We start from the raw sequence: 1,153,433 nt of genomic DNA on the forward strand, positions 1-1,153,433 counted from the left end.
GTCTTGGGCACAAACAGCCCGATCGATGTGGTCCCGCAGATCTTCGATCTGGTTTGGAGTTTGGTGGCCAGTGGCCTACGCTAAACTAATCCTAGTGCTCTTCGAAACACGGAGAGGTGCGCCACGTTGCATTGACGTGCTGGTGGATGCCATAGTGCCGAGGAAAACCAAACTGGATGTGTTGTGGACATGGTCTCCTAGGACAGATGCATATTTCTGTTGATCCACTGTGCCTGTGACAAGATCACCTAGGGGATGCCACGTAAACTTTCCCCAGGTCATAAAGCACCCTTCTTCTCTGCTTTCAGACATTTTACGCAGTTTACAAACTTAGCCATTTCGGAAATGCTTCTAGTCTTGGTCTGGAAGCCAATGATCATGCTCTTTTGGACGTCTGGTGAATCGTTCCTTTCCTGCGTTACGACACCGACTGCACTGTTTATCCGCTTCCCTCTGACACACTTTATATATTCCCCACTGCCACCTGTCGTCTGTGAATGGTTATTGCACGTTGACATCGAATATAGGCTGTGATCACATTGATATAACTGGATCGAGTAATCTACGGCCGCCACCTCGTCTACACTCCGCCGCCAGCAATGGGGAGTGAAGCTTTCACAACACTATTCACTCGTGCTAGCGAAACGTCAGAAACGTCGTGAGACAAACGTCTTCCAAGGAAACTGAGACTGAAGTCAACAAGCAGCAGTTTGTCAAGAAGTGGCCACGAAAGTCTTAACAGTTTTACGTTTGACAGTATTGGTTTCAATGACTGAAAGTACATATGAGAACCCATCACACAAGTGTCTGCAGTAGTGTTTTAGCTCCAAACTCAATACGGTAGTAATGTTGCTTACAACAACTGCCAGTATCCGCATTTCTTGCAAAGCGGGCAGGCCTCGTTGCCCAAGGATTTGCTGTAGCAATCCTTTAGCGTAACCACCATGCATGCTCTATAGAGTGTGGAGGTAAAACAATAAACAGACGGAACATTCGTACTTCTCTGGCGTGCTTTGATTCACAGCTACACTGACAAAGCTCCTTTATTTCCATCTTCAAGTGTCTATACCTCCATTGGGACACAGTGACAGCCATATTTCCGTATGATCTTGTTTTGCTCCTTAACTTCTCAGGTCTCGTTCCCTGCAGTTAGTCCCCATTTAGCAAAATCGACCTTTTAGAATGACTTCCAAATACCATGGGCACACATCAGCATCTATCAATATAGTTTAAGTCAACGAACGCCTTAGTAGCCGCTGTGTACCCGTTGGTGAGCAGTACTCCAATAACTACGAGACAAGGCCAGCTGTTTAATAGATAGCGGCAGGTGTAGTCGTGTGGTGGGGAGGTGCGGACGACTGCAATCAGATCAAGCACACGCACATCAGTCAGCTGCCATGGCTACGAAGGAACACCAGCCTGACCCAGAGAAACACCGTAAGTACTGCAGCATCCATCAGAGCACGCTTATAACCGTATGAGGCGTCTAAATAAAATTAGAAAACACTACTGATGAATGGCTTGCAGTTTGACGCTGAATCAAAGAAAACCAGTTCAAAAGACACTGATTTCTTTGACAAGCGCCAACCGATCATGAGTAGTCGTCTAATATAGTGGAAATCTACCTCCAGCACGGCAAACAGATCTACATCTACACTCTGTGAATCACTGTGAATTGCATTGTGATTGTATTTTTTATTCGATCATATAATAAGTATCTTCTCGTTCCATTCAAGGATGGAGTGTGGGAACAAGGACTGCCGTTACACACTTGATTTATTTTGCACAAACTGTAGGAGATTAATGCAATTTTGTCATATGATGACACGATGGAGGCCGTGGCTGTTGTTTGAAGACAAATGTTGATGGTGTTAGGACAGCAACCAGCCACAAATTTACTTTCATTTCCTTTATTCAAAGGGCACTGTTACCGGTTTCGAATCGTTGTGATTCATCCTCAGACGGTTTACAAGCTTTCTTTATGACATGTTGTGTGTTTTTCACAGACTAATTTTCGTGAAACGTCGGTTTGGAGTGTTTGTTTCGATAACATTCGTCCAACAGATGTAAATGTATTCCCACTGCATTCTTATTGTTGCACACGTAAATTCTTCTCGCTAAACACTCCAAACCGACGTCTCACGAAAATTAATCTGTAAAAAACACACAACATATCATAAAGAAAGCGTGTAAACCGTCTAAAGATGAATCACAACGATTCGAAACCGGTGACGGTGCCCTTTGAATAAAGGAACTGAAAGTAAATTTGTGGCTGGTTGCTGTCATAACACCATCAACATTTGTAGGAGATTAGTTTGTGCATGTGCATAGGGAGGGGGTATTTTCGTAGTTTCTGCCCTGAAGGCGAATACTGAAGTTTTCTCAGCACTTCTTATGGCTTCTTTCCCCGCATGTCCGAAAGATTATGTGACATTATTTTACCCCCTCTTGCCACTCACTGCCACTCAGATAATTCACACCACAAATCTTTGTATACACTCTATGTTCACTGTTCGATGATCTGGTATGGGTCCCATACAAATCAGTAATATTGTATTTCTTGGTGACGCGTGTCTGACTTTATTATATTTGCATAAACTTTGAACAGACGTGCCTTACCACATTTTTAAACGCACGTATTCTGTACGTATGAAAATAATACCATTATGTCATATTCAGTGGTTAGAAGATACCGACTGTCCAGTTGTTGTTTTGTTTTTCTCTTTTTCTGCAGATCTGAAGATGGTCACTACTGACCGTAATTGAAGGTCTGCGGACACAAGTTTTGTGATCATAGACTGGAATAAAAGAAACTAATTCTACACTTTCTGGATCATTGTTTTTATTCGCGATTATGTTGCTGCTTGAATATCAAGCTGTCGGTTGTACAAGTTATTTGTATGCAATCTCTTTTGTCTACAGTTTCCATTTTCCCGGTATCCTTACAATGAATGGCGGTCTACCATTTTCTTTAGCTACAACTGAGCCTACAGTATGTTGTCCGTCCTCTCCGCTTCTCTGGAAATCGTTACTCCTAAACATCTGTACGGTATAACTAAACCTAATTGATTCACTAACCTTGTAATCAAGGGATATCCAGCATTTATGTTTTGTGAAGTGCACATCTTTTTAATTTCTCCAAATTAAGAGCTATGTGGCAGTCTTGACTAACAGGATATTATTGTCATTTTTCTGGGAAAGATTTTTCTATTACATAGCCCCATCATTTGCGAAACGTCTGACATTACTACTCACACTGAATGCGGTTCAGTGTTAGGTGAATTATACAATTACTTGCTACAAGATCAGAGGCAGATGACAACAGATACGCGGTGATTTTTTTGGGTCAACATAGAGACTGACATTCTTAACTCTTGTTGTTGTGGTCTGCAGTCCGAAGACAAATCTAATGCAGCTCTCCATGCTACTCTTCCCTGTGCAAGCATCTTCGTCTTCGTATAACTATTGCAGCGTACATCTTCTTAAACTGCTTACTGTATTCATCTGATCTGCCTTGACGAATTTTTACCCCCCGCCTCCACCGTCTTGTCTACAATACTAAAATGGTGATCCCTCGGTGTCTCTGAATGTGTCCCACCAACAACCGATCCCTTTCTCTAGTCAGGTCTTGTCACAAATTTCTTTCCTCCCCAATTCTGTTCAGTACCTGCTCATTAGTAACGTGATCTGCCAATCTAATCTTTAGCATTCTTCCATAGTAGCACATTTTTAAATCTTCAATTCTTTTTGTCTAAATACATTCCTGGAAATGGAAAAAAGAACACATTGACACCGGTGTGTCAGACCCACCATACTTGCTCCGGACACTGCGAGAGGGCTGTACAAGCAATGATCACACGCACGGCACAGCGGACACACCAGGGATCGCGGTGTTGGCCGTCGAATGGCGCTAGCTGCGCAGCATTTGTGCACCGCCGCCGTCAGTGTCAGCCAGTTTGCCGTGGCATACGGAGCTCCATCGCAGTCTTTAACACTGGTAGCATGCCGCGACAGCGTGGACGTGAACCGTATGTGCAGTTGACGGACTTTGAGCGAGGGCGTATAGTGGGCATGCGGGAGGCCGGGTGGACGTACCGCCGAATTGCTCAACACGTGGGGCGTGAGGTCTCCACAGTACATCGATGTTGTCGCCAGTGGTCGTCGGAAGGTGCACGTGCCCGTCGACCTGGGACCGGACCGCAGCGACGCACGGATGCACGCCAAGACCGTAGGATCCTACGCAGTGCCGTAGGGGACCGCACCGCCACTTCCCAGCAAATTAGGGACACTGTTGCTCCTGGGGTATCGGCGAGGACCATTCGCAACCGTCTCCATGAACCTGGGCTACGGTCCCGCACACCGTTAGGCCGTCTTCCGCTCACGCACCAACATCGTGCAGCCCGCCTCCAGTGGTGTCGCGACAGGCGTGAATGGAGGGACGAATGGAGACGTGTCGTCTTCAGCGATGAGAGTCGCTTCTGCCTTGGTGCCAATGATGGTCGTATGCGTGTTTGGCGCCGAGCAGGTGAGCGCCACAATCAGGACTGGATACGACCGAGGCACACAGGGCCAACACCCGGCATCATGGTGTGGGGAGCGATCTCCTACACTGGCCGTACACCACTGGTGATCGTCGAGGGGACACTGAATAGTGCACGGTACATCCCAACCGTCATCGAACCCATCGTTCTACCATTCCTAGACCGGCAAGGGAACTTGCTGTTCCAACAGGACAATGCACGTCCGCATGTATCCCGTGCCACCCAACGTGCTCTAGAAGGTGTAAGTCAACTACCCTGGCCAGCAAGATCTCCGGATCTGTCCCCCATTGAGCATGTTTGGGACTGGATGAAGCGTCGTCTCACGCGGTCTGCACGTCCAGCACGAACGCTGGTCCAACTGAGGCGCCAGGTGGAAATGGCATGGCAAGCCGTTCCACAGGACTACATCCAGCATCTCTACGATCGTCTCCATGGGAGAATAGCAGCCTGCATTGCTGCGAAAGGTGGATATACACTGTACTAGTGCCGAAATTGTGCATGCTCTGTTGCCTGTGTCTATGTGCCTGTGGTTCTGTCAGTGTGATCATGTGATGTATCTGACCCCAGGAATGTGTCAATAAAGTTTCCCCTTCCTGGGACAATGAATTCACGGTGTTCTTATATCAATTTCCAGGAGTGTATTTTATCATCCATGTTCCACTTCCATACATGACTGCACTCCATACAAATACTTTCAGAAAAGACTTCATAACAATTAAATCTATATTCGATATTAACAATTGTCTCTTCTTCAGAAACTCTCTTCTAGCCATTGTCAGTCCATGTTTTATAATCTCTCTACTTCAGCCATCGTCAGTTATTTTGCTGCCTAAGTAACAAAATCTTCTACTTTAAGTGTCTCGTCTCCTAATCTAATCTCTTCAGCATTATCTAATTCAATTCGAAAACATTCCATTATCCTTGTTTTGCCTGTGTCGATGTTCATCTTACACCACCCTTTCAAGACAATGTCCAGTCCGTTCAGGTGCTGTTCCAAGTCCTTTGCTCTCTCTGACAGAATTACAATGTCATCGGCAAATCTCAAAATTTTTATTTTTTCTACCTGAATTTTAATTCCTACATCAAATTTTTCGTTTTTTTCCTTTACTGATTGCTGAATGCATGGATTGAGTATCCTATGTGATAGGCTACAATTCTGTCACACTTTCTTCTCAATCACTGCTTGCCTATCTTGTGCGTCGACTCTTGTAACTGCTGTCTAGTTTCAGTACAAGTTTTAAATAGCCTTTTACGCCGTGCGTTTTAGCCCTGCCACGTTCAGGATTTCAAAGAAAGTAATCTAGTCAACATTGTCAAAAGCTTTCTCCTGGTCTACAAATGCTAAAAACGTAGGTTTGCCTTTTGTTAATCTATTTTCTAAGACAAGTTGTGGGGTCAGTATTACCTCGCGAGTTCCTACATTTCTCTCGAATTCAAACTGATCTTTCCCGCATAACTACGTTTCTTAAGTAAATATAGCATTATTTTTTCTCGTTGGACACAAAGTTATCGTTCTGGATAATGCTACGTTCTATGGTGGATGACAAAGAGCATCATGGAGTTCAAATGGTCAGTAAGATAATTGTAATGAAACAGGATCTCCCATTGGGATTTTATTATTACCCGTGACTGGTTTCCACCATCATCTTGTCATCGTTGCAGCGTGCTTGTTATGCCAAAAAGAAACGTTCTCTCAAATCAAAGACATGTCATCTGCATACTTGGATTTTCTTAGTTAGTAACTAGCATGTGATGGAGATACAAATTAAACAGAATGAGAGCAAGGGCTCATCTTTAAGAGAGGCCATTCTTGCTTAGGATTCATCGTCTTCTAGCTTCTCCATCCAGAAAAACTGGAAACCATAGAACAGAGAGCAAGTTGATGAGTAAATTAACTAGATTCTAATATGAGATTACACCAACAAACTCGAACATCAGATGTTCTCTCCATACTATCACGGAAGCTGTAGTTGAACGTTCACCATTCGGGATAAGGTACTGAATTCTCTGCGTCAAAGTTACTTTGAGCCAACTGCATGACTGTTAAGATACTCCACATGATTATGTCATAGTTATCTCAGCAATGTTATACAATTTTATCTGCATTTTGGAAATCTAGGAAGATGAAATCTACCCGCTCAGTTTTATTTAATGTTTGCAGGATTTTGCGTTTGAATATAACTTGTTGTTTTCCACAGGCAAACCTTTTTTTCATAATTTTTTTAGAATTTTGTGTAAATTTTCTTTCGCTCAATAAATATGTTCTTGGTTTCAACCATCAATGGACTTAATTGGCACTCACTCCACTGTAATTCCGTGTATCAGTTCTTCTGCCGGCCGCGGTGGTCTCGCGGTTCTAGGCGCGCAGTCCGGAACCGCGCGACTGCTACGGTCGCAGGTTCGAATCCTGCCTCGGGCATGGATGTGTGTGATGTCCTTAGGTTAGTTAGGTTTAAGTAGTTCTAAGTTCTAGGGGACTGATGACCTCAGAGGTTAAGTCCCATAGTGCTCAGAGCCATTTGAACCATTTTTTCTTCTACTCCTATAGGCTGGAGTGACCTTCCCACTGCAGAAAAATTTGAGTGATTGTTAGGAATCGAACTCCGGACTTGGTGTTAGTTGTTAACTGGTAGAATATGGGGGAGACCTCTTGCTTCAGATGTGGAAGTAGGAGGAAGTAAGTGGTGGGACGGCGTAGATGCTCCAGTAAGAATACGTTTACTCATGTTAACATATGGATCACATCATGAGCATACAGGAAGGTTTCGAAGCCAAAAACAACCTTTACATACAACATAAAAGTGAATGACATGTAACAGTAAATTATTTTTTCAGTTTTATATTTTCTAACAAAAGCAGTTATTTTTAACATCTTCAACTTTTATAGTCCTGTCTTCCTCAGTTGCGTGTAATATTACGGTATATTAATAATTTTTACTTATGGACCGTCTGACAGCAACTGAATAAAATACAATTTTAGTGCCATACGCGTTTCGCCTTTATTTTCTGCAAGGCAGCACACACCAATCAGATAATTGTAAACAGAGATTCCAAACAAAGAGGACTGGCATTTTGTGAAGAGCATTATTTAAAGTAACACTCCGCTTGGGTATATCGAAATCTGGTATGCGGTCAGCAACATGTGAAGCCTGATTTCTCTGAGAAATGTAGGGAAAGTAGCATGAATGAAAATTAACAATCGTGAAGTGAATTTTCGAAACGGATATGGAACAAATCACTATAAGGCCACGTCAATCGTTGTCATAATAAGGCCACGACCGTCTTTGTCATACTACACCCGTAAGTCTGTAAATATCTATGTATGTGAAGAGCTTTATTTTTGTTGTACTTAGATAGTATTAACAAGACATGTTCAATGTCCTTGTAAAAGAAATCGACAGATGAATGAAACTACTACTACTACTACCACCACTACTATTGCTACTACTACTATTGCTAACTACTAATACTTGTATTAAAACTACTATCAAGTGTTTAATTATTAATTCATGTAAATCGAGAGATCAATTTCGTAATAGCTGAAAGGATTAAAGCTGGCAAGCCAAATCAATATGCTATTGAGGAATTAGAGAGCTACTTAAAGAGTTTCTGTGCAGTTATTATCTAACTCCAATTATTTAATAGATTAACTCATGGCGAACAGTTCCTTTCAAAGGATTTATCTTTCTTTGGCAGGCCATAAGGACCGTTTCGCTGTGGGATGTCGTTGCAGATTCCGTTAAAAAGAAGTGACGTGGCGCCTCCTAACATGACCATGACCATACGGTCTATTTTTTATGCTGTGTACCAACTGCAAAGAGCAAATACATCTCGCTGACCGTACAGACAACACAAGAGTGTCATCTCCTGCTGTTTGGCAGTTATGTTGGTAGTTAGACACTGTGCAGCACAGAGATAATAAAAGGACGAATTTGATTTGATTCCGCCGGCCGGAGTGGCTGAGCGGTTCTAGGCGCTACAGTCTGGAGCCGAGCGACCGCTACGGTCGCAGATTCGAATCCTGCCTCGGGCATGGATGTGTGTGATGTCCTTAGCTTAGTTAGGTTTAATTAGTTCTACGTTCTAGGGGAATGATGACCTCAGAAGTTAAGTCACATAGTGCTCAGAGCCATTTGAACCATTTTTGATTTGATTCTCTGCTATTTTTAACCTGTTCAGCTCACATTAGCTCAGTCTCAATCATGTACGTTCTCCGGTCTTGATTTCATGTTGGCACGGTATTTAACACCAATCCTTGGTGTTCCGAAATGAGAGCAGTGTCTAGAAGCGATCATAGGCATTAAGTCTAATGACTTCCGAATTATCATGCACGTGATTGTCTGGGTGGTGCTTCAGAGAGTGCATGCCAGACTCTGGTCAGCTCTTTGGATACCCTACCAAGCGAATCTCTGTGATGACCACAGTTTACTAGCGTCCCTCTTCATCGTAACCCTGTCTGTGGAAGCCTCAGGCAAAGTTAATTTCGTTACCCTTGTGGCTAGTCGATGTTTTTTCCAACACTTTCAGTTGCCCACCGTATGTACCTAACCTATCTCACTTAATCACTATTCAGTATCATATCTGCTGTAATATGTGCAACTCTTAAATGATCGTCTCAATTCCTAAATAACCTATCGTATCAAAATTAGAGGTGGTAGTTTAATTGTCTTCTTCCAACCTTTTGTAAACTAGACTGCAATAAAAACTGCATGCAAAGCAACAAAGAGTTACTGGTCATTATTTGACTGTAGAGGTGTTGTTTCTCCCCTTTATCCACATGTAATATCGTTTATGCAGAAGCACTTAACTGATTAGGTGCTGTCAGAACGATTACTTGCTTGTCAGATGCAGCCGGCCGCTGGTGGCCGAGCGGTTCTGGCGCTACAGTCTGGAACCGCGCGACTGCTACGGTCGCAGGTTCGAATCCTGCCTCGGGCATGGATGTGTGTGTTGTCCTTAGGTTAGTTAGGTTTAAGTAGTTCTAAGTTCTAGGGGACTTATGACCTCAGCAGTTGAGTCCCATAGTGCTCAGAGCCATTTGAACCATTTTGTCAGATGCGAAGTTCATTGTTGCCATTGTATCAATTTCCCCGTTGACTGAGAGGATTAATCTTGTATCGTCCCCTTTCTGTAGCATTAAAATTAATCCAAGGAGGATCAAGAAAATTTTCTCTCTCGCGGGACGCAAGAAGAGACCATGAAGAAAATACCCCTGAAAAAGATGTTACTCAGTTTGTCTACAGACACATTCTCGTTCGAGTAGACAGGACTGTCTTTAAACAGAACCTTTGTAGTTGCTGAACGCTCATACGAACAAGATGTGTTGTGCTCATCGCAATCTGCTAGAAAAAGTTTCTTAACAAACAAAGATTTGGAAAATATTACCCACGTAGGCTTCTGCTTCTGCTTGACGTTTGTTAAGAAATGACAAGTTCTGCATATCAAGAGATTCTATACCACTGATAAACATAAAAAATAGTGAGGAAATAATAACTAGCGTGGAAACTTTAAAACTTTTAGATGTCAATACTGATGCGAATTTAATGTGAAAAACAAACCACATTCTGGAAGTCCTACAACAACTTCGTTCGGCCACATTTCCACTTCGAATCACTGCAAATCTCGGAGAGAACAAATCAGTCAGTTGACATATTTTGCGTGTTTTGATTCAATAATCTCGTATGGAATAATGTTCTGGTGTTAGCTTTAGGAAAGAGAATTTTCGTTGTTGAAAAAGTGCTGTAAGAATAATATGTGATGATCACCCACAATCATCTTGCAGATATTTCTTTAAGTAGGTGTGCATTTTGATTCACAGCTTAATTATTCTCTGAAGGAGTGCGTGGTAAATAATCTAATGCAACTCAAAACGAACAATCACGTTCATAATTACAATACCAGAAGAAGAAAATGACATTCATTACTGCCATTAAGGCTTACTTTGGCACAAAGCTGGGGCACATTGCTGACACCAAAATTTTTACTCGCTTATCCATTGATATAAAAAAGTTTGCTTGAAACAAACTCATGAAGTTTCTCCTTGGCAACTCTTTCTATTTCGTAGAATAATTTGTACTTTTCTAAGGTGTAAAGGTTGGTGAGTAGGAAATAGAAACAACTTATGCATGGTCAGCTAGTAGCCAAATTTGCATATGAATGTTTGATATGAATGTAAAGTGACTCATTCCACATCATTACGATTAGTAGTACTAAAGATCCATAGATCATTAAACTAACAAGCAAGAAGTTGATAGCGTTTCTATGAATCGTAATTAACAACCAACTAACTGGTAATTCTCACACATCGATCCCGTGGACTTTCAACCATTGATTATCCATTCCAATACAAGATAAATATTTTGAATAATGTACAGATGATGAGACCAATACTTGTGGCATATGATGTCATATTTCGATATGAACGATTGTCAAAAAGATTAAGTGATAGTTGTTTATCAGCTACATGCTCCCCACAGTGGACACAGATAATTATCTGTAGAAATACATAACAAAGTATAACTGCAGCTGAAAGTTAACTATCTAAAAGTGGCCACAGTTTTCCGCAACTTACTGCAGTGATAACTGCGCGATGGAATGTTTTTAAATGATCGCGACTTTAAAAATTTATTTCAGAGAATAACACTGATTTTTCCTAATTTTGTTTACGTGGTAGAGGCACGTACGCTTTCTGTATCTCTTTACCTAAGTATGACAGAGAGAAGTGGGGCAGTGCCTCAAACGATTACACATTTAAATGCGTTCAAGCTTGAAGATACCAAGGACTGAACTTCGGAAGAAACTTAACAATAGTTTGCTACTGAAAACCGATTAAGATTACATAATGTGAACAAAGGATCACGTTCTGACGGAATTCCAATTCCAATTTATCTTAAGTACTCTGCAAACCATTACCTTCTTTTTTAGTCGATTGTATCGAGAATCTGTCGCATCCTGAAAAGTTGCGTGAGACTAGAAAAGATCAGTGATCACAGTATTTTATCGTTCGTTTGTTATAGGATCACAGTGAATAATCTGAGCTCAAAGATTATGACATTCCAGGATGGAAGCAAATTCATCTTAACGTATGAGCTCGCAATTCAGAAAAAGCACCAGTGCGAAACACAGCTTGCCCTATTCAAACATATCTTGCGTGAACAGGTTTATTCAGTCTTCCTTGATTTGCAAATGTAGGGATATGTAAGTTACTGCAGTGTGTAGGACAAATAAGTCTGTAATATCATATACAGTACTGGTGGTGTGCTGCTTTACATAGTCACGTCGATTAAATACCTAGGCGTAACGTCGGAGGTATGTAAGGCGAGTGGTCGAATTCGCTTTATTGGGAGAATCGTAGCTCATCTATAAAGGAGGCAGCACTAGTGCGACCCATTCTTGACTGCTTGAGATTCTCAGCAGATCGGATTGAAGGAAGATGTCGTCAAAGGCCTGCTGCTAGATCTGTTACTGATAGGTTCGGTCAGTAGGCGAGTATTATTTGAGATGTTTCGTGAACTTAAATGGGAATCCTTGGAGGGAATACGACATTCTTTTTGCAAAACTCTATTGAGAAAGCTTAGAGAACCGCCGTTTGCGGCTGACTGGCAAACGATTCCATTGTCGCCATCGTACATTTCGCGTAAGAATCGAGAAGCGAAGAGAGGAGAAATTAGTGATCGTACGAAGACGCGAAGAACGTCATTCTGTCCACGCTAATTTTGCGAGTGGATCAGGAAAGGGACTGGGTAGTAGTGGTACAAGTACACCTTCGCCATGCACCATATGGTGGCCTTGGACAGATGTACACTCTCGACTAATAGCAAAGATACAGTCATACAGAGTATCTTTGTTAATGTGTGTCTGTGGCTCCATGAACACTTGGCTAACTGTACCGAGTATATTATATTAGGCGGCGAATGTTTCCCAGAAGCGGAAATACAAGGTGCGACCGTAAATTTTGCGTTTGCTGCAGCACAGATGTAACGTAGCGCGACTCCGATGTAGGTATGTAACCACTGACAGGGAGGCATGGGATTAGTGTGACATTTGTACCTTTCCATCGCGCGTGCTGTGAATGCTGAAACGTTAATTGTGGCGACGTTATTACCATATGGTTCCAAGGAGGATCAACGTGCTGTTATTGTTTTCCTGGCTGCCGAAGGACAAACACCAGTAGACATTCATCGGAGAATGAAGAACCATGTCTGTCGAAACCACCGTTGTGTGATAGTGCGCAAAGTTTCGTGGTGCTGGTTCATGATAACGCAAGTCCACACATCGCAAATATTGTAGCGCATGAGTTATACCAAGTCAAGAGGGAGACTCTCGAGCACCTGCCCGACAGTCCTGGTCTATGCGATACAACGCCTTCGGTATCTTAAAAAAGACCCAGAATGCTCGACGATTGCCGGCAGTGGTGGCCGAGCGGTTCTAGGCGCAACAGTCTGGAACCGCGCGACCGCTACGGTCGCAGGCTCGAATCCTGCCTCGGGCATGGATGTGTGTGATGTCCTTGGGTTTGTTAAGTTTAAGTAGTTCTAAGTTCTAGGGGACTGATAACCTCAGAAGTTCAGTCCCATAGTGCTCAGAGCCATTTGAACCATTTGCTCGACGATTCCTGTCCGAAGTATATGTGCAACGCGCAGTTACGGACTTATTCAGGTAGCCGGACACTGTGTTTTACCAACCAGGTATCTTCAATTTGCTGTGTCGGTGGGACATTTGCTTCAATGCTTATTGAAATTTTTTGCCATACGGCTTCAGAATGGGATCTCTTTGAACACCTCTTATAACATCATCTGTGCCCCAAGAAAGTGTAATAAAAAAAGCAAGAGCTTCGCGTTCTTGCCCAGACGGCCCAGTCGGGACCGACCGACCGCCGTGTCAACCTCTGCCAGTGGCGTCATGTGGATACGATATGGACGGACATGGGAGTAGCGCACCGCTGTCCCGGCTGTTGTCGGCCTTCCGGACTTTCGCGTTGCTACTTCTCACACAAATAGATCCTCAGCAGGCCTTTTGAGGCTGAGTGCACCGCCTTCCAGTCCTCCAACCAAGGAAAAATCTCTGACAGTACTGGAGTTCGAGTTCGGGTGCTCCGCATAGCTGATTACTGAAGTACGGAAGTGGACGACAAAGCGTAATACGATCTCTAATGTTTTCAATATACATAACATCAGCAACCCTGTAAGATTACGGAAATATACATCGAAGTATCAGCGCTATGTAATCTCCCCACGGAAAATTACCCTCTACCACGCAATAATTAATAATGGTCAATCAAATCATCCACAATTATTTACGTTTGAAAAGTATCTGATCAGATTTTCTAGTAATATATGCGCCGACAGCTCGTCGACGCCAAGGTATTTTTCTAGTACGTTTATTCTTTGGAATAACAGAGATACAGAGAGATGTATGCTCCATGGTTATTATAGAGGGATAAAGGAACAGCTTCGGAAGTATCGGTTGGAAGATTGTCGGGTTGCTAAAAGCGACATATTTACTCTTCTTCTCGCTAAAACGAGCTATTAACGTTTGTGCCGCTAGCGTGATAGGTAAAGAGAAAGAAAAAACTGTAAAAGCAAATTACATGAGACTTGGAATCAACAGAAAACGGAACATGTAATGGAAATGGATTCAATATACTATTTTCCTCAGAAATAAGGTTTGTGAACATTTTATTCTAGAGTGAATGACGAATGAGTTCTCTGTCTGAATCATTGATGATTGTCTTGGCCCTGTAATTAGTGGGGAAGTTTCAACTGTGACGAAGAGAGCCTGCAATCTCCGAGGTTTTATAAGTCGTCCAAAAAGGCTTCGTCCACATCTGAAATTCTAAATCTGTCGTAAACTGAACGAATTGTTCAAACGATCGATTTTCCCAACTGAATACAGCGCTTAATAAAAATAACAAATGTAAAGATCTTTTCCAGCAAGCCAGCCGCTGAATATTAAGACGAAGGGCTCCACCAGAGATTCCACTAGGCTGATTTCACGTAAGTAATATATTTAAACTGTACACAGATAAAGGACAGAGAGAGAGAGAGAGAGAGAGCGAATGAAATTCGAGAAAATACTCAGAATCCTCCATTAGCATAATTGTTTGTCTGTCTTATCACGGATCAGCCTAAACATAAAATACGAAGCCCTAACTTTATTGTACCGATTTATGTGTGAGAGTGAAGGAGTAATATAGGCGACAGATACACCTCTGTACAGACAAAACATTACACCAAGTTAGCGGCAAGCTGCATTCACAGACTTTCATCATTTACAGTAGAGAATTCATTATAGCTGGACGATCGATAGTTATTGCAGAAATACTTGGACAATATTTTCATGTGTTGTAATGAATGACACTTTTATTTAAAGTTGGATAAAGGTATCAAAGACAAAGAAGTCGATAATAACTGGTTATAAAATTAGTGGTGAACGTCTTGAGAACGTCACGTCTTGTATTAGATCGGTGCATAAGTTCATAGTGTTTATGGTTGCATGTTGGTATTTCGGTTGCTATGGCTTTATTTATAGATTGTCATTTTTATTTGTAGTTTACCTTTGCTATTTCAGTTGGCCTATTGTCGTTTTGTCATTTGGAGACAGTGAGTGGAACTGTGAACGCTACAAAATGAAGTGCCAAGTGAAAAAATCGGACGATATCTGACGTATTCTGCAGTCTTTCTTTGTTATTGCTCGCGTAACAACTAATATATTGATAAATGGATGCCGGTCGGAGTGGCCGTGCGGTTCTGGGCGCTACAGTCTGGAACCGAGCGACCGCTACGGTCGCAGGTTCGAATCCTGCCTCGGGCATGGATGTGTGTGATGTCCTTAGGTTAGTTAGGTTTAGTTAGTTCTAAGTTCTAGGCGACTGATGACCTCAGAAGTTAAGTCGCATAGTGCTCAGAGCCGTTTGAGCCATTTGATAAATGGATGAGGTAAAATACGTTGCTATGAAAGGAGCCCTTAAATACTTTTTAGGGATGCTGTGCTGTGACTTTCTTTGGATCATTAATTTTCAACAAAACAAAATATATTATCTTCTTATTATTCTGGATGTCGCTTTCTATAAAAGGAACATTGTTCTGTTATTGTAACTCGCTGTAAAGTTCAGCATACCTTTCTTACTTTACAGTTATTGAAAAGGTTACTGAAAATTATTTCGTTATCAATATTGATGTTGCAGTACGCAAAGTTTGTACAACATCAAAATTTTACAGTGGATTTTTGTTAACATTAAAACACTACTAAGTACTAAGTACCACGACTAACACGAGAACATGAGACTATTATCAGAGAAAAAAATGTTTTTACTATAATGTTTGCCAGACCAGAACTACGCACAGCAAGATTTCTTTTATGTCATGAAGGTAAATTATCTTTCTGCGCTGTTAATAATATAACATCACCTGCAGCCCGTGTCCACCTTTAAAACACATTATAAAATCTGCTGCTCTGCCATGCAATCCCGAAAGCTCAAAGAAATAATATTAGTTCACTATTACCTGTCAACTTCTTTGCAGTATGATTGGTTTCATTTAATGCAGTTTGAATGCGTCGCTGCAGCGGATCTTTCATTCGGAGCGCAGCTCTGCAACACGAATAATATTTAAATAGCTGAAAATCTCTTAAATGGATGGGATAAATTACCAGGCAAGCTTATTACAAATCATAATGCGAGTTTTCACTAAGTAACTCTATTCAAAACATTTAGACAGATTAAATTCTTACACACGTTTACAAATCAGTGCCTAATGGCGTCCTTCTCTCAGTCTTGACAAAAGAATGCTACACAAGCATACAACATAGCGTCACAGGCTCTTCCTACTCACGTAACTCCAAAAAGACGACAGAGAATTTAATAATCGTTCACTACTATTTATACTCGATTTAAAATATTTACATCTTTGTTTGATATTTAATAAGTATCGTCTGTGGCGGTTCCAGTACTTACCGACACAGATATTATAAGAATCGATACATAATTCATACAAGTATAAAACATGACACATAATGGTTTCTCTTTATTACACAAAGTTCGCACAGTCATTGCGCATGCAGAAATAAAATTACAATCATCCAGTTCAATTAATTTTCCTTTTTTTTACCACATATAATACGTATTTTGCCAGGAGACGTTACAGGTGGTCCGCACAGCTGATTTCTGAACTGCGGAAGTGGACAAGAAAGCGTAATATGGTCTCTAATATTTTCAATATAAATAGCATCAGCAGCCCTTAAGATTACGGAAACATACATCAAATTATCAGCACTGGACGATCGTTAGTGATTGCAGAAAGACTTGGACAAAATTTTCATATGTTGTAATGAATGACAGTTTTATTTAAAGTTGGATAAAGGTATCAAAATACAAAGAAGCCGATAATAACTGGTTATAAAATTAGTGGTGAAGTCTTGATAGCGTCACGTCTTGTATTAGGTCGGTGCATAAGTTCGTAGTGTTTATGGTTGCATCTTGGTATTCCGGTTGCTATGGCTTTATTTATAGATTGTCATTTTCATTTGCAGTTTACCTTTGCTATTTGAGTTTACATATTGTCGTTTCGTCATTTGGGGATAGTGAGTGGAGCTGTGGACGCTACAAAATGAAGTGCCATGTGAAAAAATTGGATCATTTCCGACGTATTCTGCAGTCTGAGTTCAGCAAAACGGCGACAGCATCGGAGGCAGCAAGAAACATTAAAGTCGAGTGTGGGGATAATGCACCGGATAGAGCACGGCAGCAAAATGGCTTTCTCGTTTTACGGAGGATCGTTTCAAAATTATTGATACTACAGTCAGGAAGACCTTCGAGGTTTGACGAAGGTCGTTTAAACGCATTAATGCACATCAGTCTACTCGAGAACTGGCAGATATGATGAACTGTGGTCATTCTATCATCGCGTTCATTTGCATGCAATAGGGAAGGGTATAAAATCAGTTGAATGCGTACCGTATGCATTAATCCAAAATAACAAATATCAGCGGGTGGCGATATGTCCACCTCTACTTGCTCATCATTTGGCTAGTGAACAACGCTGACCATTCCTATCCTGTATCGTTAATAGTGACGAGAAATGGTGTCTTAATGCTAACTTAAGGAAAAGAAAGTAACGGTTGAGCGCGATCAAAGCAGCAATTCCCGGAACATGGACCTGCGCGCATCCACCAAAGATAATGTTATGCCTCTGGTAGAAAAGCGACGGTGTGTTGTACTACGAATTTCCTCCCCGAGGTGTAACCATTGCTGACATTTATTGTCAACAAATGAGGCGTCTTGCACATGCTGTCCAAGAACGACTACGGAAAGACTGCGTGAAGTGATATACTCCACTATAGCGCCCGTCCGCACTGTGTTAGATTGCTCAAAAACACTATGCTTGAGAAGTCATTCCGCACCCACCTTATTCACCTGATTTAGCTGCGCCCTCCGATTTTCACCTTTCCCGCTCTCTATCGAACAACCTTCAAAACTTCTTGCCCACGGGAAAATGCGCTGTGAACATGACTCTCTTCGTCTTAAGACCACGTGATTTCTAAAGATATTTCGAATTTCCGCGAGCTATAAAGTATTGTTTCAGTATTTGGATTCCTTAGCAGGTATGGATTACAACATCCAACACCTTCAGAGAGACGGTGCTAAGATCATAATACTTCGATATAGCAGTGGGATTCCGGAACATATGCTGTGTTCGAACATTACGAACAACCTGGAAGAGAAACGATCTATTGACACATAGTCAGCAGGCACTCAGGAAATTTCAGTCTCGTGAAACACAACCAGCTCTTTATTCACACATTCCTAGGTTCCTAGATTCACACATTTCTAGATTTTGGCCTTTGGCACCGTTCCTCATAAGCTGCTTCTAATAAAATTGCGTGCCTATGGAGTATCAGTTGTGCGGCTGGTTCAGATGGTTCAAATGGCTCTGAGCACTATGGGACTTAACATCTGAGGTCATCAGTCCCCTAGAACTTAGAACTACTTAAACCTAACTAACCTAAGGACAGCACACACATCCATGCCCGAGGCAGGATTAGGACCTGCGACCGTAGCGGTCGCGCGGTTCCAGACTGAAGCGCCTAGAACCGCTCGGCCACTCCGGCCGGCATGTGCGCCTGCGTTCGTGATTTCGTGACAGTAACAAACTAGAAGTACGGTAAATTAGAATATCAGTGGTGTTTGTCGCAGGATTCTAGTGCCAATCGTGTACGAGATACCTTATTTTGAAATGTTTCCACACCGACACTTGTTGTACTATTCAACCTGCGTTATTGCTAGGTACAATGTTCTTATGTTTGCTTAGAATGTGCTTGTGTGTTCCTTGACTGCAATGCAACCTGCTACTCAGTTAGTGTGTGACAGCACACGCATTAGGCCATGCTTGAACGATGGGATTTACAAGGGCAGAAAAAGCCAACATGCTTATGGTGCATGGAGAGTGAATGAAGGATGCAGTTTCTTTCTTGTACGTTGTATGTGGCAAGATACCCCAACAGATGTCAATCACCTCGGCAGTTATTTATCAACCTATTTAACCTATTACGTGAAATTGGTAGTGTAACACCTGGACAACGCAACACAACGAAACAAGTGATGACAGAAGAGGATGAAATTAATGTTCTTGCTGCTGTTGTTTTGATCCGCATGTTACCTCCCGCGGAATTGTATGAGGGAGTGTCATGAATCAGAAAATTCTCTTACACATTCTCCGTCGACATTGGTTCGATCCCTACCATATCTCTCTCCATCGAGAGCTGCGTGGAAACAATTGTGAGAGTCGTGTTAACTTCTATACATGGGCATTAGGACAGGATACACTAGATCCATCATGTATCTTGTTTAATGGTGAAATCACATTTAGCTGTCATGACCAGGCAGATCACAGAAACATACACTATTGGCCTGTTGACAATCCCCGTTGGCTTCGTCAGGTGCAAGGCCTCGTTCATGGAGCATAAAAGTGTGGTGTGGTATAGTGAACCATGAGCTCATAGCCCTGTTTTCCATAGACGGAACACTGAACGCACACAAGTATCGTAGCCTCCTAAAAAACCATCTACCACGCATGCTAGAAGACGTTCCTCTGCAGATTAGGAGGTACTCGTGGTACCAACATGATAGCTGTCCAGCCCATAGTGCACGAAGTACTACAGCATGTCTTCAGGAATTCTTTCCAAATCGTTGGATTGGATGCAGAGGACCTGTACATTTACCGTCCCGTTCCCTGGATTTGTAACCTTTTTTCGGTGGGGAAAGCAGAAAGAGTGTGTCTACAAGGACACTCCAAATACACCAGGTGCTACAAGAGCCTGTTCGGACATCTCCGCTGAAAGGCTAGCATGTACGCAGCATCCGTTCCGTACCAGACCGGAAGCGTTTACGTCAGGCTGCTACCGGTTGTCATTTTGAACACAACTATAATGGCCAGTTGTCTCGTCACTGGTCAGAATCCACATAAATAGCGCACGTACTTATACTGTTATGTAGTGTGCGCTACCACAGGTATTGTACAAGTGATGCTGTGGCAGCTTTTGAAAATACGATGTCTCGCAAACGACTCCACTATGTTCTCATTTACCATACATTTTGTGTTGATGTCTACAAGCATTGTTTCATTTAAAAAGTATGTATTTGCACATGAAATACACTTTCTAAGTATTATTTGTGGAGTGGCTAACAATAAGAAATTCTGACTACCAATCCACGCTGTGAAAACCGCGCATCAATAGCTCTTTTCATTTCCACAATATTTGCGGTGAAAGCTTTACTGATTCACCCAGTATAAACGATTTAGGAGACAATATGAGCAGACTTCTTAGATTTTTTTTGAAGGTGATCCTGTCGCTTCTAGTCTAATAAAGTCTTCAGAAAATCAAAATTAATTGGAAAATGGTTTAGAGAAGTTATCTGAATGACGTGCAAAGTGGCAAATGACTCTAAATAATGAAAAAGTTTGAGGTCTTCTACATGAGTACTAAAAGGGATCCATTAAATTTTTATTAGACGATAAATCACACATATCTGAAGGATATAGCCAATATATTCGCACCGACAGAATCAGCAACTCTATGTATATATTCTTCAGTCCAGTTTGCACATGTTTAGTTACGTGAAATGTTTCGGTCTCCCTCGATCATCTTCAGATCTAAGTAGTTTCGTCAATAACCTGTCTTGCCTGTGTCAGAACCACATATTAGAACAATTAAAAATGTGCAACTGAGACTGAAGAATAAACGAGAATTGTTTGGAAAATAAAGGTGTCAATTCTACTCAATGCCTGGGGATTACCCTGAGGTGACAAAAGTCATGGGATACCTCCTAATATCGTGTTCGTCCTCCTCTTGCAATGCAAATCGACGCGGCATGGACTCAACAGTTTGGAAGCCCCCTACAGAAATACTGAGCCATGCTGCCTCAATCGCCGTCCATAATTGCGAAAATGTTTTCTGTGCAGGATTTTGTGCACGAACTGACGTCTCGATTAAGCCCCATAAATGTTTGCTCAGATTTATGTCGCACGATCTGGGTGGCCAACATTCTTTCGAATTGCCCAGAATGTTCTTCAAATCAATCACGAACAATTGTGGCCCGGTGACATGACATATTTGTTTAGGAACGTGAAGTCCATAAACGGTTGCAAATGGTCTCCAACTGGCCGAACATAACTGTTCCCAGGCAATTATCGATTCCATGTAAACATAGCCAACACCATTTTGGAGACAACACCAGATTGCACAGTGTCTCATTGTCAACTAGGATCCATGGGTTCGTGGCTTCTGCTCACCCTAACTCTACCACCAGCTCTTGTCGATTAAAATTGGGACTCATCTGACCAGACCACGGTTTTACAGTTGTTCAGGATCCAGCCGATATGATCACAAGCCCTTTAGAGGAGCTGCAGGCGATGTCGTACTTTTAGCAGAAGCACACACGTCGGTCGTCTGCTTCCATAGACCATTAACGTCAATAGTTCGATTAATCCATTGCTCTGTCTATGGGCTTAGATATTTACAAGGCGACCGCGCCTGCTCGTCATTAGCGATTTCGTCCAGTTTTGTGGTATCCGCAGCGCGTGGCCAGAAATGATACTGACGGAAGGGGGAGCTCTAGATGGCAAAGCGTTTAGAAAACATAACATTTTTGGCGCAGGTCGGACGAGGCAGGAGACACTTACCTTAGCGCGGTTCCCAGGCAGCAGTAGGCACAGACGTATGAGTACAGAATTGTAATTAGAATTTTGTGGGCAAGTCTTTACGTGGAAACATTTCTTTCAATTTTGTGTTGCTTATACTGCAAACAAACGGAAATAGTGCTCAATTTATTGCATTTATTAATGCTTTCCTCAAAAGCGTGAATAGGAAAGAAAAAAGCTAAATTTGCAATTGGAAATAAATTTCCGAAACAGGATTGTACTTACAGCGCCCACAATCACTCTGCAAAAAACTTTCCAAGAATGGATTGTAATTAACGCGTACAGCACGTCGTACTCTGTGAGTTTCATTTCGACGTTCGAGCAGCCACTATAATGATCATGTCCGAGTAATTAGTTTTTCTTTTTCTTGAGATCTGCGAATGTTTTTTACAGCCAGTGAAGTTATACAGTATTTATAACTGACCTACCTTTGTAGCTTCACGCGCAACGATCTACCTTTCAGAGCAGGGAGGCGAACCAGATCAGGATCCAGTCTGCACAGAGGGTTGGCGACTGTTGGTGCGGAACCGCGCTGCAGCTACCGTTGAAGGTTCGAATCCTGCCTCGGGCATGGATGTGTGTGATGTCCTTAGGTTAGTTAGGTTTAAGTAGTTCTAAGTCTAGCGGACTAGTGACCTCAGATGTTAAGTCCCATACTGCTTAGAGCCATTAGAACCATTTTTTAAACAATGTGCTGCTTGAATACTGCAAGCGCCTGACTGAAATTGTTGTGGAAAATATTCATTGTTTTCTGTTGGTGGCAAACAATGTCCGAAAAATGAAGACGTGTTGTATGAACGATACAGAAGAAACTTGAAATAATACACAAGCTCGAAGAAGGTGGTACAGGAACGCCAAATCTGACACATTTAAATTGTGGGTGAAACTACGATCCGCGATAGTCGAAAAATAAAATAATTCAGGTTGATAGCACTTCTGACTCATCTAAAGGGCCAAAGCTCCATTTAGACCCCTACTGGCAACCACAACATGAACTGGTGCCAAGTTAAACTTTTAAGTTTTGATTCGTAAATTGCAATCTCCCGCAAGACACTGTTTTCTTTCGAGTAGAAGAATCAGTCTTGTGAAATGAATCTTTCTGCGGCATCTTCATCTACATCTACATGGATACTTTCCAAATCACATTTAAGTGCCTGGCAGAGGGTTCATCAAACCACCTTCACAATTCTCTATTATTCCAATCTCGTATAGCGCGCGGGAAGAATGAACACCTGTATCTTTCCGTACGAGGTCTGATTACCCTTATTTTATCGTGGTGATCGTTCCGCCCTGTGTAGGTCGGTGACAACAAAATATTTTCGCATTCGGAGGAGAAAGTTGGTGATTGGAATTTCGTGAGAAGGTTCTGTCGCAACGAAAAACGCCTTTCTTTTAATGAGTTCCAGCCCAAATCCTTTATCATTTCTGTGACACTCTCTCCCTTATTTAGCGATAATACAAAACGTGCTGCCTTTCTTTGAACTTTTTCGATGTACTCCGTCAGTCCTAGATTAGATTAGATTAATACTAGTTCCATGGATCATGAATACGATATTTCGTAATGATGTGGAACGAGTCGAATTTTCCAATACATGACATAATTAGGTTAATTTAACAACATACTTAAGTTAATATAACAACTTTATTTTATTGTGTTTTTTGTTTTTCTTTATTTTTTATTTTTTTATTTTTTATTTTTTTTTATTTTTTTTTTCTTAATTTATATCTAAAAATTCCTCTATGGAGTAGAAGGAGTTGTCATTCAGAAATTCTTTTAATTTCTTCTTAAATACTTGTTGGTTATCTGTCAGACTTTTGATACTATTTGGTAAGTGACCAAAGACTTTAGTGCCAGTATAATTCACCCCTTTCTGTGCCAAAGTTAGATTTAATCTTGAATAGTGAAGATCATCCTTTCTCCTAGTATTGTAGTTATGCACACTGCTATTACTTTTGAATTGGGTTTGGTTGTTAATAACAAATTTCATAAGAGAGTATATATACTGAGAAGCTACTGTGAATATCCCTAGATCCTTAAATAAATGTCTGCAGGATGATCTTGGGCGGACTCCCGCTATTATTCTGATTATACGCTTTTGTGCAATAAATACTTTGTTCCTCAGTGATGAATTACCCCAAAATATGATGCCATATGAAAGCAATGAGTGAAAATAGGCGTAGTAAGCTAATTTACTAAGATGCTTATCACCAAAATTTGCAATGACCCTTATTGCATAAGTAGCTGAACTCAAACGTTTCAGCAGATAATCAATGTGTTTCTTCCAATTTAATCTCTCATCAATGGACACACCTAAAAATTTGCAATATTCTACCTTAGCTATATGCATCTGATTAAGGTCTATATTTATTAATGGCGTCATACCGTTCACTGTACGGAACTGTATGTACTGTGTCTTATCAAAATTCAGTGAGAGTCCGTTTACAAGGAACCACTTAGTAATTTTCTGAAAGACAGTATTGACAATTTCATCAGTTAATTCTTGTTTGTCAGGTGTGATTACTATACTTGTATCATCAGCAAAGAGAACTAACTTTGCCTCTTCATGAATATAGAATGGCAAGTCATTAATATATAATAAGAACAACAAAGGACCCAAGACTGACCCTTGTGGAACCCCATTCTTGATAGTTCCCCAGTTTGAGGAATTTGCTGATCTTTGCATGTTACAAGAACTACTTATTTCTACTTTCTGCACTCTTACAGTTAGGTACGAATTAAACCATTTGTGCACTGTCCCACTCATACCACAATACTTGAGCTTGTCTAGCAGAATTTCATGATTTACACAATCAAAAGCCTTTGAGAGATCACAGAAAATCCCAATGGGTGGTGTTCGGTTATTCAGATCATTCAAAATTTGACTGGTGAAAGCATATATGGCATTTTCTGTTGAAAAACCTTTCTGGAAACCAAACTGACATTTTGTTAGTACTTCATTTTTACAGATATGTGAAGCTACTCTTGAATACATTACTTTCTCAAAATTTTTGGATAAAGCTGTTAGAAGGGAGATTGGACGGTAATTGTTGACATCAGATCTATCCCCCTTTTTATGCAAAGGTATAACAATAGCATATTTCAGTCTATCAGGGAAAATGCCCTGTTCCAGAGAGCTATTACACAGGTGGCTGAGAATCTTACTTATCTGTTGAGAACAAGCTATTAGTATTTTGCTGGAAATGCCATCAATTCCATGTGAGTTTTTGCTTTTAAGCAAGTTTATTATTTTCCTAATTTCAAAGGGAGAAGTGGGTGAGATTTCAATTGTATCAAATTGCATAGGTATGGCCTCTTCCATTAACAGCCTAGCATCTTCTAATGAACACCTGGATCCTACTATATCCACAACATTTAGAAAATGATTATTAAAAATATTTTCAACTTCTGACTTTTTGTTCGTAAAGTTTTCATTCAATTTGATGGTAATACTGTCTTCCTCTGCTCTTGGTTGACCTGTTTCTCTTTTAATAATATTCCAAATTGTTTTAATTTTATTATCAGAGTTGCTGATTTCAGACATGATACACATACTCCTGGATTTTTTAATAACTTTTCTTAATATAACACAGTAGTTTTTATAATTTTTGGTAGTTTCTGGGTCACTACTCTTTCTTGCTGTCAGATACATTTCCCTTTTCCGGTTACAAGATATTTTTATACCCTTAGTAAGCCATGGTTTGTTACAAGGTTTCTTACGAGTATATTTAACTATTTTCTTGGGGAAGCAGTTTTCAAATGCATTTACAAAAATGTCATGAAATTAATTATATTTTAAATTGGCATCAGGTTCACGGTACACCTCATCCCAGTCTAACTGCTGTAGGCTTTCCCTGAAATTTGCAATTGTTAAATCGTTGACTGAACGTACTACTTTGGAGGACTGTTTAGTATTGCTGAATGGAGCTATGTCATATATTGTAACTAGCTGTGCACCATGATCAGAAAGACCATTCTCAACAGGCTGAGCATTTATCTGGTTAAACTTATCTTGGTCTATAAAGAAGTTATCAATCAGTGAGCTGCTATCCTTTACCACCCTAGTAGGAAAATCAATAACGGGTGTCAAATTGAAAGAACCGAGTAATACTTCAAGGTCATTTTTCCTATTACCCTCTTTCAGAGGTAAGGATCCCACACCGCGCAGCAGTATCCTAAAAGAGGAAGGACTAGCGTAGTGTAGGCAGTCTCCTTAGTAGGTCTGTTACATTTTCTAAGTGTCCTGCCAATAAAACGAAGCCTTTGGTTAGCCTTCCCCACAACATTTTCTATGTGTTCTTTCGAATTTAAGGTGTTGGTAATTGTAATACCTAGGTATTTAGTTGAATTTACGGCTTTTAGATTAGACTGATTTATCGTGTAACCGAAGTTTAACGAGTTCCTTTTAGCACTCATGTGGATGACCTGACACTTTTCGTTATTTACGGTCAACTGCCACTTTTCGCACCATTCCGATATTTCTTCTAAATCCTGAACTTGAATACCACAGCAGATTGCTCTTGAAAGAAAAATATAAAAGAAACGATGGATAATAATGCTCTTCGTTTCGACAGCCTTTTATAGGGACTGATAATAATGATCAAGATAGTATTGTAAGCAGCAGCAGTAAGTCGACAGAGCTTCCTCTCCAAATAAGTCGCTGTAAAGGACGATCGTTATCGGGACCATTATCAATTGTGGTCACTGGCCTTCTAACCTACCACACACTTGAGCAAATATTATCATGTAGTTCCAATTCGGATATGAGTCTTCGAAAACATATAAGCTGGATATGGTTTCGCTGCATCGTACAATGGTGTGAGGTAGACTTTTATCTGACTGCTCTGCAAGCAGAGGAGAATAAAAGAAGTAACGGAAAACGTCAAAATACGAACATAAGCAGAAGACAGTCATTATCAATGCTAAGGCACCATAGCTAATGGACGGTTACTGATCGACAGATTATAGCTGACAACTTTTAACGACGCTGTAAAATGCGCCACGACTTCTTTGTCGATCTAAGATAAATCACAGACAATAAGTCAAATACAGGCGTGTAATATTATTATTGTCAATTTGTCACTTGCAGTGAACAGAAACTATTTCGTTCACATGGTTTCCTGACATATTTATAACTTGCAGAATTCTTGTGTGTCCTCACAGACCACGTCGCACGTTCTCCAATATATGTCGGCAAACAGACTCGTTGCCATCGGTAGGTGGTTCGTGGAGACTGCTGCTCTGCTCTCGTCGGCGTCCAATACATGTTAGTCGTTAACCGTCCACCGCTCCGCTTCTGTCGCTATCCGATAGCGTTTGTACTATAGTGGCCAGAGAGTGTATCTACACTCGTCCCATACGGCGTATGTAACCGCAACATTCGGGCGTTATGCACGCCAGATGTTCAAATGGCATAACCTTCGCTGTGATTTTTGTCTCGCTGACAAGCTAACAATTTTTTAAACTCGTAACTCACTCAGTTATTTGGAAGGAGATCGACTGCAGCGTTTTCCACGTTTTGGGGAATTATGTTCCTCTGAAAGCATTCCGCAAACAAAACTGCAAATTTTTTGTAGTCACGCGAGTAGACAGCGTCTCCCTATCCTTCACAGTACTCAGGTCCCGTATGTCCCCTACTAGGCCTCGTAAGAGCACTAAACACGAACTACACGCATTCTGGCGCCATTCTAACTGTCACAGAGAACTGTAATTCTAATACTTTACCTACTCGCCGATGATGTGCACGTGTGCTAAGTTACATTGACATCCGACCATGTCTTCTGGGTGCTTCACTTTTTTTAACAGGCACTGTAGTACTTTAATGAAATGAATTAAATTTCGTTAAAGAATAATTTAAAAAGTTGTTTTTCAGTTAATTTTGGTTTTAGTTAATTTTCTTTACCTTTCTGTCTGTACGAACGAACGAACTTTGTTGTTGAACCACTAACTCTTATTTACGTGTGGTAATACAAAAATGCATTTTCAAAAGAATTACGTATCATTTAAAATTACGTTAGCCACTTATATTAACTGATTATTAATATTTAGTTGTGAATTAAATCCTTTACATAACTCGGCCTTGGCACACATTTTCTAAATGCAGTGGGTTTTTTTTTAAATAATTACTGAATTCTTTCCCGGCGTTAGCTATGGAACACAAGACTGTCTCTATTAGCAGAAAATGGTAAAATATTGCCAAGCCGACGTTTAATTATCACTGATAAAACACACATCGCTAAACATTTAAGTTATTTGAAAGAACCAAAATTGTTAAATTTCAACATTAACTATCCGTCTAAGAATGCACAAATGTGTAACTATTTTTAAAATCCGTCAGTCTCAGGATCGCTGTAAAAGAAGAACATTCTCTTAATTCACTGTTAATTTTTTATCTATCTGTTCCCGTTTTACGGGTTTGGTTAATTTTTCTTTAGCGGAACAATTTTTTTTAAATGTGCCGCCGCTGCAAATCGATCGGTCGCGGCACAGCCCAGCAACACCGCTAAAAATGCTGAAAATTCTTTAAAGAAATATTATAGATGACATGGGCAAGCTAATTTACATTAATGATACACACTTTTGATAAATTTCAATATATTTAGACCACAACAAATATTCAACTCACATTAGTTCGTAATTTCTCCTTCAATGGCGGCTAAATCTAGATACAGACAAATGACGTCTACCCGTTCATCAAAATACTTCGACACAGCTTCCTATCGCTTTCAGCTCTACAGGAGGAAGACCAAAGAATACATAGTGCATTGTGCTTTTATACTGCTGCTGACTATTAACATTTCTTTGTAATTTCACGACATTATTTTCCACTGGCTGAATTTCACATCTCTGTTATCGCAGATATAGACACATTTCGTAATTACATTATTAATATAGAAATATTACCATCCTAAATACAGAGAGAATATTACTACAAAAACATTACAATAATAACAAATGTTTTTACACAAAATTCAATAATATTTTTTGTTAAATAATTACAGTATATACAAATTGCTCAGAGCGGCGTATATGGTACAATTAAATTTTAGTTTATTAATGTGTGAGTTTGCCAGGGAACGTTACAGTACGCTTGTCAACCTTCTCTTACTAATGTACTACAAATTTGCTAAAGTTATCACTAACCATTAATCAAGCAGATGAATAAGTTGACTACAGAAAAAAACAAATATTACATTAAATTACGGAATAGAACAATGAATGTGATTTGTCTCAGCCTGGGATTCGTAGATTTTGAGTAAAACTTACGAGTCGACTGCAACATAATCTGCACAGATATCCCTTACGAAACAGGCATTGCTTCAACCTCTGTTAGTAAACAACAGTGAGAAATTTAGGCTTGAACGAGAGGTCAGGCTAGAAAATGGTATATCAGAACTGTTCCCAGGAGGGTCTAGAAGATGTTTTTAGATCTTAAATCGGGAAAGAAAAGGTGGAATATGTCTGAACTTCCTTTGTTTTGCTAACGACAGGTGCTGCTTGTCTGTAATGCAGAAAAACTACAACAAAGAATGGAGGTAAGTACTTGTATTAACAAAGTCTGGAAATAGGGCGAAAAGCTAATTGCAGTAAGAGTAACATACAAACAACAAGTTGAAAATAAAACAGTACAACTGAACGAAGAATTCATACAACTAGTTGCAGAGTTTTCGTATTTATGCTGTTGAAGATAAGAAATTGTTGTTCAAGAAAGGAAATAAACAGAGCAATAAAAGTGCCTGAAGGGCATTCGGTAAACTAAGTACAGTTTTCAAAACTATGCTTCCAGTTTGTCTGAAAAAGAATGTTTATAATCAGCATGTGATACCGGTTTTGATTCATGTATGCCAGACACAGTTTTTCATTGCTAAAGCCTTTCAACACTTGCAAGCTGCTTGTCGAGCAATGGATAGGTCAAACTCAAGAATTAGTGGAAGGAGTAGGGAAACAAAACAGTGTATCGGGAACAGGCTGACGACGAAGTACAGGGTGTTTCACTGTTCATGCTACACACTTCTAGAGGTTGCAGAGGGGACTTCATAGATCAAAAGTTGTACATAGAAACCCATGCTAGGCGCGCAGTCCAGAACTGTGGGACTGCTACGGTAGCAGGTTCGAATGCTGCCTCGGGCATGGATGTGTGTGATGTCCTTAGGTTAGTTAGGTTTAAGTAGTTCTAAGTTCTAGGGGACTGATGACCTCAGAAATTAAGTCCCATAAGGCTCAGAGCCATTTGAACCTTTTAGAAACCCATGTCCGGAAACGTCATCCGACGAAACTACAGGGCGTCAAAGTGATAGCAGTCGACTGAATGTGTGTATGTAGAGGGTGACTCCGGTATGATGTTACAAAGTATCGGACGAGTCGAAAGTTATAGGCGAAAACCGTTCTGATACATCTGACGGTAGAGCACATGTACCAGTACTGTCGTTACTAACATTGTAGGATAGGCAACTTTCAGAGGTGGTGGTATGGACTAAGATAAGAAGAAATGCCTAGTAACATGGGCTCTAAAACCCATACCTAAGGATTACGAGCACTTGTTCATATTTGCTATTGTGAGCCCCATCTCCTCTATTGAACAAGTGCTGGTATCTCTTAAGGTGTGCATTTTCGAGCCCTTACTTACTAGAGATTTTTTCATGTTTTGGTCCATACCTCTGAAAGTTGCCTATTCTACAAACTTAGCAACAACACTACCGAAACATGCATTATACAATTTCAGGGGTGTCAGAATGGTTTTCGCTTATAACTTTCGACTCATTCGTTTCCCAACCAGGGACCCTTATCTCAAACTGATACATTGATCCTCCTCCATGATCCTTGACAGTCTGTAACATTATCATAGAATCACCCTGTAAATACGTATCTCTACAGGTGCCGGAGTCTATATTGTAACTTTGATTCCCTGTAACGTCGTTGCATGACGTCTGGACATGGCTACCTGACTAAGACTTGACCTACTGTGTCCTCTCTACAACCTAAACAGCTGTGTGAAATGAATTGTGAAACACCTGAAATTTAGATGGACAGTTCATGCAGCTGGGCAAGTGGATGTAATATGCAAACGGTGAAGCTATGATCGTCCCCAAAATTAACACCACAGCGCTTTACAGAGCTATTGGTAGCGGGAGGCTGTTGCCTTCCTCTGATCTGTGAGCTGATTTACATATCTAGTTATAGGGGAACCTATTGTTTAATGCGGACTTGGCACGATGCTGCAGCTTGGCGTTTCTCACATAAACTATCATTGCCAGACGTAAAGGAAGTAACGAGTGAAAGATAAAAAGTGTAGGAGTGGACAGGGATCGAACCCAAGGTCTTTGGATTTCTAGTCAAGCACTTAACTACTGGGCCACCAAATAATGGATATTGACCAAAACAGTTGCGTACTGCATTTCAGTAGATAAAAAATGCAAGAGACTACTACCTGTTACAAGATGGGTAGATGACATCATAAAATATGCAGGAACTATATGGATGTTGATAGCCGATGACAGCAATATACGGAGAAGTCTGGAAAAGCTTCCATCCAAACGATGATGTCAAATGACCGACAGTAGTAGTGACGATCTGTAGTAGTGACGATCTGTGGTGCAATGCAAAAAACTGGCCAAGTTAATTCGTCAAATGGGAATGGCTAGACGTTTGTCGTTTTGCCCAAGGTTAAACCTGATAGAACACGGCCCTGAGTTGTTGTTATCCTAACATTTACATGAAGTTGCTTAAGAATACCACGGGAAACCATTTTGGAGTTGCTAATGTTGAATATGTATTCTTATTCTCAAGCATTGTGAATTGTTGAACAAAAATAACCAAATTTCAGGCTGCATTGTTTGTCATGTGTTCTATGGACTCCCTGATAGGCATTCTCTAACGACTGTGAGGATTATCGCCCACAGTATGAATCAACATACCTGTCACAGTTTACTAAAGCTTTATTAATCTTCTCTGAATCCCTCTCGACACTGAACAGTGACTTTCGCTATCTCACAAGCAAATTAAAGGGACTTGACTGTGGCGAAATTAATGCAGGCAGAAATCTGGACATGCTTTTACCCTCTAAACAAGGGCCCACATACATATAACAATAGTCTATACGCTTTTTTTTTAGGAGTCCCCGTGTTGGGCGTGAGGCACCTTCAGGCATTGCTGCTATGCATCGCACACGTGCTGGTCTTCAGCTTGCGCACCAACATGTCGGTGGCGGTCGTTGTCATGGCCAACAACACGGCTGGCAACCCTAACATCAAGGTGGGTACCTGCTGGCCGAGCTGCTGGGTCATCACAACACTATCCTAGTGCTAACAACTTGTAATTCCTATAAATAAGGCTGATATGTAGTTTTCGTATTAGTTATGCCCTTTGTAATAATCTTATGTAAGCTGAGTTCAGCATTTGTGCTCAATGGTTCAACGTGGTGACGGTACAGTAAGGGCCTCTTTCTGTATATGGCTTGGTTCTAGTGGATTTGGTTTATCATTCCTTTACCATGATCTCCACACAACTGAACGATCTTTTTCAAAGTAGTGGTGTATTTCTTTAATTATGATTGGCTATTGAGACTGGTCTCTGGTATAAATTGAGACGTTATCTATATGTAGTAGCAGTAGCAGGAGCTTTATTCATCCATAGATATCTTTTTACAAGGATATACAACATGTCAAGGTATTAACAAGTTTAGACCAATTCAAAATAAGCTAATTCGTATACACATATATTTACAGGCTTCTAGTTAGACATAATCATCAGAATTACACCCGGCATACAATACTTTTTTTAAAAATAACTTACTAAAGAATGTAATGCCACACCGTTCACTCATGTCTCACTATCAGTCGCTGTACACACTATACACACATTGTTTCATAACACTTCATTCACTACACGCACACACACACACACACACACACACACACACACACACTGGTGATTCCCATTTGCTACCCTGAAAAACTGAGTCAGCATCCCTCCTTAATGAGTGAGATGTTGAGCTCAGGAAGAGGAAGAGGTGTTAGTAGTGTGCTATGCATAGCTTGAGGGTAAGCATTTCTAGAAAGGAAAAAAGAAGGAAGAAACATAAAGTGAAGATGTTATGTGGAATGTTGGATGTTTTATAATCTTTATTATTGTTATTTATTTGTACAAGATTTTTTTATCAAACCCCTACTCTGTTTTATCTAAGTAATCCTTCAATGTATAAAATGTGTTGCATAACAAGTACTTTTTAGCTGCCTTTTTAAATAAGTGCATTTTAGCAATTTCTTTAATCTCTTTTGGTAATTTATTGTACAGTTTTATTCCTTTGTAGAAAATGCTGTTTTGAGTTTTATGTTTATTTTTTCTTGGTACATGTGAGTTGAGTCTGTCTCTTGTTGCATGGTCATGGACAGAGCTGTTTCTGCCGTAATTACCAATGTTATTTTTGATGTGTATAATGTATTTTTGATGTGGGTTCAGTAAAACCAAATTCTGGCTCCCATTAAATGTGGCGCAAATTCATCTTATGGATTTCATTAGTAACATATGATTAAATAAACTCCTTTCCAGGAGTCTGGCCTCAGAGTTCAATTGTGCAACGTGCTATGAGACATGTAACTGCTAATAAATCATAACATGTCTCCATATCACAATATTTATCACATAAACACAACTCACAATAGAATTTCACAATAACAACAGACATATCCAACGTTTTCCCATTGTAGCACACGTATTATTGGATAGTATACACAGAAAGAAAAGTATTGTAGGCCTACATGATTTACCACAGCGTTATTTCACGATGAACTCCCTTTTGCCATCTCTCTAAAATCTATCTATAGAAATGCTTATCCCCACCAGTTTAGGAGATAAGAGTTAAAATAAACGAAGTATAAATATATACTTCACAGTAGAATGAAGCTGCTGAAGGTCAGTGATATTTCATTTCATACTAGTCTTAATTCAAAGGAAATTTTCCTTTATGTACTAATGCGGTAGCAACCTTGTGTGAGTCAGCTGTTCATTACACATCCCGTTCTGTCATATTAGCAAAAGTAAATAAATGTAATACTTATGAAATTTGAAACGACTGAGAATTGATGTATGATATGTACCAACTTAAACAAATTTTTTTGTGCTGATTCCAAAACTAGCCTAAAACTTTGCGAGTCAATATTACTTCTGAAATTATGGAGAATTTAATACTATACATAATATTTTAATAATATTAACCACTCGATGATAAGCTGAACGGTGCAGCAACTGTTTGTAAAGAAACAGTAACACTTTGAAAGCTATTTTTGTTACAAATAATGTGTTTCACATATTTAAGACTTTATCAGGTTTTACGCAAAGCTATCAAGAGCATTTGAAATCACCGATTGGAAAGACAGATGGTCAGAACTGATAGCGAATGAACAATCTGAAAGGCATTTGTACTGGACTACACCCACTTGTAAATAGTGAACACCATCTAACGAAGTGCAGCATAGAGCCACATGTACATCATATAAATCTGAAAATTTGGTAAAATAAACTTTATACTACGCGGCCACATCGGAACTAGCTAGTTCCAACGTTGTCACCTTGAGTTTCGGGTTATGTGAAGTATGTGTGGCACTTCATTGCACTTTGTTCGATGGTGTTCATGACTTACAAGTGGATCTAGTCCGACAGATATATCTTTTTGGTGGTTTATTCATCATCAGTTCTGACCAAGCACCTTACCACTTGCTGATATGAAATGCTCCTGATAAATTTTCATAAAATCTGATGAAGCCTTAATCAGGTGAAAGGCGTTATTTGTAATAAAAATAACTTTGCAACTAAGGCTGTTTATTTATAGATATTCTGTTTTGCACAGAACAACAAAGTCACATTTGAACAGCCTAGAAGGCTGAAACTAGTTGAGAATAAGTAAAATTAATGCAGCAAAAGTGGAGAACTACAACGTATTTTAGTACATTCATTGCTGTAAAATCTGCTGTGAAGAAAGTGTATGTCATGCTGCCATACAAATACACGGGTAAAATTCAACGTTATCAGCACATAACAATTAAAGTGTTGAAGACCATTAAAAGCATCAGATATAATGTACAGTTAAAAGTACTCCTAAACTCTGTAAATGTTATTATTAAACTTTTAACATAAGCCGCTAAGAAAGTGAAAAATTGCAGTGATATTATGTGACTCAAATACGAAATCCATACTAAATTTAAACAGAAGATCTGGTTCAACCATCTCTTATATCTAGCACATCTATGACTAGGAAAAATGTTCACTTCAGTGCAATTTAATTTGATATTCACATTAGTTAACGAGCATTCACATCTTGTGAGCAAAAAAATTAGAGACATACATAACCAAATGAACAATGAAATAGTTCATGCTGAAATGAAAGGGACTTACAAATGTGAACAAGTAGACTAACATAACTTAAAATTTTTCAAATATATTGAGAATTTGACAAATATTTAATTTATAGGAACAGAGCTGGATCTCCTGAATAAAGAATTAAAATTTAATCTGTCTTCCAATCTACCAAGAAGTATGATCAAAAATCTCAAGTCAGTACAAAAATAGACTTAGATGTGGCACAGCTCCCCATTGTAAGTAAAAACAAAATTGTTTCTATAATCTCTGAAATGATTTCAGAGCAAATAAAACACAGTCACAAAGAGAATTACCTGATGAGGGCTAACCAAAATATAATGTGATATATTTACAAGAAATCAAGTGAACATACTGCATTAAGCATAAAGGCAAAGCATTAGTAATACGATGGTTGACTGAAAAGTAATGCCTCCACCTTCGTAACTCTTCAACAGTTGCCAGCATTGGTATGCGGCAGGTACTGGCTTGTTCCACAGTCCCTGCTCTGCAGCTCCAATTGGGGGGAAGCCTTAGCATTGAACGGTTGTGTTGTTACAGCGTAAAGTATGGAAACCTGCGCAGAGGGTCATTCAATGCGATTTAAGCAACGTGCGGTCATTGAATTCTTGACAGCAGAAGGTGTCACCCCAAAGGAGATTCATCAGTTTGTGATGGTTGTGTTAATGTGGGTACTGTGCATCGTTGGGCGAGTGAGTTTAAAGATGTTGAGCGGGGAACATCTGACCTGCGTGACAAACAAAGAGTTGGACGTCCTGTGACAGCAACCATCGAGTTTCACAAGTAAAATGTTGACAGATTGACTCACGACGATCGTCGTATCACTCAGAGAGAAACTGCAAACGCAATCGGCATTTCACAAGTACGTGTGGGTCACTTTATAGCTTTGCTTGGCTATAGGAAGATCTGTGCATGATGGGTACTCCGGATGTGGACTCCTTAAATGAAAGCACACAGACTTGAAATTTGCCAGGAACTCCTCTTGTGTTACAAGAATGAAGGTCACGCCTTTCTCCATTCAGTTGTGACAGGAGATGAAACGTGGGTACACCATTACGAGCCGGAGACGAAATGTCCATCTATGGAATATCGACACAAGACTCGCTCCAGAAAAATAAATTCAAGACGCAGACCTCAGCTGGAAAAATCATGGCCACATTGTTCTGGGACGCAGATGGTGTTATCCATGTTGATTTCCTTGATCGTAGAACAATAAAATATTCAGAGCATTACATCACAATGCTGTGAACTCTGTAATGATCGCTAACAAGGGCCCGAAAGGAGAAGGGAAATGTTTTCCTGCAGCATGACAATGCCAAACCACACACTTCACATGCCATCACAGCAAAACTTCAGAGACTGAATCTCACCATCATATGGCATTCTCCAGACAGTCCAGATTTAGCACGATCTGACTTCCATCTGTTCCCGATAATGAAAGATGATTTGTGTGGACATCATTGTGCTTCTGATAAAGACATTGAAACAACTGTAAGACTGTGGTTGCGCAAAGAGAGTGTCGACTTCTTCCATGAGGGCCTCAGAAAACTTGTTCGTCATTGGCAGAAATGTATCAGATTGGCTGCTGATTATGTGGAAGAGTGAATAATGGTAATTAAAGATCACATTCTAAGGATTATTTCTGCATTTGATTTATTAAAACATTACCATCCAAACCCAATTAACGATGGTGGAGGAATCACTTTTCATTCAACCATCATAATATTAAAAAATGACTATCTCAATAAAAATTCATGAGTTTTTTGTAAAGCATGATGTAACAAAGTTAAAACATGATCCTGTAAACAAATTCAATGCACATATCAAGGAAGTCCTTAAAATTTCAATTTTATCTTCACTGACAAAAAGGTAAAGGAATGCATAGTTCTCAACCACAAAATTTCCAGCATTACGAGTGGAACAAAAAATCCATAAAAAGTACATACCTACGTATTAACCCTATTGTCAGTGGTATTGACAGTCCCTCCTATTTATAAGCAAAAAAGTCAGTTATTTACACAACAAGCTCCACACATATGAAAATAAATACACAACAAAAATACACATTAATTAATTAATCAAATCAAAAATACATATGTTCCTGATAACAATATACTGGTTTCTTCTGACATCATTAATCTTTACACAGATATTCCTATTAAGGAAACCATTAATATAGTTGAAAATAATGTAATTAAATACAAGTAAATGATTACAGCTGAAACCCTAAAGTTCATTCAATTATTATGACTCAGTCTTTCATATAACTATTTTTGCTTTTAAGATGATTCATACCGTCAACCAAACAATTTAGAGCCATGGGTAATTGCATGACAGGAACCTTAGCCAACATTCATTAAACATATTAAAGTAAGAAGTTTTGAGAAATTTGAACATACAACAGACAAAATCTTATAGTACAAAGGTTATGTTGATGACACATTAATTCTACTTACGGTAAAGAAGAAGACATTGACACCATGCAATTGAAATAAATAACTGTATTAACTTCTTATATTTGACATAAAAAAGGAAATTCACAGAACAAATTTGAATTTTTTAAAAACCAATTGCAGGCACACTAATCAATTAATCATACAGAAATGCATAGAACACAAATTTTCACTCGATGATATGAAAATAAATTCAACTTGAAGAAGATGAGATAAAACAAGAATTAGCAATACCAGAAAATTTATCTGAAGTACGTTATTTCAAACCGCAGACAAATAAAAATATACATGGAAAAAGAAAATCAAGCAAAAATCAGAAGGAAATAAAATTACTGTAGAAAGAGAGGGAGCTGAACAAAAAACTAAATTTGTTGTATTGCCCTTTAAAAGAATCATTTCAAATGAAACAGCCTAAACCTTTAAAAATACAAATATCAAAATTAGGTCCCATACTGAAAACAATATTAGTAATATAAACATACCACGAGTACAACAGACCCATTTAATGTCATAGATCCACAAAATTTGATGTGATGATTGTGACAGAGTATACATTGAAGAAATTCGTAGAAACTTCCCGGTATATTTCAAAGAGCACAAAAATGTAATGATGTCAGTACAAGTGCCTTTTCACTACATCTCCTAAGCGACTTACATTCAAAAACATTAATGGAAAGGTCCAAATTTTACATTATGCTAAGAAATGGAAGCAAATGAATATCTCAGAAGAAAACGAAATATCCAGTCATTTAAAAAGGCACTTCTTAATGAGTATATAGATCTTCAGAATACAAAATTCCTGGATAACTTCAGTTACATTTCTCTAATCACCAATCAGAGATCATCTAGACAATAAAATGAAATTTTGAAATATGATCTCACATCACCATACACTTTAATATTTACTTCTATTTTATTTTATGTCACTTCCCATACTATTATTTTTCTTATTACTTTTTAAAATTTGTTTTCTACACAAATAAATATACAACTTCTTATTTGAAATTATTGTCCAGGACTTAGATCAGTGTAACACCTGTGCAAATGTCGTGCTGTCAAAAAAGAAGGCAACATTTGTGAACCAAAATGAATAGAAAAAAACTCAAAGACGCTCTCATTTCAGTTTTCTGTTCCAGTCACACCATTATATTTCTATTCGTGGAGGTAATATAACATATCGTATTTTATACAGAACCACAAAATCACTAAAGACTGGCCTGGAAGCCTGAAACTAGTTGTGAATAAATAAAATTAATACAGCAAAAGTGGTAAATGCCACATTCTGTCAATAATATCGTTGCTTTAGTATCAGCTATGAAGGAAATGGAGGAAAAAAGTTTTGGTAGGAGCCAGATGTGTAGATCCCTCATGAAACCTATTGCACTACTGTGAACTCTAATTCTTATAGATTCTCAATTCATGTTAACAAAATATTTTGTTTACAAAACTAGGAAAACTGATATCTCATAGGAATCCTAAAATACAATTTCTGAAGGATTGTATGGTATCTACGGAATCAGCAAGCACGCAGAAATATTTTTCTGCTGCTATATACCTATCTCATATATAAAAAATGAAATTTACGTTGTGTTACTCTACATAAGTGCCAAATAGTAAGTTGCTATGCTTCACGAACGGCTTTGCTTCAGTAACCGACAATCGTTTATGGAACTTTTTCTGAAAGAGTAGAATTTAGTTCTCTAAAAGATGTGTGGAATACAGTAGTTGGCAGATGGAATGTGTAGCATCTATTTGCGGCTTGTCGAAACCCCTACTGCCACATGCAACTCACTAGTGGTATTCCAGCCTGTCTGAAAGAACAATGGGAATACAGCTCCGAGGGAACTCGGTTATTTCAGGACATGAAGCTTGTCAAGTTACTTGTTCATCAACACACTGCTATACGAGATTTGGCTAAACAGACGACAACTTTGTCACTGGAGCTGGAAAAGGAGACGAACTAAAGTTAAAGAAATAAAAGCCTTAGGGTTTGTAAATTGAATTGTAGCTCTGCAGGAACTCCAATAGACTTAGACGATCAGTTGAACTGAATGGATACTTTCTTGAAAAGATGTTAAATAAAACGTCGGGAATGGAGTATAATCGAATTACGTTTGGGATGCTGAGAAAACTGGGTTAGGAAATAATGTCTATAGACTACCTTAGTTCTTAAACAAGGACTTGGTTGTGTCAACTGTCCAGATGTGCTTTTCTCAATATTACGGTAAATATCTGCTTCTTTACTTCCTGATACTTGACCATATTCTGGGTTCCTTTCACACATTCATCTAAATTGAGCTACAGGCATCTTAATGGCTCCATAGTAGTTTCGTCACTAGTGTTGAGTCTTGAATAGTGTCTGGCTCGCCTTGTTTGCCCCTTCAGCCTGAAGGTATGCTGACGATTATCCTGCAGCATCTATTAAGTCAACACCATAAGAGCACTTCTCACATGTAGACAAAATACAAGAATTTTTTTTTATTTTGTCCAAAGGACTACGGCTGGAGCCAATCTGAGACGAGCACCATTCTGAGTTCATTCTTCTGGGGCTATGTGGTGATGCAGGCGCCTGCTGGGTGGGCAGCAGACAGGTTCAATTCGAAGAACTTGTTTTCGGCCTCGCTCATCCTCTCCGGTGTCCTGACCGTGCTCACAGAGGTGGCTGCAGACACTGGCGGTGTGGTGCTCGTCTGTGCGTTCAGAGTAGTCATGGGTCTCGCTCAGGTATGTAGTTGTCACATCCTTACCAGGGAGATACTATTCGTGTAGTACTTGTTCTGCTTTTAGCACACAGAGTAACTACAGTAACACACTTCACAGCCTCACGTTTTGCAGATAAAATGACTCTCACACTTGCCAACATGTTAAGAGATTCATGAAACAATATGAATCACAACGCTAAGTTGTGGACTAGGACGTGTCTTAGCATCGCTGTGACACACGATACATATGTACAGACAGATATTATGCTGTAAGACATGACATGGAGCATGTGTGGGACTTACAGTATGCCTCCGGCATACGCAATATCAATATAGTCAATGGATATGCATGATGCAAAACAGGTTTCCATACAACACACGAAGCTAACCAGCATAGCTTGAGATTGTTGCAGGGGCATCCTGTGGACGTCAGTAAGGCGTAGGTGTGCCAGCAATACTAGGGTATAGAGGAACACAAAAAGGTACATCACGTAAGAAGTCTAGGGAGCAGGCTGACTGCACAACGCAATAACCAAGTTGATATGTAGAAGAATTGCGCTTTGTGAGTAGATCTGAAATTTGGGCACTACTATAAGTTTGATCTTCGTGATGTTTCTACTTCTACTCCTAAAAATTACATCTTTCTTACGAATATCTAGAAATATTTACAACAGTATCGTACCAATGCATAAAACCTGAAAATCCTTAATTAAAAAGTATGAGGCGTGTCCAATAAGCAAGTTTCTCTACTTTTATAAAAAAAATTACAAACAATTTATCATGTTGAAATAATTTTATTGACTTTGTATAATGCTTCTGTTAATTTTCTTCATAGTCGACACGTTTCTCCAAGCGTTTTTGGTAACGAGACCGAAGTTTTTTCAAGCTAGTGTTGTACCATGTTGGGTCCTGCGCTCGTAACCAGTTCTTCACTGTTAATGTGGCTTCATCACCGGTGTCGAAGTGCTGACCTTCGAGACGACCTTTGAATTGAGGGTGGATATGAAAACGATTACTGGCAAAATCTGGTGAATATGGAGGATGCGGGAACACTTCCCAGTTGACGTTTCCGAGCTCTGCCTATGTCATTCGAACTGCGTGACGCCGACCACTGAAATGAAGGGAGAGACAAAAATTCACGACGTTTTCGTTCGATGGCACCTCGCAGATTCTTCAAGACATTGCAGTACTTCCCTGCATTAACTGTCGTGTTGTGAGGTAGGTAGTGAACAAGTAACGACCTCTGACAACACCAAAAGAGGACTGACATTACATGATCTGTGGAATGTGTGACCTTTCTCCACGTTTCTTCCAAACCAGGCTCTGACGATTCGTCTCAGGTGCCGAATGATGGACTCACGTCTCATTGCCATGCGAATGCTCACACAGCCTTTCCCATGGACAGAGGTTAAGTCCCGATATATATCGACAGTAGACCGTGGGTTTGTTGAAGAAAACCGAATAACAGAGCGTGGCTCTCAAGTCGACTAACTTTCTAATGGTATCTCCGTGCTACCTGGCGGCATCTGACTGGCAGCATCTGCCAAGATAATGCGGTACTCGTGGTAAGCCAGTGCGATCGTTGTCAATACATACCAGTCGAAGTCACCAGTCGTCGTATGTCATGGTTGACTGTTGGTTTGCTGAAGAAAACCGAATAACAAAGCGCAGTTCTCAAGTCGACTAACTTTCCAGTGGTAGCTCCGTGCTAACTGGCAGCATATTACCAAGATAATGCAGTTCTCGTGGTAAGCCAGTGTGATCGTTGTCAATACATACCAGTCGAAGTCACCAAGTCGTCGTATGTCATGGTTGACTGTTGGTTTGCTGAAGAAAACCGAATAACAGAGCGCAGTTCTCAAGTCGACTAACTTTCTAGTGGTATCTCCGTGCTACCTGGCGGCATCTCACTGGCAGCATCTGCCAAGATAATGCGGTACTCGTGGTAAGCCAGTGCGATCGTTGTCAATACATACCAGTCGAAGTCACCAGTCGTCGTATGTCATGGTTGACTGTTGGTTTGCTGAAGAAAACCGAATAACAGAGCGCAGTTCTCAAGTCGACTAACTTTCTAGTGGTAGCTCCGTGCTAACTGGCAGCATATTACCAAGATAATGCGGTACTCATGGTAAGCCAGTGTGATCGTTGTCAATACATACCAGTTGAAGTCACCAGACGTCGTATGTCATGGTTGACTTTTGGTTTGCTGAAGAAAACCGAATAACAGAGCGCAGTTCTCAAGTCGACTAACTTTCTAGTGGTAGCTCCGTGCTAACTGGCAGCATATTACCAAAATAATGCGGTACTCATGGTAAGCCAGTGTGATCGTTGTCAATACATACCGGTCGAAGTCACCAGTCGTCGTATGTCATGGTTGACTGTTGGTTTGCTGAAGAAAACCAAATAACAGAGCGCAGTTCTCAAGTCGACTAACTTTCTAGTGGTAGCTCCGTGCTAACTGGCAGCATATTACCAAGATAATGCGGTACTCGTGGTAAGCCAGTGTGACCGTTGTCAATACATACCAGTCGAAGTCACCAGTCGTCGTATGTCATGGTTGACTGTTGGTTTGCTGAAGAAAACCGAATAACAGAGCGCAGTTCTCAAGTCGACCAACTTTCTAGTGGTAGCTCCGTGCTAACTGGCAGCATATTACCAAGATAATGCGGTACTCATGGTAAGCCAGTGTGATCGTTGTCAATACATACCAGTCGAAGTCACCAGTCGTCGTATGTCATGGTTGACTGTTGGTTTGCTGAAGAAAACCGAATAACAGAGCGCAGTTCTCATGTCGACCAACTTTCTAGTGGTAGCTCCGTGCTAACTGGCAGCATATTACCAAGATAATGCGGTACTCATGGTAAGCCAGTGTGATCGTTGTCAATACATACCAGTCGAAGTCACCAGACGTCGTATGTCATGGTTGACTTTTGGTTTGCTGAAGAAAACCGAATAACAGAGCGCAGTTCTCAAGTCGACTAACTTTCTAGTGGTAGCTCCGTGCTAACTGGCAGCATATTACCAAAATAATGCGGTACTCATGGTAAGCCAGTGTGATCGTTGTCAATACATACCAGTCGAAGACACCAGTCGTCGTATGTCATGGTTGACTGTTGGTTTGCTGAAGAAAACCGAATAACAGAGCGCAGTTCTCAAGTCGACTAACTTTCTAGTGGTAGCTCCGTGCTAACTGGCAGCATATTACCAAGATAATGCGGTACTCGTGGTAAGCCAGTGTGATCGTTGTCAATACATACCAGTTGAAGTCACCAGTCGTCGTATGTCATGGTTGACTGTTGGTTTGCTGAAGAAATCCGAATAACAGAGCGCAGTTCTCAAGTCGACTAACTTTCTAGTGGTAGCTCCGTGCTAACTGGCAGCATATTACCAAGATAATGTGGTACTCATGGTAAGCCAGTGTGATCGTTGTCAATACATACCAGTCGAAGTCACCAGTCGTCGTATGTCATGGTTGACTGTTGGTTTGCTGAAGAAAACCGAATAACAGAGCGCAGTTCTCAAGTCGACTAACTTTCTAGTGGTAGCTCCGTGCTAACTGGCAGCATATTACCAAGATAATGCGGTACTCATGGTAAGCCAGTGTGATCGTTGTCAATACATACCAGTCGAAGTCACCAGACGTCGTATGTCATGGTTGACTTTTGGTTTGCTGAAGAAAACCGAATAACAGAGCGCAGTTCTCAAGTCGACTAACTTTCTAGTGGTAGCTCCGTGCTAACTGGCAGCATATTACCAAAATAATGCGGTACTCATGGTAAGCCAGTGTGATCGTTGTCAATACATACCGGTCGAAGTCACCAGTCGTCGTATGTCATGGTTGACTGTTGGTTTGCTGAAGAAAACCGAATAACAGAGCGCAGTTCTCAAGTCGACTAACTTTCTAGTGGTAGCTCCGTGCTAACTGGCAGCATATTACCAAGATAATGCGGTACTCATGGTAAGCCAGTGTGATCGTTGTCAATACATACCAGTCGAAGTCACCAGACGTCGTATGTCATGGTTGACTTTTGGTTTGCTGAAGAAAACCGAATAACAGAGCGCAGTTCTCAAGTCGACTAACTTTCTAGTGGTAGCTCCGTGCTAACTGACAGCATATTACCAAAATAATGCGGTACTCATGGTAAGCCAGTGTGATCGTTGTCAATACATACCAGTCGAAGACACCAGTCGTCGTATGTCATGGTTGACTGTTGGTTTGCTGAAGAAAACCGAATAACAGAGCGCAGTTCTCAAGTCGACTAACTTTCTAGTGGTAGCTCCGTGCTAACTGGCAGCATATTACCAAGATAATGCGGTACTCGTGGTAAGCCAGTGTGATCGTTGTCAATACATACCAGTTGAAGTCACCAGTCGTCGTATGTCATGGTTGACTGTTGGTTTGCTGAAGAAATCCGAATAACAGAGCGCAGTTCTCAAGTCGACTAACTTTCTAGTGGTAGCTCCGTGCTAACTGGCAGCATATTACCAAGATAATGCGGTACTCATGGTAAGCCAGTGTGATCGTTGTCAATACATACCAGTCGAAGTCACCAGTCGTCGTATGTCATGGTTGACTGTTGGTTTGCTGAAGAAAACCGAATAACAGAGCGCAGTTCTCAAGTCGACTAACTTTCTAGTGGTAGCTCCGTGCTAACTGGCAGCATATTACCAAGATAATGCGGTACTCATGGTAAGCCAGTGTGATCGTTGTCAATACATACCAGTCGAAGTCACCAGACGTCGTATGTCATGGTTGACTTTTGGTTTGCTGAAGAAAACCGAATAACAGAGCGCAGTTCTCAAGTCGACTAACTTTCTAGTGGTAGCTCCGTGCTAACTGGCAGCATATTACCAAAATAATGCGGTACACATGGTAAGCCAGTGTGATCGTTGTCAATACATACCGGTCGAAGTCACCAGTCGTCGTATGTCATGGTTGACTGTTGGTTTGCTGAAGAAAACCGAATAACAGAGCGCAGTTCTCAAGTCGACTAACTTTCTAGTGGTAGCTCCGTGCTAACTGGCAGCACATTACCAAGATAATGCGGTACTCATGGTAAGCCAGTGTGACCGTTGTCAATACATACCAGTCGAAGTCACCAGTCGTCGTATGTCATGGTTGACTGTTGGTTTGCTGAAGAAAACCGAATAACAGAGCGCAGTTCTCAAGTCGACTAACTTTTCAGTGGTAGCTCCGTGCTAACTGGCAGCATATTACCAAGATAATGCGGTACTCATGGTAAGCCAGTGTGATCGTTGTCAACACATACCAGTCGAAGTCTCCAGTCGTCGTAGGTCACGGTTTCTTTACTTTGCACGGAATTAAAATAGGGAAACTTACTACTGGATGATCCACATAAAACCTTCCAGAATCTTTCCAGTTTCACCAATGATGAACTTTCATTTCTTTTATTTCAAGATGTACGCTCATAGCTTCTTCTATGAGAGCACCCAAGTTTTTATATGGTGTTACAGCCATATAAATTATCTCAGTTGAAAGTACAACTATTTTGAAGTTGTCCATACCCTTCTTGCCAGTTAATTAGCATTTTTACTCTCCAATATGAGAATGAATAAGCACACATTAACTGTACCATTCTCAAAATACAGATTTGTACTCTTCCTTACGTTTTATAAATTTTTGTGCCATATTTTCCAACTCCTGATTTACATGTGAAACCATTTATGACGAATCCAAAATTGTAAAGCGAACGCCTAGTACATATGAGAGCAAGAAAAATGTAGTTCACTTTTGTGCCTTCCATGATCAAATATTTAGATTCTTAATTTTTGTCTTAAAGTTGTTTCAGAGCCGTGACTAATGGTTTGAACGAAGACTTTTTTTCATTCTGCGCTGCAAGTTTTTTTATTTAATAAAGAAATTTATTTATTTTAATAATGAAGTCTAGCGAAACCGGCAATTCTTACCAGCTGGTAAATATACGTCCTAATACGTCCTAATCTCCTTCTCTCCTCCTCTCTCTACATCCCTCTCCTCCTGCCCCTCCCTTTGTCCATCTCCTCCTCCCACCGCCATCTTCGTCCATCACCTTCCCACTGCTCCCTGTACTTCTCTTATCCCACACTCTGTCTTTCGATCACCTCCTCCCTCATCTTTCTGCCTATATCATCCTTTCCCTTTTGTATAACCATTTTTTATCCTCTTCTCCGTCCACCTCTTCCCCCCCCCCCCCCGCTCTCTGACGTTATTTATTGTTGAATCGGAACCTTGATTGGGAACAGAAGTCACAATGAATGGGTAAATCGGTTGGAGTCCGTAGCACACTTTATATGAGAGAGATCTATTGAACTCCTGGATATGTGGGGATAGTATCTCTATGACAGCGTTTCGCATGGATTTAATCTGCGAACAGGTAGGATTATAAAGTTAGCCATAAACACTACTTCCTTGTTTTCTGTTAAGAAGACTGCATAAAGGAAAGCAAAACCACACATTTTCACAGCACAGCTTAGAATGTTCTTTCTCGGAGCCAGTGCAACAGGAAGTGTTTATTGTTTATATTGTCTATAAATCGCCAGTGGTTGAGGCTGTGAACTGTCTGTCGGTCTGTGCGTCTGTCTGTCGAGGAGGGATTCATACAATCAAATCTTTCCTTGAATTTGTGAAAAATGCAACAAACCAATTTCAGTAAGATAATGAATTTACTGAAATGACATGTCTCGGAATTCATTGTGTTGACAAAGATTTTTCGTTGTTTTTATTGCGTTGAATGCAACGTGCGGTGATCAACTATATTTTTGGTCTTTCCGTGCGGAGAGAAAACGCGTAGCGCCGATGGTGTACCGACTCTGAGCACCCCACGTACAGCTGCCCAAGGGAAAAACACGCCAATTCAAGACCTATTCCACACACTTCCGACGACTGTCGTTATTTATTAATCGTCATGGCGAATGTAAGGCGAACCGGAAACAGGACACTGCAAGTCTGTTGGAATCAGAGGTGTTCCTGGAATCAGAACAGCGTTGCCATTGAACTTTCCTACGAATATCGTTGCTCCAGTCACGCTGTTCATCTGCTTCACAGCTAATATTGTTCCACTGCACAGTTTCGGTTGGTTTAGACTGCACAACATGAATATCACCGAGCCGACCTTGAGCTGCAAATTGACTGGTGGCATTCCAAACACATCTATTGAATTCAGGAATTCAATTGCATAACTACAGACTTCATCTGGATCCGTAATGAAATCGATACAATTAAGCGATTTGACTGAGTTTTTTTGTTCATGCTGCCTAAGTCCTTATCTTTCGCTGCCAAAACGGCTTGTTCCCTCAACTAAACAATTTTTGTGATTTTCAGCAATATTACGGAACAGTTTCGTAATCAATCTTCTTTTGATGTTGTGAATAAAAAAGAAATAGCTGTAAATAAAATCAGGCCAGTGGAAGCGTCAACCGGAATTTTTCTATTGCCAGTGTCTAGTTATTGCTTGGAAAACACTTCTGCCGATCCTCCATTTTGTAACACAAATCGCATATTCGTTATTAACTTTAGAGTAATCACGTATCTCCACGAAGTCGATGACTTCAAGCAAACGTTTATTTCATCAGCAAGTGTTGATCTTGGAATGACCGGCAGCATTCGGCGAAAATCGTAGGCGAACAGAACCATCGTGCCCTAAAATGGGTCCAGATTATTGTGCAAATCTTTCAATGTACCGTTCGATCGAGTGTCAGAGACAGAGAACCTCGTGTTCCTGCTGCTAATGAGGCTAGTGTACCGTGCATTTGTTATATATTTTTACGAGCTTCCAAAAGGAGTCACTTATTTTCAGATACCTGTGTAGTTATTAGATTATTTTTGTGATTTCTTGAGTGGTCGAGTGGTTACTGAGCACAAACTTTTATTTTAATTTTAATAACAGCCTAGCGTACAGTACCGCCGTTGTTATCGACCCTCGTATCGTATAGGCTTTGTTTGTTTTTGTTAGTGTAGCTCAGTGTCGGTTAGATCGTCAGTGAGAGAGTACTTCGAAGTCCTGTTGCTAATAAGCTGAGTACACTGTTCGTTTGTTACGTATTTTTAAGGGTTTCAAACAAGAGCGACTGCAGTAATGGGAAGAACTGTGATTGCTGTGTACAGAGGCGAGCTGAGTTGGCGACCCTTCGCTCACAGCTCCAGGCTGCATTGGCTTCCATCACACAGCTTGAGACTACTGCCAAGGGGCATCGTTGTGGGGGGGTCGGACGCAGGGATGCGATGGATGTCGATGCCGTCCCACGTGTGCCCCGATAAGTCCACTGCTGTGGCCACCCCAGGTACTGCCTGCACTGAGGTTGACCCCTCACCTGCGGTCGAGTGGGAGATCATTCTAAAATCTGGCAGGCAGCGAAAAACTTTCCAAGGGGCCAATCACAGCGCCTCCCTGGTTCGCTTGACGAATAGGTTTCGGGCGTTATCTGTGGCTCACGATGTCACTAAGCCGGATGCAGTCGTCCACCCTGTTCCAGAGGAAGCTTCTCGGTCTGCAAGGTCTGGGCATTCACAGAGAGTGTATTTGCTGGTAGTTGGGAGCTCCAACGTTAGGCGCGTAATGAGGCCCCTTAGGAACGTGGCTGCCAAGGTGGGGAAGGAAGCAAATGTGCTCTCAATGTGCATACCGGGGGGAGTCATTCCGGATGTGAAAATGGTGCTTCCGGATGTCATGAATAGTACAGGGTGCAGCCAGCTGCAGTTGGTGACTCATGTCGGTACCAATGACGTGTGTCGCTTTGGATTAGAGGAGATTCTTTCTGAAATGGTTAAGACTGCCAGTCTTGCTTGCGAGATTAAGGCAGCTCACCATTTGCAGCGTCGTCGATAGAACCGACTGTGGTCCTTTGGTGCAGAGTCTCAGGCAGTTCTGTGGCCGTGTAGGCTGCAGATTCCTTGACTTACGCCTTCGGATGGTGGGTTTCTGGGTTCTACTTAATAGGTCAGGAGTCCACTACACACAGGAGGCGGCTATACGGGTAGTGGGGACTATGTGGAAGGGACTGGGCGGTTTTTTAGGTTAGAGGCTCTCAGGGAAACACAGCAAGGGCGTCCGTCTAAAACAGAGCAGATAAAACACAGTAAGGTAGTTGTAGAAACGATCGGTATTGTAGTCGTAAATTGTAGTAGCTGTGTTGGGAAAGAACCAGAGCTCCAAGCCCCAATAGAAAACACTGAAGCTAAAATAGTTATAGGTAAAGGAAGCTGACTAAAGCCAGAAATAAGTTCAGCCGATTTTTTTTTCAAACGATCTAACACTGTGCAAAAAGGTGGTGGAGTATTTATTGCTGCCAGAAGTAGTTTGCCTTGTAGCGAAATTGAAGTACATAGTTCCTGCGAAACTAGAGGTTATACCTGAGAATCAGACTATACTATTAATTGGATCGTTTTACCGACCCCCGACACAAAAGATATAGTTGCTCAACAGTTCAAGGAAAACGTGAGTCTCATTTCATATAGGTACCCACTCATACAATTATAGTCGGTGGAGTCTTCAATCTACCCTCGATGTGCTGGAAAAATTACACGTTTAAAGCCGGCGGCAAGCATAAAACGTCAACCGAAATTGCATTGAATGCTTTATCAGAAAATTATTTTTAACAATTAGTTCATGAGCCCACTCGAAGCGTAAATGGTTGCGAAAGCATACTTGACCTCATAGCAACAAATAATCCTGGACAAATAGTGAGTATCGTGACGAATACAGGGATTAGCGACCACAAAGCAGTTGCTGCTAGGCTGAATACCGTAACTCCTACAACCATCAAAAAGAAGCGCAAAGTATATCTATTTAAAAAAGCTGATAAAAATGCTCTTAACGCCTTTTTTAAGAGCCAGTATTCACTCCTTCCGATCTGATACTGTAAGTGTAGAAAAGATGTGGAATGATTTCAAAGAGATAGTATCGATAGCAATTGACAGATATATACCGCAAAAATTAATAAGTGGTGGTACTGATTCCCCATGGCACACAAAAAGGGTCAGATCGCTGTTGCAGAAGCAGCGAAAAAATCATGCCAAATTTAAAAGAACGCAAAATCCCCAAAACTGGCAAAGTTTTGCAGAAGTTCGAAATATAGCACGTACTTCAATGCGAGACGCTTTTAATAATTTCGATAACGATATTCTGTCTCGAAATCTGATAGCAAATCCAAAGAGATTCTGGTCATACATAAAGCACACCAGTGGTAAGGCGTAATCAATACCTTCGCTGCGCGATGACAACGGTGAAGTCACTGATGACAGTGCTACTAAAGCTTAGTTATTAAACATGGTGTTCCGAAACTCCTTCACCGAAGAAGACGAAGTAAATATTCCTGAATTCCAATCAAGAACAACTGCCAAGATGAGAAACATAGAAGTAGATATCCTTGGTGTAACAAAGCAGCTTAAATCACTTAATAAAGCCAAGGCCTCCGGTTCAAATTGTATACCAGTCAGGTTCCTCTCAGAGTATGCTGATACAATAGCTCCATATTTCGCAGTTATATGCAACGGATCGTTCACAGAAAGATCCGTAGCTAAAGACTTAAAACTGTTCAAGTCACACCAATACCCAAAAAGGGAAGTAGGAGTAATCCGCTGAATTACAGGCCTATATCACTAACTTCTATTTGCAGTAGGGTTTTGGAACATATACTGTGTTCGAAGAAAACTATTTATTGACACATAGTCAGCACGGATCCAGAAAATATCGTTCCTGCGAAATACAACTAGCTCTTTATACTCATGAAGTAATGAGTGCTATCGACAGGGGATGTCAAATGGATTCCATATTTTTAGTTTTCCAGAAGGTTTTCGACACCGTTCCTCAAAAGAGTCTTCTAACCAAACAGCGTGCCGACGGAATATCGCTTCAGTTGTGCTACTGGATTCGTGATTTCCTGTCAGAAAGGTTACAGTTCGTAGTAATAGACAGAAAGTCATCCAGTAAAACAAAAGTAATATCCGGCGTTTCCCAAGGAAGTGTTATGGGCCCTCTATTGTTCCTGATCCATATTAACGACATTGGAGATAATCTGAGTAGCCGTCTTAGATTGTTTGCAGATGATGCTGTCATTTACCGTCTTGTAAAGTCATCAGATGACCAAAACGAATTGCAAAATGATTTAGATAAGATATCTGTATGGTGCGAAAAGTGGCCATTGACCCTGAATAAAGAAAAGTGTGACTTATAAAGAAGAGTACTAAACGAAATCAGCTAAATTTCGATTAAGCGATAAGTCACACAAATATGAGGGCTGTAAATTTAACTAACTACTTTGGGATCACAATTACAAATAACCTAAACTGGAACGATCACGTAGATAATGTTGATGGTAGAGCAAGCCAAAGATTGTGATTCATTGACAGAACACTTAGAAGGTGCAACAGGTCTATTAAAGGGACTGCTTACACAACGCTTGTCCGCCCTATTCTGGAGTATTGATGTGCGGTGTGGGATGCGCATCAGGTGGGACAGACGGATGACATCGAAAAAGTACACAGAAGGGCAACTCGTTTTGTATTATCGAGAAATAGGGGAGATACAAGACATGATACGTGAATTGGAGTGGCAGTCATTAAAACAAAGGCGTTTTTCTAATGAATTCCTCTCGGGTTATCAGCCGAGTAGTGGCGTCGTCTTGATGAGTTTCGTACCCATCATCTTCTGGCGAAGATAATGGGCACGAAAATCATTGGAACGTTGCGACGAGACGACGCCACCACTCGGCTGATAACCTGAGAAGAATTCATCAGTGGAATACGCCGAGAAAGACTGCAATCGCGTAAAGGCGTTTTTCGTTGCGACGGGATCATCTCATGAAATTTCAATCGCCAGTTTTTTCCTCCTATTGCGAAAACATTCTGTTGGCACACACCTACATAGGGCTCACGATAAAATCACGATAAAATGATCATCACGATAAAATAAGATAAATCATTGCTCGCACAGAAAAATTTAAGTGCTCGCTTTTCCCGCACGCCGTTTGAGAGTTGAACGGTAAACAGACAGCTTGAAGGTGGTCCATTGAACCCTGTGCCAGGCACTTTACTGTGAATTGCAGAGTAATCACGTAGATGTAGATGCAGAGTACCCCCAATGCTTGTTTGGGCGCTGCTCTACACTCATCCCAAATGATTATTTCGTAATTCTGTGGTAGTTTTGCCGATGCTGAATTTTTGCGAGTGTTGCACGTCGACTCATCTATCGCTTGCAAATTCAGTGGTAGTTTGAGAGCAGAATGAACTGTTCGTGCTCCTTTTAACAATTTGGCAGCGATCCCAGATGTTGCTACGGCCAGCACTATTTGACTTTGTGCGCGAATCTAAGCTAAACTCAATGAAATTATTAACGTTTTGACAGTTCCTCCAGGTGCATCGAGGCAGAAGATTTCTCCATATCTGTCGTTGACTACTGTCATCAATTCATCAATGTTTCGTACGCGGTTTTATGCTGCTGATTAAAAAAATGGACCTGTGTTCGCTCTGACTGACTTAAAGCATTTGGATCGTACTGCCGTTTTCGTTCAGTTTCTCGATTGTATGGAGAGCGCATGGGGCGATTCGGTGCTGGTATTCCTAATTCGTGCAACATCTTTTCGAACCTCGTCTGGCGCAAATCCTCTATAGAAGTCAATGCCTCGTTGTAGCTCTTTGGGTAAAATTCAAGTTCGTAATACGCTATTGTCATACGCACTCGATGCAGGATGTCTTCAGCCATATTATATTGTCTTTGTGTTTGACCCACAAATGAGCATGTTCTACGTGATGGCAAAAAGTGATCGCATTTGATGCGCAGTACACGAAATAACAGCATCAGCGAGTGTGTGATCTCAATGAATCTCATCCTTGAGCAAGTATAAACATTGACAGACTTGTCGATATATAGCACACAATACGCCATTGACAGTTCTTAAAAATTCAAATGAATTCGGTCCACGAACATTAAACAATAACAAACGCAGATTAAAACATTTTTCATTGCTCGAATGGCCAATCCATTGGTTGAGTAAACATTCACGTATCCGGGAACAGGTTTTCGGTGTTTCTGACATCGGAATTTTTTTGATGACACGTTCTACGTGAAATAACTCGGCGTCTCCGAGTAAAGTAGTGTTCTTGCAAATGGATGACTTGCGCATTTCGTGAAGAAGCTTGTCAGCCTTGTCGCCGGTGGTCCTTTAGCTCTCTGCGCTGCGTTTGCTGCCATGAAATAAACTTGTTGTCCACTCTCGAGGTGAACAGGTTAATGGTCCACAGTGGGATGACGGTCACGTATGGAGAATGAAAAGATTCTCCAAACCGCCTCATTGCTGCTGCCATATGTTCTCATCTGATATTCCGAAACTTCATCGTTGGCACCAGGAGCTGCAATATCAAATAGAGCCATGTCGCTTCATTTCGTGACATACTTATTTGATGGATTTGACAGAATTTCGCAATGCAATTTGAATCTTTTGAAAATTAGAGGCTTTTATGGAAGAATCCAGCTATTGCCAACTACAACGTCCTTATTTTTGATTTCCAGCGTTATTGCTATGTCGTTATCCTGTGCAGAGAGACCACAATACAGGGGGTAACCGTCACTGCCTATGAATGTGTCAGCCAATAAAGACGCGGATAACGATTGGAGCATTTGTTTTCGATCAAGCACAGTGATTCCCGGTTGTCATCGCCATGCTGTCCATGAATCGTATTCGTAGTCAGTACCTCAGACAACTCTGGATCTTTTTCGGGATCTGGAATCAACGCGCAAATGAAAGCGTCATATTCATTCGTTCTTGTTTTCTCGATCATCCACAGGAGAATATGTGCATGGCTCAGTCCTATTCCCTGCCAGTCCCCAGAGTACATGGAATATCGCACGTCCCCAAAGACATGATATCTGGTAATGAAGTCTAAAGGCACCTTGTGAATACTCGTGCTGCAATATCATGGTGATCTCTGGACTGCTGACTGTGTAGTACCAGCTGCGTGATTTCGATCCATTTTGCGTTGCAAGTCAAAGTGATGAATTAGTCTAGTCGACCGTATTGGCACTTGTAACATACGTCACTGAAAAAATGGTAGTCGGCTGTCATTGTTTGCATTTCCAGCTACATTCACGATATCAAGCAGATGAATGTATTCTGCTGTATGCAATGTTTTCTGATTGAAACTTTATATGTCACACGATCCATTTCGATTTTGATGTACACTTGACAGCAAAAAAAGTGGGCCACTGCCGAATACAACCAACATAACGTAGCTGTGTTGCAGGTCCTCTAATCACCTAAACCCCATGGGGTACAGTCGTTTGACTACACACAATGGGTACCGCAAGAGACTACTAGAGAACAAAGGTCTTTATGGCAGCCAGTCTAAGCGTCAACTAATATCGTCATAAAAAACATATTAGAAAACACGTTCTTAGCGATGAGACACCCCATAACACTCATAAACTAACCTTAATTACAACAAGTGACATTCCAAAAGATCTGAGAAAATGGATTATTTTACATATATCGTACAGTAATCCTTAATCAAAATTAAATACTTGAGACGATATATGGAGTTACAAAGCTGTATGGCAATTGGAAAAATGTTTTTCGCTCTCGAAAAGGTTTTCCATCCACGTGCTGAACGTCACTCAACGGCGAGCGGCTATGGAAACTGGATATTGGACGACCCAGTAAAAAAACGTGATTAACGGCAACAAGCACTCTACGGAAATCTCAACAAAAAAATGGTTCAAATGGCTCTGAGCACTATGGGACTCAACTGCTGAGGTCATTAGTCCCCTAGAACTTAGAACTAGTTAAACCTAACTAACCTAAGGACATCACACACATCCATGCCCGAGGCAGGATTCGAACCTGCGACCGTAGCGGTCTCGCGGTTCCAGACTGCAGCGCCAGAACCGCGCGGCCACTTCGGCCGGCGAAATCTCAACATTAACAGCGAATCGCCAGTAATATCATTGTCCTCGTAACACATCAACAGCTACGTGTACACAAATTTGAACTTTAAATGACATGACCAACGTCTTCGTTCTGGACCTGGATTCAAACCCAACAGCTATTGCCATTGCTTACCAAGCTAAGCTTTGTTTGTGCCTAATTGAGACCCGATCACTAGGCATAAAGAGACGTGAAATATAGACGTTTGCACCAGTATTAGTTAGCAATTCAGATCCTGATAATAAATGACGAAAATGTTTGTACTGAACCGGGAATCCTGTCACAACAGTTACCTTCCTTGGGGCTACCCCCAACGACGTTTAATATGGTGTCATTCACAAGGAACAAGGTATGCTCATGTTTAAAACTGAAATGCCATCATTTTAAAGATTGTGACAGGGATGCGAACCCAGCACCTAATCGGATTGTTAACGAAGTACGTAAAATCAGAAATCAAATGTTTTCACCAATAGCGAGATGCTGGAACCTTAAATGACGATAGAATTGTTTTTGCCTGACTGGGATTCGAACCCAGCATCTAGCGCCGTCGTTTTCTAGCCAGGAACAGACGATAAATAGCTATTGTTGGTTCACCAGTAGCGAGATGTGCGCATGTTTAGTTAGACATCAAGCGACGAAAAGTTCTGTGCTGAATGGAATTCAAACCCCGCACACGTGGTCATGAAGACACTTTAACTATCAAATTATTTTCCAATAATAGTTAGGAGTGGCATATTTGTACTTTCAATGATGTGATGGAAAATACTCTGCTGGCTAGAAGTTGAATCCACAACATATCGTTGTTGGTGATCACAACGAACACAACGTCAAATCCAAATCCGTTTCCGCCAGTGGGATGGAGAGGAATGTTTGAACTTGAAAAGATGTAAGGAAACGTTTGATCTTGTAATGTTGTGATAAAAAGCTCATCATGTGGCTGTGAGTTGAAACGAACACGTTACAGCTGACACCGCACGAAGAGACGTTGAAAATGCAAGTATTTTTTACTAGTAGTTCGGAGTGCACATGCTAGGGCTTGAAACGAAATAATGAATATTTTGTGCTGATCAGGATTCGAAACCAGATAAGTGCTTTTCGAGGAGGCCCAGAAGAGTTTGCAATCTTGGGGAACACAGTGAAATCGAATTCGACTCCCAGTCCAGCACCACAGTTTTCAACGTCTCAGTTTCAAATAAAGTAAGAGCTTTGTGAACTTACATGGCCATTGGTTCATTAAATGAAATACGTTTTCTAGTTTACGGCGGCTTGCCGGTGACAGAGTATGTGCCTTCCAGTGTTTCTCCATCTGTCACAGCTCAAACGAATGCCGCTCTGCCCCAGTCGGCAGCGAAGGGATGTTATCTTTACTGAGGATATTGAACGACGGAGCTTACTGGCGTTCTGCACTTGGGGTTACTAGGGGTGAAGGAGAGTTACTTGTGTGTGTTAAAAATCTACGCCAGACGTGAGATGTGAACCTACACGTTTTACACATCAATACAAGATTAATCCACCAGGTCACAGAAGCCACTGCCAAGCACATAATTATGACTTGCAGAGTATTCATTTGAATGTAGATGCAGATGTCAAGGGACGGGTAACAGGAAGGAGGGCGGGATCTGGGAAAGAATAGAAGTGCAGAAGTGCAAAATATAAGCGTGAAAGGCTTGCAAAGTATTGCTTACTTAGATGTGTGCCACAGTTCGTTTTATCTTAGGACCGAGAGATAAGGAAGGACTGTTTTCAGAACGAAGAATGGGTTATAGGGAAGGGGAGATCAAAGAATACGGTTTATACACTCCTGGAAATGGAAAAAAGAACACATTGTCACCGGTGTGTCAGACCCACCATACTTGCTCCGGACACTGCGAGAGGGCTGTACAAGCAATGATCACACGCACGGCACAGCGGACACACCAGGAACCGCGGTGTTGGCCGTCGAATGGCGCTAGCTGCGCAGCATTTGTGCACCGCCGCCGTCAGTGTCAGCCAGTTTGCCGTGGCATACGGAGCTCCATCGCAGTCTTTAACACTGGTAGCATGCCGCGACAGCGTGGACGTGAACCGTATGTGCAGTTGACGGACTTTGAGCGAGTGCGTATAGTGGGCATGCGGGAGGCCGGGTGGACGTACCGCCGAATTGCTCAACACGTGGGGCGTGAGGTCTCCACAGTACATCGATGTTGTCGCCAGTGGTCGGCGGAAGGTGCACATGCCCGTCGACCTGGGACCGGACCGCAGCGACGCACGGATGCACGCCAAGACCGTAGAATCCTATGCAGTGCCGTAGAATCCTACGCAGTGCCGTAGGGGACTGCACCGCCACTTCCCAGCAAATTTGGGACACTGTTGCTCCTGGGGTATCGGCGAGGACCATTCGCAACCGCCTCCATGAAGCTGGGCTACGGTCCCGCACACCGTTAGGCCGTCTTCCGCTCACGCCCCAACATCGTGCAGCCCGCCTCCAGTGGTGTCGCGACAGGCGTGAATGGAGGGACGAATGGAGACGTGTCGTCTTCAGCGATGAGAGTCGCTTCTGCCTTGGTGCCAATGATGGTCGTATGCGTGTTTGGCGCCGTGCAGGTGAGCGCCACAATCAGGACTGCATACGACCGAGGCACACAGGGCCAACACCCGGCATCATGGTGTGGGGAGCGATCTCCTACCCTGGCCGTACACCACTGGTGATCGTCGAGGGGACACTGAATAGTGCACGGTACATCCAAACCGTCATCGAACCCATCGTTCTACCATTCCTAGACCGGCAAGGGAACTTGCTGTTCCAACAGGACAATGCACGTCCGCATGTATCCCGTGCCACCCAACGTGCTCTAGAAGGTGTAAGTCAACTACCCTGGCCAGCAAGATCTCCGGATCTGTCCCCCATTGAGCATGTTTGGGACTGGATGAAGCGTCGTCTCACGCGGTCTGCACGTCCAGCACGAACGCTGGTCCAACTGAGGCGCCAGGTGGAAATGGCATGGCAAGCCGTTCCACAGGACTACATCCAGCATCTCTACGATCGTCTCCATGGGAGAATAGCAGCCTGCATTGCTGCGAAAGGTGGATATACACTGTACTAGTGCCGACATTGTGCATGCTCTGTTGCCTGTGTCTATGTGCCTGTGGTTCTGTCAGTGTGATCATGTGATGTATCTGACCCCAGGAACGTGTCAATAAAGTTTCCCCTTCCTGGGACAATGAATTCACGGTGTTCTTATTTCAATTTCCAGGAGTGTAGTTGTTCAGAGGAATGATAGAGAGTAAAGACAGCAGCAATTAAAAGAGAAAATTATTTTATCGTGATGATCATTTCTTCCTATGTAGGTGGGTGCCAACAGAATGTTTTCGCAGTCGGAGGAGAAAACTGGCGATTGAAATTTCATGAGAAGATCCCGTCGCAACGAAAAACACCTTTGTTTTAATGATTGCCACTCCAATTCACGTATCATGTCTGTGACACTATCTCCCCTATTTCTCGATAATACAAAACGAGCTGCCCTTCTTTGTACTTTTTCGATATCATCCGTCAGTCCCCACTTGATGCGGATCCCACACCGCACAGCAGTACTCCAGAATAGGGCGGACAAGCGTAGTGTAAGCAGTCTCTTTGGTAGACCTGTTGCACCCTATAAGTGTTCTGCCAATGAATCGCAGTCTTTGGTTTGCTCTACCCACAATATTATCTATGTGACCGTTCCAGTTTAGGTTATTTGAAATTGTAATCCCTAAGTATTTAGTTGAATTTACAGCCCTCAGATTTGTGTGACTTATAGCGAACTCGATTGTATCTGATGTTACGGAGTCATAATGGATCTCGCTCGAAAAATTCTTATTCGATTTGCCTCCAAGCGCTGTCTACGCTCTTTGTCAATCTCATTGAGTCGACGACCATGTAGTTGATTTGCGCTGCGTATAAGCCAATCGATATTTCAACACCACATTGATGGCATTGTTTCCAAAGAAATTAATCAAAAACTGAAGTCAAGTGTTTGTAACACACCAAATTACCACGAACTGACGTGAATCCAGTCTTTGCAACACACCAAAGATTTTATCAGCACCAGTAACATACCGAATTATCGCTTTCAGTAGTATTTTTTTTTTTTTTTGCTACGCATCAATATTCAATGCGAACATTGTCGTTGTTATCAAAACATGCAACAGTAGAACTGTAAATTTGAACGTCATACTTATTTTTTATCAATTAATGTGCAGCGTAACTATCAAATCGACCGTCACGTTTCTTTCATCAAGATTTTCATACAAAAATATCATCCAAATTTCCGACTTTTCAGGTGGATTTTCTTTCATACAAACCTTGTACCAGCAGTTACGGACAAAACAAAAAAAGCAGCTAAACCGCTAGAGTCGTTCTGAAGTGACGATCTTTCATACACACCGCAGTTGATTTTTATTTACATAGATGTCTTTAACCCAAAATGGAAAACGTCTTCATTCAAATGTTCTGGAGGAGTATTCCAAAAACGCAATAAGCGAATCACCTACACTCTTCTCTAAACATAGAAACACATTATCTTCATTCAGAACAACTTGATTAATTTTATCATTCATTTGTCAAACTTTCTGCACTTCTTATAGACATCTTTCTAAAAGTATCAGAATTAACAGAACTTACCATTGTCAATTTGTTTCCAAAGATATCTTCAGTTCCAAATCATATTCCTTCTTTTAGTTACATAAGAAATTAGAAATTTATTGCAACTAACTAGAAAGGATGGAAGTGACAAAAAGTGATTACTAAGAAAGTGAGACCACAGATATCTGATAATTTGGACTTTATTCAGTAACTTACCACAAATGTGCAGAACAGTCATACTTACTGTTTTGCTGTTGTGTTGTACAATCACATGTGAGAAAAAAGCAGAAAAATATCATACATCACCATTTTTAAAATTATTCATCTACATTTCAATTTGTTTGTGCATCTGCAAGAATTCTGAAACTTGTATAGTTAGAAAAAGTTAAAAAACAGTCGAAATTCAATGTCTTGACCTTAATTTCTTTGTACAATATTTAATGAAAATTAAAAACATATATTATTCTTTGATATTTGTATTATATTATATTACATAATTCTTTAGCAAATATATCTCTATTAAAGGTACTTCCATTCATTTAATTCTTATGTAGTCCTACTGCTAAGAGGAAACGCCTATTTTTACTGATAATCTAATTCAGTGACGTAGAAATTAGAGTTTGTTTGATACACTGTAAGCGTTTCACAGTAAATCATTGTCTGTGACACATAAAATGTCATTTTATGATATTAATACAACAAGAAGTAGAAATCGTTATTTTAAGGGTAAATGATAGTGACTGGAGATGAAACGGATATGCAACAGCTATCCAGTATCAGTCCTGTCTGGCGCAGTTTACTCTCTGGCTGGATACCAGATTGTACGCCAAAATCTGAAGGATACTGGGTTTTCCATAAATTATGAAAATGTAATAAAATCGACTTTATTTAGTTCACATACAAGATACTCTTAAGAGAGTAGACGTGGAATATCTTCACATCAAAATACCGATAAAAATTTTATTTTAACAAAAGGATAAATTAGTATTCATACTATTGACACAGTTGCAAGCCACTCAAAGATAAATTCTGGCAACTTTATCAAATTCTGGCATTGCGCGGCATTAGCTGACCACCAAATACCAGGGTCATGATCGTGAATGATTCGAACTATCTTCAAATAACAGTTAATCTCAGTTGCACTCGTGTTTGCTTCTTGACCATCAAACTGACTATTATTATTTTCATTTACCAACAAATTAAAGAAATCCCAAAAAGTGTCGTGAGCTTTACGAGTCATAGTTGATTCAACCTTGTCTGCTCTACTTCTGTCAACTGGCATTGCTAATGGTGGAAAATTCTTCGCAGAATTCGTATAAGACCGTCTGTTGAGCTCTTTCAGTTTAAACAATCCCCAAGCAATATGTGTTGAATTTTACATGTAGGAAGCTTGCTGTCAAGTAATCTGGATATTCATTTAAGCTGAAACGACTTTCTAATCCAGCTCTCGTCTGCCGTGAGTGAGAGGTCCTTTGTGCTGTTTCAACCTTACATAAATACTGATTTAATGTCATAAAATGTACTTTTACTGGGGATAGGCAGGAGAGACGAGAACTTATTTTTGTTATTTCTTCGAGTTCTTCAAAAGCTTAACTCACTTCTCCATCAAAAACTACTCATGAGACATCAAATTAATAAGCGTATCACGAATAGCCACATGCAGTGACACAGCCTGTTTTTGTTTCAATAGGCGCTCTACCACATAAAAGATGGAATTCCCTCCCCTGCTGACATCTTCTCCTTCTACTTCAGATTGGACCTTCAATGACTTAGTTATAATCCTCTGAAGCGAATTGATGGAACATCTAGAAGAATTATACTCAGCTTCCAGAGCAACTTTGTCTTTATCATTAATGAGTAAATGCATTTTTCTTTGGAAAATATCCCTGCGATCTGTGACAGAATAAAGCTTCTTTATGACACAAGAAGAGGCAGCCAGAGCTATAATTAAAATGGATGTTTATTTAGTCCGTGACCGGTTTCGGGCTGCAATCAATCTCAAACCAACCAAGTTTGCAGAGTAAAAGATTCAGCACAATACGTTTCTACAGTGTTCTTGGACACTAGATAGAACAGCCAATGGAAGTCGCTCTTTCATTTCTAGTTGTCGTGGCTACCCCATCAGCAAATGGCTTAATAACTACAGCGTCTTTTAAGTGGCTGGCTTTCAAGTGAACATCCATGTCTGTTACCCCCGTTATTAACACTCCATCATCCACAAGAGTGGTAAGTTACATCCTCATGCGCCGCTGAAGTGATGTAGTGTTCTTCCTCCAGTTCTCTGTCGTGTCCACCACTTGAGCATGACCTTGACTAGGCTGCGGTTTTGCAGGCCATGGTGTTACAGTGTGACCAACTAAAACTGGCCTCCCATCAAGTGATGCTTCCATCCTGTTTCTACATAACTTACGGATGCAAATTTACGTAAGGGAGGAATTCTTGTCACTCTCGATGCCACATGTATTAAATCTCAACAAGTGAAATATACACACAAAAGCCCGTCCCATGTGCAAATCCAGAGCCTTGGAACACTATAAATGACACGTACAACTGAGGCACCCGACATGTAAGGTGTCCAAAATCACGAAGCCTTACAACATCCATTTTAGTTGCAACTCTGGCTCTCTCTTGTTACATCACAATCTAAAAATGAGTTGCTGTCCCACTATACCCAACACGCTAGAGTTATGTAAGCTTCTTTGCTGTATTTTCTCCATCTCGAGAATCTTGATAAGGCTTCACACCAAGAACTCCATGTTTCAGCTCCGATATGAAGCTTGTTCTAGGTTTCTTGTAAATCCGGTCCTTTCTATGGTAGATAATGGTTCATTGCATAGTGCAATCATATCTGTGTTAAATAATAATATTTTTTTGCCTTTTACGTTGTGTACGACCCAAATCAATTTGCTTTCAAAATATTCTAGCATAGTTATTTTTGTTGAAGACGAATTTGTGTTGAGGGTGGCTGAAAACGGTGAAGCGCCGATGGAGGCTGTAACTTTATTAACTGCTTGAAATTTATCTGGATGTTTTGTTGTCAAGTGATTTTTCATGGCTGAAGTAGCTATTGGAGAAACACAATATGTCATTAGGCTTAAGGTATATTAGATATTTTCTATTACTTTAAGTGGTTTCTTATAACTACATTTTGCAAAAACATGTACGTATCCAAAACAATTTTAAATAAACTGAATATTCGATAAACAGAAACCCACTCAACTATATCGGCAGTCACATATATGGGCAAACATCTTGTTCATCAGTGTAATAAAACAATTCAAAATAAAAGAAGAGAAACTAGTTCGTTGTTACTTATCTGCTTTTTTTACTTCCCCACTACGAAAAATTTCAATTGCCATACGGCCGATCTCTCCTTTACCGATGAGAATTTTTATGATTCAACTTCCAATGAACGAATCATTTTCAGATATAACATCAAATTACAGAAAGTTAAAAGAAATCACGTTTTTTTAAGAAATCAAATAGCTGAGTCACTCAAACCGATATGTCATTCGTTCGCTTCATTGATGAACGACGATGCCCGAATTCACCCGAATCTGCCGGATTGTCTGCGCCTGACCTCTGTGGGCTCACTCACTCTACACGTTACGACATGCTCCTTGAAAATGTTCCACCGAATATCGGCGGAACATCCAGCTAACAGGACGGCCGGACAACTGGTATCCCGCCAAAGAGCTATCCGTTTCATCTCTGGTAATGACAGTACTGTTGCGATGTTCCTTTTTCCCTAACTTTTGTCTTACCATACGTTTCCTTGGTATTTTAGGGTTTCGTATTCCCATGCACACATTCCTTGCTGGCAAAATGGATCCCACCCAAAGAAAGTGATGTTTTGGGAACAGCTGTTTACACAGGTGACATATGTTCAGTATGCCTATTTAATTTGATTGTTACGGTTTTATGTGTATATAGTTTCAACGCAAGTGAAAGATGTATGGACAGTGTTGAGAAATCTTTTACTAGCTCAGTGAAAAGTATGAGAAACATTCTACTATTCAAACCTAGTATAGTAAGACAATGGTAACCCTGATCTACGCTAGGTGGTGTAACGAGTTCATCTTATTGAGAATATTTCTTTTTGTAAACATCCCATGATTTATTGAGGACAATGTAGTTGCATTGAAAGACGTTTTGACTCTATCTTCGTTCAAGATCTTGTAAAAATGTTGAATATGGAAATAAAATACGTTGCCTAACTAGCTAGCACAAAGAAAATGGTAACCAGCAAATAACAACATGATGTGGAAAACAAAACTTACTTGACTTACAGTAGAATTAATATAAGCAGAATCATCCGTCTCCTCGTTTGAATTGAAATCTAGAGTGTTAATGTCATCATCAAAACAGTCAGAATCACTGGAATCACCACACAATTCACTTAAAATTACAAAAATATTAGAAGTTCCCTCACTGTATTGGTAGCACAATCTTGATTTGTTTCTGTGGGAATCCACATACGCCGGTGAGAAACAATGGTAACTCACAAATTCAAAATGGAGGCAGCAGCGGATTGCAGTGATGGAAGTTGTGATATTTTTGTAATTTTAAGTGAATTATGTGGTGATTCCAGTGATTCTGACTGTTTCGATGATGACATTAATGATCCAGATTTCAATTTAAATGAGAGATGGAAGATTCTGCGTTTATTAATTCTACTGCAAGTCAAGTAAGTTTTGTTTTCCACATCGTCTTGCTATTTGCTGGTTACCATTATCTTTGTGATAGCTAGTTAGGCTACGTATTTTATTTCCATATTCAACATTTTTACAAGATCTTGATACGAATATAGAGTCAACACGTCTTTCAATGCAACTACATTGTCCACAGTAAATCATGGGATGTTTACAAAAAGAAATATTCTCGTATTTGTGGGTTAATATTTTATTCATCTTATTATTTATGGGGTTACCATTTTATTGGTTAACAGCACTTTTTTAATATTACACTATCCATACAAAAATTTGTTCTTAATAGAATGAAGACGATCGCAACAGAACCGACCCTGGGATTAAAGACGTCGCAATGGAAACATCGGGAAAAAGAAAAAAGCTAGTGAAGAAACAGCAACAGAAGAAACTTGCAGGAATAGTGTACTTGAGTATACTACAAAAGAAGGTATAGTGGTCCAGGCGAGAAATTTACTTGGGGCTTCCTGTAAATGTTCTAAAACGTGTTTGAACGGATTGGGGAGAAGCTTATACAGAGTATAAACAAGTCATTCTGGAACAGTGGGGCTTCAATAGACAAAATGATTAGTTGTTTGGTTCAATGCGGCTAGAACCCATAAAAAGAAGAAATACAGGCAATGAAATTAGCAAGCGTAACAATACTGTACGGAACAATGTTATAAAAGATGGCAGAAGCACTGGTGGCTGCATCCATGGTTTGCAGCACAACAGAGGTAGAGTAGAAAAAAATTCAAAATGCGAACAGGGGCTACTACTCTACCGAGGCAAACACAGGAATAGACCACGTGCGTACTCACAGGAAGACGTGCAGTTTGTCGAAAAACATATAAAAGGTATTCCAAAATACAAAAGTCAATACATTAGAAAAAATAATGGTGAAAAATTCTATGTGTCGATGGAATATTCGATACAAAGTTGCTACAACCATTATTAAGATGAATACTGTCCTGATACCAAAGCGAAGCCTGTGTCTTTTGATAAGTACCATCGCATTTTCATTCAATATTTCATTCAAATTGCCAAAATCAGATACTTGCCCAACATGCGATTCAAATTAAATTCAACGACCCGGAAAAATTAAGAGAAATAAATATACAGAAGGAATTACATCTCATAAGAGCCCATCCAGGTCAAGATAATATAAAAGTGCAAACAGAGACGGCAGTTTCTGCTAAAGACATTCATTTAATAACCTTCGATCTACAACAGGCATTGCCCACTCTTATACTCTCTACAGGTCCAATATTCTATAAGAGGAAACTGTAGACATATAACTTCAGCATTCCTCCCTGTAATTCGTCACCAGGTCATTTCTTTCTTTGGGGTGAAACGGTAGCATCAAGGGGTTCAGAGGAAATAGGCAGCTGCTTACGGAAGTGTTTTGAAGAGCACAATACATGAGGGATTAAGTTGATTGCAATTTCAGACAACCGCTCAAGTCAAAACAAAAAGTGCAACATTGCGTTTGTTTGAATGTTGCTTATAGCAAAAGGAAGATTCTCCACCACTGAGCACCACTTCCCATTTCCTGGACATCTCATGGTGCCAAGCGATTGCTGTTGTGGCCCAGTATGTTCCCCTACATGTGCAGTTTGTATATGCCTCTCAAGATTGGGTGGACACCTTGAAGAAGTGTGACCAAAAGCGACCATTTTGTGTCCATGTTATGTCATCAGAAGATTTTGTATGCATCAGTGACATGAGATCTACATTTATTCAAAAGAATATCTCAGTAGAAGGGCACAACGCGTTATTATGAGACGCTGTATGGCTCCTCCTCGATGCAGATGAGCCAGGAATCTTGTTCGTATCAAATAAATTGCATGGGGAAAACTGACATAAAGTCAGTTTACACAAACGAGGTTGTCCTACAATCTTAGAAGGAACCAGTCTTCAAAAGAAGTGTTCTGGGTCAGTTCCAGTTGGCTCGAAGAAGGAACAGAACCTCATATCTGAACGGAACTGGATACCACCTATTTATAACAAATTCTACAAAGCAATAAAAATTAAGAAGACATCTACAAATGAGGGTGAGTAAGTAGTTGCATCTGCAGACGAAATGTAAGAATTTTCAGCTGTGATGTGTTTGTTGCAGGAAAACAATGGCATGCCACATAATATGTTTGCCACAGCTAGGGGAAGATAGAATTCAGGACATTATTAACTCAAAGCTGGTACTTTTTCCCTTGATATGTGTGCTTAAGATGTTGTACAGTGCCCGCATCTCGTGGTCGTGCGGTAGCTTTCTCGCTTCCCACGCCCAGGTTCCCGGGTTCGATTCCCGGCGGGGTCAGGGATTTTCTCTGCCTCGTGATGGCTGGGTGTTGTGTGCTGTCCTTAGGTTAGTTAGGTTTAAGTAGTTCTAAGTTCTAGGGGACTGATGACCATAGATGTTAAGTCCCATAGTGCTCAGAGCCATTTGAACCATTTTTGTTGTACAGTGACTACCAGTTGCACTAATAATAAAATGTTAATAATTTATGCATGAAATATTTTTTTAAACTTTTTCAATTGCATATCTCAATTCATAGCTAATGTAGGTTACCATTATATTTTCCCATACCCATCAATTATAGAGTTCTATTTTCTTGAGTGTCTCAGGCATTGTACTTTTAATTTGGGAAGTACGGTATGCTTTGCGAATAAGAAACTATTGAGAAACAACGTGGTTGAATATATATAGCTTTGCAAGCAGTTCGTTTCGACGGCATCGTGATTTGAATAAACATTAATCTGTTTAATGCATTTACTTTTGACCGAGGAACGATCAGCTATTCCCTTTCAAAATGAAGCTATAATGATATTGTTTTCTCAACGTTTCTGTAGGTGATCAACTGGGCACAGTAGTAGCAATGATGATATCAGGAGCATTAGCTCAGAGTGCTCTTGGGTGGCCATCTATATTCTACTTCTTTGGTGGACTTTCCATCCTTTGGGGAGTGATATTATTCTGGTTTGGAGGGAATACCCCTTCTGGACATAAGCATATTTCTAGTGCAGAACTTATTTATATTGAAGAATCTTGGAAGGACGTCTCTCGTGAACGAAAGGTAGGATACAACTTATTTCTTACGATGTACGTACTTTTATTGAATATGTTATTACTGAAGCTGTTTTACGTATGTTGTTTACAGAAGTTTCCAACGCCGTGGATATCAATTTTCACATCACTGCCCGTATTTGCTTGTATAGTAGCCACTTTGTCGCTGTGCTGGGGATACTACACACTCCTGACAGAGATACCAACGTATTTGAGTAATGTTCTTGGATTTGACATTGCATCTGTAAGTAAAATAGGTTACATCATCAACTGTACTTGGGTGTAAAATATGTGACGGAAGTTGTTAACTAGGGAACTGATTATAGAGAGTTTTCTCCACCCTTTGATCCATTTCACATATCAGTACTCTGAGGTGCTTTAGACTTTGCTCGTAACTTTATAAATGAGTCTGGAAAAATTATGGATGCTGTGTAAATTATCTAAACTGTTACCGATAATCAAAGACTGAATCATTATGAAATCAATCCGGCCCACCAACGTTTGCAGCTCCAGATCTCCAGCTTACGTTCGTCTAACGATGCAGTGAAATAAACATGTCCTAGATATAAACAAAGTTGCACGCCTTTTTGAGAGAGAAAGCCAGTTTAAGAAATTTCAAAAAGTTATAATTTCTAATTCTAGGGTCGTATATTTGTTTGTGGATGTAGCGCACGGTAATTATGCGAAGTCCTCAGCATTCCAGTCGGACAGCAGAATTTCCCAGTTTCATACTCCAAGTACCAAGAGATGATGAATATGACATACTGTTTCGTCACAATTGTATCGGTTGTGTTGACTGGCTCCAAATGAGATGTACACTGAGATGACAAGAGTCATCGGATAGCCTTTGCTAACGTAAAAGGTACGAAAAGGTCCTAACAATGGGCAAGTCTTGCTTTTGGATCAAGCTCCCAGAGTTAAAGACTAGTAGATTCTCTTGTAACATATGATGATGAAACGTATTCAGAAGTCTACTGGCAATAGCGATTTAGTATCTTGTAGGAGTAGTCATAGCTGGATGCTGTGGTAATAGTGCATACTTTGCAGAATTTAATTTACGAACCTACAGGAACGAATAGTAATTTGTCCCTAGCGCTTCCTCAGTTGAAATATGATTTCCCTTTACAGTGCAACGAGCTGTGAGAGCTTCAAACAAGTTAACGAAGTAGGGTTGAGGTTGGTATGCTAAGCTGGATGCCTCCATTTGCATATAGCCATTTACGATATGGGATCACTTTCATCAGCTGCTTTGGGCTTGATGTGTGTGTTTCATGTGACATCATGAGAATTTTTTTGACATTTACTGTGAGAGAGTTACTTGAGCTATAATCAGAACGCAGAACGATTTATGATCGTGCTTTTAGGAACATAAGAGGCCACACTAGCGCAATAACCCGTGGGTGCGGCAAGATGAGGAATAGATTGTAGCTACAGCACCGATCGGAGGAAATGCGTAAATCTGAAAATATGTCAGCTACTGCTGAGAACTCACTGACTCGACGAGTCGGTTGCTGTCCCTCCTCGAGCATAGAAATGAGGTCCTATGGGCCAGATGGACACAGGAAACGGTGTTCAAGTTCGGCAGTATATCACTTTCTCAAAACAGACAAATGAAATCTGTAGGTATTGGCCAAGCTCTTTTCGGGCACGGAAATACTTTGTGTGGGTGCTGAGTTTTATCACCAGTATCCGGCATCTGAAGATGACTTCAGGTTCAGCACGAAACGCTTTACTTGGCCGTGGCAGCTACCAGTGTTGATGGTTGATAGGCAGTCTGGTTCCTCACAGTACAGTGCACGACGACAGAGGACGATGATGTTATTAATCGAAGCCTTATAGACCAAATAACAAGTGATGATAATTAATGGTCATTATGAGGCTCATTGAACTGAGCATAAACCATATTATTTGGTCAGAGCTGCGTTTTTGTTCTGCTGATATTTCTAATTGCCAACGGTGTTACCATAGTGCTAACACCAGTTCCTGGCAGATCACAGGAGTTAAACACTGTCGGGCTTGGCTAGCACATGGCATGGTCACGTCTTGGTCTGCCGAGTGCTGTTGGCAAGCGGGGTGCACTCACCCCTTGTGATTCCAGTTGAGGAGCTACTTGATTGACAAGTAGCGTCACTGGTCATGAAAACTGGCAACGGCCTGGAAATAGACCGCATGCACCTCCGTATCCGGTGATGCCTAAAGGCTGAGGATGACACGGCGGCCTATTCGGTCGGTGTTTCTTTGTTTTTGAAATTTCTGATGACAAATTGGCTCTGAGCACTATGGGACTTAACATCTGAGGTCATCAGTCCTCTAGAACTTAGAACTACTTAAACCTAACTAACCTAAAGACATCACACACATCCATGCCCGAGGCAGGACTCGAACCTGCGACCGTAGCAGTCGCGCGGGTCCGGACTGAAGCGCCTAGAACAGCTCGTCCACTGCGGCCGGCTTCTGATGACATTGCAGGGCGGTACGTGTGTGTGTGGGGGGGGGGGGGGAATTAATCGATGTGTGTTTCTGTTTCAGTAGTATGAATTTGTTAGTTTGCAAAAGGCAATCAAATTGGACTAAAGCTGTTAGTAATACATCTCACGAAAGGCAAGGTGAGACTGGTAAACCTTATCTATACAATTTCGTTGTTACAGAAGTTTTGCGATTTGATCTCAGTGCGTCGATAACTTATCACATAATGGCATAATTGTGTCGTGTAGTAAAGCCGTATCCCGTATCAAACTGCGACTGTGTTGACATTTGCATTTGTCCCTCTACTATAGCATCCAAATAAGTGCTTCAACGTATTTCGATATCTTAACGACTTTTTCATGTTTGTTCATGGTGTTGTCACTTGGGACATCACTGTTCTCCGGGTCTATACCTCATTAGGGTTCCGCACTTCCAGTAAAAAGGATGGCGAGGGGTAATACCTGCAGGTAAGTAAATGAGTTTAAGAGCTATCTTGAAGGCATTACGAAAGGTGTCCACTATTTTGCGGGTTTTATGACGGTTTGGGGCATGTTGAATGCTTCAAGTGTTGCTATCATGGCAATACCCTATATAAGCTGGGTAAACATTCTTGAACCGTGCATTTACTTTCAAAACCTTTTCTTAAGAATTTACTTCATTTACGAACGATTCATCAAGAACATTAACACATTTAATCACACTATGTGAGCGTGGAAGTAGTTGCGAGTGGGTAACTGATGAAAACATATTAAATTTCCTTCAACAAATGGAAATTTTATTTCTAAAAGCCCTCTTTTTTAAACAGATTTAAAATTATAATCAGAAAGCACCCTCAAAACATCAAGTTACAATTTTTTTCAGAGGCAGAAAGAACAGATATTGACAGTATGAGCTTTCGGGCTGAGAACCTTGCCGCTGCCTTTTGACACGGCCATAGTCACGACTGCTCACAACAACCTCTGAAAGACTACACTGGTGCAAATCTGCAATACACCAGATTACTTTAAATTAAAAATTTTAACAACTCACACAAGCACATAAACTATGCACCCCGTAGGAGGGATAGAAATGGTAAAAAACATTAACATTAAAAAAATTAACTTGCCACCGAAGGTGCAACTTGGATAAAAAAAAGCTCTTATTGTGGGAGGGTGGCAACTTTATATACTAAAATGACCATTTAAATAAAAAGCCATGAAATGCAGTCTTACATAAAATATACAACATGCTCTACATTACACATATACCGCCTCTCAAGATGGTAGGTAAGATAAAAACATATTTCAGGAATTCGGCCGTTACGCTTCAAGCAATAAATTCGTTAATACAGAATCCGACAAACATGACAGTGGCAGCTATTAACGTACGGCAGACCTACAGACAGACAGACAGACACCAACTGCCCAACAAATGCGGACGGGAGACAGACGAGCAAGCTGGGGACGAGAGACTGACGAAGAAAACAAGTAGAATTTAACAAGTAAATGAAGCAACATATGACGAATCACTTAACTTATAATAATCTGCGATGTCTGGCGAAGACCTGGCGCAGCACCTCCAAAACGCTCACCCGAACCGTCCGCTGCCAGCCGCTTCAACGGACGCAGGAAGGCGCGCCGATCTCCCGTCTCACGGCGTCGCAGCTCGCGTCGGCCAGACCGATGTCGTGGGTTGACTCCTGTTGCTGTCGTGTCGGCCGCGAAGCCACTACCACTCGCTATACGGCGCGGGCCACTGGACTGGCGTGGCGACCTCACATGCGCCGACGCTCAAGACGGACAAGTCATCTTGTGTCCCAGTGCGCGACCGACCAACCGATCGATCCAACCGCCAATGACCATTGCCCGAACAAACTCGAGCAGACTGGCGGCCGAACACGTACTAGCACTCCGGACGACAGACAGACACTGACTGCCCCACGCTGACCCGGCTGACCAACTGACCAGACACTCACTCCGACTGACCAACCGCCGAGCTGATAGCGCCCCTTAAATGCATGTGAACAGGCAACCTTTCCCCTTTCCCACCAGAGGGAGACACCAAAGCTGCGACTGCCACAGCGGCGCCACCGCCAGAAACGGAGGGCGACTGCTTCACACAACGCGCTGCGGCGCGATCTTCAAAACAGCAATTTTTTACCACGCCTTATTTCTCCTAAATTTCGTTGTCGGTTTCTTTTTAGTGAATTTATTTGTTGAAACAATAAAAAACTATGAATTTGATGATCATCACTCTACTCTTGATACCATTACGTCATGTGAAAATGAATGCGAGAGAGTGTTCTCCATGATGAAAACAGTCGATAGACTACTGATAGATAATTTTTTGGCATTAATCTGCATACCAAAAGTTTTTCACTCCTGGTTACCTGCAGTTACACAGTTAAGCGTCACTCTTTCAGGGGTGGAACTACGAGTGACCAACTGTGCGACACTGCCAAGGGTTGAGCACAGCTGGGCCGCTTCTGCGTCGAAGTGGCGTTACCAACTGTGCTATACGGTCTCTGCAAATGTAGACCGATAGCTGGCCTGTTTATTTGTCGATTACAGGAGAGTCTCCTTCCGGAATCAGGGGCGCGTCCGGGACTGAAGGGAATTTGGGACTTGTGCTGTTTGAGGCTTTCCCGGGCTGCATCTGCTTGATAGGTTCCCGGGAATTACGCCGGATAATATTGTAGAAACCGCACAATATTTCAGCGAGACAACTGCCCGGCATCTTCAGGTGCCACTGTCGCCTCGCTGAGAAGCTCGCCAATTTATATGCTGGCTTTCTAGAACAGCGCAGGCGCCAGCGGGGCATAACGTCATCGAAGACCAATCGTAGACAGCGTCGAATACCAGAGCCCTCTGCTGGAGAAATGGGTCGCGGTCTGCGGAAGCGCGCCGCGGCCGGGAGCGACGGACCCCGTTCGCGCGCGCGAGGTGTTGGCCCGCGATTTAAGCATCTGCGCTAAGGCTTCCCATCCGCTTTGATTCGGTGCGGTTGCTAATCTGCGGCTGACGATTCCTTAGTGCCGCCAAGGCTGGCTCGCAGGCTTTGCTCAGGTGAAGCCCCGGGTCTCTGTTTATTAGATCACTGCTTATACGTATTTCGACCGCCTCTTTGATGATGGAGTCCCAGTATGTGGAAGCATGCGAGAGGATCTCGGTTTCTTCATCATTCATGCCGTGACCCGTAACAAGGCAGTGTTCAGCAACCGCAGATTTCTCTGGCTGACCCAACCTCGTGTGACGTTGATGTTCGTCGCATCTGTCTTTGACCGTACGACACGTCTGGCCAATATAAGGCTTCCCACATTGGCACGGGATTTTATATATTCCTGGTCTCCTCAGGCCGAGGTTGTCTTTAACAGAGCCCAGCATTGATTGCACTCGTGTTGGAGGCCGGAAAACACATGTAATCCGGTATTTCTAGAAAATTCTGCCCATCTTAAACGACACGCCATTTATCGCCGTGCTCGAGTGAACAAATATCCGGAAGGTTCGGACATTTCAATTGGAACTACGTTGTGGTAGGTGGATGGAGGTGGCGGCTGAGCAGGTGCTGAACTGGGTGTCGCTGGCAGAGGTTCCTCTGAGTGTCCGTCGGAAATAAAGCGTGGTTATTATCAAACTTACGCTGCTTGAGAGGGCTCCCTTCAAAAACGAGTAATTGAAGGACAATGAAAGTCTGTGAAAACATTTGTAAGGCCATGCGGGAGAGAAATAATGAAAAACCAATTTAAAAAAAACACATATTAATTTCTTCATGACAGGGTGGCATCTGTTAAATGCGTATCAGTCTTACATCCCGTTTGCAAACATTGCACAGTGCGACGACCATCTGCATTCACGATAGTTTGGAACCTCCCTAGAGACCGCTCTACTGCTGCCCGAAAAATCTGATGTGGAATGCTGACTACCTTCCTCGCTATGCTCGTCTTCAACTTCCAGCGCGGGTTAGTGACCCTTTGATAAACCCTGTCTTTCAGGAAACCACACAACCAGAAATCAAACGGTTTCTGATCTAGTCATCTTGATAGCCATGCAGTCTGGAACGATCGACTTATGATGAGGCTTTCCCCAGATGTGTGGTGAACAAACGACCTCACGAGCAATGTGTCAACACCCTTGAAGAACAGCACCACTATTACTGTTATTTTGATAGTGTTACGAGTAAAATTGTTGTTCACCTGTCCAGGCCCATATGGACTGCCTGCAACTGGAATGCACACTGGTGCTTGTGTTTCAACCCTACGTCGCCGAACCAGCACCGGCGCCTGACTGCAAGTCGTGAAACTGACACTGCCGACAGCGCAGAACCTTCAGCTCATAGTCTGAAAATCATTCCTACAAAACTGGGTGCCCATATGGTAACTACTTTTCTGCCTACAGTGGTTCAAGTAGCAGAAGTTTTGATTATAACCACCCTGTATGGCCGTACTGGGTGAGAGAGCACTGTTTGGTTCTCCGACTTGCTCACGTAATGAAATCTGACGGAGGCGGAACTGTTCGATGAAGTTGTGGGGCTGTTGTCGTCTGAAAGCTGCTCACTTGGTGTAATTAAATTGGCGGAGAGGGAGGAGAGGGGGGAGAGGGGGGAGAGGTGGTGGGGTGGGGGGGACTGCATGTGGCATCTCTTAAAGCCCTTCGTCTACAACGTACGCAGTGTTGTAGCACTACAGCCTTGAAGAATTAAAAAGTGTGAGAGCTGCGGTGTAATACTCGATATGGTTGTGCAACAACTCTAGAGATGTAAAAATGTCTACTTGATGGCGTGATGGGCTGGTGCTGCTGGAATGAGTCGTTGTTTTGAGTACCCCAGTGTTTATGCGAACTCTTGCAGTGTGTGGGAGGAGGGTGTCGTCGCTTCTTGGTTCTTTGTAAGGTCGGCGGGAACGCGAATTTGTTGTTCATACACTAAATGACTCGGTGCCAGGTTAATATCTGTTTCTGTAGCCCTCCTTAAACCCAGTAATACGAGACAAAATGTGTCGATGCAGCTACTTTCGTGGCTCATGAGCGCTGCTTAGAGTGTTCGATGCAGTCATACCATGATCCTTTTACTCACAGGAGATGTCGCATGAGTTTTATGATCTCGATAAATAGCGAGCAGTCAAATTGTCGAATATGATCACTGTGGCCGGAACTCCGAATTTGCCGACACACGTGTGGACAAATTCTTTACATCCCGGGGCCCTCACTGTTCTTTTGTGTCTTCGTGTGCGGTGCATACGAGGCCACGATTTACTGCGGCCCATTCTTCTCCTCTGGGCTGCATTAACAACTCCCTTTCCTGTGCACCTCCCACCCTGCCCTCAATCCTTCAGCTCTGCCCCTCCTCCTCTCTCGGGGTCCTTGCTTACATTGGCCCACCTAATCTGCTTATGGTTTAGTTCTTCATGTTTTCTTCTCTTTTTCATCTTCCCTTTTCGGCGTTTTTGGTCCCCCTCTGGATTCGTATCTCCACATCTACATTTTGTCTCCATAACATGGGCTAATTGGCTAAATTTTGTCTTAGCAGTGTTGGCCAACTGGGAAGAATATCTTACAGTGTGTCTTCGGCGCATGAACTTACTACCTGGTCCATCTTTTCCTCGCCTCTGTTCCCCTTCGACGGTATATAGCCAGTATGGTAGCCAATCCGTGTGGTGGGGTCGTTATGTGCCGTTTTGGTTGGGCCCATAGACAACACAGGGATCACATTTCTGATACCTGAGCTGCTACCTCCCCGTGTATGCCTAGGAGTGGATGCTTGTCATTGTGGAACATTGGAATTCCTTGCAACAACTGCTGTCCCAGTCACCTCTTACTATGGTTGGGTGCTATCCATGTGGAGAACCCCTGATTGGAGTCGCTGGAACATGTTGGACTGTTTGCTTACTAAATGCATTAAGCTCCAAAAATCAGGCCGTCCTCCTAACACCATCTATTTAGTTTGGAATGGATCCTGCAGCCCTGTGGTCTTCCCTTCCCTGGCTACCTCGTGGAAGGACGACTAGGCTTGCTGGCTGGGGTGAAACCCTTTCCCCATTACCTGAGCTGCACCAGAACTGGCAGGCTAACGTCCACCGCCACTAGGACGTTATTTTTCTTGGAAACTATCGAAGACAAGTTGGTGAAGTGGACTGAGTTAGATTCGGTCGAATTTGCTGTTGATCAGAACTTCCTCTCCAACCAAATCTGCCGCCAGAATGAGATTTTCACTCTGCAGCAGAGTGTGCGCTGATATGAAACTTCCTGGCAGATTAAAACTGTGTGCCGGACCAAGACTCGAACTCGGGACCTTTGCCTTTCGCGGGCAAGTGCTCTACCATCTGAGCTACCCAAGCACGACTCACGGCCCGTCCTCACAGCTTTACTGGCGGAAGATTTAACTAAGACATTTGATTGTGTTGATCACAAAGTATTGCTCCAGAAGTTGGACCATTACGGAATATGGGGAGTAGCTCACAATTGGTTCACCTCTTCCTTTAGCAACAGACAGCAAAAGGTCATTATTCTCAATGTTGAGAATGGCTGTGATGTGGGGTACGGTCAAGTGGGGGGGGGGGGGGGGTGCCCCAGGGATCAGTGTTGGGGCCACTCCTGTTCCTTATTTATATAAATGATATGCCCTCTGGTATTATGGGTAACTCTAAAATTTTTCTGTTTGCTGATGACACTAGCTTCGTAGTAAAGGATGCTGTGTGCAACATTGTATATAAATGATATGCCCTCTGGTATTACGGGTAACTCTAAAATATTTCTGTTTGCTGATGACACTAGCTTGGGAGTAAAGGATGTTGTGTGCAACATTGGCTCGGTTTCAAATAGAGCAGTACATGACCTAAGTTCATGGCTTGTAGAGAATAAACTAAGGCTAAATCACAGTAAGACACAGTTTTTACAGTTTCTAACACACAATTCAACAAAACCTGACGTTTTAATAGCACACACCTGGCATATGATTAGTGAATCTGGACAGTTCAAATTTCTAAGGGTTCCGATAGTAAGCTGTTGTGGAAAGCTCACGTTTAGGATCTTGTTCAAAGACTTGCTACTGCTATTTTTACTATTCGAACGGTATCTGAAGTGAGTGATCGTTCGACTTGAAAATAGGTCTACTTTGCTTATTTTCATTCGCTTATGTCATATGGTATTATATTTTGGGGTAACTCTTCCCATTCTAAAGGGATATTTTTGGCTCAGAAACGGGCGGTTCGAACAATAAGGTGAGTAAGTTCACGAATCTCCTGTCGATCCCTGTTCACGAGTCTGGGTATTTTGACATTGGCCTCTCAATATATTTATTCCTTATTGTCATTTCTTGTTAACAGTATTGTCTTATTCCCAAGAATAAGCAGCTTTCACTCAGTTAATACTCGGCTGAAATCAAACCTGCATTTGGATCGGGCTTCCTTAACCCTTGTGCAGAAACGTGTCCAGTATACTGCTGTATCCACTTTCAATAATCTACCACCCAAATTCAAAAATCTTTGCAGTAATCTACTCGCTTTCAAATCGAAACTGAAGAATTTCCTCAAGAGTGACTCCTTCTAGTCTGTCGAAGAGTTCCTTGAAATATTAAGCTGATTCTTGTTGTGTTGTTGACTACGTTTACTTAAACTTATGGATTGACTTTTTCTTGTTCCTAAGTATTTATTTTTATCTGTTATTACTTTTATTTTGTAATTTCATGTACTGACACGTTACATGACCTTGGATTTTTGCTCCTCAATTTGGTCCTTGGGAACTTGACGTGTGAATAAATAAATAAATGCACCTGTAAAGTCCAGAATATTTGACATGGTGTAACGATACGGGACAGTCCCAACATTTAAGGTCCTAAAAAACCATTTTAACTTGGATAATATATTATTTATTGTAATTCTGTCACTGTTTCGTTTTATTAAACTGGCGACTAGTTTCGAACTGCAAAGTTCATTTTCAAGGCAATTTTATTAAAACTGCATTAATATTGCTTGGTTAGGCGACAGCCAATTTGCGCATGGGTAATGCACACATGATACACAGTAACATGGAAGCCAGACCAGTTTTACTACGTAGACGTCATGAAGACGTCGACATTACGAAACTCGTCTGTCGTCTGTCTTCCGTGTCACTGTGTATCATGTGTGTAATACCTTTGTGTGTAGTGATTGTCGCTTAACCATGCACTATTAGTGCAGCTTTAATATACTTGACTTTAAAATGAACTTGATGGTTGGAAACTAGATCCCGTTTTTAGTGAAACGGAACTGTGACGGAATTACAGTAAAGAACTATGTAATATTTGCGATTAATTTGTAGGCCAGTGACGACCTATTCGTCTCCCTAGAAAGTAGATTTTGACCTAGCTATGAGTGACAAAGGCGAAGACTGGGAGTACTTAAGTATGTGGTCTAAAATATTAGCCTACTGAAAGATTACAGATAAGACAATTGCCTGAGACATGATTACCATTGTTTGTGGTCTTTACAAGATCTTATTCGGCATAGTTACGGCACAGTGAAATGTAATTTTTGGACGCGACTCAATTATTTAAAACAAAAGTTTTTCAATAATAATGCAGTTTCGCTCGTTAACAATACTTCACCTTCGCCTACCAAAGGAGCACTCCCTCATGAGAGTATAACATACTATCCACAAATCAAGATTGTATTCTGTCCATCGTAACAGTATCTGAGATTCCATACAGTGATCGCAAACATTGGAGGGAAGTTCCTAGGCTTCCAGGGGCGGTATCCAGCTTAGACTAAACGACCAGCAGATGGATATTTTAGAACTTCTTTCAAAAATTTCGCAAATATAATGTGTTGATCAAGATGCCGAAAGTATGTAGCTCCATCATAAACACAGGATTAGTCATATGCGATGCAGACCCATTTACATTATACACTCCTGGAAATTGAAATAAGAACACCGTGAATTCATTGTCCCAGGAAGGGGAAACTTTATTGACACATTCCTGGGGTCAGATACATCACATGATCACACTGACAGAACCACAGGCACATAGACACAGGCAACAGAGCATGCACAATGTCGGCACTAGTACAGTGTATATCCACCTTTCGCAGCAATGCAGGCTGCTATTCTCCCATGGAGACGATCGTAGAGATGCTGGATGTAGTCCTGTGGAACAGCTTGCCATGCCATTTCCACCTGGCGCCTCAGTTGGACCAGCGTTCGTGCTGGACGTGCAGACCGCATGAGACGACGCTTCATCCAGTCCCAAACATGCTCAATGGGGGACAGATCCGGAGATCTTGCTGGCCAGGGTAGTTGACTTACACCTTCTAGAGCACGTTGGGTGGCACGGGATACATGCGGACGTGCATTGTCCTGTTGGAACAGCAAGTTCCCTTGCCGGTCTAGGAATGGTAGAACGATGGGTTCGATGACGGTTTGGATGTACCGTGCACTATTCAGTGTCCCCTCGACGATCACCAGTGGTGTACGGCCAGTGTAGGAGATCGCTCCCCACACCATGATGCCGGGTGTTGGCCCTGTGTGCCTCGGTCGTATGCAGTCCTGATTGTGGCGCTCACCTGCACGGCGCCAAACACGCATACGACCATCATTGGCACCAAGGCAGAAGCGAATCTCATCGCTGAAGACGACACGTCTCCATTCGTCCCTCCATTCACGCCTGTCGCGACACCACTGGAGGCGGGCTGCACGATGTTGGGGCGTGAGCGGAAGACGGCCTAACGGTGTGCGGGACCGTAGCCCAGCTTCATGGAGACGGTTGCGAATGGTCCTCGCCGATACCCCAGGAGCAACAGTGTCCCTAATTTGCTGGGAAGTGGCGGTGCGGTCCCCTACGGCACTGCGTAGGATCGTACGGTCTTGGCGTGCATCCGTGCGTCGCTGCGGTCCGGTCCCAGGTCGACGGGCACGTGCACCTTCCGCCGACCACTGGCGACAACATCGATGTACTGTGGAGACCTCACGCACCACGTGTTGAGCAATTCGGCGGTACGTCCACCCGGCCTCCCGCATGTCCACTATACGCCCTCGCTCAAAGTCCGTCAACTGCACATACGGTTCACGTCCAGGCTGTCGCGGCATGCTACCAGTGTTAAAGACTGCGATGGAGCTCCGTATGCCACGGCAAACTGGCTGACACTGACGGCGGCGGTGCACAAATGCTGCGCAGCTAGCGCCATTCGACGGCCAACACCGCGGTTCCTGGTGTGTCCGCTGTGCCGTGCGTGTGATCATTGCTTGTACAGCCCTCTCGCAGTGTCCGGAGGAAGTATGGTGGGTCTGACACACCGGTGTCAATGTGTTCTTTTTTCCATTTCCAGGAGTGTAGATTTATCCAGTATGCAAGCGCTGTTCGGGGCAAAGACTAGGCCATCAGTGAGGCTGGTGACTACCTCATCCCACACGTATGAGCAACAGGAAAGCATAGAAGAGGTTACGTGTAGCTTGTCTAACGTGGAGAGATAAATCTCTCCACAATGAATACCATGAATTCCTTAGAGACTGATTGAGAAACTGACGTAACTTCAGTTCACAAGTGAATAATTCGGCCAGTAGGGATCACACATTGTACAAATCCGTCAGCAACACGGCCTCCATGTGGTTGCCCTTGGCAACTGGTCAGAGATTTTGTTACTACTGTCACTTGCCTAAAGAAATTCCTTTTGAGAGAATCGACCCGCAAATAGAGTAATTATTCTTGACTAATTTCTGGGACGGTGCTTGGACCTAGTGGTGGGTACTCCTATATTTGGCTACGGTAGACTGGTTCAGGGTCGACAGATGAAGTGCCTTTCGCTATGAGTTGTTTAGTCTCTAGACACTGCTCGGACCAGTGTGAATAAAAAATGAAATAGTGTCGAATGTAAAGCAGAGCTTCACAAACGCAGTACAGAGGTGATCCCCATTCATTTATAGAGATCAATTAAGATGACTGAGTTCAGCGTGCTATTGATATCTCTTTGAGGCTCCATCAACGTTAAACTTGAACAATTGACTGCATTATTTTGTGCCTTGCGGCAATTTTCCCGCGTTCGTCAACATTTATCAGTGATGAAAATTTGGAGTATCTACTACAATGGTATTAACGATAACAGTAATAAAATGACAATAATAATAAAGAACCTGCTTTGGTTCAGTGTGATATATCGTGTAAGCATACGGTTTCTTTAGGTTTGAGTATCCTGTTATCAATACGTTTTGACTTATGAGGTAGTCTGTGGAATGCAAGAAGAAGCTCCCATTCTGCAGCTGAATATTTCTGTATGTTCTCACAGAACGGGCTACTTTCTGCACTGCCGTACGTCGTTAACTGTGCCCTGAGTCTTTCCTTCAGCTGGATCATCAACAGTGTAGAGAAGAAGGAAATATTTAGCAAGGGGACCTTGAGGAAGGTGGCCAATTCCATTGGTAAGAAAGTATGTGCAGATAAGTATGTACTGCTTTTCGTACAATACATCATGAAAATACAGGAAAAGAAAATTACCATGAAGTCGAAAAGTTTATTTATTTATTAAGCTGATATGATTAGGGCTATCAGGCCATGTCTTAAGTCGGAGCAGGGTTTCACATATAAAGTACATTTTTTACGTCATAGGTACTAAGAAATAACAATTGCAATTACGATAAACTAGTATGAAAATCGTCCGCCCCTCGTGGTCTCGCGGTAGCGTTCTCGCTTCGCGAGCACAGGGTCCCGGGTTCGATTCCCGGTGGGGTCAGGGATTTTTCCTGCCTCGAGATGACTGGGTGTTGTTGTGTCGTATTCATCATCATCACTCATCCCCATTACGGTCGGAGGAAGGCAACGGCAAACCACCTCCATTAGGACCTTGCCTAGTAAGGCGGTGCGGGTCTCTCGCATCGTTCCCCTACGCTCTGTAAAGAAGCATGGGACTTCATTTCCATTTTTTCAGTATGAAAATCAGAATGAGATTTTCACTCTGCAGCGGAGTGTTAGCTGATATGAAACTTCCTGCCAGATTAAAACTGTGTGCCCGACCGAGACTCGAACTCGGGACCTTTGCCTTTCGCGGGCAAGTGCTCTACCATCTGAGCTACCGAAGCACGACTCTCGCCCGGTCCTCACAGCTTTTAGTATGAAAATATTCCAAAAACTTAGATGTATGCGTCTGGGTGGTCGTCGACAACCACCGATATTTCGACTGGAGCACACCCTTCCATTTTCAAAGCACAAATCCACCAAGCAAACGATGAGTAAGGAAATTTAAAGAAAGTTTTTGCCAGATTGTTAGTAATGTTGGTGCTTCGACATATCATGTAGCAAAGCATTTTCTACTCTGTTGAGCTCTGTAGCAGGTTGGTGTGAGCATCACTTTAAGAACTCGACGGATTTCTTACGTCCAGTAGATGGAATGCGTTTGAATGAATCTGTTATTCAAGTAAGTTTTGATGAGCCCGCCCGGTGAGCCGTGTGGTCTGACGCACTGCTTTCCGGGAGGGAAGGCGCGACGGTCCCCGGCACGAATGCGACCGGCGGATTAGCGCCGAGGTCCGGTGTACCGACCAGCCTGTGGATGGTTTTTAAGGCGGTTTTCCATCTGCCTCGGCGAATGCGGGCTGGTTCCCCGTATTCCGCCTCAGTTACACTATGTCGGTGATTGCTGCGCAAACACTTTGTCGACGTACGCGTACAACATAATTACTCTGCCACGCAAGCATTGGGGTTACACTCGTCTGGTGTTAGACGGTCCCAGGGGGTCCACTGGGGACCGAATCGCACGATAACCCTGTGTTCGGTGTGGGGCGGCGGTAGGGTGAGTGGACTGCTGTAGCCTGTTGTAGGGTTGTGAACCACTGAGGGCTACGGCGGGGACGAAGCCTCTACGTCGTTTCTACGTACCCAGTTCGATACAAGTTTTGAAGTGGTCTCTCTCTTCATTCGTGCTCCTGTGTCGATTAGGTTTGGTGTTGAATTGACGAATCTATTTCGACAAATGTTGACTCTCACTTACGTTTTATTGAATGACCAGCAATGAGAGCAGACAGATGGCTTTGCGCTGGAAAGCCTGTTGTCACCTATTATTACCAATTTGTTTATGCAGGACTTCGAGGAACATTCCTTGGAATCGGCAGCTTTGAAACCTGCACCTTTTTTTCCGGATAATAGACGATACTTCCTTTGTTTGACCTCATGAGAGTGAAAATGAGTTTTTAGCATAACTGAATTCCATCCACCGGAATATTTGTTTGACGATGAAGGTGGAATAGGACGGATGACTTCCCTTCTTTGGCGTGTTGGTCAGGAGGAAGGCTGATTGTACGTTAGTACACGCAGTTTACAGGAGGCCTATTCACACTGACTTCTATCTACATGCTAATAGCTGACACTATCCGGCTAAGCGTGAAAGGGTGCTTCGTACCTTGGTTCATAGGGACCATTCCATCTCGGACACTGAGAGTCTGTGGGCTGAGTTAGCCCATGTTGAAGTCACTTTTCTGTGCGGCTGGTCCCGGCGGAGGTTCGAGTTCTCCCTCGGGCATGGGTGTGTGTGTTTATCCTTAGGATAATTTAGGTTAAGTAGTGTGAAAGCTTAGGGACTGATGACCTTAGCAGTCAAGTCCCATACGATTTCACACACATTTGAACGTTTTTTTGAAGTCACTTTTCGTCGGAATGCTTACAGTGAAAGACAGATCAGACGTGCGTTGCGCTGTCGACCAGCTGTTCACCGGATGAGTGATGTTAATACCGATGTGGCACAGAAGTCTACAACCTTTGTGCCTTACGCAGGAGCATTTCGAACGGGACTGGTCGTATTTTGCTAAAATATGATGTGAAATGTCTTTTCCGACTAGGATCTAAGACCAGGGTCCTTTTAGGTTCCGTAAACGATAAGGGAGGCGTCTACCGTATTCCTTGCATTTGTGACATATCATATATTGATCAGACTATTATGACTGTGGAGGACCGATGCACTGAACACAAGCGGCACACACACTTACAGCAGTCAATAAAATCTCCCTTGCAGAACACTGTCGTGACACCGGTCATCATATGGAACATAACAAAACGGAGATTCTGGCTTGCACTTCCGGCTCTTGATAAAGTATTATTAAGGAAGCAACTGAAATCAAATTAGCATGTTATCTTATAAATAGAGATGGTAGTTTTCCTTTCAATTCTGTTGGGTACCTGTCCTCTCTCTTGCCAAAAAAGAGAGGGAGGGAGTTAATGCTACCTCACCTGCTGCTGATTAATTTCACTATTGGTAACTCATGACGTCGGTCATCTGTGGACTGTGTGATGCCACTAGTGTTTACAGCGTGCGGTTCTGTGTTATCTGTCCGGTGTTTCTCTGCAGATCGCACTTCTAAATTCCTTTGCACAGCGCTTACTTGCTGCGGTTATGTCTTGAAAATGGCAGGGTGCACTCCTGTCACCAGGCTGTATTCCCGTAAGTTGTAAGAACATTGTGTACCACGGGAGAAACTTAGGTCTTACAGTATTAAAATTGTTTTAATGTCTGTAGTGACAATCTCAGTAAAAGATGCTTCTACCAAACGTATATGCACATGATGACTTAAGGAAAGATGTAAAAAATAAGTGAAATTTCAGTTAAGGAAATATTTCAAAATACGTTAGCAGTTGAAACACAAGAAAGTATAGCAAATAATGATTTTTTTTTTTTTACTTTGGGCATGTATTGCAGTACATGATTCAATTTGTAGGTGATTTTTAGGATGGAAAGTGTGTGGAATTCAATACTCAGAACTACCATAACAGCGACATCGTTCTCACTCGCCTGGGCATCGAGTTGAAGTGAGCCGGGATGATAGAGACTGGTAAGTCACTGCATGATGCTTCAGTCATCATAGTGGCTGACGAGCGGTGGTGAGCCTGCCTCTCACAAAACCAGGACCGGATGTTTTAAATGGGCGAAAGATCTGGAGCTGTCCTTGGCTCGAGAAGCAGTCGAAAAAACTTTATGGATCTGACCTTAAAACTTTTTGCAATTCAGCTGCAACCAGGAGTGATAGTGAAGTATACCCAAAGGTATTCCCATGCCATCGCGCCAGATGCTAGGCTGTATGACGATGGCGAAGGCAGTCTAGGAACCACAAACCGATACGTCCATCGTGTTGCCGTGAACAGAACTGAGGCCCTTCTTGAAGGACGACTTGGTGCCACCACTGCCGGCGCACAGTCCACACTGCTGTCGAATCAAGGGAAGCTACAACAATGGTGACCTTGCTACCGAAGGTCGTCAGGCGGTTCGTGTATTGGTCATTTTTGCCGTGTTGGTTGCTGGAGGGCTAGGGCGGATGAGCTGGGTTTTCTCCCTGGCGTGGTGACTGACAAGGCTGCAATTAAGGCCCACATGGCACCTTGGGTGGTGCTACCTTGCGCCACCAGTCGGGTCTGTAGCCAACGGATGAAGGTACGCCCTCATAGAGCACACCTGATGCCCCCTCCGCAATGAGGAACTAGGACAACCAGCCAGAGCCATCGTTTGAGATGTCGGCCATGTTACACAATGTGGGAGTCGTTAGTAACGGAGTGCCAGTTCGCAGTGGCCAGATTGTCACCCTGTCAACTGGGCGGCGACTACCCCTAAAACTGCCTCTTATCTACGAAATTCCTAGCTTGTTAGGATAAAGGGTGATCTCGACAGAAACTTCAGTGCAGTAGAGGCTCATGTCGAAGACCTCATATGTTACTCATCATTCACAGTGAGAGGAGTCTCACATACGTAGTTAGTACATACAAGTGGTAAACGTTGGGACAGCGATTAGAGGTTCATGAGATGGTACGAACTAGACTCCAAACTCTGTGTGTTTTGTGCAGCATTTGTAATTATTACAAACTATAATTTAACTGCTGTATAATATATTGAAGCTCTTTGGACTATATTGTTAGTTCTTCTGGTGCAGAATCTGCTCTGGCACGGAAGTCATGGGTTAACTGGTGGGCTACTCTTCTAAGGTGTTGGTCTACATGTGTTGTACTAATATCTGAGTTCTCATTGAGAGATGCAATGAGCACCTTCGCAGCCTACACGACTGCTTGAGACCTGCTCTATCCCTGGTTTCAGGGTAATGTGCATTCTCAGTGCCTAGAGATGTGCAATAGAGGACCTGAATCAAAATGTTACTTGTCAAACGTGGTGTGGCCAATCACTGACACTAGTTGTAATAGACTCAATTCCAAGTCCCGTCCATCAGGCACCTGACATCATGGTTTAGAATCTGTGGTTAAACTGGGCATAGCTGGATAAAACTGGTGAGCCCAAGAGTGCCTGGGCTCGAAGTGAGTAGGTGTGACCACCAATGGACTCGACCTTCTAAAAGTTACAGATTCGATCACGATGCCCATCGTACAGATACCGAATATGAGTGGTGTGCTACATGGTGCCCTATCCACATCGGCCTCTCTAGGTGCTGCTCTAGCAGCCTCTGCCCCTGGCAGTGGCAATACGCGCTCCTCATTTGAGGATCCGAACCCCAAGGAATGGGATTAATTTGGGTCCTGACCTTTCTGTGGTGGTGGAACTAGATAACTCGAATCCTTCCACACTGATGTTATCAGAGCAACAAATATGGGCACTCTACTGTATCACAGTCAGTTACAACAGTGCTGCTTTGTTATTGATGCAGCGCCATTCCGTAAGATGATACAACCGAATGTAAGTAAAGGTACTTTCTTACTGCAAGCAAACCTATTTCCTATCTTACGTGAGATGGCTGTATGACCCTCAGGGTCAAGAGAACAAGATGTCTATCTTCTCAGGTGCTGGTTGCTTGGAGGCGCTGGGATCCTGCATGGCTTTGAATATTGTCCTCCTGGAATCCATCAATTACGTTTTCGCATGACAGTTGTGGGGTTCCAACAACGCGAACAGCAATATCGCAGAACGATAAACGTCTGTCTAATTCCGACTCGAACCGTGTTCTCGCAAACGAGAGGATGATCTTATTCCTACCTGCTTTAGATTGATGTCCTGAAACATTACCATTTGCATATCCAGGGATGCAGTACCCTTCATGTACATTTCAAATATGCCGTGCGCCTTCTTCATAATGCTGCAGTTTTAATGACCAGTAGGGTATACGCAGATCAGCAGATGAGAGTGTTATACTGTGACGACGGTGTACCTTAGAAAAGCCGGCCAGTGTGGCCGAGCGGCTCTAGGCCCTTCAGTCTGGAGCCGCGCGACTGCTATGGTCGCAGGTTCGAATCCTGCCTCGGGCATGGGTGTGTGTGATGTCCTTAGGTTAGTTAGGTTTAAGTAGTTCTAAGTTCTAGGGGACTGATGGCCTCAGATGTTAAGTTCCATAGTGCAAGAGCCATTTGAACCATTTGAGCCTAAGAAAACACGATGTTTTTTGTTCTGTACTTCAGTCTTATGATGGATTTTAAAATCACATAAAGAAAATGGTGCCACAGGCCGCCATAATCAGTTTTTGCCATTTTCTACAGCTTTTGTTGTTTTTAGGTATGGGACTGTGTTTTGCACAGCATTTGTAAATATTTCTCCTTACATTCGTTAAGTGCTGCACAATATATTAAAGCTCTTTGGAATATATTGTTAATTCTGCAGGTACAGAATTTTATGGTGAGTAAATGGATCAAATGGCTCTGAGCACTATGGGACTTAACTTCTAAGGTCATCAGTCCCCTAGAACGTAGAACTACTTAAACCTCACTAACCTAAGGACATCACACACATCCATGCCCGAGGCAGGATTGGAACCTGCGACCGTAGCGGTCGCGCGGTTCCAGACTGTAGCGCCTAGAACCGCTCGGCCACCCAGGCCGGTATGGTGAGTAAAATGCTGTATATTTTTAGAGTTATTAATGTACCATATTGACAGTTAAGCCATACCTCGGCCATCGTGCATCGTCTTCCACCTCGAAACAGAAGGTCTTTTAACATGGTACATGCCATACTTGCAAATTAACTAATTTCTTTTTAGAAATCTTAAGAATTTTACCTGTCTTGAAAATGGAAGTTGGTTGCAGTTTCCCATAGCTTCTATTTCAAAATGTATTTCCTTTAACTTGTAACTCGTTTTGAGAATAATTCTGCTTAATCTGATTATTGGTGTGTGTCGGAGTAATAATGGAACAGGTAGACTGTTAAATACAACACTGAAAAGATTTTCTCGTTTGCAGCGCTTTTAAATTTCCAGCAAATATTTGTTCTTAGGTACTTAGTCCTGTTGTACCTTGCAACGTATTTTCACATTTGGACAAACCTTAATTTTCCGAAGTAATTTTTATAATTTCAGAAAAAAATGGAGCACGTACACACTGAATGTCATCTGTTAAAATGGAATAAGAAAATATATTAAAGTTCTATTATAGGGTTGGCTAGAGGCAAACGTCTGAAATGTGTTTCCAAGGTAGAACACTCTCTCCTATGTATTTAATTTTATGTGAGATGGCCGCGCGGGGTAGCCACGCGGTCTATGGCGTCTTGTCACGGTCCGTGCGGCTCCCCCCGTCGGAGGTTCGAGTCCTCCCTCGGGCATGGGCGTGTGTGTTGTCCTTAGCGTAAGTTAGGTTAAGTTAGATTAAGAAGTGGGTAGGCTCGGGGCCCGATGACCTCAGCAGTTTGGTCCCATAAGACCTTAGCACAAATTTCCAAATTTTATTTGATTTTATGCAATTTCTGTAAGCAAAAGGATGTAATAAAGTTAAAAATACTGACACCACCGAACGTAGAAGTAGATGACATCAGAAAAACAATAAAAAATGAAATAACACTTAATGAAGTATTTAAAAACATCAATAGGTGATTAGAGATAAGGCTCAGTACATATAAGACTCGGATCTCAAACTGAAACATTTCCGATCATCCAATATCCGTGAAAATGTATTGCATTATTTGCTGGAGAAGGAAGTCAGCTCGATTGTAAGTGAAGAACTCTACTTCGAGAAGTTACATCTGAGACAAATCACTTAATGCACTGCGTAATAGGCACCATTAATTTCTTTAATAAAGTCACATTTATCTTTTCTGAATTGGGAAAGTAATATTCAGTGTGTGTTCCAGGTTACTGGATCCCAGCCGCGGCTTTAGTTGCCCTCAGCTTCATCCCAGTAGAGGACCCAACGGCAGCTGTGATCTTGCTGACTGTCTCCGTTGGTTTTAATAGTATCAGCATCATGGGCTACCAGATGAACCTTATCGACATCGCACCAAACTTCTCTGGCCTGATGATGGGTGTTACTGGTAGTATCGGGACACTGATGTCCGTCGCTGCACCACTTTATGTGGGGGCTGTAGTCAAGGAGAACGTAAGTACAGAGGGATTCACGGTGTAAAATTCAGTTTCAGCTCCAATCAGTTTCTCCATTCACATATTTTTTAATCCTTTAATAGACAATATAGTTCACATCATCCTCTAGCTAGGCTCATTTGACATCTGCTTTCTTCTTCGTAGTGTGGTATCTTGTCACCAGATGGCAGTTATAAAGCAGGTTTCACGAGAACTGAAATTGGTGGATGCCACGTGCTTTTTTTCTGTTTTCTTTGTTTGATCGCGAACGAGGGATATCTTTCATGCTGTCTTTGTCAATTAACTTTTAAAAAACGTGTGATTTGTATGTAAGTAAAGAAATACACACATCGAAAAAAGTTTTGCATTACCCCAGTTCCGAGAATTAGTGAAGATAGACATTGACTCACGGGCACAGTCCCTTTGTGTGTTCAGAGATGTCACTAAACCCGCTCAAAGGTGCATGAGCAGCGCGTGTTGGACGGAGGAGGTCCGACAGCCGATCAGTTCCAGTCTTTCCACCAGGAAGGAGGTACACGGTTTGTGTTATCTGTAGTTCAACCATGCCTAGACTGTCAATACCGCGGTTCATTGCGTTCGGATTGTTACTTTGTGCCAGGAAGGGATCTCAACAAGTGAAGTGTCCAGGTGTGTCGGAGCAAACCAAAACGATGTCGTTCGAACATGGAGAGACGGGAACTGTCGATGACATGCCTCGCTCAAGCCGCCCAAGGGCTGCTACTGCAGTGGATGACCGCTACCTACAGTTTATGGCTCGGAGGAACCCTGACAGCAACGCCACCATGTTGAATAATGCTTTTCATGCAGCCACAGGACGTCGTGTTGCGACTCAAACTGTGCGCAATAGGCTGCATGATGCGCAACTTCACTCCTGACGTCCATGGCAAGATCCATCTTCGCAACCACGACACCATGCAGCGCGCTACAAATGGGCCCAACAACATGACGTATGGACCGCTCAGGATTGGCATCACGTTCTCTTCACCGATGAGTGTCACATATGCCTTGATCTAGACAATCGTCATAGACGAGTTTGGAGGCAACCCGGTCAGGCTGAACGCCTAGGCCACACTGTCCAGCGAGTGCAGCAAGGTGGAGGTTCCCTGCTGTTTTCGGGTGGAATTATTTGGGGCCGACGTGGCTGATGGTCATGGAAGGCGCCGTAAGGGCTGTACGATACGTGAATGCCATCCTCCAACCGATAGTGCAACCATTTTGGCAGCAGATTGGCGAGGCATTCGTCTTCATGGACGAAAATTTGCACCCATATCGTGCACATCATGTGAATGACTTCCTTCAGGGTAACGGTATCGTTCGAATAGAGTGGCCAGCATGTTCTCCAGACATGAACCCTATCGAATATGCCTGTGATAGATTGAAAAGGGCTGTTTATGGACGAAGTGACCCACCAACCACTCTGAGGGATCTACGTCGAATCGCCTTTGAGGAGTGGGACAATCTGGACCAAAAGTGCCTTGACGAACTTGTGGATAGTATGCCACGACGAATACAGGCATGCATCAATGCAAGATGACGTGCTGCTGGGTATTAGAGGTACCGGTGTGTATAGCAATCTGGACCACCACCTCTGAAAGTCTCGGTTTATGGTGGTAAGACATGCAATGTGTGGTTTTCATGAGCAATAAAAAGGGCAAAAATTATGTTTATGTTGATCTCTAATCCAATGTTCTGTACAGGTTCCGGAACTCTCGGAACCGAAGTGATGCAAAACCTTTTTTGATGTGCGTATTTTATGGAATGGTCGCACTCAACTGCTTACAGGCGACATCGTGCATTTTTCTATAAAAATAAAGAGAAACTTATACGACGTGTTAAAAAGGTGTCACATATTCCTACAGGTCAAAACTAGAAGAAAAGTTACCGTAAGGATATGCCTAGAAACCAATATCTGGTGAGAAATGTGCCATTTTACTCGTGACGAGTAATATTGTAGTATGAGGCAGGATTCATAGGAGAGGGCATAGGAAATCACCATAACTCGAGCAACTCGAGCAATCATGCAGGTGATCGCTTTAATATCAATTGATGTGCGCGAGTTGTTCGTGAGGGCACTGAGAGTTAATGCACTTTTCAGCTAACAGGCAATGGCGGCTCGTGAATATACACTCCTGGAAATTGAAATAAGAACACCGTGAATTCATTGTCCCAGGAAGGGGAAACTTTATTGACACATTCCTGGGGTCAGATACATCACATGATCACACTGACAGAACCACAGGCACATAGACACAGGCAACAGAGCATGCACAATGTCGGCACTAGTACAGTGTATATCCACCTTTCGCAGCAATGCAGGCTGCTATTCTCCCATGGAGACGATCGTAGAGATGCTGGATGTAGTCCTGTGGAACGGCTTGCCATGCCATTTCCACCTGGCGCCTCAGTTGGACCAGCGTTCGTGCTGGACGTGCAGACCGCGTGAGACGACGCTTCATCCAGTCCCAAACGTGCTCAATGGGGGACAGATCCGGAGATCTTGCTGGCCAGGGTAGTTGACTTACACCTTCTAGAGCACGTTGGGTGGCACGGGATACATGCGGACGTGCATTGTCCTGTTGTAACAGCAAGTTCCCTTGCCGGTCTAGGAATGGTAGAACGATGGGTTCGATGACGGTTTGGATGTACCGTGCACTATTCAGTGTCCCCTCGACGATCACCAGTGGTGTACGGCCAGTGTAGGAGATCGCTCCCCACACCATGATGCCGGGTGTTGGCCCTGTGTGCCTCGGTCGTATGCAGTCCTGATTGTGGCGCTCACCTGCACGGCGCCAAACACGCATACGACCATCATTGGCACCAAGGCAGAAGCGACTCTCATCGCTGAAGACGACACGTCTCCATTCGTCCCTCCATTCACGCCTGTCGCGACACCACTGGAGGCGGGCTGCACGATGTTGGGGCGTGAGCGGAAGACGGCCTAACGGTGTGCGGGACCGTAGCCCAGCTTCATGGAGACGGTTGCGAATGGTCCTCGCCGATACCCCAGGAGCAACAGTGTCCCTAATTTGCTGGGAAGTGGCGGTGCGGTCCCCTACGGCACTGCGTAGGATCCTACGGTCTTGGCGTGCATCCGTGCGTCGCTGCGGTCCGGTCCCAGGTCGACGGGCACGTGCACCTTCCGCCGACCACTGGCGACAACATCGATGTACTGTGGAGACCTCACGCCCCACGTGTTGAGCAATTCGGCGGTACGTCCACCCGGCCTCCCGCATGCCCACTATACGCCCTCGCTCAAAGTCCGTCAACTGCACATACGGTTCACGTCCACGCTGTCGCGGCATGCTACCAGTGTTAAAGACTGCGATGGAGCTCCGTATGCCACGGCAAACTGGCTGACACTGACGGCGGCGGTGCACAAATGCTGCGCAGCTAGCGCCATTCGACGGCCAACACCGCGGTTCCTGGTGTGTCCGCTGTGCCGTGCGTGTGATCATTGCTTGTACAGCCCTCTCGCAGTGTCCGGAGCAAGTATGGTGGGTCTGACACACCGGTGTCAATGTGTTCTTTTTTCCATTTCCAGGAGTGTACATTCCGTGTGTCCACAATTTCAGATAAATTTGAGAGTGTTAAATTAATAGCACCAGGTGTATAACAGTTATGCATATCAATACGCTTATGTAACTACAGCGACAGCCAATAATAATAATAATAATAATAATAACTGTAATAATAATAACAATAATAATAATATGCATAACTAATCTGCCAAAAGAAAGAATTTTTTGCGTATTGTCGTTGTGTTGTACGTACGTAAATACAGTTTAGGGCAAGATCTAAATAATGTGTAAGTTTCACAACTCTCCTTTTCGCATTTTTGCGTAAATGAGAGTCCCATGCTTTTCCATTTTTTGAACAAATGTACAAGATCCCTAAAAGGAGCATTAGTCCACGAATTTACTTTGCATGGGGGTTTAATTTAAATGAATATGATGCAATAATTTTAGTAACTGTGTGACCGGTTACGAAGTCTCGTAACCGGTTGGGCCTGACTAGTATTAGCACGCAATCTGACTGCATAAAATAAAAATAAAGAATGACAAGGAATTTCCATTAACACAATTGATTAATTAAGTTCCCTGCAACTATAAAAGCTACGAAACAACAAAGCACAAGTGTAACTGTTCTGTGTGTGGTAGTGTGACTCAACATACATGTATCTAGCTCGGTTCTTCCTCAATACGACGGGATATTTTAAACGCCATTTACAATGAACTAATTGAAAAACCAGAAATACTATAATTGCACATAGAAACCAGAATTACAAGTCTAATACATGAACACGAGCCAGATGCCTTGTTGACTGTACCTGTGACCAAGAGGCATTGTCATGAAATAAATCTGTAATACTTTTTTTTACCTCAAAATATATTGACGAAAAATACACTGTGATAATTGCAACATCTTCCATCTATACATTACATCAACGGAACAGCATCTACTCTCTCCCCCAACAGAACAACAACTGCACCCGACATCCTCTGAAGTACTACTGCACCAGTGGAGGTGGCGGAATAATAATCTTTGGCACAATCTCTGGCGCTGTGACTCAGTGTAGCCACCTTTCAACTTCCGAGCTGAAAAGCAGGTGTTCTTACATTACATTACATCCACACAACAACTTATGCCAATTGTACAGTTCTTTGTTAACTCTTCGCTTGTAGTCACGCTTATTTGATTTCGTCGCTCTTTCAATCAACGGATCTGGTCTCGGAGGCCGTGGTTCCTTTGCGGCTAACTTTTCATGGTAATTTACTTTTCTGTTCCCAGAGTAAACGTTTTACTCTGCAGCGGAGAGCGTGCTGATATGAAACTTCCTGGCAGATTAAAACTGTATGCCAGACCTAGACTCGAACGCGGGGCCTTTGTCTTTCGCGGGCAAGTGCTCCACCGAGTGAGCTACCAAAGCACGATTCGGGACCTCACAGTTTTACTTTTCTGTTAGTATTTAAGACTGATTCAACATAGTTTATGTTTACGCTGCGCACAAGCCGATCCCCACATAGAAAACAACCAGTTCCAAACACAAACTGCCGTTAATGGAAATGATTAAATTCGAGTAGTACCGCTTACCAACATGGTCACTTCCCTAGAATACAAATGAGGCGCTGAGATCCATAAGGACCTAAAGGACACAAAAACAGTTGTCGATCCCACATTTAAGAGAATATCAGAGACCTGTCTCACTAGAAAGCTTTTCGTAAATTTTCATATATACAGTGTGGGCCCACAACACAGATAAACCTGATTCACAAGATCAACAGATTCAAGAAGCATGCATAAATTCTACAATCTCAATATCGATTGTCATCTGCTTTTGACCCTTATGATTCTCGACGCCTCAAATCGGTTACTGCATGATAAAATTCAAAACATAATATACTATAACTCATTCAGACGCCCACAAAATAGGTTTTCTGTCAATATAACTAGAAAGTGTACAGACGTTCGATCTCATTTTACTGTACAGTGAGTGAACGGCGTATCTGAGGAATGTGCTGTCATCCAGCGGGATTTGTGCTGAGTCAGTGGCGATAAAAGTCTGCCACAGCGCGCTACCACCTGATGGCACTGATGTAAGCTTGCATCTGTGCACATCGTGAACCGGCACGTTGTTTATCGAATCCATATGTATGAGCCCCGTAAGGCAATTGCGTTACAGCAATTGCGCATGCAGGAAGCTCCTTAAAAAATGCGCAACTGAAGATGTGCTCTCGACCTGATGCCAAGTTTCAACTTTCATGGTGTCTAGAGGAGCAGTAGCAGCGTATATTTAAGTGCCATATCTTTCACATTTCAGCATATCAGCGTACTCTACACCTCCAGCCGCCTTGATCCGCCTCACCCCCTGGTTGCTCCTCTCCTCTCCCATCCCCACCCCTTGCCATGCCTTCACTGTTGTGTCCCCCCTACCCTCCATCTCTACACCCTTCATCTCCTTTCCCAAGGTGGCTTCCATCAACTCCCCCTCCTGGATGATGCCCTCTCTACCTCCATTTATCCCTCCTATCAACTCTGATCCTCATCCCCCCCCTTTCCTCCGTCCTTTTCGTGGGCTCCCTCTCCCCCCCCCCTTCCATCCACTTTTTTCCCCACCAACCCTCTCTCTGCCCCCCTTCTCTCCCCTGAGTCCTTTTGCATTTCCCTCCTCTGCCTTTTTCCATTCCCTCTCGCATCTGCCCTGCCCCCCCCCCCCCCCTTACGAGTCCTCTCCCTCCTTTGGTTCCCCCCTTTCGTTTTTCCTCTCCTCCCTCCTTTTTTCCCCCCCATCTGTCCAGGTCCCCCCCCCCCCCATCTGCTCTTGGCTATGGTGTGTCATCTTTGTGCTGACATTATAGTGCAATGTTTACAGTGAGTGTTCAGTGTTGTGTGTCTTTTCTGAAGTGTTGCGAACGGACATCATACTGTCGCTGGGTGTGATTTTTATATCTGTTGCAAACAGACACCAGACTGTCGCCATGCTTTTTAATTGTCTGTCTACTATGTTACCTGTCTGCTTCCTGTGTATTTTATTAGCATTGCCAACCCTTTGCTTTATGTTTTAACTTTCCACAATTTTCCGCCGTTTTACAATTTAAGTCACCGTTTTATCGCCTGATTTTATTGTTTCTTATCTTCTTCTTACGTTTTCAAAAGTCTGTAGGCTGCAGAGCAACGTAATAAGTTGCTGCAGCCCGCCCCCTTCGGGGGGGAATCGAAATTCAATAAAAGAAAAAAAAACATTTCAGCGTCTATGTTAAGTTTAACTGCATTTAAAAAATAACCAAAAAAACCGTGAGGTGTCGTAAGTTACGGTGTTCACGTGGTCTTGTGATCTTACACAGCAGCCGACACTGCTAACAGGTGCCGCACGTCAGCAATTTATGCGCGATATGGATTCCTCGAGTTACTGGAGTACGTTACGCTTGCACAAAGACGGGGCAACGCCACATTTGCTACAGATCGCGCGACAGTACCTCAGCGCAACGCTTTACGGGCGATGGATTGTCGAGGAGTTGCGGTAGCGTGGCCTCCCCGTTCACCCGGACCTGAATACGTAGGATATCTGGCTAAGGGGACATTCACAGTCATTAGTGTATGCCCAACGCATTAACAATATGCAGGCGTCACAGGAAACTGACCAGTGCGTGTGATGCAATTCAGTTGGAGCCAGTGTATTTAAAAGAGCATATGATCCACTGCGAAGAAGGGATGAAGGATGTGTCAGGTTGCGTGGTAACCACATGCAGTGCTGACTATGCTGTTTACTCGTACTTCTGTGTACCAGACATATGGGAATAAGAAGACAGATTGGTCCATATATGAACAGGTATTGGTTTCCGGACATGGCTGACAGGTATTTTTCTTCTGCTTTTGACCAATTCTAACTCCTGTCGTAATATGTGACATCTTAGAAAATTGCCCTTTGCAGGTACTTCATAAAATACAGGGCGGTTGTAAACAGTCTGAAAAGCTTGTCAGAGTGTTCCAGGGTAGACTGTGCTAAGAAATAAATAATAAAAAAATTCGATCCCTTCTGCCGTTTCCGATTTACTTAGCATTGAAGTTAGCCAATTCAGTCGTCGTGAGCGCAGATTCAAGCAGCCTGCCAGGGACAGTGTCGCCAAATGTCTTCTCCGTTTGGTTTCACCAAGCTTAAATTTATCACTTCCGAAAAAGGCACATTTTTGTTACTAACATCGTTTGAACTAGTGGCAACTAGTGGAATTTAATGACTTTTTTAAATCATTGAAGTCCGTGAGCTGCTACTTGTTCAAACGCTCATTACCAAAAAAAATTTGCCTTTTTCGGATCGAGTGTGTAAGCAAGTAACAACTCATGGAGCCATAGATGTCTATGCTTTTCTGCATTCTACAAACACGAACAAAAGAGAAGAGAATCGTAGAAACTTAACCTGTATGCTGTGTTAGTCATAAAATATCACTACAGTGTTTAACGCTACTTATAACTGTGCCGGCTAAATTTGATCGAGTAACTTAGAAAGAGGGCAGCTACTTCGAGGAAAGCTGCTGACTCCTCTGTTATACTAAGCAGCTGTTGTTTATCTGCTATTGGCACCTTCACATATACTTGATTACAGTGGTATTTGTCGTACACTATGAATAAGTATGGGCGGAGCATTACAATGCGCACTAGAGAATTTTTGTCGCTAGTATTCATGCCTCCAAATTCAGATGACTATGGCATGGTATAATGTTTTGCCCATAAGCGCTTTGGATATTTTGGATGCCATTACAACTCTAGTGCACAGAGATTCCTTTCAAATATACAGGTGTCATAGGTATCTTAATTAATTGGATTCGACTTCTGAAATGAACGTGAATTAAAACTTTTAAGAGATAAATGCAAGAGCATTTCGCCTTTTGATTTTTTATAGGGAAATGAAGGATAGCTATCGCTATTCATTTTGTTTTTTACTGCACTTAATAGAACTGTTATCTCTATTTAAATAAACTGTAACTCAGTGGCATTGCTAGTCCACTTCCTATGACGCCAGAGTGAAAGTGCCCCGAAAAATATCGAATGTGGAGCTATAACAAGCAGCAAAACTGTGATAAATCACGAACTGAAATATTTTTAGGGGTGAAATATTTCAGTTTTTATTTTTTGGTACCACGTGTTTATCTTCGTTCATCCTAAGGACGATTGAAATATTAATGGCTCATACTCAGTCTCCACGTCAGGTACTGTAATACATTAGTTTTCTGTTGTGAGTACTTAATAAATAAGCACAGTGGGTTAGACACCTTACAAAATTAGCAAATAGTGACTCAGATTGGGAGATATATGGGGGGGGGGGGGTTGGAAAACAAGTTTCAAATATTTTGAGTGGTGGTAGTACTCATCGGAACAAGAAAAATATGTCCAATAAACGTGGGCCCTGAGATACATACTTTCTGAGTTAAGTCCAATAAACATGGGTCCAGAAAGGCATACCTCCTGCGATAGACACCTGTTTACAGGAGGTGTTCAACGTGGCTTAAGGGACGACACAGCCTTTGAAGTATACCCTGATGTTGCTGAACCTGCTGGTCACGCACAGAAGATGCGACCCTGTAGTGTCGACAGATAGTTGATTGGCGGGGAGTAGACCAATTCTTTCAAGTGTCCCCATAACCAAACGTCTAGGTGATTGAGGTTTGAGAATAGAGCAAGACCAAGATGGGGGCCGCCCTCTCCCCCCCTTCCCCTCCCCCCCCCCCCCCCCCCCCGAACTATCCGCCACCAGTGGCCCTCAACTGATTGCATCCAATGTTGGCGCACATTGCGACGAAAGTACGTTTGTGTGCCATCATGCATGAACCATATTTGTATTAGTTTCTGCAGTGGTACAACCTCTGGTGTGGTAGGAAATACAGTAATGAGAAAGTTCAGATAATGCTACCTAGTTAAATTTTGTGGTTGCACATATGGCCCCATTAATCTATCGCCAAGTACACCTGTCCATACGTTGATTGAGAATCGGTGTTGATACCTTCTTCCCTGAAGGATTTGGGAGTTACATCTACCAATACATGCTGGCTATGGGAGTTGACAACACCATCTACTGTGAACCCTGCCTCACCAGTAAATAAAATCTTGGATGTGAGCAGCGGATCTGTGGCACACTGCTGTAATAGCATTCGACAGAACCGCCATCAGCCATAATGATCCTGTGGCCTTAGGGCCTGAATGCCCTGAAGATGATACGGATACAACAGTTGTTCACGATGTATCCCCCAGATAAGGGAGTGAGAAACACATCTTCTGCTGTTGCTGCTAATCGTCGCACACTGGTCCCAGGGGTTTCTTCCACCCAGGGTAGCACACACTCCACCGTGTCCGGCGTGCGGACTGTACACGGCCTTTCACTGTCCGTCTTCCGAAGTGGAAGGGTACCCAAGTTCCTCAGGTGCCGGAAAATCACCTTATCAGATGGCACTCAGCACTGTGGATATTTTTCAGCAGAGAGTGCATGGGCTCGCTGGCTACATCCATTGGTAAATGGTAGCAGAATATCATATCCATCATTTCACTTGTCGATTAGTAGGCTTCCATTGCTAACAAACGGTGGAAGAGAGAACATGTAAGAGTACTACACTTGCCGCACAGCTTTACAACAAACACTGCTACTTACCATGTAGCATAACTTTTCAGTCCCTGAATCTAGATACTCAAATATTGTAGAAACACTGGCTAGTGAGATATGTTTATAAATTTCTTTTGAACTGATGCACATTCCCAGTTTCGTGCTTCATGATAGCTGGGAGTGTGTTGAATATATATCACCAGTACATATATCTCGTTTCTCATTGCTAGACAAGGTGGTCATCACTCTAATTAAATACCTCGATTCAACAGTTCGTAGGAGTGGAATGATCACAGAAGTCAGGTGGCATACTTAGTAAGATACTGGGAAAGTGTAGTCAGCCTAGAAAGCATGTTGTTCAGAAAACACTCGTGTCAGCTATTCTAGAATATTATTCAAGCGTGTGTGACCCATACCAAATAGATCTAACAGCAGATGTTACAAACGTAATAGAGCAAGACTCAGAAGCAGATACTATTGTGTACACAACGACATGGACATAGGATCAGCAATAAGAGAGGATGTACAGAAGGCACTAAAAGGACTAGAAACTTGAAGAAAAAACTTCAGATGTCATTCAGAAATGGAGGAAAAATATTATCCAAAGGCAGTGTAACTTTACAGAATGAATCACTGCAAATTGTAGTGAAATATACGTTTAAATGCCTGGGAAATGTATTACAGACAACAGCAACATCTTTGGGTATGCACATTGATGAAAGAGCTATCAAAGCTTCAAACAATATTCCAAACATAACAAAACTTTCGACAACCACAGCGATGACACTATTCATAGTGACAGCCGCGCCAGTCATAATGTACGCAATAAAGATCACATGGGAAATACTTAAGATCGGCTATATGAAAACAATAGAAAAAGTGAAGTGGAAGTTCATGAAGAGGCTACTATGAGTGAGAAAAACAGCGCCATCCCAACTCAATATATGACATTATGAAAGGGACTTATTTCATAGAAGACATCAGATGACAAAATTGGCTGTCTCCCACAAGACAGTATCAGGACCTGTTTAACATAATGGACTGGAAGAAGAAAGAGGTAGAATTAGAGTTCTACAATACAATAGCCGTGGTATACGACAGCAGGACCAGAGACTGTAGGAATCAGGATTCGCAATACATGGAATTCATCATAAAATAAGTACCAACAACTATCTCCACAAACCAACTGAAGAGTGGTAAATTTGTGCCACAAGGACAAGGATATGTAAAGTACCAGATTGTAACATATGCAAAGGGGCCAAAAACTATAACAGAGCCTACAACCTATATACTAATGCTCAGCCTTATAGGAGCACGCAAGTTCATTGGGTACCTCATGTGATGGAAATAGTCCTGAGACAATGTATGTTTGGGCCAGAAGCATCACCAAAGACAGATAATCAAAGACACACTAAGGTAATAAGTAAATGCACACAAAAAGGTCAAGCAAATTTAATCAGCACAACAAGCTGTACAATTCAGCACACTGCATAAGTAGCGAAGTAATAAGAGTTCTTGCACACTGTTGATATAAAATTGATATGCTAATTAATTAAATTGAACAATTAATTACCCCTTCCCCTTAACCTATTGTTATGCCAGTTGATTTATGATCCCCTGGGGATACCTACTGTTATGCTAATTGATTTATGATCTCCTAGGGATAACCTGTCCAACTTAAAAACTCCTCCCCGTCCCCTGCCCTCTGGGAAAAGAGACAATTGTTTTGTCACCCGTGCCCAGTTCTATTCTGAGGGGAGATAAGACTGGCTCTAAGATGCTTAGTCTCTGTCGACACATCAACGTGATCACACATGCATTGTTCCGGTGGAAGTTTTTTGCTGATAGTTATATGATGTTATTAGTGTCCCATCTTCCTGTAGAACCATAGAGGGGATGCACTTGTAGCATAACATAAACATTTCTATTCTATGGTTTTAGTAGTTGCTCACTTATAAGCGGATTACTGCTGTCTGCTCCTAAGACAAACTGATACCTCCCCCAAGAAAAACACGTCTATCCACCCTGATGATCAGGTTGTTATTTGGTCCTACCAGCATTGCATTATTAGTGAAGTCTTCTACTTGCTATAGTGTGTGGAATGTGCTAGCTGAATTTATGTTTAAGGACTTTTGGATGATGTGAAGCGCTTGTTTTTTAGTATATCCACAGCAAAATTCAGTGTTATTGATTCAGTAATCATACAATCTTTGTATCAAGCAGAAGCTCATATCATAACTGTGAGATTACATTTATTAAGCTGGAGATTTAATTGGTTTTATTACTATATGCGCTATCTGTACTGTTGGGTCACAGTATTTTTTGTAAAAATGTAAGACTACACCCCTTGCATGTCTGTTGGTACAATATTTCGTTGAAGTAAGGATAAGCATCACACCTGGAGAATACACTATGGTAATACTTCATGCAGCGGACAACTGTTCATGTTTATTCAGTCACATTTTTTAAATAAATTAGTTGACAGTGCAGCAGTTGAGCTGCTTAGAAAAGCAACGCTGTAGGCAGACTGCGAAAATTACAGCCTGATACGAAAATATTTACCGAGAGACAACGAGCGGCAGAAGTTCTGTCTTTTGTTTTTTCGATAAATAATGGCCAAAATTTTTCCGTCAGTTTTGTGTACCTTTAAATGCATGGAGTGATGTCTTCGAATGTAGACTAAATCTACATTTACATCTATATGCTTACTTCCCAACCATCGTATGATGTGTGGCGGAAGGCACTGTGTACCACTACTAGTCATTTCCTTGCCTGTTACATCCTCAAACAGAGTGAGGGAAAAAGACTACCTATATGACTCCGTACTGACGCTAATTTCTAATATCATCTCTTCGTGGTCCTTATGCGAAATATACGTAAGGGCAGTTGAAACTGCTTGCAGTCAGCTTCAAATGTCGGTTCCCTAAATTTTCTCAAGACAATTCCTTGAGAAGAACATCGCCCTCCTTCCCAGGATTCCCATTTGAGCTATCCAGCGAGTGTAATCCGGCTGTAGGAAAAAAATACTTACCATGCAAAGGCACTCTCACGTTCAGTTTCATTAATTAGTCAGTCATTCTAGTGGAAGTGAGGGCAAGACTACCACAGACACGTTTCGCAAGCTGGAGTAGTAATCCGGCGTTTTCTCGTTGTGGCAATATCTTTTAATGAAATTATAATCTCGCATCAACTCAGGGAGAGAAGACCATCATAATAAAACGAGCTATATTTCCGAATTTATGAAGTGATACGTAGTATAAACCTGATATTTACAACTCGTCTGAGCTTCTGCCGAAAGACACTTCATAGGTGACGAGGCATCTGGCTACTTTAAGGGGGGTAGGACGTTAAACGGGCCGTCTTGGAGCAGGAGAGACACCACAGGACTTTTTAATTCCCACTGTCTATACTTTCACGAATACATTCATGAAACTTTGTCAGCATGACCAGGAAGGATTCAGGATTCACACTCATAGCAGTGGAAGTTGAAAAACATAACAAAATTAATTTTGTTTTACATGTGGAAGTTCATCATTTTTTCACTTACTATTTTCTGCGTTTATTGCTGTAGGTACACGTTTCTTCATAAGTAAGGGAGATTCTTCGATGAATTTTGCACAGCATACAAACCATACTTACAGATGTATGAAACTCTAGAAATTATTTAATTTATGAAAAAATGAAGGTGCTGTTACATTTTAAACTTCATGTTTAGAAAAAACTCAAATTTTATAGTTAATTATCTCAATTTTTACCACAGTTTTCAATAAATTTGGAAAATTCTAGAGTTTCATACACCTGTAAGTATGGTTTGTATGCTGTGCAAAATTCATCGAAGAATCTCCCTTACTTATGAAGAAAAGTGTACCCATAGCAACAAATGCAGCCCATGGTAAGTGAAAAAAGTTCACATTTCAAACGTAAAAAAATAATATTTTCTTATATTTTTGAACTTCCACTGCTATGAGTGTAAATCCTGAATCCTTTCTGGTCATTTTGACAAAGTTTTATGAATTTATTCTTAGAAGTTACACAGTGGAAATTAAAATGTCCTCTGGTGCCTCTCCTGCTCCAAGTCGTCCCGTTTGACGTCCTACCCCCCTTAAGAGAATTTGAAAGTGAGGAGGCATCCTGTGGCAGATGTAGAGCATGCTCCTAGCATTCAATCATGAGCCAAAAATGAGTTTAATATTCTTGTGCTATGGTGCAGTACGTATGAGACATTAAACTGACAAGAACAGATTTCTTTTATCTGATGAGAGAATACTTAGATGAAATATAGCCTATGCTATATTGTTCTGCAGGATTTTCACAACAAGCAACCATACTTTAGCGATGTGGAAATTCATGTATTTCTATGTCTTCGAAAATAACTCCCATGAAAGGAAGGAATCTACATTTTGCGCGAGAAATTCCAGACTTATGGACAATAACATCCGTGTCTCAGGTAAAGTACGAGTAAAAGGAATTTTTTAACTATGGTGTGTGTTGTCAGGACGGAATTGCAGTTAGTACATACAAGCCGCACCTGTTTGTCCTTTTACTGTGCTGCTGTTAGCGGCAGCGGCAGTTAATGAGCCTTGGCTGACAGGAACCCACAGTTTAGCCTGTGACGACCCGTTAGTTACAAAAATAACCCGAGCTGTCGCCAGTTGCCTGCAGCTGCGGGAACTTCCGGCAGCAGCGTCCTCTGGATAGGTAATAGCGTAGTAACCAGTATGCTGGTTGAGCGGCGAAAAAATGGATATATGTGTTGTGTGAGAAGGTTCAATATGACGGGTGCTTGCGCTGGACGATTATTCCCCCCTCCGTGTAAATTGATCGGTTCAATCTTTGGCGGTCAAGAGGACAGTCTGTACAGACTCTGAGCGTCTGGTACGTCTCGAGATGTACACGCAACAGCTGGTGTACCCACTGTGTGCGGGCATCTCCTCACCAGCGCTTCAGGAGCTATCTAGTAGTCAGCGGATGGCGCATTTCTTAGTGTAGTAAGCAATCTATTTGACTCCTGTAAATTGTTAAATAATTAATTTGGTCGTGTAGTGCAATGGGACTATTTAGCACCATTTTTAATATCACAATTGTGCCAGTTGTCCCTTTGACCCCACATTCGCAATAGGAGCACAGTATTCTGATGAGGGATGAAGACCTCTGTCTGCATTTTTGGACATGTTGGTTCATGCATGTTTTCACACAAACAGGAATTAACCACTTAAGAGAGACAGACAAAGAAAGAGAATCTGGAATTTCTTGACCAAAGGAATGCTGCCACCTGATGCTTCGTTTGGGAACCGCAAGAACAAATTGGGGTCCCTTGGGCAGTTAGGCACGTCTTTTGGTCTGCAGAGTTGAGGTGCAGACGTTACAACTGGAAGTAGCTACAGGAGAGAGCAGAGGTGGCTCTCCGGGTATCGAATATCAAAGAACGCTGACTTCTGGTCCACAGTTGGTGGTGTTTAGTATCGAAAACAGCATCCGTCGGCGATTACAATTATTAAATTAGAGGGTAAGCGCGAGTGGGTGGTGCAGACGTGAGCCATGTCTTTAAAAAACTGATTAAGGAGAGACGGACAGCTATTTTATCCCCAATTCTGCCAATGCAATTTCACCCTTTGAATAGGTAAACTTTTCAGTAGGACTAAGTGTTAAAACAGTTGAATTTTTACTGAATGTGTGTAACATATATGCTTGTATTTACAAGTAAAATTAACAAAATAGTTCTTATGGATTTGAAGACTTTTTTTCTCTCACTAACAAAATTTCACTTTTCATAATACATTAACTATTACAGAACAGTTTCTGGTGGATTGGTGATTCTCAATTTACTTGCAACACGTTACTACCACGCTGAGTACAAATTGACCACATTTCATTTTTCTAGCCCACTTAGTTGAGAAAATGATGGGACCCGAAAGTGGAAAAAAGTAGTTTTGAGAAAAATCAATTTAAAGTTTAGTATTGCAATTTTAGTTTAGTTATTGAGAAGACTTACACTACCGGCCATTAAAATTGCTACACCAAGAAGAAATGCAGATGATAAACGGATATTCATTGGACGAATATTTCATGCTAACACTGACATGTGATTACATTTTCACGCAGTTTGGATGCATAGATCCTGAGAAATCAGTATCCAGAACAACCACATCTGGCCGTAATAACGGCCTTGATACGCCTGGGCACGTCAGCACGTTGTAGATGTCGCCAACGGCGCCAACCTTGTGTGAATGCTCTGAAAAGCTAATCATTTGCATATCACAGCATCTTCTTCCTGTCGGTTAAATTTCGCGTCTATAGCACGTCATCTTCGTGGTGTAGAAATTTTAATGGCCAGTAGTTATAGAATTTTGGAACACGCATTATGTTCGAGTATAATGACTTTGCTGGAAACTAGAAATCTACTCTGTAGGAATCAGCATGGGTTTCGAAAAAGACGATCGTGTGAAACCCAGCTCGCGCTAATCGTCCGCGAGACTCAGAGGGCCATAGACACGGGTTCCCAGGTAGTTGCCGTGTTTCTTTACTTCCGCAAGGCGTTTGATACAGTTCCCCACAGTCGTTTAATAAACAAAGTTAGAGTATATGCACTATCAGACCAATTGTGTGATTTGATTGAAGAGTTCCTATAAAAGAACGCAGCATGTCATTCTCAATGGAGAGAAGTCTTCCGAAGTAAGAGTGATTTCAGGTGTGCCGCAGGGGAGTGTCGTAGGACCATTGCTATTCACAATACACATAAATGACCTTGTGGATGACATCGGAAGTTCACTGAGGCTTTTTGCAGATGATGCTGTGGTATATTGAGAGGTTGTAACAATGGAAAATTGTACTGAAATGCAGGAGGATCTGCAGCGAATTGACGCAAGGTGCAGGGAATGGCAATTGAATCTCAATGTAGACAAGTGTAATGTGCTGCGAATACATGGAAAGAAAGATCCCATATCATTTAGCTACAATATAACAGATCAGCAACTGGAAGCAATTAATTCCATAAATTATCTGGGAGTACGCATTAGGAGTGATTTAAAATGGAATGATCATATAAAGTTGATCGTCGGTAAAGCAGATGCCAGACTGAGATTCATTGGAAGAATCCTAAGGAAATGCAATCGGAAAACAAAGGAAGTAGGTTACAGTACGCTTGTTCGTCCACTGCTTGAATACTGCTCAGCAGTGTAGGATCCGTACCAGATAGGGTTGACAGAAGAGATAGAGAAGATCGAACGGAGAGCAGCGCTCTTTGTTACAGGATCATTTAGTAATCGCGAAAGCGTTACGGAGATGATAGATAAACTCCAGTGGGAGACTCTGTAGGAGAGACGCTCAGTAGCTCGGTACGGGCTTTTGTTGAAGTTTCGAGAACATACCTTCACCGAGGAGTCAAGCAGTATATTGCTCCCTCCTACGTATATCTCGCGAAGAGACCATGAGGATAAAATCAGAGAGATTAGAGCCCACACAGAGGCATACCGACAATCCTTCTTTCCACGAACAATACGAGACCAGAAGAGAAGGGAGAACCCATAGAGGTGCTCAAGGTGCCCTCCGCCACACACCGTCAGGTGGCTTGCGGAGTATGGATGTAGATGTAGATGTAGTGTACTTACTATTAATATTTTCCTGCACCTAACTGAGCATCATCTGAAGCCAAGGATTTTGCAATATTTCCACTATATTTTATGCCCAGTACTTCCAAAAGATCCAGTTTCCTTGTTGCACAATCACTGAAGTGTAAAATAGCATCATAAACACCAAATTTGAGAGTCGTAATCTGAATAAGTACAGTTTTCGGTAACTGGCTCGAAATGGCAGAATTCACACATTTGTCTAAATTTTGCGTTTGACCATGAAGACATTTCGTCAACATAGTATCTTTATAAAGATCTCTAAATGTAGGATTTATTTCATTCATTACTGCTGCAGGTAAAAAAGGTTTGTGGTCATATTTTGTAGTTCTCCTGTACTTGGACCAAGTATCAGGATCGTTCAGGCAAAGACAGTGCTGAGGATTTTCATTCGTGAAAAGCTTACGGAAGAGACAGTCCATAAAGCCTTTTTCATGTTTTCTAAACTCCCAACAATTCTAATGGCCAAGCCATAATTGTTCTGTAATCTATCTATTTCAACATTTGTTGGGCAGCCTTTATCACCTATCTTCTTACCATCTTCCAGTACTATTTTTGAGTTTTCTTTTAATAATTTTCTCAATCTGGATCCCATACTCTTCTGGTCATGCCCAATGTATTATAATTCAGAAAGTGTAACGTTTGGACCATGGGTTTTTCTCTACCTATGCGGTCATAAGCTGTGCTATTGCATTCCTGTAAATACTGTGTGTATCTGACACCACTGTTTGCCATTGAACGATTAAAAATCCTGAGAATTACTGCTACATCTATCCCACCAATTGAACTAGTATAGTTTATCTGACAGTTATGTTCATCTTCTTTCTCATTTTCACTGCCACACGTCTTACAGTACTCGCTTAAAACCTCTGCACCAATTACTGTGCTTGTATCAAATAACGTAAGTGTCATGTCACACTTTAGTGAAGTGAGGCCACGTTTGTGCCAGCTGCCATCAAAACATGCACAAATATCACCACTTTCACTGTCATTACTTTCCTTAAGTGCTTCTTCATCTGTTTCCATCACTGAAATGTTAGAAACTTCAGCAACAACAGTTCCAGTAACTTTATTGTAAGTCATAAATTTTGCATTTGAATTTGAAATGTCAAGTGATGTACACACAAGTTTACCAGCCTCCGTCCCTTTACCAACAGATCTGAGACCATAAACTAACCTTACAACTTATTACTTGTCATTTCTGATGTCATTGCTGTAGAAACTGCACCATATTTTGTATAATTTTGGGTCAGGTTTGATGCAATTCCTTTGTGAAGACACTGATTCTCTCCCGAGGATACGTCACCACGAGATATTCTGCACACAAATTTTTGAAAATGAGATCACACAGCGTGCTAAGGTTCCCACAATATTTCGAAAAGAGCGTTCATCTCCACAAGTTGACTGGGAGGAAACTCCTTGAAGAGACTGCAGTTTCTTTCTTGACGTACTAATAGTCTTTATGTCTAACATTCTTGTGTTGCCGGCCATTGTGGTCGAGCGGCTATAGGCGCTTCAGTCCGGAACCGCGCTGCTGCTACGATCGCAGGTTCGAATCCTGCCTCGGATATGGGTGGCTGTGATGTCCTCAGGTCAGTTAGGTTTTACTAGTTCTCAGTCTAGGGGACTGATGACCTCAGATGTTAAGTTCCAAAGCCAATTGAACCATTCTTGTGTGCTTTGACCCACTAACCTCATTTACCTTTACGTATTTATTTCCTCTCAATTTTAATTTAGGTCATTTCTGATGTCATTGCTGTAGAAACTGCACCATATTTTGTATAATTTTAGGTCAGGTTTGATGCAATTCCTTTGTGAAGACACTGATTCTCTCCCGAGGATACGTCACCACGAGATATTCTGCACACAAATTTTTGAAAATGAGATCACACAGCGTGCTAAGGTTCCCACAATATTTCGAAAAGAGCGTTCATCTCCACAAGTTGACTGGGAGGAAACTCCTTGAAGAGACTGCAGTTTCTTTCTTGACGTACTAATAGTCTTTATGTCTAACATTCTTGTGTTGCCGGCCATTGTGGTCGAGCGGCTATAGGCGCTTCAGTCCGGAACCGCGCTGCTGCTACGATCGCAGGTTCGAATCCTGCCTCGGATATGGGTGGCTGTGATGTCCTCAGGTCAGTTAGGTTTTACTAGTTCTCAGTCTAGGGGACTGATGACCTCAGATGTTAAGTTCCAAAGCCAATTGAACCATTCTTGTGTGCTTTGACCCACTAACCTCATTTACCTTTACGTATTTATTTCCTCTCAATTTTAATTTAGGTGAGAATTTCTGTATTTGCGGCATTTTTATGAAAACATGCGTAACCAGAGACAATATGCATCAGCACTTACTTCACGCACAACAAACTTCACTAAGTACAACCAATAGCGCTCGAAAACAATAAAAATCACGGTGGCAACGATGATATAGTGGATACTGGGTATGATAACATGACACTATAAAACAATAGAAGCAGGAAATAATCTACAAAGAATAAAATAAACCTGTGCATTATCTCTGCATGGGGCAAAAAAGAAGGTGTGGCATTTACATTCCAGATGGCACAGAGCATCAGGAAAACCGTCATAGTTCACGAAAAAGTCGTCGTAATTACATGAAACAAAACTATTTTATGCAGGAAACAGCGGACATTTTAAGTATGCAAAAATCTAAAAATCTATTTTTTGACCCCATTTGGCTTAGTCTCCCCTTAAATAAAGAACATGCAAATTGAATGAAACAATATTTTATTGACAGTGATTTGAATTTCGTGTCATGAGATATTTCCTCTCAGCACAGACTGAGTCTTTTTGCTGCCATTTTCCAGATGAGGGGTGGGGAGAGGGAACTTGAGGAGGGAGGGGAGGGGATGGGGGATTTTCCAATAGCATGAAATGGGAATCAGAACTAAACTGTGGAGGGATAACAAAAAAGTGTCTCTTTCCCAGAGGAGTGGGGGAGTAGGAGGGGGAGATATGGGGGGGTTTCTCAGAGGGACATATTTTCCCCAGGAGGTCATAAATAAAGGTATATATAGGGAATCATCAATCAGTTTACATAACAATAGGGTAAGGTGAGAGGGTTGGGGTAATTAATTGCTCGATTAAATTAATTATCATCTCAATTTGATATCAAAAGTGTGCCAGAACTCTCTGTAACTCACTACTTGCATAACTACTACAGCTGCATTTCTGCATAAATCAGTGAGAAGCCAGTTTCATTTACTTTGGCTGTGACTTCTGAGGTGGTTAGTCAAAGTATAACATGTAAACTACTGACTAGAGACCTTTATCGTCAACTTGTGAGAACGTTTGTTCCATTATCTTTGAGCTTTTTTCAATTTTTTCAAACAGACCATTCAAGAGTGGAGAATTGTATTCCTCACAGCAGCTGCGGTCTTCTTTGTGGGCAATCTGATTTTCGTTATTTTCGGTGATGGCGAAGTTCAACCTTGGAACGACCCTAACTATTCGAGAGGAAAGAAAACAGGTGAGTTCCTTGAATACTTTAGATCTACTATTAGTGCTACTAGAAGTTCTCTCGAAGTTATTAGTATATTGTCATACGCACTTAATATTTATCATCAGTTAGCCAAATAATTATGTTAGGTAAAATGTACCTGTAAAGTGAGTTTACTCGGGCATGTTTACGTGCGCCTATTCCCTTCAACTTGCGCCAGTAACCGTTCACATAGGTGTGAAAAATTTGATTCCAATCACGTCTACTTTACTTTTGCAACATGGCGCCAACGGAATTAATACTCTCAGAGCATTTGAGTCGTGGCTTTCGTTTCAGTTCAGAAGATTACAGAACGCTTGAATAGGGAAATGAGAACACGAAATCGTCCGTTTCTTTTGGCAATTCTCGAGGTTTAGCGTGCCGGTTGGAACATATTTCGAATCTGTATATCAGAGTACCCTACTGCACAAACACAGAGCGAAGATGGATAAACTCTGCTGATATGCTCTCTGGATCTGAGATGTCTAGCCCTATGACTGAGAGTCCGTAATACACCACTGCGTTGGGATGGGTGATGGCAGATCCTATCTTGCAGATGTAGATCAGTGTGGTTTGGTTTACGGAACACACTGTGACTCACGAAACCGTCACTTTTTCTGCGAACCAAGATGTCTAAAAACGGCAGGTCTCCATTTTTCTACAAAGCCACGTTGAAGCAAATGCTTGGATGGACCACTTGCGAATGGTGAGATCTCTGCGTTTAAATTTGTGTTGTCGGGAAATACATGACATGCAATTTTAAACTGTTAGACCATATTGTTAACTCGCAAGTAACAAATTAAATATCTTTCTTCTTTTCCAGAAACTATAGAAAAGGTTGCAGTTTGAGCCACTGTGACGCCAGTAGCCACATGGAATATAGTGAGAGAAACAAAGGTTTCTTCACGATAAAACTTTGCACATAAAGAAGACACAGGGAAGGAAAACTCTGCAAAACATTCACTTTTTCTGCAGCTTGAGTAACATACCAACGTCGCTTGGAAGAAACATTTTATTTTATTCGATACCAAATGTATACATGCAAATTAAAAATGCAGTATCCACATCGTAACATACAAGAACTGCTACTCCTACAACAGAAGGCTGAGAGTTATGATACTAGAGAAGTGGCAGTGAAACTGTAACTTAATCTAACTTAACATGAAGTATTATCTGACATTCTTGAGAATTACCTGTAGAATTTTGGTGAATAAGGATGTGATTCCATCGAGACCAAGAAATCTGAGAAATCCATAATTATATCAGTGTAAGTGTGAGACGCGGGTATTGTTTTCGTATGGCTTGTTTCTGCTTCAGTTTTGAGAAGCGCATCTCCAGAATCTGTGATAAGAGTTTACTGCCTAATAGACCAACCTAAGTTTTTCTGTGATTTAAAAATTAATAAACCTCTCCTCAGCAGAAACGCCTTTATATTCAATGCCTCTTTCGTACACAATTTTGTTCTTAAGAGGTTCCACAATAATATTAAGTAAAAACATTTGAATATGACCGTAGACACTTAAATATATTTGATTCTACATCTTAAACAGCATTATGGTAGCGTGTCCGTAATGCACATCTCTTTCTTTTGCATTCGTTCAGACACGGATTCATTCGTTCATTCATTCGTTGTATTCCATAGGTCGCATCATCAAGGAGAGTCATTATGAATGTGGAAAGTGTGTACATAACAGAGTAATTGTCTCCAAATCCAATTTTGTGGATTGTATTAAAAATTAACTATCATTTAACTCCTGTGTTTCGTAGACCTTTACATGGACTGTAAATACAGATTATAAACTCAACAGAAAATGAATTACTCTGAAAGAAACAGAGTTGCTTTCCAATTACGCTAAGGACATGCTTTTTTAATATTTACTTAAGATTTGCATTGATCGTAATAGTCTTTCGCAGTCCATACGAGCTGATATCTATTTGCGATGATGAATGATATTTAAATATTTACGGCTCAAGTTCTAAGACGTAACTGAGCCAACAGTTTCACTAACGATGCTTTTCGTGATAAATTTAACGTTGATTATTTTTTAACTGTGGCCTTTTACTGTCGCTTTTTACTGTCGCCTTCTAATAGTCTCTTGATGCTGTGGACCTGCTAGGCAGTGGCACTAATTGTACTGTGTGACTGTAACAGAGCTCTCATCAACGCCAAGTAGCTATGAAATCACATAACCACTATTAATAAACTCTTCTGAAGTTTGCTTCTCTCAGAAAACAATTAAAATAGCGAGGGCGGAGATCGTTATTCGACAACGTTTACGTAGACAAGCTCGTGACAGAAGCTGTTACAATGTTATCACAGAAGGAAGTGACAGATTACAAAACATTCTTCGTTTGTTTCGGGATGTAACTATAGCCGCCAGACCCTTTTGTTCTGTGAATTCCGCGACACCTCCAAGCCACGACGCCGAAGTATAAACGACCCTTCCCTCCAAAGTGAAGACAATTCATCGCTCCATCCTTGTTGGATGTTCTGCGCTCACATTTCCCTCCGCACATCTGTGTACAGATAAAAAAGAAGACGCGCACAGTAGGAAGTTCTATACATGCGGTACTTATCTAAATAAGTTTTTTCATAGACTTTCTTTCATTACTTTGACGGGAAAAAGTGTAACATGTGGTTACATGATGTCAACCTGTTCCACTATGGATCCCGTTACTAAGATGAAACATGTATAAAATAACATAATATTCTCATTACATTCATAGTATTACCTAGAATGTTTGGTAAATTATTATCATTACTCCGATTAATGTCTCTTGACAGTGAATTCAGTTTAATTTGCCGACACAACAGGTCATGTACGATCATACCTATTTAGATGGTCATTTTCAATTAATAATCGCATTATTGCCAAGAGCAAGTATCATAGTTGACATTCCCAGTTTTGAACAAGTGTTTATCATATTCAGCTTAAATGTAAAAGGATATCACATCCTTTTAATACCTTGGTTCTTTCTTAATATAAGATGTTCAATTTAATAGCGAACATGTATTTAAACACGAAATTAGAGTGTAATGAACGACTTTTTCATTGTGTATTTTACTGTATTACCAGCTGGCTACATTGCTCGTACATCATTATACTGTTACCTGTTGTGCGAAGCACTTGCAATGATTCCTCAGCCTCAACGACTACCTTTTTCCTAGTCAATGTCTATCTCTTGGGATTAGCTTGTAACAACGTAACTTTCTCAACTTTATTGAGATGTGAAAGTTTCTATCTTTATTTGGCATAAGGAGTTACATAGTAACATTTTAGTCTACTCTCCTTTGGACTGTTTCAAATTTCAGATCTGTATTCTATCCAACGTGTACAGAAACGAAGATTCAAAGAATGAATGTCATACCGCTAAGTCTATTTACTCGTAACTATTTCGGAGATAACTTCATTACTGTGACTCCTAGTCATTTGACAGCTTTGTACCTATGTACTAGTCGCACTTATAACTTATTTTTTATGCATACACTGTGTACATACATTGTTGTATTTTCGATGTAAATGTTCCTTCATTTTCCCTTCCAAACAAAGATAGTTCCGCTTATTCCTTCCATGGATCAGCTGGCCACTGAATACACAATCCCTTCTGTGAGTTTGCCTTTCTTTCAACTCTCCTGTAGCTACATCAAATACCGACACACCTCATTTAATAATATTAAACTTATGCAAAGTCTCTGACCTTCCCTCTGATACCTGTCAACGCACTCTAATGAATTTACCCGGGAAAATAAAACCAGTTTCCTGCTTCCTACTTTTATATTCGTTTTTTTTTATAATTTTCGTAAGGCCATTGCTCACACATTTGTATAGATTATCGAAGTATTTAATACCAAGCCCTATTTTACAGGCGCTGATCTTTGAAGGCAGTTCGCCAAGAACCTATTCAATATTACAAAGTCTTTTTTTTTAATGAACGCGTTTATCTACAACTTACTTTAAAAACTATGGACAAGTGCAGAGTGTTTACGTAATTTTCGTTACTTTTTCTTTCATTTATATTTACAAATACTCACTACATATATTAAAACACAGAATCCTAAATTCTAGGGGACTGATGCCCTCCAATGTTAAAAGTCTTATAGTGCACAGAGCCATTTGAACCATTTTCTCTAATGCTTGATTCATTACAGGATGTTTGGAAACTTCAGCGGATAACGACTATTTTCACTGTTTTCTTTATGTCGATTCTGTCCCTGAGTGAAATCTCCCCTTTCTTTATTTATTGTATCTAGGTATTCTATAAAAGTTAAGAGATCTTTTACATTAGACCATCCTCTCTACCAAATTTCTCTCTCTGCAGGGTAAGGTAATACCTGGGCCTGTACTTAATGTTTCCTGTAATGGGTTGTTCAAATATTTAGATCTTGTCAAATGCCACTATAGCTACCCCATGAACTGTCATAGTCCTTAGAAACTACTAAATCAAAACTTACTTTTTCTTGTGCCTCGATGACCAATATTTTCATTTAAATTTCTACTGGAAATCATCGCAATTTTTTCTGAATGAGTGGTTCTCCATTGTGCTTGCTTGAAGATCGAGAGAATACTTTTAAGAAACATATCTAATGTACCTCAGCATATGGTTAAAATTTCGAAAGCTGTTTTGGCCAGTTCTTTCCATTTTTCATCTGCGATTGTTCTATCAGATGAGTTGATAACCCATCTGATAATACTGTGGTATTATTTCTAAATTCCGGCGGTATATTTTGTAGTGCTTCCAATAATTTATGAAATTTATTACGATGTTCAACAGCGTCGTCCACACAATTAGGTGTAGCGCTGACGGAATCTACTTTTTTCATCTTTTGTTCTACTAATGCCTGCAAACGCATCTCCAAATTTGTCACACTTTTCGGATCACTAGTTATTTCAACAAGTTCCCTATTTTGTTCTAAGGCTTCTACTCGATTTCACGTCTCTGAGATTTGAGTTTAGGTTAGTAACTCCGGCGTGCTTCGTTCCTCTACGATCGTTTTGTTTTACCGTTTCTGCAACCTCCTTCCTGATTACTAAACCGCATTGTTTTCACATTTCAGTCTGCAAATCTTCAGGTAATCTAATTGAGGTCTCTTCTATATTTACACTAACTATTTGAAGAACCTATTTTCGTAGCTATCGTGTCTAATTGTTTTAATTCCTGCCACTGAGCTCCTGTGCCATTTTGTAATTCCTCCATTTGCGCTTATAAGCTCTTTTGTAATTCGTCTATTTGGGCTTCAAAGACATTACTTATGTCATTTTACAGACATACAATGTGGACAAACTAGACATAAACCTAAAAATCCCTTCGATGATAAGATTATGTTCTAACGCAGCCATACAACAAGTGACACACGCTTCTATCAACTTCCGCATGGGGAACTACTAACAGTAGAATTTTGGAGTTTCGGTAGCTGCTCCGGGCTGCTGATACGTCGTATGGGTGCAGCGATGTCTCGATGAGCCGCTATGTAGACGTTGCCGTAATAAGTTGAACAGTCGCTGTCCGAGGCGAAGCTGCGCTGCCCTCGCTTTAGTCGACTGCCGCTGTCATCGGAAGTTTCAGCTGCACTAGTAGGCTCGGAATCAGCACGCCGAAATCTTCCGTCTCGTCAACGAAATATGTCTTCACTCACGTGTCAACACGTAAATATTGCTTGTTGTTGACTTGATGGTTGTCAACTAATCTCGTTTATCTCTTATGACGCTGCAATTCACGTTTATTTCGTTCGCACGAAATCAAAAACATTACTTCTTCTTAAGTATTGTAAGTAAATTGGGTGGTGCCTATGAACTCGATATTTGGCACCCTCCATCAAATCAGCCAACCTACATTGGGCGACACTACAGTGTCTGCTCGCTTCTACATTGTTTTTTAAAAATTCTGTTTATTAACGCTAAAGCTCTCTTACTTCACTGCCTCTTATTAACGTCCTGAACCTTGGGCGCCAAAATAAAGGGTTTTCGTCTCAAGTTACGGGCTGTAACTGAGCCAAAAACTTCATTAACGATTTGTACTGTGATGCTTTTGTGATCACTTCTACCTTCATTATTTACTTACAGTCGCCTTCAAGTAGTTTCTTGATGCTGTTGACATGATATTTAGTGCCAATAATTGTATTTTGTTTCTTCTTCTACATCTGCAGAAGTTCAAGGGCTGTAAGAGTTCTCACATCTACGCCAACTAGCTGCAAAATCACGTAACCACTCTTAATCAAACTCTTCTACAATTTGCTTCTCTCACAAAACAATTGCAACGTCGAGGGAACAGATCGTTATTCGACTACATTTACGTTGCCAAGCTCGTGACAGAAGCTGCCAGAATGTTGTCACAGAAGTAAGTGACAGATTACGGAACATTCTTCGTTGGTTTAAGGACGTGGCCATTACCGCCACCCCTCTTATTCTGTGGGTTTCCTGGACACCTCCAAGCCGCGAGGCCAAAGTACGGTTAAGCGATCCTGGACCAATAAATGTAGGGGCACTGCAACGAACATGTGACTTCACTCTAGTCGGCTTCCCCGACACACTTCGCGAACGCTCTGCTCCATGCAGGGCTCATGGGAAATCAATATGCAACTGAAAAAGTACCCACTCGTCTGCTACCGAGAGCTTTTATGCAGAGTCAAGAATTATTAAACTCGTCTGAAATAGTTACGGGCACCCAGCAGAATACGGCTGCTGGCATTTGCAAAACTCATAGTGTCACGTGCTGTGACGTACGCGCCATTCTCAAGTGGAGATATTGTATCCTTCCTTGTTGGATACTCTGCGTTCAGGTTTCCCTCCACTCATCGGTATATAGATTTTAGATTTTAAAAGAAAAAGTGTGCACAAACCTAAGTTCTTCCCATACAATACTTATCTAAATAACCTTTCTTCAAGAACATCTTTCATCGGTTTAGTAGGAACAAGTGAAATAAGTGGTCAGGTAATACCATGTTCCACTACAATAGCTAATATGATGTGCACAGGGTTTTCAATGTTCAAATACATTTAATACAAATAAATTATCATTTTCTTTTTAGTATGAAGGAATTCTCTAATTGCTGGTTTCAATTTCTGTGTGTTAAAAAGAAGCACTGTCACAACACGTTGCAACAGAGAGCTGTGCTTAATCTCACAATTCATTGTTTTGAATGTGTTTGTTTCTGTCTGTCTCTCTCTTTCTCTTTATTTCTCTCTTTCTCTTTATTTCTCCCTCATACCCCCCCTTCTCTCTCCCTCTATCTCTCTCTCTCTCTCTCTCTCTCTCTCTCTCTCTCTCTCTCTCTCACACACACACACACACACACACACAGAGAGAGAGAGAGAGAGAGAGAGACATAGATAGAGAGGGAGATAGAGGAGCTATGATTGTATAACAAGACTGAAAGTGTGTATGTTATTTCATTTATTATCTTTTCCTCTCTCTGTTTCTATCAGACTGATTATTAAGGTACGCATCAGAATACGTTGATGGAATTTCTTAACATTTCAATGAAATTTAAGCTACTCAATGGTAATTATTACATGTATGGAAAACGTCATTTAAATACTTCAGGTTTTAAAATGTTTTGGGGAATAATTCAGTATTCTTTGGTATATGATTTTCAAAATAGCCCACACAACTACTAATATCTCTATATTAATTTTAAACAAAAATTCGGTTTCACGACTTCACAGTTTGACTGATTGAACACTTACTAACCAGTTTAAGATTGAGTGTGCCTACTGTAACATTAGTTACATTGAAGTTTTGCCTTGTGTTGTACTGGAGTTGTATTGAAGGCTGTAGTGCAACTGGAGGTGATTCATTTTAAGTCATGTAATTTTGCTATAAGATTATCGAGAACTAGTAATATATACCATTCCATTACAAAATGTGTTTGCAGAGAAAGTAGTAAGAAGAACAAATGTCACTCTCAACATCAGCAGACTTTAAAGAGTTACAGGGTAGAAGGTAGATGCATGGTTACACATTGGAAGAAACTTTGTTAGTAGTTGATATAATTCAATAATGCATTTCAAGAGACAGTGCTCTCATCATCAGCATGCTGACTCTCAGTTTGCAGTGTGCAAGTACAGACTGAGCCTGGTCAGGACATTTGTTGTGTTGACATTTTTAGGGGACTTCAGATCATAAGAAACAGGTTCCTAACAGAAAAAGGAAATTTATTCTTTATCCAGAGGACAGATGGGCGTGAGTAGCGTACTTATGACGATTCTGGCTCAAAGACCATTTCGATTAAAAATTGCACGATGGAAACCAAGGTTCTAATTTCTCTGTATTTTCCAACCAAAAAATTTCTCTATACACACAAACCTAAATTTTCATTTAAAAATTATCAACAATAATTAGCTACTTAAAAAAACTTAGAAAAAAATAGTAAAGGAAGTTTTTAATTTAATTAAAAAAATTAAAAGATTCAATTATTGAAATTCAATCGCATGAGTGGGAAGACCTTTACTTGTTGTATTACCTCAGTAAATAAGAAGTAATGGAACAATTTTATCTAGTTCATAATTGTCATTTGTAAAGATTTTAGTATAAAATTCTGGAAGACTAATTTTATACTTATCATTTAAAAGTAAAAGAATGTTATCACCAAAATTGTTGCTACAAATTTGGCTTCTGGAATGACATAAGACTTGTTTTTAAAATTCTGATAATTTAGTGAACAGTTCTGCACAACCATTACTACAGTTGTTAAGTTCAGTTAACAGATTTTCAGTGGTACCATTCATACTCATTTTCGTTTTAAATTTTTTATATACAAAAAAATAAGGAATCAAATTTCAAAAAGTTTTCCAAACATTTGGAATACATTTTAATTTTTGAAGTACTAAACATTTTGGTTTTGAACTTCTCTATTCTTCTCAAAATATTTCAAAAGGAAATGAAAACACGAAGTAAAAAATTCTTTAATTGTTTCTAATTTTTCATTCATTTATGTAATTAAAGTTTTTCAGTAAGATATCTGTGTTGTGAATCATAAGTTACATTCGTTTTACCATACATAATAACATTCAGTTGTATCATTAGGTACATTTTCATTAAAAGATATACATAATTTTACTGTAGTGTCTGAGTAGTTACATTTATTTCTTTAGACATATTAATTATGTAGATAGGATAATTTTGAACAAATTGAAAAGACTTACATTTACATTATTAGTTAACTGAGCTATTCTTTTAAAATCTCTAAAGGAATTGTAAGCTTTTAAGAAGATAGGTCTACTTGGTGGTTCAATAGTTCATAATTCTTGAGGAAAAACTTCATTACTTCCATTTTTCAAATAGATATTTTGTAATTTAACTAGATCTAACAAAGAATATTTGTTTAACTCATGATTTTTTCGATTACTTTGGAAAACAACGAAAATAACGTAAGGCATACCATATTCGGTAGAATTAAAATAATTAGTAATATCTAGGTCAAAATTTCGTTATCTCTGTTATCTCTCTCACCCAATTCAGTTTATTGGAGTTCAAAGAAAGAAATAGGACTTTTTGAGTTTTCAGGCCTTTTTTGCTCTACTTCAAGTTAATATACTGGTTCATATTTAACAAGAGGAACATTCCATACATTTTACAACAGCTTTCCTTCTGTTGTAAGTGTAAAATTACCATTTCCAGTAGACAAATGAACAACAGACTCTTCTTGATCTTTTCTAGAACACCAAGTAAAAACTACAATTACATGAAATACAACATAATTTATTTATAATCTTTAAAAGTCTACCACATAATTCTAATGGATGAAGAACTTAACTTTGTTCAATATAAATTTTTTTATTGTTAAGTATAAGTCACCGAATGTGTAATTCATTTGATAGAGATGAAGTCAATTAAATAATATTTAAAGAAGAAACAAATGGATATTCAGTTCTAGATAAAATAACATAAAATAGTTTTAAAAAATAATTATTAATTAGTTTAATACTCGACTTACTGTATGTAACCAAATAATTTCTATATATATGAATAACATAAAAAATCATAAAAAGTTGAGAACAATTAGCATGAATTAAAACTATCAGCAATATTCATATTAATTTCTGTTTCCTTGTTAGGAAGATTTAAATTATACTTTTTTCACTCATTAGCAATGAAATTATTAAAATTGATAACATTCGATTTGGTTCATGATTTAATATGGGATTTATTCCTAAAATAATTGTTACATAAGCATCAAAAAAGGCAATCAAAGTATCATTTTCATCAGTTATTGTTATTTCTAAGTTCTGAGTACTAACAAAAATTGGAGTATTCATACATTAATTTGCTTCAAAAATTCAAATTCATCATTTGGTTTAAATAAAGCAATACCATTACTTTCTCAATCGAAATGATCATTAAGTTTAAGAAACATTCCATCAGCCAAATTAAAATTTATATTAATTATTTTAAATAGAATGATTTTAGGAACATAGTGTAAATAATGCCATACCATTTGTTTCTCAGTGAAAATGACCATTAAGTTTAATAAACATGTCATCAGCCAAATTAAAATTTATATCAGTTATTTGAAGTAGAATGATTTTAGGAACATAGTTTTTTTCAATTGTCTTAATAATTTGACTGTTAAACGCAAAAACTTTACCAACACAAACTCCTTTATCTATAAATAATCAAATTTCACTTTCAATAAAAAATCCATTTAAAATTCTTCTTCTGTATGTGAACATTAATTTTTTAAGATGAAATAACTTTGTCTAAATTTCATAACTTTATACTGATGAACAGGAATTTCTATCTTTTCTATATAAGTATTTACTTCATTATTATCTGATAAACCTGATATTTCTGCATCACAGTAACATTTATTATTTTTAGATAATAATTGGCATTAAAAAGTTTAATAAAAATCCAAATGATGTATTCCTGTTATTAGAACAGTTAATCTCTTTTTCACAACAGATGAATTGCCACTCAGTTGAAATAATCTACACATTTATATTAATAAAATTTATGTAAGTGAATGTAAGATTGGGAACAAGAAATAAGAATTCCAGAAAAGAAATTGAAAAATAAACAATATAAACATTTACAATATTCAATTAGTCATGCAATGATAGGATCAACCAGTTGTGGATAAACAATTTTGATCACTGATAATTATATTTTAGCAAAAAAATGGATAAACTGGAAAAATTAATCATTGGTATATTCATTCTTCAAGTTTAGATAAACCATAATGTCAATAATTTATAAAATTAATAAAAAACGGTCACTTTTATTAAAAATAATGATGAAAGTAATCTGTTAGGTATGTATGAAGATAATTCAATTGTAGTTTTTTTGAGTTCATTCTGGAAAATCAAAATATAGTTAGAGACTATATTACTACATGAAGACATAATGGAACACATTTTATTTAAGCCAAACGTATTCAAAAATACCAAAACCATTAAGTTAGTGACAATTTAAATTTTTTAAATATTTTTACACAAGATGATACAAATTTAAATAATATTCATCATGAATTAGTTGTTGGAGATTTAAAGTTAATGAATGTAGAGGAACATTAGAAAATGTTAATATAAAGGTAGATGTGGTTTTATAACAATTGATATGACAAGAAACATCAATGAGGGGGAATACAGAAAAAATATAACAATCTTTTAAATGTTGAGCATAAACATAGAATATAAAAATGTTACAAGTGAAACATTGAACTTTAACTATGAACATAAAATAAAAAAATTAATTTCACATTTTTAACCTCAATAAATGTTAGCTGAATATGATCTAGAAGGCTTTAAAATACTCAGACAAACTAGAAAATTTAAGGAACAAAGGATGAAGAGTTTAAGAAATGGAAGAACAAATACAAAAATTTAAATAAGAGGATCAACGTGTTATTGATACAGTTGAAAAACTTAACCAAGGAATTGAAAGAATGAGAGAAAATTATGAAAAGCAATTGAAGAAGATAGAGAAGATGAAAAAGGAATCATTCCTTATAATCAAGTATATTTATTAGAAGTTAATGATTTTCCATCGATTAAAAACAATATAATAGTGATAAAAGAGATTATACATTAAGTTAATCAGAAATAAATAATTTGTTCGAGGAATATGAAAAAGAAAATACAAAATTAAATGACACAGACATTAAAAATAAATAAGAGTGAAAAAATAGAATTTGTTGTTGTTTTTGGGGGAGGAAACCAGTCAGTGAGTTCATCGGTCTCATCGGATTAGGGAACAAAGAGGAAGGAAGTCGGCCATGCCCTTTCAAAGGAACCATCACGGCATTTGTCTGGAGAGATTTAGGGAAATCACGGGACTGAACCATCGTCATCCCAAATGCGAGTCAAGTGTGCTAGCCAATGCACCACATCGCTCGGTCAGAATTTGTCTATCACTGAATTTTATTCTACTCAAATGCTATATATAACGAAAGTAATACAAATAAAATGTAATCACGTAAAGGAAATAAATATAGTAATATGACAAAAAGGATTGTTGAAAAACATTTCCTAATCTTTCAGAAAGAAATCTTAGTGATGCATTTGAATTAGCTGTTGAAGGCTTAGAAAAAAAATATTCGGACAAACCAATTAAATATGTTTGTAGGGATGATTTTCGACAATTAATTGATAGATTTGCAGAAGTTCGTAGGGAAGACATAGCTCGAAAAAAATATCATAATGAAAAAGTTGGAGTAAATCAAATCTTAACTTATAAATTAAGCGATTTTTATTATTGATGATCCAAAACTAATTTCTTATTTCATTATAATTTTTAATAATGTACCACACAAATTTTTGAAACATTAATATATGGAAAAGGATTAGTTAATACTTGAAGTAACTAATTACCAATTGAAGTGCAATTTCACAGTTATAAATTTTGTGACCCAGGAACAAAATTAGAAGAAAAGGGAGCTAGAGGTAAAGAAGGAATTAATCTACTAGATGAATAATGTAAAGAACATGATATTGCTTTTAGAGAGAGTACAGATTTAGAAAAAAAAGACGTGAAGTAGATAAAAAACTTCGTTATGTACAAAAGATGGAATACATGCAGTGATGATTCATTAGGAGAAAAAATTGCCGCATCTGCAGTTAGGGGAATAATTTATGGAAAACGTAATCATAAATGGGTTTAAATGTTGATAAAAGTGGATGGGGATTATAAAAAGTTATTTACTAATTATTAATTTAAATAAATAAATACCTTTTGAATTGATTATGCATTGCTTTCAGCTTGTTAAACTAAACCAAAATAACTTACAATAAAATAAAATAATGAATAACTAAATAGCATTGAATAATTTTTAATGATTTTCAAAAAAGGAAAAAAGAGAAAGAAGTTGGTGGAAGGTTGGTTGCCTCATTAGCTGTTTGTCTTGTGAAAAGTTTAGTGAACATTTACCAACAAAAAAAGGAAACACCAAGGTGGTTTTTCACCTTTATTACTAGCTGCATTACCATCTTTAGCAACTATGGGTTCACTCTCTGATGGTTCTGCAGCAACTGCAAATGAAGTTATAAATAGAAAAATAGATTATGATGAATTAGAAGAACAAAATAGGCACAAACTAACAATGGAAAAGAAAGGAAGTTGAAAACAATTCAAAGAAATAATAAAAAAATTTAATAATCCTTTATCTAATTCTGACACAGAACAATTAGTAAAAACAATACAACAGCAAATATTTTTGTGGCATTTTTTATGAATTACCAAATTAAACAAAATATTTAGAATACCGAACAGTAAATTTACATACTTCTGACCATCTTGATACTCATTTGATTTTTTGTAACAAAAATACAGATACAAAATCTTAACTACAATATCGAGAGTATACAAAATTTTGTTCAACTATTTTGTGGGCATTTGTGTCAGTTTGTTGGAAAACAATACGAAGGAATTATAAGGTCAGAGATATTTTAAATCGATGAAATGGACAATTTAGGAAACAAGCTAACTACTTAGAAAAAATAAAACCTTTTTAATCATTAGAACCAAAAACTACTAAGAATTTAATATCAATAATCAAAAATATTCAGATATCAGTAGATTCAAAAGGTTCAAATATTATTTTCGAAGTAACTAGAGGTTTTAAAGGTAGATAAATTGTAAATGTAAATCGTCCAATAGATGTAAAAGTATTAGTTATAAAACATTATTTAGGGAATGAGCTGCCAAATCTTTACAAAAACGGAATACACAAGTATTTTAATGCCACTCAATAATTATATTACTAAACAAGTAAATACTTGACAAAAAAGGAAGTTATTTCAAGAAGTTAGATTAAATTAATATAGATTGTACAGTAAAGAAATTATTGAATTTAGTTTTATGATTGGTATCGAGCAAAAAATGTATGATTTCAATAAAAAATGTATGATTTCAATGAGTCTGATTTCATTCTTAAAAAAGTTATTACTGGTGATGATATAAACAGAGATTTAACATTTATTGTTCTTGATATTTAAATGAGTCTAGTTGACAAATTTTATAATTTATCCAAAAAAACAATGAAAATAGTTCATAGATCTCTGAGGTTAAAAGGTTGTGTTAAAACTATTCCAGTTGGTAACAAGATAACTGTATTTGGTGGAATAATTTAATTATTTTTTATTCTACATAAATGTAGAAAGGTAATTACGTTCACTGTTGCAATAGTAAAATGTTTACTGAATCAAGTATTCCTCATAGATTAACATCTAAAACTGTAAGACAGCGAATTGAAGGGCTTTGTGCAATATGTAAAACTAGAAGGAATAAATCCGTTAAAAAAGTTGTAGCTAATGGATGAAATATTTGTTAACTATTTATTAATGATTTAAGAACACAAATTGGAAAAATTTTGAAAATGAATGTAATTTCTTTTAGATTATATGATTCTTGGTAAACTTATTTAGATGAATTGGGTTTAGGTAATCTGAAAGTAATTTCGAAAATAAATAACATATAAGTAATTATTAACTGTTATTGATGTTTTTCCAAATTTGAATGGTCTATTCTAGTTAAAGGAAAGACAGGTGAAAACATAGTAGATTCTTTTTAAGAAAGATACATCACTAGAAAACAAAAATATTTCAACCACATGATGGTAAAGAATTAACTAATGAAGAATTTCGAGAGAGAGCAGACAAATGTAACATTAATCCTCATTAAATTTTTAGTGAATTTGAAACAACTGTTGTTAAATGGCATAATAGATTATTGAAAGAAAATATGTCTTCAAGGACATCACAAATGGGTCAGCTTAATTTCTAAAATAATTGACGAATATAATAACACAAAATATTCAACACTAAGAAAAGACGACAAGAAGATTTAATAAAGAAACTTAAAAAATATTTTTGAAAACTTTTCACGTTAGAAGTTTGTTAGTTACTGAACCTTAATATAAAACAGGTGATAAAGAAGGAATAAGTATATTGAAAAAAATTTTCAAAATAAAGCACTGCTAATTGATAAATTACAATTTTTGAAATTGAAGATGTTATGCATTCCAATCCAGTCACATATAAACTTAAATATTTATATGGTGAAAAAATAAAAGGAAATTACTGTGAACAAGAACTACTGTAAACGAATCTTCCAAATGTTAGTCTTGTTAAAATATTTATAAATGATTAAGTTAGTAAAGTTAATGTTAAATAATTAGATTTAGATAATTCACACAATAATTGAGTAAACAAAACTAATGCAAATATTTTTCATTGTTAATGAAAATTTTTATTTTTGCAAATGGAGCTAGTAATTACATTTTGAAAAATATTTGTTACTGAATATAATTTTCATTATGCTTATCATCTCATGAAAGAAGATAGAGTAAATTTTGATATTCAACTAAAGAATAACAAAATCTGTATACCCTTCGACGATTTTAAATTTGAGTTAATGGAATCAAATGCTGGATTCAATGAGTATTGTTTGTTAGATTTATATAAAAATTTTGTGAATGTTACTTAAAATTTGATTTTTGAAAAAATACTTGAATATTTAGTTTTATGTTCTAAGAACTGTTTGCTAGGATATTCGTATTCTTATACATTTGCCCTGATGAATCATTATCCAAAGTATTGTAATAATTTTGTTCATAAAGAATTCTTAAAATTTCTTTCATTTGTTGATATAAATTTACTGTTACTGGTACAAGATTAAATTATTAAAAGTTCTTCACCATTTTGATGTCAATTTCGAAATTATCTGTTTGATTATGTACATTTTGAAATTGTGCTTAAATTACTTAATATTCATAATCACAATCACATACTCATAAAATAACAACATTTCGCCATATATTACTAACACTTAATCGAGAAAGAATATGTGTTTATAATCTATTTATTATTAATTTCTTCCATTTATTATCCCAACTGCATGATGAGTTACTTCTCTGAATCCTTGTATATATTCCTCTTAGATTTTATTTAAATTTTCCACATTAGTTATTTTCTCTTTCATTTTACATTCGTCAAGTTTTCTATAGGATGGTAAAAATTCTTCATAAACCCATCTCGAAAATTTTCTTCATATTTCTGACCTCATAAATAAAAAATATTAACCAGCTCCAGTTATGTATTTTGATTGTACATGAATAGATTTAGAGAGATCGTTTTGAAATGTTCATTTATTTTACAATACTTTTCTTTAATTTTCTGTTTCACAACAGCAGAAGTATATTTATATCCTAAAATATCACCTACTTAATTTGCATAAAGTTAAATATCATCTTTTCCATCAATGATTACTGAAACTTCACTGTTAATTTTTTTTAAATCCTCAAGTGGCAACAGAGTTTTGCTTTATAAATGGAAAGAGAAAATGCATCGATTTGTTGTTTGAGAATTCATAGAGAAAGTAATACAACAAAACCACATATGCCTTCAAAATCAGGTTGTAATGATTGTAAAGACCAGAAACAATAGAAAGCCTTCATAATTGAGGTATTAAACCATTACTTTTGGAAAAATGTGGTAAGGAAATTAAGAATTCTACTAAATATATTCAAGACTGATCAATCAACAGATAAGAAAATGCTTTTAAATCATGAAAAAAATAAGGAAAGACATTAACAAAAATTGAATGCTTTTGTGGAAAAGATGTTTCTAGAATTTTATGGAAAGACAACCAAAATTACCAGATCATGAAAGAATATTAAAAACTAATTAATTTTTATTTAATTCAATATTCTGTGTAATTTTTTAATTGTTGGAAGAAATCATTCTTATCATTTGTTGTTTTGTTTGGGTTTAATTTATAATGACCATATGGTAATGTATTAATTCCATCTTGTAGTACATGTTTACTAATATCGGAACTTAAGGCATTTTTGTTACATTCAGGTGTATACAATTCGCATTTAAATGATCTAACAAATTCTGTATTGTTTTATGTCAGTTAATGATTTTTTACTGTTGAAAGTAATTTTATTTTCCACAACAGATTTCTGAACTCCTCTAGATTTTTTCTCTTCTTTATCACCAACTTCGATCTTAAACTAACAAGTCCTAACATATTTTTTCCACAAATTTCAACTCTCGATTTTCCTAAAACATTTTAATTACATCCACAAGTCCAAAAATCCTATCTGTTGGATAATCATTTGTACAAAAATAATTAATCACTGATTCATATCCTTAGACCTTATATCACACATGAAATAATCTGTATCCATATAACATAAATTAATATTTTCGCTTTAATTTTGTATCATAAAGTTACAATGAAAATTGTACATTTTTATTTTTGAGCTGGCTAGAATACTCATTCCAATATAAATTATTTTACTGAAGTTCTTTTATTTTTCTCACTAGAATGTTCAGAATCTGGTTTTGAAAAATAATTCGTTAATTTCTTGAATCTGTTATTATTTTAATGCTCTGAATATATCTAATATTTACATTGTTTTTTTCCAAAAACTGAATTATTAATTAATTTATAGAAATGTTTTTCAAGATCCTTAGATGCTTTTTTTCTCATTTCTGAATCGAAAAAAATGTACTTCTTCAACCAATCTGATAGATCAAATGATAATAACCTACGATTTTTCTTTCATGTTTATCCAAGATTTAAACATTGTTTAAATTTCTTCAATATAAACATGTTTTTCTTCATTATTTAAAATCGGTAATCATTTATTTGCTCCTTCTGGTGCTAATGGTAAATCTTCATGTAAAATATGTAATTTCTTTGGATATTCTAAATCGACTTTCACATTGTAACCAAATTTGTTATCACCTGACATATTAAGTAATGTTTCAACATTAGAATATTTTAGTTCTAACCAATTGGACTCTGAACCATATACATTACTTACATCTGATTATGCAATATAACTTTTTGTTTTCTTTGCTTATAATTAACATATATTTCCTATTAGATTTAGTACATCTTTTAATACCTTGGGAAATTACACCTTGATTACCTTTCTCAAGAAATAAAATCATATCAAAATCATGTAATAAATCTAATTCGGCTAATGTCATTTTTAACATTAAATGTCAAGATAATTATGGTGCAGTAAAATATATATATGGGAAAAGTTCGTAAGACTTAATAAAGGTATCTCTAAATTTTTCAGAAATATCAGATAAAATTAAAATATCAAATTTATTATATAATTTTGTATGTTCATCCAAATATTCAATATTGAATTATTTCCAAACTGTTTCACTCGATTGTAAACTTCATAAGAAATACTATCTTCATTAAGTCTTGATGAAAAACATTCTTTTTAGGTAATTTAGTTTCTTGCGGTTTTTCTTCAGCATCCAAATATTCATAAAAATAACCTCGATTTTTTATTATTAAATCTTATTGTTTCTCTTTAAAATATTTTCCTCTTTTTCTAATTTGTTGTTTTGTAATATTAGATGGTAATTTAACAGTATTTGAATAATAAATTTAGATGTATCGAAATATCGTAATTTTAATCCTTCTTTAACAAATTTACTAAAAGAAATATATTTGTGTTCATTATTTGGAACAGCATCAATATCTTTAACATCTGTTGTTAGTTTTTTGATTAACAACTGATTACACAATTTGTTAAATTATGGATATCAAATGTAATATATTTAGGATTCTGGTAATATGGATTGGTATCTTCATGTGAAACTACACGATACTTTCCTGTTCAATGACAATGATCTCTTGCTTTTTTGCAACAAAAGTTCACAATTAAAAAAATTTAGTCATTATTATTGTTTTGTAGCAATTCCTCTTGATTCCTCTTTTAACTCTTCAGTGAATGTTTTGCTGCATCTTTAAAAGTATTTGTAACAGAATTTTTATAATAACCATTACAGTATTTAACATAATAACTGAATGAGACCAGTAAATGTTTTTTATATTTATTAATTTAAGATTTTTTGGACTTGCTTATTAATTGTTAACATCTTTTAATAAATATTCTGAACTTCCATAAATTGTCCTTCATGAATTAGTATGATTTTTAAATTCTATTTATGTATCCTTTACAGGCTTATCTTCTTTTATTTCTTTATGTTCTTTACAATCGATTTCATGACTGTCTAATTTTTTGTGAAAAAAATATCTTAAAGATTACATATGCACAAACATTATTTGAAATATTTGTTTGCTTCTAAAATTTTAGAATACCTGTTAACTTAATAGGAAAATTAATTTTGGCTTTTCCAAAAATTTCATGTAATTCTAATGGAATACTGAAAGATTTTTAACTCTTTCAGAATTTTATTTGTAGGTTATAACGCGTTTTTTCTCAACCCACATAAGACATCTTTGATCTGTGTTTCTTATGTTAACTACAGCTTTCTTATCTTTAACTTTTCATCTTTAATTCGTTTGGTAAATCGATATAAGAAGAACCAAAAATTGGATTGCGTCTATTAACACTTAGTTCTAAACTATCTATATAAAATAAAGACCCACCAGATGTTTTCCTTTGCATTTCTTCTACCTCAGTTAACAGTTTATCGAGTGATTTTTTATAATTATCTTCTAAATCATTTGTTCTTAAGAAAATTTGATTAGTGATTTTAAAATTAAATTCCTGTATTCCATCTTGTCTTTTAAAATTACAATAAAATTTCATGTTAACTTTAATTACTCTTCTATGTATTAAAATATTGTTTAATTTGGAGATTATTTCTTCTTTAATTTGATAAAAAAATCTTAGACTTAACCACGTTATCATACCTACTAATTCTGTAAGTTATTATTCTTGAATTGGAAACAAAAACTTTTCTAAAATTTCGTTCTGGTGATTTAAAAGTTCTTCACCGAGGTAATGTAAACCTGGTAAATTTTTCTAGTAATTTTTTGTTAACTTCTTTGTATATATGTACTAGAAGCTTTGAAAACAATTCTCATTATGGTTATTATTAATTTTACCTTCAGATCTATTAGTAAGGCCGATTAATTGTTGTTTATTAAAATTACAATAATGTTTTAAATTTTTTTATCCAGATTTTACAAATATCACTTAAGGACTTTTTTAATCAGTGGTTATCATTAATAATTTTGTGTATAGGTTTTTGGAAAATTCGATTAATTGTCTTTCTCTAAGTTAAGAATAGTTTTTACTTTTTTGGTTTACAGATTTGATGAAGTTCTTTTGAAGAATTTTTATTCAGTTCATTATCATTATCACTGTTATTAATATTGTCATTCAGATTTACAATAATATCGACTGATTTTTATTTATTAAGTTTGGAATAATTCTTCAAATTTTCTATTTTACAATAGATCGAAATTTTTTTATAGTTTTATATTTTAGTTCCCTCTTCTTTGTTTCTTTCATCACTTCTTTCTTCTTAAGATAATCAATAAATTTCATCACATGTCTGGTTACAGTTGAATAACCAATTTGTTTCAATTATTTCAAAATCTCTGTTACTTAATTTATACTTTCCTTTACTTAACAATTTTAATATAAATTTCAAGCGATGATGTAGATACGCAAGGTTTGTTGGTTCTAATTTCGAAGGAATAAAATTTATTAGATATGTACAATTTTAAATGAGAAAAAGGGAATTGGATTTTCAGTATAGACAAATGAGGTTTGATGGTTCTTATGTGTAAAGAATAATATTTATTACATTTAAATTTTTAAATCATAAAGTGAGAATTTGTTTTTTTGTATAGGAAAATGAAATTATGTTGGGGATAAACTGCAAAATTAGAAACTAATAATATATCCCCAAATTTTTAGTCAAAATATTGTATGAGTCAGAATCAGCATAAATATACTTTTGGCATGCCAGGGTTGGTTTGCAAGGAGCCAGTTAGTTATGGGTGGGTTAAGAGATAGATTAGAAAAGAACTAGTGTCTGCAAAGAAGTTATGAGGGCTAGCTGGATGCCAGAGCCAGGGAGAACTTTTGGCTTGTAGCCAACACTGTTCAATATTGGCCAGTAATCAACATGTTATTGCTCTCCCACAGTCCCTATTGGCTGCTCACACTGAATGCATAGGAGGAAAACTGTCAGAGGTTCATATTTTATGAATATATAACCTCTGCTTAAATGCCGATCTTATTAGCTTCGTAGATCTCAATGAATTAAGGTTGAACATTCTAAGAAAATATTTCAATGAATAATTCGCAATAATATCAGAGTGGCAGAGCACCTTTATAAAGGTGTTCATGAGATAAAATAAAAAACACATTAGCCTATGAGTCCTATTTTTAGATGAGTTTTTTTTTACTCTGAACTGTGCAATTGTGGAGCAAGCTGCATCATTCCCTTTGTCTGTCGATACCATGAGTGTCCACTTGATGCTTGCCCTTGTGTTTGGAGGTAGTTTTGGGAGCTGCTGTGGCTGACTACTACTGTGCACGAGCACCTTGTGTTTATATTTCTAAGGATTAAATTGTACCAGTAGTTGGAAATGGTGTGAAGAGGTTTGTAGCCATTCCCAGGCATTATTCACACTGGACACTGAGCAAGCTTTGAATGAAAGCAAGGAGAAATTTGGAAAGAGAGTTAATGTTCATGGATATATTAGCATAAAAATTTCTGCTGACGAAATTACAGTCTGCTAGAGGTTTAATAACTCTTTGTGACACATAACATAAGAATAAAGTTTTTTGTCAACAATAAAATACAAAATAAAATCATCCACAGTACCCAACCCACTAAGCAACAATACTAAATGTCAGTTGTGTACATACTCATTTGTACCCCATGACCAATCCTCCACATTGGATAGAATGATAGAAGCTTCACAACAAGATTCAAAGAGCATAAGGATGCATTTCATCTTAGCTTCCTGAACAAATGCATCTGTTTCACATATCTTGTCATTCAGAACCGTTCTGAAATCAGTGCTGTACAGAAACCTAAGATAATATCCCGTACTAACAGATGGAATGTAGCTCAAATTTCTTGAACAAACTGAAATTTTATCAATACATATGTAGCACCATATCATTTTCTCTATGGTGAGATTGAAATGAAAAGCAAATTTTTCCTACAGATTTGCTAACTCAGAACAGCTAATCAGCCAATTCCATCCACCCCTCTCTCTCTTCCTCCCTGCTCTTCTCACTTGCACTTGATATATGTTATCATTAGTAACTTACTAAAGAATAAGTAATGTGCTATGTATTTAAGAAACTCAGTCTACTGTAGTTAAAATGATTTTAATAAACTGATGACATAATGGGCAGCTGTGCTCACAATGAAAAAATTTGAACTGTAGAACAGTTCATTACATAAATGGTGACCATGCATATAATACTCATGCATATATAATCATAATATCTTAAATAAACTGAACTGGTGTGTAACATCAGCCAGTAAATTGAAGTAGTGTTAATGTAAAAGTAGAAAAAAAACAGCTGTTCAAGTTGAAGTTTACTCCAGGAAATTTAAAATTATATATATATATATATATATATATATATATATATATATATATATATATATATATATATATATATATACACATATATATAGCTGCAGTTTCTGAACCTGTTATTACTGTAAGACTACTTTTCTACATCCATGTTAACATTAGTTTAGAATAATGTAATTGCCAATGTGATGATTATATGGTGTTGACCAAAGAAAATAACTGCTCCCCCCCCAAGAAAATGGTATATCTCTGAGTGAAAATCTATGTAATATGTCAGTTATACAGCACAAGGGCGAAAAAGCAGTTACAATGGAAGGTGCCACATGGATACTAACTGCAATGCAGCCCATAGTGCCACAATAGGTGAAGGAATTCCTTTTTCGAAAAAACTTGACAAATAACTCTCATATATTTCTGTTATAGCGAAAGGAACCAGAATCATGCTACAAAAATAAAGTATTCCAGTGCCCCATTTGAAGATGAGCCTGAAAAGACTCGGAAACTAGTTATTGGGAATAAATTAATATTTAAATACAGAAGTGTCAGAGTTTTTTTGTATTTACATATAGTTAATACATACACATGTGTTCTACAAGCAGAATAGGAATGGATGAGCTTATTCAAGTGAGGTTAAATGTAGTACTATTTTCGCAACTTTTGCGTTCTTCTCCTTCTTCTGCCTCATAACCTGTTCTGGCGTCACCATCTCTTCATATTTTTCATTCATCTGCAAAATTTTGAAATATCCAATATCTTGGTAAAATAACTGAATGGTGAGCACAACAATAATAAGAAAAATGCTCATAACTTCATACAGCCATATTTTGATGTAAATTCGTATTTTTCTGACCTTAGCTACGTCTCGTTTAATGATATTAGAAAACTATTGCAAAGTGAAGCACATCAATATGACCCTTGTTCAAGGTTTCAGTGAAATTTTACAGGAAAAGGAATGTTAACATTGGGTAACAGGACAGAATCCGTATTACGTAGCTGTTAATGCCACCGAATTTAGTCCATTAGAAACATTTTTCTTTTTTTTATTGTCATTCAATCCCAAAACAAAGGTCATATCTCTATGGCTAATACATCTCTTTAGACTGATCGAATATACATTTTTATATTACAGAAATATATTTCTTCAATATGCCAATGTTGACAGAAAAAGTGTACGACACAGGTCATATAGCAAGATACTCACGCAACTGTGTAATCGCAGCTGTCTCAGACCCTGTTACAACGTCTCCCATGATGTTAGCCTGATGAGTATATACAAAGGTGTGTTTTGTTCTATCCAGTACTAAGTCGCAGCAGTGTTATAAGAAATAGTAAAAGTGATTATTTCTTTTGAATAGTTTCATTGAACCAATTTCTTTATATTTCTTTTTTTAACATTTTTCTGGGTGTCAAGTTTAATATCACTGCTAGTCAGTAGCGTCTGCCATTCCACTTGCACATGGAGCAATGGGAGGAGGAATATGTACCTCTGTCAAGTAACTTTATGTATTCAAGTGTGGTGCATTGTGTGACTTATAATTTGCAGTATTGTGAGCTTCAATCTATAGTGGACATATCTTAAAACACTGTTCAGTTACGTTGTCAAATATTTGTTGGAAGATTAAGTTAGCGTTCCTGACTTCTGTTTGGTAAGGTGAGGTGATCTCAACACACAGTGTTTGTTTGGATAAATAAAAGTTGTTGCCTTCTTCAATCTTACAACATACTGACCACGGGCATTAGATATTGCAGCTAATCTTAGTACAGTCGGTGTCTAACACTTTTGTCTCATTAAGCTTTGCATAAAGACATATAAAACTACTGGCATCAGATGAGGCACACAGAGGGAGATGTGCCGTTGGTGACATGAGTCAGCACTGTGAATGCAGCTGGCTTTAGGTGCGGTACAGATGTTGCAGTGTTTAAGATGCAGGTTAATGCCGCTGCTGCCCCTTTCGCCCAACTGAATACGACAGTGACGAATGTTTGACAACCATACTGATTGCATTAGCGAGCTAAGCAGTTTTAAAATTAGAGCAAGGAGAAGCAGGGACGATGCACCTCTGAGTGAATAGTTGGTTACTGTAGGAATTAGCCAGCATCTCAAGTCTGGGACAGTATTCCGGAATTCTACACCGTTGTATATAGGATGATTTTTTCCACCGTGTACAAACTCTAGGGACTGATCTGTGAAAGGTTAAGGAACAAAATAGGTGTAATGAATTTCTGTAAGGAAATGCATTGTTTCCGTGATAGAGACCATTTATTGTCATACATTGTTACAGAGGCTGCGGTCTAATACGATCTGTACCGTGCAGCCACAGTTATGGTATGTGCTGAAAATGGTTTTCATATGCCTCAACGAATGCGTGTATGTGCCACAGCAACTTCTGTCTCACACGTTCACATTGGCCAGCATCGGAACAGTGTCAAAGGCAGCATGAATACGCAGGTCCAATGTCTCCACATCTGGAATGGGCTCCTGTATACACGATACTTTTGGGATGGCCCCACAACCAGAAATCGCATGGCTTGAGATTCAGTGAACCGGCAGGCCATGCAGCTGATCCACCAATCACTAATGGCCCTCCCTTGCCACTAGAAAAATCATTAAGTATTCCTGATAAGAGCAAGAAGAACAAACAAACAAGGAGGCTCGAAACATTCCGATGCAAAATTAATTATTATTATTGTTCCCTACTCTTACCAGATCCTCTTTCCTTCCCAATATTAAATGATTTAGATAAATCTGTCCTTTGGCGTTACTTTTTAATGTGAAATTTGAAACTGACGTTTTCATCAAAAATAAAATATTTAATGCCGTGGATCTAACTACTGTCTTCTTGGCTGAAAAGGAATAAATTATCAGTTTTCCAGTAATGCGTGGCGTCTCTGGAGTGCAGTAGAGCGCACTTAAGGTTAAAGTTATTCTTAGCAGCCAGCGTAAGAAACTGCTTTTCAAGATCAGCGTCGTAATGTAGCTCTGAAAATTTCTGGATACTGTTAATAAAGCGCAAGTCAGATCGATACGATTCTGAACAACTATGATAGTCTGTGCTGTAGGGCAGGTTCCACAAATTTCTGATTTCCACAAAAGCAAAATCTGTTTATTCCTAAAGACCATGATATTAAACAGGAATTGCACAGCACAACATAGCATTCAAAATCCTAAGTCTTCTGCTTGCTTGCACTTTGTATCGTAATTACTAGGAGAGGAAGGGTGAACATAATATTCACTCCAAAAATGAGAAAAATTTTACCTTTCAAGATAACAGTTATTATTTCAGAAAACGTTCTTCTCAGCATATGTCTATCTTCTTACAAGAGTGTATACTGACAGAAATTAATATTTTCTTAAATCTTACAGCAATGGCTGCTGTCGTTTCCTTTGAACAATAAAAGTACACCTTTTAAAATACGTCCTTCTGTAGTCAAGTCTACTAGCAGAGAAAACAGCATTAGTAAGGTCACGGAATACACAAGTGTGTTAAAAATCACGGAACGCTAACTAGCCAATGATATTACTTACAAAGCTGCGCTCTCGCAGGCGAAAGGATAATTCAGGTTATGAAGTAATACTATAAATCAGAAAAATTAGAGTGAAAAGCGTCCGTGTGAAGCTAGCATCCTTCTTTCATAGTTCTTGATAGATGCGCCATAGTAGTAGAGTTCCTTGTACAAAATTTTAATAGTTCGGCAGAATTTAACGAAGAAAACAACAATACTCGAAAATTTATCTTATGGAAAACATTCTTTGTCAATTTCCGCAAAATGTAAATTCGTACAACACTTCTGAGGACAGTTCTGAACAGAACTCCAAGAGCTCTATCGAAAATCCTAATAACATATTCTTGTGCAGCTAGTAGTTTACGATACAGTGTGAAAAGCGTCCGTGTGAAGCTAGCATCCTTCTTTCATAGTGCTTGATAGATGCGCCATAGTAGTAGAGTTCCATGTACAAAATTTTAATAGTTCGGCAGAATTTAACGAAGAAAACAACAATACTCGAAAATTTATCTTATGGAAAACATTCTTTGTCAATTTCCGCAAAATGTAAATTCGTACAACACTTCTGAGGACAGTTCTGAACAGAACTCCAAGAGCTCTATCGAAAATCGTAATAACATATTCTTGTGCAGCTAGTAGTTTACGATACAGTTGCAATTTAAGGAGAAAATCCTTTCACTTATTGTGAAGTTGGCACCCTTTTCTCAGAAATGTATAGATATGCCATAGTTGTAGAGTTCTTTGTACAAAATTTCAATAGTTACGCAGAATTTAGCGTAGCAAACAACAATACTAGAAAAAATTATGGTATGGAAGCCATTCTTTGTCAATTTTCGCAAAAAGTAAATTCGTTCAACAGTTCTGAGGACAGTTCTACCGAAAATCTTTATGACATATTTTTGTGCAGCTAATAGTTTACGAGATAATTGCAATTTAAGGAGGAAACCTTTTCACTTACTGTGAAGTTAGCACCCTTTTTGTCAGAAATATGGTTGTCACAATAAATCACTTGTGCGTAGATTCCAACCACATTGATCGTTACAAATATATAACCATGGACCAACGGCGCACATTTCTTGCAGCGTTGTACAAAGCATTCAGCTTATCCGTTGTGAAAATACCACACTTCACGCTATTGTAAAATTTACACTGGATGGCTTCCGTTTATCTCCAGTGTCAGCATCTATCGAATTATCTTCATGCTAGCTTGATACCATGATTACACACTTCCCCTTTTTAGGTACGGAGGAAACTAGGGTTCAGTCTTGTGGAAGCCAAAACAGGAACTGTGGGCAGCCATTCCTTTACTGAAAGCAAACTCTAGAGAAATCTCATGCTTGTTTTTCTTCATCGTGCCAACAAAAGAAAAATTCTCCCTTCATAGCTCTATTATCAATCCAATACTAGTAAACCGGTTGTCCACTTTCACATTTCGACCTGACCGATATACATGTTTACACAGTCACAGAACAACATCGAAATGTTTATTGCTCAATTGGTACAAGTGTCAACAAGAGGGCTGTGTCAATTTGTTATAATGTAGACCAAGTGGGTCTCTCGTAAATGATATTATCTCATTAACTGTTATCCCCACAAAAAAATGTTATTACAGTTTTCCGTAGAACTCTTAGGGTCCTATTAAGAAATGCGATCAGATCCTTTGTACTAATTTATTACTTTTACATAACAAAAGTCAGTCCCACAATAATTATCTCATATAATGTTATCGTCACAAAAAAATGTTATTATAGTTTTCGGTAGAACTCTGTAGGTGCTACTCACAACGGTCATCAGAACTGTTCTACGAATTTTGTTTTTGTAGAGAATGTATCAGGTTAAAACAATTATCGCATAAAGTATTATTGCCACAAAAATGTTCTTAACATTTTCAGTACAACTCTTTGGCCGCTATCCAGAACTGCCAACAGAACTGTTATAGAAATTTATCTTTTTCCAAACTGACAATTATTTACTATACCAAAATTTTGCCGAGTTATTGTTTTCTTCCTCAAATTCTGCAGAACGATTCGTGTTTTGAGCAGGGAACTCTAGAACTATTACATACATATCAAGAACTATGAAAAAAGTGTATATTTCTCGTAAAAGGGGTGCTAACTTCACACGATTTCAATGGCACCCCCTGCAGTAGGGGAGGCAAAGTTACCCGCAGGAAACGCCGATTGCTCCGCGCTGACACGCGACTTGGAGGGAAGACTGGTCCAAAAATACGGTAGCCAGTTATCCCAGCCCACACACTCCAGCTGCGCCGATGCTGATGACTCGCTGTCACCATACCACGGCGGCCCTGCTTACAATCCCACAGACTCCATGTAAAGGTGGCCTCATCTGTTCATAGGACGATGACACAAATCCCAAAATCGTGGTTGCCTGGTAAAGAAACCGGTGAGAAAATAGCTCCCGATGTGGAAAGTCTGTCGCTAGTTTGACCCACACACGCTATAAGTGGTAAGGGTAGTAACACTTGTCATGGAGAATATTCCACACGGTCGTCTGGTTTACCCTGTATTGTTGGGCTCAGTGGCTGGTACTCACACGACGGTCACCTTCCATTGTGTTAATCACATTCTCCTGTAAGTCTGGTGAACGAATGTACGTCCTTCATGCTTTCCTGCTTCCTTAAACGACCCTGTCTCAGAAAACGGTGAAACACTGTTGCAGATATTGAATGCTATGGTTGTTGTTAGTGGGGATAGGTTTTCTGAAACAACATTGCTGCCCGCCACCCTTTGCCATTCGCCTTTCTATAAATAAATACCATACCAATAAGCTCTCGATTGAAGCGCGGAGCCATTGGGTACAGCGCTGTAGCGCATCCAGTACAAGGTGTGTCAGCAAGAGAAGTGAATCTTACACAACTTACCAGTTACTATGGCAGCGGAGGGCGCTAGGGCCTGATGCATCCTACATTTCCATCCTCAGTGTTGTTTACCGATGAAGCAACGTTCGGACGTGATGGAACCTTCAACATTCACAATTCGTATGTTTGGAATGAGGATAACCCACATGCCACAGTTACTAACGCTCATCAAGTGCGGCTCTTCGTTAATGTGTGGGTCGGTGTTGGTGGGGACTGTTTAATTGGACCGTATCTGCTACCTAGGCCATTAAATGGCAGGCACTATCACAATTTTATCGCCAGAGCATTGCCAGAATTCATGGAAGACGTCCCGCTCCCTACAAGACAAGGCATGTGGTTCCAACATGACGTGGCGCCGGCTCATTTCAGTCGTCGTGTGCGTCGATTCCTGGACCGACGGTTCCTAGAAACGTGGATTGGCAAAGGTGGTCCCGTACCATGGCCTGCTCGATCCCCAGATATGTCCCCTATGGACTTTTTCGTGTGGGGAGAGATGTGGAACCTTGTTTACGCAACTCCTGTTGCGTAAGAAGAGGATCTGGTTGCCCGGATAGTAGCAGCAGCAGGAACAATTCAGGATATTGCTGGGGTTTTTGCCGGTATCACACAGAATATCATCCGACGGTCTAACCTTTGTTTACGTGTCAATGGAGGCGTTTTCGAAAATCTACTGTAATTGAAGTTGGGTTGTGTTAATGTGTTGTCTGTTGGTAAAAAAAATGGAAAAGTGTTTGTTGGTTTCATCTTCCACTATCGGTTTAAATACTCCTCATAGGAAAAAATGACATTAGGGAAAAATATTTGTTTTCATGTCCCCCACAACCTCCCAGAGTTTGTCGGTTTAAATACTTTTCACCCTGTATGTATATGTTTTTTTTTTTCCTTGCTCCTTGACTCCTCAGGCATCGTTTCCTGGAGTTAGTCGCCATTTAGCGAAACATCCCTTTTAGAATGACTTCCGAATATCATGGACACATCATTACAGCTCAAATCAGCGAACACTCTAGTAGCCACGGTATACCCGTTGATTACCAATACTCCAGTACGCGCGAAACAAGTCGAGTCGTGTAGCAGATAGCGGCAGGAATAGTTGTGTGGTGGGGAGGTGCGGACGTTTGCTATCAGAACAACCACACCCGCAGCAGTCAGCTGCCATGGCTACGACGGAACACAAGCCTGACCCAGCCAAACACCGTGAGTACTGCAGCATTCATCAGAGCTCGCCTCTAATCGTACGAGAAGTCTTAAGAAAATTAGAAAACACTGCTGTTGTGTAGATTGCAATTTGACTCTGAACTCATACCATATGAAATAAAAATACTCTGATCTTTCTGAGACAGGCCAACCGAACATGAGAACTCGCCTAACATCGTGAAGATCTACCTTCAGCATGCAAGACAGATTTACATCTACGCTCATTGAATCACTGTGAATTGCATGTCAGATGGCACTTTTTATGTGACCATATATTATGGTCTCTCCTTGTTCCATTCACGGATGGAGTGCCGGAAAAAGGAATCCCGTTACATTCTTGATTTAATCTACACTATCCTTTGGGAACTAGTTTGTGTGTGTGCAGAGAAGGTTTGAAAGATTGTGTGACATTTCTTTACACTCTGTCGCCACTCACACAATTTGCGCCACAACTCTTTGCAACTGCTCGATGTCCCCTTTTCGGATGATCTGATATTGGTCTTATACACTACAGTAATATTTTATTTCTTGGCGACGCCACGCTGACGTATTATATTCGGATATACTTTAAACAGATGTTCCTTACCACGTTTTAAACGCATTTATTCTGTACGTATGAAACTAATATTCACCATTATGTCATATTAATTCGTTACAAGATATAGGCTGTCCAGTAGTCGTATTTGGTTTCCTATTTTTCTGCAGATATTAAGATGGCCACTACTGACCGAAATCGAAGGCCTGAGAACACAAGTTTTGCGATCATAGATGTCTACACTTCCTGGATCACTGTTTTTACTCGCGACTGTATTGTAGCTTGAATATTAAGCTATCGGTTACACAAGTGATTCGTATGCAAACTCTTTTATATACAGTTTCCATTTTCGCAGTACCCATCCAGTGAATGGCGGACTGCCGTCTCCTTTAGTTATAACTGAGCCTACAGTATCATGTCCTTCTTCGCCTCCCTGCACTTCGTTACTCCTAAATATTTGTATGGCGTGACTAAATCTAGTTGCGACTTACTTATCTTGAAGGCAAAAGATATCCAGCATTTGCATTTTGTGATATGCACGCCTTTTAATTTATGAAAATTAAGAGCTAGTTGATAGTCTTTGCATCGTTACTGATATTTTATGGACACCTGACTGGAATGGTACTGTAATTATTTCGGGAAAGATTTTTCTCTTACATTACACCATCATCTGCGAAAAATCTGACATTACAAGTAAGATTGGATACGGTTCAGTGTTAGGTGAACTCTACAAGCACTTACTACAAGGTCAGAGGCAGACGACAACAGATATCCGGCGATTTTCTGCGTCAAGATAGAGATTGGCATTCATAATTGTTGTTGTTGTGGTCTTCAGACCGAAGACCGGTTTGACGTAGCTCTCAATGCTCCTCTACCCTGTACAAGCCCCTTCACCTTCGAATAACTAATGCAACCTATATCCTACTAAATCTTCTTACTATGCTCATCTCTTGGTCTCCCTCTACAACTTTTAACCCCTCGCTTCCCCACCCACCACCACCCCCGACCAACAGTTCTCTCCAGTACTCGACTGGTAATGTATGCCGTCAAACGATCCCTTCTTCTGGTTAAGTTGGGCCACAAATTTCTTGTCACTCCAATTCTGTTCAGTACCTCCTCATCAGTTATGTGCTCGTTCCATCTAACATTCAGCATTCTTCTGCAGTACCTTATTTCGAAATCTTCAATTCTCTTTTTGTGTAAACTGTTTATCGTCACTGGTTTACTTCCAGACATTGCTGCGTTCCCGAGAGATGCCTTCAGAAACGACTTCCTAACACTTAAATCGCCGGCCGCGGTGGTCTAGCGGTTCTAGGCGCTCAGTCCGGAGCCGCGTGACTGCTACGGTCGCAGGTTCGAATCCTGCCTCGGGCATGGATGTGTGTGATGTCCTTAGGTTAGTTAGGTTTAAGTAGTTCTAAGTTCTAGGGGACCGATGACCATAGATGTTAAGTCCCATAGTGCTCAGAGCTATTTGAACCATTAACACTTAAATCTTTATTCGACGTTAACAAATTTATCTTTTTCAGAAATTCTTTCTTTCCCATTGCCAGTCTAGATTTTATATCCTCTCTACTTCGGCCATCGTCAGTTATTTTTCTGCCAAATACAAAACACATATGCTACTTTAAGTGTCTCGTTTATTAATCTAATTCCTTTAGCAACACCTGATTTCACTCGACTACATTCCATTATCCTTGTATTGCATTTGCTGGTGTTTATCTTATACCTTCCATTCAAGATACTGTCCATTCCCTTGAACTGCTCTTCCAAGTGTTTGCTGTCTCTGACAGACTCACAACGTCATTGGCAAATCTCACAGTATTTTATTTCTTCTCCCTGAATTATAATTCCTGTTCAGAATTTTTCTTTGGTTTCCTTTACTGATTGCTCAGTGTACAGATTGAATAACGTAGAGGATAGGCGACAACCCTCTCTCACTGCCTTCTCAATCACTGATTCCGTTTTATGCCCCTCGACTCGTATAACTGCTGTCTTGTTTCTGTACCAGTTATAAATAGCCTTTTCACCTGTGTCTTGCCCCTGATTCCTTCACACTTTCAACGAGACTACTCCAGTCAACACTGTTAAAAGCTTTCTCTAAGTCTACATATGCTATGAAGGTAGGTCTGCCTTTCGTTAACCTATCCACTACAGTAAGTTGTGGTGTCTGTATTGCCCCGCCTGTTTCTACATTTCTCCGGAATACAAACTGATCTTCCCTCATAACTATATTTTTTAAGCAATTATAGCATTATTTTTGTTTTGCTGCACGGATAGTTATCGTGCTGGATAATGTGATGTCCTGTGGCGGAAGACATACAACATCATGAGATTTAAATAGTCAGTAAGATTATTGTGACTGGTTTTGACCACGAATTTGTCATCATTAGATCGTTCTTGTTATACCAAAAAGCAAACTTCTCACAAATCAATGACATGCGACCTTCACACTTGGATTTTCTTGGAGTTAGTGGCTGGCATGTCATGGAGATACAAATTCACAGAATGACAGCAAAGTTTGATCTTTGAGGAAGGCCACTCTTGCTCAAAAGTTGATGAATAAATCTGCTAGCTTCTAACATGAAATTACATCAACGAACTTCAACATGAGGTATTCTCTGAATACTGTATTGCAAACTGCCACGAAAGGTGTAGTCGACTTGAGGCCTCTCTGAAATACAGTCTGAACCAATGCTGTAAGCTATCGGTTGATCATTCAACATTGGGGATAAGGTACTGAAATCTCTCAATCAAAAGTGCATTGAGATAACAGCATAACTGTTAAGATACTATCGTGTGATAGTTATGTCAGTTATTTTAAACGGCTTTTGTAAATCTATGGAGATGAAATCTGCCGGCCAGGGTGGCCGAGCCGTTCTAGGTGCTACAGTCTGGAACCGCGCCACCACTACGGTCGCAGGTTCGAATCCTGCCTCGGGCATGGATGTGTGTGAGTCCTTAGGTTAGTTAGGTTTACGTAGTTCTAAGTTCTAGGGGACTGATGACCTTGGCTGGTTCAAATGGCTCTGAGCACTATGGGACTCAACTGCTGAGGTCATTAGTTCCCTAGAACTTAGAACTAGTTAAACCTAACTAACCTAAGGACACCACAAACATCGATGCCCGAGGCAGGATTCGAACCTGCGACCGTAGCGGTCTCGCGGTTCCAGACTGCAGCGCCTTTAACCGCACGGCCACTTCGGCCGGCTGATGACCTTAGAAGTTAAGTCCCATAGTGCTCAGAGCCATTTTGAACCATTTGAGATGAAATCTACCTGCTCAGCTGTATTTAATATTCAAGATGTTGCGTGGGAATATAACTTGCTGTTTTCCACAGGCTAACTTTTCTTCCAGAATTCTAGTAAATCTACTTTTTCTGAACAAATACGTTCTTGGATCCAAGCATTGATTGCCTTAATGGACACGGCCTATAATTCTGTGTATCCATTCTTTTACTCCTATAGCCGGGAGTGACCTTTCCACTACAAAAAAATTTGGGTGATTGCTAGGAATCGAACCCAGGACTTCGCATCAGTAGTTAACTGATCGAACATGGATTAGGCCTGTTACTTTCGATGTTGAAGTAGGAGGGAGTAAGTGCTGGGACAGTAGGATGCTTCAGTAAGAATACATTTACTTATGTCAACATACTGATCACACATGAACATACAGGAAGATTTCGAAGCCAGAAGCAATCTTTGCATAGAACTTACAAGTGCATGACAGTATCAGTAAATAATTTTTTCGGTTTTATATTTTCGGGGAAAAGCTGTTATTTTTATTTTTAAATGTCATCCATAGTCTTCGTCTGTCAAAAATAAATAAATCAGACATTGTAAACAGTAACTAGTCTAGTCTAGTGTGGCTAGACGATGCTTTTTCCGACAACTGTTTCAGTTACTCAGCGCATATACCTAAGCTACCAAACTTAACCACTATTCCAGTATTCACATCTGCTGTAATATGTGTAACTCTTAAATATTCTTCTGAGTTCCTAAACAACCTATCGTATCAAAATTAGAGGTAGTAGTTTCCCTGTCTTCTTCCAACCTTTTGTAAACTAGACAGCAATTAAAGCTGCATCCGAAGTAACAAAGAGTTAGTGGCGATTGCTTGACTTTAGAGGTGTAGTTTCCCCCCTTTCTCCATAAATAATGTAATTTCTACAGAATAAGTTAATTTTATTAGGCCCTAGCAGAACGGTAACCTGCTGGTCAGCCGCCGTGTATTTTTGCTGTTGTATTAATTTCCTCATTGACTGACAGGATTAATAAGATTTCCCCTCCTTTCTGTAACATTAAAATCGATCCAAGAAGGATAATGTTTTCTTGTTCTCGGGACACGGGAAGGAACCACGCAGAGAAAATGCCCCCATAAATAATATTTTTGAAATTGTCTATTGCTCACTCTTATTGATGAATGTATCACCGTCTTTAAACAGAAACTCTTCATCCGGAACTTTCAGTAGCTCCTGAGCTCTCTTACGACAAAATGTGTTTGTGCAAGCGCAGTCTGTTAGAAAATTTTTCAATACAAATGTAGATTGGAAACTGATGCAAGTGTAACGTTCGTTTAGAAACAAACAGGTTTTACATGTCAAGAGGAACTAGAGGAAAACATGGTAAGGAAATAATAACTTGCCTTGTAATTTCAAAACTTTTAGGTGTCCATACTGGTGAGAATTAAAAGTGAAAATAAGACACAGTTTGGAACTCCTAAAACAACGTAATTCAAAAAATGGCTCTGAGCACTATGGGACTTAACATCTATGGTCATCAGTCAAAACAACGTAATTCAGCCACATTTTCACTTCGAATTATTGCAAATCAGTTATTTCACTTATTTTGCTCATTTTCATTCGTAATGTCGTATTGGATAATGTTCTGTGGTAACTCACCCTTAAGAAACAAAGTTCATGCTCGAAAACTATATAAGAATAATATGTGGTGCTCGGTCCACGTTCGTCTTGTAGACATCTGTTGAAGGACCCAAAGGAATTACAGCCACTACTGCAAGTGGGAACTGATTTAAATCAATGGGGAACAAACAGACACCACATACATATCTGTTAACAGAGTTTGGAATTTTAACTACTGCTTCATAACAACACCAGAAGGAGAAGTTACATTCATTACTTGAATTAAGGTTGTCTTTCGCACAAAAAGGGGTGCTCAACGCTGCCACAAAAATTTTTGATCACCTACCCAATGACACAAAATTTTAAAGCAAACTCATAGAGTTTCTCCTGGACAACCCGTTCTATTAGATAGCTGAATTTCTGTTTTTGTAATATATAGAAGTTGTTGAGTAGGAGCTACTAACAATTTATACATGGACACCTAGTAGTTATGTTTACATTTGGATTTATAATGTGAATGTGAAATGACTCATAGCACATCATCACCATTAATCGTATGTCGACAGTGTTTTTATGAAGCGTAATTAACATCCAACTAACATCTAATTCTCAAACAGCGAACCTGTGGACTTTGAACCACTGATTACACTAACGAATAAGAGAGAAGTGTTTTGAATAACATGCTGGTGGAGATTCCAGCACTTGTGGCAGGTAACAGGCATATTTCCACATAAAATCTTGTCGAAAAGATTAAATGATAATTGTTTATCGGAAACGTGATGCTGTAATGTACACAGATAATTATCTGTTCATGTGCACCACGAAGCCTAACAGTAGCGGCAAGTTAACTATCTAAAAGTGGCCACAGTTTTATAAAGCTCACAGTAGCAATAAATGCATGATGGAAAGTTTTAAAATGATCGCGACTTTCAGAATTCACTTCAGTGAATAACACTGATTTTTTCCGAATTTTGTTTACGTAATAGAGGCACGTAAGTTTTCAATAACCTCTCCACCTTTTTATGACAGAGAGGAGTGGAGCAGTGCCTCAGACAATTCCACATTTAAGTGGTGTGCACGCTTGGAGATACAGTCATACCAGGGTTTGAACTTCAGAAGAAACTTAACAATAGTGCGGTATTGAAAAACAATTAAGACTACATAAAACGGAGAAAGGATCACGCTCTAACGGAATTCAAGTTCCAAATGATATGAAATAAGCTGCGAAATTATCTTCTTTTTTTGTTCCCATGTATCGAGAATCTCTCGCCTACCGAAAAGTTGCATGAGACTGGAAAAGGACAATGGTCATTATTTTCTACAAAAAAAGAAGGTTAACGGATCGTATTTACAGAACTCCACAACAGTATCCCTGACGTCCGTCTGTTATAGGAGCCTAGAGGATATTATGAGCTCAAAAATATGACATTTCAGGATGGAAACAAGCTTCCCTTAAAATATGAGCTCGCAGTTCAGAAAAAAACGCTAGTGTGAAACACAGCTTGCTTTATTCATACACTCTTGCAAATAATAGATGCAAATGAACAAGTAGATTCAGTCTTCCTAGATTTGCGAATCGGTTTCGGCTCTAATTGTAGGGAAATGTAAGTTGATGAAATATGTGGGAAAAATAAATCTGTAATAATCAAATGCAGTTCTAGTGGTGTGTTTCTTGACATAGCCATGTCGATGAAATATCTAGGTGGTAGCGTGACAAAGCTGTGTGAGGTTGGTTGTGTTGATTTGGGGGAAAGAGACCAAACAGTGAGGTCATCGGTCTCATCGGATTAGGTAAGGAAATCGGCCGTTTTCTGGCAGAGGAACCATCCCGGCTTTAGCCTGAAGCGATTTACGGAAATCACGGGAAACCTAAATCAGGATGGCCGGACGAGGGATTGAACGGTCGTCCTCCCGAATGCAGTCCAGTGTGTTAACCTCTGCGCCACACCGCTCGGTAAAATGGTGTGGGGTGCAAGGAGCCTCTAAGGTCAGTGTTATGTAATTGTTACTTCTAACTTATTAATCATATTTTTAGCTCATTTATTGACGTAGGGACTCTTTGCAGCTTTCTTTGTCGGCGACATTCCCGCAATGCAGTACTGCTATTGCTGATGTTCTGATACAACAACTTGCCAACAGTAGGAGTCCTCTCTTGTCAATAACTGTTGTTTCGTATGGAAAACTTCAACCTTTACACCAACTGTCACTTCACAAAAGAAATCAACACATGTCGCCAAGCAACAAACAGCATACTGACAAACTGGAATTACTATCTTTTCAGTATAGTCTGCAAGCGCACCGATTAATGAACATAACTATGATGCTTCAGCGTTCTGTGATGTATACAGCCCGCATTGGAGCTCTCGGTACATCGTATAACCACCAGGTACCTTGAGGTTGTTGTCAGGTATTTTGATCTCTATAGTTTACTTTATTACGCTATCCCACAACGCGTTAGACCACCTGGCGATGGCGATTTCGTCAAACGCAATTTTATGTTCATTTTTCACAAAATGTTCAGTTATTGCCGATTTCTCCGGGTAGTGTAGGAACAGACACCTGTCGCCTTATACCCACCGCGTAGTGTAGAAACAGACACTTCTCACCTTATATCCACTGTGTTGTCTCGTGTGCAAGCTCTGCACGACGTGACATTACCCACACTCAGACGATATTTTGCTAACGCTGAGACCTCCGAGGTCGACCTTATCTGTCACAGGCCTCCCGGTATACGTTACTTGGGAGACCGAAGACAACTTGATGTTTTTTCTTCAGGAGCACAGGACCACAGAAAGGATAGAAAGCACTTTCCACCTCGACCATGTTCTGCTTACACGTGGGATATTTTTTGGTTGTTGTGACGGAAGTCTTTGGTAGGTGGCTTAGTTCTCCTGGCAAATCTTCTGTATCAGAGGCAGCTTCCATTCGATGAACCCGACTCAAAAGCACACTTTTCTAAGGAAGTCTTATAAACGGAACGATATAGTATATGTTGCTTAAAAGCATTGAACCTCTTTGGCAAGAGTATATCTTCTACATGAATAAAGGTACAAACGAAGGGTAAATTTTAGTTTACGCGTAAAGTTTTTATTTATCAAAACAATCACACAATTTTACAAGGTTATTTCTTTTACACGTTTGCATATACAACCTTGGGGTGCATTTTTACAATTACGTTTAGGATCAAGGATCTCATTTACTTTTCACAAACGTTCGATATTCCCTCCATTGGACGCACGACAAATATTCTGGCTAGTTACATACTTGTGTGTGGTTGTCTGGAGTTAATACTATCGCTGCAGCTATTGTCTGTCGTCGAACTTCATCCAAATTTGTTGGAAGGCGAGGTCCACAGACGGAATCTTTCAAAAATGTGCAGGAAAAACTAACCCGCACACCGTGAGATCAAGCGACCTTGGAGGTCAATGGTGCAACTCGATTTTCGTGCGCCCCTTACGGCCGGTACACCATAAAGGAAGCTCATTGTTAGGAAATGCTCCTCCACACACGTGCCTGTGTGAGTGTGCTCCGTTGCACTGAAAGATGAAATTTAGCTACATGTTCTCGCAGTCGTGGAGAAGAGAAAATGAGCGAGCTAGCTGCTCCATTTAGACCCCTACCGACAACCGCAATAAGAACTGGTGCCAATTTAAACTATTAAGTTCTCATGCGTAAATTACGATCCGTCCAAAGACACCGTCTGCTTTCAAGTAGAAGGATTAGTCTTGTCAAATGAAACTTTCTGAGGCATCCTGAAGCTGAATTCCGAAGCAATTTGCTCTTGAAAGGTAAATACGAGGGCGGTTCAGAAAGTAACCTCCGATTGGTCACAGTGCGGGTTGTGGGGGGAGTAGCGACGCCATCTGTGCGTTCACGCACTCAACAGGTCAGTCGACATCAAGCCGTGGTCGAGTGAACGTCGTACCTGCTTTAGTTTAGTTTTTGTGGCAGTTTGAAATGTGTGCTGCAATAGAAAACCCCGCCAAATGTGAAGTGCATGCTGTCATAAGGTTTTTTACAGCCAAAGGATATTCTGCAGCAGCTATTCATCGTGAGCTTTGTGCCGTGTACGGACCAAGAGTTACGACTGAAGGAGTTGTCCGTGAATGGGTACGTTTATTTAAAAGTGGACGAGAAAACGTTCATGATGAAGAGAGGAGTGGTAGACCATCATTGGTGACTGACGAACTCGTTCAGACAGTTGATGCAAAAGTTCGTGAAAATCGACGTTTCTCAATGTCGGAGTTGTCTACTGGTTTTCCACAGATTTCTAAGACTCTCTTGTACGAGATAGTGACAGCAAGATTGGGTTACCGTAAGTTCTGTGCACGATGGGTGCCCAAAATTCTTACCGACCACCACAAAACTCAAAGAATGGCCTCTGCATTAGACTTTCTGTCACGTTATGAGGACGAAGGAGAACCATTGTTAAACAGAATCGTGACCGGTGACGAAACCTGGATTAAGTACGTGAACCCGGAGACAAAAGAACAATCAAAGATGTGGGCACATTCAAATTCGCCTACCAAACCAAGAAAAGCCTCACAAGATTTTTCTGACAGAAAACTGATGGCAACGGTGTTTTGGGATGCCAAAGGGGTGTTGTTGGTTGAATTCATGGAACGTGGTACGACCATTAATCAAGACGTGTACTGTGAAACAATAAAAAAGTTACGACGGGCTATACAGAACAAACGCCGTGGTATGCCGACTTCCGGTATCGTTTTTTTGCACGATAACGCCCGTCCTCACTCTGCTCGCAGAACAACGGCCCTTCTTGAGTCCTTCAAGTGGGACGTTATCAACCATCCACCTTACAGCCCAGACCTGGCGCCAAGTGATTATCACCTCTTCATGCATTTGAAGAAATGGCTCGGGTCACAGCGGTTTGATGACGACGAAGAGCTCAAAGATGCGGTCACAGGCTGGCTCCAGGCACAAGCGGGTGATTTTTATGCAGAAGGAATTTCAAAGCTTGTGAAGAGATACGATAAGTGCCTCAATCGCTATGGAGACTATGTAGAAAAATAGTGCAAAGATGTAGTTGTAAGATGTATATATTAAAATATTTTTATTTAACTTGGTGTATTTTTTTAAATCAACCGGAGGTTACTTTCTGAACGGCCCTCGTATAAAAGAAAAAAACAGCGGATGTGATACGCATAATACTCTTCATTTCGATAGCCGATCACGAGGGCCCATAATAATTATCAAGATAGCATTGTAAGTAGCAGCGGTTAGACGACAGACTCCCTCCCCAAATGAAAGTACGCTCGTTATCGAGCTCATTATCAGTAGTGGTCACTGGCCTTCTGATCTGCCACATACTTGAGCAAATATTATCATATGCTTGAAATGCAGTTATCAGACTTCGAAACTGCATGAGCTGGATATTGCGAAAGCTGCCTTGCTGGCGTCGTTGTATCGGAAGATGGCGTGGCGTAGGCTCTTATCTGGTTGCCATTTAAGAAAGTAAGTGAAAGATGTAAAAGAATATGTACAAAAGCAGAAGAAAGTATTACGAACACCAAGATACCATAGTTAAAGAGCAGCTACTGATCAACAGCTGATAGCTTTGGACGACACCGTAAAATCCGCCACGACTTCTTTGTCGGATCTAAGATAGATTACATACAATAAATGAAATACCGGCTTGTAATATTATTACTGTTAATTTATTTCAATCTGTCAATTGTAGTAAATAGAAGTTATTGCGATCAGATGTCTTCCTGCCATATTTTGTATGTAAGCACAGGTAACGTCGCACGTTCCCCACGATATTTCAGAAAACGAAGTCGTTGCCATCTGTAGGTGGTTCGTGCTAACTCCTACTGTGCTCTTGTCGGCGTCGTATACAGGGTGGTCCATTGATTATGACCGGTCCAAATATATCACGAAATAAGCATCAAACGAAAAAACTACAAAGAACGAAACTCGTCTAGCTTGAAGCGGAAAACCAGATGGCGCCATGGTTTGCCCGCTATGTGGCGGTGCCATAGGTCAAACGGATATCAACTGCTTTTTTTTAAATAGGTACCCCCATTTTTTATTACATATTCGTGTAGTACGTAAAGGAATATGAATGTTTTAGTTGGGCCCATTTTTTCGCTTTGTGATAAATGGCGCTGTAATAGTCACCAACGCATAAGTACGTGGTATCACGTAACATTCCGCCAGTGCGGACGGTATTTTCTTCGTGATACATTACCCGTGTTAAAATGGACCGTTCACCATTTGCGAAAAAGGTCGATATCGTGTTCATGTTTGGCTATTGTGATCAAAATGCCCAACGGGCGTGTGCTATGTATGCCGCTCGGTATCCTGGACGACATCATCCAAGTGCCCGGACCGTTCGCCGGATAGTTACGTTATTTAAGGAAACGGGAAGTGTTAAGCCACATGTGAAACGTGAACCAAAACCTGCAACAAATGATGATGCCCAAGTAGGTGTTTCAGCTGCTGTCGCGGCTAATCCGCGCATCAGTGGCAGACAAATTGCGCGAGAATCGGGAATCTCAAAAACGTCGGTGTTGAGAATGCTACATCAACATCGATTGCACCCGTACCATATTTCTATGCACCAGGAATTGCATGGCGACGACTTTGAAAGTCGAGTACAGTGCTGCCACTGGGCACAAGAGAAATTACGGGACGATGACAGATTTTCTGCACCCGTTCTATTTAGCGACGAAGCGTCATTCACCAACAGCGGTAACGTAAACCGGCATAAAATGCACTATTGGGCAACGGAAAATCCATGATGCGTCAAGTGGAACATCAGCGATCTTGGCGGGTTAATGTATGATGCGGCATTATGGGAGGAGGGATAATTGGCCCCCATTTTATCGATGGCAATCTAAATGGTGCAATGTATGCTGATTTCCTGCGTAATGTTCTACCGATGTTACTCCAAGATGTTTCAGTGCGTGACAGAATGGCGATGTACTTCCAACATGATGGATGTCCGGCACATAGCTCGCGTGCGGTTGAAGCGGTATTGAATAGCACATTTCGTGACAGGTGGATTGGTCGTCGAAGAACATACCATGGCCCGCACGTTCACCGGATCTGAGGTCCCAGAATTTCTTTCTGTGGGGAAAGTTGAAGGATATTTGCTACCGTGATCCACCGACAACGCCTGACAACATGCGTCAGCGCATTGTCAATGCATGTGCGAACATTACGGAAGGCGAACTAGTCGCTGTTGAGAGGAATGTCGTTACACGTATTGCCAAATGCATTCAGGTTGACGGACATTATTTTGAGCATTTATTGCATTAATGTGGTATTTACAGGTAATCACGCTGTAACAGCATGCGTTCTCAGAAATGATAAGATCGCAACGTTACATAATCACATTGTAACAACCGAAATAAAATGTTCAAACGTACCTACATTCTGTATTTTAATTTAAAAACCTACCTGTTACCAACTGTTCGTCTGAAATTGTGAGCCATATGTTTGTGACTATTACAGCGCCATCTATCACAAAGCGAAAAAAGTGGTCTAACTAAAACATTCATATTTCTTTACGTACTACAAGAATATGTAATAAAAATGGGGGTTCCTATTTATAAAAAACGCAGTTGATATCCATTTCACCTATGGCAGCAACATCTAGCGGGTCAACCATAGCACCATCTGGTTTTCCCCTTCAAGCTAGACAAGTTTCATTCTTTGTAGTTTTTTCGTTTGACGCTTATTTAGTGAGATATTTGGCCCGGTCACGATCAATGGACCGTATACGACCGTAATAAAAATGAAATTAAGATGGACAGTTCACGCAGCCGAACAGGCGGATGTAATATGGAAATGGAAAAGCTGTGGTCGACCTTAAGGTGGATTTAAACATCACAGCACTTTTCTGAGCATCGTGCTATTGAAAGCAACAGGCATTTTCATTTCTCCGGCCTGTGAACAGACTTACATAGTTATAGGGGAGGACGTACTGTTTAATGCGAACTCAGAAGCATGCCGCAGCTTGTTTTTTTTTCACATTGAATACATTAAATATCATTGCCAGAAGCCAAATAAGTAATGAGTGACGGATAAAAGCTATACGACTGGACAGGGATCGAATCCAAATTATTGCATTTCTAGTCTGCCAATTAACTATTGAGCCAGCAAATCATGGATATAGACCAAAAAAGTTGTTCACTGCATTCCAGTAGATAACAAAAGCACGAGACTACGATCTGTTAGAAGACAAGTAGATGGCATTAGAAAGTTACGCAAGAACTACATGGATGTTGATAGCTGAAGAACACAATATTGGCAGAAGTCTGGAATAGCTTCCATTCAACTAATGATGTCAAATGAAATAAAGTAGAGATGACGATCTATGCTCCAAAGCAGAAAGCTGGCCAAGTTAATTCGTAAACTGTGAATGGCTAGACGTTTGTCATTGTGTCCAGAGTTGACCCAGATCGAACATAGCACTGAATTGTAATCATACTAATATAAACATGAAATGCTTTAAGAATATCATGGGACACCTCGTCGGAGTGCCTACTGCAGAATATGTATTCGTATTCTCAAGCACGGCCACTTGTGAATTGTTGGCCCAAGTTAAGCAAGTTTCACAATACATGACTACGATATGGGCTCCCTGTCGAGCATACTCCTACAACTGTGAGGATATTTGCACGCATTATAACTAATTTTTATTTTATTTATTTATTTATGGTTCCGTGGGACGAAATTAAGGAGTAGTCTCCATGGTCATGGAACGAGTCAATACATGAAATTATAACACGATAACAGAAACAGATAAAATGAAATATAAAAAACATATTCAGGCTACAAGTCGTAAGTTTAAATAAAGAATATCAATAATGTTACACTGGAATTTGCTTAATTTTTTTAGCTCTTCCAGGAGCTCCTCGACAGAATAGAAGGATTGAGCCATGAGGAAACTCTTCAGTTTAGACTTAAAAGCGTTTGGGCTACTGCTAAGATTTTTGAGTTCTTGTGGTAGCTTATTGAAAATGGATGCAGCAGAATACTGCACTCCTTTCTGCACAAGAATCAAGGAAGTGCATTCCACATGCAGATTTGATTTCTGCCTAGTATTAACTGAGTGAAAGCTAATCATACCTGCCACAGCGTACTAAGACCTTACTGATCTTCTATAAATCTCTCTCGACACACAACAGTGACTTTGGCTACCTCACAAACAAGTTAAAGGGACCTGACTGGGGAGAAACTAATGCAGGCAGACATCTGGACATACCTCGACCTTCTAAACAAGCGCGCACATAGAGATAACAATAGTCCAAACGCTTTTGTTTTAGCACTCCCCGTGTTGGGTGTGAGGCACCTTCAAGCACTGCTTCTATGCGTCACCCATGTCCTGGTCTTGAGCTTGCGCACAGACATGTCGATGGCGGTGGTTGTCATGGCCAACAACACCGCTGGGAACCCTAACATCAAGGTGGGTACCTGACGGCCGAACTACTGGGCCCTCACAACAATCAACTAGTGTATGTAACTTATAATTACTATAAATAGCACTAATATGTAGTTTTCGTATTACTCATAAGCTTACGTAAGTTGAGTTTAGCATTTTTGTTCAATGGTTCAAAATACTGACGGTACAGTAAGGCCCTCTTTCTGTATGTGGCAGGGTTCTAGTACAATTGGTTTATCATTCCTTTACCATGACCCCAAACAACTGTATGATTTTTCTGAAAAGTAGCAGTGTATGTTTTTAGTAACAAATGAATACTGAGACCTTTCTCTGGCAAAAGTTCTTACGTTTTCTATACGTTGGTTCAGCGGAAACAAATTCTGGCTTCCCGTTCAACGTTGCCACATATTCACCTTACGGATTTCATTAATAATGTATGATTAAATAAACTGTTTGCAGTCCTTCCCGGAGTCTGGCCTCAGAGTTCACTTGTGCTATGTGCCATGTAACTACTAATCAGTCATAAAATGTCTCCATATCATAACATTTATTACATAAACACAACTCACAAAAGATTTCCACAAAAACAACAGGCACTGGCCATGTTTTCTCATTGTTGCAAACCTATTATTGGATGGCCTACACTGAAACAAGGGTATTGTAGGTCTACATGACCTACCACAACGTCGTTTCCCTCTGAACTCCCTTTTGCCATCTCACTAAAATTTATTTATAGATGTGCCTCTCCCCACCAGTTTAGGAAATGCGAGATCACAAAAACGAAATATAAATATATACTTTATAGCAGAATGAAATTGATGTGTGAAATCTATCATCTTAAAACATTTTTTTGTGCTGATTCCAAAACTAGTCTTATATTTTGAGAGTCCATAATATTTCTGAAGTTTTGGAGACTTTAATATTGTGAATAATATTGTAGTAATATTAATTCAGCCGATGTCTTTCTGAAAAACACTATCTTTTGTCCTCTAGCATTAACTGATTGAATATTATTTTTGAAAACAGTCGAATTTTAATATTGCACTGCAGCTTCCATTGTTAATATGTTGAGAAATTATATTTTTTTTGTAAAGTTACTCCACTCCATGATAGGCAAAACAGTACAGCAATCGTTTTTCTTGATTGTCTAAAGAAACAGTCTCAGTTAGAAAGTTATTTTTCTTACAAGAAATATGTTTCACCTTGTTGAGATTTCATCAAATTTTATGAAAACCTGTCAAGAGCACTTCAAATCTCTGGCTGGGAAGATGCGTGGTCAGAAATGATAGTGAATAAACTAAAAGATATTTCTACTTCAGTTTGACTATATCTACTTACGGATCGTGAACACCACCAAACGAGCCAAACATACATCATATAAACCTGAAAATTGGGTAAACAAACCTCGTACAAGGAGACCACATTGCAACTATCTAGTTCCAATGTTGTCCCCTTGATTTTTGGGATTATGCGATGTATGTGTGGCTCTACATTGCGCTTTATTTGGGGGTGCTCATGATTTACTAGTGTATCTTGTCCGACAGAAATATCTTTCAATGGTTTCTTCATCGTCAGCTCTGTCCAAGTGTCTTTCCAGCTGATGACATGAAATTCTCTTGATAACTTTTATAAAATCTGATAGGGCCTTAACAAGGTGAAATGAGTTATTTGTAACAAAAATAACTTGCAACTGAGACTGATTCTCTATAGATATTCTATTTTATACATAAACATAAAGACACTTGAAAACAGCCTAGAAGGCTGTTGAGAACAAGCAGCAAAAGCAGAAAACCGAAACTTATTATAAGAAATACATTGCTGTGATAGCTGCTGTGAAGAAATTGTACCTCATACTATCATACAAAGATAAGGGTAAAATACAATGTTATCAGCACATCAAAATTAAACTGTTGAAGATTATTGAAAGCATCAGATTTAATGAACAGTTAAAAGCATTTACAAACTTGGTGAATGTTATTATTAAACTTATAACAAAAGTCGCTAAGAAAGTGAAAAAGTGCAGTGATATTATCCTGATGAAATATGAAATTCACACTAAATTTAAATGGAAGCTCGAGTTCAATCGTAAATTATATCTAGCACACCTACAACTAGGAAAAACGTTCACTCTAATGCAATGTAATTTAATAATCAGATTAATTAACGAGTATGTACATCTTATGACTAAAAGAATTAGGGAAACACATATAAATAAAGTCACAGTGTTATAATTCATGCTCAAATGAAGGGAACTTATAAATGTGAACAAGCAACATCAATAAATTAACATTTTTCCAACACATCGAGAGGTTCAATTTACAGAAGCAGAGCTGGATCTCCTGAATAAAGCACTAAAATTCCATCTACTTTCGAAACTACAAAGTAGCATGATTAAAAATTTCATAGTTAATACAAAAATACCGCTAGATATGGCACAGCTCCCCACTGTATGCAAAAACAAAATTATTTCTACAATCTCGTTTCAAAGCAAATAAAACACAGTGACATATTAACAAGAAATTAAATAAACATGGTGCATTAGACATAAAGGCAACACATTGGTAATAATATAAAAAGATGAACATCTCAATAAAATTCATGAGTTATTCATAAAGAATGATATAAATTAAAACATGACCCTACAAAATTAATGCACAAATGAAGAAAGTCCTTAAACTTACAATAATCTCTTCACAGATAAAGAGATAAAGGAATGCAAATAACTGTATTGGCTTCCTACATGTCACAGTAAAAAAAAAAGAAAATTCATTATGCAAATTTGGAACTTTTTGAAAATCAGCGATTACATACACACTAATCAATAACTGATCATGCCACACAGAAACCCATAGAAAACATATTTCCCCTCAGTGACATGGAGATAAATTTTCAACTTGAAAAAGGTAGGCTGAACAAAGAATTAGCAATACTAGAAAATTTGTATAAAGTACATTACTTCAGAGCGCAGACAAAAAAAAGTATAGACAGAAAAATTTAAGCAAAAATCAAAAGGAAATGAAATTACTGTAGAAATGGAGGAAGCTAAACAAAAAAAAAAAAACAAATTTGTTGTTCTGCCATTTTAAAGAATCACTTCAAATGAAATAACCAAAACTTTTAGAACTACAAATATCAAAGTTAGCTCCCATACTGAAAACAACATTAGTGATGTAAGACATACAACCAGTACTACAGACCCATTTAGACGCACAAAATTTGATGTGATGATTGTGACAAGGTATGCTTTGGACAAATTGGTAGAAACTTTTGAATAAGTTTCAAAGAGCACCTAAAATGTAATGATGACAGTACATGTGCCTTTAAACTACATCTCTGAAGCAACAAACATATACTTAAAATATTAGTGAGAAGCTCCAGATTTAACATTATGATAGGAATGGGAAGCAAATGAATATCTTCGAAGAAATGTAAATTTGCAGTCATTTAAATGTCAACCTGATACACTTCTTAATGAGTAAACAGAACTTCAGAACAAAAAATTCTTGGATAACTTTAGCCTCATTCTGCAAATCAACAAACACAGATCGCCTATACAATAAAATGAAATTTAAAGTATGATCTCATCTCACCATACACTTTAATATTTGTTTTTATTTTATTTTTGTCATTTTTCATACCTCTTAATTTCTTACCATTTTTTTAACTTTTATCACATACACCCATAGATATATAGTCTTCGTATTTGAATTCATTGTTCCAGATGTTCCATGCTTAACGTTACTATTTGATCAGTATAATACCTCTGTAAATGTCAAGTTGTCAAGCCAGAAAGACAGAATTTGAAGACCAAAACAAACAGAAAAAAAACTCAAAGACGCTCTCATTTCATTTGTAAGGCATAGTTTTCTACTGCAGGTAAATATATTTAAATTACGTTAACAGTTACATCATTATATTTCTATGCATGGAGGTAATATAATACACACATCAAAAAAAGTTTTGCGTCACCTTGGTTCCGAGAGTTCCGGAAACTGTGCGGGAAACTGGAATAGAGATCAACATAAACATTCCAGAATGAGATTTTCACTCTGCAGCGGAGTGTGCGCTGATATGAAACTTCCTGGCAGATTAAAACTGTGTGCCCGACCGAGACTCGAACTCGGGACCTTTGCCTTTCACGGGCAAGTGCTCTACCCTCTGAGCTACCGAAGCACGACTCACGCCCGGTACTCACAGCTTTACTTCTGCCAGTACCTCGTCTCCTGCAACAGAGCTTCTGTAAAGTTTGGAAGGCAGGAGACGAGGTACTGGCAGAAGTCAAGCTGTGAGTACCGGGCGTGAGTCGTGCTTCAGTAGCTCAGATGGTAGAGCACTTGCCCGTGAAAGGCAAAGGTCCCGAGTTCGAGTCTCGTTAGGGCACACAGTTTTAATCTGCCAGGAAGTAACATAAACACTATTTCCACACACTTTATTGTTCATAAAAACTATACATTGCATGTTGTACCACTATACAACGAGACATTCAGAGGTGGTGGTCCAGACCGCTGTACACAGCAGATCCTCTAATACCCAGTAGCACGTCCTCTTGCATTAATGCATGCCTGTATTCGTCGTTGCATACTATCCAAAAGTTCATCAAGGCACCGTTGGTCCAGATTATCCCACTCCTCATCGGCGATTCGGCGTAGATCCCTTAGAGTGGTTGGTGGGTCACGTTATACGTAAATAGCCCTTTTCAATGTATCCCACGCACGTTCGATTATTTTCATGTCTGGAGAACACGCTGGTCACTCTAGTCGAGCGTTGTCGTTATCCTGAAGGAAGTCATTCACAAGATGTGCACGATGGGGGTACGATGGGGCGGATGTGCACGTCCACGAAGACGAATGCCTCGCCAATATGCTGCCGATATGGTGACACTATCGGTCGGAGGATGGCATTCAATTATCGTATAGCCGTTACGACACCTTCCATGACCACCAGCGGCGTACGTCGGCCCCATATAATGCCACCATGACCAAGCAGGGAACCGTCACATTGCTGCATTCGCTGGACAGTGTCTCTAAGGCGTTAAGCCTGACCGGGTTGCCTCCAAATACGTCTTCGATGACTGTCTGGTTGAGGGTATATGCGACACTCATCGGTGAAGAGAACGTGATGCCAATCCTGAGCGGTGGATTCGGCGTGCTGTTGGGCCCATCTGTATCGCGCTGCATGGTGTCGTGGTGGCAAAGATGGACCACGCCATGGACGTCAGGAGTGAAGTTGTGCATCATGCAGCTTGTTGCGCACAGTTTGAATCGTAACACGACGACCTGTGGCTTCACGAAAAGCATTATTCAACATGGTGGCATTGCTGCCAGGGTTCCTCTGACCCATAATCCGTAGGTAGCGGTTATCCACTGTGGTAGTAGCTCTTTGGCGGCCGCAGCAACATCGACAGATCCTGTCTCTCTGTATCTCCTCCATGTCCGAACAACATCGCTTATGTTCACTCAGGGATGCCTGGGCATTTCCCTTGTTGAGAGCCCTTCCAGGCTCAAAGTAACTATGCCGACGCGATAGAACCGCAGTATTGACCGTCTAGGCATGGCTGAAGTACAGACAACACGAGCCGTGTACCTTCATCCTGGTGGAATGACTGGAACTGATCGGCTATAGGACCCCTCCGTCTAATAGGCACTGCTCACGCATGGTTGTTTACATCTTTTGGCGGGTTTAGTGCCATCTCTGAACAGTCAAAGGGACTGTGTCTGTGATACAATATCCACTGTCAACGTCTATCTTCAAGACAGAAATTTTTTTTATGTGTGTATACTCCGTTTTATACAGAACCATAAAATCACTGTAGACTGGACTAGGAGAATGAAACTAGTTGTGAACATATAATATTAGTACAGCGCAAATGGAAACCCCAATTCTTCCAGTAAATTTATTGCTGTGGTACAGACTATGTAAAAACGTAAGGAAAAAAGCTTTGCAAGTAGCCAAATGAGTAACTTCCTATTATGCTGTTATCCTGTTTTGATCTGTAGTTGTTACAGATTCTCAATTCATGCTAAACAGAACATGGTGTGATGAGTTTAACTGATTACAACATTATGAATATGTTTTTTTTTTACAGATATCCTGAAAAACAATTTCTGAGAGATTGTATGGTATCTACGGAATCAGAAAGCACTCAACAATATTTTGCTGCTGTTATATACCTGTGTTACGTATAAAAAATAAGAGTCGAAGAATCTGTTGGTACATGTCGAAGTCGACCTTGATTCAGTTTTCGATAATCGATTATGAAATTCTATCTGAAAGTGGAATGTAGTTCGTCGATAAATGTGTGAAATAAAATAGTTGACAGATGGAACGTGTAGCGTCTAGTTGCAGTTTGTCCAAACACCTGCTACCAAATGCAGCTCACTGGAAGGTTTCCCGACCTCTCTGAAAGAACAGTGGGAATACTGCTCTGAGGGAACTTAGACAGTTGTTTCAGGTCAAGATGCATGTCAAGTTACTCTTGCATCAACGCACTGCTACTTGGACAACCACTTGAAACAAATGGAGAATTTTTTTAAAATATGTTAAATAGAACGTGGATAATAGAGTACAGTCGAATTAAATCAGGCGATGCTGAGAAAAGTATGTTAGGAAAAGATGCTTGTAGACTACCTTAGTTCTTAAACAAGGGCTTGGTTGTATCAGCTGTCCAGAAGTGCTTCTCTCAATATTACAATAAGTACCTGCTTCTGTACCTCCTGATATTTGATCACAGATTGGGTCCCTTTTACACATTCAACTAAAATAAATTAAAGAGATCTTAATGGTTCCATAGCTGTTTCGGCATTGGTGTATAGTCTTTAATACTGTCTGGCTCGTCTTGTTTACCCTCTCAGCCTGAAGGTATGCTGACGATAATCCCGTAACATCTAGTAAGTCAACACCATAAAACAATTCATCTTCCATTTATCACATGTAGGGAGAATACTCAACGATCAAAGATTTGTGAATGGCTTTGATTATTTTACCCAAAGGACTACGGCTGGAGCCAATCTGAGACGAGCACCATCCTGAGCGCCTTCTTCTGGGGCTATGTGGTGACGCTGGCGCCAGCCGGGTGGGCGGCGGACAGGTTCAATTCGAAGAACTTGTTGTCGGCCTCGCTCATCCTCTCCGGTATGTTCACCTTGCTCACAGAGGTGGCTGCAGACACTGGCGGTGTGGTGCTCGTCTGTGCATTCAGAGTAGCTACGGGTCTCTCTCAGGTACGTAGCTGTGACATCCCTACCGCCAAGACATTATTCGTGTAGTACTTGTCCCACTTTCAGCGCACAGAGTAACTACATTAACACACTTCACAGCTTCACTTTTTGGAGCCAAACTGACTCTCACACATGTCAACATGTTAAGAGATCCGTGAAACAATATGAGGCACAACGCTAAGTTGTGGACCAAGACGTGTCTTAGCATCGTTATGACACATAATGTACATGTACAGACACATTCCATGCTGTAAGACTGGACATGGGGCGCGTGTGGCACTTATAGTATGCCTGCACCATACACAGTATCAATATAGGCAATAAATATACACGATGGAGAACCTTTTTTCATACTGCATCCCTATATATATATATATTCCTTAATAAAATTTATCATTAAAAATATATCACTTTTTCAAACTAACAGCTCAATTCATGAAATCAATACTAGAAATAAGATTTAAAGGATTTGAAGTCACTTAGTATTGTACAAAAAAGTGTGCATTATTCAGGAACACACATTTTCAATAATTTGCCAGGAGCCATAAAAAGCTTACTAACCAATGAAATTCAGTTTAAGAGAAGCCTAAAGATTTATTGGTGGCCAACTCTTTCTACTCCATTGTTGAATTTCTCAGTAGAACCAATTGATTTGTATATATATATATATATATATATATATATATATATATATATATATATATATATAAAAGTACAATATAACTTCTCCACAATTTCAGTACAGTAATGTGTTCATTGTAAATAAATGTGTGTGTGTGTGTGTGTGTGTGTGTGTGTGTGTGTGTAAGTACAATCTAACTTCTGCACCAGATCAGTGCAGGAATGTGTTCATTGTAAATAAGTATTTAGTAGTTGTATTACACGTTTATTACCTTATAAATAAATAAAAAACTGTTTATTTTAAATTCAGTGCATTAGTATTTCTAATATGATTCTTTCATATAGCATTCATTAAAAAATGACGACCATGCCACTTGGGACCTGTGGAATGGTACATTAGCTTATTTCTTTGAGTTGTAAATATTTGTCATGTATTGTTGTTTTTCTGACATGTTCTACATCCTGGAGGACCTCCTCACTACGGGTTGATTGGAATGAAAGTAAATCTAATTTAATCTAATCTAATACAACACATAGAGCTAACCAGCACTGCCTGAGATTGTTGAATAAGCACAGCTTAGACGCCAGCAACACATAGGTATGGTAGTAATCCTGGGGCATAGAGAAACACAGTACCTCACGTCAGAAGTGCAGGGAGCACGCTGAGTGCTCAGCACTCCAGCACTCAAGTGATTTACAAAAAATTGTCCTTCGTGAATAGACCTGAAATGTGGGTACTACCATAAATTTGATCTTCGTGATGCACCGACTTTTACATGGAAAATTATTCTCTTTCTCATGATTTCTAGAAATACTTACAGCAGAAAAATTCCAACGAATAAAACCTGAAATCTTTAATTAAAAAGTACGAGGCGGGTCCAATAAGCACGTTTCCCTATTTTATAAAAGAAACTACACACAATTTATCATGTTGAAATAGTTTTATTGACATTATACAATGCTTCTGTTATTTTCTAGATAGTGAGATGTTTTTCCAAGCATTTTTGTTAACGTGACTGAAGGTTTTAAAAGCCAGTCTTGTACCAGGTTGGGTCCTGTGCTCGTAACCAGCTCTTCACTGTTAATGTGGCTTCATCACCGGTATTGAAGCGCTTATCTTCAAGACGGCCTTTGAGTTGAGGGTGTATATGAAAATCACTTGAGGCAAAATCTGGTGAATACGGAGGATGCGGGAACATTTCCCAGTTGCTTCATCCGAGCTCCGCCTGGGTCATTCGAACTGCGTGATGCAGATCATTGACATGATGGAGACAACTTTGTGACACAAAGATCCATGACGTTTTCTTTTGATGACGGCTCATAATTCCTCAAGACATTACAATACTTCTCAGCATTAACTGTCGTGTTGCGAGGCAGCTAGTGAACGAGTAACAATGTCTGGCAGCACCAAAAGGGGAATGACATTACTTACCCTGTGGAATGTACGACTTTCGCCATTTTTGGGAGCTTCGCCAGGTCTCTTCCACACCGTGCTGTGACGTTTCGCCTCAGTTGCCGAATGATGGACTCAGGTCTCACTGCCATGCGAATGCTCATACAGCCTTCTCCACAAGCAGATGTTAAGCCACGATGTGTGTCGACAGTGGGTTGTTGTTTTGCTGCGGAAAACTGAGCGCAGCTCACAAGTGGGCAAACTTTGTAGTGGTAACACCATGCATGCCATGTGTTTTTTATTTCGCAGTGATGTAAAATAGGGAAACTTGCTATTGGGTGACCCTCTAAAACCTCTCAGAAACACATCTGAAACGCATACATTATGTCCAGCATGTTTTTGAGGAATACCTGTCTTAACTTCTATCTCCAAATTATTAAACTTCTTTCCAGGTTCAGCAGTGATGAATTTTCATTTCTTTTCTTTCAAGATCTACACTCATAGCTTCATATATGAGAATACTCAAGTTTTTAGATACTATTACAGCTATGTAAATTATCTAAGGTAAAATTATAACTAATTTCAAATTGTCCGAACCCTTCTTGCTAGCTAATTATCTTTTTTATACTCCAAAACTAGAATATGTAAGCACACATGAATTGTAGCAGTCTAAAATAAAGATTCTTCGCATCAGGAAAGCCTCGCCTTGGAACTTTCCTATGATTATTGTTGTTGAGCCCAGTTGTTCATCAGATTGACAGCGAGTCTTGTTCCACTGCACAGCTTCAGTTGAATCAGATTGCATAACATGATTATCACCGAGCCGACCTTGAGCTGCAAATTGAGTGGTGGCATTCCTGGCGCATCCATGTAATTCAGGAATTCAATTTAATAACTGTCATTTTCATCTGGATCTGTAATGGAATCGATCGAATTACATGAAAGCAATTTAGCAGGGATCTGCCACTGAATTTTTATGTTCATATTGTCTAAGTCCTTATTTCTCGCTCCCCAAATGGCTTGTTCGCTCATGCATAGCTTTTCTAATTTGCAGAAATATTCGGGAACACTTTCGTTATCAATCTTCGTTCAGTGTTGCGAATTCACAAAAATTAGGTGGAAACGCAATGAGGCCAGCTGAAGCGTCAACCGGAATTGTTCCACTACCAGTCTCTAATAATTGCCTGGAAAACACTTCCTGGGCACCATCATTTCCTAACGGAACTCGCGTATTCGTTGTTAACTTGAGACTTATAACTTGTCTCTTGAAAGACGTCCAAATTATTGTGCAAATCTTTCAACGTTCGATCGAGTGCCCACAGTGCTCGCTTGTGCGCCATCGTTTACTAATCCCAAATGATTAGTTTTTCGGTACTTTAGCCGCTGCTTAATTTTTGGCGATATTGCATGTCGGTTCATTTATAGTTTGCAAATTCAGTGGCCTTTTGAGCGCAGGATGAGCTGTTCGTCCTCCCTCAAATAATTTGACAACGATCCTAGATGATGCCACAACCAGAGCTATGTGACTTTATGTGCGAATAGAAGCTAAAATTAATGAAATTAGGAACGTTTTACCAGTTCCACCAAGTGCATCTATGGATAAGATTTCTCCGTACGCGGTTTTCTGCTGTTGATTCAAAAGTTGGATCTGTGTTTGCGCTGACTGACTCAAAGCATCTCGATCGTATTTCCGTTGTCGTTGAATTTCTCGACTGAATACATCGTGCATGAGGCGATTCGGTGCTGTTATTCCTACTTCGTTCAACATCTTGCCGACGCAAATCGTCTACAGAAGTTAACACCTCGTTGTGGATCTCCCTGTAAAGTTCAAGTTCGTAATTCGCTATTATCGTACGGACTAGATGGAGAATATCTTCAGCTCTATCGTCTTTGAATTTGTTCCTCAAATGAAGTGGGATTGTTGATGTTGTAACTGCGACTGGGACGGTCGCGCGGCAGGACCCGGGGAGAGGCCCGCGAACAACAACACAACGGGCGAGGACGACCAACGAAGGACAGAACGAACAACAACAAGATCGAACAACGGAGCCACAAGGAAACCTAACAAACACGTTCACTCGTACACAGAACAAGAAACTAAGTAAGCTGCCTAACGCGAGGCGATGTGCCCACAGACGTCCGCGAGATTACACTGGCTGGCTGAGTTTTTTTTTTCTTTATTGTGATTTTAAAACCCGTAGAACAGGTAGACTGGCAGCAGCACAATACGCCGTTCTTCAGCCAAAGATAGTACAATGACAAAAACAGAGAAGATACATGACTTGGAACAAAACGGCGAGAAAAAACAGTAGACACATGAACATAAAAAACATGAAGCCGTTCACACTCGATGACAATCCACACTACAAACTGTTGACACGAAGCACAAACACTGAAGATGACGATGGCACTGGTGAACGATGGAGTGTGACGGTGAACACTGAACACTAAACACGACGGCACACACGAGACACTGATGGCGATGACCTCCGGCGCGCGAATGTCCACTTAGCGTGTGCGAGTCCGGGGACCTGCCAAGAGGTGAATAAGGGTGAGGTGGGGGAGAGGGGAGAACAAGCATGCCAATGGGTGAGGAGATGGGGGGAGGAGAGGGACAGGGGAGGGAAGCCCGGGGGAGGAGAGGGGAGAAATGGAGGAGGGAGGGAAGAGGGAGAGAAGGGAGAGAGGGTGCCCAGAGCAGCAAACACAGGAGGAGGTTGGGAGGATCAAAGTTGGTAGGAGGGGTAGATGGAGGGGAGGAGGGCACCATCAGGGAGAGGGAGCTGGCGGAAGCCACCTTGGGAGAGAGTAAGTTGGGTGGAGAGATGGAGACCGGGTAGGACGTGGCAATACAGGCGCGGCAGCGGGCGGGGGTGGGAGAGGATTGGGGAGACTAGCGGGTGAGGAGGATCGAGTTTGCAGGAGGTGTACAGGATCCGTATCCTTTCAAGGAAAAGGAGGAAGTGGGGGAAGGGGATGAGATCCTACAGGATCCACGTGGGGGAGGGGAGACGGATGCGATAGGCGAGGCGGACAGCATGGCGTTCAAGGATTTGGAGGGATTTATAAAAGGTAGGGGGGGGGCGGAGATCCAAGCCGGATGGGCGTAACAAAGGATAGGGCGGATGAGGGATTTATAGGTGTGGAGGATGGTGGAGGGGTCCACTCCCCACGTATGGCCAGAAAGGAGCTTGAGGAAACAGTCGGGAGCATGCCTTGGCTTGGATTGTCCGGAGATGTGGAGTCCAGGAGAGGCGACGGTCGAGGGTGACGCCAAGGTACTTAAGGGTGGGAGTGAGGGCGATAGGATGGCCATAGATGGTGAGATAGATATCAAGGAGGCTGAAGGAAGGCGTGGTTTTGTCTACAATGATCGGCTGGGTTTTGGAGGGATTGACCTTGAGCAACCACTGGTTGCACCAAGCGGTGAACCGGTCAAGATGGGATTGGAGAAGGTGTTGGGAGCGCTGCAGGGTGGCGGCAAGGGCAAGGAAGGCGGTGTCATCGGCAAACTGGAGAAGGTGGACGGGGGGTGACGGCGGCGGCATGTCCGCCGTGTACAAAAGGTACAGAAGGGGGGAGAGGACGGAGCCTTAGGGCACACCGGCGGAGGGGAAAAAGGTGTAGAAATCTGTATTATGGATGGTGACATAGGAAGGATGGCGGGAGAGATGGGAGCCGATCAGACGGACGTAGTTAATGGGAAGGGCGAAGGTTTGGAGCTTGAAGAGGAGACCAGAATGCCATACGCGGTCATAAGTATGTTCGAGGTCCAGGGAGAGGAAGATTGCAGAGCGACGGGAATTAAGCTGGTCGGAAAGGAGATGAGTGAGGTGAAGGAGAAGGTCGTTGGAAGAGAAGGACGGGGCGAAAGCCACACTGGGTAACGGGAAGGAGGCGGTGCTGGCGGAGGTGCTGGTGGATGCGTCGGGTGAGGATTGATTCCAGGACCTTGCTGAAGACCGAGGTAAGGCTGATGGGATGGTAGGAGGAGACAGCGGACGGCGGTTTGCCAGGTTTAAGGAACATTAGGATATGGGAGGTTTTCCACAGGTCGGGGTAGTAACTGGTGGACTGGACTACATTGTAGAGCCTGGCCAGGGTGGAGAGGAAAGAGACTGGAGCTTCACGAAGGTGACGGTAGGTGACACGATCGTGACCAGGAGCGGTGTTGCGTTTTGTGCGGAGTGTAGCAATGAGATCCTGTATAGTGATAGGGGCATTGAGATCCGTGTGTACAATGTTGTCCAAGTACTGGAAACCAGGAGCGAGGGGAGGGACAGAGGTGTCAGTTCGATCGTGGACATCCAGGCAGAGGGAGTAATCGAACTGGGGATCATCGGGGATGGAAAATACATCGGAGAGGGAGGAGGCAAAGTGATTGGCCTTACTAAGGGTGTCAGGGAAGGGGTGATCATCATGGAGAAGAGGATAGTAGGGGGAGGGTTTAGTTCCGGTAAGGCGACGGAAGGCTAACCAGAACTTGGATGACTTGATAGGTAGGGTAGCATTTAAACGGGTGCATGTCTGTCGCCAGTTCTGGCAGTTCTTAGCCGTGAGCAAATTACGAATGTGTCGCTGGAGTTGCCGGTGGCGTCGTAGTGTGTCTGGGTCACGCGTGCGGAGGAAGGCACGGTAGAGACGGCGGGATTCACAGAGGAGGAGGACAGCCTGTGGGGGTAAGGTAGGACGGTGGGGGTGCATGGCGACAGTAAGGACGTGGGCCTCCACGGCCTCAGACAAGGTCTGCTGGAGAAAGGAGGTGGCATGGGTGACATCGTCGGGGTGGTGGTAGGTGAAGGGGTGGCTATCGACCTGGGTGGAGAGTGTATCCCAGTAGGCATTGCAGTTGGCACGGGAATAGTCATGGACGTACTTAGGGGGAGGGTCATTATGAGGGTTGGGGCGGGGGCGTCGACCGTCTGAAACGTTGAGGAGGACAGGGAGATGGTCGCTACCAATAGGCTTCAGGACATCCACAGTTATGCGGCCAAGGAGGTTGGGGGAGGAGAGGATAACATCGGGAGTGGAATTGGATTCGGGATGGGGATGAGGTCGCCTTGAAGGGAGGAGAGGAACCGATGCCACTGCCATAACTGGGCAGCGGAATGACTATGGATGTTGAGGTCGGCGGCGATCACGTAGGAGGAGAAGGTACGGTCGATGTGGGAGAGGAAGTCGAAGGGAATAGGGGCGTTGGGGCGGACATAGATGGTGGCGCAGGTAACGGTAAGGCCGGGGAAGAAGAGACTAAGGATCAGGTGTTCGGTGGGGTCGGGAAGGAGAGGTTGGAGCCGAACGGGGATCTGGCGGTGGTGACCAATGACAACTCCGCCACGCGCAATTGGGAGGGGATTATCAGAGTGGTGGAGAAGATAGGGCGAAGTGTAGACGGTGTGGTGGGGCTGGAGGAAGGTTTCATTGAGGAGGAAGGCATCCACGCGGTGGGTGGCAAGGGTGTGCATGAAGAGGTTCTTGTTGGCGGGAAGGGAGCGGATATTGTTGAAAAGGATACGTTGCTGTCGCGCCATGACAGGGATTTAGATGAGGGTGTCAAGACGGGAGAAGGTGAAATGGGCCTGGTTGTTGGAGTAGGTGGCGTACATTTTGAGTTGGAAAATGGAACGGGCGGCGAGGGATATCTGTTGTAGTGTGTGGGGGCGCTGAAAGGGATGAACATTCTGAAGGACAATGGTGAGGAACCTGGTGATGTCCTCAGCGGGGGGGGGGGGGACGAAGGGAATTGCCAGGAGGGGTGGGGGCGTCCAGAGGATGGACAGGGACGGTGAGTTCAGGAGTGGTCAGAGGGGGTCGGGCTTTACACTTTTGGGAGTAGGTGGGATGGGGGAGATTGCAGGTATTGCAGGAGGGAGGGGATTGAAGGTTAGGGCACTGACGGAGGAAGTGCGCTTGCCTACAATGCGGGCAGGTGGGGGCCTCGCGGCACTCGGCTGTTGGGTGTGCGTTATAGTGCAGACACCTCTGGCAGTGTAGGGATTGAGGAGGGGAACGGGAGGGGTCGACCTTATAGCGCTGGTTGAAGAGGAGGGCACCCTCCTTCAGGAGACAGTCAATGGAGGGGGTGTCCTCAGAGAAAACCCGCATAAGGTGGGTGGGGCCGGCCGAGTTGAAAATGTGGCGGATCGCCTGCACCTCCAGTGTGGGATGCACCTTGAGCTCCGCCAACACCTCCTCCTCCGTGATCGACAGACTGGAGTGATCACGGTGGTGAGGGTCGGCGGGCGATACGGGGGTTGGGGTTGGCGGGTAGGAGATGGAGAAGGAGCAGGGGTGAGGGAGGCGTTGGGGCCAAAATGGGTGATGGGGAGGCGGGAGAGGATGTCAGTATGGAGGGTTGGGCTGGGGGAGGAGATGAGAACGGAATCCTGTCTGGGAGTGAGGAGAGAGATGGGGGCACCAGGGAAGTGTTGGCGGAGGAGGAGGGAGAGATTCTTGGCCTCGAGAAGGGAAGGATCAGGACGGGAGAGGAGGTATTTGTATAAAGAGGGGGGGAGGAAGAGGAGGAGGAGGCAGAGGGAGCAGGCCCAGGTGGGGAGACATCCATGGCACCCTGGGGGGGGGGGGGGGAAGGAGGACGGGCGGGGCCTTTTTGGGAGCGGAGGAGGTGGTGGTGCCACTAGGGCGTTTAATGGCGGCAGAAGGGCGGGTGGTGATATCAGGGACGGGAGCTATAGGGAGGTGATGGGAAGGGATAGGTCCCGGCGTGGATGCAGTAGTCGGCGCCGGAGATGGTGACGGCGACGGGGACGGGGACGGTGGCGGTGGTGGCACTGATGGCGAAGGCGATGGGGAGAGTTGGGCATGGGCAGTGGCCCGACGGGCCACCACCGTAGCTGGAGCTGCAGTAACAGGCTGGGGGAGTGGGGGGAAAGGATCAGAGGGAGAGGAGTGGGAGGAAGAAGCTGGAGAGGGGGCGACAAAGAGTGAGGGCGAAGGGAGAGTGAGAAGAGGCGGGATGGAAAGAGGGAGGTGTGACTGGGCACACCATGTTATGGTGGTGGTGGCGGCGGAGGGGGAAGTATAAACTATGGCTGTGGTGGTAGTGGTGGTGGGGGCTGACATGACGACAGGGAGAAATAAAAACGCATGGAACGAAAAAGAAAGGACAAAAACTGGGGACAGACGAAGACGGATGAAGACGAAGACGGAGGAAGACGAAGACGGACGAAGACCAGAGTTCCACGCTGCTGGCGCTGGCGCTGACTCGACAACGAGTGGCAGGAATGCCGCATCTGCTGCTGCTGCCGCTGCTGCTGCTGCGGACGGGGCTGGGGCCGCTGCTGGTGCTGCTGCTGCTGCTACTACTGCGACTGATGCTGCTGCTGGAGGGCTGGCTGGTTGCTGCTGCTGCTGCTGGCTGGACAGCTGCTACTGCTGGAGGGTTGGCTGGCTGCTGCCAGCTGGACCACTGCTACTGGCTGGGACCGCTGCCGGGACCGCAGCTGCTGGCCGGGACTGCTCCTGCTGCTGCTGCTGTTGCTGCTGCTGCTGCTCGGCTGGACCGCTGGCTGGCTGGCTGGCTGGCACCTGAAACCTAGCGCTTCGATTAGTGCTGGAATGGCACAATCGAAGGGCGGTATCCTTGCAGAGCACCGCCGGAGATGCTGGCTGAGTGAGAGGCAGGCGCTTAAGTACTCTACTGGGAGCGCCGCTATTGGCCGCTGGAACCACGTGTTCCACTGTGGCGCCCTCACACTAAAAGCGGGCCAGGAGGCGCGCGCCGCCAGAGCTTACAGCGCCATGGTGCAGAGACATCTAGGGGTCTTCAACGTCCATGGCGTTTGGTGGGGATTCAAATTCCGCGGCGCGCGGTACCAGAGTTGAAACACGCGTTGAATGATGATGGCAAAAAGTGATCGAGTCTGTTGCGCAGTAGACGAAATAACAGCATCAGCGAGGGTGTTACCCAAATGCATCTCGTTGTCGAGTAGATGTAAACATTGACAGACTCCTCGATATACTGCACACAACTTGCTTTTGACAGTGCTTAAGAATTTAAATGAAGTCGGTCCAGGAACATTAACCAATAACAAATGCAGACAGGAACATTCGTCATTGCTCGAATGAACTGTGTAAATGCGTCCCAATGCGTCGGATGAATATACATTCAAGTATCCAGGAACAGACTTTCGCTGTTTCCGACGTCGGAGTTTTTTTGATGATGCGTTTCACGTGAAATATCTCGGCGTCTCCGAGTAAAGTAGTGTTCTTGCAAATGGATCACTTGCGCATGTGCTTGTCGGCGTTGTCGCCGGTGGTTGTTTACCTCTCTGCACTACGTTTGCTGCTGTGAAATAAACATGTTGTCCATTCTCCAGGTGAATAGCTACATAGCACACAGTAGGATGAAGATCACGTATAGTTAATGAAAAGATTGTCCAAATGGGTGCATAAAAAAATCTTAACATTTTCCCTTTTCGTTTGTTTCTTGACCTGTAAGTGAATAAAGAATTTTTGTTAGGTATCGCATTGAAACGCGAATAGTAACATTGCTACATACTGGTTAATGGGTGAATCATGCTATTGGCTAATGGATTAATCATCTTAATCAACCGTACGACTGATGGCACAACGCTGATTGATTTCATCATAAGGATTTCAGAGGGAATAAATCTGAAGAAAACTGGATCAGCACTCACTGGCAGCAATAATGCTCCTGCACAACGGTGAATTTGTTCTTGGATCTGTTAATATGAAGAGATATTATTAATTTATGAACCTTGGTGAAACTTTGTGAATAATTAGTGTTTCTGTGATGTGTCTGTATACTTGATCTGGGATTCAGTGGAAAAAGAATCTCTCTCAAAGTTGGGTTAAAACTTTGTTCATCGATAATATTCGCCCGAAATGATGTCATTTGGAATGAACTGTTGTACTTCTGTACTCTGATCAGCCAGAACATTATGACCAGCGACCCTTTCTGGCGATAGCAGCATCACCTGGCGAGGAATGACTGCTAGTCAGACACACGCATGGTTTAGTATTTTTTCCTTCTTTAGCGACTATAGTCGCATATAAAGAAATAGCAAGCAACCAGTTGCATATAAGAAATTTAATTTCTCGACCGGTTTCGCGCACTTAGTGCCCTTCTTCAGAAGACATAACTTTCTGAAGAAGAGCACTAAGTGCCCGAAAGCAGACAAGAAATTAAATTTTTATATGCAACTGGTTGCTTATTATTTCATTGTTTACACACGTCCAGTGTATGTAGTATCAGTGAGCGTGCTGCCAATGTGTGGAACGGGCAGTTTGACCAATGGCAGATTGTGTTAGCCCAGAGGCTTGACACGAACATTCCGGAAAAAGCACGACTTTCCGGGTGTTCGAGGAGAGCTGTGGTAAGTGTATTCAGCAAATGGCGAAACCACATCCATATGTCGTGGGGTTGGGCGATCACCCCTCATTACTCATGTCGGACGTCGTAGGCTGGGCAGACTGGTAAAATAACTGTTGCAGAACTAACATCAGACGTCAATACTGGACAGAGTACAAGTGTGTCTGAACACACACTGCACCGAACACTCCTAACGATGCGCCTCCGTAGCGGATGAGCCATCCTTGTGCCAATGATAACACATCGGCAACTACGACTGAAATGAGGGCGTGACCATCGGCACTGGACTTTGGCACAGCGGCAGCGCGTTACATGTATTGACGTATCCCGATACCTTCTTCATCATGGCGATGGGAGTACGCACATACGTCGTCTTCCAGGGGAACACCTCCTTGACATCTGTACTGTGGGACGGAGAAAAGCGGGCGGCGGCTCAATTATCGTCTACAGAACATTCACGGGGCCACCTTCGCGTCCAGTGGAGCTCATGCAAGGCACCATGAGGGCCAAGGAGTATCACACACTTGTTGAAGACCACGTACAACCCTTCATGACGATCATGTTTCCCGCAGCAGTGGAATTTTTCAGCAAGATAATGCGCCATGTCACAAGACCATGAGTGTGATGGCTTTGTTCCTGGAATACAGTGGCGAGTTTCAGTTGATGTGGTAGCTCCTAAACTCTCCATATCTGCACCCGATCGAATACATCGGCGATGTGACTGAACATGACGTCAGAGCTCATCCCTCGCTTCCCGGAATTCACGAAAATTAGGTGACTTTTTTGTACAAATGTGGTGTCAGTTTCCTCCAGCGACCTACCACGGCTTCACTGCTTTCAAGCCCTTATGCTGCATCGCTGTTATCCGTGACAAAAATGTACGTACTGGCTATTGGTTAGCTGGTCGAAATGTTTCGGCTGATCAGTTTATATTCTGCAAGAGATTCTTCGATGGAGGTTCTTGGCCAGAAAGCAATGATGCCAGTGGCTCTGGTGGTGGTATCAATTCCGGTAATTTGACCTTTCCGATCGCACGACATAATCCTGGTGGTTCGTTTCGAAATCTCAAAGCATTGCAATGTTGACAGACATTGTTCCGAAGTTGGCCAATACATCATCGACGTAATCAATTGTTGGATCGTACCTGAACGCCAAACTTTCAACTCCAATTATTACGGTTTGCCGTCCGGTTGGGTGACCTGCGTGAGATCTAATTGAGCGGATCGAACTCGACTGTATCCGTAGTTCTGGAGTCATAATGGATCGCGTTCGAGAAATTCTTATCCGGTTTGCTTCCAAGCGCTGGCTACGTTCTCCGTCAGTCTCATTGAGTCGACAGCCATGCAGTTGATTCGCCTTGCGTGTACGACAATCGATATTTCAACGCCTCACTGGTGGCATTTCTTTTTTTTTTTTTTCAAAGAAATAAACCACGAACTGAAATCAAATGTTTGCAGCACACCATATTACCACAACTGATATCCATCTATATTTTATTTTATTTTATGAAATCAATTGACAGCAGTGCACTTAAATCGACCCGCACATTTCTTTCATAAGGACTTTCATACAAAAGTACCATCCAAATTTCCGACTTTTCCGTTGGATTTTCCACAAATTTTCTTTCATACAAACCTTGTCCCAACAATTGTGAACACAACAACAAAAATCAGCCACATCGCTCGAGTTGTTCTCAACTGATGATCTTTCATACACCCGGCAGCTGGTTTTTATTTACATAGATACGTTTAACCAAAAATGCAAAAGTCTTCATTCAAATGTTCACAACAGTTCTAGTATTCCCAAATGCAATAAGAAAATCCTCTACACACCTACGTAAAGATAAAGAAACATTATAATTATTTAGAATAAATTGATTAATTTTATCTTTCATGTGTCAAACTTCTTGCACTTCTTATAAACCTCCTTCTAAAAGTAACAGAATTAATAGAACTTACCATTGCAAATTTGTTTCCTAAGTTATCTTTAGTTACAAACCAACTTCCTTCTTTTAGTTACATAAGAAATTAGAAATTTATTGCAATTGAGTAGAAAGGGTGGAAGTGACAAAAAGTGATTATTAAGAAAATGAGATGAAAGATATCTGATCATATGGACTTCATTCAGTGACTTACCAAAAACTTGTAGATCATTCACACATTTTTGCCGGTCTATTGTACAATCACATATGAGAAAAAATTAGAAAAATCCCGTACATTATACTTTATAAAATTATTCTTGTAAATTTCAATTTGTTTGTGCATCTGCAAGAATTCTGAAAGTTGTGTCGTAAGAAAATGTTAAATGTCAGTTGAAATTCAATGTCTTTGCTTCAACTTTTTTGTCCAATACTTAATAAAAATTAAAAACTATTGTATATTATTCCTTAATAATTATATTACATTATATGATTCTTTAGCAACAATATCTGTGTTAAATCAAAGCTACCTCGATTCATTTAAACATTAAATTCTTATGTAGGCCAAGTACCAAAACAAAATGGCAACTTTTGTTGATGACCTAATTCAAAGACGTAAGAGCTTAAAGTTTGTTTGATAAGTGAGAATTTCACAGTAAACCATTTTACGTGACGCCCAAAGTATCATTTTTTGATGTCAATACAACATGAAGGAGAAATCATTATCTTAAGGGCGAATGATAATGACTAGAGGTGAAACGGATATGCAACAGCTATCCAGTATCGGGCCTGTCTGGCACAGTTTACTGTCTGGCTGGATACCAACCAGTAGGCCAAGATCTGAGGGCTAGTGGATTTTCAATAAATTATGAAAATGTCATAAAATCGACTTTATTTAATTCACATATAACTCTAAACACAAACAAAATTTTGATATCTTCACATAAAAACATTGAGAAAAAATTTATTTTAAGAAAAGAATGAATTAGTATTCATACTATTACTGACGCTGATACTGTTGAAAGGTACTCAGAGATAACTTCTGGCAGCTTTATAAAATACTGGCACTGCGTCGCATTAGCTGACCACCAAATTAGAGTCGCGATTGCGAATGATTCGAACTGTCTTCAAATAATAGTTAATCTCACTTGCAATCGTGTTTGTTTCTTGTGCATCTCAGTGACTATTATTATCTTCATTTACCAAGTCGTTAAAGCAATCCCCAAATGGGTCGTAAGTTTTGCGAGACATAGTTGATTCAGTCTTGTCTCCTCTACTTCTTTCAACTGGCATTCTTCGCAAAATTCCTATGAGATCTTCTTCCGAGCTCTTTTAGTTTCAACAATCCCCAAACAATCTGTGTCGAATCTTGGGTCTAAAAACTTGCAGTCAAGTAATTTGGATCTTCATTTAAGAAGCTGAAACGACTTTCTAATGCAGCTTCCAATAAGGCTTTCGTCTGTTGTAAGTCAGAGGTCCTTTCTGCTTTTTCTGCCTTATCTTAATACTCATTTAATACCACAACATGTAGTTTTACTTTGGATATGCAGGAGAGACGAGAACTTATTTTCGCAATTTCTTCAAGGACTTCAAAAGCTTAACTCACTTCTCCATCACACATTACCGATGAGACATAAAATTGCTAAGCGCATCATAAACAGTCCCATGCAGACGTAGCTGGTTTTTGTTTCCATAAGCGCTCTATCATATAAAAGGTGGAATTCCGTCTCATGCTGATATCTTGCACCAAATGATGCTCTGATAAATTTAGCTCTTCTGGATGTGCTTTTTTTATTTTTTTTTTATTTTTACCTAAGCTTAATGATTGAACTGCGTACGAGATGTATACCAGTAGCGATTATTCCTTCTACTACAGACTGGATCTTCAATGGTTCACTTATAATCCTCTGAAGCGAATGGATGGAACATATAGAAGAATTATACTCACTTTCTTGAACAACTTCCTTGGAAAATGTCCCTGCGATCTGCGACGGAATTAAGCCTCTTTACGACGCAAGAGGAGACAGCCAAAGTTGCAACTAAGACGGATGTTTATTTAGTCGGTGACCGGTTTTGGGACACGGCATTCTCAAACCAACCAATGTTTTCAAAGTAAAATGTTCGTCAAAGTATCAGTAAACAAAGTGAGTTCAGATGCGTATGGTCGCAACTAACGTTCGTTAACCAACGGTAACTTTAGTTGGTATTGTAAGATGAGGTACACATCTTGGTCACTGCTATTTAAGAGGACATTTTGTTTGAAAAACCGTGGTTGGTTTCAGAACCGGTCACCGACTAAATAGACACCCATTTTAGTTGCTGCTCTGGTGTCTCTTTTTGCATCACAATCTAAAAATGAGTTGCTTCCCACTATACCCAGCACACTGGAATTATGTAACTTCTTTGCTGTATTTTCTCCATCATGACAACTTTGATAAGACTTGACAGCAAGAGCTCCGTGTTCCAACCGAGTTGTAAAGTTTGTTCTAGGACTGTTGCAAGTCCGGCCCATTCTATTACAGATAATGGCTCATTGTCTAGTGTAATCATATGGCCGGCCAGAGTGGCCGAGCGATTCTGGGCGCTACAGTCTGGAACTTCGCGACGGCTACGGTCGCAGGTTCGAATCCTGCCTCGAGCATGGATGTGTGTGATGTCCTTAGGTTAGTTAGGTTTGAGTAGTTCTACGTTATAGGGGACTGATGACCTCAAAAGTTAAGTCCCATAGTGGTCAGAGCCATTTGAACCATTTTTTTGCAATCATATCTGCTATTAAATAATAAATATTTTTGCCTCTTACTTCGTGTACCTCCCAAAGCAATTTGCTTTTCAAATGTTCTTTTTTTCTATGTTGAAGACGAATTTGTATTGTGGGATGGCTCAAGACGATGAAGCGCCGAGGGAGGCGGTAACTTTATTAATTGCTTGAAATTTATCGGGTTTTTCCGTTGTCAAATGCGTTTTCATAGCTGAAGTACTAATTAGAAAATAAAATATGTCATTAGGTTTAAGGTAGCTCCTGACCTCTGTGAGCTCGCTCACACTACTCATTACGACATGCTCCACGGAAATGTTCAGCCGTCAGCCGAATATCGGACCGATGAGTAGCCGGCCGGTCATCTGGTATCCAGCCAAACAACTATCCGTTTCATCTCTGGTAGTGGCAGTAGTGCTACGATGATTTTTTTCCTAAATTTTGGTTTACCATAAGTTTCCTTACTATTTTAGGGTTTGGTATTCCCATGCACACATTCCTTGCTGGCAAAATGGATCCCACCCAAAGAAAATGCTGTTTTGGGAACTGCTGTTTACTCAGGTGACTCATGTTCAGTATAGCATTCTAATTTGCTTGTAATGGTTTTATGTGCGTATAGTTGCAATGCAAGTGAATGATGTATGGATAGTTTTGAGAAACCTCTTATTAGTTCAGCGAAAAGTTTGAGAAACATTCTACTATTGTGCAGTTGCAGAATTATAGAGTTCTATTTTCTTCAATGTCTCAAGCATAGTACTCTTTAATCTCGAGAAGTGTGGTATGCTTTGCGAATATGATACTGTTGACAATGAAAACTGGTTGAAGATGATATAACTTTGCAACCAGTTGGTTACAACTGCATCATGATTTCAATAAATATTAATCTGTAATTCATTTAGTTTTGGGAGTGGACTTCGAGAAACGATCAGCTTTTCTCTTTAAAAATGAAGCTATAATGACATTGTTTTCTCGACATTACTGTAGGCGATCAGCTGGGCACAGTAATAGCAATGATGACATCAGGAGCAATAGCTCAGAGCGCCGTTGGGTGGCCATTTATCTTCTACTTCTTTGGTGGACTTTCCATCATTTGTGGAGCGATCTTATTCTGGTTTGGAGAGAATACCCCATCTCAACACAAGCATATTTCTAGAGCAGAACTTACTTTTATTGAAGAATCTTGCAAGGATGTCTCACGTGAACAAGAGGTAAGATACAAGCTATTTATTATGAAATAGATATTTTTGTTGTGTATTTTATTACTGAGACGGTTTTATGTACGTGGTTTACAGAAATTTCCAACGCCGTGGGTATCGATTTTCACATCACTGCCCGTATTTTCTCTCGCAGTAGTCACTATGACTCAGAACTGGGGATACTTCACGCTCCTGACAGAGACACCAACGTATTTAAGTAATGTTCTTGGATTTGACATTGAATCTGTAAGTAAAACGGCTTACATCATTAATTCTACTTTTGTGTAAGAAGTGTGACAGTAGTTGTTAGCTGAGAAAATAATTGTAGAGTGCTTTTCTCCACTCTTTGATCCAATGCACATATCAGTATTCTGGCGTGCTTTCGACTTTGCTGGTAACTTTATAAATGAGTCTGGAAAAATTACAGATATTGTGTGGATTACCGAAACTGTTGCTGATAATCAAAGAATGAATCATCGTGAAACCAATCCGGCCCACCAACGTTTGGCAGCCCATATCACAGATCTTGAGCGTATATTCTTCTGACGATGCAGTGAAATAAACATGTCCTGGATATAAAAAAAAGTGCACTCTGTTTTCAGAGAGAAAACCAGTTTCAGTAATTTCTAAATATTATACTTTCTAATTCTAGGATCATCCATTTGTTTGTGAATGTAGCGCATTCCAGTCGAACAGCAGAATTTCCCGGTGTCGTACTCCAAGTGATACTAAAATGTATTACTGATCTACTGGATCCGCAAGCATATAGGAAGCTGAGTAATGACCCCACTAACAACGTTCTTAGAACTGTGACGCGGTTAACAAAAAAGTCCTCCATTGAAGAGAGTGTACAGAAAGGTCTCTGCAATTCGGTTGTGCTACCACCGAGGCTTTATGGATTGCTCAAAATTCATAAAGAAAATGTGCCGTTAAGACCGATACTAAGTGCCTTTGGTTCGCCCACCTACTCGTTAGCCAAGTTTTTGACTACGCTGTTATAACCACATGTGGGCCCTTCGGGCTCTTATATAAAGAATTCGACACGTTTCATCAGCAGATTGAATGGCATAGTGGTCCAGTCGGAGGACATATTGGTCAGCTTCGATGTGGTGTCGCTGTTTACCATGGTTCCACTCAATGATGTATTGGAACAGATGGATAGAATTTTTCCTGCCGATATTTCAGAACTGTTTAAGTGTTGTTTGACGACCACATACTTCAAGTGGAATGAACAGTTTTATGAACAAACGGATGCCGTGGCTATGGGGAGCCCCCTAAGTCCCGTAATTGCAAACTTCTTTATGGAGAAATTCGAAGAACAGGCCTTAGGTACTGCCAGCAAAAAACCAAATGTATGGTTCCGATACGTGGATGACACGTTTGTGCTGTAGAGACATGGCAGGGAGGAACTAAGCCGGTTCCACGAACATCTGAATAGTGTAAACTCTAGAATTCAGTTTACAATGGAGGAGGACGTAGACGGCAAATTACATTTCCTCGATATGCTTGTTTTTAGAAACGAAAATGGTAGTTTGGGCCACTGAGTATACCGCATACTCACGCACACGGACCATTATTTGCACCGGGATTCGAACCACCACCCACAACAGAAGCGAGGTGTTACCAAGACGTTAGCGGACAGAGCTAGAAACATTTGTGAACCTGAGTTGCTCGACGCTGAGATGGAACGTCTCCACAATGCACTAATGAAGAACGGATATTCGTCCGCCGAAATAAACGTGCGTTGAGACAGCCTCGCAGAAATCATAGAGACGTACAGGCTACTGCAAAATCTAAGGTTTTCCTGCAGTTTGTTAAAAATATATGGGAAGAATAGGGAGAAGCTTGACGAATCGGAATATTACCGTAATTTACAAGCCCACCAGGAAGATACAGGAACACCTTAAGCCTGCCAAGGACGCTCGCAAACCATTGGAAAAAGCTGTAGTGTATAGGATCCCACGCAGCTGTGCAGATGTTTATGTGGGTACCAATAAAAGAACTGTTTAAAAACGTTTGGAAGAGCACAAGGGAAATTGTAGAAGAGGAGAAACGGAACGATCAGCTGTTGCGGAGCATGCTTTCCAGCCAGGTAACCACCATATTCGTTTCGAGGAGACGCAAGTACTAGCGGCCACAAGCAGATATTACGAAAGGCTCTACAGGGAGGCAATCGAAATCGCCAAACACTCTAATAATTTCATTCGAAAGGAGGAGGGCGTGAAATAAAACGGTATATGGATGCCGGTGTTGAAGAAGATGTGTACCACCCGTCCACTACTGGGTGATAGCAACGACGATCGACGGCAGCGGACAGCGGCCAATTGCACTGACGTTTTCAAAACACGTGAAGTCGCGCCTAGGCGCGGGAGCGCGCGGACACGGAATTTGGCGGCAGTCAGTAGCGAGCCAGTAGGAGTGTTGGACCTTCCATCGAGCTACAGACCCCCTTGAAGATGTCCTCCGCAGACGGGGACGAAACGCTGGGAATTCATGCAGAATTCATCAACCGATCACGGCATAACAGCCCGAATAATTATAATGGACATGTCATAATCCAAGTACCAAGAGATGATGAATATGACGTACTGTTTCGTCACAATTGTATCAGCTGTGTTGACTGGCTCGAAAGGAGATGTAAGCTGAGCTGACAAAAGTCATCGGATAGCGATGTGCACGTACACTAATGCCGATAGTATCGCGGACACAACGAATAGAAGGGCAATGCATTGGAGGAGCTATCATTTGTGCTCACATGATTCATGTGAAAAGGTCTCCGTCGTGATTATGGCCGCATGAAGGGATTGTTATATGGAGCTAGACGCATGAAATATTCCATTTCGGAAATCGTTAAGGAATTTAATCTCCCGAGATCCGTATTACATCCCAGGGTTTACCTGTCACCACAGACAACGCAGTGGGGGCTTGCCTTCACTTAAGGACCGAGAGTAGCGGTGTTTGCGAAGATTTGTTAGTGCTAACAAACAAGCAATTCTGCTTGAAATAACGGCAGATACCAATATGAGACGTACGACGATTTTGTCCGTTAGGACAGTGAGGCGAAATTGGGCGTTATGGGGTATGGGAGCAGACAACCGACGCGTGTGCCCTTGCTAACAGTAGGACGTCGCCTGCAGCGACTCTCCTGGACTGGTGACCCTGTCGGATCCTTGACGACTGGAAAACAGTGGCCTAGTCATATGAGTCTCGATTTCAGTTGGTCAGAAACTATGGTAGGGTTCGAGTGCGGCGCAGACCCGCATAAAGCCATGACCCAAGTTGTCCTCCAGCACTGTGCAAGCTGATGGTGGTTCCAGAATGGTATGGGCAGTGTTTATTTGGAATGGACTGGATCTTCTGATCCAACTGAGACGATCATTTACTGGAAGCGGTTATGTTCGGCCACTTGGAGACCATTTGCCGTCGTTCAGGACTTCATTTTCTCAAAACCCGATGCCACGTCACTGGGCCACAATTATTCGCGATCGGTTTGAAGAACATTCTGGGCAATTCGAGCGAATGATTTGGACACCCATATCGCCTGAAATGAACCCCATCAATCATTTATGGGACGTAGTCGAGGGGTCAGTTCATCCAAATCCTGCACCGGCAAGACTTTCGCATTTATGGACGGGCAGCATGGCTCAATATTTGTGCACAGGAGAGCCAACGACTTGTTAATTCCATGCGACGTCCAGTTTCTGCACTACGCCGGGGAAAACGAATCCTTCACTATATTGGGAGGTATATCAAGACTATTGTCGCGTCAGTGTAGTCTTCGTACACTTTTGTAAAACATTTTGTTGTAATAATTAACGCTCACGTCGACAGCTAGCTCTACAGAAATAAAATATCAAATGAAAAGGTCGTGTAAATAATTTTTTAAGTTACTTTGGGCTAGCTAGTCAATATCTTGTACACTCGACAGAAAAAGAAATAAAAAAAAAAAAAACAAAAGGACAGAGGCCACTGCAGAAAAAAAACTGCAGAAAATTCAGACCATTTGGCAACAGCAGCAGAGAAACTGGTTCACACAGAGAAAGTGAGACATTGATTAAGGAAATGTGAGATATTCTAGGCTCACTCTGTAGCTGCATAAGCCCCATGTGTAAAATTGTTTACGTAACTGAGTGGAAGATGGCGCTCCACAAAATCTACTGAATACGAATGTTCGAAAAACAACGAGATCAACTGGGTGCCAACATATGTGAGGCACAGAGGGTATAAAACTTCTAATAATGCATTTACAATGACTCACTACCTATCGTTCAGGCTTAACTTTTAAGGGAAAGTACCGGTGAAATTTCAGCTCGATCGCAAAAAAATCACAGGGGGCTGAAAATTTGTTTCATAACATAGCTTCACATGCTGAATTAAGAGTGGTAAGCCAATTTGGTAAAAAAAAATTTGTTTCATACGTCTAGATTTTTGAGTTTTTAAAAATCATCAATTTTCTCGAACTCATAGTAGAGTAGTTGGTTATCACGGAATGTATTCACAAAAAAAGGTTAAGCCTAAATGTGTTTAAAATTCATGAAGGAATAGCATTTTTTATTTCGGCCACTTTTATTTTTTCCTACGAAATTGAAGTTTCGTGACCTTCCTAACGCTATATACATACGAAAAGTGTAGAAAAATTACAAAAATTCTCTGCTTATAATACGTGACAAGTATTACTACAACATTATACAGTGTGTGATCCGGTACGAAAATAAAATAAATAAAATACGACGTGATACGTTTCAAAATTGTAATCTTTATTTTCAATTTATGTATTACATAACATGTGCACCGTATATGTGTAACTAATACACAATTAAATCAAAACACCTTTGATGTTTAGCTAAATCAATTTCTCGACGATCTTCTTTGTATTTTTTGAAATTTTTCATTTCAACTTGCTACGATGCTACTTTGTTCTTTTTTTATTGATGCTTGTGCTGTTCGACAAGCATATTTGAGTCTTAATTTTTTCTTTATTTCTGAAATAACTATGAGAGAGCCAACATTATATTTACAAGCACTGATGGAGGCTGCTTCTTTAACTCTGTTTGCAGAAACATTCGTCTCTTTGGAACACCTATTCCATATAATGCTGTGTAAACTCTCATCAGCGTTTTGTGGCAGGCATTGAGCACATCGTGTTAGTAGTGATTCATCAGTCACGAGTGTAAAGAGGCAGTCTTTTTACGGAAAAAGGTCATTTAATTATCTTTTTATACTAGAAGCACGAGATGTAGGTTAAATTTCTTTTGCTGATGCGGACGACAGATAAAAACTACATATTGACTCTCCTTTCGGGTGAGTAGAATGTCGAGAATCAGTAGAAGCGCACTTATATACAGGGTGGCGCAGGGAAACGGGAAATTTCGAAATAACGTCATTTCCATGAATGAATTCATAAAACAAGTAATTTATTAACGAAAGTGAATATATTCAGTATGCCATTATTCAGTATGTCTTCACAATCAAAATGTCCAAAAGAGTCTCTTTACTTTTTAAAGATGACATCGGAAAGATGTGCTCCCATTCGGCGTTCACACTCTAACAGCCTGTTATGAAAACTCTGGAATGCGCAGCGTAGCGAATCTTGGGGAATGGCAGTGATTTCGTTTTCAATGTTCTCCTTCAGTTCGTGGATTGTTGCAGGACGTGTACGGTACACCGTCCCTTTAAGATATCCCCACAGGAAGAAGTCGCACGCACTAACATCACGGGATCTCGCAGGCCATTCAGTGTCACCGTTACGTGAAATAATGCGTCTTCCAAACTGTGGTGTCACCGCCAGACACCACACTTGCTAGGTGGTAGCCTTTAAATCGGCCGCGGTCCATTAGTATACGTCGGACCCGCGTGTCGCCACTGTCAGTGATAGCAGACTGAGCGCCACCACACGGCAGGTCTAGAGAGACATACTGGCACTCGCCCCAGTTGTACAGCCGACTTTGCAAGGAAAGGTTCACTAACAAATACGCTCTCATTTGCCGAGACGATAGTTAGCATAGCCTTCAGCTACATTTGCTACGACCTAGCAGGGCGCCGTATTCAATTGATATTGAGATTCTATTAATGTATCATCAAGAGCGATGTTCTACAAATGTGGATTAAAGTATTCCAGAAGCTACGTACTTTTCTTTATAGCATTCATTACGTATCCTGTTTCAGACCTCCCGCCAGCCTGCGTGAGTTTAAGCGCGTGCCTTTCGGCTTCCTCTCATTGTGTCTAGGCTGTCTTGTCTAGACACAACACAAACAATTGACGAACTGCTGCCATCGATTGTCGAGCAGTGTGTGACGTGGCTCCGTCCTGCTGAAACCACATGTTTTCGACGTTAAGATTAAGCTCGTACAGTCTCAGTGTAAAGAATGTTTGAAGCATTTCAACATATCGAGCGGATGTTACTGTCACTGCACTACCATCCTCATGTTCAAAAAAATAAGGGCCGATAACACCATGACATGATACAGCACACCATATTGTGACCTTGGCGCTATGTAGTGGTCGCTGGTGAAACTCACAAGGATTGTCCTGTGCCCAATAACGAAAATTCTGTTTGTTCACGAATCCGTTCAGGTGGAAATGGACTTCGTCTGATATCCATAAGTTACCAAGGAAATTCGCGTCCTCGTTGATTTTAGCCAATATCTGGCTACTAAACTCCATACGTGACGCTGGGTCTCGTTCATGTAAGTGTTGCACAATCTGCAACTTATAGAGATGGAAGTCTAATTCGTGCAGTATTCTTTGTAAGCTTCGTCGCTTAATCCCTAGCGAAGATGCATGCTGTCGAACGGAGCGGCGAGGACTTCTCTCGATTGCAACTCTAGCAGCTGCAATGTTCTCTGGGGTACGTACCGTTGGAATGCCACCTGGAGGTTTCTTTTTCAAGGCTGATCCTGTTTCTTCAAAATTACGCATCCACTTTGTAATCGCATGCGCAGATTGGACACGTCCATGACGTCCAAGCTGGTAATGCTGTCGAAATGTTCTCTGCGCGGCAGTCGCACTATCACCATTTTTGTAAAACGCTCTCACAGCTACTGCACGTTCCGCACGAGTACAATTCTCCATGATTACTAAATGGCAATGCGTTCACATCAATTGTGCGAAGTTTCGAACATGTGCCGCGCTACAGTGCTGCCAACTGTAACGTTCAAAATTTCCCGTTCCCCTGCGCCACCCTGTATATTGACGCATAAATTACACATTTCATATCCTGTAAACAATAAATTATTTCCCAGAATGAATTAATATATAAGTTGAACTCTTGTAGCTGTAAAATGTCAATTGTGTCGGAAAGTATGTTTTTATGTATCTTCATGTCACGTTTATTTCAAATGTATTACTTTTTTGTAAGATTCTGCAAGGTTTTTTTTATAGTAGTGCCCTTTCGTTCTTCGTGGCTCTTGCCGCCCTATGTACCTTTTCTGCTTCTTTCTTCTTTCGCAATTAGTGTTATACCTGCATAGACCCTGCAAAAAGCATGAATTGTAAATGTGTCGTATGCCAATTTTGAGATATAAATACCAAAATAAAATGGCCTTGAAATGGATATGTGTACGCATATATGTATATACAAAAGATTTTGTGTAGACATACTGACATACAATACCTGTTTGCAACATGATTCATACATTCTTCCTTTTGTATTTCATAATTAACTCCATAAATATTCAGTGAAGCGACATGATTGAAAGCTTTTAATCATCATCTGAAAACATATTGGCATATCGAAATCCATAGCTTCCGGATCGTTTCCACATATTTTCAGCAATCGTTCTTTCCATCGCACCAGACGAGCCCGAATGATTCATGGAACATTAATTGGCGTGCCCTTCCAACCAAAAACTAATTCCGGTGAGTCTTCATCTAATTGACTTGCTGTATCCACGCAGGTTTGACAAAACGGTGTTGCAATATCAAAGTCGACAATGCACCCTGTGATCAAATTTACAACGCTGCCAAAACCAACTTTTCGGAAAGCTCTAGTTGGCAATGAACCATCGTAGCTCACATCTAAATATATTTTGCCATCGGGACTTCGCAGTATTAAATCACTGTTGGCAATATTATCATCACTAAGCTCACAATCGGAAACCACGTACAAATTGTCCTCACAATCATATCAATAACCTCATTATTGGAATCCAATTTTGCATTTTCCTCAAGATCATTGTGAATAAACTCGTTCTCAGAATCCAATTTCGAATCTTCACCAGAGTCTCTTTCATTAAGCTCGCGATCACTATTCAGTTCTGATCTCTTATACATTTTTTTAATATTACCGAAATTCACCAAAAATGACTTTCGTAGATTCATCATCAGCAGTCTTCACACGTTGCACATGTTCTTTAGAAGTAGCACAGGAAAAAAAGAGCATATTCATAATCATTGCGAAATGCTGAATGCTCGAATGTCCTAAACATCTTCTCAACGTATTGCTATGTGATCTGGAAGATTCATTTCCACTCAGTTCGCAATAGGAACATTTTAGCGTGATTCTACGCAAAAATGATGTTTCAATTAATTTCCGCACTGTAAATACCTATCTAGCGATAGAAAACTAACTATACTTCAACTTCTTTGGAAAAAAAATCAAAATAGTCACAATAAAAAAAACTATTCCTCTGTCAATTTTAAACTTTTTTGGCTCAAACTTCCTTTGCGAATACATTCCATGATAACCAACAACTCCAATGACGGGTTTGAAAAAATAATGATTTTCCAAAACTCAAAAATTGAAACGTAAGGAAAATATTTTTGTTTGGCAGACTGGATTTACCCACTTAATTCACCATGCCAAGATATGTTATGAAACGGAATTTCAGCTCCCTTTACTACTGGGTGGAAATTTCACCGGTACCACCCTTTAACTGCAGGAAACCAAAAGTGAAAGACATGGAATGCAGCTTAACGCCCAAAAATTACATGCCACGAATGTATCGTCTCTTGTGACGTAATGTTTTGGGAAACTGAGCGGTGATCTGCTAATTCACAGTTTTTTTTTTTTCGTTTCAACGCAGAAATTCACTAGAAAGAAAAGGAACGCGAAATTTAGGAGAATGTTTACGTAAAATATGTAATCGAGCACGATAGTAACGAAATAGCTGGCCTTACTGCACGTAAGTTGCACTGTAATTCAAATATTTTTCTTCTTTTGGTGTCTGATGTGGAGACCACCAAAATAAATATTCGGGAAGAATCTTTATCTCTGACACGCTCCTTCTTTATTACCCTTCTACTCCATTCTCCCAAAAATAAAAAAAATATTTAGCAGTTTCTGTTTATACAGACACACCGCTTTTACTTTCCTCTTGTGCCATTACTGCCAATATATATAAAATAATTTAGTTTCAAATCATCTGTTTCATTATCAAAACTTCACACTCAAACCATATGTGCCTCGTAACCTCTTCTGACTACCGTAACATAAATGGAATTTACGCCTTCTTTGGTTATTTTTAAAACATTTATTTTGCATTTACTCCATTCTCCCTATTCCTTGTATCTCCCTCCTTTCTTCTTTCCCATCTCTCTTTCTCTCTCTCTCTCTCTTTCTCTCTCTCTTTCTCTCTGTCTGTCTGTCTCTCTCTCTCTCTCTCTCTCTCTCTCTCTCTCTCTCTCTCAGTCTTTTTGCGATCTCACATGCACGCAGAAACGAAGATTACCTACTTACTCCTACACACACACACACACACACACACACAGGAGTCGAGGGTGTAAGAGAGATCGTAAGCGCACAGAGAGACACAAGACACAGTGGTTAATTTCGAAAGCATACAGATTTCTCAAGGCACATTTCTGATTCATGGCAACAGAACAAACTACGCTTTGGATATAGTCAGAGTATGTTAGGTTCCTGTGCACGGGGGTGGAGGTCAACAACTGTTTCCGACTTTTTAAGGCGAGTGTTGTTACTTCGTGGTGACGTGTGAGACTTTACGCAGGCAGCTTTCGGTGGTGATGGCTTTCGGTACTTTTGTATTCCAAGCATAGTCTCCAGGAGACTTACAAGAGACTAATGTAATTAATAGAAGGCAGACTTAGGGTATGTAAATAGCTAGCGGTCAGAGGCTTCGTAAAAAGAAAGTGATCAATATTTTTTCCGTGTTGACAGATTGTTTTATTGTGACTGTTGGATTTTCTTGTTTTGAACCTGAAAATTTTGTTGTTGCGATTTTTGATGACGTTGCAGTGTTCTGTTTGGGAGCTAAGCCGATCGTGGTAGCAATGTACACTGAGGCGACAAAAGTCACTGGGAAACTCCTAATATCGTGTTGGACTTTTTTTCCGGTGTAGTACAGCAACTCGTCGTGGCATGGACTCGAGTCGCTGAAAGTCCCCTGCAGAAATATTAAGCCATGCTGCCTCCACAGCAGTTCAGAATTACCCAAGTATTGCCGGTGCAGGATTTTGTGCACGAACTGACCTCTCGGTTATGTCTCATAACTGTACGAAGTGAAACATGGAACACGGACTATGGGAAAATCGGAACAGAACAGAAACCAAGCATCTGAGATGTGGAGCTACAGATGAATGTTAAAAATTAGGTGGAGTGATAAGGTAAGGAATGAGGAGGTTCTGCGCAGAATTCCAGAGGAAAGGAAAACACTGACAAGGAGAAGGGACGGGATGCTAGGACATCAGGGAATGACTTCCATGGTACTAGAGGGAGCTGTAGAGGGAAAAAACTGTAGAGGAAGAGAAAGATTAGAATGCACACAACAAATAACTGAGAACGTAGGTTGCAAGTTAGGTTAAAGCTTGGCACAGGAGAGGAATTTGTGGCAGGCTACATGAAACCAGTCAGAAGACTGATGACTCAGAAAGAAAAAAAAAAAAAGTTCAATAGGATCCATGTCGGGCGACCTGTGCGGCCAAATCGTACTCTAATTGTCCAGAATGTTCTTCAAACTGAACGCGAACAGTTACGGCCCCATGACAGGGAGCATTGGTTCCCATAAAAAGTACATCATTTTTTGGGAACATGAAGGCCATTAATAGCTGCAAAGTGTCTCCACGTAGCCGAACAATTCAGAGGAACCAGACCATTCCATTATGAAGCTTCCCACCAGCTTGCACAGTACCCTGTTTACAACCTGAGTCCATGGCTTCGTCGAATCTGCTTCACACTCGAAAGTTTTTCTAGTAATCTAGGATCCAACCGATACGGTCACGATTCCTGAAGGGTCGCTGTAGGCGATGTGGTGCTGTTAGCAAAGGTACTCGCGTCGATCGTCTGCTCCAAAACCTATTAACGCCAGATTTCGCCGCACGTGTCCAACACTGATTTCTGCGGTTATTTCACACAGGATTGCTTGTTGGTTACCATGGACAAATCTGCGCAAACGCCGCTGCTCTCGGTCGTTGAGTGAAAGCCTGTACCCTCTGCGTTGCCGTAGTGACAGGTGATGCCTGAAATTTGGTGTTCGTGGCACGGTATTGATCTCGGGTTATTAAATTCCCTAAGGATTTCCAAAGTGGAATATCCCATGCCTGTAGATCTAGCTAGTATTCCGCGTTCAAAGTCTGTTAATTCCTGTCGCGCGGCCATAATCAGAGGGAAACCTTTGCATATGAGTCATCTCAGTACAAGTGAAAGGGCCTCCAATACCCTGCCCTTTTATTTCACGTGTAAGCCATATTACCATCATCTGTATTGTGCATATTAAGACTTTTGCCACTCAGTGTATTTCTCCATTTCAGTGATAGGATTATCGAATTTAACAAAGTGCAAACTGTTTGTTACTGGGCTGATATTACACTACTGACCATTAAAATTGCTACACCAAGATGACGTGCTACAGACGCGAAATTTAGCCGACAGGAAGAAGATGCTGTGATATGCAAATGATTAGCTTTTCAGAGCATTCACACAAGGCTGGCGCCGGTGGCGACTCCTACAACGTGCTGACATGAGGAACGTTTCCAACCGATTTCTCATACACAAACAGTAGTCGACCGGCGTTGCCTGGTGAAACGTTGTTGTGATGCCTCGTGTAAGGAGGAGAAATGCGTACCATCACGTTTCCGACTCTGATAAAGGTCGGATTGTAGCCTATCGCGATTGGGGTTTATACACTCCTGGAAATTGAAATAAGAACACCGTGAATTCATTGTCCCAGGAAGGGGAAACTTTATTGACACATTCCTGGGGTCAGATACATCACATGATCACACTGACAGAACCACAGGCACATAGACACAGGCAACAGAGCATGCACAATGTCGGCACCAGTACAGTGTATATCCACCTTTCGCAGCAATGCAGGCTGCTATTCTCCCATGGAGACGATCGTAGAGATGCTGGATGTAGTCCTGTGGAACGGCTTGCCATGCCCTTTCCACCTGGCACCTCAGTGGGACCAGCGTTCGTGCTGGACGTGCAGACCGCGTGAGACGACGCTTCATCCAGTCCCAAACATGCTCAATGGGGGACAGATCCGGAGATCTTGCTGGCCAGGGTAGTTGACTTACACCTTCTAGAGCACGTTGGGTGGCACGGGATACATGCGGACGTGCATTGTCCTGTTGGAACAGCAAGTTCCCTTGCCGGTCTAGGAATGGTAGAACGATGGGTTCGATGACGGTTTGGATGTACCGTGCACTATTCAGTGTCCCCTCGACGATCACCAGTGGTGTACGGCCAGTGTAGGAGATCGCTCCCCACACCATGATGCCGGGTGTTGGCCCTGTGTGCCTCGGTCGTATGCAGTCCTGATTGTGGCGCTCACCTGCACGGCGCCAAACACGCATACGACCATCATTGGCACCAAGGCAGAAGCGACTCTCATCGCTGAAGACGACACGTCTCCATTCGTCCCTCCATTCACGCCTGTCGCGACACCACTGGAGGCGGGCTGCACGATGTTGGGGCGTGAGCGGAAGACGGCCTAACGGTGTGCGGGACCGTAGCCCAGCTTCATGGAGACGGTTGCGAATGGTCCTCGCCGATACCCCAGGAGCAACAGTGTCCCTAATTTGCTGGGAAGTGGCGGTGCGGTCCCCTACGGCACTGCGTAGGATCCTACGGTCTTGGCGTGCATCCGTGCGTCGCTGCGGTCCGGTACCAGGTCGACGGGCACGTGCACCTTCCGCCGACCACTGGCGACAACATCGATGTACTGTGGAGACCTCACGCCCCACGTGTTGAGCAATTCGGCGGTACGTCCACCCGGCCTCCCGCATGCCCACTATACGCCCTCGCTCAAAGTCCGTCAACTGCACATACGGTTCACGTCCACGCTGTCGCGGCATGCTACCAGTGTTAAAGACCGCGATGGAGCTCCGTATGCCACGGCAAACTGGCTGACACTGACGGCGGCGGTGCACAAATGCTGCGCAGCTAGCGCCATTCGACGGCCAACACCGCGGGTCCTGGTGTGTCCGCTGTGCCGTGCGTGTGATCATTGCTTGTACAGCCCTCTCGCAGTGTCCGGAGCAAGTATGGTGGGTCTGACACACTGGTGTCAATGTGTTCTTTTTTCCATTTCCAGGAGTGTAGTATCGCGACATTGCTGCTCGCGTTGGTAGAGATCCAATGACTGTTAGCAGAATATGGAATCGGTGAGTTCAGGGGGGTAATACGGAACGCCGTGCTGGATCCCAACGGCCTCGTGTCACTAGCAATCGAAATGACAGGCATCTTATCCGCATGGCTGTAACGGATCGTTCAGTTACGTCTCGATTCCTGAGTCAACAGATGGGGACGTTTGCAAAACAACAACCATCTGCACGATCAGTTCGACGACGTTTGGAAAAAAAATGGCTCTGAGCACTATGGGACTCAACTGCTGTGGTCATAAGTCCCCTAGAACTTAGAACTACTTAAACCTAACTAACCTAAGGACAGCACACAACACCCAGCCATCACGAGGCAGAGAAAATCCCTGACCCCGCCGGGAATCGAACCCGGGAACCCGGGCGTGGGAAGCGAGAACGCTACCGCACGACCACGAGATGCGGGCGACGACGTTTGCAGCAGCATGGACTATCAGTTCGGAGACCGTGGCTACGGTTACCCTTGACGCTGCATCTCAGACTGCGATGGTGTACTCAACGACGAACCTGGGTTCACGGATGACAAAACGTCATTTCTTCGGATGAATCCACGTTCTGTTTACAGCATCATGATGGTTGCATCCGTGTTTGGCGACAACGCGGTGAACGCACATTGGAAGCGTGTATTCGTCATCGCCATACTGAAGTTGAAACGTTCCCTTTTGAACAATTATACATAAGACTGTGCTTAAACTGACACACAATATTTTTTTTTTAGCGCAACGCAATCTGACTTTCAGTAATCGCTACAAAGAATGGCCTAACATTAACTATACCTTTCACAAATCACTTACCTCACGAAAATCTTCGCTACTCAAGCTACTGCAATACAGCAAGCGCCACTACTGCCAGCTACATAAAAGATTCAAACTATGGAAGGCACTAACTACTGATAGGGATAGTTAGCCAATGAAAGATATTAATAGAGAACAAACACTGTATTTACCTTAATAGTCATAATATGTATATAGCAGTTCATGACAAATTACAAAACTCCGCCATCTCTCTCCCCACATCCACCACTGCTGGCGGCTCACCTCCAACTGTGCAACGCTACGCGCTGTTCACAGCCAGCTGCCTAACACTACAATGGCGAGTATTACAACAATGCAAAGCAGCCACAGACTGCACACAGCACAGCCAGTGATTTTCATACAGAGGTGGCGTTACCAATAAAAAAACCTAAACAGCCTACTTACATAGCCCCCATGCTCCCCATAAAAAATTTTACAAATTGTTTTGGGCACTGGGCAATACATATTTGTTAAAATGTTTCATAATCGTAATTACAATAACAAAGAAATCAAATGCACACACTTATTGATACAATGTTGGTCAAAAGCTAAAATTTTCTCACAGTCCATAAAGATAGTCCTGATCATTCATCATAATAGTAATTACAGTTTTTTTTTCACAAAGTCTCATTAGTAAAAGAAATTGCACACAGAAGTAGTGGATTTCCATGCAGTCTTGAAGAAGTAGTGTTGTCCTTCCAACGGAAAGACAGTGCTGACTCTTGACATGCTGACAGGTAATGGGCCACAACAGAGCAAACCCACAGCGGAGTCAATCGAAGTTTTGAAGAATATCGTTTGGTAGGTCATCACAGAGCAGACCCACTGTAGTCCTGGTAGAGATTACGGTATTGGTGGGCCACCAGAGGCGCAGACCCACTGTAGTCCTGGTAGAGATTGTGGCATTGGTGGGCCACCAGATGTGCAGACTCACTGCAGTCGTTGTAGAAATAATGGTATTGGTGGATCATCAAAGATGCAGACCCACTGTAGTCCATGTAGAGACGGCCAGCAGCCATCTGTTGCGACTGTGCAGGTGCACAATCACCATCGAAGAGTCTTGCAGACAATATAGCAAGTCCATAACCACCACTTGTGCACTCACAAAGTTTTTGGAATTGTCCTTAGAACCAGCAGTGCTGTTATCCAGTCCCTTGCTGAATTATTAACACACGTGCAAACACTAACAGTCCCTACTTCTCACATATTGTCCATATACTATGACCAACAGAAACGTGTGCAGTGAAATGTAACTTACAAGTTACTTAATTTGATGAACTGGTGTCAATTACAATTTTATAACATAAGAATACAATTACAAAGGTACAAAATACATCATTAAAGAACATAACAATACAGGTAACATTTGTAACATTTGTAGTACAAGCTTTACAAAAGAATCGAAATAACATATACATCAGTGTTACAGGAATTATGACATGAGTACATACATAAAAGATCAGAGTAACTTTCAGAACATCAACTTCACCCATGAGCATTAAAACAGAACAGAATAAATAATGTCTAAACATCTTTACAAAGAAAATAACCTATTATCAGAAAAATTCTACAATGTAACTCTCATCAGATAAACATATAAAGACAGGAAAAACATAAATACCCAAGGGTACACAAACATATAGCGGAATAATACAAGGAAAGGACAGGGTTTGTTTTACTGCAGTATTTTGCGAACAAAACCTTTTTTTGTTCTTGGAGATCTCCCTTCATTCATCATTATTCCCAAAAAGTCCTATCTATACCTCCTTTTTGTATTCCAACCATATTTCTTTCAAAATAATTATGGCTCATTGTACAATACTCATTTTGGCCCAAAACGTTTTCATATAACTTCTCAATGCATTTCTTCCAATTCATCGCAACGCAGTCTCTTATATAGTCTACCCCCTCTTAAGCTAACTTAAATCTACTGAGCTCAGATGCTAAACTAAGGGACGAGGCAATGCAGCAGCACAGAACAGTTAACACAAACAGCAATAAAAAAAATGGAAATTTGCAAAGCAAGCTACAGTAAAACTAAATTACCAAGCAATTCAACATTACAACTAATATGAGGCAATGCGCAGCAAACAAGAAAAATAAATCTGGCTTAGCATAGTAATGCAAATTAAAATTCAGTGGCACTATGCCTGGCAAACAGCAGAAGCAAAGGTAATAAATTGTATCTAAACATGACAAAGTTCAAGCAGAAAAATCTTACACTAAATATGGCCATGTCTAATACCTATGTCACATCTTAACACTAGCGTGATGCATCACGAGAACTTACACTAGCAGATAAGTTACCAAATCGTAAAGAAATTATTATTCAATTCCTGTGAAGGGAAATGTCTTTTTGTGCTCCCTCATTTTTTTGAAAAAAATTATTATTTACTCGATCTGTAGACAGAAAATATTTATATTAGTACATCTATAAAATTTTATTTTAACCAGTGCTGCAGTGCAGCTAGAAACTAGATATTAAACAAAATAGGCAAAGCGAGGCGTGAAACATCATTCACTAGCCATATGGCATTTCATAGTGCAGTAAACAATCTTTCAACTAGAAAGACAGCAGATGTGAAATGTTTCTCATCATTTCATTTCAGTAAACATCATAAATTAAGAGCTCCACAGTGTAATCATATGTTTTCAAGTGCGACGGTGTCGTTTTTGCGATGCTTTCTACAAAGGAACATCAATAGCGAGGATAATGGCCTCCCTTTTTTTTCTACCTGTGCCTCTGGCACACACTAATGGCTTTTTCTCCAGGCGTCAGACACAGCTGGGTGCCCGCGACGCATTACGTGCAGGTGGTCACTTAACTTTCGTACAGAAATATTTATGACAGCAGTTTCCGCTACAGTGGCAGTCTCATATAAAAATATTTCACAGGTCAAGAATTTGGGTTACAAATCTGTAGAAACAAAATCCTATAAATATAACAGTGTCCAAAAATTTTTTCGCCGGCATTGTGATACATTCACGCATTTACACACATTTCATAACTCTTAAAGTACGATTCTTGGTTTCCAACATCCTTTTTCACAAGTCAGTGTCCCTAACCACTACTCATTATTCCTTACCTTATTGCTCATATACATATTCGTCAACACTTCTACAATACTTTATCATAATAAATACATAGCATAATTAAATTCCTCATATAGCATCAGCTTATTGATCATAAACATACGTCAACAGCATAATAGACATCGTCATCGTAAAAATAACATCATAACACCTCAGTCAAATCTCAAAATCGTCGTAGCTTTCTAATTTCAAAACCTAAAAAAAATTCTCTGGTCATTTCAATAGTGTCATCTACCTCAAACGTACTTTAAAAATCATGATCCCATACCAAATACATCATTCAAAGCTCTCATAGTATCACAATGGTTCTGAAAAAATATGAACAGTTCACAAAGTACAAACAACATACAATTTCGTAAGTGTGAAGTTATCCAACGGTGTAATTACGTAAATGTCTGTCACTGATGTAGTAAAATAAATGTTTGCCTCTCTCAGGTAAATAATCAGATAGCTGTGTAATTCTGTGTTAGAGAAATATGGTACCGATGTGTAAAGTTGTATAAGCAAATACCATATTAGCTAGGGCTCCTTGTGCTTGCCAAACACATGGTACACAAAGTAGGCGTGTACCCCCCTGAGGATTAATGTAATTATACCCTCAGGTGTTACAGATTACAGCAACGGAATGAAATGTATCACGGAAAACCTTTGTATCATTGTACTTCAAATATCTTTAAAAAATAAATGTTTTAAGTACAAAATTAATCACTCAAATACGTGTACTGTAGCGCTAAACTGTGCGTCATATTGTAAGATAATCTCTGTGGAAGTCTCGTATTTATCGTCCTCCGAAAGCTAAGTTCTGCAGAAGTCAATGTACTTACCTCATGATAAACGAAAGTGAAATGCTTTGCGTATAGATATCGTAGTTATAACGCTTATTGGCGTGATGAAGAAAGTACTGTACAGTAACATATTGTTGTGCCACGAAAAAGGCTGTCTCATTGCTGCTATACCACAGAAGCTACTACTAAAACATGTTTTACTTTCCAGAATAAAACAGAAAACTGTGCAGATATAAAACAGAAACATTGCAAAAGCAACATTGTAAATTGTCACTCATTAGTAGCGTCGTGATAAAATCGTGTAGCTGTCACATAAACTAACCACTGTGTCATCTGGTATCTCACAGAAAGTACTTTAAATCCAGAATGTATTTTCAAGTAAACCAAAATGTTGCATTAAAATCTCATTAGCAGTACTGGTAAATGTTCTAAGTATGTGAGCCTTATAGTCGTTACGTAATCGTGCAACTAACAAGCAAGAATGTACAAATATAACACTGTGTCGTCTGTTCACAATAACAATGCATTCGTAATTTCTGTTTAAATAAGTTCTCTTGGTTCTTGACTGGATATTTAACTTCAAACATTGTTGTATGTTAACAGTTTCTTAAGTCTGACAAAGCATACTAGAAATGTTAAGTGAAAAATTTTGTGGCAAAGACTAAGTTAAAAAGCAGATTATCTCTCAATAAATGGTTTTACATGTGAAATGTGGTGTAAACCTTTACTCTTCCTAGTGCACAGAGTTTCAACTTCAAAGCAATTATCATGTTGTATACATCGGTAAAGAATGCTAAAATTTTTCTCAAGGCTAGCGTCTTATGTTATTTTTCTCGGAGCCAGCAGGCGCACGCGGCTGCCTGCTGTGCGAGTCATTGTCTGTCTCTTTGTTGGCGCGCGTCGTTACTGGGATTAGGAGACCTAACTTCTACAAATTCACTCTGACGAGAAGGCCCTGCCCTGTTTAAATCCCGCCAGTTCTGATGCAATTCAGGTCTGTCGTTACGAATACATCGTCTGTCGTCATGTCGGTAGGTTCCGTAGTTTCTTCCTTGTCCGTCACGTGGTGGAGAATTTCTCCCTGAATCGTAACTGTGCACCGAACTGTTGCGTCTGAAGTTATTCTGTCTCCCTTGATAATAATTGTTTTGGTTCCCATATTGTCTGTTTCTCTGATTGTCTCTGTGATAGTCATTACTACGGAAATGCGGTCTTTCTCTGTAACTATTATTACTCTGCCAGTGGTTGTCATATGGGTGGTGTCTGTTTTGGTCACGATTTACGTTCAAAGAATAGCCTTGTCGTGTCCAGTTATTGTTTCTGTCATCACGGAATTGTGACGGATGTGACCTGTAGTGATTGTTTTGCTCCTGTTTCCGCGTTCCCCGATTGTCAGTGTCAATTTCCAGTTCTTGTAACAGTCCCTGAAAAGCCTCAATGTCTTCTTTGCAACGTCCTGCTAAAATAAAATGTCGTAAATGTTCAGGTAATTTGATTAAGCAAATGCGGATGAGCTCTGAGGGGCTGTATGGGTTTGACAGGTACTGATTCTTGTGCAACATGTCTTCAAAATATTTCACAAGACTGGAGAATTTAGATTGTTCGAAATGTTTCATCATTGTGATGCCATGTTTTACTCGGTCTTGTGTGGCTTGAGACCAATATGCTGAGAGGAAGGCATGGTAACATTCTCCTTCACTGTGGCAATCGTGAATGACCGATCGCATTCTTACGGCTGGTTCATTCTCTAAGTAGCCACACATAAATTCTAATCTGTGTTCTAACGACCAGTTGGGAGGAAAACAATGAGAGAATTGATGGAGCCATGCTTGTGGATGAATGTCGTTGCCAGAATTCTTAAATGTTTTGAATTTACGTGTAGTAATGAACAGCTTATAGTCAAAATCATCATGTCGGCGAGTCGCATATCGGTCATTGTTACGTCGTTTCGGCGGTTCCATTTCAAAATTCGGTGCACCTTGCCAATTTCTTTCATAGTTTCCGAAATGCCTTGTGTTATTATTTTGTGGCTTTTCCGTATTTCTATGTCCCTCTTCCCGTATTGGGGCGCGAGTGTCCTCTGAAATATGTAATTCTTGTATTACCTGTGTCAGCTGATCTTGTACTTCGCGGATTTCTCTTTTGTACTGTGTATTGATTTGATTTTGATTTTGTTTGAATTTTCTAATTTCTTCATACTCTTCAGTGTCAGTGAAGGCTACAGGTGTTGTGTCATTCAGATCATCATCTACCTTTGTAGATAAGTTAGTGAACTGATCTGAAAGTTCTGCTACTTTATCCGATAGTGTACTTATTTCCTCAGTGTGTTTTTCTGAACCAAGTTTCAGAGTATCTACTGTGTCCTTTAAGTTTTCCTGAGTTTTTGCAAGTTGCGTAACCAAATCGGTAGATGCAACTGAGTCAAATTTAGCTTGCAAGGTCTCATGATTTTCATGAACAGTAGTTTGCAGTTCTTTTATGGCTGCTTCGTGATTCTGTAGTGCATTTTCATGACGCGAAAAAATAGGTTGGAAATGCTCACAAATTTGTGTTTTTACGTCATTACAGACTTTTTGACATTTCGATTCAATGTGATGTAACTCAGTAGTTAAATCCTCACGTGTTTGTTCAAGAGTTTGCTCCAATGAGTCTAACTTTTTAAGATTTTGTTCCACTGTGTCTAACTTTCGAAGATTTTGTTCCATTGTGTCTAACTTTTGAAGCTTTTGTTGTGTTTGTCCCATTTGTTGTATTAATTGTAATAACAATGCGCTGGTGTCTGGAACATGTTCCTCAGTGCTTTTCGGCAGTGAATTTGCACCGGAAACGTTCACATTTTGACAAGCAGAAAATGTGTCTTGACTTATTTGAGAAAACGGTGAGGATCCAAAACCTGAATCTACAGTATTTGCGAGATCGTGTCGTGTCATTTCGGATTCCTGAGGCGAGCTATTGCCGACCGATCGATCGATAATGCTTCCCTGTTCACTACTTGTTTCATTGTCTACGCCATTATTTGACGCCCGCTCCATTTCCCTATGCACAGTTACCAAATTACTACTTTGAATGTCTGTTAATTCATTACACAGTGGTGCTGGCAAGCTACGCTCGTCGTCACTATTATTTCTCAGTTTACTTTGGAGCCTAGTGTTACGTTTTTCACACGCCATTATTGTCACAATATTTCACACGATAACACAGAAAAGCACAATTTGAAGAGCAAAAATAAGAGAACACATTAACATAGCACTGAAAATAATATCTAGTTAACTGCAAGCGCTGCTGCGAAATACTTTGTGCAAATCTACATGCATGCCACAACTGTTTTACTGTACAACAATGAAAGACTGCAACTACAAAGGAGATTTTCTCTACAATTACGCGCTAGCAATAAACAAAAGCTACACTAATTACACAAACTACAAGAAAAAATCAGAAGATTCCAGTGAGGTATCCTAGGCTAAGGGTCGACATATGAAACGTCCCCTTTTGACTAATTATACATAAGACTGTGCTTAAACTGACACACAATATTTTTTTTTTTAGCGCAACGCAATCTGACTTTCAGTAATCGCTACAAAGAATGGCCTAACATTAACTATACCTTTCACAAATCACTTACCTCACGAAAATCTTCGCTACTCAAGCTACTGCAATACAGCAAGCGCCACTACTGCCAGCTACATAAAAGATTCAAACTATGGAAGGCACTAACTACTGATAGGGATAGTTAGCCAATGAAAGATATTAATAGAGAACAAACACTGTATTTACCTTAATAGTCATAATATGTATATAGCAGTTCATGACAAATTACAAAACTCCGCCATCTCTCTCCCCACATCCACCACTGCTGGCGGCTCACCTCCAACTGCGCAACGCTACGCGCTGTTCACAGCCAGCTGCCTAACACTACAATGGCGAGTATTACAACAATGCAAAGCAGCCACAGACTGCACACAGCACAGCCAGTGATTTGCATACAGAGGTGGCGTTACCAATAAAAAAACCTAAACAGCCTACTTACAAAGTATCATGTGGCGTGATGGTATGGGGTGCCATTGATTACACGTCTCGGTCGCCTCTTGTTCGCATTGACGGCACTTTGAACAGTGGACGCTACATTTGAGATGTGTTACGACCTGTGGCTCTACCCTTCATTCGATCCCTGCAAAACCGTACATTTCAGCAGGATAATGCACGACCGCATGTTGCAGCTCCTGTGCGGGCCTTTCTGGATACAGAAAATGTTCGACTGCTGCCCTAGCCAGCACATTCTCCAGATCTCTCTCCAACTGAAAACGTCTGGTCAATGGTGGCCGAGCAACTGGCTCGTCACAATACGCTAGTCACTACTCTTGATGAACTGTGGTATCGTGTTGAAGCTGCATGGTCAGCTGTACCTGTACACGCCATCCAAGCTCTGTATGACTCAATGCCCAGGCGTATCAAGGCCATTATTACGGCCAGAGGTGGTTGTTCTGGGTACTGATTTCTCAGGATCTATGCACCTAAATTGCGTGAAAATGTAATCACATGTCCCTTTTAGTATAATATATTTGTAGAATGAATACCCGTTTATCAAGTGTCCCGTGGACATTACAAAGGGTGGGACGAGGTGGTTAATTGGGTGTGTGATCGACGCGGATGGCAGTGCCTGCTGTGCAAGGTGCTCCCAACTGACCACAAGTTTGACAAGGAGCTGTCGTTGTAGAGCGTTCTTGCAAGACGCGGGTGGAGGGTATCGTCGCTTCTTGGTTCTTTATAAGGTCCGCGGAAACGCAAATTTGTTGTTCATACATTAAATGGCTCTGGGCCAGGTCAATATATGTTTTCACGAACTTCCAGCATGCTGGAATAGCTGTGAGTCTGCAACTTTTGTTAAACAGTACAACGAAAAACCAGTCCAAAGTTGTAAATCTCATTTCTTTCTTTTGTTGTTGACTCAATGACTAGTTTCCGACTGGGACCCATTTGCAGTTTGCATACAGGTACCTGTTATCTGTATGCGGTGAAACTGTTCGTTTGCACATTATTTGATGTCGTTTTTGCATTTTCGGAAATACTATGTTGCGATGAGTCGAAAATGGGTCCCGGCTCGAAACTAGTCACTGAGTGGATAAAAAAAGTGAAATTTGCAACTTCTTACTGGTTTTTCGTTGTACCACTATTTGTTTTTACCTCCGTAATACAACAGGCAACGTGTCGGCCCAGGTACTTTCTTGGCTCATGAACACTGCTTAGAGTGTTCGACGCAGTCGTTCCACCATCATATTACTCGCTGTATGGTAGCGAGTACTTCTTTAGATAGAAGATGCCGCGTAATTTTATGAGCTGAGTAAACAGCGAGAAGTCAAATCATCGACTGTGATCCGTGGTCAGTGTGGCCGGAATTCCTAATCTTTCGACACGCTTGCGGACGAATTCCTTATCCCCCAGGGGGCTCGCAGCTCTGTTGTGTCGTCGTATGTGGTACATACGAGGCCCCGAGCTATTACTACCTTTTCTTCCCTCGCGCGCTGCATTCCCAACTCCATTTCCCATGCCCTTCCCTCCCTGCCCTCGCTCCTTCCCCTTTGCTCCCTCATTCCCCTATCTCAGGGTCCTTGCTTATGTCAGCCCAGGTATCCTCCTTATTGTTTTGTTCTTCTTGCTTTTTTATTTTCTTTTTTACCTTTTCTTTTCGACGCTTTTGGTTCCCATTTGGGGTTCGATGTCCTGTTCTAAGTTTTGTCTCTGTTGTGTGAGCCAACATACCGCCTCATCCATCTTCCGTCCTTTAACGCTATATAGCCAGTATGGTAGGCAGTCCATGTGGTGCGGTTGTTTTGTACCCTTTTGGTTGAGCCCACAGACAACACAAGATCGCACTTCTGATAAGTGTGCTCCTACCTCCTGCTGCATGCCTAGGGGTGGCTGCTTCTCATTCTGGGACATCGTAACTCCTGGCAACAGCTGCCATGCCAGGAGCCATTGTTGTGGTTGGGTGGTACCCATGGGGAGAGTGGGTGGTACAGGATGGTCACTTTCCGTATTAAATGTATTGAGCTCGAAAAAACTGGCTGTTCTTCTACCGTCATCTCTTTATTTCGGAATGCTTCATATGACCCTGTAGCCTTCATTTCCATGGCTACCCACTGGAAAGAAGAGGAGGAAGACCATGCACACCCACTTGGGGTAAAATACTTTCCCTCATTACCTGGTCTGCACCAGGATTGACAGGGACCTTTCACGACCACCAGGCGGTTATTTTTCTTGGAAACCTTCGAACACAAGTTGGTGAAGTGGACTGAGTAATTTTCGATTGGAATCGCTGGTGACCAAACTTTTTTTTGTCATCAAATCTGCAGCCTTTCATGTCTGTGTCCATCTTGGTGACATCCTGTTGTTAGCTACTCCTCGCCCGTCTTTAAATATGGTTGAGGATGTCGTTCTTCATAGGGACTTCATCCTTAAAACTGATGATGAACTCCAGGCCAGCCTGGAACAACAGGTTGTTTATTTGGTTCTGCATGTTCAGAGAGGCTATAAAGTTGTATCAATACTGTCTTCCTTATTCTGGCATTTTAGGGGTATACCCTGCCAGAGAAGGCCAAGCTAATCGTTTACCAGTGTGATGCGAAGCCATATGTGCCGCTACCCAAAAGGTACTTTCGGAACTTGCGTTTTGGGCCCTTGTCTTCCCATCGGGCAGCAGGCCCTCTAAGAGGTGAATGTGGGTGCCATCTGTATTCGTTACTTGACATGATCATCACTCCCCATATTCGATGGATTGCCCAGTCAGAAGAAGGAAAAGAAGATACAGAAGTCACTTGATTGTTAATCCTACACTGAGGCTCATCATAAATATGACAGTCTTCACTCTTTGCCTATGTCACATTGTCTCTGTCATGTCCTTTCCCCTCCTCCCTCCTCCTTATAATAGCTTTGACCCCTTTTTTCTTACCCTCCTCTGTGGTTGCCACCCCATCCCCTGCCGGCACCTCTCCCTCTAACTGGCTGCTCCCCTTTTTCAGTGTCTGCAGGTGATGGACCCCCTCTCCCAGTGTCCCCCAGACCAGAGGTCTGATGCCATATGTCAGCCATGGGACCCATTGTTCATGTTCCCCAGTGTCACCTGCTCTCAGTTCAACATCTCACTTAAATCTGCTCTCTCTCTCTCTCTCTCTCTGTGCCCTGCCCTTCTCAATCCATGGAAGAGAATAAGAAGAAACGTAAGTCGTAGGACAAGGACACTAATTTTTCCCTGGAGGTGTCATCTCCATCTGAATATAGGCTCTTGTTTATGGCTATCACCCTGTTCTTTCTGGTGATGGGTGATCTGGCAGCGTGACCAGTTGTGGTCCATTTCCCTCCCATCTGGATCCACGTTCCATGCCTGTTGAATGGAGTTGCAATCCCTTAGTTCCTTTTACTCCATAGCTTAAGTAATTCTACAGGAATCTTATTTTACAGACTCTCACTCACCAACTCTTCAGGGGTCAGAACTTGATCAGCTCTCTAAGTGCGTCCAGTGGCATTTTCAAGGTCGGTCCATACAGATGTTGTTAGAATGTGGACCCTCTTTCATATCATATTGGAGTCTGTGGTCACAGTTTGCGACCTCTATCTCTCTCCTGACAGGCCACCTACACCTACTGCCCTAACTGACATCCTTCAGCAACTACCACCTCCCCGCCTCCTCCTACTTTTGGATTTTAATGCCCATTCCTACATATGGAGCAGTGCTTTTTCGTTTAGTTGGGATATCCTATAAGACCAGTTGCTTGTGGACCACGAGCGGTGCCTTCTTAATGATGGTTCCCATAACCATTTTAGTGCCACTTGTGGCACTTTCTGTGCCATTGATTTTTCTTCCTTCACTGCACTGGATGCCACACAATTACCTCTTTAACTCTGACCACTTCATGTTGATTCTCTCATTCCCTTCCCATCTTCCAATGTCCAGATTAACCAATGGGATTTCCATCGCACTGACCGGCCTATAAACACCTCTCAATTCGTGTTTGCCTTCTCTTTGTCAGGTTCTATTGATGAAGTCGTCCATCACGTATCCAATAAGATTATTCGTGCTGCCAGCATTGCCGTCCCCCACTCGATGGGCCACTTTCGCCGCCGGCCAGTCACGTGGTGGAGCACAGCCATTGCCAGCACCATCCAGGATCGCTGTCGAGCCTAGGAATGCCATAAACAGCACCCGTCCTCCATTGGTCTCACTAGCTTTAAACGACGTCACGCTAAAGCCAGTTACTGATTCAAAGAGAACAAGCAGGTGTATTAGGAAGGCTTCATCTCCTCCCTAAGTTCTTATGTCTGTTCGTCATGGGCGTGGGCTATGTCAAACACCCTCCAAATTTGCTAATGGCCGTTTTCCTTGCACTCCCAGGAGGCCTTTGTATGCATCGATTGGTTCTCGTGGAACACCTTGTGACTCATCTTGTGAGAGCATGGTTGTAAGACTCCTATAGCCAGCTTCCTCCTCTGGAAACAGAGGGCTGAAGCTTCCCACATATATTTTACTCCTTGTCAGGCGTAATCCTGCGATGAAACTTTCTCTGAGTGAGAACTTCTTCTAGCATTCTCCTCCTCCCGTGATTCAGTCCCTGACTCTGATTCCACACATAACCAACTGCTTCAACATCTCAATCCCACAAAATGACAATATCTCCTCTGGCGTTTTAACCATATTTGGCTCTAAGATATCCCCCCCCCCCTCCCCTCAATGGAGGGACAGTATTATCGCTCCTGTCCTCGAGCCTGGTAAGGATAATTCGTCCCTCGATAGTTACCAGCCAGTCAGTCTTACCAACATCCCCTGCAAGGTTCATGAAAGGACGGTGGCTTGTTGGCTCTATTGGGTTCTTGAATCTTGGGACCTTTTGCTTCCATACCAGCGCAACTTTCAGGAGGGACAGTCTTCAATCGATCATTTCTTTTGATCGGAAACTGCAGTTTCGCAGGCTTTTTCTCAGCACTGCTATCTTGTCGCAATTTTCTTCGATCTTCGTAAGAACTTTGCACTATCACATCTGACTTACACTCCATGAGTTGGGGCTTCAGGGTCCCATTCGCTAGTTCCTGTCCCTTAGGTCATTCCAAGTTTGGGTTGGCACTGTTCTCAGTTTCCTGTGGACCCTGGACAATGGGATTTCACAGGGTGCCATATTAAGTGTCTTCCTTTTCCTCATCATATTAATGGACTCGTGGACTCCATCGGACAGTGGGTCACCCCTGACCTGTGTGTGGGTTATTTCTGTGTCTGAACTAGTTCCTACTCGGTGGCCTCTGTGGAGCCATCCATTTCACTTCTGCATTGATGTTTCCACAGAATTTTCGGTTCTCTCCCATTAAATCGTGGCTGCTGAATTTCTGTCACTGTACTATGGTCCATTCTGATTCAGTGCTCTAACCTTGACGCCCAGTGCCTGTCCACAGTCCCACAATTCTGTTTCTTGGGTCTTTTTGTTTGGCAATAAGCTTGCTTGATTGCCCCATATCTGTCTTCCGAAGTTCGGCTGTTTCCATAACCGCAATGTCCTTCACTTCTTTGCCAACATCTCTTGGGACACAGATCGTTTGACTCTTCTCCACTTTTACTAGTCACATCTGGACTACAGCTGTCAAGCTTATGGCTCAGCTGCACTTCCACACTGCTCCTCTTTGACCTGTTTCACCAACAATGCCCTTCACACTAGCTCTGTCAATAGTCTTCTGGTTGATGCTGAGATCCTCCCCCCCCCCCTCCCATACCTTTCCATTTGGCGGTTCCAGCTTCTGGTTTCCTATGCTATTGCAGTGTGTTCTTTCCGGGCCATCCTTACTCTCTTCTTTTCGTGGCTTCAGGACATCGCCCTCACGCTTCAGGTAGGTTTACTGGCTGGGCTCTGGGTTGCTTCCCTCTTTATCCTCTTCCCCACATTCACTCCTGAACATCCCCCATTGGTTAGTTCTTGGCCCTAGATTCAGATGGATCTCTCCCAGTATTCAAAGTTCTCTATTGTTCTAATGGTATTCCACTGTTTGTTCTGCCCACTCTTATGACAATTTCGGTATGTTACTGCTTTAGTCCCTCTGCTTTATTAAACGGTCCTCCCTCACCCGAGTTTTATTATGGATAGACTTGACGAGTGGCCTCCAGACTAATGTTTTTCCTGGCATTCACTGATTCTGCCACCCGCAACCTTCTCACTGATCTTGACTCTGCTGGTTGTTCAGCTGATTTCCTTTGAGTTCCCAGCGACGTAGGTACCCTAAGTAATGAGCTTGCCAGTTGTCCAGCAGGTGATCAGATCCCTCTGGGGGCGGATTTGCGTCTTTTTCGCTCAGTCATAGGACATATCTCGGGGAAACCCAACCATCTGTCTCCTTTCCACCTCTCTTGGAGGAAATGTACCACTCTTTTTCGCTTTTGTATTGGCCATAGAAGGATGATAGATGGTTTTTTACTCTGTAATGAGCTGCCCCTCACTCCTTTGTAGTTGCGAGGCCCCCCTCGCTATGATCCATATTTTGCTGGACAGTCCCCACCTCTTCGCCCTTCGCACTAGTCTGGCCTGTGTGTGCGTGCTGCTCTAGGCGCTTCAGCCTGGAACCGCGTGACCGAGGTTCGAATCCTGCCTCGGGCATGGATGTGTGTGATGTCCTTAGGTCAGTTAGGTTTAAGTAGTTTTAAGTTCTAAGGGGACTGATGACCACAGATGTTAAATCCCATAGTGGTCAGAGCCAATGGAACCTTCGCACTAAATATGCTCTCCTACTCAGCTTGCTAGTTAGCTACCCTTGCATGGTTATGTACACCCTCGATTTTCTTCGCCAAAGAGGTCTGTCCTCCCAGACTTAGGTACCTGAATTTTCTTCAAGAACTGGAGCCTCTCAGTTAGCAATGCCTCCACGGCAGCCAAATTTTAACCTCCTTTTCCCTGCATTTTCTCTGACTTTTTGCGGCATTTGGTTCGTTTTGCTTGTGTCTTCTTCCCTTGGTGTTGTCCCTATAGTGTGCTGATCGTGGTGTGGTATCTGGATCTAGATGGATTTGCGGTAGCGCCAGCATCCTGTCTTGGTTAGCGCCTATGAGAAGCCCCAAGCTCTTGCCGCTCCACGCCTTTCCTCCTCCTGTTCTTTATGCTTCCTGCCGTCCCAACGCTCCTTCCATCTGTTTGCTTGCCCGTTTCCCTTTCCCATTAATTTGACTGTGATGTTGAGGTTGTTCCTCCCTTAGCTTCTATCACCTTGGATCGTGGGACCTATGACCTCGCCGTTTGGTGGCCTCTTCCCTCCAACGAGTTCTTTAGCCACCATCTTGGCTAATATCGGAAGGTGACATCGCTTCGCACAACAGGTCAAATTATCCATTATTTTTAACAAGTATTTGTACCTGTTGGGGTAGGAAGTGGTCCTATTATGTCTAGGTGCACATGAATATATCTAGTTGAGGGGGTAACTATACTCCAGTAGGTGAGAAAGTGTGATGACCAACTATGTTTTGTTGACAGCGTAAATAAGCTCTTGCCAGCTGGTGGCATTCTTTGTCGGCTCGAGGCCAGGCACAGCGTTGAATCACAGCGCATATGGAAGCGCGAAAGCTAGGGTCTATCAGACCCTGAAGAGCTGGGAATATATTTTCGCGATGTGCTGCGAAGCTGTATAGTTGTTGTTGACCTTTAGCAGTGTCACAGAATCACAACTGGACCTACCATAGCGTAACAACATTTGTAACTGAGTGTGCACAATGTCTGGCCATGGCAATCCACTGATGTGCAGCACGCACCCCCGCCCCCCCCCCCCCCTCCCCCAAGGGGCAGTCTCGAGAATATTTTTAATGCTCAAATAACTTACAACAATGCAGCCGGATGACGTCATCGACTACCAGCTATATTTCGACAGGTGCACACCTTCTAATTTGAAGCCTAAAATGCAGCAAGTAACTGCTGTGCAAGCAAATTTAAAATTCCAGTTTTCTCTAGAAAGGATAAAGCTGCGTCGTCAAAAAGTTTTCTTCGTGAGATTTATCACAGATCTCCGGGTTATAGTGTTACGGAGCCACGTAAAAGTTCAGACTTCGCGCAAATGCCTGGCAGTTACAGAGTGAATCTCCCAGTCAGACTGCGATCGTGAAATACCGTCAAGCCAATCCCAATAAAAAGCCGAAATTTTTTAAGAAATCGTTAAATGAAGAAGAAACAATTCCTTGGAAGCAAATTCCAACTGTCAGTGAGTGTAATGGATTCTTTCATGAGCAAGGACTAGGCTAGTGTGACGGCAGGAGAATTACACTACTGGCCATTAAAATTGCTACACCAAGAAGAAATGCAGATGATTAACGGGTATTCATTAGACAAATATATTATACTAGAACTGACATGCTGGGTGCATAGATCCTGAGAAATCAGTACCCAGTACAACCAAATCTGGCCATAATAACGGCCATGATACGCCTGGGCATTGAGTCAAACAGAGCTTGGATGGCATGTACAGGTACAGCTCCCCATGCAGCTTCAACACGATACCACAGTTCATCAAGAGTAGTGACTGGCGTATTGTGACGAGTCAGTTGCTCGGCCACCATTGACCAGACGTTTTCAGTTGGAGAGAGATCTGGAGAATGTGCTGGCCAGGGCAGCAGTCGAACATTTTCTGTATCCAGAAAGACCCGTACAGGAGCTGCAACATGCGGACGTGCATTATCCTGCTGAAATGTACGGTTTTGCAGGGATCGAATGAAGGGTAGAGCCACAGGTCGTAACACATCTCAAATGTAGCGTCCACTGTTCAAAGTGCCGTCAATGCGAACAAGAGGCGACCGAGACGTGTAATCAATGGCACCCCATACCATCACGCCGCATGATACTTCAGTATGGCGATGACGAATACATGCTTCCAATGTGCGTTGACCGCGAAGTCGCCAAACATCATGATGCTATAAACAGAGCCTGGATTCATCCAAAAAATGACGTTTTGCCATTCGTGCACCCAGGTTCGTCGTTGAGTACAACATCGCAGGCGTTCCTGTCTGTGATGCAGCGTCAAGGGTAACCGCAGCCATGGTCTCCGAGCTCATAGTCCATGCTGCTGCAAACGTCGTCGAACTGTTCATGCACATGGTTGTTGTCTTGCGAACGTCCCCATCTGTTGACTCAGGGATCGATCCGTGACAGCCACGCGGATAAGATGCCTGTCATCTCGACTGCTAGTGATACGAGGCCGTTGGGATCCAGCACGGCGTTCCATATTACCCTCCTGAACCCACCGATTCCATATTCTGCTAACGGTCACTAGACCTCGACCAACGCGAGCAGCAATGTCGCGATACGATAAACCGCAATCGCGATAGGCTACAATCCGACCTTGATCAAAGTAGGAAACGTGATGGTACGTATTTCTCTTCCTTACACGAGGCATCACAACAACGTTTCACTAGGCAACGCCGGCCAACTGCTGTTTGTGTATCAGAAATCGGTTGGAAATTTTCCTCATATCAGAACGTTGTAGGTGTCGCCACCGGCGCCAACCTTGTGTGAATGCTGTGAAAAGCTAATCATTTGCATATCACAGCTTCTTCTTACTGTCGGTTAAATTTCGCGTCTGTATCATGTCATCTCCGTGGTGTACTTATTTTAATGTCCAGTAGTGTAATACGATGCACAACTTTGGCAAACTTTGGAACAATATTTTTGTCACGACATTTGAGCACAAACGGCTACGCAGATTGCAATCTTTCTCTACTGCTGCAGAGTTTATCCAATCTCCGCAAGCAAAGATTCACTTTCTGCCCATAGAAGTGAACGACGTATCACACACACACACACACACACACACACACATACACACACACACTGTAAACTCTAGCGCCATCACACACGGTAGATGACCGACGTTAGAATTTATCAATACTGAAATTAATAATAAAAACAGAGAGCATTTCGAAAAGGATTGGTCATATTTTGCTGAAATATGATGTGAAGTGCGGTTTTCGACCACGATCTGATATCAGGGTCTATTTAGCTTCCATAAAGTATGATCTTGATTTTGCATAAGGCAAGTGTCTACCGTATTCTTTACTGTTGAAGCAGGCCATATATTGGTCAGAGTATCAGGACTGTGGAGGACCGGTGTACTGAGCTTAGGCGGCACACACGCTTACATCAGCCGAACATTCACTGACGCTGACTTCTGACGTCCGTCGTCCTCCAGCTGCATTTCCGTAAGTTATTTGAACATTGTTTATGTCGGGGCAAACTAAATTCTCACATTTAAAAGTTACTTAGATGCCGGATGTCCATGGTAAATTGCCGTGTACATTTTTGGTGTCTTGTACGGCGAGATTTCATTGGCCATTAATTTTTTGGAAGGCTGGTGGAAAACTTTGCCTGAAATTCGCTGCAGAGTTATGTTACTGCTTCGTATACTGCAATGAGCACTCGGTCGACTGTTCATTGTCGGGTATGAGTCAGTAAAAGTTTGCAGGAAAAATGCGCTGATGACTGTCAGTTTCCCGTTCCCACTGTTGCAGCGCCGCACCAGTAGTTGTCTGGCTGGCATCTACTGTCAAGGCTAACTTTGCGGTGTGGCTTGGATCAGAGAGTGAAGTAACCTTTGCCAGTGCGTTTTTAAGTTTTTAAAGCCTTCCGCCATCATTTGTGCCCATGTTACCATGGATTTACCAGTGGGGATTGTTTCCGTTAGGATGGCATTGAGTTTCGCGCTACTCTCAGTAAGTGTGTCGATAAAAGTTTATCATGCCCAAGAAGGATATTAGATTCTGATAAGTTTTGGGCTGACGTATGTTGCGAATTGCCGGCACACGTTCGGGAAAGGGGTTTGATACCCTCTGCTAACACTTTTTATCCTACAAAACAAATAGTCGACATCTCTAATGGCCACTTGTTTGCATTTAGAAGAACACCACTCTTCTGAATGCATTGAAATAACAGCTGTAAGCGTCTTATGTGCTCTTGTTCATTATGAGAAAGAACCAGGACGTCAAAACAAAAATTTAGACCTCCTAAAAACTACATCGTGACATAAAGCACTGCTATCTGCTCTGTATACAACTCCTGCGTTCAATCACTTTAGCTGCTGAATGAAGCTCTAGAACTATGTAGCAGGTGCAAGTGGAGATAGGCGGTCCAGTTATACGTTGTCGCTTACGTACTGACTGGCTCTTCATTACTATGTCTCTAAAGTTTTGGTATGCCTGCTCCGAGATGCGCTGCAATACTATATCTTGAACCACTTTAACCAATTAGTCATCCATGTTGCAGAAGATTGGGTTAAATTTGTCTTTGTTGTTACATACACCACTTTGCTTGAAGATGTACGAACCATTCTGTCGGATAATCTGTTCAGAAAGTCGGTAGCCGTACTGAAGCTGTTGCAGTTGGTGACGTTGCAGTTGGACTGTTCATTTGCGACGAGATCGTTAGTAAAACCGTTGAAGTGTGATTACGTGGATGTTGGTTGTCTTCTTGTTTACGGGTAAGCTGGTATGGTTGTGAGTGTTGCTTCTCTATTCTCGAGGCGGCGTGGTAATTACACACTGTGGAAGAACAAATTTTTGGAAAAGAGGGTCACCACTGTAGTATTACTCACTTTTACGCTAGCATAAGTAACAGAGAAACAGTAACAAGTAAATAACTTTATTGAAACTTGCAGGACACATCATAGATACATTGAATCACAAAATTCTTGTTCTTGCAACTCTCTTTTACGGGTAACACACACTCTAAATCATTCTAGTCACCTGTCGCACTGTCGATGTGTACGTTCGTCAAGTCGCCACTCTTACACACGGGGCCTACGCAGTTGCAGAATGAGTGTCGGGTACTTCACATTTCCTAAATCAAGATGCATTTCCGCTCTCTCTCTGACATAACGCCCCAGACCTGTTTTTCTGCTGCTGTTGCCAAATGCTCCGAATTTTCTGTCATTTTGTCTACATCTAACCCAATTTCTTTGCTGTCGAGTGGGTGTGTTTCTCAATAGTTTTGCGACTGTTTATAAATTATTTATTAACTGGCGGATGAAGGGAAATAGATCTTCTTGTGGAGCACCCGCAACCGCACAAGTCCATTTTGAAAAATGAAGAACCCGCAGAAGATGGTGGATTTAGCAACTGATATACACTTTCTTCATTTTTCAAAAAATAAAAGGGAAATAGGAAGTTACGTTTCAGAACAAGTCCATCATATATAAAATTAACTACAGATGAACACATTCTGGTGGATTATGTAACACTGGTACGAGTTTGAGATCCCTAACTGTGGTAGTAGTCATTCTACGGTCTCTTAAAAATTAGAATGTTAGTAGACGTTGTAACTTGATGTTGTTGCTTTGGGAAAAAGGTGAAACTTTTATTTGGTGACTCGTCATTGGTAGACAACATTAGTGTTTGTATTGGAATGTGCTACATGAATACATTCTCAAGAACAAGTATACAGGGTAAACATTTGATAGGCTTACAGTTATTATCGCTACAAGCCAAACTCGACATATTCATCAAAATTGTTTTAAACGTATTGTAACTTTTCGACCCGACTCAGTTTTTCAAAAGAGAAGTACTTCAATAATAATAATGCAGTTATGCTCGTTAACAGTACTTCACTTCCGTCTACCAATGGAGCACCTTCACAAGAGAGCATAACACATTATTCACAGATTAGGATTGCATTCTTTCCATCGTAACAGTGTCTGAGAGTTCATACATTGATCACAAACCTTGGAGGAAAGTTCCGAGGCAGAACAGGGCTTCCAGAGGCGACATCCAGCTTAAACTAAATGACCACCCGATGGTAATTTTAGAACTTTTTTCAAGATTTTGATGAATATAACCTGCTGATCAAGATGTCGAAGGAATATAGATCCATGATAAACACAGAATTGTGTGAGATGGAGACCCACTTACATTAGGGATTTATACAGTATCCAAGAGCCATTCAGGGTCAAGACTAAGCCATTGATGAGGATGAGTACCACCTCATCCCACATACGTGCAACAGAAATATATTAGAAAGGTACCTTTTAAGAGCTCTCAATGATAACTCGTCTAACACGGCGAGATAAATCTCTGCCACAATGAGTACAAAAGGTACGGACGTGTGAATTTCCTTAGATATAAGTTGAGAAACTGATGTAACCTTCGCTCAGAAGTGAATAGTTCGGCCAACAGGGTTCACACGTGCGTACTCATTGTACAGATACGTCAGCAGTACTGCCCTATGTGGGTGCTCTTGGCAACTGGTCAACGATGTTGCTACTGCTGGCTCTTGCCCCAACATGCTCCACTCGAGAGGCTCAAACAGCAAACAGAGTAATTATTCTTGAATAATTTCTGGGTCGGTGCTTGGAACTAGTGCTGGGTGCTATATATTTGGCTACGGTAGGCTGGTTCACAGTTGACACATGAGATTTGCCTTTCACTGCGAGTTGTTTAGTCTCTAGACGGATGAACTAAGGACCACTGGTAATGAAAAAAATGAAAGGGTGTCCAGTCTAAACCAGGGCTTCATATACGCAAGACAGAGTTGATCCCCATCCATTTATGGAGATCGTTCAAGATGACTCAGTTGAGTGTGCTATTGACATCTCTTTGAGGCTCCATAAACGTTAAACACGAACAAGGGACAGCATTACTTTGTGCCTCGCGACTATTTTTCTGCATTCTTCAACACTCATGAGTGTTGAAAATTTGGGTTACCTGCTACAGTGATAATAATGGTAATAATAACAATAAAGTGTCTCCGTTCTTTAAGTGTGATATGTTACGTCAGTATACAGTTCCTTAAGGTTTTGTAACACGTTATCAACAGGTTTTGATTTATGAGGTACTCTGGAATGCAAAATGAATTTTCCCATTCTGCAGCTGAAATTTTATGATGTATGTTCTCGCAGAACGGGTTACTTTCTGCACTGCCGTACGTCGCTAATATTGTCCTGAGTCTTGCGTCCAGCTGGATTGTCAAGAGCGTAGAGAAGAAGCAAATACTCAGCACGGGGGCCTTAAGAAAGGTGATCAACTCCATTGGTAAGAAAGTATGTGCAGATAACTATGTATTGGTTTTCGCACAAGAAGTCATTAAATTACAGGAAATAAAGTCGAAAAGTTTATTTATTTATTTAACCTGCTCTGATTAGGGCCATCAGCCTCTGTCTTACGTCGGAGCAGGGTTTCACATATGCAGTGTCATTTTTTACATCATAGTTACCTAAGAAATAACAATTACAGTTACGCCAATAGTATGAAAATGTTCCAATAAATTAGATGTATGCAGCCGGGTGGTCGTCGACAACCGCCGATGTTTCGACTGAAGCATACCCTGACATTTTCAACGCATAACTCCACAAAGCAAACGATACCTAAGGGAATCTACACACTTTTTGTCGGGTTGTGAGTAATGTTGGTGCTTCGACATGTTGTGTAGGGAAGCACCTTGCTACTCTATTGATCTATCTCTATAATAGGTCGGTATGAGCATCCCATTAAGAACTCTATTGATTTCTTACGTCTATTAGAGGGAATGCGATTAAATGAACGTGAATTCAAGTAAGTTTTGATGTGATCTCTCTCTTCATTCACGTTCCTGTGTCGATTCGTTACGGTTGATTGGGGATAGCTTTAGTGTTGAAGTAACGAACCTATTTCGACAGTTTGTTGAATTATCAGTAATGTGAGGCGACAGATGAAGTTGCGATGGGAGGCCCGTTGTTCACCATTATTGCCGATTTGTTTATGGAGGCCATCGAGGAACGTGCCTTGGAGTCGGCAGCTTCGAAACCTGCGTGTTTTTTTTCGGATACTAGACGATTCTTTGCCCTCATAACAGCGAGAATTTGAAAGACTTTTAAGCACACCTGAATTCTATCCGCCCGAATATTTCTTCGACGATGGAGGTGGAATTAAACGACTGCCTTCCCTTCTTTGACGTATCGCTTAGGAGTAATGCTGATTGTACGTTAGTACATCCCCTAAATAGGAAGCCTTCTCACACTGACTTGTATGTGCATGCTGATAGTTGACACTATTCGGCTCAGCATGAAGGGGTTCAAAATGGTTCAAATGGCTGTAAGCACTATGGGACTTAACATCTGAGGTCATCAGTCCCCTAGACTTAGAACTACTTAAACCTAATTAACCTAAGGACAGCATACACATCCATGCCCGAGGCAGGATTCGCACCTGCGACCGTAGCAGCAGCGCGGTTCCGGACTAAAGCGCCTAGAACCGCTCGGCCACCAGCGGCCGGCGCATGAAGGGGTGCTCCGGAGCTTGGTTCACAGGGACCATGCCATCTCGGACCCCCAGCGTTTGTCAGCTGAGTTAGCCCATCTTGAGGTCACTTTTTTCCAGAATGGTTTGAGTGAAAGACAGATCAGACGTATGCTGCGCTATGGACCAACTGTTCACCGGGTGAGTGATGATAATACCGAGGTGGCACTGAAGTCTACAGATTTTTTGCCTTAAGCAGGGGCATTTCAAACAGAACTGGCCGTATTTTCGGAAATTATGACGTGAAATGTGTTATTCGGCTCCCATCTAAGACCAGAGTCCTTTTAGCTTCTGTAAAGAATGTTCTTGGGTTGCGTAAAGCTGGTGTCTACCGTATTCCGTGGAGTTGTGACATGTCATGTATTGGTCAGAGTATCACAACTACGGAGGACCGGTATATTGAACATAGCGGCACACACTCTTACAACAGCCAACAAAATCCGCTATAGCAGAGTACTGTCGTGGCACCTTTCATCCCATGGAACAACACGGAGATTCTGGCACGCACTTGCAGCTGTTGGGAAAGTGTTATTAAGGAAGCAGTTGAAATCAAATTAGCATGTAACCTTATAAATAGAGGTGGTAGTTTTTCTTTGAATTCTGTTGGAAACCTGTGCTCTCCCTTGCCAAAAACCAGAGGGACTAAGTTAATGGTATCTCACCCGCTGTTGATTAATTTCACGTCGGTCATCTTTGGATTATCCATGGTGCTAATGTTTACAGCATCTGCGTGTGTGTCATTTATATGGAATCTCTCTGCAGTCCGAGCTATTAAATTCCCTTGCACAACTCTTATTTGCTGCAGTTTTGCCTTGAAAATCGTAGCATGCGCTCCTGTCGAAATACCGGCGGTTGTCGACGACGTCACCCGGCTGCATTCCCGTGGGTTATTTGACCACTGTATGCGCCGGGGGAAATTCAGAAACATATTAAAATGATTTGTGTGTCTGAAGTATCAGTATGAGTAAAATGTGGTTCTACCAAACGCTTACGCTGATGATGTAAGGAAAGGTGTAAAAATATAAATGAAATTGTAGCTAAGGAACATTTCAAAATACACTGCTGGCCACCGTAAATGCAACACCAATAAATACAAGAGGTAGCACAACAAAATTTATTTTGTAGATAACATGTTGACCAAGTATCAAATGATTACGTTTACAGACGTCTGTGACATGTGGTTCCTGCCAGAATCAGTAGCCAGAGTAGCCGCCATTGTTGGAGATCACCGCTGCCACACGTCTCGGCATTGAGTCAAAGAGACGTTGGATGTGTTCCTGGGGTACAGCAGCTCAAGCAGCTTCCACACATTGCCAAAGATCATCTGGTGTGGCAGCTGGGGATATAATCTGGGTCACTCGTTGAGCAACCATGAACCACATGTTTTCTATCGGCGAAAGATCCGGAGAGCGAGCCGGCCAGGGAAGCAATTCAATCTGGTTATTGACGAAGAACCTTTGGACAATGCGTGCCACGTGTGGTCGCGCATTATCCTGTTGAAATATGGCTGTGGCCGAGCCCTGAAGGTAAGGAAGGACAACTGGCTCCAGCACCTCGGATATGTAGCGCGGGCTATTTAAAGTACCGGCAATGCGTACTAGAGGCGTGCGAGAGTAATATCCAATACCGCCCCATACCATAATACCCGGTGCAAGACCAGTGTGGCGGTGCATAATGCAGCTGTCCAGCATCCTCTCTCCACGGTGTCTCCACACTCGAATCCGACCATCGTGGTGCTGCAGACAGAAGCGTGCCTCGTCAGTAAAGACAACGTCATTCCATTCTGCCGTCCACATCCGTCTGTCATCACACCATTGGCGACGGAGACGTCTGTGGTTCTGCGTCAATGGTAGACGAAGCAATGGACGTCTTGCGGACAGACCACTCTGCTGTAAACGGCGTCGAATGGTACGTGCAGACACTGGATGATGCGTTACAGACGCAATGTGCTGTGCTGTGGTTCGGGATGTCACTGAGCGATCCGTCACTGCCATGCGCACAATTTGCCTATCAGCACGTGCAGTGGTGCACCGAGGTGAATGCGATCGACCACGTCGGTCCGTCGTACCCTCCTGCATCCAACGGTCACATATCCGCATTACAGTTGTTTGGTTTCGTCCAACACGACTAGCGATTTCTCTGTATGATAATCCACAATCTCGGTAAGCCACTATCCTTCCTCTGTCGAACTCGGATACTTGATCAAAAGATGTTGGCTGTTGTCTACGAGGCATAACTGATCGTCTTGTGAAACAACCACAAGGTAAACACACGTGCCGAACGTACACTCGTCGAAATCGCCAAGCCTTAAATGGCGCTATGAGGTGGCGCCACAGGCGCGCGTGATGTGCGTCTGCGCTGAAATTCTAATCAGTTGCATATCTCATCGCTGCAAACTCATGGTGTAAATTTCACTTGATTCGGATGCTTCCTTCAGGGTGTTGCATTTACGGTGGCCAGCAGTGTACTTTAGTAATAGCAACACCAGAAAGCATAGCAAATAATGAAAATTTTTCTTGCTTTGTGTATGCAGTACAGTAAGAAGAATACATGATCCAATTTGTAGGTGATATTTACGGAAGAAAGGGTGCGCAACTTAATACTCGGAACTGCCACAACAGCCGGCCGCGGTGGTCTCGCGGTTCTAGGCGCGCAGTCCGGAACCGTGCGACTGCTACGGTCGCAGGTTCGAATCCTGCCTCGGGCATGGATGTGTGTGATGTCCTTAGGTTAGTTAGGTTTAAGTAGTTCTAAGTTCTAGGGGACTTATGACCACAGCAGTTGAGTCCCATAGTGCTCAGAGCCATTTGAACCATTTGAACTGCCACAACAGCTACGTCTCCAACCCGGCTGGACATCACGTCGAAGTGAGCTTTGGTGACAGATACAGATAAGGCACTGCTTGCCACTTCAATAAGTGGTGGTGGTGATCCTGTATCTCGCAAACCCACGACCAAATATTTTCAATGGGCGGGAAATCTGGAACAGTTCTTAGCTCGGGAAACAGTTGAATAAGCTCTGCAGTTCTGGCCTTAACATTTTTTGGATTTTACCTGCAACCAGGGGTTATCGCGAAGTGTGGAAGGGGTTTCTTTCAACAAAATGACGATTAGGGACCCTAGGCGGGTCAGCCAAATGTCGGGGGTTTTTAACAAGAATGCTTTTACTTGTTCACTTTGCCTACTGGATCGGGTCGTTGGCTCTGGCTGAAGGCCTGTTATGAGACCCAACCTGTTAATTAAAACTGCCCCTTCACTAATTTTTATTAATATTTAATAACTAAATAGTGTTCAATGGACTTATCACTACTAAACAAACAAGGATAGCGTTGAACACATTTATTGAACAATAATCTTCCGCCGGCCGGAGTGGCCGAGCGGTTCTAGGCGCTACAGTCTGGAACCGCGCGACCGCTACGGTCGCAGGTTCGAATCCTTCCTCGGGTATGGATGTGTGTGATGTCCATAGGTTAGTTACGTTTAAGTAGTTCTAAGTTCTAGGGGACTGATGACCTCAGAAGTTAAGTCCCATAGTGCTCAGAGCCATTTGAACCCATTTTTTGAATAATCTTCCTAACATCAAACTGAACAATGACATAAATGTATAGGTGACAAAATCAAGCTAGTAATGGCAATGGCCCTTAAATTCCAAAACTAACTCTTAAGGTCGGATAACGCATCTGTACTTGTTGTTTTCCACTCCCTCCCCTTGTCAGACAGCATAAAATACGTCAGACAAACCTACTGCAATTAACAAATTCTCAATAAGAGCGTGGCTGGAAAATTGAGCTCTGGTAATCACAGGCGTGCGTAATATCGGATTAAATGCCGAAACTGAGCATCGCGTTACCAAATGCAGCATCGTGGACAGGTCAGCAAGCCGCCGATGGTGTCTGCGTCGTCGAGGAGCCTCAATTGCAACAAAATGAATTTATTTTCGCGAACAGGCTTCCTGTTCGTAAACTCCTACTCAAAAGCTAATTCTGCTTTCTTCCCAATCGTCTCGCACTCGTTAAGACGGGACTCACCAGCCCAAAGGCGGAATCCAGAAACGTCTTTAATAAAGTGTGGCTCAAGGAAATTGCTCTGGTCCTGTCTGCTTCCTGTGAGACAGTAATCCCAACCGTAATTAGCGGAATCAGCCTGTCTCTAACAGTAAAACATGAAAGTACCCCTAACTGAATACTAGTTTCAGTTGCATCTGGCAGACTTATTCAAAGTTCTGCACAGCACACTGAAAAGAATTTACTCTCCTACAGCAGAGCCGAAAGCACGACGTCCGCTCGCTACAGGAGCTAAGGCGCTTCTCCTCGATAACAGCTCCAAAAGCTTCCCTCTGCAAAAATCAGCACCCCCACGCTATTTTTCGAGCTGGCCAATCCCGTGGCTCTAGACTAGCACAGTTCGCTCCCACTATCATTTCCTGGCTTCTTCCAGCCAATTAAAACATTCTGCGCCTTACTGCGCCTAGAATGTTCTGGAACAAACTGAAACTCCGTTCAAAATTGAACCCCCCAATCGTGTCTCTCTGTTCGCCCTCGCGCGGGAAAAGGTCATTGCACTAGCTTAACCGCGTTTCTTAGAAAGCCCAGAAAACGTTAAGATTCGTGGGAAGGCTCCCTTAGCCGCCAGCTCATCTCGACATAGTGGCGTCGGCGTAACGTCCAGCGCCAACGATGCGCTGTCCCTCGAAGGCCTGCCTCTGTTGTCCGCGCAATGGGTGCCTACCTGCTCCGGCGGTGCGTCTCCCACAGTGGGACGCTTTGCATGCCGACTCGTAATGGTCAGTTGTAAACTTCCTCACCCCTCTGCCCTGCCTTTGAGCAGTGCCACTCGTCCGCTCCAGCCAAACTCCGTGAAAATATCACATGAACCCGACTTTATGCAACATGCGAATTTCTTAAAGTTAATACGCGTCTTATGCCGTCTAATACGCCCTATATTAATTTCAATTGGCTGATTGACTGATAAATAACATAACAACCGATATCAAACTTGTCTTTGCAGCAATTATTATATTACAGTAAGGTGCTAAATACTGCTACTTTACAAGTGTACCCAGTGGTATTCAGACACCATTGCGTCAGGTGCTAGACTTGTATGACGATGATGCGCGCAGTCTAAGAAACTTAGTTCTCCTTAAAACTTCCAGAAACTGATACGTCCATCGTGATGCTGTGCACAGAAGTGAGGTTCTTTTTAATACATGGCGCCATCACTGCCAGCGCACTTTTCACTGCTGTCTAATCAAGGTAAACTGCAACAGTGGTGAGCTTGTTGCCAGTCTGTGGCGTTCCAAAGGTCGTCGCGCTGTCAGTGAGGATATTCGCCATGAGCGCCCTGTTGCTTACTGGAGTGGGTGTAGCTGATGGCTGGGTTTTTGGCCCTGGCCTGGTGACTGACAAGGCGTGCAAGTGGGAAGGTGCTACGTCGCGCCAGCAATTGGGCCTCTAGGTGGCAGATAATGGGGCTTCCTCTCAGAGTGTACCTTAGCGACTGGGTGAAGAAGGGTGCTCAGATGTTTGAATAAGCTTCCGCTGGACAAGGCTGGCATCAACCTTTCATCATCCGTGCAGTCTCCCCAGGAACCTGGTTTTATTGCACCGCCAGGTGACTGACTTCAGATCATTAGCATGGCTCTGCCTAGCGAGGTGCAACTGGGTGAGGATCAGAGGACATCATCAGGTGCGCTCCCTGAGGTTATGGATGAATTTGTTTCTTACCCAATAAAGCCTCCCCCCCCCCTTCTTTGAGGGACAAATGTAAGCGGCCAGGGCCATCGTTTGAGATGTTGGGCAACATTACTCAATTTGGGAGTCACTAGTAATGAAATGCCATTGCTCAATGGCCACATTGTCACCTCGTCAACTGGGCGGCAATTGCCCTTAAAACTGTCTCTTATCTACTCAGTCGCCTTATTGCTAGGAAAAAAATGTGGTCTCGACAGAAATATCAGTGCAGTAGAGGCTCATGTCGTAGACCTCGGCGGTTACTCATCACATGAAGTGGAAACTTGTGTAGTGTGGTTGGTAAATACCATACGAGCAAGTGGTAAACGCTGGATATAATGGCTGTACAATATATATTACCAATTCTTCAGGTACAGAATTTGTCTCTGACAAGGGAGGCATGGGGTAACTCCTGGGGTAGTTGTCTGAGATATTGGTCTACATGTGGTGTACTACACTCATATCCAGGAAAAACAGAACACATTCAACAACTCTAGATAGGACTTTCATATTCGCAAGACATGTACGTCAGTACATCCGCAGAAATGATTATCATTTCAGTCACCTCGGTCAGCATGTGTCCTGTTGCATAGTAGGGTCAGCGTCCGCCATGGGCCCTGATAACTTGTTCCATGTATCATGGCACCGACGCCTATAAGGTGCGTATAGCATCCAATGCTATAGCCATCCATGCTGTATTCACCAAGTTTCAAAGTTGATCTGTGGTGGTTCGCATTTGGGTCACAGCACTGCACCTGTCATTTCACCATATCCCACACATTTTCCACTGGCGTCAATTGTGGTGAGCTGACGGTCCAGGGCAGAAGGCTGACATCCTGTGACACCAGGAAGGCACATGTTCGTGCAGCAGCATGTTGTAATACATTGTGTTACTGAAAACTGGCGTCTGGGTTGTTGTGCAGAAAAGGTATGGCTATCGGTCGCAGGATGTCTTTCAAGTACGTCACACTGGTCATAGTGCCCTCGACATGCAGTGCCTGTGATTTGTGGTTGTACCAATAGCACCGCACACCATAAGATCTTGATTTGGCACTGTATGTCTTGGGGGGAATGCAGTCACTGTGATACCTCTCCCTCTGTCTGCGACGAACCGAAATGCGGTCATCATTTTCAAATAACCAGAACCTGTGTTCGTCCAAAAAACCTATTTGATGCCATTTCTGTCTTCAGTGACGTCGTTCCATACACCATTGTCGTCTAGCATGTTCCTGCACATCCGTCAAAGGTAGGCGGAGAAATGAACGAATCACACTAACCCAAGCAGTAATAAACGGCGACGGACTGTCCCCCTGATAGTGTACGATGTGTTCCACTGTTGCACCAGAGCCGAGGAGGACGCAGAACTGTCCTGCAATGCCGTTAGCATGAGGTGCCGATCATCTCAGGGGTTGGTCTGGGTGGTATGACCTGACCCATCTCAACGTGTTCTACAGCCTTCCGTGAATCATTCTGCACACACCCGTTGCACTGCCGAAACACTTCGTCCCACACGAGCAGCAATTTCCCAGATGGATGTACCACATTCTTTCACGCCAACAATGCACCCTATTTCAAATTCACTGATTTGACGGTACGGTTAGCGCATTCCTCTGCAGCGCAGCGCATCCTGCACGTCTGTTCAAGATACACTGATCCATTACCTTCGTTTAATGGCGGAAACGAAAGCCGTAGCTACACTTTACCGATAGCTCCCGGTCGGGACCCACATTTTCATTTGTCCCAATCGATCTATATCAGCAACACCTGTCGGCAGCTGAGGGTGTCAATTAATTATCATTTATTCTAGAGAAGCTGCAAGGTCATCAGTGGTCTCTGTTCTTTCGAGAACAGTTACTATCCTCATATATATACTTAAAGGCTACCCAGCCATTGACCTTCTCCACCTACTTTTGACGAATGTGCAGAAACATGCGCACAGGTTGCCCTAACTCTTACGGGAATCATCACCTCAGTGTGCGCGAGTAATGAGTGGATGGGCAAATACATATTAGGTACATTACGTATGTAGATTGTGAACATTTGGGAATGTGGGTCTCACGGGAAGCGTGCAAGGGATAAGTCCCTGCAGTCGCGCTATTCATCTGTGTCCTCGGTGGCTTCGATGGATAGAGCGTCTGGCATGTAAGCAGGAGATCCGGGTTTCGAGTCCCGGTCGGGCCACACATTTTCAGCTGTCACCATCGAGGTATATCTACAACACCTGTCGGAAGCTGAGGGTTTCAATTAATTATCATTTATTACCGATAGATGGCGATGCGCCGCGATGTCGATGTTGACCCTGAACCCACGGGCCGGCATTGTTCAAATGCTAGTCATTTCTGCAGAGCATACTAATGTACATGTCTTGTGAATATGTAAGTCCTGTCCATAGGCGTTCAAGGTGTTCCGTTTTTTCTGAACGTGTGCGTAGTGTCTGCGTTTCCTCTGAGAGATACAATGAGCACCTTTGCAGTCTACATGGCAGTTACCATAATACTGCCTGAAACTGCCCCATCACTGGTTTACGGGTAACGAGCATTCTCAGTCACTATGAGATGTGCAGTGGAGGATCTGAATCAGAATGCGCTTGGCGGCTACTTTTCAAATGTAGAGGGACTGAACAATGACATGAGAAGAAATTGATCCAAGTCATGTCCGTCAGGGGCTTCGCGTCATGGCTAGAACCTGTGGTTAATTCAGGCGTAGCTAGGTAAAACTAGTGAGCCTGAGGGTACCTGCGCTCGACAGTGAGCAGGTCTGACCAAATGATCAGCCTTCGACAGGCTACAGATTCAATCACGTTGGCCACAGTACAGACACCGAAGCTGAGTGATCACCTCCATGACGCCCCGTCCACATCGGCACCCACTGGTGTTGTTCTAATAATCTCTGCATGGCAACACGCACTCATCGATTCACGGTCTGAACCCCAAGCGATGGGATTAGTTTTTCTGGGCCCTGACCTACCGGTCGTGGTGTTACTAGATAAGTGGAGTCCTTTTATACTGATAGTATCAGAAGTAACAAATACCGGCAATCTACTGTATGACAGTCAGCTAACACATAGCTGACTTTTTGATGATGCAGAGGCCATTTCCTAAGGGGATACAATTGAATGTCTGAAAGGATACTTGTCTTGCTTGCAAAATAAAGTACGAGAACCTGAAGTGTCTGTACGTCCTCCAGGGCCAAGTGTACAAGATGTCTATCTTCACGGGCGCTGGTTGCGTGGCGTCGCTGGGATCCTGCATGAAGCTGAGCGTGGTCCTTCTGAATCCATCAAGTCTATTTTATGCATGACAGTCGTAGGATCCCAACAATGCGAGAAGAAGATCGCAGAACGATAAACCGACTGTACGACAATTCCGACACGAGCCATGTTTTCGCAAGCCAACATGCAAATGGAGTTAGAAACCTCCCATGTAATCTTGACTTATTGGTAGGGTGTAGATGATGTTATTCCTACCTACTTCACGCAGTTGCGCTGAGTCGTTGTCATTTGCACAGCCAAGCATAGAGTATGCTTCCTGTACATTTTAAATATGTTGTGCGCCTTCTCCATGATGCTTCAGTTGTAATGCCCAGTGGGTACACGCAAATCAGTGGTTGGGAGCATTGCACTGGAAGGATAGTGTAAATAGGGTAACACGATGTTTTTTATTCGATTCTTCAGTTTTGGGACGGATTTTAGAATCAGATAAAGGAATGGATGCTATAGATCGCCATGAGCAGTTTTTGCCATTTTCTGCAGTTTCTTTTGTTGTCGGACACGAGGTTGTCTTTTGCATAACTTTTGTAAATATTTCTTATTATAATCATTTAAGTGCTGTACAATATACCTAAGGTCTTTGGAATATAATATTAATTCTTTAGTTACAGAATTTTATTGTGAGTAAAATGATATATATTTTTAGAGTTAATAATTAAGCTACTGACAGTTAAACCATTCTTTGTCGATCATGTACCATCTTGCACCTTGAAACAGATGGCCTTATACCATGGAATATGCAGTACTTGCAAATGATCAGGATGTTTCTAATATCTTAAATTTCCAACGGAATATTTTTTCAGAGCCATGTTTTACCTTGCAACATATTTTTACATTTCGAAAAACCTTAATTTTCCGAAGCAATTTTTGTAATTTCAGAAAAAGACTGGAGCGAATACAAAGTGAACGCTTTCTTTTGAAATGGAATAAGAAAATGTAATAAACTTCTGTTCTAGGGTTGGCTAGAAGCAAATGTATGAAATGTGATCCAAGGCAGAGCACTCTCCCCTATTTATGAAATTTTATGTGAGATGTTATGAATTTGCTGTAAACAAAAATGTGAAATAAAGTTAAAAAAATTGACACCGTGACACGTAGAGGTAGATGACACAAGTAAAACAATAAAAATAACAAGTGAATTATTTAAAAACATCAACAGGTGATTCAAGATAATGCTCAATAAATATAGTGTTCCAATCTCAAATAGAAGAGTTTTGCAATTTTCCAATATCCCTGAAACGTTGTATTATCTGACCGACAAGGAAGTCAGCACTAATGTAAATGTAGAACTCTACTTCGAGAAGTTACATCTCAGAGAAATCACTTATTACTGACCTTAATAGCCGTCACTTATATCTTTAATAAAGTCACATTTATCTTTTCTGAATTGGGAAAATAGTATTTAGCGTGTGTTCCAGCTTCCTGGCTCCCAGCCGCGGCTTTAGTAGCCCTCAGCTTCATCCCCTTGGAGGACCCAACGGCAGCTGTGATCTTGCTGACTGTCGCCATCGGTTTCAATGGTCTCACCATCATGGGTATGATGATGAACCTTATCGACATCGCACCGAACTTCTCTGGCCTGTTGATGGGTGTTACTGATTGTATCGGGACACTGACGTCCATCGCTGCACCACTTTATGTGGGGGCTGTAGTCAAGGAGAACGTAAGTACAATGGGCTTCATAGAGTAAAATTCAATTTCGACTCCATTTCGGAATCAGTTTCGCAGTTCAAATATTTTTAACCCTATAATCGACAATATAGTTCACGAGCAACACCGCTTTCCATCAGTTATTGTAGGAGCGCTAAGAGTCCCAACGTATTTAAAATGACATTGTACTATCAGTCATCCATTAGCTTGGCACAGTTTGCAGCTGCTCTCTTCTTCGTGGTACGGCATACCGTCAAAAGATGGCAATTATACGGCAGGTTGCACGAGAACTGAGAGCTGCGGGATGCCACGTGCCTTTTTTCTGGTTTTATCGCGAGCGAGCGATAACTTTCATGCTATCTTTGTCAGTTAACTTTTATAGAACATACATAGGTACTTTTACTGTGATTTGTATGTAGGTAAAGTAATATTTTACGTAATGGTAGCATTTAACTGCAAACAGGCAACATCATCCATATTTTTGAAACAAATAAGAAGGAAACTTGAAACTTCCTGGCAGATTAAAATTGTGTACCCGACCGTGACTCGAACTCGGGACCTTTGTCTTTCGCGGGCAAGTGCTCTACCAACTGACCTACCCAAGCACGACTCACGCACCGTCCTCACAGCTTTACTTCTGCCAGTATCTCGTCTCCTACCTTCCAAACTTTACAGAAGCTCTCCTGCGAACCTGGAGAGCTTCTGTAAAGTTTGGAAGGTGGGAGACAAGTTACTGGCAGAAGTAAAGCTGTGAGGACGGGGCGTTAGTCGTGATTGGGTAGCTCAGATGGTAGAGCACTTGCCCGCGAAAGGCAAAGGTCCCGAGTTCGAGTCTCGGTCGGGCACACAGTTTTAATCTGCCAGGAAGTTTCATATCAGCGCAAACTCCGCTGCAGAGTGAAAACCTCATTCCGGAAATAAGGATGAACTTATACGTGGTCTTAAAAAGGTGTCACATATTCCAACATCTACGTAGATACTCTGCAAGCCACCATATGATGCGTGGCAGAGGGTACCCTGTACCACTACTTGTCATTTCCTTTCCTGCATTACTCGCAAACAGCGAGAGAAAAAGGACTATCTATATGCCTCCGTATGAGCCCTAATTTCTCCTATCTTATCTTCGTGGTCCTTATGCGCAATGTGTGTTGGCAGCAGTAGAATTGTTCGGCTGTCAACTTCAAATGCTGGTTCTCTAAAATTTCTCAATTGTGTTTCTCGAAAAGAACGTCGCCTTCCATCGAGGGATTCCCATTTCAGTTCCCGAACATCTAGGTAACACTTATGTTTTGTCAAACCTACCGGTAATAAATCTAGCAGCCGACCTCTGAATCGCTTCGACGTCTTCCTTCAATCCGGCCTGGTACGGATCCCAAATACTGGAGCAATACTCCAGAATAGGTCGCACCAGCGTCCTATATGTGGTCTCCTTTATCGGTGAAGCACTGTTTCCTAAAAATCTTTCAATAAACCGCAGTCGACCATTCACCTTCCCTAGCACAGGTTTCACATGCCCGTTCCATCACAAAGCGTTTTGCATCGTTATGTCCAGATATTTAAACGACTGGACTGTGTCAAACCGGACACTAGTTATACCGCATCCGATAATTAAAGGTTTGATCTTCCTAATGAACCGCATTAACTTAAAATTTTCCACCTTTAGGTCTAGCTACCGTTCATCACACCAACTGATCTTATAATTTACCGGGAGTGGTCTCCTATTTCTGTTTATACCATCCAACTCTGACACACGCTCCCAGCCCAGCCATTGTATTACAATCTGTCGATAAAATACATGTACAATCGCTGTTATTCTGTTGTAAACACAACTCAGTTATGCTGTTTCACCTGCTGGTTTGATACGCAGGAGCCCCACGCACTCTTTCTCACATCCCGAAGGTGTTCTGTAGGATTCAGACCAGTCCATTACAGGGATGTTATTGTCTTGTAAAGACTTTGCTACAGGCCGTGTATTACGCACAGGTGCTCGATCATGTTGAAAGATGCAATCGCCATCCCCGAAATGCTCTTCAACAATGGGAAGCAAAGATGATGTTCACCGGGCATTCGCCATACCTACACCTTTCCATCGGATCGCCACGTTGTGCACCGTGATACATCACTCCACATAACGTTTTCCACTGTTAAATTGTGCAATGTTTACGCTCCTTACACCAAGCGAGGCGTCGTTTGGCATTTACCAGCGTGATGTGTGGCTTATGAGCAGCCGCTCGATCATTAAATACAGTTTTCTCACTTCCCGCCTAACTGTCATTGTACTTGCAGTGGATCCTGATGCAGTTTGGAATTCCTGTGTGGTGGTTTGGATAGATGTCTACCTATTACACATTACGACGCTCTTCAATTGTCAACAGACGAGGTCGGCCTGTACGCTTTTGTGCTGTACGTGTCCCTTTACGTTTACACTTCACTGTCGTATCGGAAAAAATGGACCTTGGGATGTATAGGAGTGTGGAAATCTCGCATATGACACAAGTGACACGCAGTCACCTGACCACGTTCGAAGTCCGTGAGTTCTGCGGAACGCCCCATTCTGCTCCCTCACGATGTCTAATGACTGCTGAAGTCGCTGATATGGAGTGCCTGGCAGTAGGTGGGAGCACAATGCACCTAATACGAAAAACGTAAGTTTTTGGGGCTGTCCTAATACTTTTGATCAGACAGCATAGATGCAACTGCTGGTGTTGTTGATGCGTTTGCAGGCGTCTCCCAGTCGGCGCGTCCATGGCTCTCTGACAGTCGGCAAATGGCGTGCACTTCGCAACTGCGAGTTGGTGCAATCGGAAGGTTTTTTTCGCTGGATGTGTTTAGTGGAAACATTGTGATGGGGGAAGGTTCTTGTGTTCTCAAATGTTGGTGCATATAAGACCTCAGACGTATTTAGCTCCATGATCTACTTGTGGCAGATATTTAATTACTTGGTTTGTAAAATGTTTGTGTGTGATTCTCAAACATTGAAGATATGTTTTATTGTGAAGAAGAATCATCGTAAGGTGGTGAGTGTTTTAAACAATCTGTTTGATTCTTGTAAACTGTTAAATAATTAGTGTGATATGGTAGTGCAAATGGACTATTTCCCACCATTTTTGGTCTCACAAATGTGTCAGGTCTCCCGTTCCCCCCAGATATAGTCAATATGAACACAGTATTCTGAGGACAGACGAAAACCTCTGTCTGCTTGTTTAGACACTGTGTTCACACAAGCAGGAAGTAACCACTTGAGAGTGACAGAGGCAAGTAGTGAGTATGCGCTTTCTTGATAAAAGGAATGCCGCTACCTGGTGTTTGGTTCAGAGGCCACGAGAACAAATGTAGGTCCCTCGTCACCTCGGTCTACAGACTTGAGATTCAGGTGTTACAACACGAAGTAGCCAAGTGAGGGAAAGCAGAAGCAAGTTTACTGGGTATTTCATATCAAAGGACAACAACTTCTGGTCCACAGCCAGTGGTATTTAGTATCTAAAACGGCATATAATATACCAGACTTCATTCCATTCCTTGGTGCTTACAATTATTAGATGATTAGAAGCAGGGCCAGGGTGTGCAGATGAGAGCTCTGCCCAGGAGGGGGAGCAATGTCTTCCATAAACCGATTAAATTAAAAATATGCAAATTGAACTGAACAATATATTATTGACACTAATTTGAATTTCGTGTTGTGATATCCTCTCTCTCAGCACAGACTTTTATTTCCTGCCAAAGTGCAGATGGGTGTGAGGAGAGGGAAAGTGAGGGTGGAGAGAGGGGGGAGGGGGTGGGGGATTTCATCATGAGAGGGAAAAGTGGCTCACAACTGAACTGAATAGGGGTGAGAAAAAAATTTCTCTTTTCCTACGAGGATAGGGGAGTAGGAGCATGAGGGGGAGAGATGGTGGGTTTTTCGGAAGGATGGATTATCCATAAGAGGTCATAAATAATTATCATAACAATAGGTTTCTGTATGGAGTCATAAATCAATTTGCACAACAATATGTTAAGGGGAGGGGGGAATAAATTGTCCAATTTAATTAATCAGCATATCAATTTGATTTCAAAAGTGCTCCAGAACTCTCTATATCCCACTACTTGCGTATGTACTTCAACTATGTCTCTGGATAAATTAGTGGGAAGCCAATTTTATTTATTTTGGCTGTGACTTCAGAGCGGTTAGTTAAGGTATAGTATGTAAACTGGGACTAAAGATATTTATCATCAACTTGTGAGATGTTCTCTTCCACTAACTTTGAGCTTTTCTTAATTCTATCAAACAGACCATTCAAGAGTGGAGAATTGTGTTCCTCACGGCAGCAGGAATGTTGTTTGTGGGCAATCTGATTTTCGTTATTTTCGCTAAAGGCGAAGTTCAACCTTGGAACGACCCTAACTATTCGAGAGGAAAGAAAACAGGTGAGTACCTTCAACAGTTTCTAGTACTAGTAGTCCTACTCGAAGCTCTGTCAGATTTGTAAATGTATTCTCCGTACAGAGTCAATATCTATCATCAGCTGCCGAATCGTGATGTTTAGTAACATGTATCTGTATAGTGGGTTTTACGCGGACGTGTTTACGAGCGCCAGGTACGTTTAACTTGCGCTAATGGAAATTCACACGGGCATGAAAATTTTCAGTCCATTCACGTCCGGTTTACCTTTTCAACATAGCGCTATCTGGATTAATACATGCAAATGTTCGAGTCGTCTCTTTAATTGCAGTTCAGAGAGTTACAGAACGCTTGAATAGCGAAATGAGAAGACGCAGTTGTATGGTTCGTAAGTGTACCGCGAAGAGAACTGAGTTGAGAGCCACTAGAATTCTAAATAGAGAGCTGGAAAACGAGGACGAAGTTTCCTTCGAAAAGCATTTTCGACGAACAGATTTAGTTCTAAACATTTATTGAGACTCGTAATTGTTCGTATACAAAGAAAAGATCCTCTAATGCGGAATGTTTACTGAAATGTTTTTGCTGCTACAACGCTCACCAAAAACGACTAGCAATAGAAAATCACGGCGTTGTTAGCTAATAAACTACGCTTGCTGCGGAACCACTCCACACTGAACTCCTAACCTTGTTGTTCTCTCTCACATATGCATTTCGAAAACTTCGGATTTTTACTTTTACTCCATTTTCATTAGTATGTGGTAATTTTCCCTCATTCCGCTTACAGTGTCTCTTAAGTTTACTTGTACCTTTACTTATTCATTCTTCAGTCTTAATATTTCTGCTCCTGAAAGAAAACTAGCTTCCTATCCGGCGAATGCACTCCATCTTCAGGTCACAAGTGACGCATCGGGACCATCCGACCGCCGTGTCATCCTCAGTTGAGGATGCATATAGGAGGGGCATGTGGTCAGCACACCACTCCCCCAGTCGTTATGATGGTTTCCTTTAACCGGAGCCGCTACTATTCGGTCGGGTAGATCCTCATTTGGTGTCACGAGACTGAGTGCACCCCGAAAAATGGCAACAGTGCATGGCGGCCCAGATGGTCACCCATCCAAGTGCCGGCCACGCCCGGCAGCGCTGCACTTTGGTGATCTGACGTGTGCGGCAACGCCGGTACGTACTCGACGAATAGCCCGTATTTATAACGCTACTTATCGAAGGTTCTCTGTACAAGAAAACAGTTGAATATTCGCGGCTTTTCTCGAAAAATGTCAGACAGTATAATGTATCGAGATCACTAGAATGGCCCCGACTTATCTCGTAGACATGTGTTAAGCTACCCATGTGCTACACAGAAACGTGTAAAATATGATGACGTGGGCTCGTATGCTACATAGGAAAGTACAACTTCTCGATGTCTCGACTCAATGGAGTCGACTGACGAAAGAAACGAATGAATAGCGTGCTGGATGACTAGTGAGTTGTGTCAATATATATGGAAATGTACGAATTGTAAATGTATGTGTGTTCAAAATCTTAAATCTCCGATTTGTTTGAAATTTTCGCATTAGCAAACAGGATACGTGTACTTATAGCTTATCAGCTTATGATTAGAATACTACTACAGAATCTGAATATGCAATAACAATAAATATGGCTCAAGGTCTGAGAGATGGGGAAGGAGATGATGGACAGAGGGAGTGGGGTGGACAGCGAGAGGGGAAGGAGGAGGACAGAGACATGGGAGAAAAGGAGATTAGGACGTACATGCAATTCGCATTCATACCAGAAACGCGTGCTTCCTCTTCTCTTCCTTTACCATTTAACCAGACTGAGCCACAGCAATGCGTTGTTGGAGAGAGCTTGTCAGTAATACAGTGTGTGTCAAAAAGATCCATCCTACTTCACAAGACTACCTGAATGGGGGTAGAAACAGTGGATTAATTATAACTTATGAGGTTCATTCAAATGAAACCTGATCCGTGCGTCTGCCTGTACCTTAAACGTAAGGTGGCAAACACGTAACTGCTGGTATGGTGGCGCCATCTTTTAGTAGAGAGACTGACGCGTACGCACTGTTTTATGTTGCATAGCGCCAGTGTGGTTTCACGCCGAAGAGAAGGTGGTCACACGAGTTATCGTCCACTACCGAAGATGGAGACGATTAAGCAGGAACAACAAGGAGTGACTCGATTTTTGGCAGCGGAGGGAGTTGGAGGCCGTGAAATGTATCGACGGTGGAAGGCTGTCTACGGTGACTACTCTCTGAGTCGTTCAAGTGTTGTGGGATGGCGCAAATGATCCCTTGAGGAGCGCGAGTCACTGGAAGACGATGCTCTTCCTGGATAGGCTCATCCACCGTACAGTCCCGACCTGTCACCGTGTGACCTTCATGTGTTTGGACCTCTAAAACAAGCTGTTCACGGACGTGGATTCGCAACGGACGACGAAGTGTATGACTGGGTCTATCCCCGGATCCGACAGCAGATAAATTGTACAACAACATTTTTGATTGAATAAAATCGTTTCATTTGAATGTCGCTCACACATATAGGACTGCCAAGTTACTTCGAAAAGAACCATTCCATTTGACAATGATTCACATATATGCCCATATAACATTTGGCTGTTTTTTATATTTAAGTTTAGGCCTTAAGTTTTCATTTATCTTTTGCAAATGCACTTAAGACAAACATCCGGATGATAAGTCAAACTCGCCCATATATTTTCCAATCATGTCTGCAGTTACTGCATTCACTAATGCAGCCAAAGTTGTTTGATTGTTGGAAACATAGATGAAGTGGTTTACAAACACCTCCTTCTCTCCAAAAAAAAAAAAAAAATTAGGCGACTTTGCGTGCCAATGATGCAGGGCGAGATCCGTACGTCTGTTACGGGCGCTATATAGTTGTTAGACAACACTCTTACAAGCAGATGCTAGTAGGATGGTCTTCCGTCCCGTTAAAAAGTGAAATTTCCTCTATGTTCTCGCAAATGAGTGGAAAAGGCAGATCTCTAACATATCCAGGAACGTGATTCCTGTAATTGTATTTTTCTATTTTCTCTATTCTATGAGAGGGGTCTTTATGGAATATATGGTTCAGCAAATGCCTGGTTTAGTTCTTATTAAGAAACAAAATGCAGAATGTTACGCTAGGCTGCTAGAGTAATAAGGACGGACGGCACATCATCCGCATGGGGAGAAATTACAATGGGGCTCCGACATGCTTCGATCATTGGCCCACTATTGGTCTTATTTTATGTTACGATCTGTCATTTTATTTAAATCAGGAGGGAGAATTAGTTCTATCTGAGTGGTTCACGGGCGTTGTACAATATTTCAAAGAGACAGCTGCTCATCACCTTCAGGTGCTTACTGACATGTTGCTCCGACGACATCCAGGGCCCCCGCAGGAGAAACAGGCCACCGTCTTCGCATGCGCGACGCGGAAAAAGCATGGCCCAGAGCGCTCGCAGGCATTGTGTTGGCGTCCAGGTTAAGAGTCCGGTCTCCGATTCCCCGTCTGTGGTGATTCGTTTGTGTGCGGCCCACGATGCCTTAGTACCACTAGTGCCGGCCGCTGGTGGCCGAGCGGTTCTACGCGCTTCAGTCTGGAACCGCGCGACCGCTACGGTCGCAGGTTCGAATCCTGCCTCGGGCATGGATGTGTGTGTTGTCCTTAGGTTAGTTAGGTTTAAGTAGTTCTAAGTTCAAGGGGACTTATGACCTCAGCAGTTGAGTCCCATAGTGCTCAGAGCCATTTGAACCATTTGAACTTAGTACCACTAGTGTTGGTTACCGTGTCCTGCTAAATTCAAATCCCGTGTCTCTCTTAATCATACGCATTTTGTCAGCTTCCTTAATGATAGAGTCCCAGTAAGTGGAGGCGGAAGGAAAGATCTTTGTCACTCCATATCTCATGCTATGCCTCGTTTCAAGACAGTGCTGAACGACAGCAGACTTTCCTGGCTGACCCACTCTAGTGTGACTTCTGTGTTCAGCGCATCTATCATTAATAGTGCGACACTTCTGGCCAATGTATGATTTCCTACACTGGCAAAACCTACCTGGAAGGCGGCAGGCACATTTTATTTCCTGTCTCTTGAACAGCCCGCATATCTTAAGTGATCCACACCAACATCGTATAAAAAACCATCCTCGTGGAATTCTCCGTTCCTTCAGGCAGTTACTGAGGTTCAATGCGTGCCGGTTGAAACGCATTTCGAATCTGTTTATCAGAGTGCCCGTACTGTACAAATACAAAGCGAAGAGTGATAAGCTCTCTGGAACTGATATAACTCTAGTTCTGTGAACGAGAGTCCGTAATATACCTCTGCGTTGGGATGGGTGATGGATGTTCGTATCTTGCAGGTATAGCTCAGTGTGAGTTGGTTTACGGAACACACTGTGACCCACGAAACGGCCATCTTTTTTGCTGACCAACACATCTAAACACGGCAGGTCTCCATTTTTCTCCACTTCCTTGCTGAAGCAAATGCTTGGATGTAGCACTTGTGAGTGCTGAGAGCTCTGCGTTTAAATTTGTGTTGTCTGGAAATACATGACAAGCACTTTTAAACTCGTGGACCGTATTGTTATTTCGCAACTAACAAATGAAATTTCTTTTTTTCTTTTCCAGAAACTACAGAAAAGGTTGCTGTGTGAGCCAGTTCAAATGATGCCAGTAGTCGCACGAAGTATAGTGAGAGATACAGATCACTTCGTCACATATGTCTAAAACACAAGATTCTTCGCAATAAAACTTTGTACATAAAGAAGAAACGGGAAAGCAAAACTCTGCTAAACATCCACCATTTCCGCAGCTTGAGTGACTTGCCAACATTGGCTAGAGGAAAGATATTTTATTTTATTCGATACGAAATATATACATGCTAACTAAAAATGTAGTATCCACATCATAACATACATGAACTAATACTCCTACAACAGAAGGTTGACAGTTATAATGCAAGACAAGTGACTCTGAAACTATAACTTAATCTAACGTAACACGAAGTATTATCAGACATTCATTTGATTTATCTAAAGAATTTTGATGAATAAGGATGTGATTCCATCGAGACAAAGAGATCTGAGGCATCCATAATTATATATGTGTATAAATGTGAGATGAGGGTATTAGTTTTGTATGGCTTGTTTCTGCTTCTGTTTTGAGAAGCGTCTCTCCGGAAGCTGTGATAAAAGTCTGTTGCCTATTAGACCAATGTAAGTTTTTTTTTATATAAAAAATTAATAAACCTCTCTTCAACAGAAATGCCTTTATATTTAATGCCTGTGTCATATACAATATTGTTCCGAAAAGGTTCCGCATTGATACTAAATAAAAACGTTTGTTTATGACCGTATACACTTGAATATTTTTGATTCTACATAGAAAAATGCTTTATAATGCCATATTCGTAATGCGCATCACTTGCTTTTGCTTTCATTCAGACATGGGTTCATTGGTTCATTCATTCATTGTATTCCGTAGATCACGTCATGAAGGAGAGTCGTTAGGAATGCGGAGCGACTGTGCATGAACCGAGAAACTCTAAATCCAATTTTATGGATTGTATCGAATATTAACTATCATTAAACACCTCTCTTTTGGATATGGTTACATGGACTGTATGATACAGATTGTAAACTCAACACAAAATGAGCTAGACTGAAAGAAACAGAGTAGTACATTCCAATTACGCTAAGAACTCGCTGTTTTAATATTTACTTAATATTTGCACAGCTAATAACAGTTACATACAGCCCATAGGAACGGTGATTTATCTCCAATGACCAATAATACTGATATGTTTGCGGCTCAAGTTCTGGGACGTAACTGAATCAACAGCTCACTAACGATCTGTCAGTCCCATGCTTTTCATGATATTTGATTATTATTTTACTGTCGCTTTCTAGTAGTTTCTTGATGCAGTGGACCTGCTATGCAGTGGTACTAATTGTACCATGTGAATGTAAGAGAGCTCTCACCTGTGCCAACTAGCTACTAAGTCACGTAAGCACTCTTAATAAACTCTTCTGTAATTTGCTTCTCTCATGAAACAATTACAGTGTCGGGTATATAGATTTCTTTCGACTACATTTACGTAGCAAAGCTGGGGACAGAAGCTGCCAGAATGTTATCACAGAAGTGACAGATTACAGAACATTCTTACTTTGTTTCGGTATGTGGCTATTGTTGCCAGCCCGTTTTGTTCTGTAAATTTCCACAACACTTCCAAGCCGTGAAGCCGAGGTATAAAGGACCCTTCCCTCCTAAGTGGAGACATTCCATCGCTCCATACTTGTCGGGTACTTTGCTGTCACATGTCCCTCTGCATAGCTCCACACAGATAAGGTGCACACAGTAGGAAGTCCTATCTTTACACTACTTACCTAAACAAGTTTTCTCCTCGTCCATCTTTCATCGTTTTAATAGGAAGAAGTGAAACATGTGGTTACATAATACCAACATGTACCACTACGGATCCTGTTACTAAGATGAAAGATGTGTAAAATAACTTAATATGCTCATTCCAATCATAGTACTGCCTGAAATTTTTCGTAAATTATTATCATCGCTCCAAATAATGTCTCGTCTGAATGAATTCAATTTTATTTCCCAGCACAACAGGTCATGTACGATCAGACATATTAAGACAGCCATTTTTAAATTAACAGGGAATATTGATTTAATCATGGAATTCTTTCCTTTGTTACAATATAATAAATAAATTTTTCATTGTCTATTTTACTGCATTATTTATCTGCTCATACATCATTACATTGTCACGAGAACTCATGCGAACCATTTGCCATAATAATCAGCCTCTATCATGATCACGTTATTCCTAGTCAGTGGTAACCGTATGTGGTTAGCTTATAACAACATACTGCCTCAATTTTATTGAGCTATAAAGTTTCAACCTTTATTTACCATAAAAAGTTAAATGCTGACATTTTAATTTATTCTTCTTTCCTCTGTTTCAAATCTCAGATTTATATTTTATCCAGCGTTTACAGAAACAAAGATTCAGTGAATGAATGTCATACAGGTAAGTCTATTCGCTCATAATTGTTTTGGAGAATACTAAATTAGTGTGACTCAAAGCCAGTTTACAGCTTCGTACCTATGTCCTAGCCGCGCATATAACTTATTCTTTTTGCAGACATTGTGTACATACACTGTCTTAGTTTATATGTAAGTGTTCCTTCATTTTCTCTTCCTAACAAAAAGGGTTCAGGTTGCCCTTTCCATGGAATCACCCCACTACTAATTAGACTATCCCTTCTGTGAGCTCGCCCATCTATCACCTCTCCCGTATCTAAAACACATCCGGATACACTTCATCTTATAATTTTTCACTTATGTAAAGTCTCTGATTTTTCCTCTTATACCTGTCACAGATGTCGATAGTGACTTTACACAGGTAATTAAAACACAAATTTCCCGCCTCCCACTTTTATACTCTTTTTCTTATAATTTTCGTAAGGCCGTTACTCACATATATGTATATACTATTGAAATATTTAATCATAAGGCCGTTAATCACATATATGTATATACTATCGAAATATTTAATACCAAGTCTTGTCTTTCACACAGTTATCTTTAAGGGCTCTTTGCGTAGAACATACTCATTATTACTAGATTTAAAAAAAAATATTACGAACGCGGTTATCTACCGCTCACTTTTCATCAATTAACAGGTACCAAACCCTTACTTAGCAGCTCTTTAATTCTTCTACCTCTGATTAAGAGACATAATACAGGGTGATTCAAAAAGAATACCACAACTTTAAAAATGTGTATTTAATGAAAGAAACATAATATAACCTTCTGTTATACATCATTACAAAGAGTATTTAAAAAGGTTTTTTTTTCACTCAAAAACAAGTTCAGAGATGTTCAATATGGCCCCCTCCAGACACTCGAGCAATATCAACCCGATACTCCAACTCGTTCCACACTCTCTGTAGCATATCAGGCGTAACAGTTTGGATAGCTGCTGTTATTTCTCGTTTCAAATCATCAATGGTGGCTGGGAGAGGTGGCCGAAACACCATATCCTTAACATACCCCCATAAGAAAAAATCGCAGGGGGTAAGATCAGGGCTTCTTGGAGGCCAGTGATGAAGTGCTCTGTCACAGGCTGCCTGGCGGCCGATCCATCACCTTGGGTAGTTGACGTTCAGGTAGTTACGGCCACATAAGTGCCAATGTGGTGGCGCTCCATCCTGCTGAAATATGAATTGTTGTGCTTCTTGTTCGAGCTGAGGGAACAGCCAATTCTCTAACATCTCCAGATACTGTAGTCCAGTTACAGTAGCACCTTCGAAGAAAAAGGGACCAAAAACTTTATTGGCTGAAATGGCACAGAAAACGTTCACCTTAGGCGAGTCACGTTCATACTGAGTTGTTTCCCGCGGATTCTCAGTGCCCCATTGTGACGGTTGACTTTCCCGTTAGTGTGGAAAGTTGCTTCATCACCAAACACAATGTTTGAAACGAAAGATTCATCTGTTTCCATTTGAGCAAGGATAAAATCACAGAAATCGATTCTTTTAATCTTATCAGCTGCAGACAGTGCTTGAACCAATTCCAGACGATAAGGTTTCATAACTAACCTTTTTCGTAGGACTCTCCATACAGTTGATTGTGGAATTTGCAGCTCTCTGCTAGTTCTGGGCTGCGAACAAATGCTTGCTGGATGCGTGCTACATTTTCATCACTCGTTCTCGGCCGTCCAGAACTTTCCCTTTGCACAAACACCCATCCTCTGTAAACTGTTTATACCAACGTTTAGTACACCACCTATCAGGAGGTTTAACACCATACTTCGTTCGAAATGCACGCTGAACAACTGTCGTCGATTCACTTCTGCCGTACTCAATAACACAAAAAGCTTTCTGTTGAGCGGTCGCCATCTTAGCATCAACTGACGCTGACGGCTAGTCAACAGCGCTTCAAGCGAACAAATGTACAACTAAATGAAACTTTATAGCTCCCTTAATTCGCCGACAGATAGTGCTTAGCTCTGCCTTTTGTCGTTGCAGAGTTTTAAATTCCTAAAGTTGTGGTATTCTTTTTGAATCATCCTGTATATTAATGACATCGCATTTTTCTTATATTTACATAAATTTTTTATGCACTAGCGCACTCTTATAGGAGATAACGTGAGTTTTTTTTAAAAATAGTTTCGCTCCTCATTTGTTAAAACATTTACTAGCGCTTTCTTATCGGGGATAACGCTAATGCCATCTATCATAGCATCGCCCAAACAGTTTGCGTGCCATACCATCCCAGTTTCGCGTATATACTGCATTATACTGCATTAGTATGTCACCTTCTGCTTTAGGGGCTAGTGTTAGCACACTTCCTTTACACCCTCCCCCCTCGGTACAATAGATGTCGATAAAATGTGCGTCTTATCATAGTATAAACAATCTTCTCGATTACCATGCATCAAAAAATTGTTTTTCGTCTGTCCATAAGTCATATGTGCGGTAGCCTCCATCTTATGAATAATCTCTCACAACTTCCAAAATAAAGCTCCTTCGCCTATCGTCCACATAAGACTTTTCTTCTGGTAGTAGTAGTGCATGGTAACATTGTAGTCGCTTTTCTTTAAAATATTCATCTACCTTTACATCATGTTTTCGTCGTAAGGCTAACCTTCTTTCTTCATCGTTGGTAGGACTTAAACCAAGAAACTGATGGAAAAAATAACTCCTGGTACTCCAGTTCTCGTGATTTTATTCATGTCTGAGGGCAATCGTGATAATGTATCTGGTACTTTATTTTCTGAACAACCTTTTCTATAGTTAATTTCTATTTGATGAAGGAATAACACCGATCACATTAATCGGCTACGTAGCAACCGACATTCCGTAAGGAAATCCAAAGCCTGATGTTCTCTACATGTGATGATCATAGACCTCCCATTAGCCTTTGAACATTTTATGCTCAATACAGTGGCTAACAACTCTGGGTCTGTAGCTGTATAGTTGAGTTCATGTTTATGTAGACGCCTACTAGTCAAGGCTGTGATGTTATGTTCTCCTGTCTCGGGATTCCATTCACCTTGGAACAGTTCACAGGCTACAACCTGTCTGGAAGCGTCTGTTGCTAATGTAAATAATTCGTTACAGTGGATTTAAATATGTTTGCATCTACTAATGCATGCTTAAGGTTCAGAACAGCCTTCGATTCCCTTTATTCCATACCCATTTGGCTTTTTGTTTCAATAACAATAATAATCTGTGCTCGTTCATTGGCTGGCCCTGTATGTAGTGACAGTAAAATCCGGCTAACCCTAGGAAAGAGCGTATTTCGGTTCAGGACAGTCTTAAACCGCCCTTATTCTTGCTCCTGGGATTCCCACTACATGTCGTAAAACTTTAGTTCTTCTCTTCCAAAAGATGATTTTGGTAACTTAACTGCAAGGCCTCTTTCATAATACTTGTCTAAAATTTTAGTTAACAAAATACAATGTTCTTCCCATGTCATGGACATGAGTAAGTTGTCTTCTACATAGATAATTAACTCTTGTAACAACTCCTTACCTAAATCTTCACCTCGTGCTCGCATGAATACTGAGAATGAAGTATTCAAGCCGAAGGGTAATGCCCTAAACTGATTTGACTTGCCAGCAAAACAAAAATGCTGTATACTTTCGTAAATTCTCATGTAATTTTACCTGCCAGTATTTATTTATTTATTATTAATTCCTTAATCATAGCTAACTCTTGGTTCAAGAACCATAAAAGAAGGTTGTATACATGGAAGAAGGCTGGAGATACTAGAAGGTATCAGAGAGATTATATAATGGTAAGACAGAGATTTAGGAACCAGGTTTTAAATTGTAAGACATTTCCAGGAGCAGATGTAGACTCTGACCACAATCTGTTGGTTATGAACTGTAGATTGAAACTGAAGAAACTGCAAAAACGTGAGAATATAAGGAGATGGGACCTCGATAAACTGACTAAACCAGAGTTTGTACAGAGTTTCAGGGAGAGCATAAGGGAACAATTGAAAGGAATGGGGGAAAGAAATACAGTAGAAGAAGAATGGGTAGCTTTGAGGGATGAAATAGTGAAGGCAGCGGAGGATCAAGTAGGTAAAAAGACGAGGGCTAGTAGAAATCCTTGGGTAACAGAATAGATACTGAATTTAATTGATGAAAGGAGAAAATATAAAAATGCAGGAAATGAAGCATGCAAAAAGGAACACAAATGTCTCAAAAATGAGATCGACAGGAAGTGCAAAATGGCTAAGCAGGGATGGCTAGAGGACAAATGTAAGGATGTAGAGGCTTATCTCACTAGGAGTAAGATAGATACTGCCTACAGGAAAATCAAATACCCTTTGGAGAGAAGAGAACCACTTGTATGAATATCAAGAGCTCAGATGGAAACCCAGTTCTAAGCAAAGAAGGGAAAGTAGAAAGGTGGAAGGAGTATATAGGAGGTCTATACAAGGGCGATGTACTTGAAGACAATATTATAGAAATGGAAGAGGATGTAGATGAAGATGAAATGGGAGATACGATACTGCGTGAAGAGTTTGACAGAGCACTGAAAGATCTAAGTCGAAACAAGGCCCCGGGAGTAGACAATATTCCATTAGAACTACTGACAGCCTTGGGAGAGCCAGTCCTGGCAAAACTCTACCTTGGGAGAGCCACTCCTGGCAAAACTCTATCATCTGGTGAGCAAGATGTTTGAGACAGGCGTAATACCCTCAGACTTCAAGAAGAATATAATAATTCCAATCCCAAAGAAAGCAGGTGTTGACAGATGAGAAAATTACCGAACTATCAGTTTAATTAGTCACAGCTGCAAAATACTAACGCGAATTCTTTACAGACGAATGGAAAAACTGGTAGAAGTCGACCTCGGGGAAGATCAGTTTGGATTCAGTAGAAATATTGGAACACTTGAAGCAATACTAACCCTACGACTTATCTTAGAAGATAGATTAAGAAAAGGCAAACCTACGTTTCTAGCATTTGTAAACTTAGAGAAAGCTTCTGACAATGTTGACTGTAATACTCTCTTTCAAATTCTGAAGGTGACAGGGTAAAATACAGGGAGCGAAACGCTATGTACAGAAACCAGACGGCAGTTATAAGAGTCGAGGGAAGTAGTGGTTGGGAATTGAGTGAGAGAGGGTTGTAGCCTCCCCCCGACGTTATTCAATCTGTGAGCAAGCAGTAAAGGAAACATGTAAGAGGTTAATGACTAAGGAATTTATTGCTAACGCACTCGAGCAGATGTAATTTCGATGGATTGCTCACGTGCTGCCTGCGATGTGTAAGCTATAAGAAAATCTCAGACCAGAGAGCAGTGTTGGCTGCAGTAAGAGCAGTGTCAGTAGGAATAAGTAGTAGCTAGCAATCGGGTGTATGGGGTTGGCGGGACCAGTCGTGGGGAGCGATGGCGGTGCCTGAGCGATGTAGTAGAAGGTAAAAGCAGCCGCGTGCATATGTAATTTGTTACAACTAAATTTGTACTACTGTCATATCAAGTCCCATGTAAATTTTTCAAAAAGAAAATCTTTTAATAATAATCTTTTTTATAAAATTTCCTTTTTGACAATCATTCATCTGAATTTAAAGAATTTACTAATTTTTGCAATCCATGGTCATCCCGATTATCGTAAAGGTAAATCAGTTGTTTCTTTTTATACACGACAAATCTAGTGGCCAGCATTGCACTGGGTTGTGCCACAAAAATTTCTTATAGGAGCAGATATATACGCGTTATCCGGCAACTTCATTGAGGTAAGAATTTTCAATTTATTCAGAATGGTCTTTCAGGGCCATGACGCAGCACTGCTGACGTCCAAATTTACCAGTTTAGATTCACAGTCAGTTAATTATTAAAATGTTATATGAGTCACATTTTTATTGGGAGGTTAGTCACGTTATTACTGCGAGGTACGGAATAATAAACTGCTGGGAGGTTACACTGAATGTGAATGTTATGATAATTTTATCTGTGGGAAGGGTACACTTGTCGACAACCGGCCAGGGTCGTATTTTTTTGTGAATTTCTGAGAAGTAGTCAGTTATAATGGTTCAAACGGCTCTGAGCACTATGGGACTCAACATCTTAGGTCATAAGTCCCCTAGAACTTAGAACTACTTAAACCTAACTAACCTAAGAACATTACACACACCCTTGCCCGAGGCAGGATTCGAACCTGCGACCGTAGCAGTCCCGCGGTTCCGGACTGCAGCGCCAGTCAGTTATATATCTGCTCTTATTTACTTAATGTTAAATGTAGTTAGCATCTGACGCAACGCATTTACTAATTTGTCACTCCTTCTTTCACAGATCATCAGCAATTTATTGCTCTTTGTTATTATCGTATTTGTTCCATTTTAATTTCTTTGATTTTGTGCCTACCTTTGAGTTGTGAAAAATGCCTCGAAAAACTGCTAACAGTACATCGCGATGCGTAAAGAGTGAAAAAGCCGACTTGAATAATTTGACTGATAATACTAGTGACACTCAGTGTCTTAATGATAATCCTCCAATTACAGACAATCAGTGCCTGCCGACCACCAGTAATGATTTTATTTCAAATGATGAACAAACAAATTCAATTATGTCCACATTAAATTCAACGACAATTGATGACGCGGCACGTTCCGCTCTAATGAACGTTGCCCAATTTCGTACACCTGATTTCCAAAATTTACACAGCAAACAGACAAATGTTTCTAGCGAAGATGAACAATGTACTCAAAATACGTCAGATTTGTTTGATTCCGATGTAGTGACGAACAGTGCTCATCCAATTAGGAAACCTTTTCATGAATCAGACAATGACCAAATGATTACACAAAACGTGACAAATGCAGATACACCATCACACAGTACAGAGAATAGAGTCGCCAATATTGGCATGGATCAAGTTGTGGCATTATTGCTAAAACTCAATGAAGAACACGACAACAATTTCAAACAACTTAATGAGTCGAACAAACAACTTAATGAAACTCTCAAACGGTCGAATGAAAAACAAGACAACAATTATAGACAACTTAATGAGTCGAACAAACAACTTAAAACTTCGAACAGATTAATGAACAGATTACAGCCATTTCCGCGCAATGTAATGAGACTAACGAACAATTACATGAAGAAATTAAGGCTTGTGCTAGGAATAGTAGCGAAGAGTTACGTAATAATCATGCAGCCACAACAAAATTACTTAGAGATGAAATTAGTGCAGTTGCTAAACAATGTTCAGAAAACGCAACACAGTTACGCGGCGAGTTTAAATTAATGTCAGCAGAACTTTCACGCACTCTGAATGCGAAAGTCGACAAGAAATTTGAACAACAGAACAGCCAAATTGACAAACATTTTAATCACCACCTACAGAACAGTGAAATGCGTTACCGCAAATTCATAAAGAAACAGAACAAAGTAAAGAAACAAGTCATGGAAACAATTACTACACAGAGACAGGAAGATGAGCGTAAGTTGTTTACGAAAACAAAAACATACGTAGACAACGACATTGCTACAGTATCAGACGAAATCAATACTATCAAACAGTTGAACACCGAATTGCATGATGAAATCTCCGATCTTAAAACAAAAAAAAACACACACAGTAGACTTTCAGGCAGTGACCTGCAGACTTGAACAATTGGAATTATTGCAGGATCCCGATGCCATTAAAGCAAACGTTAAGAAATTAAACGTAAAATGCAAAAACAAATTAATGCTTGTGTCACTAAAAATGACGATCAAGTAAAAGCACTGACTGACAAATTTGATGAATTGGTCAGTCGTATTGACGTTATCGAAAATAATAATGACAACAAATCAGACGATACGTCACCAGTTTTGTGCAAACACCCGAATTCCAAAACGTACAGCAGACAATCAGTGAGACAGGTTCGTCCAATGAAAAATGTTTCAGCCTCCAACACGTCACAGCATACGCCATATTCTGAAGATTTGTCACACTCACACAGCCAGTATAATTTAGGTAATTTACAGAGAGTACGTGACTTAGATTCCGAACAGACACCGACAAATAGATTCTCATACAATTCTGAACCTGCACAGATATTCAGAAACGACAATTTTGATTATAACCACTTTCTGTCCGTGAGAAAATTTACGGTTTTTAAAAATGACAGAACACAGATTCACCCTTTGGATTGGATACAACAATTTAGCTTTGCTTTTCCACCAACTTGGCCCGTAACACACAAACTTGAATTTTTTTGCATTTTTTTGGAAGGCGAACCGGCAGCTCGTATGAGACCGATTGCGAGACAATGTTATTCGGTAGAAGAATTTCAGAATGCTTTTCTGTCAGCTTATTGGTCGAAGACGACACAGCGCGGAATCAGGGATCAGTTAATTAGCTTACCGAATTATGAGAACTCAAATTTTCCCACTGTCACGCAATGTTTTGAACACGTGGTACAACATAACCAATATTTATGTGAGCCATACAGTGAGTCAGCACTTATCCAATTGTGTACTTCAAAATTACCACGATCGTTACGAGTATCACTTTTAACAGGACAGCAGAAAGAAAATATTTGAGGATTTAGAGATCTGTTACAGCTTTTGGAGGTTCAGCAGTCAGACTATTCCTTCATAAACAAAAATTTTTCACATCATTACCAAGCCCAACAAGCATACAGTAATTACTATCAGCCACGCTATTTTAACAGCAAAGGTGATAGACGCTCCAGGAATGACAACCACCAGAACTTTAATACCAGACAAAATTTTAATTATCAGTATCGTCAAAATTATCAGCAACAGCAAACACATTTTGGCAACAATCCAGGCTACTCTCCACAACAGCAACAAAACCAGCCGGTTAGCACACCTAACCAACAATATAATGTGCAACGTCAACCAAGCTTTAATGTTTCGCAGCCTACACGTATAGCGTCGGCTCCACCAAATAGTAACGCACAGCAACAAGGAAATTACTACGTACAGAAGACACATCATTTCAACTCCTATTGCAACGCGCCGTATAGTAATGACTATCATGACAGACGTAAAAGTAATGAGCACAGTTTTCAGCGTACATTTAATAACAGTCGGTCTTATCAGCAGCAGAATCAACCACAACAACAGATTATCATAAACGAACCGGACAGTCAGTATCATTGCGAACCTAAAACGTCAGGACGAAGTAACAGAACAATACAATTAGTCGAAATGCCACAGCATCCTCCTGCAAATAACAGCACGTCAGAAAGAATTTTCACTAGATACAGTACAGTAACATAAGCAACACTTTTGACACACAGAATCTTGTTCACGAAAATGTTATTACTTTTGACGACATCCGAGACACACTTTTGCATGAAAAACCAGTTATTCAAAAAACCATTTCCCATCCTGTTATTGGAGTAAAGATTGGATCATCCACATTTTCAGCAGTAATCGATTCCGGATCACCTATGTCAGTTATAAATGAAGAAACTTTCAACGAATGTAACAAAGAGAACAACTATCCTACGTTACCATTAGGCAAAACTAAAGTAAAAGGAGCAGTATCTGGCAAAGGAATAGACGTACAATTACAGGCACACTTATCATTTCGTATTGCAGGTCATACGTTCCACACAAATTTTTGGATTGTTCCCTTATTGACAACAGACGTTATTTTAGGTACGAATTTTTTGGTACAACTTGACGCAATTATTGACTTTCAAAATTCCTATTTAATGTTAAGGGATGAAAAGGTACAACTGGCATTAGAATTTCAGCACGCTTTATCTGCAGAAGAACAAGTAATTAATCGAACAGAGGTCATTTCCAAATCGCGTAACACAGACTGTCATTCCACATTGTTCACAGATACTTAAGCACACAATAACAATACACCAGACGAAGCCGACTATGACGTTATGCGAATGATTTCTGATAAAGTAAAACAGAGCAGTGCAAATACGGATGACGAACGTACTCAGCTACACAAAATTCTTTTGCAGCAAGCTCCAGTTTTTGACAACATCCCTGATAGTATGTCCGGTTTTATGTATGAATTTCAAGTTAAACAGCACGACACATTTAAAGCCAAACATTATCCCATTCCATATATTCACAGAGAACAAGTTAAGAAAGAATTACAAGCTATGCTAGACCAAGGTATTATTGAACCGGCAGTTAGTCCGTACATAAACCCGTTCCATATTGTTAAGAAAAAGGATGGATCACTTCGCCTCATACTTGATTCGCGTCATGTCAACGACATTATTATTAATGAAACAGATCGCCCACAGAGACTAGAAGAACTTTTACAGGAATTTCATGGTACTGCTATTTATTCCACATTAGATCTGAAATCGGGCTTTGGCAAATTCAGCTCCATCCGAACTGCAGAAAGTACACAGCATTTCTCTGTTTTGGTGATTGTTATCAATTTTAACAATTTCTTCAGCAGCATTTATTCGCGGTTTGAATACTATACTTCCGAAGAACTTAAAGACAGAATCACAGTGTATGTAGACGACATTCTTATCGCAGAAGCTAACTGATCTGAACCAATCTGATTCTGGAACAACTGTTGCAAACTTTTCGTGCACAAGGGCTCACAGTTAATCTTAGCAAATCGCACTTTGGCAAAACTTCCATAAAATTTCTTGGACATGTAATTTCAGCAGAAGGCATTGCGCCTGACCCGGAAAACTTCAAGCTTTACATGCTATTACTGTTCCAACGACGAAGAAACAACTACGCAGCTTTATGGGATTAATTAAATTTTTCCGTAAATTTATTCATTACTCTGCTTTAGACACCCCTAGATTATGCCATTTATGGGTAAAAACGCTATTTGGTCCTGGGTTAGCCAAGCACAGTCTGAATTTGTTAATCTGAAACACACCTTGTTGAACGCACCACTTTTATCACACCCAGATCCTACCAGAAATTTTTCCATTGCCACCGACAGTTCTAACAGCGCTTTAGGCGTACACATTTTTCAGGAAATTGAAGAAGACGGTACTACAGTAATTAAAAACGTCGCTTTTGCAAGTCACATTTTGTCACCTGCTGAACGCAATTATTCTGTTACAGAACTTGAAACATTATGTGTTGTATGGGCATTTACCAGATTTAGGCATTTTCTTCATGGAAGACATACTACCGTTTACACAGATCATAGAGCTATACAGTTTTTACTTTCCGCTAAATTTACACATGTCAGGTTAAGCAGATGAAAACTTCATTTACAGGAATTTAATTTTACAATTGTTTACATTCCCGGTACACAAAATATTGTAGCAGACGCATTATCCCGTTCTCTCAGCAACAATCAGCAAGACATCGCAACCAACTTTGCCAAGAAAATTTCAGCGTCATGTATACTCAACAAGTTGCATTTGAAAATTTCATTTCGTCATCATTACGAGATATAGCACAAGAGCAGAGCAGAGACTACGTATGGAAAGAAATTAAACACCTTTGGCAAGATAGGAATAACGTTACCATTATAAACCATTATACTGTACGCAATAACGTTCTGTTTCGCCGCTCTCACCCTGACAGCAACAACTGGTTATTATGTATTCCTGACGAGCTTATAACAAATTAAGTTGGTATACTCGTTTATGTTGCGCACATTATGGAGCCAGAAAATGTTTTCTTATACTGAGACAGAACTGTATTTTGCCAACAAGGAGAAACGTATTAGACGAGTTTTAGCGTCATGTAAAATCTGCCAGAAAGCTAAATCAGACACTTCACATATTCCTCCGTTACATCACATTGTACCCGTTAAATTGAGACATGGCCGCTGTAGACATTTTTGGACCGATTCCCAAATCTAATAAAGATTTTTGTTACATCTTTGTTGCTGTTGAGCTCACTTCGAAATTTGTTGCCTTCACTCCGTTACGCAAAGCTACAGCTAAATCTATTTCGAATGCATTTGTAAAACATTTTTTATTTCATGTAGGGCATGTATTGAAAGTAATTTCCGACAATGGACCACAATTTCGATCTGCGATATGGACATGTATGTTACGAGCTAGAAACATTTCTCCGATCTATATACACTCCTGGAAATGGAAAAAAGAACACATTGACACCGGTGTGTCAGACCCACCATACTTGCTCCGGACACTGCGAGAGGGCTGTACAAGCAATGATCACACGCACGGCACAGCGGACACACCAGAAACCGCGGTGTTGGCCGTCGAATGGCGCTAGCTGCGCAGCATTTGTGCACCGCCGCCGTCAGTGTCAGCCAGTTTGCCGTGGCATACGGAGCTCCATCGCAGTCTTTAACACTGGTAGCATGCCGCGACAGCGTGGACGTGAACCGTATGTGCAGTTGACGGACTTTGAGCGAGGGCGTATAGTGGGCATGCGGGAGGCCGGGTGGACGTACCGCCGAATTGCTCAACACGTGGGGCGTGAGGTCTCCACAGTACATCGATGTTGTCGCCAGTGGTCGGCGGAAGGTGCACGTGCCCGTCGACCTGGCACCGGACCGCAGCGACGCACGGATGCACGCCAAGACCGTAGGATCCTACGCAGTGCCGTAGGGGACCGCACCGCCACTTCCCAGCAAATTAGGGACACTGTTGCTCCTGGGGTATCGGCGAGGCCCATTCGCAACCGTCTCCATGAAGCTGGGCTACGGTCCCGCACACCGTTAGGCCGTCTTCCGCTCACGCCCCAACATCGTGCAGCCCGCCTCCAGTGGTGTCGCGACAGGCGTGAATGGAGGGACGAATGGAGACGTGTCGTCTTCAGCGATGAGAGTCGCTTCTGCCTTGGTGCCAATGATGGTCGTATGCGTGTTTGCCGCCGTGCAGGTGAGCGCCACAATCAGGACTGCATACGACCGAGGCACACAGGGCCAACACCCGGCATCATCGTGTGGGGAGCGATCTCCTACACTGGCCGTACACCAGTCGTCTTCAGCGATGAGAGTCGCTTCTACCTTGGTGCCAATGATGGTCGTATGCGTGTTTGGCGCCGTGCAGGTGAGCGCCACAATCAGGACTGCATACGACCGAGGCACACAGGGCCAACACCCGGCATCATGGTGTGGGGAGCGATCTCCTACACTGGCCGTACACCACTGGTGATCGTCGAGGGGACACTGAATAGTGCACGGTACATCCAAACCGTCATCGAACCCATCGTTCTACCATTCCTAGACCGGCAAGGGAACTTGCTGTTCCAACAGGACAATGCACGTCCGCACGTATCCCGTGCCACCCAACGTGCTCTAGAAGGTGTAAGTCAACTACCCTGGCCAGCAAGATCTCCGGATCTGTCCCCCATTGAGCATGTTTGGGACTGGATGAAGCGTCGTCTCACGCGGTCTGCACGTCCAGCACGAACGCTGGTCCAACTGAGGCGCCAGGTGGAAATGGCATGTCAAGCCGTTCCACAGGACTACATCCAGCATCTCTACGATCGTCTCCACGGGAGAATAGCAGCCTGCATTGCTGCGAAAGGTGGATATACACTGTACTAGTGCCGACATTGTGCATGCTCTGTTGCCTGTGTCTATGTGCCTGTGGTTCTGTCAGTGTGATCATGTGATTTATCTGACCCCAGGAATGTGTCAATAAAGTTTCCCCTTCCTGGGACAATGAATTCACGGTGTTCTTATTTCAATTTCCAGGAGTGTATCTAAGTATCACTCTTCTTCGAATCCTTCTGAACGACTCATGAAAGCCGGCCGGGGTGGCCGAGCGGTTCTAGTAGGCGCTATAGTCTGGAACCGCGCGACCACTAAGGTCGCAGGTTCGAATCCTGCCCCGAGCATGGATGTTTGTGACGTCCTTAGGTTAGTTAGGTTTAAGTAGTTCTAAGTTCTAGGGGACTGATGACCTCAGAAGTTAAGTCCAATAGTGCTCAGAGCCATTTGAACCATTTGACTGATGAAAGAGATTGGTAAACTGTGTAGAATATACTGCCATAAAAGACATATTGATTGGGATACACACATACTCTCATTCCAGGATGTTATTAACTCCATACCAAATGAATCTACTATGCTATCTCCGACTGTAATATTGAATAATGTTAAACCACCCAACAAAATTAAAGAATTACTATTTTCTCCTACATCTCGTTGACTACGCCACCATGAAATAATTGACATTGCACTCAGCAACATCAAACGTGCCGCAGAGCGCCGGAGAAGACAGCAAAAACAGGTTTGTACTCGCCGTGACTTCCACATAGGACAGAAGATACTACTACGCACACACTATTTATCCAACAGAGGAAACAGTAGATGCCGTAAATTTGAGCTTCTATACGCAGGTCCATATAGAATTCGCAGCATTCCTCACCCCAATGTAGTACACGTCGAAACTTTGAGAACCAGAAAAACCAAGTGCAATCACCATATTTCCAATATTAAACCCTTTATTAAACAAACATACTTTATGACTTGTCACACTATAATGCCATTTGCAGATATTTATATGACTACTTACTGATGATGATCATATTTTTTCTTGGCAAGTGCCCGGCAAGGTAAGGTTAGCAGGTAGCTTTTCTTGTCGTTATGTATCAGACCGTGCACATTTTCCATTTTTTGTGTATGTATGATTGTTTTCCTCTCGAAAGTAGAATTTTTGTCTGTATGCACTATGAAATCCTTAAGATATAACAAACACCAGTTGACTTTGACATTTTGCATTATGATATGTCAATATCTTGACCATTCTAGATTTTTTTGATACTGCATTATGATACTGTGTGTACATTTTTGCACTACAAAACTGTCAATGGTTTTGGCCTAATACGTTTTCTGTTTAAACAATGTTCAAATGTGTGTGAAATCCTATGGGACTTAACTGCTAAGGTTATCAGTCCCTAAGCTTACACACTATTTAACCGAAATTATCCTAAGGACAAACACACACACCCGTGCCCGAGGGAGGACTCGATCCTCCGCCGGGACCAGCCGCACAGTCCATAACCGCAGCGCCTAAGACCGCTCGGCTAATCGCGCGCGGCACGTTTTCTGTCTTGCTATGCTGTATGCTTAGTTATATCACTAGAAACAAGTTTTCATATTATGGGTATATGAATTAAATGCAAGATATTAATCCATATTCATCATTATTAGAAAGCAATAACGTGTAAAAGGAATAAATTAAACAAACCACAGTGGTTTACTATGAAATGGAAATTTCACCATCGGAATGAAGGAAAGAAAATGTAATACCTTGTCATGAAGAGTAAAAAGATCGTTGTTGTTGTTGTGGTCTTCAGTCCTGAGACTGGTTTGATGCAGCTCTCCACGCCACTCTATCCTGTGCAAGCTTCTTCATCTCCCAGTACCTACTGCACGTACATCCTTCTGAATCTGCTTAGTGTATTCATCTCTTGGTCTCATCCTACGATTTTTACCCTCCACGCTGCCCTCCAGTACTAAATTGATGATCCCTTGATGCCTCTTGTCAAGTTGTGCCACAAACTTCTCTTCTCCCCAATCCTATTCAATACTTCCTCATTAGTTATGTGATCTACCCATCTAAACTTCAGCATTCTTCTGTAGCACCACATTTCGAAACCTTCTATTCTCTTCTTGTCCAAACTATTTATCGTCCATGTTTCACTTCCATACATGGCTACACTCCATACAAATACTTTCAGAAATGATAGCCGGCCGGAGTGGCCGTGCGGTTCTAGGCGCTACAGTCTGGAACCGAGCGACCACTACGGCCGCAGGTTCGAATCCTGCCTCGGGCATGGACGTGTGTGCTGTCCTTAGGTTACTTAGGTTTAATTAGTTCTAAGTTCTAGGCGACTGATGACCTCAGAAGTTAAGTCGCATAGTGCTCAGAGCCATTTGAACCATTTTTCAGAAATGATTTCCTGACACTTAAATCTATACTCGATGATAACAAATTTCTCTTCTTCAGAAACGCTTTCCTTGCCATTGCCAGTCTACATTTGATATCTTCTCTACTTCGACCATGATCAGTTATTTTGCTCCCCAAATAGCAAAACTCCTTTACTACTTTAAGTGTCTCATTTCCTAATCTAATTCCCTCAGCATCACCCGACTTAATTCGACTACATTCCATTACCCTTGTTTTGGTTTTGTTGATGTTCTTCTTATATCCTCCTTTCAAGACACTATCCATTCCATTCAACTGCTCTTCCAAGTCCTTTTCTGTCTCTGACAGAATTACAATCCCATCAGCGAACCACAAAGTTTTTATTTCTTCTCCATGGATTTTAATACCTACTCCGAACTTTTCCTTCGTTTCCTTTACTGCTTGCTCAATATACAGATTGAATAACATCGGGGAGAGGCTACAACTCTGTCTCACTCCCTTCTCAACCACTGCCTCCCTTTCATGTCCCTCTACTCTTATAACTGCCATCTGATTTCTGTACAAATTGCAAACAGTTACAGCTTGCCGGAAATCGCTCTCCTCCCTATATGCAATTCAGAAATTTAGAAAAATATTTCCAACCCATGTTAAACAAAAATTAGTCCAAACACTAGTCTTGCCTAATCTTTACTACTGTGATGTAGTTCAACACGGCACAAATAGTGAAAATTCGAGACGCCTCGAGCTAGTGATGAACGCTTGCGTTAGATACGTATGCAATATACGGTTGTATGATCATATCAGTCCTTCATACTCCCAGCTAGGTTGGATACGCCCACATACGGCACGCGATCTCCACACGATGTGCTTACTTCATCGATTTCTTAGCCACTGGTGCCCCCAATACTTATCTTCTCACATTAAGCACCTATCATCATTCCACAACCGCAATACCAGATCGGATACGTCTAGCATCTTGGCTGTACCTTTACATAACACAAAATCTTTCTCCATGTCATTCTCCATCTCAGCCATACGACTATGGAACGCGCTCCCCTGTGATCTGCGTCTTATCCAGAACCACTCAACATTCAAGAGTGAACTGAAGACTTACATATTAGGGACGGTATAGCCACCATTGTTGGGCCCCTCTCATCTCTTTCTTTCTCCTCTCCATCATAGCTTCGAATTTTACCATTCTATTTCTCTTCCTCTAACCTATCTACCCCTTCTATATCTCTTTCACCCCATTCTATCGTCTTATGTCTCTGCTTGATGAGAATAACTCACAAGCTGCAAGAATATAACGAGAAAATTCCCAAGTAGCAATAGGACTGACATTCATAAAAGAAAAATATGTTTACTTTCATATACATAGTCATTATTATTATTATTATTACTATTATTATTATTCTTGATTGTTATAATTAATTTTTGATTGTTATAATTATCATTGTACTATGTTTATAATCTCTATTTTTTTCTTAACATTAATACTGTATAACATGTAATATGTCCTTAATGTTCTGTAGAAACTGAAATTCGTTGAACCTGAGTATGCCTGGTTAGGTGTAAGAGAGGGCCTGAAGGCCCTAATCTTGCCAGGTAAAATAAATGCATAAATAAATAAATAAATAAATAAATAGCCTTTCGCTCCCTGTATTTTACCCCTGCCACCTTCAGAATTTTAAAGAGAGTATTCCAGTCAACATTGTCAAAAGCTTTCTCTAAGTCTAGCTTCTAAGATAAGGCGTAGGGTCAGTATTGCCTCACGTGTTCCAACATTTCTACGGAATCCAAACTGATCTTCCCCGAGGTCGGCTTCTACTAGTTTTTCCATTCGTCTGTAAAGAATTCGCTTTAGTATTTTGCAGCTGTGACTTATTAAACTGATAGTTCGGTAATTTTCACATCTGTCAACACCTTCTTTCTTTGGGATTGGAATTATTATATTCTTCTTGAAGTCTGAGGGTATTTCGCCTGTTTCATACATCTTGCTCACCAGATGGTAGAGTTTTGACAGGACTGGCCCTCCCAAGGCCGTCAGTAGTTCTAATAGAATGTTGTCTACTCCGGGGGCCTTGTTTCGACTCAGGTCTTTCAGTGCTCTGTCAGACTCTTCACGCAGTATTGTATCTCCCATTTCATCTTCATCTACATCGTCTTCCATTTCTGTAATATTGTCCTTCTTTGCGTAGAACTGGGTTTCCATCTAAGCTCTTGATATTCATACAACTGGTTCTCTTATCTCCAAAGGTCTCTTTAATTTTCCTGTAGGCAGTATCTATCTTACCCCTAGTGAGATAAGCCTCTACATCCTTACATTTGTCCTCTAGCCATCCCTACTTAGCCATTTTGCACTTCCTGTCGATCTCATTTTTGAGACGTTTGTGTTCCTTTTTGCCTGCTTCATTTACTGCATTTTTATATTTTCTCCTTTCATCAATTAAATTCAATATTTCTTCTGTTACACAAGGATTTCTAATAGCCCTCGTCTTTTTACCTACTTGATCTTCTGCTGCCTTCACTACTTCATCCCTCAAAGCTACCCATTCTTCTTCTACTGTATTTATTTCCCCCATTCCTGCCATTTGTTCCCTTACGCTCTCCCAGAAACTCTGTACAACCTCTGGTTTAGTCAGTTTATACAGGTCCCATCTCCTTAAATTCCCACCTTTTTGCAGTTTCTTCAGTTTTAATCTACAGTCCATAACCAATAGAATGTGGTCAGAGTCCACATCTGCCCCTGGAAATGTCTTACAATTTAAAACCTGGTTCCTAAACCTCTGTCTTGCCATTATATAATCTATCTCAAACGTTTTAGTATCTTCAGGGTTCTTCCATGTATACAACCTTCTTTCATAATTCTTGAACCAAGTGTTAGCTATGATTAAGTTATGCTCTGTGCAAAATTCTACCAGGCGGCTTCCTCTTTCATTTCTTAGCCCCAATCCATATTCACCTACTACGTTTCCTTCTCTCCCTTTTCCTCCTACCGAATTCCAGTCACCCAGGACTGTTAAATTTTCGTCACCCTTCACTATCTGAATAATTTCTTTTATTTCATCATACATTTCTTCAATTTCTTCGTCATCTGCAGAGCTAGTTGGCATATAAACTTATACTACTGTAGTAGGTGTGGGCTTCGTATCTATCTTTGCCATAATAATGCGTTCAGTATGCTGTTTGTAATAGTTTACTCGCATTCCTATTTTCCTATTCATTATTAAACCTACTCCTGCATTACCCCTATTTGATTTTCTGTTTATAACCCTGTAGTCACCTGAACAGAAGTCTTGTTCCTCCTGCCACCGAACTTCACTAATTCCCACTATATCTAACTTTAACCTAACCATTTCCCTTTTTAAATTTTCTAACCTACCTGCCCGATTAAGTGATCTGACATTCCACCCTCCGATCCGTAGAACGCCACTTTTCTTTCTCGTAAAAAGATCAGAATTAACAAAAATATGCTATACACGCTGTATGATAGCAGTCTTGACTAATTATTTTTCTTTCAGAATACGAGGCGATTGTTGCATGCTGTCATATAGAACTACACATGTTAATTTTGGTGATGGAATATGCTAGAAGTAAGAAACTATATAATACATGAAACAATGTATGAATAATGAATAGCTGCATGAGGAAAATGGTAATATGAATATGAATAATGAATAATCAAGTGTCTATTTTTTGCAGATGATAATAAATGATAATGAATAGTTGAATGAATGATATGGTAATATGAATAATGAAGTTTTTCTTTACAGATGATGATAATGACGAAGTTTATATATTTTCTATTAGTTAATAAATGCTATGTAGTTATTTAAGTATTTGTAGCAGTTCCTTTTGACACTATGTCATATGTCACATAGTATAATGATTGATTGTTTTGGAAAGTGACAGCTAGAGTACATGCATATTAAGCAGATATGCCATTACCTGTTAATTAGAAGTTTACCACTTTTCAGCATAATATACATTTGTTCTTTCAGGTCAATAATCCACTTTGTATTTTTTCCAGGAGAAGCTTTTCATGACATTAATATGCTACAAGCACTTAATTATTAAACCTGTTCTAACACTTGCATTTTTTACCCAGTTGTGTCTATCATTCATGAATGTGATCACATATACTCTACTTGTTTCATAACCCTGCTACAGCTGACTCATGACAAATGACGTTATTAATCCTTATTTACAGCAATAAGTCAAATATCTTCATGCCCCAGCAATTGGCTATCGATCCCAATGCAGTGCATTGCCAGCACAAAAAAAATATTATTACCAGTTCCAACTATTACAAGTATACAACAAAATAATGCTACCAGTTTAATATATATTTCTAGTCCTAAATAGAATGCAATTTTTTTTTTGATGTATTGATTCCATTATGTCTGTATATTTAAAACTGTCTTATGTCACTTGCATGATATCATATATAAACGCCAGCAGCTAGATGTTACACGCAATAACTCCTGTTTTGAATGATGACTTCTGAATAATGCATAATAAATGCTTTGTAAATAGCCAATGAGTGCCAATAATTACTGTAATGAGATGACTTATGAATGATGTTTCGTAGTACTGCATAAATGCTAAGCCAATAATTACTGTAATGAGATGACTTATGAATGATGTTTTGTTATACTCTATAAATACTATGCCAATGATTACTGCAATGGGATGACTTATGAATAATGGTTTGTAATATTCCATACTTACTACATAAATGCTTTGTAACTAGCCAGCGAGTGCCAATAATTACTGTAATGAGATGACATGAATAATGTTTTGTAATACTCCATACTTACTACATGAATGCTCTGTAAATAGCCAATGAGTGCCAATAATTACTGCAATGACATGACTTCTTAATAATGGTTTGTTATACTCTATAAATGCTATGCCAATGATTACTGCAATGAGATGACTTATGAATGATGTTATGTAATACTCCATACATACTACATAAATGCTATCTAACTTGCCAATGTGTGCCAATAATTATTCACATCGGATGGTACACTAGTGTAGCTCTGAACGATGACTAGCATAAGACAATGTATCCTTCACCTTCTGACCTAATTACCAGCAATTACTGCGATATCCGTATTTCCTGTCCATCCTCATGATCATGGAGCACTATCTTTGGTTTTTGCATTAATTCTCCGTTGATGTAAGAGTATGGATTCTACAAGAATGTGGTGTTGACATCAAGCTGCCCACCACTCTGACCGAAGGAGCTATCATTATGGTCCTACTGTTTGGTGCACCTAATGTACTACCAAAATGATAGCATACAATATTAATACAACATTTCAGTGTCTTGGCTACACTGATAAATACTTCAGGGAAGAGAACTTCAGATTGTGTCACTTGGTGTTGTGCTTCTGTAGAAAGATATGGACTTTGAGTGCCGCTATGTGCAACCCACTGTGCCACAACCATGATGCTATCCTTCCCATTTCTTTCCTAGTTCTTATAAAATGCTAAAGACTTCTACAGTGTGTATGCACTTTATTTCATCTCTTAATGTGATCAGTTAATGTAATGATGCTAAAGACTTCTAAAGGGTGTGTGCACTTTATTTCATTTCTCAGTATGTTTAAATTCTTGTAAAGTGGTAAAGACTTATACAGTGCGTGTACACTTTATTTCATTTCTGAATATGTTCAAATTCTTGTAAAATGGTAAAGACTTATACTTGCGAGTGCACTTTATTTCATTTCTCAATATGTCTAAATTCTTGTAAAGTGATAAAGACTTATACAGTGCGTGTGCACTTTATTTTATTTCCCAATATCTTCAAATTCTTGTAAAATGTTAAAATTTGCACAGTGCATGTGCACTTTATTTCATTTCTCAATATGTTTAAATTCTTGTAAAATGGTAAAGACTTATACAGTGCTTGTGCACTCTATTTCATTTCTTAATATGTTCTGTACTCAGTGCGTATCCATTCTATTTCATTTCTTAATACGTTCGTACTTATATTACTTATCAATAATGTCATATATATGTATATACTCTGTGACTGTAGACTTAGTAAACTAAATACATTATAGAAAAATTTGTTGCTCATGGCAAGTCCAATTGACCCACCATCGATGCCAAATTTTATCCCTCACCTCCCACCCACAGTGGAGGGATATGTAAGAGGTCCATGACTAATTAATTTATTGCTAGCGCACTCGAGCAGATGTAATTTCGATGGACTGCTCACGCGCTGCCTGCGATTTGTAAGCTATAAGAGAGTCTCAAACCGGAGAGCAGTGTTGGCTGCAGTAAGAGCAGTCCCAGTAGGAGTAAATAACAGCTAGCAGTCTGGTGTATGGAGGTGATGGGACTGGTCGTGGGGAGCGATGGCGGTGCCTGAGCGATTTAGTATAAGGTAAAAGCAGCTGTGCACTTATGTAGTTTGTTACAACTAAATTTGTGCTATTGTTATATCAAGTCCCACGTAAATTTTTCAAAAAAATTCTTTTAATAATAACCTTTTTTATAAAATTTGATTTTTGACAATCATTTATCCGAATTTAAAGAATTTACTAATATTTGCAATCCATGGTCATCCCGATTATCGTAAAGAAAAATCAGTTGTTTCTTTTTATACACGACAAATCTAGTGGCCAGCATTGCACTGCACTGATCCAGAAAAATTTCGTATAGAAGCAGATATATACACGTTATCCGGCAAACTTCATTGAGGTAGGAATTTTCAATTTATTAAGAACGGTCTTTCAGGGCCATGACGCAGCACTGCTGAAGTCCAAATTTACCAGTTTAGATTCACAGTCAGTTAATTATTGAAAGGTTATATATGAGTCACATTTTTTATTGGAAGGTAGGTCACATTATTGCGAGGTTACGTAATAATAAACTGCTGGGAGGTTACACTGAATGTGAATGTTATAGTAATTTTATCTGTAGGGAGGTTACAAACAAAAGAAAAATTCGGAGTAGAAATAAAAACTTTGAGGTTTGCCGACGACATTGTAATTCTGTCAGAGACAGCAAAGGACTTGGAAGAGCAGTTGAACGGAATGGACAGTGTCTTGAAATGAGGATATAAGATGAACATCAACAAAACTAAAACGAGGATAATGGAATGTAGTCGAATTAAATTGGATGATGATGAGGAATTAGATTAGGAAATGAGACACTTAAAGTAGTAAAGGAGTTTTGCTATTTGGGCAGCAAAATAACTGATGATGGCCGAAGTAGAGAGGATATCAAATGTAGACTGGCAATGGCAAGGAAAGCGTTTCTCAAGAAGAGAAATTTGTTAACATCGAGTATAGATTTAAGTGTCAGGAAGTCGTTTCTGAAAGTATTCGTATGGAGTGTAGCCATGTATGGAAGTGAAACATGGACGATAAATAGTTTGGACAAAAAGAGAATAGAAGCTTTCGAAATGTGGTGCTGCAGAAGAATGCTGAAGATTAGGTGGGTAGATCACATAACTAATGAGGAGGTATTGAATAGAATTGGTGAAAAGAGGAGTTTGTGGTACAACTTGACTAAAAGAAGGGGTCGGTTGGTAGGACATATTCTGAGGCATCAACGGATCACCAATTTAGTATTTGAGAGCTGCGTGAATAGACTAAGCAGATTCAGAAGGATGTAGATTGCAGTAGGTACTGGACGACGAAAAAGCTTGCACAGGATAGAGTAGCATGGAGAGCTGCATCAAACCAGTTTCAGGACAGAAGACCACAACAACAACAATATAATTCCTTTAATTCCCTATGTGGAGCGTAGGGCTGCCACAAAAGGATCGACGTCTTGATCTGTCTTTGCTAGTATTTTCACTTCTTCCTATCGTATTCCACACTGTTGACCTTCTGCTTTAACTGATCGTCGTTTTACATTATATGCCAATAAACATACGTTATACGCCAATAACCAATCAACGCCTAGTACTTGTAGTATTTGTCAATTGGTATTTGGGACTTTTAACAGACTTAGGATGAACTTAAGGTTGTTTGTATCTATGGATAGTTGTGTTTCTTCTCTAGTTATCTTCCCTTTATTTTCAGTTATTCACGCAATATACACTCCAGTCACAGTTAATATGGAACAAGTATTCTTACTTCTAATTATTTCCAGAAACTCCTGGGATGCTAAGGGATAAATCTCACTTCCAGAATCTACGTAAATGTCTCAGCATTTTCCCCGCACATTTCTCATCCATATACGTTTGCATGTGCGTAATCTACCATGTTATGTTTTCCAATGTCCATTCCCTTGTAGGAATAGTCGGTGTGAAAGTAATTAACCTCTCGGTATATAGGCCTAAGATTGTGGTGTTACATCATGGATTCTGGCCCATGTTGTAGGACGTTGCCCATTTTCCGTAACTTTAGCACGATAATTATCCTTTTCATTGCTTTGTTTAGGAAAAAATTTGTTAATTTGTGGTAAGTTCCTATGTGACCAAATTGCTAAGGTCATCGGTTCCTAGGCTTACACACTACTTACTCCAACTTAAACTAACTTACACTAAAGCTAACACACACACCCATGCCCCAGGGAAGACTCGAACCTCCGACGGGGGGAGCCGCGCGAACCGTGACAAGGCGCCATAGACCGCACGGCTACCCCGCGCGGTTTATTTAGGAAAGATTATGTTTTACTGTAGTACTATCGGTATTTTTATTACAGGGTACAAATACCTGTGGACCTTGCATTATTATTTATTTTCTCATTTGTCGATTTGTTGCCTGGATAGCTGTGTCTTTCATCGACAGGGTGTTACAAAAAGGTACGGCCAAACTTTCAGGAAACATTCCTCACACACAAATAAAGAAAAGATGTAATGTGGACATGTGTCCGGAAACGCTTAATTTCCATGTTAGAGCTCATTTTAGTTTCGTCAGTATTTACTGTACTTCCTCGATTCACCGCCAGTTGGCCCAATTGAAGGAAGGTAATGTTGACTTCGGTGCTTGTGTTGACATGCGACTCATTGCCCTACAGTACTAGCATCAAGCGCGTCAGTACGTAGCATCAACAGGTTAGTGTTCATCACGAACATGGTTTTGCAGTCAGTGCAATGTTTACAAATGCAGAGTTGGCAGATGCCCATTTGATGTATGGACTAGCACGGGGCAATAGCCGCGGCGCGGTACGTTTGTATCGAGACAGATTTCCAGAACGAAGGTGTCCCGACAGGAAGACATTCGAAGCAATTGATCGGCGTCTTAGGGAGCACGGAACATTCCAACCTATGACTCGCGACTGGGGAAGACCTAGAACGACGAGGACACCTGCAATGGACGAGGCAATTCTTCGTGCAGTTGACCATAACCCTAATGTCAGCGTCAGAGAAGTTGCTGCTGTACAAGGTAACGTTGACCACGTCACTGTATGGAGAGTGCTACGGGAGAACCAGTTGTTTCCGTACCATGTACAGCGTGTGCAGACACTATCAGCAGCTGATTGACCTCCACGGGTACACTTCTGCGAATGGTTCATCCAACAATGTGTCAATCCTCATTTCAGAGCAAATGTTCTCTCTACGGATGAGGCTTCATTCCAACGTGATCAAATTGTAAATTTTCACAATCAGCATGTGTGGGCTGACGAGAATCCGCACTCAATTGTGCAATCACGTCATCAACACAGATTTTCTGTGAACGTTTGGGCAGGCATTGTTGGTGATGTCTTGATTGGGCCCCATGTTCTTCCACCTACGCTCAATGGAGCACGTTGTCATGATTTCATACGGTGCTGCTAGAACATGTGCCTTTACAAGTACGACACAATATGTGATTCATGCACGATGGAGCTCCTGCACATTTCAGTCGAAGTGTTCGTACGCTTCTCAACAACAGATTCGGTGACCGATGGATTGGTAGAGGCGGACCAATTCCATGGCCTCCACGCTCTCCTGACCTCAACCCTCTTGACTTTCATTTATGGGGGCATTTGAAAGCTCTTGTCTACGCAACCCCGGTACCAAATGTAGAGACTCTTCGTGCTCGTATTGTGGACGGCTGTGATACAATACGCCATTCTCCAGGGCTGCATCAGCGCATCAGGGATTCCATGCGACGGAGGATGGATGCATGTATCCTCGCTAACGGAGGACATTTTGAACATTTCCTGCAACAAAGTGTTTGAAGTCACGCTGGTACGTTCTGTTGCTGTGTGTTTCCATTCCATGATTAATGTGATTTGAAGAGAAGAAATAAAATGAGCTCTAACATGGAAAGTAGGCGTTTCCGGACACTTGTCCACGTAACATATTTTCTTTCTTTGTGTGTGAGGAATGTTTCCTGAAAGTTTGGCCGTACCTTTTTGTAACACCCTGTATATGACAAAAGCTACTTGCCGTTTTCTTTTGAAACTTCGGCGAGTAACGACTATGTTCGCTGCGTTCTTTATCTCTGTTCTCTCCCTGAGTGAAATCTCTCCTTTCTTTAATTACCTTATCTAGGCATCCTGTAAAAGTTAGCAGATTAACTACATTAGTTCATCTACTCTACTTAATTTCTTTCAGTACAAGGAAAGGTAATCTGGTACCAGGACCTGCACAATTTTTTTTCTCTGATTGCTTGTTCGAATACTTAGATCTAGTCAAATGTTACTATAGCTAACCCATGTACTATTATAGTCGTTAGAATCCATTAATTCCTGTGTTAATGTTTCTTCTGTCTCGGTGACCTATACTTTTTCTTTAAATTTCTGCTGGAAATCGTCCCAGTTCGTCAGAATGAGCGTTTCTCCATTCCGCTCTATTTCACGTCTCTGAGATTTGACTGTTTATGAAAGTAGCTCCAGAGTGGATCGTTTCTCTATGATCATTTTGTTTTACAGTCAACCTTTCTAAACTGTTCTACAACCTCCTTCCTGATCACTAATTCGCATTGTTTTCGTATTTCATTCCGCAAATCCTTAGGTAATCTAACTGAGGTCTCGTTTATATTGGAAATTAACTATTTGAAGAGTGTATTTTTGTAGCTACCCTGTGTAAACTGTTTTAATTCCTCCCATTGAGCTTTAGTGGCAATTTGTAATTCATCCATTTGCGCCTTAGTAACTTTTTTGTAATTCGTCTATTTGTGCCTAACAGAAATTAGTTCTGCCATTTTACATGTAGTAACAGACATACAATGTAGACCAACTATATATAAACCCAAAAATCCCTAACACAACCGCGTACAACTAGTGACACACGCTTCTATCAACTTCCGCACGAGAAACTACTAACAATAGAATTTCAGGGTTTTGGGCTGATTACAGCTCACTTAATCAGTATCACTGGTAGCTGCACCGGGTTGCTGATACGTGGTATGGGTGCAGCGATGTCTCTATGAGCCGCTATGTAGACGTTGGCGTAATCAGCTGAGCAGCCGCTGTCCTGTGAGGCCAAGCTAAGCTGCCGTCGTGTACTCGACTGCCGCCAATGCCGTCTGAAGTTGCAGCCGCACACGTACGCACGGAATCAGCACGCCGAAATCTTCCGTTACGTCGATGAAATATGCCTTCACTCATGTGTCGACGGCTATTTCAACACGTAAATGTTTCTTGTTGTTCACTTGATCGCCGTGGTCAACTAATCTTGTTTATACCTTCTGATGTGATAATTCACATTTACTAGTATTTTGTTTGCACCAAATAAAAAAAATTATTTCTTCTTAAATACTGTAATTACAATGAGTGGGGACCGATGAACTCGATATTTGATCCCCTCCACCAAATCAACCAACCTACACTGGCGACACTACAGTGCGCGCTCGCTTCTACATTGTTTCTTAAACATTCTTTTTACTGTCGCGAAAGCTCTCTTACTTCAATGCCTCTTATTCGCGTCCTTCATCCTGGGCACCACAATAAGGTGTTTTCGCCTCAAGTTATGGGTTGTAACTGAGTCAACAACTTCATTAACGATTTGTCTCCGTGATGCCTTTGTGAGCGTTTCTACTTTGATTATTTTCTTGCTGTAGCCTTCAAGTAGTTTCTTGATGCTGTGGACCTGCTATTCAGTGCCTCTAATTGTTATCTTGTGACTTCTTCTCCAACTGCAGGGGTTCACGGGCTATAAGAGATATCACAGCTACGCAACTAGCTACAGAATCACGCAACCACTCTTAACAAACTTTTCTGCTATTTGCTTATCTCACAAAACAGTTACAACGTCGAGCGCACAGATTGTTACTCGATTATATTCACGTAGCCAAGTTTGTGACAGAAGCTGTCAGAATGTTATCACAGACGTACACTACTGGCCATTAAAATTGCTACACAAAGAAGAAATGCAGATGATAAACGGGCATTCATTGGACAAATATATTATACTAGAACTGACTTTTGACTACATTTTGACGCAATTTGGGTGCATAGATCCTGAGAAATCAGTACCCACAACAACCACCTCTGGCCGTAATAACGGCCTTAATACGCCTGGGCATTGAGTCAAACAGAGCTTGGATGGCGTGTACAGGTAAAGCTGCCCAACCGGCTTCAACACGATACCACAGTTCATCAAGAGTAGTGACTGGCGTATTGCGACGAGCCAGTTCCTCGGCCGCCATTGACCAGACGCTTTCAATTGGTGAGAGATCTGGAGAATGAGCTGGCCAGGGCAGCAGTCGAACATGTTCTGTATCCAGAAAGGCCCGCACAGGACCTGCAACATGCGGCAGTGCATTATTCTGCTGAAATGTAGGGTTTCGCAGGGATCGAATGAAGGGTAGAGCCACGGGTCGTAACACATCTAAAATGTAACGTCCACTGTTCAAAGAGCCGTCAATGCGAACAAGAGGTGACCGAGACGTGTAACCACTGGCACCCCATACCATCACGTCGGGTGATACGCCAGAATGGCGATGACGAATACATGCTTCCAATGGGCATTCACCGCGATGTCGCCAAGCACGGATGCGAGCATCATGATGCTGTAAACAGAACCTGGATTCATCCGAAAAAATGACGTTTTGCCATTCGTGCACCCAGGTTCGTCGTTGAGTACACCATCGCAGGCGCTCCTGTCTGTGATGCAGAGTCAAGGGTAACAGCAGCCATGCTCTCCAAGCTGATAGTCCATGCTGCTGCAAACGTCGTCGAACTGTTCGTGCAGATGGTTGTTGCCTTGCAAACGTCCCTAACTGTTGACTCAGGGATCGAGACGTGGCTGCACGAACCGTTATAGCCATGCGGATAAGATGCCTGTAATCTCGACTGCTAGCTATACGAGGCCGTTGGGATCCAGCACGGTGTTCCGCATTACCCTCCTGAACCCACCGATTCCATATTCCGCTAATAGTCATTGGATCTCGACCAACGTGAGCAGCAATCTCGCGATACGGTAAACCGCAATCGCGATAGGCTACAATTCGACTACAATTCGACCTTTATCAAAGTCGGAAACGTGATGGCACGTATTTGTCCTCCTTACACGAGGCATCACAACAACGTTTCACCAGGCAACGCCGACCAAATGCTGTTTGTGTACGAGAAATCCGCTGGAATCTTTCCTCATGTCAGCACGTTGTAGGTGTCGCGACCGGCGCCAACCTTGTGTGAATGCTCTGGAAAGCTAATCATTTGCATATCACAGCATCTTCTTCCTGTCGGTTAAATTTCGCGTCTTTAGCACGTCATCTTCGTGGTGTAGCAATTTTAATGGCCAGTAGTGTAAGGGACAGATTGCAGAACATTCCTCGTTTGTTTAAGGATGTGGCCGTTGCCGCCAGCCCCTCTTATTTTGTGAATTTCCAGGACAACTCCAAGCCTCGGCGCCGAATACAATCTTTGCATGGGCAAATACATCAATTTAAATTGTTGTTGGCATAGATGCTGAAAAATAGGCTTACAGCAGTAACAGGTTCAGGAAACTGCAGCTATTTATGTATATTATTTTAAATTTACTGGAGGAAACTTCAACTTGAACAGCTGTTTTTTTTTCTATTTTTACATTAGCACTACTTCGAGTTACTGGCTGAGGATACACACCAGTTTATTTAAGGTATAATGATTATATGTGTACAAGTATTATATGAGTGGGTACTATTTATGTAATAAACTTATCCACAGTTTAATTTTTTCTTTGTGATCACAGCTGCCTATTATGTCATCAGTATATTAAAAGCATTTTAACTACCGGAGACTAAGTTACTTAAATACAGAGCACAACAATTATTCTTCGGTAAGTTACTAATGATAACACAGATGTAAGTGGAAGTGAGAAGAAGAGGGAACGAGAGAGAGAGGGGTGGGTGGGTTTGGCTGATTAGCTGCTCTGAGATAGTAAATCTTGAGGGTTCTGTAGGAACAATTCGCTTACCACTTCAATCTGGCTATTGAGAAGATGGTATGTTGCTATGTGTGTGTTGATAAAATTACAATTAGTTCAAGAAGGTCGAGTTTTATGCCTTTTGTTAGCAAGAGAGCCTATGTTAAGTTTCTACTCGACGCTGTGATGTGCAATATATGAGGTACAAATGCATTTGTTCAGTTTGTTAAGACGAAGTACATTCTTGTGCTCTTTGAATCTTGAATCCGGGACCAACGAAATTTAGGGGCCATCCAAAGAAATTGTTACCTCACACTAGTCGGCTTGTCTGCCACACTTCGCGAACGTTCTGCTCATGGGAAATCAATATGCAACTGAAAAAGTACCCACTCATCTGCTACCGAGAGCTTTCAAGCATTTAATCGCACAGTCAAGAGTTATTAAACACGTCTGAAATAGTTACAGGCTCCCGACCGGATACGGCTGCTGCTATTCGCAAGACTAGCAGTGTCACGTGCTGTGACTTACGCGCCACTCTCGGGTGCAGATATTGTATCCATCCTTGTTGGATGCTCTGCGCTCATTTCCCTCCGCGGATCTGTATATAGATTTTAAAAGAAAATGCGTGCACAGTGGGTATCTTAAGTAACCTTTCTCCACGGCCATCTTTCAGCGGTTTAGTAGGAAGAAGTGAAATATGTGGTCACACATGACAGCTATCACGATGCGAACAGGGTTGTCAGTCTTTAAATACATTTAATGCGAAGATGGAAAGAAGGAATTCTCTAATTGCTGGTTTCGATTTCCGTATGTTAAAAGCCACTACTCTCACAACTCGTAACAGAGAGCTGTGTTTATCCTCCCAATATGTTGTTTTGTGTGTATTTGTTTGTCTCTCCCTGTCTCTGTTTCTCCTTCCCTCCCTCCCCTCCCTCCCTCCCTCCCTCCCTCCCTCCCCCCCTTTCTCTCTCTCTCTCTCTCTCTCTCTCTCTCCCTCCCTGTCGCTCTCTCTCGCACACAAACACACACACATACGTACCATACACCGCACACAGGCGCGCGCGCACACACACACACACACACACACACACACACACACACACACACAGAGGGGGGGGGGGGAGAGAGAGAGAGTGAGAAGCTATGATTGTTTAACAAGACTGAGAGTGTGCAGCTGTTATTTCATTTCTCAGCTTTTTCCCCTCTCTGTTCTTATCAGAATGATTACTTAGATACGTGTTGGAATAAACAGATGAGATTTCCTATCGTTTCAGTGGAAGTTATGCAACTCAATGGTAATTATTACACGTGGGGAGAATTTGATTTAAATCATTCGGTTTGCAAATTGTTTCAGGGAATAATTCAGTGTTCTTGGGTTCATGACTTTCAAAATAGCTCACACAGCTACTGATATCACTATATTAATTTGGAGGCAAAAATTCGGTTCTCATGACTCCAATAAACCAGTTTAAGATAGTGTGTCTGCTGCAACAATAGTTACATTGAAGTTTTACGTAGTGTTGTATTGGAGTTGTACAGATCCATTTTAGGTCATATAATTTAGCTATGAGATTATTGACGATTAGAACCATTCCATTGCAAACTTTGCTCATAAAGAAAATATTTTGAAGAATAAATGCCTCTATCAACAGCAGAAGATCTTGAAGGGATACAGGGTGGAAGGTAGCTGCGTACGTACATGTTGGAACAAACATTATTCTCAATCAGATATGTTATTTGCATTCATCCACTTTGTTAGTACTTGGTACAACTGAATAATGCGTTTCAAGAGACAGTGCTCTCATCAACAGGATGCTTACTCTCAGTTTGTGGCGCGTGTGCAGGTACAGACTGAGCCTGGTCAAGACATTCATCGTGTTGGCATTTTTTAGAGTACGTTCTGTCGTTGGAAGTAGGTTTTTAAGACAAAAAGGAAATTTATTACTTATTCAGAGTACAGATGGACTTTCCAAGGTTGATTTGCATGGAGGCAATCATTCGTAGCCGGGTCGAGAGATAAATTAGGATAGAACTAAAGTCTGCGAACAAGTTAGGCGGCAAAGAAGTCGTGGCTAGCTGGATGCCGGTGCCAGGGAGAGCTTTTGGTTTGCAGCCGACACTCTTCAGTATCGGCGGGCAGTCAACACGTGATTGCTCTCCCACAATCCCTATCGGCTGCACACAGGGAGTGTGTAGGAGGAAAACTATCGGCAGTTCATGTTTCAGGAACAAATAGCCTCTGCTCAAATGCCGATCTTACTAGGCTCGTAGGCCTCAACGAATTATGTTGTACATTCTAAGAAAATATTTTAATGACTATTTCCAAATAATATCTGACTGGCTGGGAGACCTGTATAGAGGCAGGCTACGAGTCCTAGACTGACATGAGATTTTCCACTTCGAACTCTGCGACTGTGCAGAAGGCGGCGTCATTTTCTTCGGCTGTGGGTACCATGAGTGTCCACCTGACGCTTGTCCTGGTGTTCGGAGGTAATTTCGTGAGCTGCTGTGACCGACTAGTACTGTCCATGAGCAACTCGTGTTTATATTACTAAAGATATTACACACATCAAAAAAAGTTTTGCATCACCCCTGTTCCCACAACTCCTGAAGACAGATGTTGACTGTGGGTATTGTATCACAGACACAGTCCCTTTGACTGTTCAGAGATGTCATTAACCCCCCCCCCCCCAAAGATGTAACCAACCATGCATGAGCAGCGCCTATTAGACGGACGGGGTCCGACAGCCGATCAGTTCCAGTCATTCCACCAGCAAGGAGGTACACGGCTCGTGTTGTCTGTGGTTCAGCCATGCCTAGACGGTCAATACCCCGGTTCGATCGCGTCCGCACTGTTACTGTGTGCCAGGAAGGTCTCCCAACAAGTGAAGTGTCCAGGCGTCTCAGAGTGAACCAAAGCGATGTTGTTCGGACATGGAGGAGATACAGGGAACAGGAACTGTCCATGGCATGCCTCGCATCAGGCCGCCCAAGGACTACTATTACAATGGATGACCGCTACCTACGGATTATGGCTCGGAGGAACCCTGACAGCAATGCCACCATTTTTAATAATGCTCTTCTTGCAGCCACAGGAGGTCGTGTTATGACTCAAACTGTGCAAAATAAGATGCAAGATGCGCAACTTCACTCCCGACGTCCATGGCAAGATCCATCTTTGCAACCACGATACCATGTAGCGCGATACAGATGGGCTCAACAATATGCCGAATGGACCGCTCAGTATCGGGATCACGTTCTCTTTGCCAATGAGTGTCGCATATGCCTTTAACCAGACAACTGTCAGAGACGTGTTTGGAGGCAACCCGGTTAGGCTCAACGCCTTAGACACAGTGTCCAGCGAGTGCAGCAAGGTGGAGGTTTCCTGATGTTTTGGGGTGACATTATGTGGAGCCAACGTACGCCGCTGGTGGCCATGGAAGGCTCCGTAACGGCTGTACGATACGTGAATGTCATCCTCCGACCGATAGTGCAACCATATCGGCAGCATGTCGGTCGTCTTCATTGACGATAATTCGCGCCCTCATCGCGCACATCTTGTGAATGACTTTTTTCCGGATAACGACATCGCTCGACTTGAGTGGCTAGCGTGTTCTCCAGACATGAACCCTATCGAAATAAGCCTGGCATAGATTCAAAGGGCTGTCTTTCGATGAAGTGACCCACCGACCACTCTGAGGGATCCACGCCGAAATCGCCGTTGAGGAGTGGGACGATCTGGACCCACAGTGCCTTGATGAACTTGTGGATAGTATGCCACGACGAATACAGGCATGAATCAATGCTAGTGGGTATTAGAGGTGCCAGTGTGTACAGCAGTCTGGAACACCACCTCTGAAGGTCTCTTTGTGTGGCGGCACAACATGCAATGTGTGGTTTTCATGAGCAACATAAAGGGCGGAAACGATGTTTATGCTGATCTCTATTCCAATATTCTGTACAGATTCCGGAACTCTCGGAACCGAAGTGCTGCAAAACCTTTAAACTGTTTTGTGTGTGTATTACGTAATTGTAGCTGCTCATTATGAATGAGGCCATCATTTCGAGAAAGATGTTTAAAAACTTTCTAATTCTTCGAGAACATCTAATTTACGCCCTTCCTTCTCAGTGTGCAAAATGTTGATATCGTGAACAGCTTTAGGCCAAAGACGAATTTTGGGTGCTTGTACCATTTTTTCTTAAAAGGTGTTCTTTGTATCTGACTGTAAAGGCTCGTCCTGTTTGTCCTATGCAGTAAGAAGTGCAAGTGTCGCAAAAAACCTTATAGACAGCAGAGTTTTTCAGACGGGAACAGGTCGATTTGAAATTATGAATAACTTTTTATTTTTCTCTTTCTCTCTATGGGAAATCCGTTAGCTGGTATCCTTGCTGATATTTTCATTAAATCTCTAGAAGAAAAGTTCTTCAACTGTTTCTCAGCTACAGCACTGTTCATTCTGTCCTACTTCAGATATTAGATATTAGAGGTACTGGTATGCACAGCAATCTGGACGACTACCTCTGAAGGTCTTGCAGTATGGTGGTACAACATGCAATGTGCGGTTTTCATGAGCATTAAAAAGGGCGGAAATGATGTTTATGTTGATCTCTATTCCAATTTTCTGTACAGAGGTGATGCAAAACCTTTTTTGGTGTGTGTATTTGGCCAACGTCTAGCTATTACTTCCACGGAATACTAGAAATTTATAACTTTTCCAGTTACCTGAGTCTGTTTGTAAGAGTAGTTGAAAATGGTGTGAAGAGGTTTGTATCCAATATCAGACATTATTCACACTGGACTTTGAGCAAACTCTGAAAGAAACCAAGGAGATATTTGGAAAGTAAGTAATGTTCACGGAGATGAGATAAAAATTTTTGCTGACGAAATTACATTCTGCCAGAGGCTTATTAACTCTTTATGACATATGACACAAGAATAAACTTTTTTTCTACAATAAAACACAAAATAAAATCATTCACAGTACGCAACCTACAAAGCAACAATATCAAAAGTCAAGTGTGTGCAAACTCAATTGTTCCTCACGTCGAAGCCCCTTCATTGGATAGACAGGTAGAAGCTTCACAACAAGATTCAAAGAGCACAAGAATGCACTTCGTCTTAACAAACTGAACAAATGCATTTGTACCTCATATATTGCACATCACAGCGTCGAGTAGAAACTTAACATAAGCTCTCTTGCTAACAAAAGGCATAAAACTCGACCTTCTTGAACTAATTGTAATTTTATCAACACACACATAGCAACATACCATCTTCTCAGTAGCCAGATTGAAGTGGTAAGCGAATTGTTCCTACAGAACCCTCAAGATTTACTATCTCAGAGCAGCTAATCAGCCAAACCCACCCACCCCTCTCTCTCTCGTTCCCTCTTCTTCTCACTTCCACTTACATCTGTGTTATCATTAGTAACTTACCGAAGAATAATTTTTGTGCTATGTATTTAAGTAACTTAGTCTCCGGTAGTTAAAATGCTTTTAATATACTGATGACATAATAGGCAGCTGTGATCACAAAGAAAAAATTAAACTGTAGATAAGTTTATTACATAAATGGTACCCACTCATATAATACTTGTACACATATAATCATTATACCTTAAATAAACTGATGTGTATCCTCAGCCAGTAACTCGAAGTAGTGCTAATGTAAAAATAGAAAAAAAACAGCTGTTCAAGTTGAAGTTTCCTCCAGTAAATTTAAAATAATATACATAAATATCTGCAGTTTTCTGAACCTGTTACTGCTGTAAGCCTATTTTTCAGCATCTATGTCAACAACAATTTAAATTGATGTATTTGCCCATGCAAAGATTGTATGACGTAGACCAAAATCAAATAACTGCTTCCTAAAGAAAAGTGGTTTATCTCTCAGTGAAATTCTTTGTAATATACGTGACTTGTACAGTGCATGGGCCAAAAAGCAATTACAATTGAAGCTGGCAGGTGGATACTAACTACAATGCAGCCTACACTGACGCAGTAGGTAAAGGAATTCGTTTTTCTACAAAACTTGACGTATAACTCTCACATGTTCTTGGTATAGAGAAAGGAACTAGCATCACGCTCCAAAAATAAAGTCATAACTTCTGGGTGTCCCATATGAAGATGAGCCTGAAAAGGCTCGAAAACTCGTTTTTGGGAATAAACTATTATTTAAAAACAGAATCGACACAGTTTTTTGTACTTACATACAGTTAATACACAGGCATGTGTTGTACAAGTAGACTAGGAATGGATGAGCTTATACAAGTGAGCTTGTAGATAGTACTATTTTCGCGTATTTTGCGTTCTTCTTTTCCTTCTTCTGCCTTATAACCTGTTTCGGCTTCACCATCACTTTATATTTTCCGTTCATCTATGTAATTTTGAAATAACTAATATCATGGTAAAATAACTCAAAGGCAAGCAAAACAATAACGAGAAAAATGTTCATAACTTTATGCATCCAGATTCTGATGTACGAGTAAGTACGTATTTCTCTAAGCTTAGCTGTGACTCGTTTAAGGATATTAGAAAATTACTACAAAGGGGAGCACGCTAATATGACCCTTGCTGAAGGTTTCAATGAAATTTTACGGAAAAAAGGAATGTGAACATTGGGTAACGTGACAGAATCTGTATTGCACCGGCTGTTAAAGCCACCGAATTTAGTCCATTACAAACCTTTTCTATTTATTGTCATTCAATTCCAAGACAAAAATCATATCACTACGGCTAATACATCTTTCAAGAGTGCTCGAATGTACGTTTTTCTATTACAGAAATATAGTTCTTCATGTCAGTTGATAGAAGGAGTGTACAACACAAGTTAGCATACCAAGATACTCTCAGTGATCTGAGACCCTGTTATAACGTCTCTCGCGACGTTAGTCTGACGAGTTCAAAGTTGGGTTTTGTACTGTTCAGTACTATGTCGCACGAATATTATAAGAAAAAGTATAAATGATTATTAATTTTCAATATTTCCTTTGAACCAAGTTGGTTATTATTTCTTTTTTTAACATTTTTCTGGGCGTCTAGTTTAGTATCACTACTAGTCGCTAGCTTCTGCCATTATTCTTGCACGTGGAGCAATGGGAGGACAAATATGTAACTCTGTAACTTTAAGCATTCAAGTGTAGCGAATCTGTGTGTCTGATACTCCGCAATATGGCGAGAGTCAATCTGTAGTGGACATATCTTAGACTACCGTTCGATTATGTTGTCAAGTATTTGTTGGAAGATTAAGTTAGCTTTCCTGACTTCTTGTTGATGTTAAATAGGGATAAGTTGTGAGGTGATCTCAACACACAGTGTTTGTTTGGATAAATAAGGTGCATGCCCTATTGTATCTTACAACATACTAACCAACGGTCTTAGATGTCGTGGCTCCTCTAAGTACAGTCGGTGTCTAATCTTTTTGTGCCATTAAGCTTTGCTTAAAGACATATCATATTACTGGCACAGAGAAGGAGATGTGGCGTAGGTGACGTGAGCCAGCACTGTGACTACAACTGGCTTTTGGTACGGTACGGATGAAGCGGTGTTTAAATTAAGTTGCTGGTTAATGCCGCTCCTATTCGTTTCCCCCAACTGCATATCACAGTGATAAGTGTTTGAGAACCATACAGACTGCATTAGTGGGCTATTCAGTTTTAAAGTTTGAACAAGGAAAAGGAGGAATCATACACCTCTGAGAGAATGATTGGTCATTGCAGGATCGAGCCAGTATCTCATGTCCGGGCCAGTATGCCAGAATTCTACACTGTTATATACAGGGTGATTTCTTCCACCGTGTACAAACTCTAGGGATTGATGGATGAGAGGATGCGGAACAAAAAAGGTTTAGTGAATTTATGTGTGGAAATGCTGACGACCATTTATTCAATCATACATCGTTACAGAGACTGTGGTCTAATACGCACTACACTTTGCAGTCACAGTTACAGCATGTGTTGAAAAGAGTTTCCATGTGCCTCAACGAATGCTTGTTTGCGCCGTAGCCTGTTCTGTCTCCCACGTTCACATCGGCCAGGCTGTAATCGAACAGTGTCAACGGTAGCATGAATACGCTGCTCCAGTGTGTCCAAATTTGGAATGGGCTCTGCATACACGATGCTTTTCAGATGGCCCCATAACCAGAAATCGCACAGACTGATAACCGGTGAACGAGCAGGCCATGCAACTGGACCCCCTCGTCCAATTCATCAGTAATGGAAGATACGATTGAGGTGCGTCCGAACGTTTACGGCGAAGTGTGCTGGAGCAGCATCACAGCATAATGTAGCAGACACATAACCCTTCGAGTCATCAGTGAGACTTCTTACAGCAGGGGAGGCAAAGTCACCCATAAGAAACGCCGATAGTTCCGGCCTGTTAGGCGAGATGGAAGGAAGACTGTTCCCAAAATACGGTTGCCAATTATCCCGGCCCACACATTCCGGCTGCACCTATGCTGGTAAATCGCTGTCACCATTCCATGGGGGGTCTGCATACTATCCTACAAACATTGCTGCCCGCCGCACTTACCGAGCGAGTTGGCGCAGTGGTTAGACGCTGGACTCGCATTCGGGAGGACGACGGTTCAATCCCGCGTCCGGCCATCCTGATTTAGGTTTTCCGTGATTTCCCTAAATCGCTCCAGGCAAATGCCGGGATGGTTCCTTTGAAAGGGCACGGCCGACTTCCTTCCCCATCCTTCCCTAATCCGATGAGACCGATGACCTCGCTGTCTGGTCTCCTTCCCCAAACAACCCATCCCCAACCCCGCCGCACTTCGTCATTTGCCTTTCTGTAAAGAAACACCATATCGACAAGCTCTCAATTCGAATACAAAACCAGTGTGTACAACGCTGTATTACATCCACTACAAGATAAGTCAGCAAGAGAAGTGCATCGTACGCAACATTACTAATTATTGTGGAAGGAGAGGGTGCAAGGGCATGACGTATGAGGAACAGTGCCACCCTCTAGGAGGAAACCAGGAATACTGTATTTGTGGCAGCATAGTACAAAGCATAATAGACCGCATTCTCGGTAACAAAGTATAACTGAATAAATGATCTCTAGCATGGAAACCATGCATTTCCAGACATAAGTTCATTAGACTTTTATGTTCCGTATCCTATCGTCGATCAGTCCCCAGAGTTTGTACACGGTGGAAAAACTCATTTAGTATAGCCCAGGTGGTCATAGCTGGATTGTGACCTCACACAGCCATGGCCAGTACCTCAGTCTCGGATCATATGTCGGAAATTTGCACTATTATAAATATCGCTACAGGTATATGTGCTGCATTGAGACATAGAGATGCAGGAGTATGAATCGGTCACCATGTTCGATCGCCATCTTGTATTCCAGGTCGGCCATCTTGGATTCTGACGTCATCGTCTGGTGCTTGCATTCCAAGTGTGGGAATGTGACATCATAGACCTTTCCGAATACTCCTTCCATAGGAAACGCACTAACACAATTGGGGTTTCTAATTTTTAATTTCCTGCCAGAAGTTGAATTTACTGGCTGTTTATCATAGGGCAATTAATATGAGGGGAGGGAGGGCGAGAGTGGGTGGGGAAATCCCAAGACTCATTGTTAACATCATCAATGAAATCATCAGTTATACACATACTGCTTGAATGCTCAAAACATGTCTAGTGGCAGTAAGTGTAGATTGTGATGAACTCCGTTTTCCTTAAGACAGTGAGATGGGTATGTTAATTTACTCGTATGTATCACGTGTTGGCTTTGGTTACTTAAAAGTTGAATATTAACAGAGAGCAAGGCACGACGTAATTAGGTCGGAGAATTGTTGAATTTCACAGTGTTCTGGAGCTGCATGACTCGGTGGGTTCTTGTCAGTCACAAGACGAACAGGCAGTTTATCCTGCGGAGCAATCAAGCCCGATAGGTGACTCACTAGACGATAACGTAGCGAATAACAGCCAGTTTGCGAATAAACTCAGTTCAGCGAGCAGCAGTACTAGAGAGATATGGCAGACGTCAGACCACAACAAATCGAGTCGGTAGGAATCACCCATAATTCGGAGGAGAGACGAGGATCGAACCAAAGTGCATGAGAGATTGACCCAATACGTTCCAGAGCAGCGCCGCGAGATATAGTTAGTGAGTCAGGAAATAATGAATTGGACATAATTGTATTTTAAAAGCAATGAGGAAAGAGAATACAGACGTACGGGAGATGATCGGACAGAACATTAGAAATGAGAAAAGAACATACTACGGAATTTATAAAATTGACAGAGATTTCACAGAAAAGACTAATAAAGCGATAGACAAAGCCGAGGAGGGAAAAAGGTTGGCAATGAGGCGATAACAGTAAGTAAAAGAACCGACAAGAATAGTAGTAAGGCCGTATCTGAAAGACACCAAACAGTCGAGAACACTGAGCAGCATAACAATGTAAGGTTAGAAGAAAGTGCGAACTTCCTTGAGAACGAAATGTGGGGCAGAATGAACAGCACGGTCCAGGTACTAAGAGCGGGATTACACACCACAAATCCGACACTACAAGCAGAAACAGAGGAAATACGTGTACTACTAACGTTTAAAAAACAACAAGAGAAAATCGATTCGAAAATGAAGAAGACGACAGAAGAAGCGTTCAAGAAGTAGATTCAACAGCATGGAAAAATAGGATAGTTGCTCCTGGCGTAGTATCCCACTGTGTACCACTGAGTAGGAGCCGTGATTAGACTATCAGTGATATTAGGCAGTGTTGTTGTTGTGGTCTTCAATAATGAGACTGGTTTGATGCAGCTGTCCATGCTACTCTATCCTGTGCAAGCTTCTTCATCTCCCAGTACCTGCTGAAACCTACATCCTTCTGAATCTGCTTAGTTTATTCATCTCTTGGCCTCCCTCAACGATGTTTACCTTCCACGCTGCCCTCCAATACTAAATTGGTGATCCTTTGATGCCTCAGAACATGTCCTACCAACCGATCCCTTCCTCTAGTCAAGCTGTGCCACAAACTTCTCTTCTCCCCAATCCTATTCAATACCTCCTCATTAGTTATGTGATCTATCCATCTAATCTTCAGCATTCTTCTGTAGCACCACATTTCAAAAGCTTCTATTCTCTTCTTGCCCAAACTATTTATCGTCCATGTTTCACTTCCATACATGGCTACACTCCATACAAATACTTTCAGAAACGACTTCCTGACACTTAAAGCTGTACTCAATGCTAACAAATTTCTCTTCTTCAGAAACGATTTCCTTGCCATTGCCAGTCTACATTTTATATCCTCTCTACTTCGACCATCATCAGTTATTTCGCTCCCCAAATAGCAAAACTCCTTTACTACTTTAGTGTCTCATTTCCTAATCTAATTCCGTCAGCATCACCCGACTTAATTCGACTACATTCCGTTATCCTCGTTTTGCTTTTGTTGATGTTCATCTAATATCCTCCTTTCAAGACACTATCCATTCCGTTCAACTGCTCTTCCAAGTCCTTTGCTGTCTCTGACAGAATTACAATGTCATCGGCAAACCTCAAACTTTATATTTCTTCTCCATGGATTTTAATACCTACTCCAAATTTTTCTTTTGTTTCGTTCACTGCTCGCTCATTATACAGATTGAATAACATCGGGGATAGGCTACAACCCTGTCTCACCCCCTTCCCATCCACTGCTTCCTTTTCGTGTCCCACGACTCTTATAACTCCCATCTGGTTTCTGTACAAATTGTAAATAACCTTTCGCTTCCTGTATTTTACCCCTTCCACCTTCAGAATTTGAAAGAGGGTATTCCAGTCAACATTGTCAAAAGCTTTCTCTAAGTCTACAAATGCTAGAAACGTAGGTTTGCCTTTCCCTAATCTAGCTTCTAAGGTAAGTGGTAGGGTCAGTATTGCCTCACGTGTTCCAATATTTCTACGGAATCCAAACTGATCTTCCCCGAGTTCGGTTTCTACTAGTTTTTCCATTCGTCTGTAAAGAATTCGCGTTAATATTTTCGCATCTGTCAACACCTGCTATCTTCGGGATTGGAATTATTATATCCTTCTTGAAGTCTGAGGGTATTTCGCCTGTCTCATACATCTTGCTCACCAGATGGTAGAATTTTGTCAGGACTGGCTCTCCTAAGTCTGTCAGTAGTTCTACTGGAATGTTGTCTACTCCGGGGGCCTTGTTTCGACTTAGGTCTTTCAGTGCCCTGTCAAACTCTTCACGCACTATCATATCTACCATCTTCATCTACATTCTCTCCCATTTTTGTTATATTGTCCTCAAGTACATCGCCCTTGTATAGACCCTCCATATACTCGTTTCACCTTTCTGCTTTCCCTTCTTTGCTTAGAACTGGGTTTCCATCTGAGCTCTTGATATTCATACAAGTGGTTCTCTTTTCTCCAAAGGGTCTTTGATTTTCCTGTAGGCAGTATCTATCTTACCCCTAGTGAGATAAGCCTCTACATCCTTACATTTGTCCTCTAGCCATCCCTGCTTAGCCATTATGCACTTACTGTCGATCTCATTTTTGAGACGCTTGTATTCCTTTTTGCCTGCTTCATTTACTGCATTTTTGTACTTTCTCCTTTCATCAATTAAGTTCAATATTTCCTTTGTGACTCAAGGATTTCTAGTAGCCCTCATCTTTTTACCTACTTTATCCTCTGCTGCCTTCACTACTTCATCCCCCAAAGCTACCCATTCTTCTTCTGCTGTATTTCTTTCCCCCATTCCCGTCAATTGTTCCCTTATGCTCTCCCTGAAACCCTGTACAACCTCTGGTTTAGTCAGTTTATCCAGGTCCCATCTCCTTAAATTCCCACCTTTTTGCAGTTTCTTCAGTTTTAATCTACGGTTGATAACGAATAGATTGTGGTCAGAGTCCACATCTGCCTCTAGAAATGTCTTACAATTTAAAACCTGGTTCCTAAATCTCTTATATAATCTACCTGAAACCTGTCAGTATCTCCAGGCTTCTTCCATGTATACAACCTTCTTTTATGAATCTTGAACCAAGTGTTATCTATGATTAAGCTGTGCTCTGTGCAAAATTCTACCAGGTGGCTTCCTCTTTCATTTCTTAGCCCCAATCCATATTCACCTACTAGGTTTCCTGCTCTCCCTTTTCCTACTCTCGAATTCCAGTCACCCATGACTATTAAATTTTCGTTTCCCTTCACTATCTCAATAATTTCTTTTATTTCATCATACATTTCTTCAATTTCTTCGTCATCTGCGGAGCTAGTTGGCATAAAAACTTGTACTACTGTAGTAGGCATGGGCTTCGTGTCTATCTTGGCCACAATAGTGCGTTCACTATTCTGTTCGTAGTAGCTTACCCGCACTCCTATTTTTTTTATTCAGTTTTAAACCTACTCCTGCATTACCCCTATTTGATTTTGTATTTATAACCCTGTATTCACCTGACCAAAAGTCTTGTTCCTCCTGCCTCCGAACTTCACTAATTCCCACTATATCTAACATCAACCTGTCCATTTCCCTTTCTAAATTTTCTAACCTACCTGCCCAATTAAGGGATCTGATATTCCACTCGCCGATCCGTGGAACGCCAGTTTTCTTTCTCCTGATGACATCCTCCTGAGTAGTCCCCGCCCGGAGATCCGAATGGGGGACTATTTTACCTCTGGAATATTTTACTCAAGAGGACGCCATCATCATTCAACCATTCAGTAAAGCTGCATGCCCTCGGGAAAAATTATGGCTGTAGTTTCCCCTTGCTTTCAGCCGTTCGCAGTACCAGCACAGGAAGGCCGTTTTGGTTAGTGTTAGAAGGCCAGATCAGTCAATCATCCAGACTGTTGCCCCTCTTCAGGAACCACACATTTGTCTGGCCTCTCAACAGATACCCCTCCGTTGTGGTTGCATCTACGGTACGGCTATCTGTATCGCTGAGGCACGCAAGCCTCCCCATCTGAGGCAAGGTCCATTGTTTCAAAGAAATTAGGCAGTAAGACCTACAAAAGGTAGGGGCGAGCGTCTGTCCAAATGTAACAGCAGAAACACCGTTCGATTTCAAACATTTTCTGCGGATCAGAAATTTCCAGAAGTGCAAGGACGAGGGGAATTCACTTCACGCGAAAACGTGGATATCTCTGTTTAATTTAGTGTTTGGCCGCTACGGTATAAACTTTATTGTTATCTTTACAAAACTTGATCAAGAAAAATCAGTTTCTGGACGATCCAAGCAGGCCAGGGGAGATACGCGAAAATTCCGTCTCACTACCTCCAAGTATTAGCAGGGACATGCGACATGGATATTAGTATTTTCCAGTACACGCTGCACAAACTGCGTTTAATATCAGGCATCGCTGCATGCATGAACACCAAGGAGATTTTAGCGGACTGCTACGTCATCATAAGCACTATACTTGCGACAGAAACGGACGTTTAAGTAAGGGGCACCATTCGTCGAATACATAGGCTTTGGAACCAAAAGGCCAAATAATGGACACTGGAACGAAGAAAGGAGAAATACTGACAGATTTCGAATCAGAGGATGGAACGTGAAAAGAAATTGCGACAAACTACCACAAAGTGACGGAAGTCACAATTTGGAAAATATTAATCATGGAAAACGTGTCGGAGCTAGCGAGTGGGGGTGGTGAAGTCCCATCTCTGTGGCCACAGCGCTCCTCGACATCGTCGTTCAGAAAGTGAGGTGGAGACATATATGAGACCCCCGTCATCAATCAGACCTAGCCTCATAGATGTTGTTCAGTATTACGACATTTCAGAAGCCTTACTTAACGGGAGGAAATTAGAACGACAGTGGACATCCATCTGGTACTAAACGTGACCGTAGGTGACGTGGAAACATTCTGAATTTTGTATAGTGGAAGCAAGATTTCGGCAGTAGGAGAAATTACGTTGGTCAGATGTAAGAAGAATAATAGTTGGCTAGAGCTATCAACAAGCAAAATCAAAAGTAAGGTTGCAGTCGTAGGGAAAATCGTTGATGTGCATAGACAAGTGAGGCATAAATTAAGGGGACCTGGACGTGAAATGATTTAAATTTTGTCACCATCTGAAAGACAATTTTATCCCGTTTCAAAAATGTATTTTTATCGACTTTTCAGTTGTTGATTTGGTCTTAAACCCTCTTTGAACAAATGTTTGCAAACCAGCCACGCTCATGTGACAGACAAGGAATATCACCATAAACATTTCTTGCCTGCCACAGTCATGGAAACAATAAAACCAATATACAGGGATCTTGCAGATACAAAATTACTTAGCAAATGTCTACATGGCCATACACAAAACCCTAATGAGAGTTTGAACAGCTACGTGTGGCAACGAGTGCCAAAAACAGTGTTTGTTGGATGGACAGTACTCAAAATGGGTGTGATAGATGCTGTCATCTGTTTCAATGATGGTGTAATCAGCAGGCCAAAGTAATGGACAAGTTAGGCATCCAGTCAGGAAATAATATGATGGCTGCCCTGGCTGCCATAGATCGTCAGCGACTAGTTGAAGCTGAAAGGGCTGTGGAAGCCACCACTAAGGAATCCATAATAAGGAAAAGGCTCCTGAAGAAGTCTACAGACGATAAAGAAGCAGCTGGCCAGCAAGATTATGCTGCTGGAATGTTCTGAAACAGGCATACGGTGAGTCAAAAACACTGTGAACATTCTTTTCTCATTTTCTCGAAACTACATTTTCAGAACATTAGATACATATAACTTCACAATTGTTTTATCCGTGTTCACCAAATTTCTCTCAAGTAAAAAATGGGATAGTATCTTTGTATTATGCGTAATACATCTCAGAAATGATCTATGTTTGTCACTCTGTACATAATTTTAGAGGTATTTTTAGACAAAATAGTGATGTGGCATAATTGTTCTGTTTCCTCAGATATACACCAAACTACAAAACGAGAGGTATAATGAGTTCCTGTGAATGTTGACAGCAGCCTGCCACAGTTTGTATGCTGTTAGACTGATGATGGACCCGAAAATGGTACCAGAATGGGAACGTGTATTACAAAAACATCTATTAGGCAAAATACTGTAATTCTTAAATTATAACAGATATTTCAATAACTTTACTTTTACAGTTTGATTTAATGTCATTCATTGTTGGTAAAAAAAACCACAACTTCCTCCGCATTGTAGATCAAGAGTAATGTGCACTGAGAGCGAGGTATAAAAATGCAGCCCGTTCTCGTCCAGGTCCCCTTAACGTCTCATGGGTATTTGTTGACAGTAAACTTTTTGGTACTTATTAGACCTGGAAAAAGGTTAAGTCATCGTGCAAAAAAACGAAAGATCCAGGACCAAGCCTTTCAGATCCAGATACTGGGGAACTGTTTGTGACCATATGCGTATGATGGACATAGGCAGAACGAGAATATCTATGGGGAGGAAGAAGATAATGATGAGTCAAGGGACAAATAAGTGGAAAGGGGGAGGGAAATCGATGTAGCCTTCCAAGAATGAAGGAGCAGAAGAGCTTTTCTTTTAGGATTCAATGCAATTCTTCTCTTGCGTAGAATCCATAAAGAAAAGCGTGATATGTTCGGGCTGAAAACAAGTGGAGTCGATAACTTAAAATGCACTTTCAGAGTGAAGAAACACCACATATTCTTTGTACCTTCATAAGCTATCCCACTAAACCTCCAGGTAGGCCGAGAGCGCTAATGCGCTGCTTCCTGGACTCGGGTAGCCGCCCCGGTGTGCCAGCCAACCTGGATGTGGTTTTTAGGCGGTTTTCCACATCCCGCTAGGTGAATACCGGGCTGGTCCCCACGTTCTGCCTCAGTTACACGACTCGCAGACATCTGAACACACTCGCACTATTCCATTAATTACACTCGACGCAGACAGCAGGGGTACACTAATTCCGTCCCAGGGTACGGGGTGGCTGCAGGAACGGCATCCGGCCACCCCTTTCCACTAACTTTGCCAAATCCGTTCCTAACAATGCCGACCCTGCGTCAGCGCAGGACATGGCACCAGTGAAAGCAAGAAAGAAAGAAAGCTATCCCACTGATCTATTGGTAATGAATGGAACCGGAAATTGGGTGCATGTTACCAGAGCACATAATAAAACATGTATTATCGATGTCTGTCAGGCTTGTTGGGAAGAAAGGCGGATCTGTACACCTGGTGTTGGACTCTAGACAAATCAGTTAGATCAGGGCTTCCCAACGTGTGGTCCGCAGACCCCTTAGGGGTCCGCCAGCTCTTTCTAGAGGGTTCGCGGCTACCTTTCGCCAAATCGTGTAAAATAATGAGTAAAATTATTGAATAGAAGTGTGAAAATCAAATTCATCACTATTTTTTTTTCGTGTGAAAAACATGTGTTCTTTTACTTCAGGTCATATTCCCAAACAGCCCTTGCGGTTCCCAATTGAGAATGCATACACGGATTAGTGCCGGAGAATGCGGCTTCTCTGATCGACTGTTCCGCAACAATACGGGGGTCGTTTGTGTGCCGGCTGACGGCGCTAGAGGCGCTGAAACGTTTTACGCATGCGCGGAGCGAGCTTTGTCGACCAACCACAGCGCTCGCTGGCACGTATGCGGCCCCGGGCATCGTTAAATGTTAAACTTGCTTTGTCAGTGCACTGCCTATTTCATAAGTCGATTTTTGACCAGTTTAATACTTCCAACATGGATCGGTGGCTGAAGTCAGGATCATTGAAGAAGGGTGCAGTTTCTCCATCACCTTCACAACAAGGGAAGTTTCTAGTTGAAATGAATGAGGAGGAAGGACGACCAAAGGAAGACTTTACATACATTTGAACATTTTTCTTCGGATTTCACAAAAAACCACACACACATGCACACACACACACACACACACACACACACACACACACACACACACACTCACACATACACACACACACACACTCACACACACACACACACACACACACACACAACTGTTACGAAATATGCATGCTCCTTACACAACAGTAACCAAACAGTGGAAGTGAACAGAACATAAGCGGCAGCTTGTCAATAGCGAACAGTTTGGACGCGACGTTTATTGCTCTTTGAGGAAGACGGCTCCATCGAGTGAAATTTCAATTACTAAGTAATTTTAATCAGGCTATAGTGTGTTGAACAAAGGGAGTAAATCCACTAGCAAGTGTCTGGATACAGTGGGAATTCAAATTGGATCGTTAATTTCAAGTTGTTTTCATTTTTCATTCATCTCTAAAGCAAAGACTATTGATACTTCGGGGGGGGGGGGGGGGGGGGGGTCATTGGGAACATGGCACTTGCATTAAGAAGCTTTCAGTTCCCATGGGTTTCGCTCAGAAATTTAAAAGTTACTTTGCTCTTGACTGACTAAGGGTCCGCCATGGATTTTCGATTGAAGAAGGGGTCCGCCAGCTGAAAAGGTTGGGAAGCCCTGAGTTAGGTAATAAAATCGGAAATGGACAGGATCCGTGAGGAGAGGGCAGACAAAAGGCCTGAGTGAGGGAGTACCATGTAGCACAGAAGATTCTGGTCCGGTCTTTCCGTCCGCCAGATAAACAAAAGAAATTGTGCCACAACTTATTTTCTGTCTATAACGGAGCTATGCATATTCACAGCATCACACCTGAACAGGAGACCACAAAATCTGAGAAGTCAGGCTGTGGTGTAGCGCCGTATAACGATCCTGCCTTGGAGGCGGTTAAGTGGGAGACGTGTCTCAGAGCTGGACAGTGACAGATGGTGACGCGAGACAGGACGCGCACATAGTTTATGTATCAGCCGATAGAGGACAATATCGGATAGGGGACTGATTTAGTTTCGATTGTGCCCCCTAGAGTGCACCAAAGTAAAAGAATGTTTTTCATAAACTGTTCTAATATTTTCATAAAGTGTTATTATGTCTTTTTTGTGTAGGTAAAATGTTATAAATGTGTTTTAGGAGTATGAATGATGCGTGAATGTTGTTTAAGGTTAATATGATGATAATTGTTTAACGAGTTATGCAGTGGGATTCAGTGTGGGAACATTTCGAAGAAGTATGGATATGGACAAAGGGAATTTTTGTAGAATAGATTTGTAAAGTAAGTTTATGGTAAACTAAAAGTTAATTCAGGTGTAAATAACAATAGTAAATAACTTTATGCATAAGCAAAACTTCAGCATATTAGATAATTACGTCGGTAAAAAGTGAAGTCGTTAGGTTTACTATTTTGCGATTGGTTATTGATGAAAAGCGCGGATTGACACGGGAGAATGATGTTTTGCTATTGGCTGTTGAGTAAACTGACCAATGGTAAAGCAGTATTCTTCGCGCGCCTTTCTCTGCTGGTAGAGAAGACATAGAGTATTCTAGAGAAAGGTGGGAGCCTAGCCATGAAACAGTTGGGACGTGTGTAATAGTAGTTCCGACGGAAACGATAACTTGCCCGATCTAGCAGTGTTTCATACATAAAAAGTGTTGGAAAGTGACGGCATAATTATTCCGATGTGTGTGCAGAAAATTCGGAATTTTTAAGTGAATTTTGTGACGAGAAAAGACATATATTCCGCGTGGCTAAAAATTGTGACTGCAATTGGTACCGACAGACTTAATATTTGGAGAGCATTATCAATCAAAAACAATCAGTATTTCTGTAGCTGTTACGTTTTCGGGAAATGCAACACCAAAAATTTGCTAACGTGAGTGAAAGGGATTGTGAGTGACTGTGTTAAGACTAGCAAGGGCTTGGCAGTGATACTTGTTCACCTAAGTTTCAGAATATATTAATTGAGGACCAAATTTCCAACCTTTCATTTGTGTGAAAACTTTCTCCCGAAACATAGATTAGTGACTTAAATTGCAGCCTGGTTCACGTCGAAGTACAGTAGGTTTCAAAAATGGTTCAAATGCTTATGAGCACTATGGGACTTAACTTCTGAGGTCATCAGTCCCCTAGAACTTAGAACTACTTAAACCTAAGTAACCTAAGGACATCACACACATCCATGCCCGAGGCAGGATTCGAACCTGCGACCGTACCGGTCCCGCGGTTCCAGACTGTAGCGCCTAGAACCGCACGGCCACCCCGTCCGGCACAGTAGGTTTCACTCGGTTTTCCTGCTGATGATCCGCTGAGACAATGTTCACAGGTAGGTGCAGGTCCGTCGTAAAGGGACGAAAAGAATCGCGCCGCCGCACGTGGTGCATCGGTGCCGGGAAACACTAAAGCCGTAGTATTTTGAATCCGCGGTCGAGAGAAAGATTTTGATGGACCGAACAGAGAACGTTAGTGAAAGAATTTAGTAAACCGGTACTAGCAGAAGTTTCAACGGAACTCATTTCGAGATGCTGGAGTTGCAAGAAAGATGATCTGCAACGGTTGCAGTAGCGACGGAAGCGCAGCGAAGTAGCAGATGGCAACTTAGCGATGGCATCTTAGGGGCAGAGCGGCCAGCCTACACGGCGAGCGAGGACCCGGAAACTGTTACGGCAGCCGTAGGGGATTGGACTCGCAGTTTCAACACGCCGAGGTGGCAGCATTCGACAAAAGATAAGTCAACTTTGTTACATCTGTTGTGTGTGTGTGTGTTTGCTTAAAGACTGAGAAACACGGCAAGGGATAAAGGTTTTGTGAATACGGTGAAGGAGGAAGAACTTTTATTCAGAGTGAGTTTGTAACATGCGCGTGGGGCACACAATACTCGTTAAAGCCTGTGCTATGGTAATTGAGCGGGGTTCACCTTATGAGAAAGGATTTTCTTACAGATATCGACCGCGTGTACCTGAATGGTGGCAAATCAGACTTACACCCACTCTGTAATAACAATGATCCGTCAAGTAAGTCCGAAATGCAACTACACGTCAGGATGGACAAAAAGCAACACAGAAGATGCCACCAATTTGTTAATAATACGGTCGCCAGCATAATTAGGCATTAACTGAGTTTCTTCCCTGTACAAGTTGGTAGATATTCATGCAAAACAACAAGTAGTAACACTGCATAATATAGTACAATTTTAGAACCAGAAAATCTATTGAACTGATAGGTTCACGTTCTCTACTGATATGGAAAAACCATGAATACATAACACTACACTATAATGTATACTACAAAACTTCGTACTGTCTATTGATCTGATTAAAATCGGGCATAGGTTACCCTAGAAATAGCACTTTCGAGCCACACACAAAATGTCAATTTTGATAAAGATAAAACACTGAAAAATTTTGGCTTTTATATTGACTTTAACTTTTGCTGGTCTAATCAATTTAGAACACTTCAGAATTCAAATGAATAAAAAGAGGGGGGGGGGGGGGGGTGGGACCCTGAAACTGTTATGATCACTATACTAAAAAAAAATTGATTACTGAAATTATCATGCGTTCAAGATTTCCAGTATATGAGTTACTACTCTTTTTATCTTCTTTACTTCTCATTTAAATACCTTTATATTTGTCTCGAAATAATTAAACTTCACTACTATATCAGTATTAAAGTTATCTTTCAACTTCGTTAGACCTTCGTTATTCATTTACTGGTTCATTAATAAAACAGTTCTTTAAATACCATTCTAACATAGCTAGGTCTGCAAGTAATTATTATTAACACAAAATTTAATTTTTCATTTTGGGACACTTGGATTGCACAACATTTGGAAAGGACCCTGTCTAGGTTAGTTGTGAGGATAATTAAATGAGGGGAAAGTTCTGGTAAAATGTAGGTTATTATTGAACAGTTCACTCTGTGGTCCATACGAATACAGTACTAAAAGTTTCATCCTGCTTGTATCGATGCGGCGGTTGGCAAGTGGCTAGATGGCGAGGCACAGAGCACACATACAACCACAGCTATGGCTCTTGACGTATCGGCACTTTAATTCTTCTTAACGTCGCAATACTTTTCCATTTAGTGCCTATGGAATTTTACCATGCTGTGTGGGATTTGGAACGGCATGCCCGAGGCTCAGTGTAACTACATCTTCCAGGAGAGCCTCCTCGCTCCAGTGCTGAGCCCATTGTGTTGTGCAGTGCCCGTGCGCATTTTCCCGCGCTCGCCTGCCATCCACCTTTTACCGCTCCCTTACAGACAGGGTATTCACCCGAGGTTTTGCATTCTACATATCCTAACACATTGCCTACGTATGGACCAGACGCACAGTTACAATTTTAAATATCTTACAACAGTCTCAACATTTGTTACATTTCAATTCTATTACAATATTGCTTGACATTTGACATAAACATTAATCTTCACAGTGAAACTTGTTTACAGATTTCTTAACACAATGGCATGAAACAAAAAAAGAAATGAAATCAGCTGTCTGTGTGTCCACTGTTCCGTCCTCTATTTCCTTCGCCACTGAATTACCACTCGTAATGTATTCACCAGCTCTTACGGCAATGTTTGTACCTAATTCTGCCGCCTTGATAGCGGCTTCTCTCTGAGCAGCTGTTCTGCTAGGCTGGGCCGTTGCCCTCTGATGCTCCACTCGCCTGTTAACATGTATCGCTCTGCGCGGCGAAGATGACTCATCTGCGCACGCACCTGACGCTTGTTTCGCAACAACACGCTGCGTCGTTCCATGCCTGTCTCTACTCATAACTTTACTGTCAGTCCGGTAATGTTTCTTAAATCGGGGCCGGTATGTTTTGTCCGCTTCCGTTTGGCCCGCAACGTTCGCGGAAATCAGTTTCCCACATCGTTATTATCTTGCGTGGTGTATCCTGTACCGCGACCTGGATAACTCCCTCTTCCTCTTCCTCTGCCTCTACCTCTCTGTATCATGTTGATGCGAAAACCATCGCCGTCATTCCTCTCGTGATTATTACGATTATTCCTGTTACTAAAATTCCGATAATTGGCACGACTTTCGCGCCAGTGGTCTTAGTCTTCGACCCTTTCGAGAAACGCTTGGAAGGTGCGATGATTATTTCCCACATACCTCTTCGAATCTTCTAAAAGCTTTTTATGAAGCTCCCATACGATTTCAGAATCGGATCTTCTCCCTCTTAAATGTGTCAACTTTCGGTACCAACATTTGCAGAAATCTTTCAAAGAATTCCTGCCTCTGTTATCATGAAGTTTGTCCATGATAAACTCGCGCCACAAACGATCCTGCCTTGAATTTTCGATGTATTTTGTTCACACTTTTGCACACATCTGATAACTTTTTCACCTAAATTTCTTTCAGTATCTGAAACTGCCATTTTCAATTGTGAGATACCATGTTGGCATTCGTTTACGATCTCAGTTTTAAGACCGAAAACTTTTCCTTCTATTTTTGTTTCAACTAGAGACTCTACTTTCTCTTGGATGTTGAGAATTTCAACATCAAACCTACTGTTAATGTCATCAATTTCCCCCTGCATAGTATTCATATTTTTATTAATTGCATCAATTTCAGACTTCATAGTATTTACTGCAGAACTTAAATTACCCACTTTTTGTTCTACCTGTTCTATTTGTTTACTAATTTTAATTCCTTGTTCTTCGACCTGTGCTTTAAGCTGACCAACTTGTGTTTTAAGCTACTCGTCAACGTGTGTTTTAAGCTGATCATTCTGTCCTGCAATTTGTTTGGTTAATCGTTCAAATAAGTAGTTCATGCTTAAAATTTTCACACTTTCTTGTTCTACGGAATCGGTGTGTTCCGATCCTACTTCAAAATTTTCTTTCGGTTCTTTCTTTATCTGTGGTGAATCAAACATGTCAGTGGATTCATTCACGTACCCACTATCATCTACAAAGTCATCCTCTACATGCAGTTTTATTCCTCGGTGTGTTCGAGGCAATCTCGACATTTCAATCTGTTCGTTAACATGTTCGTGGTATTGTATGTACGCCAATTGTCTACCGCTAACGCCATCTGTTATCTGGCCGCGTAAACTCCTATCATTGCCATCCGTATCCTCCATTACGCTCGGCACATCTACTGTTTTTACATTCTTGTCCATACCGAACGCAAGTTACACCTCACTACCTTACTTGACGTTCACTGCTATTTCCTTCACTGAATATTATTGCAATTCGTGCCACTGAACATCCACTGTTCGGTATTCACGTTAATTTGTGTCCGACAACAACTGCATGTCCTGTCACCGTGCGCGTGGGGCGCACAATACTCGTTAAAGCCTGTGCTATGGTAATTGAGCGGGGTTCACCTTATGAGAAAGGATTTTCTTACAGATATCGACCGCGTGTACCTGAATGGTGGCAAATCAGGCTTACACCCACTCTGTAATAACAATGATCCGTCAAGTAAGTCCGAAATGCAACTACACGTCAGGATGGACAAAAAGCAACACAGAAGATGCTACCAACTTGTTAATAATACGGTCGCCAGCATAATTAGGCATTAACTGAGTTTCTTCCCTGTACAAGTTGGTAGATATTCATGCAAAACAACAAGTAGTAACACTGCATAATATAGTACAATTTTAGAACCAGAAAATCTATTGAAGTGATAGGTTCACGTTCTCTACTGATATGGAAAAACCATGAATACATAACACTACACTATAATGTATACTACAAAACTTCGTACCGTCTATTGATCTGATTAAAATCGGGCATAGATTACCCTAGAAATAGCACCTTCGAACCACACACAAAATGTCAATTTTGGTAAAGATAAAACACTGATAAATTTTGGCTTTTATATTGACTTTAACTTTTGCTGGTCTAATCAATTTAGAACACTTCAGAATTCAAATGAATAAAAAGAGGGGGGGGGGGTGGGACCCTGAAACTGTTATGATCACTACATTAAAAAAAATTTGATTACTGAAATTATCATGCGTTCAAGATTTCCAGTATATGAGTTACTACTCTTTTTATCTTCTTTACTTCTCATTTAAATACCTTTATATTTGTCTCGAAATAATTAAACTTCACTACTATATCAGTATTAAAGTTATCTTTCAACTTCGTTAGACCTTCGTTATTCATTTACTGGTTCATTAATAAAACAGTTCTTTAAACACCATTCTAACATAGCTAGGTCTGCAAGTAATTATTATTAACACAAAATTTAATTTTTCATTTTGGGACACTTGGATTGCACAACATTTGGAATGGACCCTGTCTAGGTTAGTTGTGAGGATAATTAAATGAGGGGAAAGTTCTGGTAAAATGTAGGTTATTATTGAACAGTTCACTCTGTGGTTCATACGAATACAGTACTAAAAGTTTCAACCTGCTTGTATCGATGCGGCGGTTGGCAAGCGGCGAGATGGCGAGGCACAGAGCACACATACAACCACAGCTATGACTCTTGACGTATCAGCACTTTAATTCTTCTTAACGTCGCAATACTTTTCCATTTAGTGCCTATGGAATTTTACCATGCTGTGTGGGATTTGGAACGGCATGCCCGAGGCTCAGTGAAACTACGTCTTCCAGGAGAGCCTCCTCGCTCCAGAAGGTGTTGCTCAAACCAGTGCCAGACTCTAACTACTACTGCTGAGCCCGTTGTGCCATGCAGTGCCCGTGCGCATTTTCCCACGATCGCCTGCCATCCACCTTTTACCGCTCCCTGACATGCCGGGTATTCACCCGAGGTTTTGCATTCTACATATCCTAACACATTGCCTACGTATGGATCAGACACATAGTTACAATTTTAAACATCTTACAACAGTCTCAACATTTGTTACATTTCAATTCTATTACAATATTGCTTGACATTTGACATAAACATTAATCTTCACATTGAAAATTGTTTACAGTTTTTTTGACACAATGGCCTGAAACAAAAAAAGAAATCAAATCAGGACATCAATTACACAAGTTTAACAGCCGGCCGAAGTGGCTGTACGGTTCTAGGCGCTGCAGTCTGGAACCGTGAGGCCGCTACGGTCGCAGGTTCGAATCCTGCCTCGGGCATGGATGTGTGTGATGTCCTTAGGTTGGTTAGGTTTAACTAGTTCTAAGTTCTAAGGGACTAATGACCTTAGAAGTTGAGCCCCATAGTGCTCAGAGCCATTTGAACCATTTTTTGAACACAAGTTTAACGAAAAATCAGAAGAAAAAAAATTACTTATATGTACAATAGTACAGCGTCGTTGTTGTTACAAGTTCTTCACACACTAGCACACCTGAACAGAGTGAAGGAGTAGATGTTAAAATAAAAGGGGATGTTTTTGATGATATTTCTATGTTATTTACGGACAGTGGAATTGAGTCTGCTTCAAGTATGTCTGTTAATGCAACTTGTGGGGATAATACTAATCCCAAAAGTGACATTAAGCATGAACTCAGTAACGATCAGTTGTGTGATGATATTGTTAGTAATGTTACTGAATCAAACGTGGCACACGTGGCAAATGTGGATACCATATTTGGTATAGTTCCGATGGAACAAGGTTAACAAGAAACAGTGATGCCAAAAATGCAGGAAATATGCAGGAAATGTTTGCCGCTTTAATGGGCTCTATACAAGGACAATCTAATTTGGCTGAAAAAATTAATAGTAAACTCGAAAAACTTGACAGTGGTTTTACTGAAAAAATTAGTAAACTTGACAGTGGTTTTGATGAAAAAACTAGTTTTGATCCAAAAGGAAATGTGCATCCAACAGAATTTTGGAATGATATTGAAGGTGTGTTACCTAGTTTGTGGTCAGACAAACAAAAAATAGGTTTTATTACGTCAAAATCCTTAGGAGAGGCCAGAACTTGGGGGGTTATTGCTACTGAACAGTACCATACTTTGGATAAATTTAAAGAGGCATTTTTGAAAGAATCCCAGAAGGGAAAGTGTAAAAAAGTTCGCTTTAAAGTGGATGACAAATTTGTCATACTTAAACAACAAAATCTAGCCAGAGCAAATTGTTATGCGTTTGGAAGGTAAACTGCCTATGCACTGGCGGAACAAACTTATTTCAGCGACGAGGGATAATGTGCGTAAGTTCATTAGTCATTTGGAGAGGGTTGAGAAGTTATTGCATGATGAGGAATATGCAAATCGTAATGACAGACCACCAAACGATGCAGGACCGCGACATAATGTAAATATTAACAGGGGCAGAGGTGCCAGGAGGTGGCGCTATCCTGCAAATGATAGGCGAAGTAATGGAGAGCAGGTGCACGATTATCGATCGTACTCTCCAGTGCGAGAGAGTGATGTTGCACAAAGGCAACAGCAGAGAGGGGTAAACGTAAGTAAGGATACTGAATTACAGAATCCGTCATACTAAATGCCGTCTGTGAAAGGGCTAGCATTTACCAGACGGAAGTAGTAGTTTGCGCCCATTAGCGAAACCTTTTGTATGTGTTAATAGTAACCAGACAGGGACTGTAAGAGAGGAAGAGGAGAAGGTAGTAGCAACAGACGAAACGAGGTACGTAAAAATCTGTATTTTTAATGGAGGCTTAGAGGATTTTTTGGATAGACATAAACAAGATAAGCACTGTATTGCAGACGAGAGGGATGGTGTATTAGTGGAAGATGTGACAAAATCCGATTGCAAGAAAGTGGTTAGCAGCCAAGCTGACGTCGAGTCATGTTCTGAGGAAGTAGAAAGTACAGAGGCTGCAGAATTACGGGAAATTAGTGATGCCAGTGTGGAGGAAATATTAGCGTCTATAAATGACGACATTTGTGAGGCTATTAGGGAGAAGCAGGAGGATGGTGACCAAAGTGGGGGTCGACTAATTAATAGTAAAGAAAGGGAAGAGAGAGAGAGGCTATAATGGAGAATAGCGAAGCGCCAGAAGGGAGTTTTGAGTTGTCACTCGTGAATAGAATAGTATGGGGGAAAAATGGTGAAGGGGATTCTGAAAAAAAATCTGTGTAATTTCCGGAAACAGGCAAGGTTTCGATAGAACAGAGGTTCTGAACGACTTGTTGGAGGACGGTGCTGATACTAGCAAGGAAAGGAAAGTATTGAGTCAACCAATAATTAGTCTGCAGGTGTGTGTTGAAGAGGTACAGTGTTTAGCAGATACAGGTAGTGATTTATGTGCGGTGAGTAAAGGTTGGTTAGAATCATTGCAAAAAGGGAATGATCTTGTAATTATGCCAGTAATGGGGGTACAGATTATTGTAGCAACTGGAAAAGTGAAAGAACCTGTTAGACATGAAGTTCTGTTGCCAGTCAAAATAAATGGGGTGGAAGTATTCCATAACTTCCTTGTAATTCCTGATCTGTGTATAAAAATGCTGATTGGTGTAGATTTCTTTAACCATTACAAAGGGAGATTAAATTAAAAAAAAGTGTGATAATTTTTTAAATAAATGGGAAAGATGAGGTTGTGCCATTTTTTAGAAAAGACTATGTGATCGATGAAGAAGTAGCCAGTATACCAGTTAGGTATTGTAGAAGGACAGAGGATTTGGGGGACTACAATGAGTATGAAGATGATGTGGGGGTGGACCCTGAGGAAATGTGGGTGATACAAGAAAAAATAGAGCAAAAAGTGAAAGAGGTGCCAGATTTAGATGAGGATCAAAGGGACCGGTTAAGAGTACTGTTACTAGATCATAAAAATGTTTTTTCTGATAAACCTGGCTTAGTCAAGCGGTATGAATGCTACTTAAATGTGAAAGATGACACCCCTTTTTTCAAAAAAAACTGTACCTATCGCTGAAAGACGCAGGGAAGCTGTTAGGGACCGTATACAGAATATGATTAAATGGGGGATTGTTGAAAAGGCTGTGAGTGTATATAATAATCCGGTCATCGTGGTTACAAAGAAGGATGGATCTGTAAGACTAGTGCTGGATGCTAGAGCTTTGAATAAAATTGTGTTACCAGAAAGTGACTGGCCAAAAAACACTGATTAGTTACTGCAAAAATTTGAGGAATTTAATTATTTTACATCTATGGACGTGACCTCTGGTTACTGGAATCTGCCGCTAGCCAGGGAATCCAGAAAATATACTGCTTTTTTGTTTGATGGCAGATGTTATCAATATAAGGTGGTACCCTTTGGTTTAAATATAAGTGTGTGTGCTTTTGTCAGAGCCATGTCACAAGTGTTGGGGGACGAACTACTTAAGAAAATAACAGTCTATGTAGATGATATATTAATTTCAACTGCCACATGGGAAGAACATTGTGTTTCGTTAAATAAAGTTTTGGATACTATTGAAAAAGGTGGATTGAAATTGAAATTGGAAAAAACTGATTTTGCTAAGAAAGAATTAAAATTTTTAGGTCACATCATTAGTGGGAAAGGAATAATACCGGATCCAGAAAAATTGAAGGCTATTATGGAATACAAAGCTCCGAATAGTAGAAAGAGTTTAAAAGGGATGTTTGGATTATTTGGATTTTACAGGCATTTTGTACCAGGGCAGTTGCTTAACGCAACCTGTTGAGAAAAGATATACCACACAAATGGACCAATAAACGTCAAATTGCATTTGAGGAACTAATGAAAGCCTTATGTGAAAGCCAAGTACTTCATCGTCTTGATTTTTCCAAACTTTTTGCTTAATGGCAGATGTGTGTGGATATGGGATTACAGTAGAGCTGTTTCAAATGTGTAAAGAACGAGATAACGAGGTTCATTAAACCATAGCATTTGCGAGCAGATCATTGCAACAGTCTGAGAAAATTTATTGCATTTCAGAACAAGAGGCATTAGCGATTATCTTTGGATTAGAAAAATTTAAACAATACCTGTTGGGACATAAAGTATTTGTATACAGTGACCATAGGGCGTTGATATATCTGCAGACGTGCAAATTAAAACACCCCGGGCTAACTAGGTGGTTGCTATACTTGCAACAATACGATCTGGAAATTAAGTACATAAAAGGATCTGAGAATGTGGTGGCTGATGCATTATCCATGGGGGTAGAAGATAATGAGGATAATAGATTGTGGAGGAGGGACAGTTGAAAAAAGTGTGTAAAGAATTAAGAAGGGAACAGAACCAAGATGACAATTTGAAAATAGTAAAAAGTTATTTAGATAATCCAGCTTATCCTAAAATTGCCGAATATTATAAGATGCATCAAGGGGTTTCATTCTGTCGGAGAAAAAATACTGATAGTCAATGGAAGGTTTGTTTTCCTGATCAACATGTGAATTTATTAATTGATTATGTTCATAACAATTTTGGGCATTATGGGACCAGAAAATGTGTAATTAAACTCAGTGAAACTGTAATTTTAATACTATGTGGAGACGGGTAAAACCAAGGGTTGAAAGGTGTGACAGATGTCAAAAAGTGAGAGTTAATAACAAAATAGTTCAAGGAGACATGTATAGTGTTGAGCCACAGAATAAATTAGACCTGGTAGCCTGTGATTTGTTCGGTCCTTTGCCTGTGTCTTGACGGGGTTGTAAATACGTTTTTCTGTTGGTGGATGGGTCCACAAAATTTGTGAAACTATACCCAATTAAGAAGGCTAATGCGAAAGTGCTAGTAAATAGTTTGCAGAAAGAGTATTTTGTGGTGGTAGGAGTTCCAAAAGCTATCTTGTCAGACAATGGTCCGCAGTTTGTCTCCAACAAATTTAGGGAATGTTTAGAAAGCAGGAACATTGTGCACATAAAGATTTCAGCGTATTTTCCACAAGGAAACATGTGTGAAAGAATTAGGAAGGAATTGAAAAGGTTATGTCGTAATTATTGTCATAGAAAACACACGGCATGGGCACAGTATATAGAATATTTTGAGAATGTCATCAATAATATAAAGCATGAGGCTACAAGTTTCGCTCCATGTGAATTGATGTAGGGGGGGGGGGGTAAGACCAGACTATTTTCTGTTTGACTTGGTAGAGTTTCCAGTTATTGTAGACGTGGCACTGAGTGTAAAAGAAAAAATTGCTAGAGAAAACATTAAGAAAAAAGCATTGGAACGTAAAAGACGCCATGATGCTAAGACTTCACCGACAAGTTTCCATATCCGAGAATTAGTATTAGTTAAAACAAGGGAGAAATCAAAAAAGATTACAGCAGAAACGAAAAAGTTCACTGATGAATATATGGGTCCATTTAGAATTTCTGAAAAACCACACCCAAATGCATATAGATTAGTGTACTGGAAGTCGGTGAAACCTTTGGGTTTATGAAATATTATTGATTTAAAAAGATAAATTAGTCTTGAGGTAGATGTGAGTTAAGCTTGGAGGCCTCAGAGAGCATTGCAACCTATGCAATGCTAGGTGTTTGGCGAACACCAGGTGTTCAAGTTATTGGCAGTGCTATTTCATTTTCTTTTCGTATTGCCAGTCTTCCTCTTCTAACCATTCTGAGATGAATCTATCTTCTGTAATATTCTTCTCTATCAGGGAAGGTGGCCTTGTAAGAATAAGATGGAATCGTGGGATTAAGATGAAGTAGGTTTGGTGGTGAGAGAGATGGGGGTCAGTTTGTGATTGAAGGCTGAGTGACATGTACAAATATGAGAATAACTAGACGTGACAAGGGCAGTTAGTAAAAGAGATTTAGGTGAAGAATATTTTTTACGAGTGGAGTATGAATGAATGTCGAGAATATATGTATATTTTGTAAATACAATTGTTGATTTCTGTTACATAGTGGTGAAACTATGAGGAAGAAGTGCTGAAAAGAGACACTATACAAAAAGTGGTAACTATGTACTATAAAAATGTTTGTAAGTAATTGCTTTATAGGAAATGTGTTTTTTACCATTAAATATTTTCAAGTTGAGAGAAAGTTAAACAGTAAAAATTAATATAACCTTTGCCTGCAATAGCAACTAGTTATTTTAAATTCATTAAGTTTTTGGAAAAGAAGTAAATTTTAGAAAATATTTTCGAATAGATTTGGTCTTGCTGATTTGAGTAAGCAATTCTCTGTTAATTTACTTCCATTTGAATGCAAGTTAAACTAAATAGTAAAAAATGTAAGTAATCTCCTATACTATAAGTAATTGTATATTAGGATGTGTGTAAAGGAAGTAGGCTTAGATGGAAGTATGGTTTCAGGGACAGCAATGCATGTAAACCATGGAGGGAACAATAAGTGGAGAACGGAGGTATGTTATGAACGTTACAATGCAAGGTGCCCTACTCAAGACTCACAGAAAAGTGTATGATAAAGAGGCGATAGTTATGTCCAGTTTTTTTAAGGTAGGACATAACACTATTATTAAATAGTAGCAAAAGTGAGAAAAGATAGATTGAGTTAATAGGACTGGGAACAGAAGACCATGTAGTATAAGCAGTGCACGCCATACAAGTAGAAGGACTACTTATAAAACATCAACAAACAGCATGAAAAGTGAGTCCGTAAGAATTGGTACATGTTGGAAATAGCGGACAATAACACACATGATCAGTATACATTACAAAAAGAGTGACCAGTCACGAAATAATTATAAATGTTGACATGACATCATCGGGTGGCTTTTAGTAAGGGTTGAAAATACGGGGACTGTTCGTCTTGTGATGCAAAAATTTCTCTGTTGTTGTTAACACTGGGTAGTTATCAATTTTTTGTTGGGGTATTTGTGATTGGTATTTGTGCTCGTGTTTATTCTTTCTACACAGACCCGCCTCGCAGACGGTGATTATTTGATTTATCGTTACCCTTACTAGTGATGCAAATGGACATATTTGAGGAGGTTAGTGTGTTATATTGATCTGACGTCAGAGAACGTTCAATGTTTTTGTATTTTGTAAAAGCAGGTAGCGCCATGTTGAAATGACAGACAACGTTGACTGAAGGATAAGTTGGATAAAAATGACGACAAGAAGACGCTGTACAATGCAGACCTCCCGAATGATGAGCGATCAGCAGCTATCCCATAGCCAATAACAGTACTTGATGATCTGTAAGTTGTGCTGTTCTTAATTCATATATCTGTTAATAGCATTCAGCATTCAGGAGAAAGGAGATTCCATGTACCAAAGGATAACCAGGGAGGGAGTGATGCATTGAATAATAAAGCGGATAATCGACAATGATGGGTACGATGGTACGAAAGAGTGGTGGACAGAAGGTAATTATAGCTTCTGTATTCAACTTTGCAAATTACTCACTGTAAATAAAGTAAATGTGTGGATACTAAAATACGATACACAGTTGTGCGTGAATGCTTTTTGCCCATAGGAGATGCGAGAAATTCGTAATAAAGAAAGAGCCTCAGTCAGGCTTATAGGTACTGGAGATTTCATAAAATACTTCTGCATTCTGTTTAGTGTTGTTGAATGTTAAGATTTATTAAGTATATTTGCATGTTAGGGTTAAGTAGGATAATTCGTATGATCTGATTAGTTAGGAATATCTGCATAATGGGACAGTGCATGTAAATCGCCCTAGATAATTTATATCTATCGCCTAAGTTGTATGGCGTGATAACTAAGCATGACACTATGGGGAGAACTAAAATGAGACTATCGGTTCTTAAGCGGGAACGTGAGCATTGAGAAAATGATAAATTTTGATAGCATCGGCGCTATGTTCACTATGGTGTAACTCTCTGTCCCGCTGTGATGTTGCATGATTTTGAAATCATATGATGAAGTTTCTTACCTGTTGGAAACCTTGAACGTCAGACGTTTGACAAACCAGGATACATTTCGGTGGTACCACTTCCACGGTGCAAGTCGGTTGAGCAACATCATCTACGAAATTCCTATCTAGCGTGTAATGTATTATGCTGAAAATAACTTACCTGTAATTATTTGATTATTAGTTGTATCTTCCAATATTTTATTTCAAAAAGGAAAGAAAGGTATACCCAGTATCAAAATTTATAAGATACACTGAAAAGATATCGAATAAAAAATGCCACCACCAAGAATAGAACACGGACTAGCAGTTTGGAAACCTAATGACGGGACCATTTTATTCTTCCTCCATCTGCGCTGATCACGTTTTTTTATTCGTGACCAGTACTAGTTTCTCTACATACTTTTCACAAGAAACCAAATAAAGAACATAAAAGTACAATAAAAGGCAGAAAATTATAAGACATATTTTTTTTGTTACTTTTTTACAGAACATGTCTGACGCTTATTCGACATTTTTCACAAGGAACCACACAAAAACATTAAAAATAAAAAATAATATAAAGGCACAACTTGGTAAACAAATATGATTGTTCTATGTTTTACAAACAGAAAGCAGATAATATCTGAATCTTATCCACACTCCTTACATGGAACCACAAAAAAATTGCAAAATACCATAATGACAGAAAATCCTAAGAAAATAATCAGCTACACACTACCACAATAAACGAAAATAACTGTCTTGCAACATTAAGCCAAACAGAAGAACATCTGAATCTCCAGCTCTCGAACACAGGAGAGCCAGTCGGTTTCTCAGAGTGCAGGGCCCATAAGGGTTCGTTTCGGTATTATAAAGGCACATTTGCATGCCGTGCGTGAGTTTCCTCGGAAACGCGAAATCTTAATTAAATAAAGCCTATGGCACAGAACTGCAGCGCTATGTCGCTGATAAAACAAAAAAGGAATTACGATACTCTTATGTTTGATTTAGAAGAGAGAGCTCAGGTAGAAGTGGTGCGAGAAGCACGTATTTTATTTTATTGACTGGCACACCGCCATATTTGATGTTATGTAAGAACACTGCGAGTTGCAATCTCACTAGGCACTCGTTTCTGTAAAGAATTTATATTTATGAAAGTAAGTAGAATTATTTAACTGAAGGCTTATTCGTTGAATATATCTGATTTAACTAACTGTGTAAACTTTTTATGTTTAGTAGACAGTCACCTCTGTACGACGTATTGACATGGCTGGCAAATTATTCTAATATTGAGATTTAGATTTGAGTCCGCACCTACCGCAGCAGTCTTTGGAAACGATTTAGATACGAAGTCCGATTATTTGAGTTTTATTTCACGGTCAACTACGAATAACATTACATTTACGAAAAAGCCATTGTCAAGCGTCTGATACCGAATAATTAAAAGTCCACACTCCAGATAAGGCAACGTTTATTACAACCAATCACTATCATTAATATACATACATAATATTTTATTTTATTTTATTTTATTTTATTTTATTTTATTTATATTGGCGACCGTGACAGGACGTTGTTCAGTTTTGTCATTTGTTACATTGTTCTCTTTGTTTCATGTGAAAAATCAACTTTCTGGACCTGGACTTGACTATATGAGAAATAACAAAAATCTGAAGATATTTGCCAATTATAAAATTTTGCGGGAAGACGCAATGAAGCTTCCAGCAAAATAAGGTAAGACGCAGCATCTTTGCATTGGCAGGCTTGACCAGACGCATAATTCAATGTATTAGCTCTTCAGTAGATTCTGTAGTATTTCTTTCGCGCGTAGCAGTTTTCAGTGATAAATTTCATTCTCAGTACTTTTCCTTAAACAATAACTCCTGCAACAATACCAATACACGAGTGTACAATATGGCCGACTTCTGTACGATACGTTGTAACATGGCCAGCAGCCATTAAGAATAATCCGATATACAGTCTACATTTTTAAATTTAACAAACAGCCATTGTTGCTACGAGCGATTCATGCTCAACTGCATTTTATTTTAAAACCAGTGTCAAACATTATTTTCTTGAAACATATATCACGTGTGGCATGGTCATAACTAGAAAACAATACGCAAAGATGGAACAGCAAAGACATACTATTCAGACGCAATCCGACTCGGACGAGAGACAAGTGTTAGAAAATGACTTTACGACAGCAACCGGTAGTGACGATTCATCAAATATTGACGCAAGTGTTAACGGAAATTTTGACAATAGGCCGTCCACCACAAAAATTTCAAAGTCTCAGTCAGAGCCCATGCTAATACATGACGTCACGTCTAATGACGCGGCAGGGGCAGAGACCTTGCAAACAGTAAACATTGCCAACATGTTACAAATGCTAATGAAACAGAACGCGGAAAACATGGCAACCTTAAGGGTGCAGAACGCGGAAAACATGGCAACCTTAAGGATGCAGAACGCGGAAAACATGGCAACCTTAAAGACACAAAATGAACAGTTAAAGACACAAAATGACGAAATTAAATCTGACCTCATAGCACTCAAGACAGGTAGTGACACTTTGTGTAAACGTGTGGAACTTATAGACGCCACACTGACCAAACAGATGACTGAACTCAGTACGAAATTTTCCAAGCTTAATACGAGACAAGAAAAGACTACAAATGACGTAGCACTTTTACAGACACAAGTAAAAAACCTTAATGTCACGTGTGAAGCTCTTACTGAACAAATTCAAACATATCCATCAGTACACGACAACCTTGAAAAACGAATTACTGACGTGCAGAATAAATTTGACGATGTTGAACAACACCTGACTGACATCTTACAATCTGATGCCACAGCTCATTTTCAAAATATTAATAAAGAATTTCATGATTGGGTAGAGAACAAAGACAAACATTTTGATAGATGCATACGTGAAAATTTACCAACAATTGTGCACGACTCCGTAGCGCAATACATTACTAATAACAAACAGCTGATCAGTGACGCAGTACAATCCGTCACTGGACCAATGACACAATTCACCGATCGACCACAGTCTGAATGTAACGAAAATATCAGTCAAAATGTACAGTTCAGGAACCAATATACATTCGAGTATGACACACACATGCCGCACACGACAAACACACAAGAACAAAACACACCACGACTACAACACATACCACGAGGTGCAAACACAAACACAAGCTATTATCATTGTAAACCACAGCAACATTATCGTAATTACTCGCCAGCTGAACATTGCAGTAATTACAGTGGAACAAATCCATATTACAATGCGAAGGAAGAAGAAAGCTTAATAAAACACAGGCAATTTCAGGCTTTTATCCCAGAAAAACGAACCATTCATCCGGTGATTTTTCTTAAATCTTTTAGTAACGCATTTCCACGCACTTGGAGTGACCGGAAAAAGATTTCATATATTGTCGGTTACATCCAAGGCGATGCAGCTGTCTGGGCATACAGTCAAGCTGACGTATATACCACGTACAGTGAGTTTGAGCGTGCCTTTCTGAACAAATTCTGGTCGCAATCCGTCCAGGAGCGACTCAGAAGACAAATTTTAGAACCTGAAACTTTTAACAGTAAAAATGGTAACTTACGCAGATATTTTGAAAAATATTTGAACATGGGACATTTTTTAGACGAACCAGTCGCAACACGTGATATACTCCGTGCGTTGAAGGCCAAATTGCCTTTCAACATTAAAGAAAAACTCTTACATATTCCGGATGACGATCCAGATTATTTTTTAACAGCTTTAGATTCTGTCGACATGTTACTAGAAGATCAGCGCTTCGCGCGGCAAAACAGCAGCCACAATGTTTATACTAGTGGTATGCAAAACATGCAGGCTTGCCAACTCAATTCTGGCGCGCCCACAGTTGGATACGCGGTACAGCAAAAACAGCAAACTCACATGCCGTCTCAATATGGAAATCAAAATCAACACGCGTATTCCAATACAAACAACAGTTACAACAGTAATAACACTCCATGCGGCAATCCATACAAAAGGCACCGCGGTAATAACAACAACGGTAACAGCGGATACAAATGTAACAACAAAAACACAAACAGAAATAGAAATAATAATAACTACGAGCCAAGACAGCATCAAGGCTGGACTCGTAGCGATCAATACTTTCATTCAAACACTGCTTTACCACAGCAGCCACCAGGACAAAATTGGAGCATACCTTACGACCGACAGGTAAGTTATAATGCGCAACAGCAACAACAACCGCAAAAGTTTGGAGATCACAATAGGCAATATCCGAATGTGAATATAATAGAAATGACACCTGATACACAACCTCAATCTGTGTCAGTACCTAGTACAAATGCTAATCCAACAAACTAGAAACAGTCACTTCTATGCCCCGGGTCGTGGCTGAAGAATTCTTGGGGGGCGACTTCAATGTTAATCAGTTATTTGACACCACAATTGAACAACAAAATAATGATATGCCTAATAATTCTAAACAAAAACTACCTGTTTTATTTATAAGATACAACCATAATGACAATATATCAGATGAACTTTTGCAAGACAGTACACAATGTCGTTCAAACACAAATGAAATTGTTTTAGCATCTACCACTGGTGTAGTAGGTGGGATTCCAACTACTATTATCTTAGATACAGGTGCAGCTGTGAGCGTTTTGTATTTTAATTTCTATAAAAAGATGTGTGAATTGGAGCCTGTGCCTGAGTTTCCTGCCCAAAACTGTAAAATAACTACTGCTCTAGGTAATAAGTCATGTAGGGTTACGAAGCAAGTTTTTGTAAACATTAAAATAGGGAATGGAACCGTACAATGGCCATTCCTGGTTGTACAAAACCTTGTGACAAATTGCATATTAGGAATAGATATTATGAGCGAGAAGGACTGCATTATAGACTTCTCCAAAGGTAAATGCATTTTAAATGATAAAGGCAGTGTAATTATTATTGATTTGGACAGGAGAACTCTAAAGCATGACAAACACTGTACAGGGTACAAGGTTCAGTTAGTACTTGACAATGACATTCAAGACACGCAAACACACTCATCTCACACAGAGCTAATGGACTTGAAAACATTGCTTGATCATAAGATAAATGAAGCTACAGCTCTCAGTGCACATGAACGTATAAAACTACAGGAAGTGTTATCCAAATATTTACAAGTTTTTACCAAACGATTAGGTGTTATCAACACATATGTGTACACGATTGAAGTTAAGCCTCACAAGATCTTCTACCACAAGACATATAACGTACCGTTATCTCAACGACCTGCTGTGTGGCAAGAACTAAAACAAATCACAACATAGATAATAAGTAGTATAGAAATTTTCATTTCAGCGGTTCCAGTGACGCAGTTGAAGACAGAAGAACTTTTCTTTCAACGCCGCGGCACCACCGAGAAGACTGAATATTATAGTAAAATTTATGATTACGTAGCAGTGAATGATACATAAATTTTTCACGGAACATTTGTGACTGTAGGTACCACTGACTTGGTATGACACCTGACGAACCGACAGACGTCATCTGTGAAGCGATCTTTTACCTTGAGAAATAGATTAGACGCACATCTCTCAGCAAGAAAAGCATCTACCAGTAGCCAAGGCCACACAGACACTATACACACACGCACAAAACGCGAGGAATCGAACAGTTTTCCGTCTCTTATTATTTTGAATATTTATTGAGTAGTAAAAATGCCTGGTCTTGCCTACTGATGTAATGAATGTTGTGTCTAACCTATCTTAATTTCAGATGACATCACAAAATAAACATCGATAAAATCCCAGCAAAACCCTTAAAGAGGACGTAATTATCTGCAATTCATGTAATCAAATGTGACACAATGTAATAACCCATAGCTATGTAATAATGATGTAAACATGTTTATGTGCAACTGTATTATGTTTATGCTATGAAAATATGTGACGTGTGTATGTATGATTACTTATATTTTTTTTCTCTTTCAATGATGTATAATGTAACTGTTACTATGTAAAAGAAATTTGAACAAAACGAGTGCCAAAAGGACATTGCATAGTGAACCATTGTTCACGGACATTAATGAACATTACTAACTCTGCAACTACACAGAAACCTATGTGAAAGAAACTGTTAATAACGTTCATTATGCATCGTACCTATGTAAACGCGATGAACCATTTCTTTGATTAATAACTACGAACATTTAGGTGAGCTATATTCAGCAAAAAACTGAAAATGTGAAGTGCATAATTCGTGCATCGTCTAGTGACAACACTACAATACCTAACTTCAAGATGTTAACTGGATTAAACGGACACAAAGTGCCTCTCCGGAAAACAACACGACGGGTGGAAGAATTTTGGTTGGAACTTCAGGGAATGAAATGTTCTCGAAATGTGACGGACACTCTTACCTGGACTGTCCAAGGATCCACGCCAGCTATGTGCCGTCCGAGGTTCTGCAGCCAAGCTTCCACGGAATGTAAAAAAAAACGAACTGCACGTGGACCAATTACTAACGGGTCACGTCAGATCTGTAATAAACAATGTTTTTTAGTCACAACGAACTGCATCACAACGACTATAATGGAAATGGAAATGGACACGCTTATGTTTTAATCACGTTGTTATACAACGATGATACTAACCTGTGAAAAAATTATTGTGCAGCAGATGAATTTGAACTGTAATAACGACACGATGCGAATAGGTCGACGCACCTGAAACATACGGACATTTTTCTTTGAAGTATTTCAAAACAATACTATGTAACTAAGAACATTCAACAATCTGAGTTGTATTGTGATATAACAAATATTGTAAATTTAAAACTAAGTTACCTGTTATAGAATGTAGTCTTCATATGTAATCTTGGTGGAATATTTTTTTGTGCAACGACTAAGAAATGCGCGCGCACACGAACAATATGAACTGCAATACTGTGCCGCGTGATCTAAATTTACGATATAACGGCAGTGCCAGAGTCACACTGACGCTTCTGCGCATGCGTGCCCTCTATTTTGCCAACATAAGAACTTTCACGGCGCACGCGCGTCATTCAAATTTTGTATATAATATACAGTATAATGTAAGTCATGTAAATAGTTGTAGATAACTTAGATTTTCTTGTGCCTTTAGGTGAATTGCTCGCCTGCAGGTGTGTCCTTTCGCCTCGCAATTCAGGGGGCAATATAAAGGCACATTTGCATGCCGTGCGTGAGTTTCCTCGGAAACGCGAAATCTTAATTAAATAGAGCCTATGGCACAGAACTGCAGCGCTATGTCGCTGATAAAACAAAAAAGGAATTACGATACTCTTATGTTTGATTTAGAAGAGAGAGCTCAGGTAGAAGTGGTGCGAGAAGCACGTATTTTATTTTATTGACTGGCACACCGCCATATTTGATGTTATGTAAGAACACTGCGAGTTGCAATCTCACTAGGCACTCGTTTCTGTAAAGAATTTATATTTATGAAAGTAAGTAGAATTATTTAACTGAAGGCTTATTCGTTGAATATATCTGATTTAACTAACTGTGTAAACTTTTTATGTTTAGTAGACAGTCACCTCTGTACGACGTATTGACATGGCTGGCAAATTATTCTAATATTGAGATTTAGATTTGAGTCCGCACCTACCGCAGCAGTCTTTGGAAACGATTTAGATACGAAGTCCGATTATTTGAGTTTTATTTCACGGTCAACTACGAATAACATTACATTTACGAAAAAGCCATTGTCAAGCGTCTGATACCGAATAATTAAAAGTCCACGCTCCAGATAAGGCAACGTTTATTACAACCAATCACTATCATTAATATACATACATAATATTTTATTTTATTTTATTTTATTTTATTTATAGTATCTAATCAGAAGTAACTACTCAGTGAAACTTTTCAGATATGGTACTTCCCTACTGTTGGGAAAATCCATGAATATGTTGCATATCTCGTACGGCGATTCATCTTTTCGTGTTGTTCGAGTACCAAAAGTGCAGCACAGCAATTCCATTGTCTGTCATAGACAGAACTCACCGCCATCCATGCGAACCAGTTGATCGCACTGGTATTTTGTAGGATGAAGTATACCATATCCAGGTAAAGAATTACCGCCGGTGTGATGTCTGTGTAAGTGGTACGGCTAGGAAAGGCCATGATATGACGTGTCAGAGTCCATCGACGTTCCACACACTAAACAGTGTTCATCCCTGTCCATCAGGTCGCAACATATGCAATCAAGTATGTTTACTACCTGCAGTCTGCCCCACGTCATACACTAGTGATTAACTAGAACATACCATGAGGATTGAACTGTCGGTTTCAAATGTGTGTGTGTGTGGGGGTGGGGGGTGGGGGTGGGGGTGCACGGAACACCAGAGGATGGGCCAGACTCGCATCGGATATCGCCATTTCACCACGTTCCTACCATGATACCACATTAAGAGACGATAAATATCTCGCACCGTCGGTTCCTTGGACGACAGCAGCTCATCACGGACGTCGCTAAAGTCTACGAGAAACGTTGCAATGGGAGCAAGTATTGGCGAAATGTTGCCGACTAGAACAGGCAGCGCATAAGAGCATGGCATTAGTTCGTCAGTCAATGCCGATGTTACTCTATGCGTCCGATGGTGAGCATCGCCCGCAAGAATAAGGCAAAAGATTTAAGAGGGACATTCGTACGGCCAACGCCACCGTCCCACGTGCCGAGGGTTAGTGTGGCGTAACGAATCTTGAGTAGCATCCCGTGGCTGACAAAATATTCGAAATCCGCCAGCAGGCTATCCACGGTTCTCGTCGGCAGCGGAAACATCTGTACAGTACGTGGTAATCGTTTCGTAATATATACGTTGACATATTACACACAATGCTCCATGTCCAGGACTCGTAATGAATTATCACGCAAGCAACTTAACGTGAATCATCAGGAGCTGGCGAATAAAACTCATTGTCGCTGTCCTCGGTAGATCAGGGTGAATGGAATCCCCAAACATCTCAACATTTCTACTACTCGTAATGGGCCGAGGTCCCCATCCAGTGCTCGTCCAGTGAGTATTACCCCGATTTTGCCTTATTCAGCTCTGCCCACCGCGTCTCCATACTGTGTGAAGCAGTCGAGGGACCTTCACACCACTTCTACCGTTCGCACGAGGAATAGCAGGTCATCCGCATGCACTCAACAGATGAAGGTATCGCCCCTCAACTCCAAGCCACTGACCGTCCGATCCAGCCCGCTCATGAGTGGTTCAAGTGCTACCACAGAGAGGACCATCGAAGCGGAGAGCTTTCTCCTACTGAGCTTATAATCGGTATAGGACCTGCATGTCGGCCATTCACGGTCAATCCGGAGATCACAGCCCTTAGCAGTCGTATGATAATCTGAATAAAAACTGGGGGAAACGCCATGCAGCGTATTACCGATGTTAGGAAGTCATGATTAATTAAAAAAAGAGAGAGAAAAACTAAACTGCGTGCGAACAGGTCATGAAGGAGCAATGGAACCGACCGGCCGCCGTGACATCCTCAGCCCACAGGCGTCACTGGATGCGGATATGGGGGGCATGTAGTCAGTACACCGCTCTCGCCGCCCTTGATCAAAATCGACAGAGACCTGAGCCGCTCTAAGTCCACATGCAGTAGCCAGAGTGATCACGTCTCTACAGACGCTGAGCGCTAATTGTATGTTGCTAGGAAGTGCAGCGAAGCTACGACGAAATGGCTGCATGAAAAATGTGAAGAAATTGAAAAAGGAATTACTGTCTGAAGGACTGATTCGGCATACAGGAGTCAAAACAACCTACCTTGACATTAAAATCAAGGGTCATAGCACTAAGAGTGTAATGGGAATTCCACTGTTAAGTGGAGGGAGCGGGTAGGTGGAAAGAGAAGGGCTCTATGAGAGGGAAAATTTATCAGATGTAGTAGATGAAGAAACAGGAGTCGATTTAGAAGAGATAGGGTATCCAGTATTAGAACCAGAAGAAAGCTATAGAAGACTTACGATCAAATAAGGCACAAGGGATAGATAACATTCCATCAGAATTTCTAAAATCACTGGGGAAAATGACAACAAAACGACTATTGACGCTGGTATGTAAAATGTATGAGTGTGGTTACATACCACCTGACTTTCGGAAAAATAGCATCCACACAATTCCGAACACTGCAATTGCTGACAACTACGAGAATTATCGCACAATCAGCTTAACAGCTCATGCATCCAAGTTGCTGAAAAGAATAATATACACAAGAATTGAAAAGAAAATTGAGGATGTGTTATATGACGATCAGTTTGGCTTTAGGAGAGGTAAAGGCACCAGAGATGCAATTCTGACGTTGCGGCTGGTAATGGAAGCAAGACAAAAGAAAAAGCAAGATACGTTCATTGGATTTTTCGACCTGGAAAAAGTGTTCGACAATGTAAAATGGTGCAAGATGTTCGAAATTCTTAGAAAAATAGGGGTAAGCTACAGGGAGACACGGGTAATGCACAATATGGGTAAGAGCCAAGAAGCAATAAGAAGAGCTGACCAAGAACGAAGTGCTCGGATTAAAATGGGTGTAACACAGGGATGTAGTCTTTCCCCCTTCTGTACATCGAAGAAGAATAATGGAAATAAAACGGTCCAGGAGTAGAATTAAAATTCAAGTAGAAAGGATATCAAAGATTCGCTCATGACATTTCTATCCTGAGGGAAAGTGAAGAAGAATTACAGGGTGTGCTGAATGGAATGAACAGTCTAATGAGCACAGAATAAGGATTGAGAATAAATCGGAGAAAGACAAAAGTAATGAGAAGTACCAGAAATGAGAACAGCGAAAAACTTAGCATCAGGATTGATGGTCACGAAGTAGATGAAGTTAAGGAATTCTGCTACCTGGGCAGCAAAATAACCAATGACGGACGGAGCAAGTGTACCTATACGCGGTACAAAATATCAAATCGTGCAACAAGTCTGACACAAAACAAAGTAAAATGAACATTGTAAAGCTTTTAATATTTGAAAATGCACATGTAATTAACTGTCAGAACGGTAATTTGTAATTAAACGAAATGATAACGAAGCAAAATACTCTATAACTGTATAGAATCTATGTAGCAATGTAATTGTTCTTTTACTCACTGGTGCAAGAAACCAAAAAGATCAGCGTTATTACAGACACTCTGTGTTCTAGCCTTGAGGAAAACGCACGCTACCACGGACATCTGTCATTATGAGTTTTGAATTTTAAATAATATATGGTAATTTATACTAATCATACAATTTTCTTTCATGTGTATAGTGACCTTCATGCAGAAGTAAAAATATTCTTTTCAAGGTTTTCAGTACACTGGATAAACACCAAGAACGTCCGAACAATCAACCATTCTTGGCAGACATCTTCCGTAGGAATAATTTCATTGTAATTTCATTCCGTTCCGTCATCAACCGGCGCTTTAAAATACTCGCATCATAATTAGTAAAGCAAAGAAATTGCATAAATTAATTTATTTCGTATTAAAGTAAAAATTAAGAATATTCAGTCCAATAAAGACAATGGTCGCTTCTCGGCAAAACAAAGATTATTCCGTTTAAAAAGAAAATACTCTCTTTAATTCAAAGTTTTCTTTTAATTAAATTTCGCTACAGTAAATATATCCTGCAGCAATATTTTAATTTGATAAAAAGAAATATAATCCCTGAGATCACGTTTACCTTTTTATCTACATGAACGCGCCACGTAGACTTCAATTTTAACAGATTCTAAAAGCGCCTCACTCGATCCTATATTAACAAGGCAGTGAGTCACTTGCTGTTAAATAATCAGAGCTCAGAGAACTATTTTACGAAAGTATAGATTCCGGTTCCCGATATTATCATAATTCTTTCTTGTGTCCGCTCCGCCAAATAAGTGCCCCATTCCAGCTCTTGCAGGGTTAAATATCAATAAAGTTAGGCGTTGTTTTTCTTACACCCTTTTCGTCACATTCGTTGAGGACACCGTAAGTATACCTGAGACGGTGTCCGGTCCTGGGCGGTAGCGGTACACAAGGAGGACATCAAAAACCCACTAGGCCTGTCAAAAAGGGCATTTCTGGCCAACAGAAGTCTACTAGTATCAAACATAGGCCTTAATTTGAGGCAATTTCTGAGCAGTCGCCATTTACCGAAATAGCCCTTTTAGAATGACTTGCGAATATCATGGACACATCATTACAGCTCATATCAGAAAGCGCTTTAGTAGCCACGCTGTACCCGTTGATGTAAGCACGGAACAAGTGGAGCTGTGTAGCAGATAGTGGCAGGAGTAGTCGTGTGGTGGGGAGGTGCGGACGATTGCAGTCAGATCAACCACACGCGCATCAGTCAGCTGCCATGGCTACGACGGAACACCAGCCTGACCCAGCCGAACACCGTGAGTACTGCAGCATCCATCAGAGCCCGCTCCTATCATACGAGGCGTCTTAATGAAATTAGAAAACACTGCTGAAGAGTGGATTGCAATTTGACTCTGAAATCTCGTAGTCCATTTGTTTAGATGTCTGAATTACTTTTTTTAAAATATTTTACAGTATTCCTTGTATTTACCTAAATCCAGCATTGGAGCTATTCTTGGTCGACAGATACATGTTCCTTTTTGTGTTACAGGAAATCTTTATTCCTTGTGTAATCCATGGTTTTATTATAGACTTATGTTTAATTTGAATAACTTTTAGAGGAAAACAGTTTTCAAACATGCTACTGACATTGTTCATGAATGTGTTATATTTTTCATTCATGTCATGAGCACTATAAACACCTTTCCAGTTCATATCTTTGAGCAGTTTTCTAAAACACTCAATTTTTGATTGATTGACTGCTCTCCTGTACTCAGATTTAGCAGTCTTGATAATCTGCTTAGAATCTACATCTAAAACAAGGAGCTGCATGTCATGATCTGATAGTCCATTTATTACAGGTTTTATGATATGATTTTGTTCCTTTGATTTGTCAATAAAAATGTTATCAATGGCTGTCCTTGAGGATTTAGTGATCCTAGTAGGAAAGTTTACAGTGTGAATTAGATTGAAAGCCAACTAACTGCATTAAATGTGTACTGGAAGATTGCATTAGAAAATCTGTATTAAAGTCACCAGCAATCAAAATTTCTTCGTTTCTTCCTGTTAAATAACCCGAAAGAGCTTTTAGATGATTTATGAATAGATTATAATTTCCTACAGGTGCTCGGTAAATAGTTACTATTATATAAGATCTGTTATGGAACTCTACTTCTGTTGCACATGCTTCTAGATGTTGCTCTAAACAGAATTTATTAATGTCAATGTTCTTGAATTTTTGGCAGTTTTTAATAAATGTGGCAACTCCTCCTCCATTCATATCTACTCTGCAGAAGTAGGAAGCTAGCTTAAATCTTGAAATGACTAACATATCTAATCCAGTGGTCACTTGATGTTCAGAGAGGCAGAGTATGTCAATTTGATTAGATGAATTCATTTCATCGATACAAATGAGTAGTTCATCAACTTTATTTCTGAGTCCAAGAATGTTCTGGTGTAATAAAGATAACTGATACTGTATACTCATGGGATTATAATTGCTTTGGCGAAGATGAACTGGCAGTTTCTGATTACTTTCTGTTAAACATTGTTTAAATGGAGCCTGTATGCTAAAATCTGACTCCTGTTCATCTGTTTTCTCAAACTGAGTGTGTCTGTCAATCTCTCTTAACACTCGTTTTCTTTCCCCCTTCCCTATCTTAAAAAAGGCATCCCTCTGACACATGTGACCACTGTTATTTTACCACTTGTGACAGTGTCCCCCCTTAAGTTTTCTGCAATCAACCCAGACAGTTTTCCCTTCCCTTTCGTACTGAGGTGAAGGCCAGGCCTAGTGTAGTCCCACCTATCAATAGCATCCACAGGAATCAAACCACTATGGGACCCTATATCCGTCCTAAGCAGCCACTCCAAGTTCAACCTCTCTACAGAAGAGTTTAAATGAGAACGATCATGGCGTCTCAACACAGACACAAATCCCACACTCGTTCGCTTCGTTGCTGATCCTATCTTCACCAGGTCACTCTCTATGGAATATTCAGAGTTTCTGTCAATGCTATTTCCCAGACCACCCACTGAGGCAACAGGTCAAATCTATTTTCAAGATTTATGACAAAGCTGTTTGATGCTCTCCTTTGCATGTTCCCCCTATTACCTGTTGCCACTTCCCACCTCTGTTCACCCTTCTCCCTCTTTAACCTGTCCAGATCCTCCCTTGCCTTGTCTAGGCCAGCTTGAAGAGCTGCAATTTTCCCTTCCTGTTCCAGTATTCTCCTATCTCTACTGCAGATCCTACAATACCACTGGTGAGCCTCATTTATGTCCCCATTTCCAACGCCACTACATTCACCCCAATGAAAGAAACTACAGCACCCATCACACCGTACCCTGGAACTAACGATCCTATGGCATGTCACACACTTCTCACTCATGGTAAAAACAGAAATCGTATAAATTGATTTAAGTACTGACTAAAACGTAAACAATGATTCAAGTACTGACTAAAACGTAAACAAAGGACCTTAGAAACTACACTCCTGGAAATTGAAATAAGAACACCGTGAATTCATTGTCCCAGGAAGGGGAAACTTTATTGACACATTCCTGGGGTCAGATACATCACATAATCACACTGACAGAACCACAGGCACATAGACACAGGCAACAGAGCATGCACAATGTCGCCACTAGTACAGTGTATATCCACCTTTCGCAGCAATGCAGGCTGCTATTCTCCCATGGAGACGATCGTAGAGATGCTGGATGTAGTCCTGTGGAACGGCTTGCCATGCCATTTCCACCTGGCGCCTCAGTTGGACCAGCGTTCGTGCTGGACGTGCAGACCGCGTGAGACGACGCTTCATCCAGTCCCAAACATGCTCAATGGGGGACAGATCCGGAGATCTTGCTGGCCAGGGTAGTTGACTTACACCTTCTAGAGCACGTTGGGTGGCACGGGATACATGCGGACGTGCATTGTCCTGTTGGAACAGCAAGTTCCCTTGCCGGTCTAGGAATGGTAGAACGATGGGTTCGATGACGGTTTGGATGTACCGTGCACTATTCAGTGTCCCCTCGACGATCACCAGTGGTGTACGGCCAGTGTAGGAGATCGCTCCCCACACCATGATGCCGGGTGTTGGCCCTGTGTGCCTCGGTCGTATGCAGTCCTGATTGTGGCGCTCACCTGCACGGCGCCAAACACGCATACGACCATCATTGGCACCAAGGCAGAAGCGACTCTCATCGCTGAAGACGACACGTCTCCATTCGTCCCTCCATTCACGCCTGTCGCGACACCACTGGAGGCGGGCTGCACGATGTTGGGGCGTGAGCGGAAGACGGCCTAACGGTGTGCGGGACCGTAGCCCAACTTCATGGAGACGGTTGCGAATGGTCCTCGCCGATACCCCAGGAGCAACAGTGTCCCTAATTTGCTGGGAAGTGGCGGTGCGGTCCCCTACGGCACTGCGTAGGATCCTACGGTCTTGGCGTGCATCCGTGCGTCGCTGCGGTCCGGTCCCAGGTCGACGGGCACGTGCACCTTCCGCCGACCACTGGCGACAACATCGATGTACTGTGGAGACCTCACGCCCCACGTGTTGAGCAATTCGGCGGTACGTCCACCCGGCCTCCCGCATGCCCACTATACGCCCTCGCTCAAAGTCCGTCAACTGCACATACGGTTCACGTCCACGCTGTCGCGGCATGCTACCAGTGTTAAAGACTGCGATGGAGCTCCGTATGCCACGGCAAACTGGCTGACACTGACGGCGGCGGTGCACAAATGCTGCGCAGCTAGCGCCATTCGACGGCCAACACCGCGGTTCCTGGTGTGTCCGCTGTGCCGTGCGTGTGATCATTGCTTGTACAGCCCTCTCGCAGTGTCCGGAGCAAGTATGGTGGGTCTGACACACCGGTGTCAATGTGTTCTTTTTTCCATTTCCAGGAGTGTATTAAGGCAGATATAAATGAATTGAGAGAGTACTGAATAAAAAAACTGGTGATTACATATAAGTTTAAGTCACTGTTTACTTACGATACGCACGCGTGAAATTAAGCCTAAAATCCGTGCTATAGGCGCGAGAAGGAAAATAAACTTCTTACCCCGTTTAATCTTCTTTAACACTTCCACTAATGTAACAACACTTATATTATATTTATACCAACTGGAAACCTTTACCTATATGTTTAATTCACTGCTTACTTATCGGAATGCGACAAACAGTACATGACACAGTACAATAATTCGTTTTCATCTGAGAGTGACATAAACGCCTATAACAAAGAGAACGGCACTTATCAGATAAAAGCAAAATAAGCAATCGATTCAAACGAGACGAAGCACGTTCAGATTCAGGTTGGGGAATCTGGAAGGCCACAAATCTTTAAATTACCTAGATGTGATGTGGTCACTACTAAAGGTTTCTTGAAGCAAATCTTTCATCTGGCAAGCGACATGTGGTGTCGCACCATCTAGCAAGAAAATAGTGCTGAGGACATAGTTTCTTTCTTGCAAACGTGTCTCACAGGGAGCGTCTTATAAAGTGCAATACAGCAAACAAGGTCATGAGGTGACATCCCCTGGAAGAAAAATGCACCAAGAATGAAGGAGCGTGTGAAACCACACCACGCAGTCGTGCCTTTTATGTCCAGAGAATATTCCCTGGTCACATATCATAGATTTCCATGCGTGCAAAAAAAAAAAAGAAAAAAAGAAGAAAACACGAAGGGTAAATCCACAGCAATATAGCTTATTTTGGGACTTCATTTGATGCACATTGTGAATGTTGCAGGGATGCAACAATAAAATGCTCCGAAAAATGTTTCGAATTGTTGACTAGGGGAGACATAACTTGCACTGGGTGCATAATCTGAGGCTTGTGCTGTACAGTGGATGTAGTTACAGCAACTCCAACAATTGCCATGGGAAAGGGCCGCCTCCCCTTCCCTGCTGCACCCCTTAGTTCACTTGTTTCTTCAAATATATCAATCATATTTTAGCTAATTTATTGAGTAGGGCCTCTTTGCAGATGTTTCTGTCGGCGACATTCCCGCGATGCAGTACCATTATTGCAGCCATTCTGAAAAACAACGTACTAACAGTGCGAGGGCTCTCTTCTCAATAAATGTTGATTCCTATGGCAAATGTCAAATTTTTCACCAACAATCACTTCACAAAAGAAATCAACATACGTCGCCGAGCAATTAACAGCATACTGACGTCAAATCATGGATCACTTGACGTTTTGACTGGTTGCAGTGCCATATTTTCACCTAGTGACAAAACTGGCATATTGTTTTTCTGCATACTCTGCGAGCGCACAGATTAATGAACATAACTATGATATTACAATAAAATGAATAGCTGCATACAGGAGTTGATATGAGTCAACGTGGACAGGTGAAAATGTGTGCTCCGATCGGGATTCGAACCCGTGATCTGCTTAGATGGCAGACGCTCTATCCATACTTTTTTTTAATCTCATTTTGATCGTTCTTGTTCGTTGTATCTGCTCGGGACGGACCTCGCAAGACACCCGTTTCAGTTCGTCGCTGATCCATTAACTCAGTTATTTACTACAGAGGGCAGCTAACCCTCTGACCGAACACGCTGAGTTATCGTGCCCGCGATCCATCTGCAGGAACTTATCTCTGGAACGCCTCCCGTGAGACCCACATTCGCAACTTACTGTCCCGCACTATATATATATATATATATATATATATATATATATATATATATATATATATATATATACTTCAGCGTCCTGTGATGCATACAGCCCGCATTGCAGCTTTCGGTACACCGTACAGCCACCTGGTACATTGAGGTTGTTGTCAGGTATTTTGATCTTTACAGTTAACTTTATTACCCTATCTCAGATCGTCTTACACCTCCTTGCAATGGCGATTTCGTCAAATGCAATTTTATGTCCATTTTTCACAGAAGGTTCAGCTATCGCTGATTTCTACGGGTAGTGTAGTAACAGACACCTCTCACCTTATACCAACCGTGTAATGTAGTAAGTGACACATCTTCTGTTATACCCACCGTGTAGTGTAGTAACTGACACCTCTCACCTTATACCCACGGTGGTGTCTCGTGTACAAGCCTTGCACGACGTAAGAGCGTCCACACTCAGACGATATTTTGCTGACGCTGAGAGCTCCGAGGTCGACCTCATCGGTCACAGGCCTCTCGGTGTACTTTACTTGGGAGACCGAAGACGACTTGATGTTTTTTCTTCAGGAGCGCTGGACCATAGAACGGAAAGATGGTACTTTCCTCCTCGGTGATGTACTGCTTGCAGATACACGTGGGATATTTGTTGGTGGTTGTGACGGAAGTCTTCTGGTAGGTGGCTCAGTTCTCGTGCCAAATCTTCTGTATCAAAGGCAGCTTCCATTCGATGAACGCGACTCAAAAGCACACTTTTCTAAGGAAGTCTTATAAACGAAACGATATAGTACAGGCTGATTAAAAAAACGTTCAACCTCTTTGAGAAGACTATACCTTCTACATGAATGACGGTACAAACAAACGGTAAATTTTAGTTTACGCGTAGAGTTTTTGTTTATCAAAACAATCATACAATTTTACAAGGGTATTTCTTTTACATGCTTGCATAGACAACCTTGGGGTTCATTTTTACAGTTACATTTAGGATCAAGGATCTCATTTACCTTCCACAAGTGTTCAATATTCCCTCCACTGGACGCACGACAATCATCCAGACTATTTACATAATTAAGCGTGCTTGTCTGGTGTTACTGCTATCACTGCTGTTAGTGCGTGTCGTCGAACTACACCGAAATTTGTTGGAATGCGTGGCCCACAAACGGAATCTTTCACAAACGTGCAGGAAAAAATAACCCACATGCCGTGAGATCAAGCGACCTTGGAGGTCAATGGTGCAACTCGAGTTTCGTAGGTCCCTTACGACCGGTACATCATAAAGGCAGCTCATTGTTAGGAAATGATTTCAAGTAGAAGAATTAGTCTTGTGAAATTAATCTTTCTGAGGTTTTCTGAAGCTGAATACCGAAGCAAATTGCTCTTGAAAGATATATATGAAAGTAATGACAGAGGCAATGATACGAATAATACTCTTCGTTTCGATAACCGATGGTGAGGGGTGATATTAACTATCAAGACAGTACTGTAAGTAGCAGCGGTTAGACGACAGAGCTTCCTCTCCAAATAAGTCGCTCTAAAGGACGATCGTTATCGAGACCATTATCAGTAGTGGTCACCGGCCTTCTGATCTGCCACATGCTTGAGCAAATATTATCATGTTGGCGCAATTCAGATATCAGACTTCGAAACTGCATGAGCTGGATATTCCGAAAGCTGCCTTGATGGCGTCGTTGTATCGTAAGATGGCGTGACGTAGGCTTTAATCTGGTTGCCCTTTAAGAAAAGTAAATGAAAGAGGTGAAATAATATGAATAAAAGCAGAAGAAAGTATTACGAAACCAAGATACCATAGTTAATGCACAGTTACTGGTCAACTTATTGTAGCTGACAGCTTTGAACGACACTGTAAAATACGCCACTACTTTTTTGTCGGGTCTTAGATGACATACAATAAGTGAAGTACAGGCTTGCAAATTAATTCGGTCAGACGTTTTCCTGCTATATTTAGAACTTGTAGAATTTTGTATGTACGCACGTGTGACGTCGCACGTTCTCCACGACATATCAGCAAACGAACTAGTTGCCATCTGTAGGTGGTTCGTGGTAACTGCTGCTCTGCTCTTGTCGGCGTCCTATTTACGTTGGCCGTTAACCCTCCATAACTCCGCTCCTGTCGCTATCTGATAGCGTCTGTACTAGACTGGCCAGATAATGTCTCTCCCGTCGCCCCATGCGGCGCATCTAAACGCAACATTCGGGCATCTTGCACGGCCGATATTCAAATGGTGTTACCTTTCCCGTGACTTTTGGCCATGCTGGAAAGCTAGTAACTGACTCAGTTCTTTGGTAGGAGATCGACTGCAGCATTTTCCACGTTTTGGCGAATTATGTTCCTCTGGAAACATTCCGCAAATACAGCGCCTCCTATCCTTCACAGTGATCCCTCAATATCTGACATTGTTCAGGTCCCTTATATACCCTAACAGATCTGATAACAACATTAAACACGAACAACGCTAATCCTCTCTAGTGGCCATTCTACTTGTAGCTCTAATCATTTACGTACTCGCGGATGATGTGCATATGTACGAAGTTACATTGAGATCCGATCATGTCTTCTGAATGCTTCACTTTGTGTTGTCAGGCAATGTAGTAAGCTTGTCAACCTTCTCTTAGTAATGTACTACAAATTCACAAAATTTAATCAAGCAAGTGAATAAGTTGGCTCCAGAAGACAATATATCTTACACTTAATTACAGATTAGAACACTGAATGTGAATTATCTCAGCCTGGAATTCGTATATTTTGAGTGAAACTTATGATTCAACTGCAACATAATCTACACAGACAGACCTTACGAAACAGGTACAGACTCAGCCTCTGTTAGTACACACGTACGTTAATGCTAGATCTTTCCGTAGACTTTATCACGACAGCGAGAAATTTACACTTGAAAGGGAAATCAGGCAAGAAAACTGTAAATTAAAACTAATCTCAGCAGGATCTACTCGTAGAAGACTTTTTAGATCCTTAAATCAAAGAAATAAAAATAATGAAATATATCTGCACCTTCTTTGTTTTGTTGATGACAAGTGCTGTTTGTATCTAATGCAGAAAAACTTCAACAAAGAATGGAGATAAGTTCTTGTATGAGAAAAGTTTGGAAACAGGCCCAAAAACTAATTGCAATAAGAGTAACATACAAAAAATACGTTGATAATAAAACACTACATCTTAACGATGAGTTCCTAAAACTGGTTGCAGAGTTTTCGTATTCATGCAGTTGAAGACAAGAAATGAATGTTCAGGAAAAGAAATGAACAGAACAATAAAATGCCTGAAGAGCGCTGAGTAAACTAAGTAGACTTTTCAAAACTAAGCTTCCAGATTGTCTGAAAAGGAAAGTATATAATCAGTGTGAAATACAAGTTTGATTCATGGCAGTCAGTCACAGTTTTTCATTGCTAAAACCATTAAAACTTGCAAGTTGCTCGTCAAGCAAGAGTTGCACAACTTGGGAGGGGCAGGAAAACAAAACAGTGTGTATGGGAACAGACTGAGGACGAAGACATAGCGGGTGTTTCACAGTTCATGTTACACACTTCTAGGGGTTTGCAGAAGGGACTTCGTAGATCAAGTTTTACACAGAAACCCATGTCCGGAAACGCCATCCAACGACGCTACAGAGCTTCAAAGTTATAGGAGTCGACGCCTGTTAGTGTACGTATGTACAGGGCGATTCCGTGATGATGTTGCAAACTTTCATGGATGATGGAGAAGGATAAATGTATCAATCTAGGTAAGGGTACCTGGTTCGGAAACGAACGTGTCGAAAGTTACAAGCGAACACCATTCTGATACCTTTGAAATAGCATCGGCACTGTTGTTGCTAAGATTGTAGGGTAGGAAACTTTCAGAGGTGGTAGTATAGACAAAAACATGAAAAAATCTCTAGTGAGCACGGTCTCTAAAATGCATACCTGAGGATTATGAGCACTTGTTCATCTTCGTTAGTGTGAGACACAATTGTTGATATGTCTTAAGGTATGCATTTAGGATCCCGTTTCCTCGACTTTCTTCATGTTTTGGTTCATACTACCAGCTCTGAAAGTTGCCTACCCTACAATCGTAGCAACAACAGTAACGGCAAATTTATTACACTGTCAGACGTATCAAAATGATTTTGGCTTGTAACTTGCGACTAGTTCTTTCCTAATCAGGACCTCTTAAATGAAATTGATACGTTTATCCGTCTGCATGATCCTTCAAAGTCTTTAACGTTATCGCGGAATCATCCTTTGTATACACGGGGTCCAAAATTAAAGCAGCAAACCAAAATTTTGCAACGTTGTGTTTACTTTGCCACAAAACGGTATAATCAGGTGATAGTTAAATAGGAATATAAAGAATGCAGTATAAAAGATACAGATGTACACTGTAGAGAAGAATGTTCTTCGTTTTTTTTTTCCAACTTAACGGATTTGTATACACATTACGACAAATGGTTAGTGCGCTCAGTACGGTCTGCGACAAACTCTGGGAGCAATACAGGCCTGAAAAACGACGGGCCGTTCCGTAAATGATGTACCAGTCTCATGTTGAGGCAATAACGCCCATTTTTCCTGCAACGCTGCTCGCAAGTCTTAGAGAGTGGTTGGCGGATACTGACGTGATGTAACCCGAGTCCCTAGTGCATGCCAGACGAGCTCTGTAGGATTCAAATAGACAGAGCAAGCAGGGAACGCCATACCTGCAATATCTTCCGTTTCCTGGAAACCATCAACCACCCGCGCTCGATGTTCTTGTGGTCACCATAATTCCAGAACACACCATTAGGGATCATCCTCGATACCAGTCTCTTTCCCCGATGGTTGGGTCCCGAAATAGTGTTCAACGTTCCCTCCAGATAAGAATCCGTAGAGGATCACTGTGTCGACCAAATCGGGACTCACCTGTGAGAAGATCATTGGTCCACCGTACGAGCGTCCAGGTGGCATGTTGACGGCTCCAGTCTAGACGTTCCCTTCTGTGAAGACGCGTCAGAGGTACACATACGGTGGGTCTCCGACAATAAAGGTCACTCTTCAAATGGTTCAAATGGCTCTGAGCACTATGGGACTTAACTTCTGAGGTCATCAGTCCTCTAGAACTTAGAACTACTTAAACCTAACTTACCTAAGGACGTCACACACATCCATGGCCGAGGCATGGCAGACTGTAGCGCCTAGAACCGCTCGGCCACTCCGGCCGGCAAAGGTCACTCTTCCGAAACCTTTTGCACACCGTTTACCTCGTTACAACATGTTCAATGGATGCTGCGAGGTCAGATACTTGTTGCCACCTGTATAAAAGCGGTACCGCCTTGCCCTTACAGCCAAATAAAGGTTCTTTTTTTCTGATGCTACACGTGGTCATCCCCGCCCTGGTCTTCGGGATGCAGTTTCGGTCTCTACAAACTGTCACCATATCCGAAAAACAACAAAACGATTTACATTAAGCCATCGGACCACATCAATTTGCGACTGCCCTGCTTCCATTCTTCCCATGGCTCTTCACCACAGAGAGCCTGGTAGGCGTCTTCTCTGAGCCATACCGCACCGTCTGTGACTGTGTACACAGCGATTGTGGATGCGGGACCACCCGGCAAATACTATCCGTTTGACAGGTGCGCTGACGTCTTCGCTGGCGTGGTTGTCCGTTGACCAGAATGGCATCTTCCATGCAGGACACGATCTTAAGGACATCTGTTGACAGTTTGTATGATTATATCGTGATATCGTGAATTACGCACAAGACGCATAGTGATTTGCTGTTTTAATTTAGGACACCAGTGTACATACCTTTACAAGCGCCGGCGCTTATAGCTTTCAAGACCCGTAGCGTCGTTGGATGACGTTTCTGAACTTGGGTTCGTACGTAAAACTTGATCTACTGAGTCCCCGCTACAACCTCTCGAAGTGCGTAATATGAGTTGTGAAACACCCTTTATATACGACCGTAATTAAAATGAAATTGAGATAGACAGTTCACGCAGCAGGGCAAGTGGATGTGATGTGGAAATGGAAACCTGTGATCGACCCTAAAGTGGGTTTCAACGTCACAGCAATTTTTCTGAGCATGGCGCTACTGAAAGCGATAGGTAATTTCATTCCTCCGGTCTGTGAACTGACTTATACATCTAGTTATAGGGGAGGACGTACTGTTTAATGCGGACTCAGCAGCGTGCCGCAGCTTGGCGTTTCTCACATCAAATACATTAAATATCAATGCCAGAGGTAAAAGAAGTGGCGACTGACAGATAAAAGCTATGGGACTGGACCGGGATCGAACCCAAACTATTGTATTTCTAGTCTATCGCTTAACGACTGAGCCGCCAAATCATCGATATGGACCAAAACAGGTGTTAACTGCATTCCAATAGATAACAAAAGCACGAGACTACGACCTGTTAGATGACAAGTATTTGACATTAGGAAGGAACTACATGGGTGAAGAGTTCATAGAGGAGATAGAGAAGATCCCACGGAGAGCAGCGCGCTTCGTTACAGGATCATTTAGCAATCGTGAAAGCGTTACGGAGGTGATAAACTCCAGTGGAAGACTCTGCAAGAGAGACCTTCAGTACCTCGGTGCGGGCTTTTGATGAAGTTTCGAGAACATACCTTCACCTAGGAGTCAAGCAGTATATTGCTCCCCCCTACGTATATCTCGCGAAGAGACCATGAGGATAAAATCAGAGAGATTAGAGCCCACACAGACGCATACCGACAATCTTTCTTTCCACAAACAGTACGAGACTGGAATAAGGGAGAACCGATAGAGGTACTCAAGGTACCCTCCGCCACGCACCGACAGGTGGCTTGCGGAGTATGGATGTAGATGTACATGTAGATGTTGATAGCTGAAGACACAATATCGGCGGAAGTCCGGAATAGCTTCCATCCAACCAACGATGTCAAATGACCGAAAGTAAAGGTGACGATCTATGGTCCAATGCAGAAAGCTGGCCAAATTAATTCGTCAACTGTGAGTGGCTAGACGTTTGTCATTTTGTCCAGAGTTGACACAGATCGTACATAGCACTGAGTTGTAATCATCCTAATATAAACATGAATTGCTTTAAGAATATCATGGGAAACCTTCTCGGAGTTCCTACTGCTGAATATGCATTCGTGTTCTCAAGCATGGCCACAGTGTAGTTTGTTGAACCAAGCTAAACAAGTTTCACGCTACACTGATTGTCATCTTTGCGCTATTGGCTCCCTGACAAGCACACTCCTACAACTATGAGGATATTTGCACACATTATAATTAAATATACCTGCCATAGCGTACTAAGGATTTACTGATCTTCTCTAAATGCCTCTCGACACTGAACAGTGACTTTGGCTATCTCATAAACCAATTAAAGGAACTTGGCTGGGGAGAAACTAATGAAGACAGAAATCTGGACATACCTTGACCTTCTAATCAAGGGCGCACGTAGACACAACAATAGTCCATACGCTTTTGTTTTAGGACTCCCCGTGTTGGGTGTGAGGCACCTTCAAGCCCTGCTGCTATGCGTCACCCACGTGCTGATCTTCAGCTTGCGCACAGACATGTCGATGGGGGTCGTTGTTATGGCCAACAACACTGGTGGAAACCCTAACATCAAGGTGGGTACCTGCTGGCCGAACTGCTGGGCCATCACAACACTCACCTAGTGCACACAATTGGTAATTCCTATAAATAGGACTGATACGTAGGTTTCGTATTACTCATGCCCTTTGTAATAAGCTTACGTAAGTTTAGTTTAGCGTTTGTGCTCAATGGTTCAACATCTTGACGGTACAGTAATGCCCTCTTTCTGTATGTGGTAGGATTCTAGTCCAATTGGTTTATCATTCCTCATACAACTGTATGATCTCTCTGAAAAGTAGTAGTGTATGTTTTTAATTATATGTGACTACTGAGACTTGTCTCTGGTAAAAGTTGTGACGCTTTCTGTATGTAGTTTCAGTGAAACCAAATTCTGGCTCCCGACTAAACGCTGCCACATATTTACCTTATGGACCTCATTTAAAACATATGCCTTAATAAACAGGCTGCAGGCCTTTCCAAGAGTCTGGCCTCAGAGTTCACTTGTGATAAGAGCTATGTGCCATGTGACTACTAATAAGTCATAACATATCTCTATATCACAATGTTTATTACATAAAGACAACTCATAATAGTATTTCACAATAATAGCAGACACTGGTCATACTTTCCCATTGTTGCCAACCTATTATTGGATGGACTACACAGCAACAAGAGTGTTGTAGGTCTATATGACCTACCACAACGTCGCTCTGAACCCACTTTTGTCGTCTCTCTAACATCTATTTATAGACTTACCCCTCCCTACCAGTCTACGAGAGGTGAGATCACAAAAACGAAATATAAATACATACTTTGTAGCAGAACGAAGCTGCTTGAAGGTCAGTGATATTTCAACTCATATTAGTCTTAATTCAAAGGAAATGTTATTCTTATATTAAATTAATTGGAATGTATATTAATGTGGTGTTTGAGCCAGCTATTCTTTAATCAACCCATTCTGTCATATTAGCAAAAGTAAATGTTACATTTACGAAATTTAAAACGACTGAGAACTGATGTGTGAAATCCATCATCTTAAAGAAATTTTTTGTGCTCATTCCAAAATTAGTTTTAGATTTTGCGAGTCCACAATATTTCAGAAGTTATGGAGAATTTAATATTATGAATAATATTTTATTGAAACTAATCCAGCTGATGTCTTTCTGTAAAACATGATGTTTTGTCCTCCAGCATGAATGAACATTATTTTTGAAACAGTCGTTTAACTGAATTTTGTTATTGCACCACAACTTCCTTTGTTAATGTGTGGAGAAATTATTTTTTGTTTTGTAAAGTTGTTCACTCCACTATACGCTGAACGGCACAGCAATCGTTTCCCTGGATTGTATAAAGAAATAGTCTCAGTTGGGAAGTTATTTTTATTACAAACAGCATGTTTCATCTCATTAAGACTTCATCAGATTTTATGAAAACCAGTCAGGAGCATTTCAAATGACCAGCTTGGAAGATAGCGGAGATCAGAACTGATAGTGAATAAACACTCTAAAAGATATTTCTGTTGCACTAGACCCACTTACAAATCGTGAATACCACCGAATGAGCCAAACGTATGTCTTATAGACCTGAAAACTGGGTAAATAAATCTCGTGCAAGGCGACCACATTGGAACTATCCAGTTCCAACGTTTTTATCTCGATTTTTGGGTTTATACAACGTATCTGTAGCTCTACATTGCGCTTTGTTTCAGGGTGTCCATGATTTACAACTGTATCTAGTCTGACAGAAATATCCTTTAATGGTTTCTGCATCATCATTTGATGACCATGTGTCTTTCCATCCGCTGACATGACATTCTCTTGATAACTTTTCATAAAATCTGATGAAGACTTAACCAGGTGAAATGCGTTATTTGTAATAAAAATAACTTTGCAACTGAAACTGTTTCTTTATAGATATTCTATTTCATACAGCACCACCAAGTCACTTGAGAACAGCCTAGAAGGCTAAAACTAGCTGAGACCAAAAAAAATTAATGCAGCAAAAGTGGAAAACTCCAACATATTTTAATAAATACATTGTTTTGGTATCTGATGTGAAGAAAATGTGTCTCATACGAGCACATAAAGATAAGGGTAAAATCCAATGTTATCAGCACATCAAAATTAAACTGTTGAAGACTATTGAAGCATCAGATTTAGTGAACAGTTAAAAGCAATTACAAACTTCTAACACAAGTCGCTAAGAAAGTGAAAAAGTGCAGTGATATCATCCAGATGAAATATGAAATTCATGCTAAATTTAAACAGAAGATCTGGTTCAATAGTCAATTATGTCTAGCACACCTACAACTAGGAAAAACGTTCACTCTATTGCAGTGTAAATTAATAATCAGATTAGCTAACGAGTATGAACATCTTGTGACTAAATAAATTAGGGAAACACATATAAACAAATTAACGATGTCATAGTTCATGCTCAGATGAAGGGAACTTGTGAATGTGAACGAGCAGCCTACAATAACTTAACATTTTTCCTACACATTGAGAGTTTGACAAATATTCAGTTTACAGAAACAGAGTTGGATCTCCTGAATAAAGCACTAAAATCTGACTTACTTTCCAAACTACAAAGTAGTATGACAAAAAGTCTCATAGTTCATACAAAAATACCGTTAGATATGGCACGTCTCCCCACTGTAGGCGAAAACAAAATTACTTATAAAATCTCTGAAATGGTTTCAAAGCAAATAAAACACAGTGATGAAGACAGTTACCAGATTTGGGCCAACCAAAATACAGTGTGACATATTAACAAGAATTTAAATAAACATGGTGCATTAGGCATAAAGGCAACACAATGGTAATATTATCAAAAGATGAAATTCTCAATAGGGTTCATGGGTTTTTCGTAAAGAATGATGTAAGTTAAAACATGAATCTACAAATTTAATGCACAAATGAAGAAAATCCTTAAACTTGCAATTATCTCTTCACAGATAAAGAGATAAAGAAATGCATAGTTCTGAACCATTAAAACCCAACATTATGAGCACAAACAAAAATCCATAAAAAGGACATACCTATCGACGCTATTGTCAATAGTGTTGCCAGCCGCTCCCATTTTTGTGAAAAAAATTAAGTTATTTAAACAACAAGTTATTTAAACAACATGATTAACCCTTGGTTCAAGAATCATAAAAGGAGGTTGTATACATGCAAGAATCCTGGAGATACTGAAAGGTCTCAGATAGATTATATAATGGTAAGGCAGAGACTCAGATTAAAACTGAAGAAACTGAAAAAAAGGTGGGAATTTGAGGAGATGCGACCTGGATAAACTGAAAGAACCAGAGGTTGTAGAGAGCTTCAGGGAGAGCATTAAGGAACGACTGACGGGAATGGGGGAAAGAAATATAGTAGCAGAAGAATGGGTAGCTTTGAGAGATGAAATAGTGAAGGTAGCAGACGATCAAGTAGGGCTAATAGAAACCCTTGAGTAACAGACGAGGGCTAGTAGAAAACCTTGGGTACCAGAAGAAATATTGAATTTAATTGATGAAAGTAGGAAATATAAAAATGCAGTAAATGAACCAGGCAAGGAGGAATACAAACGTCTCAAAAATGAGATCGACAGGAAGTGCAAAATGGCTAAGCAGGGATGGCTAGAGGACAAATGTAAGGATGTAGAGGCTTATCTCACTAGGGGTAAGATAGATACTACATACAGGAAAATTAAAGAGACCTTTGGAGAAAAGAGGACCACTTGCATGAATATCAAGAGCTCAGATGGAAACCCAGTTCTCAGCAAAGAAGACAAAGCAGAAAGATGGAAGGAGTATATAGAGGGTCTATACAAGGGCTACGTACTTGAGGACAATATTATGGAAATGGAAGAGGATGTAGATGAAGATGAAATGGGAGATACGATAATGCGTGAAGAGTTTGACAGAGCACTGAAAACCTAACTCGAAACAAGGATCTGGGAGTAGACAACCTTCCCTTAGAACTATTGACAGCCTTGGGAGAGCCAGGCCTAACAAAACTCTACCATCTGGTGCGCAAGATGTATGAGACAGGCGAAAACCCCCCAGACTTCAAGAATAATATAATAATTCCAATCCCAAAGAAAGCAGGTGTTGACAGATGTGAAAATTACCGAACTATCAGTTTAATAAGCCACGGCTGCAAAATACTATCTCGAATTCTTTACAGACGAATGGAAAATCTGGTAGAAGCCGACCTCGGGGAAGATCGTATGGATTCCATAGAAATGTTGGAACACGTGAGGCAATACTGACCCTACGACCTATCTTCGAAGTTAGATAGATGAAGGAATGGCAAACCTACGTTTCTAGCATTTGTGGACTTAGAGAAAGCTTTTGACAATGTTGAGTGGAATACTCTCTTTCAAATTCTGATGGTGGCAGGGGTAAAATACAGGGAGCGAAAGGTTATTTCAATTTGTACAGAAACCAGACGGCAGTTATAAGAGTCAAGGGACATGAAAGGAAGCAGTGGTTGGGAAGGGAGTGAGACAGGGTTGTAGCCTATCCCTGATGTTATTCAATCTGTATATTGAGCAAGCAGTAAAGGAAACAAAAGAAAAATTCGGAGTAGGTATTAAAATCCATGGAGAAGAAATAAAAACTTCAAGGTTCACCGATGACATTGTAATTGTCAGAGACAGCAAAGGACCTGGAAGAACAGCTGAACGGAATTGACGGTGTCTTGAAAGGAGGATATAAGATGAACATAAACAAAAGCAAAACAGGGATAATGGACTGTAATCGACTTAAATCGGGTGATGCTGCGGCAATTAGATTAGGAAATGAGACGCTTAAAGTAGTAAATGGGTTTTGCTATTTGGGCAGCAAAATAACTGATGATGGTCAAACTAGAGAGGATATAAAATGTAAACTGGCAATGGCAAGGAAAGCATTTCTGAAGAAGAGTAATCTGTTAACATCGAGCATAGATTTAAGTGTCAGGAAGTCGTTTCTGAAAGTATTTGTATAGAGTGTAGCAATGTATGGAAGTGAAACATGGACGATAAATAGTTTAGACAAGAAGAGAATAGAAGCTTTCGAAAGGTGATGCTACAGAAGAATGCTGAAGATTAGATGGGTAGCTCACGTAACTAATGAGGAGGTATCGAATAGAATTGGAGAGAAGAGAAATTTGTGGTGCAACTTGACTAGAAGAAGGGCTCGGTTGGTAGGACATGTTCTGAGGCATGAAGGGATCACCAATTTAGTATTGGAGGGCAACGTGGAGGGTAAAAATCGTAGAGGCAGACCAAGAGATGAATACACTAAACAGATTTAGAAGGATGTAGGCTGCAGTAGGTACTGGGAGCGTATAAGCCTAGGGACTGATGACCTCAGCAGTTTGGTACTGTAGTCCTTACCACAACTTTCCAATTCATCAACTTCAAAAATACGCAGAAATTAATTAACCAAATAATAAGTTTGTTCCTGATAACAATAAACTTCTTTCTTCTTTAGTCAAATATTCCTATTAAAGAAAAATTAATATAATTAAAAACAATGTAATTGTGTACAAGTAACTAATTCCAGGTGAAATCCACAATTCATTTAACTGTTATGAATCACTCTTTTATGTAACTATTTTTGGTTTCAAGATAATATATATTCTCAACCAGACAGTTCAGCCCTGGGTAGCTGGATGGCAGGAATCCTAGTTAACATTCATTAAACATGTTAAAGCAAAAGATTTTGAGAAATTTAAACACACAGCGGACAAAATCTTTTAGTAAAAACATTATGTCGAAGGAACATAAATCCTACTACATGGTAAAGAAGAAGACATTGGGACCATCCATTCACAACTAAATAGTCTGCATGACAAAGTGAAATTCACTCATGAAATTGAAATAAATAACTGTATTGACTTTCTACATGTCACAGTGGAAAAAGAAAATTCATTGTACAGATTTTGAACTCTTTGAAAATCTGCAGTTACATATCTACTAATCAATAATTAATCATTCCACACAGGACCCCATAGAAGACATATTTTCACTCAATGAGACTAAGATAAATTTTCAACTTGAAGAAGATAAGTTGAACAGAGAATTAGCACTACGAGAAAATTTATATGAAGTACATTATTTCAAACTGCAGATAATAAAAGTATAGGCAGAAAAAAATAAAACAAAGCCCAAAACAAAATGAAATTAAAAATGGAGGAAGCTAAACAAAAAGCTAAGTTTGTTGTTCTGCAATTTTAAAAAATCGTTTCAAATGAAAAACCAAAACTTTTAAAAATAAAAATATCAAAGTTAGGTCCCTTACTGCAAAAATATTTGTAATGTAACATATTCTACCAGTACAACAGACCCATTTAGATCCACGTAATTTGATGTGATGGTTGCAACAGGGTGTACATTGGACATTTTAGTAGTAACTTTTAGATATATTTCAGAGAGCACATAAAATGTAATGATGACAGTACAAGTGCCTTTGCACTACATCTCTGAAGCATCAAACATATATTTAATATATTAGTGAGAAGCTCCAGATTTTACATTATGATAAGAACCAGAAGCAAATGAATATCTTAAGAAATCAAAATTTCCAGTCATTCATATGTCAACCTGATAACTTCTTAATCAGTAAACAGAACTACAGAACAAAAATTCCTGGATAATTTCCGTCTCATTCTGCTAGTTAACATTCAGAGATCGTCTGTAAAAAAAATGAAATTTAAAATAAAATCTCACTTCACCATACTCTTTAATATTTATTTTTATTTCATTTTTGCCATTTTTCATATTAGTTAATTCCTTAATATATTTTAACTTTTACCATATACACACATAAATGTTCAGTCTTCGTATTAGAAATCATTGTTACAGTTATTCCACACACACAAACGTACAGTCTTTGTATTTGAAATCATTTTTCCAGTTATTCCATGCTTAATATTACCATCTGATCAGTATAATACTTTTGTAGGTGACAAGTTGTCTAACCAAGAAGACAGCATTTTTGGACCAAAATGAATAGAAAAAATTCAAAGATACTCTCATTTCAGTTATGAGGCATAGTTTTCTGCTACAGGTAAATGTATTTAAAATACATTCAAAGTCACATTATTAGATTTCTGTGCATGAAGGTAATATAATATATTGCGTTTTATACAGAGCCACAATATCACTTGAGAATGAACTAGGAGGATGAAACTGGTTGCGAACATATAAAGTTAGTGCTGCACAGGCTATGTAAAAACGCAAGGAAAAAAGTTTTCGAAGTAGCCAAATGAGTAGATACCTCATGAAACCTATTATCCTATTATGATCTCTAGTTGTTACAGTTTCTCAGTTCATGTTAACATAACATGGCGTGATGAATTTAACTGATTACAACAATAGAAATATGTTTTTTTACAGGTACCCTAAAACGCAATTTCGAAAGGATTGTATGGTATCGGCAGAATCAGCAAGAGCTCAACAATATTTTGCTGCTGCTATATACCTGTCTTACGTATAAAAAATTGAATTTACATTATGACAATTTAGATTACTGTCAAAGAGTCTGTCTCTACTTGTCGCAATCGACCTCTGCTTCAGTTTTCAAAAATCGATTATAAAATTCTATCTGAAAATGGAATGTAGTTCTCCGATAAATGTTTGGAATGTAACAGTTGGCAGCTGGAATATGTAGTGACTAGATGCGCTTTGTCCAAATCCCTACTGCCAAATGCAACTTACTGGGGTAAAGGTTTTCCGGAATGTCCGGAAGAACTCAGACATTTGTTTCAGGTCACGACGGATGTCAAGTTGCTCTTGCATCAACGCACTGCTGCTTGGACCACCAGATGAACCAAGTGGACCCTTTTTTGAAAAGATGTTAAATAAAATGTGGGTAATAGAGTACAGTCTAATTAAATTAAGCGTTGCTGAGAAAACTGGGTTAGGAAATGATGTCTATAGATTACCTTAGTTCTCAAACAAGGGCTTGGTCGTATCAAATGTCCAGATGTGCTTCTCTCAATACTACAGTTAAGTACCTCCTTCTGTCCCTCCTGATACTTGATCACAGCTTGGGTCCCTTTTACACATTCAACTGAAATAAACTGCAGAGACCTTAATGGCTCCATAGCTGTTTCGTCATTGGTGTATAGACTTTAATACTGTCTGGCTCGTCTTGTTTACCCTCTCAGCTAGAAGGTATGCTGACGATTATCCCGTAACATCTAATAAGTCAACACCATAAAACCATTCATCTTCCACTTATCACATGTAGGGATAATACCCAACGCTCAAAGACTTGTGAATGGCTTTTCTTATTTTACCCAAAGGACTACGGCTGGAGCCAATCTGAGACGAGCACCATCCTCAGCTCCTTCTTCTGGGGCTATGTGGTGACGCTGGCGCCAGCCGGATGGGCGGCGGACAGGTTCAATTCGAAGAACTTGTTGTCGGCCTCTCTCATCCTCTCCGGTATCCTCACCATGCTCACAGAGGTGGCTGCAGACACTGGCGGTGTGGTGCTCGTCTGTGCGTTCAGAGTAGTCATGGGTATCTCTCAGGTACGTGACTGTGACATCCTTACCAGGAAGACATTATTCGTGTAGTACTTGTCCCGCTTTCAGCACACAGAGTAACTACATTAACACACTTCACATTTTGGAGCCAATCTGACTCTCACTCATGCCAACATGATAAGAGATCCATGTAACAATATGAGGCACAATGCTAAGGTGTGGACTAAGACGTCCCTTAGCATCGTTATGACACATGATATACAGGGTGTTACAAAAAGGTACGGCCAAACTTTCAGGAAACATTCCTCACACACTAATAAAGAAAATATCTTATGTGGACATGTGTCCGGATACGCTTAATTTCCAAGTTAGAGCTCATTTTAGTTTCGTCAGTATGTACTGTACTTCCTCGATTCACCGCCAGTTGGCCCAATTGAGGGAAGGTAATGTTGACTTCTGTGCTTGTGTTGACATGCGACTCATTGCTCAACAGATTTTCTGTGAACGTTTGGGCAGGCATCGTTGGTGATGTCTTGATTGGGCCCCATGTTCTTCCACCTACGCTCAATGGAACACGTTATCATGATTTCATACAGGATACTCTACCTGTGCTCCTAGAACATGTACCTTTACAAGTAGGACACAACATGTGGTTCATGCACGATGGAGCTCCTGCACATTTCAGTCGAAGTGTTCGTACGCTTCTCAACAACAGATTCGGTGACCGATGGATTGGTAGAGCCAGACCAATTCCATGGCCTCCACGCTCTCCTGACCTCAGCCCTCTTGACTTTAATTTATGGGGGCATTTGAAAGCTCTTGTCTACGCAACCCCGGTACCAAATGTAGAGACTCTTCGTGCTGGTATTTTTGGACAGCTGTGATACAATACGCCATTCTCCAGAGCTGCATCAGCGCATCAGGGATTCCATGCGATGGAGGGTGGATGCATGTATCCTCGCTATCGGAGGACATTTTGAATATTTCCTGTAACAAAGTGTCTGAAGTCACGCTGATACGTTCTGTTGCTGTGTGTTTCCATTCCATGATTAATGCGATTTGAAGAGAAGTAACAAAATGAGCTCTAACATGGAAAGTAAGCGTTTCCGGACACATGTCCACATAACATCTTTATTTGTGTGTGAGGAATGTTTCCTGAAAGTTTGGCCGTACCTTTTTGTAACAGCCTGTATATGTATAGACACATTTCATGTTGTAAATCTGGACATGGGGCGTGTGCGGCAGTTACAGTATGCCAGTAGCATACACAAAATCAATATAGGCAATAGATATACACGATGCAGAACTATTTTTCATACAACAGATCAAGCTAACCAGCGCTACGTGAGATTGTTGCAGAAGCACGCTGTAGACGTCAATAACACATTAGTGTGGTAGGAATCCTTGGGCATAGAGAAACACAAGTACCTCACGTCAGAAGTCTAGGGAGCACGCTGAGTGCTCAGCACTCTACCCAAGTTGGTTTGCAGAAAAATTGTTCTTTGTGAATAGAGGTGAAATGTGGGTACCGCCATAAATTTGATCTTCGTGATGCATCCATTGTTACATGGAAAATTACATCTTTCTCATGATTTCTAGAAATATTTACAACAGAAAAATTCCAATGAATAAACCTGGAATCCTTAATTAAAAAGTACGAAGTGGGTCAAATAAGCAAGTTTCCCTACTTTATAAAAAAATACGCACAATTTATCATGTTGGAATAGTTTTATTGACATTATACAATACTTCTCTTATTTTCTAGATAGTGATATGTTTTGCGAAGCATTTTTGGTAACGTGACGGAAATTTTTCAAAGCCGGTGTTGTAACCAGATTGGGTCCTGTGCTCCTGACCTACTGTTCACTGCCAATGTCACTTCATCATGGGTGTTGAAGAGCTTATCTTCAAGACGACCTTTGAGTTGAGACTGCATATGAAACTCACTTGAGGCAAAATCTGGCGAATATGGAGGATGTGGGAACACTTCCCATTTGAATCTTCCGAGCTCTGCGTAGGTCATTCGAGCTGCATGATGCAGACCATTGTAAAGAAGGGAGAGAACTTTGTGAGACAAAAATCCACGACGTTTTCTTTTGATGACAGCTCATAACTTCTCAAGACATTACAATACTTCTCAGTATAAATTGTGGTGTTGCGAAGCAGGTAGTAACAACCTCTGATAGCACCAAAAGAGGGCTGACATTACTCTTCCTGTGGAATGTACGACCTTCGCCATTTTGGGAACTTCGCCACCTTACATCCACATCGTGCTCTGACATTTTGCCTCAGTTATCGAAAGATGGACTCAGGTCTCACTGCCATGCGAATGCTCACACAGCCTTGTCCACAAATAAAGCTTAAGCCACGATGTGTGTCGACAGTGGGTTGTTGTTTTGCTGGGGAAAACCGAATAACAGAGCGCAGATAACAAGTGGACAGACTTTGTGGTGGTAACTCCTGGCTAACTGTCGGCATACTGGCAAGATACTGCTATAATCGTGGTAAGCCAATGTGAGCGGTGGCAACACATTTCAGTCAAACTCGCCAGTTCCCGCATGTCTTGGGGTTTTTTATTTCGCAGAGAAGTAAATTAAGGAAACTTGCTATTGGATGACGCTGTAAAACCTTTCAGAAACACATCTGAAACAGATGCATACATTATGTCTAGCATGTTTTTGAGGAATACCTGTCTTAACTTCTATGTATAAATTATTAAACTACTTTACAGGTTCAGCAATGATGAATTTTCATTTCTTTTCTTTCGAGATCTAGACTCATAGTTTCATCTATGAGAATACTCAAGTTTTTAGATGCTATTACAGCTATGCAAATTATCTCAGGTAAGATTATAACTATTTTCAAATTGTTCGAACCCTTCTGGCCAGCTAATTATTCATTTTATATGCCAATACTAGAATATGTAAGCACACATTAATTGTACCAGTCTAAAATAAAGATTGGTGCTTTTCCTTAGGTGTTAAAGATTTTTGTGGCATATCTTCCAAGTCCTAATTTGCATGTGGAATCATTTACGATGAATCAAACATTGTAAACCAAACGCATACTACAAGTACATTTGGAAACAAGAACAAAAATAGTATTTGCTTTTGTGTCTTCCACGATTCAAAATTTTTTCTTAAAGTTGTTTCAGAGCCGTAATTGAGGGTTTGAACGAAGACTTTTTCATTCTGGGCTCGAAGTTTTTTTTTATTTAATAAAGAAATTTCTTGACAAATGTTGATGCTGTTGAGACAGATACCAACCACAAATTTATTTTCAGTTCCTTTATTCAAAGGGTACTGCTACCGTTTTCGAATCGTTGTGATTCATCTTCAGATGGTTTTCATGTTTTCATTACAACGTTTTTTACAGATTAATTGTTCTAAAATATAAATAATACATAATTATAAGCACGCCACACAGATGGTCGCGTTACAGATTTTCATTGGATGTGACTTATGTGAAATGTCGGTTTGGAGTGGTTTCCGTCACATTCGTCCAACAGATGTGAATACATTCCCACTGCATTCTTATCGTCGCATACGTACATACGTAAATTTTTCTCGCTGAACACTTTAGATTTGTCACAGGAAAGGTTTCTAGCACACACCACGTGTTTTGATACAACACAGAGTGCTTACAAACATACGAATGACAAAGATGCTATGATATATCGTAACATCATGAAGATGTCCCATGTTTGGAAAAAGATCATAAATTCACTTACGGAACTGAAACGCCTTTTACACTAGTACAGAGAGACATTGATTCTGTGAGCTTTAGAGCGAATGCTGTTACATTAATTATAAAGATGATCTTTTTTTAGTACTGTATAGGTAAGACAGTACATTATTTATTTACATTTAGCATCATGGGAATTACCTGTCCGTAATTCTTCCCAAAATACTTGGTGTGCAATCTTAATGTGTCACAGAGTAGTTGGGTCACGTATTATTTCTAAGTCGTCATCCAGCCACTCTTATTTGTCCCTTTGTTGACAGCATCTTTACAGGTATTTTATCCGTGATTTCATTTAGTTATCCCGCTATGTCTCGCTGAGGTCTTGTTACTGCTTTTCTGAACCTCACGTTCCTGGTGTTGCTTTACGTTTCCTGTGCTGGGATCAAACGTAGTTTTCCAGTTTATTGAGCTCCTGCCATAGATTATGATAAGCTTCTTCAGTACAACATTAATGCAAGGGCGCTCATGACCTAGCTGTTTAGCGCCCTCCACCATAAATCATCATCTTCACACTGACTGACTCAAAGCATCTCCATAGTATTGCCGTTTCGTTAATATTTTCAGTTGAATGCATCGTGCTTGGGTCAATTCAATGCTGGTATTCCTAATTCGTTCAACATCTTGCCGGCACAACTGGTTCAAATGGCTCTGAGCACTATGGGACTTAACATCTCTGGCCATCAGTCCCCTAGAACTTAGAAGTACTTAAACCTAACTAACCTAAGGACATCACATACATCCGTGCCCGAGGGCAGGATTCGAACGTGCGACCGTAACGGACGCGCGGTTCCAGACTGAAGTGGCTACAACCGCTCGGCCACAACGGCGTCTATAGAAGTCAACGCTTCGTTGTGCATCTCCGCTTACAATTCAACTTCGTGATCCGGTATTGTCGTACGCACTCGACGCAGTATGTCTTCGGCCATATTCTCTTTGTATTTGTTCCACAAATGAAGTGAGTTCGATGAAAAAGACGTTGAATGATGACGGCAAAAAGTGATCGAATTTGATGCGCAGAAGACGAAATAACAGCATCAGCGGGTGTGTTACCCAAATGAATCTCATTCTCGAGCAAATGTAAACACTGACAGACTTGTCGATATATTGCGCACAACTCACCATTGACAGTTCTTAAAATTCCAAATGGACTCGGTTCGCGAATATTAACCAATAATAAACGCAAATAAAAACATTCGACATTGCTCGAATGAATCGAGTAAATGCGCCCCAAGGCATCGGTTGAATATACATTCACGTATCCAGTAAAATGTTTCATGTTTCCGACGTCGGAATTTTCTTGGTGATGCGTTCTATGTGAAATATCGCGGCGTCTCCGAGTACAGCAATGTTCTTGCAAATGGATCACTTGCGCATGTCGGGTAGAAGCTTATCAGCGCTGTCGCTAATGGTCGTTCAGCTCTCTTTGCTGACGTGAAATAAACTCGTTGTCCATTCTCCAGGTGCACACCTAAATGGCCCATAGCAGGATGAAGATCACGTATGGAGAATGAAAAGATTTTCCAAGCCTCATTGCTGTGCCATATGTACCCATCTGAAATTGCGAAACTTCATCATTGGCATCAGGAGCTCCAATACCAAATACAGCCATGTCGCTTCCTTATTTGACTTGGTTTCAAAGGTATTTGGTAAACTTAGAACTGCAGTACTCAACATAGCAATGTGCTTTGAATGTTTCGTAAAGCAGCGGCGAGTACGGAACAATCCAGCTACTGCCAACTACAACGTCCTTATTTCTGACTTTCAGCGTTGTCGTTATGTCGTTATCCTACGCATAGAGACCACGATACAGGGGGTAACCGCCACTGCCTGGGACTGTGTCAGCCAATAAGGCATGAGGATAACGTTTGGGGCATTTGTTTTCGATCAAGTACGGTGAATCCCGACAGTCATCGACACACGGTGCCTGAATTGTATTCGTAGTCACTACCTCGTACAACTCTGGATCCGTTTTGGGGATCAGAGATTTCTGCTCAAATGATGGCGACAAGTTCATCCGTTCTTATTTCCTCGACCAACCACAGGAGAATATGTGCAGTCCTATTCTCTGTCACACCGTAAATTACGTCCAATATCACACGTCTCCGAAGACATAATAGTATTTCGTAATGAAATCCAATGGCCGTTGGATTTCTGTTTGAATACTGGTGGTGTAATATCGTGGCGATCGCTAGATGAGTGACTGGGTAGTAGCAGTTACGTGATTTCGATCCGTTTTGCGTCGCAAGTGAAAATGATGAATATGTGTGGTCGACTGTATTGGCGCTTCTAACATACGTCGCTTACAATATGGCAAGTCAGCCAGCATTATTTGCGTTTACAAATCCATTCATGATATTAAGGGGGTGAATGTATTCTTCCGTACGCAATTTTTGCTTATCTAAACTTTATATGTCAGACGTCCCCTTTCGATTTTGACACACACTAACGGTGAACTGATGAAACAATCTGCGGCATTTCAATATATGAAAGTCTTCTTTCAATACTGGTACAAGTCGATTACCTCCACTTCTCTGCCTATAATTCTTCTGAAATTAATGATCCAAACAAACAGAAAGAAAGGTTCATCTCTAGCAAGAAGCCATATGCTTGAATCTTTCTGGTATTTCAACTGCAGATTTTTCAGCATTCATTTAACTTTGTCTTCATTTCCACGAATCATCAAACGTGGGCGTAAAAAATCATACAGATGACCTTTTTGTTTCTTTTTGGAACTTTAAGTGAATAATGAATTTTTGTTGGGTATCGAATTGAAACATGAGTAATATCATTGCTAGTACTATTTAATGGATGAATCATGAATTCATCATCTTAATAAAAAATAATATCCATCCTCTCCTCGGCAAAATATCGGTGGGTACTGTAATGCATCATACGAACAATGGATTTTGCAGATACGCTGAAGGTTATCACCATCATGTCGTTGAACCAATATGTCGTGAGACACCAAATTCCCCTCAACAACCACAATAGCAACTTCATTCAATTTCAGTGTATTGAAGCATCTTTCAAGTTCGCCTACAGATCTTTTGTCTGGTCTGATCACTATTTTGTGATCATCCGAAGGAATCCTTTCTAGTCCAGCACTGAACAATTTGACCAATTTATTGTGTTCATGTAAGAGTTGTAATTGCGTAATAATGTTTCGCTTTACCGTAAGGCTGATGGAACAATGCTGATTGATTTCATCATCAGGATTTCCGAGGAAATACATCTGAGGAAAATTGGGTCGGCATTCACTGTCTGCAATAATGCTCCTGCACGATGGTGAATTTGTTCTTGCATCTGTTAATATGAAGAGAAATTATTAATTTATGAGCCTTGGTGAAACTTTGTGAATCATTGATGTTTCTGTGATGTGTCTGTGTACTTGATCTGTAATTCAGCCAAAAAAGAATTTCCCTTAAAGTTGGGTTAAATCGTCATTCTTCGATAATATTCGCCCGAAATGATGTCATTAGGAATGAACTGTTGTACTTTTGTACTCTGATCAGTCAGAACATTATGAAAACCGTCGTACTACCGATATAAACCCTTCCAGGCGATAGCAGCATCACCTGAAGAGGAATGACTGCTAGTCACGCACGGTTTAGTATTTTTCCGTCTTCAGCAACTATAGCCGTATATAAAGAAATAATAAGCAACCAGTTGCGTATAAGAAATTTAATTTCTTGACTGGTTTCGGGCACTTAGTGCCCTTCTTCAGAAGCCATAACCTTCTGAAAAACAGTCAATAAATTAAATTTTTTATGTGTAACTGGTTGCTTATTATTTGATTGTTTACACACGCCCAATGCATGTAGTATCAGTGATCGTGCTGTGCATGTGCGGAATGGGAAGTTTGACCGAGGGCAGATTGTGTTCGCCCAGAGTCTCGGCACAAGCATTTCGGAAACTGCAGGACTTGCCGGGTGTTCGAGGAGTGCTGTGGTGAGTGTATTCAACAAGTGGAAAACCACATCCAATTGTCGTGGGGTTGGGCGTCCACTCCTCATTACTTATGACGGACGTCGTAGGTTGGGCAGACTGGTAAAACAACACAGTTGGCTAACTGTTGCAGAACTAACAACAGACGTCAAGGCTTGTGCCAATGATAACACCACGACATCGGCAACTACGACTGAAATGAGGACGTGTCTATCAGCACTGGGCGTTGCCACAGTGGCAGTGCGTTACATGAACTGATGTATCCCGATACCTTCTTCATCGTGGTGATGGGAATGCGCAAATACGTTATCTTCCAGGGGAACAGCTCCATGACATCTGTATTGTGGGACGGAGAAAAGCAGGTGGAGACTCCATTATGCTCTGGGGAACAATCATGTGGTCATGTAAGGGTCCAGTGGAGCTCATGGAAGCCACCATGTCGGCCAAGGAGTATCGCACATTGTTAAAGACCACGTACACCCCTTCATGACGATCATATTTCCCGCAGCAGTAGAATTTTTCAACAGAATAATGCGTCATGTCACAAGACGCAAACCAAAATGCAAAATGTCTTCATTCAAATGTTCACAACAATTCTGGTATCACCAAATGCAATAAAGGTGTCATCTACAAATCCAACTAAAGATAAAGAAACATCATCATTATTTAGAGTAATGTGATTAATTTTATCTTTCACGTGTCCAACTTTTTGCAGTTCTTATGAACCTCTTTCTAAAAGTAACACAATTAATAGAACATACCATTGCTAATCTGTGTCCTAAGTTACCTTCAGTTACAAAACAGCCTTCTTCTTTTAGTTACATAAGAAATTAGAAATTTATTGCAATTGAGTAGAAAGAGCGGAAGTGACAGAAAGTGATTGTTAGGAAAATGAGATCTAAGATATCTGATCATTTGGATTTCATTCAGTTACTTACCAAAAATTTGTAGAACATTCATACAGTTTTACCAGTCCACAGTAAAATCAAATGTGAGAAAAAATTAGAAAAATCCCATACATTATACTTTTTAAAATTATTCATGTAAATTTCAATTTGTTGGTGCATCTGCAAGAATTCTGAAACTTGTGTCATTAGAAAAAATTAAATGTCAGTTGAAATTCAATGTCATTACCTCAACATCTTTGTCCAATAATTAATAAAAAATAAAAACATTCATACATTATTCCTTAATAATTATATTATATTGTATGATTCTTTACATAATATTATTTATATTAAATCATAGCTACCTCCATTCATTTAAACATTTAATTCGTATGTAGGCCTACTACCAAAACAAAATGCAACATTTGTTGATGACCTAATTCAAAGATGTAGAACTTAAAGTTTGTGTGATTCAATGTGAGCATTTCACAGTAAATCATTTTATGTGATATATAATTATTTATATTAATACTACAAGAAGGAGGAATCATTATCTTTAGGGTCAATGACAATGACTAGAGATGAAACGGATATGCTACAACTATCCATTATCAGCCCTATCCGTCATAGTTTACTATCTGACTGGGTCCAGATAGTAGGCCAAAATCTGGAGGATACTAGATTTTCAATAAATTATGGAAAATTTACAAAATCGACTCTATTTAATTCACATATAAGATACTTACTTGGAATTACTTGACATAAAACACTGAGAAACAAATTAATTTAACAAAAGATTAAAATAGAATTCATACTATTACTGATACTGATAGTGTTTCTAGATACTCAAAGATAAATTATGGAAGCTCCATGAGATTTTGGCATTGAGTTGAGCTGCGAATGATTCGGCTGTTTTCAAATAATACCTAATCTCACTTGTAATCATGCTTGTTTCTTCTCCATCACACTGACTATTATTATTTTCATTTACCACCTCGTTAAAGCAATCCCAAAAGCATAGCGTGAGCTTTGCGAGAGATAGTTGATTCAGTCTTGTCTCCTCTGGTGGAAAATTCTTCGCAAAATTCCTATGAGATCTTCTGTTGAGTTCTTTCAGTCTCAACAATCTCCAAACAATCTGTGTCGAATCTTGGGTTTAAAAAGTTGACAGTCGAGTAATTTGGATCTTCATTTAAGAAGCTGAAACGACTTTCTAATACAGCTTCCAATAAGGCCCTGTTGTAACTCAGAGGCCCTTTCTGCTGTTTCTACCTTATCTTAATACTTATTTAATACCACAACATGTAATTTTACTTTGGATATGCAGGAGAGACGAGAACTTATTTTCTCAATTTCTTGAAGGACTTCACAAGCTTAACCCACTTCTCCATCAAACACCACTGATGTGACATCAAACTGATAAGCTTATCATGAACAGCCACATTCAGACATTGCCGGTTTTTGTTTCCAGAAGCGTTGTACCATATAAAAGGTGGAAATCCGTCTCATGCTGATAAGTTGCACCAAATGATGCTTTGGTAAATTTAGTTTTTGTGAGCTAAGCTCGAATCATTGAAGTGCGTACGAGACATATACCAGAAGCGATTATTCCTTCTACTTCAACCTGGACCTTGAATGGCTCACTTATAATCATCTGAAACAAATGGGACATCTAGATGAATTATACTCAATCTCTTGAACAGCTTTCTCCATGTTAGCGCCTGTGTCATTAATGTGTTTGCTTTGGAAAATATCCCTACGATCTGCGACGGAATTAAGTCTCTTCGTGATGCAAAAGGAGACAGCCAGAGTTGCAACCAGAGGGATGTTTATTTAGTTGGTGACCGGTTTCGGGATGCAGCGTTCTCAAATGAACCAGTGTTTTCCTAGTAAAACGTCCATCAAAGAGGAAGTAAAGAAAGTGAGTAGATATGCTTATGGTCGCAAATAACGTTCGTTAACCAATGTTAACTTTAACTAACGTTAGTTGGTATTATAAGCTTATGTACACACCTTGGTCACTGCTATTTAGAGATTTTACTTGGCAAACCTTGGTTGGTTTGAGAACCAATCACCGACAAAATAAACACCCATTTAAGTTGCAACTCTGTTGTCTTTTTTTGCATCACAATTTAAAAATGAGTTGCTTCCCACTATACCCGGCACGCTGGCGTTATGTAAGCTTCTTTGCTGTATTTTCTTCATCATGACAACTATGATAAGATCTCACTGGAAGAGCTCCGTGTTCCAGCTGAGTTGTAAAGCTTGTTCTAGGACTGTTGTAAGTCCAGTCGTTTCTGGTAGATAATGGCTCATTGTCTAGTGCAGTCAAATCTGCTATTAAATAATAAAATTTTTCCCTCATACGTCGTGTATGTCCCAAAGCAATTCGCTATTCAACTTTATTTTTTCTATGTTGAAGACAGATTTGTCTTGGGGGCAGCTGAAGATGATGGAGCGCCATGGGCGCCTATAACTTTATTAATAGCCTGAGATTTATTTTGATGTTTCGTTGTCAAATGTGTTTTCATAGTTGAAGTACTAATTAGAGAAGAACTATGTCATTAGGCTTAAGGTACACTAGATTTTTCTATTAGTTTAAATGGCTTATTATAACTACATTTTGCAGAAACATCAAGGTATCTCAAACAAGTTTAAATAAATATTCGATAAATGGGTAGCTACTCAATGGTATCAGTAATCATATTTATGTACAAACACCTTGTTGATCAGTGTAATAAAACAAATCAAAACAAAAGAATAGAAAAAAACTAGGGTATTGGTACATATCAGCTTTTTTTAGTTCCACACTATGAAAAATTTCAATTTCACCCAACAACAAACAAACAAATTTTTATTGCCACTGTTTATATAAAAAACTACAGAGATCTCTTCTTTACTGACGATATTTTTTGTAATTTCATTTGCAAATGAACAAATTATTTTCAGATATAACATCAAATAACGAGAAGTTAAATAGGTAACATTTCGCAAGAAATCGAATAGTTAAGTCACACAATCTTTCGCTTCACTCATGAATGATGATGCCCAGATTCAGCGGAATCTGCCCGATCGTCCGCTCCTGACCTCTGTGAGCTCGCTCACACTACTCTTTACGACATGCTCTGTGGAAATGTTCAGCCGAATATCGGACCGATGAGTAGCCAGCCATTCAGCTGTCTGGACATCTGGTATCCAGTCAAACAGCTATCCGTTTCATCTCTGGTAATGACAGTACTGCTGAATTGTTTTCTTTCCTAAATTTTGGATTACCATAAGTTTCCTTGCTATTTTAGGGTTTCGTATACCCATGCACACATTCCTTGCTGGCAAAATGGATCCCACCCAAAGAAAATGCTGTTTTGGGAACTGCTGTTTACTCAGGTGACTTATGTTCAGTACAGCCTTCTAATTTGCTTGTAATGGCTTTATGTGTATATAGTTTCAATGCAACTGAAAGTTGTATGGATAGTTCTGAGAAACCTATTATTAGTTCAGAGAAAAGTTTGAGAAACGTTCCACTATTGTGCAGTTGCAAAATTGTAGAGTTCTATTTTCTTGAATGTCTCAAGCATTGTATTCTTAATCTCGGGAAGCATGGTATGCTTTGCGAATAAGAAACTGTTGAGAATCAAAACTGGATGAAGATAGCAGAGGTTGAAAATACCAATTACTTTATTTTCACACGACCGGTTTCGGACTGTTATAAGCCCATCCTCAAGAATCGTACCGTAAGTGGTAAAAAACGGGAGATAATTTTCGCACGCCGCAACACACATAAAAAAGAAAAATCAATTTTTTTCTAAAAAGTTTTCTAAACTTTTAAAAAACATTTCGAAACCGCCATCAGGTTAGGTGCTATGAAACCTATGTCAATGTTCAAGTGGCACCAGACACTTCTACGGACGACTGCCTGGGTAGGGAATATATGAGGGCATTTCGAAAAGTAAAGTTACAATGGCTCGCAGTCCTTAAATAGAACATTTATTTAGAAAATGTCAGTAACATCTTATTAACTGGATTATTTGTTATTTTTCGACATAATCACCCCCGTTATCCAAACATTTGTTAAGTCGGTGCACAAGCTTTTGTATCCCACAGTCATAGAAGGTTGCCGCCTGTTGTCGGAACCACATTTCAACTTCATCTTTGATCTCTTCATCATCGTGGAATGATTTTCCACCAAGATGTGGCTTCAGGTAACGGAAGACATGGAAGTCAGTGGGCGCTAGTTCTGGGCTGTATGGCGGATGGTCCAATACGTTCCATTTGAATTGTTTGAGTTGTGCTTTGGTTACGAGTGCTGTGTGAGGCCGAGCGTTGTCATGAAGCAAGGGGACTCCACTTGTCAGCATTCCCCTGCGTTTGTTTTGAATTGCCCTTCGAAGACGTTTCAAAGTCTGGCAATATGGAGCAGCATTAATTGTCGTTCCAGGAGGCATAAATTCCAACAGAAGAATGCTTGTCTGCCCCAAAAAACAGAAGCCATGATTTTCTTTGCTTTTGGTGAATTCGAATGGCGCCACTGCATTGATTGTTGCTTGAATTCAGGTGTATGGTGATAAACCCACGTCTCGTCACCTGTCACAATGTGATCAAGGGACTCATCACCTGCTTCAGCATAGCGTGTGAGGAAGTCGAGTGCAAAGCCCATCTTTTTCTTTTTGTGTTCTTCCGTTAACAGTTTTGGAACCCAGGGCGCACACAATTTCCTGTACCCTAACTTGACAGTCACAACTTCATAAAGAGTTGTCATTGACACGTCCGGTGTTCAAATGGTTCAAATGGCTCTGAGCACTATGCGACTCAACTTCTGAGGTCATCAGTCGCCTAGAACTTAGAACTAATTAAACCTAACTAACCTAAGGACATCACACACATCCATGCCCGAGGCAGGATTCGAACCTGCGACCGTAGCGGTCAAGCGGTTCCAGACTGAAGCGCCTTTAACCGCACGGCCACACAGGCCGGCGACGTCCGGTGTGATCTGATGCAATTCTTTCAATGTGAAACGTCTATTCGCACGAATTGCTTCCTATGTTCACCGAAGAAGGGCATCAGAGATCACAGATGGCCAACCTGTTCTTTGTTCGTGATAAACATCGGTCCTACCTTCAGAGAAATGACGACACCATTTCGTTACATTTTGTCGATTCATAATGTTCCCATAAACAGAAACAATTTCTTAGCGAATATCCGCTGGTCGCTAACTGTTTGCATGAAGAAAACGTATGACGGAGCGCACTTCGCATTTGGCGGGTTTCTGAATCGGCGCAGCCATTTTAAACACGACCTACTCCAACCAGAAGCAACGTTCAACTGCCGAACGACCGTGAGGAGATAGCTAACGGTTCAAGGTTAACACCAGTATTGCTAACTTGCTCGGCAAAACTCTTCTGTTCCTCTGGCGTACGGTGTATCTTTACTTTCCGAAATACCCTCGTATACAAATGACATCACGATACTTACGCTGTGTACCAGGCGTGGTGTGCTGTCTATGAGCGCAGAACAGGGAGTAGCGGATGCGAACGAGGAGGCAAATTGGTAAACCAGAGTGGCAAAAGTGCTGCCATCTATTGACAGAGAGAAGAACATGGGGCCACTAGCTCGGCTGTTCACAATTGAATTGCTGTTTCCAGTACGACACCTGAGGATGGACTTATACGGGTAACAGTCCGAAACCGGTCATGTGAAAATAAAGTAATCTGCATTTGAAGTGGTATTTTCAACCTCTGCTATGACGCTCAGTTGCGGATGTTCTGCCAACAGGATTGTTTGTGGTTGAAAATAATATAACTTTGCAACCACTTGGTTACAACGGCATCATGATTTGATTAAATATTAATCTGTTTAATTTATTTGGTTTTGTTCATGGAACTTTGAGAAACGATCAGCTTTTCTCTTTAAAAATGAAGTTATAACCACATTGTTTTCTCGACGTTACTGTAGGCGATCAGCTGGGCACAGTAATAGGAATGATGACATCAGGAGCATTAGCTCAGAGCGCCGTTGGGTGGCCATTTATCTTCTACTTCTTTGGTGGACTTTCCATCCTTTGGGGAGTGATCTTATTCTGGTTTGGAGGGAATACCCCATCTGAACACAAGCACATTTCTAGATCGGAACTTACTTATATTGAAGAATCTTGCAAGGATGTCTCACGTGAACAAAAGGTAAGATACAAGTTGTTTCTTAAGAAAAACGTATTTTGGTTGTAGATGTTCTTACTGAGACGGTTTTACGTGTGTTGTTTACAGAAGTTTCCAACGCCGTGGGTATCGATGTTCACATCACTACCCGTATTTGCTCTCATAGTAGTCACTATGACACAGAACTGGGGAATGGACACGCTCTTCACAGAATTACCAACGTATTTCAGTAATGTTCTTGGATTTGACATTGCATCTGTAAGTAAAGCGGCTTACGTCATTAACTGTATTTGGGTGTAAAATGTGTGGCAGAGGTTATTAACTGAGAAAATAATTGTAGAGTGCTTTCCTCCACTCTGATCCATTGCAGATATCAATATTCTGACGTGCTTTCGACTTTGCTGGTTACTTTATAAATGAGTCTGGAAAAGTTATAGATGTTGTCTCGATTATCGAAACTGTTACAGATAATCAAAGAATGAATCATTGTGAAGCCAATCCGGCCCATCAGCGTTTGGCTGCCCATATCACAGATGTTCGTCTAACGATGAAGTGAAATAAACATGTCCTAGATATAAACAAATTTGCACGCGTTTTTGAGAGATTTCAAAAGGTTATAATTTCTAATTCTAGGGCCGTTTATATGTTTGTGGATGTATCGCACGGTAGTTACGTAAAGTCCTCAGCATTCCAGTTGAATATCAGAGTTTCCCAGAGTCATACTCCAAGTACCAAGAGATGATAAATATGTTATACTATTTCTACGTCTACAACTACATATATACACCGCTGGACACCAAGCGGTGTGTGGTGGAGGGCACTATTCACGCCAGCCAAAGTCATATTCCCCCCCCCCCCCCCCCTGTTCCACTCGCGTGTCGCTCGAAGAAACAACGACTGTCTGAACGCCTCAGTACGAGCTCCAATTTCTCTTATCTTTAAGTGGTGATCATTGCACGATTTGAAAGTTGGTGGTAATAATATATGCTCTACATCCTCGGCGAAGATCGGATTCCGGAATTTAGTGAGCAGCCCCTTCCGTTTAGTGCGCCGGCTATCTGCAAATGTATCCCACTTCAAACTTCCTATGAGATTTGTGACGCTCTCGCGATGGCTAAATGTACCAGTCACTAATCTTGCTGCTCTTCTTTGGACCTTCTCAATCTCTTGAATGAGACCCAAATGGTAAGGGTCCCATCGCTTCAGGATTCTACCAATAAACCGCAATCTAGAGTTCGCCTTGACCGTTACTTGTGTTATCTGATCATTCCATTTGAGATCATTTCGAACAGTCACACCCAGATACTTGACGGATGTCACCGCTTCCAAAGACTAGGCATTTATTTTGTACTCGTATATTAATGGGAATTTTCGCCTTGTTATACGCAGTAGCTTACAGTTACTAATATGGAGAGTCATTACACCACTCATTTATTTTCTGCAAATCCTCATTGGTTTGTTCACAACTTCCTTGTGATACTTCTTTCCTGTAGACTAAAGCATCATCGGTAATCAGTCTAATGCCGCTGTCAATAACATCAACCAAATCGTAAAAAGCAGCGGATCCATTACGCTGCCCTGGGGCACACCTGAAGTTACAGTTGTTTCTGTTGAAGTCACCCCATTCAGGACGACATACTGCTCTCTGTCTGTTAGAAAACTTCCTATCCAACGGCAAATGTCATCGGATAGACCGTAAGCGTGCACTTTTTGGAGCAAGTTACAGTGCGGAACGCCTTTCGAAAGTCGAGAAATATGGCATCAACCTGTGAGCCGGTATCTAGAGTCTGTTGCATATCATACACAAAGAGGGCCATCTGTGCCTCGCATGACGGCTGTTTCCTAAAACCGTGCAGACTCTAGAGAGGTCATCATGTCTGAACACAAAATATGTTCCATGATTCTACAACAAATCGATGTCAGTGAAATTGGGCGGTAATTACGTGCATCCGATTTTCTACACCTTTTATAGATTGCTATGACCTCGGTCTTCTTCCAGCCCGTGGAACTTTGCGCTGTTCCAATGATCTCTGACAGATGATGGATAAGAATGGTGCTATATTTGTAGCATAGTCAACATATAATCATACGGGGATACGGTCTGGGCCAGGTGCCTTCCTGGCGTCTAAGGATCTTAACTGTTTTACAATCCCAGATACTCTAACCACTATGTCAGCCATCCTTGTGTTTGTTCGAAAATACTTCTCTAGCACTTGGAGGACAATACCTTTAAATTCCAACCAAAGATGCTCAATATCTGTGTGTCCCGCGGTGAATGCTTGGAGCTGACTATGAAGTTATTCATTAATGACACATATATTTGCTTTCCCAAACAAGAAAACTCTACGCATGTTTCTATGATTTTTTTTAACTTCCACTGACATAGAAGCCATAACGACATTATGGTCGCTAATACCTTCTTCTAGATTAACCTCGTCAAAAAGATCAGGTCTGTTTGTCGTCAAGATATCTAATACGTTCCCTCTCGAGTTGGTTTTCCAACCAACTGCTCAAGGTTGTATGTTGAGAACGCTCCTAGAATAACTTTACACGAGTTTTTGCTTCTGTTCCCTGGGATAAACGTGTAATTTTCCCAGTCAATGGATGCCAGATTAAAGTCTCCACCTATAACTAATGGATAATTCGGATATTTACTTCCTATGTACTCAAGACTTACCCTGAAACGTTCTGCGACGTTTGTTGCGGATTCTGGTGGTCTATAAAATCATCCTAATTCACAGTGCGACCCAGTATCGATCTCAACTGCGTTTAAACAGCTTTTAACTGCAATGAACACACCTCCTCCCATAGCATCAGTCCTATCCTTCCTAAACATTATCCAATCCGAGTTCAAAATTTCACTGCTATTTATGTCTGCTTTCAACCAGCTTTCGGTACCTAATACAATGTTGGCATTGCTACTGTTTATTTCGGAGAGTAGCTACAGACACTTCGACAAGTTACTAACATGAGATTTAGCGTATTTAAATTCTTTGGAATGACCTGTTTAGGTGAACTAACAATTTTTACAGTTGGCACAACCACATCGGTGTAATGAATTGGTAATTTTTCAGGCCAAGGGGTTGTTTCGTGTGGGGAGGAATCTAAACTAAAAACCCTCCATGTGCATGCCACAAGTACCGTGCTACCCATGTAGTTGCTTCCGGTGTGTAGTGCACCCCTGAACTATCGAGGGGCGTCCTACAACCTCCCACTTTATAGCGTAGGTCGAGGAATGTACAACCATTTTCGTCACAGAGTCGACGTAGCCTCTGGTTTAGATTCTCCACTCGACTCCAAACCAGATGACACCAGTCCACCCTGGGTATGATGCTGCAGATCGTCAGCTGGGCTTCCACTCCTCGAGAGCTGGAGGGCGCCTTCGCCAATTTAGACATCCGTCGAAAGGACCCAAGGATCTCCTCGGAACCCCAACGACAGGCATCGCTGGTGCCGACATGTGCAACAATCTGCAACAGGCTACTCCCCACACTCTCCATATCCGCTGGAAGAGCCTCTTCCACATCCCAGACAAGGCGCCCCAGCAAGCACACCGAGTGAACGTTGGACTTCTTCCCCGTCCTAGCCGTTATGTTCCTTAGGGGCTCCATGACCCGCCTGACATTGGAGCTCCCATTAACTAACAAACCCCTACCCCTCGTGCCTGTCCGGACCTTGCTGAAGGAGCAGCCACTATCCTGGCAGAAGGTGCATTCTGAGCCAGCGCAGCCTCTCCCCTCCCCCACCCCCCAGCATCAGATAGCACACTGAATCTATTAGCAAAGTGTTTGGGATTTGGCAGGCGCCTGCGTCCCCCATGTAACCTTTGCCTGGAAGCTCGAGACCTCGACACAGTCCGCACCTGATGTCGGCTCAGTGACAGAGAGCTGTGACATCCCCCCCCCCCCCCTGCACACCTAGTACAGCAGAGGCTGCCCCAGGCACCCCATCCCCACTGCACCTTAAGGTGGCACTCTGGAGCTTGTTGACTGTGGCCAACAAAGCTTCCAGCTGCGTTTGGACTGTGGCCAACTCCTTCTGCATCCTCATACAAAAGACACAGTCCCTATCCATCTAGCTAATAACTTATTTACTATAAGAAACTTAAGTTAACTAACTGCCACACAAGGTTAACAGCTACACTCTAGCTAGCAGAAAGGACACTCAACAATGAAAAACAATAAAAATGTATGGTAGAAGCTAGATCTGGTGCTTATTTTCCTGCTAGGAGCTATATAGTGTATACTAAAGAATAAGAGAGTGTCCTACAGTAAAATGCTATGGGCTATGTAGTGAATATTATTAACGAATTAAACAGTAACCTACAGTAAGCTACAGCTATTGATTATCCCACGTATTTATAAATTAAACAAGCGTTTACGTACACGTGAATATGAACTAATAAAACTATAAAAACTGCTACCTGAAATGTACCGAGTCTAAATGACACTGACACTGACAGACGCAGGTACAAAACAAAACTTTTAGCTAGCAGTAAGAGTTCAGAATGTAAAGGACAAATACGAACTCTACTTTATATAAATCGATGGGCTTACAGTACTTACGATCACTAATGCCCACAGCAAGTGGCGAGGTGAGTTTTAGCTTACTGCTAACTAAACCGTATGTACGAAGGGCTCAGAAGTTGTATTGTAACACTGATTTGCTCAGATATTGTAGTTTTATTTTTTAACACTAATTTACGAAGTAATTTTACGTTTGTTTAACTGTTAACGGTCGCAGGTTGCGCTGGTCAAACGTATACAAGTGAGGTTAAAATTCACTGTCAGTGTCACTTTTCCTAACAAAACATATAAAAATTTCTACCTTCGATGTATCGAGTCTAAATGACACTAATAAACGTGAATAGTGAGTATAGTACACTAACTTAAATTGATTAACCCTCGTATTTGTAATGTAAACAAACAAACGTTTACGTACCCGAGAAAAATGACCTAATAAAACGTATAAAAACAGCTACCTTCAATGTATCGAGTCTAAATGACACTAATGAACGTAGATACAGAGTATTGTGCACTGACGTAATTGATAATCCCACTTATTTAACGTCAGTTAAGAATGTAAACAACCGTTTGCATACACGCGAACTAAACAGAAACATCGCTTATCTTATTCGGACGCAAAGAAAAACTGAAACCTTCAATTTATCACGTCTATCTGACACTAATGCACGTAAATACTATAGAATATACAGCAAAAAACGATTACTAGCTAAATTTTGCCACAATTGAGTCAGTTGTGTTAAATGGCTCGAAAGGAGATGTATACTGAGACGGATAGCGATACGCACCCACACTAATGGCGGCAGTATCGCGGACACAAGGTATAGAAGGGCAATGTGTTGGCGGAGGTGAAAAGGTCTTCGTGGTGATTACGGCCACAAGAAGGGATTGTTATTTATAGCTAGACGCATGGCATATTCCATTTCGGAAAACGTTAAGGAACTTAATTTTCTGAGATCCGCAATGCATTCCAGGCATTACCTGTCACCACAGACAACGCGGTGTGTGTTTGCCTTCACTTAAGGACCGAGAGCAGCGGTGTTTGCGTAGATTTGTTAGTGCTAACAAACAGGCAATTCTGCTGGAAATAACGGTAGATATCAATATGGGACTTACGACGAATGTATCCTTTAGGACAGTGCAGCGAAATTTGGCGGTAATGGGCCATGGAGAAGACGACCGACGCCTGTGCCTTTCAAACGGTTCAAATGGCTCTGAGCACTATGGGGCTTAACATCTGAGGTCATCAGTCCCCTAGACTTAAAACTACTTAAGGGGGGGTAGAACGTCAAACGGGCCGACTTGGAGCAGGAGAGGCACCACAGGACGTTTTAATTTCCACTGTCCATACTTCTACAAATAAATTCATAAAGCTTTGTCAGCATGACCAGCAAGGATTCAGAATTCACACTCATAGCAGTGGAAGTTCGAAAACATAACGAAGTAATTTTTTATTTACGTGTGAAATTTCATCATTTTTTTCACTTACTGATGGCAGCATTTGTTGCTATAGGTACACTGTTCTTCATAAGTAACAGAGATAGTTCGATGAATTTTCCACATCATACAAACCATACTTAAAGGTGTATGAAACTCTAGAACTTTCCAAATCTATTAAAACTGTGGTAAAAATTGAGGTAATTAATTACAAAATTTGTGTTTTTTCTAAACATGAAGGTTAAAACACAACAGCTCATTCGTCTTTACATAAATCAAATAAATTGTAGAGTTTCATACACCTGTAAGTATGGTATGTATGCTGTGCAAAATTCATCGAAGAATCTAATGTATGAAGAAAAGTGTTCCTATAGCAACAAATGCAGCCATTAGTAAGTGAAAAAATGATGAAATTTTACACGAAAAAATTATTTTGTTATGTTTCCGAACTTCCACTGCAATGAGTGTGAATCCTGAATCCTTCCTGGTGATGATGACAAAGTTTTATGAATTTATTTGTGAAAGTATAGACACTGGAAATTAAAATGCCCTGTGGTTCCTCTCCTGCTCCAAGTCGGCCCGTTTGGCGTCCTACTCCACTTAAACGTAACTAATCTAAGGACATCACACACATCAATTCCCGAGGCAGGATTCGAACCTGCGACCGCAGCAGAAGCGCGGTTCCGGACTGAAGCGCCTAGAAGCCCTCGGCCACAATGGGCGGCTGTGTGTGCCTTTGTTAATAGCATGACGTCACCCGCAGCGACTCTCCTGTACCGGTGAGACGGTTCAATCCCGTCTCCAGCCATCCTGATTTCGGTTTTCCGTGATTTCCCTAAATCGTTTCAGGCAAATGCCGGGATGGTTCCTTTGAAAGGGCACGGCCGATTTCCTTCCCAATCCTTCCCTAACACGAGCTTGCGCTCCGTCTCTAATGACCTCGTTGTCGACGGGACGTTAAACACTACCCACCACCACCACCATGTACCGGTGACCCTGTCGGTTCCTTGGCGACTGCAAAACAGTGCCTAGGTACATGAGTCTCGATTTCACTTGGTCAGAAATTATGGTAGGGTTCGAGTGTGGCGCAGACCCCATGAAGCCATGGACTCAAGTTGTCCTCCAGCACTGTGTAAGCTGGTGGTGGTTCCATAATAGTGTGGGCTGTGTTTATTTGGAATGGACTGGATCTTCTGGCCCAACTGATACGATCTTTGACTGGAAATGTTTATGTTCGGCTACTTGGAGACCAATTGCAGCCGTTCATGGACATCATATTCGCAAAAACCGATGCCACGGCACTGGGCACAATTATTCGAGATCGATTTGTAGAACATTCTGGACACTTCCAGCGAATGGTATGGCCATGCTCATGTAATAAAACCTGATGGAGGCGACACTGCAGGTTTCAGTAAATTGTTTCTAGCAGGTGTTGCTGATGTAACTGTATCGCCCACATCTTGATTCCATGAAGTTGTGGTGGTGGTGTTCTCTGAAAGCTGCTCACCCGGTGGGATTTAAATTGGGGGAGCTGTGTGTGCTGTCTCTGAAGGCTCTCCGTCTGTAACGTATGCGGGCTTCACTCTCTCTACAGTGTTGTAGTTTTACTGTCTTGAAGTTTTAAAAGTGAGCGAACTGCGGTGTAATACGCGATATGGCCCAGTGTAGGGTGGAACAGCGTCAACACGTAAGCAATTGTGCAACAATTGTAGAGGTCCTTGTGTAAAACTGTTTACTTGATGGCGTGATGGGCTGCTGCTGCTGGAATGAGTCGCTGCATTGAGCACTCAGTGTTTGTGCGAACTCTTGCAAGACGCGGGCGGAGAGTATCGTCGCTTCTTGGTTCTTTATTAGGTCGGCGGGAACGCGAATTTGTTGTTCATGCACTAAATGACTCGGTACTAAATCAATATCTATTTTCACTAACTTCTAGCAAGCTGGAGTAGCTGTGAGGCAGCAATTTCTGTCAATGGGTACAACGAAAAACCAGTCCAAAGTTGCAATTTCATTTTTTTATTCACTCAATGACTAATTTGTGACTGGGACCCATTTTCAAATCGCATACAGGTAGCTCTTATCTGTATGCGCTGTACTGTTCGTTTGCACATTCTTAACATAGTTCTTACATTTTTGGAAATACCGTTTTTGACTATGTTGCGATGGATCGAAAATGGGTCATGGCTCGAAACTAGTCATTGAGTGAATAAAAAAAAGTGAAATTTGCAACTTTGGACAGGTTTTTCGTTGTACCAATATCTATTTTTACAGTTATCCTTAACTCCAGTAATACACAGGCAATGTGTCGGTCCAGGTACTTTCTTGGCCAATGAGTGCTGCTTACAAGGGAACCTCCCCATCGCATCTCCCTCAGATTTAGTTATAAGTTGGCTACATCAAGGATACTATGAGCTCAGGAGTGCCGTGGTCCCGTGGTTAGCGTGAGCAGCTGTGGAATTGGAGGTCTCTGGTTCAAGTCTTCCCTCGAGTGGAAAGTTTAAATTTTTATTTTCAGACAATTATTAACTGACTAACTCTTATGTTTTCATCACTTTTTTGGGAGTGATTATCACATCCACAAGAAAACCTAAATCGGGAAATGTAGAAGAATCTTTTTGCCTATTCGCCAAGTGTACAAGTTAGATGGATCGACAACATATTCCTGTCATGTGACACACATGCCGTCACCAGTGTCGTATAGAATATATCAGACGTGTTTTCCTGCGGAGGAATCGGTTGACCTATGACCTTGCGATTAAATATTTTCGGTTCCCATTGGCGAGGCACGTCCTTTCGCCTACTAATCGCACGGTTTTGCGGTGCGGTCTCAAAACACAGACACTAAACTTGTTACAGTGAACAGAGACGTCAATGAACGAACTGACAGATCATAACTTTGCGAAAATAAAAAAAGTGAACTTTCACTCGAGGGAAGACTTGAACCAAGGACCTCTCGTTCCGCAGCTGCTCACGCTACCACGGGACCAGGGTGCTCTTGAGCTCAGATTGTCCTTGATGTTGCCTATCTTTTGCATAGACTACTCAGTTTGGATATTTTGCTTATTTTTTTCATAGTTCCACACAACTTCTTCCTGTTTTCTCGATTGATCTGTGTTCAGTTTTACAAGGCCTATCCACTGTGCCAACTTATAACTAAATCTGAGGGGGGTGCGATGGGGAGGTTCCCTTGTCAGAGAGTTCGATACAGTCGTTTCACGATGCTGTTACCCGCTGGATGGTAGCTAGTACTTTTTCGTTAGGAGATGTCAGATAACTTTATGAGCTCGGTAAATAATGAGCAATCAAACTAACAAACCTGATCTGTAGTTACTGTTACCAGAACACCGAATCTGCCGATACATGTGCAGACGAAGACGAATTCTTTCGTGTGTCCTTGAGTGATGCATACCTTTCGTCCTTCCCCTCTGACCCCCCGCCCCCCGCCTCTTCCACACTGTTTTCCCTTTCTCAATTTTCTTTCACTCTTTTAGCACCAGTAGCGTCAATGAGAAATTGCGGTTTGTTGCTTTATGTAACACCGCCACAAACTGGAGGGTCCGGCACTATTCCTGTTGTAGCGCACATATATTGATTAAGTGCCGCAGGGAAAGAGTGGAAAATTGCGTCCGCCTCCTCTATTAATGTGGATAATGGTAAATTATCATGTGCTGTCAACCACACTTTGTGTTGATGTCATATCGTGCGTAATGGTTCTCAGAGCAGCTTCGGACACACCAGTTTACGCATGTGCCTCAACAATTCCGTCAGGCTTCTGTTTTCGATGGCCTCTTCATTCAGGATTAGTTGCATACGTTGTCACTTAGGTACTGACTGGCGCTTCATTATTATGTCTCTAAAGTTTTGGTACGGCTGTTCCGAGGTGCGCTGCAATACTGTGTCTCGTACCACTTTAACCAATTAGTCATCCATGTTGGCGAAGATTGGGTTCAATTTGTCTTTGCTGTTACATACGCCACTTTGCTGGAAGATGACGAACCATTATGTCGGATGAGCTGTTTAGAAAGTCGGTAGCCGTACTGAAGCTGTTGTAGTTGGTGACGTTGCACCTGGACTGTCAGGTAGCGACGAAATCGTTGGAAAAACCGTGAAAGTGTGATTACGTGGATGTTGGTTTTCTTCTTGTTATCAGGTGGCCTGGTATGGTTATGAGTGTTGTTTCTCCATTGTCGTGACGGCGTGGTAAGTTACGCGATGCGGAAGAACTAGGTTTTGTAAAACAGGGTCACCACTGTAGTATTACTCACTTTTACCCTACTATAAGTGATAGATAAACAATAACAACTAATGACTTTTATTGAAACTTACAGGACACATGAGAGATACATTGACTCACAAAATGCTTGTTTTTGCAATGCTCTTCTACATCCACATCTACGTGGATACTCTGCAAATCACGTTCAACTGCCTGGCAGAGGGTTCATCGAACCACCTTCACAATTCTCTATTATTCCAATCTCGTATAGCGCGCGGAAAGAATGAACACCTATATCTGCCGCCTTGTGTGGCCGTGCGGTTCTAGGCGCTTCAGTATGGAACCGCGTGACCGCTACGGTCACAGGTTCGAATCCTGCCTCGGGCATGGATGTGTGTGATGTACTTAGGTTAGTTAGGTTTAAGTAGTTCTAACTTCTAGGGGACTGATGACCATAGATGTTAAGTCCCATAGTGCTCTGAGCCATTTGGACCATTTTTTGAACACCTATATCTTTCCGTACGAGCTCTGATTTCCCTTATTTTATCTTTGTGATAATTCCTCCCTATGTAAGTCCGTGTCAACAAAATATTTTCGCATTCGGAGGAGAAAGTTAGTGATTGGAATTTCTTGAGAAGATTCCGTTCAATGGTTCAAATGGCTCTGAGTACTATGGGACTCAACATCTGAGGTCGTCAGTCCCCTAGAACTTAGAACTACTTAAACCTAACTAACCTAAGGACATCACACACATCCATGCCAGAGGCAGGATTCGAACCTGCGACCGTAGCGGTCGTACGGTTCCAGACTGAAGTGCCTAGAACCTCTCGGCGACACCGGCTGGCGAAGATTCCGTCGCAACGAAAAACGCCTTTCATTTAATGATGTCCATCTCAAATCCTGTATCATTTTTGTGACACTCTATCCCATATTTCGCGATAATACAAAACGTGCTGCCTTTCTTTGAACTTTTTCTTTTGCAGGTAACACACACTCTAAATCATTCTAGTCGACCTGTCGCACTGTCAATGTGTATGAACGGCAATTCGCCACACTTACACATGGGGCCTAGGCAGTTACAGAGTGAGTGTCGGGTGCCTCACATTTCCTAAATCAAGACGCATTTCCCCTCTCTCTCTGACGTCACGCCCCAGACTGGTTCTTCTGCTGCTGTTGCCAAATGGTCCGATTTTCTGTCATTTTGTCCACATCTAACCGAATTTCTTTGCTGTCGACTGTACCTGTTTCTCAGTACTTTTGCGACTGTTTATAAATTATTTATGAACTGGCGGATGAAGGGAAACATTTCTCCTTGTGGGACAGCCACAACGGTACAAGTCCATTTTGAAAAATGAAGAAACCACAGAAGATGGTGGATTTAGCAACAGATCTATGGTTTCTTCATTTATCAAAAAAAAAAAACAAAAAAAAAAAAAAAAAAAAGGGAAATACGAAATTATGTTTCTGAACAAGTCCGTCCGATATAAAATTAACTACAAATGAGCACTTTCTGGTGAATAATGTAATACTGTTACGAGTTTGAGGTCCCTAACCCTGGTAGTAGTCACTCTAAGGTCTGATCTCTTAAAAGTTAAGATGTTTGTAGACGTTGTAACTTGATGTTGTCGCTTTGGGAAGAAGATGAAACTTTTCTTTGGTGACTTGCCATTGGTACACAATATTGGTGTTTGTACTGGGATGTGCCAAATGAATACATCCTCAAAAAAAGACATATGGGGTAAACTTTTGATAGGCATACAATTATTATCGTTTCAAGCTAAACTCATCATATGCAACAGAATTGTTGTAACTTATTGTAGCTTTTGGACGCGACTCCATTTTTTAAAAGAGAAGTACTTCAATAATAATGTAGTTACGCTCGTTAACAGTACTTCACCGCCGTCTACCAATGAAGCACTATCTCGTGAGAGTAAAACGCATTATTCACGGATCAGGATTGTATTCTTTCCATCCTAACAGTGTCTGAGAGTTCATACACTGATCACAAACCTTGAAGGAAAGCTCAGAGGAAGAACAAGGTTTCCAGGGACGGCATCCAGCATAGTCTAAATGACCAACGGATGGTAATTTTAGAACTTCTTTCAATATTTTCACGGATATAACCTGCAGATCAAGATGTCGAAGATATGTAGATCCATGATAAACACAGGATTAGTTATGTGGGGTGTCACTTACATTATGGATTTATCCAGTGTGCAAGAGGCGTTCGGGGTCAAGTCTAAAACATTGATGAGGATGAGGACTACCTCATCCCTCACAGGTGAGCAACAGGAATGCATAGCAGAGGTAACGTGTAAGCGCCCTCTAAGATAAGTTGTCTACCGTGGTGAGATAGATCTCGCCACAATGAGTACATTAAGTACTGACGTGTGAATTTCCTTAGACATTCGTTGAGAAACTATTGTAACCTAAACTCAGAAGTGAATAGTTCGGCCAACAGGGATCACACGTGCGCACTCATTGTACAGATGCGTCAGCAGTTCTGTCCCTATGTGGTTCCCCTTGCTAACAGGTCAGCGATGTTGCTACTGCTTGCTCTTGCCTCAAGGTACTCCTCTTGCGAGTAACGAGCCACAAGTAGAGTAATTATTCTTGACTAATTTCTCGGACCCTGCTTGGAACTATTGGTGGGTACTCCTACATTTGGGTACAGTAGACTGGTTCACGGTCGACAGATGAAATATGCCTTTCACTGCGAGTTGTTTAGTCTCTAGACACTGCTTGGACGAACTAAGGACCAATGCGAATAAAAAAAACAGTGAAAGAGTGTCGAATGTAAACCAGAGTTTTATAAACGCAAGACAGAGCTGATTCCCATTCATTTATAGAGATCGTACGGGATGATTGAGTGGCTTGACATCTCTTTGAGGCTCCATAAACGTTAAACACGAACAATGGAGTGCATTACTTTGTGCTTTGCGACAATTTTTCCGCGTTCTTCAGCACCCATCAGTGTTAAAAATGTGGATTATCTGCTACAGTAATAATAATAATAATAATAATAATAATAATAATAACAATAATAATAAAGTATCTCCGTTCTTTCAGTGTGATATGTTACGTAAGTACACAGTTTCTTATGGTTTTGTATCGCGCTATCAACAGGTTTTGACTTATGATGTACTCTGTGGAATGCAAAAAGAATTTTCCCATTCTACAGCTGAAATTTTCTGATGTGTGTTCTCGCAGAACGGGTTACTTTCTGCACTGCCGTACATCGCTAACATTGTGCTGAGTGTTGCCTGCAGCTGGATCGTCAACAGCGTAGAGAAGAAGCAAGTACTCAGCAGGGGGGCCTTAAGAAAGGTGATCAACTCCATTGGTAAGAATGTATGTGCACATAAGTATGTACTGTTTTTAGCACAAGCATACATTAAATTACAGGAAAGTCGAAAAGTTTATTTACTTATCTAACCTCCTCTGATTAGAGCCATCAGGCCCTCTCTTATATCGGAGCACAGTTTCACATATATAGTACCTTTTATACATCATAGTTACCTTAGAAACAACAATTACAGTTACAACAAATAGTATGAAAATATTCCAATATCTTAGATGTTTGCAGCCTGGTGGTCTTCGACAACCACCGATATTTCAACTGGAGCACACCCTGCCATTTTCGAGGCATGACTCTACCAAGCAAGTGATACGTAAAAGAATCTACATACTTTTTCTCGGGTTGTGAGTAATGTTCGTGCTTCGACATGTTGTGAAGGAAAGCACCTTGCTACTCTCTTGAGCACTGTAGTAGGTCGGTGTGAGCATCACATTAAGAACTCGATTGATTTCTTAAGTCGATTAGAGGAAGTGCGATTAAATGAATATGATATTATAGTAAGTGTGGATGAGGTCTCTCTCTCTCTTCACTCGCATTCCTCTGTCTGATTCGCTACGGTCGATTGAGGCTAGCTTTGGTGTTGAAGTAACGAACCCATTTCGACATGTTTTGACTTCCACCCACTTTTTGTTGAATGACCATAACGTGAGCCGACAGATGAAGTTGCGATGGGAAGCCTATTGCCTCCTATCATTGGCAATTTGTTTATGGAGGAACGTACCTCGGAGTCGCAGCTTTGAAACCTGTGCCTTTTCTTCGGATATTAGGTTATACTTTCGTTGTTAGGCCTCATAACAGTCAGAATGTCAAAGACTTCTTAGCGCACCTGAATTACATTCGCCAGAATATTTGTTTGAGGATGGAGGTGGAATAGAATGAATGCATTCCCTTCTTTGACGTGTTGATCAGGAGTAAGGCTGATTGTATGTTAGTACATGCCATAATAGGAAGCCTGCTCACACTGACTTCCATCTTCAGGCTCACAGGTGACACTATCCGGCTCAGCGTGAAGGGTTGCTTCGTACCTTGGTTCACTGGGACCATGTGATGTCGGACCCCGAGAGTTTGTCAGCTGGCTTAGCCCATCTTGAGGCCACCTTCCGCCAGAATGGTTTGAGTGAAAGACAGATCAGACGTATGTTGCGATGTCGACCAACTCTTCACCGAGTGAGTTATGATAATACCCAGGTGCCACTGAAGTCTACAGCCTTTTTGCCTTGATGATGGTGATGAGGTCCCATACTCCGAGGTGCGTAGGGGGAACGATGCGGGAGACCCGCGCCGCCGACTAAGCAAGGTCCTAGCGGAGGTGGTTTGCCATTGCATTCCTCCGACCGTAATGGGAATGAATGAAGACGATGAAGGCAACGCAAAAAAACCCCGTCATCTCGAGGCAGCGAAAATCCCTGACCCCGCCGCGAATCGAACCCGGGACCCCGTGCGAGGGGATCGAGAACGCTACCGCAAGACCACGAGCTGTATTTAGAACAAGGCTGGTCGTATTTTCGGAAATTATGATGTGAAATGTGTTATTCGACCACCATCTAAGACAAGAATCCTTTTAGCTTCCATAAAGAATGTTCTTGGTTTGCGTAATACTGGTGTCTACCGTATTCCATGGTGTTTTGGCATGTCATGTATTGGTCAGAGTATCAGAACTATGGAGAACCGGTATACTGAACATAAGCGGCACAAACGCTCACAACAGACAAAAAAAATCCGATGTTGCAGAATACTGTCATGGCACCTTTCATCCCAAGGAACAACACGAAGATTCTGGCACGCACTTCCAGCTGTTGAGAAAGTGTTATTGAGAAAGCAGCTGAAATAGAATTAGCATGTAACCTTATAAACAGAGGTGGTAGTTTTTCTTTAAATTTTGTTGGAATCCTGTCTTCTCCCTTGCCAAAATCAGAGGGACTGAGTTAATGCTATCTACTCGTTGCTGATTAATTTCACTATTGGTAACTTCTGACGTCGGTCATCTTTGGATAGTGTAATGGCGCTAGTGTTTACAGCATGTGTGTGTTTGTTACCTATATGGAGTTTCTCTGCAGACCGAGCTTTTAAATTCCCTTGCACAAACATCTTTTGCTGCAGTTTTGCCTTGAAAATCGTAGCATGCGCTCCTGTCGAAATACTGGCGGTTGACGACGACGTCACCCGGCTGCATTCCCCTAAGTTATTTGAACACTGCATGCGCCGAGGGAAATTCAGAAACATATTAAAATGATTTGTGTGTCTGCAGTGATAGTATGAGTAAAATGTGGTTCTACCAAACACATACGCTGATGATGTTATAAGGAAAGGTGTAAAAAATAAATGAAGTGGTAGTTAAGGAAACATTTGAAAATACATTAGCAACTGCAAGACCAGAAAGCGTAGTAAATAATGAATATTTTTGTTACTGTATGTATGCAGTACAGTAAGAAGAATACATGATTCAATTTGTAGGTGAAATTTAGGGTAGAAATTGTGCGCAACTTAATACTTGGAACTACACAACAGCTACGTCTCCAACCCGGCTGGCCATCCTGTCGAAGTGAGCTTGGGTGACAGATATGGGTACGTCACTGCTTGCTGCCGCAATCAGTGGCTGGCGAGCGATGGTGAGCCTGTCTCTGGCAAACCCACGACCAAATGATTTCAATGGGCGGGAGATCTGGAACAATTCCTAGCTAGCCGGCCGGTGTGGCCGTGCGGTTAAAGGCGCTTCAGTCTGGAACCGCGCGACCGCTACGGTCGCAGGTTGGAATCCTGCCTCGGGCATGGATGTGTGTGTTGTCCTTAGGTTAGTTAGGTTGAAGTAGTTCTAAGTTCTAGGGGACTGATGACCTCAGCAGTTAAGTCCCATAGTGCTCAGAGCCATTTGAACCATTCGATACGTCCATCGTGATGCTGTGCACGTAAGTGGGGTTCTTCTTAAACATGGCGCCATCGCTGCCACCGCACTTTTCACTGCTGTCTAATCAAGGGAAACTGCCACAGTGGTGACATTGTTGTCAGTCTGTGGTGTTCCATAGGTCGTCGCGCTGTCATTGAGGACATTCGCCATCGGTGCCGTGTCACTTAATTGAGTGGCTGTAGCTGATGGCTGGGTTTTTAGCCTTGCCTGATGACTGACAAGGCGTGCAAGTGGGAAGGTGCTACGTCGGGCCAGCAGTTGGGTCTGTAGGCGGCAGACAATAAGGCGTCCTCTCAGAGTGTACCTTAGGGACTGGGTGAAGAAGGGTGCTCAGATGTTTGAATAAGCTCCTGCAGGACATCATCCGTGCAGTCTCCTCAGGAACCTGGTTTTATTGTGCCGCCAGGTGACTGACTTCAGATCATCAGCACGGCTCTGCCTAGCGAGGTGCAACTGGGTGAGGATCAGAGGACATCATCAGGTGCGCTGCCTGAGGTTATGGATGAATATGTTTTTTACCCAATAACTCCCCCCCACCCCCACCCCCACTCATGATGGACCAGGGTAAGCGGCCAGGGTCATCGTTTGGGATGTTGGGCCACATTACTCAACGTGGGAGTCACTAGTAATGAAATGCCATTGTGCAGTGGCCACATGGTCACTCTTTCAACTGGGCTGAGATTACCCTTAAAACTGTCTCTTATCTACTCAATCGTCAGATTGCTAGAATAAAAGGTGATCTCGACAGAAATACCAGTGTAGTAGAGGCTCATGTTGAAGATCTCGGAGGTTACTCACCACACGCAGAGGTGTCGGTTCATGAGGTGGCATGAACCAAAATCCACATCCCGTGTCTCCGCAGCTCGTGGTTGTGCGGTAGCGTTCTCGCTTTCCGCGGCCGGGTTTCCGGATTCGATTCCCGGCGGGGTCAGGGATTTTCTCTGCCTCGTGAGGACTGGGTGTTGTGTGATGTCCTTAGGTTAGTTAGGTTTAAGTAGTTCTAAGTTCTCGGGGACTGATGACCATAGAAGTTAAGTCCCATAGTGCTCAGGGCCATTTTGAGCCACATCCTGTGCTTTTTTGCAGTATTTGTAAATAATTTGCGTTATTCATATTTAATGGCTGTATAATATATCTGATTAATTCTTCAGTTGCAGTATTTGTCTATGGAAAGGGAGTCATGTGGTAACTGCTGGGGTAGTTGTCTGAGTTATTGGTCTACATGTGGTGTACTACACTCATACACAGAACACCTTGAATAACTGTAGATTGGACGTTCATACAGGATTACCGTTTCAGCCACCTCTGTGAGCATGTGTCCTATTGCCCAGTAGGGTTAGCATCCGCCATAGGCTCTGATAACTTGTTCTGTGCATCATGGCACCGACCCCTATAAGGTGCATATACATCCAGTGCTATAGCCATCCATGTTGCATTTGGGTCACAGCACTGCACCTACAATTTCACCATATTCCACAGATTTTCGATTGAGCTGGCGGTCCAGGGCAAAAGGCTGACATCCTGTGACACCAAGAGGGCGCGAGTTCGTGCAGCAGCATGCTGTAACACATCGTGTTACTGAAAAATGGCATCTCGGGTGTTGTGCAGAAAGGGTATGGCTATGGGTCGCAGGATGTCTTTCAAGTATGTCTCACTGGTCACAGTATGCACTACGTGTGATTTGTGGTTGTACAAATAGCACCGCACACCGTAAGGGCTTGAGTTGATGCTGTGTGTCTTGGGGGAATGCAGTCACTATCAAACCTTTCCCCTGTCTGCGGCGAACAAAAATACGGCCATCGTATTCAAACAAACATAACCTGTATTCGTCCAAAAACACTATCTGATGCCATTCCTGTCTTCAGTGCCGTCGTTACATACACCAATGTCGTCTAGCATGTTTCTGCACATTCGTCAGAGGTAGGCGGAGAAATGAACGAATCACACGTACCCGAAGCCGTAATAAACGGCGACGGACTGTCCCCCTGATAGTGTACGATGTGTTCCACTGTTGCACCAGAGCCGAGGAGGACGCAGATCTGTCCCACAATGCCATTCGCATGAGGTGTCGATCATCTCAGAGGTTGGTGTGGGTGGTATGTCCTGACCCATCTCATCATGTTCTGCAGCCTTCCGTGAATCATTCTGCACACACCCGTTGCACTGCCGAAACACTTCGTACCACACGATCAGCAACTTCCCAGATGGGTATGCCACATTCTCTCACGCCAATAATGCATCCTCTTTCAAATTCACTGATTTGACGGTACGGTTCGCGCATTCGTCTGCAGCGCATCCTACATGTCTCTTCAAGGCACATTGATCCATTACCTTCGTTTTATAGCGACAACTAGAGCCGTAGGCACAATTTACCGATAGGTGCTGATGGCCGCGATCTTGATGTTGAACCTAAACCCGCGGGACGACACTGTTCAAATACTATTCATTTCTGCAGAGCGTACTAATGTACATGTCTAGTGAATATGTAAGTCCTGTCTCTAGGCGTTCAAGGTGTTTCGTTTTTTCTGAACGAGTGTGTAGTGTCTGAGTTTTCTATGAGAAATGCAGTGAGCACCTTTGCAGTCTTCATGACACTTACCATAAAACTGCCTGAGACTTCCCTATCACTGGTTTCCGCGTAACGAGAATTCTCAGTCACTATGAGATGTGCAGTGGAGGCTCTGAATCAAAATGTGCTTGGCGGCTACTTGTCAAATGTGGTGGGTCCAAACACTGACACGAGTAGTAATAGACTCAGTTCCAAGTCGGGCCCGTCCGGGGCATCGCGCCATGACTAGAACCTGTGGTTAAGTTAGGCATAGGTCGGTAAAACTAGTGACCCTGAGGGTGCCTGCGCTCGACAGTGAGTAGGCCTGACCAACTGTGGACTCAGCCTTCCACAGGCTACGGATTCAGTCACGTTGGCCACAGTACAGATACCGAAGCTGAGTGATCACCTCCATGACGCCCGTCATCATCGGCACTCGTGCGTGTTGTTCTAAAAGCACAATCAACAGTCTGAGCCCCAAGGAATGAGATTAGTTTTTCTGAGCCCTGACCTACCGTTCGTGGTGGGACTAGATAAGTGGAGTCATTTCATACTGATACTATCAGAAGCAACAAATACGGGCTATCTATTGTATGACAGTCAGATGACTCATAGCTGACTTTTTGATGATTAAGTGAGACTCCCTAAGGGGATGCAGTTGAATGTCAGAAAGGATACTTGTCTTGCTTGCAAAACAAAGTACGAGTACCTGAAGTGTCTGTATGTCCTTCAGGGCCAAGTGTACAAGATGTCTATCTTCACGGTCGCTGGAGTCCTTTCATACTGATACTATCAGAAGCAACAAATACGGGCTATCTACTGTATGGCAGTCAGCTGACTCATAGCTGACTTTTTGATGATTAAGTGAGACTCCCTAAGGGGATGCAGTTGAATGTCAGAAAGGATACTTGTCTTGCTTGCAAAACAAAGTACGAGTACCTGAAGTGTCTGTATGTCCTTCAGGGCCAAGTGTACAAGATGTCTATCTTCACGGTCGCTGGAGTCCTTTCATACTGATACTATCAGAAGCAACAAATACGGGCTATCTACTGTATGGCAGTCAACTGACTCATAGCTGACTTTTTGATGATTAAGTGAGACTCCCTAAGGGGATGCAGTTGAATGTCAGAAAGGATACTTGTCTTGCTTGCAAAACAAAGTACGAGTACCTGAAGTGTCTGTATGTCCTTCAGGGCCAAGTGTACAAGATGTCTATCTTCACGGTCACTGGAGTCCTTTCATACTGATACTATCAGAAGCAACAAATACGGGCTATCTACTGTATGGCAGTCAGCTGACTCATAGCTGACTTTTTGATGATGAAGTGCCATTCCCTAAGGGGATGCAGTTGAATGTCTGAAAGGATACTTGTCTTGCTTGCAAAACAAAGTACGAGTACCTGAAGTGTCTGTATGTCCTTCAGGGCCAAGTGTACAAGATGTCTATCTTCACGGTCACTGGAGTCCTTTCATACTGATACTATCAGAAGCAACAAATACGGGCTATCTACTGTATGGCAGTCAGCTGACTCATAGCTGACTTTTTGATGATGAAGTGCCATTCCCTAAGGGGATGCAGTTGAATGTCTGAAAGGATACTTGTCTTGCTTGCAAAACGAAGTACGAGTACCTGATGTGTCTGTATGTCCTTCAGGGCCAAGTGTACAAGATGTCTGTCTTCACGGTCGCTGGTTGCGTGGGGTCGCTGAGATCCTGCATGACACTGAGCATGGTCCACCTGAATCCATCACATCCACTTTTGCATGACAATCGCAGCATCGCAACAACACGACAAGCAATATCGCAGAACGATAAACCGATTTTACGCTAATTCCGACATGAGCCATGTTCTCGTAAACGACCAACATGTAAATGGAGTTAGAAACCTGCTACGTAATCGCTCCTTATTTGCAGGGTGTAGATGATGTTATTCCTACCTACTTCACGCAGTTGCGCTGAAACGTTATCATTTGCACATCCAAGCACGCAGTATGCTTTCTGTACATTTTAAATATGATGTGCGCCTTCTCCATGATGCTGCAGTTGTAATTCCCAGTGGGTACACGCAAATCAGTGGTTCACAGCATTGTACTGGAAGGATAGTGTAAATAGGGTAACTCGATGTTTTTATTCGATACTTCAGATTTGGAACGGATTATAGAACCACATAAAGCAACGGATGCTTTAGACTGCCATAAGCAATTTTTTACAGTTTTCTGCAGTTTCTATTGTTGTTGGACATGAGGTTGTCTTTTGCGCAGCTTTTGTAAATATGTATTGTTATACTCATTTAAGTGCTGTACAATATATTAAAGCTCTTTGGAATATATTGTTAATTCTTTAGGTACAGAATTTTATTGTGAGTAAAATGATACATAATTTTAGAGTTATTAATGTAACATTCTGACAGCTAACCCATACTTCGTCGATCATGCACCATCTTGCACCTTGAAACAGATTTCCTTTTACCATGGAATATGCAGTACTTGCAAATGAACTGAACATTTTTAATACCTTAAGAATTTTACCTGTCTTGAAAATGGAAATTGGTTATGGTTTCCAATAGCTTCTATTTCAAAATTTACCTACTTTTAAGCTATATCTCGTATTTGGTAATACTCAAACTTGATTTGATTTAATTGAGTGATTATTGGTGTGTAGCGGAGTAATAATGCAACAGATAGAGTATTAAATGCAGAACTGAATAAATTTTCTCGAGTGTTGTGCTTTTAAAATTCCACCGAATATTTGTTCATAGCCATGTAGTACCTTGGAACATATTTTCACATTTGGAAAAACCTTAATTTTCCGAGGTAATTTTTGTAATTTCAGAAAAAAGACTGGAGAAGGTACAAAGTGAATGCTTTCTTTTGAAATTGAATAAGAAAACATAATAAACTTCTATTATAGGGTTGACTAGAAGCAAAGGTCAGAAATGTGACCCACAGTAGAACATACTCCCCTTTGAATTCGTTTTATGTGAGATGTTATGAATTTGCTGTAAACAAAAATGTGAAATAAAGTTTAAAACATTGACACCTCCAAATGTAGAGGTTGATGACACAAGTAAAACAATAAAAATAATAAGTGAATTATTTAAAAACATCAACAGGTGATTCAAGATAATGCTCAATAAATATAGTGTTCGAATCTCAAATAGAGCCGGCCGCGGTGGTCGAGCGGTTCTAGGCGCTCAGTCCGGAACCGCGCCGCTGCTACAGGTTCGAATCCTGCCTCGGGCATGGATGTGTGTGATGTCCTTAGCTTAGTTAGTTTTAAGTTGTTCTAAGTCTAGGGGACTGATGACCTCAGATGTAAAGTCCCATAGTGCTCAGAGCCGTTTGAGCCATTTTTTTTTAATCTCAAATAGAAACAGCTCCAATTTTCCAATATCCGTGAAATATTGTATTGTATTATTTCACCGACAAGGAAGTCAGCACTAACGTAAATCAAGAACTCTACTTCGAGAAGTTACATCTCATATAAATCACTTATTGCTTTCCGTAAGAGCCATCGCTTATTTCTTTAGTAAGGTCACATTTATCTTTTCTGAAATTGGAAAATAGTATTCGGTCTATGTTCCAGGTCACTGGTTTCCAGCCGCGGCTTTGGTAGCCCTCAGCTTCATCCCAGTGGAAGACCCAACGGCAGCTGTGATCTTGCTGATTGTCGCCATCGGTTTCAATGGCCTCACCGTCATGGGTCAGATGATGAACCTTATCGACATCGCACCGAACTTCTCTGGCCTGCTGATGGGTATTACTGACTGTATCGGGACACTGACGTCCATCGCTGCACCACTTTATGTGGGGGCTATAGTCAAGGAGAACGTAAGTACAATGGGCTTCATAGAGTAAAATTCAATTTCGACTCCATTTCGGAATCAGTTTCTCAGTTCAAATATTTTTAACCCTATAATCGACAATATAGTTCACGAGCAACACCTCTTTCCATCAGTTATTGTAGGAGCGCTAAGAGTCCCAACGTATTTAAAATGACATTGTACTATCAGTCATCCATTAGCTTGGCACAGTTGGCAGCAGCTCTCTTCTTCGTAGTGCGGCATATCATCACAAGATGGCAATTATACGGCAGGTTGCAAGAGAACTGAGAGGTTTGTAGGTAAAGTATGTAGGTAAAGTATTATTTTACGCAATGCTAGCATTTAACTGCATACAGACAACATCATACATATTTTTAAAACAAATAAGAAGAAACTTATATGAGGTCTTAAAAAGGTGTCACATATTCCAACATCTACGTAGATACTCTGCAAGCCACCATATGATGCGTGGCAGAGGGTACCCTGTACCACTACTTGTCATTTCCTTTCCTGCATTACTCGCAAACAGCGAGAGAAAGAGGACTATCTATATGCCTCCGTATGAGCCCTAATTTCTCCTATCTTATCTTCGTGGTCCTTATGCGCAATGTGTGTTGGCAGCAGTAGAATTGTTCGGCTGTCAACTTCAAATGCTGGTTCTCTAAATTTTCTCAATTGTGTTTCTCGAAAAGAACGTCGCCTTCCATCGAGGGATTCCCATTTGAGTTCCCGAACATCTAGGTAACACTTATGTTTTGTCAAACCTATCGGTAAAAAATCTAGCAGCCGACCTCTGAATCGCTTCGACGTCTTCCTTCAATCCGGCCTGATACGGATCCCAAATACTGGAGCAATACTCCAGAATAGGTCGCACCAGCGTCCTATATGTGGTCTCCTTTATCGGTGAAGCACTGTTTCCTAAAAATCTTTCAATAAACCGCAGTCGACCATTCACCTTCCCTAGCACAGGTTTCACATGCCCGTTCCATCACAAAGCGTTTTGCATCGTTATGTCCACATATTTAAACGACTTGACTGTGTCAAACCGGACACTAGTTATACCGCATCCGATAATTAAAGGTTTTATCTTCCTAATGAACCGCATTAACTTAAAATTTTCCACCTTTTGGTCTAGCTACCGTTCATCACACCAACTGATCTTATAATTTACCAGGAGTGGTCTCCTATTTCTGTTTATACCATCCAACTCGGACACACGCTCCCAGCCCAGCCATTGTATTACAATGTGTCGATAAAATACATGTACAATCGCTGTTATTCTGTTGTAAACACAACTCAGTTATGCTATTTCACGTGCTGGTTTAATATACAGGAGCCCCACGCCCTCTCTATCACATCCCGAAGGTGTTCTGTAGGATTCAGACCAGTCCATTACGCCGGCGGAAGTGGCCGTGCGGTTAAAGGCGCTGCAGTCTGGAACCGCAAGACCGCTACTGTCGCAGGTTCGAATCCTGCCTCGGGCATGGATGTTTGTGATGTCCTTAGGTTAGTTAGGTTTAACTAGTTCTAAGTTCTGGGGGACTAATGACCTCAGCAGATGAGTCCCATAGTGCTCAGAGCCATTTGAACCATTTTTTTGAATCAGTCCATTACAGGGATGTTATTGTCGTGTAAACACTCTGCCATAGGCCGTGTATTACGCACAGGTGCTCGATCATGTTGAAAGATGCAATCGCCATCCCCGAATTGCTCTTCAGCAGTGGGAAGCAAGAAGGTGCTTAAAACATCAATGTGGGCCTGTACTGTGATAGTGCCACGCAAAACAACAAGAGGTGCTAGCCCCCTCCATGAAAAATTCGACCACACCATAACACCACCGGCTCTGAATTTTACTGTTGGCACTACACACGCTGGCAAATGAAGTTCACTGGGCATTCGCCATACCTACACCCTGCAATCGGATCGCCACGTTGTGCACCGTGATTCGTCACTCCACACAACGTTTTCCACTGTTCAATCGTCCAATGTTTACACTCCTTACACCAAGCGAGGCGTCGTTTGGCATTTACCAGCGTGACGTGTGGCTTATGAGCAGCCGCTCGACCATGAAATACAAGTTTTCTCACCTCCCGCCTAACTGTCATAGTACTTGCAGTGGATCCTGATGCAGTTTGGAATTCCTGTGTGGTGGTCTGGATAGATGTCCACCTATTACACATTACGACGCTCTTCAATTGTCGGCAGTCTCTGTCAGTCAACAGACGAGGTCGGCCTGTACGCTTTTGTGCTGTACGTGTCCCTTTACGTTTACACTTCACTATCACATCGGAAACACTGGACGTAGAGATGTATAGGAGTGTGGAAATCTCGCATACGGACGTATGACACAAGGGACACCCAGTCACCTGACCACGTTCGAAGTCCATGAGTTCCGCGGAGCGCCCCATTCTGCTCCCTCACGATGTCTAATGACTGCTGAGGTCGCTGATACGGAGTGCCTGGCAGTAGGTGGGAGCACAATGCACCTAATACGAAAAACGTAAGTTTTTGGGGTGTCCGAATACTTTTGATCAGACAGCGTAGATGCAACTGCTGGTGTGGGCGATGCGTTTGCAGGCGTCTCCCAGTCGGCGCGTCCATGACTCTCTGGCAGTCGGCAACTGCAACTGCAACTGCGAGTTGGTGCCATCGGAAGGTTTTTTTCGCTGGATATGTTTAGTGAAAACATTGTGATGGCGGAAGGTTCTTGTGTACTCAAATGTTGATGCATATAAGACCTCAGACATATTTAGCTCTATGATCTACTTGTGGCAGATATTTAATTACTTGATTTGTAAAACGTTTGTGTGTGATTCTCAAACATTGAAGATATGTTTTATTGTGAAGAAGAACCATAGTAAGGTGGTGAGTGTTTTAAACAATCTGTTTGACTCTTGTAAACTGTTAAATAATTAGTGTGATATGGTGGTGCAAATGGACTATTTCCCACCATTTTTGGTCTCACAATTGTGTCAGGTCTCCTGTGCTGCCCAGATATAGTCAATATGAACACAGTATTCTGAGGACAGACGAAAACATCTGTCTGCTTGTTTAGTCACGTGTTCACACAAGCAGGAAGCAACCACTTGAGAACGACAGAGGCAAGTAGTGAGTATGGACTTTCTTGATCAAAGTAATGCCGCTGCCTGGTGTTTGGTTCAGATGCCACGAGAACTAATGTAGGTCCCTCGTCTACAGACTTGAGATTCAGGTGTTACAACAGGAAGTAGCCAAGTGAGAGAAAGCAGAAGTAAGTTTACTGGGTATTTCATATGAAAGGACACCAACTTCTGGTCCACAGCCAGTGGTATTTAGTATCGAAAACGGCATATAATATACCACACTTCATCCCATTCCTTGGTGCTTACAATTATTAGATGCTTACAAGCAGGGCCAGGGGGTGCAGATGAGAGCTCTGCCCAGGAGTTGGAGCAATGTCTGCCATAAACCAATTAAACAAAGAATATGCAAATTGAATTGAACAATATATTATTGACACTGATTTGAATTTCGTGTTGTGAAATCCTCTCTCTCAGCACAGACTTCTATTTCCTGCCAAAGTGCAGATGGGAGTGAGGAGAGGGAAAGTGAGGGAGGAGAGAGGGGGGAGGGGGTGGGGGATATCCTCATGAGAGGGAAAAGTGACTCACAACTGAACTGAATGGGGGTGAGAAAAAAATTTTCTCTTTTCCTACAAGGATAGGGGGGTAGGAGCATGAGGGGGAGAGATAGTGGGTTTTTCGGAAGGATGGATTATCCATAAGAGGTCATAAGTAATTATCATAACAATAGGTTTCTGTATGGAGTCATAAATCAATTTGCACAACAATGGGTTAAGGGGAGGGGGGAATTAATTGTCCAATTTAATTAATTGCCATATCAATTTGATTTCAAAAGTGCTCCAGAACTCTCTATATCCCACTACTTGCGTATGTACTACAACTATGTCTCTGGATAAATTAGTGGGAAGCCAATTTTATTTATTTTGGCTATGACTTCAGAGCGGTTAGTTAAGGTATAGTATGTAAACTAGTGACTAGAGATATTTATCATCAACTTGTGAGATGTTCTCTTCCATTAACTTTGAGCATTTCTTATCAAACAGACCATTCAAGAGTGGAGAATTGTGTTCCTCACGGCAGCAGGAATGTTGTTTGTGGGCAATCTGATTTTCGTTATTTTCGCTAAAGGCGAAGTTCAACCTTGGAACGACCCTAACTATTCGAGAGGAAAGAAAACAGGTGAGTACCTTGAACAGTTTCTAGTACTAGTTGTCCTACTTGAAGCTCTCTCAGATTTGTAAATGTATTCTCCGTACACAGTCAGTATCTATCATCAGCTGCCGAATCATGATGTTTAGTAACATGTATGTGTATAGCGGGTTTTACGCAGACGTGTTTACGTGCGCCAGGTACGTTTAACTTGCGCTAATGGAAGTTCACACGGGCATGAAAATTTTCAGCCCAATCACGTCCGAGTTGTCTCTTTAACTGCAGTTCAGAGAGTTACAGAACGCTTGAATAGCGAAATGAGAAGACATAATTGTATTGTTCGTAAGTGGACCGCGAAGAGAAATGAGTTGAGAGCGACTAGAATTCTAAGTAGGGAGCTGGAAAACGAAGACGAAGTTTCCTTCGAAATGCATTTTCGACGAACAGATTTAGTTCCAAACATTTATTGAGACTCGTAATTACTCCTATACAGAGAAAAGATTCTCTAATACGGGATGCTTACTAAACAGTTTTTTGCTACTACAATGTTCATAAAAAACGACTAGCAATAGAAAAGCACGGCGTTGTTGGTTTATAAACTCCTCTTGCAGGGGATCCACTCCTCACTGAATTCTTAACCTTGTTTTTCTGTCTCACGTATGCATTTCGAAAACTTCGTATTTTTACTTTTACTCCATTTTCATTAATATGTGGTAATTTTCCCTAATTCCGCTTACAGTATCTCTTAAGGCTACCTTTACTTTTACTTATTCATTCTTCAGTCTTAATATTTCTGCTTCTGAATGTAAACTAGCTTCCTATTCGGCGAACGCACTCCATCTTCTGGCCACAAGTGGCCCATCGGGACCATCCGACCGTCGTGTCATCCTCAGCTGAGGATGCGAATAGGAGGGGCATATGGTCAGCACACCACTCTCCCGGTCGTTATGATGGTTTTCTTTGACCGGAGCAGCTACTATTCGGTCGAGTAGCTCCTCAATTGGCATCACCAGGCTGAGTGCACCCCGAAAAATGGCAACAGTGCATGGCGGCTGTGTCGTTCGCTGTGTTATTCAGTGGTTTAGTATTTAACTAATTTGTAAATGAAACTGATAATCTTACTCATTACAGTGAGTAATTACTAAATAATTTTTTCTCCCAGCTAAAGATTTGGTCAAGTTGCTAAAAAACTCCAAGTTAACGTTGTGTTAAAGTGTTGTCTGTAAGTTGTGTGTCACTAAATCACAGTTCATATACCAGATTCTATACAACTATTGATTAGGATGGAAACAGTTATCTTCAGCAAAATGATCATTAAAACCACCGAATATCAGCCGGGAACAAGACTGACGTGTTTTACCTGAAACAATATTCTTCGCAACTCGTGCGTAATTAATTTCGGCTCCATACATCAGCAAGAAAAGTTTGTTATATGGATCGTACTATGAGCACTGTTTTTTAAGAACCAATCCGATTCTAATTATTTTCATTTAAATGAGTTCGGGACCATTGGTGCACATTTATTTTCACACGTTTTTATTACCTTCGGCATGTATGTTGCAGAGTTGCGTAATTTGATTTGCCGCTGAGATAATTGTTAAGATGGCGGCAGACAATCGATAGAGACTTTCTATTGTTACAGCAAATTTCCTTTTAACAGGAAAAGTATTTGAAATGCTTATTAAACTTTACTTTCATATTGTGCACTATTTAGACTAATTTTCATCAAGCAAACCTTTGACACTTTCGTAAGAAACACAGATAAAACGTGATACAAATCGCTATCATCAATGGCTGCGCTCCTTGCAGGGGGAATGAAATAATTAACACAGAGAATGCTTATTGAGAGAGGAATTAATGTTACAAATAATTATTCACTCATATTTATAATAATAATGAACTCTATTCTCAAGTAATAATTAACAAATAATTACAACCGGCCGACTGGCCGAGGGTTCTAGGCGCTACAGTCTGGAGCCGCGCGACCGCTACAGTCGCAGGTTCGAATCCTGCCTCGGGCATGGATGTGTGTGATGTCCGTAGGTTAGTTAGGTTTAACTAGATCTAAGTTCTGGGGGACTGATGACCAAAGAAGTTAAGTCCCATAGTGCTCAGAGCCATTTGAACCAACCAACTAATTACAATTTCTTAACAGACCTGAGTTTGATATGCGTCTTGCGTCGCAACCTATAAAAGCCAACCAACAAAAGGTAAAAACAAAGGAAGACAAAAATGGTTCAAATGGCTCTGAGCACTATGGGACTCAACTGCTGTGGTCTTAAGTCCCCTAGAACTTAGAACTACTTAAACCTAACTAACCTAAGGACAGCACACAGCACCCAGCCATCACGAGGCAGAGAAAATTCCTGACCCCGCCGGGAATCGAACCCGGGAACCCGGGCGTGGGAAGCGAGAACGCTACCGCACGACCACGAGATGCGGGCAAAGGAAGACAAACGCAGATCATAAAAGAAATTTACAATTATCATTGTCTTTGTATGATACACATCGATATGTCCAATTACATCATAAAATATTATATAAATAATTAATATTTATCATCGTTTTCTTTCACTGTTTTTCCATAAGTTGGATAGATAAAGTTTATAACTGTTAGAGGCATAATTTCCTCTCGTCGCAGTGTAGCTAAAATTTGCCTCTTGGATGTTACATTCGTTGTCATCACTCCATACTGTCAGATTTTCAAAGTTTTGATTTTCAGAGTTCAGCACCCTGGCCACTTCTGTTCGGACTTGCTTTCGGATTTCCGAGGTAATGTCCGCCTGCATTGTTTCCACAGCGGTAGCCAAAACTTTGAATTGGTTCTCTAGTCTATCTACTTCAGTTTGAAGGCTATTAACCTGAACTGGAATGTTTGTTAACGGTTCAATAGTGCTTTTAACTGCAAACGATCTCCTTCATTAATATGTGGTAATTTTCCCTAATTCCGCTTACAGTGTCTCCTAAGGCTAGCTTTACCTTTACTTATTCATTCTTCAGTCTTAATATTTCTGCTTTTGAAAGTAAACTAGCTTCCTATTCTGCGAATGCACCCCATCTTCAGGCCACAACTGGCCCATCGGGACCATCCGACCGCCGTGTCATCCTCAGGTGAGGATGCGAATAGGAAGGGCATGTGGTCAGCACACCACTCTCCCAGTCGTTATGAGGGTTTTCTTTGACCGGAGCAGCTACTATTCGGTCGGGTAGATCCTCATTTGGTGTCACGAGACTGAGTGCACCCCGAAAAATGGCAACAGTGCATGGCGGCCCAGATGTTCACCCATCCAAGTGCCGGCCACGCCCGACAGCGCTGCACTTTGGTGATCTGACGTGAACCTGTGTAGCCATTGCGGCAAGGCCGTTACCTACTCGACGAATGGCCCGTATTTATAACGCTACTTATCGAAGGTTCTCTGTACAAGAAAACAGTAGAATATTCGCGGCTTTTCTCGAAAAAATGCCAGACAGAATAATGTATCGAGATCACTAGAATGGCCCCGACTTATCTCGTAGACATGTGTTAAGCTACCCATGTGCTACACAGAAAAGTTTAAAATACGATGACGTGGGCTCGTGTGCTACATAGGAAAGTACAACTTCTCGATGTCTCGATTCAATGGAGTCGACTGACGAAAGAAACGAACGAATAGCGTGCTGGATGACTGGCGAGTTGTGTCTATGGAAATCTAAGAATTTATACAGACGAACATTTACGTAAATGCAATTAAGAATGCAAATGTTTGTGTGTTCAAAATCTTAAATCTCCAATTTCTTTGAAATTTTCGCATTAGCAAACAGGATACGTGAACTTATGACTTATCAGCTTATGATTAGAATACTATTACAGAATGTGAATATGCAATAACAATAAATAAAGCTCAAGGTCAGAGAGATGGGGAAGGAGATGATGGACAGAAGAGGGAGAGGGGTGGACAGAGACATGGGACAAAAGGAGATTCGGACGTACATGCAATTCTCATCCATACCAGAAACGCGTGCTTCCTATTCTCTTGCCGTTCGGTGTGGCCGTGCGGTTCTAGGCGCTTCAGTCTGGAACCGCGTGACCGCTACGGTCGCAGGTTCGAATCCTGCCTCGGGTATGGATGTGTGTGATGTCCTTAGGTTAGTTAGGTTTAAGTAGTTCTAAGTTCTAGGGGACTGCTGACCACAGATGTTAAGTCCCATAGTGCTCAGGGCCATTTGAACCATTTGAACCTCTTCTCTTCCTTTTCCATTTAACAAGACTGAGCCACAGCAATGCGTTGTTGGGGATAGCTAGTCAGTAAACAGTATGTTTCAAAAAGATCCATCCTACTTCACAAGACTACAGTTATACCTGAATGGAGGTAGTGGATTAATTTTAACTTACGAGGTTCATTCAAATGAAACCTGATCAGTGCGTCTGCCTTTACCTTAGACGTAAGGTGTCAACACGTACCTGCGGGTATGGTGGAGCCATCTTTTGGTAGAGAGACTGACGCGTACGCAACGTTTGATGTTACATAGCGCCAGTGTGGTTTCACGCCGAAGAGAAGGTGGTCACACGAGTTGTCGTCCACTACCGAAGATGGAGGCGAGTAAGCAGGAACAACGAGGAGTGACTCGATTTTTGGTAGCGGAGGAAGTTGGAGGCCGTGAAATGTATCGACGGATGAAGGCTGTCTACGGTGACTACTCTCTGAGTCGTTCAAGTGTTGTGGGATGGCGCAAATGATCCCTTGAGGAGCGCGAGTCACTGGAAGACGATGCTCTTCCTGGATAGGCTCATCCACCGTACAGTCCCGACCGGTCACCGTGTGACCTTCATGTGTTTGGACCTCTAAAACAAGCTGTTCGCGGACATCGATTCACAACGGACGACGAAGTGTGTGACTGGATCTAGCCCCGGATCCGACAGCAGCCTATTTGTACAACTACATTTTTGATTCAATAAAATCGTTTCACTTGAATGCCCCTCACACATATAGGACTGCCAAGTTATTTCGAAAAGAACCATTCCATTTGACAAGGACGCACATATATGCCCATATATGCCCATAAAACATTTGCTATTTTTTAAATTTAAGTTTAGGCCTAAAGTTATCATTTACCTTTCGCAAATGCAGAGTGTCCTCTTCACTAGACTTAAAACAACTTAAGACAAACATCCGAATAATAAGCCAAACTCGCCCATACATTTTCTAAGCATGTCTGCAGTTACTGCATTCACTAATGCAGCCAAAGTTGTTTTTTGATTGTTGGAAACATAGACGAAGTGGTTCACAAACACCCCCTTCCCTCCAAAAAAAAAAAATCGCATATTGTGAATTTAGGCGACTGTGGGTGCCAATGATACAGGGCGAGATCTGTATGTCCGTTACAGGTGGTATACAGGGTGGTCCATTGATCGTGACCGGGCCAAATATCTCACGAAATAAGAGTCAAACGAAAAAGTACAAAGAACGAAACTTGTCTAGCTTTAAGGGGGAAACCAGATGGCGCTATGGTTGGCCCGCTAGATGGCGCTGCCATAGGTCAAACGGATATCAACAGCGTTTTTTTTAAATAGGAACCCCCATTTTATATTACATATTAGTGTAGTACGTAAAGAAATATGAATGTTTTAGTTGGACCACTTTTTTCGCTTTGTGATAAATGGCGCTGTAATAGTCACAAACATATGACTTACAATTTTAGACGAACAGTTGGTAACAGGTAGCTTTATTAAATTAAAATACAGATCGTAGGTACGTTTGAACATTTTATTTCGGTTGTTACAATGTGATACATGTACCTTTGTGTACTTATCGTTTCTGAGAACGCATGCTGTTACAGCGTGATTACCTGTAAATACCACATTAATGCAATAAATGCTCAAAATCATGTCTGTCAACCTCAGTGCATTTGGCAAAACGTGTAACGACATTCCTCTCAACAGCGAGTAGTTCGCCTTCGGTAATATTCGCACATGCATTGACAATGCGCTGACGCATGTTGTCAGGCGTTGTTGGTGGATCACGACAGCAAATATCCTTCAACTTTCCCCACAGAAAGAAATCCGGGGACGTCAGATCCGGTGAACGTGCGGGCCATGTACGTGCTTGCTTCGACGACCAATCCACCTGTCATGAAATATGCTATTCAATACCGCTTCAACCGCACGCAAGCTATATGCCGGACATCCATCATGTTGGAAGTATATCGCCATTCTGTCACGCAGTGAAACATCTTGTAGTAGTATCGGTAGAACATTACGTAGGAAATCAGCATACATTTCACCATTTAGATTTCCATCGATAAAATGGGGGCCAATTATCCTTCCTCTCATAATGCCGCAACATAAATTAACCCCCCAATGTCGCTAATGTTCCACTTGTCGCAGCCATCGTGGATTTTCCGTTGCCCAATAGTGCATATTACGCCGGTTTACGTTACCGCTGTCGGTGAATGACGCTTCGTCGCTAAATAGAACGCGTGCAACAAATCTGTCAGCGTCCCCTAATTTCTCTTGTGCCCAGTGGCAGAACTGTACACGACGTTCAAAGACGTTGCCATGCAATTACTGGTGCATAGAAATAAGGTACGGGTGCAATCGATGTTGATGTAACATTCTCAACACCGACGTTTTTGAGATTCCCGATCTCGCGCAATTTGTCTGCTCCTGATGTCCGGATTATCCGCGACAGCAGCTAAAACACCTACTTGGGCATCATCATTTGTTGCAGGTCGTGGTTGACGTTTCACGTGTGGCTGAACACTTCCTGTTTCCTTAAATAACGTAACTATCCGGCGAAGGGTCCGGACACTTGGATGACGTCCGCGGCTCGTGGTCTTGCGGTAGCGTTCTCGCTTCCCTCGCACGGGGACCCTGGTTCGATTCCCGGCGTGCTCAGGGATTTTTTGTGCCTCGAGATGACTCAGTGTTGTGTGTCTTTCATCATCATTTCATCCTCATTCATTATTTAAGAAACAAAACGCAGAATGTTACGCTAGGCTGCTAGAGTAATACGGAGGGACGGGATATCATCCACATGGGGAGAAATTACAATCGGGCTCCGATTATTGGCCCACTATTGGTCTTACTTTTGTGTCTGAGTGGTTCACGGGCGCTGCGTCGCATAATGTGAAAGTTGCATAATATTTTAACGAGACAGGTGTTCAACATTTTCAGGTGCTTTCTGATATGTTGCCCCGACGACATCCAGGGCCCCAGCCAGAGAAACAGGCTACCGTCTTCACACGCGCGACGCGGGAAAAGCGCGGTCGCAAATTGTGGCCAAGCGCGCTCGGAGGCATTGTGTTGGCGTCCAGGTTAAGTGTCCGGTCTCCGATCACCCGTCTGTGTTGATTCGTTTGACTGCTACCGACGATACCTTAGTACCGCCATTGTTGGTTAACATGCCCTGCTAAATCCAAATCCCGTGTCTCTCTTAATCATACGCATTTCGACAGCTTCCCTAATTATAGAGTCCCAGTATGTGGAGGCGGACGAAAGGATCTTTGTCACTCCGTATTTCATGCTATGCCTCGTTTCAAGACAGTGTTGAGCAACAGCAGACTTTCCTGCCTGACTCAGTCTGGTGTGACGTCACGTCTGTGTTCAGCGCATCTATCCTAAATAGTGCAACACTTCTGGCCAATGTAAGATTTCCTGCACTGGCACGGGATATTATGCATCCCTGGTCTCCTCCGATTTAGGTTATCTTTAACAGAACCTAGCTGGAGGGGGGCAGGCACATTTTATTTGCTGTTTCTTGAACAGCCCGCATATCTTAAGTGACCCACACCAACATCGTATAAAAAACCATCCTCGTGGAATTCTCCGTTCCTTCTGGTAGTTACTGAGGTTCAATGCGTGCCGGTTGAAACGCATTTCGAATCTGTTTATCAGAGTGCCCGTACTGTACAAATACAAAGCGAAGAGTGATAAGCTCTCTGCAACTGATATAACTCTAGTTCTGTGAACGAGAGTCCGTAATATACCTCTGCGTTGGGATGGCTGATGGAAGTTCGTATCTTGCAGGTATAGCTCGGTGTGAGTTGGTTTACGGAACACACTGTGACCCACGAAACGGCCATCTTTTTTGCGGACCCACACATCTGAAAACGACTTCCTTGCACTTCCTTGCTGAAGCAAATGATTGGATGTAGCACTTGTGAGTGCTGAGAACTCTGCGTTTAAATTTGTGTTGTCTGGAAATACATGAGAAGCACTTTTTAACTCGTGGACCATATTGTTGTTTCGCAACTAACAAATGAAATTTCTTTTTTTCTTTTCCAGAAACTACAGAAAAGGTTGCTGTGTGAGCCAGTTCAAATGACGCCAGCAGTCGCACGAAGTATAGTGAGAGATATAGATCACTTCGTCACATATGTCTAAAACACAAGATTCTTCACAATAAAACTTTGTGCATAAAGAAGAAACGGGAAAGCAAAACTCTGCTAAACATCCACCATTTCCGCAGCTTGAGTGACTTGCCAACATTGGCTAGAGGAAAGATATTTTATTTTATTCGATACGAAATATATGCATGCTAACTAAAAATGTAGTATCCACATCATAACATACATGAACTAATAGTCCTACAACAGAAGGTTCACAGTTATGATGCAAGAGAAGTGGCTGTGAAACTATAACTTAATCTAACTTAACATGAAGTATTATCAGACATTCATGTGAATTATCTAAAGAATTTTGATGGATGTGATTCCATCGAGACCAAGAGATCTGAGGCATTCATAATTATATCTGTGTAAGTGTGAGACGAGGGTATTGTTTTCGTATGGCTTGTTTCTGCTTCTGTTTTGAGAAACGTCTCTCCAGAATCTGTAATAAGAGTCTGTAGCCTATTAGACCCATGTAAGTTTTTTTGTGATAAATTAATAAACCTCTCTTCAACAGAAATACCTTTATATTTAATGCCTCTGTCATATACAATATTGTTCCGAAAAGGTTCCGCATTGATATTAAATAGAAACGTTTGCATATGACCATAGACACTTCAATATTTTTGATTCTACATAGAAAAATGCCTTATAATACCATATTCACAATGCGCATCACTTGCTTTCGCTTTCATTCAGATATGGATTCCATGTTTCATTCATTCATTGTGTACCGTAGATGGCATCATGAAGGAGAGTAGTTAGGAATGCGGAAGCACTGTGCATGAACCGAGAAACTCTAAATCCAATTTTGTGGATTGTATTGAATATTAACTATCATTAAACACCTCTGTTTCGGATATGCTTACATGCACTGTATGATACAGATTGTAAACTCAACACAAAATGAGTTAGACTGAAAGAAACAGTGTACTACTTTCCAGTTAGGCTAAGAACTTGCTGTTTTAATATTTGCACTGCTAATAACAGTTACGTACAGTCCTTACGAACGGTGATCTATCTGCAATGAACAATAATGTTTGCGGCTCAAGTTCTGGGACGTAACTGAATCAACAGCTTCACTAACGATCTGTCAATCTCATGTTTTTCATGATAAATTTAACTTTGATTATTATTTTACTGTCGCTTTCTAGTAGTTTCTTGATGCTGTGGACCTGCTATGCAGTGGCACTAATTGTACCGTGTGAATGTAAGAGAGCTCTCACCTGTGCCAACTAGCTACTAATTTAGGTAACCACTCTTAAAAAACTCTCCTGTAATTTGCTTCTCTCATAAAACAATTACAATGTCAGGTATACAGATTTCTATTAGACGGCATTTACGTAGCAAAGCTGGTGACAAACGCTGTCAGAATGTTATCACAGAAGAAAGATCACAGAACATTCTTCGTTTGTTTCGGTATGTGGCTATTGTCGCCAGCCCCTCTTGTTCTGTGAATTTCCAGAACACCTCAAAGCCGTGAAGCCGAGGTGTAAAGGACCCTTCCCTCCTATGTGGAGTCATTCCATCGCTCCATCCTTGTTGTATGCTTTGCCCTCACATCTCCCTCTGCATAGCTCCACACAGATAAGGTGCACACAGTAGGAAGTCCTAACTACACACTACTTATCTAAACAAGTTTTCTCCTCGTCCATATTTCTTCGTTTTAATAGGAAGAAGTGAAACATGTGGTTACATAATAACAACATGTACCACTAAGGACCCCGTTACTAAGATGAAAGATGTGTAAAATAACTTAATATGTTCTTTACAATCATAGCACTGCCTGGAATGTTTAGTAAATTATTATCATTGCACAAAATAATGTGTCGTCTGAATGAATTCAATTTCATTTCATGACACAACAGGATATGTCCGATCAGTCATATTAAGACAGCCATTTTTAAACTAATAGGGAATATTGATTTAAACATGGAACTGTTTCCTTTGTTACAATATAATAAATGACTTTTTCATTGATTATTTTACTGCATTATTTATTTTCTCATAGATCATTACATTGCCACAAGATCTCATGCGAACCATTTACCATGAGTATTCAGCCTCTATCATGATTACGTTATTCCTAGTCAGTGGTAAATCCATGTGATTAGCTTGTAATAACATACTACCTCAACTTTATTGAGCTATAAAAGTTTCAACCTTTATTTACCATAATAAGTTAAATGTTTACATTTTAATTTACTCGTCTTTCCTCTGTTTCAAATATCAGTTTTATATTTTATCCAACGTGTACAGAAACGAAGATTCAGAGAATGAATGTCAGACAGGTAAGTCTATTTGCTCATAATTGTTTTGGAGAATACTTCATTAGCATGACTCAAAGCCAGTTTACAGCTTCGTACATCTTGTTGATTCTAGGGTGATTGCACTTTGACTGCTAGAAGGTACAGATCTGTATTTTAGCAATATTTGAAGACGTAACAAATGCGTTTTTCAGGAAATTCTTAATGATCAAACAATCCCAGATCAGAACAATGGTATGGTAGAAATAATTTTTGACTTGGTGTTCACGATCCACATTTTTATTAAACTTCTTGTAAATTCACATATACTTCTTCTCAATTGTCACATCATCAAGAAAACCGTTTTGTATCAATCTTCATATATTTAATTTCCATTTTAACCAAACACAAGACTTGACTGTTCTTTTACAAAGCGAAATAACAACTTAACTTCTGCAATGTGAAACAAAGACTGCTTTGTGCGCATTCGTGCCAAAACGGTTGCAAGTAAGTAAAAGATTATGACAGTTTCACAGAAATGAATACACACAAGAACCATATCACTGTAATATATCGATACATCGGAGTACCTATACATTAATAAAACCAATTGTGAATATTGTCACAAAAATATGTCTGTTACTTAGCAGAAAAGTAGTACGATATTACTGGTATCGAAAACTGGGGTTGGAGTGCCGTAATGGTCAAGTAAATAAAGAACCATTACAACATACACTGTCATATTTTCGATGTAAGTGTTCCTTCATTTTCTTTTCCTAACAAAAAGGGTTCAGGTCGTCCCTTCCATGGAATCACCTCACTACGAATTAGACTATCCCTTCTGTGAGTTCGCCCATCTATCACCTCTCCCCTATCTAAATCATATCCGGATACACCTCATCTTATAATTTTTCACTTATGTAAAGTCCCTGACTTTTCCTCTTATACCTGTCATAGACGTCGATAGTGACTTTACACAGGTAATTAAAAGACAAATTTCCTGCCTCCGACTTTTACACCATTTTTCTTATAATTTTCGTAAGACCATTACTCACATATATGTATATACTATCGAAATATTTAATATCGAGTCTTGTCTTTCAGACATTTATCTTTAAGGGCTCTTTGCGTAGAACATATTCATTATCACTAGATTTAAAAAAATTATTACGAACACGGTTATCTACCGCTCACTTTTCATCAATTAACAGGTACAAAACCCATACTTAGCAGCTCTTCAATTCTTCTACCTTTGATTAAGAGACATAATATATTAATGACATCGCATTTTTCTTATATTTACATAAATTTTTTATGCACTAGCGCACTCTTATAGGAGATAACGTTTTTTTTAGAATAGTTTCGCTCCTCATTTGTTAAAACATTTACTAGTGCTTTCTTATCGGAGATAACGCTAATGCTATCTATCATAGCATCGCCCAAACAGTTTGCGTGCCATACCATCCCAGTTTCGCGTATTTACTGCATTAGTATGTCACCTTCTGCTTTAGGGGCTAGTGTTAGCACACTTCCTTTACCTCCCCCCCCCCCCCCCCTTCGGTACAATAGAGGTCGATAAAGTGTGCCTCTTATCATAGTATAAACGATCTTCTCGATTCCCATGCATCAAAAAATTGTTTTTCGTCCGTCCATAAGTCATATGTGCGGTAGCCTCCATCTTATGAATAATCTCTCACAACTTCCAAAATCGTCCACATATAGTTTTCTTCTGGTAGTAGTACTGCATGGTAACATTGTTGTCGCTTTTCTTTAAAATATTCATCTGCCCTTACATCATGATTTAGCCGTAAGGTTAACCTTCTATCTTCATCGTTGGTAGAACTTAAACCAAGAAACTGATGGGAAAAATAGCTCCTGGTACTCCAGTTCTCGTCATTTTACTCATGTCTGAGGGCAATCGTGACAATGTATCTGGTAGAGGTTTCCAGAATGAGATTTTCACTCTGCAGCGGAGTGTGCGCTGATATGAAACTTCCTGGCAGATTAAAACTGTGTGCCGGACCGAGACTCGAACTCGGGACCTTTGCCTTTCGCGGGCAAGTGCTCTACCTCTGCCAGTATCTCGTCTCCTACCTTCCAAACTTTACAGAAGCTCTCCTGCGAACCTTGCAGAACTAGCACTCCTGAAAGAAAGGATATTGCGAAGTCATGGCTTAGCCACAGCCTGGGGGATGTTTCCAGAATGAGATTTTCACTCTGCAGCGGAGTGTGCGCTGAAATGAAACTTACTGGCAGATTACCGAGACTCGAAATCGGGACCTTTGCCTTTCACAGGCAAGTGCTCTACCAACTGAGCTACCCAAGCACGACTCACGCCCCGTCCTCACAGCTTTACTTCTGCCAGTATCTCGTCTTCTACCTTCCAAACTTGGTAGAGCACTTGCCCGTGAAAGGAAAAGGTCCCGAGTTCGATTCTTGGTCCGGCACACAGTTTTAATCTGCCAGGCAGTTTCAGTGTATCTGGTACTTTATTTTCTGAACAACCTTTTCTATAGTTAATTTCTATTTGATGAAGGAATAACACCCATCACATTAATTGGCTACGTAGCAACCGACATTCCGTAAGGAAAGCCAAAGCCTGATGATCTCTACATGTGATGGTGTTAGAACCCCACATTAGCGTTTGAATATTTTTATGGTCATTACAGTGGCTAACAACTCTGGCTCTGTGGCTGTATAGTTGAGTTCATGTTTTTGTAGACTTCTACTAGTGAAGGCTGTGATGTTATGTTCTCCTGTCTTGGGATCCCATTCACCTTGGAACAGTTCACGAGCTACAACGTGTCTCGAAGCGTTTGTTGCTAATATAAATAATTCATTACAGGGATTTTAATATGGTTGCATCTACTAAGGCATGCTTAAGGTTCTGAACAGCCTCCGATGTCCCTTTATTCCATACCCATTTGGCTTTTTGTTTTAATAACAATAATAATCTGTGCTCGTTCATTGGCTGGCCCTATATGTAGCGACAGTAAAATCCGGCTAACCCTAGGAAAGAGGGTATTACGGTTCAGGATAGTCTTAAATCGCCTTTATTCTTTCTGGATTTGCTCTTGCTCCTGCGATTACTACTACATGTCCTAAAACTTTAGTTCTTCTCTTCTAAAAGGTGATTTTGGTAACTTAACTGTAAGGCCTTTTTCATAATACTACTCCATTTCACGTCTCCGAGATTTGACTGTTTTGCAAGTATCTCCAGAGTGGATCGTTCCTCTACGATCATTTTGTTTTACCGTCTACCATTTTAAACTGTTCTACAACCTCCTTCCTGATCACTAAATCGCATTGTTTTCGTATTTCATTCCGCAAATCCTTAGGTAACCTAACTAAGGTCTCATTTATGATGGAAATGAACTATTTGAAGACTGTATTTTTGTAGCTACCGTGTGTAAACTGTTTTAATTCCTCCCATTGAGCTTTAGTGCCATATTGTAATTCTTCCATTTGCGCCTTATTAACTTTGTAGTAATTCGTCTATTTGTGCCTAGCAGACATTAGTTCAGCCATTTTACACGTAGTAACAGACATATAATGTAGACAAACTATACATAAACCTAAAAATCCCTTCGCCGATAAGATTACATTCTAACACAGCTGCACAATTTGTGTCACACGCTTCTATCGGCTTCCGCACGAGGAACTGCTAAGAATAGAGTTTCAGGGTTTTGGGCTGTTTACAGCTCGCTTAATCAGTATCACCGGTAGCTGCACCTGGCTGCTGATACGCCGTATGGGTGCAGCGATGTCTCCATGAGCCGCTATGTAGCCGTTGCCGTAATCTGGTGACCAACCGCTGTCCTGCGAGGCCAAGCTGCACTGCCGTCGTGTTACTCGACTGCCGCCAATGCCGTCGGAAGTTTCAGCTGCACTCGTGGGCTCGGAATCAGCATGCTGTAATCTTCCGTTACGTCGACGAAGTATGTCTTCACTCATGTGTGGACGGTTATTTCAACATGTATATATTTTTTGTTGTTGAATTGATTTCTGTGGTCAACTAATATTGTTTACACTTTCTGATGTGATAATTCACATTTATTTTATTTGCACCAAATAAAAAAATCACTTCTTCTTAAATGCTGTAATTACATTGCGTTGGAACCGCTGAACTCGATATTCGGTCCCCTCCACCAAATCAGCCACCCTTCATTGGGCGACACTACAGTGTGTGTTCTACATTGTTTCTTAAAAATTCTTTTTACTGTCGCTAAAGCTCTCTGATACGTCGTGGTAACGGAAAATTTAACCAAAACGTAAGGTAAGCAGAGCTCAAAGGCTGCAGGGAGTGAAAGCGTAGACCCAAATGAGGGTACAGTTTCAAACACAATTTAATTTTATTAAACATTAAAAAACACTTGTTCACTGGTACAAATATATATATATTGTGTTTTGTGATATATATATATATATCACAAAACACAATTACATTTTTTAAACTCCAGGCCTGAAGGGCCGCTGGACAATCACAACTGTAATTTCAGAATGACAATCTTAAGTTTCAAGATAATCACGGTGTGAAGGACCCAACACTTTTGAATAATTATTGACCAATTCAATAAGTTACTGAAAGGAATGACTTTAATCATTCGGCCAGAAAGGCCAATCAAATATAACCACAAATGATGTTTTGATAATGCTACAAGAATGCAAAACCAACACTTAATTTACTTCGTCCAAAGGAGCAGTAAAGACCAAAAGACAAATTCATATACCAAAGATGTTTTTTATAATGAAACAAGCTAACAAGATAAAATTAATAACCAAAAAGGGGTAGTGACGTCGCCACTCGGCCTGAAGGGCCCGAATATCAGTAGTAATAAATATTTGAGAATGGTAAAGTTAGTGAGTTAGCACTTAAAACCAGCCTGTGCTCCTCACCACTAGGAAAAATTTACAGTCAGCTGTGCTAGGACTACCTGCTTTAGCAATATGGCACAGACCAGCAGAACAACTAGAAACTTCACCAACGTGGCGAATAGTCAACATAGGTCATGACGGCAGCTCTCTATAACACATAAAATAAAAATTACTAAACATTGAAACACATGGTTCAAAATATAACGCCTATCTACGCAGGAACTGTTAATGACGCCCACTGGCCTTCGTAAATCTTCGACTCAGTAAATGTGACGGCCAGTACTAAATAATAATTTCACTCAAATTGTAAAATACAAGATCGTTATTGCACTTGGGTTAGAATAAAATTTCAACCACAGATAATATTTTAGGTTCAGTTATTAAGGCACAGAGAGTTAACACTCTTTTCTAGTGATAGTTACACTTGGCAATATAACAGCAGATCACTGAACCGGGATTTCGGGCACGCCTGAGCCTACTAAAATTGCGAAACACCATGGTACACGACCTTAGAGCAAAACACAACCGACGACACGGGCAGAAATTGAGTGAGACACATCAAGTCAAGAAATTCTCACCGTTAGTCCAGTAGGCAGACAAGCATTCGACGACAGGTTGCAACCAGCACCAACTCGAGTTACGTCAATCGCCCCAGTTCCGCCATTGCAACGCGGACACGCCGCGTCAACAGTTGCCACGCCGAGCTTGCTTATCACACAGACCGTCCAGAACGACTGCCGCCGTCCCGAGTACACACGCTCGTAGCAATCACGTGCGTTCACAGGAAGTTATACCACCTTTCCCGCAACACTGCTCTGCCACACAACCGGAAACTAAACTCCCCGTCTCACTCCGGCAGCAGCACTCGATACTCTCGTCGTCAGCTGGTCTCTCCCCAGAACGTAGCGCCCTCCGAAATTTAAAAACAAACGGACCAATCGCGGCAGATCAAAGCCAAGGCTCCGGAAGACGACACACCACACCTAGGCAAAGATGAAGATGATACGGTTCATTTTCTTACTTCAGTGCCTTCTATTCGCGTCCCTAACCATGGGCGCCACATTGAAGTGTTTTCGTCCCAAGTTATGGGTTGTAACTGAGTGAACAACTTCATTAACGATACGTCACCGTGATGCTTTTGGGCTCACTTCTACCTTGATTATTTTCTTGCGGTTTTCTTGATGCTGTGGACCTGCTATGCAGTGACACTAATTGTTATCTTGTGACTCCTTCTACAACTTCAGAGGTTTAAGGGCTGTAAGAGGTATCACATCTACTCCAACTAGCTACAGAATAACGTAACCACTCTTAACAAACTCTTCTGCAATTTGCTTATCTCACAAAACTATTACGTCCAGTGCACAGATCGTTATTCGATTATATTTACGTAGCCAGGCTTCTGACAGAAGCTGTCAGAATGTTATCACAGAAGTAAGTGACAGATTACAGAACATTCCTCGTTTGTTTAAGGATGTGGCCATTGCCGCCAGACCCTTTTATTCTGTGAGTTTCCAGGACACCCCAAGCCGCGACGCCGAAGTACGGTTAAGCGATCCGGGATTTCGCGTATAGTCGTTAATTTGTAAATACTCTTTTATTCATTTATTTTGGTTTTATTTTTGCTTTTATTGTTCGTTGATAACGCGTATACGAAAAGAGCCGCGAAATACCTTTTAGTAATGCTGTGCCAAGAATTTCTTTATAATAATTAATTTTCAACAAAACAGAATATATTGGGTTCTTATGGTTCTGTATCTGGCTTTCTATTAAAAGAACATTTTTGGCTACTGTAACCCAGTATAAAAATCAACATATCTTCCCTACTTTATAGTTATTGAAAATGAAAATTAGTTTGCTATGAAATACTGATGTTACAGTTCGCAAAGATTGTTCAACATTTTGCAGTGGATTTTTGTTAAGCGTAAAACACCAATAATTACCACGACTAGCACAAGAACATGAGACTATTGTCGGAGAAAAATACGTTTTCACTATAAGGTTTGCCAGACCAGAACTAAGCACAGCAAAATTCCTATTATGTTACGAAGGTAAATTATCTCTTTTGTACTGTTAGCAATATATTATCAGCAGCCCGCGTCAACCTGCAAAACACATCATAAAATCTGCTGCTCTGCTCTGCAAGTCCGGAAGCTGAAAGAAATGATTTTATTTCACTATAACCTTCCCGCTTCTTTGCGGTATGATCAATTTCTTTTAATGCAGTTTGAATGCGCCGCGGCAGCGGCTTGTTCGTTCGTAGCGCAGCTCTGCACCACGGATAATATTTAAATAACTGAAAAATGTCTCAACAGGATGGGATAATAGTCAAGCAAGTTGTAACAATTAATAATGCAAGTTTTCATTTGAATAACTCTATTTAAACCTTCAAATATGTTAACTTATCTACAATACACACCTTTTTTTAAATATGAGTACGTAATGGCGTACATCGATTAACCATGACAAAAGAAGACTACGGTAGCATGTACAACTGCGACACAGGCTATCTTACTCCCGTAACGCCAAGAAGAAGACAGAGAAATTAATGTTCATGCTGTATTATTTATACTAACGACATTGTTTATCTTTGTATGATATTTATCGTCTGTGCGGATTCAGTACTCGCCGACACAGATATTATCTAAAATAAATAATAATAAAAAAATACATAACTCCATACAATAACAGAATACGATGCACAATATTTTCTCTTTACTGCAAAATATGTCTTTTTCTAAGGGACGTTACAGGGACCAACGAAATGTAGGGGCCCTGCCGAGAATATGTAACGTCACTCTAGTCGGCTTGTCCGTCACACTTCGCGAGCGTTCTGCTCATGAGAAATCAGTATGTAGCTGAAAAAGTACCCATTCGTCTGCTACCGAGAGTTTTCATGCATCTAATCGCGCAGTCAAGAGTTATTAAACTCGTCTGAAATAGTTACAGGTTCCTGGCCTGATACGGCTGCTGGCCTACGCAAGACTCACCAGTGTCACGTGCTATAACATTCGCTCCGCTCTCGGGAGGAGATATTGTATCCATCCTTGTGGGATGCTCTGCGCTCACATTTCCCTCCGCGCATCTGTATATAGATTTTAACAGAAAAAGCGCACACAGTGGAAAGTTCTTGCTATACACTGCTTACAGACGTATCTAAATAACCTTTCTCCATGACCATCTTAATTCTGAAGATACCCCTTAACTGTAAAGATGCCTTTCAAGATGTCCTATCATCCTGGCCTTTCTCCTTATCAGTGTTTTCAAAATATTCCTTTCCTCTCCGAATCAGCGCAGAACCTAATCATTCCTTACTCTATCGGTCCACCTAATTTTTAACATTCGACTGTAGTACCACGGCCGGCCTGAGTGGCCGAGCGGTTTTAGGCGCTACAGTTTGGAACCGCGCGACCGCTACGGTCGCAGGTTCGAATCCTGCCTCGGGCATGGATGTGTGATGTCCTTAGGTTAGTTAGGTTTAAGTAGTTCTAAGTTCTAGGGGACTGATGACCACAGCAGTTAAGTCCCATAGTGCTCAGAGCCATTTGAACCATTTGTAGCACCACACCTCAAATGTTACGATTCTCTTCTGTTCCGGTTTTCCAACAGTTCATGCTTTACTACCATATAGTGCTGTACTCCAGATGTCCATCTTCTTGTCACTGTTTTCCAAATATTTCTTTCCTTGGTTCAAATGGCTCTGAGCACTATGGGACTTAACTTCTGTGGTCATCAGTTCCCTGGAACTTAGAACTACTTAAACCTAACTAACCTAAGGACATCACACACATCCATGCCCGAGGCAGAATTCGAACCTGAGACCGTAGCGGTCGCGCGGTTCCAGACTGTAGCGCCTAGAACCGCTCGGCCACTCTGGCCGGCATTTCTTTCGTCTCCGATTCTCCAGATAATCTCTTCACTCCAAACCTCGTCAGTCCACATGGTTTTCAACAGTCTTAGGTAGCACCACATCTCAAATGCTTCGATTCTCTTCTGTTCTGGGTTTCCCATTGTCCATGTTTCACTACCATGCAATGCTGTACTCCAGACGTAAATTCTCAGAAATTTCTTCCTCAACTTAAGACCCATGTTTGATAGTAGTAGACTTTTGTTGGCCAGGAATGACCTTTTTGCCATTGCCAGTCGGCTTTTGATGTCCTCCTTGCTCCGTCCGTCATTTGTTGTTTTACTGCCTAGGTAGCAGAATTCCTTAATTCGTCTACTTTGTGACCACAAATCCGATGTTACGTTCCTCGCTATTCTCATTTCTACTTCTTCTCATTACTTTCGTCTATCTTAGATTGACTCTCAATCCATATTCTATACCCATCAGATTGTTCATTCCATTCAGCAGATTCTGTAATTCTTCTTCACTTTCACTGAGGAATTTCCTGCCTGGAAGGCAAAGATTGAAAATACACTCAAAGTATGCCAGCAAGGTTTAGTTAATAACAGAGCCGCACCTGTTACCTGCAGTTTATCAAAAGCAGACATAATTCCTGACGAAACCAGTGAAACCGAATCCATACAACAATATCCATGTATTGGTGCGTATTCACGTAATCAATCGGAACCAAATTATCAGGAATATCATCCATCACGAAATAGTCACCAGAATACACCTGTGACTATGAATGAAGAGAAAATGCTTAAATATCGTCAATTTCGGATATTTAACCCCAAAAGGAAGTCGATCAATCTCGTGGTCTTTATCAAGGAATTTAGAGGGATACTGCCACGAATGTGGACTGAGCAACAAAGAACTATGTACGTTGCAGGATTTATACATGGGGATGGATCGATTTGGCGTCAGAAGCATCCGAATGGTCTCAAGAACATGAGCAATTTGAAAGCGCTTTCTTGCACAAATACTGGAGAAAAGGCAGTGCAAGAAAGACTACACAAGGAAGTTTTTGACACACAACCACTTTCTTTCAAAAATGGATCTTTAAGGAAGTATTTCGAGAAGTACATAAACAAGAGTAAATACTGGACTGATCCAATCGCGACACAGGATATCATTCGAATATTAAAGGCCAAACTTCCACTTGAAGTAAAGGAAAAGCTTCTACATGTGCCTGAACAACATGTGGAAGATTTTTTTAGCAACATTGGATTCAAAAGACATCCTGTTCGAAGAATCACGTGTTCGTTATACCCAACCAAGTTACCAACCTAACAAATATAATAGCAACAACAAACCGTATGATAAACAAACCAAAGAGAATAGAGGGTATGGAAACAGATCTTTTGCACACAATTCACCAAACGCAGAGGTGAATTATTTCCAGAAAAACGTGAAATCTTGTAATGAAAATCATGAACAGAGTAATCATGACCAACAAGGTGAACAAAAATATAAGCGGAAATTGAGGAAAAATAATAAGAAGAGGAAAGGATTTTATCACGAGGGGAATTACCAGCCAAAATGCCGATATCAGCAACAAACACAAGAGTATCACAATCAGCCACAAACTTCAGGTTGGGAGCCAAACGTCAATGCAAATGAATGGCGAAACCAACCACCAGTAATAACTGACGTAACGGAGCAAACATCTATCAATAATGGACCATCGTCAAACTAGACTCGACTTTCAGAGTTTCCGTCTACGTAGTCGAGGAAGTTTTGAGGGGCGAAAATTCAAGCGTCAATTTTTTTCCGGTATAATGATGGCACATTACTAATAGAAGAACTTCAGCTGGATATGACGCCTTATCAAGAGAAGCATACCACTGAACCTGTTGTAAAAATTCAGGTGGAAATTGAAGGCATTACTGTGCAAGTTGCTTTAAACACGGGAGTAGCAGTAAATGTCGTTTCTGAAGTTATTTCAAAGAATACTTCCGAAAGTAAATCCACCGATTTTCCCTGTTCAGTGTTGTAGGATTGTAGGCCCTACTGGTCATAGGTCTTCTCAAGCTAAAGTGCAGAATCAACTACAGTTAGGTATAGGAAATGTAGCTGTAAATTTCACATTCCTTGTAATAAAAAACAAGGATGTTTCAGTGCAACTACTGCACTCGTTTTGTGTGAGGTTTATAATACACAGTAGAACTTCTGGTAACTTTGACTTTCATTACGTGCATACAATATTTGGTCACAAAATTAAATTACAGTGGTACTATTAGACCACAATTTTGGAGTCTGTAAGGTCATAATTTAGCGTTAATTAAAAAAAATCCTTGTGTAACAAATGATAGTTTACAGTCTTCATTCGTTATTGCCCACTGATACAGGTTAATTATCTAAAGTCGTAGGCAGTGGGGTAGCACATTTTTGGCGTACCTCTGCCAGGATCATGACAGTGATTGGAGACTTTTTTCATGTAGTCAGGAATAAAAACTTGCATTTTTAAATTTCCAGAAATATTTTTAAAACATTTTTCTTAACAGAATGCTCATAAAGCAACGAGAGAAGTAAAACTTTTGATAATTAAAATTAGATTCGACTATAATCACATTTGTACAGCCATAGACCCGCGTTAGTCATAATCAACGCATGGGATATTTCAGTTTTCTCTGGCTTTTGTGGATTTTGATCCACATCCTGTAGATCTATCAGCGATGGTACAGCATCGAAATTATTTTGTATGAGTTTAACAATATTTTATGTGTATGTATGTGAGGTGTATTGAATACGTGTTTGAATGAGGACTAGGAGTCAGATGTCGGCAGCTAGAGAGTTGCTTAAGTTAACGGAAATTTCTCATATGGAGCTAGATCAAGATAGGCAGTTATCAAGTATGGGAAGGAGCAGGTAACGTTTCCCACAGAACGGGCAATTCAGAGACCATTCATGCTTCAGACAGAACAGACGGAGATTTTCGAGGCAGAAGGTGCGATCAGAATGACAGGGAGAACGAGAAAGAGAACGCCACGGTCGCTTCACGACGTGAGGGCGCAGTTAAAAGGATTAGAAATTAAAGGGTAGAAGGGGGCTGCAGTTCAGTTTCACCGCTGCAGACGCATTCTCAGTTGAGAAGAGAGCCCCAAACAGTAGAGATGAGCAAAGTAGCTTAGAACTTGCTTTACTTCAATGTTTCCAAAAAATGGAACAGAAGAATAGGCAGCGAGAAAGAAAATATTACATGAAATGAAGAAAACTACGAAAGAGATAAAGGAAATATAGGATATTTTGAGCGAAAAGTTGAAACATCTAAAAGGATTAGCGACGGAAGCAAGAAGGAGAGACGCCAAGAAGGTAGTGCGATCGGCTAAACAAAGGAACAATATTTAGAGAAAGCACAGGGAGAAAAAAATACGCAATTACAACAGATTCCTGTTGTGGAAAAGGAATTGGACACAGTAAGCAGGACGCAGAAAGAATAAGAAGCACGCATGTTGGAAATCGGAAGACTGGACAATATTGCTGATATTATCGCGAAATTAGTAGTTATAATCGCGCAGGGTCGTAGCATATACCGATGTTATTAAATCTGTATACTGAACAGGCTGTAAAGCAAACAAAAGAAAAATTTGGAGTAGAATTAAAGTCCAGGAAGAAGAAATGAAAACTTTGACGTTTGCCGATGACATCGCAATTTTGGCAGAGACAACAAAGGACTAGGAAGAGCAATTGAACGGAACGGACAGTATCTTGAAAGGCGGATGTAAGATGAACGTCAACAAAAGCAAAACAAGTTTAATGGAATTTAGTCGAATTACATCAGGTGATGCTGAGGGAATTAGATTAGGAAATGAGACACTTAAAGTAGTAAATGAGTTTTGCTATTTGGGAAGAAAAATAACTTGTGGTGGTCGAAGTAGGGAGGATATAAAATGCAGACAGGCAGCGACAAGAAAAGCGTTTCTAAAGAAGGGAAATTTGTTAACGTCGATTATAGAATTAAGTGTCAGGAAGGCATTTCTGAAAGAATTTGTATGGATGTGAAAAATTGACGATAAACGGTTTAGACAAGAAAAGAATAGAAGCTATTGAAGTGTGGTGCTACAGAATAATGCTGAGGATTAGATGGTTAGATCATGTAAATGATGAGGAGGCTCTAAATAGAATTGGGGAGAAGATAAATTTGTAGTACAACCTGACCAAAAAAAAAAAGGGATCAGTTGGTAGCATACATTCTGAAACATCATGGGATCACCAATTTAGTACTGGAGGAAAGCTTGTGGGGTAGAAATCGTAGAGAGAGACCAAGAGATGAATATAGTAAGCAGATTCAGAGGGATATAGGTTACAGTAGTTACTTGGAGATGAAGAAGCTTGTCCAGGATAGAGTAGCATGGAGAGTTGCATCAAATCAGTCCTCGGACTGAAGACCACAACAACAACAAATTTTATGTTGCTGAAAGAATTTAATTCTTGATTTTTCAGTTCCGTAACACGAATATAGGCGTAATAAGATTGAGAACCATAGACGGTAGTACTAAAATCCTGATGGTTAACTGTCGAAATATTCGCAAAGATATGACCGAGTTTGAAGAGATCGTAAATAACAATTTATCTCACATAATAATAGATACAGGAGGACAGGGAGATGAGAGATGTAGATGATGTAATTGTACCAGTAGACAAGAAAGTCAACTCCGCCGAGACAGAAATTTGCAGCTGCATATGGCATCGGTTGGACAAGACTCAGTACCCGGAATGGCCATTAACTTAACACGGATTCTTCTGTCTAAGACAAGACTCACCATCTTAATCATTGGAGCAGACTTCTATCATCCAATTATAAACTGGGCTAATTACAGTTCTCTTAGTGGTACTCGCAACAAAACATCCTGCAAAACGTTGCTGGAAACTACCTAGAACAGACAATTCGAAACCCCTTTCTTGACGGGAAAATCCTGGATTTAATGGCGACGAATAGACGTCGACTCTCTGAGGTTGCCCAAACTGAAATTGGTATCAATGACTGTCAGGCAGTTGCAGCAAAAATAATCGCGAAAGCACAAAGGGGAAGTAGAGTAAATAGAAATTCTTATACGTTCAGTAAACTAGATTAAGAGTCAGTATCGTCATATTCCAGTGGAGAACTCGAAAAATTTAGTTAATGACAGGAGCATGTAGGGATAGGCGCACTATGGCTCATGTTCAAAAGAATTGTTGACCATGCACTCGTTAGGTATGTACCTTCTAGAAGAGTTGATGACAGGATGGACACTAATGGTATACGGTCACTACACAGAAGCTTCTAAAGGAACGGACACTACTCAGTCATACATGTACAAGAAAGCACAGGGCTGTAGACAGACTATGAATGGAACGGGTCTGGCAGTCAAAGGCACAGAAATTGTAAAATGCAGACGGGGTGTATACACGGACAAGGAAAAATATACCCGAATTTTTCCCGGAATTCTCGGTTAAAAATAAACTTTCTCCCGGATGAAAACACACTTTTTCCGTGTTATTAAGTGACAGTATATTTTCCCTCGAACTGTAAAACTCATCAATCCTTTTAAATGACTATGTTTTTATACACGGGCGTAGAATTTCCCGGCACTTTAGAAAACGAAACTAAGGGAAGAAAACCCCTTTTGGAAAGATTTTTGATGTGCAGCAACATGTACGCTGCATATTTTCGTATTACGGAGGTATAAATTCGTATTCCACCGAACACTGTATGCTGCTTTCCGAACCATTGTAACCGAGATTGCGATGCGCTTTTGTAAGCCAGTCATAGCCCATGTCACGTGATCTCTCCAGCCGATGACAGCGGATATTCAGACTCCAGAACATGTGATGTAGTCAGCTAATAGCAACATCACTGTTAAGTAGCACGGATACACAAACAGGAAAAGTTAATGTTTTAAATTAATATACATAGTGTTGCTACAAGAAATGCAAAGCTTTCACATATACGAGTAATATTGGTCTCTAAGGTCAACAAGCTGCAAGAGAAGCTAAACTTTCACATATAATGTTGATCTTTTTTGCGCGTGTTACACTTTAAGATATATCACACAAATGTGCCAGTAAAATTTTTAGCCGAGTCCAGTGACTTGTCCTCAGTTTTTTCCACAAATAAATTAGCTATAGAAGAGGAGAGAGAGCTTCCCGTAGCGCCTCATCAATTTGCTCATAATAACGACATGAATGTCTGATCTGGTCTCGAAATACTTCTAAATGGCTCTTCATCAAACGCCCTGTGATTTAAGAAATTCATCGTGCATTCTCGCACATAGTTCAACTTGGGTAAAAGGAAATTTACTTTGAAAGTAACGCTTTTCAAACCACCATTCGCAATATTTTCTCTCGACCTGTTAGAAATAGGTTGGTTTCTGTAGTCGTCAGAGAGCGCCAGATAACAGGTACCACCGCGCTTTGGCAGCTACTATGACGCAGGAAGTCCGTATGTTCGTACGTGTAAAACATTAAAAGATCTTACATTATGTCATAAAAGAAAAAAATACATCAGAGGATACTCCCGAGAGCATCGGAATTTCGTGAACCATACGAAAATGGCACATTTAAAGTGCATACTTAAAGAGCACATTCGCATATCCAGATTCCCAATGAAGTAGGCTTCGACCTGATTTTAAGCTTTTCAGTGTGGGCTTTGGGATGGAAATATTCTTGGAGTACCAGAATTGCATTAACTCATTTTTGATTCTTTATTATGGCATAATGCCATAAGTGCTAGAAGATGAAAAGGAGCACTTGAAATGCAGCGAGCAGTTGAAGTTAGCCAGTAGTATGGAACTGAACACTTCGTTTCAAACACATTGACTGCATCACCGTAAAAGGTTAATAAAAACCAAATTTCTTCAGCAAACCGACAAAAATAACTTCATTGTTTAATGCATGACTGTCAGAAAAGTGGAAATAAAATAAAATCTGAAACTAATAACATGTATTAGCCTTCCGTAATTATGTGAATGTATTTTAATTCACTTGATAGCTCCCGGCCACAGAAATCCGTTTTTTTTATTATTATTATTTGACGTAAGAGCAGTAAACGAAGAGGAAACAGCAAAATCACTAAATGTAAACACAGGTCACGTGGAGACTACACACTTCCCCACTATAACTCTGCGCATCAGCCCCGGATGTACGATATTTCCGAACCGGGGCAATACTAAGAGAGTGCCCCACCCCCCTCCCCCCCTCCGCCCTCGAACGTTTGAGATACGACGTCAAAAATTTGAAAAAATCGAATTTTCAAAAATATGTTCATTTTGTAGCGCACATCTTTTTGAAGAGTCTTATACGTAGATCATAAATGTTCGAGGAAATGTATGACACGTTATTTGGGCTTAAGTGTGCCAGAGTGCAGTGCCACCCCTCTTCACACAGCATTCTTCTATCACACGTCACTTTATTTCGCTCCTTGGAATTGAAACGTGTATATTTTGTAATGGATGCCATCAAACTATAATCAGGACAGTGGAAATTAGAATGTCCTGTGGTGCCTCTCCTGCTCCCAGTCCCCCGGTATGATATCCTGCCCCTCTTAAAAAAAAATAAAATAAAAAAAACTCGCAATTAATACTGGAGGGGATTATTTGTAATCGGGAGAACAAGAACTCTTCAGAAAATCTGCACCCTTTATTGCCCATTAGCTAAAAACTTTCTGCTTTGGGTGACATAAAATTAAATATAGAATACATAAACCAGTAAAGACAAGAGACAAATGAGACAGTACACATTTCTTCAATCCTTAGCTCCTAGCATTGTTTCCTCTCTAATCTTGCTACAACTTTACATGGCGTGCTTTCCTGTCTGCGAAAGATTCTATTACCTCATCAAAGTTCGTCAAACGTTTTGCTACATGAAAAATTGAAATATCATGTCTAATACTGCGTAAGCTGTTAATACAAATACTACCCAATACTGGTGTGGTTTCTCGATCTGATTACGTCTATTTTGTCACTATCTGCTTCATAAAACAAAATAGGCCTTTATAACACTGCAGAAATTGTAACACACCAAATAAACGAGACTGTTTTGGTAAAAATGGTCATTTTTATAATACGACAGAATATAATTCACGAAGACCAACATAAAATGCCTATTAGGCCTACTACAAGCAAAAAGCTTTATGTTAGAAAATAGTTTCACATTTCATTCATACTCTCCAGTATCTCCAGCATGAGATCAAAAAATAGGAGTACGAGATTCTTATTTAAATTTGGAATCGTCATATTCTCCACTAACTTGTGTGATGTCGCCGTTTCTTCTCCTTCCTCGTCTTAACAAACAATTTTGTCATGACTAATTCTGGAACTATTCCTGCCTTTGTCAAAACTTATACGCCGATTATCCCTGATTATTCTTTGGTTAGGCGTTGTTATTTTCGTACAAACCATTTTCCGCGCTACTTCCGGAATAGAACTTAAGCGGCTGTTAGACAGGGACTGTACAACTGGACTTTACTAGTGTAGCGATCTGGCCAAAAATTTTCTGCCAAAATTTCATCTTCTTGGATACACCGAGAAGATAATACGTAACCTTGCTTACCTGTTATTTCTGTTATTCGTTTATTTCCACTATGGTAGTCTGACGCTATGGATTTCCCTAGTAATTATAACAACGCTGATCATTCGCAAACCCAATCAACTACATAATCATTCGTTCGGCTTTACTCCGCTCAGCTCGTATATCCCGGTGCCCTTTTGCCCGCAGGGAAGTTTATTTCTAGCTGCGACAAGGATTCCCCTTACACACATCACTTACACTATGCACGCATTCAAAAATGAACTTATGATTCATTCAGAAATCAACTTACAGTGTGTGTTCAAAAACCAACAGGAATGCGATTCAAAATCATATGAGTAATCGATAGACAACGTGCGCTAGACGCTAGGCGATTTGTGAAACAAGGTTTTTTCTCCTGAAGAATATGAATTTGGTGCGCCGTTCCCCCCCCCCCCACGAATTGTCGCCCGGATCAGATACTTCGGTTTGCCCTCTTGGCCCCCACCCTCATAGATACGGGCCTGTTGCGCATGTGTGCAATTTATGTTTTATTTTCATATTTATTTCTCGTTCTCGTTTTCTTGTTGCAGTATTATTCTGCAGTAGCAGGAGACAGTAATATTCTTTGCTAGAGAATCGATTCTTACCAGTCAAAATTACAAAAATTTAACTGAAAACTGAAACAACGAAAAATTCACGGAAATCTTAAAAATTGCCGGGTTTTTCCTGGTTTTCTCCCGGATGAAAAATTTTCTGGGTTTTTCGCGGATCTCCCGGTTGTCCCGGGTCGTATACACCCTGAAACTTTCACGGACGGAATTGTCACAGTTAATAAAATATTCCCGGCTATTATGCCGTCGTCTAAGGCATTTCACTTCAAAAACCGACGTTACATTCTCATCTGCGGAAGACATTTTCAAGGGAGTTCGTAGCTTTGATGAACGTCCGATTCACAACCTGGCTCGCTATTGACTACAGCAAAATTCCGCTTCCGCGAAATTCTGCACAGAGCCGTGACGTCACATGCTTTGACTTGCCATGGTCGTCTGCAGTCGTCCGCTGTTACTATAATCCCATAGTGGAAGACCGGTACACATCTTCTTCAGCACCGGAATCCAAATTTCATTCAATTTAATCCCCTCCTCCTTCCTATTAAAATTCCTGGGGTGTTTCACAATCTTTATGGCCGGGAATTTGAGGAGATTGGACCTGGATAAACTGAAAGAACCAGAGGTTGTAGAGAGCTTCAGAGAGAGCATTAGGGAACGATTGACAAGAATGGGGGAAAGAATTACAGTAGAAGAAGAATGGGTAGCTTTGAGAGATGAAATAGTGAAGGCAGCAGAGGATCAAGTAGGTAAAAAGACGAGGGCTAATAGAAATCCTTGGGTCACAGAAGCGATACTGAATTTAATTGATGAAAGGAGAAACTACAAAAATGCAGTATATGAAGGAGGCAAAAAGGAATACAAATGTCTCAAAAATGAGATCGACAGAAAGTGCAAAATGGCTAAGCAGGGATGGCTAGAGGACAAATGTAAGGATGTAGAGGAGCATCACTAGAGGTAAGATAGATACTGCCTATAGGAAAATTAATGACACCTTTGGAGAAAAGAGAACCACTTCCATGAATATCAAAAGCACAGATAGAAACCCAGTTCTAAGCAAAGAAGGGAAAGCACAAAGGTGGAAGGAGTATATAGAGGGTCGCCGGCCGCGGTGGTCTCGTGGTTCTAGGCGCGCAGTCCGGAACCGTGCAACTGCTACGGTCGCAGGTTCGAATCCTGCCTCGGGCATGGATGTGTGTTATGTCCTTAGTTAGGTTTAACTAGTTCTAAGTTCTAGGGGACTGATCACCACAGCAGTTGAGTCCCATAGTACTCAGAGCCATATATAGAGGGTCTATACAAGGGCGATGTTCTTGAGGACAATATTATGGAAATGGAAGAGGATGTAGATGAAGACGAAATAGGAAATATGATACCGCGTGAAGAGTCTGACAGAGCACTGAAAGAGCTAGGTCGAAACAAGGCCCCGGGAGTAGACAACACTCCATTAGAACTACGTAAGCCTTAGGAGAGCCAGTCCTGACAAAACGCTACCATCTGGTGAGCAAGATGTATGAGACAGGCGAAATTCCCTCAGACTTCAAGAAGAATAAAATAATTCCAATCCCAAAGAAAGCAGGTGTTGATAGACGTGAAAATTACCGGACTATCAGTTTAATAAGTCACAGTTGTAAAATACTAACGCGAATTCCTTACAGACGAATAGAAAAACTGGTAGAAGCCAACCTCAGGGAAGATCAGTTTGGATTCCGTAGAAATGTTGGAACACGTGAGGCAATACTGACCCTACGACTTATCTTAGAAGAAAGATTAAGGAAAAGCAAACCTACGTTTCTAGAATTGTAGACTTAGAGAAAGCTTTTGACAATGTTGACTGGAATACTCTCTTTCAAATTCTTAAAGTGGCAGGGGTAAAATACAGGGAGCGAAAGGCTATTTATAATTTGTATAGAAAGCAAATGGCAGTTATAAGAGTCGAGGGACATGAAAGGGAAGCAGTTGTTGGGAAGGGAGTGAGATAGGGTTGTAGCCTCTCCCCGATGCTATTCAATCTGTATATTGAGCAAGCAGTAAAGGAAACCAAAGAAAAGTTCGGAGTTGGCATTAATATCCATGGAGAAGAAATAAAAGCTTTGAGGCTCGCCGATGACATTGTAATTCTGTCAGAGACAGCAAAGGACTTGGAAGAGCAGTTGAACGGAATGGACAGTGTCTTGAAAGGAGGGTATAAGATGAACATCAACAAAAGCAAAACGAGGATAATAGAATGTAGTCGAATTTATTCGGGTGATGCTGAGGGAATTAGATTAGGAAATGAGACACTTAAAGTAGTAAAGGTGTTTTGTAATTGGGGAGAATAATAACTGATGATGGTCGAAGTATAGAGGATATAAAATGTAGACTGGCAATGACAAGGAAAGCGTTTCTGAAGAAGAGAAATTTGTTAACATGAAGTATAGATTTAAGTGTCGGGAAATCGTTTCTGAAAGTATTTGTATGGAGTGTAGCCATGTATGGAAGTGAAACGTGGACGATAAATAGTTTATACAAGAAGAGAATAGAAGCCTTCGAAGTGTTGTACTACGGAATAATCCTGAAGATTAGATGGGTAGATCACATAACTAATGAGGAGGTATTGAATAGATTTGAAGAGAAGAGAAATTTGTGGCACAACTTAACTAGAAGAAGGGATCGGTTGGTAGGGCATATTCTGAGGCATCAAGGGATCACCAGTTTAGTATTGGAGGGCAGCGTGGAGGGTAAACATCGTAGAGGGAGACCAAGAGATGAATACACTAAACAGATTCAGAAGGATGTAGGTTGCAGTAGGTACTGGGAGATGAAGAAGCTTGCACAGGACAGAGTGGCATGGAGAGCTGCATCAAACCAGTTTCTGGACTGAAGACCACAACAACACAACATGGCTTCTTTGTATAGCTTTCGTGGTATCCGTTTGTGGATCCCAGTACTTGAGTCAGGTCAAATTGAATGTAGTGGGCCGTCCGCGGTGATCGAGCGGTTCTTGGCGCTTCAGTCCGGAACCGCGCTGCTGCTACAGTCGCAGGTTCGAATCCTGCCTCGGGCATGGATGTATGTGATGTCCTTAGGTTAGTTAGGTTTAAGTAGTTCTAAGTCTTTGGGACTGATGACCTCAGATGTTAAGTCCCATAGTGCTTAGAGCCATTTGAACCACTTTTTTTAAATGTGGTGGACTCCTTGCTATAAAGCATGTTCCGCAACACCTGATCTGTCAGTCGGCCCTCTTCTGCAATTGCCCATGTGCTCTTGGGGTCGTGTTTTGACAGTTCTTTTTGTAGTACTCACGTACATCTCCCCACAACCATACGGAATGCTATAAATTTCTTCTTTTTGCAGCGGTAGGCGAGAGTCCTTGGCCGATTTTAGATGATCTACCTTCCGTGTGCGTTTGTAAATTACTGCGATTTTCCACTTTCTAAAGATTTTTCCTATGCGGTCAGCCACGTCCTTAATTAATGGCACGAGACTTTCGATTTCACCGGTGTTTGATCATCACTATGATTTCTACGCGGTGGTCTTAAATCTCTTTTCACCCCAGCGAACGAATAACCATTCTTGAGCAATTCAGTGCTGAGATGTTTTAATTCTGCGTCAAGCAGCTCTGGTTCACAGATTTTCCTTGCTCTATCCGCCAACGCTTTTGTGACGCCTCGCTTTTGTTGCAGGTGGTAGTTCGAATCCCGGTGTAGGTAACGGTGAGTGTACGTGAGTTTTCGGTAACCTGTGTGGCCCAAGCTACCATTTTCTTTCTTGAACGCTAGTGCAACAAGAAAAATTAATGTTCCGCCTGCTTCGTCCTCATTCGTAAATTGTATCTTCGGATTGATCCCGTTCAGATGTTTGTGAAAACGATCCAGTTCCTCCCTGCCACGCCGCCACAAAACAAACGTATTATCCACGTAAAGGAACCAAATATTCGGTTTCTTGTTTGCATTTTCCAATGCCTGCTACTCGAAATTTTCCATAAACAATTTCGCTACAACCGGGCTCCAGGGACTCACCACAGCAACACCATTCATCTGTTCATAGAACTCTTCATTCCTTTTGAAATATGTGGTTGTGAGGAAATATTTAAACAGTCCCGCAACATCGGGAGGGAAAATCCGATTCAGCTGTTGAAACACTTCATTGAGTGGAACCATAGTGAATAACGACACCACGTCAAAACTAACTAATATGTCCTGAGGCTGTGTCATTTAATTTACTGATATAATGTGCCGAATTCTTGATATACGAATCCGATCGGCCCACATGCGGTCGTAAAAATGTTGTCAAGAACTTGGCAATGGAATATGTGGGCGAACCGACAGCATTCACTATAGGCCTTAGAAGAACATGTCCTTTGTGTACCTTTGGCAGTCCAAAAGGTCTCCGTGCGAGCGCAACTGAATTGAAAAGACTTTTCTGAACGCTCTGTTCGATAGAGGACTTCGTTATCAACCGCGTAGCAGTTCTATGAACTTTGTCAGTGGGGTCTTTACTTAGTTACCTATTTGTTTGCGGATCTAATAAGTCGTTAATCTTACTATGATAGTCTGTCACATTCAAAACAACCTTTGTACTTCACTCGTCAGGGGAGAGAATGATAATATTATCGTCCTCATTCAGGCGTTTTAAGGCTTTCCTCTCACCCACAGTTAAATTACTTCTTGAAGGCTTTGCGCGAGACAATACTCTTATAGATTGAGATTTTCACTCTGCAGCGGAGTTTGTGCTGATATGAAACTTCCTGGCAGATTAAAACTGTGTGCTGGACCGAAAATCGAACTCGAGACCTTTGCCTTATGCGGGCAAGTACTCTACCATCTGAGCTACCCAATCACGACTGACGCCTCGTCCTCACAGCTTTACTTCCGGCAGTACCTCGTCTCCTGCTTTCCAAACTTCACAGAAACTCTCCTGCGAACCTTGCAGAATTAGCACTCCTGCCAGGAAGTTTCATATCAGCGCACACTCCGCTGCAGAGTGAAAATCTCATTCTGAAAACATCCCCCAGGCCGTGGCTAAGCCATGTGTCCGCAATATCCTTTCTTCCAGGAGTGTTAGTTCTACAAGCTTCGCAGGAGAGCTTCTGTGACGTTTGGAAAGTAGGAGACGAGGTACTGGCGGAGGTAAAGCTGTGAGGACGGGGCGTGAGTCACGCTTCGGTAGCTCAGATGGTAGAGCACTTGCCCGCGTAATCAAAGGTCCCGAGTTCGAGTCTCGGTCCGGCACACAGTTTTAATCTGCCAGGTAGTTTCAATACTCTTACAGTTTCTATACAGATTTCTTCAGCCGTGACCTTGTCCACACTACGAATGACTGCTTCTACACTGGCTATTATTTCTTCAGTGGGCACAACTCGCGGGCTGATGGCAAAATTTCCACCCTTGGGAAGCACAGATCTCTCGTCGTCAGATAACGAGCATCCGGATAAATTGATAATGCTGCGGGAAGGGCTTAAACGGTGAATCCTCTTATTAGGTAGCAAGTTATCAAATTTCTTTTTCTGTCTATTAGACGTTGTCAAAATACGCTTCCTAATAGCACCGTGCAACAGGCTCTCAATTCTATCCCAGTCACCACTACACAATTTATTGCTGATAGTAATATGGAGAGACATTAACTTACAGGTCCCGGCGGGTCCGCTCTCGTAGTAAAACCTGTTCCGGCCGTTTGAAAATCCGCTGCGCCTTGGCCGAGCCGCATAGTCGCTTAATCCTCAAAAACTTCGGAATAACACTGACCGCTCTGCAACGAGACGGAAATGTGGCGGAACACGGAAGATGCACTCTGTCCTTCTGTAGACCTTTCATGCGTCACACATTTCTTGACATCTCCTCCCCATAGAGGTGTCTCATTGTAAAATGTAAATTTTCTCTACCTGAATTGTCACAATTAATAAAATATTCCGGGCTATTAAGCCGTAATCTAAGGTATTTCACTTCACAACCTGCCATTCATTAAGGACGTGACTGACCGCAGAGAAAAAATCTTGAGAAAGCGGAACATCGCGGTAATTTATACACCCACCCGGAAGATAGAATATCATCTAAACTCGGCCAGGATGTTCGCCAATCGTTGGAAAAAGCAGTTGTGGGGAGGTGTATGTGGGTACTACAAAATGAACTGTCAAAAAACGGCTCCAAGAGCACAACGGCAACTGCAGAAGAGGGGAGACTGACAGATCAGCTGTTGCGGAACATGCTTTATAGCCAGGACACCATCACATTCATTTTGACCGGACTCAGGTACTGGCAGCCAGAAACGGATACCAAGAAAGGTTATACAGAGAGGCCATAGAGATTGTGAAACACCCCAGGAATTTTAATAGGAATGAAATTTGGATTCCGGTGCTGAATAAGATGTGTACCAGTCTTCCACCATCGGATGATCAGTAACAGCGGACGACGGCAGTCGACAACGGCCAGTTGCGCTCGCGTATTCAAAACATGTGACGTCACGCCGCTGTGCCGAAGCGGAATTTTGCTCTAGTCAGTAGCGAGCCAAAGTGTAACTCGGACGTTCAACAAAGCTACGATCCCCCTTGAAAATGTCCTCCGCAGATGGTGAGAAGACGTCGGGTTTTGAAGTGAAATGCCTTAGACCACGGCATAATAACCCGGAACGTTTTGTTGTTGTTGTTGTTGTGGTCTTCAGTCCTCAGACTGGTTTGATGCAGCTCTCCATGCTACTATATCCTGTGCAAGCTTCTTGATCTCCCAGTAACTACTGCAACCTACATCCTTCTGAATCTGCCTGCTGTATTCATCTCTTGGTCTCCCTCTACGATTTTTAGCCTCCACGCTGCCCTCCAATACTAAATTGGTGATCCCTTGATGCCTCAAAACATGTCCTACCAACAGATCCCTTCTTCTAGTCAAGTTGTGCCACAAACTTCTCCCCAATCCTATTCAACACCTCCCCATTAGTTATGTGATCTACCCATCTAATCTTCAGCATTCTTCTGTAGCACCACATTTCGAAAGCTTCGATTCTCTTCTTGTCTAAACTATTTATCGTCCATGTTTCACTTCCATACATGGCTACACTCCATACAAATACTTACAGAAACGACTTCCTAACACTTAAATCAATACTCGATGTTAACAAATTTCTCTTCTTCAGAAACGCTTTCCTTGCCATTGCCAGTCTACATTTTATATCCTCTCTACTTCGACCAACATCAGTTATTTTGCTCCACAAATAGCAAAACTGATTTATCACTTTAAGCGTATCATTTCCTAATCTAATTCCCGAAGCATCACCCGATTTAATTCGACTATTTTCCATTATTCTCGTTTTGCTTTTGTTGATGTTCATCTTATATCCTCCTTCAAGACACCATCCATTCCGTCCAACTGCTCTTCCAGATCCTTTGTTGTCTCTGACAGAATTACAATGTCGTCGGCGAACCTCAAAGTTTTCATTTCTTCTCCATGGATTTTAATACCTACACCGAATTTTTCTTTTGTTTCCTTCACTCCTTGCTCAATATAGAGATTGAATAACATCGGGGAGAGGCTACAACCCTGCCTCACTCCCTTCCCAATCACTGCTTCCCTTTCATGCCCCTCAACTCTTATAAGTGCAATTTGGTTTCTATATAAATTGTAAATAGCCTTTCGCTCCCTATATTTTATCCCTGCCACCTTCAGAATTTGAAAGAGAGTATTCCAGTCAACATTGTCAAAAGCTTTCTCTAAGTCTACAAATGCTAGAAACGTAGGTTTGCCTTTCCTTTATCTAGCTTCTAAGATAAGCCGTAGGGTCAGTATTGCCTCACATGTTCCAATATTTCTACGGAATCCAAACTGATCTTCCCCAAGGTCGGCTTCTACTAGTTTTTCCATTCGTCTGTAAAGAATTCGCGTTAGTATTTTGCAGCCGTGACTTATTAAACTGATAGTTCGGTAATTTTCGCATCTGTCAACACCCGCTTTCTTTGGGATTGGGATTATTATATTCTTCTTGAAGTCTGAGGGTATTTCGCCTGTCTCATACATCTTGCTCACCAGATGGTAGAGTTTTGTCAGGACTGGCTCTCCCAAGGCCGTCAGTAGTTCTAATGGAATATTGTCTACTCCAGGGGCCTTGTTTCGACTCAGGTCTTTCAGTGCTCTGTCGAACTCTTCACGCAGTATGATATCTCCCATTTCATCTTCATCTACATCCTCTTCCATTTCCATAATATTTTCCTCAAGTACATCGCCCTTGTATAGGCCCTCTATATACTCCTTCCACCTTTCTGCTTTCTCTTCTTTGCTTGGAACTGGGTTTCCATCTGAGCTCTTGATATTCATACAAGTGGTTCTCTTTTCTCCCAAGGTCTCCTTAATTTTCCTGTAGGCAGTATCTATCTTACACCTTGTGAGATAAGCCTCTAGATCCTTACATTTATCCTCTAGCCATCCCTACTTAGCCATTTTGCACCTCCTTTCGATCTCATTTTTGAGGCGTTTGTATTCCTTTTTGCCTGCTTCATTTACTGCATTTTTATATTTTCTCCTTTCATCAATTAAATCCAATATTTCTTCTGTTACCCGAGGATTTCTACTAGTCCTTGTCTTTTTACCTACTTGATCCTCTGCTGCCTTCACTACTCCATCCCTCAAAGCTACCCATTCTTCTTCTACTGTATTTCTTTCCCCCATTCCTGCCATTTGTTCCCTTACGGTCTCCCTCAAACTCTGTACAACCTCTGGTTTAGTTAGTTTATCCAGGTCCCATCTCCTTAAATTCCCACCTTTTTGCAGTTTCTTCAGTTTTAATCTACAGTTCATAACCAATAGATTGTGGTCAGAGTCCACATCTGTCCCTGGAAATGTCTTACAATTTAAAACCTGGTTCCTAAATCTCTGTCTTACCATTATATAATCTATCTGATACCTTTTAGTATCTCCAGGGTTCTTCCATGTATACAACCTTCTTTCATGATTCTCGAACCAAGTGTTAGCTATGATTAAGTTATGTTCTGCACAAAATTCTACCGGGCGGCTTCCTCTTTCATTTCTTACCCCCAATCCATATTCACCTACTACGTTTCCTTCTCTCCCTTTTCCTACTACCGAATTCCAGTCACCCATGACTGTTAAATTTTCGTCTCCCTTGACTATCTGAATAATTTCTTTTATTTCATCATACATTTCTTCAATTTCTTCGTCATCTGCAGAGCTAGTTGGCATATAAACTTGTACTACTGTAGTAGGCGTGGGCTTCGTGTCTATCTTGGCCACAATAATGCGTTCACTATGCTGTTTGTAGTAGCTTACCCGCATTCCTATTTTTTATTCATTATTAAACCTACTCCTGCATTACCCCTATTTGACTTTGCATTTATAACCCTGTATTCGCCTGACCAAAAGTCTTGTTCATCCTGCCACCGAACTTCACTAATTCCCACTATATCTAACTTTAACCTATGCATTTCCTTTTTTAATTTTTCTAACCTGCCTGCCCGATTAGGGGACCTGACATTCCACGCTCCGATCCGTAGAACGCCAGTTTTCTTTCTCCTGATAACGACGTCCTCTTGAGTAGTCCCCGCCCGGAGATCCGAATGGGGGACTATTTTACCTCCGGAATATTTTACCCAAGAGGACGCCATCATCATTAACCATACAGTAAAGCTGCATGCCCTCGGGAGAAATTACGGCTGTAGTTTCCCCTTGCTTTCAACCGTTCGCAGTACCTGCACAGCAAGGCCGTTTTGGTTAGTGTTACAAGGCCAGATCAGGCAATCATCCAGACTGTTGCCCCTGCAACTACTGAAAAGGCTGCTGTCCCTCTTCAGGAACCACGCGTTTGTCTGGCCCCTCAACAGATACCCCTCCGTTGTGGTTGCACCTACGGTACGGCTATCTGTATCGCTGAGGCACACAAGCTTCCCCACCAACGGCAAGGTCCATGGTTCATGGGGGGAAGCGGAACATTTTATTAATTGCGAAAGACACAAAGAAGCCTTCAGTGAGTACCGTAGAAGAATAATATCGAAATATCTCTCACAAAACGTGATAAAATTTCGGTCGTATAGAAAGGCTGGTAGTGACACGAAAGTTAGTGTGTAGGCACAGATGGAAGAGGCAGGGACTCATTTGAAGTTTAGCAGAGTAAAAACAGAAATGCTTACCTTCGTTTCCAGATAGCCGGTTAAAAAGCAAAGGTGAGCAGTTTCATTCATGTACAACCGCGAATATGAGTCAGTGGCGGTGAGGAACAACAGAGATCGTTAGTCAGACAAAGGTCCAGTGCCTGATGGAATCCCTTTCAAATTCCATATCGAATAGCCGGCTGAGTTAACACCTCTTTTAACCATAACATATTGTAGATTCCACGAGCAAGAATCCGTGCTAAATGATAGGACTCAAGCACAGATCAGCCTCGACCACAAGGAGGACAGCACAAGTGAACCAAAAAACCACTGTCCATTGACCTTGACAGCCTCTAACTGTCATACAATCATAGAAAACGTTCTCACCAAGCACTGAATAGGGTATCTCGAACAGATTGACGTCCTTCATGAAAACCTGAATTGACTCGGTAAAAGGTGATCACGTGTAACTCAAATCGCCTTCATAAGAGGCACTGAATGCCATGGAACTATGCATTCAGCTAGATGAAGTATTTCTTGACTTGCGACAGCCATTTGGCTCGGTATAACACACACGTTTCGACCTCGTAGGGATTGCGAAGATACAGATAAATAAAATTCATTGCGCAGAGAGACTTTTAATCAATCATTCTTGCGTCCCATAAATAAATAGGACGGTAAAAAGCCCCAATACTTGGTCCTTCGATGCACTTGAAAGTGGTTTGCAAAGTATGGAGATGTCCAGCTAGCGTGCGTTGTTCATAAATTTCAGTCCGTTGACGATCTACACTACTGGCCATTAAAATTGCTACACCAAGAATAAGTGCAGATGCTAAACGGGTATTCATTGGACAAATATATTATACTAGAACTGACATGTGATTACATTTTCAAGCAATTTGGGTGCATAGATCCTGAGAAATCAGTACCCAGAACAACCACCTCTGGCCGTAATAACGGCCTTCATACGCCTGGGCATTGAGTCAAACAGAGCTTGGATGGCGTGTACAGGTACAGCTGCCCAGGCAGCTTCAACACGATACTACGGTTCATCAAGAGTAGTGACTGGCGTGTTGTGACGAGCCAGTTGCTCGGCCACCATTGACCAGAAGTTTTCAATTGGTGAGAGATCTGGAGAATGTGCTGGCCAGGGCAGCAGTCGAACATTTTCTGTATCCAGAAAGGACCGTACAGGACCTGCAACATGCGGTCGTGCATTATCTTGCTGAAATGTAGGGCTTCGCAGCGATCGAATGAAGGGTAGAGCCACGGGTCCTAACACATCTGAAATGTAACGTCCACTGTTCAAAGTGCCGTCAATGCGAACAAGAGGTGACCGAGACGTGTAACCAATGGCACCCCATACCATCACGCCGGGTGATACGCCAATATGGCGATGACGAATACACGCTTCCAATGTGCGTTCACCGCGACGTCGCCAAACACGGATTCATCCGAAAAATTACGTTTTGCCATTCGTGCACCCAGTTTCGTCGTTGAGTACACCATCGCAGGCGCTCCTGTCTGTGATGCAGCGTCAAGGGTAACCGCAGCCATCGTCTCCGAGCTTATAGTGCATGCTGCTGCAAACGTCGTCGAACTGTTATTGCTGATGGTTGTCGTCTTGCAAACTTCTCCATCTGTTGACTCAGGGATTGAGACGTGGCTGCAAAGCCATGCGGATAAGATGCCTGTCATGTCGACTGCTAGTGATACGAGGCCGTTGGGATCCAGCACGGCGTTCCGTATTACCCTCCTGAACCCACCGATTCCATATTCTGCTTACAGTCATTGGATCTCGACCAACGCGAGCAGGTATGTCACGATGCGATAAACTGCAATCGCGATAGGCTACAATCCAACGTTTATCAAAATCGGAAACGTGATGGTACGCATTTCTCCTCCTTACACGAGGCATCACAACAACGTTTCAGCAGGCAACGCCGGTCAACTACTGTTTGTGTCTCATAAATCGGTCGGAAACTTTCCTCGTGTCAGCACGTTGTAGGTGTCGCTACCGGCGCCAACCTTGTGTGAATGCTCTGAAAAGCTAATCATTTGCATATCACAGCATCTCCTTCCTGTCGGTTAAATTTCGCATCTGTAGCACGTCATCTTCGTGGTGTAGCAATTTTAATGGACAGTAGTGTTTTTCTATCTGGATTTGTTAACTACGAGTATATTGCTTTTTTGTTCAATAAACTCGTAGCAAGAATGTATTTCTAGATGGTAAACCTATCGGAAAAGCAAATAAAGAGAATACACGTTTGAAACAAGGACATAAATAGTTGCATTCAGTCGTTGTTCCCCAAATCCAAAATGATTATCTCCTTAAGGTTGCGAAACGAATCGAGTACACGCGACTGTATCGAGACATCATGAACCCTGGCAGTCCCTCCCTTTAGATAGCGTCGAGTGTTTCCCTTACAGACTGCCTCTTGATCACCATCGCTCTCTTCGTTTCACTTTACACAGACTTCGATTGTCAACGATTGTAACAAATACGTGCCTTCATGACGTCAGTGTCAACAATGAGTTCAGGGACAAATCCAAACGAACCGTTGCGTAGCATCAGTCTCATTGACAAACCTTCCGAAGAAAGAGTCGATTTCGAAGTGCGCTTTCTAGGAAGTCTGTTTCGCATCCTTCGGGCTGTGAGAGGAAGTTGAGAAGAACTGAGGAGGTAGGTGATCACCGGAATCTAAATTAGTCTGCAGCTGCAAACACCGGACCAGAAACTGGAAGACAAATATTTTGTCTTTTGTCTACGTTCGCGGAGTACTATAATGCGGCTAGTCGAGAGGAGTAGAAATTCATTTGCTTTTTTTTGAAGCGCTTGCTACGTAACAATAGTTTCAATTTGTTTTCTTCTGGCTCATAGCAGCATTCGTCTCATTCGAAGTTAGGAACCATTTACAAAGCCATACATTTTCTTTTCGTTTATCTTATGATGCCAGGAAAAAACGTACTGATCGTTTTTTGGGGTCAACAGAAAGGTCCGATCTTACTCGTCGGCTTTGACCCGTGACGTAAGCGTGTTGTGGTGTGTGACGTCATTACGGCGCGGAAAACCTAATACATGGTTTGATGTACTCTTGTTTAAAGAACATGTATACGTAATATGAAGCAATTTGATGAACATATTGATCTGTAGCGTAGCCCCCTTGAGGTTAGGTTGGGAGTTTTTTTTTTGGAATGCGGCCGCGGCAGCGGCCGCCTATGATTCGAAAATATTGATTTGACACTAATGAAGCCTGTGGGGGGATGGGGGGGCACTGCAGACTCCCCCCACCGCATAACGACATATTTAGTTTCTCCCCACCCAAAAACCCCCAATTTCCCACGCTTGTCCCGTTACAGTCATTAGGCTTTTTGTGAAACTTGTGTATTTCAGTGTTTACAATACGTATTCGATGTTTTTATATCCGCCATATTGGAATTGTTGTTTATGGTCGTTTCCGCGGTATTTGTGACGTCATGGGTCAAAGCCGACGGGTAAGATCGGACGCTTCTGTATTTCCGTTTTTTGGAAGAACTTGCGAGAAATATGTGGTTTATCTATTGAATTTTTCTCCAAAACGTACTTTCTATAGCAAATACAAAACAGTTGTCTCGACATTTCGTAAATTAGCCTGCGCTTTATAAAATATACTTCACAGAAAAATCTGATTTTGAACTTGACATACAATACATTCTCATAACCGTAACTACTACAAATGGTTCAAATGGCTCTGAGCACTATGGGACTTAACTTCTGAGGTCATCAGTCCCCTAGAACTTAGAACTACTTAAACCTAACTAACCTAAGGACATCACACACATCCATGCCCGAGGCAGGATTCGAACCTGCGACCGTAGCGGTCGCGCGGTCATAACTACTACAAATATGGATGACTCGTCATCTGAAGTAACATACTATTAGCTTTCAGTAGTCGGAGTGTGAATGAAGACATCACGTAGCATTCCCTACTACTAATTAATTGGTTTCAGAAAATTTGTAACGTTTTACGTAATTACGTAAAACTAATTTATCGGTTTAAAAATATGTGCTTACCAAAAAAGGAATATAAGGTGATTAACTTTCCTTCCTCGTCGTTTAGCAGTAGTAGCCTTTATGTAATTAGTTATAAATAAATATTTCATTTTAAGATAGTGTGTCAATACTTCCAGTTCCATGGCAGCCCAAAACAGTATAGAAGAATCTATAAAATTGTCAGATCGTAACGTTGCTCGGTGAACAATACAAAACTGGAAAACAGTTTTGTTAATTTTTTTTTATAAAATTCTTCTGTGGTTGATCAGTAAATAGGGTTTCACATTAAATTTACGTCTATGATTCGTGTTTTTGCTAGTAACACGGGCTATACAGGCACGACAAAATAATTTTTTGGTATCTGCGAACTCCAATTGGCAGAAACCGAAAGTGCATATTAAATTTGGTACCAGTAGAAAAAACAGAGCCGATATTAATGCACTAAAAATATTCGTTACCATAAGGGAGGCGAAATACGACAAAGCATGTTATGATGTGTAGGCAGGTCGATATTTCGATAGGGGCTTTGCACCTGTACATGTCCTGCTCGCCTAGAAACTGGATCTGTAGTTGCGAAATAATGTTATATGTATCTTCAGTTCGTAGATTTATGGAAGGATTTGGCGAATGTGGAATAGAGTGAAATTTCTTTTTTTTTTCCTTTTTTGACAGTTCGGTAACGAGTGCTTAAACGGATAGAAAATAATGCATTATGTTTATGTGATGCAGATTGGTGTAGTCATCACTGAGAAAATGATGGATCGTTCATAAGCAGCAGAGGTGTAAAGTAGAGTTCCTCATTGCCACTACCGATGCTGAATTTGCGCATTGTGCGTGCACTGTGGGAAGTAATGGATCATATCGACGTGCTATTGAACAGGAATCAGATGCTTAACAAAACGGAACCTGTACTAGACTATAGTTGTAATATCCCCACAAAGAAAAGTAAGTAGCAGCTAGGCACGTTAGACTGCTAAATGTTAAACTTGAATTGGAGACTCTTATAAAAGTGGACGAATTTTGCTATCTTCTAAGTAAAGCCGATAAAATAGGTACATCTACATCTACATTCATACTCCGCAAGCCACCCAACGGTGTGTGGCGGAGATGTGAGAAATACATAATGCCAAAGATCGCACAAAACAAAAATGCTTCTTATAAAAAAAAAAAAAAAAAAAAAAAGCAGATGATAACACTGCAAACTATAAACCACCAAGTCTGAGTAAGATTTGTGAAAAGCTATGTCTGTGAAGTATAATCTAAAGTGTATTTCTCTAATACTGTGGAAGGAAAAAACAGGAAGCAAGATAGAAATTAAACAATTAGAGCTTTTGAATCAAAATCGTACCTGTGGTCTAATGTGGGGAACAAGGACAAGGCGCTGAGATTGGGGTCGGATTGGGGGGGGAGGGGGGGGGCGGTGCCGGAGGGGCACAGTTGGTGCAGCTCATATTAATTTCATTGACTATGCAGAAGAAACTTTAGATCTACAACAAAAATATGTACGCCGTGTTAATTTGGGACGCAATGATGCCATTAATGAACAAAAAATCTGGCTCTTATTTTACTAATGGTTGTACATGAACACTTGATCTGATGACTGTAACTACAATATTAATTTTGCTTCAGGTTTTCGCATGCGTGATATACCTGAACACTAAATATTAATACACTAAATACGAAAGACTTCCCACGTATGGCACGAAAGCGATGGATTTAAAACTTTCCGTGTCTTCTTCCGCTTTTCTAGTGGCCACTGTTGATTTTATTTCGTCAACAATAGGACGGATTCTCAGTAAACACAAAGTAAAAGTGATTTTTCGCCCTCCAACAAAGACTGCAGCACTCCTGGGCTCCGTTAAAGATGATTTGGTGCTTCGGAAGCCTGGGGTTTATCAGATACCCTGTGAGTGCGGCCGTTCATACGTCTGACAGACGACACGTACAGTCCAGGAGAGATGCACTGAGCAGCGCAGGTACACCCGTCTCTTACAACCTAATAAATCTCCGGTGACAGAGCACTGTATTGGCACTGGACACCCTATGCCTCTATGGTGTACGATAAAGTCGAAATTTTAGCCTCGTCTTCATCTTTCTTGAACTCAGTAGTGAAAGAAGCAATTGAACCTCGGGTCGCGACGAATTTAATTAATAGAGATAGCGTCTTCAGCTTGGATAAATCATGGAATCCGGCAATTTCTGTAATTAAATCACAAAGACGGTGCAGCTCTTCGTGACACATCGATATCACCGTGTGGATCGACTGCGCAGCCATAGATTTAATGTCCATGCATATGTTACACCTCTTTGCCGCCTATCAACGTCTCTGGCGCCTTGTGTGTCTTCGGCCGCATACACTGTGGTTTAAAAGAACGGAGCGAGTGCTGGAGCGTTAGTCACCTCGGCTTACTCTGAAGATGACTGGACGGTATTCAGCCGAAAAGTTAGAAGAAGAAGCTGCATTTATGAGGTTACACGCCCGAAATTTTATGGAATAGTCTTTGAGCTGCGAAAACATGAAGACGCACAGCAATGGAATGGTTTTGTTTGATGTGCTGGATGAGTAGATGAGGTTAGGGAAACAGTTGCTAAGACTGGCCACTTTCGAACATTACGTTACTATTATTTTCAACGTTCGCAAGTCAAATTTCAACCGTTAAATAACTAAAACAAGTGTACTGCTGACGTCAGTTCTGAGAGATAGACGTTACTGAGCAACAATGGGCAACAAAAGTTATTACCTTTGTCTCTCTTTCACTATCAGTTGGTGAAATTGGTCCTCAATTGGCATCATCTGCCCTCCATCTACGTTTTTGATTAACTTCTCTATTTGCTGAGCGGCTGCATTGCAACAGCCTATACTCCAGAAAATTAGTCTGGAAGAAGGAGTACAACTCACTGAACGCGTGGAAAGCGATTTGTTCTCATAACGTCAGAAAGCTTCATAAATACGATAGTTTTCATATACAAAACGAAATAACGTGGCTTAAGCATTTCAGTTAACCGAAAAGGTGATCATCTCCATTACAACACATATCAGTTCTCCAACATTCTTCAAAAAATTTGCAGATTAATTTGATTTGACTTGGCAGCAAGCTTTTACGAAAAATAGCTAAATGTACAGTGCCCACTTTGTGTCATTAACTTTTTAGTGCACCGTTAACTTTTTCATTAACACTGTTATTCTTAACAATTGTTTGATTCGTTAACTTTTTCATTAACTCCGTTATTCTTAATAATTGTTTGATTCCTACAAATATTTGTTGTCTTTTAATGATCAGTTTTTGTTGGTTCAGTTTAAATGGTGTTTCAATCTAAAACACAACATCTCTTAATGTTAATTCTTTATGAATGTAATAAGCGGTGGCGTGTGTTACATATTGTGCCAAGTAATGTACGAGAGTGAATTGTTTGTTTAGGACAATCCTCCTTGTCAACAAGCCAGATTTCGAAAGACTACACGACTGGACATTAAAATTGCTGCACCAAGAAGAAATGCAGATGATAATCGGGTATTAATTGGACAAATATATTATACTAGAACTGACATGTGATTACATTTTAACGCAATTGGGGTGCATAGATCCTGAGAAGTCAGTACCCAGAACAACCACCCCTGGCCATAATAACGGCCTTGATACGCCTGGGCATTGAGTCAAATAGAGCTTGGATGGCATGTACAGGTACAGCTGCCCATGCAGCTTCAACACGGTACCACAGTTCAAGAGAAGTGACGCGTATTGTGACGAGCCAGTTGCTCAGCCACCATTGACCAGACGTTTTCAATTGGTGAGAGATCTGTAGAATGTGCTCGCCAGGGCAGCAGTCGAACATTTTCTGTATCCAGAAAGACCTGTACAGGACCTAAAACATGCGGTCGTGCATTATCCTGCTGAAATATAGGGTTTCGCGGGGATCGAATGAAGGGTAGAGCTGATATGTAACGTCCACTGTTCAAAGTGCCGTCAATGCGAACAAGAGGTGACCGAGACGTGTAACCAATGGCACCCCATACCATCACGCCGGGTGATACGCCAGTATGGCGATGACGAATACACGCTTCCAATGTGCGTTCACCGCGATGTCGCCAAGCACGGATGCGACCATCATGATGCTGTATACAGAACCTGGATTCATCCGAAAAAATTACGTTTTGCCATTCGTGCACCCAGGTTCGTCATTGAGACTACCATCGCAGGCGCTCCTGTCTGTGATGCAGCGTCAAATGTAACCTCAGCTATGGTCTCCGAGCTGATAGCCCATGCTGCTGCAAACGTCGTCGAACTGTTCATGCAGACGGTTGTTGTCTTGCAAACGTCCCATCTGTTGACTCGGGGGAGACGTTGCTGCACGATCCGTTACAGCCATGCGGATAAGATGCCTATCATCTCGACTGCTAACGAGGCCGTTGGGATCCAGCACGGCGTTCCGTATTACCCTCCTGAACCCACCGATTCCATATTCTGCTAACATTCATTGGATCTCGACCAACGCGAGCAGCAATGTCGCGATACGATAAACCGCAATCGCGATAGGTTACAATCCGATCTTTATCAAAGTCGGAAACGTGATGGTACGCATTTCTCCTCCTTACACGAGGCATCACAACAACGTTTACCAGGCAACGCCGGTCAATTGCTGTTTGTGTATGAGAAATCGGTTGGAAACTTTCCTCTTCGTCCGCCGGCCAAAGTGGCCGTGCGGTTCTAGGCGCTTCAGTCTGGAACCGCGAGACCACTACGGTCGCAGGTTCGAATCCAGCTTCGGGCAAGGATGTGTGTGATGTCCTTAGGTTAGTTAGATTTAACTAGTTCTACGTTCTAGGGGACTAATGACCTCAGAAGTTGAGTCCCATAGTGCTCAGAGCCATTTGAACCATCTTCGTCCTGTCGGTTAAATTTCGCGTCTGTAGCATCTCATCTTCGTGGTGTAGCAATTTTAATGGCCAGTAGTGTATTTTCGTCTGGGCAAACACTGTAGCTACTAAAGACTGCTTGTTTTACGGTTCCAGATGTCTTCGCGAGTGAAGTCGCTGTTCAGCTCGCCAGCTACCAGCCAGGGGCATCCCAGGCTGGTCGATGAGCCGCCGACGCCTGCGCCTCTGCGTCGCCTTCGGCCACCTCGACCAAAGCCGAACGAGAAGAAGGTGGAGTCCACCACCACTGACTGCGAAGAGGTCGCTGCTGATAAACCAGATCTTCGGCCAATTCATGTAAGCAGAAAAGCTCCCTTTGTACAGCATCAGACAATAATTACTGTCAGAGTGTTGCAAGAGCAAAGGCAGAAATGAAATCCAATAATGCTATGCAGGCACCTTTATTGACATGAGTTTTTCTTTTTACAGTTTGGTCCAAGGCCAAGAATTGTGCATTTTGACTTGTCTGACATTGAAGATGAAGAGGAGGAAGTCTCTGGCTCTTACTATCCTCCTGGAGTTCCAGTTCCACCCAGTCGACTGCAAATCTTTGCCAGTAGACCACGCAGACGGAGTATTTTTCGAGAGCCCCCATCGCAGGAAGTGCAGACTGCGATGGCACGTCTAAGAGCTGAGATACAGGCAATGGTACGTTACCCATGTAGCAGTTAAAACGCAGCATTACATTGGAAATAGAAACGTAGATTTCTTATTAATTTTTCTTATGTAAAACACATGTAATAAATGTAAATTTAGGATTCAGTGAAATCCACGAATATATCCAACCTCTGTAAAACACTATGGTATGATGTTGAGGGGTGACACGGTCATTTTGAAGCCAAACGCGATACATCATTAAAGAATAGGTGGAAAGGAAGAACGATCATCATCAATTTGGTCTAAAAAAGAATATGCATTTATATCAATAAGAGCGTTACTTGTTTTGATTTATTTGGATTGAATGGTTATGGAGTAGTGACATTGTCAGTATGAAGATTCAGTTAAATCAGTTCGCGTGTTATATCTCTATTTTTTTCATTGCTTGCAAGAGTCTATTGTTACAAAATGTTTCTAGGATGTAATACTTTAATTGCTAGATATAGAGTTTCTCAGGCAAGCAGCGTAATAAAAATAATTCTTTTTGTCATTCGCAGGAGAACCCGCCACCTACCACCTGGATCGGGCTTCTAGTGGAGAGTCTAGTCGACCTGTATCGGAACAATAGAGATTACAGGCGGAACCATGGATTGGCAGAGAGACCAGGGTTCGTCAATCGAATGAAGGGAAGACTCACACCTGTTCCTGAGGCAGTGAGAAGATTTCTGCATCTGAAGAAGAATGCGGACAAGAGACAGCTGCCGACGGGCATAGATTCAACTCTGAGTGATTACTTTCTTCATTGTAAACACCCTGACCCTAATTACCCGCCAATTATTCCATTAACACCACAGCTACTTGAAACCGCGCTGTGACGGGACTGTAGGTAGACAGTCTGCTTTGGCTTGAAATAAAACACCTTAAATCTTGTTTAATTGTGTTTTTTATTGTATAGTTAATTTTTAAAACCTTTCTACAAAGTGTACTAGTGTGAAAGTAAAAAATGATCGATAGTGTGAAGACTGCGTACGTATTCTTCCGTAGGAACCTCTGAAGTAATCTGCGTGGATGAACATACATCAGAGTTAAACTGGCAGTAGCATAAGCTGAATTGGAGCAGTTGGCGCTGCACTTAACGTCTCTCAGGCTATGAAAGGGGCAGATCTGTTTACTGGGATCAAAACTGACAAATGAGGCAAAAGCGTCCAAAGACACTACAAGTCAGCCAGATTTAATCTAAAAGTTTCCAACCGATTTAGAGCTTTACAGACTGTGAGCAACCCCCTCCAGACAACCCGAAGAGTTCATATAGTAAAATCGGACAAGTAAAGAAAAGAACAAGTAATGGCAAGTAATTGTAGAGTCAAAGAAAGGCTGAGAGGTTATTTCTGAAAGGCAGTTTTCATGACACAAAACGTTTTAATTAATTCAGAACTCCCTGGGTGGTCGAAACTTTACAACAACTGCTTTTACGTGAAACGTAGCGCTCAGCATTGTAACTTGTGATATGATGTATGTGACGAAGGATATTCATAAAGAAGAATATGACTATTGTGAGTGCAGGTAATTTTTTAGAGCGTAACACTATCTCTCCAACTGAGGATGATATCAGGAACACCTCTGCAAATGCTTCTTTCACTAAGGTGAAGATTGTATCATTCTTTGAATAACACAACACGCCTTGGAGCCTAGGGATTCGTTCAACCAACTGCGCCAGTGATGTATGTGAGTGACTGATGTTTCGCACCACACGCAGGCGCATATCATGCTACATGGTATTGCACTGTCTCCTGTAAAAAATAGTAGAAATAAATTGCAGAAACGTAATGGTGAAGAGTTATCTGTGCTATCAGAATTAAAAATAGTATTATCTGTGTGCGTGTTTTTTTTTTTTTATTTTATTTTATTTTATTTTTTTTTTTTTGAGAAGGATGAATGGTTTTTCTTTCATTGTCTTGTCGATTCTGCTGTCTTCACTGACAGACATTAAATTTTCACGGTGTAACGGTACGTCACATAAATATTGACATTTTTATTGATTGTAAACCGTAATTAACGTATTTTATGAGTATAATTAGTATAAAAGCTACAGTTAATGTTCTTGAAACAACTGATATGCAGCGATGATTTAAGAGTAACATCTTTATTTAAAAGATGTCTATGAAAATAAAAAAGGATCGTAAAGAGAAGCGATTGTACGGCCGAGGAGGAAGGACGTACTTTATGGTACACACACTGTTTTGTTTCGCGATACGGAAGGCAGCCATTGAGAGGCTACACATATTTTATGTAAGTTATTCGGTATTCTGCTAAAATAAAGTAATTATTGCTATCACAAAATTTCTTTGCAGTAGTTGCCACCTCAAATGCTCGCAGTGGCTAATTATTTTTAATAAGCATTTTTTCAGTAATTTGCGCTGCGGGATGCTCATCTTTCGATGCAGCCTCTGGTCGGTCATTACGTGCCTAAGTATTAATTTATTTTTCAGTGTTAACAATAACTGTAAATGCGAGAGATTTCGATTTAAGAACCTTTTTAAATGGCAACAGATAATTAATTTACGTTAAAGCTCATTATTTTTTTAAAATTATACAGATTCCATGAGCTCAGTAAGTTTCATCTTGGCCGCTCCACGGCAACAATCGAAATTCTCTCGAGCCTTACTTTGCAATCAATAAATAGAAATTAACAAAATTACATTCAATTCAGCAAAATCTAAAGTTGGTACATGAATAACAGCGGCCTGTGACATTACAGCCTTTATCACTGCGATTTTTAACATGTAAAAGTTTTTTTTCTGTATTCGCGGCAGTATGTGCGAGCTTTTAACATATACCAATGAATGTTGTAACCAGATATCTTTGCCACGCTCCTGAAAAGCGCAGAATATCACGATAGCTATAAACTGTTATACGTTGCTATCGATCAGTAAAAAAACGATGCACCTATGTTTCAAAACAACAATTGCCAATTTTTACTTCTGTAGGGAGCCGCGACGCTCTCTAGCTGTTCTTCTGTGAATGTGTTGCGAGTCGGACGCAAAAGTATTGTGCTCCATACTGATATAATCATTTTATTGTAAATTTAAGAGTTTAAGTGATTAAAAATATATGTAGCCACAAACAAGCGAGAATGTGTATCATGAAAACTCGCTCCACCGCCACATTGGGTGGCCATGTTAATGTAAATTTCCGTTTCATAATCTAATACTTGAAGCCTTGAAGTTTATTTAATTTCAAAGAAAATCTCTCAACCTTATTTTCATTAATTATACCTGTGATAATCTTTTCTGTTTAAAAGATTTATGCAGCTTATGATCCAGCGTGTGTTCTGTCGGAACAGGAGGCTGTCGTGACGACATCGTTATAGTATTTATTCCAAGTTCTTTCAGTTCCATTTATATGTTCGTACAAATCCAATTAGTTGGTCCCTTAGGTTTCTTTCATGTAACTTCCGTCTGTTTTCTCCGCGCGATCTTCCTCCGAAAAAAATTTCTGTTCATTTTTTTTAGTAATTTTCGATATCGCGAATGAGAAAAGACAGCCGCCTCCTGCTCCGAACGGAACACCACGACTTTTCTAACGTCGGAGAGTACCACACGAATTTTCCGCTAAAAGGTAATAGAATTTCTTAAAGCTGGATCAATTACACATGTTGCTGCTGTTCTCCGACAAATCTGGTGTGATTAATAGTAATTTATTCTGTCACGACAAAAAGAACCAATTTTATTTTTACCAAAGCAACAAAGCTTTCAATTAAATTACTAAAAACATACCAGGGGCCCTTCAAGAACCCGTTTCATATTTACTTATGGACGTAAGTAAAAGTGATAAGAAAAGATTATACCCCTGAGACAAAGAATCATTTTCTAACAAAAGAAAAATTCATGCTGATAAATTAAAAATAAAAATATAATTTTTTTATTTATTTATGTAACGTAACAAATGGCGCCAACGTAACAACGGTCTGCAACGTATACAATTATTTATAGTAGGAATATAATTTTTTAAATACGTATGAGATAATACATAATTTTAGTGCGTATTTTTTTGAGTAGCTAGTACCTATCCTGTATATGATTCAGTACATAATAATTAAACGTTGCCCTGGCCATTTCCGTGTAGGCTCATTGTGGTAGCGACGTCATTAGTGACAAAAATTATATAAGTTCTTCTAAAAGTCATATAATACTAAAAGTATAAAAAGAATAATTTTAATAATCTGGAAATGACGTCCTGCAATATTTTTCAGTTCATATTAGGCCAGAAGTACAGTTTTTATTAATAACAATATCAATAAATGCTTACGCTGCCATTGCACATAGGCAGCGATACTGGAACATCCAGTCCCTCAGAAAAAATAAGACTTGTTTAAATGTATTATCGCGTACAAGTTAAAAAGGGTTTTTAATCCATCGTGAGTAGGACAGATGTCTTCACGGTGGGATATGTAAGCTATTGTCAGTGATAGCATCATGGGAAAAATCTGCCGTGGCTTTTAACGTACATAAAAGAGAAAAGATTCATTATTTCCATTTTTTAAAACTATTTCATACAATAAGAATAACGGCACGGTTATCGTTGCATGAATTATTCAGTCAGTCATTGATTATCATTTAAAATTACGCGATAACTGGCGCCCACCGTGAGGCTCGAAGTTCTAGAAAATTTATGCATGTGGAAAAAATATATTATTAATATAAGAAAATTAATGCTTGTTTATGTAATCTGCTTCATGTGGACGAGGATTATTATCTTCGATGTTAAGAGGAACGGAAGTCTTGGAACCTACCACAAATTTGAATACGAATAAAGCCGACAGTAAAAACGAAGGTAAGGGCTTCTGAAAATATCTCTTGCTTTCGTGTGTCGTGCTGTTTGCCAATATTCATGGGTCGTACCGTTGTGATAAACCTTTTGCATTTCCTTTGTGTTTTCGTCTTCTTTAAAGGCAAAGAGAGAAGATGAAGCGGTAGCCCATCATAGAGCCTATGCCTACCGTCATGTATTTTTTGACTTTCAGTTGTTAGAAAACAGAGGATTTTTTCTGGTACCAGTAGGAGGAAGGAAGGATTCGCGCTCAGCTTGTGAACGAGTGAGAAGCACGCCATTTTTAGCGAGTAATTGTAGACCGCCATTTTGGGGTCGCTATGAATAAGTGAGGAGTATGTATTTCATATGTGCACCATTTAGCAAAATACAGTATTGTTTTATTAACAGAAAGGTCGTGTGAGTTGTTATTTCAAATAGTACATTAATTACAAGAACTGAAGCCCACCTGTGTACTTTGGAAAATTATGAAGATCCGATAAACTTAATGGGAACACGGTCAAGACTTCAAGGGTGAACACGGCGACCAAACGTAGCATTATAAAGAATGGTAAGCACAAATCTACAGCGGAGAAAGAAACTACTTCGCCCTGCAAAATAATATGAACTAATTCGAAGTTATTTCCAGGCATAGCTCAACTTATTGTGCTTGTCATTCATGCCGAAAAATTAATCTCATTAATTCAATACATTTGAAAAAGCCACGCATTTCAACATTTTATTATCATCTATTCCATTATTTTATTATATTATAGTGTGTGGTAGTGTCTTGCAAACAGTAACTCAAGTAGGCAAGGAAATTTATATTTGCTGTAAATTTTTGTAGAAATAGAAATTTTATATTGTGTTATTATTATTTTTTGTGGTGTTTGCCGTGTGAAAATAATAGTGATAGAACAATGTCTTGTACAGAGTCAATGAGATTACGTAGTAAGACTAGAAGAGAAGTTGATATGGAAGCAGATTCACGAGACGTTAGTGACAACGAATTGGAGGAAATCCCCATGGGACTTACATCCAATAGAAATATGCAGAAAATATTACGGGTCACGAAGTAGAAACTGTACATCAGCGCGCAGAAATTGAGCGTAGCCTTGATAGCAGCGTGTTGCCAACTGTTGCGGGTGAAACAGCCGCGCCCGCAACTAAACAAACAGGTACGTGCGCCGCGCCAGGTTAAGGCACCATAACTGCAAATCTAATGAAGTTAGATCAATTCCAGAAGCAACAGGATGAGAGAGATAGATAGAGGGAAAGAATACATTTAGAAAGGGAGAGGCAGCAGGAGGAGAGAGAAAGAGAGAGGGAAGAACGGGAAAAAGAGAGGGAAAACAATATATGAACAGCTTAAAAGTTTTAGAAGTCATGAAAGCAGACATAGCCAGTCTGAAACAAGCGAACCAGGAATTGCTAAATTTAGTAGGTAGTGTAACAACAGAAGTACAAAATCAGAAACTAGAGCAGAATAGCATGAAGGAAGACATTCAGAACATAACCGAGAGGATAGAAAATGTAGAGATAGGAAATGAGGAAAGAATACAGAATTGCCTCACGGAACATAAAGTCGAAGAAGAAGTAGAAAAATGGATGAATAATAAAGAGAAGCAGATGGACGATAAAATACAAACAGAAGTGACACGCGCAATTCGCGCAGTTCACTCGACTAGTCAGATCAGTCAGACAGAACAGGTAAGAGTAAATAACATGAGAATGGAGGACAATTATGTACCTGCTTCGCACTTTTCACACGGAAATCCGTCGTTCTCTGCCACCTATAATACAATTTGTGGGGTACAGGCAGGAACGTGTAGTTCTGACAATGAACCGTTGAATGGTGCGGGGGCTGTGCCCTCTGTATCTTCAATAATGGTGGAAGAGAGTTTAATTAAACACCAACAGTTCCAAACCCTCTCAACCGACAAGAAAAATGTCCTCCGGGTTGTATTTATAAAGGGTTTTCGAAACGTACTGCCCAGAGCATGGACAGAGAAACAAAAGATACAGTTTATTGTTTCGCACATAGTAGGAGATGCTGCTCTATGGGCCACAGATGCAGCTGAAACCAGCTACACCTGTGAACAATTTGAGAAGGCATTTCTAAATAAATACTGCTCGCCTTATATTCAGGAAAGACTTAGAAAAAAGTATATAGGCCAAAGGCATACAGTCCTAAACAAGGAAGCCTAAGAAAGTGTTTTGAAAAGTACATCAACAAAACACGGTATTGGGACGAACCGATCTGAAATCGTGATGTGATCAGGCTATTAAAAGCCAGACTTCCGCCAAATATTAGAGAGAAATTAATCCATGTTCCAGACAATTATCTGGATAACTTCTCGTCTGTCTTGGATTCAATAGATTTAATTCAGGAAGACTTAAGGTTGCAAAGTGGCAATAGAAATAGTTACGATTATAATGAAAAGAACAACAATAGAAAAATGGTTGGAATAATTGTGGGAATTGTTCTATTGGGCGAAACCACAGTGGTAAACAAGAATAGCAGCTGCTTTCTATAGCACGAAACTATTTACATCATCTATAAATCTGTCCAGTTCTGTGAAAGGCATCTTCATTCTGAAAGGATGATGATGATACCATTCAATCTTTTAATGCTGTTCAGTATACAATGAAGCATCAAATAATTTATTAAAATTAAAAAATAAATATACAAAAAACTTTTACTGCCTAGACCACACTTTAAATTAGACAATTAAAACATGATGACTTATGAAAATTGCGGTCTATGCACTAAAAGGCTTTTGTATAACCTTTTTTTTAAATTTTTATAAGTTACGTTGAGGCAGCCGTCTCCTTTCCGGATGTTTGCTACAGTGTTTCCTCTTACCTACAAAGCCTTTGCGGAGCACTTCTTCTCAATGCTACCCAGAAAAGGAAAGGTTATTAATAAAATGCTAACTGTCCAAGCTAAGCCTTATATACACGCAAAGGTATGTGTTGTGGATGCGATGGGAGGCATTTCAACCTTCCACCCACCTTCAGTAGGTCCTCTGACGACCAAAATATTAGGGCCTGCTTGCGTCTGCGTGCAGCAAAGTGGAGTGGGACTCTTAATACTGCTGGCAGGCACGGTCAAGGTCCGTTAATAACATATCGTTACTGAAAATATTCTCGATATTTAGAGAGACGTGTCATATAAAGTTTTTTTAGATAGCCTACATACCGTATTCTCTACTGGTTGCCCTGACAAGAAGAAACCTCGTAACATTGTCTCAGCTACTTCCTGCTGGGTAGTACCTCTAAGTAGAAGACGTTTCTAGTGTGATGTATGTGTCTTGGGCGCTGTCAATTGCTGATATCTTTGTTCTCTGCGGTCAGAAACTGCTGGACATAACGCATACGCGAGACAGCGGTGGCTGGTGTCTATCTAGGGAGACACCTCGCAACAACAGGTGACTGTGGTGGAGTTTTCCCAGGCAACTATCAGGCAATTTGAGAGTGGTAGGTTATGTATAGGTCACCATCATCTCCCCTTTTTTAATCTTTTTCAAATGAAGTGCTTGTCTATCCTATTCCCATCATACGCCAGTAGGCATAATTATTTTTACAGAATAAATTTAGCAATGTGCAGTGATTAAATTTTTTTCTCCATTGCCTGTTTACTGGTATACTAGGAGTAGTCATATAGCAGTTCATGAACTGCTAATGTAACGGTAATGTATACATGGTTCATATTTGTTGCAGTGTGTTATTTGTTTACGATGGGATAGGTGTATATTTGTTACCTCCATTTTGCAGAATATACCATGCCATCATTAATTTATAGTAGTAAACAACACATTGAAATATAAAGTGTCCTACCTCGTAAATTACGGTAATATTTTCTGACATTTTCTGGAATTACACATCCACGCTCTCCAAGAATATTAAAGACTGCAAGAGAGTATTGCAGTATAAACATGCTTTACTGCAGATGACAGCAACTACATCTCGAGCCTTACAAATTGCAATGTATGTACTTCACATTGATTACGTGATCCTGATGTCACTCCCGCTTATGAGTATTAAAGTTAGAATACATAGTGATGCTATTAACAGAAATCACTTTTTGTGATTGAAGGATATTATGCTGTCACGCGCAGTTTGCCAAGAGGCCTAACATTTTCCAACATTTAGTGCAATAAACCACGACATCGTATTTACTACATACCTTAGAACGGAGTGCGAATATCTGGGTGAAAATCATTTTAAAAATGTAAATAGCAATGGAAGGTGGAGTGCTTATGCCGTTATTTTTAACATACTATGAAATGGTCACATCACCATTTCAGGCACTGAGCTAAAGTTGCTGTTTATGTGCAGTGTTTGTTCCCCATAGGTCTTGTGGTTGCATACAAATATTGCGTACCTGAATTGAAGGTACAGTTCAGACTGCACGTGGTCTTAGATCCGTCTGTGGAAAATATATCGTGTTAGTTGAATTGCGCCACGTTGAAAGGAAACTGCCTGTGTGTTTCCTTTAGGCTGACCTTTCCAAGGTGATGGATACAGAAGGATTGACAGACGCAGTGCTAAACAACTCTGAAGACTTCTGGGAATGTTTTCACTCATAGCAATAATTTTTATGCTGCCCAGTCTTCTAATTAGAAGCACTGGGTGCTTACAGAAAACAGTCCAATACTTTGCTACTAACTGTGTTAATTAAGACATGAAACTTGAAGGTGGCCATTTTAAAGCATTAATTATGATAATACCGACTACCATTTTTAAGTAGGGTAGCCGCCAGTCACACGCAGTTTGCCTAGAGGAGGGTATGGAGTAACATTTGCTACCATTTTGTAGAACTTGACATTCAAAGCGTCTAATAACTTGCAAGACCCAAATTTTTGTAATATACGTGTACATGCATTTTCTGACAAAAATGTGTGGTCAATGTAGTTCAGTCTGTCATTGGGATAATGCTAACAGGACTATTTTACTTCATGCAAGTATAAGCCTGCATTTACGAATCAGCTGCTTCACTCATTGAGCCGCAATGACCACACATCTTTACAAACTCTTATCCCCCATTAAACGACAAGATGTGATGTAATAAGGCTAAGCACCAATGTTCAACCAATTTTGATGTATTTGGATGAATTTAATGTGATCGATTTGGTGTTGTCTGCTCTCCAGTAATTTATTTAAGTAATACAGACAATTTAGGTAAGGAAATATTTAATTTGATGCATCATGTGCTAGCAAAATGCTCAAAAGTTTACATATAATACAACTTTTATTTTGCTTGAATTTTCGTCTTCCATATTACAATAAAAATTTAAATTGTATGTATTTTAATAAGTTACTTTAAAAGTGGAAATATTAAGGCAAAAGCTGCAGAAGGCTTGCAAGTGTGGTACCATTTATGTAATACAATAAATGACAAATAATTTTATCTGTTTTCGAGATATCGACTCTGACATCATCTTTAGCGATGTCACATCTCTCTCTGTGACCGTTTTGGGATGTCTCATGAGTGTGTCTAGTCACAGATGTCTCTCTGCAGTTTAAGTGACTTACTGTAATAAATCACCTCCTTCCTTCATAAAATCGAAGACCATGTCTTTTGGCTAAGTGTTGTATGTCACGTATTTTTAGGTGATATTGTTATTCAAAAGTTGATTACAAAAAAATCTGTGAACCTTTTAGACAGCCTTGACACCATAGTTGTGAATTTAAACTTCGTCGAAAGTTTTTATTCTCCATAAGCTCCAGTAGGCTTGTGTCATTTGTAATAATAACAATAATTGTCAGTTGGTATTATAGATTATATTTCTCTAACGTGTAACATGATTCAACATCTTTATCCCTCCTAAAATGGTGCATGAGAACAATTTCAATATGGAAATATTTAATGTGAGGGTGTTTGTGACTTATGTCAAGAATGTACCTAATTAATAACATTCAGATTGTCGAACTGTTTGCGTGGTTGCCTGCTTAACATAGTACTTTAGCTAACAGTATTTTCTTCAACTGTAAGCCTGAGCAGGTTAGTTTTACGACATTGATCCCTTAGATATAACTTCTCAAATGTCAACTGTTATTTGTAACTTTTTAGGCATGGAAATAGCATTGGAGTGTTTACCACAGAGATTTAGACACTAATTTGATGACTGTGGGTATGTGGAAATTAACATTATAATACTCGACAGAGACAGCACATTTTCTTTACATTACAGATGTATTTTGCAAACATTTTAGAACATTGTGAGAGTTGACAATCATCATAGTGAAACTAGACAACTGTTATTAGGCATTGAAATAGGTGTATTTACTTTAGAGGTTTAGACACTAATTTCACGATTATGTGTGTAAGTGGAAATTATAATTACATTAATCAATATAAAACTGCACTTCCTTGCATTTCAAATGTATTTATACAGACATTTTATACTTGGAAAGAATAGTGTGACATTTGATAAGCATCACAGATGTGGAAAATAATTTGAGTCTCTGCTGTGTCTTAAACCAAGAGTTCTACATAAAATGAACAGTTATGGTTTTTACCAGAGCAGACATTTGTTGGTGATAGTATAAAACGCGTGGTAGAAAGATCGAACAATGCATATTTCCAACACTACAGGTATCTCTTAGTGATAGTGAGCAGCTGGGACATAAAACAGCAGATCATTTTATTTCACAATTTTTGGGGTTTGCGGAATGCAGTGGGCACTTATTTAACTGAATTTCAAGGTACCGAAAAAAAACCAATTCAGTTTAACAAAGTTAGAATTAACAAATAAAAATATGAGAGTGTTGAGTTAACTTTTCCTCTTGTTATTGGTACCAAAGAATGAGAGTGCTCTATTTTCATGACCTTTAATAAAAATTAAAAGTAATTACACTGCATATGTACAATAGTATTTCTGACATTTGTTTAGTTGAGAAAATATAGGTAGTATTTAAAGCGGGACCCATCTTCGACAACTACATGTTACTAATTTTTTACTTACATTTTACAAGCAAATGTTGGTTTTTATTTACTTGCGGGAAGTATATGACATATTCGTTTCAATTATCCTTATTGAAACTTATATAGCTTTGAATGAAATTTATCAACGTGACTGTTGGGCCAATACATAAACGATTTTTGGAATTGAGTAATGCAAACATAGTTCGTCTTTTTCATACAATTCAGGTATTATGACGTATGTTTTTGATAAATATTTTGTATATTTTTAGCGCAGCCCAGATGGAGCTACACTGCACTAATAGTACTAGGCTGTGATTGGTGGAGAAAGAAAGAGGTGTGTCATGTATTTATTTGCTAAATTATTTGGTCATTGGGACACTTTTGAGCAAAGACCAAAATTTGACAGTGTTCCTCTGCTTTTATTCTGGCCAGACTCAGTGGCTGGTCATTAGTGATGGCTCTTTTTTTATATCCTTTAACCATGACGTCCAGACCTCAAATTAGAGGCAACTGGACTTTTATGATAAAAAGGGAAGGGTAGGGGAAGGAAGGTGAGGGGAGGGGGAAATTGATTGTAATTGATCGAGAGCAAATTTGCTGAGAGCAGCGGAGCGCAGTAGCGACTGGCAGAGAGCAACAGCAAATATGGCGTTGACATTTTTATATAACACAATTGACTTGTAGCAAAGATGGGTGCAGAGGGTGATGAGGCCACTGGAGGGGTGAAAAGGGAGGGAGCCGTGACCTTGAATTTGGCAACGATAGTTGCCTCAGCTGTAACCTGTGACCTTGCCCTATTTGAGTTGGAACTCTCAGTGCTACATTACTATTGGCCATATGACTGCGGAGGCGTCTTGACGGCCATTTGTCAAACACTCGTGGTGGTCCTTTGTGGCGTTTTAGACGTGTGGCAACATGATCTTTAGGATACTGCAGATCCGTCTTAGACTCTGTTGATCTCATTGATCTCAAATTCTTGTGTAGTCTTCCATATGACATGAGCCCTGTGTCATCCATCGATTTATATCCCACGTTCAAAACCGGCTAAGTCGCGAGGTGGTGCCATGGTCTTTATATACCTGTAACAAATTTTTCTGATACCATGTTTACACTCGCGCCATAATCAGCAAATGTCCGCAACATCCGGACGTTATAGACAGAACATCTTCAAGTGGGACAACCCTTCCTATCACTTTTGGGCCGTAAGTTTATGGTAATAAACTTTTTTATATTGGGTGTCACAGCGATAAATGTATTAAAAGATAATTTCATTGGCTGTTATATAACCACTGTCATTTATACCACACGATCAGCTAATTTCGGCGCTGTGCCTTTTCCGACTACTAAACGGTAGGAGCACCACTTGAAAACGGCACAATGCCGAAAACAGCTGATAGTGTGACTTTGTAACAGGCAAGGCGGCAAAGGAAATGGTCTTTTAATGGTTTATGACAGTGTCTTTAAAGGACACCACTAAGTGGGATAAGCCATTCACGTCGAGGTAGTATTTTTTGATATTGCCGCAGAACATTTTTTCCGCCGCGCGGTCTCAGGCGCTTTGTCTTGGCCCACGCGGCTCCCCCCGCCCCCCCCCCCCCCTTCCCCACCACCACGGGGGTTCGAGTCCTCCATCGGGCATTGGTGTGTGTGTCGTTCTGAGTGTAAGTTAGTTTAAGTTAGATTAAGTGGTGTGTAATCTTAGGGACCTATGATCTCAGCAGTTTGGTCCCATAAGACCTTACCAAAAATTTAAAAACATTTTTCCTTAAATCAACCCAAAATGAAGAAATAGCTTAGTATCTCTAAGAATATTTTGCTTTAATATTTTTCAGAAAAATAATACATGTTGAGATGCTTACATCTGAGTTTACACAAATAATACTTTTTCGCCGCCATATGCTGATTAGGTGAGTTGCGTCACTCAGTCCATACAGTCTTGATACGGTTTGCGCGAGTGTTTTGTAGCGATTCATGCTTAAATTAAACTGAGTTGAAAGAATCACAGCAATACTTTTTGTCATATAAACGTTAACGTTCCTTCGCACTGCGATACGACTTAACTAACATACAACTAGTCAGTGTAACGAACCAAACGCTTCAGAACGACGGCAGCCCTTCTCTTGGAAGGTAACCATACACTACGTCGGGGCTTCTTCGTTCTTGAGATCAGTGGTTCGCTTCCTGTGACAGGTTGGTCACTGAACTTCCTGCAGTTTCTTGAGCTGGTTCACGCTGCCTCCTTCACAGAAGTCGCTCCGTAGTCTGTAAAAAGTAATATTTTCTTTCTCAGTTGTCTATGAATACATTATATAAGATGTGGTTATGTCAGAAATTAAGTTGAACTGAAGTTATGGAGGAGCAGCCAGTGGCGAAGGGAGTGGGGCAGAAAGGACTCTGCCCCTCGGGCTTATGAATTATTCCCAGACATGCGCGAAGGATAGAAATTACGGTATACGAACCCAAGGAGAGGTATGCCCTCAAACATGTAGAAGTGAACCTACGATTTGCATTAAGAAACCCAGATTCCAGAGAAACGATAAATAACCTTTCTTTTGAAACCACGTATACCACAAGAAACAGCTGAAGTTCAAGGCACAAAGGAATGCTAATACCTGAAGCATCGAGCGCTTCTCAAGTCGTTTCAGTCATTTTCAAACAAAATGCGTCTGAAAAGTTCGGTGAATAGGCTCAGAAAATAAAGGGACAAGAGTTACAAACAAAATACTTTTACTGGTCTTCAAAGTAATCGTAAAACACTTCTGTCATCGGTTGTCAAGCTGTTGGAAACAGTCAGCAAACGCTTCCTGTGGAATCGCTCGAAGCACTGTGGTCATACTTTGTTGACCATATGCAACGTCTGCGAATATTCGTGAACAATACTGCTTACACTGTCTTTGCTTCTTTTCCGCTCTCATTCTCGAAGACAGCCGCTGGTCATCCGCAAGCATCTGTCGTACACATTCGACGTTATCAGGGTTTGTGGGTGTAGACCCGAACGCAGCTACACAACGTCCTTTCCGTTTCTAAAGCGTTTAAGTCACTCATACACGTTTTACTCACTAATTCAACACCGTATACGTCAATTAATATTCCACGGGTCTCCGTCGCCGTTTCCCCTAATCTGAGGCAAAACTTCACATTAACAAGTTGCTTAATTTTCCGCTTAATTTTGCAATGACACGAATGCGACGGTTGCTCTCGGATGATCGGCGGCTGTCTTAGAGAATGAGAACAGAAAAGCTGAAAATAAGCAAAGACAGTGCAATGTTGTTCACGAAAATTCGCAGTCGTTGTGAGTATACAGCAACGCCTGACCACGATGCTTCGGGCGATTCCACAAGAAGCGTTTACGTGTATACGGAACTCCGACAACTTCAGTGCGTTACACTTCATTCATGAAACAATTCGAACAACTGAACCTTGCATCACTGTGATTCAACAGTGTCCCTTGGAAACCATGAAACATGAAAAGGGATTAGAAATTAGGCCACAATGAACTTTTACTTTTATCTGACCATTAAAGTCTTATACTTCCCCACGTGTAAAAAAGAAATTCCCCTTACAGTTTTGCAGCTCAATCTTCGTTATTGTAAATACAGTTTTACACTTTGGAACGAGGGGACACTCTCTTTGGTATAACTATATATATCACAGTTCAGAAATGAATGAAATCGTAAGAGCGGAAACAAACATACGCTCCAAAGTCTTTTGGTCTGTGCAACGATAGTATCACATTTAGCTTTGAGACTCACCTGTTTTCTTTTTTCTAGAGTAATTTGGATCGTTCCAGGGTTGAACTTCTCCGCTAGCAAAGAGGATAAAAATCAGATTGCCTACGAAGAAGAACCCAGCTGCGGTGAGGAACACGATTCTCCACTCTCCAAGTGTCTGCGTAAGGGAAACAAACATAAAGTTATTGCAGAAAGTCGTAGTAAGAAAACACAAGTCATATTACAGAAAACAAATATATATTTCTTGGATACGTTATGTATGACAAAAGATTTTGTACATATTATAAACTGGTAACCATCGACACATCTGTGTATGAAGCCGAGCCTAATGGTCACGGTATCTCGTGTTGTGTCGATGGAGGCCGTTCTCTGTGTCTTCATCGCGCGTTCTTTGAGCCTATCGTTCCTGCTGTTCGGCATTCTTTTCATAATTTATTCATATATTGTATTACGGTAATCCCATCATGAGTTATGCAGAATGAAGACAAACGTATATTACTACAGAGACAAAGCACGGACTAACTGCTTCTGTACTACAGATTAAGAAAATGTGTCGTTAAAATATGTGACATTATTTGTCAGAGTCACTTGCCCATGTTCTACTCCAGACATATAAATGCTTCGAATTGACATCGTAACTAATTATCAGAAAAGCTTATATATCAAAAACCTTTCGATTTTTCTAATAAGCCTATTCATATACTATATACTTAACACATGCCGAGTAATGTTGAAGAATAGCATCTTCTGTGTTGTATGAAGGTGGTCTAGTTACAATGAGCATTATTTTCTGTAGTGATAACTTAATTCAGAAACCTAGATTCCAAAAATTCCGATAATTTGTAGGAAGAGTAAATAAAAGATTCTTATGAAGTGATTATTCTCAACTTTTTATGAGTTAAGAAACCCTTGCCACTGGCAATGCACTGGATGCAGAAGGCAATGGAAACCTCTTCATTAAAACACGTATCGTGCATCCACAGGACATGTGGCCTGTAACTGAAGAAGTGTCATGATGATCTCTCCATTGGCAAAGGGGGGGGGGGGGGATAGTCCCCCATTCGGATCTCCGGGAGGGGACTGCCAAGGGGGAGGTTACCATGAGAAAAAGATTGCAGAATCAACGGAAGGATAACTTTCTACAAGTCGTGGCGTGGAAGGTCAGAAGCTTGAACGCGGTAGGGAAACTAGAAAATCCGAAAAGGGAAATGGCTCAAGTTAGATATAGTAGGGGTCAGTGAAATGAAGTCAAAAAAAGTCAAGCATTTCTGGTCAGATGTGTTCAAAAAATGTTCAAATGTGTGTGAAATATTATGGGACTTAACTGCTAACGTCATCAGTCCCTAAGCTTACACGCTACTTAACCTAAATTATCCTAAGGACAAACACACACACCCATGCCCGACGGAGGACTCGAACCTCCGCCGGGACCAGCCGCACAGTCCATCACTGCAGCGCCTTAAACCGCTCGGCTAATCACGCGCGGCGTCAGATGTGTACAGGGTAAGATCAATAGCAGCAGAAAATTGTATAACTGGAGTAGGATTTGTTATGAATAGGAACGTTAAGTTAGAGAGTGTGTTACTGTTAACAGTTCAGTGATAGGGTTGTTCTTATCAGAATCGACAGCAAACCAACACCGATAACGATAGTTCAGGTATACATGCCGACGTCGCAAGCTGAAGATGAAGAGATAGAGAAAGTGTATGAGGATATTGAAAGGGTAATACAGTATGTAAAGGGATATGAAAATCTAATAGTCATGGGAGACGGGAATGCAGTTGTAGGGGAAGGAGTAGAAGAAAAGGTTACAGGAGAATATGGGCTTGGGACAATGAATGAGAGAGGAGAAAGACTGATTGAGTTCTGTAACAAGTTTCAGTTAGTAATAGCGAATACTCTCTTCAAGAATCACAAGAGGAGGAGGTATACATGGAAAAGGCCGGATGATACGGGAAGATTTCAGTTAGATTACATCATGGTCAGACAGAGATTCCGAAATCAGATACTGGATTGTAAGGCGTACCCAGGAGCAGACATAGATTCATATCACAAAATAGTAGTGATGAAGAGTAGGCTGAAGTTTAAGACATTGGTCAGGAACAATCAGTACGCAAAGAAGTGGGATACGGAAGTATTAAGGAATGGTAAGATACGCCTGAAGTTCTCTTAGGCTACAGATACCGCAATAAGGAATAGCTCAGTACACAGTACAGTTGAAGAGGAATGCACATTTCTAAAAAGGGCCACCGCAGAAGTAGGGAAGGAAGTCATAGGCACAGAGAAGGTAACTGCGAAGAAACCATGGTTAATCCATGGTTGATCCATGAAAGGAGGAAGTACAAAAATGTTCCGGGAAACTCAGGAGTAAAGAAATAAAAGTAACTGAGGAATGAAATACACAGGAAGTGCAGGGAAGGAAAGACGAAATGGCTGCAGGAAAAATGTGAAGATATCGAAAAAGAAATGATTGTCGGAAGGACAGGTTCAGCATACAGGAAAGTTAAAACAACCTTCAATGACATTAAAAGCAAGGGTGATAACATTAAGAGTGCAACTGTAATTCCACTGTTAAATGCAGAGGAGAGAGCGGATAGGTGGAAAGAATACATTGAAAGCCTCTATCAGGAGGAAGATTTGTCTGATGTGGTAGAAGAAGAAACAGTAGTCGATTTAGAAGAGATAGGGGATCCAGTATTAGAATCGGAATTTAAAAGAGCTTTGGAGGACTTACGGCAAATCTGACGTTGCGGTTAATAGTGGGAGCAAGACTAAAGAAAAATGAAGACACGTTCGTAGGATTTGTCGACCTGGAAAAAGCGTTCGACAACGTAAAATGGTGCAAGATGTTCGAAATTCTGAGAAAAGTAGGGGTACGTTATAGGGAGAGACGGGTCATATACAATACGTACAACAGCCAAGAGGGAATAATAAGAGTGGACGACCAAGAACGAAACACTTTTATTAAAAAGGGTGTAAGACAAAGATGTAGCCTTTCTCCCCTACTGTTCAATCTGCACATCGAGGAAGCGATGATGGAAATAAAAGAAAGGTTCAGGAGTGGAATTAAAATTCAAGGTGAAAGGATATAAATGATACGATTAGCTGATGACATTGCTATCCTGAGTGAAAGTGAAGAAGAATTACATGATCTGCTGAACGGAATGAACAGTCTAATGAGTACAGAGTATGGATTGAGGGTAAATCGAAGGAAGACGAAGGTAATGAGAAGTAGTTGAAATGAGAACAGCGAGAAACTTAACATCAGGATTGGCGGTCACGAAGTAGATGAAGTTAAGGAATTCTGCTTCCTAGGCAGTAAAATAACCAATAACGGACGGAACAAGGAGGACATCAAAAGCAGACTAGCAATGACAAAAAAGGGAATTCCTGGCCAAGAGAAGTCTACTAATATCAAATATTGGCCTTAATTTGAGGAAGAAATTTCTGAGAATGTACGTCTGTAGTACAGCATTGTATGGTAGTGAAACATGGACTGTGGGAAAACCGAAACCGAAGAGAACTGAAGCATTTGAGATGTGGTGATACAGGCGAATGTTGAAAATTCGGTAGATTGATAAGGTAAGTAATGAGGAAGTTCTGCGCAGAATCGGAGAGGAAAGAAATATGAGAAAACACTGATAAGGATAAGGGACAGGATGATAGGACATATTTTAAGACATGAGGGAATGACTTCTATGGTACTTCAGGGAGCTATAGAGAGAAAAAACTGTACAGGAAGGCAGAGATTGGAATACATCCAGCAAATAATTGAGGACGTAAGTTGCAAGTGCTACTCTGAAATGAAGAGGTTAACACAGGAGAAAAAAAAACACTGGCATTAATTTGTGTAAAGAGTGTTTTCATAAATAGTCTTTATAAAGACTATGGTTTCCTTAGCATTACATTTACTGCAGTAGCAGTTCTCACAGTATTTAATGTATGAGAATTACTGGGTGGTTATAATTAAAGTGCAGATACTCACAGAGGTCCAGTGTGGGCGGTAATGCGGAACCGATGTTGGCCACCAGGTGCGAATATGGAGCTTTGAATACAAGAAAAACGTAAGGACTCTTTCCGTATGGAATGAATCAGGAGCGGGTCGTAGGCAGGAAAGGTCAAACAAGAAAGGAAGGCAAAATGTTTGTTTTATTATTAACCGCCGCTTGCACAGTTTATTGAGTATGAGCAACGGAGACGTCAACTACATGCTGCATTCGTGAAATATCGTGACCAACAGTTGCTCACAGCAGTTGCGACAGAATCTGAACAACGCTCACCTGTACATTGTTCTTCAGTTCAGGTAGAGACCAAACGTGTCCCTGGCAAGTGCGTTCCTTTAGATATCCCCACAGACAAATGTCACATGCATTCACACCATATGACCTAGTATGCCATGCATCTGTCAAACCTCTGGAGATGCCGTTCATGGAAGACTCCATTAAGCAGATCTTTCTCTGGGCGAGCGACATGATGTGTTACCCCATGTAGCATGGAAATAGTGGTTTCTACAGAGTTGCTTTCTTCGAAAACACGTATCACATGCTGCACAAGAAGGTCCCGATAACGAGAAAACTTCACGACACTCTTGACTGGCCCTTTGGTAGTATTCTCTCCAAAGGATAACGGACCGAGTATACAGGGTGGAAAGTATTTAAACCGACAAACTCTGGGAGGTTGTAGAGGACATCAAAACAAATATTTTTCCCTAATGTCATTTTTTCCTATGCGGAGTATTTAAACCGGTAGAGGAAGATTTCTCTGGCGACAAATTAATTAAACCAACAAAAACTCCAGAGGAGACATATCTGGGGATCGAGCAGGCCATGGTACAGGACCACCTCTGCCAATCCACGTTTCTGGGAACCGTCGGTCCAGGAATCGACGCACACGACGACTGAAATGTGCCGGCGCCCCGTCATGTAGGAACCACATGCATTGTCTTGTAGAGAGCGGGACGTTTTCCAGCAATTCCGGCAATGGTCTGGCGAGAAAATTGTAATAGTGCCTGCCATTTAATGGCCTAGGTAGCAGATACGGCCCAATTAAACAGTCCCAACAACACCGACCCACACATTAATGAAGAACCGCACTTGATGAGCGCTAGTAACTGTGGCATGTGGGTTATCCTCACTTCAAACATGCGAATTGTGAATGTTCAAGACTCCATCACGCCCGAACGTTGCTTCATCGGTAAACAACACAGAGGATGGAAATGTAGGATGCATTTCATAGTATCCCAGGTACCACTGCGAAAACTGTGCTCTGGGTGGATAATCAACTGGTTCCAGATTGTGGACACGCTGTAAGTGAAATGGACGTAACACTTGCTCTCGAAGGACTGTTCTTTGCACGAGTGCTGATTGAAGGATTCCGCTCCACGTGCTGCATTACAGCTTTCTCAAATTGCAGCGTTCTAACTGTGCGACGACGTCCCTGTCAAGGTAATCTGCTAAATGACCCGGTCTCACGCAGACGTTGGTACACAGCAGCAAAGGTCGCATGATGCGGGATACGGCGATTAGGATATTGTTGTTGATAAACCCGCTGTGCAGCTCGTCCGTTGTGGTGCGCTACGTAGTACGCACCAAGCATGTCAGTGTACTCACTCCAGGTGTATCGCTCCATTAGTAAACAGAGACAATGCACTACTACACTGGTGGACAGCAGTTGCTTACAACTGAAGATCGTAATACAGCCGGGACCGATGACCGTAGCAGTCTGGTTCCTTTAATCCCACGAACCAACCGTAATACAGCCTCTAACAAGTGAAGAGCGTAATACGGCCTTCACCGGTTTAAATAATCCTCATAGGAAAAAATGACATTAGGGAAAAATATTTGTTTTGATGTCCCCTACAACCTCCCAGAGTTTGTCGGTTTAAATACTTTTCACGCTGTAAAGGTGCTCCTCAATCCACGTCACACACAGTCACATGCGGCCAGTGCAGTAACTCTTCCTGCACAACACGTGGTTTAACAGTGTATTCAATGCACCCTGTAATGTAGAAGTTGCCTCGGACCCCCATAGAATATTTCCCGGCCACATCACGTCAACTTCGATCCGTGCCAGAAACAGAGGAGCAAATTCAGAACGTTGCCTCGGATCATGGGGTTTCAGTTGCTGTACCGTCTGCATCTTGTACGGGTAACAGTGTAAAATATACCGCAAAACTTTCCGTGCTGTGACCATAGTATGGACAATTCTCGTATATTGGACGAGCACTAGCACTATCCTAGGGACGTGTTGCATGGTCAATTACAGCAACGGCAACTTCGTCAGTAACTTCCACGGGGATTGGACGTCATCCCCTTCTACGTGGCCGAGCGGTTCTAGGCGCTACAGTCTGGAACCGCGCGACCGCTACGGTCGCAGGTTCGAATCCTGCCTCGGGCATGGATGTGTGTGATGTCCTTAGGTTAGTTAGGTTTAAGTAGTTCTAGGTTCTAGGGGACTGATGACCTCAGAAGTTAAGTCCCATAGTGCTCAGAGCCATTTGAACCTTCTAGGTGCCACATCCAGCTCACAAGTGTTTTCGAATTTCAGTATCATCCTCTTTCAAACATTTAATGACAATGGGCTTCTCCACAGACCTTTCAGTCGGCGATACTCTTTCAATGCAGCACTGTAATTGCTGCTGTTCGTATAAAACTGTTCCGCTAACACTGCACGGTGTCTCTTCTCGGCGGCCATACTACTCACCCACGTTATGGCTTGTCAAATGAAAGCGTGAATCACATGCAGTGTACAGTGCCAGGTTTTCACCTGGTAGTCACAAATGGAACTAATTTTTTCCAGCCTAAATCGGTTCCGCATTAACGCAATAGCATATCTACCAATTTTCGCTTCAATACGATAATTACAGCCTTCACTGGACCTACGTGAATAACTGCACTTCAATTATAACCACCCTGTGTTTAACAGCTATTTTAGATAACATATCGAACTTTCGTGTAAATTTAAAACTCAAGCCTTACCAAAATGCGGTGCATCCCAAAGCCTCATTATTTTCCATTGTCTACATTCGCATATATGTGTACACTACACGAGACCTGGGGCGATGCATGGTGGAGGGGATTTCATATAATCATTAATTCTCCGTCCCTTTCTCAAAAATATCCTATTACTCTTTTAAGAATTTGGCGTGCAGGTGGCATCCGTTCATCCAGCATTTACGAGTATCAACTGCATCTGATTTTCTTGGTAGCTTTCCTTTTAATCCATAAACAAACTGTCTTTTTTATTTTTTTATTTTTTTTTTACAAGCTGCTGAGGTCATTGGTCCCTAGGCTTACATACTACTTAATCTAACTTAAACTAACATGTTGTTGTTGTTGTTGTTGTTGTTGTGGTCTTCAGTCCTGAGACTGGTTTCATGCAGCTCTCCATGCTACTCTATCCTGTGCAAGCTTCTTCATCTCCCAGTACTTACTGCAACCTACATCCTTCTGAATCTGCGTAGTGTATTCATCTCTTGGTCTCCCTCTACGATTGTTACCCTCCACGCTGCCCTCCAATGTTAATTTGTGATCCCTTGATGCCTGAAAACATGTCCTACCAGACGGTCCCTTCTTTTTGTCAAGTAGTACCACAAACTCCTCTTCTCCCCAATTCTATTTAATACCTCCTCATTAGTAATGAGATCTACTCATCTAATCTTCAGCATACTTCTGTAGTACCACATTTCGAAAGCTTCTATTCTCTTCTTGTCCAAACTATTTATCGTCCATGTTTCACTTCCATGCATGGCTACACTCAATACAAATACTTTCAGAAACGACTTCCTAACACTTAAGTCTATACTCGATGTTAACAAATTTATCTTCTTCAGAAACGCTTTCCTTGCCATTGCCAGTCTACATTTTATATCCTCTCTACTTCGACCATCATCAGTTATTATGCTCCTCAATTACAGAACACCTTTACTACTTTAAGTGTCTCATTTCCTAATCTAATTCCCGCAGCATCACCCGATTTAATTTGACTACATTCCATTATCCTCGTTTTGCTTTTGTTGATGTTCATCTTATATCCTCCTTTCAAGACACTGTCCATTCCGTTCAACTGCTCTTCCAAGTCCTTTGCTGTCTCTGACAGAATTACAATGTCATCGGCGAACCTCAAAGTTTTTATTTCTTCTCCATGAATTTTAATACCTACTCCGAATTTTTCTTTTGTTTCCTTTACTCAATATACAGACTGAATAACATCGGGGAGAGGCTACAACCCTGTCTCACTCCCTTCCCAAGCACTGCTTCCCTTTCATGCCCCTCGACTCTTATAACTGGCATCTGGTTTCTGTGCAAATTGTAAATAGCCTTTCGCTCCCTGTATTTTACCCCTGCCACCTTCAGAATTTGAAAGAGAGTATTCCAGTTAACATTGTCAAAAGCTTTCTCTAAGTCTACAAATGCTAGAAACGTAGGTTTGACTTTTCTTACTCTTTCTTCTAACAGATAAGTCGTAAGATTAGTATTGCCTCACGTGTTCCAACATTTCTACGAAATCCAAACTGATCTTCCCCGAGGTCCGCTGTAAAGAATTCGCGTTAGTATTTTGCAGCTGTGACTTATTAAACTGATGGTTCGGTAATTTTCACATCTGTCAACACCTGCTTTCTTTGGGATTGGAATTATTATATTCTTCTTGAAGTCTGAGGGTATTTCGTCTGTTTCATACATCTTGCTCACCAGATGGCACAGTTTTGTCAGGACTGGCTCTCCCAAGGCCGTCAGTAGTTCCGATGGAATGTTGTCTACTCCGGGGGCCTTGTTTCGACTCAGGTCGTTCAGTGCTCTGTCAAACTCTTCACGCAGTATCGTATCTCTCATTTCATCTTCATCTACATCCTCTTCCATTTCCATAATATTGTCCTCAAGTACATCGCCCTTGTATAGACCCTCTATATACTCCTTCCACCTTTCTGCTTTCCCTTCCTTGCTTAGAACTGAGTTTCCATCTGAGCTCTTGATATTCATACAAGTCGTTCTCTTATCTCCAAAGGTCTCTTTAATTTTCCTGTAGGCAGTATCTATCTTACCCCTAGTGACATAAGCCTCTACATCCTTACATTTGTCCTCTAGTCATCCCTGCTTAGCCATTTTGCACTTCCTGTCGATCTCATTTTTGAGATGCTTTTTGCCTGCTTCATTTACTGCGTTTTTATATTTTCTCCTTTCATCAATTAAATTCAATATTTCTTCTGTTACCCAAGGATTTCTATTAGCCCTCATCTTTTTACCTACTTGATCCTCTGCTGCCTTCACAACTTCATCCCTCAGAGCTACCCATTCTTCTTCTACTGTATTTCTTTCCCCCATTCCTGTCAATTGTTCCCTTATGCTCTCCCTTAAACTCTCTACAACCTCTGGTTTAGTCAGTTTATCCAGGTCCCATCTCCTTAAATTAGCACCTTTTTGTAGTTTCTTCAGTTTTAATCTACAGTTCGTAACCAACAGATTGTGGTCAGAGTCCACATCTGCCCCTGGAAATGTCTTACAATTTAAGACCTGGTTCCTAAATCTCTGTCTTACCATTATGTAATCTATCTGATACCTTTTAGTATGTCCAGGATTCTTCCTAACTTACGTTAAGGAAAACACGCACACACTCAGGCCCGAGGGAGGACTCGAACCTCCGAGGCAAGAGGCAAGGGGGGCTGCCGCGCGAACTGTGACAAAGCGCCTAATACAGCGCGGCTACCCAGCGCGGGGCCAAACTGTCTTTTCACGGAGTTTCACGAAAAGATTCTTGAAACTTAAGTTGTTCTTGAAAACAAAAACATCTTCTACACTGGACTCGCATTCGGGGGACAGTGGTTCAAACCGGCGTCCGGCCATCCTGATTCGAGTTTTCCGTGCTTTCCCTAAATCACTTCAGGCAAATGCCGGGATGGTTCCTTTGAAAGGGCACGGCGGATTTCCTTCGCCATCCTTCCCTAATCCGACCCTGTGCTCCGTCTTTAATGACCTCTTGAAGGGACATTAAACACTAATCTTCTCCTCCTCGATCAGTAACCAAGAACCAGTTCCACCAGAGTCCTATATGCAATCCCCTTTACAGGTGCACCACTATTTCTAACATTCTTCCAATAAACCGAAGTCGACCATTCGCCTTCCCTACCAGAGTTCTCATATGCTCGTTCCATTTCATATTGCTTTGCAGAGTTACGCTCAGATATTTAAACGATTTGACTGTATCAAGCAGGATGCTAGTAATACTGTAACAGAACATTACAGGTTTGTTCTTCCTACTTATCCACATTATCTTACATTTTTCCACAGCAAGAACTGTTGTGTAATACCACAACTTATCCAATACTTCTATTCCTAATATCACTACTACTACTACTACGAATACACATTCCAGCAGTACTCACATTCTCCTTGACCACGGCTCCCACGTACAGCGGCGCAGCAATAGACATGAGTGTGGCGATGCCAGTGGTGATGCCCATCATGACGCCAGAGAAGTTCCGCGCCAGGTCGATGTGGTTGAGCTGGAAGCCCATGATGGTGACGCCATTGCAGCCCACAGCGACGGTCAGCAGCGCCACCGAGGCCGCCGGGTTCTCCACCTTGATGACGCTGAGCGCCAGCAGTGCCGCCGCTGGACACCAGTGACCTGAAACGACACACCGTGTAACGCCGGAAATGCATATCCTCCTATTTCCATCTATTGTACTATACATTTTTTCCTTATTTTGTAACCTGAAGATATGACATATCTGTGTCTTTATATATTGTAATTGTTTTATATATATGTAAATATTATTTGTATTTTGACGCTGAGTCTGGCCTAGGGAAAACTATGCTATCAAACGATTACATCGATAGGTCGTGTGGAGAACCAAAGTGTTTAGGATCTTTGGTAGTGTTAATTCTGCTGCGTGGAGCGTGGGCAGGGAGAGAGTGGCTGGAGTAGGGCGGTGGAGCAGGTGTGTGGTGTGACGCTCCCGCGAGTAGCCGTGCTTTCGGGGTTTGGCAGCATGAAATAGCGCTCGACTTGCTATGATAGTTTCTCACACGGTGTCGCGGACGGGAAGCTTTAGCTGGCGCACATCAAGAGCCCGTTTCGCCTGGTGACCGTGTCGAGAAGAAGGCGCGCCAACATCCAGCTTCTGCAACAGCGATGGCAGGCCTGAGCTTTTCAAACTGTTGCATCACAAAAATACAGAAACGTAGCATGAACCTTTGTTTCTCATTGTCCCAATTGCATTACCAAGCAGGGTCCCTTCTCTTCTGGAATGAACCCGAGTGTCGTTGAAATTCATACGCCAGCATTAAAGTAATATCATTTCATTTCACTGCTCTAATTTCAAAGTTCATTTAAAGTATTCATAGCTGGCTACAATATTTAGACTACAAAAGCAGAAATTACGAGTGCGAGTTTTGTTACCATATTTTAGCTTACCTGTGACTGCAGCTCAGCTTGGTACGTATAACTTTTACTATTGTTAATTGTTGAGAATCATTTAATTCAAGTTCAAAGTTAAATCTCTTATTTCTAAATTGCGTAGATTCAAGTAGCTTTTGAAATGATTGTTGAAGTAGCCCAAGATTAACCTTGTTTTATTGAATTTTGTAGTGCTTCAGAAACAAAGTTCACTATTAATTACAGTCACTAAATTAACTTTTAATTTTCCGGTTTTATTGATTCTTTTGCTAAATTAAGTCAGAGTGTAGCGAAATTTATTACTTCTGATATACATTCAGTTTTCACACAGCACGTGTCAACCTCCAGCTGCCACGCTTTTAGTGCTAATTATATTTGTATTAATCTTTCATTTTCAGTTATTATAGTAGTTGTCCATAGGACTGGCGACCGTAATTTTCCCCAAATGTCAAATATCTAATTAACCCCAATTAATTGTTAACGTAACGACCGCACATTTACTTTCTTTATTAATTTTACCCTTTTCTCAAAATTAATTTTCACCAATTTCATTTGCATTTTTCTTTTCATTTAGATGTAACCCTTTCCTCCCTCTTTACCGACAAATTAACTTCGGTGACGATTGCTTTTCTCAGATTTCCATTAGGTGCACGCGGTTTAATTTTTCACTGTCGTTAAGGTCGATAAGTGAGGAGCAGGTTACAACCCTACACTGCCCACGTGCTCTGTGCCTGTTCACCCTATAACGTGACTGCCGTTGAGGTAAGCGTTTGTGTGTTGTTGGCGGCTAGAACAGATAGCGCGTCCGACAATTGTGGTTGTTGCTCAGGTAAGGGGAGTTAAGTTATAGGCAGTGGCTGAGATACATTATGTGATTAAGAGTATCCGGACACCCCCAAAAACATACGTTTTTCATATTAGGTGCATTGTGCTCCCACCTATTGCCAGGTACTCCGTATCAGCGACCTCAGTAGGCATTAGACATCGTCAGAGAGCAGGGTGGGGCGCTCCGCGGAACCAACGGACTTCGAACGTGGTCTGGTGATTGGGTGTCACTTGTGTCACACGTCTGTACGCGAGATTTCCACTCCTAAACATCCCTAGGTCCACTGTTTCCGATGTGATAGTGAAGTGGAAACGTGAAGAGAGGCGAACAGCACAAAAGCGTACAGGCCGACCTCGTCTGTTGACTGACAGAGACCGCCGACAGTTGAAGAGGGTCGTAATGTGTAATAGGCAGACATCTATCCAGCCATCATACAGGAATTCCAAACTGCATTAGAATCCACTGCAAGTACTATGACAGGCCGTAGGTGAGAAAACTTAGATTCCATGGTCGAGCTGCTGCTCATAAGCCACACATCATGCAGGTAAATGCCAAACGACGCCTCGATTGCTGTAACCAACTTAAACATTGGATGAATAACAGTGGAAAAACGTTGTGTCGAGTGACGAATCACGGTAGACAATGTGGCGATCCTATGGCAGGGTGTGGGGATGGCGTATGCCCGGTGAACATCATCTGCAGTGTGTGTAGTGCCAACTGTAAAATTCGGAGGCGGTGGTGTTATGGTGTGGTCGCGTTTTTCATGGAGGGGGCTTGCATCCCTTCTTGTTTTCCTTGGCTCTATCACAGGACAGGCCTACATTGATGTTTAAGGCACCTTCTTGCTTCTCCCTGTTGAAGAGCAATTCGGGGATGGCGATTGCGTCCTTCAACACGATCGAGCACCTCTTCATAACGCACGGCCTGTGGCGGAGTGGTTACAACGCAATATCATACCTGTAATGGACTGGTCTGCACAGAGTCCTGACCTGAGTCCTATACAACACATTTGGGATGTTTTGGAACGCCGACTTCGTGCCAGGCCTCACCGACTGACATCGATACCTCTCCTCAGTGCAGCACTCCATGAAGAATTGGCTGCCATTCCCAAAGAGACCTTCCAGCACCTGATTGAACGTATGTCTGCGAGGGCGGAAGCAGTTATCAGGGCTAAGGGTGGGCCAACACCATATTGAATTCCAGCATTACCGATGGAGGGCGCCACGAACTTGGAAGTCAATTTCAGCCAGTTGTCGGACACTTTTGATTACATATTGTAGGAGCGCAGATGAGTATACTGTTATTCGATTCGGTATTAGTGAATGTGTTATTCATATTGTTAATCGGACTTCAGTATTTGTTTTTACACAATGGCTGCACCAGTCTGAGCACTTAGACTGAAGCTCCAAACGCCGCTGTGTTGAAACAGATTTTGGAGGAAGCAACAAACGGTTGTTTCAACCCGCAAATTTGCACATGCCTGTGTCGTTTGGCGGCTGTGCCTGCTTGAAAGTAATTTACCTACATTATATTATAGACAGTGGAAATAGCAGACTATATCGTTGGATATTATGCCAGAATACGTGCTAACCCCTAACACACACATAGATTTTGCTATCAAACCACAGCTCAGCATTTTACGTCCAGTCACATTTTTTCCTGCTCCTTCTTAAGCCCCATTCCTTTCTTAGAAACAGACCAATCAGAGAGCTTGTAAGCCAAGACATACGTATTTATATCCTCAAATCCCGATTCAACATTTTATCGTCCAATCGAATTTTTCAATTTCTTCTTAAACAACGCCACTTTCGTGGAAATTGGCCAGTCACAGAGCTTCTAATCCAGTGTACAGATATTTAAATCTCTCAATCTCAGCCCAGTATTTTTCTATCAAATGATATTTTTCAACTCCTTTTACTGAAGTGGATGTGTTTGAACTTTTATAACAGAGTATTTGATGACTTAGAAGCGCTCTGATTGATCTGTTTTCAAGAAACAGGTGTGGCTTAAGTAGGACCCGAAAAATTTTCTTGCGAGAGAGAGAGATGTGTGTATGTTTGTGTGTATGTATGTGTGTGCTGATTATGATGATGAAGCCGTGTGTAGGTTCTGCGAATTCTGACAAAGCTGTGTGGGTTCTGCAAGTGCCGACAAGATGGCGGTTCTGGGATACATACAGAGTGGCTGTTTCGTTTTAATGGTCTGTGAATGGGAGATCCAAATATATGTGTGTTGGTTTGGATTCTCTCTGATTGGGCAGTATCCAAGAAAGGGGAAGGGTTAAACAAGTACCCGAAAAAAAGTGACTGGGCAGTAAAATAGTGAGTGGTGCTTGGAAGAGCAAAATATGTGTGTGTGTTTTGGCTTATAAGCTCACTGATTCAATTACTTCCAAGAACGTGTTCGCCTCAGGGGCGGTGTGGGAACGGGATTGGGAAGGGAAGCAGAGAGAGTCCTCTCAGGTGCTGCTCCTCTCTGGCGTTAGTCGCATGAATTTCGTCCCGTAAGCCCACTGCATTCTTACTGACATAGGTGAAGCTCAAATGGGCAATGATCTACTGTGAGAAGAATTTGAAAGCTTACAAAAAGATATAAGTAGAAGCAAGGTTCCTGCAGTATACGATTTTTGCCCAGAATTATCAAGATCCGTGGGAGAACACGCCTTTATAGAACTGTCCCACCTCGGGTAGAGCATATTTCAGACAGGTGAAATACGCCAGACCTCTATAAAAATTTAATAATTCGTGTTACAAAAAAGTTAGCTGCTGCCTGAAGTGAGTGTCTCTGAAACACACATTTAATAACTGACGGTCATAAAATATTAACACTGAATACCTACAGAAGAATGAAACGACTGGTAGAAGTCGATTTGCAGGAGAACAGTTTAGGTTTAGGAGAAATGCGGACACATGCGAGACCATGCTGATCCTGCGACCTACCTTAGAAGACAGGTTGATGAAAGACAACCCTAGTTTACTGTCATTCCTTAAAACTGAAATTGAATTTCTGTAAGTACTAGAAGGGATAAAATACAGAGAGTAAACGATTATCTACAACTGGACTACAGTTGTAAGAGACGAAGGTAACTAAAGGAGAGTAAGCTGAAAAGGACTCCAAGAGGAAATTAGAAGAATTAGAAACCTTACGGTTTGAAAGGAGTTTATAAGAAGTCGATAAAAAACTAAAACTAAACGCCGTCCGAACAGGACTTGGAAGGCCGAACGTTACCGACCGGCCGCCGTGTCATCCTCAGCCCACAGGCGTCACTGGATGCGGATATGGAGAGGTACGTGGTCAGCACACAATTCTCGCAGCCGTATGTCAGTTTACGAGACCGGAGCCGCCTACTTCTCAATCAAGTAAGGCCTCAGTTTGCCTCATAAGGGCTGAGTGCACCCCCCTTGCTTACAGCGCTCGGGAGACTGAATGGTCACTCATCCAAGTGCTAGCCCAGCCCGACAGCACTTAACTTGCGTGATCCGACGGGAACCGGTGTTACCACTGCGGCAAGGCCGTTGGCATAAAAAGAGTATAAACAAAAACAAAACAGGGATAATGGAATTAAGTCAGGTTATGCTGAGAGAACTGGATTAAGTATCGAACCGCAATAAGTAAAGAGAATGTAATATCCAGACCGATAATACCTTCAACAAAAAAGCGTTATTTGGAAGTGAAACGTGCACCATAAATGTTACATTCAAGCAGAGGATAGAAGCCTTTCAAATTTGGTTCCACGGAAGATTGCTGAAGATCTGATAGGTATTCGGGAAAACCAATCGAGAAGGCCGGTTAATGACATAATTGCTGAGGCATCAAGGAATAGGTATTTTACTAACAGAGAAGATAACTGGAGGGACGGGGGATTCCCGAGGGAGACTAGGTCAATGCATCAATGCAGTAAGCAGGTTCAAGTGAAAGTAAGTTCTACATACACATGATGTAGGTTCCAGGCGCTGTGCAAGGATGAAGCTGCCTGAGACTGACGTGGAGACCTGTATAAACCAGTTATCGTACTGAAGACGACTGCGACAGCAGCAAGTCTTAATTAGAATATATTCAAGAATTATTTCAACCGACGTGACAAGTTACATCGTGTCGTTGTTGTGATCTTCAGTCCTGAGACTGGTTTGATGCAGCTCTCCATGCTACTCTATTCTGTGCAAGCTTCTTCATCTCCCAGTACATACTGCAACCTACATCCATCTGAATCTGCTTAATGTATTCATCTTCTCCTACCAACCGATCCCTTCTTCTAGTCAAGTTGTGCCACAAACTCCTCTTCTCCCAAATTCTGTTCAATACCTCCTCATTAGTTAAGTGATCTACCCATCAAATCTTCAGCATTCTTCTGTAGCAACACATTTGGAAAGCTTCTATTCTCTTCTTGTCCAAACTATTTATCGTCCACGTTTCACTTCCATACATGGCTACACTCTATACAAATACTTTAAGAAACGATTTCCTGACATTTAAATCTATACTCGATGTTAACAAATTTCTCTTCTTCAGAAACGCTTTCCTTGCCATTGCCAGTCTACATTTTATATCCTCTCTACTTCGACCGTCAACAGTTATTTTGCTCCCCAAATAGCAAAACTCCTTTACTACTTTAAGTGTCTCATTTCCTAATCTCATTCCCTCAGCATCACCTGACTTAATTCGACTACATTTCATTATCCTCGTTTTGCTTTTGTTGGTGTTCATCTCATATCCTCCTTTCAAGACACTGTCCATTCCGTTCAGCTGCTGTTCCAGGTCCTTTGCTGTCTCTGACAGAATTACAATGTCATCGGCGAACCTTAAAGTTTTTATTTCTTCTCCATGGATTTTAATACCTACACCGAATTTTTTTTTTGTTTCCTTTACTGCTTGCTCAATATACAGATTGAAAACATAGGGGAGAGGCTAAAACCCTTTCTCACTCCCTTCCCAACCACTGCTTCCCTTTCATGCCCCTCGACTCTTATAACTGCCATCTGGTTTCAAAATGTCGTGTTTGGCTATGTAGTGTGTGGTATCGGTTTACGACGGTAGAGGAGAGAGCCATGTGGTTAGATGATGAACACCATAGGCGACACCATTTTAGAGTTTTTTATATTCTGACGACTATGTGGAGATGCACCTTGGAAGACACGGCTGCAACAAGGGAAGAAGCCACGATGTTTGAATTTTATTATCATTTTTATTGTGCCTGGTGCATGTTCCATTTTAGCAAGTTTTATCAGGTTCTTTTACTTTTTATTATTCTGATGATGGAAGCTTGACTTCCGAAACGCGTCAATCTTAGGGTTTTACACTATAAACAAGTGGTTGAGCCGATATATTTTTTAACATTGACATTCACAACCACGACCTCTCATCCAGTATGGATAAAATCAAAGTTGCCCTTGTATTCTTCTAGTCGTTTTTTCGACCGTTCTTTTAATATTAACTACGTAGCTGTCTACACAACTACACGGAATCCTCCAAATTTCTGATTTTTTGCGATCATTCTTGGCCGACGTTAGGTGTTCACGTTCCTTCCGGATTGGTTTGTATATTACAGCGAGATTTTGTTTCGTCAAGATTTTTCTTATGTGGCCAGAAATGCCCTTAATGAACGCTAGGAAAACCCTGGATTCCACAGACGCCTGTACATCGCAATGATCTTATCGTAGCTGTCTTAACTTCTTTTTATTCCAGCTGACGAATATCCGTTCTTGAGCAACGCATCTATGGGATATTTCCGCGACAAGCAGCTCCGGTTCGCAGATGCTCCTTACTCTGTGCTCTAAGGATTATATAACTCCTGGAATTTGTCGTGAGTGTTGATTTGAATCCTGGTGTAGGTATCGGACAGTGTGCGTGGGTTTTCGGTATATATAAAAACATAAAACAAACTAAAACATAATCAAAAACCCAGAGCATAATGATCATCTTGGAAACACAACTTACACCGTTCGCATATGGTATTTTAAGTGCCATGAATACAGTTAAGGTACAGCTTACCTGATCATATTGGTTTGAAAACCACAGTGATGTACTAGGTATGATCCTATTTTGTGTAGTACAGCTTGCCTTCGACCGATCGCCAGAGGTAACACATGCAATAAGAGACAGAAAGAATATCATAATAGACTGATGGCTGACCCCCAGGTCTTTAGATTTGTTGTCTGGATCTTACCCACTTACGTAAAGAGTTAGATGACGTGCATACAACTGGCAGGATTCAGTGTTTTTAAACTGAAATTCAGCTGAGAAACACTGACCATATAAAATCCGTTACAACCGGGTATCAAGACTTGCTATCGGACAAGGCAGAATGGATAGATAACATTACTTCGAAATTTTTAAAATCACCAAAAGATTACTCAAGTTAGTTGTTAGAATGTACGGGACTGCAGACAAATTATAGGAATTTCATCCGCGCAGGCACGGAAGTAGTCTGTTCAATCGAAGAACCAATGATGTAAATAAAAGAATTGTTCAGGAGTGAATGGATATCAGTGATATTGGTTTGTGACATTACTGTCCTCAGTGAAAGTCAGAAAGAATTGCTGGACCTGTTGGACAGAATGAACAACCTACTTGAGCGCAGGACATGGACTGAAAGTTTATGAAAGAAAGACGAAAGTAGTAATGAAGAGTGTAAATGGGATTAACGATAAACTTAACATAAAAATTGGAGACCATTTAGCAGACTAAGGGAAGAGAAAAAAACCCATGACGGAGTAAGCAAGGAAAATGTGAAAAGCAAACTAGCATATGCAAAAAGAGCATTCCTCTATAAAAGTAGTTTATCTGTATCAAAGATAGGCCCTAATTAGAGAAATTTCTGAGATTTTTTTTTGGAACGCAGCTTTGTATGTAGCGAACCATGGACTATGAGAGAAACGGAAAAAAAGAAAATCTGTACGATTCATATACAATGTTACAAAAGGACGCTCAAAATTACATAGGCTAATAAGATAAGAAATGAGTGCGCCGTCTGTAGAATCTGTGTAAAACACTGACAAGAGCAAGGGACAGGATGGCAGGATCTCTGTAAAGACATCGGGTAACATGTTCCGTGGAAATGGGGAGAAACATAGAGGGCAAGTACTGTGGCGGAAGAAAGAGAATGCAATATGTACTACAAATAATTATAATCGATATGGTTGGGTATGAGTGCTACTCTGAGATGAAGAGGTTGGCACAGAAGTCCTGACGGGTCGGATCAAGCCAATCAGAAGACTGATGAAAAAAGAAATCTAGGCACACGCAGGATTGGACTGAAATTTTTTTGATAAGCGAAACACAACGTATTGTCGGATGGTGAGCCGTCAACAGAAAGGAAATACGAATCATGTTTTAAATAATCAAAATATCCACGGGTGTACTGCCGGTCTACAGTGTCCAACGGGCACAATATTTCGGCGATCATACATGTCGCCATCATCAGGTGAACTGACGGACTGAGCTCCTGTGAACGTGCCGGCACGGAGATCCGTACACTATGGCTGATCAGGTGGAACTGGGTTCGGTCGCGGCGGTGGCGGATTTAAATACCCTCCGCCCGCGGCGCGCTCACTCCGCCGTCCGCGCCCCGCGCCACGGTCGCGCGGTGGAACAGATTGCGACGGCGTCTGAGATGACGTCGGTGTGATGGCTCCGTCCGCCGTGGTCGTCACAACTATACGTTTGCTCGATGTACTCTTGATTAACACAATCGCTGGTTCCCAAGCCTTGCTAAGATTATAGCCACAGTCACGATTTATGAGGTCGTCATTGGTGCGAATTTCGATGGCCTCTCTAACAACGCTGTCCCAGTATCTCGACGTCTGTACCAGAATCCTCGTGCGTTCATACTCCATAGCGTGATTTTCCGACAAACAATGTTCAGCGACCGCCGACTTGCTCGGATACATCAGTCGAGTGTGCCTCTGGTGTTCACGGCATCGATCCTCGACGGTACGCATCGTCTGACCAATATACGACTTGCCACATTGACACGGAATCTGGTACACGCCGGCCTTCCTCAAACCGAGGTCATCTTTGGCGCTCCCCACCAGTGCACGAGTTTTATTCGGAGGACAAAACACCGTTCCGACCCGGTGTTTCTTCAAAATGCGGGCGATCTTTCCCGAGAGTGCGCCTGTATATGGGATAAACGCAGTGCCTACCTCCTCCCTCGTGATTTCATCCATATCCACAGGTTGTGCTGTAGTGGTTGGGCGGAGAGCACGTTGAATCTGCCACTCTGAGTACCCATTTTTTCGAAATACAGTTCTCAGATGTTCCAATTCCTGGGGTAGACTCTCTGCGTCAGAGATAGTGCGCGCCCTATGTACTAGAGTTTTAAGTACCCCATTCCTCTGTGAAGGGTGGTGGCAGCTGTCTGCGTGCAAATACAGATCAGTGTGCGTTGACTTCCGATACACCCCACGACCTAGGGTGCCGTCAGGCCTTCTCTTGACCAAGACGTCAAGGAAAGGTAGTTTACCCTCCGTTTCAGTCTCCATAGTGAATTCGATGTTGGGGTGTATGGAGTTTAGATGTGTAAGGAAGTCAAGGAGTTTATCCATACCATGTGGCCAGATGACGAAAGTGTCGTCCACGTAACGGAAAAAGCAAGTAGGTTTCCATTCGGATGACGACAGGGCTTCCTCCTCGAAGTTCTCCATATACAAATTCGCTACCACCGGTGAGAGTGGGCTACCCATGGCGACTCCCTTCGTCTGTTCGTAGTATTCTCCATTAAAAAGAAAATACGTGGAAGTCAAGACATGCCTAAAAAGTTCATATTATAGCTTGAAATAAGTAGAATAAATGAAGAATCACCCAAAAAACCAAAGCCTTCACAGAAAAGAAAGCGAAATATTGATCAGTGGAAGAAAAATAAAGTAAAACGTCGACAAAATGCTGGACAGCAGTATAAGTCTTTAAAATCCACAAGATTGTTCAGGCAGCTACTATAGGGAGTCCCTGTACTTTTTAAATAAATGCTTCACAAAACTGCTTGGAGAGGAAGAAAACATTTTTCATTCATTTTGGGACATAGGAAACTTTAATGCCCAGGATAGTTACCTGATGAGCTGTATGAAAATGGAACCAAAAAAGGGGAGGTTTGTTCACTATTTAAATACAAATGGCTTAATATTTTGTATATTTATTTCATTTTGTTATATTTGTCATAATTTCTTTCAAAGCTATCCAAAAAAGACTTCCAAGAAACTATCATCCAGGGATGTTACATTTTCTTATAATCTGAGGCTATGCGGAATAGAAGTCATGTTCTCCAAGGAAGCTTTCCTAAGGGTCGTGGCTTACAGATACAAGCACGAAGAGTGAGGAATTTGCAACATCAAATGAAGCAGGGATTTACAGTGCCAAAAGAAGATGGAAGAGGTTTGTATGTTACTCTGTGCTATAAGTTAGGGATGTACTCAAATGGTTCAAATGGCTCTGAGCACTATGGGACTCAACTGCTGAGGTCATTAGTCCCCTAGAACTTAGAACTAGTTAAACCTAACTAACCTAAGGACATCACAACCATCCATGCCCGAGGCAGGATTCGAACCTGCGACCGTAGCGGTCTCGCGGTTCCAGACTGCAGCGCCAGAACCGCGCGGCCGCTTCGGCCGGCTGGATGTACTCAAACTGAGTGCTATACAAATATTTCTATTAGGAAGAGGATATTAAGTTCATCTTTTTTTCTTTCAGGAAAACGTGGAAACTACCCACATAAATTTCAAGACGAAGCTGTACAAAGTGTTAGAGAATTTCTCAATGCCATACCGAAATATAACAGTCATTACAGTAGGCAACAGAACCACAACAAAATGTATTTGGATTGTGATGTCCTTCCTTATTTCGAGATAAATACTCAGAATACTTCAAGGAAAAGCAGGTTCCTGCAGTATCTGAAAGTAAATTCAGAGAAATTTCGTATCTCAATTTAACATAGGCTTCAAACTACCAAAAAGTGACACCTGTTCAAAATGTGATGGATTTCTAATTGCAATGAATAACCAAGAATTATGTGCAGAAGAAGTCATAGAAAAGAAACAACAATATGAACTGCATCTCAAAAAGGCTGATTGAGGACAAAATATGATTACACCTTTAACTGCTCTGGCTAAATAAAATTCGAAAGAGCATCGTGTGATAGCAATGGACATGCAGCAAACGTTCCCCACACCTAAACTAACTGTTGGTCCAGCATTTTCAAGAGGAAAATATGGACAAAAACTGTGGTATCCACAACTGTGGTATCTACAACTGTGGAACAAATAAGAGTTATATGTTCCTGTGAAGCGAGAAAGATGAAGGACGGGGTTCAGATGAGGTTGGGAGCTGCTTATTGAAGTACTTGAAGATAACTAATCTTCAGACAAAACATCTCCACATAATCAGAGACAACTGCAAGGGTCAGCCAAAGAATTGGACTATTATTGCTTTGGAAAGGTCCCTTGTTGCTACCAGAAGATATGATTCTGTCCAGCATTACTGCCCTGTGGTAGGTCACACCATGCTACCTTGCAATCGTGATTTTGGTCGCATTGAACGGTATGGAAGAAACAGACGTCCAATAGTGTACACTCCAGATGAATGGGCAGAAGTAATAAAATCTGCGAGTCCAAAACATTTCATTGTAACTAAAATGGAAAGAGAAGACTTCGGAAGTTTGGAAAGCCTGAAGACATTGATCTCAAAATGTACAGAATCCACGTCTGGAGATCCCCACCATTTCAGTGAAGCTACTCAATTTGAGTCTGAAGATCCCTTCAAGCTAAGTGTAAAGCACTCTTATTCAGACATCAGAGCTTTCATGTCAGTGGATATTCATGTCAAAAAGAAAGGAAGGCTAGTTGAACCAAACCCATATCAGCTGCCAATAAAGTACAGAAAGCCACTACCAATTACCCAGAAAAAAATTGATGATGTACTGTCTCTTATGCAATACATAAATACAGAAAATCAAGATTTCTTTCAGTCATGTACTGGAAATAACGTGTACAATGATGAGGTAGAGGAACTTCCTAGATGTAACTGTATCAATGAAAAAGTAATTTATACATCTCAGATACCTGATATGTATATATTAATGTGTAAAAATTATATATTCTGCTAGCTGTATAAGATTATTTAAAATAAATCCTTACAAATCCATACTTCATGCTTTAAACAATTTTTTGAGAGATATAGTCATAAGCCACCGTTGACTACACCTTAATTGGAATCATTCTAAAATTAATATTTTATAGCATGCAGAGAGTTGACTATGTAACAACATGCTTCGCAAGTATTAAGCAAGTGTTTGCAGTAGAAATAAGGTTTCTATTTCGTATTAAATATTTTCAGACCTCTGTGGAGCTTTAAACTCGCTGTATCTCAAAACTTGTTCGATGTGGCTTATGACTATATCTCTCCGACCCCTTCATTTGTTTTATCCCCGTAAATTCCCACAAGAAATGGAATTGTCAGATGCTCGTAAAAATACTCCTTTTACCACTTTAAAGAATTCTGGAAATGGAATAGTCAGAGAATTTAGCATTTATTACAAGAAAATGTGCGTCATGTAATCCACCTTATGGCTGTGTTTCAAAAATGTATATGCTGTTGATAAGCATGTACTTTAGGTGATTCTTAATTATTATACAAAGACTTTATCACGCCTACTTAGTTTACAGGGATACTAATCAAAAGTGACAGAGTATGATTAACGTCAATTTTCTTACCAAATGTGTTGATCACTTTCCTCAAAGCTCCAGTGCTGAGCATTTGTCTCCTCTGCACAAAGTTTACAATCCAGCTAGCCACAAGGCTAACGGCCCAGGCTACAATGTACGGTAGCGCAGAAAGTATTCCATTCTGTAAGAGAATATTAAACAGATTGTAAGCATCATGAGTATTTACATTACATAAACATTAATATTATCAACAGCAAGTTACTTCCAAAACCAGAGTTAAGTTATATTATTATCAAACGCCAATAAATCTCTTTTGCTTAAGAAATTTGAGAACAAGGAATGTGAAATTGATTGGTGCACTTATGTTCCTTTATACTGCCTGTATATAATACTCCTGCCTGCGTCCACAAATAACTTTTCTGTCAGGAAAAGTGCCCAAGAAGAATCTTAGACCCCCACAGATAATCAAACAATTTGTCAAATTTTGCGAGTTTGTCAAATTATTTGACTTTGCTTACGTTTTTGTCGAACAGAGTAGGGGGTGAAAGAAATTTCGATGGACAAACAGTTTCGATTTGATAGATAAGTTTGACGGTTTGGTTGGTTGGTTGTTTTAGGGGAAGGAGACCAGACAGCGAGGTCATCGGTCTCATCGGATTAGGGAAGGACGGGGAAGGAAGTTGGCCGTGCCCTTTGAAAGGAACCATCCCAGCAATTTGACGGTTTACTCTTGGCTTTGTTAAAGAAAAGCCCATTCCCTGTTAGAATTCTGATGTAGCTCATTTTGAGCGAGAAATAATCAGTGCTGTAGCTCGTCTTGTATCAGTCAAAGATCACATGCCATTATGAAAATGGCAAAGACGTTAAATGTTACGACTTCCCATCATAGTGTAAAATATTAAAATTTTACGCACGTCGTTATAATAATGTGCTCAGTGTGCAAATTTTTAAACTTAGTAATTTACTACATTAGCGAGATATCGCAAAGCTGTAGGTAAACGTTGAACAACTGGAAGAGACTTGTCTTCTTTTGCAGTAGAGGAGCAAAGATATTCTAACAAGTTATTAAAAGTTGGCTCTCCCTACCCTACAGCCACCACGCCCGTGCACACACGTTCCCACAAGCAGCAGCACATCTTCCCCCATCCCTTCGCTGTTATCCCTCCCCCTCAACACCACAGCCTCCATCTTACCCCCACCACCCACAGATTCCTTACACTGTCAGACACAGATGCCGTACACAGTGTGGCCTCAGCGGACAGAGACAGTGGTCTTGTGTATGTGAAATGTGCTTGTGTGAATGTGTGCATGCTTTCCACTTTATAAGAAGGCCTTTTGGTCTAAAACTCAAGTGTATAGCAAGTCTTTTTGTTGTGCTTACCTGTGACTCAAGGTCTCTTCTGCATGATGAGTAGTAATTCACCCTTTTCATAATACTGTCATTAATCCATCCCAGATTTCCCAGTGTTATATTTAATTTGAAGTCCCTCCCCACTCCTGCGTTTTTCTATCTGCCTGTATGTGAAAGCTAGTCTCAGGTATAACTGCAGATACTCTGATTCAGGTTTTTATCAATAGATAGACTGCTTTACAACGAAAGTTTGTGTATATAATTTACTACCCCTAAGCTTGACATGTCGTCTAGCCATAGATACTTAGTGCTACCCATGCAAAGCCGAGGTGGGTCACTAGTTTAGGTATAACTACTCCTTCGCACCATACTAAACGGTAATTGCTGTAACCACAATTCATCTCAGAAAACTTTTTCCTACTAAACTAACTACTGTTACTTGGAAACAAGATTTCAACACTGAATCTAGAACTATGTAAATCAAAATAGTTTTCAATTGGTCAGAATTAAGAAATGCAAAAGCGAAACAGACAGTAAATTTAAAAAATTTTGAACAACCCCTATAAGCCTATACACTGGCCAAATCTCAGCCTTCAGTATTGCAACCCCAGACTTCGTGACGATGCAGTATGTTCCACATGGCCTACCTATAAATATATAAATATATATTTTACTTTCCCCAAATTTTAGTAGATTTGCTTCTGAACACAGTGCACGTTATTGTATATAAAGCCAGGCAGAGCCATCTATGGGTTGCGACAGTGGCTACATAATAGGCTATATGCAGGCCTAATATCAAAAACTATCTCAGTGCCCATATTTCGACCAAAATTTTTCTTGTTGCTGCTAGTGTACACAGGAATCGCCGCTGTTTACTGTTTTTTGAGAAAAAAATAAAGCTATCATAAACCATTTGAAGTTAGTTAAATCCAAATTGAATAGTGAGTGAGCAAGCAGACAACACCCTTGACTACAAAGAGAAGTGGAGGCAGGGAACTAAATTTGCCTCGAACACGGCGGACGTGTAGTCGCCCAACGAAATTTTAACTTGGGCGCTGCATACATCTTACGGATGTCCAATTGCACACTTTCTCTCATCTATTGCCTCGGTCATCCATATATAATTATCATCATCTTAACAAGTTTACTTACATGTCGAAATAGGCATTCCAACCGAACTCTTTCTGCTCATTCAGAATTAGATCTGGACCCGCTTTTTGTCAGTATAAATTGTAGGCTCCTCCAAAAAGTTAAGCTATCGTTCCTTTTGAAAGAGATTAGGATGTTCTAATTTTGCTCAATGTTCGTGATTGATCCTCAAGAATACTACGACAACGTTCGCTTTTTTTCTCTTTTGATCATTTCTTTCGCTGTCCGTTCAGTCGTAGTTAACAACTGCGGTAAATACAACTCATCAACAGGCTCTAGACTTTGTAACGTACTTGATTCCAATTGTTACTATAAGGATCTAAAAAATCAGTGGGTTTAAGCCCACAGCCGATTTTAATGCTACTTGCCAACGTTGGTGTCTAGGGGACAGTCGCAAAAAATGATGAATAACCCGATATACAGTTCTTAATAATAGTGAACTGCAGGTATGAGCGTGGTCAGTGGCGTCAAATACACTAATGGCCATTAAAATTGCTACACCACGAAAATGACGTGCTACAGACGCGAAATTTAACCGACAGGAAGAAGATGCTGCAATATGCAAATGATTAGCTTTTCAGAGCATTCACACAAGGTAGGCGCCGGTGGCGACAGCTACAGCGTGCTGACATGAGGAAAGTTTCCAACCGATATCTCATACACAAACAGCAGTTGACCGGCGTTGCCTAGTGAAACGTTGTTGTGATGCCTAGTGTAAGGAGGAGAAATGCGTACCATCACGTTTCCGACTTTGATAAAGGTCGGATTGTAGCCTATCGCGATTGCGGTTTATCGTATCGTGACATTGCTGCTCGCGTTGGCCGGGATCCAATGACTGTTAGCAGGATATGGAATCGGTGGGTTCAGAAGGGTATTACGGAACGCCGTGCTGGATCCCAACGGCCTCGTATCACTAGCAGTCGAGATGACAGGCATCTTATCCGCATGGCTGTAACGTATCGTGCACCCACGTCTCGATCCCTGAGTCAACAGATGGAGACGTTTGCAAGACAACAACCATCTGCACGAACAGTTCGACGACATTTGCAGCAGCATGGACTGTCAGCTCGGAGACCATGGCTGCGGTTGCCCTTGACGCTGCTTCACAGACAGAAACGCCTGCAATGGTGTACTCAACGACGAAACCGGGTGCACGAATGGCAAAACGTCATTTTTTCGGATGAATCCAGGTTCTGTTTACCGCATCATGATGGTCGCATCCGTGTTTGGCGACATCGCGGTGAACGCACATTGGAAGCGTATATTCGTCATCGCCATACTGACGTATCACCTGGCGTGATGGTATGGGATGCCATTGGTTGCACGTCTCGGTCACCTCTTGTTCGCACTGACGGCACTTGGAACAGTGGACGTTACATTTCAGATGTGTTACAACCCGTGGCTCTACCCTTCATTCGATCTCTGCGAAAGCCTACATTTCAGCAGAATAATGCACGACCGCATGTTGCAGGTCCTGTACGGGCCTTTCTGGATACAGAAAATGTTCGACTGCTGCCCTGGCCAGCACATTCTCCAGATCTCTCTGGTCAATGGTGGCCGAGCAACTGGCTCGTCACAATACGCCAGTCACTACTCTTGATGAACTGTGGTATCCTGTTGAAGCTGCATGGGTAGCTGTACCTGTACACGCCATCCAAGCCCTGTTTCACTCAATGCCCAAGCGTATCAAGGCCGTTATTACGGCCAGAGGTGGTTGTTATGGGTACTGATTTCTCAGGATCTATGCACCCGAATTGCGTGAAAATGTAATCACATGTCAGTTCTAGTATAATATATTTGTCCAATGAATACCCGTTTATCATCCGCATTTCTTCTTGGTGTAGCAGTTTTAATGGCCAGTAGTGTAATAATATTTCAAACACTAGCTAGTTGACGTTTACAATTAAAAATGTTTATTAAAGAGCGTGAAAGCAACATAAGAAGCGAATCTTTCGCAACAGCTAAATGCTAAGCGTAACTGACCACGTTACTGTTCAATACCAAAATTATCGTGGATAACTGTGGAAAAATGCATAATGCTATATACAGTTATTGTTCACCACGTTGTCGTAAAATTTTACAAGTTCAAGAGCTTTTGCTGAAAATTTAAAGTTCACCAGACCAGCAAGCGATATATATGCAACTCCAGATGCAATTCTGCAAAAAGTTACAGTTCCTGTAATAAATGTCGAAACTGTTCTAACTTATCAGAACTCTTGTGTGAAATTTTAAAAATCCATAAAACTGTAGCCCGAAACATATCTGCCGCTTACAAACAGAGACAGACACGGCGTTCGTGAAAACATTTGTCCATTCTCGTTCAACTCTCGGAATGGACTGTAGCGTGCCAGTCTGTCCAACGCCCTTAAATAACCGTGATCTACATTTGTGAACTGTTACTAAAATATTACATATTGGTTAGAACTAGAATTTCACCAGCTTCAAATTAGATTTTTGCTGGAATTCATCGGTTTTTGGTTATTTACATTTTAATTGGTGAGATAGTTAACTTGCCCAAGTTGCTATCAGTTATCATTAAACACAATGAAACTCACATGCTTATGGATAGCTCTATAGCTATAATTATGATTAAATACGTTGATAATTATTGGAATGAACATTCCTGCTTATAATTTAAAATTTATTACATTGAAAAAACTATTTCGATAGAGCTGTTCAAACGTTGTCTTTGGAAACTTTGCCCTTTCAAATCCCTTAAGGTATTAAGAACTTATTAATTTCTTAAGTCAATTGGTGTTTCTGAATCTTACATCTTCCATATCTGAAATACCATTTTGTCTGTCCAGAGGGCATTTAGACGCACATTGTCATCTCTCAGGAGGGTCTGCAGCGAATTGACACATGGTGCAGGCAATTGAATCTCAATGTAGACAAGTGTAATGTGCTGCGAATACATAGAAAGAAAGATCCCTTATCATTTAGCTACAATATAGCAGGTCAGCAACTGGAAGCAGTTAATTCCATAAATTATCTGGGAGTACGCATTAGGAGTGATTTAAAATGGAATGATCACATAAAGTTGATCGTCGGTAAAGCAGATGCCAGACTGAGATTCATTGGAAGAATCCTAAGGAAATGCAATCCGAAAACAAAGGAAGTAGGTTACAGTACCCTTGTTCGCCCACTGTTTGAATACTGCTCAGCAGTGTGGGATCCGTACCAGATAGGGTTTGGTGGAAGAGATAGAGAAGATCCAACGGAGAGCAGCGCGCTTCGTTACAGGATCATTTAGTAATCGCGAAAGGGTTACGGAGATGATAGATAAACTCCAGCGGAAGACTCGGCGGGAGAGACGCTCAGTAGCTCGGTACGGGCTTTTGTTGAAGTTTCGAGAACATACCTTCACCGAGGAGTCAAGCAGTATATCGCTCCTTGCTACGTATATCTCACGAAGAGACCATGAGGATAAAATCAGAGAGATTAGAGCCCACTCAGAGGCATACCGACAATCCTTCTTTCCACGAACAATACGAGACTGGAATAGAAGGGAGAACCGATAGAGGTACTCAAGGTACCCTCCGCCACACATCGTCAGGTGACTTGCGGAGTATGGATGTAGATGTAGATGTAGATGTGTTTAATTTGCTGTTTTTTCCCTAACTTGTAGCCATGATGGTAGGTATTATATGTATTTTGTAGCCGTGAAATTAATTTCCGGCCCCTGACTGCCACCGTGTCTGCATCTGAACTTCACTTGTGATGTTCAGGCTGTGTTTGGAGGTAGCACGTGGCTGACACTTGCAGTTGTATGGGGCAACCAAGCAGATTATGGTGGCCTTGAAGCCTTCCCTGATGCAAATATCTTGGCCTGGAAGACATGGAGTATAGCAGAGACTACAGGACTCTTGGCTAAACAACTATATGGAACGCTTGTTCCAAGTATGCCATTTGTTTTGACAACTCACACCCCCGGCGTCCTGCAACAGCCAAGCGCCCGTGTCCTTCTCTCTGATAGTGTAAACACTCCAGACTACCTGCTGCCTTCCTGTCAGCCGGTTTACTTTGTGGCCTCTCGTTTCTGCCAAAGCAGGGACGGAAAGTGTCGTCTGCTGGGCGAAACAAACGACTCCAGTGGTCATCTCCTCACGAGCGATGCTCGCCTGTGCCAACACTTGCACACACCACGCCCTTTCGCCTGTCGAGCTGCATCTACACTGAAGACCCAAAGAAACTGGTACACCTGCATAATTTCGTGTAGAGACTCCCACCCACTCTCCCCCTCCCCCGAGCACGCAGAAGTGCCGCAACACGAAGTGGCATGAACTCGACTAATGTCTGAAGTAGCGCTGGAGGGAATTGACACCATGAATCCTGCCGGGCTGTCCAAAAATCCAGAAGAGTACCCGAAGGTGAAGATCTCTTCTGAACAGCACGTTGTAAGGCATCCCAGATATGCTCAATAATGTTCATGTCTGAGGAGTGTGGTGGCCAGCGGAAGTGTTTAAACTTAGAAGAATGTCCCTGGAGCCACTCTGTAGCAATTCTGGACGTGCGGGGTGTTACATTCTCCTTATGATATTGCCCAAGACCGTCGGAATTCACAATGGATACGAATGGATGCAGGTCATCAGACAGGATGCTTACGTACGTGTCACCTGTCAGAGTCGTATCTAGACTTATCAGGGGTCCCATATCACTCCAACTGCACACGCCCCACTCAGTTACAGAGCCTCCACCAGCTTGAACACTCCCCTGCTGACATTCAGCGTCCATGGGTTCATGAGATTGTCTCCATACCCGTACACGTAAATCCGCTCGATACAACTCGAAACGAGACTCGCCCGACCAGGCAACACGTTTCCAGTCATCAACAGTCCAATGTCGATGTTGACGAGCCCAGGCGAGGCGTAAAGCTTTGCGTCGTGCAGTCATCAAGGGTATATGAGTGGGCCTTCGGCTCCTAAACTCCGTATCGATTATGTTTCGTGGAATGGTTCGTACGCTGACACTTGTTGATGGCCCAGCTTTGAAATCTGCAGCAATTTCCGGTAAGGTTGCCCTTCTGTCACGTTGAACGATTCCCTTCAGTCATCGTTGGTTCCGTTCTTGCAGGATATTTTTCCAGCCGCAGCGATGTCGGAGATTTGATGTTTTAGTGTATTCCTGATATTCACGGTACACTCGTGAAATGGTCAGACGGGAAAATTCTCAATTCATCGCCAACTCGGCGATGCTGTGTCCCATCTCTCGTGCACCGATTATAACACCACGGGGTAACCGCGTGGTCTAGACGTCTTGTCTCGGTCCGCATGGCTTCCCCCCTCGGTGGTTCGAGTCCTCCGCCGGGCATGGGTGTGTGTGTCGTCCTTAGCGTAAGTTACTATAAGTTAGATTAAATACGTCCGCAGCTCGTGGTCTCGCAGTAGCTTTCTCGCTTCCTGAGCACGGGGTCCCAGGTTCGATTCCCGGAGAGGTCAGGGATTTTCACCTCCCTCGTGATGACTGGGTGTTGGGGTGTCGTCTTCATCATCATCATTCATCCCCATTAGGGTCGGAGGAAGACAATGGAAACCACCTCCGCTAGGACCTTACCTAGTACGGCGGTGCGGGTCTCCCGCATCGTTCCCCTACGCTCTGTCAAGGAGTATGGGACTTCATCATCATCAGATTAAATAGTGTGTAAACTTAGGGACCGGTGACCTCAGCAGTTTGGTCCCACAAGTCCTTACCACAAATTTCCAAATTTCGATGTAACAACTGCGCCACACACTTGTCTTACATAGGCGTTACTGAACGCAGCGCCGTATTCTGCTTACTCACTATCTCTGTATTTGAATACGCATGCCTATACCAATTTCTTTGGCGCTTCAGTATATATATATATATATATATATATATATATATATATATATATATATATATATATATATATATATATATATACTCCTGGAAATGGAAAAAAGAACACATTGACACCGGTGTGTCAGACCCACCATACTTGCTCCGGACACTGCGAGAGGGCTGTACAAGCAATGATCACACGCACGGCACAGCGGACACACCAGGAACCGCGGTGTTGGCCGTCGAATGGCGCTAGCTGCGCAGCATTTGTGCACCGCCGCCGTCAGTGTCAGCCAGTTTGCCGTGGCATACGGAGCTCCATCGCAGTCTTTAACACTGGTAGCATGCCGCGACAGCGTGGACGTGAACCGTATGTGCAGTTGACGGACTTTGAGCGAGGGCGTATAGTGGGCATGCGGGAGGCCGGGTGGACGTACCGCCGAATTGCTCAACACGTGGGGCGTGAGGTCTCCACAGTACACCGATGTTGTCGCCAGTGGTCGGCGGAAGGTGCACGTGCCCGTCGACCTGGGACCGGACCGCAGCGACGCACGGATGCACGCCAAGACCGTAGGATCCTACGCAGTGCCGTAGGGGACCGCACCGCCACTTCCCAGCAAATTAGGGACACTGTTGCTCCTGGGGTATCGGCGAGGACCATTCGCAACCGTCTCCATGAAGCTGGGCTACGGTCCCGCACACCGTTAGGCCGTCTTCCGCTCACGCCCCAACATTGTGCAGCCCGCCTCCAGTGGTGTCGCGACAGGCGTGAATGGAGGGACGAATGGAGACGTGTCGTCTTCAGCGATGAGAGTCGCTTCTGCCTTGGTGCCAATGATGGTCGTATGCGTGTTTGGCGCCGTGCAGTTGAGCGCCACAATCAGGACTGCATACGACCGAGGCACACAGGGCGAACACCCGGCATCATGGTGTGGGGAGCGATCTCCTACACTGGCCGTACACCATTGGTGATCGTCGAGGGGACACTGAATAGTGCACGGTACATCCAAACCGTCATCGAACCCATCTTTCTACCATTCCTAGACCGGCAAGGGAACTTGCTGTTCCAACAGGACAATGCACGTCCGCATGTATCCCGTGCCACCCAACGTGCTCTAGAAGGTGTAAGTCAACTACCCTGGCCAGCAAGATCTCCGGATCTGTCCCCCATTGAGCATGTTTGGGACTGGATGAAGCGTCGTCTCACGCGGTCTGCACGTCCAGCACGAACGCTGGTCCAACTGAGGCGCCAGGTGGAAATGGCATGGCAAGCCGTTCCACAGGACGACATCCAGCATCTCTACGATCGTCTCCATGGGAGAATAGCAGCCTGCATTGCTGCGAAAGGTGGATATACACTGTACTAGTGCCGACATTGTGCATGTTCTGTTGCCTGTGTCTATGTGCCTGTGGTTCTGTCAGTGTGATCATGTGATGTATCTGACCCCAGGAATGTGTCAATAAAGTTTCCCCTTCCTGGGACAATGAATTCACGGTGTTCTTATTTCAATTTCCAGGAGTGTATATCAGCTTGTACTACTTTCTTTTAATTTCTTAATAGGTAACACGTTAGTAAACGTACCGATAGGAAGGAAAACAGATTCGAGTTTCATGTTGTGTCGACAGGGGCGTCATTTGAGTTGAAGCACAAGCCCGGATTGAGGAAGTAAATCAGCCGTGTTATTTTCATAGGATTCAGAGTAACCTTCCCGACTGAGAAGGTCTACGGAACATTTAAATCAGGATGGTCGCCCGGGGATTCGAACCGCCGTCCACCCCAGAGCGAGTCTATTGTTGTAAACAAAGCGTCGGCGCGATTCTCGCTGTCAGAATACAGATCTGAATTACAAACATACGCGACTGTACCGGAAATGCGCACTCGCAGGTTCTTTAAGACTGCGTCCGATATATCTGTGACGTTCGACTTTTTGATCACATTTCACCAGCATATGCAAAATTGTCGTAGCTGCGTGCAGACAAACGCAGAGTTTTCCATACACTCTGTCTCATGTACTGCCTTATAAATGTATACTGTCCTTCATATCTCTCCTCATCCTTAACGCTTATGTCAGAACAACGTGACAGAAACACACGTCCCCATCACAATAAAATCCACTCTGATCCACTGCATCGCTCAGTCACCTTCTCCAAGTCCTTTACGGTAGCGGAAACCCGACTCTGGAGTAACCTCCCTCGTTATGTTAGAGAACTTAAAAACATGTCCGGCTTCAAAAAACAGTTAATGACGTATCTACTTAAGCAACAGTAATGCCTTCCTCTTTACATGAATGCACTTTACCCCATTGCTTCCCTCTTTCCCCCTTCTTTCCCCAAAACTCGCTATACTAGTAAACATCTACTTTACACACCAAGATATTAATGTACATCTGCACAAATCTTCATTACTACTGCCAATTTTTCTCATGTCTATCATTATTATTAGATTTTTTACTGTTATTATTACTGCTTTTATCATAATTTGTATGTATAGCACCTGATGTAAAAATACTGCGAGCATTTACTTTATTAGGTCTTAGTCATTACTCTTTATTCATATTGTCACTAGAGTAATCTAATTTTCTTATTTAAACTATTGTCATGATGTAACTCTAATGTGTGAAATGCTGCATGTGTGAAACACTGGGCCAGCCGGAGTGGCCGAGCGGTCCTAGGCGCTACAGTCTGGAACCGCGCGACCGCTGCGGTCGCAGGTTCGAATCCTGCCTCGGGCATGAAGGTGTGTGATGTCCTCAGGTTAGTTAGGTTTAACTAGTTCCAAGTTCTAGGGGACTGATGACCTCAGAAGGTAAGTCCCATAGTGCTCAGAGCCATTTGAACCATTTTTTTGGAACAATGGTCCGATGTAAGAGAGGGCCTGATGGACCTAATCTGATCAGGTAAAATAACTAAAATAAATATTTCCTGTAGCAGCTATCTTTAAGTGTATTAAATAGTTTTACTTACTGCAGTGATGTTAAATTTCAGAACATTACTGAAGTACGTAGGTATCTCAGTTAGCAGTGTGTAGGATCCCCAGTTCTGCGCCATGTGGGTTAATCCGAGGGCGATGAAAGGGATGGAAGTGAAAAGAGAGACCCACGGCGTCGGTAATTTCTGAAAACATAGTCCAAAGCTGTACCCAGCTAATGAAGAAAACATATTATACACGATCACTTGAGTAGGATATGTTCTACGCTACCTTCTCGTCCTGTGAGACACACTTGACTGATTCTTCAATGTAGGACAGTTCCTGCGGGGACATGTATCTGTGTTTGGCGGGAGAGTCTGCTCCGAAGAAGAAGACGAGCACCCCCCAGACGATGGACAGCCCTCCAAACATGTAGAAGATGGAGGGCCAGCCAGCAGCGCTCTGGGCCAGGACTCCGGACACCACAGTCGCTATCACTGTGCCCATCTGGCCACCTGGGGGACAGAAACAAACACAGCTAGTCAGCGCACAGTCCTGCGGGGACATGTATCTGTGTTTGGCGGGAGAGTCTGCTCTGAAGAAGAAGACGAGCACCCCCTAGACGATGGACAGCCCTCCAAACATGTAGAAGATGGAGGGCCAGCCAGCAGCGCTCTGGGCCAGGACTCCGGACACCACAGTCGCTATCACTGTGCCCATCTGGCCACCTGGGGGACAGAAACAAACACAGCTAGTCAGCGCACAGTCCTGCGGGGACATGTATCTGTGTTTGGCGGGAGAGTCTGCTCCGAAGAAGAAGACGAGCACCCCCTAGACGATGGACAGCCCTCCAAACATGTAGAAGATGGAGGGCCAGCCAGCAGTGCTCTGGGCCAGGACTCCGGACACCACAGTCGCTATCACTGTGCCCATCTGGCCACCTGGGGGACAGAAACAAACACAGCTAGTCAGCGCACAGTCCTGCGGGGACATGTATCTGTGTTTGGCGGGAGAGTCTGCTCTGAAGAAGAAGACGAGCACCCCCTAGACGATGGACAGCCCTCCAAACATGTAGAAGATGGAGGGCCAGCCAGCAGCGCTCTGGGCCAGGACTCCGGACACCACAGTCGCTATCACTGTGCCCATCTGGCCACCTGGGGGACAGAAACAAACACAGCTAGTCAGCGCACAGTCCTGCGGGGACATGTATCTGTGTTTGGCGGGAGAGTCTGCTCCGAAGAAGAAGACGAGCACCCCCCAGACGATGGACAGCCCTCCAAACATGTAGAAGATGGAGGGCCAGCCAGCAGCGCTCTGGGCCAGGACTCCGGACACCACAGTCGCTATCACTGTGCCCATCTGGCCACCTGGGGGACAGAAACAAACACAGCTAGTCAGCGCACAGTCCTGCGGGGACGTGTATCTGTGTTTGGCGGGAGAGTCTGCTCTGAAGAAGAAGACGAGCACCCCCTAGACGATGGACAGCCCTCCAAACTTGTAGAAGATGGAGGGCCAGCCAGCAGCGCTCTGGGCCAGGACTCCGGACACCACAGTCGCTATCACTGTGCCCATCTGGCCACCTGGGGGACAGAAACAAACACAGCTAGTCAGCGCACAGTCCTGCGGGGACATGTATCTGTGTTTGGCGGGAGAGTCTGCTCCGAAGAAGAAGACGAGCACCCCCCAGACGATGGACAGCCCTCCAAACATGTAGAAGATGGAGGGCCAGCCAGCAGCGCTCTGGGCCAGGACTCCGGACACCACAGTCGCTATCACTGTGCCCATATGGCCACCTGGGGGACAGAAACAAACACAGCTAGTCAGCGCACAGTCCTGCGGGGACGTGTATCTGTGTTTGGCGGGAGAGTCTGCTCTGAAGAAGAAGACGAGCACCCCCTAGACGATGGACAGCCCTCCAAACATGTAGAAGATGGAGGGCCAGCCAGCAGCGCTCTGGGCCAGGACTCCGGACACCACAGTCGCTATCACTGTGCCCATCTGGCCACCTGGGGGACAGAAACAAACACAGCTAGTCAGCGCACAGTCCTGCGGGGACATGTATCTGTGTTTGGCGGGAGAGTCTGCTCCGAAGAAGAAGACGAGCACCCCCCAGACGATGGACAGCCCTCCAAACATGTAGAAGATGGAGGGCCAGCCAGCAGCGCTCTGGGCCAGGACTCCGGACACCACAGTCGCTATCACTGTGCCCATCTGGCCACCTGGGGGACAGAAACAAACACAGCTAGTCAGCGCACAGTCCTGCGGGGACGTGTATCTGTGTTTGGCGGGAGAGTCTGCTCTGAAGAAGAAGACGAGCACCCCCTAGACGATGGACAGCCCTCCAAACATGTAGAAGATGGAGGGCCAGCCAGCAGCGCTCTGGGCCAGGACTCCGGACACCACAGTCGCTATCACTGTGCCCATCTGGCCACCTGGGGGACAGAAACAAACACAGCTAGTCAGCGCACAGTCCTGCGGGGACATGTATCTGTGTTTGGCGGGAGAGTCTGCTCCGAAGAAGAAGACGAGCACCCCCCAGACGATGGACAGCCCTCCAAACATGTAGAAGATGGAGGGCCAGCCAGCAGCGCTCTGGGCCAGGACTCCGGACACCACAGTCGCTATCACTGTGCCCATCTGGCCACCTGGGGGACAGAAACAAACACAGCTAGTCAGCGCACAGTCCTGCGGAGACATGTATCTGTGTTTGGCGGGAGAGTCTGCTCCAAAGAAGAAGACGAGCACCCCCCAGACGATGGACAGCCCTCCAAACATGTAGAAGATGGAGGGCCAGCCCACAGCGCTCTGGGCCAGGACTCCGGACACCACAGTCGCTATCACTGTGCCCATCTGGCCACCTGGGGGACAGAAACAAACACAGCTAGTCAACGCACAGTTGTTACCTGACAAAGTGAACTGAAGACCTCACACGGTGACAGCACCATCGTGGTTACCACTGAGAAACTCGTATGGCAGTAGAAAAGCGTTAACACCCCGGAATTCTTACAAGTGGACGACTGTCACAGTATACACATTTGTACAACAGTGCCCTTAAATGTACAGCAATTAAACATAGATTTGCACTTTCGTTTCACAAAGCTTCTCGGACATGTTAGTACATGAACCCACCTTTCGTCTCAATAAATCACTGGCTGCTCTAAATGCCATGCTTCATTTTTCTTAAAAGTCAAATGTAGGAAGCTTTTTGTGAAATTATGTCGCTTAGTTCGCCCTTGAGGATTCGTTTATCCTGCTATCTTTTAAAAATAATGCCATAGACAGGACAGCTTTCCCCTGAGTTTTCTTACAGTCCAGGAAGTCCAATACTGAGTGCCAAAAGCTGTGAAATTTAGATAAAATTGCTATTTCTACATCTATATCTACATCCATACTCCGCAAACCACCTGACGGAGTGTGGCGGGGGGTACCGTGAGTACTTCTATCGGTTCTCCCTTCTATTCCAGTCTCGTATTGTTCGTGGGAAGAAGGATTGTCGGTATGCCTCTGTGTGGGCTCTAATCTCTCTGATTTTATCCTCATGGTCTCTTCGTGAGATATACGTAGGAGAGAGCAATATACTGCTTGACTCCTTGGTGAAGGTATGTTCTCGAAACTTCAACAAAAGCCCGTACCGAGCTACTGAGCGGCTCTCCTGCAGAGTCTTCCACTGGAGTTTATCATCTCCGTAACGCTTTCGCGATTTCTAAATGATCCTGTAACGAAACGCGCTGCTCTCCGTTGGATCTTCTCTATCTCTTCTATCAACCCTATCTGGTACGGATCCCACACTGGTGAGCAGTATTCAAGCAGTGGGCGAACAAGCGTACTGTAGCCTACTTCCTTTGTTTTCTGATTGCATTTCCTTAGGATTCTTCCAATGAATCTCAGTCTGGCATCTGCTTTACCGACGATCAACTTTATGTGATCATTCCATTTTAAATCACTCCTAATGCGTACTCCCAGATAATTTATGGAATTAACTGCTTCCAGTTGCTGACCTGCTATATTGTAGCTAAATGATAAGGGATCTTTCTTTCTATGTATTCGCAGCACATTACACTTGTCTACATTGAGATTCAATTGCTATTCTCTGCACCATGCGTCAATTCGCTGCAGATCTCCTGCGTTTAGTACAATTTTCCATTGTTACAACCTCTCGATATACCACAGCATCACCCCCAAAAAGCCTCAGTGAACTTCCGATGTCATCCACAAGGTCATTTATGTGTACTGTGAATAGCAACGGTCCTACGACAATTACCTTTTCTTTGTGTTGATTTGCGTGTGGACTCATACTGAAGTTTTTCTAGAATGTTATCACGTGGCTGGGGTGCTGTAACCCACGAACCATTGTGGTGTGCACCATCACCACCACGTTTGTAATGTTATTTTGGACTGAACATTAACATTGTAACCCAATGATCTTTCATAATGTTAAGTTAGTTAAAGGTATCATACTTTAATAAAATTACGACGTTGACTTCTTTCCACATACATGTAACTGGGATTCATTAAATATGGCTAATGCAGAGAATGATTGATTATGAAGTTTTAGTTGAAGTACGGAGAGAGAAAAATAGTTTCTATGTACGTTTCCTCTTTGTCTATGATTCAAAGTAGTTTTCAGTATTCAGATGCGATATCATACGTATGTTTCCATTTGGCATAAAGTATTAAATAGAGCACACCTATAAGTTCAAAATAAGAATAAAACCGTACCTTATAAGATATCTGTTGCACAAATATCTGATTGTCTAATTGTAAAGATTAAAGACTCGTGTCGGATACATGAAAAGTAACAGAGGTTATTGTGAGCAATCCACCGTTCTTAAAGCGTAGAGGTAATTGTTGACCTATGATAAATTTCGAAGTGGACCTAGTAGATAGTAAGCTAGCGAAAAAGAGTTAAACAAAAACTAAGTAATGTGTGTCAGCAGCACTTTTTCTCCAATGTAGCAGTTTATGTATTAATTATGCTATCTGCAACTCAGCCCTGATTAAACACAAACTGTTTATACGACTTTAACCAATGTTAATAATGAATGTAGTTTCTAATAGCTGCTGCTCTTTACTAATTTACATCCTGATTCGTCTACAGGTTCTCCTTCATGGTGGGATCCAAAAAATGCTATGAGTAAATTAAGGAAAGCTGCGGATAAGTCACAAACAAAATACCTAGCAAACAACTAAATGTATTACTTTTCAAAGAAGAAGAATTTATGGTATGGAAGGTATTAATTTCTCTGAGACTTGCGTGGTACATTAAATAAACGAATTTTGCTAATATCAAAATCACTCCATTCCATAATTGCGACGGTGGCACTGATACTGCAACCGTAATACGTCTTCAAGTGCAGAAAAAAGTCTTCGTTGCACAACCTGGGTTTATTTAATTTTCATACATGATGCGTTTCGCGTGTTCTAGGCATTATCAGACAGTCTGGCGAAATTACAAACTGATATAAGTATAAATTACTATTAAAGACATTAATAAATGAGTGTGAGTTTTTTCTGCTCACTGAATTTGTTTGTTTGCCTAAGTTAGGTACCCCTTGCACACCTTAGTAGCTTTCGTTTGCCTACTGTCATTACCTTTTATCGTGTTGCTTCTAGGCGATTTAATGAAGCATTAACAGTGGCTATCTGGCTGTTTCTTCCTAGTTCTTTGGGGTTCTTAATCATGTTTGATGCTTCGTTTGCGAGTAGGAAGAATTTTATCATTGTTGTAATGAAGGATTGACAGTGGCTATCTGGCTGTTTCATTTCAGTTCTATTGGGCTTTTATTCACGTTCGACGCCTCGGTCACGATTATCAAGGGTTTCTATCGGTGAGCTCAGTTATGATGTAATATTTCATGCGTTGAAATTTATACCCCCCACCACCCCCAGAAACACAAATGTGGCCCTGTACTCTATAGTCCAGTCGATGTATGTCTTTCTTTTGTTATGTCCGCCTGCTCAGCTGGGTGGTAACGTGATTGCCTCCCATGCACTGGGTCCGGGTTCGATTCCCGGTCGGGTCGGAGATTTTCTCGGCTCGTCGACTAGGTGTTGTGTTATCTTCGTCATCGGCCGCAAGTCGCCCAATGTGGCGCCGACTGAAACAAGAGCCTGTTGCGACCTCCTGGCTAACAATGCCATACAATCATTTCATTTTTTCCTTTTGTTATTTTTAATTTACTCTTTTATTAATGTCTTTATTAGCAAATTCATTTATACTTAAGCCAGTTCGTAATTTCTCCAGATTGTCTGATGATGCCTAAAACAGGCGAAACGCATCACATGTGAAGACTAAACAAACCTAGCTTTTGCAGCCAAGACTGTTTTTTCTGTATTTATATTTGCTAGTATCTGTCAAAGACATTATTGTCACCAAACTGAGACGATTCAGGTAACACTAGATACTGAAATAACACCGAGCTGTTCGAGAAAGGAACAGATGCTTTTCTTATTTACCAATAAATGAGTTAGAAGCAAAAATTACCGTGCAGAACACACTTCACCTGAATAAACGATGGTCCCCAGCACAGCATTTTCCTTGGGTGGTATCCACTTCGCCAGCAGCGAGTGTGTACAGGGAAATATGAAGCCCTGAAAGAGCAGAAAGGGTTACCCTAGTGACATATTTTTATCAAGTTCAACTCTCAAAAGCAACATTAGTGATATGTTATGCAGCATAGTCAATATACACCAGTCAAAAAGAGTCACACATTACTGAAAGGTAAGCTGTCAGTTTACTTTGATACAGTACATAGGAAAATATATACATAAGAAAATATACTTTCAGACGCAGTATAATATTTTTAAATGCACTAACGTAGATTAACTATGATTCCCATTTACGTGAATGAAGAACTAGACAGAAGTTTTCAAATGGATCGGAAATAGGCTAAACGATATTTACTGTCACAACACAGTTTGTGTTTAGATCGAGAGTACAATGCTGCCTGGTACTTGCATAGCATGAGTTCGTTGAGGAATCTCGAAAAATAATGACCGCCTCCGTGCCAACGCTACGTCGTATACTATGAGAGTTCTGCCAGAATAATCCTCAGCACACGATTAGTGAGAACCACTGAGCAGCCAATGGTGTTTCATTGTAGTGAACAGTCTGTGTGAATGATAAAAACGTAGTGAACGTCTCAAATATTAAAAACACAAAGCTCTAAAAATAATATTTGATGTGCTTTCCCGCTAAAATTCGTCAAATTTAGAACAACTGTGGCGTTACCTGTATTACCAAACCGCTGTCGTGAAACACAATCCCGGTTCGGGTTACCTATGTACCGGCTTTCAGCGGTAACAAAAATTTTATTTCAATATTTCGCGTAATTGTTGGCCGCAGTTAAAAATTTAAATTTCTGCCATAATCTGCTCAGTAAGAAGTATAATCCTGTGTTATATACGAGAAGTATTACAGATAGAAAATGTGTTTGTCTCGAAGCAGTGTAACTTGACGGCGCGCAATTCCCGGATGTATTCATCCAGTGCAGTATTTGAGAATGAGTGCACAGTGCGACTCCCAACAAACTTCACACGTAATTTCAAGCCTTTTCTAGACTATTTCTCCCACAAAATGATGAAAGCAAAAACGTTAACCTCTTACTACGTTTTCGCTGTTCTTGCAGTCAAACGTCAGCATCAGGCATGATGTTTTAATAGATTACTTCTTTTTTGCCTACTCTATTCGCAACATTGTTTGCAGGCAGTATCTACGTATACCGCTGAATGTACAGCAAAATTATATGATTGTACACGTGATTCAGGAGGTATTAGGTCATAAACCCTAAAATGCGTGAAAAATTAGATTTTACTGAAAATAAAGGGCAAATCACCCAGACTATATTCATCCTTTATTCCATAATGGTAACACTTAGTGACTTTCAACAAACTTTCATCTCAAACATTCTTTAAACTCTTCTCTCTTGCTTGCTTAAAGTCAAATATTTCACACATTAACTCATTTGTTCTTGATACTAGAAGGTATCAGATAGATTATATAATGGTAAGACTGAGATTTAGGAACCCGGTTTTAAATTGTAAGACATTTCCAGGGGCAGATGTGGACTCTGACCACAGTCTATTGGTTATGAACTGTAGATTAAAACTGAAGAAACTACAAAAAGGTGCGAATTTAAGGAGATGGGATCTGGATAAACTGACTAAACCAGAGGTTGTACAGAGTTTCAGGGAGAGCATAAGGGAATAATTGACAGGAATGCGGGAAAGAAATCCAGTAGAAGAAGAATGGGTGGCTTTGAGGGATGAAGTAGTGAAGCCAGCAGAAGATCAACTAGGTAAAAAGACGAGGGCTAGTAGAAATCCTTGGGTACCAGAAGAAATATTGAATTTAATTGATGAAAGGAGAAAATATAAAAATGCAGTAAATGAAACAGGCAAAAAGGACTACAAACGTCTCAAAAATGAGATCGACAGGAAGTGCAAAATGGCTAAGCAGGGATGGCTAGAGGACAAATGTAAGGTTGTAGAGGCTTATCAAAAATGGTTCAAATGGCTCTCAGCACTATGGGACTTAACATCTGAGGTCATCAGTCCCCAGAACTTAGAACTACGTAAATCTAACTAACCTAAGGACATCACAGACAGCCATGCCCGAGGCAGGATTCGAACCTGCGACCGTAACGGTCGCGCGGTTCCAGACTGAAGCGCGTAGAACCACTCGACCACCCCGGCCGGCAGAGGCTTACCTCACTAGGGGTAAGACAGATAACTTAAATGGGAATCCTTGGAAGAAAGACGACGTAGTTATCTCGAAACCTTGTTGGTTAGTTTTGGTATAACACGAGACGTCTTAAGTCGCCAGTGAATAACTCACGATACCAGAGGCAGCTGTAGGGGAAGACGGATTGTATCCTACAAATAGTTGAGGTTGTATGGCGAAGTGCTTCTCTGAGTCAAGAACTTGGGGCAGGAGAGGAAATCGTGGCGGGGCAGATCAAACCAGTCAGAAGGCTGATGTCCGAAAGAAAACTCATATCTCGCCCGTAGGGTTCTTGAGAATACGATAGGGCACTTACAGAGGCGTATACAGTGAGTTTAAAAGAATTCTCCGTACTCTGAGAGGTGTTAGTGTCGACCAAAACAAGGACAAAATGCCGTGCAAACATGGGCTCTAAAATGCATGCTTTAAGAGTTATGAGAACTTTTTCATCTTTGCTACTGTGCAACACATCTTTTCACCTGAACAAGTGCTCATAGCTCTTAAAGTGTGCATTTCCTAGTCCATATTTACAGGAAATTTTTGTCTTGTTGTGGCCCGTACTTCCAGCTCTCTAAATAAGTAATTTTCCCTCGCTCAGTACGTGAATGGAATAGAACAGAAAATCAAGAAATTGGTACGATGTCTTTCCGCCATGCACTATACAGTGGCTTGCGGTGTCTGTTATGTAGACGTAGATGAAAATGCACAGTTGTGAGTAAAGAACTCACAGGAACAAGGAAGTTGACTTAACAGCCAAAGCAGTTATCTCCCAATGAGGTATTAGCTCGTATTTGAGCCAAAAAGTCATGCACCAAGGGCAGTGAAGTGGCGGAATTGATGGACATTAAGCTGTAAAATTACTGTCCAGCCGTAACATTCGTCTTTGCCGTCACATATCCTGGACGAAGAGAAAAAAATGTTCAAATGCGTGTGAAATCTTATAGGACTCAGCTGCTAAGGTCATCAGTCCCTAAGCTTACACACTACTTAAGCTAAATTATCCTAAGGACAAACACACACACCCATGCCCGCCGGGACCAGCCGCACAGTCCATGACTGCAGCGCCTTACATCGCTCAGCTAACCCCGCGCGGCCTGGACGAAGAGACTCTGAAAGCGACGACACGAAATGCTTCTGACCCGTCTAAAAATATGAAATTACTCTCTGAACGACAGCTGTCTGCTTCCATGAGAGTCTCACCAGTTCGTCGTGTGTGTGTTGGGTATGCATTCGGTAAGCCACATCTGCATTTTATGTTTCCGTTATAGTACTGTCGTACATTTAAACGGGGATTGCTAACCTTTTCATGTGATGCTAATACCTCAATGATACTATCTTTTGCCGATAAAAAAATATCTTGGGCACAACGAGATCTAAATTTTTGTTTATCATGTACTCGCAAAACAGCAGAAGTGTAAAACTGCAAGAGGGGAACAACCTGGGATTGATGACGTATAGGGAAGGAAATCCACCAAAACAATCCTGGAAATTACATTAAGCTATTAAGAAAACCCTGGATGCGCTAAAACTGTATAAATGATCAGATACTGGAGCCGCCGTCCCGCAGAACAGGAGTCAAAAAATGGCTCTGAGCACTATGGGACTTAAATTCTGTGGTAATCAGTCCCCTAGAACTTAGAACTACTTAAACCTAACTAACCTAAGGACATCACACACATCCATGCCCGAAGCAGGATTCGAACATGCGTCCGTAGCCGTCGCGCGGTTCCAGACTGTAGCGCCTAGAACCGCTCGGCCACTACGGCCGGCAGAACAGGAGTCCAACGCATACAGGAATGTTTGTGTGTATATGTGCGTAGCCTATAGCTCTGAAAAAAAGCGTCACTTTATTTAGCATGTGTACTATTCCTGAAGCAACTTGCAACTTTACGAATCGAATTGAGGAGAAAAGAAATGTATGGCACAACTGACTAAAAGAAGAGGTCAATTGATAGGGCGCATCCTTGGGCATCAATCAATCGTCAATTCGGCAATGGTGTGCGTTGTGAGAGAGAGAGGTGGCGGAGGGGGGGGGGGGGGGGAGGTGGAAGGCTATAGATGTACGGGCAGACCAATGCTTCAAATGGATGTAGGTTATGCAAAAGTGAAGATGTTAGTACTGGATAGACTAGCGTGGATGGGTGCAGCACACCACGGACGAACTGAAGACCGCAACATCTACATCATACTCCGCCGGCCACCTAATGGTGTGTAGCGGAGGGTACTTTCGGTACCACTAACTGATCCCCCTTGTGTTGGCTCTCATTTCTCGAATTTTCTCGTCGTGATCATTATGTGAGATGTATATGGGAGAAAGTAATATGTTGTCAGACTCTTCCGGTAAAGTGCTCTCCCGAAATTTCAATAGAAAAACCTCTCCGTGATGCACAACGCCTGTCCCGTAACGTCTACCAATGGACTTTGTTGAACATCTCGGTAGCGCTTTCGCGTCGACTAAACGATACCGTGACGAAACGCGCCACTCTTCGTTGGATCTCCTATATCTCCTCTATCAGGCCTGCCTGATAAGGATCCCATATTGACCAACATTACGAAAGGATCGGTCGAACAAGGGCCTTATAAGCCATAAGATGTAATGATTAATTTCCTCGCTTCACATAGACGCTCTTGCTTTGTTTTCAAAAAATGCACACTATTTGGTCAAAAGTATCGGGACACATGACAGCGGACATTAATATGGGTTGTGTCCACTGTTTGCCTTTATGACGGCTTGAACTGAGTTGGGAAAACTGCCAGTGAGACGTCTGGATGTCTATGTTGGAATGGCAGCCTGTTATTGCTCAAAAGCCAAAACTATAGAGGGTAGTGACGTCGAACCGTAGTGTCCAGAGCCAAGTCCATGTTTGAAAACAATGAGCTCACCTGACCCATCTGTTCAGATGCTACTTCTTCGCTACTGACAACACTATGCCCCCCGCCTGCTTTTATACTGATGGATCCGCCTCTCTTCACATCAGGTGGTCAATTCTGCATTACCTAGGGGTGTCTGCATACTTTTGATAGGATAGTGTACATCCAGTTAGGTTGGTTGCAGCAAGCCAAGTTACATGACTGTCACATGTCATTACTAATTCGTCATCTCCTCACTGTGAATACTCCACAGTAACTCACATCAGAGACTTGAACACCTGTCATACCAGATACCACTTACACTATGTAATCAACAGTATCTGGACAATCCCAAAAACATTCGTTTTTCATATTAGATACATTGTGCTGCCACATACTGCCAGGTACTCCATATCAGCGACATCGTGAGAGAGCAGAATGTGGCGCTCCGAGGAACTCAAGGACTTCGAACGTGGTCAGGTGATCCAGTGTCACTTGTGTCATATGTCTGTACGCGAGATCTCCACACTTCCAGCGGCCGGTATGGCCGAGCGGTTCTAGGCGCTCCAGTCTGGAACCGCGCGACCGCTACGGTCGCAGGTTCGAATCCTGCCTCGGGCATGGATGTGTTGTGTTGTCCTTAGGTTAGTTTGGTTTAAGTAGTTCTAAGTTCTAGGGCACTGATGACCTCAGATGTTAAGTCCCATGGTGCTAAGAGCCATTTGAACCAAATCCACACTTCCGAAAACCCCTAGGTCCACTGTTTCCGAGTGATACTGAAGTGGAAACGTGAAGGGACACGTACAGCACAAAAGCGTACAGGCCGTCATCGTCTCTTGACTGACAGAGAACGCCGACAGTTGAAGAGGGTCGTAATTTGTAATAGGCAGACATGTATTCAGACCATTGCACAGGAATTCTAAACAGCATCAGGATCCACTGCAAGTACTGTGACAGTTAGGCGGGAGGTGAGAAAACTTGGATTTCATGTTCGAGCGGCTGCTCATAAGCCACACATCACGCCGGTAAGTGCCACACGATGCCTCGCTTGATGTAAGGAGCATAAACATTGGACGACTAAACAGTGGAGAAACACTGTGTGGAGTGACGAATCACGGTACAAAATGTGGCGATGCGTTGGCAGGGTGTGGCGAATGCCCGGTGAACGTCGTCTGCCAGCGTGTGTAGTGCCAACAGTAAAATTCGGAGGCGGTGGTGTTTGGTGTAGTCGTGTTTTTCATGGAGGGGGCTTGCACCCCTTTATGTTTTGCGTGCCACTATCACAGCACAAGCCTACATTGATGTTTAAGGCACTTTCTTGCTTCCCAATGTTGAAGAGCAATTCGGGGATGGTGATTGCCTCTTTCAACACGACCGAGCACCTGCTCACAATGCACGGCCTGTGGTTGCACGAAAATAACATCTCTGTAATGGACTGGCCTGCTCAGAGTCCTGAGCTGAATCCTATAGAAAACCTCTGGGGTGTTTTGCTTTTGGAACGCCGACTTCTTGACCGACATCGATATTTCTCCTCAGCGCAGCTCTCCGTGAAATATGATATGTCATTTCCCAAGAAACCATCCAGCACCTGATTGAACGTAAGCCTGCGAGAGTGGAAGCTGTCATCAAGGCTAAGGGTGGGCCGCCACCATACTGAATTCCAGCATTACCGACGGAGGGTGTCACAAAGTTGTGAGTCATTTTCAACCAAGTGTCCGGATACTTTTCAGCACATAGTGTATCTAGAAGCCTAGCTGTGGCCATCCACAAAACAAAAACGTTCGCAAATTTCTTGTCTGTTTCTTCTGTCCGCCTCTAGAACAAGTTACCCTGCACTTCCATTGCTGTGTTGCATTTATGTAAAGGCTGAAGTACTTTCTTCTGTAACTTTTGCCCATAAAAAGTAAAGCGCATGCCCAGTTTTCCCTCTTTCAAACAGGAAAGCAAATAAGGTTCTCATCTTGTAGCGGTTAAGATTTTTTAAATTTGCGTTTCTCAGTCACACAGCTTTCGTTTCCCTAATCTTTACTGCACATGACTTATCACTTTGCTCTTTGTCTCCCTTTTCTTTTACCTCGTGTCCGTTGCTAATAGCGCCCGTAGTGCCTTTAATTTGTCTTTATTGGTTTACTTTTCGTGGACGAATGGAAAGAGTGTTATTGTGTCACAGTAACTTCTAATTGTTGGTTTCTAAATTAGTTGTAATTCATAACATACTTGTAGAATTGGCTGTAGTGTAAAATACCGAGTATTTCAAAATGAATATCGTCATTTTAAGGCTTTGTAACATTTATTGCGTTCAACCTGCAATTATAAATAATACATCAACTCAGAGAGCAACTCACACAGCTTTTCTTACAAGTTTTCAATATGAGCGGTATTCGTCACGCGGCACACGCCGAATCGAAAGCTGATTTCTTCCCAAACCTTGATAGGGGGCGTGGAGCAATACACTACAGGCCATTAAAACTGATACACCAAGAAGAAATGCGGATGATAAACGAGTATTCGTTGGACAAATATATTATACTAGAACTGTCATGTGATTACATCTTCACGCAATTTGGGTGCATAGATCCTGAGAAATCAGTACCCAGAACAACCACCTCTGGCCGTAATAACGGCCTTGATACGCCTTGGCATTGAGTCAAGCAGAGTGTGGATGGCGTGTACAGGTACAGCTGCCCATGCAGCTTCAACACGATACCACAGTTCATCAAGAGTAGTGACTGGCGTATTGTGACGAGCCAGTTGCTCGGCCACCATTGACCAGACGTTTTCAATTGGTGAGAGATCTGGAGAATGTGCTGGCCAGGGCAGCAGTCGAAAATTTTCTATATCCAGAAAGGCCCGTACAGGACCTGCAACAAGCAGTCGTGCATTATTCTGTTGAAATGTAAGGTTTCGCAGGGATCGAATGAAGGGTAGAGCCACTGGTCGTAACACGTCTGAAATGTAACGTCCACTGTTCAAAGCGCCGTCAATGCGAACAAGAGATGACCGAGACGTGTAACCACTGGCACCCCATACCATCACGCCGGGTGATACGCGAGTATGGCGATGACGAATACACACTTCCAATGTGCGTTCACCGCGATGTCGCCAAACACGGATGCGACCATCATGATGCTGTAAACAGAACCTGGATTCATCCGAAAAAATGACGTTTTGCCATTCGTGCACCCAGGTTCGTCGTCGAGTACACCATCGCAGGCGCTCCTGTCTGTGATGCAGCGTCAAGGGTAACCGCAGCCACGGTCTCCGAGCTGATAGTCCATGCTGCTGCAAACGTCGTCGAACTGTTCGTGCAGATGGTTGTTGTCTTGCAAACGTCGCCATCTGTTGACTCAGGGATCGAGACGTGGCTGCACGATACGTTACAGCCATGCGGATAAGATGCCTGTCATCTCGACTGCTAGTGATACGAGGCCGTCGGGATCCAGCACGGCGTTCCGTATTACCCTCCTGAATCCACCGATTCCATATTCTGCTAACAGTCATTGGATCTCGACCAACGCGAGTAGCAATGTCGCGATACGATAAACCGCAATCGCGATACGCTACAATCCGACCTTTATCAAAGTCGGAAACGTGATCGTACGCATTTCTCCTCCTTACACGAGGCATCACAACAACGTTTCACCAGGCAACGCCGGTCAGCTGCTGTTTGTGTATGAGATATCGGTTGGAAACTTTCCTCATGTCAGCACGTTGTAGGTGTCACCACCGGCGCCAACCTTGTGTGAATGCTCTGAAAAGCTAATCATTTGCGTATCACAGCGTCCCTTCCTGTCGGTTAAATTTCGCGTCTGCAGCACGTCATTTTCGTGGTGTAGCAATTTTAATGGCCAGTAGTGTAGTTGCAACAACTGTTTCAGTCCTGTTTCTTAAGTCGGGTGGATCAAGTTGCTAGCGGAGGCACATACTCACGATCCTTTGTCAACATCCAAAGGTACAAATCGCATGGTTCCATATCGGATAACACGGTGGCCATAGGAAACAAGCTCTATCATTTGACTCCTCGCAGCCAATCCAGCGGTCGGGTACAACATCATTTAACCAATCGCGTACTGATTTCTACCAGTGGGGCGGCACTCCATCTTGCCCCCATAAAAAGTTCTGCGGTACAGCTTCTTCCAATTGCGCAAAGACGAATAGTTCTAGCGCATCAAGATAAGAAATACTAGTTGCCGTCGCTTCACAGAAAAAGAAAGGCCGATAAACTTTCCGTCAGGATATGGCACAAAAACATTCAATTTAGGAGCGTCTCATTTCAATTGCATCATCTCGTTGGGATTTTCTGACTCCCAGATGTACATATTACGTATGTCCACATTCCCACTTAAGTGAAATGTCGATTCATCACTGATGACAACACGATCCAGATCATCTTCATTGTCACGCAGCAACATTTCGTTTGCAAATTTAGCATGTAAACTGTAGTCTGTAGTCTTTAGAGCCTGTAACAGCTGCAGACGATAAGGCCGTAGTTGTAAGCGTCTCCTTAAAAGTCTCCGCACAGACGTCGAAGGAGCTGCTAATTCACGACTAGCCCTCAGAGTTGGCTTGTTTCAGTCACTCTTGGTCGTCCCGTACCCACCTGTTTGCAAAGACGGCCGGTACACAGAAGCTGGGGATACCATTTTACAGGTTATATTATCAGTTGGAAAACTGCAATGGAATTTAGTACAGAACGCGCGTTGCACTATAACCACAGAGTCAATCCTTGCAAACCGCAAAACACTAAAATCTTTCTATTCACTAGTCGCCATCCTTGCTAGTAGCTCTTTCCAACGGAATACATAAAAACAGCGCATGCGGATGTGCACAGGTATAGGAACAAAACTAAGTTGCTCTTTCTTTTGACGTATTATTTATACTTTAAGTTGAATTTAGTAAACGCTACAAAATCTTAAAAGCGTGATGTCCATTTTGATACACCCTGTATGCCAAATGTCTGAGTACTTGTGAGACCTGATGACTGTAATACCAACAAGGTAAATGAATAAAAGTATTTAAAAAGCACGAGAGGCAGTGACGTGAGATCTCAAATGTGTAAAACGAAATGGCACCACCCTCATTGAAATGTCGGAATCCCAAAGGCAGTGTCTTCTTAAATGCCAGAAGCTAGCACTGTCGTCGTAAAAAAGCATAACCGACTTAACTATATCGATGTGTGCTGTGATGTTATGTCAATTAACGTAAGTTATTTGAAAAATGGATGTTTCAAAGACCTTGTTCCGGAGTGGAAGATGTCACGAGATGGGTCCATGAGAAAGGAGAAATTAGCCTCCATTACAATAATATTACCGGAATATGTCAATGGAGTGTTTCTTCGTTTTGAAGAGCGATCATAAATATACAATGGAATGTGCTCTTACAAATGCCAACGTCATACCTACACTGCAGCGGAGTGTAAATCCAAGCAACGTTTATGTTGCATGCTGACAGATTGCCCATGAGCGTGGACTGTATATTATCGCCTTGTTGGGTCAACGGATAACAAAAATCACAAACGTCTTGTGTTCGCTGATGAGGTAAAGATCAGAAAGCAGAAGTTGATATGCAGACACAAAATACTCTTACCAATTCTAAACACTACCTCTGTTTGCGTCATCTTCGACATCAGTATCTGCAAGTTAATACGAAAAGTTAATATCTCCACTAAACAACAGGCAAACAACAATAGCACAAGGGACTTTTAAGTCCACTAGTAAATTTTCTCTTGCTGAAAAACCCACTAAAAATTAAGTACAGAACGTTATAACACTTCTAACCTGATCACCAAAGAATGCGGAAAATGGTACACACCAAACACCATCAATATTGCTATAAAAACACAAATGTTGAATAAGACATCAGAACAGAAAGAATACAGCTCCAGACCATCGAATTTTGCTAGAGTCTGGCGAGTCTGATGAGCGGACAATCGCCAAAGCCATTGAACTGGAAGTCTTTCTGAGAGAACCCACTACTCGGCCCTCATAATTAAAAATTCTTCAAATAAGAGGAGAAAACGTTAGGAGACATAGACAGACGTCATCAGAAAAAATTGTTCTCACGCTAAATTAACCAGTTCATAACGCCTGTGGAGATAATTGCACTCTTTAGAGTTATGTAGATTCTTACACCTGTGTATCCAAGGCCACCACCAAGAGAATTATGGTTGGCATACTGGACTCACATTCGGAAGGACGACTGTTCAGATCCGTGTCCGGCCATCAGATATAGGTTTTTCGTGATTTCCGTAAATTGCTCCAGCCTGTGAATAGGTCACAGACTGCGTACTTCCCCATAACTTTTAATCCGAGCTTGTGCTGCGTCTGGAATGACTGCGCTGACAACGGGATGTTAAACTCTTATTCTGTATTCGTTCTTTCTTTCTTTCTTTCCTTAATTTTCAAGAACATCATGTTAAAGAGTGTGACACGTCTGTGATAAATGGCTCCAGCGTCCACAGAAAGCACGACCTTGGTAGGTAGGAAGCTTAAATGTGTCGTGGAAATATCCATGTTCTTGTAGTCGTTGACGTCAGTCTGTTGTAGAACTAGGGAACATGTTTTACGCTCAAGAATTATGACGTCTTTGAAGGACGTAAATCTGCTCTCTAAATATGCAAATGGACTCCGCAAACAGATCTTGAGAAACTTAGTTCGCTCTGCTCCTTCATTAGATCCACAGCAATTTAGACAATTGCGCTTTGGTTGATACCGTGTTCCTCGACTTCAGGAAAACATTAGACTCCATCCTGCACTGCCATTTGGTGGAAATAAACGAGCTTATGCCGTATCGGACAAGATTTGCGACTGTATTCAAGACTTCCTTGTAGATAGAATTCATCACGACGCTCTTAACGGAACCAAATCGATGGACGTAAATGTAATTTCCGGAGAACCTCAAGGAAGTGTGATAGGAGTCTTACTGTTTACAATGTATATAAATGATCTAGTAGAAAGCGTCGGGTGCTTTTTAAGACTGTTCGTAGATTGTGCGATTGTCTATAAGTCAGTTGTAGAATTCTGGAACACGTATTATGTTCGAGTATAATGACTTTTCTGGAAACTAGAAATCTACTCTGTAGGAATCAGCATGGGTTTCGAAAAAGACGGTCGTGTGAAACCCAGCTCGCGCTATTCGTCCACGAGACACGAGTTCCCAGGTAGATGCCGTGTTTCTTGACTTCCGCAAGGCGTTCGATACAGTTCCCCACAGTCGTTTAATGAACAAAGTAAGAGTATATGGACTATCAGACCAATTGTGTGATTGGATTTAAGAGTTCCTAGATATCAGAACGCAGCATGTCATTCTCAATGGAGAAAAGTCTTCCGAAGTATGAGTGATTTCAGGTGTGCCGCAGGGGAGTGTCGTAGGACCGTTGCTATTCACAATACACATAAATGACCTTGTGGATGACATCGGAAGTTCACCGAGGCTTTTTGCGGATGATGCTGTGGTATATCGAGAGGTTGTAACAATGGAAAATTGTACTGTAATGCAGGAGGACCTGCAGCGAATTGACGCATGGTGCAGGAAATGGCAATTGAATCTCAATGTAGAAAAGTGCAATGTGCTGCGAATACATAGAAAGAAAGATCCCATATCATTTAGCTACAATATATCAGGTCAGCAACTGGAAGCAGTTAATTCCATAAATTATCTGGGAGTACGCATTAGAAGTGATTTAAAATGGAATGATCATATAAAGTTGATCGTCGGTAAAGCAGATGCCCGACTGAGATTCACTGGAAGAATCCTAAGGAAATGCAATCCGAAAACAAAGGAAGTAGGTTACAGTACGCTTGTTCGCCCCCTGCTTGAATACTGCTCAGCAGTGTGGGATCTGTACCAGATAGGGTTGATAGAAGAGATAGAGAAGATCCAACGGAGAGCAGCGCGCTTCGTTACAGGATCATTTGGTAATCGCGAAAGCGGTACGGAGATGATAGATAAACTCCAGCGGAAGACTCTGCGGGAGAGACGCTCAGTAGCTCGGTACGGGCTTTTGTTGAAGTTTCGAGAACATACCTTCACCGAGGAGTCAAGCAGTATATTGCTCCTTGCTACGTATATCTCACGAATAGACCATGAGGATAAAATCAGAGAGATTAGAGCCCACACAGAGGCATACCGACAATCCTTCTTTCCACGAACAATACGAGACTGGAATAAAAGAGAGAACCGATAGAGGTACTCAAGGTACCCTCCGCCACACACCGTCAGGTGGTTTGCGGAGTATGGATGTAGATGTAGATGTAGAAGTACAACGCTAGAAGACAGTATCGATCTGTAGAATTACGTGCAGAGTATTGATGAATGTACAGACTCTGGCAGTTGACTCTGAAAGTAAATAAATGTAAGATATTGCGCATACGTTGAAAAAAAGAGAGCTGCTACTGTACAGCTACACCACTGATGACAAACTCCTGCAAACAGTATCTAGGAGTAACTAGGAGTGACTATCCAGAGCGATCTTAGATGGAATGACCACACAAAACAAATCGTAGGAGAAGCAGGTGCCAAACTGAGATTCGTAGGGAGAATCTTAACTTGTGCAGCAGCTAAACAGGTCGGTCAGGAAAGCTCAGTGACTTCTAACATGGACTTGGCTCTAGACCGCAGGGTCCAACATCACTACCCTCTCTGCCATTCCAACAAAGACATCCAGACATCTCACTGGCAGTCTTCCCAACTGAGTTCACGCCGTCATAAAGGCAAACAATGGATACAACCCATATTAATGCCCGCTATCATGTGTCCCGATACGTTTGATCAGACAGCGTGCATTTTTTGAAAACGAATCAAGAGCTTCTATGTGAAGCAAAGAAATTAATCATTTCATCTTGACAGGAAATGTAAAACCTCTTGGCCTATACTGTTGCTGCGCAAGGCGATAATTCATGCTACCGGCATTAGGTGATAATTTTCAAAACTAAATTGACAAAGAAGCAACCGAAATCAATACCTAGGCGTTCTGTTTATTTGTAACTTAAGACCCACTGCATGGAAATAAATTTATACATCCCAGCAGCAACTGCTAATGCGATTCGTTTTTGTTACTGCGTTTGCAATACCTCAAATGTGTTTGGATCTCTCTGTCAAACGTACAGTAACAGCCTCCAGTATAAAGACAGAGTGTACTTCTTAGCAAATTTTCTCTTCTCAACGTTCAGAAGGAATGGAGTTTCAGGCCTATATCTCATCACAATGATGTAGATTCTCCTTCTCCTGGGTAGCTTGAATGTAGTCACTACAGATCACTAAACTAATGGGGTAATATAAAATTGCCTAATTTTTTTCAGTCTACAGATCGTTGCTCATTAATTTCCAAATTACCGGGTTCAGGCAATGTCGCTCTCCTCGGATTATATGCTGCAGTTACCTGTCATAAAGAAACTGCCAATTCACTGCCGTATACTCTGAGTCAATTTTCCATCTGTAATTAAGTCAACATTTACAATAAATGCTTTGCCTCTTCTACCGCACCACTGCTTCTTCATTCCTCCTTTTCTTTCTGTTCCCCCTGCTCCCTCAACCACCAACTTTGCCCAAATCATACCTTTCTCCATGTCTTGTACATCCATCTCTTCTCCAACTGTCTACATACCTCGTCCCCCGAACTGTCAGTTCCTCCTCCACCACTTCTTCCTCCTCATTTCCTGTTCCCCTCAACCTCTAATTTCTTCCACCCGTATTCTTCCTTCCCCAATATCTCTCAAAATCATCTCCACTTTTCCTCCTTCACAACATTTTTCTTCCGCATCCTCAATCGTCAGGTCCTACCCATCGTCTTTTAATGCTGTCAGGCCCTCTCGCGCCCTACCTCTACTTCTAAAAACCCCACCTTTCATTTCTCGTATTCACCTTGTTCCTTCTTCTCCACAGTCCTATTCTCGCTCTACCCTTCCCAGTACTATTTCCCTGCATCATCTCTTTTCCCAGCACTTCTCACTCATCCGCTTCCTATTACTCCTTCACCTGCTCATCCTTCTCCCATCAGTCAAAACAACCAACATATGTACAACGGGAATTACTCAGATTACAGTCACGCACATAACTCTATCAGTAGTGAACATAGCTGCACACAAGACCGTTAAACCTTTAACTGTTAAGTAACGAAATTAACTATTGATTAAAAGATTAACTTTTAAATTATTATTAAAACATATTAATGGACTCTTTAACTTCTGTTTCCTTAAAACCTCCTCGTAGACTAAACTTGCGCCAGATAAAAACTCGAACTCGGAACTCTTACCTTTCGGAAGCAAGTGCTTTACCGACTAAGCCATTCACACAGGACTCCACAGCCCTCCTCAAATATTTACTTCCGCCAGTATTTCGTCTCCAGCCTTCCTAACTACAAGTGAAAAACTCATTCTAGGAACATCCCTCAGGCTGTGGCTAAGCCATTTGTCCGCAATATTCTGTCTTCCTGGAGTGCTAGCGTTGCAAGCTTCGCACAACTTCCGTGAACTGTGGAAGGTAGCAGACGAGGTACTGGCGGAAGTAAAGCTGTGAGGGGGCGATCGTGCGATTGATGTAAACAGGTGTTTACTGTTGTTGGTTTAGTGAGTTCCCGTTAAGTACTACTTTTTGTTAGTGGATTGCCTGTGTAAACTGAATCATGGAATCGGATTCTCGGTCTGCAACCGATTAAAACCAGTGGGCGCATTTAAGTGATTACGTAAATTTTGTATCCATATCTAGGGAACAAATACTTTTCGATTGTTAACTGTGCTTGCCAAAAAGATCAACAATTATGGCTCATAGTTCGTGCCTTAACAACTTGAACCAATACATAAGGAGAGCACATGAATCGCAGTATGTATAGTTTGAAGAAACAGTGAAGGCAGGGTCCGGCTGAGAGGAAAACAAATCAAGCTCGGGCATTCAGGTACTGACAGCGGAGCCGGGTACAGTAATCCGGTTAAAAGAATACGACAGAGAAGATTTGGAGAGTCTTTTGGCATTGCAGCCATTGCCAGCGATGCGTCTCATGCTATTGTGGATCAATGTATAGTAAACTTTGTTATTAAGAACATGATTACTTTACACGTTTGCGAAACGAAGTCATTTGGTAAGCTAATGAAAACTTTAAAACCTACCAAAAGTTCAATTTCGAATAGAATATTGTGCAGACGCATCGTTGATGAGCATATTTTATGCACCGAGAATCAGATACTATCTTATTCTCCTGCATTTTGATTCTCCCATTGTTTAATATTGGTAACTAAATAATTATAAAACTAAATTATTAAATGGTCAAACAGTTTGCGTTACTTATGTTCGATGCTCTATCTAAACTTCCCCAGCCAAAAAATTTTTACTTAAGCAACAGTAATGCGTTTGATCCATTTGCTCATTTCACTACACCCACAACAAAGTTTACTATTACGAGTTAAAACAATTAAATTTACCTTATGATAAATCTACTGTAAAGCAGTACTTTAAAGTTTAACGAGATTAACCATTTTAATAACAGATTAACGACCCCCAAATTTAACCCATTAAGTACCAGTGTCCTATTTTGAGGGCAGAGCACATATTTATTTATAAATACACAATAAATTATTAGTTTGCAACTATTACTGTCCTACGTCATTTTTGATGCTTTCTGTAACAAATGTATGCTTACAGGAAATTAAAAGCGATTAATCCTACCATTAATTGATTATTGAATACTAAGGCACACTTTTCGTTATTACAGGTATTTACTTTATCGACAATTTAGTAATATTTGAAATATGAGGCAAAGATCGTTTTGCGATTATTTATAGTCAACAACGTGTCTTTTAAACTACTTGCATTGTTAGCTCAATTGGAGCTATATTCATTGTTTTCCATTGTTATAAAATTTAGTGTACTCGAAATAGGACACTGGGACTTGGTGTTAGCATTTCAGTTATTTGTATTGCTGCACGTTCGAATATGAAACTCTACTACTGCTGATGTATCTTCTTTTTAGAATGTGGTAATTTTACCAGATTTTGTTGCTGATGAATATGTTACCCATTAGTAAATAATACAGTTCCAGATGGACAGTTTATCCGAAGCAAGCCTATTAAATTTGGCTATAAGTTGTGGTCTCTTTGTAGAGCAAGTGGCTACTGTTTCAAATTTGACTTATACTGTGGAAAGGATCCAGAAGATAGTGCAAGGGATGACCTACTATTGGGATCAAGAGTTGTCCTAAACATGTTGGACTGCATTGACAAACCCAAGAAACATTGTGTGTACTTTGACAATTTCTTCACTAGTAGAGATCTTCTGATTCATCTGAGAAATTTGGGTTATCTTTTAACTGGGACCGTCAGAGAGAATCGAGTTGGTGACTGTCCACTACTGAGCAGCAACGAACTGAAAGAGACAGTTCGAGAAAACTATGACTACCAGTACGACAGGAATGGAGAAGTCTTATTTGTTCGATGGCACGACAACAGATGCGTTACAATTGGTACAAATTTTGACCAAGTTGAACCTTTGGGAGCAGCTACGCGGTACAGTAGACAAGCAAGTAAGAAGGCACAAGTGCAACACCCTGCCGTTTTGAAGTCGTATAACGCGTACATGGGAGGTGTTGACCACCATGACTGGTTAGTTGGAAAATATGCGACGGTAATTAGAGGGAAAAAATGGTACTGGGTCCTATTACACGTTTGCTGGAAATAGCTCTCGTAAATGCCTGACTCTTCTACAGACTAGTACATGGGAAAAATGCGCAGGATTTACTGGATTTCAGACGTGCTGTTACAGTTACATACCTAAAATTGGACACTGGAAGACCGAATATTGGACGTCCAACGGAATACCCATCAAGTCAGTTGACAGTGATACCAGACATCAGGTTTGATGGAACTGGTCAAATGATTGACAAAAGAAGCACGCAAAGAAGATGTGTAAGAGCTAAATGCAACGGGAAACCAAAAACATATTGTGGTAAATGCCGTGCAACACTGTGTGAAGTGTTTTGTACCATTTCACAAGAAATAAACAGTTAAGACTTGAATACAGTTTAGTATGGTATACGATACTGTTAGATCCCAGTGTCCTATTTTGAGGATGGCCATTATATCAGCATGTATAAATATTCTTTGGCTATTTTTGTACTTATTGTGGTTCATAAACTATGTACATTATAATTAAGGAATAAAGAATTCAATTTAAAAAAAAATTAATTTGGGACTTGATGGGTTATCTGTTTCATTGACATTGAGCAGCTATAGCAGTGACGACAGAAGCGCGTTGTTCGCTTCAAGTGTTTCACGGTGGCGACCACATGTTGCTCTCTGTGACGTACCTGGCACAAACCCAGCACGACTCTGGAGGCGCAGACGAACACGATGCCGCCCGCGTCGGCCACCACCTCAGTCAGGGTGGTCACGATTCCAGAGAAGAACAGCGAGCCCGACAGGAAGTTCTTGGCGCCAAACCTGTCTGCCAGCCATCCAGCGGGCGACAGCATCACCACGTAGCCCCAGAAGAACGAGCTCAGTATGGTGCTCGTCTGTGATGGCGTCCATCCGTAGTCCTGTTAACACGGTAAGTCGTTCTCTCTTACTACTGGAAGATGGCTGCTTACTGCAGTGGCGTAGACCTAACAGAGGAGATGACTACCTTCCTCATCTACTTGACGACATTTGCATATCGAGCAGGAATACTCAAAAGTAATACATCCTACACTGAGGTGACAAAAGTTGTGGGACAGCGATTGTTGGCCGGCCGGAGTGGCCGAGCGGGTCTAGGCGCTACAGTCTGGAACCTAGCGACCGCTACGGTCGCAGGTTCGAATCCTGCCTCGGGCATGGATGTGTGTGATGTCCTTAGGTAAGTTAGGTTTAAGTAGTTCTAAGTTCTAGAGGACTGATGACCTCAGAAGTTAAGTCCCATAGTGCTCAGAGCCATTTCGAACAGCGATTGTTAACTACGTTATATTGTTGATTGCGTTTAATTAAACTTATGGGTTGTCTTTTTTGGGTTCACAAACATTTTATTTTATCTGTTACTACAAATGGTTCAAATGGCTCTGAGCGCTATGCGACTTAACTTCTGAGGTCATCAGTAGCTAGAACTTAGAACTAATTAAACCTAACTAACCTAAGGACATCACACACATCCATGCCCGAGGCAGGATTCGAACCTGCGACCGTAGCGGTCACGCGGTTCCAGACTGAAGCGCCTTTAACCGCACGGCCACACCGGCCGGCTATCTGTTACTACATTTAAGTCGTAATTTCATGTACTGACACGTTCTTTGACCTTGGAGATATGCTCCTCACATTGTTACTACAGAATTAGACGTGAAAAATAAAAAATAAAAATAAGCGTATATATATATATATATATATATATATATGACAGTAGTATTGCGTGCACAAGGTATAAAAGTGCATTTCTTTGACGCCACTGTTATTTTTACTTAGGCGACTCATGTGAAAAGGTCAGGAATTAAGAGAATTTGAACGCGGAACGTAGTTGGAGCTATATGAATGGGACATTCCGTTTCGGAAGTCGTTGTGGAACGCAATATTCCGCAAGTCAGTTTCTAGAGTGTGCCATGAATACCAAATTTCAGTCATTTGCTCTCACCACGGACGAAGCAGTCGCCGAGGGTCTTTACTTAACGACAGAGAGTTCAAAAATGGTTCAAATGGCTCTGAGCACTATGGGACTCAACTACTGTGGTCATAAGTCCCCTAGAACTTAGAACTACTTAAACCTAACGAACCTAAGGACAGCACACAACACCCAGCCATCACGAGGCAGAGAAAATCCCTGACCCCGCCGGGAATCGAACCCGGGTACCCGGGCGTGGGAAGCGAGAACGCTACCGCACGACCACGAGATGCGGGCCGACAGAGAGTGGCGGTGTTTGCGTAGAGCTGTCAGTGTAACAGATAAGCAACATTGCGTGAAATAACCGCAGAAATCAATAAGGCACGTACGACAAACGTATCCGTTAGGACAGTGCGTCGAAATCTGGCGTTTGTAAGCTATGGCTAAATGGTTCAAATGGCTCTGAGCACTATGGGACTTAACTTCTGAGGTCATCAGTCCCCTAGAACTTAGAACTACTTAAACCTAACTAACCTAAGGACATCACACAACACCCAGTCATCACGAGGCAGAGAAAATCCCTGACCCCGCCGGGAATCGAACCCGGGTACCTGGGCGCGGGAAGCGAGAACGCTACCGCACGACCACGAGCTGCGGACTTGTAAGCTATGGCAGCAGACGATCGACACGAGTGCCTTTGCTAACATTATGAACATTATGAATTACCTCTGAGTGAACGGTCTATCGAAGCACAGTCAACACAGAATTAGAAAGCTTCTATCTTGTGAAACAAAGTTGGGTCTTTACTCACACGAAGTGTTGGTTGTTATTGACAAGGTGTTTCAAATCAATTCCGTATTTCTAGATACCCGGAAGACTTTTGGCATCGTACTTCACATGTGGCTTGTAATCAAATTACGTGCTTATGGGATGTAGTCTCAGATATGCGACTCTGGATTCGTGATAGGTCACAGTTCGTTGTAACAGACGAAAGTCATTCAGTAAAACAGAAGTTGTTTCTGACGTTCTCCAAGGCAGTCTTATTGCCTTCTGCTCTATACAGGGTGTTACAAAAAGGTACGGCCAAACTTTCAGGAAACATTCCTCACACACAAATAAAGAAAAGATGTTATGTGGACATGTGTTCGGAAACGCTTGATTTCCATGGTAGAGCTCACTTTAGTTTCGTCAGTATGTACTGCACTTCCTCGATTCACCGCCAGTTGGCCCAATTGAAGGAAGGTCATGTTGACTTCGGTGCTTGTGTTGACATGTGATTCAGTGCTCTACAGTACTAGCATCAAGCACATCAGTACGTAGCATCAACAGGTTAGTGTTCATCACGAACGTAGTTTTGCAGTCAGTGCAATGTTTACAAATGCGGAGTTGGCAGATGCCCATTTGATGTATGGATTAGCACGGGGCAATAGCCGTGGCGCGGTACGTTTGTATCGAGACAGATTTCCAGAACGAAGGTGTCCCGACAGGAAGACGTTCGAAGCAATTGATCGGCGTCTTAGGGAGCATGGAACATTCCAGCCTATGACTCGCGACTGGGGAAGACCTAGAACGACGAGGACACCTGCAATGGACGAGGCAATTCTTCGTGCAGTTAACGAGAACCTTAATGTCAGCGTCAGAGAAGTTGCTGCTGTACAAGGTAACGTTGACCACATCACTGTGTGGAGAGTGCTACGGGAGAACCAGTTGTTTCCGTACCATGTACAGCGTGTGCAGGCACTATCAGCAGCTGATTGGCCTCCACGCGTACACTTCTGCGAAAGGTTCATGCAACAATGTGCCAATCCTCATTTCAGTGCAAATGTTGTCTTTACGGATGAGGCTTCATTCCAACGTGATCAAATTGTAAATTTTCACAATCAACATGTGTTGGCTGACGACAATCCGCACGCAGTTGTGCAATCACGTCATCAATACAGATTTTCTGTGAACGTTTGGGCAGGCTTTGTTGGTGATGTCTTGACTGGGCCCCATGTTCTTCCACCTACGCTCAATGGAGCACGTTATCATGATTTCATACGGGATACTCTACCTGTGCTGCTAGAACATGTGCCTTTACAAGTACGACACAACATGTGGTTCATGAAAGATGGAGCTCCTGCACATTTCAGTCGAAGTGTTCGTACTCTTGTCAATAACAGATTCGGTGACCGATGGATTGGTAGAGGCGGACCAATTCCATGGCCTCCACGCTCTCCTGACCTCAACCCTCTTGACTTTCATTTATGGGGGCATTAGAAAGCTCTTGTCTACGCAACCCCGGTACCAAATGTAGACACTCTTCGTGCTCGTATTGTGGACGGCTGTGATACAATACGCCATTCTCCAGGGCTGCATCAGCGCATAAGGGATTCCATGCGACGGAGGGTGGATGTATGTATCCTCGCTAACGGAGGGCATTTTGAACATTTCCTGTAACAAAGTGTTTGAAGTCACGCTGGTACGTTCTGTTGCTGTGTGTTTCCATTCCATGATTAATGTGATTTGAAGAGAAGTAATAAAATTAGCTCTAACATGGAAAGTAAGAGTTTCCGGACACATGTCCACATAACATATTTTCTTTCTTTGTGTGTGAGGAATGTTTCCTGAAAGTTTGGCCATACCTTTTTGTAACACCCTGTATAAGCGATTTAGAAGACAATCCAAGCAGGCATCTGAGGTTGTTTGCAGATGATGCTGTCGTTTATCGTCAAGATAAGTCATTAGAAGATCAGAAACTAATTGCTAAACGATTTACATAAGATATATGTATGGTGCGGAAAATTGGAGATTAACGTAAAATAATGAAAAGTGTGAGATCATCCACATGAATACTAAAAGGAATACGGTAAACTTCGGTTACACGATAAATTAGTGAAACCTAAGGCCCGTAAATTCGTCTAAATACCTAGGAATTACAATTATGAACAGCTTAAATTGGAAAGAACACACAGAAAATATTTACCCTGGTAAGTATATTTAACATTTTAAATAGTAGGCTATCTAATCCTAGTTTATTATTTAAATTTCACAGATTCATAAAAAGCTATAAATAAATTTTAACATTTCACCTTACAAATTTGTAAAGACTGCGTTTTATTGGCAGAAAACATAGAAGGTGCAACAGATCTATAAAGAGACTGACTACACTACGCTTGTCCGCCCTCTTTGAGAGTAACGGTACTGCTGCGCGGTGCGCCATTCTTGCCAGCAAGAGTTACTGTGAGAACTTAGAGAAAGTTCAAAAAAAGCGGAGCACGATTTGTATTATAGAGAAATAGGGGAGACAGTGTCACGGACATGACACAGGATTTGGCGTGAACAGTATTAAAACAAAGACGTTTCTTGTTGCTGCGGCTTTTTTTGGCCACGGTAGCCGAGCGGTTCTAGGCGCTTCAGTCCGGAACCGCGCGACTGCTACGGTCGCAGGTTCGAATCCTGCCCCGGGCATGGCTGTGTGTGATGTCCTTAGGATAGCTAGGTTTAAGTAGTTCTAAGTTCTAGGGGAGTGATGACCACAGCTGTTAAGTCCCATAGGGCTCAGAGCCATTTGTTGCTGCGGGATTTTCTCACGAAATTTCGATCACTAGTGTTCCCCTTCGAATACGAAAACATTTTGTTGACGCCAAACTCTGTTCGAGAATGCAGTAATGGAGAATTAGTGCAAGGTGCTTCGATGAACCCTCTGCCAGGCACTTAAGTGTGATCTGAAGAGTAGCCATGAAGATGTAGATGCACAGACACACACACACACACACACACACACACACACACACACACACACACATACATACATACAAACGTGTTCACACACAGAACTTACGTCAACAAACAGCCAAACAAAAAAACAATTGAAAGCAAGAACCAGGAATGGTGGTAATAATCGCGAAAACAAATTGCACTCTATGCACGGAAAACGGCAGTTAAAGTGCTGTGGTTGAAAAACAATATGATAAGAAAAACCAGAAGCATTCGACTAGCTTTCCACATGAAAGAAAGCTATTTAATATAGAAATAATGAATTAGACGTTGATCTGTAAGTGCCTTCCCATTTTATTACAAAAAGTTTCAAGAACTGTTTTAAATCTGTTCTGTAGGTGACAATGTAAAATTTATGTAACATTTCAGAACTCCTACTGAACATGCCTTATTACAAAGGCGAAAGGCATGTGGCTGCTTTAATAAAATAATTAAAAAAATAATGTGCTGCATGCGAAAGGCGTTTTTATTATAAACTACCACAAATTAAAATAAGAAGATCTTCGATCTTTTGAATGACGTTGCCTACAGACAGACAGAAGTGGATCCTACAAGTGAGACTTGGTAGATGGTGTCTCTTCTTAGTGAGTGACATGTAAAATCATTAGGGACCTTAGAACACCAGCAGCGGTGCTACCACGACTCCCTCACCACGAGAGTTATACTTTGTGATTTCTTGGACTAATCGCAGAAAATTTCGACAATTCTTTCACAGAACTTTTTAGTCACCTTGTAACATCAACTTATTTCCTTTTCGGTGGCAAATATTACTAACAAACCGGTGACGTGGTGACAGGTAGTCCTTATCGCCTGTTGTGGCGAAGCTATTCATTGAACACTCTCAAACACAGACACTACAATCCGCCAAATTGAAACAAATGTGTTTTTATCGGTACGTGGATGACACTTTTCTAGTGTTACCACAACGACAGGAAAAACTTGAAGAGTTTCTATAACATTGAAACTCTGTCCATAGTAATACAAAATTCACGATGGAACGAGTCCAGGTACGTTTCCTCGATGTGTTAGTCAAGAGAAGAACGAAGGGACTCCTGGATCACAGTGTATATAGAAATCCTACGCTCGTTGAATATCTGTACGCCTCGAGCAACCACCATAAAGAAATTCGGTGCTAAAGACTCTTCTGCATAATGCTCGAACATCTTTAGACCAAGAGAGCCTCGCTGAATTACGAAACCTACGGATAGTGTTCCGAGGAAATGGGTACTCAGACCATCAGATTGAACCAACAGTAAAGCGGTAAAAATCTAGAACACCTGAGAAAGAGGTTCCGGAAGTGAAGCCAAAAATAGTATATACCTACCTCACGGTGGCCCAGTATCCGGAAAGATCGGAAGAGCCCTACTGAACATGGCATTCAGTGTATTTCGATCCCTTCAACTAAGATAGAAAAAAGTATTCTTGGTACTGTTAAAGAAGATATAGATCTCAGAAAGCTGCATGTGTATCGCATGCATGTCATACGTGGGGCAGACATTCAAAGCAATCGAGGAGAGATGCAGCAAACATCAGTGGCCCATCTGCTAAAACAACGAAGCATATCGGCTGTCACCCAGCAGCATATCAGCTGTCGCACAGCACTGCCTCGAATATAACAATGACACTAGATACGATGAGACCAGTATCGTGGTTCAAACGTCAGATTTCTGGAACAGCACAATTGAGGAGTCAATCGAAATAATGGTATCAGTAAACCTAATAAACATGGATGAAGATTTTGTAGGGAGCACATTGTGCTCATGTGGGAGCAATCTAGACGCTTGTAAGGCACTAAACTGGTAGCCAACTACGTAACCTCTGACTCAGAGTTGAAATATTAAAAGTTTTGGCTGGTTTCGTTGTCTAGGGGCTGGGATACGTAGTTGCCGCACTACAAGCCAAATACTGCTGAGTCTACAGTCTACAACATGTTCCATATCTAGCTTGCGCTTCTATGTGATGGAGACACTTAACATTTATAATGCCATCTCTCTTGGACGCCTATGTGCTACTTACGACAATTTTGTAAGGCCTGCGTGTTACAGGCAACTATTAATATCACCATTGTTTGCCTTGATGTTGTAACCTTGTCCTAACATCCGATGATGGCGACTTTAGTTTCGACGAAACCGGTAATCGTGGAATGAAAAGAATTCCTGACATCTTGGCTACCAGTTTATTGTCTTATATGGATGAAGATTTCAACTTAAAAAAGGCTTGGGGTCCGGAACTCAATCTGTTGATATCCAGCCAGCCATCACATCAACCAGAACTGGAAGCCGCTAAGAGAGTTTGTGTTTCTTGGAGTGTCAGTGAGAACTCTGAAAACAGAAAGGCATCAAAGAGCTTACTGGGCATAGGAAGTCGAATAAGTCCGTAAATAAGGGCGAGACCAACAATAGTTGATAGTCTGGTTGGAGTCCCGGTAGAAAGTGTACGTAACACCAAAACTCGCAGCTCCTGGAGAAGACGACTGGGTCAGTCGTCGAAATATATATACATATTATAAAAATGTACGTATGTATGTGTGTGTGTGTGTGTGTGTGTGTGTGTGTTCCATAACTCCTCCCAAAACCACTAGACCGATTTCAACCAAAGTTGGTACGTATATACCTTGCTGTCAGGAAAAAGTCGCTGTGGAGGTAAGAGCTTATCAAAGGAGTGGGGCGAAGCCCGCGATTCTAGAATTCCTAGACTTCATTTATTCAGTATTTGAGAATGACAGCAGTTAGCGACTTGCAGCAAACTTCACGCACAATTTCAAACCGTTACGAAATTTTGTCTGGCTGACAACCCCTGCAAAATGATGAAAGGAAAAATGTTTATCGTGTACTGCTTTCCCACTGTCCATGCAGCAAAAGTACACCATGAGGCAAGACGTTGTAGTTTGTTTACCGAGCGAGATGGATCAGTGGTTATCACACTTGCGGACTTTCTAAATAAAAAATGAAATGATGACCCTCGACTACGCACCCTCAGTATCAGAGTTGAAATATTAAAAGCTTCGGCTGGTTTCGTTGTCTAGGGGCTGGGATACATAGTGGCCGCACTGCAAGCCAAATACTGCTGAGTCTACAGTATACAGTATGAAAACACACATGAGTCGAATGGTCGAAGGTTCCTATCACTCAGCAATTGCGAATTATGAATGTAACATACAAATTTATAAATGAAAGATTGCAATTAAATAAAATCTGCAGGTACTATTTTAACGACTTTAAATGATGAGTACGATAGTAGAAGTACTTTTGAGAATGTGGTATATTTCTGCAAAACACTTATTGGTGTCGATGGTCCAGCAATTAAATAAAATATAAGTTGAATAACATGGAAATAATCGATTCCTACTTCACGTAATCTGTTATGAGCAACAACATAGCTCGCTAGATATTCACTTCTAAACGCATACTACATCTTCACTGTAGAAACCACCGAAATCTCAAATGTTCACAAGTCGGCACTCCGAAGTATTTCAATCACCCCCGATCACGCGCAAACCACTCCACACTCTCCAAGTCTTTTCCGCGACCGCCCGTCTCGCTTCCTCATCCAGCACTCTAACGTGTCCTCGCCCATACTGTCCCTCACGCCGCACTGTTCCGAACTCCCCGTGTCCTCTCCCGGAACGATCCTCCACCCCCACTTCCATACAGTCTTTCCACGTGTCCTTTTTGGAACGATCGCTGAGAGCGCTCCCGCCCTGTCTCCAAGCCAACTCACACTCACAAACATAATGAAACACATTCGAAATACTGAATTTACATATATAGAACTTGAAATTCAATAAATATTCCTATGGCTGGACCATAAGTATGCTCTAAAACACATTATTAAATACATAAATAAATTAAATAAAAATGTATCAAAGGAATGGCAAGCAAAAGTAGGCCAGTACCCCAATGTCTCTCTGCTTTCTAAAACACAGTAAATAATTGGCCAATTTCTTCATGAATAGACATAGATGAATAAATATGTTTATAAGCATGCTGCTACCGTTTTCTCCTGTAACTGTGGAGTACTTAGCCGGCCGTAGTGGCCGAGCGGTTCTAGGCGCTACAGTCTGGAACCGCGCGACCGCTACGGTCGCAGGTTCGAATCCTGCCTCGGGCATGGATGTGTGTTGTCCTTAGGTTAGTTAGGTTTAAGTAGCTCTAAGTTCTAGGGGACCGATGACCTCAGAAGTTAAGTCCCATAGTGCTCAGAGCCATTTTGTTGTGGAGTACTTATGGCCTGACACGATCGATAGTAACTGGCCACTTTGACCTCCAATAACTCATGTATTAACCAAGTTACATGTCTGTAATTTATACCAATTTAGGTTTACACTAACAGATTTCTAAAGACATGTTGATCGACGAAATCGGATGAACCGTTTAGATTTTGGAAATTCGTTGCTGGCTGTTACTTGTATAATTTACAGGCAGACACTAAACTTTAAACTAATAAAGATATTGAAAATCTGATTACACCATCATAATCGTCGTGCAGATAACGGTAATGTACATGTTTCTTTTTTAGGTATCATGATTCATCTAGCTACTATTAATTTCTGTACGAACTGTGAAATGTCTGACATGGTGGTTTCACAAAGTCCGCCATCTTCGACACTCTCGGCACACAAGTCTCTTTCATCGACACAGCATCACCAAGGAATTCCCAGCCACATGCTCGGCCTGGAGCATGCGCTGGGGCAACCCCTCCACGTGTTTGGTGTCGGGCCCCGGATTGCCGAGCGGACCGTGCAGAAATGCTAACTCCGAACTTAGAATATTTCTAGGGCGCCACAACTCGTCTGGCCATCCAGATTTGGATTTTCCATGATTTCCCTAAATCGCTCTAGGCAAATGCCGGGATAGTTCATTATGAAAGAGCACCGCCTATTTCCTTCCCCATCCTTGACACAATCGGAGCTTGTGCACCATCTCCAATGACCTCGATGTCAACGGGACGTTAAACCGAATCTTCCTTCCATCCTTGCTTGCTAATTATTACTTCTTCATTACCAACTGTATTTCGACAAATTTTTCAGACAGCATGCACATATACCAATAAATCTAACTGTAAAATTATATCATTGTACAACACATAGTTCAGGAAATACACTATGTGATCAAAAGTATCCAGAAACCCCCAAAAACATACGTTTTTCTTATTAGGTGCATGGTGCTGCCAACTACTGCCAGGTACTCCACAGCAGCGATCTCAGTAGTCATTAGACATCGTGAAAGAGCAGAATGAGGCGCTCTGGGGAACTCACAGACTTCGAAAGTGATCAGGTGATTGGGTGTCATTTGTGTCATACGCCCACACGCGAGATTTTCACACTCCTAAACATCCATAGGTCCACTGTCTCCGATGTGACAGTGAAGTGGAAACGTGAAGGGACATGTACAGCACAAAAGCTTACCGGCCGACCTCATCTGTTGACTGACAGAGACCACCGACAGTTGAAGAGGGTCGTAGTGTGTAATAGGTACACATCTATCCAGACCATCACACAGGAATTCCAAACTGCATCCGGATCGTCTGCAAGTGCTACGACAGTTAAGAGGGAGATGAGGAAACTTGGATTTCATGGTCGAGCGGCTGCTCATAAGCCACACATCATGCCGGTAAATGCCAAACGACGCCTCACTTGGTATTAGGAGCGTAAACATTGGACGATTAAACAGTGGCAAACACTGTGTGGAGGTACGAATCACGGTAAACAATGTGGCGACCCAATGGCAGAGTGTGGGTACGGTGAATGCCCGGTGAACGTCATCTGCCAGCGTGTGTAGTGCCAACATTAAATTCGGAGGCGATGGTGTTATGGTGTTGTCGTGTTTTTCATGGAAGGGGTTTGCATCCCTTGTTGTTTTTCGTAGCTCTATCACATCACAGGCCTACATTGATGTTTTAAGCACCTTCTTGCTTCCCACTGTTTAAGAGCAATTTGGGGGTGGCGACTGGATCTTTCAACACGATCGAGCACCTTTTCATAATGCACGGCTTGTGGAGGAGTGGTTACACGACAATAACATCCCCGTACTGGACTGACCTGCACAAATTCTTGACCTGAATCTTATAGAACACCTTTGGGATGTTTTGGAATGCCGACTTCGTGCCAGGCTTCACCGACCGACAACGATGCCTCTTGTAAGTGCAGCACTCCGTAAAGACTGAGCTGTCTTTCCCCAAGAAAGCTTCCAGCAACTGATTGAACGTATGCCTGCGATAGTGGAAGCTGTCATCAAGGCTAAGGGTGGGCCAACACAATATTGAATTCCAGCATTACCGATGGAGGGCGCCACGAACTTGTAAGTCATTTTCAGCCAGGTGTTCGGTTACTTTTGATCACATAGTGTATCTTACTGAACTGACTCCACACAACATATTTTCACATGTACCCCTTACGTCAACGATGAATGGCTGTAGACAGTGTAGAATCGTGACCGCCTGAGACTGGTCTCTAATGCAGTCAATGTGCTCTTTTAAGCAATCTACTAATGTTTTGCCCGGCAAGATAACGGTGATGTGACAAAAGTCGTGGGATACCCCCAAATAGTAAGAAATGCTGCCTCTACAGCCGTCCATAATAGCATATTGACGTTAATGATATGGGCCTTTAATTTAGTGGATTACTCCTATTGCCTTTCTTGAATATTGGTGTCACCTGCGCAACTTTCCGGTCTTTGGGTACGGATCTGCCGTCGAAGGAGCGGTTGTACATATTTGTTAAGTATGGTGCTATTGCAACAGCATACTCTAAAGGAGCCTAATTATTATACAATCGGGACCGGAAGATTTGCTTTTATTAAGTGATTTAAGTTGCTTCACTACTCCGAGGACATCTACTTCTAAGCTACTCATGTTGGCAGTTGTTCTTGATTCGAATTCCTGAATATTCACTTCGTCTTTGTGGAAGGAATTTCGGAAGACTGTGTTTAGTAACTCGTCTTTACCAGCATCGTCATCGATAGCATTTCTATTTCTGTCACGCAGAGAAGGCATAGATTGTGTCTTCATGCTGGCATTCTTTACATACGACCAGAATCTGTTTGTATTTTCTGCTAGGTTTCGAGACAAAGTTTCGTTGTAGAAACTATCATAAGCATGTCACATTGAAGTTGGTGCTAAATTTCGAGCTCCTGCAAAAGATTGCCAGTCTTGGAGATTTTGTGTTCTTTTAAATGTGGCTAGTTTTTTCCCCTGTTTCTGCAACAGAGTTCTGAACTGTTTTGCGTTCCGTGAGGGATCATCTCCACCTTTTGGTAATTTATTTGATATAAATCACTCAGTTGCTGTTGATACTGTTTCTTTGAATTCAGGCCATACCTGGTCTACTCTTACGTCGTTAATATGGGAAGAGTGGAGATAGTCTTTCAGAAGGCGTCCAGCAAATTGTCATCTGCTTTTCCGAGTAGATATATTTCTCGTTTACTTTTCGTGGATTTAAGACTTACTGTATTCAGTCTTTCTACGACAACGCTTCGTTTACTAATTTCAGCATCCAGTTTGATGCTCATTATTATCTCAGGATTCTTTGTCGCTGAGGATCAAGCATGTTTTCACAACCGTTTACTATTATAGTGGGCTCATGAACTAATTCCTGGAAAGAATTTTCAGAGAATACGTTTATCACAATTTCGGATGATGTATGCTTACCTCCGGACTTAAACTTGCATTTACGCCAACATATTGCGGATAAATTGAAGTCACTACCAACTATAATTGTACGAGTCGGGTACACGTTTGAAATTAGACTCAAGTTTTCTTTGACCTTTCAGCAATTGTGTCATCTGAGTTGGGATGTCGATAAAAGGATTCCATTATTATTTTATTCCGGGTACCAAGAATGACCTCTACCCGTACTGACTCAGGGAAACTATTTACTTCACTTTCGCTACAAGATAAACCACTGTACTTCTAACAGCAGCAAACACGCCACTGCCAACTGTATTTCGCCTATCCTATCTGAACACTCTTAGTTCCTTCGCAAATTTTCGCCTGAACTGATTTTCAGCTTCAGCCAGCTTTCAGTCCCTATAATTATTTGTGTTTCCTATCAGCGCTTGAAGCTCAGGTACTTTCCCAACACAGCTATGAAGATTTCCAGTAGTTTTACCGATGGTTCCTAGATCTACGTTCTTCTTGTATTCGACCTGCCATCTTTGAGACCGAAGCCCCTTTCCTGTTACCCCGAGACCCTCTAATCTAAGAGTCGCCTAGTCCATGTCACGCAAACCCCGTTACCCTTGTAGCCGCCTCTCGCATCTAATGGAATCCTGACCTATTTATTGGAACCCGAAACCCCACCAAACTATGGAGCAAGTCCAGGAATCTGCCACCTATACAGTCGCAGAACCGTCTGAGCCCCTGATTCAGACCTCTATTTGGCTCTGTATCAAGATCAGAAATCAGTCTGTCGACTATGCTGCAAATGGTGAGCTATGCTTTCATCTAGCAATCGCAACTGGCAGCCTTTACCATTTCAGATAGCCACTCGAAACCAGAGATCCAAAGTGACAGACATCATTGGTACCAATGTGAGCCACCATCTGCAGTTGGCTGCACCCTGTGTTCTCCATGGCATCTGTTCCACATATGGAATGAATCCACCTGGTATGCACGTGACGTGTACATGGGATTTCTTCCCCTACTGGACAGCTAAGTCCCTAAGGCGCGCCAGAATGTGCCTAACATTGGAGCTCCCAGCTACCAATAATCCTACCCTCTGTAACTGCCTGGATCCTGCAGACTGAGTGATTTCCTCTGAAACAGGACAAGTAATTGCATGTGGCTGTGGGACACTGTCAGACACATGAAACTTCCTGCCAGATTAAAACTGTGTGCCGGACCGAGACTCGAACTCGGGACCTTTGCCTTTCGCGGGCAAGTGCTCTACCAACTGAGCTACCGAAGCACGACTCACGCCCGGTCCTCACAGCTTTACTTCTGCCAGTATCTCGTCTCCTACCTTCCAAACTTAGTTGGTAGAGCACTTGCCCGCGAAAGGCAAAGGTCCCGAGTTCGAGTCTCGGTCGGGCACACAGTTTTAATCTGCCAGGAAGTTTCATATCAGCGCACACTCCGCTGCAGAGTGAAATTCTCATTGTTAGACACAGATAGCACCTGGAATCTATTTGTCAGACTAACTGGGGAGGCCGCACCCCAAGGTAACTCAACTACAGGTGAGGGATCAACCTCAGTGTGGGCAATAACTGGGCTGTCCACTGGTATGGACCGATAGGAAGACTCGTAGGTCGATCTGGACGTCCGTTAGATCCCCACGGCCAGTCGATGAATAGTGATGTCCATCCACTGCAGCCTCAAGATGTGTAACCGAAGCCAACAAAGTCTGAAGTTGAGAATGAAGTTCACAAACTCAATTCGCATCCACACCCAACTATCACAGTGCCTATCTGTACTAAAGATTGTGGATAACTGCAGTATATAGACAAACAAACTATATCGACACACACTGTGGTACTATACTGTAGAGACTGAATCTAGTAAATTAGATTAACACACAGAGATTCGAAAACTAAACTACCAAAACACACAGGTGGTTTCTGATTAGGAACTTGTAAAATGCCACAAAATCAGTTACCTCGCCACACAAACGAAAGCTCGAGGACTGTGTCTAGTAAATATTAAATTAGCAGGCGTAAATTAAAAAACTGAACTACAAAAGCACACAGATGAAATTAAACAATTCGCTCCTGGTTAGGAACTCGAAAAATCTCACGAAATTGGTTCCTTCCCTGTTGTTGCTGGTGCTCGGCCGGCGTCTGCTACCTGACTGACTAGACTACTGTCACAGACGACGACTAGCTTTCAAAACAAACGAACAAACGAATATCGACACGTCCTAGGAAACTCTTCTGTAGACACTAATGAAAACGCAAGAACAGGATAGGCACCAGAGAGGCAATTCTCATTCTGGAAACATCCCCCAGGCTGTGGCTAAGCCATGTGTCCGCAATATCCTTTCTTCCAGGAGTGTTAGTTCTACAAGCTTCACAGGAGAGCTTCTGTGACGTTTGGAAAGTAGGAGACGAGGTACTGGCGGAGGTAAAGCTGTGAGGACGGGGCGTGAGTCGTGCTTGGGTAGCTCAGTTGATGAGCACTTTCCCGCGAAAGGCGAAGGTCCCGAGTTCGAGTCTCGGTCCGGCACACAGTTTTATTCTGCCAGGATGTTTCACAGTGTCTAGTAAATTAGATTAACACACAGAGATTCAAAAGCTAAACTACCACAGCACATACGGCAACAATTATTGACTTCCAGTTATATACTCAGGAAAGGAATTTGATTTGTTATCATGTGTTGAGATGTTTGTGTATTATATGTGAGCGGTCAGTTATATTCACTTGATCATGTAATAGTAGCTAATTTCCGCCTTTGTTTATTTTATATGATAATTTTCTTATGAAGTTAGAATTAGTAAAGTATTTTCTTAATTTTCTCTCCTGTAATAGGCTTTTGGTTCATTTTTCTTAAATGTTCTGCAAAATTTGTGTGGCTTGCCCATATTTCTGTGCTCTGATATGTTCTTTGTATTGGGTGTCGAATGTTCTGCTGCTTTGTCCTATATAGCTTCCCTCAACAATGTTGCATTGCAGTTGGTATATTTTTGCCTTCTAGTAGATGTCTATATTTTTTGTTATTTTTGGAAGATACTTTTGGATCGAACTTTCCATTTTGAATTATATGTTTATGCTCTGACTTTTGAAAATGTTTTGTTATTTTATTTGTGAGTTTGTGTTTGTATGTCATTGTGTACTACCTTGAATTTTGTTTCATGTATTCATGTATTCTTTGTCTCGTTGTTGTTCTGTCTCAGTGTGTGTTCGGTTTTGTTGTTGTGTGTGGCTGTATGAGTATTGTATTTATTGACTGTATTCGTTTTTAATGTTTTTGTTTAATTTTGTGACTAGATTATTACTGTAGCTATTGTTTATTGCTATTTGTGTCATGAGATCTAAGTGTTTCTGGTAGTTTTCTGTGCTGGGTGGTACTGGTAATGAGTTGTATTAACTGTGATGTGCTCATTATAATTATGTCATCTTCTACTATATTTTCAGCTAGTACTTTTAACATGTGTCCTGAAAGTTTGTAAGTGGGAGCTTTCTTGAAACAACACTTTGACAAAACGCAAGAGCTCATTTCACACCCACCCACCCACCCACCCACCCACACACACACACACACACACACACACATACTTTCTCTCTCTCTCTCTCTCTCTCTCTTTCTCTGTATGTCTCCTCCCCCCCTTCTCTCTCTCTCTCTCTCTCTCTCTCTCTCTCTCCCACTCCCTCTCCCTCTCCTTCCCCCACCCTCGCGAGAGTCACACATTGCCTCACACACACACACACACACACACACATACACACACACGTACACACATGTTCAGACACAAAATGATCTCAACATGTGTATGTCAAACAATGAAACAATTCAAAGCAACAACCAGGAAAGTTGGCAACACTTCCAAAGACAATAAAAGCTTCAGTGAAATGTCTTAAGCCCTTAACATGGATATGACAGGACGCCCACACTCTATGTTTCGTCAAAAAGGCGAAACGTGTTTGGATGCATAAGTATAATAAAAAAATTAATCTGGAGCATGCAAAAGACGTTTTTCTTGCAAACAACGGAAATTTACAATGAGAAGACTTTCGATTCATCACATTCAACTGAGATGGACACCGCTAAGAGAATTTGCGTTTCACAGAATTATCAGTACAAGCTCCGGAAAACAAATGAGCATCATAAGGAATAGAGGGTGCCGGGAGTCGAACTTGGCTGTAAATAACGGGGGCGAGACCAACAATAGTTCACAGTCTTATTGGAGTCCAGCCAGCGAGTACTCACAAGAGCGAATTCTCCAGCACCTGAAGTAGGCAGCTGGGTCGGTCGTCGAAATATCGTGCATAAAATGTAAATAACGACGTGCAGAACACACCAGAAGCACAACATTAATTTAGCGAGAGTATTATATGTTGGCTAAGTTTGAAAAGAAACTTCTTGTCTGTTTTGTACAGCAAGGTAGTTTCTCCAAAATGTCTTTAATGATTCTCTGTAGTCACATGCACTTAAAAAGATACGATTTTGTAGGCCCATGCTGTCAGTAGCAAATGACTGCTCAGTTGTTTCCAAGCCTTGTTAATGGATGTCTTTACTGTTATGTATTCGAGCGGACAAGATCATTTTTACGTGCAAATCTTGAACAATTAAGCTAGTCGTCTTTGTCAGATGCAGCGAACGCTGGTCTCAGCTTTGGTCATTGGTTCGACTTCAGCCGAATGAGACGCATTAATTATCACTTATTACCTGAAAACGAACTCTGTTGCATCTATTACATATCCCTTCGATTTTGAAGAAACCTGATTGTATGGTGTGGAGAGTGAGGTGAATCTGACTGGATCAGTTGGGTTTCTGGAGAGTGGTATAGTAGGCATGAGATGTAGAGTCATCAGGATAATGAAGGAGTTGAATGGCAACTGATGATTTGTACTCTGTTGTGGGGAGTATGAAGTCCTGTGCAATATTTCAAGTTGTACGTTGTGATGATACTAGAACCCTGTGGTTGATGTGCAATATTCTACAGATACAGCATGTAAATTTGATGTTTTGCAAGTTGTCAGCATAGGGAAGGCGTCTCCAAGGATAAAAGACTTCATCCCAGCAACGATGCTGACTGTGATGACACCTATCTTCGTCTGTATAGAGATGCTATGTCTACAGGACGACCCTTATAGCCTCTTTGGAGTTAGGATTGGAGAGAGAAGTGTCTTCAGAACGTGGTTTTAATTCCACCATTAGTGGCATATGTATAGTACAACGATTAGTTTAGTCTGAAAAAGGGAGATCTCTGAATTCGCTTCAGCACCTGGTACAGACTTTTAAATGGCCATAGAGATTAAATCCAATGATAATTCGAAGTAATAAATCGTCCAAAAATTGCTTCACATTTTTAAGCCGGATGTTTCATCCTTTCCATCTCAGAATCAAACGGAGCAGTCTAATGACATCTATCCTGTTGTCATCTGTTTTTATCAAGGCACAGTGCATCTGTTACTTGACCTACACATGATGCTTATGCTGTGTCAGAGTGCAGTTACGTATCAATGAAACAGAAACTTTTTTCTTAATTTTTATGCAAATCTTGCTAGTTAGTGTGGAAATGTAATCAAGCGGGAGTGGAGCAGGGCATATTGGCATTTGGATTAAAATGCTTTGTACCTGACTTATGGTTGACTGCAAACCAATGCTCCTACATTTTCAAGGTCACTGTAGATGTGACACAGGAAGCGTTTACTGCATGAGACAAAGCGACTATGAGATTATGATTCTCCCCACCGCTCAACTGTCGGGCCCCGTGTTATGTTAAATGGAAAGTAGACCGCTCACCTTGATGTTGGGGTTGGCCCCAGTGTTGTTGGCCATGACGACGACTCCCACAGACATGTCGCCTCGCATGCTGAAGGCGAGCACGTGCGTCACACACAGCAGCGCCGACATCAAGTGTCGCACGCCAAGCGCCGGGGCATCTGGAACAAGTGCACACAGGCGTGGAATACTCTTGATTCTTCAGTCCTAAGTAGAAATAATGAAAGGATGTATGTGTGAGTTATATCCTTTTTCGTTAATACTCAGTCGTCAGAAGATCATGCACGATCTCTATCTACAACTGAAGGGGACATCAAGTTGTAAACCTTTCATCGATTAGAAGCAGGTTTATATTACGTAACTGTGTATCTGTAATTAGAAATTGTGTATTCTTTGTTGAATACGGTCATTGTTTTGTGACAGGAAATTCAAAGTATTGCAGTGTATATATGGAAAAAGCTTTATGATGTTTAAAATAATGAAATTTTACAATATGTTTATATTTAGAAGAAAAAACATTGTATATTGGAAGCTGGTTCATGCTTCTGGCACTTGTATTGTAAAATGTAAAAGAAGTAGGGAAGTCCCTCCGCAACAGAAGTGGCTTGGCGCGATGTAAAAGGTGGTTTTTGTGGTCGAACTGGGCGGCTCCTTGGTGTAAACGGTACGCAGTCAGTGGCTAGCCGTTGCACGGTACACATCAATGGTGCCAAAGGAGGCAATTGGAAGCCACTTCGTAAGGAATTTTGTCTCGGATGTGGATTTTGCTGTTTCATGGTACTTTCGGCAATAAGAAATGGCTCTAACGCATTAAAAATCCTTCGCCAAGAAGAAATTGTACAGAGCATTCAAACATCAAGGGCCGTGAGTACAGTTAGCCGCCACGTCGCTTGCCACCATTACTTCCCCACTACTCCACCAACTTCATGCATACAGATATGTATCAGAGCATGGACAAGTGAATTTGTGTGAGTGATTTTAATAATAATCCAAGTGCTATAAACCTGTGTTTACAACCATAACTTTTATCCTGATCATGAAACTATGCAGGATCCGCTCCTAAGTGTTTATGAAACCGAGTATCCTGTTTCAAATGAACTAGTGGTCTATTTATGTTTGTCAAAGGTGGAAGGATTAGCAAAAGCTGAAGTTAGCTAGAATTTTGCTAAAATACTCTCAACTTATTGCAAAGTATCGTTTCGCAGAAATTTGGTGCCAGAATGTGTAAATGTTACTGTCTAAAACACACGCTTCAGAGGTGATCAAAAAGGGCAAATAAGTTGTACTGATTGGAAACTTAATTTAGCTTTGATTACTATCATGAACGAATTTTTGAAGTTAATTTAGTTCAGTGTTGAATAATTTACCTTGAAAAGTAAAAACATATACTATTCCCAGTGAAGCTAAGAATTAACTTTAGTTTAATTAAATTTTGCTACTGAAATAATCATAGAGTTTGACTAGTGTTACAATATCAGTTTATGGGTCCCCACTATATTCTTCCCATATTAGAAAGATAATTGGAATATTATTGCTACTAAGGAAATCTGATGCATTTCTATGAATTGGAGTATAAACAGTGTAATTGTCGTATTATTTATTTTTATTTGTGGTATTTACATGTCAGTTACGTCAGAACCCCTCCTGACCAATTTCAGTTCTGCACTTCTTGCAGTAACATGCCAGTACTGATCCAAGTAACAATCTTCAGTGTAGCTCTTATTAGTGTGCGTTTGGTACAAATTTTGCTTTCTGTGATTACTAGTACGTGTAGGATTGGTGACTGCTGCTACACACAGCTCAGAGTGCCCTGTGGCTGTTTGTATCCTGTGTACTATTCAAAGGGAAATATTAGTGAAAGTAACTTCAAAAGCTAATATTTAATTCTCTTAAACATATATTTCCAAATTCATGTGCCTAATTGGGCTGGCGACCGTTCATTTTTTCATTCGTATACGAAATTTATTACTTTCATTAAACCCCCATTGTTTAAAGCCTGTTTAGTTTTTCTGTTAAATTAACCATATTCAAAATTACTGTCCGATACCTTTATCCGTTAGACAAACACGCGGTCAAAATTCCAAAATCCTCTCAGAGGGAAACATTCGCTTATGTCACGGTAGACTAGTGCCATGAAGTATGGCACGGTCAACAATTACTAAATGTCTCAATAATGTTCTAAAAGTGTCCAGGTGCAACTAGGGTTCGCGCTCTGTGGGTTCCATACAAACTTTATTATGTGTACGGCCCGTTTATCCGTCCCGGGGTTCGAGGACCTCAACGACTTTTGCCTTTTATCGACACTGATATTGGCATTATATCGATCCTAGGAATTCCAAGACATTCAGAGTCTTTTAATTTTAAGTGTGAAGTCGGATAAAAAATGACAAACGAAATATTTTTAATGTAATATAATTACAAATTGATAACGTTCGGATTTTTTTCTTTTACTTGTACTGTGAAATCTTACTTCTTGCCAAATTTCATGATTCTAGGTCAATAGGAAGCATCCTATAGCTACTGAAGAGTGAGTTAGAGAGTATCGAAGCGTGTGATATAAATGGCTGTATCTTTTGCTTGTACTGATTTAGAAGCGTACATTTATTACACAGATATGGGACCGTAGACCTCAGCACGTGACGTAAATTTCAACTTGATACATCTACCAGTTCCTGAGAAACAGCGGACTTAACGGATGGATGAACAGACACTTGAATAACAAATGACAAAAAAATGTTTTCTTGTGTGATATAATTACAAATTAAGAATTTTCGGTTTTTTTATTTATTTTATATTTATTTAAAGTGTGGAACCTTGGATCTTGCCAAATTTCATAAGTCTAAGTCAAGAGAAAGTTCGATTTTCTACGGTGCTAAGGGTTCACTAACGTTAGTATATGACACAGATTTCAGCTTGATACGGCCACCGGTTCTGAGGTAGTAACAGTCGGACAACAGACGGATGGGCAAAAACTGATCCTATAAGAGTTCTCTTTTTACCTGTTGAGACCCAGAACTCCAAGTTGGTGGCTCTAATGTTTGTTTTGGACTGACACAATTGTTTTGCGTTTCTTCATAACCTATTGCATTATCACTATCTCCTCATATCTATTATTGCATTGCCGTTGGATTTGAAAGACGGCACACCAACCAAATATTGAAAAATAAGTTGTAGCCAGAGTCTTGTCATCAATAAATCAAGTGACGGCCGCAGTAGCACCGCGCCTTGTGACGCATGAACATGCTAGAGTGCTTGAAACAAAGGTATCCTGCAACAGAACATGACCCCATGTTGTCAAGTCACCAGAGGTATGCTACAGTCTTAGCGCAGGTATGTTCCACTGCATTTATCCATTGTGAAACACTTGCATGTTTCCATCCCCATTATGCTTACGTACAGTTGCTACGTTCATTATGTGTCTGGCAAACACGAATGGCTCTAAGCACTATGCTACTTAACATCTGAGGTCATCAGTCCCAAAGACTTAGAACTACTTAAATCTAACTAACCTAAGGACATCACACACATACATGCCCGAGGCAGGATTCGAACCTGCGACACTAGCAGCAGCACGGTTCCAGACTGAAGCGCCTAGAATCGCTCGGCCACAGCGGCCGGCGGCAAATACGACGTAGTACACTGTGCAAACTGGCTGAAATGACACTGAGACTTCCAGACACTTGACCCGTACTCCATTTGCAGCCCACCTAGTGCAACACACTCAACATACAAGGGCTTAGCATGCCGAGACGTAAGTACACGCCAGTAGGTGAGGTGTGTCCCTGTGTCAAAAGCGTTAGTATCTGCCAATGACTGTGCTGCTAGGCTTCATCAGCTACAACAGTAATACTCCCACTTCATTACAGAGTGAGACACGCCTCAACAACATGAGACATCGTCAGTAAGAGGCACATCTGCACCTTTCCATTTTGGCCTATCATTATTTATCTCATGAGACATATGCAGAATTACCAATAGTTTGTGTGAGTAAAATGTCAGCGTTATGTGCACATTACACAACCACTGCTGAACCACCTGCCATGTGTTGTAGGAATGTCCAGGTTAAACCGCCACACTCCAGTCCACCACCAACCAAATTACATGCAATGACACAAAGGGACGCACCGCTGATGAGACATTTCTTGTGGCATATACGAGAATATAAGGCAATGTTCCAGATGACGTAGTTTGGTGCAACAGCACCATGTGCACACACTGTCATGCTGTGTATTATTAGTATCGACCTCAATTATCGACCTTATTTGCAGGGCAAGTCGCATGTCAATGCAAGAAACACTTTTTCAGCCTCTAAATTATAGGCTGCCTAGCACATCAGATGTACACTGTTGGATTAGTATTAGCCGTTTTTATTGGCCGGCTTCCAATGGAAGCTTACATGTGATGGGGAAAAATGGGTCACCAAGCACTTGACACAGTGACTGCTGCGAGAGGGGCTTGTTGTGGGAGGAGTACCAGCCTCCTTTATCAACCTCTTTTGCAGTGTTTGCTCATACGGATGGGCTTGCTTGGGGAAGGTTGATATGAATAGAGGCAACGGTGAGAGAGAGGGGATGGGAGGGGCAGGAGGGTATGGATCGATCTCCATTATCGACCTACATTATAGTGTAGCCTACACAACAAGGGAAAAAGGGTCTTACATACCATTGTCATGTAGGCTACGCTGCATAAGAGTGGGAGTAGTACCAGCCTGTTTCATCGATCTCTTTTGCAGATGTCACATGTGCGGAAAAGCATGCCTGGGGGAAAAGTGCTGAGGTGGAAATAGGACGAGATGGAGAGAGAGAGGGATGTCAGGAGTTTGTGGATAGGGAGAGAGTGGGACAGGAGAGGATGGTAGGGATAGAGAGCTTCAAGGACCTGATGCATAGCCTGCCTAGCATGATAGGCGTGTTATGGAACTAGAAGGCTTTATTGAACAATATTGCAGGTACTGTATGTCCCAATGGGAGTGACTGAAGACAGATCGAGATGAATGAAGGAAAGGATGGACAAAATGAGTGGGAGGAGGAAATGGATTGAGAGAAGGGAAGGACAGGAAGATGTATGAAGCAGACAGAGAGGTAGTGGGCTGGTGGGAAAGGAAGAGTGAGAGGTAGACATGGAAAGAGAGAGAGAGGGGGAGAATATGACCAGAGGGAGGGAAGGGGAAGATGTGTCCAGAGACATTGTGGGGAGGGGGGGAAATGGATAAGGAGAGGGGAAGGAGGAGGTGAAGAGAGAGTGGGGAGGAGGAAATAGACAGAGGTGGATGAAATGGACAGACAGAGAGCGGTAGAGATGGACACAAGGTGTTAAGAGGGTGAGGTGTGTTAGCGTATGTGTCACATGTATATGAATAAGAAGCCATGGGGGAAAAGACTAGCCTTCTCTACATACTTATATAAAGTAGAGTGTACATGTGTGTATGTCTGGGATCTCCTCCCAAACTCTTGGACTAGCTCCAACCAAATTTGTCTCAGAAACAGTAGCACTGTAGGATTTATAACTTCCTAACTCCAACAGGAGGGAGGATACTTGAAAAAAAATTTTTTTTTTTTTTTTTGTCGTCCAATGGCGTACAGGTTGCCCTGAATGGCAGGCACATTTCCGAGGAAGAGTCAGTTATCTGATCACTTGCTTTGTAGGGCAGGCTACATGTCAGAGGTAAGAAATGGTTTTCCATCACACAACAGGTATGCTGCCCTGTACGAAGGCATGTTGTGTTGGAGTAGTATCAGCCTGCCTTACCATTCTGCTTTGTATGGTAGCCTACACATCAGGAGCAGAAAAGATTACCAGCTCCTGACATATTGGGTATCATACCTACTGTGTTGGAGCGGTATCAGCATGGATGGAGCAATGGATAGTGAAGAATGTAGGGAAGAGGACATAAATAGAGAAAAAGAGAAGCAGTATCGGAACAGGGACAAGGAAATAGGAGATGGTCAGAGAGTAGTGGATTAGGAAGCAAATGGAGCTTTGGAAGAGAAGAATGTGGACAGCACAGAAGGGGGGGGGAGGGTTAATGGAGATGGACAGAGAGAGGATGAGAAGGGAGAGATGTATAGAGAGAGGAGAGGAGGGCACAGAGAGCGTTGAAAGAGGAGATACACAGAGAGATGAGAAGGGAATGGGCAGAGAGGGTGAGGAGGAAATCAGAGAGAGGGGAGGAGAAGATAGAGGAAAGAAGAGGAGACGAAGAGACAGGGTGAGGAAGAGGAGGTAGGTGTGGAAGGATTAAGTGGGCATGGTGACAGAGGAAGATGTGGAAATAGAGAGGGACTGTGGAGGTCTGGGAAATATGGTGTTGCATACATCTATGGGCAAAGTGAGGAAAAGAGTACTATATGTATGTATGTTGTTCTGACACTCCACTACTTTTCACATTCGTCATACATCATCAAAAACATCCTGTGAGTGCGTTAGTGTAACTATAATAAATGACAGGCGTTAGGAGAGGACCGTTATTGTATGACAGAGCACATCACTGTTTAGCTGTAAAAGTGGTTTAATTTCACTGTTATTGTCAAAGAAGCACACGAGTTCACATAGATTGTGACATGACACTTTCAGGACAGTTGTCAATATAACACATTACATTAGCAGAAATAACACTGAACAAACAATCTCAGATTTAAATAGAAGTTTCTTTACAAGATTTTCCTTACTTCTGGACAGTGAAGTTGGCCAATATTACGACAAATCATCTGATTACGGTTCTAAGTTCGGTACTATTTAGGATGACAATCAAGTCTATGGAGGATGGTTAGTTTTTGTGACAAGATGAGCAAAAGATTACTCAAGGTTGCTCGAGTTCACAGTGGACGCAAGCTGGTAATCGAAGAATTTTCCGCCTCTGCCAGCGGCCTTTACCTTTAGCTGCGACGTGCTGTCAGCTGCATTGCTTCTCCTACCCTCTGAAAATCCTATAAAATGCTAATCAAAATCTTTACTGATTTTATCAGCTGAAACTGTCCTATGTTTCTCGTTAGGTGAGAAAATATGCACTCATCCCTAGTCTGGAAAATACTGCGATATACACTTGCATAAATGGAGCAGCGTGTATACTTCAATGCCCTCTCAGTTCTTGCAAGATCAATTAACTACGTAGCTGTTTTGTTTCTCCACTATCAGAGGTCAACGACTATAGCTGAATGTCAGCCAAAGTGAACGCAGTGTTCACACAAAAATTCCTCTTTTGACATCGTACAGGGCGTGATTCGCCCTGTTCTACACTTGACACTGGTTCAGAGGAGAATCCCCGAAGTTTTCGGTATTGTGTCTTTCGTAGAAAACTGTCCCCCACCTGCGTCATTTCGTGCTTCACGTCCCGGCTTTTTCAGACCAATGGGAGGGTTCCTTTCATCTTGTGGAAACTACCCCAGACAATCGCAAAGGACCTACCCTTAAACTGCGTCACAGCGTTGACCCTTTTTCTCATTCTGAGTTTATTTCAACCAATAGGACATTTTCTGCCCTCTCCTGATGCCTAAAAGTTATATACACGTACAGGCCCTTCACATGATCAATAGCATTGCTGATCTGTTTCTATCCATCTGGAAATTCCCCTATGCAGTTTTCTAGAGAATATCTCCATCGCTAGCAGCACTGGGCCGCTACCTGCTCCCCTTGATGTATCGCCCAGCACGGGTCACCAACCTCTTTTAGAAGCCTGTAACAGCGCAACTCGCGTCTGCCCCCAAACTAAAACGTTTCTTTCAGTACCTTTTTTCACATTTTGCTCATTGACATGGAGGATTTGGGTTCGGTGTGTTAATACATTACATACTGTACAGTTTGATGTGCAAATCTGCTCACTGTTGCCAAAGTATGTCAAATGACATAACCATCTACTTGTTATGACATATAAAATCTCATGTAAGGTGCGAAATTGACATTCATTCAAGCTGCCACCTTACGTAGTGTATGTATGTATGCATAAGAACTCCTTCCAAACTCCTGAACCGATGTGGGCCAAATCTGACATACAAATTCTTCACCCCAAGAGTGCGAACAAAGGGAGATTTATAACATTCTAACTTTATTACTTAAGAGATACAGTCATTCATGTTTTTTAAGCCCCAGCCATATAGGCTGCCCTGGATGCCAGGCATGTTGTAAGGGGAGTAGTATTGACATGCCTTATCCACTTACATTGCAGGGCAGCCTACTTATTAAGGGGAAGGAACGGTTTGCCAGCCCCCGACATGTAGTCTGTCTGGAACAAGAGGTGTGTTGTGCTGCTTTTCATGGCAAACTACACATCATGGGAATAAAAGGGTTTCAAAGCCCTTGATATAGAGGCTCTGCATGAGAGGCATGTGTGAAAGTAGTACCGACTTGCCTTACTGAGGTCTTTTGCTGCGGCTACTTGTGCAAATGGATGTACCAGGGAGGAAGATTGGGGTGGATACTGGTGGCAAAGGAGAGAGCTGGGGTGGGAGTGGGTGGATACGGCAGATAGGAAGAAATGGTGCAGGAGGAGAAGGGTTGGATGGAAAATGCAGAAATGGAGGGGAAGGAGGAGATGGAGGGAGAGAGAAAGGGTGGAAGAGATAGACAAAGGAAGAGGGATGAGGGGATGGACAGATATGGATGTAAGGAGGTGGTGGGCAGACAGAGGGGAGGCAGAGATATGGGCCAAGAGATATGCATATTCTATATGACACTGTGACATACATGTACACATGCAAAGAGGTGGGGAAGAGGCTAGTACATACTGCACATTAAGCAGTCTATGTACATGGGTATATACCTTGAATCTCCTTCCAAATTCCTGGATCAATTCCAATAAAATCTGGTACACAAACAGCGAACTTCATGAGTATCATCACTATGGCCTTCGAGCTCCAGTAGCAGCAAAGACAGAGGCGAAAACATGGTATTTCAGCCCCTGTCATATAGGCTGCCATGCACAAAGGAAACGTTGTGTGGGTGTGTAGTGGCCGGCCTTATCGACTTGCTTATTAGGGCAGCCTACACGTCAGGGACAAGACAGGATTTTTCAGTCCCCAATGTGTAGGCTGTCCAGCATGAAATTTTGTCATGCTTGAGTGGTATCAGCCTGTTCTGTAGAGGTCATTAGTCGCCTAGAACTTGGAACTAATTAAACCTAACTAACCTAAGGACAGCACACACATTCATGTCCGAGGCAGGATTCGAACCTGCGACCGTAGCGGTCGCTTGGCTCCAGACTGTGGCGCCTAGAACCGCACGGCCACTTCGGCCGGCGGAAGATGTACAGACAGGAGATCGACTCTCTTATGTTCACGTCCAGACAGCTAACAGGAAGAAGTCTAAACGACAACACGCGTGGACACTAGGACGACATCAGACCCACTGTCACAGAATGAAGAAGTTTTGGGAAGTTAGGAGAAACACAAACTAATGATGTTCTTTACACGACCAAATGAAATAAAATAATAGTAGTTCTATCACACTTCGTTAAAGCGCACCCTGAGTCCTTTTCGACGAGAAATAAAATTTTGATTTAACGTCCCATCGATGACGGAGGAATTACAACGAGGGAGCACAAGGTCATAAGGATGGCACAAGAAATCAGCCGTGTACGTGTTACGTCGTGGCAGGATCCATCCCCACAATCGTCTTAAGTGGTTTAGAGGAATCATGATAAACCTAAATCTTGATGACCAGGTGGAGACGTGAACCGTAGCTCTCTCGAAAGAGAGTCTAGTATGTTCTCAATTCGCAGTACTCCATTATCCTTGAATAAAATCTTCTCGAGGTTCCAGCCGCGAGAATTGGTCATACATCCACCAGCTTTCAGGCGAGCGCACCTCGGCCATTGTCAGGTGGTGCCATACTGCCGTTCAGTGGCTGGTCTCGTCTATCTATAGCTCAGTATTGGATGTGACCTCAGTGGTGCTCAGTCCAGCGCCACATAAAGCAATGTTTCCGCCCTGAAACTGCCGTACCCGCTTTAATCTCGCAACGATGGGACGGTTGTTTTCAGGTACAAGAAGCAGTCTTTATTGAGGACTGTATTACGTATATTGATGTTCTATAGTTATAGCTTCTTTTAATAAGCTAGCAGAGAAACCGTCAAGCTTCGTGATTACAGAGGTGTGGGTGAACGCAGTTTTACGTCTGTTTTCCAAAGCGCGTTCAGCTACAGCAAATTTCTTTGGTTGTAAACGTCGGAAGTTCTTAGACCTGCGGTATCTGTCACAGAGTTGACGTATTTTAGCTTCAGACATGAAGGTTTTCTTCATGTTACGCCGCTTCAGGAACACTTTAATCTTCTCTGTCAGTGCGCTACAGAAAGGCAAAAACGCCAGCTTTTTACTCTATTCCTCGGCTGTCTCTCTTTACTGCAATTGCAAACATCGCTTTGATATTCAGCGACTATTGACTGCTGGGTAGTTTCTGCACAAATTTTAGACAGCCTTGTTTTATTCCTCATAATCTCATAATTGTCCGCCCCTGGTAGCTGAGTGATCAGCACGACGGAATGCCATACTTCACGGCCCGGGTTCGATTCCCGGCTGAGTCGGAGATTTTCTCCGCTCAGGGACTGGCTATTGTGTTGTCCTTATCACAATCATTTCATCCCCATCGACAAGCAAGACGCCGAAGTGGCGTCAAATCGAAAGACTTGCACCCCGCGAACGGTCTACCCGACAGGAGGCCCTAGCCACACGACATTTATATATTTATCTCAGAATTGCAAATAGTGTATTCTGGTTAGTTTTGCTAATAGCCATTCTTCTTCAGATGCTGTAAACCAATATTTGTTGTTCTTCAATCGGTTTTCAAAGTAGGTCTTTGGGTTAGTACTGCCTTGCATGTTCCAACATTCCGCCGGAACCCAAATTGATCGTCCCTTGGGACGACTTCTATCAGTCGTTCCATTTTTCTGTAGGTAACACCGATTATTGTTTTGTAACCATGACCTATTGAACTCCTGGTCCGATAACACTGACACCTGTTGGCGCCTGCTTTCTTTGGTACTGGAGTACCAGGCTACCAGATAATATGCTGCAAATCCAAGATAATATGCTGCAATCTCCTGTCACGATGTTTGCAATTTATTTGTCATTAATTCGTCTCTGTAAACGGGTTCTTCAAAATTGTACGACGCTTTCTTATTTATCAAACTACGTACTCTCACATATTCAATTACATAACAAATTATCTGACGTTCTAATGGGATAACCAGACAAATACATTGCTTTAGTCTCGTTATATCAAATAATTGTACATGATATCTAGGTAGGAATTCAGATCAGTCTCAGCATATAATCATACACTGTACCATTCAAGTGGACTGTGTTGCAATGAATAAACATTAAATTAAAAGAACACAAAGAATATGAATATCGTGGCAAGTTCTATTGTAGTAGTAGTAGTAGTAATAGCAGTAAACGAAGAAGAAGAAGAAAACAAACAGAGGAAAGCGGAAAGTGTAAGACTAATCAAATTTGAATAATTATTGGAAATATTGATTACGCAGGATATTGGCTGCTTCGAAAAGGGTGCTGCATTTTGTTTATTGATGCACTCTCTTCCCTTTCCAACGCACTGGCGCCATCTAAAGTACCGAACTGAACCCCGTAATCAGAGCCATAAAGCTACTGGCTGTCCGCATTCGCAATGCGTAGAGTGATACGTATCTTACGAAACACTCTTTCGAGGAGTAACAGTTGTCGTGTAGCCGGCGCCACGCACGTAAACTTCTTGATAACATTATCATGCCTCATCAAATTTCCCACGGTTATCTGACCGAAAAGTGCCACAGATTTCACCCCTTCAACTAAACAGCCTGTTAGGTATTGAGATGTATTATGTTTCCTTTTTCCAATTAGAAGTAAATTCTGCGTTACGTAATGTTCTCCTAGACTTACAAAACTTTATCAATGTTAGTTGTTAATTGGTTACTTACGACAAGCTAAAACAGTATATCCGAACGGAACTCGAACAGAGGATGTGTGTGATGTTCTTAGGTTAGTTAGGTTTAACTAGTTCTAAGTTCTAGGGGACTGATGACCTCAGATGTTAAGTCCCATAGTGCTCAGAGCCATTTGAATTTTTTTTTTTTTTTTTACCGATTATGTTACCGAATATGGACAGCGTCTATCCAGTCAGTACACGGAGACTCAAAGTTGCATCCAGTTGATGAGATTTCATTTTATCCCAGTCTCCATTACTCTCTATTCGCGCGCCGCCAAACAGTTTCAGTTTGCCACAATGATAAAAAGCAGCGTGTCGTTGCCTGGAAGAAAAGAATATCTTATCCTTTTTGCAGGGTTTCACATGAAAAGATTTTCATTCCAGATTTTGACGGAAATGCTTGCACATACTTTTAGTGTAAATTTAGGGCCTATTGAAGATTAAAAACTTTACGTGACTGGTGTTTGAACACAGTCTTTCTTTTTTTTAATACTATAGTATATTGTGTTACGTATTTTCTGTTCAGCAGAGTAAATATTGTCTGCATGGTAGCGGTCTTTTGTGCACTATGCGTACTCTTTGCTCCCTGTCATTTGTTCGGAATCCATTATCTGTTTTAACGTATGAATGATGTTTGACTCTCTCTGTTATGGTTGATCAAGAAGCAAGGTGTGTAAGAATTACGGCACTGAGATCGCCATTCTTTCTGTTCAGAATATTGTAGTGATATTTATGGCTCCAGGAACATACTAATAAACATACCTCTCCACCATTAAAGAGTGAGATTTAAAACGCTACTTTTCGATCACATATTCTTTTTCGGATGATTACTTTTTTTTAACTTGAAATATTAAATCTTGTGGTGTGATTCATATTGGTAGATAATTATGCAGCGGTATTCAGAACATGAAGTCGGTGGCGAGTTTAATCGTACTATTCCTACCAACTATCTCAAATTTTTATCCACGCCACCTGCCCAATCGAGTTAGCATTGCGCCACGTTCCCCTATACCCCCAGCCTCTCAAAGGAGGCTCCATTTAACCTAAAGGATAGAATAATATTATTTATTGACGACTAAGGTCACAGATGTTCAAAGAGTTAGTTATTAGGATAATTATTGTAAAAATACTATTTGTATTCTCATGTAAAATGTATTAAAACTCTTGTGTGTTTTTCTGTTTCATAGCCTGTACAATGAGTGAAGGACCAGGGAAGCAGCAAACCAGGAGTGGACTGAAGCTGAATTATATGCGAGTAGTTTATACACTCCTGGAAATTGAAATAAGAACACCGTGAATTCATTGTCCCAGGAAGGGGAAACTTTATTGACACATTCCTGGGGTCAGATACATCACATGATCACACTGACAGAACCACAGGAACATAGACACAGGCAACACAGCATGCACAGTGTCGGCACTAGTACAGTGTTCAAATGGTTCAAATGGCTCTGAGCACTATGGGACTCAACTGCTGTGGTCATACGTCCCCTAGAACTTAGAACTACTTAAACCTAACTAACCTAAGGACATCACACACATCCATGCCCGAGGCAGGATTCGAACCTGCGACCGTAGCGCTAGTACAGTGTATATCCACCTTTCGCAGCAATGCAGGCTGCTATTCTCCCATGGAGACGATCGTAGAGATGCTGGATGTAGTCCTGTGGAACGGCTTGCCATGCCATTTCCACCTGGCGCCTCAGTTGGACCAGCGTTCGTGCTGGACGTGCAGACCGCGTGAGACGACGCTTCATCCAGTCCCAAACATGCTCAATGGGGGACAGATCCGGAGATCTTGCTGGCCAGGGTAGTTGACTTACACCTTCTAGAGCACTTTGGGTGGCACGGGATACATGCGGACGTGCATTGTCCTGTTGGAACAGCAAGTTCCCTTGCCGGTCTAGGAATGGTAGAACGATGGGTTCGATGACGGTTTGGATGTACCGTGCACTATTCAGTGTCCCCTCGACGATCACCAGTGGTGTACGGCCAGTGTAGGAGATCGCTCCCCACACCATGATGTCGGGTGTTGGCCCTGTGTGCCTCGGTCGTATGCAGTCCTGATTGTGGCGCTCACCTGCACGGCGCCAAACACGCATACGACCATCATTGGCACCAAGGCAGAAGCGACTGTCATCGCTGAAGACGACACGTCTCCATTCGTCCCTCCATTCACGCCTGTCGCGACACCACTGGAGGCGGGCTGCACGATGTTGGGGCGTGAGCGGAAGACGGCCTAACGGTGTGCGGGACCGTAGCCCAGCTTCATGGAGACGGTTGCGAATGGTCCTCGCCGATACCCCAGGAGCAACAGTGTCCCTAATTTGCTGGGAAGTGGCGGTGCGGTCCCCTACGGCACTGCGTAGGATCCTACGGTCTTGGCGTGCATCCGTGCGTCGCTGCGGTCCGGTCCCAGGTCGACGGGCACGTGCACCTTCTGCCGACCACTGGCGACAACATCGATGTACTGTGGAGACCTCACGCCCCACGTGTTGAGCAATTCGGCGGTACGTCCACCCGGCCTCCCGCATGCCCACTATACGCCCTCGCTCAAAGTCCGTCAACTGCACATACGGTTCACGTCCACGCTGTCGCGGCATGCTACCTGTGTTAAAGACTGCGATGGAGCTCCGTATGCCACGGCAAACTGGCTGACACTGACGGCGGCGGTGCACAAATGCTGCGCAGCTAGCGCCATTCGACGGCCAACACCGCGGTTCCTGGTGTGTCCGCTGTGCCGTGCGTGTGATCATTGCTTGTACAGCCCTCTCGCAGTGTCCGGAGCAAGTATGGTGGGTCTGACACACCGGTGTCAATGTGTCCTTTTTTCCATTTCCAGGAGTGTATTTTTGCTTGTCCCCTTTCCCACTTTGCTTGTACCAGGGATGTTTAACACAGTCAGAATTATAGAATCGGCGGTTTCCATTCTTTAGAAGTTTAGAGGAATTTAGAATTTTTTCCAGCAAAGATCTGTGCTCGTAACGCAGCATATGTAGTCGCATTGCTAAATTGTTTTTCTGTAACCATGACATTTCAACTTAATTGTTATAACTTTTGACTAACGTAAGTGTGTTTGGGATAGTTGTTATTGCCTGAATTGTTTTTGGAGGAAGTTTCATTTTTTCACTATCTTTTGAGTTATGGAAAAGACGCGACACCAAGTCGGAATGTAGAATAAAGACGAAAATGACGTTGAGGAGAATGTGGAAAATATTGAGTCTTCAGCTGAAGACAAACTAAGTATTGATCCTTTAGCAGAATTATTCCGTGGGATCGATAAAATTGGCGGGTTTCAATCAGGTGGGTGTACTTGTTGAGAAGCAGGGAGTAATATCGAACAAACAAGAAGCAATGTCGAGAAAGCAAGATTTAATCGGCTAACATACAACTTCAGCGAATGAGGTATCTGATTGGAAGGAAGCTCATCAGGGTTTACCCGAAACAATCACGTATTTAACCAACGAGGTAGCTGAGGTAAGACAGAATCAGGAAACACTTTGTGAACCCACAAACGTTTTCCGTACGTGTTACCAGCCTACGTCTGGGATAAGAAAATAAAAGATTATCGAGCAGTTTGCTTTACAAAGAAGTCAATTTGCTGCCGAATTACATTTGTGGACATCTGAAAAGGGTGTGAAAATACACTCCTGGAAATGGAAAAAAGAACACATTGACACCGGTGTGTCAGACCCACCATACTTGCTCCGGACACTGCGAGAGGGCTGTACAAGCAATGATCACACGCACGGCACAGCGGACACACCAGGAACCGCGGTGTTGGCCGTCGAATGGCGCTAGCTGCGCAGCATTTGTGCACCGCCGCCGTCAGTGTCAGCCAGTTTGCCGTGGCATACGGAGCTCCATCGCAGTCTTTAACACTGGTAGCATGCCGCGACAGCGTGGACGTGAACCGTATGTGCAGTTGACGGACTTTGAGCGAGGGCGTATAGTGGGCATGCGGGTGGCCGGGTGGACGTACCGCCGAATTGCTCAACACGTGGGGCGTGAGGTCTCCACAGTACATCGATGTTGTCGCCAGTGGTCGGCGGAAGGTGCACGTGCCCGTCGACCTGGGACCGGACCGCAGCGACGCACGGATGCACGCCAAGACCGTAGGATCCTACGCAGTGCCGTAGGGGACCGCACCGCCACTTCCCAGCAAATTAGGGACACTGTTGCTCCTGGGGTATCGGCGAGGACCATTCGCAACCGTCTCCATGAAGCTGGGCTACGGTCCCGCACTCCGTTAGGCCGTCTTCCGCTCACGCCCCAACATCGTGCAGCCCGCCTCCAGTGGTGTCGCGACAGGCGTGAATGGAGGGACGAATGGAGACGTGTCGTCTTCAGCGATGAGAGTCGCTTCTGCCTTGGTGCCAATGATGGTCGTATGCGTGTTTGGCGCCGTGCAGGTGAGCGCCACAATCAGGACTGCATACGACCGAGGCACACAGGGCCAACACCCGGCATCAAGGTGTGGGGAGCGATCTCCTACACTGGCCGTACACCACTGGTGATCGTCGAGGGGACACTGAATAGTGCACGGTACATCCAAACCGTCATCGAACCCATCGTTCTACCATTCCTAGACCGGCAAGGGAACTTGCTGTTCCAACAGGACAATGCACGTCCGCATGTATCCCGTGCCACCCAACGTGCTCTAGAAGGTGTAAGTCAACTACCCTGGCCAGCAAGATCTCCGGATCTGTCCCCCATTGAGCATGTTTGGGACTGGATGAAGCGTCGTCTCACGCGGTCTGCACGTCCAGCACGAACGCTGGTCCAACTGAGGCGCCAGGTGGAAATGGCATGGCAAGCCGTTCCACAGGACTACATCCAGCATCTCTACGATCGTCTCCATGGGAGAATAGCAGCCTGCATTGCTGCGAAAGGTGGATATACACTGTACTAGTGCCGACATTGTGCATGCTCTGTTGCCTGTGTCTATGTGCCTGTGGTTCTGTCAGTGTGATCATGTGATGTATCTGACCCCAGGAATGTGTCAATAAAGTTTCCCCTTCCTGGGACAATGAATTCACGGTGTTCTTATTTCAATTTCCAGGAGTGTATTTTGTACGGGCTGTAAATAAATAGTTGCCACTATTAAAGTTCCAACCCTCGTATTCAACTAGCCGCGGTTTTCGTAGATCCGAATTCGATTGTGAACAACTGATCCATTCCAAATCAACTGCTTCTGATTAAACTAGTTGCTCGCCGTAACCTAAATACTACTTAAAAAAGTTGGCTCTGGTGTAACATAACAGACATTTCGGCCGCTCACCAAGTTGCTTTAAATCGTCTATCCCTTTCCATAGCAGTCTTTTTACTTATTTTTACTTCACCAGGTCTCTGCACATGGTTCAAGATTACGGTTTTCGTTTCTGTTTTAGATAGTATTCCCAGCTTTCCTAATTCGCATTGGATGTCAGAACCACCTCTTACTTGCAGTGACATAATACGTTTTGTGATGGTTGGATTCAATCAACTAATGGCGAAATACCTGATACGATAACATCGCTCAACGTAATTTTGACATTTTTGTAGAAAACCTTTTTGAAGCAATGATGTATTTCACACGAAGCAGAGGTCAAAATACCTGGACTCTGACAAGGTGACGTATTAATTACTATTAATTATTTAAAACATGGATAAACACGTATTAGTAACTTTCATAACACTCCACCTAAACGAAATCCAATTCCAGTTTTGTAATTCTGTGTTAAAATGAAATCGTTTGATATGCATCAAGATAACGTTTTGGTTGTTTTAAGTCATTTCCATCCATTTCATCCCGATTCAAACAGTGTATTATATAAACATAATTTATATTCCATGTGCTAAACTTCCTGTATTATTAGCTATCAATATAAATTTGTATAATATTAAATTTGAGCTTTTTTCTGACGTAGGGCATGTGTAACGCCATGGGTATGACGTCAATGGAAACTAGAGTGTGTCAGGAAAGTAAGGACGAGTATTAAAGTGCTATAGAACATACAAAAATGTATTTTTTTTCTTTTTACAAACGCATTAAGTAGCTTCTCCCACTTATATCCTCCATATGACCATCCAAGGCTGCGCATCAACGAGCATCGCGTTCATTGAAGTTCTCGGTGACGCGTTCACAGACATCTGGTGGGATGCCGTTAATAACTCTTTTAATTTCATCCTTCAATTGGTGCATTGTTTGTGATTTGTTCGCGAACACTTTTGATTTCACAAATCCCCACAAAAAAATGTCACAAGGCGTAAGATCACATGATCTGGCAGGTTATCCCTGGTTACCTCGCAAAGAGATTATTTTTTGAGAAAACTTTTCATTCAGAGTAGTTTCATAAGTTGTGTGACACGACGCATCGTCTCGTTGAAACCAAAAATCGTCATTTTCATCAATAAGAGGTAAAAACCAATCAGAAAGCACTTTTGGTAACGGTCACCGTTTACAGTGACTCCTTCATTTTCGAAAAACTACGGACCGATCACTGCTCGTGCCCAGAACCCGCACCACACAGTCGTGCGTTGTGGATGCATCTCATCTTCCACAGTCACTCGTGGATTTTCGCTACCTCAAATTCTGGATTTCTGTACCCACTGAGGTGTAGCTGCGCCTCATCTGAGAAATTATTCTTTTTGTGTAGTTCTCGTTCTCCGCTTGGCGAACCAAGATCCATTGAGCAAATCGATATCTCTTTACATGACCTGCAGGCTTCAACTCCTGTGTAAGTTGAATCTTGTACGCATGCATTTTCAGATCTTTCGAAATGATTTAATGCAGTGAACTTCGTGATAAATTCAGTTGTTGAGCTCGTCGACGAACCGATTTTCTAGGGCTTACGGTCGCGTTGACACGCACGACAACAATGTTTTCTAGTGTTCGAACAGAACGAGGTCGTCCTGTTTTCTTAACGTATCGAACAGAACCCGTGGTCTCAAACTTCCGGATCAACTTCCGAACTGAAACTTTCCTGGCAGATTAAAACTGTGTGCCGGACCGAGACTCGAACTCGGGACCTTTGCCATAGGTAGGAGACGAGGTACTGCGGAAGTAAGGCTGTGAGGACGGGGCGTGAGTCGTGCTTGGGTAGCTCAGTTGGTAGAGCACTTGCCCGCGAAAGGCAAAGGTCCCGAGTTCGAGTCTCGGTCCGGCACACCGTTTTAATCTGCCACAAAAGTTTCATACTAGCGAACACGCCACTGCAGAGTGAAAATCTCGTTCTGGGAACTTCCGAACTGATGATTCAGTTGGAGCTGCATTACGTCTGAGTGTCACACGCAATTCATGAACGGTTACCTTGAGACTTCCACTATTTTTGAAATAACTTCTTATGACTTGGATACGTTACTCAGTTGTCATCCGCTCCATGATGAAAATAAACATCAAACAACAACGCTCACTACACAAAAGCTGTCAAGCTACTAATGGGAAGGATCGCATATAACAAAGATGAAAAAATCACAGCTGCCAACCATCGTATGACAAAATGGCGGAAAATTCAAATTTGTCCTTACTTCCCGGACACCCTGTAGAATAAAAAATGGTTCAAATGGCTCTGAGCACTATGGGACTTAACATCTTAGGTCATCAGTCCCGTAGAACTTAGAACTACTTAAACCTAACTAACCTAAGGACATCACACACATCCATGCCCGAGGCAGGATTCGAACCTGCGACCGTAGCAGTCCCGCGGTTCCGGACTGAAGCGCCTAGAACCGCACGGCCACCGCGGCCGGCCGTAGAATAAAAGCAGCAGCCGCAGCTGAAGAGAGAAACTTTTTGGTAGTAGCACTTGAAGGGACAGTTGTTGTGGTGAGAGTCTTGGCAGACGCTTTAGCAGACGGCTACAGTTTACAAGGTGGCAATATACTGCTTTATTGAGGGGGTGAAGGTGGCAACACTGACGCACTGAGGCAGCAGGATACTTCACTCGTTCAGTGCATCGATCTCATGTTGTTGAATATGTACAGAACAATAATAAATCAGTGTAATTCAATGTTTTTTGTTTGTCATTCATAAAGTTAAAAGATCGCGTCAAACATACATATGATGCCATGGACCTGCAATCCTGCACGACACAGAACTACAAGGTAAGTAGGCCTATATCCAAAGGAGTTGTGAATATGTAATCTACTATATTAGTGGGGTCTCGAATTAAATCCATTAAAATAAGCTATCAGTAGATCACGTCGTGACCATACGAACCCCATAAAACGTTTATTCGGCTTGTAGGCAGATACATTCTGTAGACAATTTCTATCCTACTGTTTAAATTCCACACAGACGTCTATAAAAGTTAAAGATCCGTGTTCGACTACAGGTATGGCACACCGTTTTCGATTGTCAGGAAATTTCACTTTCTATCATCGTTATCCATCGTCCAGACGCTGATGTGCCCAAAAGGAAGTAGCATATAATACAGTTGTGTCTAATCTATCACATTTCTGTCGATAATAAAAAATCCTTATATTCGAATATAATGAATTTTTACGGTGGAAGAATGTTTCAGTCGTCTCATTCCTAAGTTGATGCGCCTGCGTGAAGAAATGAGTTTTTTCACCGGAGGATTTTTCTTTGACGATGACAGATCTTATAATTGCCTCTTGAGTATCAGAGACACACAAGAGTGTCGAGATGCGATATCTCGTGGCACGTTATCGCTATCAGATCATCGCGGCCTGGAGAGTGAGGCTCTTCATTCTGAAGTGCTGCAGCTGCTTGGTTTTTCATCGAGCACTGTGCGAATCGTCTGTCAAGTTTGGGAAAAACCTCCGCATCATTGGTCAACAACATTGGTCATCATCGCGCAGTTGAATACGAATACGGAAATTCAAGATAGGAAAAAAACCATTCCTTTGGATTATTGTCAGCAGAAGCAGCACAAAGAGCAGCGGCAGCTATTTGGCATCAATTGCTAAATAAAAGCCGCCCTCTCGAGTTTCCCATTATGGTCTGCAGCTGTGCTCATATTTTCTTATGGCATCCGACCTCCTTCAATTAGGTCCATCATTCCGTCGTAATTTACACAGACAATCAGCTCATACACCTAGCAAATCACAACACAAACTATAACAACCTATCCACTTTCTGTCTTTATTCAGCGAAAAATCCTACAATCTGGTATTGGCTTCCAGACAGTTGCACTCATCTTACCGCGTGCTTTGTGAGTGACGTCCATCCTCTGTAACTATAAACAAAACCACCTCCCGCATCTGCCACCCAATTGTGCTGCAAGAATTCGTCTTCTCACTACAACTTTGTCTTCTATAGACATTATACGCTACAAACCAACCCCTCCCTAATACACACATCAGTATGCTGACGACGTCGTTCACCTAGCTGTCCTAGTTCCATAACCATTTCCATTCGTCCCAAAAATCAGTCCAATTCCATCTCAATAATTTCGCCTCCTTGTATAACAGTAGTACCCATTCATTAATATTGCAAAAATCCAAACAATAATAATTATGTTATAAAATGAGTTCACTGCTTCAGGCACATTATACTAATCCAGAATGAGATTTTCACTCTGCAGCGAACTGTGCGTTGATATGAAACTTCCTGGCAGATTAAAACTGTGTGCCGGACCGACACTCGAACTCGGGACCTTTGCCTTTCGCGGGCAAGTGCTCGCTACCCAAGCACGACTCACGACCCCTCCTTACAGCTTCAATTCAGCCAGTACCTCGCCTCCTACCTTCCAAACTTCACAGAAGCTCTTCTGCGAACTTTGCAGAACTAGCACCCCTGGAAGAAAGGATATTGCGGAGACACAGTTTTAATCTGCCAGGAAGTTTCATATCAGCGCACATTCCGCTGCAGAGTGAAAATCTCATTCTGGAAACATCCCCAAGGCTGTGGGTAAGCCATATCCTTTCTTCCAGGGGTGCTAGTTCTGCAAGGTTCGCAGAAGAGCTTCTGTGAACTTTGGAAGGTAGGAGACGAGGTAGTAGCAGAATTGAAGCTGTGAGGACGGGACGTGACTCGTGCTTGGGTAGCTCAGATGGTAGAGCACTTGCCCGCGAAAGGCAAAGGTCCCGAGTTCGAATCTCGGTCCGGCACACAGTTTTAATCTTCCAGGAAGTTTCACATTTTACTAATATTTGTTAGTACAACGAGTTTCGGCGCATGCTGCCATCATCAAGTGCTTTGCGTTAAATGCACAGTACTCTGAACTGTGATGATGATTATTTGCTGGGTCTGCCATACTTCAGATTAATGTGCATGTAACTGTAATTCACCTGATGATGACAGCAAGCTGCCAAAGCTTGTCGTTCTAATAAATATTAGTAAAATGTGTCTGAAGCAGTAAAATATATTTCATAAATTTACATAACAATCTCTGACCTCATTCAGTTCCATACAACACGGATAAACTAAAGAATAATTATACGACAAACTACTCAAGCTTTCCGATCCTCCCCCTCCCCTCATCCCCCCCCAACCCCCACCCTCTGATTCCGTTCTCAATTTTCACAGCCTTCAAATTTCTCTAAATAAACAATGAAATACTTCGGACTAACATCCGATCACAAGCTAACTTCGAGCCCCCATCCACTATCCAGAATAAATCCAATATTACTCTAAAACTATTAACCGGCGGAACGTGGGTACTGAATCATACGACCGAGGCGCATACCAACAAGACGTTCATCTGCTCCATCCTCACTCACGTAAGCGTTGCATTGATCTCGTTCCGTCCCAAATGTTACAATTCCCTGCACATCCTTGAACATCCTGCACCTCACCTCACTTTCAATATCTGATTACCTGTCATCATCCATATTCTTTATTAACTGCCTTCTTTAGTACAGAGCGTAGGGGAACGATGCGGGAGACCCCAACCGCCGTACTAGGCAAGGTCCGAATGGAGGTGGTTTGCCGTTGCCTTCCACCGGCCATAATGGAGGTGAATGAGGATGATGAAGACGAACTCCGTCCAAGATAATAATGCGTTCTGTCGCCAAGGTGTTTTCAGTGTATTTGTCGTTGATTCTCCACTGAAAAGGTACGTTGAAATTGGTGTGATGTTTTCTTATTACCATTACGATTACTTATACAATGACGAGTGAGTGCTGAGAAGTAATGCCTCCGAATTTGTATTATGTAAGAAGTCTTAAAGGTGTTTAAATAAAACAAACATTATAAACATTCTACATCTTTATACTTCATGCCTACATACACTACTGGCCATTTAAGTTGCTACACCAAGAAGAAATGCAGATGATAAACGGGTATTCATTGGACAAATATATTATACTAGAACTGACATGTGATTACATTTTCACGAAATTTGGGGGCATGGATCCTGAGAAATCAGTTCCCAGAACAACCATCTCTTGCCGTAATAACGGCCTTGATATGCCCGGGCATTGAGTCAAACAGAGCTTGGATGCCGTGTACAGGTACAGCTGCCCATGCCGCTTCAACACGATACCACAGTTCATCAAGAGTAGTGACTGGCGTATTGTGAAGAGCCAGTTGCTCGGCCACCATTGACCAGACGTCTTTCAATTGATGAGAGATCTGGAGAATGTGCTGGCCAGGGCAGTAGTCGAAGATTTTCTGTATCCAGAAAGGCCCGTACAGGACCTGCAACATGCGGTCGTGCGTTATCCTGCTGAAATGTAGGGTTTCGCAGGGATCAAATTAAGGGTAGAGCCACGAGTCGTAACACATCTGAAATGTAACGTCCACTGTTCAAAGTGCCGTCAATGCGAACAAGAGGTGACCGAGACGTGTAACCAATGACACCCCATACCATCACGCCGGGTGATACGCCAGTATGACGATGACGAAAACACGCTTCCAATGTGTGTTCACCGCGATGTCGCCAAACACGGAAGCGACCATCATGATGCTGTAAACAGAACCTGGATTCATCCGAAAAAATGACGTTTTGCCATTAGTGCACCCAGGTTCGTCGTTCAGTACACCATCGCAGGCGCTCCTGTCTGTGATGCAGCGTCAAGGGTAACCGCAGCCATGGTCTCCGAGCTGATAGACCATGCTGCTGCAAACGTCGTCGAACTGTTCGTGCAGATGGTTGTTGTCTTGCAAACGTCTCCATCTGTTGACTCAGGGATCGAGACGTGGCTGCACGATCCGTTACAGTCATGCGAATAAGATGCCTGTCATCTCGAGTGAGGCCGTTGGGATCCAGCACGGCGTTCCGTATTACTCTCCTGAACCCACCGATTCCATATTCTGCTAACAGTCATTGGATCACGATCAACGCGAGCAGCAATGTCGCGATACGATAAACCGCAATCGCGATAGGTTACAGTCCTACCTTTATCAAAGTCGGAAACGAGATGGTACGCATTTCTCCTCCTTACACGAGGCATCACAACAACGTTTCACCAGGCAACGCTGGTCAACTGCTGGTTGTGTATGAGAAATCGGTTGGAAACTTTCCTCATGTCAGCACGTTGTAGGTGTCGCCACCGGCGCCACCTTTGTGTGAATGCTCTGAAAAGCTAATCATTTGCATATCACAGCATATTCTTCCTGTCGGTTAAATTTGGCGTGTGCAGCACGTCATCTTCGTGGTGTAGCAATTTTAATGGCCAGTAGTGTATGTATTTTTCGACATAGTCACCCTGGCGATGAACACATTTCTCCCAATGAAATACCAGTTTGTTTCAAAGCGTAGCTGTTGAATGTTTGGCTTTGTTGACGGAGCCATAACCTCACCTCTGCTTCAACCGCTTCATCACTATCAAAGTGAAGTCCTCGAAGGTGCTCTTTAAGTTTTGGAAACAAATGAAAACCGTATGGGTCCATGTCAAGACTGTATGGAGGATGATCGATGAGAGTGAACCCAGGGCGCCGGATTGTTGCAGATGTCGGAGTCTCGCGTGTGATCTGGCACTGCCACACAGAAGGAAATTGTGCTCCATGTGTGGACGAATTCTTCCAATTTGGAACTCGATTACAGCACGCTATTTCTCACTCACCGGCATTGTTCCGTTACACGCCACCATGCTACACGCTCCAGTTGAGACCCTTCTAGCGGCAGAGGGCTGAAAATATGCAGACATTTGGAATAAATATGTAGGATGTTAATAACGCCTGTTTTATTTAAAGAGCGTTAAGAGTTTTCACATAATATATTCGGAGGCATTACTTTTGAGCACACTCTCGTCCATAACAAACTATCTGCCGCTCTAATGGAACAGTCACACAGATGTATTGGTTTAGCCTCGTAGTGGCGAATAATTGTACACAGTATCTAGGCGGTAATCCAAATCGATCCCAGCTTGTAATTTAACATTGTATATGTCAAATCCCAAAGAAAGCAGGTGTTGACAGATGTGAAAATTACCGAACTATCAGTTTAATAAGTAACGGCTGCAAAATACTAACGCGAATTCTTTACAGACGAATGTAAAAACTGGTAGAAGCCGACCTCGGGAAAGATCCGTAGAAATATTGGAACACGTGACGCAATACTGACCCTACGACTTATCTTAGAAGCTAGATTAAGGAAAGGGAAACCTACGTTTCTAGCATTTGTAGACTTAGAGAAAGCTTTCGACAACGTTGACTCGAATACTCTCTTTCAAATTCAGAAGGTGGCATGGATAAAATACAGGGAGCGAAAAGCTATTTACAATTTGTACAGAAACCAGATGGCAGTTATAAGAGTCGAGGGGCATGAAAGGGAAGCAGTGGTTGGGAAGGGAGTGAGACAGGGTTGTAACCTCTCCCCGATGTTATTCAATCTGTATATTGAGCAAGAAGTAAAGTAAACAAAAGAAAATTCGGAGTAGGTATTAAAATCCATGGAGAAGAAATAAAAACTTTGAGGTTCGCCGATGACATTGTAATTCTGTCAGGGACAGCAAAGGACCTGGAAGAGCAGTTGAACGGAATGGACAGTGTCTTGAAAGGAGGATATAACATGAACACGATCAAAAGCAAAACGAGGGTAATGGATTGTAGTCGAAGTAAGTCGAGTGATGTTGAGGGAATTTTATTTGGAAATGTGACAAAGTAGTAGACGAGTTTGCCAATTTGGAGAGCAAAATAACTGATGATGGTCGAAGTAGAGAGGATATAAAGTGTAGACTGGAAATGGCAAGGAAAACGTTTCTGAAGAAGAGAAATTTGTTAACATCGAGTATAGATTTAAGTGTCAAGAACTCGTTTCTGAAAGTATTTGTATGGAGTGTAGCCATGTATGGAAGTGAAACATGGAGGATAAATAGCTTGGACAAGAAGAAAGTAGAAGCTTTCGAAATGTGGTGCTACAGAAGAATGCTGAAGATTAGATGGGTAGATCACATAACTAATGAGGAAGTATTGAATAAGATTGGGGAGGAGTTTGTGGCACAACTTGACAAGAAGAAGGGATCGGTTTGTAGGACATGTTCTAAGGCATAAAGGGATCACCAGTTTAGTATTGGAGGGCAGAGTGGAGGGTAAAAATCGTAGAGGGAGACCAAGAGATGAATACACTAAGCAGATTGAGCAGGATGTAGGCTGCAGTAGGTACTGGGAGATGAATCAGCTTGCACAGGATAGAGTAGCATGGAGAGCTGCATCAAACCAGTCTCAGGACTGAAGACCACAACAAACAACATGTCAACTTAGCTGAAACGAATAAACAGTAAACTAAAAGAACTGAAATAATCTGAATATCATGACGAGTTCTATTGTAAAAGAAAAAGGAGGAAAACAGGAAGAATAACATTCAACTAAATTTCAGTCGCTATTGGAAATATCGATCACATTAGAAATTTGCTACTTTGCGAATGTGTACTCCGTTTAGTTCATTGGTGCACGCTTCCCTTTTAAACGTAGTGGTGCCAATTGAAATACCGATCTTAATCCCGTAAACCGAGCTGCAACGTTCGCCATTCATAATGAGACAAGTGATGCGTATCTTATCTAACACTGTTCTGAGGAGTACGAAGTGTCGCGCCAACAGCAGCCGCTTACGTAAACATCTTGATATCACAGCTTATGAAATTTCCGTCAGTTATCTGATCTAAATGTGCCACTGATTTCACCCTTCAGTAATCCAGCCTGTCAGATACTGAGTTGTACTACTTTACCTAATCGTAAATTCTGTATCGTTCTCTTTCATTTATCAAAATTTAATAGTATTTGGAAGAGGTTGTTTACGACAAGCTAAAACTATGTACCAGAATGGAACTCAGACTGGGTATATTGCCTAATACAGGCAGCCTCTATTCAGTTGATCCATCAGAACGCGTCTCACTGCAAGTGGCAGCTTCATCCAGTTGATCACATCTCATTTTAATCCTGTCTTCACTACTCTTGATTCCTGCGACACCAAACAGTTTTATGATGATGATGATGCTTGGTTTGTGGGGCGCTCAACTGCGCGGTTATCTGCGCCCTTACAAATTGCCAACCTTTGCTCAGTCCGAACTCGCCACTTTCATGAATAATTATGAAATGATGAGGACAACACAAACACGCAGTCATCTCGAGGCACGTGAAAATCCCTGACCCCGTCGGGAATCGAACCCGGCACCCCGTGCTCGGGAAGCGAGAACGCGACCGCGAGACCACGAGCGGCGAACCAAACAGTTTTAGTTCGTCGTAAAAGCTAAAAGCAATGGTGTCGTTTATCAAGGACCAATAATTTCTTCTAATGTTTATAGGGCTTAATAAGAAAAAATTTTGATTCCAGATTTTGGAGAAAATAATTCCACGTACCTTTTAGTAAAAATTAATGGCTTCTTGAAAATTAAAAACTGTAGATGTCTCTCCCTCTCTCTCTCTCTCCCTTTCCTTCTTTTCTTCCTTTTTTTAGTATGTCTGAAAGGGAAACTTTACAGCAGTAATTTACTTCTGTGATAACATTGAATGCTGATCAGTTCTTCAGCAGACCTAGTCTCGTAAAAGATTTTGTGCTGCCCCCTATGCAGATTTTCACGAAATAGGGACAGAATTTTCTCATGGGCATGCAGAAAGCCCTTAATCGTATTGAGATATACAGGGCGAATGACCTAAACTTGCACTGTAAATATTTCGGGAAAGAAAGGCGCCATTAATAGGTACAGTTCACAGACGGGAATTTTAGTCAGGAACCCGTAGACGGGGGCCCGCCTTTGCAGTAAAAACACTGGAGTATTATCAGTTTCAAATGTGTGTTTATTCAAAGAAATGTACATATATTTCAATGGAACAATGCCTGTTGACAGTACAACAATCAAACTGAAGTAGCCGGCCGCTGTGACCGAGCGTTTCTAGGCGCTTCAGTCCGGAACTGCACTGCTGCTACGGTCGTAGGTTCGAATCTTACCTCGGGCATGGATGTGTGTGATGTCCTTAGGTTAGTTAGGTTTAAGTAGTTCTAAGTCTAGGGGACTGATGACCTCAGATGTTAAGTCCCATAGTGTTTAGAGCCATTTGAACCAAACTGGAGTAAGTTAGAATGTCAACGGTGTTTGTCGCAGGATCTAGTGCAAGTATTATTGGGGTGTCATCATATTCGCAATTGCGAATACATTTCTTGTATTTCATGCAGTTGTAGATCGTAGCAGTGTCTGCTTCTTCGGACATGCATACATATCTGAAGGACATGGCATAGTAGACTGTTAAACACTAGGCCGACCGGGGTGGCCGAGCGGTTCTAGGCGCTACAGTCTGGAACCGCGCGACCGCTACGGTCGCAGGTTCGAATCCTGCCTCGGGCATGGATGTGTGTGATGTCCTTAGGTTAGTTAGGTTTAAGTAGTTCTAAGTTCTAGTCCCATAATGCTCAGAGCCATCTGTACCATTACCAAGTGCAGATATTTTGGCTTTAAGCCATGTCAACTTTATACAAACTTTATACATGCTGACACATTTAAATGTCATTGTCATTTGCTATTATATACACTCGTAACGCTGCCATTGTATATAACAGCAAGTGATAACGACATATAAACGTGTCAGCGTGGATAAAGTTGACATGGCTTGAAGCCAAAACATCTGCACTATAAATGGCCTAAGGGCGAAACTACAGTAGCGGAAATAAAACGTTTAAGTCACTGGCGTAAACATGATGTCTTTCAAAAAATTTTACATGACTTTGAATCCCAGTTATGAAAAGTTAATTAATGTTTTCCTTCGTCTTTTCGTGTTGGTCCCATATATGAGTAAGAAATTGCAATTCTTGGTGCGTCATATGTGGATGATGGAGTGCACTGTGTGTGCGCCTGCGAACGTTCGACACGAAATCCTTTGCACCAAACTCTCCAGGCTGTCAGGCTGGAAGTCCATCCACGTGGTCAAGCAACTGAAAAGTCTGTGTTAAACATAGCTTGTAATTCCTTTCCTTTTTCGAAAATTAGTTGAGAAATTTGGAAGTTGTTGTTATGTTTGTACTGTCCTGTACACGAATGATCAGTACATTTTCTTTTCTCTTACACTTGTTAATATAGAAGCGTACTACACAAGCGATATGGCGGATATGATTTCATGCTATGGATTAGCAAATGGAAGTTGTCTGCAAGCCTGTGTCCTCTATGCGGTAAAATATCCAAGTCGCAGAGTACCATCCGACAAGTTGTCTGGCTGACTTTCGCAGCATCTTAAGGACACAGGTTCTCTAACGTCTAAAAAGGTGAGCAGTGAACGGCCTAGGTCAGTCCACACATCTCAGATGGAGGAGCGTGTGCCACATGTATTGGACGAAAGACCTGGAACCAGTGTGTGACGAGGCGGTGCTACATGGACATCTGTTGTATCGATACTCTCTTCAGGGCGTCCAGGCACTAAGGCTAGAAGACCGCCGAAGCGGAAGTGTTCAAATGGTTCAAATGGCTCTGAGCACTATGGGACTCAACTGCTGAGGTCATTAGTCCCCTAGAACTTAGAACTAGTTAAACCTAACTAACCTAAGGACATCACAAACATCCATGCCCGAGGCAGGATTCGAACCTGCGACCGTAGCGGTCCTGCGGTTCCAGACTGCAGCGCCTTTAACCGCACGGCCACTTCGGCCGGCAAGCGGAAGTGTGCTGAAGAGGTCTGCAGACCTACTGATTTCCCCCGAAGATTTTATTTACTGTCGAGACGGGTTTCACAAGAGATGGCGCTATGAACTTTCATAACAAGCATGTGTGGCCTGATGAAATTCCCTTTGCAGTTGCAGGAAGAGGACATCAACATCGTTTCTTCATCAACGCGTGGACAGGCTTTCTTAGTGATGAATTACTAGGGCCATACATCGTATCATAAAGATTAAATGAGGCTCAGTACCAACAATTTCTTGTTAACGTGCTGCCTACCTTGTTGGAGGATGTGCCGTGTAAGCAAAGACTACAGATGTGGCTTAAGCCGTCGGCACACGGACCGTGCTGTCGAGCGTTAGGGCCCCAACGTGGTATACGCGATCGCAACGCACTCCAGCGGCAGTTGAGGGATGTTTCTAGTTCGTAAATCAAACTGTTTACTCAACGGGCGCACGTAAAATTCCCACCTTAGCTCTATTAAAACGCACATTTCTTCCATCGTCCACGGAAAGAAAGGTACCATGTCCAATCAATAAGGACACCGGCTTATAAAAGTTCCATTACAAACAGTGCGGTACAAATTTGGAATACTTCTCCACATAAGATAAACATTATTTCATCATTCCCACATTTTAGTAAAACCCCAAGTTAGTCTTACTTGATCACTGTTCCTACCCAGTAGCAGAATCTTTGCAACATGTGAATTACGAAACGTAAAAGAAAAAGCAGCAAAATATCTTTATACAAGAAGCGCAAGTTGTCCTGTGGATTAAGTCAATCGAACAAAGTCATCCCTCAAAAAAAGGTAAACTTATATTTACATAACATCAAATATTATAGCATATACTTATATTAAACTAATAATAACGTATCAGAACCTAATAAAAACGCTAATGTTAGGAAAAAATTTGGTACTGTTCAGACGAGAACCACCGCCTCAACCAAAAACTCTGTAGTGGACAGTAACATCACTCGTTACACTAAACCAACAACACACGCTTTAAATCTAATCATATTATGTTACCCCTTGCTGAAAACGTCAATCGTAGATAATTATGTTACTAATTGAAATTTAATTATAACAAATTTTACCAAGAACAATGCATTTTGGGTGGATCTTCAGGGTGTGCTGTCTTCAAATAGCCTACTCTCATAATACGCAAGTTACAATAATTCTTTTGCCACGGATGTGATGTTTCTCATTACTTTATTGGAACGAATCACGCAGTTGACAACGGGTTTTCCAGTGATTCTCAATTTGCTGGTACTCAGAATCGGCATATATACATATAGGCTTGAAATGAATGCCAATATGGCGCCTCACAACTCTGTACTGAAGGGAGACGGCGTGCGTGTGACGTAGGTGGCGTTGTGCCATCTCGTTGGTCAACGCTCAAACGCACGCTCAGAATATCTGACATGCCAGATATTGCTCTGCACGTTCAGAAAGACTCCCGAACGTGCTATTCCACGCTATGACGTCAGAAACTCGGCACGCTCAACGCTCAACGCTCAACGTTCGGATGCACGGTCCGTGTGCCGACGGTTTTATACACGACGGCGCGCCAGCACATTTTCTCCACAGAGTGCGTGAATGTCTGATGCTAACATTTCAGAGCGGTCGATTGGTCGGGGAGGCCCCACGCTTTGGTCTCCTCTTTCCCCAGACTTCAATGCTCTTGAATGAGATTTTCACTCTGCAGCGGAGTGTGCACTGATTTGATCTTTTGTTATGGGGCCACTTGAAGGCATTAGTCTACGCCACCCCAGTCCATACACTAAAGGATTGCGTCTTCAATACATGCCATCACTTACTACAACCCGATGTATTTCAAAGAGCGGGTGATTCCTTACGCGGAGAGGTAAGGCGATGCATTGCCATGGACGGACGCCATGTTGAGCACCTCCTGTAACAAGTGTCATTAATGGACATCAGATTCAACCTATTCAACCTCTCCTATTAATAAGTGTACAGGCTGCAGAAAGTATGAGTTTCAGGATCCATATGTAATGGTCTTTCTTTTCAGTTGTGTTGTGTACTAGCACCGCTCACACTACTGAGCTCTTTTAGTACTCTGTGAACAAGAGTACAGATCTCAGGAAGTACGAGTATGCGTTTCTGGACTCGTGTTCGTTGGGAGTTTTTTCTTGTTTTGTTGGGTACTGCAGCAGTCAAAATACAAGGGGTATTCAGAAAGTAAGTTCCAATCGGCTGCGAAAAGGAAACCACTGTGAAAATCAAAAATGTTTTATTTGCAACAGTTAGCTACAACTTCCAGCTACTTATCTAAATAGTCACCACTCTGACTTAGACATCTGTCATAGCGTTGTGTCATAGAAGGCAGCTGCCAGTGCTTTCCAACAATTCTCTGCGCTGGTCTACAGCTCGTTGTCTGTGCCAAAATGTTGTCTTCATAGCCAGCAGTTCATGTGAGTGGAGATGAAAGTCAGAGGGAACCAATTTGGGCTGTATTGATCGAACACTTCCCATCGAAAACGCTGCAGAATGCGGCTGACAATTGTCTTGGTGAAGGAAATGCACGACATTTATGTTAAGTGGGTTGCATGGCTTAAGGCGAAATTTCTCAACAGACCCTCGTACTTGACGGGAGACACTATTTTCGAGGCTTCTTTACGTGCTCACTGTCAGCTCAGATCTGAAAAGAGAGACTTGATGCGATCGGCGAGTGTACTAGAGACACTACCCAATACATCTGTGCAAAGCTTTATCGGATTTTCACAGTGGTTTCCATTTCATGTCCGATCGGAACTTACTTTCCAAATAGCCCTCGTATTCGACACAATTTTAACACCCTGTGTATACAAACTTAAGAACGCCATCCCCTCCCCTCCCCTCCTCAACAGCTAGGTATGTGACATGATGCATAACTTTTGCAACAACATTTAGTTCACGTTATACGTTCATTTCTACCAACACAACATAAGTCCGGCGGGGTCAGGGATTTTCTCTGCCTCGTGATGACTGGGTGTTGTGTGGTGTCCTTAGGTTAGTTAGGTTTAAGTAGTTCTAAGTTCTAGGGGACTGATGACCATAGATGTTAAGTCCCATAGTGCTCAGAGCCAACAACATAAGGAAACCTCCACAGAGAGCTTATGAGCCCACACCTAACGTACCAAAGTAGTGAGTCAAGATGAGGAGACGAGGTTTTCCGTAATCTGATAAGTCGCAAAATCCAGAATATTTTGCTGTACGGTTAATGCTCTAAGATACTGAAGCAATTACACTTAACTCACTTATGACGCTTGTAACTGTTTGCCATGAAACGTTTCGCAATAACATCCAGGAAATGCACCAAGGTAAACTTGCAGGTAGCTGGACAAGTTGCCCATATGTTGCGTACGAAGTATTTCGAAGTGCTAGCAACGTTGACCTTCACTCTTAGATCGGTTCCCAGTTTTTTTCCTTACAACATATGTTAGAGGCATGTGAGGTAACTGTGCTTTGTTTCCGTGGGACTAACACGCCATAGTCTCTCGTTTTATGCCGGTGTATCGCTGTACAGGAGGGGTGGCCACAGTTCTTGTCTTTGGGACCCGCGAACTTATGGAAATGACTGTAAGTGAGCCGTATTGATTAGAGAATAATAGTTAACATTAACGAGGAAACCAAGAGCTCTTGCCTCAACTGCAAGTCATTTTATAGTTATCTGAGAAATGCGGCAAGTTTCGGCTGATCTTTGATATCTGTAGTCTCGTTCAAAGCCAGACTCGCTGCTGAGCACTAATTTTTTGTTACTATAGGTTATCCGTCTAGAGCTGACGGATAATCGATAGCAAAAGATTTTAACAGCTGCTGCGAAAGATGTCCACGTAAGCAAACTAATTTTTTTTTAAGTTACAATAACGTCGCCGATAACAAAAGCCTCTATCGTATGCCTAAAAGGAGCATTTGGTCAAGGATTTCCTTGAAGTTTCTTATTTACGGGTTCTAAAACAGAAGCAGTGTGTGCAATATTCTTCATGCACCCCCCCTATGTGTACTTTTGCTGTAACGTTGGATTTGCTTGCTTTTTAAACATACAACTCTCTAACCTTGAACGTTTTTCTAGAAAGATGTCAATTTATTTTTCCATATCTGAGAACCAACAGGAGGGTCTTTACTGGAACCACTGTGCTTTGGTTGTAATAAAACTGGTTATGCTGAGATAAAATACACTAACCGACCTTGAATATTAAATGAGTGATTCCCAAGTTAAAGACTCAAAACCCAGAAATCCACTACCAAATTGCTATACGAAATTGGTAAACGTCACCATGTATAAATTCTTTACGTAATTACTATGATTATTACGGATTTCTAAAAAAGACAGGCGATGATGAATATATATTTGTACTTTCTTTTCGTAATGAATATTCCAAAGACGGTTTTGCGTGAATAGGTCGATATACGATAGTATTGTCTTTGCTACATGTTGTTATGGGTAAATCTATGTTCTTGTTCAGTACGTCTATGGAGTATGAGTTATCTGTGTGTCGAGTCAGCATGGAGGTTGAATTTATTTGTAAAGTGAAGTGAAATAAGGAAAAATTATGTGTATTCGACAGCAGAAAATCAACCACTGTCCACATCATTTAAGAAAATGAAACCGAGCATCGCATAGACCAGTATATGAAGTTACATTTCGGCAAATAGCATGGACATGGATGGTGAACCTACAGCTTTCGACAACAACGAAGAACAATAACAGATTAATACTATGAAAACTGTTTATTTAAATTTTGCCGTTGCTACGAGGGTAATCCCAAAAGTAAGGACTATTTTTTATAAGTACGTAGACCTCTTTATTTCTACAGTGGTTTACATCAATTTACAGCTTGAACATTTAGCTATTTTTCGACATAATCACCATTTCTGTCGCTGCATTTTTGTAGACGCTGTGGCAGTTTTTGTATGCCCATGTCATACCAGCACGCCGCAATGCTGTTTAGAAAGTTAAGAACTGGCATGATTGTTGCTTCGTCTCCGGCGTAAAGTGGGATGCCCAGGTTTCGTCACCCGTGACAAATGAGTCCAGAAAGTTGTCCTGCTCGGCTGCAAGGCGGCGAAGAAATGCGCGGGAGGCATCAAATCGTTGCCGCATGTGGTCCTCAGTCAGCATGCGTGGCACCCATCTTGCGCACACCTTCCGGTAGTTCAACGTTTCCGTTAAAATTCTGTGAGCGATGCTTCGGGAAACCTCAGGAACCAACGTGCAGAGATCATCCAGGGTGATCCGCCGAGCTTCACGCATGCTTTGCTCAACCTTCAACACTGTCTCCTCAGGAATTGACGGTCTCCCGCTCTTTTGTTCGTCGTGAATTTCGGTCCAACTAGCTGCAAACTCTCTACACCACTTACGAACATTTTTGACATCCATACACGACTCACCATACACTTCCGTCAATTGGCGATGGATTTGAATCGGCGCAGTGCCCTTGGAGTTCCAAAACCGAATAACTGCCCGCAATTCGCACTTGGGGGTAACATCCAACGGGAGCTCCATTCTCAAAGGCTGCCAAGCCAATACTGAGCGCCTCAGCGCGGCATGCGCATATTTACACTTAGCGCGTGAAGCACTCTTCGTAACAGTGTGACCAACTGTCACACAAACAGAGTTCTGTACTTATAAAAATTAGGAGACCTTACTTTTGGGATTACCCTCGTACCTCTCTCTGCAGTGTGTTACTATCTCAGCGTTCCAAGTACTGTGAAATTGTGACCAGCCGCCCAAATTTAAACTTACTTCAAAATTAATTAATCGACTTTGATTTATAAGAGGGTGGTGAAACAGAGTGTCAGGGCTTTGTTTCAGAACAGTGAACTTAAACTGTGACAATGTCATTTGACACGAACGACACACTGGTTTACCCTTTCTCGCCACAAAAACAAATGTCACTCGCCAGTCTTTATTAAACATGCTCTTCTCTGCTTCATATTTATGCTTCTTAGGCAACATCACAATCGTTATCACATCAGCAATAATCACAATTTTACTAAAGCAATGCCACTGCACGGAGAACCATCATCACATTACTCGCTACATGAGTGACTGGCTACTACTAACGGCTGTGTACAGCATTATCAAAGTGTCAATAGAGCGTGGCAGGGCATTGCCGAGTCGATAAGAGCCGCACTAGTTCGAGGCAAGAGCCTCATGTGGCCCAGGAGTCTCGTTGTGGCCACTTCTGGTGTTGTTGTTGTTGTTGTTGTGGTCTTCAGTCCAGGGACTGGTTTGATGCAGCTCTCCATGCTACTCTATCCTGTGCAAGCTTCTTCATCTCCCGGTACCTACTGCAACCTACATCCTTCTGAATCTGCTTAGTGTATTCATCTCTTGGTCTCCCTCTACGATTTTTACCCTCCACGCTGCCCTCCAATACTAAATTGGTGATCCCTTGATGCCTCAGAACATGTCCTACCAACCGATCCCTTCTTCAAGTCGAGCCACAAATTTCTCTTCTCCCCAATTCTATTCAGTACCTCCTCATTAGTTATGTGATCTACCCACCTAATCTTCAGCATTATTCTGTAGCACCACATATTAATAGCTTCTATTCTCTTCTTGTCCAGATGTCCAGACTATTTATCGTCCATGTTTCACTTCCATACATGGCTACACTCCATACAAATACTTTCAGAAACGACTTCCCGACACTTGTATCTGTTCTCGATGCTAGCAAATTCCGATTTTTCAGACATGCTTTCCTTGCCATTGCCAGTCTACATATTATATCCTCTCTACATCGGCCGTCATCAGTTATTTCACTCCCCAAATAGCAAAACTCATCTTCTACTTCAAGTGTCTCATTTCCTAATCTGATTCCCTCTGCATCACCCGATTTAATTCGACTACATTCCATTATTCTCGTTTTGCTTTTGTTGATGTTCATCTTATATCCTTCTTTTCAAGACACTATCCATTCTGTTCAGCTGCTCTTCCAAGTCCTTTGCTGTCTCTGACAGAATTACAATGTCCTCGGCGAACTTCAGTTTTTATTTTTTTCTCCATGGATTTTAATACCTACTCCGAATTTTTCGTTTCCTTTACCGCTTCCTCAATATACAGATTGAATAACATCGGGGACAGGCTACAACCACTGCTTCCCTTTCATGCCCATCGACTCTTATAACCGCCATATGGTTTCTGTACAAATTGTAAATAGCCTTTCGTTCCCTGTATTTTACCCCTGCCACCTTCAGAATTTGAAAGAGAGTATTCCAGTCAACATTGTCAAAAGCTTTCTCTAAGTCTATAAATGCTAGAAACGTGGGTTTGCCTTTCCTTAATCTATTTTCTAAGATAAGTCGTAGGGTCAGTATTGCCTCGCGTGTTCCAACATTTCTACGGGATCCAAACTGATCTTCCCCGAGGTCGGCCTCTACCAGTTTTTCCGTTCGTCTGTAAAGAATTCGCGTTAGTATTTTGCAGCCGTGCCTTTTTAATCTGATAGTTCGGTAATTTTCACATCTGTCAATACCTGCTCTCTTTGGGATTGAAATTATTATATTCTTCTTGAAGTCTGAGGGTATTTCGCCTGTCTCATACATCTTGCTCACCAGCTGGTAGAGTTTTGTCAGGGCTGGCTCTCCCAAGACTATCAGTAGTTCTAATGGAATGTTGTCTACTCACGAGTCCTTGTTTCGACTTAGGTCTTTCAGTGCTCTGTCAAACTCTTCACGCAGTATCATACTGGTATACTACTTTTATTAGAACGGCGCTTTTTCTCGTATCCTGCCCGTAAAATATACTTGTTCGAGCGTCTATTTCGAAATTCATTGCATAGTGCTCATAAAAGTTCGACGACCTCCTGGCCTTCTCTTCAGTGCAGAAACCACTCGCAGTGAGAAGTAACTGGGCAGGAAGATGGATTACACATTAGAATATCAAGAGAGACGGAGCACAAACTCGCATTGGACAGCAGCGGGAAGGAATTCGGCCGTGTCCTCTTCAACATAACCAGGCCGATGTTCGCCTTAATCTAGGAAACTTACAGAAAGTCTAAATCTGGACAACCCGCAGGGCTTGCAGTCTATACCCGGGGCTTGTGCTCCTCGTGAAGCGAGACCCGAGATATCCTCATAGGAATCGCCTATGCTTTATGGTGTCGAGAGAGTCGTACCGGAATAACGTTATGGACCGGTATTAGTCTATTCACTCATATCAAAGTAAGGTAGCATCACAACGAGCAACGAATAACACAAAACCAAGCGGAGCAGACAAAGTATTCGGTAATGGCTACTGCAAGCGCTTGCTGAAGTTTGTAGTGCCATAAACGAGGAAGTACATGCCCGACTTCTACAAGTAGCTAACTCAACCACAATCCAAAACCACTAGCAACTAAAACTGCCACGATAAAAAGTCTTCATTAATTGAACACATAACCTTCGTTAAAACACATTCGTGGCAATCCAAATATTAGAAATTTCTGTGTTTGGATATTTCAACGTTAATGTAAATTTGAAAATTCTGTTACGATATCGTCAATTTTGTGGCGACTGCCAGTACTTTAGTATGAAATGGAATATGAGCCGACTTATAGGGCAAGTACAAGGATGTTACCAGTACTGGTAACATAGTCATCACTGGATGAAACCGTTCGTCGTTTATTGTAAACTGCGATCGGGGACTGAAATAAAGATACTTTCTAGTTGGTATTTTTCCTTTATATAAGTCATTACAAGAGATGACAGAAGCGATGTGTGACAGACAAAAAATTCCAGGACCAACTGGAGATCAAATCACGGACCAGTGGACTTATAGTCTCGACACTGACTCACAGCGCCACTGAGCCACACGTTCCAAACGAAACTTATCATTAATCTTTTTCTTGCCCTAATTTTCCTTTTTTTACGTTAACGTCTGTTTCTCTTTATTCGAGTCCTTTTGATTCGTAGTATCTAAATGATTTGTAATGACTTGTATAAGGGAAAAATATCAACTAGAAAGTATCTTTATTTCAGTCCTGGGTCGCAGTTTACAATAAACGACGAACGGTTTCATTCAGTGATGACTATGTTACCGGTACTGATAACATCCTTGTACTTGCCCTATAAGTCGGCTCATATTCCATTTCATACTAATATACTGGCAGTCACTACAAAATTGACGATACTGTAACAGAATTTTTAAAGTTACATTAACATTAAAATATCTAAATACAGGAATTTCAAATACTTAGATTGCCACGAATGTGTTTTAACGAAGGTTATATGTTCAACTAATGAAGACATTTTAACGTGGCAGTTTTAGTTGCTGGTGGTTTTGGATTGTGGTTGCGTTAGCTACTTGTAGAAGTCTCACTTCTTCAGCTATACTACTTCCCAGACGGCAAAGTTCATCCATTCTTTTCAAGGTATCTAGTACAAAATAACATTTAAACATGTAGCGTGTCCATCTGCTGTGCAATACATTACTTTTGCTTTATTTTTGTTTATGTGCTAGTAACAGCCAGCAGCTAGCACACATTACATTTCATTTAGAGCCCTACTCAATTCTTTTTCACTTTTGCAAATCACTGACGTGTCATTAGTGTATCAGTTAGATTTTCTGTCTATGACCCACAAGTAGCAGTGACGATGGGGAGTCGTCGTTGGACTGAGGCACTGTAAATTTAATAGCGCTCTTCGAGAGAAGAAAGCTGCGTGTCTGCACACGATTTCATTCCAAACCTTCCTCACTAGAAACGGAAACACAAATCTTTATTCAGTCAGTGATTTCTCATTAACAGATGCACAACGGTAGTAGATAGAGAAGAGAACAGCTGCCAATGGGGCCGAAGGAAAAATCGTTTACAGTTCAGGAATAAGGATCTCAGTTCAAGAATAAGAATGAAACACTCGTATCTATGGTGTTATTTTTATTATTAAAACACTTGTTGCTCCCAGTTACATTCTTAATTTGTTAAATTTGTATTATACACTGGGATTTTGGAAAAAACATCCCATTATCAAGAATCTCTTGTTTTAATTTTCGATAACATTTGATGATGCAACTCTACGGAACCTGCTCTGTAAAACGCATGTACGAAGACGCTCATTTTTTCCTTATTTTCTTGTCCTTCAAATAGTGGGAAGTGTGAAAGTAATTTCAATTACTGGCTTTTCCGTGTCCCTTTGTGTAGAAATTCACACGTGCTGTTTATTTCTTACACTGTCCACTTGTGCACATCATAAACACAATCTTTAACAAACAAGAGAGCTGCTACGGTCTGGAACCGCACGACCGCTACGGTCGCAGGTTCGAATCCTGCCTCGGGCATGGTTGCGTGTGAAGTCCTTAGGTTAGTTAGGTTTAAGTAGTTCTAAGTTCCAGGGGACTGATGACCTCAGAAGTTAAGTCCCATAGTGCTCAGAGCCAACCAAACAACAGAAATAGACATTACATTATACATGGCAACAGGGTGCAGAAAAACAAGTATGAATGCCCAATGTAAAGGTTCAATTATTACCATTTGTTACACTTAATACGCTGCTAAAGTAGCAGCTCAAATTCATTGGAAATCTGACGCAGCGAATAGTCCCGCAGGACTAGAAAGGAAGTCAGGTCCCACCTCTTGACCGAAAGGGTAAAAGATCGTAAGCAAATATCGTATGCACAGTACTTATTGACCAGTATCACCGAGTCCGTCTGTTGCATGACCCTAGACCGTAGTTTAAGTTCGAATTTTATGGCGTCCCAGGAGGAGAATAAGCTTAAGTGCCCGCATCTCGTGGTCGTGCGGTAGCGTTCTCGCTTCCCACGCCCGGGTTCCCGGGTTCGATTCCCGGCGGGGTCAGGGATTTTCTCTGCCTCGTGATGGCTGGGTGTTGTGTGCTGTCCTTAGGTTAGTTAGGTTTAAGTAGTTCTAAGTTCTAGGGGACTTATGACCACAGCAGTTGAGTCCCATAGTGCTCAGAGCCATTTGAACCATTAAGCTTAAGTAATTAGCACGGAGTCAATAAAAACAACTCATGTGCAACAGAGACTGATTTACTGGGACATAATACCCTGAAAAACGTCGAAGCAGGTCAACAAATACTTTAAGTCTCCCCAGATTAACGGAAGACGAAACGACCGTACCAGACTGTTGACTTTTACTCAAGCTAGGATCAAGCTGTGTGTCTTCACAGACATGCAATTGCCTCAAGATTTTATTTTTAATAGAAAAATATACGCTGTACTTGACAGCGAATCATTACAGCACTATTCCAGCTTTGTGACACAAATAGTTATCCTGGAAGGCAAGACATCAAGCAAGGAAGGATGCAGTATTCTGTCGGATTGTCGGTATGCCTCTGTGTGGGCTCTAATCTCTCTGAATTTATCCTCATGGTCTCTTCGCGAGATATACCTAGGAGGGAGCAATATACTGCTTGACTCCTCGGTGAAGGTATGTTCTAGAAACTTCAACAAAAGTCCGTACCGAGCTACTGAGTGTCTCTCCGGCAGAGTCTTCCACTAGAGTTTAGCTATCATCTCCGTAACGCTTTCGCCATTACTAAATGATCCTGTAACGAAGCGCGCTGCTCTCCGTTGGATCTTCTCTATCTCTGCTATTAACCCTATCTGGTACGGATCTCACACCGGTGAACAGTATTCAGGAGGTGGGCGAGCAAGTGTACTGTAACCAACCTCCTTTGTAATCGGATTTTATTTCCTTAGGATTCTTCCAGTGAATCTCAGTGTGGTATCTGCTTTACCGAAGATTAATTTTATATGGTCATTCCATTTTAAATCACTCATAATGCCTACTCCCAGATAATTTATGGAAATAACTGTTTTCAGTTGCTGGCCTGCTATATTGTAGCTAAATGATAAAGGATCTACTTTTCTATGTATTCGCAGCACATTACACTTGTCTACATTGAGATTCAATTGCCATTCCCTGCAACATGCGTCAATTCGTTGCAGATCCTCCTGCATTTAAGTACAATTTTCCATTGTTACAACCTCTCGACATTACAGTATCATCCGCAAAAAGCCTCAGTGAACTTCCGATGTTATCCACAAGGTCATTTATATCTATTGTGAATAGCAAAGGTCCTACGACACTCCCCTGCGGCATTCCTGAAATCACGCTTACTTCGGAAAGCTTCTCTCCATTGAGAATGACATGCTGCGTTCTGTTATCTAGGAACTCTTCAATCCAATCACACAATTGGTCTGATAGTCCACATGCTCTTACTTTGTTCATTAAACGACTGTGGGGAACTGTATCGAACGCCCTGCGGAAGTCCAGAAACACGGCATCTATCTGTGAACCCGTGTCTATTGCCCTCTGAGTCTCGTGGACGAATAGCGCGAGCTGGGTTTCACACGATCGTCTCTTTCGAAACCCATGCTGATTCCTACAGAGTAGATTTCTAGTTTCCAGAAAAGTCATTATACTCGAACATAATATGAGTTCCAAAATTCTACAACTGATCGTGGCGTTTTTGTTTTGCATGTTGGTATTCCGGTTTCTATGTATTTATTTATCGATTGTCTTTTTTATTTGTACTTCACTGTTGATTTTAAGTTTACGTACTGTCATTCTGTCAGTTGCAAATAGCGAATGGGGCTGTCGACACTGGAAAATGGAACGTCAAGTTGAGAAATCGGAACATTTCCAACTTATTCTTCTGTTTGAGTTCTTCTGAGGGGTGACAGCAGCGAAGGCAGCTACAAACGTTTTCACGGTGTATAGAGCTAATGGCATTGGACAGAGCACAGCAACAAAATGGATTCTCGTTTTAAAGATTATCGTTTTGACATTAGTGACTCGCCACGTTCAGGAAGATGTTCAGGTTTTGATGAAGATCGTTTAAACGCACTAAACCACAACCAAACGTGACGAACTATGTTCATTCCAGACACGTGCGATATTTGCACACAAAGTGGAAGGTTCAGAAATCGGATGTGAGGGTACCGCATGCTCTAAGCCAAAATCACAAAAATCTGTGGGTGGCATCTTGTGCAACTCTACTTGGTCGTTATCAATTTGCTCGTGAACAACACCCACCGTTCGTATGCTGTATCATTACTAGTGACAGGAAATGGTATCTTTTTGCTAACACAAGAAAAATTAGTAATCGTTGACCCCAAGTTAAGCAGCAACTACCAACATTAAGACCTGCGCACATCCACAGAAGACCATGTTATGCGCCTGGCGAAACAGCGGAGGTGTGGTGTACAACGAATTGCTTCCCGAGGTGCAACCATCACTGCTCTCATTTACTGTCAACAACCGAGACGTCTCGCAGACGCAATCCAAGAACAACGACCAGGCAGACTATGTGAAGTGATGCTGCTCCACGATAATGTCTGCCCACATTCTGCTAGACTGACCAAAAGACTGTATAGGAGTTGGGTTGGAAAGTCATTTCATACTCACCTTATTCACCTGTTCTTGTGACCTCATACTTTCAGATTTTCTGCTCTCTATCGAACAACCTTCAAGGAACTTTCATTGTAGACGCAAATGCGCTCCCAACATGGGTCGATGAGTTCCATGTATCAAAACCAAGTGATTTGTACAGTCGCAGAGTCGCAAAGTTATCCCAGCGTTGTCAGACGGTTGTATTTACTGAAGGTGAATATAATATAGATGACTTGAGCCTCTGTTACGTTATCTATTGTTTTTATTAAAACAAACGAACAAACACCGTCCTAACAGGCATTGGAGGCCCAACGGTACCGACCGGCCGCAGTTTCATCCTGAGCTCTCAGGCGTCACCAGATGCGGATACGGAGGGACATCTACATCTACATCTACATGATTACTCTGCAATTCACATTTAAGTGCTTGGCAGAAGGTTCATCGAACCACAATCATACTATCTCTCTACCATCCCACTCCCGAACAGCGCGCGGGAAAAACGAACACCTAAACCTTTCTGTTAGAGCTCTGATTTCTCTTATTTTATTTTGATGATCATTCCTACCTATGTAGGTTGGGCTCAACAAAATATTTTCGAATTCGGAAGAGAAAGTTGGTGACTGAAATTTCGTAAGTAGATCTCGCAGCGACGAAAAACGTCTTTGCTTTAATGACTTCCATCCCAACTCGCGTATCATATCTGCCACACTCTCTCCCCTATTACGTGATAATACAAAACGAGCTGCCCTTTTTTGCACCCTTTCGATGGCCTCCGTCAATCCCACCTCGTAAGGATCCCACACCGCGCAGCAATATTCTAACAGAGGACGAACGAGTGTAGTGTAAGCTGTCTCTTCAGTGGACTTGTTGCATCTTGCAAGTGTGCTGCCAATGAAACGCAACATTTGGCTCGCCTTCCCCACAATATTATCTATGTGGTCTTTCCAACTGAAGTTGTTCGTAATTTTAACACCCAGGTACTTAGTTGAATTGACAGCCTTGAGAATTCTACTATTTATCGAGTAATCGAATTCCAAAGGACTTCTTTTGGAACTCATGTAGATCACCTCACACTTTTCGTTATTTAGCGTAAACTGCCACCCGCCACACCATACAGCAATCTTTTCTAAATCGCTTTGCAACTGATACTGGTCTTCGGATGACCTTACTAGACGGTAAATTACAGCATCATCTGCAAACAACCTAAGAGAACTGCTCAGATTGTCACCCAGGTTATTTATATAGGTCAGGAACAGCAGAGGTCCCAGGACGCTTCCCTGATATCACTTCAGTTTTACTCGTTGATTTGCCGTCTATTACTACGAACTGCGACCTTCCTGACAGGAAATCACGAATCCGGTCCCACAACTGAGACGATACCCCATAGGCCCGCAGCTTGATTAGAAGTCGCTTGTGAGGAACGGTGTCAAAAGCTTTCCGGAAATCTAGAAATACAGAATCAACTTAAGATCCCCTGTCGATAGCGACCATTACTTCGTGCGAATAAAGAGCTAGCTGCGTTGCACAAGAACGATGTTTTCTGAAGCCATGCTGACTACGTATCAATAGATCGTTCCCTTCGAGGTGAATCATAATGTTTGAATACAGTATATGCTCCAAAACCCTACTGCAAACCGACGTCAGTTACATGTGGTCAGCAAACCACTCTCCCGGCTGTTGGCAGTTTTCGTGACCGTTATGTTTATTAATCTTACGGAAAAACACTACGAACTCATGCAACAACTCCATACTTTCCTTACCGCGTCACGTGTCAACAGTGCCACCAGGCGGCGTTCAAATTTAAGGAAGGCAGCGGTCATTTTATTGTGGCCCATCAGTTTATATAAAGTATTTATCAGCAGAACTATCAGATTGTTCGCTGATGACAATATTGTCTACAAGAAAGTATTTTCTTTGGACGATCGTAAGAAAATACAGAAAGCCTTGGAAAAACTTTCCACATCTCTTTAAACATGGCTGCATGTAAGTAATTCCCACAACAAACATAAATAACTGGGAGGTGTGTGATTACTAGACTAGTGGTGAATATCTTGAGCAGATCACATCGTTTAAGTATGCGGAGTCTGTAGTACGATGGGATATGAAATGGGACGAGCATGTAGTCTGTGGTAGGGTAAAGAAAGATTACACTTCAGCTTTCTGTCGATGACGAGACCATTAGGAAAATAAAACAAGCTTGGATTTGGGAATAATGGGGAGACAAAGGAACCATCCTAGAGTTCACGCAAAGCCATTATGGAAAAAAATTAATCTGGATGGCCAATGGAGGTATGAACCGGCTCGTTTTCGAATACGAGTCCATTGTCTTAACACTGTGCCACATCGCTCAGGTGTGGTAGGGAAGGAGATTGGGAGACAGATCTTGCGCACTGAATAAGCGCAGTCCAGCTGTAAAGGAAACCAAAAACAATAAGGCAGTGCAACCAAGTCCAGAGAATTGTCCCACTATTTCGAGTCATCAAGCAGGTATGGCAGCAGACATCGACCGAATTCAGAGGCGCGCTCTAAGATCATAATCGGTCAGTGAATCCCATATGAAAATGTGACATGGGGTTGGGAGTCTTTGGAAGAACACGATAGCCTGTTGTGTAAAATCAGAGAACCGACATTCGAGAAACGATGGACAACAGTTACGCTGCCATCATCGTCTATCTGACGTAAGTATCTCAAGAATAAGGTAAGAGAGATCACGGTATGTAGAGAGACGTGTACGCTGACGGATAAAAATCACAACACCAAGAAGGAGCTGTGCGACATGAACGAAATTTGGTAAGCGTGTTTATACGAGGGGCGTTTGAAAAGCCCGTGCAAAGTCCGATAGATGGCACCACCTGCTCGTATCGAGGTGTTGTTTAGTTAGTAGCATCTTCGGAAGGAACGCACACCAAGTTACAGCCATATTGGTCTATTTCTTTGTGTTTAACATTCGTGTGACTCAAGAAAGTCGAGTGATTGTCAAAAAATGGACGAAAAAAGAATTTCGTGTGGTGATTAGCCGGCCGCTGGTGGCCGAGCGGTTCTGGCGCTACAGTCTGGAACCGCGCGACAGCTACGGTCGCAGGTTCGAATCCTGCCTCGGGCATGGATGTGTGTGTTGTTCTTAGGTTAGTTAGGTTTAAGTAGTTCTAAGTTCTAGGGGACTTATGACCTCAGCAGTTGAGTCCCATAGTGCTCAGAGCCATTTTGTGGTGATTAAACATTACTTTATGAAAGGCAAAACACCTCAGGACACTAAAGACAAACTTGGTAAACATTACGGTGACACTGCACCCTCGATCAGAACAGTTTATAAGTAGTTTCAAAATTTTCGGAGTGGCCATATGGGCACAAGTGATGCTGAACATTCTGGACGCACTGTGGAGGTTACGACTCCAGAAATCATTGATAAAATCGATGATATGGTGATGGATGACAGAAGTGTTAAGGTTCCTGAGATTGCTAGTGCTGTGGGCATCTCGGATGAATGGGTACATAATATTTTGCATAAACATTTGGACATGAGAAAGCTATCCGCAAGATGGGTTCCGCGATTGCTCACGCTTGACCAAAAACGGAAACGTGTGAAGTGTTGCTAGGATTGTTTGCAGCTGTTCAGGAAGAATCCGCAGGACTTTAAGAGTCGTTTCGTCACTGTGGATGAAACATGGATACATTACTATACTCCTGAGACCAAAAAATAATCTAAACAATGGGTTACCAAAGGAGAGTCTGCACCAAAAAAGGCAAAGACCATTCCTTCGGCCGGAAAGATTATGGCGACTGTCTTTTGGGATTCACAAGGGATAATCCTCAACGACTATCTGGAAAACGGTAAAAGTATTTCAGGTGCATATTATTCATCGTTATTGGACCGTTTGAAAACCGAGCTGCAAGAAAAGCGCCAGCGATTGGACCGCAAAAAAGTCCTTTTCCATCACGACAATGCACCAGCACACACCTCAGCAGTTGTGGTCGGAGAATTAATGGAAATAGGATACCAACTCGTTTCACATCCCCCGTATTCTCCAGACTAGGGTCCCTCGGACTAGTATTTGTTCCTCAACTTGAAGAAATTGCTGGCGGGACAAAGATTTTATTCAAACGAGGAGGTGATTGCAACAACTAATAGGTATTTTGCAGATTTTGACAATTCCTATTATTCGGAAGGGATCAACAAATTAGATCAGCGTTGGACGAAGTGTATAAGTCTAAGAGGAGACCATGTTGAAAAATAAAAAAGTTTACCCCAAACACGTAAGTAGTTTTTATTTTTGCACGGACTTTTCAAACGCACCTCGTACATCTGTAAGATGACGGCTATTCGAATTTCGCGGCAGTCGCATAAGAGTGGCCCTAGTAGACAATTATGAGAATGCAAAACAGGTTTTCGTTAAGCACTCGGTGTAACCGCCGTGAGCGTTAGTTACCTATGAGATTGGGGATGATGAGCTGATGTTAGTCAAGAATGCCTTTAAGGCGACAAAGATACCATTATCAACATCTTACTGAGTTTCAACGACATCGTGTGATAGGGCTGGATGTTCCTTTTACGATACTGCAGAAAGTCTTCGCAGGAATGTAGCCATTGTACATGATTGCTGACGGCGGTGGTCACAACAGTGTACGGTCGCAAGAGGATCGGACTCCGGACGGTCACGTGACATTACCGGGAGGGAAGACCATCGTGCTCGGAGTATGAATCTGCACATCGTATTGCATCTACAGCAGCAGTTTGAGCAGCGGTTGGCACCACAGTGATACAACGAACTGATACAAATCTGTTGCATGACGGACAACTCCAGTGTCATACGCAAACAGCTGTAACCGTTCCTGTATTGGCAAAAGGCATCCCACAAACTGGCTTCCGGCGCCTGTACAACACAATGCATGCATGTTTGCATGCTCACATTCAACATTCTGGAGGTTACACCGATTATTAATGTACCAGCATTTCACATTGTCAGTGGCTTATCTCGCACCTACATTAACCTATGATCACAATGTTAATCATTTAAATATGTATCTAGACAAATGTACTCCCTAAATTTCATTATTCTGCTCTTCTTGTGTTGCATTTTTTCCATCGCTGTACATTTGGTCTTATTCACATTTAGGGAGACTTCCTATGTGGTCACAGATGTGTGTCAGATTCCTTTTATGAAACGTCCTCTTAGAAAAATTAATGAATTACTGTGCTGATAAACCTCTACGTTATTTGATTTTCAAACAACTGAGCAAAACTGAATGTACTCAGACATTACTGTCTTTACTTACCCTGATCAACACTAAACTGATACACAATATTTTTAGCGCAACGCAATCTGACTTTCAACAATCCCTACAAAAGAATGGCCCTCACTAACAATAACCTATAACTTTCATGAATCACTTAACTCACTTAACTCACTCACTCGTTACTCGAACTACTGCAATACAGCGAGCGCCAATACTGCCAGCCAAATAAAAGACTCTAACTACTGAAGGCACTAACTACTGATAGGCCTAGTCAGCAAATGAAAGAATTTGATAGAGAACAAAAGAATGGTTCAAATGGCTCTGAGCTCTATGGGACTTAACATCTATGGTCATCAGTACCCTAGAACTTAAAAACTACTTAAACCTAACTAACCTAAGGACATCACACAACACCCAGTCATCACGAGGCAGAGAAAATCCCTGACCCCGTATAGAGAACAAACAATGTATTTACCTTAATAATGTTCCAAAGTCATCATATATATAAGTTCATGACATCCAGTCTTACAAATCTACTCTCTCTGATGGACACGCGTCCAGATCATCCGCTCTCAAAACTCCGCCATCTCACTCCCCACATCCACCACTGCTGGCGGCTCACCTCCACCTGCGCAACGCTTCGCGCTGTTAACATCCAACTGCCCAACACGACAATAGCAAATTCCAACGATGCAAACTGGCCACAGAATGCACATAGCACAGCCAGTGATTTTCATACAGAGCGCTACGTGGCGTTGCCAATATAAAAACCTAAACAGCCTACTTACACTTTTTATTCCTAATACCAGGCTATTAATGTAAGGTGCTTTATCTTAGAATGTTTTGCTGAATGGCAATCAGTGGGATAATATACCGTTTCTCCATACGATTATTCCATTTTATTTTTTTCTTATATTACATTATCAAAGTTAATACAGTATTATTTATAATTAAATAGAAAGTAGGAAAGTTATTGGTTAATCTTATACAACATCTAGTGATAAAAAGTAAATACGGTTTTTATGCGATTTTTTTCATTTTTCTGCAAACATAGGACGTAGAGGTAGTCCTTTGCCTTTTTGTATAGAGCTCAGCTGGCACATGACTCATTCTTTTCTGCAGTGTAACCCTATTGAAGGGTACCATAAAGGAAAAATCAAACTTGAAAAATAGGACCTATCGCACTGGGTGAGGTGAAATGGAAACATTACGGGCTGTCACAGAGGTTTCTTTGTTGCTTTTTGTAGTTTTCCAGCCTTGGGTAATCACTCATCCAGCGTGAGATAATCAGATACCGGATTTACCGAGACACTCTCTATTACGCTGTCACAGATAGCGATCACATTGCACTCAATAAACATGTTGCTGATACGCCACAGCTAATTAGGTTGTGACCGATCGTTAGAAATCCACATACGACTGAGAACTGGGTTATTAGAACAACACATTAAGAGATAAACTACTTACTACCTCCGGCCTGTACCGCCAGCACCCTGTCGATAGTGTGAAGGGTGAGGTGGCGGGGGGGGGGGGGGGGTTGGAGGAGGGGGTTTAAATCCCCTGTAACGTCAACGGAAATACACTCCTGGAAATGGAAAAAAGAACACATTGACACCGGTGTGTCAGACCCACCATACTTGCTCCGGACACTGCGAGAGGGCTGTACAAGCAATGATCACACGCACGGCACAGCGGACACACCAGGAACCGCGGTGTTGGCCGTCGAATGGCGCTAGCTGCGCAGCATTTGTGCACCGCCGCCGTCAGTGTCAGCCAGTTTGCCGTGGCATACGGAGCTCCATCGCAGTCTTTAACACTGGTAGCATGCCGCGACAGCGTGGACGTGAACCGTATGTGCAGTTGACGGACTTTGAGCGAGGGCGTATAGTGGGCATGCGGGAGGCCGGGTGGACGTACCGCCGAATTGCTCAACACGTGGGGCGTGAGGTCTCCACAGTACATCGATGTTGTCGCCAGTGGTCGGCGGAAGGTGCACGTGCCCGTCGACCTGGGACCGGACCGCAGCGACGCACGGATGCACGCCAAGACCGTAGGATCCTACGCAGTGCCGTAGGGGACCGCACTGCCAATTCCCAGCAAATTAGGGACACTGTTGCTCCTGGGGTATCGGCGAGGACCATTCGCAACCGTCTCCATGAAGCTGGGCTACGGTCCCGCACACCGTTAGGCCGTCTTCCGCTCACGCCCCAACATCGTGCAGCCCGCCTCCAGTGGTGTCGCGACAGGCGTGAATGGAGGAACGAATGGAGACGTGTCGTCTTCAGCGATGAGAGTCGCTTCTGCCTTGGTGCCAATGATGGTCGTATGCGTGTTTGGCGCCGTGCAGGTGAGCGCCACAATCAGGACTGCATACGACCGCGGCACACAGGGCCAACACCCGGCATCATGGTGTGGGGAGCGATCTCCTACACTGGCCGTACACCACTGGTGATCGTCGAGGGGACACTGAATAGTGCACGGTACATCCAAACCGTCATCGAACCCATCGTTCTACCATTCCTAGACCGGCAAGGGAACTTGCTGTTCCAACAGGACAATGCACGTCCGCATGTATCCCGTGCCACCCAACGTGCTCTAGAAGGTGTAAGTCAACTACCCTGGCCAGCAAGATCTCCGGATCTGTCCCCCATTGAGCATGTTTGGGACTGGATGAAGCGTCGTCTCACGCGGTCTGCACGTCCAGCACGAACGCTGGTCCAACTGAGGCGCCAGGTGGAAATGGCATGGCAAGCCGTTCCACAGGACTACATCCAGCATCTCTACGATCGTCTCCATGGGAGAATAGCAGCCTGCATTGCTGCGAAAGGTGGATATACACTGTACTAGTGCCGACATTGTGCATGCTCTGTTGCCTGTGTCTATGTGCCTGTGGTTCTGTCAGTGTGATCATGTGATGTATCTGACCCCAGGAATGTGTCAATAAAGTTTCCCCTTCCTGGGACAATGAATTCACGGTGTTCTTATTTCAATTTCCAGGAGTGTATTTTGTGTCACCAGTGAATGCGACAGTGCTCGAGATTTGTGAAGTGATTACTATTTTCCCAGGAATGACTTTCAAGCCTATATGTAAAAACTGATAAGGAAAAGACTTATTATTATATTATATTATATTATTATATATTATTTTTATAAATAGTTTTGTACAAAGAATAATCATATAACAAAAGATAATACCACTAAAAGAATGTATTGGCGTTGTATTGTCTGTGAAATTTTTTCCTTCTATTGTTCTCTATGATGCATCAAGCGGCTGAGATCAAAGATTAAGCTGAAGTCTGTTCTTTTAAATATTGTAAAAAGTAGTCGTGTTGCGTGAGGTGCAAGTGGTCTAGAATATAACGTACAATTTACTAAACGGAATTCTAGTGTACGGACTTTTATTTCTAACTAGATAACCTACTATGAATGTTTTAAGTTTTGTGTCCGCAGCAAACATGAAAGCGGCTATTAGCGCCTGGTACGGCGATTCTGTATTATTGGTAACTTGTGATTAATATTGATATTGTGAACAGTCAAAGTGGTGTAGGATTCTGAAATTTAATCCAGCATAAAGGAAAAAGTTGATGTTATTGATTTTCTACGAAAATTACGTTGGTAAGAATACCCAGTCCAGATGGTGTTTTGTCTGCCACCATTACGTGAGCGTAAGGAGCGGCAATTTCAAACTGCAGAAATAATCAGACACTAATTCCTTCGATCGATATTACAATATTTGAACTCCGAGGACAAGAACCCATATAAATTTATTATTTTTCAATTCTAACGGTGAAAATAACATTTAGTAGAACAATCTTAGACTTTACGTAAATGAAATATTTTTGTGGGAGTATTTTTGTGGCTGGTGCGTAAGATTAATTTTTCTCAGAGTAATTTATCAGTCACTTTAAAAAAATATATTTACGACACCAGTGCTGCTATGGGAAGAGGTCGTGGTGTGATGTATTAATTATTTGGTGCATACTTTTTATTTCACTTACTGAATTAATGAAACACCACTTCAGTATTTATTTGTAACGATAAGGTATGACAAAATAATTCACTCAGCAGCATATAAATAAGAATTATTTATTTCTTTTAAATAGTACTGTTATTATTGCTGTTACATTTTAATACGTTTTACAATAACACGCACACACCACCACAACAATTTTAAACAAACAGAACAAAACCCTTCATACCCCGCCCAACCATCCAGAGTGAGATTTCCCGTGGCTAAGCTAAATCGATAGAGGTGAGTACTGAGATGGTTCCTTTGTAAGGTGACGACCAATTTCCTTCCGCACCCTTGTGCTATTCGAACTTGTATAGGAATCTGTAACGCCCACTTTGTCGGCAGGACATTAAATCTTAATCTGCCTTCCTTCTGTACGTTCTGAGAAATAGATCTTCGTGTGTACGACAGCACGTATACCAAAAGATGTAACTGCTCATTTTACTTCTTGTTTGTGAAACTGTAACTTTTGTTTACTTATTTTAACTGATTTTACTGTACCTTCTTGGTGAAACTTCATAATTAATACACAAGAAAAGGTTTTTGTCCGTCGACCGAAAGGATACAGCTTTCTCAGCACTTCTAGATGTTGCCATAATGACTATAGGATATTTTGTTCATAATTTCCATGCAATCGATGGATAGGAGCAGTGAACACTTTTAACAATAAAGCTAAAGAGTGCCTGGTTTGTCGCTCTCCCCTCCTTCTTCCCGCCCTCTCTGTTCTTTTGGTAACAAAACCACCATGTTTAAATACTTTGGAAATCAGCGAAAAGGGCTTGACTCTCTGAGTAGTACTCTAGAGTCAATATTGCGTTTCCTTAATCTACTTCATCCATTGTCACTATTGTACAATGTGAGATCTGCAATTAGACATCACAATATCATTGTCTCACATCATCGTTTACGTTCTTTATAAAGTGTTCAAACAAAGGTGTGCATCACCTCATGACAATCATAATTCATGGGTTTTTTTCTGAACACTCCACGACAGGAAATCGCTGCCTACACCACCTGTGTAACAGAGGTTAGAATAGAACGCAGTTTGTCTCAGACTGTGAATGGGACAATGCGGCTTGTGTACACTTTCAATTTGTCAACATGCCTCGTACTATCAGTTCAAGCTAACATCGTCACTTATGTGGCAAGAAGGATTGTCACCATGAGAATTTGCCGTCGAAATGGCGGTTAGCTCTGACCGAAGGTTTATTTAAATGTAACGGCTTATATAAATATGCAGTTTATTCGTTTGTAAACGACGAATAAATTCCATTTTCGTTGTAATTTCTGATCTCGTTAATGAACTTCTCCTACATGTACCGCATGAACAGATCTATGAAAAATTATCAATCCAGAACGAAGGAGATCCAGTGGAAACAAGAAGAGCTATGATGATAACGACATGAAAGTAATCACAAAATGTCAACAAATTACTGTATTTATATCCAGCAAATACGACGACGAGCAGACTGTATATTAGAAGACGAATATTTGCAGAAATACCTGGTCAGAGTCAGAAAATTGTAGTTTACGTGTGTACTATATATATAAGCGGAAGTTGTTACAAATCTGCCATAATTTAATGGCGATATCAAGAACCTACTTTTGATTTAAAAAAATAGAGCGAATTACAACGAAAATTAAAAGAAACTCAAAATAAAACTGATAAACAAAAACTACACGAAATAAAATCGAGAGCAGGAGACATCTCTGACAGAAGTATTCAATGACTTTGAGCATTATTTTTAAATGCTGGCTTCTCCTAAAATCCCAAGTTTTGTGGCCTTACATATAATCATTTGACGGGTTGGAATTATGTTTCCAGTCGCACATTGACTGCAGAAATACTGAAAACGCAATATGATAAGATGAAGCCTGAAGTTCTAAATTGTGTTTTATAATTTTTTATGAAGAGGATTGTGGTGAATTCCGTGCTTTTGATTACTACACAGAAGCAAAAATGGCAGCTACAAACGTAATTAATCGCCACTTTGAAAGAATTAATTTCACTCAGTAGAGATAAGGCCACTTGACTTGGTCATATTCATCTTAGATTGTATGTTGATTAGAAGACAGAAGCGGCTTATCTGTTATTGGCTGTTCCACGTACTTTACCGTAGCTCTGAAAAATCGCACAGGCTCCTTTTTTCGTTTTTAAGAAACGTCGCAGCACAAATGTGATAAATTACGGGAGCTGGATGGGCTCTGTAAACTGTTACTCCGCAAAACACAGATCGCCATATTCAGTCACGAGATAAAAAGTGGTTCAAATGGCTCTGAGCACTATGGGACTTAATATCTGAGGTCAACAGTCCCCTAGAACTTAGAACTACTTAAACCTAACTAACCTAAGGACATCACACTCATCCATGCCCGAGGCAGGATTCGAACCTGCGACCATAGCAGTCGCGCGGTTCCGGACTGAAGCGCCTAGAACCACTCGGCCGCAGCGGCCGGCCACGAGATACAGAAAACCGTATGTAGCTGTGGCCAGATTAATTAAATTACATTTCAGCGTTTACCTTATTGTTTATTGGCCATACTCTATTCATGTATTTACTGATTTATCTGGCTATCAAAACACTTTAACTGCAGGGTGAGCATTCTTTGCCCAAACGACAAGTGTTGCAAGCATGGGCGTACCCAGTTGGGAGGGGCCATTTCCTCTCCCCTGCAAAAAAGAAATTATCTTCACATACCGAACCCAAATCCTGCTCCGCCACACAGACAGAAGTGTCATTTGTGTACGAGTTTGGAAAATGGGAACGTGTAATGGTTACCTATAAGTAGGAAGTGCACCCAGAGTCATATCTCGTGATATCTCAAAACTATTTTATCACTCATCGTGAAGTTAATGTAAGTTTCCCCCTCTCTTTCCATAATTCAGATTGGAAACAATTTCGACCTTTCGTGCATTGTTTGTTTTTCACTGTGGAAAAGGGGTTTTCAGATTCGGTCGTCATTCGGGGTTCCATAACTTAATTTTACACTGCTAGACGATTATAGCACTCCGTCTTCAGGCCACAAGTGGCCCATCGGGACCATCCGACCGCCGTGTCATCCTCTGCTGAGGATGAGGATAGGAGGGGCGTGTGGTCAGCACACCGCTCTCCCGGTCGTTATGATGGTTTTCCTTGAGCGGAACCGCTACTATTCGGTCGAGTAGCTCCTCAATTGGCATCACGAGGCTGAGTGCACCCCGAAAAAGGCAACAGCACATGGCGGCCCGGATGGTCACCCATCCAACTGCCGGCCACGCCCGACAGCGCTTAACTTCGGTGATCTGACGGGAACCGGTGCATTCACTGCGGCAAGGTCGTTGCGCTAGACGATTGCTAAGGAACAAAGTTTTGGACGGAATAATCACAGGCACTGATGGACAACGTAAAACACAGTACATACGTAATAGAAGTTAAATGGAATTATTACGATGAAAATTGGTACAGATCTGACAACATGGGAAAACAGAATTACAGATATACACAACCTTCGTGTTTGACACAGATCAAACTCCCAACATGAAGGTCGATATCGGGCGCTCCGTAAGAAATATGCCCTCTTCGGGCACTAGCGCACTTTTTGCACCTGTTGTTCTTGCTGGCTACCAAACTGCTGACGAGTCCTCGGGGGGAATTGTCCTACTCCTCTCTCAAGGCGGTTTTCAGTTCTTGCACTGTTCGACGATGGGGTGTTCGCTGAGAAACGCATCTGCCAAGAGCACCCCAGACATGCTTTGTAGGGTTTAGGACCAGGAGTACGCAGGCCATTCCATACGTTCATTATCTTCACTTTGCAGTGTGTCCGACGTCTCAGCTGTATTGTGTGGGTGGAGATTGTCGTCAATAAATAAAATGTCGGAACCTACCGCTTCCCTAAACAAACGGATTTAATCCAGAATATCTCCTTGCAATACCGCTACGTTCTGACGGTAGCTCGTACAAAGATATGCGGCGTTATTCGGCCTTTGTGCACAAAGCCTGCCCACACCACAACGCCTAGGCTATACAGATGACGTTCATAAACACTGTGTAGTGCGAATTGCTCCCCTCTGTTTCCATAGTAACTGGTGCCAGAATTTCTTACCTGAGTGAAATGAGATTCGTCGGAGATCATCACTCTGGACCACTATTGCTGACCCCAAACAATATGTTCCCTACAAAACTAACTCTTCCTCGACGATCAAGTGGTTGAAGAGGGACGCATTTAAGAGGTTTACCAGCATACAAACCATCCTGCTTTAATCGCCATCAAATGTTACTGGCAGACACATGTATCGGTAACGTTTGGAAGATCTGCAGTTATCTGCCTAGAAGTGAGATGTCTGCTCCTGTTCTTCATTAGGGCTGCGTATTGATACTCTTGCGATGTGGTAGCGCATCTATGACCACTGGCATTCTTTCGTACAGCATTTCCGCCTTCAGCAGCCTTTTTTTAATCTCGAGATGACACTTCTGGCCACACTCATAACTGTGGCCACAGTAGTGAGCCTTTGACTGGCTTCAAGTCGTCCGACTGCTCGTCCACGATCATAAGCACTCAGATAATGTCTTACAGACATGTAGCCGTACCACCGGAACGCCGCAATAATCGGTTCCACAACAACCTTAGTCAATCACCGTACTGCACGAATTGTCGAATGCATACTGAGCGGCCGTGCAGAGGCTTCGCTGCAGTTGGAATGTCCTGCCGTCTATATTTCCATCATAGGTCGGGTATAAAGTAGCAGCTGTGGTTTGCGTGGTATCGATACCTACGATTCCACGGCGTAGGTGCAAGTTCGTAGGTTGGCACTACGACACCGACGACAGCGCCATCTAGCCGGCGCTGTTCAGCTTTACGAGCGCCGCTGCAGATTCTTCACTACTGGCTATTAAAATTGATACACCAAGAAGAAATGCAGATAATAAACGGGTATTCATTGGACACATATATTATACTAGAACTGACATGTGATTACATTTTCACGCAATTTGGTCATAGATCCTGAGAAATCAGTACCCAGAACCACCACCTCTGGCCGTAATAACGGCCTTGTTACGGCTGGGCATTGAGTCAAACAGAGCTTTGGATGGCGTGTATAGGTACAGCTGCCCATGTAGCTTCAACACGATAACACAGTACATCAAGAGTAGTGACTGGCGCATTGTGACGATCCAGTTGCTCGGCCACCATTGACCAGACGTTTCCAATTGGTGAGAGATCTGGAGAATATGCTAGCCAGGGCAGCAGTCGAACATTTTCTGTATCCAGAAAGGCCCATGCAGGACCTGCAACATGCGGTCGTGCATTATCCTGCTGAAATGTAGGGCTTCGCAGGGATCGAGTGAACGATACAGTCACAGGTCGTAACACATCTGAAATGTAACGTCCACTGTCCAAAGTGCCGTCAATGCGAACAATAGGTGACAGACGTTTAATCAATGGCACCTCATACCATAACGCCGGGTGATATGCCAGTATGGCGATGACGAATACACGCTTCCAATGTGCATTCACCGCGATGTCGCCAAACACGGATGCGACCATCATGATGTTGTAAACAGAACCTGGATTCATCCGAAAAATGACGTTTTGGCATTCGTGCACCCAGGTTCGTCGTTGAGTACACCATCGCAGGCGCTCCTGTCTGTGATGCAGAGTCAAGGATAACCGCAGCCACGGCCTCCGAGCTGATAGTCCATGCTGCTGCAAACGTCGTCGAACTGTTCGTGCAGATGGTTGTTGTCTTTCAAACGTCCGCATCTGTTGACTCAGGGATCGAGAAGTGACTGCACGATCCGTTACAGCCATGTGGATAAGATGCCTGTCATCTCGACTGCTAGTCATACGAAGCTTTTGGGATCCAGCACGGCGTTCCGTAATACCCTTCTGAACCCACCGATTCCATATCCTGCTAACAGTCATTGGATCCCGGCGAACGCGAGCAGCAATGTCACGATACGATAAACCGCAATCGCGATAGGCTGCAATCCGACCTTTATCAAAGTCGGAGACGTGATGGTACGCATTTCTCCTCCTTACACGAGGCATCACAACAACGTTTCACCAGGCACCGCCGGTCAACTGCTGTTTGTGTATGAGAAATCGGTTGGAAACTTTCCTCGTGTCAACACGTTGTATATATGTCGCCACCGGCGCCAACCTTGTGTGAATGCTCTGAAACGCTAATTATTTGCATATCACGGCATCTTCTTCCTGTCGGTTAAATTTCGCGTCTGTAGCACGTCATCCTCGTGGAGTAGCAATTTTAATGGGCAGTAGTGTAACATTTGATTCCGAGGAGACGACCTAGCAACACCATTTATACTTCATAGGGGTCCATTACTGTTGTTACTTCAATGACAATTTGTCCTACTACTAGTAGAACTTAACGTTCATACCTGTACGGCTTTGCACCTACGTGCTCATCTATATGTAAAGTTAAGTAAAAGAGTTATCACGTATACGCAGTACCTCCTTTTCCTGCTCCTACTCGCTTCCTACATTCGGCCTACCCTTCAGTTTACAAGAGCAGACCCACGTGCCGCCTTCCAGGCGGGATACGAAAGTTTGTTCCATAGTAACTGGCACTTATTACTCAGCAATTATCAAGCAGTGCAGTACCAACCTTAAAAAGCGTATTTCAGTTCATCGTTACCTGACGTGCGACACAACTTCGAAATTCCTGAAATTTTACTAGAAATAGCTCAGAACGAAAGAGGAGATATGAGGGATCTCTCTGTGGGCCCCAGCCCATGTAGGTCTGGATTACAATGACAAGTTGCTCCAGCTGGTGAAGGAAGTCAGTGCCTCTGGGCCTTCAGTGGACATCAGTCTACAGCCCCACCACTTGATACTGTGTGGGAAACTGGCCAGTGGCAGATAACTGACGCTCTTAAATCTGGGTTCAAGCTACTATTCAACCCGTAATTAGAAACTGTCCAAGCCTTCGAAAATTTCAGAAGAGCAAGGAACATTTTCTTCCCATGTACACTGTATAGGTATCAAGGGTAACACTCTCTCCGGATATCAGAAGAAGATGAAAACATTTATTGTTTTCCAGTAAGAATCTTGTTAAAATGAAGTAGCCTCTTCCTTAAGTCAGTTCTATTGTTTCATGAACATACTCAAACATACTGTATAATGCCCTTTCCGATTTCAAACGTCACAGTAAAGTGTTTTGTAAAATAACGTGTATTATCAGTGATTACATAAGCTTTTATTCTCCCTCTATGTGTTTATGAAACTTTATTTTTTCATATTAGATTGTATGTCGATTAGAAACTCTTGCGTTTTTCAAAGAAAAAGATGCTCTCTTCTAGCTACAGTTGGTGTCATGACAAGATTCTGTAGCTATGTTCAGTGTGGCACCCTTACCAGAGAGAACTGACAGTGGACATCGAGGAAGTGCAGGTCGTTTTGTATTATGCGAAACAGGGGGAGAGTGTAATGGATATCATACTCAGGTTCGGGTGGCAATCATTACAACAAAGAATTTTTCGTTGCGAAGAGTTTTACACGAAATCTCAATCTCCACCCTCCTCTTCTGGATGTGAAAATATTTTGTTGACGCCCACCTGCATCTGGAGAAATTATTATCATCGTAATAAAGTAAGAAAAATCAGAACTAGCACGGAAAGATACAAGTATTCTTTCATTCCGCGCGTTGTGGAGCGGTAGGGAAATAGTGTGAATGTGGTTCAATGAACTTCTGCAAGATACTTAAGTTTGATTTGTAGAGTACTCGCGTTTTGTAGATGTTATGTCCCTATCCGAATACTGTAAAAGAATTTCAAATTATTCTTTGTGTTGTGATATTTTTAATCAACTTGTTGGCAGTATAGCTACGTAAATCCTAGTCAGTTAAAAAGGGTTTAGTAGATTCTGCATTTTCGATTCGTAAAGAATCACTGTTTACAAACTGTCGGAACACATATGAAACTGACTGATGACCCCATAGAAGATAGAAGCTGTCAGATATCTTTAGTGGGAAGAAATCGCCAGGACCTATTCTGACATCTGAAGTCCCTCGAGGAAGTGCTGCAATAGTGTTATAATCACGACGTTTGCGAATAAATTTCAAATGAAGTGTTGTAATTCTTCGTTCATGCAGGGCGCTGTAACATACTGACGTGTATCAGCAGAATATTGTTGAAACTTTGAGATTAATATAAGGAATTGTAATGCAGTGCGCATGATCCAATGAAAAGATTATGTAACATACAAAAAATCATTAGAACCAATCACGGAACTCAAACGTATAGCGAGTGCCGCTCAGAGCGACTTATTTATTTATGCGCTTATTTCACCTGACAAGAGCCTTCAGACCCTTTCTGGCATTTTATTGAGAAATAACTTTCACAACTATTTAGTCACTTACTTTGGTTCTGAAAGATGTCCACTACTCAGCAACACACATTTTCAATAACATGCTAGCAGTTATAAAAAGTTTAAATAATGATAGAGCACAGTTTGAGAAGAGTCTAAAGGATTTATTGGTGGCCAGCTCCTTCTACTCCATTGGTGAGTTTCTTGGCAGAACCGATTGATGCATGTATGTTATTATCAATATCACATAATATGAATATTGTGTACACTCTGACTTCTGTACAAATTTTATGCAGTAATGCGACCATTGTAAACTAGTGCTGTAATTTTTTTTTATTTTTTTTATTTGATGATGGGTGGCTACAATAGCCTTAGGATCATCGTACGCACTTAAGTGTATTGAATATTTAATATTTGCTCACAAGTTTTATAACCTTTTATATTTAAATATGTGGTGATGACTGGGTGTTGTGTGGTGTCCTTAGGTTAGTTAGGTTTAAGTAATTCTAAGTTCTAGGGGACTGATGACCATAGATGTTAAGTCCCATAGTACTCAGAGCCATTTGAACCATATTTAAATATGCTTAAGACTTTTGTTTGCCTATTTCACATCCACAAGGTAGATTACCATATCTGTTCTTATTTTATAAATATTTATTAGGTATCTCCTCATTTGGTACGAAAAGTACATCTAATCTGATCAGACGTCCTTAGCGAACCAACAAAATAAATTATGCAGAACATTAGCCACGTATAATGTTAACAATAATAAATGTATAGAATTTCAGAAATAGCAGTCTTATTAACACAGTGAGTGGCCAGAAGTAATTCTTGATGGATCATTACTGGATGGTTAACACGTCAAATACCTGGGTGTAGCAATTTGTAACGATATGGAATGGAATTACCACATAGGGTCGGTCGCAAGTAAAGCATGTGGCAGACTTCACAAAAATAGTTTATAAATGCTGACGTCTTATTGTCAGTTAGCACGTTGCTATACAAGAGGCATATTCCACTTTGGTAGTGATACTGAAGTTTCTCTGTGATACGGTTACAAATATTCCGTCAATAATTCATGATCGTATGTACATGTCAAAATAAGCGGTTTCTATAATCTTGCTTAAATCAAACAGCGTTAAAATGCTGACTTCAGATCTGTCCATGGCATATTTGATATCATCGCTAACTTTGACTAAAGCAGTTATTGTGCCATGGTGTTTTCTGAAGCTTGACTGACATTTATCGCCGACGTCATAGCTTTTCAGGTAGTACGTTAGCTGTTTATAAACAATGTGCTCCTAGGATTGAACTAATGCAGCTAATGACATTTATCGCCGACGTCATAGCTTTTCAGGTAGTACGTTAGCTGTTTATAAACAATGTGCTCCTAGGATTGAACTAATGCAGCTAATATGCTGATCCGCCTACTGTTGTCTGGTGATTTTATGTTATAATTCATCAAGCTCGAAAAAGCACAAAAAAGAATGAGGCGAATCGCTGGGATTTTGTTTACAGTAGTTAGAACATCACAGAGACAAAAGCTCCAGTGGGAGACGCAAGATAAAGACGTCTTTCACGAATATGATGGGTTGTAAAATTCTAAGCACCCAGTTTATGGGAGGAGTAAAGTAATATGTTCCTACATTAACATTTCACGTAGCGATAACGAAGGTAAAATACTCGAAATTAAGTCTCGAAATCATGAGAGACATTACTTTTTTCTCGTGGACGTTTGTTACGTAAAGTGGGAGAGGAGAGTAACAAAATTACTGCACTGCACAGCCTTCGCCACAGACGGTAGATCGCGTGCTGAGTGTTATACGCCAAAAAATCTTATAAGACCTACATTCATTGTTGTTACGACGGCTGAAGAGCGTTTACACTTTCCTTTCACGATTGGGTAGCACTCGTCCTCACGAAATTAATGCTTGTTGACATTCCTTTTATACTGATGAGTCAAAACATTATGAACACCTGTTTAATAGGCAACGATTTTCCGTGGCATGGATTCGAAAAGTCCTTGATAGACTTCTGGAGCTAATGGCACCAGACGTCTACGCACAGGTTATATAGTTCCCGTAAATAACGGGCCAATGGTTTGTGGGCGCTGAGCCGCCGCCCGATATTGTCCCAAAAAGGTCCTTTAAGGTTTCTGGTGGCCAAGGCATCAACGTGTATTCACTATCATGCTTCTCAAAGCACTGTACACGATTATGGCCTCATGACATGGACAGTTATCCTGTTGGAAGATGGCACTACTGGCGTGGAAGACATCAAGCATGAAAGGACACAGGTGGTCCGCAGTAATGTTAACGTAATCCACAGCTGACGTGCTATCTTCGTTACTACAGTAGGTCCGATGGAAGACCTGGTGGATGTCTTAACACCAAAACATTGCCTGCGTTGGTCAGCGTCGGTGACGCAATTATGTTTCGAGCAGCTGACGGCTTGGATGGCGGTGTATCCTGACACGCTCATCGACATGGTGCATCAAAAAACGTGATTCGTCTGACCATGTTCCCATTGATCCAAGAACCAATCGCGATGATCCCGTACCCACTGCAATCGTAATTGACGATGTCATTGGCCCAACATGAGAACTGGTGGGGGTCGTCTGCTGCAGAGCCCCATGTTGAAGAATGTGCGCTGAAGGCTTTACATGTGGAAAAGTGGTCGAGACGCGCGCTCAACGACGCGCGCACTGTCTCTTCGTGAGCGTAAGGCAGTAGCGATCCTTGAGACATTTATGTGCCAAGCGGACATTGTACGAAAAATGGCTCTAAGCACTATTGGACCTAACATCTGAGGTCATCAGTCCCTATTGTACGTAAACATGAGTAAATGTAAGGATGTGACAGATTGGCGATAAGGGGCAATCGCGTCTGGCCGTGCCCTTGGACATACGGAGTAAAGATCCTGGATCTGTTTGTGTTTCGCAGCGGACTGTTCAACGTTTCTGCAAACAGTGGTATAACGCACGTGGTCACGAAATACGACGACAGAATTGTGGTAGCAAATAGAGCCTTACTGAGAGTGACCGGAGATCGTTTCTCAGCTTGTCAATTAAAACCGTTTCCAAACCCGACAGTAATTGCTGCAGGAAGTGAATGAAGAGCCATCTGAACGCGTTATCGAGAGAAAATTGCGACGGGAAATGAATTCAATGAACATTTGGAGTCGGTCACCTCGCAAGAGGTAATTGCTCACACGGGTATATACAGACAACAGCAAAGTTCAGTGGGATGGAAGAGTACGTAACTCGTTTTCTGATCAATCCCCCAACCCTATTACATCTCAAATGGCCTGCAAAATCATTTAATTTAAACACCCCAGATAACCTGGAGGGATACGTTGTAACAGCGGGTAAAACGCCGACACCAGCACCCTCGCAATTGGTGGAACTGAATGATCAGTTCCTCAGCGAGTGGCTTAACCTGTAAGCGACTTGCCTGCACAAACTTGTGGACTCACTTCCAGGCGGTCTTCAAGTCCAAGGGCGTAATTACACGGTGTTAAATGATGCTTGTTATGATTTCTGTAGCGGTGACTAACTTATTGTCCAAGGAACTTATGACAGCCTATATAAGTGTGTAATAGCTGTATGTTACTAGTCCTCATTATATCTTCAGGGTTCTTAAGTGCTATATCTAGAGGGCTGAATAAAATTCTTAGTTCGCAAAAATATTCTTGAAATACTATAAACAAATGCTGACGAGATGTTCTAATTTCACAAGCGACGCCCAATTTCAGTCTTGCAGTATTTGTCCTACACCCTTACTCTAGTCATCCAGGCCTGTCATTATTTCGCTTTAGACTTTTTTTTTAATGTTGTGGCTCATGTGAACCTGGTCTTACAGTCTTGAGTAGCATTCAATACGTAGTGCAATTTGCCATTAAGCAATCGATTTCCTAAACTTCAGTCATCCTGTGACTAAGACCAGAAGATCTACGTGCCACATTATATTTTACAAGTACATGGAAAGATTTTTCTCCAGAGACATCACAAGGAAAGTCTTTCGGGACGAGTTCCGCCCATATTCTACCATTAAGACACCGTACACCAAGGTGAAATAAGTGATATTTCCTAGTGCCTTGATTTGGGCTACATTCCTGTTCCGTCTTTAGTTACCTCATTGCCAACAGGACGTTAAACACTAACCTTCTTTCTGAATTCCTATGTAAGATGCATTATCCAAATATAACTACAAGATCACGCTACCTCTTTCAGCAGGTAGCCCTCATTGTTATGTATAGCCTGAACGCGCTTGATTTGTTTTATCGACTGTTTCCTTCTTGCAATCTCAATTAACAACGTTCGCGAAACACCAAACCCTCACATTCTGAATTACTTTCAACCTCCTCTCAAACCACATGTGTTTGCACCGATTCCTGTGTTGCAATCACTCGACTGTTGAATAACTTGCACTGTAGTTTTAAAGAAGTTTCAAATTTCCTCTGTTTTCAACATTAACTAAGGGCGTATGTCTTAAAATAACATTATCTACCCATTAATTTTCGCAGATTCAGTATACTCATTAATCTGCAGTCTACATGTTTTTACTCTTTCTTTCTCCCATTCTCCTACACCTGTATTTCTTTTTTATCGTTCTAAGTCTCGTTTGCACTATACAAGGTGTTTCCATAAGAGAGTGAAAAATTTAACAGAACGTAGAGGATGCTCCACTGAACAATTTTAAGTATGGAATCTGGAGTCAGAGAAGCCAGCTTAAGGAGATAGTGGGAGTAAAATGACATTTCTGTATACTTTTTTATCTGCATCAGTTACAGTTAACTGCAAATACCATCACTGAGGCAATGAATGTACCATTTGTACTGTGTCTTACAAAATGTGCTGAAACCGATGGCCGTCAACCTCAATGCATGCACGACATCCGCGAACAAGATTCTCATGTACCGTGACAAATATCCTTGGTGTTTTTCGAATCACATCACAGGCAGCTACAATTCTGGCAATTAATTCCATCTCTGTATACACTGGGGTCCTATACATAAGTGGCTTTAGATATCCCCATAGGAAATAACGAAGGTTATTCAGGTCGTGTGACCTCGCAGGCTATGGAATAGGACCTCCTCTTCCAATCCAGCGCCGGCCAGGGTGGCCGAGCGGTTCTAGGCGCTACAGTCTGGAACCGCGCGACCGCTACCGTGTGTGACCGCTCAATGTCACTCAATACGATTACGACGACACCCCTCGATCGACGTTAGCACTCGTGGTGTCACTCGCCTTCATACATGGCAGTGGACGTTTGAAAATTCGTGACGCTAGCTCAATGCTCGTCAATTGATTTAAATGTTATTCCCGGCTGATTCTTAATTCAATTACTGCCACGGGGGTGAGGAGAAAGAACACATCCTGGTGATATCAGCATTATGCGTATTTATATGTTCGATTAATCTGAATGGTTTGCAATGTTCCAGCGATTCTATTCGAACTCTATGCTGACGTACCGACAAGGGCCATTTTCGCAGATAAACATGCAAGTACGTAATGGATGTTCAATTTCTCAATCCGCTGTAAGAAGAATTTCATGCATTTACATTTTTGGTGTCCCACAATATTGGTTGGCTAAATATTATGACGATACGTTGTATACAACTTCCACAGATATTGTTTATCATGTAGTCAAGACTACGTAATGAAGCCAAAATCGTGGATAAAATTGAAATGTAGTTTGTTTATTTCATCTGTGACTTTCAGAATATAGCGAACGTTTTTTCACGATCGTTTTTGATTATGAATCCCAGACAATCTCCTAATTCCTCAGAGCAATAAGCTGTAGCTATAAGTGTATTTCTCAGATGAAGTGGGCACTAGGAATTCTAATTACAGGCTTCACGTTTTGCTAATCACTTTCTGGTTGCCAAAATTGTAGTTAGAGAGCCAGTGTTGAGAACGGCAAAAGACAGCATAATTGATAGGAACATTTATATAACAATCAATCCACCAGCTGCCCCACAATTGGTGCATCGGCCGGGAAATGTTTCTACATTACAAACCAAACATCATTTAACAGCACAAAATTCCAACCAGCCGCCGCACATATGGTTAATCGGCCGGGAAAAACAAACAAAACATTATTTCATTAAATAACAGCAACCTAAATTTCCACCAGCCGCCCCACATATGGTGCATCGGCTGGGAAAGAAACTGAGTAATAGTGAAAGTGATTTTTAAATATTCGAATTCGGGAGTAAAATGCGACATGCCACAGAGTAATAAAACAGTGATAGTGTTACGTGTGTATGTGGACGACACAATTGGATTAACAACGCATCTGGATTGACGGAGCTGGCACTGAGTCAAGCGGCGCTGCCGGCATCACAAGAAGCCAGTTTCGCCTCACCGCAGTCGTCCGCCGGAGCAACCGGAGCCGCGCCTGCAGTTGCAGGCCACACAGCAGCCATTGGAGTGCCGTCTGCAGTTCAACGTGCCGCGTCGTATCAGTAATCCTGGTACGCCGCGCGGGCAACGCCATACGTCGTGCAGGAGGAACTAAGTTAAGTGAAAAGCTGTTAAAAATTTTACTAACCTGCACTAAAAGACTATCGGCGATGGAATTGCCAGAAGAAACCGAGGTTAAATTTAAATCAGAACCTATGTCTGTTGAAAAAACTGTAAATCCAGACAACGGTTCAAGTGTAAATATGCATGAAAGTAGTAATGTTAAAGTGAAATATGAAGTATTGTCTCCTGACAGTATTGTGGAAAGGGGCAATGATTCAATAATAGAGACCCCTGTAGTAAAGCAGAAATCAGAAATTGTTAATTTATTGGATGATAGTTTATCTGATGAGTTAAAAACGAAACAGCCATCAGAAGTGGTAGAGTTTAAACAGGAGAAGTTAAATATGACTGATCAATCAGAAGTTACATTTAGTTTTGATGATTCTGCTGTTGGAGCTAGTTTTTCGTCACCTGAGTGTGATAAGAAACCAGCTAGTGAGCAACCCAAAGATACTGGGGCTATTGATTTAAATGTTATATTAAAAACAATAGCTACCAGTAATGCTGAATTAAAATCTAATATAATTGAGGTAAATAACAGGATTGTGGCCAGCCAAACTAATTTTAATAAACGATTGGAGGTAATGGACGATACCTTCAAGGCTGGTTGCAATAAGTTGAAAGAGCATCTGGACAGTTTGAATTATAAAATTGATTACAACCATGAGGATATTAAGAAAAAGGTTGCTCAACAATTTTCTGAAATGTGTAAAACAGTAAAATCCGAAGTTGCTGAGGTTCGCAAAGACTTCCAAATGGAAGATGCGAAGCTGGAGCACAAGTTAACAGAAAAGATCGAGGCGGAATCTGAACTGTGCTCAGATAGGTTTAAAGATGTTAATATAAAAGTAAACATATGTCAAGCAGAAGTAGACGCAATCAAAACTGATACTACTCATATTGTGCAAAGAGTAGATAATGTTGAAATGAGAGTAGAAAATGTTAGTACTAACATTGCTAACATTGAGAGTAAAGTAGCTTCAGTAACTTCTGGTAATGGTAGTATGCAACAAGTTGTAGCTGCAAACGCCGCTTTTATCGGGTGTCGGCAGTTCTTGCGGTTCGATCCAGATAAAAATATCCACCCGCTAGATTTCTGGAACGACTTTGAAGATGTGATTCCACCAACTTGGTCTGAACGAGAGAAAATCTCATTTATTAGAAGCCATTTAGCAGGTGACGCCATGCGTTGGTCAGCTGATGTTATGTTGAAGTGTAAAACACTAACGGAATTTAAAACAGCTTTCATTAATGAGTATTGGTCTAGCAATAATCAAAATGAAGTGTTGAGAGAATTTTTGAGTGGAAAACGCTTCAATGCAGGCAAGGAATGTATAAAAGAGTTTGCTAGGTCATGGATCTCACGTTTGTCACATTTGGGAGAAAAGCTAAAACCTGAAATGATAATACTAGGTCTTGAAGACAAACTGCCATGGTATTGGCAGACTAGAATTATATCAGCCCCTAAGAGACAATCTTGATCGTTTCATTGAGTATTTGGAACGTGTAGAGCGTGTTGCTGCCAATGAGGAGCAAGCACGTAATAACACAAATGCTAATAACACTAGTGGTAATTTTAAGAACGAGCAGAATGGCAATGTAAACATCAGAACAGTAGGTGTTCGCCATCCTAAGACAGGTAGCAATTGGAGAAATAATTATCAGATCCAACAATGGCATCCAAATGATAGTAATTTTGTTCCGAACAAAATTTTGCAGGTGAACAACAGTGCGGAAAGCAATGCTGTGCCAGTTAACTATAATGAAAATAAAGGAAACAGTAGTAGGCCGAGGCAGGAAAACTAGTTCCCGTCTATGAGGACACTGGCGCTCACCAGGCGGTTACTTTTCCTAAGCCAGTAGTTACGGTAATTGGTAAGACAGATCAGAATACTCAGACTGAACATGTGGATGAAGGGTCAGTAGCATCTAAGAATACAGCAGAAATATTAGATCACTCACAGTATTTGATAGATACCGTGTTGGAGACGCTTTCTAAGCGGGAAGAGAAAGAGAAGGCGCAGCAGTGTAACGGTAGGGAAGAGCTACAAAATACTGAATTGTCAGGTGAAGAAGCAGAAGAAATTCATGCTTATATTTACGATGAGAATGATGTGCTCTTATCTAAAGTGCCTGTGCAGGAGGTTGATACTGTAATAATAGATTTAGGACAGGAGGTAAGTGAGAATGTAGAGGGTAGCCTGTTGGGGGTCGATGAACCCAGTAGCTGTGACCAGTTGTCACTTGAGAAGGAACCCGACGATAATAATGAAAGTGGTTTAGCTGTAACTAGTGTTATGCCCGGTCTGGAGGCGCAGAATCGCTCAGACTACAGTAATTTGGGTCATGTTCAGCAAACTAAATGTAATGAAGTCGTGCGGTGTTTCGATTTGAAATTAATAGACCGACAGGAAAAGGCAGCTGAAAATGTAATTCAGAAAAACCCTACACACTTTGACCTAAATGTAATGAAGACAGATGTCGATCACTTTAGTTGGAGACAAATACAAAAGGAACTATTGAATGAGTTTGAGGAACCACCCGTACAACCTAGAATAAGCCACCCTACAATAATAGTGAATATGTTGGGTATCAATGTACGTTGTGTCTTAGACAGTGGAAGTGAGGTGAGTGCGATATCTCAGTCCTTCTTTGATGCATTACCTGGTAAAGACAAGCTTACAGTAAAGAGGGTATCAGGACTAAGAATAATTGGTGCTACTGGCAAGGTGTCAAAAGCGGTAAAGCAAGAAGCTTTACTGCCCTTTGATATTAATGGTAATTTAATTGATTATCCATGCTTAATTGTAAATAATCTCAGTATTGAGGTTTTAATTGGCATAGATTTCTTGTCGAAATATCAGAGTGTTGTTGACTTTGAAAGAAGCCAGTTAAAAATGGTCTTGCCCATAACCGGAGAAATTACGGTGCCTTTTATTGATAAACATGTAGTAACTAATGATGAAACTTGGGAGCTGCCTATACGAGTTCTGAAAAATAGGAGATATTGGGACGAAGGTGTTAATTTTAGTAAAAGTAAGCTAAACACAGAAGAAGAAGAAGAAGAAGAAGAAGCAATTATTTTGGACAAAATAGAAGCTAAATTGCAGGAAATCGATAAAATTTCAGCTAATCAGAAGGAAGAACTGAGACAGGTTTTAAAAAGGCATCATAAGGTATTTTCAAATCGACCTGGCGTGGTCAAAGGTTATGAATGTCAATTAAAGGTGAAACCTGGCCAAGTGTTTTTCAGGAAGCCATACCAAATACATGTAGCTAGGAAGGAGGCGGTTCGAGAGGAGATACGGAGAATGCTAGAGTGGGGCGTGATTGAAAAAGCGGTCAGTGAGTACAATAATCCTCTTGTTGTTGTACCACAAAGAGACGGGAGTGTCAGATTGGTCTTGGTTGAATGAAATAGTGGTTAGGGAAAGTGATAGACCGCAGAACATGGACGAGTTATTGCAAAAGTTCCGGGGAGTAAAATTCTTAACTGCTATGGACATCACGTGTGGATATTGGAATTGGCCGCTGGCGGAAAGTTCAAGGAAGTACACAGCTCTCTTGTACGAAGGAGTTTGTTACCAATACCGTGTGGTACCTTTCGGACTTAATATCTCTGTTTGTGCCTTCGTACGTGTGATGTGCCATGTTTTAGGACCAGCCTTAATTAATAAAATAACAGTCTACGTAGATGATCTGTTAACAGCAACTCCTACCTGAGAAGAACACATAGTTTTATTAGAGGCTGTTGAGAGAGGTGGCATGAAACTAAAGATTGAAAAGACAGAGTGCGTTAAAGAGGAAATAGGTTTCTTGGGATATATGATAAGTGGAAAAGGTATTCTGCCTGACCAAGGTAAGTTAGCAGTCATTGAAAAATTTGAGGCTCCCGGAAACAAGAAGCAGTTGAGATCGATGTTCGGTCTTTTCGGCTTCTATAGGCGTTTTGTTAGTGATCAGGCTTTTAATGCGCCCTGTCATCACCTCCTGCTGAAAAAGAATACCCCTTGGGTTTGGACAGCAGAATATCAACAGGCGTTCGAGGTGCTTAAACAATCTTTAATTAATAGTCCTATTTTACATCATCCTGATTTTGAAAAACCATTCTGTATGTCTGTTGATGCTAGTGGCTATGGTATAGCTGTGGAGATATTCCAAGTAGAAATAGAGAACGAACAAGAAGTGCACAAGACTATAGCTTTCGCAAGTCGATCTTTACAGGCAGCAGAGAGAAATTATGGCATCTCAGAACTGGAAGCATTGGCAATTGTATTTGAGGAACAGAAATTTGAGCAGTATCTATTAGGCCACAAGATAATTGTTTACAGTGACCTTAAGGAAATGAATTCCTCAGAGCTATAAGCTGTAGCTATAAGTGTATTTCTCAGATGAAGTGGGCACTAGGAATTCTAATTACAGGCTTCGCGTTTTGCTAATCACTTCCTGGTTGCCAAAATTGTAGTTAGAGAGCCAGTGTTGAGAACGGCAAAAGACAGCATAATTAATAGAAACGTTTATATAACAATTAATTCCACCCGCCGCCCCACATATGGTTAAACGGCAGGGAAATGCATTATATATAAACATTATATATAAACAACATAAAAAAACTCCACCAGCCGCCCCACAGCGGCATGGGAAAGTATGTTGGGAACTTTGCTGTTCATGTTGTATATTAATGACTTGTCAGGTAATATTAATAGTAACATCATACTTCGCAGATGATTCTGCTACCATTAATAAAGTACTGCCTGAAAATATAAAACTGCATAAACTGCAGACAGATCTCGGCAAGACTTCAAAGCGAGGCAAAAATTGGCAGTTTGTGTTCTGGCACGTAAAATTGTGCACTTCACAAAAAGAAAAAAACTTTATATACTATAACTACAATATCAATGAGACACAGCTGGAATCTGACGACTTACACAAATAATTCCTTGTAAGAATTCTTAGGGATATGAAATGGAACGATTACATAGTCTTAGGTTGAAAATGTGGCACACTCCGGTTCACTGATATGATTTAGGGGAAAACGGAATTAGTTTAAAAAAAAAAAGAAAAAGAAAAAAGCTTACGAACCCCTCAGACGATCTATCCTATAATAGTATGGGACCCGTACCAGATAGTACTAAAAGGGGGTATTGAATGTATACAGAGAAGAGCAACACGAATCGTCAAATGCTGGTTCGACCCACAAAAGAAAGCCTATTTGCAAAGTTTCAAGAAACAGTATTAATTGATGAATCTAGGAATACACAGTGATCATCTGCATATCGTTCCTGGAGTGACCGCGAAGGCTACTTACGACGCGATCAGAGGCATTTAAACAGCTTTACATCTCGCGCTCCACACGGGAGTTTAATGGGAAGAAAACGTAAGCGATACAGTGGGTGGTACCCTCTGTCACGCACTTCAAAGACATTTGTCGAGTGTAGATGTAGTTGCTACGTCCATAAACTGCCATGGGTTCCCTCCTGAATCACTTTTGCGTTGCTAAACACTCGTCGCCTGCTCGGACGCTTGGGGTACTTACTGTGTGTGCTGAGCTCCGTCTGCTGTTCCGTCGTGGCCATGGCGGCGGACTGACAGACCGCATCAGCTGATTGTGGTCTCTCTGTAAACCCCCACCCAAGCTGCCGCTCGGATACGCCAGCCGCTATCGCCAGCGGACCGCGACGAGCAGTCGTGCTTCGCGGTTAGCGAGACACAGATCTCAACACGGCACAGCAGCTGCGTGCGGATTGTATTGCGAATACACAGAAAGAAGGATCCTTTATTGTACGATTATATGATAGCGGAACAAACACTAATAGCAGTTACTTCTGTAAAATATCTGGAGGTATGCGTACGGAACGATTTGAAGTGGAATGATCATATAAAATTGTTGGTAAGGCGGGTGCCAGGTTGAGATTCATTGGGAGAGTCCTTAGAAAATGTAGTCCATCAACAAAGAGGGTGGCTTACAAAACATTCGTTCGACCTATACTTGAGTATTGCTCATCAGTGTGGGATCTGTACCAGGTCGGGTACACATAGGAGACAGTGAAGATCCAAAGAAGAGCGGCGCGTTTCGTCACAGGGTTATTTGGTAAGCGTGATAGCGTTACGGAGATGTTCAGCAAACTCAAGTGGCAGACTCTGCAAGAGAGGCGCTCTGCATCGCGGTGTAGCTTTGCTGTCCAGGTTCCGAGAGGGTGCGTTTCTGGATGAGGTATCCAATGTATTGCTTCCCCCTATTTATACCTCCCGAGGAGATCACGAATGTAAAATTAGAGGGATTCGAGCGCGCTCGGAGACTTTCCGGCAGTCGTTCTTCCCGCGAACCATACGCGACTGGAACAGGAAATGGAGGTAATGACAGTGGCACGTAAAGTGCCCTCCGCCACACACCGTTGGGTGGCTTGCGGAGTATAAATGTAGATGTAGTAGATGTAGATTGTGATTACGGGTCCTCCACTCAAGTTGTTGTTGTTGTTCTTCTTCACTTCAAGGAGTAGGCCAATAGCCTGTTGCGTCTTCGCAAAAGCCACCTTTTCCTTGCCTTTATACCTCTTCTGCAGGTCTGACTAATCTTTCTGTTTCCATCCTTTCAATATCCTTCGTACATTTTGTTATCTTGTTTTCTATTCTTTCATTCATGCGGAATATAATTCTTTTCACATTTCAAAATCCTTTATTCGCTCTATCAGAGTACACGCTTTTACTTTCCTTAAAATTTGCGTCGTTTGGTCTTTCTTAGCTGTTGTTCAGATCTCACTTCAGGAATTGAGCATAGGTGTTGACCTTACTCTGTCATCTACATGGCTACTCTGCATATCACACTTAAGTGCCTGGCAGAGGGATCATCGAACCATCTTCACAATAATTATCTATTATTCCAGTCTCTAACAGGGCGCGGAAAAAACGAACACCTGTATCTTTCTGTGCGAGCTACGATTTCCTTTATTTCATTATGGTGATAGTTTCTCCATTTGTAGATCATCGTCAACAAAATATTCTCGCATTCGGAGGAGAAATTCGGCGACAAATTTCCTGTGAAGATCCCGCTTCAGCGAAAAACGCCTGTTTTAATGGTTTCGTCATGGACTGAGCGGCTGGTCCCGGCGGAGGTTCGAGTCCTCCCTCGAGCATGGGTGTGTGTATGTGTGTTTGTCCTTAGGATACTTTAGGTTAAGTTGTGTGTAAGCTTACGGACTGATGGCCTTAGCATAAGATTTCACACACATTTGAACATTTAATGGTTTCCACCCCAAATCCTGTACCATGTCTGTGACACTGTCTCCCCTATTTATCGATAATACAAAACGTGTTGCCCTTCTTTGAACTTTCTCGATGTACTCCTTTAATCCTATCTGGTAAGGATCCAGACCGCATAGAAGCGCTCCAAAAGAGAAGGAACGAGGGTAGTGTAGCTAGTCTCTAGTAGATCTGTTGCATCTTCTAAGTGTTCTGTCAATAAAACGCAGCCATTGGTCCACCTTCTCCACAACATTTCTTATGTGTTCTTTCCAAATTAAGTTGTTCGTAATTGTAATTCCTATGTATTCAGGTGAAGTTAAGGAATTTAGATTTGATCGATTTATTACATAATCGAACTTTAACGGATTACTTTTAGCACTCATGTGGATGTTCTCTCACACTTCTTTCAGCTACCAATTTTCGCACTGTACAGATATCTTATCAAAATCGTTTTGCAGTTGGGTTTGACCTTTGATGACTTTACTAATCGATAAACGACAGCGTCTTCTACAAACCTGAAGCGGCTGCTCATATTGTCTCCTAAATCGTTTATATAGATAAGGAACAACAGAGGGTCTATAACACCTCCTTGGGGAACGCCAGAAATCACTTCTGTTTTACTTGATGACTTTCCGTCAGTTAATACGAACTGTGTGACCTATCTGAGAAGAAGTCATGAATCCAATCGCATTACTAAGATAATATTCCGTAAGCACGCAGTTTGCTTACAAGCCGCTTGCGAGGTACAGCGTCAAACCTTCTGGAGATCTAGAAATACGGAATCTATTTTAAACCTCTTTTCGTAGCACTCATCACTTTGTGTGAGTATAGCGCTAGCTGTGTTTCAGAAGAACGATGTTTTCTAAATCCGTGTTGACTGTGTGTCCATTCACCTTTCCCTTCGAGGTAATTCATAATGTTCAAAAATCCTGCTGCGTATCGACGTAAATGATATAGACCTATAATTTGGTGGATTACTCATATTGCCTTCTCGAATATTGGTGTGACCTGTGGAATTTCCAAGTCTTTGGGTTGTATATGATTATTAAGTATGGAGCTATTGCATCAGCATACTCTAAAAAGAACCTAATTGGTATACAGTCTGTACGACAAGACTTTCTTTTATTAAATGACTGAAGTTGCTTCACAATTCCAAGGATATCTACCTCTACTCTGTGTTTCGTAACTTTGCTTTAGCATCACTGTCATTGATAGTATTTCCATTTATATCAGGTTTAGAGACGAAGTTTCATTGTGGAAAGAAGTATAAACGTCTCGAGTTGAAGTCCACGCTAATCTTGGGGACTTTGCGTTCGTTTAAATTGTAGAGTTACATCTTCATGTCTTTCTTGGTTAATGTACTATGTATAGTGCCACATATCGTTTGAAACTTATTTAATTTTTTGAGATATCATTATCATAGTATAACTTAGATCACATCCTTACAGTGAAATACCTTTTCAACTGATTTCCCGTTAAACATTCTTTTAGAACGTAATTGGTATTTCCTTTAAAAGCCGGAACTTTGGTTGTATCTGCTGGTATTTTCAAGTTATAGAGTTATCTGTTGAGCCCAAACGATATAGAGCAAGTTGTAATTCATCTTCCGTCTTTTGTAAAATTATTTGGTCATCAGAAAAGAATACAGTATTTAAGTGTGTGTTTCTCAGAATTCATTTTATTTCTGGAACAGCTTCTTGTTTCCATTGTCTAACAATGTCGTCAATATGTACATTAAATAAAATGGGTGAGCAACTGCATCCTTGTCATACTCTTCTGTCAACAGCTATTGGTCCTGTTCTCTCTTTCCCGTATTAAGTAAAATTTCGTAATTTGAATACGAACTTTTTATCACTTGCATCAAATGTTTCGGACAATCTCGTCTTTCCATTATATTCCACAGCATGTACCTATCGACTCTGTCAAAGGCTTTTTCACAATCTACCAATGCAATGTGTGTTTTGAGGATATGTCCTCGTTTCTTTCCAGTCATCTGCCACACTACTGTGGTATTGTCAATGCATTATCGTCCTTATCTAAAACCGTTTTGTTCCTCTAGTTAGATGGTGTCAGCTATTTTTTCTGCCCGTTATTAATTATTCGTGCATACAATTTATATCCAGTGTTCAACAGTCTTATTTCTCTGTAGTTTTTTTCTTATAAAAATAAAGGAGGAGGTGATTCTCAAATTTTTCGCATTTGAAAGACACTGACAGAAATGGAAAACGTTATACCATGCAGCACCTGCCGTTACTGATCAAATTTTGAGAAGATGTTCATCATATGAAGGGTGTTGCTGTGCGGTCCGAAGACAGGTTTGACAGAACCGCCTATGCGGCGCGGGCCTCTTCATTTCTACATAACTACCGCAACGTACATCCAATTGAACCTGCTGGATGCAGACAAGCTGTGGATTCGCCCTACAATTTTTACGCTCCACGTTTTCCCGCAGTGTGGCCGTGTTGGTTCTACAGCTACATCTACTACTACATGGATTCTCCGCAAGCCACCGTGCGGTGCGTGGCGGAGGGTACCCTATACCACTACTTGTCATTTCCTTTCCTGTTCCCCTCAGAAAGAGAGCGAGGGAAAAAGACCGTGTATATACGTCCGTATGGGCCCCAAGTTCTCGTAAGTTATCTTTGTGGTCCTTACGCGCAATGTATGTTGGCGACAGAAGAATGGTTTGGCAGTGAGCTTCAAATGCCGGTTCTCTAAATTTTCTCTCTAGCGTGTCTCGAAAAGAACGTCGCCTTCCCTCCAGGGATTCCTATTTGAGTTCCCGAAGCATCTCCGTAACAGTTACGTGTAGTTCGAACCTAGAGCCAGTCCAGTATTAAGGTTTGCATCAAAGATTGCAGAATCTAATCATCACTTACCGAACACCATAATAATATGTAACAACTATCACCACACAAGTCTGCTGATACACAGAAACCACATAAATGTTCACGAGGCAATTTTAAGTAACAAGTTACTTTTGCACTAAATAATGTAACAGACTCGACATGAATATAGCCTCTCAAGAAACTGACAGACTGTTTACAAGCATTTTCCGAGACTGGACTGAACTTAATTTGAATAATATACAATGATAACTTTTATCACAAACGTCTTTCTGGTATGAAAGACAGTTCTAGACATCCTGAAATTGTTTCCTCAACTGCCTAAGTTAATTATTTGCAAGTTTGTTTTCCACTGACTGGTCAACTAACCTGACTGGCACCCGTCCACATGACACACACTCATAGCTGACAATTTCAGTCTGTCAATGATAACATTAAATGCAACCAAGTCTGTAGTGTGACAGAGCTACTGATGTCATAAGTAGAAAGCAGTCAGTGTGGATAATGTCATCAGCATTGTTGAAACTTTCCTTTTTAGAAGTCTGTGCAAAAATAAATAATCCAAGTTATGCCTTTGGCATTGATGCTAACAGTTGAAGCATGTCAAAAGTAAAGATGGCTGTCATTCACTGTGCTCTATAAAGGATGCAGCTGCCACCATCTTGTGAAATAATTTATATTCAAAGACATGCTGAAGAACACTTCATTTTAACTGACAATATCATAGCATTGGTGTACAATTGCATTTACATATTTATTTATTTATTTATTTATTTATTTATTTTGCTTATTTAGTGGCCATGATACTGGACTTAAAGTACAGAACAGTATAAAATATTACATAATGTTACAACAAAAACATTCTGCTTAATTAGATTATAAAATTATATACCTACATATAGATAGAATAAAAACTAGTGAAACCCGTTGGTTGATTTTACTAAAACTATGAAATACCAATATACATAGATGAAAGAAGTTTGGTTTTGTCTAGGAACGAGTGGTAAGTATAAATTTTTGTTTAGAGAGTTATGAAACAGACCTACAGATTTCAGCAAAATTCCAGGTATTCATTAATGCTGTAGAAGCTGCTTATTAGTAATTTTTAGTTTTTTTTTAATGTATTTTTTTCCGTCTGGCAGTGCACTGTACATAATTTTTGGTTTGTAAATGGCACTGTCCTGATATATTTATTTTCTGCGCACATCCCTGTTCCTTGTTTGATAATTAAGGATCTCACTATTCAGACCTGAAACTTTGTGGTCTTTAATGATGCAGATGCTTTCAAATATAAATATCGATGGTAAGGTCATTTTTAATTCCTTAAAGATAACCTCTACATAGTGCTCTGTGAGCAACATCACTTATAAATCTTACAGCTTTCTTTCGGAGCTCAAAAGACTGCTTTGGAGAAAGAGGTATTTCCCCAGAATACTATACCATACTTCAGTACACTATGCATGTATACATAATAAGCACTTAACACTTTAAGCACTCTTAACATGTAACAATACTTGCTTAATTTTTGTTAAGCATTTCTACATGTTTTTCCCATATTAGATGCTCATCCACCTATAATCCAAAATATTTTCTGTGATTCTTTTGCTGAATTTGGCTATTCGATAATGTGGATTTTTCATTGGTCTTGTTTTTGTTCCTTACATGGTTGAAGTTCATCCATACAGTTTTCTTTTCATTGACAACTAGACAGGTATCTTTAAACCATTTTTCTGCAGTTTCTGCTGCTCTGTCTATTTTTTGCTGCATCTCATAATCATTCTTCCCTTTTATAATGAAGCTTGTATCAGCAGAAAATAATACAGTATCTGCTGTTGAAAACTATTGTAGGTCATTAATAAAATACTTTGTTTGCTGGGAATACATCAGTCATAACTGATGCTTGAACCATTGATTTTCTTATTTTGCTAAGCCATTGTAAATTACTGACTGTCCCTCATAAATTATCTTAGAAAATATTGACTGGCGAACAGTATCAGAACAAATATAAAGCTGCCTGACATCTCCCCAAAATCAGTGATGTGAAAACATTACAGGCAAGTGAAGTGTCACTATCTAGAACTGCGAAGAGAGAAATTGCAAAAGCCTGATTTAACTATCTTTAATACTTTTCACTTAATTCTGTCGCAATTGTGGCTTGTTGCCGGAGCATGAAACGCTAATTTCTTAAAGTAGTAATTCAGCAGAAAATTACTAAGAACTTTTATTTCTCATGTCATTTATGTAAGCAGGAGCCCTCTCTTCTGCAGAGTCAAGTAATTTTTCAGTGTCCTCGGCCAGTGCATCGCGTTCAGAGCTCAGGTTAATGTATGCAAGTGGCATTAACATAGCAAGTTTTACTGTGGGACACGACTACTACTGTGAGGATGGAAGGGGGAGGGACGACGGGAAAGGGCTATGCTACATATAATTGAACTAAAATGCAGGAAGCTGTGGATGGGCCCCTTGCCAAGGGCAGAGAGATTTTTGCTATCGAGTTTCCAGCCAACTGTGCAGTGGAAACAGGGAGATGTAGCTGGCTACTTAGAACTGGCTTTTCTGCCATCAATAAGTTTTACTTCGTACTTGCAAATATTAGAATACTGACCCTAATTAAGTCTGGTAATCATGAAATTGTTGCAATGTAAATGAAAATGCATATTTTGTGACAGTGTTTCATGCACTGTATGTCACAATTTAAGTATTCCTCAGTGTTTAGTGAACATTACAGTACCAGTGTATCCTAGTTTAATCTCGTTACAATGTTGGATATGGATTTTACATTTCTTCATTAAATCTCTCTTTTTTTTCTACCATTTACTTACATCTATCAACCACAAATATATTTTTCAACTTTGGTCAAATGGTGTACAAACTAACTGGAATAACCACAGCTCAATATTTGCAGAAAATCGAAAAGACACTCAACAAAACTGTTTGCACAGAAAATGGTCCACATCAGGCATTCTCAGCACATACTCACGTCATATGAGGATCATTCAGTAAGTAATGTGACATTTATTTTTCTGAATGCAGCTGGTTTTATTCAGGATTTCATTATACCCCATTATTCCTCACTATTTTGGCTACAAAACCTTATTTTTCAACATAATTTCTATTCAGTGCAATGGCCTTATGCCACTTTAGTGGGAGGGCCAGTATGTTCACATGATACCACTCTGCTAGTTGACATTTGAGCCAACGTCTTGTTGCACCAATGATCTACCCATCACCCATGTACTGCTTCCCATGGAGTCCATTTTTCACTGGGCCAAACTAATGGAAGTAGGAAGTTATAAGATCTTGGCTGTAAGTCAAATAAGAATGGACAAGCCAATGAAGCTTTACAAGCTGCTCTCAGGTGCACACACTTGTCTGAGGCCTTGCATTGTTATGGATAAGGAATTCTTTGCATTTTTATGGCAACGAACAAGTTGAAGTCATCTCTTCAATTTTTGGAGGGAAGCACAGTACACTTCATAGCAGATTGTTGCACAGTTAGGGAGGACACCACTGCAAATGCGTGTTCACACATTCAAACACTGTAGGAGTCTCATCTGTGTGTGGCCAGCTGGCACAAGGGAGATGTGACAGATTTGCATGACATCATTGCAGTGATGACAGATGCTTCGTTCAACATCTTACCATGCTTTTGTTCACTTCCAGGTCTCTGTAGACATTGTACTAGTGCCTCTGAATATTGACAATTCTATTTTTCACCAAAAGAAACTTCACGACACCTCTACTTTGAATGTCACTGGTACATACACTATTTTGAAGGCTAGATATAGTGCTATTGGGTCTTCCTGGAACTATAAGGTCTGAAGCCAGAATATTCCAACATGTTCAACATATTCCACACTTTTTCCAACTGAAATTGACCTTTATCAGACCTTTAGCATACCAGGCAAGGGAGTTCTCATCACTACAGGTATGCTATCTATGGATGGGCAGGTTGTACGAGAGGGACTTTTTGGTGTGGAAGTGATGACAGCTGTCAAAATACAGGTATTGTTGGTGGTTAGTGGGTTTAATAAGGATGGACATAGATGTGGATGGAGCCTTCATAATGGATGTTGATGCCCAGGAAGGTTAGACATTGGGTTGATGAAGACCATCTGAAGCAGATGGACGACAGTAAGGTGGTTGAGGAATGAGGATAGGGTGTGTCGGCCCTGAGTCTAGATCATTAACATATTGTCAGTGAACTTTAAGCAGACAAGAGAGTTGGGGGTTTCGGGAGCCTTCAACGATTTCCTCTAGGTGGCCCTTAGAAAAGATGGTATAGGAAGGTTTTATTTGGGTGCCCATGGCTGTGCCACACATATCTCTCTTCTGAGAGTGGTAGTGGTGTGTCAGGATAATGTTGGTAAGGTATTTGAGGAATGAGGTAGTGGGTATGGAACCTGGAGGAAATGTGGAGTGTTGGTAACAGAAAGACCATGACGACAGTGACAAGTAGAGATCTGACAACTTAAGAGGCTTGATGGAGTGGAGTTTGTGAAGAAAGTGGTTAATATCTGAGGCTAAGTTCTGGGCAATTGGCTGGAGTTGTTAGTTAACAAAAACAGAATGATAACCAGCTACAATGGTGTGTCCAGTATTATTTTATTTGTGAATTTTTGTGAGCATGTACAAGGTGAGTACAGAGTGTGTCATTGAGTTTAGGCAGGAGGTGACTTGAGGAAGAAGTCCTGGGATGGGCACAATGATTTCAGTAGGGATTGGAGCGAGGACTTCTACATGGGATCACCATGGCTGAGCTTGTAAACAGAGAAGTCAGGTGGTTAGCAGAAGCATTCTGTCAGGCAGTCATTGTGATTCACCATACTGTGGTGGAACATTTGTCTGCATGGAGGATGATATGATTATGTCAGTGTCTGTATGAGGTTGTGTATGGCTGTCCTTTTCTCATGCTGGTATTCTTAGGTGAAGACCTGTGGAAGGATTGTGAGACCATGTTGGAAGTAAGGAATTTGTGGAAAGTGACCAGGAGATGATTAGGTGGAGAAAGTGGGAGGAGGACAGTAGATCTTTGACAAGCCCAACAAGGTTTAACTTTAATATGGGGCTGAAGGTGAAGCCTTTGGATAGGACAAGCTTCTGTACAACAGAGGTTTTGATGGAAAGGTAAACAGAAGTGCTTGTGATTGTATTCTGGATTCTGTGGAGTGCTGAAAATAGTTTTGGAGAATGCAAATTGTAAAGGTAATCTAGGCAGGGCCTGGGTGCTGTGAAGGGTTCACAGAGTTCACCGTGGATTGTTTAGGTGTTGAAGGGTAGTGAAGGTCCAAGGCAGGAGGAGGATGTCATTAGGTTGGGTAATTTAGCAGAGTGGCGTTGGAGTGCTCTTCAAGGTGTTTGAGGACAAGATTTTCAGTTCTGTAGATATGGTTTATGTAGTGGGGATTGCACAGTACAAATGTACAAATGTATTTTGGAGCAATCAAAAGTGGTTGTGTGATATCTGCACCACAGACATGTGTGTATGCAGTACCAGGTTTATGTGGTACAGGGACTGGTGAAATATAAGAACATTCATGTCTCCAAAATGATATTTTCACTCTGCAGCGGAGTGTGCACAGATATGAATCTTCCTAGCAGATTAAAACTGTGTGCTGGACTGAGACTTGAACTCAGGACCTTTGCCTTTTGTGGGCAAGTGCTCTACCATCTGAGCTACCCAAGTACGACCCGCGACCTGTCCCCACAGCTTTACTTCCGCCAGTACTTCGCCTCCTATGTTCCGTCCAAACTTCACAGAAGCTCCCTGCAAAACTTTTAGAACTAGAACTCTTGGAAGAAAGGATATTGCAAAGACATGGCTTTGCCATATCAGTGCACAATGCAATGCAGAGTGAAAATTTTGTTCTGGAAACATCCCCAGGCTGTGGCAAAGCCATGTCTCTGCAATATCATTTCTTCCAGGAGTGCTAGTTATGCAAGTTTTGCAGGAGAGATTCTGTGAAGTTTGGAGGGTAGGAGGCAAGGTACTTATGGAAGTAAAGCTTCGAGGACAGGTCGTGATTCGTGCTTGGGTAGAGCACTTTTCTGTGAAAGGCAAAGGTCCTGAGTTAGAGTCTTGGTCCGGCCAGGAAGTTTCAGCATTAAAGTCATTGTTAATGGAGGTAAATTTTATGGTGCCCAGTGGAGGGTAGAAGTGAGCCTGTGGCAGGTTCTGGTTAGAGCTGACTGATTTACATTCATTAGCATCATAGGAGAAGACACTGATATCTACTACCCTCAAGAAGATGCATGTTGATATTGTGGCAAAAGGGTTGCCGAATGGCAATTTACTATGACCCTTGTACATATACTAATTAGGTGGCAAATTTCTGAAATACAATTGCCTCCAAAATATATGAGCTGGGAAAATAAGTTAGCTGATGATCACAAACCAATGACACCTTGTGCTAAGCTGGAACAAATAGATTTATTTCCTTGAGGACAAAACTGATACTTGGATCTTAACAGATAATATCTGTGGCAGATTGTACAAAAATCATGAACAGAAGCAAGATTCCATGCTGGTTTGCTAACAGTACTCATCTGTGTTCCAAGTTCAAGCCAGTGGTCTGTGGACTGAGTCAAGCACTTAATACTAACATGGAATGTACCTAACTCAAAATGGTGATTTATCACACACAGAATAGATGTGCGTTTGCTTATGAACAGAGGTGCTTCCCGTGGTTGCTGTAGATGGCAACAAGGCAGTAACTGGTGGTAATGTAGCCTGAAATGCCCTATCTGCTGGTGCTGTGACACTTTATCAATAGCACAGATGTATGACGAGAAATTGATGGGTGAATGGTGATGTGTAAGCTGCAAGACTTGCCAACTGTCCAGCATCCCATCTGCGGTGCTCCAGCATGGAGCACAATTAATTTTTGGTTTTCTACTGGGCATCTGGATGAGCACAACTTGGCATGAATCTCTCCATGGATACAAAGAGAGAAAGTGACTTTACTCACTGACTATCCAGTGGCATGTCTACTAGACCTCGTCCTTTTGCACCACAACAGACACCTCTTTCTCAAAAACTGCCAATCCTGGCATAGAAATGAAGTTGGCACCAATCATGACCCCAAAACAGAACCCATCTTTTCTGACTACAATAAAAAATTACCCACAGCAACCTCAAGGTGTCCTGCCAAAATCAGAAGGCTACTTGGAATGTGGGCAGACTTCACAGTCCACCCACCAATTTTAGGCGCCATCAAGTCAACATGCGAGATAACTCAAGCATGGGGTGCAATGACGGAACATGTAAATTTGTTGGTGTGCATGCATTGCCTCTCCAGTAGGTGTCCTGCAAAGCCAGAGGGCTATTTCTGTGTATTCTAACACTCCAAGCAGGGCAGGCACTGCAACCCAGCATTATCGTATGACCACACAAGAAGGCTTCTTGTAACAGAGTGAGCAGTAAAGCAATTTCGCAAGTGCAGAGCTGGGGCAACATGGTGACAACTAAAAATGTGGCTTATACAGTAAGGCCTTTCCATACTTTCCCACATTGTCCTCACTTGACTCTGGGAAGGTCACTGACTCATCACATTGATGTGAGCCCTGGGCACCTTATCTCAGCTTAATGCTGCCACTACTTACAGAGGGCTAAACATAGCATTAAGAGAACAAATCCATCCCCACATTGATGAACTACTCAGGCAAGCAGGTACTGTGAGCTCATTCACTAATTTGTGCCTTGGGTGCCACAACAGAAATGAAACAACATGTAACTTATGTCCTATTAGCATGTTGACTTGCTAACAAAAAATGAGAGACAAAGGTCCTGATGGAAGACCCAACAGGACTGGAGGGGCCAGAAAGTCTTGTCACCTTTGAAGGCAATTCCATGGCTTAGGCTGCATTTAAGGAACAGGATGGGTCACTGCATTTTAGCTAAAGATAGTGATGCTTTTCTAAATTGATGCAGGCAAATAAAGCACAAGTATATTGGATGTGATGTTGCTAGAAAAAACATGATATGGCATGGGAAGTGGACAAAGGAAAGCATTAGGTGGTTGTAACACCAAGTACATGTAACTAGATGTTGGGAGTGAAAAGGCCGGAAGGAATTATGCTGAGGGCAGTGTGTTTGTTCAGTGATGTTAGGATATTTTATCATGTGTAAGCTACATCATGTGTGGAAAACAGAAAGAAAAGGTGTAAAATTCTGATGTGAGCAATGTGTGGGAAGAAGTGAGTGGATTTGGAAATGAAATGTAGTGGTTAGTTACTAGGAGTGTGTTCTGACTGATGTGGTGGACAAGTGGTTTGTAGAATAGTGCATTTTAATGGCCAGTATTTGCACAACAGGATGACTTAAGGTGATGCACAACCACATAGGTCAGGGCATGTGAAGCATGTGCTTCACTGTTTTTGCTGGCTAGGAATGTGGTTTAGAGATGCAAAAGGTGCATAGGCTGGGAACACAATGCATGGCTGACTGAGCCATTGAAAACACACAATTAAGGTGGCATGGAGACATGAATCAGGAATGAGTGATGGGACAGAAAAGAAAAAACTTGGAGACTGTGAGGACATTGAGTTAATAGGGGTTGAGACCAGTACGATTTGTGTATGCTTTGTGACAACTCAGTGCTTCTGTTATGCAGTAGATGGTCGTCTTTACTTCACAACTATATGCATCAAGAGTACTTCAGTAACGTCAAAACCTAAATATACATATAGGGGTAAACAGCAAATTAGGCAAAGGATGGATCACTGTTCACCACAACAATGACCTGATTAGTGTTTTCCATACTGAAGAGAGATTTGGCCAAAACCTGTAATGTGTAACATTCTCTTTGTTGTGCCTGTCTGCCACTCACTGGTCATCTTTATGGTAAGTAGCAATCTATCCTTTTCCTAAAATTTTTGATATCCAACCTGGAGTTTCCATTTTTTAATATATGGGTAAATGTATGTAACACATTATTATTATAATAGAGGGAAACATTCCACGTGGGAAAAATATATCTAAAAACAAAGATGATGTGACTTACCAAACGAAAGTGCTGGCAGGTCGATAGACACACAAACAAACACAAACATACACACAAAATTCAAGCTTTCCCAACAAACTGTTGCCTCATCAGGAAAGAGGGAAGGAGAGGGAAAGACTAAAGTATGTGGGTTTTAAGGGAGAGGGTAAGGAGTCATTCTAATCCCGGGAGCGGAAAGACTTACCTTAGGGGGAAAAAGAGGACTGGTATACACTCGCACACACACCTATGTCTGCCTGTGTCTGTATATGTGTGGATGGATAGATGTGTGTGTGTGTGCGCGCGAGTGTATACCCGTCCTTTTTTTCCCCCTAAGGTAAGTCTTTCCACTCCCGGGATTGGAATGACTCCTTACCCTCTCCCTTAAAACAACACATCCTTTCGTCTTTCCCTCTCCTTCCCTCTTTCCTGATGAGGCAACAGTTTGTTGCGAAAGCTTGAATTTTGTGTGTATGTTTGTGTTTGTATGTGTGTATCGACCTGCCAGTGCTTTCGTTTGGTAAGTCACATCTTTGTTTTTAGATATAACACATTATCATCTTATTTGCGAAATTCTTGTTTTGAACTTTAACATGTAGACAAAATGTGTAAGACCGATTTAGGTGACTTTGCCTGTATTTACAAAAGTATATACTGTACATAATGTAATCAAATGGGACCAAATAATCTGTAGCTTTTTCAGTATGTGTAGCCTCATTTATCAGAGAGACAGTGAACAAGAGGGCAGTAATAGTGAGGGTTTTTGTTATGTTACTGTTTCCTGGTTTTTCAAGTTTTGTAGATATAGAAGAGAGTCACTTTTTTGGAATTATTTATTTTTCAGAAATAAAGTGCTACAATAACAATAAAATTAGATAAAATACAGTTTCATTTTAATTAAAAAGTTCTATTGACTAGAAGACACTTTGCATTTGTGTGTTCAGTGCATAAATTACATAAAACAGAAACCATTTGTACTCTTGTCATCTCCAATTGGAGATTTTCATTTGCATATGACATTACTAATTTCTTCAAATAGTAATTCCTCTCCTCCAGATAGTGGTATGTTTAATAGGCACCTGCTGTGCTCAAAGCATGTATTTCACATATTTGTTGCAACTTTTGGCAATTTAAGAATCCACAAAAAATTTGACAATAGTTAAACTCTCTATGATAATTATCCATGGAACAACATGAGTGAATTAATTAAAACAGTATAGTGACTACATGCATTGGAGCATGTATATTACATTCTTTAAAATTTAACAACAACTTAAAACTGGACTTCAGCTATATTAATTAGAAGGGAAATCTAAACATTTAACAACTTTCTTATTACCTTATTTCCATTCAAAAATGCACAAATCACATTTTTATATTAGCTGCCATTGAAGAAGTCCCTGCATAAAACTTAAGGCACTGCTCCTCATGCACTAGGTGGCGCTGCTGTTCCATAATTTGCTGCAATCATCAAAACGTTAGATGTAGCATACATTACAGTACATAATGAACAGTTATTTAATGGCTGCTCAAGATAAGGATGTAACATTACCTTCATTTTCTTTGGTTAAACGAGTTGGCTCATTCCACGGTTGGACTTCACCCTTACCAAATATGATAAATATAAGATTCCCAATAAAATAGAAGCCAGCAGCAATTAGGAATATTGTTCGCCATTCTTCAGGGGCCTAAGACAAAAAAGAAAACCCATGAGGCAACAATTAACTAACTTTTTTCAGTACATTCCATTTTTTATACAACACCTAGTAACTACAGTAACATTCAACCCTACTTGTAGGTAGAGTTACATATCTGTCGATTCCAATAAATAGTAGGCGACTGCCTATAATAAATCATTCAAGCATTTTGATTTTTTGCACATTACATTTGGGTCATTAAATAGTTAAAGATAATTGTGCACTACACGTAATGAGTAACGCATCAATAGATGGTTTCCCAACTACCTCAGTTATGTTTTAGTGTACATCAATCCAAAAGGTTGAACTGCACATTTGAAACCGTTAATATCGATAGGAAATACTGTAGCTTGGAGAAAGCTATGGATTTTAAAGGATATTCATTGAAAATCTTCCCTCAGAATCCTTATTAACAGAAAGGATAAACTAATCACCAACTGATGAAGGCTGCTACTATCATCACCTAGAGGCAGTTTTAGTATGTTTATGCAGACCTAAATGGATAATGACTGATTGTGGAGATGACGATTTTCTGACAGATAGTACCAATCAAGGTCACATAACTATTGTGTCCAGATTAGACTGGTGTTTAAAGACAAATTAGGGGGAGAACACTGGAAAGAGATTTATAAGTTTCAATTCTACATGTTTCACTCACTGAAGTATTTTCCTGTGTTAAATTTGTATTCCAGGAAACAATTTGCATTTCTTGCTTGTTCTGTGGGTGTTTTTAGGTTCTACAATACTGTAGCCATTCTTGTTGAAAAGCATATGTGCATTTTACATGACTTGATACAAAAGGCCTTAAGACATTTATCATTTTTCTTTTACTTCAAACTACTGTGTGAATGTGATTCATCCATGCACCCCCTCCTCCTCCTCCTCCTCCTCCTCCTCCTCCTCCTCCTCCTCCTCCTCCTCAGCCTTTTAAGTGGGAAAGTATCTGCTACCACATATACACATGTCAGGATATTCCATATCTGTGTGAGAAGTACAGGATCTTGTTTACAGTTTCAGATGCCTTGAACATAGACAAAAATTGGGTGCAGAGTTAATGGCTCATTCCATACACATTCCAAGTTGCATGGAAAAATGTTCGTTTTTTAAGCATCCTCAACTTTAATAAGACATCTTCAGCCAATCCTTGCTGCCTTTACTCAACCTCACTGCTCTTTCCTGATCAGACTATTAAGTCACTTCATGCTCATCATCTACATCTACATGTCTACTCTGCAATTCACAATTAAGTGCTTGGCAGAGGGTTCATCGAACCACAATCACACTATCTCTCTACCATTCCACTCCCAAACATCGTGCGGGAAAAATGAACACCTAAACTTTTCTGTTTGAGCTCTGATTTCTCTTATTTTATTTTGATGATCATTCCTACCTATGTAGGTTGGGCTCAACAAAATATTTTCGCATTCGGAAGAGAAAGTTGGTGACTGAAATTTCGTAAATAGATATCGCCGCGACGAAAAACGTCTTTGCTGTAATGACTTCCATCCCAATTTGCGTATCATATCTGCCACACTCTCTCCCCTAGTACGTGATAATACGAAACGAGCTGCCCTTTTTTGCACCCTTTCGATGTCCTCCGTCAATCCCACCTGGTAAGGATCAGCAAAATTGTAAATGATATTGTCTTAGGGAGCTTATAAACTATCAGTTGGTGGAAGCAAAGTAGAGCATAAAACCACAACAGCCACAAAAACATTAAACTTACCTATGCTAAGTTAAAAATACATTGTTTTCAATGATTTGGAATACAGATGTAGTGAACAGTTTAAAGTATGATTCATGGAAAACTGAACCACCAACTAACTTTCAAACTAGCTTTATAAAATTAGTATCCCTGTTTAGTTTTGATCAAATAACTTATTTATTTTAGTAATTCCCAACAAAGGTTGAATGTCTTCCACAGGAATACTTACATTGTTCTTCACAACAGCACCTACAATAAGGGGAGCTATAATTGATGTTAGAGCTGCTAGACCATTTGTCATGCCCATCAGCACACCAGAGAAATTTGGTGAAAGATCAATGTGATTGATCTGAAAGCCCAAATAAATCCCACTATTAAGCCCAACAGTGAGGGTCAGAAGTGCAACAGCAACAGTTGGATCTTCAAGTTCTATAAAGCTTAGTATGAGCAATGCTAAACCAGGGCCCCAGTGACCTGTGTGAATAAAGCATAAACATTTTAAAAAATTATAATAATTATAATAATAATAATAATAATAATAATAATAGTGGTAGTAGTAGCTACAAATTTCATCACTTCTCTCTTTCAGTTTGAGAACTTCCACATTTCTTGTTAGTCTTTTGACAAATATGAATTTTCTTCTGTGAAGACAGTTTGATAAACTTGCTCAAAACATCATAAACAACACACTATAACAGACATCTCAATACAGGAACTGTGTTGGCTAATAGATCTGGTCAAGTGTGTTCCCATTTCTTATACTCTTAATTTCTATTTATTTATTTATTTATTTATTTATTTATTTAGTTTTTTGCCCTAATTAACCTTTTCTGTTCGTGTCACAAAATTCTTTTACTGTTTACCGGGGATTTTAAGCTGGAACATTTTTCCCAATAACACAAGAGGAAGGAAACATCAGCTACTTATGTCTTATTCCTTCCTGCAGTATCTCTACTCAAAAGAGAACTTTTCACTTCAAGCCAACAACTAGTCAAACTCTCAACCTTCAGGCACTGCATTGCTCATCTACTCTTTATGTTCCCCATCCTCAAAATGCTTTTTCACCCCTTCTTCCCCATAATAGGGACCTGCTCCTGAATGCCATCAAACACTAATAAAATCTATCTTTCAAAATCCTGATTCCTGCTGAAGTCAGTTCTATTGGAAGATTGTACCTGGACCCCCAAAACCCAGATTTAACAATGCTTCACTTTTGAAGAACCTGCTTCCTTTTACTTATTCCTTTTTAGCTGCTCACCTTGCTGACTATAGCCAGCCAAATGTACACATAGAACCTAGCTCCCCTATGTTTTGTCTCCACCAATAATGAAATTCTGCCTCCTTCCAGCCACACCAAACTGATATCCTTGGAAAAATTCTTTACATCCAATCTGACTTCACTTTCCTTGTTTAAATTTTAACTCTTGGTGGTTGAGAATGAAGTACTTTTATTATGGCTAAACATGAATTTGTCACTGTACAAATAATTTGATTGATCATAGACTGCTCTGCTTTTTTACTCTGTACATTGATTACTGTCATCAAATCAGGACTAATGGTGAATAAAATGAAATAGCATCAACTACATTTATTTCAACCAAACAAGTTTCCTGCATTCCAGTGAAACATTTACAGTGCGCACACACTTCATGCCGATAAACATATACTATTAAAATGAACTACTCTTAATACAGCCCTAAGCACTGACACTGTCTGTAATACCACATAACACATCCAATTAGTTTAATGCTAGCCCAGGCTTCACTACCACAATTTGTAACTATGCTATCTGGGTGCATCAATAAATAATGCTCAAAAATTATGTGGATGCAGAAAATGTGAGAAAGTCCTAAGAAAACTGACAAAGGAACACTACCTGCCTCAGAAGAAAAGGTTCAAAGGTACAATGACATTTTCCTGCACTACTCTAAATTCTTTGAATGTGAGCACATGATCACACCTAATTATCATAAAGACAATCATCATCTTAAGAACAAGCCTGTCATTCTGTCAGTCTTACCACTACTACTGTAATCATGAATCACAGTGACTGTGGCTGTAGATGGGAGTGCTTACTGACTGACATTTCTTAAAACTTTACCCCTACTATCTCATCTCAGAAGTCTCATTACCCTCACAGGGGTTTGAACTGGACTAGCCTCCACATGGTGCATCCCAGGCAACATAATATGAAATAGCACATGGAAAGTTTATAAATTTGGCTGACAAAGGAGCTGTCAGATCTTTTGGTAAACAACATAGGCAAAGGAAAAACAAGGCCTCTCAAGAATCATATGTATAAAATGATGATCTTTAGTTCACATCTGCCAAATATTGAAGGAACTGGTAGCTCCAAATCTAAATATCTATTGAAGTTACTTCTTGATGATAATGTTGGTCTGTGCTTCTCCAGAAAGTCCATACTGCCACAGAGGATGGCTATAAGCTCATTGGGGAATCTGATCACCAAGCCTGTGCCTTCACCATACATCTGCAGCAATATCAAATTTTTATTTCTCATTTCCACTAACACCTTAAGTAGCATACATGTGGTAAATATCAAAACTGGTGACCAATATAATAAATGTTTCTAAGCTGCCAAAAAACCAGAACTGGCTAAATATTCTCCCTACCCAACATTCTACATTGGTTTGCTGTAGACTTTAAAAACCACCACAAACTGTGGCATTATACCACAAGCAATTAATGTGTTGAGATACTGATGGAATAGACAAACAATTTGTACCTTATCTATGATATTAATGACAGGGTTGTGTTTCATTTGACTGCATTGAGAAGGGATTTTAATCCATATCTATGCTTCATAACAACTGGCTGTAATGGACCATTCTACTAAAAGGAAGTTTTTTGCCAACTTCTCACATAGCCACCACAGACTAGCCATAATAGGTCATTCTTTTCTTTCAACAGTTGTCACACTATGGATGCAATATCATTTAAGCTTTCAATCAGTACTCAGTAAATAATTGTTTTATTTTGTTTGCAGCAGCTGTAGTAGAGAAATACTTAGAAAATAGCATGGCCACATGGGGTAGCTGCGTAGTCTAAGGCACCTCATTACACTTCGCGTGGCTTTCACAACAATGCTTAAATACCCTAGATGTATCTCAGTACCTGTCACCTGAAACCATCTCTTTTACCTGATCCCATGTTCCAACAACAGCTTTACTTCCCTCCCTAATGCTCCCCCACTAGTTTCAATACTCCCACAAAGATTTTTCCTTTATGTGGACCAGTTCTTCCAGTTGTTTGCAGTCTATCATCCTACATACAAGAAAGTAATCATTTATTCTACTGCCAACATAGTTCTCATCCCAATATGACACACTGTCACTAAGCACTAGTTCATGTATATTTCAATAGCCTTGATAACATGAACCATTACTTTTGCCAGTGATTTCTTGGTACATAACCCACTTTCTAATTACATTGACCAACCACATTCTGATCCATAATTTTATAGCTTCAGAGGTAAAAGATAGAAACAAATCTGTGGAGCGTGAGATGTGGCAAGTTGGGCACCTCTATCTGTTACAGTCCCCCAATTATTGGCTCATTTTTTTCCCATATTCTTTAGAGTTCTAAAGTGGCCATTCCCATGAACATCAGCTTCACAGTCATCAGTATGTCAATATTATAACTATATTACTCAAATCATTTATCAAAATTTTCCTCTATCTATTGGTATACTTAGTTTGGGTAGACAACATCTTAATTACAAAATTTCATTAGTTGAAAATATTTGTGCAGTAGATCTTTGCAGATTTGTGGCGAGCTAGGAGAAAGATGGCAGCATAAGGACATGTACTATTAAATAGTGCAATATTCTAACTTTACAGTAACATTTTATTTTTCTGAAAATTATCTTCCGTGTTAAATGAGTTTGAAGTTCAGAAAAGCTGCCCCACTGCATTATAAATCCTGTCATAACTACTGTAAGACTGATTTTCATCACATACATTTCTTAACTTTTCTGTGTTTATGATATACAGGATTGAATAATTAATGCACTAACTGATAGCTTAATGAAATTTGCTGTACTTTGCATTATTGCACTCATACATGTAAATGACTGGATTCACATTGGAGAATAAAATATTGTCCATGTATTTTTCTAAGTTTGTAATCAGCAACATTTTTTGTTATCTAAAATTTTGTTTTTTGTAGTTCATCAAAAACAACAAATTCCAAACCTGTCAAACTTTAAAGTGCTATGTAGTTTTCAAAGTTAGTGTTTATTCTTATGCTACTCTTTGTAAGACCCATCCCTACTGGCAAAGAGTCGTCTGCAGTGAGTATTCAACACAGCAAGAGCTACAAGAGGTTTTCAGTACATAATGCAATACATAGTTTTTCTGAAAGCAGGTTAGTTTTATTCAGGATTACAGTACACTATATTTACCACTCTTTTGGCTACAAACTACTCTTCTTCTTCTTCTTCTTCTTCTTCTTCTTCTTCTTCTTCTTCTTCTATTCAATGAACTGCTTTATGACATCTTACTGGGAGGGCCTTTATCTCCACATGGTACCACTCTACTGGGTGACATCAGAGCCAGTGTCTTACTGGATCAATTAGCTCCCTATTGTACATGTACTGCTTCTCACAGCATGCATCCTTCACTGGGCCAAGTGAATGTAACTGAGAAGGCACAAGATCTTGGCTGGAGGATGAATCGGTACCCCCAACTGGTGAATGAGTCAGCACTACCAACAAATGTCCGGTTGTACAGAAAGTTGTTTGTGATCCATTTGTCACCTCAAATGGAGGAGTCTCCAAGTTGCAACACTGCCATGTATTGCTGGCAAGCACACAGGTGATCTGGTGATTAGCACGACCTTGTTGTGATGATGACAGATGATGTGCCCAATGACTGACCAGACCATTGTTCACTCTCTGATCTCTGTAGACATTCTGCAAGTACCTATGAATATCTGTCATGCTACAATTTTCCACCAAAAGAAACTCAGTGACAGCTCTTTGCTTGGTACACACCTCCATTACAGACACCTTTGAAGGCTATGTATGGCACCACCATCTCTCAGAACATCTTAAGACTGTAGGGGCTCAAGCAGGAAAATTCCGAACCGTCCCACAACAAGTTCTGAATTTTTTCATCCAAAATTGTCAGAGTTAAAAAAAAAGGAACATTGCATTGCTTGCTAAACACTACTTTCAAGTCTACCACTATGGAGGAATGTACCACATTCAGTCTAATAAAAATTAGAAGTGAAAAGATTTACCACAGTCAGTTCTAATTTCATATCCACGAGTTTCCCCAGTAATTGTGTAATGGCAGACTCTTAGCTCACTTCTGTGATAAATGTATATGTGAGGATAATAAGTGCACCAAATTTTAACAGTGATTTGTAATGACAATATTGATTAATGAAAATCAAGTCTTTCTGTGAACTTGGGGTGAATTTGTGATTTGTGTGTCTACATTCACTTTAACATCACAGTATCTGTTCTAAATTGTCAGACTTCATCCTAAGTGATGAATTTTTTGACTTTTATTGATTAGTTATTCACCACACTTAAACAATAGTTGGTGATACATTAGTGCACTTTGACTGCAACTACAGAACAATCGCCTGGTGTAGTATGTAGCTACGTATATATCAAGACTGAATTGACCATGAACAGTATTTAACACCTTTTTCATTATGTCTGAAAGTATTTTAACTTCTAGTTTCATATGGATTACATTTACAATTGCCTAATTTCACCAACAGTTTTTCAACCAGCTTTCAAAGGAATCACCAGCAACTGAGATCATGTGGGTAGGTAAATCAGGTAGGCCACAAACTGCCATGGATACCTGCTTGTCGGTATCATTTGAAGACTTAAAGCAGCTTTTCTGGTTTGTATTCATTAATGGAATATGCATGAGTAAGATCCCAGAGGACAGCCTTTGCTCTTTCCTCTGGAACTTTAATACCTGCTCCCAAATTACGTATAAACGTTAGTATCTTTTAATTGTTTAATTCTACTCACTCATCAGAAAATACTGAACAGCAGCATCAAAATTTATTATGTTTAACTGCATTTTAATTCATGTTTGTGTAAACTAACTCTTAAGACTGCTGGCAGCATGTGTACAAATCTTAAAACTTATCTAGATCAATTTGACAAATGCAGCCATCATTAGAGAACAACAAATATCATCAGGGATACAGTACTATGTACTACTGCAGACTATAGCATGATGGAAAAGCAGCTCAGTTTTAATTCTTGACTTATGTTTCATAAACTCATTTGTCTATACAGTTGTCTTCTTTGAAACTTATAATTAAGTCATATGCAATCTGTTTTTGTATACTCTGTACTCATACCCCAACCACAGCATCAAAAGGTATGGCAACAAACCAACATACAACACACAACACAATCATACATCTGAAAGCATGACTACATGCTACACTGTCAATTCACAGAAAACCAAACTCATTGTAAAACTGGATCTTTAAAACGTTTTCTTCATGTAAAATAATCAAAACCTTCTGTATTAACACCAGCCAAAAGTGAAACCCATGAAACCCATTTATTAAAATGTAGTTTCATATTATGACATATAGAATCAATTTTACATTGCATTTTGCTTTCACATTTATTGACCATTAGTGGAATACAGTAATATTTTTAGTTATGCAAGTTCTTATGGATTTTCTTTTTAAGTTTCTCTAAATGGTACTATTATATTTACAGGTGCCTGAAAATGGGATATATGTATCTCAGAAATCTGTAAGTTAGCATTTATGAAATTTTTATATCTGTCTTCAAGGCTGAGTTGGTTCAGGTTCTTCAAAATTTCTGTTACTTTTTAAGAGTATCTCATATCCATCACTGCTGCCTTCTTTGTACACATTCAGTAGTCTTTGTCACTACTATTTGGGACGGGTCCAAGACAAACTTCACTATTATTAAAACATTGATAAAAGTTTTGAAGAACACAGATGCATAGGTAAATTAATTTAAGAAACAAAACTGTCATTTTTGAACAGTGGGAAATCCAGGTTAGAAAATCAACAGTTATGAAAGGGATAGACTGCTATTCATCATAATGAAGACATGCTGAGTGGCAGACAGGCACAATGAAGGAGCTGTTATATTATTAATTAAATAGTAAATAAATGCTGTCTTTGAAAACTATCTTACCAATAGAGTTAAAAACTTTCCTGATAGTGCCAGTTGTCATCCAGTTCTTTCTCTCAATTAGGTGCCCAATCCAGCTGAATATAAAACTTAGGCACCACATTACTAAATATGGCAATGCAGATAACAATCCATCCTAAAAAAAAAAAAAAAAAAAAAAAAAAAAAAAAATCAGGTGTTATGATTTTGCATCATAGTTTGTAAGAAAGTAAACAATTATCAGTTTGTTAATATTATCATTCTGCAAAAAATCAATTTCCACATAGAATTTTGTAGGTGATTCAGTGACACTATTATTTCAATTTTTCTGTATCTCAGATTACTGTATAGCCTAAAGAAAGAGTGCATTCAGGATCTGAGCTGAGATACCTATTATTTACTATCTACTGAATGACGTCTAGTTTCAGTAACATTTGTATGTATATTGCCATTGGATGGGTAGCGTTCAAATAAATTTTAGTATTTTCTATACTTTTAGTAGTTTTTGACACTAGTCACTAATACAAGAACAAACAAACTGAAGATACAATGCTAATGGAAGCTTTTGAAACCATCTGGCATTTTCAATTCAAAAGGTAAGATCTGATCTGATAGCTGAATAGTTCTGAAAAAAACAAAGAAAAGCATATGAGAATTTCCGATATGTGATCCAGAAGGTAAGTGAAATATCTAGCAAGCAATCTTTTATTGCCTGCAGCAATAATAACTGCTAAGTTTTCATTTCAACAACAAAACTTAACATTTCTCTGATGATTAACAAGTGGAAAAGAATTTTGGGTATTTAAAGGTGTAACTGACTTAACTTAGAATAATGAATTCCCAGGTTTACTTTGCCTTCTCTTGTAAAGAAGTTAATTGAAGCAATAACATCTAATAAGAGCTTCTGAGCAAATGAGATATGGAGATGGTGGTATGCCTGCCTGCTGTAAGATATAATGAAAGGTGGGGGGGGGGGGGGGGGGGCAGGGGGCAGAAGAGAGGGGGGGGGGGGGGGGTTGAGAGACTACTACTGATTTGAGCAAAGAAGGAAAGCCAAAGTAGCAGTAGTATGGACATCCAGCAGAAGCTGTAGTCTTCACCGATGGTGAGGATTTAACTTATCTTTAAAAAAATGAAATTAAACTCTGGTAACATATTTCAGACCATCGGTGATGTATAAACCAAAATATCTCTTACATCATTGTATCTGCCATTACAAAATAATTAAGTGTTTAAGAAAGGTGAGTTAGTTAAAATGGAGAATGCAATCCAGGTAATGACATGAACTTCCTGCTGATGAAGGACCTGCAGTTAGTTGCATAGAATAGAGGGATGCTGGAATGGTCTGCTAAATAAGATTCTTTTGTGAAAGGGGGAAGGGAGGAGGGGGCAGAGAGAAGAGTATAAATTAAAGTAGCACCACTTTCTACACTATTAAGTAAAAGCTGATTTTTCAGTGTAACAGAAATTAAGTGTTTGGACTAAGCAAGACGTCAATGACTGACTGAAAATATTAACTTTAACAATAGCATAATTATTAAAATATTAGATATATTCCTTATCTAATTTTTAGAAAGTATTAATAGCTCTTGTTTTTGAACTTTAATTTTGCAATTTTTTACTTTTTGTCTCTGCAGTTTGTCCTAAAATGGAAACTGTTGGGGGCCTGGTACATCATATTGCCTTTAAGTATCAGGATATTATGACCACCTCCTCGCGAACTAGCAAGGATTCCAAAAACAGGTCATGCATGAGTCAACTTCTGCTCTTATCGCATAACATGCTGAAACTTTGATGGTTTTAGTATCTACTGATTTCTGAAACTCTGATTAGTACTTAACCAAAAATTAAAAATGTGCACTCATTCAGACTACCAAATGAAATTTTAACTCAACTAAGAATTTCTTGATGGTTGCAGTGTGTTACCCCCAACAGAAATCATTGGCAGATATACTAGTAACTTCAGATGTCCTCAAGGGAAGTGTATTGTGGCTCTTGCTGTATATATTATATTAACAATATGGCAGATTATACTAACAGTAACTTCAGACTCTTTGTTGGTGATGCTGTTACCTATAATGAAATAGGTATATGGAAAAAAATGGACTGACTGGAGCTCTCTAGATTTTTAAGCACTGCAGAAATTGGCAACTTCTTTAAAAGTTCAGGAAACCAAATTCATTTCAGGTGACAAGATACCAGTGCATGATAATGTACGAATGGTTCTTTATAACCTTATAATTTAAGAATAGGATAATGACAAAAACTATCTTTATGCCTAATTTTTGTAAATTAGTTATCACATGAAATACGTTCACATTTCCTAGATTTGAACAAAGAAAACCCCATAGATGATGGCACAGAGGTGCTGAAGTTAGTTTGGGTTGTATGAAGAACATTGTCTTGCATAGAAGGCAGGGCAGACCTTATATCCCAAAATTCTTTATATGAGGTGTGTTTTTTAAGTAAGGTCTATTTTGTTGTAGACACTAATAGTTCACCTGCATACCACAACTAGTGCATGCTTTGTGTACCGGCTTGCCTCGGGAACAACTGTGCTCAGTTTCACCTCTGTAGCTAACCTATACCATTCTGTTCTGTGCTTTGCTTTCAAAATGTTTTAGACTATCAACTCACCCACCACATGTGATTTCCGCTCATTAATATGGTTTACATCAGCAAGGAACCTGTCTGCTGCAGAAATTCATTGACAGATTTGTGAAGTGTACGATGATACTGTTATGAGTGAAAGCAAAGTGTGTAAGTGGCACAAGAATTCAAAGATAGACTTAATGTCCATGATGATGACCACTCTGGTTGCCCTTCTTTGATTACAGACGATTTGTTGGCTTACATTGAAGTGAGGATTTGTGAGAACACACACTTCACAATAACAAGTGTGTCAAATGAATTTCCTAACGTGTCAAAATCAGTGCTTTACAACATTGTTTCTGAACACCTAAAGGTTAGGAAACTTTACTCCTGTTGTGTCCCAAAAGTCCTAACACAGTAGCACAAAAACCGAAGATATGAGTGCGATGAAGTTCATGACTCGTTAACATGAAGGAGGTGATGGCTTCTTGAGTTAGATCGTAATTGGAGACTAAACATGGGTTAATCGAATTAACAGACCAGACATTTGTCTGTAAAGGTGAAGGCCAAACAGACTGTGTCCCAGCACAAAATCATGGCGTCGGTGTTTTGGGATAGGTATGGTGTTTTGATGGTCGGCTTCATGCACCGAGGAACCACTATCAATGCAGAAGCATACTACCAAACCATGAGAAATCTACGTAGAGCAATTCAAAACAAAAGATGCAGTTTGCTGACAAAGGGAATGGTCCTTCTCCACGACTATGCAAAACCTCACACTGCAGGTCAGACCCATGATTTATTGGACAATTTACCATCTGTTCCTCCACCTCAAACAACATCTCAGTGGCAACCGTTATGACGATGACATGAAAACAGCAGTGAACTCTTTGTTATCGGAGCAGGCTGCAAGTTTTTATGAAGAGGGTATTTTAAAATTGGTTGAGAGGCATGATAATTTTTGAACAAATATGGCAACTATGTCAAACAATAGAGTGAATTGTGTACTTTCTGAAAATAAATTTACTTTTTTGAAATAACCTTTCATTGTGTACTTATGTTCAAACAGACCTTACTTAAAAAACACGCCTCGTAGATGTTGAGGTAAACTGAAACAGCATCTAATCTTTTAACTTCCGTCTGATTCGGGAATAAAACATTGTCAATTTTCTGTTCCTTTACTTAAACTCCTGAGGCATCAATGGATATTAGTCTGGCAATGGGGAGATATGCATATTTGTGAAGAGGGTAAAAAATTTTAAGGGAGTTTTAACCCCAACTGCAGTAAGCAGATACAGTGGTTACACAAACTTAGGTCCTTTCAGAAAACTAACTAGTGCTGATAGCTGCAAAAACAGTTTTCAGCTGACCAAACAAGCACCAGTAGGATGACAAAGAAATGATACTTTGAAAACAAATAGTTCAATTAATTCTCATATGCTCACTGTGTTCTTGACGGTGTTCATATTTTAAAAACCTTTTGTTATGATTTGATTGTATTACAAGTTATGGATCCTAGTTTTAGCCCATTTCAAATCAAAAGTAAATCATAACCCCTCTCTTTTTCAATGTAATTTGAAGTAAATTTTTACAGTTCTAGCACCTAATGAGATTAAAAATTGTGGCCTAGTCACAATTTCTCTACCTACCTACACAATGCAGAATTTTGGTAACCATGACCATAAGAGTGGAAGTATTCAAACAAGGTGATTATATCACACCCACTATAATATTTTTCAGTGCAGTAGAGCTTAAAGTAGTGAGACATTATGGAAGAAATGTCTCCACTGGTTCTATTTGTACTACACACTATTAACTAACTTCAGTTAGTACTACTGATTCATCCCCTTTGTGTGGATTGGTTGGATGGTTAATTTGGGGGAGGGGGCCAAACAATGAGGTCATTGGTCCAATCAGATTAGGGAAGAAAGTCAGCTGTGCCCTTTCAAAGGAACCATCCCAACATTTGCCTGAAGCAATTTAGGGAAATCATGGAAAATCTAAATCAGGATGGCTGGATGTTGTTTGAGCCATTGTCCTCCCAAATGCAAGTCCATTGTGCCAGCAACTGCACCACCTCACTCAGTCCTTTGTGTGGAATTGTTGTTAACATGCAGCACAACACACTTCACAAATTCACATCTCTGTGCATGCAGTGTCCATTAAGATTATGTTAAAATGTTTCAACATATGAGGATTTCTTATAAATTAACTTCTGAATGGCAATTAAGACAAAAAAAATGCTTGTGGCTTCATAGAGCTTGCACGGCTGGAGGAGGCAGCTCTGCATCATTCAGCACTCTGCTGTGTTTGTCAGTGTGTAAGCAGCAAGCTATTGAAAATGGACTATTTTTCTGCATCTCTCATCAACTGTGAGATACACTGTCATTTGCTTCCTGCAAGCAGGAGTAAGAAATGCCACAGGGATTTATCTTCAATTGTGTTGTGTATTGGGATCAGCTGTGAGCGAGTGGCGCAGAAAATTCGAGGCTTGTCTTACAGGTGTGCAAGACAGAAATGCTCAAGGAAGCCATTAAGATCTGACTGACTAGTGCAACATGTTAACGAAACAGTGTGAACTGTTAGTTCACAATTTCCAAACTTTAGTGTGTGTCTCAGATTTCAAAGACAACCATATTTAGTGATTATGTATTTGTCTTGGCTGCCGAAATTTCTTTAACATTATCTTAGAGACATCAGGTTGTTATAAGTTGTGTGTATGGTGGTTATTAACATATCTAACCAGTGTTCACAGAACTGTAAAATCAGGTTCAGTCTAGATATTCTGTCAGTGCTACCATAAAGATATTTACCAAGTTTGTAACATAATAATGCCTGGGAACAACACATGGGTGTAGATTTTGACAGCAGATCTCACGAGAGTAATGCATGAGGATACTGTGACACTATAGGTATATTGTTAGATTGTTAAAACCCTGATCAGTCCAGAATATATGGGCAAATATCACTGAAGGAAACATTGCCACAAAAAATGTGTGGCCTGATACTGCTAATCTAACAAAGGAACAACAGACTATTTTGCTGGGAGAATTTTCATTATCTTCCCTCTTGGAATTGGCACCCAGGTACACTGACTTCTCTCTTCCCAAATACAAAAGCCTGGCTGCTTAATTAGTACTTTACAACTGACTGAGTTCCACTGTCATCTGTCGAACACCAGGTGGCACCATCCTTTGATGAAAGGCTAAAGAAGCTGGTATAATGATACTACAAGTGTTTTAATTGGGTGTCTCTCTCTCTCTCTCTCTCTCTCTCTCTCTCTCTCTCTCTCTCTCTCTCTCTCTCTCTCTCTAGTTTATGGAAAGGGGTGCAGTTCATAAAAATAACCCAGAACCCCAGGTCAGTGGATACTTACCAGACGGGATGAGAAGGAAAGATAGATTGATTATTCTCTTCCTCCTCCTCCCCCCGTCCAGTAAGTTTCCTCTGACCCAGGGTTCTGGTTTACTTTTATGAACTGTGCCCCTCTCTCTAAACCTCTCCAGCCCTTTTCCTTCACCACTCTCTCCTCTTCCTTCTCCTTCAACTCTTCTGCCAGAAGGAGCCAAGGAACCACTGTCTCCATAAGCAGAGAGAGAGAGAGAGAGAGAGAGAGAGAGAGAGAGAGAGAGAGAGAGAGAGAGAGAGAGAGAGAGAGCTGATTTTTTTTTTTCCTCTATCCATTTAGACACACTATATATCTATCCAAGCCCATAAGCCCATCAGAAATTAATTTATGGGAAGCCCCTATAAACTGATTTCAATAAACTATTACCAAATTGCCATAGATGTAAAGTCATATTTTACTACTATTTGCATGGAATTTCTATATAATCTTTGAGAATTGAGAAACACTGCAATCAGACACAGAGGACAACAGAATGCCAGTGGATAGCCACATCATCTATTGCCAATTGCAGCACTCAGTGTGGCAACGAAGAACATGCAGCAAGCACACTGCTCTCTGAACTAATGTCCACTTTTGTTATGCTGCTGCTATTTATTTAAGCAGCTACTCAGTAGGTCTTACAAGCTAAGCACACTAACTAGTCCTCTCACAAATGAAAACAATACTTGAGTACTGGGAACCAAACTCATGTCCTCCACATTTCAGCCAAACACTGACTACTAGCATACCACGATGGATGTCGTGGGAAAATGCAGATTAAATTCTAATTAGACTGCTCCTGTTTATATCACTGAAAAAGCTAAATTTATAAAATAAGATCCGAGAATATTTTAGTCACTAAGTATTGCACTTGCCTAGTTTCCTTTATTTTAACTGCATGTTCCTTATACTTACTGACTGAATATCAAATCCAAGAACACTGCTGAAATAGGTTGGCATTTCAGTTAGCAATGTATAGAAGCCCCAGTTCTGACCACAGTGAACAACTGCAAGAGCAATAAATGGCATTGAAGACAGTATTGAAATCCATGGTGTAGGCATCCTCTGAAAGACATTTTTAGAAAAAGCATTTAAACATTTTCTCTTACCACTGCAACATCCTTTCAGGTACCAATAATAGTCTTACTACATTAATGGATATGTTTTCTCCAGTCAAAAGACTGCATGCTTACCTCTCCCTCATGTGAAACTTTATTCAAACAGTCTTCAATATAGACCTGCTCCTCTTTTGATATGTATTTGTGGCTAGATGGCTTATCTGCACCAAGGAAGAAAATAAGAATACCCCACAGAACTGAGATACCACCAAATGTGTAGAATATGGATGGCCAGCCAGCAGCACTATTTGCTAACACTCCAGATACAGCCATTGCTACTATTGTTCCCAACTGAGCACCTTTAAAAAAATGAAAAATGAATTTAAAATCATTGTAATTCAAGAAAGTATCCTGCCTTCCTTTCTCTGCATGAAAATGCTGAAAAATCTTTCAAAGTGTGAACCTTTTTTACTATTATTTCTTTTGGTAATCTAATTATACTTCACACACATGCCTTTAGGTTGCTTAAGGAAATCAGACATCCATTAGGAAGAAGTAGGACTGGTAAAACCTGCAGTAACATTATTCACAGAGGTAATTTCAGAATCACTAGATAGAATCATTTAACATCCATCTTTCTCAGTGGGAAAAATACCATGACACATTGTTGAAAAACATCTCTGCACCATGGCTAAGGAGGCTAGTAAATAAAACGTCAGGTCATAGGCTTGAAGGTGTATCACTTCCAATACGATACTAACATCCACCTCAAAACTAAAGAAAATATAACTGTATATCTGAAGAAGAATTCAGTTGAGAATATTTGGAAGTTACAAGGAGATAATAGAGCTGATCAGCATTTACCTTTTTGGAGACTAAATTCTAAGGCTGCTGACACACAAGGGAAGAAGCAAAAAATTTTCGTATTTGTTAGTTTCTTTATCAGAGAGGAGAAAGAATTTTAGAAGGTTGGGAAACAGGGCACATCACACAGAAGTGAGTGAGGAACTCATCTGATGTGAGGATGAGATGAGAAAAATTAAGGATAAACAGAAACTGCTAATTTTGATATGAGGAGAGAAATGACATCCATTGGGATGCATGTTACTTGAAATTTTTTTAACTATCCACTGAACTTAAAAATACAGGAAGTGCCACCCAGAACACTTCTTCGATTCTATATAGGCAGGCAATGTTCCAGTTTCATGAAGCCAGTACTAGAATATTTTTGTGTGAAATGAGAACTGAAAAAATAAAGCCTTTAGAAGCGATAATTCATGTTGGCCACTGAATGTGTGAACCATATACTGAGTTAGTACATTTAGTCTTTTCATGATTTATAGCTACCCTTATTTTTAACATTTACTGTATTTCCCACAATTCTTTCATGCTTCCACAGAATATGATATGCTAAACTTCATTTTCATTTGAAATACATAAATCATCAGTTTTCTTTTATAAATATTAAGCAAGTAGCCATATAATAAATAGCTACTTTAACATGACAGAGTAGGGTCATACATACAGAACATTATGATACTCCATTAACCTTCGATTATGAAACCGATGTTGCCCATAGTACTTAGTCATAGCAAACACTGTAATTTGGTTCATTTCTGATATTTAAATAGTTTACAATCTCTCAGTTAGTATAACTATGTAAATATCAGCTTATGAAATATTCCTGGTTATTTCAGAATGGGATTTTCTTTTCACATTAGAATGTGCACTGATATGGAACTTGCTGACAGATTAAAATTTTTTGCCAGACAAAGTTTAAACCAGTTTAAACTGCTCATTGTAGTGGGAAAACAGATTTTAGTGACTTGTTAGTTAACTATGTTATGTATATCTACAGCATCTGTATCATCAAGATGATACAAGCTGCTTCAGAATAAATAAAACCAATATGACAGAACTTGAAAGCTTTATATTGACTTTACATTATGTAGATTTTTATGTAAATTTATGATTTTAACTCTTACTACTTACCTGCATATACTAGAGTTCCCATTCTTCCCTTTTCTTCAGGAGGAATCCATTTCGCTAGGTAGGTGTTAGTCGACGGATATATAAAACCCTGAAAAGAAAGCGTAATAGTCATTATGAAACCAGATGCGATTCACCACCTTTCAGAGATCTATAACCAGTCACAAACTGAAATGCAACAACTCCTGATTTCGAATATATATAATTTTTTTCTGTTCAAAACTGACTAAAGCTATGCAAATCCTGTCTTCTACATCTTCTGTTATGAAGGTCATAAAATTCTTCTTAGAGCACCAAAATGGCAAGATGTTAAAAGCAACCGCATTGTATGGTTAGAATCATATCTTAACATAAATCAGGTGGTCAAATTAATAAATTACCCTACTAGAATGAAAGAATTTAAAGGAGGCAACTATTAAAAATATGGTGTCCTTCATTGTACCACACTCTTGCTCTTATCTAGTGCAAGATATTTAATAGGAATATTTGATGATTTCAAGAACTTTCACGTATGCTGACGTGCTTGTGCTGGATGGTGTCATCCTCTCCACCCAGTCCCCAGGCGAAGAAAATCCCAACCCAGCCAGAAATCAAACCCAGGACCCCATGATCCAGGGGCAGCAATGCTAGCCACTAGCCTACAAGCTGTGCACAGATGAACTTTGGAACCAGGTGAATGCAGCATGGATGGCCATACCAACACAATGGCATTGATGCCTTCTACAGTTTGATGCCATCAAGCAAGGGACAAGTTATCAGGGCCTACGGCAGACCCTGAGCCTACGAGGCAACAGGATGCAAGCTGAACCAAGGTGACTGAAATGCTAACCATTTCTGCAGAACATACTAATGTACAGGTCCTGTGAACATGAAAACCCTATCTAGTTATTTGAGGCGTTTTTTACTTTTTTCTTCAAAACAAGTGCATTTAAAGGAGAGCAGGCTGAATAGTATTTATCTGTTATTGAACTTTAAGCACATGTTTTTGCTAAAGGAATTTCAAGTTTTGTTGTTATAATTGGTGCCAGATATTTAGTCTGTGCAGTCACTTTCAAGACAAAGCAGTAATTGAGGTAACAGTTTCAGGGATCCTGCCACAACATGTTGCTGTTACAGCCAGGGTCAAGTCTCACTAGTTGGACCTATGGGATACCTCCCTGAGATTCGACCAAGATTCAGAACCGCAGGACCAAGTGGGCACCTTCCATCTTCCCATCACATCCAGTGGGCACCAGGAATCGTGGGGACCCTCCTTTTATTATTTGGAACTGTTTAAGGTAGTAGAGAGGTTTCATTCCATTCAGCCTCAACAATTTATTCCCAGTACTCCACTAACACCAAAACTAGGTTCGCTGATAAAGTGAAATGATCCTATGGCATTGTTGACTGGGTGTTCAGTCTGGTGTGATTTGGCCCTCAGGTGAAAGTCTTTCCATTGATCAAGGGCTGAAGCACAGCTGCTCCAGATAGAGTGAGGAACAAACAACTGGCTGTAGCACCCAGCTTAACATTACAGCTTATAAAACACATGCTATGCAATTCCAGACAAAAATATTTACATTTGTTCACAGTGTGTGCAAATGAACGACAGACAGAGATGGCACCAGCATGTGCAAATGAACGACAGACAGAGATGGCACCAGCATGTGGTTCACCTAACCAAAAATATCAGTACACTCTGCTTTAAACTGAAATTTCTTTTTTCAGCTGTCAATGTGATCAATATTTATTTCACTGACGTAGAAGTTGATACAACGCAGAAGAAGCCCCTTTACGTTCCTTGGGATTCCTACACTGTAAGAATAGATTTACTCTCTAATGGTAGTGGCATTCAATAAGATGTGAATTTGTGCCGAGCTGTGAAATTCACTGCCATAATTTCAGAAGCAAAAATAATTTCCATCCTGAATGCTATACTGGGATGCCTACCCTGTATGACATTCAGGATGGGATTTTATCATTTGAAGCGAAAGACTATAATAGATCTATTGTAGGACACATTTACTTTAATCAGAACATTTGGTGCCAGGGATTTCCACACTAACGTACATATTAGAAAGGTTTTAACTTTTGCATTACATAAGCAGCTTCAGGTGTCCTCTGTAAAGCTGCACAAATGCTCAGGATTATGGAAGGGTTGGGCTGGTTGTTACTCTAATATGCTGGGGTGGAAGATTCAGGATGCCATACAGGATGTAGGTTGTATACTACCAGTTTATAATTGGTTTTGAAATCCGAAATACTACTTTAGCATTACCAGCCTTTGTTCACTGTGACTGGCAGTGATTAACAAGTTGATAGCTGTCTAAGAAAATGTGTGTGTAGGATTGTACAATGAGTATTTATGAAAGGTATGTGCAGCTTTGGTAAGACCAGGCCCTGAGATGATGCAGTGTCAGCCCAAGGCCCCAAGATAATTTCTCTCATCATTTCAGCTGACATTTCTTAACGTGCCACCTCAGCAACATAATGACCCTGGCAGCAGGAATTACACAACTAGCCCACCTGGCTAAGGATTTCACATCTGTACAAACCAGTATCAATACAACAGTATGAAGTGGTGAAATATTAGTCTGTTAAATAGTGTTACAAGAGCAGTATCCTTTTCTCTCTCAAGTTACTACTTTACTACTAATACACTATGTTCTGGTTTGAAAATTATTAAAAAATTAATTGTGACTGTATGCAGCATGAGTAAATCTGATCTAGTTTGAATTTATTGTTTAAATTTGCAGCATAATCAGATCAGTCCAAATACCGATGACCCAAAAACATTATAGAAGCAGCATACTCTAGCAAAATAGAAAATGAACAAAAATTGAAAATGAGTGAATGCCTATCTTCGACCAAGAAAACATTGATACAAGGATTTTATTTCATTGCATTTTTAGCCATTTCAAGCAGAGGATATGCTGTACTCCACAATTTTGTACATTTCTAGTGGGATAACTGGAACTACGGTGTCCATTTATAGTAAGATTGAGCAGAATATGACAGATTCACGCACTTCATATATTTTCAGATAGATACCCATTTCTGGTTTTTCTGTAGTGTACAATTGAGACCACTTTTACGTTGTTCATCACAAGAAGAGCTGCACCCAGAAGGTCCTGAATAATCCACTGCAAACTGGGTGGCTATATTGCATGTCATCAGCTATGCAAATGATTGCTTTCACATGGTGAGCCATTGGGGTCCAGGGGTGGGACCATGAGTGGTCTTCAGTCCAGTCAAGAGGGCCATAAATGACGGTACAGTCAGAATGACAGCAGCTAATGTCATTAGATCATCACTGTTACGTTATGCCATGACGACACATTCAACACCAGGTTGCCCAGCTAGATGAGTTTGAGAGGGTATGCATCATGGGGCTGTAAAAGATGGAGTTCCTAGCATTATTGTGCTCCATGCTGGTCATACAGGCATCACCATTCCCCATATGCGGCTGCAATAGATACAGTGAAGCATGCATGCATGACATATGAGATATGGTCATCCGACACAGAGGGAGAACCAACAGATGTCTGCCACAATAACAGAATTAATGGCAACATTAGAGGCTGTTCAGTGGGCTGTCATGTATTGTGCACAAAATCCCAGAAGTGTTAGTACCATTGGCAGCCGGTTCCACGATTCTCAATTCTACTCATTATGAGGCCTGCCACCTGTACCTGCACAGAAGCACACCCGTTTCACCTTGTTTTGGCACTGATGGACATGGGACACTGCGAATTGGCAGTGGGTCATCCTTAGTGATGTGTCCTGCTTCTGCCTCGTAAGCAACGGCCACTGGATTCATGTCTGGAAGGCCAGTGGGAAAGACAACGGTTTGTGCTTTCCCACCACAGGTTCCACTAGGCTGGTGTGGAGAGCAATATCCTATGGTGTCCTTCACAGTGTTTGTAATGGGTTCCTTGACAGCCACACAGTTTGTGGAGGTGGTCCTGCAACCAGTGGCTCTGCCTTTCATGAATGGCCATGCATATTATCTATTTCAACATAGCACCCCATGTCCTCTGTACCACTACCACTTCTTGACCATGCCTTTTAGCTGTGGATTCTCTGCCACAACCATTCGCATTGCCCAATCTCTCCCTGATCATAAATATATGGGATCCCACGGAGCATGTCATCAGGATGGCACCTCCATCCCCCAGTCTACAGCAACTGCACACCCTGGTGCAAGCAGCATGGGATGGAGTATCAAGACTACCTCTGAGACCTGTACAGTTCCATGCCGCTACATCTGCATGCTTGTTTTCAGAAAGTAGGGGGACTACTACTATACTAAGATGTGTTTTGTGGCCATGTAATGCAAAAATATTGGTCCTTTGAAGTTTAAAGTGTAATCATTTAATATGTGTGGTGCTATCTACCTGCCTGCCAACAACAATTGCAATCCAACTTTTTCTGGGTGTGCAGCTGTTTATGATTATCAGTACATCAAATTCATTTAGAAGTTCTACAGTGTAGAGTTTTATGCATAAATGTCAGTTTCCCATTATCTTTCACTAGTTGTATTCAAACTTCTTAAAGTTTGAAAATATATATTATATGATGTAATATCAAAAATGCTGTGAAAAATATATTTTGTACCTTGTTCAGACAACTGTTCTTTCCAATTTTACTTTATACACATGGCACTAAAGGTAAATTTTTCATAATTTTGAGCATCACATACTTTGTAGTAAATCAACCATTCTAAACAAAAGATTTACATTCAGCTGTTTAGGGCAGCAATATCTGGTTAATGAATCTCTTCTCCTCCCCCCACTCCCCCGGTAAGTACTTACGAAATTAGTGCACTATTTATAGTCTTCCCCATTGGTTCACCATTTCATTTGAGAGTTCACGTTTGCGACTTAACTCTTATGAATTTTACCACCATTAAAATAGTGTGTGTGCACCAATTGCATATATTTTCCTTTTTGCTCAGCAATAGTTGTGTATAGGCATTGCCTACATTTGTCACCAATTTCCAGATTTTTTTGAATTGTGTGCGTGTGCATGTGTGTAATAGTAAACAATGACATAACACCAGCCTTGCGTTCAACATCTGAAGAACTATGATTTGGTGTGCTTTATGTCTGCCTTGAACTTACAGTTAGACATGTATTAATTATTTACCGATTATGGAACAAAGTGCATTTTATAGGTAGTTGTGTAATTAATACACGTTACCTGTATCACATCCCACAGTAAAATCCACATTGGGATACTACTTGTCAACAACACAACCACCTTGCGACTGTCATGCAGCAAAATTCCTATGACAAGATAGTGACTTTCAGATGAGTGTGTTCAGTGCTTCATATTTAAATACTCAGCAACCGATGCCGAGTCAGTTTCCCAAGCTGAAAAACTATCATTCTTTGCAGTGGTACTGTTGATAAAGCTACCTAACATACTAAATGTATATCAACAGAATTTACTGGGCGATTTTGTCCCAGACTTTACTTTGCTCGCATATCATCCCAATACAGTGCACAACATTCTTGGACATGCATATTCTCAAAAGTTCACTGATGTAGACATGCCTACCATACCACATCCTCTCTTGATAAACCCCTGCACACCATATGAAGTGGATCAACTAGTTGGACAAATTCTACTCCTGCTGCTGCTGCTGAACTTGTAGGTGCACCACATACAGGTACTGTAAACACCGTAATGACCCTTTGGACATTGTCTTGGCCATCAGCTTAACAATGCACCTATGGCTCAACTACTCACTTTGGTTCAGAACTTATGCTGCCTCCTACACGAATCTGCAATGTGGCTCACAGTCACTGAGTACATTCTGAAACATCCACAGCCTCTTTGACAAGAGTGCAAAATTTATCACTTTGCCCAGCCATCTCTGAACACACTAACACAATCAGTGACATTATTGTGGCTCTGTCAGATAGCAGTAAATACATCACTATTAAGTATGCACTACTCTGACACCTTCCAAGGACACCTGCACAACAATCAAAATAAGTCAACTACACTCCTGGAAATGGAAAAAAGAACACATTGACACCGGTGTGTCAGACCCACCATACTTGCTCCGGACACTGCGAGACGGCTGTACAAGCAATGATCACACGCACGGCACAGCGGACACACCAGGAACCGCGGTGTTGGCCGTCGAATGGCGCTAGCTGCGCAGCATTTGTGCACCGCCGCCGTCAGTGTCAGCCAGTTTGCCGTGGCATACGGAGCTCCATCGCAGTCTTTAACACTGGTAGCATGCCGCGACAGCGTGGACGTGAACCGTATGTGCAGTTGACGGAGTTTGAGCGAGGGTGTATAGTGGGCATGCGGGAGGCCTGGTGGACGTACCGCCGAATTGCTCAACACGTGGGGCGTGAGGTCTCCACAGTACATCGATGTTGTCGCCAGTGGTCGGCGGAAGGTGCACGTGCCCATCGACCTGGGACCGGACCGCAGCGACGCACGGATGCACGCCAAGACCGTAGGATCCTACGCAGTGCTGTAGGGGACCGCACCGCCACTTCCCAGCAAATTAGGGACACTGTTGCTCCTGGGGTATCGGCGAGGACCATTCGCAACCGTCTCCATGAAGCTGGGCTACGGTCCCGCACACCGTTAGGCCGTCTTCCGCTCACGCCCCAACATCGTGCAGCCCGCCTCCAGTGGTGTCGCGACAGGCGTGAATGGAGGGACGAATGGAGACGTGTCGTCTTCAGCGATGAGAGTCGCTTCTGCCTTGGTGCCAATGATGGTCGTATGCGTGTTTGGCGCCGTGCAGGTGAGCGCCACAATCAGGACTGCATACGACCGAGGCACACAGGGCCAACACCCGGCATCATGGTGTGGGGAGCGATCTCCTACACTGGCCGTACACCACTGGTGATCGTCGAGGGGACACTGAATAGTGCACGGTACATCCAAACCGTCATCGAACCCATCGTTCTACCATTCCTAGACCGGCAAGGGAACTTGCTGTTCCAACAGGACAATGCACGTCCGCATGTATCCCGTGCCACCCAACGTGCTCTAGAAGGTGTAAGTCAACTACCCTGGCCAGCAAGATCTCCGGATCTGTCCCCCATTGAGCATGTTTGCGACTGGATGAAGCGTCGTCTCACGCGGTCTGCACGTCCAGCACGAACGCTGGTCCAACTGAGGCGCCAGGTGGAAATGGCATGGCAAGCCGTTCCACAGGACTACATCCAGCATCTCTACGATCGTCTCCATGGGAGAATAGCAGCCTGCATTGCTGCGAAAGGTGGATATACACTGTACTAGTGCCGACATTGTGCATGCTCTGTTAACTGTGTCTATGTGCCTGTGGTTCTGTCAGTGTGATCATGTGATGTATCTGACCCCAGGAATGTGTCAATAAAGTTTCCCCTTCCTGGGACAATGAATTCACGGTGTTCTTATTTCAATTTCCAGGAGTGTATAATGAGCAACTCGGGAACAGGACACCTTCACGATTTCGGTGCCGATTATGTACACTGTTGGATATTAACCTTATACCAGACGTTTCACTTCGGACTGTGGATCGTCAAGCTCCCACTTCAAGTTCAACTGGCGTTGATTTCGCATGGATGCAAATTATTGGAAGGAAATTAATATTTGTAGACAGGAATTTTGTTGTTTTGCAACAACAACAACAACAACAACAACAACGTATACTCACCACAGATAATGTCTCCGAGTGTGACTCTCAGCTGATATGCTGTGACAACTGCCTAGGTGAAGTCAAACCAGACGAGCCCCACCCAACCAACGCTGAGCGTGACAACATCAGCGATGATGGTGACCTTCAATTGACCACAACATTACGTTCACACAACTGGTAACCATTCCTCGTGCATTGACGTTCCTCTAGGGGAGCAACTTTGTTGGTTCGATACGCAGTTTGGCAATGGTGCACAACTGTCAGCCACTGTATAATCCACAACAGGCGCACCAGACTATGATAATTTTAAGTGCCCTCACTTTGCAACATATCAACAAAACATCTTACACGTCACCTTTTGAGCATAGTGGCAGACTACATCTTTGACTGCATAGATATTTTCTCGACTACATGGGTTCGAAAACGGCTGTTAACCAACTACTGCAAACCAGAAAAGTGCAACTTTCGGATAGTTCATGGGCTTCCCCCGGCAAACTAGTGCCAAGAAACATTGTACAGTTAGGCTATGTGGAGACTACTCGGCCTTTAATGCCCGCAGAATCATTGATAGGTACCTGATCCCCAACATTCGAGACTTTACCGGCAACCTATGACTCCTCAGACTGCAAAAAGACATATCTGCAGATTCTGATGAGTGAGGACAATATTCAGAAGATAGCCATCATCATATCCTTCACTTTATGCAAATTTCTGTACATACATTACAGCCTCGAAAACGCACCTCAGATTCGTAAGCTACTAGCAGATTCGTAAGCTACTAGCAGATTCGTAAGCTACTAGCAGATTCGTAAGCTACTAGCAGATTCGTAAGCTACTAGCAGATTCGTAAGCTACTAGCAGATTCGTAAGCTACTAGCAGATTCGTAAGCTACTAGCAGATTCGTAAGCTACTAGCAGATTCGTAAGCTACTAGCAGATTCGTAAGCTACTAGCAGATTCGTAAGCTACTAGCAGATTCGTAAGCTACTAGCAGATTCGTAAGCTACTAGCAGATTCGTAAGCTACTAGCAGATTCGTAAGCTACTAGCAGATTCGTAAGCTACTAGCAGATTCGTAAGCTACTAGCAGATTCATAAGCTACTAGCAGATTCATAAGCTACTAGCAGATTCATAAGCTACTAGCAGATTCATAAGCTACTAGCAGATTCATAAGCTACTAGCAGATTCATAAGCTACTAGCAGATTCATAAGCTACTAGCAGATTCATAAGCTACTAGCAGATTCATAAGCTACTAGCAGATTCATAAGCTACTAGCAGATTCATAAGCTACTAGCAGATTCATAAGCTACTAGCAGATTCATAAGCTACTAGCAGATTCATAAGCTACTAGCAGATTCATAAGCTACTAGCAGATTCATAAGCTACTAGCAGATTCATAAGCTACTAGCAGATTCATAAGCTACTAGCAGATTCATAAGCTACTAGCAGATTCATAAGCTACTAGCAGATTCATAAGCTACTAGCAGATTCATAAGCTACTAGCAGATTCATAAGCTACTAGCAGATTCATAAGCTACTAGCAGATTCATAAGCTACTAGCAGATTCATAAGCTACTAGCAGATTCATAAGCTACTAGCAGATTCATAAGCTACTAGCAGATTCATAAGCTACTAGCAGATTCATAAGCTACTAGCAGATTCATAAGCTACTAGCAGATTCATAAGCTACTAGCAGATTCATAAGCTACTAGCAGATTCATAAGCTACTAGCAGATTCATAAGCTACTAGCAGATTCATAAGCTACTAGCAGATTCATAAGCTACTAGCAGATTCATAAGCTACTAGCAGATTCATAAGCTACTAGCAGATGGAACAACCGTCGATGGAAAACTATGTGCAAGATTCAATCATTTATCGGTCACTGCCTTCCTTCTCAAGCAAGGTACAATGACGTGGAATTGTTAAAAGTGCCGTCTGTCTTCACTGACTTGGCATTAACAAAAAAGCATATTCTTTTGTTATTTCACACATTTATCGTCATCCAAGAGGAATTCAAACAAGGGAAAAAGGGGGGGAGGTCATCTTTCACTTTCCACAAATCGGGCAGAAAGTATTCTAGCATCTGCCAAGCACTCTTGTGTATCTGATCATTGTGATCGCACAAGAGAGTGCAGATATGTGGGGCCTCCCACCATTTGACGCAGAGCTACACTAAGGGAGTACGTCGTACAACTATGATCTAACTGCTCTTTGACAGTGATTATTACGAGTATAGATCTACCATCTTAAGATCTGAAGTTCTCAGAATTCCACATGTCACATTAGCACTGTGGATTTCTTTATTTCGTATTTAAGAAATTAATTACGTAAATGACAGCATAAACTGAAAGCTCTCTGCTCTCTTGATATTCGAGAACGTGCTGAGAAGTATTGCCTGCCAGGTGTAACGGAACATATTAAAGGCTTTACTTTAATGAAGTATGCGATCCCTTCCAAATTCAACCAGTTTAATGAGTATTTATGATTAGAGAAAAGTTATTGTGTATGTTAACAATGATTGCACAACATGTCTCCATAAACAGTCAACCCATTAAATTATACTGAATAACTGACCCACACAAAAGTTAATATCACTTGATCACTGATACAGCAAATGTCATCATGTAAAAACACTAAGTTCATCTTAAATAATTAATATGAAGTACGAGAAATAGTGGCCAACTTACGTATTTTGGATCTCCTTAAATAAAAATCGCCCAGTGAAACCTATTTGTTCACTAGGAGCGTTTTCACTCAGTATTCACGTAATCAATCCTATTTTAGACGAAAACCTATGTAATTCTTCATAATTCATGTTACTTACTTATTTATGCAAATTAGAGAAGTCAATTGACAAACTTCTAAAAAACGACCTTTTTGTAACAAAGAATTATTCTGTCAAGTCAACAAATCTGTCTGTCATTTTAATAACATGTTAAATTATGTCACTCGATGCAAATTAATAACTTTTCTGCACAAATTATGATAACAGATGTACATGTGACTCATAAACTGTATCTCTTTTTAGTAGTTCTTTGACAATGTTATAAATACAAGCAGCTAGAAGGGTCGAGAGGCCAGTCGGAGGCAGTTGGGGCAGTCGGAATGTCACTTTGGTGAAGTGTGTTTCTGTGTTATTGTTTGGCAAAACAAGTCAAAGAACATGTAAAGGAAGTATTACTTTGTGTTGTGTTATGGTCTTTGGTGGACAGTGGAATTAATATGGCCACTAAAGGAATAAATGTTTGATGTTTACATATGTGTTGGTTTCGCTCGTTCTTTATCATCAAAAGCACATGAAAAACACGGAACCTCATGTGTTTACCCTAGACAACCAAATTTAGAGCCAGCATCAGCAACGAGACACCGCAGCGATCCAGCAAGCAGCAGTGATTACTACAATACAATATTTTGTAATGGCGCCAACCTAACATCAAGTGCTAACAAGCTCCGTAAATGGGAGTGAAATAGTGCGTTTACAGCAATTAGCAAAAGATATCTACGACGACTTTTGGCGGTCCATTTACACAGGTCAGGTGAAAAAGCATTTTAAATAAAATGTTAACATTCTCCATCTTTATTCTTCATGTCTACATATTTAGTTGTCAACATAATCAGCTGGCGATTAACATTTCTCCCAACGAGAGTCCAGTTTGTTGATACAGCATTGTCGAATGTCTGACTTTGCTGACGAAGCCACAGCACCGTCTCTAGTTGCACCGCTTCATCATTGTTAAAGTGAAGTCCTCTAAGAAGTTCTTTAAATTCTGGAAAAATACTAAGATTGGCTCAAGTCGCGACTGTACTGTGGACGATCAGTGACAGGGAACCCAAGGCGTCTGTCAGCAGAAAATCTAAGCGCTCAGGTGTGGTCCGGTATTGTGCTGAAGAGGAGGGAACTCCGGGCACACACAAACCAACTCTTTCAATTGTAAACTCTAATACAGCACGGTGCTTCTCACGCACCGATATAGTTACTAACCTTCTAGCGCCGGAGGACGAAGTATGTAGATAATAAGTCACCCGAGCAATTAATTCTACGCACAATTGGAAAGCCCCTGGAAATGATAAAATAGCAAATTTCTGGCTAAAGAAGTTCACCTCAACACATTCACATCTAACTAAATTATTTAACAGTTACATTGCAGACCCATACACATTCCCTGATACACTTACACATGGAATAACCTATCTGAAACCTAAAGATCAAGCAGACACAGCAAACCCAGCTAAATATCGCCCCATAACATGCCTACCAACAATCTACAAAATATTAACTTCAGTCATTACACAGAAATTAATGACACATACAACACAGAACAAAATTATAAATGAAGAACAAAAAGGCTGTTGCAAAGGAGCACGAGGATGTAAAGAGCAACTGATAATAGATGCAGAGGTGACATATCAAGCTAAAACTAAACAAAGGTCACTACACTACGCATACATTGATTACCAAAAAGCTTTTGATAGTGTACCCCACTCATGGTTACTACAGATATTGGAAATATACAAAGTAGATCCTAAATTGATGCAGTTCCTAAACATAGTTATGAAAAACTGGAAAACCACACTTAATATCCAAACAAACTCTAATAATATCACATCACAGCCAATACAGATTAAGCGTGGAATATACCAAGGAGACTCATTAAGTCCTTTCTGGTTCTGCCTTGCTCTGAACCCACTATCCAACATGCTAAACAATACAAATTATGGATACAATATTACTGGAACATACCCACACAAAATCACACATTTGCTATACATGGATGATCTAAAACTACTGGCAGCAACCAATCAACAACTCAACCAATTACTAAAGATAACAGAAGGATTCAACAATGATATAAATATGGCTTTTGGAACAGACAAATGTAAGAAAAATAGCATAGTCAAGGGAAAACACACTAAACAAGAAGATTACATATTGGATAACAGCGACTGCATAGAAGCGATGGAAAAAACGGATGCCTATAAATATCTAGGATACAGGCAAAAAATAGGAATAGATAATACAAATATTAAAGAAGAACTAAAAGAAAAATATAGACAAAGACTAACAAAAATACTGAAAACAGAACTGACAGCAAGAAACAAGACAAAAGCTATAAATACTTATGCCATACCAATATTGACCTACTCATTTGGAGTAGTGAAATGGAGTAACACAGACCAAGAAGCACTCAATACACTTACACGATCACAATGCCACAAATATAGAATACATCACATACATTCAGCAACAGAAAGATTCACATTAAGCAGAAAGGAAGGAGGAAGGGGATTTATCGACAAAAAAAACCTACATTATGGACAGGTAGACAATTTAAGAAAATTCTTTCTAGAACGAGCAGAAACTAGTAAAATACACAAGGCAATCACTCATATAAATACATCGGCTACACCACTGCAATTTCATAACCACTTCTACAACCCTTTAGATCACATAACATCAACAGATACGAAGAAAGCAAATTGGAAAAAGAAAACACTTCATGGCAAGCACCCATATCATCTAACACAGCCACACATCGATCAAGACGCATCCAACACATGGCTAAGAAAAGGCAATATATACAGTGAGACAGAAGGATTCATGATTGCAATACAGGATCAAACAATAAACACCAGGTATTTCAGCAAGCATATTATTAAACATCCCAATACCACAACAGATAAATGCAGACTTTGTAAACAACAAATAGAAACAGTAGATCACATCACAAGCGGATGTACAATACTAGCAAATACAGAATACCCCAGAAGACATGACAATGTCGCAAAAATAATACATCAACAGCTTGCCTTACAACATAAACTTATAAAACAACACGTTCCTACATACAAGTATGCACCACAAAATGTACTGGAGAATGATGAATACAAATTATACTGGAACAGAACCATTATAACAGATAAAACAACGCCACATAACAAACCTGACATCATACTCACCAATAAAAAGAAGAAATTAACACAACTAATCGAAATATCCATACCCAATACAACAAATATACAAAAGAAAACAGGAGAAAAAATTGAAAAATACATCCAACTGGCTGAGGAAGTCAAAGACATGTGGCATCAGGATAAAGTTGACATCATACCAATTATACTATCAACTACAGGAGTCATACCACACAATATCCACCAATACATCAATGCAATACAGCTACATCCAAACATATATATACAATTACAGAAATCCGTAATTATTGATACATGTTCAATTACCCGAAAGTTCCTAAATGCAATATAACACATACCGTACAGTTAATAGGAAGTGACGCTTGATCAAGGTCCGCGTCACTTTCCATTCTCAACCAGACTTAACGTCTGAGAAAGTAAAGAAATAATAATAATAATAATAATAATAATAATAATAATAATGGTAACGACACTGCTAGCCAACTGGAAAATGATTTAAATCCAAATAGAGGTGTTTTGCAGGATATGCTTCCTGCAACCACCCTAGAAGGAAAACAAAGACAGAGGATGAGATGGTCAGATGAAGTTAATCGACACCTCATGTTCTGTTATTACCAAGCAACAAACCTAGGAACCAACACAACTGGATACAGATCACAAGTACACACAACATTTATTACCAGATACCCAGAATTAAAATTTTTAACAGAACAACGACTAGCTGATCAGATCCGTGTAATAATCAAAAATAACAGGATACCCCAGTCAGAATTAGAAAACATCAAACAACAAGTACAACAAATACTAGAACAAAATAATGTGCAATCAGAAGAAGAAGAAGAAGAAAATACAGTAATGGACTCAAACATCCCAGAGCAAACAAACAAAGAACAACACACATCAATTAAACAATCAGAGGAAAACGACATCTTAAGACAGCCACCAGAACAAGCACAAATAGAACACGAAGTGACACACATGTTAGATATAGAAGAGAAATTTCAGCTGACATATATAGAATACAAAGACACAAATACAGACATTAGACCATTCTTGCATAGACCACCAAATAACCCACAAGTCGAAACAACAATAACAACTATCAACACAATCATACACAACAAAATAAATGAAAATACAACAATGGAAGAGTTACAACTACTGGTTTATGTAGGAGCACTCACTACAGTAAATATACACACTAGGCAGAGATCAGAACCAACCAACACACAGAAGAAACACACAAAACCAGCATGGCAACACAGGCTACAGATCAGAATAGAAAAACTGAGAAAAGACATCGGACAGCTAACACAATTTATAAGAAATGAAATATCAGACAAAAAACGAAAAAGGTTAGGTAAAATCTCACAACAAGAAGCAATGGAGCAATTAGATGAAAAGAAGCAGAAGTTACAAGCATTGGCCAAACGACTTAGAAGATACAAAAAAAGTGAAAATAGAAGGAAACAAAACCAAATATTCAACACAAACCAAAAGAAATTTTACCAGACAATAGATAACACACACATTAAAATAGACAATCCACCAAACATAACAGACATGGAACACTTCTGGAGCAACATATGGTCAAACCCGGTACAACATAACAGGCATGCACGGTGGATACAAGCAGAAACAGACTCATACAAGATGATACCACAAATGCCTGAAGTGATAATTTTGCAACATGAAGTCACCCGAGCAATTAATTCTACGCACAATTGGAAAGCCCCTGGAAATGATAAAATAGCAAATTTCTGGCTAAAGAAGTTCACCTCAACACATTCACATCTAACTAAATTATTTAACAGTTACATTGCAGACCCATACACATTCCCTGATACACTTACACATGGAATAACCTATCTGAAACCTAAAGATCAAGCAGACACAGCAAACCCAGCTAAATATCGTCCCATAACATGCCTACCAACAATCTATAAAATATTAACTTCAGTCATTACACAGAAATTAATGACACATACAACACAGAACAAAATTATAAATGAAGAACAAAAAGGCTGTTGCAAAGGAGCACGAGGATGTAAAGAGCAACTGATAATAGATGCAGAGGTGACATATCAAGCTAAAACTAAACAAAGGTCGCTACACTACGCATACATTGATTACCAAAAAGCTTTTGATAGTGTACCCCACTCATGGCTACTACAGATACTGGAAATATATAAAGTAGATCCTAAATTGATACAGTTCCTAAACATAGTAATGAAAAACTGGAAAACCACACTTAATATCCAAACAAACTCTAATAATATCACATCACAGCCAATACAGATTAAGCGTGGAATATACCAAGGAGACTCATTAAGTCCTTTCTGGTTCTGCCTTGCTCTGAACCCACTATCCAACATGCCAAATAATACAAATTATGGATACAATATTACTGGAACATACCCACACAAAATCACACATTTGCTATACATGGATGATCTAAAACTACTGGCAGCAACCAATCAACAACTCAACCAAGTATTAAAGATAACAGAAGTATTCAGCAATGATATAAATATGGCTTTTGGAACAGACAAATGTAAGAAAAATAGCATAGTCAAGGGAAAACACACTAAACAAGAAGATTACATATTGGTTAACCACAGTGACTGCATAGAAGCGATGGAAAAAACAGATATATATAAATATCTAGGATACAGACAAAAAATAGGAATAGATAATACAAATATTAAAGAAGAACTAAAAGAAAAATATAGACAAAGACTAACAAAAATACTGAAAACAGAATTGACAGCAAGAAACAAGACAAAAGCTATAAATACTTATGCCATACCAGTATTGACCTACTCATTTGGAGTAGTGAAATGGAGTAACACAGACCTAGAAGCACTCAATACACTTACACGATCACAATGCCACAAATATAGAATACATCACATACATTCAGCAACAGAAAGATTCACATTAAGCAGAAAGGAAGGAGGAAGGGGATTTATCGACATAAAAAACCTACACTATGGACAGGTAGACAATTTAAGAAAATTCTTTCTAGAACGAGCAGAAACTAGCAAAATACACAAGGCAATCACTCATATAAATACATCGGCTACACCACTGCAACTTCATAACCACTTCTACAACCCTTTAGATCACATAACATCAACAAATACGAAGAAAGTAAATTGGAAAAAGAAAACACTACATGGCAAGCACCCGTATCATCTAACACAGCCACACATCGATCAAGACGCATCCAACACATGGCTAAGAAAAGGCAATATATACAGTGAGACAGAAGGATTCATGATTGCAATACAGGATCAAACAATAAACACCAGGTATTACAGCAAGCATATTATTAAAGATCCCAATACCACAACAGATAAATGCAGACTTTGTAAACAACAAATAGAAACAGTAGATCACATCACAAGCGGATGTACAATACTAGCAAATACAGAATACCCCAGAAGACATGACAATGTCGCAAAAATAATACATCAACAGCTTGCCTTACAAAATAAACTTATGAAACAACACGTTCCTACATACAAGTATGCACCACAAAATGTACTGGAGAATGATGAATACAAATTATACTGGAACAGAACCATTATAACAGATAAAACAACGCCACATAACAAACCTGACATCATACTCACCAATAAAAAGAAGAAATTAACACAATTAATCGAAATATCCATACCCAATACAACAAATATACAAAAGAAAACAGGAGAAAAAATTGAAAAATACATCCAACTGGCTGAGGAAGTCAAAGACATGTGGCATCAGGATAAAGTTGACATCATACCAATTATACTATCAACTACAGGAGTCATACCACACAATATCCACCAATACATCAATGCAATACAGCTACATCCAAACATATATATACAATTACAGAAATCCGTAATTATTGATACATGTTCAATTACCCGAAAGTTCCTAAATGCAATATAACATGTACCGTACAGCAAAAAGGAAGTGACGCTTGATAAAGGTCCGCGTCACTCCATTCTTAACCAGACTTCTAAAAAGTCTGAGAAAGTAATCAAATAATAATAATAATAATAACCCCCGTGGAGGTCCGGGAAAAGAATAGGCCTCCGGTATGTTCTGCCAGTCGTAAAAGGCGACGAAAAGAACAAACCACTAATAGGGCTAACCCCCCTTTTAGTGTGATTACTTGGTTCAGGACAGAACTAAAGAAGCCTCGGACAAGCGCCGTCATGGTCGGGGACGACGCTTGAACCCTATGCCCGCCCACAATGGTAACGACACTGCTAGCCAACTAGAAAATGATTCAAATCCAAATAGAGGTGTTTTGCAGGATATGCTTCCTGCAACCACCCTAGAAGGAAAACAAAGACAGAGGATGAGATGGTCAGATGAAGTTAATCGACACCTCATGTTCTGTTATTACCAAGCAACAAACCTAGGAACCAACACAACTGGATACAGATCACAAGTATACACAACATTTATTACCAGATACCCAGAATTAAAATTTTTAACAGAACAACGACTAGCTGATCAGATCCGTGTAATAATCAAAAATAACAGGATACCCAAGTCAGAATTAGAAAACATCAAACAACAAGTACAACAAATACTAGAACAAAATAATGTGCAATCAGAAGAAGAAGAAGAAAATACAGTAATGGACTCAAACATCCCAGAGCAAACAAACAAAGAACAACACACATCAATTAAACAATCAGAGGAAAACGACATCTTAAGACAGCCACCAGAACAAGCACAAATAGAACACGAAGTGACACACATGTTAGATATAGAAGAGAAATTTCAGCTGACATATATAGAATACAAAGACACAAATACAGACATTAGACCATTCTTGCATAGACCACCAAATAACCCACAAGTCGAAACAACAATAACAACTATCAACACAATCATACACAACAAAATAAATGAAAATACAACAATGGAAGAGTTACAACTACTGGTTTATGTAGGAGCACTCACTACAGTAAATATACACACTAGGCAGAGATCAGAACCAACCAACACACAGAAGAAACACACAAAACCAGCATGGCAACACAGGCTACAGATCAGAATAGAAAAACTGAGAAAAGACATCGGACAGCTAACACAATTTATAAGAAATGAAATATCAGACAAAAAACGAAAACAGTTAGGTAAAATCTCACAACAAGAAGCAATAGAGCAATTAGATGAAAAGAAGCAGAAATTACAAGCTTTGGCCAAACGATTTAGAAGATACAAAAAAAGTGAAAATAGAAGGAAACAAAACCAAACATTCAACACAAACCAAAAGAAATTTTACCAGACAATAGATAACACACACATTAAAATAGACAATCCACCAAACATAACAGACATGGAACACTTCTGGAGCAACATATGGTCAAACCCGGTACAACATAACAGGCATGCACGGTGGATACAAGCAGAAACAGACTCATACAAGATGATACCACAAATGCCTGACGTGATAATTTTGCAACATGAAGTCACCCGAGCAATTAATTCTACGCACAATTGGAAAGCCCCTGGAAATGATAAAATAGCAAATTTCTGGCTAAAGAAGTTCACCTCAACACATTCACATCTAACTAAATTATTTAACAGTTACATTGCAGACCCATACACATTCCCTGATACACTTACACATGGAATAACCTATCTGAAACCTAAAGATCAAGCAGACACAGCAAACCCAGCTAAATATCGTCCCATAACATGTCTACCAACAATCTATAAAATATTAACTTCAGTCATTACACAGAAATTAATGACACATACAACACAGAACAAAATTATAAATGAAGAACAAAAAGGCTGTTGCAAAGGAGCACGAGGATGTAAAGAGCAACTGATAATAGATACAGAGGTGACATATCAAGCTAAAACCAAACAAAGGTCACTACACTACGCATACATTGATTACCAAAAAGCTTTTGATAGTGTACCCCACTCATGGTTACTACAGATACTGGAAATATACAAAGTAGATCCTAAATTGATACAGTTCCTAAACATAGTAATGAAAAACTGGAAAACCACACTTAATATCCAAACAAACTCTAATAATATCACATCACAGCCAATACAGATTAAGCGTGGAATATACCAAGGAGACTCATTAAGTCCTTTCTGGTTCTGCCTTGCTCTGAACCCACTATCCAACATGCTAAATAATACAAATTATGGATACAATATTACTGGAACATACCCACACAAAATCACACATTTGCTATACATGGATGATCTAAAACTACTGGCAGCAACCAATCAACAACTCAACCAATTATTAAAGATAACAGAAGTATTCAGCAATGATATAAATATGGCTTTTGGAACAGACAAATGTAAGAAAAATAGCATAGTCAAGGGAAAACACACTAAACAAGAAGATTACATATTGGTTAACCACAGAGACTGCATAGAAGCGATGGAAAAAACGGATGCCTATAAATATCTAGGATACAGGCAAAAAATAGGAATAGATAATACAAATATTAAAGAAGAACTAAAAGAAAAATATAGACAAAGACTAACAAAAATACTGAAAACAGAATTGACAGCAAGAAATAAGACAAAAGCTATAAACACTTATGCCATACCAGTATTGACCTACTCATTTGGAGTAGTGAAATGGAGTAACACAGACCTAGAAGCACTCAATACACTTACACGATCACAATGCCACAAATATAGAATACATCACATACATTCAGCAACAGAAAGATTCACATTAAGCAGAAAGGAAGGAGGAAGGGGATTTATCGACATAAAAAACCTACACTATGGACAGGTAGACAATTTAAGAAAATTCTTTCTAGAACGAGCAGAAACTAGCAAAATACACAAGGCAATCACTCATATAAATACATCGGCTACACCACTGCAACTTCATAACCACTTCTACAACCCTTTAGATCACATAACATCAACAGATACGAAGAAAGCAAATTGGAAAAAGAAAACACTTCATGGCAAGCACCCATATCATCTAACACAGCCACACATCGATCAAGACGCATCCAACACATGGCTAAGAAAAGGCAATATATACAGTGAGACAGAAGGATTCATGATTGCAATACAGGATCAAACAATAAACACCAGGTATTACAGCAAGCATATTATTAAAGATCCCAATACCACAACAGATAAATGCAGACTTTGTAAACAACAAATAGAAACAGTAGATCACATCACAAGCGGATGTATAATACTAGCAAATACAGAATACCCCAGAAGACATGACAATGTCGCAAAAATAATACATCAACAGCTTGCCTTACAACATAAACTTATAAAACAACACGTTCCTACATACAAGTATGCACCACAAAATGTACTGGAGAATGATGAATACAAATTATACTGGAACAGAACCATTATAACAGATAAAACAACGCCACATAACAAACCTGACATCATACTCACCAATAAAAAGAAGAAATTAACACAATTAATCGAAATATCCATACCCAATACAACAAATATACAAAAGAAAACAGGAGAAAAAATTGAAAAATACATCCAACTGGCTGAGGAAGTCAAAGACATGTGGCATCAGGATAAAGTTGACATCATACCAATTATACTATCAACTACAGGAGTCATACCACACAATATCCACCAATACATCAATGCAATACAGCTACATCCAAACATATATATACAATTACAGAAATCCGTAATTATTGATACATGTTCAATTACCCGAAAGTTCCTAAATGCAATATAACATGTACCGTACAGCAAAAAGGAAGTGACGCTTGATAAAGGTCCGCGTCACTCCATTCTTAACCAGACTTCTAAAAAGTCTGAGAAAGTAATCAAATAATAATAATAATAATAATAATAATAATAATAATAATAATAATAATAATAATAAATATGGCTTTTGGAACAGACAAATGTAAGAAAAATAGCATAGTCAAGGGAAAACACACTAAACAAGAAGATAACATATTGGATAACCACAGCGACTGCATAGAAGCAATGTAAAAAACAGATGCCTATAAATATCTAGGATACAGACAAAAAATAGGAACAGATAATACAAATACTAAAGAAGAACTAAAAGAAAACTATGGACAAAGACTAACAAAAATACTGAAAACAGGATTGACAGCAAGAAAGAAAAGCTATAAATACTTATGCTATACAAATATTGACCTACTCATTTGGAGTAGTGAAATGGAGTAACACAGACCTAGAAGCACTCAATACACTTACACGATCACAATGCCACAAATATAGAATACATCACATACATTCAGCAACAGAAAGATTCACATTAAGCAGAAAGGAAGGAGGAAGGGGATTTATCGACATAAAAAACCTACATTATGGACAGGTAGACAATTTAAGAAAATTCTTTATAGAACGAGCAGAAAGTAGCAAAATACACAAAGCAATTTCATATCCTCTTGTACAACCCTTTAGATCACATAACATCAACAGATACGAAGAAAGTAAATTGGAAAAAGAAAACACTACATGGCAAGCACCCGTATCATCTAACACAGCCACACATCGATCAAGACGCATCCAACACAGGGCTAACAAAAGGCAATATATACAGTGAAACGGAAGGATTCATGATTGCAATACAGGATCAAACAATAAACACCAGATATTACAGCAAGCATATTATTAAAGATCCCAATACCACAGCAGATAAATGCAGACTTTGCAAACAACAAATAGAAACAGTAGATCACATCACAAGCGGATGTACAATACTAGCAAATACAGAATACCCCAGAAGACATGACAATGTAGCAAAAATAATACATCAACAACTTGCCATACAACAAACTAATAAAACAACACGTTCCCACATACAAGTATGCACCACAAAATGTACTGGAAAATGATGAATACAAATTATACTGGAACAGAACCGTTATAACAGATAAAACAACGCCACATAAACTTGACATCATACTCACCAATAAAAAGAAGAAATTAACACAACTAATCGAAATATCCATACCCAATACAACAAATATACAAAAGAAAACAGGAGAAAAAATTGAAAAATACATCAAACTGGCTGAGGAAGTCAAGGACATGTGGCATCAGGATAAAGTTGACATTATACCAACAATACTATCAACTACAGGAGTCATACCACACAATATCCACCAGTACATCAACGCAATACAGCTACAGCCAAACTTACATATACAACTACAGAAATCCGTAATTATTGATACATGTTCAATTACCCGAAAGTTCCTAAATGCAATATAACATATACCGTACAGTTAAAAGGAAGTCACGCTTGATCAAGGTCTGCGTCACTTTCCATTTTTGACCAGACATAACGTCTGAGAAAAGAAAGAAAGAAATAATAATAATAATAATAATAATAATAATAGATATTTAAATATATTTCATGCTTTCCGAAGAAAACTTGACAAATCTGGCAAAGAAATAAAACAGATGGAACATTTGATGCGCCTTTGAAAGATGCTTGGAATCGTGTACAGCAATTGAGAGAACGATAAAGAATTTGTAGTTCCATGTTTAATTTATATTCTTAGAATAGGATTAGGCGGATGATGCGGTCTGCTGTTTTGTGGCCTTAACATTTCTGTCATCTACGCTCGAATTTGTAAGAAAGTTCCAACAACTTTTAAGTACCAAAAATGTTGCAAAGATCAAAAAAGCTAATACGTGTGGCAGACGTAATTTCTCCCTTTTTAAGTGCCGTCATCGTCGTTGCTCACTCAGTTTTTCAGATCAACAGAAGTGGGATAAATGATGTCGATTATCACTCAAAGGCCCTTCAAACGTCTCTCTAATCTACATTATTTCTTAATTTTAGGGAAATGATTTCACTAAATATTTGACCGTATTTTTTTCCAAAATTTACTTTATTGTTATTCATGCCCACAACTCCTAAACCACAGGACCGATATCAGCCAAACGCGGTACACATCAGTCACTCTCTGGAAATCACTGTGGTGCTAAGGTGGGGGTGAAGCAGTGTAGCCCTTGACCCGCGAACACACATACGTTAGACATCCAGTATTTAAGAATGACATCTAGAGACTTGCAACAAACTATACACACAATTTCAAAATTTTACGAAACTTTTCTTGGGTGACGACCCTCACAAAATGGTGGAAGGCAAGAAGTTTATCGTTTGCAACATATTCGCTGTTAATACAGTGAAACTGCCTCATGAAGCATGACATTTTAATTTATTACTTCTTTACTACTCAATACGCAACACATTTCGCATACAATAGCCATATATACCACTGGACGTATCTCCAATATTATATTATTGTACAGCATGTTGTTCAGAAGACACGAAATCAAACAATGAGCTTCTTGAAAGTTAAACTGCAGGGCGAAATTCGCAAGAGATACAGGTGAAATGTGTGCACAATTGTGAAATATATTAAAAATATGTGAAATACGTTTTTCATGTGCGTATGGAGACAAAGCTAAGGGTAAAAAGCTCATCCTGAACTACTGGTACGATTTCCACCAAATCTGACACACGTTTAGTGAAGATTCGACTAAACAGACTAATATTTAAGTCATTCAGATAATAAAAAATCCGGGTGATTGAATTTATTGACAATAGAGATTTTTGTATTTTTAACTTTAGAAAGAAAGGGACATTGTCATATGGTTATTGTTCTTATGTAATTTGGACAAACAAGAACAAGCTAAACTTAATAAATTGAACAAAAATAATGTTTGATAAGAGAGTAGAAAAGTTTTTGTACATTCGTACATTTTTCTTAAAATTACTAAAATACTGTAACCATCATGAAATATCTAAAAAGTGACGTAGGATAGTCACTGTAGATTAGTTTCACTTAAAATATTTGGTAATTTCCGTTTGAAGTAAACATTTTTTTCTTCATTGGTCTACATCACAAACTCACGGCATCACACACACTGTTTTCGAACCATTTGAAAGCTGTTTCTAGGGCTTTAAGCGCTTCCGCATAAGATGGTCATGTATTATTTTCTGCATCTACGTTTCCTTCAGTTTCATTTTCTTGCGTTTCCTGCTGTTTGTTTACCGCGTGTGACGTAGATAGTATAGAGATACTTAGTCGCCGTTGAGAAGCTGGATAATCGCGAATCCGTGTCACTGAGGTACAGATAATCGAGTCTCTGTGGTATTAGTTACCATGTGGAAAGAGACACCGTGGCTGAGAACCACCAGCCCCCTGTGGGCTGAGCGTGGTAACGTGAAGAGGGAAAGTGGAAGGAGGAGATGGACAGACAGCGAGGGGAAGGTAGGTTGGTTGGTTGGTTGGTTGATTTGTTTGGGGGAGGGGACAAAACAGCAAGGGAGGAACAACACAAACAGCACAGTCCAGTCAATTTGCAAATGAAGAGAGAAAAGGGACGTGAGAACAGCAGAAAAAGTGAAGAACAGGAGGGGGGTGGATGGTAATGGGGAGAGCAGATAATGAGGATGTTTGGTTTGTGGGGCGCTCAACTGCACGGTTATCAGCGCCCTTACAAATTCCAACCTTTGCTCAGTCCAATCTCGCCACTTTCATGAAGGGGAGAGCAGAGGTGCCCCAGAAATGCTATGCACGGTGGGGCACCAGCACCGCCACCGACCTGTCCTGACGCCCACACCATATTATCACGACACAACTGGGAGAACAACAGTGGAATAAGTCACTAGAAAAGGGGAACTAAACAGCACAACAAACCAGACCATAAATGTAGGGAAAAGGTGGCGAGATGCTGACCGATGTGGAGACAAGGTCAAGGCCCCCAGAACCAACACCTACGCTGTGGTACTAACAAGAAGATTCAGGAACTTACACCTGAAAGTACAAATAGATTTCGTGAAGGAAACCTAAAACAGAGGTAACCGGACAAGGTTCATCCACAAACACCTGAGGCAAAGAAGGGGGGAAGGCATATTTATTGCAAAAGGCCAAAAGGCAGGAGAAATCCAGCAAAATATGGATCACCGTGAGTGGAGCCCCACAACTACAAATTGTGGGATGGGGTCATTGTGGAATAAAAGACCATGGGTCAACCTAATAATGTCCAATATGCGGACAGCAGAGGATAGTAGATTCCCGCCTGGAGAGGGAGACGTAAGAACACCACATGGGAGTCTCCTTTATGACAGGAAGTTTATTGGATATGGGGATCAGCTGAGAAAAATCTGCCCACGATTCAGCAATAAGGGATTTGATGTGAAGCTATAAAGAGGGCTCACCCGGAGGGCTCACCCGGAGGGCTCACCCGGAGGGCTCACCCGGAGGGCTCACCCGGAGGGCTCACCCGGAGGGCTCACCCGGAGGGCTCACCCGGAGGGCTCACCCGGAGGGCTCACCCGGAGGGCTCACCCGGAGGGCTCACCCGGAGGGCTCACCCGGAGGGCTCACCCGGAGGGCTCACCCGGAGGGCTCACCCGGAGGGCTCACCCGGAGGGCTCACCCGGAGGGCTCACCCGGAGGGCTCACCCGGAGGGCTCACCCGGAGGGCTCACCCGGAGGGCTCACCCGGAGGGCTCACCCGGAGGGCTCACCCGGAGGGCTCACCCGGAGGGCTCACCCGGAGGGCTCACCCGGAGGGCTCACCCGGAGGGCTCACCCGGAGGGCTCACCCGGAGGGCTCACCCGGAGGGCTCACCCGGAGGGCTCACCCGGAGGGCTCACCCGGAGGGCTCACCCGGAGGGCTCACCCGGAGGGCTCACCCGGAGGGCTCACCCGGAGGGCTCACCCGGAGGGCTCACCCGGAGGGCTCACCCGGAGGGCTCACCCGGAGGGCTCACCCGGAGGGCTCACCCGGAGGGCTCACCCGGAGGGCTCACCCGGAGGGCTCACCCGGAGGGCTCACCCGGAGGGCTCACCCGGAGGGCTCACCCGGAGGGCTCACCCGGAGGGCTCACCCGGAGGGCTCACCCGGAGGGCTCACCCGGAGGGCTCACCCGGAGGGCTCACCCGGAGGGCTCACCCGGAGGGCTCACCCGGAGGGCTCACCCGGAGGGCTCACCCGGAGGGCTCACCCGGAGGGCTCACCCGGAGGGCTCACCCAGAATGGGGGGGAGGGAGGTGGATGCCCCCCACCCAGCCAGATGATTAGCAACAACAAAATCAGCGAGAAGGTTGTGAATGGCAGAGACAAAGGGGTGACAGAAAAGCATCGAGTGATAGCCTGAAGGCCACTCATTGAGTGTGTGTAACAAAATGGGGATGAAGGAGGACTGTATAATAAAACAGAGCCCGATAGATGGCCATGGCCATCAATTCCGCAGTAAACACATGAGAGGGGAAGGAGAAGTGGACTAGAAGAAGATTGGAATATATACCCAAGCACTGCTGGGTACTCAGCTAGTTATCTTAAATCTTAGGCATTTGCGGCGTAAGTGAAACAATGACGGCAAATATGACTTTGCAAGGGGGAAAGGGGAGGGGGCGCAATGGGAGTGAAAAGCTGACCTCTCCCACATAACGAACCTTGGATCCACGCCCCATTGTTTAGCCCTTGTTTCACGCCTCTGATAGTAACAGTAACGCAGTAAGCGGCCAGAATGTAGTGAGTACGTACCTGGACCATTCCGATGACGATGCGGAGCGCGCACATGAGGACGACGCCGCCCAGGTCTGCGGCCAGCTCGGTGAGGCCGGTCAGCGCCCCGGACAGGAAGAGGGCCGCGGCCAGGAAGTTCTTGGCGCCGTAGCGGCCCGACAGCCAGCCCGCGGGCACCTGCGTCGTGATGTAGCCCCAGAAGAACGAGCTCAGGATCGTGCTCGTCTCCGTTGGGTTCCACCCGTAGTCCTGCCGGCACAGAACACACTACTTCACCAGTTCCTACTTTACAACAAGAAGTTACCATCACGAAAGAGTGAGAGTCCTCACATTGCATATTATTTGTCCCAGTGTATCAGGAGAGCCAGAACAAGATCAGGTCAAGAGGGGACAGTTCCCCCGTCCTGCTATCTGGTGTGCCATGTCAGCAGTTGTCTGTAGTAGCACCGAGGGGCAGTGACCTCTCTTCGGGCTACAAAGTACCGAATGTTCTCTGGTGCGGTCGTCGGTCGCGAGAGAGGTGGTTGTTGAATGGAGCAGGGTAAGTCATAAGCGTGGCTGGCAAGTCGTGGCTGATGGGCCGAGATAATTAGCCGGGAACAGCTGGTGTGCTCGGTGCCCTGCTCAAGGTGTTACTGCAGAACTACCAATGCTTGATCGGAAAAGATAATTGCATTTGTGGAGATTTAAGCACATACGAAGCCGACGTTTGAATTAAGGTATGATTGTCCCGTGCTGACAGTTTACTGAAGAAGCCTCAAACGTTCACTGCTGTCTGTCATGGTCTCTCTCTCTCTCTCTCTCTCTCTCTCTCTCTCTCTCTCTCTCTCTCTCGTGAAACACTGAGTACTATTCGTGGTTCGGAGACAAGGTGCTGAATTTAAAGGTAGTCAGTCCTTTGCAACGCATCAGTGGTAAGAACGCTAAAGATATCATTGTAAGTCGCTAAAGTAGTATACTAGTTCAAAATGGTTCAAATGGCTCTGAGCACTATGGGACTTAACATCTGAGGTCATCAGTCCCCTAGAACTTAGAACTACTTAAACCTAACTAACCTAAGGACATCAGACACACCCCTGTCCGAGGCAGGATTCGAACCTGCGACCGTGGCAGCAGCGCTGCTCCGGACTGAAGCGCCTAGAACCGGTCGGCCACACCGGCCGGCTAGTATACTATTGTTTAATAGTTTCTGTAGCAGTCCGACGCTACTGACATCGTTACAGCTGTTTATTACGAGTATTTGTTAAGATCATGAAATGATGCTGTTTCTAGTGTGTAACATATGCCTGTTGGAGGTGAACGAAACCAACGTGTACGTCCTATGTATATTAGGGCACCACCTGTGCTGATAAACTCCATGTAATGTAGCTTCTGTATAAGGAAAACACGTCACATACACATGCTGCCAAATTACAGGACAGGATAGTGGCAGCAGTTGCATGCTGCAACAGATGGGAAGCATTTTTTATATTCATTATAGACTTCCGTATTTCTGTAAACGATACTGTAAAACTTTTTTATATACTGGGCTCTATCCTGGATCGAAAGAACAGTCGGTTCCTTAATTATGGTTTGTTCGATAAAGGTATGTTAGTTTTATTAAAGTTTCATAAAAGTAATCATTTTGAATATTTGTATCTGTTTTTAAAAATTCTTGTCTTAATAACATCCTGTTAAGTCTTTGATTATCAGAAACTATATCACGGACGTTGAAGATTGGAAATAGTGCTTTTGATACGTTTTGCCGCAGAAATTCTGTTTGTAGAAACTATCTTGTTAGCCATTCTTATGTTAACTTGTTACCTATTACTTGTTACGCTGTTTGTAACTGGGTAATTGTTGTGTAATTTATCATTATATTTGACTTCATATTGTATACTCAATCTGCTCCACGAGTAATTATATTGGGTCCAACACCCTGCTTCCATTACGTTAGAGAATAGACTTTCTCTACTTCGGGATTCTGTGATTGCACAAAATCGCAGATTTAGAAATGCCGAGTGGGAAGATACCTTTTGGATTTAGCAGCCGCTACACAACTCACGCTGTTCACGGAAAATAATGTAGTTTTCTCTGATACAGCGGCGGTATCGGCACCGTTCTGCTGTCAGAGGACGCGAATATTTATAGAACTTTCCTGAAATGGTCCCCAGTTCTTGTCGCTTGCTCGTAACATTCCTTATGGAGCTGCACAGAAGAGGCGGGTCCACACTGTGCTAAAACCACAGACGCGGGATTTTAACTACAGTTTCTGATTAGTGGACAACCTGATACGGAGTGTAGATTTTTAGTTAATTCACTTTGCTAACAAAATTTTTCAATTCATTATGTTGAGCTGTAAATAAATATTTTCCGCATTTTATATTGCTCAATTTCCGTAATAACATTTTGTATTTCATTACCAGTTTCTCGTAAATATAAAGTACGCATTTTTGAATACTTCTAGGAATTTAAAGATTAAAAACAGTGTTGATCGCAACTTAATTTTTATTGGAGTTACCGGTTTCTATTCTATTTAAGAACCGTCTCCAGACTCTGAAAAAAACATAACCAGATAGATGGTTCGTTATAACAGTAAGTATATATAACAAAATGTAGAACTAATAACTAAATATACCCAGAACGGTGGGTGGACTCCGTGGTGCAAGTTGCGCCGACCCTCGACGCTGGAATAACTGCTAATCGGAAAAGAAGAGAACGGTTATTAAATAGGCTTGGTCACGCCCACCGTCCTGAGTTTGACGACATTGCTAGCCAACCAGAAAGACGTCTATGATTAGGTATCTTTGCGAGTAGCGTCTTCCTGTCGATTTAACAATCTTTGGTGCATCTTCGCAGAATAGACATTAGAGGGCAGCATACTTTTAGCTGATCTTAAACTAAGTAACATTTATAGTTTATATTTTATGACTAAAAATCTTTTATAATGCCCTTATGATGTAATTTAACTATAACGCACTTTATCATCTACTTCTTGTGCTTACCTAATCATAGACGTCTTTCTGGTTGGCTAGCACTGTCGTCACACTCAGGACGGTGGGCGTGACCAAGCCTATTCAATAACCGTTCTCATCTTGTCCGATTAGCAGTTATTCCAGCGTCGAAGGTCGGCGCAACTTGCACCACGGAGTCCACCCACCGTTCTGGGTATATTTAGTTATTAGTTCTACATTTTGTTATATATGCTTACTGTTATAACGATCCCTCTATCTGGTTATGTTTTTCAGAGTCTGAAGATGGTTCTTAAATAAAATCGAAACCGGTCACTCCAATTAAAATAAAAAGTTGAAATCAAGACTGTTTTTAATCTTTAAATCTTAATTTATATACCATATGTTCTCAAAAATTGTAACTTCTAGGAATAATAAATGTATGCACAATTTCAGATGTAGTTCTTAAAGAACGACGTAAATTCCTTTCGAATATCTTACTAGCAAATCTGGAATGGACTTACACATTAATCGTAAATATGAAAAACGTGCCTCCGGATTTACAAACCTTTACGTAATTCAGTAGTTACTTCTGGGTATTCACAAATACTCCGAAAAGTTTGTAACTCTTTAAAGTAATCGTTTATAATTGTATATGGACATGTTAAGTGATATAAGCTATAGTATTATTTTGTAGTACCTCACGCATATGTAATTGTTGGCTCCGTGTTTGAAAGGCTCAATGTGGGTTTTGTCAGCGTTAGCATCTACAGGGATAGGCAAAATAATGGGAACACATGTGGTTACTTGGGATTGGTTTATTAGTGAGGTGTTGGGTCCCCATTTGCCCACAGTAGTTACGATTCTTCTTGGGAAACTGGCATATAATGATCGTATAGTCTCCAGTGGAATGTTGTGCCACTCTTCGATCCGAACCTCTTCTAACTCCTGTAGTGACGAGGTGGGAGGAAATCTGCTCAGGAGTCTGCGCTCCAATGCCGCCCACAAGGATTCGATATGTTCAAGTAGGGGGACTGCTGGCCAGGGAAGACGCTGCAGTGCAGTTACATGCTACTCATACCGCGATTGTACTGTCCTGGATGTGAGAATGGGTGCATTATCGTTCTGAAATATGGCATCATTGTGTGGGAACATGGGGTGCACCTCATCACCTGAAATTTTCACATACTCGTTGACTGTAACACGACCTTACAGGAATGATAGCACCAGCAGAACACCATGATCTGGCTGTCCACACCATCACATTTCCACCTTCATACTTAACCATGAGAATCGAGAAATCAGGAACGTAGGCTTCTTTTGGCGATCTCCAGATGTAAACCCGAGTCGGTGTTGAAAATAACGAAAACGTTGACTCGTCGGACCATATGATGTGTTTCCAGTGATCAGCGGCCAGGGATTTATGCTCCTGACACCATGTTTTACGCTTCCTTGCGTTGACTGTCGTCATTGATGGTTTCGGTACAGCAGCCCGTCCATGAATATTCATTTTATGGAGTTCTCGGTGGACAGTGCCTATAGATACGAGGTCTCTAAGATCGCTACTGAACTCACCAGTTGCTTTAGCCGCCGTAGTTTTGTGTTTTGACACGATTCGTGCTAGCGTACGACGATCTCTGCCATTTAGTTTTGATTTCCGCCAATTATTACGTTTACAAGGTGTCTTTCCATGTTTTTTGTAGACTGTCATGACTTGAAACAGTTGCTCTTCAAACATTCACTAAATTGGCTGTCTTGGTTACTGATGCTCCAGCTAATCGGGCCCTCACAATCTGCCCTCTTTGCAACTCTGTTAGGTCAGCCGTTGCACGTCGACCTCGGCCTCTGAATATAGATACGAAGTCTGTACTACTCGGAAAAAACCTGCACTGAAGCCTAGTCCGTACTGAACAAGCACAGTTCAACGCGACACGTGCCTTACCTGTGTTGTCGACACAACCATCCCATTACTACCACTGTTCACATTATTCTGCCTACTCCCGGTAGTTCGTATCAAGTGCAGTGACTGTACAGCTCAGTCAATGCTATACTGAACTGAATTGTTGTAATAGAAGGCTGAAAGAGTGAAGCAAAAATTTATGTACGTCTTCTGGCACTCACCAAGTCCCCAGGATCGAAATTCAGCCCCCACCTGAGTTAATAACGTATTATTTATTAATATTGTGAACAGAGTAACTGTTCCGAAAGAACGGATACCAATGTTGACCATGCAGCTTCTCTAGAAATAAATAATCTAAACCCTCAGCTGCCAACAGGTGTTTATGTATTTATTAATATTATTAGTATTTGCAGGCACGTTTCCTCAGTATCTACTTTATCTGCACGATGAAGCATACTTAGGTAGCATTTGTTTGTTTTTAAAATGTGCATCTCTGCAAATAATTTTAAAGTTTTAGATTAGTAGTTTCATGAATTTTTATCTATTAAGTGTTCGTGTTTGAAAGTTATCAGTATGGGAAATATGTTTAGAGCAGAAGTTGACAACGTATTAACACACAGGTCAGACTCCGGCGACAATTGCTAGGACAACCTTTCCTTTTTCACCAGGGGTACAAATACACTCCTGGAAATGGAAAAAAGAACACATTGACACCGGTGTGTCAGACCCACCATACTTGCTCCGGGCACTGCGAGAGGGCTGTACAAGCCATGATCACACGCACGGAACAGCGGACACACCAGGAACCGCGGTGTTGGCCGTCGAATGGCGCTAGCTGCGCAGCATTTGTGCACCGCCGCCGTCAGTGTCAGCCAGTTTGCCGTGGCATACGGAGCTCCATCGCAGTCTTTAACACTGGTAGCATGCCGCGACAGCGTGGACGTGAACCGTATGTGCAGTTGACGGACTTTGAGCGAGGGCGTATAGTGGGCATGCGGGAGGCCGGGTGGACGTACCGCCGAATTGCTCAACACGTGGGGCGTGAGGTCTCCACAGTACATCGATGTTGTCGCCAGTGGTCGGCGGAAGGTGCACGTGCCCGTCGACCTGGGACCGGACCTCAGCGACGCACGGATGCACGCCAAGACCGTAGGATCCTACGCAGTGCCGTAGGGGACCGCACCGCCACTTCCCAGCAAATTAGGGACACTGTTGCTCCTGGGGTATCGGCGAGGACCATTCGCAACCGTCTCCATGAAGCTGGGCTACGGTCCCGCACACCGTTAGGCCGTCTTCCGCTCACGCCCCAACATCGTGCAGCCCGCCTCCAGTGGTGTCGCGACAGGCGTGAATGGAGGGACGAATGGAGACGTGTCGTCTTCAGCGATGAGAGTCGCTTCTGCCTTGGTGCCAATGATGGTCGTATGCGTGTTTGGCGCGTTGCAGGTGAGCGCCACAATCAGGACTGCATACGACCGAGGCACACAGGGCCAACACCCGGCATCATGGTGTGGGGAGCGATCTCCTACACTGGCCGTACACCACTGGTGATCGTCGAGGGGACACTGAATAGTGCACGGTACATCCAAACCGTCATCGAACCCATCGTTCTATCATTCCTAGACCGGCAAGGGAACTTGCTGTTCCAACAGGACAATGCACGTCCGCATGTATCCCGTGCCACCCAACGTGCTCTAGAAGGTGTAAGTCAACTACCCTGGCCAGCAAGATCTCCGGATCTGTCCCCCATTGAGCATGTTTGCGACTGGATGAAGCGTCGTCTCACGCGGTCTGCACGTCCAGCACGAACGCTGGTCCAACTGAGGCGCCAGGTGGAAATGGCATGGCAAGCCGTTCCACAGGACTACATCCAGCATCTCTACGATCGTCTCCATGGGAGAATAGCAGCCTGCATTGCTGCGAAAGGTGGATATACACTATACTAGTGCCGACATTGTGCATGCTCTGTTGCCTGTGTCTATGTGCCTGTGGTTCTGTCAGTGTGATCATGTGATGTATCTGAGCCCAGGAATGTGTCAATAAAGTTTCCCCTTCCTGGGACAATGAATTCACGGTGTTCTTATTTCAATTTCCAGGAGTGTATATGGAAGCAACACATCTTGCCGGCATCCTTCCCCGATTCCTACACGAACTCAACAGCTTAATCACAACCGTCGCTTACTCTTTTTCTGTGGACGAAGAAGAGTCATGATGGCTTTCTGAGGCTACATTTGATGTTATATGGCAGAGTGTGGTGGTGCACCATACCTGCCAGCCCCTCCTCCCACCACTGCCTCTAACAAGTGGAACCCAAAGAAGGTGATGCTATACCGTGTGTTCTTTGAAGCATCTGACGGTCCTACTTACAGGCGTGAATCAAGCGCGCAGAGAATGAGAACTAGAAATGGTTAGCGTATTTAACGAACAAATGAAGACTATGCATAGTTCATTTCCCCGGACCTAAAGCCTGCAGAGCACGCTGGAGATGCTATTGGCAGACGTGTTTCTCAACAAACACACCCTCCGCCAACAGCGCAAGCATTGAGAATTGCCCTGAGAGAGGAGTGGGACATTACAACCGAGGATATCAACAGTTCAGTTTGATAGCCAACGTGAACAACAGATGCCAAATGCGCATTAATGCCCAAGGAGGACACATTCTTTGCCGAGTGTCTGATATCGACCTTTATGTTATTAGTCTGACCTGTGTCAAACGTGAGCGTTTATGTCTCTTATCGTGCTTTACTTATACTGAAATCTGTACAACTTTTTCGTTACAAATGAACCACACCATTTATATTACGTATGTACTCAGTTTCATGTCACTATGTCATGTGATTATTCCCGTAAAACAATGTTTCTGGTACTTAACTGTCAAGCAGTGCAATTGTCAGATTGTGAGAGCAGCAGGAGTTGGGGAGTCAATGGCTATATCGAGTAATGAAAATTGTGTGGAGACGGAAGATGACCCCAGAAGACTGGAAGGAGGGAAGGAGGGAATAATTGTCCACATCTTTAAGAAGGCAAATAGAAAAAGAGTGCGAGAACTATCGGGGGATAACACTGATGAGTCACTGTGCAAAGATTTTGGAAGCACAAATTTGGGCAAAATTAGAAGGAAGAAAGAAAGAAAGAGGAGCAACATGGCTTCGGAACAGGTAGGTCCACAATGGATCTAATTTTTGCTGTAAGACAACTACAGGAACAGCACTGCGAATATGGAATAGATCTACAAATGACCTTCTGGACATTGAAAAAGCATGATAGTGCACGTAGAAACCAAGTGTAGAAAGCCCTGGAGAACAGAGGAGTAGCAAAACATTTTGAGGATAAGGGAAATGTACCATGGAAGTGTGAGCTGTGTGAAAGTGGAAGAGAGATCTGCTTGGATTGAACAGACGAATAGCTTGAGGCAGAGAAGTGTACTTTCACCATAACTCTTCATTGTAGTGATGGATGATAAAATGTATGCAGTAGCACAAGTAATTGGTGAAATGAAGTTGAAAGCTATGGTGTTTGCAGATGATCTGATTATTTGGGGAATAAGAAGGAAGTACAAGAGCAGTTGGACGTATGGGAACGAACAGTACAAGAATATGGGATGAGATGATTATCACAACAAGAAATAATGAGAGAGGAACAACGGGAATAACAATTGGTGGGGAACGATTGAGGAGAGTGGAAAGTTTGAAGTACCTAGGCAGCCTGATACGAGAAGATGGAAAAAAAAAACGACATAGAAATAAATGAGCGGGGCAGAAAAGCAGAAGCAGTTCGGAAGCGTGTCAGAAGCCTGATATGCGGCAAGGATGTACACCAAATCAGTAAAAAGGTTATATACCAGTCAGTCATACTATGTCCCGATACTGACACATACATCAGAAACCTGAGTTATGAAAGGAAGAGAGAAAAGCAAATTACAAGCTAGTGAGATGAAATTTTTGAGAAACAGTATTGGAGTGAAAGATGGGCAGGTTAAGAAAGTTATCAGAGTGTTAGTGAAGGTGGAACCATTAGAGGAGGAGTTAAAGAAATCAAGGCTAAAATGGTATGAACACGTTGAGAGAATGGAGGAAAAGAAGAAACCCAGGAAGATACAAGAGATGAAAGTTGAAAGAAAGAGACCAAGAGGAAGAACGACAGACAGATGGCTGAAAGGAGTAGAGGGATGCGTCCAGAAGAAAGGAGAAGACTGGACCAAGGTGAAGACGGAGAGATGGTGGAAAGACAGAAGACGATGGAGACGATGGAGACGCCTATGTTCCAGACAGACCCGGCCAGAGGCTGTAAACTGTCCAAGATGATGATGATGATGCAGTTTTCTGACGTTTTGCAACAGGTTGTTATAAAATTTTTAAAAAGTTTACTGGTGCTGCATCTCTCACTGCACAATGAAAGTAACGCCGTATGAGAATACTGGATGTGGGTGTCACGAGACAGCGATTGCTCTCGCAATCAGAACCATAAAGCTATGTGGACCAATTAGAGCGTCTTGCTATATTGACGAGTGAGTCGGGGTGGGCCACACTTTCTTCCCCACGGTATCCTGTACAAGGAGAGATGAGAATTTTGTAATGCCCTTGCTTCTAATGGCCGGGTGCATTCTACACTTTCGCCCCTGAGTGGACACTCACCTTGATGTCCGGGTTGGAGCCGGTGTTGTTGGCCATGACGACGATGCCCACGGACAGGTCCACCCGCAGCATGAAGGCCAGCGTGATGCCGCCGCACATGAGCACCACCTGCAGGTGTCTGATGCCCAGACCAGCGCCGCCTGCAACCGTGCACGACTTCTTTTACTCTGTTCCATGAGAAGAAACAGTTACTTAAATTTTTCATAACAAGGAAATTTGTAAGCAGCTAAACGAAGCTCTTAGTGTTGTTTCATGACTCCACACTACACGGCTACGGCCCTAGGCTCCTTATTCAGTAGAATCTCAAATGAGATAGGATGGGTGACAGGCCATCCAAGGCCGTTACATAGGTACCTGCAGACTCCATTGGATTACATCTGGAGCGATTTTTGAGCTGCCTGCTGGTGTCCTCTTTTTAGGGAACAAGCACGAATGGTCAGATTTCTCATGACACGCGGTATCTCTCAAAGGAAACAGTACCCAGACATGCAGCTCCTACGGAATAAAAGTTATTAGGTTGGTGAGTAAGTTCGTAGCGTTTTTTCGTAAGTCAGATAAATATAGCAGATTTTAGTCAATAATGTTCACTATTTACAATAGTCTGCCAATGCTGGGGTAACTTTCCCATTCAGTGACTGTAAAAATCACGTGGGTTTGAGGCGAAGAACTCGCCGAGTCATGTTCGGAGCATATTTTCATGTGGAAACAAAGTTACTTGAAGACTGTTCGATAGAGCGTGAAAAAGGTGAAAATATGAGCCTGCGAGGTAAGATGAATCAGGTGGGTGTGAAATGACTTTCAAACCTAAATCCTGTACGGTTTGTCGTCTGCCTAGCAGACTGCGGCCGGCCTTTTCGTGGAGTAGCATTACTTCACGCAGTCTTCCTGATCGTTGTTCTTGGATTGCTTCTGTAAGATGTCTCAGTTGTTGACAGATCTCAGCAGTTGTGGTTGCACCTGGGAAAGCAATCTGTAGTACATTAAACCGTTGCTCTTACACCAAACGCATAACATCTTTTGTTAATGCGCGCACGTCTTTGTACGGGAAGTTGCTGCTTTGTTTAGGCTCAATCATTCCTTTCTTTTCCTTATGTTAGCATAAAGACACCAGTTCTCGTCACCAGTAACTGAACAGGATAGGAATGGTCGGTGTTGTTCATGAGCCAATTGAAGGCGAGCAAGCAGAGAGGCACATATGGCCTCCACTGATTTTTGGGTTTTTGGCTTACAGCATGTGGTATGCATGCTACTCCACGATTTTTGAATCTTCCCCATTGCATCCCACGGGAGTGGAATGGTTACAGTTCATCACATTTCCCAGTTCTCGAGTACACTGACGTGGATCATTGTGGAGTAATGCGTTTGAATGTGAATGATCTTCTTCGAACACCGAAGGTCTGTCTAAACGTGGAGAGCCACTAATGTCAGAACTGTCATACTTAGAACGATTAAACCATTTTCTTACCGTGCTCTGAACACTGGCATTATCCTCATACCTGGTACACGGCGCAAATGTTTCTGTATGCCTCCGCTGCTGTCCCCCTATATTCAACTCAAACAGAAGAGTATGTGGGAAATGTTCCGATTTCCCCCACTTCGCACTGTATTTTCTAGTGTCCACAACTCTACTCAGTATCTCCATGTGACAATATGTGAAGCTAAATCGCAAGTGTGAGCCACAGATAAAGTGGCAATCGATAAACAAACCAATAGCAATAGGGATATCAACGTGCGAAACTAAAAAGCTACGAACTTACGCACAAACTTAATAGTTTAGAGTAAGAAGATTTGTCTGTTCTGCCACCCGTCAGAGTAGTTTATCGGTAAAACCATTGCAGATCAGTCCTGTTCTTCAGTGTACAAATTTTCAAAGTTATTGCTCGACGCAGACGGCAAGAGAATGAAGTCCGACTCAGACTGTGTATCACAAACAGAACCATAATCTCGGACATGCGAAGCGTGCCAGTATTTCAAAAGCAGGGCAGCGCCCGTAACTCATTGCTACACAGCGAGCGAAGCTATGGGAAGGTGCGCAAACGGTGCAGTTCGGCGGCACAGGGAATGTCGTTCAGCAAACTTTACACTTCGGTATAATAATATGCAACATCCGAGCTCCGCCGCTGCAGAGCGTACTAGAACGCAGAGGCAGAGAAAACCGTCCATAATTGAGACATCACATGTTGACAGGACGGCTGACACAATCAGAGGAGACCTACATGGACCTCTTCAGCTCAGATGAACAAAGTTTAAGTTCTCGGGCGGCGGGTGGAATAATAGAATAAATGTTTTGTATTTATATTTATGCTATTTGCCGTTCTCAACACTGGCTCTCTAACTACAATATTGGCAACCAGAAAGTGATTAGCAAAACGTGAAGCCTGTAATTGGAATTCCTAGTGCCCACATCATCTGAGAAATACATTTATAGCTACAGCTTATAGCTCTGAGGAATTAGGAGATTATGAATCCCAGACAATCAAAAACCATTCTCTCTAAAATGTTCGCTATATTCTGGAAGTCACAGAGCAGTTCAGAGTCTAATGCGCTAATGCAACTATAGCTGTTCAAATTAAATGTTTAAGTGAATGCTCGCCATAATTTGATGATAATGTTCATCAAACGCCACACTAAGTAATGGTAGAATGTCTGTCCTGCGGCGGCACGTCAAAATATGACATACGCAAACTAAAGATATATCATTAACGTCATCCCAAAATTAACACTTCACTCGAAAACGATTTCATGGTTACGCATATCCCAAGTAACTTATTACGGCATCCGAGGCTGTTTATATCTACGATACCGACGCGACGCGACTCCCAGCACAGGTGGTGCGCTAATCAGCGTCTGGAGAGAACTGGGGCCTTCTTCTCGCGCAGCGTTCTTATATATAAAGCCGCGGTGCGGCTAAGGGAATGCCTGATCAAATCTGCTCTCCCGACTAGCCGCTGGGCTACTAATGCACCACTTTAAGTTATCGAATAAATCATTGCTTCCTTTGCTTATGGCCGATGAAGCTTTCAATTTAATTGTGCAATCAGCACACAAGTAAGTAATCATAATAAAAGTCTGACGTGGCTAAGTCAAATATTTTGGGCGAGAGAATTAATTTAATTACACTACACACAGTAGACGAGCTCTGAACTTGCCCTTTGGAGATACGCTATCGCTATAGTTTTATAGCTATTCAGTTGAAACTTCTCACATCTTTATTATTATAGCGGATCTCCCTTCTACTTAAATATCCTAGCTTTATTTATTCACCTACTTAATCTCTCTTGCTTCCTTAATTTTTAAGATAAAACCAGAAAATCATGAATTTCAACTAAAATTTTAAATTGTGAGATCCAGAATACTGTTTCTATTAAATTATTATGCAAAAGGAATCTAAATATAAATTTTTTAAGTTTCTAGCTCTTTTCTGTTGCGCCAATGATTTTTACAGAAAAACATCCAAATTTCGAAAATGGCTAAAGTTATTGAACTGATATTCAACACATGATTTAGTATTACTCCTGACATGCTAGAAACGTTTCAGGTTATTTACTTGATTTTTAAAGTATTGCGCAATATTTATGACGTCAGAGCTAGTTACAGCGGACTAGGCTGGCACACAATGGAAAGACTGATGTGAATTTTATAAGGCGTGAGTATGCTGCTTCCCTACAAAGTCTGTAGGTATTGTCACCATTCAAAATAAAACTTTTACAACAGCACATTAAGTGAGTGATTGGTACACTTTTCACTCTGCAACATCAGATGAGCTATCATTTCATCTTAGTGTTCCAGTGAAGTTGGATCGCTTCCAGCTACTGTCTGCTCTCTGCCAACCCCGTTACGATATGCCTGAAACTTTGTACACGACGCTCCTTTGTAAATTTATCACCGTTTGTTATGCTATACGTCATTTTTCTATAACATCCGTAGTTAAAATACATTTAATAGCTCTAACGGTGACTAACGCTTGTATTCACTCGGAACGACTCTTGCGCGAGTACTAGAATGTATCTTATACAAGCAGTACGTTTACTGTCAGACTGTTGGGTCCCTCTTCAGGGACAGGGACGAGTCCGTTCTGTTGCTATCGTGAAGTGTGTCTCCATTCAAAAAGTGTCTTTAGTTCTGCGGGAAGTATTCCTATTCCAGTCTTCTAGAATCGTGTCAAACTTTTATGCACAAGGTTTTGGGGCGGCATATGGGCCGCGTAGGTATCGAGCTGCTTAATTAGTAACCTACATAATATAGTATGGTAGAGCCCCAATATACTCTCTATCATATGGGTGAGGTAAGTTGGCCGCCGAACCCCTAGTGCCGATCGTTAACAGTCGGTACCGTTCGGATCGCTTCGTGTCACCTGTTCATGTTTCAGACTGCTGCCAACCTCAGCGATCCAAGTGTTATGATAGTATAGTCGGTCGTGAAGAGTGATTTTACTATCTGAGCGAATTATTGATTAATTAATAGTAATATTTGTACTTTTATTTAAGGACACTGTTACATATGAGACACCATCACAAAAGTTTGGTAAATGATTTTAATGCCAGTGTTCTTTTATTCACTACATTATATTAAAACAGCCTAATGTTCTTGCTACCACTAAGTACCGCATTTGGAGATGACGTCTCTGTAATGCGCATTCATGAAAGCACGTTACTGCCATGTCAAAATTTGTACTATAACAGATCGGTATTAGTTGGGCACACCCGTGAGTTGCCAGTACTGGAAGACAAACAATAGAACCATCCCTTCACATATTCTAACCGTCGCTGTGGGCGCGGTACTTACCTTTGTATCACTTAGATAAGCGGCCAGCCTTACTTAGCTCACGACCGAATTCACCAACGTCAATTAAAATTAGTACCTATTTAAATATTACTATCTCTAAATAATTTTGTTTGTTACTGAGCAGTGTAGGAACACACTTAAGAAGCTCTTAACGTTATTTGACAGTTCTCGATTTGGCTCTTAGGTGCTACGTGCCTGTTATAAAAACGGATGAGAACTGTGGAGTGCCTAAGTGCTTCATTCGGGCTGAAGTTTGACGACTGTTCTGGAACATTTAAGACGCCTGTTTTGCCCATCTCCAGGAGACTGCTTCCATCCACTTTTAGCAACTTTGCTTCTCCCGCGGCGGTTCCATTACCTTGCGTGAGATTGGCCAAACGACTGTCTCCCGGAATTCTGCTGCTCTGCTGGATTAAAAATTCCGAACACACTAATTGAACGATGGATTTAAGTGCGGAGTGCATCACACGGCAGAATTCCAGCCGCATATTTTACAGCTTATAATATGAGGTTTGGAACATTAATAGTGGCAACTATTTATTTACAGCTCGTACAAAATAGATACGTGTTTCAAAGTTTTACTGACCTTCAAAGTAGTCGCCAGCATTGTGTACAACCCGTTGCCAGCGATATGAAAGTCTTACAATACGGTGAGCAGTGCCAGTTGTGTTGACAGTTCGAGCGGCGCGGCCTATTGCCCGACGAATTTGTAGCAGTTCTGGAGCGAATGCCGTGAAGTGTTTCCTTCAGTTCAGAAATCAAGTTGAACTCACGAGGGATTAAGTCAGAGGTATAGCATTTAGCAGCCCCATCAGTCAAACAAATCACTAACCGCTCGCACTGTACGTGCTTGAGCATTGTCCTGCAAAATGATGGTCAGATCCTGCAGAAAGTGTCATCACTTCGGTCTCTAGGCTGGTCATAGGTTGTGTTCCAAAAATGAACAGCATAGAGACAGAAGTGATTACACTTTCTGCAGGACCTGACCATCATTCTGCAGGACAACGCTTAAGCACGTACAGTGCAAGCTGTCACTGCTTTGTTTGACTGATGGGGCTGCTAAGTGCAATACCACCTACTGCACTCCCCTGACTTAAGCCCTCGTGCGTTCAACTACTTCTGAACTGAAGGCCGAACGCGGTGGTCTCGCGGTTCTAGGCGCGCAGTCCGGAACCATGCGACTGCTACGGTCGCAGGTTCGAATCCTGCCTCGGGCATTGATGTGTGTGATATCCTTAGGTTAGTTAGGTTTAACTAGTTCTAAGTTCTAGGGGACTGATGACCACAGCAGTTGAGTCCCATAGTGCTCAGAGCTTTTTTTTTTTTAACTGAAGGAAACACTTCACGGCGTTCGCTTCAGAACTGCTACAAATTCGTCGGGCAATAGGCCGCACCGTTCGAACTGTCAACACAAATGGCACTGCTGAGCGTATCCTGCTACTTCCACACAGCTGGTAACGGGTTATACACACTGCTGGTTACTACTTTGAAGGTCAGTAAAACTTTGAAAAACTTATGTATTTTGTACGAGCTGTAAATAAATAGTTGCCTCTATTAAAGTTCCAATTCTCGTATAATAAGTTACGTTCCCTGAAGAGGTTACGTAATACGTTCGGAAATGAGTGTGGACAGGGAGATAACATGGCACGGCCACGACTCACGTGTAACAGACGCTTACGAGCAGTAGTTCCTCAGGATTCTTAAATGAGGTATCATTTGGATAAAAGCTAACCATTTGAAGCATGCTGTGATTAAAACTATGCACCAGACCGGGTCTCGAATCCAGAACCTTTCTTTTACCGGGCATTGTTCGTATTGTATGAGCTATTAAATGAAGACTCAAGGCCTGCCCTCAAAGCTTTATTGTTGTCAATACTTCTCTCCTACATTCCAAACCGATCATTGGCCCTCCTGCATACATTGCGGGGCTAGCAACCTTTCCGTTGTTTTTTGACGTGAATGGGTGTGGGCGGGTCTTGAGCCCGCCTCGATAGCTCAGTAACAGCATTGCTCACGAGAGAAAACGGTCCCTGTCCGACAGTTTTTCTCTGCCACAGGTTTCAACATATCCCGCTGCACAGTGAAATACTCATCCCCTTAGATCAACAGTGGCTTCAAACAACATACATTAACACCTGCTGTACTAAGTAAAAGTCATACACCATATGGACGTATGTGTGTTTTTGTTTCTTCCGTTATTCGTCACGGAAGTGCAAATGGCGAGTTTCAGTGAAGTGAGTAAAACAGCGAAATTTAACAGTATTGGAACTGCATTAATCCAACAGCAAAAGCAACAGCGATGACAGTGACACAGTGGCATAAACATGGAATCACTTAACTACACGTTTGCACTTCGGCGACGAACATCAGAGCAACAACAAAATACACAATCTGATCAAAGTATCTACACACCTGCAATGAGGAATTTACATTGGATGTTACGACAGACAACGAACCCCCCAGCGTAGGAGGAGGCTGAGAGTCGGATTATGCTGTCAGCAGAGAAGCACTAACCGCAGAATGGGCCGCTCAGGAAAGCTCACAATGGAAGTGCATGTGCTTTCCGTCATCGATTTGAATCACTTTGACGGTGTGTGTAAGGCATTATTAGGACTTCAACATATGTACACCAGAAGATCTCTTAACCGAAGTTTGGAACGCAGGAGACGAGGTATTGCCGGAATTAAAGCTGGCAGGACGGGTCATGAGTCGTGCTTGGGTAGCTGGGTTGGTTGCGGGCATAGTAACTCAGCGTGTTCGGTCAGAGGGTTATCTGCCCTCTGTAACAGAGTTAATGGATCAACGACGAACTGAAACGGGAGTCTTGCGACGTCTGCCACGAGCAGATGCAACAAACGAAAACGACCAAAAAGATTAAAAAACAGTTGGTAGAGCACTTGACCGCGAATGGCAAAGGTCATGATTTCAAGTCTCGGTCGGGTCCATAGTTTTAATACGTCAGGAAATTTCATATCAGCGCACACTCCGCTGCAGAGTGAAAATTTCCTTCTGGAAACATCTCAACTGCTTTCGAGAAAATAGAATTTTAAAGTTTTTGGCATGCATATATACATTTGTGTGGTCGCTAGTAGCCAGAGTCCACAGCCGAACGAATGAGCGTTTAGTTTCACAAGCGCCAGCTCTCTGGATCTAATATCGCTGTAAGTGCTTTCTTTTCTCATTCCCGCATAGTTTAACAACAGATTTATGACTGTCCAAATTATCAACTTTCAATTATTTATTCATTATTTTCATAAAATATATCCTGAAAACAGGAAACATTTTTGTCGTAAGGACATCAGAAACAGAAAAAATGCGCATCTTTCAGTCTAATCAGTATAATGTGTTCATTTTGATGAATCTACAGAGCACTGCACGAATCAGGACGATACTGATCGCAAAAACCTGTAAAACAATTGCGACGTACAGCACATGTAATGATCGCCGAGATTTTTTGCATGCGCACGGTTTCTTCAGTGTGTGTGTGTGTGTGTGTGTGTGTGTGTGTGTGTGTGTGTGTGTGTGTGTGTGGTGTGTGTGTGGCTAAACGGTTCTCTGTCATCACACAATTTCTGGGCCTATCGAAGCGTATCGATGAATACTGGTGAAAGCTGATAGTGTACGATTGAATTTGTATGCAGTTTTCTTTAGAAGCTAGCTCTCTGGTATGTTCAGTGATCTACCAACAATTTTATAGTCTCTCTATAAAAAATTTTCGCTTGCCCGTAAAAATAAACGTAGCAAGGCTGCACCAGCAGAATGCATTTTGGAGGAATTACTTCAATACTGCACGTTGGCAGACCCCCTCTATAGTACAAATCGGGTTCGTTTGCCCTTTCCATGAATCGAGGAGCGAAAGAAATGTTCTCACATACGGCTTCAACACTTCGGTTAGAAATTTCTTTTGTAATACTGTTAAGAGTTTTACAGACTTTGTTGACGTTATCGTAACGTTCTTGTATTTGTGCGCGTCATCAGCTCATTTTTTCAGCCTTGATCAAATGAGCCAGTGGTATCTCGCAGGCAAACGAAGGCCGTTGGTAGTAATTTTCCGGATAATGTGATACCATACTGTGCAATGTACAAATCTGTCACATTCATATCCTTTCACTGCATGTGACTACCTCAGAGGCTACCACACGAACGAAGTACTCTCTCCGGTTGTGCCAACACTGTTCCCTTTCTCTCTCCACTAACCGACAGTTGTTTGCGCATATGCAGCTGATTCTGGTGCGTTAAAACTAGTTGCAGGATTATCGGGAAAATAGGTTCATTGGTGAATCATACCGTACCTCTATTTATACCAGTTTATACTACCAGGGAAATGGTCTCCACGTAGATCTAACGGAATCATAATGGATTGGAACCCACGTGCAAGAATACGGTTCTACTGCTACTCCCAAAATTTAAGTGAAAAACAATTTTCAGGGTAAAGATAATGAAAGCAAATGATTCGTTTGATATTTATAATATGCACAATCATCAACATGTTATTAGATTGACTTGGGAATGAAGGAACAAAGTAGTGGGAGAGAAATTTGAACCAGAGTCCTCTCACTTACAAAACCAATCTCTTATTATCTTGCCTAGGAACTGTGACTAATAAGGGCCATATGATAGCATATATGCATGCCTAAAACTTTTAAACTATCTTCTCGAAAACAGTTGAGAGTTGCACCGTCACGTATGTTCGTATTTTGTAAGTCTTAATCGCGCCCCATACACCCTGTCAATATTTTCATCGGCGAGGGGAAGTATGTACTGCTCCTTGTCAACGACTTCGAATGTGGACTAGTCATTGTACGTCGCACGAGTAACAAATCCATTATAGACATTTCAAACCTTCTAAAACCGCCAAAATCGACAGTTCGTGATGGAACTGCAAAGCAGAAACGCCAAGGAACAACCACAGTTAGAACATCAGGCAGACCCTTACGTACTGACGGACAGGCAACGTCTGCCATTGTGGAGGGAGGTTGCAAGAAAATGACATAAAATCAGTGGAACGAATCACTCGGGCTACCAGCAGTGCACCTAGCACAATTTTAAGAAGAATAGAGTACAATCAAGAGCAGCTCCTTATAAACCGCATATTTTCGTAGTCAATGCTAAGCAACGATGGTCATCTTAGGTGAGGGGCGCTCAACACCATGGTAATCAGCGGCCTGACGAAAAGTCAACATGCCAGTCTCATAGGTGGGGACGAAGCAGTTTATACTGTATTACAGTCTGCCTCCCTTCCCCACCAATTTCGGGATGGGGCCTGATCGTTCACAAAAATTCACCAATCTTAACACACTAATCGGTATCGGCGAGGATGGTGCGCAGATCTCCATCTAGACTAAGTGTTTCCCTGATATTACCATATAAGACATACGTTGCCAAAATACTGAAAGTGGCACACCACAAACCTCAGAGTGGTGGATCCTCCCGCCGGAGGAAGAACCCATGTGTTAAAAGTGTTATGTCCGATGCGCAACCTGGAAAGCGGAACCACCTCCTAGTGGCGAAGCTGACTAAGTCCACCATGCCTGTGTAGTCGATCTGAGCGCCCGCAGTTTGTTTTCTGTCATCCTCACCAATTCAGTCTCCCACTGACGCATGATGCGTCAGTCGGAAAATTACCTTACTGCATGCAGCTGGACTGGACATTGACGGACTACCATCCCGACATGGTTCCATTGCTGCTTTGTCGGCCATGTCGTCAGGTACCTAGCAAACGACCACCAACTTGCCATGGTGTTGCAGCTGCAGTAAGGAGTCATGGATGATCTGAATCAACGCGTCTACTGGGTACATTTGGTAATGTGATTGTAGTGTACTAAGCGAGTCTGAAGAGATAAGAAACCTTGTACGGCGATGACTGAATCCTCTCTAGCGCCATCATAATGCCATGTAACTCCGCATCGTAATTTTTAAACTGTTCTAGAAGATGCACTTTGAAAATTCTATCAGGAAAAACAGCGGAACAGCCGACGACATTCTCTTGCTGGGATCCATCTGTAGAAAAAGCGATAAATCTGTTATATACTTAAAATGGAAGTCGTAAAAACGTAATTTGGAGTACAAATTTTCTCGTACCACATCAAGCTTAAAATCACTTTGGGTCTCTGGAGACACCAAGGCGACAATGCGTTCCTTCCCTGGCTGTGTATTCAGAGGTCTAACAGATCCAGATGCTTGAAACAGTAGCACGTATCCCGTTTGGGTTCGTCACATGGAGCAGATTCCTGGACAGCCGAAAGAAGTTGGGCTGGACCACTGCACTGAACGCCAATGACTGAGGTGGCGCTGGGATTTTCAGTACCTGTCGAGCCAAATGGATGCGTCGCCGAATCCAGAGTGATGGTTTACCAGCCTCTGCATGAACACACACACACACACACACACACACACACACACACACACACACACACACACAAAAACACACACAAAAACACACACACACACACACACACACACACAAAAACACACACACACACACACACACACACACACACAAAAACACACACACACACACACACACACACACACACAAAAACACACACACACACACACACACACACACACACAAAAACAAACACACACACACACACACACACACAAAAACAAACACACACACACACACACACACACAAAAACAAACACACACACACACACACACACACAAAAACAAACACACACACACACACACACACACACAAAAACAAACACACACACACACACACACACACACAAAAACAAACACACACACACACACACACACACACACACAAAAACAAACACACACACACACACACACACACACACACAAAAACAAACAAACACACACACACACACACACACACACACACACACACACACACACACACACACACACACACACACACACACACAAAAACAAACACACACACACACACACACACACACAAAAACAAACACACACACACACACACAAAAACAAACACACACACACACACACAAAAACACACACACACACACACACACACAAAAACACACACACACACACACAAAAACACACACACACACACACAAAAACACACACACACACACACAAAAACACACACACACACAAAAACACACACACACACACACACACACACAAAAACACACACAAAAACACACACACACACACACAAAAACACACACACACACACACAAAAACACACACACACACACAAAAACACACACACACACACAAAAACACACACACACACACAAAAACACACACACACAAAAACACACACACAAAAACACACACAGAACAGTGCTGATCAGAAAGGCTCCTGTCGATATCTGAATGCTCTTATGGTGGTCAGTGTCTAACAGGTAGGAAATACGGGTTGATCCATAGACCATGCTGCCGTAATCTAAACGTGATTGAACAGTTGCCCTATAGCACTGCAGGAGGCGAGATCTGCCAGCTCCTCATGCTTTTTCATTAATGCATTTCGAAGTATTCAATGACTTGGAGTCCGCTGTTCATAGGTCTTTCAGGTCAGAGCGAAGTCACTTTTGAGTCAAATAATAAACAGAAAAGTGCACAGTTTCCTCAAAGCATAAAATATTGTCCCCATTATGAGCACTGGTTGGTTTAAACTTCGAAGAGCACTGTTAAAATTGACACATGTACTCTTCTCTGGTGATATCCGTAAACCAGTTGCCTCGGCCCAGGTTTCCAGCCTCCTCATGATCAGCTGCAGCTGCCTCACCGTCACTGTGAGATCGAGGAAGTGTAGAAGATTGCGAAGTCAACCACAAAAAAGAAAATTAGAAGGCTTCCTAACCGTACAGAAAATGCGTTGATAGCAATGGCAACAATGTGACAGACTACACTGCCTTGGAGACCCCATTCTCTTGAACATGGCAGTCAGACACGGTATCGAAAGCACTGGTCCTAGAGGGAGGATTGCAAAGGAAGCGGCAGACGTCCACGTAGCCTCCATTCATGAAGTAGGCGAACGATGATGTACCTCCAAATAGTGTCGTATAATTTTTCGTGGTCAAAAATAACACAAACCAAATGGTTTCGGCGTAAGGAGGACACCTTTATCGCCGTGCCCAGTAGAATTAGGTTGTCAAGGTTGGAACGGTAGCGCCTGAAACTGCACTGGGAGCGGCTTAGGTGACCTCGGGATTCGAGCAGCCATACGAGGCAGCAATTTACCACGTGTTTTAAAGGCTACAGCCCAGTAACTGTCAGGGGCGCTACGGTTGTTGCTTGTTTCCACAATGGAATTAATATTGCCTCCTTCCAAATCGGGGGGTACTGCCCATCAAGCTAGACCTGACTAAAACAAGAGCAGCTGTCCTTTGGCTTCAGGTCCTACATGACGGATCATGGTGCTAAGCAACGCCTTAAGCGATGTTAAGAGCGGCGGCAATGGACAGTTCGTGACTAGAATAGCGGTATTTGGAATGCTGAATCACGCTATCCTCTGTGGCACTCTGATGGGCTCGTCTTTGGCTCGTGCTTTGAGAACGACACCTGCGACCTCATAGTGCTAGAAAAGTACGGAGAAGGAATTATTACTATGTTATTGTATGGGGGTGTTACTGGAGATTAGGGTGTGGTCCTCTTGTAGCGCCAGCCTCTGGCATGGATGTGTGTGATGTCCTTAGGTTAGTTAGGTTTAAATAGGTCTAAGTTCTGGGGGACTGATGACCTCAGAAGTCAAGTCCCATAGTGTTCTGAGCCATTTTTGAACCTCTCGTAGTGCTAAAGAAAAAACTGTGGAAGGGTATCAGCACATTTTACAGCAGTGTTTATTGGGCACAGTACCGGATCAGTTGGGTGGCGATGACATCATTATGACAATGCACCCTTTGATAGAGCAGCATCTGTGAGGCAATAGTTTGTGGACGACAACAACAGTCCTGAGAGGACTGGTCTGCCCAGGGTCCCGAACTGAACTCAATGGAGCATATTTGTGATGATTTACATCAGCTTCGTTGCAGACCCCCAGGGACCAACATCAGTAAGTGTTTTAGGCTCTTGAAAAAGAATGATCTGATATTCCTCCACAGACGTTGTTCAAAGTGTCCGCAGCAGAGTTAAAGTTGTCGTGAAGCTTAAGCGAGAACACATCCCATATAACACACACTAACAGACGTCCCGGTATTTTTTATTAAGCAGTGTAGGTCTGTAAGTATTACCGTATGTGTGTCAACATGTGCTAAGTAAATGATTCAGTTTTTGCGAAGTCATATTTGTAATCATAACTGTTGCGCGATATTGTTTCTTCAGCAACTTTTGCTTCTATTTTTCGATTCATAAAGATACGAACATCGATTGAACACAAATGTAGAGTTTTACAGATAACCACCTTGATGGGTGGTACGGAATAGTCGTCTGCGTATTTTAAAATTGTTTTAGTTTCGTTTCAGTCTTTCAAGCTGAGGTACTTATTTGTGCTAAACAGCGACTAAGATTAATTCTGTGATAAGCCACGGATTTCTTACAAATTTCTCATCAGCCTGAAGGCTTATGAGTTCGGACTCTTCCTGTGTATTGCGAACTTATTTTATCGACGACACAAAAAGTTAATTACACAAAGAAAAACTAAACAGAAGTAATACGCTGGAAAGCAGCACAGCAGAATATACATGCGTTTCCACTGTCATGAACTCTAACTGTAGTTCTTTCAGGATTCAGCAGAAGTCCTGGAGAAGCTTCTAAATACTTATAAACGTGCACTGGCATTTAACAAAAAGATTATGCTGTGTCCAACCCAGCAATAAGAAATCTTCGTATAACAGTTCTCATTAACTTTCGCTATCATAATAAAGTTGCATTTCAAGTTTCTTAAGCACTGCGGTAGATCATTTGGTATCCAGACCTAGAAAGGCTACGTAAAAAGTTCTCGAAATTTAAGTCTCTCCACAATATACAAGTTAAAGCCGATCCTGTTAGTGTGATTGTCATTTCAACTCGATTCCTAAGTTGTTCCTTTGACGAGGCGACTGAATTCTTCCTCACACCTGTATCGTGGAGCGTACACCCCATCCATAACTTACGTATGTGACTAATTCACCTCCTCCCCTCCCCCCTATTAGCCAACACCCCATCCTTTGACGTGTTATTTACATCGTACATGTTTGTGACAAGGCTGCGCTCTGTCTTTCTGACGCACAAGTACCACCTGACTCAAGCCAGCTCATTCTCTCAAACACTGGAAAACCACAAATTTCTCCGGATACGAGCTTATCTATCTCAGTGGTCTTACCTACTCCTCCGCGTGAACAAGCTATCTGTGAGTCACCTGTGAAAGCCAGTTTCCCGTAGTTACTTGTTTTTAACTAAGAAATTCAAGAAACCCAACTATTGGTCAACAATATCGAGGTGAAAATACGATAAATCGTTTCTTCATTACCTCCAGACATATTTTAACCCATCTCTATTGTCACCTCTTTGTTAGAAATTTTGTGAAGTGAGACCAGAAGCAGAACGTTTATTTCCCGAGATTCATGATGAATACTACTAACGGCGATAAAGCGCAATTTTTGTGTGTGTTGAAATACACACGTCCGATACCAGTACGGCTCTTATTGATGGAAGCCTTGTTTATTTTCGTTACCATGGGCGCCCACATCGCTTCAACCATTCTGCGTAGTTTTGCTTCACAAGTGGAATTCTGTCACTACTACTATCGTTTCACCCAATTACAATCACCGTTAAGTTTGTCTTAGGCACTATTACAGTTTTTATTCTCAATCGAGAATTTGCTAAATATATTACCTCTCACCTAACAGGTCGTCCTTTAAGTTTAACACTGATATATGATGTTCCTACGGCATTTTTATCTGCATTGACATTTTATTTCACGTACTCGTTAATTTTGACCTAAACGCTACACGGGCTTTTGCCTATTCACTCATCAGTCTTATTACGCTTGCTTACTTTAAGATATTATAGGAAACAGGTCCATTTTATCTCCATTAGTCCCAGAATTTCCATCATCGTAGTCTACTTACAGGTTTTTCTCTACGTTCAGAAATACCGTGCGCCTCTTCTGAAGTCAAATCTAGTCTTGTCCATACTACAAAACTCTCCTTACTTCTATATTTTTAGGACATATGAGATTCATATTCACGAGTGACTTCTTCGGTGGTGATTTACCAACAGCGCTACAGCATAGATTTCGTGCGCCAGTTAACTTCGAGACTTCCCACAGCTTTTAAGTCGCTCTTAATTTACACACGTCAGCAGACTGGTGTGAGCTCAAATTATTCTGCACTGAGCCATTCACAGCATTACTGCATAAGCTATTTCTTTCTCATGCGCGAGTCGATCACTGAGCTTTTTGTAGCTATTTGCCATAGTTTCCAATATTGTGAAGGAACAGCCTTTGATGAGATGACTATTAGAATAAATTCAGGCTTTCGAGGATAACTGAAGGTCTCCTGAAAGTGGGGCTCCTGTTTTTCGGAATCCACTGTACGAGCCGTGTTCTGTGAATTGGGACACTAGTGCAGCCGTCCAGCGATAGTGTTTGACATATGGTGAGAGGCAGTTTTGCCTTGAAAATAGCAGGGTGTACTCGTTGTCGAAATATCGGCTGTTGTCTACGACGTCAAGCGGCTGCATTCCCGTAGATACACTTTGTGATCAAAAGTATCCAGACACCTGGCTGAAAGTGACTTACAAGTTCGTGGCGCCCTCCATCTGTAATGCTGGACTTCAGTATGGTGTTGGCCCACCCTTAGTCTTGGTGACAGCTTCCACTCTCGCAGGCATACGTTCGATCAGTTGCTGGAAGGTTTCTTGGGAAATTGCAGCCCATTCTTCACGAAATGCTGCACTGAGGACACGTATGGATGTCTGTCCGTGAGGCTGGCACCAAGTCTGCGTTCCGAAACATTCCAAAAGTGTTCAGTAGGAGCCAGGTCAGGACTGTGCAGGCCAGGTCAGGACTGTGCAGGCCAGGTCAGGACTGTGCAGGCCAGGTCAGGACTGTGCAGGCCAGGTCAGGACTGTGCAGGCCAGGTCAGGACTGTGCAGGCCAGGTCAGGACTGTGCAGGCCAGGTCAGGCCAGGCCAGTCAATTACAGGGATGTTATTGCCGTCCAACCACTCCGCCACAGACCGTGCATCGATCGTGTTGAAAGATGCAATCGCCATCCCCGAATTGCTCTTCAACAGTGGGAAGCAAGAAGGTGCCTTAAACATCAACGTAGGCCTGTGTTGTGATAGTGCCACGCGAAACAAGAGGTGCAAGCCCCCTCCATGAAAAATATGACCACACCACAACACCACCGTCTCCGAATTTTACTGTTGGCACTCCACACGCTGGTAGGTGACTCATCGGGCATTCGCCATACCCACACCCTGCCATCTGATCGCCACATTGTGTACCGTGATTCTCACTCTACACCGTTTTTCCACTGTTCAGTCGTCCAGTGTTTACGCTCCTTACACCAAGCGTCGTTTGGCATTTACCAGCGTCATATGTGGATTATGAGCAGCCGCTCGAACATGAAGTCCAAGTTTTCTCACCTCCCTCCTAACTGCCATAGTACTTGCAGTGGATCATGATGCGGTTTGAAATTGCTGTGAGATTGTATGGATAGATGTTTGCCTATTACACATTACGACCCTCTTCAAATGTCGGCGGTCTGTGTCAGTCAACAAACAAGGTCGGCCTGTACGCTTTTGTGCTGTACGTGTCCCTTCACGTTTCCACTTCATCATACCGGAAACAGTGGACCTAGGGATGCTTAGGAATGTGTAAATCTCGCCTACAGATGTATGACAAGTGACACCCAATCACCTGACCACGTTCGAAGGCCACGAGTTCCGCGGACGACCCCATTCTGCTCTCTCATGAGGACTAATGACTACCGAGCTCGCTGATATGGAGTACGTGGCAGCACAATGCGCCTAATATGAAAAACGTGTGTTTTGTGGGTGTTTGGATACTTTTGATCATAGTGTATTTGAACATTGTATATGCCGAGATAAAATGTCTCATGATAGAACCTCGTTATCCGCACAAAGGAAGTTTTACTTCGCGCAGAAGCTCTTATAAATTCGTGTTACTGTTTCTGGTCAGGGACGCTCCTTAACAAACTAACAACCACCTCTGTTATGTCGGACTGAAGGTAAATTACAGTCACTTCTGATAACCTGAACGCGTTATCTGTGTCGACCTACTGGTCACCGGCAATCCGTCAGTGGGAAACCTGACCGATTGATACAAAGCATTGTTTGTCAAGTTTCCTTATCGCTGAAGTAGTTCAACCTTGTCAGTAACTATTTCAACAGGGTACTTTTATTCTTGCAGTTGGGGCATGCCATTTAAGATAAGTTTCTTGTTCCAACCGATACGTCTTCAGACTAAATGTAGAGCACTGGAGTCACACCACCAATTAAGGCATGTTCACGATGAAACTTTGGTTCTCTGCAGACATTATGTCGTCTATATAATTTACATAGTTTTATTGTTCCATCCTGTTTGTTACAATCTTCATTTGCGCACTGGAAAAAGAATATTTTGTGGCACGAATGCTTCCTAGTTTCTCTCTACTTGTTCTGATCGAGCCCCCACATGATGGAATCATAAGGTCTAGATGAGCCCTTTCAATGTTTCTTCTGTATAGTTCGGAAGGCAGTTCCGGAAGAGTGTCATTACGTAAGAAATTCTTCACCCTATTACGACTGTTACTGCTTGAGTAGTTGCGATTGCTTTTCCTAAATAGCAGTCCATATGAGCAAACATCCGTATTTGAGGTAGTTGTGCTATGCACGGCTCTGTTGAAGAATAATAGCTCTACGTCGAGCCGCGCACGTCTACTTTCATGCCCTTCAGGTAACTGGCTTCAAATAGTAATCTGTAGCTGTGATCCTGCAGTCAAACAGTCTATGCATTCGCTATAATTTCGAGTTAATAAAATACACAGAAATACAAAATAAAAGTATAATGAATAACTGAATAACAAGGGTTCTATTCTAACGTATGTAATTTATGTAGACGACGGAGAATTATGTTGAATAATGTTTATTCAAGAGAAGACAGTTCAGACTAGAAGTGGCCTATTATAATTAGTTGAAGTACAGAGAGAAAACACCCTGATCAAATGCAGTACAGGTACGTTGAAAGCGTTACAGGAATGGTAGCAAAATCCCCAAACTTAATAGTCAAAGATAAACTATTCTACCGTATCTTCCTTCGCCGTCGGCGTTGTTGTTACCGTGAGACACCGTTATACCAAGAGGAAAGGCGCGTCGATCTTAAGAGCACGAGATATGATGACCTTAAGCCATTGACAACACACAACGGTCACGGTAGCACCTGATTCCAGAATAGCTGCAGTAGTTAAGATCTACGAACTATCCCCTCTTGACCAGGTCCCCAAAACTTAACTCGTAATGAGATCCCTTCAAAGCAAATTGTCATAACGATCGTCGATAAAGGCTTCGTACAACGAGAAGAAATGTTACAGTTTATGGAATAATAACAGATACGACCAAACTGTCTTGTCTCTTCTGCTTTATTTAACATAACTTCGTTCACAGTTTCATTTCGCATTCACCACTCATTCACCGAAACCCTTTGATGAACCGTTTTGGTTGCTTGACACCAACAATCAATGATGATACAGCTTTTCTCCTTTTTATAAATTGAAGCCCGCTCTCCGCGATATAATTAAAAAAAAGGTCTCAATACCGAGTCCCTCTTGAGATGCGAATAGACTTATCCCGGAATTGACCGCCCTGTACGTGTACTCAGTTTAATGACCACACTTCGCTATCCGCTATTTCGCGTAACTGAATGTCCATTTGTTAGTCTGATTATACACTGTAGCCATTTAAAATTCGCCCCTATATTTTTCACAACGCACAATTAGCACTTCTTAACTTGCTTATTTCTAAGAGTAAACGAAAAAAATTACGCCGTATCATCGGCTTAGTCGATATAAAGCAAAACACCTTAATATGCCCAATGTTACCTCTTCTTATACGATCGGCTACCTTACTCATAAATTTACTACATATTTCCAATAACACTGAACAGGCATCGCCGTTATATTTTAATTGTATTCAAAAGTATGTTACTGTTATTATGACCGACCAAATCTTAAATCTCGCGGCGTGCGTTTTTAACGATAACTTTACGCTATTCAAGTTCCGTTACAGCTATCTTGACTCTTAATGTTACACTATGTCCAGTTCGTCATCACAATAGTCTAAAGATTCACCAGCTCAGAACAGTTCAGAGTCCAACATTATGATTCACAAATTAACATAAGCGATATAAACAATAGTAACTCATACTTTATGCGCATTCCGTACTGCAAGTGGGAAAAAAGTCTTACTCTGGAGCGCATTCAGACTTTTCGAATTATCAAGTCCATTCAGAAGTATGATGGCGGCCGTTCACTGCCCAGAAAAAAAACACCTCTAAGACCGAATCACGCTCGTTACCGCAGGTAGGTCTTCTTCCTGCTAGAACTCTAGGAAGTGCGCCGCGCGGGGTAGCCGTGCGGTCTCGGGCGCCTTGCCATGGTTCGCGTCGCTCCCCCGTCAGAGGTTCAAGTCCTCCCGTGTGTGTGTGTGTGTGTGTGTGTGTGTGTGTGTGTGTGTGTGTGTGTGTGTGTGTGTGTGTGTGTGTGTGTGTGTGTGTGTGTGTGTTCCTTAGCGTAAGTTAGATTAAGTAGTGTGTAAGCCTAGGGACCGATGACTTCAGCAGTTTGGTCCCATAAGAACTTACAAATTTCCAAATTTCTACAAAGTGCCAGAATCACCCCTTCAGCACTTTACTCTGGAGAGTCCCAGTCTCCACTTGACACCAGCAGTGTTCCGCCAATGTCCAACTCTCATTGGCTAAAGGCCGCCGCCGCCAAGCATCCCCCACCCCTCCAAGAATACATCGTACATCGTTCAAGCTCTACAGACGTGATTAGACCTACTTGACCACTTTCCCGTACTAATCTAATACATTATAAGAATATTTAAATAAAAGAAAAACTTTCGGTTACATTCAGACCGTTTACAATAAATGAAAGTAACAGTTGGTTCATAAATAAATAAGCCAGCATTCTTGCTCAAGTGTGTTCACGATGAATGACAACAGATTGTCCTTGGGTATTGTTCAAACAGGTATTTTTTGCCTTCTTGACGTATGTCTTTTGGTTCTATTTTTAATCGTGGTATCTTGACATGACAAATTAGCACATTTTTTTAATAACTCTTCCAATCAACATTTAAACAAATGTTGCTGGCGAAATAGTAAACAGTTCCTTAAACACGCAAGTATGGCAAAATATAAATAATTCGTGTTGTATTCATTAGCTGTGTAAATGTGGAGAATACGATGGTATGAGTAACATTTGCATGATGAAAGACATGTGGAAGATGTAATATATTAATAAATGAAAGAGTTAGAGACACGTAGCTTTCAGGGGTGGTAGCTACAGTGTGATGCTATCGTCTGAGTTATTTGTTGAAGCTGCATGAAGCGATTAAAAGTTGTAAATTTAGACGTTCATTGTGTAAATGTTTATTCGCTGTGAAATATTAACTTCTACGGTTTAAAGAAAATGAAATATTTACTTTGTCACTATATCCGCATCATTTTTTCTGAGATTTCAAATGTATTCAGATTTGCGTAATAACTGATGTGAGTTATGGTCTAATCTCTAAGAGCTGTAACTTAGCTATCCTGAAGATGGTCTGACACTCCATTTCCTGGAACATTATGCACAAAGGCATTGCGAGCATCAGCTGTCCAAATTCGCAGCTCTGGATTTCCAGCGACGCGCTCATTGTCTCTGCACCTGGATAACAACTAACCATCCTGGCAGCGGCGTGCCCTGTACGCACTAGCGTTTAGGCATGCAAGAACTTCACCTTACCTCCTACCAGTTCTAGGCGGCCGATTAGCTCTCCTACATACGCGTAACGTTACACTACACACTTGGTGCAACCAAGAACAGCTTGCTCAAAGACGAACACGCCCTCCTTTGCACGTGTGTTTCACACTCTCCCAACTTCTCCCAACAACTACAATTTATTTATATTCACTAGACTTCCGCTACGAAACGTACTCTAGACATCTGAGTCAGTGCGAAAGCCCAGTGGTACAGCATCAATATTGTATGCAGAGATTTCCGTATTTCTCGTCACGTATGTAGAAAGGATTGGGGGAGGTGGATGTACTCGTTGAGGTTGTGGAATGCAGCCTTCAGACCGTCAGTCATAATTGACTTTTCTCATCAATACTCCCATTGTAAGTCGCGCCGTCGTTCTGACGATTTCTATAAACTTCATTTGCTGGACCCATTTACTATCCTATTGATTCGCCGTCTGGACTAATGGTGACAGCATTATTTGTCAGACTTACTCCTGAGACACACATCTCACTGTAACAACTTCCGCAAACGTGTGATTGGATGACAAGTCTCTTCTGAATCTTCTACTTTCACCTTTCAGTTTAAGTAACTAAATATATTGTGATGCAAAAACCATCTAGAAACTGCACAGTATCTGTTTCCAGGGCTCTCGGGTGTCTAGCCGGATGCGATCGTTTAAGACCCACGATATTTCGGCGAATAACCTTTCCGCCACCTGATGATGGTGGAAAGGTTATTCGCCGAAATATCGTGGGACTTCAACGATCGCATCCGGCTGGACACCCGAGAGCTCTGGAAACAACACATACGCCGGGAAAGCCTCCGATCACATATGAACAGTATCTGTTTAACACTGGTTTTATTAGGTCTTCATGAAAAGGTCCCTACGTGGACTTTATGTCCACTCAGGATAAATGTAAACTGATTACGGTTTTACTGTACTTAACGATTTCAGTTTCAGATCGTTAGGCCACCGTGAAGAAAAATGTACTGATTCATATTGCACGTCGTTAGCCATAGTAACTACTGCTCACGCCTATCCCAGTCAACAGTGCCAAGACTCCGCTTCTACTTTTTAGCTCGCTGAGCCTATCTCTTAAGTTAACTGCCAAAGCGGCTTTCCTGCAAGCGCATTTCACCCCCACCTCCTCCCTAATGACGGAGCATTCCTGCGTCACACCTGATCTCAGGACCAGCAGAGATGAGTAAGGAAAAGATTCGACATGACTTAACAGCGTCAACATCTGCACCCTTACACCATCCACAATAATCTGTTTTCGAGTTGTTAGCGGCGAAAGTGCTACGGTGAGCAAATTTGAAATAACTAAAACACTATTTTTAACCTTGTTTCATAATTTATTATTAATGTTATTGCACTACCTAGGTTTCGGCTTATAAGCCCATTTTCAAGTACATTACAGATTCCCAAAGATTATAATACACCGATAAACATGGTGACGAGGCAAAGATAATCTCAACTTTAGGTATCGATCCATAGCTTAATGTACACTTACATCAATGACTTTTTAAATAAATTACATCCATTAATACATATTCACCATTTATACTACCATGACCAGACTAAAGTTATGCTCAGCTAACATTTTTAACTGCGATGGACTGGGGCCCAACATTTTGCTTCTTTCTTGGGGTTGTGATCTGATCTAAAAGAAGCGAATAACTGAATTGGGTTTGCTCGTTTAATAATAGGTGTGGGGATATACACATGTTTTCTGATTCCTAATATTTCTAATTGGTCGAGTTTGGCCCCTTTTTCCTCTGTGCATAGGACTTTTACATCTATTGTATATTTGTGTTTATTTATTATGTTGGGCCCGCCACTGGTTCATATTTTCCACAAATTTATGGAGTTGTCTGTTGGAACCTTTCCACATACAAAGAATATCATCTACATATCTGTACCAATACATAACATGTATTGCCAGCGGTTCTCCCGCCAGCCACTGGAAGAAGTGCCACCTGTCCAAACGCGGTTATACATATGGAGGAGAAAGCGTAGGCTCTCAGGAGATGGGTGTTGCAACATCAGAGTATGAACGCCGTCCAGTCAGAGAGGATAACACCGTCAAAGAAAATTCATGTTTAAGATCCCTCGTAGAGAAAGCAGTATTTTAACAATCATTATTCTGGGAGGAGAAAGATGTCGTCCTTACATGGGCCGCCGATTTCAGAGGGAGGAAGGCAGGATGGTAGTAGGCGATTATGAGGGCGTAATTTTGTTTCCTGGAGGCATCAAACAACTGGACATTATGATCGCAAGAGGTGCTGTAATTCAACCCTATTGGATCTGATGCTGCGAATGTCCCATTGGAGAATAACCATATCCGATGATAGGAGATGCGTCAAAGGGGCAGTCACCATGGTGGCTGCTTAGAGCCAGACTGTAGAAGTGCACACCGACCTGGTTCAGAGGCTGGAGAATCTTGGTATATTAGTGACAGAAGTGACGGTATTCATCTTCGGTTGGCCAGCAGACCGGTTGTAGGTAGTGCGTCCCAGTGAGATGGGGGTCGGTTGGGTGAGGGTATCGCATGGTGACAACGCTTGAGAACGTCTAGGTGGAGAAGGGGTAGGTCGTTTGACTGGTTAAAACCTTGGCGTTAATAAGGTGCAGACCAAGGCGTTGGATGGCGAGATGAGTGCAGAAAGTCATCGCGGAAGTACTCCTTTTTGGATTTCCATGTTTCCGTTTGAGAGACATGTGATTTCGCTGGTGCAGGCGAAGGTTTAGTTGGCAAGGCGTTCACCCGAAGCAGGTGAAAATGAGGAAGTGACCTTTGAGCCGGACGAGTTCACAAACGTCGCACTAAACTGGAAGTCTCAAGCCTGCAAAGCGATGTTTTCGTAAGTCGGGGTCTAGCAAGAACTGTATTGTAACTGCCAGAGGGTGGTGCACAATGTTTGCAGGCAATGTGAGTAGGAGCCTTTTCCTTCACCCCGATCTCCTGAACGGTTCTCTCATTAAGGGTGGTTGGACAGTCACATAGGAAGCAGAATGATCACCCTTGCAGTTGATACAGTGAGGGGAAGGAGGTGAACACACACCCCATCAGGGTCCCTGCCGCAGGTTACGCATCTGGCTACATTTTCACAAGATTCACAGGCGTGGTTGTAGTGCCGACATTCGTAGCAACGTATGGGATTTGGGATATATGGACTCGCAGTAATAGCTTCGTAGCTAGCCTTAATTTTTGACGCAAGTACCACACGGTCAAACGTGAGGAAGAGTGTGGGTTGTCACTAATTCTTTATCTATCTTTTCCGTGACACAGTGAACTGCAGTCACTCCCAGGTCAGTGAGGTGGGCTGTTATTTGAGCCTCGGTCAGGCCGTCTAGCAGCCGAGAGCATGTGATACCCCACGAGGAATTCAGAGTGCAGTAGGCCTGTACTTTAACAAGACACTGTGGAGAAGTGTTACATTAAGCAGTTTCTTTGCTTAAAAAAACACTATCCCTCTCCAAAGCAAGGCCCCATTACAGAAACGAGAGCAGGACTTCACAGGACCAGCAGTGGCAACTACACCCCTCTTTAATAACAAATGGATTTACTGTCGTGAAATTGTGAGCGTTTTCCAGGCGGGACACCGCGAGGAATTTGGGTGCAGCCACGAGAGGCATCGAGTCTCATCTCATTTACGTTTTTGATATGAACTCGTTGCGAAGAAATCCTCCTGGATTGCCAGCCTCCCAAATATGGTGCTCCTTCCTGCTCCCCCCCTCCCCCGCCCCCCTCACAGGGGGCTCACCCATCTTAGGTGGTTGTCCACATCTCAGGTCGCACCTGACAGGGGATCAATCGGCATAGAGCAAGGTACCAGCTCAGGCAGCTAGCCCCCTCTGGGCCTGGCCTTTACCAGAGGTAATGTAAGTCGGGGATAGTCGAGTCGGGGATAGGAATTACGCTTTACCCAGTCACTTTTTACGCTTCGAACGACCTTCAGGAACGCACAGGGGGAGAAGGAAAAAAATACTGCAAACGCCAAAGCGGAGGAAGGGTAAGAAAAGGAAGGCCAAGAACTTCAGTTTCCTGAGGAAGGCATGGAACTATCCGCAAGGGAGGGGGAAGAATAGCAGGAGGACAGACATGCACCATGGAAACTGAAGTAGCTGTGCAAAGGCTGGGGCCCCATCGTAGCCAAGCACCTATTCACCAAAGAGTGGTGAGCCCTCTGGGGGTCTTTGATGTAAACAGTTTCGTTCACTATTTGACCTGGGAGAGTAAACTCATACTCGTGGTGAACTAAACATTTACTATCAAAGAATACGAACAGCAATGCTTGTTCTCGAAGGTTGACGTTTGACTTTTTTGGAGGTTGGTGATCCAGGACTCCGGTATTCAGCATTTCGACGCTTCGTGTGAGGGTCATACTGTTAGCACCAACTTTCATCCCGACCAGTAATCTCTGCTAAGTGTGATATGATTTCCGGCTAAACCCAGTAGTTCAGCAGAAATTAGTCTTTCCTCTTCCTGTTGGTCTGTTACTGTCTGAGGGACAAGTTTTGCATTAAGTTTCCGTTTCCCTAAAGCTTCGCGTAAAACCTTATGACACATCACAATTCAGACTAGGTTGTTAAGATATCGCACGCACAGTAACATGAGGATCTTCATGCAATATCTGCCTTACACGCTCCACGTTTGCATCGATATGTGCTGTAGACGGGCGACCAGCTCTGGAATCGTTTTGCATTGAATCTCTGCCTCCACGAAACCTTTTGTGCCACTCGAAAACACTGATACTTGAAAGTGCGTCGCTTGTCTATGCTTGCTTAATCATTATCCACCTTTCTCTAGGTGTTTTCCCGAGCCGGCCGGAGTGGCCGTGTGGTTCTAGGCGATACAGTCTGGAGCCGCGAGACCGCTACGGTCGCAGGTTCGAATCCTGCCCCGGGCATGGTTTTGTGTGATGTCCCTAGGTTAGTTGGGTTTAAGTAATTCTAAGTTCTAGGGGACTGATGACCTCAGAAGTTTAGTCCCATAGTGCTCAGAGCCACTTGAACCATTTGATTTGTTTTCCCGAGCATAACACAGAACTTAATGTTCACTCTTTGCTCACAATCAGCACCCATTGCGTCACCGTAACTAGCGCGACAAGAACCCAGACAGTGTGTTACCTAGCACAGCCCTGTCACCTTTTGAGTTTGGGCGGAAACATGACTAAGGTCTTTTCAAAGACGCACACATACCAGGTAACTAAAAACCATTTTTCCTTTGTAGTACTGAAAACTCGAAATAAACCTATCCTGAAGCTTTTTGACAGAGGAAATATATCAGTGAGACAAAGTAAGATGCAAATCTCACGGAACAGAATGTCACCGTCAACAAGGAGTTATTACACTACAGTACTTAGAGACAATCTAAATACAAAAGCAAGATATGAAAAATATCTGGGAGTTGATACTTAAGAGATCAAATACTGTAAATTCACTATCTCTGATTGCGTATCAAATTTGTTCCATGACCTAAGCTATATCAATGTATCTGAACGTTGATGTGTTTCTTTGATCAACTCCTCTTCGTAAACGTACTAGGAATTCGGTTTTTGCTTGGCAGCATAAATGTTGAACTTCCCAGCAGATTAAAAATTATGTTGGACCGCTTCTCGAACCGGCAACCGTGCGTTTAGCGAGTAATGCTATTACCAAGACGACTCGCGATCCGCAATGACGGCTTTACTTCTGCCAATACTTTTTTCCTATCTTCCTTCACAGGTGTCCGGGACTAGCACTCCCGGAAAAAAGGATATTGTGGGAGGAATGGCTTAGCCACAGCCCATGGCATTTTTTTCCTCTTTAGACAATCTTTCACTCTGCGTTGTTTCCAAACTTGAGTGCAAGAGGGCGGGTAGTCGGTAATGCCTGGATAGGTCAATCGGTAAGAGGATTGTCCACAAAAGGGAAGGTTACGGATTTGATTCCCGTCTCGGCAAAATTTTAATTTTCCAAGGTGCGCACACTCCGCAGCAAAGTGAGAGATTCATTCGGGTTGGGTCGGTTTGTTTCGGGAAGGAGATCAAACAGGGAGGTCATCGGTCTCATCAGATTAGGAAAGGATTGGGAAGGAAATCGGCCGTGTCCTTCCAAAGGAACCATCCCGGCATTTGCCTGGAGCGATTTAGGGAAATCACGGAAAACCTAAATCAGTATGGCCGGACACGGTATTGAACCGTCGTCCTCCCGAATGCGAGTCCAGTGTGCTAGCCAATGCACCACCTCGCTCGGTGGAGATTCATTACAGAAGCGGTAAATGTTTGAAGCCACGCTGGTTGTGAAGCTGCTGTTAGAGGACACCGAATTGTAGCGTGTGACATGGCGGTGTTTAACGGAAGTAGGTCGGTGTGCGAGGAACAGCGTACTGTAATCTAGATTCTTAACGCAGAAAACGTCGTTTAAATTGAAATCCACAGGAGAATGAAAGCCGAATCCAGCACACGGGACGTGTCGACTGGCTTCTCATTTCGGTGGCAAGTGATCCACGTGTGTACTCAGTTTTATCTCGCATGCAGGTACGTCCTTGACTGCTAATCGCTCTAGGGGGAAATCCAGTGTCATCGAAAACGTGTTATCGGGAAAAGTGAACTGCTGTATGAAAGCAGTACCTTTGGCTTAACAATGTCATGTGTTCATCGTTTGTATTTTAATGATTTATTAGGTCACAAGTGAAGCAACTCTCATCTCTCAATTTTTTGAAGACTGAACTCTTTTGTCAAATAGCTTCGAACGTCTGATTACAAACCAGTTAATGTGATAAATATATGAAGTTAAGCATGTATGCGGGAAAGTTTGGAATAATGTTTGAAATCTGTCGCAAGCGAAATAGGCCCTAATAATTAATGTGTTAAACCTTTAGTGTAAGACATGTTAATGAGATAGCATTTTAATTTTATTATATCCTTGCATCGAGAAAAATATTCTCCAGCAAACGCTTTACTGGTGGCAACCACTTTTAGCGTCAACCCGGCCGCTGTGGCCGAGCGGTTCTAGGCGCTACAGTCTGGAACCACGCGACCGCTACCTTCGCAGGTTCGAATTCTACCTCGGGCATGGATGTGTGCGATGTCCTTAGGTTAGTTAAGTTTCAGTAGTTCTAATTTCTAGGGGACTGATGACCTCAGAAGTTAAGTCCCATAGTGCTCAGAGCCATTTGAACCATTTTTTAGCGTCAACTTGTTTTACAGATGGCGGTTGTCGCCGAAACAACCAGTTTTCAGTTACAAAAAAATTTTTTTCAACGTCAGTTTAACCTGAATATCAAAATCCCACAAAATAAGTGGTTCCTGAAATAACCGATTTTTGGTTTTTGTTCCTGTTATTTTCTGCAACAAACGTAGAAATCTGGTACTGAAACTTTTGACTCCCTCAGTTTCAAGATACCAAGAATCAAAATAATATAATAAATAGGGAAATAAAAACAAATCTTAGCCCATCCCCAATTCGGTGCTTTTCTCGAAAAAAAATGGTAAGTGGCTGAATACCGCGAATTTTTTGTTTTTTTCAAATCCTGCTCAACACTCAAGTGCTACTCGAGAATCACACCACTGTTTCGGCATTATGAATAGTCAGTGCTAAAGGCGAAAATTGAGGTTTAATTATTTTTTGTCTTAATTCGTCCGTTTTCAAGGGCTACGGGCAGATAAAGGCCTATTGCGTAGAGACAAGCAATATATCAGCTATTTTCAGTTTTTATTATAAACTATGAACGAAACGTTGATTTAAAAGTTTTCTGCTTTTATTATGATGCAAGTTTGCTACGGCTCCTACCAGTCTGAATCTTTTAAAGGAAATGGAGCATTCGAACATACTGATACCGCACCAACGATGACATCGTGAAACCATGCCCGCCACATTGTAGCAGGTGCACAACTGTCTTGGCAGTACTGTATCAATACTTGTGATACGTGTTTGTTGCTAGGTTCTGACGGCATCGTTACTAAAATAGCCCGGATCATTTATTACTGTTTTCTGCAACAATGCAAAATTTCAAAGCACTGGAAATTTTACGAATAAAAAATACTATTTTCTAAAAGGTATATGTAGAAACGAAAAATTTTAGCACTGCTGCTATTGATAATATATTTGTTTTTTCATCGGTTCTTAGTGAAAAAAATAAACACCTATTAGAACCGAGACCAGACGGATACCGAAATATATCTGTTATTCGGAAGTAAAATACCGGTATCGGTTTTAACTGGTCGGTTTTCCCCATCCATAATGTCATTACAGGAGATTTTCCGAAAGTGTCATTTTACTTATTCATTTAATCAATCTGCCGAGAAAAGTATGTTCAGGCTTCCTCTCACACTTAACCAGACATCCACTAGGACGCTGCAGTTTACATTGCAATGAGCGTTGGAAATAAATTGCACGAAAGAGTTACATGCTAAGAGAGGCATTGTAAATTGCTCCTTGTTAAATCTGCCCTTATAACTCCGTCCTCAGATTTAGTGGCACAGGCTACGATACATTTGAGAGAGTCGTTCGGATCTTTTCCACTGAATCGCTCCTCCCCACCTGTTCTGCGCGAGTTCCGCTCATCTCAGCGGCCGGGCTGTTCATGAAGAATAAACTAAAATGGCGCTTTGGCTATAGGGGTGGGACGCTGTCACGTGAAAAACGAACCTATAAAGAACTCACCGATTTGATTCTCATCCAGTGGAATTGCCCATAAAATTGAAATACTGCCGTTGACATTCCACCCACAACATGTGCTCTTCAAAACCATTGTAGGTTAACAGAGCAATGAAGCCTGATACTGAGACTGATTCGTTAACCGAAATTAGCACTTTATCCGTTGTGGACGAGGCGTCCAGATAATGAACACTGTCCCCCAATTCGCTTAACCTTGTCAGTAATTCATGCTTTGAATAATGGTCCGTAAATCAACCTACGCATTTGGAGATGGCAGTTTCATATTGCTGCCGTCAGTTTTCGTTCTCTCTGTTATTGATGATAATGTGTTGATGCACGAGGTATTTGAAATAGATTTTGCAAGAGACTGCATCTCCTAGTTATTGGCTCTAGTTAATAAAGCTCGGCGCTTAGGCAACTCTTTAGTTAGCAGTTTCCCAGCGTAGTGATCATCTCGTTCCCACACCTTCAGCTCTTTCTCCCCATTCTAGAGTTAAGTGTAGAAAGTGGGTGTTGGATTATCAACTATTCTACAACACGCCCACGTCGGTGTGTGAACAGAGGGAATGTGTTTCTTCCGGAATGTATTCCTCATATGTAGGTAATACTGTTCATTACAACATGTAGTTATGGCCTTCAAATAATGATGTTCACTGCAACGTTGCTCTCACAGGTAGTTGCCATGAAGTGATTAACAGGGCAATTAAGTCAGAGGCAAAGGCTCTTCCGTTCGATGTATACTCTACGCAGCAGCTTGCAGAAGTGCTTATGCAGTAGGGCGGACTCCAACGTTGCGCTGGCTCGTCGTTTGTACAAGAAGGGGTACCCACAGGGAAGATGTCAGATTGGATGACAATGTCTCCATGGCCGTCTATGCACTCAAGGGATGTTTACATCTGATTTGGAAATTGTAACGTCTAGTAAGAAGAAAACAACATATTATGTAATAACGAGAAAATTATATGTATCATATTGTGTTATTGTATGAAATTATGTATTTTTTTTATTATTTATTTTTGAGAACATCTGCGTCGGCGAGTAATGAAACCGCCACAGACGATAAATGTCCAACAAAGATTAAAATAGGTAACTAGTATATAATACGTGACGAACATTAATTTCTTTGTCTTATTCATCTGGGAGTCGAGCGAGTAAGATATCCTGTGTCGTAGTAGCGAACGCGAATGTAGCATTCTTTTGTCGAGACTGGGAAATGTACGCCATTACGTGTGAATTCATAAAGGTGTGTAACAATTGAAATATTTAAATGTTTTAATAGAGTTATTTAAATGAAAACTTGCATTATTAATTGTTAAAGCTTGCTTGCCTATTATCCCCCCCTGTTGAGACATTTTTCAGTTATATAAATATTATCTGTGGTGCTGAGCTGCGTGGCTAACGAAAGAGCCGCTGCCGCGGCGTATTCAAACGACTTCCAATATAGTCTATCATACCGCAAGGAAGCGGTAAAGTAATAGTAAAATAATATTTCTTTTAGCTTCCAGACTTGCAGTGCAGATCAGCAGATTTTATGATGTGTTGCAGGTTGACGCGGGCTGCTGATAGTATATAATTCACAGTACAAATAAGTTAATGTACCTTCAAAATCTAATAGGAATCTTGCTGTGCTCCGTTCTGGTCTGGCAAACTTCATAGTGAAAACGTATTTTTCCAATAAGAGTCTCATGTTCTTGTGCTAGTCGTGGTATTGAATGGTGTTTTACCGAGAAACAAAATCCACTGCAAAATTTTGTTGTTGAACGATCATACGAACTGTAACATCAGTATTCATAACAAAGTAATTTCAATTTACAATAACTATAAGGTAGGGAAGATATTGATTTTTAGAATGAGTTACAGTCACGAAAAAACGTTCCTTTAATTGTAGGCCAGATACAGAACAATAAGATCTCAATATATACATTTTGTTTTGTTAAAAGGTAATGATGATAAAGAAATTCAAAGCACAGCATTGCTAAAAAGTATTTCGCGGCTCTTTTCATATATGCGTTGTTACAATAATAATCATAATAATAATAATAGAAAAGAGTTTATAACGAAACAATTACGAGAGACGCGAAAAAATGTGGCGACCAATATCTACAGCTCGAGATGTATAGGAAGAATTCTGAGCACACGACTTAGCACGTAAAGGTTTGCGATGGAAGTGAATGTTCCTCATACCGTTGTCTGGAGACTTGTCAGAGGAACCCTTGCATACTTATTCGCAAGGTGCACAATACCAGCAGATTACCCACCAAGTGCTATGTTTTACTAGTGATCCTCGCAGCAGTGTCTTATTCGTACAAATTCTAACTTTTCTGAAGCACAGTTCACACAAGACGGGATTAAACTCTTCCACAAGCAGCATATATCGGCAAATGATAATCCACATGCAGTTGCTCTGTCTTACCAAGTGCGGTTCTTCCTCATTAAGCCACTCTTATACGGACGTAAGACACGAGTGCATATAATTTCGTTAATATTTTTGTAATAAATAGTGTACTAAGGACTTCCAAGCGTAAGAAGTTATAGCTAAGTCAACTTCTTTGTATAAATCTAGAAATGATCGAGATAGTGTGACATTTTGTCTCAACTCTTCCCACGTTGTCTCTATTGTGTTAGTTCGTGTGAGCGCTCACGACTTAACTGAAAATATGTAGAGAGAAAGTATTCAAAACTAATTTGAGACTTACCTTCCACCTTCTCTCAAAGTAATTATCTTTATGAGATGGAAAAGTTTTATTATTAAAACTGATAATTTTTAGAGAAAGTGTTTCAGCGGACAGGAATTAATTCAAAACTGAAACTGTGAGAAATTTATCTTCGATCGCTGCATTACTCAGCGCAGCGATCGTTAGCTTTTTCATCAAAGCGAACGAAAGTAAACATAGGCACAGGATCTTTGACTGTCAGCATTAATGAACGCTCACTGTGTAACAACTCACAAAAATAAATTTTGAAAAGAATTTAACTAATTTGCAAGAGTGTAAAATTAATTTGGACAGGACATTAAACATTATCGTCTTGATTCATTGATTAAACCATCACAGTTAAAGAGAGAAAGGTGCTACGAAATACTCAGTTTCACTATAAACCCTGTTTTACGACGAATTTTAAAGACCTTAAAGTGTGAGGTATTCTCGCAAAAAATTTAACTACCACGCCCTGTGATCAGAAAGAAACCCATGTTAACGACGACTAACCACTTCCAACTAGTCAAGAAATCTCAATATTACGAGAGGCGCCACACTCAGCACTTTGGCCGGTTTCCTTTGCGTTCGGTTGGTTGGACCCTGTGTACTGTGTAACGGCGCAGACTCACACAAATTTCCCGGAGAACACCATGCCTAATATTTTTGAAGACACCCCACTGATCGTCAACAAACCCACTTCTTGAGTGATGGCGCTTCTGCACACTTCAGTCATACGGTTCGCCAGTGCTTGGACCAAACGTTTCCTGATCGATGGGTAGGTAGACGCCATTTGCATGTCCTTGACGCTCAGTTTATTTGAAACTTACCACCTACTTGTAGGTCCATTCAAAATCGTTGATGATTTGAGAAGTCCACTTGTACATGCAGCCCGATTTTGTAATATAATTGATGAAAAATGACCTGAAACGGTAGTCATATGTAGAAGAGACTATCTTTAACATCACTGAATCAAAGAATCGATTGTAAGCAGGAGCGCAGCAGCAGTTGCCGTTGCACTGTCATACAGGGTGGTCCATTGATCGTGACCGGGCCAAATATCTCACGAAATAAGCGACAAACGAAAAACCTTCAAATAACTAAACTTGTCTAGCTTGAAGGGGGAAACCACATGGCGCTATGCTTGGCCCGCTAAATGTCGCTGCCATAGGTCAAACGGATATCAACTGCGTTTTTTTAAATAGGAACCCACATTTTTAATAACATATTCGTGTAGTACGTAAAGAAATATGAATGTTTTAGTCGGACCACTTTTTTTGCTTTGTGATAGATGTCGCTGTAATAGTCGCAAACGTACAAGTACATGGTATCGCGGAACATTCCGCCAGTGCGGACGGTATTTGATTTGTGATACATTACCCGTGTTAAAATGGACCGTTTACCAACTGCGGAAAAGGTCGATATCGTGTTGATGTATGGCTATTGTGATCGAAATGCCCAACGGGCGTGTGCCATGTATGCTGCTCGGTATCCTGGACGACATCATCCAAGCGTCCGGACCGTTTGCCGGATAGTTACGTTATTTAAGGAAACAGGAGGTGTTCAGCCACATGTGAAACGTCTACCACGACCTGCAACAAATGATGATGTCCAAGTAGGTGTTTTAGTTGCTGTCGCGGTTAATCCGCACATCAGTATCAGACAAATTGCGCGAGAATCGGGAATCTCAAAAACGTCGGTGTTGAGAATGCTACATCAAAATCGATTGCACCCGTATCATATTTCAACGCACCAGGAATTGCATGGCGATGACTTTGAACGTCGTGTACAGTTCTGCCACTGGGCACAAGAGAAATTAGGGACAATGACAGATTATTTGCACGCGTTCTATTTAGCGACGAAGCGTCATTCACCAACATTGGTAACGTAAACCGGTATGATATGCGCTATTGGGCAACGGAAAATCCACGATGGCTGCGGCAAGTGGAACATCAGCGACCTTGGCGGGTTAATGTATGGTGCGGAATTATGGGAGGAAGTATAATTGGCCCCCATTTATGGATGACAATCTAAATGCTGATTTCCTACGTGATGTTCCACCGATGTTACTACAAGACGTTTCACTGCATGACAGAATGGCGATGTACTTCCAACATGATGGATGTCTTGCACACAGCTCGCGTGCTCTGTAAGCGGTATTGAATAGCATATTTCATGACAGGTGGATTGGTCGTCGAACCATGGCCCGCACGTTGGCCTGATCTGACGTCCCCGGATTTCTTTGTGGGGAAAGTTGAAGGCTATTTGCCATCGCGACCCACCGACAACGCCTGACATGCGTCAGCGCATTGTCAATGCATGTGCGGACACTACGAAAGGCGAACAACTCGCTGTTGAGAGGAAAGTTGTTACACGTATTGCCAACTGCATTAAGATTTACGGAAATCATTTTGAGCATTTATTGCATTAATGTGGTATTTACAGGTAATCACGCTGTAACAGCATGCGTTCTCAGAAATGATAAGTTCACAAAGATACATGTATCACATTGGAACAACCGAAATAAGATGTTCAAACGTACCTACGTTCTGTATTTTAATTAAAAAACCTACCTGTTACCAACTATTCGTCTAAAATTGTGAGCCATATGTTTGTATTACAGCGCCATCTAACACAAAGCGAAAAACGTGGTCCAACTAAAACATTCATATTTCTTTACGTACTACACGAATATGTAATAAAAATGATGGTTCCTACTTAAACGCAGTTGATATGCGTTTGACCTATGGCAGCACCATCTAGCGGGCCAACCATAGCGCCATCTGGTTTCCCATTCAAGCTAGACATGTTTCGTTCTTTGTAGTTTTTTCGTTTGACGCTTATTTCGTGAGATACTTGGCCCGGTCACGATCAATGGACCACCCTGTACATAGGACGTATGACAAAGCTAGTGGCAAGCTGCGAGAATTTAGTTGGTCTATGGAGCCAGTAAATGTTAGGTCGTAGTTATTTCTATAAAACAGTCAAGTGTGTACACTACTGGTCATTAAAATTGCTACACCACGAAGTTGACATCTACATCTAAATGATTACAATTCACATTTAAGAGCTTGGCAGAGGGTTCATCGAACCACAATCATACTATCTCTCTACCATTCCACTCCCGAACAGCGCGCGGGAAAAACGAACACCCAAACCTTTCTGTTCGAGCTCTGATTTCTCTTATTTTATTTTGATGATCATTGCTACCTTTTTAGGTTTGGCTCAACAAAATATTTTCGTATTCGGAAGAGAAAGTTGGTGACAAATTTTGTAAATAGATCTCGCCGCGACGAAAAACGTCTTTGCTTTAATGACTTCCATCCCAACTCGCGTATCATATATCTGCCACTCTCTCTCCCCTGTTACGTAATAATAAAACGAGCTGCCCTTTTTTGCACCCTTTCGATGGCCTCCGTCAATCCCACCTGGTAAGGATTCCACACCGCGCAGCAAAATTCTAACAGAGGACGAACGAGTGTAGTGTAAGCTGTCTTTAGTGGACTTGTTGCATCTTCCAAGTGTCCTGCCAATGAAACGCAACCTTTGGCTCACCTTCCCCACAATATTATCTATGTGGTCTTTCCAACTGAAGTTGTTGGTAATTTTAACACCCAGGTACTTAGTTGAATTGACAGCCTTGAGAATTGTACTATTTATCGAGTAATCGAATTCCAAATGATTTCTTTTGCAACTCATGTGGATCACCTCACACTTTTCGTTATTTAGCGTCAACTGCCACCTGCCACACCATACAGCAATCTTTTCTAAATCGCTTTGCAACTGATACTGGTCATCGGATGACCTTACTAGACGGTAAATTACAGCATCATCTGCGAACAACCTAAGAGAACTGCTCACATTGTCACCCAGGTCATTTGTATAGATCAGGAACAGCACAGGTCCCAGGACGCTTCCCTGGGGAACACCTGATATCACTTCAGTTTTACTCGATGATTTGCCGTCTATTACTACGAACTGCGACCTTCCTGACAGGAAATCCCGAATCCAGTCGCACAACTGAGACGATACCCCATAGGTCCGCAGCTTTATTAGAAGTCGCTTGTGAGGAACGGTTTCAAAATCTTTCCGGAAACCTAGAAATACGGAATTAACTTGAGATCCCCTGTGGATAGCGGCCATTACTTCGTGCGAATAAAGAGCTAGCTGCGTTGCACAAGAACGATGTTTTTCTGAAACCATGCTGATTACGTATCAATAGATCGTTCCCTTCGGGGTGATTCTGTGTGTTGTCATAAGGGAAATGTTAATCTGCCGCCGTTAACACAAAATTTATTTTTAAACTTCAAATGATGGAACAATTAAAGGGAAATCAATTGTGTTATTTTTTCTGCCAGACAGTGTAGTCTTGCTTCCAATCTACCTTCAACGATTGTGCACATTTAACGCTACACTGCCTATCGATGTCAACGTTTGCGGCACATAATCACATATAACTGATTTGTGAAGACGATAACACTTTGCCGTCGCCAGATAAGTAGCTCGTTATTACGTTGAGGTCTTTGGGCGATGTGGTCGGAATGATTGATTGGAAAGTGATTTATAGTACGGCACTGTCAATTATTAGTGATCATGTCTGCGACTAGTAATTTTTCATGAACTTTGTACTAGCACGATTGCACCGCTTAGTAGTTTGTGGGAAAGGCGGGATGCGCACTATATTTGTTATGTGGAGGTTTAACGGACAAGATTCGTTCTTGTTGATATTTCTAGTCTGAGTGGGGCTCCGCCAGTTTACTGTACCTCATAGAACAATCAGGGGCCAACTGCTGGCTTACGTACAGAGGACTGTCGTGAAAACCTAATTGCGAAAGAGAACATTACAGATCTTCTAAATTTAGGATGTTTCCGGCAGTGGCTGTTTCGACTTGCCCTGACAAAGAGGAGAGCGGAAGTGTATGTGTTGTCGTTAGAAGGTGAGTTATGTACCTCAGGAAAGGTGGAAGTATACGAACTTTACAAACCTCAAGAAAAAAAGGGAAAAAATCACGCCTGGACAAGCAATCCGATGAATAACATCACCGGCCCACAAAGGACGACATTCTGTCGCCGCAAGAATATCAGTACGAGCATTGCAATTACAGAATTAAACCAAGGCACATGAAATGTAACCAACACCGTCTGCGAAAGGGTTTGTTTCCAGCTCTTTCACAAAATGTGAACAGTGTCTTTTCTTTGTGTTGCAAAAATTTGCTGTGAATGTTTTACTTTTATGCCATAAAACGTGTCTAGTAACTTAACATTTTGCTTCCATTTCTAGTAAGTGTGAAATAAGAACAAATTTATTCATTTCTGTTCCTCGTAATAGGAAATATGAGGCGGTAAGTCTGAGGAACTGAAGCTAAAATAATACCTAACGCGAATCATCACTTTTCATCGTTTAATATGAACAAATATTCAGGGAATTCAGCTTCGCTCACCGTATAGTTTATGAAGCTATTCAAGTTGTCACGGTGTAGTATGAAGTAATCCTTGATTTATTCGGCGTCTACTTTAAGAACTAGTGTATCTGGTGCGCGCCACTGCTTGGTGTGAGTCTACCAGTATTGAATTTATGGCGGCGTAAATCAGGGTTTACAGCTACGTGTACATGTTAACTTCTCTGTTAGGGTTAATCGTCCTTAATTCAACATTTGAAAGATACTGCTTTCATTACAGACTGACTTTATGAATTGTCATAACATGCCTTGTTCCTTCAATATGTAATTATAAATAGTTAAACGACAAGTCATGCGTTGCTTAATTGGACTGAGAAGCTACGATAAGCTTCCGAACTACACGTCTTTTAAGCTGCATGTATGTGTGAACACGTGTGTGGCGTATTTACCGACAGATAAGAGGGCTATCTCGTAACCTGCTGGATCGAATTTCTTTATGAGGTTGTTACTGATACCTGCAATGGTTGACTACGTTCATTATAAGCTCTCGAGACCTGATACGAACAGTGCTATCTCGTCAGTACAAATTAGTGTCAGATTTGACGGCAACTCGTTGCCAGTACTTCGACAGAAAGAATTTGGCTTTCTTAGACTGAGAATAGTGCATGGCGCTGGTGTGAAGCCGATAGATGTCAAATAAAAGCGAATCATTCTTAATTTTGCAGCAGCTCAGAGGCAACGTTACTCAACTTGCATCTGTACCGAGTTGTGACGTATCCAGGCGTTAAGGTGGATAACTGTATTCTTCCAGAATAGATTGAATCTCTGCAGAGTAGCGAGTTTTTTTTTTTTTTTTTTTTTTTTTAAACTTGACACAAAACTGTTTACGTCTGTGGGACTAACGTGGAATCTATTCTTTCGCAGCCCATGTCCTTACCGCTTGAGCTATTTTTAAAACTATGTCATTGTGCCGATACACGAATTACAACGTACTTAAAAACAAACAAAAAGGCAGGTTCTGACAGGTGTCAAACTACCGATTTATAAGCTTCGTAAACCATTGTTGCAAAATAGGTACGAGTTATCTACAGAAGAATGGATAAACTGGTAGAGGCGGCCGACCTCGAGAAGATCAGTTTGGGTTCCGAAGAAATGTAGGCAGAAGCGAGGCAATACTGTGTCTGCGACTTATCTTAGAAGATAAACTGAAGAATGGCACATCAGTCAGATTTATAGAAAGCCTCTGACAATGTTGACAATCACACTTTGATATTCTGAAAGTAGCTAGGATACAGAGAGCGAATGATTATTTACAACTTTTTCCTAAATTAGACTGCAATTTTAAGAGTTGAAGGACATGGAAAGGATGTTGTGCCTGAGAATGGAGTGAGACAGCGTTCCTGTCTACCCCCGACGTTTTTCAGTCTGCGCAACGCGGAAACGCGAGGAAACTACGGCAAAATTGGGGAAAGAAATTAAAGTTCAGAGGGGAAAAAATTAGAATTTGGCAGTTAGCTGGTGATACTATAATTTTATGAGAGACGGTAAAGACTTAAGAGAAGTTGAACATAAAGGGCAGCGTCTAGAGAAGAGGTTACAAGATGAATATCAACAAAAATAAAACTAAGGTAATGGAATGTAGTGTAGTGTAATTAAATCAGATCATGCCGATGGATTAGGAAGTAAGACAAAGTTGTCGAGGTTTGCTATTTGGGCAGAAAGATAACAAATAACTGCCAAAGTAAAGGACCAGCGGAAAATTGCTCCTATCGGACAATGGAAAACGCAAATACGTTCCTGTTTATTTAAAAGAATGACTGAAAGGTCGGGTACCAGCTGCCTCAATCTACCTTCATCAGCGGCTTTATTTGCCCAAAAATTTTGACTTTTGAACATACTCGCGTTTTTTTTTTAACAAGCAGCTCATCTCAAACTCGTACATGCTCCCTAGCTGTAGCTCGCTTAAATCCCCTGGTCCATCGCTGTTAAGTCTGTCACATCTACTCCCAGTTACCCTCCCTTACTCACCTATCCCATCTCATTACCTCTTTGTGTCTCTCATTGTCTCTCGTGTCACAGCCGCAATCCCTTTCGATCTGCCCTACGACACTCTCCCCCCTCTGTCACTGTCGTGCTCTCTTCCTGCTAATATCTCATTCCTTCCTTCCTTCCTTCCTTCCTACCTACTATTCCTGCTGCTGCTGCTGCTGCTGCTGCTGCTGCCGCCTTTTCTCACTGCCAGTATCTCTTCTTCGTTGCCATTGTCATCTACTCTCTCATCACTCTCACCCACTTCCTCTTTATTCCTTCACCCCTGGCACTGACGGCACTGCCTCCTTTACTCTTTTCCTAGCATTGGTATGTCACTGTCAATTATGATCCACTGCCACTGTGTCCCCCTCACACACCCATGCCGTCTTTGATCTTCCTGCAACACTTTCACTGTCTCCGGCCTTCCGATTACCATTCCGTCTCTTTGCCACAGTCTTCTCTCTCATCTAAAGAAACTGACATGTTCACATGCCAAATTCTTTAGGAAAATTTTTGAAGGTGCAGCGGAATGTTCAACGAGGCAGTTGGTACCTGACTTTCCAGTTATTCTTCTAAATAAACAGGGAAATATTCGCTTTTTTTGTCCTCCGATGTGAGTATTTTTTTCACTGTTACCCTTCTTTTCCTTGCTACAGCAGGCCATATAACTCGCATGAAAAATCAATTGGTCAGCGAAATGTGGACAGATTACGTATGTGAAACTGAAATAACGCAAAAAACACGGTTTTACATTAAAGAAGATACATCTGCGTGTGCTTCAGAACTGCAACATGGGGACCCAAGATAACGGACACTTCAGAGCATATTTCTCAGAGCTGCGTCACTACGTTTTCGAGTCACACCGGATTTTACGTGCTAATTTTAGTGTACAAGTAGGTTAATGTTAAACGTCTGCATCTCTGAAATGAATGAAGGTATTAAATGAATTTTCAGAGCTGTTCGAGGTCAAACACATTGGAAAAATTTCAGCCACTTGCTGTGCATAACAGTCTTTGAATCCTCGGCCGGAATTTGGTCCACTAGTGACGGCGAAAGTATAGTAAAAAAGACCCTTTTCCTGTGGTTTTCCGACGAATTACCCATGAACTAATAGCGCCCACCACAGACCACATAAAATGCAAAAGGAACCAATCAATTTTCTCTATTTGCCTAAGCCGAAGGAAGTGTGTAATATTCATACTTTGACCCTATACTGCAGGGTAGTGTGACAGGCTATCCTCCTGTTCCGTATGAAAAGGTCACTAGCGCAAGAGCTATCTAAAAACACTTTACCCTATTAACTCATAAATTGAAAATATTGCTAAGTCTTTTCTATGGGTATTTGTACGGAGCGTTGTCTTCTACAGAAGTGAAACGTATCCGATGAACAGTTCAGACAAAAAGAATTGCTTTTGAAATGTGGTGCTACAGATAACACTGAATATTAGATAACTGGATCGAATAAGATACTGAATAGAACTGGGGAAAATTTTTTTGCTACAACATGACAAGGACATGTTCCTTTGGTAACATCTTTAAGCAAAACGGAATCGTCAGTTTGGTAATGTAAGCAAGTGGGGGCTGAAAAAATTGCAGGACGAGACCAAGGCTCGTATACAGTAATCAGACTCAAATGAATGAATGAATAGGGTTGCGCAGAATAGACTAGCGTGAGGAACGGCATCAGTTCGGTCTTTGGACTGAAGACGAGAGTAATTTGAGTTACTGCTTCTGAGGAGCCTTTTTGGTGTACCGACATTTTTTTGAACTGGTCTTAAATATAAATCTCCCTATGATCTACAGAACCTTGTTGTAGCGCGAGAATGTGTTATATTAAAAATTTCACGTGTACGGCAAGGAAATGAACATGGTTACTTATGTTATTCATATTGTAATTTGTTCCAATTTGTTTTAGATGTTGAAGTCCAAAAGTACCAGTGTTACACAAAATAGTACTTGTCTCTTGTGGCTTCTCATAGGTTGACTCAAAACAGACTGCGTTCCAAGTCTGTGTGTAGTTTAAGGGAGTATTTTCCCAACTGTTTTGTATCGTATGATTGTGTTAACGGTCTCATTGTGATATTTTCAATTATTTGCGTTTCTTTAGCGTTTCACATAACTGTGCACTGGCGATAATAAAGTCTAAGAGTGCATTGACAGGAAAGGAAACTTTTGGTCAGACGGAGTACTTTCTCATAAAATATTGTTGCCCATTACACAAAGAAGAATTCTGAAACTTAATCTAGTTTACAGTATTTACATATATATTACACAGTACATAGTACAGCATCTTAGCGAATTTATGAACAAGATGGGTAAAACATGTCTTTGCAATTAGCCTTTGGCAAGAGCCATTTCTCCACGGATGTTAAAAATACTGACGTCACCAAAATGTTCATCATTCGCGCCGAACTTGCTACTGAAAGCAAGAGATTTCTGTGTTACTGGTTAACTTGCTTCGAACTTGAAGGCTTTAAACACCAGCAAAATTTTGAAATACGAGTACGAAAGCCTTATAGTGCAGAATACATAGGACTGAAGGGGTGTTAGCGACATCAGGTGAACACTGTTAGTATTAATCCATGACATGAAGTTGCATGACTGAAGACGTGCTTCAATTAAGTAGCCGTTTTCAGTTCATAGTCAGGATAATGAAATATTGTAATGTGGGAATGTAAGAGCCTGCAAATACGCAGACTGCAACGGAAGTGCAATCTCTTCCTGCCCTAGTATCTATGAACTACCATCGGTTAGACAAACGGTGACGCGCCTCATTGAAAGAGGACTTTGCGGGAGGTCCGAGTTCGGGATCTGGGTGGTCATGATAGACATGCGGAAAAATACTGACGCTAACTAAGATACTATAACTTCTGTAAGTTGTTTTGTGGACTTAAGACAAATGTAGCGTCAAGAGAAGCTTAGAACAATTACGTAGATATGCGTATTCTCTGTCTCTATGTACAAATAAAATGGCTGGAACGTGACTACGTAATGATGTGCTGTGCACGGTACCCTGGGCCTTGACAGCGGCCTCAGTTTCATATTTATATTAGCCTAGCGAGTTCTCCACAGACGTCAGAGCTAAGACGGAGAAACCAGGAGACAAGCCTGGTAGACGCACGCAACGACAGTGTCGCTACAGCTAGTGGCATACTGCAGTTGCATGTGTGAACTCAGTTTTCACTGGCCCAACTTAAAAGACGCAACTTTTCTTATGCCACAAAATATTCAACTTGAGTGCGCCGTATAAATTTCGTGATTTGAGAGACCAAGCACTGTACAAACTGTGGATTACGCGCAGGAAATAATCCCCTAGTGTGATGCGGCAGCTGTTAAAAATAAATTATTCGAAATGCCAGCATCAGTAAATAGAATAAGATTTTAAAATCTTTGAAGAGTGGCGTGTCTGCACATATTTGCATAACGGCTGTTGGTTAGTTTTCCATAGCTGGAAGCATTTTTGTCCGTGTGTAATCTCTCTAATGTGTTTGTTACCCCTGATCTATATTTTCACGTAATCAGTTTTGGATCTAACATTTGGGTTTCATCTTCCTTATGTTTGACTCCTGTCACAGTTCTAACGCTATAGATTGCACTGTAACATTAATACCTGTCCAAATGGTTTCAGTTTAAGCCATGCTGAAAGCTGTGCAACGAAGAATTTGTTGCTATCTGTGTCAACGTTAACTCAAGGTGTAACTGCAGAAAGCCACAACATGTGGTGTCATGCTAATTGCATGTGCAAACCCATTTTTACGTGCAACGGTTTTTCTCCATTTTCTGAGTAATAATTCCATAAAACTTTAATATGTAGGAACTTTCTACATTCACGTTATACATGGATAACAGAAGGACACTGTACCCCCCCCCCCTCCCCCCCACTTCGATAGCCACTGTACGCTCTGTTCTCCTATTCCATTCGCAAGTGGTGAGCGTGAAGGACGGCGGTTGGTAAGCTTCCATGTGAACTCTATCTTCCCATTGTGCTCATATCCCGAGCTGCGGGAAGAAGTAATGTTACCCTAGTTTTCTGAAAACCTAGGCCCTCGAAACTTCATCAGTAAATCTCCCTACTATGTACAATACCTCTGTTGTGCCTGCTACTGACGTTCGATCAGCGTCTCAGAAATCCTGTCGCGTTTGCTGAAAGAACCCTTAACGAAACGAGTAGCTGGTGTTTGGATTTTCTGTTTCTCCTGATAATACTACTTGATAAGGAGTCGTAGCCGACGATCAATACTTAAGAAATTTTAGTACTTCATTTCCTTACCTGGCTGGTGCAACACACTGACTGCTTGTGTCAAAATACAAGAGAGTCAGAATGAGTCCTGAGAGAGTCCCTGCCGTCTGACTAAAGCACGACGTATCTGCGTCAACCCACCACACCTTCCAGTGAGACAGCTTCAGTTTGTCAATGGCTGCTTCTGTCGAGGAGTAATCGGCAGCCAAAATAGTTTCAACTTGTCACCTACAGTCACTGAAGCAAATCTTTAACTCAGTCAAAGAAACTAATTTCCACAATTAGCAGCAGCCTACATAGCTGGGAAAAAAAATTAGATATTTCGTTCTCTAGCAAATTGTTTTTAGAATGCACTGGTCGAAGACATTTAATCGTAACAGCCATATCTTATCTGTAACTGAAGTTTAGTGTGGCACCTGGTTTCGCCGGATCAATACATCGTCTCATGTTGTGTTTAACCGGTGATACGATATTTGTCCTCTTAGTTATCAGATTTGATTTCACAGGTAGGAGAAGGATGTTTGTGATAAGCCGAGATTTATGACTGGCCTTCCGAATACCAAGAAGTAAACATTGCCTAACGCAATACCGGAAAGTATTTATCTACAATAGGGCTTCCTACTGATACACTGCTGCATGGTCGCCGAAGTCTGGGAAAGCAGTTATCCTCGGAACACTTTACTAGACCACATCGAAGATTGAGCAAATAATTATGGAAAGAAAAAAATTTAACGACTTTATTACGTGGCACACCGAACCTCCTTATTAAAAAGACGATCAGGTGCGAGCAGGACTCACGCAATGAAGGTTCGTACAAAATTATGTACAGAGACAGTTAATACATTCCGGGAATCAAGGATTTATACAATTTTTTTCTTGCTATCATTGATACTGGCAAGATATCCGCCCCAAGGATTCCGAACTTTCAAGGATGTTTTAATTTCAAGTTCGAAGTCTTAACAAATGAATTGTTTCGTGTGGAAATTATCAGTGAACAATTTTCGGATTTCTTTTCCCCTGCTTTTACTATGAAACATTTCGTTCTGGCAAATTTCAGGATTCTACTTCAAGGGGAAGTACCCTAAAGGTTTTAATGAGAGAGTGAGTGTCAAAATGTGACACGTATATGGCCGTATCTTGACTTCATTGGCTTCACTTTTTTTTACATCACCAGGGGACCGTACACATCGATATGTGAAATTTCAACTTGATAAGTCGACCTGTTCCTGAGAAAAAGGTTTCGGACGGTCAAGCAAAGTGATCGAATAAGGGTTTTTTACTGATTCGGGTATGGAACCTTTGAAACTAATTTGGTTTAAGACTGCCCATAGGTAAGGAATCTGTAGGTTTCTGTAGTGGTACCATGCGGATATGGAATTGTTTTATTAGCTTAATAACATATTCATTGGTCTGGCTTGACAAGGTGACAAGGATGGGGATGGGACAGATAGTATACGTCAAGTGTTGGAGCGTATATGTAATGGATCCCGAAGCCTAGAGACGACATTGAAAGATTGTGATTACTAGGCATGTGAGAAGATCACGTTATTTGGAAAAGCGAGTGAACTGCATGAAGAGAGTAGTACCATGAACAGCCATTTTCTACGTTTATGAAAGTAAATCGGGTACACAGACTAACTTTTTTTTTAAAAAGAAGCTGCATCAGCGTTGATTCATTATTTGATTCAATCTCAACTGTTAATTATGTAGGATATCCATTCGCAGCGATACAAGGAAGAACGGTCATACAAATATAAATTTAAGGGTGGCAGATTAAGAATTTGAAAGTTTAATTCGTCCTCATTTGGGATTTTAAAAAACTAATTCTTTACCATTGTTAGTGTGGAGCACTATCCTTGAAATGAGGTTTCTTAACAGAGCAAATGTGTTCCCTCTTCCTTAGTCATCATGAAGTGAAAATCTGGAATTTCAAGGACATGACAAACATCACAATGGAAAAGCACCCACACTTGTGCTGCGTATGTAAGATCAAAATTGATCGCAATTTCCTAACCTTTAGCATGATCTGTACGACGTTTGCACTTCGATGACGAATACGGGAAGAAATTGGTACAACACAGCAATTTATAGTTTGAGAAATTTCTAAGCACTGCATCTTTTAGATAGTTTCAACATAATGTATAGTTTTCTGTCAGATAATATTCTAAAGACTCATGAATCTGCAGGTTACAACTGCTGTTTCAATGCAATGTTTGCTCAGCGATTTTCTCTCTTTCAGGATTTAGTTCGTTGGCCTCCACACATCGACTGTACGCAAATGCAGAGTGTTGCAGATATACGACCTCGATGATAGAGAAATGTCCGTATTTTAAAACGTTTTTTATTCGCCGTAAGCCGCTCAAGTTGGTGTTAAGATGGATTAATGAAAGAGACTGCGAGAGAAGAAGTGTGCGATTCCTCACGAGTTTCGTTTGGTCAGCACTAAGGTATCAATGCTAAAGCTAGTGCCATGGGAGGTACTCCAGTACAGACTGCCACGTAACTCCTCCGTAAATGACTGTGGGTTGCCTCGCATTTCCAACAGATAGGCGGAGTTCGCTTTGCATTTAATTCAAATAGACCATGTAAAGCTTAGTGTAAGGATTGGGGTGGGAGACAGCAATTCGTGAAGCCATGTTGGTATGAATAGTATGCCGAAAGCTGACAAACACTATTTGGAGGAGGACCACCACCACTTCTTTTTAGATTTCTTTACCTTAATTTGCGTTTGCAATGTCCAGCCACAGAAATTCTGGTCTTTCACGCTTTCTCTGGCCTTCGACAGTGAGATGACAGGCTGAGCTGATGACTGAACTGTAGTGGTGAGGGGAGGGGGGACATACTTTGCATCTTCTCACTGACCGGATTCACTCTAGTTAGATGTTGGACCGTTTTATTGTTGACATGGTGGATATGGCCGGGCAGAGGAATGTCAAATCATCTCTCGGTATTCGCTTTTCCACGGCAAGTACTAAGTGCTCTGCACTTCTAGATATGGACCCACACTCGGTACTCTATAAAGCAAGTGGCCTCACCGTCGCGCAGTATATTATTTTAGGTGGTTAGACATCTTTGTATCACAAAGGACACCACTGATATCTCTGAATCCCATCCAGGTCACTTGGGTTCTTGCTCGCAAATTCTCATTCACACAGCCGTTACACTGTAGTCTAGAACCTAGGTACCGGAATGTATTCACCTTGGTAAGGAGCTCCATTAATATGTATAGTTCCAGGAGATGGGATCGTTTCTAGGTACAGAGTCTTGTGGATGTTTAAACGGTGGCCAAATCTTTGCAGACGATCATACCATCTGACTTTAGTTTCAAGATCTTTCCTGATACCCACCACAAACAGCACATCGGAGTACAGCGTAGTCCCTGCTACACACTTCTAACTCCCGTGTTGCGGTATACACTGCGGTAACAAAAAGCAGCGGAGACAGAGAGCCTTGATGAACGCCAACTCTCACAGAAAAGCTGTCAGTAAATCCTTCACAGTATCTCACCCGGCTGCTATCTTTTTGTTCAGAAATTTATCCAGTTTGTGTAAGTTTCAGAATCTTGATCTCAAAGAGCGTACTAGAACATATTATGTAGTTCTATATCATATGCTATACTGAGGTCAAAAGACACAAGAGCTAGAGTAGTTAGTTTCTTTTGTCGCAGAATTTCTCCATCATCTGGCGTGCAGCTGTTGTTTCTTCTCTCGTGCCACATTCTTTCACGAATCCATAGTGATTTATTTAAGGCGAGTCAATTTTCCACAACCTGTCGTCAAAGATACGTTCGAATTTCTTCGTGGTGTTGGAAAGGAGCCGGAATGGGCGGTAGTTTGTACATTCAGCATGATAATCCTTCCCCTTAAAATTAACTCACATTGGAAATAAAAATATTAAAATTTTTAATATATGATACATTGCGACACTGAAATTATATTGTAAAAGAGAGTAACATGTGGGCTAAAAACCGGAAACATGGCGACAGTGTGTGTCTGAGTCTTTCAGCAATTTTATCATCTGAATTGGGAGATCGGTAAAAGGATCCAATTATTTCATTCCGGTTGCCAACAATGACCTCTGTGCATACTAACAGGAACTATCTACTTCAATTTCGCGACAAGATGGACTACTTCTGACAGCAAAAAAAAAGAGGCCACCGCCAACAGTGTTCAGCTTATCCTTTCGGAACACCGTTAGGTTCTTCGCAAAAATTTCGGCTGAGGTTATCTCCGGCTTAACCAGACTTCAGTGCCTACAACGATTTGAGCATCGGTGCTTTCTGTTACCATTTGGAGCTCTGGTACTTCCCTAACACAGCTACGATGGTTCCTGTATCTACGTTCTTCCTGTGTTCGGCCTGCACCCTTTGTGGCTGAAGCCCTTCTTTTGTTTTCCCCGAGACCATCTAACCTAAAAAAACCGACCAGTCCACACCGCACAGCCCCTGCTACCCGTGTAGCTGCCTCCTGTGCATAGCCTTGAGGTATGCTGCGTGTTTAACCAGCAAAATTTCCTAATGATTAATGCCATAATGGTGCACATGAGCAATTCTCTCCGTAATTTGAAACGAGCGTGAATATTTGTCTTCTTGGAACACGTGTGGGTGACACTGTAGACGGAAGATTTCTTTTTGTCGCTTCTTGCATTGCAGCAGTTAAGCAGAGCTTTGCTGGATCTCTGTGCTATTTATGCTTGCTTGTTCAGTGCTACCCACTAGCTTACGTCACTGGTCTTCAAATCCATTTCAGGAGTCAAAGTTACGAGCTTTGTGCATCGTCCGCATATCTATATTAAATGCTAATCTGCAGGTTCTTGCTTTACGGTTCACCGCACGTTCTGTCGTGTCCAGATTTTTCTTTGGCTGTCTGAAAACATGCATAAAAGTGAAGATAACACTATTTTCTATCCAGTCAACTACACAGGAAATGACATTTCCATTTAACATCGGCTCAGTTCCCCCGTGCTCTATTGCCCTCAGAGCCGGAAAGTTTACGTTAGTAACCTTTCACATTGTAGCTTATTTTTATCGGAGTTTGGTGGCTGTACAAGCGCACACAGGTACCACAAATCGTGTTGATATCAACAAAATAGCTGACATTCTAACTGCCAACAACTGTAGTTGCACAAGATGTGGACTGAAGATGGATAGCACAATAAGCACGCAAATATTCTTTTCATACAATGACTTCCATAAAACAAAGACTAAGCTATATTTTGATGTGGCACAATTGTCTGGCAAACATGTGGGATGCTACAGAAGTTGTCAGTGGTAGTATGTAATTATATCTCCAAGTTACGGACGTTTAGGCGGTTTATCGTGCGTAGTGAAGTGCTTGTCCCAGTACAACTAATACGAAAAGAACAGCTGACTGAAATCATAAAATTATGTTTAATCTTAAGTTTTCCACAGAGCAATGTATTACACACGTTTGAGCTTTAACAACATTGTTAAGGATTTACGAGGCTATTTTGCTAGCCTATATCTGATCAGCCAATCGCCCAATTTTATGAGAGCGCTTTCCGGTCTACGGTCCCCTTCATGTATATTAATACACTGCCGGAAAAAGAATCTCAACGCTAAAAAATAAACTAGAGTAATGAAATTTTGGGACTACAATTGTCTAGATAACACATGTAAATGGATACCATTGCAAGGTCACAGGTTACTGCAAGCGCGAGATAAGCCATTCCAAATGTGGAATGCTGGTACATCAATAAGCAGTGTAATCGCCAGCATATTGACTGCAAGCACGCAAACGTGAATACATCGTGTTGTACAGGTGTCGGATGTCAGTTTTTTTTTTTTGGTGGAGTTCCATGCCTGTTGCATTTTGTCAATACAGGGATGGTCAACGCCAGATACGCTAGTGTTGTCGTCCGACGATGTCTCGTACGTGCTCAGTTTGAGACTGATCTGGTGATCTAGCACACTGTAGAGCGCGTTGGGTTACCACAGAAGTATGTGGGTGAGCGTTATCCTGTTGGAAAACACTTCCCGGAATGCTGTTCATAAATGGCAGCAGAACTGGTCTTATCACCAGGCTGACGTACAATTTTACAGTCAGGGTGCGTGGGATAACCACAAGTATGCCCCTGCTGTCACACGAAATCGCATCCCGGACCGTAACTCCTGGTGTAGGTCCAGCGTGTGTAGTACGCAGACAGGTTAGTTGCACGCCTCCAACTTCTTGCGACCGTACGTTGTCGTGACCACAGCTGCCATGTATAGTGGCTCCATTCCTGCCCAGTCCAGCTTCTCTTAGCCCTATTACAGGTCCTCGCTGAAACTCTGGCGGCGGCGGCGGCGGGGGGGGGGGGGGGGGGGGTGTTTGTTGTAACGGTGTGTCGCCGTAAAGGCATTCTTGACTAACCTAATCAAGTCACAACTTCCAATCTCAAAGAAAACTAACGCTCACGACCATTACAGTGTGTATTTAAAGTAAACCTGATTTGAATCCTTTAAGTGGCGCTTCTAGCCCCACTTCCACGCTACTAGCACTAAATTTGAGTGGACATCTTCCAAATGTAGAAATAGACCTAACTTCAGTTACCTTCGCGCATTACTCCTTGGTGTTGCGTTTTTTCCGTCAGAGTATATAAAAATTCGTTGAAGCTAATATTTTTGTCATTTAATACCGATTATTAAATAAAGTTCATAGGTCAAAGTATAAATTACACACATCTTCAAAAAAAATATTTTCTGAAAGTTGTTTGAAATTTGGTAACTGACTTTGGACTATCATCTCCGTAACGCTTTCGTGTCGTTCCTCGTTGGAATTTTGACACTTCTACTTCCCCTGGCAAGGGTCCTAGACTAATTATCAACACAAGAATCTTCCGAACGATTATTACGTAGGTAAACCGCCTCTTTCGTAGAGTAACTACGTTTCCTTCAGATTTTGTCAGAGAATCTGAGTCTGACATCTGCTTTTCCTACAGCTGACTTCGTGGGTCATTCCACTTTAGATCGCGGCGAACCGTTACTGGTTGTTACTTTAAGGATACCATTTCTAGCGATTTATCGCCTTTGACGTAATGGAACAGTAATGAATCTTTCTATAAGCACTACGTTAGATAAGTTTTGATTCAGGTTTAACTGCCAGCCCCTGCCTCCACCGTCGATCATCTACATATTGTGCTGGAAGCTGGTATCTCTATTGCCTAGACTGTGCTTGCAACGGTGGCGCCACCTAGAGGCCGTGCGCAATCTGTGAGATGGTCGGGGCTTGAGGGAACGAGAGACAGAAGGGTTTAAACGACTGCAAGGGGGTACTGCATGAATTCTGCAGCTGAAACGTGGAAGAGGAGCGGTATTTCTGTTGCCTAAATATGGATTTACACACAGTTTTACGGTACTTTCTTCAGTGCTGAAGTGCTCAGAGTGTTAAACTCCACCAGCTGTTATTCGCCTGTTGTGTTCCCGTCGTAAGCGTCCTTTTTAACTGTCTGTACCAGACCGTTATGTCAAGTAATTTAGTAACGCTGCTTGCGGGTGACGCCTACATTGTGTGTGTAAGTAGTCGTTCTGTAATAGCTGTTGCCGCTTGTATTCTGTGGGCATTTTGTGCAAGGGTCTAACTCTTGTTTAATCTTACATTTTAAGTAAGTGGGCAGTGACTATTTCAGCTGTAGTAGTTCCTTTAATGTGTGTGAAATACTACTGGCTGAACCTTGAGTGATTTTAAACTGCCGCCAATTTGTTAAAGCTAAATTTAATTTATTTGGACAGCAGCCACACCGAGGTGATAATCTAGTCGCACTCATAACTGAATCTTAGTATCACAGTATCTCAATGTGCAATTATTTCCATAATTTCTTTACAGATTGTCTGAGGCCTTATTGTGTCTCATTTAAGGTGACAGCACCCATTTTAATTGTAAACTGGGTCACAGCGACGTAGTCCACTCAAATATTGTGCCGTCCTGTAACGAGCACTATATTTACACTGGAAAGCTGGATTAACGGTCTGAGCTGGAACAGCCGACGAATATATTGTTTGTTGTATTAATCTTAGTTGGAGTATTATCCTTTTGTCAATATGTTGTTGAATGACAACTCTCTCGTTACAAAGCGTATGGTCTTCCACGTAATGATTCTGGAGTGGTTCAAAAATGGCTCTGAGCACTATGGGACTTACCTGCTGAGATCATCAGTCCCCTAGAACTTTTAACTACTTAAACCTAACTAACCTCAGGACGTCACACACATCCATGCCCGAGGCAGTATTCAAACCTGCGACCGTAGCGGTCGCGCTGTTCCAGACTGTAGCGCCTAGAACCGCTCGGCCACCCCGGCCGGTTTCTGGAGTGGTAGTATTATTAAATTTATCATCTAAATGCTTCTGTCCTTAAAAATTTCTTAATTTGGGTTATGCTGCGGAATTAATTTCGATACGGCAACAGGTAGATTCAGTTTGTATGACTGGCCCCCGATACCCTTTTAATTTTTTTTTACCAACTCGATTCTGTAATTTTGTTTTAAATATGTTTTTTGCTATTCAGTTAAGTAGCAGCTAACTTACGACTATTAAATTCAGTGGCCATTAAGTGTCTGAATCTTATATTAATTTTTAATATTTATTATTGTTATATTATTGTTATGTAGTATATACTTTTAGTTTTGCCTTTTCTTAAAATTCAGTAAAGCCTTTATCTGTACTACCCCTTTATTTAAAATCAGTCTTTTGAGGGGCCGTTGAGTTAAGATTTAATGATGAAACGTTTTAACCATTTTAAAGAGTTGTTTTGGTAAATTAATAAGTTTTTATCAAGAAACAGTATGTAATGTTAGTTGTTATCATTAAAGTGTATGTCAAATATCTTTGTTTTAATAAATGAAAGCGCCATTCAGCACCTCATCCGCCCAACCATTGCTTCACACCCGTACGTGGTACATCATCTTCCTGTCTTTCGACAGTGTTCTGGCCTTTACAACCTTCTTACACACTAAATGGTCAGCCAACAGCCTTACGCAGCTTCCAGGATCTGATAAATCGTATTTACTGGGAAAAGCTTTAAGCCCTACAACACTGTCTAGGGGCACACACAGACTTAATTTTTATCGTGTTTTTTACAGCCTGATGACAACTGAAATACTAGTTTTATCAGTAAGGAATATCCTAATCTATTCAAATCTGGTGCGATACTTTTAAGTTCATACGTTTTCAATAAACAACTGTGTACAACTGTATTTAACGTCTGTTGGCTATCAAATATTTTAACAGAATCACTTTGCTTACAACACTTGACAACGATCGCTGCGCAGCCAATTCTAAGTAGGAAGACACCCCGAACGCGCCCGAGACAGTAACAAAATACGATCGTACGGAATATAAGCAGAATTGTGATTGAATTAAAGAGTTCCTAGCAAAAGTAACGCAAGACGTAAAATTAACTGTGAGCGGGAATTTTACAGAATCATTTCTATTTACGTTCATACATAAATCACGTGGCAGATGAAGTCTTAAGCTTCATGAGGCTGTTCAACAAGTGTCAAGGGTAGAAAATTGTGTCTGAAGGCAAGAATAATTGCCGAGGATCCACTCTTGTTGCAGGGCTTACCAGTTGATCCCCAATATAAGCAAATGGAACCTCTTGCACAGAAGACAAAGTTCATTCATTCATTCATTCATTCATTCATATAACCCTTTTGGAGGGTCCAATAAATCAACTTTTGTTATCCTTCTTTGTTTAATTTTTGTAGCTCCCAGAGTTACTTCATCCTTCGAAAGTGTCCCTTTCTTCGTTGGTCCACATCCTTCGTTTTGCAGACTTCTCTTACCTGAAATCCTGTCTTTTGTGTTGCTCCTCTAGAAAATATTCTCTTACCTATTATCTCCATCCTATTTCCATTGTTTTCCATAGTTTTGTCAACTTCAGTGAACCGCGTGGGTTTGAATTTATACCTGTTTAGTAACTAAGATCTGCTCTGTTAGTCTCTCTATTCATTTGGTATGTAGATCCATAAAACTAGTCTTTTTCTCGTTACATCAGCTTTTCCACGTTCAAATAGAGCTCTTTGTTTGATCTCAATTTCTATTCAACTCTCATTATTACTTCCAGGTCACACTATTTTCCTGGAAGACGCGTTGTAACACTATTGCAGAACGGGCGTTTGAAAGCCACCTAAATTAAATATCTAGAAGTATGCTTATTGCACGATTTGCAGTGACACGACCGCATGAAATTAAGTTGGCGAAGGCAGATGCCAAATAGACTTTTCACCAAGAAAGGTGAACGCAAGCGGTCTCTACCGCAAAAGCTTTATGCTAACCGGTTTTGGTCATTTTCACAGTTTACGCTCCGAGTTTCAACATCCGTTCCATTCACCGCCACCACCCATCATGATATGAGTTTCTGAAGATTGTCAGAACTCATCGAAACCGGTTCCCACAAAAAAATGTGCGGTCGAGACTTCATTTTTAAAGTCATTTTATCCAGACCGCTGTTCTCTACGAGAAATTCTCAAAATTTACTCATTTGAACCGTCTAAAGGAAGTGCAGCTCACTCACTAAGCCAGTAGCTTAAAAAAAACCTTTCGTTTGACATACTTCGGCACTGCTCGCCTGCGACCGTTACCATTTAAGATTGATAAAGGCGTCACGGAGATGCTCAGCCAAACCCTGTGGCAAAGGATGCTATAGCCGTCGTGCATGAAGGACTGGTTTACTGTAAAGCGCCTTAGTTCGCGCTGTTACTTGTCTAATCTTGTTTTCGCAGAGCTTACTGGAACAATACGTATCAAGCTTTAGTGTATTACTGGATTCCTCAATGCTGGTTCTTGGAACATTACGTAGGCTTTCGCCTCTCTCCCCGAGCATCTTCCATCTTTTTCTGCATTTCCGTGATTCTTTCGAGAGCTAAACGAACTTTGACTATTGGCATTGCCCTTCTAACACCATAATCTTCTCTTAGTTCTTTTTGTATGGGCACTACTCTAAGATGGAGTGAAAAAATGTTGTACCGAGCCTGTAAGTTAATTGTACAGCATACGCCCACACATTTCTGCAGTGGTAGGTGGTAGGGAAAACCCAATGGGAACTGCCGAGTGTCCCACCAGCAGCAGAAAAGGAGAAAGTTTCCAAATTTCAAAAAGCGGAGATCGCTCTATGACAACGGTCTTGCTCAGAGTGTATCTCCCAACATTTTCTTCCAAAAGTTAAGGGACTCTGGTGAGTGAGTAGAGGCTTTACGTTTCCGCTCGCTAGGAAATAAATTGAAGCATTCAAGTATTCAATCTTCGTGAGTTGCTGGAAGATGGCTTGTCGGTCCAAAAAGTTTCGAAACTTTAATAACAATAGTCAACAGTGAAGATTGTGACTTCAATGCTTCAGCTGTTTTACATAATCTCCCTCAACTTTAATACAGCGCACAGAACGTTCATACGACCGTGTGAAACAGTTGCAGAAGTAGTCTACAGCTACATCCACACTCCGCAAGCCACCTGACGGTGTGTGGCAGAGGGTACCTTGAGTACCTCTATCTGTTCTCCCTTCTATTCCAGTCTCATATTGTTTTTATTTTATTTATTTATTTATTTATTTATTTATTTATTTATTGTTCCGTGGGACCACATTTAGGAGAAGTCTCCATGGTCATGGAACGAGTCAATACATCAAATTACAACACGATTGTAGAAACAGATAAAATGAAATATAAGAAACATATTCAGGCGACAAGTCGTTAGTTTAAATAAAGAAAATCAAGAATCTAACACTGGAATTTGCTTAATTTTTTAGCTCTTCCAGGAGCTCCTCGACAGAATAGAAGGAGTGAGCCATGAGGAAACTCTTCAGTTTAGACTTAAAAGTGTTTGGGCTACTGCTAAGGTTTTTGAGTTCTCGTGGTAGCTTATTGAAAATGGATGCAGCAGAATACTGCACTCCTTTCTGCACAAGAGTCAAGGAAGTGCATTCCACATGCAGATTTGATTTCTGCCTAGTATTAACTGAGTGAAAGCTGCTAACTCTTGGGAATAAGCTAATATTGCTAACAACAAACGACATTAAAGAAAATACATACTGTGAGGGCAATGACAAAATTTCCAGACTATTGAATAGGGGTCGACAAGAGGTTTTTCGAACGTACACCATACATACCTCGAACAGCCCGTTTTTGAGCCAAAAATACCCTTTTTGAATCAGAAGAATTACCCCAAAAAATAATACCATATGACATAAGCGTATGAAAATATGCTAAGTATACTAATTTTCGTGTTGAAATGTCACTTATTTCAGATACTGTTCTAATGGTAAATAAAGCGGCATTTAGTTTCTGAACAAGATCCTGAACATGGGCTTTCCTCAACAGCTTACTATCTATCCGTACGCCTAGGAACTTTAACTGTTCCGTCTCGCTTATAACATGCCCATTCTGTCTGATTAAAATGTCAGTTCTTGTTGAATTGTGAGTTAGAAACTGTAAAAACTGAGTCTTACTGTGATTTAGCATCAAATTATTTTCCACAAGCCACGAACTTCTATCATGAACTACATTATTTGATAAGGTTTCAATATTACACACAAGATCCTTCACTACCAAGGTGGTGTCATCAGCAAACAGAAATATTTTTGAATCACCTGTAATACTAGAAGGCATATCATTTATATAAATAAGAAACAGCAGTGGCCCAGCACCGACCCTTGGGGAACGCCCCATTTAACAGTGCCCCATTGGGACTGAACATCATTACCACTCTCAATATTGCGGAGGATTACCTTCTGCTTTCTGTTCTTAAAGTAGGAGGCGAACCAATTTTAAGCTACTCCCCTTACTCCATAATGTTCCAACTTCTGCAGTAATATTTTGTGGTCAACACAGTCAAAAGCCTTCGTTAAATCAAAGAAAACACCTAACGTTCGCAACCTTTTATTTAATCCATCCAAAACCTCACAGAGAAAAGAGACTATAGCATTTTCAGTTGTTAAGCCATTTCTAAAACCAAACTGTACATTTGACAGCAAATTATGTGAATTTAAATGCTGCAGTAACCTTGTATATACAACCCTCTCGATAACTTTAGCAAACACCGATGGCATAGAAATAGGTCTATAATTGTCAACATTATCCCTGTCTCCCTTTTTATAAAGTGGCTTCACTACCGAGTACTTTAATCGGTCAGGGATCCGACCACTCCTAAAGGAAAAGTTACAGATATGGCTAAGTACTGAGCTAACATACGTGGAACAATACTTCAGTATTCTGCTAGATACCCCGTCATATCCATGAGAGTTCTTGGTCTTTAGCGATTTAATTATTAACTCAATCTCCCTCTTGTCAGTATCATGGAGGAGCATTTCAGGTAACAGTCTCGGAACACTTTTTTCTAAGAGCGCTATATGATTCCCTGTTGGGACTAGGTTTCTATTTAGTTCACCTGCTATATTCAGAAAGTGATTATTAAGTACTGTACATATATGCGACTTATCAGTAACACGGACATCCCCACTACGCACTGATTCTACACTCCTGGAAATTGAAATAAGAACACCGTGAATTCATTGTCCCAGGAAGGGGAAACTTTATTGACACATTCCTGGGGTCAGATACATCACATGATCACACTGACAGAACCACAGGCACATAGACACAGGCAACAGAGCATGCACAATGTCGGCACTAGTACAGTGTATATCCACCTTTCGCAGCAATGCAGGCTGCTATTCTCCCATGGAGACGATCGTAGAGATGCTGGATGTAGTCCTGTGGAACGGCTTGCCATGCCATTTCCACCTGGCGCCTCAGTTTGACCAGCGTTCGTGCTGGACGTGCAGACCGCGTGAGACGACGCTTCATCCAGTCCCAAACATGCTCAATGGGGGACAGATCCGGAGATCTTGCTGGCCAGGGTAGTTGACTTACACCTTCTAGAGCACGTTGGGTGGCACGGGATACATGCGGACGTGCATTGTCCTGTTGGAACAGCAAGTTCCCTTGCCTGTTTAGGAATGGTAGAACGATGGGTTCGATGACGGTTTGGATGTACCGTGCACTATTCAGTGTCCCCTCGACGATCACCAGTGGTGTACGGCCAGTGTAGGAGATCGCTCCCCACACCATGATGCCGGGTGTTGGCCCTGTGTGCCTCGGTCGTATGCAGTCCTGATTGTGGCGCTCACCTGCACGGCGCCAAACACGCATACGACCATCATTGGCACCAAGGCAGAAGCGACTCTCATCGCTGAAGACGACACGTCTCCATTCGTCCCTCCATTCACGCCTGTCGCGACACCACTGGAGGCGGGCTGCACGATGTTGGGGCGTGAGCGGAAGACGGCCTAACAGTGTGCGGGACCGTAGCCCAGCTTCATGGAGACGGTTGCGAATGGTCCTCGCCGATACCCCAGGAGCAACAGTGTCCCTAATTTGCTGGGAAGTGGCGGTGCGGTCCCCTACGGCACTGCGTAGGATCCTACGGTCTTGGCGTGCATCCGTGCGTCGCTGCGGTCCGGTCCCAGGTCGACGGGCACGTGCACCTTCCGCCGACCACTGGCGACAACATCGATGTACTGTGGAGACCTCACGCCCCACGTGTTGAGCAATTCCGCGGTACGTCCACCCGGCCTCCCGCATGCCCACTATACGCCCTCGCTCAAAGTCCGTCAACTGCACATACGGTTCACGTCCACGCTGTCGCGGCATGCTACCAGTGTTAAAGACTGCGATGGAGCTCCGTATGCCACGGCAAACTGGCTGACACTGACGGCGGCGGTGCACAAATGCTGCGCAGCTAGCGCCATTCGACGGCCAACACCCCGGTTCCTGGTGTGTCCGCTGTGCCGTGCGTGTGATCATTGCTTGTACAGCCCTCTCGCAGTGTCCGGAGCAAGTATGGTGGGTCTGACACACCGGTGTCAATGTGTTCTTTTTTCCATTTCCAGGAGTGTATATTTTCGACCTGTCTCTGCAGACCAGCCACTTCCTTTACGACTGACCATATGGTTTTAATTTTATCCTGAGACAGCTATTCTATCTGCATACCACATACTTTTTGCCTTCCTAATAACTTTTTTAAGCACCTTACAATACTGTTTGTAATGGGCTGCTGCATTTAGATTTTGACTGTTTCTAACGTTTTGATATAATTGCCACTGTTCTACAAGATATTCTTATCCCATTAGTCAGCCACCCAGGCTGCCTGTTTGTGCTAGTACCCTGTTTTGAACATTCTAACGGAAAGCAACTTTCAAAGAGCACGAGAAAAGTCTTGAGGAAAGCATATTTATCGTCTACTGTATCAGCACTATAAACATCTTGCCACTCTTGTTCCTTGATAAGGTTTACAAAAGTCTCTACAGCAACTGGATCAGCTTTCGTAAAAAGTTGGTAACTATATTTAACATGTGTTGCAGCACAAAAATCTTTTAGACTTAAAATTTGTGCATCATGATCTGAAAGGCCATTCACCTTTTTGCTAACAGAATGCCCTTCTAATAATGACGAATGAACAAAAATATTGTCTATGGTTGTTCTACTGTTCCCTTGCACTCTCGTTGGAAAGAATACGGTTTGCATAAGATTATATGAATTACGGAGGTCTACCAGCATCCTTTTCCTTGCACAATCACTTATACAATTAATATTGAAGTCACCACATATAACTAACTTTTTGTATTTCCTATAAAGTGAACCAAGAACCTCCTCTAGCTTTAGCAAAAATGTTGTGAAATCGGAGTCTGGGGATCTATAAATAACAGTAAGAAGTTTAGCTCCACTAAATTTAACCACACCTGCAAAACATTCAAACACCTTTTCAGTGCAGTACTTTGAAACATCAATTGACTCAAATGGGATACCGTTTTTCACATACATGGCTACTCCCCCACACCGCAAAGAGCTCCTAGAAAAGCTGCCAGCCAACCTGTATCCTGGTAAAGGAAGCCTCTGAATTATCTCCTTATTTAAGAAGTGTTCAGATATACCAATAATTTCAGAGTCAACATCTATAAGCAGTTCACTAACTTTATCTCTAATACCTTGTATATTTTGATGAAATATACTAATTCCCTCATTAATCGGATACCCAAGCTTTGTAGAAAGTGGTTTCTTTGTTAGAGAGACTTCCCTTAAGCAGGAATACCTATCAGCTGACTTCAATCTAAAAAGGTACAGCTCTAACACCCACAACTACCGGAATTTTCCCATGAGTGATCCCACCACCCCCACCTATGCTGTCACCTATAAGTTTTGCCAACCTCCCCTTCCCATACCTGTTGAGGTGCAGGCCATGTCTAGTGAAACCCGTCCTGCTGATAGACTCCACCGACACCACTGAAATGTGACTCATGCCTTCTGTCATCAGCGCACCCCCAAGTCTCATGTTATTACGCCTGACGGCTGTATTAAGACGAGGCCGATCGTGACGCTGAAACAGTTCCACGAAATGCACATTCGTGTTGCCAGTCTGAGTGGCTATCTTTTCCAGGTCACCATCTATGTCATACTCCCCATCCCTATCAATACTATTACCAGCCCCACCCACAATCACTACCTGATCCTCTTTAGTAAAATCCCTACATAACCCCCCTATGTTAAAAGTCACCTGAGCCAATCCTGCATTAGGCTTCACAATGCTGGTGACCTGGTACTCACTCCCCAAAACTTCCTGCAACTGCTGGCCTACACCTCTACCATGAGAACTACCTAACAGCAGAACCTTCTTTCGTGGAAAGGATTGTCGGTATGCCTCTGTGTGGGCTCTAATCTCTGATTTTATCCTCATGGTATCTTCACGAGATATACGTAGGAGGGAACAATATACTGCTTGACTCTTCGGTGGAAGTATGTTCTCGAAACTTCAACAAAAGCCCGTACCGAGCTACTGAGCGTCTCTCCTGTAGAGTCTTCCGCTGGAGTTTATCAACTCCATAACGCTTTCGCGATTACTACGTGATCCTGTAACGAAGCGCGTTGCCCTCCGTTGCATCTTCTCTATCTCTTCTATCAACCCTATCTGGTACGGATCCCACACTGCTGAACAGCATTCAAGCAGCGGGCGAACAAGCGTACTTTAACCTACTTCCTTTGTTTTCGGATTGCATTTCCTTGCGCAATTCGAGTGTCACATTGGACTGAACGACTGTTACGTCGTCAAAGACGTGACCATGTGAACTTGTGCACTGTAATTTTATTGTAGGTTCGTACTGGTAACGCCAGTTGTCGTCACCCGTGATTTTCTTCCATAAAAGGAATGTCCGCATTTTTCCATTTCCAACTAGTCGTGGCACGCGTCCACGCATCGTTTTTATTCGGTATTCAATGTGTGCGAGACACTTCGCATGCTTTACCGTTCTTCAAAACGTTATGTAGAATAACTAACAAGAATATCTAACATTTTAGAGGTGTTGCCCCAATGCGATTTGTGTACACACTACGGCTACACGTCCACTACGTAACTCAGGCCGCTCGTAACTGATTTGTCGAACGCATTTCCATTCGTTGATAATTGAATCTGCTACCATAGTCACTGCGCTGACGTCGCTTATACGTCAGTAAGACAGTATGTCCTGAAATTTTTGGACGGTGGATGTACCACATCTATACACATCCCCTCGCATGCTGCCTACGCCATGATCCTTAAACTTCCGTGAAGTGTTTCCAATATTCTTTGGCGTTGACAATTGTTCCTACGTTGAAAGCTCAATTAGTACCCTACGCCCTAAACACTGAGTATCGTCAGTTCAGGTCTATTAAATTACTTCAAGTTTTCAACTTCTCTGAAGTGATGGACTGTTGAGGATTATTCTTTTCCAACTTCGAGACAGTTGTGTCCATTATAATTATCCGGGCTGTTATGCCGTGGTCGGTTGATGAATTCTGTGTCGATTCCCAACGTTTCGTCTCCGACTGCGGGAGAGATCTTCAAGGGGGTCCGTAGCTCGATGGAAGGTCCAACACACCCACTGGCTCGCTACTGACTACCGCTAAATTCCGTGTCCGTGCGCTCCCACGCCGCGGCGTGACGTCACGTGTTTTGAAAACGTCAGTGCAATTGGCCGCTGTCCGTCGCCGTCGATCGCCGTTGCCATCACCCAGTGGTGGACTGGTGGTACACATCTTTAACACCGGCATCCATATACCGTTTAATTTCACGCCCTCCTCCTTTCGGTTGAAATTATTTGGGTGTTTAGCGATTTCGATTGCCTCCCTGTAGAGCCTTTCGTAATATCCTCTTGTGGCCGCTAGTACTTGCGTCTCCTCGAAACGAATATTGTGGTTCCCTGGCTGGAAAGCATGCTCCGCAACAGCTGATCGTTCCGTTTCTCCTCTTCTACAATTTCCCTTGTGCTCTTCCAAACGTTTAGAAACCGTTCTTTTAGTGGTACCCACAAACATCACCACAGCTGCATGGGATCCTATACACTCCAGCTTTTTCCAATGGTTTGCGAGCGTCCTTGGCAGGCTTAAGGTATTCCTGTACCTTCCTGGTAGGCTTGTAAATTACGGTAATATTCCGCTTCGTCAAGATCCTCCCTATTCTTGCCGTTACATTTTTAACAAACGGCAGGAAAACCTTAGATTTTGCAGTAGCCTGTACGTCAGTATGATTTCTGTGTGGCTGCCTCAACGCACGTTTTATTTCGGCGGACGAATATCCGTTCTTCATTAGTGCGTTGTGGAGATGTTCCATCTCAGCGTCGAGCAACTCAGGTTCACAAATATTTCTAGCTCTGTCCGCTAACGTCTTGGTAACAGCCCGCTTCTGTTGTGGGTGGTGGTTCAAATCCCTGTGCAAATAACTGTCCGTGTGAGTGGGTTTGCGGTATATTGAGTGGCCCAAACTACCATTTTCGTTTCTAAAACCAAGCACATCAACGAAATGTAATTTGCCGTCTACCTCCTCCTCCATTGTAAACTGAATTCTCGTGTTTATACTGTTCAGGTGTTCGTGGAACCGGCTTAGTTCCTCCCTACCTTATCTCCACAGCACAAACGTGTCATCCACGTATGGGAACCATACATTTGGTTTTTTGCTGGCAGTACCTAAGGCCTGTTCTTCGAATTTCTCCATAAAGAAGTTTGCAATTACGGGACTTAGGGGGCTTCCCATAGCCACGCCATCCGTTTGCTCATAAAACTGTTCATTCCACTTGAAATATGTGGTCGCCAAACACTTAAACAGTTCTGAAATGTCGGCAGGAAAAATTCGATCCAGCTGTTCCAATACATCATTAAGTGGAACCATGGTAAACAGCGATACCACATCGAAGCTGACCAATATGTCCTCCGGCTGGACCACTATGCCATTCAATCTGCTGATGAAATGTGTCGAATTCTTATATAAGAGTCCGAACGGACCACATCATCAACCGACTACGGCATAACAGCCCGGATAATTATAATGGACATGATATTTCCTGCCGTGAAAGTCTAAATTTTCGTATTTGAGACAGTTGCCAGCCGCCCAATTTAATAATTCCCATTTTGAATAATGGTACATAGGTTTTTCAATGCAACATTATTTTAATTTAAGGGGCTCCGGAACGCCCTATACTTGCAATGTTAAAATAACGCTTATAAATTACATCTTTCCTCACAAAGTATTTGAGGTAGGAAGTTGAACTTTTTACAGATTATTTATTGGAATATGGGCTACAACTTAACACAGGGATTTTACAAAATTTTAGTTCAGTTATTAAAGATGATTTTTTTTCAATTGTAATGAAAATTCACAACATTTTTTGCAATTTTTTATTTATATATTGAAAAATACAGTTTTTTGGAAAAAGGCTGTGTTAAATTATGCAGAAGGTACTGTGTAACATTTACTGAAAGTTTGAAACAAATATGTTTGGAAGATCCTTAGAAAACATGTAATTAGTATGAGAAAATAAAAGTTTTGGGAATCGAGCGACAAAGATTGGATTAACTTTTTAGTGCATTCCAGGTACATAGGATGGATTATCTTCATCCTCTGCAAACTACTCCTCCAGCTTCCTCTTGTTCCTCCTCCTGTTTACTCTTGCTTGTATTTATAGACTCTTTACAGCCCTGTCTGCAGCCCGAAGGTGTTCCTTGTCTAAAGCAAGCATCGCTCGTACCATGTTAGAACCTATCTTCATTCCCATATTTCTAAATACCTTGCACCTTACAATGTTGCCATCATTAAAAGTCACAACAGCATCATACACACCAAAGTGAAGTGTTTCTATTCCAACAAATACAGTCTTGGGGATTCTCGACCATATAACACTATTTACACTTTCATTGGGGTTTTGAGTTTTTCCGTGAATACACTTTTTCAACAGTTCAGGTGCTGCTAAGTCTCTGAAAATAGGTTTTATCACCTCCATTATTGCATGAGGCAGACTATGCTTATGAGTGTACACTTCACCAGTTAGCAATCCTTTGTTATATTTACACCAACTGTCTTCTTCTTTGGGACACAAGCTATGTTGGGGATTTTCATCGTCTTTATTGTTTACAGTAATAACACATACCTATGGCTTTCCAACATTTCTCCTTTTCTTAAAAGCCTTCAGAGGATTTCTAATAACTTTACTTTTACTCATTATTATACTTCAACAAAAGAGAGACTCAAGAAACAGAATTAATTACGAATATTTTCGAGATAACGACAGAGTAAATAAACATGAAACAATCGACAATCACACCAGCGATATATATTGAACCATCACAGGTTAGCCACAACACATACTTTATCTCACATCACTAAAATGTACCTGATGAACACGGACGTTAATAATAACACCATTTGACAGCAGTTTAACAGCGCCACAGTGTGTCACGCCCATGTAGAACACATTTCAAAAAAAATTTAAAAATAGTTTTAGTTTTCGGAATTGAATAAATTATATATCTATTAAAAGGTAATAGTCTGCAGTTCAGATAACGCAAAAAAGTAAAAATTGAACTTTTCATGATTTTGAGCCTTTCCGGAGCCCTTTAAGTAAAATGGATAATGTAAATATGCTATGAGACATGTTGGTACTAGTCGCTAGTAGACGTCCATCGGAGAATGAAGATTGTGTATGGGGGCAGCATGTTATTTGCTCTCTTCGCATCAAACGGCCACTGTTACAGTCAAGAGGCAATCTCTGATGTCTCCCAAATAGGCGATCCCGAACAATGGAACTGTTGTGCCACTTATCCTTGTCTCGTGATATGTTGCTGAGAGCCAGTGGCTTGGAGCTTTTTCCTGTTTCTGTTCTGAGCTGTCAGGCTAATGACCAAAGAAAGTAATTTCCAGATAGTTACAATAAGTTTCCTAAGAACCGCTTATCTGCATATTTTGCTAAAAATTACTTGGTAACAGTCTTACAAAAGCAATGCATTACCACCGGCCACTATTGTCCAAATACCGATCAAGTTATTTACTACTTCAGCTATTTATGTACGTTTCCTGCAGACGAGTACGGTGCAGCTTCCACTATAGATTCCTTACACAGAACATATTGCAACAACGTGGCTCTGGAAAATTTATTTCCACTTATTTTCTTTAACCCGACGTAGTATAAGGGGGACGATCAGAAACTTTCCGTTTGAGGGCGTTGCTGCAACTTATATGCAAGGCAGCGCGACGCCGATGCGGGTACATAAGTACCGATATGTACGCAAATAATTAGTGTGGCATTCTCATCTTTCCGACGTACGTGCGTAAATGCATAACTATGGTAACGTTATTACCAAGTGCGCCTAACTAGGACTAACGTGCTGTTGTTCCTTTCCAGGCTGCCGAAGACTGGAGAATGTGTGAAGGGGCAGCGTGTCTATCGGAAACTACTGTTGTGGAATGGTGCGCCAAACTCAGTGCTGGTTGCGTTTCGACCCAAGTAATGCACCCAGAAAGGGAGGAGGAAAAGGAAGGAGACATCACTGGTTGAGATGGTGTGCGATATTAATATCTCATGAAATTTACGAAGAACTTGGCATCATGAAACCCCATATCAGTATGACGTTGCATCTCCTCTGGCCTGGATGCATGCAGAGGTTCTGTTGGGAATGGTGTCAAAGCTTTTGTATCCTCTCGTGAGGCAAGCTGGCCAACAACTATTGTAGCTATGACATCGTAGATACTGTTACTGGGACGAAGTTTACGCCCGAATTAGCCCTATACAATTTCTACTGTGAATAGGTCTGGGGAACTTTGCTGGCCACCGAAGTGCCTCGAGATCACACTGACAGTTCACAGACATGGGCCAAGTATGGACGATCATTTTCCTGTTTTAAAAATGGCACCACGATACTGTTGCACAAGAGAGAACATTACGCAGGATGTCTGTGACATACCATTGTGCCGTGCCTCATTCCTTTCAGCAGTCACCTGAAGTCGGTCATACCCGTGGCTCATGACGTCAGGAGCAATCCCACTGCGCCTCACAAAAACAATGGAAGAATTGGACCTCCCCAGGTAGTCGCCATACTCACAGACGATGGTCATCCGATATAGTGCAGAACCGCGATTCATCGTTGAACATAATGGAATGCCACTAGAAGTGCAAGCTTTCCCGTCACGGCGCGATGCCCAACGTAGCCGTTTGTGTTAACAGCAGTCTTTATATGGGACATGAATTCTCTAGTAATGGCTCATCAATGGTGTGGGATGATAATGTTGCAGGGAGACCAATAATTGGTCTCATATGATTATGTTTTGTTTGTGGGCGCTAAACTGCGCGGTCATCAGGGTCCATAGAAAGTCCCAATTTTTTTTTACACAGTCCAACCTAGGTGGTGGTGGTGGTGGTGGTGGTGGTGGTGGTGGTGGTGGTGGTGATGACACAAACACCCAGCCCCAGCAGAGAAAATCTGCAATCCGCTGGGGAATTGAACCCAGGACTCCATGATCTGGAGACAGCAATGCTAGGCACTAGACCACGAGTTACGGACTTGGCCTCATATGGCAGGTGGAAATATGAGGAGCTATGATGGGCTTGGTGCACAATATGGCTATCCTGCGTTAAGGTGGTCAGACGTGGTAGAGTGGAACCTTGATGAGTATGCCTATCCTCACGTTTCCATGCAGTCCATCATCAGGACACTGTCACATCCGAATGCCCAAAAGTTGGAATAGTGCATGATTTGGTCAGCCAACCAAATGGAGACACAGTGAAGGTTTTAAATTCTCAGGCGCTGATAACGCTGTCTGATACGAGTACATAGTATCCCCATTTCCTTCAGACGGATGACTGAACAATGACGCTGTTCCCTTATGTACGCAACTAGGCCTGGTAACACAAAACACGAACGTTAATGCATTCTGGTCTCTGTTCCACCTGTCACAGAAATTGAAACTAATCATTTACTTACTCTTCACTTGTGTGTGTGTGTGTGTGTGTGTGTGTGTGTGTGTGTGTGTGTGTGTGTGTGTGTGTGTGTGTGTGTGTAAATGACCTTACAATGACATCTGATCACTGTGTGCTTCACTTTTTGTCAGCTATGTACATTAAACTACCCTGCATTCGAACTGCAAAATTCCAACTTCATTATGCTTGGTCAGACAAATTCTTGGCTCGCCACTAGCTATTTATTTCCTATCAGGATTACAGTATAATATATACAAACAATCACGAAAGGTACAAAATATACTGCTAACAAACATTAAGACAAGTTTATTAAGCAAAAAATGAAAATTTTAGCCCAGGATATGGGTACATCACCCATAAATTGAAAGTACCCTTTCTTATTAACTTTTCTATTGTCACTCACGATCTTGTTCGGTTGATAGTTCCCTCGTTAGCACCACCTAATAGCTTCTGTTTAAATCTGACTCAATCCATGTGGGTCGTCTAAATGCACAACTTATTTATGCTCCATTGCTATTTTTGGTGTCGAGTTGATTTTGCTGGTGGTACCTAGAATGCCCACTAGAGTAGTTACAGCCTTGCTGGTTGTTTTCTACAGAGTAAACGGTTTGAACTGTGCCAGTTTTTGTACTTTTCACACCTGTAGCTATGTTTCAGCAGGTGCTGGAGTTATTCCAGCCAATACGGTTGGTTGTGTGGAGGTTAAGGGATCCAATTAAGATTCCAACACTCCATGACTCACAAACCCTGAAGGTGCGTGTCGCTTGCTAGTTGTAAAGACTATCTGTTCATTTTGCCACGGTGTGTAGTAATGGTACAATGGAGTTATTTCGGGTGATGACAATGCTTGTCTGTCAGACTAGTTGCACGAGACAGATTATACAGCCCATGCAGTAGGGAGCTGCTGAGGGCACCTTGAGGCTCGTCAGAAGATTGAAGTGAACTCCCAGCAGATTCCTTGCGGGGATTGAACAGTGATGGATATTTATCTGAAGTCTCTTTTAACAATGTTACAAGCTGCTTATTATTCCTTAAGCCACTGTGTCAACGACACTCCACTGGCCAGTATGTGCAGCATTAGACCTCTTACCCCTACCCGCCCTACTCCATGGAGGGCATATTTTCCTTAGTCATAAACAAGTTATTGTTCTATAATGAAATGCATTAACGGATGACTTTCTTCGATAAATGGATATGTTACTAAGTGTAATGTGAAACACTTTGTAGACATTTATTCTACATCACATCTTGTTTTGATGGTAGTAGATTATCAACGTTTAGTCAAAAAACAATCCTTACTCTGTTAAAAGGATATTTTAGATCTCCAGTCCGCCTGCTTTCACATATCAAAACACTTGAAGTTGAACTTTTCAATTATGTCGCATCCGACTAACGTAGGCCATCCCTTAACTATTGCGTTTGCTGCCTGTGAAGGCCTCAGCTGGGCTAAGACAAATATCGTTACGACTTTCAATTTCTCTTTGTAAAATTAAGTGCGTAACGTATTACAATGTTATCACATTACTGCAGAATTGTACTTATGATTGATTTTTATACCACTGTGGCCTCGAAAGTCTGAAATGGAAATCTTTCCTCGTGCCAAATCTGTCACTTGTCAGGAGAATGAAAAAAGTGTAGACAATAGATTTATCTCAATAATTTGAAAGGTATACAGATACCACAGGATTATTCTTCTCACCATACCATTGCAAAAATTGTAATGAGTTTAGTAAAACATTTTGAGTACCACACCAGGAAAGCTGACTGTTCTTAATTGCCAATAAAGATTCTGCAAGTTGATTCTTGAAAAGAATCAAATAGTACCCTGCCATTGTGAAGGGGATAATCCTCTGAAAATTTCTAAAAATCCATTTTTTTTTTTGCCTGAAATGTTCTCTGGGATCTCTTATTATTGCAGCATTCATCTGAAATTCGCCATAAACTCCATTATCGAGTTACCATTCACAGCGGGAACCAAATCTATTTCTACGACGAACTAACATTATGAATGTGCTCAGATTTAAGATCGAACCAGCCCGTTACAACTTGTGCACTAAAGCGGACGAAAAGCTTATTAGATGAGCAGAGCAGCGGACGATAGAAGCTGCCAAAGAGTCCCGCAGGACCACCATGGCCACCAAGACAGATGACCTTTTGGATCCGGAAGGATTGCTGTGTTGCACACCAGAATAGTAATTAAGCGTAGGAATAAAATTTTGTTAGAACCGGCGTGGAATGACGTCATGTTGAATACGTCTGCCGGGTACGCAACAGTGGTGTAACCAATGTCATCAATGGTACAGACAGGTAACGTTTTGTCTCAGTGTTCAAGAGATGATGCCGGAAACACCTAAGTCAGCAAACTGCCGAACAGAAAACGCTCTTCTGCATCGAAGCTACGTGTAGTAAATTCACGTAGGGATGACACAAGAACGCCTTTGTTGCCACAAACTTTGCGTAAAAGAACAGTCTGAAGCCCTGAAGCTAAACTTTAGGCCTGTTGACCGGCTCAGAAAACGGAAGATCATACAGTCACCCGCGCATGTGAAGTGTTGGAGGTGGTAAGTCACCGATTGCTATAAAACTCTCCTGCCCTCCCTCACTCTCAGAGTTAATCTATTCCATCTGCATCGTTGGTATCAATGGAGGGCCATCTGTACTAGTTTCAGGATGCCCAGGTTAATTTAAGTATCTACAGTCACTGATTCCATGGAGTACACTACTCCGAGTCCGCAGCCATCTGGGTCTGGGAGGACTTCGACTCTGCGAGCTGCATTCCTGCCGCTCACAATGGTGACTGACTGAAGATGAACCGATCAGCCCATCTGCAAGTTCATCGTCTTCAGAGCAGGGCGCTCGTGCTGCCTTGCCGGCTGTTCTGAGACTGCCTTTCGGGCTGTCCGTGTTGCTGTTGGGTCTTGCGTCATCTCAGCAATCGACAACAGGGGCACGTAAATTTGTTAAGGCGGAACCTAATCTGTGCTTCACTCAGCGAGAGCGCTAAGGCTTGGACAGCCACCCACAACGACGCCGCTCTCTAGTGATAAGCCGACTGCCGAACGCTCTACGGAGGGACACTGACTCAAAGCAACGCCAGAGCCTGTGCCTGCAAATTCCTCGCAGGGTTCTGCCGTGCTACTCTGCTCCTTCGTGCAACGTGGGTTCAGGGCTGCTGCTAGGCAGTGCTGGGAAGAAGAGTGTCAATGTAAAACTCTTGCTAATAAATTGTTAATTGAGAGATGTCATTAGCTCCCTAGCACTCCACAGGTTCCACCAACGCACTTACGCTCACCTATTCTATACTAAAATAGGAGGCCGCATCTGGCCGGCTTCATCAGCTTTCTGGTACACGTTTCGATGACTGGAGGTATGTTTAACTGAAGTACAAAAATCGTTTTAACAATACGAGTCAAGATAGGTGTAACGGAACTTTAATAGCGTATTTGCCTCTATTGGTTACGGTAGAGAGACCGATCTTTCGGTCCTGCCTGTATATTTATATATAATATTGCATGAATAAAAGCTGGGCGAGTGTAAAGCTATCGTTAAAAACGCACGCCGCGCGATTTGTTACGATTTGGTCGGTCATAATAATAACATGCTTTTGAATACAATGAAAATATAACGGCGATACCTGTTTAGTGTTATTGGAAATAATATGTAGTAAATTAATGAGTAAGGTGGCCGATCCTATAAGAAGAGGTAAAATTGGGCATATTGAGGTGTTTTGCTTTATATCGACGAAGCCAATGATACGGCGTCATTTGTTTCGTTTACTCTTAGAAATAAACAAGAAGTGCTAATTGTGCGCAGTGAAAAAATATAGGGGAGAGTTTTAAATAACTACGGTATACAACCAGAGTAACAAAAGGACATTTAGTTACACGAAATCGCGGATAGCGAAGTGTGGTCATTAAATTGAGTACACCTACAGGGCGGTCAATTCCGGGATAAATCTATACGCATCTCACGAGGGACGCGGCATTGAGACCGTTTTTTGTAATTATATCGCGGAGAGCGGGCTCCAATTTATGAAAAGGAGAAAACGTTAACTTTTACGCGAACTCTTAATAATTGAGTATCGGAGAGAAAAGAGTGTAATTGTCTTGCGCCTAAAACATTCGTGGAGGCGGTGGCTAAACTAGGAGAGTCAATTACAAAATACTGTATCATTAAAACTGTTCATCAAAGGGTTTCGATGGAACTTGGGAGTTAGGGTTCAGGGACTCGCATATACTCCACATCAGAGTGTGAATGCGAAATAAAACTGAACAAAGTTACGTTAAATAAAACAGGAGAAAGACAGTTTGGTCGTATCTATTATTATTCTATAAACTAACATTTCTTATCGTTGTACGAAGCCTTTATAGACTATCGTTGTGACAATTTGCTTCGAAGGGATCTCGTTAAGAGTTAAGTTTTGGGGACCTGGTCAAGAGGGGGTAGCTCGTAGATCCTAACTTCTGCAGCTATTCTGGAATCAGGTGCTACCGTGACCGTTGTGTGTTGTCAATGATTTAAGGTTACCATATCTCACGCTCTAAGATCGACGCGCCTTTCCACTTGGTATAACGGCGCCTCACGGCAACAACGACAACGCCGACGACTAAGGAAGATACGGTAGAATGTAATCGAAAACTTTACATGCGTTGATCTCGAAACCGTTCTTTCCAAATTTGCGGGAAACTTAACTTGGGTACGGTATATACGATTTTTATCGGAATTTGGTTCCGGCATTATAAACTCAATTCTCTGTCAGCGTACATAGTAGTTTTGTCAAATCTTCAAAAGTCTAGTTTCAGTGCACGTTTTAGTGGGCGAACTAAATGACGTTAAAACATGGCATGACGTTTGTTAGAACTCAATATTTTTCAATTATCCTATATATGAGATAAAGACTTGTACAAAATTATTTTCTTTTTGCAAGTATAAGAGGGCTTTGGGAATTCCAGCCCATGATCAATTTCCGGCTGCAAGATGTTCTTCCACGTGATGCAACTGTTACAGTGAGTATTCTATGTGGACACAAAAATGATTTCTCAAAGGAAAGTGGTAGGAATAAAACTTATCACATTTAATATTGCATTTCATTTTCTTGGGTATTAGTAACCGCCTCAGCTGTATTTAGTCTTTAAGCCACATTTTCAGGTGAACAAATGAGTAAAACATTAGACCGGAAAAACTAAAAAATTTTACCCAACATTCGTTGTCCATCAGAGCAAAACACCGCTAAAAGGCGGTATGTCATAGAATAAAACAACGTCACTCCAGCATAGTGGATGTGGATGGGTCCGCTTCTCCGACCGATACGGAATCGCGTACAGGGGATGCGACCGCGTGCTCTGACGGACAACGAATGTTGGTTAAAAAGGTTCCGAGCCTTCCCGCTCTAATGTTTTAGTCATATCTTTACCTGAAGGTGTGACCTTTAGTGCCACGGAACCGGTAGTGAGCCAGTAACAATGGACTAGATACAGCCGAAGCGGTTATTAATACCCAAGATGACTACTCAAATGTGGTTGCTCTACCTACAAGGTTGTCTGCACAATTCATTTTATTTGAGAAACCACAAAAATCACCTATTTTTTCATGCGTTGAAAGAGGATTCCCCCCACTTAACGGTATTTACACAAGAAAGCTCCTCTCAGTTCTGAACCGACAACGACGCATCTTCAGCCTGTTCACGTTTACATTTCAGTAGTATACATTAGTAGTTGGAAAAAAGCCAACAAATGTGAAACGTGAACAGCCGTGTGAAGATGAATCTAGGTTCTGAACTGGTAAGTCATTATTTAAGTATCTTTCTTCTTTGCAAGAATCAGCTTTTATTTTGCACAGAGCCACGGTGTCAAAAACGTCAGTTAAATAACAGGAAGAATTGAATTCTCTCTCCACAAAAGCGTAAGATTAATGCATAGTCGAGAAGGTTTGCCACTACTAAACGAAGTAAGTTCTGGTAAAAATGAATTAGTACATTCTTCAAGCGCATTGGCCTCTATAAAATAAACTTACACTGTTTCTCAGATACTTCAACTTCCATACAGTGGGACTCTGGAATTACTATGATGGCGGACGTGTGGGTACGATCCTCTGTGTGACACCACTTGTGCAACTTACCGTGAGATACAAATATGTAACGAATCTTGTCACAGTTAGGCTGATTCCAGTTGCACTATCACGAGGATACTGTTCTTTTCCTTACACAATGCCAGGATCTTTTCCAGAAGAACGCTGTGGAATTACACAGTCCTGCCCAGCTAAGCCCCACAATCGGAAACACTAGCGACCAAAAGTAACAGGTTATCATCGATCGCTGCTTTAACGAACAAGACTTGCAGCAACAGGAGAAAGCGCAGCAGCTGACTTACGTCCAACGGCACCCGTATGCTTGAGGTTTGTCTAGGCCTCTGCCATTGTCCCACTCCAAATCAAACATTTACAACCTACGCCCCAGCTTACAGAAGTACGGAATTTCTTTTCGACGTCTTCAATTGAGGTTGGTTTGACAGCAATTACTCGGTTGTTCACAGAGTTCTAGACCCAGTGGGCTTTTCATCTGTGTATGGTCGCTATCTATTACTTCAGATTGAATCTTTCACTCTGTAGCAATTTTTGCATAGTTTTGTAAATTCCCGGCAGTTTGAAATTGCGTGCCAGACCGTAACTCGAAACCCATAACTGCAACGTTCACACGATGATTATCAGAACCTTGCCTTTTGTGAGCAGTGCTCTTGGCTACATCAAGGCACGCTTTACTATCCAGCCTCACAGCTTCATTTGTGTTCTCACCTGCTTCTTTTCACATTTCGTATCATTAATTGGGGGATTCTGACTTGACGTTGCAGAAACATCGTCCAAACCAAAATGGGCAATTGCTTTAAAGCTTGTTATCCTGACCGTGATCCAGATACCTGCCTTCTCTCTCACTTCTTTCAGGCGTAATTGACTTTTCTTTTGCTTTATTACCGATATTGATCAAGCAGTTAATAAAAATTAGCGATATTTTTTTGCATGTTACTGGACCGCCAGTGAACAGAAGGAAATCGCACAAGTGAAATATTTAACAGGTAGCTTTCCCTATAATTTTTGAGTTTTAGTACTTGGGAACACTGCTCTAACACTGGCGCTTAAGCTGTCTGTCCATGTGATCCGGAGACTGGCCGTACCTATCGCGGAAACGTTTGTTGACCTCTCCAAGGCGGTCCATTCCTACACTGTTGTCCTATTTAAAACCATTTCGCAAGCAAAGAAGTCCCACGTCGCTTTACAATTTGTCTTTCGCGGCGTTCTGGAAGGACCACTGTAACATTGGCTAGTTTACTACTGCATGTGAAAGGGTTAATTCAAAAATATTTGTTCTTGACAAAAACCTCCACCTTGGCGATAATTAACTTTTTTCAACTGGGTGCAAAAATGGGGGGGGGGGAATATCTGCATTGTTATGTATCTTATTTCGGCCGCCCATGCGACACACACACACACACAGCGCGCGAAGAGTTATTTAGCCGCAGATGCGAAGCTTAGATACTGAAAAAGTTAGCGACTAGTGATAGAAGTTAAACACAACGATAAATGAAAGTTCTCGAGTGTGAAGACAAGTTTTACTGGTATCAGCTGTTGACTTTCGATAGACTAATAGCTGAAACGATCAAAGCAGTTTAAGGATAGCTACCGTCCTTTCCCTTCTAGGAACGTAAAAAAGCTACTGCGCACTGGAGTAGTCGTTACGGACAAACGAGCTGTAATGCAAATGTAGCCAGTTGAATTCATCTTTATGAAATACGTCCACACGAAGAGGATAAACAAGGAACGCAGTCGGCTACAGGGCGCTAAGTATTAATGTTCTGCTACTGTGATTCAGTTCATTAACAACAAATGAACATCAACAATAGAAAACTGTCATTTTGGTATGCTCCATTGGTTGTCGCCATCCACGTTTTTTAAATTAGTGAAGTCTGTCGTACGCAGACAATTCCACGGCTAAAACGATTCATCACATGAAGTATGCACAGTGGTTAAATAACAATGCAACTGCTGAACAGCGAAAAATCAGGAACCTTTCAGTCTCTAATGGTTTCTTTAGAGAACAGTAACTTAAGACGGTTGCTATGTCCCATAAAACAACTAGAGTAAAGTTTTAGATTCGGTTGATGCAATAATTTTAACCCAAAACCGAGTCGTTTTGACCATGTGAGTATTCACGGAGATGTCTGTTTAAGGAATTGGCGATTCTTACGCTGATATTCATGCAGGCGCGATTGCGAGCGAACAGAGTGGAGGAGTGGGTATCATGACCAAAATTTTAATGGAGCTTTATACATGTTTTATATACATATAAATTTCCAAATTTATCAACTAACATTCGAAGCATAATGTCTCGAAAAGTCAAGAAATTCCCTAAATTACAAACTATCTTTAATATAGGATTCTTTTCAGCTTATCGCCTGAAAGCCTCCGTATGCGGATGCGCTTGGAACATGACTATCTGCAGGGAACAAACCAGCCGGGAATACGGGCTTATTCATAGGGCGTTCGTACGTGCTGGCCACAAAGTCAGTCAGAACCGGCAACTATGAAGTTTTTTTACTCCATACGGATAGAGACAGAAACGCCACTAAGAAAATAACGACTTCCTAATGTAGGCGGAAACGACACACAAACAGCATTCTTACTTAGATAGCCACAGTCCGCAGACTACCGTTTGCGATCTTAGTTTTATGTGAAATTCTGATAATGGTGACTGCACAGGACGATTCTGACTTGATAATGTACGCAAAGTTGAGACTTTGTTGCTATTTTAGTTCTTAAATTCAGGACATGACACCGAACAGAAGCTTTTCAAGTGCCGTATACCCCTGAAATGCAATTTTACACATTTTATAGTAATTAACCTGATTATTAAAATCTTAGGCAATTTTGACACGTTATAAGTGTGAATGACTGCGGGCTACGCTGCAGGAGGTGAGAGAAGACCGTAATAAACTGACCACTACAACCAAATTCCGGTCTCCAGCCTTAGTTCATATAGTTTCTATGGGATCTGCGTCTGATTACGCGTGAAGCCAACATGTTTCAAACATAAGGCTGGTTTTAACAGTACAATGCTCTATGGGGTACGTTCCTTTTGAAGGTGGTACGCCCTTTTTCCTACAACCTGAGACCATTCGGCTAGTGGATAACTTTCAGTTTATACTTAAACGTAGAATCCAAATTTATTTAGGCCCCCTTAGGGCAAACCAATTCTGCCTAGAATGAGTCACGAAGTAGTTCTCAAACCACAGATGTTCATTTTAAAACTAAGAATGATTCACATTTGCGATAATATATCAAATACAGGAATACTTCGTTAATTAGTAATGCGAGGTGAGTATGAAGCCATTCGAGGGCTTGAGACAGTAAAGGACTCTTGATATAGCGTTTGAACGGAACTAGTTAAAGCGAGGAACAGACACGAAATAGTCTCCGAAAATTCTTTACAGAATTTCAGTGGAGAAAGAATCCTTCACAAGTAACAACACTAATTATTTCATAGGAAAGACCTCTAGACTACCAGCTTCATCTTTGTAATGTGCAAGATAGTCACAAATTAGATGCATCAACTGCACGAAAGATGGGAGTTTCGTGAGGCAGTGGAACAAGCAGGTATTTGTGAATATGCCACAGAAGACCATTTATGAGTCCTGAATCACGTTTCAGAACATGAGATTCTTGTTCTGAGACACCTTTTGATGAAATTTTAACAGAATCTTTTTAGAAACACGGTATTGTTTTAACCTATATTAGTATACTGAATTTACGCTCTTGCCACACTGGACATCAGGGTAGGAAGAAATTCAGAACTGAAGTAGGAGTTAGGTATGGAGATACCCAATCGAAGCTATTGTTAGTCCTAGAGGACTATTTTTAAATATCTGAAATAGGTACTCTAAGATAAAATACGTCTTAATGGAACATCAAGCTCTGTTTTGCTGACGAGATGGTATTGCAGACATCTTGATTTTTGTTTTTTGCGGTGGGGTTTAAGGGCGCTCAACTACTGAGGTCATTAGCGCCCAGTCACTGTTGTTAGAGCACATGGAATCTAGTAAAACTCAAGGGGAGGGGGGGGACACCAGAAAGTCCTGACAAAGATGCAGATAAAATAAGTAAAAAGTTACATGTCTTTGGAGAAGCCAGTCAAAGTTATAAAACGCAGAACACGAGCAGCTGCTCGAGCGTCATCAGCTAAAATATCCGGTAAAGTAGATGGCAGGGACAGGACAACACGAGATTGACTAAAACGGGGACACGACAATAAAACATGGCGCACTGTTAATGCTTGACCACAAGGGCACTGCGGGGCTGGGTCACCGGAGAGCAGGTAGCGGCGGCTAAACCGGCAATGCCCAATCCGCAACCTGGTCAGAAGGACATCTTCTCGCCGACATGGTCGGGAGGAGGTTGTCCAAGCAGTTGGGAGCGGTTTTACCGCCCGGAGCTTGTTTCCTTGGAGGGATGACCAAGCATCCCACCACAACGACAAGCCTCTTACAAACAACCCCACGAACGTCAGATGATGGGACACAATGGGAGGCCGGCCGAGGCAGGAGGACTGCAGCCTTGGCTGCAGCATCTGCGGCCTCATTCCCAGGCACTCCTACATGTCCGGGAACCCACAGAAAGCTGACAGGAGAGCCATAATCAGCGAAAGAATGGAGGGACTGCTGGATCCGTTGCACAAAGGGATGGACCGGATAGGGAGCTCCAAGGTTCTGAAGAGCACTGAGGGAACCACAGCAGAGTACATACGATGAATGGCGGTGGCGGCGGGCATACTGAACGGCCTGATGGAGAGCAAAAAGCTCGGCCGTAAAGCTCGAACATTGGTCGAGGAGCCGGTAGTTAAATGTGCCGGCCCCGACGACAAAGGCACAGCCGACACCATCGTCAGTTTTGGAGCCATCGGTGTAAATAAAGGTGTGACCGGCAAGTCGAGCACGAAGTTTGACAAACCGTGAGCAACACACTGCAGCCGGAGTACCCTCCTTCCGGAGTGAGCTGAGGTCGAGATAAATATGAACCGGAGCCTGGAGCCAAGGTGGTGTCGGGCTCTCACCCTCTCTGAAGGTGGTAGGGAGGGCAAAATCCAATTGTCGAAGCAGGCGACGGAAGCGGACTCCGGGTGGCAGCAGGGCAGACACATACAACCTGTACTGACGGTCGAGAGAAGCTGCGAAGAAGGACTCTTAAGAGGGGTGGTCTGGCATTGACAACAGCTGGCAGGCATACCGACACAGCAGTACGTCGCGCCGGTAGGTCAATGGTAATTCGGCAGCTTCAGCATAAAGACTCTCGACAGGACTAGTGTAGAAGGCTCCGGCCGCAAGACGTAACCCCCGATGGTGGATGGAGTCGAGACGGCGTAAGAGGAATGGCCGAGCAGACGAGTAGACGAAGCTCCCATAATCCAGCTTCGATCGGACTATGGACCGATACAAGCGAAGCAGGACAGTGCGATCCGCTCCCCAAGATGAACCGCTAAGAACTCTGAGGACATTAAGGGAACGTGTACAACGGGCCGCCAAATAGACATATGGAGACCAACACAGTTTCCTGTCCAACGTGAGCCCTAGAAACTTAGTTGTTTCCACGAATGGGAGAACTGGACCGAGATGTAAGGATGGCGGAAGGAACGCTTTACATCGCCAAAAGTTGATACAAACCGTCTTCTCTTCAGAGAACCGGAAGCCATTTGCCACGCTCCATGAGTATAGGCTGTCTAGACAACGCTGAAGGCAGCGCTCCAGGAGGCATGTTCTCTGGGCACTGCAGTAGATCGCGAAGTCATCGACAAAGAGAGAGCCTGAGACATTAGGTGGAATTCAATCCATAATTGGATTGATCGCGATGGCAAACAGGGCTACGCTCAAGACGGAGCCCTGAGGCACTCCGTTCTCCTGGAAGAAGACGTCGGACAATACAGAACCCACACGTACCCTAAACTTTCGATCTGTTAAAAAGGAATCAATAAAAAGGGGCAGGCGACCGCGTAGGCCCCACCTGTGCATAGTGCAGAGGATACCTCCTCTCCAACAGGTATCATAAGCCTTCTCCAAATCGAAGAACACGGCTACAGTTTGGCGCCTTCGCAAAAAGTTGTTCATGATAAATGTCGACAAGGTCACAAGGTGGTCAACAGCGGAGCGGCGGCGACGAAAGCCGCATTGGACATTGGTAAGTAGCCGTCAAGATTCAAGAATCCAGACTAACCGAGCATTAACCAGGCACTCCATCACCTTACAGACACAGCTTGTAAGAGAAATGGGGCGGTAACTAGAAGGAAGGTGTCTATCCTTCCCGGGTTTTGGTATAGGAACAACGACGGCGTCACGCCAACGCATGGGGACCTGACCTTCGGTCCAGACGCGATTGTAGGTACGAAGAAGGAAGCTTTTGACCGCCGGAGAAAGGTGTGCCAGCATCTTAACGTGAATGGCATCTGGCCCCGGAGCAGAGGACCGGGACAGTGCAAGCGCACGTTCGAGTTCCCGCATAGTAAAGGGGGCATTATTAGTTTCCAGATTCAGCGAGTGGAAGGAAGGTCGCCGAGCCTCTTCTGCCTCTTTCCTGGGAAGGAAGGCAGGGTGGTAATGGGCGGAGCTTGAAACCTCCGCGAAAAACCGGCCGAAGGCGTTGGAGACAGCCACAGGATCAACAAGGACCTCATTACATGAGGTCAGGCCAGGTACCGAGGAGTGGGCCTTAATGCCCAACAGCTGGCGCAGGCCACCGCAAACGACAGAAGAGGGAGTAAAACTGTTAAAGGAGCTGGTGAAAGAGGCCCAACAAGCTTTTTTACTGTCTTTGATGACTCTACGGCATTGCGCTCGGAGTCGTTTGTAGCCAATGCAATTCGCCAACATAGGATGGCGGCGAAAGGTGCGTAAAGCACGTCGTCGAGCACGGATAGCATCTCTACAAGCCTCATTCCACCAGGTGACAGAAACGCGACGTGAAGAAGAGGCAGTACGAGGAATGGAACGTTCGGCAGCATTGATAACAGCAATGAGGTACTCGACCTGACTGTCACAACTGAGAAAATCGTGGTCTGGAAAGGTCGCCAGGGAGGAGTAAAGTCCCCAGTCAGCTCGAAGAATGTGGGGATGGGGTGTGGTGCAGGAGACGAACGACACAGGGGAAGTGGTCGCTCGAATAGGTGTCAGAAAGGACATACCACTCGAACCGACGGGCAAGAGTGGTAGAACAGATAGAGGGGTCCAAGTGGGAGTAGGTATGAGTAGAGTCCGAGAGGAAAGTCAGGGCGCCGGTATTGAGGCAGACAAGATTGAGATGGTTGAAGACATCCGCCAAGAGTGAGCCTCTTTGACAGGACGCAGGAGAGCCCCAAAGGGGATGATGGGCATTGAAGTCGCCAAACAATAAAAACTGCGGGGGAAGCTGAACGATCAGGTGCATCATGTCAGCCTGACTAACAGCAGATGACGATGGAGTGCAGATGGTACAAACTGAAAAAGTAAAAGCAGAAAGAGTAATACGGACAGCTATTGCTTGGAGTGGGGTGGTCAATGGGATAGGATGGTAATAGACATCGTCCCGAACGAGCAACATGACCCCACCATGAGCTGGGGTACCGTCCACAGGGGTGAGGTCATACTGCTCCGAGGTATAGTGGGTAAAGGCAATACGGTCAGTCGGGCGCAACTTGGTTTCCTGGAGACCAAGGACGAGCGGACAGTGCAGGCGGAGGAGCAGTTGTAATTCCTCCCGATTAGATCGAATACCTCTAATGTTCCAATGTAACAAGGCCATCGCTAGTCAAAAAAGAGGGGGAAAGAGACGGGGGAAGAGCTGGTCACCTCGACGGCCGCACAGGGCCAGGTTTCGAGCGAACAAGGCTACAACCGGCGGGAGGCGGATCCAGTTCCATCGAGTCGTCGCCAGCTGCAGCCGCTGTCCCTGGTTGGGTAGGAGGGGCAGTATCATTTGCCGACCAGAGGCCAGCTGAGCGCCTGGCAGCGGAGCGTTCCGGCGAAACTGAGGATGGCCGGGAGCAGCGACTCACGGATGGAGCTTCAGACGAAACGTGCCGGGGTGGAGAGGGGGATAGAGACTTCGTCTTGGAGGCCTTCTTGGAAGGCCGAGGAGGCACAGGGATGGTGGGCTGGACCCGAAGGAGGTCCTCACGCGCGGGGTCCGTTTTGGAACGCCGGATTTCGGAAGCTGGGGTCCGGAACGTTTCCCCAATGGACGCCTGAGTAGAGGATCGCTTCTCAGGCGGCGGGGGGAGAGGAGGAGGAAGGGTGGCCCCTGGGGCAGAGGGGGCGGGGGCCGCGGGGGAGGAGGATTTGGAAGGGAGGGATTTGGGAGGCGGAGGCATAGACCCCAGATGGGGGGAGGAGGTGGAGGGGGGACAGGATAGGGGTGAGGATACCGTGAAAGGAGTGGACACGACTGAGGCAAACTAGGTTGTCAACGACACGGGATTGAGGCGGTCATACTTCTTCCTGGCCTCAGAATAACAGAGACGATCCAACGTTTTGAGTTCTTTAATCTTCTTCTCCTTCTGATACGCGGGGCAGTCTGAGGATCTAGGCGAGTGGATGCCAGGACAATTAACGCACCGAGGTGGTGGGGTGCATGTATGTTCCTCACGAAGAGGACGTCCACAATCGCCACAAAGGGGCTCAGCCTCACACTGTGACGACATGTGCACAAAGCGCAAACACCGAAAACAGCGCATAGGAGGCGGGACGTAAGGTCGCACGTCACACCGGTAGCACATCACCTTTACCTACTCCGGGAGAACGTCCCCCTCGAAGGCAAGGATAAAGGCCCTGGTGTCGATGCCACGGTCTTTGGGGCCGCGCTGGACTCGCCGGACGAAATGCACGCCTCGGCGCTCCAGGTTGGCCCTGAGCTCATCAGATTGTAGCAGGAGGTCACGATGAAAAATAACCCCCTGCGTCCTATTTAGTGCCAGATGCGGGACAATGGACACTGGGATGTCCCCTAGGCGGTCGCACGCCTGGAGCGCCGCCGACTGTGTGGAGGAGGTGGTCTTGATAAGAACGGACCCTGAACGCATCTTGCTGAGAGCCTCGATTTCCCCGAAGATGTCCTCGATGTGCTGAACAAAGAACATGGGCTTGGAGGTGGCGAACGTCTCCCCATCGGTTCGAGAACAGACCAAATAGCGGGGGAAGCACTTCGCCCCAAGCCGGCGGGCCTGTCCTTCCTCCCAGGGAGTGGCCAAGGGGGAAAGGGCAGGAGAACCAGATCCAGAGACAGTACCTTTCCTTTTGAAAGACTCGGCCGCAGAGCGACCTGATACATGTTGACGTTTCATCTGCGAAACGTCCGTCCCGATACCACCCACTCCGACCAGGGGCTCTCCCCACGGGCGCCACCCAGCCTCAGCAAGGGCCACCTGGCAGGATGACCGTTGCCGGGAGTCCTGATGCCCCAAGGAGTGCAGGACAGGTACAGAAAGGAGAGATGCTAAATATACTATGGAAATTTTGTGGAGTGCGACAGGTGGGACCCAAGACAGACGGCGACCTATTGGAAGTGGGTAGATGCCATCAGAAAACCATGTAGGAACACATATGTTAACAGCTGAAGACTGAAAACATATGAAGTCTGGAGGAAGCCTGTGTTGAGCAGTGGACGTCTAATGTATGGTTGATGGGGGTTGCATACAAACAAATAAGTGAACAGGTCTTAATTCCTGCGACGAACTAATCTAAAAATAACAAGAAAGCCTTTTAACTTCGATGTTAAAAAATGAACAACTTCTCCTCCTCCTCCTCCAAGTCATCCAATCGGATAGTTAGTGCTATCCGTGGGAACCTGGGGTTGGTCGCTAGTTTTGTGATATCACATTTCAAAACAATTTTCGAATTTAACACCTATAACGCAGCATTTAAGATTCATTAAGTAATTGAATGAAATGTTACTATACAAACGCGTGATTTGATGAATTGAGGTCTTTACGATTAAAATTTAAAAGTTAAAGCGATCCACATGACCTATCAACATAGGCATTAACCATATTTTTTTATGAAGTAAAATCCTGTGACCCATGTCCATGAGAAAGGTTGCTCTTCGATATGATACTGCAGCCATGAACAGATAGCATTATTAAGACAATATTTAAATAATTATATTTTACTTTAGTTTCCTGCTGAAGCTCTCAGTTTTCACATGATCAAGCTGTGTGTCAGGCCGTGTAGATCTATGGACACCTTGTACGTTTCCCACAGTATCTCGATAACGAATTTAGTTACTGGAAAACTCAAGGCATCAAGGATCTGCATCTGAAAACAGAGAAATTTAATGGTTCTTTGTTTGGGTAAAATGAATTGTGGAAGAGAATCTGCTTTCAGTGAAATCGAACTCTTTAAACGGTCATAATTCCGCTAAAGCTTTCGTTTTAATGTAATAGCGATTTCGCCAAGTACAGTGCCGCTGGGTATATGACTTGAGAGGGAACAAAGGGTTTCAGTGCTGAATGCCGACTTTATTCCTACCACGTGCCTACTGAAAAATTCTACCTAATAAGCCCATAATATAACTGCGTCTATGTCTCACGTTTGTAAGAGGTTTCGCATCACAGTATTAAAATAGACATCTGTAATTCAAATTTTTGTGGTGCGTATCTCTTCAGCCCAGACAGTGTGCACATAAACAGAGTCATGATCCGGAATAAGGCTGATACAAGAGAGATTTGTATGTCTTCAGTGCAAATCATCAGTACTTTATGGCATCTCATTTAGACGAAATGATACATTTTCCCACTGCCCTACCAATGGATCTTATCCTGTCATTTGTCTACTTACTAATTATCCTATGTAATCCTTCCACTTTGTGTATCTGAATACTGTTACGAACATTTGTGAGACATGGAGTAACTATTGCACCGTAGAAAGAGTTCTGGACGAATGTAAGATTTTTGAGGCTTTTCCTCCGGCATCACAATCACAATGTAACCAGGAAAGAAAGTCAGTGTAGCAAATAGCTAGGCACACCACTTGGCCATTGTCATACACACTCAGAGCAGGGAGTGCGACCACAGCAGAATACCACATCATTGTGAAAGTTTAACGGGTAAAACATACATAAGAACAACTTTCAGCTCACTGACATGGCAGAGCGCGCAGAGGCGAACTGAGTCACAGTCAGGACACCACAGGATGGTGTGAAGCACTGGCAAGTTTAGAAAACTCGGCCACAGCACGAGCCAAGTAGCATAAACGCTGGTACCTCTGAAGCATATTCTATTCTGTTCAGCTGCCATCAGCCGTCTTCCGTTGACAGTCTTGAGTTACTGCAAGACTACCACCAGCCTGATGCACTCCAATGCCATGGACTGTCGCCGCTGACAACTGGCGTACAGTCAACCGAAGGTGACCTACTGGCTGCTGACACCACATACTGACCACGCGAGGCGGAATTGTGTTGCTGCCCTGGCCGTTCCTGCGAGCAGCTACCGGAGTCTTTTCCATCCCTTGTTGGCAGGCCAGGACTTTCTTCTGCCGGGTTACCATCATCCTGTATGAAGCTATTGGCTTCTGATCTGGGCGCGAAATCCGATGTCTTCGAGAGCGCCTCGGTAAAAGCGGCCGCCTATGTTCCGGCTGGGCGCACAACGCCTGCAGACTATCGGGTCGGCATCCTGCACGACGCCGCCTCTGCTGAAGATGCAGTTTCTTACCTACGACGCCGCTGAACAGGACGAGTCAGCAATTCCTGACCCCCGTGCTCCAATCTGCCGCCGTCTATCAATGCCACGGAGAAACTATTTGTATTGTATGAATCCTAAAGAACATTTACAGCCAAGACTAACATCCTGCCCAGCGATCCTCAGAACTTTCGGATGGGAATTAAAATGTTCGATTCTGTACAAATTTTGGCCGGACTTTTGTTCCTTCTCTTGCTCATATTTCACATCTGAAGGTATCACCGAACGTATGTGATAGCTAAAGAAATTCTGAAATGTATTTTTATTGTATCGATCCATTTCCTAATATCTGTGTTAAACTATGAAAACTTGTAATCTCAATTGTCAAATTATCTGTAAAAAGCTTGCAGTAAATATAGTATTATATATACTAAGATGGCATCTGTTCTTTCGGACATTTCCGAAAAAACATACCATCTTAGCGTGTATATATATAGTTAAGGCTCATCGGCCACTTTACCATCTTCTTCTGTGCGAATACACAAACAGTGCCCGAACTCTTACGGGAATCGGCAACGCGCCGCGAGTAATTAGTATAATGGGCGGGGGTACTACGAATGTAGTGCGGGACAATACGTTGAGAATGTGGGTTTCGCGGGTGGCGTGCCAGAGATAAATCCCTGCAGTCGCGTTATCCTCTGTGACCTTGGTGGCTCAGATGGATAGAGCGTCTGCCATGTAAGCAGGAGATCCCGGGTTCGAGTCCCAGTCGGGGCACACAATTTCATCTCTCCCCGTTGACGTATGTCAACGCCTGTAAGCAGGTAAGGGTGTTCATTTCCTTGTAAATATAGTATTGTTATGCTTTAGTTTTGTGCAAAGAAAATGGGTCTTCATTTACAGTTTTTCTAATTTTACTGTCTACATTTAAATAGATCTTCCAAAAGAACAATCTTAATTTTCATATTGTCAAAATTTTCAACAAGTTTTTAACTAAAGGCCTATAAGTCCATGTAAAAAATTATTTCGAGAAAACAAATCCGAAAAACAGATTCCATTAAGACATATTAATACTAATCTGGGATACATTGCGGTCTAGTAGTTACTGGGTTCTTTGGCGCCAAGTAGGTCAGATAGCATTAGAGTTGCTTTAGAGTTACTTCAGTTAGCATCAGAGGAAAATGGGTTTGGCAGCTATTGAATTTGGTACACGATACTCTGAGCGACTACGTTCTTTGCAAAGCTTAAGAATGTTGCACGACTTATATTTAAGAAGTGCTGTTGTAAAATGGGTGTCAAGAACATATTAATGAATGATGAATGTGGTTAAAAGCAACAATGTACTAGCGACTTGTTATTTCAACAGCTCTGGACGAAATATTCTGTAAGTTTATGTAGGAACAAAGAAGCCAGGCCAGACAGTGAGGCCAACTTTGCAACATAAGTAATATTTATCTGAAAATAGAATGTACCTTTTCTTACGCAGTAATTTAAATATTGTCAATACTCTTACATAGGTACGGAATTCTTCGTTACATATTTAACGTTAACTAAGGGAGGACATTACATGTGCCCACGCAGACGACAGCTTCCTAGATTTCCACAGTTTTCACTCGTTAATCCTGTAATGCTTCTACATTTTATGAGGCACAGAACCTTTTGTTTTTTCCTGTATAATATGTAGTAGCCAGGCTTTGCACCAGGCTGATATTTAGTAAATTGAACTACGCTTGTCCCGTCTTCTAATTATCACGGCTTCATATTGACAGACCACCACACACCTACTTTAAGTTCGCGGCGTAGCATTGCAGAGCGCCGCGCGCACTCCATAGCGGGTGCAGCTGCAACTACTCACGCAGGCTGGTGCCATGGTTGCTGTCGCCAGCGGCGACGCAGGGACGGGCAGCCGCGTCGTCCATCGCGTGCAGCTCGCGCGACCGCACTGGCGCTATCTCACAGCTGCAGCGGCGGGTGGACCGCGCGCTATCAGGAAAATTACCGCTCTTCTCGCTAGGCACGTGCGTACGTCGCGTTCAATCGGAAACGGGTTAACATGCTCGTGTGTTGGCGCTGCGCTTCTTGTCCTATGATTCCAACCTGCTTTGAGCTATCGTCTCAAGGGACGTGTAAGTGGTAGAGTTGGGCAACATAATACTTTTCCCTGATTCGATTCCTATGATTCAATCTCACGTTGGGAATCGATTCCATCACGATTCATTCACGATTCCATCACGATTCCATCACGATTCCATCACGATTCCATCACGATTCCATCACGATTCCATCACGATTCCATCACGATTCCATCACGATTCCATCACGATTCCATCACGATTCCATCACGATTCCATCACGATTCCATCACGATTCCATCACGATTCCATCACGATTCCATCACGATTCCATCACGATTCCATCACGATTCAATCACGATTCAATCACGATTCCATCACGATTCCATCACGATTCCATCACGATTCCATCACGATTCCATCACGATTCCATCACGATTCCATCACGATTCCATCACGATTCCATCACGATTCCATCACGATTCCATCACGATTCCATCACGATTCCATCACGATTCATTCACGATTCATTCACGATTCATTCACGATTCATTCACGATTCATTCACGATTCATTCACGATTCATTCACGATTCATTCACGATTCATTCACGATTCATTCTAGTCTGCGATGGCACGATTCTTACGGAATGCAAACTGTTCTACTTCTTACTCACAGATGACAAGACATGTCAAATTTTCAATGGGGTTAGAATCGAACTGTGTCATGATATACCAGAAATAGTTTGTTTATGAGTAAACATGCATATAACGTTACAAGTGTGATTCTCGATTTATACGTGTAATGCCTTAATTGATGAAAGGTCACGTTTGATTTGATTGCATCTATTTTATTTCAGTATGCCAGGAAAGAGGAGTCGATTTGTGCGAAAGGTGGTGAAAAATTGCTTACTTTGTTCACACGCATCCTCCACTTGTCTGCCATCTGGCGGTCGTAATCATTCGGCACGACTCTGAAGTTGCCTTCGAAGCATAGCGTACTAAGAAACGATGAATCGTTGGAACTTTGAATCGTCACGACTCGGAAACACGCAATCGTTCTTATGATTCTGTTGAACGAAGATTCGTTCGTATCACGATTCGAGTCTTACGATTCTTTATTTAGAGTCGTTCAACTGAACGACTCATTCACGAATCGCCACCACTCTAGTAAGTGCACGTGGACAATGACATGCTGAAGTCACAGCGTGGAATTCCACTTTACAATACACCGCGGAGCATGACATGAAGAATCTTGCACATTAGATTTTTGCCTCGTGGAGGGTAACGTGGCCAATGAGACGAGACATCGTTCGTCACAAGGAAAATAGCAGCCACCATACTGTATGGCATTAAACATCGTATTTGACTTCTTTCTCGCAGAGTGCGTGTGAGGCGTAGCGCCGTATAACGATCCTGCCTTGGAGGCGGTTAAGTGGGAGATGTGTCTCAGAGCTGGATAGTGACAGATGGTGACGCGAGACTGGACGCGCACGTAGTTTATGTATCAACCGATAGAGGAAAATATTGGATTGGGGGACCGATTTTAGTTTCTATTGTGCCCACTAGAGTGCACTAAAGTAATAGAATTTTTTTCATAAACTGTTCTAGTATTTTCATAAAGTGTTATGTCTTTTTGTGTGTATGTAAAATGTTATAAATGTGTTTTAGCAGTATGAAAGATGCGTGAGTGTGGTTTAAGGTTAATATGAAGATAATTGTTTAACGAGTAATGTAGTATGATTTAGTGTGGGTACATTTCGAAGAAGTATGGATATGGACAAAGGGGATTTTTGTAGAATAGATTTGTAAAGTAAGTTTATGGTAAAGCGAAAGTTAATTCAGGTATAAATAATAATAGTAAATAACGTTATGCATAATCAAAACTTCAGCATATTAGAAAATTGCGTCGATAAAAAGTGCAGTCGTTAGGTTTACTATTTTGCGATTAGTTATTGATGAAAAGCGCGGACTGACGCGGGAGAGTGTTTTGCTATTGGCTGTTGAGTAAACTGACGAATGGTAAAGCAATATTCTTCGCTCGCCTTTCTCTGCTGGCAGAGAAGACTTAAGAGTATTCTAAAGAAGAGTGGGAGCCTAGCCATGAAACATTTCGGACGTATGTAGTAGTAGTTCCGATGGAAATTATAATTTGTCCTATCTAGCAGTGTTTCATACATCAAAAGTGTGGTAAAGTTACGGCATAATTATTCCGATGGGCGTGCAGAAATTTCGGAATTTTTTAGTGAATTTTGTGACGAGAAAAGACATTCCGCGTGGCGTTTTGAGCAGGTCGGTGGCTAAAAACTGTGACTGCTTTTGGTACCGACATACTTAATATTTGGCGAGCAATATCAATCAAAAACAATCAGTATTTTTGTAGGTATTACGTTTTCGGGAAATGCAACACCATAAACTTGCTAACGTGAGTGAAAGGGATTATGATTGACTGTGTTAAGACTAGCACGGGCTTGGCAGTGACACTTTTTCACCTAAGCTTCAGAATATATTAATTGAGGACACAATTTCCAACCTTTCATTTGTGTGAAAACTTTCTCCCGAAACGTAGATTAGCGACTTAAATTGCAGCCTGGTTCACGTCCAAGTACAGTAGGTTTCATTCGGCTTTCCTACTGATGAACTGCTGAGACAATGTTCACAGGTAGGTGCACGTCCGTCGTAAAGGAACTGAAAAGAACCGCGCCGCCGCACGTGGTACGAATATAAGTTGTTTCACAGCATCAGTAAATTGAGGATCTCCCGAAAACCTGTAGTTTTAGTTCCAATTTGACAAAATGACAGGAAACTACGTATCGGTAGGTTACAGCTTCCTGTAGTTGACGTTTTTAGTGTTTTAACTTGTCTGCTACGAAAGTACATCGTTTTAATGCTACGCCGCAACAATGACCTATCAACAGCCCATTTTTTTGTACAGTTAGCTTCATGCAGATACAGTCTTCAGACAGTATGCCACACAAATAGCTCTTTACTCGCATGAAGTGCCGAGTGCTATTGACAAGGGATTTCAAACTGATTCTATACTTCTGGATTTTCGGAAGAGACTTGGCACTGTAGCGAACAAGCGGCTTGTAGTGAAATTGCGTGCGTACGGAATATCTCAGTTGTGTGACTGGATTCCTGATTTCGTGTCAGAGGTCACGGTTCCTAGTAATTCAAGGAAAGTCATCGAGTAAAACTAGTGATTTCTGGCGTTACACAAGGTAGTGTTTTAGGCCCTTTGCTGCTCCTTATCTTTATAAACGATTTGGGAGAAAATCCGAGCAGCCGTCAGGTTTTTTGCAGATGACGCTGTCTCTTATCGACTAGTAAAGTTATCAGAAGATCAAGAATTGCAAAACGATTTAGAAAAGTTGTCTGTATGGTGCGAAAATTGGCAATTGACCCCAAATGACGAAAAGTGTGAGGTCATCCACATGAGTGCTAAAACGAATCCGTTACAATTTAGTTACACGATAAATCAGTCATATCTAAAGGCCGCAAATGCAACTATATACCTAGGAATTACAATTACGAACGACTTAAATTGGAAGGAACATACAGAAAAAAATGTTGTGGGGAAGCCTAACCAACCAAAGACTGCGTTGTATTGGCAGGACGCTTAGAAAATTTAACAGATCTACTAAGGAGTGCCTACAATACACTTGTCCGTCCTCTTTTTAGAAAATTGCTGCGCGGTGTGGGATCATTACCAGACTGGATTGACAGAGTACATCAACAAAGTTCGAAGAAGGGCAGCACGTTTTGTATTATCGCGAAATAGGGGAGAGAGAGTCACTGAAATGATACAGTATTTTGGATGGACATCTATGAAACAAAGGCCTTTTTCGTTGCGGAGGAATCTTTTCAAGAAATTCCAATAACAAACTTTTTCCTCCGAATGCGGAAACATTTCTTGACACCGACCTACTTAGGGACAAACGATTACCATGATAAAAAAAGGATAATCAGAGCTCGTACGGAAACACATAGGTGTTCGTTCTTTCCGCACGCTATACGAGATTGGAATAATAGGGAATCGTGAAGGTGGTTCGATGAACCCTTTGCCAGGCACTTTAATGTGATTTGCAGAGTATCCACGTAGTTTTAGATATAAGGAGGCCCATTTGCTACGTCGAAATTTTAGTGCAGTTGATAGCGTCTTGATTCTGAGTTACGAAGAGGAAAGCAGCAGGTTCGAGTGCACTTCTTTGCAGTTTTTCTCGCCTGTTTTCTATAGATTTTGGGTCTTTCTTTTTCATTTAATAGAAGTATTATCTTAAAAGACTGTTATTCGTTATAAATAACATCTGCTGCAATCTTTGTTACAAAGGCTTAGATGTTTCCAACGGCCAGAAACGAATGTGGCTGCCAGTCTACATCTGAAAGTACACAAGTGTTTGCTATTGCGAAACACTTTGTGGAGTATATGTACTGTTCTCCCTCTCTATGGATTGGCTCACGTTTTTATCTTTCCAGTAAATCAATTATGGTGAGCAGCTTTAAAAAATCATCCATTCGAATGAAATGATACGAACCTGTCTTGAAATCTATATGATGAAGTACGTTATTTCAAAGCGTTAGTAGTCAATGCAAAGTCGCGAATACGAATGTTATGCATGCGTAAACTGACATTACACACTACACTAACTATATTCAAATTAAAACTCGAAATGGGATGAAAACATAATCGAACTAACGAATAAATTTCACTTATGTATATTAGATCGTTGTACAGCATTATGCAGTGTTCCTCTACCAGCAATTCCCTGTTCAATTCATCTACGAGTAGAAAATAGTCTTCGCGGTTTTCTCCTCTGTTCGATAATCGCTGTAAGAGTTTACAGCTATTTTACGCGAGTCGATTTGCGTGAAGAAACTGTGGTTTGCGAGCCAAATGAAGCCGACAACGGCCTCTGGAGAGCGCTGATCCAATCCATCTCGTCCCGTGTGCCAACGAGACGTCCGTGTTAACGTTTAACTGCGTCAACCCGCATGAGGACGGCTTTATGTCAGTCTTCCTTTTAGCAGGACAACCATAAATCGTTACCTGTGATTACTTCTGCATGGAGACCGAACTCTTCTTCCACCAGTACAATCTTTTGTGCAGGTAAGTTAATTTAGCGTGCAGTTATCAATTTCCGGCCTGGAGAGTTCGTCGAAATGAGACGGTGTTTCGACGAGTGTCATTTAAGTCATCTGTCAAAACCTTCGACAGAATATGAGAATGACACTCGTCAAAACGTGGACCGTTTCGGCGAACTCGCCCAGCTGGAAGCAAGAACTCTATTAGTATCTTCCAACGATATTCCCACCTCGATGCCTGCCCAGTTTCGCAAGTTTTTGGAGCCAATAACGGTGTGTTTCACTTAGTGTAAGCAGCTTTAAGGACACCACACTATCTTGGAATGACAGGCGATTGAAACGGACGGTATTTCCATGAAGAGAGGAAGTGGTTGCTCAGCTACCTGTGTACGGGATGTGGGCATTATGTGGGTGGCAGTGGTTGAGAGAGCTGCAGTCCCGGGTGAGAGGGCGTTGGTCACACTAAGTGCATCTTTTTAACGCGATTGTTAGCGGTTAGTGTCTTGCACTGATACACGTGGGTGTCGACTGTAAGAGATTTGTGCATTTTCTCCAACGTTCCGATCGCGAACAGCTTAGAACAGATCTGGAGTGACGAATGAACAATTAACTTAGAAAATTGTATTCATCTGTCAGTTGGTAGCTGTACCAGCTTTCACGAGGGTCGCTGTTTTTCCCTTCATTACTTTGGTAATTTAACTAACATGAATTTGGCATGCCTCCGAAAATTTTCTTCTATAGCCCACTCCAGTGTCTTACAACAGATGGCAGCACTGTAAGTTTCGAAAATGGCACACTTTTACGTAAATGTAAGTCAGAATTCTGTGACAGTACCTTATGGCAGAAAGTGAAACGCCCTGTCAAATTTATGAAAGGCAGAATGTGTGTGGCGATGCTACGGTGGATGTTAGCGCGGTTAGACGATGGCTTCCTCGCAACAGAAGCTGAAAAACGGCATACAGTTGGCTAACGTAATGTGGAGCGACAGGTCGGCGACACATTCACTTCAACATCTAGCGTTTCAACCACATCATACGTGACAACAGCGGAGTAACCGATGAATCTTATCACCTGTCATTCATCGGTAAAGCCGTGCGATGGCCATTATTGAAAAATTGGGCTACTCAGATTTGTGCAAGGCTAGATACCGAAAATGATCGACTGTAATCAAGTTGCAAGGAAAGAATTTACATTCGGTCTGTCACAGCACTTTAATGTCTATAGTTTTATGTAACACTGATGGAAACTAGCGATCTTTGTCACAAAATTGTTTAAATGTCTTGATCGCTGCGATAAATTTGACTAATATGGAGGTGGAGGGAAAGGAGATTTTACGGAAAATGTGGTCTGGAGCTGAGACCAGCGTTAGCGACTGAGAAAATACGACTGTGATGTTTACCACACATACAAAAGCTCTTGTTTCGTGGTGGAAAAAGTTGGTCATAGACAGTGATTAAGAGCGTCAAACTAATTGTGAATGTTTTAGCTGTTATCCTGTGTACACTCCTGGAAATTGAAATAAGCACACCGTGAATTCATTGTCCCAGGAAGGGGAAACTTTATTGACACATTCCTGGGGTCAGATACATCACATGATCACACTGACAGAACCACAGGCACATAGACACAGGCAACAGAGCATGCACAATGTCGGCACTAGTACAGTGTATATCCACCTTTCGCAGCAATGCAGGCTGCTATTCTCCCATGGAGACGATCGTAGAGATGCTGGATGTAGTCCTGTGGAACGGCTTGCCATGCCATTTCCACCTGGCGCCTCAGTTGGACCAGCGTTCGGGCTGGACGTGCAGACCGCGTGAGACGTCGCTTCATCCAGTCCCAAACATGCTCAATGGGGGACAGATCCGGAGATCTTGCTGGCCAGGGTAGTTGACTTACACCTTCTAGAGCACGTTGGGTGGCACGGGATACATGCGGACGTGCATTGTCCTGTTGGAACAGCAAGTTCCCTTGCCGGTCTAGGAATGGTAGAACGATGGGTTCGATGACGGTTTGGATGTACCGTGCACTATTCAGTGTCCCCTCGACGATCACCAGTGGTGTACGGCCAGTGTAGGAGATCGCTCCCCACACCATGATGCCGGGTGTTGGCCCTGTGTGCCTCGGTCGTATGCAGTCCTGATTGTGGCGCTCACCTGCACGGCGCCAAACACGCATACGACCATCATTGGCACCAAGGCAGAAGCGACTCTCATCGCTGAAGACGACACGTCTCCATTCGTCCCTCCATTCACGCCTGTCGCGACACCACTGGAGGCGGGCTGCACGATGTTGGGGCGTGAGCGGAAGACGGCCTAACGGTGTGCGGGACCGTAGCCCAGCTTCATGGAGACGGTTGCGAATGGTCCTCGCCGATACCCCAGGAGCAACAGTGTCCCTAATTTGCTGGGAAGTGGCGGTGCGGTCCCCTACGGCACTGCGTAGGATCCTACGGTTTTGGCGTGCATCCGTGCGTCGCTGCGGTCCGGTCCCAGGTCGACGGGCACGTGCACCTTCCGCCGACCACTGGCGACAACATCGATGTACTGTGGAGACCTCACGCCCCACGTGTTGAGCAATTCGGCGGTACGTCCACCCGGCCTCCCGCATGCCCACTATACGCCCTCGCTCAAAGTCCGTCAACTGCACATACGGTTCACGTCCACGCTGTCGCGGCATGCCACCAGTGTTAAAGACTGCGATAGAGCTCCGTATGCCACGGCAAACTGGCTGACACTGACGGCGGCGGTGCACAAATGCTGCGCAGCTAGCGCCATTCGACGGGCAACACCGCGGTTCCTGGTGTGTCCGCTGTGCCGTGCGTGTGGTCATTGCTTGTACAGCCCTCTCGCAGTGTCCGGAGCAAGTATGGTGGGTCTGACACACCGGTGTCAATGTGTTCTTTTTTCCATTTCCAGGAGTGTATGTCATTTACTTTTCTAGTAGTGCAAAAGTAAATGTCATTTTTCTGAATGATCCTCTTAGCTGCTTAACCGACATTTTATCACTAACGATTGAAGACAGTCGACGAGATTGTGGGATTTTATGTGCGGATTCCTGTTTAGTCTCAGGACTGCAGGATTCTCACAGATCTTGGACAGCAGGACTAGTCAGCATCCAGGAATACGACAGGAACGACCATTCTAAGCAAAGTCCAGTAAATACGGCCTTAAGTGCCTACATTAAGAGCTATGAGCACTTTTTCCTCTGTTAATGTGAAACATCACTTTTACTGAAGTACTGACAGCCTTTAAGTAAGCATTTTATAGACCATGTTTCCTACACTTCCTCGTTTCTATCATGTCCCCTGTCTCCTAGGGGACACTATACTGTGCTATCTGCGTTACAGTGCACGGCGGAGTCCTGCCAATACCATCCACTTTCTCTTCCACTCACGTAATGCGCGAGGGGAAAAATTACGATATGCCTTCATATGCGCCCTAATATTGTTCAGTCTTTATGCGATGGTTTTGCGGGTGGGGTGGTGGTACCAAACAACGACGTCATCGGTCCCATGATGAAAGGTGTCAAATGGAGGGAGCAACAGCATAAGCAGTAAATACAGTCAAGGACAAGGAAAAACAGTCAAGGACAAGGAAAAACAGTCAAGGACAAGGAAAAACAGTCAAGGACAAGGAAAAACAGTCAAGGACAAGGAAAAACAGTCAAGGACAAGGAAAAACAGTCAAGGACAAGGAAAAACAGTCAAGGACAAGGAAAAACAGTCAAGGACAAGGAAAAACAGTCAAGGACAAGGAAAAACAGTCAAGGACAAGGAAAAACAGTCAAGGACAAGGAAAAACAGTCAAGGACAAGGAAAAACAGTCAAGGACAAGGAAAAACAGTCAAGGACAAGGAAAAACAGTCAAGGACAAGGAAAAACAGTCAAGGACAAGGAAAAACAGTCAAGGACAAGGAAAAACAGTCAAGGACAAGGAAAAACAGTCAAGGACAAGGAAAAACAGTCAAGGACAAGGAAAAACAGTCAAGGACAAGGAAAAACAGTCAAGGACAAGGAAAAACAGTCAAGGACAAGGAAAAACAGTCAAGGACAAGGAAAAACAGTCAAGGACAAGGAAAAACAGTCAAGGACAAGGAAAAACAGTCAAGGACAAGGAAAAACAGTCAAGGACAAGGAAAAACAGTCAAGGACAAGGAAAAACAGTCAAGGACAAGGAAAAACAGTCAAGGACAAGGAAAAACAGTCAAGGACAAGGAAAAACAGTCAAGGACAAGGAAAAACAGTCAAGGACAAGGAAAAACAGTCAAGGACAAGGAAAAACAGGCAAACAAAGAGGGAAAAGAAACATCAGGGTGACAGGGAAAGGATAGAACAGGAAGGGGGTGGGGTAAAAATGGGGAGAGCAGGGGTGCCACAGAACCACTTATCGCAGGGGGTACCAGCACTGCCACTGACCCATCCAGATTTCCACACCATATCATCATCATCATCATCATCATCATCATCATCATCATCATCATCATCATCATCATCATCATCATCATCATCATCATCATCATCATCATCATCATCATCATCACCACCACCTAATGGGGACACCACCAGGGGAAGAACACAAAACTGCACAATACAACAGGAAAAATGTAGGAAAAGGTGAATAGAGGCTTTTGTTTTTGTTTGGGGTTTAAGGGCGCTCAACTACTGAGGTCATTAGCGCCCAGTCACTGTTAGAGCACATGGACTCTAGTAAAACTCAAGGGGAGGGGGGACACCAGAAAGACCTGACAAAGATGCAGATAAAGTAAGTAAAAAGGTTAGATGTCTTTGGACAAGCCAGTCAAAGTTATAAAACGCAGAGCACGAGCAGCTGCTCGAGCGTCATCAGCTAAAATATCCGGTAAAGTAGATGGCAGGGACAGGACAACACGAAATTGAATAAAACGGGGACACAATAAAACATGGCGCACTGTTAATGCTTGACCACAAGGGCACTGCGGGGCTGGGTCACCGGAGAGCAGGTAGCGGTGGCTAAACCGGCAGTGCCCAATCCGCAACCTGGTCAGAAGGACCTCCTCTCGCCGAGATGGTCGGGAGGAGGTTGTCCAAGCAGTTGGGAGCAGTTTTACCGCCCGGAGCTTGTTTCCTTGGAGGGATGACCAAGCATCCCACCACAACGACAGAAGCCTCTTACATACATCCCCACGAACGTCAGATGATGGGACACAATGGGAGGCTGGCCGAGGCAGGAGGACTGCAGCCTTGGCTGCAGCATCCGCAGCTTCATTCCCAGGCACTCCTACATGTCCGGGAACCCACAGAAAGCTGACAGGAGAACCATTATCAGCGAAAGAATGGAGGGACTGCTGTATCCGTTGAATCAAGGGATGGACCGGATAGGGAGCTCCAAGGCTCTGAAGAGCACTGAGTGAGTCAGAGCAGAGTACATACGATGAATGGCGGTGGCGGCGGGCATACTGAACGGCCTGATGGAGAGCAAAAAGCTCGGCCGTGAGGCTCGAACATTGGTCGAGGAGCCGGTATTTAAAGGTGGCGGCCCCGACGACAAAGGCACAGCCGACACCATCGTCAGTTTTGGAGCCATCGGTGTAAATAAAGGTGTGACCGGCAAGTCGAGCACGAAGTTCGACAAACCGTGAGCAATACACTCCAGCTGGAGTACCCTCCTTCGGGAGTGAGCTGAGGTCGAGATAAATATGAACCGGAGCCTGGAGCCAAGGTGGTGTCGGGCTCTCACCCTCTCTGAAGGTGGTAGGGAGGGCAAAATCCAATTGTCAAAGCAGGCGACGGAAGCGGACTCTGGGAGGCAGCAGGGCAGACATACAACCCGTACTGACGGTCGAGAGAATCGGCGAAGAAGGACTCTTAAGAGGGGTGGTCGGGCATAGACAACAGCCGGCAGGCATACCGACACAGCAGTATGTCGCGCCGGTAGGTCAATGGTAATTCGGCAGCTTCAGCATAAAGACTCTCGACAGGACTAGTGTAGAAGGCTCCGGTCGCAAGATGTATCCCCCAATGGTGGATGGAGTTGAGCCGGCGTAAGAGGGATGGCCGAGCGGACGAGTAGACGAAGCTCCCATAATCCAGCTTCGATCGGACAATGGACCGATACAAGCGAAGCAGGATAGTGCGATCCGCTCCCCAAGATGAACCGCTAAGAACTCTGAGGACATTAAGGGAACGTGTATAACGGGCCGCCAAATAGACATACGGAGACCAACACAGTTTCCTGTCCAACGTGAGCCCTAGAAACTTAGTTGTTTCCACGAATGGGAGAACTGGACCGAGATGTAAGGATGGCGGAAGGAACGCTTTATATCGCCAAAAGTTGATAGAAACCGTCTTCTCTTCAGAGAACCGGAAGCCATTTGCCACGCTCCATGAGTATAGGCTGTCTAGACAACGCTGAAGGCAATGCTCCAGGAGGCATGTTCCCTGGGCACTGCAGTAGATCGCGAAGTCATCAACAAAGAGACAGCCTGAGACATTAGGTGGAATACAATCCATAATTGGATTGATCGCGATGGCAAAAAGGGCTACACTCAAGACGGAGCCCTGAGGCACTCCGTTCTCCTGGAGGAAGACGTCAGACAATACGGAACCCATACATACCCAAAACTTTCGATCCGTTAAAAAGGAATCAATAAAAAGGGGCAGGCGACCGCGTAGGCCCCACCTGTGCATAGTGCGGAGGATACCTCCTCTCCAACATATATCATAAGCCTTCTCCAAATCTAAGAACACGGCTACAGTTTGGCGCCTTCGCAAAAAATTGTTCATGATGAATGTCGACAAGGTCACAAGGTGGTCGACAGCGGAGCGGCGGCAACGAAGCCGCATTGGACATTAGTAAGTAGCCGTCGAGATTCAAGAATCCAGACTAACCGAGCAGTAACCATGCGCTCCATCACCTTACAGACACAGCTTGTAAGAGAAATGGGGCGGTAACTAGAAGGAAGGCGTCTATCCTTCCCGGGTTTGGGTATAGGAACAACGACGGCGTCACGCCAACGCATGGGGACCTGACTTTCGGTCCAGACGCGATTGTAGGTATGAAGAAGGAAGATTTTGCCCGCCGGAGAAAGGTGTGCCAGCATCTGAACGTGAATGGCATCTGGCCCCGGAGCAGAGGACCGGGACAGTGCAAGCGCACGTTCGAGTTCCCGCATAGTAAAGCGGGCATTATTAGTTTCCAGATTCAGCGAGTGGAAGGAAGGTCGCCGAGCCTCTTCTGCCTCTTTCCTGGGAAGGAAGGCAGGGTGGTAATGGGCGGAGCTTGAAACCTCCGCGAAAAACCGGCCGAAGGCGTTGGAGACAGCCACAGGATCAACAAGGACCTCATTACATGAGGTCAGGCCAGGTACCGAGGAGTGGGCCTTAATGCCCAACAGCTGGCGCAGGCCACCGCAAACGACAGAAGAGGGAGTAAAACTGTTAAAGGAGCTGGTGAAAGAGGCCCAACAAGCTTTTTTGCTGTCTTTGATGACTCTACGGCATTGCGCTCGGTGTCGTTTGTATTCAATACAATTCGTTAACGCAGGATGGCGGCGAAAGGTGCGTAAAGCACGTCGTCGAGCACGGATAGCGTCCCTACAAGCCTCGTTCCACCAGGGGACGGAAACGCGACGTGAAGAAGAGGTAGTACAAGGAATGGAACGTTCGGCAGCATTGATGATAACAGCCGTGAGGTATTCGACCTGACTGTCAACTGAGAAAATCGTGGTCCGGAAAGGTCGCCAGGGAGGAGTAAAGTCCCCATTCAGCTTTCGGTATGTTCCAGCGCGAAGGACGTGGGGATGGGGTGTGGTGCAGGAGACGAACGACACGGGAAGTGGTCGCTCGAATAGGTGTCAGAAAGGACATACCACTCGAACCGACGGGCAAGAGTGGTAGAACAGATCGAGAGGTCCAAGTGGGAGTAGGTATGAGTAGAGTCCGAGAGGAAAGTCGGGGCGCCGGTATTGAGGCAGACAAGATTGAGATGGTTGAAGACATCCGCCAAGAGTGAGCCTCTGACAGGATGCAGGAGAGCCCCAAAGGGGATGATGGGCATTGAAGTCGCCAAACAATAAAAACAGCGGGGGAAGGTGAACGATCAGGTGCATCATGTCAGCCTGACTAACAGCAGATGACGGAGTGTAGATGGTACAAACTGAAAAAGTAAAAGCAGAAAGAGTAATACGGACAGCTATTGCTTGGAGTGGAGTGGTCAATGGGATAGGATGGTAATAGACCGTCCCGAACGAGCAACATGACCCCACCATGAGCTGGGATACTGTCCACAGGGATGAGGTCATACTGCTCCGAGGTATAGTGGGTAAAGGCAATACGGTCAGTCGGGCGCAACTTGGTTTCCTGGAGACCAAGGATGAGCGGACAGTGCAGGCGGAGGAGCAGTTTTAATTCCTCCCGATTAGATCGAATACCTCTTATGTTCCAATGTAACAAGGCCATCGCTAGTCAAAAAGGTGGGGGAACGAGACGGGGGAAGAGCTGGTCACCTCGACGTCCGCGGAGGGCCAGGTTGCGAGGGAACAACGCTACAACCGGCGGGAGGCGGATCCAGTTCCATCGAGTCGTCGCCAGCTGCGGCCGCTGTCCCTGGTTGTGTAGGAGGGGCAGCATCATTTGCCGACGACAGGTCAGCTGAGCGCCTGGCAGCAGAGCGTCCCGGCGAAACTGAGGACGGCCGGGAGCAGCGACTCACGGATGGAGCGTCAGACGAAATGCGCCGGGATGGAGAGGGGGATAGAGACTTCGTCTTGGAGGCCTTCTTGGAAGGCCGAGGAGGCACAGGGATGGTGGGCTGGACCCGAAGAAGGTCCTCAAGCGCGGGGTCCGTTTTGGAACACCGGACCTCGGAAGCGGGGGTCCCGGAACGTTTACCCGATGGATGCCTGAGAAGACGATCGCTTCTCAGGTGGCGGGGGGAGAGGAGGAGGAGGAGGAAGGGTGGCCCCTGGGGCAGAGGGGGCGGGGGCCACGGGGGAGGATGATTTGGAAGGGAGGGATTTGGGAGGCGGAGGCAGAGCCCCCTGATGGGCGGAGGAGGCGGAGGGGGGGGACAGGATAGGGATGAGGATACCGCAGAAGGAGTGGACATAACTGAGACAAACAAAGTGGTCAACGGCACGGGATGGAGGCGGTCATACTTCTTCCTGGCCTCAGAATAAGAGAGCCGATACAAAGTTTTGAGTTCTTGTATCTTCTTCTTCTGATATGCGGGGCAGTCTGAGGATCTAGGCGAGTGGATGCCAGGACAATTAATGCACCGAGGTGGTGGGGGTGCATGTATGTTCCTCACGAAGAGGATGTCCACAATCTCCACAAAGGGGCTCAGCCTCACACCGTGACGACATGTGCCCAAAGTGCAAACACCGAAAACAGCGCATAGGAGGTGGGACGTAAGGTCGCACATCGCACCGGTAGCACATCACCTTTACCTTCTCCGGGAGAACGTCCCCCTCGAAGGCAAGGATAAAGGCCCCGGTGTCGATGCGACGGTCTTTGGGGCCGCGCTGGACTCGCCGGACGAAATGCACGCCTCGGCGCTCCAGGTTGGCCCTGAGCTCCTCATCAGATTGTAGCAGGAGGTCACGATGAAAAATAACCCCCTGCGTCCTATTTAGTGCCAGATGCGGGACAATGGACACTGGGATGTCCCCTAGGCGGTCGCACGCCTGGAGTGCCGCCGACTGTGTGGAGGAGGTGGTCTTGATAAGAACGGACCCTGAACGCATCTTGCTGAGAGCCTCGATTTCCCCGAAGATGTCCTCGATGTGCTGAACAAAGAACATGGGCTTTGAGGTGGCGAACGTCCCCCCATCGGTTCGAGAACAGACCAAACAGCAGGGGAAGCACTTCGCCCCTAGCCGGCAGGCCTGTCCCTACTCCCAGGGAGTGGCCAAGGGGGAATTGGCAGGAGAACCAGAACTAGAAATGGTACCTTTTCTTTTGAAAGACTCTGCCGCAGAGCGACCTGATACGTGTTGACGTTTCATCTGCGAAACGTCCGCCCCAATACCACCCACTCCGACCAGGGGCTCTCCCCACAGGCGCCACCCAGCCTCAGCAAGGGCCACCTGGCAGGATGACCGTTGCCGGGAGTCCTGATGCCCGAAGGAGATGGGCATCTACTCCTTGGCCGACGTGGGGAGGGGGCAGCTCAGGTATCGGCAGTACGATCCCTGTGTTGTCAGGGGGCTACAACGTAGAGGGTACATGACGACCCCACCACAACGGGCTGGCTACCGTGCTGGATTTCTGGTGACATGGAAAGTCCATAATGATCGTAGGTGCAGATGGGGACGCACTATGGGCGTAACTTGTACAACCCATCAGGCGTTTAGGCCCAATTTGAGGAATAATGGGTATGGTTACAACGCCGGTACAATGCTGAGTGCCAAGGTCTTAGTGCACTTAGGACCAGTGGTACACCATGTAAGGTGTCCTTCCCCAAAAGGCTCTTACTTCTGTAGAATTTTGAAAAATGGAGGTCAAACCCCATGGGGCACCTTCACATGGAAGGCCGAAACGGTTGAAACTCCTTTTAGTCGCCTCTTACGACAGGCAGGAATACCTCAGGCCTATTCTTACCCCGGACCCGCAGAGGGGGTTTTCGAGCAGCAAAGGTAGACACCTTTTCCTTCACTCTGATTTCCTGCATGAGCTTTTCGTCTTTAAAAATGGGACAATCTCTAGAGTAAGCAGCGTGGTCACCCATACAGTTGATTCAGCGAGGGGATGGAGGTGGACAAGCACCCTCATGGGCATCCTTGCCACACTTAACATTTGGCCGGATTGGAACAGAACTGGCTGGTATGATTCAACCGCTGACACCGATAGCAACGCGTAGGGGTTTGGGATGTAAGGGCTAGCGGAAATTATCTCATAGCCCACTTTTATGTTCGATGGGAGTTGAACTCTCAAATGTCAAGGAAACAGTATGGGTTGGAACGATGTTCGTGCCAACCCTTTTCATGCGTAACAGCCGTTACGCCCTGGTCAGACAAGTAGCGTTGAATTTCCTCGTCTGACAATCCGTCGAGGGAGCGTGTATTAACGACACCACGCAAGGAATTTAAAGTGTGGTGTGCTTCCACCCGGACATGGAAGGTGTGTAGCAGTGCAGTACACAGCCATTTTTGTGCCTGGAGGGCACTGACTGATTCTAACAACAATGTGCCGTTTCGTAATCGGGAACAAGACTTTACAGGACCTGCTATTGCGTCGACACCTTTCTGAATAACGAAAAGGTTGACCGTGGAGAAGTCGTGACCTTCGTCAGACCGAGAAACAACAAGGAACTGTGGCAACGATGGAAGAACTATCTGTGGCTGAGACTCAGTTAACTTGCACTTGTGAGCAGATATAGTGGAAGATGAGGACACTACTGCGGAAGAATCCCCCATGATTACCGGCGTCTCTGATGGTGCGCTCCTCCCTTGCAGGGGCCCTCTCTGAGGGCACTCCCGCCTTAGGTGATTGTTCGCAACTCAGGTCACACCTCTCGAGAAACGGATGGAAGGACCAAGGGGGGAAGGTATCAGCTCGGGTAATCACCCCTCCCTGGGCCTGGCCGTTACCGGGGGGGGGGGGGGGGGTACGTATGTGTTACCCCGTCACTGGCTACGTATGAAAATGCGTGGGTCGGCCATCAGACACGCACGCGAAAGGGAGCGAAAGGGAGCGAAAGGGAGCGAAAGGGAGCGAAAGGGAGCGAAAGGGAGCGAAAGGGAGCGAAAGGGAGCGAAAGGGAGCGAAAGGGAGCGAAAGGGAGCGAAAGGGAGCGAAAGGGAGCGAAAGGGAGCGAAAGGGAGCGAAAGGGAGCGAAAGGGAGCGAAAGGGAGCGAAAGGGAGCGAAAGGGAGCGAAAGGGAGCGAAAGGGAGCGAAAGGGAGCGAAAGGGAGCGAAAGGGAGCGAAAGGGAGCGAAAGGGAGCGAAAGGGAGCGAAAGGGAGCGAAAGGGAGCGAAAGGGAGCGAAAGGGAGCGAAAGGGAGCGAAAGGGAGCGAAAGGGAGCGAAAGGGAGCGAAAGGGAGCGAAAGGGAGCGAAAGGGAGCGAAAGGGAGCGAAAGGGAGCGAAAGGGAGCGAAAGGGAGCGAAAGGGAGCGAAAGGGAGCGAAAGGGAGCGAAAGGGAGCGAAAGGGAGCGAAAGGGAGCGAAAGGGAGCGAAAGGGAGCGAAAGGGAGCGAAAGGGAGCGAAAGGGAGCGAAAGGGAGCGAAAGGGAGCGAAAGGGAGCGAAAGGGAGCGAAAGGGAGCGAAAGGGAGCGGTCTCAAACGCCGCAGCGGAGAAAAGGATAAAGATAAGAGGTAAGGAAAAGGGAAGGACAAAGACTTGCAAGCAGAGAAAGTGAAGAATGTGTTACGATTTCGAGCGTCTGTCTCCTGATGTAGGCACAAAACATACTCCCAGAGGGGGAGAAAGGGAAGGAAAGAGGCGAAGGTGATTGGGGGGGGGGGGCGAAGATTGGGGATGGGGAAGGATGCGGAAAAGGAAGGTATGCAGCCCGGAAAGGAAGCAGGGCCACATTAGCTCGGGGTCCCGTGCTCGCTACGCACGTATCCACAAAAGAGTTGTGGACCCCTGGGGGGTATTAGGTCGTTATTTACCATTTAACAAAGGTGTATGTCACATCATTGAGGGAATGTGCAGACAATCCATTATCTTTCCCTGGAAATCATACTTGTGCTGAGTAACAGTCTACCTATTTAGGTATGTATTGTCCATCTGTTGTTTTTCTTGCATACAAAGACATACTTTCGCAATAAATCACCAGTTTATATTAATTTGCATTTCATTTAAAATAGGTAGTGTTTCTTTCGTCTCATTTTCATTGTCAAGTGCTTTTAAAATATAGTTATTAACCGATTGTACAGCTATTCCCACCTTAGAATCTTGTGTTAGTGCCCAATTTCAGCTAGCATATTTCAATTGTGTGAAGTGTATCAACATTGCGTCGTAAGAGGTTTGAGTCCAAGAAGTGTAACAACTAACAACTTGCAACTTAACACGTGCGGGGTATTGCATTCTCTACATCTACATAGATACTCCACAAGCCTCCACATGGTGCGTGGCTGAGTCTACCCAGTGCCACTACTGTTCACTTCCTTTCCCGTTTTTCTTGTATTCGATTTGAATATTTTTAAGTACTCTGCTGCAAACAGAAGTTACAGATATTCGTCTGTAATTTTGCGGGTCTGTTCCTTTAACCTGCGACCACGAGTCGCCCGCGCCTTTTTCCAGTCGCTTTGGACTTTGTGCCGGGTGAGATACGCGGGAATGCAAGCTAGATAAGGGGGCCAACCCCGTAGAACACTCCGTAAAATCGAACTGGGGTTCCATCCGGGCCTGCTGATCTATTTGCTTTCAAATCTTTGTTTTTCTGTACACCTGGGATACTTCTTGATGTGTCGTCCGTACAGGAGTCCGATTCTTCGAGAATTACGCTGTGTTTCTGTGAAGGATTTTCATCGAAGTTCCCGAGCATCTGAAGGGCTATGGCAACCTTTGATGAACCTAGCAACCTGTCTCTGAATTCCGTGTTTATTGCCAGGCCTACTTGGTGACTCCGAACGCTGGAGCAGTACCCTAAAACTGATCGCACTAGCATCGTGTATTATTTTTACAGGTGTTCTGCATTTTGGCAGAACCCAACCAATAGCCAGTCAAATTGAATTCTTTGAGGTTCGCGAGTGTTATAAATTTATGAAGTAAGTTTCACTTGTTACTAAAATTTATTTAGGACGACGAGTTTCAGCAGCAAGCTGCCATCGGGCACAGTACAGTTAGATTACATTAATCTGAAGTGTGATGATCATTTACTGGATGTACCAGTGAGGTTATGTTGCTACATTTCATGCTTAAAGAAAAATACTGAAAAATCTGTGCACGGTAAGTGAATTATGTTTAAAACATCTCGTTACTGTAATTACATTTTTGCCAGAAAGATTTCCAGGGACGACACAGCCCTCACGTCCCTACGAACTTTATCACGCAACGGTATTCAGGAGCCCTCACTTTTGACAGATTTGTCTCCCACCAAGGCAAAGGCATCAAATCTGACTGCAGTTATTTACTTGTTTCATGAAGAAAAAAGATCAATTTGTTTCAATGGATGTGGGTGCCTACTATCCGCTTTTTCTCGGTGTAATCTGTTCAAATTTGACCGTTGTCAGGTTTTCCTTCAGCTCTCCAGCGTCCAGCAACAGCTAGAAAGAGGCATACAGATGCGTTTCTCACAGTTTTCAGTCCTTCGAGATGTTTCGTGAAGTACTCTTAGGCTGTCCGTAAGATTTTTCCATGATCTGGAAACTACAATTGCGATACTTCTTTTAGTTAACTTGCAAATATAAGTATTTAAATGCTGCATTCTGACCATTTACCTTTTATTTTAAACTAATCTTAGGAACTTTATGAAGTCATCTATGGAGCAGAAGTTGTCAAGTAATAATTTTAACTTCTTTTAAAAATTATACTTCTTTGTCACTACTCTACCAACTCGTTGGCACAGCGGCCACTGGTATCCATTATGAAGTTGCCGCCATCGCGGAGATAAATCAAGCTCATCAGGAAAACAGTGGCTAAGAAAAGCTCAATTCCGAAGGCTGAAGATTGTATTAACATCACTGACTGCTTTATTAATTGTGTAGAAGTAGATCACACGAAACTTCACTTTTCGTTTATTTCGTACTTTTGTTGCACTATCTGACCTTTTCGAAGTAAATATGCGTTTCTGGTAAGTATATATATTTTTCTAGCGAAGTGTGAAGCTGCTGCTAAGGACGTGCACGTTCAGTGATTTTATTCCACTTATTCTCTACATCGTTATAAGGACTGTCGTTGCAATGAGCTCAGCTTTAGCTGGCGTCGTAATCTTCGTGGCACAGTATCTGCCTTACCCCAAATGTTTTTCTTTGTTAGACAATTGAAGAATAGTGTCTGTAGTATAACAGTTATACAAATGTGTGATTAAAAAACAGCTTGATAATGCGGTCATGTCTTCTCGAATTGTCGTGTTTTCAAATTAAATGAATTACACCTTCGGTTATCTGGTGCGTCAATCTCCCTGTTGATATCGTGATCCAGTTTTACTATGGCCTGAATAGGTTTCTAGGTTGCACAGGTATATTTAATCTGTTAGATGTGGGCTCAGTCATTATATGTTCTGAAGCACCTAGATTAAACGGCAGTCGTGGAAATTTACGCGCCATATGAAACATGAAATTCTACTGTTTTAAATAAAGACTTAGCTGGTAGGTGTGGATAAGCGAGATTTTTAACAGTATTTACCTTATAAAAAACCAACTAAGATACAGTTATTCTTCTGCTCTGCAGATAAATTTCCGTATGAGTGATGCGATGATCCATGTTGGGCAACCATGGAAATTGCAAGATTATATTGAGTCGTTTATTGGTATTTATTGAAACCGATGGAGAACTCTGATCCCTGGGTCGAATTGCTTTACCGATGGGTTCTCTGGAAGAATGATTATTCGAAATTTGAGAATTTTTGTAGTATTTGAAGACTTACCTGTAGGTTAGAACGAGTTCATAGGTCCCTCTCTCTCCCTTAAGAGAAAGTTTAACGCCAATGAGAAGTGATTAAATGCCAAATGCCTTAACTTCACAATCTGTCCTGTTTCTTTTTTCTGTCACGTACATCTCATCTCTGGCTATGAGTAGAGCGTACGGCAATAAAAACTATATGCGAAAAGAAAACTAATGTAATGGCGGTATCTATTAGTAATCTCCAGCCTATAAGCACGAAAAAAATTTAAGTTACATGCTGGGACTAATTAAATTTTGGACCATGCTTGAGTCGAGCGTGGATCTCTCACTTTTCGCAAGCAGTAGCCTCTATCGGTAGATACGTAAGTAGGCGTCACGCACAAACTCCCTGTTACAAGTTTCGTCCCGTTTCTTCGAAACATCACAACCAGAGTTCAAAGAGTCCTGAGATCACAGCTAATCTTGTATAGCCTATGTCTGGAAGACTAAAGGCAATGCCGGAAGCAAACCAACACTGCTCAGAACTTGAGGCCAGGTAAAGCCGGCTGAATGTTTCCAGCGTGGACTATTCCGTAACATGCAGTCCACATCAAGCTGATTTCGCCGCCGTTAATGGGTGGAAAACTTCGAAGCATAGAGCGGTTTGCTACACTCCAGAGCATAAAAAGTTTCCATTTCTACGAGGTGCATTCAAGTTCTAAGGCCTCCGATTTTTTTTCTAATTAACTACACACCCGAAATCTATGGAACTGGCGTTACCTCTCGACGTAATCGCCCTGCAGACGTACACATTTTTCACAACGCTGACGCCATGATTCCATGGCAGCGGCGAAGGCTTCTTTAGGAGTGTTTTGACCACTGGAAAATCGCTGAGACAATAGCAGCACGGCTGGTGAATGTGCGGCCACGGAGAGAGTCTTTCATTGTTGGAAAAAGCCAAAAGTCACTAGGATCCAGGTCACGTGAGTAGGGAGCATGAGGAATCACTTCAAAGTTGTTGTCATGAAGAAACTGTTGCGTAACGTTAGCTCGATGTGCGGGTGCGTTGTCTTGGTGAAACAGCACACGCGCAGCCCTTCCCGGACGTTTTTGTTGCAGTGCAGGAAGGAAGGAAGGAATGAAGGAATGAATTTGTTCTTCAAAACATTTTCGTAGGATGCACCTGTTATCGTAGTGCCCTTTGGAACACAATGGGTAAGGATTACGCCCTCGCTGTCCCAGAACATGGACACCATTTTTTCAGCACTGGCGGTTACCCGAAATTATTTTGGTGGCGGTGAATGTGTGCTTCCATTGAGCTGACTGGCGCTTTCTTTCTGGATTGAAAAATGGCATCCACGTCTCATCCATTGCGTCGTTGCGCGTCAACATTGCTTGGCTACATGCCACACGGGCAGCCATGTGGTCGTCAGTCAGCATTCGTGGCACCCACCTGGATGACACTTTTCGCATTTTCAGGTCGTCATGCAGGATTTTTTTTGTTTTGGTTTTAGGGCGCAAAACTGCTATGGTTATTAGCGACCGGTCCGTGACTTAGGAAACAGTAAAAACCGAAAATGGAAACCAGCAGAAATGGGAACGAAACTCAAAAAGCAGAAGGAAGGCTTAAAAATCCACTACCGGAAGGGGTTGGTTGTCCCCAAAAAAGCTTCAAATGACTGACGTCATTTCACTGGCCCTAATAAACTCAAGAACGCGATCGGCCGAGCGCATGTCATCTGCTAAAATGGACGATATATCAGTAGACAGCTGTAGACGGGCGCGTAACGGAGTAAAATAGGGGCACTCAATTAAAAGGTGTCTACCGTCCACAGCTGAGAGCAGTGGGGACAGAGTGGGGGAGGATCGCCGCTTAAAAGATGTCTATGGCTAAAAAGACAGTGCCCTATCCGAAGTCTAGTTAAAGTTACCTCCTCCCGACGACGTGTTCGGGAGGAAGAGGTCCAATCACAAGGAAGAGCTTTCACATCCCGCAATTTATTATGGGGAAGTGTCGACCAATGTGCGTGCCATAAAAGAACAACTCGACGACATAAAACGCTCCGTAGATCGGTGAAGGGAATCGATTGAATAGCTGGCCGAAGAAGAGAGACTGCAGCCTCGGCCGCTATATCGGCTGCCTCATTTCCACAGATACCAACGTGTCCCGGGAGCAAGCGCAGACAGTCCTGAATCCGGTGGACCAGAGGGTTGACAGGGTAAAGAGCTTGGAGACTGAGGAGAGAGCTGAGAGAATCTGAACAAATAACATGCTTTATCCGCTGATGGCGGCGGATGTAGTGGGCAGCTTTGAGAACAGCGTAAAGCTCCGCAGTGTAAACCAAACAATTGTCGAGAAGCCGAAATCGATTTGGGGTGTCGCCAACAATATAGGCACTCTCTACACCTAACGTTGTTTCGAGCCATCAGTGTAAATAAATGTGGCTGCCTTCATTTGTGCACATAGAGCAGCAAATGCCCGATGATAAACAAGTGAAGGAGTACCACCCTTGGGAAACTGACAAAGGTCACGGAGCAGGCAGATCCGGGGACGGAGCCAAGGCGGTGCTGTACCCCAAGTTATCAAGAAGGTTTTAGGAAAGCGGATGGAAAGAGAATGGAGCAGTTGACGGAAGCGGACTCCCGGGGGTAGTAGGTAGGAGGAGCGGCCTGCATACCCTACATCAAAGGAGGCGTCGAAATAAAGGTCATGGGCTGGATTAGCAGGCATGGAAGACAGATGGCTAGCATAACGACTTAGGACTGCTCGCCGATTGGACAGCGGAGGTTCAGCAGTCTCAGCATAAAGGCTTTCCACAGGGCTAGTGTAAAAAGCTCCAGACACTAAACGTAATCCACGGTGGTGGATAGAGTCGAGACGGCGAAGAATAGACGGCGGAGCAGAGGAGTAGACGATGCTTCCATAAGCCAATTTCGAGCGCACTAAGGCGCGATAGATGCGAAGAAGGACCACTCGGTCCGCTCCCCAGGAGGTACCATTCAGGACACGGAGGGTGTTAAGGGATCGCAGACAGCGAGCCGAAAGATAGGAAACGTGGGAGGACCAGCACAGTTTTCTGTCAAACATAAGACCCAAGAATTTAGCGACGTCTGAAAACGGAAGGTTGACAGGTCCTAGATGTAAGGAGGGCGGAAGAAACTCCTTACGTCGCCAAAAATTAACACAAACGGTCTTACTGGGAGAAAAACGGAAGCCTGTTTCGATGCTCCAAGAGTAGAGGCGATCGAGACATCCTTGAAGACGTCGTTCAAGAAGGCTGGTCCGTTGAGAGCTGTAGTAGATCGCAAAATCATCCACAAAGAGGGAGCCCGAGACATCAGGAAGGAGACAATCCATAATTGGATTTATAGCGATGGCAAACAGTACAACACTCAGCACGGAGCCCTGGGGTACCCCGTTTTCTTGGGAGAAAGTGCGGGAGAGAGTAGTGTTCACCCGCACCCTAAATGTGCGCTCTGCCATAAATTCGCGAAGAAAAAGGGGCAGCCGACCTCGAAAGCCCCAAGAGAACAGTGTGCGGAGGATGCCTGTCCTCCAACAGGTATCGTATGCTCTCTCCAGATCAAAAAATATTGCTACCGTTTGGCGTTTCCGGAGAAAATTGTTCATGATATAAGTGGAGAGAGCAACAAGATGGTCAACTGCAGAACGAAGCTTTCGGGATCCGCATTGGGCAGGTGTTTAAAGACTGCGGGATTCCAGCCACCACGCTAAACGGTAATTCACCATACGCTCCAAAACCTTACAGACACTACTCGTGAGAGAAATGGGGCGATAGCTAGAGGGGAGATGTTTGTCCTTTCCAGGTTTCGGAACAGGAACGACGATAGCTTCCCGCCATCGTCTGGGAAAAGTACTGTCGGTCCAAATTCGATTATAAAGGCGAAGGAGGTAACGCAGACTATGGGTTGATAAATGCAGCAACATTTGGACGTGGATACCATCCGGTCCTGGGGCGGAGGAGCGAGAACAAGAGAGTGCATGTTGGAGTTCCCACAAGGAGAAAACAGTATTGTAGCTTTCGCGATTTTGAGAGGAGAAAGCAAGACGTCGCACTTCCGCTGCACGTTTCTTCGGGAGAAACGCTGGCGGGTAATTTGAAGAGCTCGAAATCTCGGCAAAGTGCTGACCCAACGAGTTAGAAATTGCGACGGGGTCCACTAATGTGTCATGCGCGACAGTGAGCCCAGAGACCGGGAGAAACTAGGCGCGCCTGAGAACCGTCGAAGCCGACTCCAAACTTCCGAGGAGGGAGTGAAGGTGTTAAATGAGCTAATAAAGAATTTCCAGCTTGCCTTCTTGCTATCGCGGATGACACGACGGCATCGCGCTCGGAGCTGCTTATAGCGGATACAGTTGTCCAAAGTAGGATGGTGGCGGAAAACGCGGAGAGCACGTCGCCGCTCACGTAATGCATCACGGCATGCCTCGTTCCACCAAGGAACTGGGGGGCGCCGGGGCAATTCGGAGGTGCGTGGTATTGAATGTTCCGCAGCTGTAAGAATAACGTCGGTAATGTGTGTGACCTCATCGTCGACGCTGGGAAAGTGGTGGTCATCGAATGTCGCTAGAGACGAAAAAAGTGTCCAATCGGCTTGGGCAAACTTCCAGCGTCGCGGGCGCATATATGGCTGTTGAGGCTGCAGTCTAAGGACACATGGAAAGTGGTCACTTGAGTGTGTATCATCAAGGGCGAACCATTCGAAGCGCCGAGCTAGCGGAACAGTACCGACCGAAAGGTCGAAAACAGAGAATTTTGTCGTGGAGGCAGACAAAAATGTAGGGTCCCCAGTGTTGAGGGAAACTAGATCCGCTTGGTGGAAGATGTCTAGCAATAGTGAGCCACGTGGACAAGGATGTCGAGATCCCCGAAGCGGGTGGTGGGCATTGAAATCCCCAACCAGCAAATAGGGGGGTGGAAGCTGACCAAGAAGATGAAGGAGATCAGCTCGTGCCATGGGTGTGGACGATGGAATGTATACAGTACAAAGAGAGAACGTGTATCCAGAAAGGGAAAGACGGACGGCGACAGCTTGGAAGGAACTGTTTAAGGGGATTGGGTGATAATGGAGAGTATCATGGAGAAGAATCATGAGTCCTCCATGGGCTGGAGTGCCTTCAACAGAGGGGAGATCAAATCGGACGGACCGAAAATGGGGGAAAACGAAGGGGTCGTGGGGACGCAGCTTTGTTTCCTGAAGACCAAAGATGACCGGCGAGTAGGATCGTAAGAGGATCGACAATTCATCCCGATTGGCTCGAATGCCGCGGATATTCGGATATTCCAGTGGATAATGGACATAGGGTGAACAGAAAATTGAGGAATGTGACCAAGGTTGCTGTCAACTCAACGACTGCTCAGAGCTTGCAACCGACAGCATGCATTGGCAACCAGCCAAAGGCAGAAGATCCTGATCCATAGGTTGTTCAGGAGCACCTCCTGCCACCAGCAGTGCGCCTCGGCGACACAGAAGATTCAGATGGCTCTGAGCACTATGGGACTCAACTGCTGTGGTCATCAGTCCCCTAGAACTTAGAACTACTTAAACCTAACTAACCTAAGGACATCACACACATCCATGCCCGAGGCAGGATTCGAACCTGCGACCATAGCAGTCGCACGGTTCCAGACTGCGCGCCTAGAACCGCGAGACCACCGCGGCCGGCGACACAGAAGATGGCCGAGGGCGATTTCCGCCAGGTGGTGCTGTAGATGGGACACGCCTTGGCGAAAAAGGAGATGAACTGGGTTTCTTATTAGCCTTCTTGGAAATATGATGTTTAGATGAAGGAGGAACCGATGGTTGTGAAGTTGGGGTACGTAAAAAATCTTCACGAGTATGCTCTTTTTTCGAAGTCTTGGTGTCTGACTTTTGGGCTCGAGATTTAGCAGAACCTGATGAAGGGTGAGCCATAGAGCGGGCAGGCGAAATTGGTGAGGTTGAACGGGCGATCTTTGCGCTGGCCGATCTGACGACCGTGTCACTAAAGGTGAGGTCACAAGTCTGCGTGGCCGCCTCCTTTGTTGACCGAGGAGAAGCAAGGACAGTGCTGTTTTTTTCCTGTCTGAGGCACGGTGGGCTGTCGACTGGCGAATAATTTTCGACTGGCGAATAATTTTCGAGCAGCAAAGGTGGACGCCTTTTCCTTCACTCTGATTTCCTTGATGAGCTTTTCGTCTTTAAAAATGGGGCAATCTCGAGAGGAAGCAGCGTGGTCACCCATACAGTTGATGCAGCAAGGGGATGGAGGTGGACAAGCACCCTCATGGGCATCCTTGCCACATGTAACACATTTGGTCGGATTGGAACAGGACTGGCTGGTGTGACAGAACCGCTGACACCGATAGCAACGCATAGGGTTTGGGACATAAGGGCGAACAGAAATTATCTCATAGCCTGCTTTGATTTTCGATGGGAGTTGAACTTTGTCAAATGTCAAGAAGACGGTACAGGTTGGAATGATGTTCATGTCAACCCTTTTCATGCCTCTATGAACAGCCGTTACGCCCTGGTCAGACAGGTAGTGCTGAATTTCTTCGTCAGACAATCCATGAAGGGAGCATGTATAAACGACACCACGCAAGGAATTTAAAGTGCGGTGCGCTTCATCCCGGACAGGGAAGGTGTGGAGCAGTGAAGTACGCAGCAGTTTTTGTGCCTGGAGGGCACTGACTGTTTCTAACAACAAGGTGCCATTCCGTAATCTGGAACAAGACTTTACAGGACCTGCAATTGCGTCGACACCTTTCTCAATAATGAAACGGTTGACCATGGAGAAGTCGTGACCTTCGTCAGACCGAGAAACAACAAGTAACTGTGGCAACGATGGAAGAACTGTCTGTGGCTGAGACTCAGTGAACTTACGCTTGTGAGCACACATAGTGGAAGGTGAAGAAATCATTGCGGAAGAATCCCCCATGATTACCGGCGTCTCCGAAGACGCGCTCCTCCCTTGTGGGGGCCCTCTCTGAGGGCACTCCCTCGTTACGTGATTGTTCACACCTCAGGTCACACCTCCCGACAAACGGACGGAGGGAGGGACCAATCGGCACTTTCCGAAGGTATCAGCTCGGGTAATCCCCCCTCCCTGGGCCTGGCCGTTACCAGGGGGTACGTACGTGCCCTACTTGTCTACCCGGGGCGGGGAATTACGCGTTACCCCGTCACCGGCTACGCACGAAAATGCGTGGGTCGGCCTTCAGACATGCAAAGGGAGGAAGAAAGAGAAAGGGAAAAACAAAGAAAGGGAAAGGAAAGAAGAGAGGTCTAACGCTGCAGAGGAGAAAAGGGTAAAGAGAAGAGGTAAGGAAAAGAGGACAAAGGAAGGATGAAGATATACAAGCAGAGAAGGCGAAGAATGCGTTACATTTACGAGCGTCCGTCTCCGGACGTAGGCACAAACCATCCATACTTCCAGAGGGGGAGAAGGAAGGAAAGAGCCAGAGGTGAGGGGGGGGGGGGCGAAGATGGGGGATAGGGAAGGATGCGGGAAAGGAAGGTATGCAGCCCCGAAAGGAAGGAGGGCCACATTAGCTTGGGGTCCCGTGCTCGCTACGCACGTATCCACAAAAGAGTTGTGGAACCCCTGGGGGGCAAGAAGAAATTGGCGCCAGATCTAGAGCAAACTATGTAATTTGTGGAGTATTTCTCCTTGTTTCTCAGTGCTACGTTCGTCCCATGGTGTAACCAGGGAAGGTGACATTGTCGAGTCATCTTGACACATTCTAGTAATCCTTTCCTTCGGAAGGGACTGCTGGGGCCGTGTGGCCACCAGCAAGAAAAAGTTTCATCCGGCTGACTTGCCAGTCACCTGCCTTGGCGCCACCCACTCTGAACAGGCGCTTTCCCCATGGGCGCCAACCAGCCACAGCAATGGCTACCTGACCAGGCAGCAGTTGCTAGGAGTCCCTGTGCCCCAGCCACAATGGGCTTATACTCCTTGGCATATGCAAGGAGCTTCCAATGCAGTCGCCATTATTACGATGCCTGCATGGTCAGGGGACTGCCACGATGCAGATACCTGACTATTCCCCAACCCAAATGGGACAGCTCCAGGTTGGGTTTTGGGTGTATTACTTTTGTCAGAAAGGAAGGATTCAATACCAAAAAGGCACAGAAGGCGGGCGATCTTTCCCATACGATCTGAACTTATGTAAAATTTCCAAGAGAGATGGTAGGCAGACCCAAAAATGGGAACTGTATAGAGAAGGATAAAAACTTTTATGAAGTCCCAGAAGAGAAACGAGTATCCAAAATCAAATCATATCTAATCATATGCTGCACCAAGAAGGTCGTCCAGTAGGAAGGACGAGGGGAAGAAATAGGAGGTTGGACTTGCAGCACAGAAAGGGAAGTACTGCTCGGACAGTCTTGTGAAGTAGTTCTGAACACCTTTTCCAAAAAAAGATGTCCTTAGCAGAGAGTTCGACAAGCCACATACAGTGGGAATATTTTAAACCTTGTAGCTACAAACCGATTCGACCTTCCAGTGTTGAGACAGGGGTTAGACATATCAGAGCGGCAATAGTTACTGAAGTTAATAAATCTAAGGAGGAAGGTATTCTTGCTAGAGATCATAGAAGCAGTTATTAGCATCCCTTTTAGACAATGAATGGACGTCATTTAGTTCCAATATGTCTAATTAGGAGCGAAGTTTAAACTGACTGTCAATAGCATCCTAGAGGATTTTATGCCGAGTAAGTGGATTAAGGACGCATGAGACCCACCGTGGTTTAATAATAAAATTCGCAAAACTTTGAAGCGAACATTGCACTCCGGGTTAAACTAGACCGTAGAAATGTAGACAGACAAGTCAGTGGAAATTCGTGCGTCTGTAGAAAGATCGATGAGCGAAACAAACACCGTCATATCTTAGCCAAGGATCTTTCCGAAACCCATGAAAATATTGATACTACGTAGTATCACTAAGGTTCCCATCATGTCTCTTCGACCAGTCGTGTGGAAATAGGACACAGCAAAACGGAAGCGCAAGTTTTCAATTTTGCGTTTAAGATGTTCGTGCAGAAGAATCGTATGCATACAATAGTTTGACCGTCCCACAGACTCTCGTATGGAGGACATAGTAATAAATACACCTGACGCTGAAAAGTCCTCTCAAAACTGAAAATCTCCAGGTTTCCACGGATTCCCAAGTCGTTTTTACAGAATTCTCTATGGCATTGGCCCCTTAGCGCGCCTTTATCGCTGGGCCAGCGCAAAGTCTCAAGAGACTAGAAAAATCCTCAGGTGACTGCTTTATTGTAAGGGTAAAAGAACGGACCCCCAACGTTACAGACATACCTTTAACATTAGTATGTTGCAGAATTCTTGAACATATTCGAAGTTCGAATGTAATAAATTAGCGTCGCTCATTAGAAAGTCATCTTCCCCTTACCTCTCACGATATCTTGCGCACTATGGATGAAGGCCAACAGGTATAGTCCATATATCTAGATTTCCGAAAAGTGTTTGACGCTGCGTCACATTGCAGACTTAACGAGAGTCAGAGCTTAAGAACAGATTCCCAAATCTATGAGCGGCTCGAAGACTTGGAATTCAATAAGTTGTCCTCGACTGCGAGGTCAAGGATTCGTCAGGAGTGCCCAAGGAAGTGTGGTAGGACGGCTGTTATCTATATACATATATCATGTGACTGACTGGGTGAGTGGCAATCTGTTTGGTGATGACGCTGTAATAACAAGAAAGTATCGTCGATGAGGAACTTTAGAAGGATACAGTCTGACAGAATATCTATTTGGTGTTGTAAATGGTAGCTTACTCTGAATGTAGGAAAGTGTATGGTAGTGCAGATTGCTAGCAAAAACAATCTTGTTATGTTCGAGTACAGTATTATTAGCGTGCTGCTTGACAGTCACGTCGATTATCTAGGCACAATGTTCCAAAGCGATATGAAAAAGTAGCAAGTATGGTAGTCGGTAGACGAATGGTCGACTTCAGTTTATTGGGAAAGTTGTAAAGTGTGGCTCGCCTACATAGAAGAACGCGTGTAGAACATTTGCGCACCCCATTCTTGTGTTCTACTCGACCGTTTAGGATCCCGCCTGGTCGGATTCAGTGAAGACATCCAAGCAATTCAGAGGCGTGCTTCTAGATTTTGTTACCGGTAGATTCAATCACGCGCGTCACAGATGCTTCGTGAACCCAAATGGGAATCCTGGAGGGGAGATACGGTCTTTCCGCCGAATACTTGGGTAACTTTAGAGAACAGGTTATTGCAGCAAGTTGCAGAAAGATTCTGCTGCCGCCAGCGCACATTTCGCGTAAGGACTGCTCAGATAAGTTAAGACTCTTACGGAGGCATGTAGACAGCGGCTTTCCCTTCGCTCCGATTGCGAACGGAATAAGAAGGGAAATGACAAGTAGTGGTACATAGTACTCTCTGATATGCGCGCATACTATGGCATGTTGAGTATAAAGATGTAGGTAGCGTAATAAGGGCATTACCCTCGAACTACATCGGTTCTGCTATTGCCACCCGACACCTTTCCGAAACTGATCGGGTCGTCTTAAGTTTTTAGAAACTATCACAACAACGCAGTATTGAGGTGAAATGTCTATCGTTTTAAAATTTACTCCATGACTAACAATGCTTCAAATAACGTCGTCCAAATTTTGGTGATAAATCATCAAAAAATACTTTACAAATGGTTTACAGAATCCTTGTGGTCGTGCTTCCGACAGCGCTAAATTTCGAGAAGGTCCACTAGAACAAGTTGTTACGAAAAACATCGATCCTGTGCGCCCCAACACAAATTCGCAATGTTACTTGACTTAGGGTAGATGGACTCTTCAGCATATAGAACACTACAATACGTACGACTTTTGATCGAAGGTCAAAAGCAGGCAAATTTTATTCTTGTGAAGAAAGCCCGAACATTTCGAACAAGGAGATGTAAGATCCGTATACAACATCGTAACAGGAGAATTTTTTTTATGCCGACAAACCGGAAACTAAGCAGTCGACTGTTTGGGTGTTGCACGACGACCTGAAACCAACTTACGCTAGCTCGGGAAACACTTCCAAGAAATTTATCTGTTATTTCTTTTGTTAGAATGGAAATACTTTGACCATAGGTTTAGTGAATCGAAGATCAGTTAATGCTGAGGTGTGTAACACTGTTCCACGAATGTTACCGACGAGATCAGAACGACCTGCCGCATCATTCCTCGACAAGACGGCGCGACAGACAACTCATTTGACGGAGAAAAACTTCGAATAAATGTATTGCTCCTCAATTGTCATCTAATGAACTTTGGTTCAGTTGTGTCAAACATCTGGAGAAACCACGTCCATATTTTTGTGGAATGTTTTGCCTAAAAGTAAGAAATTAGAGTAAAAAAAATTTACCTCGTCTTTGAATGATTCTCGCGTAAATATTTTACGTATAGAGTTTTTCTTACTATGCAAATCATTAGCCATGTAATTTAATTGCACTTAAGGAGACCACTGATTAATTTGGCAACAGATTGAAACGCATCTGATCAAGCATCACTCAAAGGTTCGTCAGATGTTTAATTTTTTCCTTATTTTGTGTAAAAGACACAAAACACTTCACTTTCAACTTCACTTTCAAATTTTGACAGTTAAATATCACACCAATGTAAAATTTTAGGTGTAAAATAGCTAGGAGTTGAATAGATGAACTTTTTGACGCTTCAGTTACACAGCAACAGTTTGTGAAATATTTCAGTTTCCACTCAAATCAATAAGTTTTTCTTAGTTACCTTGAATACTTCAAATTTTTTTGCAAAAAAAGACACCACACTAGTCAATCATACTCCATTTCTACATTCCGTGCTCTTCACTTGGCTGCGAAATTTGGGACAAAAACCCATGTGTGGTTTCTGGATAGTTGTATTCGCTTTGCTAAAACAAATGACCAAAAAACGCAAAGATAAAGATTTTCATCACAGTAAAAAGCTGCTGAATTCTTCCGGAACCACGTATTTTATATGCTAATATGGGAGTGGGAAAATGTTTCCAGAATTGTTTCGAACAGAAGCGTACAATTTATTAAATCGTGAACAGTAAAAGTATTTTTACCGGAAAGATGTTTTCCTTTCATTCTTTTTGGTAACACGGGACCCTCGCAAGACTTACTTTCAGCATTTCGCATCGTCAAAACAATGTAAACTAATGCAATCAGTACCCATGCCATATCGTGCTACTGACTTAACACAGCTGCACCGTGTTCCATATGGTACGACATGAGTTAATATTTTCACTACACACTGCTCTGGATCTGTTGGCACTTCCCCCACATATGTACCACTACTTCCGTAAATTGACTCCAAAACTATGAATTATAGCTGTTAATAGTACTCCTGGGAAACTAACTTTGGTGTAAAATGGGTCTAAATGTTACTCACCGGCTCCAGTTATAAGAGAAGGCCAACACCAAATTGTAATTTGACTAATTTTACTGATAATTCCTGAGCTACATCCATGTCTGCGGATATTCTGCAAGATTGTTAAGCAGCCTATTACACAATAGCATTATTTTTGTGACGGCACGTTCCAAGAAAATTAAGCAGAATTGATGAGCTTATCGAATATTACAGGCGCACGTTTTCTGAAGATGTTTTTCCGAAATGTACTGAGGCTACGATATTGACGGAAATCAGTCCAAACTAATTTAGTGGATCGTGTCAGTAGACTTAGTAATAAGACTATTTTTCTTCGGAAGCATTACAACAAAGTCATTCACGTCGCGATGTTTTGATATTAAACTATTGTACAATACGATTTAACAAGTTTAATCGAACCATGTACCTACTATATTTAGTAATTATTCTATGAAGGAGGAATTGCCAACCAGAAATTCTTTCAGTTTGTTATTAAAACTATCTGCTAGGTGCTGAATAGATCAAATATATTCATGGATGCAAACTTTACTCGTTTCTATGCAAGATGAAGGTAGAGGTGTAGGTAAGGGAGGCTTTTGTTCCTAGTGTTATATTTATAAATGCTACTATGTTCTAATACTGCAAGATTCTTTACAAGAGTTTCATAAAACAAATGTATTTTGAAGCTGATAAGTCCAAATTTGTGTGTGTGTGTGTGTGTGTGTGTGTGTGTGTGTGTGTGTGTGTGTGTGTGTGTGTGTGTGTAATTCCCCAGAAAAATCACCCCGTATGATAATGGAAGCTCGCAAAGTATTTTCCTACTGCTGTCATCACCAAATTTAGCAATTACACGGAAACACGGAAACTAAATATTACTGAACTCTAGCATTTGAGAAAATTCTATTTACAATTTAAATTCTGATGAATATGCACATCCCTGAATTTTGCACAATCAGTTTTATAAATTTACTTTCCCTCGTACAACATACTGACACAATTATTCCCTTTCTGTCTGACTAGCTTGCAGCAAATATATTTGAAGAAAAAAGAATGCACAGCCGTGACCTAACCATCGCCTAAATATACTGTGAATGGCACTAACAACTACTATTCATACATAGCATAATAATTTCCGCTCATCATCATCATGCATTGCGTTTATAAAAGTAACGCGACAACATCGTGTGAGCACCACTTGCCTCGACCGTGTTTCCTGGTATCTTGGGACCCCATCGTCACTGCGAGCTTGCTTTGGTGGAAACTAAATTGGTCAACATCAGCCGCTGCGGCGCTGACAACGCTACATCTGGTCTCTGACCAGGTCCGGCAACCTATTCGCTGTACACAGCATTTATAAAAATGATTGACTTATTTATTCAGGTATTTCTCTTTGAAAATAACTATTATCGCCATAATGTGTATTCTTATCACAATAGAACGCATGCTTTTGGGTCCTGCGTCCATACTGTGTGATTTATTATAAATGAAGTTAATTTTGGTGAGGTGCGGTACGGTGCTATTTCACGTATCGCCTCCACAGATTAAAAATTCATACCGCCGTTAGTCTGCAGTGACTCGGGTCTAGCGTTCGGAAGTAGGGTGAAAACCGCTTTAGGCATATGCCAGAATGTTTATATTGAGAAGGACACTGTCAGTTTCCTTCCTCATATTTGTTTATTCCTATCTTGGCTCCATCTCTAATGACCTCGTCATTCAAGGGGCTGTAAATCGATTATCTACCTTCCATCTTCCAGTTTCCTTTTTCTTTTCCTGGGTATTTACTCGTACAAAAGATGCCTCTATGGCACCAAAACGACATTGCGTAACAACATTACACGAAGCCGAGAATACTATTAACTCGAAGATAATAAAAATTAGCAGTATTGTCAGCAGCATTATGCGAAGTGTGTAGAGGCTTAAACTGGAAAAAAGAAAAGAAATACGTGTTAAAAAGAATATATCCGAAGCTCGTTTTATTGGCTAAGCGGTACTGCTTGCATCTAGCGAATATTAACTTCAACAGCGGTTGAAAGAACTCAACTGAAAGTAGAGGTGAAAATCAATTATAATATGACTAAAATTATATGACTAAAATTATAATATGACTAAAACAAACAAACAAATTAGCACATTGAAAAAAATTGTAAAAATTAACAATGAAGTCATACACTCAGTTGATGAGTTTTTGTATTTAGGCCAGATGAAGACAACAACTGGGAGGATAACAATAGAAATAAACAGGAGAGTATTTCCTCTCTCGATGTTGTCGAATTATCTGTATAAATGTAATGCACGATGAGCGGAAATGATTATGCTATGTATGAATAGTGGTTGTTATAGTGTCTTTGACAGTATATTTACGCGTCGGTTAGGTCACTGCTGCACAATTTTTTTTCTGCAAATATGGGAGTATAGGTTTTGGAAAAAAATAACATATTTCTAAACTAAATTTCAGATGAAACTTCCTGGCAGATTAAAACTGTGTGCCCGACCGAGACTCGAACTCGGGACCTTTGCCTTTCGCGGGCAAGTGCAAGTGCCCGCGAAAGGCAAAGGTCCCGAGTTCGAGTCTCGGTCGGGCACACAGTTTTAATCTGCCAGGAAGTTTCATATCAGCGCACACTCCGCTGCAGAGTGAAAATCTCATTCTGTAAATTTCAGATGCCTATAAAATGAAGAGCTTACAATCAGAGTGTACTTATGGCTGTTTCCTTGTAGTTACCGTGAATCCTCATGAAGAAAGGAATAATTCCATTCTTAAAGGACGCGAGAACTGACGGATGTGAACATTGCCGAATCATCAGTTTAATAAGTCGTGGTTTCAAAATATTGAGATGGTGCATAAGTTCGTGGCGTTTTTCCATAAATTCAAGAAACATAACAGATACACATAACAGAGACTTAGTCTTCTATAATACATTCTCCGTCACTATTTGTGATAGTTTGCCAACGCTGGGGTATCTTTTCGATTCCGCGACTGTAGAAATCACATGGTTTTGAAGCGAAGAACTCGTTAAGCTGTTTGGAGTGCATTTTCATCCGGAAAGGAAGTTCCTTGAAGGTTGTTCGGCAAAGGGCGGAAAATGTGAAAATCTGAGCGCGTAAGATTAGGTAAATAAGGCGGGTGTACGATGACTTTCCAACCCAAGCTCTAAATAACTGCGTTTTTTGTGAGTGGGCCGGCCGTTGTGGCTGAGCGGTTCCTGGCGCTTCAGTCCGGAACTGCGCTGCTGCAATGGTCGCAGTTTCGAATCCTGCCTCGAGCATGGATGTGACTGATGTCCTTAGGTTAGTTAGGTTTAAGCAGTTCTAAGTTCTAGGGGACTGATGACCGCAGATGTTAAGTCTGTTTCACAGAGGAAGACTGCACTGTACTTCCTTCTCTAGATTGTCGCACAGATGACAAAATGGTAGATATCGAAATAGACGACAGAGGGATACAGAAACAATTAAAATCACTCAAAAGAGGAAAGGCCGCTGGACCTGATGGGATACCAGTTCGATTTTACACAGAGTACGCGAAGGAACTTGCCCCCCTTCTTGCAGCGGTGTACCGTAGGTCTCTAGAAGAGCGTAGCGTTCCAAAGGATTGGAAAAGGGCACAGGTCATCCTCGTTTTCAAGAAGGGACGTCGAACAGATGTGCAGAACTATAGCCCTATATCTCTAACGTCGATCAGTTGTAGAATTTTGGAACACGTATTATGTTCGAGTATAATGACTTTTCTGGATACTAGAAATCTACTCTGTAGGAATCAGCATGGGGTTCGAAATAGACGGTCGTGTGAAACCCAGCTCGCGCTATTCGTCCACGAGACTCAGAGAGTCATACACACGGGTTCACAGGTAGATGCCGTGTTTCTTGACTTCCGCAAGGCTTTCGATACAGTTCCTCACAGTCGTTTAATGAACAAAGTAAGAGAATATGGACTATCAGACCAATTCTACCCGCTTTTTTTTGTGGTTTGGCTTAGTTCATGCGGTACCCATACACTCGATTATTGAGCGTTCCCTATAGCATGCAATCGTCGCACGATGGGGAATGAGCCAGTCAGTAGCGAGCCAGCCGGTGTGTTGGACCTTCCATCGAGCTACAGACCTCCTTCAATATGTCTCCCGCAGCCGGGCTCGAAACGTTGGTAATTGAGACAAAATTCATCAACCGACCCTGGCATAACTTACTTACTTACTCACTGGTCAAACCGGGCTCGAGAGTTCATTACCGCAGCAACGTATTTTCGCCATCTGTCCCTGTCTTGGGCTATTTTCTTCCATTCACCTTCAATACCTAGGCTCCTCAAATCAGCCTTCACATTGTCCTCCCAACTACGCCTCGGTCTCCCCACTGGACGTTTTCCTTCTAGGTGCCCTACCAGTACTCTGAGCGCTGCCCTGCCCTCATCCATTCGAGCTACGTGACGCGCCCATCGCAGCCTACGTGATTTAATAATACTGATTATGTCAGGGCTTGAATAGAGTTCGTGAACCTCTTCGTTATGCAGCTCTCGCCACTCTCCGCTAATGTCATCCCTTTTTGCTCCGAAAATTTTCCTCAAAATTTTGTTTTCAAATACTCGAAACGGCTTTTCATTTTGCACAGTGAGAGACCAGGTCTCACACCCATACAGCATAACTGGTAGAATAATAGTTTTGTATATTCTAATCTTTAAATTCCTAGACAAAATCCGTGATGAAAGTAATCTATTCAGTGAGAAGTAGCACGCATTTCCCGCCCGTAATCTCTTCTTCAGTTCGTATTCAATCTCATTTCTCGAAGTGATGTCCACGCTTAGACACTTGAATGTGTTCACTTTTTCAAACTGCATGTCTCCAACTCTTAACATTTCCTGATCTACTACTGTTGGCATTCTAGTAGTAACCAGGTATTTACTTTTGTCTTCACTTATCCTTAGATCTACATCTTCACTAGCCTTGATTAACGCATTCGCATTTGCTGTTACAGATTCTTTCCTATCGCTAATGATGTTTAGATCATCTGCATACCCTAATATCTTAATATTTCCATTTAACTCCACACCCTCTGAATTATCTGCTGCCATTCGTACAATATATTCTAGGACTAAATTAAAAAGTAGCGGAGACAGGGCATCTCCCTGCTCAAGTCCGTTCTTTATTACAAATTCTTCTGACTCCAATTTCCCCACGCGTACTCTACCTTATGTGTTTTTCAAACTCGCTTCTATAAGTCTAACATACTTCTTTGGTATTCCAAGTTCAGAAAGAATTCTGTACAATTTTGACTGCAATACTGAATCACATGTTTTTGTAAAATCTATGAAAAGACTATAAACTGGTTTATTGTATTCCCTTTTCTTTTCCAAAATTTGACGCAGGGTGAATATTTGGTCTATAGTTGATCTGTTCCTCCGAAAGCCGGCTTGGTAATCCCCCACAATTTCATCTGCATATGGTGTAAGCCTGCTTAGCAGAATATTCGAGAAAATTTTGGAACATACTGGTAATAGCGATATCCCTCTATAATTACTACAATCCATTTTGTCACCTTTCTTAAAAATTGGGATCATAATCGACTCCTGCCACTCTGCAGGTATCATCTCTGAGTTCCATACTTTAGTTATCACTTTGTGAATTACTTCCACCAATTTCTGTCCCCCATTTTTAACTAATTCTGCAGTTGCGCAATCTGATCCTGGTGCTTTATGGTTTTTCAATTTGTTGGTTGCATCTCTTACTTCCTTTAACGTTGGTTCAGGTATCTGGGGTTCTGCTGTATGTATTTCGTACGCCTTCTCATTTCCTGCTTCCTGGTGTACATTTAATAGATGCTCAAAATACGCCCTCCATACGCTCCATTCCATGTAACACTGGGGTCTGTCAGTATTCCCCCAGCATCCCCTCGAAGTGCATTTGTCCTAGCCTTGAAGCCCTTCCCATACCCATTTATGTCTAGGTAAAGTTCCCTAATGTTTTTTTGTTTTACTCTTTGTTTCCATTTTTGTAATTTGATTGTTCAAATAATCCCTCTTCTTTGCCCGTAGCCTGGGAACAACTTCCCTTCTCAAGTTCAAGAACTCCCCTCGTTTTCTGTCCCCCATTCTATGGCATAACAGCCCGGATAATCATAATGGACATTTATCACATTTGCCAGTTCTCGAGTACATTGATGTGGATCATTGTGAATTAATGTTTTCAACGATCTTCGTCAAATCCCGAATGTCCTCTTAAAAGTGGAGAGTCACTAATGTCAGAACGATCTTCCTTAAAACGAGAAAACAATTTTCTTGCGCATGCTCTAGCCAATGGCATGATCCCCATACACGGAAATGTTTCTGTCTCCCTCCGCTGCTGTCATACCTCTACTGAATTCAAACAGAAGATTACGTCGAAAATGTTTCAATTTCTCCACTTGGCACACCATTTTTGTATCGTCAAGGAAACACAGTGGTAATGCGTCTCCTATGACCGGCAGCTCCGGCCGAATAACAGTTTTTCACGCAAAATAGTTGTGTCAGTATCATGAGTTCTCAAAGACCGACCTTGAGTCGTAAGTGCTTCTTAAAAACTGTTATGGTGAGCAATAACACTCCAAAGCAGGGCAAACAGAAATAAATTTCCCATGTGTATTGCGTATAACGTGTTTGCGTATTCGGCCTACATTGTGTCCAATAATGTCTGTAAAGCTTAAATTGTGAAAAAATGCTGTGATAGATTCCTTTGGGACGGTCAACTAGCTGCTGGAAAATGTGAGTGAAATGTTTTCAAAATTTTTCTAAGTGTGTAAAATCAAACAATATTTTGCTGATGGTCTGAGCAAATTTTATGTGGATAATCAATATTCTAAAACTTATGTTTACTGTCCTTGATGTTGCGTTTCAACCAGTGTGTTGATATGTTATATGTGTCCAATGATTTTCTAATTCGAAGAATGATGATATCTAATTTTACACAAGCATGGGAGCTAAAATCACAGGTTCTGTTAATAAAAATAATCAGAAAGATAAGAAAAGCTGTTTATTGCCTGCAAATGTAACAGTACCTCATGAACAATTAGATTTTGTTTAAAACATCTCATAAAGAAATACTAAAACTACTTTGATGAAAAAATGTGAAATACAAAAAACAGTTTGGCGAAAAAATTACCTGACTTAAATTATACGGGCTGTTCCTAAAATCTGAAAGACCGCATTCCTAGTATTTCCAAAATTATGATTTTGTGCACAAAAAATCACAATTTTGAAAACAAATTGTCGAAGAGGATATGTAATGTACCTTTACGTTCATGCCATATTTTATTTCCTTATTTTCCAGTTTTACAATTTTTCATCGCGACTGCAGATATCATGAAGCATTCAGTGAGTAATGCGGTACCGCAAAATGCACACAGTCAGTTCCCAAGCTGGCTGAAGGAGTTGGTGAATCATATGGTGTTGCCAGTGGACGGTGGTGTAAGGCGCTGTGGCTAGACCGGAGAATTCCCATTATGTCAGCAACGAGATTCGTAGGCAAACCGCAGTTATTCTCGCTCGAAATAAGTAATCTTGCTTAATAAACATGTAAAAATAAAAGTCGCTCTTTCCAATAGAGATATAAGGAGAAGCCTATATATCATAAGTGCTGTCTCACAACAATATTACAACGACAGAAATCGATCACCCTAATAATAAATGAATAAATTTTAAGCTAACGAAAATGTATGAAATGCTACGAAATGTCACTAATGTAAATACGAGGTACAGACTGCGCACCATAGTCGCCAGTCGCCGACAGGAAGCCTCCCGATCTAGTTCTGTCGTCAGACTATACTCTCAGTAAATGGCTGGCTTCCAGTTAAATCATTACTAATTGTGTCGATATTAGTAGTTTATGGTATTTATTAAATAAATACATCATAATGGCATCCCTTTGGAACGTTTTTCCGAATAATATAGCTTCCCATTTCATCTCTTAGAATCACAGGAAGTAGAACTGCACTTTACAGAGAACTCGACGGCGCCGATACTGCTCCTGCGAGCGACAAAAACTTCGAGAACTTCTCGGCAAAACAGGTAAAAAGAATCCTACACGACGATTTCCTAAGGCAGTCCAACCTACTAGGACTAGTGAGGTGAATGACCTGGGACTCATTGCTGCTGTAATACTATGAGCCAGCACTATCCTCTTCTTCTTCTACATATCATTGCTCACACCATTTTTGTTTAGTGTGATAGTCCATGGTGTTTACTAAATAAATACGTCATAATGGCACCCCTTTTGAACAGTACTCTGAATAATACAGTTTCCCGCTCATCTCTTAGCATCACAGGAAGTAGAACTGCACTTCCACAGAGAACCCGATAGCTCTGATACTGCTTCTACGAGGGACGTAAACATCGAGAGCTTCTCAGAAAAACAAGTAGAAAGAATCCCACACGACGACTCACTAAGACAGTCAAAGGACGAATTGCCTTAATCTCTGCCAAAAGCATGGCCGGTCATACTGTACGCCTCCACATACTCACTGGCGAAACTGAAACATTTCAGAAGGCTTGGTTCTGGCAAGTCACTAACGTTCGTTCATATGGGATGTCTCTTGTGACATCTTCCATAAATCTAGTCCGTCCAGAGAGGCTAGGAATGGCTCTGCTTTTCCCATAGAGCCACCAACGATCAAGCAAGACGGAATCACAGTTTCAGTAGGTGTACAGGGTGTTACAAAAAGGTACGGCCAAACTTTCAGGAAACATTCCTCACACACAAATAAAGAAAAGATGTTATGTGGACATGTGTCCGGAAACGCTTAATTTCCATGTTAGAGCTCATTTTAGTTTCGTCCACCTACACTCAATGGGGCACCTTATCATAATTTCATATGGGATACTCTACCTGTGCTGCTAGAACATGTGCCTTTACAAGTACGACACAACATGTGGTTCATGCGCGATGGAGCTCCTGCACATTTCAGTCGAAGTGTTCGTACGCTTCTCAGCAACAGATTCGGTGACCGATGGATTGCTAGAGGCGGACCAATTCCATGGCCTCCACGCTCTCCTGACCTCAACGCTCTTGACTTTCATTTATGGGGGCATTTGAAAGCTCTTGTCTACGCAACCTCGGTACCAAATGTAGACTCTCTTCGTGCTCGTATTGTGGACGGCTGTGATACAATACGCCATTCTCCAGGGCTGTATCAGCGCATCAGGGATTCCATGCGACAGAGGGTGGATGCATGTATCCTCGCTAACGGAGGACATTTTGAACATTTCCTGTAACAAAGTGTTTGAAGTCACGCTGGTAAGTTCTGTTGCTGTGTGTTTCCATGCCATGATTAATGTGATTTGAAGAGAAGTAATAAAATGAGCTCTAACATGGAAAGTAAGCGTTTCCGGACACATGTCCACATAACATATTTTCTTTCTTTGTGTGTGAGGAATGTTTCCTGAAAGTTTGGCCGTACCTTTTTGTAATACCCTGTATACGTTTCCTTGAAATCCTTTATCTTGAAGCCCGCATCTCGTGGTCGTGCGGTAGCATTCTCGCTTCCCACGCCCGGGTTCCCGGGTTCGATTCCCGGCGGGGTCAGGGATTTTCTCTGCCTCGTGATGGCTGGGTGTTGTGTGCTGTCCTTAGGTTAGTTAGGTTTAAGTAGTTCTAAGTTCTAGGGGACTTATGGCCACAGCAGTTCAGTCCCATAGTGCTCAGAGCCTTTATCTTGATTTTAGCTAAACCCTCAGGTTTTTCCTTTCAAAATGGATCAGTTGTACCGCTCCTTACCTTGCAGAAACTTCAGCTGGGAGTAAAATTTTCAGCTGAGGAATAAATTGACTGGAGGGCTGCTGCATGTCTTCGTGAAATACAGTAAATGCCACCCTTAACATGAAAGGTTCTGAGGCATCAAGAGATCACCAATTTAGTATTGGAGGGCAGCGAGGAGGGTAAAAATCGTAGAGGGAGACCAAGAGATGGATACACTGAGCAGATTCAGAAGGATGTAGGCTGCAGTAGGTACTGGGGGATGAAGAAGCTTGCACAGGTTAGAGTAGCATGGAGAGCTGCATCAAACCAGTCTCAGGACTGAAGACCACAACAACAACAACACCAACATGAAAGGTTTTGTATTCGTGGATTGTATGTACGTTAAAATCAGCGTATCGTACACCTGCTGTGAAAAGCATAGCTGATTGACTTTCAGAGGATAGCCGTTGACTGCTGATGCTTGCAGGCGAACAGCTTCCATATAAGATGAAGAGAACTCCAAAATGGAAACCACATCGACCAGTTTCCTAGAGCCATATTTCTTGTACAGGAGCACTGCCAGCCTACTAGGACTGGTGAGACGAATGATCTGGGCCTCACTGCCGCTGTAAGACTATGGGCCGGTACTGTTCTTCTTCCACATATCATGGACCCCACGAATTTTGTTTCGTGTCACTGTTTCCATGAATGTACGGAAGATTTCAAGAATGAGTTCATTTCCTTCTAGACACTTATCAGGCGGAGGGTACTGTTCTGTCTCATAAACCTGGCTCCCGTCATCCTCTACAATAACTGAGGCAACCGTCTTAACAATCTGGAGTCTTCCTTCTTATTCACTATTTAGCGCCTACCGGCTCCTAGCGTCAGTAAAAATTTTGTACCCAGTGTTTTTGAAACACACACTACCGGCTTCTTGTTTGGAGAAAATGTAATTATTATACCACGTTGATGCTTTTTGAGTACATGAGCTTTGACTCTGTTTTTGTAAGGACGATAATCACCCTAGACATAGTCCATCAACTCGTTGAGCGAAAACCGGCACTCGCCATCACTGTTGTTGTTGTGGTCTGCAGTCCTGAGACTGGTCTGATGCAGCTCTCCATGCTACTCTACCCTGTGCAAGCTTCTTCATCTCCCAGTACCTACTGCAACCTACATCCTTCTGAATCCGCTTAGTGTATTCATCTCTTGGTCTCCCTCTACGATTTTTACCCTCCACGCTGCCCTCCAATACTAAATTGGTGATCCCTTGATGCCTCAGAACATGTCCTACCAACCGATCCCTTCTTCTAGTCAAGTTGTGCCACAAACTTATCTTCTCCCCATTCCTATTCAATACCTCCTCATTAGTTATATGATCTACCCATCTAATCTTCAGTATTCTTCTGTAGCACCACATTTCGAAGGCTTCTATTCTCTTCTTGTCCAAACTAGTTATCGTCCATGTTTCACTTCCATACATGGCTACGCTCCATACAAATACTTTCAGAAACGACTTCCTGACACTTAAATCAATACTCGATGTTAACAAATTTCTCTTCTTCGGAAACGCTTTCCTTGCCATTGCCAGTCTACATTTGATATCCTCTCTACTTCGACCATCATCAGTTATTTTGCTCCCCAAATAGCAAAACTCATTTACTACTTTAAGTGTCTCATTTCCTAATCTAATTCCCTCAACATCACCCGACTTAATTCAACTACATTCCATTATCCTCGTTTTGCTTTTGTTGATGTTCATCTTATACCCTCCTGTCATGGCACTGTCCATTCCGTTTAACTGCTCTTCCTCCAAGTCCTCATCTGCAGAGCTAGTTGGCTGTAGTAGGCGTGGGCTTCGTGTCTATCTTGGCCACAATAATGCGTTCACTATGCTGTTTGTAGTAGCTTACCCGCACTCCTATTTTTTCATTCATTATTAAACCGACTCCAGCATTCTCAAGATAATGTTCTAGGCGCTCAGTCCGGAACCGCGGGACTGCTACAGTCGCAGGTTCGAATCCTGCCTCGGGCATGGATGTGTGTGATGTCCTTAGGTTAGTTAGGTTTAAGTAGTTCTAAGTTCTAGGGGACTGATGACCACAGATGTTAAGTCCCATAGTGCTCAGAGCCATTCTCAAGATAATGTTGATATCGCCCATTGCTGCTTCAACGTCATTGGCGAATGGACCGCTTTTGTACAGTTTTCTCATGCATAAACTATGATACTGACAATCATAGGCCACTAAGTCTGAGACTGGCAAAAGGCGTTTGATTGTGGCTTGTCCATATACATTACCACCTTCTTCTGCCCCTTTTATAATAGTTTACTTGACTTTAAATTGTCGAAATTGATACACAATATTGCGACTGGTTTTCTTTTTCCCTTGTTGCTCCATAAACTCAGGTGTTATGACGGCACCTCACATAAAGCAATGAGTTTTTAAGCTGCAAAGTGCTTCAGTAGTTTTTTCGCTTGCTCACTACACTGCTCCACCTTGTTCAAAAGTGCGGCAATCACTTTTTTTTTATTACAGTATGTTTTGCGATGTTGCTCGTGAACCTCAACTGCAATTTTCTTTACTCACTTGAAGATATTCCTCATCCCTCCTCTTCGTGTTTGACCCCATAAATGTTTCAAACCTTTATCCCGCATCATTGTCACCTTCTCTACATCATCATCCAGCACTTCAGCACAAATAAAAGTCGCGTATCACACCATTGTGGTCTTGCGGTAGCGTTCTCGCTTCCTGCGCACGGGGTCCCGGGTTCGATTCCCGGCGGGGTCAGAGATTTTCTCTATCTCGTGATGACTGGGTGTTGTGTGTTCATCATCATCATTTCATCATCATTGACGTGCAAGTCGAAGTGGCGTCAACTAAAAAGGACTTGCGATACGGCGGCCGAACTTCCCCGCAAGGGGCCTCCCGGCCAACAATGCCATACGATCATTTCATTTCATTTAATATAACATGTAAACCTAACGCATTGTATTGTGTTTTCGTTGGATTCTATCCCAAATCATTCTCTCCGCACTGCCATTGGCAGTGAACCAGATGCCTAGTGTTGTGGAGAGAACACAACTCGTGACCAATACAAAGGGTTGCGAGGTGCCGGGGCTAGCAGTGTATTTAACACTAAATTCTTCTAGAATTTTCAAATGTAAATGATGCTCTATGCCCCCCCCCCCTTTTCTAACTCCGACTTCTGCTGTTGCACATGGATTAACAAGAAACGCGAACTGACTGTAATCGACAATCCTAGTGGAGTAGAAAAGAGTTTGGCACCTGCAATAATTTAATTTGGTAGAAATTAATTAAATAAAGGAAAGTTTCATTAACGTAGTAAGAAATGAAAGGGTTGCTCTACCGTTTAACAGAATGAAAGTTCTGTCCAAAATAACAATTTGATTTATTATGACTAAACTCAAAATAATAAACAAAACACATGAAACATTTACAATACATCAAATTGGATCAAATTGGATACTCAAATAAATGCTGTGAACGTGAAGTTGTCCATAAACTAGATTGTGACATTCATGACGAAGTGGTATGTGGAGCCAATTCCTTGCAACTCAAATCTTAAGAGAAACACCCAGCCAACCCAACATTAATTGCTGCTACAGTAGTGAGAACTCAGACAATGAACACCCAAGACAGAACAAAGTTAGAAAAGACGAACAGGGGCGCTCTGCTGAGCTCTGATTATCACCTAGCAAAATTCCCTAATCTGCCGGTGCTGCGGACATACATTACCAAGCTGTCTTCTTAACTGCAAGAACACGATCTGGCGTACCGGAGGCGATGGCTGGTTGCTTCGACGGCCCATCGTGGTGATGATAATGTCGCAAGTATAGCCCGAAACAAATTATCCTGGTCTGGTTGTTCCAGACTAAAGACTTCCGAGCAATACAAATGCGCCTCTGTGGGAGACGAAGAAGGCCCGCCACACAAACACTGATGGTACAGTGATTGATTTTAACAAGCGAAGTCACACAGTAACTCCAATACAGTCAACTTTGGCCAAAACTGCTCAAGACAGACAACACAGGCCGCTTGTAGGCAGATCGCTCAATGGCCAACTGTACTCGGAAAGTTACGTTGAAGTCGAAACTTCAGCAACTTCGTCAAACAGTTACAATTAAATAAAAGTATATTAGACAGCCAATGGAAGGCAGGCTATCCAGAGCAGCGAGAGCTCAGTCTTGTAACCTACTCCGACCGAAAGGCGGGAGCCGACTCCCTCAGGAGCACCCGTACAAGCCGAATACAGAACATCTCCCGCCCCCACGACAGTGGCCGTGGTTAAACATTCCAATCAGCAACTCGAAAACTGGCAGAAAATTCCACTCTATTGCCGAAGCACTACCATTCCACCAATGGAGATTCTTGGCGCCAACTTCTGGGCCGATTTTGCTACTTCACGGAGCTATGCCCTGAGCAAGCCAGTCACAGTTATGATTTTGCAGAAAATGCGGGAATTTGCCCGCCAAGACTGCCTGGGAACACAAGTCATTCCCATGCCTCGCTGGTAGCCCACCAGAAAGTGTTTTCACTAAGTTTCTGCGAAGTAACGGAATCTCTAGCCCAGCTGCTCCTTCAGGCCCCTGTGGGCGTGTCGCTCCCGCTCTTATGACAATGTCGGTGTCTGGAAAGCATCCACTCGACTCCCTCACACCCGTCAGCTTAACCCTTTCAAGTTCAGCAGAACCCGTCTGTCACCAGACCACCCGGGTGACGAGAGATGCTGCGTGGGAAGTATGCGTGTGAAGGAATAGTAACTTTTCACCGCAAGCAATTAGAGAGGAAAATCGAATTACTCAGAGTAATATAGAAATATGAGAGGGGGCTCATGCCACCTCTCAGGGTCTCGAGATGTGAACGCGGGTACATGGTGATGTAATTGGCCTTGGCTCATCTTTGAAGGTCAAGAATACATCAACTGAGAAGACGTAAAAGACGGAATTATATTTGTGGAGAATTTAAATAAAATGTAATTCTGAAGATCCTACTTTTAGTAGTGCAGATGGCATAAAAATGAAGCCAGGCTACATTGTATTCAACTTAAAACTATGAGTAATTCACTAAATTACAGCCTTTAATAATAGAGTTTTGGAGAGGTGAAAGTGGGTTGTTGCGGAGACACCTGAAATATGCCAGTTTTCAACTAGCATTTGAACCCTAAAAGTCCGCCACGAAATTTTGTTAGCAAACCTCAGATTCAGCACAACAAAAAAGGTATGGAATGGGAGAGATCAGAACTACCACACAACTTGAATAAAGAGTTCTCAGGTTACCAGCCATATCAAGTAGTCAAAAATTACAAGAGCTTTCGGGCATGCACTCCTTGGCCATTATCAAGCGATGTGACTGACAGTGTGCTGCTTGTACGCCCTTACCAGCGTTACTATTGGGTCACAACAAAACAAGTAGAGTTATGCTCTTCAATTTTTTAATTTCTTTACATTCATCTGTTTGTCTCTATAAGTGGTAGCGGGTGGACGTATGACGAGTTCTGCCGAGTTAATATTGTTAAAAAAAATGTGCATTCCAATTGTACATTAACAGGTGTTACAGAAAGTTATCGAGATAGCAGAGTTTATTCGTACATTCATGATGACCATACCCATCTTTTCATCATTCCGCAACGCGCTGAGTATCCTGCATCAAGAGGATTGAAGTAGACAAGAATAATTTGCGTGAGCAGAAGAGGGACGATCCGGAACCAGTACTATCATACCAAGCTCTATGCAAAATGGGGGTAACAAGAAAAAGAAGTAAGTAAATTTAAATGCTGAATATACGAGGGTCACTCCAAAATAAATGCACACTATTTTTGTAAAAATACACTTTTCATTCTGCATGTGTGAAAGTTTTCAGACTTAATTCAACCTGTTCCCGTGAGTGGCACCATCACAGCATGTCTTCAAGGTGGCTGCTACACTTGACGTTCGTCAGGAGCAACGTGCTGTCATAGAATTCCTATGCTGTGAAAACGAGACAGTGGGAAACATCCACAAGAGGTTGAAAAAGGTGTATGGAGATGCTGCAGTCGATCGCAGTACAGTTTGTCGTTGGGCAAGCAGGTTACGTGATGAAAGCGGGCACGGCAATATTGAGGATTGTCCTCACAGCGGCAGGCCTCGTACTGCACACATTCCAGACAATGTGCAGAGAGTTAACGAATTGGTGACTGCTGACAGACCGCAATACAGTGAACGAATTGTCACGCTACGTTGATATAGGGGAAGGAAGTGTTTGCAGAATACTGAAAGTGTTAGCGTTAAAAAGGGTTTGTGCCAGGTGGGTTCCCAGGATGTTGGCAGTGGCTCACAAAGAAACAAGAAAAACGGTATGCTGCGAACTTTTGGAACAGTACGAGAATAAAGGAGATGAATTTCTTGGAAGAATTGTGACAGGTGATGAGACATGGCTCCATCATTTTTCACCAGAGACGAATAGGCAATCAATGGAGTGGCATCATGCAAATTCACCCAGGAAAAAAATTCAAAACCACACCTTCTGCTAGAAAAGTTATGGCTACGGTGTTTTTCGATTCCGAAGGACTCTTGCTTGTGGACATCATTCCAAGTGGAACCACCATAAATTCTGATGCAAATGGCTCAAATGGCTCTGAAAACTATGGGACTTAACTTCTGAGGTCATCAGTCCCCTAGACTTAGAACTACTTAAACCTAACTAACATAAGGGCATCACACACATCCATGACCGAGGCAGGATTCGAACCTGCGACCGTAGCGGTCGCGCGGTTCCAGACTGAAGCGCCTAGAACCGCTCGGCCACACCGGCCGGCGTCTGATGCATATGAGACGACACTGAAGAAACTTCAAGCTCGACTGAGTCGTGTTCGACCACATCGGCAAAAGCAGGATGTTTTCCTGTTGCACGACAATGGACGGCCACATGTCAGTCAAAAAACCATGGAAGCGATCACAAAACTCGGGTGAACAACACTGAAACACACGCCTTACAGTCCTGACCTGGCTCCATGTGACTGTCATCTCTTTGGGAAACTGGAACACTCTCTTCGTGGGACAAGGTTTGAATATGATGACTCCCTTGTGCACGCTGCAAAACAGTGGCTCCAACAGGTTGATCCAGAATTTTACTGTGCGGTTATATAGGCTCTGGTTCCAAGATGGCGTAAGGCAGTTGAGAGGGATGGAAATTATGTGGAGAAATGAAAATATTTTTCCTAAAGGATTATCTACACACTGTGAAACTTTCAAACATGTAGAATAAAAGATGGATTTTAAAAAAGATAGTGTGCCTTTCTTTTGGAGTGACCCTCGTTTGTATTGAATATTGAGGGTCTGTTGATATTAATGCCAGTTAAAGTTCACTCAGGATATGTGCACCTTCCAATTTTTTTTCAATTAGCCTTTCAAAATTTCCTTTTTTAATTATTTAAGCAGCAATTATTAATCATTTTCCATTATTTATTACATTTTATTCCCTTCGCAACTATTCAGTGGTGACCGTTCAAAGGACGGCGCCGAGCGGAATATGAACAGACCTTTCAATCGTTGAGATAAAAATTTTATGAGATAAATGATTCATTTTATCGTTACAAGAAACTAATGAGGCTTTTGTTGCATTTTTTACATGACCATGAGATTGGAACTATTAACAACTTTAAGGAGCAAATTAAAATTAAATACTGCGCCGGGAATGCTGATTTCAGCGCTAAAGGTAGGAAGGTACTACGCTGTATGCTTATATGGCCACGCTTGGCGCCGTCTTTCTTGCAATAAGTAATCTCTTTTCCTTCCAGTTAATATCTATCTTTCACGGAAAGTGTATTTCTATAGGAAAGACGAAAATTCGTGTAAATCCAACATTAAAGTGCAAAATAATTCATTCAAATTCTGTAAGACTGTATCAGAGAGTATCAGGTTTATCAATGAATACACATATAAATCTGCTTTAATTGAAAAGTACCGATACAAAAAAATCCTTTTGTTTTTCTTTTCTTAATTTTGTTAAACACTGTTCACACTGTAGTCAAAGGAAATGGCCATTGTTGAAAACTCATTACAAAATGCAGTATGCCAAGATGTCTGAAATCTATATCTACATCTACATTTATACTCCGCAAGCCACCCAACGGTGTGTGGCGGAGAGCACGTTACGTGCCACTGTCATTATCTCCCTTTTTCTGTTCCAGTCGCGAATGGTTCGCGGGAAGAACGACTGCCGGAAAGCCTCCGTGCGCGCTCGAATCTCTCTAATTTTACATTCGTGATCGCCTCGGGAGGTATAAGTAGGGGGAAGCAATATATTCGATACCTCATCCAGAAACGCACCCTCTCGAAACCTGGACAGCAAGCTACACGCGATGCAGAGCGCCTCTCTTGCAGAGTCTGCCACTTGAGTTTGCTAAACATCTCCGTAACGCTATCACGCTTACCAAATAACCCTGTGTCGAAACGCGCCGCTCTTTTGAACAATTGAAGGTAACGCGCCCAACTCGTAAACTGCCCGATGGCTACCAAAACAACCAGGTTGGCGGCATTCCACTATTAAAAGATGATGACACTGGTAATATAACTAATCATGGTGTCACTTTTATGACGATCGATGAGACAATTTCTCAGTTCTCACCGGGAAACATTTTTTCAAATAGTGAAACTGAAGCGCGCGACAGCGAAAATTCTTTTCATTATTTGCTCAAGACGTCGCGAACGCAAGAACAGGAAACAGTTCATAAAAACAATGTAAATACTGGCGACACATACAGTTGACACACCTCATGCAACTACTAACACAACAGTTTACACAGCAGCTCAAAAGACATCAGGAAAATATAGGGCAACAGCTTACATAGCAAAATCAGGCATTCAACGAGTTCAAGAATAGTATTAGTCAACAGTTCAGTGAAGTGAGCAAAACTATACGCAATGAATTATCTGACGAACTATTCGGGAAGTTGACAGAGCTCGGTAAACAACTAAAACTAGAAATAATTACCGACAATATATGATAACGGAAAAGGTAACAAAATGGTTCAAATGGGTCAAATGGCTCTGAGCACTATGGGACTCAACTGCTGTGGTCATAAGTCCCCTAGAACTTAGAACTACTTAAACCTAACTAACCTAAGGACAGCACACAACACCCAGCCATCACGAGGCAGAGAAAATCCCTGACCCCGCCGGGAATCGAAGCCGGGAACCCGGGCGTGGGAAGCGAGAACACTACCGCACGACCACGAGATGCGGGCTAACAAAATGGTTCAAATGGCTCTGAGCACTATGGGACTCAACATCTGTGGTCATAAGTCCCCTAGAACTTAGAACTACTTAAACCTAACTAACCTAAGGACATCACACACATCCATGCCCGAGGCAGGATTCGAACCTGCGACCGTAGCAGTCGCGCGGTTCCTGACTGAGCGCCTAGAACCGCTAGACCACCGCGGCCGGCTGGAAAAGGTAACATCCGTAAATTGTAAACAGGAGCAACTTGCAGGTGAGTTGCAAAACCTCAGTGAAGCATATTCTCAAATTCATGAGACGCAATCCAAAGTGGATTCCTAGGTAAAAAATGTCACGAACGCAATCAGCTAGCTGCAAAACGTATGCATCAACCTACCTACAGAAATAGACAAGTTGAGTCAGTAGATCAGTTAAGTTTAGAGTCATAATTTGCCAAAAAACAGAGATAAGCTTGTATGAAGATGTAAAGGAAATAACTAGAAAATCTGAAGCCAGGATGCTGGATAAAGGCAGCAACCTTGTTGAAAAGGTACTGTCAGAATGCAAAATTCATGTACTGTAGAAGAAGCTCTAAAAGAGAAAGGAAGTTAACTTCTAGCTGAAATAGACCCGGGTTTAAAGGAAGCAGAGGAAAATTTACGAGGCAGTGTTGCCAAAACTTCGGCCATCCCAAAACAACATGACAGAAAACAAACTTATGCTTTTAGAAAAGTTAGATACCTTCACTGGTTATCCTCAATACGGGGCTAGCACGTCGAAGGAAAATAGCGAAGGTTGCACAGTGCAACAACAATTGCCGGCAGTTGCACCTGTCGAGCAAGTGTAGTTGCCATGTGCTATCCCACAAGCGAACATAAACACGCCCGTCACTGACAGTGCGGCGTGCTTGTCAACATTACTTGCAGGTCATGGATTACTTAGGCATCGACAATTCCCGATGTTTTCTTATGAAAGGAAAAGAACACACCCTGTGGTCTTTATCAGAGCATTTCGAAATGTTTTACCTCGTACCTGGACCGAAGCCAGAAAATTAGATCTGTTGTTGGATACTCAGAGGGTGACATTCTGCTATGTGCTACGGACTTTGTGCAGCCATTACCAAGGTACTTTCTTCGTGAAGTGGAGTTACTGTAAGACAGCAGGTGACACTGTCACAAAATAACACAGATATCACAGCTGTGGCACAGTTTTGTCAGCTGAACATGTGTACCATGTGGAAATTTTCCAATAATTTTCCAATTATTTGGTAACATAATTATAAGTCCCAGTACAATATGTTGCCAATGCTGTTGTCGCACAGATGACAAAATGGTAGATATCGAAATAGACGACAGAGGGATAGAGAAACAAAATCACACAAAAGAGGAAAGGGCGCTGGACCTGATGGGATACCAGTTCGATTTTAAACAGAGTACGCGAAGGAACTTGCCCCCCTTCTTGCAGCTGTGTACCGTAGGTATCTAGAAGAGCGTAGCGTTCCAAAGGATTGGAAAAGGGCACAGGTCATCCCCGTTTTCAAGAAGGGACGTCGAACAGGTGTGCAGAACTATAGACCTATATTTCTAACGTCGATCAGTTGTAGAGTTTTGGAACACGTATTATGTTCGACTATAATGACTTTTCTGGAGACTAGAAATCTACTCTGTACGAACCAGCATGGGTTTCTAAAAAGACGGTCGTGTGAAACCCAGCTCGCGCTATTCGTCCACGAGACTCAGAGGGCCATAGACACGGGTTCACTGGTAGATACCGTGTTTCTTGACTTCCGCAAGACGTTCGATACAGTTCCCCACAGTCGTTTAATGAACAAAGTAAGAGCATATGGACTATCAGACCAATTGTGTGATTGGATTGAAGAGTTCCTAGATAACAGAACGCAGCATGTCATTCTCAATGGAGAGAACTCTTCCGAAGTAAGAGTGATTTTAGGTGTGCCCAGGGGAGTGTCGTAGGACCGTTGCTATTCACAATATACATAAATGACCTTGTGGATGACATCGGAAGTTCACTGAGGCTTTTTGCGGATGTTGCTGTGGTATATCGAGAGGTTGTAACAATTGAACATTGTACTGAAATGCAGGAGGATCTGCAGCGAATTGACCCATGGTGCAGGGAATGGCAATTGAATCTCAATGTAGACAAGTGTAATGTGCTGCGAATACATAGAAAGAAAGATCCCTTATCATTTAGCTACAAAATAGCAGGTCAGCAACTGGAAGCAGTTAATTCCATAAATTATCTGGGAATACGCATTAGGAGTGATTTAAAATGGAATGATCATATAAAGTTGATCGTCGGTAAAGCAGGTGCCAGACTGAGATTCATTGGGAGAATCCTAAGGAAATGGAATCCGAAAACAAAGGAAGTAGGTTACAGTACGCTTGTTCGCCCACTGTTTGACTACTGCTCAGCAGTGTGGGATCCGTACCAGATAGGGTTGATAGAAGAGTTAGAGAAAATCCAACGGAGAGCAGCGCGCTTCGTTACAGGATCATTTAGTAATCGTGAAAGCGTTACGGAGATGATAGATAAACTCCAGTGGAAGACTCTGCAGGAGAGACGCTCAGTAGCTCAGTACGGGCTTTTGTTGAAGTTTCGAGAACATACCTTCACCGAAGAGTCAAGCAGTATATTGCTCCCTCCTACGTATATCTCGCGAAGAGACCATGAGCATAAAATCAGAGAGATTAGAGCCCACACAGAGGCATACCGACAATCCTTCTTTTCACGAACAATACGAGACTGGAATAGAAGGGAGAACCGATAGAGGTACTCAAGGTACCCTCCGCCACACACCGTCAGGTGGCTTGCGGAGTATGGATGTAGATGTAGATGTAGATGTTCATATCACAACTATGAATGTAAGGCACTCAGAAACTACTAAATATCTCGACAACAGAATAAATTAAATTAATTTGCTACAAACAAAAAACATGGAGGGGGGTTCGATAAGTAATGCAAAGCATTAGTTTTTTCGGCCACTTTCGGTTGCAAAAACGCGGAATTTGTTGTGAAACACTGAGAAATACACACACTTCAGCCCCTGAAGTTTCATGGAGTTCTGATCGGTGACGGCACTAGACGTCTTGCAACAGATGTTTGTTCCAACCAAAGAGCTGTCACTGAGTTTCTTTAGCGGAAAACCAGAGCTCCACAGATGTTCATACGCACTTGCAGAATGTCTATGGAGACCTGACAGTGAGCCGGCCGGTGTGGCCGTGCGGTTCTAGGCGCTTGAGTCTGGAACCGCGTGACCGCTACAGTCCGAGGTTCGAATCCTGCCTGGGGCATGGATGTGTGTGATGTCCTTAGGTTAGTTAGGTTTAAGTAGTTCTAAGTTCTAGGCTTCAAATGGTTCAAATGGCTCTGAGCACTATGCGACTTAACTGCTGAGGTCATCAGTCGCCTAGAACTTAGAACTAATTAAGCCTAACTAACCTAAGGACATCACACACATCTATGCCCGAGGCAGGATTCGAACCTGCGACCGTAGCGGTAGCCCGGTTCCAGACTGTAGCGCCTACAACTGCACGGCCACTCCGGCCGGCTAAGTTCTAGGGGACTGATGACCTCAGATGTCAAGTCCCATAGTGCTCAGAGCCATTTGAACCATTTTTGAGACCTGACAGTGAACAAAAGATCGATGAATAGTTGGGCGAGGCATCTGTCGTCATCGCAACATGGTTGCATAAACCTGTCTGACCTGCCTGCCGGCTGGCTGCACACAGCTGTGACTCCTACAGTGTCGGAACGTGTGGACATTTCATTGGATTCAACACCACAAAAATGCAAATGAACTTACCGTTATCCATGATAACACAAGCCATCACACAAGTGTGCACGCTCAAAAGGAGCCCACAAAACTTCATTGGACTGTCCTTTGTCCACTATCCTACAGCCCGGATCTCGCACCTTCCAACTTGTATTTGTTTGGCCCAGTGAAAATTGCACTTCACGGAAGCAGTTCATGGTATGGGGAGCTTACTGATGCAGCAGAACGCTGACTCCGACATCAACCAGTAGAGTGGTACCACGCTGGCATTCAGACCCTCCCATTGAGTGGAGATTATGTTGAAAAATAGGGTTTTGTAGCCAAAAGAGTGGGGAATAATATGGTTATTGGAATCCTTAATAAAACCAACCTGCTTTCAAAAAAAATGTGTTGCATAACTCGTTGAATGCCCCTTAGTAAAGGTCCCATTCCTAACGTCTGAGGTACCCCAAAGACATCTATATTTCTAATGCACTCTTTTTGCTTGTGGTCACTGAGAAATGAGCGAATCCATCCATTTGCTAATTCCATAATTCCGCAGTACTCAACCTTGTTTAGAAGAGGTATGTGGTTTACCACGTTGAAAGCTTTAATACAGTCTAAAAGTACACCGGCTGTTCACTGTTTTTCATCAGTGGCCTTAAAACTGTGGTTATGCATTCGTAGATTGCCATCTCAGATCACTTCTTACTTCAAGACTGGCTACTTCGGAACTATCTAATACTCCACTTTTGTTCATAAACTTTATTGATCTATTATACATAAATTTCTTCCATTACTTTTGCCCAGGATGTTATTATGATGAGGAGATTGTTTATTACTTGTCATCAGGATAGAATATAGGAATAACTTTAAATATTTTTAGGTGATCAGGAAAAGTGCCCATCTTTAATGAGCAGTTAAATTTATGAGTGAAAGGATCAATTACATTTTGGAGGGAGAGCTTTAAAATACTGCTGGATATGTCGTCAGTCCTGTTGAGTATAAGTCTTGACTGTTTCCTCTCTGCTTCCATGACCACAAACAAAGATAATTTACAGCTGTTGATCTTATTTTCTGTTGACTGCTGATTTCCCAAAAAATTAGTTTTTATTAAATTTCAGTTACTCCAGTGAAGTAGTTGTCTCACTTGGCTCTGTAATATTTTATTGTTATGTAATGTTCTCATTGGTTTTCTTACTTTTGTCAGTTTCCTTTTTAATGCTGTCCCACATACCTTTTACTTAGTTTAATACGAGGGTTGTTCAAAAAGTAATGTGATTTTTCAAATTGCGCAGGCAACGTACTTTCCATTATCGATCTTCTTTTTTGTTATGTTGGTACACTTGTCCAGAACGTGTTCACAGTTCCAAGTGTAGAGCATACTCCGTTTGTTTTTGGCAGATAGATAGGTTAGGCCGGTATTACACTATCAAATTTCTTTGTCAAAGATTTGATCAAAGATGTGATCCAATATTCCGTCCAATATATTTGACAAAGATCTTTGACGTAGCGCTACAAGGGGTATTACACTGTCATCAAATTTTTCGTGAAAGTTCAAGATGGCTGACAACAACTTGTTATTAACCGCAGCAGTTCTACGTAGTACGTACTCCAATTGCATTGTGTGCACATGCGGAAAAGAAGTGGGGGGAAAAATGGAACCATACATACGAGGTTGACAGTCTTAAAATTCCTGGGATTACAACTTGATAATAAATTCAGTTGGGAGGAGCACACCATAGAACTGCAGAAACGCCTTAACAAATCTGTATTTGCAATTCGAGTGTTAGCAGACATAGGCAACATAAAAATGAAAAAGCTTGCATACTTTCATTCCATAATGTCATATGGGATAATATTTTGGGGTAAATCTTGAAGTCAAACAAAAGTTTTCAAGGTCCAAAAGCGTGTAATACGTATTATTTGTGGAGTAAATTCACGGACCTCCTGCAGAAACCTCTTCAAAGAACTGGGTATACTAACTACTGCCTCTCAGTATATTTACTTCTTAATAAAATTTGTCGTAAATAATATATCTCTTTTTCCAACAAACAACTCAGTTCATACATACAATACCAGGAACAAAAATGATCTGCACAAGGACTTAAAAGCACTTACTTTAGTTCAAAAAGGGGTCCACTACTCAGGAACACTCATTTTCAATAATTTGCCAGGAAACATAAAAAAGTTAGTTAGAAATAAAGATCAGTTTAAAAGGAGCCTGAAAGACTTACTACTGGTCAACTCCTTCTACTCCATTGGCTAAATTTTTAATAGAAACAAATGATGTATTGTATTTATTCATACTATTAGTATTTTTATTTCAGCTTAAAAAAAATCGACATGTTCCACATCCACGAGGATCTCCTCAGCACGGATCTATGGAACGAAAAACTAATCTAATCTGGGTGAAGCCGTGGGTTTTACGACGACACGATAAAAGCATTCAACAAAACTTGTTACGTGAGCTTACAGTGGAAGACGTCAAGTCGTACATCAGTTACTTAAGAATGGATGAGCATACATTTCTGTATGTGCTCAATGAAGTGTATCCTCATATCACAAAGCACAATTTTCACTTAAGAACTGCTACATCTTCAGAAGACAGGCTCACTATAACACTCCGATTCCTTGCTACAGGAGAGGGTTATGTTATGTTAGGTTAGGTTAGGTTAGGTCATGTTAGGTCTCCAATCTTCTTAATCTATTTTTGTATTCAGGGTGCCTCACGTTGTAAAGCGCCTCATCAGCTTCAGACATCTCTATTAATTCTGTAGTCGTCGGCACACACCAATTGTATTTACCGGCAATGGTTATAAAAACACTACAGACAACAGAACGCTGCAGCGATGCTAGCGCTCCGTGTGGTAACATATCGCATTGCAGTGAACAGAAGACAAGCTATTTCTTTGATCAAATATACGGCCTCGGCCTAGATTTGATCAAATATTGGCCGACATTTGTCAAAGATTCCTATTACACTATCAAATATCTTTGACAAAGATATTGGACAAAGAAATTTGATAGTGTAATACCGGCCTTAGACGTGTTAAAGTGTGCTCTGCGATTTTCGATTATTATAAAAAATGGAGCAAAGACTTTGCATTAAATTTTGTGTGAAAAATGGACTCAAGTGCTCTAAAACACTTGAAATGTTGATAGTGGCATACAGTGAATCTGCTCTAGGTAAAAAAATGTTTACAAGTGGTAGAAGCTCTTATAAGATGGCCGATAAGATGCCAATGACATACCTCGCTCTGCACGCCCAGGACAACAACAACAGATAGTAACGTCGAAGCTGTGTAGAAACCTGTTTAAGAAAACCGCCGAATTTTCGTATGAGAAGTTGCTGAGGATGCTGGCATATCTGTCGGCTCGTGTCACGCAATTTTTTCGGATATTTTGGGCATGAGACGTGTGAGCTTGTACCAAAACTTCTCAATTTTGATCAAAAGAACCGTTGCATAAGCATCGCTCAGGAGCTCTCAAATGACGTCAATGATGATCCTGATTTGCTTAAAAGGGTCATAACTGGCGACGAAACATTGGTTTACGGTTATGACGTCGAAACCAAAGCCCAATCGTCCCAATTGGAAGCATTCCGGAGAGCCAAGACCGAAAAAAGCACGCCAAGTTCAATCATATGTCAAACTTTTGCTTACTGTTTTTTTTTTTCAATTACCGTGACGTAGTGCGTCATGAATTTTTGCCTCAAGGACGGTCAATAAAGAATATTACCTTGACGTTATGCGCCATTTGCGAGTAGCAATGAGCAAAAAAGTCCGGAATTGTGGAAAAACAATTCATGCCTTTGCATCGCGACAATGCACCTGTTCATTCAACGTTGCTCGTGAGAGATTTTTGGCCAAAAACAACACGAAAGTCATGCCTCAGCGACCATATTCACCGGATTTGGCCCCTCAGACTTTTTCCTGTTCCCAAAACTGAAGAGACCTATGAAAGGATGAATATTTTTAACGATTGAGGAAATACAAACAGCATCGCTGGAAGTACTCACAGCTGTACCAAAAAGTGCTTATGAGAAGTTCCCCGAGGATTGGAAGAAGCGTTGGCACAAGTGTACTATCTGAGGGGGATTGCTTTGAAGGGTACAACATGAATATTGATGAATAAACCATTTTTTTTCATTAAAACACTAAGTCACCTTACTTTCTGAACACATCTCATATACGAATCACTATTCATTCTTTTCGCCTCTTTCATGACCTTTTGTAAAACTTCAGTGGATGTTTTGTAGCGAGTGTACCTGCTGTGACTTTGTTTTCCTTGCAGGTTTGGTGCAGTTCTCTTTCTTTCCAGCAAGAAGTTCTAATTCTTTCAGTAATTCAGCCATTGCCTCTTGCATTATTTTCAATATTTACCTCTCTTACAGGGCAGACTATATTAATATGCCTATCAGTTTTCCTAGAAATATGTAGTTGTATCCAGACTTTATGTTTCATAGACTTCAGACCAGTCTGAACAGTGTAATAATGAATTAAACAATGGAAACAGAATAGTAACAGTATTATGAAAGGATAGATTTCTTCTCGCCATATAGATGAGAAGTTGTTGCAGACAGGCACAACAAAAAGGCTGCTAGACACGTGAGCCTTAGGTCAACAGATCCTCTTCTGTAGTAGACAACGAACATGTAGACGCATACATATATCAACACTGTCTCAAAGTGGACATGTGTTTGTGTGTGGTAGTGTGTGTGTGTGTTATTTACTTTAGAAGAAAGCATTTTGGCCAAAAACTCACATGTTTAGCAGTTTTATTTATTTATTTTTATTTATACGTCAAGTTCCGTAGAACTAAATTGAGGAGCAGATCTCCAAGATCAGAGAACGTGTCAGTACATGAAATTACAACGTAAAAGTAACAACAGATAAAAATCAAATGTTTATGAATCCAAAAAAAGCCATAAGTTTACGTAACGCAATCAACAATATAACAAGAATCAGCTTAATTTTTTCAATAAACTCCTCGACAGAATAGAAGGAGTAACCTATGAGGCAACTCTTCAGTTTCGGTTTCAAAGGGAGTGGATTACTGCTACTATTTTTGAATTCTTGTGGTAGCTTATTCAAAGAGAATGCAGCAGTTTGCTGCACACCTTTCTGCACACGAGTTAAGGAAGTCCGATCCAAATGCAGGTTTATTTCTGCCGAGTATTAACTGAGTGAAAGCAGCTTATTCTTGGGAATAAGCTGATATTGTTAACAAAAAATGACAGTATTATACAGGGTTATTACAAATGATTGAAGCGATTTCGCAGCTCTACAATAACTTTATTATTTGAGATATTTTCACAATGCTTTGCACACACATACAAAAACTCAAAAAGTTTTTTTAGGCATTCAAAAATGTTCGATATGTGCCCCTTTAGTGATTCGGCAGACATCAAGCCGATAATCAAGTTCCTCCCACACTCGGCGCAGCATGTCCCCATCAATGTGTTCGAAAGCATCGTTGATGCGAGCTCGCAGTTCTGGCACGTTTCTTGGTAGAGGAGGTTTAAACACTGAATCTTTCACATAACCCCACAGAAAGAAATCGCATCGGGTTAAGTTGGGAGAGCATGGAGGCCATGACATGAATTGCTGATCATGATCTCCACCATGACCGATCCATCGGTTTTCCAATCTCCCGTTTAAGAAATACCGAACATCATGATGGAATTGCGGTGGAGCACCATCCTGTTGAAAGATGAAGTCGGCGCTGTCGGTCTCCAGTTGTGGCATCAGCCAATTTTCCAGCATGTCCAGATACACGTGCCCTATAACGTTTTTTTTGCAGAAGAAAAAGGGGCCGTAAACTTTAAACCGTGAGATTGCACAAAACACGTTAACTTGTGGTGAATTGCGAATTTGCTGCACAATTGCGTGAGGATTCTCTACCGCCCAGATTCGCACATTGTGTCTGTTCACTTCACCATTAAGAAAAAATGTTGCTTCATCACTGAAAACAAGTTTCGCACTGAACACATCCTCTTCCATGAGCTGTTGCAACCGCGCCGAAAATTCAAAGCATTTGACTTTGTCATCGGGTGTCAGGGCTTGTAGCAATTGTAAACGGTAAGGCTTCTGCTTTAGCCTTTTCCGTAAGATTTTCCAAACCGTCGGCTGTGGTACGCTTAGCTCCCTGCTTGCTTTATTTGTAGACTTCCGTGGGCTACGCGTGAAACTTGCCCGCACGCGTTCAACCGTTTCTTCGCTCACTGCAGGCCGACCCGTTGATTTCCCCTTACAGAGGCATCCAGAAGCTTTAAACTGCGCATACCATCGCCGAATGGAGTTAGCAGTTGGTGGATCTTTGTTGAACTTCGTCCTGAAGTGTCGTTGCACTGTTATGACTGACTGATGTGAGTGCATTTCAAGCACGACATACGCTTTCTCGGCTCCTGTCGCCATTTTGTCTCACTGCGCTCTCGAGCGCTCTGGCGGCAGAAACCTGAAGTGCGGCTTCAGCCGAACAAAACTTTATGAGTTTTTCTACGTATCTGTAGTGTGTCGTGACCATATGTCAATGAATGGAGCTACAGTAAATTTATGAAATCGCTTCAATCATTTGTAATAGCCATATATATATATATATATATATATATATATATATATATATATATATATATAAGCTAATGTCAAAACAGACTAGTGAAAGGGTGTTGACAAGAGGTTCACGAACTTACACCACTTATTGCCCGAACCACCCGTTTCTGAGCTAAAAATATCCTTTTACAATGGGAAGAGTTACCCCAAAATGGAATACCATATGACATAAGCGAATGAAAATAAACAAAGTAGGCAAATTTTCGTGTCGAACGATCACTTACTTCAGATGGCATTGGAATAGCAAAAATGGCGGCACTAAGTCTTTAAAGTCGATCCTGAACATAGGCTTTCCACGACAGTTTACTATCTATCTGAATACCTAGAAATTTAAATCGTTCAGTTCCATTAATCATATGTCCATTCTGTGAAATTAAAATGGCAGATTTTGTTGAAGTATGTGTTAGAAGCTGCAAAGAATGAGTCTTACTGTGATTTAGTGTTAATTTTCTACAAGCATGAACTTACGTCATGAGCTGCAATATTTGAAACTGATCCAATGTTGCACACAACATCCTTTACTACCAGGCTACTGTCATCAGCAAACAGTAATATTTTAGAGATACCCGTAACACTAGAGGACATATCATTTAGATAAATAAGGAACAGGAGTGGCCCCAACACTGATCCCTGGGACACCCCCCGCTTGACTGTACCCCACTCAGATCCCCATCACAGTATTTTCTCAACACAGTGAATAATGGCCTTTTGCTGTCTGTTGCTAAAGTAAGAGGTGAACCAATTGTGAGCTGCTCCCCATATTCTGTAATGGTCCAACTTCTGGAGCAATATTTTATAATTGAGACAATCAAATGCCTTAGTTAAATTAAAAAAATATGCATAGCGTTCAAAAACTTTTGTTTAACCCGTCCAGTACCTCACAGAGAAAAGAGAATGTAGCATTTTCAGTTGGTAAACGACTTCTAAAGCTGAACTGTAAATTTGATAGCAAATTGTGTGATATAACATAATCAATTACCCTTACATAACAGCCTTTTCAATAACTTTAGCAAACACTAATGGCATAGAAATAGGCCTAAATTTGTCTAAATTATCCCTTTCTCCCTTATTATAAAGCGGCTTTACTACTGAGTACTTTAACCATTCAGGAAACTGACCATTCCTAAAGGAAAAATTACAAATATAGCTAAATACAGGGCTAACATGTGCAGCACAGTACTTTAATATTCTGCTAGGTACTCCGTCATATCCATGAGAGTCGTTGGTCTTCAGAAATTTAATTATTGACTCAATTTCCCCCTTGTCTGTATCACAGAGGAATATTTCGGACATCAATCTCGGAAAGGCATTTGCCAAGAGAGTTGTATCATTCCCTGTAGAGACTAAATTTTTATTTAATTCACCAGCAATGCTCAGAAAATTATTATTAAATACGGTATATATATCTGATTTATCAGTAACAGAGATGTTTTTCCTATGAACTTACTTCATATTGTCAACCTTGTAATGCTGAGCAGACACTTCCTTCACAACTGACCACATGGTTTTAATTTATCCTGTGAATTAGCTATTTTACTTGCGTACCATGTACTCTTTACTTTCCTAGTAATATTTTTAAGTACCTTACAGTACTGTTTGTAAAGGGCTACTGTAGCTTGATTGTGACTACTTCACGTACTCTTTACCTTCCTAATAGTGTTTTTAAGTATCTTACAGTACTGTTTGTAAAGGGCTACTGTAGTTTGATTGTGACTACTTCTTACATTTTGATATAATTCCCACTTTGTTCTACATGATATCCTTATCCCACTAGTCACCCACCCAGGCTGCCTTTAATTGCTAGTACTCCGTTTAGAACGTTTTAATGGAAAGCAACTCTCAAAGAGAAATGTGTCAAGGATAGCGTTACCAGTATATTTGTCATCTATGTTATCAGCACTATAAGCTTCCTGCCACTATTGTTCCTTGATGAGGTTTAAAAAACCCACTATTGCCATTGCATTAACTTTCCTACATAGTTTGTAATTATATGTGTGACATTTGTTTAAGTACAAAAAATAGTTACTTTTCAAATGTACCCCAGACATTAAGCAGGAATCTTGGGGAGCAGATTGAGATGGAAGCACCCAAGGCAGCCAGCAGTATGATGGCAGTTCCAACAAACGAAAAGGAAGTTTTAAAAGTGATTAAAAGTCTGAAGTCCAAGCTGTCAGCTGGAGTAGATGAGGTGCCAATAATATTAGTAAAGAAAACAGCTAATCAGATAGCGAAACCATTGGCGCACATAGCAAACTTGTCAATGGCTGAGGGCGTGTTTCCACAAAAACTGAAAATTTCTAAAGTCATTCCCCTGTTGAAAAAGGGTGATAAACTTAAAATAGAAAACTACAGACCTGTTTCACTCCTCCCAACTTTCTCTAAAGTTTTAGAGATATTAATGAAATATAGAGTCACACATTATCTTAATATGCACAATCTGATAATCAGTAATCAGCATGGATTTCAAGCTGGGAGAAGTACCGAAACAGCTGTACTAGAATACACAAAAGAAATAATCACTAAATTTGAAGATGGAAATAGTGTAGTTGGGATAAATCTAGATTTGTCAAAAGCCTTTGACACTGTTGACTACAGCATACTTTTGAAAAAGCTTGAAGCTATAGGTATCAGAGAACCAGTAAAAAAGTGGTTTGAGTCTTATCTGGAAAAGAGGATGCAGGTGGTTGAAATTACAGCACCAAATATTAATCTAAAAATTCAACTAAGATCAGATCCAAGGGAGGTCACAGTAGGAGTACCCCAAGGAAGTGTATTAGGCCCCTTGCTGTTCCTCATTTACATTAATGATATTCAGGTGTCAGAGAGAAAAGCTAGAATCATGTTATTTGCTGATGATACTAGTTTAATAGTTAGTGATATGAAGCAGTCATTGCACAGTACTGTGGACCATGTCCTACAAGATATACAAAAATGGTTTAGTGCTAACAAGCTAACACTGAATGCAAAAAAAACTAATTATGTGCAATATGGAAAAATAAGTGAACAGGACGACCTAAATCCCACCATGGAGGGCAAACAACTTGAAAGAGTACAGTGTGCAAAATTCCTGGGTATGCACATTGATGAGAAGATTAATTGGAAGAACCATGTGGTGAACTTAGCACTAAAACTAAATTCAGCATGTTTTGTGCTTAGAATAATTTCAAGAGTTTGTAGTAATGACTGTACCAGATTAGTATATTTTAGCTATTTTCAGTCCATTGCATCCTATGGGCTAGTATTCTGGGGAAAAACAAATTGTCGTCTAAATGAGATTTTCAGATTACAAAAACGTGCTATTCGGATAATGACCCACAGCCCACCTCAAACACATTGTAGGCCCCTTTTTAAAGCATTGAAAATTTTAACAATTCCATCATTATACATTCTGAAATGTCTGTTGGTGATCAAAAGAAATCAGGACAAAATGAAAACCAATACAGACTTCCATAATTACGATACACGGCAATGTAAAGATCTCCACATACGAGGGCGGTTCAGAAAGTAACCTCCGATTGGTCACAGTGCGGGTTGTGGGGGGAGTAGCGACGCCATCTGTGCGTTCACGCACTCAACAGGTCATTCGGCATCAAGCCGTGGTCGAGTGAACGTCGTACCTGCGCTAGTTTAGTTTTTGTGGCAGTTTGAAATGTGTGCTGCAATAGAGAACCCCGCCAAATGTGAAGTGCGTGCTGTCATAAGGTTTTTTACAGCCAAAGGATATTCTGCAGCAGTTATTCATCGTGAGCTTTGTGCCGTGTACGGACCAAGAGTTATGAGTGAATGAGTTGTCCATGAATGGGTACGTTTATTTAAAAGTGGACGAGAAAACGTTCACGATGAAGAGAGGAGTGGTAGACCATCATTGGTGACTGACGAACTCGTTCAGACAGTTGATGCAAAAGTTCGTGAAAATCGACGTTTCTCAATGTCGGAGTTGTCTACTGGTTTTCCACAGATTTCTAAGACTCTCTTGTACGAGATAGTGACAGCAAGATTGGGTTACCGTAAGTTCTGTGCACGATGGGTGCCCAAAATTCTTACCGACCACCACAAAACTCAAAGAATGGCCTCTGCATTAGACTTTCTGTCACGTTATGAGGACGAAGGAGAACCATTGTTAAACAGAATCGTGACCAGTGACGAAACCTGGATTAAGTACGTGAACCCTGAGACAAAAGAACCATCAAAGATGTGGGCACATTCAAATTCGCCTACCAAACCAAGAAAAGCCTCGCAAGATTTTTCTGCCAGAAAACTGATGGCAACGGTGTTTTGGGATGCCAAAGGGGTGTTGTTGGTTAAATTCATGGAACGTGGTACGACCATTAATCAAGACGTGTACTGTGAAACAATAAAAAAGTTACGACGGGCTATACAGAACAAACGCCGTGGTATGCTGACTTCCGGTATCGTTTTTTTGCACGATAACGCCCATCCTCACTCTGCTCGCAGAACAACGGCCCTTCTTGAGTCCTTCAAGTGGGACGTTATCAACCATCCACCTTACAGCCCAGACCTGGCGCCAAGTGATTATCACCTCTTCATGCATTTGAAGAAATGGCTCGGGTCACAGCGGTTTGATGACGACGAAGAGCTCAAAGATGCGGTCACAGGCTGGCTCCAGGCACAAGCGGGTGATTTTTATGCAGAAGGAATTTCAAAGCTTGTGAAGAGATACGATAAGTGCCTCAATCGCTATGGAGACTATGTAGAAAAATAGTGCAAAGATGTAGTTGTAAGATGTATATATTAAAATATTTTTATTTAACTTGGTGTATTTTTTTAAATCAACCGGAGGTTACTTTCTGAACGGCCCTCGTACAAGCTGTAACAAGGACTCAAAGCCAGAAACATGTATGTAATCAAGGTATCAAACTTTTTAATGCACTACCAAAACATATCAAAGAGCTGGAAAATGAGGATAAATTTAAAACTGTTCTAAAGAACCACATGCTTGACAAATGCTATTACAGCATAAGTGAATATCTCTGCACAACTGTATAAAATATATGTTTAAGTTAATGTGACAAATGAAATTACATCAGTGCATAATAAATTATGTTATAAAAACACTTATTAGTTGTATATTGTATTAAACATAATATAGATTAATATGAATTCAGCACAGATACAACTTTTGTAAAGATATTATATAGTTGTTAAAATGTACCCTGACAAATCCTATATCACAAATGTGATCATTTGGATGATAATAAATAAATAAATAAAAAGCCTCTTAGTGTTAAAATTTGCGCATCATGTTATGAAAGGCCATTTACCCTTGTACTTTCTGTTGTGTCGTCTGCGACTCAACATCTCTTCTGTACGATGAGTAGGATGAAATAAAGTGGTTTATGTTTTCTTGACTGAAGGTCCTACATTTGACCTGTAGTATGAAGTCTGGTCATAAAATTCAAAACTTTATTTACAAAATTGTTCTGCGTTTATCTTGTGCATGGTCTCCTTTGAAATACTCTCCTTTACAATTGAAACACCACTCCCAATGCCATTTCCACTTCTAGAAGCAGTCTCGTTGCACCTCTTGCTGTCTGCAAATTTCTTTTATCTCGTCTATCGTTGCAAAACTTTGTACTTTCAATGGGGTTTTCAACTTTGGAAATTAAGAAAAGGCCACAGGGGACAGGTTTGGAAAAGTACGGAGGCTGAAGCAGCACAGTGATTATGTTTTTTGTGCACTAGTCACACACCAACAGGGATGAATGTGCAAGTGCATTATCATGATGCAAGTACCATGAATTGTCTCGCCACATTTCAGGCCATTTCCTTCTCACTTTTTCTCACAGGCATCGCTACAAGTCCTGATGGTACCACTGATTAGCAGTTTGTCCCTGTGGAATGAATACATGATGACGTACTCCTCCAAAGTCACAAAGAAAACTATCAGGTTGGCTTTGGCATTTGACCTGACCTGACGAGTTTTGTTTGGTCTTGCAGAACCTTCCCCGACCCAGTGTGAAGATTGAACCTAGGTCTCAATATCATATCCATAGACACACATCTCATCACCAGTTACGAACTTCTTAGGAACATCTCCTTCTCATTTGTGCAATCCAAGAGCTCTTCACACATTGCGAGGCAAAGGTCTTTCTGGTCTTGACTCATGGCCCATGGTAAGGACTTACAGGGAACATAATGCATTCCAAGACGTTATGTCAAGATTTCATGATATGATCGGACGGAAATGCTACAATCTCTTGGACAGTCAGTCTTCAACTGGGCTGCACTGTTTCGTTGATGTTCCTGACATGAGTGCTGTTCGTAGATGTTAAAGGGCGTCCTGAATGAGAATCATCTTGAAGTTCCGCCCAGCCATTTTGAAACTGTCTGAACCATTCGAAACACCGAGTATGGCTTAAGCTCTCAGCACTGTAAGCTTCCTGTATCATTTGGTGTGTCTATGTAAAGGTTTTCTCCAGTTTCACGCAAACTTTAATGCAGACGTGTTACTCTTCTAACTCAGCCACCTTCAATTTTGCAAACGGTGCGACACTACGTTCTACTCAACACAGCACTGAACAATGACTAACAGACATACAACAATGAAACTTCCGGCAGTTACACATTAAACACAGGAATGTACAGGGATGCCAACCGCATTTCATTCCAACACATCACTGGTACAAAATCACGAATGTTACGGAATGTTTTGAACTGATCTTGTATATCGTTGTTTGCTGTAGGATGTCAAACGAGCCGACATGGTGAAGGAGAGGCACCACATAACATTTTACTTTCCACTGTCTACACGTTTACAAATAAATCCACAAAACTTAGTCAGCATAACTAGGAAGGATTCAGGACTCGTACCTATAGCAGTGAAAATTCAGAAACATAATAAAATAAATTCCTTTTTACATGTGAAATTTCGTTATTTTTTCACTTACTGTTGGCTGCACTTGTTGCTAAAGGTAAACTTTTCTTCATAAGTAAGAGAGATGCTTCGACGCATTTTGCACAGAAAACAAACCATACTTACAGATATATGAAATTCTAGAATTCATTTAATTTATGACAAAATGTATGTGCTGCTACATTTAAACTTCATGATGAGAAAAAACTCAAATTTTATAGTTAATTATCTCAGTTTTTAATAGATTTGGAAAATTCTAGTTTTGCATTAAAGAGTTTGTGTTTGATAAGTATACCAAGTTTGAAAGTAATAGGATATTTTTGGATGTTGCACGTACCTAAGTACAGAACTTTGTGTTTTGCTGAAAATGACCGTTAAAGTTTCTGCTTGTATTTGGCTTTTTTTAGAACTGCCCAGCATCATAAGCAGGTTCTTTTTCATTTTCTAAATCACTTTTCTTCCTTTTCACATTCCTATGATGCCCTCTTTTTGATTTTATCAGCTCCAAAAATGATTTATCTGCTTTCACTACACGTTCTCTGTCTACAGCATACAAAACTTTGATGTGATTCACTCTGGGCTTAGTTCCCATTTTCTCTAAAACATATTTCCTGCTTTGCACACCATAATTAAAACATGAACCTGCATCATAAACACCAACAGTAAGTGCATTTCTCCTCACAAAAATGATTTTTGGCATCTTTCCCATACACATTGGTAAAAACTTTCATTTGTGTATTGGATACCGCCATGAAGACATTTCTTCAATAAGTTTTCATTTGCAAGGTCCCTGAATATAGGTTTGAGAGCTTCCCTTACAGTAGTTGGTAGAGAATTCCTGTGATTCGAAGTATACAGAGCGAAATACACTTATGTATGACGGAAGAGTGCTGTGCAAAGGGGTGAGGCGCTTCATCTTGGTACACTTAAGACGAAATAACAAGCCTTATTATCTCTCAGATATATGCTTTATACATCAAACAGTGAGAGCTCCATATGGCTCTTAATGGTGTGGGCTGTGTTTACATGAAATGGAGTAGTCCTCTGGTCCAACTGAACTGATCATGTATTGGTAATGGTTACTTTCAGCTACTTGGAGACCATTTGCAATTATTCATGGACTTCACATTCCCAAACAACAACGTCACCTGGCCACAATTGTTCGCAATTGGTTTGAAGAACATTCTGGACAATTTGTGCAAATGATTTGGCCATCCAGATTACCCAACATGAGTCCCACTGAACATTTATGACCCATAATTAAGAGGTCATTTCATGCACATCATCTTGCATCAGCAACTCTCTCACACTGTAGAGGCAGCATGGCTGAATATTTCTGCGGGGGACTTCCAACGACTTGTTGAGTCTATGCCATGTTGAGTTGCTGCACTACATCAGGAAAAAGGAGGTCCAACACAATATTACAAGATATCCCATGAGTTTTGTCAGCTCAGCATATGGTGAATGAACATTCTGTTGAAAGATCTTTGATACTGAATTTCATGGAATACCTGCAATATCGCTTACCTACAGTTTAAATGCTGCTTGCTTGAAACTGTTGTAAATGTAGTTTTCTGCAATAAAAAATTCTTCAGGTGACTTGGCTGCCTCATATTCCTTCTACCTGGTCATGCTCAACCACCTTCTTCTGCTGGGGAGATTGGTGCCAATGCTAAAGTGGTTGCAGTTGCTGAGATTGGTGTTGACCCTGTTGTAGTTCCTACTGTTGTCACAGTGAGTAGTGCTGATTCTCAAGTGGTTGTTTCCACTGAGACTGCAGGTCTTGCAACAGTATAAGATTTTTCAATCACTCAGACAACATTTTTGACAAATGAAACACACTCCCAACTGCACTGATTGACATGTTCATCTCTTTTCCCTTCTGCATAGTTTGTTTGGTCTACATCATTGTTAATTCCTCAGACATTATCTTTCTGCTTTTCTGTTACCCTGAACCACTACTTAATTGAAGTTTGCAGATTTATAAATGGCTGTCAATCAAATTTTCACTGACTTTAATAAACAGTTTAAAGCTAATTCATTGTCATTAAACTTTGAAAAGACCCACTGTATGCTGTTCAAAACCGGAACGTTTTCCTTCGAGCACATGTATAACACGTGAAGATATTAAGATCGAAGAGGTTAAGTGTTTAAAGTTTCTGGGATCACAACTTGATAATAAATTCAGTTGAGAACGGCATACTAGGAATAAGAACAATCCACATAAAGACCTAAAATCACTTGTCTTGGTCCAAAAAGGAGTCAAATATTCAGGAACATACATTTTCAATAAATTGGCAACAACAATTAAAAACTTGATTTCAGATAAAGCACCGTTTAAACAGAGTTCGAAAGACTTTTTGATAGGCTACTGTTTCTACTCTTTAAATGTAGTAGTAGTAGTAGTAGTAGTATATTCATCCAGAGACAATGTATATTGCATGGATTTCGTCAAAATTACATAGTATATATATACACACATATGGGGTGAACAATACTACACAAAATACAGATGTGCATAGTAGACTACATAACATCAGACCACATTGAAATAGCATGTACAACTTTATTATTTACATTGATGTATGAGAAAGACTTTTTACATGGAATACACAGTTGATATTTAGATAGAACACATACAATTCTAGCACTTTTGTATATATTATTTATTTAGATCATAGCAACAGTCAGATAAAAATTACTATTGGCACAGAGTACATAAATATAATTGTTTAGTATGAAGCTATTCCAGGTAATCTTTTACACTATAATAGCAGTTGGTCATTAAAAATTTGAATACTGCTTCTTTAAATGAAGACAATTTTTTTATTTCTTTTATCTTTACCGGTAGTTTGTTATACAATCTGCTTCGTTGTATGTTTGTTTGTTTCTGTGCCAAAGCCTAGTTAACTCTTTTTATATGAATGTCATTGCACTTTGTGTTATAAGTATGTAGATCCGAGTTGGATTGGAAATTGTCAATATTTCTTTTTACATTAATTACGCTTTTCTGTATATAGAGGCACGGTAGGGGTAGAATATTCAGCGTTTAAATAATTGCTTTGAAGGAGATAGAATAATTACCAACAGTTTAAGGCTAACAGCTCGTTTTTGTAGAGTGAAGATGGTTTTGAGATTTTTCTTACTATGACCCCAGAAGGTGAAGCCATAGGTAATAGCAGAATGTATAGAAGCAAAGTAAACAGCTCTGCTACATTCCCTATTACATACAAAGCTAATAACACGTAAAGCAAAGCAAGCAGAGCTTAACTTATGCGAGAGATACAGGATATGGGATTTCCAGTCTAAATTTTCATCTATATGTACACCTAAGAATTTTGTGGTAGCAACTCTCACAATTTCTTTATTTTGTATTCTGAGATCTAGATCAGAGTGTGACTTTGCTTTCCTGTAATGGATATAATTAGTTTTAGAGATATTTATGGTTAATTTGTTCACTTCAAACCAATTTTGCAAATATTCTATAACTCTGGTTGCAGATGCTGGCAATACCCGGTTTATGTCAGTTACTACAATGTTTGTGTCATCCGCAAACAGGGTTATATGAGTACCATTTACTGGAATCTTGATATCATTTATGTAAAGAAGAAATAGGAGAGGTCCTAGAACACTCCCCTGTGGTACCCCAATTGGCACAGTCTGAATATCCGATCTGTAAACAATACTTTGGTTTTTACTGTTTGTTGTTGCAATTTCTACTACCTGTTTCCTATTATGGAGATATGACTGAAACCACTTGGAAATCTTAACAGGGACTGTTAGTCCAGCTTAAGTAAAAACATCTGTTAGATTTCCATTTTGACAGCATTTGGCCACAACAGTCATGATTAGGTATTTTGTGTATGATAAATTTATTAAACTGCATAACTATGTTTCATTATGACAGTGTATTAATTCCCTAAATATTAGCAGTTCCAGTTCACTGTTATTTACTCACCTATTTTCACAATTTCGTGACAAATGATCATGATAGTGAATATTACATTCAGTTGTTTTAATCTTTTTATGTTCTGCTCTCTGACTTGTTCCACACCCATAACAATCAGGTCTTTTCGGGTTTATGAAACGAAAACTGAATCTACTTATCAATTGCATTTTGTACTGTCTTAGTCATTATGTTTCCTAGGCCTTCTGCTTTCTCCTTTCTTTTTCTCCTGTCTGTAGTTTTCTGAGACTTAACAATAAAAAACCTTGAGATTTTTACCTTGTTCTTGCTTATGCGAAAAGCCCAGTCTTTCACATATCTATATAAATATGTGTAGATCTGTAGGTAATCTGCCTAGGTCACATAAAAAGTCATACAGCAGGTGAAGAATTACTTTTGCATGTTGTGTTTCGGAATTATTTCCATCTTCAGAAATATAAGTGCAAGGGTAGCACACAGACATGAGTGTAATCAGTTGTGTACGTAATGTGAGGTGACAGGCTACTTGTCATCTCATGTTACATACACAACTGTAATGATACCTTGTGCTACATTTTTGCACTTGGGTTTCTGAAGATGGAAATAATTCCAAAATATATCATGCATACTTTGTAATCAACACTCATTCTTTGCCTGCTGCTTGGCTTCTTATGCAACATAGACAGCTTAACTACAGAGCTATGCATATATACTAGAATGGTCACCAGCCTCCTATGTAACTTTGTCACACCTTTATTATTTCACATATCTCTTTTTTCCTTCTCTGTTTAGATGGAAACTTTGTACAGTAAATTAGGTTTCACCCAATCTTCCCACTTCAAAACTAACAACAACTTTTCTTTTGTTTGTATTTCGTAATCCATGGACTGTTTGTACTATATGGTGTTTCATTGCTTCAATTTTTGACTTTAAATGTTGCAAGTCATGTAGTTTTGGGATATTATGGATTATTAGATTCATTTTATGACCAATACTTTGTGCACTTGCTTTGGGGTTTCCAGTCTCATTTGTACCTCCTATTATCAATAATGAATTATCCACTGTAAAAGTTTTTGTGAAGTTTACCATATTTTGATTGATTTCCTTTAAGGGTGCATCTGGTTTGATGATTGTTTCCATCTAGTTCAAAATGGTTCAAATGGCTCTAAGCACTATGGGACTTAACATCTGAGGTCATCAGTCCCCTAGACTTAGAACTACCTAACCCTAACTAACTTAAGGATATCACACACATCTATGCCCGAGGCAGGATTCGTACCCACAACTACAGCAACAGCGCTGTTCTGCACTGAATTGCCTAGAACCACTCGGCCACAGCGGGCGGCTGTTTCCATCTAGTAAGAAGCATCTGAGTTCTCCTGTAGTAGTGATCAACATCCTCTAGCCTGGCAGTCTGTTAAAATAAGTATTTTGTTTTTATCATTTGTGACCATTTTAGTTTGGGTAAATTTTTTAAAGAATTTCTAAAATGTGCTGTCTCCAGTTCAAAATTTTCATTAGTATGGACACTCAAAATTTTTGAAGTTTTATCCTACTTAATATAATCTCACTGACGTTTCCACCCTATTATTATTTTCTGACCATTTATCATCGGTGAATTACTTCATGATGTGCAGAACTGAATATGTTGTGTCTTCTTAAAATTGATAGTGAGACCATTCTCATAAAACCAGTTAATGGCACTGTTAAGAACATTGTCTACCATTTCTTCTGTTTTGTTTCTTCTGGGCTGATTGCAATACTAGTCCCATCCATGGAAAGAACTATTTCTGCTTGTTGTATTTTAGATGGAAGACCGTTTGCACATGTGAGGAATAATGGCAGACCCAAGACAAAGCCTTGGGGAAATTCATACAATTTCTCTCCAGTCAGAGCCATTTCCCCTGATTACATTGGTTAAATTATCAAGTACAACTTCCTATATTCTTTTTGCTACATTTAATATTATCCACTGGTTGGTTATACCATCAGTACCATAAAACCTCAATTTGTCTAAGAGGATATAGCAGTTCACATAGGTAGGTCACAGAAATTACCAACCAGCAATATTATTTAATGCTTGTAAAATTTGATGAGTTAACATGTAAATAGCATCCTCAGCAGAGCAACTCTTCTGAAAACCAAACTGATATTTGTAGAGGATATTTCAATTGCTCATAAGCGATACTATTTTAGAATATGTCATATTCTCAAAAATTTTGTAAAATGATGTCAGTAGCGAAACGGGTCAGTAGTTATTGACATCTCTATCACCTTTCTTTTACAGTGATTTAACAATCACATAATTCAATCTCTATGGAAAAAGCCTTGAATAAGTGATACATTACTGTTTCTAATAACACAGGGCTCATTACATGCGAACAAATCTTTAGTACTCTTTTAGAAACACCATCAAATTCGTATGAATCAAATTTTATGAGATTTACTTTTTCAACATATTGTATTTTTTCACTTAAATTGTTTGTCCCTACATTTTCTACTGTGTTTAAGAAATTGTTATTCAATGCATTTGCTACCTGTGACTAATAATTCATAGCCCTTTCATTTAAGTCATTGGTGATTTTATCCTGTTATTTGGCCAATTTTCCACTCTCTTGTTTAACTTCATTCCATATAGCCTTTATTCTGTCGGAATTTCTGATTTCTGACACTATATGGTCCTCAATTTTTTGATAACCATACTTCGTAATTTTGAGTAGTTTTTGTAGTGTGTAACTACTGCAGGATCTTTAGTTGTTCTTGGCACCAGACACTTTAATCCCTATAGTGATCCACAGTTTTTATGTGGCCATTCAATGTCTTTTCTCATTAGCTTATGCGTGAAGCTATTTACAAATAATGATATGAATTTATCCTGGAACAATTACATTTTATGTCAGCATTTGGTTTATTAAAAATTTCATCCTAGGTTATCCCCTGTAAACAATTCTTTAAAAACTTTATTTCTGGAGCCATTCATTATTCTAACGGATTTCCACAGTGGAGAATCTATACTGTAAGGCATAATCTCATTTATCCTCACTAACCGTGCATTGCAATCAGAGAAAGCACTTGTTACTGGGAATACAGTTGTTTCCTGCTTTATGTTTCATCAGAGAATATATTATTCTATATTGTTTTTATCCACCCATGTTGGAAGGTTCATTACTGACATAATCCTTTAGAACATCTACATTGAAATTACGAATTACAAATTCTTGTTGTTGTCTGACTGATAACATAGTAAGAAATCCACATTTGTCATAAACATTTCAGAATTTGCCAGTGGGGGGCTATATACAGTTACAATTCAGTGTTAACAATTTTTCAACATTAATTCATGATAAAACAAACAAAATCTCAATGAAAAGGTTGCTGCAGTTGCTCTGTAGAACTTTTTGAGTCCACCACCAGTTTCAGCTATTTTGTAGACCTGAAAAGGGATGAAGTAATATCCAAAAGATATAAGTACAAGTCTGGTGGGTTTAAAATCTTGCTTGCCTAATGATGTCATAACAGTATTGTCTTCAGATGACAATATTACACAAGCAATATTTTAAACCTACCAGAACTGTATCCATATCTCTTGAATTAGATTCAATTTTTGTACCACAGCCCAAAAAACAAAATGATACTCGTGTGTGTGGAGCATGTCAGAAAGTGTAACATAAAAACCATAATACATTTTGAATATACTACTCACTTCCCTGATCATTTATCAGGAGATTGTTAAAATATGTGAAAACTTTACAGTAAACTGGAACTGCTAATACACTCCTGGAAATGGAAAAAAGAACACATTGACACCGGTGTGTCAGACCCACCATACTTGCTCCGGACACTGCGAGAGGGCTGTACAAGCAATGATCACACCCACGGCACAGCGGACACACCAGGAACCGCGGTGTTGGCCGTCGAATGGCGCTAGCTGCGCAGCATTTGTGCACCGCCGCCGTCAGTGTCAGCCAGTTTGCCGTGGCATACGGAGCTTCATCGCAGTCTTTAACACTGGTAGCATGCCGCGACAGCGTGGACGTGAACCGTATGTGCAGTTGACGGACTTTGAGCGAGGGCGTATAGTGGGCATGCGGGAGGCCGGGTGGACGTACCGCCGAATTGCTCAACACGTGGGGCGTGAGGTCTCCACAGTACATCGATGTTGTCGCCAGTGGTCGGCGGAAGGTGCACGTGCCCGTCGACCTGGGACTGGACCGCAGCGACGCACGGATGCACGCCAAGACCGTAGGATCCTACGCAGTGCCGTAGGGGACCGCACCGCCACTTCCCAGCAAATTAGGGACACTGTTGCTCCTGGAGTATCGGCGAGGACCATTCGCAACCGTCTCCATGAAGCTGGGCTACGGTCCCGCACACTGTTAGGCCGTCTTCCGCTCACGCCCCAACATCGTGCAGCCTGCCTCCAGTGGTGTAGCGACAGGCGTGAATGGAGGGACTAATGGAGACGTGTCGTCTTCAGCGATGAGAGTCGCTTCTGCCTTGGTGCCAATGATGGTCGTATGCGTGTTTGGCGCCGTGCAGGTGAGCGCCACAATCAGGACTGCATACGACCGAGGCACACAGGGCCAACACCCGGCATCATGGTGTGGGGAGCGATCTCCTACACTGGCCGTACACCACTGGTGATCGTCGAGGGGACACTGAATAGTGCACGGTACATCCAAACCGTCATCGAACCCATCGTTCTACCATTCCTAGACCAGCAAGGGAACTTGCTGTTCCAACAGGACAATGCACGTCCGCATGTATCCCGTGCCACCCAACGGGCTCTAGAAGGTGTAAGTCAACTACCCTGGCCAGCAAGATCTCCGGATCTGTCCCCCATTGAGCATGTTTGGGACTGGATGAAGCGTCGTCTCACGCGGTCTGCACGTCCAGCACGAACGCTGGTCCAACTGAGGCGCCAGGTGGAAATGGCATGGCAAGCCGTTCCACAGGACTACATCCAGCATCTCTACGATCGTCTCCATGGGAGAATAGCAGCCTGCATTGCTGCGAAAGGTGGATATACACTGTACTAGTGCTGACATTGTGCATGCTCTGTTGCCTGTGTCTATGTGCCTGTGGTTCTGTCAGTGTGATCATGTGATGTATCTGACCCCAGGAATGTGTCAATAAAGTTTCCCCTTCCTGGGACAATGAATTCACGGTGTTCTTATTTCAATTTCCAGGAGTGTATTTACAGAATTAAGACACTGTCCGAATGAAACACGGGGGCTATGGTTAGAGCAGTTTTAAGATCTTCCATTGCCTTTTTGCATTCTGTTGACCAATTAAATGTCATTCCTTTCCTCAGTAGTTGTGTCATTGGATGTGCTATATTCACATAACCGGATATAAATCGTCTATAGAAATTTGAAAATCCCAGGAATGACTGTAGTTCTTTCAAATTCTTTGGTTCAGGAAAATTCTTTACATCTTCAATTGATTTTGGATCAGGTCGAACACCTTCACTGGTTATAACATGACCAAGGTAGTTAATTTTAGTTTGTGCAAAACGATATTTATCTATTGATAAAGGCAGGTTTGCACTTCTTATACACTCAAAAATAGCTTGTAGTCTGTCATTATACTGCTTCATGATTTCACCAAAAATTATTACATCATAAAGGTAAACAAGTGCTTGTGTTGGGGTGAGCCCTCAAAAATCTGAATCCATCAGGCGTTGAAATGTAGCTGGAGCATTATGAAGTCCAAATGTCATACGAAGATACTTGTATACTCCTGTTGCAGTTACAAATAAAGTTTTTGCTTGATCATCTGGATGCACTGTTAACTAGTGATAAACACTAGTTAAATCACATACTGAAAAAATTCGACATCTGCCCAAGTAATTCGAGGTTTCCACTAAATTTGGTAAGGGGTAAATGTCGGGTGTGGTCACAACATTCAAAGATCAGTAATCAACACAAAACCAGGATTGTCGTTCTCCAGAAATGGATTTCTTCTTTACAGTTACAACAGGCGAACACCACGGTGGGTCTGAGGGATATCTTGGTTTTATAATTCCAGCTTCCAATTGTTCTTTAACCATGTTTTCTACCAACTCTTAGACTGAATGGTATTCGGTAAGGTTTCTGTGTGATTGGGGCTGCATTCCCTGTATGAATACGATGCTGAACTAAATGAGTGACAGGCAAATTTGCACGTTCTAAGAATAAATCTGCATACTCCAACAAAACAGGCGCTAAAGTCTCCTTTTCATCAGCTGTCAAATGTTCTATCTTCTTCCAAATCTTGTGCTTCAGTTCATTATTAACTTCATCTCCTTGTTGCAATTTCGTGGTACTGTTACAAAAATCTGTGTTTATAACTGCAGCGTTTGTTACCTCATCTGGAATCTGTATTACGTCACTTTTACTTATGCTCGATACTTCAGCAACTTTTGTTCCTCGTGGAAAAACAACATCCTCATTGCTCATATTCATTATTGTAACCGGGACTTTTGTGACATTGTCTCACCATTGTAGTGACACCTACACTTCTAGCAACATAACATTGCATTGTATCCAGTAACTCACTTTTCTTGGATCGCTCAATTAATAACAAAGTTCCTTTCTTGCATCAGGGTGACTTAACTTCAACGTAGTTGTCTTTCCTGCTCCCTTGGGAATTTGCTGAGGCTGATCAATTTGAACATCGACTCGGACGGTTTGAACTGATGCATCGTTTGGGTGGTCCATTCCCACGACGTCAGTATTGCTGCTCCTTTGAGTATGATCTGAAGAACGATTTCCTAGGTTGTAGTTGCCATGGCATAGTCTGATCTTTCCTTCTGCAACTAATATCTCCGCCTCGTTAACAGACAAGAAATCAGATCAAAGTACACTGTCGTAATAAGTTTCATTATTTGAAACTACCTGCAGCCTAATTGTGTATTTATCTTTATTTCCACCTTCATCTTGGCCTTGGCCAAGAATTAATTCTACGTTAACTTCTCCATAGTTACGTAGTTTTCCTCTGTTTAACCCCAGCACTTTTAATAGCGGGGGTTTCAATTTATCCTGTTTATCTATGCAACACCACATTAATGAGGTCTGTGCTCCTGTGTCAATAAGTAGTTTGATGTTTCTCCAACGATATACAGCACCTATCACGAAGTCATTTTCTGTGTGATTTTCGCTGTAACTACCAGGAATCACTGTCTCTGGCAGGGGGCAGATGGAGTGGTGGTCCATACGCCCCTGTACTCGCGTAAAGATCTGTCAGAGTGTCTGTTTTTCTCATTACCTTCCTTCTTGTTGGAACGATCTCTCGAAACATGACCCTGCCTCCCGCAATGATAGACTCGATTCTCTTTACTATCCTTATGCTTGTGATCCAGCTCATTGCATCTGTAGCATTGTACTGTTGTGTTGAAAACTCTGCGTTCTTGTTTCTGCATCTCATTCGGTCGTCTTAGTGCTTCAATGAAACCATCAGCTGATTCTATTGCTTCCTGAAACGTTTTACATCATACCAATCTAACAGCTTTGCTTACTTCCTCTCCGTACAACCCATGAATAAATGCGTCCAAAGCTCTCTGGTCGGCTGCGAACAACTGAATGCGATTATCATTTTCACCTTGCGTTTGAGCGTTGATGTTTTGAATTCTGTTGGCAAACTGCTCGATGGATTCGTCTCGTCGCATTCGAAAACCGTAAAGCTGCCCTCTGTAAAATCTGATCGCGCTTTTATGTTTAAATCTCTGAACAACAACCAGTCTAAATTCATTGTAATCTTCTGTTTTCACGCAAGTACGCTCCGCACTAATGGAATCTTGTGCTGCTCCCTGAATTCTTAATTTAGCAACTACTAGCTTATCGGAATCTGCCCATGATCCTAACAGGGTGCACCTTCAAGTTTACGAAAAAACACCTTCACATCATCTTTGGGTTTCTCTCTAAAAACTGCTACTGATGGCAGTAATGAAAAATTCTTTATTGTATTTGTACTTGTACTGCATGAACTATCATTTGACAAGTCTTTCGGAATGTTACACTCACTTCTTTCTGCTTTTAACAGCCGAATCTCTTTTTGCAGTTCATTAATAACAGTTTGCAGATCAACAACATTACTCTGACTGGATTGCGGCATTTCATCTAATTTAACGCGAATGAGTCACTCAAGAGTAAAATAAAAATCCTTCACTGCCTTTCATATTCTAGCCAAACTGGAGTAGACCAACCTGAATTCCAGCATTGGATGCCCCCGCATAGTCAGATGATGTTCATGCTGCTGCTGCTCTAAGTTCATGTTGCGCTGCACCTCTTCCGGTCTGTAGGTTTTCCATAATCATCCCAATGCTAACACCACTTCTATAAGGGTGTTGTTTGTGTTGTTGCCCCCAGATGATAATTACACAAAATATTTGTCAGGATTTGTAAGCAGTGGGTCCTTGAGGTACAGGAATACACGAACACCAAGTAGTAAGTTTAAACAGTTTACTAACACAAGGCTGATTGTAAAACACACATGCTATGTGAACCCACCATCGGTGTGTTTTACATCCTAACACTGGCTAATTATGGCCATATCGAAAGGCTCCATGGTGAGCTAAGAAAAGAGACATATTCACGCCCGAGGCCACGCTAGTTATATGGTGCGCTGCTGACAGCGGCCAGTGGCTTACTCTCCTGTGGTGCACTGCAGCCGGATGCACATCTACTGACCAGCAAATTGTCAGCATTCCAAGATAGATCGGCTGGCAAGTGTGAGTTACGTACTGTAAGGCTACATACAAACACATAGATCTTTACAATACAAATTTTCTTAATAATTTTCAACTTTTGCTATTTGCAAATTAAATACTCAAATGTGTTACAACCAAGGATTGTACTATTTACTGTGTAGTTTGCAAATGTATTTATTATTTTGAAAGTTTTTTGACTTTAATGTTAGAAACAAATGTTCATCACTAATTATTTCAATATTTATGTAATTTTTTTTAGCTAAATTTTATAGTACTCAGAAAATATATGGATATTTTACAAAAAATAATCTGTCAGAAAAAACTTCGTCATTCTTTGTTTGTCAAAATTAAGTAACCGGTAGCTCCATTATATTGGTCTCAGAATTCTGCTCATATTTCAGGTTAGGAAAAATCTTTGGCGAGCTGTTGTAATGGAACTTCTCAATAACACACTTTCTCTTCAATATGCCTCTTGATACATTCAAATAAATATTCTACCCAATCCACTGATATTCATAACAGATCTCAAAGTTTTCGTGTTCTGTGTATGAATAAACAAACAATAGATGATTATTTTATTTATATTCAGCTTCAAAAATGCATAAAGAGAAATTATTACAAACTGAAAATTAAAACTCTGAAAATTTGTGCTAAACCTACTTACTCTTAAACTTTGAAAATACATTTGAAATTATTATTATTTCTATAATTTGTTTTGAACAATAATTTGAAAATATTTGTAAAGTAATGATTAATCACATACGACTTTCTCTGGATGTACAGATTGATATCTTGTAATATCTTTGTGCCATGAGATTTACATCACTGGTCATCTTGTCTATCCTTTTGGAGCATATCACTGGAGTTGTGTTCTAGAAGTTTTGTTCTGTGCGACCACTTCTGTGACATTCTGTGTTGAAAGTTGTTTGTTGCAAAACTGCGGAAAGACATTTATCTTGAAAGGTTTATGATCTTTATTTGTGTGATGAGCTCTGTTGAACTTAAAAAAGTAATAAAATTAAGAAAACAGAAAGGATTTGCATCATTCCATTCAATATAGAACGCATGAACTGCAAAACCTGGATTTCTCCTTGTAAAACAGGAATCCACTCAAATGGATACTGGGATAATGTCTAAATATTGGAAAAGACTACACCGAGGAGACAAGCTTAGCAACTCATAGCTTTTCAAATAGTTCTTTTTTGTAGCATTATAATCATTTGCCTCACCTTTGTATACTGTCATATGTAATAAACACTAATCCATGCCACAGTGTGTCTGCTGCTAAAATTCAATCATTAACTTGACGAATCTCTAAAGAAAGGGAAGAGGTTAGACAATGGACCTGTTACTTCTAATGCATTCTGTATCAAGGTGACAGAAGCAACATAAGCACCCTGACACTGACTGCATCGCAAGTAACTGAGCTTCATTGGCAACACTGTGTCATTAACATGAAGCATCTATCGCCTGCCTGTAAGCAGTAATTTGCTATGATATTACATACATTTCTGATGTTAGTATTTGAGAAAATATCTTAATTATGTATACACTGTAAATGTGATATTTCTTCCTCGGCTATGAATGTTTCTAAATAGATGCATGGAGCACTTTGTACCAAACAATATTGATTGTTCATGTATTGAGTTGAGATTATTTGTTTTCAACAAAACTACAAATCAGTATTTCAATTTATACACAGGCTCAGAAGTAAGTACCATTTCACAGACAGCAGCTATGTCTCAAATTTCAGAATCTCCACTATAGTTGTGAGCTGCAAACAACATACCCATTACAGTGCATGGCTCAACTGTTTGCACAGTGGATTTGAGTGTACATGTATCTTTCACTTGGACGTTCATTGTTGCTGAGGTAAATGAGCTGTTGCTTTGTGCAGACTCCTTGCAGAATATTAACCTTTCTCCTTATTTAACATAGGTCGAACTTTGCCAAACCAAAGGTAGAGTTGCAATTTCTGGTATTATAGGTAAACTGGCAATGCATTCTCATTTCAGCATTTTCCAGCACTACAACAGCCAAAGGGTTATGGCTTACCTACGATCCCTTGAAACCAAATCTGACTGATATGAAAATGCAATATGAAGGCAAATCATACATCTTCATTCGAAGGGAACTGTACTGTACATGCAACATTGAGTACAATGAGAAAACAGTCGGAACACACTATGCAGCAACTGCTACAGCTGAAAACAAATATGCATGCTCTGCGCAGTTGCCACCAGTGCTGAACCAACATGTCCCAGCACCCCTCCTGAATTTGTAGAAGATGCAGCATTTGACAAATGATTTTTATGGTTCCTCCAAGGAGGACATATAGTTTCTTTAGCTGCTAATTAAGACTTTGTTGAATTTAGATACAGTCAACACAGTGATTGGGGGGTGGGGGTGGGGGGGGGTGGAATGGGGTGGAGAGTATGGGGAGGAAAAGAGGATGTCAAAGAAACACTCAGGATTGTATCAACCAGCTGGAGTAGTCAGTGGCCGTCACAGGAGCACAGAAATCTTGCGGTTCCTCACGATGTCCCATGCATGGCCTTCAACAAATACATTTCAAGCAAATAAAGATCAGTGATGATTACATCAGTTCAACACTCCTTCCCACTAGTTTAACAGTGCTCTGTCTGATGATTCATCCTATAGCAATGAGAGGTGTCAAGAAGCAATACTGTGCATAAAAATCAATACTACACTGGGACCCCTGTCTTTCATGAGGCCCGATAGCCGGCAACAGACAATTTATGTGCTTCTAAGATGGTAGTCGATGAATTATTGCAATCAGGTATTGTGAGACCTTCAGACAGCATGAGGTTACCCCATGCACTTGATGTTGAAAAAGGGCAGTGCCACGTACATACCCAATACCAAACATTTAGGATTTCACACACACACTGACCAACACATCAATTTTCAGTGTCCTCGACTGTCAGAAGGCATTTTTCCAGATTTCTATGACCATGGAAGACATGCCCAAAACAGCCATTACAAGACCTTATGGGCTGTACGAATTTCTTTTTACGCCATTTGCATTAAAGAATGCTCCACAGATGTGGCAGTGTTTCATTAACAAGGTCTTCCATAAGTTTCCTTTCTGCTTCCCTTAGATTCTCTTAGTCTTAGCTCCTTTGGAAGAGCAAGAAGAGCATCTGCAGAAAATCTTTGAAGCACTGGTGACATTCAGAATAGTCGTCAAACACAAAAAGTGCCAACTACAGGCAGGAAGTCACCTGAAGCTTCCTGACAGGTCAAAACTGTGTGCCAGTCCATGCCTCAGACCCAGGACCATTGCCTTTTGCAGGCAAGTGCTCTACCAAATGAGCTTCCCGAGGACCACTCATGACTTGTTCTCTCACAGCTGTACTTACACAAGTACATCATCTCCTTACCTTCCAAACTTCACAAAAGTTCTTCTGCATAACTTACAGCACTAGAACTCCTGGAATAAAGGATATTGTGGAGACATAGCTTAACCACTGGCTGGAGCATGTGCTCGGGTCCTCAGTTGGTGGAGCACTTACCTTTCCAGTTTCTAGTCCTGGTCCAGCACACAATTTTGACCTGTCAAGAAGTTTCATATCAGTATACAATCTGCTCAGAATGAAAATTCACTCTGGTAAACAATTCCCCACACTCAGGCTATGCCATGTTTATGCAATATCCTATCTTCAAGATGTGCTAGTCCTGTAAGAAACACAGAGAACTTAAGTGAAGTTTGAAATGTAGGGAATGAGGTACTGATGGAAGTAAAGGTGTAAGGGTGGGTCATGAGTTGTGCTCAGGTAGCTCAGACAGTAGTGCATTTGACTGTGAAAGGCAAAGGTCCCTGGTTCACGTCCCAATCAGGCACACAGTTTTAATTGATAAGAAAGATTCATATCAGTGCTTAATCCAGTGAAGAGTGAAAATTTACTCTAAAGAAAATGACCTATCTAGGCCACTACTGACATTTGCAACAGAAAATAGGTGGCCAACAACAACCACTCTGATTCTTTTCTTGGAAACACTTGGAATCCCATTGAAAATGGTTGGCTTATGACAGAAGCTATTGGCCCTCTACGAACGAACAAAACATTTTCATTGAGAATGTTGAAGGATGCCCCTTAACAATTTTCATATATCACTGGCCTCTGGTGCAGGCTATACTCAATCCAGGAAGGGATAGTACATCCCACTGGTTCCGTCACATCAATGTTATAGGACAGTTCACAACAGATATTCATCATGTTAAAGGAGCTGACACAACATACATGCCTCTCTCTATCAATTCCCCCAGTTGCTGTCCATCACCTCTACCCCTCTCCATCACACTTTCTCTTTGTCTGTCTCTTCCACCCCCACTCTCTGTCCATGTCCTCCTTCCCCATCTCTCTACGTGTCTCTTCCTCCCCTGTCTCTGTCCATCTCCTCTTCCTTTCTTTCTCTGTCTATCTCCTCCCCTCCCTTTCTCTGTCTATTTGTTCCACCCCATCTCTGGTCATCTTCCACTTCTCTTCCTATCTCTACCTATTTCCTCCTTCCCCATTGGTGTCTGTCCACCTCCTAGTCCTCCATCACACTCACACCAACAGTATTTCTTTCCACATCACAGCTAATATGTCTACTGAATTTGACTGAAATCGTTCCAGGGTTTCAGGATGAACTTTTTTCCCATGACTGTGGTCACATACCCACATGTCAAATATATTTCACACGTTTAACGTATTTCACATGTATCTGTATACATATTTCACCTGTATGTCTAGCACATTTTGCCCTGTACTTACATTTTCAAGCAGTTTAATGTTTATGATGTTTCTCCTGAACTATGTGCTGTACAATAATATAATTTTGCAGGTACATCCACTGTATATGTGCCTATGATCTGTTGAATGTATTGTAAATATAATTAGTAGTGAAGAAGTAATAAATTAAAATGTCATGCATCATGCTCTAGTTTCTCATGCATCTCAGTGTTTACAACGTCATATCTCCTGAACTACGGGCCGAACAATATTTTTGTAGGTGCATTCAGTGGCAAATGTAGACACTTTCTGCAAAAAACCCTGCAAATTGAGTTAATAGAATAAAGTAATAAATTTAAGTATCCAACAGAATGAAGTAATTTTTCATGCATTCAATGTTTATGATGTCTTGGTATATTCAGTGGTATATGTGAATACCATCTGCAAAATACAGTTAGTAAAATTAAAACGTAATGCTTCATGGGGCAGTTTTAGTATATGAGGAGCAAAAACGTAGTAAGTGACAAACTTTTTTCCTTTCATCATTTTGTGGAGGTCATCAGTGAGAAAAAGTTTTGTAAAGATTTAACATTATGTGTAAAGTTTACTGCAAATCTCTAAGTGCTCTCACACTTTATGGGTTACACTGCTTTTTGACCAGCATCACCACCCCTTTGAAAGGTGGGTGGTTCTTACACCACAGTGATTCTTTCCGGAAAGATATGGAACACACATACATATACATGAAGGCTACATGCATTTTTATAATTCATATGGATATAGTTGTAAAAATGTTCAACTGGAACAGGGAATGAGTGGCTACACAAAAAAACAATGCAACTGAGGTGAGAACAAGGAATTGGGGGGAACTAGACTAAGGAACAAGATTAGCCAAGGTGACTGGTGAACAACCATCCCAAGGAATGAGACCAACTGCAAATGAAGTGAACTACCATTCGGGGAAACAAGACTGACCCCAATCAAAGTGAATAGTGAAAGATCCTTCCTGATAAGTTGTTTCACCATCTTTATGTTCACTTTAGGGAACCATTCCTTTGGACTCGTTCGTTTATGAAAGACACATTCTAATATGTTTGGCATACAAAGAAGATTCACAAGCTCCCTTCACAGAGATTTTGTATGGTAAATGGTTCGTTATCCCAGTGGGTTTTATGGCTCCTGGTCGATTACCTGCCTATACTGAGTGACCGAACTGGTCAGGTGAATCAAGCAAGATATTGCCTGTTTCTGTACACCTCCTCCCAAACTCATGGCAAGCAATGGGTATTCATCCATAAAGCATTGATAGATTGTAAATATGTAATTCTTTGTGACAACAAATCCATGCAGTACTGCAACCACCTTACCAGCTGTAGAAGTATGAAATCGGAATTTGGTCACAATAATTATACGTCTGTTGCTTGAAATTGATAAACAACATTTCATTCAAAATAATCTCCATTGCTGTTTACACGTTTATTCCACCTCTCCTGCAGGCTATGAATGGCATGCCAAAAACACAGTTATTCTTTTGAACCGAACCAATAAGCGAGCCATTGTCATATGAATTGGAGCATTGTTCAATGAGAGCATGTTCCAGTGTTGCAAATAGATGACAATCGGACAGAGCCAAGTCTGGAGAATAAGCTGCATGCCCTAGTATTTCCCAACTGAATGCCTCGATTGTTTCCCTGACCCATTTTGCTGTGTGTGATGAGGCATTACCACGGAGCAATATGGCTTTGTGTTGCCTTTTTCCATATTCTGGTAGTTTTACACATAATGCTCTGTTTAAATTGATCATTTGCCGTTGATAGTGATCACTGTTAACGGTTTCACCAGGTTTTAGCAGTTCATAATGGATGACACCCTTCTGATCCCACCAAACACAGAGCATTGTCTTCTTCCCAAAGCAGTTTGGTCTTGCAATGCATGTCATTGGTTTGCCTGGATTCATCCATGATTTACGACACTTAGGATCCATTTTTCATCACCTGGCACTATTCGATGTAGAAATGACTTTCTTTTGTATCTGGTGAGCATCATTTCACAAGTGGTCTTTCGAGTTGCTTGCTGTCTTTCATTCAGTTCATGTGGAACCCATTTTACCACTTCCTGCACCTTTCCCATAGCTTTCAACTGAAGAGAAATGTCGTTCTGCATCACATTCAATTTTTCTGTGAATTCTTGTTAGAGTTTGAGGATCCTCTTCATCCAATAAGGCCTGCAATTCGTTATCTTCCAACTTTTTCAGTGGTTTCCCATGCTTTTCATTTCTCACACCAAAATCACCACTTTTGAATTTTTTGAACCACTTAAAACACCACTGTGTTTTTGCAAGAGCATGTTTGCCAAAAGCTTCAACAAACATTCTATACAATTCTGCAGCAGTTTTCTTCAAATAACAGAAAACCAATGCTGTCTGCAAATTGTAGTTCTTAGGCACAAAACTTGACATGTTTACGTGTTTGAAACAGATACTGATGTATGGAACTTAGGTTACTGCATGTTGACATTTGTTGTCAGCTGTTACAAGAAGCAGATGGTACTGCAGATGCAGTCTCTCGGCCCCTATACTGATGGTTAGCACCATTTATGGGGTAATTCCAGTTTCAAACTTCTACATCTGGTACATTGGACAATACAGGGTAGTACAATGAGGAGAATAGATACTCCAAATATTTATAAATGGAGAACCTTCAATGGTTTCTGCCCACTGTCTGATACTGGCTGGGTACTACACAACCAAATACTTATAAATGGGAAACCTTCAATGGTTTCTGCCCACTGTCTGATACCAGCCTGGACACTACAGAACCCAGAGGAGGGTAACAGACATGACTCTCCATCTGAAATACAACTGCCACTAACCAACACAACCCCCCAAAGAGTTTCAAGATAGTTATCCTGTCATTGAAAGTGTCAACATTAAAATACCACTCTCACAATAGGACGATGCTGATGACACCCCTCATTCTCACTACAACTGGTTTCTTAGGGCCCCACCCTATCTGAGTGAGTACTTGCACGAGCACTGGTATTGCCTCAGAGTCGACCATGCAGAAATGGTCCAGCAACAATCTGGTTGGGAAGTGCTGCTGCTACTGCTGAGCCTGTCCACCACTTCTCTGCACTGGAGGACGAGAGGGGGGGGGGGGTTATTTCTGTGAATAATAATAAGAAACACTCAACATTCAATAACCATTCAAATGATCTAAATTATAATAATTAAAAAGTCGATAATGATGAAGAGTCTCCAAAAGTCATATAGCAGTATGTAAGTGCTACATTTGCAACTCCTGGTTTTACATCAGTATAGACACATCTTCAGGTTTATTTATCAAGAATACAAAAATCAAATGGTTATATTTTTATCATGTAGGTGAACAATAACTGAGTCCCAGCATTTGGGATGTTATCCATGTTAAAGAGTCAAACCACATTGGTGAGTTGTCATAACAAAATTAAGTACACCCAAAAGGTGCTTATCAAAATGTACAAAGCATGACAAAGTATCCCAGGCTGGATACCACCCCGCAGGATATACTACAGTGTCCAACAGACTCCAGCCATATAAAACCAATGTAAGTAAAACTTAAGATCACTGTAATTACACCACACTGCTAACAGGCCATTGTGGTGTAAGCAGACCATGGAGACTAGAAATACCTTGCATTGTTTTTATGCAGCTGGAATCTAACAGATCCTGTGATATACAGGTTGAACATTAATAAAAGTGACACACTGCAGGGATGGATTCCTGATTGGAAATGGAGGAAGAAAGGTCCTATGAATGTGTGTCTGGAAATTCATCTTTGCCACAGTAGATGGCACTGACAAATGGAAGTGCCTCTGACAACGTGTTGTGCGTTCCTTATGTGTTTTAGGCTGTGTGATAGATGCAGCATACTGTAAGCAGCAGAATGGTCTGGTATTCATATCGGGAACAGCTGAGATGGTGTTTGTGTATAGCCAAGCAGATGGAAATGGTTGAGAGGCAGTACAGCTAAAGCAAAACAAGTACCCTCACCGACACCAACCACATCACACACCATTTCAGGCCCTTTCTGGGCTTTTGTGTTATCATGGGTCCTTTCAAACAGATGGACATGCAGGGAGGTGGCGGACTGCACATACACCAGAGTTGGAGGACTGGGTTCTACAGGATATTGAGACAAACACTAGTACAAGCCCCAGGCAAGTGGCCCGCCAACATTACATAAGCCAAAGCATGACTATGTGTATCCTGCATGCATTTCATCCCATGGATGCCACTTTGAACATTTGTTGTAATGTGATTGTGATGCAGCTTTGTACTGTGTTCCAGGATGATTTGTTGTCATTACATGCACGCCATCCATTCCCACACACATGTTCATAGGACCCATTTTCCTCCATTTCTAGTTAGAAATCTGTCCCTAAAGCAACTTCACACAGTTATGCGGCTTTTAGAAATATCTCATCAATCTCGACTTTTTAATTGTTTTCATTTTTAGGATAATCTGAATTGTTATTGAGTGTTTTTATTGTTATTCACAATGTGCCTCAGCTGTGTTTGCCCTCCACACAAAAGCTGCTTGTTTTAGTCTGTTCTTTGTATCTGATTTAATACTAATATATCTGTGTGTTTGCCTACACTGATTGTAATAAATATCACAGTTTTGATCTCCCATCCATGAGTTTTATTCTGGATACCTGATTGCTGTATATGTCTCTAATAGTCTCACATAATAGGTTTGTGATTAATGAAGATGGCTGATATTAAATGAAAGTAGCTCTGTGAAATATCTTTTGAATATGCCAGTAAATAGTTACTTTTAAAAATTATTTCATTCTTTTTCCCTTAATTTTGAAAGTTACCTTCCTGTCAAACCATTTTTTTTTTTTTTTGTTTCAACTCCAGTTTCTACTCTTAACAATTTTCTGATTTTTTTCTTCATTAAAGGGCAATAATTGTAATAGTAGCATAATGGTAGCATGGCATCATCTACCTGCAAAACAATAGGTATCTGCACATTGCAGTAGTTTTTAGAATAAGTACACTTTTCATTTAATGAAACAATAACATTGCATTTCATAAAATCCCACCCCATGAGTTTTCAGCTCCAAAAAATAGTGGTGCAGTGGTTAAGAAAATGGTTTCATATTCAGATACACACGTTTCAAATCTTGATTCTGCTAGACTGATTCACATTTTCCATACATGATTATAGCCAAATGTGGTGATGGTTTCATCAAAAAAATAAAGGCGGACTACCAATCCTAACAATTGTTGCTTGTTTTCTTCTGGTATGTTAGTGATGTGGTTTCAGTAATACATGTTACTTGTTTTCTTCTGATAAGTTAATGTTGTGGTTTTAATAATACAGGTTGTATCTTCATCTACCTGTTGTGTTTATGGACATACATTTGTATTTCATTCAAGATTTAGATTACTCTGATGCATTGTAATACCATTTTGAACATATTGCTAAAAAGTGGCCATGTGATTCAAAACGTATCCAGCAACAACCCAAGTTGTTTTCATTAGGGTGTGGCTGTCACATAACAGCAGAAAAAAAGGACACACTGTTGTAGACCATTGTAATTCCATCTCAAAAGTGACCACTGTGGCACATTGCCTTCTTTTGTAAGGAAATTAGCTACATGAAAGCTCTAAGTAGCAAACAGACTCATTTATACACAAAGGAAAAATTGTCCACTTGTCATGGCAACTGCAGCTCAACATGTCAAAAATCTTACAAAACTCTAGAAGAGTGAAAAATTATATCCTTCACAAAATCAGGAAAAAATAGGTGTCAGACTCTTTGTTTTAAACTGGGTGCAAATGTATTTTGAGAGGCTCGACAGCATACAGTCACAGTCTTACCTGGAATGTGGTGAATATTGTCAGTCATTAAGCTGGTTAAGTACAAAAAGAAATCATGATTTTATAATTAGGTAGGCACCAAGTATATGAACTGTCCCAGTTTCTCGTGCTGTGGTACAACAGAGGTTGACTCAGGAAACAATAAAATTTTTACTCCATATTGCTACAAAACATGTAACTGTAATACCAGTATCAAAAACATGTGTACAATAAAATAAAATCACCTGCGATACAATAACACAAAGAAAACATAAAAAGGCAATAGATAAAGAATACAGTTATGTTTAAAGTTTCAAGCTTTATATTTTGTAGAGTCCATATAATACTTTAATAAAACTGTTTTGTAAGCCACAGACATTCAACCAATTTCTTGTGTTACTGTGGTTAGTGTGTGATTCATGCAGTCTGCGGCCTTCCTGAAAAGAAGCCCTTTGTATTTTACATTCTAAATGCAGTGTACCATCTTCTCTTCTCTCTCAGACTTGCACACAGGCCCTTAAAAAAGAAAAGAAGCACCAAAAGTCAGACAGTAATTTTAAAGGTATGGAGAACTAGTTTTACCTGAATGTTGTACAAAAAACCATCACTTTCAAAATAGAATCACTGCTAATACAGTGGCTGCACAATACATTAAAAGATTGCATGTTTAATCTCTGGTTGGTCATAGGTACAGTGGCTCCACAATAAATTAAAAGATTTCATGTTTAATCTCTGGTTGGTCATAGGAATTTTCCTATTATTTAACACCACTTTTATCTTTGTCGTCTGCAACCACTTTCATATCTTCTACATTATGGCAAGCATTCTTATATTCATGTTACACCTTTTAGAGACATTAACTAAAAACCTTTTTTTAATGTAGAACGGCTTATACTGGCAACAAAATCATACCATTATTTTCTACATAGCATTGCAAATATTCTGAAAATATTTTCTTCAATTACCTCACAAAATTAAGCTGCAACAACAATACTTATGTGAATGTTCAGTTCTATTTTAAAACCCTCATCAATTTAGGGAGTCAAAATATGTTGTTAGATAGGGTAACTGCTATATTCTCTTTCAGTACTGAAACTTCATTATAGAAGTCTTCAATGAAATGAAATTGATTGAGGTACCAATGGGAATTTTACTGTTGCAAATAATTCAAAGTTGAAAATCAATAACCCTAGTTGTCCTTGATAAATTTTATATGACAGAAAATCAACATTAAAGTACCCATAAAAAATTATTTTAGTTAAGTGTGCGTAGTCTTGCTATAACAACCATAGACAAAACTATGTTACAATTGAATCATTCTTCAAATGCACAGAAAGTGATGATATACATCCATGGAGTGAGAATACATTTGAGGCAGCACTTTGTTCTATGACCATCAGGAAGACAAGATATGACAGGAGGCTTTCCACAATATGAAGAGCACTAGTAAAGCTTCACTTCCCTCAACGCATATCCACATTCTTATAAATACATGACTGAACAACTTTTTTTCAAGGGGTGTCTGACAATGGGCACAATCATCATCCCATGAAAACTGTATACTGTAGCCTCCCATTAGATATATTTTTATATTGCTATATACTTTTCTGCACCCAAATCATATTATCATATGTTAAGTAAGCATTGCTACCTCCCTCTCCCACCACCCGCGCACGCACACACACGCGCGCGCGCGCGCACACACACACACACACACACACACACACACACACACACACACACACACACACACACACACACACACACACACACACACTGGCATATCAAATCAATAGTGCGGATGGATGGATGGATATGTGTGTGTGTGCGAGTGTATACCTGTCCTTTTTTCCCCCTAAGGTAAGTCTTTCCACTCCCGGGATTGGAATGACTCCTTACCCTCTCCCTTAAAACCCACATCCTTTCGTCTTTCCCTCTCCTTCCCTCTTTCCTGATGAGGCAACAGTTTGTTGCGAAAGCTTGAATTTCGTGTGTATGTTTGTGTTTGTTTGTGTGTCTATCGACCTGCCAGCACTTTCCTTCGGTAAGTCACAATAAAGCTGTGAAGTTGAAATGAAAGCTGCACATATTCCTGATCCATGAAAAATGATGCCCTTTAGTGCAATACTAAGAAATGAAGCACAGTTGCAGGACTGTCTTCCATTCAGTTTTATTTTTACACATCAACCACAATTTTATTAATTTTATTTTATGTTCATAACTGTTTTAACACAAGACATTATCATCTAGAGGGCAACAGTGCCTAATATGCTTTCCCACACTCCTTTATAATTTATGACAACATAACTTACATACATTATTAACTTATGGAGGCTGCACACAGCACATAAAACTAATACGTTGGTCTGCAATTTCAGCAGGTACCACATACACTATTATATTTATCATATGTGGGTTTCAGATTACTTATCTGAGACTGAGCTTTGCATGACATTTATTTAGTTTTAACAGCTCTGGAGGTGTTCAGAATATGAATGAAACCAGTAAACATTTAGTTCCACTTCATTGCTCAAACTTCTGAACTGTCTGTGGTGAAACTCCTAATTATGGCTTAAAGTCTTTTGTTTAGTTTTAGTTCTTATATGCTTATCCCACAGAACTACATTTAATAAAAAATAGTGATCTTTCACAAATTGATTCTTGATCTGATTTCTTTGTCTTGTTTCCCATCAGCTGTAATTTTAACTCCCTTTTATTTGTAGCTGTCAATAGCTGCTACTGTTCCCATCCTTTCTTCACCACACTAAAACTTCATTTTTTGCGTATTTAGGGTTAAATTCAACATCCCTGATATAATCCTTCTGCAACTTGAATTTCAGAAGGCAAATATTTGCCAATTTGGAGTTTTAATATAGAATTTTGTGTAATGTTTGAATTGTGTTTGTTATTCTTGGATTCACCCCCACTGATTTTAAATGCCTCCACAGACTGGCTACAGGTGCACTATCATAGGTTGTTTCTATCTCTACAAAACCCTGATGAAGTTACTGTGATTTTCTGACCAATAATTTGTGATATCCAAAATCTGATTAATTGTTGACCTATCACTCTATCAGTTCTAAAGCCTTCTTGTCCTTCAGCCTCCATTTCTTTGTATTCATGTTCTAACAATGTTTAACAATTCTTCAATAAAGTCTACAGACACAATGGCAATGTTAGTAATTTGCAGAATCATACTTTCTTGTAGGCTTTTTAACAAAATAATTGTTTTGGCGAACAGTGAGTTCCTTCAAAAGGAAGTTAAAAACATTTGTGATTAATCATCTGCCAACCCAAAGAATCATGTAATTTTAGTTCAAGATTTTCTTATTTTAGACTTTGATAAGCCAATACCAAAACTGCGAGGCCTTGGAACTATTACACCAATTCCCAGTGCAGGTAAGTGCTTAGAACAATAGTATTGCATTCAGGAGGATCAGAGTACAATTCCCAATCCAGTCATTTTAATGTAGTTTGACCTCATTTTACTCAAACTGCTTACAGTAAATACTGAGATGGATCCTTTGCAATAGCTAGAGATGACCTCTCCTCCCTCCCAAATAACGACAATCCTTCACCTCTTATGACCTTGCCATCAGTTCTATATTACATCCACACCATCTGTTCTTTCTTTCCCATACATTTAATCATCAGTGAAAGTTTTGGCTAACAATAAAAATCTATTTTGCATGAATGACACTTTACACAAACAAAATACACGCCACAAAAGTAATTTACCTGTCGACTATGTTCCTCTGTCTAGTTTTCAACTGCGGTTCTGTATTCTGATGTGACGATCTTCAACAAGGCAGTTGCAAAAATAAAGCAACAATATGAGAATCTCTTAAGATTCAAAAGGAAGTTAAAAACATTTGTGATCAATCTTAATCACTTGTTCAACAAATTAGGCTGTATTCTTCTTGGTGACTGATAGGGAAGGCTGATCTCGACAAGCAGTCCATTCTCTAGGCTGAAGTTGACCTTCAGAAATGCTTTGTGTTTCTGAATTAGTAATGTGATTTGCAAAGTCTCTTCCAGAACTGTATACACTTCTTTGAAATACCAATCCAGTATCAATCTTTCAGAAGTATTCTTTCTTCCACTGATACATTTCTCCACACAGCAGGTTCTCATTTCTCCTCCTGTAGTCTCACACTGCAAAAATATTCTAGTACTCTTTGTACACATATCAAATACTGCTCTGACTTGGATTAAACCATTCATTCTGCCATCAAAGATGTGCAACAGCAGGTTCTCATTTCTCCTCCTGTAGTCTCACACTGCAAAACTATTCTAGTACTCTTTGTACACATATCAAATACTGCTCTGACTTGGATTAAACCATTCATTCTGCCATCAAAGATGTGCATTTTCATATGCATAGCTAACAAAAGGAGTAAATTTAATATTATACTCATTCTGGAAATAGAGGCCTAATGTTTATGATACCATGACCTTATATAATTTTATTGAAATCAGCTCTCACAGGTTTACCATGTTTCAACCCACACAATCCTTTACAGTGTTTGATGCATAACTTCTATGGAATTTGATCTGAAAATGGTGACTGGAATGGATAATCAAATAAAAGAGGTTGATTTTAGTTAATTCCCAGTGTTGTAGTTCTGAGACATCTTTCTATCTATGAGTTAATAAAGAAATAGCTGAATTCAGCCTTGGCCGTATGTCTCTTGAACACAGTATTGGATCATTAGTGGTTAGAGGCATATTGGACAGCTTATATAGTCATATCAGAAGGAAGGATATTGTGGGCTGCAGGACTCAAAACTTGGCCATGTTTCACTTTAATATGTTATTGTAGGATCAGCAATTGATGTTGTATAGAATAGCTGATGACAGACCTGTCAGCAGATGGTTTTAAATTTTATATCTTTGCAAAATTTACAAATTATTAATTTATACCACAGTGCAAAGTTTGCAGTGCAGAGTATACAAAATACTATGCTCACCAATTTTAACAGAAGCTGTAATGTATTTCATATACTCTGTAATGCAAATTTTGCACTGTGATATAAGTTAACAATATGTAAGAGCCTCACTGAGATTAAATTATTTTTAACATATCTGACTGATCAAAATTACAAACTTTTATTGATGTAAGGGATCTGTCTAAAATGTTAACATTACACCTATCAGTATTCTAAATTTATGACATTTATTTACTGTTAACATTTTGATAATACAAAGATAAAATAAACAAAAGGAATTGGTTACATTAATTTTTACCTTCACTGATCGTTTTGCTTACTTAGAGAGTTTTCTGTGGTATCACTATTTGTTTTCTGTGGTATCACTATTTTTAATCATCATTTTCATCATCCTAACAGGATAGCTGTGAAATTTATATCACTGTTCCCAAAAAATATTTGGCTGTTTCTACTGACTGATTTGCAATTTCTAAGGTTGTGATTATGGTGGGACCCAAGAATACAGCTATTTTTTGTCTGAACACATAGCAGATTTCACTTCAATGCTGACATGAAAATGTTACAATGTCTCTTGCTTCCAAACATATATTCTGCCCTCCACTCTCTCATTGGCTTTACAGAACCAGCAGTTGACAAACCTCCAATTGTTCCCATCATACCTCATGGTAGGTGGCAACAACATTGCTGCAGAAAACATGTGAGTATACCATATTTAGACTTTTAGTGTTTCCTGCAGAAATGTACGCTATTGTTGAGAATTTGTCCAATTTTAAAGTCAATTCGATTTCTAGCACAAAACAATTCTAGAAAACTGCAGTCTAAACTCATTAGACGTTCATAAAAAGCCAAAGTATGCAGTATAGATTCCCATGGGTGACTGCACAATGAAACTTCTGCCTGCTCAACACTCTCCTCCCCACCACTCGTAGTTCTCAACCAAGCTGTGTAGCTGTTCCCCCCTCCAGATTTATGTAGTGCTGTGTTTGAGCAACAGTGAAATATGGACAACAATTTTTCTAGGGTGCAGGTCATATGTAACAACAGCAACCAATACACTATGTGATAAAAAGTATCCAGACATCCCCAAAGACATACGTTTTTCATATTAGGCGCATGCCAAGTACTCCATATCAGCGTGTCGTTAGACATCGTCTAAGAGCAGAATGGGGCACGCCGCGGAACTCACGGACTTCAAACGTGGTCAGGTGATTGGGTGTCACGTGTGTCATATGTCTGTACGGAAGATCTCCACACTCCTAAACATCCCTAGATTCACTGTTTCTGATGTGATAGTGAGTGGAAATATGAAGGGACACGTACAGCACAAAAGCATACAGGCCGACCTTGTCTGTTGACTGACAAAGACCGCTGACAGTTGAAGAGGATCGTACTGTGTAATAGGCAGACATCTATCCAGACCATCACACAGGAATTCCAAACTGCATCAGAATCCACTGCAAGTACTATGACAGTTAGGCAGGAGGTGAGAAAACTAGGATTTCATGGTCAAGTGGCTGCTCATACGCCACACATCATGCTGGTAAATGCCAAACGATGCCTCACCTGATGTAAGGAGCATAAAGATTGGATGACTTAACAGTGGAGAAATGTTGTGTGGAGTGACGAATTGTGGTACACAATGTGGCGATCCGATGACAGGGTGTGGGTATGGCGAATGCCTGGTGAACGTCACATTCCTGCATGCGTAGTGCCAACAGTAAAATTCAGAGGCGGTGGTGTTATGATGTGGTCGTGTTTTCCATGGAAGGAGCTTGCACCCCTTGTTGTTTTGCATGGCACACAGGCATACATTGATGTTTTAAGCACCTTCTCGCTTCCCACTGTTGAAGAGCAATTCGGGGATGGCGACTGCATCTTTCAACACGATCGAGCACCTGTTCATAATGCATGGCCTGTGTCAGAGTGGTTACACAACAATAACATCCCTGTAATGGACTGGCCTGCACAGAGTCCTGACCTGAAACCTATAGAACACCTTTGGGATGTTTTGGAATCCTGACTTCATGCCAGGCCTCACCATCCAACACTGATACTTCTCCTCAGTGCACACTCTGTGAGTGTGAAGAATGGGCTGCCATTCCCCAAGAAGCCTCCCAGCACCTGAATGAACATATGTCTGCGAGATTGGAAGCTGTCATCACGGCTAAGGGTGGCCCAACACCATACTGAATTCCAGCGTTACCAATGGAGGGCACCACAAACTTTTAAGTTATTTTCAGCCAGGTGTCCAGATACTTTTGATCACATACTAAACTAAACGGCATCTGAACAGGTCTTGGAAGGCCCAACAGTACCAACCAGCCACCGTGTCAACTTTAGCCCACATGCATCACTGGATGTGGATATGGAGGGGCATTTGGTTAGCACACTGCTCTCCTGGCCGTACGTCAGTTTAACGAGACTGTTTTGATCACATAGTGCATATAAATAAAACATTTTAAGCAATATTCAGTCCAATTCTCAAACTTTCCTCATCCTGTGATCTAGCGACATCTGTTCATACTATCTCCATAAGAGGTCATGTCGCCATAATTTATTCTCGTAACAGCAATTACAGTACATTTAACATGGTTTATTTTGCTTGTTAGACATTTCAATCTGGATTAATTTCACTTCTCGTTTCAACTGAATGTCATCATCTTGTCCTAAACTTGATTAAAAGCTGGTAACAATTTTCTCTGGTATTTTTGAACATTATATGTACAGCGACCGAATTTCTCATTTGTAACCCAGTTGATAAATCATTACTTTACAAGATACTGACTTGGCTTCGGAATCCAGTAATGGTTTTTGAAGGACAAGGTTTTTGTGTTTGAATGTTGTTGTTGTTATTGTTGTTTCATCCCCCCCCCCCACCCCACAGGGGCAGGGGAGGGGCTGACAGCAGATACAATTTGCTGCTCTTCAGCCACCTGAGAGCAAAATTTTAAAAATTATGATATGAAAACTGGACATTGTGTTTGACAAAAATAAATGTTTCATACAGTAAAAAGACAGACCATCAGTTGTATATGTTAAAATATAAAAGGTTGATTTGGTAATTAATTAAAATATAGACACAAATGAATGGAAAATGAGTGTCACACACAAAGATATAAAAACAGATACACAGCTGCAGAAAGTAAAAATGGAAAGGCTCATGTTTGATTTATTAAAAGAGGTACATGAATGTGTGAAGAGATAAGTGGAAACAGACTGCCAGGGAGAAGGGTATCAGGGGCACGTAGCATATAAAGGCAGTGTGTAGGAGGGGGTTTGTGTAGGTGGATGTTTGGAGAAGGGATGGGGAAATAATGGAAAAGGATGCAGTTCTGAACCAAGACTTAGAAAATGAGTGGAGAGGATTGGAGGGGAAGGGAGCCCTGACAAGCAGTGGGTGGTAGGGATCTCCTAGATCTGGTAGGGTGGGTATATATCAGGGCAGATTTGATGTTTGGTTACGGGAATGCAATTGAATTTTCATTGGGAGATGATGTGGAGGGTAAGGATGTGCAGTGTTGACAGAATGTGGTGGCAGAGTATCAGAAAAGTGAGCAATGGGGAAACTAAGAGATTAGTAGTGTCAAGTTTATGGGTAACATAGGATATCCGGAGGCGTTCAAGATGGAAGAGTAGGCTGGGGAATTTGATAAAGTTGGTACAGGATGCGGGTGGGGGACAGTAAGCTGGTCTGATTACCTTTACTTAAAAGGCCACATAAATGTATGTACATGGTATCAATACATGTATGAGACATTTTATTGCAAACCTGTCCAAATACAACAAGAGTTTGTAAGTCGATAGAATTTAATCTTATTTTTTCTTGTGTTTCACAAAATTGTCAATTTTTAACTAGATCATTAGATTGTTACAGCAGCTAGTAATTCATAGTTTCTCATGTATCTCTTGCACTAGCACTACGAGTCAGATGTTACCTGATTGTCTGAGCAAGATCGATGCTGTATCGAGTGCTTCTGCATATCAGGAAATCTCGAGTCTATTCGAACACAAGTATTGCTTGATGTGTCCTACCCTTCATGATTGTTCAAAATAAATTGGTGAACAACGTAAATAGCCAGAGCTTCGCCAGTAAATGCAAGAAGACCTCTATATTAATATAGTAAACAATATAAAAATATTGATCTCAGCAGCAAAAATAAGATGACCCCAAATTTTTTGCATTATGAATTTTGGAAAAAAACACATCTTATAATTGGGTAAATACAGCATCCAAATGGGACGGAAAGCAGTAGATGTGTTGTACCTGTACAGACAAATAAATGATTACAATTTCAGAAAAAATTGGGTGATTTGTTGAAGAGAAAGAGCTTCACAAATTGAGAGCAAGTCAATAAAGCATTGGTCCACCTCTGTCCCTTATGTAAGCAGTTATTTGGCAAGGCATTGACTGATAAAGAGTTGCTGGATGTCCTCCTTAGAGATGTCATACCTAATTCTGTCCAACTGGCTCTTTAGATTGTAAAAGTCCCAAGCTGATTGAAGGGCATGGCCCATAATGCTCCAAATGTTCACAACTTGCAGGCCAAGGTAGGGTTTGGCAAATATGAAGACAAGCAGTAGAAACTCTCGCCATGTGCAGGCGAGCATTATCTTGCTGAAATGTAACCAAGAATGGCCTGCCGTGAAGGGCAACAAAATGTGGTGTAGCATATCGCAGATGGATATCTGTGCTGTAAGGTTGTAACTGACAAGAACCAAAGAGATCCTGCTAAGAAAGCAAATGGCACACCACACCATCACTCCTGGTTGTTAGGCTGTAAGGATGGGCAACAGTCACTGTTTGAGATGTTTCTGGAAACATCTTCGTTGGTCATCTGGGCTGATTTGAGGTGGGACTGAGCACTGAAGACAATTCTATTCCAGTCAATAAGATTCCAGGCCAAAAACATGTCTGGAGATGCTCCATACAGAGGTGGGATACCAATCTGACTGTTGCCCACCATACATCCCAACAACCAGAGTGACACTGTAGGGGTGCCATTTCTTTTCACAGCACGTCCCCTTTGGTTGTCATCCACTGCACCTTTCCAGCACAGCAGAACGTTGATGATATTTTATGCCTTGTTTTGTTGCCCTTTATGGCAAGCTATCCTGGACTTACATTTCAGCAAGATAATGCCCCCCCCCCCCCCCCCCCCCACATATAGCAACAGTTTCTACTGCTTGTCTTCATGCTTGCCATTAAGGTCACTGCATCTCTCCCCAATTGCAAATGTTTCGAATGTTATGGGCAGTGCTCCCCAGCCAGCACAGGATTTTGATGATCTAATATGCCTAACAAACAGAATTTGGCACAGTATTTTTCCAGAGGACATCCAGAATATCTATCAATGTCAAGCCTAATAACTGCTTGTATAAGTGCCAGAGATTGACAAACACATTATTGACTTGTTAAATTTGTGAAGCTCTTTCTCTTGAACAAATCATCCAATTTTCCTGAAATTGTAATCATTTGTTTGTCTGTAAATCACATCTATCAATCTCCATCCCATTCAGATAATTTCTTTTTCTTTGTAGTACATCATTGTTCTCTCTCTCTCTCTCTCTCTCTCTCTCTCTCTCTCTCTCTCTCTCTCTCTCTCTCTCTGTAAAACAAAAAAATCATGTTAAGAAGAAGAAAACAGATTACTTTATGACTTAAATGACTTCATGAGCAAACACTCTTAGTCAAATAATGTGCACCATTGCAATATGTAAAGCTAAATCAAATTTTTATTAAAAGTGATCATTGTAACAAAAATAAGGAAATGTTAAGCTAAGCTAAAATTGAGCACTTCACAAAGTGAAAAAATGTAGGATCCTATGTCTATAACATCAATGAGTCACTGTCAGAATTGACCAACTCGTACAAATACCTGGCTGTAACACTTTGCAGGGATATGAAATGGAATGATCACATAGGTTCAGTCATGGGCAAAGCATGTGGTAGATTTCAGTTTATTGGTAGAATACTACGAAAGAGATTGCTTACAAATCACATGTGCAACCTGTCGTAGAATGATGCTAAAGTGTGTGGGGCCCATACCAGATAGGACTAACAGGGGTATTGAATGTATACAGAGAAGGGCAGCACAAATGGTCACAGGTTTGTTTAATCCATGGGAGAGCATCACAGAGATACTGAAGGAACTGATATGGCAGACTCTTGAAGACAGACATAAACTATCCCAAGAAAGTCCATTAACAAAGTTTCAAGAACCGTTTTTAAATGATTACTGTAGAGATATATTACAATCCTCTACCTATCACTTCCACAGGGATCGTCAGGATAAGATTAGAATAATTACTGCACCCATAGAGGCATTCAAACAATCATTCTTCCCATTCTCCATACTTGAATGGGAAAGGAAGAAAACCTAATAACTGGTACAATAAGATGTACCCTCTGCCATGCACCTCATGGTGGTTTGGAGAGTATAAATGTAGATGTTGATACTAAAGTTACTGACTATTTTTTATTACACATAGATGACTATCTGTTATGTTGCTAACAAAATTAATATATGAAAAGTGCATTCACTCTGCTAACATGCAACATATTTGGTGCCAGAAAATAGTGAGGCTGTCATAAAATGGAAGTACTGTACTGCAGAGGTAATTGATATTGCTGCATTATGTCAGACATCAAAGAGCAGCATGTAACTCATCTGTTATGTTGTGAGGGATGATATGTGGTAAATTCAGAAAGATAAAATGTTTACTCAACTGCAGAATGAATTCAAAAAAGAGAAAGTAAATTTTTCAACTGAAACTCACGCCATTTAAAAAGTTATTTTTGTTTTGTTTGTTAAAAGCATCATATAAATACACTTCTCTACTGAACCTGGAAGAACAAGTTACATCATTGGGAGCAGAGGTACGTATATGTGCCTCCAAATCTCTTGGATAACACTGACTTTCTGGTGCTGAACTAATATCAGCTATGATTTTACGTACAAATCTCATAGAGAATTCGTGAAGGTCATGGGATATGTTACATTTTACAGTAAGAAAGCTTTCTGTAAAATGAATGCTAAACAGAAGAAAATGTGAAAAGAAATGTGTGGGACTTTTTTTATTTTAAACTAATTTTGTGCACTTAACAGTAAAACCTCCTTTTTACACATTTCAGTGGACTGACACAAAAAGAGTAAAATGCAGGAAAGTACAAAACAAAGGAAAGCATAGGAAACACAACAAGCAAAAATGGATACATACTCTTACTGTCATCTTCTTTATATTGTTTAAAATAATTAAAACACTTTAAATTTTCCCTACTTAAAAAATCTAAAAAGTAATTGTTTTTATTTATTTCTAATAGTGATTAGCTCTACTCTTTCATGAAACCACGTTAAAAAAATACTCATGTTCTAATATGAGACTTATTAATAAGGATTATAAAATTACAGTAAATAAAACTTGTAACAAAATATTGGCTAAAACACTAAAGTTGGCAGTCTTCATAAACAGACAGCAATACCCACAAAATCTACAGCTTGTTGCCAACAAGGAGGTCACTTGGTTCAGGGACATCCTAGGTGAGAAAGATGACATCAAGTCATACCAACCCAATTATGGATTAGCATATTTCCCAAAGAAGTAACAACAATTTGTGAAAGCCCATTATAGAGACAGCCATCTTCAAAAGCAGTGCTCATTTATATAAATGATTATGGAATTAAATTAAAGCTGTTGTAAAACAACACAATGAGAAGAAGCAAGGTTGCTGATAAGAGTTACTATCATCATTACCATATGACCCAGCATACACCCTTCCAAACACTGCAAACTTATAATACAGACAGTCATGACCCAAAATGCTGACAATGAAAATCTTGCTTACCACACTGACACTATGTTACATGGTCAATAACTTTGCATATACGAGCTCTGTTCAAAAAATTTCCGGAACATTCATAATTTCATGCCAATGGTGTGCTGCAGCAAAATGCAGTTGGTATCCCTGCATATGCCCATGTTTAATGTATAACTGCAGGGAGTTTCATTCTTGTATGTCTGGTAGTTATTGTTCAGTGCTGTATTGAGTAGAACTTTGTGCCGCACAGTTTGAAAATTTTGAGGTGGCTGAGTTAGAGGAGCAATGAATCCGCATTAAAAATTGTGTGTGAAACTTAAGCAAACCTTTACAGAGATGCACCAAATAATGCGGGAAGGCTACGTTCATGAGTGCTTAATCCATACTCAGTGTTACAAATGGTTCACACATTTTAAACATGGCCGGACGGAAGTCAAAGATGTCTCTCATTCAGGATGCCCTTCAATGTCTACTGAAAATGCTCATATCAGGAACGTCAATGAAATTTTGTGTGCCAATCAAAGACTGACTATCCAAGAAATTGCAGAAGAACATAATATTAACAAAGAGATAGAGGGGCTGGCCAGTACTTACCTCAGCTCAGTACAGCCGATAGATACACAAAAAACAGAACCGAAAATTTACGTTCCTAGCTTTCGGAACAAATGTTCCTTCATCAGGGAGGAGAGAGGGAAAGAAAGGGAAGAAGGGAAAGTGGATTCAATTACTCAGAACCCAGGTTATGAAGCAACAGGGAAAGGAAAACAGGGAGGGTAGCAAGGATGGAGGCATGGTTGTCAGCTGTACTGAGCTGAGGTAAGTGCTGGCTGTACTGAGCTGAGGTAAGTACTGGCCAGCCCCTCTATCTCTTTGTTGTATCTATCGGCTGTACTGAGCTGAGGTAAGTACTGGCCAGCCCCTCTATCTCTTTGTTGTATCTATCGGCTGTACTGAGCTAAGTACTGGCCAGCCCCTCTATCTCTTTGTTGTATCTATCGGCTGTACTGAGCTGAGGTAAGTACTGGCCAGCCCCTCCATCTCTTTGTTGTATCTATCGGCTGTACTGAGCTGAGGTAAGTACTGGCCAGCCCCTCCATCTCTTTGTTGTATCTATCGGCTGTACTGAGCTGAGGTAAGTAATGGCCAGCCCCTCTATCTCTTTGTTGTATCTATCGGCTGTACTGAGCTCAGGTAAGTACTGGCCAGCCCCTCCATCTCTTTGTTGTATCTATCGGCTGTACTGAGCTGAGGTAAGTAATAGCCAGCCCCTCTATCTCTTTGTTGTATCTATCGGCTGTACTGAGCTCAGGTAAGTACTGGCCAGCCCCTCTATCTCTTTGTTGTATCTATCGGCTGTACTGAGCTGAGGTAAGTACTGGCCAGCCCCTCTATCTCTTTGTTGTATCTATCGGCTGTACTGAGCTGAGGTAAGTACTGGCCAGCCCCTCTATCTCTTTTTTAGTATTTGTTTCACATCTTTATATGAGATTTTCCATTAATCATTTAGAAGAACATAATATTTCAGTTCATGAAATCCTGATAGAGCGCCTTGGAACGTATTGTATTACCACCAAGTTCGTCCCATGGCTCATCAGTCAAGACCAGAAAGATCTTCACCTCACCATCTGTGCAGAGCTTTTGAATTATGAAAATGAGAACAATATGTTCCTTAAGAGAATCATAAATAGTTATGATGTTGAGACCAAGGTACAGTCTTCACAATGGGTCAGGAAAGGTTCTGCAAGACCAAAACAAAGCTCGTCAGGTCAGGTCAAATGCCAAAGCCATGCTAACAGTTTTCTTTGACTTTGAAGGACTAGTTCATCATAAACTCATGCCACAGGGACAAACTGTTAACTGATGGTACTGTTGGGAAGCATTGCAATACATGGAAGAAAATGTGAGAAGGAAATAGCCTGAAACATGGCAAGAAAATTCAAGGCTCTTGCAGCACGATAACACATCCACACATTCATCCCTATTGCACAAAAAACCAAATCACTCTGCTGCCTCATCCTCCGAACTCTCCCGACCTGGCCCCTGTGGACACTTTGTTTTATTCCCAAAGTCTAAAACCCCACTGAGAGAACGAAGATTTGCAATGACAGACAAGATAAAAGAAACTTTACAGATGACACTTCACACAATCCAGCAAGAGGCGTAGAAAGACTGCTTCCAGAAGTGGAAACAGCATTGGGAGCAGAGTATCAATGGTGGTGGAGAGTATTTCAAAGGAGACCATGTACAATAAATAAAATGTATGTGTAGAAAAATTTTGTGGACAAAATTCAGGAATTTTTTGACCAGACCTTGTAGCCTGTGTTCTCTGCTTTGTTCCAAGGCTGACACTGAGCAGGAATACAATGCAATTTTGGCAGAAATCTGCACAACAACCAGTGTTAAAGGTTACAATAATGTCAAAGAAAACTTAAAATTGTTAATGACAGAAAAGCGTTGTACTGACAAAATAGGACTTTTGTTTGGAGCAAAAAGAAGTGGGAAAATGTAAAATTCTGGAATGAAAAAATGGTGCTTTACTGTGTTTGTTACTACAGATGACACATGGGCCCACCAATTCAGACCAACTACAATCAAACCATTGTGTGGAACAAGCTGTAGCTGACAGCAAAAATGAAATGGATAGCTGTTTCTCCAGATACCAGGTGTCAAACCATCCTATAAGTCAGATTCTGGCAACCAGATATTTGGTCAAACATCACCACCAAATATTTCATAGTGTATAGGTCTAAGTGAACCTGTGAAGGCCACATAAGGATGATCAGGTGGATTTGGGTACATTCAGGCATCATCATTTATCAGTGAAGTGATCAAATGATATAATGAGTGAATGACTAGACTGTTTTATTTGTTACAAATTGCAATCACTTTTAGTTTTCATTATTTGTAGTTACTACTGTAGCTAACGGCAAGATAAATTTTAAAAATTTCGTTTTGGAATATTCTGATACAAACAGTGACAATAATAAGTTCCTCATCTGTTTGTTGTATCAAGTTCAAATTTCTTGTTGCAGAGTTGCAGTCATGTTCACTTGTTGTACTTTGACTTTACTACTGAAAATAATTTAACTGCAAGATAAATTACTAAACATGTCAGTAGTAAAGACAAGATCCCTTGCTCAGAAATATTTTGATATATACTAATGTCACCCATAGTGACATTGATGATGTTTCATACATTTCCTAAATGTTTTCCATATGCTACACTCAGTTCAAATTTCTCATGGCAAGAAGGAAAAAAGGTAGATATGTACCAGAGCCTTAGCTTGTCTTTTATCCTTTTGTTGTGAACTGTTTTATTACGCTATCAACAACGTGTTTGTCCATACTCATTATGATCAATATGGTTAAGTGGATACCTGTTCATGAAATAAGACATTCTATTTGGGAGTTGTTTAAAATTGAAATAGCTTAACAGAAGGTGCTATTGGAATTTTATGAAAAATCTTCCACCAGTAGCAGTTCATCTTCAAAGCCTGCTTAAAGAAGTAGAAGAGATAAGGTTTAATCAACTGTGACTCATTGAGCTCATGACACATTTTGTAATTTCTGTTATAAGGTGACAAATAAAAATAATAATAGTCAATTTGACAGTCAAGCAAACACCACTGCAAGCAAGACTGGTTAGTTGAACACAGTTCAAATCAGTCGCAATCATGACCCTTATATTTGGTGGTTAGTTAATGTGACCAGTACCTGAATTTAACAAAGTTTGTCAGAATTTATCTGCTCCCTTGCAGAAGCGTACTGGAAGCACTACACAACATGTTCTAAGAACATGTAAGTCAGCAAAAGAATAATTACATAAGAGTGCAACATAAGAATATCCAGTACACTGGTAACAAGAAACTAGAAACTGAATTACTCCAAAGTAAAATACAATCAGTGAGCGTGGGCTAACTGAAAGTAATATAGGTAATCAGACAATAAAAAACTATTTATTATACAGTTACTTCCTTAGATCTAAACACAAAGGCAGTGGAGTTTCTGCCTACATTGAAACAAGAAAGCTCCTAAAGGCTAACAGTTAAGGTGTAAAGTTCCAGAATGAGATTTTCACTCTGCAGTGGAGTGTGCACTGATATGAAACTTCCTGGCAGATTAAATCTTTGTGCCAGACCGAGACTCGAACTCGGGACCTATGCCTTTCATCGGCAAGTGCTCTACCAATTGAGCTACCCAAGCACGACTCACGCCCTGTCCTCACAGCTTTACTTCTTCCAGTACCTCGTCTCCTACCTTCCAAACTTTACAGAAGCTCTCCTGCGAACCTTGCAGAACTAGCACTCCTGAAAGAAAGGATATTGCGGAGACGGTTTAAGGGGACAGGTCTTGTATTTGGACCGATCAGAAGGAAATGACCCATGAGATACAGGATTTAGAGTGGGACTGGAACAGGGATGAACAAGGATATTCTGTAGGTTGGGTGGGTGGCAGAACACTGCTCTGGGGGGGGGGGGGGGGGGAGATAGCATTTTGAGTAGGATACAATGTTGAGTAGGATTTCCTCATCTGGAGGAGGATCTGGTTGAGCTTTCCAAAGCCAGGGTGACACTAAGTGATCAGAGGAGTGCTGGTTGGTGGCTGGTTAATGGGTTTACTGGTGTCTGAGGAGCAGATGGCATGGGAGATTTGTTTATGGATGAGCTCTATAGGACACTGTCTGTCAGTGAATGGCAACAGCTGTCAAAATACAGGTACTGTTGATGTTTGGTACACTTGATATGGACAGACATATTGATGTAGCCATCTGACAGGCATATATTGACATCCAGGAAGGCCGTTCAATGAATTGAGAAGGACCAAGTGAAGTGGATTTGGGAACAGTGCTGAGAATATGGAGGAAATAGCACAGGTTTCTCTGCTGAGGGTCCACATAATGAAAATGTCATCAATGAATTTCAACCAGACAAGAGGTTTTAGGTGTTCACTGGATAGGAAGGATTCCTCCAGATGGTCCAAAAAACAAGTTGGCATAGGATGACACTATGCAAGTATCCACGCCAGTGCCACAAATTTGCTTGCAGATTTGGCCTTCAAAAGTCAAATAACTGTAGCTCAGGATGTAATAGTTGGCAAGGAGGATTAGATTAGATTAGATTAATACTAGTTCCATGGATCATGAATACGGTATTTCGTAATGATGTGGAACGAGTCAAATTTTCCAATACATGACATAATTAAGTTAATTTAACAACACAATTAAGTTAATATAACAACTTTTTTGTTTTTTTAAATTTTTTTATAATTTTTTGTTTGGTTTTCTTCTTTTTATGCAAAGGTATAACAATAGCATATTTCAGTCTATCAGGGAAAATGCCCTGTTCCAGAGAGCTATTACACAGGTGGCTGAGAATCTTACTTATCTGTTGAGAACAAGCTTTTAGTATTTTGCTCGAAATGCCATCAATTCCATGTGAGTTTTTGCTTTTAAGCAAGTTTATTATTTTCCTAATTTCAGAGGGAGAAGTGGGTGAGATTTCAATCGTATCAAATTGCATAGGTATGGCCTCTTCCATTAACAGCCTAGCATCTTCTAATGAACACCTGGATCCTACTATATCCACAACATTTAGAAAATGATTATTAAAAATATTTTCAACTTCTGACTTTTTGTTCGTAAAGTTTTCATTCAATTTGATGGTAATACTGTCTTCCTGTGTTCTTGGTTGACCTGTTTCTCTTTTAATAATATTCCAAATGGAGGTGGTGGGTTTGGTATCAGGAAGACATTGGGAAAGACAGTGTTCCACAGCAACCAACGAGTCTAGTAGCAACGGGACAGGAACTGCGGAGATATGGTGAAGGAAGTGAGCAGAGTCTTGAATGTAAGATGGGAGGTTAGAGACAACAGTTTGGACATGTTGACCAAAAAAAGCAGAGGGTTCACTGTGTGGGAGCACTGCACCCAGCCACACAGAACAGTGGGGTTGTGTTTGTGGAGTTTTGGGAGTACATAAAAGGTAGGAGTGCTGGGGGTCCTTGGTAGGAGGAGGGAGATGGCTTCAGGTGTCAGGTTTTGGGATGGACCAAGGCCTCAAAGAGATACTTGAGGTCTTGCTGTGCACCTGGGATCATTGTTGTAATGTCTGTATGCAAAAGTATCAAAAAGTTGGCAGAGGCTTTCAACAACATAGTCACTATCATTCATGACCATTCTGGTGGAATCTTTGTCTGCAGTGTTCCATAGGAGTGATATTGGACTCACAGGGAAGGGATTCAGGGAAGGACGGTGAGGCCAAGTTAGTAAGAGGTGAGGAATTTCTTAAAGATTACCAAGGGACAATTGGGTGGAAGAGGAGGAGGATCACAGTTGGAGAGAAACATTGTTATATTTGGAGACTTCAATATGGACATGGGAAAAAGAGCAAAAGCAAAACCAAATTGAAGAACTGTCAATATAGTATAACAATATATCTGCACCATCAAGAGTGACTTCTCAAAGTCAGACAGTTATTGACAAAATTATTACTAATATTAGATTTGACTGTCAGTTACATGTAGTTCAAACAAAAATATATGATCATTATGGAGAGCTGATCTGCATTTGCAGACGTAATGACACAGTATCAAAAACAAAATCAACAACTAAAGAAACCAGGATCACCAGTGAGCAACATATTAATGTCCTAAAAACAATATTAAGAAGGGAAACTTGTATGAAACAGTTGCTGAAAGATTCAAAGAAAACTTGAGTACTATGTAAATTGGTAGCCCACTGGTACAGTTATAGCTGGTAGTGACTTCAATGTACCCTCAGTACGTTGGTGAAAACACATGTTCAAGGCATGGCAATAGGCATAAAACATTGCTGAGGAAAATTTGATTTTTTTGTCAATCTCATTTGCATGAATATAGAATTAATTGCTGCAGTGGTTACCAGTCTGAAGCAGACTAGACCGTTCGCAAACCACACCCCTTGTTATCAACCATTATTAGTTACACAGCATGGTGCATGGATAACTTCGTACCATAAAGTCAAATTGTGAGCAACAAATGCTTCCATTGATAAGACAGCGCATGTGTCTGCTGTCAAAACTGAACAATTTGACTTTCCTGTATGGAGCTATTCATGCCTTTTGGCACCATGCTATATAATTAGTTGGAGGGTCCTATGCCATAGTGAACCAACTACAAATTTTGACATTTTAGGTTAGCTATTGATAATGGTACAGAAAATTATAAAGATTCATATGGCAAAACGAACCAGGACTCTTGAGGGACACTGAGCGATTTTTTTTTATGTTGGCTCTTCTGGAGTGTCTCAGATCTACATTTATCTCTGGTGCCAGAGTGAACTAAATCCAGTAACAAGATGGCAGACAAAGTTGCATACAGGAGTTCAGAAGAGTCAAATGACAGTAATGTTGACATTGAGTGTGGTTCCAGTGATGAATATGTGCCATCCTCACGTCAATCAAGTAGTGAAGGTATGTTTTATACTTAAAACCGCATAAATTTGGCTACGAATGGTGTACAACATTACTTCATTGCATGTGATTATTGAAGGCTACTGTCATATGCAAAAGTGTACTAACTACATGATGATGTGCTGTGCTACCATCTAGGGAGTAAACTGTGAACTACGTAGTGGAATACTCACAACTACCGATAGGGACATGTTCCTGATCGATTATTACAGTCGCTGAACATCGAGAATGCCGTCAGCGTTAGGAACGTAGTTGGTACACTTTGGCAAATGAAATATACGAAAACGCATCATTTTGACTCCACATCTGTTGTCAACTTTTATTTAACTATTTTACTTGCTAAATTGTATTCGTAATGATGTAAGTGAAGAACATGTACGCCATAGTTTTACATTAAGAAACATTTTTATTTTTTGCAGAATCCAAAGAACTAATTAGGATGAAGTGCAAGAAAAGCAATCCAGGTAATTGGAAAAAGAATGTTCGGAAGACTCGCAAAAACAGCGGAAACGCATTTACATCATCGACGGGACAAACAGTAATGGGAAAAACGTTAAAGGACTACCGCAGTACATGTCGTCGCAAATTTTATGAAAAAGTCTCACTGCAGGATCAACAGATATTTTTTTATATGTATTACAGTGATGGACGGTATGAAACACAAACAGCTTTGATTGGACGGTCTGTAAAGTCCTTCATTGTGAAGGACAGAAGATCAAATGCTGAAGATCCCCTAAGAACATTTACTCGACATTACTTTATTCCTACCACATCAGGTGATGTGAAGGTTTGCAAAAATGTGTCCCTAAACACACTCTGTGTTAACAGTGCAAAGATTCACAGAGATCTTCTGAAAGTGAAGTCTGGTCAACTACATGAGAGAAGAGGAAAACATGAGCTGCATAATAAATTTCCTGAAGAAAGAATTCGTCACATCAGAGATCATATTAATTCATTTCCATGCTATAGGAGCCACTATTGTCGGAAGGATAGTCCCGATAGGAAGTATCTCTCCTGTCACCTCAATTTGAGCTTGATGTACAGGCTGTATAAAGAGCAAATGATAGCAGAAAATGCAGTCTGACATTGTGTCACAATCGTTGTATGAAAAAGTTTTCAAAACTAAGTTCAATCTCTCATTTAAATTGCCACACAAAGACACATGCAAGAAATGTGATATCTTTCAAATTAAAACTAACTCTCTAAAAGCACTAGAGAACACTTCTGACAATGTGAAAGCTCTTGAAGATGTAAACATGGAAAGAGAGCTACATCATCGACAGGTTGACCTTGCAAGGGCAACACTACGAAAAGATAAAGAGAAAGCAATAAATGGTGAATGCACAGTCCTTGCGTTTGATCTGCAAAAGACAATTTCGCTCCCAAAAGTTCCCACTGGTGTTGTGTATTACAAACGTCAACTTTCTTGCTTCAATTTGGGTATCCATGATATGGGTACATCCAAAGGAACTATGCACCTTCGGCATGATGGAATAGCAGGTCGAGGACCAGATGAGATAGGATCGTGTCTTATGAAACACCTAAATGCTAATCCTACGAAAGAAACTGTTGTGTTTTGGTCAGACTCATGTGGTGGCCAAAATAGAAATTTCAAACTGGTAACAATACTAATGCGTATTGTTCAAGATCCTGCTCAGCATGTCAAAGAAATCATTCAAAAATTTTTAATCCCAGGCCACAGTTATCTGCCCAATGACACTGATTTCAGTCATATTGAGAACAAGATGAGATGCAACCAAAACATTTACCATATGCATGAAACCCAGAACATAATGAAAACATGCAGAGTCAAGAAACAAAAGTTTGGTGTGGTGGAAATGAAACTTGATGGTTTCTTCAGCTCTGACAGCTTAACATCAGTTTTAAGAAACAGGAAAAAAGTTGATGGACTAACTGCAGCTTGGATGAAAATAAGATGCATCAGAATAAGCAAAGAGAAGCCCAACGTAATGCAGTTCAAGTACACACACAATGATGATGTGGAGTACTATGAAATTAGTTTCTCTAAACGAGCTAGAGGTCGGACACCCAATCTTCGGTGTGGTGCACTGAATCTCAAGTATCCCAGAGGAAGACCACTTACGAGTGCAAAGAAGAAAGATCTTGAGTCAATGCTGTGCTTCATTCCCCCTATCTACCATGATTTTTACAAGAACTTTCAAAGTGCTGCAGAGATAGCTGGAAATTCCAGTGAAGATGGGTTATCAGAAGATGAATGAGATTCCCGAAAATTCTGTATAAAATGTACCAGACACAGTTTCCTTATAGTATATGATGTTTTCTGTTGAAGAATGAAACAAGACTGCTATAAACATAACATGTGTGATGAAACAAAAGTGCTTTAATAGTTACATCTGTACTGAGACAATGTACTTATCCAAACTTTATTTCACTTCCTTATAATCATCAACATTTTTTCAGGCCTGTAATAGGTGCATTTTGATTGAAAAGCCAATAAACAAGATTCAGTATATGTTAGCAATCTGTTGAAGATCATTTACTGCCCTCAATATCTCATCAGATTTTTTTTTTTTTCCTGTAGTTGAACTTTAGAGCTGAATATCTCAAAACATGTAATTTGTAGTTGGTTCACTCTGGCATAGGACCCTCCAGTTATGGTTTATAACAAGGTGTGTGGTTTGAGAATGGGTGAGTCAGCCCGAAACCAATAATTTATTGCAGCCAGAAACCAGTAATGATGCAGCAGTAAACTGTATGTTCATGCAACTGAAACAGACAAAATAAAAAAATAAAAAATTATCAAATTTCCTTCACTTCTCAAAGCAGCATGCTTCAAATGAGCATAATTGTACCAAACGCTCTCCCTGAAAAATATTTTGAACAATTAGTGCAAATGGTTGTGAAAACATACTTAGCCTCTTAGCAACACATAATTCTGAACAAGTAGTGAGCATCATGATAGAGTACTGTGACAGCCAAACCCCGTAAAATATATCTATTTAAAAAAGCACATAAAAATTCACTTGAGAACTTCCTAAGAGACAGACTCCATTTCTTCCTAAATATCTAAGCACAGAACAGATGTGGATTGAATGCAAGGAAATAGTATTGGGGAAATAGTCTTGGAAGAAATTGAGAAATTTATACCAAACAAATTAATAGTAGATGAAAACAAAACAAAATCCCCAATATTGGTGAAGTTTTACAGAACTGCCTTTAATAGCTTTCACAATGAAATTCTGTATCGAAATCTAGAAGAAAATCCAAAGAGATTCTCATCATATGTACCGTACACCAGCAGTAAGACACAATCAATATTTCCACCACTCGATATCAATGGCAATATTATCAATGACAGTATCACTAAAGCAAAGTTATTAAACACAGTTACCTGAAATTCCTTCATCATAGAAGGTAAATATTCCAGAAGTTGAATCAAGAACAGCTGCCAATATGAGTAACTTAGTAGATAGCCTCGATGTAGTGAAGCAGCTTAAATCACTTAACAAAGGCAAGTCTTCCAGTCCAGATAGCATACCAATTAGGTTTCTTTCAGAGTATGCTGATACAACAGCACCATACTTATCAGTCATATACAATCACTTGCTTGAAGAAAGGTTCATACCCAAAGACTGAAAAACTGCACAGGCCACACCAGTACTCAAGAAAGGAAGTCACAAGAGACTTCTAATCAATTGTGAGCCTATGGAATATAGCCCCATACTTAGCAATCATACACAACTGCTCACTTTGCGAAAGATCTATACCAAAAGACTGGAAAATTGTGCAAGTCACATCACTACCCAAGAAAGGAGGTCACAAGAGACTTCTAATCAAATTATGTGCCTATGTAGTATCGCTTCAGTTGTGCAACTGGATTTGTGAGTTCTTGTCATAAAGGTCACAGATCCCAGTAATTGATGGAAAGTCATTGAATGAAACACAAATGATTTCTAGCATCCCCCAAGGAAATATTACAGGCCCTCTGATGTTCCTAATCTACATAAATGATAAATGAGACATTCTGTGCAGCCCCCTTAGATTTCTTGCAGGTGATGCTATCATTTACCATCTAATAAAGTCATCAGAAGCTCAAAACCAATTGTAAAATTATTTAGATGAGATATCTGTAGGGTGTAAAAAATGGCAATTGATCTTAAACCATGAAAAGTGTGAAGTAATCCACATGTGTACTAAAAGAAATATGTTAAATTTCATTAACAATACAAGTCACACAAATGTAAGGGCTGTAAATTCAACTACATAAATACATAGTGATTACAATTATGAACAACTGATATTGGAACAATCACATAGATAACACTGTGAACCACAGAGTGCATTCTATGGGCAGGACACTTGACGAGATGCAAAAATCCACTAACGAGACTGCCTACACTAAGCTTGTCCATTCTCTCCTACAGTAATCCCTTGCTGTATATGATCCTTGTCTGATAGGATTGACAGAGGACAGTGAAAAGTTCAAAAATAGGGCAGCTCAGTTTGTATTATTGCAAAATAAGGGATAACAATATGATACACGAGTGGTGGCAATCATTAAAACAAAAATATTTTTCACTGCAGTGAGATCTTTTCATCAAATTTCCATCACCCACCTTTCCTTCATACAAAAATGTTTCATTAATGCCCACCTAAAAAAGACAAAATGATCATCATAATAAAATAAGAGAAATCAGAGCTGAGGAAAACCATAAGACACTAAAGTTCAAGAAATCGGCTGGTGATGATAAAATATCAAATAACATAATAGAGATAGTAAGTAAACAACTAATCACACCACTGCTGGGGACAGCAATGACCTCTCCTATAAAAGGAAAACTGATGATAGGCAGAGGTGGGTCAGTGTCAAAAATGGTATAATGATGACCCCAGCAACTAAAGACCAGCTTCACCAAAATCAGGTTTCTCAAAAAATCCTGGAAATTCTTATATATGGTAATTAAATGATTATCTGGACAAACATAACACTTTTGTTCCATCACAGCATATTTTCAGAATGGTAAACCTACAGAATCAGCAATTCTCAATCTGAAAAGAATCTATTAGATATGCCTTAGAAGGGGATGGGGAAGCACTACTTATCAACACAGAACTCATTCCAGTCAGAAACCAAAGCGATGAAATATGGAGTGCCATAGGCATTGGTAATGTGGCCACTGCTGTCTACTTCCTTTGTAGATAATATAGCTGTTGAAGACAAAGTGCACAAAGTCATACTCATGTGTCAGTTCTATGAAAACATGCGTATAAGTGCAATTTATAGCTATGCATTTCAAGATGAAGACCATGCTGTACACAAATGCACAAGGCCTGCAATTTTTTGACAAGATGAGGGCTATGTTTGCACATCTGTTGCTACTGAAAGGGAAATGCCTGAAACTGGTTGTCCAGAATAAAGTATTTTAAAATACAGACTGGAGAAACAATGTTGTTCTAAGTGATGGGATGGTTCAAAATGTATGAGTAAGAAATGAATGATACAGAAAAGGAATATTAACTTTCCAACACAGGAACTGAAGTAGGATATGAAAATACAAAAATGAAACAATGCAATTCAAGGTTTCACTTTGAGAATATTTGTTGTAATTAATTTTTTAAGGAAAAGGGGGGAAGAGGAAAATGGTAATGCAAAGATGTCCAGGCCCTAGAAGGAAGAAAAATTACTCTGAATGTTGCACAGGAAACACACAAAGAAAGAAATAAAGGGAAACACATGAAAAGCCTGAGCAGATGGGCGAGAGCAGAGGAGATGGGGGAGGGCTTAAATGTTGAAAATTAATTACACTCACCTTGTAATTATTCATTGTTTATATGACAGGACTTTAAATCAAATTCCTAGTATTATGTTGACAAGAATTACATAGTAATAGGCATATATGGAGTACAGTCATAACAGTCAGATGGCATTGCTGTTATGTGAAAACTCTTATGTGCCATCTCGAACACAGCTGTCTGTGAACCCCAAGAAGCACCAGGAAACAGGAAAAGAATAAAATTGAGTGAATGCTACAGGAATGTGGAAGACCAAGTCCTTCATCAGAGGATGTGCTAGTTGCAGAAAATAACTTGGAAGCAACACTATGACGACTTAAATAGAATAGGCTTTGATTTTCACAAGAGAAAATTAATGATGACCTATTTCCAAAAATATGTAATACCACTGAAGTGCATAAAACATTGATCTGTGATAGCTTAACTTTAATTACTGAAACAAAATGACTGCGCCAAAATTAATTCCACACCTAGCTCCAAAGACAAATCAATATTTTTTTTATAAGGAATGATATATGAAACTAACTATTTGAACATGCTGTATCTATTTTCCTCATACACTATACCAGTTATTCAGTCAAGGGGCTTATTTAAATCACCTGTAAATGACTAGTAAACTTCAAATGACTTGGAGACATAAAAACATTGAACATCCCCCCATAGCCAAATATACAATCAGCCATTTTATTTTGTACCACTACCCATTTTATTTTTATATCGTTATCCCACATAATGGTTGAGTTTTCCCTCCAGCAAATACAGTGAAGATTTCTGCAATATAAGTAACTTATTTAGCAGCACTCTCATGATACATTCTGAAAGACATCTTCTGCAATAGCTGGAGTACTGGTACTGCACAATATAAAATTTTTAGCTACTCGTGTGTAAGTGTTGAACTCAAAATGTTGCTAACCATCAGAAGCAGAAATTATGAAAAAGCAGTGGTGCCCATATACATTATATTCCTTCTTATTATTGGACACAAGCTATTGATTACTAATATAACTGTAGAAAATTATAAACTTCATCATTGACATGTCAACAAATAATAAAAGGAACACAATCATTATTTTTCTTATAAAGAGATCATCAGGTCAAGAAATACACACACACAACACACACACACACACACACACACACACACACACACACACACACACACACAGGAACAGAACCAACATTTATCTTTAAAGACTAATGCATGTTAATGTTCTTATTATAAGAAATTACCTTCACAATAAACCTTTTCACATACCTTACTCATGTAGATGCTTCATTGTTGTAGTCCAGTTGTGTTGAAAGATCCCCATAACATGTTTTACACTTTTATTGCACATAAAATGGTATTGTTAACAACTCACTCTTCCTTCATTTTATCAGTACCTTCTCTTATGTTGCCTACAATTTCAATTTAGAATAGATTTACTGTGGTAATGTTTATTCTAAGAAAGTTTTTGATTAATTACGCTCTATCAGTATGTTGCTGAATTGATACAGTGCTGCACCAAAAGTACGATCTGAAAATTTGAACCACTGAGAATTTATACATCAAATGTATTTGCTATTGTGAATAATGACAATGATCAGCTGTAGAATGGAATGACGACAATGAAAATTTGTCTCAGACAGCGACTTGAACCCGGATTTCCCACTTATCGCCAGTGGCTGCCTTACCATTTGGCTATCCATGAACAACTCCCGGCCAGACCCAAATATTCATATTTCATATGTCATCAACCATGCAGCTGTAGTTGCTGCAATGCCTTTTCCTTTCAACACACATGCATGTCCAAAGAAACTTTGTACTGTAATCAGAATAACACAAGCACTCCAATACTGTAGTGAGAATTAATGCCCAGCTTCTTTACTCTGCAGGCTGTTGGTTTGAGTCACACTGATCTCTTGTCTCTTCTTCAGGAATACTGCAGTTATTGCCCCACTGGTACTGAGAGGATTAAACAGTAGCATTATGTCTGCTGGTCAGTAACTGAAGATGAAAACAAATTTGGCATTGTTGCAAGAACCATATACAGATCCACTTACAATGATATCGGGGAAAAAATGAAAAACTTAAAATACTGGGAATTCAAATGTTTTCCTTCCTGATTATGATTCCATTATCTTTACCACTGCACCACCTCACTTGTTTGTATTGTAAAATATTGTTGTACAGAATACAGAGTTTCAGTGCTTTTGCTTCTGTTTGTGTGACATCCCTATCACAATACAAAAATTAAGCCTCTCATAAGAAGTATCTCATCACCCATTGTCTATTCAGAGCCTTTGCTTATCCCCAAAAATGCATTTAGTTCCTGCATTTATCATTTGTCTGTCTATGAACCATATCCAACTTTATCTGCTGGTCTACATTCTACTTACCCTGGATATCATATGAAATATTACTTTTGTGACAGGATAACTTTCTAAATCAACAACTTACTATGGGTACAAGACTGGTGGTTAGCACCATTTTGATTTCATCACTTTAGCTCGTTGCACAAGGGAGCATCTTCTGTCCCCATTTTTGTGAATGCACAAAATTCATCTACTCTCACATGCAAATAATTCAAATCAAATAAAATCAAGCCAACATTTATGTCTACATATAACTAGAGCCAACCAGAAATAAATATCAAGTTTAAAACAGACACCATCAAATGACATGTATTTCTACCACATGACGTATGCATTGTTAAATTTACACTTAATCTAAATTAAATCACAGATGTCATAAACGAGACTCAATAACAAAGAGTAGTACACTGCTTCTCAAACTTTCCTTATAATCATTTTTACCTTTTTTGGTAGATAAGACTTTTTTTCGAATTAAATCAGGAAAATACACTAATTACCTATGCTGTCAAAAAATATACTGTTTCCATATGTTATTGGTTTGTTTTTTAAAAGCTGAGGACTATGAAGCAAATAGTTTGTAATGTATGGACAGTTTAATAACAACACAGCAGATGGAGAAGCACACAAAATGACAGGAGATTTAAGCAAATCATTTAGTCCGTTCCTGCACCCTTGTCCCATTCCCTCAGGCATATGTATCCCACAATTTAAATTTTTTTTTCCTTTCTTGTTTGCTATATTTACACTTTGATCATGAAAATGTGGAAAGTAACTGCTCATTTCCCCTGCTTCATAAACCTCAGCAATTGGAAAGGTCTTATACTTCTCCTGCTGTGGATGCGGGTATGCATTAGATGATAAGTTACAAAACATTTCATTGGCTTCAATTGCATTTGGTTTTGGGTGACATGTCGTTGTAATTTCTCTATAAGGTTCACTATAATTATGATGAACATTAATAACATTTGATGCAAACCTACCATTACACACCTTACAGAAACCAACATTATAGTTTGGGACTCTGTCATCATTTTTAATCATGATATTATCACCTATGGCACCCAGTTGTCCCTGGAAACTGTAATATGGAGGCAAAGCTTTATTCAGAGCAGTGGGATCACTTTTTGATACCTGTTTTTTATTTGTACCAACACTGTGTCTATAAGGGTAAAACCGGTGTGATTTTGAAACACCTTTATTATGCTCAAAACTTGGCTTATAAGGTTCAGTGGATGAGTCACCATCATAAGCATGATAAATCTGTCCTTCCTCACTAGTGACATCTTGAAATTGCCAAGCTTCCTTTCCATTTTCGTATATCATTGTACACTGCTCAGGGACAAGCACATCATTGTATTCAGAGGAATAATTTGAGGATACATTTTCAGACCTGTGACGTCCTGGATTGCTTGCATGATCTATAATGTGGTTTCTCCTTTTATTGAGTGACCTCACAGGTTGAAGAGTATTTTTATATGGATGTTGCATTTTTTTAAATGCCTTGGGACTTGTAAAAGAAATGTGATCTGTATTCTTATTATTGCGTGATGCTAAAATATGGTAATCCATCATATTTTTTGAATTTCTAGAGTTTTGATTGTGAACTGAATGTGGTATCAAGTGACTATGGGACCAGTCAGATTCAATGAAGGACCATTTGTTATCTGAATGTGGTGTCAAATGACTGTGGGACCAATCAGAATCAATGTAGGACGATGTGATTGTTTTATCTTCAGGTGTATGTCTCTGAAATTGTTCTCTGGGCGGCATCTCTGTGCCATTCTTCTTCCCATCCAGATATCTGTAGTCTTGTTGTTTTCCCCAAGGACTCACGCAGTCTCTATATGTGTGCTTCTCCACCATATTCGATGATTTCTCCTGTCTTGGAAATGAAGAATTGTCATTCCGAAACAGATAATCACTGTACCGTTGCTTTTCCCGCAAGTTGTTCTCTAATTCTGCTATGCGTGCCTCCTGTCTTGTCCTCTGCAGCCCCCACCGATCCAGCTGCTCTTCTTGCTTCCTCACTAGCTTTTCAAGACGTAATATTTGCAACTGTTTGATTTCAAGTATCTTTTGTAAATCCTTTATCTCAGCATCTTTGCCAGACATATCTTGGCACACCTGCAAGATACATCAAAATGCTTTACTTACAACAATAATCAAAATGATAAAAATATTGTACTGTATAACTAGACATAATAAATATGGAAGTGAAAAGACTAAATAAAGAAACACTGTACAGAAAATATAGAAAAACTTTGTGGTGAGACATACATTTCAAAATTCTTCCTGGTTTCTATATGGTGAGATTAGCAATAATCCTTGAAAGAAGCACACAGAAAGCTCATATGAAAGGATATAAAACTAGCAAAGTTAATAATGAAACTGAACAGCTGTTACTACTCACTATCATATAAGCCTCTGTGTTCTTGAATTTTCTCACCAATCAGTTTTTATGCACTAAGGCAGGTAAATGTATGACATGACAAAAGTGAATCAGACTTTGAATCACATTTGTTCATTGGAAACAATCAAAGATGTACCCCAGATACACAGGAAAATACACTGTCAAAAATTTATGGGATTTTTTAGTCACCTCCAATATGATGCCAAAAATTTATGAAATTGGCATTAACTGTTGTGTATCCAGAAGCCAGTAGTTTCCGGTGATGAACAAAAAATTCATGTTCTGCATACATACTTTCTGCTATCAGATCTTGTCACATGTGCAAATAATTGCTGACCTAATCCATAAAATTTTATTCAGACATCAGAAAAAGTCTGTGGCCAGAACAACAGTCACTAGCCGGACTGTGGGCAGCAACTCACCTGATGGGAACAGCAGTTGGATATGGTTGTTGGGGGTAAGAAGGAGATATGGGATGTTAGGGGGAGGGATGGCTGGAGGGAGTTGGGGAAAGATTTAATGCTGCTTGTGGGAGTGAATAGGGACATGGTACGGACAGGGTAGTGCTGCTAGGTGCAGTCAGGACAACACCCTAACCACATTCCCCCAGAGTCTCAACACCTTCTCTCCCATCAATTTCAGCTGTTTCTCCTAAACCCAAGAAGCCACCTTCCTCAATGTTGACCTATCTAAAAAAAAAAAAAGTCATCAGTCTTCTAACTGGTTTGACACTCCTGTGCCAACCTCTTCATCTCAGAGTAGCACTTGCAACTTACATCCTCAATTATTTGCTGGATGTATTCCAGTCTGTGTTGTCCTCTACAGATTTTGCCGTATACAGCTCTCTTTAATATCACGGAAGTCATTTCCTGATGTCTTAACAGATCTCCTGTCATCCTGTCCCCTCTCCTTGTCAGTGTTTTCCACATATTCTTTTCTTCTCTGATTCTGTGCAGAGCCTCCTCATTCCTTACCTTATCAGTCCACCTAATTTTCAACATTTGTCTGTAGCACCACATCTCAAATGCTTCAACTATCTTCTGGTTTTCTGACAGTCCATGTTTCACTACCATACAATGCTGTGCTTCATACGTACATTCTCAGAAATTTCTTCCTCAAATTAAGGCCTATGTGTGATACTAGCAGACTTCTAGTGGCCAGGAATGCCCTTTTTGGTAGTGCTAGTCCTGCTGAACTTTTCTTTTATTTCCATTATTGCTTCTTCGATATACCGATTGAACAGTAGGGGTGAAAAACAAATCCCTGTCTTACATTCCCCCCCCCCCCCCTCCCCCCGAGCACTTCGTTCTTGGTCATCCACTCTCATTATTCCTACTTGGCTCTTGTACGTATTGTGTAGTCCTGTTTCTCCCTATAGCTTGCCACTATTTTTCTCAAAATTCTGAACATCTTGCACCATTTCACATTGTTAAACACTTTTCCCAGGTCCACAAATCCTATGAAAATGTCTTTATTTTTATTTAGTCTTGCCTCTACTATCAACCACAACATCAGTATTGCCTCTCTGGTGCCTTTACCTTTCCTAACATGGAAGTGATTGTCATTTAACACATCCTCCATTTTCTTTTCCATTCTTCTGTGTATTATTCTTGTCAGAAAGTTGGATACATGCACTGTTAAGCTTATTGTGCGGTAATCCTCACAGTTTTCTACTCTTGTTGTCTTTGGAATTGGCGGATGATATTTTTCCGAATATCAGAGGGTCATCACAAGACTCACCATGCTACACACCAATGTGAATAGTCATTTCGTTGCCACTTCCCCCAATGATTTTAGAAATTCTGATGGAAAGCAAATGTGCACTCAGTGTGCATACCGGGGGGAGTCATCCAAGATGGGGAAAGGGTCCTTCCGGCTGCCATGAAGAGTACAGGGTGCAGCCAACTGCAGGTGGTTGCTCGTTTTGGCACTAATGACGTGTGTCGCTGTGGATCGGGAGGAATTCTCTTTGGTTTCCGGCAGCTATCTGAGTTGGTGAAGACGGCCAGTCTTGCTAGTGAGATGAAGGCAGAGCTCACCATCTGCAGCATTGTTGACAGGACCGATTGTGGACCTTTGGTACAGAGCTGAGTGGAGGGTCTGAATCAGAAGCTCAGACAGTTCTGCGACTGTGTAGGCTGCAGATTCCTCGACTTGTGCCATACGGTGGTGGTGTTTCGAGTTCCGCTAAATAGGTTAGATATCCACTACACACAGGAGGCAGCTACACGGGTAGCAGGGGCTGTGTGGTGTGGACTGGGCAGCTTTTTAGGTTAGACACTCTCAGGAAAGATCAAAAAGGGCTCCAGTCTCAAAGGGTACAGGGCAAAGAAACAACGAGAATTGACCAAGCGACAGTCCATATTGTAGTTGTAAATTGCCATAGCTGTGTTGAAAAAGTATCAGAGCTTCAAACGCTGATAGAAAACACTGAAGCTGTAATGGTTATAGGAACAGAAAGCTGGCTAAAGCCAGAGACAAATTCTGCTGAAATTTTTACAGAGACGCAAACAGTATTCAGAAAGGATAGATTAAATAATGTAGGTGGTGGTGTGTTTGTGTCTGTTGGTAGTAGTTTATCTTGTAGTGCAGTTGAAATGATAGTTCCTGAGAATTGCTATGTGTAGAGGCTATACTCAACAGCCGTACCAAAATAATAATTGGCTCCTTCTACCGACCCCCCAACTCAGATGATATAATAGCTAAACGGTTCAAAGAAAACTTGAATCTCATTACAAATAAGTACACCACTCATACAGTTATAATTGGTGGAGACTTCAATCTACCCTCGATTTGTTGGCGAAAATACATGTTCAAAGCCGGTGGTAGTCAGAAAACATCTTCCGAAATTGTACTAAATGCTTTCTCTGAGAATTACTTTGAACAATCAGTTCATGAGCCCACACAAATTGTAAATGGTTGCAAAAACGCCCTTGACCTCTTAGCTACAAATAATTCTGATCTAATAGAGAGTGTCAAGACGGACACAGGGATTAGTGAATACAAGGCCATTGTAGCGAGCTCAAAACCATATCACCCAAAACCACTAAAAATAAATGCAAAATATATTAATTTAAAACAGCAGATAAAAATTAACTTGATGCCTGCCTAAGAGAGAGTCTCCATTCCTTCCAAGCTAATTATGTAAGTGTAGACCAGATATGGCTCAAATTCAAAAATACAGTATCAACAGCAATAGATTGATTCATACCGCATAAGTTAGTAAGAGACGGGACTGATCCACCATGGTACACAAAACACATCAGAACACTGTTGCAGAAGCAACAAAAAAAGCATGTCATATTCAGAAGAATGCAAAATCCCCAAGACTGGCTAAGTTTCGTGGAAGCTCGAAATTTAGTGTGGACGTCAATGTGAGATGCTTTTAATATTTTCCACAATGAAATATTGTCTCAAAATATGGTAGAAAGCCCAAAGAGATTCTGGTCATATGTAAAGTATACCAGTGGCAAAAAAAAATCAATACCGTCACTGCGTGATAGCGATGGAAATGTTACTGATGATAGTGCCACTAAAGCGGAGTTAGTAAATACAGTTTTCCATAATTACTTCACGAAAGAAGACCAAGTAAATATTCCAGGATTGGAGACCAGAACAGCTGTTAGCATGTCACATAAAAGAAGATATCTTAGGTGTTGCGAAACAACTCAAATCACTTAAGAAAGGCAAGTCTTCCGGGCCAGATGGAGCGCCTTTCTTAGCAATCATATACAACCACTCACTTGACGAAAGGTCTGTTCCTAAAGATTGGAAAGTAGAAGAGGTCAGACCAATATTCAAGAACGGAAATTGGAGTAAACCATTGAATTACAGACCCATATCACTGACCTCAATTTGCGGTAGGATTTTGGAGCATATACTTTACTTGAACATTATGAATCACCTTTACGAAAATGACTTATTAATACATAATCAACAAAGATTCAGAAAATATCATTCTTGTGCAACTCAGCTAGCTCTTTATTCCCATAAAGTAATGAGTGAGTGTTGTGGACTAGGGATCTCAGATCGATTCCATATTCATAGATTTCCAGAAGGATTTTGATACCATTTCTCCCAAGCGACTATTAATCAAATTTCATGCATATGGAGTATTGTCTCAGTTGTGTGACTGGATTCGTGATTTCCTCTCAGAGAGGTCACAGTTCGTAGTGATAGACAGTAAATCATCAAGTAGAGCAGAAGTGATATCTGGCATTCTGCAAGGTAGTGTCATAGGCCCTCTGCTGTTCCTGATTTACATAAATGATCTAGGTGATGATCTGAGCAGCCCCCTTAGATTGTTTGCAGATGACACTGTAATTAACCGTCTAGTAAAATCATCAGACGATCAATTCCATTTACAAAATGATCTAGAGAGAATTTCTGTGTGGTGCGAAAAGTGGCTATTGGCACTAAACAAAGAAAAGTGCAAGGTCATCCACATGGGTACTAAAAGAAATCTGATAACTTTTGGGTAAATGATAAATTGCACAAATCTAAGGGCTGTCAATTCGACTAAGTACCTAGGAATTACAATTATGAGCAACTTAAATTGGAAGGACCACATAGATAATATTGTGAGGAAGGCGAAACAAAGACTGCGCTTTGTTGGCAGAACACTTAGAAGATGCGACAAACCCACTAAAGAGACAGCCTACATTACACTTGTCCGTCCTCTGCTGGAATGTTGCTGCACAGTGTGGGATTCTTACCAGGTGGGATTGACGGAGGACATCGAAAAAGTGCAAAGAAGGGTAGCACATTTCATGTTATTGCGCAATAGGGGTGAGAGTGTCACTGATATGATACGCGAGTTGGGGTGGCAGTCACTGAAACAAAGGTGGTTTTCTTGCGGCGAGATCTATTTACAAAATTTCAATCACCAACTTTCTCTTACGAATGCAAAAATATTTTGTTGACACCCACCCACGTAGGGAGAAATGATCATCATAATAAAATAAGAGAAATCAAAACTCAAATGGAAACATTTAGGTGTTCCTTTTTCCCACACGCTGTTCGAGAGTGGAGTGGTAGAGAAGTAGTATGAAAATGGTTCGATGAACCCTCTGCCAGGCACTTAAGCGTGAATTGCAGAGTAACCATGTAGATGGAGGTGTGTAGATGTATCTGTCCCTCCTGCCTTATTTGCTTTTAAATCCTCCAAAGCTCTCACAAATTCTGATGCTAATACTGGACCCCTATCCCTTCTAAATCAACTCCTGTTTCTTCTTCTATCATGTCAAAGAAATCTCATAGAAGTCTTCAATGTATTCTTTCCATCTATCTTCTCTCTCCTTTGCATTTGACAGTGGAATTCCCATTGCACTCTTAATGTTACCACATTTGCTTTTGATTTCTCCAAAGGTTGTTTTGACTTTCCTGTATGCTGAATCAATCATTTTGACAATCATTTCTTTTTTGATTTCTGCACACTTTTCATGCAACCATTTTGTCATAGCTTCCCAGCACTTCCTATTTATTTCATTCCTCGGTGACTTGTATTACTGTTTTCTTGAATATCCCTGTTCATTTTTGTCTTCCTTTTCTCATCGATCAACCGAAGTATTTCTTCTGTTACCTATGGTTTCTTTGCAGTTATCTTCTTTATACCTACACTCCTGGAAATTGAAATATGAACACCGTGAATTCATTGTCCCACGAAGGGGAAACTTTATTGACACATTCCTGGGGTCAGATACATCACATGATCACACTGACAGAACCACAGGCACATAGACACAGGCAACAGAGCATGCACAAAGTCGGCACTAGTACAGTGTATATCCACCTTTCGCAGCAATGCAGGCTGCTATTCTCCCATGGAGACGATCGTAGAGATGCTGGATGTAGTCCTGTGGAACGGCTTGCCATGCCATTTCCACCTGGCGCCTCCATTGGACCAGCGTTCGTGCTGGACGTGCAGACCACGTGAGACGACGCTTCATCCAGTCCCAAACACGCTCAATGGGGGACAGATCCGGAGATCTTGCAGGCAAGGGTAGTTGACTTACACCTTCTAGAGCACGTTGGGTGGCACGGGATACATGCGGACGTGCATTGTCCTGTTGGAACAGCAAGTTCCCTTGCCGGTCTAGGAATGGTAGAACGATGGGTTCGATGACGGTTTGGATGTACCGTGCACTATTCAGTGTCCCCTCGACGATCACCAGTGGTGTACGGCCAGTGTAGGAGATCGCTCCCCACACCATGATGCCGGGTGTTGGCCCTGTGTGCCTCGGTCGTATGCAGTCCTGATTGTGGCGCTCACCTGCACGGCACCAAACATGCATACGACCATCATTGGCACCAAGGCAGAAGCGACTCTCATCGCTGAAGACGACACGTCTCCATTCGTCCCTCCATTCACGCCTGTCGCGACACCACTGGAGGCGGGCTGCACGATGTTGGGGCGTGAGCGGAAGACGGCCTAACAGTGTGCGGGACCGTAGCCCAGCTTCATGGAGACGGTTGCGAATGGTCCTCGCCGATACCCCAGGAGCAACAGTGTCCCTAATTTGCTGGGAAGTGGCGGTGCGGTCCCCTACGGCACTGCGTAGGATCCTACGGTCTTGGCGTGCATCCGTGCGTCGCTGCGGTCCGGTCCCAGGTCGACGGGCACGTGCACCTTCCGCCGACCACTGGTGACAACATCGATGTACTGTGGAGACCTCACGCCCCACGTGTTGAGCAATTCGGCGGTACATCCACCCGGCCTCCCGCATGCCCACTATACGCCCTCACTCAAAGTCCGTCAACTGCACATACGGTTCACGTCCACGCTGTCGCGGCATGCTACCAGTGTTAAAGACTGCGATGGAGCTCCGTATGCCACGGCAAACTGGCTGACACTGACGGCGGCGGTGCACAAATGCTGCGCAGCTAGCGCCATTCGACGGCCAACACCGTGGTTCCTGGTGTGTCCGCTGTGCCGTGCGTGTGATCATTGCTTGTACAGCCCTCTCGCAGTGTCAGGAGCAAGTATGGTGGGTCTGACACACCGGTGTCAATGTGTTCTTTTTTCCATTTCCAGGAGTGTATGTTTTTTTTCCAGCCTCAGTGACTGCCCTTTTTACAGATGTCCATTCCTTTTCAACTGTATTGCATACTGAGTTACTCCTTATTGTTGTATCTATAGTCTTAGAGAATTTCAAATGTATCTCATCATTCCTTAGTACTTCGATATCCCACTTCTTTCCTGATCATTCTTTAAACTTCAGGCTACTCTTCATCACTACTATATTGTTATCTGAGCCTATATCTGCTCCTGGGTATGCCTTACAATCCAGCATTGATTTTGCATTTTCTGCCTGACTTAATTAGTCTTTCTCCTCTCTCATTCCTTGTCCCAGGCCCACATTATTCGTTACCGTTTTTTTCTATGCCTTCCCCTAACACTGCATTCCAGTCCCCCATGACTATTAGATTTTCATCTCCCTGTATGTACTGTTTTACCCATTTAGTATCCTCATATACTTTATCTGTTCATCTTCAGCTTGCGACGTTGGTGTGTATACCTGAACTGCCATTGTCAATTTTGGTTTGCTATCGGCTCTGATAAGAACAACCCTATCACTGAACTGTTCACAGAAACACAATCTCTGCCCTACCTTCCTGTTCATAATGAATCCTACTCCTGTTATAAAATTTGCTGCTTCTGTTAATATTACCCTATACTCATCTGACCAGAAATCTTTCTCTTCCTTCCATTTGAACTCAATGACTCCTACTATATCTAGATTGAGCCTTTGCTTATCCCTTTTCAGATTTTCAAGCTTCCCTAAAAAGTTCAAGCTTCTGGCACTCCACACCCTGACTTGTAGAACACTATTCTTTCATTGGTTATTCAATCTTTTTCTCATGGTCACCTCCCCCTTGGCAGTTCCCTCCCGTAGATCTAAATGGGGGACTGTTCCAGAATCTTTTGCCAATGGAGAGATCATGATGACACTTTTTTTTCAATTACAGGCCACATTTCCTGTTGATACACATTATGTGTCTTTAATGCAGTGGTTTCCATTGCCTTCTGCATCCTCATGCCGTTGATTATTGCTGATTCCTCTGCCTTTAGGGGCAGTTTCCCATCCAAAAGACAAGAGAGTGCTCTGAACCTCTGTCCGCTCCTCCGCCCTTTTTGACAAGGCCGTTGGCAGAATGAGGGTGAGTTCTTATGCCAGAAGTCTTAAGCCATTAAGCCACCACCATTGCTGATTATTAATCAAAATTTAAATGGTGGTGAGTTTTAAACCTAGGATTGAGGACATTTTGATTACTAATCAAAGACGCTATGCCTAGACCACGGATCTGGAGTACATTATTACCTCCTCCTATATCAAACCTGCCAACCACCAGCATTACCTCCTCTTGAACAATTGTTGCCCTTTTCATACCAAGAAATCCTCTGCATACAGCCTAGCCAACTATGATTGTTGGAACTGCAGTGCCAAGCAGTCCCTCTCTAAATATACCACATGTCTCAATGAGACCTTCATGGGCAGGAATTACCATCCTATCCTTGTACGGAAACAGATCACATGTACCTCATTTCTCTGTCACCTATCACTGCCCACATACCCACCATCTTGCCATAAAGGAGCACTCCCCTCATGGTTCAGTACCACCTAGGACTAGAGCAATTGAATTCATACTCTACCATGGTTTCGACTACCTGTTATCATGCCCTGAAATGTGCAATATCCTTCCCATTATCCTTCCCAGCCCTTCCACAGTGGTATTCTGCCCCCCACTAACGCTACAAAATATCCTTGTCCATACTTACCCCACCAGTGCTCCCACCCGCTAGCCTCATGGCTCATATCCCTGCAATAGACCTAGATGCAAAACCTCCCTCACATTCTCCCACCACTACATACTCCAGTCCAGTAACAGGGATCTCCTGTCCCATAAATGGCAGGATTTCCTGAAAGTAGTCATGTGGTCTCCAAACTTAGTGCAACCAACATGATGTGTTTCATTTCATTATGAACAGGAAGGTAGGGCAGAGATTATGTTTCTGTGAACAGTTCAGTGATAGGGTTGTTCTTATCAGAGCCGATAGCAAACCAAAATTGACAATGGCAGTTCAGGTATACACACCAACGTCGCAAGCTGAAGATGAACAGATAAAGTATATGAGGATACTAAATGGGTAAAACAGTACATACAGGGAGATGAAAATCTAATAGTCATGGGGGACTGGAATGCAGTGGTAGGGGAAGGCATAGAAAAAACGGTAACGAAGAATGTGGGCCTGGGACAAGAAATGAGAGAGGAGAAAGACTAATTAAGTCAGGCAGAAAACGCAAAATCAATACTGGATTGTAAGGCATACCAAGGAGCAGATATAGGCTCAGATAACAATATAGTAGTGATGAAGAGTAGCCTGAAGTTTAAAGAATGATCAGGAAAGAAGTGGGATATGTAAGTACTAAGGAATGATGAGATACATTTGAAATTCTCTAAGGCTATAGATACAACAATAAGGAGTAACTCAGTAGGCAATACAGTTGAAAAGGAATGGACATCTCTAAAAAGGGCAGTCACTGAGGATGGAAAAAAAAACATAGGTATAAAGAAGATAACTGCGAAGAAACCATAGGTAACAGAAGAAATACTTCGGTTGATCGATGAGAAAAGGAAGACAAAAATGAACAGGGATATTCAAGAAAACAGTAATACAAGTCACCGAGGAATGAAATAAATAGGAAGTGCTGGGAAGCTATGACAAAATGGTTGCATGAAAAGTGTGCAGAAATCAAAAAAGAAATGATTGTCAAAAGGATTGATTCAGCATACAGGAAAGTCAAAACAAACTTTGGAGAAATCAAAAGCAAATGTGGTAACATTAAGAGTGCAATGGGAATTCCACTGTCAAATGCAAAGGAGAGAGAAGACAGATGGAAAGAATACATTGAAGACTTCTATGAGATTTCTTTGACATGATAGAAGAAGAAACAGGAGTTGATTTAGAAGGGATAGGGGTCCAGTATTAGCATCAGAATTTGTGAGAGCTTTGGAGGATTTAAAAGCAAATAAGGCAGGAGGTATAGATACATCTACACACCTCCATCTATATGTTTGCTCTGCAATTCACACTTAAGTGCCTGGCAGAGGGTCCATCGAACCATTTTCATACTACTTCTCTACCACTCCTCTCTCGAACAGCGCGTGGGAAAAAGGAACACCTAAATCTTTCCATTTGAGTTTTGATTTCTCTTATTTTATTATGATGATCATTTCTCCCTACGTGGGTGGGTGTCAACAAAATATTTTTGCATTCGTAAGAGAAAGTTGGTGATTGAAATTTTGTAAATAGATCTCGCCGCAAGAAAACCACCTTTGTTTCAGTGACTGCCACCCCAACTCGCGTATCATATCAGTGACACTCTCGCCCCTATTGCACAATAACATGAAACGAGCTACCTTTCTTTGCACTTTTTCGATGTCCTCCGTCAATCCCACCTGGTAAGAATCCCACACTGTGCAGCAACATTCCAGCAGAGGACGGACAAGTGTAATGTAGGCTGTCTCTTTAGTGGGTTTGTCGCATCTTCTAAGTGTTCTGCCAACAAAGCGCAGTCTTTGTTTCGCCTTCCTCACAATATTATCTATGTGGTCCTTCCAATTTAAGTTGCTCATAATTGTAATTCCTAGGTATTTAGTCGAATTGACAGCCCTTATATTTGTGCAATTTATCATTTACCCAAAAGTTATCAGATTTCTTTTAGTACCCATGTGGATGACCTTGCACTTTTCTTTGTTTAGTGCCAATAGCCACTTTTCGCACCACACAGAAATTCTCTCTAGATCATTTTGTAAATGGAATTGATCGTCTGATGATTTTACTAGACGGTTAATTACAGTGTCATCTGCAAACAATCTAAGGGGGCTGCTCAGATCATCACCTAGATCATTTATGTAAATCAGGAACAGCAGAGGGCCTATGACACTACCTTGCAGAATGCCAGATATCACTTCTGCTCTACTTGATGATTTACTGTCTATCACTATGAACTGTGACCTCTCTGAGAGGAAATCACGAATCCAGTCACACAACTGAGACAATACTCCATATGCATGAAATTTGATTAATAGTCGCTTGGGAGAAATGGTATCAAAATCCTTCTGGAAATCTATGAATATGGAATCGATCTGAGATCCCTAGTCCACAACACTCACTCATTACTTTATGGGAATAAAGAGCTAGCTGAGTTGCACAAGAATGATATTTTCTGAATCTTTGTTGATTATGTATTAATAAGTCATTTTCGTAAAGGTGATTCATAATGTTCAAGTAAAGTATATGCTCCAAAATCCTACTGCAAATTGAGGTCAGTGATATGGGTCTGTAATTCAATGGGTTACTCCTATTTCCTTTCTTGAATATTGGTCTGACCTCTTCTACTTTCCAATCTTTAGGAACAGACCTTTCGTCAAGTGAGTGGTTGTATATGATTGCTAAGAAAGGCGCTCCATCTGGCCCGGAAGACTTGCCTTTCTTAAGTGATTTGAGTTGTTTCGCAACACCTAAGATATCTTCTTTTATCTGACATGCTAACAGCTGTTCTGGTTTCCAATCCTGGAATATTTACTTGGTCTTCTTTCGTGAAGTAATTATGGAAAACTGTATTTACTAACTCCGCTCTAGTGGCACTATCATCAGTAACATTTCCATCGCTATCACGCAGTGACGGTATTGATTTTTTTTTGCCACTGGTATACTTTACATATGACCAGAATCTCTTTGGGCTTTCTACCATATTTTGAGACAATATTTCATTGTGGAAAATATTAAAAGCATCTCACATTGACGTCCACACTAAATTTCGAGCTTCCACGAAACTTAGCCAGTCTTGGGGATTTTGCATTCTTCTGAATATGACATGCTTTTTTTGTTGCTTCTGCAACAGTGTTCTGATGTGTTTTGTGTACCATGGTGGATCAGTCCCGTCTCTTACTAACTTATGCGGTATGAATCAATCTATTGCTGTTGATACTGTATTTTTGAATTTGAGCCATATCTGGTCTACACTTACATAATTAGCTTGGAAGGAATGGAGACTCTCTCTTAGGCAGGCATCAAGTTAATTTTTATCTGCTGTTTTAAATTAATATATTTTGCATTTATTTTTAGTGGTTTTGGTTGATATGGTTTTGAGCTCGCTACAATGGCCTTGTATTCACTAATCCCTGTGTCCGTCATGACACTCTCTATTAGATCAGAATTATTTGTAGCTAAGAGGTCAAGGGCGTTTTTGCAACCATTTACAATTTGTGTGGGCTCATGAACTGATTGTTCAAAGTAATTCTCAGAGAAAGCATTTAGTACAATTTCGGAAGATGTTTTCTGTCTACCACTGGCTTTGAACATGTATTTTCGCCAACAAATCGAGGGTGGATTGAAGTCTCCACCAATTATAACTGTATGAGTGGTGTACTTATTTGTAATGAGATTCAAGTTTTCTTTGAACCGTTTAGCTATTATATCATCTGAGTTGGGGGGTCGGTAGAAGGAGCCAATTATTATTTTGGTACGGCTGTTGAGTATAGCCTCTACCCATAACAATTCGCAGGAACTATCATTTCAACTGCACTACAAGATAAACTACTACCAACAGACACAAACACACCACCACCTACATTATTTAATCTATCCTTTCTGAATGCTGTTTGCGTCTCTGTAAAAATTTCAGCAGAATTTGTCTCTGGCTTTAGCCAGCTTTCTGTTCCTATAACCATTTCAGCTTCAGTGTTTTCTATCACCGCTTGAAGCTCTGATACTTTTCCAACACAGCTATGGCAATTTACAACTACAATACCGACTGTCGCTTGGTCAATTCTCCTCGTTTATTTGCCCTGTACCCTTTGAGACTGGAGCCCTTTTTGATCTTTCCCGAGAGTGTCTAACCTAAAAAACTGCCCAGTCCACACCACACAGCCCCTGCTACCCGTGTAGCTGCCTCCTGTGTGTAGTGGATATCTGACCTATTTAGCGGAACTCGAACCAACACCACCGTATGGCACAAGTCGAGGAATCTGCAGCCTACACAGTCGCAGAACTGTCTGAGCTTCTGATTCAGACCCTCCACTCAGCTCTGTACCAAAGGTCCACAATCGGTCCTGTCAACAATGCTGCAGATGGTGAGCTCTGCCTTCATCTCACTAGCAAGACTGGCCGTCTTCACCAACTCAGATAGCTGCCGGAAACCAAAGAGAATCCCTCCCGATCCACAGCGACACACGTCATTAGTGCCAAAACGAGCAACCACCTGCAGTTGGCTGCACCCTGTACTCTTCATGGCAGCCGGAAGGACCCTTTCCCCATCTTGGATGACTCCCCCCGGTATGCACACTGAGTGCACATTTGCTTTCCATCAGAATTTCTAAAATCATTGGGGGAAGTGGCAACGAAATGACTATTCACATTGGTGTGTAGCATGGTGAGTCTTGTGATGACCCTCTGATATTCGGAAAAATATCATCCGCCAATTCCAAAGACAACAAGAGTAGAAAACTGTGAGGATTACCGCACAATAAGCTTAACAGTGCATGTATCCAACTTTCTGACAAGAATAATACACAGAAGAATGGAAAAGAAAATGGAGGATGTGTTAAATGACAATCACTTCCATGTTAGGAAAGGTAAAGGCACCAGAGAGGCAATACTGATGTTGTGGTTGATAGTAGAGGCAAGACTAAATAAAAATAAAGACATTTTCATAGGATTTGTGGACCTGGGAAAAGTGTTTAACAATGTGAAATGGTGCAAGATGTTCAGAATTTTGAGAAAAATAGTGGCAAGCTATAGGGAGAAACAGGACTACACAATACGTACAAGAGCCAAGTAGGAATAATGAGAGTGGATGACCAAGAACGAAGTGCTCGGGGGGAGGGGGGGGGGGGGGGGAATGTAAGACAGGGATTTGTTTTTCACCCCTACTGTTCAATCGGTATATCGAAGAAGCAATAATGGAAATAAAAGAAAAGTTCAGCAGGACTAGCACTACCAAAAAGGGCATTCCTGGCCACTAGAAGTCTGCTAGTATCACACATAGGCCTTAATTTGAGGAAGAAATTTCTGAGAATGTACGTATGAAGCACAGCATTGTATGGTAGTGAAACATGGACTGTCAGAAAACCAGAAGATAGTTGAAGCATTTGAGATGTGGTGCTACAGACAAATGTTGAAAATTAGGTGGACTGATAAGGTAAGGAATGAGGAGGCTCTGCACAGAATCAGAGAAGAAAAGAATATGTGGAAAACACTGACAAGGAGAGGGGACAGGATGACAGGAGATCTGTTAAGACATCAGGAAATGACTTCCGTGATATTAAAGAGAGCTGTATACGGCAAAATCTGTAGAGGACAACACAGACTGGAATACATCCAGCAAATAATTGAGGATGTAAGTTGCAAGTGCTACTCTGAGATGAAGAGGTTGGCACAGGAGTGTCAAACCAGTTAGAAGACTGATGACTTTTTTTTTAGATAGGTCAACATTGAGGAAGGTGGCTTCTTGGGTTTAGGAGAAACAGCTGAAATTGATGGGAGAGCAGGTGTTGAGACTCTGGGGGAATGTGGTTAGGGTGTTGTCCTGACTGCACCTAGCAGCACTACCCTGTCCGTACTATGTCCCTATTCGCTCCCACAAGCAGCATTAAATCTTTCCCCAACTCCCTCCAGCTATCCCTCCCCCTAAAATCCCATATCTCCTTCTTACCCCCAACAACCATATCCAACTGCTGTTCTCATCATGTGGGTTGCTAACCCACAGTCCAGCTAATGACAGTTGTTCTGGTCACAGACAGTAGTCATCCAAAAGCTAAAATGCACAGCACTCTTTTCATTAAGTCTGTCTGCAAGCTCAGTGTCTGCTGTATATTTTGAGTAACAGTCTATCCTTTTCATACTAGCTTTTAGGGGCTCATCATTCACTTGCTGGACATGGGCTTGGCAACCCCAGGATTCCTGAGCTGGGGACTGATCAGCATCATGAGTCCTCTGTCACCATAATCTCTGGGCTTGCTTCAGCAAACACCGTGCGGCACAGTGGTGGAAAGTTGTATGTCACATGGAATGGGGATCTTGGCTTACCCGCCTGGATCTCAAGGATGGTTTAAGTCTATAAAAAATCCTCAGTCTCAAGGTGTGCTGTGCACTGATGAGATACGTGGCTGATGAGGTGGAACAGTAACTAGTGGGCAACCTCTGGGGAACCTTCTTCGCCTCAGCTGTACAAGGCTTACACAGGCATGCAGGGCTCTGTCTGAGTGGACCCTTATTTCCCTAGGTGCTCATGGGTCTGACATGGATCTTCCAAAATTTTCTTTTCCTCCTTCCAGCAGAAAGGGTGGGTTGGACCGTACTAATGCTCAATCTAACAAGAGGCTCATGATAGTCAGTTCTCCCGACTCAGGAGTTTATTCGAAAATTACAATCTCTAGTAACAGAATGCATGCTAGTCCTCAAAATGTGTTTTACATAGTGAAACAGAAGGAGGGTAGTTTTGAGAAGGTTTCGCCCTTCTGTATACAAAAGTGATTGGAGGGAATCTGTAGCTCCTTAAAACCAGTAAAGCATTTGCACAATGGGACCCTGCACGAGGAAACTTCCCAGCAAGCCACTAACCTACAAATGACTAAATGCCTTGGGAAGCAAGCCACAGACACTGAACTGCACAGTACCTTATAGCAAAGGTGTTGTGACATGCAGGGATCTAGTCAACATTCCCAAGGAGGAATTGCAACGTGAGTGGGCTGCAGAAGGTATTGCCAGTGTGCAAATCATCATGAAGAGGGTGGATGGGAATCTTATCAAATCCGACTTCTTTATCCTGATATTCAGCATCACGAAACTTCCTGAGCATGTTATGGTTGGCTTCCTATGCCTTAGCGCAAGGCCTAATTTCCCAAACCCAATGTGCTGTTTTAAATGCCAGCAGTTTGGGCATACAACCCTTGGGTGTAAGGGAGAAGAAATGTGAGGTAACTGCAGTAAGGCCGCTCATGAAGGAGCTCGTCTCCTGCCAAATGCATCAGCTGTTCTGTGAACCACCTTGTTGGAGTAGGGACTGCAAAATGTTTCTAGAGGAATGCAAAGTACAGGAAATAAAAACAACCAAGCGTGTTTACTAAGGTGAGGCCAAAAATATCTACAAGTCCATGTACCCTCCCACATTTGCTACATCTTTTGCATGAATGCTTGGGAAGAAAGACTACTCTCAAAGCTAATGCTTACACACAAACAGGGGTGGCAAATGTAGCACTAACACTTGCACGTGACAGTGCACTTGCAAGGTAGCAAGTGTTTGAGAGCCAATAGAGTCCCCTAGAACACCAGATAAAAGGTACAATGGCCAACATGGGACAGTCCCAGGCACTTCCAACAACTGAGGCTCTTCAGAAGCCCAGCACGGCTATTACCACTCCTACACCAGCTCCAGTAAAGCCCTCAAAACAGTGAAAAGCTACTGAAAAGCAGCAACAGCATGTAAAATCAAGTAGTAAACCGTCGTCCCACCGCTGAACAACCACTTGCTGCAGTCTTCCCAACCAGTCCCATACTTCAGTGGAACTTGCAGGGGTTCAGGACACACGTGGAAGATAATTTCATTCAATCATATGCCCCTGAGCTTCAAGGCTATGTACTCCATGAGAAGGAAAACGTGAGTGGAGGGGGAGCTAGAGGAGGAGTAGGTATTTTCTTCAGTACTACTGACTACCACTCATCGCCTCTCTCATTTACAACAAATTTACAAGCACTTGTCATATTAGTGCACATGCATCATCCATTGTCATTATGCTCCCTTTACCTGCCACCACATGATGCACCTGATGAAAAGGCTTTACACAGGTCCCCCACCTCTTCATCCTCCATGGTGATTTTAATGCACACAATATGCTTTGGGGCTCTGCAACTATTTGTCCCAGGGGTAGGGCATTTGAGAGGCTTCTCATGTCATCATATGCATATTTGCTAAATATGGACAGAGCACTCACTTTTGCACTGCAACTGGGTCAGTCTCTGTCATCAATCTCTTGCTTTGCTCTCCAGCTCTTGCTCACACAGCTCAATGGGAGGTGGTCAACAACTTGTATGGATGTTATCACTTCCCAGTCTAGATTCACCTGCCAGGTAGAGTGGAACCTGAAAGGAAACCACCGCATTGGGTGCTCAGTAGGGCAGACTGGACACTTCACAGGCATCTAACCCAGTTTGACCATCATGTCAATGTTGAGGAATGGGTGGATCATATTACCAAAGTGATCCACCACACTGCTGAAGCTTCCATTCCACCATCCACAGGACAACTGAAGAGGCAGCCTGTCCCTTAGAGGAATGACAAATGCCACTCTGTAATCAGGACTAGGCATGCAGCTCTATGTCATATCAAGTGTCGGCCAATCGCAGATAATCTAGCAGCTTTTTGGGTTAAATGTTGCAGGATTATTCAAGAGAGCAAGAAGAGCTCATGGCAACAGTTCTTGAACACCATTAATTGCTCCATGAAGAGTTCTTTTGTATGGGAGACTATCAGGAGAATTTCTGGGAGAGGAGGGAGGTGCCCCATGGCTGCTGTAATGGGTAAAGTACTCACCAACCCAATCCGTTAGACATTGCCCCGACTATGGCAGCCTATTTTGCCACAGTGACTGCAACCACCAGTCAAGATCCAGATTTTCAGCATCATAGAATGGTTGCTGAGAGGAGCAGTTTGGACTTCCGGTCCACCACTGATGAAGATTACAACTACCCATTTTCCATGTGGGAGCTGGATTCTCCATTGTCTGCGGCTCGTGATACATTGCCTGGTCATGACAGAATTCATTACAGTATACAGTGGCACCTCACAAGGTGAAACAAAGATATCATCCTCACACTTTTTGATGCCATTTGGGTGTTGGGTCAATTTCACAACTCATGGTGTGAGACAATTTTAATTCCTCTTTTAAAACCTTGGAAAGACCGTACATGCACAAGTAATTACTGTAGTGTTGCCCTCACTAGCTGAATGGGAAAGACCTTGGAGCTGATGGTCAACCACCACCTCATCTGGATCTTCGAATCCGGGCAACTCCTTAGTGGCTTTCAGTGTGGGTTCAGGAACACTGCACTAATTTGAGGTTTATTTGTTTCAATATAATCGGTGTCACTGGGAAGAAGTACATAGAGGTCAATCTGATGCTTTTAGGTATATGGAAAGAGCCAAAAGATAAATGTTGGTTTCAGGAGTGTGCAGGTGCAGTGTGATCTGGTAATGAAGGGATGACCATTGAAGCATTACACTTACAGAATATAACATATGCATTGTGGAAATGAAGAGTGTTGATGGGTAAAACGGGAGACAGAGAGCTTCGTTACCAAGGTAACACATTAGCTCATGAAAGGAGGAGCTCACCAACACATCCACTGCATTCAGAGACAAGCTACATTCCAGAATACTGACATGAGTTCTCTGTTTCGATTTTCCTGAGAAATGGTCTGTTGCTTTGCGGAATGAAGTACTTAGTTACCACTAGCAGACATCACAAGTGTCATTATTCACAAGTGTTGTTTACAACCTTGTAACCTCAACTGTTTGTTATTGACAGTGATGATATCATTCATAAATATGAATGTGCATGCTATGCTGTGAACATGACTTATGATGTAGCATCCATTTCTGAAATATGAGTATACAGGGTGTTACAAAAAGGTACGGCCGAACTTTCAGGAAACATTCCTCACACACAAATAAAGAAAAGATGTTGTGTGGACATGTGTCCGGAAACGCTTAATTTCCATGTTAGAGCTCATTTTAGTTTCGTCAGTATGTACTGTACTTCCTCGATTCACCACCAGTTGGCCCAATTGAAGGAAGCTAATGTTGACTTCGGTGCTTGTGTTGACATGCGACTCATTGTTCTACAGTTAGTGTTCATCACAAACGTGGTTTTGCAGTCAGTGCAATGTTTACAAATCCGGAGTTGGCAGATGCCCATTTGATGTATGGATTAGCACGGGGCAATAGCTGTGGTGCGGTATGTTTGTATTGAGACAGATTTCCAGAATGAAGGCGTCCCGACAGGAAGACGTTCGAAGCAACTGATCGGCGTCTTAGGGAGCACGGAACATTCCAGCCTATGACTCGCGACTGGGGAAGACCTAGAATGACGAAAACACCTGCAATGGACGAGGCAATTCTTTGTGCAGTTGACGATAACCCTAATGTCAGTGTCAGACAAGTTGCTGCTGTACAAGGTAACGTTGACCACGTCACTGTATGGAGAGTGCTACGGGAGAACCAGTTGTTTCCATACCATGTACAGAGTGTGCAGGCACTATCAGCAGCTGATTGGCCTCCACAGGTACACTTCTGCGAATGGTTCATCCAACAATGTGTCAATCCTCATTTCAGTGCACATGTTCTCTTTACGGATGAGGCTTCATTCCAATGTGATCAAATTGTAAATTTTCACAATCAACATGTGTGGGCTGAAGAGAATCTGCATGCAATTGTGCAATCACGTCATCAACACAGATTTTCTGTGAACGTTTGGGCAGGCTTTCTTGGTGATGTCTTGATTGGGCCCCATGTTCTTCCACCTACGCTCAATGGAGCACGTTATCATGATTTCATACGGGATACTCTACCTGTGCTGCTAGAACATGTGCCTTTACAAGTACGACACAACATGTGGTTCATGCACGATGGAGCTCCTGCACATTTCAGTCAAAGTGTTTGTACGCTTCTCAACAACAGATTCGGTGACCGACGGATTGGTAGAGGCAGACCAATTCCATGGCCTCCACTCTCTCCTGACCTCAACCCTCTTGACTTTCATTTATGGGGGCATTTGAAAGCTCTTGTCTACGCAACCCCGGTACCAAATGTAGAGACTCTTCGTACTCGTATTGAGGACGGCTGTGATACAATACGCCATTCTCCAGGGCTGTATCAGCACATCAGGGATTCCATGCGACGGAGGGTGGATGCATGTATCCTCGCTAACGGAGGACATTTTGAACATTTCCTGTAACAAAGTGTTTGAAGTCACGCTGGTACGTTCTGTTGCTGTGTGTTTCCATTCCATGATTAATGTGATTTGAAGAGTAGTAATAAAATGAGCTCTAACATGGAAAGTAAGCATTTCTGGACACATGTCCACATAACATATTTTCTTTCTTAGTGTGTGAGGAATGTTTCCTGAAAGTTTGGCCGTACCTTTTTGTAACACTCTGTATAGAACATCTCATTTTAAAAATCTGTATCAATTTCATGAACTTAGAAAACATTGTATGGGAAATAAGATAAGAAAATGGATTATTTCAGCAACAGCACATGATAAAAATGTGTGTGATTGGGTGGGAGGTCTCTGTAAAAATATTGCAACAAAGTGTGCATTTCCAACTTTTCACGATGTAATGAATAAGCCATTAAATTTCGGGCATGCGTTGTGATACTGGCTGAAAAAATAGGGGGTGGAAGTGCAGTATGACTACTGTAAATGATGTAGCCGACAGGTGCACAGTTGGGTTTCACAGTTCTTTACTTTTTACTTTCACTGTTCACAACCCCCCCCCCCCCCCCCCAGTATTACACAATTATATGGCCAGTACACTATTATTTAACTTCTGATAAGCCTTATTAATAGGTTGCAGGCAAACATCCACATACTGCTACAATAGCTTACTGTTGAACATCTACGAGCAGTAAAAACCTAACCACACAGTTCAAAGTCCTTCAAATAAATTGAAACAGACACTGTCATTGTTTTAACACAAGGCCTATTGGTTGTAACGTTTATTTCATAGTTACGTGGATACAATGTTGTTGATCGAACCAATACAGGTCCCTCGTCTGAAACTTGGCCATGGACTGAAAGTCTTGAGACCAAAAATCGGTCGCTTATATATGCTCACAATAATAGGCAGTTTAAAAAACTCCTGGACAGTCAGCTGATTGCCTAGTAAAGTTTACAGACTTTTTGTCTTACATTTCAAACTGTGAAACAGTGTAGACAATTCTAATTCACGAAATGTGATAAAGAAGTAAAATCAAGACATAAGAGGGCCATTCCTCATCCCACAACTGCATGCACTTCCTGTGTAGTGCAGAAATGATAGAATGCAAGGGAATAGGACACTGTGCCACATCCTGTGCTCTGCAGGCCTTCTTGTCAGCCTGTTCATTTCCCCGTATCCCTACACGACCTGGCTCCCAGCGTAATGACACCTGCTTGCCCTGCCATTGGAGCAGGTATAGTTGGTCATAGATCAACTGGGCCAACTTCTCAGCTGAGTACAGGTTCTGTAACAATTGTAAGGCACTAAGGGAACTGGAGCAGATGAGAAACCATTTGGACCAAATGTGATGCATCTGCTCCAGTGTCTTCAGGATCATGTGTGGATTCCCACTGTGAAAACAGTACACTCGTCAGGAAGGTTAATTCTGGTGACATAGTCAGGAAACACCACAGAGCAGCCGAGGTAATTCCCTTGTTTGGAGCCATCAATGCAAGCTACTGTGAAACTGTGATGTGTATCTAAAATGTTAAAAAACAAGAGACTGGAGTGTAAAATCTGGTGTACTATCTTTCTTAAAATTAGTCAAGTCTACAACAAGTCTGGGTCTGTGGAAGAGCCAAGGTGTAAATCTGCTCCAACCTTGACATAAAACATTAAGACTGGCAACACCAATCTCTAAATCCTGTGCATGAATCCCATAGGACCTGGTTGCTTGTTGGCAGTCATGAAAAAGCTGTGCCAGTGGAAGTTGGGCCGGTATGGTATGCAAGTTTGTATGGTGTGGACAGTATTTAATTGCCTGATGCACCTTAAGTAGCTTTTGCCTGATGTGAAGTGGTGGTTCAGCAGCTTCTGCATACAGCCTGGTTATGGGACTTGTTCTGAATGCCCCAGTGGCCAGTCGGAATCCCCTCATGGTGTACCGTGTTCAACATCTTTAAATAAGAGAGTTTTGCAGACCCATACACCACGCACCCATAATTGAGCCAAGATTGCACAATTGCCCTTTAAAACTGGAGCAGACAAGTCCTGTCTGCTCCCCATGTACTGTGGGTAAGACATTTTAAAATACTTAGAGCCTAAGAGACCATTTTTTCAGGTCCTTAAGATGTGGTAACCATGTAAGCTTAGAGTTAAATATGAGGCCCAGAAACCTCATTGTGTCTTTAAAATTAAGTAGTGTCCCTCTTTCTCAACTCAGGAAAGTTTAAAATGGAACGAGAATGGTTAAAAAGAAAACTTAAAACCACTCTTCTGTGCCCATTCATCCAAACGTCAAAGAGTTAGTTGCAACTGACGTGTTGTCATTGCAAGGCTTGAAGAGCAAAATACAGAGAAGTCGTCAACAAACAAAGAACACTGGAGATGACTTTTCACTATGGACATAATGCTATTAATAGCTATGGCAAAGACAGTCACACTTAAAATGTTATCTTCAGGGGCACTGATCTCCTGCTCAGAGCAATCAGACAGCACATCACCAACTTGGTTTGGAAAATAACCTGGGGAGAGGAAGGACTGAATGAAAATGGGAAGACAACCATGAAAACTCCATTCGTGGAGATGCTCAAGGATAAGATGCCTCCAAGTAGTGTTTTACACTGGCTTGATGTCAAAAAATATACCTAGAAGATGACACCGGTGCAGGAAAACCTGCTGTATAGCCGCCTTCAGTAGGGCCAGGTCTGAATGCAGTGGATGCGTTGGTGAGCTCCTCCTTTCATGAGCTAATGTGTTACCTTGGTAACAAAGCTCTCTGTCTCCCCTGTTTTACCCATCAACACTCTTCATTTCCACAATGCATATGTTATATTCTGTAAGTGTAATGCTTCAATGGTCATCCCTTCATTACCAGATCACACTGCACCTGCACACTCCTGAAACCAACATTTATCTTTTGGCTCTTTCCATATACCTAAAAGCATCAGATTGACCTCTATGTACTTCTTCCCAGTGACACCGATTATATTGAAACAAATAAACCTCAAATTAGTGCAGTAAATGCAAGTGCATACTTCATTTACTTTTCTGGGATTTTACCCATTTTGGTCATAATGAGTAGAATTTCGTGAGACCAATAATTTAAATTTGGGTTCTCTATTGTCACTAGGAGGTATACTACTTGTAACTTGGACCCTGCCAAGAAAGTTAGTACAACTTCATTAGACTGTGGCATGCACAAAATCACCATAACGTACATTGGATACAATAAGATAAGGCAAATGTAAGCAAACAGTAATAACATGATAATTGAGCATGAGCATAGCACAGTGGTATTTACGTAAGTACTTGCCCATTGATGCCTCTATTGGAAGTTCACACTATTGCTCTTTTGTGGCACACTCTCATGGATGACAACACACTGCTAAAGCACGCAGCTTTCTAGTATGTGTGCATTACTTCAGTCCTCTTCCCTTAGGAACAGCTCGGATTCACGAGATGTCCATGGTGTTTTCCTTCACAAGGTTATGACTGAGGTAATGTGCTGATACTGGGGCATATGGTCCGAAATACTTGGGGCACGGGCAGCGTCACAGTCCATCTTCTTGTGTCAACCTGTGCAGTAAGATGGGTGATGTGCGTACAAGCTCCATAACCACATCAGGTCCCTTGCACCATGTTCGTCCACCATGATGGGGCACCCCTCATTCGTTGTGGCAGGGACCCAGTCGCATCAGGTAATCCGTCGAGCAACAGAGACTCGTTTGGCAATGCTGGTGTCCAGGCTGGGGTTGTCTGGCCATCCATACGCAAGCACAACTGTCCTAATGACATGCACAGAGGCCTTCCTCCATATGGACATAGCAGAGACGGTGGCCTAAGCATGGGAGATGACAGCAGGAATCCATTTTGGACGACGCCCAAACCCATGTGCCCAGCCAGCCACCCCAGGTCAGAAGCAGGACGATGGCTGAATAGGTTGCTGTCCCCGGCCAGGCTGCAGGAGACACAGGAGCTTCCAGGGTTGACGCCCATGGAGCAGTTCGGTGGGGCTGTTTTTGCTGAAAGGCATAAACTGATAGGAAGACAGAAATTGATCCAAGGCAACATTGGATGGGGTCCAAGTCACATATTTTTTCATTTGTGTTTTGAAAGCTCTAACTATCCTTTGAGCCTTACCATTTGACTATGGGTGGAAGAGCATGGTGAAAATGTGGAGAATCCCACAGAGTTAAACTCCTGCAACACAAACTGAGGGCTGTGATCAGAGACCAACATTGCTGGAAGTTATTTGATGTAAAAAATTTTTGACAGGGCTGACATGCAAGGCCAAAATTCATGAGCAATAGACGACATATGGGAACCAAGAGAATGTCCTATTAGCCAGCGAAATCAATGTGGAGACAGTCCCAGGCCTGCGAAGGCTGTTGGAACACAGACATTGTTGCCCGCAGGGCAGTTATTGTGATGCGCATTGAGAACATGCCGTAATCAAATGAGTGATGCCCCTTCCAAACCATGCCAAAAACATGATGCCGAGCTAATGCCTTGGTGAGTGACACCCCCAGTGATCAGTGTGCAGCAATTGCAGGACCTCCAAATGGGGAGCCAAGGGAATCACTACATGAGGAGCTGAATAGTCCATACCAAGGAGTAGAACACAATCAACAATAGGAAATGATGCCGTAACACATAATAGTTATGGAGGCACCTCAGGCCAGCCATGTTGAACACAATGTATCACTATCTGTAAAATCGGATCAGTAGCACTAGCCTAAGTGCTAGTGATTGAAAATCTATCAACAGTTTGTTAAGCACATTCATCAGTGTGGAAGCAAAGTAACTTCACCTGATCAAAAACTGGGTCCAGACTGGATGGAAGAAGGGAGAAAGTGTCAGCATTTGCATGTTTAGCCATGGGGTAGAAGTGAATCTTTTATTTGTATCCAGAGAGGAACAATGCCCAATGTTGAAGGCGATGTGCTGCTTTGTCCAGCAATGATGCTCAGGGGTTAAACAGCGAAACTGCTGCTTGTGATTTCACACAACACAGGAAACATGAAACTTCTTTAAAAGGTATAAACAATGGCGAGGACTTCTTTCTCTATTTGTGAATATCTCATTTGAGTTGAATTAAGCATCGTTGGCGCATATGCAATAGGCAGCTTGGAGCCATCAGAATATTTGTGAGCTAACACCGTTCCCAGCATTGCTGGGATGCATCTGTTGCTAACACTAGATGTTGACCCAGTTAGTAGGTTACGAGACAAAGTGCAGACAGTAACGAGGACTTCAGTTTGGAAAATTCTGTTTCACATGCCTGTTACCAGTGGAAAGACATCCCTATATGCAACAATGCATGTAACAGTTGTGCAACCAATGCTGCTCCAGGCAAAAACTGATGATAATAAGCAACCTTACCTAAAAACACCTGGAGTTCCTTGACTGACATAGGACACAGAAGAGCCACAATGGCAGAGAGAAAGAAGTGGCACTTTTCCCAATTGCATTTTAACCTGGTGGCCTCTAACACTGAAAAGAGCATATGCAAATTGAGATCCAGAATGAGATTTTCACTCTGCAGTGGAGTGTGCACTGATATGAAACTTCCTGGCAGATTAAAACTGTGTGCCGGACCCGAGACTCGAACTTGGGACCTTTGCCTTTCGCGGGCAAGTGCTCTACCGACTGAGCTACCCAAGCACGACTCACGCCCCGTCCTCACAGCTTTACTTCTGCCAGTATCTCGTCTCCTACCTTCCAAACTTTACAGCTCTCCTGCGAACCCTGCAGAACTAGCACTCCTGAAAGAAAGGATATTGAAGAGACATGGCTTAGCCCAGCCTGGGGGATGTTTCCAGAATGAGATCCATTCTGTCTGAAATTTTGCCCATCACATCTAGAATAGCTTTTCATCACCCTCCCAATCTGCAATACCCTTGTCAGACACCATGCTGTTTCTGGACCCAACTCCCTACCCTAAGGCTTCTAACCTTGTGACCATCCCCGTTTCAGACTTTCCCTATGCGCTGCACCCTCCTACCACCAGATATTCCATGTCTGTAACTAGGAAAACATATACTATCACAGGGAGAGTCGCCTGTGAAATGATACATCATATAACAGCTGTTATGTAAACACTGGGCTGGCCTTTTACATCAGCATGACTACCACCCAGTCATCAGTCAGGATGAATGGGCATAGGCAGAGGTTGTATACAGGCCACACACAATATCCTGCTGCACAGCATGCTGCACAACATTACGATCATGACCTCGGTGCTTGTTTCACCACAGGTGCCATCTGGATTCTTCCCCTAGACACCAGTTTCTCAGAACTCTGAAAGTTGGAACTAGCACAACAATATGTCCTCAGTTTTCGCCACTTATTTGGCCTTAATTTACGTTAATTCCTTCCGTCTCAGCATTTATTCACAGTAACTACTCCTTTCTTCCTCCCACTTTAGTTTCCTACATCTTTCATTTTTTGACTTGTCTATTTTTCGCCATACCCCCTCCCACCTCTGTTACATACAATGCACATAGCTTCTCTCTCTTATTAACTCATGCACAATGTTTTGGTAGTAATCTCTGTCTTGCATATTATCCTGTCTTCCACCTTTAAGCTCTCAGGTCTTCAAATCATGATTGATGCAGTCCCCAACAATCAGTCTTTCTTTCTCAACCCACCAGAAAGCGTCCCCTGACCTGGGTTTCTGGGCGACTTCTCTAAACTGTACCCCTTTCCCTAAACCTCTCCAACCCGTTTCTTTCACCCCTCTTCCTTCCCATTCAACTCTTCTGCCAGAAGAAGGAGCCACTGGCTCTGAAAGCTTGTAAAAGTTTCCTTTTGTGTGTGTGTTCCCCTACTGCAACTTGGTAAGTATATTTTTTTCTCTGTCCATTTACATTATAGCTTCCTGTTTTGCACTTTTTAACTTCAGTCCCCTATTATTTTTATAATTTTAAAATTATTTGGATTTAGGTACAATCTTCTTGGATTTTATTCTTGAATTATTGGCAATTACTTAGGGTTTTCTTTCTACATATGGCATACGATGTGCATCTCTACATTGTGGTCTTAACTTCATTCCATTGTTATCTTTATAATTTTAAAGTAAGTATAATATTTATAAGAATTCTGGTCAAAAATTCTTTTCGTAGATCTACAACCTGGCTTGCTCATGGTGATGTTTTTTAATTACCTACTGTCATTGTCTTGGTAGTCATGAATGCATTTCGTCACATGACTACAGCTAATCATGCTTTCCAATGCATATTCACCACTTTTTTACATTTTGAATTGTATTTTATCTTATAAGCATTAACGTATTTTGCACTACACTGTTAAATGGATTTGTCAAATGTTCAGTTTCACAATTGGAATTGGTTCCCCATTATATTTTTTTTGTCAGCTTTTATACAGTGTTTCTATATCCTACTTGATTGTACGAAGTTTTCTTAGGCTATGTTTCCTCCAATTGTTTATAGATCTGAAGGTGACAGCAGAAAGCAACTGAAATAAGGTATTGTACTTTAATTGTATTAGGGAAATTGCAGTATAGGCATTAAAAGTTTTTTTAACTGTTAAAAAATTGTTTAATGTATTACAATAAGACCACCATCTCCTTCCTGACAATGCCAGACTTCACTAAGTTATGATACTGTCTTAGCGATGTCAAAATTTTTTTTTCTTCAAGTCAATTACTTGTAGAGTTCTACATAACAGATTTTTGTCTAAACACGTTTTTGCCCGACTGATTTCTTTTATTTGATATGGGAGAGTCATAAATGTTTTTCTTTTCATAGATATTTTTAGATCTTTCACTGAAAATGAATTACAGCTTAACCTTTGCAGAGATTCACTTCTGGTCAGGAAAATGGCTTTTTAAAAAAGACAAATTTCAGGTTGATTTGTGAACCTTAGACCAGAACAGCCAATGGTTCATTTCATCCAGAAGTAAAGCCTTTACACTTGTTAGTCTTTTGCTGGAATTATAGTTGAGCAAATGGCAACTTGAAGCACCCAAAATGCCAAAGTAAACTTTATCAGTTCATCTTAATTTGCCATGTTTAAAGCAATAGTATGGGAGAAAGGGGTGGGGGGAGGGGGGAATCATGTAAAGTGGTTCAGTGCTCTTGCACTGACTGGCTGATTGTGCATTATGTGCTACCAAATACAATAATTTCATACACCTTAAAATGGGATTTTAAAATCCCAGAACCAGTTGAGGTTTGAATAAACAATTAGTGCAATTGAAACAGATCTCTCTAAATTAATTATCATGGTTCTCAGTTGCAGATGTATCCCATACCAAATCTTGGCTCAAAATAATTAAGAAGTTTTCAGAATAGCCCTCTTGTTTAATTTTCCACATGCATTTGCTACTCCTTTCCAACAAATAGTGTGATCTTGGAACATGATACTCCAAAACAGTGATTTGCATGTGAAATTTAACTGGATAATAGTAAATATTAAGGGAAAAAAGCAGTAGTGTAAATTCTGGATTTTGCTTACATTACAGACTGTGCTTGGAGTCTAATTCTAGACTGCCACACCGTGGCTTTACTGTATTCCACATACTACAATTCAAGAATGAATTTCACTGTGATAAATTCATTGGCAATGACATTACTCAAAGTGTGCACCATTATGGAGCAGATTATTAAAAAAAAAAAAAACTTAGAACAGCAGCACCAACTGACATGTCTACAGCAAGAACTAGTAAAACAGGAGCAGCAGGAACAGCAGGTAGAGCATAAAGAAAAAATGTTATCAGCAGAAATCTGAACAGCAAAAGCTGCTGCTGAAATGGCTTCTGCATCAACATGTCCACTTATTTCAGCAATCAGATCCACAACTTCAAATTTCTTTATTGTCAAGGTTTAATCAAGAAATCCTTTACCTCTTTTGCAAACTATCTTCCTAAGTGGAAGTAATAAATTTGCAGTTTCAGTAAATGCACGAGTTCTTGGAAAACCATTTTTGCTGCATCTCTTCGTGTCCTGGGCAACACTCCATGAACTACACAGAGTAATCACATCACTCATAGGTTACCGACCTTTCTTGTTCTAGCCATATATGTAATTCCACTGTGAAGAATCATGCATCTTAGGCAGACTTGCTAACGTGTGATGTCATCTTATGCTATGCCCTTGATAAGTAAATGAAGCAATAAGCATTGAAATAAGCCAGTCTGTCATTAGAGATTGTGCTTCCCATAGATGAGATGCTGAAGAAGCCACAGAAGCATTTAAAACTCTTAAAGGAAAGTTATATTCTGCTTTATGTCTCTTAACATTCTCAGTCAAACAGCAGGTGCTGATAAAGGACATATTCCAGTACAGATCACACAAAAATGCAGTTTTTATCAAACATTGTATTGCGTACACATCTAAAAAACTAAATTCAGATCTGACTGACTATTCACAAACTAAAAAAGCCATTTGCTATTATAGATGTTGTATGACTTTAAATTTCACTTTGTCTCTGGCCATACACCATTAGTCACAACTTTTGGTACACACAGCAGCACTCTACAGTGAAGAGAACATTTATCAATGCCCAATGGGCCCAGACTAAGAATTTGACAAAGTAGATCTATCATGTTTCTAGCTTGATAATGAACTTAACTTGGTGGTTGGCTTTTGTCTTATTATGGCCCAAATTATTGCATAATTTACAAAACAGAGCTCTGTATTAAAAGATACACTGCATTGTATGAGAAAAGTGTGGTCTCACAAAATTATTAACGGATCTAAATTAGACACACCTTTTTTGTGCTCAGGAACATATACTGTAAGATAATGCATATGGTACTGTCCCCTCAGGTTCTTTACCAAAATATTTTGCACTCCTACACAAATATTACTGGGGGATAATATATACAAATGTCTTGCCCACTCACATGTATATTGGATGGACTTAACCTCTATTCCTGAACACGATTCATAAATGTCATGGCTGCACAAAAAATCAGGATGAATTTCATGAAGTTTTTTCACCACAGTCAGACCCAAATGACCCATGGTAGCATATTCAAATCAATTTTATGTATGACTGAAGTGTTGTGTAATAAACTGAATATCTGAGGCATGTTTTCAAAATGAGAGTGAGGTATGAATTCTCATTAAGAATGTACTAACAAATTGGGCAGCTCAATGGCACAATGGTTAGCACACTGGACTGATGTTCAGGAGGGCAACATATCAACTCTGTCCAGGCCATCTTGACTCAGGTCTCTATGTAAATTGCCAGGATAGTTTGTGAGGGTTCTGTATCCTCACATGATGGAATATTTGCTATATTTTTTTTTACATTTTTTTAAAATTATTGTTTAGTGTTACTGCATACTGATTCTTACATTACTGCAGCTACATCTGGTTAAGCCACCTCTAGGACTTAAGATTAATCTTTTCCCACTGCCAAAGCAGCTCAAATTTTTATTGTCTTGTCATTCAGTGCTTGGCATAGTTCATCAGCAGTCAGCTGGAACTGGGGCATTTGAGATGGTCAGCTGCACCGGCTAAATGCAGACACATGAGACATGTGTTCTGATGTAATATTTTCAGTCTAGCTGTTGATATCGCATTTTCATAATCTTAAAAGTTTCACTGTGAAGCAGCTGATTTTATATTGTGGCATGTGGGGCATTACTAAAACAGGGTATGTCCTGACGAGGTTTGGAACAAGTAACAATTTCAGTAGTAAATCATGCAATCTGTTCAAATATTTATTCGAACATTGTATAGACCAGGAGAAACTCAGGTCTCACATTGTTTATCTTCATGGGAAGACAGTGTATCATTGCTTATGGAGGTTGGATAAACTTTGTAGCAGGAGAGTAAGATTGCAATGTGTGTTGCCATTTTTTCTGAGGTGTCATGAGCAAAATATTGTTCTGTTTGCCAAAGTTGTGCATCATATTAATTCTCCTGCTGCTGACTGCATCAAGCAACATATTAGCCTAGCTCTTCTTCATGAAAGCATCCACTACACTCATCAACAGTTTGATTTCAATTCCAATGAACTGTTCCAGTTTCATTTAATGATTGCTCCAAAAATTTCGGCTTTTTCTTGGGACTGGCTGGACCATGCTTCACGATCACACTGGGGCTGCTTTTAAACTATTTTGCCCTGAAGAAAATTTCCTTGTCGCAAGGCACTATCAAGAGTCTTATTTCTTGTTGGGCTATTTCCCTACGTTACATGGCCTTCCTAAGGTCCACATGGAAGGGGTTCTTCTTCATCCAATTGTGGGAACTTTGGTGCTCTGTAACATCATTCAGCAAAACATCTTGCTACTCTGCTGAGCCCTACAGTAGGCCCATGTGGGCACCACATTAAGAACTCAGCAGACTTCGTACATTGATTAGAGGGAATGCATTTGAATGGTTCTGATATTCTAGTTGACTCTGATATTCTAGTAAGTTTGATATTGTCTCTCTCTCCACTTGGTTCCCCTGTCTGATTCATTATGGGTTGGAATTAACAAACCTATTTTGAAATGTGTTGACTTCCACTTGCTTTTTATTCAGTGACCAATAATATGAGAATACAGATGGAGTAGTGATGGCTATCCCATTGTCTCCTGTCAATGTCAGTTTGTTTGTGGAACATTTCGAGGAATAACTTTGGAGTCAGTGGCTTTCAAACCTGTGTGTTTTTTTCAGATACGTAGACAATACATTTGTTGTTTAATTACGTGGCAGTGAGAATCTGAATGACTTTTCAAAATACCTGAATTCAATCATTTAAATATTTGTTTCATGATGCTGATGGCATAGGATGGCTGTCTTCCCTTCCTTGATGTGTTGGTCAGTAGGGAGGTTGATAGTATATTGGGACATACCATTTATAAGAAACCTACACATATTGACTTATATCTGCAGCGTGAAGGGGCACTTCGTACCTTTGTTCACATGGCCATGTTCTCTTGGGCCCTGACAGTTTGTCAGCAGAGTTTGCCCATCTCAAGGTCATCTTTCGTCAGAATCGTTACAGTGAAAGACAGGTCAGATGTGTGATACACTATTGACCAACTGTGCTTCAGGTGGATGATGACAATACCAAGGTGGTATCAAAGCCTACGGCTTTTTTGCCTTACACAGGGATAATTTCAAACATGATTGGTCATCTTTTGCAGAAATATCATGTGAAATGTGCTTTTTACCACCATCTAAGATCACAGGTCCCTTTATTTTGATGATCATTCCTACCTATGTAGGTTGGCCTCAACAAAATATTTTCGCATTCGGAAGAGAAAGTTGGTGACTGAAATTTCGTAAATAGATCTCTTTCAGGTTCCATAAAGGATATCTTGGTTTGTGTAAAGCAGGTGACTACCGTATTCCTTTCAGTTGTAGCATGTCATATACTGGTCAGACTATCAGGACTGGGGAAGACCAGTGTACTGATCATAAGCATCATGCATGCTTACAACAGTTGAATAAATCCGCCATCACAGAACATTGTCTTGGTGCTGGTCATCCTACGGAATACAACAACAGGGAGATTCTGCCATGCACTTTCAGCTATTGGGATAGAGTTATTAAAGAAGAAGTTGAAATTAAATTAGCAACTACCTTTACAAATAGAGACAGTGATTTTCGTTTAAATTCTGTGTGGAATCCTGCTCTCTCCCTTGTCACAAAACAGAGAGACAGATTTAATGCTACCATTTCTGTTCATTATTAATTTCACTATTGATAACTTATGATGTTGGTCATCTCTGTTTTGTGTGATGGTGCCACGGAAATGGCTATGCACAATGCTTACTTGCTGCAGTTATGACTTAAAGGTGGCAGGGTGTGCTCCTGTCAAAATATCAGTGGTTGTCGATGATGTCACCTGGCTGCATTCTCATAAGCATTTAGAAGCTTATTTCACTAACAAGGAGAGATCCTCAGTGGTGGGACTGACATTTGAAACCATCTATATGGTGATGTAGGTTAAGATTTCAGGTATAACACATCCTCGTTTGCAGAAAAAAAAGGAAAAAAAAAAGAGAGGAAGAAAGAAAGAAAGAAATGGAATTTTAGGTAACAGTCAATACTGTTAATAAAGGAGCATTTGTAGATTGCTTGTGTGGGGTAATGGTTAGGATAAGGCTTTCATGTGCAGAGGTCCTGAGTTCAAATCTCAATAGGTGTTTTAATTTTTTTATTTTTAAATCTTTACTGAAATGACTTTGATCATTACTTTTATTCAATTAATTGGTTTAAATATAATTTTTTCTTCTTTTCCTTTGGCACATTTTAAACACAGTATGACTATTTTCATTTATTCTCATTTTTTCTTTATATAATTCTTTCTCCACTTTTAATTTTTGTTACTGTGACTTTGTGTTTATCTACAGTAATATTTAAATGACTGAAAATACCACTCTATCAGTTAATAAACAAAAGATGAAATAATCTATTTATATTGACTTTACAATGCTATCAGAACTGTATTTTTCATTATTAAGTAAGTGTTTTTTTGGCTGGTAATAGTCATACAAATATTTAAAAGACAGCCTAAATTCCTATTGCACTATGGACAAAAAAATGCAGATGAATATTTAAATGAAATTCAAGCAAAATGAGAAACAGAAGTAATGACTGCTAACATAGGTGAAAAATAGGATGATAAAATGAAAGAAATTACATAGAAATACAGAGATAACAAGCAGAAAAAGGATGACAGGAAGAAAATATGAGCAAATGAATTTCATACGATGAGTAAAGTGATCTGACAAAGGAACAGAAATAAAAAATTACATTTAAAACAATTATTGGATAATCTTCAATGTCATTTTGATAAAAATTTTAGAATAAAAAAATTAAAGTACCTGACAAAATCTGAACCCATAATCTGTACATGAAGACCTTACCCTATCCTCTGCACCACACAACCAGTTGCTGAGGCAGTGCTCTTTCAATGCTACTGAGAGTCATACAAAACTCCAAATATTTTTGTCATTTACTTGCAAACGAGGGCCCTCCAGTGTGAATGTCTGCAGGTGTGGTACCTGGGATGCTAATCTGTACCTTATAGATGGTTTCAAAAAGGCCATCTCACTGCTGGGACCTCTAATTGTAAGAGAGAGAGACAGATACCACCTACAAAAAAATTGAATAGGCCTTTGGACAAACGAGAACATTGACAAAGATGAGATGAAAGAGATGATACTGAGAGAAGAATTTGACAGAGTGCTGAACAATCTACACTGATACATGGTTAAACAATGATACATGGTGAAACAATGCTCTGGTGGGCGGTTTGCGGGTTTAAATCACCTCAGGGTATGACCATGCGGTGCATTTGACCTGCGGTCGTTGCACAGTGGTGGTGGCAGCAGTCCACGTACGCAGAGGTGTGTTGGTGCATGTCAGAGTACGGTGCAGCGAGTAAGTGTGCACACGTTTCCAGCCGTACTAATGGTGACTGTGTGTTGAAAATGGCTCAAAAAACACATATTGATGACGTTATGAAGGGTAGAATACTAGGGCGACTGGAGGCTGGTCACAGCACGGGCCCTCCGTGTGCCAAAAAGTGTGATCTCAAGATTATGGCAACGATTCCAGCAGACAGGAAACGTGTCCACACGCTACAGTACGGGACATCCACAGTGTATAACACCACAAGAAGACCAATATCTCACCATCAGTGCCCACAAGTGGCCATGGAGTATTGCATGTAGCCTTGCTCGGGACCTTACCGCAGCCACTGGAACAGTTGTCTCCAGACACACAGCCTACAGACAATTGAACAGACATGGTTTATTCACCCGGAGACCTGCAAGGTGTATTTCACTGAGCCCTGGTCACAGGAGAGCCCATAAAGCCTGGTGTCAAGAACACAGTAAATGGTCATTGGAACAGTGGTCCCAGGTTATGTTCACGGACGAGTCCAGGTATAGTCTGAACAGTGATTCTTGACAGGTTTTCATCGGGCATGAATCAGGAACCAGATACCAACCCCTTAATGTCCTTAAAAAGGACCTGTATAGAGGTCATGGTTTGATGGTGTGGGGTGGGATTATGATTGGTGCACGTACACCCCTGCATGTCTTTGACAGATGAACTGTAACAGGTCAGATGTATTGGGACATCATTTTGCACCAGTATGTCTGCCTTTTCAGGAGTGCAGTGAGTCCCACCTTCCTCTTGGTGGATGATAATGCACGGCCCCACTGAGCTGCCATCGTGGAGCAGTACCTTGGAACAGAATATATCAGGCGAATCGAGTGGCCTGCCTGTTCTCCAGACCTAAACCCCATCGAGCACATCTGGGATGCTCTCAGTCGACGTATCGCTGCACATCTTCAAACCCCTAGGACACTTAAGGAGCTCCGACAGGCACTGGTACAAGAATGGGAGACTATACCCCAGAACCTGCTCAACCATCTGATCCAGAGTATGCCAACCCATTGTGCAGCTTGTTTACATGTGCGTGGTGATCATATCCCATATTGATGTCGGGATACAGAAAACAGTGGGGTTTTGTAGCACATATGTTTCGGGACGGTTTTCTCAACTTATCACCAATACTGTGGACTTACAGATCTGTGTCGTGTGGTGTTCACTATGTGCCTTTGCTATTAGTGCCAGTTTTGTGTAGTGTCATGTTGTGTGGTATCACATTCTGCAATTATACTTAATTTATGAGCATTAGTGTAAGTTGAAATAAAGTTCCTGGAGCAGAAGACATTCTGTCAGTACTACCCGATATCCTTGGGAGAACCAACCAAGAGGAAACTATTCCACCTTTTATAGCCTCAGACTTCAAGAAGTATGTAGTAATTCAAGCTAAAAAATTGTAATTAGTCATGGTTTCAAAATATTGATAGAAGGTGACCTCAGGGAAGATCAGTTTGGATTCCAGAGAAATGTTAGAACATGCAAAGCAACAGTGATGCTGTGACTTAGCTTAAAAGTTAGGTTAAGGAAAGGCAAACCCATGTTTATAGCTAGACTTTGGGGGAATCTTTGACCAATGCCAACTGGATTACACTCTTTGAAATTATGAAGGCAGCAGGAGTAAAATACAGGGAGAAAAAGAGTACATACAACTTGTACAGGAACTAGATGACTGTTATACGAGTCAAGGGGAACGGAAGGGAAGCAGTAGTTGAGAAGGGAGTGGGACGGGGTTGTAGCCTATCCCCAACATAATTCAATTGTACACTGAGTAAGCAGTAAAGGAAACTAAAGAAAAAATTGGAGGTAATTAAAGTTCAGGTAGAAAAACAAAAAGTGTGAGGTTTGCCAATTACATTGTAATTCTGTCAGAAACAGCGAAGGACTTGGAAGAGTAAATGATTGGAATGGACAGTGTCTTTAAAGGACAATAAAAGATGAACATCAACAAAAGCAAAGCAAGGGTAATGGAATGAAGTTGAATTAAGTCAGGCAATGCTGACAGAATTAGATTAAAACGAGGTAATGAAGTAAATGAGTTTTGCTATTTGGGTAGTAAATTAAAAAACAATGGCCAACATAGAGAGGATTTTAAACATAAAGTGACAAAGACAAGAAAAGCATTTTGAAGAAGAGAAATTTGCTAACATCGAACAGATATAAATGTTAGAAAGACTTTTCTCAAGGTATTTGTATGGAGTGTAGCATGACATAGAAGTGAGACATGGATAATAAATAGTTCAGGCTAGAAGAAGATAGAAACTTTTGAAATGTTGTGCTATAGAAGAATGCTGAAGATCATTTAGTCAATAAGGAGGTACTGAACAGAATTGTGTAGAAAATAAATTTGTGTCATAACTTGACTAAAAGAAGGGATCTGTTTATGTGATGTATTCTGAGACATCAAAGGATCACCAATTTAGTACTGGAAGGAATACAGTAAGCAGATTCAATAGAATGTAATTTGCAATAGCTATTCGGAGATGAAGAGGCTTGCACAGGACATAATAGTGTGGAGAGCTGCATCAAACCAGTCTTCAGACTGAAGACCACAACAACAACAACAACAAGAGGTCAAACATTTTTCCACAACAATTCACACTTCAAGTTAAATCCTGAATTAATTGTTCAAAACAATTTTTGGAGAAAAGTGATTAGTACAACATTTGATAATGTTTTATACCTACCACTGGTTTTGAACAGGTATTTTTGTGTACATGTTGAAGATAGTCTGAAGACACTACAACTGCAATTGTATGAGTGAACTACCTATTTGAGATGAAACTGAAGTTTTCTTTGAACTGTTCATCAACTGAATCATTGAGTCAGGAGGTCACTAAAAGGAACCAATCAACAATTCATTCTGGTTGTCAGGTATAGCCTCCACCCATACTACCTCACAGAAACAGTCTACTGAACTAATTCTAACAGCAACAAACATGTCACCATCAACCGTATTTAATCTGTTCTTCCTGAATACCATTCGGTCCTTCATAAAAACTGCAGCTGAACTCATCTCTGGGCTTCCTGTGTATGTTCTGCTCCCTTTTAGACTGAAGCTCTCTTTCCCAAGATCCTCTAATCTAAAAACCAGCCCAGTCCATTCCACACAGCCTTCACTACCTATGTAACTGCCTCCTGCATGTAGTGCGTACCTGGCCTATTAAGTGGAACCTGAAACCCCACCACCCAACAAATCTGAAACCTACATGAGCACAGAACTGTCTGAGCCTCTGATTCAAACACCCCACCTGCTCTGTGCCAAAGGTCTGCAATTGGTCCTGTTGATAATGCTACTCATGGTGAGCTCTGCCTTCATCTCACAAGCAAGACTGGCAACTTTTACCATTTCAGCTAGCTGCCCGAAGCCAAAGAGAACCTCTTCTGATCCAAAGCAACTCACATCATTAGTACTGATATGAGCCACCACCTAGAGTTGGCTGCACCCTGTGCTCTTCATGGTATCCAGAAGCACTCATTCCACAGGCGGAATGACGCCTCCAGGTATGCACACACAATGCACACTGGATTCCTTCCCCTCCTTGGCAGCCATATCCCTAAGGGGCCCCATTACACCCTGACATTAGAACTCCCAACTACCAATAATCCCATACCCTGTGAACGCTCAGATCTTGTGGGCCAAGGGTCTTCCCCCAGAACAGTGCAAGAGACTGCATATGGCTCAGAATCCATATCAGCCACAGGAACCACCAAAACCAATTTTTCAGATGAAATGGGGAGGCCTTTCCATCAGTCCCCCAGAAAGTCACTGCCTGCTACACGTTGAAACAACCTCACTCTTGATCACAGGTGAGATGACATCGTTAATGTGGGCAGTGATTTCAGGGCAATCACAGTAGTGGACCAAACAGAGGACACGAGGGCTGTGATGGCTGTACCTTACACTCCAATGTCCAGCCCCCCTCCCCCACAGCAGTGCCCACTGATAACAGTCTCAAGCTGTATGACTAAAGCCAGCACTGCCTGGGTGTGTGTGTGTGAAGGGTCTCCAACTCTGCTGGCATCTGAATGTAGCAATTACAATCCCTATCTATATTAAAGGTTCGGAACTTGTGACATTCACCTGCTTTATTTCTTCGCTGATAGTCCTTGGTGTCAACGTACTGCGTTGTTATACTGGCTGAAGCAAGGAGTTTGGAAGTTCAACATTCAACACTGACTACTGTAAATGATGTAGCCAACAGTTGCATTTCACAGTTCTTTACTTTCACTGTTCCCCCCTCCCCCCCCCCCCCCCAAATATTACACAGTTAAGATGACCATTTCACTATTGGCTAACTTTTGATAAGTCCCATTAATACACACATCAAAAAATGTTTTGCATCACCTTGGTTCCGAGAGTTCTGGAACCTCTGTAGAAAACTGGAATAGAGATCAACATAGACATCATTTCCGCCCTTTTTATTGCTCATGAAAACCACACATTGCATGTTGTACCACCATACAGTGAGACCTTCAGAGGTGGTGGTCCAGATTGCTGTACACACTGGTACATCTAATATCCAGCAGCAGGTCCTCTAGCATTAATGCATGCCTGTATTCATCGTGGCATACTATCCACAAGTTCATGAAGGCACTGTTTGTCCAGATTGTTCCACCCCTCAACGGCAATTCGGCATAGAACCCTCAGAATGGTTGGTGGGTCACGTCGTCCATAAACAGCCCTTTTCAATCTATCCCAGACATGTTCGATAGGGTTCATATCTGGAGAACATGCTGGCCACTCTAGTCGAGCTATGACATTATCCTGAGGGAAGTCATTCACAAGATGTGCATGAAAGGGGGGTGCAAATTGTCATCCATGAAGACGAGTGCCTCGCCAATATGGTTGCAGTACTGGTTGGAGGATGGCATTCATGTATCGTACAGCCATTACAGTGCCTTCCATGACCACCAGTGGCATACGTCAGCCCCACATAATTCCACCCCAAAACAGCAGGGAGCCTCCATCTTGCTGCACTTTCTGGACAATGTGTCTAAGGCGCTCAGCCTGACCGGGTTGCCTCCAAACACGTCTCCAACGATTGTCTGGTTGAAGGCATATCTGACACTAATCAGTGAAGAGAACATGATGCCAATCCTGAGAGGTCCATTCGGCATGTTGTTGGACCCATCTGTATCGAGTTGCATGGTGTTGTGGTTACAAAGATGGACCTCATTATGGATGTTGTGAGCCTATTGCACACAGTTTAAGCTGTCCTGTGGCTGCATGAAAAGTATTATTCAACATGGTGGCATTGCTGTCAGGGTTGAACCGCGGTACTAATTGTCTAGACATGGGTGAACTACAGGCAACACGAGCTGTCTACCTCCTTGCTGGTGGAATGACTGGAACTGATTGGCTGTCGGACCCCCTCCGTCTAATAGGTACAGCTCATGTAAGATTGTTTATATCTTTGAGCAAATTTAATGACATCTCTGAACAGCAAAAGGGACTGTGTCTGTGATACAATATCCACAGTCAACGTCTACCTTCAGGAGTTCTGGGAACTGGGATGATGCAAAACTTTTTATGATGTGCGATAGTTTGCAGGCTAATGTCAGCATACTGCTACAATAGTTAACCGTTGAACATCTATGAGCAGTAAAAACCTAACCACACAGTTCTTGCAGAATAATATTTTACATGTGATACTACTGAACAGACACTGTCATTATTTTAACACACGGCCTATTTGTGTTACACTTATTTCACGGTTAAGTTGATCCATTGTTGTTGATCCAACTAATACAGGTTTCTCATCTGAAAATCGGCTGTGGACTGAATGCTTCAGAACCAAAAATCAGTCCTTTATATATACTCACAATAATAGGTACTGAAACTATACACTGTTCAATGTTTAAGTTATAGAAATTCCAATTAAAACATAACTTATTCAGTTAACTGAATGCACAGAAAAATTCCTTGTTTTTAACAGTTTCTTCTAATACAAAAGTTAGGCTGAATTATTTGTTTAAACAATGACATTAACACATATAGTTACACAAACAATGCTTTTGATGAACCTGGTAATTATTTTGGAATTAAATAAGAGCTGGCTTTGCTAACATGTTTTTGAACAGAGCCAAATAAATACTATAAGAATCTTAGTAGAAGTTGTTCCAAACATTTTTAATTATTACAGAATTTATATTTATTTGTAAGTCAACAAGTCACAAAACAATTACTGATTGCACCCTATAACAAAAAATTAACTAGGAATAGACAAAATAAATAAGGAAATTAATTACATACACAAAACTAAGCACAAAATTAGACCTGGTACTACACTCTTTAAGACTGAGGGCCAACATTTCTCTTTTATGAAAATACAGATTATACTCATATATGTTAATGGTAATTAGTCAAAAACTGAAAAAATGAATTTAGGGAGGCAGATGGCAAAACAAGAGAGGAAGTACAGAGATCCCAGCTTGCTTTGTCACATTATCCCCCTCATTGGGTTGACCAGATAGATATTGCAATTTCAATGACCACAAGTAACCCCAAAAAGTGGGTTTAACATTCTACACACAAAAGAATATTACATAAGAAATTTCCTTATCAAAAACTATAGTACATATGTTTTCCAAATTTCTACTTACATGAACTGGCCGTATAAAAATCCCCATACAAAATATTTACATATAATGTATTGTACAATGGCACAAAATATCCAAAAGTAACATTTTTAATAAAAATTAGGCATCTTCTTCATAAAGGCGTGTTTACACTGAGCTAAGAACATGTTTTTGTTCGGAACATTACGTGCAACTTGTTCCCTCAACATGTTGGCAACATTGTTCGTTGTTCGCATTCCCGTTTACACTAGCGACCAACATTTCTACGTATTCACATAGTCTGCTGTGGTGAACTGATAGGTTATTTTGTGTATTCATATCAAGAGATGCGCTATGTCAAGTGAAGAGGAAGAATTAATTACATTTGGCGCTGCATTAATAATACTTAATGAAATGAACAGACGAAGAAAACGACGTAGTCTTCGTTGGTGGACCAAAACATACTATAGAAGATGTGGTGGGAATGACATGCTTTGTGAGCTGAATTTGGAAGATGGTTCTGGCTTCACTAGGATGCCACCGTCAGATTTTGAAATGTTGTTGAATATTATAGGACCAGTTGTTTCAAAGAAAGACACAAATTTCAGAAAAGCAATCCCTGTGGAGCAAACACTTACTGTTACTCTTTGTTTTCTTGCATCAGGAGACTCCTATCAAAGCCTTGCATATTTATTCCATATTTCAAAGACAGCCACATGTCAAATAGTTCTGGAAGTTTGTGAAGCTTTGGTTGAAGGATTGAAGGATTATGTAAAGGTAATTAAGCTATGTTAACAGCACTGAAACACATACCCCAGCAAGAAAAGTGACACAACTCAAAAATGGCAGTTTTGAGTTTATGTCACTGAAAAATATGGATACAAATGCAGTATTTCTTTTGTATATAATATAACAGAATATACTGCTGTTAAATACTTACTTGAAATGTAAAAGAAGCTTGTACTATTTCACTATAAGTTTCGTATAATTCTTTAAGAGTATTTTCTCAAATATTGCATTTTTAAGAGTTCTGTCACTGTTCTTGCCAGGTTGTGACGAATTTAATTGATTACATATTTATTTTTATATTAGCATTTACATATTTGCATCATTCCATAAAGATAATTTCTTCAGAATCAAAATCAGATATGCTGCCAATGAATGTGACAGGGAATCTGCAGTTGAAGTTGATGCTGATGATGCTGCTGCGTCTATGTTTATTACTGTATGCTGCTGCTTCCTCAGAGCATTCAGTTCTTCCTTGTACACTTGTACAGCACATCACTTATCCATTTTGTAGCCACCGCCCTTTCATAGGGCGGAAGCTCTTTCAACTTAGTGACAACAAATTTTCCAAAATCTGTTGCCGAGTCCTGTTGCTGTAGGCATTGATGTTGCTGCTGCATAATATTATGCAACATTTCTGCTGCATTAAGTATGGGGTCGCTTCCCCCCCCCCCCCCCCCTCTTGGCCCGTTTTTGTGGAGGTGGTGTGCTGTCCTCTTCACCTTTCTCTAGGTTCCTCTGTTTCAGCTGCTGCATGTTGAGGTAGCTCTTCCGAAACCTGAAGCCAAATTTACTTGTTTCAGATGCGGGCTACTGAAAATGAATGGCATTCAAAAAAAAGTCTGTTCCGGCAGGCACTCCACTTCCCTCATTGCGTGGGAGCAATTGATGAGAAGCACATTCTTCTACAGTGCCCTGTTGGTAGTGGGAGTAAGTTTTATAACTATAAAGGATCATTTAGCATTGTGTTGCTTGCTGTAGTTGACACCAACTACAACTTTTTATATGCTGACGTTTGCTGCCAAGGGAGGATTTTTGATGGAGGTGTTTTCAAGAATGCCTCCATAAGTGAGCTAATTCACAAAAACAAACTGAACTTGCCACGTCACGAGTGTTTACCTGGAGGGACAAAACCACTACCATAGGTATTCACGGCAGATGATGCTTTTCCATTACAGGAAAACACCATGAGGCCGTATCCAGGTAGGAACAACAGAGGCTTGAAAGAGAGAGTCTATAACTACAGATAAGGGCAAGGATGAGTGTGGAAAACACATTTGGTATTATGGCTTCAGTGTTTCGTGTCTTCGGCCAACCGATGCTATTACAACCACAGAAGGCACAAATCATCACAATGACAGCAGTGTGTCTGCACAATTTTTTAAGAAGAAGTTCGGAGTCAAGAAATTATTACAGCCCACCAGGAAGCTTCCATTCTTTTTGTCCACAAACAGGTGGAGTCATACCAGGGGCATGGAGACGAGATGCTAATGCACCCTCTATTACTGCACCCCCAAATATACCATGGAGGACTTCCCAAACATTCAAGGAAATTCACGACAAATTTGTCAACTACTTTGTGAGCCCACAAGGAGCTCTTCCATGGAAAAGTTAAAATTGTTGTAGAAGAGAATAAAATTAATCATATGCAAGTATAACCTTGTTTACCTCTTCAATTGTGTCCGGGTCTCCTTTGGTTCCTGGATATCATCCAGGAAACATAGATATTTAAATCCAAACCACTTCATTTCGAAAAGTGTGTCAGAACCACATCCAGATTTTTTACTTTCCTCTATTTTTCTTTTCTCTCGTCGGTACTGAGACAAGAGAAATTTAATTTTTCGTCCACTTCACTGCCGCTGGTGCCAAGCACCGCAGCAACTTTTTGTAACGAATCATGTTTGATTTTAGTATTTTTGTAACCTGCGCAACATACATTCCACAGGCACTCCTCTGCCTCATAGAGCGATATCAATTGGAAAATTTTGTCTCGTGACCACTCCATTTCAAATAAAAATGGACATAAAATAAACACACCACTACACTCAAGCAAAACAAACACCAAAACACTCACTCAGAGCAAACGAACACCAGCACTGCATAGCGGAATTTAGTAGTAACAGGTCACGAACAGCCGTGGAACACTGATTTTGTGTTGCGAACATGTTGCCAACATGTTGCGAACATCGGCAGTCCATTACTAGCCACGAACAATGTTGTGAACAATGTTGCGAACTCAGTGTAAATGCACTTTAAGTGATGTCCTTCTTGGATAAACAAAGATTACATTCTAATATACAAATTACTTTATACAAATCTTGCCTTGCCCACAAGGTTAAATTGCACTGTGCACTGCAGTTCATTTTCAGAACTTGTTCAATGTTTAGTATTTTGCACAAGCACTTTCACTCTTTCAATGAGGCTTAACACATTTTCTCACCGAGACGTCCATGCCTTCAACAAGTCCATGTGGCAGTTAGTAATGCAATGCACTGCTATCAGTTCCATTGGAGGTGGTTCTCCTCTGCCCCAGTAATGAAAAAATTGGACATACAGATGGGGTAAGCATTATTGGCACCTAATGAATCCAACACAGAATGTTGAACCCCCTAATTGCTAACTGCACAGGAAATTAGTTCCAAATATTACATCAATGTTGAGATTTTGAATCGCCAAGAAATTGCACTCTAACAGCTGCCCTGCCAATTCCACAGTTAGTAGTACCTCTCGTTTCACATTCTTTGATAGCTTACAAGTAACACCAATAATTTTTATTCCAGAAACATGCATCACTACCCTATTCTCTGTGTGCTTAATAGATTCAAAAAATGCCTGTGAAATGCTATTCAAATCACTACCACTGTCCAGTAAACACTTAACATGTATACCTTGTACACTTTCTGTTTTTATAAGGTGCCACATCTTCATACCACAAATCCTCATTAATCCTTTTCCTGGAAAAACTATCATCCTGCTTACCAAAACAATTATCAGACACAGTCACATGACAGGTAGCATGGTCCTCTTCCTCATTACCACTCTCAAACTCCAACTCTTCATTAGGCCTAATATTATCCTCCTTCATTCTTTGTTTACTTATGACATTGCCATCACTTTTCTCTATGATTTAGATTTTGCACCTATTCCCCCTTTTTCTCCATTTCAGACAATTTTGAATCTACATTTTTACTTACTTTTACCAGTTTTTCCTCTACCACTACTGCGCACTTGGTTTCTATCTCCATTTATAAATAATTTTTAATCTGATCAACTTGATTCTCAAGTTTAACCCTACTTTCAGCACAAAATTTCCTGGGTGCTTGGGCTTCATCTTAACATTGTTATTATTATGTACTACTTTCTTTATACTATTTCCCAAACTACTGATGTCTTTTTTCAAACTATTAATGTCTTCTTTCATACTCATACTGCTCATAATTTACCTTAACATCACTTCCAATTTTCCGTAACCACTATCATCCTCTGAATCATTCCGCATTAAGTCTTTTTGTTCATTTAAAAACTTAACCTCTACAGCTTTGTTATCAATCACTTCACTCTGCTGTTGTCCATTTCCCCCCCATCACACTGTCTTGTTTGTTAAGGCCACTTATTATGTATCACATAATATAAAACCATTTTGATGAATTACCTTATTCTTATTCATTCTTCTCCTGCTGCTGCTGCAGTTGTCTCGATTCATCGTCTGTATGGCTGCTACAAGTTGTAATTTTCTCAGTGATGCGTGTTGTTTATCCCAGTCAGCTGCATCCACCTGTGTGCTGATTAGCTGCTCCTGTACTCAATAGCTGCATGCATAGAATCCACTCGCTGATTGGCTGCTGTCATACTGTGGCCATGAAACCCATGCACTGATTGGCTGTTGCACTTCCTTAATTAGAACCACTGTATTGTAAATTGTTCTTGAATTCATTGTTTAAAGTTCGCAAGTCCCAGTTTATTACACCCAAATACAATAGTTCTCACCAGAAAGGGCATCATATGTGACATTCACCTGCTTTATTTCTTCATTGATAGTCTTCAGTGTCGATGTACTGCATTGTTATACTGGATGAAAAGTGGGGGGGGGGGGGGGGTGGAAGTTCAACACTGACTATTGTAAATAGTGTAGCCAACATTTGAACAGTTGTGTTCCACAGTTCTTTACTTTCACTGTTCAAAACCTCCCGCCCCTATATTACATATTACACAGTTAATATGGCCAGTTCACTATTGGTTAATTTTTGATGAGTCTCATTAATAGTTAGCAGGCTAACATCAGCTTACTGCTACAATAGTTTACTGTTGAACATCTATGAGAAGTAAAAACCTAACCACACAGTTCTTGCAGAATAATACTGTATATGTGATACTACTGAACAGACATTGTCATTATTTAAACACATGGCCTATTTGTGTTACACTTATTTTTAGATTAGATTAGATTAGACTAGATTAGATTAATACTAGTTCCATGGATCATGAATATGATATTTCATAATGATGTGGAACGAGTCGAATTTTCCAATACATGACATAATTAGGTTAATTTAACAACATACTTAAGTTAATATAACAACTTTATTTTATTGTGTTTTTTTGTTTTTCTTTATTTTTTTTTATTTTTTTATTTTTTTTTTAATATTTTTTTTGTTTTTTTTTTTCTTAATTTATATCTAAAAATTCCTCTATGGAGTAGAAGGAGTCCTCTATGGTTAAGTTGATGCATTGTTGCTGATCCAACCAAAACATGTTTCTCATGTGAAAATCGGCCGTGGACTGACAGCCTCAGGACCAAAAATCAGGCCTTTATATATCTTCACAATAGTAGGCACTGAAACTATACATTGTCTGATGTTTGAGTTACAGAAATTACAATTAAAACATAACTCATTCAATTAATTGAATGTATAGAAAAATTCCTTCTTTTTAAGTTTCTTCTACTACAAAGGTTAGGCCAGATTATTTATTTAAATAATGAAATTAACAGATATAGTTATGCAAACAATGCTTTTGACAAACCTGGTAATTACTTTGGAATTAAATAAGAGCTGGCTTTGCTGACATGTTTTCGAACAGAGCCAAACAAATACTTTAAGAATCTTAGTAGAAGTTGTTCCAAATGTTTGTAATTATTACCGAATTTATATATATATTTGTAAGTCAACAACAGACTCTAAGTCATGAAACAATTACTGATTTCACCCTATAACAAAGGGTTAACTAGGAATAGATAAAATAAATTAGGAAATTAATTACATACATAAAACTAAGCACACAATTAGATCTGGTACCATATTCTTTAAGACTGAGGGCCGACCTTTCTCTTTTATGAAAATTCTGATTATGCTCCTATGTGTTAATGGTAATTAGTCAAAACTGAAAAAATGAATTTAGGAAGCCATATGATGAAACAAGAGAGGAAGTTTGCTTCGTCACAAACTAAACTACACAGTTACTGAAGTGCATAATTGTGGGTACAAACATGCTGCTGTTGATGAGACAGCAGCTGCTGCCCAGCTAATGTATTTGACATCTATAACAGACTCCTCAAAAAAAAAAAAAAAAAAAAAAAAAAAAAAAAAAAAAAAAAAAAAAACTGTCATGAGACCAACAGTACCAACAGCAGAAATATACACTACGCAGTTATTAATATAAAAAACTGTGGTTACTAGATGCATAAACATACGAAAAATGAAGGACTTAGACTAACAACAATATTACAAAAAATAGAATACATTGCTACTCAACATGTAGAGCAGATGTGGAGTTGCAGACAAACACAATGAAAAGATTAAATGCATTTAAGTTTCAGCCAAACAGCCTCCTTCTGAAAAAGAAAACAACACACACACATTCACACAATCTCAACTCCCCCCCCCCTCTCTCTCTCACACTCACACACACACACACACACACACACACACACACACACACACACACACACACACACACACACACACACGAAACCACTGTCTCCAGCTCCTGAGGACAGACTGCATACTACAACTACACCTGATGGGTGAAGAATTCCGTGGGTCCTGGGGATAAGAAGGAGACTGGAGTGGGGAAGGGGAGGGATAACAGGGCAGGAGTGCGGGAAGATATAGTGCTGCTTGGCGCAAAGTAGATAAGAGGAAAAAGACCAGGGGTGTGTTGGCAGAATAGAAAGCTGTGCAGTGCTACAGTGGGAGCAGGGAAGGGGATTAGATGGGTGAAGCACATAGACTAGTGAAGAAGGTTGCGGCCAGGGGGCTTAGAGGAACATTGAATATGTTTTAGGGAGAGTTCCTACCTTTGCAATTCAGAAAATTGGGTGTTGATAGGAAAGATCCAGGTGACACAGGCTGTAAAGTAGTCACTGAAGTGAAGCACACTGTGTTGGGTATCTTGTTCAGTAACTGAATAGTCATCTGTCTCTTGGCCGCAGTTTATCAGTGGCCATTCCAGCAGACAGACAGCTTGTTGGTTATCATACCCACATAGAAAGCAGCACAGTGGATGTAGCTCAGTTTATGGGTAGGATATTCCTCACTTCAGGGTAGAACAAGAGACAGTTGGAACCCTGGTGGGGAATGTGATTCAGTTGCTCCAGTCTGAATGGCACTGAGTCATAAGGGGAGTGCTCTTTTCTGGCTGGATGATGGTTACTTGAAAGATGGGAGTTGAATTTCTGAGTGACACAGCACAGAAGATCTGTTTTGCACAAGACTGGGTGTGTTATTTCAATCTGTGAATGCCTCAGAGAGACCCTTTGTATATTTGGACAGGGACTGCTCAGCACCATGGATATGATGACCACAAGGTTGCTAGGCTGTATGTAAGGGACTTCTTCGCACGGAATGGGTGCGTGTTGTCAATGTGGAGGTATTACTGGTGGTTTGTAGGTTTGATTCGATGGAGGTACTGACGTATTCATTCTTGAGATGGAGGTCAAGTAGTAGTAGTAGTAGTAGTAGTAGTAGTAGTAGCTTTATTCATCCACAGATCTCTTTTTACAACGATATAGGACATGTCAAAGTATTTAAAAATTTAGATCAATTTAAAATAAGCTAATTCGTACACACATATATTTACAGACTTCTAGTTAGAGACAATCATTAGATTTACTCCTGGTATACAATACTTTTTTTTACAAATAAAACTTATTAAATAATGTAATGCCACATTGTTCACTCACATCTCACTATCGGTCACTGCACACATTATACACACATTGTTTCATATCGCTTCACTCACTACACACACACACACACACACACACACACACACACACACACACACACACACACACACACACAGACACACACACACACTGATGATCTCTGGGCCAATTTCTGTACCGCAACTTCCCATCTGCTATCCTGAGAAACTGAGTCAGCATCCCTACATAATGAATGAGATGTTGAGCTCAGAAAGAGGAAGAGGTGTTAGTATTGTGTTATGCATAGCTTGAGGGCAAGTATTTCTAGAAAGGAAAAAAACATAAAGTGAAGGTGTTATGTGGAATGTGAAGGTGTTGTGTGGAATGTTGGATTTTTATAATCATTATCATTATTTATTTGTATAATATTTTTTATCAAACCCCTACTCTGTTTTAGCTAAGTAATCCTTCAATGTATAAAATGAATTGCACAACAGGTACTTTTTAGCTGCCTTTTTAAATAAGTGTATTTTTGCAATTTCTTTAATCTCTTTTGGTAATTTATTGTACAGTTTTATTCCTTGGTAGAAAATGCTGTTTTGAGTTTTATGTTTATTTTTTCTTGGTAAATGTAAGTTGAGCCTATCTCTTGTTGCACGGTCATGGACAGAGCTGTTTGTGCAGTAATTACCAATGTTATTTTTGATGTGTACAACTGAGTGGTAAATGTATTCACATGGAACAGTTAAAATCCCCAGTGTTCTGAACAGATCTTTACAATGAGCGCGAGTAGTATTTTTGGTCACTATTCTTATGGCTCTTTTCTGGAGTTTGAAAACTCTGTTCATTTTTGTGCATTTGTTCCCCAATAAAGAATTCCATAGCTAAGAATTGAGTGTACTTATGAATAATATGTAACTAAAGACACTGCATGTTACACACTGATGATAGGATTCCGAGGGCATAACGTGCTGATGACATTCTGTTTGCAAGTACCTTTGTGTGTTCACACCACTTCAACTGAGAATCAATATTCATTCCTAGAAATTTTGCATTTGTTACAAAGTCTATAGAGGTGCGATCTACAATTAATTTAACATTGTCATTTTTCCTCTTCAAACTGAAATTCATGGCATTAGTTTTCTTTATGTTCAATGTCACTTTATTACTTATTGGCCAATCATAAACTTCCTTGAGAGTTTCATTTGCTTTCTCAGCAAGGAGTTCTCTTGTTTTCTCAGTGACTATAATATTGCTGTCATCAGCGAAGAGAATTTTTTCACCATGAGTAACACTGCTGGGAAAGCCATTGATGTATATCAGGAACAGTACTGGTCCTAATATGCTACCTTGCGAAACCCCTATATTAATGTACTTTGGTTCTGATAAGTGTTTTACTAAATGTTTAGATTTGTTTGATATATGTGTTATCTCTACTCTTTGTACTCTATCTGTTAGGTATGATCGAAACCAGTCATTAGCTACCCCTCTTATTCCTAATGCTTCTAATTTATTTAATAGAATCTTGTGGTCGACTGTATCAAAGATCCAAAAACATGCCTTTGACACACTCATCTTTATCAAGAGCATCAAGTAAACTTTTGTGAATTCTACTATGGCTGATTCCGTATTTTTGCCACTTCGGAAACCAAACTGTGATTCTCTTAAAAGATTGTATTTATTCAGGTAATTCATTAAACTGTCTTTCATAATTGCTTCTATTATTTTGGAGAATGCTGACAGCAGGGAAAGGGCCAGTAATTTTCTATGTCTTCTGCATTAGCTTTCTTAAGCAAAGGTACAACTCATGCCTGTTTTAACTGCTCCGGAAATGTCCCTGACGTGAAGGATTCTTTTATTATATTTGTTAAGGGGCCTTGTATAATTCCTATGCATTGTTTCAGTACACACACTGGTACTTCATCTAAGCTTACTGACTTTTCATTTTTTAGTTTTTGAATTGTTTTACTGGCATCATTCTCTGTGGTTGGAAGTAACATCATTTTATTTTGTGCAACATTATTTACAGGTTTTATATTTGTTTTGGGGAATTTTTGCTGTAACTTCTCTGCAATACTTGAAAAATGATCGTTTACCTAGTTTGCTAAGTGCTGTGGATCATTTATTACTTTATCCCCCTCCCTTAGCAGTATGTTGTTCTGCATTTGTTTGCCTCTCCCCATTTCCTTTTTTATAACATCCCAGATTGCTTTGCTTTTATTCTCTGCATTATATATTATTTTGTCATTAAATGACTTTTTTGCAGCAATCAGCACCTTCCTATAGATCTTTTTGTATCTATGATAGAAATTTGAGAATTCTGAATCATTGCAGATCTTTTTCATGGAACTGAGGTGTTTAAATGTTTGGGAGGACTTCTTAATACCTACTGTTACCCATCTGTTTCTGTGAGATGTTGATACAGACACGCATACTTTTGGAAATACCTTTTCAAAGTTCAATTTAAACAATGTGGAGAATTTAGAGAATTTCATGTTCACATTGGTCTCCTTATACACTTCATCCCAGCTTTGTTTTTCTATTTCTTTTGAAAAATCTTTTATTTTGATTTATGATAGATGTCATTTGTAGGCTCGTAGTTTAGGGAATGATTTGATGCCTGACTTTATTGTTGTTATTTGACAGAGATGGTCTGATAGTCCGAGATCTTTTACAGCTACATCACATTTTTCCCTATCCATATTTGTGGCCACATGGTCATACATTGACCAACAGGGACATGCCAAAACTTTGAAGGATGTTTTTGAAGGTGCTGCTGGATTCATTTATGATGTTAGTGTTGATGTTAATCTCCCCACACAGAATTATGTTGACCTTTGTACTTGAGTCTATATCTACAACTTCTGTTAACTTATTGAAAAAAGTGGCTACACTACCACTGGGAGATCTATACACACAAAATGATTAATTTCTTGGTGAAATCAAGCCCTGTTAATTCAATAGCTGATATTTCAAAGTGTTTCTCTTCACTTACAGTACTGAGGTCATGCCTTGATTTGAACTGTGTTCAGATGGATGATCCTCCACCCCTTGAAGTAGTTCTGAAGTAAGAGTTTGCCTCTTCATACAATGTTAATATTACATGTTGGATTTCTGTGCCTGTACACCAGTGCTCAGTAATACAAACTACTGTACAATTAAAAGATTGGAGCTCTAGTTGTATTTTATTTTTTATTGACTGCATATTTTGATGGAGGATTGTGAAGTCTGTGAAATGCCCCATGTTACTCTTTCCAATGGTTTGTTTTTCTTTGTGACATCTGGTATATGTGATGTTTGTGGTGTTAAAATCTGTCTTGTGAATAATTGTTTCAGTATTTTTTAAAGCGTTGGAGATAATCTTTAGGCAGGGGAACCTGTTGTCTGGATTTATCCTAAAAAAAGACCTACTTTTCCTACCTATGACAACAGGTATTTTACCCTGTGTGGCCCAAGATCCACTCCCTATACTTTCATGAATCAGCTGTACCAATCTGCCCTTCCAAGTCCTGTTTAGGTGTAGGCTACACCTAGTGAAACCCCATCTGTTGATAGTCCCAACGCACACCAGAGAAACATGAGCAAAGTTGGCTGTCCTCAGAGCCATCCCTAACCCCACATTGATTCGCCTCACAGCTCCATCAAGGTGTGGTCGATCACGACGCCGGACCAGCTCAACAAAGTGTACGTTGGTGCCATGAGTCAGGGAAGCTATCTTGTCCAGGTCACCACCTATATCATATGCCCCATCACTGTCCAAACTGTTTCCTGCCCCACCAACTATCACTACATGGTCCTCTTTTGTAAAGTCCTTACATAAAGACCCTTGGTCCTCTGTCACATGACTTAGCCCTGCATTTGGCTTGAAGATACTGGTACGCTGTCCCTAAACTTTCCTGTAACTGAGGGCCTACACCTCGCCCATGGTTACTACCTAGCAGCAGCACTTTCTTCTTCCTAACGCTTTGTACATTCCTAGGCTTCTTGGCCTCAGTTGAAGTGTGCTGCACATTTCCTGCACCTTTTTCTACCTGAGGCTCTTCTCCACATAACTCTGGAAGTGGTAGATACCTGTTTTTTTGTGTTGATGAAAAAACTGTCAGATTGCATTCTCTTTCTTCCTATCCTCCTACCAGCTGCCAGTTTCCAACCACCCTCTCCTCCCCCCTATCTCCCTTGATCCTTAAGAGTTCCTTCCTTGCTTCCTCCAACTGTGCCTGAAGGGCACAGATTTTCCTTTCCTGTTCCCCAATCAAAATGTTCCTACTGCATACTCTGCAGTTCCAGGAGAGAGTCTCTTCTGTTCTCCCAACATTCTCCCCACTGCATCCCCCCCCCCCCCCCCCCAGTGAAAATATTTCCTATAAGATCGGCAACAAATCCCTCTACTCACTACCCTATAACAGCTCCCACATTTCTCACTCATGGTCAGTTTCGAAAGAATAAATAAGTTTAAGGACTATTTTAAATTAGTCAAGGACGCGAGATTGGCCGTGTGTAAACAAAAAACGACACAAAGGTCTTTAGGTCTTAAATGCGGAGGTTGGTTGGTTTTAATTTAGAGATACAATGACAGAAGAATGAATTTGTAATTAATTTGATTTTAGAGAATTTATGTTATCAGGCGTGTTTGGTCAGGTTTTTAAATGTTTATAACTCGGAAAATTTAGGCCTAGATCACGTCTGTCTAGCTAGTAAACAGTTACGAAATGTGTTAGTTAAATACGATTTAGAAACATTTAATTACACTTTTATTGCAACAATAGACACTGATGAAATTAGTAGAAGTCTTTTTTAAACGAATTTTGAACTGTGAAAAAACTTTAATAGAATTTTTTGTGTTTATGTCACGAAAAATTTCGGGTTATGTCACAATTATAGGGACTTCAGCTAAAGAACAATTTTTTCAAGAACAAGCACTGCAGGGACGCTAATATTCAGTTATGTGACAAGAACGGACACTACAGCAAGTATACAAAAAGAAAATTTAAATTTGACACTATTTCCTCTTAAATAAGTTCTTTTAGCGGCCGAAGAAAATACCTGTGATCTCACTCGGTGGCCATCTTAGATCTTGAGGAGGACCAAGTGAAGGAAATGGGGAAGAAGATGCTGAGATTCTGGAGGAGTGTGGATAGGGAGTCCTCACCCTCCGTGAAGATGAAAATGTCATGAATAAATCCAAATCAGGTGAGAGATTCGGGATTCTACATGGTTAGGAAGGATTTCTGTAGATGACCCATGAATAGGATGGCATAGGATGGTGCTACGTCGGTGCCCATTGCTGTGTCATGGATTTGTTTGTAGGTGATGCCTTATAAGGAGAAGAAACTGAGGGTGAAGATATAGTCGGTATAGTGACCATGGGAATTTGGGATGTTAGTGTAGAGGGAGGTGGCATTGACAGCATCACGTTGGCAGGGCGGAAAAGGAACTGGAACTTTGGAGAGTCGGTGGAGGAAATGGTTGGTGTCTTTTACATGGGAGCATATGTTACATGTATTATGCTGAAGGTGTTTGTACACAAGAGCAGAGATTCTCTTAGTGAGGGCACAATGGGGACATCATGAGTGGTTGGGGTTATAGACGTTAGGAATCATGTAGGATACAGGAGTGTGGGGAGTGGTAGGGGTGGATGAGAACAGAGACAAGACAGTTGAGAGGCTCTGGGATGGGCCTACGTGTTTGAGGAGGGACTGGAGATCCTGTTGGATTTCTGGAATTGGGTCATTGTGGCAGGGGTTTTGGTGGGCAAATCTGTCAGCTGGTGGAGTCACCCCAGCAGGTAACTGCTGCAGTTCAAAACCACAGTGGTGGAGTTTTGGTCAGCAGGTAGGATTGTAACATCAGAGTCAGAGTTTAGTTGGTGGATTGCAGTTCTTTCTCTGGATGTAAGGTTAGTTTCCATGTTCACAGATTTAGAGAATGATGGTGTGGCAAGATTGGAGGTAAGGAAATTCAGGAATTTTAACAGAGTGCGATTTGGGGGCAGTTGGTTGGATGGAGAAGTGAACCGGCTTACACAGAGTTCTGCAATGGTTTTGGAGTGAGTATGAATGGTAGGGGTGGCAGCAAAAAATACTTCTGTGGGACTAAGGCTTTTGGGTGAAAGGCTCATGACTGCATTCCAGATCTGTTTAGGTTCTGGGTCCTGTATGGTGGTGGGAGAGTTTCTGAGGGTGTGGTAAATGTACTAGGTCTGCAAGGAAGGGCTTGTCAGCTGTGAGGGGATGATGTGGATATATGGAGGCTCTTGTATAGGTGATGGGTAGTGGTAGCTGAAGGCAGGAGTAGAAGGTGAACAGGTTGGAGAGTTTTTTGAGATGAGGTTGTACAAGCTGCTCTAGTTCGTGGAGGGTAAGAGTTTCACTGTGGCAGATGGGATGGAGGAATCTGGGATTGCAGAGCAGGAGAATTTTGTGGATGGAGAGGAGGTATTGCAAGGAGGTTTGGGTCTGATTTACATGATTTTGCAGGACTAGATTAGTTAGGACCCTGGACTGGTGGAATCTGAATAGACAGCAGTCACTATGGGAGGAGGGGCTGCAGCCAGAGATGGATAATTCGGTGGTATGGCCATTTTGAGTGACTCCATGGGCTAGGCAACAATGCAAGAACTGTATGCGGGACTGGGTTCTGGCTAGGGATAGGGAAACTTTCTGTATTTGAATGAATGGAAGAAGCAGGGGTGCACAGTGGAGGGAAAAATGCATAAAAATACATAAATTACGCAAAAAAATGTGGGGGAGGAAAACTCATAAGAATATGTGGGAAAAGGTCACAAGAATGGCTGATGTATGGAGAATATGTGTAACCTGAGGGAGTACGACTGATAGCAAGAGACAAATAAGAACTAAAATCAATGTGAAAACACAATGGGATTAAAGAGAAAAATAAATAAAAAGACGATAACATGGGATGTAGTTTGGTAGATGGATATGTGTAAACAGAGGGGACAACAAATCTAAATGGATTAGTTGGTATTAGTATGTGCATGCTGGAATGAGTGAAGAGAGAGTGGGAGGAGGGGAGAAGAGGTTGCTAGATCAAAGTACAACTTTGTGTGGCAAAGGAAGGTACAGAAGATAACACATGAAAACATGCAAGAGTGAGAGAGGAAGTGTGATCAATTTAATTGTCTAAGGTCAATTATATTGGCGGATATAATGTGGGACATGAGATGGTGCAACAACAATTAGTGCAGTCACACAGCCATGTGTGTGCTCCAACGAGGCTGTTGATACAGTGTGGCTTGTAAGACACTGTGTGCAGTTTTGAAGGCGACAGGTAAAACACTGGGGAAAAAAAAATAGAAGAGGACAGACATTTAGTAAAGTAATGCATTAGAGGATAACAACAAAGAAAAACAGCACTGGGTTGTGGGATGGTAGAAAAGCCACTAGACAAAATCAAGCAATAGAAAGTCCAGTATGGAACAACAATAATATTACGAAAAAGACAGATTATTACTCACCATACAGAGGAGATGTTGAACCACAGACTGGTGCAATGAAAAGACTGCTATACATTTAAGCTATCAGCCAAAAGGCCTTCTTCTAAAGCAGAAAACACACACATTCACAAATCCCCAAGCACAGCTCACACACAACATCTATCTCTGGCCACTGAGGCCAGACTGTGTACTGCAACTGTGCCTAATGGGAGAAGCAAACCGTTGGTGGTGGGGAGTAGCAGGTGGGGGAGGCATAGTGCTGCTTGTGGAAGTGAGCAGGGACCAGGGACATGGTGGGGACAGAGTAGGGCTGGTAGGTGAAATTGGAATTTTTGGAGTGTTTGTGTGTGTGTGTGGGGGGGGGGGGGGGGGGTGAAGGAGAAAGAGACTACTGGGTGCATTGGTGGAATAGAAGGCTGTGTAGTGCTTGAGTGGGAGCAGGGAAGGGGATATGTAGATGAACGACAGGGGCTAGCAAACTCTGTCGATCCATCATGGACAGGAGATATCGGCTGGTTAAGTAACTGTCAAAGTCAATGAAATTCTCCAACAGCCATGTTGGTGCTTCATTCAAAGACTTGAAGTAACCTCTGCTATCAATCTTTGAATGAAGCACTAGTGAAACAATTGAATGAACAACAACCAGGGATTTATGGCACTATGTGACATTTTCGGTTATTTGGAGACTCATATGTGGCCTGAAGATAGCATAGTGAAATGCTGAAACTGGTAGCCTTCAAATTCAAATAAAATAACATCTTAAGTTACATGGCTGTTGGAGAATTTCACTGACGTTGACAGGGACTAGCGAAGGTTAAGCTGGTATTGGTGGGAAGGATCCAAATTGTGCAGGCTGTGGAGCAGTCATTGAATTGAAGTGGCCATGATGTTCAGTAACTAGATGGTCCAGCTGTCTCTTGGCCAGTGCTTTTTGCTGGTCATTCATGAAGACAGCTGCTTATTACTTGTCATGGCCATGTAGAAAGCAGCACAGTGGTTCCAGCTTATTAAAACGCACAGAGTAAATAAAAGTATGTTGCTTCTGGTTATTAGAAGCTTGTTTCAACTCACATCTTCTTTCTAAATTGTTGTTTATTTGTAGATTTTTTACTTATACAGTTTAGCGTGTTGTCACCAGGAGCACTGTATATGTTATTGTTTTTGGTGTTAGTATTATGTACACATGCATTTTGCGGTCTCCTTTATTTTTGTTTTAATGGTTTTCACTCACACAGAAGTGTTTTTCTCTTATTAATCTATAATTTCTTTTCTTTGGAGTTGATATTTCAGTATTTAATACCTCAGTGTCATTTTGTATCCACTTAATAATTTAATTTTGGAGTCCACCACACTTGCAAGATTGGTCGTTTTGACATATAAATGAATCTCAGGTGTGATTTTGCGAACTTTTCATGTTAATTATTAACTGTATCTAGTACAAAAGGTGCTTTTCATCACTCACTTAAATTGTGTGCTCTACATGACAAACTGTTTAAATGTTCAATTTCTGACAAGGCTGACATGTTGCCACACTTTTCTATTGGAGCTATCTTTTTTTCCAGTGTTTGTTTAACAAATAGAAAAAAAGGTTTGTATATGTGCCACTGTGCCACCCACTCCATGTGAGTGGTTGTCTAGCACAATTTTTGTATACTACACTCACTGATAAAAACTTTATGCACCTAAAAGGGAATAGGTGGTGAGAAGCAACCTTGTGCACTGAGAATTTAAGTAGTTTTATTTAAATTAATACAAATTTTTTTGAGTATGAGTGCACTGCTTGTTCTTTCTCAATAAAATACTACACCCATTGGGCCTCACTTTATTCGCTTATTCAGTTGTGAAGCTTGTCATACAGCCACTGATGTCTGACCTGTGTTATTTTATCAGATGTATACAATTGGATCTTACTAGCCAAAAGAGTACTTCAGAATCATACAGGAAGTTTATGATGACTTGTCGTCGTCCCCCCCCCCCCCCCCCCCCCCGTGAACAAGCATTGCCCTGTTGAAGTAAGATACCAAGTGTCTGTGCTATCAGAGTTTCTGGCTCACTGCCAAAAGTGGTCTGAAGTCACACCTGGTGACTCACTATAACATGACAGTAGATGTAGCACTGCTGTTTACCTTCCAAAACACTGGCCATCTGCACCCTCTCCCCTCAACAGGCAATAGGCAACAGTCACAGGCAACTGTAATCTGTGATAGTGCAGAACTAACATTCATCACTGAAAATGATGTGACACCACTTGTCAGCAGACACCAGTCAAGCACTACCCTACATGCATCCACCTGTGTTGCATAACCAGCAGCCTAGATCTGGGATGGTGATTGAGTAGCCCTCTTCTCCTAGTCACTAACAAATGGTATGCTCATGCAGCAGGCACATATGAGAAGGTATTATAATTTGCTACATGCACAGTACGGTTATCTTCCATTGGTATGTCCAGATTTTGTTGACTAACACTCTGAGGATGTATGTGGTTCACTTTATGCTCGCATTCAATCTAACATTGGGCTGCTGTCACATCAACGCACCTTGCAGAAATCAAATTGGATTCGATCAGCCAGCCCCCCTCCTTCCCCCCCCCCCTCACACACACACACACACACACACACACACACACACACACACACACACAATTATGCTGGTAACATTATCTCTCACAAGAATGTGGCCTTCTCCATAGTCCTTCATAAAACTTACTAACATCTGATGTGGTGCAGGTCTGTAACACAATCATGCAGTAATAATCTTAATACATTCTGGTAGCCATTCTAGCTGTCACAAATCATTTAGATATCAACTGGTGGCACATATATGTACGAAACTGCACCTTCATCACCCCATTGCTAATAAGAGTATTTGCTTTTTTCCCCCCTAAGCTCTCTACATCTTATTGAATTATGTCTTCATCTGTATTTTATATTTTTCCTAAATTTCCAGTTTTTTCTAACTTATAATTAACGAAATTACAAAATTACAAGGGGACACACTGGCTATCTAGTGCTTACCTCCAGGAGGCAAAATTCGAAGGACTGTCAACAGACATATATAGAAGTAGGCAAAATTGCACTAGCTTTTGGAACTGTTAGTCCCTTCCACAGGAAGAAAGAGAGATGGTTTCAGGACAGCTAGAAAGAAGTGGCAGGTCACTCTGACTTCAGAATGAAAGCAGCCTGCCTGTTGTGAGGACGAGGGGAGACAAAGACGAACATGTTTGCCCATCAGCAGTACTTAGGATTTTGCCTCCTGAATGGTAACTACTGGAAAGCCAATCTTTCTCCTTATACTTTTACACTGGTCAGCTAGAACATTATGACCACCTAACAGCTGGTATGTCCACCTTTGGGATGGGTAACAGCAGTGACGGGTCATGGCATGCAAGCAATGAGGCCTTTCTAATTTGCCGGAGGGAGTTAACAACACATCTGCACACGTAAGTCACCTAATTCCCATAAATTCCGGGGAGGGAGGTGATGAGCTCTTGACAACACGTTCAATCACATCCCAGATGTATTCGATGAGGGCCAGATGTGGCAGGTTTGGGGCGAGGGAGCTAGCACATCAATCAGAACTCACAACTATGTTCCTCGAACTATTCCATCACACTTCTGGCCTTGGTGCTTGGAGCATTATCTTGTTGAAAAATGCCACTGCCGAAGGAAAATATGATTTTCATGAAGTGGTGTATGTGTACAACACTCCTTGACCATCATGGTGCCTTACACAAGCTCCACCGGACCCATGGATACCCACATGAATGTTTCCCAGAGCATAATGGAGCCTCTGCCAGCTTGTGTCCATGCCACAGCACAGGTGTCAAGCTGTTCCCCTGGAAGACAACTGATTCACGCCCTCCCATCACCATGATGAATAAGATATCAGGATTCATTAGACCACTCTGACACTGTGCCAACATCCAGTGCTGATGCTCATATGCCCATTTCAGTCATAATTGCTGATGTCATGGTGTTAACATTGGCACATGCAGGGATCATCAGCTGCGAAGGCTCATCACTAGGAGTGAGTAGTTTGCTCAGCATTAAAGTCTGGTGTTAGTTCACCACAGTTGGCCAACTGTCCTGTTTTACCAGTCTGACCAGCTTATGACGTATGACATCTGTAAGGAGAAGTGGCTGCCAACCCCATGACATATGGATATGGATTCATCTCGGTTTCTCCACATGTTGAAGACACTCACCACAGCACTCAGACAAGTCATGCAGTTTCCAAAATACTCATGCTGAGCCTCTGGGCCATCACAGTCGGCCCTCCCTCAAACTCAGATAGATTGTGTGCCTTTCCCACTCTACACACAGACACCATTCTTACTGATACTGCTTGCACTGTGCTCGTGTCTGACTAGCAATCATTCCTCACCAGGTGACACTGCTATTGCCTGGAGTGATTTATATCGATAGTAGGTCAGTGGTCATAATGTTCTGGTTGACAAGTGTACAGTTTCCTCAACTGAATCATTTTTATGCAACTGACTTTTTATTTGTACTATCATTTTGATGGAAGTTCCCTGTATTTGTTTCTGAACATCATTTACTGAAAACAATGGAATGGTTAACAGATTTTGTCCACTTCTAACGTACTTAACACACAATGAAATCAAATTAAAAATATTTAAACCTACTGTTGATGCAGCAGACTCGTGTTCTTGGACAAGAGACCATAAATCCATTATCTGTTCTGCCTGCTTCTTCTCTTTGTTCTTCAACACTCTTATGAGTTCTTCTCTATCTTTGAGAGATTTAACGTGTTCATTTTCCTTACGCTGCAGTTCAGCATGCAGTTCTCGTATATGCTTTTCCATTTCAGAGTTTTGTTCTTGAAGTCTTAAGAACTCATTTTCCATTTCTGCTGCCTGGAATAAATTTAACGCAATTATGTTAATACTTAGATGAATATATTCTCAGTGAACTTTAGACAGTTTTATGACAAAAATAAATGTAGAACACAAGCATAACAAATGTATGGACACATTACATCTGAAGTAACATTAGATTTCTGACACAAGATGTTATTTATCATGAAATAATTTTCAAGTAGCCTATAAATCCTTGTTTAAGATTCAGAAAGAAAAAGGAAGTAATAGAATAACACTCCATTCTCAATATGAACATTAGTGATAGATGGTATTCAACCATTATTGTTTCTACAGATACCCTAGTACCTAACAGAATGAGATTTCATTTCTTTGTCATTGTATTGTCATTGTAAACAGAGGACACCAAGACAATTTTCTCCCTTTGGTACATTCCTTTAATAATCTGCACAACATTCAGGAAATCATAATAAAATAGATACTTATTTCTTCAAACAATATCTATCAGTGTCCCATTACAGCATACGGTACTGCAACAAGTCAGTAAAGTGAACTGGGAGGTTTGTGGATGTACACTGCTTAGACCAATCAGTATAATTAAAAGTAAAATCATTCAAAGTGTAAATCTGAATAAATGCCTTTTTTAAAATTTGTTCATCAAAATCAATGTTTTTGGAAAGACTGCAACTGTGTCATTCTCTACCAAAATCATATACGCCTTTCTTGTGCTGTAATGTTTAAAAGTACACTGAGCATTAATAACAGACAGGATGGTCCTTGTTATTGTATGAATGTTTTCTCAATGGGATGTTAAATAATGATTGTTGTCTGAACTAAGGAAACAACATTGTGTTTATGAGAGTACGAATAAATAGTATATTGTCAGACTGAATTAACATAAATCAAAAAGAAAATGAAGAACAACGAAATTTAAATTAGTGGAAATCACAAAACCAAAAGTTCACTAAAACTGTAATAAACTGCAGTCAGAGTCAGCAAAATGACTACACTATCCTCTGGTTAGAAAGAAGAGTGCACTCTTCCAGAATGTGGCTTATAGATTGTTAAATGCCAAAAACAAAACACAAAATTGGTTCTTTTGTTGGAGAAGGAATCCATGCATCAAAGGACAGTGCCCCACTGGATGTGTATTAACAGTATTTTGTTCTTCCTCAGCAACTTGAAGGAGCTATGCCATGACTGGTTATCAGTTTCATCAACTGTAGATTGTCTAAAATCCCTTCCAGCCATTTCTTCTCCCCATGATACAACATCCTGCTTCACAAAAGCAAAGTTACAGCATCTGTTTAGGCTTCACATTTTGTCACTGTTAGTATTGTTCAGGCCTCATTGGCCTCTACATCTGCCATCTCACTGTTTCAAAACTGCCACATGCCCTGGTACTCAGCAGAATATAAACAATGTACACAAATGATGTAGGCAAAGAAGTGCCCTGGATGGACTGGACACATTTATTTTCTGGGTATGCACTTGGACATGATCATGGTAAAACACTGAGCAGCGAAGGCTGTCCCTTGGCTTTGTCCTATTAATGAAAACTGCCAAATTAATGTAGTGAATGAATGAAAAGTTAATTAATGAAATTCAGACTAGCCTCCTTCTTGTATTCCAAAATACTGAGAAAAACTCTAGGCTTCTTGAGCATCCTGGAAGGTAATCAGCAACATCCCTAGGCAGCAACTAGAATCTGTTTCACACCAGGTGGCTTAAGATATACTTTATGCAAATCCCAAATGGCTTTGTGGCATTTATTTGAAGTACAAAATTAATCTCTATAATATGTTGAACAACCAGAATTAGTACTGCCAGCCCATTAGCATCAACACTATGACTAGCAATCGAGCTGGTCTTGCAGACACCTGTGGCCAGCCTTATTCCATCTTTAGACATATAAATCTTGCTGTTCCATACACCTTACAACTGTAATTGAGTCAGGCCATATGAAGGCTTTATAAAGTTGTAGAATAGATTCTCTATAACCCACCATATACACATGACTAAGATACTAATGTTCAGTGTCTTTAGAGACCTAGCTTCCAAATCATTTAGGTGAGATAACCATGAAGGCTGCTGTTCAATAAAATAGGTTCAAAATTCAATTGTCTCTCTCAGGACTAGTTTTATTGGCCCGTAAATGCCTACTACCTTGTAGAAGTATGTAGTGTTTTCATGAAGTTCTTGTCGTCCTATGTCAAAACAATATATTGTTGTCGTTGTTGTTGTCTTCAGTCCAGAGACTGGTTTGATGCAGCTCTCCATGCTACTCTATCCTGTGCAAGCTTCTTCATCTCCCAGTACTTACTGCAACCTACATCCTTCTGAATCTGTTTAGTGTATTCATCTCTTGGTCTCCCTCTACGATTTTTACTCTCCACGCTGCCCTCCAATGCTACATTTGTGATCCCTTGATGCCTCAGAACATGTCCTACCAACCGGTCATTTCTTCTAGTCAAGTTGTGCCACAAACTCCTCTTCTCCCCAATTCTATTCAATACCTCCTCATTAGTTATATGATCTACCCATCTAATCTTCAGCATTCTTCTGTAGCACCACATTTCGAAAGCTTCTATTCTCATCTTGTCCAGACTATTTATCGTCCATGTTTCACTTCAATACATGGCTACACTCCATACAAATACTTTCAGAAATGACTTCCTGACACTTAAATCTATACTCGATGTTAACAAATTTCTCTTCTTCAGAAACGCTTTCCTTGCCATAGCCAATATACATTTTATATCCTCTCTACTTCGACCATCATCAGTCATTTTGCTCCCCAAATAGCAAAACTCCTTTACTACTTTAAGTGTCTCATTACCTAATCTAATTCCCTCAGCATCACCCGACTCAATTCGACTACATTCCATTATCCTCGTTTTGCTTCGTTGGTGTTCATCTTATATCCTCCTTTCAAGACACTGTCCATTCCGTTCAACTGCTCTTCCAGGTCCTTTGCTGTCTCCGGCAGAATTACAATGTCACTGGCGAACCTCAGAGTTTTTATTTCTTCTCCATGGATTTTTTCATATGAGCACTTGATACTCACACAAGTGGTTTTCTTTTCACCAAAGTTCTCTTTAATTTCCCTGTAGGCACTATCTATCTTACCCCTAGTGATATACACCTCTACATCCTTACATTTGTCCTCTAGCCATTCCTGCTTAGCCATTTTGCACTACCTGTCGATTTCATATTTGAGATGTTTGTATCCATTTTTGCCTGCTTCATTTACTGCATTTTTGTATTTTCTCCTTTCATCAATTAAATTCAGTATCTCCTCTGTTACCCAAGGATTTCTATTAGCCCTCGTATTTTTACCTACTTGATCCTGTGCTGCCTTCACTATTTCATCTCTCAAAGCTACCCATTCTTCTTCTATTGTATTTCTTTTCCCCCATTCTTGTCAATGGTTCCCTAATGCTCTCCCTGAAACTCTCTAAAACCTCTGGTTCTGTCGGTTTATCCAGGTCCCATCTCCTTAAATCCCCACCTTTTTGCAGTTTCTTCAGTTTTATTCTACAGTTCATAACCAATAGATTGTGGTCAGAGTCCACATCTGCACCCGGAAATGTCTTACAATTTACAACCTGGTTCCTAAATCTCTGTCTTACCATTACATAATCTATCTGAAAACTTTCAGTGTCTCCAGGCCTTTTCCACATATACAACCTTCTTTCATGATTCTTAAACCAAGTGTTACTATGATTGAGTTATGCTCTGTGCAAAATTCTACCAGACGGATTCCTCTTTCATTACTTACCCCCATGCCTTCTCTTCCTTTTCCTACTATCAAATTCCAGTCCCCCATGACTATTAAATTTTCGTCTCCCTTCACCATCTGAATGATTTCTTTCATCTCATCATACATTTCTTCAATCTCTTCATCATCTGCAGAGCTAGTTGGTATATAAACTTGTACTACTGTGGTATGTGTGGGCTTTGTGTGTATCTTGGCTACAATAATGCATTCACTATCAATAATGCATTCGCTATGCTGTTTGTAGTAGCTGACCCATGCTCCTATTTTTTTGTTCATTATTGAACCTACTCCTGCATTACCCCTATTTGATTTTGTATTTATAAACCTGTATTCACCTGACCAGAAGTCTTGTTCCTCCTGCCACTGAACTTCACTAATTCCCACTATATCTAACTTTAACCTATCCATTTCCCTTTTTAAATTTTCTAACCTACCTGCCCGATTAAGGGATCTGACATTCCACACTCCAATCTGTAGAACACCAGTTTTCTTTCTCCTGATAATGACATCCTCCTGAGTAGTCCTCTCCTGGAGATCTGAATGGTGGACTATTTTACCTCCAGAATATTTTACCCAAAAGGATGCCATCATCATTTAACCATACAGTAACGCTGCATGCCGCTGGGAAAAATTATGGCTGTAGTTTCCCCCTGCTTTCACCAGTTCTCAGTACCAGCACAGCATGGCCGTTTTGGTTAATGTTACAAGGCCAGGTCAGTCAATCATCCAGGCTGTTGCCCCTGCAACTTTTGAAAATGCTGCTGCCCCCTTCAGGAACCACATTTTTGTTTGGCCTCTCAACAGATACCATCCGCTGTGGTTGCACCCACAGTACGGCTATCTGTATCATTGAGGCACACAAGCCTCCCCACCAATGGCAAGGTCCAGGGTTCATGTACATATATTGTACAGGGTGTTTCAAAAAGAATACACATATTTCGATTGCATGTATTTATTAAACTTTAAGACATGCGAATATGAAACTTTACACACAGTTTTGCGAACCTTTCAAGTTCAGATTACAGATGTTCGTCCTCCATTAGCGACACAAACTCTATCACACCGATACTCAAATTTCTCCCATACTCAGGCAAGTATGTCTTTTGTCACTGATGTTATGGCAGTACAGATCCGATTCTTCAACTCTTCCAGGTTCTGTGGAAGGGATGGTTCATAAACGTCTTTAATGCAACCCCACATGAAGAAGTCAGAGGGTTAACTGGCGTAAACCTGATGTCTTTGAAAAAAGGCAGAGGGTGTCAAATCCAGTAACTACAATTGAAAGCAGTTTGAATTCGTGCAACATTTTCTTCAGGAACACGAGGGCGGCCATGACTCTTTCTTTTACGTACTCATCATGTGTCTATAAACTGTCAATAACGTTCCACCCATTCGGAGGATCAATTTGGTACCGCAACCGGAAATGTCTTTGCATTGTAATCACAGAGTTGCACTTCGCAAACTCGAGAACGAAAATGATTTCTGCTGCGGAGTAGCCATTTTAAACATATGACGGTTACCAAGCAAAAAAGAAGACAACTAACATCTAGCGGTTATTAATATAAACTATACTATGTATTCATTTCTCCAATAGCCAAGCCGAGGCACAGCGATCAATAGTTTGGATAAAATGATACTTTGTATTACGGATATTCTTTTTGAAACACCCTGTATATTGTCATATTTACAAATAAAAATGATGTATGCACCTCCATGACATTCCTCACATACTGCAGAGCAACTCCAGAATTATGCTTTGGAAGGCTTCTTCAACACTATTGCACAATTGGTTTTGTATTACTGTTGAGCCACATGGGATGTTATTTCCCCCACAATGAGTTGTTTATTCCTCATAATGAGTTAACTTGTGTGACATAGTAGGGCCTGGCATTCAAGGTGGCTATTTCAATGGAGCTGCAGACATTTCTGAACCATGCCCTATCGAGCAGCCTCAGAATTGTTCATCAAGGAATTTCTGCAATTAAATAGCAAAATGTGCTGGAACACCATTCTGCTGTAAGCACACATGATTTATGATTCTCTTCTCTTCAAGCTGAGGTATTAACCAGTTTTGCAACATATCCAAACATGAATTTCCATTTCTGATCCCCCCCCCCCCATTTATTTTTTATTAAAAAAAAAATAAATAAATAAAAATAAAAAGAAAGAGAGAGAGAGAGAGAGAGAGAGAGAGAGAGAGACACAGAGAGAGAGAGAGAGAGAGAGAGAGAAAAGAAAGAAAGTGAAAAAAACTGGTATCATGAAGTTAGCCTGGCAAATATCATAGCACGAGGCAGATTCCTTTCCTATTCTTGTACGTAATGAGGATTTTCCTTAGACCAAAAACACTGCACTCCTTCTGTGTAAAATGTGATACACTGCAATTCTGAAATTGACTGAGTGACAGAGGAAGATATTTTCTCTCACATTTTCTTATATCAAATATGTGGCCTGTCTGAAACAAAAGCATGGTTGCTTTCTACATTCTACCTATGTTTATACTCCGCAATCCACCCAACGGTGTGTGGCGGAGGGCACTTTACCTGCCACTGTCATTACCTCCCTTTTCTGTTCCAGTCGCGTATGGTTTGGGGGAAGAACGACTGTCTGAAAGCCTCCGTGCACCCTCGAATCTCTCTAATTTTACATTTGTGGTCTCCTCGGGAGGTATAAGTAGGGGGAAGCAATATATTCGATACCTCATCCAGAAACGCACCCTCTCGAAACCTGGCGAGCAAGCTACACCGCGATGCAGAGCGCCTCTCTTGCAGAGTCTGCCACTTGAGTTTGCTAATCATCTCCATAACACTATCACGGTTACCAAATAACCCTGTGACGAAACGCGCCGCTCTTCTTTGGATCTTCTCTATCTCCTCCGTCAACCTGATCTGATACGGATCCCACACTGATGAGCAATACTCAAGTATACGTCGAACGAGTGTTTTGTAAGCCACCTCCTTTGTTGATGGACTACAGTTTCTAAGGACTCTCCCAATGAATCTCAACCTGGTACCCGCCTTACCAAAAATTAATTTTAAATGATCATTCCACTTCAAATCGTTCTGCACGCATACTCCCAGATATTTTACAGAAGTAACTGCTACCAGTGTTTGTTCCGCTATCATATAATCATACAATAAAGGATCCTTCTTTCTATGTATTCGCAATACATTACATTTGTCTATGTTAAGGGTCAGTTGCCACTCCCTGCACCAAGTGCCTATCCGTTGCAGATCTTCCTGCATTTCGCTACAATTTTCTAATGTTGCAACTTCTCTGTATACTACAGCATCATCCGCGAAAAGCCGCATGGAACTTCCGACACTATCTACTAGGTCATTTATACATATTGTGAAAAGCAATGGTCCCATAACACTCCCCTGTGGCACGCCAGAGGTTACTTTAACGTCTGTAGACGTCTCTCCATTGATAACAACATGCTGTGTTCTGTTTGCTAAAAACTCTTCAATACAGCCACACAGCTGGTCTGATATTCCGTAGGCTCTTACTTTGTTTATCAGGCGACAGTGCGGAACTGTATCAAACGCCTTCCGGAGGTCAAGGAAAATAGCATCTACGTGGGAGCCTGTATCTAATATTTTCTGGGTCTCATGAACAAATAAAGTGAGTTGGGTCTCACACGATTGCTGTTTCCGGAATCCATGTTGATTCCTACAGAGTAGATTCTGAGTTTCCAAAAACGACATGATACGCGAGCAAAAAACATGTTCTAAAATTCTACGACAGATCGACATCAGAGATATAGGTCTATAGTTTTGCGCATCTGCTCGACGACCCTTCTTGAAGACTGGGACTACCTGTGCTCTTTTCCAATCATTTGGAACCTTCCGTTCCTCTAGAGACTTGCGGTACACAGCTGTTAGAAGGGGGGCAAGTTCTTTCGCGTACTCTGTGTAGAATCGAATTGGTATCCCGTCAGGTCCAGTGGACTTTCCTCTGTTGAGTGATTCCAGTCGCTTTTCTATTACTTGGACACTTATTTCGATGTCAGCCATTTTTTCATTTGTGCGAGGATTTAGAGAAGGAACTGCAGTGCGGTCTTCCTCTGTGAAACAGCTTTGGAAAAAGGTGTTTAGTATTTCAGCTTTACGTGTGTCATCCTCTGTTTCAATGCCATCATCATCCTGGAGTGTCTGGATATGCTGTTTCGAGCCACTTACTGATTTAACGTAAGACCAGAACTTCCTAGGATTTTCTGTCAAGTTGGTACATAGAATTTTACTTTCAAATTCACTGAACGCTTCACGCACAGCCCTCCTTGCACTAACTTTGACATCGTTTAGCTTCTGTTTGTCTGAGAGGTTTTGGCAGCGTTTACACTTGGAGTGAAGCTCTCTTTGCTTTCGCAAACTTTGTTGTTGAACCACGGTGGGTTTTTCCCATCCCTCATAGTTTTACTCGGCACGTACCTGTCTAAAACTCATTTTATGATTGCCTTGAACTTTTTCCATAAACACTCAACATTGTCAGTGTTGGAACAGAAATTTTCGTTTTGATCTGTTAGGTAGTCTGAAATCTGCCTTCTATTACTCTTGCTAAACAGATAAACCTTCCTCCCTTTTTTTATATTCCTATTAACTTCCATATTCAGGGATGCTGCAACGGCCTTATGATCACCGATTCCCTCTTCTGCACTTACAGAGTCAAAAAGTTCGGGTCTGTTTGTTATCAATAGGTCCAAGATGTTATCTCCACGAGTTGGTTCTCTGTTTAATTGTTCGAGGTAATTTTCGGATAGTGCACTCAGTATAATGTCACTCGATGATCTGTCCCTACCACCCGTCCTAAACATCTGAGTGTCCCAGTCTATATCTGGTAAATTGAAATCTCCACCTAAGACTATAACATGCTGGGAAAATTTATGTGAAATTTATTCCAAATTTTCTCTCAGTTGTTCTGCCACTAATGCTGCTGAGTCGGGAGGTCTGACAAAGGAGCCAACTATTAACCTAGCTCGGTTGTTGAGTGTAACCTCCACCCATAATAATTCACAAAAACTATCCATTTCTACTTCACTACAGGATAAACTACTACTAACAGCGACAAACACACCGGCACTGGTTGCATGCAATCTATCCTTTCTAAACACCATCTGTGCCTTTGTAAAAAGCTTCAGCCAGCTTTCTGTACCTATAACGATTTCTGCTTTGGTGCTTTCTATCAGCGATTGAAGTTCCGGTACTTTATCAATGCAGCTTCGACAGTTTACAATTACAATACCGATTGCTGCTTGGCCCCCACATGTCCTGACTTTGTCCCGCACCCTTTGAGGCTGTTGCCCTTTCTGTACTTGCCTGAGGCCATCTAACCTAAAAAACCGCCCAGTCCATGCCACACAACCCCTGCTACCCGTGTAGCCGCCTGCTGTGTGTAGTGGACTCCTGACCTATCCAGCGGAACCCGAAACCCCACCACCCTATGGCGCAAGTCGAGGAATCTGCAGCCCACGCGGTCGCAGAACCGTCTCAGCCTCTGATTCAGACCCTCCACTCGGCTCTGTACCAAAGGTCCGCAGTCAGTCCTGTCGACGATGCTGCAGATGGTGAGCTCTGCTTTCATCCCGCTAGCGAGACTGGCAGTCTTTACCAAATCAGATAGCCGCTGGAAGCCAGAGAGGATTTCCTCCGATCCATAACGACACACATCATTGGTGCCGACATGAGCGACCACCTGCAGATGGGTGCACCCTGTACCCTTCATGGCATCCGGAAGGGCCCTTTCCACATCTGGAATGACTCCCCCGGTTTGCACAAGGAGTGCACATTGGTTTTCTTCCCCCCTCTTGCTGCCATATCCCTAAGGGGCCCCATTAGGCGCCTGAAGTTGGAGCTCCCAACTACCAGTAAGCCCACCCTCTGCAACCGCCTGGATCTTGCAGACTGAGGAGCAACCTCTGGAACAGGACAAGCAGCCATGTCCGGCCGAAGATCAGTATCAGCCTGAGACAGAGCCTGAAACCGGTTCGTCAGACAAACTGGAGAGGCCTTCCGTTCAGCCCTCCGGAATGTCTTTCATCCCCTGTTACACCTCGAAACGACCTCCCACTCTACCACAGGTGAGGGATCAGCCTCAATGTGGGTAGTATCCCGGGCAGCCACAGTCCTAGTCCGATCGGGGTATGCGTGGGACGAGCTGGCCGTCCCAACAAACCCCCATCCGGACCCACACTGTGATGCCCATTGGTAACAGCCTCAAGCTGTGTGACCGAAGCCAACACTGCCTGAAGCTGGGAGTGAAGGGATGCCAACTCAGCCTGCATCCGAACACAGCAGTTGCAGTCCCTATCCTTGCTAAAAACTGTTGTGCAAAGAACATCTGAACTAATCTACAGAGAGCACAAACAATTCGACACAAAATTTAAACGGTTATTAAAATACAAGATTGCCTAGTAAATGCAGTAATGCTGCTACTTGTGCACTGCTGACACACTGCTCGGCGGCAGAAGGAGAGTACGCGATTTTACACTATTCAGGTACTAAAACGCGATGCTACAACTCTCAAATACTATAATACGCCTGAAATTTATGAATTAAACAATGCAAATACAAAAAACACGCAAAGAAATTAAGAATTAAACTATGTAACAAATAAGTGAGCTAAGAGTATACGACTTGCTGCTGCAGCTGCTTATCCAACGGCGGCAGGGAGCACACTGGCTGTGACCAACTGACACTGGCCGTTCAAAACAAAAACAGAAGACAGACGACTACGCAAATTTTCACTATTCAGGTACTAAAATGCGATGCTACAGCTCTCAAATACTATAATACGCCCGAAATTTATGAATTAAACAATGCAAATACCAAAAACACGCAAAGAAATTAAGAATTAAACTATGTAACAAGTGAGTTAAGAGTATATGACTTGCTGCTGCAGCTGCTTATCCAATGGTGGCAGGGAGAACAGCTTTATGAGTTGTAGCCCTGCCACAGCAGGGATACCAATAAAACAACTATTTACTTCCCTAATTGTACAATACCAAGGGGAGTACAGTCACTTATGACACACTATGTACTTATACAGTTTTTCTGGTGAAAACCTGTGCAGACTGTCCACTATTTCAACTACTGATGGTTGCTTGCAGCTGTTGTGTTGTCATTGCAGGGTTGAAAGTGGATCAAACTGAAACAGAATCATCTTTGAAGAGAAATGCCTCTAGATTCTGGTCGTCGCTATGCAATTAATAATATCAGCAAAAATCGTGATTATCACAACACTTCTCCAAGGGATACCATTTTCCTGTTCCAATCGGTCAAATAGTACTTAGACTCAATACCTAAAGCAGCAATATGACAGGAAGAATGAAGTATATAACGATCCTGGAGGACCCACTATGGAACTTTCTAAAGCTATTATGCCCCCAACTGGTAATGTACCCCTTCTCACGGCTGAAAAATTTACCTAAAAGATGATGCAAGCATAGGAAAGTCTGGTTTATATCTGCTTCCAGCAAGATCATGTTCTCTTGAAACCTCTACGGCGGCAACAAAGGAACTACCTGGATTCAAGGATTCAGAGGAAATGGCAGTTTTCATTTGCTCCAAATCCTCTTATCTACACATATATTGAAGACAACACTACAATATACAAATCTACACATATATTGAAGACAACACTACAATATACAATGGGGCACAAAATGTCCTTTCCATTTTCCAGGAGAAATATTAGGCTCACATCCTTCCACATGTTGGAAAAGTGTTATGTGTTATGCTCATGACTTGTGATTAACTTCTCAGTTCACAAAATGCCAGAGTTCTTTCATAACTTTCGATGAAATGCTCGCAGAAACTAAACTTCCACACCTACCAGTTAAGCTATGTTTTATTTACACAGTCACTTTCAATTTCCTTATGCAGCAAGCTGAAGGCATCATCATTACTTTGCAACTCATATACCATCAATCTAGATGAACTGTCATCACCTGGAGTAAAACAGACAGTGGTGTAGGAAAACTGTACAGCTCACATAATTAAGAAGCTGTTATACAAGATAAAATTCAGTAATTAAAGAAAAGAAAAGTTGAGAGAGACCTTCTAGCACAAACTTAAAATCAGTTTCTCTAAACCTGCATTTATTGGCACATATTTTAAAGGAAAGTCACCAGTACAGAATTGGAAACACCTGCAAAATTGTTGGATTATATGACATCAACTGCAGCCTCAGTATACCAGGGAACAAAGATACCTGCATACAGAGGGGACCAGTAGCACTAAAGGAGAAACGGGATGGAATTCAAAGATCCAGGAAGCTCAAACATCAATTTTGTGTATCGTGTGGTTAGGTATAGCCATGTTTCAGCTCAAAGTATTACACTTGTTACCTCACACGACGAACATGGAAAGAGACATTTGATTAATACACTAAACTTAATGATGATCAGAAGCATACAAGAATGGCAGTTGCAGTGGGGAAGCCATAGTTCGCAAAATATTCAAGGAGGGATCCAATGCCAAATGTAATGGGGTTGGAATGTCTACTTGAAACAGGATGAAAAGCATTCACAATAAATATTCAAATGATGATATGGACAACTGCACAACTACACATCAGGTTCCATTACATTATGAATAACCTAATGAAATATCAGATCTGAGAAAACGTTTAAATTCTGGCACACTGGAATTTTCAGGAAAACTTCTGTCTGTGTAATTTGTTTTTAAAAGACACCAAAGTAAATGAGAGATCGTCAATGGCAAAACAGGCTTACTACACTACTCAGAAAATAAAAAATAATTATTTAACAGAATAAGGAAGCATGAGAATTTAAACTGTCAATGGTTTTATGTTAAAAATGGATCCATATACATTGCATTGTAAACAAATCCTGACAAAGTTATAGCGTGCAAGGAACATCTGCACACAAAAGGGTTAGTGAAGATTTAACTGTTTTGCATGCAAGCAGTAACAATGGTATTATCCCAGGTTTACTGTTCATATACGACACTAAAACATAAACTATCATTCAGAAAAAGGTAAATTGTAATTGGTATAGGTGTACTGCCTAAAGTGACATACAAAATTTATGTCGGACTGGGATTCAAATCTGTATTTCCGACGTATTGTGAGAGGTATCCTTACCACTTAGCCCACCCAAGCATGCTCCCCAGATTGACCCACACTTCCACATGTCATCCTCCTATCTATTTCTTATCATAGATTATTAATGTTGTTTTAGGTAATACATCCTTACCAACTACACTGCAGTTGAATATCAGGAATAAATTTCGATATTTGCAACTGTAATTCACCAACGAAACTAAATATATATAAGGTGAAGCTACGCCTGTGATGAAAAAGACAATGATAGTCTATTATAGCTATTTGTTTTGATTCTAAAAACCTGCATGGGAATCACGAAATGTGTGACTGTTGAATTAATGAATTAATAATCTATAAAAGGAAATAGATAGGTCCATGACATGAAAGTTTGGGTCAGTCCAGGGAGTACACTCGGATAGCCTAAGTGGTAAGGCAACTGCTTGCGGTATGTAGGAAATAGCGTTTGAGTCACAGTTCAGCACAAATTTTCATATGTCACTTCAGCTAGCATATCTACACCTATTACAGCTGACAATATTAGGAAAAGGATTGTTAATATTCCAACCTGGATTTCCTATTACAATTAACTGAATTTCAGGAATAAATTTCCGTTTTTGGAACTGTAGTTTTTCATCAAATATAAACATTCAGAAAAAGGGGAGAAAAAATTTAAAATATGTAAAATAAGTTTACTGGCAGATTACCTATATTAATCATAGCTGATGTTTTACACATCATACCAACCAGAAGAAAAAGCCATTCTTCTATAGTTCATTAGAAAGTTAAATATATATGCCAGTGACCATGTAATTATGAGTTATTGCAATTGAAAGCTAAGCTTTCAGTACACAGAAGAGTGTAGTGAAAAGCTACATGTGCAGATTAGCATACTAACGGAAATAGTGTAACCACATTCTTTATTCTGTTATTGACAAAATCACATGGATGTTTCAGATGTTTCACAATGCAACCAATTTCAACCACAAAGCGTTTGAAAATGAACACTATGTAGTTGAATCCTGCTGCACTGTGAAATATTAGTGACTGTGTCAAACAAAAAATTGCAGAATACATTAATTTAATTGTAACGTGCTCTGAAAGGATGTACTCTGTCAAGATAGTAGACAATTTCTGGAAGATATGTCCAAAAAAAAAAAAAAAAAAAAGTTTCTCAAGGAGAAACTTCCACATGAACATTCATTTTGCTCACAGTTTTATACTGAACTGACAAAGAGAAGTGTCTGATATAATAAAGGTATTATAATTTACTGACAGCATAGTGACTGACATATTTAGATTTAGATGTTAATTCCAGATCAGAACCCCTGTAGCAAAACATATCAAGTTTGCTATACCCCACATCTTAAGGAACCAATTGCATCTGCACACAATTTCTGTCAATTTAACTGTAAAAAAGGAACAAGAGGATTAATATAAGAGAAGTTCACAACATAAATGAAATGCCTGTGACATGATGTCCTATCATACTGTTATTACATCCAAACATTTGCAAAGCAAAACATAATCAGCAGTATTTCATCATATTGTTTTCATATGATTTTCCATCTGATGATCTCCAAACTGAAAACCAAAGAAAATAACCGAAAATGTTTCAGTTTCATGATGAATACTTACAAGAGTTTATTTTCACTGAGTAATTTAAGTACTGAATATTTTAAAAAGTTTTATTCCCTGATTTTACCCTAGAATGATCTGGCTGGGTCTGTGAGTCCCACTTGTTTAAATTCTTATAGTTGCTGATTTGACTCAAGTGCTCTGCTAGCTTCCTGAAACATCCAATAAAAAGCGTTCACATCTTGAATGAGGTATTGCTTTGTTTAGTCATTGTTTGGCAGTCTTCCATAAGGTGTTCAGGTCTGTCAGACCCAGCCCGACCATTTATGTTACTAATTTTTGCCAGTGCAACCTCATTTTTATTTTGGTGTAAGCCTATCATTGAGTCACTTTGTGAACTATTTGTGATGTCCTAAAAGCAAATTATCACTGACACCAGTTTACAATATAAAATGGCAAGGGAAAATCTTTCATACAGTGGAATTTATAGAATTTTATACAATGATGAAAGTGAAGTAGATGATTCTGATGCAGACACAGACGTTGAAATAAACAGTGATCATGATAGTAATAGTAAAATAAGTGATGGTGAAGGGGAAGATGTTCAGCCTTCTGCCAGCACCAACTGTTGTTCATTCAAGTACAACTCTTGTAACTAACTCAGGTACAACAACTATGTACTTTTACAAAGGAAGGAACAGAGTAACTAAATGGAGAAAAGCTTGTTTACCACAAAGCATTTAAACAAGACATCACAACATAGTTACCATGCATTTTCCTGGAAATATTCACGCTGCGATGGATATACATTCAGCATTGGAATCATGGCAGTTAATTTTTAGCAATCCATTGCTTGGTTTAGTTCTTGAATAAACCAATACCTATACTGATTCAGTTGAAACAAATATATAAGTGACACAAATATGGCTAGGCCTACAATTTTTGATGAACTGAAGGCATATTTTGATCTACTTTACTTAGTTGGAACATTGCATGGTGGTAAAATGAATGCTAAAGACTTTTGGAACACATATGGGACCAGAATATAAATCTTTCAAACAAGTATGTCATTGAAAAGATACAGATTTTTGACTCATTGTATCAGGTTTGACAATATCCATATGAGAGAAGAAAGAAAACCTACAAGATAATCTTGCTGCCATAAGATTCATTCTTGATGTATTTGTCTCCAGGTGCAATGCATATTTTGCTCCATCAGAAAACATTACTTCGCACAATATGCTTGTTCCACAAATAGGAAGACGCAGGTTCAGGCTGTATATCCCAAACAAACTAGCCAAGTACATGATCAAGGTCTTCATCCTGGCTTATTCTAAAACATATTATGTAAAATATTTGGAAGTCTATGCAGATGCACAACGACAAGGACAATACAAAGTCAGTAATAAGGCAAACAATGTTGTTTAGTGTCTTGTAGGTCTGAAAGAAATTTGACAGCAGATAATTGATCTTGCTCTGTCGTCAAAACAGTACTACAAGAAAAGGCTACTGAGTATAGACTGGGATGTCTATGGATTCATTTTGGGGGGTACAGACAGAAAGTCATGCAAAATACTTTTAAACATGTTCTCTGAAAATTGTCTTGAGCAGCTAGCTCGGCTGCCCACAGGCAGCGGAAATATCTTAGACCTTTAGCTACAAATAGGCTGGACCTTATCGACAATGTCAGTATAGAAATGGGGATTAGTGAGCATGATGTCTTTAACGAAACCTAATAAATCAGTCAAGAAGGTTAGGAGAGTGTTTCTGCTACACAGAGCAGATAAGCAGTTATTAACGTCTTACTCAGACAGTGAATTGGCATCACTTAATACCAGTAAGATATTATGGGCAAAGTTTAAACAGACTGTAAATTATGGTCTGGTCAGTTACTTGCCTAGTAAGTGGATGAAGAATGCGAAGACCCACTATGGTTTCATAACAAAATTCATAAGATGCTGAGAAAGCAAAGGCTGTTGCACTCTAGGTCCAAATGAGGATGCACAAACAAAGACAAGCAAAGGTTAGTAGAGATTCGTACACTTGTGGAAAGATCCATGCACAAAGCATACAACAACTACCACTGTCACATCTCAGCAAATGATCTGGCTGAGAATCCGAGAAAATCCTGGTTGTATGTAAAACTGCTAAGCAAGTCTAAGGCTTCCATTCAGTCTCTTGTTGACCAGCCTGGTGTGGTTGTTGAAGACAGCCAAAGTTTAAATTTCACATTCAAGAAACCATTAATGCAGGAGAACTATACAAACATACCATCATTTGACCATCAGACAGACTCACATATGGATGACATAGAAATAAGCATACATGGCATAGAGGAGAAACTTATAGATTTGAAAACAAATAAATCACCAGGTCTGGTTGGAACCCCAGCTCAATTTTACAAAGAATACTCTACAGCACTGGCCCTTACCTAGCTTGCATTTATCACTACTCTCTCACCCCGCACAACTTCCCAACAACTGGAAAAAAGCGCAACTGACTTCATCATATAAGGAAGATAAAAGAACGGACCTACAAAATTACAGACCAATATCCCTAACTTCTGTTTGCTGCAAATCCTTGAACATATTCTCAGTTCGAATATAATAAACTTTCTTGAGTCTAAGAAGCTTATATCCATGAAACAGCATGGTTTTAGAAAGCATCGCTCACATGGAACTCAGCCTGCCCTTTACTTACATGGAACACTGAGAACTATGGATGAAGGACAACAGGCAGATTTCATAATTCTAGATTTCCAGAAAACATTTGACGCGGTACCCCATTGCAGGCTGTTAACGAAGGTACAAGCATTTGGAATAAGTTCACAGATACATCAAGGGCTCGAAGACTTCTTAAATAATAGAACCCAGTTTGTTGGTCTCAACAGCGAGTGTTCATCAGAGACTACGGTATCAGCAGGAGCGCCCCTGGGAAGTGTGATAGGACCACTGTTGTTCTCCATATACATAAATGATTTGGTGGACAGGGTGCGCAGCAGTCTGCAGTTGTTTGCTGATGAAACCACGGTGTACGGTAAGGTATCAAAGCTGAGTGACTGTATGAAGATGCAGGACGACTTACACAAAATTTCCTGTTGGTGTGATGAATGACAGCTAGCCCTAAATGTGGAAAAATATAAGTTAATCAGGATGAGTAGGAATAACAAACCTGTAATGTTCGGATACAGTATTACTAGTGTCCAGCTTGGCACAGTCAAGTCGTTTAAATATCTGGGCATAATGTTGCAAAGCAATATGAGGTGGAATGAGCCCGTGAAAACTCTAGTAGGGAAGGCAAATGGTCAACTCCAGTTTACTGGGAGAAACTGCTCAAGTGTGTGGGATCCATAACAGTTTGGACTGAAGGAAGGTACTGAAGCAATTCAGAAGAGGGCTGCTGGATTTGTTACCATGATGTTTGAACAAAACCTAAGTGTTACAGAGATACTTTGGGAACTCAAATGGGAATCCCTGGGGGGAAGGTGGCACTCCTTTTGGGAAATATTATTGAGAAAATTTAGAGAACCGGTATTTGAAGCTGACTGCCGAATGATTCTGCTGCATCAACATTCATAGCACATAAGGACCATGAAGATACAATACGAGAAATTAGAGCTCAAACAGAGGTGCACAGACAGTCGTTTTTCCACACTCTATTTGCGAGTGGAGCAGGAGGGGAAATGACAAGTAGCGGTACAGTGTACCCTACACCATGCATCTTACGATGGGTCATGGAGTATTTATGTAAATGCAGATGTAGATTAATGTTGTTGGTACATTAAAAACAGCCTGAAATTCCAGTTAAATTTGTTCCCAAAATATCTAAAAAAAAGAGTATTAAGTATGTTTGGATTTCAGGAAGATGTCACATAACTTTCTTATGTACCAAAACAAAACAAATCAGAACTGCTTGTTTCATCAAAGCATCACAATGATGAAACTGACAGTGACAATAGTGAAAAGAAAAAACCAAGTGTGAGTATAATAATGTGCTACAACAAAACAAAAGGTGGCATAGATGACATTGACGCTATGAATGGTGAAGGTACTGTTGCTAGAGGGACAAGACGGTGGCCTCCCTGTCTCTTTTTTCAGTTGTTGAACACTGCAGCTCTCAATGGCTACATTGTATTCAAAGCATTAGAAGAGAATACCTTAGAACCATAGGAAAGTCTCTTATAACACCATACTGATCCATGCAATCCAACCAAATCTCCTGTGCAAAATTCACAGGCTTGCCTCTAACCTCTCCAGCACCCAGGAACAAAGAATAGTTGAAGATCCACAACCAGGGAAAAGGGGGAGATGCTACAAATGCAAGGACTGTAAAACTAAACACTTTTGCAAAGTTTGCGAAATATGTTTTTCAGTTTTTTTTTTTTTAATAATTATTGTATAAGTCAAAAAGTTGAAAGAATGTCACTACAGCATTTAATACTACCTGAACAAAATGAAAATTTGTCATTTGATGTAAATATACTGTTTGTCACTTGTTGTAAGTCTTACACATATAACACTCAAACTTGAGCTATAGGGATCGTCTTAATCAATGTTATACCTTATGTTTCAAATCTCCATGTGTCTTATTCCTGTCAGAATAGTATTTTACAGCCAGCTGTCTTTCTACCTCATGCACCTTTCTCTTCAGCTCTGTTATAGTTCTTGACCTGCACAAAGAATACAGACAATGCATCAGAAGATAAGCAAAAATAAGGAATGATAACTACTTAGCTACAGCTGAGGTGCAAAGAAACCTGCAATGGCATGGAAAATTACTCTAGGTTTTGAGCAAGCAACCTCTCTCTCTCTCTCTCTCTCTCCCTCTCTCTCTCTCTCTCTCTCTCTCTCTCTCTCACACACACACACACACACACACACACACACACACACACACACACACACACACACACCACTTCTTCTTTTCCCCATAAATGTATATCTGGAATGTTAACAGAATGTAAGTCATTCACCTACTGTACTAAAGTTATTTAGTTTTATAATCCAGTCATTCAATCATTCCACTTCACTCTGAAGCCATGTTAGTAGGTTACTGTTCAATAAAGCTGAACTATTTCAGTAATGAAAAACAAGTCCTCACAAATTCAAGCCAACAACAAAAAAAAGGGTATGAATAGCATAAAGAAATGGTCTAAATGATATTATTGAAAAAGTAAAACATTTATCAACATGTTTTCATTGCTACTGTAGAATAAAGACAGATTTATAACAGCTGGTTGAGTATAATATATTCTTAGAATTGTGAAAAGAAACTCATAAGTAGCTTATTATATTACTTCTGCACAAAAATTTAGATACCCCGCTTGATTACCAAAAAGATTCTCCTAAGAAATGTCAGCTCATATAATGATCAAGCCTTTACACTGAAGAGAAAGGAACAGATTTCAGGAAAATAGAGAATCAGTTATCAGAAGGCAGTCATTATGGGCAAGCTGAATACTGAAGGGGATGAAATAAAAGGGATAAGGATGTGAAGCTCACTGTACATCATGATCATAGGGACATAAATATTCGTTTCAAAAACTGGCAGTAACAAGATAGCTTACTATAGTGGAAAAAGGCTACTGAAAAACCCCTCATTCGTTGCAAAATTAATGACAGACTTGCTGACTGTCACACATTATACACTTTAAACCTATCTTCAATGGATACAGAGTGAGGAGCCATGGTGGCACTTGAAAAACGTGAGACAGGCAACAAAATATTTGAAAAAGTTGAATAAAAGGTTATAAAATATTTTTAAAAAGATGTTTAAAAGGTGACTAATTATTTCATTGTCATTTTGTGTCCAACGTGCATAAAGAGCCATATGCCGATCAGATGGTGAGAGATGCTGTCATTCTTTTACCCTGGATCATGAGGTGTGAGAGCCTGTCCCCCCAGTGGGAAAAAATCCATCCCTCTACGAAGTTTTAGCTATTGCACAATTGTTCGAGGTGTTGCAAGCTGCAGGTAACCAAATCAAGTCATGGTATGAGGTAACAGCAATCCAGCCCTCTCCTCCACACCAAGCTTCAGATAATTTGCTGGGGGAAGACCTGATCGCAGAGGTCGGCACACAATCACACCATCAAGATGGCCAGCCTCACTCCCAGCAACACCTGTATCAACAAAGTAAACAGGCCACTGAACAGCAACCTACATGTTCCACACTCCTCATCCTGCCCTTATTGTTTTATTAGCCATGAGTGTCAAGACTGCCCAAAATGGTGGACTACCTGTCATGGCTGCAACAAAAAAGGTCACAATGCTTCTGTTTGTAGTGAAAAAATTTAGCACAATGATACTGATGAAGATAGGGATGTAAACATTGTATCAGCTGTTTCGGTTGTGCCAAACACTCTTTTCATTGATGTTAGTGTTTTTTGTAAAATTTTGCACATGCAAGTGGATACAGGTGCTGTGGTAACCTTGCTAAACTCACAAACTTATATGGACCTGAGCTCCCCTCCACTTCTTCCTGTTTTGTTAAAGTTAGTAAATTAGAATAAACATTTCTATTCTTGGTCAGTTCTCTGCCCAAGTAACCTAAAAGTCAGTAGTCAGGACACTTACATTTTTGCATTTCTTGTTGTAGATAACACATGTAAGGAGAATCTTTCTGGATTAGATTCTTTCTAGTTGTTTGGTTTTACCATTTCAGAGGAAGTGAATTTAGGGTCTGAACAAGTGCTGTATACAAACTTTGATGCATTATGTTCCGTATTTTCCTCTTTGTTCTCTCCTGGATTGGGGTGTGCCAAGAAGATTGGGGTGTGCCGACAATATTCAAGTGCATGTTACCAAGAATCCTTCTGCTCAGCCTCGCTTTTTTCAAGGCATTATAGTTCCAGTGTCACTCAGGGAACAAGTCAAAGCTGAACTAGATCACCTCGTGGATTTTAGCATTGCTCAGCCTATTACATCAAGTGAATGGTCTACCTCCCTCGTTATAGTATGGAAACCGTGAGGCCAGTTACACCTCAACGGCGATTTTAAAGTTTCTGTGAATGCACAATGTATAGTGGATACCGCATCCAGACAAACTCTTTGCAAAGTTATCACAATATTTCTCAAAAATTGACTTGTCAGATGCCTATTCGTAACTCCCCTTAGGTATAGTTTCAACATATGTTAGTTGTCAATTCTCCTTTTGGACTGTACCAATACTTGCAGTTGTATTTTGGAATTGCCAGTGCTCCTGCTATTTTTCAATGTTTTAAGAACAACTTACAGTGTCTGTGCTGGGTTGTGCAAACTAGTTGGATGACACAGGAGTTTCCAGTGCCTACACTGATGAGCATTAACAAAATCTCCATATTCTTCTTTCTCTCCTACAAGCGGCCTGATTATAGTGTATTTTAGAAAAATGTCATTTTTTTTCAAACTTCTATAGTTTATCTTGGGTTTGAAGTTCCTTGTGAGGGTCTCAAACATCTGAATCAACATGTTTCTGCTATTGTGTCACTTCCATGCCCCTCGGAAGACAAAGAACTTCACATTTATCTAGGCAAAGTCACCTGCTACCATATGTTTTTTCCTGGAGCAGTGACAATTGCACACCTGTTACATGCGTTGCTGGGCATGTGCAGACATACACCTTTGCCGGCATACCGGTCAGCACTAGGAAACATTGTATAGCGTGCACTGAACCAGGCGCACCTATGACAAGAGAAGACCAAGACATGCTCCCAGGCGAATACACTGATAACGGCCCCTGGGCAGCATGCATATAGGCCGCCGCCGCCGACCAAGCTGTCTCAATCTCCCAATCTCAGTAACTCAGTATGTTTGATCGGGACTCAGTTTGCATTGCATCTCAATACATCGCACTATGCTCTAGTCTTCCGCAGTGATAGTAGTCACCTTGCACCTTAGTTGGCAGTGAGGGAACACTAGTCATTGTATATAGCTGTGATAAGGGCACAGACAGGTTTCAAGAATTAGTACATGTTATTAGATAGCTGTTAACTACAGAACTTCAGATGGGACATCACTGAAGTTAAGCACTCATTTGGTTGCTATAATAAAGTGTATTTTAAAGACGTGTGCATTTTGTGTTGTAGCGAGAAGAAAACGACCACCCACCTATCATACCACTCTCTCCTCATCCAGCCAGGGACCACAAAATGTTACAAGAGGGCATATCCACAAAAAGTGCCGATGAGTCTGATCAACAAGTTTTTTTTTCCCCCCCTGTGTTCGGGTTGCTGCATGGGAGCTGTTGTTACAGTGATCCTATTTGTTCATTTGTTCTTGATGATGTATTATTACGGGGGGATGGGGGGGGGGGGGTACCACAGATCTAATCTATTTCTCTTTTCAAAGGCTCTGCACATTGCTTTTCTATTTGTCTTCTCATATTTTGCAGTAATTTGTCAGTGTTAGAATGACTACCCTACCCTCTCCACTTCCTGTGCCTCAGCCACTACAGTTTGCTTCTGCTCTGGAACTAAATCACATTTTTCAGCTTCAGACCCAGCAAATAGCAACGTTGCTGCCTACTGTACAGCAAATGCTTGCCTCACAAGATGCATCAGCTGCCCAATTGACCAACCAACCAATCCAACGAGTGCCACCAAAAAACATTCCACCATTTCGGCACTTCCATGAAAACTAAGAGGAATGGCTCGAATATCTCACCCTGTTCCAGGCCCACTGTCAAGTCCAATTCAAGGTACCGTGAAATCTCATTATCTCCTGTCCATTGTGGGAACCCCTGTGTTTCACTTAATTCAAAAACTCTTCCCTGCGTCATCTCCTGATGCACTCTCCTATGATGAAGTAGTAGGTGCATTAAGTCTGTATTACAAACAACAGACTAAGGTTGTGGCAGGAAGATTTCAGTTCTTTCGCCTTAACAAAAAGCCAGAACAGATGTACTGTTAGCAATATACTGACTTACAGGGTTTCACTAGGAAGTGTAAAATCATGTGCAGTTGTGGCAACTTTTATATTGACTTGTGATCTATGATGCGCTCATATACTCTGTCCCTGAGAGCAGAATTAGAGAACAGATTCTCCAGTACTCAGATCCTTCACTCCATCAAGCATTGCAACTATTAGAGCAATTTGATTCCAGCACCATAGCTGCCAATAAATTTGATCAGGTCCCGATTTGTCGGGTCAAGTTGCCTCTTGCCCGTGACTCCCCCACTCAGCCGCCACAATGAGCACACACACAGATGTGCAAATAGCCTAGTAAACAAGTAGCCTGGTCTGTAAATCTAGTGAAGTATTTCCCTCACAGTTTTGCATGCCATAAGCGGCAAGATTGCCCACCACTCAATGTGACATGTTACTCACATCGAAAGATAGGCCATGTTCATGCACTTTGCTTGCAATAGCAAAATAATGCTAATTCTGCCCACTCTCACAACAACAGGTCTCCTGCACATTCTGTGAATGCAGTGTTTCCAAAACTGAGTACAGGTTCTAGCAGTAATTCAAGTAAGGTTGTGTCCTCATCTCGCTCCAGTGCAGTGTGATGCCATGCCAACACACTATTTTTAACACTACAAAATGCTGGCCATCCTACTGACTTTCAACTAGACACACGTGCTTCTGTAACTTTGCTTAATCATGCACATACAAACAGTTAGGTTCACTATGCCTGTCAAAATCCATACAATGGACAAGAAATCCCAGTACTTTGACAGTGTATTTGACTGTCACTTGTAAATCTCACACTAGGACAGTGAAATTTACTGTGTTGTAATCAAGATGCATAGAAAATATTTTTGGCTTAGGTTCGTTTCACTTGTTTAGCCTTAACATTCAAGACAACACACGTTCAGTGATTGCTTTTAATCCAAAAGACAGTGTAGCTAGTTTGCTTAAGGAATTTCCTGAACTCTTTTCTGATGGACTTGGATAAGCTACCAGTTTTGTAGCACACATTACCCTCAAAGACAATGCATGGCCTAAGTTTCTTGTCAAGCTGTTTGCATTGCTTCGCAAGCCAAAGTAGTCAGTGAATTAAAAGAATTGCAAGACAATGGCATGATTGCTCCAATATAAACTAGTCAGTGGGCAAATCCATTAATTTTGATGCCCAAGCTTTCTGGTTGCATTCACATTTGTGTTGACTTCAAAACTACAGTCAATCCACAGACAATAATTGACACTTATCCACTGCCTTGCCCTGAAGAACTTATGGACAGGCTTGGTGCAGGCCTTCACTTTTCTAAGACAGATTTGTGTGATGCATAGTGCAAATACCACTAGATGAAGAATCACAGAATGTGTTTGTTGTTAATATGCACTTAGGCCTGTTCAAGTATTTGTGTATGCCCTTCGGCAGTGCCTTCACACCCGCCACTTTTCAAAATACTTGAAACAGCTGACTGCTCACGTGCCATTCTGTTCAAACTACCTTGATAATATTGTCATCTCAGGTTGTATGCCAGAGCAACACATTGCCAGTTTGTGTGCTCTTTTTCGAGTGTTGCCAAATGCAGGACTCAAGCGCTGTCACAAAAAGTGTGACTTTTTTTCAAATAGAGCCACAGTACTTAGGTCATATGATAAACAGTCAGGATGTGTACCCCCTCAAATCCCATTTTCTTGCAATCTGTGACCTGCCTGTTCCTCACAATATATCTGAACCGCAGTCAGTGCTAGGCAAGTTGATACACTACATTTGTTCCATTTAGAATTCTTCAAAGATTGCGGCCCCATTGCATTTCTTACATTGGAAAAATGTGCCTTTTGTGCGGACTGAAGTGTGTGGTCTCAAAAATGCCTTGCTTGGGACAGATGTTTAGTACATTTTGATCCTGCCAAACCAATGATTTTGCAAATAGACTGAATCAGTGGTGTGCTTTCACACAGAATTGGTGCACAAGACAGAACTATTGCTTTTGCCTCAAAGTTGTTAACTCAAACTGAGTGCAATTATTCACAAATTGAAAAAGAAGCTCTTGCTATTATGTAAGGTGCGACAAAAGTTGCAAGTTATATTTAGTGACAGATCGTATGCCTTTGCAGTCTTGTGTTTCATCCGTCAAAGCCGGTTCCTGCTGTGTACTGCTCACAAATTGTAACATTGGGCTTTGCTTCTATCCCTGTATCAGTACAAAACTGTGTACAGACCTATGGCAGGGCATGGCAATGCTGACACCACATGAGCAGTTTGTGTCGTAGTGAGAGGAAACCGGACACCCACCGATCATACCACCCTCTCCTCATCCAGCCAGGAACCACAAAACATTACAAAAGGGCAAAGCCACAACAGTGCAAAGGGACTCAGTTTCGCTGGTTGGTGACCTGTGAAACCGGATTTTACACCCATAAGACCATGTTATGGTCTGCGCTCTGCTTAGTGACGAACCAACAAGGCCTCCACTTTGTCCACCCAATGAACACTTCATACTGTGGGTTGGAGGCAGTACTGGCTCATAGATATCCCGACTCCAAGTGGCCCATTGCCCATTGCTTATGACTCTAAAACACTGACTCCTGCTCGAACTAGATACTCTCAGATAGAAAAGAAAACTTTGGCCATTGCTTATGCTATGAAGAAATTCCATGTCTTTCTCTGTGGTACCAAATTCGTTATGGTCACCACTCACAGACCACTGACTTTCTTATTCAGTCCTTCTGCATCATTACCATCGCATTCATTTTCTTCCTTTCACATTACAACTACAAGATTCATTTTCGCCCTACGAATCAACATGCAAATGCCGATGCTTTGTACCGCCTGCCAGCTGGTCCAAACCCAAGATTTGATCAGGAGGAATTGCTTTTTGTTTCCACATTGATGTCATGACGCAGCAGATGGTTGATGGTTTTCCTGCAACTATCCATGGATCAGGTTCTCTTTGGATCCGATTCTGCGGAAGGTCATAACTTTCATACAACATGGTTGACCGGATTCACCACCTCCTCATATGACCAGCCCCCTCTGTAATTATTATATATTTCGACATCAGTTCTCTGTTGTGAGACAAGACTGTGTGTTGTGAGACACACATCTTATCGTCCCTCAGGTAGCGATCGCCTCCCAAATTTGTTGGGAGATTTCTCCGTTTATTACTTGCAGATCATTGGGGTGTATCATGCACATAAGCGTTGGCTTGTCAACACATGTTTTGGCCTGGCTTTGATGGTGATGTTACTCACCTGGTTGCCTCCTGTTCACACTGTGCAATGCACCAAGCATCTCCATGGGAATCGTTGTCTCTTTGGCTAACACCATCACAAGCAAGGGACCCATTTTCTAAACGTTTATCAACTGTTTGTCGTTCAGTGCATATTATCATTTTCTGTACATCATTCATTATGTTTCCACATCCGCAAATGCCACTGTTGCAGCCTTGTCCAAAAATTTTTCAGTCAAAGATTTGCCACGATGTCAGTGTCCAATAATGGTCCACAATTTTAATTGCATGGTACATGTCACACCCTCACCATGCCATTCCATTCACAATCTAATGGTGAGGTGGAACACCTAGTGCGAATGTTCATAGCTCAGATGAAAAAGTATGTTGCCAACTCTTTGTCCGGCATTGCCTTAGATCGGCTTCTCTCACCAAAGCATTCCAACCGTTCAGTGAGAACAAACCGGCAGAGCCACTACGTTGGCGCCAGCCAAGAACACTGCTACACCTCATGCATCCTCCACCTGGATGTCAGCCTGTGCAGCCACTGTGCCTATTTTTGCTGGGTTTGGCTATCTGGTCACACAGTTTCAGACATTGCCCTAAATGGATTCCAGCTGTCATCGGTAGATGCCAGGTGCATTGTCTCTGTGACATCTACACAGAGGATGGCCCATGCTCAAGGCACCATGATCAGCTTCACATTTTTCAAGTGGATGGCTGGGCACCCCCTGATGTCACACCATCACCTCCGAGCCTGTCCACATTGGGCGTCACATCACTTGCTGCTGCAGATTCTCCACTCCTATGTGGTCAAGGGCATCCATCCTCAGTGGCCAAACCAGAAGTTCCTCTGTTGCTTCTGACACCATCGTCAGGGATTCCATCACCCATTCCTGAGCGACTGCTGATACCAGTATCATCAGCACGGAGAACATTGTTACCACAGCTGATGCCCGAGGTTGACATGTAAATAGCCCCAGCGTCACTAGTGTTGCCTTATGGCTTGACATGGTGAAGTTGGCACAGAATGTGTCTGCACCTGAATCACTTCAAGACTGTATGCTCCTGTTGCAGCATGTCACCTTAGCCAGAACCCAGTGGACAAGGAGGACAGCATGAATGTCTCAAGAATTTGTGAACTCCCTAAGAGAGGAGGAATACAGTGACATGTGCACATACTTTCAAAAGGCTGCACATGTGGTAGTGCTACGCCATCTGCACATGGTGCCTCAGACTTGTGTGTGTGTGTGTGTGAGAGAGAGAGAGAGAGAGAGAGAGAGAGAATCACTTTCAGAGCCCGCCACAGAGCCCAGTCTATTTAATTTGAGGCTAGCCGAGCTATGCTTGAACTCAGTTCTCTATGTGTACTGCTACAGTTGTTTGTGTATGTAATTGGTTCATGCTGAAAGTTACTTAAATACTCTGTTCAAGTTGTTAATGCTTCAATGGAATAAAATTGTGTTCAGTCTACTGCTCACGTTGTACAAACACCAGTTACAACAATTCCAAATCTGATATTAATAAGAAGTCAAAGGGATGTAAGTTACATCCTTAGAGGCAGAAGGGTGTGAGTGCTAACTGGATTATTGGTGAAAACATTAATGAGGACAACATTCTGAATTCAATATTGACCATGAATTTGGATGCTTCTTCACCTAAGCACTCCAAAGCCTTTACATAAGTATTGTGCATTGTATGAATGTTGCAAGTTCCAATATTTGTAAGTTTTTTGCCTCCTCCTTGATTCAACTATCTATAAGCCTAACACTTTTTTTTATTGACATTAGTTCCACCTAATCCAAGAATAAGATATGTATTAGGGACAGGCTCCCTTCAGAGAGTGCTTCACATAGTTTTTGGTGATAAATACAGTTCTTATATGATGCATTGTTATGCAACTCTCACTCTCTGACCAAAATATAATGATTTTTTGAAATTCTTTTTTTTTTATCTTTAACATTGGTAGTTTCATTGAAACTCAATGTGTAATATGATGAATATGCTGCTTCTAACAAATGTTTCCAGGAATATTGTGGCAGTCCATAAGGTATTAGGTATCTCATTCTCTTAAACAAAAGTGAAAAATATTCAGGAAGACAATCAGAGAACATCTTCTTAAAAATGTTACAAACATAATTTGACAAACCCATAAATTGGAAACCGCTGATTTCATTGTCCACGTCAATTCAGTGACAGTGAAACTGCCCTTGGTATTTAACATCTATGTTGTTGGAATCCATACTGAGCTTGTGTCTGATATGAAGCTCTAAATGTAACTTCTTTGATCCACATTTAATTTCCAAGTTACATTTATGTTTTGTTGAAATTGAGTGGCTAAATACTGCCTGAAAAGTGTTGGTCTCAAAATTAATAGAGCAAGAACGCACACTGCAAAACAGTTCACATTCACTATTCCCCCCCCCTCCATCGCAATGCAGCGACTTTACTTTTCAAACTATCTGTCTTTTCAAGTAGGTCACAACGAAATTTGCATTTTCCCATTTCAAAAAGTTTATTTTCAAAATTGAACAGAGTATCATAGCAACAGTTTTGTTACTACAGCAAAATTAGGATCTGGACTAAAAATAGAGGCAGCTGTAATACAAGAATATTTGACACTCATAACAGCTGCACAAAATTAATAAAAACTAAAAAATCAAAAAAGAACATTATATCTCAAATTCAAGTGGCTCCCTAAGTTAGATTTTACCTGTTTTGCCAATGGAGCATTCCAAAAACTTAAATGAATGAACATTAATACATAAACTTGGAAACAAAATTAATTTAACTGACTAGAAGAGAAGAATGATTTTTTCCCATATCCCCCTGTTGTACTGTTACAGTCAAACATTCATTGAGGTAACCCATCTGCAGCCAATAATACTGTTCAACTAAAGTGACAAATAAGGAAACTTCGTAAAATAAATGACCATAAATCTTGCAGATGTCTCTTCAAATAACATGTAATTCTTACATATACCAGTGAAAATAATATATTTCTGAAAATATAATAGAATGGAAAAGATAAAAAATATGAAAGAAATGAGCAAGCTTTCAGGGCCATGGCTTCTTCTTCTGGCACTAGTGTTGAAGGGAAATGAAGAGGGATGAAAGAAAAAGACTGGCGAAGTTTAGGAATTGGGGAGTGTTTGGAAAATTCATCTAGAACCCTACGTCAGGGGAGACTGGCACGATGAGAATGAAAGACTGATGATGGGGAAAGCATCAGATGAGACTTGAAAGCCTGAGTGCTTCAACATGGAAGATAGGATAATAAGCAAGACAGAGATTATTGACAATACATCACACAAAAGTTAATAAGAGCGGAAAGCTAAGTGCATTACATGTGGTAGAGGTTGGGGGAGGGGGGCGGGGGCAGGGAAAAATGAACAGGTTAGGAAAAAAAAAAAAAAAAAAAAAAAAAAGATATAGAGAACTAAAAGTGGGTGAAGAAAAGAATAGTTACTGAGAATAAATGCTGACAAGGAGAGGTCCCCAGCAGTGTGATCAACTTTTTGAAATTATCTATATCGTGATGTAGGGTTAAGATCCCACGTATCACACACTGCAGCTGTTCAAACTGGTGGGCCGTCATTTGCGAGCAATTAATGAAGAAAAATTGTGATTTTTTTTTTTTTTTATTTTCAATAGCAATAAAAGGTTGACTTATACAGCATCATTGCGTGGTATGATGAACAGCATAACAGCTTCGTCTATTTTAAATCTTGCTTGAAATGACCTTGATCATCATTTAAATTTCATTAACTGATTTAAATGTAAATTTTTAATTCCATTTCGTTGTCACATAATTTTATTCATAATATCAATTTCTTCATTTGCACTCATTTTTTATTACCATTCTTTTTCCACTCGAAATCTTTATTAATCTGTTTTTAATTAGTTTTATATATTAATTTCAATTTCATTTCTTTTGTTTTATCACCCTGTTTTTTCATCCACATTATTGCACTCATTATATCTATTTCTCATTTTGCTTGCATATCGTTTTACATACAAACCTGATCTTTCACATAAGTTTTCATCTGCATTGTTTTGCCCATAGTGCATTAGGTATTTAGGTTACATTTTAAATGTTTGGATGACGATTATCATGCAAAAAAAAAAAAAAAATGCAAATCTGCTAACAAAAATACATTTTTCATACCTCTGGACAAATATAAATAGATAATTTTGTCTTTTTTTTAACCGATAGATAAGAATTTTCAAATAGATTATTACAATAGACAAATATATTCATATTCACAAAACTTTTGATTGGAAAAACAATGATACAAAGAAAATATGAAACACATGAATAAGTTCATAGGGGATTAAATTGAAGTGAAAAAGGAATAGAATTAAAAAATAGACTTAAATCAATTAATTGAATAAAAAAACTTACTCCATTTGACAAGATTAAAACCCATAACCTCTGGCATATGAAGCTATTATCCTCTCAATCATACCACACAACTAGACTGTATAACACATCTTTTTTTATGTTATTATCACACAAAAATCTGAATTTCTTTTGTAAATTACACTTAAAGGAGGGCCCACCTGATTGAATGACTGCAGCGTGTGATACCTGGGATCTTAAGGGCGTTAGGACGTCAAATGGGCCGACTTGGAGCAGGAGAGGCACCACAGGACTTTTTAATTTCCACTGTGTATACTTTTACAAATAAATTCATAAAACTTTGTCAGCATGACCAGGAAGGATTCAGCATTCACACTAATAGCAGAGAAAGTTCAAAAACATAACAAAATACATTTTTTTACATGTGAAATTTCATCATTTTTTCACATACTATTGGCATTTGTTGCTATAGATCCACTTTTCTTCATAAGTAAGAGAGATTCTTTGATGAATTTTGCACAGCATACAAACCATACTTACAAGTGTATGGAACTCTAGAATTTTCCAACTCTATTACAAACAGTGGTAAAAATTGCGATAATTAATAACCATAAAATTTGAGTTTATTCTAAACATTAAGTTTAAAATTTAACAGCTCATTCATTTTTTCATAAATTAAATAAATTCCAGAGTTTCATACACCTGAAGTATGGGTTTGTATGCTGTGCAAAATTTATCTAAGAATCTCTCTTACTTATGAAGAAAAGTGTACCTATAGCAACAAATGCAGCCAATAGCATATGGAAAAATTATGAAATTTCACATGAAAAAAATTATTTTGTGATGTTTTTGAACTTCCACTGCTATGAGAGCGAATCCTAAATCCTTCCTGGTCATGCTAACAAAGTTATATGAATTTATTTGTATAAGTATAGACAGTGGAAATTAAAATGTCCTGTGGTGCCTCTCCTGATCCAATTGGTCCGTTTGACTTCCCCCCCCCCCCCCCCTCGTAAACCTACACCACTGTATAGGTAGTTTCAAAAAAGTCGATCGCACCACTGGGGACCTCTCCTTGTGAGATTAGAGAAATTAAAGAAAACAATCAATGTAAATTTAGGCCAGATGGGGACAAGAATCAAGGACATGTTGCAACATTAGTTCCCACCTGTAGAGTTCTGAGAAACTGTTGTCTGGTGGAAGAATCATAAAGTGAGCCCCACAATACTTTATCTGACTATGATGGTTATATGGCTGCAATATAGCATCCCGATCCATCAGGTGTATCTAAAAATTTAGAGGTATAGTTTCACAGAAGTATAAATGCTGACACAGTTAAAGGATACAGAGATACTTTATGGGATATGGTTATTACACAGAACTTCATTATCTCCCAAGTTATTTCACTAACTACAGGCTTTTTTGAGAAAGAATGTAATCTTTAAGGGCCATTGATAGCTTTTGAAATGAGATATGCTATAGGTTTTGGAACAACGTAAGTGGAAACGTTACACATTTATTTTTGTACCAAGGATGTGCTTTTTCATAAGCTACTGAGCTTACTTTTCCTCAATTCCTCACTTAATAAATGACTGTTTCAGAATTCTCTTGCAGTAGTGTCTGCACACACTGTGTATACTTCACTGCATTTTGGCAAAAGACACAGATTTTAACAAGCCAACAAGAGAAATAAGTAGGTTTTACTCAAATTTAGCCTCTCATGATACTTATCTGAAAGTCACAAATGGTTAACAAGAAAGGAAAAATAAATAATTGCTTTTGTTGCATTTTCAGTGGAATTCTTTTAGACACTAATTAAAGCAGAGGTGGCAGTAGATCTTTTGGAATGGTCACCATACAAGTGTGGGCATGGAGGAGCACCACTTAATATTCACAAAGTGTGAGCACATGCTTCAGTTTAGAATGGCTCTTCCCCTCCTGTACTCCACATTTGCTCTACAGTGCCTGCCCATAGCATCCACCACTACCATTCTCACCATGTGTTTCCTGCCATCTGTGCATCTACCAGCCATGTTATTCTGTGCACATTCTAACACTGAAACTGGCTACATGTGGCTTAGTTTCACATTTCTCATCAATACAGATCACAAACAAACAAATTTTCAGTAATATTTAATTTCTTGTGACAAAATGAAGCCATAACAAAATCTATATCTGGTACAAACTGTCAACGTACAGACAGATGCAGCTAATTTTGCAGAATTGCCACTTAATTGTGACTCACTTTGTTTGATGATAGAAAAACATGGGATTACTCACATAGCTTTATCAAAACACTGTATCTCGTTTGCAATCTCATTATGGAGAAATGGAAACTCTTCCCAAGGAAAACAACTTAGAATGCCCAGACAGTTTTAATGCAAAAGAATTGGTCTATTAAACGGGAATTACATTGCAGATTGATCAGTTCCATCTGCACATTCAAAGGAAGACTTTCAACTGAAATGGAAAACAATCATGAAAACAGTTCAAAAACAGATACAAGAAGGGCAGTGTCCTCAGAAGTTGTCCCCTCCACAATGCAATTTTCCTTTTAAATACATCGTCATCAAATCAGAAATAAGTTGTTTCTTATCTGGCAAAGCCTAATAGTTAGCAGCATGCAGTTCAGTATGCTTAAAATATTAGGCATGCAATCCATTCTGTATGTTCTAATTTTCATTCCTGCTTTCCTTTTCACTTCAGAAATTAAACAATAGTTGGTCCTAAATCAAAAAATTATTCCAGGCAGCCCCCTTGACTTAACTAACATACTTTACAGCAACATATGATGTCTTCATACTCCTCGTTCAATTCCATCAAATACTGACGTAAATGATGGTGTAGTAATTCATACAACTTCAGAAAATTTACTATTTGCAGCACCAATTTCATCACTTGCTCCATGCCTAAAAATTAGTGCAAACAGCCACTGGACGCGTGAACTTTCTTTATACAATGAAAAAACAGCAAAGTATAAACAGCACTAACAGCACAATTTTGTCAAAACAAAAACAGTCGTAACCCAAAAAATGCCACACTAAATGCCAGAAGAAACAGTGTCGCATCAATTTGTTAAATAAAATGTCACACTGTACCACATGTTACTGAAAAAGACCAAGCAAAGTCAACTTGTATTGAGTAATGCCAAGACAGGCCAAACATAGGACTGCACATGTGCAGTTTTGTATGCCATGGCCAACCGAAACTTCAATCATTTTAAAATGCAACCCTCATTCCACATTTTTCAGAGTTATGCAAATGTGAAAAGAGGTTAAAACCATCGAAGGTATTTGATAATTCACAGAAAATTCCTGTAGTTTTCTCATACTCATCAACACAGGAAATCATTGAGAGCAAACACAGTGCTTTGGATTCTTTGAAAAATATTTAGATTTTCTGAAATGACTTGAATTCTTCAAAAAAATTTCCAACTCATATTTCAAGAAACTTCTCAAAGGTACTGGAAAACTCTAAGGAGGAAACTAGAATGGTAATTTCCCATCTCATTTTTGGAGATATTATTTGAATAAGCTTTGGACATCAACATATTTCAGCATACCTGGAAAAGTTTATCTTCAAATGATTGATTTATAATCATATATGATGTGCATGCTGGAAGCCTGTATGTATAGATCACTACAATGCTTCACCCTAATTCTAAACAGCAGCTTTCTAATGTAAGTGCTCCATTCAAATACTTGAACCCGTGTCTTAATTTACACATTCCAACATATTTTCAATGGGCCTAAGCATACAGGAGCATCCATGATTTCTGCTAGTTCTACAAAGCTACTGCCTACTCTGAATATTCCTCATTTATTTAAAATTGTGATAGAGTAGAGTCTTTTTTAAGCCAGTGTTTGTTTGGCAGTGAACTTTGATGCTTCTCAGTTCTGATAAATTAATGTGTAATTCACCAATTTTTGAAGTTTTATCATATTTACCCTTTACATTCAGACTATTAATCTGTAAATGTATCAAGAAGGGAATCTTATATTCATTTACACTTTTAAAAATATTTTTCTTGAGGTATATTTGTATAGGTCCCTGTTAGCTGCATTTTTTTGTTTCATAAAACTTTGAGGTTTGCCGATGACAATATATTTCTGTCAGAGACAGCAAAGAACCTGGAAGAGCAGCTGAACAGAATGGACAGTGTCTTGAAAGGATGATATAAGATGAATATCAACATATCAACAAAAGCAAAACAAGTTAATGGAATGTAGTCGAATTAAAGCAGGTGATTCTGAGGGAATTAGATTAGGAAATGAGTTACTTAACATCGTAGATGAGTTTTGCTATTTGGGCAGCAAAATGACTGATGATGGTTGAAGTGGAGAGGATATAAAATGTAGACTGGCAATGGCAAGACAAGCATTTCTTAAGAAGATAAAATTTGTTACCATCAAGTATAGATTTAAGAATCAGGAACTCTTTTCTTAAAGTATTTGTACAGAGTGTAGCCATGTATGGAAGTGAAAGATGGATGATAAATACTTTAGACAAGAAGAGAGTAGAATCTTTCTAAACATGGTACAACAGAAGAATGCTGAAGATTAGATGGGTAGACCGTATAACTAATGAGGAAGCACTGAATATAATCAGAGAGAAGAGGAATTTGTGGCACAACTTGACTAGAAGAAGGGATCGGTTGGTACGACATGTTCTGAGGCATCAAGGGATCACAAATTTAGAATTGGAGGGAAGCTTGGAGGGTAAAAATCATAGAGGGAGACCAAGAGATGAATACACTAACTAGATTCAGAAGGATGAAGGTTGCAGTAGTTATTCGTAGATGAAGAGGCTTGCACAGGATGGAGTAGCATGGAGAGCTGCATCAAACCAGTCTCTCGGCTGAAGACCACAACAACAACAATCTCCATCTTTACATATTGGTGTCCCTTGTGTTACATAATATTACAAATATCAGTGAACATATTGGCACAATTTACTGAACCAAACACATTTAAGGCACACTATTCTCTGCTACATAATTCTTCAAACACCAGTGAACAAATTGCCACAAGTTACTGAACCAAATCTATTTAAGTGCATGGTATTCTCTGCTGTATAATTGTTATTAATAAACTTAACTGAATCCTTAAATATTGTCCCAAGAATGTCATGTTCTTTATGTATACTGCTACTTATTCTGTCTGTACAGGATGTTTCAGAAGTGATGGTCAATAAACATGGGTCCACAAATCAGCCACTGTCGAGATACAACACATTTTCTGTTACGGTTCACCAATGTCTAGGAATACATGGCATCCCTAAACATTAAAGTTGGTGTTCGAAATGTTGTCCATGCATCTGAATGCAACACTGAACTTGTCTCTGGAATGAGTTGTGAATCCTGTCAGGCAGACCTGGAACGACTCTCTGAATCCTGGAAGGCTGTTCCAATCTGCAACTGTAATTCCTCAAGAGTGTTAACCTCAGCAGTGTAGACCAGGCCTTTGACATGACCCCACACAGAAATCCATGGGATTTAAATCTGGAGACCTTGGAGGCCATCGCACAGGCCAGTGTCAACCTTACGACCAAGTTAGAAGCCAGCGAACTCGTAAATGAAAATGTGTTGGAGCACTGTCATGCATGAACCACATGTTCAGGCATTGGTTCAGTGGGACATCATAATGTACATCTGGAAGCACAGTCTGCAGAAACCACATGTACTGTTGTCCAGTTAGTCTATGTGGTAGGAAGTGTGGTCCAGTTGTGTGGCCCCCAAGCAGTCCTGCCCAAGCATTCAAAGAATAATGCTGCTGACATTATGATACATCATTAGGACTGACATCAGCCCAAATGTGACAGTTATCATAGTTACAAATATTGTCACAAGGAAATCCAGCCTCATCCGTGAACAGAAACAGGGATTTAGGGTACACTGCTGTTGCACCCATTGGTAGAAATTTTCTCTGGGAGGGAAGTCTGTACTGTTGAGGCTTGCACTCACTGGAGATGATACGGATAGAGTACTTGCTGATGTAAAATCCACTACACACTGTTAAGACTCAGGACACACTCTTGGGTACCAATCTTCCTTGTTGAAGTACTTGTACATTCATGTACAATGCACAACATCCTTTCCTCAAATTGGGTATTATCGATCTGGGTCAACCTTCTGATACATGGTGTGTGAAACTTCCAGTTTCTCTAAGGCACTAAGGTAACCAGTTAAATAATACATCTGTCAGAGAGAAAAAGCTTCTTCATACAATCATTCAGCCTTGAGGGGACTGCCATTGATTTTGACATATATGAAGTTCATGTCAGTGAACTCTTCATCGGTGTAGCCTCTGTCCATGGTGCCTTGCAGTTCATAACTGATTATGAGACTGGTACGGCACAGTGCACAGAGGGGAAAGGACAGTAAACAAACAGATAGTCACTTCCAAACCTTGAGATATCAACATAAGTACTGTGGTATCCACGGGCTTTTACCGTTGGTTCCCAACTCAAATTAATGTGATGCGTAGGCAATGATTGATTTGCTGACCCATGTTCATTGGAGCTTTTTAGCTACTTTTGGCCAAGTGTGAATTACATCACTTCCATGTATTTTTCACTTGCTGATATTCTGTGTATTATACCACTTACTAAAAATTGCAAAAACATTTCTTGTCATCCAAATTAAGTTCTGTGTCTCCTTACAAACTCACTTTAGCTACAGCTATGAACTGAATTTGTACCAATGTGAATGATAAGGTAATATGCGAATCAATATGATTTTTTTATGAAATGATGACAATATATCCACATCTGCTACTATAGGCAATTACTATACTTCTATAAAGCTACATTCACATCTATAACTACAGGTAATTACTAGATATCAGATTATATGCATTTGCATGTTGCATATTTGGCTCCTTTTCACAGGTTATTGCATATTTTAACTAAAAACTAGTGACAATGCATATTTTCACTCTATGTTTACAATATTTTAAAAATTTAGATGGGCGGTCTCTAGCCGATCTAGTTTTGATGTCTCACAGATTGACCACAACCTAGAACTGTGTGCAATTGCTAACCGAGAGGCCACTGCCTAGCAAAATCATTGCAGAAGGAGGACAGGAACGGGCAGACAGGGTCAAAGCTCCTGCACCCGTACCCCTGGTTAAGCTCCTCCACTGTCATACCATAGATGCCTGCAACAATTAAACTAAACTACACAAGCTTTTAGTCACATGCCTATTGTTTGAGTTTAGCTCTCTATTTACTTGTACACAGTTGAACATGTTTACGACATGTTGTATGTAATGTGTTGTGTGCCAAAAAAAGAAACATAATTTCATGGATAGCTGACCACCCTGGAACATTTGCATAGGACGGAACTGTTTTACATTGTCGAGTTTGCGAGAAAAATATTTCGTGCAAAAAAAAGTTTCAAATAGACCAGCATGTTAAGACAGCTTTTCATTTCACAGGAATGCAGAAGAAAGGACCACAACAACAACTTCTGACAACAGCAAGTTTCAGTAGCAGAGATTTGTCCAAAGCTAACCAAAAAAGTCGGTTTAACAGTGATCTATGTGTAACATTCATTGCAAGCAATATTCCTCTTCACAATCTTACAAACCCAATCCTCAAAGGCTTCCTGCACAAATATTGCTGAAATCGAAATAAACCAGATGAATTAACAGTGCATAAAAATTACATACTGACACTATATGTAAATTTTCTGGAAGAAATATGCAATGAACTCAAGGACAGCATTATCTGAACTTCAGCTGATGAAACTACATACACTTGTGGCTGTTACACTGCAATTTAATTGTTGGTGCTTCAAAAGAAGTGCCTTCTTCTTCCCATTTAACAGCCTGCAAAGAACTTGACAAAGTAAATCATTCTACGATCACCAGATTTGTGCATGAGGGTACTCGGAAAATATTTCCCGAATCTTCTGCAGGTGAAAGGGTGTTTGTGTTTATTTCTGATGCTGCTCCCTATATGATCAAAGCAGGAAAAGCTGTCCAAGTATTTTATCCCAATTTGATTCAGGTGATGTGCTTTGCTCATGGAGTACATTGTCTTTCTCAAGGAGTACATTCGTTCCACATTTGTGAATATAAATAAACTGATTTCATCCACAAAGAAAGTGTATCTAAACAGTGGTAACCCGTTGGGATATGTGGGTTGATGCTGTGTTGTTTTACAATGAACATTTTGAGGCCATTAGAGGAGTAGTAAATGCAGAGGCTTTGGCAGTTTGCCTGTGCAAGGAAGCTTTTAGTGATTCCAGTATTAAAAAGAGACATTGCTGTGACTAGCACTCATTTTCCCCATATATCTGCAAGTATTAAAAAGCTTGAAACTCATGGTTTGGTGCTGAGTGAATCTATTCAGTAAATTAATAAAATTGTTCTAGTGAACTCCTCATTGCTGGAGGTATTCCCAAGAAAACTTAAAGAAAAGTTTGAAAACATTTTAAACAATAAGCCAGGCTTTGAACTCTTTGCCAAATTGATAGTTTTATTAATGGGATGGGTTACTTTTTACCAGAAGCAATAAGTGTCAACATAGCACCCGAATTCAAATACTGGCCAAATACCTCAGTTGATGTAGAACGGTCAATTTCTGCTTATAAAAATGTTTTGCGTGATCAAAGACACAATCTTACTACTAAACATTATCTTGGTCCTTTACAAAAGTAGGGAAATGTAAAATAAATTGTAAATGACGCTTTGGTCCAATAGTATTAATTAAAAGTTAATGCTGTTCAAAAAAATTCATGGTTGTATGTTGTTTTTTAAATAAAATATTACGGAGTTTCCAAGTATGCCCCTCTGTGTGTGAAATATCTCGAAGTTGGTCCTGTACATATCGACTGTTTCATTGTGACTCACTCGCATTGCATCTGCTTATTACTGACAACAATAGCAAAGAAGGAACAACTCTTGAAATATGGTATGCATCCCCATTTTGCAAATTTTTAGAAAATAGTCCCAGAAAGGCCCCCTTCCTAACCTCTATCAGGTAGTATTCAGAAAATGATATCAGCATTCTAAATGTACCGAGTTTTTGATGGCCGTCGCTCTTCCTCGTGATTGATATGCACAGGTTTGAGATACAATGCACACAGTAACTATCACGTTTTTTTATTATTTGATCTGGCATATTTCGACAATTTTCATGCATTTTTAAGCATTTTTCATGAATATTTGCATGCATGTTTTAAGGCTTTTATGATGCATATAATCCGGTCTCTAGTAATTACTATACTTGTATAAAGCTACATTTGTGTTGCTGTATGAATTTCATGGTTTAGCTCTCTTTTTTATGGTGTGTCAATATGTTTTATTGATGCACTTGAGAATGGACAGTGCCCAAAACTAGTAATGCAAATAAAATAATTTAAAACACACTCTGGTGGAATAATGTTCTTCTTCATGAACCTTTGTATTTTTCAACGAAAATTTAATTTTCAGAAGCATCTTTTTTGGCTTGCAGCACGTTTTTAGGATGTTTGTTTAGCTGGTGTGTCTTTATTCTTTATTGCTGAGCAAACATCAACTCTGCAACTTCAAGTTGTGGTATCTTGGAGCACTGAACCATCAATTATTTAAAAATGATTTTACAGCTGTTCATTTGTATTCAGTTATTTCTTCCATACAGTGTGATTGATTACCCAGTGTGACTAATGTCCCTATTTGTTGCTAAAATAACTCTTGGTCTTCATTACATTTTTCACCGAACTTCGACAACACAGATCTTTGTGGTTGTTATCACTTTCTGGTGCACAAACCGCATGCACACACGCACACGCACGCACACACACACACACATACACACACACACACACACACACACACACACACACACACACACACACACACACACACACACACACACACACACACTTTAAGTTGATCAGTGGGCAGTTTTCCATTTTCTTTCTTCAGAGGCGTCATTTTGCGTTTGTTTCAGTTTTATTGTTTAGTAAGTTAATGATTTAGATTTCTGTGTTTATTGTACTTAAAAGTTCTGACTGCCTGTTATGAACACAGTCATGACATGTTGGTGAATCAATATTTACGAATTTCAAGTTCACTTTAGCACTCTTTTCATGCAGTCAGTAACTGTGCTCTACATGAAAGGTTCCTTTTAATGCACATTCCTTGCAAGCTGAGTGTGACTTCGACATAATTCCAATGAAGTTTACACAACACGCATTAACAAACAGTACAATTATAGCTTGGACTAAATATTTCTCATGGAAATTACTAATACATGTACACACAAGTATTACAGTCAGGCACTTTTCACACGAAATAATTTTTGTTGGTGCATGAGATAAACTTGACAAAGTGGTATTCTTGTTTTTTCTAGAGTGCATACATAACAGTTTTCTAACAATAATTAGCAGTACAGATGCAAAATCTACACTTACAGCACCTAAGTAATATAATTATCAAGCACAAGCTTTTATCAAACTATCAGTATATCTTCTAAATACGATGTCAATACGCAAATATTTTAGCAAATTTAGATCAATCACATTTAAGGCCCTTTCTTTGTAACATAAGCAGCCCTACATTAATGGTAGCTAGCACCACAACACAGAGAGCCAGCTTGTCATCCATTCTTTTTCCCTAAAGTTAATCCATTATGAAAAGGATCTGCAGAATACAAGGCATGAATCTACTATCAGTGTATATAACATCTAACACATGGCATTAGATATGTCATTTAATCGGTGTCATAGGAAGAGATGAGTCATAGTGATATGCTGAAGCTTTCAGTTAATCAATAAAGTAAAAGCATTCTCTGTAACAGGAAGGGATTAGGCTCAGTTAGGTCCAGGCTGTCAATGGATGCTCAGCCCAGCAATGCCACTGTTAGTGTAAAAAACAATTAATAAATTAATTGTGTTTCACATAATTACTTTATGGCCATTAACAAAATGTTTACTTCTGCCCAATGCCTAAGAAGCAATTCTTTCTTACTTTTGTTCTGATTCAGCAGATATGGACTTAATACGTTCATTAAGTTTGTTAATGGTATTTTCCTTTTCCGTAAATTGTTCATCTGTTTTCTGAGGAGAGATGTCAGCTTTCTTCTGAAACAGAGAATGAAAACATAAACATGGTACGTAAAACTGGAAGATACAAATTCAGCACTTGCTCACCTTTTGTACTGTGCAAAGTACTTACCATAGCATAAACAAATTATTACTGGCCAATAACATGAAATTTTCATTTATTTTAAAAATATAATAGAATTTGGAAATGAAAGGCGCTGAACTTCAAAGAAGCTTGAAGTAATCCAACATCTGTACATACTTACAATGTTAGCCACAAACTTACAATAATTTTCCACTTAATATAAAACAGAGCATTAATAAGTCACAGTGAAAAAATTAAAAAATCTTTGAACTACTGTTTCATTACTGTGACATTCTGTGTAAAATCAACAAATAAAAAATTTGATCTTGACAATTAAGACTTATGTAATTTTTTATTATTTTATTCTACCGATAAAAGCTGAAGATTTTTTGTACATTTCATTCTACAGTTAATAATTTTTTATGTTTCAAAAATTGTACAATTTTTGCTGTGTTAACATCTTAAAATCTCCATATCTCAAAAATTGTTTAACTTTTTAATATTACAAGTTGGAATTATAGGTATTAGTATTTTTTTAGGGGGTAGTGGAGGAATTATGTTAGTTATACACTATTTGTTGTCAACATCCTTGCCACAGTGGTAACACCAATTTCAGTCAGATCAAAGAAGTTAAGCACTCTTGGTCTTTGCCAACACTTGGATGGGTAACCACCCAGGTCTGCCAAATGATGTTGGAAAACGCTGTGTACTCAGCCTTTGTGAGGCCAATTGAGGTGCTACTTGACTGAGAAGTAGCAGTTGCAGTCACAAAAATTGATAATGGCTAAAGAGCAGTGGGCTGATCACATGGCCTTCCATATCCACATCCAGATTAGATTAGATTACTACTTGTTCCATAGATCATGAATACGACACTTCGTAATGATGTGGAATGTGTCAGGTTAATAAAAGGTGTCTATACAAGATATTACACTACACAAAATATTACATGACACAGTGGCTCCTATCAGCTGAGGATGACTAGCGGCTAGTCAGTAGTGTTGGGCCTTCTAAGGCCTGTTTGGATTGAGTTACACTGATAATTAAGGTGTATGCCAAACTTAATTATGGTATTCCAGAGAGAATATATTGATATTCATTTTATTTTATTACAATTTTCATTGCCAACAGTACTACTGCTATATATGGTTTGCAATCTGGTTCATAAAAGTTAAAAGAAAATTTGTGTACTAATCAAACACACTTTGGTTTGCATTTTAAACAAAGACACTTTGGTTTGAATTTTACATATTTAGTAAATCATATCATGTAACATTTACCATAAACAGTGTCAGCCCTGTCAGGCAAGTTTGTAATGTTCTTGTGAAACGTTAAGGAAAATTACATTTAACTTATTTGTGCCCATTACTGTTCTTACAAGCTGTGTCCTTTGTTAAAGTATAAACAGTGAGTGGTTTAAATGATAACATTATGTTTTGACATTAGAGGTTTCCATTTTTACAGGCTTGTTTATAAGGAGACGTGATTAATAAAAGGACCTGTTTCATTTTATAACTGTTGCTGATATCCAGACTGTTGTTCCCTCTTACTTTAAATGTACTTATTGCTCATCTCAGAAATAGTTTCTCTTAGTGTATATAGTGTGTGTTTTTATGGTAATAAAGGTTGCCAAATGATGAATGATGTGTACTTAAAACCCTCTCCCAGTCCTTTATGTGTTTGATTTTGGTTAAGCTGCACTCTGAAAGATCATATCTGATGTATATTGCACAAAATGTTACCTTTAAGTGCAGCCAATGGTCTGTTGCAGCTTAAAAGAATTCATGTATTGTTTGAGGTAATCTCATATTCTGTGACTCACTGTAAATTGTATAGCAGAAGGTGCTTTTTAATGTAGCACATATTAACGTTATTTTTTTTTGTTCCATTGATGAATGGAATATGAAATGAATACTCCTTGCACAGCATCATCACTCTAATTTTATCATCATTATCTCTATAAAATAAATTTTATTTGAAGGTTAGTTATTTAAGAATTTTAGAATTTGGTTTTAGAATTTGTTAAATTCTCTTGTCACTCAAAGAAGTCTAAAGCCATTCATGTCATCCTACTCTGTACACACTTGGTGTACCATATTAGTTCAACGAGATAAGATTTCACATGTATCAGTTGTATTCTGGCGTAGGTTGCAAAAACACTCTGCAAGAAGCCTCTTTTGTAGATAAACTGTGGTCTCTAGGTATCCTACCAATAAATTGAAGCCTCTCACCTACAACTGTGCTTGTACGGCTGTCTAGCTTCATATCTCTAAACTTCATTATTCCCAGTTACTGTACATCATGGCTGACTTAAGTTATGTCTTGCTAATTTTGTCGTCAAAGGTTACTACATATTTACTGTACTGGAAGTCTTATAAGGAATAAAAATAATGGAAAAATTGTTCAGGCATCAAACGGTTAACAGGCACACCAACAAAAAGTAAATTTGCAATATGCATGAATGCATTAGTCAGCAATATGGCAAATGCTGCACCACAACACTGGATGTAAGTGGAAAAGAGGCCACAAATTACACAACAAAAGGCAGTTTCAGTGCTCAAAATGCGGATTTTAAAAATGTTATATTGACCAACAGATAAATATACTCTACCATTTGTGGAAATTGCAGCACCAAGAAGGAAACGCATAAATTCAATTAATACCACAGGTTAGGTACAGGACAAGTAACAAATGATAACTTTTTCAAATCTGTGCATGTCCTTTGAGCCCTACTATTCAGTATGCCGTGTGGCCACCATGCACTGCAATTAGAGCTGTTGCATGCCGTGGCATAGAATCAATAAGGTTCTTAATATGTTCCTGAGGTATTTCCCTCCACACAGTTTGTATCCGAGCCCACAAATCCGTGACACCGGTTCCTGGACGATCGTGATGCACCAGGTGCTGACCAACCATATACCAGACATGTTCAATGGGCGACATGTCTGGTGAACTTGCAGGTCTGGGAAGAAATGGTACCCGTTGCTCTTCGAAGAAAGCCTGTACATTCCTCACAATATGTTGCCGGGCATTGTCCCGTTGAAATGTGGCCTGTGAAGATGCCTGAAGCAGGGGGAGTGCTTCAGGCTCCACAAACTCTGTTCTTCAAAGTGCAATACATACAAGGCGAGATCGGTTGTTATAACCAGTGGCATCCCAAACCATCACACCTGGTGTTTGTCCACCATGCCGCTCCACAATGCAGCCCTCTAGGTTGCTCTCACCACGGTACAGCGGACACGTATGCGGCCATCACTGTAGGACACATTGAAGCAGGCCTCATCCAAAAAGGTTACATTTTGCCACTCAGCACACCAGTGATTGTGTTCACGTGCCCATTGCAGTCAAAGGAGCTTGTGGATTCTGGATAATGGAAGCCAATGTAATGGAAGACATGCAACCAGTCCAACCTGCAGCAGATGGTGAAGAACCATCAATGGAGACAAGTTCACACCTGTTGCAGTGCTCCAGCAGTGAGCCAACACTGTGGATGATGCTGTACGGTCCGTAATGGCCATGCGGACAAGATGACAGCCATCCCATTCTGTGGTCATATTCTGTGATCCAGTTCCCACTCGTTGCTGTGTACGACTTTCCTCTACCCATTGCTTCCACACACACCACTGTCGTAGCAGCATGCCCTGTGCGAGCCGAAATGCCACGGTATGACAACCCCGTTTCCCAGAGACCGATCATTCTGCCTCGTTCGAACTCACTCACATGCCAACATGGCTCCCTTCATGTTGTCGAGGCATACTGGCACTCACTGTATTGTTTCCACCTTGTGTGACAGCTCTGCACCGATGACACTAGGCGCAACACTGACCCTGTCGGACCAACACAAGAGGGCCTACATGTACCCCACCTCGCTGCAAAATGTATCAAGTATTGCTTGCAAACCCATTGCCACTTCCACCAAGTGTGGCGCAATTCAGATAATTCCTTTTCACAAACGGCAGTGTAGTACACCAGTTCAAAATAGGTTAAAGCTCAAAACACATCTTGGCATAAATAAAGCTACAAAAAAGCAGCTGATTGTTGTATTTTGTCAAGTAATGGCAAATACACATTACACACTTGCTAAAAGAGAATGTGCACCCCCCCCCCCACCCCACCCCCCTTATTTTACAAAATTATATGAAAATTAAGTGCACATATAATATGATGTCTTTTCTTCCTACCATTATATTTTTCAGAGATGCTTCAATCTTTTCCTTTTCTTCCTGAACTGCAGCAAGTGTTTGTTGTGTTGACTGGAGTAGTACTTGGGTACCCTGTAGTTGTACCCACAGTTCTTCCTCATGTGGAGTCCGTTTAGAACCTGAAAAGTAAATACTCATAACTTATAGTTCTACATCAAATGCATACGGGCATGAGGAACAAAATCTAACAGTAACACAGATGTTTCAGTGATTAGGCACTTAAACAATTGTGCATGTGCACATACAGACAAGCGCGCGCACACACACACATGCATGCATGCACACACAATAACTCCTCTCTCTCAGCACCACTGTAGCAGTCTGGGGCTGAGGCAGATCACAATGTTAGGAGATAGGATGTCTACTGTGTGTGTGTGTGTGTGTGTGTGTGTGTGTGTGTGTGTGTGTGTGTGTGTGTGTGCGCGCGCACACATGGGCTCGCGCTCTCTGGTAGACACAAATTCACACCCCAGCTCCTAAAATGGGGTTTCCATCCAAAAATCAGTGGAATTTTTGAAACTGATTTAATTACTCAAGTAGGCCTTTGATGTGCATAATCTGAGTTTGCACCAATTTCAGAGTGGAGCTTCAGCTGTGAAGAAAAGAAAACCAACAAAGTTTGGACATTTTCTGCTATTTCTCAATTCCTCCAAACCTGGGTGTTTCATCGAAAAAGCCAAGGTTACAAAAATGTTGAGCATTACATTCTGCATTGACTGAGTACCAAAACTTTGCTATTTCATTAAATTTGTCTATAGAAATGCTTTGTCAAAAAATGGCATCTTTTCACACTTGAAAAACATTTGTTTCATCACTACAAGATGAGCAAAATCTGAGACTTGGCCAATTTGACACAAAATTTTATAGAAGAAAGGTTGTAGAGCATCAAATTGTTTTCAAAAAGTCAAATATAGTGACAAAAATCTAGCTGGTAACTAAATATCACTAATATTCAATTATAAGTAAATCACATGGTTAAACAGGCAACAACATCTTTCTATTTGCAGTTGACTGATTTCTTCCAATGTTCACTCTTGTTCATTTACTTTTTAGTAAACTCATTCTCTGCTTAGGTAGACATGTAGAAAACACAAAAAGCTGTGTTTACCAAGTTGTTTGATGCCTTTAAAGACCCAACTGACTTCGAAAAGCTAGAGTTTGTTGTAGATGGAGGATTTCTGTTGCACAGAGTGGGATGGTAGGTAAAAGACCTATTTTCTTCAATGATTGTAAAGTACATTCGAACTTCGATTTTAAATTCTCTGATTTTAAATTTTTCACAATTCTGTGACATTAATTCACAGCCCCTACAAAAAATATGTAACATCAATGTTAAAAAATCACAGAATTTATGTTCTTCCTAGTAAGGTTTATCTAGATTCTACGTTCTTACTCAACATCTTGCTTAACTTAATACCATTTTCTTCCTGTTGACATCTGACATGACTGAACGAGTTCTGCATGGCACAAAAGACAGACAGTGGTGGTGATGGAATTAAGGGAATACTTTAGGCTGTTGCAGAAAGGGGAGACATGTGAGAGGAAATGCTGACGTAATCCACAATCAGGGTTGTGTATAAGTACATGGTGAAAGACCGCCAGGATATCGTAAAATTAAGATTTATTAAAAAATAAATAAATAAATTTGAAACACTGATCAATCATAAGCATTAGCAAAGCTATTAATTATGAATGTGCGGTAAGGTGCAGATAAATGAAAAAACATCCATTTAATTATTTGTATCGTTTTTTGCCTTTACACACACTATCGTATATAGCAGAACGACGAAGACATGCGATTTTAAATAGGCAGTATTACGAGTCCTATGTATCATATGTGTGCATGAATAATAGTATACTGAACAACAGTATCAAGTATGTTTTATTTATTGAAGTGACGTGAAAATCATGTAAGGAGGGTTTTCGTGATTATGACAAGCGCCGGTGTTCTCAGAGGCCACTGCCTGCAACTACAACTGAAATGTAAGAGAAGTACGATAGCCAAGAAAAATTCAAATAAGCTCAAACATTTCTAATAATGCAATCGTATTATATCCTACAAAAATATATTTTCATATGAATATTTAGTAATATTTATTAATAATATTCTAATCTTTTATTTATTTCTTACTATTACAACACAACTGTTGACCTGTCTGCCAGGACTTCAGGGCACCAGTTGTGAGTTGCTAATTATGGTTATAGTAAGAAATTTCTATGACATTGTTATGAGTCATAAAAACTAATTATCTGTATTTTCTGTTTGCACAAATGATGATGGGGAGCAAGTATTGCAAACAGGCAAAAACTGAGGAGAAATTTTGGAAAGGAATAAGAATTGGACACAGGTTACATACAAATTTTCAATAGTAAGCTGTTTTGTTCAGCGCAGCAAAGGTAGGATGGTTATGCAAGTAGCTTGCATGGTTACGCTTGGTAGCGCCTCTTTAAATGTAGATAAAAACCTTTTCCTCGTTATTCCCTTCCTTGAATTTTATTTTGCAAAAAATTTACAGAAATTTTTCAGTGCGATAGGCACTGTCAGTAAAACATAAAGAATTGTGGCACAATAGTTTGCACATCGTAACTGACGTAAAACAGGCTTTGATATCACATAAATTACAATTGTCATGTATAATAATTAGCATATGAAATTTTAACAGTTTTGTGAAATTTCTATTTTTGCTTATTCATACAACTTCACAGAAAATTATGCTTATTCATACAGCTTGGCAGAAAATTATATGTCCATTGTTGATAGCAATAGCGAAAACGCAATCAGCCAAGATTGAGTAGAATTGCATGACTGACCAATTGAAGTTCAGGCGCCATGCATCCCTACTGCATGTTTACAATCTCCCAGAGTGACATACCACTCATGAATGAAACAATGAAGAGTGATATATGAAGTTTGACAAAACGATACAAACATCACTTGTTGGCAACACAAACATTAACTTGGAAAGTACAGCTGACAACATCCACAGTAGTACAACTAATGCACTGCTATGGCAGTTATTATCTGAAACATAAACACGAAATTTGATAGTATTAATACAAATTTCAATGATATGAAACAAGATACGAACATAGTAAAACATAAAAACAAGGTTTAGTTTTGGAAAGTCACATTTTTAGGACATGTTCTGTCAGAACAAGGTATATTATGTGATCTGACAAAAATTGATGCCATACGCAACTGTCCAGCTCCAAGGAATAAAAAACAACTAAAAGGTTTTTTACGACTAGCATCCTTTTTTCGTAAATTCATACCACAGCAACTGATAAACAGTGATGCATAACGCAACTTGTTATGAAAAGACAGGCCTTAGCTATGGGATGATAACTTTAATAACATTAAGCACTTATTAGTCAATGCAAACATTCTTAGTCACTCTGACATGTCCAAGGATTTTTGTCTATGCACAGATGCCTCATCTCAAGGGCTAGGGGCATGCTTGTTACAGATGCGAGAGGAAAATAGTAAGAAAGTACCCAAGGTTATCAGTTTTACTAGTCGCACGTTAAAGCAGAAACATCTTACTCTGCGTCAGAATTGGAAATTTTACTGGTAATATGGGCATTGCAGATGCCTTGTTTAGGTTACCACAGGTTTAGAGGAATTTGTTGAATTAACGGAGCAAGATGCAGAAATCAAAACATTATTAATGCAAGGTACAACACAAGTCTGATTACCATAAGTTTTGTAAGCAAATGAAAATTATAAAAGAGCGAGATCGCAGATGGAGGAAGGTCATGTAAAACCTTAAGCAGAATGAATGTGGAAAGGTAAGTAAATGGTATCAGGAGTACAAGGGCGTTTTGTTTCGTAGGAAACATAAAAAATCTGATAAATAGCGTGTGTGTATTTCTGAAGATTATATCAACGAATTTATAAGAGACACACATGAAGTATGGGGGTATTATGGAGTACGCAAATGTACTGAAAAAATGGCAACTCTTTATTATTTTCCAAATTTGAGAAGACAAGTCCTACAGGTATTAAGAATGTGCGCGATATGTCCCAAGTTAAAACAGTCGAATGTGTCAACCAAGCTACAAAATGAAATTAGTTTTAAGTTTTTCTTTCAACCACAGCAGTGCATCATCACGGCACAAAAGAAGAGAATTACATTGAGAGGAGCAGGTACCAAATGAAGAAACGGGTCGCACCTCGAGTAAACAATTTAGTTTAAGGATAATATAAAAGGTAAAATAGATAAATAGTTTGGACAAGAAGAGAATAGAAGCTTTTGAAATGTGGTGCTACAGAAGAATGCTGAAGATCAGATGGGTAGATCACATAACTAATGAGGAGGTATTGAATAGGATTGGGGAGAAGAGAAGTTTGTGGCACAACTTGACTAGAAGAAGGGATCGCTTGGTAGGATATGTGTTGAGGCATCATGGGATCACCAATTTAGTATTGGAGGGCAGCATGGAGGGTAAAAATCATAGAGGGAGACCAAGAGATGAATACACTAAGCGGATTCAGAAGGATGTAGGTTGCAGTAGGTACTGGGAGATGAAGAAGCTTGCACAGGATAGAGTAGCATGGAGAGCTGCATCAAACCAGTCTCAGGACTGAAGACCACAACAACAACAACATATAAAAAGGTCATAAGGCATATGAGAAATGAAATATGCATTGTCGCAGTGTACCTCCATGACAGTAATCAGTATCTATTCGCTGCAGAGTACACACAAAAATTTAAGTGTGTGATTTTACAAAAACCAATTAATTTTATCATGTCACATGAAAGCTTGAATAATGACATTTCCAGGTATTTGAAAAAAATAATCCCATGATGGTTAATATGTCATGTTTCACACTAAGCTACACATGAATTGAAGTAAACAGCACTAACACATGAAGAAACAACACAATATTACATGAATGATTAGTCAGTACACATTACTTCAACGAAACAAAAGTTCCTTGGCAACTAGTCCATGTCCATCGTTGCACGAGTAACATTTTGTCATAAATCCTTGAAACAGTACATGAGTATTTCCTTTCTGCCCTCTCAAACAAGGAGGTGTCGCCAAGTGTAGTTAGGCTAGCAATGCACAATGTTTTAGTCCTATTTCCAATTTTTTTTCCTCCCTCCTCTACCTAAGTAAGAAATGAGTGCCTGTAAGTGATAAAAGCCTATCTATAAAATGAAGCATAAGTGTATCATACGCATGTATTGTATCATAATAATGTGATGTGTAATTAATTTGTACAGGTGATGTGAACGAAGAGAAGTTGAAATCAACAAATAAACTGTAGTAACAGAACCCAGTTAATGAAAATTTTATGACATTTTAAAACTTAAGAAATTCATGTTCATAATATAAGTGATGGATGGAATGTCAGCCATTGGTACAAGCTATCATGTTATGCATATTGCTGTAACTCAACACTTGTATGAATTTTCATTGGAAACCAAATTCCATATAAAAAAATGAACTTTAAGGACAAACAATTTATACTATGTTTTGAATGCCTGTAAGTGTCTTTCAACAAGTGGATGGTCAATTGTGGTGACATGAACATGCACGTGCAACGAAATAATTTCTGAGTATTGTGGCTCACAACACTTGACATTTTAATAATTGAAATATAGTTGTTTGAGCAGGTACTTACCTCATCCACGGATGCTGTTGGTTGGAATTCTCTCCCCTGAAAATGCAAGTACGAAGGGTAATAATGACATCCGGGCCATAAAAATTGAGATTTTCTGCCACAGCATCGGATTTTGAACAATAAGCGCACACCCATTGCACCCAGAATGAAGATGAATGCAACGGCAATTCCTCAATATGTGATATTCAGGTGAAAGTGTGACATTCAATGTGAAATCAAAACTAAGAAAGCACGTGCACACATGTGTGATGTTAGCATCTAGCATGTTGACCGTTAGCGTCTAGCTCCTAGCCGCAAGATCGGACAGTACGTCAGCGCGAAACCCGGCAGCGAGAATGGACTGAACTGAACATTATTGTTAGTGTGCTAAATTCAAATATGTAATGGACTATCATATTATGTATATAATCTTTTAATTTCTTGTAGAAATTTAACATACACAGGATAAGCTGACATATCCATTCCATTAAATGAAAGGGAAGCTGATAAATAAAGGGCTTTGACCCCTATCAGCAAATATATATAAACAAAAACAACACTGTATGTCTCCATACCATGTCAACGTACAGTGGTGGGGCAATTGTATAAGTACATGGTGAAATACCCCAGGATATCATGAAATTAAGATTTATTAACAAACAAAAAAATGTAACAACGATCGATCATAAGCGTTGGCAAAGACATTAATTATGAATGTGTGGTAAGGCGCAGACAAATGGAAAAAAAAAAGCATTAAATTTTTTGTACATGATTTTGTATGTAGAAGTTCTGTTAAGTAGTGTCGTGTGGAGGATGAGGGACTACGAGTATTTTTTATCACACGTTTCAAATAAGAAGGAAATTTGATACCAGTAATAAGTATTTCTTATTCAACTGAAACCAAGTAAGGAAGATTTTCTTAATTAGGACAAGCACTGGTGTACTTGGAGTCCGCTGCCTGCAGCTTCAGTTGAAGAAGTAAGAAACAAAGTCTGATAGCCTACAGAACATTTATAACAACACAATCATGTTACATCAATTTAAAAAGTGTTTTTATGTGCATATTTAGTAATACTTGTTACTTTATTTATTTATTTATTTATTATTACAACATATGTTGTTGTTGGTGAGGACACAGATCTTTTGTAATTCTGACCATTTCAACCCCATTGTAGCCCAGCTTTTTTTCTACTGTAGCCAGGCAAAGACATACAAGGCAACACAGCCCACAGCCCCCTAAATTTCAAGTTGTCTCAATTATCAAAAGACAACATTCTGTTCCTACAAGCCTTCAGTGGCTGCAATATGACTTACTTTTATTTTAACTAAGGAAAACTGAAGCTCCTCAAGGCACTAGGGACGATGAAAACCTACAGAATGTAGCAGAGATATTCAGCAATTCCAGTGCTACTGCTGATAAAGAGTGAAGAGGTTGGACAGAAGTTGACAGCAGTCTTGTACTGCGAAAATCAAACACAGCCATTAACTGTGCTTTGCTATAAAATCATTAAAAAATATATAACAAAAACATCATACAACCTCACCTTTTTACCTTATATGGAAGCAATTGTTTGATGGCATTCTCTGAGAATGAAGATGCAAGCTTGGTAAATCAACCCACTACATCCACTGCAATGGGGCTGGAAGACTTCAAAATTTGGCCTCTTTCCACTTCCTACTACTAAAGAAGCAACACCTGTGGAACCGTCTAAAATCATTTACTGCACATTTGGCACAGGGTGCCATGGAGGCTGTCCCTGCAGGAAAGACAGCATTAAGTGTACCACCATTTGTGAACAATGCAAATGTCAATTCTGAAACAATGTTCCAACAGACACACCTATTGTTGGCGTTGATAAATAGTGACATTGACAATGATATTTTGGAAGAAGGAAGAAGAGATCTCACTGGGACTATGAATACAGAAGCAATGGACGAATTAGAGTTAATGTTATCTGCATTATCATCCTCTAAGCATGTAATGGTGCTAAGCTAAATGTTAACTGAGTTAAGTTGCATTATTATTAATAAAATAATAATAAACTTAACATATTTCTTTTCACTAGCACTGCTGTATACAAATTTTTGTCATATTTGTAATATTATACATTAATATTATTTTGGTAACTTCATGGTGTTCAAAACTGTTATCTCAGTAACTTTGAGATTATAGAGCATGTACCACTACCAAAAATTAAAAGGTGAATATTGGAAAAATTCATTGAATGGGATGTAGAAAGTTGTCAGTGGTTGGTAACCACAAGATTTAGTTATAACACAATAATGACAGTGTTTACTTACCATTGAGGTTTTTTGTCACTTTCTTGGATTTTTGAAAACATAATTTGATGCTCTACAACTTTCCTTCTATAAAATTTTGCATCAAAGTGGCCATTCTCAGATGCTGCATGTCTTATAGAGATGAAATGTGTTTTTCAAAACATATGAAAAAACACCATTTTCAGACTTAGCTTTTCTGCACGAAAATTTAATCAAATAGCAAAGGTTTGGTACTCGATCAAAGAATTTAATTCTGTACATTTCTTGTAACCATGACTTTTTCAATGGAACATGTAGTTTTGGAGAAATTTGAGAAATACCAGAAAAATTACAAAATTTTGTTGGTTCCTCCCATCACAGCTGAAGCTCCACTAGAAATTCGGGACAAACTCAGATTATTCATATCACAGACCTACTTGAGTGATTAAAACAGTTTCCTGAATTCCAGTGATTTTTTGGAAAGCAGAATTCCAATTTTCTTGGCACATCAACAGACGAGCCAAACTGGATGTTTTTGTGGTTGGATGTTGAGTGTGAAAGACAAGTATGGTATCATTGTTTGTGTGTTTATCCACTGTTTCAAAGCTCTTCTATGTGACCAGTCAACTGACTCTTCTCATGCTACTATTTGTATTTCAACCATTTTTTGCATTGCCATATAAAAACAGGAGAAAATATTACACTTGTCAAGTGGCAGCAGACACAGATATGAACAGAAGGTGACCCCAGCACTAGATTTCAGAACTTAGGTTTCTTCAACTTCCATGAGAAGGCTAAGTGTTGAAGGAAATGAGTCTTTCCAGGGCACAGCAATAATAGACAGGAGGGAAACGAAAATTATCCTATTCATTTTAATCTCCAATGATCGGGGAACTGGGTGACTTTCTTGCTTAACTACTAAAGTCTCATTTTCTCCAATCCTTTCCTCTCTTCTGCCAGACCATGAGATCTCTCTGATTCTCAAGTCTGGGATGTACTAATTTTGGTTCAGTTAATGCCTGTATTTGCTGCCACCACAAAAGTGCATGTTTTAACAAAATCCATATTTGACTAAATAAACTCCATGATGAAGAAACTGTATGCTCACCGCCAGGAAGCTGATGAGGACTTATAAAGGTCGACTGACTGACTAGATTTCATGATCTGAGGCATTATTAGTAGTAGTTTTATTCATCCTTAGATCACTTCTACAAGGATATTGGACATGCGTTGGTATTACAATTCAAGAATAACATTAATTAAATAGTTCACATATACATAACAATGGAACTTTCTGGCTGGAATAATATGTAAATTAAAGGAAAGGCAACCATTCACCTATAGCTATCTCATGTGTGGGACTTAGGAACATACAACAGAAAACAGATTTCACACTAGCTTTAAGCTCTTCCACTTTCTCTAGCAAAAGTACGTTAACACACACACGCACACACACACACACACACACACACACACACGTGCGCGCGCGTGTGTGCGCCCACACACACACACACACACACACACACACACACACAAGACCATGCAAATACACAAACCTCCAGCCACAGTGAGTCTCACTGCTACTGAAGGTTAATGCATTTGGGTTGCAGTGTGTGGGTGAATGTGTGTACTTTACCTAGAGAGAGAGCAAGAACTTGAAAGCTAGTGTGACCATTATTTTCTGTTACGTTTCTATGCACAGTTCACATGTACAGACATTTATAGACAGATCTAGTGTGACAAGGATGTGACAGATAGTTGGCTGTGGGCTTTTAGTAGAGTCAATTCCAGCATTTGCCTAAAGTAATTTTGGGAAACCACAGAAAATCTATATCAGAATGACTGGATGAAGACTGGAGCCTCCACACTCCTGAATATAAGGTCATTCTGTTTAAAACAATGTTACCTCATTGGTTGTATCCCTAGTGTACAATACAGTTTTACAGTAAGTTATTCACATACTTGTCAACCTTCAAAAATTGGGGGATCAATTTCAAAAATCAAGAGGTACAAATGAACAAAAAATGTTGCTCATTTTGAGTATAATCTCAAAACAACTGATGTTAGTCTTTTCCTATTATGTCACAGAGCTACAATGTAGAATGTGTAAATGGTTATTAGAACACACATGAAAACATGAGAACCAGCAAAAACATTGATTCCACACTGCTTTACTGTAGCATAGCCCAGCTAATTGATACTAAGATGGTTTTAAATACAAAAGTTTGACTGCCATAGAACAAAGCCCACCATATTGTGTAATAGAACTATATTTTTTGCCATAATGAAAAACAAAACACCAAATCAAAATACTATGCATATGATGAATAAGATACACATGAAATAACCGGTTACACAAAAAAAGTCTTTCGTGGTTCAGGTGACAAAATAACACTCAAACCAACACAGCAGAAGTGTTATACTGATTATAAAAATGTTGATTAATAAGTGACTTCACTTAAGCATAATGACGACACAAAACACGTCCTACACAGCACAACACTAAGCAATAAGTGTACATGTTCCAAAAATGAGCAGGACGAGGAAAAATAAAGATCAATATACAGACTGTGTGTGACTCCAGATTGCTGTCAACTTGAATAAATATGTCTGTTAAAAAAATTCCAGAACTTTGTCCACAAAATTTTTCTACACTTTATCTTTTACTTAATGTACATGGTCCCCTTTGAAGTACTCTCCACCACAATTGATACACTGCTTACGATTGTGATTGCACTTTCAGAAGCAGTTTTGAGAAGCCTCTTGATGGATTGAAAGAAGCAGCATATGCAAATTTTCTTTTATCTTGTCTATCATTGAGAATCTTTGTCCTTTCAATGGGGGTTTCAACTTGGGAAATAAAGAAAAGTCCACAGGGGCCAGGTCTGGAGGGTACGAAGGATGAAGTAGCACAGTGATTTCGTTTTTTGTGCAATAGTCACGCAAAAATCGGAATGAATGTGTAGGTGTGTTATCACGATGCAAGAGCCACGAGTTATCTAGCCACATTTCAGGCCATTTCCTTCTCACACTTTCTCACAGACATCGCAACACATCCCAAAAGTACCATCGATTAACAGTATGTCCCTATGGCACAAATTCATGATGCATTAATCCTTCAAAGCCAAAGAAAACTATCAGCATAGCTTTGACATTTGACCTGACCTGACCTGACCTGACAACCTTTGTTTGGTCTTGGAGAACCTTCCCCGACCCATTATGAAGACTGAACCTTGGCTTCAACATTAAAACTGTAGACCAACGTTCATAATCAGCTAAGATTCTCTTAAGGAACATCTTGTTTTCATTTGCACAATCCAAAAGCTCTTTACAGATTATGAGACGAAGGTCTTTCTAACCTTGACTTGAGCCGCAGGCAAACTGAGCAGCAACCTGAGGCATTCCAAGATGCTGCATCAGGATTCTGTGAACTGGAATACTATATTCTTCTATAATGTCTTGGACAGTCAGTCGTCAATTGGTACACACAATTTTGTTGTCCTTACAGGAGCATCATCGGTAGATGTCGAAGGGCGTCCTGAAAGAGGGTCATCTTTAACTTCCATCAGGCCATTTTTAAACCATGTGAACAATTCGTAACACCAAGTACAGCTTAAGCACTCATCACCATAGGCTTTCTGCACCATTTAGTGTGTCTCTGTAAATGTTTTCTTGAGTCTCATCCAAAATTTAATGCAGACGCATTGCTCCTATAACTCTGCCATCTCAAAATTTGCGAACTGTGTGACACAACATTCTACTCAATACAGCACTGAACAATAACTAACAGACATACAAAAATGAAACTTCCAAGGAATGTGTAGGGATGCCAACTGCATTTTGCTCCAACACACCACTGATGCATAATTGCGAATGTTCTGGGATTTTTTTTAACAGACTTTGTACATCAGTCAGAAAATGAGTAATGGGTGAAGGACTTCTGACCATTGGTAAAAAATCTGAAATGGCAGGTTTTCAAAACAAATGTCTTAAGTGTGACAATAATTAGTCACAAACTGGGAGAAATGGTTGGTTCAAATGGCTCTGAGCACTATGGGACTTAACATCTGAGGTCATCAGTCCCCTAGAACTTAGAACTACTTAAACCTAACTAACCTAAGGAAATTACACACATCCATGCCCGAGGCAGGATTCGAACCTGCGACCGCAGCAGTCACGCAGTTCTGAACTGAGCGCCTAGAACCGCTCGGCCACCACGGCCGGCAACTGGGAGAAATAATGGAATAATCAGGAACCAAGAGAAAAAGTGGAAAATTGGTAGACTCCCACCTAAATCAGGAGAGTTTTCAGGTATGTTTAATAATGAAAAAGGCTAATGCTACATTGTTCACCTCTTAGTCACTGCACATGCTATACACGCACACTGTTTCATAAGACTACACATACTATACACTACACGCGCTACACACACTATTAGCTGATTTCAGGACCATTTTGTGCTCCACAACTTCCCATTTGATAGCTGGAAAAACTGAGTCACCGTCTTTCAGTAATGAGTGATATGTTGACCTCAGAGAGAGGATAAGGTGTAAGTATTATACACTGTATAGCTCTGGGACTAAGTTTTTCTAGAAAACTAGAATAGAAGTAAAAAAAATTAGTTTGCATGTTTCCTGTGGAATGTTAATGTTTTATCATCATTATTATTTTTTATTTGTGTTACATTTTTTACCAAGCTCCTACTGAGTGTTATCTACGTAATCCTTCATTGTACTGAATGTATTGCAGGAACTTTTTAACTACCTTTTGCAGTGAGTTTATTTTAGCAATTTTCTTTCATCTCTTTTGACAATTTATTGAAAAGTACAATTCCTTGGTAGAAAATGTTTATTCTTTCTTGGTAAATTTGAGTCTACATCCTGTTCCGTGGTCATGGACAGTGCTGTTTGTGCAGTAATTATCAATGTTATTTGTTATGTTTACAACTGACTGGTAAATATAATCACAGGGGCAGTCACAATCCCCATTGATCTGAACAGATCTTTACAATGAGCTTGACTTTTATTTTATGTATTTTTTATATTTATATTTATCCTTATGGATCTTTCTGCAGTTTGTAAACTGTGTTCATATTTTATGCATTTTCTCCACAGACTAGAATGCTCAGGGCATAACTTGATGACGTTCTGTTTGCAATTATCTTTGTGTGTTCATACCACTTGAACTGAGAATGAAAATTTACTGCTAGAAATATTGAATTTGTTACACGGTCTGTGAAGGGACCACCTACATTTTATTTGACTGTGTCATTTTTCCTCTTCAAACTGGAATTCATGACATTTGTTTTCTTTAATTTCAGTGTCAGTTGTCTCTCCTTGTTTCATTTTTTTATATGTCACAGAATGCTTTTCATAATTCTCTCCGTTGTACATTATTAAATTATTTTGTCATTTTAATAACTTTTTTTGCAGAAACCAGTGACTTCCTATAAATATGTTAAGACCTATGATAGAAATTTAAGAACTTTGACTCACTACAGCTCTTTTTCATGGAGCTGAAGTAATTAAAGGTTTGTGAGGACTCTACCTGCTGTTATCCATTTGTTCTTGTGAGACTGATGTGGTAACTTTTGAAAATGTCTTTTTTAAGTTAATTTTATCAATAAACAGAACACTTAAAATAACAACTAGTAGTTAAAAATATGTTTGGAATGAAGTACATGACATGTAATTAGTCCACTGTTTATTTTTATCAATAACAAACTAGTGGCAAAAGTAATAAGCCAAATGCATTATGTAGAAGGTAACTGTAGGTACTTGTCGCAGACCATTTCTTCCAGACTGGTCCAGTCAAGTTAGCCAATCTACATCAAACAAGGGTTATAAAGAAAGTATAACTTGTGTATGAGATCTCTGTCAGCAAGAGCTAACCAAAAGAAACTGCACTATAATTACCTAACCTGACATGCATATTGAACAACTGGGGTTGAAAATTGTTATCCAGATTCAGGTTTTCGTTGTTTCCATAAAACTACTAAGGCAAATGTTGATAATTTCTCTGAAAAGGCTATGGTTCATTACTTGCCTCATCTCGGTCCAATCTCAGCTCATGTTCTGTCTAACGACTTTGTTCTTGACACAATATTAATTCATAATCCTTTTTCCTCTTTTACAAGGAGTATGCAAAAGATAATTTTCCCACAATGGAAAGAAACATTAGATATGTTACAAAAGGTGAATGAAACAGTTGGTATTTCCCAATCAGTTACGGCAACGCTGTTGCGGAGATAAAGAGGTAGTTCTGATCCTTTCTTGTGAGTCTTTCTTGCACCCACTGTCCACAGTTAAATTTTTGATTAAAATTAAGTATCAGCTTCATCTAGAGTATGGTCTGAACATCATGAATAATTAGTTACCGCATTGCATGTGCAGGCATTTTCTGAAGATTACGAAAAAGTCAGTCATGAACAATAGACTGCACAGACATCTTTCAATGATGATCTCATTGAGCAGGCACTGTAGCATATTCAGGAAAACTATTATTTACCAATACAGAACGCTATCGCATTAACCTGATACTGATAATGGCTTTCAAAACTAAACATGAAGGCTCAGTATAGTGGTTGGGCTGAACTGTAAGAATGCTTCTCACCAATGACTTGGCAGACATGTTTTCTACTGATGTTAGGTGGAGAGGTGTTGGACAATCCATCTTATAGTACGGATTTTGCTCCCACTAATTCTGCTATTTTCTTTTAAAGTGAAAAATGTTTTACATTTATTAAAATGTAGTGGGCTATTGTGTCACTGCCAAACGAGTTCCTTGGATAAATCTAATATTCCATCCCCCAGCTCTGCAGAAGGTCTTCATGGCAAGTTATAGATTCTATGAACCTGCAGTTCATGAACTGTTTCATACTGACTGAAGTAAAATTTCATTTCCACATGCTCCTGTGCTAGGCATAATTTCACATGTTTCTAAATCTCATGTGAAATTGTTTCAGTTGCTGATGTCCATTAATGCTGTTGCCCCAGAGTGGAATCACATACCATTTAATATCACACCCTCCTCCTACCTATTAAACATATTGGCCTGCTTAATGGTCCCTGTTGCCTCTCTGTACAGGATCATCCCACACCAAGTGTGGCTGCAGGTTCTCGCATGACTATTATGCATTTTGATGAAATTTTGTGTGAACATTTGCACGTGTTCCCAATGAACACTGGTAAAGTTTCACGATCATCAATTCTATACTTACAGAGATATAGTCATTTCTTTGACCAGATAACACAGCTTTCAACAGTGTCCCACTGAGTTTTCAGTAAATTTTGAAACACAGTAACTTGGAAATATTTTCTTAAAAAAAAAAAAATGTGATAACGTGCCAATACAAGGTCTTCACATAAGACATTTCACTCCCCAATTGTTTTAACAGAGTTTATAAATTGGAGACAGAATTCATGATTTTTGCAAAAAAGCCAAAAATTGGTATTTTCAGGCCACTTTTACACAAATATATTTTCTGCCAACTCTTTTACACCATTATCATTAGAAAAACCATGTTCTAAAGCACCTAAAGAAGTACACTTTGTTATGCAATGTGAGCATATAAAGCTCTAGAAAATAATGACAATCCAAACGTGCAGTGAAAATGTGCCCATGTTCTGCTTATATTTAAATCCATCATTTTTTAAATTATGTTTTACATTTGCTTAATACTCTCTGGGGAAAGTATTTTTAAAAATCCTATTGAATAGGAAGGAAGCTCGAGTCAAGAACTCAAAAAAGTACAGACAAGAAGGACATCTTTCTTTGCGACTCATCATCTTAACTTATTTCAGCTAGTTTTTTGCTGTAATAACAACAGAATCTAACTTGATATCAACTAAAATATAACTGCACATTATCAAGGCACTGGAGGACACAATAGTAAAAATGCTGTAGAACAGCTACAGCAAACATTCTACAAGATGCAACAGAAGTAAGGATCACTTTTTCAAAACCCTGTAAATATTTACAATTAGGATGTGTAAGTTTGAAATATGGCTCAAAGGTGCCTACAATCTTTTACTGTAATAATGCAAAAGCATTGCACCCTGTGACATCACCCTCGAGCTTGAAAACGCTTCAAACAGCAATATGTCGACACATACAACAAGAACAGAAAGACCAGAGCTCAGAAGTTTATGTGACATATCAAGTGGGTTAATGACATCACAATGGCACCAAATTTTACCACAATTCTGCCAAATGTCTTCATAGATGTGTCAATGGAGTTTAGAACCATGATACTCAGATGTGAAATCACATGGTTTTCTTATGTGTGCTCCAGGAAAAATTTTCAGACACACCTCTGCTCTGAACTGACACAAAAAGGCCTCAGATGGTGGTATAAAGGGTGTCAATGAAACCACCCCTTTCCTTGAGGTGTTGATTCCCACACATTTTGCAGATGAAAATTACATTTATTTACAGTGTGATGACATGTCTGACACTGCTGACACCCCACAGATGTTTCAACTCTTCTCTAATGACATTGTGAGCCAGCAACTAAAGACATTGTGAGCCAGCAACCCTCACTGAATGTGGTCATGTCTCTTTAGAGTGCAGTGTGATTAATTTTTTCTCTAGTGTATAGTGTGGAACCAAAAGGTACCATTCAAAACCATTCGATAAAATGTTAACATGACCTGAGCAGCAAAGGGTGCTTATATTTTTTGGTCCTTCCTGTTTTGTGCCCTCTTGTGGCATGATTGCAGACAGATGCGACATTGACACATGCATGAATAAAACAGCGTAGGGCCCCACTAAGGCCCTCCTGCACACCAACAACCCAGTGCCACCCACCCACATTTGTTGAGCACTTTAAAAATGTACCGGTACAAAGAAAACCCGTTACAAAGAGTCCTAGGCACCTGCTAGTAGGCAACTGCTTTACATCTCTCATTCTGGCAAGCATACCAGTAGGTGGCCAAAATTCTCTCATAGGTTTACTCTCAAGACAAACATTTTTAAGTGCTTAAAAATGTGGATGGGTGGCACAGACAGTATTGACCAACTGGAGTCTCTTAGAGGGACTGTTTGTCATTGCATCCTGTATTCAGTTTCCATGTTTCCACAGTGCCCGGCAAATAAGAGAGAATCTACCACATTTCCCATGCCCCATTGTCGAGCTGTGTTTCCTCGCAGGATCTTTTTGTGGTTCTGCAAAGTCTGATGCTGGATGCCTGGTTCATCTGCCCCATGTATCAGCACCTGGATTACCATGTGCAGTAAAGTGTTTATCAGTGCAGTGAAGTTTGGTGAGTACCAGAAGCACCAAGAGACTTAAATTACTGTTTCATTCCTCACCACACTGATATCTCTTCACTGGCAAGTGTGCTGAGAAAAAAAGTTTATTTTGTCCAATTCTGCTGGCACCCTTCACCTGCAGGCAAGTTTGTCTTTATCCTGATTCCCTCCACATTTTTCTTTTTACCTATTTCATGTGTTTGAATGTCGTTCAAACAATATATTGTAGTGACATTTCCCCTTCAGTAATTGCTCATCCGATTCATCACATTGCTGCGCAAGATACTGTAATCTGCGTGTAGCTTTCCCCTGTTTAAAAGATACTCCCATGAGCAATGGAATCTTTTAATTCCGAAATTTGAATATTTTGTTGCATCAGTTAGTTTTGAGAAAAAATATCATGAAACCAGCTCACATGTTCTCTTCAGTATGTTTCATTAACTGTTATTTATTCTTTCCAAATTTGTGTACGCCTAGAAATGTGCATGCTCTTAAGAGCAGCGGGGACATTAAGTCATTCTTTCACTGGTGAACCAGTCTAAAAACAAGTGCCAAATCTCGCTACCAAAACACACTACTTTTTATTTTATTTGATTGGCACACTCCACATGATCACAATGGTAGTTAGTTTCTGTTAGGTCAACAGGACACATTCTGCTCAATCCCCACTCTCTGCCTACCACCCTACTCACCACCCTCCATTTGCGCACTGCACCCTAACTGCGCCCCAACACTCTCCCTGCCCATGACCCCCCGCAGCTTGTACTCTTCTGCCCCTTCCCTCAGCCTAACCAGTTGCTGAGTGTGCTGTGCATGCCATCCAACACTTCGGTACCACACACTTGGATCAGTAACCACTTTACAGTGCGGTGTTCTGTACTTTTCTGCGTGTCCTACCCACTCTGACTCCTGTAATATTTTTTTTGCCAGCACCATATCACATACTGTGACATGCTGCAAGCACTGTTAAGTGCCACACATCCCCACCACTGCAGCGGTCATTTGGTCATATCTAATGGGCTGTCCTAGCAACAACCTCTCATTAACCCTCCCACCCCAGTGTTCATTAGCACTTCCAAGGTTTCATAACTCAGTACACAACTGTCAGTGCTACAGAACAGTATGGCTCAGCTAAGTGTTAGAGCCATGAATCTCCTCCCACTAGTGTGGGTGCCCATTTACCCCCCATCCCCCTTCAATCCATGGAACCCATGGAACCCTCACTTGTGATTTGCTTCCATTAAGGCAGTTTTTTGAGGGTGCTCTATCATGAGTGATGCAAAAAAGTTTGGTGTGGTAATCGGCCACCTCAATCCGAGCACCAATGCCCAGGCCTGTGACATTATTTAACACCCAGCCCTCCTCCAGCAGCTACATTAACTAAAAGAATGCATCACTTCCAGTTTACAACCTTCGGAGTTGGGCACACAATTTGATGGCGTACAAGCAGTGCAGCAAAACACGCCCATCTCTGTCTCTGGATAATAGCCAAGCACTCGCTTAACTGCACATCCTCCCCGAAGGACAGTTTCTAAATTGCACCTTCCTGCCTCCATACAAGCTGCCCTGGCCTCGCATGCCCATTTATCATTAGGCGATGCAATTGTCTACTGCTCTGAGACCTGACCTGCGACACTGACAATCTCCCATCCAGCTTGCAGGTCCCTGACCTCTACCAGATTTTGACATACCTCAGCTCCATGTTGGCATCGCTTCCTCATAGCGTCATCCACCTTCACTTCACCTCCTGTCATGCAAACCCGGCAAAAATAGCCACATCTTTGGCATGGTTCTAGCTGCCACTATGACAGGCACCGTTAACTTGCTGCAGCTTGCTGGTGCCATCAGAGGTTTGGCAAGAAAACTACCCCCTTGCTCCTGGCCCCCAAAAGGCAGGAGCTATTGGCAATAGATGGGCCCGGTTGCTGTACCAATTCAAAGCGCCTATTCATCCAGGATTTGAAAGACACTGGTTTGCCTGTTCCCTCAATCCTAGCTCCACTTCTCCTCTCCGATCACTGCTGCCAACAATTCAGCTATCCCTACTAATAGGGTGCATACCCATTCTCTTGGCTTAGGCCTTCATCACATATTTCTATAGACCTTCACAGTCGTCGTTATTATTGTCCCCATTCTGGGTGCTGACTTTCTACATAGTTACTGCCTAATAGCCGACATAATGAAGCATCATTTAGTTGACAGTGCCTCTGGTCAGTCCATCCATCTGTTGCAGCTCCCATTCTGCCTTGTGTGTTGCTGTGAAACACAGCGAGATTGAAGCTTTGCCATATTTAAAAGATCAACTCCTCTTATTTCTGAAATTTAAATTCATTATAGTTTGTTGTACACTTACATCTGCATCTGCATGGTTACTCTGCAACTCTGCAAATCACACGTAACTGCACGGCATAGGGTTTGTGATGTTCACCTGTTCCCCCCCTCCCCCCCTCAGTGTCAATGTACTGCATTGCTACACAGGCTGAAAAATGAGGTTTGTAATTTCGACAGTGACTACAGTAAATAATGTAGCCGACAGGTGCACACTTGCATTTCACAGTTCTTTACTTTCAGTGTTCACAACCCCCCAATAGCAAACAGCTATATGGCCAGTGCACTATTATTTTAACTTTCGATAAGCCTCACTAACAGTTTGCATGCGAACATCCACATACTGCTACAACAGTTTTCTGTTGAACATCTACGAGCAGTAACAACCTAACCACACAGTTCACAGTCTTTCAAATAAATTTAACAGACACTGTCATTGCTTTAATACACGGCCTATTGGTGTTACACTTATTTCACAGTTAAGTGGATGCATTGTTGCTGTTCTAACCAACACAGGTTTCACATCTGAAACTCAGCTGTGGACTGCCTGTCTCAAGACCAAAAATCGGGCCCTTATATATCCTCACAATAATAGGTGCTGAAACTACACTTTGTTCGATGTTTAATTTAGAAAAATGACAATTAAAACATAACTCATTAAATTAACTGGGTACATCGAAAAATTCATTCTTTTTAACAGTTTCTTCTACTACAAGGGTTAGGCCAAACTGTTTGTTTAAATGATGAAATTAACAGATATTGTTACACAAACAATACTTTTGACAAAACTTTTGGAATTAATTAAGGGCTAGCTTTGCTAACATGTTTTTGAATAGAGCCAAGTAGATCCTTTAAGAATACTATTAGTTGTTCCTACAAATGTTTATAATTAGTACAGAATTTATATTTGTTTATACGTTAACAATATAATTTAAGTTACAAAACAATTACTGATTTCACCCTATAACAAAAGATACTAACTAGAAATAGTCAAAATAAATTAGAAAATCAATTACATACATAAAACTATGCACAAAATTAGATATGGTGTTACATTCTTTAAAACTGAGGGCCAACCTTTCTCTTTTATAAAAATGAGATTATACCCACATATGTTAATAATAATTAGTCAAAAATTAAATTTAAGGCAGCAGATGGCAAAACAAGAGGGGAAGTAAAAATATCCCATCTTGCTTCATCACAGGAGGACTGAACCACCTTCACAATAGTTCACTATTATACAGTTCTTGAACCTGTATCTTTCCGTGCAAGTTCCAATTTCCTTTATTTTATTATGAATTCTTTAACCTGTATCTTTCCGTGCAAGTTCCGATTTCCTTTATTTTATTATGATTTGGAGAATGAAATATCACAAGAAGATCCCACTGCATTGAGAAACATTCCTAGGTATTTAGTTGCATTTACAACCTTTATATTTGATTGATTTATCATGTACCCAAAGTTTACTGGATTTGTTTGGGCACTCATGTGAATGGACTCACACTTTCCATTAATCAAAGTCAATTGGCAATTTTCACATCATACAGATATTTGATCCAAATTGTTTTGCCATTAGTTTTCATCTTCTGATGATTTTGCTACAGAATAAATGACAGTATCATCTGCAATAAACCTAATTCAGCTGCTCAGATTTTCTCCTAAATCATTTATATAGAGAAAGAACTGTAGTGGGCCTATAAGACTACCTTGAGGAATGCCACTTCTATTTTACTCAATGAGATAAGAATAGCCTATTTGTATTTTTTCACCAAAATCAATTGTACCTGAGCAAATTTGTAAGGGCCTGTAATATGTAGGAATGAAAATGGGACATGTAGATGATATGAATGTTGTGAAACAGTCTGTGTTTGTTTAAAATCAATTAATAGATCATCACAAATGTGAAATACTTTCTTGGACAAAAAGTAATAAACTAAAAGCTTTACTATATTAATTGTAATGTTGATGTCTTGTAACTACTGTCTAATTCAGGGTTGTTAAACTTTTTCCATGATGGAACACTTTGGGAATCCTTGTGCTTTGATGATCACCTGTATTTTGAAGGTTGGTAAAATTTTTAGAAGATGAGAAAAACTTGGTTTATTTAGCTATTACTTCAGTTCTAAATCATAACTAATAATACAAAAACTATTACAAAATTTTAAAAATTTATTAGTATTGTCAAAATTTCAGAAAAAAAACTGCATGTTATTAACAGTTTTTCATGGAGCACTTATTAACTCCCCACAGAACACCAATGTTCTGCAGAAAACAATTTGGGAAACCCTGGTCTAATAAGATGATAATGTTACAGATGAGTTCAGTATACATAAAACTTTGTGGAAGTCAAAATAACATGAATGTGTGACACACTCAAAAGTTTTACACATGTCTACAGTTTTAGTTACCATTACTCACTTTTTAGCAATGAAAAAGATAGATGTAATCTACAGGAATGACTCACCTTGAGCTCGGTCACCAGACATCATTTTAGCATTGCTTAGAGCACTCTTTGTCTCATCTAGCTTCTTCTCGATTTCATTCTTCTGCAATTCTAATTCATTCTTCAGGTTTTCCATTGCAATCTTTTGACTGATGGTAGTTTCCAGTTCTTTATCCAGTTTTCGCCTGTTTTAGGAATTAATGACTTTCAGTTGAATGTAGGTACATACAAATTCAAATCCAGGAAAGATTATTAACACAGTAGTGCGCACCTACCTGTTGTTGATTCCAGAACAAATAGGACACACAAAAAAGAAAAGCAATACAAACGAAAGACAACAGATGTTGAATTCTAAACGTCTTTATGTTTAAAATAGTTCCTTCACTAGAAGAGAATGTTACTTAGGAGTCTAATCAAGCAATGGATCAAACCAGAAAAATGTTCATGTACTCTACTCTAGCCTGCATAAGAAGATCCTTGACAGCTCACAACGCTGTTGCCAATACTAGAGCACACTTTCATACTAACGAACTTAATTTGTAAAATTAATCTGTATATTCATAATAATTTCTATTATTTTTTATTACTTCTTAGTACTGAACTTAATTTGTAACTTTATTAGCAAGTAAGGAAATAACTGGAAGATATCCTGCTTCAATCTTGTGCTTCAATTTATCCGACCCTTTTCGCACTCTTTTGCTAATAAGAGCATCTCATGTTCCAAATGATAGTTAAATTTTTCAGGTGCCTGTCATTTTGTTGCTTCATGGCAACCAAATATTTTTATTTATTTTAATGCCATTTTGGTAAAGAGGAGGTGATTAGGTCCTTGATGGATGATCAGCTCATGCCAAAGAAATGGATCAAGAAAGACAAAAGTCACAGATAAGAAATCAGAAGAGAAAATTGACTACAGGAAATACTAAAATTGCAGAACGACATTAATGAGTGCCATGTAAGCCTTACATCAAAAATAAGGCAACAAAATTACTTTGTATGTGTTCTGTAGTTTTCTTTTTCACCTTTTGTCAAGAATTACTTGTTTTGATCAGAACACTCAAGCATACATATCATTTTGTGATTCGCACTAAGTTCATGTGTGACGGTACAGTACAAGCACATGATGATGTAACACCATAATCGACACATTGTCGACGCGGTCAGGTGGTACACTGCAGCATAAAACGAAGGACTGGGTGTCCGCGTCTCTAGTACCAGAAATGTCTTCAAAACCTGTGAATGGAGACGATGATGACATGTCTGAGGAACCCACGAACTGTGGTGGTGAATCGTTGGACGGAGAAAACCCAACCGTAGGTTGAATGGACTCGTTAGCGGGTTCGTCAAAAGAACATGTGCTCGGGCAGTCCGACTGGGACAGCAGAGAGGTGTCAAGAGTCTACGAAGGCAGGCTTGTGTCTGTTTAGAGAAACGGTTTGCAGGCAATCTTTTATTATAATGTCGAACGTTGTCTTGCCCCTCCATAGTACTTTGAAGGGGCCAAGGTAAAGGGGTTGTAAGGGTTGTCTGACAGGGTCATCCCTAAGCATGACGTGTGAGCAAGAGCTGAGTGTGGTCGGCATGTAAGTGTCAGGTGGGGAATGGCTGACAGGTGGGTGTAGCTGGGCGTTTCTAAAGTGTGCACGCGTATGGGAAGGAGGGGGAATCCCCAGGATTTTGGGGGAGAATTAGTTCCCCAGGTAAAATCGGGTTTTCACCGAAAATGAATCCGGAAATCGTCCCATGTAAATCTGGTTTAAATGCAGAACGTAGGCCCAGCAACACCCAAGGAAGTGCCTTGGACCAGAGACAGTCGTGGTACATGAGTGCAGTTTTAAGGATGCGGTGCCATTGTTCCACCAACCCGTTGCTTTGCGGGTGATAGGCTGTCGTATGGATCTTTTTAATACCACAAAGATTACAGAGAATCATAAAAAGTGCAGATTTGAACTGTCGACCTTGGTTGGCTGTGATGGTGGACCGACAGCCGAGCCTAGTGATCCAAGAAGAAACGAATCCTTTGGCCACAGTTTCAACCTATTTCTCATGTAATTGTACAATTAAGTTATAGCCTACAATTAACAATAATAGCACAAGTTCATCTTGGCACTTGCAAATGTTTGAAATTTTACAATACAAATAGGTATTGATACATTCAATGAAATATTATGCAGAAATAATGAACAGCAGAATATGCAAATCAGCACACATTGTTCTACACATTGTCTCACACAAAGGAAAATTCTGAAGTCCACTTTTATATACAAGTAAATGTGTGTACTGCACGGATTTTTCACTTAGCTGATTCTGTATACACATCTACACTGGTGTGTCAAAGTGCAGCATGAGTTTATCTCAATCAAAATCACTAAAATGCGCAGCACCAACAAATCAGTCTTCTGCCTGTTGCAACTAACATTGAAAACTAATGAACTCCTAAGCACTGTAAAAGTTTACAAGTCATCACAGCCCAGTTTTTCTACGGCACGTCATTTGTTATTCCGAAGAAAAATACTTTTGAAATTGCAGAAACACTAGCCACAGTCTTAAACAAATGGTACTTCTCTATTACTTTCCCAGACTTTAGAACTACCTTGAAGAGAATAAGTTTACAAAAAAAAAAAAAAGTGTTCCAACTGCAGCATCAAGCTACAATCCAGTAGCAGTAATTCCTGCACTGGCTAAATTGATGGAGTCTCTTATGAAAAATCAGCTTCTCAAATACTTTAAAATAACTGTATATCCCATGATGCACAACACAGATTTAGGTGAGGAAGGTACATCACTACAGCAGTGACCGTTCTTGTCAAACAATGAAGTTGTGGTATCATCAATGTCTATGGCATATAGCCACAGGTCACATCACACAACCCACAGCCAGCCAATTCTGGTTCATGCACAGTGCCACTTAGCTGGACAGTGCAGGCTGTAATGGGACATCCTCCTCTAGCATTACTTTTCCTCAACAGTAGTTGTTGAAACCAGTATTATTTTTCAAATTTGGTTAATAACACTTCAGTTGCTTTTTTGAAAGTTTTAATATAATTTTATACACAGTATGTTAAATTTCAAGCTAAAATTTATGAAAAGGACTTACTTTATCAAATATTTTTATTTTGATGTTATAATCAGTAAGTATTAGTTCTGAATATATGGTTAAAATTAATTTTTTTTAGTAACATTTCAAATTACAAATTATTTGTACACCCAAAATTTCTGTTATTAATTATGCAACCCTGTACTGTTTACTATGTTTATTTCTGGATTCATTTGTGAAATAATAATCAAAATTAATAATGTAATGAAAACTAGCAGAAATTAATTTGTTGAGAAAAATTGTAAGATCCTTGGAATATTGTTATTTCCGTGGAGTGAGGGAGTCGTAAGCTTACCTCTCACGTGGTTGGGCATATTTTTGTATAATACATGCGAACAATGTAATTTTGGCTTTGTTAATGTGAAAAATCAAAATACTGTACAATGTACTAAAATGTGAGAAAATCAATGGAAAATATATTTACATAATAAATTCTCCAACAAAAATCTTCCAATTTATTTAGTTAAAACCAACCGAGATGATCTGATATTAGATTTTCAGCTTCTAGAATCAGACCTCTAGACAAGAAGAACTGGAGACATCTCAACATGACAAGCTAAGTAAGCTTGAAAGTTTATTGTAATCTTTGCTCCTCTCAAAATCTTTATAAAAGACTATGCTTATTATTTACTTGGACTGGGCATTGTTTAATGTGGACAGAAGAAGGAAGGCGAACAGAGAATACAAGTGTGCACGTCGTCCTTGATTAACTGACTAATAATGAAGTTTTGTCTGTTGCAGAAATCGTTTTCTTTCATTTATTTTTGAAATTTATGTACAAATAAATTTTCGATGACATGGAGCAAAACTGGATGCTGTCCAACAAAGGATCTTTATACCAACAGTAACGATGCACTACCAATAATGATGGACCAGATCTAACAAATATGAGGACGACTTTACAACTACAACCAAGAAAATCAAAAAGAAAAGGTAAGTACAAACTAGTTGTGAAATTAATTTGTTTGTGGACTCGTGTGCTTGTTAACAAAATGAATAGGGTCAAAATCAAACGTGAGGTAGAAATGGAAGCTGCAGGATCCCGTCAGGACATGTTTGAGCCGAAAGAAAGCATAGACAGTAAAAAAGCAGCAGAGACTGATGTTTTGCAGTTAATATTGGCAAAACTGGAGGAAATAAAGACAGATAACAATAGCAAATTCAGTGCATTTAATGGTCAGTTGACTGTAATAAGAACAGATAATGACAGCAAATTTACTTAACTACAATGACAATTAAAAGACTTGAAAACTGAAAACAATAGTAAAATGGACAGGGTACAAGACAAGATAGGTCAACTTAGTAATCAAGTTTCAGAGTTAAAAATGGGTTGTCAGAGGGATTAAAAAGGGTGAATGAAAAAGTTAATGTTTTAGAAAATAAATTTATTGTTTTAGAAAATGAGGTTGTAGCTGAGTCAGTGAAACAATTAAAGAACGTTTACGACATCAGAGTTGAACAAAAGGATGTAGCAGAAAAACTGTGTGAGTTGGGAGCTACCACCCAACAAAATGTTGCCAATTTAAACCCAAAAATTTTAAATGTAGAAAACAATATGCAAACTAATGCAACTGTTTTAGATCAAAACATTTCAGCAGTTCAGAAAAGTTGTATTAACAAAAACAACTGTATGCAAACAATGGTACTGCGTGGTCCAACACTCCTATCAAAAGTTTTCCGTCAGGTAATTTACATCCAGTGGATTTTCTGCACCACTGCAGAGATAGTTTTGTGTCAGGCATAAATGACAATCACAAAATTAAATTTGTTAAAAGATTTCTTGAAGCCGAAGCTCTGTCATGGGTAAATTTAAATTGAAGTCAGTGGAAAACATATAAGAGTGTTCAGAAAAGTTTTTTAAATAAATTTTGGTCAGAAGCAGAGCAGGAGAGAATCAAAAGTGAATTACTGAATGATCCTAATTATAGGAATAGGGATGGCACTTTGAAAGAGTTTTGTAAGAACTTAAAAAATTAGCATATCATGACAAACCATTCGACAAAATGACCTTGACAGATGCAGTGGGATTTGGTACATGGACCTGACAATTGTCTTGAACAGTTTTCATGATATGTTGACAGGCTGCACAAGGCAGTAGAAAGAAGTATGTATCATAATAACATGAATCATAGAAATCACAATGGGAGTAATCACAGAAACAGAGATAATGGTAACTTCCATCAGGATCCCTCTCCGGGGGACACCACCTTGACGAAGCACTGTCTGTGCGGGTGGAGAGGGTTGCGTATCCGTGTGAAGCTGAGGGCTATGCCAAAGGTAGAAGACTTACTGCCGGAAAGGCCTCAGCTGATGGATCAGACTAAGAATGTCCCACAACGTCCCATCTTCCCTATCCACTCCGAATCCTACCCAACTCCCTGACCCAACCCAAGAAGTGATGCGATCAGTGCCGAGAGGTGCATGGCACATGGGAAGATGTGTCGAAAATGGAGCCTTAGGGATAATGGGCGACCTCCCTGAGTAAGTAGCTATACACCATGCGGGGTGCTCGTGGTGTGGAGCTTGTAGATCCCCAAATCTCGTGGGACCAATATGGACACGACTGAAGCAAACGAAGAAAATCAAACTAAGGGGCAAATTGAGACCCCAGATATCCAAACATCAGGGTCAGTACTGATGGAAGGCTTTCCCACTATTGAATAAGGGTCTAGACCTGAGCCAGAAGTCAGAACTGAAACCAAAAAGCTAGACCAGATTAAGATCAAAGGCTTGTCTGGTGCCCAGAGGAGGATACTTCTCAGGTAATAAAGGAAAAAGGAAGGGAAAGAAAGGCTTCCTAAAGACAAGTGAAGGGAATTAAAGGGACTTGAACCTAAGACCTCCAGGAAGAAACTGTTTCAGGTTGAAGGGGATACGCAGACCCCAACTACGTCAAAGACAGGTAGCAAGTGGATAAGGGAGGAATCAAAGACTCCCACCTCCCTGGATAAACGACTGCACAAATAACCGAGGCAAGAAATAGGGAAACACAAATAGCACTGCAGTCTCGGCTTTTAGGGTGGCAGTTATCCAGGAAGGCTATCCACTGGTGGCCATCACCTTGCAGCAGGAGGAATGGGAGGGTCTATTAGATTGTGGTGACCTCATTTTTGTGTGCGAGGGGGTGTACACGGTGGAATGGCTCAAGGACAAGGTGCCCATGATATACCTGTGGGAAGATGCGAAGCTGCTAGTTAAGATGGCAGCGGAGCTTCTTAAGACCACAAAGATATCAATATGGGTACCAAAGATCCTTAAGGAAGTCTCTCCTAAGACTCTTTTCGGGAAAATAGGGCCAAAGAACCCAAAAGTCTCAACAGAAGATTCGATAGTTATCAACCAGAAGGTTGCACCAGAAGGACGAACCCTGGTAGTGGAGGTCGGAGAGAAGTCCCTGAAGGTGATGCGGGAGCAGGACCTGAAATTGTTTTTAGGGTTCTTGCAGGTCACCGTCTGGGTTCTCAAAGACCTCAAAGACGGCAGCAAGACGGAGACTGGAGGTGGTGCAGATGAATCTGCAGCACAGTAAAGGGACCTCTGCTGCCCTGTGTTGCTGCCTGGGGAGGCAGGAAATGGACACGGCCCTGATACAAGAACCCTACTTATATAAAGAGGGTGTATTGGGCCTCGGCACTGGAGGTAAGCTGATTTATGCTAGAAATCTAAGAAACTCCAGAATGTGCATCTATGTAAGAAATGGAATTTCTTTCATGTCAATGATAGGTTTCTGCTCTAGTGACCATTAAAATGCAGCAATGTGAGGAAAGTATCATGAGGGAAATTTTTTGGCCTCAGCATGCCTTCCTAACGAAGACTGCTCTCCTCCTCCCTTGGACATGAGGAGACCTGTAGAGACTTGCCATCGGCAAGGTGACCAACTGCTGGTGGAATGCAATGCTAAAGCCCACAACCTAGTGTGGGGCAGCAAGGACACCAACAGTACAGGTGAGTACCTTCTTTAATTTCTTTTAGCTTACAAGTTAGAGGTCCTGAATAGGGGCAATGAACCTACATTAAGGAATAGCAGAAGGGAAGAAGTAATTGACATAACCTTCAGTTCCATGATGATGGGCAGCTATGTCAAACAATGGCATGTGGTGTTGGAGCCATCCTCATCAGACCACATGTACATTAAACTCAAGGTTGAAATAAGAATTAGACAGACTATGACCTATAGGAATCCCAGGAAAACAGACGGGGAGACATATAGAAGGGGTCTTGATTTATGCTTATCGGAAATTAAAACCTGGATACGGAATCCAGTAGAATTTGAGGAAGTAGCAGAGGCTGTTACCTCAGCCCCAGTGACCTCATATCAGGGCAACTGCACAGTCACCACAAAGTGGACAAATAGGAGTGTGACTTGATGGAATAAGAACTTGGAAATGCAATGAAAACAGGTACAGAGACTGTTTAATATTGTGAGACGTAAAGAACAATGGGCTAAATATCGTGAGGCACTTGTCAACTACAATCTTGCAATCAGACAAGAAAAGAACGCATCCTGGTTGGCTCTGAGCACTATGGGACTTAACATCTATGGTCATCAGTCCCATGCATCCTGGAAGGCATTCTGTGAGGAAGTGGAGAGCATGGCTGCACAAACCAGACTTCATAAGATTCTCACTAGAGTACCAACCAATTCAGGAGGTATGCTGAGGAAGTAGGATGGGGAATAAACAAAGACAGCACATGAGACACTGGAACTGCTCCTCAAAACTCACTTTCCTCAATATGCTCTGCCAGACAACACAGACCAGAATATGATCCCAGAGAGACAATTGTTCTCAAGCACTCGAAGAGAGGACTGGGAATCGGCCAAGGAGAGTGTGAACTTTAATAAAATTCAATGGGCGGTGGGAACATTCCAACTGTTCAAGTCACCTGGCCCAGATAAAAAATTTTCCAACTCCCCTGCAACAGGCAGGAGAGAAGCTCATAATGAGTCCTATGCAGGCTGTTCAGAGTTAGCCTAGCAGTAGGAATTATTCGCAATGCTTGGAGGACAGTGAAGGTTGCTTTGATTCCAAAGCCAGGGAGAATTGATCATACCAAGGCTAAGGATATGAGACCGATCAGTCTGTCTTCCTTCATTCTCAAAACATTGGAAAAACTGGTTAATGTATATGTTGGTCAGAGGAGGCTAAGTAGCCCCCCCCCCCCCCCCCTACATTCAAATCAACAGGCATATCAACCAGGTAAATCGTGTGAGACAGGTCTCCACCAACTCATCGGGAAGGTGGAGAAAGCACTTCACTTCCAAGAAAGAGCCCCCTGCATCTTCCTGGATATCGAGAGGGCCTTCAGTGACACAACCTTCGATTCCATGGTAAGGGCAGCAGAGGTGCATGACCTGGGGACCACTATATGCAGGTTCACCAGGGCCATGCTTAGTGGCCATGATGAATGAAAAGATCGTAATTAACACCACTAGAGGCTGCCCACAAGGAGGAGTTTTGTCCCCTCTATTGTGGAATCTAGTGATGAACAATCTCATTGAGGAATTAAATTCCAGACAATACTTCTGCCAAGGATACATATATGACCCTGTCACAGTAATACTAGGCTAATTTACTGACACAGTTAGAAATACGGCACAAGGAGGTTTGGACATTGTGCAAAATTGGTGCATTAAACAGGATCTGAGGGTTAATACTAAGAACACTGTTGTGGTGCCATTTATGAAGAGACATATTCAACACTCAAGTTGGAATCTAAAGCTCTTTGATGAAACTCTACCTGTGAAGGGGATAGTGAAATATCTAGGGGTAACCTTAGATGAGAAGCTAACTTGGACCCCTCACATTAAGAGTATCTGCTCCAAGGCAAAAAGTACTCTAGTGAGTACTAGAAGGGATTGTGACAAAAACTGGGGCCTAAGACCCAGGGGTATGCACTGGATATGCAATGGTAATCCCAAAATTAAGGTTGTGGTATCACCGCCAGACACCACACTTGCTAGGTGGTAGCCTTTAAATCGGCCGCGGTCCGGTAGTATACGTCGGACCCGCATGTCGCCACTATCAGTGATTGCAGTCCGAGCGCCGCCACACGGCAGGTCTAGAGAGACTTCCTAGCACTCGCCCCAGTTGTACAGCCGACTTTGCTAGCGATGGTTCACTGACAAATTACGCTCTCATTTGCCGAGACGATAGTTAGCATAGCCTTCAGCTACGTCATTTGCTACGACCTAGCAAGGCGCCATTATCATTTGCTATTTATCTTGTGATGCATGTACCGCCAGACCGATGTTCACCAATTATGGATTAAAGTTAAGTATTCCAGAAGCTATGTACCTTTTTTACTAGTCTCATTTCCGTGTCCTGTTCCAGACCTCACGCCAGCCTGCGTGAGCCTTAACGCGTGCCTATACTGCCCTGAATTACTTGTGTAATGGCTTCGCCACAATCTCCAGATGTACTGTCCGAATTTTATCGCTTACAGAATCAGCAGACGCAGGCCTTACTGGATGCCCTTGGACAGCTCGTCCAGGGTCAACGAGCAATGCAAAACGATGCGGTGGCCGCCGCTCCACCGCTCACGCAGTCACAACATGCAGTTGCACCACCTTTTCGTCCTTTTGATGCAGCACTGGAAAGCTGGACGGAGTGGTCACACCAATTTCGATTCCATCTCGCCGCCTACAGAATTCAAGGTAACGAGCGGCAGCCTTTTCTCCTTTCTTGCGTCGAAGTGACCACGTACCATGTGATAGTCAAATTATTTCCCCGACGCGACGTAGCAACTCTGTCCTACGAAGAAATTTTGTCTGCATTAGATGCATATTTCAAAGAATCTGTCAATGTAGTTGCAAAAAGGTATACCTTCTTTCGTACAAAGCATACGGCAGGTCAGACTAATAGGGAGTGGGTTGCAACCTTGCAAGGCCTTACTAGGGATTGTGCTTTTGAGTGTGAATGTGGACTCCCTTATTCAGATACTATGGTACGTGATGCAATTGCACAGAACGTTTCTGACGTTAATATAAGGGAACAGATTTTGAAACTAGTCAATCCCTCCCTTCAACAAGTGATGGACATATTGGATCGACAGGACACACTTGACTTTGCTCAGGAATCATTTGATACTTCACCATCCATGTGTCACATTAACCAGCCCGCGGGTGCGCTGCACGGAACAGTAAACAGCCCTTGCGCCCGTCCGCGCAGCTGCCGCCAAGCTCTCCGCCACGTGTGCCGCGCAAGCAAGCAAATGCAGTGCTAAAATCATGCCCGCGGTGTGCTACTAGACATTCGCGTGAGACTTGTCCGTCACGCCAAGCTATTTGCTTTTTCTGTAATAAAAAAGGCCATGTTCAAAGTGTTTGCCAGAAAAAGCTCAGATCGGACACTCACAAACATTCCAGGCACTTTGCTTCGCGCCGGAATCGGAATCGAACCAAGGATACTCAGGCTCGTGAACCTTCGCCCATGGAAATTCATGTAGTTCATTCCACTCCACCCAGTGCCACTCTCTCTAACAGTGACTGTGTTCGTCCCACACATAAGTGTGCGTCGACATCGCCGGAAATCCCGTCAAGTCGCAAGTGATATTGTACCAGTGTCAGTTCACGTTGCACGAAACAGTCGCTCTTGTCGTCAGCAGGACAATAAATGTTTTGTAGATTTGGACATTAACGGCAAAGTGATACCATTCCAGCTCGATACCGGAGCTACAGTTTCACTGATCAATCACGACATGTACAAACAGCTGGGCAAACCTCCGTTGCGTGCCGCAAATGTTAAGTTAAGTAGTTATTCAGCACAAGCAGTCCCTGTGTTAGGACAGTGCAGCCTTCTTGCAACATACAAGGGACAAACAAAACTTGTGTCATTTTACGTCCTTCGTTCTTCTTCTGCAGTGAACTTGTTTGGTTTAGATTTATTTCAGTTGTTTAACTTGTCAATAGTCAATCAGGTCCTATCAGTGAACCAGACTGTGCCTTCAGACAGTGTTTCTCGTCTATGTGAAGAGTTTGCAGACATTTTTGCACCGGGCCTTGGTTGTGCTAAGAACTATAAAGCACATTTGGAACTGAAAGTAAAGTCATCCTTACATCTTATTAAGAGGGGCTGCCTGTGTACTACCCACGCACACTTCCAGTTTGGTGTCTGTCATTCACTTGCTGAGTAGCTTAGTTCAGCACTGGCTATGCCACTCCAGGGTGCACGCCAACATGCGGTGTATGCGCCCGTAGAGAGACAGGAGGGGCCGAAGGGTCGACCTCCATCGGGTTGGGGCACCCGACGGGCGAAGACGCCATGTTGTCCGGAGCAGGCAAGAAGTCCATGGCGGAGGACAACGGGTCACGGGAAGCGATCGGCGGCGCGTGACCCATGGAGGCGCCCGGCGGTTGCAGCGAAGCGTCCACTACAGTGTTTCTCGTCTATGTGAAGAGTTTGCAGACATTTTTGCACCGGGCCTTGGTTGTGCTAAGAACTATAAAGCACATTTGGAACTGAAAGTAAACGCGCAACCGAAAGTTTTCAGAGCACGCAATGTTCCCCACGCATTGCGTGATGAGGTCGCAAGAACATTACACGATTTGGAATCACAAGGTGTAATTGAACGTGTGCAGGCTTCTCTCCGGGCCACACCCTTAGTAATTTTGCCAAAACCTTCCGGAAAATTGAGACTTTGCGTGGACTTCAAGGCAACAGTGAATCTACAACTAGTGACTGCAACTCTTCCTTTATCCCGCCCGGAAGATCTTTTTGACAAACTGTGCCCGGGTAAATATTTTTCGAAGTTGGACCTAGCAGATGCATACTTGCAAATACCAGTGGACGAAGAATCCCAGCGCGTTCTGGTGGTTAACACGCATCTTGGTTTGTATCGATTCAAATGACTGCTATTCGGGTGTGCATCCGCCCCCGCATTGTTTCAGAAATATCTGCAAACTGTTTGTGCGTTGGTCCCTACTGCAGCAAACTATCTGGACGATATTGTGATCTCCGGAAAGACAGAAGAAGAACATTTAGCCAATCTCAGAACATTATTTCAGGTCTTGCAACAAAATGGTCTTCGCTTGCGGAAGGACAAATGTGTGTTTTTTGCTCATGACTTACCCTACCTGGACATGTACTCAATGGCCATGGCTTACATCCCAGTCCCGAGCACCTCCGTGCCATACAAGACTTGCCTTCGCCGCAGAATTTGAAGCAGCTACAGACTGTGCTGGGAAAAATCAATTATTATCATCGCTATGTGCGCCACGCCTCTTCCATTTCAGCTCCGCTTCATCGCTTACACCGTAAAGGTGTTCCGTTCGTCTGGACGACGGTATGCGAACGCGCCTTTCGCCAGTTGAAATCGGCGTTGCTTTCCAATACTTGCCTTATGCCATTCGATCCCCAGAAGCCCCTTTTGTTGATGGTGGATGCATCGGATTTCGGGATCAGTGCTGTGCTTGCGCACAAAGATGGATCGCACGATCGCCCTATTGCCTTTGCATCCAAATTGCTCTCGTCTGCGCAAAGAAATTATTCACAGATCGAGAAAGAAGCTTTGGCTCTCGTATTTGGTGTTACTAAGTTTCATGATTTCTTGTATGGTCGTCACTTTACCATCATCACTGACCACAAACCTTTGACATCGCTTTTTCATCCGAACAAGCCTGTACCTCCACGTACAGCACAGAAATTCATTTCCACGTACAGCGCAGAAATTCATTCGCTGGTCTATTTTCCTCTCGCAGTACCGCTATGATATCTTATATAGGTCCACTGCTAAGGACGGAAACGCCAACGCGTTGTCCCGTTTGCCTGTTGCTGAGGATAGAGCATTCGATTCCTCCAAACTTGCTTGCATGTTCGGTGATGCGGAAACCGATGACGTGGTCGAATCGTTTCCGAATGATTTTCGTCGTGTAGCTACAGCCACAGCTGCTGACCCTGTCCTTGCAATCGTTCTGCGTTTCGTTGTTACTCAATGGCCCTTGTCAAAGTCACGGATCGGGGATCCGTTGGTTCTCCGATTTTTTGCTCACAAGGAGAGACTTTTTGTACGACGTGGTGTTTTGCTGTTGTGTTTTGATAATGATCAGTCAAGGGTCGTGGTCCCACGTTCGTTACAGTCCTCTGTCTTACGGCTTCTCCACCAAGGACATTGGGGTACAGTGAAAACGAAACAACTTGCTTGTCAGCACTGTACTTGGTTCGGAATCGATGCCGCGATTACGCATATGTGCTCTTCTTGCATGGCGTGTGCCGAACAACAATCCGCACCACCGCGGAAATTCTTTGCATGGCTAAAAGCCACTTCCCCTTGGCAACGCTTACACATCGATTTTGCTGGACCATTCTGGAATGCTCGATGGTTGGTTCTGGTCGATTCATTCAATAATTTTCCTTTTGTTGTCCGGATGTCTCCCACGACGTCTTCTGCCACCATCCAAGCGTTATCCGCTATCTTTTGCATTGAAGGTCTTCCACAGACTATTGTTTCCGACAATGGCCCACAATTCATGTCCGCAGAATTTCAGTCATTCTGCAAGGCCAATGGTATTCAACATCTGACAACCACGCCGTTTTTGCCACACTCAAACGGTGCCGCTGAACGATTGGTCAGGACTTTAAAGTCCCAGATGTTGAAGTTGAAAGAGTCGCATTCTCGGGAGGACGCGTTATTGCTCTTTTTGTCCTCGTATCGCTCTCAGCTCCAAGATGGTCGCTCGCCGGCTGAGTTGCTCCACGGTCGTCCTCATCGAACCTTGATGTCTTTGCTACATCCGCCGCATCAGGTTCCTGAGCAGCGGCAGACGCCTGCTTTTGCTCCAGGCGACATTGTATACTATCGCAACTATCTAGGTTCACGGCGTTGGCTCGAAGGGCGCATTCTTTGCTGCCTCGACCGCGCTATGTATCTGGTTTTGGAGGCCTCTGGTGAGGTGCGCCGGCATCTCAATACGCTGCGCCTCTGTCGTCGCACGGGTTCTGCCGCTCCCCGTCTGCTTTCAGTGACGGTGCCGTCCGGTCAGTGCCCTGGGGACCCATCAACTAGCTCGCCTCAGCCCCAGGTGTTACCAACGCTGCCTTCCATTTTGCCCCATGGCGACGTGCTGCCGCCTCTGCCTGTTCTCTTGCCGGCGACGCCCGCAGTGGATGCTTCGCTGCAACCGCCGGGCGCCTCCCTGGGTCACGCGCCGCCGATCGCTTCCCGTGACCCGTTGTCCTCCGCCATGGACTTCTTGCCCGCTCCGGACAACATGGCGTCTTCGCCCGTCGGGTGCCCCGACGAGAACTTTCCAAACCACCCTCGTATAATAACAACATTGTATCTCTTAAAAGTGAACCACAATTCTTTCACAGCCACATCAGTTACAGATTACAGTTGTTTAGCCACTCAGCAGACTGTAACACTGTCCTGCTCTTCTAAAGAAGGGAATCAGGATTACAGCTTCAAATAAGAAAGTCAACCACAGATTCCATCTCACCGCTACTGAAAGCATGTATGCTTGGATGTCCTGAGGTTTTTTGTGTGTGTGTGTGTGTGTGTGTGTGTGTGTGTACTATTACATGTTTCTGTGTGTGATACACCAGTTCTTTAAAGGTAAGTGGTTGCCTTTTCCTTTCATCCAGAAATTTCCATTATTATAATAAGTTATCTCTGAAATTCTTATGTTGCAGATGCAAGAGTTTCTGTACTTATAGCATTCCAAAGTTTTTCAAGCCATGGCTGCAGTTGGAACAACGGTTCTAGAAGGGGTCATGGTGGACAACATTAATTTACTTTGAGACATGAAAAATCATCAAAAAATTGTATCCAGCCACTTGGTTTTGGTGACACAACAACTTTAACACAAGACTTTCCTATTACATGATACACTTAAATTTGTAAAGCGGGTGACAGTAATCTTAGCACACATGTAGAATAGTAATTAATTAGGACAATGTAAAGTCTATGTTCATATTATTTTGAAAGTTCATTTAATCTACAATCTAATCAACATCTCTGTTCCTGTGTCATATATGCTAATTAATAACTTGTGTAGTCCTATCTGCATAATCGAAAACCTTTTTGGATTTAAAAGTATTAACAGGTTATATTTTTCTGTTCAACTGATCAGCATGGAAAGCAAAGGTAAGCACTGGTCCCTTTTTCTCCCATTTGCTGATATTAATTTTTCTTGAATGAAAGTACAGGTTCTGATTAATAATTTTCAGTAATTTTAAATAAGGCTGCCTAACTGTTGCATCAGAACCCATACTGCTTGCTTCCATCTTGAATTTTAAATACAAAATACAATGAAAAAATTAAATACTGAGTCATAGCAATTTAGAAGCAATAAAGTAAAATTAGCTCCTTCAGAGGTTGATGATTGTAAATTCACAGTTTCATTATTTATTACAGTGTTGACCATAAAGTGAGTTAAAAGCAGCTGTCATCTTGTTCCCGCAAGGAATGACTGTTTGACTGGCGGATATAATCACACTATGGATGTAGGAAGTGGTAAACGCAGAGAAATGTATTTATGTCTGATATACAATCAGACCCTTACATCAGCAGTTACGTTGTGTTTTAATAGTCAATACTTTTTTTACAATAGTTCAATTTAGCAATATTATGATAAGGAAAGTTGCTACTTACCATACAGTGGAGATGCTGAGTCGCAGCTAGGCACAGCAAAAAGACTGTCACAAATAAATAAAACTTTTGGCCATTAAGGCCTTCATCAACAACAGATGCAGACACACACACACACACACACACACACACACACACACACACACACACACAAGCACGCACGCACACACGCATGCAAACGCAACTCATACACACGACCACAGTCTCAGGCAACTGAAACCACACTGCAGCACCAGTGCATGATGGAAGTGGCGACTGGGTGGGGATAAAGAGGAGGCTGGGGTGGGGAGGGGGGGATAGTATGGTGGGGGTGGCGGACAGAGTAGTGCTGCAAGTTAGACGGAGGGTAGGGGAAATGTGGGGAGGGGGGAAGTAGCGGAAAAAGAGAGAAGTGAAAAGGTTGAGTGTGATAGTGCAATGATGGCTGTGTAGTGCTGGAATGGGAACAGGGAAGGGGCTGGATGGGTGAGGACAGTGACTAATGAAGGTTGAGGCCAGGAGGGTTACGGGAAAGTACAATGTATTTCAAGGAGAGTTGCCACCTGCATAGTTAAGAAATGCTGGTGTTGGTGGGAAGTATCCATATGGCACACCAGCTGTGAAGCAGTCATTGAAATTAAGGATGTCACATTTGGCAGCGTGTTCAGCAACAGGGTTGTCCACTTGTTTCTTGGCCACAGTTTGTCGGTGGCCATTCATGAGGACAGACAACTTGTTGGTTGTCATGCCCACATAGAATGCTGCACAGTGGTTGCAGCTTAGCTTATTGATCACATGACTGGTTTCACAGGTAGCCCTGCCTTTGATGGTTTAGGTGATGTTCGTGACCGGACTGAAGTAAGTGGTCATGGGAGGATGTATGGGACAGGTCTTGCATCTAGGTCTATTACAGGCATATGAGCAATTAGGTAAGGGGTTGGGAGGAGTGATTGTGTAAGGATGGACGAGCATATACACAAATTGTACCAAAACAATACAAAACTATGGCGGCTAAAGTGACTACAGCCATCTTCGAGACTCCATATCTATCGACACTGAATAAGCTTTTTCATTATTTCCAAGACTGGGCCGGATTTATGTCTGGAGAACGCCAAAAGAAGTCTGCAATGCTGACTGCTGGATTCCAACAGTTAAGCATGGAGGTGGAAGTATGATGGTGTGGGCACCCATATCGTGGTATTCTGCTGGTCCCATCATTACTCTCAAAGGCCATGTAAAGCCAACGATTAAGTGAACATTTTAGGTGATTCTCAAAGGCCGTGTACAGCCAACGATTATGTGAACATTTTAGGTGATCAGGTGCACCCCATGTTGCAAATGTTGTTTCCCAACAATGAAGCCATATTTCAGGACAATAATGCACCCATTCACACAGCCAGAACAGTACAATGGTGGTATGAGGAGCATGCAACTGAACTGCAGCGTCTTCCCTGGACAGCACAGTCCCCGGACATGAACATTATCGAATCCTTGTGGCTGGTATTGTAGCACAGACTCCGGAGCAGATTTCTGCCTCTCTCATCACTACAGGAGTTAAAAGAGGATCTGATTGAAGAATGGCATAACATTCCATTAGAGACTATACAATCATTATATGTCAGTATTCCAAGAAGAATCACAGCTGTATTACAGGCAAACAGGGGTCCAAACACTTCTTAATAAACTATTCCCCAGTGAGTACAGGTGTTCACATTATTTTACCTGTCCCCTGTATCTAGCCCGTGATCATTCTTCTGAGGTGATACTCAACTGCCACTATCACATACAGCTTCCACTACACAAATAAAGAAACATGTATCTGTGTCTGTATTATGGGCAGTTACATAGTTCTAACGGGGCATGTTTAGCTAGCAATCATAATGAACTGGACTTAATTTTAGATTAACTGCACAAAAACGCACTTATAGTATCACATATTAAGAGATTATTCTGTGGAATACATCCATCCTTAATTATTCAAGGATGTATGATTTTACTTTGGGTTTGAAATTAATTTCATTATCTCTTTAGATGACAGTGTAATTAGTGAAAATTTTGGCTGTCAGAATAATCAACTGCTTCAAATGTTTCATATGGTGCAGTCCCAACAATCAGTCTTTCCTTCCTATCCCATCCGGCAAGCCTCCCTTGACCTGGGGTTCTGGGTGACTTTTCTAAACTTTACCCCTTTCCCTAAACCTCTCCAATCCATTTCTTTCGTCCCTCTTCCTTCCCCTTCCATCCTTCTGCCAGAAGTAGTAGCCACTGGCTTCAAAAGCTAGTAAAAGTTATATTCTTTTGTATGTTCCCCTACTGCCACTTGGTCAGTAGCTGTTTTTATCCATCCATTTACATTATATTATGAAATTTTTAATTACATATGTAATGTAAATATTTCTGAACTTACTTTTCATCTTGCTCTGTACTTAACATGACAGTCAACTCATTAATTTTAGAATTCAATTTGCTTATTGTATCCTCCTGTTTTCGCTCTTTCTGGTTCATAATTCTCTTTAAATCTTCCACCCTACAGTAAATAAACACAGTCATCAGTACTTAAAGCAATAGGAGAAACTTGACCACAACACTCACCAAATCCCGTTATAAATTAAAATGCTACCTTTGTTCCAAAGCTTCTTTTTGCTTCTCAAGTGCCTGTTTACTTTCCTTTAACATTTTTGTTGTCTCAGACACGTCATTTAATCGCATGGCATGAGCACGGTCTCTAGATCGAATCTGACTTTCAAACTTTCTCATCTGAGAATGGAAGCCCTGAATTCTGTTCTCCTGTGATGTAACTTTTGACTCTACATCTTTTATTTTCTGGCGAGCATTATTCAACAGAGTATCTGTTTCAACCTGTAAGAAAAATTTAACATCAATTTAAATAACATAATAAAGCAAATGATGTGTAAATGTCATGAGCATTGAAATCATAAAGAAATATAAAGAATCAGGCTTTACAAATATCTGTTATTTTAAGGAGAATAAGAAAAATTATGGAAAACACAGCCGTGAATTGGGAGAGCACTCATAGTTATAGATAGATAACATGCAATATGTGTAATACCTGACAACTACTCATAAATCTACATCCACACTCTGCAAAATACTGTGAAATGAATGGCAGATAGTACTAGTATAGTACAGTCTCAGGACTGAAGATCACAACAACAACAGTATCAGCTACTCTGACAAGGCAGGACACAAGTTTTTGAGTTGCTATTTCTGCTGCTGAGAAGCAACTCATTACAATATGATAAGTTGAAAAAGTGTGTGAATGACATTAAAAATGCCACTATGAAAAGTTTATTTTTGTAAGACTGTCTTGCATGGTATTTTAATTCAGTGTGGTACATAACATAAATACGGATTATAAATTAATAAACCTATGATAGTATTTCTACAACTGTTCAGTTGCGCATAGTAGTATGCAATTCAGGTTGAAGAGTATTCAGGAGAAATGTTTCCAGATTTAAAGTGAGATCAGTCACCATCAGTGGTGTAGCAGTGGGTGGTAAACTCTATGTAGGGGCAGAGATGTGTTTGAAGAAATGGAAGAAGCCCATGATGATAAAAGAAATCCCAATGTGCCCTCTTCGGCTTCATCCAGCTACCTATTCAGATGTAACAAGAATTAAGCTTTCAGGTATCTTTTATGCCTGCCTTACAGTTTCCTGAAAACAGTGTGCATACACTTCCAAAATGTACAGTCAGCAACCAACAACTGATGACTCCTGGTGTCTTTCCATTTCATTAAGTTCGGCTTCTATTGGTAGCATACAAATAGGAGAAACATGAGGTGGCTCCAATGTGTCCCACATATTTTGTCAAGAATGGAAAGAGGTATGACTCTGCTTCCACCACTACAAACAATTAAAGTATGTTAGCAATATTTCATTCATATGCAGCAATTTATGACCTAAAACCCACCAAATGTAAACTGACCAACTACTACATCCTTCACCGTAAACTTTTCAAAATATGCCTAGTGACTTGCTTAATTGTGAGGTATTACAATAACTGTCAGCAATAACGAAAAGACAACAAGTTCATTAACAAGCTGTGATGTCAGGCTATAAGATGTAGAAAAATCAATTTTTTTACCAAATAGTTTTCTCAAAATTGAATAAGAAAGACAGCATAGTGGCGAGCAATGTGAATTCCAAAACCATGTTTTTGTTTAACATCTTTTATAGAAAAATTAAAAGTTTTAATGAGTAACTAACTACAGAGATGAATGTAGGTTTGCCTCAACTACACAAAACAATTTTTTTGAGCCACATTGGATGACTTGAAATTTCCCTTGTCACGTATCATGTAATGCAAGTGGCATAGATTAACCAGCATACTCTGTTGCATCTGGTGATGTGACAGAGATACATGTTGGTGTTGTCCCAGTATGAACCAATTAAATCACTTCATCCATGTTTCTATGCACTCTGCCAATGTGGGTTGCTTCTGCATCATTACCACAAGTTGCTTCCCGTATCCTATTAATATCGTATCAGCTCAATGTGAAGCACCCCTTACACTCACCCCATCACAGTGTCTGGCTTTAAACTCAAATGCTTTTTATCAGTCTTAAGTCTGGAGTAATATGTAGGACCCATAATATATTTCTAGATTCCCAACTCAATATCAGTTCTTGAAACTTTGTGTTATACATTCAATCTAACATGCCACTATGCACAGGGAATGTTGTGAGGGACTGTAAGGACCCTGCCTAGTCCGCTACTCCCAGCATCCTCTGCACACACTGTCAAGTTAGGCTGTGTATACTGCAAGGACATTTTGTGGGACGTTTGATGTCTGCCTTCAAGTGTCTGCTAGTTCAGGTTTTTCCAGCACTTCCATGACACTCTGGCATGAAGCAAACAAACCTGTGACCATATGACACTCTAGCATGAAGCAAACAAACCTGTGACCACTTATACTTCTCTTCCTAGTATTATGTTCAATATCTCCTAGTACTTCTAAATTGGGATCAGTGCCATACACTTGAGCAATATTCTGGAACTACTCATTTGAGTGTTATACATAAATTCTCCTTTGTAGAGTGACTGTATTTTCCCAGAATCCTACAGTGAACTGAGGTCTGGAAATGGCTTCAACTCTGACTGAACCATTTCACATCCCCACAAGTTGTTACACCCAGGTATTTACATGAACTGACTAATTACAATAGTGGCTCACTGATATCTTAGTTGCAAGATGCTATGTTCATGTGTTTTGTGAAGGGCACAATTTTACATTTCTGAACATTTAAAGGAAGTTAGTAATATTTACAGCAGTTTGAAATTTTCTCAAGATCTGACTAAATATCTGTGCAGATTTTCACAGATAATGGGAACTGCATCATCTGCAAAAAGTCTATGATTACACTCAATATTGTGTGCAAAGTTATTAATACACAACAGGAACAGCTCACACTCCAACACAATAAAAATTTCATTCAGTATCCCATATTATCATAAGAGTGATAGCCATAAAATTTAAGAAAGTAACGTTTCATAATGAATACTTCATTTGTTCGCAGGTACACATCTGCAATACCAGTACGCACTGAAATCCCTGTTGAAGTGTATTCCAGCAACAGACCAACAAAAGTGTGTAGTTAATTGCCACAGACACTTCTAGCACTGCCAAACATATCTCTCTTTGTGATGAATTGGAAATCACAAGAGAAATGAAAGCCTGGTGCTCAAAAACTAGTGTGTCGCAATCGAGATGAGAGCAGTTGAGAGATGGATCAGTTTCCGACATAACACCCATTCAAAAAGATTGCTGAACCAAGGCAGCAACAGAAATGTTGCAGCTGTCTCAGGTTAATTCAAATGACTTCTTTAACTACATGGACAAGTGTGGGGTGTATCACTTTGACCTTGAGACAAAGGAGTAAAGCAATCTCCTAATGAGGTAATGGAAGGTTGCCAATACAACTGTCACAGCTGTCCAAGTATGTGCCCTGGTTTATTCTTCACAGATCACAGTCAAAACATGCTGCTTCTTTGGGCTACCACCCTCTGTATTCTAGTGACATGGCACATAGTAAGTTCTTCCTTTTTCCTTGAATGAAGAAACCATCCTAGGAAAGACAATTCCAGAATGATGGCGAAGTTATTTTTGGAGTTGAATGTCACCTGAACAACCAAACTTCAGAATTCTGTAACTAAGATTTCTGCCAAGTCATCCATCGGAACAAAGTGTCACACTACGAAAGACAATTCCGGAATGATGGAAAGCTGAATGTTTCCTGAACAGCCAGCCAGACAGACTTCTGTAACTAAGGAGTTTGCCAAGCCATCCATCATTGGGAGACAGTGTCACACTGAAAGGTGAATGTGTAGAGAAGGACTAACACCCATCACCAAGTCTCGTGGTCTCAGCTTGATGTGTTCAGGGTGATAATTAACCCTTGTGCTGCTACAGCCGTATTCTCTGCATTCCGTGCAGAGTGTGGCTTTGTTGTGGCTGTACAGCTTGTCAAATGCTGCTACATGTGCTTATGAGACAGCATATCGACCACTATGAAATACGTATTACGTGACCTTAAGAAAATTATTCACTGAAAAAAACTTATTTTTGCGCAGCTTGGTCTGATATCTTTGCTCCATAAAAGACTAAATTTCTTTTTGTTACTTATCATACTTACTGTACTGCTTCAAATTAAGTAAAACACTGCAAAAATTTTTTAAGAGTTTGCAGAGGTAAAAACACTTTGCTTATGGTTGATTTTAGCTCACACACTGCAGTGTATGAAAATGTAGGTTAGATATTGAAATTTTATTTAAAATTGAGAGGAGAACAATATTTCATTTTATCTCAAGTTATTGATATTTGTATCTAACAGACAGTCAAACGTGGTACACCACATTTCCATACCTGTGGATCAGGAATTATGTGGTCGTAACAATAGTCATATTTCATAAAAAGTTCAAGATAATGAAATCAGGCTTTATGCAGATGATAGCAGGCAGAGATGCACATGTGTTGTATGATGAATACTCGAAACTTTTTTATTTTCTGAGCATAGCAGCGAGAAGTTGACAGCTCAGGACACACAGAAGTCAATGGCACTGTATGATAACCCAAGTGGCAAGTGTATACAAGTCTACAGCAGGTAGGAAATAGCAGAGCAGGACGTTTATATATGTCCACAGCAGCAATAGGGTTAAGACTCTGTCACTACATCTCATACTTTAGTTAACAATTGTTTATGCAGTAGTTAGTTTGCATATCTTTGTCATGGTTCACAAATGTATAAATAATCTGTATATAAAAGAACAAGATAGGTAACATTTTTCTATGATTTTTTTAAATAAGTGATGACTATGTTTTCAGAGGTATTGTGTTACATGTGGTCACAAAATGTCTTGCATATTCCATGAGTGAGGTTCTGTGAAGGGGTATTATAATGTACCAAGATTCAGGCTAATTAGAAAAATGACCTGTTCAGTACCACTTTTAGATTTGAACTTTTGGTACCATTTTAGTTCTGAAATGCATGATATATGGTTTTTGAGGAAGCAGTCAATACATTGGAGGGTATTCAACAAACAATATTTTTCTTATTTGTTTGTATTTAACAAGAACTTTTCTCATTAAGTTGGTCAACATATCAATTTCACTTTAAGAGAGAAAAATATGATTGGGAATATAAATTTGAAGATAAAAGTTTTCTAAATACAACATAACATCATTAAATTTGTTCAACACAGTACATCAAGTAAACCATGACAGAAATCAAGAAAGACAGCAATTACTTGGCTGTCTTGATCCAAAGCTTTCAGTATGTCATTTGAGAAAAGTGCGAGTTGGGTTTCACATGATCGATGTTTTTGGAATCCAATCTGGTTGGCATTGAGGTGGTAATTCTGTTCCAGATACCTCATTGTATTTGAGCTCTGGATATGTTCTAAGATTCTACAACAAATCAGTGTTAAAGATACTGGATGGTAGTTTTGTGGATCACTTCTACTATCATTCTTGTAGATAGGTGTGACCTGTGTCTTTTTCCAAGAACTGGGCATGGTTTTTTGTTCAAGGAATGTACGATAGATTGTAGTTAGAAGAGGGGGGGTAACTCAGCCAAAAATTCAGTACAGAATCTCAGACAGATTCCATTGGGCCTGGATATTTGTTCAGCTTTAACGATTCCAGCTGTTTCTCAACACCACTGACACTAATACTTATTTCATTCACATTTACAGTGGTATGAAGATTAAATTGTATTGAGAACAAAATCAAATTGAGGTGATACCAATTTGTAATGGAGCACCTGAAAATGGCGTTCAGTATTTTTGCTTCTGATTTGCTTTCATCAATTTCAGTTGCACTCTCATTCACGAATGTCTGCACATTAGCTTTGGTGTCACTGCCATCCTTCACGTAAGTCCAGAATCTCTTTGGGTTTTGTGAGGGGTCTTTCAGTACGATTCTCCTACAATATTCCCTGATGCTTCAACCATTGCCCTCCGGACAGCCAAAAGCATTTCATTCAGCGTACCTATAACTATAACCCTATTAGACATTTATTTTGTATTAGTATCTGTTTCTCTACAGTGACTATATACCGTGGAGGGTCCTTCCAATCATGAATTGTTTGACTAGTTACATACCAATCCAGTGCATCGTCAACCATTCTTTTAAACTTGAGCCACAGTTCTGACATATGCTCCTGTCCAGAAATAAACATTTCAAGTTCTTCATTGAGATATGATAGTAATGCCTCTTTATCTAGTTTCCTACAGATATAACTCTTTCTACTTCTCTTAGCTGCCCTTTCTCCTTTCGACAATAACTGTTGCGCTAACTGCCTAATGTTCATTGATACCACTTTCAAATATCCAGTATATATCTATCTTCCCAACTATTTCTTTTAGATAGTTTTCAGCGAAGGCTTTTGGTAATGTTTTGCAGGATGTATTGTCACATTTGACACACAAAACTACAGTTATTCCAATTGGCTGTGGAATGATTAAAGTCTCCTCTGAAGACTGTGAAACATTAATACTAGTGAAATAAGGATTTTTCTTCTAAATTCTTTCATTACATATGGGGAGAGGGGGAGGAGGATGTGAGTCTTGTGACATATAGAAAGATCCAATTATTATAAGTTTATGTCCACCGCTGTTACTGAGTCTCATCCTAACAATCTTGCATGCAGCTTGAATTTCTATAAAGCTCAATTTCAGTTTTTTGTCTGCTGTGACAAATACACCATCTCCGTTTCCTAGTAGCCTATCTTTTCAATATACACTCAAATTTACTGCACAAATCTCACTGCTATCAATTTCCGGTTGTAACAGATTTCTTACTAGTGTTATGTGAGCTGGACTGCTCCTTAAGTGTGCTTCAAAATGTGTCACATTGTTGTGAATGCTTTGGCAGGTTATTTTTAAGATTTTACCACTTGTGCCTGTGAGGGTACTTACTTGGATCTTACATTGAAATCTCAGGGTCTCCTACATTTTTCATTATCTGAACTGGATGACAGCTGACTAATCTAAAAATGCCTGCACAGTTTCAGTGGAAGAAAATGGAAGAAAATCTCAGACTTGTTGGCTATGATGATACATGTAATATCCTTGAGTTCTTCTTGGTCCCTGCCTCCCTTGAATGAGGCCTTCAACCCTTTCCAACAGAATTTTTCTACTCATTGCTTCTCCCCAACTCTTCTTTATTTTATAACTAATGGAAATGTGTTGGACATTGTCTGACATCGGAGCTATAGCAGTAAATCATAATGATGTACATACTCCATCAGTGGATCGGAAAGTGTTAATTCTACCACTGATATGCCACTCATAGCCAAGTGCAACAACAATGATCATTCGCAAACCCAGTCAACCACATTGGCATTCACCCATTCGGCTTCATTCTGTTCAGCTCGTATAGCCCCGTCCCCTTTTGTCTGCAGGAAAGTTTATTTCTAGATGGCACAGGGATTCCCCTAGCAGAGAGGTCATGAACACTATGCACGATTCAAAAATCAACTTATAATTCATTCAGAAATCTTAGAATTTGTTCACAAATGTTCAAAAACCAACAGGGAAGCATTTCAAAATAATATGAACAATCGATAGACCAACATGCGCTGCTGGGCGCTTTGTGAAACAAGGTCTTTTTCCTCAAGAATATGAATTTGCCCCCCCCCCCCCCCACCCCTAGATCAGGTCTGTTGCCTAGGCATGAATCTGGCAGCTTAGGCACGACAGTAAAATGTTTCCAAGAAGCATCTGGCTGCTTCCTGCTATTGCTTATACAGCTAACTGCCACATTTCTGTAGCCAGAAGCAGGAAGCAAGAGAAGATACTACTCATACACAACTCCCAGTGCATGCACATGAGCTCGCTCGCAACTGCTCAAATGAATCTAATGTAAGCAGTTGTGACGTCATGCTCATCGGAGGCAGTTTGTTGTTATGAAGAATTGCATAGCCTTCCTAAAGCCTTTGACACATTTTGCTGTTGGCAGACGCTTGTATGAACACTGTGTTTTGTTGTTGAATATGGCACACTTCCTTTGAAACTTACATTTTTTGTCCGTTGATGTTTTATTGCTGCAGTATTATTCTGCAGTAGCGAGATACAGCAATATCCTTTGTTACAGTATTGGTTCTTACCAGTCGAAGTTACGAAAATTTAACTTAAAACTAAAACAACGAAAAACTCCCAGAATTTAAAAAGAATTCCTGCGTTTTTCCCAGTTTTCTCCCGGATGAAAAAATTCCCGGGTTTTCCTGGATCTCCTGGCTGTCCCGGGATGCATACACCCTGTTAAGATATGGCTCTTGGGTTCACTGCCAGAATACATTTTGTAAATTCCACAATACATCTTCAATGCATCTGCTCATCACCAACAGGTGGTGTCTTCTGGTTACTGCTGACAAGAAGCAACTGCCAATGTCTGCAGGGCAATGGTCCTCTAATAGAAGTCTTCCCTGGAAGTCATATATGTGAGACTGAGTTGTTAGTCATACACGTGAGACTGAGTTGTATGCAGATGAGAGGATGGTAGTGTGTTCAGCACCTTCTACTAAGAACCAAGCTGCCGCCTTATGTGCATGCACCAGGTTACTGGTGCTGCTGCCAAGTGTCAATCAAATCAGATAGATAGATAGTCATTCCAATACGTTGTGGTGTAACTGTCATCAGATATTCTTGTTCTCCTCTACATCTAAAGGCGGCAGGGTTCCAGGCTGTACTTAACTGGAATCCTGACTCCTTATTTATTAGCTTATCTACCATGGTAGTAAGTACTGCCTCCTTTACCATAAACACCCAGAAAGATAAAACTGAAGAAATAGTGTTTGGACTTTTGTGCATCACGCAGTGTCCTGTGGTAATGCAATGCTTTGCTGTTCTAGATTTATCAGTTTGGCCCAGACAAGTCAGTCTGAAAACTGTACTAAAGTGTCGATGTTCGCCCTGCAGGCAATCAGCACTGGACATAATGTGCGCTCTGTGAATCAGTGTGTGCAGCACACCATCACTATGGACACGGAAATTTTGCGAAAATGATTAACACAAAAAATAATGCAAAACTGGCAAGTTTTAGCAAAATAACATGAAATTGATGATTTTTACGAAATATCATGGAATCTGACATTTCCCCATATATGTTGAGTGCAAATCTGAGGACTGCAGTTTACTAATATTCATAACCGATAGTTATTGAACACTGAAATTGCATTTTGTCTTCTTTCTTTCTCAAGGATAAGGTTCCATCTAATCATAAAATGACACTTCATTTCCTACATAATGAACTATGATGCGATGTCAAAAATAGTACCCAAACAGACAAAAAACAAACAAAATTGGCAAAAAGTAACATGGAAATTGACAAAAACCATTGAATCTGGCAATAAACTTACCGAATTTGAAAAAAATAACATCAAATTTACCAAAGAGTAACATCAAATTTCGGAAAAAATAACAACAAATTTGACAAAAAGTAACACAAAAGTTGACAAAAATAGCTGCAAATTTGGCAAAGAATAACACTATTTGTCAAAAATAACTCCAATATTCACAAAAAAATAAATTCATCTTTGGTGAAAGATAAGACTAAAATCAACAAAAAAATAGCACCAAGATTGACAAAAAAATAGCACTGAAAATGAGAAAAAAATCTAAATTGGAGTAAAGTAATACTGAAATTGGAAAAAAAATAACACGGAAAAAGAAAAAAATTAAAACCAAAATAGACAAAATAAAATAACACAGAATTTGGCAGCTAAATAGTGCTGAATGTGACAAAAATAGCATCAAATCTGGCAAATATAATACTGAATTTGATAAAAAATAACACCAAATTTGGCAAAAGATAGCACCAAACTTTGCTAGAAAATAAATATAAAGCAGACATATTTGCTTGTGCCTGTATATGTGTGGATGGATATGTGCGTGTGTGCGAGTGTATACCTGTCCTTTTTTCCCCCTAAGGTAAGTCTTTCCGCTCCCGGGATTGGAATGACTCCTTACCCTCTCCCTTAAAACTCACATCCTTTCGTCTTTCCCTCTCCTTCCCCTCTTTCCTGATGAGGTAACAGTTTGTTGCGAAAGCTTGAATTTTGTGTGAGTGTTTGTGTTTGTTTGTGTGTCTATCGACCTGCCAGCGCTTATATATCTGTGTGTGTGTGTGTGTGTGTAACCATAATGTAAGGTAAAGAGATTATGTCCATCAGCTTACCGCATCTCTCTAAGTACACAAACCAAGTTCCCTGGATATGTACAAAGGGAACCTCTGGCTCTACAAAAGCTAAAAACCAAACCAAAAGTATACCTTACTTGCAACTCCCTAATTCTGAATGCATGCCATTGCAATGTGGCTCCATGGTAAACAGTACAGTCTATGAGTAATCTCTATTAGCACTGCACACAGCAAATTTGTCTGTAAATTCTTCTACGTCATGCAGTTTTATTCTTCAGTAATAACAAAGTAGTTACATAACTGTGAAATATACTTAAGTATATGAACATCACTTAAATCATATGATTGATATTGGCTGCAACATTTTGAAATCAGCAAGTAATCTGAGCGCTACAGAAGACGCAAATTTGAACTTCTTCTAAACATAGAATAGAATATGGGAAGTACATATGTCCCGTAACAATTTTTTTTCCATTAATGGCAATTACCAATTAATATAACCTATAGCAAAAACAGTTTAAAATGATATCTCTGTATAACTGTACTGCTAAATCTGGGTAGAATGCAAACAATGGAACAAGTAAAGACTATCGCCTATAGTATGAGTGAGTACACTGAGCAGTAGATGTGCACATTAGTAAAAAAAATTAAACAGTCTCACTATACTTACAAACTTGTGCTCTTCTTTAGGTACACACAAACACACATATACAAACACAAAGTAGGGAGGTGGGAGGAGGAGACTACATTGTCTCTGGCAACCAATAAAGCTTAACACCTCCACCCCATGGTGAACATTCCCTCTACTCATTTACTTCTCTGTGCAATGTGTAATGAATGGATGAATGAGTCCAACATCAAATTCATAATGTGGTGTCACCGCCAGACACCACACTTGCTAGGTGGTAGCTTAAATCGGCCGCGGTCCATTAGTACATGTCGGACCCGCGTGTCGCCACTGTGTGATCGTAGACCGAGCGCCACCACACGGCAGGTCGCGAGAGACGTACTAGGCCTCGCCCCAGTTGTACGACGACGTTGCTAGCGGCTACACTGACGAAGCCTTTCTCTCATTTCCCGAGAGACAGTTAGAATAGCCTTCAGCTAAGTCCATGGCTACGACCTAGCAATGCGCCATTAGTTACTTCATGAATCTAAAGAGTCTCACTTGTATCATCAAGAATGCTGTATACCAAAGGACGATATAAAAGTTAAGTGTTCTAGTAGCTACGTTCTTTTCTTTATCACATTCATTACGAATCCTGTTCCAGACTTCGCGCCAGTCGGCGTGTGTGTACGTGTGCCCTCTCGGCTACCCGTCACTGTGGACTGGCTGCCTTGTCAGTCCACTACACAACACATTCAGAAAATTAGTCAAACTGAAGTCACATCAGTTACCCACAATCACAGATGTTACAGGAAGCATGGCATGCTGGTTATTACAAAAATAACAATCCTTCTTAAATTTGTAGCTATTATTCCTGGATACACTTCTTAAATTATCATTCTCAGAGAAAGTTGTCCAACAGCACTTGTCAATTAACTGCCATTACTACTTACACTTATGAAAAAATGGAAAATGGTACAAATTATAAGCAAAATACCTGTCTTCCCTTTCCTTTCAAAATTTCAGCTTTAAGTTTTTCAGCCAAAGCATTCCTTTCACTCTGGACTTGTGCAAGTTCCTCTTCAAAGTTAGTTTTCTGGCTTTCTTTCAGGGAGTCCCTCTCTTGTAGCAGAGCCTTCATCTCTTGCAGAACCTCTGTCACAGTGTCATTGTGAGACTGCCTTTTTTTCTCCAGAGACTGCATAAGTGAATGGCCTGCCAATATTAACTGTGGCTAGTAATAAAGATATGAAATAACTGAAGTATTTTATTTATCCTAACTTATAAATTAGCACAAAAGATACGAATTGTTGAAATATTTTTTATTTTAAACATTTAATTATTTCAGTATACATGTTTTCTGATTTAGAGAACTAGACAAAGCACACTTGATAGTATATATTTCCTAAACTGTTTGAAGTTGCAATACAAGCACAGCTTAAACATAAGACTTCTAAATAGTGGGTTGCTTTGAAAACATTCAATATAAAGGATGATGTACGACTGAGGCATATCATGTAAGCAATATAACAACTTTGCAAAGTTGAATGTCAACAGTTACCCAAATGTACTGTATTAAAGGGTGACCTGTACTGTGTACGAACAGGCACAGACAGAAGGTAAGGGCAAAATGTATGGCATCACAGAAAATGTGGATAGGAAGGAGGAGCTGAAACACTGTGCATACAAAGAAAGAGAAGTTTTCTATTGCATTTTCCATTTAATAGTTACTTTCTTACATATTTCATACTCACAAGCCATATTCCAACTCCTGACAGACTTTTTTTTAACTACAGATGCTGTTACTGATGATGATGTTGCTACTAATGATGCTTTTGGTACAGCACTTGAACAGAGTGGTTATCAATATCATTAGAGTATTAACGAAATTCTTAAATGATGGAAAACTCAGAATGGAATAATGATAATATTATGAAAAGTATAGACTGCTACTCACCCTACAGAAGAGACACTGAGTTGCGGGCATGCACAACAAAAATTGTTATACATTTGAGCTTTCAGCCAAAAGGCCTTCTTGTAAAGCAGAAAACACACACAGATTCACACAGGTGCAACTCCCACACACGACCACTGTCTCTGGCCACTGAGGCCAGACAATGCACAGCAACTGTGCCTGATGGCAGAAGCAATCCATGGGTAGTAGGTATAAGGAGGAGGCAGGAGTGGGGAGAGGGATGGATCCCAGGGTAGGGAGGGGGAAGATACCAGTATAGGGATGGGGGCAGATACCTGGGTATGGAGGGGGGAAGGTATAGTGCTGCTTGTGGGAACATGTAGAGACATGGAGTGGACATGGTATGGCAGCTAAGTGCAGTTGGGAGAGTTGAGGGGAAGGGGGCAGAGAAAGGAGTAGAGGTACCGAAAAAAAAAAAAAAAATGTCTGCGCATGCTCCCAAAAGCAACACTACGGCTCAACTCACCCCTACCCTGCTATCCCCCCCCCCCCCCCCCTCAAACCAGCATCTTCCTTACCCCTCTCACTCACAGACTGCCTCTGACATCAGGCACAGTTGTTGAATGCAGTCCAGCCTCAGAGACCAGAGACACTGGTCGTATGCATGTGAGTTGTACTTGCGTGTATGTGTGTTTTCTACTTTAGAACAAGGCGTCTTGCTGAAAACTAAAATTATATCTGTCTTCTTGTTGTACATGTCTGTGATTTAACTTCTGTTCTATAAGGTGAGAAGCAATTTATACTTTTCATAATATTGTTGTAACTGAATGCTTAGTGAGATGAACGTTGTAAAAACTATAGTAACCTCCATCCGAAAAGGCCTCAGAAGGCCCAACGATACTGACTGACCACCATGTCATCCTCAGCCTATATGTGTCACTGGATGTGGATATGGAAGAGCATGTGGCCAGCACATTAGTCCCTCTATTCTCAATCAAGTAGCTCCTCAATTTGCCTCACAAGGGCTGATTACACCAAGCGTGCCAACAGCACTTGACAGACCAGATGGTCACCCATCCAAGTGTTAGCCAAGCCCGTCAGTGCTTAACTTCGGTAATCTTACAGGGACTGATGTTGCCACTGTGGCAATGCCATAGGCAACAATATAGACACCTTTTCTAAGAAATTAGCTATGGTTCTGAACAAAGTTTCAATGCTCGAGAACAAGATAGTTTATGTGGAGACATAAAAATAAACAAAAATATTACGAATGAAACTAGTAGCAATCTTACAAACATGCTCTGTAATTTTAGCATATCACAACTGGACAACAGTGCAACAAGTGTAATGAAAACCTCAGCATCAGTAACTGATCATCCTGTTACAAATATACTGTGTTCTATACGCAGTTATTTGAAGAAATGTAACTACCTCAGAGAAGCACACTTCAGTTTCTGGAGTAGCAGAAGTACAAAGTCAGCAATAGTACAGTTTACCACACCCTCTAAAACTCCCTATTAACACTCCACTAAATCCAGATCTGAAACAACCCAAGAACAGTGTTGTGAACCTTTCCTCCACAATTCTCAGCCTCACATATGTTTCAGTCCCATACAAAAGCCTCACCTTCAGCCCTACACCTGAATTTAACCTTGTTGGACTTGTCAAGGGTCTACTCCCCTTCTGATCCCTGCAATGGAAACACTTCTTTGCCACTAATCTCTCCAACCAAAGTCAACCTAGTCACAATATTGAACCCTGCCTCTTCCAGTTCATACCACCATCCCACCTTGATCCTCCACCCCTTCCCACCTAACCACTGCCTGGTCATCATCCCAGCTCCCAAAAACTCTTTCGACATATGTTTGTGTCATCATAAAAGATTAGTTTTTAATAATGCCTTAAGTAATTTTAACCCTTGACTTTTTTCTCTGAATTAATACAGTTCTCTCCTCCTAGTACAAGATTAATCTATATGACTGGCTAGAATGATTTACTCTCAACATCTGAAAGTCATGATCAGGTATTCCACTTACAATTACCTTTCAATCAATATTAGTGAAAGTTCTTGGGTCTGCAACCAATTTGTCTGGGGACGTTTTCAACTACAAAATTTATTAAATATTCAGTAAATAACTGACAAAAACCAAATGGACTTTAGTTCTTTACAAATACTCCATTACATTTTTTGTAAATTGAATTTTCTACAACTCTGTTACAATGATTTCCACATTCTTAATGCTCACTCCGGGAAGAATTCCTCAGATTAACAGGACAATATTTACTTAGCAACATAACCTCCAATCCCTTTTTAAAACTTTAGGCCCTTCCCAGAACTTCTTCCCTGTATCCATTTCCCTCCTAATTCCTGTGACAACCCTGTACACCCACCTTCTACATGCTACCCAAAATCTACAAACTCAACAATCCTGGACACTCCATTGCAGCTGGTTACCATGCCCCCACTGAAAGAATTTAACCTACACCTCCAACCATTTGTCCAAAACTAGCATCCCATGTCAAAGATACAAAACCACTTCCTTCACTGACTCTCTACCATCAACACCATTTTACCTCCTGGATCTCTACTCATCACTATTGATGCCACTTCCCTATACACTAACATCCCTCATGCACATGTACTTGCTATTATTGAACACTCTCTCTACCAATGACCTTCAAAATTCCAAACCCACTACCTCATTTCTCATACACCTTACTAACTTTATCCCAACACACAACTACATCTCCTTTGAAGGAAAGGTACCCACTACCCGATTTCTCATACACCTTACTAACTTTATCCCAACACACAACTACTTCTTCTTTGAAGGAAAGGTATAAAAACAAATCTGTGACATATCCATAGGCACCAACATGATACCCTTCTGAACCAACCTGTTTTTGGGCCATCTGGAGGAAAGCTTCCCAGCCACCCAGAACCCCAACCCCTGGTATAGTTCCGGTTCACTGATGATACCTTTATGATCTGGACACTTGGCCAAGACATCCTACCACCATTCCTTCACAACCTCCACACCTCTCGCATCTGCTTCATCTCTTCAACCAGTGTGCCACCTTCCTGGACATTAACCTCCTACTCTCTAATGGCTCCCCCACATCTCTGTTCACATTAAACCCACCAGCCACCAACAGTACTTGTATATCTGCAGTAACAAGAACTTTCTTGTAGACAGGCAGTATCCTCCAGTCCTAGTTCACAAACAGTTTTCCCATGCCATACCCATACACACCATCAATCTTCCCATCACACCAAGAGGCACCTTGAATATCTGCTTCACCACCCGCTACCACCCCAGACAGGAACAACTGAACCAAACCCTTTCTCAGGGCTTTTACTATCTATCATCATGCCCTGAGATAGGGACTCCTACCCTATTGTATTGTATGGAACCGTTGACCTAGAAACAATGGAGAGGCTTCATCCCCACCATAGCCCTCAGTAGTACACAACCCCACAACAGGCCACAGCAGTCCACTCACCCCACTGCCGCCCCACACAAACCCAGGGTTATTGAGCGGTTCAGCCCCCAGTGGACCCCCCTCCCCCTCCAACTCCCCCCCCCCCCCCACACACACACACACACTCACCCCCGGGATCATCTCGCACCAGACAAGTGTAACCCCAATGTTTGCGTGATAAGAGTAATTATGGTGTACGCGTACGTGGAGAAAGTGTTTGCACAGCAATTGCCGACACAGTGTAACTGAGATGAAATAAGGGGAACCAGACCGCATTTGTCGAGGCAGATGGAAAACCATCTTAGAAACCATCCACAGACTGGCCAGCACACTGGACCTTGACACTAATCCACCGGGCAGATTCGTGCCAGGGTCAGACAAGCCTTCCGCCCGGAAAGTGGTGCATTACACTGCTCGTACTGAGGTGTTCAGACAGTCATTTTTCCCTCGCGCGATCCGCGAGTGGAACAAAGGGGGTAAATATTACTTTGGCGCGAATTGTGCCCTCCGCCACACACTGCTTGGTGGCTAGCGGAGTATATATGTAGTTGTAGATGCATGGCTAACTGGGCGGCCCTCCTACCATAGGTCCTTCCCACCCCTCCTGAAGTGCTTTTCTGCTGCCCACCAAATCTCCACAACATCCTAGACCATCTCAACGCTGCTCCCAGTCCCAAACCCTTGCCACAGGGATCATATCCCCACGGAAGAGCCAGATGCAAGTCCCATCCAATATAATCGCCCAACAATTCCTATTCCAGTCCTAACAGAGGCTTATCCTGCCCCATAAGAGGCCAGGCCACCTGTGATTGCAGCCAGGTCTTATACTAGCTCTGCCACAGTCATTGCACAGCTTCTCATATTAGTATGGCTACCAACCAGCTGTCCACCAGGATAAATAGCCATCGCCAAATTGCAGTCAAGAGCAATGTGGACCTTCCTATAGCGCAACATGCAGCTCAACATAACATGCTTGATTTCAAAAGCTGCTTCACAAATCGGGCCATCTGGACCCTCCCCTCTGCCACCAGCTTTTCTAAAGTGCACAGATGGGAGTTATCCTTACAACACACTCTCCACCCCCTATATTATCCTGGCCTTAACCTATGATAACTAACTGTTCCCAATCTCTACACCCATCTGTTTCTGCCTCTTCTGACCTATCACACGCTCTCAGTTCATGCTACTTCACCATCGTTGTGCACCACCCTCTAACAATGCACCCACCAGTCATTTCCCCTCTCTGCTCCTCTCCTTTTCCACCCCGCCCCTCCCACCCCAAATACACACAATCCACAGTCTCCCAACACTGCGTCTGGCAACCTTGTTCTACTGCCTTCTAGTCCCAGCACACTCCACCAGACAGCACTCTTCTCGCCTACCACCTGTAACTAACCATCCCTCCTCCATTCCAAATTCATACTTTCAATAAACGTGATAGTTGCAGTCCGGCCAGAGATAGCAGTCATACGTGCATAAGATGTGCCTGATTATGTGAATATGTGTATGTGTGTGTGTGTGTGTGTTTTCCTTTCTTTTCTGAAGAAAGTTTTAGTGTGCAACTTTCTTTTCGATGTGCCTGTCTGCAACTCAACATGTCATCTTTTCGGTGAGTAGCAATGTATCCATTCCATAATTTTGGAATAAACTGTTTGAAGAGCCAGAGTGCAAATATACACACACACACACACACACACACACACACACCTGTGCACCTTGTAACACCATAGCTCTAATGCTTTACTGATTTATTTTGCATTTTTGTTTCATTTAATGTTACATCATTGAGTTTCTGTAAATGTTGTTGGATTGAATCGATACCATGGGAGTGTTTATTCTTTTCTGTTAAAAACTTTGATGTCTTTTAGAGTATAGGAAGTGTAATCCCTCTAATATGTACGATATGAGCAAATGATATGTTTTGTCTTTCTCACATAATCTCTTTGGTTATCTTTGAGGATGAATAATTTTGTTTAAATAATTTTTTAATTGAAATGTCAATATGTGCAAAGGTCCTGTTTTATTTAAAATGTTTGTTTACTGTTATGTAAACTGCTGACCTTCACTTAGGGTTCTTAGTTATTTTGTATGTAAAAGGTGTTGTGGTTCCCCTCAGGAATGGAACTGTGTAGCGCACGCAAATTGTGGTTGGCCTAGGTAGAAAAGGTGGAACAAAGAGCTGGTCGGGGACGAGCTACCAAACTATCAACTGCTCATGTAAAAGTTGGGTATTGCGCTGGTTCCAAGAGAGGCTTTTCCTGACACTTTCCAATGCCTCGGATGGATGGACAAAGAGGTGGAACTATTCTGGAATTGGTATCTATCATCACCACCAAGAAATGACAGAGTCCACCAATTCTACCTGCAAATCCACCTACCAACATGCAATCACCACCACATTGCGCAATCACTGTAATGGAACGCTATAGTAATGTACAGTGAAGGATCAGCTCATAGGATGTTATGGTGAACCCAAATATAAGGTAAAATTTGACTGAACTCTTGTACCTAGCGTGATTTATCCTCAGTCACATATCCACTTAGGGTCCCTCCTACACTAAAGTGTTTGCCTTTCTTGAAGGCATATTAAAATTAATATGACATTAGAGTGTGCTAAAATTAAAATTTTTTGTTGAAAGGATCTTACAAATATCTTAAATTTGTGTTTCACTGCAGTAAAAGTTCAGAACTGCAACTGTTGAGAATTATATGTTCATGCTTGCTAAGTACTTGTTTCTCTAGTGTATTGAAAGTGTGTTTAGTTTGCTCTGCTACAGTGGTCAAGATTAAGGGACCCCCCTCCATTGAAAGTAGTTCAAACGCACAAAGTTACTTAATTATAGAAAGTTTTAAGTACTCTTGCTATCCAAGTCAAATTCTGTATAATATTGGGCTCCTCATGTGTATTAAAAGTGCATATTAATAGCGTAACAGGAACAACAGTTTGACTATTGTGCTCATGCTAGATAACGATTAATAGAAAGACAACTATTTATGAAAACAATAATTTCTTTATTGAAAAGACAGTAAGAAGTAACCTGTTAGTGAATTCCATTTAACTTTCTTTCTAAATAGAAAAGTATTTAGCTGAGAGAGACTTAAGCTGTAACTAGTTCATAATTTTGCAGTGAACTACATTTACAATTTTATGTCAGCTAGGAAAATGTTTGAAAAGTAATACTGAACCTATGACCAATTTATGATTCTACAGTGAATATTAATAGTAATGTTATAAAGACCATTCAGTTTGAATAAGCCCTGAAAGTAATAGTGTGTAGTATTATAAGGTTATATTTATGCAAATAGTTTGTTCTGATCCGATAGCTCCAATCTTAACGTGAACATACTGTACTCAGGCGCCAGAGTTCATTGCACTTGCGTGTGTCAAAGTATAGGTTGTGTTTGCCCGTTAAAGTTACTCATACCTATTTTCATGAACAATAATTAGGCTGGCGACCGTTTTCTTTATCCTTTGAAGAGTGTACAAAGGGAAAATATTGTTTGTTACTGTTTAAATATTTACGTAATTCTGACTTTCACTTCCGATAAGCTACCTCCATTAGGTATTTCACGGTCAACACAAACAAAATTCCTCTCAGAGGGTAACACTGCTCTGTTGCCTTATATCATAATTACCCTTAACAAAATAGTTCCATTTTACGATCTACTTCCCACTTTAAGGTTATGGTACACCAGTAGCAGACGGTAGTGTTATAACCTACATTATGCCAGCTGAACACACAATACTGGGGATGCAGTTCGGTAGGTCGACTGGTGGTGGGGATTCCGTCATGTGGGATGGAGAGAGGGAGAAAGAGGCAGGAATGAGCAAGAGGGGTTGGGGACTAGTCACTAGTGGCTTAGAGGGAGGCAGCAAGAGTGCAAGATGGGAATGCAGGAGGGATGGATGGCAGATGCATCGTCTAGGCACTCTGACATATGGTTACAGGAGCCAGTGAGGTGCAGCAGATGATGAATATGACACGGAGGCATGGACTGGGAGGGGGTGACAGGACAGGTGGGAGGTGGAACTACTGGGTAAAGGATGGGGTGGAGGAGGATGACAATGGATTAGCAGAGGTTGAGGCCAAGAGGATTACGGGAGCAAAGGATGTATTGATGATGGGTAGGATAAACCTGTGACTGGACTGCAGTAAGATATACTGAGTGGGTGGATTGGGTAGTACTTGCAGCTGGGTCTTCCACATGGATAAGACACCTGTGGTAAGGGATTAGGGTTGGGAGGGGCATAGTGATGGACCAGGATGTTTTGTACATTGGCTGGGTAATGGAAAACTGCTTTAGGAGGGGTTGGAAGGATCTTGAGTAGGATGTCCCTCATTTTCAGGAATGATGATAGATAATCAAAGCCCTGTTAAAGGCTATGTTAGATCTACAACTACATACGTGATCTGCAAGCCACTGCATGATGCATAGCAAAAGGGAACCCTGTACAACTACTAATGTCCTTTCCTGATCCACTCCCAAACAGAGCAAGGGAAAAGCAACTGTCTATACACCTTCATACGAGACCTAATTTTCTGTCTTCATGGTCATTATGCAAAATGTGTGGTGACAGCAGCAGATCATTCTGTAGTCCGCCTCAAATGCCGGTTCTCTAAAGTTTCTCAATATTGTTCCTTGAAAAGAATGTTGCCTTCCCTCCAGAAATTCCCATTCCCCAAAGCATCTCCATAAAACTTTTGTGTTGTTTGAACCTACTGGTAGCAAATCTAGCAGCCCGTCTCTGAATTGCTTTGGAGTCTTCTTCAGGGTGTATACGCAGACAAGGAAAAAAAATACCAAGGCTTTTCCCGGATTTCTCGGGCAAAAACTAAACATTTTTCCCAGTGAATATAAACTTTGTCTGTGTTAAATGACAGCATACTTTCTCTCAGAACTGTAAACCCTATCAATCCTTTGAATGGTTCAGGTTTTATACACCAGTGTAGAACTTCCTGGCACTTTAGAAAACAAAACCCAGAAAAAAAGAAACGCATTTTGGAAAGATCTTTGATCTCAGCAACACGTATGCTGCATATTTTCATATTACACTATGCTGCATATTTTTATATTACGAAAGTATAAACTCAAATTCCACGAAACACAGCACCTTAGTTTCCAAAGCATTGAAACCAAAATTGTGATGCGCTTTTGTAAGCCAATCACGGTCATGTCACACAATTTAGCCAGCTAAAGACAGCAGATATTCAGTGCATAGTACACATAATGTAGTCTGCCAATAGCAACATCACTGTTAAGTAGCGTGAACACACAAATAGGAAAAGTTTATGGTTTAAATTAATATTCATAGGTAGCTACAATAAAAGCTAAGCTTCCACATATAATACTGCTCTTGAAGATTAATAAGCTACAAGAAAAGCTAAGCTCTCACATTATTTGTGTGTGTTATACTTAAACTATTTTAATCACACAAAGGTGCCAATAAAATTTTAAATAATGACGTAAATGTCTCGTCTTCTGGGTTCAAACTTCTTCTAGGGGGGTGGTCCTCAAAGTGTTTAGGTTAGGTTAGGTTAGGTTAGGTTAGGTAAGTTTTAAATGAGAGTCAAACGTTCTGTGGTTTAAGAAAGTCATAGCACAATCTCGCACATAACGTAATTCATCTTGCGTAACAGGAAATTTACTTTGAAAGTAATGCTTTCCAGATCACCATTCACAGTATTTTCCCACAACCTGTTAGAAATATGTTCATTTCAGCAGTTGCTCGAGAGCAGCAGAAAACAGGCGTGACTGTGCATGCACTGCTACGTTGATGTAGGAAGCCCGTATGTTGGTATATATAAAGCATTAAGAGATTTGACACCATGTCTTAAAAGAAACATGCACAATTTGGCTTAAATTGCACATTTGTTATGGCCAGACTGATAATGAAGTAGGCCCCAACTTGATATTAAGGTTTTCAGTGTGGTTTTCGGGATGTAATTTTCTTTTGGAACCAGTACTGTGTTATCTCATGTTTGGTTCTTCATTATGTCTTGCCAAAAGATGAAAACATGCACTTCAAATTCAGTGAACAGTTGAAACTAGTCAATAATGTGGAAAGAAACACTTCATATCAAATAAATTGACTGCCTCAGTGGAAAAGATTAGTAAAAGGCAAATTTCTTTACCAAACCAACAAAAATGACTTCATTGTTCTGCAAGGCTTGATGTCAAAAACATGGAAATAAAATCAAATCGCAAAACTGAAACTAACAACATATTTAAGCCTTCCATATTTATGTGTATGTATTTTGATTCACTTGATAGCTGCCGACCACAGAAATCTGTTTTGTTTTCATTTGACATGAGAGCTGTAAACTAAGATGAAACAGAAAAATTACTAAACATAAACATGGATCTCGTAGAGCACACACTCCTCCCAGCCCAGACTGCTCTGTTTTAATACAGATTTCAGAAAAACAGCGTAACTTTATATCAGAAACTTGCCTATATACATTTGTTTATAGGCCTAATTCTCGTAACGTTTTTGGAGAATCAAAGTTAAAGCACCCCGTTTAATTGTCCTTTTTTTCATTCAATCGAGTGAAATATATAATAAATAGCGTATACCTTCATTGTTTTAATACAGATCTCAGAAAAACAGCGGAATTTTAAATCAGAAACTTGCTTATATACATTTGTGAATAGGCTTAATTCTTGTAACGTCTTTTTTGATTTTCGGTAATTTAATTGATTTATTCTAGCTAAAGTATTATTTTTGCCATGAGTGAGAAGTGCCTGACTTGCCGTAGAATTGTTAGTTCCGGGGTTTGGTGTGATGGATGTAATAGTTTTTTTCACTGGGGGGATTGCAGTGGCGTGGGTGTTGGGAAAGTGGATCAGGCTCATCAGTGGTTATGTAGGATTTGCAGCAGAGATAGGAAGATAGTGGAACAGGAGGGGAAAATTGCTGCCCTTCAGGCTGAGCTAGATCAGGCTAGGGAAGATCTGGATAGGTTAAGGAGGGAGAAGGGCAAAGAGAGGTGGGAAGTGGCAACAGGTAGCAGAAGGAACAGGCCTAGAACTAAGTCTGACAGTTTTGTGGTGAATGTCAAAAATAAGTTTGACCTGTTGCTTCAGTTAGAAACTGATGAGCCTCAAGCAGAGGTAGGTGTAGACAGGACACAACAAACTTTCAATAGGAAATTGAAAAAGAATGTAGGAAAGTCATCGAAAAGGAAGAAAGTTTTGTTGTTAGGCAGTTCTCTTGCCAGAGGTGTAGGCCAACTTCTGCAGGAGTAATTAGGACCAGAATACCAGGTCACAAATTTTTTCAAACCAAGTGCTAGTCTGGATCAGGTGACAGAGGATTTAGGTTCACTCTGTAAAGGATTTACCAGGGAAGACACCGTGGTTATTGTGGGAGGGCCAGGGAACAGCATCGACAGAGATCCTGGGTACAGTATAGAGTGTGACCTGGTAAAGATTGCGTCGGCATCGAGACACACCAATGTTGAATTTGTATCTGTCCTGAGACGCCATGACCGGCCTCATTTGAACTCTTCTGTTGGGAGAGTTAATTTGGAGTTGGAACGGCTGCTTGGGTCGGGTGCGGGGGCTCATATTGGTGTGGTTCCTGTTGATTATCTCAGTAGGTGGGACTATACCAGGCACAGCCTACATCTCAACAGGAAAGGGAAGGGGAAACTGGCTGGGGTAATAGCAGGAAATTTAAAGGGGGGAGGCACTGCCATGAATGGTAAAATACCAGTGGTTACAGGTGTTGGAGCAGCACCTTTTTTAGGATAGGTAAGACAGAAAGATGTCAAGTTCTACGAGAGGTCAGGATTGAAACAAATCTTCAGTTTAGGAAAGAAATTAAACAGCACAATTCTAGCACATTGGATCACCAATCACAGCTATCAATTATAAATTTTCACCAATCACCAGAAATTTTATCTCCACCAAGTTGTATCTCAGTCCTAGGTAATTGCATTGATGAATTAAAGTCACCCAACCCAGTTGACATAATCTGCCTCTCTGAACACCGTGTGACCTCTGGTATAGGAACTAGGCCTAAGCACAATGAGAAACTCAGACAGGAGAGTACTGCAAATGTTAGAATAAGGAAAGGTTCTCATAAAAGTATAATTAAAAATAATGTAAGTATATTTCATCAAAATATTGGGAGTTTAAAGAATAAAGTAGATGAGCTTCTGGTTTGTTTAGAAAATTTAGAAGCTGAGAATGAAATAGATATACTATGCCTGTCTGAGCATCACATTGTTACTGATATGGATAAGGTAAATGTAAGTGGATATAAGCTCTCTGCACATGTAATGAGAGAAAATATGGAGAAAGGAGGAGTTGCCATATATGTCAAAAATTATCATTGTGCAAAAAGTATAGGAACAAAAAAGTTTTGTGTAGAGAAACATATAGAAGCATGTGCCTGTGAGCTTAAATTAAATAAAGGCACATTTATAATTGTAACTGTATATAGGTCCCCATCAGGAAATTTTCATCTATTTCTGAAAAATTTGGACTCCTTGTTGTGCTATCTGTCAGACAGGGGGAAGCAAATTATTATTTGTGGGGACTTCAATGTAGATTCTCTGAAAGAGGGTAATAGGAAAAATGACCTTGAAGTATTACTCAGTTCTTTCAATTTGACACCCGTTATTGATTTTCCTACTCGGGTAGTAAAGGATAGCAGCTCACTGATAGATAACTTCTTTATAGACCAAGATAAGTTTAACCGGATAAATGCTCAGCCTGTTGAGAATGGTCTTTCTGATCATGGTGCACAGCTAGTTACAATATATGACATAGCTCCATTCAGCAATACTAAACAGTCCTCCAAAGTAGTACGTTCAGTCAACGATTTAACAATTGCAAATTTCAGGGAAACCCTACAGCAGTTAGACTGGGATGAGGAGTACTGTGAACCTGATGCCAATTTAAAATATAATTTATTTCATGACATTTTTGTAAATGCATTTGAAAACTGCTTCCCCAAGAAAATAGTTAAATATACTCATAAGAAACCATGTAACAAACCATGGCTTACTAAGGGTATAAAAATATCTTGTAACCGGAAAAGGGAAATGTATCTGACAGCAAGAAAGAGTAGTGACCCAGAAACTATCAAAAATTATAAAAACTACTGTGTTATATTAAGAAAAGTTATTAAAAAATCCAGGAGTATGTGTATCATGTCTGAAATCAGCAACTCTGATAATAAAATTAAAGCAATTTGGAATATTATTAAAAGAGAAACAGGTCAACCAAGAGCAGAGGAAGACAGTATTACCATCAAATTGAATGAAAACTTTACGAACAAAAAGTCAGAAGTTGAAAATATTTTTAATAATCATTTTCTAAATGTTGTGGATATAATAGGATCCAGGTGTTCAATAGAAGATGCTAGGCTGTTAATGGAAGAGGCCATACCTATGCAATTTGATACAATTGAAATCTCACCCACTTCTCCCTCTGAAATTAGGAAAATAATAAACTTGCTTAAAAGCAAAAACTCACATGGAATTGATGGCATTTCCAGCAAAATACTAAAAGCTTGTTCTCAACAGATAAGTAAGATTCTCAGCCACCTGTGTAATAGCTCTCTGGAACAGGGCATTTTCCCTGATAGACTGAAATATGCTATTGTTTATACCTTTGCATAAAAAGGGGGATAGATCTGATGTCAACAATTACCGTCCAATCTCCCTTCTAACAGCTTTATCCAAAATTTTTGAGAAAGTAATGTATTCAAGAGTAGCTTCACATATCTGTAAAAATGAAGTACTAACAAAATGTCAGTTTGGTTTCCAGAAAGGTTTTTCAACAGAAAATGCCATATATGCTTTCACCAGTCAAATTTTGAATGATCTGAATAACCAAACACCACCCATTGGGATTTTTTGTGATCTCTCAAAGGCTTTTGATTGTGTAAATCATGAAATTCTGCTAGACAAGCTCAAGTATTGTGGCATGAGTGGGACAGTGCACAAATGGTTTAATTCGTACCTAACTGGAAGAGTGCAGAAAATAGAAATAAGTAGTTCTCGTAACATGCAAAGATCAGCACATTCCTCAAACTGGGGAACTATCAAGAATGGGGTTCCACAAGGGTCAGTCTTGGGTCCTTTGTTATTCTTATTATATATTAATGACTTGCCATTCTATATTCATGAAGAGGCAAAGTTAGTTCTCTTTGCTGATGATACAAGTATAGTAATCACACCTGACAAACAAGAATTAACTGATGAAATTGTCAATACTGTCTTTCAGAAAATTACTAAGTGGTTCATTGTAAACGGACTCTCACTGAATTTTGATAAGACACAGTACATACAGTTCCGTACAGTGAATGGTATGACGCCATTAATAAATATAGACCTTAATCAGAAGCATACAGCTAAGGTAGAATATTGCAAATTTTTAGGTGTGTCCATTGATGAGAGATTAAATTGGAAGAAACACATTGATGATCTGCTGAAACGTTTGAGTTCAGCTACTTATGCAATAAGGGTCATTGCAAATTTTGGTGATATACATCTTAGTAAATTAGCTTACTACACCTATTTTCACTCATTGCTTTCATATGGCATCATATTTTGGGGTAATTCATCACTGAGGAATAAAGTATTTATTGCACAAAAGCGTGTAATCAGAATAATAGCTGGAGTCCACCCAAGATCATCCTGCAGATCTAGGGATATTCACAGTAGCTTCTCAGTATATATACTCTCTTATGAAATTTGTTATTAACAACCAAACCCAATTCAAAAGTAATAGCAGTGTGCATAACTACAATACTAGGAGAAAGGATGATCTTCACTATTCAAGATTAAATCTAACTTTGGCACAGAAAGGGGTGAATTATACTGGCACTAAAGTCTTTGGTCACTTACCAAATAGTATCAAAAGTCTGACAGATAACCAACACGTATTTAAGAAGAAATTAAAAGAATTTCTGAATGACAACTCCTTCTACTCCATAGAGGAATTTTTAGATATAAATTAAGAAAGAAAGAAAAAATTTTAAAAAAATAAAAAATAAAGAAAAACAAAAAACACAATAAAATAAAGTTGTTATATTAACTTAAGTATGTTGTTAAATTAACCTAATTATGTCATGTATTGGAAAATTCGACTCGTTCCACATCATTACGAAATATCGTATTCATGATCCATGGAACTAGTACTAATCTAATCTAATCTATGCGCGAATCTGGCAGCTTGGGTGCACCAGAAAAACTGTTCTGGGTAGCATCTGGCTGCTTGTTGTTACAGCCAATGAGCTAACAGCCAGACGTGGGAGAAGGTACGGCTTGTACACAACTCAACTGCACATCCACATGAGCCCACTGGCAACTGAAACAGACTTAATGTAAACAGTTATGATGTCACGTTCATCAGACACAGTTTGTTGTTGTGTAGTATTATATAGTCTTTGTCCTAAAACCTTTGACACATTCTGCTAATGGCAGAAGCTTGTGTGTGCAGTGCATTTTGTTGTTGTAAAAGGCACATTTCCTATGCCACTTAAGTTTAATTTGATGACTCACAGTCTTTGTTGTTTGGTAAGTGTTCTGCTTTACTGTTAAATATTAAATTTATAAGTGGAATATGTATCAAATCACAAGTATATTAGCACAGGAGTCCACCAGGGCAGCATCTCAAGACCAATATTGTTTCCAAAATACTTCAATAAGGTTAAGACATTTCATTTTGCTGATAATGGAAATATTATAATCACAGACAAAACATCAGAACCCCTAGTACAGTAGGCAAACATAGCCATAAAAGATGTTTATAACTGGTGATCATGCAATTACGTACACTGAACATGAGGGAAGAAAACAGCAAGAGTTTCTGCTTAGAGGGGGAAAATAATTCTGTAAAATTAAATGTTGACAAAAATTTCATAGACTGTATAGCAAATACAACATTTTTAGGAATTAATATTAACTGTCACATAAAGTGGAAAGAACACACAAATACAATAACAAATAAAATGTCATCTACATCACATGCTATGTGTAATAGACAATGCCTTATAATTATATATTACACCTACATGCACTCCATCCTTAGCTATGAAATCATTTGGGGGTGGGGGTGGGGGGTGGAGGGGTGGGGGGGGATGAGGGGGGGGGGGGCGGCGTGAGAGGGTTATATACACAACTGTAGAATGTTATGCACCGATAGAAATTTTGAGGATGAAGAGAAACATAAGTTTTATAGCAGACTCCAAGAAATGCTGCAAAAGTGTCAAAAAAGAGATATCCTCATGCAAATGGGTGACTTTAATGCAAAAATTGTGAATGACAACCATGGGATGGAGTAGATTATTTGGGAACATGTGTTTGGCACCCGAAACGACAATGGAGAACGCCTCATAATCTTGTGCAGCATATTTGACCTGATCATTGGAGGTTCCATTTACTACCATAAACGGTGTCACAAAGTGAAGTGGGTTTCACCAGACAGCAGGACAGGGAACAAGATAGACAACTTTGTAATCAGTAGGACCTGGCAAAGATCACTCCTAGATATGAGGAATAAAAGAGGAGTAGATGTTGGTAGCGACCACCACATTATGCTAGCAACAGTCCATCTAAAAACAGCTGCACACAAGAGACATTGCAGGCAGAAGAGGATTAAGCCTAATTTTGGAAAATTGGACAATAAAGTCCCAGAGGAGTTTTTGATCCAACTGAGAAACTGTTTTGAAGTGCTCAGCAGCGGAATCAAAGAGAATGAAACTGAGGGCCAGTGGGATGCAGTGAACACGGCCTATGCACAGACTTCTGAAGAAATTCTTGGAACAAATGACCACAGCAGATAAGGCTGGATCTCTGACTGTACTGGAAATACAAGAAAAAATCCAACAGGAACTCTGCATATTACATAGGATGGTGAAGAGCAGTTTCAGAAAAGGTAACTTAACCCTCATCAATAATGTTGCAGCTAAGGCGGAGGCACCAGCGATAACAAGACCCTATATAATATCATATGGAAACTGTCTAATAAGAAATTTGGGGGTTATATGCCAATCAAGGAAAATCAAGGAAAACTACCCAAAAATCAAGAAGACCAAGTGGAGAGGTGGAAACAACATTTCGAGAATGTTCTGAACCATGAAGCTACAGAAGACAATGTAACTTAACTGAATGTGGATGGGGAAGGACTCCCAAAAGATATGACAATTAATGTAAACTGCCGTCCAAAGAAGAAATTGCTAAAACAGCCCAACAAATAAAAAATGGAAAAGCTCCAGGCCTGGACAACATCAGTCCAAAGTTGCTCTAAGTAGATCCCTCTATAGCAGCAGAAATTTTACATTCACTCGTGACAGCTATATGGATGAATGAAACAGTACTGAATGATTGGAACAGAAGCATGCTCATCAAGCTCCCCGAGAATGGACACCTATCAATTTGTGATAATTGGTGAAGCATCACCCTGCTGTCAATCTCAAGCCAATATCCTGTTGCAAATAATCCTAAGTAGGATAAACATATGTAGACAAGAAAATAAGAAGAGAATAAGCAGGATTCAGGAAAGGCCACTCTTGCATTGGCCAGATACACACCTTGAGAATAATAGACAAACATTCATGCGAATATCAGTCGCTGCTTTACATGCTGTTTGGAGACTTTGAAAAGGCCTTTGACAGTATAATTAGAACAAAAATATGGAGCTTACTGCAAACTTTTGGAATTCCCAAGAAAGTAATTGCTCTTGTCAAGTGCATGTATGAAAACTACACATGCCAGGTTCAACATCAAGGTCTGCTTTCAGATCCAATAGCAGTGAAAATAGGAGTTAAGCAAGGCTGCATACTCTCACCAATATTAATTAACATAGTACTGAATCTTGTATTGGTGTGACCAATAAAAAAGTAATAGGAATAAAATTGAGCAATGGGACACATCTAGAAGACAGAGATTTTGCAGATGATCGCACAGTCTCAACAACATGAAAGAGAAGTAGAATATCTGAAATCTGCGGTGAAGAAAGTTGGTTTGGAAATTAATGCCCAAAAAACAAAAGACATGCAGGTAAATGATAACAACATCGCAGAGCTTAAGCTTGGGAGCCATGTAATAGAAAGGGTGGGTTAGGTTAGCTACCTTGTCAACATGATTACACCATATGGTGGTGCAACAGAGAACATTAACAGCCACTTCAACAAAGCCAAAGGCACTTTTACAGCTCTCTGCTCTATCTGGAGATCGAAGGAAACAACATTAAGGACAACACTGAGGACCACATTGTGGATACTTGAAAGTAATGTAAAATCTGTGCTTCTATGTGGATGTGAAACATGGAAAATGACAAAGCAGTTAATCCATAAGCTGCAGACATTCAACAAAAATGTCTGAGGAACATCCTTGGTGTATGGTGGCCAAATGCCATCTCTAGGATCACTCTACAATTTCATTTCTTCTTTGTCTGAAGTTTCCTCTTTCTCCAGTAATCCTTCACATGGACGTTGTACTGTTGCTTCTGTTCATCCATCCAGGCTCTTCCAGTCTTCTTAGTTCTTTTGACTTGAAACTCTTCCAAATTTTGAATCATGGTCTGAAGTGTATCCCGATTTAACATCTCAATTTCCTGAATGCTGAACCTTTCCAGATATTTATGAGCTTCCTTAATCCATGTCATTGTTGTCTTCTTTTTCCACAGGCAGTCGAATATCCTTTTGGTACGTCTGGTTTCGTCCATTCTGTACAGGTGTCCTAGAAATGATAACCTCTTTTTCATGGTCTCCGAGATTTTCTCCACCTTTTTGTAGATTTCATTGTTGCTCCAAAGATTCCAGACACTTTCAACCTGTGTTGGACCTATTATTTTCCGTAATATTCTTCTTCCTATTATCTCCAGCTTTTACAACTTGTAATTCATTGAGAGGCATTTGCTGGCATATAGGCATTCCGTTTTTACCACAGCAATGTAGTGCTTTATTTTAGCATTTCAAGAGATGCACTTTTTGTTATAACTGTTTTTGGTTGATCCATAAGCTCTCTCCATTTTTGAGATCCAGTCCCACACAGCAGCTTTCTCCAGTCCATTCTCTTGTATGGCTTCAACGAGGTATTTGAAGTTTTTTACCATCTCAATCCATCCAACCTCTGTTTCAAGGAATTGTGGTCCATGTTTGTCACTTGTCATGAATTATTATTACTTATATATTCATAATAATAATAATAATAGAGTAACAATAAGTTCAAATAATAATGCTGGTCATAGTCAAACAGTGGAAGCTCTTTAATGGACAATAGGTTATTTCTAATGAAACAGTTTGATTTTGAAACATAATAAAAATATATAGGGTGATTTTTTTCCACCGTATATAAATCCTAGGGATTAATCTATGACAGAATACATAACGAAAAAGGCCCAATGAAACTATGTATGGAAATGTATGGATTCCATGCTAGAAACCATTTATTCAATCACACTGTTACAGAGACTGTGGTCTAATACACACCGTACCATGCAGCCACTGTTACAATATGCATGGTTTCCTCCTAGAGGGTGGTACTGTTCCTCATACATCATGCCATAGCACCCTCTCCTGCTTTAGTCATTGGTAATGTTGTGTCTGATTCACTTCTCTTGCTGAATTACCTTGTAGTGGATGTGATACAGCGTTGTACACAATGGTTCTGTATTTGACTAGAGCGCTTGCCGACTTGGTGTTTACGTACAGGAATCCAAATGGCAATGGGCAGTGGATAGCATGGTTGTATCAGGAGACTTATCCACACCAACAACAACCACAGCATTCAATATCTGCAACAGTGTTTCAGCATTTGTCTGTGACAGGGCCATTTCAGGAAGCAGGAAATCATGAAGGATGTACCCAAAATGTTCAGACATCAGACTTGGAGGAAAATGTGATTAACACTGTGGAAGGTGACTGCCATGTTAGTACCAGGTAGTTGGCCGATCACTAGAGGGTAAGCCAGACAACCATTGTTGGTATCCTTATCACTTACAGCGTGTGCAGGGCTTACTAGACAGACTTTCCTCACTGGGAGCAGCTTTGTCACTGGTTTCTTCACCAGGCAACCACAGGTCGGGGATTTGTGTCATCCACTCTATTCACAGATGAAGTATCTTCAACTTTCACAACAGTCATCTGTGGGATAATATGCAGAGCCCCCATGGCACGGTGACAGCAAATTGTCAGCATCGGTGCAGTTGGAATGTAAGGGCTGAGATAACTGGCAATCATATTTTGGGACCAGTCTTCCCTCCATGTCGCTTGACAGGCTGGAACTATCAGCGTTTCTTCTGGAACAAGTGCCATTAATGATTTGAAGGGTTATGTGGCTGCTACATAATGGTGCTCCAGCCCACTTTGCCATTAATGTCTGGTTACATCTCAATCGTGTTGGGTTGGGTTGGGTTGTTTTGAGGGAGGAGACCAGACAGCGACGTCATTGGTCTCAGTGGATTAGGAAAAAATGGGGAAGGAATTTGGCCGTACCCTTTCAAAGGAACCATCCCAGAATTTATCTGGAGCAATTTAGGGAAATCACAGAAAACCTAAATCACAATGGCCAGACGCGGGTTTGAACTGTCATCCTCCCGAATACGAGTCCTCCCTGCTCAATGGATGGGATGAGGGGTCCAGTTGCATGGCCTGCTCATTCATCGGATTTAAAATCATGCAATTTCTGGTTATGGGGCCATCTCAAAAGTTTCATGTGCACAGAGCCCATTCCAGATGTGGAGATACTGGAGCAGCATATTCATGCTGCCTCTGACACTGTTCGCATGCAGCCTGGCAAATGTGAACATGTACGACAAAACATCCTATGGTGTGTACATGCATGTGTTGAGGAACATGGAAACCATGTACAACACATACTGTAACTGTGGCTGCAAGATACATAAAGTCTCTGTAACACTGTACGATTGAATAAATTGTCTCTAGCATGGTAACCATGCATTTCATTAGACCTTTTTTATTCTGTGTCCTCTCACCAATCAATCCCTAGAGTTTATACACAGTAGAAAAAATCACCCTGTATAATTTATGATAGACATCACATATTCAAGGAAGTCTTGCATGCTGTAAAGCAATGCTTTGTTAGGAGTGCTCTTTAGGTGTTTTTTTTCCTTTCTTCTTTTACTTTTGATTTCTGAATACTCTCTACCTCTTTCAAGGGATAGTTGTAGAGTTTGATTCTCATACATTTAACACTATTGCTATACAGTTTAGTAGAATGGGGAATTAATCTTAACAACTTCTTTGAGTTTGTGTCATGATGGTGATTGTCCAGATTCGTGTGCAATCTATTGAACGTTTTGTTTAATAAAACAGAGATGTTCAAATATATATTGGCTAGGGAGAGAAAGTATGTTTAATTTTTTAAAGAGCAGTTTACACATTTCTCTTTGCTTTTTGTACAGGATCATTCTGGTTGCTTTTTTTTAGTATACTTAATTTCCAAGATTCAGTACTATCACCCCCAAAATTTAATTCCATAGCATAGTACTGAATGGAAGCCTGGAACTAATAATGTCAATGTGGTTTTTCCATGTGACTGTGTCAGTGATGTCAATTCCTAAGAATTTTGTTTCATTGACAAACTAAACATTACTGCCACTCAGTATTACTGTTGGAACCTGGGGAGTTCCTTTTTTTGCATTTAGAAGTGGTTATTTGATGCAAGCCATGAGTCTAGTTCGGTTGTATTTCTATTAACTGCTGACTGGAGAGATTCATTTGTATTTGATATAAGAGTGTTAGTGTCATCAGAGAAAAGAAATGCCTTGCTAGCGGGAAGAGTGGAAGGGAGGTCATTTATATAAAGTATAAATAAGAAGGAACCTAGAACAGAGCCCTTTGCCACAGTATGTTTTATGGCTTGTGTAGATGAATGCATCCCATTTAGGATTCCGATTAATTGACTATATTTACATGAACGTACTGATGTCAGTCTTTGACATAGCGGCTGAGCCATCCGTGGGTAGTTCCCCTTATCTCATAAGAATCCAAATTTTGTAAAAGTATGTTGTGACTTACCATGTCAAAAAACCTCTCTGAGGTCAAGAAAGACACCTACAGCTAGGCATTTCTTGTCAACAAGATTTAGAGTAGTATCAAGAAATTCACATATTGCATCAGTAGTGGTTTTATTTTCCTGGAAACCATACTGAGCAGAAGAAAGAATCTTATTTTTTCTAATGATTGATTTTAGCCTGGCAGCCACTACATATTCAAATATTTTGCTGAATACAGACAGCACTACAACTGGATGGTACTTGCTAGGATTTTCTGTAGATCCCTTTTTACATATGGGCTATTTTAAGTTTTCTTGGGAATACTGCATCTGAAAATGCAGCATTTGTTGCATGAGACAGCAGCTTACTAATAAGTTTGTTGCAACGCCAGAGAAGGAAGCAAGTGTTAATGTCTTCTGCTGATGATTTTTTGTTTATTTTACTATGAATTATCTTTTCTATCTCTGCTCCCAAAATTGGTGATAAAAACATTGTGTTGGTGAAGGTATTGAGGACTGGTTGAGGGGGGCAGCAATTGCTTTTTAGATGTTCTGTTAGTTTTTCTACAGTTTCAATAAAGTATTATTTAAATTCTTGTGCTACTTCCTCTTGGTCAGTGATCAACGTTGCACTTACTTTAAATTTAATGTTACTAACACTTTAATGTTACAAATACTTGCGTGCCTCAACGATACAGATAGCCGTACCGTAGGTGCAACCACAATGGAGGGGTATCTGCTGAGAGGCCAGACAAACATGTGGTTCCTGAAGAGGGGCAGCAGCCTTTTCAGTAGTTGCAGGGGCAACAGTCTGGATGATAGAATGATCTGGCCCTGTAACACTAACCAAAACGGCCTTGCTGTTTTGCTACTACGTTCGGCTGAAAGCAAGGGGAAACTACAGCCGTAATTTTTCCCGAGGGCATGCAGCTTTACTGTATGATTAAATGATGATGGTGTCCTCTTGGGTAAAATATTCCCCCATTCGGATCTCCGGGCAGGGACTACTCAAGAGGACATCGTTATCAGGAGAAACAAAACTGGCATTCTAAGGATCGGAGCGTAGAATGTCAGATCCCTTAATCGGGCAGGTAGGTTAGAAAATTTAAAGAGGGAAATGGATAGGTTAAAGGTAGATATAGTGGGAATTAGTGAAGTTCGGTGGCAGGAGGATCAAGACTTTTGGTCAGGTGAATCCAAGGTTATAAATACAAAATCAAATAGGGGTAATGCAGGAGTAGGTTTAATAATGAATAAAAAAAAATAGGAGTGTGGGTAAGCTACTACAAACAGCATAGTGAACGCATTATTGTGGCAAAGACAGACACGAAGCCCACGCCTACTACAGTAGTGCAAGTTTATATGCCAACTAGCTCTGCAGATGATGAAGAAGTTGATGAGATGTATGATGAGATAAAAGAAATTATTCAGGTAGTGAAGGGAGATGAAACTTTAATAATCATGGGTGACTGGAATTCGACAGTAGGAAGAGAAGGAAACGTAGTAGGTGAATTTGGATTGGGGGTAAGAAATGAAAGATGAAGCCGCCTGGTAGAATTTTGCACAGAGCATAACTTAATCATAGCTAACACTTGGTTCACGAATCATGAGAGAAGGTTGTATACATGGAAGAACCCTGGAGATACTAAAAGGTTTCAGATAGATTATGTAATGGTATAACAGAGATTTAGGAACCAGATTTTAAATTGTAAGACATTTCCAGGGGCAGATGTGGACTCTGACCACAATCTATTGGTTATGAACTGTAGATTAAAACTGAAGAAACTGCAAAAAGGTGGGAATTTAAGGAGATGGGACCTGGATAAACTGACTAAACCAGAGGTTGTACAGAGTTTCAGGGAGAGCATAAGGGAACAATTGACAGGAATGGGGGAAAGAAATACAGTAGAAGAAGAATGGGTAGCTTTGAGGAATGAAATAGTGAAGGCAGCAGAGGATAAAGTAGGTAAAAAGATGAGGGCTAGTAGAAATCCATGGATAACAGAATAGATACTGAATTAAACTGATGAAAGGAGAATACAAAACTGCAGTAAGTGAAGTGGGCAAAAAGGAATACAAACAACTCAAAAATGAGATCAACAGGAAGTGCAAAATGGCTAAGCAGGGATGGCTAGAGGAGAAATGTAAGGATGTAGAGGCTTATCTCATGAGGGGTAAGATAGATACTGCCTACAGGAAAATTGAAGAGACCTCTGGAGAAAAGAGAACCACTTGCATGAATATCAAGAGCTCAGATGGAAACCCAGTTCTAAGCAAAGAAGGGAGAGCAGAAAGGTGGAAGGAGTATATAGAGGGTCTATACAGGGGCGATGTTCTTGAGGGCAATATTATGGAAATGGAAGAGGAGGTAGATGAAGATGAAATGGGAGCTATGATACTGCGTGAAGAGTTTGACAGAGCACTGAAAGACCTAAGTCGAAACAAGGCCCTGGGAGTAGACAACATTCCAATAGAACTACTGACAGCCTTGGGAGAGCCAGTTCTAACAAAACTCTACATCTGGTGAGCAAGATGTATGAGACAGGCGAAATTCCCTCAGACTTCAAGAAGAATACAAATCCAATCCCAAAGAAAGAAGGTGTCGTCAGATGTGAAAATTACCAAACTATCAGTTTAATAAGTCACGGATGCAAAATACTAATGCGAATTCTTTACAGACAAATGGAAAAACTTGTAGAAGCCGACCGCGGGGAAGATCAGTTTGGATTCCGTAAAAATGTTGGAACACATGAGGCAATACTCACCCTACGACTTATATTAGAAGAAAGATTAAGGAAAGGCAAACCTACATTTCTAGCATTTGTAGACTTAGTGAAAGCTTTTGACAATGCTGACTGGAATACTCTCTTTCAAATTCTGAAGGTGGCAGGGGTAAAATACAGAGAGCGAAAGGCTATTTACAATTTGTACAGAAACCAGATGGCAGTTATAAGAGTCGAGGGACATGAAAGGGAAGCAGTGGTTGGGAAGGGAGTGAGACAGGGTTGTAGCCTCTCCCCGATGCTATTCAATCTGTACATTGAGTAAGCAGTAAAGGAAACAAAAGAAAAGTTCAGAGTAGGTATTAAAATCCACGGAGAAGAAATAAAAACTTTGAGGTTCGCCGATGACATTGTAATTCTGTCAGTGACAGCACAGGACTTGTAAGAGCAGTTGAACGGAATGGACAGTCTCTTGAAAGGAGGGTATAAGATGAACATCAACAAAAGCAAAACGAGGATAATGGAATGTAGTCGTATTAAGTCGGGTGATGCTGAGGGAATTAGATTAGGAAATGAGACACTTAAAGTAGTGAAGGAGTTTTGCTATTTGGGGAGTAAAATAACTGATGATGGTCGAAGTAGAGAGGATATAAAATGTAGACTGGCAATGGTAAGGAAAGCATTTCTGAAAAAGAGAAATTTTTTAACATGAGGTATTGATTTAAGTGTCAGGAAGTCATTTCTGAAAGTATTTGTATGGAGTGTAGCCACGTATGGAAGTGAAACGTGGCCGATAAATAGTTTGGACAAGAAGAGAATAGAAGCTTTTAAAATGTGGTGTTACAGAAGAATACTGAAGACTAGATGGGTAGATCACATAACTAATGAGGAGGTATTGAATAGAATTAGGGAGAAGAGGAGTTTGTGGCACAACTTCACTAGAAGAAGGGATCGGTTGGTAGGACATGTTCTGAGGCATCAAGGAATCACCAGTTTAGTACTGGAGGGCAGTGTGGAGGGTGAAAATCGTAGAGGGAGACCAAGAGATGAATACACTAAGCAGATTCAGAAGGATGTAGGCTGCAGTACGTACTGGGAAATGAAGAGGCTTGCACAGGATAGAGTAGCATGGAGAGCTGCATCAAACCAGTCTCAGGACTGAAGACCACAACAAGTTTTTGCAATAATTATTTGACACATGTATTTCCTTTTATTATACCAAGACTTCACAAGGCTGTCATTGTGTAGGTTTTAGCAGCATTCACCACATTTCTAAATATTATTTCATGTGCAGTGAAGTACTTCTCAAATTGTTCACTTTTGCCAAGGTTAGTCTTGCTGACGAAGAAAAGCTCTGTCTTCCTTTTTGCTGAGGTTATAATACCTGTTGCAATCCAGTTGAAGGAAACCCTGTTGTTACATTTTTTGTTTTGGCAATTGAAATAGTAACAGAAAATGTTTAAAAAGGTTTCGAATTCTTCACCTACAGTTTGAGAATAGTGTGCAGTCTCCCAGTTTTCTCTCTGCATATGGTACAAAAACTCAAGGACACTGCTTTTACAAAACAAATTTGCTTTGTATTGTAATTTTTTTTGGGTTGAGGTTTACTTCCCAGAATAACTGGCTGTATAGTCAGTGCATTATGATCAGAAAACCCTAGTTTTACAGACCTAACAGAACAATCTGTGTGGCTAACTACTTGGTCATGAGCACTTACACTTCAGCTGGTTACTCCAGTTGGGGATGTACATTTCATATCACGATTGTAACAGTTCATGAAATGTTTAAAATTACACTCATCATCACCTTCTGTAAGGATGTTGATTTTAAAATCGCCACACATTATGATCCAACAGTTCATGAAATGTTTAAAATTACACTGATCATCACCTTCTGTAAGGATGTTGATTTTAAAATCGCCACACATTATGATCCTTAAAGGTTTCTTTTTTACCATTTTTTCTAATACTGGTGTCAAATTTCTATAAAAGGAACACAAGCTGCCCAAAGGAGATCTATAAGCTGATATTACATACATGCTGATATCTTTGATTTCAACACCTGACAATTCCATGTCTTTTTTTCTATACAGTGAGAGTTGCGTATGTCCAATGGTGAAGCTGCAACACTGTCTTTTACAAATATGCAGCTTCCTCCACCTCTGAAGACTTTCCTGGAGAAGTGATGCACTAGTTTGAATAGTGGTAACACACCTGATTCCATTTCGAGAGACTTCATCCAGTGTTCAGTAATACACAGTATTTGGGCATTTGACAAGTTCTAGCTCATTCAGTTTACTCTTAAATCCCTGTACATATTGCAAATAGATTTTTGGGGCAGAGTCATGTTTCACACCAATCAATACATTCCCATGAGAAAATTCTGGCATTTTTAAATTACAATTGAATGTTTGGATTTATTAACAGCGTTACTATATGTCTGAACCTTAACTGAAGTTGTTATGTCTATCTTTTTTTAGGGGGGAATAGCAAAAATCCTCCTCCTTTGTTGTAGACCACCATGGCCGTAAGTTAACACTTACCTGGCTGATGCTGTGGGTGCCATTGCTGTTGTTGGTACCTTCACTGGTGATGGAGCTGTTTGAGTCATTGTTGTTGCTGCAGTACTTGTAGCAAACTTTGCTTTTACTGTCCTTCCTGATTTGTTTTGTGATACTCTTTCTGTTGCTCCCCTTGATGGTGCCTCTTCATCATCAGATTTCTGCACAGAAACCACCTCTGCATAGGAGCGATAGTGAAGGTCTCCTGTTTTATTTATTAGATTCTGTAGCTATTTCTTGTGCTGTTTCTGCAAATGTTGATGATGGTCTGACACATGGAATTATGCTGTTTGCTTCTCTCTGTTTGCAATGATTTCATTTATCGTTTTACATATAAAGTTCTGTCCTTCATCATTCAGATGCATTCTGTGCCTGGTATGCTGGCGCCTGTCCAATTTGCGAATATCGAGGATGCTGCATTTTCTGAACAAAGAACACATCTGTTTTATTTGAATGTTAGTCTTTCGTTTTTCTTTGTTCACAGACAAGTGATGCATGAAGTCGAATTTAGGTGGTACTGTTGCAACGATTGTATTACACTGTTTATTATGTTCTAGAAACTTCTTTATTTCTGCTAGGCTGTTATCTGCTTTGTTTTTTGCAACATCATTTGCACCAGCTATACACACAACATAATAATTTTTTGTTAACATTTTGTAATGCAAACTGACACCAATAACATTTTGTGTTGCTGTTGCTGGCTTAACAATATCAGTTGCATAACATCTCCTATGTTCTTTGAAAAGTCTTGTCACATTTTTGCCAGGGCTGTTCATTAAAAATAATACACAACTGTTGTATTTGTGATGTACATTTTTGTTAACACTGTGTTTTACATTCGTTTCATCATTACGTGCAATGGATGGTATGCACAACTTCTCACCGCCACTGTTTTTCCTAATGCTGACCTTGAGACATTGTTTCACCATTCTATTGACACAGCTAGTTTGGATGTTCATTTCCACTTACTGGCACTGGCTCAGTCTCTTTACTCATGAAAAGAACTTTAAATTTGGTTTTAACCTTGTCACCATCACCATTTTTCTTAATGCTGAGCTTAGACATTGTTTCACCAATCTGTCGACACAACTGGTTTGAATGTTCAGCTCCACTTGTCGGCACTGATTTAGTCTCTTCACCCATAAAAAGACCTTTAAACTTGGTTTTAACCACCAATTGTCCGATGTTTTCACTTCCTGGCAGCATTTTTGTGTTCAAACTTTTAGTTTTTATATGATATCCTAGTCAACTCGTTTGAATTTTTAGACAGAATGTAAATGGATCTTTGTTTGCATGAAGGCTCACTCATTTCTTTTCAAAGTTTTTACATATCACTACTCAGTGCACTAATGATTAACTGAAGACTAGAAATACACTCATATAATTTCACAATTTCAGCCCTACAATTTGCACGCACTTTTACAATTATTATTTTCGTCTTTTGCAAGAGCACTATTCATTTGAGACACAACGCCCCATCTGGATGATCAAACATACCTGCGGAAGACAGGACAAGATGGCGATTCTTTGTTGCAGCCCTATGTTCCACATAAGGAGCTAAAGGAATTAATAAGGAGTTAAAGGAATTAATAATAATAATAACACATAATACATACATAAATCAGGCCACAGTCTTCAAATTTCAGAAAAGTTCTCTTTAAACAGCTGGGAATTATAACTACACCATGCTGCTTATATTTACTTATCTGTTATGCACATCACAAATAACATCAGCCATTTACTCACAAACAGCAGTGATAATCAAGAAACAACAGTTAGACTAAACTCATTCTGATCAAGAGTACACACAAAAAACAGAAATAGGATTTTCTACGAGAGAATAAAGTTTTACAAAAAAATTTCCACAGAGATTAAATAGAACACTAAAATACAAATATATAACAAATCAGTTACAACATATCTCTTTAATAATTCATAATACAAAGTCAAGGAATATTTAGATAGTCATTCTAAAGTAAACAATCATTGTTTAATGAATCTTCCTCTACAATCCTGTTCTCAGAATCTGTGATGTGTAATTGTAAGCTTTTTACATTTTCTTTAATTCAACATTTGCAAATATGCATAAAAACACTGCACACAACATAAATGAACAACGCAACATGTTAATCTATACCTACATGAAATAATATTACTGTATGCATGTGTTAATATTTTTTAATTTCTTTTCCAATTAAGATGACATGTCTGATATAATTTTGTAAATGATCTGTGAATGAATAAAGAACTAACTAATGAATGTGTTATTTATCAGAGACTTGAAGGGTGTTCCAACAATGACAACAAAGACAGTTGTTGCTTATCAATAAATTAAAATAGGTATTAAAAATCACACAACTGCTGCTACCAGTATGTTTCAGATAACTAAAGAATTTACCAGGATTTTTGTTAATATCTGGACGTTATTATTGTTTCAAGTTATCTAGACTTTTTGATAAGTTACACATCATGATTCAAATAAGTTTAATTTCTGCTTAATTCTGTGCTGTATTTATAATATATATTGTACAGTAAGATAACATTATGTTTTGTAGCCACAAAAAATGAATTTCTCCCAAACATCATTGACAAAATCCTAAGTAAAAAGATGAAGAAGCAAGCCAGGTCTCTAATGTCCTCAATGAACAACATAGACAAACTGAAAAAGGAATAGTGCAAGAGTATCTTGCAAGGCAGGTCCCTTCTGTTCCCAATGAACAACACAAACTAGAAAACAAATTATGCAAATTACCTTTCATAGGGAAAATGTCAAACAGGAAAAGTAACATTTTGAAGGCAACGGGTTTCTCTGTGGTTTTCTATGTCCCTCAGACAATAGGTGCTTGCTTGTTTAATGCAAAAGACAAAACAAACAACCATCACAGAAAGGGGGTTTATAAGATCTTATGCTGGGAGTACCAATCTTGCTACACTGGACAGACCAAGCAGTCAATCTGCACCAGTCTTAAAGAACACCATAGAAGCTGGAGTTGAAGAAGCCTGATTCAGCCTTTGCAGAACATTGCCTTAACAAAAACCACAAATATATAACAGATGTAGAGGTCTTACACATAGAGGAAAAGTGGGCAAATCTCAGCTAGTTGGAAATTCTAGAAATAAAAAAAACTGGTATGTATATCCCCCCACACCTGCTAGAAAATGAGCGAACCCAATTCATTCATTCACTTCTTTTAGATGATAACACAAAATCTAGATAAAAGTAAAACTTTGGGCCTCAGTCCATGAGTAGATATAAAGTTCTAGGCTGATGCATAACTTTATTCCAAGGTATGCTTAGTCAAGTTAGTGTAATTGCTGAATTGTGCAATTCCATATCTAATTTGTCAAAACATGGTCAATGAAGTAATTTTACATTAAGACAAGGATTGATACATTACAAAGTTGACATGTTTATCTTTACCTTATCATTATATTTATCTTTAAAACAATGTAGCAAAAGACAGATTTCTACTTACCGAAAAAAAAAAAAAAAAACATGTCTAGTTGGACAGGCACAATTAAAGGACACTCACATACAGCTTTCAGCACAGCCTTTGTCAATAGAAGACACACACACACAAGCAAGCACACCTCATACACACATGACTGCCATCTCCAGTATGTCAGGCTGGAATGCTGGAATTGTTGGTCATGTGTGTGTGAGATGTGCTTGCTTGTGCATGTGTGTGTGTGTGTGTGTGTGTGTGTGTGTGTGTGTAACTGATGAAGGCTGTGGCTGATATGTGAGTGTGTTTTAATTGTGCCTGTCTGCAACTTGATGCATCTTGCATCTTTTTTACAGTAAGTAGCAATGTGTCTTTTCCCACACTGTTAATATTCCTACCTGGAGATTCCATTGTTTGATTCATGTTTATATTTGCTTTATTTTCTTTAGAGTCAGTATTTTTAAATAAAATATGGCGCCGACTGTACAGTGTAATGACACATTGCATGCGTACAAAAATAGTAAAAACAACAGTTCATTGTATAAACAGTGTAAAAAGCGTGTTATGAAAGCAATCTTATGTGTAAAGTGCAGGCAGCTATTGGCTTCATGTAAAGTGCGCTAGAGTGAACCTAAAATTTGTAAGTGACAATCTGCCATGGTCTTGCTCCGACTGTTTGCAGTGTGAAACAGCTGAACTTGTAAGTACAATAAAGTCAAAAGATGACATAATAAAATTGCTAAAAAGTGATATTGGAACTCTGAAAAAGGAGATTAAATCTCTGAAAGAAGCAAACGCAATGTTGGCAAGAGAAACAGTTTCTTGTGTATGTAGAAATTCTTTGTCAAGTACAATAAAAAAACAAGGACGATTCTCATGTGCAAATTTCATTGAAAAAAGACGCAGAGGACGTACCGAGTGGAAAATCTGTAAACAAATACACTTGGAAAACAGTTACATACGAGAAAAAGAACAATCTTTGAAAATACCGGTATCTCATCAAAACAGGCTGACGAAAATGAATTTCTCGTTACTGGCGACTCCATACTGAAAAATGTGGTAGTTCCGAACTGTGATATCGATGTTCGCCCTGGCATTCAACCTCAACAACTCGCAAAACATTTTAAAAATATCAAAAAGCATGATTCTAACTCCAGAAATAATAGTGGTCCTAAGACAAATTTCAAAGCTGTTATAATACATGCAGGGACAAATTCATTATACAGGCTCAAGACTGGTAATCAGTGGAATTTTACAAAGAAGATTGGTGAGTAACACTCACATAAACAATTTAAACGGCAGCATTAGGGATCAGTGCAATGAACTTTGTGCAATTTTCGTTGTCCCAAACAAATTCCTGAGTGACAAATGTCTGGGTAGGGATGGTGTTCATTTAAATAGACTTGGTCGAGTGCAAAGTAAGTGGAAGTTCTGAAAAATGTTGGTAGGTGCCGCCACAACTAACTTCTGCCATCTAATATATATAGCACTACACAGGCATGCTTTGCAGGAACAAAGATAACTACTGGCACCAAAACCTAAGCGTCAGTAAATAAATTAAAAGAAAAGGTAGAAGAATGTAAACATTATGCCATGTATTCTTTCGTGATTGCTGCTACCTCATTTAACTCCTGTCTGCCTAATAAGCTATGAAACTAGAGTGAGACAACAGCAAACGCGGAAGAATATACATATAATGTCATGTTTATATTCGTGTTATTCTTATGCTGAATAGTGATACAGCCAGAAATGAAGCACAAATCTAAGATGACTAATTTCTGTGCAGAATGTAACGTACTAAAAAGGCGTCTGCAAAGATTTTCAAACGGAGAAAATTTTTTTGCTAAACTCTCGTTTGGAATAAATTCTATCATATGCAGTCTATTATTTGGTTCTTGTTGATCATTATCAAAGAAAGCAGCAGTGTAAGTAACAACGAATACCAGTCTCTTGCTGTTGTTTCGCTTATGAGACAATTCCTCTCTTTTTCTTATTGTAAGCTGCGGCAGTGCTCACAAAAGCACGCCATGCCGCGAGCCGCGACAGGTCGTAAACACTCATTATCAGAATGCGACAAACAATGCATGACACAGTACAATAATGTATTTTCAGCTTAGAGAGACATAAACACCTATAACAAAGAGAATGGCACTTATCAGATCAAAGCAAAATAAGCAATCGATTCAAACCAGACGAAGCATGTGAAAAAGGAAGGGTACCCATATAAATACGGACAGAGTGCCTGACACATAGCAATGGCTACTTGGTAAAGCTTAAATGTTAAGCTTATGACTCGAACCAAACTACTGTAGCTGTATCTTCATCCATTTGACCTCAATTGTGTCTCATGTTACAATGGACCAACTTTGTTTCTATTTGGAGGGGCGGTCTAAAACTTTTCTCTCCCCTTGAATTTCGAGTCTCAAATTTCAAGTGTGGCTTAGATTCGGGAGATTTTTTTTTTTTTTTTTTTTTTTTTTTTCAGGTGCGGCTTAGATTCGAGTAAATGCGGTATATATAACTGTCAAGTGGGAATAAATAAAACTGACACTGCTTTTCAGAACTTCATTAAAATTTATTTAGATTTGTGGTATTCTTGTTCTCCTCTTATAAAAATCAATCATAAAAGCCAACCTATAAATAAAAACATTAAGTGGTACACACATGAACTTACGAATATGAGGGAAAATATGTTATCGTTGTACCACATGTATAAAAATTCTCTTAAATATGGAACGGAACAGAAAGATGAGCTGTACAAAGCATATCCTGAATGTAAGAGAACCTACAGTACTAAGCTTAGAATGGCAAAAAGAACAGCATATGAAAGATACATTGAAGGGGCTCCTAATAAGTGCAAAGCTGCACGGAATGTTGTTGCACAAAAGCATTGCAGGAATGATGAACATAGCATAGTTCTTGACCCGGATAAAGTTAATCATTTTTTCATGGACTCTGTAAGTGATATTAGGAACAAAATTGAAACAACGAACACTAATGCAAGTGATCTACTTAAGCAACAACAACCTGCAAACAATACCTTTAAATGGAGGACAATCACACCCACTGAGATTACAAAGGTAGTGGAAAAGTTCTCAAACTCCAAGAGCATGGACTACTCTTGGTTGTCCAATTACATAATTAAAAAAACAGTGCATATAATTAGCGAACCATTGGTCTTTCTGTTTAATAGGTAGATAGAGTTTGGAGTCTATCCTACAGCTCTAAAAGTATCGAAAGTTAGTGTATAAAAAAGGGGACAAACATGATCTAAAAAATTACCGACCAGTTTCAACAGTTCCCATTTTCTCGAAAATATTTGAATCTCTTATTTATAACCAACTAAACTACTGAAACTTCCTGGCAGATTAAAACTGTGTGCGCGACCGAGACTCGAACTCGGGACCTTTGCCTTTCGCGGGCAAGTGCTCTACCATCTGAGCTACCGAAGCACGACTCACGCCCGGTCCTCACAGCTTTACTTCTGCCAGTATCTCGTCTCCTACCTTCCAAACTTTACAGAAGCTCTCCTGCGAACCTTGCAGAACTAGCACTCCTGAAAGAAAGGATATTGCGGAGACATGGCTTAGCCACAGCCTGGGGGATGTTTCCAGAATGAGATTTTCACTCTGCAGCGGAGTGTGCGCTGATATGAAACTTCCTGGCAGATGAAAACTGTGCAAGGTTCGCAGGAGAGCTTCTGTAAAGTTTGGAAGGTAGGAGACGAGATACTGGCAGAAGTAAAGCTGTGAGGACCGGGCGTGAGTCATGCTTTGGTAGCTCAGATGGTAGAGCACTTGCCTGCGAAAGGCAAAGGTCCCGAGTTCGAGTCTCGGTCGGGCACACAGTTTTAATCTGCCAGGAAGTTTCATTCATATCAGCGCACACTCCGCTGCAGAGTGAAAATCTCATTCTGGAAACTAAATACTACTTTGAGTTGCATAAATTACTCTCTAACAGTCAATTTGGCTTCCGCAAGGGAAGAAATACCACCACTGCTGTTCTTTCAATTGTGAATGAAGTAATAACAGCCTTCGATAATAAAAACAAAGCCTCACTTCTTTTATGTGATTTAAGTAAGGCATTTGACTGCATATCTCACAATATCTTACTTGCTAAACTCAAATTCTATAGTGTACAAGACACCTACATTGGCAGTAATTGAATCATACCTAAACAATAGGAAGCAGTTTGCCTCTGTCAGAAACAAAGACTCACAACTGCTAGAAGTTAAGACAGGAGTCCCACAAGGTTCTGTCCTTGGGCCCTTCTTTTTTATAATTGCAGTCAATGATTTACCCCATTGCATCCCCAATACTGTTATTTGTTGTGCTGATGACACAACTTTGCTTGCTCAGCATGAGAACATATCAGTTCAGCAAGATATAACGCAAGATGGCCTGGAAGCAGCACTAAATTGGTTCTCATCAAATACACTGCTTTGCAATCCTGATAAAAACCAACAGATTATACTAGGATTGTCAAAAGAGGTAGAGATGAAAGCAGTTAAAATTCTAGGAATTCATGTAGACTCTAAGTTAATGTGGGAAACATATATCAACCATCCCTGCACAAAATTGTCTCAAGTTACATATTTATGTGGGAACTGAGAAGCCTGGTGACAAAATAATATTTATGAGTTATTTATTTTGGACTCTTTCAGTCACATATAGAGTATGGACTGCTGATATGGGGACACTCTCTTCACATCACTGAAGTTCTGAAAATTCAGAAGAAAGTGATACAGGCAATGAGCAATTCTGGTAGATCAGAGCACTGCCAGCCACTGTTCATTCAGCTGAAAATATTAACAGTCATTAATATTTATATAAACGCCTCAGCATTGTATGCAAAAAACAATATAGCAGATTCTGGAATGAGGGAAAACATACACCACCATAATACCAGAGGCAAAACAAAATTAGACATACCTAGGCTGACAAAGAACAGGAAATTCCCAGCTAATCAATAGTCTAAAAATATTTAATAAACTTCCATTTTCTTCTCGGTCGGCTCATATAAGTAGCTTCAGGAACAAGCTACTAAACTGGTTACTAATCAATCCTTTTTACAATATAACAGAATTTATGAATATAAAACCAGCTGACATTAATTTTTAAGGATTTCATTATGTGATGTCACTGAATGTATTTATCTTATGCTATGGTGTATGTTATCATCTATGGGCACTATTTGCAATGCTCATTTAGCTTTAAGGTACTATTCAAGGAAAGTGTTATGTGATATCCATGTAAAATTGCCTATTCCACCTCAGGTGGTCAATGGTGAGTAAAGAATCTAAATGTACTTGAAAATGGGCTTGTAACCCAAAACCTAGGTTACGCTGGAACCATAATAAAATTTGTGAGAAAAGACAAAGAACAGTGTTTGCTTGGTTAATTTACAATGTTTCACCAAGAACCCACAGTTGATTCAATTAAAATTATTATGTTTTGTAAATGAATTTTGAATAACAGCAAGCAGAAAGGTTTAACAGCTTTATACTCACTTTCCTTCTTCAAACCTTCAATTGTTTTATGCATTTCACTATCAGACACTTTCAACTTGTCACGCCCCATATGACCAAGTTCAGTAAGAACACTATTGTTTACTGCAACAGCCTTCTGGCATAAGTCAAAACACCAAAACGAAACACTGTTCAGCTTTTCTTCCAATGCCGAGAGGTATGCAGATTTATTTCCTGTGGCTGAAAAGTAAATGACAGTCATACTATTGCATCAAAACATGACATATTTAATCATGAAATTCTGCAATCAGAATGACAGATATTTGTTTATAAGTATCCACATATTTTCTGTAAATACAGCATAACAAAACAATACTTATCAGATTTCACCAAGATACATAAATGTGAATGGTATGTTTTAAGACTTTTGGTGAAATCTGAAAATTTAGTTTTTGTGTAAGATATCTTGACAAATGACCTACTCACCATCTTCTGGTGAACCAAGTAGCAGTCTTAACATGTACTCACACCTGTGACTGAGGTATAGCTGGTGTTGCACTCCTATATATGGTCAAGTTTGACTCCCGGCTCCTAACACCTCCTTTGATATATGTTTATGTCATTATAAAACATTACAGTTTTTAATAATGCCATAAAGTAATTTTAACTCTTGACTTTTTCCTCTGAATTAGATACAGTTCTCTCTTCCTAGTAATTATCTAATACTATGTCTGACTGGTTGGCAAGATTTACTGTGAACATCTGCCAACAATGAGCAGATACCCCGTAAATAATCACTTTTTCATCAACATTAGTGAAAGTTATACAAATGAAATGACACATTTCAGAGAGTTTACTGACCTCATACAGATATGATTTTGACATATACAGATGGAAGCAGCAAGTGAAAATTTCTACCAAGGCTGGGAATCGAACAAGGTCTCCTGCTTACTAGGCAGGTAGACTAGCCACTAAGCCATCTCAGCACAGTGGTTTGCACAACTGCACGGATTACCCTGGCATGCCTTCCTCCTTGATCCAAATTCTCACAGCTGCCCCAGTCTACTTTAAATTCCCCCTTACAAACGACCAGAATTGACAAGGCTCTCCATGTTCTGGAATAGCACCTCAGCATCAAACATATACAAATGAAATGTTAAATTTCAGAGACTTTATTGGTCTCATGCAGATATCATTTATCGGGTGTACCTACAGCTTGTGCGTGTGCATATGTGTGTTTTAATGTAAGCATGTCCAGGACTGATAAGTAGATCGCATTTGATGGCTATCAATGCGAACTTACAGAGAAAGATATGTAGTATACAGGTGTGAATAAATGAAACTGTAAAAAAGTAATCATGGGAACACAATGTGCCTCATTTCCTTAGTTTTCTAATGTGCAGTCCGCTTATCATTATTTTTCAAATTAATATTAAAGCCTGGGTATGCTCCAATCTGACAAGTGGGTATAATTTGTATTTTTTCCTTGACATGTTGGCTACAGGACTTGCTAAGTAAATGGATACTGCAACTTAATTATGTGTGCAACACACACAAACTGACTGGGAATGATAACAAATACACCCAATATAAAATACTGTTAATAAGCAGCATTAGCCAAATGTGCAAAAAAGATATGCTGTTCTGGTGGAATGCTGCAATTTCCATAATTATTACAAATCAGATAGACTGTTCCAAAAATTGGTAGGTATCATAACATTAACAATAATGATCCAATAAAAATTCCTCTCTGAACGAAGGTACGCTCATATCAGGCTCAGAGACCAAGTCTGACACCTTACTTATAATGTTGGTTGAAGGAATAATGAGAACATTTTCTCTTGTGTAAAAAACTACATAGTGCACTTGCTTTGAGGCACATTTTCATCACTCTACACATCATAAACCTAAGGCATTTATTTTTCATCCAATAATTTTTGTTCTCTTCCAGAACAATATAGCCCCTCTTTCTTTTATTCACTCTGAAACTTGTTTGTTATGCCTCTTCTACTCTTATGCCACTTTGTATTTGATATCATTCTCTAACTATAGGGTAGTTTCCTATTTCTATTAGCACGCTTGCTACTTCTGAAAAAGAGCTGACACATGAAAAGCACATAAACCATTCTCAATTCACAACAGCCCACTCTGTTATCACAGTGGTAAATGAAACATACAGTAAAGTCTCAAAATATGTTAGGCATACCACGAGCAATTCTCTTGTGAGCAGCACTGAGATCTTCACCTCCTCCCAAGGGACCTACATCCACAATTTTTGGCTGTTCAGGAATTTCAACATCTTTCACTCCAGCAGTTATCATTTCTTCTCTAAGTTTAACCATGGCATCATACAGATGAAACATCTCACCCTGAAAATGCAAGATTTGTATAGATGCAAGTGGAAATTATCTCCATCACATTTTTGCACACTAGAGTCTTTACATTAATAACAATTAATAGTGACAGCTAAAGTGTATGAACCACTGAAGATATTACTAAATGACTAACCCAATTCATAGTGCACCGTCCCAGTTTCAGGTTGCCAAACTAACTGTTTTCAGAGTTAACAAAAATTCGATTTTCAAAATTTCGCACAATTACTGACTGAATTTAAAATGCTTTCATAATCTATTTATTAACGGGCATAATATTATGTTAAAGGTTTAACACAGCAAGACAAGTATTACAGATAGTAACTGTGCATATGTCTTGAAGCAGTGTAAATGACCATATGTGACTGCTCAAGCTATATTCATCCAGTATTTGAGATTAACGGCATTTTGTGACTTGTAACAAACTTTACAAATAATTTCAAACCTTTATGAAACTTTTTCTCACTGACATCCTCCACAAAGTGATGAAAGTGACATCCTCCACAAAATGATGAAAGGAGAGACGTTTATTGTTTACTACATTTTTGGTGTTCATACAGTAAACTGCAGTATCACACATGATGTTTTAAGTTATTACTTCTTTTCTGCTATTCTATTTGCAACACATTTTGCAGACAGCATCCACATATACCACTGAATGAACCTGCAAAATTATGTAACTGAACAAAACATAAGAAACTATGTTTTTCTTTAAACAGAGCACAAATTACCCACACTATGCTTCCAGTGCTTGATAATGAGAGCACTTAGCAACTTCCAACTAACCTTAAACATAACTTCAAACCATTTGTAAACTTATTCTCATTTACATGAATAACATTAAATATCTAATGCCTTTAGCTCATGTGTAAAGTAAATAGAAGTTTCAAGCTCTTTTGTATATAGGAGTTTCATTCTTTAATGCTGATGTTCTGTTAGGGACTATATGACCAAAAATGGTTACAAATTTCATTTCTCAGTATTTAAATACCAAGATAACTATGAAATTTGTTGACTCTGTCTGACAATACCTACATAACATACTTACAGAAAAATGTGTTAAAATATTATAAGTAGTTTGATCATAAACGTTAATAGTGACATTCGTCATGTTCAGATCGTAATGATTCAATATAAGCATGGTTACTATAATGTCATATATTTTTAGTTTCTGTTATACTTTGTGATAACGATTTTTATCTTTTCAGCTTTCTACGACCAATTAAGGCTCTGTGTTTACAGTAATGAACTTGTTTCTTGATTTTTCAAAGAAACTGTTGAGTACTTCTCACAGGAAACTGTTGAGTACTTATCAATTATTTGAATCTTTCAAACGATGGAAAATCCAGGATGGAATGTAATAATTTATGAAAAGGATAGTTGCTACTCACCATACGGTGGAGATGCTGAGTCACAGATAAGCACAACAAAAATACTGTCACAAAATGAGCTTTCAGACAACAAAGCCTTTGACATCTTAGATATTCGGGAATCCAGCCGGATGTTCGCGTCTTTCTCACACGATATTTCAACAGCGTGCCTCTCTGTCTTCTTCAGGTGCTACCTGAGACTGGTCCTTGGGTCGATCGAGTCCAGTATTTATGCCTGGGAGGAGCTGGGCGTTCCCTAATTGGTCCGCGCCGAGTCGAGTGTTCCATCTGTGGTCTTTAATGACACTGTCCCAAAACCTTGAGGTCTGTGTCACAATCTTGGTGTCATTGTAACCCACTGACACCAAGATTGTGACACAGACCTCAAGATTTTGGGACAGTGTCATTAAAGAAGCCATTGAGGTTAAGGTCACAGACGATCTAATCAACCGTGACTCGGGATACCAAATCAGCACTGCCTGGAATCCAGCACTTGAGCTTGTGAAAACTCAATGCAGGACACTCCGGAATTCCACAAGAAACAGAAGTGGAGACCGAGAGAACAGCCGTGAGACAAGGCGTCGGACATTAGAGACCAGATCTGACACACCCCAGATCATGAACTCGACTTCAGAAGACGGCCAGGGCGGGCGCGGACGGCGGAGGGAACACCGGCAACCAGAGAGGGACAATGTAGCCACATCTGGTGTGCGCGGACCTCAGACGGAACACACGACGCGGCGCGAACCGATTGGGGAGCGCCCAGCACGAAACAGAAGTGGAAATCATAGTAAAAGTCATGAGATAGAGTACCCAACATCTCAGATCGGGTCTGACACACCGCAGATGACAACCACAACCACCGAGGACGGCCAAAACGGGCGCCGACGGTAGTCGGAACATCCGCGACTGGAGGGGTCCGTTGAAACAGAGTCTGGCGGGCGCGGACCACAGATGGAACACTCGACTTGGCGCAGACCGATTAGGGAATGCCCAGCTCCTCCCAGGCATAAATACTGGACTCGAACAACCCAAGGACCAGTCTCAGGTAGCACCTGAAGAAGACAGCGAGGCACGCTGTTGAAATATCGTGCGAGAATGACGCGAACATCCGGCTGGATTCCCGAATATCCAAGATGTCAACAGAACGCCGGGAAAGCATGAAGAATTACAACAAAGCCTTTGTCGAAAAAAGACAACACACACACACACACACACGAGGTGGAGAGCGGATAGGGCAACTACGTGCAGTCAGTAGGTTAGATCGGGGGTGGGAGAGAGAGAGAGTGTAGCAGGAAAAAGAGAAGTAAAAAAGACTGGGTGCATTGGTGGAATAGAGGGCTATGTAGCACTGGAGTAGGAACAGCGATGGGGCTAGATGAGTAAGGACAATGACTAACGAAGGTTGAGGCCAGAAATGTTAAGGGAATGTAGAATACATTGCAGGGAGTATTCCCACCTGCACAGTTCAGAAAAGCTGGTGTTCATGGGAAGGATCCAGATCACATAGACTGTGAAGCAGTCATTGAATTGAAGAACATTGTGTTGGGCGGCCTGCTAAGGAACAGGGTGGTCCAGCTGTTTCTTGGCCACAGTTTGCCAGTGACCATTCACAAAGACAGGTAGCTTGTTGGTTGCCATGCATATACAGAATGCACCACAGTGGTTGCAACTTAGCTTTTAGGTCATATTACTGGTTCACAGGTAGCCCTACCATTGATTGGATAGATGATGTATGTGACTGGAGCAGAGTAGATGGTGGTGGGAGTATGTATGGGACAGGTCTTGCATCTAGGCGTATTCCAGGGATATGAGCCATGAGGCAAGGGGTTTGGGAGCAGAGGTTGTCTAGGGCCGGACGAGGATATTGTATAGGTTCAGTGGGCAGTGGAATACCACTGTTGGAGGGTGGGAAGGATAATGGGTAGGACATTTCTAATTTCAGGGCATGACAAGAGGTAGTAGAAATCCTGGTGGAGAATGTGGTGCAGTTGCTCCAGTCCTGGGTGGTACTGAGGCACGAGGTGAATGCTCCCCTGTGGCCAGATGGTTGGACTTGGGAGGTGGTGAGTGACTGGAGAGATAAGGCAATCTCCCATATTTTCATGTGTTATTTCTCACACTTTTCCTGTGCCATACAATCTTGTATCTCATCCTACCAACCCCTCCCCAACCCACCCCCATTCCTTCCCTCTCTATTCCAGTTTGTATCTACTAATTTCCCCTGATCCAGTCACATATGCCATCCCCCTTGTTTACACTCATCCACCCACAGAAAGGCAAACCACAGTAAAAATATAAAAAATAAAAATAAAAAAATATTACTTATATTTTTTCTTCAATCTCATTGTGACTTCACACCAATTTCAATCAGTTTTTGCCTTTCACTATCGACATATTCCCCCAGATTTCATTTTTCTCCCCTCATGTCATCTGTTTTCGTGATTTTCTGATTTTTTGGGTATATTTTTGTGATTTTTTTCAGAAATAATTCTATGTATTTACGTATTTTTTCGTGTTTTTTTTTTTTTTTTTCTACCATCATGGATACTTGCTCCTTCCATCTGCGTCAATGCAGAAAAGTTTCCTTATTCCTAACCACAACCCGGTTCCACATACTGTTGTTGCTTGGCTCATGGAATTGCTCCAAATGATCTTACCATCAAATTACACATGTTACCCTACCGTCCACAATGATCTCCATCTGTTCAGATTCTGCCAATCTTCAGCCCTCACCAATATAGTCCCGAAAACCAGATATATCAAGACCAAACCTCACTGCAATACCTTCCCTCCATCTGTAAAATTCTCCTGCTATGCAATCCCCAATTCGAAACTTCCTGGCATATTAAAACTATGTGCCCGACCGAGACTCGAACTCGGGAGCTTTGCCTTTCGCGGGCAAGTGCTCTACCATCTGAGCTACCGAAGCACGACTCACGCCCGGTACTCACAGCTTTACTTCTGCCAGTATCTCGTCTCCTACCTTCCAAACTTTACAGAAGCTCTCCTGGAAACATCCCCAGGCTGTGGCTAAGCCATGTCTCCGCAGTATCCTTTCTTTCAGGAGTGCTAGTTCTGCAAGGTTCGCAGGATCCCCCCGGGATCTCCCTTTACACTAACATCCCTAATGCCCATGGCCTAACTGCTACTGAACACTACCTTTCCCAAAGCCCAATGGATTCCAAACCAACAGCCTCCTTCCTAGTTGCCATGACCAACTATATCCTCATCCACACATACTTATCTTTTAAAAGCATTACATACAATCAAATCTGGGATACAGCTATGGACACATGCATGGCACCATCCTGTGCCAACCTATTCACGGGCCATCTAGAGGAATCCTTCGTAAACAACCACAATCCCAATCCCTCACCTGGTTCATATTCACTGATGACACCGTCGTGATCAGGATTGAGGGTGAGGGTACCCTACCCACATTCCTCCAGAATCTCAACAACTTCTCCCCCCATTCTTTTTGTCCAGTCCTACTCAACCCAACGAGACACCTTTCTTGATGTTGATCACCACCTCAAAGATGGCTACATCAGTACCCCAGTACATATCAAACCTACCAACCACCAGAAATACCTCCACTTCGACAGCTGCCACCCATTCCATACCAAGAAGTCCCTTCCATGCAGCCTAGCCACCCATGGCCGTCGCAACTGTAGTGATAAGTGGTCCCTCTCAAAAATATACTGATGGTCTCACTGACGCATTTACGGACCATAATTGTACTCCCAACCTTTGAACAAAAACAGATGTCCTGCGCCTTATCTCTCTAGTCACCCACCACCTCCCAAGTCCAACTATCTGGCCACAGGGGAGCATTCACCTCATGCCTCAGTACCACCCAGGACTGGAGCAACTGAGCTACATTCTCCAACAGGATTCCTACTCCCTCCTGTCATGCCCTGAAATGAGAAATGTCCTACCCATTATCCTTCCCACCCTCCAAAAGTGGTATTCCACTGCCCACCGAACCTATACAATATCCTCGTACGGCCCTAGACAACCTCTGCTCTCAAACCCCTTGTCTCATGGCTCATATCCCTGGAATACGCCTAGATGCAAGACCTGTCCCATACATCCTCCTACCACCATCTACTCCGCTCCAGTCACATACACCATCTATCCAATCAAAGGTAGGGCTACCTGTGAACCAGTAATTTGACCTACAAGCTAAGTTGCAACCACTGTGGTGCATTCTGTGTATGCATGGTCACCAACAAGCTACCTGTCTTTGTGAATGGTCACTGACAAACTGTGGCCAAGAAACAGCTAGACCACCCTGTTCCTTAGCAGGCCGCCCAACACAATGTTCTTCAATTCAATGACTGCTTCACAGTCTATGTGATCTGGATCCTTCCCATGAACATCAGCTTTTCTGAACTGTGCAGGTGGGAATACTCCCTGCAATGTATTCTACATTCACTTAACATTTCTGGCCTCAAACTTCGTTAGTCATTGTCCTTACTCATGTAGCCCCGCCGCTGTTCCCATTCCAGTGCTACACAGCCCTCTATTCCACCAATGCACCCAGTCTTTTTACTTCTCTTTTTCCTGCTACACACTCCCCCCCCCCCCACCCCCCACCGTCCTCTGTCTAACCTCCTGACTGCACCTAGCTGCCCTATCCACTCTCCACCTCATCCCTGCATTCTCCCACTAACAGCACTTTACTGTCCACCACTCCTACCCTGCTTAGTCTCACCCTCTCCGGCCCAGCCTCCTCTTTACCCTCACTCAGTTGCCTCTCTCACCATGCGCTGCTGCTTGTAGTCTGGCTCTAGCTACCAGAGACTGTGGCCATGTGTGTGTGAGCTGCATTTGTGTGAGTGTGTATTTTCGACAAAGGCTTTGTTAGCTGAAAGCTCATTTTGTGTCAGTCTTTTTGTTGTGCCTACAGAAGATGGACAAAATAATGTGAACAGTGGTAGTAATGGGATGGTTTTGTTTGACGGTCAACAACACAGGTAAGGCACGTATTGCCCTGGATTGTTTGTGTTCAGTATGGACTAGCATCAGTGCAGGTTATTTATGAGTAGTGCACACTTTATATTTGCATTCAGAGGCCAAGGTTGACATGCTTATGAAAGACCTAACAGAGGTCCACAGAGGGCAGATTGGAGCATCAGTAACCAAGACAGCCAACTTATTGAATATTTCACGAGCAACTGTTTCAATAGTCATTACAGCCTACACAAAACATGGGAAGACATCACCGTGTAAAAAATAAAAACTAAATGACAGAGATCATCATACGCTAACACGAATTGTGTCAAAACAACACAAAACTACGTCAGCTAAGGTGACTGCAGAGCTCAATAGCCATCTTCAAGACACCGTATCTATTGGCACTGTCTGCTGAGAACTCCATCAAGTGAATATTCATCAATGAGTTGCTATACCAAAACCATTAGTGATGACAACCAACACAAAGAAGCATAAAACATGGTGTCAGGAGTATAAATCCTGGATGGCTGATCAGTGGAAACACGTCATATGGTCCAACGAGTCAATGTTTTCGTTACTCCCAACATCGGGCCAGGTTTACATCTAGAGAACACCAAAAGAAGCCTACAATCCTGATTCTTTTATCCCAACGTTTAAGAATGGAGGTGGAAGTGTGATTGTGTGGATATCATGGTCCCCTCTCTCAAAGGCTATGTTACAGGCAAAGATTATGTGGACTGTTTGGTGATCAGGTGCACCCCATGATTGAAATGTAGTTTCCCAACAATGGTGCCACATTTCAGGATGATAACGCACCCATTCAGACAGCCAGGACAGTATAATCGTGGTATGAGGAACAGGCAACTGAACTGCAGCATCTTCCCTGGCCAGCACAGTTCCTGGACTATCGAACTTTATAGGCAGTATTGGAGCACACACTTCGGAGCCAGTATTCCAAGAAGAGTCACAGTTGTATTATGGGCAAATGGGGGTCCAGACCCTCATTAATAAACCATTCTCAAGTAAGTACATGTGTTCACATTGTTTTGCCTATCCCCTGCATCTGTGACTCAGCATCTCCCTTATTTGAATCTTTATTGTTTCTACTAAGTCTGCATTGTGACACCATGGCTGATTGACAGGTATTGAGTTGGAAGAATCAGTAAAATTCTTTAACAAATGAATTAACACTTTCTGAGTTTGCAGGTCATGTCAGTAGTGTATCTGAAAGTGTTCCAATGATATAAACAACAGTCCACAGCCTGTAAAAAAAAGTGAACACACTTTACTTCTAACACTGAGAACACGGAATGGCAGTTAGATCCACCGGCACAACATGGCTGTGTATCTTCAAATGTAATCAGTAGTGCTCCAGGAGTTACAAGGTATGCAACCAGCAGAATAAGTGATGTGAAAAGTTAATCTAACTGAGTCTACTGTATAACAATTCAAAATGAAGTGAGATGCCAAATATTGAGGGGCAGCGAGTTTATGGTCAACAATGAACAAACATTGATCATTTTCTTTTTCACACACACACACAGAACTTTTTTCCTTGCAGTGTATACCAATCACACAGAGAATCTACAAAAATTTTGTGCATAAAGTATACTGGGCAGAACACATTTTGAGCAACCATGTCCAATGAAACATCAAGTAAGATACCAAGTGACCTGTGATTTGATAACAAAGCCACTAGATAAGACACACAGCACATTGACAAAAGTGCTGTAATTTGTAGTCTTTAGGAGAATTGGGTACAAGTTCTTCCTGTAGTCTATAATCCGTGATGTTAGAGTATGAGATTTTCCAGACTTTTGTGGCCAAAGTTTTTGTAAATAAATAATTTTGTTGATTGAGAGTGAAATCTCGTACTGATTTTGAACGTAAATGAACAAACTTTATTTGCAGAAAATTTATTCATTTATTTGCCCAGAAAAATCATCAAGAACTTAGAAGGGTTATTCTTATGTTGTTGTGGTCTTCAGTTCTGAGACTGGTTTGATGCAGCTCCCCACGTTACTCTATCCTGTGCAAGGTTCTTCATCTCCCTGTATCTACTGCAACCTACATCCTTCTGAATCTGTTAAGTGTATTCATCTCTTGGTCTCCCTCTGCGATTTTTACCCTCCACACTGCCCTCCAATACTAAATTGGTGATCCCTTGATGCCTCAGAATATGCCCTACCAACCGATCCCTTCTTCTAGTCAAGTTGTGCCACAAATTTCTCTTCTCTCCAATTCTATTTAATACCTCCTCATTAGTTATGTGATCTACCCATCTAATCTTCAGCATTCTTCTGTAGCACCACATTTCGAAAGCTACTATTCTCTCCTTGTCTAAACTATTTATCGTCCATGTTTCGCTTCCATATGTGGCTACACTCCATACAAATACTTTCAGAAACGACTTCCTGACATTTAAATCTATACTCAATGTTAACAAATTTCTCTTCTTCACAAATGCTTTCCTTGTCATTGCCAGTCTACATTTCATATCCTCTCTACTTCGACCATCACCAGTTATTTTGCTCCCCAAATAGCAAAACTCATTTACTACTTCATGCGTCTCATTTCCTAATCTAATTCCCACAGCATCACCCAATTTAATTTGACTACATTCCATTATTCTTGTTCTGCTTTTGTTGATGTTCATCTTATATCCTCCTTTCAAGACACTATCCATTCCGTTCAACTGTTCTTCTAAGTCCTTTCCTGTCTCTGACAGAATTACAATATCATCGGCGGACCTTAAAATTTTTATTTCTTCTCCATGGATTTTAATACTTACTCCAAATTTTTCTTTTGTTTCCTTCACTGCTTGCTCAATATACAGATTGAATAACATTGGGGAGAGGCTACAACCCTGTCTCACTCCCTTCCCAACCACTGCTTCCCTTTCATGTCCCTCGACTCTTATAACTGCCATCTGGTTTCTGTACAAATTGTAAATAGCCTTTTGCTCCCTGAGTTTTACCCCTGCCACCTTCAGAATTTGAAAGAGAGTATTCCAGTCAACATTGTCAAAAGCTTTCTCTAAGTCTGCAAATGCTAGAAATGTAGGTTTGCCTTTCCTTAATCTAGCTTCTAAGATAAGTCGTAGGGTCAGTATTGCCTCACGTGTTCCAATATTTCTACGGAATCCAAACTGATCTTCACCGAGGTCGGCTTCTACAAGTTTTTCCATTTGTCTGTAAAGAATTCGCGTTAGTATTTTGCATCCGTGACTTATTAAACTGATAGTTCGGTAATTTTCACATCTGTCAACACCTGCTTTCTTTTGGATTGGAATAATTATATTCTTCTTGAAGTCTGAGGGTATTTCGCCTGTCTCATGCATCTTGCTCACCAGATGGTAGAGTTTTGTCAGGACTGGCTCTCCCAAGGCTATCAGTAGTTCTAGTGGAATGTTGTCTACTCCTGGGGCCTTGTTTCAACTCAGGTCTTTCAGTGCTCTGTCAAACTCTTCACGCAGTATCGTATTTCCCATTTCATCTTCATCTACATCCTCTTCTATTTCCATAATATTGTCCTCAAGTACATTGCCCTTGTATAGACCCTCTATATACTCCTTCCACCTTTCTGCTTTCCCTTCTTTGCTTAGAACTGGGTTTCCATCTGAGCTCTTGATATTCATACAAGTGGTTCTCTTTTCTCCAAAGGTCTCTTTAATTTTCCTGTAGGCAGTATCTATCTTACCCCTAGAGGGTAAGATTCTTATGTAAGAGGATTTATTACGGAGTAAGTCTTGTTTCGTATGTTCTCCTATTTGTCTGAGGTATTCTGCAAGGGCTCCGTGCCATCCCAAGGGCATTAAAGTTGTACTTGGCATCATGACATGCAAAGCAATCAGAGGCACCAAAGAATCTTCTGCACAAACCGTGGGGTTAAGGAATACCAGCAATCAGAAGATTATGACAATAATGTGTATACTGATACTGTTGTTTTTAATTGGAAGTACTGGAGTTTGTTCAAAATGAGTTGTACTTAGATGATTAACCTCTGATCACATATTATAATTAATGGCACAATAAAAGCCTTCCCATAAATCTGAGTTGATGAGTCCTGGTTCTGCTAGAAGCTGAACCCTTCTGCAGACATAATAACAATTATCAGCAAGTCAGGGGTTCACAGACTTCTCAGAACTGAAGACCAGCAATGATATAATTCATAAATTAACTGAAATTTCGCATGTGGTGACCCTGGTGTGGGATGAACTGGAAGCAATACTGGTACAACAAACTAAAATCTGAATAGTAAGATTCAATGTGAATGGAATATTTTGGCACAAAAGCAGCAGTACTATTACAACAAGCCGCTGTTCACTAGCCAAGACTGAATTAGTGTAAGAATACATTCTTCTTTCCAGAAGAAACAGTTTAAAGGAGTAACTTGCAGTATTGACATAATTACTCAGTATCCCAGATAAACAACTGTATCATGCTGAAACATCAAAAAGCAGAATGGCCAAAGGCAGACAAAGCTAAACACATTACCGTATTTACTCGAATCTAAGCCGCACTTTTTTCCGGTTTTTGTAATTCAAAAAACCGCCTGCGGCTTACAAGGGAACCTCCCCATCGCACCCCCCTCAGATTTAGTTATAAGTTGGCACAGTGAATAGGCCTTGAAAAACTGAACACAGATCAATTGAGAAAACAGCAAGTAGTTGTGTGGAACTGTGAAAAAATAAGAAAAATATACAAACTGAGTAGTTTATGGGAAGATATACAACATCAAGAACACTTGCAACGTAGAAGCGCCGTGGTCTCGTGGTAACGTGAGCAGCTGCAGAACAAAAGGTCCTTGGTTCAAATCTTCCATTCAGTGAAAAGTTTAATTTTTTATTTTCAGTTTATGTGACAAACTCTTATGTTTTCATCACTTTTTTGGGAGTGATTATCACATCCACAAGAAAACCTAAATCGGGCAAGGCAGAAGAATCTTTTACCCATTCGCCAAGTGTACAAGTTAGGTGGGTCGACAACATATTCCTGTCATGTGATGCACATGCCGTCACCAGTATCATATAGAATATATCAGATGTGTTTTCCTGTGGAGGAATCGGTTGACCTATGACCTTGCGATCAATTATTTTCAGTTCCCATTGGAAAGGCACGTCCTTTTGTCTACTAATCGCACGGTTCTGCGATGCGGTCGCAAAACACAGACACTAAACTTATTACAGTGAACAGAGACGTCAATGAACGAACGGACAGATAATAACTATGCAAAAATAAAGAAAGTAAAATTTTCACTCGAGGGAAGACTTGAACCAAGGACCTCTTGTTCTGCAGCTGCTCATGCTACCACGGGACCACGGCGCGCCTGGACTCATATTGTCCATGATGTTGCCTATGTCGCCCATGGACTACTCAGTTTGTATATTTTGCTTATTTTTTCACAGTTCCACACAACTTCTTCCTGTTTTCTCAATTGATCTGTGTTCAGTTTATCAAGGCCTATCCACTGTGCCAACTTATAACTAAATCTGAGGGGGGTGCGATGGGGAGGTTCCCTTATTAGAATCAAGTGCAAAGTAAGGGAAAGTTCTGAAAAATGTTGGTAGGTGCCGCCACAACTAACTTCTGCCGTCGAATATATGTAGCGCTACACAGACATGCTTTGCAGCCACAAAGATAAACACTGGCGCCAAAACCTCTGCGTCAGTAAATAAATTAAAAAAAAAAAAAAAAAAAAAAGGGTGGAAGACGAGCTTTTTTTCTCCGGCCCGAGTTTCGACCACTGCAGTTTCTTACGTTATCCAACGAAGTAAATACAAATTCCGTATTATTCATCTTCGAATGTAGAAGCATTTCAATGTACTACGAAATTCCGACTGGCAAGACTGTTTGGGATGTTTGTCAATATGGCCAACTCTACGTTCTGAATTTTTTCCTACCTGTGAGAAGAGATGGTTGCTAATAGGAACTTTTATGAATTGTGAATCACTTGCAGTATTCTCTTCACCATAAGAATAATACGAATATAAACATTTTGCCATGTATTGTTTCGTGTTTGCTGCTATCTCATTTAAATCCTGTCTGCCTAATAACCTACGAAACTAGTGTGAGACAACAGCAAATGCAGAAGAATGTACATATCATGTCATGTTTATATTCGTATTACTCTTATGCCTAATAGTGATACAATCAGAAATGAAGCACGGCAATTGACTAGATTTTTAAATCTAAGATGACTAATTTCTGCGCAGAATGTAATGTACATGAGAGGCGTCTGCAAAGATTTTCAAACGGAGAAAAATTTTAGCTAAACTCTCGTTCAGAACATCTATCATACACAGTCTATTATTTGATTCTTGTTGATCATTATGAAAGAAAGCAGCAGTGTAACAACGAATACCAGTCTCTTGCTGTTGTTTCGCTAATGAGACAATTCCTCTCTTTTTTTTATTGTAAGCGGCAGTAGCGCGCACAAAAGCAAGCCATGCCGCGAGCGGCGACAGGTCGTAAACACTCATTATCAGAATGCGACAAACAATGCATGACACAATACAATAATGCATTTTCAGCTTAGAGTGACGTTAGCACCTATAACAAAGATAACGGCACTTTTCAGAGCAAAGAAAAATAAGAAACAGATTCAAACCATACGAAGCACGTGAAAAAGGAAGGGTATCCGTATAAATACGGACGGAGCGTCTGACGCATAGCAATGGCTACCTGGTAAAGCTTAACTGCTCAGCTTACGACTCTAACCAAACTACTGTAGCTGTATCGTCGTTCATTCGGCCTAAATTGTGTCTCATGTTACAATAGACCAACTTTGTTTCGATTTGGAGGTGCGGCCTAAAACTTTTCTCTCCCCTTGAATTTCGAGTCTCAAATTTCAGGTGCGGCTTAGATTCGGGAAATTTTTTTTTCCTTGATTTCAAATCTCATTTTTCAGGTGCGGCTTAGATTCGAGTGCAGCTTAGATTCGAGTAAATACAGTAAATGAGAGTAACACAGGCTTTTAAGCCAACTTTTTAATACACTTGAATTCTGTTCATGAAAAAATCTGTTTATAGCAACATGATTGGAATCCAGTTGCTAAGCAACTAAATAGCCATGAAATTATTAGAATACGTCATACATCCAGTGAAGATGGAATGTGAACCAAAACAAATAATACAATTTCAGAGTGAAAATCAAAGAATGGAAAATCCAGGATGGAATGTAACAATTATGAAAATGAAAGTTGTTACTCACCATATATCCGAGATGCTGAGTCACAAATAGGCACAACAAAAAGACTGTCACAAATAAAGCTTTCGGCCAGTAAGATCTTCGTCAAAAATAGACGACAAAAACACACACACACACACACACACACACACACACACACACACACACACACACAACTCACACAAACAACCGCAGTCTCAGGCAACTGTAGCCACACTGCCTGTGTGTGTGTGTGTGTGTGTGTGTGTGTGTGTGTGTGTGTGTCTGTGTCTGTGTGTTTTTTACCCATTTTATGGTGAGTAGCAACTTTCCTTCACATATTCAGAGTGGTTATATTGACAATTTCAACTGAGTTATACAGCGACAATCAAGAATTTCAGCTACATCTAACAAGACATGGATAACCAAAGCCCACACAATGAACATGTTATTCAGAGCATAGAAAGTTGTCAGCTGTCTGTGAGGTTGCAGCTCAATGAATCACTTAGCACCAGATCCAAAAAATGGCACATGACGCCAAACAGCGAGCAGCTTTGTAGCTGTCCACAATTGGATGCAAAATGCCATAACTTGGTGGGTTCAGATTTTTTCTGCTTGTTTTCAAAGTGCAGTGGTGTGATCACGGGAATACAAAAATTAAAGTGATATATTTTATTACAATGACTTCAGTGAACGCACAGTAGTTCACAACGACCAGGTCACTGTGACATTCGTATGTTCTGGTATCATGCCAAGTGTGGTTAAAACTTGGTAATTACAGCAAATATACATACATCCATGCTTTTATTACAACAATTTACATTGGGATATTGTTCAGTAAAGCTACATTATGATGATACATGGACACAAAATCTTTTCAGTTTGGGGACAATACAATGGCCCACATAAACCACAGCATGACTATGGAAGAGTTAATGAAGTCAGTTTCACAACAGTGGTTCACTTAAATAATACAGTTATGCACATATCAACAATAATAACCAGTTTTTGAAAATACAAATAATTGCTTAGATAAAAAATCTACTCACCGAGCAGCAGCAGGAGAACACACATTTAGAAAGGTATCACAGTTTGCAAGCTTCTGGAGCCAGTGGCTCCTTCTTCTCACAGAAGTATTAAAGGGAAAGGAAGAGGGGTGAAGGAAAAGGACTGGTGAGGTTCAGGAAAAGGGACAGAGTTCAGAAAAGTCACCCAGAACCCAAGTCAGGGTAGACTTATGGAATGGCCACTGGCTCCGAAAGCTTGCAAACTGTGACACCTTTTTCTATGTGTTTTCTCCAGCCGCTGCTTGGTGAGTAGATTGTTTTATCTATGCAATTACTTACAGTTATCAATATAATAGAGGGAAACATTCCACGTGGGAAAAATATATCTAAAAACAAAGATGATGTGACTTACCGAACGAAAGCGCTGGCAGGTCGATAGACACACAAACAAACACAAACACACACACAAAATTCAAGCTTTCGCAACAAACTGTTGCCTTATCAGGAAAGAGGGAAGGAGAGGGAAAGGCGAAAGGATGTGGGTTTTAAGGGAGAGGGTAAGGAGTCATTCCAATCCCGGGAGCGGAAAGACTTACCTTAGGGGGAAAGAAGGACAGGTATACACTCGCACACACACACATATCCATCCACACATATACAGACTCCCTTAAAACCCACATCCTTTTGTCTTTCCCTCTCCTTCCCTCTTTCCTGATGAGGCAACAGTTTGTTGCGAAAGCTTGAATTTTGTGTGTGTGTTTGTGTTTGTTTGTGTGTCTATCGACCTGCCAGCGCTTTCGTTCGGTAAGTCACATCATCTTTGTTTTTAGATACAATTACTTACAGTTATGCAGATGAATGACAAGTTCACCTAAGTTGAAAACAGACTGACAGAAATTTACTCCAGACTCGTAAATAAGCCAATGAGAGAGGCTGAAAGAAGGAAAAAGTGATGGGAGAAAGATACATCCATGCAGTAAAAGAGAGGTGATTTAGTTTTAGTTAAGAGTCACAAAAAGGGTAAAAAAGTGGAAATTTATGAGTAAATTTCAACCTTTATACAGGATGACAAATTATTGAACTATATGAAATAAAATTGTCATAATTTCTGAACAATTTGCATCAGGACATTCAAATTGCATGGTTGGCCATGGGACATGGTGGGAATTAGTATTGTTTGGTTTAGGACTGAAGCCCACTTTCATTTTGATGCGTTCATCAATAAGCAAAACTGGTGCATTTGGGGGACTGAAAATCCGCATTTCGTGATCAAGAAGTCTCTTCAGCCTCAACAAGTGGTTATGTGATGTACAATATCCGATCACAGAATAATTGGTGTGACATTCCTTGTTGGCACAGTGACTACCAAACAGTACATGAAGGTTTTGGAAGATGATTTCATACCCATTATCTGAAGTGACCATGATTTCAACAAGATGTGGTTCATGCAAGACGGAACTCGACCCCATCAAAACAGGAGAGTGTTTGATGTCCTGGAGGAGCACTTTGGCGACCGCATTCTGGCTCTGAGGTACCAGAGGCCACTGGCATGGCCTCGATTGGCCACCATATTCTCCAGATTTGAACACATATGATTCCTTTTTGTGGGGCTATATTAAAGACAAGGTGTTCAGTAATAGCCATAAAAACATTGATGAGCTGAAAACTACCATTCAGGAGGTCATCGACAGCATTGATGTTCCAACACTTCAGTGGGTCTGCAGAATTTCGCTATTCGTCTGTGCCACATCATCGCCAATGACGGCAGGCACATTTAACATGTCGCAACCTAAATCCAGGGAAAGTATAGTAGTTTGTGCTTATTTTTCAAAACACTTGTCAGGGGAAAGTATAGTACTTTGCACTTATTGATATAACAATGGACAACCTCACTTCTCTTTGGAGAGAGGGGAACAGCATTAGTAAAACTTTTAAGATCAAGTGTAGTTATGTGTCTTGTGATATAGTATGGAACTACTATAGTATACCGGACAAAAAGGACTACATGCTTGTAACTGTTGCACTGATGATTTACCTGGTTATTTCAGTGATACTAGACAACAATACACCCACTTATGGCTATAAATGATTTTGCATACACTGCATAGAGACTTTTGATTAGTCTGAAAAGGAAAAAAAAGGACTTACGCTGGAGTGCAGTTAATACAGTAAAATATAATTAATTAAAATTATTCTCAGGTTGGGGTATTACAGGTGGAAATTGTTTAGTAGTCAAATGCTTGTTTATTTATAAAGGGGCAGCAGGTGTGAGGGTACAAGATTTTCCAAATGTTTAGTAGCCAAAGTTTTTTGAAATAAATCATTTTGTTGATTGAAAGTGAGATATTGTACTAATTTTGCATATAAATGAAGAAGCTTTACTAGCAGAAGATCTGTTCATTTGTTTATCCAACCAAATCATCCAGAATGAAAAGGTTAGTTGTTATGTAAGAGGACTTATTAAGGAGAAGTCTTGTTTTGTATATTCTATTATTTGTGTGAGGTATTCCGCACGGGCTCCACTCCGTCCCAAGAGCACTGAAGCCGTACTTGGCATTGTGACGTATGGGGAGATGATAAAAAACTCTTCTGAGCAAAACTATGGATCAATGGGATCAAGAAATACCAGCAACCAGAAGGTTATAACAATAATGTATATACTGGTCTGATTTGATGATGTTAAGTCTATATGTTGCCCCAAGCTATACTCAAGCTACCTGTGAAAACCACATGAAAATTTATCTAGCAGTTTTGGATCGTAACATGTTCAAACAGACAGAAAGACAAAACAGTTTTACAGTCTTATTATTAGTATAAGTGAGCTAGGTATTAGGTTTGTACCCATTTTTTATTACTACAGTGTTGTAAAGGTAATATTAATGTATTTTGACATGAAACCAAACAAAGAGTTTACAACTGACAAAGAATTTAAAAGTAGGTCACAACGATTGACAATTTTCATTTCGTTTCATTGACAGTTGCAGACATTTTGCTTATTTCAACACAGCATTGGTTTATGAACACTTCTACAACAGTGTAACACTATAAAGTGGGATTAGTATAAGAAGCCAAGATAAAGCGAATAAAAGTTTAAGAAATGTACGAAAAACTATGCTTTCTGGCCTAAGAACTCATATTGGATAATTATATTTAGAAGCAATACATCAGAAGAATTAACCACAAGATATTTCATTAAAAACATTCATTCATGAAAATTTCAGTCAGTCTGTTAAATAAGTCATGTGGATAAATTAATGAAAACGTTCAACTCTGCCTGCTTTGCTCTTAGAAATCTCTCTCTCTTTGTACTGAACTGCAGTTGGGATTGTAAGCAGAATTTGCGTACTTTCACTGTGTACCTTCTTAAGGCATAATCTGAGGCAATGCAGCTATACGCAAAAAAGTATTTGTTCTACATAAGCATACAGTAAAAATACTGTATGAAGTTAATAATTAAACATTATGCAGAAGTTTCACCAGGGACCTAGGGGTTCTTAAATTTTATGTGCCAACAAATATACTCTTTAATGGTATTTAAAATTGATAACAGAAGCGAATTTATAACAAACCTTGCAATTCACATATTAGAAGTAAAATTACAGACTTACCTTCATACATATCTAGGGACCAGAATTGAATTTTAAGTTCTGATGTAACAAGAAGTTGCCAGCAAATAAAATCACGAAGTGAACTGAAAATCCCGATACGTTCAAAGACAAAGTGAAAGAGTACGTTACTAGCTGCTTCTTCTGTAATTGATCAGAGTGTTTGGACTCAGGGATCCGAATTCTGCTTATCTCTTATATCAGTATCAAACAACTTTCAACTTTGGCAGTATATAGACAGCTGATACTGTTGTATGTAAAGTTCATAGAGTATTTGCATATACCTGCTTGTCTTTCAGTTCCTTCTTCATTTTACTGTATTTCTGCTTTTGCACATTGAGTGGTCCTTTTGTATTTCTGGGGCTAGATGATACTGTTGGCTGAATACTTGTTGTTGGCTGAATACTTTTTGTCAATGGCTTTCTGGCAGATAAAGGACGAGAATTTGTGCTGGGTGCTTTGCTCGTAGACTTGCTTTCTGTGGTTCGTTGGGTAGCTGTGTTTCGGGTGGAAGCTGCAATTCGTGGGGAAGCTGTACTGCGGGGGGAAGCTGCCTGGAAAAAGAAGACACAGATCATTTGTGTTTATACAATGGTTGTCTCTTCAGTGCACGTGACATCATGATTTTAAACTATTAATACAATACAAAGTTCTAAAAAAATTGTTTTGATCAATTACAAGAGTAGAAAGATACTGATCATTTCAATTTATACTGTTATTCACTAATAACTTGAAATTTAATATGTCTTTTTTTCCTACACTTCAGCAAATTTTTTGACTACTAGAAAAAAAAATTTCAATGAAAATGCTGATCTTTAAGTACTGGGAATTGGTTTCTTTATATGTTGTCAGAAGATCATCAAACATTTATATTCTTATATTTAAATTATATGCATTTGATTTTAAAGCAATGTACACACATCAAAAAAAGTTTTGCATCACCCCAGTTCCCAGAACACCTGAAGATAGACATTGACTGTGGAAATTGTATCACAGACACAGTCCCTTTGATTGTTCAGAGACATCACTAAACCTGCCTAAAGATGTAAACAACCATGCACGAGCAGCACCTATTAGACGGAGGGGGTCCGACAGCCAATCAGTTCCAGTCATTCCACCAGGAAGAAGGTACACGGCTCGAGTTGTCTGTAGTTCAACCATGCCTAGACAGTCAATACCGCGGTCGATCATGTCCACATTGTTACTTAGAGCCAGGAAGGGCTCTCAACAAGAGAAGTGTCTAGCCGTCTCAGGGTGTACCAAAGTGATGTTTGGACATGGAGGAGATACAGAGAGACAGGAACTGTTGATGACACGACTCACTCAGATCACCCAAGGGTTACTACTGTAGTGGATGATCCCTACCTACGGATTATGGCTCAGAGGAATCCTGACAGCAACGCCACCATGTTGAATAATGCTTTTCCTGCAGCCACAGGATGTCTTGTTGCAACTCAAACTGTGCGCAATAGGCTACATGATGCGCAACTTCAATCTCGACGTCCATGGTGAGGTCCATCTTTGCAACCACAACACCATGCAGCGCAGTACAGATGGGCCCAACAACACGCCGAATGGACTGCTCAGGATTGGCATCACGTTCTCTTCACCGATGAGTGTCACGTGTGCCTTTAACCAGACAATCGTCGGAGACATGTTTGGAGGCAACCTAGTCATGCTGAACACCTTAGACAGCAAGTGCAGCAAACACCTTAGACAGCGACTGCAGCAAGGTGGAGGATCCCTGTTGTTTTGGGGTGGCAGTATGTGGGGCTGACGTATGCCATTGGTGGTCATGGTAGGTGCTGTAATGACTGTACGATACGTGAATGCCATCCTCCGACCGATAGTGCAACCACATTGGCAGCATATTGGCGAGGCATTTGTCTTCATGGACAACAATTCGCACCACCATCATGCACATCTAGTGAATGACTTCCTTCAGGATAACAACATTGTTTGACTCGAGTGGCCAGCTTGTCCTCCAGACCATGAACCCTATCGAACATGCCTGGGATAGATTGAAAAGGGCTATTTATGGACGACGTGACCCTCCAACCACTCTGAGGGGTCTATGCCGAATCACTGTTGAAGAGTGGGACAACCTGGACCAACAGTGCCTTGATGAACATGTGGATAGTATGCCATGATGAATACAGGCATGCATCAATGCAAAAGGATGTGCTATTGGGTATTAGAGGTACAATCTGGACCACCACCTCTGAAGGTCTCGCAATATGTTGGTATAAGACACATCTCTAAAACAAAGGTGGTAACAACAGCAATGGGGGCTTATAAGCATTTTTCTTTCTACTGGTTCTGTCAGTGCCAAGTTAACATTTTGTAGATGCCTTACAAATGGCCCATGAGACATAGAGAGAGAGAGAGAGAGGGGGGGGGGGGGGGGGAGGAGGGAAGCAGATTGCACATAGAGTTTAAAGTATAAACTTGTATAAAAAGTATGTGATAGCCTGAGGTTAACTTACAAGACAGTTGTGTAAATGGCCAACATGTTGCCATACATTTTCCTGCAAAATTTTATTGTAATTGTGAAGAAGCTGACTCATTCTACATCATAGTTGTTGCGTGTCATGGGGAGGTTTACATTTGCATTCTGCATTCTGGGAAGAGTTGAACATTGTATTACTTCCCCCCCACATAGTCTCACAAAACGACCACAAGAAAATTCAAGAAATTAAAGCTACTGCAGGAGTTTACCAACGATCATTCTTCCCATACATCACTCACAAATAGATCAGGGAAGGAGAGGACAAATAGTAACACCAAAAGTGCCCTCTGCCACACATTGATAGGGGGTTTGGGGAATGCTGATGCACGTCAACGAAAATACGAGGGCTGTTCAATAAAGAATGATGATAAATTTTTTTTACTACTTTTTTTTACTACATACCTTTACTCATCATCATAATTTGATGGTCCTTCTCAAAGTAGTCTCCCATGAATGCGATGTACTTGTCCCAGCATTTCTGCCAGTCTTCAAATAAATGCTGGAATCCATTTTTTGAAAGGTCCTTCAAAATTGCCTCCGCAGCCTTCACCACTAATTCTGACAATTGATAACACCTCACGCAAAGGTGTTTCTTCATGTTAGAGAATAGAAAAAAGTCATATGGGACTAAATCTGGACTGTAGGGAGGGTGAGGGATGCACTTTACGTTGTTTTTTGCAAGATATTCAGCAACAACATTGGCAATATGTGGCCACGCATTATCATGGTGCAACATCTAGCCTGCTTCACAGAAATGTGGTCTTTTGTGCCTGATATGGACTTGCAATGTTTTCAGGACATCCCTGTAGTATTGTCCAGTTACTGATGGGTGTGCAGGTACAACATTCTGATAAACCACTCCATGAATACCAAAGAGTGAGATGACCATAACTTTTCCAGCAGAAGCAATCATTTTTGTTTCTTGGAGGGGGGGGGGGGTTGGTGATTAAGAACATTTCCACACTGTCCTTCGCTGTTTGCTCTCAGGATCAAAATGGTGTAGCCAAGTTTCATCAGCAGTGATTACATTTGAAAGAAACTCCAGATCTTCCTCTAACATCAATTTTAACTGCATGCAGACCTGCATGCGAATGTCCTTTTGTAACAGTCTTGGAACTCATCGCACACAAACACGTGTCATGTGTAATTTTTCTGTTACCAATGTGTGGGTGGCACCCAATGAAATGTTCAGTATTTCAGAAAGTGATCTTTAGGTAATCTGTCGATGCTCTCTCACGATGACAGCAGCAGTGTTGATGTTTTCTTCCATAAGAGCAGTAACTGGAGCACCAGGTCCACCTTCCTTTGAAACTGATTGTCTCCCCTCTTTAAATATTTTAAACACCTTCGAGCTGTGCTGTAGGGAAGAACAGACTTCCAGAAGCCTCCTGTAACATAGTATAGGCCTCAGCTGAAATTTTTTCATATGAAAGCAGAATTTCAAAGCCGCATATTGTCCCTCACGTGTTACCTCCATTGCAGCAGTAGGCGATACTGAACATGTCTGCCCTTGCCTGCCTCTCACAGGCAGGAACCAGGAGTCCCAACAATGAAACTACTACGGCATGTTTGTTGCACATCAAGCTAACAGAACACCATAAGACTAAATTTTAGGGCAAGAAATTATGACCATAAAACAATTATGATCTTTCTTTATTGAACAGCTCTCGTAATCAATTTTTGATAATATAATAAAACTGGACAGATAAAAAAAAGTCCCAGTGGCTCCTTCTGGCAGAAGGGTTGAAGGGGAAGAACGGGCAATGAAGGAAAAGGACTGCTGTGGTTTAGGAAATGGGGAGAGTTACAGTAAAGTCACCCAGAACCCTGAGCAAGATGAATCTTTCCTTTTCATCCCATCTTCCTTTTTATCCCATCTGGTAAGTCATCCCAGATCCATGGTTATGGGTAACCTTCCCCATTTCCTACACCTTGACAGTCTTTTACCTTCATCCCTGTTCCCCTTCAGCCCTTCTGCCATTATAAGGAGCCACTGGCTCCCTAAGCTTGCATATTTCTTTAATTTTTATATGTCTCATCTCCTGCCACTGCTTGATGAGTAGATATTTTATTCATTCAATTATATTATGCAGAATAGACGTAGACAGTGAAGGCTGACTCATGGAACATGCAAATAACTAAACTAAATTAAACCAATAATTTTCGACCACCTATTTAATTTTTAAAATCTTTTTAAATTTTAGTACATTACATAACACAAGAAGGTTTCGTTGAAGAAATCTTGCTTTATAATCTGAACTAACCTGCATCTTATCGTTTCCTTACTTCAATAAATCCCATGTAAATTTGTGCACTACACAGCAGAGATCTTTCAAATCTTCAGGACAGTGTCTTCTGTTCTACCAATCTTCATTGATTCATACATATTGTAACATTGCACAAGCACAGTATTAGAATTCGCATCAAGCAACTTTTAATTTGCTTACATGTATAGGAAAATGCACACACACTGAATGACGTTGTAATAGATACCACACACGAAATCACGGGATGCATTAATGCACAGTCTAATAGTGAAGTTTTGCACTGTTACGAAAACACTGAAGTGCCCAAGAGCCCGGCATATCAGTTTATATAAAGCTGTTAAGCTGTTTGCATACAGCGCAGATGTCCATGTCTTCATCGGAAAGGTATGACATCTGGAATAAGGGTTGTGCCACCACAGGAAAAAACAGCGTAAAACGGAGTAAGTGTAAGCAGGCGTGGTGTCCATTCCCTCATGAGAGACCGTGAGAGAGCACTGGTGATGGAGATGCAGTATCCATGTCCACATCTGGGCAGGTGCTCGGCAATTAAGGTAGCAGAAAAGATACAGGTGGTGGCTGAGACAGGGTCCACATAAACGGAGGCAGCCCGCCACTAATTACTCCACCTGGAGGCAACAGCACCAATAATGAAGATGGTGCAGGAGCCGATGGGGGCACAGACCATGCTGCAGAGGCTGGCACAGAGTGCAGGCAGCCACAGGGGCGGCAGGGTCTCTAGCACATGGTCAGACAGGTGGTTGAAGTTGGTCATAGTGTCAGGACACCAAGCCATCGGAGGTGCACATGATGCAGAGACAGCAGCCTCAGCAGTGATGGATGACCACTGGTATCCACTTAGGCACTGGCCAAACCTGTAGGCCCAGACAGCAGAGCCCAGATGGAACAGCTGTCAGGCAGGTGCTGGCAAGTGGCCAGACACTGGTCAGAGCAGATGCAGCAGCATATGGGGCTGGTGGCCATGAAGCAGCTCCATGGGCCTATGGTCACCAAATGGATTGAAGCTATTGAGGGTGTCCCCCAGGAGAAAATTGTGTGATGTAGTTTTTCGTCTGAGTTTTGAAAGTACTGACCAACCACTCCACACCTCACCATTTGACTGAATATGAAATTGAGGGGCCATAACATGACGAATGCCACTCTTTGTACAAAAACCTTCAAAATCCTGAGACACAGATTGTGGGCTATTATCCCATGGAGAAAATATTCGTGAGAGCTGAGACCATAGGCAATGTAGTTGTGGATGGGGAACAAACCACATAAGTGTCAACTAAAACAAGCCAAAAGAAGTTAAGAAAGGAGCCCACAAAATCAGCATGAATACACTCCCAGGGGTGCCGGGACGAGAGGGGGATGGCCAAAGACGCTGACGCACGTCGTCACAGAGGGCACAACAAGTACTGTGCTATATGCGTACAGCTTAATATAAACCAGCATGCCAGCTCTCGGCTGCTCCAATATTTTCATGGATGTTGAACACTTCACTGTTAAACTGTGCGTTAACACAACCCTTGATTTTGTGTGTGGTAACTATCACAATGTCATTCAGTATAAGTGTATTTTCCTATAGCCTATGTGTAAGCAAATTAAAAGTTGCTTTGTGCAAATTCTAATATTGTGTTTGTGGGGAAAGAGGGGCCCTTGGTGCTGCCTGATGGGTGGCGCACTGCAGGCAGTCTGATACAACACACATGATCTCATTGACCTAATAAGTGGCGGTAGTCCAGCAACTTTGTACAATAAACACCCCAATGGTCAAGCTGAAGAAGGCGCATGGAGTTCTGTCACAATGCAAATGAGTTCACAACCCTGGGCATTGACTCTCCAGTAGCCAACATTAATGCACCATTAAGAACTGAGAGGCAGTGGCAGAAAGCATAATAATGATGCCAAGGATCCAACGCTCGGCTTGGTGGTTTACCTGGCCAGCTGTTGTGGACAAATTGAACAACCTGACCTAAGACAGGATCGGCAGCGACAGCCTCGAAAATCCAAGAGATGGCAAAGGGAAAACCATCCACAGTGTTTTGGGCTTTGCCATTTAAATGGAACACCAACAATTCATCATGATCAAATGCTGGATTAGTGCCAATCAGCAATCAATAAAGATGGGATAAAGTGAGTCTTGTAGTTACAGTGCGACAAAAACAGAGCCCAATGTTGCAGGCGAAGGGCCGTTTTGTCCGGAAGGGATGCTGAAGAATGGAAAAGAGCAACCAGAGGTTTATGATCAGTAATCAAATGAAATTTAGAACCATAGAGGAAAACAAACTTTTTGAGTGAACACACAATAGCAAAGGCTTCTTTTTCTATCTGTGAGTAGCGGTATTGGGCCTGGTTCAGGGTTTTGGAAACATATGCAATACCACATTTGGAACTGCCCATTTATTAGTGCATGAGAACAGTGCCAAGGCCATACTGGGAGGCATTTGTGTCCAGCACAAGATGCTGGTCTGACAGGAAGGTAACCAAGCAAGATGAGAAGTGTAATTTTGACTTCAACAGGGTAAAAGCTTGCTCGCAGGTGAGTGACCAGTGAAAAGGAATACCTTTACATAAGAGAGAGCATGTATGGGCTGAGCCTCTGTGGCCACGATAAATTATGGTAGTATACAAACTTTCTGAGAAAGACTTGCAATTCCTTCACATTGGTAGAACGCAGCAAAGCCATAATGGCATCCACATGCTGGTTAAAGGCTTGACGCCAGCATGTGAGACTTCAAACCCGTGGCAGATGATAGCTGAAAAAATTGCAATTTATCCAAGTTATATTTCAACTCAGAGGCCTGCAGCAATGTGAGCAAGGTACGAAGATTCTGTAAGTGTTCATCTGTAGAGGAACTGGAGACTACAATATCATCAAGGTAGTTAATGCATCTCAGCATGGAGGCTGTCAGTTGCTCCAAAAGTTGTTGGGAAATAGCAGAGGTGCTAGCTGCGATGAATGGCAGGCGCTGGTGTTAGTATAACCTGAAGGGGGTATTCACTACGAGGGTATGTTTGGAATCATTATCCAGAGGCAGTTGCAAGTAGGCTTCAGACAAGTCTATTTTGAAAAAAACTTTGGCTCCCATAAAAGTGAGCTAAGAGTTTATCCTGATGCATAAGGGATGGGTATCAATAACAGACTGTGAATTTACAGACTTTTTAAAATCATCACAGAGTCAAAGGTTGCCATTAGGTTTTGTGACAATGATCAGTGGAGCAGACCATTCACTTGATGTTATAGGCCTGACAACACCCAAGGACATTAGATTGACTGAGTTCCATTTTGACTCGTTGCCATAAAGCAATGGGAATTTGGCAAGCATGAAAAAAATGGAGGCACACGATTAGTTTCATTGTGATGTGAGCCTTTAAATTGATAGCTCACCCTGAACCGTCCGAAAACAGTGAGGAAAATTCCGAACATAGCATGTCCAGTTGTTGGAACAGAACTTGATCCGAAACCACATGCACCTTGTCAGAAATAGAGAATCCAAAATTTTGAAGGCACCTAACCCAAATAAGTTGTCAGTGTTGGCATTGTCTAACACTAGAAAGGTAAGGCCAAACAACTACTTTATATGATATGGGAGTAGAAAACTGTCCCAGTATGGGTGTTTGTTGTTTGTTGTAACTCACCAATCGACAAGAGACAGGGGACAATGCTGGTGATCCAAGGCCCACATAGAGTTGAGAATTTAACAAAGTCAGAGCTGCACTTGTGTCCACTTGCATTTTTAACATCTTATCCATAGCAAGTACTTCAGTGTAAAGTTTTTCTGGGGCTACCATCACTTGGAAACGTTGAACATTTGTGTTCATGTCTGGTGAAGGAGGTTGAGAGTAGCACACATATGCAATACGTTCCTTCTTGCCTTTATTTATTTATTTATTTATTATTGTTTTACAATGGTTGTACATCACCCAACACTTTGGGCATGTGGCCTGCTCTTGTTGAACAAAGCAATAAGTGCATGACAGGAGAGGAGGAAATGACTTCCGTTGTAACACTGACTGCTGTTGCTCCTTAGTGCAGCACTGCCCCACGCAATGTGGAGACCATGACTGAACAGAATGAGATTTTCACTCTGCAGCAGAGTGTGCGCTGATATGAAACTTCCTGGCAGATTAAAACTGTGTGCCCGACCGAGACTCGAACTCGGGACCTTTGCCTTTCGCAGGCAAGTGCTCTACCATCTGAGCTACCGAAGCACGACTCACGCCCGGTACCCACAGCTTTACTTCTGCCATTACCTCGTCTCCTACCTTCTAAACTTTACAGAAGCTCTCCTGCGAACCTTGCAGAACTAGCACTCCTGAAAGAAAGGATATTGCGGAGACATGGCTTAGCCACAGCCTGGGGGATGTTTCCAGAATGAGATTTTCACTCTGCAGTGGGGTGTGCGCTGATATGAAACTTCCTGGCAGATTAAAACTGTGTGCCCAACCGAGACTCGAACTCGGGACCTTTGCCTTTCGCGGGCAAGTGCTCTACCATTTGAGCTACCGAAGCATGACTCACGCCCGGTACCCACAGCTTTACTTCTGCCAGTACCTCGTCTCCTACCTTCCAAACTTTACAGAAGCTCTCCTGCGAACCTTGCAGAACTAGCACTCCTGAAAGAAAGGATATTGCGGAGACATGGCTTAGCCACAGCCTGGGGGATGTTTCCAGAATGAGATTTTCACTCTGCAGCGGAGTGTGCGCTGATATGAAACTTCCTGGCAGATTAAAACTGTGTGCCCGACCGAGACTCGAACTCGGGACCTTTGCCTTTCGTGGGCAAGTGCTCTACCATCTGAGCTACCGAAGCACAACTCACGCCCGGTAAAGTTTGGAAGGTAGGAGACGAGGTACTGGCAGAAGTAAAGCTGTGGGTACCGGGCGTGAATCGTGCTTCGGTAGCTCAGATGGTAGAGCACTTGCCCGCGAAAGGCAAAGGTCCCGAGTTCGAGTCTCGGTCGGGCACACAGTTTTAATCTGCCAGGAAGTTTCATGACTGAACAGTTGCAATGTCATCCCCCGCCTGAGAGCTAATCAACAGTGGCTGAGGAGAAGATGCAATGGTGGGTACTTCACATCAAGCTTCTACCTGATTTCCTGCTTCCCTAAATACTCTAAAAGACTAAACAATGTTCAAAACCTCTTTGAGAGAGGGATTTCCACATTGTAAAGCACATTGACAAAGTTCTCTATCAGGGGCCAGGTATATTACAGCGTCACAAACCATCAGATCAGCATATGAGTCCTGCAGAGATTCAGTAACAAACTGCCAACAACAGCTAATCCCATGAAGTTCTGCTGTCCAAGCTCTGTATGACTGTTTCAGCCACTTCTGACAAAGTAGAACTCAACGTGTGCAGCAATAACATAAGTACATTTGCAATGATAATTAGAGGGTAACTGACACATTTCATCAAATGATAGACTGGTAGGTTCCTGCAGAGGAGCTAACTGATATAAAAGATGATAAACGTGAGGAGAAATTCAGACAGAAAGAACATCATACACATATTGGGGTGGTGGCACTAAAAGCTTGGAAATGTTGCTAAAGGCATTTTTCATATGCGTCCCAATCATCCACAGTATCATCATATGGAAGAAATGGTGCATCAATGGTGGTGAACCCTGGGGTGTTAACGATGCTGCCTAATTGTTTAGTGCCACAGAAAGAGACTGCTGCTGGTTGGTGAGAGCTCACTACTGTTCAACAGGAGACAGAAGAACTTCTTCCATTGACATGTTGGCCATGGCAAACCAAGAAACGAAACACATGGATTAGAATACCGCACTTGTCACCAAAAGTGTTGCAACATAGAACAAACACAATATTACAATTCCTACCAATTGGCTTTTAATTCACTTATGCATGAAGGAAAATACAAACACACTGAATGATGATGTAATACGTACCACGCACAAAATCATGGGTTGCATTAATGCACAGTCTAACAGTGAAGTGTTCCACAGTCACGAAAACAGTGGAGCACGCAAGGGCCTGGTGCACCAGAATGTGTACAACTGTCTTTACATGGTGCAGTAGCCTTTTTAAGCTGGCCGCGGAGGCGCATGCTGTTTATGTGCATGTTTATGTGCACTCACTGTATAAGGCTACAAAAGTACAGTGGAACCTCACTTAACAAGAACCTCCCATAAGGCACAATTTGTATAATGAGCAAAACAAATTGTAAAAAATTACCTCGCTTGGCAAGTGATATTTCGCGTAACAAGTGAATGATTTAGTGTGACATCACCAGGCATTTGCACGCTGCGGAGGAAACATTCAACAATATGACAACCTTGTGATCAATGTCTGTAGTATGTACTGCAGTCTGGGTTTACTATCTTAGTGTAGCTTGTGATCACACATTTTTCTAAACTTGTGTTCAAACAGCATTTTTTTGTGTGCAAATTTTAATAACCTTCATAAAAATATCTCCAAAGATAAAGCCACAAGAAGACAGCCATAAGAGAAAGAAAATGACCTTAGAAATGAAATGTAAAATCACTGAAAAACGCGAACATGGTGTGAGCGTTGCTGATTTAGCATGCACATACTATCAGTTTGCACTGTCCTCATGAACAAGGACAAGATTAAGGAGACAGACTCTTCAAAGGGAGTGACAAAAGCATCTAAACAACAGTTTCATATTCTGGATGATATCGTGAGGTTGCTCCTTATGTGGATCACTGAAAAGCAATTGCAAGGTCATGCTATTAATGAGAAAATCATTTGTGAGAAGACAAGAATGATTTTCACTGACCTCATTACCAAGATTCCAGAATCATCAGCGGCTAAAGAAGTGCTTAAGGGAAGCTGTGGGTGGTTTGAGAAGTTTAAGAGAAGAACTGGCATACACAGTATTGTAAGGCACAGTGAAGCAGCCAGCTCCAACATCAAAGCCAGCGGAGAACTTCATCAACAACTTCAAGATGCTCATACATTCTGAGAATTATGTGCCCCATTTTAATTGTAAAGAGATGGATGTATTCTGAAAAAAGATGCCGAAGCATACCTTTATAACAGTGGAGGAGAATGAATTGCCCAGTCACAAGCCAATGAAAGATCATCTCATACTGTCATTCTGTGCAAATGCAGGTGGCTAGGTGAAAATTAAACCACTGTTCTTTTACCATTCAGAAACTCCATGTGCCCTCAAGATGTGTAAAGACCAGAGGAGCAGGTTAAATGTGATGTGGAGGTCCAACAACAATCTTTTTTGTGATTGGATCAATGGAGTGTTTGGTCCATTGGTGAAAAAATATTTGCTTGAGATGAAACTGCCACTCCAGGTCTTGCTTACCATGGATAATGCTCCTGCCCATTCTCCAGGCCTACAATTTCAATTCATCAAGATCCGGTTTGTGCCGGCCAACACCACTTCCTTACTCCAGCCTACGAACCAACAGATTATTTCTAACTTTAAGAAGCTCTACTCTGAAGCACTCTTTGAACATTGCTTTGTGAGTTGACTGAAGCAATCAGTCTTACTCTCAGAGAGTTTTGGAAATATCACTTCAACTTCGTTACATGCATCAAGATGATTGAAAAGCTGTGAGAAGGGATTGCAAAGAGAACTCTCACTTCTGCTTGGAAGAAGCTTTGGCCGAAGTGCATTGTCAAATGTGACTCTGACACATTTGAGTCAACATCTGCGGAGCTTGTAATCAATGAGATTGTGTCTTTGGCCAAGAGCATGGTAATAGAAGTGGACAACAACGATATCGATGAGCTTGTGGAATATCACGAGCAAGAAATGACCACAGAATGAAATTTTCACTCTACAACGGAGTGAGGGCTGATATGAAACTTCATGGTGGATTAAAACTGTGTGCCGGACCAAGACTCGAACTCAGGACCTTTGCCTTTCGCGGGCAAGTGCTCCACCGACTGAGCTACCCAAGCATGACTCACGCCCCATCCTCACAGCTTTAATTCCGCCAGTACCTCGTCTCCTACCTTCCAAACTCCACAGAGGCTCCCCTGCGAACCTTGCAGAACTAGCACCCCTGGAAGAAAAGATATTGTGGAGACATGGCTTAGCAAGGTTCGCAGGAGAGCCTTTGTGGAGTTTGGAAGGTACGAGACGAGGTACTGGCGGAATTAAAGCTGTGAGGACAGGGCATGTGTTGTGCTTGGGTAGCTCAGTTGGTAGAGCACTTGCCCGCGAAAGGCAAAGGTCCCAAGTTCGAGTCTTGGTCCGGCACACAGTTTTAATCCGCCAGGAAGTTTCATATTAGTGCACACTCCGCTGTAGAGTGAAAATTTCATTCTAGAAACATCTCCCAGGCTGTGGCTAAGCCATGTCTCCCCAATATCCTTTCTTCCAGGGGTGCTAGTTCTGCAAGGTTCGCAGGAGAGCCTCTGTGGAGTTTGGAAGGTAGGAGACGAGGTAATGGCGGAATTAATGCTGTGAGGGCGGGGCGTGAGTCGTGCTTGGGTAACTCAATCGGTAGAGCACTTGCCCGCGAAAGGCAAAGGTCCCGAGTTCGAGTCTCGGTTTGGCGCACAGTTTTAATCCGCCAGGAAGTTTCATATCAGCGCACACTCAACTGTAGAGTGAAAATTTCATTCTAGAAACATATCCCAGGCTGTGGCTATGCCATGTCTCCGCAATATCCTTTCTTCCAGGGGTGCTAGTTCTGCATGGTTCGCAGGAGAGCCTCTGTGGAGTTTGGAAGGTAGGAGACGAGGTACTGGCGGAATTAAAGCTGTGAGGATGGGGCATGAGTCATGCTGGGGTAGCTCAGTCAGTAGAGCACATGCCCGCGTAAGGTAAAGGTCCCGAGTTCGAGTCTCGGTCCGGCACACAGTTTTAATCCGCCAGGAAGTTTCAAGAAATAACCATATACATCTACACCTACAAGGATACTCTGAAAATCACATTTAAGTGCATGGCAGAGAGTTCATCGAACCATCTTCACAATTCTCTATTATTCCAATCTCATATAGTGCCCGGAAAGAACAAACACCTATTACTTTCTGTATGAGCTCTGATTTCCCTTATTTTATCACGGAGATCATTTCTCCCAATGTAGGTCAGTGTCAACAAAATATTTTTGCATTAGGAGGATAAAGTTGGTGATTGGAATTTCATGAGAAGATTACGCCGCAACAAAAAATGCCTTTGTTTTAATAATGTTCACCCAAAACTCTGCATCATTTCAGTGACACTCTCTCCCCTATTTCACAATAATACAAAATGTGCTGCCTTTCTTTGAACTTTTTCAATGTACTCCGACAATCCTCTTTGATATGGATCCCACACCGTGCAGCAGTTTTCTAAAAGCTGCACAAATATTCACTCAGCTCTTGATAAGATATGAATGTAGTGCAAAATTGGCAGCTTGCTTTAGATGTTCAAAGATGTAAAATTGTGCACTTCAGAAAATGAAAAAAATGTAATATCCTTTGATTCTAGTATCAATGAGTCACAGTTGTATCAATCAACTCATACAAATACCTGGGTGTAACACTTTGTAGGGATATGAAATAGAACAACCAAACAGCCAGTCATTAAAGGAGGTGGCAGGCTTCAGCTTATTAGTGGAATACTAGGGAAATGCAGTTGGTCTACAAAGGAGATTGCTTACAAACCATATGTGGGACCCGTCCTAGAATACTGCAAGAGGTATGGATTGTACAAGGAGAATGACTAAAGTAGGTGGCAGGCTTCGGCTTTATTACAATACCAGTGAGATGCAATCAGTCTACAAAGCAAAAAAATCTGGAAATTTGTGATAAGTTCATAGGTTCCTAAGCTTACACACAACTTAATCTAACTTAAACTAACTTATGCTAAGGACAACACACACACATCCATGCCCAAGGGAAAACTTGAACCTCCAACGAGGGGAGCCGTGCGAACCATGACAAGGCGCCCCATGCTACCCCATGCAATTCTCCAAAGGAGATTACTTACAAACCAATTTACAAAGTAAATTAATATGTTACTGAAGAATTTTTTTAAAATGTAGAGTTTTCAAAGTCTGCTGCATTCACACACCATCAACCATTAATGGTTCTGCTCAGTTTAATGGCAGTTTTGTACCCTGTGTGATGAAACAGTAATATGAACCTCTCTCTAATTTGTTCATTTTCCTTACTTTAAAGAGGGGTGACTTTTGTACTATAAGACTTTAGCCACTATTGCATGACTTGTATTCACAATCTGAGCTGTGGTTACAGTCAATTAACAAATTCTCAACAGAGATGCTATTTATAATTTTGGATAAACTTTGTATGGCTACTGCTGGTAACTGCATTGTTTTGGACACTACTAACAATAGTTACACAACTGTTAATATAACTTTCTTCTGCAAGCAGGCTCAAAAAATTTGTTTAATAAACAAAAGATAAATATTATTTATAATTATCTATGCAAAAACATAAAACTGTATTAAAATGGTAATTGCATGATAATTACAACTCACAGGTTTGACATTGATGCTGTCACGTGGTAATGAAGGTGCAGGAACTTTCTCCGTTTTCTCATCTTTCACATCCAAATTTTGTTTAGTGGAAAGCTTAGAAGCAGTCTGTGGCCTCTCTAAAAACAGAAAATAACAATTGTTCCATGTGAGGTGAATACAGAAGGAAATGTTCTCTAATTCACAGCCCATTTGTGAAACTAATATAAATGCCGCATTTCCTTTAATACTTTAGATGTCCTTAAATGTGAAATACATGTGTTTGAATATTGTCTGCTTAGTAGCATGAAAATAAAGATAAGTAAAAGCACAGGAATTTACAAACTTCATGTGCAGTCAATATGACCATAATTAAAAACAGAACACAAGCTTGCATAACTTAATCATAGCTAACACTTGGTTCAAGAATCATAAAAGAAGGTTGTATACATGGAAGAATCCCGGAGATACTAAAAGGTATCAGGTAGATTATATAATGGTAAGACAGAGATTCAGGAACCAGGTTTTAAATTGTAGGACATTTCCAGGGGCAGTTGTGGACTCTGACCACAATCTATTGGTTATGAACTGTAGATTGAAACTGAAGAAACTGCAAAAAGGTGGGAATTTAAGGAGATAGGACCTGAATAAACTGACTAAACCAGAGGTTGTACAGAGTTTCAGGGAGAGCATAAGGGAACAATTGACAGCAATGGGGGAAAGAAGTACAGTAGAAGAAGAATGGGTAGCTCTGAGGGATGAAGTAGTGAAGGTAGCAGAGGATCAAGTAGGTAAAAAGATGAGGGCTAGTAGAAATCTATTGGTAACAGAAGAAATATTGAATTTAATTGATGAAAGGAGAAAATATAAAAATTCAGTAAATGAAGCAGGCAAAAAGGAATACAAACGTCTCAAAAATGAGATCGACAGGAAGTGCAAAATGGCTAAGCAGGGATGGCTAGAGGACAAATGTTAAGGATGTAGAGGCTTATCTCACTAGGGGTAAGATAGATACTGCCTACAGGAAAATTAAAGAGACCTTTGGAGAAAAGAGAACCACTTGTATGAATATCAAGAGTTCAGATGGAAACCAAGCTCTAAGCAAAGAAGGGAAAGCAGAAAGGTGGAAGGAGTATATAGAGGGTCTATACAAGGGCGATGTACTTGAGGACAATATTATGGAAATGGAAGAGAATGTAGATGAAGATGAAATGGGAGCTATGATACTGCGTGAAGAGTGAAGAGTTTGACAGAGCACTGAAAGACCTGAGCTGAAACAAGGCCCCAGGAGCAGACAACATTCCATAGAACTACTGACGGGCTTGGGAGAGCCAGCCCTGACAAAACTCTACCATCTGGTGAGCAAGATGTATGAGACAGGCGAAATACCCTCAGACTTCAAGAAGAATATAATAATTCCAATCCAAAAGAAAGCAGGTGCTGACAGATGTGAAAATTACCGAATTATCAGTTTAATAAGTCACGGATGCAAAATACTAACGCGAATTCTTTACAGATGAATGGAAAAACTGGTAGAAGCCGACCTCGGTGAAGATCAGTTTGGATTCCGTAGAAATATTGGAACACGTGAGGCAATACAGACCCTATGACTTATCTTAGAAGCTAGATTAAGGAAAGGCAAACCTACGTTTCTAGCATTTGTAGACTTAGAGAAAGCTTTTGACAATGTTGACTGGAATACTCTCTTTCAAATTCTAAAGGTGGCAGGGGTAAAATACAGGGAGCGAAAGGCTATTTACAATTTGTACAGAAACCAGATGGCAGTTATAAGAGTCGAGGGGCATGAAAGGGTAGCAGTGGTTGGGAAGGGAGTGAGACAGGGTTGTAGCCTCTCCCTGATGTTATTCAATCTGTATATTGAGCAAGCAGTAAAGGAAACAAAAGTAAAATTCGGAGTAGGTATTAAAATCCACGGAGAAGAAATAAAAACTTTGAGGTTCGCCGATGACATTGTGATATAAGCAAAGGACTTGAAAGAGCAGTTGAACGGAATGGACAGTATCTTGAAAGGAGGATATAAGATGAACATCAACAAAAGCAAAAAAAGGATAATAGAATGCAGTCGAACTAAGTCGGGTGATGCTGAGGGAATTAGACTAGGAAATGAGACACTTGAAGCAGTAAAGGAGTTTTGCTATTTGGGGAGCAAAATAACTGATGATGGTCGATGTAGAGAGGATATAAAATGTAGACTTGCAATGGAAAGGTAAGCGTTTCTGAAGAAGAGAAATTTGTTAACATCGAGTGTAGATTTAAGTGCCAGGAAGTCGTTTCTGAAAGTATTTGTATGGAGTGTAGCCATGTATGGAAGTGAAACATGGACGATAAATAGTTTGGACAGGAAGAGAATAGAAGCTTTCGAAATGTGGTGCTACAGAAGAATGCTGAAGATTAGATGGGTAGATCACATAACTAATGAGGAGGTATTGAATAGAATTGGGGAGAAGAGGAGTTTGTGGCACAACTTGACCAGAAGAAGGGATCGGTTGGTAGGACATGTTTTGAGGCATCAAGGGATCACAAATTTAGCATTGGAGGGCAGCATGGAGGGTAAAAATCGTAGAGGGAGACCAAGAGATGAATACACTAAGCAGATTCAGAAGGATGTAGTTTTCAGTAGGTACTGGGAGATGAAGAAACTTGCACAGGATAGGGTAGCATGGAGAGCTGCATCAAACCAGTCTCAGGACTGAAGACCACAACAACAACAACAACAACAACACAAGCTTAAATTTGACAAGGAAGAGAGAGGAAATCTGGAATCATCTTATTTAAGAAGCCCTCTTGGCATTCACCCAAAGCTACTTCAAAAAATGACAGAGATGCTAACTTAGGGATAACGTCTTGACTGAACAGTCAATCACTGTGTTAGATATGTGCAGTATGATTGGTTATTCATCATTTCTGTATGTCTTCAACTCTCTCTAGTTCAAACCTGAGATGCACACTACTTCAACAACAGAATGAGCTGTTATCAGGCGCACTTATAGTCTGATGACAGTAGGCTGGTGCAGAAAATACTTAATAACTGCTACAGCCGTTGGCTGGTCAGGCATTCCAGGTCTATGTATCTATTGTTCCTTAAGCAGATCAAAAGCAGGACCCCAGGCTTTATTGAGGTAGTGCCTGAGTCACAGTTAATAACGTTTCCTGTGATTTATTTTCAGTGGAGTTTGTCATGATGGATTCCAGGAAGTTAGAGGTCTGTTTCATTACCTTCATTTGGTTAAAATTCAGGGAATATTCCATTTTCAAGCAATGTTCTGTAATTAATGACTTGCCTGCCTGTCTTAAGTGTGTGTATACCATTGCTCAATGCAGCATTCTTCCATGATTCTGACAGTTTACCTACAGACAACAAACTGCATTGGCAAGTGAGCTGATACACTCTCAACTTACGGAATCCTTAACATTTTTTACAAAGCCCAATATAGATTTAATTTCGACAGGCAGCCAGAATATGCTTCACACCTTTATTTCTATAATACCACTGATTCTGCTGGACAAAGTGATTGTGTATGGAAAGAACACAGTTGTTTGTGAATTCTCTGCCTCCTGCTATGTTACAGTTGTTCTAGTTTGGCTTATGCATTTTCAGTGTCATTTATCTGTGCTGGATGATGGTGACTGCAGAAATAAGCTTGCATGAGTGGATTTACATGCGCGGTCCATTTCCCTCCTTCAAACACATCCAGTTTCAGGTCAATTTCCATTTGCATCATGAAAGCTATGTCAGATTACTGAATTAAGATGTTGTAGGAATTCTAGTTTGTCTTTATTGTGCATCCCAATTGCAAATTTGTTGCTTAACTAACAGAAGCTCTAAAATGGCATTTCTGTGACTGACTTTAGAGCTTTCTCTTCAAAGTGTTGTATACATAAATTTGCAATGATGGGGGGGGGGGGGGGGGGGGGGGGAAGTGGGCTGCCCATAGCTACCTCATCAGTCCATTTATATCAGTCTCCACCAAAGACACAGAATGCATAGGAAAGGATGTGCTTGAATAGGCCTGTCATCTCATTGCCAAATTTCTTGCCAATCACGTTTAAACATGGAACCCATCTGAAGAGAGAAACAAAGTCAAACCTGACAAGACTATCAGTGTCATTAATTTTGAAATGAGTGAGCCACTGTGTTCACATAAGCCAACATATATGCTAAGAATGTTGCTCACGTACTTCACAAGACCATATGCTAGGCATCCAATGTTGATATCGAAAGGCAAGTTCAGCTACCTTATTGAAAAGGTTCTTCTCTTCCATCACACCCGTAGGCATCTTTCCTTCACTGAGTATGAATTGTGTGTGGGGAAGAAAGTGTAGCTGTTAAGTGTAGATGACTGTATTGGGTACAGTTCTAATGCACTTAGATGTGGCACACGTGTTCAGTATTTGTTCTTGACCCATTTCATGTAACAACAAGCATTAATAAATAATTTTATAATTTAATTTTATACCTGTGTCATGTTCATGTTGGGGAAGCTCAATTGCTTGTACCACTGTGCTAATGAGACAAGAGGACAGCTGCTGCCATCAGCTTTAGGCAAAGTTGAGCTCCTTCTTGAGGACTGATTGGGCATCATGGTGTAATTTCCTTATTGGTTATGTTGATGAATGACCAACTTGGTTCTCTCCATTGCACGGTAAAAAAAAAAAAAAAAAAAACAGTAGCTACAATAATTTGAGCTTTGTTGAGCTGTGACCTTCTTTTTTGGATTCAGCTTTGGAACCTATGACACTATCCACTCATTCACAAGTCTTGGGACTGAATTCATTGATCACATTATACTGAAGGCACAACAGTTTCCTGGAATTCTTGTCAAGTTCATAGCAAATATAAAATATTCTCTTGTTTCACAATGCTTTAGTCACTCTAAGCTTGACCCACGCTGTTGCTGCATTATTCTTGGGGTATGTTAATTTCACGAAGGTTGGCATAACTTGCTCGGCATTGCGCCTCAGGTAAAAGGAGGGAGCACTACACAATCAAATAATGTAGCTTCTGATATTTCTTCATGCTGCGGTTGATCTATTCCCATCCAGGCAGTTGATGTCATTTTTCAATTTTTCCCAGCATATTAGCCCAGTCAACAAAGAACTGAATTGTTATGTTAACCCTAAAATGCATATACAGGGCCTCTGAGGCCCTTGTATGTCTTCATTTTTTAAAAAAAATCTGTAATTTTTTGTTTGATTTCAAACTGCTTTCCAGTACTCTTTCACTAACACTGTGACATTCCTCCTATCAAGTCTGAACGAGATACCTTTTTAAGTTTTTTGTATAATTCAATATGTTTACCCATACACCATGAATGCATAAGCAAGGCTTCAGAAGCCCTCACACATTTATAAATGTTCTTTAGGCTATATTGTCTTCAACATTTGTTTGGGAGCAGTTATTAATTCAACAATAACTGCAGTGGTATTTCCAGCAATAGGAGTGCCAACAGCAGAAGTAGCTGTAGTAGTAATAGTATAACTAAAAAATAATACACACTACTTTCACATATTGGTGATGTCTGTGTATTATTGATCTTTTTGCTATCAAATGTTTTATTATTGCACAGTATTGTTATCCTGGGCTGCTCTTGTCAGCCTCATTATTACTGTAGTTAGTTTGTTGCTGCAAGCCCCATATTGTAATGAGTATGACTCATTTAGTGCTGCACAAGCTGCTGTTCGAGAGACACGTCTTTTGCTATGGCTTCGGCACAGAAAGCCAGAGAGTCAGTACGTGCAAATGCAGCTAATTTTGAAAGTGTTGTGGCTCAGTGGTTTGAATAAGATGATTCTTGCGAGGAAGGAAATACTTTTGAAGATGCAAGTAGTGAAGAATCAGCCAATGAATCTGCAGATGTGAATATTGAGGCAGATGACAGTCCTTCCGATAATATTACTTCACCAGAGTCTGAAAATGAAGAACCACCACAAAAAGGTATAGAAGACCACACATACATTAGTCGGAATGGAACGATTTGGAAATTAGATCCTCTTGCAACTTTTCTTACGCCTGTCCATAGTATCGTAAAGAAGGCACCTGGTCCAGCCCGTGGTTTGAAAACCCGTAAACCTAAGGATGCCTGGGACTATTTCATCTCCAAGGAAATACTAGAGGAAATCATTAGCTGCACAAATATTGAAGGCAGAAGGGTGGCTGCTTTACGTGGTAAAACGTGGAAAAACGTTTCGCTTGCTGAAATGGAGGGTTTTCTTGGTCTTTTACTGCTTTCTGGTGTTGAGAAGAGTTGGGATGTCCCTATTAGGGAATTATTCTTGGATGAAAAGGCAAATCCTACATATCAGGCCACCATGTCAGTAAATATATTCGAGGATATAAGGAGAATGATTAGATTTGATGACAGGTGTACCCGTGAAGCTCGATCTGCAGATGACAAACTTTCAGCTGTTCACTATGTATGGGAACTATTCCTTGACAAGTGTAGAAATAGAATGATTCCAATGATTCGCTCACAGTTGACAAACAGCTAGTCCCATTCTGTGGAAGATGCGGCTTCACCCAGTATATGCCCTCTAAACCAGCCAAGTATCTGCATACGCTTTAGACGGAATTGTTTACACGGGAAGGAAGCCCCATGAACCTATTCAGAAAAATCTTGGATAGAATGTGGTGAAAGATCTTGCTAAAAGCATTGAAGGATCATCAAAAAATATTACTGTTGACAACTTCTTTACTAGTGTGCAGCTGGCAGAAGAGATGCTTCAGAAGCAAATTACAGTGGTGGGAACAATCAAACAAAATAAACCAGAAATTCCTAATGATATGAAACCATCTGCCTCAAGAGCGATTCATTCCTCTTTATTTGCATTTAGAGGTGACATTACAATGGTGAATTATGTTCCCAAAAAGAAAAAGTCTGTAGTTCTCATTTGCGCAATGCATCATTACAGAAACATTGATGAAACTCATGCAAAAAAGAAACCAGATATAATAAAGTTCTATAACTCTACGAAGGGTAGAGTAGATCAAATGGACCAGAAAATTCAATATTACATTTGCAAGAGACAAACAAGATGGCCATTTGCATTATGGATGAATATGATGGATGTCGCAGCAATGAACAGTGAAATTTTATTTTCCGCCCAACATCTGACATACCATAGTGGAAGAAGTGATAAAAGGCGTTTGTTCCCGAGAGATTTAGCAGAGGAAATGGTAAGACCAATAATGGACCTTCGTATTCAGATCCCTAATCTTCCAAAGAAAGTTGTTGATGCCATGCAAAGATGTGGTGTTTAAAAAGATGTCATATTGCCGAACCAACTACCTGTTTCAGGAAAAAGAAGAAGATGCAATTATTGTCCATATAATAAACACAGGAAAAGTGCTATGACATGCATTATGTGTAAAACCAACATTTGTAAGGAACATAGTGGCGTTCTTTGTGCTTATTTTTTGTCACATGTTGAAAAGTAAGAAATATGCAATTTTAGGTGAACAATGAATAATAACTTTTTGTCAAAATATTACCTATATACATAATATTGTGAATAATGAGTATGTTTTAATTGAAGAAATTGGTTGTAATAAATGTTGTAAAGTGTAAACTGCAACTTCTAAGTGAATAAAAAAATTATTTGTATATGTTGTATGTAAATGGATGTAACTAATAAAAATTCACTCTTACAGTTTGCTTGCTTGTTTTTTTTTTTTTTTTAACCAATAAAACGTTAATCAGGCCCACCAGATTCTGTTACTGTATCTTAGAAATCTTTCAATATGACAATAAATTTGACAGAAATAAATTTAACTCCAAATAATGATTATATGAAAAGACGGAAATTTTAAATTAGGGCAGGGCCTTGGAGGCATATGCATTCATGTGTGTTTTCGGCACCATGGATCCTAGGGTTAAAAATCTGTGATTTTTCTGTCTCCTGCTACACAGAAACTATTAGTCCCAGAGAAAATTAGAAAATTCTCAGTTTATTATGTGGTGGAGTTATTTTCAGTATATTAAGTGAGAACTTATTTGCAGGTGTTTTAGAGGTATAAAATTAATGCTTGTTGTTACATGAAACGGGTCAAGAACAAATATTAAACATGTGTGCCACATCTAAGTGCATTAGAACTGTATTAAGATATAAATTGTATTTTATGTGTGTGACAGTCTGGAAAGGGGTTGGCAGATGGGGTGGAGGTAAGACACGTGAGGGAAGGCAGCTCGTCAGATTGTAGTCATGCATTTCCTCCTTCATAGGTCTGGAACTGAAGAGAGTGAGCAGGACTGTCTCCAACCCCACTATGTTACAAAAAGCCACCATACAGTATTTCACGAAGTTTTAGAGACCCTTCCACCGTTTGCTTTATGAATCACTGGCGATAAGTGCACAAACACTCTGGGGGGGGGGGGGGGGGGGGCAACTATCTTCTACATAGGTTATGGATAAGTGTTATAGCAATACTAACACAAGGAAATGACATGAACAAATTCTACATAAATCTCTGCACGCCATTTTGCACGGCTAGATGTGAAATTGATTCTTGATCATCCTATATGGCAGTTGTGAAATTCTTCTGGGAAAGGTGGCTTCCCCAACCACAAGTGCTGCTCGCTTTTCAGTTACATACAGGCTATACCTCCCCTGCAGTTCCTGTCCAGTTGTCTTACGTAAAAGACAAAATAACTTCGCTGAGCTTGTCTTTATGTAGCGAAATTATTTTCAGTTTATTAAGTGAGAACTTATTTGTAGCTGTTAACAAGCTACTATGTAAAATACATTCCTATAAACATGGCAGAGAATGGCTTAATTTGTAAGTGTTGTGTTGCCAATGACCTATGCAGTGTTGATGGGAAGGGGATTGAACTAGGAAATGTGGCATCTTGCAGCTATGTGTCATTGAACACATACTGTAAAGCTGTGTAACCATTTTATAGTCACTTGGTGATGAATTAATGAATGACCAGAAAATTACTGTGTTACTAGTAGACTGCATAAATCTCTTCCATTCTCGAACAGCTGGCACTTTTAGAGTGGGCTGTGGAGAGTAGAGCCACTCACCACTCAATTCATGGGCCGTCACACTCAAACTAGAACAGTAATGTGCTGATGCAATGCCTGACTTATGTTGAAATATCTGAATTTCCATTAACACATTGGTGGCCTACCTCTGTTACAGAGGGAACCCATTGGGCCTCTTCAGATGTTTGGGGAGCTGATACTCATGGTGTGAAAACTAATCCAGACCCTGACAGAGGAGAAAATGAAACAACACCATCAAGTACATATTGCCAGTATGTCACATTTGGGACAGGTTCTTGCATAGTTGACAGGTGAGAGCTATAGCCTGTAAAGCTTTTTTTACATAATAGCTAACACAACAACTACAAGTAAGTAGTAGTCACTAAATAAACCAAAAATAACTCCACTATATAAACACGAGATCAATGAACTTATTTTGTATACCCAAATGAGAGATCTGGATAGGAAATACTGGGGAGGTATAGTCTGTCTGTATAATGAAAAGTGAGCAGTGTCCTTGGCTGGGGAAGTTGCCTTTTCTAGAAGAAAACTAAAGCTGCTGTACAGAATGACTAAGAATCAACTGCCCTCCAGAAGTGCAGAACAGTGTGCGGAGATTTATGCAGATTCTGTTCTTTTCCTTTTTTGCATTAGTATTAATAGTAACTCATATCTGTACTCCGCACAGTGTCGATGCATTTTGAGAAAAATAAATGCCCCCCCCCACCAGTCATGTCTGCAAATTGCATCACCACTGATTCATAAGGTGAGGTGCAGTAGGGTCCATATAAACACCCTGTAGTTACTTTTTGTGAGGCAGTGGGCTAGAAAAGATAGGAAACCATCTGCTCGCTATTCAGTTTGCCAACTTATGAAAGAAGGAAACGCGTGACAATCTAGTGACTTGCTTTTCCCTCACACTTCCAACTTCTGCCTTCCTCCCTCCCCACTGGGTTGGGGATTTTCTCTGCCCAGGGGCTGGGTGATTGTGTTAACCTCATCATTTCATCATCACCATCATTGTCATTCCTGACAGTGGCTTGATTGGGCTGTGTAAAAAAATTGGACTGTGTAAAACTTGGGACTTTGCACGGGTGCTGATGACCGTGCAGTTGAGTGCCCCACAGACCAAATAGCATTATCATCATCATACTCCCTCCCCCTCTCCTTTCCACTCTGTTGCACCACCATAACACAATTTATCCTTTAAATATTGATCTACTGCACTTTGATATGGTACAAACATTTAATATTTGTTCTTAACCCATTTTTTTAACAATAAATATTAATTTTATACCATTAAAACACTATTTTCAATAATCTGTAGGTTTCCATCCACTCCAACATGGAAACTATTAGTGTTAGGAAAAAAAAACAGTGAGCCAGTTGTTACTCTGGGGTATGGGTCAGAGCATGGGCTGACTATTGTGTGCCTGAGGGTCCCCCCCCCTCCCCTCCCCCAGCCACAGTGATACCTGCAAGAACAAATATTAGTTAATCTAGCTTCCTGGTATCAGTCCATCATTGCACCTGATAGTGACAATCCATTCTGTTGTTCACATATTCTGTACATCTGAAAACAAACCAGCTGTTCCTCATAATACATCCCATGAATCATCGTAACTCATGATAGTCAGAGAGGGAACTGAATGCCTGTGTTTCTGAACATGGAACCAATATATTAACCATTGTGCCACGTTACTTGGTGAATTTTTTCTAGCACATCAATCACTGAAAGGCCGAACTTGAGAACCATGTACGTCATTAAACCCAAGCAAAATATAGTCACCCTCTGGATCTCATTAAGTTAACTTTTCCAGACGGTATGCCATGTTTTACTCTTCCCCTTCAGTAGGAGATTCAAATTACTGGTAAGACTTTCATCTCATGGTCTACTTTACATGTTATATTTACAAGACGTTTGAAGAAATGATTTCTGCGTGTATTTACAATCTTGCATCAGAATTCATGCAGCACATATTCATGATCTTGTATGTTAGTCCATACAATTCCCAGGCAAGACCTAGGCATCACCCAACAAAGACTCCCACCCACAGAATTACTAATTCAAATAGCATGTATAATAAGTTACAACCTCCTCTCAGAAAAATAAGTGACGGAAAAATTGGTACCTCAGACTCTTTGGTGCCAGTGGACAAGATTGACAGCAATCTGAAGGCTTTACGGCTAACGATGGGTGGGTGTGGCATCTAGCAGCATGAATTTAGGTAAGCACCCATGAGTTAGTCTTATTACTATGGTGCATCAATAATGACCATTCATGCTTAGCTGTTACTTTCTAGCTATCATTATTAACATTTCTTCCATGTACCTCTCACATGAACTTGGTCTTGTTTATAAATTACAAATTTGTGACAGAAACAGAGGGGAAAGTGACAACAATGTCTTATCTTATTGTTCTGTTGGCAAGATGTTTGCATTCTGTGTCAGTGTTATAAATCCCAATTTTATGGAATTTTGATAATAAAAACTGTGACTCCAACAGCAGCATCATCAGCATCAACAATTTGCCACTCAGAAGGAACAGCACCAGCAACTGTCACTGCAACAAGAACAGCAGTCTTTGCCACTCAGAAGGAATAGCATCAGCAACAACTGTCACTGCAACAAGAACAACAGGTCACTTTCCCACAGCTCCTGTCTGGAGCAACGGCACCATCTATCAATGGTGACAGCTATGCCCTTACCATCATTTGCTGCCTCTAACAAGTCCTTCATGCTTATAACATTTCTGGTTAGGAGTAATGTGATTTACTCTTGTCTTCAAGCAGTCATTAATACCAAGTGGTTGAAAAGTTATGACCAGTCTCATATCCTAGTGATTTGTCTTTCAGTGACATCTGCAGCCAGTAAACTGAACTCTATGGTCAGCAGACACACCTCGTTGCAGGTACACTCAAGTTTAATTAGGGTCATAAACAACATGGTCAGTCTTAGGAAGCTTGGGCTGCGACTTGTAGGGCCTCACACACAAGTGCAATTTCACATGTCACATCTGTAACATTTGTACGCAGAATCGCTAATTTGGGATCTGACTGTGCGCCTTGCCCTTGACAGTGTGCTCACACAAAAAGCTTTGGGCAAGTATGATCCTGGTCTTGACAAAATGGTTTCAATGAAGTGGTGAAGGGCTGTGTGAATGAAATCACTAAACCCTTCCTATCTGATCGATTGTAGTATTGGAGAAAATATACGCTAAAGTTGCTCCAAAGTAAGTGTCACTAAACCAGTGCATAATAAAGGAAGTAATGAAGCAATTTCAAATTATAGACCAATTCACTAATACTTACGTTCTTCTAAACATATGAAACACTTGTAGAATCAAGTGTATAGATACAGTAAAAATTTAAGTGCAGCTACTTTGGAAATAGTGTTCCAAACTTACATATAAAATTGACAAAACAATGGAAAATTCAGAATGGAATGTAATAATATTATGAAAAGGAAAGTAGCTACACATCATATAGCAGAGATGCTGAGTCACAGATAGGCACAACAAAAAGACTGTCACAAATAAAGCTTTCAGCCAGTAAGGCCTTCATCAAAAATACATCACACACACACACACACATACAAATGCAGCTCACGCAGTTGCCTGAGACTGCAGTCATGTGTGTGAGCTGCATTTACATGTGTGTGTGTGTGTGTGTGTGTGTGTGTGTGTGTGTGTGTGTGTGTGTGTGTGTGTGTGTGTGTGTGTGTCCTCTATTTTTGACGAAGGCCTTATTGGCCGAAAGCTTTATTTGTGAAAAGTCTTTTTACTGTCCTATCTGCAACTCAGCATCTCTGCTATATGGTGAGTAGCAACTTTTCTTTTCATAATGTTGTTATATAAAACTGATAATAATACAGCAGCAAAAATTATATGAATCTCAATTCTTGAGCCCTTCCTTTTCCTAGCATACATATATTAATAACAATTTCTGTCCCTTTAAATCACACACCTCAATCTTATACTTTGGCACATTTTGTGAAAACTGGAATATTTGGCAATTAGTGCGCTATTACACCATATTAATGTTGCATGCAATGAAGTTACATGAGGAGGTCACAACAACATGAAAAACTACTAATGTATTTGTGTACTGATGTTAAATGTTTTTGTATTGCAATTTTTTGCCTGATGAATACATCCTTCCTGGAGACATGTGCAATATTAAAAATAAATTAAGCAAGTTAACAAGGGAAAATGACTGTTACCAATATCAAAAAACCTGTTTATACATGAAGAGGAAATGGATGGAGGTGTGACAGGAATGTGATACAGCAAGAATAAGTTGACAGAGCTCTGAAATTTGAAATAAAGTACCTGAATTAAAAAGCATTCCTTCAGAAATATTACTGTCATTAGGAAAATGTACCATGACAAAACTGTTCTACAGGGTATGCAAGACACACAAGAGAGATAAAATATCCTCAGACTAATGTGCTGAAAGATCAGAATATTGCAGAACCATCTGTTTATTAAGTCATGGTTGCAAAACACTAACACACATTAGCTGCAGGTAGAAGGTGACCTATAACGAAGGTCATTTTGGGTTCTGGATAAATGTGGGTACACATTATAAAATACTAACACTAAAACTTAACTTAGAGGCTAATTGTAGGAAAGACAAACTCACATTTAAAGCACTTGCAAAATTACAAAAGCTTTGAAAAATGTTGACTGGAATACACACTAAAATTCTGAAGACAGCAGGAACAAACTACGGGGAGCTGAAGGTTATCTACAGCTTGTACAGAAACTAAACTGCAGTTATGAATCAAAGGACACAAGAGGGCAGCATTGCTGAGAAAGGGGTGAGACAAGGTTGCAGCTTAGCCACCATGTAATTAAATCTGTACATGGAAATTTTAATAAAGGAAACCAAAAATAAATTTGGAAAGGGCATTAAAGTTCCAGAAGAAATAAGACTATGAGATTTCTCAAGAAAAATGTAATTATGTCAGACACAGCAAATGAGTTGCATGATCAGTTGCTTGGGATGGATAGTACATTGAAAACAGGCTATAAGAACATCTTCAACAAAAGTAAAACAGAGGTAATGGAATATATCAAATTAGACCACACAATGCTGAATGTAGATTAGGGAATGAGACATCAGAACACATTAGATTATGGAATCAGACATCACAAGAAGTGGATGAGTTTTAGCATTTGGGCAACAAAATAACTGATAACGAATGAAGTAGAGAGGATATAAAAAGTAGACTCATAATAGCAATAAGAGTACTCCTAGAAAACAGAAATTTTTTAAATATCAAATAAAGGCCAAGTTTAAGTTTTGGAAAATCTTTTCTCAACATACACCTACTTGAGTTTAGGCTTATGTGAATAAAACAAGGACAACACACAGTGTAGAGAAGAAGAGAATAGAAGCTGTTGAAATGTGTTACAGAAGATTGCTAGAGTTTAGATGGAGAGATTGAGTAATTAATGAAGTGGTACTGCATTGGCGGGAAAATAATTTCATGGCATAACTTGACTAAAAGAGGGGTAAGACAATAGTACACATTCTGAGGCATCAAACAGTAGCTAATCTTGTAATAGTAGCAAGTGAAAGGAGGTAAAAATTGTAGAGGGAGATAAAGGCTTGACTACAGTATGCAGCTTAAGTGGATTCAGGTAAGAGTAGTTACACAGAGATGAAAAGACTAGCACAAGAAAGGCTTGCATGGAGAGCAGAATCAAATCAATCTTCAGAATGGAGACCACAATAACAATACAAAGTTAAGTAGTAGTAATTCAGTTAATTTTCAGAGTGAACAGATTAGCACTTGTCACAATTTGCTGCTAGTATCTTTACATAAGGAGCCTGCAGTAGCTGATTCTGCATTTTTATTTTCAACGTGACTTATTAAATTTACAGAACACGATGTGTGCATGAATGAATTCATTCACTAAAAGCCACTTAAAACAGATTACTATATTACAGTATTGCACTGTAAAATATCTCTATAGCAAGAAGAGCTTCTGGTATAACTTCAAAACTCTGGTATTAAACACAACAAAATGATTACAGATGATGGACTGAGATTATAAAAATAGGTCTGGTCTGGAGATACAAGAAATAATTGTACTTCTCAAGAACATATGGAATTCACTCAATTAATATTTCTCCTGACTCGCTTATTTAAGTTCAAATAAAATCATGAAAATCATATGTAAGGATTAAATTAAAAATACATAATCGTTGTTTACTTCCCAAATTGGCAAAACGAATTTTACCGTTATGTCTCAACGGTCCTATCCTGGGAATAAAAGGCCTTCTATTAGGTCGCACAGACGGACCTCTGATAATAATACTTCACTTGATTAGGGAATGACAGCAGACATACAACAAAATAATGGTCATACCAAGTTCGAATTTGACGTATTGAATACATCCACAGTGCGGTTGGACGGAATTTTAAAATAATAGGGGCTACAGTACGCAAACATGAAACTGCGTACTGTCTTGACAATTGGTGCCAGTATCTTAAATTTACCGCATCTGCAGAAAAATTAGTCTAGCACAGTAATTAACGATAGGAGGGTTTGCAAACAACGTGTCCTACACTTTATAACGGTACTGAATATATTCGTCGGTTGCAAAACTGTAAATCATATAAGAGCCAACGATTGTAAGGTTACCGAATCTTTCATTTCAATCAAATGCCCAAGATGATACCGCATAATAGGGACGTAGGCCTATATTACAGTTAAAACTACTATACGTCAACTAAAATTAAATGAAAAATTGCTATTCATCGGATAAGTTAATGTAATCCTTTTCACACCTGGAGTTTCGCCAACCATTTCGACAAAGAAAATTAACACAAAAAGCGCAACTTAATATTGGTATTTGAATTCCTACGGTGTAGAGACGTGCCGTCGTAGTCTCACATCAAACAATACTGTGTATAATAGCCACTGTTGAGTTCTGTAGGACCTAATCTTATTTTGTTGATAAGGACTGAGCAACACCTTTCGAAACCAAGTTCCAGTGTTTCTTAAAATAGGTATGATATTTCATACTCATTGCGTGTTTTAATCATTAACGTTCATCATCTTTCCGTCTTCATTATATGGCACTTGAGCGTTGGAGAGCGTCTGTAACAATAAACTATGGCAAGAGGCAGTCAACAGTGTACAGGACCGAGACACTCTTGACAAAATTTACAACTCCGTACCGATAAATCGAAATACTTTGATTTTACATTTCCAAAATACGATTTTTTGTTTCTTATGGCATCAGCTGTACGGAATAATACAACCGAAGATGAGTAAAACTTTTTGAGACAGTAATTTCTGTACCAGCAGTTTAAAGTATCTTTCATACCTTACCAGTTCGCGGCGAACGACTGTAGAAGCTTGGTACTTACTTCCTCTTTCGTTGAATCTTTTCACTGTCGGCTTCTGAAAAGACATGTTTCCTACATAAATAAGTAGACATGTGTTTACACTTCATGTGATTTTATGTTTAACATCCTACATCGTACGCGTATAATTTTCGACTTTTCATGGCATGGCCGTGCCCAACATAGCAAAGAATATTACATGTTGGCTGAACATGTAGCTTTCACACTAATTTTCATTTTCGGTGAGCATAGATGACATCAGTCACAGAATCTTTACATCCTTTGCACGAAAGTAACCCACTGGAATAAACACTTGATCTTATTAACATTTGAATATCGTATGTGAAATTGATTCTACACTAATTACCGTCTCCAGAAACAACAGTTGATCAAACTCCCGTAATAGTAGGAAAGGATTGTTCGTTATAAGACTCTTTGAATATTTGTTTTGTCTCTATAGCATTATCTTTCATGGTATCGGTACGGTACTAACAAAGCGAAATATATTGCTATTTCAACGTGAATGTTACAGTAAGATGAGACACGGTCTTTTTTGTCACAACGACCAGCGCAGTCATTACACTGGAATGTTAAAGGACAGAAGCACGAGACGCTGAGTACTACTATTCAACTGAATTAGACGTATCTGCTAAATGGGATACCGTTTTGTTTCTGTAGTTTAAAGTACATTTCGTATCTTAGCGAAAGACAGTAATTATTTGGTGCTTACTTCCTTTCTTTGAATCTATCGCCTTCGGAAAAGACATGTTTTCTATGTTGCGTCGTGGCATATACGTACCGCTGTAGATATCGGAAGCGTAGGGGAACCACCAGATCCGTGATAGCCAACAACCTTGCCTCGTAACGGATTTTTTGACATCGAGATTCGAGTTCAAGCTTTAATTACAAGTTAACCAACAGGCCTATCATAAAGTGAGTTATACCAATGTTTTTCTTGTTTTATTTTGCATTAGCCTATATGGAGCAATTTTGTTTTAAAGTTCTGCTCGGTTTTGGGCTTTCTCGCTAGGAAATGTTCACATTAAAACCACATAGCGTGAAATGTATTTATCCGATGTTTATTAAATTTTAGTAGGTTATAGGCATATACATTAGGAGTGGAAATCTAAGTTACAGAATTTTTCAATCACCCAAAGAAATTTTCTTAACTATTCTCAGCCCGGATAAACATATCACAGAAAGCGTGGATTTCTTTTGGAGCTCACTTCCGTGGTTGTAAGAAACTGCATCACTGTTGGCGCACGGTGTGATGTGGATTTTATAAAGAGTTAAATTGAAGAGTGCTTGGGTGCGTGTAGAATCTTGCGTTTAGAAGCGCGCACGGCTGTGATCACACGCGCACGGCTGTGATCACATCAAGATGCCTCCGAGGTCACTAGCGTGTGAACGGGCAGTATTTTAAGTGCTATTTATTCCCTTCAAAGTGAGGGGGAGAAATTAAGTGTCACACTGTCTTAGAATACCGTTGTCGTCAGTGAATAGTGTAGGAGCTGCTTCACTCAATCGCGTGATCGATTCGCTCACCTGAGACTGGCTGTACCGCCCGATTTTCCCCCGTGTCGGCTACACTGTCAGCCTGATTTTTCGCTATACATGCCATTGCGACAACTTGTATTGCAGTAATTTGTTCCTGTGCTTTACTACATGTAATGAATCATGCGCACAGAATACTAATGTACACCTTTACCAAACACGCGGCATAACGATGAAAGTACTTCACCCATGTCAAGAAACTCACGGTGTTTGTCCAGAGGGTTCGAAAATCAGACTCGATGATTTTTACTGTGTGCACAGTATGATTTTTACATGTATACAGTAGTCCCCACAATTAGAAAACTCCCACTAAAACTGGTAGAAAATGTGGCAGATTTTCCTGTTATTTCATTCAATCTCCACTTTTCTGAAAGTAGTTAAAATGGAGTCTGTGACAGCTGCTGTATCCCAAGATATCTTCCTTAGAAGAATCAAGAATGAGACAGTTACGAATACAAGACTGCAAGGTCTTCTCAACAGACGAGATCTGGTGCGGATACGATCACCCAATGCAGTATGGATGGCAAGAAAACGTAGCTGAGTCTTTAGAAAAAAGCTTTGACTTCCATAATCAATATTGAGGGTACAGTCAGTAAATTTATGGATGGCGTTGAAGGATCAAGGCACCATCTGCAGTTGGAAAACGCATCATAATTTCACACACTGGAAATGAAGAATGATTTCTTCACGGCGCAGAACTTTGTTTTATTGGGAGAAAGGCACGTAAGATTACCACATCGAAATGAGCTCGGCTCATTATGAAGAATGATTCAAGAAAGTCCTCACGGAAAGGGGGGAGGGGGGGGGGCAATGGTCTAGACGGGCTATGAACCAGACTTCAAAACTCCCTCGTGCCACGCAGTTTTATTTATTTATTTATTTTTCACATTGATGAACTGTCCGCCCGGTCATTGAAATGTTTGTTCTCTTTCTAAAAAATGGTTCAAATGGCTCTGAGCACTATGCGACTTAACTTCTTAGGTCATCAGTCGCCTAGAACTTAGAACTAATTAAACCTAACTAACCTAAGGACATGACACACATCCATGCCCGAGGCAGGATTCGAACCTGCGACCGTAGCGGTCGCTCGGTTCCAGACTGCAGCGCCCAGAACCGCACGGCCACCCCGGCCGGCTGTTCTCTTTCTGTAGCCTTGACAGTTGTCATACTATACACTGGATATAGAATATGAGTCATACGGTAAGAATACGTCACCGTTGCAAGCAAATGTCATGAATAGTGAGAGCAGGCAAGATACCACATAGACGTCTCACAGAAATGAAAACAACAAATAAACGGGAGTGAACTATGCAACATCAAAGGAATTCAAGAGTCAGAACTTCCAAAATGGAACGCAACTTCAAAAACGTTAAAAACGTATATTTTGACAGAGCACAGAGGAACTGTGTGGTTGTGAAACTGTTAAGTTCATTTATTGTAGCGTGTGTGACAAACTGTTATGTTTTCATCATTTCCTTGGGAGTGATCACATTCACAGGAACACCTAAATCGGGCAAGGAGCCATACACTGAAGCCCCAAAGAAACTGGTATAGGCATGCACATTCAAATACAGAGATACATAAACAGGCAGAATACGGCGCTGCGGTCGGAAAAACGTAAGTCAGACAGCAAGTGTCTGCTGTTACAATGGCAGATTATCAAGATTTAAGCGAGTTTTAGCGTGGTTTTATAGTCGGCGCACGAGCGATGGGACACAGTATCTCCGAGGTAGCGATGATGTGAGGATTTTCCCGTACGACCATTTCACGAGTGTGCCGTGAATATCAGGAATCTGGTAAAACATCAAATCTCCGACATCGCTGCGGCCGGAAAAAGATCCTGCAAGAACGGGACGAACGACGACTGAAGAGAATCGTTCAACTTGACAGAAGTGCAACCCATCCGCAAATTGCTGCAGATTTCAATGCTGGGCCATCAACAAGTGTCAGCGTGCGAACCATTCAACGAAACATCATCCGGCTTTCGGAGCCGGAGGCCCACTCGTATACCCTTAATGACTGCAGATAAGATTAGATTAGTACTTGTTCCATAGATTATGAATACGACACTTCGTAATGATGTGGAACGTGTCAGGTTAATAAAAGGTGTCTATACAAGATATTACATTAGACAAAATATTACATGACATTCAATTATTATTATTATTTTTTTTTTTGTGGAGGTTGGGAAATTACCCACTTACTATATCCAAAAATTCATCTAATGAGTAAAATGAGTTTCCATTAAGAAAATCTTTTAATTTCCTTTTAAACGCTATATGGCTATCCGTCAGACTTTTGATGCTATTAGGTAAGTGACCAAAGACTTTTGTGGCAGCATAATTTACCTCCTTCTGAGCCAAAGTTAGATTTAACCTTGAGTAGTGAAGATCATCCTTTCTCCTAGTGTTGTAGCCATGTACACTGCTATTACTTTTGAATTCGTTCGGATTGTTAATAACAAACACAAAGCTTTACACCTCGCCTGGGACCGTTAACACCGACATTGGGTTGTTGATGACTGGAAACATTACGGGTTTATGGACAGCCTTGTAGGATTCATGGTGTGAATTCCCTACAGCACTACTTCAGATATTAGTCGAGCCCATGAAACGCCGTGTTGAGGCACTTCTGTGTGTTCGCGGGGGCCCTACACGATATTAGGCAGGTGTACCAGTTTCTTTGGCTCTTCAGTGTATCTCATTCACTCACCAGGCGTACAAATTAGATGCGTCGATGAGAGGTTGCTATCATATGACACACGTCCTGTCACTAACGCCGTGTGTAACACACCAGACGTGTTTTCATGTTGAGGATTCGGTTGACTTGTCGCCTTGTCATCTAACGTTTGAGGTTCTCATTCGGAAGTCACTTACTTTCGGCTGCCAATAGAGTAGTTGTGCAGAATCAACTGTCATTTTAGGCCCCTATCTTACACCTCGCTGTTGCAAACGGACGTTGCACCACGATACAGACACAACTCTGAATACAGCGAACAGCGGGGAAAAAAATTAGCACGAGGGAGGCTTGAACACGATTCGCCCACTTGGCAGTTTTTTTTGTAACCACATACATTTATTTAAAATTATTAACAACGGTACATTGTTAACATTTTAATCTATCAAGGTTGTAGATTTCTGCAGTAGCTAACAATACTACCGTTTTTATAGTTTTCATTTCTATATTCCATTTCTTTTTGCTTCTCTCTTATTGTTCTTCCTCAAGTCCGTTTCCATGGCCATTTGTCGTATTTTTGTAAATAAACAATAGGAGGACAGGTCTAATTATACGTATATCTAACGTCAACATACCAATGATTGCTGAATTCAGCTTTTGTGTGTCTACATCTACATCTACATACATTCTCCGCAATCCACCATATGGTGCGTGACGGAGGGTACCTCGTACCACAACTAGCATATTCTCTCCCTGTTCCACTCCCAAACAGAACGAGGGAAAAATGACTGCCTATATGCCTCTGTACGAGCCCTAATCTCTCTTATCTTTGTGATCTTCCCGCGAAATGTAAGTTGGCGGCAATAAAATTTTACTGCAGTCAGCCTCAAATGCTGGTTCTCTAAATTCCCTGGACTTACACACTACTTAAACTAACTTATGCTAATAAAAACACAAACACCAATGCCCGAGGGCGGACTCGAACCTCCGGCGGGAGATGCCGCGCAATCCGTGACATGGCGCCTCAAACCGCGCGACCACTCCACGCAGCAGTAGATGTCACGAGAGTCGGACCCAACAGTATACAGGGATACAGTAAATGTATTCGCAGTTGCGAATTTGGACAATCACCAGTTTTAGAATGGAATGGTGGCAATGAAAATTTGTGCCGGACCGGGACTCGAACCAGGATTTTCCGCTTATCGAGAGCGGTCGCCTTACCATTTGGTTATCCGTGCACGACTCATGGCCAGGCCAAAACTTTCATATGCCGTCAACTGTGCGTCTACAAGTTTGAAAAAATGGTTCAAATGGCTCTGAGCACTATGGGACTTAACTTCTAAGGTCATCAGTCCCCTAGAACTTAGAACTAATTAAAGCTAACTAACCTAAGGACATCACACACATCCATGCCCGAGGCAGGATTCGAACCTGCGACCGTAACGGTCGCGCGGTTCCAGACTGTGGCGCCTAGAACCGCTCGGCCACCCTGGCCGGCTACAAGTTTGAATCTGGACGTGATTTGTGCACGGATACCTAAATGGTAAGGCGACCGCTCGCAATATGCGGAATATCTGTGTTCCAGTTCCGGACCGTAGTGAATTTTCACTGTCGTCATTCCACCCTACAGCTGATACTTGCCCATATTCGCACCTGCGAATACATTTAACGTATTCTATAACGGCTGTAGACGCCGCAGTGCCTATTCCTCTGGGCATGCATACATGTCCAAAGGAACTTTGCATCATAATTCATAATAACACAGGCACTGCAACATCGTAAATACACTACAGGCCATTAAAATTGCTACACCACGAAGATGACATGCTACAGACGCGAAATTTAACCGACAGGAAGAAGATGCTGTGATATGCAAATGATTAGCTTTTCAGGGCATTCACACAAGGTTGGCGCCGGTGGCGACACCTACAACGTGCTGACATGAGGAAAGTTTCCAACCGATTTCTCATACACAAACAGCAGTTGACCGACGTTGCCTGGCGAAACGTTGCTGTGATGCCTCGTGTAAGGAGGAGAAATGCGTACCATCACGTTTCCGACTTTGATAAAGGTCGGATTGTAGCCTATCGCGATTGCGGTTTATCGTATCGCGACATTGCTGCTCGCGTTGGTCGGGATCCAATGACTGTTAGCAAAATATGGAATCGGTGGGTTCAGGAGGGTAATACGGAACGCCGTGCTGGATCCCTACGGCCTCGTATCACTAGCAGTCGAGATGACAGGCATCTTATCCGCATGGCTGTAACGGATCGTGCAGCCACGTCTCGATTCCTGAGTCAACAGATGGGGACGGTTGCAAGGAAACAACCATGTACACGAACAGTTCGACGACGTTTGCAGCAGCATGGACTATCAGTTCGGAGATCATGGCTGCGGTTACCCTTGACGCTGCATCCTAGACAGGAGCCCTTGCGATGGTGTACTCAACGACGAACCTGGGTGCAGGAATGGCAAAACTTCATTTTTTCGGATGAAATCAGGTTCTGTTTACACCATCATGATGGTCGCATCCGTGTTTGGAGACATTGCGGTGAACGCACATTGAAAGCGTGTATTCGTCGTCGCCATACTGGCGTATCACCTGGTGTGATGGTATGGGGAACCATTGGTTACACGTCTCGGTAACCTCTTGTTCGCATTGACGGCACTTTGAACAGTGGACGTTACTTTTCAGATGTGTTACGACCCGTGGCGCTACCCTTCATTCGATCCCTGCGAAACCCTACATTTCAGCAGGATAATGCATGCCCGCACGTTGCAGGTCCTGTACGGGCCTTTCTGGATATAGAAAATGTTCGACTGCTGCTCTGACCAGCACATTCTCCAGATCTCTCACCAATTGAAAATGTCTGGTCAATGGTGGCCGAGCAACTGGCTCGTCACGATACGCCAGTCACTACTCTTGATGAACTGTGGTATCGTGTTGAAGCTGCATGGGCAGCTGTACCCGTACACGCCATCCAAGCGCTGTTTGACTCAATGCCCAGACGTATCAAGGCCGTTATTACGGCCAGAGGTGGTTGTTCTGGGTACTGATTTCTCAGTTTCTATGCACCCAAATTGCATGAAAATGTGATGACATGTCAGTTCTAGTATAATATATTTGTCAATTAATACCCGTTTATCATATGTATTTCTTCTTGGTGTAGTAATTTTAATGGCCTGTAGTGTACCATAGTATAGAGGGGGGCTGGGATTATTTTCATAACAGTATAGAAGCAGTAATAACAATATTAGTCGATAAGGAGATCTCAGTGACTTCGAACGTGGACTAGTCATTGGATGTCACCTAAGTAACAAATCCATCAGGAACATTTCAGTTCTTCTAAGATTGTCCAAGTTGACTGTTGGTGATATAATTGTGAAGTGGAAACGCGGAGGAACATCACAGCTAAAGCAACACTAGACAGACCTCATGTATTGACGGACAGAGACTGCAGAACGCTACAGGGGGTGGTTGTAAAAAATCACATGAAATGAGCGGAAGAAATCACTCCTGAGGTCCAAAGCACTACCAGTAGTCCAGGTAGCACAATGACTGTGCGTAGGGAGTTAAAAAGACGCCTGAAGTGTTGTGAAGGGCGATGACTTGGCTGGAAACGAGTAATTTGGAGTGATGAATCATGCAATACTCTGTGGCAAGCCGGCCGGAGTGGCCGAGTGGTTCTAGGTGCTTCAGTCTGGAACCGCGCGACTGCTACGATCGCGGGTTCGAATCCTGCCTCGGGCATGGATGTGTGTGATGTCTTTAGGTTAGTTAGGTTTAAGCAGTTCTAAGTTCTAGGGGACTGATGACCTCAGATGTTAAGTCCCATAGTGCTCAGAGCCATTTGAACCAACTCTGTGGCAATCCGATGGAAGGGTGTTGGTTTGGAGGAAGGCAGGAGGACGTAACCTGCCATCGTGTATGGTACAAGGAGTGGAGCAGTGGGGCATGTGGTCCCCTTACTGCGCCTAAGAAAAAACTAAATGCGGGAGAATATGAATACTTCTTACAGCACTGCATACTGCGTACTGCAGAGGAACAGTCCGGAGAGCATTATTGTTGGTATCAACATGACAATGGACACTGTCATAAAGCAGTACCAGTGGACAATAATGTTGCTGAAATGCCCAGAATCCCGACTTGAACCAAGCGAACACCTTTGGGATGATGTAGAACGCAGACTTCGCTCCAGGCCCCATTGTCCAACATCACCCCCTTCTCTGGCTTCACCACTTGAGAACAATGGGCTATAGTTCCACCACAGACATTCATAGACGTCATTGAAAGAGTCTGCAGCGGAGTCAATGCCGTCATAAAGCGAAGGATGTGGACAACCCATGTTAATGTCCACTAATGGCTGTCTCAATACTTTTCATCGAATAGTGTACACTACGTAACACAAAATTTCTAGGAATGAATATTAATTGTCAGTCATAAGCACGGGAAGGAATCAAGGCAGTCAGGGAGATGCGATATTTCTTGCCTTCAGTACCACATGACACTTATTATCGAAAGTTCGGTCGTATGGGGTACCGAGCGATATTATTGACTGGACTGAGGATTCTTAGTAGGGAGGACTAAGTGTATGGGGAGTCATCGACAGATGTAGAAGTCATCTCGGATATGTACCATGGAAGTATGTTGGGACCTTTGCTATTCATATGTGTATTAATAATTTTGCAGACTATATTAAAAGCAAGCTCAGACTTTTCGCAGATGATACAATTATTTATAATGAAGTACAGACTGAAAAAAGTTGCGCAAATATACATTCGGATCTTGTTAATATTTTAACGTCGAACTAAGATCGGAAACTTTCTTTAAATGGTCAGAAATACAAAATTGTGCAGGTTACTAAACGATAATATGTAGTGCTCTGTGACTACGATATCAGTGAGTGACAGTCGGAGTTGGTCAACTCATACAAATATCTGTGCGTACCAATTTGTTGGGATAAGAAATGGAACGATTACATACGTTCACTGGTAGAAGTCTAGGGGCGCGGGGTAGCCGTGCGATCTAAGGCGCCTTGCCACGGTTCTCGCGGCTCCTCCCGTCGGAGGTTCGAGTCCTCCCTCGGGCATGGGTGTGTGTGGTGTCCTTCGAGTAAGTTATTTTAAGTTATTTTAAGTTAGATTAAGTAATGTCCAAGCCTAGGGACCGATGACCTCAGCAGTTTGGTCCCATAGAACTTACCACAAAAAATAGAAGTCTAGGCAACATCTAATAACTAGTAAAATAGAAAGTACCCTCTGCCATACACTTCACAGTGGTTCATAGGGTGTGGGTCTAGGTAAAGATACAGACTTGCGAATAGAATGGGATCAGCAATTTGTGCCCTTAGAGTCCTGTTGTCACCAACGCCTAGTGGCACTTAGTTACATACTACTATGTACACTCAGTTCTTAAAAGTGGAAATTTTTCTGGGGAATAAATGCGGAAAATACGAAAACAGTTTCCAATCTCCAGAAAAGGGCCAGAAGAATAGTAACAAAAAAACAACAGTAATCGACCTCATTGTAAAGATCTGTTCAAAACATTGTGGGTTTTCACTAGACCTTGAGTATACGTTTCCCAATCCGTTACGAACACCAAAAATAACGTTTATGACTACCTCGCCGGGACAGCTCTGTCCATGAACATAGAAAAAAAAGATACAGACTGAAGAAAGAACAAATATAAGACTCAAAACAGTATTTTCACCCAAGAAATAAAACTGTACAATAAATTTCCCCAGGAGATTAAAGAGAATCCTAAAACAAAGTTATTTAAAAACACAGTTAAAAAGTTTGTGTTCATCACTATATTCTATACAGTGAAAGATTAATTAGATAACACAGAGTAGGGGTAACACAAGGAAATAATAATAGGTAAACATCTCTTTCATTTCACACAATACTTTTGCACTATGTTCTTTCCTTTTCTGGAAAACGTTACTCCGAAAGCTCTGTAATATCTAATACTAACATCTTATCCTTTTTGTGAGCCCTTCCTCTCATTCATTATGGAGGAAACCCAACTCGACTTTTCGGCATCGCTGCCACGGGCCTAGGTCAGCTGATCGTGTGTGTAGTGTGTGATGTAATATGAGTGTAGTGTGTGCAGTGAACAGAAGTGAGAAATGAATGAATAATGTGGCACCAACTTTTCACATTATTAAAAACAGTGAGGCGACAAAAGCCATGGAATACCTCCCAATATCTTGTCGGACTCTTTTTGCCCAGCGTAGTGAACATCTCGATCTGGCATGGACTCAATAAGTTGTTGAAGTTGTTGGAAGTCCATTGCAGAAATAATGAGCCCTGCTGTATCTATAGTCGGCTATAATTGCAAAAGTGTTGCACATGCAGGATTTTGTGCACGAACTGACCTCTCGATTATGTGCCGTAAATGAACGACGGTATTCATGTCCGGCGATCTGGGTGGCCAAATCATTCCCTCGAATTGTCCACAATGTACTCCAAACAAATCGCGAACAGTGTGGTCCGGTGACATGGTGCGCTGTCATGTACAGGGCTATTACAAATGATTGAAGCGATTTCATTAATTCACTGTAGCTCCATTCATTGACATATGGTCACGACACACTACAGATACGCAGAAAAACTCATAAAGTTTAGTTCGGCTGAAGCCGCACTTCAGGTTTCTGCCGCCAGAGCGCTCGAGAGTGTAGTGAGACAAAATGGTGACAGGAGCCGAGAAAGCGTATGTCGTGCTTGAAATGCACTCACATCAGTCAGTCATAACAGTGCAACGACACTTCAGGACGAAGTTCAACAAAGATCCTCCAACTGCGAACTCCATTCGGCGATGGTATGCGCAGTTTAAAGCTTCTGGATGCCTCTGTAAGGGGAAATCAACGGGTCGGCCTGCAGTGAGCGAAGAAATGGTTGAACGCGTGCGGGCAAGTTTCACGCGTAGCCCGCGGAAGTCGACGAATAAAGAAGCAAGCAGGGAGCTAAACGTACCACAGCCGACGGTTTGGAAAATCTTACGGAAAAGGCTAAAGCAGAAGCCTTACCGTTTACAATTGCTACAAGCCCTGACACCCGATGACAAAGTCAAACGCTTTGAATTTTCGGCGCGGTTGCAACAGCTCATGGAAGAGGATGCGTTCAGTGCGAAACTTGTTTTCAGTGATGAAGCAACATTTTTTCTTAATGGTGAAGTGAACAGACACAATGTGCGAATCTGGGCGGTAGAGAATCCTCACGCATTCGTGCAGCAAATTCGCAATTCACCAAAAGTTAACATGTTTTGTGCAATCTCACGGTTTAAAGTTTACGGCCCCTTTTTCTTCTGAGAAAAAAACGTTACAGGACACGTGTATCTGGACATGCTGGAAAACTGGCTCATGCCACAACTGGAGACCGACAGCGCCGACTTCATCTTTCAACAGGATGGTGCTCCACCGCACTTCCATCATGATGTTCGGCATTTCTTAAACAGGAGATTGGAAAACCGATGGATCGGTCGTGGTGGAGATCATGATCAGCAATTCATGTCATGGCCTCCACGCTCTCCTGACTTAATCCCATGCAATTTCTTTCTGTGGGGTTATGTGAAAGATTCAGTGTTTAAACCTCCTCTACCAAGAAACGTGCCAGAACTGCAAGCTCGCATCAACGATGCTTTCGAACTGCGCCGAGTGTGGGAGGAACTTGATTATCGGCTTTATGTCTGCCGAATCACTAAAGGGGCACATATCGAACATTTGTGAATGCCTAAAAAAAACTTTTTGAGTTTTCGTATGTGTGTGCAAAGCATTGTGAAAATATCTCAAATAATAAAGTTTTTGTAGATCTGTGAAATCGCTTCAATCATTTGTAATAACCCTGTATAAATGTTTCAGCGTTGTTTTGGGACATGGAATCCATGAATGGCTGCAAATAGTCTCAAGTAGCCGAACATAACCATTTCCAGTCAGTGATCACTTCAGTTGGACCCGAGGACCCAATCCATTCCATGTAAACATTTTTCACACCATTATGGGGGCACCACCAGCTTGCACAGTATCTTGTTGGCAATATGAGTCCATGGCTTCGAGGGGTCTGCACCACACTCGATCCCTCCTATGATCTCTAGCCATTCAGATCGAGACTCATCTTCCAAGGCCACGGTTTCCAGTCATGAAGGATCCAACCGATATGGTAACGAGCCCAGGAGAGAGGGTGCAGGCGATGTTGTGCTATCAGCAAAGGCACTCGCATCGATCGTCTGCTGCCTTAGGTCATTAACGCCAGACTTCGCCATGCAGAGCTAACGGATAGGTTCGTCGTACGTCCCACACTGATTTCTACGGTTATTTCACGCAGTGTTGCTTGTCTGTTAGCACTGAGAACGTTACGCAAATGCCGCTGCTCTCGGTCGTTAAATGAAGGTCGTCGGCCACTGCGTTGTCTGTGGTGAGAGGTAATGCTTAAAATTTGGTATTCCCAGCAGAGTCTTGACGCTGTGGATCGCGGAATATTGAATTCCCTATCGGTTTCAGAAATGAAGTGGCCCATGCGTTTAGCTCCAACTACCATCTCACGTTCAAACTTGTCAGACATCTTTTCACATGAATCTCCTGATTGTACAGATGACAGCTCCAAATATGCATTGCCCATTTATATCTTCTGTGCGCGATAGTACTGTCATCTGTATATGTGAATATCGCTATCCCACAATTTTTATCGCCTCAGTATAACTCCTTTGCAAAACAGTATTGTACATTAGGGATTAACCGAGTGAGGTAGCACTGCTTTGAACAGACTGGCTCAGTTTTCTGGAGAGTGGCGGCTCTGATCTCAATCCGACCATTGAGATTTAGGTTTCTCATGGTTTTCCTAAATTATTCCCGAAATTACTTTAGGCAAACGGCGGGTTGATTCCTACTATATCCATGAATTTTTTTTTTGTTCTTAAAACTGTAATATCATGACGTGTCCAATATCCTTGTAAATTTATTCCCACGATGAATAAAACTAGTACTAAAACTACTAAATCACCTCTCCCCTAATATCGGTTTATTATAGGTCAATGGTTCAATGGAGTGATTAAGCAGGCTGTATTTACATTGACAGTTGATATACTAGAATCAGTCAGAAATTATTACCATTGGGACCGTTTTGGGAGTTGGGATTTGGCTAAGTTTTTTAACTGTGTGAATCATGATAGCCTCATGCTCATGTTAAAATATTATGGAATAGCAGACACAGCAGATTCTTGGTTTTTATGTCACTAAAGCATGAAAACCAAAAAGTGTCAGTTCCATGCTAACCCACTTCTGCTTGAATTAATTTTCACTTCTGAATTTTACAAATCAGATATTTATTTGTTCGTTGTCATTAATGAAACGTACTACAACAAGCTAAACAAAAAATAATTAATAATTTAAATAATTATTTAAAGAGGGTGTAGCATAAATGTCACAATAGACAGATCATACGTTTTAAGCACTCTACGCACAAACCACTATCACATTTGCAGCACACTGTTCTTGGAGTTCCTTTGCAGTTTTCTGCAGCAAAACGTCTTCTATTTTTCTGTGGCACCGTAGCTACCAGATTTTTTTATCGTATCTGATGTCATGCAGCATTCTACCTTGATATGGATTAACTGCAGGGCGACCAAGAACTCTAGGGATTGTTGCATTGGAAGTCAGGTAACATTTCAAAATGTAGCGCTGAAACTGCGGTTGTGACATATTCATACCTGTCTTTCTGTAGAGAAGCCACGCGTTATGTACAGACACATCCAGTAGTCACGTAAAAATTGGTCACCACCTCTAATGCTCACTCTTATATAATGCTATATTTTCACCATTTGGTCAGTTCGCCCAACATTTTTGCTGTATTCTCCAGTAACATTTGTACGCGGTATAAGTATTATTTTTTTCTCTTGTCTTGAATATCAGCTCGCAGAGCGAAGTGGATTGATTGATCCCATGACTGATCGACGCAATTGTTACTGCAGGATTGTCTAGCCGACTGCTCACAATCATTCTACTTTCCTTGTTGCTCTTGTAATCGAAATCTCTCTCTTATTCCTTTTGAACATTGTCTTAGAGGGTATAAGTTGACATTCTGTAGGCAGACGATTCTCACGAATAGTGGCAGTTGCAGCATAACTTCGTTGTTTTAGAAGAACTATCAATGTTGGCGATGTAAACAGACTGTCAAAATAAAACCTGTACGGTAGATTTTTACCTTTACGAGGAAGTGAATCAATCATTTGAACCAGAGGTGCAGCACACTTTACAAATGCTTTCTTGTACACTTCGTTCCTGTGTGGATTAGTTCCTTGGTATATTTGAAAATCCACTAAATAACCCATGTTTGTGTCTAGGCACCATGCTTTGTACCCAAATTTAATGGGTTTACCCTCCAGAAATTGTTTGCAGCCATGCCTGCCAAAATACTTTATCATACTCTCATCATAATCCAAATCTTGCTCAGGCTGAAAGTGGAGAGAAAACATTTTTCTTAAGACATATGTTAATCGACGAACTTTCGACATTTTATCGTTTACATTGACTGTGTGTTATCACATGACTGAATAAATCTCATAACTGAAATCTGTCGCTTCTCACCAAGCTGTGTACCATTTCATTTCTCATGTCCAAACCTGAATCCCAGTAACATATTCTGCTATGCAGAGGATTATAGCCCAAGAGAATTGGAATTGCTAGAAAACCTTTTATTACTTCACGACTTTTGGGGTCTGGGCAGTTCGAGAACAAGCATATTTTGTAGATTCAGTACTACAAATTTAATTATTCCCTCATTCCAAAACAGTTCAAATCACTGAACTGGACACAAGCACCTGTATGTACTGTCATCACTCTCAGGAAGCAGAGCATCATCACTTTGCAGATCCTCCCTTCTCCAATTTCTTATCACAGTTTTTGAGATCTGTAGCTTTTCTGTTTCATCTGAAATCAAATTTCCTGGTTTATCATCATGAGAGCAGTCAGTCTGAGGTTCACTATCTAACCTGCTTTTGTTGGTCAATACCGCTTCTGTACCAGCATGAAGTTGCCTTGGTCCAAGATTATCTATCTTTCCATTCCCATCTGCTCCACCAGAACCTTTATCTGACACTAGATTAGCTTCGGGAGGCTCAGTAAATATATCCGTTGCATCTTCTTCGTCCTTCACAAGAATAGCCCGGATTTCACGAACAGACAGGCCTATGAGAAAGAAGGAAACATTATATTGACAGTTCTGCCTAGTGTAACATATGTGCAACTCACAATTAAAAACTGGATTTGGAACCATAATAATGAATTGCACTTTGTGGCTAACCTATAATATAAATTTAAAAACCTTTAAATTTATTTAAGTAAAAGTTTTAAAAATTGTGTGGTATATTGCTTCAGAATATAGTACCGGTACTCGCCTCTTCTTCCAAGACATAATCTCATTCAGAAAAAGTCTTCAGTAAATGAACAGCCAGATGCTGTCCTCTTCCTGCTTTCTTCTGGCAGAAACCCGCTTAAATATCATCAGTAGCACTTCCTTAACTGAAAGACATACGACAATAGGCATTTAAACTGCATGCATTGTTGCCAACAAGAGAAAACAATGGTAGAATGTTAAGTGACATATATTTCATGCTAGGGAGAAATGGGTTAATAGAATGATAATAGGAAATCAGGATTTGAAAAGTCAGACATTATGAACCACAATCCTAAATTTTGGGTCCTCTGTTGTTTATGATATGCAAAAACGATTTTCGACTTCCAGTTGCAGAAGATGTAAATTTTGTCCCTTTTTGCAGATGATGTAGGTACATGAATACAAAGTACTGAAAGTACTGAAAAAGTACTGAAAAAGCAGTTAACGATATGGTCGAAAACAATAGACGCTTCAAGCCAAATGTATTGTCATTTAATTTTAACGAGACTCAGTAAAAACAGTTAACTACTTCTCATGGGACTTTACAAGCTACAATAATAGATTTCACAAATAATGGACTTCAAGAAATAGAAGGGTTAAGTTTTTGAGTCTAGAGATATACTACAACTGGAATTACTGAAGCACTTTAATTAAAGTACAATTGCAGAAGCCATGTTACTGCTATAGGTGATTCATAAATGAAGAGACTAGTTTATTTCGCATTCCGTTCACTAATGAGCTGCATAAAAATCTCACTGGAAAAAAGCAGTTTACGGGGATCCTATTTTCAGATTTAAAAAACGCGTTGTAAAAAATATGGTGTTAGTTCCAGATCATCTTGTGAAGACTACTCCAAAAATCTTTTCATTTTGACAACTACTTGACAGTATATACGTTTATTATTGTGCTTTTTCATTACCAAAATTTATAATTTCTCAATATCCAGTGAAAAGTTTGAATATAACACCAAGATAAAATAACAACCTCTACGAAGGCTTCAAGCAGTTAACATTAATGCAGAAAGAAGTCAGATATAAACGTACAGATGTATTCAACAACCTGCCAGAGCATATTAAATGTCATGTAGATAAAATGTGGTGGAATTCAAGACTGAATTGAAGAGCTTTCTACTTCACAAAGAATTGTTAAATTTAATGTTTTAGGTTATTTTCTAATTAGAATTGACCACTCTAATACTGTAGCTTTCCTAACGTTCTTTTCATTACATTGCACTTAAATTAATTTGTATGTACATCTTTGACCGGCGGCCTCCGTAGCTGATTGTTAGTGGTCAGCCTAGACGGTTCCAAGTGGAGGACCCGCGTTCGATTCCCGGTACAGCCAAGGATTTTTCCTTGATGGGAGGACTGGAACAAGGTGCAGTCACCCTTGTGATCTTCGTTTGAGGAGCTACCTGAATTGAAAGCAATGGCTGCGCGGCCTGAGAAGTCGGCAAAAGGGCCGGGAGAGCCGTGAGCTGATCACATGCCACTCCAGCCTGCGTCCGCATGAGGCCACAGAAGCAGAGGATGACATGGCGGCCGGTCGACATCCCTTTGACGTTCAAGGCCTTGACAAGGGGCCATTTTACATCTTTAACTTCTTTCAGTACCCAAGAGAACATTCGACTAAAGTAACATGAGCGTTTCTTGGACTATCAGAAGCTTGTATCGTTCTAATATGCCTTCCTCTTGGAAATAACATTCAGCTTCACAAAGAAGGCTTTCCGGTTAGTACTGCGATTGACGCCATATCTCGGCAGCGATAATTCTATGCAGCTAAAGCTCCACAGCTGCGCTGTCTTTTCGAGAATTCTGTTCTTTTACGAATCTGTCTCACTGCGCTAATGTTTCACGTTTTCCTCCTCTGTGTTGCTTAAATCACTCAGTCCCCTCTTGCCAAAATCCGAACCACTGTCTCCTTTTCTTATTAGGCTACCCCCGCCTCCCTTGCGACCATTTAGCTCTTCAATCATCCCTCCCATAAGCTGTTGCAGATTTTTAGTTTTTGTTTCCTCACCGCTTGGCACAAGCAGATTCTTTAAACCCTGTTCACACGTAGTTTATATCTCACTTTTGATATCTGCCATATCTCTACTCATGTCCCTAAATTTCTGATTTACTGTCATTTAATTTATCCAGTTCTTCACATGACTAGCCCAGCTTTCGAGAGAGCTGGCGCTGATTCAAGGTGGGAACGGGGTTCGTGGGGGTCATGAACAGCCCCCCCTCCCTCCCACCAAGAAAAGGTAAACCACTGTATGAACCACTCATGTAAAAAAATTAAGTATGACTAAATAAAAAGTATCTCATTTATATTTTGTTACTATTTTCAAAATTCTAGGAATCTATGGGGCGTTAATGTGGATGAAAGCAAGCTATACTGGGGGAAAGGGGGGCTAGGACAGCCAGTAAAAATCTGTCTCATCCCCCAGATCTTAACCAAGGATCAGTAACTGGAAAATGTATTATAATTCCCTAATCCATATCTCAGGCGGTTGTGAGCAATTTTGCCAATCCATCGCCCTTTCCACATGACGTACTTGTTCTTCCATGCTCCCATCCATCATTTTCATCGATATGAAATTTTCCTTTTGATATATTAACTGCCTACATCTACATCTACATGATTACTTTGCAATTCACATTCAAGTGCATGGCAGAGGGTTCATCGAACCACAATCATACTATCTCTCTACCATTCCACTCCCGAACAGCGCGCGGGAAAAACGAACACCTAAACCTTTCTGTTCGAGCTCTGATTTCTCTTATTTTATTTTGATGATCATTCCTACCTATGTAGGTTGGGCTCAACAAAATATTTTCGAATTCGGAAGAGAAAGTTGGTGACTGAAATTTCGTAAATAGATCTCGCCGCGACGAAAAACGTCTTTGCTTCAATGACTTCCATCCCAACTCGCGTATCATATCTGCCACACTCTCTCCCCTATTACGTGATAATACAAAACGAGCTGCCCTTTTTTGCACACTTTCGATGTCCTCCGTCAATCCCACCTGGTAAGGATCCCACACCGCGCAGCAATATTCCAACAGAGGACGAACGAGTGTAGTGTAAGCTGTCTCTTTAGTGGACTTGTTGCATCTTCTAAGTGTCCTGCCAATGAAACGCAACCTTCGGCTCGCCTTCCCCACAATATTATCTATGTGGTCCTTCCAACTGAAGTTGTTCGTAATTTTAATACCCAGGTACTTAGTTGAATTGACAGCCTTGAGAATTGTACTATTTATCAAGTAATCGAATTCCAACGGATTTCTTTTGGAACTCATGTGGATCACCTCACACTTTTCGTTATTTAGCGTCAACTGCCACCTGACACACCATACAGCAATATTTTCTAAATCGCTTTGCAACTGATACTGGTCTTCGGATGACCTTACTAGACGGTAAATTACAGCATCATCTGCGGACAACCTAAGAGAACTGCTCAGATTGTCACCCAGGTCATTTATATAGATCAGGAACAGCAGAGGTCCCAGGACGCTTCCCTGGGGAATACCTGATATCACTTCAGTTTTACTCGATGATTTGCCGTCTATTACTACGAACTGCGACCTTCCTGACAGGAAATCACGAATCCAGTCGCACAACTGAGACGATACCCCTTAGGCCCGCAGCTTGATTAGAAGTCGCTTGTGAGGAACGGTGTCAAAAGCTTTCCGGAAATCTAGAAATACGGAATCAACTTGAGATCCCCTGTCGATAGCGGCCATTACTTCGTGCGAATAAAGAGCTAGCTGCGTTGCCTCTGAAACATCAGCTGTTTACTTGGACGTATCTGATTCCCTTGAATCAACAGTGGTAATTTGCCAAATTTAATCATGTATTCTCCCTACTGTACTGTATATTCTCATCTTCCAGTACTGGAGACATCATCAGAGGCTATAACGATTCAGAAAGAAGTTAAATCTCAAACAAGCTCAGCAAGCCCAATTTTTCAGGCTACCCATAGAAATTCAAAAGCTCAGAAACAACTTTAACAGAAAATAAGAAGGACTGAAATTAGACAAGTTGTGTGACTTATGGCCAATTGAACAAATCTCAGTTATATATTAACTGCGATAAAGTAGGCATTTAACCCTGTTAAATACAAAATTCTGGTTCACTGACCTCGATAAAAGTGAAACGAGGGAGTTGACTATGGTTAAATTTGACCATGGCTCATGTCCTGTATTCGAGAGGTGACCGTGGCTTTATAAGCGTACAGTATTAAGGTGGCGGCGCGTTCTGATGTACTGAGACAGACTCAAGGAATTTTATCTCGTACCCTTTATGTAAGATGAACCCAGAAAGTCTATTAATTTATGAATCAAATTTACCAGGAGTAGGATTAAACTGTGCTTCCACGTGTGATCACATTGCTTGTTTTTCTCTAACAAGGGGAGTACACAATATGATTTTTGTGATGTTTATACTTATTGTACATGAAGTTCAAAACGCAAATATTCCTTTCCAAAACAGTTCGATACAACTCGGCAAAATTCTCGAGAGATTCGACTTCTAAGTTTCCGCCCATGTTCAGCATGCTCAAATAAAATATACTTATAGCTTTTCGACATGCGGTGTGGCTGTGTGGTAGCGTGCTTACTCGCTGCATAGAGGATCTGGATTTAATTCTAGGTGGATTCAAATGTTCTACGAGCATAATGTAAAAATAAAATACAAAAAGATAGAAAAAATTAATTTGTAATTTTTTAATTATACAGTCTTGATTAACATTCTTTTATAAAAGATAGATAATTTGTTTGCAACGAAAACTGGATTTTTGTGTGTGGCATATATTTAGCGATCAGAAGATGTGCATTTTTCATAAAAATGAAACTAGATGTATTAATTAGCATACATTTGATGAATTTTATATTTAAATGACATAAATATTCGAACTGATGGAAAAAAAACAAAAAAATGATGACGGAAAAGAAACAATGTTTATTTCTTCTTTATGATGCAGGCGTCAGTCCTTTTATTTTCGGGAATTGATGTATTCGAACCACCCAGTTAGAGAAATGTATCAGTCTTGTACTTCGAAAAACTTAGTGTTCTTCTTTTGTTTTCCATTTCGTGAAAAACAAACGAATGGACTGTTAGCGAGGCATAGACACACTTCTGTTTGTCGACGAAAGTGAGAGCATCTCACCGTGACGTCACTCAACAGCGATTGTATAAAAAACTTATGTATATAGGCGACCATGTGCAAATTCATATCCCTATTAACATCTTTGCATCTCCAGGACGGCGTCCTTTGCAATACATGGAGTTAACCGCAGTCATACACAAAGGTGGCTGACGACGGTTTGCTGACCAGCGATTAACGTTGCTGCACCACAGAGACATTTTAAACGCGGTTTACTTTTAACCATGATCACAAGACATTGGTTATCTTACTTTTTGAACCAGGTTGGTGCTCTCGGCCATTAGTGCCGAATAATACAAACAGCGTCAACTATTCCTTACTACAAGCTCCGTAACACCCGCTGGCGCGATTCCGCGACCTTAGCGAGCAATCTCAGGACGCCACGAACCGACCGTTGCTTTGATACGGGTCATCAAACTGTGGCCTTCGGGTCACATGCGGCCCGAATCATGTATTTGTTCAGCCGGCAGTTCTCAGCCGTATTTTATAATAAAATTCATGTAGAAAATAATAGCCGAATCCATAAACGTCAACTACCATTAAGAGTTTGTTAACAGTGTAGTTTTCTTGCTCAGTACCAAACAAAAAGACTTACAGAGACAGTAATAAGCTTTTTTTAAATTGATGTTGGTGAATTCGGCCAATTACCTCAGTGTCAGAGGGTGACCACTGCGGTGTTTTGCAATGTGAGAAGGAAGATCATTTATTGTTTGTCTTCCAGTACTACAAATTCATGCATAGGTGTGCATGACTCGTACTGGTCTGCTGCTACGGTATAAATTTCAAACGAAAGTTACATGGATTCGTGAATGCCCATTATAGAGATGGCCGTCTTCAAATGCAGTACGTATTTGTATCAAAGGATATGAAATAGATTTAACCCTAGCGATACAAATGCATTTTCGGCAACATATATTACAGGTGGGGGACGGTACTTTATGCCCACATTAAAAAAAATTAAAAGAAAACAAAATACATTGGGGAAGGAGGGTACTTTATGCTACCTTTAAAAAAACGGAAAGTAATACAAAATTCATTAACTGTTGATGACTTACATTAACAACATACATTTTAAAGAGGTGCTGAGGCATAAATAGGGTACAGAACATGACAATATCTTTTAGCAAACTATTAGCTAACGTGTAATACACACACAGGTTCAGGTACAGAAACTACCAAGGAGAGAGGGGGTGGGGGTAGGTACTTTAGGACCACTACCAAAAATTAAAAAAAAATACAAATTTCGTTAATAGTTGTTGATTCTTACTCACATCTTACTTTTCAAAGAGATATTGATGAGTAAGTAGGGTACTGAACTGAATATATTGAATATAACAGTCATTGTGAAAAATTACATCTACTTCTGAAGCTTACGTTTCTGGGTGTGTTTAACTAAGCCGAGCGGTTCTAGGCGCTACAGTCTGGAACCGCGCGACCGCTACGGTCGCAGGTTCGAATCCTGCCTCGGACATGGATGTGTGTGATGTCCTTAGGTTAGTTAGGTTTAAGTAGTTCTAAGTTCTAGGGGACTGATGACCTCAGAAGTTAAGTCTCATAGTGCTCAGAGCCATTTGAACCATTTTTGTGTTTAACTAAAAAAAATTAAAACATTTACGGAATCTGGTGAAAGAATTCATTGAAAACAATAAATATTTTTTCAGAATTTTAAAATGTAAATACTGAAGATTAGATAGATCACGTAACTAACGAGGAGGTACTGAACAGAATTGGGGAGAAAATAAATTTGTGGCACAACCTGCCTGGAAGAAGGGACCGGTTCATTGGACACATTCTGCGACATCAAGGGATCACCAATTTAATATCGGAGGGAAGTGTGGGGGTGTAAACATCGTAGAGGGAGACCAAGAGGTGAATACAGTAAGCAGATTCTGAAGGTTGCAGGTTGCAGTGGTTACTCGGGGATGAAGAGGATTGCAAGGGATAGAGTAGCATGGAGAGATGCATCGAATCAGTATTTGGACTGGAGGTCTTCAGTAACTGACTAGATTCCAATATTTTCAAAAGGTGGGCGTAACGTGCCCCCCTCCCCCATTTTGGTAACCCAAATAATAGTTAGGTGGTGAACTATACGTGCATCAATTCGGTACTGCATGCGCCCCACGTTCTGCTTTACAAATCTTACAGGTATTTTCAAAGCAGGACTGTCTGCATGGGTTTAGGAATTTGTATGCGAATAGGAGAAATTGTTTTATAAATTTCTTAAATAATTATTTTCTTGAAGATCATGATGTCAACATGTTACACAACGACGAGACTATTACCAGAAGGAGCGCAATGCAATAAGTAGAAGAAAAATGACATTCAAAACATTTAGTAAACATTTGTGGTCGTGTCTCATATTGCATAAGTAAATTAAATAAAAGTGTAGTTATTGTTTTAGTCAATTAATCATCCGCTCAGACGGACAATACAACAACAACTAGTAGGGCCGCAACTTTGTTGTCGCTGCGGTGGCACAATCTGAAACAGAGAACAGTCGACAAGAAATGTTTCGAACGGTGTTGAATTTTAACGATCAGTACTTGGGGGCTGGAGGCCATTTTATCACGCCCTATTGGGGGTTTATAACAAGCTAATTTACAATTAACAATAAGATCGTTCCATATGCGGCGTGAGGTGCCTCTCCACAACATCAGTATTGGCTCTTGAGCATAATAGGTTAACGGCCGCTGGTGTAAACAGTTCGGCATTTTGAGATTGTTCGAGACTATAACTACTTTCTAAGTCGTTATCGCATCTGATGACGTCTCTGGCATTGGAAAAACGAAACGTTAGTCAGAGAAACGTGCCGTGAACCACTGTCTAATGCCTATAAAAGAGTAAACCACCATTTGACTGTGTATTTATATTTTGTACTATCCAGATGTCGGATTTTAGGCCATTATCAAGCAAAATGCTAAAAGTTGTCAGACTTGTTAAGTCGTAACTATTAAGGCAATCCACAGCAAGACTGCCTTAACAGCTATGACTTAATAATGGTCTAACAGCTTTTAGCATTGTACTTGACAAGGGCATAAAAGCCGAAATCAGAATAGTACAAAAGATAAATATAGTAATACTCAGTCAAATAACAGTTTACTCTTTTAAAAAGTATTGCATGACTGTGGCTCAACACGATCAAAAACTTTTTAATGCCCACAAAACAAAAATCATAAATGACATAAATACCGGTCGTGAGAGCCTGGGTTCTTTAATTAACATTTATTGACTTGCTGTTCTTGCTGATGTTGCGACTTAAGTGGCCAGAAGAGTAAGAAGGCAACGACATGGGGCGATGTGTCCGTCATCTGAACAGATCGCCGTTCAGAGAGATCATCGCCTCCCCTCAGCAAACGGTTCAGGGCGTTATTGATCGCATCAACCCTTTTATCTACTCCTTGAGCAAGATGATAATAATAGTACCGAATGACTCAACAGCCAGGTGCAAGTCTTTCGATTGGACGCCACTTCGGTGACTCGTGTGTCCCTGAGCAAGATAATGGGCCATTACATCGCTTCTGAATTCTGTGCTTTAAAACACCCCAAGGATATGGAGTTGCTTCTGTACCATCCATATCATCAGATTTCAGTACTATAGGGGCCTACCTACACACCTTCAGTTTAATTACACAATATATCATATGTGATATATGACGTCATGTCTGAGCGATAAACTGTACGAAAACTGGATACACACGCTCAGTTCACACCTCCCAGTCACCTGCACTATTCCCTCTGGTAATTGTACAGTTGGCTTAGCCTTGTCACTGCGTCACCTGTTGGCACAATGATGTTCAAGGAAATAATTAGTTAAATAAAAATAAATGTGTAATGTAACACGTTTTTAAATAGGGCTGAAGATTATAAAATAATTTCTGCTAGTCGCATACAGATTCCAAAGCCCACACAGAGAGTCCTGAAAATCTGTACTCGCGAATTTGTAACAGCTATGAAAATAGTTGTAAGATTTATAATGCAAAACATGGGATGATGTAGTACCTAACTTATGCAAGTATATTTCACCAACTAACTACACTCCTGGAAATTGAAATAAGAACACCGTGAATTCATTGTCCCAGGAAGGGGAAACTTTATTGACACATTCCTGGGGTCAGATACATCACATGATCACACTGACAGAACCACAGGCACATAGACACAGGCAACAGAGCATGCACAATGTCGGCACTAGTACAGTGTATATCCACCTTTCGCAGCAATGCAGGCTGCTATTCTCCCATGGAGACGATCGTAGAGATGCTGGATGTAGTCCTGTGGAACGGCTTGCCATGCCATTTCCACCTGGCGCCTCAGTTGGACCAGCGTTCGTGCTGGACGTGCAGACCGCGTGAGACGACGCTTCATCCAGTCCCAAACATGCTCAATGGGGGACAGACCCGGAGATCTTGCTGGCCAGGGTAGTTGACTTATACCTTCTAGAGCACGTTGGGTGGCACGGGATACATGCGGACGTGCATTGTCCTGTTGGAACAGCAAGTTCCCTTGCCGGTCTAGGAATGGTAGAACGATGGGTTCGATGACGGTTTGGATGTACCGTGCACTATTCAGTGTCCCCTCGACGATCACCAGTGGTGTACTGCCAGTGTAGGAGATCGCTCCCCACACCATGATGCCGGGTGTTGGCCCTGTGTGCCTCGGTCGTATGCAGTCCTGATTGTGGCGCTCACCTGCACGGCGCCAAAGACGCATACGACCATCATTGGCACCAAGGCAGAAGCGACTCTCATCGCTGAAGACGACACGTCTCCATTCGTCCCTCCATTCACGCCTGTCGCGACACCACTGGAGGCGGGCTGCACGATGTTGGGGCGTGAGCGGAAGACGGCCTAACGGTGTGCGGGACCGTAGCCCAGCTTCATGGAGACGGTTGCGAATGGTCCTCGCCGATACCCCAGGAGCAACAGTGTCCCTAATTTGCTGGGAAGTGGCGGTGCGGTCCCCTACGGCACTGCGTAGGATCCTACGGTCTTGGCGTGCATCCGTGCGTCGCTGCGGTCCGGTCCCAGGTCGACGGGCACGTGCACCTTCCGCCGACCACTGGCGACAACATCGATGTACTGTGGAGACCTCACGCCCCACGTGTTGAGCAATTCGGCGGTGCGTCCACCCGGCCTCCCGCATGCCCACTATACGCCCTCGCTCAAAGTCCGGCAACTGCACATGCGGTTCACGTCCACGCTGTCGCGGCATGCTACCAGTGTTAAAGACTGCGATGGAGCTCCGTATGCCACGGCAAACTGGCTGACACTGACGGCGGCGGTGCACAAATGCTGCGCAGCTAGCGCCATTCGACGGCCAACACCGCGGTTCCTGGTGTGTCCGCTGTGCCGTGCGTGTGATCATTGCTTGTACAGCCCTTTCGCAGTGTCCGGAGCAAGTATGGTGGGTCTGACACACCGGTGTCAATGTGTTCTTTTTTCCATATCCAGGAGTGTATTATGTATTGTTTACGCCTCACGTTTTTCGCTATAAATCTTACAATTATTGTCCTAGCTATTAAAAATTCGCAAGTACACATTTTCAGGTTTATCCGTTGGGGTTAGGTGTCAGCGTGCGACAAGGAAAAATTTTTTGGTTCATTTTAGTCTGGCTTTAAAATGTTGTACTTTAAAAATTTATCTTTATTGAAATAATTATTTTCTGCTTTTTAGTCTCGCTTGCGTGAAATTTTTCAATGGATTTCAAACATTTTGATGAGATTGTATTCTTTTACTTAAATAATAGATTAATGTGTGTCACATATATTGCACTCACCCCCTCCTTTCCCTCTCTCTGTCTATCTGCACTTCTCCCCTCTCTCTTTTCAGCCATGCGCAACTATTCTCATACCACCTGGAACGCATACATCCACAAACTCTGCATCAGGTGAGTACAAGAGTGTGGTGCACAATTAGTACAAGACGAATTATTGGATCAATTTTTTTCAATTAAACAATAAATTATGATATGTATATGGTGCGGTTCTAGGCGCTACAGTCTGGAGCCGGGCGATCGCTACGGTCGCAGGTTCGAATCCTGCCTCGGGCATGGATGTGTGTGATGTCCTTAGGTTAGTTAGGTTTAATTAGTTCTAAGTTCTAAGCGACTGATGACCTCAGAAGTTAAGTCGCATAGTGCTCAGAGCCATTTGATAGGTATATGAACAACATACTGCATCCCATTTTTATAGAACCAACACCTAACGAAAAGACCTACAGTTACTTCACACAGGACAATGCAAGACCACACACTGCCAATGCTTCCCTCACAGTAATTCGAAGTGTTTTTGATGACAGGATAGTTGACTGGCCTCCTCGTTCTCCAGATCTAAATCCGTGTGATTTGTACGAGGGTTGCCCAGAAAGTAATGCACCACATTTTTTCTTCAACAATTCTTTATTCAACATAATGAGAATTACACTTAAGAAAGAATGGTGTTTTATCAACCCACACTATTTTTCCACGTAACCTCCATTCCATTCTATGGCCTTCCTCCAGCATGAAACAACGGCATGTATGCCCTGTCGGTATCAATCCTTGTCCTGGTGGTGGAGTCAGTAGTTCACTGTATGGACCAGCTCCTCATCGTCCTCGAAATTCTTCCACGGATGATATCCTTTAATGGCCCAAGCAAGTGGAAGTCCGGGGGGACTAGGTCAGGGCTGCCAGGTGTGACAGCAGTAGATGGTCTCCCCCACTACTGCAAATCGTGGAGCTCCGCCGAACCGCCTTCCGATGACCTCACCCTCCGTGCAAAGTGACTAACTGTACTTCTGTCGACAGCAGATGCTCCATAGACTTTGCACAAGCGTTTGTGAATATTCCCCGCAGTTTCTTTCTCTGCGGTGAGAAATTCAATGACGCCACGTTGCTTGTAACGTACATCACCTACAGACGCCATTTTGAAACTGTCCTGCAGCTACGCTATCTGTCGGAAGTGAAGGAAACTTCGCGCGCTCACTCAGGAGACTAAATAATACATACGTAACGTTTCGCATTCGTAGCATTGTTTTCGGCTGAGAAATAAAATGTTGTGCATTACTTTCTGGGCAACCCTTGTTTCTTGGGGGAATGTTGACAGATAGAGTACATGCAAACTACCAAATACTCTCGAAGAGTTAAAAGACAGGGTTCGGCTAGTCATTTCCTAAATTTCGGCCGTCGAAATTCGTCGAGTGTTTGGTAAACTGTTCAGAAGGCGTCAGCCCGCTCTTGTCACGGACGGGGCCTAATTCTGAGCACTTGCCGTAAATAAAGGTAAGCTTAATTTAGTCGTACTGCGTCATTGCCTTGACTCATGTGTGCATTTCTTGTGTACTTGACACGTTCCACATCATACCGGGGGGCAGCCGGCAAATCTGCCGTGCGAGCTGCGGCCTTCCCCCAGGAGTCGATCATCCTGAACTTCCAAAAAAATTGATAATAATCCACACTGCTGGTAATATCTTTTCTTCGTGTAACAACTGCAAGCTGGTTTATTTTCCACAGCGTAGAACATACACTGAAGTGACAAAAGTCATGGGATAGCGATATGAATAATACAGATGGCGTTGGCATCGCGTACACAAGGTATAAAAAGGTAGCGCATTGGCGGAGTTGTCATTTGTACTCAGGGGATTCATGCGAAAAGATTTCCGACGTGATTATGGTTGCACGGCAGGAATTATCAGACTTACAAGGGGAGGCCACGACGTTGGGATCACGGATTTACTTCAAACTTCGTACACCTTTAGTAGGCCATTATAGCAACATAATGTGCAAGTAGTAACGTGCACTACTCTGGAAACTCCGAGAAAATCGCAACAGAAGTTTCACACGTCTTTATGCACCTGATGTATCTGTACGAAGGCAGTACCTGTAAGAAGTTATGGTGGTCGAGCACTCAGCGTTCGCGCTTAGCAAGTAAGTTGTGGGCTAGGCGACGGTTCGAATCCAGGAGACACTCAATTCAGTGTTTATACTTTTTCGTCACTGATCACATAATTTAATTTGTATGACATGTGAGAGGTGATATAATGAAAAGAATCACGTGTGTTTTCATGAAGTTGTAGTGAATTTCATGTACTTTCATATTTACTATTTGTAATTAAATTTCCAAGGTCGAGGGACATGCTTCAGAAGCCGAAGTCAAACCTCGATAAATAATGATGCGAATGACATTATTCACAATCAGTAATATAAACTCATGCTCATAAATTAAGGATAATGCTGATACATGGTGAAACAACGCTCTGGTGGGCGGTTTGCGGGTTTAAATCACCTCGGGGTATGACCATGCGGTGCATTTCAGCTGGGGTCGCCGCACGGTGCCGCTGGCAGCAGTCAACATACGCAGAGGCATGTTGGTGCATGTCAGAGTACGGTGCAACGAGTAAGTGTGCAGACGTTTTCAGACGTGCTAATGGTGACTGTGTGTTGAAAAAAGTTCAAAGAACAGATATTGATGACGTTATGAGGGGTAGAATATTAGGGCGACTGGAGGCAGGTCAAACACAGCAGGTCGTATCACGGGCCTTCCGTGTGCCACAAACTGTGATCTCAGGATTATGGCAACGATTCCAGCAGACAAGAAACGTGTCCAGCCGCTACAGTACGGGACGTCCACAGAGTACAACAGCACAAGAAGACCGATTATCTCACCATCAGTGCCCGCAGACGGCCACGGAGTACAGCAGTTAGCCTTGCTGGCGAACTTGCTGCAGTCACTGGAACAGTTGTCTCCAGACACACAGTCTACAGACGACTGAACAGACATGGTTTATTCGCCTGGAAACCTGCAAGGTGCATTACACTGACCCCTGGTCACAGGAAAGCCCCTAAAGCCTGGTGTCAAGAACACAGTACATGGTCATTGGAACAGTGGTCCCAGGTTATGTTCACGGACGAGTCAAGGTGTAGTCTGAACAGTGATTCTCACCGGGTTTTCATCTGGTGTGAACCAGGAACCAGATACCAACCCCTTAATGTCCTTGAATTGGACCTGTATGGCAGTCGTGGTTTGATGGAGTGGGGTGGGATTATGACTGGCGCACGTACACCCCTGCATGTCTTTGACAGAGAAACTGTAACAGGTCAGGTATATAGGGACGTCATTTTGCACCAGTATGTCTGCCTTTTCAGGGGTGCAGTGGGTCCCATCCTACTCCTGATGAATGATAACGCACGGCCCCACCGAGCTGCCATCGTGGAGGAGTACCTTGAAATAGAAGATATCAGGCGAATGGAGTGGCCTGCCTGTTATCCAGACCTAAACCCCATCGAACACGTCTGAGATGCTCTCAGTCGACGTATCACTGCACGTCTTCAAACTCCTACGACACTTCAGGAGCTCCGACATGCACTGGTGCAAGAATGGGAGGCTTTACCCCAGCAGCTGCTCGACCACCTTATCCAGAGTATGCCAACCCGTTGTGCGGCCTGTGTACGTATGCATGCTGACCATATCCCATATTGATGTCGGGGTACATGCGCAGGAAACAGTGGCGTTTTGTAGGCCATGTGTTTCAGGACGGTTTTCTCAACTTATAACCAATACTGCGGACTTACAGATCTGTGTCGCGTGTGTTCCCTATGTGCCTATGCTATTAGCGCCAGTTTTGTGTAGTGTCATGTTCTGTGGTACCACATTCTGCAATTATCCTTAATTTATGAGAATGAGTGTAGTAAGTCACAATGTGCCAGACCGCAAGAGAAATTACTCGTCGGATGTGCTCTCTACTCAGAGGTTGCAGTGGCAGATTTAAAAACAGCGCCGGCCGAAGTGGTCGTGCGGTTAAAGGCGCTGCAGTCTGGAACCGCAAGACCGCTACGGTCGCAGGTTCGAATCCTGCCTCGGGCATGGATGTTTGTGATGTCCTTAGGTTAGTTAGGTTTAACTAGTTCTAAGTTCTAGGGGACTAATGACCTCAGCAGTTGAGTCCCATAGTGCTCAGAGCCATTTGAACCATTTTTTGGAACGCTGCACATGGTACTCCACTCAAATATTCATCGTTGTAGCGAAAACTTTCGCACATACTAACTACGTACCACTTAACAATCCTTATTAGAAAGTAAAATTAAATTGCGTTTCATTTACCTGGACGCCCCACCTCTTCTCCAATTTCCTTCCACAGTGTTTCTTTCCAAACGGAATCACTATATCTCCTATCAGTCATATTATATAGCTCTGAATGAGAACGAACTAATTCAATCAAATACTCGTCGAACTCCATTATCAAAACAAAATAATAAATACAATAGAAAACACCGGAACTTACTTGTAATTAGAATAAATAACAAAGAGAAACTCCGAACTATAAAAAATTGATTCTTACATGTTAGGTACAAGCAAAGTTTTCGAACCACATCTACTTAACCTCACTCTTTCCAAAATATATAAACAGGGGCCGAGTAAAAATATGGAGGCAGTCCTTCGAAAACCAGAGATTTACATCACGTCAACTCACCGTCATGACGGGAAACATTCTCCAAAGGAATGCGTGACGTTGACGTGACGGAGACGTTCCGGGACGCTGACGTCGAGTGTGAACACAGCCATTAGAAACACAGGGATGAATGTTTTGACGTGACGGACGTGACGGAGACGTTCTGTTAAGTGTGAATCGACCTTTATTCGACGGTCGTTCGTGATTAATGTCCTCACTTTCTCAATGTTTTCGTCACTGACGGCGGTCGCTGGTCATCCGCTACGGGGATTGTCAGAAACGCTTCCCCGACCTCCTCGAAAACGGGCGATCACTCGTGCACACACTTCATGGACAATACTTGATCCCCATAAACACGTACCAGCATTGCATGCGTTTCTTTCGGTGTCTTGCCAACTCAAATCAAAATTTTAATTGATCCTTTACTCGGTCATTGTCCTTTTCACAGTTCAGAATCAACGCACTAAACAAGCACTTCGTCCAACAGGTCTAACACGGAACACACACGATGCTCCACTGAACTACGGTGGGGGCAAGTTGTCCACACCGGCCGCTACGCAGGCGCAGCGTTGTGAGTCGCCAGTGTTGCCCGATCGACCATTCTGACTCCATTCACCGAACTTTATTGTCAAAGGTTGTACAATGAGCAATCATTTTTAGTACTGTTCTGACACTGAGTTTTGTGAAAGATAATTTCTTATAGTCAAAACAACAAAGACTGATTATTTAATGTAAACAACAGGTGCTACCGACTTTCCTCGTAGTACTGTCACTTTGCTCCCTAGCTCTGCTGGGTACTATCGGC

At 41.2% G+C, this 1,153,433-nt stretch overlaps 6 protein-coding genes and 2 pseudogenes across 7 annotated transcripts; 4 read left to right on the plus strand and 4 right to left on the minus strand.

Annotated features, from left to right (window-relative positions):
- The first annotated feature begins 1,364 nt into the window (after positions 1-1,364).
- LOC126243886 (putative inorganic phosphate cotransporter) lies at positions 1,365-111,821 on the plus strand. Of its 2 annotated transcripts, XM_049948196.1 has the most exons (11): positions 1,385-1,437; positions 22,200-22,286; positions 31,846-31,985; positions 40,052-40,282; positions 63,564-63,651; positions 67,312-67,535; positions 67,620-67,769; positions 81,219-81,351; positions 88,962-89,206; positions 110,275-110,410; positions 111,243-111,821. In XM_049948196.1, exons 1-11 carry the CDS (start codon positions 1,398-1,400, stop codon positions 111,266-111,268), a joined length of 1,500 nt encoding a protein of 499 aa, XP_049804153.1. In that variant the 5' UTR covers positions 1,385-1,397; the 3' UTR covers positions 111,269-111,821. The 2 variants fall into 2 exon arrangements, with proteins under 2 accessions (XP_049804154.1, XP_049804153.1); XM_049948197.1 differs by lacking the exon at positions 22,200-22,286 and having other exon boundaries at positions 1,365-1,437.
- Positions 103,410-103,573, minus strand: LOC126205034 (U2 spliceosomal RNA; annotated as a pseudogene).
- Positions 111,822-140,752: 28,931 nt separating the features above from the next.
- LOC126243928 (putative inorganic phosphate cotransporter) lies at positions 140,753-387,202 on the plus strand. Its single transcript, XM_049948199.1, has 11 exons — positions 140,753-140,789; positions 155,479-155,618; positions 162,584-162,814; positions 179,327-179,414; positions 179,838-180,061; positions 180,146-180,295; positions 216,169-216,301; positions 227,958-228,202; positions 232,461-232,596; positions 237,214-237,527; positions 387,094-387,202. The coding sequence occupies exons 2-10, from the start codon at positions 155,562-155,564 to the stop codon at positions 237,237-237,239; spliced, it is 1,290 nt and encodes a 429-aa protein (XP_049804156.1). The 5' UTR covers positions 140,753-140,789; positions 155,479-155,561; the 3' UTR covers positions 237,240-237,527; positions 387,094-387,202.
- Positions 315,305-427,474, plus strand: LOC126232848 (putative inorganic phosphate cotransporter). Its single transcript, XM_049942826.1, has 11 exons — positions 315,305-315,403; positions 328,205-328,344; positions 336,592-336,822; positions 348,650-348,737; positions 351,303-351,526; positions 351,611-351,760; positions 364,883-365,015; positions 374,068-374,312; positions 426,099-426,299; positions 426,432-426,650; positions 427,157-427,474. Exons 1-11 carry the CDS (start codon positions 315,364-315,366, stop codon positions 427,472-427,474), a joined length of 1,989 nt encoding a protein of 662 aa, XP_049798783.1. The 5' UTR covers positions 315,305-315,363.
- A 12,486-nt stretch (positions 427,475-439,960) lies between these two features.
- Positions 439,961-593,320, minus strand: LOC126234790 (putative inorganic phosphate cotransporter). The gene is made up of 10 exons (XM_049943542.1): positions 593,251-593,320; positions 520,432-520,571; positions 502,018-502,248; positions 483,655-483,742; positions 477,443-477,666; positions 477,208-477,357; positions 465,990-466,122; positions 452,449-452,693; positions 442,092-442,227; positions 439,961-440,601 (listed from the first exon to the last, which is right to left on the minus strand). Exons 1-10 carry the CDS (start codon positions 593,288-593,290, stop codon positions 440,567-440,569), a joined length of 1,422 nt encoding a protein of 473 aa, XP_049799499.1. The 5' UTR covers positions 593,291-593,320; the 3' UTR covers positions 439,961-440,566.
- LOC126212129 (5S ribosomal RNA) lies at positions 576,085-576,202 on the minus strand (annotated as a pseudogene).
- A 14,405-nt stretch (positions 593,321-607,725) lies between the features above and the next one.
- On the minus strand, positions 607,726-750,465 carry LOC126234801 (putative inorganic phosphate cotransporter). The gene is made up of 10 exons (XM_049943551.1): positions 750,390-750,465; positions 662,927-663,066; positions 653,481-653,711; positions 626,369-626,456; positions 624,512-624,735; positions 624,234-624,383; positions 617,363-617,495; positions 610,415-610,659; positions 608,336-608,471; positions 607,726-608,244 (listed from the first exon to the last, which is right to left on the minus strand). Exons 1-10 carry the CDS (start codon positions 750,451-750,453, stop codon positions 608,210-608,212), a joined length of 1,446 nt encoding a protein of 481 aa, XP_049799508.1. The 5' UTR covers positions 750,454-750,465; the 3' UTR covers positions 607,726-608,209.
- A 165,710-nt stretch (positions 750,466-916,175) lies between these two features.
- On the plus strand, positions 916,176-916,517 carry LOC126233009 (uncharacterized). The gene has a single exon (XM_049942837.1). It carries the CDS (start codon positions 916,176-916,178, stop codon positions 916,515-916,517), a length of 342 nt encoding a protein of 113 aa, XP_049798794.1.
- Positions 916,518-1,153,433: the final 236,916 nt, after the last annotated feature.

Source organism: Schistocerca nitens, chromosome 1, assembly GCF_023898315.1.
Source record: "Schistocerca nitens isolate TAMUIC-IGC-003100 chromosome 1, iqSchNite1.1, whole genome shotgun sequence".
In the NCBI taxonomy this organism is placed as follows: Eukaryota; Metazoa; Arthropoda; class Insecta; order Orthoptera; family Acrididae; genus Schistocerca; species Schistocerca nitens.

Excerpts from the sequence above, each read along its gene's own strand:
- LOC126243886 (XM_049948196.1), top strand. The coding sequence starts at position 1,398 with ATGGCTACGAAGGAACACCAGCCTGACCCAGAGAAACACC. Across the intron at positions 1,438-22,199 it reads GCCTGACCCAGAGAAACACC|AGCAGGGAGGCGAACCAGAT; the intron begins GTAAGTACTGCA and ends TCTACCTTTCAG. Across the intron at positions 67,536-67,619 it reads ACGTCTCTCGTGAACGAAAG|AAGTTTCCAACGCCGTGGAT; the intron begins GTAGGATACAAC and ends TGTTGTTTACAG.
- LOC126243928 (XM_049948199.1), top strand. The coding sequence starts at position 155,562 with ATGTCGATGGCGGTGGTTGTCATGGCCAACAACACCGCTGGGAACCCT. Across the intron at positions 228,203-232,460 it reads GGGCTGTAGTCAAGGAGAAC|ACCATTCAAGAGTGGAGAAT; the intron begins GTAAGTACAATG and ends TCTATCAAACAG. Across the intron at positions 232,597-237,213 it reads TTCGAGAGGAAAGAAAACAG|AAACTACAGAAAAGGTTGCT; the intron begins GTGAGTACCTTC and ends TTTCTTTTCCAG.
- LOC126232848 (XM_049942826.1), top strand. The coding sequence starts at position 315,364 with ATGGCTACGACGGAACACCAGCCTGACCCAGCCGAACACC. Across the intron at positions 328,345-336,591 it reads GTGGAAACCCTAACATCAAG|GACTACGGCTGGAGCCAATC; the intron begins GTGGGTACCTGC and ends TTTTACCCAAAG. Across the intron at positions 426,300-426,431 it reads CAGATCTTCGGCCAATTCAT|TTTGGTCCAAGGCCAAGAAT; the intron begins GTAAGCAGAAAA and ends TTCTTTTTACAG.
- LOC126234790 (XM_049943542.1), bottom strand. The coding sequence starts at position 593,290 with ATGGCCACGACGGAACAGCAGACGGAGCTCAGCACACACA. Across the intron at positions 520,572-593,250 it reads GACGGAGCTCAGCACACACA|ATGCCCCGGCGCTTGGCGTG; the intron begins GTAAGTACCCCA and ends CACTTGTTCCAG. Across the intron at positions 477,358-477,442 it reads GTGTCTCACAGGACGAGAAG|AAATTACCGACGCCGTGGGT; the intron begins GTAGCGTAGAAC and ends CTATGTTTTCAG.
- LOC126234801 (XM_049943551.1), bottom strand. The coding sequence starts at position 750,453 with ATGGACGACGCGGCTGCCCGTCCCTGCGTCGCCGCTGGCGACAGCAAC. Across the intron at positions 663,067-750,389 it reads CAACCATGGCACCAGCCTGC|GCGGCGCTGGTCTGGGCATC; the intron begins GTGAGTAGTTGC and ends GCACGGTTGCAG. Across the intron at positions 617,496-624,233 it reads TTGGATTTGATATTCAGTCA|GATGGATTGTTATCTGCATT; the intron begins GTAAGTATAAGG and ends TTTTTTTTTTAG.
- LOC126233009 (XM_049942837.1), top strand. The coding sequence starts at position 916,176 with ATGCGGGCTACTGAAAATGAATGGCATTCAAAAAAAAGTCTGTTCCGG.